The 1,153,433-nt window shown below is 34.3% G+C and overlaps 1 pseudogene; it reads right to left on the reverse strand.

Annotated features, from left to right (window-relative positions):
• Positions 1–52,453: 52,453 nt before the first annotated feature.
• On the reverse strand, positions 52,454–55,367 carry LOC142873702 (protein SERAC1 pseudogene; annotated as a pseudogene).
• Positions 55,368–1,153,433: the final 1,098,066 nt, after the last annotated feature.

Below are 1,153,433 nucleotides of genomic sequence, written 5' to 3' on the forward strand. Positions count from 1 at the left end.
TGTTAAAAACCAGGAGACTTAAAAATTGCATGTGATCACTTTCCTTTTTTGTTTGTTTGCCTGTTTGTTTTTTCCTTGGAGAATACAGAAATGTCAACATTAATCATCATTCAAAATGTTCTTTCAATCATGTAGTGGCAACTAAAAGATTATTACTCTGAATGTGCCAAATCACATTATATTAAGTCTTGAAACCAAATACTTAAACGTCTGTCAACCTTTACATTCTTCTTCAAAATATTTTTTTACTATTCTAGGCTATGTGCATTTTCATCAAATTATAAAATATTTTTGAAAATTTTACAAAATTTCTTGCTGAGATTTTGATTGGGTTTGCAGTGAAGCTAGAAAGACTTCCAATCTATAAATTTAGTTCAATAATTGATTTTTTTAAATTTTCTTTAATTGCTAGCCATATTTAATAATTTATAGTATAGATGTTTTGTCAAAATCATCCTTAAGAACTTTTTTGGCTTCTGTTTTAAATAATGTATTTTTAAAATTTTATATTCCAATTTTTTATCCCTGGTATCTAAAAATATATACTTATTTTATGTATTAACTTTGTAGTTTGCAAACATGCCAAAATAACTTTCCTACTTTATTGTATTTATTTTTAGATTTCTCTCTATTTTTTATATAGATTAACATATGGTTTGGGGATAGTTAATTTTTGAGTGGGGCATCTTTGTTTTGGTGCAAGTCTTACAATGAAAGTTTTCAGTCTTTGTCTTCAAATATGATGTTGGGGCTGGGCATGGTGACTTATGTCTGTAATCCCAGCACTTTGGGAGGCTAAGGTTGGTGGATCTGCTGAGGACAGAAGTTTGAGACCAGCCTGGGCAACATAGTGAGACCCTGTGTCTACAAAAACTAAAAATATAGTACATGCCTATAGTCCTAGCTACTCAAGAGGCTGAGGCAAGAGGATGGCTCGAGTCTAGTAGTTGGAGGTTGCAATGAGCTATAATCTTTACACTGTACTCCAGCCTGGGTGACAGAGGGAGAGTCCATCTCTAAAAAGAATATTTAAAATAAATAAATAATTAAGACGTTTGCTCTAGGTTTTTCATAAATGACTTTTATTAATTTTAATGCTATTTAATCTATTCCTAGTTGGATGATTTTTTAAAAAAAATTACAGGTAAGTTATGAATACTGCAAATACTTTTGTACCTATTGAGATGGCCTTATGAGTTAGTCTTTATTATGTTACAGTGTGAATCAAATTGATTTTCAAATATTAAAGAAATATTACATCAGTGGTCATATAATCAACTTAATCGTTACATATTATTATCATATATTATACATATGATGCTAATATTTGGTTGAGGATTTTTGCATCAATGTTCAAGAGAGATATTGGTCTGTAATTTACTTTTTCTTGTTTGTTAGTTTTTTGAAATCTCTGAACATTTATTGCAGTGGATCACCAGCAGCAACGGGATGGGGATAAGACCAAACTCACTTGCCCTTCAGGTAGACCTTGGGGTTCTGCCATCCTCTGAGGTTCTCCTTCAGCCTGCCTTCAGCTGGTTGCTCCTCTTGAGTTTCTCTGCAACTTGATCTGTTATGATTTTAAGCAGCCTTCCTGGCCCTCCGGCCCCAGGAAACAAGTCCTCATGACCAGTTTGTGGTATTTGTGGTAGTTAACATCCACCTGAGTATCTTCAGCATGTTTTTACACTGGGGTGCATCTCAGACTCCTTCCCTCCTCAGCTCCCTTCCCTACTTGGCTAGGTGGACAGTTGAATTGGGCTGCAGCTACAGTCCCTGTGTCTCCATCATATAATCTGGGCAAGAGGTAGGGATGCAGTAAGCCCTCCCTGGGGCTGCTGGCTGTTTTCCCAGTGACCAGAATCTCCTCAAGCTCCAGCTGGGTCCCCTACCATTGAGTCAGGCATCCCTTCTTGGACCTGTTGGCTGAATGCTGTAGCCACCCAGGACCTCTGAGACAGGCCAGGGAAGATTGACCAGTTGAGAAGTCGGGCAGACTAGATGCATAGTCTGTGGGTGGTGGTGGACATAGGTGCTCGGGGAAGATTATTATATAAACACTCTCAGGCACTTTCAGTGCCTCATAACAGTTATGTTATCAAAGCAAGTTGATAAGTATTACTTCTTAATTTAGAATTGATCTGGAAAGACATTGTAATATATTTTCTTTGTGGGAAGATTTATGGCTAAAAATGAAATTTAAGAAATATAAGGTTAATCAGATTGTCTATTTCTTTTTGAGTCTGTTTTGGTATATCGTTTTTCTGAAATTCTGAAATTATTTCTCAAATTTTATAAATTTATACATGTTATATTTTTATTAAATATAAAGTATTAACTTTATGGACTTAAAGTTGTTTATAAATTTCCATTATTATTCTTTAAATGTTTGGAAGATTTATAATGATGTCCCCTCCTTCATTCTTACTATTAGTAATTTTTATGTGTGTGTGTGTGTTTTCTTCATCATGTAAGTCTTACAATCTTATAAGGGGTTTACTAACTTAATTAACCTTTTCAAATAACTATCATTTGCTCTTTTTATTTTATTTTATTTTTATATTTTATTTATTTTATTATTATTTATTTTTATTTATTACTATTTACATTTATATTATTATTTATATTTATATTATTTATATTTATATTATTTTATTTATTATTATTTATTTTATTATTTATTTATATTTTATTTATTTTATTTTATTTTGTTATTTTTGTTCTCCCCCACATCTTCATTCTATTTATGACTGTTTTTGTTATTATTCCTTCCTTGTATTTACTGTGAGTTAAATTGTTGCTTTTAAATCTTTATTAATCTGGAAACATCTCTCATTGCTTCTAAACATTTCCTTTTTCTAATGTAGGACTTTTGTGGTAAGATTTTTTTTTTAAGTGAAAAATTAGCCCTGTCTCACAAATTCACATAGGTTGTATTTTCATTATTAAACTTGAAATATTTTCTAATTTTTCTGATCTTTCATTTTTTAATCCACTGATTATATAGATGTTTTTTGTTTAATTTCAAATATATGGTGATTTACCAAATTTAGTACAGCTATTATTATGCAATTTAACTAAGTTGTGATCAGAGCACAAACTATCACATTTTAATCCTTTAAAGTGTAATAAATATTGATATTTGGCCTGGCAGCTGGTATGCTTTGTTGAATATCAATTTGTATTAGAAAAAAATATGAATGCTCTATCTGCTATTTGTAGTGTTTTCTAAATGGCACTTTTGCCATTTTGGTTCATAGTTCTCACATTTTCTATATTCTTATCTATATTCATTTACCATCAGTTTTATCAATTACTAAAAGAAGTACTTTAAAAATCTTCAGCCCTTTTATTTGTTTTAAGTTTTCAATATGATCAATTTGCTTTCAGAAATTTTGAAGCACTCTTATTAAGCACAGAAATATCCAGGATTTTGTTAAAAATGGGAGAAAAAGAATGATACACACATTGTCCTATAAAATATTGCCTTATAATGAAAAGCACTTACCGGATTTGTTGAATCTATTTACTTATATCAGATGTGTGTTAAAAGACAGACTTCAGAAAAATTAAATTTGGCAGAGTTTATTTGAGCAAAGAACAATTCGTAAATAGGGCAGCCCTCAGAACCAGGAGAGTTATAGAAAGCTATATCTAACAAGGTGGGCAGGCAGTATTTATAGACAGAAAAAGGGAGTAACATGCAGAAAGAGATTGATTGGTTACAACTCTGCATTTGCCTGTATGAATATGGTCTGATCAGTTAGCAACCTGTGATCAGCTGACATAGCTTATTTGTTATGAGAATATACTCTTAGGTTGCAATTTGCTTGCATTATAAGTTAGGTTGTGGTTTGCTACATAAGGAGGAAGCTTTAAGCTAAATTTGATTTAACTTAACATGTGTAAAGTAATATTTAATAAGATAATTTAAGGCTTATGTACTTTGACATCCATAGTAAAAGAAATTCAAGTTTAGGGACTTTTATTTTAAATTGCTTAATTAGTAAGACTGTCCTGATAGTTGCAGCAAGTTTTCTTTAAAATAAATCATCAGAAAAAATATTCTAATCTTCATGGTAGCCTTAAATTGATAGAAATAATTTTGCTTTGGGAAGTAACTTGCTTGGAAAAATCAATTCCAACTCTTTACTTTCAGTGTGCATGACCTTGACCTCATTTATTTGTACTTCAGATTTCTGATCTGTAAATTTGGCTTCTTGAGAAAATTGACTGAGTTCATACATGTAAATATATTTTTAAGTAGAAACTACTTATTAAGATCCTAAATGTCACCTAGTAGAATGATCATAGCTTTGTAAATATAATTATTAGAATTTTATGAATTTTACTTAAGCCAGATAAATAGATATGGACAAATAGAGAATGTATTAGTTCCTCAACTTTCTTTTCTCAGTATCTTAGTTAGCTAATACACAGGGGAAATCCAATTTTATATCTACTCTATAAAAGAAACAACATTTATCTGGTTTCAATGACCTGATTTAAAATCCAAATGTGTATAAAAAATGTAGTGTCACTTGGACTTTGTGAAAAATTTCATCCTTGTGAGTAGAGCAAATAAATGAAACCATAGGATTTAACAGATTTTTTGAAAGAATTATTTAATTCTGGTATTTTCAAATTTTTATTTCCAGATATAATGACACCAGATATAATGACAAATAAGTCAAAATAAATAAAATTAGCTATCTTAAGGTCTTTAGAGAGTCATTCCTTCTTTGCTGATTCTCATGATCATTCTAATACCCAATAAAAAGAAGAAAAATGTAAAGTAGAAAAAAGTTCACCTCTGAAGAGATTAAAAATAAAAACTTTAAAGGAAGCTAAATCAAATTTTAAGAATCCCAATGTTTCTTCTATTTTAAAAAGCTCCATAAAGAAATTATGTAAACTACTTCAAGAAAATTGAATTTCAAAATCTTAACTTTTGGGGAAGATACATGTTGACTGAATTCTAACTTCATGTAACTTCATGACTATACCCAGAAAGATATCCTCTGTGTCAGTCTAGACTATAAATATTCTGTCCATGTCATTGTCAGATTATTGACAAAATTCTTCTGGGAAACATATGGTTGACTGAGTTATAACAATGTTAAATACCACCTGTGTCCCTAATTAGAATGCTTCAATTTAGTTAATTCTAAATACCAAAATCATGCTCATTACTCTTTACCAGAGCTAAATCAATCACATAATAATGAGTAATATTAACATGTCAAAACTGTTTAGAATTCCTGAGGTTAATTGCACATAAAAAGGATCGAATACACTCATCATGGCCCACTAAAGTACAATTAGGTACAGATTACTCTTCTTCCCAACAATGTATCACTGGTTCCAAGCCCAATGCCTAGAGACCTCTAGGCATATAGTGTTTTTGAATTAGTGCATAAATAAATGATGAATGGAGTAAATGTCTTCACCTGTCTAAAAAGCAGTGAAATCAAAGAATCAGTGAGCAAAAGCAGATGAAAAATGATAGAATATATTTAAAATGATACATACTGTGAAACAAGCAAGTGAGTTTTTCACCCTTGCACCAAGCTTTTATAATTTGTTTTAAAGAACAGATCCAGTGTAGACACTAAAAGCAATTAATAGCCCTTACTGAGCTGAGTGATACTGAGGTATGGTTCACTTTAGTTATTATACTAGCATTTGTCAACCCTTTGCATGAGAGTAGAAATAAAAAAACAGTGCTAGTACTCCATTCCCAGGTATTTTGATTATTTATTTTGGGTGTATCCCAGGCATTAGTGTTTTTTAAAGTATTTCAGATGATTTGAAAATGTAGCTAATGTAAAAAATAAGATTAGTCAGATGAAGAAATTGAATTTCTATCCAGATAGAGGAAATAGTCTATTAAAAAATACAAACATGAACCATTATAATGTAAGTATTGCAAGACCATACTTGGAGATAGAAGGAGGTAGAGAGTATATGCAGATTAAATTGATAAAGGAAAACAGAGAGAAATTTGTACTAAACTTTTAGAGGCCAAGATTTTACTGTAGACAATGAGAAGGGATTTTAAGAATTTAAAGCAAAAAATGTCAAAGTTATATTTGGTTATTAGGTTGAACCTTCTCACAGAGATGTGGCTGCATTTGGAGAGTTAGACTAGATAAATACTTCCTTTAAGATTCTCACAATATTATAAATATGATCATTATAACTGATAATCAGAATTAGAAGAAGAATAAATATTGTGAGAAAGAAAAATATAAGAGTATGTATATAGGTTTTTATTAAGTTTCATTGGTTCATTGGATTTATTTTATGTAAATAAACTAATATCGGATTTGAATGAATGGGTATATGAGAGTATAATTAAATGATACTTCTATCAATATTAGTATTAATTATAATGTATTAATATTTGGTAATAGATATTTTAATTTTTTAATTGCATTATTTACCCCAAAATTGAGACAGGAATATTTCGGTGATCAGATTATAATATCTAGCATTTATTGAGGGTTTAGCTTGCTTCAGGCACTGGGACACACTTTTACACACATAGATCATTACCCTTTTTATTAGAGATTTTGAACTCAGTATGTTGTTATGTCCATTTAAGATATATCAATTTTGAATCAAGAGAATGAAGAAATTTTGCCAAGTCTCAGAAATAATAAGTAGTCTAATGCCAGTCTCTGTTAATACAACGTGCAGCTGTTAACCATGATCTTATTTTCTTTTTAAAAATTATCTTCTCTAGTTAGATAAAGGAAGGGAGAGAACAATATAGAAAGAAGGAAGGAGGATAATCATATTAGTTTTCCAGTGTTGCATAGCAAATTAACACAGATTTGGTGCTTAAAATACCATTGATGTATTATTGATACCTCTAAATTTACATGGTTCCAAAAATTCGACACCAAGTGGCTGAAGTGGGACCTACATGGTAAAAAAATGAAGGTATCCCCAACTGGGCTCTCATCTGGAAGATCTGAGTAAGGACCAGACTCTAAGCACATTCTGTCTGTTGATGTAGTTCAATATGACATGGTTGCAGGTCCTAGGTCATTGTCAAATTGCTGGTTGTAAGCTCTCTGATTTTAGAGGCTGCCTGAATTCCTTTTCATGTGATCTTTTAGTATTCAAAGCCAGCAACATATGCCGAGTCCTTCTCATGTTTCAGATCTCTGACTTCTGCTGCTGCTGTTGCTGCATCTTGCTGACTGCCTTTTCTCCCTTCTTTCTGCCATCAGCCAGAGAAATGTCTTTGATCTATGGGCTCATGCTACTAAACAAATATTCGTTAAGGTAAATTGACTTTGGACCTTAATTACTTTTGCACAATCACAGCAGTCCCTAGGTTAATGTTTAGTTGATAGCCAAAAGATGGGAATCTTGGACGGTGGGGATTAGTTTTAGAATGATGCCTACCAGGGGAAGATAAAATTATATACATAAACACACACACACACACACACACACACATATGCACCTATACATATATGTCCCAACAAAGTTAGGATTCATCAGCTTTGGGACGGTGGTATAAACTGTTGAAGTAAAGAATCTGTAGGTGACTATTAAGACTATCAAAGGAGAGACAGGCCTATTCCAACCCTGGGAACACTAACTGCAGGTTTGGGCAATGGAGTTAGGAAAAGTGAAAAAAGATAGAATCCAAATAAAAGTAGATGAATAAGAAGTGGATGTTTGTCTCCTCTCTGGAAGCTAAGGCAAAGAGCATTTTTAAAATGTCAAATAGATTTTCTATGTCAAATTCTGAAAACAGATAAAATAATGTTTCACAAGCAAATGTTGGATCAAGCGTTAATGATCCCAGTTATAGCTGGGGCGATGGCATAATGAAGTACAGAAATTGAACATCAGGATGTCAAGAGATATGGATGTAACAAGATACAAAGTGGTGTAATTTTCGGGAAACTTGAATAAGAAGATAATGAGAGTTTTAGGACAGTGTCTAGAGGGCATTAAAAACAACACCAAAAAAGACTCTGTCTCTACTTTTAAATTTTGATATAAAAGAGATATGAATACGATGGGAGTGTTAAAGGCAGCAGGAAAAAAGATTCATAATATTGAAAATAAAGGAAGTTACTGATAGAAAAATGTATTAGAATAAATATGAGGGAAGAGGTCCAAGACCAATAGCTTCAAATGACAGCCTTATATAATATCTAGGCTTTGAAAAGTTTCTTTAAGAAGTCTAAAGAAACTTTCCCTGTGTCTCTGGGAATATCTATCTGTCCAGTCATCTAAAAAATAGAAACATTTTCATTCAATGCATTAAATATTTGAGAAAAAAATGAAAAAAATACAATGAGAGGGACTAAATATATGGGGAAAGAAAAAAATAATAAATTTTTCTGAAGTTCTTAAAGTCCAAACCCAAGGATATATATATATGTATATATATACATATATATATATTATATATATATATATTTTTTTTTTAAGAGACATGTTCTCACCCTGTCACTTAGGCTGTGTAGCTCACTGTGGCCGCAAACTCCCTGGCTCAAGTGATCCTCCTGCCTCAGCCTCTTGAGTAGCTAGGACTACAGCACCACACATGGCTAATTTTTTTTTTTTTTTTAAGTTTCTATATAGGTGGGGTCTTGCTATGTTGCCTACGCTGGTCTAGGACTCCTTTCAAATGTCACTCCCACCTTGGTTTCCCAACATGCTGGGATTACAGGCATGAGCCACTGGACCCAGATGGATTTTGCTACTTTTACATGCAGTTGTGCGCATCCATCTAAAGTCTTTGCAATTTCATCATGTGTACATTCATATAACCACCCCATATTCAAGGTACAGAACTGTTTGATCACCACAAATGTCCCCCTTGCTACTCCCGTATAGTCACAGCCATCCCCCTCCTGCTCCACTCCCTCCCATCTTGTTCCTAATCCCTGGCAGCCACTTGCCTGTTATTCATCTCTATAATTTTGTCATTTTGAGAATGTTATAGAAATGGCATGTAGTATGTAACCTTTTGAGATTGGCTTTTTTCACTCAGTATAATTTCCAATGTTTCTATATTAGGTAATACATGTTAATGATTATGATTTTATATCTGTCATGGGATAAAGTGATATTAAAATGTCCACCTTCCCAGATTCATCTACTCTCTGGTATTATTTCTGACTTATATTGGCATCTTTCTATTACTTCATTTCTGAAGAAGTTTTACCTGTAAACATGAATAAGGTAATGTTGGTTAAATATTAACTAACCACTGCATACTAGAATGTCTTCAGGTAAGTGTTCAAATGTTACATTTTGTCCAAACATATGGGCGGTTGTCTCTTATCTGACAAAGGTGTTTCAGGAGAATTTCTTCTTTTTTATTTCAATGTATTTAATGGATACAAGCGATTTTTCATTACATGAATGAATTGTATACTGGTGACATCAGTGGTTTTAGTGTACTTGTCACCTGAATAGTATACATTGAGTCTGATGGGTAGCTTTTGAGCCCTCACCCTGTTCCAAGCCTCCCCTCTTCTGAGTCTCTGAAGTCCCTTATACCACTCTGGGTGACTATGTATACCTATTTCTCAGCTCCCACTTATAAGTGAGTACATGCAGTATTTGTTTTTTTCCATTCCAGACATATTAATGCTTCACTTAGGAATATGATTTCCAGTTCCACCCAAGTTGCTGTGAAAGATATAATTTCATTTGTTTTTATGGCTGAGTAGTATTTCATGTGGTATACATATGTACCACATTTTCTTTATCTACTCATCAGCGGACAGGCACTTAGGTTGATTCCAAAAGTGTTGCAATAAACATAGGAATCCAAAAGTGTTGCAATAAACATAGGAATGCATGTGTCTTTCTTTATACAGTGGCTTCTCTTGTTTTGGAAAGTTAGCCAGTAGTAGGATTGCTGGATTAAATGGTAGGTTTACTTTTAGCTCTTTGAGGGATCTCCATACTGTTTTCCATAGAGGTTGTACTAATAAAAATGTAATGACCTCTTGTCCTTTTCATTGAGGTAAGAATCATGTTGGAATTTAACCATTTTAGTACTGAAAAATATTTTATTTCATTTGTCTGTTGATATCTAAAGCATGCATACTCATGTTATTTGCTACTTAAATTATGATCAACAGGATGTCTGAATTGGTATCACAATGGAGTTTGAAATGAATAATTTTAGCCACTCCCCTTACAAACTGAATCAGAAATTGCTTTTTAGCAGAATCCCATGTGATTTTAAAATTTGAGAAGGAACCCTGAAAAAAAAAGACAAAGGAGCCATAATAATCAATATAGCATGGTATTGGCATGAGTGCATTTTATTGTATTTCAATTATATTACAATATTTTTAATTGAAAAATCTAGATTAAGAATGGTGATGTGTTATTACAGTGATAGCTTCTCTCCTATATTCTAGCAAATGACTATTCCTTACATTTGAAATATTAGAAATGTTACGTTTCAGCTGAATTGCATATGCTTGCTGGGATGGATGGTCTCTGATGTTTCCTTTGAATAACTTTCCCAACTACTATATCATGCTTCTCTAATGTAACATTGAAAATGAGTTATATGAAAATGATGGAGAATGTTGCCTTCCTTTCCTTTATCATTTATACCAGTTCATACCACCTTCCATGTGCACTCATCCACCAAAGACAAACTGGTTGGACACGAAAACTAATGTTCCTGATGACTGTGCATTACAGGAAACAGGGAGATTGTGAAGAGAGCAAAATATTTTTATAACCCAGACAACTTAAAGAACTGCTAAAACTGTGGCAAGAGCAATGTCAACTCATTTTTGCCTGCGGCTATAAAGAAACAATTCACTTTTTAAAGAAAAATATAAAATTTTACTGTAACTTTTATGTTGGTTCATGGTAACATAACAAATAGCCAACCTGCCAGGTGACAGACAAAGATCTTTTTTTTTTTTTTCCAGAAAATCACTGAGTCATGAACTTGGTCTAATTTCTGTTCATATTTAACTAATTTTCATGTACATTTTTTGAGTTTATGTCATTTACCCAAACCTTGGAAACCAGTCCTTCAAATTTCTAAATGGTGTTGCCAACAGATTGCTACAGAAAAGCTATTTTGCCCCAGGTCGCTTCATACTGTCCCCATTTTACTACTTCAGGTTCTGACCATCTGGCAGGCTACTTCTGCATGGTGCTAGTGTGTCTGCTGTCACATCCCACATCACCGGGGGTTATCTCGAATAATTGCTCATCCTAAGCAATAATAATATCTCTTGAGGCTAAGAGTAAGTTGTTTATATATCTGTACTGCTCCTAGCATTATCTAAGCATTTAAATTGAAAAATTAAATAATCTTTCTACAGGTAGCTATTAACTATTGCTCAATATACCAGGAACCTCTAGGTATGTAGGCCAGAGACTATTAATGTGAACTGCAAGAGACTATCTCAGGTTAATTTGTTCTGGTGGACACTGTCCAAGAAAAGTGATCTCTCCCTTCTGGTGCAGAGATGAATTATGTAGAAATGCTGGGGCATCTTGCATAACAGATTTTCTCTTCAAATGCAAAGACTTGGAGCAATAATATTGTTCGTTAATGAGCACAGATTTCATGGAATTTTAAGAGCAAAAATTAGACTGCAAGGAAGAAGCCAATGTGCTTGGATTTTCTCACCCAGCTCCATTCTGTATAATAAAACAAACCATTTAATTTTATTTTATCTGACCTTCTAAAAGTTCTATAAATTCAATATTTTTTACAGAATAAAAAGTTGTGCTATTAAAACTATGACTTGATTTTTCCCTTTTTTATTTCAGCATATGATGGGGGTACAAATGTTTAGGCTACGTATATTTCCCTTGTCCCACCCGAGTCAGAGCTTCAAGTGTGTCCATCCCACAGACGGTGTGCACTGAACCCATTAGGTGTGTATATACCCATCCCCACCTTCCCCCTCCCATATGTCTGACACCTGATGAATATTATTACTATATGTACACTTAAGTGTTGATCAATTAATACCAATTTGATGATGATTACATGTAGTGCTTATTTTTCCATTCTTGGGATACTTCACTTAGTAGAATGGGTTCCAGCTCTATCCAGGATAATACAAGAGGTGATATATTGCCATTGGAGTGTTTATACTTTAAAGAATTTTCTTTAAAAAATACTCTTGGGAAATGAATGCTGATTTCCATTGTTGACAGGATTGATATGCGAGCAGATGTGTCACATTTGAGAAACTATTGGCTGTAGCTGAGTCCCAGTCCATTTTGTGCCGCTATTGCAGGCTATCTGAACTGGGTAATTTTTTTTTTTTTATTTTGGCATATTATGGGGGTACAGATTTTAAGGTTTCAATAAATGCCCATTTCCCCCCCTCCCCCCAAAAGTCTGAGTCTCCATCATGACCATCCCCCAGATGGTGCACATCTCACTCATTATGTATGTATATACCTGCCCCCCTCCCCACTCCCACCTGCCCAATACCCTATTACTGTAGTACCTATGTGTCCACTTAGGTGCTACTCAGTTAATACCAGTTTTCTGGAGAATATATCTGGTGCTTGTTTTTCCATTCTTGGGATACTTCACTTAGTAGTATGGGTTCCAGCTCTAACCAGGAAAATATAAGATGTGCTATATCACCATTGTTTCTTAGAGCTGAATAGTACTCCATGGTATACATATACCACATTTTATTAATCCATTCTTGGATTGATGGGCACTTGGGCTGTTTCCACAGCCTTGCAATTATGAATTGTGCTGCTATAAACATTCGAGTGCAGGTGTCTTTTTTGTAGAGTGTCACTGGATCATTTGGGTAGATGCCCAGCAATGGGATTGCTGGATCAAATGGTAGATTCACTTGTATCGCTTTAAGGTATCTCCATATTGCTTTCCACAGAGGTTGAACTAGTTTGCAGTCCCACCAGCAGTGTAGGAGTGTTCCTCTCTCTCCGCAACCACGCCAGCATTTATTGTTTGGAGATTTTTTGATAAAGGCCATTCTCACTGGGGTTAAGTGATATCTCATTGTGGTTTTGATTTGCATTTCCCTGATGATTAGAGATGTTGAGCATTTCTTCATATGTTTGTTGGCCATTCTTCTGTCTTCTTTAGAAAAGGAATTTTTAATGAACAGAAATTTACTGTCTCACAGTTCTGGAGGTTGAGAAGTCCAAAATCAAAGTACTGGCATCTGGTGAGGGTGTTTTTGCTGCATCATCCCATGGTGGAAGGTAAAATAGCAGAGAAAGCCCACTCCTGAAATCCCTTTTTATAATAGCATTAATCCATGCATGAGAGTGGAGTCATCAAGACCTCAACACCTTCCCTTAGGCCCCACTCCCCAATACTATTGAATTGGGGATTGAATTTCAACATGAGACTTGAAGGGGACAAATATTCAAACTATAGGAAGCATTAAGTTATGTTTCCTAAAAGCTCTGACCCCCTAGGTGGAAATCATACCATGTGACAACATAAAGAGGGATATGTGTGTCCATACATATGGGTGTATATTAGCATACACATGTATACATATATATGTGTGTATATATATGAATACATATGTGTATGTTTGTTGTGCTTTAAAATAAACCTTAGTAAATGTAGTTTTATACAATTGAACAATGGATTCTTTTCTTTCAAACTATTCTATTTGGTTTTAAACCTGATGGGGTTTAAGTTCATGCTACCCCAAAATGTGGCACCTTGGCATTTGAGAAAACAAAATACGCAAAATGGTCACTGTCACCTTCCCTATGCCTCTTCTCCCCTGAACTGGGTAGTAAAACCTAGAATTATCTGACATTCCACCAAAGCACACCATAAAATGCTCATGTCAGAGGTACCCCATCCAACACTTGGAAGAAAGGAACATTCTTATTACTGAAGACATAGAAGACATAGAAAAGAAGACATAGAAAAGAATCTGAACATATGTAGGTTTCCATGTTTCTTTGAGTCTTCATTTCTGAAGGCTCTACTATGTCATATAAAGCCTATATTAAATAACTTTTTATGCTTTTTCTCTTATCTGTCTTTGTTATAGGGGCCCGAGCCATAAACCTAGTGATAAGTAAGAAAAGAAATCTTTTCCCAGATCTAAATGCTTAAACCTAAACCTACAAACCTAAACGTCAATAGTTTGCTACTTGCTTTTCATTCAGTTGCAAAATTCATTACCTGTGAAATAAGCTTCAGGTCACAAAGAGGGGGGCTTTCTCTCGTGTTTTTCTCTCCCTAACCCCACCATACCAACCTCCCTCCCACACCCCACAATGTATTCTCCACATGCAGAGCTGACAAAACCTTGTTCAGAGCCGAATTTCCAGTTGCTGAATGTGTGTTAAGCACAAGTGATGATGACAATATGGTTAATGTAAAAGTATCTTCTTAATGAGCTAAGAGGAGTGAAAAAGTTTACTGTGTATAAAACTATTAAGATATTTTTAACGCAAGGAAGAATATCTGTAAGTTTGTCCATTTAATTTTCATAAAATATTTTCAATTAGCAATTAAACAGTGAAATATTTTTAAAATTTGCCTACTAATTTATATACCATTGGTTGAATTATGGAAGAGCATGAATAATATGTTGAAGCATTAAACTCTTTCTTTTGGAGGTCAGCCCTTACTCCTATTAATACTATATTTGATTTTACAACCCTCAACAATTTTACAATATGATTAGAAGTCAATCAACAATATGATTAGAAGTCTTGGTGATATTTCAGGCAAGAAGGTTTTCTGAGCAGCCACTTTATCATTATTATATATGTGACTACATTGTCTCATATGCCAGTTCTCTAACAAATTCAGCGTGAGTCACTTTTTGTATAGTTAAACATAGCCATTCTAATCACTAAAAAAAAAAAATTCTAAAATTATCAGGGACTTATTTGACTTATTATTTGTAATATTATTCAGACCTGATAATGTGAAACATAATAAGTAAAATAATAATAATAATAATAATAATTTGATCCATGGAGCCACAATTTTACTTATTGGATAAAATGGAATGGAGAATGGTGAGATACAGGCATATTAAAGAATATTATTGAACAGTAAAGAAGACATAGTAAAGAAATGAGGGAAATAATTCTTAAAGAAACAGAAAAGAGACCAGTCATAAACTTGGGTGAGCAAGTATCAAGAAAGAAGGTGTGGGTCACAGAGTGGAATAACTAATATTGTAGGGATAAAATTAGAAAAAGTCATTATCATGGGCACCTAAGTTTTTCACAGCCATTCTTCTACAGAGCAATGTGTAAATCCATTCACCAGTGTATGCTAATAATACCTTACCATCTGTCATCTGGTCAGCCCAAACACAATCCAGATAATCACGTTTCTTTAATGGTGCTCTTTGTGAATTTGAAGCTATCAATGTTTTCTAGACTTCCTAATCATTCAACACTATTGTTAGTCATCATCAGAATATATTTTTGGATAATCATAATATGAATACAAACATTTATATGGTGCTTACTATGTTCATATATGAAACTATTCAATCGTTCCAAAAGCTCTATGAAGCACATATATTTTCTCATTTTATTGATGAAAAAATTAATGCCAAATAACCTCAGACCACCTGTGTGCTTTAGGGGAGAAATTCAAACCCAAGCAGTCTAGCTCAAGTCCATCTTCTCGATTGTCATACTATGCTAGAATTTCCTTTTGAACAGCCTTCATAGTCATTTGAAAAAAATGTATTTCATAAGAGACCAGAAGTATAGCCTGGCATCAAAATAACATTTTGCTGTTTCTACAAAAATTCTGAAAAAAATTGCAGGGAAAAAAAATCTGCACATTTAGAGATATATTCCTATACCCAGATCCTCACAATGAAATTGGAAAGTATGGGGCAAGTAAGCAATATTTTCTGTTAATTAAGTAAAATGATTTTACATATACATTTATGTACATACAACACAAATATATATCAATATTAATGTATATATAATGCATATATACATTGATGAACAATTTCATAAATATACCAATTTTTATAAATGTAAGCATGAAAAAATTTTAAGAACAAATCAAAAATAAACATTCATTAATAGTAAAAGAAAATAATATTAAAATATTATAGCTTTGTGTAATTTTAATTCCTATTTCCTCAATGTGGAGGAATATCTTCATATTGTAAGATGCACATACTCACATACATTCATATGTGTATAAGTGGAATACTTCTTAAATGCAATAGTATTTTACAATTGCCATTGATCAGGTGGTAGTCATGATGAAACTAGCTGACACCCTACACATGGGTAAACATTATTTCTGTTAGTGTGACTAGATGCACTGAAGCATTTGCAGTTTCAATCAATAATAACTTAAGGATTATTTGATTAAGAAAATGGTGGGTCTTTTCAACTGTTTTGCAAAAAACATTCATTGTCATCTTTAGATGAAGTGAAAAAAGCAGAACTCTCAAAACTTGAGTTACAGGTATAAATATATTGGGGAAAAAAATCTCAAAAACATGATAGAGCAAGTTTTTTAAAGAAATGCTATACCAGCAACATTATTGGTGGCACAGAGGAGGATATTGAATGGAAAACAGAGACTTCAATATCCGGAGGATAAAAATCATTTTGATAAGGTGTTGGATTTTGTCAGTGAAAGTATTTTGAGAATACTTTCACATTTTCTCTTCATTAATGTTTTCCTTTTTACATGTATACAAGAATAATTATATGATAGAAATCTATGCCTAAATAAATCCAAATGAGCTTGTTTAGTAAATAAAAAAATTTAAGAAGTCTTAATAAGTAAGCGTCACGTTGTACTTAATTGGCAATTTTAATTTTGCTATTTTTTAACTCCGTTACCCTAAATAAAATAATCACATATCTAAACAATGACAGTGTTTAAGATTTGATATAAAGTATAATTTTCTAATTATCTTGCATTTTTCTCTCAGGGAATAAAAGGTAAAGGTATTTTTAAGTTCATGTTGCAAGTACAAGTGCAGTAATAAAAAAGCAGGAAGAAAAGAATTCAGAGTATATTATTCTTCACTACAATATGTTTCCAATTATTACTTAAAAGCTGTAAAGTTCAAAAAGTATAATTGATTCTGTATTTTAAACACTCAATTATATTTTAATATAAGTACAAAATTTTCTTTTACTAAAGAATATTGTTCTATTTATATTCATCAATTATCGATTCTTCAGAGACATTAGGAGACTACATGTTAAAAATTTTAATTATAGTTATGCCACCAGAAGTTTAATTACAGCTTGTCCACTCAATAACCTGGTGTTTCGTTACAACCCTTGCAAACGTTATTTAAATAATTTAATACACCTGAATCTCAGGGTCACAGCAAATATATGATTATTATTACAATGTAATTTGTGTCTTAATATAATATTAATATAATAATACCTCTAACCCTTGGTAGGGAAAAGCAAAGATATACAATGTAACCAAAAGGTCAAAAAAGGAAAAAAAAACAAACATTTATCGGGTGGTGGGCAGATGGGAGGGGGGTGGAGGGGAAGGATATATACTTACAAAATAGGTGCGATGTTCACCACCTGGGGGTAGGACACGCTTAATGTTTGGTAAGGCAGGGGGTGAGGGGAGGAATGGCAGGGGCAGTATATGTAACCTAACAATATTTGTACCCCCATAATATGATAAAATAAAAGGAAAAAAAATAATATGAGAACAGATTGAATATAATTTGTAGATACAATCCTAAGAATCTAATGATATTTGAATTACATGAAATAGTTATTTACTTGCATGCATACACATGTCTCCAGATACAGCATTTTTTATTCAATTTTGCCATTTTAACTGACATTTTGAATAGGTTTTACTGTTCATATTTAACACCAATTAATTAATGTATATTTTAAATCACTGTGTAAAACTGCATTTTGCACACAAAGTCTGATATTAGCCAATAAGTTTTATAGATACACTTAATCGTAGTTCCAACTTGAGAATATTGGTTATAAAAGATACCAATGTCACTTGGAAGTCAAGAAAAACTCAATGCTAAAAGAATGACTAACCTACTGGATAAATTTGAGAGGATGTTCAACATTTCTTTTTCTTGAAAATGTTTATTAGTATATCACTGGTATTTTGAAAAAAAAAAACATGGTTAGGTATTCTAAAGTTTTGAAAGATTTTGAAGGACAAGACTATAATATCAACCCAAGCTGAAAGTATTAATAATTAAGTTCCTTGTTTGTGTTTCTTCAACAATTTCATAACATTCCTGTCTTTCTTTTTCCTTTTTTTAATTTCTTTTTAAAGAATATGCAGATAATGGATAGGATATGGCTTTAGAAAACCACACATCCAGTGATTTATCTTTTGTTCACAACATGCTTATTTCCAGAACTGTTGAGGAAAAGAGAATAAAGCCAGTGCTTTGTTTAACACATTTGGCTTGCCAGATTGTCTTTTTCTACTGCTTTATTTTTGTATGGGTTGACTGTTCTTAAAGTTATTTAAGAAACTGTAAGAAACCAATAAGAAAAACTTTCCAGCAGCCTTTTTTTTTTCATTGTCATATTCTCTGATGGAAGATTTAGGGAGAGAGTGATTGCATGTCCCGTTCCCTTGCCTTATTTCTTTGCTTTCCTGTCTTTTGTTCTCGATTTTTTACATTTTTCTGCTAATGAATCCAGTTAACACAATGAAAGCAACATGAATTTGTTTTATTTTGGGTTCTCAGGGGTGCCATTCATTCCAATTTGACAAATAAGTAGGTCAAGATAGTAAAAAGAAATGTCTAATTTTACTGAAAATGTGTTTTAGGCAATTGTAATACAAAACACAAATTACAAAGATAATATTAATAGATGGTTAATCTATCAGTTTGAAGTGTCAGAACTGTTGGAACATAACATACAATAGTGTGTTTACATTAGGGTTCTGTTATGGTATCACTGGGGAGAAAGTATGTGTATAAACAAACATATCAGTGAATATGGATTTATGCATCCTGAAATCCTGTTTAAAGATATTAAGGCAATATTTGCATCTATATAAACCTATTAATGCCTATTAGTTAAACTTTTACCATCAAAACGTGCAAGGCCTTTAGTGAAACCTTATCTCTTAACTTCTTTTCTGAGCTTGTCCCACCTCAGAATTTATGAAGTCTTTCTTACCTTTCAAGATTTGGTTCAAGTGTCACTATTTTAGCACATTTTCCTCAAACTAGAATGGATTATCAATCTTGACATCATCTCTGTGACCCCTTTGAATTCTTCTCCCTTTTTACTCTATACTCTTTTGTCATTAAAAATAATGTGTATATATTATATATATGTATATATATACATATATATGTCTTTTTCCTGCTATATGCCCTTTAAGCTACCCAACACTTAGCCAAATGGCAGCTTTTGCCACTTTTACCCAGTTAATAAAGGTTTATTTATATAGAAAGGGGCCAAACTTCCCTTAAAATATGGAAATAATTTAAAACTGAGCACTATTGAAGATAGTTGTATATGTATATGTGTGTGTGTGTGTGTGTGTGTGTATAATTTCGCAAAGGTGCTGGAGTTAATACCATCATAAACATTTGAGGGGGGGGAGAGAGAGAGAGAGAATAAACCCATACACTTTTTTAAAAACAGTAAGAAATAAAGAATGCTAAGAGGATGATATTATTTTTCTGATTAAATAAATGTTTATAAAGGTAGTTTTAATTTCTACTAATTTTCATTTCAATTTTACTATATGGCCAGTACATATGCAAAAAGTCTTAGAAGTTAATATAAATTATTTAATTGCTTCAGCTATATTTTTTATGGAAAATATCATTTATAAAAGGTAACAAACCAAGAGGAATTGGTAATCCATTACACTCTAGGGTTCTGCTTTCTCTGTATAATGACCAATATTTGTTATTTTTTGAGTCTTTGAAAATAGCCATTCTAATTGGGGTGAGATAAAATTTCATTGTGGTTTTGATTTGCATTTTCCTGATGATCAGTGATTTTAGCACTTTTTTCATATACCTGTTGACCATTTGTTTGTCTTCCTTTGATACATACCTATTCAGGTTATGTGTACCTTTATAATCAGATTATTTGGGGTTTTTTGAGTTGAGTTGTTTGGGGTTTTGTATATTCTGAATATTAATCATTGTCATATGAAGAGTTTGCAGATACTGTCTCCAATTTCATTGGTTGTGCATTCACTCTATTCATAGTTTAATCACATTTGTCTAGTTTTGCTTTTGTTGTCTCTGCTTTTAAGGCATTCTCCATAAAATCTTTGCATGGATCAATGTGTCAAAACACCTCATGTTTTCTTCAGTAGGTTCATAGTTTGGGGTGCTACACTTAAGTCTTCAATTTATTTTGAGTTGATTTTTTATACAGTGAGAAATTGGGGGATAGCTTCATTCTGCACAGAGATACTCAGTTATCCCAGCTTCATTTATGGAAAAGACTAACCTTTCCCCAGTGAGTGTTCTCAGAGCCTTTGCCAGAAATTCAGTTTGCTGTAAACATGCACATTTATTTCTGTGTTCTGTATTCTTTTCTACTGGTCTAGATGTCTGTTTTATGCCAATACTATGCTGTATGCTGTTATGGTTTCTATAGCTTTGTAGTGTGTTTTGAATATGTGATGTCTCTACCTTTATTTTTTTGGTTCATGATTGCTTTGACTATCTGAGGTCTTCTGTGGTTCTACATGAATTTTAGGATTGATTTTTATATTTTTATGAAGCATGTCAGTGGTATTTTCATAGAGATTGCATTGAATCTGTAAATCACTTTAGGTACTATGGTAATTTTCATAATATTAAGTCATCTAATCTATGAATATGAAATATCTTTCCATTTTTTTGTATCACCTTCAATATCATCTTTATCAGTATATTGTAGTTTTTTTTCTTACAGTGACCTTACAGCTCCTTGATTAAAATTATTCCTAGATATTTTATGTTTTATATTTATTTTAATAGTACTGTTTTCTTCATTTTTTTTCTTTTTTTCCCCCAGAATATTACAGGGGTACAAATGTTTTGGTTACATGAACTGCTTTTGTCAGTTTGAGTCAAAGTTGTCAGTGTGCCCATCACTCACATAGTGTACATCGTACTTGTCAGGTGTGATTTCACCCATCTCCCCCTCCCCCCTCTGCTTTATTTCCATTAAGATTTACTTCTATCTGTGAACATGAGTGCTGATCAGTAAGTTCCAATGTAATAGTGAGAACATGTGGTGTTGGTTTTACCATTCTTGTAAGACTTCATTTAGAAAAATAGTCTCCAGTTCCATGCAGATTGTTGCAAATATTATTAATTAATTTTTTATGGTTGAGTAGAACTCCATGGTATCTATATATCACATTTTATTAATCCACTCATGAATTGATGGACACTTGGGTTGCTTCCAGATTTTTGCAATTGTGAATTGGGCTGCAATGAACATTCTAGTACAACTGTCTATTTGATAAAATGACTTTTTTTTCCTTTGGGTAAATATCCAGTAGTGGGATTTATGGATTATATGGTAGGACTACTTTTATTCTTTGAGGAAACTTCATACTATTTTCTATAGAGATTGTACTAGTTCGCAGCATCACCAATGGTGTATATATGTTCCTTTCTCTCCGCATTCACACCAGCATCTATTGGTTTGGGATATTTCGATAAAAGCAATTCTCACTGGGTTTATGTAATATCTTATTGTGTTTTTTATTTGCATTTCTCTGATGATTAATGATGTTGAGCATTTTTAATATTTTTATTGGCCATTAGTATATCTCTCATTGAAAAGCTTCTGTTCATGTCTTTTGTCCACATTTCAGTGGGATTGTTTGATTTCTTTTCTTGCTGATTTGCTTGAATTCTTTGTACCCTTTTACGATAAAAACTTTTAACAAAATAGGCATAGATGGAACATACCTTACACTTATAAAAGCCATATATGACAAACCCACAAGCAGTATCATACTGAATGGGGAAAAGAAAAGATTTCCCACTCTAAACTGGAATAATGCAATGATGCTCATTGTAACCACTTCTATTCAACATAACACTAGAAGTCCTAGCCAAAGTAATGAGGCAAGAGAAGGAAACTGAGTGTATCCAAATAGAGAAAGAGGAGGTCAAACTTGCTGTTTGCTGATGATATGATCTTATATCTAGAAAACACCAAAGATTCTGCCAAGAGACTCCTGGAATTGATCAATAAATTCAGCAAACTCTCAGGTTACAAAATCAATGTACATAAATCAGTAGTATTCCTATACACCAACAACAGTCAAGCTAATAATTAAATCATAGATTCAATATCTTTCACTATAGCTACAAAGAAATAAAATACCTAGGAATATATTTAACCAATGAGGTGAAAGATCTCTACAAAGAGAACTACAAATCATTGAGTAAGAAAATCACAGATGATGCAAACAAATGGAAAAATGTATAATGCTCATGGATTGGCAGAATTAACATTGTTAAAATGTTCATACTACCCAAAGTGATTTACAGATTCAATGCAGCCCACATCAAAATACCAATGTCATATTTCACAATCTAGAAAAAATAATTCCACACATCATTGGGAACCAGAAAAGAGCCAGAATAGCCAAAGCAACCTTAAGTCTAAAGAACAAGTCTGGAGGCATCACTTTATCAGACTTTAAAATATACTACGGAGCTATAGTAAACAAAATAGTATGGTACAGGCACAAAAATAGAGACATAGACCAATGGAACAGAACAGAGAACCCAGATATAAAACCATACACATATAGCCATCTGATCTTTGACAAAGTAGACAGCAATATACACTGGGGAAAAGAATCCCTATTCAATAAACAGTGCTTGGAAAAGGATAGCCACATGTAGAAGATTGAAACAGGATCAATATCTCTCACCATCCACAAAAATTAATTTAAGATGGATGACAGACTTCAATCTAGGATATGAAGCCACATGAATTCTAGATGAAAAGGTTGAAAAACCTCTTCTAGATATCAGTCTAAGCAATGAATTTATGATAAAGACTCCAAAGGCAATATTGGTAACAACAAAAATAAATAAATGAAACTTGATTAAATTAAAAAAGTTTCTGCACATCCAAGGAAACAATCAACAGAGCAAATAGACAACCTACAGAATGGAAGAAATTATTCACATGCTATACATCCAATAAAGTGTTTTCTTGATTTCTATTTCCACTATTTTGTTGTTGGTGTGTAGAAACACTACTAATTTTTGTATGTTGATTTGTATCCTGTAACACTACTGTATTTGTCAGTTCTAAGAAGTTTTTTGGTGTACCTTTCAGAGTAATGTGCTGCTGGATCTACTTTGCTAATATTTCATGGAATATTTTTACATCCACATACACCAGTGAAACCACAGAATGATGGAGTATAGCTGATTTTTGGACCTTGAGGAACAAGGAGCTGCATAATGATGACTTCACTCCTCAAGAAATTTATGACTTGGCAGCTCAGATTCTTAGAAGCTAGTTCAGCTCCAGCGAAACAGGTGGCTAGACTTATTTGGCCTTCATGGCAGATTGTCTCAGCTCAGCCACTGGTCTTCCTGGGATGTGGGATACTCTGTCAGCTGAGCCCTGGAATGTATAGCTGCTCAGCTCAGTCAAGGCATCACTTCCCAAGGGGCCAATGTGTTTCCTTAGTTCATGCCCAAGGGGTATGCTTCTTCTGGGTGGCCCAGGCACCATTCCCCTATTATGTAAAGTGCCACTTTATCTTAGCTACTGGGGTACATGACTACTCTGGGCATTCAAGGTATCATTTCCTGGGAGGCAGAGCACTGCTTCAACTTAAACACCAAAGAGGCATGACTACTCTGGGCAGCTAAGGTACCGTTTTCCCAGGAGACAGGGCATCACTTTTACTCGGGCACAAAGGTGTAAAACTACTCTGGGCAACTAAGGCATCATTTCCCTGTATGCCCCATGTTACCTCAGCTCCAGCTCTGGGAGACAGGGCACAGAAGTGACTGGGAGGGGTTCCTAGAGTAGCTTTGCCAAGATACCCTTTCCATGGGAAGTAGTGTGCAACTTTAGCTTGGGCTCCAATGGGCTGGCACAGGCATGAGAGGTAGATGGAGTGATTTTGTCAAAGGACCATTTTCCCGAGAGAACGGTTGTATATGAATTATTTGATCATAACTTTATCCTATGATATTATTTTTAAATTGGTTAAACAGGTAAAATAACGGAGAATATTTTATAACATATTAGTTTATAACTAGTTAGTATTAATTTACTGAATGTAGAATATGTATTATTATAAAAATATAGCTAAGCCTAAGAGTTTAAATAGCATATCTCTATAATTATAAACCTTCACTGGAGTTGAACATAATCATTCATAATTTTAAGAGTATCTTATTTCTCTTAAGTGAGTAATTTTTCCTATTTTTAAATTCAGGAATTTGAAAAAATAACATTAAAAAGAAATGCATTAATTGAAAGCCAGCCTAGTCTCAAAAATATATAACAGTAGTATAATAGTTCATTGTGTTTTGCATTTTCTAGGAACATATTGCTGAGAGGCTTTTCACTATGCAGACAAAGCTGATAACTTGTAAAATAAAACGCCGTGTGCTTATTTTTTCTTGCTTGACATTTTCTAATTTATGGTAAATGATAAGTCACAAACCATGTTAAAACATAGCATCAATATCACAGTGTTTAACAAGGCTACAAAGATATAAAGGTAACTCTATTTGGCATTGATGTTGAGCTTTCAGCATTTATTCATAAAATGTAATCTAAAAGCCCATTAATTTTATGGTTAACAAATAGCATTTTAAACATACATGCACACACACACACACACACACACACACACCCCAGTTGTTTTCCAGGGGCAGCAAATGTAGATAATAAACTGAATAAAAGAGTAGTTTATATTAAAGTGAATACAAACTATATTATCTTCAGTATTACTTTGCAGTTAGACTAATTACATCTCTTAATTCTGTTGACAGTCATTTTTATTGTAATGAAAATCCTCATAATATTATAATTAGATACCTTTAAAAATTTTAAACCTAAAGAAGGTAAAGACTGATAACGTATAACGGAATAAGACAAATATGAAACTTTCTACTTTTTTTGTCGTCCTTTACATTGCTATTTTTCTAAGTACTTGACTTCTTTTAAAGTAATATATGTTGTGTGTGTGTGTGAGTATATACATATATATATATATATATATATATGTTTGTGTATGTGTGTGTATTTGGCAAGTTGTAAACTGAGGTACCCATAAAAGTTGCAGAACATAATATACTATTGCCTAAAAATGGTAGTGTGATGGTTATTTTTATGTGTCAACCTGGCTAGGCCATTGTACTTAGATATTTGTTCAAACACAAGTCTAGATATTTCTGTGAGGGTATTTTTAAGATAAGATTAACATCTAAAACCGTAGAGATTAAATTAAGCAGATTACCGTCCATAATGTAATTGGAGTCATCCAATTATTTGAAGGACTTAAAAGACTGAGATCTCTGTAAGAAGAAGGAATTCTGCCTCCAAACTGCCTTTGATCTTGATACTGTAATATCAACTTTCTTTGGTTCCCCAGCCTACCCACCCACCTACTCTCAAATTTTGCATACATTCATCTGATTCACAAATATTCTAGTTCTGATCTTTCCAGGAACTTTGGAGAATTGTACTCCAAATTCTTTTAAGTTGATCATAGTCATGCAACACTTTATCAAATTAAATTTGAATAATATCTTTATTCAGTTAAAAATGAGTAGAAGTTTAATGGCCAATGCACAATTTACTCAGGTATTGTGGAATATATATGCAGACAGACCACAATTCATCCTTCATCTCTGGGTCCCATGAACCATTGCTGACTTAGATTAGACAGGTAGCATGAATAAGGAATAATATTTTTGTGGTAAGTCACTAAGATTTTTGGTTTGTTTATTACTTTAGACAAACATCTTAGTCCATTCTGAATGCTGCAATTGATGCTAGTTTGAAATACTTAAGTTAAAATGGCCTCATTTCAGAGGATTAAAGATCTCATAGTGACAGACATCCATTAGTAAGAATTAATTTCTAGAGATAAAGTGAATGCAGTTACCAAAGAGCCAGTAGAGTCAGTAGAGTCAGAATAGTCTGGTCAAGAACTGAGAGCTACCCCAAGCTGTTTTTTCAACTGTTAAGGGTTCCTGGATTCCAAATGGGCAGATCTGTGCAAAGAAGTCCCATTGGACACTTGGCTTGCCACAGTCCTTTGGGTGGAAGGAAGGTTCCAGAGAAAGATCAGCAAATTCAGAGCCTTTATGCCAAGATTCAAGATACCAGGGTGAAAAGAACCATCTGTACCTCTTTATTGAACTAGGGGAAAGTGGCAGAAGGAGGAATGGCAGCTACATCTATTGTCTAGAATTTATTAAGCTGGTGTACAGATATATAGAGCCTTAGAGTTTATTTTTTTGTTATGACTGACACACGCTATAATGATACCCTACATTTAATAGAACACCATAGCAGTATTCATGTACACCAGGAATAAATTTCATGTACCAGACAAACTTCTGGTGGGGGTAAAGGGGGGTTGGGAGAGACTAATCCCAGGGGCAAGTATTCAGCAGCTAAAAAAGCTCCAAAAATAATTGAAACAAGATATTTTTATGTATCTTGAAAGAAGTATTGAAAACACTATGCATTATTTATTTTTTAAATGGCATATTTTTTATTGTGTCAGCTAAAAACATTTTCTTCACACTGCTGATAAAACAACATGCACCACAACAACAACAACAACAAAAAACAATCCTTCCCAGAATCAAAGATGCAAGGAATAGAGAAAGTCTGATTATGGTGTATGGCTTTCAAATTTGTATCCAAAGATTGGACTTTGAACATAAACTAAATACAAGAAATTGGAAAAAAAAAAAGAACTATTTTTTGGCACTTAATTGACCATTGAGTCTCTGAAACCAAAAGTTATGAATGCCAATTAACTTTCAGCTTGGTTTGTATAACCTTGTCAAATCTCCAGCCACCATAATATATCTATGGATACTTAGCAATTTCCCAGGCCTATGTAAATTAGCAGACATAAAATCAATTAAGAAAATGTCAGTTTTGATATACTTGAAGAAGAACCACACAATAACACTATAAATATATACCGAAATTTATTTGTTTTTCACGTTAAAATGGAATCTGGGCAATTATCAAAGTCATTAGGTATGAGAAAAATACTAATATTTGGGGGAAATATTAGATCTCAATCTAAGCTATTAAAAATTCTTGTGAATGAACGAAAGTTTTTAGCTTATGAGTAAGTATAAAACCTTATGGGAATTAGGTGATAATTACAGTTTTGTCCCATATGCCTCAAAGTATGTCCAAGTACACTACACGTCTTCTCATTTCAATTTCTCAGAATTTTATAAAATTTAAACTATGTGCAGCTTATTTTGAAAGAAGAGTCAAGGGGAAACCCATAGATCTTGTACTCCATAACAAAAACTTAAACAAATCAAAGGAAACACACAAATAACACACACACCACCAACACACATACACACATACAACCCTGCAAATATTCTTGGTGGAAATGCAGTGATTTGCTCATATTAAAACATTGAAAGACATAAAAGTGATGGTTGCTAACACATCCTTATTTAATTATCCACTTCAATTGGCTCAATAGACAGATGGGACATGGAGAATGACAGTATATAATCATCAGTTTAATTGGGTGGTGAATCTTGTTGCAGCTGCTGTCCAGATGTGGTCTCCCTACTGGAGAAAATTAATAAAGCCACTTGTTTCTTGCAGATTTTTGATGAAATCAGTTTTTCCACTCTTGTAATAAAAATTAGCAACAAGAGAAGGAAATGTTTTTCAAAGACAGGCACAAATATGCATATTTTACTCTTAGGGAATACATCACTACTCCATTTCTGCACCAAAATGGCATCTCCAGGAAACGTAACTGCTTAACATCTCAGATAATACTAATCTATTCAAAATGTTAATGACATCATCCCTTTAGAACCTGGATAGCAATTGTTCAGCCATTCTATGTTTAGAGGGCTATGTTTTAAAAACGTGTCACAAAAGACAGAGAGATGCTTCTGGGATAAATGGTTTAACAGATCTTTAAAATTTCTTGTGCATCTGGTGGTTTAGACAGGTTGAAGTATTGCCACTTAATTGGATGACGAAATGTTATATTCTATCCCTTTTGGCACTGATAACACTAAGCTATAGTAGGACTATTAAATTTTGAAGAAAATATATACTATTTAGATCCACTACTTTTACCCATTTATTGAGTGACTAAGGAAATCTCCAGTTGTCAATGTATTCAGAGAATATGAATAGTTTCCAGCTATTCCCACAGTAGTAGAAGCATTTGACTATATGGACATAATAGTTATGGATATACATAATAGCTATGGATAACTTAGGCACTGTGTAAATAAACACAGTGCCTAAGTTAAGTTCTGATGCAGCATTGAACCTGTGGCAACCCATAAAATTGTAAATAAAGACTTGATGTTTGAGGTTAATAAATCTTTTCTTGTTGATTTTTAGCACCTAGCTTTTTATTGGTCCTTATGCAATGTGAATTCTAAGTAAACATGAAATTCAAGGTGCACATTCCAAATTTAATGTGACCCACCTAGTCATTAATTTAGGTAAATTTATTAATAGTTGCAATGCCAATTAGAAGTGTGCAAAAAAGACGGGGTCCAAGCATTTCTTGAAAGCATATGCATGCTGCATAAACAGATTCTTTACTTTGCTGCTGTGACATTTCCTGCTGAACACTTGCTGCAATGGGAATTCATTTTAACTAGGTGATTGATGAGAGGAAAAAATAAAACAATTGAAGTTTGGTAAACAAAGAGTTTCATTTAATTTATTCTTGATTGGCTGCTGCAAATTTATAATCCAGCTTGTTAGAATCTCTGAAGGGCATCAAAAATGGCAAATACATTCAGTGGACTTACCTTTAATCAGTGTTTCTTATTATACTCAGCTTACAATATAAGCTTACCAGATAAAAAAAACCCAAATATATTCATAGTGATAACTAAAGGTTTGATTTGTTGAAGGATTGTTAAATTTAAAGGTTAGGGATATCTCAGAATATTTATTTATATGCAAGAGCCCAGTTTCATTCCCAATGCCTTTCATAGCCTACAGATAATAGCCACTATATTGTTGTTAAAGAATATCAAGATCATCTCACCCACACCTTTATAAAGGAGGATCTATATTTAAATCTATCTTTAGATGTATCAATGTCAAGGATCTATATTTAGATCTATATTTAGATCCTTGACATTGATAGGGGATAAGTGAATACGTTTTATATGATAAATCCACTCCATTTCTCATCTTCGTTTCGTTCTTTTTTAAAATATCTTTTTTCTAAAGCATATCAAAAAAGTTCAAGAATTTCAACTTTTATGTTATCATATCACCTTTACATTCATGTTTATGTCAAGCAATCAAACAAAATGTTAGTCATCCTCAGGTACTTGAATTAACACCTGGAAATCTGAAGCTCTCTTATTCTACCTTAAGAAACTCCATGACTAAGGCAAATTCTGATACAGCATTGAATCTGTGACATTAAATATGTGCTAAGAAATATTACTATAAGTGTACCACAAGATTGTTATTAAAAATATATATTAAAATAGATGCATAGTTTGAAATAAATTATGCTGATTGCCATGTCATGAATTTGGACAAATACTCAGCAAATTAAATTCCAGGGAAGTAGGAAAGTTGAAACAATAATACAAGAAAAAAATTTTGAATTTCAGAACTATCAGGAATAGAAAAAACAGTGAACACCAGAAATTAATGTTTTGAAAATTTCAACAAAATTGGAGTTGGAATTAAAAATGGCAAAAAAAATCTAAAAGGAATAAATCATAAAATACCAACCTCAAGAGTAAAAAGTGCATTCCTTTTTATTTTACTGGTATTAAAAAGATTTAAAAGACCATAATATAATCATTGTAAACAAGTTTAAACCAATCGATTAAATAAAATTAAATGAAATATAAAAATCCATGAAAAAGATAAAATCAACACATATGTGTGTGTGTAGTATGTGTGTATACGTGTGTGTGTGTGTGTGTATATATATATATATATATATATATATATATATATATATAATGATAATTTCAAGCCCAAATTGTTTAAATGATTTGGGAGTGAATAGAGTCAAGTATTTGGACATAAAAAAACAGATAGCACACACAATAACAAAATACAGAAAATAATGAAACACTTTCAAATGAATTTGGTGAAAACAGAATAACTTTGCTAAAACCTAGCAAAGTAAATGAAAAACAAACCTGAAAAAATCAGGCAATTTTGAAATACAGGTCATTCTCTGTTATGGAAATGATGTGAAAATCCTAAACAAAATATTAGGACTTCAAACCTATTGACATATAAGGATATTAATATATAAGGTTATATATTATATGAAAACATCAATTATATTTCAGGTAACAAAGGTTACCATTCAAAATCAGTTAATGTTAATAAACCCACAGAAACAGAATGAAAAAGAAGTCATATATTCTCAATATAATTATATATATATATGTTTGCAACTTTTCGTGAGTAAAAAGTAGCAAGCTAGTAAAATAAAAGCCATCTCTAAACTGTTAAATTGTATCAGCAAGAAATTAAAATTAAGCATTATATTATCAGTGAAATACTGAGAATTTTCTATCCAAGACTGATAATGAGAATAAACTGCTTTCTTTTACATTTCCCTAAAATATTGTACTCAAGGGGTACCATACCATACAATGAGAAAAAAATTAATGCGAAATGATTATTAATAAATAAATAAACTATAATTAATGGTCAACGTATTGTTTAAGTGGTAAAAATTCACATAAATTTCAGGAATTAACAAAGTATATTCAGCCAAGTTCAGAGTAAAGTTCAAAGTTTTTCAAAACTAAATTATATACATTATATCAGCACAAAGATGATGACAATGAACTTTAAAACATGTTCTATATAATAGCATATACAATGCGAAAAGCCCAAGAATAAATCTTAAAAAAGATCTGCCATAACTCAAAGACCAGATTTCTCCTAAAGTAAGGGAGAAGGAAACATGCAAATAGAGAAGTTCAATAAACTCCTACATTGGCTATGATTCATGCACGTAATTGGTACATTGAGGCATTGTTATGGGTTGAACAGTGTCCGCCTAAAATTCATGCCTTTGAAGTCCCAACCACCATATCTCAAAAACGTGACTTTGGAGATAGGAACTTTGCAGACATAATCAAGTTATTAATAAAATGAGTTCATTAAGGTTGTCTCCAATCCAGTATGACTTGTGTCCATACAAGAAGGGAAAATTTGGACATAGACACACATAAAAGGAAGGATTTTTGATGAGACAGAAGATAGCCACCGACAAGCCAAAGAGAGAGGCCTAGAATAGACCTTTCCCTCACAGCCCTTAGATGGCACCGACCCTGCCAATGCCTTGATTTTGAATTACAAGTCTTCAGAATTGTGAGAAAATGCATTTTTGCTGTTTAAGCCTCACAGTATATAGCACTTTGTTATGGTGATCCCAGCAAATGAGTACAAAACCTCTATTAGATATTGCATGTTGCTTCCCAGTTCCATCGCAACCCTTCCCAGTTATTTATAGTTTTACAAGGAGCTGGGAATCTAGAAATTATATTTTTCAGACAGCATTGCCAGCTGATTTCTAGTTAGTTGTTGCGACTATGAATCCCTTTTGGAAATGTAGAAAGAAAGATAAAAGAGAAAAGGTCATGTGTTGCTCTGACTGGGATAGAAGCGTCAACAGCAGATTTTGGCATCTCTAGGAACTTGTGGAGGCCAACATCATTAGAAGCAGTGGCAACAAGAAAGGCTTGCAGGCTTCAGCTGGGGTGACAGTAGATTCCACATATCTGTGAAACATCTTTTTTCCCTCTTGCAACTTCAGTCCTTGCAACTAGGTTTGTGACCAAACAAACCCTTCTATGCTTGAAATGGCCAGAGGCGTTTCAGTTCTCCTGTCTGTACATTAACTGGTTCAGAAGAGCCTACAGAGAAATAAGCAGAACAGAGACAAATGAAATTACAGAAGCACCTTCAGAAAGGTAAACTGGAAGGTCTAAAAGGTAAAATAAGGTCTAAAACTTGTTATGACAACACATAATAAAATACATTCACAATAGTATCATATGTTTAATAAAATGTGTTTGAAGGTGAGACTGGTTATATAAGTGTAAGCCAAATCAGAAAAGGCAGCATAAATATGTTAAAGGGTTTGGATTTTTCAGTAAGTACTTTCTATTATATTTTCATATTTGTCAATCTTTTACTGTTACAAAATACCTGTGAAGGATTACTAATTGTGGGATATGTATACTATGGAGTACTATTCAGCTATAAGAAAGAACGGTGATATAGCATCTCTTGTATTTTCCTGGCTAGAGCTGGAGCCCATTCTATTAATTGAAGTATCCCAAGAATGGAAAAATAAGTACCACAGGTACTCACCAGCAAACTGGTATTAAAAGTTCAACACCTAAGTGGACATATAGGAATAACATCTATCAGGTGTTGGGCATGTGGTGGTGGGGGCAAGGGTATATACATGCATAATGCGTGTGATGCACACCAACTGGGGGATGGACATGCTTGAAGCTCTGACTTGATGGTAGGGAGGGGAGCAAGGGCAATATATGTAACCTTAACATTTGTACCCCCATAATATGCTGAAAAAAAATAAATAAATGAAAAAAAATACCTGTGAAGAAGGCTAGGCAGATATTGCTATCCCCTTATTATAGAGAAGCACATAATAGGTCAGCTGAAGTTAATCAGTCATATTGCTAATTCAATATTTTGAGATATACTATTGCTCTTTATTTTTGACAATTTTTAAAAATTAACAATATTTCTCTTTTCAGTGGTAGTAATCACTACTCTTTGTCTTACATTGACTCGGTTCTGAATATAATTTCCGTTAAAATAACTTATCATGCTTTAAACCAGTTCTTACTTTTTCTTTTTTTTTTTTGAGACAGAGTCTCACTTTGTTGCCCAGGCTAGAGTGAGTGCTGTGGCGTCAGCCTAGCTCACAGCAACCTCAAACTCCTGGGCTCAAGCGATCCTGCTGCTCCAGCCTCCCAAGTGGCTGAGACTACAGGCATGCGCCACCATTCCCGGCTAATTTTTTTTTTTTTTTTTGCATATATATTTTTAGTTGGTCAACTAATTTCTTTCTATTTTTAGTAGAGACGGGGTCTCTCTCAGGCTGGTTTCGAACTCCTGACCTCGAGCAATCCGCCGGCCTCTGCCTCCCAGAGAGCTAGGATTATAGGAGTGCGCCACCGCACCTGGCCCAGTTCTTACTCTTAATATTAGGTTTTAAGAAGATATTACAATTCATTTCTATATTCATTTGCACAAATACTCCAAAGAATAATTTCAACATTTAAACCATTTACATTTGAAAAGATATTTTAATATGATATAAAACATATGCACATTTTCCTTGTGAAGTGCAGTGCCCTGTTTTGACTATATATCATGCATGTAAATCAAATAATGTTGCAATCATGGCAAAGAAGTATAAAAAATCATAGCTGAATAAGGTAATCTTAAATCTCATTTATAATTTCTCTTCAATTTTAATTTATAAAACCTTAATTCACCTAGAGGTTATAAAATATCTTCAAATACAAAATATCTTAATATTAACAAGGTATAAATAATGGAAGGATGGGAACATATTTTATGCTAACAATTTATTTGTAGATATTAGTCTATTCAATAAATAGCTCCATTTTAACTTGATTTATGGGAGTTTTCAAGAAATACTGTGGAAACTAAAAGTCATTCTGCTTTACAACTTCAGTCTACCATGGATAAATTTACTTTAGGAAGATAGAGACAGTTTGAAAAGGACATCCTTGAAAATCAGAGACCATGAAATATATACATGAGCAACAGTAAACCTCCAAAGAACTTTAGGGCATAAAAATATGTAAGAATGAGTAGGAATTACATTTCTGTAATTATGTGAATGCTTGCCAAAGTAATCTGTCCCACATTCTATATCCTTTGTATAAATAATATCAGTGTCCGTGTTACCCTGGGATGAAGTTAAACCACTAGAAAAAGTAATGAGACTATCAGACTTATGGGAACAGTTTAAGAGGGTGTATAATTCCTTCACAAAAATGGACATTGTGAAATGACAGTAGACATAAAAATAAATATTCTAAGTTTTATTGTTATGTATACATGGATTTTCATTTCTAAATACTAAGAAGGGGAGAAAGTTTAGGGAATTCAGTGGACAATAACACTTTCTTTATTGGAAGAAAATATTGAACTTATATTCTGGATAAGTCACTGGGTAAATTTAATTGAGCCATTTAAACTCTATAAACTGAATTCCTTATTTTAAAAAAGACAGCGTATAATAGAACCTCATAAACATTTGCAATGATTAAATTAAATCCTGTTTTCACATATTTAGATTTAGATTTATGAAGTACTCAATAAATATTTGCTATTAGCTTATTTTCAAAATACCTTTATATCTATTTATGAAGAGAGTTATATACGGTGAAAATTGCTTGAAGGAGGAATCATAGTGATTCTGGTAATGATAAAATATCAATTGCTAAGCTTCATTATGTTTAGTTTATTTTGTCTCCAAAGTCAGCCTTAGAAAATTGGAAATTCTGACCTCAATCAATCTTTAATTTTTCTCTACAAATTCAAATGCATTTTCATTTATCACAATTTAGAATTGTTATTAAATATTTCACAATAAACTCAATGGAAAAACCTATATATAAAAGTGAAGAGTGATTAGGGTATACACAATTTAACTTTCATTATTTTATTTCCTAAATATTAATTGTATTTTTCCTTCTCATATTGTGTTCAATTTGACATCATAATAAACTAAGTGTAATTAGTTTGGAAGTAAATTTAATATCATGTCAGAGAATAGTAGGTTTGTGGACAAACATTAAGCTCTATAAGCTGGATTTGGAGTAGTGTGAGGCTGGGAAAGGGGATAATGGAATTTGCAATAATAAATCTAGCTAGGGCTGAATGAGAGGATAAAATTTAAGTGCAAAAACATGGTGAGAATGTGAGCCAAACAAATTTGATCTGATGGAAGAACATTTTAGCAGAAGAGAAGAGCCAGTGCAGAAGATCTTATGCAAAATTGTATCTTGACTATCTGGGAAGTCAACAAATTCATTTGGACTCAACAAGTGAGAAACTAAAAGGAAATGAAGTAAGACAGGTCAGTGGGAGATAGAAGAAAGAGTGGGGGCACACCTGTAGAGCCCCAGATCTTTTACTACTAAAGTACAGTACTATATCATGGTTAAAGCATAGATTCTGGGAAAAAGACAGCCTGGATTCAACTTGTATAGTGCCACCCTTAGTTGGGTTATCTGGGTCAAGAAACTGAATCTCTCTATCCTTTAGTACCCCATTTGTAAAATTGTGATAATACTGCAAACACCATAGGAGTTTCCTTAAATTTATTTTGCAGGGTGAAATTGGGAACCATACATTTTGAGCAGAGCAGTGATATAATATGACTGATATTAAGTTTACTATGACTGGCATGCAGAAAGCATGAAAAAGTAAAAGCAAGAAGATATTTTAGGAGAACTAATTAAGGTAAGAGACAGGGAATATATTTTTCTAGTAATGGAAGTGTTGAGAAGTGTTAGATGTAAGAAATAATTTGAAGAAATACTAACTAGAATTAATGATTGATTGGATATGGACTATGATATAAAACAAAGAGTTAAGAATAAATTCAAGGTTTTTCTTTTGATCAATAGAAAAGATGGGATCACCTGAAATGAGGACCACTGGAGGATGGAGTAATTGGGGGATAAAGAAAACCAGTAAGTTTAGAAGGTGGAAACTTCAGTTTTTTTTTTTGTTTTTTTTTATCACATAGTGATTGAAGAGTTGGACATAAATATCAAATAGGCAGTTGGATTTGTGTGACTGGGGTTTAAGGGAGGGTATGAGTCTTGCAATATAAATTTTAAAATGGCATCATGTAGTTGATATTTAATACCAGGAAAGTAGATGAGCTCACTGAAGAGGAAAATACACACACACACGCACACACACACACACACACACACACACACACACACACACATCGTATATTATATATACAGGTTAAATATCCCTTACCTGAAATATTTGGGACCAGAAATGTTTTGGATTTGGGCTTTTCTTTTTTAAATTTGCAGCACATACTTGTTCAGTACCCTAATACAAAAATCTGAACTCTGAACTATTATTATTAGCATTTCCTCTGAGGATCATGTTGGCTCTCAAAAAGTTTTAGATTTTGGAGCATTTTGGAGTTTGGATTTTTGGGTTAAGTATACTAAACCTGCATGTATGTGTGCATTTGTGTGTAAATAAGTATATACACACATACATACACACTCATATACATGCATTTATGCATATCTAGTGCTTGTATACATTATATATGCATATGTGTGTGTATATTTAATTGAATACAATTGAACTGACGTGTTTAATAACATATATATCACATACAAGAAAATCTTTGACACTAGAGTCTTTTCTGTTAAGAGTCAGGAAATATCCTCAAACCTCACAAATTTTTTCTTGGGTAACCCTGTCGTGTGGTGTAGCATTTGGCAAATGGTAGACACTTTTATAGTAGAGAAAGCCAACATTTATTTCTTAATAATGGCTTATGGCAAGAAAGGACAAATGGAGCAAGAGGTCAGTAGAGCACAACTAAGCACAAAATCTGTCCTGCTGTGAAACATTGACCTGCCATGGGTGTCACATTCCACTTCTTGAGTAGCTTCAAAGTGTCACTCTGAACCATCCTCGCCATCAACTGAAAAGACACCCTCACAAATCAACCAGATCACTAATACTGAATTTCTAAAGAGACACATGAAAGTAGGAAAATCCAGCATAAGTTTCTTGGTTTATTACAGCTAATTTGTTTAAGGGTACACTGACAGCATGTCAAGCAAAAAGATAGATTTAATTCAAGACACTTTAGAGAATTTCCACCTGGAAGATGGATGAGAAGATAGAATAAAAGCTGGAAAGATTAATTTAGACCATTGAGAAAATCTCCTAGTGCAGCAAACAGCTAATGCAAGTGCAGGTCTCAGGGACAGACTGACTGGCACATGAACAAATATGGTAGCACCAAAAACCTGGAGATTTTTAAAAAGGATAACAAAAAAGAAAACACACACACATATGCTCTCTCTCTCACACACACATATGTACACACACACTCCTCTTTCATAAATCCTTTATCTTGATGAACATATATCACTATTAAGAATCGTAAATGAATAGTGGTCTTTATAACACTATTTACAACATATGGTGGACTAGAGTAATGTAATTACAATTATTTATTTATATATTTTCTTCTGAAAATAAAAACTACATCTTCTGGATAAATTATCATGATTTTTTTTTTAAAAATTATGCAGTGCTTCACAGAAAAAATAGGGCATTCTAAATGCCAGAAGCGAAAAGTGCAATGAGAACTAGACAGAGAAGTAAATGAGATGGTGGAGCAGCCTGTGAAGTTGTTGAAGTAGTAATGGTTAGAGTATTGGGCTTTCATGTCTACAATATTCCTAAAAAAAATGGTATCATCAAAGGCGTCTAGTATCCCTGATAAGGTAATTAATTAAATATCTCATCAGATAAAATTAAATTCACTTTTACCATGTGTGAGGAAAAAAATTCTTACCAGCTTCAAATGAATAGCTCTGCAATTTTGACATGTTTGGACATGAATTTACACTTTATAATGTGGGGATATACCAAGCTGAGACAGTAACAATTACAAAATGATCCTGTTATGATAAAAACCTGGGGGTGGAGGAGTTATCCATAAATCAATTGCAAAATTGCTCTGGGGGACATATTAGTTCATGTAGAATTTATAAAGGGGAAAATAAAAAGAGACCAGATTAAGATAAACTCAATCTTGAAATCAGAAATAACAAAATTTATGGCAAGTGAAAGTTAAAAGTCAAAAGCACTAGGAGAACTTGAGCTTTTGGCTTAAACTGAAAGTAAACCAGAGAAGCATTAAACTTTAAGATGACAGAAAAATTACACACACATGGGCACTTACTTATAGCCTAAGTGTGTTTAAAGAGATTAAAAAGATAATAGGGTATCTTTTGGTTGAATGCGGTGAACATAAGAAAACAGAATCTTAATTAGTCAGTGAAGAAAGTCAAGAAGGAAATTAATATTTTAACAAACACAGAACCTCCAGAAGCCATAGTAATTGGTAGCAGTAAATGCTGAAGGGTGAAGGAAGGTGACCATAAAACCAGGGGGGCACTCTTTGAAAGCTAATTGAAAAGAAATTATACCTAAGTCTCCTCTGTCTACTCCACGTAGGCAGGAGATAGTAGCTTCCCTACTTAAAAGAAGACTGGAGGTTATACTTTAGAGAGTGTAAAACAGAAATTACTCTGGCCTTAGAAGAAAACTTGAAGGTTGGGAAGCTATTCTGTTCACAGGGGGATTAAGAAATAGCCAGGGAATTCTACTACTTGGTGTACTAACTGGTAGACATGTGTTAACATTTTAGACAGGAGCTGGGACATTATCTTCTCTACAATATATGAAAAAATGAAAACTAAATTTAAAGAAAAAAACCTAAAAATTTGTTAGCAGTGATTTACACAATGACAAGTGCCAGTAATATCATCCTTGAGTAAATAAGACAATGGGAAAATATGCTGTCATGCATGTTACTTGAACATGTTTTTAATACTCCTCTCTATGCATAAGAGATCATCAGGAAAGCAACTATCATAAAAACAGAAACTAAAGCAACTTGAAATAATCAGGTTTTATATATCCCAACTTTGAATGAAAAAGGCTTGTCTCGTTGTTAAGATCAAGGTGAAAACTATTCAGATCTCAGCGTTAGCCCTATCCAAGGTGCCCTATATCAGGTTAAAGAAATTCCTTTTCTGTGACAGCCATGGGAGTATTCCCTTTAGGACTCTCTTTAAGAAAAAATCTGCATTGAGAAGAATAAAGTTAGTTGGCAGCATCCAGCTGCTCTGGATCCACTAGAGAATTTTGTCAAAGATACAACTTTTTCAGACTACTTCCACCAGTGACTGAACATAGAGGGAGTACTTGAGCTAGGATACTTCTGCCTAATAGCGACTGCTCTAATGGTATATCTTTGCTATGGGGCTTCCATCATTCTGGCCAATACTTACAGGTTGCCCTGAAGGAATGAGGCTCTTTTTATCCAAATCTTTTCTTCTTTCCTTGCATCTTGGTCTGGTGTTCTCCTCACTCTAGCTCCCTTTCTCCTCTATCCTTCACAGCATTAAATTATAGACCTAGTGAAAAACATCACTTAAAATGAAAACAAGTATTTTTATGAAATACAAAACATGAGCAAAATTATCTCCTGAAGACCTGTACTAAAAGAAATCTTAAATACAGTTCCTCAGACAAAAAGAAAGTGATATCAGATGAAAAAATAATTTTACATAAAAGAATCAAGAGCACTGGAAATGAACATGGGTCAGAAAATGTACTTTGCTTGGTTTATTCATTTATATTTATTGAAAGTATTGAAAGTTATTTTATGGTTCACCTTATAATTAATCTTATAAATGTTTCCTAGCCACCAGAAAAGAATATGCATGCTTCAATAGTGAGTTATAATTATGATATAAAAGTCAGTAATGTCAAGTTAGTTGATAGCATTGATCAAATATCTATATCTTTAATGATTTTTGTACACTTGCCCTATACATTACTGAGAAAGCCGTATTAAAACATTTAACATTTATTTTTTTTCCAAACGATTAACATTTATTTAAATTCAAAATAATTTTTTTTTATTTTGGCATATTATGGGGGTACAGATTTTAAGGTTTCAATAAATGCCCATTTCCCCCCCTCCCCCCAAAAGTCTGAGTCTCCATCATGACCATCCCCCAGATGGTGCACATCTCACTCATTATGTATATACCCTCCCCCCTCCCCCCTCCCACCTGCCCAATACCCTATTACTGTAGTACCTATGTGTCCACTTAGGTGCTACTCAGTTAATACCAGTTTGCTGGAGAATATATCTGGTGCTTGTTTTTCCATTCTTGGGATACTTCACTTAGTAGTATGGGTTCCAGCTCTAACCAGGAAAATATAAGATGTGCTATATCACCATTGTTTCTTAGAGCTGAATAGTACTCCATGGTATACATATACCACATTTTATTAATCCATTCTTGGATTGATGGGCACTTGGGCTGTTTCCACAGCCTTGTAATTATGAATTGTGCTGCTTATTTCTACCTGTAGCTCTGTAATTTTGTTCTTCAAGTATTTGTAGCTCTGTTAATAGGCATATACACATTTAGGATGGTTAGGTCTTCTTGAATAATCTTTTTATTATTATAAAATGTCCTTTCTAATTTTATTAGTACAGTTTTAACAATTACTGAGTTCTATGTTTTAATGCAGTTTTAGGTTCACAGAAAAGGTACAGAGCTTTCCCACATACTTACTTTCTCCAACACACACACAAGCTCCCCATTATCTATACCACCCACAGAGCGGTACATTTGTTAAAATTAATGAACTTACATTTGCACATAATTACCCCTCAAAATCCATAGTTTACATTAGGGTTCACTTTGGGTGTTATACAGTGTGGGTTTGGAGTAATGTGTAATGACATATACATTATAGTATTATATAAAGTAGTTTCACTACCCTAAAAATCCTCTATCCTCTAGCTATTTATTCCTCCCTCTTCCCTACCCCTTGATAAGCATTGACAATTTTATTGTCTCCATAAGTTTGCCTTTTCCAGGACATATAGTTGGAATCCTACAGTATATAGCCTTTCCAGATTGACATTATTTACTTAGTAATATGCATTTTTTTCCTCTATGTCTTTTTGTGGCTTGAAAATTCATTTTTTATTGCTGAATAGTACATCATTATGTAGACATACCACAGTTCATTTATCCATTTACATACTAAAAAACATCTAAGGTGTTTCCAAGTTTTGAAAATTATGAACAAAGCTGTTATAAACATCTGCATACAGGTTTTTGTGTTGACATAGTTTTTCAACTCTTCTGTATAAATATCAAGCAACATGATTACTGGATCATATGATAACAGTATGTTTACTTCTCAAGAAAAGCAGCTGTACCAGTTCACAATTCCACCAGCAATGAATGAAAAATTCTGTTGCTACACATCCTAACCAGCATTTGGTGTTATCAATGTTCTGGATTTTAGCTAATCTAATGGATCATAGTGGTATCTCACCATTGTTTTTGTATTAATACATTTGACTTGAAATTTACCACATAGGTGCTAATATAGGCACTCTAGCATACTTTAGCCTAGTTTTTTCATAGTATGTCATTTTTTAACATTTAGCTTCAACCCAGCTCTTTATATTTAAATGTATTTTTGTAAACAACATATATTGTGGTGTTGCTTATTCAGATATCTTTATATTTTAATTTAAAAGCTTAATTACAAAATATAAAATAAATAATTGATATGTCTGCTATAAGTCTCCCAGCTTGGTATTTGTTTTTTATTTATCCCATTTGTTCGTTCTTTACCTTTCATTTGTTTCCCCCACATTCTTTGTTGTTAATATACCTTATAATTCACCTAATATCTATGCATTTGGTTTTTGTGTGCTAGATATTTTAATAAGTAAATAATATTATACTTTTTCATAATCATTATAGAAACCTTATAACAAAAAAATACATTTTTTCTCCAAATTTTTGTGGAGTTTTGTTTTATATTTTACTTTCTTTTTCAATATAAATCCTCTAACATTTTATTTCACTTAAAAGTATCATTAAGCTACCAATAATTTTTACTCTCAATACAAAAACTATAAATACTAAAGCAATAGATATTTTATATTTTCCTAGGTATATTCCTTTTCTGGTGCTTTTCATAACATAGTTTAAATTTGGTTTTCCATCTGTTAGTTTTTTTCCTCAACTTGAAGAACTTCTTTTACTATGTTTGCAGTGATTTTATTGGTTGAAATATGTCAGCTTTAGTCTGTACATGTTTTTGTTGAAATATGTTAAATTCAAAACAGTATTTTTACTGAATATGAAATTATAACTTAGGAATTTGATTTATTTTGTTTCTGTAATTTTGATATTCTGTTTTCTTCTCATTTCAATATTTTTTCTTGATCAGAAGTAACTAGTTATTTATTTCATTTTTCTACTATATGTAATGAATGCCCTTTTTGTGTCTTAACATTTTTTTTCTTTTCCTTTTTTGTTTTTGGTTTTAAACAATGTGTGACATGCTAGATGTGATTTTATTTCTATAACATTTGCTTGGAGTTTTGCTAAACTTCTTGGATGTATAATTAATATCTCTTATCTATTAGGAACATTCTCATTTCTTATATTTTGCTGGTGTGCATGTAAAGGGATTTGTATGTTTGTGCATGCTTAACTTAATTGCAAGTTTATTGGATTTTCTATATTTTATGATATGTAATATTTTACCTATTTATGGGGTACATGTGATATTATGTTGCATGCATAGAATGTGTATTGATCAGGTCGATGTATTTAGCGTATCCACCACCTTGAATATTTATCATTTCTATGTGTTGAGCTTCTTAGTCGTCATTTCCATCTCTCTCCCATCACTATCATCTCTCCCCATCCCCCAGCCCCAGGCACTCACTTATATACCTTCTGTCACTATACATTTGCCTATTCTGGACTTTTTAGAAATTCCTTTTAGGTAACTCTAATTATATATCTTTTGATTAAAATCTCTCCATTTCCTCCTCCTGTGCTTTCATCATACTCCCTCAGGTTTGAGCTTTGTAAAGGATAATGCAGAGCGGCCAAGCTGGTGTCAAAAAGAATGAAGTCAGTTGCATAAAGCAGAGTGCATTATTCAATAGGTGGGGGGGGGGACTTTGTGTCTGTTAGGAGAAAAACATTAAAATATCATATGAAATGTAGTAGAATGATCCCAGAGTTGCCACTGTTTAAATACATGTAAACATAGCACTTAATCCTCTTGGTTATTTCTGCCAAAATTGACTTGTCTGAAATACATGTACATTTTCAAGTTGAGTAGTTTAAATTGTGTTTCCAGAAGTTGCTGCAATAGCCTCTACAGTATTTTATGAAGTAACACACTTGGAAGTATCTGATTCCAGATGTGGAAATACCATATTGGTACAAAATCAAGCAGTTTCAGAGAATCCTTTAGTAGAAAAAGCACATAATAAGGTATCTGCAGAAAATTGTTTTTAGAATATACTATTGTACTTTAAAATATTCAGTAAATAAAATGGTGTTGCCACCCACAGAGTACATAAAATACCAAATGACTGTCTCCAATTTGGCTTTTATCTTTCTTCAGAGTGCCTAATTTTAAAATATATCTAAACTATCTTGTCACAGCCTTTTATCCCATTTGAGTCTCACCCAACATTCTGAGGTAAACTTCATGTTAGTATCACTAAACACAGGGTTCATTTCTGGTAACTAATGCTTCGCCTCTATCTTAGAAATAAAGTGAAAACTAGTGCTTTTTTTTGTAGAAATATTTGAGTAAAATATCTATAAAACTTTAAAAATCTATGCCGTTAATAGCCTCTATTCATTTAATCTGCTTATATTAGGCTATAATTAGGCTATAATTAAATATATGAGAGGCTATTTTTATATGTTCTTATATTTCACTTATTTCCCCCAGGATTCTTTTCTTTCACAGTATGGTCATTCAATCAAAAGTAAAGTCTATCATCTCAACATTGAGCCCTAATTTTATTGTGCATTTCAGCAAACAAAATGTAAACCATGGTGAACATATAACATATCCCAGTTGTTAGTGTGAAGATAATATCATAGATATGTAGCAACAACAGGAAGGTTTATTGAGTACTTACTATGTACCATAATATTCATATATCATTTACATACACTAACTCAGTCAATTCTTTAAAAAGAAAAAAAGAAGGATATTAGAAATGTACCACTGGTATTCATCTGCTAGAATAGAGAAATCAGGATTAGGAGAAAGTGAAATAACTTGCCCAAGGACACCCAGCTAGAAAGGGTAAGGCGAGGGTCTAAAACTTAGGCAGGCTGGTCTTCATACTTGTTTGCCTTTCCCTTCCCAGCCCCCAAGTCTGTTTCTCCTCAATTTGTCTTGTAAGTGTATTGAAGAGAAACTCTACTGTACTTCTATAAAACTCAGCAATTTCCTCCAGCTTATACCCAAGTGTATTATATTTTCTGTTTGTTTGGCTGCATCATTCTAGATCCTTGAATTTATATATATTCAGCACATGCTTGGGAAAGAACTCAGACTCAATAAATTATGATTGTGCAATAAGTGATAGTATGAATGAATTATCAAATTTTATTGAGCATCTGCTATGTGTTAAGCATGATATAGATACCATGAGAACAGCTTTAAATAAAAACTAGCAAATTTTTATGCTTTCATGGAGATTGTATTTATTACTGAGGACTTAGATATATTTACATAGCCCCGAAAAACTAAATCTTATTTCAAGTTATTTGAGTTTCCTAGTAACTGAGGTTTGAAGTAGACAATATTTACTCTTTTCATAATATAATGTTAGTCCATTTAATTCTCAAAACTTATACCTGAGCTTGTCAAAATGAGTCAAGATAAATATTTATTGATTTGTTTAGCTTTTAGACTTAGTTAAGATGAGTCATTACTGCTTTTAATGACCACTTTTTTTTATCACTTATTAAACAAGTTTTCTCTGCTGTCCTCATTTGCTTTCTCTGTCTGAATTCTGCCTCCACTCTCTAAATATCTAGACTTTCATGATTTCAATTTAGTCATAGACTGGGATAGCAAAAAATATTATCTTCATCTGCATAATCAAAGCTATTGATAGAAGTGCAGGAATTAGAAACCATCATTCTGGTCAGTCTAATAGTTTATTTGTCAGAATTAATTTTACCACTGAGAAGGGAAGCAAATGACTCATTGAAAAAATATATAGCTATTTTCTAAATGTACTTCTGTGATTTAATTCATCATAAAATTCTCTATAATTTAAAAAATATGCATACCCATATACTATGGTTTTAATATGGTTTGGATATCTTTTTTCTTGCCTTATTGAATGTTATGTTGAAATTTGATCCCCAGTGTTGGAGGCAGGGCCTGGTGGGAGGTGTTTGGGTCATAAGAATAGATCCTTCATGAATGGCTTTGTGCCTGATGTTAATAATGAATGAATTTCTGCTCAGTTAGTTCTTGCCAGAGCTGATTGTTAAAAAGAGCCTGGCACCTCCCTCCTTTCTCACCATGTGATCTCTGTACACACAGGCTCCCCTTTGCCTTCTGCCATGAATGGAAGGAGCCTGAGTCTTCCAGCAGAAACAAAGACTGGTACCATAGCTCTTATACAGCTTTCAGAATCATGAGCCAAATAAGCATCTTTTCTTTATAAATTATCCATCCTCAGGTACTCCTTTGTAGCAACAGAATGGATTGAAACACCATCCAACACAAATATTGTTTTACTGTCTCATCCCTGAATAGATAAGCTCATTTTCTTTTGCCACTTTTGGTATCACTCGTATGTATGTGAACATTTGTTAATGTATTTTTTTTAAAGAGCATTTTACTTTTTCTAGATTTTGTTAACTACAATAAAGTGAAACAAGCTACAAGCCAAAATATGGATAAGAATTTACTTAGAGTTTGTGCATTCTGTATGACATCCATTGTTTTCTTTATTTTTAATTCTTTCCAGATAATTCCAATTGGTATGACTTTGAAAGACTTACCTCTTCTCAGTTATGTAATTTTAGGTAATTTACTTAATATTTTACTAGCTAATCTCCTTCTACAACCTGTGATGTGGAGATAATACCACCTATTTCAAAAGATTGTAGAAAATGTCATAATATAATTTCAGACCTTGGGGTCATTTGCTTTACTCAACCAAAAGGCACAAACTATAGTTCAAGTGAAACCACAAGGGACTGATCTTGTTTGCAATATTAACTCCACTTTCAGTATCTCCAGGAACTGCTGACTGGAACTTTTTGAGACACTTGATGACTTAGCTATGATAAACTCTGGAGGATTATCATATACATATATATATATATTTTTTTTTTTTTTTGGTAATTACTCTTGAATGCTACAAAATTGGATCCCTTCAGGGCACTTTCAAGTTCATGATTCTGAAATTGTGTTTGATGTGAGAAAACCTTATAGCAACTATCATTCAATTTATAATTTTATAATAGTGAGCAAGATGAGCAAGATGGAGGAATAGGAGTTTCAATATTCATACCTGCACAGAAACATCAATTTGAGTAATCACTTATATGTAAAAATGTCTTCACAAGAGCTGAGGAATCAGGTGAAAGATTATAGCACCTGATTAGAAAATAGAAATATGAAGAGATGCATTGATTAGGGTAGGAAAAGTGGACTCACCAATGACAGCTAATATATGGTCCCAGATCTGCTGTCTTCTATATTTGATCCCTTGTTTATCATAACCTCATACATATATTCAGAACAAAACAAATCTGACTAACACTCCTCAATCTATAACATATATTCTCTAGTATAATAGTCTATACTATACTTTAGAATGCACCCAGCAGAATTTCTGTGAAATAATTTTATTTCACATCATTTAATAAAAACTTGAGCTAATGGCTTTTGGATGATATTTCTTCTTATATGATATATAACTATGCTTCTAGTATTTTTAATACATTTGGAGTTTTAGAATATTAATAGTGCTTGTCAAAATTTTTATGCTGGGTTGCTGCAAAATTTGGAATGTGTTGGTAAAGTTCAAGAAATTTCTAACTCATAGAAATGTACCTTTGGTCTCAGAAACCTATTAGAAACTCATCTTCAGAGTTTTTCTACCTTTGTAATACCGCTTTAATGTCTGTCTTTATATTGATAATTATAATTATTACATTGTTTATTTAATGTAAATTCACAATAAAAGAGGCACTGTTAGACATACTCAGTTATACATTTTCAAAAGGTCTGTATAAAACTCATGCCACTGATTCTACTTCACTTTAAGTTACTGGCTCTACTTTAAGATATAAAACTGTGGGCTACTTATTTAACTAATTTTATTGCTTATAAATTTATAGCATATTCTTTAAATTTTATAAAATAATTTGTTAGAAATAAAAATTAAGATAAAACAGTAAAATAATTTCCCTTCACTTATTAAACTATTTAATTATGCTCTTGTTTATTAGTTTCAGGTAGCGTAGTATTAAATGGTAATAGAGAAAATATTAGTTCTGTTCATAAGAAGTTTCAACTATTAATAAGAAAGACGACCTAAAATATAAGAAAAGCTAGGCATGAAAAATTATAGGATTGTATGTTTCACTATGGTATAGGGGCAAATTGCAAAATGAATACCTTGAGGCTCAGTTGCTCTGTTCAAGGTGTTCCCTAAGCAGTCATACTAAACATCATCAAACTTCATGCCAGGATAAGCATTATATTAGTTTTAGAAATGAGAAAATTGAAGTTCATAGAACTATAGTGATTTTCTCAAGGTTGAGTGGCAACTTAATGGTCAAATCAGGAATAGAAAACAATTTTATATTTCAATCTCAGTAGGTCACTCTTTTTTCTAATAAAATTGTTACTATATATAATCATTTTCATATACTTTTTCAAGGAAGACTAGAATATGACATCCATATCCAACCTCTTGATAACAATGACAATAATCCTTTGTGCCAGTTCAGATGACTCTGAAATAAAATTTCCATGTTGGCATATTGTACTTGTTTGGTAAATGGGAATATGGCACATGATAACAATGGTTTAAGCTAGTACTATCAGTTTTATGCTCCCTTCTAGGGAGCACTGCATTATAGCAAATATAGTTCTGCTAATATCAACTGAAAAAATGAGAGATTACAAAAAGTGTTATTTTAAAAGCAACAGAGACAAAGGAGCAAAGAACAGTCATTAGCATAAATTCCCAGAATGGAGAGAGTCATCCAGAAGTAAATTCCCAGTAATCAGTGTGTTTTATGGTCTTGTTTTAGGCTGAGGATCAGGGTATGGCCCAGGAAGGGAGAAGGAGAAACCCAAAAGTATTAATATTTATTTAAAATACAGGACATTGGTGATGAAATTAGAAAGTTGAATTTATGTGCTTTTCATGAGCATATATAACCTTTATCCAAATTGTCTATACTCTTGGTATTAAGAAATTATTAACAGATTCCAAAGATTGACATCATTCAAAGTATATATTTATATTTATTATTGCCCACTTTTCTATAATACTTAATTACATATTGAAATGACCACTACACTTTTGAATGATCAAGACTGAATCTAAGCAAAATTTTAACCATATTTCAGGTTTCTCTTTAGCATTCTTCTGTTTATATTAATATGTGTATGCCTATTTATTCATATGTGGATACATATGCATATACATGTCCCTCTCTCTATAAATTATACATATATTTATGAGCATATATATACACATACACATATATGTAAAAATATACATTTACTAGAAATATATCCCCAAATTATTTCCCCACCTTTTTCTTAAGTGTGTAGTGTTCCAAAGTTAGCTTATTTTGACTGTGCAAAAAGTAACAACAAAAGTAATTTTTTGAAAATCAATATATTTGTAACAGTAAGTTTTTATCTTTAAATATCTAACTTCCTAGGGATGGTTGTGTTTTTATAATCAAAAATAGTTCAAATACACAAAATCCCCATAGCAGCAGCCATACATAGTGTTAAGATCTTGGTTTCTAATTCTATTTTCCAAGGCTATTTGGAAAATGGCTGACTCTATGACTGAGACTGCAAGCATCTCATAGTCTCACAAAGTAACAGACTAACACACACACAATGTTAAGAGAACATAAAAATATAATGGGACAGAAAGTGCAGAAACAATTTTGGCAACAAAATAAAGTAGTGTTAGAATATAAGTAGAAAATAAATGTTCATGAATCTATATTGATATGGAGAAATGATTGAATAAATAAACAAATAATGAATAATAAACTACCATGCAGAAGAATTTGAAATCATTTCTGTAGATATGTTACCCTTAAGAAGACGCCACATAACTCCCTACTTCTTAAGCATGTTCTGTGCATAGTGACTTTCTCTGAAAAAGTACTGTATGAAAAGGAAGGAAAAAAGAGTAACTTGACCTCAGTACACATGATCAAGGTTAACATCAAAAGTGATCTCACATTAATAGTATGTATCCTTGGTACAATATGATGAGAATGGCAGTTTACCTCTGTGATCTTCCTCCCCATAACATATAACCTCAATCTAAACACGAGAAAAACATGAGAAAACACCAACTGAGAGGCATTCTACAAAATGACTAACTAGTGATCCTCAAAACTGTCAAGGAGAAAAAAACTTGTTTCATGAGAAACAAGGCATGTCTGAGAAACTGTCATAGCCAAAGGGATTCTAGGGAGACATGACAACTAGATGTACTGTAATGTCTTGGATGAAATCTTGCAACAGAACAAGGACATTAAGGAAAAACTGAGAGAATCATAATAAAGCATGAACTTCAGTTGATAAATGTATCAATATTCATTGTGACAAATGTACCATACTGATTTAGGGTTTTAATAATAGGGCAGACTATGCATAAAATATATGGGAACTCTCTGTTCCGTCTTCACAATAATTCTATAAATCTAAAACTGTTCTAAAATAAGATTATTAAAAGAACTAACTAAAATTTTACCAGAAAAAATGGTATGTATCAGGTACAGAATCTTCTTCTGTGTGCATATATGTAATTTTTAAATAAATATTCACCCACTTTTCCATATCCCTGGGGTGTCACCTTCCTTCTGCCCAGATTATGGACTTGCCATGTGATGGGATCGACTCAATGCCACATGAACAGTTTTGGTTTGTGTGTGATTGGGCTTCTCCTCTTTTTACTCCTGTATCCACCATAAGAATAATAGGTTCTGGGAAGTGTTTGCCCAAGGAGATTGTGGACACCTGCACAGTTCATCTGAACTCTACTCAATGCCCAGAGCCAAGTCTCTCTCCCTGAAGTCTGATGTAGTACCGACCCAGTTGTGCATAGACCATGAATAAGAAAAATAAATGCTTATTATTATAGACTACTGATTTGGAGTGGTTTGTTATGTAGTTTATGGCAACAGTAATAGATTAATTCATTGTGTCATTCAAATCATCAAATGGATGGCGATTGCTCTTTGCTGTAGTAGAAATACACACTTATTAATTCTTTTATGTATGTTCAGTGACCCAAAATAAGACAGATCAAACTTCTGAAAAAGTAGAAGTTCTGTAGATTTGAAAATTATTAACTAAGAGAATATCTATTTTAATTAGTATTCAGTATACCAGAAAAAATGTATTGTATCTTAGACACTTTTATTATAAAAGTTCACCACAGTTATGTGTTTCCTCAAGTTTCTGTGAAGCATCCTCAGTCCAATTTTATGGTTGTGACGTTTGTAAAATAATTTAGGCCAGTGAATTATGTGTGTCAAAATGGGTTGATATATTCAGTAACTTTGTTTTTGTCAAAATGAAATCATGTGTTTTGCTGATATCAAATGATAATAATTGAAAAGGAAATTTAACCAACATCAGCTGTAAATGTAGTAGCACTTGAATATGTATATAACATATATCTTGATTTTTTCTACTACATGATATTTATTCATGATATGTTTTGTTTGTATACAACAAATGTATGAATACACATAAATATATATGCATACATAAGTATATACACATATATGTATATGAATAAATAATGAGCTAGGTGGCGATATAACATATAAAGATGTCAGTCTGCCTTAATATAAACGAATAATGAGTCCCTTAGGGCTTGAGAGACTCTAGCTATAAAAATCTGTATGTGACACATTGGATATGTTTTTTTTAATATTGTATGGTATTATATATTTGCAAATATATGGGAAATAATCTTTCACCTTCCTAAGCCACCTATGAAAATGGTACTGATAAAAAATGAACAGAATTTTAGTAGAGAACAATTGTATTATGCTCAAAATAGATTAAAATATTTTTATGAATCTATATAGTTAAACACTGAACTGTCAAAAAATTATATTAATTTATGGCAACAAGTTTTGCTGACCAGATAAACTTAATGGTTTTATATATACTTAATGGTTTTATATATATATACATATATAAAGCCATTTATATATATATATACTTATATATATAAACCAAGTATATATATATATATATATATATATTTCTTTTTACCTGTTTATTTATTTATCTATTTGGAGCAAAATATTTAATTAAATATTATATTACATTAAATATGATATTACATTACAATAGTAAATAAAATTCTTTGAAATATTTTTCTCATTGTAGTTATGGTAGCCAATATTTCAGGGTTCTATGTCAAAAGGATATCTATAAAACCACAGAATGTTTCACAGAATTCCATCCATCTTTCTTTCTACTATGTTGTCCTCTTGGTAATACATCCCATATCAGGAGATCATTAGATAGATGCAGATAATTGCCAGTTTTGATTAAACATGAAAAATGTCATTTTATTTGGTAAAGTAAGAAAAATATATGTGACAGGGAACTAAGTGTTACTAATAGCCATGGTTAAGCTGAAACACATGGTGATCAGAAAATGACTCTAAAACAAGACATAGTGCACACACATCCAAAGAACAATTACTTCTATTAATTTTTTCAGTTATATCCGGATCCAGTAGGGTAAGTAATAAGAATAGTAAGTCAATTTCCCTTTTTAACAAAGATCTGAATTTCTAAGGGACAAACTTAGCAGCAATACTAATATATTAGATCAAAAGCATGCATGCAAATCCTTTGCTGAGCAGAAATAAAGAAAAGGGATAGCAAAGATAGGCTGGGGATAGAGTAATGTCATTTGATGAGGACAGGACTTTTATTTGTGAAGTCCTGTGTAAGTTTTCTTAAAATTAGTTATAATTGAATCATGACTTTTCTCATATTTCCTTTCTAACATTTTTCTAATGTTTCACTGAGAATTTAAGCCATTCCTAAAGTGTTTTTTAGCATATTCATTAAGATATCATGTGCTATAAATTTGTGGTGCTTGTTTTCTAACAACCATTATCATAGAGAATAAAAATACCTCTATACTTTCATAATGCAGGATGTATCAAGCTGCATAGTAGGAGATGTGAACTTTTTTTCTCCTTGTTTTTACATATTCGATTACTCTTGTCACTCTGAAATCTTACTCTTTTTTTTTTTTACCCAGAACTAAAACAGAATCTTTTATTTTATAGTTTATTCTCTCCATTTTAGGTCTCTCCTAATGGCACTTTTATGGTCAGTGAACAGTGGCTTGCCCTTTGGCACCTGCCAGTGCTCCTCCAGGGTGCGCCAAGATGGTAGCACATGGAAAGGGGGACTCCAGCCACTGCAGCTTTGCTCCCAGCCATGAGCAAACCATAAGTGGCACAGAAGGGATTTCAGAGGAACTCAATCTAGCCCTTCCTTCTGTGATTGCCAATTTTGTGCTGGTGCTTACAGTGCTCCACTGGAGACAGTATTGTGTTGTCTGCAACACACCCCAGACCACGTTGATGCCATAATGACTATATTTGCATGATTGCTTAGAGCTTAAAAAGAGAAAGAACACCAAGTTTCTTGCACTGACTTCACATATGAAAAACGGGAGACAAGTGTTAGTTTTCAAGGTCTTTGGCTAAAGTTTCACAGATGAATCATAAAGTACGTTGATATAAAAAAGCATCTTTTCTCTTTGGCTTACAAATATTCAAATGGTTAACATCCACAGGAATTAGCTCTCCGATGCCTGAATCGGCTGATTCCACGGTCACCACGTGGAGTTTAATCATCCTCCCAATATAGGTTGGTAGAGTTTCTACAAAATTCAGCACCTGGAAGTTTTTGCCTTTCGCAAACTCCAGAAAGTCATCCTGTAGTGTTTTAAGAGCAGGAGAATCCTTGCTGAGTTCTTTGACTTCCAAAGAAGGAAAGAGAAGATACCGAACATTAACAGAGTATTCAGCCAAATGTGATCCATGATGAGGGACACTATAAAAAATTATTCCTCTAGTATTGTTTATAACAGTACTCATTTCTGGCTTCTTAGAGGCTTCCAACAGCATCTTTTTGACAAGAAGACCTCCCATGCTATGTGATACCCAAATCAGTGGCCTATCCCCCACACTAGCAGCTCTGAGCTTCCTAAGAAATTCGTTGCTTCTGAATTCAATGGACTTTCTTTCCATGGGGCATCTTGCTCTCCAGTCACTGAGGGTGGTGTCATACTCCACAGATATAATCCGGAGAGCAGGACAGTCTCTTGCTAACCATGTCTTTGGCCAACACGTTGTATACCTGTCTTCATCCCCTACAGCCTTTTCAAGCACAACCCGCTCACTGTCCTGCTGGCGCTATGTCTTGAATGCTGCTCCCGTAAGGCCATGGATAAAAAGGACATCTGCTTTAATGGGCTGACTTGTTCGATGCTGGGGATGTAGCACATATTGAAATCTTACTCTTTAATTGGTTCTAGTCTCAGGGCTACAGAGAAACCATTTAGGTATCACATTTAAGCCACTAGCTGCACTCTATTAGAGACTACCAAATTGTGAAGTCGTAGCCCAAGGCCTATCAATAATCAAGTGCTTTTGCATTTAGTTTTTATTCTTTATGTTTTTATTCTTTATGTTTCAGTCTTTTACATGTGGCTATCCAGTTTTTCCAGCACTATTTATTGAATAAGGATTCTTTTCCCCAGTGTATATTTTTGTCTGCTTTGTCGAAGATTAGTTGGCTATATGAGGATGGTTTTATATCTGGGTTCTCTGTTCTGTTCCACTGGTCAATGTCTCTGTTCTTGTGCCAGTAAAAAGCTGTTTTAAGTACTATAGCCTTGTAGTATAGTTTGAAGTCTGGTAAACTGATACCTCCTATTTTGTTTTTATTGCCTAGGATTGATTTCGCTATATGGGGTCTTCTCTGGTTTCATACGAAGCATAAAATTATTTTTTCTATATCTGTGAAAAATGATGATGGTATTTTGATAGGGATTGCATTGACTCGGTAGGCCACTTTGGGTAGTATAGACATTTTAACAATGTTGATTCTGCCGACCCGCAAGCATGGTATATTCTTCCATCTGTTTACGTCCTCTGCTATTTCCTTCTTCAGTGTTTCATAGTTCTCCCTGTAGAGGTCTTTTACCTCTTTAGTTAAATATATTCCAAGGTACTTTATTTTCTTTGTTGCTATTTTGAAGGGAATTGAGTCAACTGCAATTTTGAAAGCCATCAGACAACAAAGATTTTTTTTTTAAGATTTTTCTCCAAAAGAGATATGAGCACTGCAGGGAAGCAAAAATTTGGAATTGTTTAGAAAATTACAATAAATTAATGAGTATTAAAATAGTTCTATTATTTGCTATTGTTTTTATTTTGGGTGTTGGTGTCTTTATTCCTTTATGTGTCTTGCATACTTTTGGCTTTTTTCCTTTTTTTTTCCACTTTGGTCTCAACTGTCATCTGTCCTAAATGAACCAATCTTGGTTACCTAGATGGGCTAAGCTTAATTATTTAATTGTAATGTTTGCATCATAATAGTAATTCTGGGTTGAATTCTGTTCCTCCCAAATTCCTATATTCAAGTCCTAACCCCTATTACTTAAGAATGTAACTGTATTTCAATACAAGTTCTCTAAAGAAGTGATTAAGTTATAAAGGGGCTATTTGTGTGGTCCCTAATCCAGTCTGACTGGTGTCCTCATGAGAAAAGAAAATTTGGACAAACCTAGACAACCAGAAGACACAGCAAGAGAGGGATCATCATCAAGCCAAGAAGATGGTCATCAGAAGAAACCAAACAGGCTGACACCTTGATCTTGGACTTCCAACCTCCAGAACTATAAGAAAATAAATTTCTGTTGTTTTACCAACCTAAAACATGGTATTTTGTTAAGGCAAGCTTAGCAAACTATTACCAATAGTAAGCATGAATCTTGATGTTTTGGTATTTTCGCTAATTCTCATATCATGTTAGAAGGCAAATCTCATGGGAAAAAATAGTTTTTCAATCACATACCACATTTACTTTCTCAGAAAAGAAGACGAAAGATTATTTCCCACAAGAGTTGCAATAATACCACTGGTCATCACTAAGTCGAGCATCATGGAAGCAAAGAACCAGGGGCATGCTTCACATTTTATCAGTGTTCTTAGATTTCTTTCAATTTAATTGAGTAATCAAAGAGTAAATGTATTTATCAGACACCAGTCTAAACTTTTTATATTGAGTTGTGACTTGGTTACAACAAACACACAAAATGTATGTCCAATATAACTAATGATATCACTAGTTTATTCCTTTTGTATGTCCTAAATTTTTATTTTAAAATGTGATTGTATTAATCAGGAAAAAGTTTATATTAAAAATTGCCTGTGTGTGTATAGTTTTATAATAATACTTTCAGAGCAAACAAAAAAACCGCCCCCCACAAATAAAGAAGAGTTTATTTCCTTGGTGAAAAATTTGTTTTTTTTGCTCTGTCTACTAATTTCTTAAAATGTCACAGGGATATAAGAAAGGACTATGAGAAGTGAATTTCTAATACAGCAAAATTAACTTTCATGGTATATATAATAAAAGCCATCAGTGTTCATTCATTTGTCCATTCATATTCAACAAATACTCACTGATGACATAGTATATGTTAAACACTGTTCCCACTGTTGTTAAACATTTGAACCAGACAGAAATGGCCCCTGCCTGCAGGGATGGGGAACCTGCAGTCTTCTGATTTCAAGATTGTTCTTTTTCAAGCACCAAACGCGGTAAAAAAAAAAAAAAAAAAAAGCTTCACCCTTCTCTGCTGCACTCTTTATAATAAAAGAATTTGTTTTGTAAAATTTGGATTCAGTCATAAGGCCACACTTAAGCACCTAGAAAGCCACATGTGGCCTTAAGGCAGCAGGTTTCTTACCCTGCCAGAGTACAAACCACTTTGAATGAGTATCAGGTATAACTTTTTGTTCTCTGACACTGGCAAATAATAGAGTTTTGAAACAGTGCCATTATTTAATAGTAATGTATAGCTAATAGTTATCTAATTTATCCATATACCTTAGGAAATCAAATATTAACACTTTAACCTTAGTTATCACAATTTTAATGGGGGAAATACCAGATTCTGGAGCAGAACATTCTTTAGTTTATTATACCAGGTTTGTTTTGTAATAGTTTCATTAATTCTAGCAGGCTACTTAAACTATTTTTAAAACCTATTTCCTTATGTGTAAACCCTCTTTACTAACATTCATATTGAAGCTTGGTTTAAAGGTAGAGATTGCAAAAAATACATGACACCTGACAGGCACATATTAATGGATTATTTTATTATTAAAAATAGTAGTGTTAGACTTAGTCAAATAATGATTATATCAGAATTACTTTAAAAGAAGTCTTGTGTTTCAGATAATTTTGCTTGTTTTTTAAGAATATATGTTTTAACCATTCTGAATTTTACTTAGCAAATATATGAACTTTTTTATTCTTAAGAGAAAACCAAATACATTCAGCAGAGTTAAACATAGTATCATGTTTGGTAATTTGTTTTTAGTCTTTGATGGTTTACTTGTCGTTCTAACAAGATTCAAATAATGATAATATTTGTTTCTGAGCCTCATTATAAATTTGTTATGAGAATGGTTTGGCATTTAGCTCACTTTTTTCCCTTCCTCACATCATGCCTCAGAAGATCTTTCTGTTTTGCTTTGTTTTTATTTTTGTTTCTGTGCGTTTAGTGTCATGTTCTTCTATCTGATTCCATTACCCTAGTGCTTGAGTTTCTTTTGAGTTTTGATGTTTAATAAAGAAAGGATTATTTTCAGCATGTAGATGATTTGCCACTTTACGTTTATGAAGCAGGTAGAGTTTTAGAGCCATTCCAGAAGTAAAAATTATTTTTTTTAGAGAGTTTTGGTATGGATTCCTGATTGATTAAAAAGAAACATCCTGATCACTTGCCATTTTACTTTTATTTTGATATTAGGAAAAATATAGAACACATTCTTCAGCAGAACCCTAGTCACGTGATTTAATCTGCAAGAAAAATGAATCTTACCTTAAAATGTTTTGATTGCTATAGCAAGGACTTCCATCACTATATTGAATAGAAGTGGTGATAGTCAGCATCCTTGCCTCATTCCAGTTCTAAGTGGGAATGCTTTCAATTTTTCCCCATCTAGTATAATGTTAGCTGTAGGTTTGTCATATATGGCTTGTATCATTTTTAAGTAAGCTCCGTCTATGCCTATTTTGTTAAGCGTTCTTATCATAAAAGGGTGTTGAATTTTGTCAAATGCTTTGTCTGCATCTATTGAGAGGATCATATGGTCTTTGTTTTTGTTTCTCTTTATGTGGTGAATTTATATTTAAATCTATTTATAGATTTGCATATGTTGAACCATCCCTGCATCTCTGGGATGAAGCCCACTTGGTTGTGATGGATTATTTTCTTGATAAGCACCTAGATTTGGTTAGCTAGAGTTATGTTGAGAATTTTTGCAACTGTATTCATAAGGGATATTGGTCTATAGTTTTCATTTTTGTTGCATCCTTTTCTGGTTTTGATATCAGAGTTATGTTGGCTTCATAAAATGTGTTGGGGAGGATTCCATTCTTCTCAATGATGTGGAATAATTTCTACAGGATAGTCACCAGTTCTTCTTTTTAGTTGTGGTAAAATTCTGGTGTGAAACCATGTGGTCTAGGACTTTTGTTTTTAGGAAGGTTTTTTATTGCTGTTTCAATTTCAGTACTTGATATTGGTCTGTTCAGGAATTCTATTTCTTCCTGGTTGAGCCTAGGAAGGCTCTGTGTTTGTAATAATTTGTCCATTTCCTCCACATTTTCCAGTTTGTGTGCATAAAGGTTTTTGTAGCATTCATAAATTATATCTTGTATCTCCGTGGCATCAGTTGTAATTTCTCTTTTATTGTTCCTGATGGAGCTTATTAGAGAAATTTTTCTTTTCTGCTTTTCATAAGTCTAGCCAAAGGCATGCCGATTTTGTTTGTTTTTTCAAAGAACCAACTTTTTTTTTTTTTTTTTTTTTTTTTTTTTTTTTTTTTTTGAGACAGAGTCTCACTTTGTTGTCCAGGCTAGAGTGAGTGCCGTGGCGTCAGCCTAGCTCACAGCAACCTCAAACTCCTGGGCTTGAGTGATCCTTCTGCCTCAGCCTCCCGAGTAGCTGGGACTACAGGCATGCGCCACCATGCCCGGCTAATTTTTTTTTTTTATATATATATATCAGTTGGCCAATTAATTTCTTTCTATTTATAGTAGAGACGGGGTCTCGCTCTTGCTCAGGCTGGTTTTGAACTCCTGACCTTGAGCAATCCGCCCGCCTCGGCCTCCCAAGAGCTAGGATTACAGGCGTGAGCCACAGCGCCCGGCCAAGAACCAACTTTTTGTTTTATTAATCTTCCATACAGTTTCCCTGTTGTCAATTTCATTTAGTTCTAATTTGATCTTATTGATTTCACTTCTTCTGCTGGGTTTGGGGTCAGTTTTTTCTTCATTCTCTAAATCTTTGAGTAGATTCATTAGGTTGTCTATTTGTGATCTTTCTGACTTTTGGATATAAGCATCTATGGACATAAGATTTCCTTTCACACTTCTTTAGCTGTGTCCCACAGATTTTGACAATCTGTGTCTCCTTTGTCATTTAGTTCAAAGATTTTTTTGATTTCCATCTTGATTTCCTCATTTATGAAGTAATTCTTCAGCAGAAGGTTGTTTAGTTTCCACGACTTTGCGTAGAAATGAGAGTTTCTGTTAGTGTTTATTTCTACTTTTAGTTTCTGTTAGTGTTTATTTCTACTGTGATCTGAAAAGATATATGGTATTATTTCTACTTTTTAAAAAAATTTTGAGACATGTTTTGTGTCCTAGGATATGGTCAATCTTAGATAATGTCCCATGAGCTGATGAGAAGAACGTATATTCAGTGGTTTTTGGGTAGAATGTCCTGTAAATGTCAGTCAGGTCCATTTGTTCTAGCATTCTGTTTAAGTCTATTATTTCTTTATTAATTTTCTGTTTGGAGGATCTGTCCTATGCTGTCAGTGGGGTGTTGAAGTACTATTCAGCTATAAGAAACAACGGTGATATGGCACCTCTTCTATTTTCCTGGATAAAGCTGGAACCCATTCCACTAAGTGTAGTATCCCCAGAATGGAAAAATAAGCACCACATGTACTCACCAGCACATTGGTATTAACTGATCAACACCTAAGTGGACATATAGGAATAACATTTATTGGGTGTCCAGAAGATGGGAGGGGGAGAGGGATGGGTATATACATACATAATGAGTATGATGCGCACCATCTAAGGGATGGACACTCTTGAAACTCTGACTCCAGGGGGAAGGTGGGGAGAGGCAACACACATAACCTAAACATTTTACTCCCGTAATATGCTGAAATAAATATATAAATAAATAAAAATTTAAAAAATGCTTTTGAGCTTGATTTTTGTTTATTTGGGAAGGGGAAACTCAAAACTAATAGAGTTTTAACCAATTCTTACCAATCTGTAAACAAATGGTGGTTTATTATCATAATCATGCAAATTAACTGTCTAAGAGGGAGCAATGGAAATATTTAACATTTCTAATTTAGGATAAATACTAATACTAAAATTGCAGCCCTCACAGTCATCATATATAAAGTTATCCTATGTGAATCTTCTTTCCTCAATCACCTCTGGAAAGTGATATCAATACCATTGGCATTTTTGAAAAGGAAAATAAGCAATTAGCATTTGATGAGTTAAATGATAACTTGCTCTATGCTATTCATTTAAATATATTTTATAAAACATTGAAAATATTCAGATTACCCTAGATGGGGCTCTAAAGCTGTCTTTAAGCAAACTAGCTGTGCCTTAATCTTCTTGTACAGCCCCTTTAATCATTTTGTGACCATTTAGGGGCATGTACACATAACAATTCTTTAGAGGTTTTACAGGAATTTAGGTGGTACTATGTGCCCTTTCATTTATAAGAATTAGGACAAAAATATTTTTAGAGTAATCTACACTTCTCTAATTTAGGACTGGGTTTCTAATTATTTGCATACTTTTTGAACATTCTTACTCTTTCTATCTTATCATCTATACAGCACTTTACTTGTCCCACTTTTGTATTTTCAAACTACCATTAGTCATGTGAGCAAGTCCAATTATTATAAAAGGTATGCACCATCCCCCAATAAAAATTTTGGACCTCCTAAAGGACAAAAATGGACTCCTTAGATTAAGAATTTCAACTTTGAAAAGCTTTCAGACTTAGAAAAATGATAACCCATTTGTCTTATTTATTTCTAATATTTTCTAAAATATAACTTTTTGAGACTAAAAATATGTTATATATTATTTTATTATTATACTTTCTGTGACTAAAATTGACCAGCTTCTAAATCTGAGGGTTAGATGGTGTTTGACATGGTTCTCTCTTTATTTAAAAAGAATTAAATTCCCTTTGTATGTAATGGATGTATACATAAATGCAAAGCAATTTAAATACTATAACTTATCTAATATTTATTGACTTATTGCAAAATGAAACAATTCCACTTCCCTGAGTGGACATTTATTACTATTTAGCCTTCAAAAAGATGTGTTCTATTATTAGGTTAATTTTAGCTTTATGCACAAAATGCAAGCCTATTTGCATTATTAGATTTCATTGATATATCTAAAGGAAGAATCTACCCTTTGAACATGAAGAGAAAGTATGGTTTTCATCTTTTTAATGCTAGTAATCCACAACATTTTCCACTTTCATAGTGATTTCATTGTATGCTTTTGCTTGATATTTTTGCTATATATTTTTTTCTTTTAATTGAGCTTTCATAATATATCTGCCATCAGAGTTCATACAAAAGCCTACCTTTGCCAGATTAAAATGGATATGATGATTTTCCACATATTAAAATGAGCCTGGAATCTGTCCATTTTTGTTCTGCCTGAATTAATCAGAGGTTTTATGATTTTAAAATTCTTCATGGTTTTTCTCTGACATGTTTAACTGAAATACTTTACCCTTGTCTTTCCACATATGCTGCTGTAAGTTAGTTCTGGTTTGTTAAGCACTTTAAAGAAGGGGAAAGGCTTAAGTACTTTAGTACAGAAATTTTACTGAATAGAAATAAAAAATATGCTTTGCTGTTATCAATCAATTTGACTTCAATCTTACCTTTATCTTTTAAATCGTTGGTGATTTATGTTGAGTGAATTTTATCAATATCTACAGTCCCATAATGCACTTTGGAAGTATGCAGAGTTGTATTGAGAACATGGGCTGAAAATTTTATGATTCTGTTTGATCAATTCAAAACTATCCTTGTTTATAAAAACTTTAAGTTTTGGCTCTGAAATTTTGCAATATAGAATTTTTGAAATAAAGAATACCTTTGGGAGCAAGATGGCGGACGAATAACACCGCCAGGCAGAGGGTCTCTGCAGAAAAGACAGATTCTAGCAGAAACTAGAGGAAAGAAGCAAGAAGACAAGCATACAGCGGACAAGGGCCGGAAGGAGGGGTACCTGAGACCCCGGGAGACTCCACGGGAGGAGGCTGCGGAGGAGAACTGGAGGCTGAGACCACCGGAGCAGCCCGGAGACCAGCGGCAAGGGTAGGTGGATTCGCTGTTTCCCCTCCCCTGCTTTCGGGACTGCTGGTGGGCTCCCCAGCGGGTGGAGAGACCTGCGGATACCAGCCCAGAGACTGCCGCCGCCTGCCAGCGGTGAGCCTGTAGCGGACATGGCACCAGGTTCCAAACTTCCTCCGGGGACCTCCGTGTGCACAGACCCGAGCCGCGCGGCAGGTGCCATATTGCCTCCTCCCTCCCTCCGCCGACCCTACCAGCGGCTGCCCAGAGAGACAATACAGCCACCAGCCAGAGGCACCTCCAGGGAATGGGATCTTCCCGTTTGGGACCCCGCCCACCCTCCCAGGTGCTGCTGGCACCGTGTTCCCAGGAAAACGGTTCCGACTCAGAGGCTGAGAGACATAGACCCAGCTTGGGCTCCCTGTGGGTGAATTAGGACCGGAAATCCTCTCCCTGGTGGGAATACAGTTTGAACTCTGGGACCCAGAGGTTGGACCTGCAGACCAGATCCCCTGCACCGAGGGCTAGCATTGCCCGGGGCACAGAAGGGTTATACCTGAACAGCCAACTGAGGTCTGTGTGCCCCAGGGGTGGATCGGCGTCCTAGAGGGCAACCCTCCTCCCAGGAGGAGGCCGTGCGCCCAACCCAGGTGGTGTTCTTGTGCAGGGAACCTCCCCGCCGGCATCACAGTCCGGGGAGGCCTGGTGGCTTGTGGTCTGGCCTGCTGGCAGAGGCCCAGGAGTAGCTGCGGAGTAGGGGAGGGTGGAAAGAAGCGAGGCCTGCTGCAGACTGCGGGTCTCAGACAGCCCCACCCCCACACCCAGACTTTCTGGCTGAGCGGGACCATTCCAGCCCCGCCCTGACAGCTTTTCCTGGAAGCAGAGAACAGAACTTTGACCCCTGCTAACGGCCTGAGGGCAGGCTTACCCAACCCAGCTCCGCCCAGAACGAGAGCTGATAACAGGACTCAAAATCAACACCATAGCCTGTTCCTCCAAGCAAACGGCACCTACTGAGAGGGACTGCATCTTGCACGGCCTTTCCACAGCACCCACTGACTCAATATACAGGGAGTGGTCCAATTTCACCCACAGGCACCACCTAACGCCTCAGAAACTAAACAAGGTGTGTGAATACCCAAACAATAACCTAAGGAAAGAAACAACAACTGATCGACATGGGAAGAAATCAGCGAAAGAACTCAGGAAATATGAAGAACCAAACGGAAAACACACCCCCAAAGAGGAGCACCAGCCCCCTAGAAACGGACACCGACCAAAATCAGGCAACCAATATGACAGAAGAGGAATTTCGTATATGGAACATAAGAACACTCACCCAGCTGCAAGAACAACTCAACAACCAACACCAAGAAACCACAAAAAGTCTCCAGGATATGAGAAAAGAAATAGACACATTGAAGAAAAGTGTAACCGAACTCCTGGAAATGAAGAATCAATTCAAGGAACTACAAAATACAGTGGAAAGTCTCAAGAACAGGGTAGATGAAGCAGAAGAAAGAATCTCAGAGCTTGAAGATAACACCCTCCAATTAAATAAATCAGTCACAGAAATAGAGCAGAGAAACAAGAGAAAAGAGCAAAGCCTACAAGAGCTGTGGGATTATGTGAAGAAACCTAATGTGAGGGTCATAGGGTTACAGGAAGGGGAAGAAGACAACACTCAAGGGTTGGACAAGCTGTTTGAAGATATAATAGAGGAAAATTTCCCAGGCCTTGCTCAAAATCTTGATATACAAGTTCAAGAAGCTCAGAGGACCCCTGGGAGATTCAACGCAAACAGGAAGACGTCACGACATGCAGTCATCAGACTGACCAAAGTATCAACTAAAGAGGCCCTTCTAAGAGCTGTAAGACAAAAGAAGCAAGCAACATACAAGGGAAAGCCAATTCGAATAACATCAGACTTCTCTAATGAGACTTTACAAGCAAGGAGGGACTGGGGCCCCATTCTCACTCTTTTGAAACAAAACAATGCCCAGCCTAGAATATTATTCCCTGCAAAACTAAGCTTCGTATATGAAGGAGAAATAAAAACATTCTCAGACAAGCAAAGGCTCAGAGAATTCACCAAGACAAGACCAGCCCTACAAGAAGTACTTAAAACAGCGTCATGCACGGAACATCAGAAAAATAACCCACGAATATAAAAACAACCAAAACCCAAAGATATTAAAGGCCAGATATTACAATGGCTCAAGACAGAAATCATAGCAACAACATCCAACCCAACAGAATGATCAGTAATCTACCTTACCTATCAGTTCTCTCAATAAATGTGAATGGCTTAAACTCTCCACTCAAGAGACATAGGCTGGCTGAATGGATAAGAAAATACAGGCCAAGTATATACTGTCTTCAGGAAACACATCTAACCTGCAAGGATGCATATAGACTAAAAATAAAAGGGTGGAGATCAATATTCCAAGCAAATAGAAGCCAAAAGAAGGCTGGTGTGGCAGTTCTAATTTCAGACGATTTAGTTTTTAAACCAACAAAAGTAGTAAAAGACAAAGAGGGTCATTATATAATGGTGAAGGGCACAGTCCAACAAGAAGAGATAACAATTTTAAATATATATGCACCCAACTTAGGGGCACCCAGATTCATAAAGCAAACCTTACTGGAGCTAAGCAAATGGATTAATAGCAACTCCATAATCGCCGGAAATTTCAACACCCCACTGACGGCACGAGACAGATCCTCCAAACAGAAAATTAATAAAGAAATAATGGACTTAAACAAAACTCTAGAACAATTGGGTCTGACAGACATCTACAGAACATTCTACCCAAAATCCACTGAATATACGTTCTTCTCATCAGCTCACGGGACATTCTCTAAGATTGACCATATCCTAGGACACAAAGAAAATCTCAAGAAATTTAAAAAAATAGAAATCATACCATGTACCTTCTCAGATCACAGTGGAATAAAACTAGAAATCAACCCTAACAGAAACTCACATTTCTACACAAAAACGTGGAAATTAAACAACCTCCTACTAAATGATTACTTCGTAAATGAAGAAATCAAGACGGAAATAAAAAACTTCTATGAAGAAAACGACAATGGAGAGACAAGTTATCAACTCCTCTGGGACACAGCTAAAGCAGTTCTGAGAGGAAAGTTTATCTCCATAAATGCCTATAACCAAAAGACAAGAAGATCACAAATAGACAATTTAATGAAACGACTCAAAGAGCTGGAAAAAGAAGAACAGACCAACCCCAAACCCAGCAGAAGAAGTGAAATCAACAAGATCAAATCAGAACTAAACGAAATTGAAAACAGGAAAGCTATTCAGGAGATTAATAAAACAAAAAGTTGGTTCTTTGAAAAAATAAACAAAATTGACACACCATTGGCTAAGCTAACGAAAAGCAGAAAAGAGAAATCTCTAATAAGCTCCATCAGGAATAAAAAAGGAGATATCACAACTGATCCCAAAGAGATACAAGATACAATTTATGAATACTACAAAAATCTTTATGCACACAAACTGGAAAATGTGGAGGAAATGGACAAATATCTAGAAACACACAGCCTCCCTAGGCTCAACCAGGAAGAAATAGATTCCCTGAACAGACCAATCTCAACAGCTGAAATAGAAACAGCAATTAAAAATCTCCCTAAAAAGAAAAGTCCCGGTCCAGATGGCTTCACACCTGCATTTTACCATACTTACAAAGAAGAACTAGTACCTATCTTGCAGAAACTATTCCACAACATCGAGAAGAACGGAAACCTCCCCGACACCTTTTATGAAGCGAATATTACTCTGATACCAAAACCAGGAAAGGATGCAACAAAAAAAGAAAACTACAGACCAATATCCCTAATGAATATAGATGCAAAAATTTTCAACAAAATCTTAGCTAACCGAATCCAGACACTTATCAAAAAAATAATCCACCACGACCAAGTGGGCTTCATCCCAGGGATGCAGGGATGGTTCAACATACGTAAATCTATAAATGCAATTCACCACATAAACAGAAGCAAAAACAAAGACCACATGATTCTTTCAATAGATGCAGAAAAAGCTTTTGACAAAATTCAACACCCTTTCATGATACAAACACTTAAGAAAATAGGCATAGAAGGGACATACCTAAAAATGATACAAGCCATATATGACAGACCCATAGCCAACATCATACTGAATGGGGAAAGATTGAAATCATTCCCACTTAGAACTGGAACCAGACAAGGCTGCCCACTATCTCCACTTCTGTTCAACATAGTGCTGGAAGTCTTGGCTACAGCAATCAGACAGGAAAATGGAATCAAAGGTATCCAAATAGGGGCAGAAGACATCAAACTTTTACTGTTTGCTGATGATATGATATTGTATCTAGAAAACCCCAAGGATTCAACCAAGAAACTCCTGGAACTGATCAATGAATTTAGTAAAGTCTCAGGATACAAAATTAATACACAGAAATCAGAGGCATTCATATACGCCAACAACAATCTAATTGAGAACCAAATCAAAGACTCAATTCCCTTCACAATAGCAACAAAGAAATTAAAGTACCTAGGAATATATTTAACCAAAGAGGTAAAAGACCTCTACAGGGAGAACTATGAAACACTGAGGAAGGAAATAGCAGAGGATGTAAACAGATGGAAATCCATACCATGCTCGTGGATCGGCAGACTCAATATCATCAAAATGTCTATACTACCCAAACTGATCTACAGATTCAATGCAATACCTATTAAAATCCCATCAGCATTCTTCACAGATATAGAAAAAATAATTTTACGCTTCGTATGGAACCAAAGAAGACCCCGAATATCAAGAGCAATTCTAGGCAACAAAAACAAAATGGGAGGCATTAATATGCCAGATATCAAACTATACTACAAAGCTGTAGTAATTAAAACAATATGGTATTGGCACAGAAACAGGAATATTGACCAGTGGAACAGATGTGAGAATCCTGATATAAAACCATCCTCATATAGCCATCTCATCTTTGACAAAGCAGACAAAAACATACGCTGGGGAAAAGAATCTCTCTTCAATAAATGGTGCTGGGAAAACTGGATAGCCACCTGTAGAAGGCTAAAACAGGACCCACACCTTTCACCTCTCACAAAAACCAACTCACGCTGGATAACAGACTTAAACCTAAGATATGAAACTATTAGAACTCTAGAGGAAAAAGTTGGAAACACTCTCGTAGACATTGGCCTGGGCAAAGAGTTTATGAAGAAGTCCCCAAAGGCAATCACAGCAGCAACAAAAATAAATAAATGGGACATGATCAAACTACAAAGCTTCTGCACAGCCAAAGAAATAGTCATGAAAGTAAACAGACAACCTACAGAATGGGAGAAAAATTTTGCATCCTATGCATCCGATAAGGGACTGATAACTAGAATATACTTAGAACTCACGAAAATTAGGAAGAAAAAATCAAATAACCCCATTAAAAGTGGGCAAAAGACTTGAACAGAAATTTTTCTAAAGACGACAGAAGAATGGCCAACAAACATATGAAGAAATGCTCAACATCTCTAATCATCAGGGAAATGCAAATCAAAACCACAATGAGATATCACTTAACCCCAGTGAGAATGGCCCTTATCAAAAAATCTCCAAACAATAAATGCTGGCGTGGTTGCGGAGAGAGAGGAACACTCCTACACTGCTGGTGGGACTGCAAACTAGTTCAACCTCTGTGGAAAGCAATATGGAGATACCTTAAAGCGATACAAGTGAATCTACCATTTGATCCAGCCATCCCATTGCTGGGCATCTACCCAAATGATCCAGTGACACTCTACAAAAAAGACACCTGCACTCGAATGTTTATAGCAGCACAATTCATAATTGCAAGGCTGTGGAAACAGCCCAAGTGCCCATCAATCCAAGAATGGATTAATAAAATGTGGTATATGTATACCATGGAGTACTATTCAGCTCTAAGAAACAATGGTGATATAGCACATCTTATATTTTCCTGGTTAGAGCTGGAACCCATACTACTAAGTGAAGTATCCCAAGAATGGAAAAACAAGCACCAGATATATTCTCCAGAAAACTGGTATTAACTGAGTAGCACCTAAGTGGACACATAGGTACTACAGTAATAGGGTATTGGGCAGGTGGGAGGGGGGAGGGGGGAGGGGGTTGGGTATATACATACATAATGAGTGAGATGTGCACCATCTGGGGGATGGTCATGATGGAGACTCAGACTTTTGGGGGGAGGGGGGGAATGGGCATTTATTGAAACCTTAAAATCTGTACCCCCATAATATGCCAAAATAAAAAAAAAATTAAATAAATAAATAAATAAATTGAGAGGACTGACGCACTCTGATTTCAATATTTACTTTAAAGTGACAATAGCTAAGAAAGAGTAGATCTTGGAAAAGTGTCACAAAGATAGATAAGGTAAACAGAATAAATTCCAGAAGTTGCTGAACAGATACATGGTCAATTGATTTTCAATAAATGTAATAAAAGTAGCCAGGAATTTCAATACAGATATAAAAGTCTTTTCAACAAATGTTGCCAAAGCAATTAAATATCTATATGGTTAAAGTAAACATTGATAATTTCCCCACATTTTCATATAAAAATTGAAAATGTATCATAGATAAAAATGTGGACACTAAAATGAAAATTACGTTTTCTCTAGTAGAAAACGTAAGCAAAAAGCAGTAACAATTATCTCATGACCTTGAGATAGGCAGGGACTTCTTATAGGATACAAAAAAAAAATTAGAAAATATAGCTTCTGAGGGAAAAAAAAGGAAAAACATTTTTGCATTTTTAAAAGTATTTTAAGAAAGAAAAAGGCAAGCCACATAATTGGTAAGGATTTTGAATTTGTGTGTCTGAAATAGGACTTTTGGCATAAAATTTTATATATACATATTTTTTTCTTCAACTCAACAAACTTACATGATGTAGAATATCTTATCATTACTACTAAAATCACAATTAGCAGTCTATTAAGTAATAAGATCAGAGTTAATGTTTTAAATATCCCCTTCTATTTTACAAAATTATTGTGAATTCTTATCCTTAAGTAGTAGCGGAAGTATGTTGACGAAATAGTAAGGAGCTTTGATTCAGAGAAAGCTTATTAACTTTTAGTACATAATAACTTTAGTACTTCCAGTATAGGCAAAATGTCAGGGTACTAAAAATCAAGAAGTATTAAAGATTACCAAAACATCTTTTTAAGAACAATAGGAAAAAAAGTCAAAGTGTAATACATATACCATAAAATATTTTTAGTTGCTCATATTTTTTCTGTAGTGTTGTTTTCACATTTTTTAATGATAAAAAAATCATGCTCTATTTTTTATATAGAAAGTTTCTGTTTCTGTCATTTACTATATTGTAATTGCATTAACTTAGAAAAGAAGATAGACACAATGACCTTAAAATGTCTTCCAGATTTATGCTTCTATATAGCTTCAGAATAAATATATCCTGATCATTATTCCTTTATAAATAACATGTGGGAGTATGCTTACTGACATTCCCACATAGTAATCAAGGTAATAACTATTTTATGAGGGTGCAGATCTTAATTAAGTTTGGTCCAATTGGGTCACCTTAGGAGAATAATTACAAGTCAAGGTGCCAGTGCTCAAGGTTGTATTACTTATAAAATGTTTCTTATTTTACATTACTATAGTTCTATCATTAGTATTATTAATATAAATATTTTTACATGTTAACTATACTTTTTTTCAATTTTATTCTCATTTTAGGTGAGTTTTTTGTACACCTCATGTAAAAATAACTAAGTATTTAACAGATTCTCAAAAGAACATAGGATCTCACCAAGAAAGCAAAAACACTTAAATTAGTTTTTAACAGTATGCAAAATTTGCATTGTATCACATAATAAATTTGTTTATTAACATGCCTTAAACATTTATTGAAACAAATTTGTATATTATTGATTCATTTTTTGATTTAAATATAACTGGAGATAAAATATATTTTTTATAATTTAATGTTTTGACCTATTCCTTCTGGTGCATGCATGTGTGTGTGTATATTAATAATAAACCAGCAAATTATTCAAACTCAATTATAAGCAAAAATACAAATTTGACTTAATACGTACTCTAAAATAGTTAAAGGCTGCCATTATCAGCAGAGATCAAATAGAAGCTGTAAGGAAAACAATAAAGATAAATACAGTGTTAAAAGGAATCAGTAGAGGCAGATCTCAAAAATTTTACCAAAAACACGTCCTAAACATGTGAATCACTTGAGTTTCATTTTTTTGTTGTTGTTGTTGTTGGTTTTTGTTTTTTTTAATTTTTAGGTGGTATAAATGTTGATCACATTTGTAATGCTTGAGTCAGGGCTATAAGTGTGCCCATCACACACACTATTCATTGTACCCTTTAGGTAGACATTCCCCCCCCTCCCCACCTTCCTCTCCTCCCTGCTTGATTTCCAATAAGTTTTACTAACTGCACAGGGGTGTGCATGTATGCTCATTGGTTAGTTCCAGTTTAATAGCAAATAAATGTGGTATTTGTCTCTCCATTCTTGTGATACTTTACTTAGGACGATGGTCCCTAATTCCATCCAGATGGTAGCAAAAGGCATTAATTCATCCTTTTTATAGCTAAGTAGTACTCCATGGTATGCACAGTTTGTTAATTCTTTCATGAATTGATGGGCACTTGGGTTGATTCCACATCTTTCCAATGATGAATTGTGTTGCAGTAAACATTTGAGTACTGGTGTATTTTTGATGAAATGACTTATTTTCCTTTGGGTAGATACCCAGAAGTGGAATTGCTGGATTGAATGGTTGTTCTCCATTTATTTTTTGAGGAATCCTCATACTGTTTCCCATAGAGGTTGCACTAATTTGTAGTCCTACCGAGAGTGTATAAGTGTTCATTTTTTCTCTGCATTCACACCAACATATCTTGCTTTTAGAATTTTTAATAAGAGCCAATCTAGCAGGGTTAAGGTGATATTTCATTGTGGTTTTAATTTTAATTTTCCTGATGATTAGTGATGTTGATCATTTTTTCATATGATTATTGGCCATTGTCTATCTTTTTTTGAAAGTTTCTGTTCTTGTCCTTTTGCCTACTTTTAAATGAGGATGTCTATTTTATTTTCTTGTTGATGTGCTTGAGTTCTTTGTAGATTTTGGATATTAGTTCTTTATTGGATATATAGCTTGCAAATATTTTCTCCTATTCTATCGTTTGTCTATTTGCTCTGTTGATTATTTCCTTAGCTGTGAATATGCTTTTAAATTTAATCAAATCCCATTTATTTATTTTTGTTGTTGCTGTGATTGTCATTGGGATCTTAGTCATAAATTCTTTGGCCAAGTCTATATCTGAGGAGTTTTTCCAACATTATCTTCTAGAATTCTTATGGTTTCATGCCCTACATTTAATTCTTTTATCCATCTTCAGTTAATTTTTGTGACTGGTGAGAAATAGTTTCCTGTTTCATTCTTCTGCATGTGGCTTTTCCCATAACCATTTATTGAAGAGAACTTCATTTGCCCAGTGTATATTGTTGTTGTTTTGTAAAAGATCAGTTTCCTATAGGTAGATCATTTTATATCTTGGTTCTCTATTTTGTTCCATTGGTCTATGTCTCTATTTTTGTACCAATACAATGCTGTTTTGATTACTATAATCTTATCTTATAATTTGAAGTCTGGTAACATGATGCCTCCAAATTTGCCCTTTTTGCTTAGGATTGCTTTGGATATTTGGGCTCTTTTTTCTGTTTCCAAATGAAGCATAGCTCTAGATTTGTGAAATATGGTGTTGGTATTTTGATGGGGATTGCATTGAATCTATAAATAACTTTGGGTAGTTTGAACATTTTAACAATGTTGATTTTACCAATCCATGAGCAAGATATGTTTTTCCATTTATTTGTGTCATCTGTGATTTCTTTTCTCAGTGTTTCATAGTTTTCCTTGTAGGGATCTTTCATATCCTTGCTTAAATATATTCCTTTGGTATTTTATTTTATATAGCTATTGTAAATGGTATTGAGTCTTTGATTTGATATTCAGCTTTACTGTTATTGGTAAATAGAAATGCTACTGATTTATGTACATTGATTTTGTAACCTGAGACTTTATTATATTTATTTATCAATATCAGGAGTTTCTTGGTTTAGACTTTGGGGTTTTCTAGATACAAGATCATGTTGCCAATGAAAAGCAATAGTTTGCCCTCCTCTTTCCCCATTTAGATACCCTTTATCAAGAAATCAGCCTAGGACCTCCAGTACTATGTTGAATAGAAGTGGTGACAGTGGACATCCTTGTTTGTTCCGGTTCTTAGGTGGAATGTTTTCAATTTTTCCCCATTCAGCATTCTTGTTGATGTGCTTCAGTACTTTGTAGATTTGGGATATTAGCCCTTTATTGGGTGTATAGCTTGCAAATATTTTCTCCTATTCTGTAGTTTGTCTATTTGCTCTGTTGATTATTTCCTTAGCTGTGCTTAGATGTTGGCTTTGGGTTTCTCATATATGTCTTTTATAATTTTGAGATATGTTCCTTCTATGCCTAGTTTTTTTTTTTTTTTAATCATGAAAGGGTGCTGAATTTTGTTGAGTGCTTTTTTTGTATCTATTGAGGTGATAATATTGTCTTTGTTTTTCTTTTGTTTATGTGGTGAATCACATTTATTAATTTACATATGTTGAACCATCCTTGCATCCCTGGAATGAAGCCTACTTGGTCATAATAGGTTATTTTTTGGATGTGCTGTTGAATTCAGTTTTGTAGTCTTTTATTGAGGATTTTGGCATCTATATTCATAAGGGATATGGTATGTGGTATGTAGTTTTCTTTTCTTTTTCTTTTCTTTTCTTTTTGAGAAGGTGTGGAAATTGCAGTGAAGAATCTGTCGATTCAAGTTCTCTTGGACTTGGTTTGTTTCATAGGCATAGAGTAGGAATGGATAAAGAATCCCCCAAACAAGCTGTATTTAAAGAACTCAGAGAGTGCTTTAAAACAAGAGTGAGAGAGAGATTTTAAGCTAAAAATAAATAGGCTACACTCCAAAAATTTTTTCCTCCACAAAAATGGTTCAGCATAGTAAAATTGTAATGTCACAACATAGACTCCAAAAGTCTATTTGTAAATAATGACAGAAAATGCTATAAAAATGAAATGAGGAAATAACAGGAAAAAAAAAAAAAAACAACTAAGCTCATTAGAACATGTTTCCAGGAAGCAGAAAAAATATGTTATCAAAAAATTAACGTTCTATTTTGAAAAGCAAAACAAAACAACACAAAACAGATAAACACAAAAGCTTATACCAGCAATTATACCTACAAAGGTGGACCATCACAAAATGGAAATACAAGAATTCAGTGAAGGGACAGTAGGTTAACAGTAGGGAATAAACTCTGAAAAGAAAGAGCATATGAAAAAAGGTAAAGAAAAATAAACTCACCAGATAAAGACAATAATGTTAAAAGTATAACAAAGAAATAATATTGTGGAAAACACTGTAAGGGACATTTAGTATACTAAAAACAAATCAAGAGTGGTAGGCATCAATCAGATTTATTTTCTAAGGTTTTTTTGTTTACAGAGATACTGAGAATGATGTCAAATTTTCTAAATGTTCTTGCTTTTAAATTTTAATTATATAATTTAAATGACTATAATTTTTTAATGTTTTACATGATTTCTATTTTTAATTTAATCACAATATAAAACTAATTTACCATAAACATTAAAACTTATCTCTGCTTTCAGGATTACATCACATTATTTTTCAATTATTACTAAAATGCATTATTTAAAAAATATACTGTCAATTATAGATCATCTATTTTGCAGTGCAGGGAACTTAACCACTTTGAACCTGTGTTTTCTCATCACTAAATAGATATAACTAAAATATTTATTCTAGAAGTTTCTTGAGTGGGAATCATAAGGTAATAAAAGTGCTTAGTATAGTTCCTGGCACATGGTACTTGTTAAACAAATGTTAACTTTTATTCAAGTAATAAATATAGTAATGATATAATGCCTTTTATTTAACTATTTACAAATCCATTAACTTTGTAATTAAATTGTGTGATTTCTTTGTATCTGAGAAAAGTTGTCTTAGCAGAGTTTAGTTTTGGGAATCATTGTAATTGTACCTAATTAATGTATAATATATATCTCATGTCAAATCAGGGTTTTTAAATATTTCACCATGAGTCTTTTGATCTGCTTTTTTTTTCCTACAGAAAATTACAAATTTGGTTCAGCACATACTCATGAAGAAGTAAGGCAGTGGATTATAAGCAAATAAAATATATCCCATTACATCTATTAAAGAAGTTAAAATATCTAAAGGAAATGTATTTAGATTTATTACACATAATGAAAAAGATATAAAATAAAATAGCTTTACTTTGTCCTTTGGTTTATTTCTATTTACAATCCTTTATCATGCTATTAGAGGCTAGGAATTAATTCAAGAAAAACACATGAATTTGATCTTCTCTTTTCTACACATGATTTTACAGATGTATGAGAGAAAGAGGAACCTGAAAATAAGTCATGTGACTTCTATATTGGTAGGTTGGCAGAGGCAAAGAAGATTAAAGAAGTTAAAAGGAAGGAGGAAAGATCAAGCCATAGAAGAAATGAGTCTCATGGAAGAATTTATTATTCGTAGGATAGTATTTGGTTTTAATATTTAGCTGTATTGTGAATCATCTCATTCAGCCCAGGGTAAATGATGTTTTCTTTGCATATTTTCCAGCATGGTTAGGAGGGCTGTGAAATGCCTGGTTCCATATTTTCCCTTGGACAATTTTATTTTAACATTTTAAAAATTGATTTTAGCATAAGCTTAGCTTTTCCAAAAAGCAAAACAGGCTCTAAAAACTGATTTATAGGATGAAAGCAGTGTTAGAAGAAAATAAAATTAATCGAAATATGTTGGATTACTGCACAATTGAGACTTCCCCATAATGAGGCAGAATGTCAATATAAACAGGTTTATTTTGGTGGAAGAATAAAAGCAAAAAAAAAAAAAATAGAACAAGCACACATGCATACAACACAAAGTGAAATGTGGGGGGAAAAAAAAGACATGTCACATTGATTCAGGCTGGTTTTTCTGCCCACTAAGATCAATGGGAAATTTAAATTAGGAAGTGAAATTTGACTAACAAGAGGATATAGTAAGGCCATATTTTGAAGGAGAAATACCAACGTAGAACTATCAAGGCTTCACACTGAGTGCAGGGTTTAACATGTTTTTAAAAATCTAAGCTAAAGGTTCAGAGAGAATTGAAAACATACACTGGATGCATGGGTTAAGATTATAGCGTTAATCAAAGTTGGGCAAAGCAATCACTAAAAGAAGATCAAATGGTTAAGAAAAAATAATTTGTATCTATGTTCTTTTACTTCATTAAAGTATATTCTAATTTCTTACAAAATAATCAGAGATACTTTTTTTCTTATTTTTAATAGATGTTCTGTTTCATTTTAACATATACAAATGTGTGCAAATTGTTTTCTTACCAAACATGTACAAATATAAAATTATTAAGCAATTTCAGAAAAAATAGAATGACATATTTTAAGAACAACTTTACTGATAGCTAGAAGTTCATGATTAAAGTAATATTTATAGAAATATAATAATTGTAATTTAAATTTAGAATCCAAGCACTTAATTTTTTTATTTCAGCGTATTATTGGGGTACAAATGTCTAGGTTATGTATATTGCCCTTGTCCTCCCGCCCCCCAGTCGGAGCTTCAAGCATGTCCATCCCCCAGAGGGTGCACATTGCACTGATTATGTATGTATATACCCATCCCCCCGCTCCCCTCTCATTGGCCTGACGTCTGATGCAAGCACTTAATTTTGAAACTGCTATTTGTTTTCTTATAGACCACCTTGCCTGCCACAATTAGTACAAAGTAAAACTTGTTTAGGTAATTCTAATTATTTTAGAAATATAATTAAAAAGTTATCTCATTTTAAGAAATGAGGAAGTAATGGTAAAAATCAAATTTATTTTAAATCCACTATTTTGCATAGATCAATCATAAGTTATGGGGTTTTATACAGGCAATTGAGATATGCATACAAAAATGCTTTAATTTTTTTTCTTTTTTAATTTTTTAAAATTTCTTTTCTTTTCTTATCTTTTTTTCCCAACAAGTTACCCAACTTTCTTTTGATGGACAGAAGAAAAGCCTGTGTGGTCAGATGCATTTTAAATAAACTGAGTATCAGTTACCAATGAAGGTACTGTTCTCACTTCAACTACATGTGTAGTGAATTCTTAGTTGTAATAACATTGAGCTATGATTTTTTGAAGTATTGTCTCATTTAATATGTATTATATAATTAATGTAGAAAAATAATTTCACAGGAAAGAAGAATGTGAAGATATTTTATTTGCTAACTAGACTATCCTTATTATTACTCAATCTACACTTCTTCTATTTGACAATCACTGTTTCTTTTTGCATACCTTAGCTTATTTGGTGAATGAGCCAGCCTTCCCATAAAGAAATAAAAGCTTTACTCACATAATGAGAATCTGTGCCTCTGGACATGTATAAGACCTCAGGTTAATGGTGATTAAGAGGATTTTTTTCCTTAGTATATAAATAATTTTAGCTGAATTTGTGTGTTGGGATTCATTAACAGATTAAATTTCATTTCCAGATTGGCCACAGTACTTTTTGTCAGTATTTTCCCCAGAACCTAGTTGGGATTTGTTACTGCTACTTTGTTGGTTTGAAAAGGTAGAAAGTTTTTTTTTTTTTTTTTTTTTGAGACAGAGTCTCGCTTTGTTGTCCAGGCTAGAGTGAGTGCCATGGCGTCAGCCTAGCTCACAGCAACCTCAAACTCCTGGGCTCGAGTGATCCTTCTGCCTCAGCCTCCCGAGTAGCTGGGACTACAGGCATGCGCCACCATGCCCGGCTAATTTTTTATATATATATCAGTTGGCCAATTAATTTCTTTCTATTTATAGTAGAGACGGGGTCTCGCTCTTGCTCAGGCTGGTTTTGAACTCCTGACCTTGAGCAATCCACCCGCCTCGGCCTCCCAAGAGCTAGGATTACAGGCGTGAGCCACCGCGCCCGGCCTGAAAAGGTAGAAAGTCTTTGTTTAGCCGTTCTTGTCAAACAGCTTTTCCTCCTTGTTTCCGTTTGACTACTAATTTCCTTCTGTTGGCTTCTTGGTTCACTCACTATAGGAAATGTTTTGGATGAGTGTATCAGAAGTTCTGAGCTATCCCCTTGTGACTTTCCATATGGAATGTCACAATGTGGAAAAAATTATTGTGGTCTTTTTACTCATTGGTAATAACCACAATAATACAAAAGACTTTAGTACACTGTGCATATTATTTAAAGTGTATTCATTAATCATTTTTAAAGTTTATAAGATATAGTTATTTTAATTAATTCTTTTAGATCAGAAAATTTGGATTAGCCATTGCAAATAATTGATCAATTGAGATCATAAATATATTTTTGAAGAAATATCTATTCTCTATACTATAGTGCTATTAATACTAATACTAAACATTAGCAACTATAATAATACCAACACTTTAATAAGCCACGACTATGTGTAAACAGTGTTTCATATTCACTAATGTTTTATAATTTTTAACACAAGTATTGTTTATGGTAATTATTTTATCTTCAATTTTATTCTATTCTATTTCATTCTTGTCTTCTAGTCTGAGACTAGAGAAGTCTCTGAAAGCTGTGTGCAATGATCTTTTCCTATGTTGATAAGAAAAATACAAGTATATTGATTTAAAAAAGCAATTCAATGCTTATAATTAACTTTGATCCTAAAAAGTATAGTGTAGTAGTTTTACATTAATAATGAAAATAATGATACCTAACATTTATGGAGTGATTACTTACTAATTGCTAAAAAAAAAAAAAAAAAAGAAAGAAAATCTCAAATATTAGTGCTGTGGCTATCTTCCTTTACAGATGATAAGATGAAACATTGGAAAGTTCATTGGCTTTCTCTATAGTTTACAGTTTCTAAGTGGCACAATATAATTTGAAAATCTGTTTATTTGAATCCAGTGACCAGAGTCTTTACTAAAGAAAGAATAACTGTTTGGTCCAGTGAGTTTTAAGCCTCCACTTTTGATAAGAGTCATTTCAGGAGATAATGAATAAAATTTTTCAAAGCCTGCTTGTCTGCAGAGATAGCTAAGGGAGATATACACCAGTGAATTCAGCAGGATTTTCATTCAGATGACAGTGTCAATGGCAGAGTACTTGATCGCTGGTCTCGGCATTGGGTTGAATGGCTTATTGGTTGGGTGCTAGTGTGAATCCAATGTAAATCCTTAGCTTCTGACAAACAGGCATTAGAACAAGTAGTCTCAAAGTCCAAAACATTGAGGTTGTCACCAAATGAAGAGCTCATAAGGGAAGATATTCAGAGTATGAGCTTGCCTTAAAGAGAAAATTAGGAGATATTAAAGAATCATAGATGTTGTTTTTATTTGTCTACTTCTTCCTAATAATTAAATCATTGCTTTAGAAGGTTAGATTTTATAGGTTTATTTGGTCAGTCTATGTAGTTAAGTAGAAACGGCTATAATAAGCTTTGCAATACCCCACGACAGACCCTACATGTCTAAGAGACTCAGTGTGTGTCTAGAACTGATGGCTAAGTGATACCTTCATTCTGTAAATGGACAAACAACTGCTTAAGAATATTAGTAATTACATCATACCATACAATTAGTAAATTAATGGTGCTTCTATCCAACCTAGAATTGTTTGTCTCAAAAACAGCAATGTTTTCATTCAGTGAATCATTCAATAGATACTAGTTGAGAGCTACTATTGTAAGAAAGAAAGATGAATGAGATATAAGATTAATGAATCCTCTGCAAAGGATTCAAATGCATGGATATCTTGGAATTAGTCTGGTTTAATTCCTGTGTAGAAATCAGTGTAGTCAAATTTTATTACCTCATTTTAAAGTGATTTAAATCCTGAAGGGTAGAAAAACAGAACTAGAATATTTTTCTCCCCCTCCTCTTTTTTCCTATTTCTTCTTGCCAATTTTAATTGCCTCTTAAAAATTTCATAAAACTTGCTTTACATTTCCTATGTTTTGAAGCCCCCCAAAAAGGGTTTTTATTGGTGATAATAGTTGCAAAACAGGAAAGTTTGGATGGTACAGTTCTATAATAAGTCTGAGAGAAAGAGTATGATGAGTCTTTGGAGGTTTTATGCTTTAATCATTATTATTTTAATTTGCTTTCAATTTTCAAATTTTTAGTTTACAAAACTTTGCTAAAGGAAGAATGTTCAATAACCATTTTTTTGACTCATATTTTTTCATAAATTTTAAATGCCTGGAGGGAAAGAAGGAAACAATGTGAGCAAATAATCATCGTGCTTAGACAGGCATTAAAAGACAGATAGAAGTAGGTTATGAAAAATGTTTTGGGTAGAGAAATGGTAATTGTCAGCCTAGTCATTGATGATTTGCTCCTACTTTATTTATTTTTGCCTGGATTGAATGAAATAAAGTTGCCATAACATTTTATGTACCATTTATATGCATTAAACACTTTTGCAAAAGTATTATCTTATTCAAATCTTACCCCAGCACTGTCTCATGTGTCAATGTTTCCATTTTTCAGTTGTGGAAACTGAAATTCAAAACAACTTAGCAACTTAACCCAAGAAGCATAGCTGTGAAAGTGTAGAGCTTGGACCATTCTAAATATCTTTCTTTCTAAATCTTGGAGGCTTTCAAACATCTCACACTCTTGTCTGTTTAATTGTTCATGTATGAAGTATATGTGTGTCATAAAAGCTACTATTTCATAGAAGGATACAAAGTGGGATGGATGAAGAAGTGTTGTTAGAAACAGATAGGAATCTGTTTTATACTTGTATTTTACAAGTAACTATGAAAAATATGTATTACAAATATTAATTTGCAAGAAAAAGTACAATGTAAGCTTTCAAGTATAGGAACAAACACAAGAAAGGCCCTATTTCTAAAAAGAACCTATTATATGCCAAACGTGCTATATGCTTATTGAAAGTGCTTTTTATTCATAATATAAATACGATGTTGTTTTAGTTTATATATAACATATGGCATAAAGAATGATGTTGTGAATGACTCAGGCCTCATGGTTCCATTTCCCACTCAAACAGATTTGTACTTTGGCCATTTCATGTTTGCAAATCTAACATCTCGAATTTCACACTTTATTTTCAAGTTAAAGAATACTGATATCTTTCTTTACTATTTCTTCCTGAACATTTTTGTGTTGGTAACTTTTTGTGTAATATATGAATCATTTTTTGACTGAAAATGCTATGTATCATTTTTCTATTGGTGCATGACAGATAACCACAAAATTGGCAGTAAACCTGTATTTATTATCACACAGTTCCTCTGGTCAAGAGTCTGGATATGCCAGAACTGGTTCCTCAGCTCAGGGTCTCAAAAGTCTACAATCAGGTTGTCAGCCAGACAACATTCACATCTGGAGGCTCAACTAAGGAAGAAACTAGCAAGATCATCCAGGTTGTTGTCAGGAGTCATTTCCTTGTGAATGTCAGACTGAGGGCTTCCTGCTTGCCCTTGACTGCAGGCCGCCATAACCTTTAGAAGCTGCTCAAAGTTACTAGAGGGCACTTTCAATACTTTGGCTTATGGGCTTCCTTGGCAAGACTGCTAACTTGATCAAGGTAGCAAGGGCGATGTTTCACCTAAGGGAGATTCCTATTCCCTGTTTTAAAAACTTCCACCTGATAAATCAGTGCAACCCCAAATTTTGATTAACTTAAATAAAACTGATCGTGGAATTTAATTACATTTGAAAACTTTCACTACTTTTGTCAGATTCTATTAGCTAGAAACAATTTACAGATCCAATCCACACTCAATGGAAGTGATTATAAAAGGTGTTAACACCAGGGCATGGTGAACATGAAGGATGCTAGGATATGTCCACTATAGCTTGTGACCATGGAATCAAACCAAAGAAAAACTCATTGAATCTCTGGCATATCTATTAACATTACACACAGAAAGCATAAATAAACTTTCAACTTTTCCTGAAAAATTCAAGAATCTTTCCTAACTCTTTACACATTTCCTGCCTTTTCTCAAAGGCTGAACTCAATTAACCTAGTTTACAATCTCATCTCTTCCTTATCTTTAGATTTTTAAAGCATTGTTCTCCTCTTCCTTATCTCTATTTTTCCCTGTCTCTTTCTATCTCTATCTCTATTCTCTATCTCTCCCTCCCAACTGAGTCAGGCCCATCAGCATCCAAATATATATTAATACTAATAAACTCTGTTCAATATAAATATAATACAAACCTCCCATGCAAGTCACATATGTTATCACATTAAAAAGGTAAAAAGAAACATGTGAAATTTATTTTCACAATATCTTTTATTTAACTCAACAGACCAAAAAATCTCATCTTGACATGTACTTAATATAAAAAATTCTTAAGAAGCTATTTACATTCTTTTCTTTTTTACCAAGTCTTCAAAATATAGCATATCTCAATTTTTAGTGCTCAATAGGTACATGTGAAATAGTGCTTATCTTATTGATCAGTGTAGCTCTTTCTTATTAAAAACGCTGTTATAGTGGTAACATCAGCAAGATGGTGGAATAGGAGGTAACCCACTCATAAACCACCACAACAGCAATAATCATGCACCCACATACAGACAAAGCAGAAACCTTAGGATTCATGTAGTGTGTTGTAAAATCCATGGTGGAGCCCAGGATCTAGGAGGGTCATTTTGAGAGTGTGGACTGGGGCCCAAGCAGCAGATCTATTAATCTTGCTTCCAGGTTTAAGCCAAGACATGACCCCATAAAGGGCTTAGTGACAGCCCTATTTAGCCTTAAGCCTGCAACTACAACTGTCTAACAAGGGGTCCAGGAAGAACTCTGCATACTAGTGCCTAAGCAGAGAGGCTCGTATGCCTGCTAACATCAGTCTCAGTTGTAAGCCTGAAAGTTGCCCTGTGGCTCAGCTCCAAGACCCCTCAACTACAAGAATGGAAAAAACAAGTATCACATGTACTCACCATCTAATTGGTATGAATTGACCAACACTTCGGTGCACATATGGCAGGAACATTCATATGGTGTCTGGCAGATGGGAAGAGGTAAGTGAAGATGGGTATATTCACACCTAATGGGTCCAGTGCACACCATCTAAGGCATGGACATGCTTGAAGCTCTGACTCCGGTGGGGCAAAGGCAATATATGTAACCTAAACATTTGTACCATTGAATATGCTGAAATTTAAAAAAATGTGGGTTCCAGCTACAGCACACTAATGGAGCACCCTGCCCCCACAGGAAACTGAGCCCCCAGCCCACAGCGGGATCCCGGTCAGGGAAGCTCCAAGCCCACAGTGCCTCAGCTAGTATGACCTCCTGCCTGCTGGCAGATGCTAGATGGAGAATGTGAAGCAGGGGAGGGAGTAGAAAAGCAAAACCCAGTCCTGACAGCCAGATTTTGAATCTCAGATGGTCCTTATCTCACAAGCAGCCTTTCTGGCTGCATGGGACCAATTCAGTCTCTCCCTCATGGCTTTCCCCAGTATCAAATACTGGTGATGATGTGGTGAAAAGGGAACTCTTATACTCTGTTCATAGGAATGCAAGTTAGTACAGCCATTATGAAAAATAGTGTGGAGGTTTTCCAAAAAACTAAAAAATAGAACTACTATATGGATCCAGCAATCCCACTACTGAGTATTTATCCAAGAAAAGGAAATCAGTGTATCAAAGGGATACCCTCACACCCATGTTTATTGCAGCACTATTCACTATAGCTATGAACTCAACCTAAATTTCCATGAACTAACCAATCAATGAAGAAAATATATTGTATATATAATCTCATTTTTATATGGTAGCTAAAATATTTGATATTTTTATATCAAATATTCATGAAAAATATTCATGGAAGTAGGGAATAGAATTGAGGGTGTAATTCCTACTGGGAATGGTAGGGAGAAGTGGAATGATGGGGAGAGGTTAGTTATCAAATATAAAATTATAGCTATTAATAGAAAGAATGAGTTCTGGTGTTCTGCAGCACTATAAAATGAATATGGTTAATTAATATTTATTGTATATTCTCAAAAAGCTAGAAAAGAGGATTTCGAATATTCACAACACAAAAAAATAATGAATGTTTGAGGTGGTGAATGTAGTAATTACCCTCACTGTATCATTACACATTGTATATATGTATTGAAATGCTCTGAATCCCATGAATTTATACAATTATTACATGTTGACTAAAAATAGAAGAAAAATAGGATGTCATTATTACAGTGATTATGGATTGTAATTATATAGTTTGATCAAACCGTCCAAAATATCTGAGTGTATTTGTGTGTTTATATACCACATATAGCGCACACATATGTAAATACTTATGTCGTACATATGTATGCATATAAACTGCATATATACTAATTTGTCACTCTATGAGTGACAATGAGAAAAGTGAAATGAGAAAAGTTGTATTCATTTACAAAAAGTTATGTAATACCTTTCCCAAAATTATATTTTTGTAAATCACATTGCCCAGATTCAAGCAGCTATCTGACTCACTAACATAACAAAGGCAGGATAATGGAACAAAAATAGCTGCTCACAGTAGTCGTCCTCTGGGTACAGAAATTAAGGAAATGCATTGTTAGTAGAAAATGTTAAAACAGTAATATAAACTGAAAATCTGATCTGATTTTTCCTGTTAGCCTTACTGGCAACCCTAAACATGTTTCATGGCAATGATAGAATACTTCTTCCTGCAAAATAACTTCTGATGTCCCAATTTCTAAGCAATTGCAAGTAATGTTGAATTTAGTTATATTTTATACATGTAAATTAATTAATATATTTAATTATCTTTTAATATTGTAATATATTTTAATATTTTAATATTAAATATTGTAATATACATGAACATTGAATTGGAGAACTTATAAGCTTTCACCTAAAAGTCCCAATTTCAGCTACAGGCCTTTGTTTTAAAAATATGTTAGTGATAGTTTGAAATTCTTCCAGTTTGTTTCAGTCAGTTTCAATTTCTCTCCTTCTGTCATGAGATACAGTAATTTAGTACCTTTAAACAGTAGTCCTCTTTTTTCAAGAAATGCATTATTATAACTAAAAAGAATATTTATTTCTTATTTTTTATGCTTAAATAATTATTTTATTGTTTATTTTAATTTCTAATTACTTTTCTGACCTGACTATAGCTATGGAGTTCAGTAAAGAAAGTGTTCATTATTTGCGTTTATTTTCTGGCCACTATGATTATTCTTTTCACCCCATGATTATCACAGGAAAAAAAAAGGGGGGGCCAAAGAGAGGAGGGGAATGTTAACAATAACTCTCTCTAGGTTTCAAATTCATGAGGTATGAGAATGGTCTTCTGCCAGATCAGTGTCCCAGTGTCCTAGTGTCCTTTATGTGACGCTACCCTGAGCCAGATAAGTAGAGATATGAGGGAAAAAATCGCTCCTTAGAAGAACAAAAGGAGCAAAGGACCTGAAAAGGAAAGGAATTTGGTTGTATCAAGGTATAAAGAGCATTTCAGTGGAGCTGGAAAGGGGCTCATGAGGGAGATTATCTCAAGAAAAAAGAAACTGGCTCATGTAGAGGTTTAAAGACCCTGGGAAGAAGATTGATTTTACTTGAATTAAAAGTGAGAAGCATTATGTTAAGTGAAATAAGTCATGGACAAAAAGATAAATATCTCATATTCTCATTTATATGTGCTTAAAAAATTTGAGCTCATAAAAGTAAGAGTAGAAATATAATTATTAGAGGCTGTGAAGGGTAGTGGAGAGAGGAGCATAGGGAGAGATTGGTTAACAAATACAAAATTACAGCTCAGTAGGAGAAATAAATGGCAGTGTCCCATAGCACTGTAAGGGTGACTATAGTTAATAATATTGTATTATATATTTTCAAACACCTAGAAGAGATACTTTTTATTGTTCCCAAAACAAAAAAAAGAAGAAATGTTTGAGGTGATGAATATCCCAATTACCCTGTTTGATCATTATACATTGTATACATGCATCAAAATATCACTCTGTATCCCATAAATATGTGCCATTATTGTCAAGTAAATATAAAAGAAATAAAAGGAGAAACAAGTGGTGATTAAAGGATAATTTTATGGAAGAAAGCTATATCTCTTTTTCACTATGCGAGAAACCTCCAGCCATCCTTTAAACCAAAACCTGCCAGTTTTTCCTGCTAGTACTGAGGTAGATGACGTGACACATTGCCAATACCACTAACCTAATCTAAGCCACCATCACTATAAATCTGACAGCTGGAGAAGCTAACTGAACTGTCTTTCCTAACCTTCAAATGTAAGCTTTTAAAAATACGATTTGTGCTGTTTATAAAGAAAACAAAACAAAACAAAATTTTAAAAATTCTTAAAACAGTTCTTCATATTTTTCCCCAAACAGAAAGAAATTAAATTAGTACCCCTGAATCAGCATTAAATAACAATACAAAGTACAAGAAAACAAAACAACTGAAAAAAGTAAAACAAAGAGAAAAAAGTAACAATGGATCACATAGGGTATGGCTAAGTATTGTTTCAGTGTGCATTATGTTTGACACACATACACGCACAAATGAAATATTATACTGGAATGTAATTTAAGTTTATTATTATTTTTTTTAGAGTTAGTTTTTTTCTTGCAAAAATAGAAAAAAAAATTATCTACCACATCATAATGATCTGGCTCTTGCTTACTTCACTAGCATTACCAAAGCCACTGCTGACATTGACCCCCACACTGACCACCTCTCTTTAGATTCTCCAATACAGTGAGCTTCTCTATTGCACAAGAATATTCATATTAGGCCATGTTCTCAGTAATGAATTTTACCCTAATTATACAATATCTTTCCTCTTTACCTGGCAATGTGTCATTCACCTGAAATCATTAGCTTAAATCCATTTTAATAGATAATCTATGGCCTCTAACAGTATATCAGGCGCTTGTGGGATTGATGTCATAACATATTTCCCTTCCATTTATAACATCCGGCAATTATACTTATATAGCTACACAGTTCATTTGCTCAACTCTTTAACACTCCACCTCATTGCTAAGCACTATGAAGGTAGGCGGCATTTTAAAAAAATTTTACTTCTGTATGGCCAGTGTCTGGCTATTTATAAAGTTGAGTGAAATAAGTAACTAATAATAAATAGCCCTAGTTGTAATGCTTAAATATTTTCCTTACCCTTTAGTGGATTATATCTTCGATCAGGTTGAAATCAAGATAATTTTGAACCCACTGACTTATGTTCCCTTTCAAGATCCTGACAAAGACTTGCCTTGTGATTTTATATTGTGTTCTCCTTTATTTTGTAGAACCATATTTTGAATATTTTGCTATAACTGAGGGATTCTCTTGAGTCCAAATGGTGGAAGACAATAATACATATTATAGAATTAGATGTCCTCTGCAGGAAAGAAATTTTTAAATATATGCCAAGAATTCTGGGTGAAATTGAAGATTATATTAGGTGATAGTAGACATAGAACATAAATGCCATGAATTATTTCCAAAATATTGTCCTGTGGCTAAACAAGAAGCTAAAGTTTTTTTTCTTAAAGATTCTTTACTTAATTTAGTTTGTTAAATAAACTAGTTGCACCTAATATTTTAATGATTAAAACACATTATTCATAATATATTCAATTAATATATAATATGTATTTAATATGCATATAATATGCCAAAAGGGAATTAAATTACACTGATTAAATATTGATATTTAAAAATTTTGTCGAATATTTCCCATGGCTAGAATAAAGAAAAGAAGGAAAGGAGATTAGGAGGGAGAAAAGAAAACATTAACAAAGCAAGAAAGAAACCATGAAAAGACTGATGATATAAAAATATACACTAGAGGTCCCCCATTATCTATAGGGTATACATTGCAAGCCTCAGAGTGGATGCCTAAAACTACAGATAGCACCAAAACCTGTCTATAATCAGCCCTCCATATGCATGGATTATGCATCCAACCAACTGCAAATCAAAAATATTTTAAAAATGCAACAATAAAAGTTATACAAATTTAAAAATTCAGTGTAACAATTATTTACATAACATTTACATTTTATTAGGTATTATAAATAATCTTGAGATGATTTAAAGCACTCAGGCGGATGCATCCAGGTTATATGCAAATAATATGCCATTTTTTATAAGAGATTTGAGCATCTGTAGATTTTGGTATTTGTGGGAAGACCTAGAACAAATTACCCATGGATATCGAGGGACTACTGTGTATACTATGCTTTTGCCTATGCATACATACTTATCATAAAGTTTGATTTATGAATTAGGCAATTTAGAAATTAACAACAAAAATTAATAAACTAGAACAATTATAAACATATACTATAATAAAAGCTATGTGAATGTGGTCTCCTCTCTTTTTCTCAAAATATATTATCTTACTGTCCTGTTTATTTAATATTTCAGTTGCTTTTGACCACAAGTAACTGAACTTGTAGAAAGTAAAACCATGAAAAGGAGACACTACTGTATATGTATGATATATGCATATATGTAGTAGACACACAGGAAATATATATAGACATAAATAAATGATATACACACCAAAGAATAATATATAATCCACAAAACATATGATGAACATTTATTATAAATATGTAAATATGCTCACGTGAATAAATGTATATATGCTTGTATTACACAAAAGGATAGGAAATGCCAACATACGATGGATATATTTATAAATTAAAATAATTTACAGCTGAAAAATAAAAACTATTAAGTAAAAATCCCTTTGATATTACTATAATGGAATAGAAATGACAGAGGAAATAGTTAAGTTTGGATTACCTACACTTTTAAGAACCCCAAACCAAACTGAATTTTAAAAGTGACTATAACATTATCATAGTCAAATAACTGAAAACAGAAGTTAACTTTAAACCTTCTAAGTATCAAACAGAAACAATATGTTATAAATAGGAAATATATTTTGAATGATCCTAGGTTTTTTTCCAGAAGTAATCAAGGCCAGAAGACAGTGGAAAAATAAATTTAAAGGGCTGAAAGAAAAATACTTCCCAAACAGAATTTTATGTATATCACATAAATATTCCACAAAAGTAAAGGGAAAATAATGAAAGTTTCAGATAAAATACAACTATAAGTATTGTTACCAACAAACCTAAAATTATAAGGATTTATAAAAGAAGCTTATAAAAATGCATAGAGATAAACTCAAATTTTTAGGAAAAGATTTTTAGGAAAACATGAAAAACATCAGATGGTAAATATTGGAATGAATATAAAAAACAATGTTTGCATGTTACCTTTTTCTATTTATGACTAGTGTCTTGTGGGGGTTGCATTGTATACAAATTTAATTCATATGATAACCAGGGAAAAAATATAGCAATTTCAAGAAACTAAAAAATTATAAGATTTCTAAATCATATGTTAGTGATACATTATTAATTCCAGATAAACTATGAAAAGTTGAAAATATGTGATTCCCACATAAACTGCTAAGCAATAATACAATAAGGTATACCTGAAAGTCTAAGAAATGAATTAAAATGCCAATTAAAAGAAAAAGAGTAGCTATATAATCTGGCTATTACATTCCCACAGATTTTTCTAAGAGAAATAAAAATATGTCACACACAAAGAATTGCACATGTACAAGTTTTATTTATACATTTATTTAGATTGCTTTATTTAAAATTCCAAAACAGGGAAGAACTTCAGTGTCCATCAACAGGTGAATGGATAGACAGAATGAGATATTCACACACAATGGAACATTATTTGTCAATAAAGACAATCTATTCATAAACACAGCAGCAGGAATGGATCTCAAAAAGATTATGTTGAGTGAAAGAAGAGAGACATATAGGAGTAGATAAGTTATGTCTTTATTAAGTTATGTCTTTATATGTAATTTTAGAAAATTCAAATTATTTTACAGTGACAAAAATCAGATCAATGGTGGGTTGGACCAATGGATCAAAGAAGAGATTGACTGAAAACAGGCATGAGGAAATATTCTTTTGGAAGTGTTCTCTACCTAATTTTGGGAGGTAATGGAAATGTTCTATATCTAATTTTAATTGGCTTCCTAGGGTAGATCATCTTTCAAAACTCAAATTATTTACTTTTAGTGAATGTAGTTTATATTAAATTACATATCAACATAGTTTAATTTACATAGTTTAGTGTTAATTGAATTCAGCCTATGCTTACCTTATTAATAGAAATTGCATTATCATTGAACACCCTTATTTCAACTTTTTTTTTCAGAAAAAAAATTCAGAAAACATAGTATTAGGATATAGCCCCTTTCAGAATATATCAAAGTATAAATGCAACTAATTCAGTTTTCAGAGAAAAAAATCAAACACTAAATTTGCATATATGAAAGTATAGGAAAGTCTGTTTTCTGTATCTCTCTCATGAAGCTACAAAAAGAAAAGCAAGTCAAAACTAAAGGTAGAAAAAATAAATATAAAGGCAGAAATTAATGAAATAGAAATGGATAATCTATAATATAAAATAGAGTTTAGCAAGGATGAACTGCAGTACAAATCTTTTTGAAAGACTTTTTTTAAACAAAGTTTTATTAGAACAAAGCCATGCTCATCCATTTATGTATTTTGTGTTTGGTTTCATGATACAATGGTAGATTTGAATAGTTGTGATAGAGATTATTTAGCTTGTGAGTCTGAACTATTTACTATCTGGCTATTTACAGAAAAAAAAATGCCAACTCCTGACATAGAAAATTTTTAAAAGCCAATTTTGGTTATTTTAAATGGTTAATAAATTAGCAACAATGTATTGACATGACTGATTACAAACAAAATTTAAAACACATATTTCCAAAAACTAGATTGATCCATAATAATACAAATATTAGAAAGATAAAAGGGTGAGAATATGACCATCTCTTCATGAGAAAAGTGACATCTGTGATGAAATGGACAAATTTCTCAAAAAAGTACAATAAAGGATAAAGTTTTCTCAATATTTTTATTTGTATTTTAAAATAAGAAATAAATAGAAACAAAAGCAAAAACAAGATATAGGACAAGAGAACTTCTGAGAGTAAGAAGACAGGAACATAAGGTATACTTCCAAAGTATTTTTATGAACCTAGTGTAAAAAGAAAACAACAACAACAGAAACTTCACAAGGACACTACCAATCACACACACACACACACACTCAAACACATGCGCAGAGAGAGAGGGAGCGAGAGAGGAAAAATCATCTGTGAATTGGTAGCAATTGCCTGTGTGGTAACTGAGATAAGGACATAACATTCTCCAGATGAGTTGTAGTTTACCATCAGACGGGTATATTGCCTGCTATTTTTCATTACATATTTGCAAAATGCTGCCTTATATTTCCCTTAAACTGACTTGAGCACCATTGTCTTGCCAATATGATTTTAACCTTTTATCAATCTTTGTTACATTATTTAATCCTTGGCAGGGTATCCCTTACCCTAGAAATTCTAGTATTCTCTCCTCTCTGAACAAATAAAATAGATCTATTAATAGTATGGTCCACACAATATTTGCTATGTGTTTATTGGTAGACTTCATTGACTACAGCCTGCTTCTGAAAACGGGGCTATAATTTTTTGAGCTTTTCATAATATCATTTATAGTAGCTCAACTTTATTGTAAATTCATGTAATTTAATGCAATGTGTTCAATAGATTTTACAAACATTCAAATTTTACATGCTTGAAAATTAACACCATGAAACAACGTGTATTATGGTAATTCACCATTTTGTTATTAAGTAGTCCTAGTTACTGGTAGTTATACTGACCTCTCTGACAGGAATGCTGAGGGAAATGTTTTATTAATGATTGAAGAGCACTTTGAAAATGTAAAGTGCCACATAAATGCTAAATTATTCTGACATAAGGAGGTAGACAATACCAGCTGTCCTGGCAATAAATGTCAGATCATGGTATTATTTCTGGAAAGTAACTATTGTCTAATCTCTGTCCTTCTGCCTTTTGAGGAAGCTGATGATACATGTTTTACTCTTGGTAAAATTCAATAAACTCTACTGCTTTTCTCTCACCTTAGAGTACTTAATAAAATCACATCAGTGTTGCATTCATAATCAAGGGGAAAAGACCACCAGCTTTAGAAAAGGGCATGTTGTGAAATTTCAAATATAGAACAAAAAAGTAAATAAGATATCATAATATAAAGAGATCAGGAAATTCAGTTCAATAAAACACATATTTAATTACAAAGAAGATAATAATATGATGAGAATTGTGGTCCAATGTGGCACATATGCATGTGTCCCAAAGCTTTTGATGTTTCACAGAAAGAAAAATACAAATGGATAAAAAGGAATAAAGTCGCAAAAGAATAAAATGTATTCCATGGCTATCACTTGATGAAAGGCTTGTTTTTTATTATTTTAGAATATTACAGGGGTACAAATACTTTTATTACATACATTGTGTTTGCCCTGGCCAAATCAGAGCTACAAGAATGTACATCTCCCAGAAAGTGCACACCATACCAATTAGGTGTGAATTTACCCATTCTCTCCTCTCCCCTTTTACCTGCCTAACACCAGATAAATGTTACTTCCATACATGCATGTAAGTGTTGATCAAGTTTAATGGTGAGTACATGTGGTGCTAGATACTTCACTTAGAAGTCTGTGGTCCAGCTCCATCCAGATTAATACAACAGGTGCTAGTTCAGCATTATTTTTTATGACTGAGTAGCACTCCATGGTATACATATACCATATTTTATTAATCCACTCATGCCTTGATGGGCAGTTGGGTTGTTTACACATCTTTGCAATAATGTTTTGAATAGTGCTGTTATAACATTTGAGTGAAGATGTCTTTATTATATAATATCATTTTTTCCTTTGTGTAAATACTGTAGTGGGATTGCTGGATCAAATGGTAGTTCTACTTTTAGTTTTTTGAGGTATCTCCACATTATTTTCCATAGAGGTTGTATTAATTTGGAGTCCCACCAGCAGTGTATGAGTATTCCATTCTCTCCACATCCATGCTCATATCTGTTGTTTTGGGACCTTTTGATAAAAGATACTCTCACTGGACTTAAGTGATATCTCATTGTGGTTTTGATTTGCATTTCCCTGATGCCTTTCCTAAATATCATGACATTTATGAAAACAATGTTAGAGAGTGCAATGTTTAGTAAATGTTTATATTTTAAAAGGATATAAATGTGCAAAAATATCCAAATTATTTAACCTCTGTGCTTCAATTTCCTCATCTATAAAGTAAGATCATATTAATAATAGCATCTATCTCACAGAATTATTATGAGGACTGAATGAGTTAACTTATGTATGATGTTTAAAACAATGTCTTGGTCCTTGTTAGTACTATTTACATATTTCTTACTGGTATCATCATTTTTTAATTTTGATTTATTCCTATAAAGATGTGCCTTGGTTCTCTGAATCTTAGTTAATTCCAAAAACCATCAGAGATCTGTTTGTGTGTCCTTTACCTGGCCTGTCACAGGCTGAGGGGGAAAAATGTTTTCTATAATAAATCAACTGAGTGTAGCAATGGCATTTTTACATTTTACTTTTGGAAAAAGTAATCCAATGAGCGATCTTGAAGACAGATTTGTAAGTGGTAAATTGGACAGGAGACACTCTGGTTAATAAGCTTTAATTAATATATGTAAAATGGAAGAGGTTTTTCAACAAAGGATGCCACTGAGAGACTATAAAGGAGTCAGATGCCAAAAACATTTCAAGTAAAGATTAATAGATTTTTAGAGGATACGTGCGTGACTCTGAATTTCCATTTCCATTAAACTGGGAAGTTAATATAGGAATGAAAGGACATGATGAAGTAGGCAAGGTAAATGATTTAGTTAAGTTTGAATTGCTCATGTAAGTTCTACATAGACAAATCCAAAATACTCGAACTACATTAAGATAATGATAGTAGTTCAAATTAGGATAGAACTCTGGATAACAAAATCTATCTATCAACCTATTTATTTTCAATTAAAAAATGTAGGGGATACAAGTATTTTTTGTTATGTGAATAAAATGGATCATGTGCACAACAAAAAATGGCTTAAAACAAGAAATATGTGGTTTTCTATCATGTTTCTGTGGATTGACTAGGATGGGCTGGGCACTTCTCAATTGGAGCCTCTCATTGTGGTAAAAAAAGCTGGGATTAGAGTCATTTGAAAGCGTGGCATGGCTGGGAATCTAAGATATTTCATTTACATTGCTGAGAGTTGACCCTGCTGTTGGCAGGGAGCTCAGCTAGAGTTACAGAACGCATTATCTCGGTATGGCCCCTCATGTATCTCCAGCTTTTCATAGCATGGTAGATGGATTCTAAACATGAGTCTTTGAAGAGACAGAAAGCAAAAGCAGTTGAGACCCAAAAGATTATAGTGCATCATTTCCTCCATATTCTATTGGTGAAATTGACACATGGTCTGCACATACTGGACAAGGAACTCTTTACTGGAAGAGTATCAAAGAATTCATGATAAACTTTAATTCATTAGTCACCCTAAAATGAAAATTATTTCAAAACACTTAGCATTGGGCTCATACTCTTTTCCCAGGTTTCAAAGAATTTGTTTATTTGATATATTTCGTATTCTCTATTTTTACCCCAGAAAAGAAGGAGGTAATGTAATTATTGTGGATGGAGAAAGAATTCTGGGCCAGGGAGCAATGTCTTGGTCTCCTGTGGGTAGATGATCTGCAACAGTGAGGAGATAAAGAGATAATGAGAATATTTCTAGAAAAAGAAGGAAGCGGAACATTTGAGATAAATACTGTATTTATTTTGATTTTTTTTCACCTCCATTGTTTGACCTCTACATTATCTGTTTGAGCAAATATAACGCTATGTAAAAGGTAAAGTATTATAAACTTATGTGCAAAACTTAACAGCTTACTGTTAAATTCTCGTTTTCCAAATTATTGACTTGTACAAGATACTATATTTCTTTAAACATTTTTTCCATAGGTTAATACAATCTTACACATCTTATAGTAAGTCCTATTCTCTCTATATATTACTTCATATATTAAATCAAAGGGCTCTAAAGAAATTCTGCTAGGCAAATGTATTTTCCCCATAGTTTTATAGTCCAGAACTAGGTGTCTTCATCTGGGTCTTCTGATTCCTACAATGAGTTACTGCCTACAGATAGCAATTTTATAGATTTTCAAAAAAATACAATTGTCACTTTTAATTTACTAACTCACCTGCAAATCTGTGGCTTGAAAACATTGTATCCAGTCAAGTTCTTCCAGTGATCAGTATGAAGACTCTCAAGTTAAAACCTTGTACTTGGCCATCAATGACACTCTCCTGGCTGACACCACTGAAAATCATTAGTAGATGCTGTGCCTTTGGCAAAGGTTCTGCATGTATTTAGATGTCGAGCAGCATGTTTACTACTTGAGGGCAGTATATTCAGGTTTCATGGAGTAGGACTAGGACAGTTAGCATTAAATCACTGAAAGGTTTCAAACTGACAGGACTGTAATCCTGGGAATAGTGTGTTGCCATCTTGGATAATGGCTAAATAAAATTTTATAATGGTTTTACTTTTTAGCAGAAAGAGAATTCATTGCAAATTGTAAGCTTTTTTTTTTTTTTTTTTTTCTCAACAGCTTCCACAGCTTATGAAAGTACTGGCAATAAGACATGGCAAAAAAACAAGAAGAACAATTGGCAGAGAAGTTTTAATTAAATTAACATACCAATCTTCCTAGGCTCAATTATTTAAACCACTGACAGCAAGCTATGGACATGAAAAAGCTGCAGCTAAGACACTAAGTAAAAGGAAATGGTATAGTAGGGATTATTTTGCCTTTTAAAATGCTTTATCAGTGAATATTTAAATAGAAAATCTGATTATTTGAAAAGGTCATAGGTGACATTATAGTAATCAATGCCTAACCATGTAAAATGACTTTGAGTTCAAGCTAATTCAGTCAGTCTTCCATGTTATTTGACAACTGCATGGAAGTATTTATGTTTATCTTTTTTTAAATCAGAACATTTATTGACTCAGTCTTTTCTGCTTTTTTTCCCCTTTATCACTGTAGGCTCCCTTATGGTAGAGGAATCTTACCATTGCAAATGATAGAATTAAGGTCCTTCATGTGTGTTAGAATCTCCCAAATTGTAGACACATATGGTTGCCCTATTGTTTTTCTTAATTCACTTTTAATGATATAAGATTAGAGAATTTAGGGTTTGAATAACTGAAATGATTAATAAAATAGTTAACATAAAGTAACTGATTCTTGATATTTCTACATGCACCTTGAAATAGCAAGTGAACATTCATGGTCCTTATTGGAGAGGGATCAAAGATAAACTCAGAGAATTAAATATTGGGGGAAAAAAGTCAATGTAAATAGAAGCCAATTCAAAGAAAGGTAAGCAGCATCACTGGGGAGCTCATCATCTACTTGTACATTTGGTAAGCCAGAAGGGAACACTTGCACATTATTCTCTGGGCTAGTTTTACACATCCTTTCATTTTACCATTCCTGCATCTTAAGATGAGCTTAAGAAAATTTCTTAGAACCTCATTTATATAGCTGCAATCTCCTCTTCTCACTTATTGCAAATGATTAAAAGGCCCACTTATGTACTCTTAAGATATTACTTGTTTACTTCAATATTGCTTGGCCCCAATGTAATATTCTTCCACCAAAAATGAAAAATATGACTCCATTCTTAATTTTGTAGTTGGAACAAGCTAAACCCCAAGTCTAAGTGTTTTGTGAAAATGTATAGTAATAGTCTCTACTTAAAGAGATAATGAGACACATTTCCTCTGTCCTTAGGGTATAGCACAGGTTACTTAATAAATGTATAAAATGTCATTAAAATAATTTCTCTTTTCCCTATCCTTGCCTTTTGTATTCCCTGAGCAAAAATAGGTATTACTAAATTACTTTTTTATTCAACCAATAATAATTCTATCTTAAAAAGAAGTCATGTTGGAGATTACTGCTGATTAGGAAATTAGAACATAAAAGTATTACAGAAATGAAAACCAACCACATTCCAGCCAGAAGGCCTACTGCCACCAGAAGATAAGACAAGGCCAGTGTTCCCTCTGTGACAAACCTACTTGCCTTTCCTACTATCAGTTTAATATTACTGCCTAAAACTGGGCTTGCTTTTTAATACAATCATTCTTCCAGGCATGCTACAAAAAGAGGGATGAAGTAGAAAAATGCATTAATCTTTTCCTATAGAGAATGGTGATAGTTTATTTCTGTTCTTCCTTCTCTGGTGGATAGACAAATTAAATTAATCTAGATAGAAATTCATGACTCAATACATAAAAGTAAAAGGATAATAAAAAGTAATGCTTCAGTAAAGAAGGCTGAACACAGTGTTAAAAGGAGAGTGAGTAACAAAACAACAGTATTTTTGTTATGAAAGAAAAGCAAAGTAAAAGAGCTTTCCTTAAGTTTTCAAATAGAGTGCCAAAGTTTAAGATAGTATTTGAGATTACCTTTTTCTCACTAAAGGTAAAAGACGTAGTACACAATGCTTAAAAGAAACAAAAGAAAATAAATAAAAATGGCAAATAAACACATCTAAAGAAGCTCAGCATCACTAGTCATTACAGTCATGTGAACTAAAACCACAATGTGATACCACTGTTTATCTATTAGGATACCTAACATAAAAGACTGGCCATTTTAAGGACTGATAAAGTGGTGTTGGAGCCAGAACTTTCCTACACTTCTGGTGGAATGTAAAGTGGTACAACTTTGGAAAATCAGTTTTCAGCTACTTCAAAAGTTAAAATCAAATCTACTATATATCCCAGCCATTGCATTGCTAGCTAGTTATCTAAGGAAAATAAAATCTTATATTCATAAAAAGTCTGCATAAATTTACATATATATATATATGTATACATACACACACAGGTACATATATATATACATAGATAAATGTTTTATTTGTGATAGTCAAAACCTGGAAATAACCCAAACATCTACCAATAGGATAATGGATAATCATACTTTATTATAGACTAGAATGGTATTTAGTATTCAGTAATAAAATTAATGAACTATTGATACCTGCTACAACGTGGTTGGACTTTAAAATAATTATGGTGAATAAATGAAGCCAAAGTAAAATACCTACAGCATAGTTCAATTTATATAAAACTCTAGATATTTAAACCAATCTATGGACAGAGAAAACAGATTTGTGATTACTTTTGAGATAATGGATATGTTTATGATCTCAGTTATGTTCAGGGGGTCACAGGTATGCACAATATGACAAAATGTATTATTGTGTATATGTCAGTTATGTGCATATGATTGTAGGTCAAGCATACTTTATTAAAAGTGTTAATAATATATGTACTTTAAGATATCAATAATTAAAAGCACAACGTGTAATTAGATAAAAGATAATGAATTCGTTCAAGTCCTTTGCCCACTTTTTGATAGGGTTGTTTGAATTTTTTTCTTGCTGATTTTTGTGAGTTCTAAGTATATTCTAGTTATTAGCCCCTTATCAGATGTGTAGGATCCAAACACTTTCTCCCATTTCGTAGGTTGTCTGTTTACTTTCATGACTATTTCTTTGGCTGTGCAGAAGCTTTGTAGTTTGATCATGTCCCATTTATTTATTTTTGTTGCTGCTGTGATTGCCTTTGGGGACTTCTTCATAAACTCTTTGCCCAGGCCGATGTCTAGGAGAGTGTTTCCAACTTTTTCCTCTAGAGTTCTAATAGTTTCATATCTTAGGTTTAAGTCTGTTATCCAGCGTGAGTTGGTTTTTGTGAGAGGTGAAAGGTGTGGGTCCTGTTTTAGCCTTCTACAGGTGGCTATCCAGTTTTCCCAGCACCATTTATTGAAGAGGGATTCTTTTCCCCAGTGTATGTTTTTGTCTGTTTTGTCAAAGATTAGATGGCTATATGACGATGGTTTTATATCAGGATTCTCAGATCTGTTCCATTGGTCAATATTCCTATTTTTGTGCCAATATAAGATTGATTCAATTACCATAGCTTTGTAGTATAGTTTGATATCTGGCATATTAATACCTCCCATTTTGTTTTTGTTGCCTAGAATTGCTTTTGATATACGGTGTGGTTTTTTTTGTTCTATATGAAGCGTAAAATTATTTTTTCTATACCTGTGAAGAATGCTGATGGGATTTTAATATGTATAGTTTGGGTAGTATAGACATTTTGATGATGTTGAGTCTGCCGATCCACGAGCATGGTATGGATTTTCATCTGTTTACATCCTATGCTATTTCTTTCCTCAGTGTTTCATAGTTCTCCCTTTAGAGGTCTTTTACCTTCTTGGTTAAGTATATTCCTAGGTACTTTATTTTCTTTGTTGCTCTTGTGAAGGGAATTGAGCCTTTGATTTGGTTCTCAATTTGATTGTTGTTGGCATATATGAATGCCCAATTCATTTATCAGTTCCAGGAGTTTCTTGGTTGAAACTTTGGGGTTTTCTAAATATAATATCATGTCATCAGCAAACAGTAAAAGTTTGATCTCTTCTGCCCCTATTTGGATACCTTTAATTCCACTTTCCTGTGTGATTGCTGTAGCCAGGACTTCCAGCATTATATTGAATAGAAGTGGAGATAATGGTCAGTCTTGCCTGGTTCCAGTTCTAAGTGGGAATGCTTTCAATTTTTCCCCATTTGGTATGATGTTGGCTATGGGTCTGTCATGTATATGGCTTGTATCATTTTTAGGTATGTCCCTTCTATGCCTATTTTATTAAGTCTTCGTATCATGAAAGGGTAACTTGAGCAGAAACTTTTCTAAAGAAGACAGAACAATGGCCAACAAACATATGAAAAATGCTCCACGTCTCAAATCATCAGGGAAATGCAAATCAAAACCACAATGAGATATCACTTAACTCCAGTGAGAATGGCCCTTATCAAAAAGTCCCTAAACAATAAATGCTGGCATAGATGTGGAGAGAGAGGAACACTGCTACACTGCTGGTGGGACTGCAAACTAGTTCAGCCTCTTTGGAAAGCAATATGGATACAAGTGGATCTACCATTTTATCCAGCAATCCCATTACTGGGCATCTACCCAAAAGATCCAATGACACTCTACAAAAAAGACACCTGCACTTGAATGTTTATAGCAGCACAATTCATAATTGCAAAGCTGTGGAAACAACCCAGTGCCCATCAATCCAAGAGTGGATTAATAAAATGTGGTATATGTATACCATGGAGTACTATTGAGCTCTAAGAAACAATGGTGATATAGCACATCTTGTATTTTTCTGGTTAGAGCTGGAACCCATACTACAAAGTGAAGTATCCCAAGAATGGAAAAACAAGCACCACATATACTCACCAGCAAACTGGTATTAACTGAGCAGCACCTAAGTGGACACATAGGAACTAAGGTAATAGGGTATTGGGCAGGTGGGAGGGGGAAGGGGAGTGGGTATATACATACATAATGAGTGAGATGTGCCCCATCTGGGAGATGGTCACGCTGAAAACTCAGACTTGTGGGGGGAGGGGGGGAAAGGGCATTATTTGAAACCTTAAAATTTGTACCCCCATAATATGCTGAAATAAAAAAAAAGATAATGAATTCATATAGAAAAGCCAGAATCAATAAAATATTTTTTGTTAATGGTTTTTAATCTACTAATATGGTACATGATATTAATGTATTTTCTAATTATGAAACAGCAGCAACGGATATCTGTGAATTGTTTTAGCTGTATGTAGCATGTTTGTTGGAAAGACAGGCACTTTTATTTTCAAAAAATTTCCTCTTTTTCTGAGTTTTGAGGGAGTGCTAATACTGCTTTTTCAAGGAAATGAAAATTGTAGACATTTATTTACCAACATATGCTACCCTAGACTCTGCCATCCAACAAAGAAGCTAGCAATGAGAAAGGTTAGTAAATAGATTTTACTTTTTTTTTATGCCAACCCTAGTGAAGGCTAAACTGCTAATCACTTGGCACAAAGTTGACAACCTGGTGTTTTTCTTGAAGGAAATAAGCTAACATTCATCAATATTTTTAAAGTGTGCCAATGATCTCAATTTTAGGAATGTGTTCTAAGAAAATGTGCAGTAAATAACTGCAAGAATATTTTTAAAACTCTAAAAATCCAGAAATAATCTACACTGTCAGTAATAGAGAAAGAATCACTGAAATTATAGTTCAGCAGTAGGATGCAATTCAAAAGCACATTTAAGTATAATTTAAGATATATTTAATGGCATTTTAAAAGATATTTTATGCTGTTTTTATAAAACAGACTCATTTTAGAGTATATTTGTATGTTGTGTGTATATCAAAATTCTAATAGTTATCTCTAGGTTTTTAGTTAAATGACACACTTTTGTTTGCTTTTCTGGATTTTTCAACATTTCTCTAATAAACTTACAAAAACAGAATTCATTAATATTAACTTAAGTTAAACATATACATTTTTAATTTCAGTAGAGCATCTACACACTACTGATTTAACAGAGTATTTGATATTATCATTACTTTCTGTTTCTTCTTATCGTCATTCTACTCACCTACTGAAAAAAAGAATTACTCATTTTTGTGGGCAATTGTCTATCCCTCATTGTTAATTCTCAGTTTGGATGGCCTTACCCATCCTTAACTTCACAAGTAGAAAATGAGAAATTTATAAGTGAATATACTCATCCCATCCACAGTTACCACAGTTCATGTCCTCATTGGTGCAAGAGAAAGTCAGACTTAGGGCACCTCTGCTAGCTCTTCCTCCCAGATGTGAGCCTGAATTAACATAGCACTTAACATTGCTGCAGCCAACTTATGACTGAGTAGAGAATCTTTCTCAGAATAAAACAAGCACAAGGAAAAGAAGAGAGTCCTACTAGGAGATGTAAAATTTTTTAGAAATAAAATAGCTTCTCTGTTAACAAGATGTTTGAGCATATACCTGAAGAAAAGAACATAGTGCCCCATGCAGATGTCCAAGAGATCATCCTAGCCAGAGGAAACAGCCAAATACTGGGGCACAGAGGTGGGAATGGGCTTAATGTAGCCAAGGAAAAGTAGAGGTTATTGTATATCTAAGAACAATGGGAAGGTAAGAAAACCAGAATCAGGAGGAGGTACAGATAATGTCCATCCCTGTAGGCCATGGGAAAAATTTTGGCTTTTATTACAAAACAGAAAGTCACTGGAAGATTTTGGGTAGTGGAGTGACTTAGTCCCACGTATGTCTTTGGATTGGTGCTCAGGATGCTCAGTGAAGAAGAGCTGTGGGGTACAGTAGGGACAGTTTCAGAACAAAGAAGCAGGAAAATTATTCAGAGAGAAGTGGTGCTGTAATTTAAGTCAATAAAGATAATAAATATTCAGAATAGGATTTAAATTGTGAAGATTCTAGAAATTTTATGGCAATTATGAGGTTTTGTTTTATTTCCCCCGATATAGCTTCTAAATATTAATTATGTTAGTATGAAAACATCATAGTATTATTTAGGAACCATTCAACATTTCATGTAATATGACCTGCTGGAGATACAAGATATTTGATAATAAAAAATTCCCTTCTACTGGACTATAATTTCACTCAAAATATGTTGATTAAATTGCTTGTATTAAATAAGAGCTAGAAAATTGCTGATATAATATGTAACTTGAAAATATGATCTCAAATGCATTTAACCTACAGAAAATTAATGAAGCAATGACAATAAGATGGAATAATTTGGTATTTACATAGTTGCAAGTTGGCAACTTCCATACATTAAATTAGGGGAATTAAAACACTAAGTGCTATTTTTAAAACAGATTCTTCTAACATAGGAAATTGAAGTGTAAAGAAATTCAAATTGAACTCTTTTTAGAAATCACATAAGGACATGGTTATTCACAGTCTTCCCCTAAAATTAACTCCTTACTTGCATTATATATTTATTGTCATGTTGTATATGTATGTGTGTGTGTGTGTATATATATATATATATATACTGTGTCTCTGGAATAAAATAAAATTTGTACAACATGCTGTAAAACTTATTTTCCTCTAGTATATTAAAACTTGGCAACACCTTAATCTTGGACTTCTCAGCCTCCAGAATTGTGAGAAACAAATTTCTGTTTTTATGAACTATCCAGTTGGATAAAGACAGCATTCTATATGCACTAAACATCATTTTCACAGTTTGATTAATAGTTTAGGCACATATTTCTTAAGTTCTTTGAATATATTTAAAATAACTGATTTAATGTCTTTGGTTAAGTACAACATTTGACTACCTAAGAGGCAGGTTTGCTCCTTTTCCTATGTGTGTGCATCATACTTTCTTTTTTCCTTGTATATTTTTTATTTTTTTAAAAATGGATATGTTAAATACTATCATGTGGCAATTCTAGAAATCAGACGCCCCCACCAGGGTTTGTTGTTGCTATTTGTTTGTTTAGTGACTTCTTGCTTAATTATGTAAAGTATGTACACTTTTTGTGATTGTATTGCTACTGAAGTTTCTGCTTGATTACTTTATCTAATGCTAAAGTAGTAGCTAATGCTTTTATAATAATTGCCTTAAAAGCATAAAATTGATAAGGCTCTCATATTTTGCCAAGGATTTCTCTGTGTGTGTTGCAGCATGCCTACAGCCATCATCCATGCATTAAGACCTACAGTTGTGCATGGCCTTCTAGATTGTAAGAGATATGTCAAAAGTATTTAAAGTCCCCCAAGAATATCTCATTTCCCTGCTTTCCATCAAATCTTTTTTCTAACGTATTCTTTGCCCCAATTGTTACCCACTGCCTCAGGCATCTATTAATATAATGTTAAGCAATTGCTGCTGATTGCCTTCCAAAAATGCCCACCAAAAAAATTTGTCTCAAAATTGGTGAACTCTGAGTCAGTTGGAATAAAGAGTCAATCCATTTTAGTGAGTCATCCAAGGAATCACAAGACAGGTCAAATATTGACAATTGAGAATGGGTCTTTGATGGAGCCCTATTCCCTTTGTAATCTCTAATGCTTGTTAGGCTGTTGGTTTTCACAACAGTTCAGGTTGTTGGTTTTCTAGTCTACATACTTCAGAGCAAAGAGAAGGGGGTAACAAGAGGGCAAGCTAAATTGCCACAATATTTGTTGCTTTTAGTGAGGTCCATTTATTTATTCTTCAATAAATGCTCCCTGGAGTGCTGCAAGCCTTTGGTTAATTTCCAGTGTTCTCAGAAAGTTGAGTGTGATCATTTGTATCGGTGTTCCATTGCCTTTATTGAGAAGAGGATTAACAGAGTTTCTTACTCAACCGTTATTTCTTTTCATCAGTTTTAAGAAGTGTTATGTTGATTGGGTAGTGCCTTGGCTGAAGTAAACTGGGTTTTATAAATATTTAAATTCTCTAATAAAAACATTTTCTTCAAATGTTATCTCTCAGAATACTTCAGTATAAAACTCAGATTTTAGCTGTATATTCACATAGCAAATTCATTTAAAACTTTAACTTTATACAATATTAGTTTAACATCAACTTTTTAAAATAAATTCACTTAATTTCTTAAAATAATAGTTCTGTTTTCATAAATACAAAAATGAAATGTCTACATTTGCCACCATATTATAAAATTCTTTCTGTTAATTTTTGTATTTCATTATATAGTATTGCATTACTTAATAATAATAGAATACAGATTTTTACCAATAAATTAAATCTTTTATCATTCTTGGTACATTCTGAAAATTAATTCTGTAACACTATCAATATCAGAGATGCTCAGTTTATTTTTTATAAGTATGATATCCTGAAAAACAACTGAAGAAACAATATCAAATTATTTGAAGAGGGCTTATTTTTTACTGGAACAACTAATTATTATGTTTCAGATTGCATGGATTGAATGCATCCAACTGAATTCTGCTTGCATTTCATTAGCATCTGACTCCCCTATTCTGTACTTATGTATTAATATGCTCAATTTCACATGGGTAGTGATGTAGAAGCCTGGATTCCAAATATATTAGTGCAGCGCCTTAACTCTCTTCTTTTCATTCTTATTTAACAAACCATTTTCACAAAAATTGCATAAGATATGTTATTTTGAAATCCACATACAAACACGTATATACAGTAACACATAAACAAATGAATAATCCTTATATTCAAGTTAAATGTATATAGCCTTTGAGTACCATGTTTCCCTGAAAATAAGACAGGGTCTTATATTTATTTTTCCTCAAGAAGACACCCTAGGGCTTATTTTCAGGGGATGTGTGATGTGTTATTCTCTCTGGGCTTAGTAGGAGACTGGTTGCTGAAGCTTTTCCCTTATCTCCTGGTGTCTGTGGGGGGTGAGAGAGTCCCACAGTACTGAGTAAAATGGCAGCCACAGCTTTCCTTCTTCCCCCTGGGGACACACAGCACTCCTAATGAGGAGTGTCCTGCTCCTCACTTCACTGAGGAGACTTTCTCCTTAAAGCCTCAGCTTGCAGCACACACAGGATGGCTAGAACCTGACAGGCGGAGCCAATTTTGTTAGTGGGGCTGCCTGCACCTTTCCAGTCACCTCTGGGATAGTAGCTGTCAAGACGGGGCAGATGAGAAGGGCTGCTTGTCTTCTTTACTGCTCTGCAACAAAATGCATGGGTTGTGCAGATGTGCTCCTTAGCCACGCCCATCACTAGGTCTTATTTTCAGGGTAGGGCTTATATTTGCTAGAGCTTATTTTATGAGTGTTTCTTATTTTGGGGGAAACACAGTAGGTTGGTTGCATATGATCATTTTGTAGGTAGCTTCAGTTTATAACTGATGCCCCAGTGTAATTATTTTTATGTCCCCCTCCCCATTCTGTAGGGTGTCCTGATTTCTCTGGTGATCAGGTTTTTTTTACATTGTTATGTATTTCTAAATTATGACACAAAGAACTTTTAATAATTTATACAACAATCAGCAGAGTATGGGTTGAAGTTTTCTCTTTACCATTCTTAATATTTGGCATTGCCAGATTTTCAAGTCATTACTGGTATGATTAGAATGTTTTAATTCACATTTTTCTAATTATTAGTGAAGTTGAAAATATTTTTATATATTTCTTAGCTATGTTTTCTGAGTTTTGGATGAATCAATGTACACATCTTTTATTCATTTCTTTCTACTGGATTGTTTTATCCCATGTACCTTTTTGATGGAGACTGTCTTAGTCCATTTGGGCTGCCATAACAAAGCACTTTAGACTGGTGGCTTATAGACAACAGAAATTCATTTCTCACAAGTCTTGAAGCTAGGAATTCCTATATCAAGTTTCTGAAATATTCATTGTTTGGTGAAGGCCCACTTCCTAGGTCACAGATGGTGCCTTCTGGCTGTTTACTTCACATGGTAGAAAGTTCTAGCTAGCTATTGGGGGACCTTTTTATAAGGGCAATAATCCCAATCATGAGGACTCCTTGTTCATGACATAATCATCTTCCAAAAGCCCCCATTTCCTAAACTATACCATTTCCTAAATTATACCTTTGGGTATAATTTCAATATATGGATTTTGGGGGATGCAAACATTCAGATCATAGCATTTCAATCACAGCCTCAAAAAATTTATATCTTTCTCAAAAGGAAAATACATTTATTCCATCCTAGTAGCCGCAAAAGTCTTAATTCATTTCAGCATCAACTGAAAAGTGTAAAGCCCAGAGTCTCATCTAAATATTATATATGCCACATAAGTGTGAAACTCAGGTACAATTCATTATGAGACAAATTTCTTTCTAGCTGTAAGTCTGTGAAATCAAACATGTTATGTACTTTCAAAATACAGTGTTGGGGCAAGCATAGGATAGATACTCAGATTCCAAAAGGGAAAAATAGGAAATGAAGGGATAATAAGTTCCAAGTAAGTACAATACCAACAATGCAAACAATATTAAAACTTAAGGCTTGAGAATAATCGTTTGTGACTCTCTATTTTGCCCTTTAGGCCCACTGCAAGAGAGAATCTGCTTTATTCCTTCTTTCTTTTAGCTTTCTCCTCTTACAAGGCATCAGTTATCTTGGATTAGGGCTCTAAACTCATGAGCTCATTTGGCCTTAATTATCTTGGTAAGGACCCTATTTCCAAATATAGTCACATTGTGGATTAGGGCTTTGACATATAAATTTTGGGGGTGGTACAATTAAGTTCATAATAATAACCATATTTAACATAAGCACACACTAAGAGGATAAAACAACAATAATAAAAGCAAGTAAGATACAACTGAAGGACTCTATCACAGTCCTCAGAAGAAGCAAATTCTTCCAATACCTTAATTTCAGACTTAAGCCTCCAAAACTGTGAGAAACAAATTTGTACTTTTTAAGCCACCCAATTTGTGTTACCTTGTTATTGCAGTGCCAAGAAACTAATTAACTTCTGTTTTTCCTTCTTTAATGTTCCTTTATACATTTTATAAACACTTTCTATTGATAAAACATATCTGATTGATCTATAATATGCACTTCCTAGAATTTTAGCTTTACAGAGGAAATCCAGAATTTATCTCTAGTAATTAATTATTTGTGCTTGCTTTTACCGGCTGTCTTAGTATACTGCTAAACACAGGACCACACAGTAGAATAAATTCATGCCTCCTAACTACATGAAATTATTACAATGCATATGTAAGATATCTTTAACACATTAACTGCCATGTGATTTGTATTTCACTCATTCTAGTTTTGAGTTCCAGGCCTCATGAAGCATATGTAACTCACACATCTCTTTACTTTGGAAGCCCTATGGTGCAGAGGCAACTCGGGCTGCCATGATGTATCATACATGTTACATGATGGTTGGCTCCCTGGGCAAAACCCTGGAGTTGGTTCCTGAAAATCTCACTTGTTGAAGTTCTTATTGTTACAGTTAATATTAACCATTTAATTGCATATAATAACAAATTTTTCATTAAAGTAAAAGGGATAGTTTTGTTTTCAAAGTTTTTATTCTATTTTCATAATAAAATATGGTGACCCCAATGAAATATGTCCAATGGAGAGTCAACAATTTGATTAGATTCAAAATTAATTCATAGGCTCATATTTTCATGTATGCACCAGTTAAAAATACTCATGTTGTATCTTATGTTCAATAACCATGTCTCAGTGGTAAATAATTTTATCCTATGGAAAATTTGATAAAATTTTAAACCAAGAATTAAATATCTTCTTATTTGTCACTCAATCTCTTCAGAAATTCTAGATATTTAAAAGATAGGCACTGAAGACAGAAAGTGACCCTCCTACAGAAAGAGATGGAAAAGTTTTCTAGGTTAATTTAGTTTTTTCTCTTCTTAATAGCCATTGTTTTCCTTTGTATTCTTCTTTATTTAATGCACTTAATCTTATAAATTATGGCTGAATTATTCACTGTTTGCATCCTTACTTTAGAATAATCTATTACAGTGTTTTATGCAAATTAATTATTAGATATATTATTTTCTCTTTGCTCTAAAAGAAGCTACACATTTCTCTTATAGCTCATTTCATATAATCTATTTAATTGTTAATGAAGGATATTTTTCATCTTCAATATTTATTATGTGATCAAATTTTTTAACTGATTCCATTATATATTTTACTTAAAAATTTAATTTATATACCAACATCATTTTTGGTATGACCACCAAAGTAATAACACTATATATAATAGTATATTTTTTATATATATACAAACATACACAGATATATGTATGCAGACACAATAGTAACAGACATTTTTCATTACTATTATGTGACCAAACTTTATTACACTTTGCTATAAATAATTGTGCTATTATTTATAACATAGAAATATGCATATACACATATGAAAGTTTATAGTCTTTTAAGTAAGCATTTTAAATAAAAATATAACACATTAGCAAAGTAATGGCTTCATCTGACTCTTTCATCTCATATATATCTTATTCCATAATTCATTAGAATTTTTATATAATATCCTCTGATACCTTATTTTCCTACCATACTTTTATATCTTTTGGAAAAAAATTAAACTTTAAAATATCATTAAAATGCACATGTTTTATTATAAACTATTTATAAAGAATTTAATATAGGACTTATTCTAAACATAAATATTTCATATTTGACCTGCATTTTCAAAACTTAGTTTCATTGTGTTCTGCATTCTGATTTTTTTAAATAGCTGTTAAAACCAGAAATTTATCAAAACTTTTTTGATATGGAGCTTAGTTAAATCACTTATAATTAAATTAGCTTTAAAAAAACTAAATACTATGGAATCAGAGCATCCTCATGTTTCAATGAATTTGGCGTTATAGCTTTAAAATTAATTTAAACTAATCACTTTGAATATAATTGACTTTGGTGTGAGATATTGGTACAATAAACCCTGTTTCTTGTATAAATCTCAAAATGTTACCCCATATTAGCTTATTTAAAACAACTACAACTTTGATGATGGTGTTAAAAGTTAATGATGAAAAAGAAAGTACAGGAGAAGCAGTTCCAAACTTATCAAAGTAGGAGTCTTGGCATATAATGAACACTATTAACAGACTAAGTTAGACTGGAATGGTTCAATTTTTCTAAGTACGAAGGTTGCCAGAAACACAGACAATATAATTGGAAGCAAAACTTGGTGGAAGACATAGAAAACATGTTTAAATATTTGGCTGATAATAAGAATATTGAGTAGATGTGTTGAACAGGGCCAAAAAATATGAAGATAGTGAAGCTATGGATTGACTAACAAAGACTCATTATCATCAGGAAACACTTAAATTACACCAATAAAAAATAAGAAGGTAGTTTTCTGCAATTCAAATTCAAGAAGTTATAGGCATAAAGAAAAAGAAAAATGAATGTTTTCTTATGTGAAGAATAATGTAATAGTGTAAATGTAAATGAATAGGTGAGTTTATTCTCCTTAGTTTATTTCAGGCACACCTAGAGTAGAAGAGTACCTGAGAAGAACCAAACTATATCAAAACGTCACATGTACCCCATAAATATAAATATATATATTATGTGCCCTTAATATTTAAATATAAAAAATTAAAGTAAATAATTTTGAGGCATATACAGAGACATGATTTTCTGAGAATTTAAAAATATTGTTATATTTATATCTTGCTTTCAGAGTATAGTCATCCTATTGGTACCTCATTGTAGTTTTTATTTGAATTCCCCTAATGGCTAATAATAGTAAACACCTTTTTTTAATTTCAGAATATTCCAGAGGTACAAATGCTTTGGTTACATATATTGCCTTTGCACCACCTGAGTCAGAACTACAAGTGTGCCCATTCCCCAGACAGTATACATCATATCATGGTTAATAGCCCAGGTGGGTAATAACCTTCACAAGTATTTCTTTATTTGTATAGTTTATTTTTTCTATCCATTTATGTGAAACAGAAATATTAAAAAGGGCTGATTTGGAGTAAATGCTCTTCTTAAGGTGGCATAAGTCTACAGCAAAAGCTTGTCTTATGGACAGTAGCTCATTGTTATAGAGAAAGCCCTGTGCATATTTCAAAGTATACACTGTTGTAGGTAGAATAATGGCCACCCAAAGATGTCAAGTCTTAATTCTTATAACCTATTATGATTTTATAAGGAAAAAGGCTCTTTGCTGAGATGACTAAGGTAAAGATCTTTTGTATTTTATTTATTTGTTTGTTTGTTTTTGCCAGTACCTTGATCTTGGAAGTTAAGGATCTTGATATGAGGAGATTATTGTAGAATTTCCAGGTGGGCCCTAAATTCAGTTGCTTGCCCTTATAAGAAAGAGGCTCATAGGAGAAGAGGAGAAAATATGGCCAGAAAAGCAGAGATTAGAGATTAGAGAGATGCACCCAGGAGTTCAGTATTGTCAGCAATCACCAGAAATTACAAGAGGCATGAAACAGATTCTTCCCTCAAATCTCTGGAGGGAACATGACCCACTGAACTTTCAGCTCAGTGAAACTGATTTTAAATTTAAAACAACATTTCTGTTGTTCTAAGCCAGTGAGTTTGTCACAATTTGTTACAGCACCCAAAATAAGCTAATACGGTTATTTTTCCCACTCTATTTTCTAAAACTACGAGGTGGTCTTGACTCTTCATTGTGAGAAACTGGTGATTTTTCTGAAGGTAAAGCCCATGGAATTTTGGAGTTCCCCTAAAACTGGAGAACCTAGTTTCCCTCTCACATGCTAGCCCATACTCATCTTTCAACAATTTGCCAGTATTACCATTGAAGAGTCTCTATAATTCTATGCTTCTAAATTTTTTTCTCTAGATAAGCAAATATTTTCTATGACTATCTAGGTTTACCTGTCTTTTTGGACTTTGAGGTAGTGATTTTCCCTGAAAACTTCACTCTATGTTGAATCTGAGAAAAGTTATTAATTTTCAATTTTTTCAGGTTTTTCTTCTTATAACTAGATTAGGGATGACTTTAACATTTTTTACTGTAGGAGCCAAACTCAAAAGTCCTGACAGGTATATTTTTATAATTATAAAAGAAATAAGTATATTTAAGGAGGTAAAAGCAAAAATGGGAATTTTCAAAATTCACTGGAAAAGATTATCTAAATTCAATCAATCTAGAGCAAAAGGAATGAAGATTTTATTTGTGAAATCATTGCCATGTTTTATAACTATATAGTATTTTTAAATTTGTAAATATTTATCAAATTTTAGTCTAGTAAGCTACCATCCTTTTTTATTTGATTAAATTGCTTGTCATTTAATTTCAAAGTTCTAATAGAGTTTGGATTTCTACTAAGATTATTTTTGTAAGTTCATAAATATTATGGAGATATCAGCTGATACTGTGTAATTAAAATGTGTTTTGGTGATATATTTAAGAGTTTTATGTGTGAATTCACTGGATGATATTCTTCTATAAATTGTGTCTGTAAAGAAAATGAGCATTTAAATATTTGCAAATCTCAAGGGAGTATTATTTCTGGAGAGAGAATATAATATGGTTTAAAATAATTATGAATATAATAGAGTAAATTTATCTTTAATGAGCTTTCTTTTATTTTGCACATTTATCTTTCATAATTATAATTAATACTGAGATGCAATTTATAAGCAAAATACTGAGCACATTTCATTTGCAAAAAATTCTTTCTTAACATTAGTCAAACTGTATTACAAATATTAATAATTTGTATTTAGCACAAGCCTTTTTATTTTAATGGTCAAGTTAGTTTCAATATTTCATATAATTTTTATTTGTATTTTACTTTCTGTCATTGCCAACATGTTCCTGTCTCTACTAAGGACATCAAGGAAGAAACTTATTTCATCTTCACCAGTAAATTATGATGATTTGTTTTATTGAAGCTATAAAATGCTTCATTCAATTAAATAGTCTTTTTCAGCAGAACAGTTTGATACCTTGATTATAGTAATAATCTCACAGGTGCATTTATATGTCAAAACTCAGCAAACGATATACTTTATATGTATACAGTATGTTGTATATTAATTGTACCACAATTTATTTTAAATTTTTTTTTAAAAATCATGGAGAATAGCATGAAGTTATTAGGAAAAAGGAAGAACAAGGAAGTTTCTAGGTTCCAGTGTTGCAAAGAAAACATGTGTAAGCTTAACGCAATACTAGAATAGTAGATACACTCATTGCAAATAATTTTCATATAATGTGTTTAGTGTTAAGAGTGACAATGCAAAGGACACACAGAGAGTACTATGGAGAGACACACTTTAGCTTGTTGGTTGGAAAAGGCTTATAGAGGACATACACCGTTAGATGAAACCAGAGGGACACACACCATATTTGTTTCCTAGGCCTGCTATAACAATTTATTACAAACTAGGTGGCTTAAAAAAATATGTATTCTCTTTTAATTCTGGAGGCTAGAAGTCTAAAATGAAAGTATCAATAGTGTAATGCATCCTCTGAAGATTCCATGGGAGAATCCTTCCTTGCTTCCTCCTAGCTTCTAGTGGTTTGCCGGCAATCTTTGGCATTCCTTGGCTTTTAGATGCATCATCACAATTTTTGCCTCCATCTTCACGTGGTCTTCTTCCTTCTGTATGAGCCTGTGTCTTTGCATTCAAATCTCCTTCTCCTTCAACTTATAAAGACACTGAATTTAGTCATTGAATTTAGGTATGCCCTTATTCAATATTATCTTATCATAATTTGAGTGCATCTATAAAGACATTATTCCCAAATCAGGTCATATTTTCAGGTTCAGAATGGCCATGTTTTTTTTTGAGGAAGAATTATTCAACCCAATACAGACATTCTTTTTTTTGCTACCTTCTCTCAAAATTCTCATTCTTCCTATATGTAAAATACATTCACAATATTTCTAAATCCCACTTAAAGTTTTAACCCATTCCAGCATCAATACAAAGTTCAAAATATCATCTAAACATAATCAACTCAAAAAAATCTCACATCATATCTTCTAAATTGTCTAAATTAAGTGTGAGTAAAGATCATGGTATGGTCCATCATGGGATAAAATTGCTTTCTGTCTGTAACATAGTCAAAATAGAAAAAAGTAATACTAGAGAACTGGTGTTCCCCTTTGGGGGTGTGCTTTTCATTTGATTCTTCATGCTTCCATTTCTTTCACTGATTCCTTCCATTCTAGATCAGCTGTTGCTTCTTACCTTTAGATTTTCATTTGGATAATGACACAGCCTGTTTAGTCTCTGAGCCAGTAGGTGGTGTTTGTGTGTGAGATTCTACCATGCCCTGTATGATAAGTTAGTAGATGCAGTGAAAGGGTGTGCAAAATGACCTACGTGTCAGTAGATGGCGCTTGCTGGGAGGTGCAAGCCGCAGTGTTATTTTTGGCCCCTGTAACCAGCTGTCTGTCATTCCTCTGGATAGGCACTCTAGTACCTCAGGTGATGGGTGGGGCCATGGGACTTCCAGGTGTGTCCTTATTCGCCACCTCAGTGGGGGTAAGTTGGGGAGCAAGGCTGGGTAGAGCTGGGTTGAGTGAATATGCCCACAAGCTTCACAAATGCTGTTAACAGGGGTCAAATCTCTGTTCTCTGCTTCTGGGCAAAGCTAACAGGGAGGGACTGAAATGGCCCTACTCAGCTGAAAAGTCTGTGTGTGGGGTGGGGCTATCTGAGACCTGCAGTCTGGAGAAGGCCTTTCTCCTTTCCACCCTCCCCTACTCACGGTCTTTGCCAGTAGGCAGGACCTCAAGCCAGTGGATCTCCCCTGGCTGTGATGTGAGCCAGGAGGTTTCCTGCCCAGGATCACAGCCTGAGCTGGGAACACGGCCCTCCCATGGGAGGAGGGTTGCCCCTCAAGCATGCTTATCTGCCCCTGAAGGCACACACCTCTGTTGGATCATTCACAAAAATCCCTTCTGTGCACCCATCAATGTGATTGAGACCTTGGAGTATGGGATCTGGTCTGCAGGCCTATCCCCTGGGCCCTGGAGAGCAATACCTGACCCTGCCAGGAGAAGAGTGCTAGTCTCAAGTTGCCCACGGGGTGCCGAAGCTGGATCAATGTCTCTCCTCCTCAGGATTTGCTCCCCTCTCCGTAGTCAACAGGCAAACAGCACCTGGGAGGGCTGGTGAGTAGGGAGCTCATAGTCTGAGTACCCCTCAGTCAGCTGTAGGGCCCCCAAAAGAAAGATTCTATTCTCTGCAGATGCCTCCAAGTGGCATCTAAATTGTCTCTCTTGGCAGCTGCAGGTAAGGATGGGGAAGGAAAGAATGAAGCAATATGGTGCCATGTCTACAGGCCAGGAAATGCCCCAAGGGAGCTGTGAGCCTGGTGTCCTGTCCACAAAAGGTTCACTGCTCTTCCTTGCATCTCAAACAGCTGTCTCTGGGCTGGTGTTAGCAGGTCTCTCCAACTGCTCAGGAGCCCACAAGCAGTGTGAGTTGCAAGGAAGAGGAAATTTAGCCACCACATCTACCCTTGTCACTGGTCTCCAAGCCTTTCGGGGGCCTTTCTCCTTCCTTCCAATTCTTCTTCCTATGGAGTCTCTTGTAGTTTCAGGCACCCTTCCTTCCAACCCTCACCTGTTCTATGTTTGTCTGCCTGTTTATTTATTTATTTTTTCACTTTCTTCTAAAATCTATCTTATAGAGACACTCTGGCTGTTTTTTCTCATCTATCATCTTGCCCCTCTACTTCTAAAATATAATGATGGGGTATGCATAGTCTAGACATTCCAATTTCAAAAAGGATAAATAGGGAAGTAAAAAAATATCAAAGCCCTCAAGCAAGTTCAAAACCCAAAAGAACAAATTTCATTCGGTATTAAGGCTGGAGAATAACCCTCTGTGGCTCAAGGTTTTGTCTCTCATCCCACTTCAGTAGCAGCTCCACCCTGTTGGCACACCATGTAGAAAGCGGCAGCCCCACCTCTCAGGAGATGGGGGCAAATCTAACCTCTCAACCCATTTCCTGTTTATAGAATTTTGGAAGTCCAACATATCTCTTTAATTTTGTCTTGTCTCTGTTCACTCAATACAAGTTGTCCGTGTTACTGCTGATCTAACATTCTCAGAAAGCTTCTTGGTGTTCCATGAATGTCAAGAGAATCCATGTCATGAAATGTGAAGGTTCTCCACAGATCCTTCCTGATCATCCCATCTTTATTCCTGGCTTCAGGTGAGATAGTTGATAAGATTCATAACTCATACCTCATTGCTCCAACAAAAGATTGTTCAGCCATACCCTTGATGTTCTTTCCAAAACATGCTTTCTTATCTTTTCTAATATGGATTAGCTATTATTCTAAATCATTGAGTTCTAGTTCCTTTTTTCTTAATGATTCCTTTCTCAATTTGTCTCTTTTCTTTCACATTTTACTATATGTAGCAAGAAGAAACCAGGCTATTCCTTCCATAACTTTCTTGAAAATCTTCTCAGGTAATTTCCAAGTTCATCTTATGCAAGTCCTACTTTCCATCCAAAGCATAACCTAATTCCAGCATGTTTTCTGCCACTTTATAACAAGGATCTCTTTTCCTCCAGTGTCCAATAACACAGTCTTTATTTTTGTCCAAAAACTCACGAGAAGCACATTTCAGATTCATATTTCTAGCAGCATTCTGTTTAAATAAAAACAGAATAACAATATATGTATTATCTAGGACAATACAAACTTTTTCTACCATCCTCTTCAGTTTCTTCTGAGTATTCACCAGCTTCACTTCTAGATGTCCATATTTCTGCCAGCAGTCTTTTCAAAGAAATCTAGTCTTAATTTTTTTGTTTGCTTGTTTTATCATGTGCTGCAAAACTCTTCCAACCTCTGGTACTCACTACTCAATTCCAAAGTCTCTTCCTTCATTTTAAGAATTTTTCAAGCACCATCTCAGTTCCTGGTACAAAACATATATCAGTCAGAATTCTATAGAGAAATGAAATGAAAATAAAACAACACAAACAAATATATAACTTAACTACATATGTGTGTAAGACAAAGAAACAGAGAAATTGGATCAGAGAATATGGGGCTTAGGGGCTTACAAATTTGAAGTTCATAGAGCAGGTAAATTTAAAATTTGTAGAATAGGCTGGCATGCTAGAAACTCAGGCATAGGTGGATAATGAATCTAGTTTTTGTTCTCAGGCTTTTCAACTACTTGGATGAGCCCAAGTAATTATCAATGGTAATTTCCTTTAGAGCTTATGCTACAAAATTTCACTGAACCGATTATATGTGCTAACATGTCTACAAAATACTTTCACAGCAACACCTAGATTAGTGTTTGGTTAAATAATTGGGTAATTGCCTAGCCAATTTCACATTTAAAACTAACTATCACAAGTAGGAAATTACAAGATGATGTGAGAGGGAAATGATATTCTAGTCAAAGAGGATAACTTGAACAGAATCACAAAGTTCTGAAAAAAATAGGGTATTTTCTGAGAGATGCAAATAATTTAAAATCATTTCATGTGTAGTGCTGAAAGCTAAGATTTGAAATGTTGGCAGCAAACACCACTTAGAATCTTTTTTGTCACTCAAAACATCATCATCATTATATTATACCTAGGGCCTTATCAAAAGATTTGAGTTGGGGAATAACACATTTATATTTTAATTTTTGTTACAATTATAGGAGTTAGGGTGAGAACAGAAGGCTACACAACTATTCAGATCAAAGCCAGATGCATCTCTTCATTTTCAACAATAATTTCCCCAAATCAAATTTGTTGGTCAAAAGAACATGTAGTAAGAAATAATAGAATGGTAAAAATAAACACATATACTAGAATGTGATTAAGCTTCAGATTTGAGTCATTTACTTCACAAATATTCTTCTAAAGATTAATGTTTAAGAATCAGATTTATTATAATAGTGATTTCTCATCCCCACTTCACTGTAGGAAGAGACAGTAAACAGCTCTAGTGACCTCACCAGAAGACAACTACTTTATTCTCCTCAAGCTGTTTATTTCTCTTTTACTAGTTTTATTTCAGAGACTGTTATTTTATTCATATTGTTATAATTACCTCCTATTTTCCCAAATTAAAGCTTGTGCTACAAAATTTCAAAATGTGCTTTATAGGAGAAAAAGATTCCACTGACAAATAAATGTGAAAAATATTGGATCATAATAAGCCAATCTACCTTCTTTTTCTCTGGTCTTTGTATACGTTAAAAAAAAATAGAATTTTCTTCACAGGGCTACTTTTAAAATCACATATACCAATGTTTTGTGAAACATTATTTTATGTATTTCTTACTTCCAATATGATTATATCTGATTTATACTAATAAAATATTTATCATAGAATAGAAAATATCATAAAATAGTTTTAGACGTCCTGTTTTCTCCTTTATTCAAAATTTTAATCATTGAAGACAATAAAACATTTATCCAAAATTAAGCTTTCAGTCTTCTTGTAGCTATTTTTACCCAATATGTAATACATATTGACTTATTAATAGAAATTTACTCTGTGCTAAATATTTGCATAAACTATGTTAACTCTCATAGCATCCTTTTGAAAGCAGTCATAAAAGTGAATGTAAAGTGATTATTCCATAACCAGGTTGGTATTGTTACTTTTAATTTTTAAAATAAGACTCATTAGTAATAATATTAAATTAATAGTTTGGTCTGGGGCTATTAAAAAGACCTTCAATGGGCAATAGCATTCCAAAACAATAGAAATAAAATCATGACTTTCTCCTTCAAAATGTAAGGGTAAAATAATTTATAGATTGAAATGTTAAAATAGCGAATGCTTATGTGAGGACACATTAGTGATATTTTCTCATTAATTTAGCCACAGATTATAAATCCTCCAAATCTTTGATTTTACTATTTAAATTCATTGTATATTTGAATTAGTTCATCATTTAAAGTCTTTATTTATGAAAGAGAGAGAGAGAGATTTTTCATCAATCATCAGGTCTCCTCCAGAATATTTAAAACATTCTGGAAAATGAGTTCTAAAGTCTCTTACGAAAGCATCTTTACATTTTACCCACCTTGCAACTTTAGCCCAATCAAGTTTCAAAGACAAGATATAAGCTGTAGCCTCATCTCAGTACTGCTTTACTTTTCTTGCTTTATTTAGGCCCTGACAAGGATTATTCTCAGTTTTAAAACTGTTTCTTAGGGTGCTATTTAAAAGATTTGATCCACTTTTCTTCTTATCATAGACTGACAAGTTTACAGATTAATTGATACAAGTTCAAGATCCCTGGACACTAAGCATTCAGATTAAGGAATTGAGTAGAATAGAGGCGATAGAGAAAATACAGGCAATGGTGAAGATAAAGCATTATCTGCCTCCAGGTGGAGGGGGGTAGGTGAGATTTCAGGTGTTTCATGTGGAAATAATTGCTTTTCTTGGCTTGTATTAAAGGATCTTTGAAAGAGGCTGTCTTAGAGTCAGAATTTAATTTTGAGGTCTCAGTATATTTGATAATTTTGTTCTATTGCTATTGTTCTCTTTAAAATTTTTCATCATTAAAATGTTAAAACTTTTCCATTATGACCATTAAAATCATAAATAAATCCTCCTTGGAAAAAATATGCTATCTTGATTAGTGTTAGGCATTGAATTTTGATCCCAAAAAGGAGATATATCAAAGTCTTAATCCCAGGTACGTCGGAATATAGCCTTATTTAGAAATATGGGCATTATTGGTATAACTAGTTGACTTAAGATAAAGACATTTGGAGTAGAGTTGTACCTTGATCCAATGACGATTGGAGAATGGCCATGTGGAGACACAGGGAAACAGGAAAGGCTATGTGACAATGCAAGCAAAGAGTAGAGTTATGCAGCTGCAAGCCACAGAATGCCAAAGATTGTCACCTAACAGAATCTAGAAAGAGGCAAGGAAATATTTCTGTATGGATGGTACAAGGAGCATGGCACTGTCAACACCTTTACTTCGGATTTTATTTTTATTTTTTTATTATTTATTTATTTATTTATGTTTTTGAGACAGAGTCTCCCTTTGTTGCCTAGACTACAGTGAGTGCTGTGGCGTCAGCCAAGCTCACAGCAACCTCAAACTCCTGGCTCAAGCAATCCTGCTGCCTCAGCCTCCCGAGTAGCTGGGACTACAGGCATGCACCACCGTGCCCAGCTAATTTTTTCTCTATATATTAGTTGACCAATTAATTTCTTTCTATTTATAGTAGAGACAGGGTCTTGCTCTTGCTCAGGCTGATGTCGAACTCCTGACCTCAAGCAATCCACCCGCCTCAGCCTCCCAGAGTGCTAGGATTACAGGCATGAGCCACCGCGCCCTGCCTACTTCAGATTTTAGAGCTGTGAGATGACAGGGCCACCCAGTTTATGGTGTTTTGTTCTGGCAATCCAAAGAAATTAATACAATTAGTAAGCTCAAAAATTAGGCTTATAATTAGAAAGCTACATAGAGTGATAGAGTAGATTATGCCTTAGCTGGCTGGGAACATTAACATTTTAAGACACAAGAGTCACCCCAGCTCTTTTCTAGTAGTGCTTGGGGAATATCATGGGGCTTTTTAATAAGATTGTGTAACTAACATCTTGGTAATTATTACCTAGATCTATAATAAAAACTTAAGGTGCTATATCCCATACCTTAAATCAAGTTTTAGGGATTGAATTGTTTCCCTCCCCCCAAAAACAAAGTTAAGTTGGAATCTTAACCCCCAATACCTGGGATTGTGACCTTATTTGGAGATAGAGTCTTTACAATATTAATCACGTTAAAATAAAGTTATTAAGGTGGACCCTGATCCAACATGATTAACATTCTTATAAAAAGTAGGACACTTGGATATAGGCAGATATGCATAGAAAGAAAATGATGTGAAGAGACACAGAAAGATGTTCATCTACAAAGCAAGCAGAGAGGCCTGAAATAAATCCAATCTTCACAGCCCTCGGAAAAAACTAGCCCTACTGACACTTTGATGTCAAACTTCTAGTCTCCACAACTGTGAGACAATAAACTCTCATTGTCTAAGCAGTTTATGGTATTTTGTTATGGAAGCCCCAGCAAACGAATATAGAAGTGATCTGTCTTTTATACGCAGAAGATAGATAATCTTCTTTTGAAGTTTCTTTGTTTTCTCTTTATGTAGGACTTAGGAAAAATTTTTTAGCTATTAAGTACAAATGCTAGTTCAATGTTAGCTCTCTAGGTCATCTGATTAGTCACTTACATACTCTGTTGTTTTTAAATCCTTTGAAAATTCCATTATAACATTCAGCATAGAATTAAAGACTAGAGCCAAAATTTATTTTTACAATATTTCTTTCAAATTATGATTATCATGATGATTAAATGAGTCACATAACTTGCTTAGAACAAATTCCCAATATCCGGTAAGTGCAATGTAAGCATTAGTTAACAGTTACTGTCTTATTAAAATCCTGATAGCGATTTATTGGTCAGAGCAGTACAACTAAAATTTGAAATTATTGAACAAAAAACCCAAAACTTTAATTTGAGTACTCCAATATTTTTTCTTAAGCATTTGACCTCAATTTAGATCATTCGGTTAAATGTTTTTCCTTTTCTACATAAAATTCTGGGGGTTTTGTTTACCAATCTCCTGCTATGAATTATCTGAGTTAACACTTTTGTTTTTGTCATTATAGGCACGGGTGGAGGCCAAAAACTTGTGATGTTCCTTGTTATGCAATTCCAGGTCCTGTGTACTAATGCCTTCTTCTAGTGGCCCCTTTAATTCAGAATTTCCTCTTGGCTTTCTGAAGTCAAATTCTCACTGCGCATTACCTCTGTTCACTCTCTTGTTGTCAGCTCATGCAGCCATGAATGATTCCCTTTGACAAGTAACATGGTCTCAATTCCTTGGCCTGTGATATCAACTATAATAGGAAGATTCTGAATATAAGATTCTGAATGTAAGTTTTTGAGTTTACACTTTTTTCATCTCATACTGCTGGCATTTCTTAAAGCTTAAATGATAGTTTTTACATCCCGGAAAAGCAAATTTAATGATTTCTGCATACGTAGTGATAGAATGTTACCACAGATGGAGATGTGGAAATATCTACAAATGCAGGCACCAGCACATCAACACAGAGAAGCAGCAGACATCATAAGAGTAAAAAAACAAAGCTCTAGAAAACAAAGCTCATAGTTCTGTTCCCAATAGTACTTGCCTGCTATTCTTTCAAATATCACAGTAGCACTTTCTGACAATGTGGTTATCACATTTTCATATTAAGTTGATATGTGTCTATCCACTTGAAAAATATCAAGCAGTCATTTTAGTAAATGCATATTATACTGTTGTTCCTTTTCCTGTCTATTTTTCACATTTCTCATTTCGATGGGATATTTCTCACCTTTTATTTAAACTTACATTTTGAATGAAATGATGCTATGAATGCAACATCAACACTGATTTCTGCTCTGCTAAAATGACAGTATCAAATTTAATATTTAATTTTTCTTATAAATTTGTCATCCCTGGAATATGACAGAGTTAAACATGGCATAAGCATTTCTACCTATCCAACACTAGACTGAATAATATTATAAGTTTAAAAAAATAGCCTAAAGAGTTCAACATATTAAGGAGAATAATCATGATCAATTAATTTCTTAATAAGAAAGTGATTAATTAGACAGAATAATTACCTACTTAGAAAAATGATAATTCTTCTCTTACAAAATACATCTTCAAGATAAAAAGCCCTCTAAAACTAACAACGAATACACTCATTGTTTTTTCAAATTGTGAAAGAACATTTACAGGACATACTTGTTGCAGTGCTGCTGTATAGGTCTCCATTATATTCATTTGTAAACTTCTCTTTCTCTGTTTCTCTTGCTTCAATTTATATATAATATCAATTCTGATTATTCTGGTATGAGGAAAGAGAAATATGGAATGTTTTATTTCTTACTTTGAAATACATTCAATTAATTTTCATATAAAGTATCAAGTATTTTTCATAATGTTATAGAGCATCAGAATTGTAAAGTTGAGAGGGACAATACAGATTATCTGCCACTTAATGCAAATATTTATATATAATCTCTTTCAAATAGTAGGAATCTACTATGAATGATAGGATACATTCTTGTTTTGAATGATTATATTATTAAAATATTTTTTTTATTAAGATGGAATACAATGTGTGAAGTCATCCCAATTTTAATAAGATTGAGTAAGGTATATTTGTGAAAGTACTGAAGAGTGACCTAATGGGTACAGTGAACACTATTTGGGTCGTGGGTACACTTAATAGATATGGCTGAAGCATTACCAAAGTGATCTATGTAACTAAAACATTTGTGCCCCCTTAATATTTTGAAATTTTAAAAAAAGATTTAAACACATAATGCCCGATATTAATGAAAAGCTCCATAAAAATCTAATGCAGTAACACTGTGAGCACCCCATCCAAATCCCTTGGATTATTTGTATTATCTCTAGGACCCTATCTATCTCTATATACATTTGTTTTTAATGTCCTGTGCCCAACTGTGCCTTTGTACGACTGTCCGTGAGCTACTGGAGCTGTTTCATCAGCACATGCTTTATCAGCTGTTTTATCCTGTAGCTTTTGGTAGGTTATGACTTCCAACCCTCGCAGGTGACCATGAGTCAAGGAGGATATTCTCTTCTTCACTGTAGAACTAACTCTCACATATCACTTGTACTTTAAAGCTCCCCTGCAGGCTTAGGCTAAGGTTGACACTTTGCATAAAATCACCACCTAACTTGGCCTTTTGCCCTTTCCTGTTCTGTTTCTTTTCTCACTTGCTAGCTTCCCCTGGAGTATATCATTCGTAAATTACTTGTGCATGTATTGTCATCTCAGGATCTCCTCTTGGGGGATGCAATTTAACTCACCTTACCATTAATAGAACAAAAATTAGAAGAATGAGGGTAGACAGAGAGCAGATGGAAAAATATTAATGGGAAAAGAAGACTAGAAATTACTTACAGAAGAAAATGCTAACAAAGTTTAACCCATTTTATGAGATCTTCCAAGCTTGGGATCCCAAATTACAGAGTTGTATACAAAAAAGCTACTTTGAGTCAGTAGTTGGGGTAATTATCTTAAGTGCTATTTCCATAAATAAATGCAGAATAACTGGACCTGCTAGATCAAATTATTTGTCTCATAAATACTGTACTACTAAAGTCGCTTGGTCTAATAAACAGAAACTTGTGGAGTATGGGCCTGCACCAATGATACAGGGCAAAACTGCATTTAGCATACCAAACATACCATGTGCACAGAATACTGAGAGTGCAATACTTCAGGACATTTGTACTTATACTCCACTCCACAAGTAACTGTAGCAATAATTACCCTTCAATTAGAAGTGTAAAATAGGGACATTTTTGGATGAGCTAAATCTCAGAAAGCTATTCTCAAAAGACTAGAGATAAAGGGAAAGTTCCACAAAATACCTTCAGTTAATATCATTCTTAGTGCTGGAAGACCAGGTGCATTTTCCTCTAACACTGGGAACAAGTCAAGAATTTACCTCTTTCCATTTCCATTCAACATTGCACTAGAGGAACATTGTACTAGAAGTCCTAGTTAGTTCAATGAAATAAAATAAAAATAATAATAAAATTTAATAAAATTAAAAGTGAATTAAAGTAGTCTGATTGTGAAAGAAAAGGAAAACTTTCTTCACTCCCATAAGACATAATCATATTTGTAGAAAAGAATATGGGATACACATACACACACAGGTGTGCACACACACAAATACTGGAGTTCATAAAAGTGTTTGGATATGTTGCAGGAAATTGGTTGTAAGGTCCTATTTTATCTTATGAACTACTCATATAGTATCAAGCCAGAAATTTAAATTTTCTTTTATAAATTACAATATTCATTCTCTTATTCATCCATGCTGAGAAAATAGTGGCAAACTCAGAAGGTAAAATCTACCCAGCCATTATTCAGGCTGAAATAATGGACACATAAAACCAGCTTCAATCTTAATACAAAACATTTCTCCCAGGGATGCTGGAACTCAACTCCCCTTTTTCTTTGAGATATTACCCCTTCCTAACATACTGAGAAATTTTGTTGTCTAAAATCATAGAATATCATAAACATTGATTTTGAAATTATATTTTGAAATTACATAAGAATGAGACATACTACTCTTGACTGAAGAACCTAATTCACTTGAAGAGAAGTTGTCTTGCTTTTCAGTCTAAGAATGGATAGATTGAAAAGCCCTTCAGGTATGGGCTATCTGGACTCAGAATCCCAAATCAATTTTAACATTGTATTTTCAAAGGAAATGGGATTTAAGTAGACTTTCCAACATAGACCTGATGTTGATCCACATTTATGATATATGTAGCCCTGCTTTTCTGTGAACCAGATGAACACACTGCTCCATTATTCACTAAAAGCTACCCTTTTCCTCAAATACTATAATCCATCTTTTCTTTGTGTAGTGAATTATCCCATAATTGCTCTGGGTTGTTCTAGTGGTCCAGGGGTGGGGCAGTATTCCAGTCTCCATCAATGTAATAAAACAATAAAGTTTTGTTGTTGTTGTTGTTGTTGTTTTGTCACTGATTTGGCCAGAGCAATTTAGTGTCCATAATTTTGAGATAAATGTGGATGAGCCAGGGACTATTCTCAGTACTGAGGATACAACAGTAAATAAGGTAGGCGTTCCACTTTCCTCATAGAACTTACTTGTAGTGAGGAACACAGACAATAAAAATAAAAATAATACATAACTAACATAGTTTGAACTATAATTGTTTATATTAAGATAAATGGGACATTGGAACGTGTGGCAAAGGAAGGGAGTAAATTTGTACAATTGTCAGGAAGAGCTCTTTGAGGAGGAGGTGTTTGAAATTAGCATTAAATGGTGACAGGGTTCCTATACTGGATTATTTTATATTTATTTTATCATCCCAGGAAGAAAGACACTAAGGACAGATGGAGATTATGGAATAAAGATAAAAATTGACAGATAAGGGTTGGAAAAGCTGAGCTAGAGCCAAATTATGTAAAATCTATTGAGATAAATTTTATTTCATTCTAGATTTAGTGGAAAATTTTGAGAAAAGAGACTTGAGAAATAGACTTTAGGCAAGAAAAGTGAAATAAAAGAGCCAGTTTGGAAGCTGTGGAAGAGGTATAGGCAAAAGGTAGAATTGGAAGTATTTTGAAATAAAGAATTCAAAACTATCACCAAGATTTTAGGCCTTAGCAACTGGGAGATAACTGTTGACATTAATTGAAAAGCCAAGAAAACAAGTTTTTTAAAAAGGTGATTTTTATTGGAAGTGTCCTCCTGTTGTAAACAACTTAAAGGATAGAGTATATTAAATAATGATTTTTGTACTTTGGACAACAGGCAACACAAGATTATAACCACTGAAAGAAGGAAATCAAATGAGGTGAACCCAATAATTTTCCCCAATGTAGTGCCTAAAGGCAGTTTCCAGGTCAGAGACCAAAATAAAACTTTATATTCTCACTAAGTTCAGAAAATAGTTTAGACTTCAAGCATATAAGGGCACTGGAAATCGAGCTGCAGAGAGCCAGAGAAGAATGTGTTGTACATTAGTGGGAGAAAACTTCCTAAGTCTTCCTAAGGAAAGGACTATGTGAAAGCAGTAGGATAAACAATTGGAATTCATACAAGGTTTTGAATAGTTGAATTTCACAACAGACTAAAAGAAACATTGTAATATATCCAGGTGGAGTCTTCAAAATTGCTTATATTAAAACAAAACAAAATTAACCCAAGAATAAAAACTGCTCTGAACGTGTCAAAATAAAGCTTGAAAACAGTCACAAAGTTTAGGAAATTAACTCCCAGGCAGAAAAAAATACAGCACAGTTTGAAGAAATAAAGGATAATTTCACACCCAAAAATCATAGAATTCAAAATATCACCCAGCCAAAATTTATTCAGCATACAAATTAGATTAATCTCAACAAAGGAGATTAATAAACAACAGAATTAAGATAATAAAAAGTGACAAAAATGATAGACAACATGGAATTAGGGCAGAGAGTGACCTCAAAACAGTGATTTTTAAAAAATGTGCTGAATGATGCCAAGTAAATGATAAACTTAATAAGGAGAAATAATTGAAAGTATGGAAATGAGCTAAATAGAAATTCTAGAGATGAACAACACAATATCTGAAGTTTAAAGAATAATTAAACAAAACTGATAGATTACATGATGAGATAAAAGTAGATTAGATATTGTAGCAAAAAGACCAACATGAATCAAGATTAGAAAAATACTAAAAATGCTGAAAAGATCTTAGGGTGCTCTGAGACAAAAAAAAAAAAAAAAAAAAAAAAAAGATAAGCACCTGAATTCAGTTTGCTAGGATTTTCTTGAGAATTTTTGCATCTATTCATAAGGGATATTGGTTAGAAAATATTTGAGATTGTGGCAATTTTTTTAATTAAATAAAATTTATAAAGTCACAGTTCAAGAAATTCAATGAAGCCCAAACAAAAGAAACATAAAGAAAACCTTGCCAAGGTACATCATAATCAAGTTACTGATATTGAGTCATAAAGATAAATTTATAAAGGCAGCCAGAGGAAAAAAATCACATTACAGAGTGGGAGCAAATATGATAACAGATCTCATAAAAAATGATGTTGGTCAGGAAAAAAAATCAAATGCCATCTTTAAATTATTGAAAGAAGAGGAAAAAAAAGTCAGAATTCAATATTTAACAAAAATATTGTTCAAACATAAAATTGAAGTAAAGACTACTTGAAACTGATAAAAGCTGAGATAATCAATCACTTAGAAGGCATGCACCAAAAAATGTTAAAGCAAATTGTTTTTAAAAAGACAGAAAAATACCACATATAAAAATTTGCATTTTCATTAAACTGTGAAAGGCATTAGAAAGGAAAAGTATTATAATTAAATATAAAAGACATTTTCTTATTTTTAATCTCTTCAAAAGATAATTGATTGTTTAAAAACAAATAGTAACGATGTGTTTTTTTTTTTTTTTTTTTTGAGACAGAGTCTCGCTTTGTTGTCCAGGCTAGAGTGAGTGCCGTGGCGTCAGCCTAGCTCACAGCAACCTCAAACTCCTGGGCTGCAGTGATCCTTCTGCCTCAGCCTCCCGAGTAGCTGGGACTACAGGCATGTGCCACTATGCCCGGCTAATTTTTTTTTTTATATATATATCAGTTGGCCAATTAATTTCTTTCTATTTATAGTAGAGACGGGGTCTCGCTCTTGCTCAGGCTGGTTTTGAACTCCTGACCTTGAGCAATCCACCCGCCTCGGCCTCCCAAGAGCTAGGATTACAGGCGTGAGCCACATAACGATGTGTTTTTGAATTCACAGTATGTGATAGTTTGCAACCTATGATTGTGATAGGGAAACCTAATAGCAACTACTAAAAATATAAACAAGAAAATGTAGCTAATAAGAAAATAGCAGGGTAATGCAGAATCACATTCACACAAAATAATCCATAAGCAAACAGAAAAAGAAATACAAAAATAAGATAGGATAATAGGCAACAGTAAGCAAGATGTCAAATTTAAACCAAACCCTAACAATACTTGCATTAAAATGATTGGTCCAAATATTCTATTAATACTTTAAAAGGAGAGTTTTCCAGACTAAATTTAAAAAGCCAGCTAGGACTATATGCTATTTATATAAACCCATTTCACATATAGGGAAGATATAGATTAAAAGGATATGGATAAAGATATGGGACATCAGCAAGGTGGTGGAATAGGAAGTCTCCTGTTGATCACCCCACATAGAAACAATGATTTGACAGCCATTCATAGACAAAGGTGCCTTTTGTGGGAGCTTTGGAATTCAGGTAGGAGCATGAGAAATCTCTCTGGAGCCCAAGACCACGGAGGGTCATTTTGAGAGCGAAGGCTTTACCCAGGGTCAGGGACTGATTATGGTCCCAAATATAAACCTGGAGACAACCCCATCCCCTCTGGACTCTGCTAATGCTCCATTAGGCCTGGGTCCTGCCATCATCACCAACTTCTAAGGAACGCTGGTGGAGTATATATCGCCGAAGGCAGACCCCTCAGTTTTTGTCTGACTGTGGGTCTTGAAGTGTCTTTGTAATGGCTTCTTCTGTTCCAGCCAAAATTTTGAAGTCTTGCTCTCCCAGAGACCTGTTCGGAGATACAGCCATCTGTGCCCCCAGAAGCAGACATGCTGAGCACAGTCCAAGTCAAACTCTTCCTTTCTTGATTCATCTGTATCCTCCCTCCTTCCTTTTCTTTATGTCTCGTAACAATTGCATAGCATGTCACAGGGATCCTCTATCTCACTCTTCCTTTTTTCCTCAGTGATCCAATCTTTCCTAAAAGGGTTAATGGTTTGTTCATTGTATTTTCTGAGATTTCCATGTCAAATGCTTTGAAGACACTCTGTCTTCTTGAAAACATCAATATTTCAGCAAAATGAATGCATTGGTTCTCAAAAGTAAAGATGGAACAGACACACGTGGAAGGTTGGTTAAAACACAGATTGCCAGATCCTCTCCACCCCTTACCTCTAGAGTTACTGATTTAGTAGGTCTGGTGTGGGGAGGGGATCAGGGTAACTTCATTGATGTGTCCAATAATATAGGGCCAGTCCAATAATACAGGGCTTTTTGTACTTGGAAGGGTCCCATACTTGAGGTTTCTATAGTCACTCTCTTGAAATTTCTAATAATTTTATTTTTGAGTTTGTGTCTTGTAAGTGAAGTCAAGGAAGAAAATGGTCTGTGTCTGGAGACTGTGCATAGTGACTGCTTCCTTCCCAGATATGTTTTCATGTTTTCATGGACAGCTAGCTGCCCATCCCCGTCTATCTGGCCTTTTGGGCCTACCCACTCCTTACCCTACTCAGACAATGATGCCATGCCCCTCCAACGGGGAGTCTCAAGGCAGTGCAGGCCATAATGGTGGATTTCCCAGCTCCAGTATGGCAGTGGCATTGTGAGTTCATAGGATTCAGCAGCCTGTTGTCCACCCCCAGTCCTGGAACCTAGCACATACCTATTCAGAGTTTGCAATTTCTTGGAGGTTACCCTTCTACTTTGGGATAGGATGGAAGACTGTGGAGAGAAATATTTGTTTGACTTCCCAGTTCCTTTCTGGGTCATGATGCATTGGTCTCATCTATCAGGAGGGAACCCAGAATTGGTGGGTCACTTGAGTGCCAAGTCATGGTGGTGCCACTAGGCACCTGTGTGCATCTGCATTTGTTCAATAAGTATCTCTATGTTCCATGGAGTGCTGCATAAAGTAACAAACAAATAAAAAAATAAATAAACAACAACAAAAATTTCCCTAAGAGAGTTTTAGAGAGAGACCCCAGAAGAAAGAAAAAGTTTTATGTTTTGGTACCATTAGAACCTCACAAAAGAAGTTTGGTAAATGGAAAGTAAGCACATGAATGATTCTTAAACTCATATGTCATTAAGTAATTAAAACAGTAATGGAATATCACTACACACCTACTAGAATGAATAAAATCCTGGCAATACACTAAATGTTGGGATGATATGTAGCAACAGAAATTCTCATTCATTGATGTTAGGAATGCAGAATGGTACGATCATTTTGACAGATAGTGTGGTGATTTCTTACAAAATTAAAGGTACTGAACACACTAACTAGCAATTACATTCTTAAGTTTTTACCCAAATGAGCTGAAAACTATGCCCACACAAAAACCTGCACCAAGATGCTTGTAGCATCTTTATTCATGATTACCAAAACTTGGAAGCAACTACCATGTCCATCAGTAGGTGTATGGATAAACAAACCATGGTACATCTATACAGTGGTATACTATTCAGCAATAAAAATAAATGAGTTCTCAAGCTATGATAAGACATGAAAAAAACCTAAAAACACATTACTAAGTAAAGAAGTCAATCTTAAAATACTTCATATTGTATAATACCAACTAACTATATACCACTCTTGAAGAGGCAAAACTATGGAGACAAAGACCACTGATTCCCAGGAGTTCAGCCTGGGAAGTGGGAAGGAAGAGAGGAAGGAATAGGTGGAACAATGCAGTGAAACTCTTCAGTATGATACTGTGATGGTCAAACTATGTTACAAAATGCACAAAATGTACAACACAAAGAATGCATCCTAATGTAAACTGTGGATTTTAGTTAATAATAATATATCATATTTATCATGAATTCATACTGATGCCTACAATTCCATTTTGAATCTACACTTGTCATTCTAGAATGTTTTTTCCATATTCGTAACTTCCTGCTTCAACTGTGAGAAAAAAAGGACAATAAAATTACTGATTTTTTAAACCTAGAATTTACAGAAAATATTTAAAAATGCTATCACATACCACTATGAAAAGGAAATCTATTAAGTTTATTTGTATAATTTTTTTTTTGTAATTTTAGGTCAAATTTTATAGGAAGAAATTTAACAAGTCATAATTGTAACATTTAATGGGTTCAGACAAATAAATAAATCCATGTAACCTACATGTCCATCATGTGAAGAAGATATTTATAATGCCAGAAAGTTCCCTTCTGTCAATTTCCCCATTTCCAGGCAACCAAACTTCCATTTTATTTTGCCTTTTTTTTTAGTTTCCCCATGAAACATTTTTGTCTTTTAAAAAATTCCTTAATGTACATGACTTCTTTTTGTCTTTTTTTATTAGACTCAATGTAGTGTCTTAAGATTCATCCATGCTGTTAACTGTAAGAACCAGTCACTGTATTTTTAAAATTGTCCCTGAGTAAAATTTACTTTCCTTCTTTGCTTTTTTTTGTATAGGTTAATCAAACTGTTTTCTAATTTTTACATTGTATGTATCTATTACCATTAGAGCTGTACCTCCTTATTAGGTTTTATGTTTATTTCTTTGGATTAACATAATATTACTTAACTTTTTACAGTCTGCTTAGTAGTGTTAATTTATTAGTTACACAAAATGTAGAAAACTTGTGCTATTATAGATATATATATATATGTAGGTATCTGTGATACATATAATACTCATGTTATACAAAACTAAATTTAATACCTTATTCAGGCTGTCCTTAATCTTATAAGATCAGTAAGATTAATGTTAATATATTAAATGAAACACAATAGATATTTTGTTGCTGATGAAATTATTAGCACTAAAATATTCTCAAAATATTTCACTGATTTGTATTTTGTTCAAAAAGTAGCTTATATTCTTTAAAAAGTTTCAGCAAAAATATATATTAAAAGTTTCTGTTTCTACAGGAAAATTTAACTTTCATCAATCACAATCACCTACTTTTTGCTTACTTTAAAGGATTTTGTGAATGGTGCTGTAGGAAGTAGATTAGTTTTATGTGGGTTTTTGAAAGCAGAGGAACTTTCAAAAATTTAAAAGCAGAGAAATGAGCAAAGATTCTAAATTAGGAGTAAGCTCTTTGTTCTGCTTCTATTTAGATAAGTTTAAAGCATTATTCTCTCCAGGAGTTATTTTTAAATATGCTCCAAAAATACATATGGGAAAAACTTAAAGTAATCTACTTCTATATTTATCTTTTTCTTTTTTTTAACCTCATTTAAGCTTTTTAAAATTACCACCCCTGAATAAGTGTTTGTGCTGATAATCTGACAATATACTTTCCACTATTTTGTACTGTAAATTTTCCTGCATTATATTGTAAAACTAGTAGTTTCCAAAAATCAGACAATCTATTCATTCACACACAATACAATTTGAAATTGTATTCTCTTGCCAAAAAAAATCTAAACCTTATAAAAGGACTTAGTCCTGATTTTGGAGCACATGTATCTATGATGTTATAAATTCAAAATAGAGGAATAGAAGTCTAAGCATACTTGTTCCATTTTTTAATAATTTTTTTTAGGATGTCAAGGAATGAAATCTGTAGAAATAGCAATATGTCTGATCACATATAATATAATTATTTTCTTTCATTTCTTTTAAGATGTAATAATTCTTCACAACTCTTTGGAAGACACTATTTCAATCAAATTTCTTTTTATGCTGATTTTGCATTATTTTATTCATCACTCTGATAATTGTGTGCTAATTTTAAAGGAAAAAATGTTTTTCCTAATACTGATATTTGTGTACTATGTTCAGAGATACATTAACTCTGAGCTTTTCTCCAATTTTTTTTCTTACTTCACCATTGTCATGTCTAACTGATAATATGGACATAATTATGTGTGGGAATTAGATTAACATTGTGTTTTCCACTCTCTTCTGTATTGCAATTATATATTCATACTCTTTGTTGCCTGAGTTTTTAATGCCTGCCACTGTGTATTATATACATTCCAGTCTTATTGATCTGTGTGTATTCACATGACTTGCTTTGGACAAGAGAATATAGGCAGAATTGCCAACAGGCCAATTTTGAGCCAAGGCTTGAGAGGCATTTTTTGTTTCCAGTCAGCCATTTGTGCCTCTATGATGTGCCATGAGAAAGGCATTTTTAGCTGGGTGAGAATTAGGCTCTGATTTTTGCTAACAACTCAGTCATCTTTGTGCTATAGTATCAAATTTGTGAGTCACTATTTAAAATAACCTGAAATGTTGGCCGTTCATCTCCAATCTGAAGAAATTAGGGGGCATAATGACAGTTAAAGATGGCACGACTTTCTTTGTAGAAATCTGAAACCACCTAGATAATTGTTAAGGTAGTATTTTATGCCCCTACCTTCAACATTCACAGTATCACGTTCTTTTCAAGAACCCATGAAATATTTTCCAAAACAGACACGACATAATTTATGTGAAGAACCATAAAACAAGTTTTACCAAATATGCAGGGATTTAAATCCTACATGATATACTCTTTGACCATAATAGAATTAAATTAAAAACCAAAGATATAACTAGAAAATTCACAAATATGTGAAAATTAAGGAACACAAAATTAATAAGAAAGAGAAAAGGGCACTCTTATTCACTTTTGGTGGGAATGTAAATTAGTACAACATCTATGGAAAACAGTATAGAGATATCTCAAAGAACTAAAAATAGAACTACCATTTTTGATCCAGCAATCCAACTACTAGGTATCTATCCAAAGGAATAGAAGTCATTGTATTGAAAAGATGCCTGTACTCCTATGTTTATTGCAACACTATTCACAGCAGCAAAAATATGAAATCAATCTAAGTGTCCATTGGTGAAGAATTAGATAAAGAAAATGTAGTATATATGCACAATGGCATACAATTCAGCCATAAAAATAATGAAATTGGTTTATGCAACAACATGGATGGAACCGGAGGCCATTATCTTAAGCAAAACAGAAAGACAAACACTGCATGTACACACTTATGGGAGATAAAGTGTGCACATGAACATAGAATGTGGAATGATGGACAACAGAGACTGGGAAGAATGAGGGGGGTGGGAGGAGAGTGGTTGAAGAGAGATTACTTAATGGGGACAATGTACATTATTTAGGTGATAAATATCCTAAAAGCCCCAACTCTACTACTATACAGTCTATGTATGTGCCCAAATTATACTTGTACCTTATAAATTTATACAAATAAAAAAAAACTACAAAGAATGAAATCCCTCCCCAACAAAAAAAGAAATAGTAGTGGGATTATAATGCACTTTGGAATAAGAGGTGATGAAAATACATCATATCAACTTTTAAGGGCTGGCAATTAAAAGCAGGGTTTCTAGGGTTAGAAATTTAGCTTTAAATAAAATATTAAAAAGAAAATTATGAAATAATAACCTAAAAGTCCACTGTAGAAGATAAAGTTAAACCCAATAGTAGAGACATAATAATATAAAAGCAAAAATAAATATTAAGCATACATTAAGGAAAGAAAATAAAGCCTTAAGTTGACATTTAAATTTTAATAAAATTAGTAAACTTTGAAAATTAGATCAAGAAAACAAAAAAAGAATTATGCATACTACACTACAGATGCTTCGGTCCTAAATGATATTATAATAAGATGGTAATATAAACAACTTGATGGGAATAAATTTTAGAACCTAGGTGGAAAAGTATAAAATATTTAGGGAAGTCAACATATTTACCAAAACAAAAATAAGCAGAAATATAAAATCCATTTATTTATGTAGATTGAAAAAATTAAGCCTACATATTAAGCCCTCAGAAGAACATGATACCAAAATCTGACAGAAAAACAATTTAAAAGCAACATCTGTTAGCATAGATGCAAAACCCCTATGTAAAATATAATAAAACATAATCTAGAAATATATAAAATAATACTATATCATGATTACATAGAGTTTATATAATAATTTGAATTTGTTTAGTATTCAAAGAATATCAGTACCTTAACAGAAAAACCAATATTTTTTTGTTAAATAAATATAGTAAGATGCTTAATAAAAGTAAACACAGAAAATAAGAGAAATCTAAAAAATTCAGGGTAGAAGGAATTTTCCAATCTAGAAAGATATCAAAATATGCTATTAACATTCCTTTTAAAAGTTAAAAATTTTGGTTTTCCAATGAGTTTGAAAATAAAAAGAAATTTACATTATTTTCACATTTTTGGTATATTTATATTAAAGGTCATCTATGCAATAAAGCAAAACTGAAAGAAATAAAATATAAATAATGTTAAAAACTTAAAACTGTCATTATTCTTAAATGATAAGATTGTGTAGAAAGAATACTCTATGGAAAGTACCAAAACAAACAAACTAAAAGAACTAAGATGTAAATTTTGTAGCTTCATTGAAAAATATATATATAAAATTATAAAATTTCCATTTTATTTTTAAATATTGGCAAAGCTGTGATTATGTCCTCTAAATTACTCAGGTAGTAGAATAGCCAACATTTCAGTTGATATTAAAGAGTGTTTCACATATCTGACACTTGAACAGAACTAAATCGTTCTGCTAGAGTGATTCTATTCTCGTAGGAATATATCTAACAAAAGCTATGCAAAAGGAATATCCTAAAAACTACAAAGCTTGCTGTATAAAATTAACGAAACCTAAGTACAAGGAGAAATATCCAAAGTTCATGGATTGGAAGACCGTAAAATATGAAGATATCAATTGTGACCAAATTGATTCAGAAATTCAAAGTCAGAGCAAGCAATCTCAATAGTTTTATTAAAAGGTGGAATTCATTTTTTAATGTTATTCTAAAATTTAAATGGAAATGCAAAGTGTCTAGAATTGTCAAGACAAGCATGAGAGGGGCAAAATAACAGGATTTATACTATGACAATCAAAAATATATTTTAAAGCAGCAGTAATTAAGAGAATTTTAAGAGTATTGTCTCAGAATTCAGATTCTAGAAACCAGATATAAATAAGACCAACTGAATTTATTTTGAATAGCATAATTATACTAAAGAGGAAACTAACCCAGGTAATGACATAACAATGCTATTATCATATATATTCAGATTAAAAGCAAAAAAGAGCTGAAAATAAATATCGAATTCAGTGCAGTACATATCTCAGTGATACAGATAAGCAATTCTGAAACAAGTTTCTGTTCCAATGTATGATTGAGCAAATGAGAAATATACTGTTAAAACTAGGGGATGTATTCCTCATTATTGGATAAAGAAAGTTAGGAATGTAAATTGTGTAAGTCAAGAAAGAACATTAAGATTTTGTTATGGAATTAGAATTATCAGTATATATCTATAATTTTATTATAGATAGGCTGGTGATACATAATAGATTGATGATACATGATAGAGAAAATATAGATAAAGCATGATATTTAGGTGACAGAGTATTGATTGATAAACGAAAGGTTATTGAAAAACAAGCAACAGATGATTTGATAGATGATAAGAGATATACAATGGTCCCCAACTGGGGACCCCAACTGGTTCTACTTAAATTTTTTGACTTTCGGCCTGGTGCTGTGGCTCACGCCTGTAATCCTAGCACTCTGGGAGGCCAAGGCCAACGGATTGCTCAAGGTCAGGAGTTGGAAACCAGCCTGAGCAAGAGCAAGACCCTGTCTCTACTATAAATAGAAAGAAATTAATTGGCCAACTAATATATATAGAAAAAATTAGCTGGGCATGGTGGTGCATGCCTGTCGTCCCAGCTACTCGGGAGGCTGAGGCAGTAGGATCGCTTGAGCCCAGGAGTCTGAGGTTGCTGTGAGCTAGGCTGATGCCAGGGCACTCATTCTAGCTTGGGCAACAAAGTGAGACTCTGTCTCAAAAAAAAAAAAAAAAATGTTTGACTTTATGATGGCTCAAAAGAGATATGAATTCACTAGAAACCATAATTCAGGTACCAATTCAATCATTCTGTTTTTCACTTTCAGTACAGTATTCAATAAATTACATGAGATATTCAACACTTTAATATGAAATAGGCTTTGTGTTAAATGAGTTTACCCAACTGTATGTTAATGTAAATGTTCTGAGCACATTTTAGGTAGGCTAGATTAAACTATGATGTTTGGAAGGTTAGGTGTATTCAATGTATTTTCAAATTATAGTTATTTTCCATTTAGGATGGATTTATCAGCATATAATCACATTGTAAGTGGAAAAGCATCTGGAAAGAGAGAGAGAGAGAGAGAGGAGAGTCCTAGGCAATAGGACTTGATAGCAATAACGACTCCTATAACTCAGATCTTAGTTTCTAAATACCACTTAGTACTTAAAAACAACAACATAGTGCTAGGAAATTACAGATGATTCCAGGACTGCAGATGGGAAGTACTAGATGAATGTAGAACATCTTGTGAAACAGAAAACAAGAAAGTATTTTAAAAAAAGAATGATGGGGAAATATCAAGAGGACAAAAGAGACAGCTGTGCAGGACTCCTATTCTCCAAATCTAACACAACTTGAGAATCAAAATAAGTATGGTGATAGATCATAATCCATTGAATAAAATAAGAACCTGTGTCTTCATACTGAAGATAAGTGGTAAACATATAGATAGACAGAAAGTGTCAGGGAAAAGTCTTTTTATATGCCAGCATTTTAGTGAAAAAAATGTAGAAGGGAAGATACAGTCAGAAAAAACCCTCCATTTTTATATCACTATTGTGATTACTATTATCATAATAATAGCTATTTTAAGCAAATGTCACTAATGGTTCCTAAAACTAGAAGAATAGAATATTAACAAAGGATTGAAGTCAATTCCCACAGACTACTTAATTTCCCCCTTAATTCAAAGGGAAAATAATATTTCTGTGGCAAACCCATTCAAAATTTCAAACACTTTCAAACTTAACTTTGGCGATATTGCAATACATGTCATCATATACCTTCTGACAAAAACACAATATCACGTATATTGTATTTGACCAAAACATATAATGCGACACTCTGAACATAAATATGCAGAAAAATATCAAAATTGATTGAAATTTATTTTAAAAACACATTTAGGATGACCCTTATAACTAAAGTATATATTATTATTCTAAAATTAATATTTTAAAATGTTCAAAATAACTCATAATTCCATAATAATTTAAATTAAGAAGTTTTGTGAAATATGTGATTAATATGAAAGTTGATTCATTTAAAAATAAACTTTGAATTTCACAATCTCATTTTGAATTTCTGGAATTTAACCAAGGAAAAATTGTTTTATAAAATTTGTGTAGTATTTAGTTTCATAACACAATGAGAAAAATTGGTTCATTAAAAAATGGAATTTATCTTCCTAAACTTGTTTACAATATCAATGAATGTATATAGTTGGTTAAATGAAACTATGTTTTTATGACTTATTATAATAAAAATATATTTCATTTATGCAAAATTTCTTTTTCTCCGTGAATTAAAATAAAACAACATTGTATCAAATAACAGATGTTTCTGGAGCTTGGAGCAAATTATATTAGAACCCTTGAATGATATTGACAAAAATGTTGCTTTGCCTATAAATCTGTTGTAAATATTTGAACATAGTAAAACAATAAAATAATTGGAAAAAACCTAGAGAATAAAACAGAAAATTTTAGTAATGTACAGAATTCATCAACCTAACAGGGCTGCTTAATTATAAGGCAGTATGAAGTTCTTTGTATGTAATAAATCATTAAATACTGAAAATTATCTTTGGGAAATAAAATAAATAATATCCTCATTTAAAATATAGATACAAAAATGTGTAGTACAATTAGCCCATCAATAAATAGTAAGTGGCATAATAGATTTGGGCTTTAAGCCAACTCTCAACCCAAGCCTTGCTATCACTGCTCTACTGTCCATCAGTTTTCTTACCATGAAATTCTTAAAGTATGCATGACTTTGTGTATGCTAGTTCACAGTCATTTGTTATCAATGCCTCTATATTATAGATTGAAAAAATATATACAGACTTAGAAATTTAAGAAATCTATTTCAATTCACATAGAAAATACATAGCAAGGCGAAATTTAACCAAACATTTTTGGGTGGAATCCTATACCCTTACCTGCAGAACTATACAAACTTCTACATTATAGATGACATTTGCATACTCATAAATATCAAATTGACGCCATTAGGAAAATCATTTAGAATGTATGGTGTAAATTTATGTGTAATTTATGATGTGGCTCACTGATGGATGATGATAATGATGAAAGACATCTGATATTTTCCTATTTTAACTAACTATTCTGGGCTTTTATTTTTATGTTATTTTATTTATTTACATTTAATTTCAGAGTAATACAGGGGTACAAACACTTTGGTTACATAAATTGACTTTGCATGGCTTGACAATTGTGCCCATCCCCCAGAGAGAGTGCTCACTGCATCTGTTAGGTGTAGATTTACCTATCCCCTCCTCCCTGCTCCCACATGCTGAGCACCCTATATGTTACTTCCCATATGTGCACATTAGTGTTGATCAATTAGTACCAATTTAATGGTGAGTACATGTGGTGTTTATTTTCTCATTCTTGTGATACTTCACTTAAAATAGCAAGAAAAAAAATCAAAAAACCACATTAAAAGGTGGGCAAAGGACATGAACAGAAATTTTCAAAAGAAGATAGACTAATGGCCAACAAACATATGAAAAAAATGCTCAACATCTGTAGTCATCAGGGAAGTGCAAATCAAAACCACAATGAGATATTACTTAATTCCAGTGAGAATGGCTTTTATGAAAATGTCCTAAAACAACAAATGTTGGCATGGATGTGAAAAGATAGGAACACTCTTACACTACTGGTGGGACTGCAAACCAGTACAGCCTCTATGGAAAGTAGTATAGCAGTACCTCAAATAACTAAAAGTAGAACTACCATTTGATCCAGCAATCAAAAGAAATAATCAAAGATATGAAAATTTGCTCAGTCTCATTGAAAAAGAAAAAAAGAGCAAATCTGAAACACAATACAATAGCACCATCTGAAGATGAACTCAATATCCATCAGAAAAACAAATATTTAAATATGGCACTATAAAACTTCCACTGGTAACGTAAATACACATGTAGATCACATAGATAAAAAATAGATATATACAAAGATATAATTATATATATAGCTATATATAGATATACATATAGATAATTGATGATAGATAAATGATAGATAAATATGACTGATTGATAGGTAGAGAGAGAGAGAGATAAATAGAGATATAGAACAGGAGATGAAAAAGCATATGAATGGTTGCTTATGGAAGTTGAGAAAATGAATGGGCTAGGGAAAAAATAAGATTAATCCTTTGCTTTATCAGTAATATGTGATAGTATTGTGAAACAAAAATAAAATAATATGAAAAATATAAACATTTTTAACAATTTTGGTTATGAATATTCCAAATAACATTAACTTTACTATATCTATAAATTGTTAATAATAAGGACAGCATTCAGTGCTATTGTCAGTGAAGAGGCAGAGAAATGAGTAGTGAAAACAGAAGATTCCTAAAGTGATTAGTAATTGCATACAGTCTTAAAATTTGGAAAAACTTCAATAAAACTAATCTATAAGAAAATAACAATGGAGTCTAGGTAAAACAGAATCTGGTAGAAATAAATTCTTAGCTTTACAAGTTAACCTTCCTTCTTTTCAATTTTCCCTAATTATTATATAAGCATATAAATTACTTATTTATTCTTAATAGTTGCAAATATGTTTTTATACTCCTTATAAAATATGTCTGGTAGCCAATTTTCTACTTATAAAACTAAAATTATTCTGAAAAATAGAAGAAAAACCTCAACTGAACATTTAATTCTAATATTTACACAGAGAAAGTAAATGTATCTTGGCTTAGAAAGGCATGCAATTATGATTCAATTATTATTCTCTTCAGTTCAATAAGAATCTCTTGAGCAAAGCATTTCAAACATTTTATGAAAGTGTATTACAGCTTTAGGGAGTTACTTTCTTGACATGAACTTTTGCTAAATATAGTTAGTTCCAGATTTTTAAAAACATTTTGATATAATACCTCTCTTTTCCTCACCATGTTATGTAGCATCAGATTCACAAAGTATGCATAACCAGTAGTTTAGTAAATATAACCAGTAATTGTTATAGTGAAATCAAATATTTTAATGCCAAGTATTTGCTTAAAAATGTTGTATTATTTTCCAAAACCATATTAATATTAATAATAAACCAAGAACCATTTTCTAACTTTACTCATTCAAAAATCTAGCATTTTCATTGAATAATTTCTTCCTTTAAAGTATTGATTTTAAGCTAAAACATTTTATGAAATATAATACATTTCATTTATTTAATTTTAATACTAAATTACTAAAGATGGAATTCACTAGTTTCAATGGTTGTACAGTTTTAAAAACATAGACAAATTATAAAATATTCTCAAAATCCAGAAAGAAAAGCCCTTCAAAATTAAATTTTTTCCAACTTCTTAACCACTTGATCACACTCCACTTACTTCAATCCCTCAGTCTAGAGTTCAATTATTATATGAAGTATAGTTTATTTTTCTTACTTTCCATCTGTGAATCTCCACCCATTTCTTGGAAAACCAAACCTCCCCTCTACAGAAATGACCTTTAATCATGTCCTTATCATTTATTATGTTGATATTTCAGAAGGTTGCTTTTTATAACTACTAATACTTACCTCTCATGCCTCAAATTGTCCAGAAATGCCAATTAGGAAAGACTGGTTATACCCAGTCTCAGCATTTTCAATTTTCCTTCAGAATTTTTGAACAAATATATTTAGAAACCAATCCAGTTTCCACTGAACATTACCAGCCAACATCTCTAATAAACAACATAAACTCTAAAAGATAGTCAGTTTGATCAATAATAAAAATATATATTTCCCAAATTTATTCATAACTCACATGACGTGATGCCAGTAATTTTAGAAAGTGAGTCATGTTATTATGAAAATATGTTTAGTTCTTTTTTATACATCTCTTATTTTAAAAAACAATTATATAATATAAATGAAACATGTTTGAGAGACCTCAAAAAGCAGGATAGGGAATGACCATTTTACTTGTTACTCCTATAAAAATCTTAATGAAATTCTTAGTCAAATGTTCTTTAGAAAAATCCTGCTATACTTCTTTTAAATTACAATTTTAAAAGTAATTAAAAAGTGTCCATTGATGACTTAATCCTAAATTCTCAACTTGTTTTAATTGGTTCAGAGCATGAAATTTACCCCTGTCCCCATTACCATACAAGAAATTCAAGTTTCTTACCTCCTTCTTAGGAGGTATTGCAAATGTTATGGATGATAAACTATGAGTCACCAAAAGGAGGTAGTCTTGGGATACTCAAGGATGTGCCCTGGTCCTTCCACCAGAAGAAACATCAGCCACTGGTCCATACCTGTCTCCTAGCCTCAACCTTATCTGGTCTTCAAACCCTATAGAACCTTGCTTTTGGAGAAAACCTGTCTTGCCTGTAGTAAATCTAAATTTTCATAGAATGTCTTTTGTGATGCTACCTAGAGGAAAGAAAAAGTGGCTAACAATGCATCTGTAACAGACCATTGTGGGAGGAAATATACAGTAAAAATGAATTCATTCTTTAAGATCTATCCCTGCTACATTATGTTCATCATCAGAGTTAACATGAATTAATCCTATATAATATTACAATAAATGTGTGAGGACTTCACTGAACAATTTCATATAATATTTGCAGTAAAGTGGGCTTAAGATTCTCATAGAAAATGCACTATCAAATGCTAAAATCACCATCAACAACATAATACAAATAAGATATTAAGACAAACATTTGTGATAAATCAATTTCTAAATATATACATATTCTACAAAAATTGTTAAAATTAAATTTAAGAAGAAGCTCTTTACTTTCCTATGAGGAAAAGAATAGAAAAGATATAAACAGTTCTTACATTAAAAACGATAGAATGTGTAAAATATATTTGACCTTTTAGGCAATGTTTCAACCCTATGTTCATGGGCAGCTCCAAATTAAATGTACATGTAGAACTTAGGCTTCAGAACCTATTCCTACTCTGGGGCTTGCCTCGATATTGCTGTTGCAGTGCACACTTACATGAGAAGAAGAAAGCACACATTGTCTGTATAAAAGCAAATATTTATAGAAGAATAATAAAAATGGGGCAGAGGTTAGACTTTCAACCCTCCCTTGTTGCATTTTGGATTATGTCAGGCTTCCTTCCAAATATCCCATTCTCTCTCAGCCTTAACATCAGCAAGTATCTTGACCATATAAACATGGGACTAATTTTCTTGAGTTGGTAAGGATGGATTTCTTGAGAATTTCCCTAAACACAGGAAATCTCATTTTGATTTCATAATTTTGGGAAGTCTACTGAAACCATAAATTTGTCTGATTTATATACAGCTAATATTAGTAATTTAAATACAGTTATATATTTAGAGTATCATATAATATTAAACCAGTCATTTAACTTCATAACTATTTCAACACAGTTTTAGTGCTGTGAACTAGTGTCCCTCCCAGAATTAATATATTGAGGTTCTAACCCTCAATGTGACTTTATTTGGAAATAGGCTCTACACCAATATAAAGTTAAATTAAATTATAAGGGTGGGGTCCTGATACAATAGGATTAATGTCCTTATAAGAAGATATTGTAGAGAGGTTGTTTTCTCTTTCTCCTTGCCATGTGAGGGCACATCAAGAAGGTGGTCCATCTGCAAGTCAAGATTGAATCCTGCCGGACCTTGACCTTAGACTTTCTAGCCTCCAAAATTATGAAAAAACAAATTTCTGTTGTTTAGCCACCCATTCCATGGTACATTTTATGGCGGCCCAAGCAGACTAAAACATTTAGTGTATAGTGTACCCAAAATTGCACTGAGAACAATTACAAGTCCAAGATTATTTTGGTAGGAGTAAACTAAGGGGAAAACTTACCAATTGATATTACTAAAATATTATCTTAAAATAATAAGAAATGATTGTGCCGTTGAATTACTTTATAGACTGACCTGTCTACCCTTCTGATTTTCACAATTACACCTGTCAGTTTAAGACATATTTTTACTATATAGTAAAATTTCTTTATACCTTTTACTTTTACTTATATCATTGGATGTTTAGAGGTATAATTTGTTGTGTTATTTGACCCAGTTTGATACACCTAGTAGAGGCTGGCCAGTTCTCTTCCTGAGCAGCTAATTTAATCCACACCCCAACCACTTGTCTTATCATGCTCTCAGACTCTGGGTCACTATCCCCACACTGTAATTGCTCCCCCAAGGCCAGGGTCTAGAAAACCAAAGACAACCCTTATTCTCCAGAGCCTGTTGAAATTCTTCAAGTTAGGCAATACCAAGCCTCTTGCCTGGCCTTTTCTATTCCTTCCTGCAGAAATGATAGTAAAGATGTCTACCCACAGTTCCCATTCCTCTCTCTACCTTATGACAAATGCTGGTGCTCCAGGCACTGCATGGTAAGGTATGTTCTCCCCAGGGAACTGTGAGTTAACAAAACTGTAAATCTTTTCCTAGTTTCTTCCTCTTGATCTCCTTCTGGCTTCACCATACCTCACCTAACAGAACATAATTAAAGGGATATTCTATCCCCTTGGAATACAAACTAGCAAACGTAATTGCCTGTTTATTATTGCCTGGCATAGAGATTCCTTCTGGTAATTCATGGAGAACTCTCATGGATCTCACAATCAAGTAGGGAGATAAGCATGTCACAAGTAAGCACAATATGATATGGTCAGTAGTGTGATAAGCATATGTACCAATTTTTAAGCAATGGAGTTAGAAGAAAGGATAATTAAATCGTACTATATTCTGAACCTTGAGCTGAGTAAATGGAAAAATGGTCAGAGTGGGCTGAAAAGTCAACTAAGAGTGGGTGGTACATGTAAAAGCAGTAAAATCATGAATGTTCATGTTGTGTTTAAAAAGTAACAAGCTGAAATGTTTGGACTGAACATAAGGTAAATAAATGTAAGGTTTCATCTGAAATAAAGACAATGCTATAAGTTTTAGTCTAATCTTCACCCTATGATTTTTTACCCTTTTCTTTTATGTAAGAATTATTGATATTCTGGCAAACATTTTCATAATTTTAACCATTTACATTTCTTCATTGTCAATTATTTGCTCATGTTTTTGTACATATTTTTCACATGTTTATAGTTTTCTATATACTAAATTAACTCGTGGTCATATATCTTACAAATAATTTTATCATTACATCATATATATATTTATTGGTTTCCTATATAGATTTTCTTTGTATAGAATTCATATAGATACAGTATTTTTAAATTGTTTTTCCCTAAACATGGAATAAAATCTAATTGCTATTTTCATTAGAATTGGAAATAGAGACACTTATATTTATAAAATTTATATTTAAAAGATAATTTAATTTAATCTAGAATATTTGAGATAGAATTTATTTTCCTATAATCTGTCAGGAAGGGATTAACTTGATGGTCTAAATTGTAAGTGAAGCCTCCTATTATAAAATAAACTATATAAAACATGACATAAAATGTATTGATTATTGAAAATTAAAAATAGTAAAAATTAAATATACATTTCTATTTGTATACGTTCTAATAATTTCCATTGATCTAGCTAATGAGATTGGCCATGTGATTTTTTTTGGTAATACATTTTTGTGGTAAATCACAGAAGCAGCCTATGAGATTTTTAGGGTAACATTTTTTAAAGTTTAAAGACAAATATTTGTAATAAGTAAAAATAGGTCAATTTCCCCAGTACATAAATTTTGTACAGAGATTTTCAAAATTAAATAAAATATACGTTCCACCCTTCCTAAGAGAAAACTTAAATGTATGGTATAAGCATGTTCATCATACCATGTTACATAATTTGTCAGCATGCAAAGCACTCCAGGATAGACTCTTAATATGATCTGGAAATTTGTGAAATAAAAGAAAAAGCAGATAAGGTGAAGACTCTCAGAGAATTTAAACTGAGATGTAAGCACAGAGTATGAGTCTTTCATGTAAGTGGACAAAGAGACGAGAGAGTCTCCTAAGGAATGAGAAAAATCTCATGTATGGGTATACTGGGGAAGACAGCATCCTAAATTCCCGGGAAATTAAGAAGAATGAAACAATACTGAAGCAGTAACAGCTAGGGTCAGAAAGGAATGATGGAAAGCTGAAATGTGGGTTTATGCACAGCCTTATAGTCTACGCTACGGTTATGTATTTTCTTCTGTGCCATAGATTTGTGGCTCCTAGGCCAATATCAATAGTAAAACAGAGGAGGATTTTAAATATGGAATGACAGTATCAGATTTGAATATGTAAAGGTCACTCTGGTTATGGTGATTCCAGAAGGAAAAAAAGGTAGAAAAAAATATGTAACAGTTTAAGTGTGGTTCAAATGTGGATAAAAAATATTGAATAAAATTGGGACATACTTATGAGCTACTAGAAAAAGGACTTAGTGATTAAATTGGTAAGAGAATGTGCAGGAGTGATTTATGGATGATTCCAAGACGAATAGTTTTAGCACTTGGGTGAATGGCTGTCCCTTCACTGAGATAGAGTCTGGATGAAGGCAAGGTTTGGAAAGTAAGAGTTGAGTACGTTAACTTTGGGGTGCATTTTACACATTCTGTAGGAGCTGTTAAATGAATAAAATATAAATGAAAGGAACACAAAAAAGTTGTCTAGACTAGAGATTTATAATAGAGAGTTATTTTGGGGTACATAGGAATGAAGCTAGGAGATGAGAGCCTAGCTGGGAGTCCTATATGGCAGTTGGCCTTTATACATGGAGATGCCCACAAAAAAAAGGAATTCAGAAAGCTACAATTCAGGATCGTATTGTGACCAAAAAAGAAAAAAAAAAAACAAAACAAAACATGAGAACAGGCACACCTCAAAAGGAATGTATGTTGGACTACATGGAATGCTGCTGCTTAATCCAAAATTTGGGTTTAAAAATGCCAATCAGATGTATTAGCTAGAAACCACTGCTTGCTGTGCCCCCTTGGGGTGTTAACCAAAAGACCTAGAATAGTTTGTAAACAAAAGGAGTTAAGGACAAAACGTTTTCCCAAGATTTTTCTATGAAAGAGTGTAGAAGTAAGTTAACATTGGTAAAACAAGGCAAAATACTGGAGGGAGTCTTCTTTTTAACTTTACATCTTGAAATAATTTTAGTCTTAAAGAAGAGTTGGAAGGATAACGTGGAGGGTTCTCATATACATATTTTGAGGGGCTTTTGAAAAACATGTTTATGACAGATATATGAACATTTTTAAAAGCTACTGAAAGTACCCAACTGACAGGATAAGTTAGGAAATTCAAATTATGGTAATATATATTATATGCTTTCTGAAAATGTTACCACATTAAGAGCACTAGTGGAGAAGATGGCCTTCAATAGGTAAAATGGGAGAGAAGGGAAAAGCACACATTTGTATGTGGGGATATTTGTGGATCTGGTGCTGTGAGTATAAAGAGGCTATCTCCTGTTTTTTAAAAACTCTGTTTTCTATAAACTTGTAAATTCTATAAACTTCTGTAAATTTCAGTCTAGCCAGTTTTTGTTTTGTGCAGAAAATTGTCTACTTAACATGTATACATGTTATACATATACATTTATGCAGTTTCTTCATTTCTCTTTATTCAACATGGTGTCACTTATTTTTCCTTCAATCTCTCTCACACCCCATTACATCTTCCTCCTTTTATAACTTTATACCTTCTTAAAATATTCTTTTCTATAGAATAATCAAGGGATAACTGCATGAAGAAAAATTAACTGAGATTATCACCAAAAAAGAAGGAAATGAGTATCACTTCTGAAAGAGAAAAAAGAAAATGGGAAAATGCCATAGAAACATGTCTCCTGAACAACCTTTTGCTCTGTATAACTGGTGGAAAAATCTTGACACCTTGAATTGAAAGAGAACATGAAGCTCTCAAAGGTCTGAAAAGAGAAAAAACACTAAAGAGTTTCTCTTTCCCCAGTGATTGTGAGAATGAGAGATCAGAAGGAGAGGGTGGGTTTACCAGATAATTGGGACAATTATTTCGCAAGGCTTTCCGCCTGCCTGGATCTATGATTTTTTAAATATTACCTCACAGCTGTGGCAGATCTGGAGATGGCAGTTTGAAGAATATGATGAGAAGTGAGCATAGCTGGACCAAGACGATCACAAAACACCAACAACAACAACAACAAAAAACAACAAAAGAGTTTAAAGTACTCGCAAGGGAGAGGTTGGACTCAGAACCCACCAAATTTAAAGGAGAGACTTAAATGAGAGAAATAGAAACATGGACAAGAAAAGCCTTATTCATGGAAAGAAATAAAAATGTCATTGAACTGGAAATCCAGTGAAGAAAAACAGTTTTGGTGGGTTCATGAACTAAAAAGGGCAAAAGGTAAATAATCTAAACTTCCTTTCTTGATTAATTTTGAATCTATTTAGTCAGGTATTAAAATACTCACTGACATTTTCATTAAATTTTATTAATTATATGCATCCACATGAGGAAAATGATATATTTACAAAATCGGGCATTCTTAGTCAAGAGCATGTTAAATATCTCAGTTCATGCAAATCTCATTTTATGCCAGTTTGCAACGTTTGGTTGTTGCTGGCAATACAAATTGCAATTGTGTGCACAATTCTCATTCCACTGAGCGTTCATTCTGATGTCTCTAGGAAATTAAATGTTTAAGTCACCAAATTGATGACTGCTTCGTTAGCTATTGAGCGGAATTCAATAACAGGGACTCCATGGCTTGTCAGCGAAAACACTTTATGCTGCTTGTGGGGATGCATCTGTCTATTTGAACCCATAATTAAACCTCATACAGGCTTATGCCGACATATTTACTTTTGACAATTTAAGAAGTCAGTACTCTACATTATTATTTATACATTATTGATCTTTTCAATTTTAATTTTCAATTTCACATCATAGATTAAGAAAGAAATAGAATTTCAGTCTAATAGAAATGTTGTGGGTTTTTCCCCCTCTTTTGGCCATCCTATCATGAAGTATTAAAAAAAGTTAAAATCCAAAAAATATTATACAATGAAATTTTCATGAAATATAATAGGTTTCCACAGATATCTATCGCTATTTACAATATCTATCAGTATTTAATATAAGAAGCCAAGATTAGCACAGATTAAAAATATCAAATTTGGATTTAAATTTGTGTGAGCTTAAATATGCACATGTTTAAATTTCAGCACAATCCCTTATTTATTAACTATGTCATCTTGAGCAATTAATCACGTAAACCTGTATTTCTTCATCTGATAATTGTATGTAATAATATTATAGGCCTCAAAAGTTGTTGCGTGTAGTTATTTGTCAGCATTAATAATAAATTATAACTGATATAGAATTTCTTATACTATATATTCTACAAAATCTTTATTCTACAAAATGTTAAGGGGGTTACAAGTGTTTTTTGTTACAAGGCTATCTTGTATAATGCTAAAGTCAGGGCTTTCGGTGTGCCCATCACCAGAGCAGTGTTCACTGTACCCATTAGGTAAGTTTTTATCCCAAGTCCTGCCCTCCTCATCCGCTGCCCTCCCTCCTTCCTGGAGCCTCATGTCATTCCTATGGCTTTGTGCCTGTGTATACCGATCTATTATTAGCACCTACATTTTAGCGAGAACATATAGTGTTTGATTTTCCATTCCTGAGGAACTTCACTTAGGATAATGGTCTCCAGTTCACTCCACATTGCTACAAATGACACATATTTGTTTTTTTTATGGCTGCGTAGTACTCCATGGTATATATACACCACATTTTCCTTATCCACTCATGAACTAAAGAGCATTTAGGTTGATTCCACATCTTTGCAATTGTGAATTGTGCTGTGATAAATATTTGAGTGCAGGTGTCTTTTTTTATTAAATTACTTCATATCCTTTAGGGTAGATACCCAGCAGTGGGATTGCTGGATCAAATGGCACCTTACCCCTACCAGAATGGCCATTATTAAAAAGTGAAAAAGCAACAGATTCTGGTGTGGATGAAGGGAGAAAGAAACACTTTTACACTGTTGGCAGGATTGCAAATTAGTACAACCTTTATGGAAAACATTGTGGGGATTCCTCAAAGAAATATATATAATTTACAAAAATCTTTTTGAATGTTGCATTATTGAGCTAAGAATTCAAAGACAGAAGATATTGAATACTTTAGTCTTTAAGCTGTATTTTCCATCTATAAGTTGTATTTTTGTGCAACAGAGTACATAACTTATATGAATAATTTTTTCTCCATAGTCAACTGAGAACTTCAAATAATGCCTGAAGAAAACCACTCTAAGAGCACAGTGATAGATTTGTCTAAGTTTTTATATTTCCCATAAGAGGAAGAAATAAAGTCAGACCCCCCAAAATATAAGAGATAACTCATTATTAAAGAGCAAAAGAGAGGCACTATGTTGGAACATAATGTGCCAGAAAAATGAATTTGAACTAATAACAAATCTAGTTGTAGGTAAAGTAAAAGATAGATGTTTCATAAAGGAAGAGTACTGTACAAAAGGCAGTTCAGAAAGCATGCCTTTGTGTCATTTTATCATTTTCTTTTTCTCTCTTAGAAGTAATACTCCATGCCTGCCTCTTGCTTTGGGGGTGATAATCCCAATTAATTTTTCTCCATGCACTTAATCCTTTGTTTATTCTGTAGAAAAGAACCAGCTCCACATTTTAAGAAGGAATAAGATTATATTAGGAGGAAGATGTTATGATCTGGGAGACTAAAGAAAAAATAAGACAGAATAAAGTGATATGAAGAAGAAACCATATAAATGTATTAAAACATGTTAATCTAGACAATTTTGCTGCAAAAACCAAAAACTTGCTAGACTGAAGTTTATAAAAATGCTAATTTATAGAAAACATTTTTAGCAAGAACAAATTTATAAAATTCTGAAATTATTCAGTAGATTACAAAGTGATATAACAACAAATAAATTTTATTGGTGAGAAGTCCTTATCCATTGTTTTGAAAAGAAATAATTTTTAAGTTAAGTAAATTTATAGACTTAGCAGTCCTTGCTATGGTTTGAATGCTGTCCCAAAGTTCATGTGTTGGAACTTAATCTCCAATGCAACAGTGTTGACAGATGAGACCTTTCAGCTCTGCACATTATCATGAATGGATTAATGTCCCTATGAGAGGGCTGTTTTCTTTACTGAACAAGTGGGTTTGTTATAAAAGCAAGTTTGACCCTCACTTTCTCTCTCTTTCTAGTCCTATCTCACCCTCTCTCCTTCTTCCATGAGATGATGAAGCAAGAGGCTCTTGACAGAGGCAGGCAACCTGATATTGAATTTCCCAGCCTCTAAAACAATGAGAAATAATTTTTTTTCTTCCTTTCTTTTTAAGTAAATTGCCCAATCTGTGGTAGTCAGTTATGAAAACACAAGAAGCCTAAGGCAGTACCTAATGATACTTTTTTTAAATTTTGAAACAATGAAGTATAAGTGACTTTCTTTTAGTTTTTTATTTATTCTAATACTTTTCTGACAAAATTACAGAGTGCCATAATTTAACATAAAATATTTTATTTTGCTTTTATTTGCTCCATCTCTGATACTCTTCCTTTCTTTACTTAAATCTGGATTTCTGATCCATATTGTTTTCTTTCTCTCTGGAGAACTTTTTACATTGATATGGTTTGGATGTTTGGCCCTTCCACATCTCACTTTAAAATTTTATCTACAGTGTTGGTGGTGGAGCCTGGAGGTGCATGTTTGGGTCATGAGGGAAGATCCTTCATGAATATGTTGGCGCCCTCCCTGAGATAATAAGTGAGTTCTTGCTTTAATAGTTTGCAGAGTGCTGGTTTTTTAAAGGATCCTGGCACCAACCCTCCCTCTCTTGCTGTCTCTCATTATGTGTGACAGGCCTGCCCCACTTTGCCTTGATAGGAAGTTCCCTGAAAACCTCACCAGAAGCAGATTCCGGTGTCATGCTCATCCAGAATCATGAGCCAAATAAATCTCTTTTCTTTATCACACAAACATTTCTTGCAAGGCAGATCTACAGGCAACAAATCTGCTTAGTTTTTGTTTGTCTGAGAAGGTCTTTCTTCTTTTTTTAAAAGATAATTTCTCTGGATATAGAATGCTGATTTGGTGATTTCTTTTAACACATAAATATATTTAGCTCCACAATTTTCTTGCTTGCAGAGTTTCTGAAAAGAAGTCCACAGTAATTCTATTCATTTTTTTCCTCTGTAAGGGAATTGTGCACCCACCCACTTCTTCCTGGCTTCTTTCAAGATTTTCTCTTTGTCTTTGGTTTTCTTGAATTTGAATATAACATATATAGGTAGAGAATTTTTACTATTTATTCTGGTTGGTGTTCTCTGAACTTATTAGATCTGTGGTTTGGTGTTTATCATTAATTATACAGATTTTTCAGCCATTATTAATTTAAATATTCCTCCTGTTTCTTTCTCTTTTCCTTCTCTTTCTGTTATTTTCCTTATATCTATCTTACACATTTTGTAACTTTCCCTCACTACTCAGTTATTGTGTCACATTTTAGTTTTTATTCTTTCTTTCTCTGTACTTTTCAGTTTGGGAAGTTTCTACTGACATATCGCACACTGAATGGCTGTGTCCAGTCTACTGGTGAGCCCATCAAAGGCATTTTTCATTTTTGTTACAATATATTAGTCTGTTTGGGCTGCTTTAACAAAATATGATAAACTGGATAGCTTATAAACAAGAAGAATTTATTTCTCACAATTCTGGAGAGTGGAAAGTCCAAGATCAAGGCACCAGAATATTTATTATCTGCTGAGGGACTATTCCCATAGATCGTAGCTCTTGCTACAATCTCACATGGTTGAAGGGACAAACAAGCTCACTTGAGCCTATTTTATAATGATATTCATGAAGTCTTCACCTTTATGAAATAATTATGAAAGCCCTACTTCTTAATACCAATACCTTGGGAGTTAGTATTTCAACATATGAATTTAGGGGGAAAAACAAACATTCAGACCACAGCAAACAGTGTTTTTGTTTTCTAGCATTTCCTTTTTATTCTTTCTCTGAGTTTCAATCTCTCTGCTTACATTACCCATCTGTTCCTGCATCTGTCCAACTTTCCTATTACAGCTATTAATAATAGTTACGTCAAATTCTCAAATCTGCCATATCGAGTCTGATTGTGATGCTTCCTTTTTCTATTCAGACTTTTTTTTTTGTCCTTTTTTATGTCTTATAATTTTTTGTTGAAAGTCAGCTATGACATATTGGGTATGAGGACATGAGGTAGATTTGGCTTTAGTGTGAGGTTTTATGGTCTGTCTCGCTAGGAGTTAGGCTGTATTTACTGTAGCTGTGGTGTCAGAGGCTAACATTCGTCTAGAGTCCTCACTTTTATTTCACTTGTTGTTTTTGGATTTCTGTAAAATTAAGAAATTCCTTTTTAAATAAAGTCTGAGGCTTTTAGGACTTTCATATGTAATCTGTTTTTCTACAGTAGCTGTTGTGATTGTGGTGACAACATGTGGGGGGAGGGAAAATGTCCTATATTTCTATGATTAGGTCTCAGTCTTTTAATGAGCCTGCATCCCTGGGTTATGATCCTCATTACTGTTTCTCAGCTTTGCTCTTTTCTCCATAGGTGAGACAGCAAGACTAGAGGGGTTAGAGTTGAGAATTTTACTTCTGTCAGGTAGATCAGGCTTCAATAAATCCCACTTAAGCCCTAGCAAAATTGTTTCCCCTGAGGGCAGGCATCGTTAGAGAGAAAATGGATATCTGGACATATTTCAAAATGGTTACTTTTCCCCTCCTCCTGCCAGAAGTATGAGAGGATTTCTCTCCAATCTTCCCTGTGAGAACCTGGTGGGGCTCCTGGAGATAAAACTAATGAAAGACTGGGGCCACATGGAGATTTTAACTCTCAAGCTAGTCTACACTGAACATCCAGCAATTTGTCAATTAAAATAAGTGTTCCACCTGGGATTGGCACCAGTGATGGGATACTGCTCACATAAGCCATGATTCTCTATATTTACCTGTCCATCTCTCCAGTTACAGGTGCTGCAGTTTGCCCTGGGGCTTCAATTCTATGTGGACTGTGAGAAGAGTTATTGATTTCCAGGTTGTTCAACTTTTTTTTTTCCTTGTTAAGGGTGTGGGTGACAACTTCCAAGCTCTTTACATGGAGGACTGGGCTCTTTACATGGAGCTCTTTACATGGAGGATTGCACAGAAGTGCAATCAATGTAATATTCAAAAATACTATTATTAATTCCTCTTTTAGATTGTCAGTTCATCTCTACATTTGTTAATTGCATTTATTTAATATGTGGCTTTTTAATTTTTCCAGTATAAAAATGCATTTTTTTTGTTTTATTCCTTCTCTGAAAGATTTGTCTCTGATAATTGGTCAATTTTGATAACTTTTCACCAATCTATTCTCAACTATTTTATTTAGGAACTAAGTACAGCATAATTCTCTTACTGATGATGGTGGTCATGAATCTATTTGGTAATTTGCTACTGGCCCCTGCTATCTGTAAACACTGTGATAGGTACTAAGTCCAACACAAAGAGGAGTCATATGTGATTTCCTCTTTCAAGGTCCTAAGAATATAGTGATCTATGATTGACAAAACATGGGATTTGCCAAGTGGGAAAATAGCACTGTATTAGTTTTCTGTGGCTACTGTAACAAGTTAGCACAAATTAGGTGAATTAAATTGACAGAAATTTATTCTTTCAGAGTCATGAAGGCCAAAAGTTGTGAATGAAGGTTTTGCCTGTGCTTCTCTTCCTCCAAAGGCTACAGAGAACAATCTGTGTTTTGCCTCTTCCAGCTTTTAGGGGCTCCACATGTTTGTTGTCTGTGGCTGTATCACCCCAATCTCTCTGGGTCATGTAGCCTCCTCCTCTTCTGCTTGTGTCTCTCTTCCTTGATGTATTTTAAATCTTTCTTTGCTTTTCTCTCATAAGAATAAATGTAATTGTTGTTAAGGCTCACCTAGATAATTCAGGATCCGTTCTTCCTCTCAAGATCCTTAACTTAACCATATATTTTGCCATAAAAGGTAATGTTCACAGGTTCTGGATATTATGGCATATATATATATATATTTGGGGCAATGATTATGGGCAATAAACACCAAAAGCTGTAGAAATGAATAAAAAGTCAGGAAACTCTTTGTTCTTGAGGTACATGCAGTAAGAGAAAGATTTTCTTTTTTTTTTTTTAATTTTTAGGTTTGGAGTATTTTTAAGACAAAAAATAATGCATAATGAGTAATTATTTCAGCGTCTCTCATAATCCTAAATATAAACACATATTATGCTATTTATACAGTGTAAGACCTTAATCAGCATACTTGTTTGTCTAAATTGATTTATAGCTGAATATAAACCAATAAACAGGAAAGATGACTGAATTTCAAAGAAGATACAGGGTTACACACAATTTCCCTGTTCATAATGCTCATAAGTGATAAAGTCAGAATTTCAAACACATTTTTATGAACCAAAGCTCATAATTTTAACAGAAAAGAATACAAAAAAATAATAATAAAACAAAGATTGTACTTACTAGAAGAATATCATTTTTTTAAAAATCTTCAGAGTAAGATGTATTTACCCTACTGGGTTTATTTTCTTTTTTATTAACTCTGAATTTAAGGACAGCACTACTTGGATTATTGTACCAGCTCTTCAGTCATCATTAGGACTGCTACTGCACTTAACTGGTGAACCAGTAAAGGCAGACTTAAAAAGCAAGTAGCTCTCTGCCATATGCCTTTGGGGCTTGCTGTCAAAGCAATGCTGATGCATCCCATAGAGGCAGAGAGAAAATGGAGCCTCTGAGCCAGAGGTAACATCAGCAGAGCAGATGAAATGAGAAGTTGTACTCACAGGCTTCAGTAGCATCATCATCTCTTCCTATTTATTGATACATTCGCACTGAGGCTAAGAAGAGAAAAGATATTTTGAGGTAGAGTTTGTCATCGATCAGTTCCAGAATGCTTGGGGGTGAAGGAAGTTTGGCTTATACATGAAGGGCAAAGAATCTACATTTCATAAAGCCTGGCATCAAATAGACTGCTTTGCCTCAAAGCATAAATGAAGATCAAAGGAGTAAAGAGATTCGGTAGCATGAATTTGATAGATCATTGTTTTTTTGAAAAATAAATCATGTGATAATAATAACTCATAATAGAAGACAACAGACTTGAAAACTAAAAGGGAACTGGGCTGTTTATCTCCAGTTATAACATAGTTTGATGAAATTATTTTGGGGTTTCAAGTAAGCTTTAGGCTTTGAAATATCAAGATATAATCTTAATAGATTCCTAATTTGCAATTTTGTTTTCTTGTTCTACTTTTTTGTGATGGCATCAGTATTTCTAAGGCATTGGATAATAGAATGAAAGAACAAAAGAACAACAAATAATTTTATTGAAGTAAAACTTGATCTAAATCTTAGACACATTCAAAATAGAGAGAGAATTCACTTCATGGCTTAAGCGTTCTCAAAAAATGAACATTCTTTTTATGGCTTTGTTTATCCCCATTTTGTAGCCTTAGTGGCTGAACTGTAATTTCTTCTTAATAAAGAAAGGTTTGGTGAATCTAAACACATTGCATTGATAGGATCTCTGACTTCAAACCTACAGATTGAAGGAAATCTTCTATCCATCCTTGGTCTTTCCTCTTTTCTAAATATCAGCCTAAGCAGAGAGAGAATTTGTTAAAGGGAATTTATTTTCTTTTGGTTATCCCTGGTCACAGCTGAGCCTCATTAGGGAAAACAAACCCCACTAAAAAAGAAACTACTGGGAGCTTAGGGAGAGGTCAATGTAAATTAGTTCAAAAAGTGAGACTTCAATAGACACCTAATAGAAAGGCAGGAAGGCACATAAATAGAGACATCAATTTGAAAGTTAAAGCCTAGGGCCTGTTTTGTTCAAAGCTAAGACTTTAAGTGAGTCTCTCTCTCTCTGTCTCTTGCTTTCCTTTCTCTTGCTATCACAGATGTTTACCTGTCTGTGAAGGAGCACTGCGCATCCTTTTTGAAGTTTATTTCCACGTAACATCTGTGAGAATTTTGGCTTTAGGTCTTACTTCAAAGCCTTTATACTTAATGATAGCACAAACAGATGATTCAGCAGTAACAGTGCAACCTGCCAGGAAGGCACTTCCATGTGACACAGTTTTTGATGTTTAATAGCAGCATACGTTTTCAAAAGGCAAACAAGGTATGTTAGCTGCATGATAGAAAAGAATCAACTCTCCTGTGCCAAAGAAATGATGGCAAAATGGTAAAATGCAAAATGCTAAATGCCATCTTATCAGCAAGTCTCAACTTGATTTTCTTTCTTTTTATTTTTTTTTAGCTTTAAAAAATAACTTTCTTAGAACTTTGAGTGCTATTTGGTGATTATTTTTATCCTGGAAGAAAACATACAGGTAATGCCTTGGACTAGCTCACAAATTGACTATCACTTATTGTGTGTTTTCTGTGTATCTAAAAGTAATGTAATAATTTTTTGTACTTTATCATAATAAACCTCACAAAAATCTAGAAATACTAAACTTACTTCATGTTATAGATGGGGGAGCTGATATTTTAATGTCATGCAACTTTATCAAGATAACATATATAACAATGGGTGAAACCAAAGTTAAAACCCAAGCAGGCTGATGCAAGAACATGGGGCCACTGTGCCACATTGCTCCAGGAATATTCCTAGAGTAATGGTATTTTTACCTGTCTTTCCTGTAGTCCCTTTTAATATTTTTAAGTATAGAACATTGAATAGAAAATATCGAGGACATATAGGTTTACACTGTGGCATTAGGAACTGAAATAAAGATGTCCAATGAGGATGCTGTTAAAATCTAAACTGGATAAATGGGTAGGTTCTTAATTTCTCAACAAAGTAAATCAATTTAATACAAAAACATGTCCAATCTAAAGTGTTTCCTGAGTGCAAAATGATGGCAAATTAACAGATATTCTCATACATAGAAAAATTACTTTCTTCAGATATTCCGTATATTAATAGATTTTTTACAGTAAACCAATATCATTTAAAATCCAAATTTAATTTATATTATAGGTCTTAGAAGATTTTTATTATTCTATTCATTTTCTTAACAAAAGTCAATTTACTAAAAAAATCATATAAGTAAATTTTTGAATACACCAAATGAGAAGCATGCAAATGATTTCCAGGAGAAATAATAAATATGGGATGCTGTGAGGATATTTTTTCTTATATGTTAACTAGTCAATAGTACTATTGTTTTAAGACAAGAGCTGATTACGCTGAACATATAAACATCAACTTTTCAAGTTGTTTGCCATTTTCAAGAGCATTTATAATATAATGTTTGTTTTGCCAATAATTGCCAGATCTTAATGGCAAACAGAAAATCTACCCTTATCTCAAAGCATATTGATCACTTACAAAGGAACAAAGTAAAGCAAATAACATAATCCCACCAAAATGTCAATTATTATATAATTAGAACCTGTTATTTATATTCTGATAGTGACAGGTACAAAAAAAGAAGACCACAATATCATAGGAATGCACTATAAATGCTCTCTACATGTTAAAGAAACATTGAAATGAACCCCTTAAGTTATAGGAGAAAAAAAGAGATTTTAATAGTAGCAATGGAAAATTGAGAATTAATCTGATGCAAGGATTTATGATCCCTAATCACACATACGATATTTTATTTTGTATATTAGCCAGTAATATTTGTATATTTGTGTACATATACACATAATATTATATACATAATATTATATATATTATATACATAATATTACTGTAATATTTGTATATTTGTATCTTTTTGTATATTAGCCAAAATAAGACACTAATGAGAAATCCAAACTATGAGGCTCCACTGAAAATACTAACTCTATAATGATAATAATAATAACTCTATAATAATGCTCTAAAGTACTAGCTCTATATAATAATAATGAGTATCAAGAACATCTGATTTATTTCTATTGCCAAGTATGTCCTTACTAATAGCTTTTCTGAATGGAATTGTTTGAAAAATTGAAATCCTCTTGTTTTGCAAATATCCCATTATAAATTCATTATTCTTAATATTTTACATAGTAACATATTTTATTGCCCATTTTATACTGATATTTGAATTAGAAATACACCAGGAGAGATCCCACAGTATTTACACTGAAGAAAAATATCTCAATACTCTTTTTTTTCATAATACTCTTTTTTTTTATAAGAGTATGTTCCAATGTTGCTTATACATATAGACACAAGATAAAATATGGAAAAAGAAAAAAATTCTACAAAAATAAGTTGAAAAAAAAAAAGTACAGCAGAGTACCCAAGACGATCTTCACCTACAAAGTTTGACATACAGCCAATGGCCATTATTTCAGCTCCAGTAAATACTTTTCATTTTCAAATTCTTTTATGTATACTATAATGGTTTGTGCAATCATACAAAGCACAATGTCGGTTAGGAAGAAGGAAATGGAATGGAGGTTTGCACAGGATCTCTCTCCAAATTAGATAAGTCATGTGCATACTGAAAATCTTTGACAGAATTGGGAATAAATTGATACATATATAAAAGTAAATGTGGCTACTATATGAAAGAACAACATTCAAATGCATTGGCTAACTTAGGCATAGATGCAGATCCATACATTTATATGGATACTATATCATATGCATGTGCATTGTCCCATTTTTACATTGATGAAACTATTTGTTGAAAAGTGTTTTCTTTATCAAGGCATAGAGTCATTTCTCTCTTGTGACAGCACTAGAAAAAGAGCAAAGGGGCAGCTAGTCAGGGAAATCCCTGCCACTGGTCAATTGGCAATGGAATCCTGCTCCCAGACTCCACAGAGAAAGACAAATTGATTGCTTAGAAGAAATGGACAGAGAAAGTCAAATAAATTGTCGAAAATGTGCTAGGGATTGTCCTCCAAACATGGGAAAAACTTGTCTGCAGATTTTTTTTTTGTTGTTATTGTTTTTAAACTTCAAAGCTACTTGTACTAAAAATTGCAAAATCTTTCCATATAATCCTGTTTATAAATGTTTCTTTCAAACATTCTACATTAGAATAATATGGTGTAGTACTTAGAAAAAATAGCTACAGGATGATGAGGAACTATAGATCTGGAAAGTCAAATTTGATATACCTTTTCAAAAATGTGAAGAAACACATTCAAACAGTGATATAAAGTAAAATGTTCCTCAGTATATTTTTAAAGTATCAATTGTAAGATTTAAGGGAGTAATTTATTTCCACATTCAGAGAAAAAGAATACTAGTAATAAACAAGAAGAAAAGGAAAAAAATGTTATGAAATGCAGACTGCTTTTTATACCAAAATATCATCTTCCCAAGTCTGTACTCCATTAAAATAGTTTCTGCTAATGTGTTATTTCATTGGATATAGAATCGTTTCCAGGAAAAAATATTTCAATATCTAAATCAAATATCTTTTCCCATCACTTCTCAAAATATATTTTAAAAGTGAAATGTTAGAGAGAACAATGTGTGTCAAAGTTGCTATGCTACTGTATCTTACCAAGTAAATAGCTGTGAAAAAAATTACTTTATAAAGTTTTATATATTTTTTCAGGAAAATTTAGTCTTATGTGCAGGAATGATTAAGATATTATGGACATAGGAAGGGCCGGAGAACAGGCAAGATGGCGGACGAATAACACCGCCAGACAGAGGGTCTCTGCAGAAAAGACCGATTCTAGCAGAAACTAGAGGAAAGAAGCAAGAAGACGAGCATACAGCGGACAAGGGCCGGAAGGAGGGGTACCTGAGACCCCGGGAGACTCCACGGGAGGAGGCTGCGGAGGAGAACTGGAGGCTGAGACCACCGGAGCAGCCCGGAGACCAGCGGCAAGGGTAGGTGGATCTGCTGTTACCCCTCCCCTGCATTCGGGACTGCTGGTGGGCTCCCCAGCGGGTGGAGAGACCTGCGGACATCAGCCCAGAGACTGCCGCCGCCTGCCAACGGTGAGCCTGTAGCAGACGTGGCACCAGGTTCCCAACTTCCTCCGGGCACCTCCGTGTGCACGGAGAGCCGCGCGGCAGGCGCCATATTGCCTCCTCCCCCCCTCCGCCGACCCTACCCGCGGCTGCCCAGAGAGACAATACAGCCACCAGCCGGAGGCACCTCCAGGGAACGGGACCTTCCCGTTTGGGACCCCGCCCGCCCTCCCAGGTGCTGCTGGCACCGTGTTCCCAGGAAAACGGTGCCGACTCAGAGGCTGAGAGACATAGACCCAGCTTGGGCTCCCTGTGGGTGAATTAGGACCGGAAACCCTCTCCCTGGTGGGAATACAGTTTGAACTCTGGGACCCAGAGGTCGGACCTGCAGACCAGATCCCCTGCACCAAGGGCTAGCATTGCCCGGGGCACAGAGGGATTATACGTGAACAGCCTACTGAGGTCTGTGTGCCTCCAGGGGCGGATCGGCATCCTAGAGGGCCACCCTCCTCCCAGGAGGAGGCCGTGCGCCCAACCCAGGTGGCATTCCTGTGCAGGGAACCTCCCCGCCGGCATCACAGTCCGGGGAGGCCTGGTGGCTTGTGGTCTGGCCTGCTGGCAGAGGCCCAGGAGTAGCTGCGGAGTTGGGGAGGGTGGAAAGAAGGGAGGCCTGCTGCAGACTGTGGGTCTCAGACAGCCCCACCCCCACACCCAGACTTTCTGGCTGAGCGGGACCATTCCAGCCCCGCCCTGACAGCAGAGAACAGAACTTTGACCCCTGCTAACGGCCTGAGGGCAGGCTTACCCAACCCAGCTCCGCCCAGAACGAGAGCTGATAACAGGACTCAAAATCAACACCATAGCCTGTTCCTCCAAGCAAACGCCACCTACTGACAGGGACGGCATCTTGCACAGCCTTTCCACGGCACCCACTGACTCAATATACAGGGAGTGGTCCAATTTCACCCACAGGCACCACCTAACGCCTCAGAAACTAAACAAGGTGTGTGAATACCCAAACAATAACCTAAGGAAAGAAACAACAACTGATCGACATGGGAAGAAATCAGCGAAAGAACTCAGGAAATATGAAGAACCAAACGGAAAACACACCCCCAAGGAGGAGCACCAGCCCCCTAGAAACGGACACCGACCAAAATCAGGCAACCGATATGACAGAAAAGGAATTTCGTATGTGGATCATAAGAACACTCACCCAGCTGCAACAACAACTCAATAACCAACACCAAGAAAACACAAAAAACCTCCAAGAAATGGAACAAAGGTTCAACAAAGAGATTGACACAGTGAAGAAAACTTTAACCGAAGTCCTGGAGATGAAGAATCAACTCAGAGAACTACAAAATACTGTGGAAAGTCTCAAGAACAGGGTAGATCAAGCAGAAGAAAGAATCTCAGAGCTTGAAGATAACACCTTCCAATTAAATAAATCAGTCACAGAAATACAGCAGAGAAACAAGAGAAAAGACCAAAGTCTACAAGAGCTGTGGGATTATGTGAAAAAACCTAACGTGAGGGTCATAGGTTTAGCCGAAGGGGAGGAAGACAACACTCAAGGGCTGGACAAGCTTTTTGAAGATATAATAGAGGAAAATTTCCCAGGCCTTGCTCAAAATCTCGATATACAAGTTCAAGAAGCCCAGAGGACCCCTGGGAGATTCAATGCAAACAGGAAGACGTCACGTCATGCAGTCATCAGACTGACCAAAGTATCAACTAAAGAGGCCCTTCTAAGAGCTGTAAGACAAAAGAAGCAAGTGACATACAAGGGAAAGCCAATTCGAATAACATCAGACTTCTCTAATGAGACTTTACAAGCAAGGAGAGACTGGGGCCCCATTCTCACTCTTTTGAAACAAAACAATGCACAGCCTAGAATATTATTCCCTGCAAAACTAAGCTTCATATATGAAGGAGAAATAAAAACATTCGCAGACAAGCAAAGGCTCAGAGAATTCACCAAGACAAGACCAGCCCTACAAGAAGTACTTAAAACAGCGTTATGCACGGAACATCATAATAATAATCCACGGATATAAAAACAACCAAAACCCAAAGATATTAAAGGCCAGATATTACAATGGCTCAAGACAGAAATCATAGCAACAACATCCAACCCAACAGAATGATCAGTAATCTACCTTACCTATCAGTTCTCTCAATAAATGTGAATGGCTTAAACTCTCCACTCAAGAGATATAGGCTGGCTGAATGGATAAGAAAATACAGGCCAAGTATATGCTGTCTTCAGGAAACACATTTAACCTGCAAGGATGCACATAGACTAAAAATAAAAGGGTGGAGATCAATATTCCAAGCAAATAGAAGCCAAAAGAAGGCTGGTGTGGCAGTTCTAATTTCAGACGATTTAGTTTTTAAACCAACAAAAGTAGTAAAAGACAAAGAGGGTCATTATATAATGGTGAAGGGCACAGTCCAACAAGAAGAGATAACAATTTTAAATATATATGCACCCAACTTAGGTGCACCCAGATTCATAAAGCAAACCTTACTGGAGCTAAGCAAATGGATTAATAGCAACTCCATAATCGCCGGAAATTTCAACACCCCACTGACGGCACGAGACAGATCCTCCAAACAGAAAATTAATAAAGAAATAATGGACTTAAACAAAACTCTAGAACAATTGGGTCTGACTGACATCTACAGAACATTCTACCCAAAATCCACTGAATATACGTTCTTCTCATCAGCTCACGGGACATTCTCTAAGATTGACCATATCCTAGGACACAAAGAAAATCTCAAGAAATTTAAAAAAATAGAAATCATACCATGTACCTTCTCAGATCACAGTGGAATAAAACTAGAAATCAACCCTAACAGAAACTCACATTTCTACACAAAAACGTGGAAATTAAACAACCTCCTACTAAATGATTACTTCGTAAATGAAGAAATCAAGACGGAAATAAAAAACTTCTATGAAGAAAACGACAATGGAGAGACAAGTTATCAACTCCTCTGGGACACAGCTAAAGCAGTTCTGAGAGGAAAGTTTATCTCCATAAATGCCTATAACCAAAAGGCAAGAAGATCACAAATAGACAATCTAATGAAACGACTCAAAGAGCTGGAAAAAGAAGAACAGACCAACCCCAAACCCAGCAGAAGAAGTGAAATCAACAAGATCAAATCAGAACTAAACGAAATTGAAAACAGGAAAGCTATTCAGGAGATTAATAAAACAAAAAGTTGGTTCTTTGAAAAAATAAACAAGATTGACACGCCGTTGGCTAAGCTAACGAAAAGCAGAAAAGAGAAATCTCTAATAAGCTCCATCAGGAATAAAAAAGGAGATATCACAACTGATCCCAAAGAGATACAAGATACAATTTATGAATACTACAAAAATCTTTATGCACACAAACTGGAAAATGTGGAGGAAATGGACAAATTTCTAGAAACACACAGCCTCCCTAGGCTCAACCAGGAAGAAATAGATTCCCTGAACAGACCAATCTCAACAGCTGAAATAGAAACAGCAATTAAAAATCTCCCTAAAAAGAAAAGTCCCGGTCCAGATGGCTTCACACCTGAATTTTACCATACTTACAAAGAAGAACTAGTACCTATCTTGCAGAAACTATTCCACAACATCGAGAAGAACGGAAACCTCCCCGACACCTTTTATGAAGCGAATATTACCCTGATACCAAAACCAGGAAAGGATGTAACAAAAAAAGAAAACTACAGACCAATATCCCTAATGAATATAGATGCAAAAATTTTCAACAAAATCTTAGCTAACCGAATACAGACACTTATCAAAAAAATAATCCACCACGACCAAGTGGGCTTCATCCCAGGGATGCAGGGATGGTTCAACATACGTAAATCTATAAATGCAATTCACCACATAAACAGAAGCAAAAACAAAGACCACATGATCCTTTCAATAGATGCAGAAAAAGCTTTTGACAAAATTCAACACCCTTTCATGATACGAACACTTAAGAAAATAGGCATAGAAGGGACATACCTAAAAATGATACAAGCCATATATGACAGACCCATAGCCAACATCATACTGAATGGGGAAAGATTGAAATCATTCCCACTTAGAACTGGAACCAGACAAGGCTGCCCACTATCTCCACTTCTGTTCAACATAGTGCTAGAAGTCTTGGCTACAGCAATCAGACAAGAAAATGGAATCAAAGGTATCCAAATAGGGGCAGAAGAGATCAAGCTTTCACTGTTTGCTGATGATATGATATTGTATCTAGAAAACCCCAAGGATTCAACCAAGAAACTCCTGGAACTGATCAATGAATTTAGTAAAGTCTCAGGATACAAAATTAATACACAGAAATCAGAGGCATTCATATACGCCAACAACAATCTAATTGAGAACCAAATCAAAGACTCAATTCCCTTCACAATAGCAACAAAGAAATTAAAGTACCTAGGAATATATTTAACCAAAGAGGTAAAAGACCTCTACAGGGAGAACTATGAAACACTGAGGAAGGAAATAGCAGAGGATGTAAACAGATGGAAATCCATACCATGCTCGTGGATCGGCAGACTCAATATCATCAAAATGTCTATACTACCCAAACTGATCTACAGATTCAATGCAATACCTATTAAAATCCCATCAGCATTCTTCACAGATATAGAAAATATAATTTTACGCTTCGTATGGAACCAAAGAAGACCCCGAATATCAAGAGCAATTCTAGGCAACAAAAACAAAATGGGAGGCATTAATATGCCAGATATCAAACTATACTACAAAGCTGTAGTAATTAAAACAATATGGTATTGGCACAAAAACAGGAATATTGACCAGTGGAACAGATGTGAGAATCCTGATATAAAACCATCCTCATATAGCCATCTCATCTTTGACAAAGCAGACAAAAACATACGCTGGGGAAAAGAATCCCTCTTCAATAAATGGTGCTGGGAAAACTGGATAGCCACCTGTAGAAGGCTAAAACAGGACCCACACCTTTCACCTCTCACAAAAACCAACTCACGCTGGATAACAGACTTAAACCTAAGATATGAAACTATTAGAACTCTAGAAGAAAAAGTTGGAAACACTCTCCTAGACATCGGCCTGGGCAAAGAGTTTATGAAGAAGTCCCCAAAGGCAATCACAGCAGCAACAAAAATAAATAAATGGGACATGATCAAACTACAAAGCTTCTGCACAGCCAAAGAAATAGTCATGAAAGTAAACAGACAGCCTACAGAATGGGAGAAAATTTTTGCATCCTATGCATCCGATAAGGGACTGATAACTAGAATATACTTAGAACTCACGAAAATTAGGAAGAAAAAATCAAATAACCCCATTAAAAAGTGGGCAAAGGACTTGAACAGAAATTTTTCTAAAGAAGACAGAAGAATGGCCAACAAACATATGAAGAAATGCTCAACATCTCTAATCATCAGGGAAATGCAAATCAAAACCACAATGAGATATCACTTAACCCCAGTGAGAATGGCCTTTATCAAAAAATCTCCAAACAATAAATGCTGGCGTGGTTGCGGAGAGAGAGGAACACTCCTACACTGCTGGTGGGACTGCAAACTAGTTCAACCTCTGTGGAAAGCAATATGGAGATACCTTAAAGCGATCCAAGTGAATCTACCATTTGATCCAGCAATCCCATTGCTGGGCATCTACCCAAATGATCCAGTGACACTCTACAAAAAAGACACCTGCACTCGAATGTTTATAGCAGCACAATTCATAATTGCAAGGCTGTGGAAACAGCCCAAGTGCCCATCAATCAAAGAATGGATTAATAAAATGTGGTATATGTACACCATGGAGTACTATTCAGCTCTAAGAAACAATGGTGATATAGCACACCTCATATTTTCCTGGTTAGAGCTGGAACCCATACTACTAAGTGAAGTATCCCAAGAATGGAAAAACAAGCACCAGATATATTCTCCAACAAACTGGTATTAACTGAGTAGCACCTAAGTAGACACATAGGTGCTACAGTAATAGGGTATTGGGCAGGTGGGAGGGGGGAGGGGGCGGGTATATACATACATAGTGAGTGAGATGTGCACCATCTGGGGGATGGTCATGATGGAGACTCAGACTTTTGGGGGGAGGGGGGAAATGGGCATTTATTGAAACCTTAAAATCTGTACCCCCATAATATGCCAAAATAAAAAAAAAAAAAAAAAAGATATTATGGACATAAACACAAAATTCAGTTGTGAAGATTTATGTGTGAAATTTGAATATTATTTTTCTGCAGTATGATTTGGACCACATTGCAGCTTTAAACACAGCAACTACTCAGTGGATCTGGTGGGAGTCTATGATCATCTTTCAGGATCCACCTGATTTCTATAAAGGAAACACTAGATAATTTAAATGAAGATGTGATAAAGACCATCATCTCTGCATCTCTTAGATGTATATGTAAGGCTGGCATGAATCTGCTCATCTCTGCCATGAACACAGGATGCAATGTTTTAATATATTTATTTTTACTAATTTGGTCATAGAAGGAGCAGTTTTAGAGGCTTTTGCTTAGCTTTCCCTGTTACGTTAGTTCTCTTTCACAACCAAGAGCCTAACTTGGAGGTTGTGTTAATTTCAAAGTATGTTAATGCTAATTAAACATTCAGCGTCCAGGGAAGTAACCACCAATGTGATCTATGTAAGCTGTTGATTACATTTCCTCAACATGTTAATATTTTAAATATCCATATTTTAATGTCTCTTAGACCCTGTACCAGCAGTACTAAAAATACATGAGTAGCCACCAATTCCTAAGGTACAATTAACAAAGTAAATGGTCATAATTCCCTTTGGGTAAAGACTGAGAAAATAACTTTTATGTATGCATTCTGTGGTGTTGGAGGATCACTCCATTTTGGAAACCAGATAATTGTGTTCAATGAGTCTGAACAATGGTTCAGGTCTGGAAACCATGCAAAAATTAGGATGTTTTTATTAAGATGTCTTCTCTCAGCTTTCCCATTACCAAAATGTTAGTTCTTTTTCTGTTTTAAGATGAAAGTGAATTATGTCTCTGGGAGTTGGGGGTCATGTACTGTTAACAAACATTATAAATTCCTATGGATGGTGTTCCCAGGGTTACTACTCCAACTTTGCTGGTCATTACAATATTTGTGTTTAATCACTACATGGTTGCTGTCAGTTAAGTGTCAACGCCTGGATTCCATTGTTTTAGTGTCTATTTATAGCTCATTGTTTTCAGCTAGACAGGTTCTGTGACCATCTTTCCTACCTGCAGCCTTAAACTGCAAAGGAGAGTCATTACTGAACTTTTTGGTGATGCTGCTGAGTTTCTCACTAGGGCATTCTTGTGGCCTTGACAAATTATGTGTCCTCTGGCTCTTCCCAAGGAACATTAGCATCTTGCTCATATTCTGGCTGTACATATTATATCCATTCTAGCATGTCCACTTCCCTGAACTTTTTAATCTCTTTATCCATCATCTGAAATGGCAATTCAAGCATTCCAATTTTGCTCAGCTTGGCCATCCTGTATACCACGACACTGAAAGCCATCTTATTAGTTAGGGTGCATAATCTCCTAGGGTTCTTTCCAGCATGAGAAATCCTTTCTCCCCAGAGAGTATTCTCAGGTAAATAAACTTTTACCTTTCCAATTTTATATTTCAGTCCCTTTGCTGAGGAATCTTCTAATCTGGTGCCACTCATACTTCCCAGGCTGCAGCCAATACTTGTCAGCCAGTTTGTAGCTTCTTTAAATTATAGTTCTCTCTTTCCTTACCAATCCCAGTACAGCCTCAGCTGGTTAATGCTGTGACTTAAACGTAGGTATAGGCCAATGACCAGGAGAAGAAGTGAGGGCATATCTTTCAGAATAATAGAGCTAATCACTTTTAATAGGGAGCCGCGGACCATTTCTGCAAGCTTAGAAGTATCTGAGGAGATAGAACAATGAAATCATTAGGGGCAATCAATCACCCTGGTATCTCAATCATGAGTTAGGATCCCAGATTTTCCCAATAGGTTCTGTCCTTGGCATAACAAACCTGTCTTCCTTGAGGGCTTACCTTCCTTTGAAGTTCATCACACATGCCAATAAATAGAGCACTCCGTGCTTGTCTTTTCTCTGCAATCCTGCTGAAGTCACGGGGGCTTCTTTGCCACTATCCCAAGGAGCCCCTTTGGTTTTTACAACTCATTTTTAATTGCTTATTATTTTACTTAGCATTCTCATTCTGTTAGAAAATTCAGCACATAAAAGTCTGTCAGAGAAGGGAATGGGATTACAGAAATCAAAGAAGGTCCTAACAGTCTCCGTGATTCTGGACCAATTTATTTCCTTATTGATCACAGTATATTCTAAATTGCAAAGTTGATCACTTCACTCCCTTCCCCAAATTTCTGTAAGATAAACTTGTATAGAGTTCTCATATACATAAAGTGCTAGGCTTTGTATTACCTGTCTCCTGACTGAATGTTAAACTCATTTCCGCTTCTCCTTTTTGTGGTATTTTAGAAATATTTGGTCATTGAAAAAATATATATAAATACAGAGAAGATCAACATCAACATTCAGGTTCATCCATGTTGCCACAAATAGAATTTCATTTGGTTTGGGGATGAATAGTATTCCATTGTATATATATATCACATTTTCTTTACCCATTCATCACAGATGGGCATTTAGATTGGTTCCATATCTTGGCTACTGTGAATGGTGCTGCAATAAACATGAGTAAGCAAATGTCTTGTCACCATATTGATTTCATTTCCTTTGAATATAAACTCAGTAATTGGATTGCTGGATCATATGGTAGCTCTATTTTTATGTATTTATTTATTTGTCTATTCAGGGTCTTTTGTGATTCTATATAAATGTTAGGATTATTTTTTTCTGTTTTTGAGAAGAGTGTCATTGGTATTTTGATAGAGATTTTGTTGATGTGTAGATTACTTTGGGTAGTATGAACATTTTAACAATATTAATTTTTCCAATTCATGAACACTGCATACCATTTATTTTTGTCTTCAATTTCTTCCATGAATGTTTTACAGATATTAGTGTAGAGATATTTCACCTCCTTCAGTAAATTTATTCCTAATTATTTTATCTATTGTAAATAGGATTATTTTCTTGAATTCTTTTTCAGATAGTTCAATTTAAGCATATAGAAATGCTACTGATATTTTTATGCTCGTTTTCTATCCTTCAACTTTACTTATTTTATTCTACTAGTCCTAACAGTTTTTTGGTAGACTCTTTAGGGCTTTCTATATATATTAATGATATGTCATCTGCTAAAAGGGACAATTGGACTTCCTCTTTTCCAATTAGGATGAGTTTTTCTCTTCTTGCCTAATTGCTCTAGCTAGGATCTCTAGTGTTATACTAAATACAAGAGATTAGAGTGAACATCTTGTCTTGTTCCAGATCTTAGAGAAATGCCGGAACCAGCCGGCGACATGCGGCACCTGGAGTTAGGGCGCAAGGCTGAGAAATGAAGAGACAACAAACAGATATGGATGGGAGGACGGAGACCTTGGTGACTGCTGTGCTGCGTTTATTTCAGTTGCTATATTTATACAGATAAGAACAAAGGAGAAGTGAAATGCAATGGATGCATGTCTTCGTTAAACCAGAAAACAAAACAGTTCTTGTTTTTTTCTAACCATGCGTCATTTTGATAGCCTTTTCTCTTGCTTGAGCAGTTTTCTAGTCTACAACTTAACTTTCTTCTGATATCAATAAAGCTACAAATACTCAGCTATGATTACCCAGACAGTTCAAGGAAAAGAGCACCCAAGTGTGATTAACAATCCTGGGAAAGGAATGTGCAGGACTTGGTGTGGGGGGGGGAGCTATAAGCTATGAGGGCTGTGTGCACAGGATTACTTCAGTGACCTTCTATAACTGCTACTGCTATCTCTAGCACCCTCCGTGAGCTGGAAGAAAGGCCAAGAATGTCAGAGCTCTGAGACAAGGCGCCAGGTGCTATGTCTCAAAGACCCCAGTTTTCCAGGCAGCAACCGCACTTTTAACCCTCCCGTGTCCGGGACAGCTCCCGAAAGAGAAAGAGCTTTCAATTTTTACATGTTGGTCTTTATTGTATTGAGGTGCATTCCTTCTATATTTAATTCATTGAGAGTATTTATCATGAAAGAATGTTGAATTTAGTCAAATGCTTTTTCTGCATCCATTGGAATGATTATATAATTTTTGTCCTTCATTTTGTTAATATGATGTATCACATTTATTGATTTACATATGTTGAACCATCCTTGAATTCCTAAGATAAATCCCATTTGATTATGGTGAATAATTTTTTTAATGTGCAGTTAAATTTGGTTTGCTAGTATTTTGTGGATGCTTTTTGCATTCATGTTCATCAGGGATTTTGGTCAGTGAATTTTTGTTGTTGTTGTTATTTGTTTATTTTTCTGTTTGTTTTATGATATCTTTGTCTGGCTTTGGTATCAAGTTGATGATGCTAGTCCCATAGAATAACTGTGTAAATGTTCCATCTTTTTCAGTATTTTGTGAGAGTTTGAGAAGAATTGGTATTCTTTAAATGTTTGATATAATTCAACCAATCATGCCCTGGGCTTTTCTTTGATGGGAGACTTTTTTATTACTGATTCAATTTCCTTACTCATTACTGGTTTGCTAAGATTTTCTACTTCTTTATATTCAGTCATGGTATATTGGATATCCCAAGGAATTTATCCATTTCTTCTTGCAACTTGTTGATGCATAATTTTTCATCATATTCTGTTACAATATCTTATATTTCTTTTGTATCAGTTATAATGTCTCCTCTTTTTTCTGATTTTATATATTTGACTCATCTGTTTTTTTCTTAGTCTACCTAAAAGTCTGTGATTTTATTTATCTTTCAAAAACCCAACTCTTATTTTTGTTAATCTTTTCTACTAGTTGTCTAGTCTCTATTTCACTTACTTCTGCTCTGATCTTCATTATTTTCTTCCTTGTGCTAACTTTGCATTTATTTTGTTCTTGTTTTTCTAGTTTGGTGAGGTGTAACGTTGGTTTGTTTATTTGAACATCTTTTTTGATGGAAGTTTTTATTGCTATATACTTCCCTCTTATAACTGCTTTTGCTGCATCTCATAGGTTTTGGTATGCTGTGTGTCCATTATTGTTCATCTTAAGAAATTTATAAATTTCACCTTCAATTTCTTTTTACATCCATTGGTTGTTCTGGAAGATATTTAATTTCCATGTATTTGTTAGTTTCTTCTGTTATTGATTGCTAACTTTATACCATGTGTTCAGAAAAAAAATGGTATGATATGACTGATATGACTTCAATCTGCTTAAATTTGTTAATACTTGTTTGGTGACCTAATATGTGATTTATCCTTTAAAAAGTTCTATGTGCAGTTGAGAAGAATGTGTATTTTGTTGCTGTTGGACGGCATATTCTGTACCTGTCTGTTAGATCTACCGTGTTTACCCCAAAATAAGACCTATCCATAAAATAAGCCCTAGCAGGATTTCTAAGAATTTGCACAATATAAGCCCTACCCAGAAAATAAGACCTAGTGATGGGTGTGGCTATGGAGTGAATCTACACAACCCATGCATTTCATAGCAGAGCGGTAAAGAAAACAAGCAGCCCTTCTCATCTGCCCCATCGTGACAGCTACTATCCCAGAGGTGACCAGAAAGGTGTAGGCAGCCCCACCAACAAGGTCGGCTCCCCTGTCAGGTCCCAGCCATCATGTGTGGGCTGCAAGCTGAGTCTTTGAGGGGAAAATAACACATCCCCTGAAAATAAGCCCTAGGGTGTCTTCTTGAGGAAAAATAAATATAAGACCCTGTCTTATTTTCGGGGAAACATGGTACTCGACATAGTGTAGTTTAAGTCTGAGGTTTCCTTATTGATTTTCTGTCTGAATGATCTGTTCATTGCTGATACTGTGGTATTGAATTTCCCTACTATTATTGTATTACACTCTATCTCTCACTTCATATGTATTAATACTTGCTTTATATATTCAGATACTCCAATGTTGGGTCCAAATATATTTACAATTGTTATGTAATCTCACTGAATTGACCTCCTTATCATTATATAATGATCTCCTTAGTCTCTTTTTGTAAACTAAAAGGCTTCTTCACAGACAAGGAAACAATCAACACAGTAAAGAGACAACCTACATAATGAGAGAAAATGTTTGGAAACCATAAAGCTGATAAGGGGATAACATCCAAAACATATAAGGAACACAAACAACTCAATAGCAAGAAAACAAATGATGCAATTAAAAAATGAGCAAAGGACCTGAATAGACATTTCTGAAAAGAAATTATATGAATGGTCAAAACACACACACACATAAAACACTCAACATCACTGATCATCAGAGAAAGCAAATTAAAATCAAAAAGTGATACTACCTCACACCTACTAGAATGGCTTTTATCAAAAAGACAAAAGATAACAAGTGTTGGTGATGATACGGAGAAAAAGAAAGTGTTGAACATTGTACGTAGACATGTAAATTAGTATAGCCATTATGGAAAACAATATAAAGATAAATATAAATATATCTATTTTCAAAAAATTGAAAATAGAACTACCATAAGATCTAGGAATCCCACAACTGGATATATGAACAAAGGAAAGAAAATCAAAGAGATATCTGCACTGTCATGTTTATTGTAGCATTAGTCACAAAAACCAAGAATAGAATCAACCTAAGTATGTATCAGTAAATAAATGGATAAAAAATGTGATTTTCATACAAAATTAAATACTATTAAATTAAATAATATTCAGTCATAAAAAGAAGGAAAATGTGTTATTTAAGAGGACATTATGCTAAGTGAAATAAGACAGGCACAGAAAAAGAAATATATTTCACTCACATGTGGAATCTAAAAATATTGATCTCATTAAAGTAGAGAATAGAATTGTTATTACCAGGAGATGGAGGTTGGAAGGGGGATTGTAGACATTGGGGGAGATGTTGGTCAAAGGAAACAAAATTTTACTTAGATAAGAGGAATAAGTTCAAGAGAATTATTGTATATCAAACAGAAACTTGTACATAAATATCCATGGTAGCATTACTCATTATAACCAAAAACTAAAATAGTTCAAGTGTCTGCCAACTGATAAAAGCATGAACATAATTTGTCTTATCCATAAAAAGCAATATTATTCAGTCATGAAAAGAAATGATGTTCTTATATATATACAACATACAACATGATTTAACCTTAAAACAATATACTGAGTGTAAGAAGTTAGATAAAAAGCATACATATTTTATGAATCCATTTATATAATATGGCCAGAATAGGCAAAGCCACTGAGACAGAAAGTAGATCAGTGGTTGTCAAGGCCTTGGGGGAGAAAGGTTAGTGAATGACAGAAAACAGATATGAGTTCTTTTTTGAGTTATAGAAATGGTCTTCTTCATTTTACCACCAAGTTCTAGTCCCAGTCTAGCAGGGAAATCAGACATGCCTGTCATGCATTTCAAGAAATGATGTAGCAGAAAAGCATATGTGGGCCTAGAACATAGTAGCTACTCAACAAATTTTAGTGAAGGAATAAATAAAATAAGCACAATATGGTGGGGACACAGACAAGGGGCAGCAAACTGTCTCTGCTAGTTTGATGACAAACTTCATGAAGGCAGTAACTTTGTGTCAGATTTTGATGGATACACAGGAATCTGTCTAAAGGAGGAGATGTGTGTAACAAATTTCATAGTCAAAGGACAAAGGGTCTCCCAGGTGGTGGGAAGTGTGGCCATGAGGCCAGGAACAGAAGTAATGGCCATTTTTTCCTTCCTTCCCTTATGTTTGTACTTGGTGTAGATTTAGGGCTTTACAGTCTGTGGAATGTTCTGGTTTGGGAAACTTGCCATTATATTGATTTTTGTGATGTAATCGGCCCCACAGTGTGAAGCATAGAGAGGCTTCAGGTGGCCAGTCTGAACATTCTGTTTTTTAACTAGACTGAAATGTGAGATAATCCCTATTTTAGGAATGTTAGTCTATATTTAGATCTTATATAAAGGTATGAGCACTGTTCCTGACCAATGTTCGCTCTGATTTGTCAGCCCTGTGCTCTACCATTTATTACACATTCTAAGAATTATAAGCTAAAGATGCTCATTTTTATTCAAGCTTTTTGTTAAGTTTAAACAATAATATCCATCCTCTTAAAAAAAAAACAAACTTCTGTTTTTACCTTTATTAAATGTTCTTCCCCTTTATTTGGATTCATATGAACATTTCAAAAAATTAGGTAATTTTAAAAAAATGCATGTATGGTCCCATCCATTTTATACATCGACTTTTAATTTTTTGTGTATTTCCTTTCAGGACTTGTCCTTTGAACATCAACTTCTGTCACTGAACCATAAAAAACCAGGTAACTTTTAAAAATTTATGAATGTATGCTTATTAGTAAACTTTACTTTTTTATTTTTAAAAATTGAACAGTTTAGATTTATAAAAAACATATTTTGAAGATAATATGGAAAGTTCCCATATGCTTCATATCAGGTAACCCCTATCATTAACATCATATATTAGTGGTATATTTGTCACAATGAATGAACCAATATTGATACAGAATTGACTATTAACTAAAGTTCATGCTTTATTCATATTAGTTTAATTTTTATTTAATATCACTTTTCTCTTTTAGTAACTCATTGGGGATACCACATTACATTTAGTGTTATGTCACCTCTTAACTGTGACAGATTCTTATACTTTCATTGATTTTGATACCCTTGACAGTTTTGAGAACTATTCAGGTATTTTATAGAATGCCTCTTAATTCAGAGTTGCCTGATATTATTAGACTGGAGTTACCAGGTTTTGGAAGGAAGATCACAGGAATTAAGCAACATTTTCATTGTATCATATCATGGGCACATACTAGAAGCATAGCTTATTGTTGTTGATGTTGATCTTTACCACCTGGTTCAGGTAGTGTTTGTCAGGTTTTTCCACTGTAAAGTTTTTATTTTAAACCTACCTTTTTCCACACTGCACTCATTGGAAGGAAATCACTGTACACAGCCCAAACTTAAGAGATGGGAATTATGCTCCACCTTCTTGTGAATGAAGTATCTATGAAAATTATTTGTAATTCTGCAATCATTTATTTATATTAATATGGCTTTGTTGATATTTATTTTTTTACTTTATATTATAATCCAATACAATTTTATTTATTTTTATGCTCAAATATTTTTTAGCTTTGGCCATTGGGGGCTCATTCAGTTATTTTCTGTCCTTTTGACATACCCCCCTTGTAGTATGTGTATGTGTGTTTTCTTTTATTATATTTGGTTTTTGTTTTCTTCCTATTTTGTGCTTTCTGAAACTACATGATCCTACAGGCTCATAGACCATATTTCTTCATCCTAGAATCAGCCATTTCTCTAAGGAGCCCTAGTTCCTGAAATCTCCAATTCTAATTCGATACTACCTGGGTTAATCTATGCCTCCTGCCTTTATCTGTAAACTGTCACAACAGTGAGAAAATTTAATTATATTTTTTACTTTCGAAAGTAATACATATAAAACTTGAAGAATATGAATGTATCAAAAAATTAAAATTAGTGAAAATATTTTCCAAAACAATACATCAAACCATTCTTTGTAATCCATATCTAAACATATACTGCTAAGTTTAAATTTTCAGTTTTATGAGATGATACTATCATAATCTATAGAAAATTTCCTATACACTGTGGCATTTCTTTTGTTTAAAAAGCTATATAAACCATGATGTGAAGGTTAAAAAGTTGCTACAAATAGTAAAAAAAAAAAGAAAAAAATGAGCATACCTCATCCATTTGCCCTCCTCAACATATCCACATTTTAGCAATGTTGTTAATTATAGCTACCTTGAAAATGAACAAATCTAACATGTAGGGCATCATGCTAGGTACAATGAATATGTTATATCTCATAATACTGATAGCCATCCTTTAATACAGTTATTATTTCTCTCATTTTACTCAGGAAATCCCTGAGTTTTGTGGAAGTAGAAGACATTGCCCATGATACAGTTAGTAAGTAACAGAGAACTTAGTCAAGCAGGGTAAGAAACTAACTCTGAAATCACTCTTGTAGTAGCTTTCCACAGAATTTACCATCAATAAATTTGGAAATCACAACTGAATTATTTGGATGATTATTTTAGCCATACATATTAGGTAGGACATGATAGTGTCCTTGAAACACAGCAACTATATGTGCAATTATTATATGTACATTTTATAGTAGTTAAGAGGCTATAGATATATCTTCATGTACCGAATATTGACAAACTTTTCTTAAGGACACAGGCTAGTTCTAAAGGAGAACCTAGGCCGGGCGCGGTGGCTCACGCTTGTAATCCTAGCACTCTGGGAGGCCGAGGCGGGCGGATTGCTCAAGGTCAGGAGTTCAAAACCAGCCTGAGCGAGACCCCGTCTCTACTATAAAAATAGAAAGAAATCAATTGGCCAACTAATATATATATATAAAAAAAAAATTAGCCGGGCATGGTGGCTCGTGCCTGTAGTCCCAGCAACTCGGGAGGCTGAGGCAGTAGGATTACTTGAGCCCAGGAGTTTGAGGTTGCTGTGAGCTAGGCTGACGCCACGGCACTCACACTAGCCTAGGCAAGAAAGCGAGACTCTGTCTTTTAAAAAAAAAAATAAATAAAAAAAAAATAAAAAAAAAAAAATAAAGGAGAACCTAAATTAAAGGAAGCATTAGTTCATCTGTCTCTATGCTAGACTGAAGTTCTATAAGGGCCCAGAGTTTATTTTATTTAGCATTCTATTCCCAAATCCTAGGAAAGTGTCTGACACACAGATACAACGTTGAAAATTGCTAAACATCGGTGGGTAGGAGGAAACTTAATATAAAGTCATTTTAAAATATAATGCTACCAGCTTTGTTCCTATTTGTGTAAATGGACAAAATCCATGGCAACAAAAAACTGCCTTCATAGAGCTCAAATTTCTGTAACTCATAATCATTCCTTCTCATTTCTCTGAGGATCTTTCAATTTATTCATTTTTAATGATATTTTAATGGAATTGGTTGATCTCAATAAAGTATAGTCTTAATAATTATGTGGAGCTCTTAATGTGATGGCTACTCCATTTGGAGGTTGTGAACATCTTCATGGGAATGAGTATTTAACAGACTTTAATGTCTATTGGAATAAATTAAATGAAATATGTGATACAAAATCATTTACAAAGCTCTTTTAAGCACTAAAATTTGTTTCCATTTTGGTTTTAGTCAGCTAAGACAGTTAATTTTCAGTTCTCACTGAAGTGCTGTATGAAAGTGTGATTGTCAATGAACTGAATTTCGTGAGCCAAATGAGCATGCAGTTCTTGCTTAAGGTAAGTAGAAATGTGGGATACAACACATACACACTTAAAATAATGAAATAATGCAGGCCATATATTAGAGGCTCTTTATGTAAATGGAAAAGTTGCAAATATAAGAGCAATTTCTAAATAAAGTGCTATTACCTGCTGAATTATGTCCCCTCACTATCCATGTGTTAAAGCCCAAACTCCCACTGTGACTGTATTTGGAGTTGGGGACTTTAAAGAAATAATTAAGAGTGACACCCTCATCGAATAGGAATAATATCATTTTGAGAAGAAGAGAAATAAGGCATATGCACACACAGAGGAAAAGTCACATGAGGACATGGTGAAAAGGACCTTGATTATGACTTCTAGTTTCCATAACAGGGAGAAGATAAATGTCTGTTTAAGCATCCTAATCTGTGGCAGCCCTAGTTTAATTATACAAGTGCCTAAACCAAAAAGGTATGAAAAAGAAATTCCCTAAGCAAAACTGGTTGGGTTATAGCATACAGAAAATGTTTATTCAGATGCTTAATAGTGTTTGCTAATTTTAGGGGTGTCTCTGTGTGTGTGTGTACATGTGTGTGTGGTGTGTTTGAAAGCATAGCTCAGGAATATACAGATACAGATGCAGATATCTATATAAATATGTAGGTAGCTAGGTCTGTCTGTCTATCACACCAAGCAACTGAAAATTAGTAATATGTATAATTTCTTTTGTATAGCTAAGAATGAATAAAAGTTACTTTATAGGTGTTACATAAATGAGCTAATGATGGTCCCTGTATATTGGACACTATGTTGTTTACTTCACAGCAGGCAAGGACTGTTAGCTCAAAAGCCTGCTAGTACCAAACTCAAATTTTTACACAACCAATCGCTTTAAGTATATGCCATATAAGCATATGTTTAGCCATTTAGAGCCTGCCTGCATACACTATAAAATTGCACCCAACATCTGCTAGCCACAAATAAGATAAACTCTGGGGCCATGGAGAGATCCCAAGATTTTGCCCTTCAGAGCTTTCTGTCCTAGAAATTACTTGTCTGGCTGCTGAGTGTCAAAACCTAGATATTTGAGCCTCTTCTCTGATTCTTCTTTTCCTCAGTAAATCCCTTGCTCTCTTCTCCTTCCAGATGGTGGCCTTATGTTTTCTCTGGAAGATCTCCTTCCTGCGGATTTCCCCCTCCATACTTGCAACTGTCCAAGTGCCTCCCAGATGATGCACATTGTGTGCTACTGCCACCTAGTGGCTATGTTTTTTCCTTGATCAGTCCACAACTCAAACTCCCTACAGTGGCTATGAGTAGTTAATTAAATAACAGACTTGTAATCAAACTTGGAAAATACGTACCAATTCTATAGATGCCAAATATTAATTAGAAGTGGAAAATTTGGTTAAATAATAATCCAGCATTTATTAGAAATAGAACTATCTTTCAGGAGGAATAAATAAGTTAATGTATATAAAACACTTAAAAAAACTTGGAACACAGCAAGTAACTAATAATATTCAGCAATTATTAGTATTCTTGGTGACATAAACTCAAAAGTTTGAATCTAATTTATTCATCTTCTTTTGCTCTGCCAACTTTTCGTAATCACTTTATAATTTATTCAGCAAACATATTTTTAGTATCTATTTTTATGCCAGTTTACTACATGGTAGCCCTTTTCCACATTTACCCCACTTAATATAAATAGAGTGTTTCACATAGAACTTCCCTAATACATAAAGGAAATTTTCTTTCCCTATCAGTAAATTTGAATTTTAAATTATTTATGATATTATTCTGTGATCACTGAAAATATCTGATATATGCAGATAGAAAGATGGACAAAATTATGTTAAACTCATTAAAATAATAATATGACTCTAAGGCCAGTAATAAGTGCCTTTGTTTTTCTTCCATCTTATTTCCTTATCTGGTCATGTTTATCACTTCCTTTTAATTTGAGGTGCTTAACACAGTGAATAAATTTGTTAGATTATTTAATTTTTAATCACAATTTATTTATTATGTCAATGTATCTACAATGTATTGTGTGAGAACTATCAAAACCAAGATGTATGAGTGTGTTCATATTTTATAGCCTCCTTGGAAATGAGAAGTAATATAAAAGACACTTGGATTGTAAATTATATCATCACCTTGTGCCCAGGAATTTGTTAAATTTCATCTCAATTGACAGTAATACATATGAAAATTAATAAACAGATACTTTGCCACGAAAACATAACCTAGATAATCTGTTTACTTGAATTGAAGCATACATCATTGACACTCTCTGACTACGACTAGATCAACATTCAATGAGTCAATATCTGCTGTCTTTGAAATTTGTGAAACATCAGTGTCTCAAGCAGATCTTAAGGCTTTCCTTAAGATTCCACATACATAATCTCAGGGACAAACTTTTCTAAAAGGGTTTGAAGAAATGTATTAAAACTGTGCAAGATCTTTACTTGGGTGTTATCTACACTAAAGTTGCAGATCCCCTTAAGACTCGCAATACACACTTATTATCACTGACAGTTTCAAGCAGATGTTGTTAATCACAGAAATGCCAGCAAAGTTGAAGAACTCTGCAAAGGTTTGATGGAAGCCAGCTCCTATTCATTAAAACCAATGGCAAACCCCAAAGCACATAGGAGCTGACAAAAGTTAGAAAGACATTTATTGTTTATATTTTCCCTGGGGTGTGCTGATTGTCAGGTGTCAGTTCCTTGTGTCATCCATTCCCCAACACAGCATGAGTTAGATATTTTATCAATACTTCCACTCTCAATGTTCAACCTACTCCAATAGATCACTAAATACAATTTTGGGACTCATAGCTTGTCGTCATCATTTGTCTATTCTTGTGGCAAAAAAAAAATATGCAAAAAGAAACTCTCAGTGTTTTGCACACAAAAACTAAGATGATGAATGCTGTGTTTACAAAATGATCAGATCCATTAAATTCGGAGACCCAAATTGCATGCTGTGAATAGTCAATGTGAGATTTGAATTTTGTTTTTGAAAAAATTAATAAAGGGATATAGGTTAAATATTATGAAGTCAAGTATATACTATAATGAAATAGCGAACATGAATGAATATGTGTAATAAATGTATTATTTGATCTTGATTTATAAAATTTGTTCTTATCTATAGATTTCTAAGTTGGTTAAGAGTTTTCATATCTCTATAAAGTTAGATTAAATAGAGCCATAATAAAATATATTATGTTTTATAATTGGGATAAATTATTTCAATAAGCAGAGGCAAGGGAAATAACGTTGACTCATCTTCCATTTTTTCATATTCAAATAAGAAAATCAGTTTATTTTTGCATGCCTTGGTATTAAAATTAGCATTATAAAATGTGCATCACATATACCTACTCTGTGGAAAATAAATTAAAAAATTAAAACGTGCATTCTAGAAGAGGTCATGAGTGAAATGGGTAACATCAGCAAGATGAACTGGAAGATCGTAACCCTTGTCACCCAACCCCCTAAAAACCATAGTGATTTAATTATGTATCAACCACCATGAACTGAACACCAGAGTACAATTAAGAAGCTGCAGCAACCTAGTGTCACACAAAAACCAAGAATACCTGCATAGAAAAACATAGAAAGCATTTTACATGCCTTCCCTAATCCTTTAGATCACCATAGCTCATTTCTAAGAGGGATCTCCATGACCACAATGTTCTCCTGTGGGTGAAAAAGAAAAGCAAGAGGACCCAATAGCTTTTGCCAGAGGATCCCCCGGGGTCCATATTTGCTAAGCATAGCTAATGGAGCTGCCCAGAGTCTACTCTACTGTATCCCTCCTGGCTGGAGCCACCACTGCTCCATCACAAGAGCTGCCACCACCAGCACCTCCATGGCCTTGGTGTCATTGCCAGCAAGCATATAAAAAGGTGCTCAACATTACTAATAACTAGGGAAATGAAAATTAAAATCACAAAGAAATATCACCTTGCACTTAAGAGAATGTGTTATCCAAAAAATGAAAGGTAATACTCTTATATATGCTTAGAATAGTTTTTAGTTATTTCACTTTATTTCATTAACATATAGTTTTTTCATTGATTTCTATTGTGGAAAAATACACACAACAAAAAATTCACCATTTTAACCATCTCCAATTGTACAGCTCTCTAGCACCAAACACACTCATATTGTTGTACAACCACCACTAACATTTGCCTATAGAACCCCTCCATTCTCCACAAATGAAACACTATATTCGTTGAACAGCAAGTTCCCATTCCTCCCTCCCTCCAGCCCTGAGCAATCACTATTCTACTCTCTATCTCTAAGAAACTGACCACTCTATGTACTCACGCAAGAGTAAGTATTCCACATTTATATTTCTGTTACTGGCCTACTTCACCTAGCACATCAAAGTTAAACAATGTTCTATCATATGTATATAGCACATTCTGTTTATCCCTTCATTCTTTGATGAACACGTGGATTGCCTCTACCCCCTGGCTACTGGGAAACATTATGTCATGAGCTTGGGTATATAAGTATCTGTTTGAACCCTATCCGCACAGATTTGGGGAACATGTACAGAAGTGGACCTACTGGACAGCATGCCAATTCCAAATATAAATTTTTGCCACAGCTCCATTTCACATTTCCACAAGCAATGTAAAAAGGTCCCAATCTATATACACCCTCACTAACATCTGTCATTTTCAGTCTTTTGGACAACAGTCATTCCAACCATTATGAAGTGATATGCCTTAGTGGTCTTGATCTGAATTTCTGATTAGTGATGCCAAGCATACCTTCATGTGTTCACTGGCCACCTATACATTCTCCTGGAGAAATGTCCATTTAAGTCTCCTATACAATCACCTGGCTTCCCATAATTTTTTTTTGAGTCGTAGGAGATTTTTATATATCTGAATATGAATCCCTTATTAGATATATGATTTGCAAATACATTGTCCTATGCTATGGATTGCCTTTCACACTGTTAATAGTATCCTCTTGATGCACAAATTATTTTAATTTAATGAAGTCTAACTTATATATATATATACATATGTATATATTTTTTTATTTTGCTGCCTATGCTTTCGGTGTGCTATCCAATGAATCATTGTGAAATCCACTGTCATGAACCTTTTCCATTTTGTTTTTGTCTAGATGTTTATAGTTTTAAGCCTTACTTTTAAGTCTTCGATCCATTTTAAATTAATTTTTGTATATGCCATAAGAGAATGGTCCAAATTCATTTCTTAAATGTAAACATCTAGTTTGGGTACCACTATTTGTTGAAATGATTGTCCTTTCCCCCATTGATCAGTCCGAGCACTCTTGTCAAGAATCAATTGACCATATATGTGAAAGTTTCTTTCTTGGCTCTCTATTTGATGTCATTGATATGTCTATCTTAATGCCAGCATCAAATTGTATTGATTATTGCAGATTTATAGTAAGTTTTGAAATCAGGAGATATGAGACCTTCAAATTTGTTCTTTTTCAAGATTGTTTTGACTATTTGTCCTTTGAAATTCCATATAAATTTTAAAATAGACTTTTCTATTTCTGCAAAAAAATAAACAAGTTGGGATTTTAGTTGGGATCACATTTAATATATGGTAGCATTTACATCTTAAAAATATTGTCTTCCAATCAAGGAGCAGGGGATGTGTTTCCATGTGTCTATATATTCTTTAATTTCTTGCAAATTTTTATACTTTTCAGTGTATAAGTCTTTTGCCTCCTTGGTCAAGCTTATTTGCAGTTATTCTCTCACCCTTGATACTACTGTAATGGAATTGTTTTCTTAATTCCTTTCCTTTTCTTTATTCTTTAGAGAGAATCTTGCTCTGTTGCCCAGGCTGGAGTCCAGTGGAGTCACCCATAGCTTCATACTTTTAGACTCAAGCAATCCCCTGCCTTAGTTTCATGAGAAGCTGGGACTAGAGGTGCATATTACCACTCGTAGCCTTAATTTCCTTTGCATTTGTTCTTTGTTACATATAGAAATGTGACTAATTTTGTGTGTTGATTTTGTCTTCTGTAAATTTGCTGAATTCATTTGTTAGGCTTTTTTGGTAGAATCTTTTGAATTTTCTACATATAATATATTCTCTATGAAAAGAGGATTACTTTTTTTTTCTAATCTGGATTCCTTCTATTTTTTTTTCCTTGCCTAATTTATCTGGTTAGGATTTCCAGTACCATCGTGATTATGGTTTGTTTATATCAGAATCAAGAAAAGAAATTATTCACACAAAATTCATGAGAAAATTTTTCCCATTCCTAAATTTTTTCCATGTCATTAAAAGTTTAAAGAAACTTAGTCAATTATCCCACAAGACAGAAGAGGTGAAGAGATCATCTTTGTCTTATTTCTGATACTAGAGAGAAAGTTTTTAGTCTCTTATCATTAACATGAACTTAGTATGTTTTTCATATATGGCCTTTAACATATTGAGATAATTTGCTTCTATTTCTTGTTATTTCAGTGTTATTATCTTATAAGGATGTTGAATTATGTCAAATAATTTTTCTGTATCAATTGGCATTATCATGTGTTTATATTTTATTCATGCTGATTATATGAGGTATTACATTGAGTGATTATTTTATACTGAACCGTCCTTGCATTCCAGGAATAAATCCCACTTAATCATGGTGTAAGTATTAATAGACAAAGCTTATAAGGGGAAATTTTAAATGTTTTAAATTATGAAAATGTTCAAACATTAACAAAAACAGAAGTTCAATAATTCTTACAAATTATCACCCAATTTTAACAAATACTTGTTTGCCAGAAGTTTTAAATTTGTCCTCTAATATTTGTTTTTAAGACCAAAGATTTTTAAATTAAGTATGAACCTCAAAAATAATAATAGAATTTTTTCTGACATAAACACAATCACATTATCATATTACAAATCTAATGACTTCTTAATGTTATACAATTTGTAATTATATATAACTCAATTTATAATTATTTACGTTATTCTCTGAAAAATAAAACGCATTTTTACTGTTGGTTTGTTATATCAGAAAAAGAAAAGAAATTATCCATGCAAAATTTCCCATTTCTAAATTTTTTCCATCTCATTAAAAGTTTGAAGAAACTTAGTCAATTATCCCACAGTACATGCAACTTTCTGAATTTTATTTATTGCTTCCTTACGGGGTAGTTTAATTCGTTTCTCTGTCGCTACATTTTTTAGTTAAATATAAAGGCTTGAATTTATTCAGCTTCAAAAATTTTGGCCAGAATAAGTTGTAGATAATTTTGGGTGTGTCTATTGCATAACATGGAGAGACATTATTTTTGTTTGTGTTGGTTCCAATGATTCTAATGAGGAATACATCCAGATAACATGGATCCTGAAGCTTTTATAATTCAAGTTTTTTCTGTAACAAAATCCCTACAAAATTACAAAAAAAAATCAGTTATAAACATCAGTATTTAATTAGAAGTAGTAAAAAAATGAAACACAAAAATTAAAGTTCACAAAACCTAACTAACAACATACATTGCTCTAGCCCCCCTGAGGGTGTTAGAAGTAGCATATGTGAGAAAGTGAAATTGAAGCTAATGCTTAATGACCTTCATGGTAACCTGTTTCTGATACTAAAATTGATTTGTAAATTCCAGTGATGACAATATGACCTCCTCATTATAATGTTTCTATTAGCATTCCACCTTAATACAACGGTACCAGCCATCATGAATTGCTTTAATCAATCATTCAATATTGATCCAAAATAATTAATTAAATTTGATAATTTCTTATCCATTTATTGAATATAATTTGTTTCTAAGAACAAATAATCCTTAAAACTATTTGGTTACTCTTAAAATGCAGTTCCTACAAAGAAGACTGTAAAACGGGTATTTATTTACTCTTACCTATTTTAAGAGCAATATGTTGATGCATTAGCAAACTCAAATAATTATATCATTTTGATTTGTTACATTTTTATTCTTTGTACAAATATATTTATAAAATATCTTTCTACATTTAAAGTGTTTTAATCAACTGTAGTCATTTATTTTTTATTTCAAACTATCTTTTTAATTTCAACTATCATTAGCCTATAGAATTCTGTTAAAGTTGACTCTTGGGTCTTCTTAAAATTACCCCATTATTTTATGGTTGCTTATTTTTTTTTGGCACTATTCCATCAGGAAATTCTTCTTGTATTTTTCCTGCCCCAAAGACAAAACCAGCTATTTCCCTAAACCAAATCTCAGGCTCTTTTAATTGAGTGAATTGTATTAAGAGCAATAATCTTGACATTGAGATATCTATCATATATCATTGTAAAAAGTGGCATTCCCTGCTTATTCACAAAAATTATGTTTCAAAATCTATCATACTTGGACAAGTAAAATGGCTGCATACAGTATTCTGATATCATTATATTATTGCTTGCAGTTTATATATATTTTTCTTTTGAATCTCATAAAACTTACATTTTTAACCAGATAACTAACTCGGTGCTTTCATTTTAAAGAGCAATGGATTAATACATTGATTTAATAATCTGATATATCTATAATATAGTTACAAACAGGAAGAAATATACCGTCTGAGTTTTCTAAATGTATATAATCACATGTGGTAATATATACAAGTTATGTGTGTATTTCTATATCTAATATTTTATGAACGATTCACTCTGTGCTCCTGGTTAAATAAATAGGTATCATTATCATGATTCAGCTGCAAGTTACTGTTCCCTTGTTCCTAATGACAAGTCTTATAACAAGAGAAAATCAAGAATATTTCTGCCACATAAAGCCTGTAGCATTTTTTTCAAAAACCTTTCCCTCCAGAGTTGCATCATTCATAGTATAAGAGTATTCAGTATCAAAGGATTTGCTCAATTATAAAGTCAGAGAAATATAAATTTTACTTTCAGTTGATGAAAATAGAAGGATTATCTTAAATAATAATCTCTGGGGTTGCATTCAGTATTCTGTTCCCTTCATTTCATCCCCATGCCTGTTACTCAAACAAGGAAGCTGACTGACGTGGAGACCTGTGGTAGCAGCCCTGGTGTACTCCTTCAGTTTCATACACAGTAATTACTTCTACTTAGAATCTGTGGCATTGGACAGTGAGTGCCTGTCATGCCTGTCATCTAGCTTGCCCTTAATTGGAAAAAATGATGGATCGATGGAAAGACAGGAGGCAGGAAGATGGACAGAAAGATGGAAGGCACCAAATAAAAACAGCAGTGCACAGATTAAAATATATGTTAAGCTTTGCAAACACTGCAAGCGGCCAGACAGCTTGAAAGATGCTTCTGTTCCATTTACAGATTTATGACTTGCTTTCTCCAATATTCATGAACACGGAGAGTATTTGCCTAAGGCATGATACAGTGGCAAAGCATTAAAACTGACAATAATTGCCTAACACAATGAACAACATAATTATAAACCTTTGGTTATTTTATCTATTGAATTCAAGATACATCCACTACTCTTAAATGTACTTGTATGTATGTAATTGTATTAATCTGAAACAAAGGTCAGTTGCCTACAAGATTTTTAAATCTTTTTGTCTCTTAGCTATTGCTGTTTTTTCCTTCATTTTGTTTATACCATGTAAATTGCAGTTTTACTTAATTCAACAGATCCTTGACTAATTGGCTGTCAGTTTCATTATAAATGCTATATTCAATAAGCTACAATTATAAATCATTCAGAATCCTCTTATTATTGAAAGCAAGGTGAACACAAACAAACAAAATAACATTATATTTTACATATAACCACGACTATGGTACTTTGCAGCAGTTTTCAGATAACAAAAACAAGTGATGCTTTTCATTTATCTCCATATATTTTTTACAGAGCAAGAAGAATAATGATCTAGTGTTCTGTTGGCCAGTCAATTTTCTTGCAGATGTATAAGCATTATATTTTACTCTAAAATTAAAAATGAGAAAAAAGTAAATAATACTTGTTGACTATGTATATCCTATTACAGGTAGACTGTATTCTATTCCACAGTCAAACTTTTTGAATGTGCTATCTACATACAAAAGTATTTTAAATCATTGTCCAAACAATCTGATCAAATATAGTCTGGCATTTCCCATTTTATGACTCTAAAACTACTCCTTGGAGGATTGCAACAAACCCTGTGTTGTTAAATCTGAGGACTACTTCTGTGTCAATTATCTAATCAAAAATAATCTCAGTACCTTAGCTTTCTGAAATCACACATTTCCTTTAGTTTCTATATCACCTGGACTTCCTTCCTCCAATCTGTAGTATGGTAGTAATAAATACTTACACTTCCTGGTATTGGTAATTTATCTCTCTCCCTTTTCTTAAACAGTCCTGTTAAAAGTCTAACAATTTTATAATCTCTCTATTAAAATAACTTTTGACTCTGTTAAGTTTATTTATACTAATTATTTTCTATTTTATTGATTTTAATTATTTTTCATTAATTACCTGGGGATAGTGATATCATTTATTGTGGTTATTTTGGCTTCATATAGACAGTTAAACTAAATGAGGAGCAACAGAAGTGTTATTTGACTTTTTGTGTTGACAATTGCAATCTCAATGTTTTTAATTCCTTCCTGTACATATGAATTCTCACGGATGATGTTTTCCTTTAGCTTGAAGAAGGTCTTTTAGAATTTTCTTTAATATAGTGCTGCTGAGAAAAAAAATTCTGTGGTTTCACTTTTCTGAATGTGTCTTTAATCTACCTGTATTATTGTATATTTTATCTGGCTAAACATTCTGAACTGGCAAGCTTTGTTAGTTGGTTTATACTATATTATGTGTTAAAATCTAGATGGTTCTCACTAACTATTCTCTTTTAATAATTTTCTTGGCTAGTTAATGGAATATATTACCAATATCATGGCCTCAGACAAGGTACTGGATGCCTCTTACAAGATCACAGAGGTGGCAAAGATTGGATGTACATCACAGAGGGAGTTATGTCCCTACCTAGTATGACCAGACACCACTGAAAAGACCAAAGATAGGGGCCAACATGTAAAGTTTTTGGATTCTAGAGGCAACCTTGTCTGCCATCTTCCCACTGGGCTGTGTTCTGCTGCCTGGTTACCATGAGGCATATTTTAGAAGTTGAGCCAGGTTCTAGAAAACATCTTCTGACACTGGCTTACTGTCAGGCCCATTCTCCAGCTTCCAGCACCTTTTTTAGGACTGGACAATTCCCTCCCTCTTCATGTGCCTTGCTGGTACATAAGTTTCTCATCCCAAGCAATAAATAGTTCCTGTTTTGTACAAAAAAAAAAAAAAAACAAGCAAAGAAAAGCTTTCATATTGGCATAAGGCCATAGCATAGTGCCAAAAATCAATTTCAAATTGGAATCACATTTGATTTTTAATATAATTTTGGAAAAATTGACTTTTGATAAACATATGTGTTTCCATCAAATAATATGGTATATTCCTACCCTTTATTCTGGTCTTCTTTTGTGCTCTTCAATAAGTAATGTACGACTCTCTTTATAAAAGTCAAGTACTTTTCCTTCAAGTTTATTGCAAAGTGGTTTATAGATTTTCTACTGTTTTGAATTCATTTTAAAAAATCCTATTACTACTTCAAACAGGAAAGACCAAATTAGATATTATGTTTGCATCTGTTTACTTTTTCTAAATTCTTTGAGAAATTTTTAAAAAATTTATCTGAATCTCTCAGATTTTTACACATAAAATCATATCATCAGGCCGGGCGCTGTGGCTCACGTCTGTAATCCTAGCTCTTGGGAGGCCGAGGCGGGCGGATTGCTCAAGGTCAGGAGTTCAAAACCAGCCTGAGCAAGAGCGAGACCCCGTCTCTACTATAAATAGAAAGAAATTAATTGGCCAACTGATATATATATATAAAAAATTAGCCTGGCATGGTGGCGCATGCCTGTAGTCCCAGCTACCCGGGAGGCTGAGGCAGAAGGATCACTCAAGCCCAGGAGTTTGAGGTTGCTGTGAGCTAGGCTGACGCCACGGCACTCACTCTAGCCTGGGCAACAAAGCGAGACTCTGTCTCAAAAAAAAAAAAAAATCATATCATCAAAAGGATGTATTTTATCTCTTCATTTTTATATGACTATTTATGCAGACTATGGCATGCTATTTTACTGATTGTAACAAAAACTTTATAATAGTGCATAATAACATGTATTCCATCCCTCTCTGTCTTATTCCTCTTGGTATTAAATGATGAAGATTTTAGAGTTACATTGTCCAAAATGGCACTTGCAATTATAATTTGATAAATTATCTTTATTATATGTGCCATATTGCATAGAAATTTTATTATAAATGATTTTTAACCCTTTGTACTTGCTTGCTTTTTTTTCTTGATTCCTTTATTCTACTCAGGATTTAATTTTTTAGATGCCCCAGAATAATAAATACTGGAGTTTCTTTTCATACAAACTTATTTATTTGGATTTTTTTATATTTCAAATTATTGATACATTCAAAGAGTAATTTTATTCTCTATAATTTTTCATGGTGTGAGCTGCTACTGATGCTAACCATGTCGAGTCACACTCGACATCGGAGTGCAAAGGATTAAATGTTACCAACCACTTTGACTGCAGTGGTGACATGTATTTATGCTTTATGCTTTATTTTATGGATATAATGAGATATATTTATAGTATTCCTGTTATTGAGCAAACCTCATAAGAACCACATTCTTGCAATAAATCTTAATTTTCTATATTATATTGTTGATACATTTCTATAGTATAGTATAGATGAGCATAATAATTATATTTGATGTACAATTGAGCTTTAACTATTCATGTTATAATATTTTTGTTCTACAAAATAACACAAGAAAATTTATATTTTGTTCTATGATCTAGAAAAGGTTGCCATTAGAATTATCTATTGTTTAAAGTTTAGTCAGAAATTATACAAATATCTTTACCTAATTCATTTTTGCTTGTGATTTTTGATGGTAGGTATTACTAATCCTTTATGTTGATGGGTTCATTCAAATTTCTTAACTTATTTTAAATCAAACTTGAAGGTTCATAGGGAAACATTTGATACTATTATATTTTCAAATTTGTTGAAATAGAGTTCCAGATAATACCTTATTATATATTTTTAAACTTATCTATGTATTATATCTAGAAAATACCAAGACTTCAACCAAGATACTACTGGAACTGTTAAATGAATTCAGTGAAGTCTCAGGATACAAAATTAATGCACACAAATCAGTGGCATTCATATACAACAATAAAAGTCAAGCTGAAAAACAAATCAAAATGCAAAACTTTTCACAATAGCATCAAAGATAATTAAATATTTAGTAATGTATTCAATGAAGGAGGTGGGAGACATATATAAGGAGAACTACAAAACACCGAGAAAAGAAATTCTAGAAGATGTAAACATATGGAAAACTTTACCATGCTCATGGATTGGTAGAATCAATACTGTAAAAATGTCCATACTACCAAAAGTGATCTAAAGAATTAATGCAATCCCTAAAAAAATACCATCATTATTCTTTACGGCTAGAAAAATAATTATGTGCTTCATCTGGAACCAGAGAAGACCTCATATAGCCAAAGCAATCTTAAGCAAAAAGAACAAATTGGGAGGAATCAATCTACCAGACTTCAAGCTTTATCACAAAGCTATGGTAACCAAAGCTGCATGGTACTAACACAAGAACAGAGATATAGACCTTTGGAATAGGGCGGAGATGCCAGATATAAAAAACATCCTCACATTGTCATTTAATCTTCAACAAAGCAGACAAAAATATATACTGGGGAAAAGAATCTCTTTTCAATAAGTGGTACTGGGAAAATAGGATAACCACAAGCAGAAGATTGAAACTGGATCCTCGCCTCTCAATTCCCACAAAAATCAACTCATGGTGGATAACAGACATAAACTGAAGGAAAGAAAGTTTAATAATTGTAGAAGACAATGTTGGAAAAACTCTTATAGATATGGGCCTAGACAAAGAATATATGAAGAAGATCCCCAAAGCAATCACACCAGCAACAAATTAAATGAAAAACTTCTGCACAGCCAAGGAAACTCTCACGAGACCAAGCAGACCACCTACAGAATGGAAGAAAATATGTGCTTTCTACACATCCGATAAAGGGCTGATAACAAGAATCTATATAGAACTTAAGAAAATTGACAAGAAAAAAATCAAACAATTCCACCAAAAAATGGACAAAGGACAAGAACTGAAACTTTTCAAAAGAAGAAAGAATAATGGCCAGCAAACATATAAAAACATGCTCAACATCTCTAATCATTAGGGCTATGCAAATTAACACCACAATAAGATATCACTTAACTCCAGTGAGAATGACCTTTATCAAAAAGTCCCAAAATAACAAATGCTGGCATGGATGTAGAGAGATTGAAACACTCATCGGCTGCTAGTGGGATTGCAAATTATTACAACCCCTGTGAAAAGTAATTTGGTGATATCTCAAAGAGATAAAAATAGAAATACAATTTGATCCAGAAATCCCACTACTAGTCATCTAACCAAAGGAAAAAAGACATTCTGTAAAAAAGACATCTGCACTAGAATGTTCATAGCAGAACAATTCACAATTGCAAATATGTGGCAACAACCCAAGTGCCCATCAATACATGAGTGGATTAATAAAATGTGGTATATGTATACCATGGAGTTCTACTCAGCCACAAAAAACAGTAGTGATCTAGTACCTCTTGTATTATGCTGGATAGAGCTGGAAACCATTCTACTAAGTGAAGTATAACAAGAATGGCAAAACAAACACCACAAGTACTCACCATCAAATTGGTATCAACTGACCAACACCTAAGTGCACATACTAGTAACATTCATCGGGTATTGGGCAGGGGAAAGGGGTAGAAGGGGATGATTATACTCACACCTAATGGGTGCGGTGCACACTGTGTGGGGCATGGACACACTTGAAGCTCTGACTCAGGTGTGGCAAAGGAAATATATGTAACCTAAACATTTGTACCTGGTAATATATGGGAAAAAAAATGAAAGAAAGCCTTTCAAAATTGGAGTCTTTCAAATCCTGCCACTGCCTTATCAATTAAGTTCATTTAATATTCTAAATATCTTGTCATTTCAATGATGTTTATAGTATCTTCATCAGGAATATAATCCTTCTCAAGAAAGCACTTTTTTTTATTTCAGCATATTATGGAGGTACATCCTTAAGAAGTAACTACTCATCTATTCAAGTGTTACCATGAGATTGCAGAAATTCAGTCACATCTTTAGGCTCCACTTGTAATCTCATTCTCTTGATATTTTTACCACACCCATACAATGACTTTCTTCGCTAAAGTCTTGAACCTCTCAAAGTCATCCATGAGGGTTGAAATTAACTTCTTCCAAACTTCTGTTCATGTTAATATTTTGAATTCATCTCATGAATTATGAATGACCTAATTATGCATTATGAATGGCAACTAAAATGGTGACTTCTCTCCAGAAAGTTGTCAATTTACTTTGCCCAGATCCATCAGAGGAATCACTATGTATGGCAACTATGATATTATAAAATATAGTACTGAAATAAGAAGATTTGAAAATCAAAATTGTTTCTTGATCCATGAGCTGCAGAATGAACATTGTGTTAGCAGGCATGAAAATATTAATTTCATTGTACATCGCCATCGGAGATACTGGGTGACTAGATTCATTGGTTTCTGCTCTCTAACTATGAAAGCCCTACATGGTAATTTCTTACAATGGAAGGCTGTTTTGTCTAAATTGAAAATCTGTTAGTTGGTGTAGCCACAAACATCAATTATCTTACATAGATTATTTGGATAACTTATTGAAGCTTCTGCATTAGCCCTTCCTGCTTCACCTTGCATTTTGATGTTATAGTGAAAGCTTATTTCCTTAAACCTCATGAACCAACCTCTGCTAGCTCAAAATTTTCTTCTGCAGCTTCATCAACTCTCTCATCTATCATAAAATTTAGGAGAGTTAGGGCCTTTCTCTGTATGAGGTTTTGGCTTAAGAGAAAGTTGTGAGTTTCATCTTCTACCAAGACCACTAAAACTTTCTCCATATCAGCAATAAGGCTGTTTCATTTTTTTATAATTTCTGTGTTCACTGGAGTAAAACTTATTTCTTTCAATAACTTTTCCTTTGCATTCACAATGTGGCTAACTGTTTGGAGCAAGAAGCTTAAACTTTGTCCTATCTCAGCTTTCGGAATGCCTTCCTCACTAAGCTTAATCATTTATATCTTTTGATTTCAAGAGACAGACATATGTCTCTTCCTTTCACTTTAACATTTATAAGCCATTGCAGAGTTATTACCTGGCCAAATTTCAATATAATTGTGTTTCAGGGAATAGGGAGGGCTGAGGAGGGGGGGAGATGGGGAGACTGGTCAGTGGAGCAGTCAAAACCCATATAACATTTATCAATTAAGTTTGCTGTTTATAATGCTGCTATTCATGGCACCCCAAAACAATTACAATTGTAACATCAAAGATCAGTGATCACAGATCATCATTATATATAATGATGGAATATTGTGAGAATTATCAAAGTATGACACAGAGACATCAAGTAAGCACATGATATTGGGAAAATTGTGCTGACAAAAGCAACTTGACAAAAGGTTGCTGCAAATCTTCAATTTGTAAAAAAATACATTATCTGTGAAGTGCAATAAAGTAAAACACAATAAATGACGATATGTTTTTGTTTAATTAAATAATGCCTCAAAATTTTCCCAAATTTTATTTAAAACATGAGTATAAACATTCAAGCAGCTCACTGAACTACAAAGAAGGTAAACTGAATGAGAAACACACTAAGACACATTATAATCAAACTTTCAAAAGACAGAGACAAATGATCTTCAAAGCAACAAGAGAAAAGTGGCACATTACATATAAGAGATGCTTAACAAGATTATTTGGAATTTGTCCTCAGAATCTTTAGAGGCCAGCAAGAAGTGGGCTATGTATTTAAAGTTGTAAAAGAAAAAATAAAAATGAAATACAAACAACTGTCAACCAAGAATTCTTTTCAGCAAAACTGTTCTTTAAAAGTGAGGGAGAAATTAAGACACTGTCAGATAAGCAAAAGTTGAGGGAGTTTGTGACCACCAAACTTGGCCTACAAGAAATGCTCAAGAAGTCCTTTAAGTTGAAGTAAAAGGACATTAGACTCTAACTTGAAGTCATATGAAGAAATAAAGAATAGTAATGGCATTACTATTCTCGAGCAGGAGAAAATATTATATTGTTTTGGTTATTCATTTCCTCTGAGCAGACAACTCTCTCTATTAACAGAAATAAAATGAAATAGGATACTCTCTCATGACCTATCCATTCATGGAAATAAATACACAATCTAACATTTTGCTTTTCATGAAAACCTTGATTCACATGGCTAAGTATATGAAAAGTCCAAAATGGGACAGAGGTATGTACATAGCATCTTATTGCATGAGAGGTTATCAGAAAAGAGGACAGGGTACAATTAAAAGCACTTGTTCTCCTGCAAAAATTAACCATCAAAATGCCTGATGTGTGACAGAACTGTGGATAGTTCTGAAAAATTAAGCTGTAGAGAATTTTCCTGCAAACACCCAGTGAGTTTTTTTGGAGGCAATAAATAGAAAGTAGGATTATATTATTAAAGCTCTTTGTCTTAATTACTAGAAAGCCAAATTTAAATCACAAAAAAATTAGAACATTTATTGTTCCTCAGAACTGGAAGTCTGAGCAAGTTTCTAAGCTCATTGAATAGATGTAGTAAAGAGGTCATCAGAGTCATTGGCTCTATCTTTCCCTTGCTGCTTCTGTACTCAGAATTGGCTTTATTCTAAGACTTGCCCTCGGGTTTACAAGGCGACTGCCAGTAGCAATCAGTGTTATAGGCTTACTCCTATTCCAAAAGATCCTTGCTAAAGATCAAAGAGGAACTTTCCCCAAAGCTCTCAACACTGTTCTTTCTTTCTTTTTATTTTTTTTTTGTTATTTTTATATCATAGGTACCTTTGCAAAGGTACATATGTTTAGGTTACATATATTGCCTTTGCCCACCTGACTCAGAACTACAAATGTGTATGGTGAGAATGGCTTTTATCAGACTTTTCAAATCTTACAATTCTGAATAAATCCCATGTCTATTTTCCAATCAATCTCTGACAATGGAAAGATAAATACTGATTGATTTAGACTAAACAGAGCCTACCTATTTTCTCCTAAGTTATAAAAACTTCATAGAAAGGAGTGGATATTTGGAAAAATGGGTTCATATCTAGTAGGAAAACGGAAGAAGAAATATGAAAGATAGCTGGCTGAGCAACTATCAAAATCCAATACTAAAAGTATTTTTGCTATCCAATAATTTATTCCACATATGCTTTTTCATTTCATAATTCAATAAATATATTTTTAAACATATTCATGTCGATATGAAATAAGTTTCAATTTCTCTCCAAAGAGAGAAAATCCAAGGTGAATTACTGAATTAAGCCTGAAGCACAAGATTTCTGGGTAGTATTCAATCCTTTCTATTGTGTCTAGCTGCAGTTCTTAGTGATTCAATGTTATTTTGCTAAATGACGAATTACCTTATTCAAATTCTAACAAATACCATGTGGATAAAAGCATAATAACAATAAAAACTTCCTTATGTAAATGTGGACAATGAAAGAATTTTCAGTTGTCAATAGTATACCTTACTTGTGAAACAGGGATAATAAAATCTTCCTGCTGTGGTAGGGAAGTGTTTTCTTGACCTGTCAATCAAACCAAGGCTTTGGTTATAGACTTGTCTGTTTTCTCTGTGACACCTTAGAGTACACATTATAGAGAATTTCTTCTCTGAATGTTGCACCATGTTAATAACATAGTTTCCATAGGTAAACGTTTGGGGGACTGATGTTTGTAGATACATTAGTATCTTTTACTGATACTTTTACCAGGCTTAGTGTTACTGTGGCAATACAGTTGTCTTAAAAATAGTTGTCTAGTCTATTTGTTTTCAATCAAGTCTATTACTGAAAATACACAATCAGAAATTGTTTGAGGCTATGAATCTGGAAGGTTCTGGTTTATCATAACAATTGCTGTGTTCTTTTTGGAGACTTTAATGCCTTTTTTCCTCTTGATCTTGGCTTACCAGATGATTGTATCAATCACCTCTGGCAAGAACATTCTTGCTTTAGATAGCTGTATCTTCTTAGTGTTTAGATTGTCCCTTTTTTTCAGTCACACAATGCTTTACAGGAGGTGTTTGGGAGAGGTTTGTGTATCAGCATAGTTTTTGTTCCAATCTTATTTTTACCCAAATCCTCAAACTTTTTTATTGGTGTCCTTCAAGCTTTTCCAGATTTTCCAGGCTCCTGGTGACCAAACTTTCAATTATCTTTATTGTAACCCATAGGTGAAAAACATATTTTTCTTTCTAAGATTTCCAGTGAATCACACACAGACCAAACTTCCCTACATATTTTAAGATGTTATATAATGCCATAGAAAAGATTCAACTTAGTTCAATGTCTTAAATTTTCTCTACTAAGATTCCTGATGATTCAGTCATTGTTAGAAGTTGATATAAATCTCAATATAAAATAGGTCATAGCTAAACAAAACAAAACAAACAAAAGACTATAGAATACTAACATGCTAGCATTCCCAAATTCTTTTTAGACAATAGGGAAAACTTAGTGTCTGGCATAAATTTTACTGACATAATTTCACATTTTTAATGTTATTTTCAGCTCTCCATTTCTGAATACAAATATTTGATTTATTAGGATGCTGACTTAAGAAATCCTGACTCAAAAAGCTTAAACATGGTGACTATATATAGACTGACATAAGGGAAGTCTAGGAGAAAGTCAGTCTTCTGGGTTTGTCAATTCAGTATCTCATTGATATTTTGAAGGCTCATGTTTTACTACCTCTCAGCTCTGCTGACCATAATATTGACATCAACCTAAAATAGTTCTATACATAGATGTAGAATTAACTGTGAAAAATTATTGGAATTACTTGCTTTCTCCTTCACATCAATGGTAGAACAAAAAACATACATGAAAATCATTGTTGAATACAGAAAAGAAATTTTCCAAAAGCAAATTTCCCCATGATTCTCCATGGTCTGAATTTTGTTATATTATTATTCCTGAAAAAAATTACTAATAATTAGAATACCTTAGCTTACCTATGATCTCCGATGAAGAGCATATGACTTGTTTCCTGTTTATCATCCATAAGCCTACAGGATATCTATACTGCCTATGGGAAGGTCATACCCAACCAAAATTGGAATTATTTTAAGTAAAAGAAAGGAATGCTGTGGTTCCAGAAAACAACTGTACATACTATAGGGATGCTAGAAAGTTAATGGATTTCTTGATAATAAAATTTATGAAGGTTCAAGGCATGAATATTGATTGAATTGCTAAAAACATAACATATTAGTACTACCTGGTGGGTGGGACCAGAAATTATATTGACTCCATATGTAGTTTTTCATGATTATAGGCTGCAGAAAAGTTCAACCAAATACAAATGTATTTTTCTAAGGGGAATTAGGTTGTGTTCATCATTTAATTATATTTTATATTATAATTAAATATAGTTATTAATGATAAAACATATATTTTAAAAAAATTTTGTTTTTATTAAAAAGTATATTTAAGTAGGTGTCTAAAGTAGGTGTCCAAAGAAATGTTGGTCTATAACACAAATAGGGACAAGATAAAATGCTATAAATATAAAAATTAATATACTGCTAATATTGCAAGAAAATGAGACTAGGGAACAAGTACCCCTGCCAAAGAAATAAAACCCAAAACAACAAAAACAACAAAAGGTGAATTATAATTAGAGATGTTAATCAAACAAGAAAGCTGAGTCTGCTTTCTGGGCAAATTTATTACTGCTTAAGGGAAATCAACTATTAATAAGGCATGGACTTCTATTTAGTTGTGGGGCTGAAAATGAGACACATATAAAGTGCAGATATTCACTGGAGGCTAAAATCTTAGCAAAACTGGAAAGTACAAAAATTCTTGTCAGCAACAGGAGGCTACAAGAAAACTGTCATTTTCTGCTATGGCCATGGATTAGTAATAATATATCCTGAGTATTTTCAATTATAAATCTCACTGAGATGTGAAGTTCAAATTAACAGTAGCTATGTAATCACAAAAATCAAATATTGATAAATAAAAGTAAAGTTTAAGATAGTTTCCCAGGTTAGTAGTGTTTCTTGTAGCCCAGCGGAAGCAAATTGAAGCCTATTTTTCAATTTGCTTGAGGAAATCTTTTTCTGTTTAAGCTCTCAAGGTTTCAACAGATTAGGCTGAGGAAAAAAAAATGTTCTCAATGTCAAAGATGAACAACTATAGAGAAAAATAATTTAAACATAAGTAAAAGTCAGAAGAAAAAAAGGAGGAACTAATATACTAACCCTACCCATTGATAAATTCAATGATTTTTGAAGAATAAGTTTCAAAATATGGAAAAGTTATATGAAATAACTTTTAAAACTAAAGATAAAATCTAGAAAAGTCTGTACCTATTTGCAAAGATCCAATATAATTATTAGGATTGAAATATTCATGTTAATGTTATAATCACAATAAATACATTAAATGTAAGATATAATTTAGCTAAGGAGACAATTACCCATTTATTATTTATTCCTAACAGATCCAGTTTATTAATGCCTGAAGTATAAGCAACAGAAAATACCTAAGGGGAGCATATTGATTTAAAAAGTGATTTATCTATATCATTATCAAAAACTAGGTATTATCAGGAATTAAAGATAATAATTAACTTATAAACTGAAGCATTGATAAAACCTTATAACTCAAAATTAGTACTTTTTCATGAATTTAGTGAAATAACCATCACAAGAAAAAATCTAAAATCCGGAATTGAGAAATTTGTTATACTTTTTTCATCTAAGGTTAAATAATAGATTGACAGGCCAATAAGGATGTGTGTGTGTGTGTGTGTGTGTGTGTGTGTGTGTGTATTGTGTTTGTGTCTTGAAGAGGCAACTGGAGTCTTGAATTTGAGACTGACCTACAATAAACAAAGTGGAGATACAAGATTGTCCATGGCATTGCATTAGAGAATATACAAGAAAATGCAGAGATGCAATAATGTTAGAATGAACTATGAAAAGCCCAAACTCAAATGCCTAGTTCAGGCAATAAAAAAACTCACTGATGATTGACTATCTGCTTTGAGAAGGCTTAGAATAATGCCTGACTATACTCCAAGCAAGGGCTAATAAAGTATACTATCCTTCATTTGTGTTTTCCAATATAAATGGATATGATAGGACCACAGGACAACAAAAGCCAAATGGTAGAACTTATTAGCCCAAAGCAAATGTAATTCTATGATCAGAGTGCCTTCAGTCATAGGGATCTGTGGTGGTTGCTAATAAATCATGGAGTACATGAAGTTGAAAGTTAGACAAGAACCTTGTGTGAAACCTGTTTTAATTAATAGTAAAATAAAATGAAAGTTGGCAAGTGAAAGCTGACATCAGCCATTGTGGTAGAAAACCACGCTAGTATGTCTATGTGAACCAACTCACTAAGTAATCTTTAATTTAAAGGGAAGCAAGCTTCCCCTGAGGATGGATCCTAAAACCTCACCACAAATATATCTAGTGAAAATTCTGTTGATTCTTCATCAAAAGAATCTGCAGCCATTTGTTAGGGCAGTTTTACATAGGCAAAATGGATAATACCTAAATTCTTGAAAGACTTTTAGATAAGTGATCTGACGTATCAACAATACCTACTAAACAAAAACAATACATTGTCAAGTGGTTAGCATGGAAGTTATGAAGGTTTGATGATAAGCAAACTCACAGTGTGCTCAATGGATTCATAATGAACTCTGTGGGCATTTCTTCAGTTATGAAACACATAAGTGGGTTATAGACATTTGATGATAAAAGGTCCCATCTTGGTTTCCAGACTTACGGGGGGTAAGAGTTAAAACCATAGGAGAACCAAATGAAACAGGAGTGAAACTGTTCACTACTGCAACAAATTTGAAATCAAAGCCCGTATTACATTTATGAAATTGTTGAAAAGATTAGTTCCATCAGCAAAAATATGAAAGATGCAGGAGTGGTGATACCTAGGGTATCTCCATTGAGTATTCTTATGTAACTTCTGCAGAGCCATGATTCATCATGGCAGATGAATGGGGATACTTGCATATCACCTTAACCAGGTGGTAGCTTGGTTTTGAATTGAAACAGTTGCTTCTACATGTAATATCTTACTTAGAAAAGTTTATCACAGCTACTGTCATCGGGGACTTAGAGATGCATTTATTGGTTTGGTAAAGATATTCTTTTCTACATTCATCAATAAGGAATAAACACACACACATGCACACACATATATACACACCACATTGACTATAAGTTTATATACATTTCCATATAAATTTCTGTATTAGATATTTCTTAGTAAATCTCAGTATATTAAAATATTAAAACAAGTTACCAATCCATTATTAAGCAAAATGTAAGAGAAATCTTGATGTTAAAGACCTCTTATTTTAAGATACCTTGCTATATTTTTATTAAAATAAAAATTTATATGTGAAACTTTAAAAGTTGATATACTTTTACAGTGGAAGAATTTAGTAATATGTGCGAGAAAGCAGGTGCATTATTTACTCCAAAATTTTTTAAAATACTGTTTAAATTTCTTTCCCAGGATTCTAATGCATTGTCCAGAGCAACATTCTGATCATACCTCAATAAAGGATTTAAATTTGGAGTTACATTTTTGTAAATAAGAGCTGAAGATCTACAAAAAGGGTAAAATAATATCATTACACAAGAACTTTGGGAATAGTTTTTGTAATGTATAATCTCACTTTCAAAGATTATATTTCTAATTACAAATTACAGCTTTCAGTTGGGTAGATAAGTAGTGATGATAGGCAGATGATAAACAGACATATAGATAGAGGGATGGGTAGATAGATAAAGAGATAGAGAAAGAGAGGAAAAAAGAAAGAAAGGGAAAAAAGAGAAAGAAAGAAAGAAAGAAAGAAAGAAAGAAAGAAAGAAAGAAAGAAAGAAAGAAAGAAAGAAAGAAAGAAAGAAAGAAAGAAAGAAAGGGAGGGAGGGAAGAAAGAAAGAAGAGGGAGGGAAGAACAGAAAGGAGAGAGAGAAGGAAAAGAAGGAAGGAAGAAAGGAAAGAGAGAAAGGAAGAAGGAAGAAGCTAGGGAGGAAAAAAGGAAGGAAAATGAGATGTATTATTGATCATCTCTTGATGAGTAGTCCTAATTATGAATATCTATAGTCTATAGTACTTCATCTCATATTCATTTAAAGGAATACCTTCTCATTAAAAGTTGTAGCATAATGAATTCTCCCAAAATGCAAAGATATATGGGCATTAAATTTAATATAAAACTTTAATATAATGGACATGTTGATAGTGCAGAACCTTTCTTTTCACAGACAATCTTAACTTCCAGTGGCTAGAACAAAATTGGCCTTAGATTAGTTGAATATCGCATATACTGTAGAAGTTTTCGTCATTTACTCCTCCCACTTCACAATTGTCTATTCAGTATTATTTAATAGTCCTGGAAGATCCTAAGACTATGAACTCTGAGTAAAATATTTGGAAACCTTGTAGTTATATGTTTGGAAGAAAATGACATACAAAAATCACTCCTGACAAAGTTGAATGAACAGAGTCATTTGTAAATTCTCTAATGATGATAAAAACATTGCATCTATTGCACACACATGTAATCACAGTGTATTTTGTGACAACCAAGGTAAACTCCCTCTTTAGCAGACAGACATGAGGCAGGAAAAGATATCTGCCAAGAACACATGCTCTGTAGTAGACTGGAAGTTCCACCCCTGAAAATATATGTTCAACAAACTCAATTTTCTCATAATTAAAAGGGAGGCTCATTGTCCTGCCTTATGGATTTGTTTGTTTATTCATTCATTCATTCATGAAAATTAAGTAAGATAATTTATGTAAAGCCTTAGCATAGTCCAGGTCATATAATATGCATTCGATAAATGTAGGCTATTGCATTAGCATTGGAACACAGCTGTTGATGATGTGGAGCTTAAGAGGTTATATTATTGATGCATTCTGTAGTAGAGATGTTGAACGATGAGCATATTCCAAAAGAAATTCTGTTATTTTCTCAAGTGTTCTGAGCTGGAAACAGGTGTCCTCAAGTGATCCCTTTTATGGCAAGGGTAGAGAAACAGTCTCCAAGGTAACTAAATCCCAAACCATATCCGAGTTTAGAAATAGAAATTGGTACTTTTAAATTCCACTAGGAAGCAAAAGGGTCATCGGTGACACTTTGCAGCTCAGTAGCAATATATTCTGTGTAGTCAACCCTCTATTCACCCAATCTTCAAGGTTAATAACCAATTAGTATTTATTTCATACTAACAACAACACTTTTCTATTTAGGTAATGTTCAAGTTCTTCAGAATTGTTCTGTTTATATTAGAAATTAGTTAATTTTAAATTAACTATCCGGCTCACTGAATTTCACTTTCATCATTTCATGAATAACCCTAAATTGACAATTATAAAATAGAACACTGTGAAATAATAATATCTGATAATATTTAGTGACTACATATACTATTCCAGGCACTACCAGAGTGTGTTTGATTCTTGAGGCATTTCTAACCAGATTTCTGTGACAGGATGAGAGAGGACTACTGTTCAATCCAAAAATAGCTGGTTTCTTCACAGGTTAGAGGGGATGGGAGGTTTCTCCTAAATGATGAGTTAAGGAGCCCTTTCTTGTCTGGAAATTGTTAAGAGAAATTTTGATCATTTGATCAGTATATATAACACACAACATTGTACAGACCTCATTCTCTTTCCAATTTTTCCTAGCAGATTACTCCAGGAGCAGACATTTAAATGCCACTTACTGTGAACAGGCATGGTGGTAAGCAGTGTGTATATATATATATATATATATACAGTTTAATCATCGCAGTAAGCCTACAAATTAGTGTTATTATTAGCTTCCTTTAACAGTGTTATTATTAGCTTCCTTTAATAGGAGAGGAGTGATGCACAGAAAAGCTTAGGTAAATTGTCAGAAGACATTAAAAATGTCTTTACCTTGTCCCTTTTATTTCATGCTGATATTTTAAGAACCAGCTTTGCTTGCCTACAGTACCAGTCAACTAAGCATTCTTTTGAGTCTTCCTCTTGGTTTATTCAAAAATACCAATGATGATGTAAAAAGAGAGTGCCAACCAGGTTCACAGCAATCACAGGAAGGATATGGAAAAAGTAATTTAAATTATCAAAGTCCTCACTAATATATAAAACACATTGGAGGTAGTTGTACATGAAAAACATGTCCAAATTTTACCAAATCATGTTTGAACTTCATAACGCACAACTTCAGGGACCTCTATCATGCTGTTGTTCCAGGTATATCCGGGAGTTATAAATGTCTCACGAAGGTTTAAATACAATTTTGTTCTACAAGCTTGTAAACACTAATTATACAGAGTTCAGCTGGAAAAGTTTCTAGGGATTCTCCCACCCACTGTAATTTTCAAAATTAAGAAAAAAAAATAGTTCATGCTACTATATAAAATAATAATAAAAATACAGCAGTAGCAACTACAATAATATAAGCAACAGCAAGAAGAGGAGTCAGAGGAAGACTTAGAAATACTTCATCTCTATTAGGCACTTTGCTAAGCACTTCACATTCATTATTTCATGATATTCTGTAATCACCTTATGGGAGGAGAACTATTCACATCCACTTTTAATGGATTGAGAACTGGAAGAAAAGTTAGGGATTTGCTCAGAATCCTACATGTACTCAACCTCAGACTTGACATTTGAACTAATGCTTATTTAATTTTATAATCCATTTACTTAGTGTTTTTTCTTTTTTTTAATTTGGTGCCATACATACTCAAGCAGTTCTCACATCAGCGTTCCTTATCACAGAGTTTTAGCACCAGCATTCATAGTGTTTTGGTGATAATCACTTTCTTTATGTGTATAAACTACTACTGCTCCAACAATGAGTTTTCATCTGAAGCTACTTTTTAAGCTTTTTTTGTAAGTGCTAGAAAACTATTGAAGACTTGTGGCTTATAGCAGAGACATCTCAGGGCTCCCTATTATTTCCTTCATTATACTACTAGAATTCTTGATTTAACTCAATATTCTGATGAGCTGATAACAAATGGAATTATTCGTACAGATTTGTTGGAGGGGGGCATGCCTGTGGAGGATAAAGGGAAGACGGAGCATGAATAGGAAGAAAGATCCTGCCGTGGCCCATTTACAAAACGGAGGATGAACACAGAACACAAAACAAAAACACAGGACACAAAGAAAAACATGGACACACATACAGACAATTGACTTGAGTCATAATACACCAGGTCCGTTTTAATTTATATTCTAAAAAATTAAAGTTAGTTCCTTATATGTAATCACCCAAGCACTTCAGCAATGGCCATAAATTCCAGAATGCATAGCCTTAGGGATGCAGATATCCCCTGGCTCAAGGTTTCCAGGTGGTTGCTATAGGTGCTAGGCATAGATCACGGACTGAGACTAGCAAGGATGGGCAAGACAAACCATAGGGGGCTTTTCTCATCCCTAGCTTTTCTCAGGATGATCCCCTAAGATCTTCAGCTCAACCCTGGCGGCTTTGCTGTCTTATGTTGCCTATCCCTTGAGGGGTCTTACCCGTCATTGACTAACCAGGCATCTTATGGGGTATATGCAGCAATCACAGGAACAATGTGTTTATTGTGTGGCCCCCAGACCCCCAATGCCGTGGGGCGGGGAAGCTCTTGCTTACTTGCAACTCAGGTCGTTTGTTATGCCTCTAGGCAACAGCTTTGTTTATCACAGGGAGCCTGTCCAGAACACACTACTTTCAAACGCTCTGGGTAGAACATGTACATTACTCACTAACTTTAATTCCTAAACTAGGAAAATATATGTCAGTCCCCTATGAGATCCTTCAGATTCATGTCTGATATCTGAGAAATGAGACAGGAAAGAAAGAAAGAGCATCAGATGGTAGTTCAGCTGTAAGAAAAACTTACCAGGGTGACAGATCAAAGGCTGTCTATTAGAGAAGGTGGAAGGATGAATGGATAGGAATGGCCTAGTGCTAGGACCTTCTCAGTGCTAAATCATTAACTGAAAACAGCCTGAGAAGAACATAACCTCAGTTTGAACACTTTGGTGGTTCCAAATATGTGGCAGCTGGAGACCATTAGCTACCTACATTTCTCTCTTGAAGCAAAATCTGAATGGCAGAACCTCAAGGCTGGTACAACCACTCAGTTGTCTGTCAATCTAGGTATGTTCATATCACTATGATTTAAATGCTGAAATATGAGTTGAAATGATCTGGGCAATGCTTATCCTTACCCTGTAACCCTTTACAACATCTTCAGCTTGTACCATGTTCACAGTAGTACACCAACTTGAATGATGCTAGTGAGAGGGAAGAAAGAAGATAGAAAGATCCAGGATCCCTGGTAACTTCAGGAAAAATAATCACACCAGCTTAGTTAGAGGAGAAAAAAAATGTCTATATTCATTTTTTAAAAATGCTATTATAGTGTTCTTTACACACAGCTAAGTTTCAACCTTAACTTATACAGTCAGTCATATTTAGACACAAACTATAGAAATTTTGCTGAGGCAGCAATGCTTAGGGTAGATTAGAAAAAGGGATTTTTAAAATAAGTTAGTCTATAAGAAAACACTGTGACAATGCAACCTCATTTTAACATTGGCTCATGCACTACTGTTTTGATAGAGAGAGAAAGAAACTTAAACAGTTTCTCAAGATTAAACCAGTAGGATTTGCTGACATGATGAGATGGAAAGAAAATTAATAGAGAGTCCAAGATCTTGAAATTGTTGATTGGGTGAATGATGATATCATTAAACAAAACAGGAAGCATGAAGATAGATCAGGACTATAGGGAGGAATATGATGAGTTTAGTTTTGTTGAATTAGATTGAATTGCTGATGGAACATTTAAACTTAGTAGCCCCATGAAAGGGGAAGATTGAGTCTGTTCAGCAAGTGAAACAGATTCTTTATGAGCATAATATCTTTCCCTCTAAAATTTTCCTAAACCATTACGGAAAGTTATGCATATGAAATAAAGTCATAACACAGTATTTAGGGTACCCATTTGTAATGGATGATGATTTTTTGTTTTGTTTTGTTTTTGTTTTCCATTTACCACATATGGAAAATATCTTTGGATAGTAAAATGACATTTTATGTATTCTGTACATTTTCTAGCTTAACTGTTATAAACCAAGTAGCAGAGTGAAAGTATAACATTCTTTCATATTGTACCTATATTCAGAAATGACTGTTTCCTTTTCACCTCTTCCTCACCTACTTACCTATTAGGAATATAGAAAAAATTATAGGTAAAACATAAATTCCAGGTATTTCCCTCTTTATTTTTACTTTTGACATGATCTATTCTAAACTTTCCTAAAAATAAAAAAATCAGGTTTATTTGCATGAAAAATTATAAAAGCTTTTTATTTACATTAAATTTGTATTTTAAGTTATAAAAATAGCATTCACTTTTTTTCTTTACACTCTGATTTTATACAGAAAGGTTGTGCAACAGCAAACCTTACCATGGTTTTTGTTTATACTTATGGATTTGAAATTTTCCCCTCATTAAGACAAGAAATTGGACGTCTGTATTTATTATTTTATCTTCATCATTTTCATTATTGTTATTTTTAAACTAATGTAGTTTTTATTGTTGTGATTTTTTACCCAGGTGCAGTAGTTATGGATTCAGCCATATTTCTGGTTAATAAATCTAGAGAATTCCTGACATCACACAATATATCTAGTAATTATTTCATTCAGACAAGGAGATTGTATTATCTCAAATTGTCTGGAATGATCACAATTTATCCAACTTGCTGCAAGAAGTTTATCTTCACCATAAAGTGATCATTTTTTCTTCCTAAATTGCATTATCTAGTAGAAAAGCTGCACAGTGCCTTCATCTACTGTCTTCCCACTCCTTTCTTTTTTTATTATCTTTTTTTAATTGTTTCAAAATATTATGAGAGTACAAATGATTTGGTTATATGTATGATTTTGTTGTGCTTGAGTCAGGGTTATAAGTGTGCCCATCACCCAGATTAGTGTTCACTGAACCTCTCCCCCACTCCACTCTGCTTGATTTCCAGTGAGTTTAACTTCCCTCTGTGTATATGTGCCCATGGGTTAGTTCAAATTTAATAATGAGTACATGTGGTCTTTGTTTTTTCATTCTTTAGATATTTCACTTAAGAAAGTCTTCTCCAGTGTCATCCAAATTGTTGCAAAAGGCATTAAATCATCCTTCTTCATGGCTGCATAGTATTCTATAGTATACGTGCACCACATTTTGATAATCCATAAAATTGATGGGCACATGGGTTGATTGCATATCTTTGCAATTGTGAATTGTGCTGCAATAAACACTCAAGCACAGGTGTTTTTTGGACAAAATGACTTATTTTCCTTTAGGTAGATACCCAGTATTGGGATTGCTGGAGCAAATGGTAAAACTACTTTTACTTTTTTGAGAAATTTATGTACTATTTTCCATAGAGGTTGTACTAATTTGCAGTTCCACCAAAAGCGTATAGTGTTCCTTTCTCTCTGCATTCACACTAGCATCTATTGTTTTGGACTTTTTAATAAAAGCCATTCTACCTGGGATAAGGTGATATCTCATTGTGGTATTCATTTCTATTTCCCTGCTGATTAATGATGTTGAACATTTTTTCATATGTTTATCGGCCATTTGAATATGTTCTTTTAAAAAGCTTCTGTTCATGTCTTTTGCCCACTTTTTAATTTTTTTTTTCCTTGATGATTTGGTTGAGTTCTTTGTAGATTCTGGTTTTAGCAGTTTATTGGATATATAGCTTGTGAATATTTTTTTCCCATTCTGTAGGTTGTCTATTTGCTCTTTGATTATTTCTTTAGCTGTGCGGAAGCTTTTTAACTTAGTCAAGTCCCATTTATTTATTTTTATCGTTACTGTGATTGTCATTGTGGTCTTACTCATAAATTCTTTGCCTAGGCTAATGTCTACAAGAGTTTCTTCCAAAATTCTTATCATTTCATGCCTTAACATTTAAGTATTTTATTAGTCTTGAATTAAATGTTGTGAGTAGTGAAAGATATGGATCCTGTTTCATTCTTCTGCATGGGGCCATTCAATTTTCCTAGTACCATTTGTTGAATAAGGCTTATTCTCCCCAGTGTATATTGTTGTCTGCTTTATCAAAGTTTAGTTGACTGGATGTGTATGGTTTTCTATCTGGATTCTCTGTTCTGTTCCATTGGTCTATATCTCTATTGTTGTGCAAATACAATGCTGTTTTGGTTACTGTCGCCTTGTAGTATAGTTTAAAGTCTGGTAATGTGATGCCTTCACCTTCATTTTATTTGCTTAATATTACTTTGGCTGTCGAGGTTTTCTTCCAGTTCCAAATGAAGCACAGAATTATCTTTTCTATCTCTGTGAAATGTGACATTGGTATTTTAATGGGGATTGGATTGAATTTGTAAATCACCTTGGGTAGTATGAACATGTTAACAATGTTGAGTCTACCAGTCAATGAGCATGATATATTTTTCCATTTATTTGTATCATCTGTGATTTATTTCCTCAGTGTTTCATAATTCTCTTTGTAGAGAATCTGAACGGTATTGAGTATTTGATTTGACTCTCAGCTTCACTGTTATTGGTGTAAAGGAATGGTACTAATTTGTGTACACTGATCTTGTAACCTGAGACCTTGATGAATTTACTTATCAATTTTAGTAGTCTCTTGATGGAGTCTTTGGGATTTTCTAGATATAAGGATTATATCTTCTGGGTATGGGAATCTTTGTAGCTTTGACTTGGATGGTGCAAAGGTAGTATATGAAATCTCAATGTTTGTACCCCTATAATATTTTGAAGTAAAAAAAAAAAAAGGATCATATTGTTAGCTAAAAGTGACTTTGAAATCCTCTTTCCTGATTTGGACACTTTATCTATTTATTTTTTCTTGCCTGATTGTTTGGCTAGGACTTCTAGTGCTATGCTGAATAGAAGTGATAACAGTTGGCACTCTTTTCTTATTCCAGATCTTAGTAGGAATGCCTTCAACTTTTCCCCATTCAGTATGATGTTGGTTGTGGATTTGTCATATACAGTTATTATAATCTCGAGATATGTTCCTTCTAAGCCTAATTTCTTGAGGGTCTTTATCATGAAAGGGTGCTGAATTTTGTAAAATGCTTTTTCTGCATCTAGTGAGATGATTATATGGTCTTTGGTGTTGCTTCTGTTTATGTGGTGAATCACATTTATTTATTTACATATGTTGAACCATCCTTGCATCCTTGGGATGAAGCCCACTTGATTATGGTGGATTATTTTTTTGACGTGCTGTTGAATTTGGTTTACTAGCATTTTATCATAGGCATCCCTGAGGAGGAAGAAGAAAACACACAATGGCTGTAAAATTTATTTGAAGAAATAATTGAGGAAAACTTCCCTGGTCTCCTAGACATTTAGACATACAGGTACAAGATGCTGGAAACAAAGACCTGGGAGATCCATTTAAACAATACAATCACCAAGATAGATAGTCATTACACTAGCCAAAGTCAACATGAAGGAAGAACTCTTATGAGCTGTGAGGTGAAAACATCAGGCACCTTAGAAAGGAAAACCAATCAATAAAGATTGTGAAATTTGCTACAAAAGTGCAAGATAATTTTAAAAAGTATTTAGGAGTGCCTCAACCAGAGTTACACCTGTCCTATACAATTAAATTATGCATAATATTTAATTATGAAAGAAAGACTATGAGAAAATAAATAAATACAAAAGAACAAGGTTAGTTTCCAAACTTATCCTGCTGAATCTTTAATAACAACATTTACATATTTCTTTAGATAATAGGTAAAGGAAGAAAACTAGCATTATGAACTGAATCTTTCTTTCATTTAATATTTACATGTAATTAATTTGTGAGGATTTTATTCACAGCTCATTAAACAAGTAAAAATAAAATAAATTTGGCCTAATAAAACAGACACATTAGGAATACTGTTTATTTTCTGTACTATAGAAGAAAGTAAATGTTTAAAGGCAAATTCAACTTTGAAAAGTTCAAAGAACCATTGGTAAATGTTATATTAGTGCTTATTCAAGAAACCATGACAGTAGTCAAGAATCTTTATTTGATACTTTAATAAAGATATTGGGATATATATATATTACATTCCTGAATAAATAGACAAATAAATACACAAATGGGGCCTATAAAGGAGAATAAAGTTATATAGAATCTTTATAGTAAATTATCTCAAAGATGCCTAAAATCTTATTTTGTTTTTGGTGGTTAAAAAATTAACTTTCCATCTTAAAGTTTATATATATATATATATATATATACACACACACACACACACAAACACACACACGCATACACTAAGAATCAAAGAGAAAAGTCATAGCGCATGCACCAAAAAGAAGAATAGAAAAATACATGTTTCTTGAAATATAATCTTGCCAAGGAAACATTGGAAACTCTGATAAATCAAGTTTGTGATATCTATATCTTAATTTTCAAAATGCTTATATTCTTGAATAAATAGATAAATACACAAATGGGGCCTATAAAGGAGTCTTAGAGAATCTTTATAGTAAATTATCTCAAAGACACCTAAAAACATTTTTTGTTTTTGTTAGTTAAAAAATTAACTTTCTATTTTAAAATTTTTGTAGATTTACAGAAAATTTGTTCAGTTTTCTTTGATCCAGACTAAGTCTTTTACATATTAAGATCTTTTGTGCGCCACCATGCCCGGCTAATTTTCTCTATATATTAGTTGGCCAATTAATTTCTTTCTATTTATAGCAGAGACAGGGTCTTGCTCTTGCTCAGGCTGGTTTTGAACTCCTGACCTCGAGCAATCCGCCCGCCTCAGCCTCCCAGAGTGCTAGGATTACAGGCGTGAGCCACCGCGCCCAGCTTTGAATTTTTTTTACTTGTCATAACAAATTACCACAAACAGTAATGAAAACACCACAAAGTTTTTAACTTACAATTTTGGAATCCAGAAGTCCAACATGGGTCTCATTGGGCTAAAATCAAAGTGTCGGCAGAGTGGTATTCATTTATGGAGACTGTAAGGAGAATTTATTTATTTATTTTGTCTCTTCATTCTCTAATTCTGACTGGGTGCTTATCGGATAGACTACATAGTTGATTTCCAAAGTTTTATCTTTTTCTTTCTGTTGTGGATTTGATAGCTTCCTTTTTTGATCCTTAATTTCTGATGTTTCATTTATTACTCTAAAGCTTCATATGGAACCAGAGAAGACACATATAGCCAAAGCAATCCTAAGCAAAAAGTACAAATTGGGAGGCATCAGTTTACTAGACTTCACAATATACTACAAGGCTATAATAACTAAAACAGCATTCACTGGCACAAGAACAGAGACATAAACCAATGGAACAGAACTGAGAACCCAGATATAAAAACATCCTCATATAAACATCTAATCTTTGACAAAGCAGACAAAACATACACTTGAGGCCGGGCGCTGTGGCTCACGCCTGTAATCCTAGCTCTTGGGAGGCCGAGGCAGGCGGATTGCTCAAGGTCAGGAGTTCAAAACCAGCCTGAGCAAGAGCGAGACCCCGTCTCTACTATAAATAGAAAGAAATTAATTGGCCAACTGATATATATATAAAAAAATTAGCCGGGCATGGTGGCACATGCCTGTAGTCCCAGCTACTCGGGAGGCTGAGGCAGAAGGATCACTCAAGCCCAGGAGATTGAGGTTGCTGTGAGCTAGGCTGACGCCACGGCACTCACTCTAGCCTGGACAACAAAGTGAGACTCTGTCTCAAAAAAACAAAAAAAAACAAAAAAACATACACTTGAGAAAATAATACCTATTAAATAAATCATGCTGGAAAAATTGGATAGCCACAAGTAGAAGACTAAAATAGGATCCACATCTTTCACATCTCACAAAAATCAACTCACACTGGATAACAGACAGAAACTTAAGACATGAAATTATAAGAATTCTAGAAGAAAATGTTGGAAAAACTCTTATATACATTGGCCTAGGCAAAGAATTTATGAAGAAGACCCCAAAGGCAATCATAGCAACAATGAAAATAAATAAATGGTATCTGATAAAATTAAAGAGCTTCTGCACAAACAAGAAAGCTATCACAAGATCAAATAGACAACCTACAGAATGGGAGAAAATATTCTCATGCTACACATCCAATAAAGGGCTGATAACTAGAATCTATACAGAACTCAGAAAAATTAGCAAGGAAAAGGTCAAACAATCCCATTAAAAAGTGGGCAAAGGACATGAACAGAAACTTTATAAAAGAAGATATACTAATGGCCAACAAACATATGAAAAATATTCAACATCTCTAATCATCAGGGAAATGCAAATCAAAACCACAATGAGGTATCACTTAAACTCCAGTGAGAATGGCTTTAATCAAAAAGTCCCAAAATAATAAATGTTGGTGTGGATGTCAAGAAATAGGAACACTCATACACTGCTGGTGGGACTGCAAACTAGTACAACCTCTAGGGAAAGTAATATGGAGATTTCCCAAAGAGCTAAAAAGGTAGAACTACCACTTGATCCAGCAATCCCATTACTAGGTATCTACCCAAAGGGAAAAAAGACATTCTATAGAAAAGACATCTGCACTAGAATGTTTATAGAAGAACAATTCACAATTGCAAATATGTGGAAACAACCCAAGTATCCAACCAAGTATCCATCAATACATGAGTGGATTAATAAAATGAAGTATATGTATTCTATGGAGTTCAACTCAGCCACAAAAAAACAATGGTGATGTAGCAGTTCTTGTATTATCCTAGATAGAGCTGGAATCCATTCTACTAAGTGAAGTATCACAGGAATGAAAAGAACAAGCACCACATGCACTTACCATCAAATTGGTATTAATTGACCATCACTTATGTGCACATAGAGAGTAACATTCATCGGGTGTTGTGCAGGTCAGGGGAGAGGATGGGATGGGTATATTCACGCCTAATGGGTACAATGTGCACCATCTGAGGGATAGACGTGCTTGAATCTCTGATTTGAGTGGGGCAAAGGCAATATACATAACCTAAACATTTATACCCCTGTAATATGCTGAAATAAATAAATATATAAATAAATACATAAAATTATGGAAATTCATTAATTTAAAATTATTTTTAAAAATTCAATTTCCAAAAATTCTTACTTTTCTCAAAATTTTTTACCACCAAAAGTGAAACTTCAGAGAAAAGTATAAGATAAATATTACCCAGAAGAGCATGTAAGAAAATATGAAAATTTTTATGTTTGATATAGGGAACGTTGACTTAAAGTAACTTGTAGCTGTTTATACACTTATACACAACCTGAACAGCATTATCTTTAGAATAAGCCCCTGATAGCACCATTTTTCTAGGTGATGGTAAAGATTACATTATTATTTGGCTTTTTCTTCTCTATAATACTTTCCCTGATGTCAGACTTTGGTCCTGCTTCCCATTTCTTGGCCTTACATTGCATTAATTTTTTATCTGTATTCCTGAGATATCAATGAACATCAGGTAATGTGGTCCTGCCAACTGAAGTCAGCATAAAAACAGAACAAAACAAATAGAAAATAACCAGTTGTTGTCACCATGTATCTCTTCTGCCCACTTTCTGTGCCCAAGTTGCTTTGAAAAAGTATTTGGAAACTGAATTGCTTTATATTAGTACAAGAACTACTCTTAGGTAATAAAAAGATCATAGAGATCACATAGTGCAAAATGTTGTTAGAGTCCATATCACAAAAATTAATAATTAAGATACATACCTACTTTAAATTATATATCATACTATAATCTCCACAATCTCATAAAGCTAGAATTGATTGAATTTAAATTAAAGATGACTAATATTTGTTTGTGTTTCTGAAGAGTGTTAAACTCAGATCTACTCAATGGTTCTTGGAGGCAATTAGATGGCAGGTGAAGGAAGGCTCCCTTTGGAGCAATTCAGTGTCACTAGTTTTCTACTCTGGCAGTCAGGGTAGGCAGCATGCTGTGCCACAGCAGGTGAGAGTTTTAATGCTCAGTCAGCTAGTGACAGTGGGTAGAACAGAAAAAAAAACAAAAAAAAAACATCCCCTTGAAGGTATATTTAATGTGAGACAAGCTATGGTTGTGAGACCTGTAATTGTTGTAAGTGAAGGATAGAAAAGTCTATTTATAGAGGGAAGTCAAAATGAGTTTGAATGGTGGGAGAAGGCACTCACACTGAAATATATTTTCACTTTTCTGGCTTTCTTTGTGTTTCTAAACTTTATGTATAATCTTACCCTCTCTATTAGACAGATCTATTCTTTTTCTTCTAAGAAATTTAGAATGCCATCTTATCATCCATCAAAATAGACTTGGAAGACACAAAAAGTTATTTCCATTACCCTTTTGCTGATAAAAAAAGAAAATTGAAGGGGAGGCTAATTAATTTCTTCCCCTCTATCACTCTAACAAGTCACTGGCAATATCGAGAAGAGATTCAAGGTCTTTTGTGATCCATTTCCACAAGTATGAGACAGAATTGTGGGATAACAACACAAACAATTTAAATAGGATGTCAAAGTTCAAATTTTTCTTGCTCTTCTACCTGGAAGAATAACAAAAATAATAACAGATACTTTATCAAAATGTGTCCCTTTTGTGTTTAATAATTTTTTGATATTATGCTGTAAAACTGCAAGGGAATTTTCATTTAGGTCTAGTTGCTTGTTGCACAAAGAGCCAATTATTGAGACCAGGAGGACTGCCAAGGAAGAAAGAAATTTTTAATAAAATAAACATCTTACTGGGAAGAAAGGAGAAGCTGCCTCCAATACATCTCCCTGACTAATGGAGATCATGGGCTTTTTAAGTAGGGGCCACATGCCTTGGGGAAGGTAGAGGGAAATCGTAAATCCCAGCATCAGCAAGTCTGCCTGGGGTCCTTCAGAATCTTAACTCCTTTGTCTTACAGAAAATCCATCATTTCAGGCCAGTGTGGTGGCTCATACCTATAATCTCAGCATTTAGGAGGCTAAGGTGGGAGGATCACTTGAGACCAGGAGTTTTAGTCATCATTTCTGGGAAACAGCTCAAAGGGACAAATAGTTAAGGAACAGGATTATAAAAAAATAGGGATTCATGGAGACAGTTATGATAGCAGGAGCTATAAATAAATGTGTGTGTGCATGTGTGTGTATCTGTGTGTGTGTACGTATGGCCTCTGCATAATCATACAATTAACTATCCTCAAATATACTACTTTTCCACACATATTTCCATTCTAATTTGTCTACTTGAATATTCACTATTATTTGTTTATAATCCTATTCTAATATTTTATTGATTTTATAATTACAGGAAAATTTTATAATATTGTGAAATATAAAAAGACTCAATATGTGAATCTACAGATATTATTACCTTTGAAATATTAAATAAATTGACTCTTTTTATAGTTTTCTATGTATTATCTTACAAAATAAAATTATTGGACTTCTGATTTTAAATAGTAGGCATAGAGCCTAGTGTTTGTTTCCTTGAGGCAGGTGCTGCAGAGTCCCATATAAGCCAGTAAGATGATTAGGCTAGAAATGTTTAACAAATTGCCAAAGATCAAGTGTTGAACAGTGTTATAATATGAAGACCTTGGGTTCTTTAGACATATGGGCGTTGCACTTTCCTGCAGATTTTCCCTTCATAATTTCCACCAGGTACTCAGAGAGAAGATGGGGAGAAGTCTTTAGCCAGAAAGAATATAATTTTTTCAAAACTTGGATCTCTACAAAGAGATGGTGAACCTCAGAATGGAATCAATGAAGATAAACTATAATCTTCTAATTTTACTTTTACTTATTCTAAAGGAAGATGGACTTTTGGCAGCAAAACTTGTAACAATGTATTATATATATGGCACATGAAAAAATTGAAAGTTTGCTAATAATGGTGCAACGGATGAAACGGAATAATTAGAAATATAATGTTATAAGTCTTTTATTCTATAAAAAGCCATATAATACTTAAGAGTATATTCAGATTATTTCAAAACATATATTGTAAACCCAAGACAATCATTTTAAAAACTGGAAAAAAAAGGGATAGATAGATTATCCAAGTTAAAGAAAGTCATTGCATGGTGGTCAGTTTTCAAGAAGATTATATATATACACACATACACACATATAATCTAAATTATAAATACAACATACATTAGAGCTTTGGAATACATAAGGCACAGACTGATCTAAGTAGAGAAATAGATAACTCCATAATTTTAATTGGAGAATTAAACACTCCCCTCTCAGAAATTGTAAGGCTAATTAGGCAGAACAACAGTACAGACATAGATGATCTGAAAAACATTCTCAATCAACATTACATAATTGACATTTATACAATATTCCACCCAACCTCAACTGAATATATATTCTTTTCCAGTGCACATGGAACATTTGTAAAGAAAGATCATATTCTAGGCCATAACACAAACCTTAATATCTTATAATAATATTAATCATATTATACATATTTTTAAAACCTAATATAGTTTAAAACTAAAACCAATAATAAAATATTTGGAAATTCTCCTAAATATTTGAAAGCTATAAAAATTCTTTCTGAATAACACTTTTATCAAAGGGAATATCTAAAGAAAACTCTAAAAATATTTTGAACTGAATAAAAATTAAAATGTACCATATCAAAATTTGTGGGTACAGGTAAAGTAGTGAGCAGAGGAAGATGCATAGCATTACATTTTTACAATAGAAATAAAGGACTAGAATCTGTAACAAAAGTTTCTGGTGTTACTAAGAAACTTAAGAAAGAATCATAATAAATATAAATCAATCTAAAATAAAGGAATAATAATAATTAGAACAGGAATCAGTGAAATTCAAAACAGAAACAGGGAAAATCAGTGAAAAAAAGCTAGATATTTGAAAATATCAATAATATTGATAAACATCTATCCATGATAACCCTGAATAAACATACAATTGGCATATTTATTTGTGAGAGACTGAATGCATTTCCCTAAGAGAGGGAACAGAGCAAAAATGTCCTTACTCATGACTCTTATTCAACATGATGAAATAAGTGCTATCCAGTGTAAAAAGAAAGAAAACACAAATACATATAGGTTAGAATAAAAGAAGCAAAACTTAATCTTAAAGAATCTAGAACTAACAAATAAGTTGAATAAAATCACAGGATTTCAGAGCAACATACAAATCTCAATTATATATCTTCATGCCAGCAGTGTACAATAGGAACTTGAAATTAAAAGAAAAAAACACTGATTTCTGTCCATAAAAAACCATGCACTCTGTCCACACAAAAGCCTGCAAATGAATATTTATAGCAGCTTTATTTATAATTACCAAAATGTGGAAGGAGGCAAGATGCTCTTCAGTATGTGAAAGGATAATAAAATATGAACATTCATACAATGCAATATTACTCAGTGCTAATAAGAAATGAGCTATCAAGCTACAAAAACATGGAAGAAAATTAAAGGCATATAACTGCCTAGAACTGAAAGAATCTAATTTGTAAAAGCTACATACTGTTTGATTCAACTATAGGACATTCTGGAAAAGGCAAAACTATGGAAACAGTAAAAATATCAGTGGTCATCATGGGTGAGGTAACAGGGAAGGATAAATAGGAAGAGCACAGATGATTTTTAGGGCAGTGAAACTATTCAAACTATACAAAAATCATAGGGACATGTTGACAGGGCTCAGAAATCAGTACCCCAAAATGAAGGGTCAGAAGCAAAAGTTTTTCTCTGATCTCCTCTTGTCCTCCTGCCTCTCAGTCCCATTCTATCCTAAAGCTAGCCTTAGAAACTATAATCCCTCTCCCCCAAGGTCATAAAAGCCAGAACCATTTTTCCCCTGAAAGCCAGCCATAAAACATGAAATTATTGTGTATAAAACTTTATATAAATAAATTATCTGAGCTATCTTGTTTGACTATAGGTCACAGACCCCCATTTCAGACAGAAGGAATATATGCTCAAAGAGGACAAGAAGAATCTAGGTAGACAAGCCTTGCTGGGTTTCCACATTCAGACTGTTAGCATTAGATTATACCTTTTTTTTTGTCCATCATATTTCTACATGGCTATCTGTACTTTGTTAAATCTAGGTATAAAAATAGACAATTTCCTCTGTATCTTTGGATCTTCATTCTGAAGCCTCCTGCGTATTTATATTAAATACATTTGTACGTCTTGTCTCCTACTAATAAATCTACTCATTATATAGGATTTGAGCTATATGGCATTCTAGAAAAGCCTGTTAACTAAAATAAAATTGTAATCTCCCCAGCTGACTGAATGGATCCCTCTTACCTAACGGGTGAGTTGCTGGCCATGAGAAGGACTATCAGACCTGCCTCATCATGCCCCCTTGCACCTCTTGGAGATTTGTAATTTGTCCTTTGCAATTCATTAACATGACTAAAGCTATACAAGACAAAGCTTAAATCAAAACTATGGTTATCAATTTACTTAACAGATCACTTGAATCTGGGTATATGTCTGGTATATGTTCGGTGGCTTGTCTCTGATTAACAGACTTCCTTATCTTAAAGCTTGCCAAGCCTTTAGGCAAAGCTTCATTTTTTTAACCAATTACAAATAAAAGAATCTTTAAACCCACCTATAACCTATAATGCCCCACTTCAAGATGTCCTGCCTTTTTGGGCCAAAGGAATGTACACTTTTCATGTATTGATTTACGACTTTATGTGTAATTTCTGTCTCCCTGAAATGTAGAAAATCAAACTGTAACCCAACTGTGGAAAGACCATTTGCTCAAGGCTTCTTAGGTGTGGCTCACTGGGCCATGGTCATATATATTTGGCTCAGAATAAACCTCTTTAAATTATTTTACAGAGTTGGGGTTCTTTTCCATTAACAAGATGGTGCCCAACCTGGTGCTTAGAGAAGACTCAGACACCTTGAATGAGTAGTGGTGCAAATTTGGCATCAGGTTTACATGGCTCCCTTGGGCCCCCTGACTTCAAGCTTCTACTTGGGTGGAACTGTAAAGTCTTCCTGAACCTTAGACCTCCCACTCTTTGTTGATGGCCCTGATTTATTCTTAGCTGTTGATTCTTTTCCTAGGAAGTTGTTGTTGGGATTCTAATCTTGATCCGCATTCTAAACAGTCTTCTCCATTGCCTCTTCTTCCCACAATTAACCTTAATTGGATTTTCTGCACATTTATGAAAGAGAAAACTAAACTGTCCTGTTCATAAATAAATAAGAAACTGAGTTACTCAGCTCTGAAGAGAAATGACATTTTATTCCTCCCAGCTAAAGGTACCATTTGTGACATGGTGTTACCAGAAACTCGGCACTTGTCAACAAGGTTGAATCAGAAAAATGAGGATAAGTGTTTTGAGAAGGCAGAAAGAGACTTCTTTATTATTTTGTTGGCAGAGGAGGAAAGTGGCATACCTCATCTCAAAATCCAAATTTCATGAACATGAGCAGAAATACAGAGAGTTTAAAGAGACTGTCCCTCAGTTCTAGGCTATTGTGGTTAACTATTCTAATCATCCCATCTTTGCCAAAGATAAAGCCTCTGAACTCTGTGGGGCGGGGTGCCACTTGGAATGGAGGTAGCGCTTTTTAAAAAGGACTTAACCTACCTCAGGGATGCAGGCCAGGCTTCAGCTCTCTAAATAGAGTGGCAAAAGTTTTAAAAACACAGAAAATCTTTTTTTTTTTTTTCCTTTAGGCCCTTCGTTCTCTTACAAAGGGGCCTAAGTGGGAGTGCCTCTTAGGCTGCCCACAGCACAAATTAGCCCTATAGGGAATCCCCTGACAAAATTAATTAAAAGAAGGTTCACCTAGGAAATGCATATAGGAGCTGATTAATCAGCATTTTGAAACTTTTTGGAGATAGTATACACTCAAAGAGACAAACTCAGACATGTAAGAGGGTGTGAATGACTCAGTGCTAAAACACTGTGGAGCCCCACCCACAATCAGCTTATTCTGATCCCCTACACCAAACCCTAGATTACACTGTGGTTGCTTCTTCTGCAAAAATGGAGAAAATGCTCTAAAAAATGAGGAAGGACAAAGACAACAGTCTGCATGGAAATCCCTAGTTGGTTTTTGGTGCCTCAATTTGCAAGTATTTGTGTAAATGGAAGGGTTCAAAGATATGCCATGTTTTCTAGGACTCTAGATGTTTATGGTCAATTTTTGTGCACATGTTTTTACTGAAGGGAAAACTACATCAAGGAAAGTTCAGAACTCAAATGGTCAATCTGTCACTATACAGTTAAAATATCAATTCTATTAAGCTTTCTTTCTCAATATTTTATCTTCTGCCTACTCTGAACCTGCAAATTTTTTTCTACTGATGTTGAGATGAACTCAATGTATTACTAATTCATGGCTACTTGGAGATCTTGAAGCCAGGTCTAGCTAAAATGGGAACATTGAAAACTCATTTTAAACTGAAACAAAAAAGTGTAAAAGAGGATTTTTAAGCTCAGACTGCCATGGTAACTGTTTTGCCCCAAACTTTGATCCATGGAAATTATCAGATTATCTATCAAGATAACTAAAGTTTAGCCATGTGAAAAAGTTTCAGTTTTGTCAGAAGAAATATGGATCCAGTCATCTTTTGTAAATCGGTGAGTTTGTACTACTATCCCCTAGCTAGAGTTGTGTACTAAAAGCTATTGGAACTTTGCATGTGCATGTGAGTTTAAATGTTTAGTTATATTTTGTGTATGTATATGTTTTTAAGTTGTGTCCACATCATTCAAGACTGGCTTATAAATAAGGAAACACTCATAAATTAATTAAACAAACCCAAATTCTTATCTACTTCACATGAGTATAGTAATCTTTGGTAAAATTGTTGGGTTATTAAAATGAAAAAAAGTGTTACTAGTAAAGTAAGAATAAAAATGTGTTCAAATTTTCAGCATATTGTTTTGCCTGTATTTTACGACATTTTTATATTCTCAAGATGTGAGGATCTGTTATAAAAGTTATAAAACCACCCATGTAGTTTGGCTATAAAAAAAAAAAGTTATAAAACTATAAATCCAGGCAAAGACAAAATGATCAATGATTAGTCTTTGTATGTTTTTGATAAGTAAGGAAAATATAATATTGTTGGTTTAATGATAACAGCTAAATCTCCTAAATTATCCACAAAAATATCCATGTTTCTAACTTTAAGGTCCTTAATTAGGTAAAAATGTAGACATTATCTAAACAAGAATGTGTTAGTAAATTAGAATAAATAAGACATCAAGTAAATAGCAGCACAAAAATAGAAATTTATAGCAAAATGTTTATGAAAATATTTTGGTTTTGGTCTTTTAGTCCTAGTTGCTGATGCATTTTCTTCCAACTGATTTCAATGTTAGTGGAAAGGAACACATAAAATATGTTTCTAACTCTTTCTATCATCTTATATTAATAGTACCATTAGGGATTCAAAGCCGTCCTAGAAATTGTAGTTGCAAGAGGTTAAATTGGAAGTTTTATTTCTCCCTTTGGTCTCACACTCTTTTGATTTGTCCTATTCTTTACAAGCTAGCCAGTTATGTGTACATTATATTGACAGCAATGTTTTTTGCCTAGGGGAAAATAATTCCCTAAGCTGTTAATTTTTGTATAGTAATCTATTTTAAGTTAAAAAATGGTTATTAAAATCCAAAGAGAATCTCAAAAGACTCTTACTCTTTGGAAGTATTACATGTACTCAAGTTTATACCTAAGTTGGAAAATGTTTTCAAACTATATAGATTGTTTTTAAAATAGCTTAATCTTGATTGTCATATTTAAAAAAAAATGTTACAAGTTTGTGTCATTGTTTGCTAAGCAGTGGTGTTGAAGGCTTTTTCATTCTACAGTCAGATGATATCCTGTTGGTGAAGCTCAGAAAACTATCCTAAAATGAAGGCTTCAGAAGCAAAAATTCTTTGACCTTCTTTGTCCTCCTGTATGTTGGTCCCATTCTTCTTTGAGGCTAGCCATAGAAAGCAGAATTCCTCTTTTCCAAGATCATAAAAGCCAGAACCCCTTTTTTCTGCAAGTCAGTCATCCATAAAGTAATATTTGACTTATTTTGTTTTATTGTAAAACTCCCATTTCAGCAAGGGCCCTGCCCAACACCCAGAAGGAGGGAATGAATGCACAGTCAGAAAGGCCAAAAAGAATCTAGATGGAAAAGCCTTACTGGGTTCTACCACTCAGCCTATCTCAGCCTATTAGCACTACATCATACTGTTTTTGTCCAATCATAATTCCACACATTGTGGAACCTAAGCATAAAAATGGACAATTTCCCCTGTATCTTTGAGTGTTCCTTCTGAAGTTTCCCATAAATTTTGCTGCTGTTAATCTGCCTCATGTCAGTAGTTTTTCAGCAAACCTTTATAGGAACAGTGGTCTTTGCTCTCTATAGTTTGGTTAATCTTTGGAGGGTCAGGGACCTTTAATCCCTACAATGTCAATAGATTAGGATTTGAGATGTTGTTATTTTGGAAGTATATAATTAGTTAACACCTTTTAATAGGATATATTCTAAAACTTCTACTATATTTATAAAACTTAGAGAAGATGTTACATTTTTTAAGTAGCAAGTCTTATTAGAATACTTACATTTGGTTTCCAGGTAGGATTTTTTGAGCTTAAAAGCAGTAATTCAAATTATGTTTTGATTTCTAGTCTGTGTTATGTATCTAATTTACAGGGTGTAACTTAAAATGATAACTGAGGATATACAGAATATAACTTAAATGATAACCGAGATCTAAATACACGGTTAAGATAAATAAACACATTAGATAAATTAGATAAATATAAATGGGATAAATATTTACAAAAACTTTCATATAATTAAGAATTTTAAAATTTTGTTATATTGAATAAAAGACATTACATTTTTTGGTCAATTCCAATTAACAGAAAAATTATGTTATAATTTCTAAAATATATTATAAAATGATTATTTTTTTTTGTTTTTTTTTGTTTTTTGTTTTGTTTTTTTTTGAGACAGAGTCTCGCTTTGTTGTCCAGGCTAGAGTGAGTGCCATGGCGTCAGCCTAGCTCACAGCAACCTCAAACTCCTGGGCTCGAGCGATCCTTCTGCCTCAGCCTCCCGAGTAGCTGGGACTACAGGCATGCGCCACCATGCCCGGCTAATTTTTTATATATATATCAGTTGGCCAATTAATTTCTTTCTATTTATAGTAGAGACGGGGTCTCGCTCTTGCTCAGGCTGGTTTTGAACTCCTGACCTTGAGCAATCCGCCCACCTCGGCCTCCCAAGAGCTAGGATTACAGGCGTGAGCCACCGCGCCCGGCTATAAAATGATTCTTATCTATAAAATAATATATGACAGATAATTCATGATTTCCTGCTTCTTAGGTTTTCACTAAAATTTAAATTTGCTAATTTGCTAATTTGCTTTTTCATTAAAACTAAATATTTATTGGCTGATAAAAAATAGAACTGTACTATTAGATACAAAGTTTGTTTATATAAAGACTATTAAGAGCAGCTAGTTGAAATCTAATGTACGCAGAGTAAACACTGAGAAAATTAATAATTCTTTTCAGAGATGGAAATTTCTCGTCACATTTATTTACATTTCATTGCACTAGTTTATGTAGTTTGAAATGAATCCTAATGTATACAAGAGTAAAACATTTCAAAAAACAAACACAAAGGCATGATATTGGAGAAACACATTTTTCTCAAATAATTTTTACTTGGGATATAAATGCATAAACACAGATTTTATCATTCCAATGATCCAGAATTCACAACATATTTTGAAATATATCAACAAATGCAAATTTAAAGGGTAATTTATAATAAAGTAATGTTAGAAAAGTCCAAGATATTACTGATCTCCTATGAATATTTTTCTTTATAAAATACAAATGTATTCACCATCAAATTGGTATTAATTGATCAACACTTAAGTGGACATATAGTAATAACATTCATCGGGTGTTGGGCAGGTGGGAGGTGAAAGGAGGGGATGGGTATGACACACCTAATGGGAGAATTGCACACCATCTGGGGGATGGACATGATTGAAGCTCTGGCTTGGGTGGGGCAAAGGCAATATATGTAACGTAAACATTTGTACCCCCATAATATGCTGAAATAAAAAAAAATTTTAAAAAGACAATTGTGAGGGGAAAAGAAAGAAAAAAGATAACTAAGTAACACTAGGTATTCAAATTTACATTAGAAAATTGTTACATTTCACGTGTTAGTAGTCTGTGATAAAAAATATATATTTTATAAAATATTTGAAGAAGTAAATTTTCACTCAATATAAAAATTATATTTCAGGTAATTTACATAATAAAGTTGAGGAACAGAGCATCCTTTTATGTGTAAACTGGTGATTAGTTTGAAAAAAGTTAGAGAACAAGATTCAATGTTTAGTATATATTTTGAGAAAGATTAAAACTTTCGAAAAAACAAAAATGCAGGCAAGTAGAGGGAAATAGTAAGGTGCATAATAAAAAAAATCATTCTCCAGAATATATAAAGTAGTTCTAAATATAAAAAAATTCTCAATTAAAAATGGGCAAGTAGTATAAATAGGTAATTTAAAAATAAAGGAATAGAAATAACCAATGTACATAGAAGGGCAGAACACACTACTTGTTATCAGGAGAATAAAATTAAAACAAATAAATGTAATTTTAGTTTTCTTTCTTCAGATTGCCAACAAAAGTAAAGTTGAAGAATATTTAATGTGCATTATTTAGTGGGAAGGCAAAAGACAAACCTGCCCTTGTAGGGAGGAAAATTGTTACACCAAGACTGTGTGGCAATTTAGAACACCTAGTAAAATATAAAATGTGCCTATTCTACCATCCAACCATTCTGTATCTAGGAATACCTGCAGGGAAACTTAATAAATGCTTAATGCTCAAACCTCTAATGCAAGTATATTCAACAAAGCAACATAAATATATCAAAACAGTGAATTAATCAACAAAATGTGAAAAGTGCATAAAAGAAAAATATCAAACAGAAAGAATTAAAAAGCTTGATATTTATAAACAGAACAAAATCTCTAAGACACTGTATTCAGTGAAAAGAAAGATAAAGAATAAAATAATTAAGGTAACATTTTTTTATTTTTTTATTTTAGCATATTATGGGGGTACAAGTGTTAAGGTTACTTATATTGCATATGTATGACTGCAAATGTATGAAATTGGTATGAAAGATACAAAGCATAATCATGATGGTGAGAAAAAAGTGAAGATAGTATAAAGTAGAGTTCAAATGTGTTTCATTATTTTTCATTTTGGAAACCAATGAAATAAATACAAATAAATATTAACAAATGTCAACAAATATCATACTAGCTCATCACATTGATGAAATCATGCCAGTTAGATCTAGAAGATAAGAAATAGTAGTTTAGATTTTATTATAATATTATAGATGGCATCAGTAAAATGATATGAGAGTAAAAGTTAAACTCTAAAAATATTGAGGGGACTGCCAATTCTTTCTTTGGATTCTTTATCAAAGAATTATTTATTAAAGAATAAGGAATTAAAGAATTCTTTATTAAAAATTATTTATTAAAGAATTCTTATTAAATTGATAAACAATTTGCTGCTCTTTGCACAATGCTTTTGGAAAACATACATGATTTTGGATGAAACGTGTTATATCTGAGTACTATGCTCAACTCAATGAATAACTCAAAATATTTCCAGTTTTGAATGAGGTTCAGACCAAATAATAATTTTTTCTTTTCTTTCTTTCTTTCTTTCTTTCTTTCTTTCTTTCTTTCTTTCTTTCTTTCTTTCTTTCTTTCTTTCTTTCTTTCTTTCTTTCTTTCTCTCTCTCTCTCTCTCTCTCTCTCTCTCTCTCTTTCTCTCTCTCTCTCTTTCTCTCTTTCTCTCTTTCTCTCTTTCTCTCTTTCTCTCTTTCTCTCTTTCTCTCTTTCTCTCTTTCTTTCTTTCTTTCTTTCTTTCTGTATTTATTTTTGAGACAGGATATTGCCAGGGTACACTGCAGTGGCATCATGGTAGCTTACCGTAACCTCAAATTCCTGGACTCAAGTGATCCTCCTGCCTCAGTCTTCAGAGTAGTGGGGACAACAGGCATGCGATGCGCTACCATGCTTGACTAGTTTTTCTGTTTTTTTGTAGAAACAGTGTTTCACTATTGCTCAGGCTGGTCTCACACTCCTGGCCTCAAGTGATCCTCCTACCTCAGCCTCTCAAAGTGCTAGGATTACAGATGTGGCCCAAATAAGAATTTTCAATAGCACAAGGCTGGCATGCAAGTTTCTCTGTCATTTGAGCCTTTATGGCACAAGAGACCCAATTATTTCTGAAATATTTTTGGCAGATAGATATGCTATGTAGAGCCTCTGGTAAGCCCAATAGGAGAAGAATTCTGACAACTATTCTCTATTTGAAAAGCATCCTTGGTTTCCACTGGGTCCTGATAAGGACTAAATATTTTATAGGGGCCACCAAGTGACAATGTATCCAACCTTTCTTTTGGATGTTATTTTATATATCAAATCATAGATTTCCACATGTAGTAGCATTCCCTTCTTAAATGTACATGGTATGTATCAGTTCAGGACCAAGCGCATGTGGAGTGCATACATATATCATCTTAAAGTGGCTCAATTCTCATGGTATATGTTTCTCCTGCCTCACCACCTCTCTCTCAACTCACAACTTTGACATAATTAAAGTAATATATCACTACTTAAAGGAGGAAAGAGTGCAGGTCTGACTTACAGATGATCCTGCATGGCACAGCTGGTAATAGGTAATCATTTCATCAAAGCCTCTCTTAAAGACAAATCTAAATGACAATAGTGAAAAGAAATCTTAATGGGAATAATGGACAATACATAGGATTCTCTATTTGGTGTAAATAGTGACATAGCCTGAGTCATAAATTAATTCATGGGCAGTGGTTAATGCATCGGCCAAATGGTTATACACTTAGAAAGGTTGAAACTGGAAGGTTGATGCAAGGAAGTCTGGTGCAGAGGTATGTGAATGAGTCTATCAGGAAGAGCACATAAGGTGAAGATGTCTTTATCATACATTAATGTTCTTCCCAGGACATTCATGGCAGAGAATGCTATCAGTCTATGTACAAGATCTATCTTCTGGATATTAGCCAACTTCAATTTCCAATCAACTCTATTAGCCCATGTACAAAATTTCTGTGATGGAAGGATGGAGTCTATGCATAGTTTTATGTCATATGCTTTCCTTCACCAAAGCAGATCTAGCTGCCAATACTATTGATTGCCCAACGTTCCAAAACCAAAGCCCAAATAGGACACCAAATAGGTTACCAATCAGCTTCTTGATGGAATATTGATTACATAGTCCTGGTATTATAGAGAAGGCAATCAGGTGTTCTAGTAAGAATTGATTAGCAGTAGATAGCTATGGTAAACCATTACATATGGGACCACCAAGATCCCATATGGGGATCTTGTGGGAATCAAATTTGTTCAATCCTTCCAACCAAGATAGTAACAGTGGATAAGAGGTCCCAGAAAGGTAGTACGAAAAGGAAGGACATGTATGTCAACAAAGGCATCATTATCAACTATGTAAATATGAGCTGAAGCAAGGTTATTTTATGGTTATTGTTTCCTTATTTGCTGTTTATATGATGAAGACTGTGGGATCCTAACATTTGCCTATAGATTCCAGGTTTGTAGAATGGAATTGATCTTGCCTGTGGCAATATCATAGTCGGTATACCTTTCTGAATTGAGTATATACTCCTGATTACAGCACCCTTCCCCTTCCACCCCCTAAAAAGTTATTTCTTCTCCACAAAAGTCTGTGGCTATATTTTGTCACAGTATTTTAGATAAATTTGTGAAAGTGTCTTTTACTGCTTCAGTAAAATGTAAAATTATTAAGAACAGAGATTTTTCTTATTTTAATTGTTTTCACCTACCACAGTCATCATAGTTCTTTGAATATAGTATTACAGATGCTCAACAAGTATTAATTGCATATAATAGAAATATTGCACATGAAATTGTAGATAAACATTTGCTAATGGAAAAATGTTGGATAGAGGGAAAACATTATCTTTTCTAAAAAGTGTTATTATATCATTACATTTTTAAAATTAGCTTCCATCACTTAAAAAAATGTGTGATCATCTGTTTACCATTTGATCATATTTTCACAGTATTCTAATATCTTTATAAGGGAGGTAAAATGAATTAAAATATAAATTCTTTTGCATTGGACAATGTATGCATATAATAGTTTCACCTTCAAAAAAGTTTTCATTTGTGGTCACCTCATTTCTAAATAAACCTACAGAAATAGAAAAAGCCCAGTGAAGGACAATGAAAAGGATGTAATCATGAGTAATACTATAGGAGGGGACTCCAAATGAGGGGGGAGATTAAAAAGACTAGACTGAATTGCTCTGTGGAGACAAAAGGGGAAAGGTGATGAAATAGAGACATATTAAGTCAAGAATAGAATAAAGAAGATACACAGAAATGCTTCTCTTTTACCCTTCCTTACAATTCAAGGACAGTGGATAAAACCAGAGTGTTTAAAAGATGAAAATGGAGGTCTTCTTCCTCGGAATAAATTATCAAGAAATAGTTTTACTGTTTCTGTCTGCTCCATTGCTAATTGGAACACTAAATCAACTCTATGCCTCAATTTCCCAATATTTATTTGTATGATAGAATGTTAAATATTAAAAGAACTTTAGAGATTATTCTAGTCTAACAGTTTTCAATTTAGGAAAAGAGGAAATCGATGATCAGTTTTGTTACATGCATTCATAATCCAAGTTATTGGGAGAACTTTTCCCAGACTTCTTATGTCAGAGGGCCTGTTAGTACTCCATGGTTAACTTCAGAGCATTCATCATATATTATATTTCACATAGCTAATTTACACGCTTATGTAATTACACATATACATTATTTGTTTGCACTGTACATTATATATACATGCAAATGTATGTGTTGTATCAGAAACTTAACATGTGCTTAGGTTTATATTTTAACTTTTTATATTTTTAACTTTTACTTTTTACTATTTATCTTTTTATTTCAAGGTACTAAGTGAATATACCATCCAGTTGTCATAAATTCATATACAAAAATGATTTATACAAATTCATGTATGAATTGATATCTATCTTGAATAGTTTTAATGTATAGTATCAGTAAAAATGTATAAATAGTATAATATTAAATATTAATTTTGGAGGAATAAGTTTAACAACTAATGGACACCATGTGATACTCCTAAAAATTTTTCATATTTATTAATTTTGACATTTTCCCACACATTCATAGTCAACATTATATTTAAATTGTTGTTATCAAGTATGCATGAGCAGCTTGGTTTCCCAAGTTAGTGGTTTGCATAGAAATATTTTATTATTTTGAAATAACAAATGAGGAGTATATTTATAGTAAAATCTAAATTGAAAGAAGTTACAAATTAGCTTACAGTGAAGTATAATGCATAGTTAGCCTCAGAGACAAGATTGAAACCCAATGTAGACAGTCCTATAAATTGATCTTCCTAAATTCTTCTTACAGTCTTTTGACTTTCAAACTTTCTAACCCCTGATTTACTCCAGGTCTATGTCATGACCTTCCCCCAACCCTCCCAGCCAAGAGCAGATCAGGTGTTTGCTACATATCTGACTCCAGGTACTTTCCATACTTCTAGAACAGTATATACCTATCCTTTCATAAGGGATATCATAATTAAATGCATAATAACTTTTTATTATGTACTTCCAGTTTACCTACTATGTAATAATTACATTAGATGAGGGATAACGTCTAATTTTGTATAGCTAAAACCATGTGGAATGTGTGTCACTAAGCAACTGCCCAAAAGATTTAATTGAATAACCAGAAAATTGAGAAATGAATGATCAATTGCTTCTGCTGTTCATAACTAATCTATTATATAGTAATTTCAGGGCAATTAAAACTTGAGTTATGGTCTCCATATCTTATAATCTACATACTGATAGAGTAGTTGCCTTATTGATTCAAACTATTCTTTCCTTCTTTATATACTTCTGATCATTGAGATGTGTCTTATAGTCACTCCTGTGAGGCATGTGCTTCTCTACCCACTGATATTGGGCTGAATCAAATGATTTTTTTGGCTAGTGAATGTTAGAGGAGGTGATATTTTGTCAATTCCATGCAGAATCCCTGAGACATCACCTATTTTTACTGTCTCTCATTGTTTACTCTCTACCATGTGAATAAATATCTCAAGGCCTGCTCCTTTAGCTGTCTCTCATTGTTTACTCTCTACCATGAGAATAAATATCTCAAATAAGGCCTGCTCCTTTAGATTTTGTTCAGGAATAAGAAAAAGTTAAAGCTGAACTGAGCAGAGCTTTAACAGTGAGGCCAATAGCTAACAAGTTGTATGTATGAAGAACAGTAAATATCAGACCCAAGAAATCATTGTTAAGAAATCGATGTTAAGAAACTTCCCCCTTGTCTTTTCCTATAGGAGTTTTATGTTTTATATTTAAGTCTATAATCCATTTTGAGTTAATTTTTGCATATAAGGTAAGATCAGAGTTCAATTTCATTCTTTTACAGGTGGATATCCAGCATTCACAGAACTGTTTATTGAAGAGACTGTCATACCCATATCAAAGATCAGTTGAACATGTATGAATGGTATGTTTTCTGTGAACTCTATTCTGTTTCATCGGGCTATGTCTATTTTTATGCCAGTGACATACCATTTTTATTACTGTAGCTTTGCAATATATTTTGAGATCAATATTTGTGTGATTCCTCTAGCATTGTTCTCTTTATTGCTTTATTTTATATCTAATAGAATCATAATAATTGTATATATTTTCAGGGTATGTTGTGATGTTTCAATACATGCATACAATTTGTAATGATAGAATAATTAGCATATCTATTATCTCAAATACTTATAATTTCTTACTGGTGAAAGCACTTAATGCTATTTTTAACTATAGTCGCCCCATGGTGCAATGGAACACTAGAACTTATTCCTTCTATCTAACTATAACTTTTTATCCATTGACCAACCATTCGCCATACTCTCCACTTCCCTACACTTCCCAGCCTCTGGTAACAACCATTCTACTCTTTATTTCTATGAGTTCAACTGTTTTAGATTACTCATATATATGAGATCATGTGGTATTTGTCTTTCACTTAACATAATGCTCTCATTAGGATGTTAAAAAATGGCCTATTTTAAGTAGTACGTAATAAAGAAGTCAATGCATCAAGAAGATGTAACATTTGTAAACATATATGCACACAACATCAGAGCATCTAAATAAATAAAGAAAATTTTAATAGATGTAAGGGAGAAATACACTGTAATACAATAACAGTAGGGAACTTCAACACTACACTTTCAGCAATAAACAGATCATCTAGACAGAAAATCAACAAAGAAATTTTGGATTTAACTGCACTCAGACCAAAGGGAACTAACAGACATTTATAGAACAATTCATGCAACGTTGGCAGAATACATATTGTTCTCAACACCACATGGAACATTCTCCAGAATAGAATACATGTTAGGCCACAAAACAAGTCTTAACGAATTGTTAACAATTGAAATCATAAGTATTTTTCCTGACCCCAATGAATAAAACTATAAATTAGCAAGAAGAACTCAGGAAACTGTAAAAATACATGGAAATTACACAGCATGCTCCTAAGCAACCTATGAGATGCAGCAAAAGCAGTTCTAAAAAGGAAAGTTATAGAAATAAATGCCTACGTCAAAAAAGTATAAAAGGTCTCAGACAACTTAACACTGCATCCCAAAAAAGTAGAAAAACAAAAACTATCCAAATCCCAACAACTTAACATTACACCCCAAAAAAGTACAAAAACAAAAACTATCCAAATCTCAAATTAGTAGAATAAAAGAAATAACAAATATAATGGCAGAAATAGAGAACAAAACACAGTACAAAAGATCAACACAACAAAAAGTTTGTTTTTGAAAAAAAGGAATTGAAATCAGGATTTCCAGAAATATCTACACTCTCATGTTCTTTGCAATATTATTCATAGCCAAAATATGAAATGACTTAAATGTCCATCAACAAACAAATATATGAAGAAAATATGTTATGTACATTTGTATATGTTATACATATACATTATATACATAATGAAATACTCAGCTTCAAAATAGGAGGAAATTCTTTGCAGTAATATTGATGAACCTGGAGGACTTTATGATAAGTAAAATATTCCAGACAAAAAGGATGAATATTATATAATACTTTTTATATGAGGAATGTAAAATACTCAAACTCATAGAAGCAGAGAATAGAATAATAGTTAGGAGGAGCTGGGGTTGGGAGAATATAAGAACGTATTAGTCAAAGGGTAAAAAATTTCAGTTATGAGTGATGAATAAGTTTTAGAGACCTAAAGTATAGCATAATGCCTAGAGTTAACAAAATTGTATTATGTGCTGAAAAATTTTGCTAGAAGTTTCTTTTAGTTTAGCTTTTAAAATATCAGACTGAGAAAGCTGCTCAATCATAGAGGAAGATATTTTCTCCAGTATACTCTTCAAATGGGGCCAAGGAAGATTTGGGGTAAAAAAGGATATTCCAGCACTCAGAGAAAAATTCTAAGAACAGTGGGCTAGTAAACTATGCAAGGAAGCCAAACTATGGCCCAACTCTCAGGGCAAGGAGTACACGTGATATTTGTCCAGTGGGATTTCAGAATTGCTATGGACCACTGACTTCCAGGTACTTCCTATTGTTCCCCTTTCTAAAGGAAACTGTTGCTGTGGTTTATTTGTTCTATTCCAATTTTATACATTCTCTATGGCTATGTGTACATGTGAATGTCATGGTGTAATACCCATTGTCTTAGCTCATAAATCTCTGAATCATAGGATACTACATATTGACCTAAAGTAGCATATACCAGGAAATACTGGATTTTGGGTTGATGCCACAATGAGCAGAAATGTTAAGAACTCTTTGGGAAGAATGGTAATGTATTTTGTATACAAAAAGCAAAGCAGCAAATATTTGTGACCAGGAATATAAATTATTATTACTTTGAATTATTATTTCTCATTATTTATGCTTGCTTCCTATAAGATTATATAAAAATATATATATAATACAAATATATACATAGGATATACTCCTATATACACGTACATACATATATATATATATATATATATATATATATATATATATATATATACATGAACCTGTTGTATTGTTACTTACTGCTTTTTGTCTTGTTACTTACTAGCTTGACTCATTGTTATCAAGAATGGTCAAGTGAATTAATGTAATGAAATGTGAGCAAAAGTAACAATATGACAGATATGAACTGAAACTTTAAAATGTATCCTGTTTTTGCATCAGTAATTTTTCTCTGTTATGACACATGTCTGTTCCAAGAAATAGCTGTTCTTTTAATCTGGGATCTAGAATGGAAAACATATGAAGTAGAAGCTCAGAGGCAGATAGAGCTCATCAGAACGGCAGCAGCCAAATCTGCCCTGTAGCCTTCAAAATATTATGAGTGAATGAAAAATAAATATCTGCTGTTGTAAGCTACTAAGTTTTGTGTGCATTTTGTTACTGTGGTAAAATGGACTGATATGCAGTATCACCAAATTCTTAGTGTATTTGATACTCTATCCTCCATGAATAAAAAGAATATTTACTGAGTAGCCCTAGTGTTTCAGCAAACATATTAAACTCTGTAGATATAAAGATTTTTTAAAAACATTCTTTTTTATTGCTCATAATAAAATAAATTTGCTGTAGGAGATAAACACGATAAAACGTGATAAATGCTATAATATGATTATGTTGTGGTTTACATTTATGTGGACTCAAAGGATTACCTAATTCCACCTGTGATATAGAATTCGGAGAAAGATTTGCCGAACAAGTAATAATGAAACTGAATTGTGAAAATTTGCAAGAGTGTACTGAAAGAACTAACTGAAGAACAAATTGAAGTATTACAAACATAGGAAATCACAGGAGAGTCAAGAATGTGGGCATATGTGGAGTTTATAAATCAGTCATAGAAGCTTGGATTTTAGTATTTAGTATACAAAAAAGACAGTGCCAAATTAAAATGGACATTTCTCATTGCACTAATAAGCTGGCACTTTGCCCAATAGGATGAATGATAGCAGGATGAAAAAATGGATTATAAATTCAGGGAGAAAGAGAAGGGGTTGTAAAAGAAACTGAACTAAGATATTGTCATTGGACAATTAAAGAGAGAATTCTCCTGCTCATTTTGGAGGAGAAAGACCAGTAGGAATTTAGTTTCACTCTGATACACAAATGCCAGTGTTAGCCAAAGAGCAAAGCTGACATTGGTGACATTGCATCCACTCTGTGTGGATAACCTGAGGCTCAGCCACACTTTTCTCAGCTCTTGCTGAGACACTGAAGTTAGAAAATTTCCCAACTGAACCAGGGTCAAGGCCCAGGGAGATAGAGTAACTTTGCAGACTCTCTAAGCCAAGTGGTTTCCAAAAGTAACACTGTAGCCATGTCTCTATCCTGTGGAAAAAAAAAAAAATAAACAGAACATAGCAGGTGATTGCCAGGGGTGAAGGTAAGTGAAAAGAGGTTAGATAAAGAGCAGGGGTAGAGGGAGAAGCTATGGATATTGACATATTTTTATCTTTATATTATTTTGTCCACATACCTGATAATTCGGTTTTCTTAATCTTTTAAGTCCCCAAGGTTCATTCTATTTGCCCCATACAAGTAATGTGAGGAAAATGAATTGGTTTTTGTTCTGGAATTATGGAGTTATCTCAGAAGAGTGTGCAGTATTAATCATAAGGAAAGAAAATATTGCATTTTAAGTTTTCTGTAAATTAGTTTGAGGAAAGTAGGTAGAGAATATATAAGAATTAAGGGTCAATGTTCCAGCAATGGTATTAATGGTGAAGTGGGCAGTTTATCATGTAAAAAGAAAGCCTTGAGCCATTCTTAAGCAGATAGGTATATTCAAAAGTAATGTGTATATATTTTAATAACCATTTCACAGAAGAGTCAAAGGGATTATAAAGTAACAGTCACAGTGAAGTAACTAATTATCATCTCAAGAACTTGAAGTAACATAACAAATAACCTAGAAAACGTTCTTAGCAACAAAAATTTTCTTAGGTCAGCCTCACATGTATAACCAGACTTTCTTAGCCACTAGGATTGTTTAAAGGAGGAGGCAAATGTGCATTTTCATATTTTTCTGCCACCGTGAGGGAAAGAAATCTATTTATATAAAGGTCAACAAATTCAGGTTTATCATTAATGGCAGTAACAACACAATATTGAAATTTTTACAAGGAGACTTTTATTACTGCTCCAACTTTCGAATGAAAAGAAACAAAATGAAAATCACACTCATTGTTTTCATGAGAGGAAAATTGTTTGACTATTCAGTTGTTTAAAGTGACTAGAAAAAGAACTAAAAGAGAAGGTCTTAAATAAGGAAAGCAGGAAAGAGAGAAGTGGAAAGACTTGAGAATTCACAAAACATAAGGTTACCTTAGCAGGAAAATAACTGACAGAAGAAACAGAACCTAACACAAAGAACCAAGGAAGTAAGCAGAGCTTTGATGAAGAGACACCTAATTCTGTTTCTGAATAGGAGGTCTGAGTTCCCCCAAAGATAAGGTGATAAAGGCAGGACCAGATCAATAAAAGATGTGAAAACTGGGGAATGGCTAGCACCTTGATTTAGTGTACAATTTAACAAAGAAAGTTTGTGAGATAAAATACAATATTATCTGCATAAAGCACTGCATGGGAGATGACTTGGCCCCATGACTATGACTGATATTGGAAACTTGAAAGTTTCTGAGGATAAAATTACAGGATCTTCATAGGTAATGACCAGAACCTCAGATAAGAACCAAGGAAATATATAATTTTATACATTTTACAGAAGGGCAGGAGTAAAACCTGCACACTTAACCTGGGTTTGCATATATAAACAAAGTGTGAAATTTTTCTTAAATCGGATTTTATCCTCATAAATTAAATGAGAGTAGAGGAAATACAGAAAAAAATGCATGGAAGAATCTGATAAAAAGATGAACAAGGCTGTTTTAACTAGTGTTTTTTTTCCCCCCATACGCATATCTCATTTTCTGCTTCACATCTAGTGCTCTAGGATAGTGAATACCTTCTGAACTGAGGCCTTTCTTTGGTTTTGCCTGTCAATTACTTTCTATTGCAGCCACTTGTTCTCGTACCTTCCAAAGTAATATTTACGATTCATGAGTCTGGAGGTTAAGGAAGCAAGTGCTTGTCTGTATGCCATAAATTAATGCTATCTGTGTAGAATTCATTACCTTGCTTTCACACACTCGAAAAGAATAATACTAATAAAAAATTGCTGTCATTGTCTGTGTCCTTTGCTGGCTGAGGCTGATGTGTAACAGCAGGTGCTTTAGAAAGAAATGCTATTGGCACTTGTAAAGGCTGGCCAGACACAGCTCTACCCTTTTTGCTTAGGGAAACAACATTGTTTCTTTTGATGTTGGACTGTCAGAAGGGATTTTTGCAGAATAGCTCAGGCAAACAAAGTGGCACAACATGAAAACGATTTCAAAACCAAGACTTGACTGTAGAATTTGAGAACATCACCAGTCAACAATTATATGAGAAAGGTCTCCCGCCCCCCCCCCCCGCCCTCACAGTCTTTGAATAAAGTTGCTAATCATAAAAATCTCTGCCCTTATTTGGTTTTACTTCCTGCATACTATATATATTTAAAAAGCCCCACAGCTCTGTATATAATGTATAAATAAATAAATCAAAGCATGTCTATCAACACTATATTGAAATATCCAGGATTGAATGACACAGTTCTGATTAATTAGGTGGTTATTTAAAAATGTTAATTCCTCTCTCCCCTGGAGGGGAAGGGTATGAACTTACATGGTGGGTGCAGTGCACACCACTTGGAGGCTGGGCACGCTTGAAACTCTGGCATAGTGGGGTTGGTCAGGGGGCGGGCAGGGGCAAGATATGTAACCCTATCAGTATTTGTACCCCCATAATATGAGGTAATAAAAATAAATAATAAAAAAAATGTTAATGCCATTTTCAAAACACTTTCCAGGAAGTATAGTAATGACTTAACATTTCTTTGGATCCTTACAAATTTCCAACTGTTTTTACTAAAGTTATTTTATTTGATCCTTAAAAGAGCCATGAGGAAAAAAACATACAATTCCAGTTTTCCCTATGAACAAACTGAGAATCAGAGAAACAAAGAGTCTGCCCAAGTCACACACCCAGGAAGGAGCAGAGTTGATGCTAGAATTATGATTTCAGTGCAGCCCTAGGACAATATTCTATAAATCAATGTGTTAAAGTATTTCGAGATATTCCAAGAAAATTATTGGCAGGATGTGGGGAAAGAAGCTGATACCTGCTGTACACACAGTTTTGCCGGGGTCTGTACTCATCCTTACATCCTCCTTTGTGACTTAGAGGACTTCCCCCAGTTGCATGTAGTCACCATTGCATCCCTAGCACATGCAGAAGTCTCTGGTGCAAGAAAGTTGTCCAATACACATTTGCTAAAAATATCTAGCTGAATAAATAAGCAATAAGCTATATTGCTTATAGCTATAAGCAATAAGATGTATTTAAAACTATTGATTCCTGAAAATCAGCAGAATTCTGTAAATCTCAGGACTACTGAGTCATTGTTCACTTCCCAGTTCTCATTCTCACCTCACCAACATCTACCATGGTAGCAGAAAATCAAAGGAAACATGTTCAGGATCAAATCACCAGTTTAGGGCAGGCTTTTCTGTGCTCTGAAAATCATTGATTCAGCAAGTTTATATTCCTGAATACTAAAAATATATTAAGAAATATATAGATTTCAAGAGAAGATGGGGCAATGGAAAGACTATGTCATAATTTTCATTTTATTATCATAAGGTCTCTTACCTCAAAAAATGTTTGAGTGTCTTCTTTTTTCACAAATAAAACAGATAAGGTTTATTATGCCAAGTGTAATTAAAGTTTCAAATCTAAATAGCATGCATGTCTGCTAACTTGTATTACAATTTTGGTTATTTAATGCAAAAAGGTGCTTAATATTTTAATAATTTTCTATAAATTCTTAATGATAACTTTCTTTTTGTACCTAAAAATCACAAATGAGTGAAGATTTTCATTTCACTGTTAGAGTTAGGCACCAAATACTATAGGAACCTTTAATAAGATTCAACAATTGGATTATTTTAAATGTCTATATTCCTGGTCTCAAAAACCCCCAATTCTCTGTTTCACTCTTTAACCTCGATTACATCTTTCTCTATTTCCTTGATGTTATGTGTGTGTGTGTGTGTGTGTGTGTGTGTGTGTGTGTGTGTAGAGATAAAGGACCATGTTTAATGAATCTGTTCAAATTAATATTTTGTTAGCATTAAACATTTGTCTTAAAATTTCTAATTCACATTACAGAGGATGTGTAACTTAATACAGTGAGGTAAGCCATCAAATACATCTTATTCAATCTACAGTAATTTATTTTTCCTGAATGCCTAGTTTTTCATTGTCTTAGAGCCACATTAGTGGATGCGGTTAAATAAAGTAGTGTATGTTTATAGCACATTGATTCAACATTCTGTCATGACTGAAATATGCAAATTTATAAAACATGACCAAAATGTCAATCCTTCAAACATCACAAATGAATCTGAAAAATATCTCTGGTTTGAAAATAATCACGTGAAAGCATAGCTCAAAAAATGATAAACTACTTTTTCCTTTGTTTGCACTGTGTTTGCTGTTTCCTCCTACTGGCATAATCTCCTTTGTCTTTTATCTTTCATGAATTTCCAATCAACCTCTAAGATCCATTTTAAATGTCATTTCTCCCGGAAAGTATTTTTCAATTGTTCTAGACAAAGCTAATCATCCCCTTAGTACTTATAGGCATGAGCTAAAAGCGTTCAGAACATGTATCAGCCACTAGCATGATACATGGTGAGGGATAAATCTGCATTCTACTTATCTTTTCATACCTCTCACCTAACATATCTCCAGACACTCAGTCAATGCTAAATGAATACTTGTTGAATAAATATGAGAAAAATATGAAAGAATTCTTTCCTTTTTAAGTATGAATTATGTATCAGGCACCATGCAAGCAGCAAGGATATACAGATCTGCCCTCAACAGTTGGCAGGTTGTTGCTAGGATTCTTATTAGTCAGAAACCCAGGTTATACCTTTCTATGACTTAAAATATGTATCTAAAGTGCTGAGAACATAGTTGAAAATATTGGTTTTTGAAGTTTTTTTAGGACAAATAACATATGTGTTACTTCCTTAAACCCATAAGTACCAGCAAGATACTGTCTTTGTATGATGATTTTTAATTTCTGTACTCCTCTATTTTCTTCATCATCTCCACAGTTCATCACCTCTGTTTCCCTCTACTACATTGTTTTATAAGAATAAACTCATATTTTGTTGTGTTTATTTAGCTAACCTTTTCTGAGAACATTTTATGGACTGGATAATTTGTTACAGGCTATATATTCTACTAATTTAATCTATCAAAATTTTATTAAAAAATTTGTCTTATTTTTTCATTCTTGGAATACTTCACTTAGTAGAATGGGTTCCAGATCTAGCCAGGAAAACACAAGAGGTGCTATATCACTATCGTTTCTTATAGCTGAGTAGTAAGTACTCCATGGTATACATATACCACATTTTATTAATCCACTCATATATTTATGGGCACTTTGGTTGTTTCCACAACTTTGAAATTGTGAATTGTGTTGCTATAAACATTTGAGTGCAGGTGTCTTTTTTATAGAGAGTCTTTTCTTCTTTTGGGTAGATGCCCAGTAATAGGATTGCTGGATCAAATGGTAGATCCACTTGTATCACATTAAGGTATCTCCATATTGCTTTCCACAGAGGTTGAACTAGTTTGCAGTCCCACCAGCAGTGCAGGAGTGTCCATATCTCTCCACATCCACACCAACATTTATTGTTTTGGGACTCTTTAATAAAGGCCATTCTCACTAGAGATAAGTGATATCTTATTGGAGTTTTGATTTGCATTTCCCTGATGATTAGATATGTTGAGCATTTTTTCGTATGCTTTTTGGCCATTATTCTTCATGTACTCACCAGCAAATTGGTTTCACTGATCAACATCTAAGTGGACATATAGGAATAACATTTATCAGGTGTTGGGCAGGTGAATGGGGAGGGGGAATGGGTATATATATACATAATGAGTGCGATGTGCACCATCTGGGGGATGGGCAAGCTTGAAGATCTGACTCAAGAGGGGAGGTGGAAGGAGAATATACGTAACCTTAACATTTGTATCACTATAATATGCTAAAATAAAAAAAAAGAAAAGGTTAAAATTGTCTTTATTCTAAAAACTTTGTCTATATTCTATAAAGAAGGAAACTGAGGCCCAGAGATGTTAAATAATTTTCCCAGAATCAAACAGCTGGTTATCGGAAGAACTGGGATCTCAACTCAAATTTGCTCTCTGATCCCTCTATTCATATATATCCACTCTATTCATATATTTAATCACTGGATTATATGGACCCATCCCCTCAGACTATTCCTTCTCTTTATCTGAATGAGCTCTTCCTCCTCGTGAATTTGGTGTATCTTAGGTTTTGTTATCATAACCATGTTCCCCATATTCCTCTGATGTTATTTCTCATACTTATGCTGAATGACTGGTGATGTTTTTGCTACCCTCTCTGAGAATTTTTTATCACCTGAGGTCCCTGCTGAAGGGTGAACATAGCCTCCGAATAAGTTCAAATGGCTCTGTCTCCTAGCCACAGAAGAGTTGATAAGGGATGAACAGCTGACCTAGTCCTTGCAATGCAGTATCTTCCAGGAATTTGTTTCTATAACACAGGTGATTCAGACATAAGAGATGGAGCTATAGGTCCCTGTTGCTTCAAAGACACAAAGAGTACCCCCAACTCCTGAGTTACAAGATCATGGGTCAGGTCATGTAGTAGGGAGAGGTGATGTATAGTTCTTGACTGCTGAGAGTTAGATCTATGAGTTCCCCATTATGTTTCAGCTAGTTTTAGGGGTCTTTGTCTTTTGAATGAAACCATGACTCAAAGAGAATTTAGTTGCAATCATCAAACACTTGAAAGTAAGATAACATAGAACAGAGTGACGTTTCCCCAGTGTTGGGATATAAACATATCACCACCACACATAATAGGGTACAAATCAACTAATTAACCTGTCTCCTGAAATTTTTGGAAGCCTAGACCTTGTGTCAGGTAAAGTTGATGCATTCAGGAAAGAAAATACAATTGTAGTTTAATCCATAAGAAAAGAAGACAAATCTACTTTTAGGTTACTAAGCTTAAAATAGAACTAAAAATGTGGACTGCAAACTGATAACAAAAAGACACCCTGGCTTGAAGTGATGATCTGCCAGAAGTCAGTCATTTTCCACTCTAAACTAGGGGTTATATTATTGATTGACCTCTATTTATAAGGTCAAATATTTTAAGCTCTTATAGTCACCTTTTAAATATGAAGTGACATATTTATGAATTCTATTGGCAAGTAAGATCATCCTGGCAAATAAAATATGTACATATAAGAGTGGATCTTAGCTAAGTGACTGTAGAAACACAATTACCTAGATTCTTCTAGTGCATCCTATTAGTGCTAAGCACCAGAAGACATGGGGCGGCAAACGAAAACATCTTATGGAAGGAAAAGTTTCTGCACCCCCACTCTTCAAGAACACTGTATACCACCAGTTCTCTCAGGCTAGAAGAGGCATGAGGGGGCCTTCTTGGTTGCTAAGTGATGAAGCTTCTTTCCATTTTGATTATCTTAGAACAGTTATTTTCAAATCACCAAGCTAGAGAGTGACTCATGGACAAACAATTAGACTTGGTGTAAGGTCCATGGGGAATACACGCCCCAAAAGGAAAATTAAGCCAAAACACAGCATGCACACACATTCACACACACACACATACACACACAGAGAGAGAGAGAGGTTTGGCAGACATAGGTACATACTTAAATTAAACCAAACAACACAAAGCATCCCAGCTCCTTAGGCAAACAGAAACTCTGAAGACAATTACAATTCAGTGGGCACTCATAACTGCACAGCCCTCTCTAGTGCTCCCCTCAGAAAAGCTCTGAAGCACTGGAGAACAGAAGAGTGCTCCTCATAAGCAACTCATAGAACAGTCAAATTTGCTAAAGAAGTACCCCCTCCCTTGCAGAATGCAGAACATTCTCTGAACTAGTGCTCATGCTAGTTGATAGCTCCAGGGATTTCTCCTTAGCCCTATCAATATCTAGTTCTATGACTTTGCGTAAATCCATGACTCATATTCCTCACTTTTAAAATAAAGATATGAACAGTATCATCCTTGTGAGTTATTTGTCAAGATTAAATGAGTTAATCCTAAGAGCACCAGCCAAACTGTAAGTACATGGAGGAAAAAAAAAAAAGAGCACATGGCTCTTAGGAACTATCTCTCACAAAAGAAGAAACAAGACTTGAAGTTATGAAATAACATGCACACCATGCACACAGTTATACTAATAATAAATGGTAAAGTTGGAAATAAAAAGCAGACAATTTGATTCCAGAAATTCTTTTCTTGAAAGCTTGTCATCACCATAGAAGTGGATTATGTCTTTGTCCAAAATATTATGTATCTGTTGCATTGGGGATGATTATTGTTTGGGGGATGAAGGGGAAGGGAAATTAGCTCCAAGCTTAAAGGAGAGTGAGAAGAAGCACCTCATATATCTCTAGGATCAGGAAAGGAAAACAATAGGTGGAGATAAAGCCACAATGCAACTGGGATGCAATATGTGCTGATAATATGTATGTTATCTTCTACTGAGAACAGAGTGAGGGCATTTGTAGTTGAAGGTGGAAGCAGATTTAAATTTTAGGCATGGGAAAAATATTTTCTAGACAAATAGTGGAATATAGTAGAAATATTTGGAAATGTCTTCACAGTCTATTCCATTTTCTTATTTAAAAATGGAGGAGGGGTGCATTAGCCAGGTATATCCATTGTAATCATAAAAATGATGAACCATGATACACAAAGTGATAAATAAAGCTATTCAAATAAAGAAATGAAGACATAGGTTATTGCTTTGTGGTCTCAAAGAGAAAAAGATTTGTGTCTTTGTCCAAATTGTATATCTATTGCATTTAAGATAATTTTTGTGTTTCTCAATTCATTTTCTCCTTAATTTTTTAATTTGAGGCTAATAACACCTATTTCAGAAATTTTTTCTATTCAAATTTTCAGTTGTGAAGTTGGCTATTTTTGTTCTTGGGGTCCATTTTATTCACTTATATTATCCAATAAAGTCCTTGTTCGTTTTATTTAATTTCTTTACCTACTCTCCACTCTCCAAAATGATCATTTTTAAAAAGGTTCAGACTCACCATGAAGTACCAAGTTAATCTTACTTCCGTTCTCATTTCCTCATACCATCTCTAGATATTAATATCAGACTGACCATATTAACTTAACATGAACAAACCCGACTTTACCATGGTTTAGCTAAAAACAAAAGAACAAGTCTTGGACTTAGTCCTGTGCTACCTACTGGCTCTACTATTTAGTGATTGTGTTTCTTAACCTCTCTGTGCCTCAGCTTCAAATCTCTGAAACAGAAACTCTAACAGTGCCTATTTCAGAGGTGTGTGAGGTTGAAATAAGATAATAACAATGACTCTGGGCATGGTAAGAATAGAAAAAATGTCAGGCATTAGCTGTCATTTATCTCCCTCCTGCATTCTCTGTTTAGGTTATGCATCCACTTATTCAAACTAAAATTTATCTTTGGCACATCCCTCTTTCTCATGCCATTATATGCAAACAAGCACCAAGTTCTGCTATTTTAATACCCCAAATTTATCATCTACTCACACTTCATTAGTTCAGATTCCACCTGGATGTAATTTCCCTACACAACTTTTGTTTAGGAGTTTTTTGTGTATTTAATATCACTCACATGGTGTATATTCCATACTTCTCTTTTCAAATAAATGCTTACTGTTCCATTAATGTATCATCAAAACATATTGCTTCGAAGCTTATATGTAACTTGCAAGATTATTTTTATTTATTTATTTATTTATTTTTTACTTTACACAGAGGGTAGTACTTGAAATACTAATAGCACAGTCTTACATGTCAGCTTAAAAATGCTGTGCAGGCTGGGCCAGGTAGCTCACATCTGTAATCCTAGCACTCTGGGAGGCGGAGGCGGGCAGATTGCTCAAGGTCAGGAGTTCGAAACCAGTCTGAGCAAGAGTGAGACCCCATTTCTACTATAAATAAAAAGAAATTAATTGGCCAACTAATATATATGGAAAAAATTATCCAGGCATGGTGGTGTATGTCTGTAGTCCCAGCTACTCGGGAGGCTGAGGCAGGAGGATCACTTGAGCCCAGGAGTTTGAAGTTGCTGTGAGCTAGGCTGACGCCATGGCACTCACTAGCCTGGGCAACAAAGTGAGACTCTGTCTCAAAAAAAAAATGTTGTGCAATTGTATTTCTATTATAACAAATTACTTTCCTGAAGGATTCACTACTTTATTCTGTTAACATCTGATGAGGACACTTGTGTATCTAGAATAAACATTGTACTTTGCAAATGGGTGGAAAATAATATTTAATTGCACTAATTTACATTTTTTATTAAATTGATTGAAATGTTTTTATATGCTTATTTTTATTATTTTCTTTTTGTGAAATGACCATTTTTCTTCTTTGTGGTTTATTGTTTTTCTTATCAAGTTATATGATTGCTTATATATATATAGCTGAATACTTTATGATATATGTGATATATACTATTATGGACTGAATGTTTTTGCCCCCTGAAAATTCATATATTCAAATCCTACCAGAGGAAAAATGATGGCATAAAGGTGACCTCCTGGCTCTCTGCTCCCAGAGAAAGAGGCAAAGAACTCAGTCTGCTATGCACCAGAGGGTCACTCCCACACAAGAACAGCATTGGAAAACTGCAGTGTGAGACACAACACAGGGAAAAAAGAAGATGAATGGGAGATAGGATCATGAAGTCTGGAGAGTACAAGATAAACAATAGAGGATAGAGTGTGAGATGGCTGCGCCCACCTGGCCAGCAAGTACAGTGGGATCTGACCCACAGGAGACCATCCTACTTCCCCACTGACCTCTACACCCATTCAGACAGGGACTTGTCTGTAGTTGGGGCAAAACCGCCACAAGAGACAGTGAGCTCTGTGGAGAGGACCATAGTGGGAAGCATCTTGAGTTCCCCAGAGCTCTGTGCTAGGACTACACTCCGTGGGGGACTGTTATTGCTCCGTGGACTGAGCTACCTCTCAAGGGAGTTAGGAGACAGGCACCTGGCCTCTGGCAGTCAGCAGGACCAGAACAACTGAGTTGAACACTGAAGGGGATCTCTAACCTGAAAACCACTGCAGACGATTAGGCCAGTTAAGAGAGGGTCAGAAAGAGCTAGACCTCCTGCTGGACAGGTGGGAGATTGCGGGAGTGCGACACGCGAGAGACAACAGGCGTCCTGATGCCTCAGCTCCCATATCTGGCATCCGCCAGCTCCGGAACAGTCACCTCCAGCGCTGGCGCTCTGCGGCTGCCATTACGGGGTCCACAACCCAGAAGCTGTGGTGCACTATGGTTTGGGGCAGCACCCTTCCTCCAGCCAGGGGACTCTTGTGAGAGGCTCCACCTTATGTGACCTACTGTCAGCTAGATGGGCCCATTTCGATGGGTGAATTTTGAGTGCTTCTCCAGTCATGGGGAATTCACAGTTGCTGGGCCACTGGGCATTCTCCGGAATCACCCCTCAGCGACTTGCCCGCCAAAAGTGTAGGTAGGCTCCTCCCCTGGAGGTAGGGAGAGGCAAGAAAAGACACTTTCCCTTTACGACTGGTGTGCATCTTCAGGGCTGTGGTGCAGATCAATAGTTGACAGCCCAGCAATTCAGCCATCAGTGAGGGGCCTGTTCTCAGCATCTACACTTGTGATGTGAAGGGCCTTCACTGAGGGTCTTGTTCTCGGTGTCTGCACCTGTGAGGGCGGGGCCTTCAGTGAGGGTCCTGTACTCAGTGTCAGTGCCTGTCAGTACCTGATGCTTCATACTAACTAGACAAACCCTGCCCTTGGAGGGGCAGAATAAGGAGAGTAGCCACTTCCTGGGTTGAGAGGCCTGGTGGTCCCAGGAAGGGTCCATTTCCCACTTGGTGGCTTATCTTCCCCTCTGGCAGGGAAGACTCTGCCCTTGGATGAGGGGAGAAAGAGATAAGAGGTTTTCTGGTTGAGACTTGAGGCAGTCTCAGCGAATACCCCTCCCCCAGGCCAACAGGACAGACTCAGCCCTTGAAGACAGGGAGAAAAGGAGAAAATATTGCTTTCCCTGTGTGACTGGCTTGAATCTGTGGGACCTTGGAACTAAGCAAAAGGGGACAGATTATTCACTTGTTACAGTGGGTTGGTTTTGATCATCTGATAAGATCATGACACAAGGGCTGGCCCTTGTCACCCAGGCTGTCGTCAGCACTGGGGTTGTTGTTTGGCAAGGAAAATCTTGACCAGAGTCCTTAGCGATTGCACCAATTGACATCCCCCATCAGGAGCTGTTTCGCCAGTGTGGTGAAAGAGCCCTGAATAACATATTAGCAGCTCTCCCCTAGCTGCAGATGAAGCAACCTCTGAAGTACATACTCTTAGGCTGTCAGATACCTGTTGCTCTTCTCACCCTACCAAAGTGGTAACAGGGCTCAAGTAACTCTTGGGAGTGGCATGACATTCCCCAAAGACTGAGGTATCTGTATAACCCATTTGGAGGTTTAGAGCTCAATACAAATGTATTAGAATACCTTGATAACTGACTCTTCCATGCAAACTATAAGCAACAGAAGAGAGAGTAGCCTCATAGCCCAACACAGTGTCTTCCATCTCAAAGTAGTGGACAGCAGCAGAGTCCCACATACAAGAGTGATCCCACTCCTGGGAGCCTAAGCAAGGGATCCAAACTCACTAATCTCCTATAGCAGGAGGTGAAGATAACAGGTCAGAGATAACTCAACAGGCTAAAACACCTCTTAGTCAATACAGGACCAGAGAGCATCTCCCCATCATTGTCAAGCAATATCCCTTGGGGGACTCAGAATTAAGTCGATAAACCAGTCCCAGCACCCCCAGTCCTTGACAAAGTAGCCTGATAAAAAAGAATCAGTGAAAGAACACAGGAAACATAAAAGATCAGAGAGAAAAGTCACCTCCAAAAGAAAATATTTGATCTCCATCAATAGATACCAACTTACACAATATGATTAAACTAACAGAGGAAGAATTCTGAATATGGATTGTAAGAAAATTCAATGGAACTGAACAGAAAATAGGATCCCAACATAAAGAAACTATAAGAACATTATAGGAAATGAATGAAAAATTCTCTAAAGAAATTGAAATACTATGGAAAAACCAAATAGAAATCTTGGCAACAAAGGAGGCATTCAATGAACTTCAAATCACCAATGTGACTGTATTTGGAGATTGAGCCTTTAAAAAGATAATTAAGGTTAAATGAGGGCATAAGTGTGGCACTTTTACACAGTAAGAAGTCCCTGACATTCTCTCTCTCTCTCTCTCTTTGTCTCTCTCTCTCTCCATTCCATGCACACAAAAGGAAGAAGTCACATGAGCACATAGTGAGAAGGTGGCCACTTGCAAATTAAGAGAACTTAGAATAAAACTCGCTTTGCCAGAACCTTGATCTGTGACTTCCCATCCTCCAGAACTGTGACAAATAAATTTCTTTTGTTAAAGCCACTCAGTCTATGGTATTTTGTTACCATCACCTGAGCAGACTAAGACATACATATGTATTTTTACAGCCCTGCCACACATCATTTAACAGTGGTTCATTTGTTTCCTGCCCTACTGTTTTTACTTTAGTAATACTCAGAGTTCTTGCTCCTCACTTCCTTTTACTAGTGTCTTCTAGATCTAAAATGTACCCCTCCTTAGAGCCTTTTAGAATCTCTTTATTATCCTACAAAATGTATTCTATTCCTCAAACCTACTCTGTACATTCTACCATTTTGTATTATAATGATATCTTTATGTTTCCCTTCCAAATTGTGAGTTTCATAATTTTCTTGAAGGGATGGTCTTTGCTTTATTCACTTTCACATTATTTACATCTAAAGCAATTACTTATATGCAAAAAACTGAATTAATTAATTAATGTATTAGTTGTTTTACTGAATATAGCACTTCTACCAAAGGTAACACAGTTGACAAGCTATAAAATATTTAAATCACTATCTGCATAATTTTGAAGACTAGTCCCACATATCATCCTGCTTCTTAATATATTTTCTCCTTAGAGAATTTTAGAAAAACAAATGAAAAAAATATATTTCTGGATATCCAGTGATATAAGTAAACTATATATGAGAGAAAGAGAAAGATGCAGAGTGTTATATAGTATTAATATAAATGACCAGGAAAGATAAAAACAAACAAACAAAAAACCCAATTGTTTATTAAAGAATTACAAACATATAAAAGGTACATTCATCATAAGAGTCCAGTTCAATGAAATATCACAAAGTAACTGACCCATGTAATTAATAAACAAGTCAAAAAAATAGAAGCCCACTTTTTCTGCTTCCCAACCCCGTCTCTCTTACTTGAAGTTAACTATTACCCCGAATTTTAACAATATGGAATGGTTAGTTTTTTGTTTTAACTTATGGTAAATGGAAAGAGTTTATGTTTCTGTTGTTTGGTTTCTATTCTATTGATCAACATTGTTTTGGAAAGTCATCTATGCTTTTCTGTCAAGTCATATAACTTATTTTTATTCAGTGCAGTATTTCATTTTATGACTCTGGTAGTTTTCATTCATCTCCTTGATTAGTAATAGACATTGGGTTGTTTCCAGTTCAAGACTATAATGATCAGTGCTTTTATGAACATTATTGTATGTGTGTGTATATATGCGGGTGTGAATGAATGTACATGTATATGCATTATCGGTAAGCAGACAGTTAGTAGGGTATGTTTTTACATATACCTGGGAAATGTGTGTATTCACCTTTAATATATAAAGCCAGTTTTTCAAAGTAATTGTTCCACTTTATACTTCTAGCAATATTTTGGATTTCAGTTGCTCCAAATCCTTACCAATATTTGTTATTGTCTTTTTCAAAATGTTAGCTTTCTCAGTGCTATTTTAGTGATAATATTTTCACTGGTATTAATCCATACCAATCAAAAGATTTCAGTTGTCTTATATGACTAAGACCACATGGAGAAAGGAGAAGTAATCCTTTTTGTTTCTTATTTTGCCTGAGGGCCCATTTGTCTCTTTTCTCTATCAAAGCAAATACAAACTTTCTAAATCTTCAAAAATCTTAATGTAAAGGAAATAAGGAAATGCTATATGTTTGACACCACTTAATACAGCTGTTTTACTTTGAATAAAAGAAAGCTGATTTTGACAGAACAAATTTCTACGTACAGTTCTGTGAGGAAGTTGTTTTTTGTGATGAATTATAGATTTAGAATTTCTGGCGTATCTGTTCTTGGAATACTTTTTGCATTATATTCACATTCCCAGTTCTCTTCACTCTCTTATCTGGAATAGCTTTAGTGTTTGTGAAAGAAGCATACACTCACACCAACATCTTAATTAGTTAACTCAAATATTAGAGGCTTACTTTTACAGACAAATGAGTCATTTCTTAACAGTAAACATTTACTATATTTATAAGAACTCCACTAGAACAAAATCTAGTAATAAATCATAATTATTAATCTAAGATATTTCTCTTTCATGTGTATTTGTATCATAAGTATGATGGAAATTTGATACTATGAAAAATTAAAATATGATAACATATAAGATATCAGTCATTGACTTCTGGATTTGCTCAAAATCACATGAATAGGTGTATTTTTGTATATCTGTACATATATACATATATTTTTAATAAGTACAATGTAATATAAAATAGTCATATCATTTTACAGTATATTATACACAGCACATAATTTTATCAGCCATTTATATTAATTTCAATGAAAATAAATGTTAAAATTCTGAAGTTATTTCATATTTCTCTAGTACAATGAGTTTTCCATTTCCAAATTTGTCAATTCACATTCAGATACCAATGCTCACTAATTTTCTGAATTTCTCCAATGATTCTTTATTTTGATTTGATATTTTGCAAATAGTAATTTTCTATTATTTTCCAGTAGTAATCCTTCCTGAATAATTGCCTTGTATGTGACATATCCAGACATCCACAATCTTAAAGTCAGCCTCTTTGAGTAACATTAGTTGTCTGATCTATCTAACCAGGACACCTAGTACTTTTTAACTTCAAAAGTATTACAGTATATATACAAAGCATTTGAAATCATCTTTTGAATATGAAGAACAGTGTAAGACTGTAAATTCATGTATTTAACAACCTGGTGAAGAACTAGATTTATCACATATACTAGAAGCACACTGTGCTTTTCTTATCAGAATCCCCTTCTCTCCATAATCACTCTCTGGAATTAGCAGGAGAGTTTAGAAAAAAGGATGTTAATGACATGGTGTGCCTTGGTTCAGTTAGCTACATTTGACAAAATTTCATCAGAAAGTGATATGTGCAGAAAAGAACAGTCTGTTTTACATGAAGACATGAAAGAGAATAAAGAAAGTCCAGTGATTCAAGGATATACACATTTGGAATAAGCAACTAAGAAAAGATACAAGTCAGAAAGCCTTTGAACAATAAATGCCACTAGAAACAGCTTTGAGATAAATATCAAATCTAGTATATGTCTTTAACCCATGTTGACTTGTCTGGTTAGAATCAAATGGTGCCTAATAAATCTTTTCATTTTGGGGGGAATAAAAAGCAACTCAAGGAAAAATGAACTTAGTGTTAGCCTGCCCCTCTTTGTTTCATATCATGGAAAATATGTGGTAATTTTTGACTTTTTTGATCATATGAGTATACAAGAATGTCATTACAGCTTTGATTTTCATTTCCATGATTGCCAGTAAGATTAATTATTCTTTTGTAAATATATGGACCATTTGTTCTTCATTTTTTTGTAAAATTTCTGTTAAGTTCATTTGTACATTTTTGTTTTATGTTTCTTAATTATTTACAATATTTTTGTTTTTATTCAGGTTACTTGTGTTTTGCCAAATTGTATGGTTACAAATGCCTTCTCTTAAGTACTATTTTTCACTCTCATTACTAATTACGGTGCATCTTTATGGATTTATAACCAAAGTTCTAAAGTTTAATGTAGTGGAATTGTTCAACCTTTCTTTCTCAAATGAATAATCAATTGTCTCACCATGATTTGTTGAAAAGCCCATTATTTTCCTAGTGATATGCCACAACCAGTATGGTGATTTAGATTTTTTCAAACTGGCTGCAGTAGGATCTCCCATTCCACATTCTCTTCTGTGATGTTATCTTGACACTCCTCCATCAAGAAGTAGTCTGTCCACTCTCCCATTGAAGCTTAGAGGGCTCTGTGAGCTGTTTCACCAACAAAATGTGGTGAAGCATCACAGTATTTAACCTCTTTAAACCTTAAGTGATTGAGTTTCTGCCTTCATTTGGGAATACTTATTCTTGGGACTCAACTTCCACATTTGGATAAGGAAACCAAAGTATCTATGTGGAGAGCCCCAAATGGAGATTAACCAAGCTCTTTGCTGAGTGTCTCACCTGATATGGCAGCCACCAGAGAATTTCACCTCCCAGCATACGAGTGAGGACATTTTGGAGTTCCCAGCCACTCCTGCACCTCTATCTACACCATGCAAACCAGAAGAATAAGACTAACTTAGAGATTTAGGAACAAATAAAGTGGATGTTGGTTTTAACCACCAAATATTGGTGCATTTTAATACAGCAATATTTACTGAAACAGACTGTAGTCAAAGTTTTGACTCCTAATTCTCTACCATTGTTCAGGTTTTTAATTCCTATTTCAAAACCATATATTAATTACTTCACTTCTTTATCTTACTGTCTTTTATATATCATTATACTTCTCTAGGAATGAATATTCTTGAACTTAGCTCCTTGCTATAAATTTAGTCAGATTATCACATTGCTCAAAACAAATACAATTTTTATAGGGACTGAACGTTAATGCTAGATCTATAGATAATTTAGAAGATTGAGATTCATGATTTTAATCTATCTCCAGTCTTCATTTTTGTTTTTAAATACAATTTTCTAATTATTTCCATAAATGCCTTACCAATTTTTTAGTTAGGTTTATTCCTATATACTTTATACTATCAATGCTAATTTAAGTACACTTTATATTTTCATTTTATGTTATTAAAGTATAGAGATGCAATTAATTTTTGTATGTTTTCTGAGTTTATACTTGTAATACTCTATTACTAACTTAATATTTTATTTCTAGTGCTTTAATTTTATATAAAATTACATAATTAAATAATTTATTTTTTTTCTTTTAATGAAATGAGAAACCACTGCTATAGTGTTGGAAAGAATTGGTAATAGTGATCATGCTTGCCTTGTTCTCCATTGTAAGACAAATGGTTTCAATATTTTATCATACAGTATGTTTGCTGTAGATCCTTTTGCAGATACCTTTGGCATATTATACTTCACTGCTATTACTGAAAAGGTCCACATTATTTCCTCTGTAAATATTCCTGTCATGCCTTTGTATTTGAAGTTCTATGATAATAACTAAGAAATTAACTCTAAACAACTGAAATCCTAGTATAAATAAAATCACATACAATTTGAATTTTGTTCAATATTTAATAAAGTATAAATAAATATATTTAAATTTCTTAAATAAAATTAAATAAGGTTTCCATTTTAAGATAGTTGATCTAAATATACACATTTTGATGATCCTTCCTCAAATCTACTGAAATTATAATAAAATCTGAGAAATTTAAATATAGACATCGGTAAAAGTTATGACAAGATACTAGAGAGTAGGGTGCTATCTGCAATCTAAAAAGTTTGGTGAGTGACTAAAGAGCATAAGTTAGCCAGTGTTATATAATGAGATAAGTCCAAGAAAAGAAGCCATATACCTGAACAAGCAAATGTATGTAGGCAGACTCTATGGCATTCATTATAGTAATTAATTATTGTACTTTTAATTATATTAATTATAGAGCTAGAGTATTTTAATTGAGATGAGCCAAATCAGTCTGCTCCTTACCTTTTCCAGTCTACAAATAGGAAGATCTTGAAGAAGGAATTTCTGTCCCCAAGTATTTGTTCCCAGGACCAAACTAGAAAGTTTGTCTTAAAAAATATATTAATAAACCTGGTGCAGACTCAACATCCCAGTATATGAAAAATTGCAAAACTTGCGTTATTTTAAACCACCACAATAATCATGGAGAGTGGGAATATATACCCTCACACATGCTCCAAAACTAATAATGGCCACACTTTTCCAAAGAGAAATACATTAAGTAGTTTGTATAGAGAAAAGTCATAACTATTTTTTTTTTAAGTTTTAATTATTTTTTTTATTTTGGCATATTATGGGGGTACAGATTTTAAGGTTTCAATAAATGCCCATTTCCCCCCCTCCCCCCAAAAGTCTGAGTCTCCATCATGACCATCCCCCAGATGGTGCACATCTCACTCACTATGTATGTATATACCCGCCCCCCTCCCCCCTCCCACCTGCCCAATACCCTATTACTGTAGCACCTATGTGTCCACTTAGGTGCTACTCAGTTAATACCAGTTTGCTGGAGAATATATCTGGTGCTTGTTTTTCCATTCTTGGGATACTTCACTTAGTAGTATGGGTTTCAGCTCTAACCAGGAAAATATAAGATGTGCTATATCACCATTGTTTCTTAGAGCTGAATAGTACTCCATGGTGTACATATACCACATTTTATTAATCCATTCTTGGATTGATGGGCACTTGGGCTGTTTCCTCAGCCTTGCAATTATGAATTGTGCTGCTATAAACATTCGAGTGCAGGTGTCTTTTTTGTAGAGTGTCACTGGATCATTTGGGTAGATGCCCAGCAATGGGATTGCTGGATCAAATGGTAGATTCACTTGTATCGCTTTAAGGTATCTCCATATTGCTTTCCACAGAGGTTGAACTAGTTTGCAGTCCCACCAGCAGTGTAGGAGTGTTCCTCTCTCTCCGCAACCACGCCAGCATTTATTGTTTGGAGATTTTTTGATAAAGGCCATTCTCACTGGGGTTAAGTGATATCTCATTGTGGTTTTGATTTGCATTTCCCTGATGATTAGAGCTGTTGAGCATTTCTTCATATGTTTGTTGGCCATTCTTCTGTCTTCTTTAGAAAAATTTCTGTTCAAGTCCTTTGCCCACTTTTTAATGGGGTTATTTGATTTTTTCTTCCTAATTTTCGTGAGTTCTAAGTATATTCTAGTTATCAGTCCCTTATCGGATGCATAGGATGCAAAAATTTTCTCCCATTCTGTAGGTTGTCTGTTTACTTTCATGACTATTTCTTTGGCTGTGCAGAAGCTTTGTAGTTTGATCATGTCCCATTTATTTATTTTTGTTGCTGCTGTGATTGCCTTTGGGGACTTCTTCATAAACTCTTTGCCCAGGCCGATGTCTAGGAGAGTGTTTCCAACTTTTTCCTCTAGAGTTCTAATAGTTTCATATCTTAGGTTTAAGTCTGTTATCCAGCGTGAGTTGGTTTTTGTGAGAGGTGAAAGGTGTGGGTCCTGTTTTAGCCTTCTACAGGTGGCTATCCAGTTTTCCCAGCACCATTTATTGACAAAGAAGAACTAGTACCTATCTTGCAGAAACTATTCCACAACATCGAGAAGAACGGAAACCTCCCCGACACCTTTTATGAAGCGAATATTACTCTGATACCAAAACCAGGAAAGGATGCAAGAAAAAAAGAAAACTACAGACCAATATCCCTAATGAATATAGATGCAAAAATTTTCAACAAAATTTTAGCTAACCGAATCCAGACACTTATCAAAAAAATAATCCACCACGATCAAGTGGGCTTCATCCCAGGGATGCAGGGATGGTTCAACATACGTAAATCTATAAATGCAATTCACCACATAAACAGAAGCAAAAACAAAGACCACATGATTCTTTCAATAGATGCAGAAAAAGCTTTTGACAAAATTCAACACCCTTTCATGATACGAACACTTAAGAAAATAGGCATAGAAGGGACATACCTAAAAATGATACAAGCCATATATGACAGACCCATAGCCAACATCATACTGAATGGGGAAAGATTGAAATCATTCCCACTTAGAACTGGAACCAGACAAGGCTGCCCACTATCTCCACTTCTGTTCAACATAGTGCTGGAAGTCTTGGCTACAGCAATCAGACAGGAAAATGGAATCAAAGGTATCCAAATAGGGGCAGAAGAGATCAAACTTTCACTGTTTGCTGATGATATGATATTGTATCTAGAAAACCCCAAGGATTCAACCAAGAAACTCCTGGAACTGATCAATGAATTTAGTAAAGTCTCAGGATACAAAATTAATACACAGAAATCAGAGGCATTCATATACGCCAACAACAATCTAATTGAGAACCAAATCAAAGACTCAATTCCCTTCACAATAGCAACAAAGAAATTAAAGTACCTAGGAATATATTTAACCAAAGAGGTAAAAGACCTCTACAGGGAGAACTATGAAACACTTAGGAAGGAAATAGCAGAGGATGTAAACAGGTGGAAATCCATACCATGCTCGTGGATCGGCAGACTCAATATCATCAAAATGTCTATACTACCCAAACTGATCTACAGATTCAATGCAATACCTATTAAAATCCCATCAGCATTCTTCACAGATATAGAAAAAATAATTTTACGCTTCGTATGGAACCAAAGAAGACCCCGAATATCAAGAGCAATTCTAGGCAACAAAAACAAAATGGGAGGCATTAATATGCCAGATATCAAACAATACTACAAAGCTGTAGTAATTAAAACAATATGGTATTGGCACAAAAACAGGAATATTGACCAGTGGAACAGATGTGAGAATCCTGATATAAAACCATCCTCATATAGCCATCTCATCTTTGACAAAGCAGACAAAAACATACGCTGGGGAAAAGAATCCCTCTTCAATAAATGGTGCTGGGAAAACTGGATAGCCACCTGTAGAAGGCTAAAACAGGACCCACACCTTTCACCTCTCACAAAAACCAACTCACGCTGGATAACAGACTTAAGCCTAAGATATGAAACTATTAGAACTCTAGAGGAAAAAATCATAACTATTTTATACAGATTTTAAAAGTCTTCCAAGCCAAGCACCTTTTTTTATTAATTTTTTTTTATTTTGGCATATTATGGGGGTACAAATTTTAAGGTTTCAATAAATGCCCTTTCCTCCCTCCCCCCACAAGTCTTAGTTTCCAGCATGACCATCCCCCAGATGGCCAAGCACCTTTTTTTAAAATTCGCAAACCAATAGTGATTCCCAACCCACACGTGTGCTAGAATCATCCAGATAACTATAAAACATAGTAATACCTAGGACCTACCACTAGGGATCCTGAATTAAATTGTCAGATGGATTCCTGGGAATCAATATGTTGAAATAGCTTTGCAGGTGATTTCAAAGTACAATCAAGTTTGAAAATCATTGCAAAATCACTCTTCAGAGAACTGGACTTTATTCTGTGAGTTTGTGTCATATTTGCTGGTGCAGTCATGCTGCCCAAAGATAAACCACAGAACCTTTTATTTGGTTTACTGATTGTGCCTTAGTTCAGGCAAATAAAACTGAAGCCACCTATATTTGCCAAATACCTCCCTTTGCTTATTACCATGCTACAATGTACTCTCTCAGTGGAAATGAAGGAAACTACCCAGCCCTCAGTAAACTGAGTTCATAACGTTTGTGAGAAATACAATGTTCCTGTGGAGTTTACAGGGCCATGGGATTTACGTAAAGAATTGAGTCAGAAGATGTCCTGCAGTGTAGCCTGTTTTGAGCACCATGGAAAATTACAAAATTTAGGCATCACCAACTCCTCTTTCTTCATTAATCAACCTCAAAATGTTTGTCGTGAAGCTGCATCACATTTTGTCCTACATTTTATTAGAGAGGAAATGGTGGATTTGAATGGTTCAGAGACTTGTAAGCAGCTGGAGTCTGATTTTCAAACCTACAATTAAGGTAAATTCTAGCTCACACATTCAACTACTGTAATAAGATCCTGACATTTTATAAACTCCATTCGTTCGTAATTCTCTGCAGCTAGCTTTCTATTTCAGGGAATAATTTGTGTGGAACAAGTGACTTCAAAATGTACATTTTTAAAGTACACAGGCTACCATCTAAATTAATTAAGTTATTAATTCCTTTTTATTAAAGGGCAAATAATATCACAAAACTCCCCAAAACAACAATGTCTAAAACGAGAAGGACCAAGATAAGTCCTAAGGAAAACTGAAATTTTAAGGAATAAAAAAGACATTTGTTATAAATTCAGTTTAATTTATTTATATCAAATGTCTGTTTTCTCTTAACTTTTAGTTTCAAAACAGTTTTGCTCACTGTTCTAGAGAAATATTTGCATTAGGCACGAAGAGGCACATAAAAGCTTTTATTTAACTGTGCTTTTAAATATAAATATATGGAGACAAATGTTCACAAAAATTAAAAAGAGATATATTGTGATAAATTATACTATGAAATTAACTCAGCAAGTAGAAAGAATGAGGAATATATATCTTAATGGCATAAAAATATTTTAGCACATTTTAAATGTAAAAAAAAAGAATTCTCAAACAAAACATACAAAGGAACCTATTTATACAAAACAAAAAATATACAGCAAGTAAAGGATAAAAAAATTGCTTGTTGGATATAATGTACACTAATAAGTACACTAAATGCCCAGATCTCACCAGTATACACCAGTATACAATATGTACATGTAACAAATCTGCACTTGTCCCCCAATATATGAAATTTAAAAATATGCACAATAATCTTCACAAAGCTAGATTCAATATTTTTGTACATGTAGGTGTTATTTAGAAAAATATTACTAAGAATATGCTTAATTTAATCACTTAAAATAAATTTCTGAAAATTTATTGATATATTTGTTATATAATTTTAATAATTAAAAATTAAAAGTCAAAGCAAATATGAAATATTACTAATGATATGCAGTGGTAGCTGTAGAAGCCATGGAATAACCATTGAACTATCATTTTTTTAATATAAATTTAATATTTCCCTGTAATATATATTACCTATTTTAAATACAATTGTTTTCATCTTTCATACATATACCCATAACAGTTGGCTCATGCTCAACTTCATCAAAAGTTTTGATTAATTTTCCACATACATGTCTGTCTCTTGCCTTGGTTGTAAACTCATTGTGAATATCTATATTCTTCTTGGGGGATGGCAAACTGTGGTGCACATTATTCAATAAATATTTACTGAATGTATGAAAGTATTCAGTGAGCAAATGTGTGTATGTATGTGTGCATGTGTGTGATCTGCATTGCTTAAATTCTGTATAACCCATCATGTAATCTTTACTTTTAAAAGTTAAATATGAGCATGCTATTAGTAAGATACATAGAAAACTTGAGGTTGTTTATATGCCTTCTCAATTTAATTAGATTGATATATATTTCCAAGGACATTAGCACACTAAAGTAAATTAATACTATTATGAATCCACATTGATACATTACTTTACAGAAACAATAAATACATGCTCATAGATGCTTAAATGTCATTCTAATAGGTTTTCTAATTGTTATTTTCAAGTCAAACAAGTTTTATTTGCCTTTACAGTGGCTGTATTTCTTTTAAACAGTAAAATGAATCAACATGAGCCTTAAAGAATCATCTTACTGTTTCCTTTATAAAATCACTCTCAGAAAATATCAGAAAGGACTCTCATGTCCTTTGGGTTTTTTTTGAATTTTCATCTTGTTTAGTATGTCTTATTAGAACTTGTCATGTAAATCCTAGCATGAAAGCACAATATATTTTGTGAAATGAGAAAGAAACTGGAATAGCCTAATTACATTTGCTCCTCATGCTCCACCTTATACTCTCGTACTCGAGCAGATAAGATCCCTTAGCTAAATAATCTTCATTATTGAGGGAACCAGGCTAGTTCCTACTTACACCTGGGTCGCATGTTTCATTTCTCTGCCAGCCAGTGGAATTGTTCAAACAAATCAATCACTTTCTCTTATCAGTGTTAGGAATCACTTTGGCTTCTTGTTACTTCAAATACTGTCTTATAGACTCCCTGGTTCTTCACTCTGTTCTCAAGTGCAACTCCCACGTGGCCCTGTGTGGTGTGCTGCCTCCTCCCTTCCCAATCTGCCAATATATGTGACTAAAAACTGTTGTGGATCTTATCTTTCCAGTGTCCAGTGTTATGCATTCAGTTACCCCTATAATTCTAGAGTGGAAAGTGCTGTCTCACCAATGAGGTTAATAGAAGATAATTGTTAATAAAACAGAATTTCCTTTATAAAGGCAAATCTTAGCTATGTAACCTTCACCATCATCCTACGCTCAGCTCCCAGCAGTAAAGTAGTGGTTAGTACTTTTAAAATGATCTAATTAATATCTGCAAATTTAAAATGCTACTTCTAGAAAAGAAGAAAAATTGCCAATGTAAAGAAGCAGATTCTTAGAAATTAGGAAATATGAAAACATTCAATAAAATGCTGAATAGTTGAAGAGCAACTGATCTGAATAAATGAAGAGATGAGGATATGAAAGACGGGATCCTGAAAATTTCAGATGACATAGAACGAAGAACAACAGGACAAAAAAGTTAGGAACTAGAGAGGGTCAAACACAAGAAGGTTACTATTTTCCATGAGTTTTCAAAAAGGAAAATAAAAATGTACAAATGAGGAATGAAGAAAAGAGAAAGTCTTTAAACTGAAAATGAAGTAGAATTGTTAATAGGAAAATGTTTGAAAAAATGTTACATCTATCATATGGAAGAGTATGAATAAATTAAAACTTTAGCCAAGTATTCGAAGATTTGATGTTATTTCCTTCATCTTTATGAAAACCAGACAAGACACAGAGTATTGTAAACAAAATTATCTTAGATTTGTAAAACCGTAAAAAGAAATCTTTATGTGTGCATATTAATTATGTACAAATCTGCATATGGTAATATAAGCATGGAGAAAACTATGGTCACCTACAAACACCAGAACACTGGGTTTGGTTAACAGAAGAATGAGGATTGAGAGAGGGTTGCACAGTTAAATGACTAACTGTGCAAGGCAGGTAATAAAGGTGAAAACCAAGCTGGGTGTAACAAAATAAAACTAAAATATATATATAACCCACATTTTCTTTATCCGTTCATTTGTCAGTGGACATTTAGGTTGCTTCTACATTTTGCCTAGTTTGAAGAATGATGAAGTGAACATGAGAGATCATATTTTCAATATATTTATTTTTATTTAACTATATACTGTTTTCCATTATGCTAAGTAAAATAAGGCAATTACAGGAAGACAAATACTACATGATTTTACTTTTATTAGATGCCTAAGGTAGTCAACCTGATAGAAACAGAAAGATGGAGTTGTGGGGGGATGGGGAAGAAAATGTGGAGTTGCTATTCAATGGCTGGAAAATTATAGTTACTCAGTACGAAAAAGTTCTAGAGATCTACTGTATGACATTGTGCCTATAGTTAACAACACAGTATATACACTTAATAATTTAAGAGGGTAGATTTCATGTTATGTGTTTTTAGATTAATTAATTAATATTAAAACATTGCAAGTCAACAGTAGAGTGCTTAACCTTCCTAAAGTCATTCATACACATGTTTTAAAGTTCTGGGATGATCACACGAAATCTTCCAGGAAGCTGACTCAACCACTTTAGCTGGTCTGAGATCCCTTGTTTATAGATTTTTAAAGGATTTCTCACAATTAGTAATTCAGCTATTTTAATAGCATTGCTATTAGGAAACATAAGCAAATCTGATTTTGATCTACAAAGTTACTGCCACCTGTTCTCAAAAAGTGTCTTCTGTTCTATGACACTATGTTCTAAGTTTCTTTTCTAGAGACTTCGTTTAAAGTTTTTAGGTTATTTAGTCTTAGATCTCACACTGATCTAAATATTATTTTTTGTTTTCTAAAACGCAAACTTCCCATCTAAGTCTAGCTCTGAAATACGATCAGTGTGTACTTTTCATTTTTTGCCTTATCCTTGTTTAATTTTAATATCCAAGTTTGTTAGATTTATAAAATAAGTAGGATTTCTTATTCCATTCACTCACCTCTTTTCTGGAAGATTTTAATTATCTGTCCTTGAATAAATATATTGACATGAAGGTATTTAAAATATTTTCTTCAGGCCGGGCTTGGTGGCTCACGCCTGTAATCCTAGCACTCTAGGAGGCCAAGGCGTGTGGATTGCTCGAGGTCAGGAGTTCAAAACCAGCTTGAGCAAGAGCGAGACCCTGTCTCTACTATAAATAGAAAGAAATTAATCGGCCAACTAATATATATATAAACAATTAGCCGGGCATGGTGGTGCATGCCTGTAGTCCTAGCTACTGGGGATGCTGAGGCAGTAGGATCGCTTGAGCCCAGGAGTTTGAGGTTGCTGTGAGCTAGGCTGACGCCATGGCACTCACTTTAGCTTGGGCAACAAATGAGACTCTGTCTCTGTCTCTGTCTTATTTTAATGTCTGTAGAAGTACGACATTCTTCATTCTTGTTATTGGCTATTTTTGCTCTTTGTTTTATTTTCTTGATTTCTCTTACTAGTGCTGTGTTTCATTCGTTAGTCTTGTCAAATAAAGTTTTTGGTTGCTTGGGTCTTTGATATTGAAGCTTTATTTTATTTTGTTTTGTTTTGTTTCCTGTTTCCATTTTTCTTTCTATAATTTCCTTCTTTCTAATTACTTTAATATATTTTCTTGTTCTTTCCCTAATCTCTTATGTTAAAAACATACATCATAAATTTTCATACTTTCTTCTTTTCTAAACATACATAAAATGTCAAATTTCTCTTATCTTTCTGTAGCATCCTGAAAGCTAGGTAGGATTATCATTATCATTCAGTTTAAATGTTTTTTAATACATATTATGATTTTTCCATGACTTGTTATTTATTAAGGAGTATATTTTTAAGTGTTTTTATTTCAAATAAACGAGTTGTTCCAGTACATTTTGCTACTGATTTCTAATTTATTTGTATTCTAGTGAGAGAATTACCAATACCTGCAAACTTTTTGAGGCTGGTTTTGGTCATACATGAAGTCAGTTTTCATAAGTAATCCATGTGTTTTTGAAAAGACTATGTATTTGCTGGATATTGAATGCAATGTTTTATATGGGTTTATTAAATGATGCTTGCTAATTGTGCTATTAACATACACCATCTTTAATAATTTTTTACCTGCCTGATTTATAAATCTAAAAATTTGTGCTGAAATATCACATATGATAGTATCAATAGATTAACAAAATTCTCACTCTATTTCTGTCCATTATTCATATTTTGAAAAGTGCTTTTAGATGTATGCTTAGGAATGACTTTACATGTTGTGATGATTTTCTTTTGACCCAATTAACTCTAATAAAGCTTTTGTCATTAAGGTATATTTTGACTACTATGAATATAAGCACACTGGCTCTGTTTTATGTTTGGTTGTTTTTTCTCTAGAACCTTTCAGAAAAATATTTACCCTTTAATAGACAAAAATTGCCTTTAATATGAAAAGTAGAGTATATTGTGATTATTGATATATTTAAATGTATCTTCCATATTAAAATATGCTTTCTATTTATTCCACTTTCTCTATTCTTTTCTATATCCTCCTCCTTTCTTGCATTCTTTTGGCCTGTTTTTTTTTGATTCACTGCCATTAATTTTTCTCTCTGTACTATTTGGGAATTATTCTATGCTGATTCTTTTAATATTACCCTACCTGAATTGTAATGCTCAGTTGCTTAAGGTCCAAAGTCAATCACTGTATTAATCTTTCATCTGAATATTATTGACCTTAGAACATTTTAACTCTGATTAGATCACTCCTAGGGTATGAAATAAAATTCTTAATATCTTGGTTTAAATCTTACTTTCTATTACAGATTAGACTTTACAATTAATCTTGAATTAAACATTTATTAATAATAGTTCCCACATATATTTCCAATATTTTGGTTGTCATTTTATCTTGTATTTCAGATTTTTTGTCTTGAAAGTTTTTTGCTTTTTATTCTGCCTAAAAGGCATTCTTTGTATTATAATTTTATTTGGTATAGGACATTTTTTGGTAACTTTTCTGTTCTTATTTATATTAAATGTCTTTATTTTGGTTTATTTTTTAAATAGAGCATCTTGGCAATTTCCCTCAACACATTTACAATATCTGTCTACCATTTTCTTCCTGTTGATAGGTCAGCAGGCATAACACACATTAATTATCATCATTATGGGTTTGCATATATTCATTTTCGTATTTGTGCTGGGTTTGGGTTATTTAGCCTGACATTGGCTGGTCAGCTGCACTCTAGTCTTCAGTTGAGTTCAGCTTTCCTCTACTTGGCTTAATTCTGAACTCTAGAAAAGACTGATAGCAGCTACCTGGGTTATGTTTTTCTCTTGTGCATAACAGTTAAAGTCAAATTTTGTGTATATCTTTAAAGCTTCTGTTTGTGTTGCAGCATCTGCTAACATTCCAGTAGCCAAGACAAGTCACATAGCTAAGTTAACATCAATAGGGCAAAGAATAAAACTCCACCACATTTGGAAGCACTGCAAAGTTGCAGGACACAATTTTAATATATGGAGCAATAATCCAATATATATATACTATATATACACATACATACATACATAGGTATATGTGTGTGTATGTGTGTGTGTGTGTGTATGTGTGTATATGACAATTTAGTTATTTCAGTTGGGAGGTGTCTTAGTTTGGGCTGCTATAAAACATTATCATAGAATGAATGGCTTAAAAATCAAAAACTTAGTTCTTATAGTTCTGATAGCTAGAAATCCAAGATAAGAGTGCCAGCATGATCAGGTTCTAATGAGGGCCTTCTTCCTAGTTTGCAGATGGTTGTCTTCCTGTTGTGTCTTCGTATGATGTAGAGTAGAGATAGAGGAAGCAAGAACTCTCATGACTCTCATAAGATCAGTAATTCTATCATGAGGCTCCACACCTCATGACAAAATTATCTTACAAATCCCCACTCCTATAAACCTTGGGGTAAGGGAATCAACGTAAGAATTTTGGTAGACAAAAACATGGAGTCCATAGAGGAGGATTGTTCAGGGTATCTGGTCCATATATTAATGGACAGGTAAGTTCATTCTTCACTATCTAGCTTTGACACCAACTCTTAAATGCTAAGATTACTCCTTCTCACAGAGATGTGCTATCTTCTATAAGGAACATTGCACACTGTACTGGCTTCATTTAAGACAGCCATGTGGCTGTTTTTCACTTGAGAGTTCTATATTTGCCCATTTTGTCTGAGAATCAGTTCAGTTTTATAATTGTCATGCTATGATATAATGGTCCTAGTATTCTCACTCACTCCCTAGGCTTTCATTCAGAGCTGACACCATTTTCTGCCTGTCAGTGCAGCCACCTCTGTGAACTGAGCACAGCACAGCAGGAGGGGTGGACTGTCTTCAAATTCATATCAGTGATGCCTGCTGGCCAGGCAGTGTGCAACCACACATAGTGCTTATTTTAATTAACCTATCATTTATAACAGTGTTAGTCTTTGTCTAGCTTTCATCTCTCCATCTCTTTATAGTTTTTTTAAAGACAAAATGTTGGAGAAATTTAATTTAAACCAAAATTTTCTTCCAACCTATAAATCTGCTCCACAAAGATACCAGGGGGGAAAAATACTTTTATTATTGAATAAACCTTAAACCAGAATGTGATGTGCATCTCAAGTACCCACTAAGAAATTACAAAGACAGAAAGAAATCTTATCATTTTACATAGCCAAGCAGGAACGATTCAGTATATACATGATTTCAAGATAAACAATAACTAGTCCTCAAATAAGCAGAGTTAAGAGCACCATTTGTCACACACAGTTTATCCTAGATTCATCTGGGTATTGGGGTGACCATCCATGTTAGTTAATTGGCATTATATAGAGAAGAAACAAACTTCTCATATCAGGAGGAAGTATTGCCACTGGAACCAGGCTCCTATCTAGGAAGTAATTCTCCTACACACAAACTGAGAATAGGAGTGCTCTCTCTCTTGATGCTTACATTTCAAAGAAAAGGCCCCCAGGGTTCTTAAGAAAGATGATCCTGGGTCATAAAGCTGGCAAAAGGCCTATGTAGTTTACAAAAGGGTTTATATACATCTAAAAGAGTAGAGAAAGTACTTACAATTGCAAGTTTTTGGCCAGCAGGAGGTGGTGTCTCAAGCCTGTGATCCTAGCACTCAGGGAGGCCAGGAGTTCAAGACCACCCTGGGCAGCATAGCAAGATGCCATCTCTACAAAAAAAAAAAAAAAAAAAAAAAAAAAAATTAGCCAGGTGTGCCTGTTGTCCCAGCCACTTAAAAGGCTGAGGCAAAAGGATCCCTTGAGCGCAGGAATTTGAGGTTAAAGTGAGTTATGCCACTCTAGCCTAGGTAACGAAGTGAGATGTTGTCAGTAGAAAAAAAAAAGAAAAGAAAGAAAAAAAAAAAAGAAACATTAAAAGTTTTTTAAAATACATAATGTAAAAAATAAAAATGGAAGACAGACTTCTCTTATTTTTAAAAGGGAGAATCAAACTTCTTATTTTTAATTTTTATTTGTCCTTTCAAAGTGATATTTGGATCCATATAAAGGATGACTCCTTTAAAATAACACACCTGTATTTATATTTGTGATATTTTCTCGTAACACTAGTTTGATCCTTAAATTTCTTGAGAGAAAATGATAGAAACCATTTGACATTGAATTTACACCTGTGGAGGGACAAAATCCTGAAGTAGTAATTCAAGCATGGCTTGTAATTAGTGTACAGTTTTTTTCTTTTAATTTTTTCTATCACTCATTTTTTTTCCTTTTTAACCTTTCCTTGTTTAGACAAAAACTAGGGCACCTCTATGTTCAATGCCTGCAAGGCAGGGCTGTTACAATAGATAGAAAAAGAAAAAGTACAAAAGAGGAAACTAAAACAATTTAGGGCAAAATACATATTTAATCAGAAGCAGTAAAGGAAAAAAATGTTTTTAATTTAAAACAACTAGGAATTTTTAAAAGCCAAAGGCTGAAGTATCTCAGAGCCTAAAGTTTATTTAAAAATAATAGTTTGGAAAGAAAATACTGTAGAGAGAACAATTCTTCTGCCTTCAAATATCAACTATTGATTAATATTTTCCTGGGGGGAGTGAGGGTGGAAATAGAGAGCAGGAGAGGGAGTGGGGATGAAGGGAGAGAGAGAAATTTTAGAAGATAATCTTTGAACATTGAATTGAAGGGTAAATTCTCTAGAATGTGAACCATTGTATTCTCTTACCTAGATGGCTGATGAGTTGGGGGTGAACTCTGCTGAATGAGCTCAGGAAATTTCACCCCAAAATACGACTCCTTGGTATAAATAGTATTTTGAATTAAAAGCCCTTCAGTGATCCAAAGTCATTGGAAGGGGCTTTCCCTTTAACTGCATAAACCAGACAGACTGATCAAAAAGAACAATGAACTTCCCTTCCCCTCCCTGTTATCTCTATATATCATAGGAAAGAAAATCAAGAATGTAGCCAGACCTGGCCCAAATCACTTATTTTTTATTTTTATTTTTTTATTTCAGCATAATATGGGGATACAAATGTTTAGGTTACGTGTATTGCCTTTCCTTCCCTTCCCACCCTGAATCAGAGCTTCAAGCGCGTTCAACCCCCACCCCTTCCTCCCCCCTCCCATCTGCCAGACCTCTGATAAACATTATTCCTATATGTCCACTCAGGTGTTGATCAGTTAATACCAATTTGCTGGTGAGTACATGTAGTGCTTGTTTTTCCATTCTTGGGATAGAAGAGGTGCTGTATCACCATTGTTTCTTAGAGCTGAATAGTACTCCATACCTGTCTCTCAGGTTAATTTGCAAGTCAATCTATTTCCCCCATCCATTCATTCTCCCAAGTATCTAATCATCCTCCCTAGCAACCATTTACTGCCCCTAAACATAATTACCTATACTCCTCATCTCCCCTCCCCTGATAAAAAGGTGTGTATACGAATACCTGGATTCCATTGAGATATTGGGCAATCATGTGATCTCCGCATGCAAGTGGTGAATGAACCTTTCTCTTATTAATCTGTCTTAATTGTGAGTGGATCTTTCAGCAAACTTTCAGGGGAAAGGGGAAGTTTCCCTCATCTCTACACTGCTTTAAGGATGACTAATGATAAAAGAGGAAAAAATATATGCAGGCAATTTCTGAAGGACTGGAGAGTTCAGAGGACATGAACATTTCCCATGTAAACCTAAAGGGGGCAGCAGCCTGATGAAAAGATTTTCTGACACTCCAGGTCTGCATGGCAACTGACCAGGTCTGGAATCGAATGTAAAACCTATCGCTCTCCGTCCCAGCCTCTTTTGTGAGGTTCCTGGGGTACAGATGTGAGGGGTCGAGACATTGCATACCTGCAAGGCCCACACCCCAGTGAAGCCGGGTCGAGACATTGCACACCTGCAAGGCCCACACCCCAGTGAAGCCGGAACTAACATCTGGCTTCTGGAAACTGTTGCTTGCTTGCTTGATTGCGCCAACTTTGCATTGTTCGGACCCCTGTATAGTGGGGCTGCCAGCCAACCAATCATGTTAAAGGTCAATGCATGATCCACCCGTGATCAGCCACTGCATAGCGTATGCACCATAGGGATAAAAGGCACGCTGCAACCCCAGTCGGGGTCCTTGCCTGCAAGAATGACCACTGCGTTGGTGCTCTGGGGCTTGGACCCTGGCTAGCCAGAAAATAAACCTCCTCTTGTGTAATTACATCCTCAATGTCTCTGCTTTTCTGTCCAGTGGGGCTGTGGAAGGTCGGTCCCTAACAAGAAAGGCAGAGAGAAGCTCAGTATGTTTCTGTCACTATTGAATAAGAGCAAGGAAGTAGGAAAGAAAGACTACACTTTCAAAATTCAAAAGATAAGTATCAATTCATCTTTGTCAGGAATAGCAGCATAGTTGTACTTCTTCAAGCATAGTCCAGGGCCCTGTAGGGTTCCCTCAGATAATTTCAGGAGGTCTATGAGATCAAGCTGCTTTTATAATTATGAAGTATCATTTGCTTCCTCTATTCTCATTTTTCTCATGAGTGTAGAGGAGATTTCATGAGGCCACATGATGTGTGAGATTAAGAACAGATTGGATGCAGATGTCTTCTATTATACTAGACTTGTGCTGTCTGGTATAGTAACCACATACTGGTACTGAGCACTTGAAATGTGACTATACTCATTGTGTAACAGAGGTAAAATGAATATACTCATTGTGCCCAGAAAATGGGCAATGGAATGTTTTACGAGTTGTCTGTCTAAAACCTCCACCCTTTTTGGGGTGTCACATTAGAAACTAGCATTTCATTGCAAGGCCAGTGATCAAAGGGGCAGAAAAGTGTTACTTGCTGTTGTTTTCATTACCTTAAAACAGGATTGTCCAGACAAAGACAAGGACCACAAGGTTGTAGTCATCAGAGATAAAGTCAAGATGGCCTAAGACCCAAGACTGAAAATCCTGATTATAGTTAAACAACAATAGCCTGAAGCTATGACATGTGACACTGGTCAAGCAGGCCTGACCCCTACTACAAGGCTTATAAAAAGCCCTGTATTTCTGCTTAAAGGGAGGATGGTAAGCTTTGAGACACTAGTCCAGTCCACTGCCCTCCTCATTTGCTGGCATATTAGTAAACTTCTCTTTCTTTTTTCCTCAAACCACTTGTTCTCATTCTTCATTCTCAGTGATTTGGCCTCAGGAAAAGGTACCAAACTTTCAGTAACAATTTAGATGAGCTGTAAGTGCAAATTACTTATTGGAGATTTTGTATAACAAAAGAATGTGACATTTCTTAATACTTATTTAGATATTAATAACATGTTGAATTAAAAATACTTTGAATATATTGGAGAAATAAAATATTTACGTTCCTCTCAATGAACCAGTATCTGTGAGATCTCTTAAGATAGAAGACATGGCCAGATGCAGTGGCTCATGCCTGTAATCCTAGCACTCTGGGAGGCCAAGGCGGGCGGATTGCTCAAGGTCAGGAGTTTGAAACCAGCCTGAGCAAGAGCAAGACCCCGTCTCTACTATAAATATAAATAAATTAATTGGCCAACTAATATATATATAAAAAATTAGCCGGGCATGGTGGCACATGCCTGTAGTCCCAGCTACTTGGGAGGCTGAGGCAGAGGGATTGCTTGAGCCCAAGAGATTGAGGTTGCTGTGAGCTAGGCTGACGCCATGGCACTCACTCTAGCCTGGGCAACAAATGAGACTCTGTCTCAAAAAAAAAAAATAAAAAAGATAGAAGACATGACTGTCCTTTCCCTCAGCTATTCCACCAGTCTGAATATGGTCATATTGTGAAAAGATATTTTATTTTTTTATAAAACTAGATTCCCGAATTCCAGTCAAATACTTTACTTGGTATTTTGCTAAGGAAATAATTATGGTTCCTTCAATCAAGAAATAACAGTTTGGGGTGGACATAATATGGGGGAGTGTTGTTTCTTGAATATAATACCATACTAAGGGTTTTATAAGGATAAGTTTGAATCAAGTTGATTATTGACTTTTGGAAAGACTTTAGATACTCTATCTTAGCTTTTGTTACCTTGGAGAATCTCTTGATTAGGGAGTTAGACTTTTATTGAAGAACAGATTCTAGAGTAGGTAAAGAATGATATGTGTTACCTATTGAATATCACAGATGAAAGAAAAAATAAGAATTATAATGTAAAAGCTCTAAGAAACTGTTAAAAACATCAGGTATGTAACTCTGAAATATACTTCACAGTTCTATTTAGTAAGAGTGAAATAGCAATATTGTGGTCTAATATGTTTTAGAAGGTAAAAACTAAATTATTCTCTGGTCCATTATGGTTTACATATGATCTTTTCTATTATCTTCAATTATTTCAAAAATTTGTCAATGTAAGTCTACATTTTCATTTTTAATAAAAATTTTCATATGTGCCACCTATTAAATCTATGGTTTCAATAATTCCTTCATCCATTGCTACATTAACATATATATTTTTCTTCTTGCTATCCTAGACTTTTTGTGCTGCTATAACAAAATACCATAGTATGAGTGGCTTATAAACATTTATTTTTTATAGTTCTAGAGTCTGGGAAGTCCAAAATCAAGACACCTAAAGATATTTGGTGTCTGGGCAAAGGCCTACTTTCTCATGGATGTTGAAGAAGGCAAAAGAGTTAGTTATACATCTATGTATATTGATAACCAGTTCAAAGTACCTGAATGTGGAATGCTTTCTTGAGAAACAAGGATAATACTAGTAATAGTAATGCAGAACAACTAATTATGTCACTAACTGCTATCCATCAAGGTAAACCTGGAATTAGCACAGTGGCACAGATGACTAAAATTTTAAGTCCAAATTTGGTAAAATATAGTGGTATAAATTTTAAAATAGTTACTTAAAAGCACCAAAATTTATGTCAAATCTTAAAGTATGTGCTGTTCTTAAAATATTTCATAGTTAAAATGTAATATGGTATAGTTTTGAAAATTGAAGTTGAATTTGGAAATGAATCATTCACAATATAAAATGTCTATTTCAAAAAGAATATAATTGGGAAAAAGAGACCTAAATGCTGAAAGATACCCTAACTGGGATCAACAATTCTTCAGATTATCCAATATCTGTGTTCATAAATTGAAATAACATCTCTGAATGTGATTTGATCTATAGTGAACATCCAAAATTCTTGGTTTTCAATTGATTTTGAAGATGATGAGTATAATTTAAACAGTTCAAAAAATTTAGCATAGTCATTGTTGTTTGAAGAAATGTGTTGTCAGGCCTATGATAGCACTGTATCATGTGTGAAAGCTTTAATGGAATGGCATGAATATTTAATGAGTCAGTGACAAGAACTTTATACATATATTTAAAAGAATATCTCTGGCTTTACAGTAGATGATAAGTGAAAAAATGAAATAATTTTCAGGCACTTTTGATTCTGCCAGTATTTGTAAGACGTTACTCATACATATGCAACAACAGCAATAGATTGACAAATTTTCAAAAGTTCTTAATAGGAAAAAATAGTTTAACAAGCTAGAATTTATGTAGTTGTCAAAAAACATTGGACAGTATTAGCCAGAACTGAAGAACATCAAGAGAAAAGCAAAATATTTGAAGTTGCATTGAAATAAGTTTCAGGCACTTAATGTCCATGGTTAGCTGATATCTCTTTTGAATTTTGAAATTATATCTTGAGTTATTTTACTTCAATAAATTATATCTAAATGTATTGAATTAGTTTTTATTCATATTCAAAAGTTTAAGAGAATCTTAATACCTAAAACAAGCAATAATTAAGTAACAATGTGATTATATCTATGAATAATGAAAAATAAAAAATCTATGCTGAAAAATCAACATCAATTAAGACACTAACAAAGCTCTTTTAAATTTTTCCCTAACATGTTCTTCCCAATATTGTTCCTTGTACCCCAGAGGTACTAAATGTGGCTTTACATTGACCTTAGACAAACAGTGGTACAAGATCATTTTCTATTTTGGGTCCCTTACAATGACTTCACAGCACTATGTGGCCAGGGAGTCAATCTTTTTTATTATTATTATTATTATTATTTTTTTTTTTTTTTTTGAGACAGAGTCTCGCTTTCTTGCCTAGGCTAGGTTGAGTGCCGTGGCGTCAGCCTAGCTCACAGCAACCTCAAACTCCTGGGCTCAAGCGATCCTCCTGCCTCAGCCTCCCGAGTAGCTGGGACTACAGGCACAAGCCACCATGCCCGGCTGATTTTTATATATATATATATTAGTTGGCCAATTAATTTCTTTCTATTTTTATGGTAGAGACGGGGTCTCGCTCAGGCTGGTTTTGAACTCCTGACCTTGAGCAATCCGCCCGCCTCGGCCTCCCAGAGTGCTAGGATTACAGGCGTGAGCCACCGCGCCCGGCCTATTATTATTTTTAATTTTTTTTATTTCATCATATTATGGGGGTACAAATGTTGTTAAGGTTAGATATATTGCCCTTGTACCCCCCCCCCCGAGTCAGAGCTTCAAGCGTGTCCATCTTCCAGGTGGTATGCATCCCCCTCATTATGTAAGTATACACCTATCCCCTCCTCCCCCCTCCCACCTGCCCGACACCCGATAAATGTTTTGGTTTTTTTTGACATTTTGGTTACATGTTATATTTTGCCTCTCCCTAGGAAGGGTTAGAGGTATGCCCTTCCCCTCCACAATGCTTGCCACATCCCTAAGATGTGGGTCTACCCGCCCCCTCCCGAATCCCTGGTGAGCACTACCACCATTTGAGCGCCATGGTTTTAATCAGTCAGTACCAATTTGATGGAGAGTACATGTGGAAATGTGATATATGTTCACAATGGAATATTACTCAATTCTAAGAAACGACAGTGAGCTAGCTCTGCATATGCTATCCTGGAAGTCAACCTTTGGCCTGGCACTGGAGGCTGTGCAATTGTTAGCGCTCGTGTTGATACACTTAATGCATTTGAAAATAAAAATCAGACATTGTTGAAATATAAAAATGTTTTATTAATTACATCTATACTGTAGCACTTTATCCTCTGGCCAGTAAGGGAATACAATTTATATTTTAAAACATATTGCTCTGACCACCCATATATGGTTTATTGATTCTGTTACTGTAATGGTTTAACTAAAACAGGCTTGCTGATTTTGCAAATATCTCTGCCTTTTATAAATAATCCATTTGAATCTATTAAATTGGGAAAATGAAAAAAAGTCTTGGATTATGTATAGTGCTTATGAATGTATCAGGAAAAAATTACATTTGGTGCACATTCTCATAAAATGCAATCAGAGATAGCTAATGGTTTAAAACAGGAAAAGGACCAATTTTATCACAAAATATTTTTTAAGAAGCAAAGCCATTCAGTTTATATTTTCCCTTACCCATTAACATTTTTGTTTGTTTATGGAGAATAATAACTGATTTCAGCAGAAGTTTAAGACTAAGCTAAATATGAAATTATTTATTTATTTATTCCTTCAATAACTATTTTTAGATAAACCATGGCATTGCAAAACATTCACTCTAAAAGGATTAGGATGAAAAGATAAATTGCTTGGAGAATTGAATGTCTAGAGTAGCTCACAACTCATTGTGCCTTGCCTGAAATTTGATTTAAAAATCTAGATTTGTATTGTTGGTGTAGTCTCGTGAAAAGAGTCCATGTTGGTCCTGATAATACCTCATCCTGGTGTTCAGGATGTCATGCAATCCTCTCTCTTTGAGAGTGGGTGGTACCTGTGACTTAGCTTCTAACTAATAGAATAAGATTAAAATGATACCATGTCAGATATGTGATTATGTTACATTAGATAAAACCATCTGTGTCTTGCTGTAAGGCTTTCACTAGAGACTCTCCCTGCTGGTTCGAAAAAGTCAAAAGTCATGATGGGACGTCCATGTAGCAGGGAACTGCAGACATTCTATAGAAACTGCAGGTAGTCTCTAAGAATAGAAGACAGCGTGTAGGAGTTGAGAACAGTCTCTAGACAACAGCAACAAAGAAGCCAGAGCTACCTCAATCCTACCATAGCAAGAAAACAAATTTTGCCAATAACCTGAGTGAGAAGGAAGCAGTTCCTTCTCCATTCAAATCTTCAGATGAGAGCCCTGGCCTGGCCATTGCCTCGATCAGAACCTTGCTAAGGCATGCCCAAACTCTTGGACCACAGAAACTGTGAAATAACAACTTATAACTGTAGTTATAAGCCCCTAAGTATGATTTGTTACATAGTACTTCATAACTAATACACATAGTTTCTTAGATTTTTTCTATGCATTCATTATTTGAACTAACTGATTTTAACAGACTTTTTAAAAAGGTCTGTAAAACACTTTATCATAAAATTTTGAGGTTAGAACTATCTTTCCTCTATACTCTATTATAGTTAGGTGTTCGGTGTTCTTTCTGATACATTTTTAGAGCCATTTTTGAGTTTACAAAGAATATTAAAAATATTAATAGTAAATATATTTTCTTGAATCCTAAGACAGCTGGCTGCATTAACAATTGCAATGAAGTTGATTTAAGTTAGATTTGAGAGATTCTTAAATTCTCAAAAGCCTCTAAAATTATATTGATTAATAATTAATAATTTCTTCAGTTTTATAATTAAGGTTGACATTTAGTAAGATTTTTCAGAAGTGGTACCTTTGAGTATATATGAATTTAAATATAAGTAACCATTTAATTTACATTATGTATTTTTCAGCAATATTTGCCTTTTTCTTCAGCAGTTTCCAAAATAAGAAATATAAATTCCCAAATTAAACCAAATGTCTTTTATTTATTTAATAATGCTTCATATCCTATTTGTATCATCTAATTTTTAAAGCTGAAATATTATTTTAAGAGTCTGTTTTGCTATTTTCCTTACTATAATCTTCAAGTTAGAAATATTTTATGATAGATACTAGTATTTATCTAATATACACAGCCAAATTTCTGAATTAATTAATTTCCATTAAACTTTTAAAAATTATTTGATACATGGATATTTGATAATTATATAAATGAACATATAAATATATAATAATACGTAATATTTCTATAACTATTTAGAATTTATAAAATACTTTAAAATGACAAGGCTTTTGGGAGATAAATATATTTATTGCAATCTTCACTCCATCCATGTGGGGATGGCAGAGTCAAAGAGGGAAGAAAAAAGATTAATAAGCATACATTAGGGATTAGGCATGTTGCAGTACAGTATACACACTGAAAAAATAGAAAAGTTGAAAGTTATCCCAGTCACATGTATAATGAATAGTTGATTATTTCTATGCCTTTGAATTCTATGCTTTCCCTATGCCTTTTTACATAATACTAACTGACTGCCTATTTATTTCCCCCTCTTTGATTTACTGGTCCATAGAACTTGTCATCATTAAAATTAGCTAAAACATATAAACTACTATAGTTGATTCTTGGACAATGCAGAGGTTCGGGGCAACAATCCCCCACACAGTCAAAAATCTGTGAATAATTTTTGATTCCCTTAAAACTTAACTACTAATAGCCTACTGTTGATCAGAAGCCTTTACTAATAACATAAACAGTTAATACTTATTTTGTATGTTATGTGTATTATTTACTGTATTCTTACAATAAAGTAAGCTAAAGAAAATCATAAGGAAGAGAAAATATATTTGCTATATATTAAGTGGAAGTGGATCATCACAAAGATCTTCATCTTCTTAAACCTCCCTCCTCCTCAGAGGAGGAAGGGTTGGTCTTGCTGTCTCAGGGATGGCAGCGGTGCAAGAGGTGGAGGAGGTAGAAGTGGAGACAGGAGAGTCAGGCACACTCAATGTAATTTTACTGGAAAAAAAATCCAGATACAAGTGGACCAATGCAGTTCAACCCGCGTTTTTTAAGGGACAATTGTATATATGTATTAGAGATGCTGAAAAAGCAAATAGCCAGAAGGCATACTCATGTTCTTCCAGAAATATACGAATTAGTCTGAAGGGACAGAATTACATCTAAATGTATTAGTAAGCCAATCAGCTTTTCTATGGGCATAGATTGACCTGTAGATTTCTGTCATGCCATTGTGCAAAATGTTTTTCACACTGTACACAATGTTCTCCTCTCTTATGAACAGCTTTGGAGAGTACTATCATTATGAAATAAACCTTTAAAACATTATTCCACACTATCATTTTCACAAGAAAATCAAACAGAATGGCATTCAGAAAGCATTCAGAAACTTTATTTTAATAAACATTTCTTTACTGATAAATAAAATTAAATTTATTTAGTTTGATACTAATAGATGTGAATTATAGGAGTGTGGATGAGAAAAGGAGTGACTTCTAGGATGTATAATTAAAAGGCTAATAGCATGACTTGGAATCAATAGTACAAAAGATAAATCTCTAGTTATCAGAGAAAAAAAAAGAAAAATCTGAGTTTATTTGGGAACTAGAAATGCAAAATTAAATTTAGTTGAAAAAAGTACTGAATGTATATCATGTGGCAACTTCACACCTTGTGTTAGTAATTATAAAGGTAAGTCAGAGCCTCTGATCTTGAGGTGTTGACAGCAAAGAGGGAGAAAATCACAAATATGAATATTTTAAATGGAATTATATTATTATTTAGATAATATAATATAAAATGTATCATAGAAAAGGCTAAAAGGCCATCTTAGAAGTCTGGGAAATGTTTTAAGAAGTACCTATCTACACAGACTTGAAAGATGCGTAAGTTTTATTCAGGTAAAGAATGTAGGAAGCAGATATTCAATAAGAGTGTTAAGAAAAAGGCACAGAAAAGGGAAAGCACTTGTATTTAGGGAACTCTGAGGAGTTCTATGTTATCAGAGGGAAGAAAATAATATGACATTCAAGAGACAAAGGGCTTTACCATGGAAAGCATATATTGGATTGGTGTAATTCTGTAAAAATATATAGAAGCACTGGTAATATTTAAATAAAGGATTGACTTAGTCAAATTTTTCTTTCATAATATTCATTCAAATTATGAATGGGAAGCATTTTTAACAAAGGTAAAATAGATAATAAGAATATTAGCTACTATTTACAAATATTATTTTACTTAACACAAAGTTCCTCCCTTTTCTGTTATTAGTAACTCCATTTTCCAAATAAAAGAATGTATATAATTAACTTGCCCAAGGTCATTAGCACAAATAGGATTCATATTCAGGTTTCTTCTGCCTTCATCCATAGCTCTTGCTCTAAACCCTCCACCAGACTTTCTCCTTAAAGCCAGAAATTAAGTGGGAAATTACCATAGTATTTGAGAGAAATGATAACAACCTTAATGTGGGCATAGGTACTATGCATGGAAACAGAGTGAAAAAACTGAGAAATACTGAGGAGTTAAAATCCTAATTGGAAAGGGGAAATTCTGGAATGATTCTGGTTACTGGCCCAAATGACTGGGAGATGCTAAAAAATGACACTAATGGAAGTAAGGAACACAGCGTGAGGAAGTGCTGAGTCACACTTCAGTCATCTTAAAGCGTACCAGACACCCAAGGAGATGTGTTCAGTGGATGGTAGATCATAACAGGCATGCTCCTTTACAAACAACAAGAATAGAAACCTTTCAGTGTCTTTATCTTGTAATTGAACATTTTCTGAACTCCCTGGCCTTTATTAAAACCTGACTCTTAGAGTGTCTAGATAGGACGTTATTATCTTTACTCCTTACTACATTTCAAATCCACTTTTCTGCTGCTTTCTTCAGAGATCCGTACTCATGTTATCCCACCACTTTCCATTTGCAGAAGACTTTGATATCTGGTTCACAGCCTTTCCCACTACCTGACCTTCCCAGGCCCCCATCATCCTAAGTAATTTCAACTTTTATTCAAAATGTAATTATTTTAAAATTGAATAAACTCAAATTTTCTGTAGAAGTTAATTTCTGAGAATCTAAAATAGATGAGGAATTGTTCTTCTTGAAGATTGGAATATAGCAGTTACAAAGATAAAAGGTTAGACTTGATCCTAAGGATAATTGAAAGCAATGAAAGGCTCTTTAAGAGGAGAAGTTACTTGTACACTTTATCAACTATGTATTTAGGAAAAATTACTCTTCCTGCAGTATAGGATCAAAGGAAGCTGCATTATGGAAAAAAAAACATAGTTATCAGCAAGTCTGGATGGGCTTATCTCTGAATGCGAAGAAATCACATTGTCGGGTGAAATTGAATAAGGGCCTAAGGACTATTGTATTTTTTTTGTTGTTGTTGTATTAATTATAGACAAAAAGTCTACTCCTTTACTCATTTTCCTTACTTGGAAAATTCTCTATTTCTTACCACAATAACAATAGATGGTTTCATCTTTTAGTTAACAGAAATAAATTGAAATGGAATATTAAATATGATGTTACTTATGTTGGTTTGTAACATAAAGAAACATTGCTAGTAATCACCTATGTAGTCAAGTAAAGTACGTTGTTTACAACCGGCACCATCAAATTCATGCCCTCAGAAGATTAACTCCCAATGAACTACATCCATGGAGGATTTTTAAAGCCAGTGAGAGGATAATGTATAAGGATTCTTGGCATGCAATGTTCAAGAATCCAGATACTTTTCTTTTTCTTTTTCCAAAGCCAACTAAGTCTAGAAGAATAAGAAAAAGTGTCAAATAGCAGTTGGACTTTGCAAATGAAAGAGCAGCTCTTAAAATATGTGTGCACTTTCCAAAGGCCTACTGGGTATTAATCAATCTCTTTTGAAACATCCACATACTTGGTAAGTGATCACAGAAGAATGTTGCTGTACAGGTGTTTATTTATCATCACATACATACTAACACAGAGAATATTCTATTAATATGTGGTGTGGAGGAATTCGAATTTTAAATCTTATGATTTGGATTTGAGAATTCTTTTTCCACTTGCCAAGTTGGAGAGTTTAGACAATTTACTTAACTAACTTAATTAGTTAGGGGGGGCTAACGTCAATAACAAAATGAACCAAAAAGTATATAATGACTCAAGCACAGAACTTTACCTATTGCTTGTGAAACTGTAGCCTTCCCTCATGCAGTCATTCAGGTAGCAAGACTGACCAAAGCTCTATCAGTTTCAAATTATAGCTTCCTTCGTTTCCTTGGAAGTTATCTGTTTTAGCTGAAAGGGAAAAATGTTACAGGAAAAGGCTTGTGAAACACTTGATGTAAACCCAAACTGGAAATGACACATATAAGTTCTACACATATGCTCTTATTCTATACATTCAATTTGATCATGTGTGCACAACTTTCTAATTCTCTTACAATGAAATGCCTTTGGAAAATATGTATGATTTGGAGGTCTATTTAATTCACTTCTATGCTAGAACACCTTCCTTAGGCTAACATGGGAAGTGGGGTTGGTGGGCAGAATAAATCTGTTCTTCTAAACCTCAGGAGATGCAGGGGCTCTGTCATATGAAATTGATCTTTATGAAGACCTTAAATGTTCAGAGTCATTGCCTTTAGTCTAGGAGAATGACATCATCTTGTTGACTATTTGGCTATATTATGTTTATAAAGCTTCTCCACATGGATAACTAAAAACTGGCCATATATGATATAATCCAAGCCAATAAAAATTTGGCTTACTACTTCATAGGTTTGATAATTTTGCTGAAACTCTATCCTCCAAATAACAACAGCTAAGGTCATTGGCTAAGTTATCCTAAATATGATGTTACTCAACACAATCATTTAAAAACACTTAACCATGAAAATGGACCATTAATAAAGGTTTATAAAAATATATTGCAAAAAATTATTTCTGAGTTTAATAAATTAACAGCAAAATCAAATTTCTCTACAAAATTCACAGAACCTCTAAAAAATAAGCATTCATTTATGAACACAAAGAAGTTCTGCAATCATTAGGTAATATATTTTAGGAAGGAAAACACTAGGGCTATTTTGCTTCCCTATATATTATCATCAGATTTATGTTTTCTGAGACAGTAGTATTAAAGTTTGAAGAGGACATTAAATTTGGTAGGCCTATTTTGACAGGATAATCCAAATTTTTATGTAGTGAGATATACCCAGTGCACATTTGAGAAATAGCTTTTGCTCATAATTTGTTCAGATAGTCATACAATAGAACACTTTCAGGTATCTAGTATCCAAAATTAAATTAGAGACCGTTGAGCAAATAGACTGATGCCTAAAAGTGATGAAAATAGAGTGAATACATCGTGTTTCATAGTAATCATTTAGGTCTTAGGTTGAACAAAAATATATTCTTACAATTTCCTTGGAAATGACATTTCATTTCAAACTGTTGATGTACTTCCCTACCTCAATTTCAACCTAGTATACAAACAATAATCATTGTATAAATCACTTTCAGTCATGAAAATGGAAACCAATGTGAATATACCAAGAGAAAAAGTTTAAATACAAAGATGCACATAAAGCTGTAGACAGGGCTGAACACATAAAGACAAGGAAAGCCTTCTGCTAGCATTAGGGATAGCATAAAAACTGCAAGACACTGCAAATGATGATCAAAGTTCTCTCTGTATTGTGTGAGCTTTTCAGGGCAATTTGCTAGGATTGTAATATACTATATAATTACTTTATTCACTTTACATATTTCAATTAAGTGTTATCTTTCCTATCATCAACATTTCCTTGTATTTTAAGTTAGTCACATTGAGGTATTGTGTAAAAAAATTCATCATTTTTAATGTATGGATCAGTGAGTTTTGGAAACTTTACACAGTCATGTAACACCACCCCAATCAAGACACAAAACTGTTCCATCACTACCAAGAAATTTCCTAGTGCTATCCTTTTAAAGTTGTGCCTACACAGACCACCACCTTAACTCCTGACAATCATTAATCTTTTCTTCATCTCTACAGCTTTGTAATTTTGAGAATGTTATATAAATCGAATGTAAACTTTTAGGAATTTTGGGTTTTTTTCTCATTCAGTCTAATACCCTGGGATTCATCCAACCAAGTTTGTGAGTATAGTAATAGTTTGTTCTTTCTATGGGGACCTGAGATTTTAAGCAGAAAAGAAGCTTGAACCATGATGTGATTCCAGTCCTAGGTAGCATCTGAATGGAATGTTATTTTATTTTTAAATTTTCATAGCTATCTTATAAATTATGAAGTATACACCTTATATTTAAAATTACCATACAAATCTTCAGTGTTTTAGTAACCAAAAGATTTAGTTCATATCCAGACTTGTACACATCCCATAATTTATGACAACTTTCTTTTAGAGTGCTTAGTTGGTTGGAAAACCAAATCAGTTCTTATAAAAACAGCAGCTGCTTTTTAAAAGCCATGCTTCATGAGGTCTAAAGCAATCCTCCTGGGACCATGCAAATGCATATGGCCAGGAGGAAGATCAGCCTGTATTTAATATTTATATTGGATGCCAGTTCACATTATCATTGATTCTTGTGAAAACTGACACAAAAAGTCTAATTCTAAAAATTCTTGTTTTTTTGATAGCTGCCATGAATTTTATTCTTAAAAATAACAATGTTCTGAAAATAGGCTATCATTAATTAAAAAGAAAATCTATACATAAACTCAAAGACTCCTGAAATAAGTCATTGCAGTTCATTGGATGTCTTCAGGGCAAGATATTTCTGTTACAAGAACAATTTAAGTGTTAGAAGTCTTTCTGCTTTGAAGCAGTGACTTGCTCACCAAGAAAACCTTTGGGTTTGCTGCTCAAAATGTGAGAGGAGCCCAGATTTACCCAGTGTGGAAAACAGCATAGAAGATGGCCCCAAATAATCCCCTTATTGTACCAAGGATGTTGGGCCTTGCTATGATTTGAATGTTCCCTGCAAAATTCATGTTATAATTTAATTGTCATTGTAATAGTATTAAGAGGTGGGACCTCTAAAGAGTAATCACGCCATGAGGGCTCTGCCCTTCTTAATGGAGTAATTCTGTTCTTTTAGGATTGGGTTTGCTATAAAAGGGCAAGTTTGATTCCTCTCTCTTGCCCAGCCTCCTTCTGCCATGTTATGAGGTCCCCACAAGATACTGCGTACTTGATCTTGAATTTCTCATCCTCTAGAACTATGAGAAAATAAATTTCTGTTCATTAAAATTTACCCAATCTGTAGTATTTTTTTTATAAGAGCACAAAAAGAACTTAGGCCACAGGGCTAAGAGCATAAGGTAAAAGGCAGAATTTATGGCATGTCATTCCAGAGAATAGGCCAAAAATGACTGAAGCTTTTGCCTGGGGACTCTTTTATTCCCTCTCCCTCTCTTGCTTTCTTGCTGTCTCTCTGTCATCAGTCACCCTGTTGGAAGCTAGCACACACATCATGATTACAGAGAGCCTACACAGAGGCCTATGCAGCAAGGAACAGAGGTCTCTAGCCCAAAGCCAGTGAAAAAGTGAAGCTTGCCCACAGCCACATGAGTGAATTTGGAGGAAGCCCTTAAGACCTTATTGACCACTTGAATACTAACTCATGACAGACCCTGAGCCAGTATCATCAGGCTAGCTGCTCTCAGATACTTGACCCACAGGAACTGTGATGTCATAAATGTAGTTTTAAGCTTCTAAATTCAGGAGTAATTAATTATGTAGCAATAGATAACTGGTGCATTATTAATATGTAGTTCATGTAGATTTTTATGCAAGTGGAATACCCCCATAGCAACACCGTAAGACGTGGAATTGACTTTGGAAAAGTCAGTGGGCAGAAGATGAAAAAACTATAAGGATTCTGAGGAAAGATATAATGAAAGCTTTAGCTTGAAGAGGAACTAGTGAGAGCTTAACACAAAGTCAGAAAATTATTATCAGAAACTACGAAAAATGAGACTCATGTTAACGAGAGGTAGAACATTCAGCCATGGCTGTTAAACATAGCTGAGAGTTACTCAGTGTTGAAGATTTACATTCTCTTTAAATGGCTAACAATGCTAAATTTAAAAATTGCTTCTAGTCAAAGATCATTTCCAGAGTTCACAAAGGAAAGCATGATCTGAAAATGAAGCTAAAGGTACAACTGTAAAATTCTTTAAAACCTCAGAAATACCAAAGATATTACCTGCAAGCACTGTTCAGTCAAATAAATGGCTAATGAGTTAAGACTGTGGCTAAAACATTTTATCAGCAACAGAAATTGAAATTGGTGTAATATTGTTAACAGCTTATATGAAAGTCCAGGAAAACCTTTTGACTGGTATTAATATGTCTTTATCCTATAAAATATTCATCTTCTGCTTAATTTTAGTAAATAACATAATATACCTCTGCACATATAGCTGTGAACACAAAATCCAACCAATTCTTACTGCATTTTCAACTAACACATTGAACTCTTACTGGGTTTGTTTTAAAAACCAGTAACTTGTCTCTTTTCATCTTTCCTCTTTTATCTGTCTTACTTTAAACCTATTCACAGTAATTTTGCCATTTTGTTCTCAAAAAAATTATCTAAATAATATCACTTCTCCACTCAAAATCCTGTAATCATCTCCATTGCACTCAGAGTAAAATCTAAATTTGTAAAAATGGCCTAAAGTCTCTACATTATATGGTCCTGCTACTTCCTGATCTACCTATTGCTATTTTATACCCAAAGGAGAATATGTTCAATGGGAAATTTCACAGGGACATTGAAGAGAAATAAGAAAATAATCAGAAAATTAAAATGAAATAATAAGAGACTTAAAATGATCAGGGAGAATATGTTGAAAGAGAAGGTAGGCAAAGGAGATTCCAAAATATCTAGTTTATATCCCTCTTATTGAGTAGTCCCATCTCTCAATCTGCAATCCATTTATAAACATATTTATTAAACTTTCTATTTGGTGTTTAGTGTCTAATTCTAAAACATAAATGGACAACCAAGGATAGCCAGACACTTGAGAAAAGTCTCTATCAGTAAAGGCAGACACCAAAATAATAATAATGAAACATGAGATAAACAGAAACAGAAAAAACCTTAGGAAAAAAATCGTACTTTAAGAGCATTAAGAGATACTATATTTAAATATTGAATATAGGATTATATGCAAAATGAAAAATAAATGAGTAAGAAAAGGTTCCTAGATATTCAAATATGTTGTTTTAGGTTAAAAGAAAATTAATGGAAGAATTAGATGATTTTTAAACATTCCCTCAAATGATAAACAGATGAAAAATTAGAGAGAAAAGATTAAAAATATTAGACTATCTGGCTGGAAGATACATATGTGAGAAAGAATCCGAGGAAGAAAAATTAATAAAAGTAAAAATAGAAGAGAAGAAATTACAAAATAAGTCCTGGAGAAAAATTTTCCAGTAATATGCAATCTCAATTCGAATGGTCAATCAATTTAGTACTCAGCACCAGCTTAAAAAATGACCTCCCTCAAATATCCTCATGAAATATCAGAAAGTAAGAAATAAGATTAAAAGAAAAACCTTTAAATTGTGAGAGAACACAAATGATGGAAATCTGGATAGTATAAAATCACTCAATAGGAGCTCTGAAGATGATTACGTAGTGAGGTAGGCCTTTGGAATTCTGAAGGAAAAAGTACATGTTAACTTTTTTAAACCAGTCTTAGGAACCTATTGGAGAACTAGCTTAAATGTCACATGTGAAACAAAATAATCTGAGAAATCATAAGACATGGGATTCAGGAACTTAGAAATCTGAACTCAGAGAGTAGGGAAAATCCTAGGACAATAGCTGTGGAGTGGGACCATGAGATTGGATGAGGAAGAGGCTAGAGAGATGGGGGAGAAATATGTCTTAGAAAAATTAGAATCTGGTAATTGATTTCTTTTGTTTTGAATGTCAAAACAATGTATTGATAAATATTTGAAATGTGGGTAAACAACCATATTTTCTTTTGCTAACAAAAGAAATGATAAATGAAATGACTTTTTAACTATGGGAAAATTTGATGAAAATTTATAGGGAAGGAAACACTACTTGACTCAGAAGTGATAAAAGAAAAACTTCAGCACATTTGAATTATAATCAGTTTAAAATTTAAAACTCTTTAACAAAGTTTGAGCCTTTAGCTATGATTCCTGGATGGGGCGTCACAAGACCCAAGAAGCTGCTTTCAGCTGGAAGGAGAAAGAGGGGAAACTTTTAAAAAGTGATCGCAGAACCAAGACAAAGAAAACAATTTTGTTTGGTTAGAGTGGAAAATCTCTAGTTGGTGGTTTCTGATTGGTACAGTTTCTAGTTTTAATTTACTATTTACATTGGGCTTTGGTTTGTTCACATAGCATTTTAAAATGCCAGAGTTGCTCCACTATAATGACTTTCCAATTAGAATTTATTTTATAATAGAAGTTAAAAATAGTGACATAGTTATAATAACATAAATATTGATAATGATTTAACCTGAAATCATATGAAATGGAGAGATAGCGGGAAAAGCTGGGAAAGTGTTGTGGTTTGAGAGCAAAATTTTTAATTGCCATAAAAGAAGTCAAAAGTTGATGACTCAAATTAAAACACTAAGTAACAGTAGGTATGAATAAATATCTGTGACTATATAGATAAATACCAGACTGTAACTAAAAACATTGAAGATATTTTCCTTTAGGAAGAAGTCAAAAATTAAAGTTGGTGGGATAAAAGAGAATTTTCAATTTATTGGCTTTTTAGTATTCTTTGACAGGTTAGCTACTCACATTTTTTAATCTGGTAAAAAACATGAAATTCATTTTAAAAAATCTTTTGAAGATGAAGCAAAAAGAATTCTAATGTACTGAATAGTATATCTTAGTATGCAAAAAAATTATTGCTACTATGTTAAAACAATTACAAAAGAAGTTTCAAAAAGTCTATTTTTATTTTGGTATCTATTAGATAAAGCATATATTCTATTTCTCTGCTATATTATTGAATGTTCAATAGTTATGAAATTGTATACTTTCTTGTGAATAATTTAGGAACTAACTTGACTTTAGTATCCCTTAATGATGAAATAAATATAAAATTTTAAGCTGCTATAATTACATTATCAAAGGGTGATAATATAACTACAGTAGTTCATTTAATTTAGAAATGCCCTTTTAACGTCAAGATTAAATATAAATGACTCAGTAAGTGAATAAGACTAATAAAAACACAAGAGGAAAATTGGTTCAGTGTTACAGATCCCAATTTGTGTTTCTTGAAAATAATTAATACTTTAAGATATTTTATGTGAAACCGGTGACTAATTGTGCATTTGTATTAGTATTTTAAGAAGACTTTTGAGGAAAGGAAAATAGAAACAGTTCCCAAATCATCCATAGTTTTGTTCTGTTTTTTTTTTGTTGTGTTTGTTTTAACATTTTTGAATAGAATAAAAGTAAACATTAAAATCTATTTTACACTTCTCAGTGAATCATTAAAAAGAAATTTACTATGACTTAAAATATATAAAACACTATGAAGAGAATCAGAGTAAGCCACATATATTTTGGCTTCTTCACATTTAATAATTTTAAAATGTGGGTATGTTCATCTTATTCAGTTTAAAGTGAGAATATGTGTAATTTCCTGGAAGGACAAACTTTAGGCCTGATAACCACCTGAGAAAAAGAAATATTCCTGTGATAACAACCATCTCCTACTAAGTGCAAAATAATTTGCTGAGATTGTTACCAGTTACTTTTGCCTCCTGGGCAGATAGACACATATCTAGAGTTTTAAAAAGTGCTAGAAGAGTCCAAAAGATGCATAAAAACTTTATGAGAAAAGCTAAGCTACTTTATCAAAGTGCCTGATGAAAGTACCACTCTAGGCAGATGGCACTGTTGGAAGCTCACTCACTCTGAGGGACAAAACTGAAGGCCTGGATGTTTGATATAGAGTGCTCTAATTGGGAGAATTCTGTTGCATTTCTTGCTTTGTATTTTCCTCTGTGTGTTGAGCTATATTCTTTGTCTCCTTTGCTGTTGTCTTTATGTAAATCACAGTCACACTCTTTCTACCATATAGATTAGTGACTGACAAAAGTAGAATTAATGCAGTGTTCTCAGGACCTATGAGTCAAAGTGAGTGGGCATTGATGCCAGGAGCAGAAGCTTGCCAGGATGGCAGACATATCACACTGGTTCCAGAATGCAAGATGTCTTAATCTGCTAAAGCTGCAACAATAAATTCTATAGACTAGGTGCCATAAACAATAAAAATGTATTTCCCAAATTCTGGAGACTGGGAAATCTACGATAAAGATGCTGGCCAATTCAGTTCCTGGTGAGGGCTCCATTCCCGGCTTGCAGACAGACTTCTTCTCACTATGTCCTCACATGGCCTTTCCTCAGTGTTTGTGCTCAGAAAAAGAGAGGAATCGCTCTCTTCTTCTTCTATGACCACCAATTCTATCAGATTAGAGCCCTCACCTCACCCTTATGCACTCAATTAACCTAAGTTACCTCTTAAAAGTCCTATCTCTAAATAAGTCACATTGGAAGTTAAAGCTTCAACATAAGAATTTTGGGCAATCCAAGGGTCCATACCATAATCCTTTGAGTTCATTACTGGAAAAAAGGGCACAATCTCAAGTGGCAGCCATACACTCCCATAGATAAGATGAAGTAGATTGCCAACCAAAGAAGAATGAAGACATTAGAACTGTGAACCAAACTCTTTGAGGAAGATACACATGGGGCAGTGGATGCTCCATGACCACTTAGAGTTCCCAACAGTTTGGTAATTGGCAGTCAGCAATTTTCCAAGAAGAATCAGAGATGTCCACATTTAAAATGTGGGATGGATTAAGAGTATAGTAGGAATTTGTTATAATGTGACTATACCAACTCAACTCCTCCTACAGGAGTGTTCAGTAATATAGGAACTATAAAAGATGGAAAACAAAGAGATAAGTAAAACTTTAGATGCAGGAGAGAGTTATAATGATAATAAAGTTAAGAAAAAAACACCATATCCTTTTTTTCTTTCCTTAAAACAATGTAGTAGAGAAGAAATCTGTTTACAAATTAATGTTTGAAAATTTGTGTTCTTAATAACCGTCCCCTTCTTTGGGCATTATTGATTCTACACTTTGTGATTTGTGCAATCTAATAATAGTTTAGTGACGTATATAGCAAAAAATTCAAATGTACAAGAAACTCCTGAACAAAACAATAAAATTATTTATCTGAGAAATTAAACGTCATTTAAAAAATGTGTACAGGGCTATCCATTTCTTCTTGAAAGACAAATGAGTATCATGAGGCTGAGCACATATACATATAGAGTTCTGAGTATAAATGTTTTAGTTAAGTGTGCAAAATGTTTTCATTTCCAGAGTACCTAGATTTTTTAAGTTAACCTGTATGTTTTAATAATTACTTATCACAGATACAATTTCATTCAGGGGAAGATAAACTTCTTCTAAGATATAAGAGAGAAGGGACTGGTGTTGTACACACATAGAGATAAAATAATTATAAAAATATGTGTAAGAAACAAATTCACAAAGGGAAACTATAGGGAATGAAAGGAGAATCAGACAGACATAAATGAATAACAAGAACCAGTATGTTGTGGTAGGTTGTGTCTAAGGTGATACCCCGTAATGCTGACATCTTGGTATTTATAGCCGTATATGATTCTCTCTTCTTGAATAACTTTCTTCTAACCAACAGAATACCTCAATATTTAGGAAAATGTCACTTAGACATTAGATTAAAAGAGACTGACGTATGCTTGCTGACATACATTCTCCCGTGTTGGCTTTCACAGAAAATGGTTGTTTGGGGAAGTCCACGTGACAAGAAGCTGAAGGTTGTGTAAGGCCTCCAGCCAGTTTGAAACTGATGGCCTCAGTCCAGGTACTCAAAGGGGAACTAAAACTATGTAAATGAACTTGGAAGTAACTCATCACCCTGCTGAGTCTTCAGATGAGACCCCAGCCCTTGGTAACACCTTTAATGCAACCTAGACACTGAAGTGGAGGATCCGGCTCAGCTGTCACTGAGTCCTGACTCACAGAAACTGTGAGATAATGTGTCTGTGTTACTCTGAGCCAGCAAGTTTGTGGTATTCTATTACATAGCAATAGATAATTAATAAAATGTCTCTCTCAACTAGTGATAGATCAAGGCAAAAATTCAGTAAGAATATAGAAAGGATAAACAATACAGTATAAAAGGTATATTTCATGAATAGTATATTTTTATATGTCAACTTGACCTGGCTACAGTTCTCAGACATTCAATCAAACACTGGTATAGTATAGGTGGACTGCTGTATTTTGTTAAAGTGATTAGAGTCCATAATCAGTTGACTTTAAATAGGGAGATTATGCTATATATTCTGTATGACCCAAATGAATCCATTGAAAAGCCTTAAGGGTAGACTTGAGGCTTTCTTGAAGAAGATATTCTACCTGTGGATAGCAGCTTTAGTTTGTGCACAAGAATTTCAGCCTGCCTTTCCAGACAGCCTGTCCTATAGTTTTGGACTTGCCTAGCAATCCCACACAATCATGTAAGTTAATTCTCTACATTAAATCTCTTAATCTATATCACCTACTAGCAGTGTTTCCCTGGAAGAAAGTTGACTGATTCAAATTTTGGTATGGGAAGTAGTTCTCAAAGAACAGAATCTTAAAGATCAGTTTTCTAAATTAATTCCACATTTTCTGAAATTGGCTTTCTGATATAGTTATATTTATAGGTATTAATACTCTATTTCTGGTAGTAAAGGCAGCACTGGTAGGCCATGGCACGGTCTAATAACAGAGACATACAAAATGTCACCATTGCTTATTCCTAATCAAATGTCTATAGAAGGCAAAGTTCTGGATGACTATATACCTGATACTTTTCAACATTTTATTCTAACTAAGGAGTATAATGGAATTGGCTGGTAACTCATAATTGCTCTGGAGAAAGTGGATAAAGAAAAGTATGGCCTCAGGGCTTCCAATTTCCAGCTTAATCTCTGCATTAATGACATGAAAGCTTCTATATGAGCTTCTAAAGAAACTTATATTATTTCCTGTAGCCACAGAAACAAGATTGAAAACCAAACCCACAGTCATCCTGCAAATGGTCAATAGAGGTACTTATTAAACTTTTGTTATCAATAATAGAAACTTTACTTTCCTTGTAGGTGAAAAAATTTACCAAATCTCTAAAAAATAATAGTGATTAAATGTTTACATATGAGTATATGTAGGACTCAATTAAACCAGTGTTCAAAGGAAACTTCATAACATCAAAGACATACATTAATAAAAAAAAATTATACATGAAAAGATACAATGTAAGAAAAATACATAAAAAATAAAAGAAATGTAGAAAGTAATATAGATGTAAACAGGAATTAATAAGTTATAAAAAAATATGGTAGAACTAAGTAAAAGCTAGTTTTTTAAGAAAATCAATGTGGTATAATTTAAAAGAAAGCTCACAATTACATAAATAACATGACACAAATGCAGAGTTACCATTGAAACAATGAACATTTAAAAAATATATAAGTAATTCATTTGTATAATTTTAATGTTACTTTGAAATAAATTTGATAAAAATAAATGCCATGGATAGTTCTATAAACGTACATATTTCACCCAAACTGATAGATAAATTGATATTCTAAATAAAACTATTTCCATAGAAGATGCATAAGAAACTGTCAGTGCTTTCATGAAAAAGAAGTAACAGCCCAGAATGGTCTCAAATCTGCATGAAAAATGTACTCAATATTCAAAGATCAGATAACCAACCCCAAGGCTCCTTAACCTTTCCAAGGCACAAAGAATAAAGAAGAAAAGTTACATATTATTTTTGTAAAATATCAATGACATTGGCATAAATGCTAATAAATCTGACATAAAAAGAAAAAAGTATAAGACCGATTATATTTTTGAATATTCTCTAAAAGCTTCAATAGAACATAAGCAAATAGAATAAAACAGCACATTTAAAGAAATGGCACATCTCACTAAGTTATGGTAGTCACATAAATCTCCTTCTCAAAACAAAACCATACTGCTCCAAGAGAAAGAAAGAAAAAATAGCTTTAGTTCAAAATTAGACTCACATACATATAGTCAACAGAATTTCATCAAAAGTATCAAAACATTTAAATGGGTAAACTGTCTCAGTAAATTGTGTTGAAATTGTGGATATTTATATTGAAAGAAAAATCAACGCTGGTATTTACCTCACAATATAAACAAACACTGGAATAAAAATGAATAATGGGTGAATGTATATGAACTAAAATAATAAAAGTTTTACAAAAAATATAGAAGAAAATATTTGCAACATTGATATAGTAAAATAATTCTTAGTCGCAATGTGAAAAAAGAAGTAAATAAAAGCAATATAAATTAGACCTTATAAAAATTAATTTTTTTCTTCAAATACATGATTTATGTGAGAGACTAGGGGAAAATACTTGTGATGCACATGACTGATAAAAGGCTCATATTAAGAATATTGAAAGAATACTTACAACTCAATAACAAGAAGATAAATAACTTATTTAGATAATTAATAAAAAGCATGAACAAATGTTTCCCAAAATAAGATATTCAAAGTCCAGTAATCACATGACAAAATAGGCAGCATTTTTAGTCACCATGGAAATGCAGGCAAAAACCCAATTGAAATGCCAAATTAAAATGGGTAAAAATTAAAATGTGGACAATACCAAGTGCTGGTAAGGATAAAGAACAACTGCAACTCTCATACATAATCTCTGCGGGAAACTTTTTGTCAGTTGCTCACAAAAAAAGCATATATTTACCATACAGATAGTCAGTTCATCCAAAGGGAATGAAAATGTATGTACACAAAGAATTGTACATGAATGTTCATGGTAGATTTATTCAATATGCCCACATACCATATATAAACCAAATGTCCATGAATATAAGAATTGATAACACAGCATAGTTTATCTGTAATAAATGAAATATTAAAAAAAGAAATATTAATCATAAAAAGGAAATAGCTTTGGATAAATACAGCACCATCTACTAAGGCAGTATTACGCTGAATGATAGTAGAGTGTATTCTCTATTTTCATCACATAAAATTCTAGAAATTTCAAACTGTACTAACAGAAAGGAATCAGTGTTTTCTGCAGGCCAGGAATGAGTACAGGCATGACTGCAAAGACTGCATGACTGCTCATAAAGAAACTTTTAGAGTTCATGGGGAATTTTCTGTCTGGATTGTCGCAGTAGATATATGGGTTTATGCATTTATTGAAAATCATCAAATAATATGGTATAAAAATATTTTATTGCATGGAAATTATACCTCTGTAAAGTGTATTAAAAGTAAAATGCAAAAGGAATCACTCTTACTTCTATTCCTTGGTTTCCAGAACTGTATATTCTGGTAATAAAGGAAAGAGCAATATCTATTTGTTATGGGCTCAAAACATATACTAGATCCTATAAGATACGACTCTAGAATTTTTTCACTTATCTCTGTGCACCACAACTAATTTTTGGTAATGCATACCGTTATATTGTTTCATCAGGAAAGTAGAATCCATAGGCAGAAGTCCAATGCTGGCCTTGTTTGGTATAAAATGCATTATTTTTTCAAAAGCAATCTTGTTGTGGATAGTAAGAGAGTATGTAAGTCATCCCACGAGTCAACAGATTGTGATGCTGCCAGCAACACTTTGGACAGGAAAACCAAATCCATTCCCTGAATACTTGTCTATTTCAGTGAAAATAAATTGTTGTTTCTCTATAATGGAAGGATTCCAATGTAATCAACCTGATACCAGATGGATAGTTGCTTCCCCCAAGAGAATAATATAAGGGACTCAGCACTGGTTTATACTGTTGGAAGGGCACCATTTAGTACTGTTGGTGGCCAAACCAGGCATAGGAGTAATACATATTCTTGAGTTTAAGCACAATTTCCATCCCTATCCTATGTCTACTTGGTATATAGGTCCCTTGAGCAAATACAGGGTGGCTGGGGAAGGAGGTTTGTTAGACATTCAGGGAAAATCATATTAAGCACCTGACACTCCTCTGAAGTGCATGTCTTTGGATGAACATTCATAGAGGGAATAGATATTGTCACCATGTGTGTTCATTTTGAGTTTCATCTACATAAATTTTCTCCAGAGATTTTTGTCATATATATTCCAGTGTTGTTCCTTTTGTGCCCTTAATTATCCATTAAAAATTTTGGCTACTGCCTATAACTTAGAGTAGGTCCAAATCCCTGGTCATATTTTGCTGCAGGCAATGTGGACAAACAATAATATTGCTTGATGATTTGCCCACTGGAAACATTTTCCATGGCTGATTTATTACAGAGACACTCTTGATTGGGACTGTAATAGTATCAGATGGAGCAACTAACAAGAGAATGCCATTGGAGGTAAGAATGATTACAAAGATAAAGCTATCTCTATTTGCCATAGAGGTAATAATGTTATTGTGTATCTGGAGAACTTAATAGTGGAGAAAGTACTGAAAACTGTAGCATGATATAAAACTAGTAAACTTGGCCAGGCACGGTGGCTTATGCCTGTAATCCTAGTACTCTGGGAGGCTTAGGTAGGGGAATCGCTTGAGGTCAGGAGTTCGAGACCAGTCTGACCAAAAGCAAGACCCAATCTCTACTAAAAATAGAAAAAATTAGCTGGGTATGGTGGTGCATGCCTATAGTCCCAGCTACTCACTCGCGAGGCTGAGCAGGAAGATCGTTTGAGCAGGAAGATCATTTGAGCATAGAAGTTTGAGGTTGCTGTGACCTAGGCTGACTCCACAGCACTCTACCCTGGGCAACAAAGTGAAACTCTGTCTCACCAAAAAAAAAAAAAAAAAAATTTGCATAGAGAACTCAACAGTATACCCAAATAAATATTGTATAATCAATTAAATATATAATAAAAGATCACACTTATAATAGCAGCTAAAATATTAAAATATGTGAGAAAAAATTTAACAAGAAAGGTACAGAAATATGTAAGATATCATTAGATACATGTAACTAACTCAGGCCAATGATTATGGACAGATGTCACAAGAGTTGCCTCCAGGACAAAGGAGAAATTCTTAATTTCTGGTGCACTTATCTTTGTAATCTCTTAACAAATTGTGATTTCTGAGAGAAAAAATGCAATTAATAGTGGGGGCTTGAAAAATCATTTGAATTAGAAAGTATTTCCCACCATTTTATTATATGTTCACAGGCCATAGTGTCTGGAACCATCCTGTCCAACAGAATTTTTTGCAATGATAGAATTGTACTATTCTGCACCATCCAGTATGATAGCCACTCATTTGTCTGGCTATTGAGCACTTGAAATGTGGCTAGTGTGACTGAAGAACTGAATTTCTTATGTGAATTAATTTAACTTAATTTATACAATTTAAAAATCTAATGTAAATGGCTATATGTGACTAGTGGATACCATATAGGATAGTGCAGGACTGGATTAATGATATAAACCAACTGGTATTGCAGTGATATTAAAAGCATATGATTATTTTCCTCTCCCTACCTCATTCTAATGCAAATGAGCCTTTGATACACTTTTTGGCAAGTCTAATTCTTTGTTTGGAAAGCAAAATATTGACTGAGAAACCATGGTAGAGAGAGAGTAGAGATTAGCATGTTTTCTAAATATGTTTGCTTGTGCTTTGATAATCTTCTATGTTGTAATATATTGCAAAAATGGATAAAATCTTTGCAGCAACTCACGTCAAGTAATGGAGTCTGTTTTGTTTTCCCACATTGACTCTGGTCTTAAGCATGTGACTTGCCTTGTCCAATGGGATGTTAGTAAACAGAGTCTAATCAAACCTTAAGAAGAGCTTGTCCAGTGGGTCTTTTCTCTTTACTCATCTTAGAAATCTTCAACTATGCAGCAGGTTCACTGTGCACTGGTTAACACTTTCTCTGAGTCTGGTGAGACAGAATACCCACACGAGTTAGGTAAAGCAGAGTTATTACTTATAGATAGGTCACAAAATTCAACAGAACTCAAGGATTCATGGTGAGCCAGTCCCCCAAGATGCAAGAAAACTGCTTGGTGTAGGTGAAATCTCATCTATTCACATGCACAACAGCTGAGGGAGCCTGGAAAACAGCCTGCCCTGGATTTCTTATCCCTGGACAATGTGACTGCTGAGCTAAAGCAAACAGAGCAAGGCTGCTCCAGCCAGCTTCTCCTTTTCTCAAATGTTTCATTCCCAGTGTATTCCATAGCTAATCTTGAAAAATATGAATGAGAAAACAGGGTGAACCGGATTGGTCCAAGGGCATCCAGAGAAATTTTTTGCATTCAACCACCATGCAAACCACTCTGTGAAAGCCTGATGGAGGATCAGAGACCATGTGGGGTAAGACTCCAGTTATTGTAGCTGTCCCAGACAAGACCATCTCAATTCATCCATTCCTAGCTGACACAGCACCTGATTGCTTACAGGTAAATTAGCCAAAGTCAGTTGAGCTGGCTGAGAATAACCATCAAGTTTATTCCAGAACAAATTTCTAAGCCATGAAACTTGTGAGCTAAGTTAATTATTGTTATTTAAGCTTCTAAGTTTTGGGGTGATCAGTTATGCAGCAAAAGTAACTAATACAAATGCTTATTAACTCTCCAACTCTTTAAAAACGAAAGATTTCATTCCTTTCTCTTGCCCCATGACTCTGGCTAGGATTTCCAGTACTATGTTGAATGAAAATGGTAAAAGTAGGCATCTTTGTCTTGCTCTAGTTCTTAGAGAAAAAGCTTTCAACTTTTCCCCATCCATTGTAATGTTGACTGTGGATTTATCATATATGGGCTTAATTAAGTGGAAGCATATTCCTCCCATACCTAGCTTGTTGATAGTTTTTAACATGAAGAGATGTTGAATTATGTCAGATGGGTTTTTGGCATCCATTGAGATGATCATATAGTTTCTGTCCTTCATTCTGTCAGTGCAATACATTTATTAATTTGCATATATTGAACAACCCTTGCATTCCAGGGATAAATCTCATTTGATAATGGTGAATGATCTTTTTAATATACTGCTACATTTGGTTTGCTAGTATTTTGAGGATTTTTGAATCTGAGTTTAGCAGGGATATTGTCCTGTAGTTTTTACTTTTTGCTATGTCCTCTCCTGGTTATGGTATCAGGATAATTCTGGTCTTGTAAAATTGAGTTTAGAAGAATTCTTTCCTTTTCAATCTTGGAGAATTTGAAAAGAATTTGTATTAGTTCTTTAAATGTTTGGTACAATTCCAAAGTGAAGTTATCAGTTCCTGGGTCATTTTTTTTTATGGGAGAATTTTTATGACAGATTGAGTCTCATTACTCTTAATTGGTCTGTTCAGGTTTTCTATTTCTTCTTTGGTAAGTTGTATGTGTCAATAAATTTATCCCTTTCTGTTGGGTTTTATAATATATTGACATATGGTTGTTTGTTATAATCTCTAGTGATCTTTTTTATTTCTGTGGTATCAGTTGTAACATCTCTTTGTATAAAAGAAAGAAATAGACAAATGGTATTATCAAGCTAAAAAGCTCTGCTCAGCAAAGAAAACAGTCAACAGAGTAGAATGACAACCTGCAAAATGGGAGAAAACACTTGCAAACTAATTATCTAACAATAGGATTAATATTCAGAAGAAAATCAACTCAATTGCAACAAAACAAATAATCTGATTAAAAGATAGGCAATTGAACTGAATAGATATATTCCAAAAGAAGACATACAAAGGACCCACAGGTATATGAAGAAATACTCAAAGTCACTAATCATTAGGGAAATACAAATCGAAACCACAAGGAGATATCAGTTTGCCTTAGTTAGAATGGCTATTATCAAAAAGATAAAAATTAACAGATTCTGGGAAAGATGACAGGGGACCTCTTATATACTGTTGGTGGGAATGTAGATTAGTTCAGCCATTATGAAAAGCAGTATCAAGGTGCCTCAAAAACTAAAAATAAAACTACTGTAGTATCCAGAAATCCCACTACTGAGTATATATCCAACGAAAGGGAAATCAGTATGTCAATGTGATATCTGTACTCCCATGTTTATTGCAGCACTATTTACAATAGCCAAGATATGGAATCAACCTAAGTGTCCATCAACAGATTAATGGATAAAGAAAATGTGGTGTATATAAACAATGAAATATGATTTAGCCATATAAAAGAACAAAATTCAGTCATTGACAACATAGGTGAGCTTGGAGGACATTATGCTCAGTTAAATAAGTTGGCCACAGGAAAAAAAATACCACATGTTTTCTCTAAAAATATTAGAAGCTGAAGAAGTTGATCTCATAGAAGTAGCAAGTAGAATAGTGGTTACTAGAAGTGAAGAAGGAAAGTGAGGAGAGAGAGATAGATAGCCAAAGATTTATCAGTGAATATAAAAGTACAACTATAAAGGGGAAATAAGTTCTAGTGTTCTACAGTACTATAGAATGATAATAATTAAAAATAATTTACTGTATATTTTCAAATAGCAGGAAGAGTGGATTTTAGATATTGCCAACACAAAGAAATAATAAATGTTTGAGGTGATGAATATGCTAATTAACCCTATTTGATGGTTACACATTGTATACATGTACTGAAATACCACACTGTACCCCATAAATATGTACAATCATTGTATATCAATTAAAATTAAGTGTAAATGCCCAAAAGGATAATTTCATATACTTATTGGTGAATGAGTAGAACATCTTATTCCCTGAAGTGAATTACCCTCACTGCTGTATGAGCTAAGCTGCATTTCCTGATATAACATCTATTCCCTCCAGATTCTAAAAAATTTTTGGGTTGAGAGTGAGCAGTTAAGAAAATGGAGCAAGTGGTGAAGGCAAATCATGGTTGCTGATTTGGTCATTGAATGCATATACTCACGTTGGCAAAAAATAAGTTAATATTTTATATATTAATTCCTTTGTACTTTATCTGGACATAAATTCACAAGGGTATTACATCTTCAAACTTTAATTATACTGAAAATTTGAAAATGAAAAGTGGTTAATATTTCAAGTGTTTTCAGTGGTATATTATTATTGGCATTATCTATTCATTGGAAAATAATAATGTTGTCAGTTAATCTCCTTACAAGCTACTGGTATGCTATTTTAGACATACTAACTGAAAGAGAGTTGAATATAGAGTAAATTCTTAGCTTAGTGTGGTGGTGTGCCTGTAGTCCCAGCTGAGTAGATGAGAGGATGGCTTGAGCCAAGAGTTGGAGGCTGTAGTGAGCTCTGATGGCACCTATGAATAGAATAAACACCGCACTCCAGCCTAAGCAACATAGCAAAACCCTATGACAAAAAAAAGTAAATTATTAGCTTTTGGAGTTAATGTAATAATGTGCTTTTCCAACACATTTCAGAGCCTTCTGGGGATTTTCTGTATTTCCCATTAGGGATCCAAAAAGCAACCCACAGGAGCAATGGCTGGTAGCAGGAGAAAAGCGTCAGGATGCTGTGGGCTGCCTTTCCCCCTGAGTGCTCATCTCATGGGATGGCCTGATTAGGACTGCATATGACTAGTAGCTAATCTGCCTAGTGTGGGGATTGAGTTAAAAGTATATCATCACATTTTTGGCCTACAGTTTAGCCATTGTCAGCAAAAAATTTAATTCTTTTGACCTTCATAACATATTTAATTACTATATTTCCTATTTGTTTCAGAATTTAGGTGGTGTGTTAATTATGTTAAGGTAAGACCAAACACACACACACACACACAAACACACAATCACCTACACTACATATTTAATACAAGACAGCAAGTATCAGCTCCTTCCGTAACTCAGGACTCATGATAACTAAGGCTCCACAGTCATGGAACTACCGCATCTGGAAATCAAAGCCTCTTCGATCACCATGCTAAGTGAAGAAACAGCTTGACAGTCAAGCACCTGAAGTGTCACGGTTCACCTTTAAAGTTACACAGGTGATTTCCACTTACATTTTATCAGCCAGAATTGTCACCTGGCCATTCCTAGCTTCAAAGTGGTGGGAGAAGTTCACAGCATCATTCCCAAGAGCTTCCTTCTTTAAAAGAACTTTTCCTTCATGCTTCCTCTAAATTTTCCTAAATCTTCAAAGTATTTATCAGCCACTGGCTGCAGAGAGGGGTGCCTGTGGACACAAGATAAAGTAGATTCTTCCTTTCTGTTTTCCACTGCTAGTGGCACCAATCAGCTCAAGCTGGAATGCTTGCTGAGACCAGCTTCCAGTGTTCAGTTCAACTGTGCTGCACAGTATCAATATCTGGATGGTGAATAATAAGCAGTCTCCAGACTTCTGAATCTGAAACTTTGCAGATGGGAACTTTCTTGGGGTGACTAGCATGGTCTTCCCTGTACCCTAGTCAGTGACCAAGGGGAAAAAGAACCCTAGGACTGACTCCATGAAGCCGGCCTTCATTTCCCTATGGGAACTTTATAATCCTGTGATAGTGGCAAGTTGGGTGGAGGTGATGGGTCCACATGATATTTTCTCTCTGCCTACTTGCTCTGCACCCCTCTGTCATCCATCTTTTGGTGCTTCCTCTTCTCTGTCCCACCAGTTTTAGGGGTGCTTTGTATTCTAGGGCTCACGAAACTCCAAAAGGAAAATGTATTTTTCTCTTTGTTAGAAATCACACCACTTGAAACACTCCCTCATCACAAAAAAAGAAAAACTGTCTCTTTTCCGGAACTCTTTTTTTATTAATATCATTGTCTCCACCTCAGATGAATTCTGAGGAATTTGGTATTTTCATTTTTGCCTTTACTATAGCTTGCATGAATTCTTGCGCTGTTTTGTTTAGTTATCTGCTGACGCTGCTAAACCTCAAGAGACTAAGATTTCCTATCGCTGATACATGTATCGAACTCCATATATCTTCCTAAGCATAACATTAGAATAGAAATATTTTTAAAAACTGGAAATGATTTCACTAGACTGTAAATCTATTTCATCTGGGTGTTTAAAATGATGATTGTGTGTCTCAGTCCATTGTCTGTTAGTGTAAGACTCAAACATTCATTCTTAGGAAGTAGCAAAAATATACAAATTCTGCTGCATATAGAGCATTCTGAATTCTGCATTTTAATGTACAGTATTTATATTTATATTTTAAAATACCATTAGTGTAAGAAATCTTAAAATGTATTTAATCAGTGTGTATATTCATAATTTTTCTGACAATAACTTGATATATATATATATATGTCTAAGACAATAGAAAAATGTGTGACAGCCTTTATTTATATAGGACTGGTACAATATTTTGAGGACCAAAATAGTATCATGTGAGTTAAAAATACTACTTAAAAAATTAAAAAGGCTAAAGTGACAATAGGTAGAGTAGGAGGGAGAAGGGAGGAGAAAGAGAGAAGAGAAAGAAAGTGAGACAGAGAAGAAACTAGAGGCAGGGAGGGAGAGGAAAAGAGTATATATTGAAATAGAAAAAAATAGCTTTATTTTATTACAGTACTCTGATCAAGGGATTGGATCCATTATCATCATTTTACCAGAGAGGTTTAGGGAAGTAATTCTGTTTGCTCCACTTGGTGTTTATTAAAGAGGAAAGAAAGTGATCACACACTACTGTCAGCAAAAATTTAATTGTAGTAAAGCAGTGAAGCTTACAAGCATTCATTTTCCTTGGCTAAATTGTCCTCAAACTTGTAAGGGAAATAATCTGAGAGTTTGGTGAAAAGTCTTTGAATGCTTATAAAATAGAGGCTATTTGATTTGTCACAGAGACAGTTCTCATCTTGAATATGATTGCATTTCTTTATGTTTTGATCAGTAAATCTTGAAACCAGCCCATGTTTCAAAGACCTGTAAAGCTGGGCTTTTGGTGGCTATAAATCAGATATGTAGAGTATGGTTCTCATACCAGCATTGTCAGTTTGATTTAAAAATATCTGAAATGTGCTAGTCTTCCTTTCCACGAAAATAGAAGATATAAAAAACTTTCATGACATTTCAACAGAAAAACAGAAAAGGACACATGCCTCCCTGTTTCTGATCCCTACTTCTGCTCCATTTTTTTCACAGACACCCCCTACACAATCCCACAACACACATCAGCTCTAACACACACATACGAAAGAATGCCTTGCTTTCTGGTTCAATCAAAACATTGACACAAATTAATAGGCAACGTAAGCCTGAAAAATGACTCCTAATTTAGGTGATTTTTTTTTTGTTGGCTAACAAACTAGGTAATCTAAGCTAATTTTCTAGGTAACTATATATGTTTTCTAAGACTACTTTAAAAATAGTACCACAAACAAGGGTCACTTAAAAAAACATAAATTTATTTTTTTACAGTTTGGGGTACTAGAAGTCCAAAACCAAGGTGTCAGGCACATCACATATCCTCTAAGACTTTGGGTAGAATTCTTCTTGCCTCTTCCTAGTTTCTCGTGGTGGTCATCAACCCTTGGTGTTCCTTAGGTAGCTTGTAGCTACATCACTCCAAACTCAACCTCTGTCCTCACATAGCATTTTTCTCTCATGTGGCTGTTCCTATCATCTCTCTTCTGTGCATGTTTTTCTTTTCCTTTTTCTTAATAAGGACACAAGTCATATTAGATTTAGGGCTCTCCTCACTCCAGTGAGAACTTATCTTAAGTAATTGCATCTGCAGGAACCCTATTTCCAAATAAGGCCATAGTCTGAGGTTCTGGGGGCTTGGACTTCAACGTATTTTGGGGGGGATACAATCCATAACAGTAACTAAAGTTATTTCTTAAAGAAAACTACTTCCATTTTAATTGTCATATTAGAAAGCCTTCTAAAATTGATTGGGAACTTTCAATCTTTTGGGGTGCATTTGTTTTAACTACTAGGAAAAATAATAGATATTTAACAAAATTTTTTTTTAAATATAAAAATGTAGTGAAGAAGGTAATCACCCATAATTATTTATTGATTATAATATTCATATGTTTGTATTTATACAAAAACATAAATACTTCCATTCTGTGTTTCCAATAATATATTTAATAGTTGTACCATATCCAATCTACTAGCTATACCCATAATGTGCATTCACTAGCTGAAAGATTTTATATTTTAACATTTTTCTATAAATGGATATTTGTTATTTCCAAATATATACCACTTTAACCACTTTGGTAGTGTCTTTGAGCTTAAAATCTTTGTACACCTTTCGCAGCATTTCCTTTTGTTTTCTTCTCTCATGGCTTTTCTTCTTCTCTGATATCTAACATTATAAATCTCTTTTAGTTTCACATTGTCATTTCTGTTTAGGATTTTCTACATGCTGTTCATCTCCTCTGCCTGGAACAGAGTTTCCTGAACTTTTCATGGAGTTGATTTTTTTTATTCCTTCGGCCTCTTAGTCTGGAGACAGGCCTTCCTCCTTGTAATATGGTGTGCTGGGTCTTGGTACCTTGTATTATATTATAATAAAATCTGTAATACAATTTTTTCTCATTTTTTTTGTTTTTAATACAGTAAAGGCAAGGTTTATGACTTTCTTATGTACCCTGCATTCCCCAGTACACATAATGTATTTGCTTATTAAATGTACCCCAAAAGTCTCTATTTTGAGAATTTCACTATCATCCTTTCAGTTGCCAAACCTGAATCCTAGAAGTCTTCTGTGTTACCCTCCTTAACCCCTTAAGTCAAATACGCACGTGCACATCTGGCTGTATGTATGTGTATATATTTATAAACATACATATGCATATTTTATTTTTGCCTGTTAATATGTCTTCAATAGCTAAACTTCTTTATAGCCCTCTAACTGTGTTAAGCCACATTATCACAATCTCTCACTTGATCTACAAAAGTGTTCTCTTAAATGATATCCATTCTCCACAGCTGTCTTATTGCAGCCCATTCTCAGTTATCTCAGGAGATCTTTTAAAACAATTATTTAAATCATGTAATTCTATTACTGTTAAAAAACTTTCAATGGCTTTTACTGTTTTCAGGATAAAGAGAAAATTCTTCACATTACCCATAGGTTTTGACTATAGCTACTGGCTTCCTGTCTAGCATAAGATCTTTCTTTCTCTCCTTGTCCTTCTCACTTAAGGTGTGTGCACCTTCTTTGAGATCCCCCCACATACTTAATTTTTCTCCTAAAAGGCAACCTTGATACTAGTTGTTTGTATAGCTTTTCAAACATCAAAGCTTCAATGTTGTCTTCTTCCTTAAGGAATTTACCTGTTGTTTCCTATATAAGAAATAATTCTACCTGCTCTAACTCCCTACCCATATATAATTTCAACTCTCCCTTAAAATATAAATTCTAAGGTCATTATTCAGTAAAACCTTCTGTGACTTTGTGGATTCTATTACAGTTCAGTTTTTTGCTCCTAAAGACATTGTACCTTTCCTTCATGGCATTTGTCATATATATGTACATATATACATATATGTATGATTAATTGACTAATGCTAGACTGCCTCATAATATTCAAATGTAAGGAATGGAAGATTATCTTTCTAGAGCAAAAAATAAAAGCTCTTAGTTCCCAGTGATGGTTTTAGACAATACCTCAAAAAAGGTACACAGTGTGGTTGTTCCTGAATTTCCAGGTGAGCTCAGAGATGTCACTGGTTGAGGTTGTTACTTCTGGCCAGTCTGGGACAAACATCAACACCTTTACCAGTGTGCTCAAGGACTTGGCATTCAGTCACCATCTTCCACCTGTCTCCATATTTAACCAACATGGGGAGCAGTGCTGAACATGGATACATTGTTATTTACATTTGGAAAATTTTCAAACTCATTTACCTTTTCTAGTCCTAGGTTAGAAATTCACCATCTCCTTCCCCAGTTAAGTGTCATCATCTCATCTCCTATAGCCAGCCTTGCTTACTTCTTTCTCATTAAGCCATTTTGGAACAGAGTACAGCAGTGGCCTATATTTGAGGAAGGGGAAAGGGAAGGGAACATCAGTAGACTTCTGGGAATCTGAAAACTTATGATTTCAGCCTTGCAAAGTAATATCTATTGTTACCCTTTAACAAGGAAACTGGAACAACAAAAATCAAGTTTGGGTTTACCTCTTAGAAAAAAAGTTGTGATGCTATTTATTATTTAAGAAAATAAAATATTTTGGGGAGGTATCTTTTATGTCATTGATGTTTGATTCATGATATATAAATGGTCATGGAAATAATGCAAAAGGCACAAAGGGCCAAACCAATAAATAAACACCGTTTCCCCACATACTTAATTTTTCTCCCCAAAGTCAACCTTGATACTAATTTTCTGTATAGATTTTCAAAGATACAAGAATTCCCATTATAGGGTGGATATTTTTAAAATACACTGACCTTTACAGAGATTGGAATGGTTTTGCCTCTCTTGACTACAGAGAGGCACCAGACATTAATCTTATCATTCATACTAGGATCACACATCTTCATTATCTTCTCATTTTTTCCAGCCAAGCATTATCATCATTACCATCTACCCTAATCCCTGTTTCTGTTGCTACCATTTTCTGAGACTTTTGAGGTTGCTGCAGCATAAACCATTTCTCAGTTTCTTAACTTTCCTCGCTTCCTGCTTAAAATTCAGGACTCTTTGTTCTGTTAATTTCCTTACCATTTGACCATCTGTTTTTCAGCTTCCAATATTTTGTTGATGTGTTACATACTCCTCTTTCCTCCCTAAATTTATGATTCTTTCTTTTAATCCTGCTTTCCTTAATCAGTTCAGAAAAGTTTTAGGAAGAATGAAATTATATGCACATATTCAACTCACAATTTTAAGCTAGACTCTTTCATTGCTTTTAATCTCTTATAGCAGGAGGACCAGTACATTTTCCTATAAATGGACAGATAGTAAATAATTTAGCCTCTTCTGACCAATGAGTGTCTGTCGCAACTACTCATTTCTGCCTTTGAGCTTTTAAAACAGCTATAGTATATGTATATAGACATATATGTATATAGACAATACATAAATGAATGAGCACAGTTGTGTCCCAACAAAACCTTATTTATAAAAACAGGTGATAGATAAGATTTGGCCGGTGAGTCATACATAGATTGTTGTTACTCGTCTTATAGTTTAAAGAACCAATCACTAATATTCTAAATAGATACTCCCCCGCCACCACCGCACACACACATCTTTTTTCCTTAATAGACTATTAAAACTGCATGAAAGCAGGGGGTCTCAGATCCGCTCCCACACACATACACACAAGCATACACACACATACAATCTTAGTGTTTGGAACCAACAGAATTCACACCTATGTGATCTGCATATAATGTTATATCTATATCACTCTTCTTTTACACAGAGGTTACTCTTTTTCCCATGTTGAAAAGGCACTTAATGTAGCAATTTGTATCTTCACTCAACAGGTAAGAAACTTTAGTCTAGGAAGGAGGTGGTGGGGATGAGCAACTTCTTTCTAAATTGAGAAACTCTTTCCGTTGCAGCAGGCTGTATTATCCTATCTCCGAGGTTGGTACATAAAGATGAGGCGGGAAGAACAGGAGTGGAAATTTCTTATTTGAGTAGACACCCGTTGCAAGGTAGCATTGCACTCTCTGGGCTTGATGGGAGTTTAAAGCTGACCCGTTCCCCTGAGAGTGCTTTTATAGTGCTATTCAGAGGGTTTCCCAGCGAGCCCTTCTGACAATTTCCAGGAATAAAAGGCAATTGATCCTGGTTCCCTCTTGGCTTCTGTCATATTGTTAGTGAACACAGAGCTTCTGACTGGTGAGGATGTATGGGCAAATGGTTTTCTGAGTCATAATATCACTTTTCAGTTTTGCTTTTGAAGGAATGTATCTTTACCTGAAACTTCATTTTAGGAATTTTTTTTCCTATTGTGTCTGTGGTGTCAGTTGAAATTGTAACTTAACCATCATTACATGTGTGTACATTTGCACACACACTCACGTAGCAAAAACAAACAAAACAATTGATTTGCAGCATAATTTTTTTTTTCTTACTCTAGTGTCGCAGTAATTTTTACACATTTTGGGGGTTTTGAATCTTCTTTTTTTTCTTTATGGATTTAAATAATTTGGCCTGGTCTGTACTCTACCTTTAACTATTTCCCGGTCACTCAAGCTGTTCCATAGCCTGAGGATTTTCAGTGGGAGAATAGGCTGTGATTCAGTTTTACATAGTAGGCTTCCCTTTCTGACTTCTGTTTCTTCCAAAGTCACGTCTGAGAGAAGAAGAATAAGAAAAACAAGAGTGACATGATTATACTTAGCTGGTGCCATTTGTAGTTTTGGATATGATCATCCACTGTCATGACAGGTATCCACATGCTATCTGCTTTACTGACTCTTTTAGTGCATTTGAGAGCCTCCCCATTCCCACAACTCATCCTACACACCTTTTGTGGAAAGGGCTATGCAGTTCTTGATCACAGTTCTCTTCTAGGGTCTCCTTATCCTAGCAGGAAGATGTCTTAGTCCAGCTACGTCTCAGCTTATTTTGCTTAGTCTGAGAGAAAACTCAGATATATTAGCCATGTTGAACTCTGTAAATGCTAGCTTCTTCAATGGACACCCTTTTCTCCTGGCCCTATTCTTGCTGGTTGCTTCAGATGGCGTCCCAAACTGAGGTTTCTCTTGACAAGAAGGAAGCACCTTTTTCTTTACCAACCAACCCCATAAAACTCCAGGAACACGTTTCATGATTTCTTAAGAACCATTTTCACTCCTGGTAGATACATTTGGTGAGCTTATAACACCCTGCAGCTCAGCAAGTGTCAGCCAGGGAGAGGAAGCAGATTTCCCAATATGTGTAAGTGATGTCCTTGACACTGGCTTCCAGGACCATAGAGTGGAATACTCACTTCAAGGAGGAAAGGATAAAAAAAAGCCATGGGTCACCCTATTTCTCTTTCCAAAGGACCAGCTTTTTCTTTCATTGATTCGTTGTGTTGTTTTCTGTTTTCCATTTAATTTAGTCCTGTTCTGACCTTAGGCATTTCTTTTATTCTACTGGTTTTGGGTTTCGTTTGCTCTTCTTTACTAGTTCCTTGAGACTTGTCATTAGATTATCAATTTGTAATCTTTCTGTTTTTTTGATGTAGGCATTTAAGGCTATGAATTTTCCCCTGAGGATCACTTTTGCTGAATCCAATAGATTTTGGTAGCTTGTGTTGTCTTTGTGATTCGGTTCCAGGAATCTTTTGATTTCCATCTTAATTTCATTATTGACACAATAATCAATCATTCAGCAGCACATTGTTTAATTTCCATGATTTTATGTGAAATTGAGTGTTTCTCTTGGAGTTGATTTTTAGTTTTATTCCACTGTGATCTGAGAAGATGCATGGTATCTTGTCTATTTTTTTTTAATTTGTTGTGACATGTCTTATGGCCTAAGATATAATCAATTCTGGAGAATCAGCGCTTTTGGGGTAAAATGATTTTAAATGCCTGTTAGGGCCATTTGTTCTAGAATCTCACTTAAGGCCAGTGTTTTTTTATTTATTTTCTGCTTGGATGATCTGTCCAGTTCTGTCAGTAGGGTGTTGAAGTCCCCAGCAATTATGATGCTGCTGCTTATCTCTTTGGTTGGATATAGTAGGTTTACTTTATGTATCTGGGCACTTCTCTGTTAGGTGCACAAATATTTAAAATTATTTTGCCTTCTTGTTAAATTACTCCTCTTACCATTGTCTAATGACTAACTTTGTCTTTCTTTACTATTGTTTATTTAAAGTCATTTTTACCTCAAGTGAGAATGGCTATACCTGCTTTATTTTGGTTTCCTTTTGCATGGAATTTTTTTTTTTCATCCCTTCACCTTGACTTTGTATGAACCTTTGTGGGATAGAGGTTTTTGCTGGAGACAGCAGATATTTGGGTTTTATTTTTTCACCCACTCAGCCAGCCTTTGTCTTTTGAGTGGGACATTCAGACTGTACACATTGATGGACAGAATTCATATGTGGGATGCTGTTCTGATCATTCTTTTAAGTAATACCTTATTGCTTTGTTTCACCTCTTGTGCTGTTGTTTTATATGAGCTCTGAGCTTTAGATTTGGGTCATTTTATACCAGTGGGTATACATTGTGCTGATCCATGTAACATGCAGTTCTGAGTATTTCATGCAAGGTAGGTCTGGTCTTGACAAATTCTCTCAGTGTTTGCTTAACTGGAAAAGTCTCTATTTGTCCTTCATGTATGAAATTATGACAAAATTCTTGGCTGGTAGCTGTTTTGCTTAAGAATATTGAGGACGGGTCTCTAATCTCTTTTGGTTTGTAAAGTATCAGTTGGTAATCTGCAGTTAGGCTTATGGGTTTTCCTTTGTAAGTTACTTGATGTTTTCACCTCACAGCTTGCAGAAGTTCTTCCTTCATGTTGACTTTGGCCACTCTGATGACTATGTGTCTTGGTGACTGCCTGTTTGCTATGAATCTCCCAGGTGTTCATTGAGCTTTTTGTACTTGAATGTCTAAATATCTAGCAAGACCAGAGGAGTTTTCTTAATTATTCCTTCAAATAGGGTTTCTAGCCCTTGGGCCTTTTCTTCTTTACTCTCAAACATTCCTATGATTATTATATTTGGCTATTTTGCATGATCCCATATTTTTTGTAGGCTGTATTCATTCCTCTTAATTCTGTTCTTTATTTGTGTTTGACTAAGCTCAACAGAGTTGTCTTCAAATTCACAGATTCTTCCTCCTAGTCCAGTCTATACTTAAAACTTTCCACTGTTTTTATGTCTCCTTAAATGAATTTTCCATTTCCAGAAGTTCTATTTGTTTTTTAAAATTATGTTGATCTCTTTAGTGAACTTTTTATTTATTTCCTGAATTGTTTTTATTGTTTCTTTGAGTTGGTTTTCCATTTTTCTTGGATTTCATTGAGCTTCCTTAAAATCTATATTTGGAATTCTTTATCTGTCATTTCAATATTTTCATTTTGGTTAGTATCCGTTGCTAAAGATCTGGTGTTCCCTTTTGGGGATGTACTTTCTCCCTGATTTTTCATGCTTCCAGAGTTCTTTCTCACTGATTCCTTCTCACCTGGAGCAGTTGTTGCTTCTTCTTTTTGGATTTTCTTTTGTTTATATGGGGTTTCTTCCCCCGCATCCATTTATAAGAGTGTGACTGAAGCACATCTTATGTAAGAACCTTTGGCTTTGCTTGGGGGTGCTTTGATGGCAATCTAAGTTCTGTAGGGATATGTCAGTTATAGATATCCTTAACATGGTGGTTTTCTCAGTTGCTAGTTGTTTGTATGTTGTAGCAGTGGTGAGCTGTTTGTGTGGGCAGATTTCCTGTCTCCCTTTGATGAAGGATGGAGGTCTTTGAAATCCTTTCTCTTTCCTCAGCTCTGTGTTCTTCTTAACATCGTGAATTGTATTGGCACACCCAGTTTAATCTCTGAGATAATAGGTGGCACTTGTGGGTAAGAATCAACCACGCCCTGTATAATTGAATCAGTAAATGCTGTAAAGTGCTGTACAAATGACCTCCTTGCCAATAGGTGGCACATACTGGAAGGAACAAGTGGCAGATTGTTTGGGAGACCTGTGACTGGCTTTAACCCTTCAGGAGAAGCACTCAAATGCCCCAGGTGATAAGTGGGGCCCTGGATGTTCCAGATGAGTCCTTATTCTCCACAAGAGCACAGTTGGATGGAAGAGTGAGGCTAGGTGGGGCTGTGTTGGGTAAGCCTGCCCTTAGGCTCCACAAAAGCTGGTAAAGTAGCTGTCTTGGAAGGCCTTCAGGGAGGGGCTGAAGTAGCCCCACCCAGCCAGAAAGTCTGCTTGAGAAGGAGGCGTATTCTGAGATTCATGATCTGGCTGTCAGTAGCAGGTTTTGCTCTTCTCCACTCTTCCCTGCTCCATGATTTCCCTTCAATGTTTGCAAGTAGGAAAGAGCTCAAATTAGCTGACCTCCTCATCATGGCACTTGGGCCGAGAGCTTCCTTGTCCAAGATCACACCCTGGGCTTAGGGCATGGTCTTTCTTTGTGGGGAGGGGTGCTCCATGAGTGCCTGTGGCTGGGACACACACATTGCTCACTTTCCAGTTCTGCCTGTATGGGCTCCCTTGCTTCCCAAGGTTAGTTCACAAATCTCCCATCCACGCCACCGAGCAATATGGTTGAGTACTTATGGTATGGGATCTGTCCTGTGGGCCTGTCCCTGGGTCTCTGAAGATCAATCCTTGACTGTGCCAGGGAGAAGTGTGTTGGTCCCAAGTTGCCTATGGGGTGATCTTGCAGGTGTTTTTGTTTTTCTGCTTCTGGGTATGCCCTGCTCTGGTGGAGCAGCCAACCTCACTGCAACAGCCCTCCCCAGAGGGCTGGGGAGCAGGAAGCTCAAAGCCCTAACACACCTTATTTTGCTATAGATCTTTAAGAAGAAAGATTTGAGCACTAATCTCTGTGGAAGCCTTGGTGGGGTGGGCAATCAACAGGCGAAGCACTTTTCCTGAGATCCCCAGCTAAATAGTCTTTCTTGGCAGGCTTAGGCAGGGTAGGGGAAAGAGAGGAAAAGAATCTGAATTGAGAAAATCTAGCACTCTGGTTGTCTCTGTCTCACTTTCCAGAAGGCAGCCCACCAGAAATATCCAGGTTCTGGGGTCACACAGATCTCCTAGGACCCACCCTGTGGCTCCTACAGCTTGGGTCAGCATTGGAAAATGTTTGTATGGGAATGAGCAAGATGAAAACTGAGGGGCTGAAATCCCCTGTGGATGACAAATGTGCACAGTGGGTAGAAAAGCAATATATTGTCTGCCTTCTCAGCTTGGCTCTACCATGATGGGAAGCAATGCTGAGGGCCCTGGAAGCCTGATCCCTTGTCCTCAAACAGCTCCCAGTTCACTGGTGGCAGCCACTTTTGGGCTTTTGAGGGTAGAAAGGCTCTCCAGCAGCTTGGGAGGCTAGTGACCACCAGGGATGAAGGATGTGAGGAATGGAGAAACAAACTGCTCCACCTACCCTTGTTGGTGAACTCCAGTCCTCTCAGGAGTACACCTCTGCCAGTATCTTGCTCCTTCTTGTTCTTCTCCATAACTTCTTACCATGGAATCTCTTGTAGGTTCTGGCACTTTTCCCTCAGAATTACATCCAATTTATGTTTGCTTATTTTCTTTTTCATCTAAAACTTTTTCCTCTTACTGAGGAAATATGGCAACTGGTATCTCTAGACCACCATCTTAATCTAATTTTTACTTATAAAATTTATTTCATATTGTATGTGCTATAATTGTTTAAAGCTACTTCAGTAAATATCAATATCAACATTAATTATTAAATTCATATTCTTGTGTTATTTTTTTAGTCATAAAATGCTTGATATCTATATATCTATATACACACACACAGATATAGGTTTAATTTTATATTTTTATAAAATTACATCCAGGGCACAAAAGAAAAACAGCTATTGAAACCTAAAAATCCAATTATATTTTGTTTACATATGAACAATAACTGGTATGGAAAGTGAATTCTTACAATTCAACCTTTCCTCCTTAAAATGCAGTTGATCTAGAGAGCTTATCTTTTAGGATTTAAGACTTTGGGAATAATTAGATCATTCAAGGATAATTCTGAGGTCACTTGATTTTAGTCTCTGTATGCATGCATTTATTATAATCTTGGATTCTGCAAGTAAAAAATTCACCTACATACCTAGATCTGGGTGTGTTTTCATAATTTTTTGCTGGGATGTAATGAATCTTTAAGAATAAAATAAATAGAAGTAGTAGAGGAAAATGATATAAAAAATTCTAACTTTACAAATAGATGTAAAATGAAAGTTTGCCTTGCATTCTTTACTAAGTATTCAAACATTGCTCTATATCATAGGATTTCTCAATCTTGGCACTACTGATGGTTTGAACTGGTTAATTCTTGTTGTGTGGAGCTATTTTTTATATTATAGAATTTTTTTCAGCATTAGCGTCAGCCCATATCTAACAGATACCAGTAGCATCAATCCTCCCCTTCAAGATGTGATAATCAAAATTGTCTCCAGACATTGCCAATATCCCCTGGAGAGCAAAATTTGCTCCCCTGTTGAGAATCCTTATTCTAGGATGTAATGATTTTATATGCTTCATTTTTTAAGATCATAAAGTGTTTTTTTAATAACTGAAACTTATACCTCTACCTCAATTTCAGATATATCCCACCACTTCCTGCTATCCTCATTCTTCTTTTTTATTATATTATTATTTTTAGTAATAGTTCTACAATTTAAAGCTTATACAAAATAGGTGTCTTTCCTGATTAGTTTAATGTAGTAGCCATGACTCCTACATCCCCTTCACCTCTCCTCCATTTTATTTCTAAAATTCTTTCTATAATGTTACTATTTTTGTTTTTAATGACATTAAGCATTTTTAGTACAGAGAATTATAAAGAATAAATTTTAAATGACTTATAATTCACCATTCACATAACTGCTATTGACATAAAGAAATGATTATACATGACTAGAAATTTAAACAGTACAGAAAAGTATACAAAAGAAAATAAAAACTTCCATTTTTATAATAACTCAGTGTCTTCTCCCAAGAGAACCTGCTCATCTTGGATGAGAATTAAACACTGCTGAAGCAAACAGATAAAAGTTGAAACATACAGAAGGAAATGCAATTGAATTTCTGTGGCTTGAAAGAGAAAACTCAAGATTGAGAGCAAATAAATTATCTTTTTCATACCCCATCAACTTCTTAAATCCTGTTATATTAGTGTTTGTTTTATTTTCTGGCTAAGACATCCATGACTATTTCTGTGAGGTCACAACAGCTCCCTTATAGCTGGTACAGGTATAGGGCAGTGGGATTTATGAACAGGTTTGTATCATGTCCTTCCCACTCTGCCTTCACAGGGAACACCATTTGAAAGGAGTAGTATGAGCTTGTGTCAGGAGCTGGTATAGTTGTAAGAGAAAATCTCAGGTGAATTCTTCCAGGTTGTTGATGCTTAAAAATCAGGGATTGTTTATATTGATGAATCAGGTGTAAAGGTACAGATTGCTTCAGTGTCCTCCAAAGCCTAATGCAAAAGGTAATTGTTTTCCAAAAAGAGAATAACTAATATATTATAGTCCTAAAATGTTTCAAATCTTTTTTGGGTTTCTATTATGATTATTTTATTTGAATGTGGCAACAGAATCCACAAAGCATCATGAGGACCCCCAAACTCTTCAAGCAATTTGGGTTTGCTTGAAGTAGAATAACATAGTAGAATTCTAGAGTAGTAGAATAACAGAGCTAACTGTACTGCACATTGGACCAGGCATAATGGGTTCTGATCTTCACTCACATCCGTGTAATTTGCTTCACTTTCATTGCTAAAGCAACAAAGCATACATGTTGACTCAAAAGAACTTATGAAGCATTATGCAGCTATTTTATTGCTGGAGTAACAATGCCAATCATTTTGTTCTTCATGGAAGAGAGAATAATTTAGTATTATTGTCTTTATACTAACACAGCACCCCATATCCCAAAATATCATGGAGATAATAGAATCTTCCCTTTTTATAGAATTGATCTTTTATTCTCTGGTACACATGTAGGTTAGCACTGTTTCTAAGGTACCTGATACTTTTCTCTCTCTCTCTCTCTCTCAAAAAAAAAAAGGTGTGATCCCTGCTGCTGCCTCTAAATCTCCGTAAATTTTTCATTCTCACTAAAACCAGAAAGCCCATATAAAGCAAACACATACTGAGTTCACCTGAGCATCCCATTTAAGAGATACCCATTAGTAAAGAGTAGTTCAAGATGCTGATGCTTTTGTCACAAATCTATGAGTAGAATATTTATTGAAAAAACATACTTCAGAGTCCTTTGAAAAGATTTTCCTTTAGAGTGAGTATATAGTATACACATACACATAATAAATTCCTTCCTTCCCCTATTCATTAGATTCTTTTCCCTGCATTTTACTAGACTATCTGATAACTCAACTTACTTTTAATAAGTTCAGTGATTAGTCCAGGTTTTATGAAACAATTAAACAAAATAACATAATATTCAGTTTTAAAGTACACATTCCAAATTTAGATGTTCTCATATATAAAACTATGCGAACATATTCAGACTACATTAAAATATTCCTCTAGATTTTTGTTATTACATATTCTCAAAATTCCTACTTTTTTAATATAATGCAGTTTTCTTTGGCATGAACATCTTCTTTCTGTGAATTTTATTCTAGACTACATTTTACTGCAAGTTAAGGATAGAATTTTATTCTAGTTGTTGGCATGGTATCAGTGAGAGACAGGTCACAAAGAGAATATTAGCTTCTTGTTTTGAGAAATTACCTTCATGATAGGCTAACCATTTAAACAAGAAAAGAACAATGTAGTAAGACTAAGGTCACTGTCTTCCTTGGGGAAATAGTTACTTTTGTGGAGAAAAAGATATTCCAGAAAGGATAACAGCATTTTTCAGAGCACAGAATCAGAAAACAATGAGGCTGTTTTGGGCATAGCTTACTTGGCTGGGGAATATTATTAATATATGAATATGAGTAGAGGGCTATAAAACTGAAAATATAGATTTAGACTAAGCCTTAGAAGCTTTGAATAACATTTGCATTTTAGTTAGTAGGCAAAGATTTTGAATAGAGCTGTGCCTGGAATAGGATTGTTATTTAGGGAAATTAATTTGACAAAAACGTGTAGGATAGATTAGAAAAGTAAGAGAATGGAGACAGTAGCACCAATTAGGTAACTAAAACAATAGTCCTGGTGAGACGTAATGAGACTTCAGCTGAAATAATTGCAGAAGGAGTGGAGAATGATGGAAGGTTAACAATGATTCCTAGAGAATGATGGAAGGTTAACAATGATTCCTGGTCTCTTGACTGTGTACAGATAGGTGAAATTATGCTGGGAGTGTTACTTTGTATTAATTTACTTAATATAGCATTTTACCATAATACTGTGTTAAACTTAACATAGGATTAAAAATTATATACACAGCTAAACTGTTCATCCACTTTAAGACATGGCAGAAATGAATGTCTGAAAACACATTGGCAAAGAAGCATATACCCTGGGTGAAAGGGGACTTAACCAAGAGCTTCTCAAACATGTGGAAACATCAGAACCAAAAACATGGAGGATTTTTAAAAACAAAAACTGAAGAGACCTGAATCCACCTGGAGAAAACTCAGATTTATCAGTTCTGAAGTGATTCTATGACATAGTCATATTTGTAAAAAATCTTCAGGAAATTCTGATGTGCAGTCTAGACTTCACTTATCTATAGCTAAAGATGGGCTAATGAGGAAGACTCCCAAAGGAGTGTGCACATACATCAGGTCTTTGTGGTGATCTGTCTTTCAAAGGATTCATTTTATATTTACATGGGGTTCTGTTCTATAATGTGTACTCCATTGCTCCTGACTCTGACTATAGCTTGAAAATCTGAACTTTGTGTTTTTGTCTACATCTTGATAAGCCACTCATGTAGTTCTGAAATGATGACATTGACTTCATGGCAAAATAACCATTTTACCCAAGATGCTTCCCTCTATTATGAGGAAATCCAGATTTAGTAAACATGTGAGGACTTCCACAAAAATGTTTTGATAGGATTGACACTTATGACTACCTCAACTGGTTAACTCAGGAAGCATCCAAATCTCTTCAGAATTTCACAAGCTAAATTGAATTTTTGCAACTTGATGATTTTTGCAAAAGTCCTTTATATTTTTCTGCATCTTTGGTGTGAAAATATATACTCTATCTTTCTCTGTCTCTGTCTCTCTCTCATTCACACACGCATGCGCGCGCGCGCACACACACACACACACAGTGCAAAGTTTAATTCATATACTGTGATAATTAGTTCACTTCACGTGGTCTGGAAATATCTTTCCAGATAATAGTTTATATTTTTGGACTTACCATTAATCTCACCAGGACAATTTATAGAGGAACTGTTTTACTGAAAGAATTGCCAAAAGGCAAAATTTACCTTTTATCTTCTTTATGATAAATTAACTTAATTCTCTACCTCATTTTTTTCTTTCAGCTTGATCTTGGAAAAACTATTATTTTATCTATTGCAAGAGTTGCAAACCAATGTCCATGGACTGACTTTGTCAAGGACACATGATTCCTTTAATTAGAAAAATATTTATTAATAATGATATTTAAACTTAAAACATTTTAGGCATAACATGAGATCTCCAGTTTAACACAATTCTTATCGCTTTATATTGCTTCTCACTTGGATGAATCTCCATAAGTGTATGTTTCTTGCCTTATCCTACTGAAATTTTAGCTTGAAATACCTGATCTAAAACTAGGTTTATATATAAACCATAAAAAATCTAATTACTTTAAATAAATTTGAAGTTACTATTTATATACAATGAAATATATCAGTTTAAGTGTACAATTTGATGAGTTTGGCAGATGAATACACCTATGCCATTACCACCACAATTAAGACACAGACATTTCTATCACCATGAAAAGTTTATTTTATAGCCAATCTCTCCTTACCAGCCCTGGGCCCAAGCCAACAATGATCTGTTGTCTGTCTCTATAGATCAGTTATGCCTATTCTATAATTTAATTTAAATGCTATTATGGAGTAGGCATTCTTCTATTGCTAGTTTGTTTAAATCACCATCACTTTTTTTGAGATTCATCCATATTGTTATGTCTGTCAATAGTTCATTCTTCTCTATTCCTGAATAATAGTGCATCATATGGACATATCATGTATTTTTAATCGAGTCACAGTTGATGGACACTTTGATTGCTTCTAACTTTTGGTTATTGTGAATAAAACTGTTATGAACATGGAATCAACTCTCTGTGACAGGTGTATTTATTTCTCCCAGATACAACAGGGAATAGTTTGTCTGTCTCCATTTTCAAATGGTCCCATTCTATATCTTATTTAATCTGAGTTCATTTCAATAAATACCTATTTAGCAACGATTAGGTACGAGGCACTCTAGTAGACTCTAAGTTTATAAAATATATAAGTTAAAATTCTAAACATAGGAAAATAAATTGAGGAGAATAATTTAACTTTTAAAAATTACTGAATGGTATGATATTTACTAAAGAACATTTAAAGAATGGTATTGGAGTGGAGGAGGAAACTTTACAAAGGAAATATTAATGTAGCTTACAAAAGAATGTAAGATATTCCAATTAGTGTTGATAACATAGAGAAAAAAAGTAATGCATTATCTTTAGGGAACTAAAATTAAATTGGTAGGCTAGTATATAAACTCTAAGGTGAAAAGAGACAGATATTAAGTTTATACATGAAACCAGACCCTTTGAATCATATTACAAGGGAGAGCTCCTAGAAAATATTCTATGTGGTGAGTAAAAAAATCAGTTTTTGTTTTTCAAAAATATTGTGCTGGTAGCAATATAGTATTCTGATCTGGGGGACGTTGAAGCCAAACTGTTGCAAGAATTGAGGCAGCATCAGAGAATTGGTTGACTGATTACATGTTTGAGAGAATAGAGTAAGTCCTACATTTCTAATTATACAATAGATTAGATGGAGTTGTTTTTAATGACAATTTAAAAATACCAAATGATTGATATACAAAGATAAAATTACTATCTTCTTACATTCTCATAAACTTTGAGATTCTTGTGCGACATATCGGCAGTTATATACAGAAAAAAATTGATAGTACTGATCTGAAACTCAGGATAAGGCTCTAGAATGAAAAGGCAGATTTCAGATGCACAAGTATATACGTGGATGCTAAACTTATCTCTGAAGACACAGGAATGCAGAAAAGAATCTGAACAAATAGCTTTCCTAAGTTCCCCCCTAGTTTATTAGCATTATATCATGCCTTGCTTTGTCCAATCATACTTCTGATCAACTGTCCACTCTTCATCAAATTCAGCATAAAAATACACAGATTTCCCTGTTTCTTTGAGACTTCATTTCTGAAGATATAAAACTTACGTTAAACAAATGTATATGCTTTCTTTTGTTAATTTGACTTTTGTTGTACAGATGTCAGCTATGTACCTTGTGAAGGGCTAGGAAAAGATACTACTTTTTCTCCTCTACAGAAGTCATTGTGGATCTATGAAGAAGAGCACTGTGGGTTGAAGGCGGGGATGGGCTGTACTGAGATGTGAGTGTTAAATAATAAAATGAAAACACTAAACACAAATAAATAAGCTTTTAAAAAATAAATAAACTTTAAATAAGCTTATTCTGGGAGGAAAGAAAAGACAGCTACTAGCTCAATAGATATAGGGCTGTGGAATATCTTCCAAATGGTAATGATTTAAATATAATTCTATTGCCAGGGATAAACTGAATAAAAATAAGAGGAAATGATGAAATAAGATAAAATGTTGTAATGCAGATCAGTTGGTGAAAGTAAACTTGGGTAGGAGGAAGGTCAACTCTTTTTCTCAGACATCTGTGTCTCAAAGTATTCTCCAAAATAGCAGCATCAGTACCTCCTTGGAAATTTTTAGAAATGAAAATTTGCCAGCCCTATCTCAGACCTACTGAATAGAAACTCTGGGGATGGAGTCTAACATTCTGTTTTTAAAAAGTATCTTCAACTTATTTTTTGCACAATAAAGTTTGAGAAGCCTTGATTAAAAAAAGAGAAAAGGCAAAATTTGTGAGACCCTAAAGACTCCCACAGAGATATAGTGGATAGGTGTAATATAATTAGTTCACAGAAATCATGCTTACTAGCCTCAATGACACTTGAGAATTTCAAGATAGGGCCAAGGCTACAGAATATGTAACATTTTGATAAAAGTGGTGAAATTCTTCAGCATCCACTTCCTTTAATGGAGGATGAATCTGTCTGCTGACTGGACATAATAAAGGATTCCTAACAGTCTCTGAGTGTTCCACCCTGACTTCAAAATAACATCATTCTTCACAGTTACACAATTTTTCTACATAAGAGTTTTCAGTGATTTTTGGTAAGGGAGCAAGGTGGGGGCTTTATCTTGGGAAAGTATACCAAAGACATTCAGGTATTTTGATATGACACTAATGTTTGTGCATTCTCTTAATAACCCTCTAAATCCTAGCATCTTAAAAAATATGACAACTCTTTCTGTAACCTTCTGTTTCATGAGATGGACTCATTTGTATAAATGATGAGATCACATGGGATTTCAAATCTATTTGTGAGCCAGACTAGATCTAAGGCATGTGGTTTCTTTTAGTAAAATTGCTTGTAGCTGTAAGAACTTATGGCAATACTTGTTAATGGTACCATGTTATCTCTCCACTCCAGAGCCATTAACATGTCTCCACTGAAATTGCATGCAATAGAGTATTATTTACTTCATCAAATACAATGCCAGACTGGACATTTTGGGGAGATATATTTATTTCCTACATGAACAAATATGAAGATAAAACTTTTGGAAGTCTTATACAGTATTTAAGGGATTATTTATTCAAAAGTGGATAATACCTTCCTACCTCTTAGCTGTGAAATTATTTGCATGATTTCTTATTTGAGACACTAGATTCACTGCTCCCCCAAAATCAAATTTTTCCTAGAGATTTAACAAAAGAGCTTCAATAATAAAGATGCTTCATTTTCTTTTGACATTGGTTCCTGTTACAATTTCAGAGACTTTTTATCCTATACTTTGGTAGGCAAGAAGAGCTATAAAGTTGACTTTCATATAAGCAAAGTTCTGAAATAGCTAAACCTTATTACTCTGCATAACCAAATAGGAGTATCCCTTAAAATACATATTTCTTCTGGTATTCTACTGCCATTTTGTTATTGTTACAGTTTTCACAGTTGGTTTTGCAAGTTGAGAATAAAAAGGAATAACTGAAATAGTTTACTTGATAAATTATGCATATTCCAGCCGTTTTATTCAATCAAGAAAATATTTAGTGACAAGATGATGGCTGGTTAGTAGAATGTCAATTCATCTAAAATAAATGAATTAAACAGCATGTACTTAGAGCCCATGTTGAATTTCTATATTTTCCAAACTGACATTTAAATGACATTTCCAGTATGAAAGGTAATGATTTTTTATAACAATCATATTATGATGATGATTGCTTCCACATTCAATGTGCTCCAATTTACACATGAGCAATATGAGAATGTCCATTGTAAGTTATAGCCTTTCCCTATCTAAGACAGTTTCAGGCTCAAATTATTCACAAGAACCTTATCAGCTGGTGAGAGAATAGGGCTCATTTTCAAAAATCTGTATTCAGATCGCCTAAGGATAGTGTTCATTAAAAAGAGAGAAAGAAGATAACAAAGTTTCTAATACATATGTAAATAGTAAGCATGTACTATAGAATATGATTAAGTAAATAATTGGTCTTGAAGGAAGAGAGATAAGAGAAAGGCAAACAGGTAGTTACTAGTATGGTAGGCTTAATACAAAAGTTAGTGCATCTAGCTACTATTCTTTCCTATGAACCTTAAAAAAATTATTTACTATTTAGCTTTATTTTCCAGATCTTATCTTGAATTTGAATTATTTGATGAAGCAAAGGTAAACACCATAGCTACAGTTTCAGAAAATTGAGAGAAATAATGGCTACTTAAAAAAAAAAACTTACTATGAATTTTAATTGTCACAAAGTATTCAGTTTTATGTGAAACACATAACATCACACAAATAGAGCAAAGATCTTAATGTTCCCTTGTGCTTTCTTAATGTGATTTTATTGATAGTTGCAGAGAAAAATAATAATTTGTTAAATCCACATGCTTTGCACACTTATGAGAGTTGATTTTGTAATTTTCACTTTAGGTAACATCCTTAGTTCTTTATATATATATATTTATTTATTTAAAATATAAAACTCTAAGTATTATAAAATAATCACACAGAGGAGAAAGAAAAAAGAATAAATTGCAACATGACAGAAGTTCAGGAAACCACAAAGACAGAAAGAAAGAGAAGAGGAAAGAAACAAAGAATTTATAAAACAACTAGAACTCAACTAACATGACAAGTACAAAGACTCACATATTAATATTAATCTTGAATGTAAGTAGATTAAATGTTCTACTTAAAAATATAGATTGGCAGAATAAAAAATTATCTAAATATATGATGCTTATAAGAAACTCACCTTACCCATAAAGACATATATAGACTGAAAGTAAAGTGCTAGAAAAAGATAGTCCATGCAAACAAAAAACAAAAGCAAGCACAAATAGATATACTTATGTCATATAAAGCAGGCTTTAAATCAAAAACAGTAAAAAAAATAGAAAAAAATGTCATTATATATTGAAAAAGAGATCAATTCAGCAAGAGGATATAATGGTGCTAAATATATATGTACCCAATATTAGAGCACTCAGATTCCCAAACAAATATTGCTAGACCTACAAAATGTGACAGACAGCAACACAATAATAGTGGGGAACTTTAACACTGCACTCATAGCAATAGAGAGATACTCAAGGCTGGAAGTCAACAAAGAAACTTTTGACTTAAATTAGATTTCAGACCAAATGAACTTAATAGATATTTTCAGAACCTTCCACCAACAACTACAGAATATACATTATTTTCATCATCATATGCAACAATCCCTAACATAGAGCACATTTTAGGACACAAAATGAATCTTGACAAATTATAAAAGATTGAAATCATATCAAATGACTTTTCAAACAACAGTGGAATAAGACTGTAAATCAATACAAAGAGAAATTTCAGAAACTATACAAACACATGAATATTAAACAACAGGCTCCCAAACAATCACTGGGTCAATAAACATATAAAGATATAAATTAAAAAAAAAAATTGAAACAGATGAAAATGAAAGCACAACATACCAAAATCTGTGGAATATAGAAAAAGCAGTGCTAAGAGGGAAATTTATAGCACTAAATGTCTATGTCAAAAAAATAGAAAGATCATAAATTAACAAGCTAACATCATACTTCAAGGAACTAGAAAAACAAGAACAAACTGAACCTGAAGCTAGCAGAGAACAAGAAATAACAAAAATCACAGCAAAAGTAAATACAATATTGGGCAAATAAATAAATAAAAGCGATCAATGAAAAAAAAATTGGTTCTTGGAAAAGATAAACAAATAGATAAATCACTAGCTAGACTCACCAAGAAAATAAAACAGACCATCCAAAGAAACAATCAGAAATGAAAAAGGACTCACAGAAGCTTTTTAATTTAATCAAGTCCCATTTATTTACATTTGTTGTTGCTTTGATTGCCCTTGGGGTCTTCTTCATAAATCCTTTGCCTAGGCTGATATCTAGAAGTGTTTTCCCAACATTTTCTTCTAGAATTTTCATGGTTTCATGGCATAGATTTAAATCTGTTATCCATCTTGAATTAATTTTTGTGAGTGGTGAGAGATATGGATCCTATTTCACTCTTCTACATGGGGCTATATAATTTTCCCAGCATTATTTATTTAATAGGGATTTTTATCCCTAGTGTATATTGCTGTCTGCTTTGTCAGATGGCAATATGTAGATGGTTTATATCTGGGTTCTCTGTTATGTCCCATCCATCTATGCCTCTATTTTTGTGCCGGTGCCATGCTGTTTTGGTAACTACAGCCCAGCAGAACAGCTTAAAGTCTTGTAAAGTGATGCTTCCAAATTTGTTCCATTTGCTTAAGGTTGCTTAGCTAAAGAGCCCAAACTTGGGCTCTTTTCTGATTTAATACAAAGCATAGAATTATTTTTTCTAGATCTGCTAAAAATGACATAGGTATTTTGATGGGGAATGCTTTGAATCTGTAAATCACTTTGGGTAGTATGGACATTTTAACAGTGTTGTTTCTATTGGACACATGAGCAGTATATATTTTTCCATTTGTTTACATCATATGTAATTTTTTTCCTCAGTGATTCATAGTTCTCTTTGTAGAGATAGTTCACCTCCTTGGTTAAATATATTCTTTGATAATTTATTTTCTTTGTTGCTATTATGAAAGGTATTGAATCTTTGATTTGATTCTCAGCTTGATTGTTGTTGATGTGTAGGAATACTACTGATTTGTGTACATTCATTTTGTAACTTAAGACTTTGCTGAATTATATATCAAATCCAGGATTCTTTTGGTGGAGTCTTTGAGGTTTTCTAGATATAAGATCATATCTTCAACAAAGAGTGATAATTTGACCTTCTTTTTCCTGATGTAGATATACTTGATTTCCTTCTCTTGCCTGATTGCTCTGGCTAGGACTTCCAGTACTATGTTGAATAGACGTGGTGACAGCATCCTTATCTTGCTCCAGTTATGAATAGAAATGCTTTCAACTTTTCCCCATTCAGTATGATGTTGGCCATGGGTTTGACATATATGGCTTTTATAATTTTGAGAGATGTTTCTTCTATCCTTATATTGCTAAGAGTTTTTATCATAAAAGGATGCTGAATTTTGTCAAATGCTTTTTCTGTGTCTATTGAGATGGCCATATGAACTTTGTTTTTTATTTTGTTTATGTGGTTAATTGTATTTACAGATTTATTTATGTTGAGCTATTCTTACAACCCTGGATGAAGCCCATTTAATTGTGGTGGATTATTTTTTTGATGTAGTGCTGAATTTGGTTTGCTAAATTTTATTGAGGATTTTGTGTCTATCTTCATAGGGAATATTGGTCTATAATTTTATCATTTTTTGTGTGTCATTTACTGGCTTTGTTATCAAGGTGATTCATAAGAAATATTGATCCATACTTTTAGTTTTTTGTCATGTCCTTTCCAGGTTTTGCTATCAAGGTGATACTGGCTTCATAGAATGAGTTGGGGAGAATTACTTCCTTCTCATTGTTATGAAATAATTTCTACAGTATGAGTACTAATTCTTTATAGGTCTGATAATATTTGGCTGTGGAACCATCTGGTCTGGGACTTTGTTTGGGGGAGTATTTTTATTGCCGCTTCCATTTCTTTGCTCATGATTAGTCTGTTGAGGAATTCTTTTTCTTTCTGATTGAGCCTTGGGAGGTTCTGTGTTTCCAGGAATTTATCCATTTCCTCAATTTTTTTGAGTTTGTGTACATGGAGACTTTTAGTATATTCACAGATGATATTTTGTATTTCTGTGATATAAGTTCTAATATCTCCTTATTTATTTATTTTTTTGTCTGTTTTCAATTTCATTTAGTGCTGCTCTAACCTTAGTTATTTCTTTTCTTAGTCTGGATTTGGGTTAGGTTTGCTCTTCCTTTTGTAGTTCCCTTAGATGATTCATGAGATAGTTGATTTGTGATTTTTCTGTCTTTTTTGATGTAGTCATTTAAGGCTATGAATTTTCCCCTTAAAATGCTTTTGATGAATACTACTGATTTTGATATCTTGTGTCTCCTTTGACATTTTAGTTCCAAGAATCTTTTGATTTCCACCTTAATTTTCTCCTTGATCCAATATTTGTTCAGCAGTAGTTTGTTTGATTTCCATGACTTTGTATCAAATTGAGGATTTCTGTTGGAGTTAATATCTAATTTTATTCCATTATGGTTTGAGCAAATGCATGGTATAATTTCTAATTTTTTTTAAAAAATTTGAGACATATTTTGTGACCTACAATCAATCTTAGAGAATGTTCCATGTGCAGATGAAAAGACTGTATAGTCAGTAGTATTGGTGTAGAAAATTCTCTAAATTGCTGTGACTCAAGCAATTTTTCTAGCATCCCATTTAAGTCCAGTGTTTATTTATTTTCTGCTAGGAAGATCTGTCCAGTTCTGTCAGTGATGTGTTGAAACCCCTGGCAATTATAATTAAATTAAAAAGCTTTTGCACAGGCAAGGAAACAATCACGAGAAAAAATAGACAACCTAGAGAATGAGAGAAAATATTCAAATGATATACGCCCAATAAATGGCTAAAAACAAGAATCTACAAATAACTAAAGCAACCCAGCAAGAAAAACAATCAAATAACCCCATCAAAAAGTGGGCAAAAACAATGAACAGAAGCTTTTTTCAAAGAAAATAGACTAAAGGCCAATAAACATATGAAAAAATGCTCAACATCTCTAATTATCAGGAAAAGGAAAATCAAAACCACAGTAGCATATCACCATACCATAGTGAGAATTTTTTTTTATCAAAAAGCTCCACAACAATGTATGATTGTGTGGATGTGGAGAGACAGGAATACTTATACACTGTTGGTAGGACTGCTAACTAATACAACTTTTATGGAAAATAGTGTGGAGATTCCTTGAAGAACTAAAAGTAGACCTATTATTTGATCCAGGAATCCCACTACTGGGTATTTACCCAAAGGAAAATAAGTCATTTTATCAAAAAGACATTTGAACTAGAATGTTTATTGTAACAGAATTCACAATCACAAAGATGTGGAATAAACCCAAGTGCCCATCAATTTATGAGTGGATAAATAAAATGTGGTATATATGTACTATAGAGTAATACTCACTGACAAAAATAATTCAGACCTTTTACAACAATCTTGATCAAAGTGGAGACTATACTTCTAAGTGAAGTATTATAAGAATGGAAAATCAATCACCATAGGTACTCACTATTAAATTGGAACTAACTGATCAGCACTCTTGTGCTCATAAAGAAGTAAAATTCAATGGAAATCATGCAGGTGGCATGGGAGAAGAGGGAATGGGTGAAATCATACTTAATGGGTATAATATACACTACCTGGGTTATGGGCACACTTATAACTTTGACTCAAGCAATACTAAAGCAATCCATTTAATCTAAATATTTGTACTCCCATAATACTCTGAAATTAAGATGTTAAAATCTTTCAAATAAAGGAGATAGACAAACAAAAGAAAAGAAAAAGGAGACACTACAACTGATATCACAGAAATACAAAACATCATCAAAGACTACTATGAATAAGTATACATTCACAAACTAGAAAAGCTAGAGGAAACATATTAATTCCAGAAGACATAAAACCTCTTAAGCTTGAACAAGGAAAAAATAAAAATCCTGAATAGACCAATGATGGGAAGTAATACTGAATCAGATTAAATAATCTCACAATGAAAGAAAAAAAAAGGGGGCAGGGGGGCAGACCAGATGGATTTACAGCCAAAGTCCTTCAGACATATAAGAACTAGTGCAAATCCTACTGAAACTGTTTCCAAAGATTGAGGTGGAAGGAATTCTCCCCAAGTTATTCTACAAAGCCAGTATAATCCTGATACCAAAGCCAGGAAAACAGGAAAAGGAGACATTTCAAGTGATACCACAGAAATACAAAAGATCAGTCAGTCAATAATACTGTGAACACTCCAATGCACACAAACTAGAAACTCTAGAGGAAATGTATATATATTTTTGGGAGCACATCACCTCACAAACTGGAATTGGGAGAAATAATAATGCTGAAGAGGACAATAATGAGTAGTGAGATTGAAGCAGTAAGATAAACCTCCCAACAGAAAAGCACCAGGACCAGATGGATTCACTGTCAAATTCTACCAGACCTACAATGAAGAACTGATACCTATCTTACTGAAATTGTTCCAAAATATCAAGATGCATATTTCATTCTACAAAGCCAGCATCACCTTGAGAGAAAAGCCAGGAAAGACAAAACAAAAAAAGTAAGCTACAGAGCAATATCCCTCATGCACATACATGCAAAAATCCTCAACAAAATGCTAGCAAATAAAATGCAATAGTACATCAAAAAATAATTCACTACAATCAAATGGGTTTCATCCCAGGTGTGCAAGGTTTATTCAACACATGCAAATCAATAAATGTGATTCAACACATAAGGAGAATTAAAGACAAAAACCATATGATCATCTCAATAAATGCCAAAAAAGTATTGGATAAAAACCAGCACCACATCAATTCTTGGCCACTTGTGTAATATCAAGTGTAAAATCCATCTCCCCTTCCTTATAAAAATTCTTAACAAACTAGGACTAGAAGGAACATATCTCAAAATGATAAAAATCATAAATGATAAACCCACAACCAACATCATCCTGAATTGGGTAAAATTGAAAGCACGTCCCATAAGAACTGAAACAAGACAAGGACGTGTACTCTCACAACTTCTAGTCAACACAGTACTGGATGTCCTAGTCAGAGCAATCAGGCAAGAAAAAGAAATAAAAGGCATCTAAGTTGGAAAAGAGGAAGTCAAACTATCCCTGTTTACCAGTGATATGATCTCACACTTAGAAAACCCTAAAGACTCCTCCAAAAGCTGCCTTAAATTGATACATGAATTCAATAAAATCTCAGGTTGCAAAATCAATGTACACAAACCAGTAGCATTTCTATACACTCATAACAACCACACCGAGAATCAAATTGAAAACTCAATCCAACCTACAATAGCTGCAAAAAAACAAACAAAAAAAACTTGGAATATACTTAACTGAGGAGGTGAAAAACCTCTATAAGGAGAAGTATAAAACATTGAAAAAGTAATCGTAGTTGATGTAAATGAATGGAAAAGCATCCTGTGGTCATAATTAGAAGAATCAATATTGACAATGGTAATAATCAAATTAGGGTAATTGGAATATTCATTGCCTGAAGCATTATCAATTCTTTTTGTTAAGAACATTCCAAATCCAATCTTTTAGTTATTTTTAAATATACGATAAATTATTGTTAATTCTAGTTACCCTCTTGTGCTACTGAATACTTGATCTTATTTTTTAGATTTTATTCTATTTTTAATTGGCATATAGTAATTGAACATATTTATGGGGTACACAGTGATATTTTGATATGTATAACGTATAGTGATTAGATATAATTGGCATATCAATCATCTCAAATATTTATCACTTCTTTGTATTAAGAACACTCGATATTCTCCTTCTAGCTATTTGAAACTACATAATATATTATTGGTAATGATAGTCATTCTACAGTGGTATAGAAAACTAGAACTTATTTCTGCTATCTAACTATAACTTTGTATCTTTTAACAAATCTTTCCCTATCTCCTTCCTTCTACATTTCCCAGCCTCTAGTATCCTCTTTTCTACTTTTTTATTTCTATGATATCAACTTTTTTTTAGCTTTCATGTATGAGTGAGAACATTCCCTGTTTAACTTTCGGTTCCTGTCTTATGATTTTTGTTTACTGGTAACAACTACCAGTTAAAATGGTATATGACCTTAAGCTATGCTTTCTCCTTTAACCTGGGAATGACAAGGTACTATGGTTGGAACAATTTTGAGGGAAAATTTGAATTACCCATATGAAAACATAAAATCATCTATTACATTCTAGAGATAGACAGGGCGAATCTTCTTTTTCTGTGCTTGGTCAGATGGTGACATATATCTTTTACTATCTGTATGCACTTTGGCAGCACCTGCTTCTCTTTCATCAACTACTTTGGGATCATTTACTTATCGGACTGACAAAGGGCAGTATACTTGAATAAACGTGTGGGTGTTTTTCTGTGTGTATGAATTTGACTGCATTGCAATTTTCTAAATTACCTACTATTTTCAATTATCTATATTCCTTTAGCCTTCCATCAGCATGGATAATCAAGTGTTGAGTTCAGTTATCAAACATGAATGTCTGGGAGGCATTAATAAAGCTTATAAAATGCCTTACTAAGTATTATTTTTCTGTTGAATTGAATTAAATGGAAAGATAAATTGTATGTGTTAAAGAAATATGGGGCAATTTGATTATGGCTCCCTGTAACTTTTTATATGAACAATAATGAAATCTGAGGTGAAACATGATTATAATATTTTCTTGCAGTAAATAGTGTATTTAAAAGCTGTTGCTTGAATTACTGGAATTCAAAAGCTGTGTTTTATTATAATGAAGATTCATTCATATAATTACATATGTACAAAAATCTTTATATTTAATGTAGAATATAGACTATTTAAATACTATCATGAATAAAAGTTTTTGAAATGAAATCTGACTCTAACTTGACTTTATCCCTTTGCATTTAATTTTAAAAACCAATATATTATGTATTAATACATTTTGGAAATTTTATTGCTTTTTTTAAAAAAATAGCTTAAATGCCACATTAGCAATTTTTAAAAATGAACTCAATTATAGATGCATAAGTTCATTTGGGAAATATATATATTATGGGTTGGAAAATGTCATCACATTCTTCATCATCACATCTTTTATGTCTTCCTGTGGTGAACACCTGTGGCTTGTTGGCAATGTATTTTCTTCTCAGGCTATTAAGCACTCTATATTTTTAGAGTGGATCAACTCAGAGTTATTTAACACAGGTGTTTCTATAATTGTGATACATTGGAAATATGCAGTGCTCAATAGCTTTCACATTCCCACTTCTACTTGAATAATAAAATCTTACATGCCTTATGCAATGTAGTTTTACTGAAACTTTGATAAAAGGTTAAGTATAGGTTTGCTTAATTTATTTTTAATAAAGTAAATATATATTATTTTAAAGCATGTGACATTCAGTAATATATAGAATAATTTTTGAGTTAATTATTTTCATAGAGCAAACTACTTATCTCAAAGATCTATAAGAAATATCACATATTACATTTGAAGACTATAACAGTTGTATTATTACATTTGTAGAATTTTTGGATCCTATTTCTCTTATTCACAATTGCATATATATAGCTATTTAATACATTTCTATACCTCATGTACACATTTAATTTTTAACTTCTAAAATATAAAAGAGATGTCTTTATATTTTATGTTACATATTATATATAATATATATTATGACATAATATATATTATATATAATTTTATATATATTATATATATACTATTACATATATATGTATGGATTTGGATTTTAAGGCAGTGCGCATATAGAGACTACTTACCCTCAGGCAACCAAAATTATCAATAATAGTAAAATCCCCATAATCTGATTTTAGATATTTCAAAACTCTGCCAGCTTTAAAGTTGTCCAAACTCTATTCAGGTCTACACTGAATTTTAGATTCTTATCTGTTATGTTTGAATGTTTGTGTTACCCAAAATTCATATGTTTAAATCCTAACTCCCAAGGTGATAGTATAAATATAAGGAGGTGTGGGACTTTTGTGAGATTATTAGATCATGAGGGCAGAGCCTCATGAATGAGATTAGAACACCTATAAAACAGGCCCAAGAAAGCTCCTTTGCCCCATCCACCACATGAGGATGTAGTGAGAAGTCAGGAGTCTTTGGACTTCAAGATACCCCTTATCATAATCCAATCATGCTAGCACCCTGATCTCAGACTTCCAACCTCTAGAACTGCGAGAAAAAAAAAATTCTGTTGTTTATAAGCCACCCAGTTTATGGTATTTTGTAATAGCAGTCCAAATAGGCTAAACCACTGCCAATGTAAAAACTTGAGTGTGCCACCATCACGGGTAAATCTGCCTCACTGAAAAGTGAGTTTGTAGGAAGATTGTTTGCTTTTAATAACCCCATTTTGTCCTTTTCACTTTTATAACCATTACTTCTTTATTCCATTTACTCTAAAGTGAAGGTGAAGAAGGTTGCTCAGACTAATCGCAAACAATAACAAGGGGGCAGAGTTAAGAAGAGCAGCTTTAGCAACTCAAGTCTATTCAGGAGTTTACTCAGGTAGAGTTGCCGAGGTTTTGGTCAGTACTTTTGGTGACTATTTCATTCGGGTGTGTATTTCCGTTGCCTAAAGATGCCACCCCCTACATAGTAAGCACCTAGTAAGTATTGTGGAATACATGCCTGGGTAAATGGTCACTGAACAGAGAGTTCTCAACACTTTTCTTCACACTTTTGGAATATTCTGTCTTTATAATGGTTTCCAGGGCACCATGGAAATTACTCCTGTTATTGTTGCTGCTGACAACTAGATCGGCACTAACAGATGAAAACATTATTCAGAGAAAAAAAATAATAACTTGCACTGTAGATATTGGAAAGTAAGTGCTACATAAATGGGTAGGTGACACAATAGCTTCTTAAACATTTGGTAGAAAATAGAAATGTAAATTGGGGGAAGTTAACCATAAAAATTACTACAGTAGCCCTTTGACCCTCTTCCACAAAAAATTCACAGCATTGATGAATAATGTTCATTATAGATGTAATAATGTAATAGCAGGTTTGGATTTTTCCTGCACTCATGGGCTTAAAATGAGTCTGAAAAGAGAACACCATTTACTTTAACATTGTTGTGGTTTTGTTTCTTTTTTGGGGGGGGGGGGAATATCTCTTTCTGCCATGACTTTGAATGATGTTTAACTGTATAAATGAGATTTAACTTAAATTATCCAGAAAAATAGTATTTATGTGAATGAGCTAAAATTAAAAAGTAAAATACAGAGTCTCTCCTCATCTTTACTGTGCATGTAGAATACAATACACCCCAAAATGAAATGAGAGGTTTTCTCCTCTTACTTAAGGCATATATTTCATTCCCTTGCTGAGAATGTCTTCCTCTGTAGCATTTTTTTTCATCTCTTTGCCTATTAAAATACACTTTGCCTATATACAAAAGCATCTATCAGCCCTTTATACTTCCAAGAGAATTGAAGGCAATAAATATATGTCCCAGTGAATGGCATTTTAAGTCTTGCCTTTAAAGAATGAAATAAGCTAATTTGCTAGCTGGATTTTTGTTGAGCAGCAACATTAGAGTCTCGAGAGGATGGTGCTTATCAAAGAGCTGTAAGGGCAATCTTTTCCACAGGAATTAGAAAACATTTCTCTGAAAAAAAATGTTTTAAGAATTATGGCACTATATAATAGTATACACTTTTTAGGAAATAGTAAGCCAGGTATATAATTTATATCTTCCTTTTGTATCAACCTCTATACCTTCCTCCTATAAGTTGTACCTGCTATACATATCAGATTATATAGTTCCCAAAATAGCACTGCAGAATTCCAGATATTTTTTTTGCTTTATCTTTATTTATACTGCATATTTCCTTGAGGATCTTAAGAAACAAATATGTATCTTCAAAATTCAATTTAAAATTTTCTTTCCCTCATCTCATATCTCCATTAACTTCTGTTCTTCATGAAACTTTCCCCTCATCAATGTTACTTTAGTCCTGTATTTATCTTTAGTACTACTCATCAATGTTATTATAATTCTTCAATTGCTTGTGTCATCTTCTTCCCAATGCATTGGAATCAACTTGAGACAAAGAGTCCTATCTTCTTTCCTTTGTTTCTCAAGGACCAAGAAATTAGGATTACTAAAAATTTTAAAGACAGGGTAAATATTTTGCAATGATTTGTCTTCAGGGGAGGGTTTCTTTATAGTTTGTCAACTTCAATAAAGTATCTTGAATTATTTTATTTCCCCCCCTCTCTTTTATAAAGAAAATCTTTAACATATTTATTAATCTCTAAATTTAGAATGAGAGTTGTATTACCTACTTGGAAATGTCTATAATGTCTACCCTTATTCTACCTTCTCTGACAATTTAATTGTGTTCTATCAAAGATGTGTCTATTAAAATTGAACCCAAAAATGGAAGCAATTATTTGGTTAATTCAATCAAATATCTCAATTTGGAAAAATTTTTTTGAATGACTTGAGTGAAAGCAGAATGTTCTGTTTTCTAAATAATCTCCATAATTTCTTTAATTTGACTTACTGCTCAACTATTTTGGTAAGGTTTTTTCTTACCTCCTGAGTTTGATTCTAGGACTTTGTAGAATTAACTGTTACCACCAGGTTAAAAATAGCCATTGATTTTTGTCTTTGAATGTTAAGAAATTCAAAAAGGCCATGAACTCAAGCCATGCATGCAAGTTTATTTAAGAATCTGTGTGCTGTCAATACCAGCATCTGGCCCTTAATCCCTGTGGTGAAAGAAGAAGCTGCCTATTCTGCAGAAAGAGGAGATTAAAGTTCAGATGTAAACTTTTCTATGTTAAAAGAGAAAGAGAAACTTACTTAATTTCATAGTTTATTATACAGAAAATAGGGAACTATATTTCTCAAGCATAATGTAGTACATAATTATGTTTCCTCACTTATTCTGTCAGTATCTTTGTTCCTTTTTCTTAAATCAAAGCCTAACAACCTAGTTCTTCCCATTCTCTAAAGCATAGCAATGATGCCAAATATTTATCTATGGATTCCTGTGTATTACATATATTTTAAGTAATTTAAGTGCATTGATTATCTTATCACAACAAACCTATAAGTAGACATTCCTTTAAAACTTGTGAAATTGTGATATAGAAAAGTACCTTGCTTGAGCTACTACATTTGGTTAGTAGCAGAGCTAATATTTAAACCCAGAAAGTCAGAATCTGGAGTTGTTGCTTCTTAAATTAAATATTATACTTCCTCCAACACTATACATGTAATTTCTATTTGATTCTGGGCCCACATTTTTACCAATATTAGTATATGTTAATATATTCACATTAATAACTTCAAATAAAATGCTTTCATCTACAGAATAAATGATAAACTTGATGATCTTGATGATGAACTTAGCAGATGGTTCATAAATGAGATTTGACTGTCAAAATTGGTTAATTGGTGTTTCCTTCTTGACTGATTTAACTGCTAAAACAATTAAAGCAGCTTTCCTTTTCCCTTCTTACAGATATTATTGAGTGATTTATTGCTACACACAGTTTTTTAGTGTGAAAATTGTTCCAATATATTTGATGAATTGGGCATAAGAAAAATGTCTCCTTTAAACTACATTTTTTTTGATCAACTGAGTATAATACAAGATTCTGATGTGACAAAGCTCACATCAGAAGATGCAAGCATATACAGAAGGCAGAATAAACAAATTTATTTTTAAGCTAAAGTATTTCCATTCTTTTCGTTCAGTTCTAGATTACATATTTATTTGAAATCAGAGAGGAAACTTTGTCATTTCAAAAATATAGTGTTGATTGTAATGTGAGGTCATTCAGAAGTAGAATATAATTTCAAATTTACACTTACTAGTGTGAAGAAATAGCTGCCCATTTCACATGGCAATTAATAATACAGGCATTATGAGAAATCAAGAATGTGAACACCATATCTGTAGCTTAGGACTACTTTCCCAATTGTCTACATGGTTAAGCTTTTTCAAACTAGAATTTCCTTGCTAAAATGTTTAAGTTTGATTTTTTTAAATAAATTTAAATATTTGTTCTAAAATAATAATTTATTCTGAAACATTCAGGGAAAAATAGAAAGAAGTAACAAAATCTATATAAAAAGATTTTTTTACTTGATTGTGATATTTATTTTCATGCCTTATAGTTTATTTAGGCATTTCTTTAACAGAATGATCCTTTTAAAATATAAATCTGATTATGTCATTTTTCTTTAAAGACTACAATGGTTTCCCATTATAGTTAAAATAAAACTAAGATCTCTATCAATAGTCCAAGAAAGAATGTCAGAAATTTTTCAAAGTGTTTTGTCTGTCCCTTGCACTGTGCCACAACTTCACTGAGGAAAACAAGAGAAAAATACATTTAAAAATGCATGGGAAAATACCATACCACAAAGAATTGCTCTGAATATTTCATTACTTACTAATATCTAGATTAGACCCTAAAAATAATTTACATTTAATAGTAAATTATTTTATAATTACTGAGAAGATAAAAATTAGGCAAATCAGGTGAAGTTGGTGCTGTATTTTCACAGTAACTGAATCAAAGAAATGGAAATTTACAAATTACCTGACAAAAATTCAAAATAATGATCACTCAGAGAGACATAAGAGAACATAAACAGACAATTCAATAAAATTGAAAAAAATTATGATATGAATGAAGAAATCAAAAAGGAAATTAAAAAGTATTTTGAGACAAACAACAATGGAAACACAATATATCAAAACCTATTGAATGCAGTAAAAGCGGTTCTAGCAGGAAAGTTTATAGTAATAAATGCCTACATTAAAAAAGAAGAATCTAAATAAATATCATAATATTATGCCTCAAGAAACTAGAAAAATAAAAACAAACTAAACCCAAAGCTAGCAGAAGAAAGGAAATAATAAAGATCAGAATGGAAATAGATCAAATACAAAAGAGAAAAACCATAGAAAAATAACAATACCAAGAGTTAATTGTTGAAATGATAAATAATATCAACAAACCCTAGCTATACTTCCTAGGAAAAAAAGAGAGAAGACTCAAATAAATAGAATCAGAAATTAAAGTTTAGACATTATGACAAGTGCTTCGGAAATAAAAATGATAATAAAGGACTACTGTGAATATTTATATGTGAACAAATTGGAAATTTGTAAATTCCTAGAAAAATACAACTTGCTGAGGTTGAATCAGGAAGAAATAGAAAGCTTGAGCTGAACAATAACGTTTAAAGAGATTGAATAAGTAATTTAAAACCTTCCAAAAATAAGAAAGGAAGGAAAAAGGACAGGACCAGATGGCTTCAGGGCTGAATTCTACTAAACATTCAAAGTGTCATTACAAATATTTCTTAAACTCTTTCAAAAAATAGAGCTGGAGCGAATCATTCAAAACACATTTTATAAGGCCAATATCACTTTGATACTTGAGCCAGACAAAGACACTGCAATAAAAATATTAATAAAACTATAAGCTCATATCCCTGATGAACAATCACACAAAATTCCTCTACATAATATTAGCAAACTGATTTCAACAACACATCAAAAAGAGTATATATCATAACACAATGGAGTGGTATCCCTGGTATGTAGACCTGGGTTTAATGTACACAAATCAATCAGTGTGATATGTCACATTAACAGAATGAAAAATAAAAACCACATAATCATCTCAATACAGAAAAAGCATTTGACAAAGGTCAGCATTGTTTCTTGATAATAACTTTTAAAAGTTTAGATATAGAAGGAAAGTTAATCAATATGAATAAGGCCATTTATGAAAAACCCACAGCTGATAATTAACAGGAAACAACTGACAGTTTTTCAACTAAGATCTAGTGGTTCAAGGTGGACATGCCTCCTGTTGCCACTGCTATTCAACATAGTACTACTGGAAGTACTAGCAAAAGCAATCAGACAAGAAAAAATAAAAGGTATCTAAACTGGAAAGGAAATATAACTATTTCTATTTGCATATTACATGATCCTATATGTAGAAAACCCCAAAGATTTCACCAAAAAAATAAAACTGTTATGAATGAATGTAGTAAACTTCAAGGATACAAAATTGACATAAAAAGTGGGTAGCATTTCCATCCACAAATAGTTGAAGAAGAAATCAAGAAAATAATCCCATTTATGATAACATAAAAAGTAAAAATGTTAATACTAAGGAATAAATTTAACAAAGGAGATAAAAGATTTGTATACTAAAAACTATAAAATATTGATGGAAAAATTGAAGAAGACCTAAATGGAAAGATATTTTATGTTTATGAATATGAAAAAATAATATTATTAATATGTTCATACTATCCAAAGCAATATACAGATTAGATTTAGTGCAATTTCTATCAAAATTACAATGGCATTCTTCACAGAAATGGAAAAATAATTCTAAAAGTCATATGGAAACCCCAAATAGCCACAGCAATACTAAAAAATAAAAACAAAATTGCAGGCATCACACTTTCTGATATAAAATTATATTATAAAACTTTAATAATCAAAACTGTATAGTGCTGGCATAAAACCAGACACATAGACCAGTGGAACAGAATAGAGAGCCCTGGAAAAAATTCAAACATATATGATCAACTAATTTTGACAAGGACATCCAGAGGACAAAATAGGGAAATGGTGCTGAGGAGACTGGATTTCCACACGCAAAAGAATGAAATCAGACCTTTATCTGACGCTATACACAAAACTCAACTCAAAATGGATCAAAGACCTGAAGTCACAAAATTTCTGGAAAAGAACATAGGAAAAATCTTGACATTGGTCTTAGCCATAATTATTTGGGATGTGCACCAAAAGCTCAGGCTACAAAAGCAAATTTGATTAAATGGGACTACGTCAAACTAAAAAATCTTCTGCATAGCAAACAAAACAATAAACAAAATGAAAAGGCAACCTACAGACTAGGAAAAAATATTTGCAAACCACATTTTTGATAAGGAGTTAATATCTAAGACTTGCAAAGAATCCTTAATACTCGATAGCAGAAAAGCTAAAACTGAAGTAAAAATGAGCAAAGATCCTGAGCAAACATTTCTCCCACAAAAACATAAAAATAGCAACAAGTAAACATAAAGGTGCTCAACATCACTAATCATTAGGGAAATATAAATCAAAACCACTATAAGAGATTAGTTCACATCTGAAAGAATGTCTATTATCAAAAAGAGAAGATGTAACAAATGTCAGCAAGGGCATAGAGAAAAGGGAGCCCTAGTACCCTGTTGGTGGGAACACAGATTGGTACAGCCATTATGGAAAACATTATGGAGGTTTGTAAGGAAATTAGAACTTTAACTACAACATGATCCAGCAATTCCTCTTCTGCGTATGTGCATAGGAGAAGAAATTATCATCTCTTAAAGATAACCCGCACTCTCAGGTTCATTGCAGCATTATTCACAACAGCCAAAATATGTAAACAACCTAAATGTCCATCAATGGACAAATGGTTAAAAAATGGCATATATATATATATATATATATATATATATATATATATATATATGTAATTCAGCCTTTAAATAAAGGAGATCCTGCCATATGCCATAACCTGAATGAACCTGGAAAAGTAAATAAGCCAGACACAGAAAGAAAAATATTGCAATGTCTCACTCATATGTGGAATCTAAAAAAGAAAAAAAAAGTTCAAATACACACACAGAGAGAGAATAAAACAGCTGTTACAATAGGCAGCAAGGGGTGTGTCGAGGAAAGGTGGAGATACTGGTCAAAGGATATATGTAGGAGTAGCAAGTTTAGAGATCTAATGTACAACATAAGGACTTAAGTTAATAAATTGTATTGTTTTAGGTTTTTAAAAAATAATTATATTTTAGTTGTCAAAAAAAGGTATGTGAGATAATAAATATGTTAATCTGCTTCACTATAGTAACCACTTTACTATCTATATGTATCTTATAACATCATGTTATAAACAAATATAAACACTATTTTTTTTTACAAAAATAGCACGTGAGAGTGATAATAGGAGAAAATGGTACAAACCTTGATCTATTATAAATTGAAGAATTAGGAAAGTGTGATATCAAAGAACATAAACAGAAAAGTTAGTAATCAGTTGATAATTTTATTATTATTTAGGCCATATTAGTTGATGGAAATAATACGTGCTCTTTCTCAGGGTATGTGCTTGATATTCTTACTACATGCCCATATCATGAAGGGATAATTTGGTTATCTGGAAAACTTTGGAAAACATGAAGTAATAGATAGACAGATAGTACAGTTTATTTGAAAAAAAGAAGGAAAGGAGAAAGGGGAAGAAGGAAAGAAGAAAGAAGGACAACATTTATTATTAAAGAGGGAGGAAAAAAAACCCACATTTTGTTTCTTCACTGACCTCAGGTGAAAATCAGCATTTATATAATAATGATATTTCAAATGTATAATAAAGTGTACTCAAAAGGCTTCTAACACATAATAGTGCTAAAAATGTGCTGTTCCTGCACTATAACATTAAGCTTTTAACATTTTACTATTAAAATGTTTTAGGTTATGGTGCAATAACAATTAAAGTTTATTAAAACTTTAAGTTTATTCTTCTTAACAGAATATTCGTGATAGTGATATTTGCCTTCACTCTCAGCTTTGGTCAGGAAACAGGATTTGGGCAACACATTCAGAAGAAATAGAAATAGAAACATAATCATACTTAACAATGTCACAGAACATAGGCCCCAATTTTGACAGCATGGAGTAGAAAAATGAATTAGCATATTTAGAAAAGTTTTACATTTTCTTACATAATCTGTATGTTGAAAAACCCCTTTTGATGTATCCAAATTTATTTTTGTCACTCACCGCCTCTTTAAAATATACTGAGGCAATTTTCTACTTACAAATAAAACTTGTTCTAGAGATACTTTAAATTGTAATCATAGACACAATTCACTAATTAGAATGTTCAATCCAAGATATTCATTACAACTCTGAATTTGGATTTAATAGCATATTTTAACCCGTTAACACAAGCCTGTTTCAGGCTGAAAACCTTCAGGATTAAAAATGGTTATGATTGGCTTTTCTATTTATTCATGTAAAGTTTTCTCATAAAAAATTCCCTTCCCTGCCTTTTTTTATATGCTGTTTTCACATTAATGACAGTTCTTATTTTAGCCATCATTCAGCTCTAGGGGCCTGACATATATTTTAGGAGAGTTTCTTTCCTGAGTTCCTCTGAAGCTAGCTGTTTCTCTTCTGTGATTTTCTTGACCATGGCAAATTAATCTCTTTTTTTATTATTATTATTTCAGAGACGGGGTCGCGCTCTGTCACCCAGACTGGCATGCAGTGGCCTAAGCTAACCTCTATTCTAAGCCATCTTTGGCCACTCTTTCCTGAGCTCTGGGTATGCACCTTCAGCTTTTTACTGCTGAGTTCCCCCATGACTCCAGGTGGCGCTATTGGACAGAAGTCAGGATGCCCTGATATTTGCACAGCTCAAATCCACTAAGAGAGAACCATACCAGGCATCCATTATTATGGCATATCCAGAAGTGTAGGTCCATCCCAATGCTGCAGAATTCCCCGAAGAGTTATATTAAGTCCTTCATTCGTTTGCAAGAGTTTCAAAGTGGGAGTCAGACCCTAGTCCATTCTGCCTTCTGAAGGAATCACACATTAAGCTCTCCAGAGATTCCTGTGAGAGTCCACACTCCGTAGGAATGTGTGAGTCCAGGGATCAGACCCTCCTGTCTGAACGAGGAGAGAGAATGAGTATCACATTATATTTTTATTCACAGGTATCTTCCTCTTAATATCTTCTCCAAAGCCCTCTCACCTTTCTCTCATCTCTTATATACTTGAGGTGAGAGGAGAGGATTCTAAAACCTCAGACCAATTTGTTGTTGTTATATATATATATATATATATTTTTTTTAATGTAGATTCTGAACATGATGATTTACCCCCGGAATTTCATATCTTCTGTTTGTAGATATGTAAACAATTGTTGCAGTCATATATGAAATCTCAAAATTGACAAGTTCTTATACTTCCAAAATCTTCGTTAGTAATAGTAAAAATGAAACTGGCTTCATAAGACATCTTGTATATTTAAATACATTCAGTTGCACTTACACGAAGCATTTGAGCAAGAAAACGCCAGGAGATTAAAGGAAGCATGAAAGAGTCAGGCACAGACAAGAAGAGACAATCTGCTTCTGACACTTAGGATACTGGAATAGGTTGTCTGCTGAAAGAGAGCAATTCTGCAGATATAAAATAGATTCCTGTAGGGTTTGTTTATTTATTCATCCACTCATAAAATATAGATAAATATCTTAAATGTACCAACCTATGTGTAGTGAGTGAGCTGGAATCCTGTACCAAGAATATCAAACAGTCAGATTTCATAAAATTATTAATAATTACCATAGCTTTCTAATGAAAAGTTCACATAATATCCTCCAAGTCTTTTTAGAAAAATTTTTGTAAATGTAAATTGTAAATGTAAATTGTAAAATGTCCAATGTGGGAACATAAGCATGGTTTTCCTTTTGGTATGCTACCTAATATTATTGTTTTACTTTCCTTTCAGTAAGTCATAGCTGAGATTTGACATGTGAATTTTTTATTCTATTAATTATTATTTCCTCAAATTTTCAAATGAGAATTCAATCCACCTAAATAGAGCATTTTGAAAATTACCTGATCTTTTTAAGATGCAATTGGTTGGTCTCAAATAGTTCAACTAGTCGTAGTCTTTAAGAAAAAAATACATTTAGCTTTCAGTGATGACAAATTATTTAATCATAATGTTAATTAAATGTACACAAATATGAAATCAGAGATAAACTCCCTATTATATCATTTATACAACTACAAAACCAGAAAGTTATAAATTAAATATAAACATTAAAATATTAATGAATTTAAGTAATAAATTAACATAATGTCATATGAAGTCATAATGTCATATGATGGTTTGCTAAAATTAATTCATCACTTAAAATACAAAAACACTGTATTTTAGTTCAGTTTTTGAGTTCAGTATACCTACTCTAGTGTATGGTATGTGATGATTCCATTCTTGAATTCATTTTAATTTTATTATTCAAACTACTCTAAAATTTGAGTTCATACATTGTGCCATGAGGTCCCATGGTCTTGGTTTAGCAAGAAAACATCGTTTACTTATTTGTTGACCCCTGTTCTTTTCTCATTAACCTGAAACCATTAAAAAGTAAGATGATTTGTTGACTCAACAAATCGTAAACATAGAAGTAAATCCACTTACTGAACTCATACTATAACGTAGCCATTATAGCTATAATTAACTATGTAGTTCTAAGGTAGTCATTGAAATGATGCAGTACATACTACTATGGTTTTTTTAACCTTGTAATTGAAGTAAATGCATATATTTAAAAATTTCTCAGGGTAACTACTAAGAAGGAAGAGAAAAAAGAAGAGGGAAAAAGGGAAGAAGGAGGAGAAGAAGTAGAGGAAACTTTCAGAACCTTCAGGAATATATGACTCTGAATGGATTTAGAACTTGTGTAACTTTGTACTATAACATTAGTTTATAAAACAGCATTTGATTTTATATTAGGTTATACAATCAATATATTCCTTTTTAGTTTTATTTCTTATTTTGAATATTTGATATATATGTAACATATGACATGCATGTAAGTTATGAAGCATGAAAAGTGCCTGAGACCCTAACACATCTTTAGCACTGCAATATTACAGTCACTTCTCTGACACTTTCCTCATTCATTATTCTAAGTCCCTGCCACCCGTCCATCCAAAGCTATCACCATTTTGAATTTTGAACTTACTATTTTTTGCTTTATGATTTATAGTTTCACATTTATATTTACACAATATATTGTCTAGTTTTAATTAGTTTTCATTGTTTAAAAATGATACTATAATGTAATATATGATATTTCATGGTTTATTTTTCATTCATTTACTTGTTGTTTACTCACTTTGGTTAGTTCACCTTTTATCTCCTTATTTAGTTCACCTTTTATCTCCTTATTTAGTTCAAAGTTAGTAAATTTATATTTATTTCTTAAAATTTCACCTCTGAAGTCCTTGAGAGTCTAAATCTGTTCATGCTTCCATCCCCCCACACATAAATTCTCACTCATGCTGAGAGAGAGAAAAAGTGAGAGGGAGAGAAAATAGTGATATTTCACTGTTTATTATTTAGTAATTTATAATTTGTAGAAAGTTAAATCCTAAATTCATAATGTTTCCTTCCAGTGAGAATGTTCATTTTCTTTTTTTAGGATCAAGAGTGTGCTTCTGATATGGGACCCTCCATGACCCATGGTCTTGCCTCCCAACTACAGTACTAATATTGACATTTGTCTATCCTCCAACCCACAGAGAAGCCTACATCCCTGTAAGCTTAGTGCTACTTTTGTTCACTCATAGTTTTCTATAGTGGGGTGCTAGTTCCCCAAATCCATGAGATATATATTTTATGCAGAATTTAGCTTTTTCACTATGAGTAAACTTACAAAATATCTCATCTGGAAATGTGCTAGAAGCAGGTAGCATAACCTACCTGGTTATGGCATTTTTATCTGGTTATTGTTATTTCATATATATATATATATATATATATATGTATATATAACACATTGGAATTTATTTTTTCAAGCAACTAAGCATTTTCACATGAACAGAGAACAATGAACATAAAATCGTGAGATTTTAATGAATTGCCTGTTGTTTCACACTTATTGACATTGTTTCACACTGACATTCATTTCAAAATTTATTACAAAACTGTATATCAATCAAATATATATGGCACTTTAAAATAATCATATAAATATCTTCTCATATTATTGAGTTTCTCTGGTTCATTTAGCCTTTTTTTATAAAAGAGGTGGTTTGGGGGTCAAAGGATAGCTTCTGATTTTAGTTTTGATATCCTTTTGTCTTATCACATAATTTGCACAGCAGGAGATAATCAACCTCTTATTGGTGGTGTCACATGAGTTTGAATTAATAATGCATAAAATATATATTAGTTTACACTAGAATATTCCAATTACCAAAAGTATGGCATACTAAACTCCCTTGTTCTGTTTCTTTTATTCAAGATATTTAGAAGTTAATTATTAACAGTAGAACTCTTTTGACAGAGGTGGATACCTAACTTAAATTTAACCAATCTAAATCCCCAGAATAAGAATATATAATTAGGATAAAGTTCATATAAATTTTAATGGAATGAAAGACATTGGTCCAGGGGAGCTCTATGGTAGCCAACTTCTATTAATTATGAAAATAGAGGGACAGAGAAGACTAGTTTAGACAGTAGAAAGATTAAAGAAGAAGAGAAAGAAAAGTGAAAGACACAAGTGTGATTTTAAGTGCTTTTATAGCATTGTTCCAATCCCTTCTTTAGTATCTCCTGTCCTTGTGTTCCATGAGATGCTACTATGTCCTTAATATATATATATATATATATATATATATATATATATATATACTCTTTTGCCTTTTATTTCTTGAATTTATTCCATTATTTGCAACTGGAGAGCTTGACTAATTTTAATCTAAGTTTTGGATAAATGCATACAAAAGAAATTTCACTACGAGCACAATTATTATTCCTATCAGATCTACTGTGTGACTCTGTGCAAGTTACTTAACCTGTTTTATGTAAAATGCAAGTAATAATATTTCTACCTTTTGTGTCAATTAATACTTATAAGATGCTTATAACAATGCCTTGATCATAATAAGCACTATGTAATTGTTGACTCTTGTTTGTATCCTGTCCATTTTTTAAGTATTTTAAATTTGTCAACTACATATCATATGAAACTAGGAGCATACAGTCCATTTGATTGGGACTGGCTTTTTTTAATAGAATTGTTTAGCTATTTTTCTTTTTAGGAAAGGGGAAAAAGAAATAATTACCTATAAATTACTGTTTATCACATAGAAGAATAACCTACTTTTTAAAAAGAAAATTTAAAGTAAATCTTTTTAATTTTTTTTTTTGCCACATTTCAGGTTGCTGTTTCTAACATGTGCCACATTATCATTTTGTAAATAAACCAAATAATTCTCAATAGTGATATTCTTGACAAGTATCAATGTTTAAATTGTCACAATTTCTCTCTGTGTTTTTATTGTCAACATGACCTACTGCTTTAATATAAAAAGCCATTTGAAATGAACACAGTTCACTATTAATGAAACGTGTAGTCAGGGTCACAGTAATTTCTTGTCGGCAGTGAAGTACTTCCTTTAGATTCTTAGCCTTCTCTTGCAGAACTGATGTGTTCAGCTTTAAATAATAAACTAAACTGTTCTCTCTTGTGTCAGAATGTAGGCCAGGTGGCCAGAAAGATAACATGACAACTTTAGGAAGGAATTTCCTACCCCTTCATACCTTATGAACTAATGCTTTCATTCCTTTTCAAACACTGGCAAGCAAAGGAAGAAGGTTTTTATAAAAGGATGGGAGGAAAAAACCAGATTTCAATTCATTATGACAAATTTATAAGTGAAAATAGCCATATATTTCCCAAACCAAGCCAAGGTTCGCCTCTTTAGTTTTTTTTTTTTTTTTTTTAATATGAAAAAGCTCAAGAATATATGTATGTATGTACATACGCACAATTCCCCTGAATAAGCAAGGTGAACAATGGAACCAGAGGTTCTATCTCTAAACTGTTAAGAGGAAAATGGGAAATGGGATGATGGTTATCACTATTGGAGTAAAATTTAAAATTACTGGGGAAAAACTAAAGAATATATAATAGACTTATGTGATGTATTAAGTTAATATTATTTTTCTCCAAAAAAAGTTCCTTGGGGTTCTGTGAATTTGGCACTAGTTGCTATTTGCAATCTTATTGGTAGATTTGTTGTCACATTTCTAATATTTCTCTAGTGGGGACGCATGAATTATACCTCTTCTGTAGAATACACTGTCTGAAAATTGAGCATGTACATGGTTGTCCTAGTTGTTCCGTTTGCACCTGGTTCTGCTTGGACTATGAATCAGCAATTAGAGGACCTCTAGAAGTTGGGAACTATCTTAGTTTTCTATTGCTGTTTTAACAAAATGTCACAAACCTAGTGCCTGAAAACAAAACAAATTTAGTATATCTTACAGTGCTGTAGGTCTGACACAAGGCTTGCTGGGCTAAAATCAAGGGAGAGGTAGGACTGTGTTCATTTCTGGAAGCTCTAGGAGAGAATCTGTGTCCTTGTCTTTTCCAGCTTCTGGAGGCTTCCCTCAAGCCTTTGCTCATGGCCCCTTTTCTCCACCTGGAAACAGGCAATTTGAATCCTTCTCACATTGCATCATTCTGACCTCCTTTTCTGCATTTCTCTTCCAATTTTAAGTGGCAACATCTCCCCCAGCCAGGATAATCTTGCATAATCTCCTTATGTTAAAGTCAGCTGTTTAGTAAACTTAATCCCACCTGCAACCATTATTCCATTTTGCCACAGAACATAGCACATTTGCAGGTTACTGAGATTAGAATGTAGATATCCTTGGGGCCAGTGGGTGCATTATTCTGTTTACTACAGGGACTTTATTTGCTGTCTGTGTTGTTTAGCTTGTATTGTTCAATGCTAATTTTCATTTAAAAAGATCATCAATTTAATAACTGTATATGTCGTCTTGAGGTAAAATAACTAAATGTCTCCACTTACAGAAATATAATAGAAATATTACTTGATATTCATGTAAGAGACTGGTTATTGTCAATATAAAGATAGAATAATTATTGAAAAAACTACTGTTTTATTTTGAAGTGGATTGAGTAACAAAATGTGGATGCAATTTACTCCATTTATTGAAAATCAAACTAATGAATGTCCTATGTAATATTCATTATTCCTGTGATGAACTCAGGTTGCTAATTTTAGAAGCAACCAAGCAAATTGTGAATACGGCCACATGATAAAACTAAACAGGGTGGTTTAAAGATGTACAGATATGGTAATGTAAAGGGAAAAGAAGACTAAACACATTGTTGAATAGGGCAAACAAATTGGTTGCTGACCTTAGATTTAAAAACATTATCTCCTTTAAAACCTTGACCAACCGTGTCTCTGACTAAACAATACTTGAATCAAGCCCAGCATGCGTGAAACATAACACTTCATTTTCTAAGTTTCCATTTCTGAGAAAAAGTTATTTTAGTTTAGTTATTTAGATATTTAGTTATTTACATATTATTTTACCAGAAGTAGCAAAAATAATAAACACTCATTGTAACCTTGCATCACTAGGACTTTAGGCCTTCTGTACTCCTGACATAAAATAAAGCTAATTGTAAGCATTTAATATGCATGAGAAACTAAAATTTTATGTACTAGATGTAGAAACTGAAGCTCTGAGAGGTTAAATAATTTACTTAGGAATATTTACAGAGTAAGAGAGAGAGCTGGTATTTCTAGCCTATACATTCTGGCTCCACAGCCTTTACTATTAAGTGGATCTCTACTGTCTTCCAACATGGGCCACATGCAGATATATTTCCTCTTAAATTTAAGATGCATAACAGTTCGCAATGTTAAATTTTGATCAGTCAATTATCCTTAAGATAAGTAAACTTATAATTTATTTCCCATGCTATTAGACAATTATCAAACCTTATATACTTTAAATTGTCATTATCCTGATCTTCCCAGGAAGAGCTATGCTATATTGCATTATTTGTTCAACCACTACATTTTCAAACTCAAAATTACAGATGTCATGCCAGCTAAATATAAAAGTATGTAAGCTTTTCACAGCTAAAAAATATTGAAAGTCTGTTGAAGTTTGTTTGACGTTACTTGATTGGACTTGGATATATTATATTGGAATATAATATATTATATTGGACTTGGAATATAATATATTCCATTATATTCACAGGGTTGCCTACAGGTAAGAGGAAAGGACTGTACAAGGCATACTAGAATTCTGTCTACCACAGAGCATTTTCCCAAATTTGATATCAACATTATAAACTGCCCTTCTTTTAGGTATCCAGACTAGGAAAGACTTTGCTCTTAAAATTTAGCAATATTATACATGTAATTTTAATATACATATATGATTCTTATGCACATTTTGAAATGTAAAATATCAGAGTCTATTTTGTCTATTTGAAACATATTGTCTCTTAGTGGTGCTAATTTCTCCACAGTTGAATTTCATCTTTCCTTTTTTGTGTCATTTAAGAGTTTGAATATGAAAAATAAATACTTGTGTTTAATTTTAAATTTATTTGTGGTGTTTTAACAATGAGCTCTTTATACACTAATTTGATATAATTTATTTAATTTATTGAATGATCAGTAAACATACTTCCTTCTGTTTAAAAATGTTTAAAAAGCAAATAAATTGACCTATATTAATAAAAGATTGATACAACAGCTTAAGTACAATACAAAACTTCCAAGAATTTAAGGAAGTATCTTACTGAATTAAGGATGTTCACACTTTACAGAAAGTAACCAGATCTACTATGGGTCCCTCACCAGCAGAAAATCTAGTTGCTGTGGGCATCTCAGAGTGAGGCACTTAGCATCAGATGAACGTGAAAATTCATAATGGGAAAATACACAATCGCCTTTTAGACTTTTGTTTTCTAGTCCTCAAAAATATCTTCTCATGGCAAGAATAAGTAAATTAACTTTTATTTGTTTATCTGTTTATTTATTTAAAGAATTGGGTGTCTTGCCCAGGCTGAAGTGCAGTGGCCGATAATAGCTCACTGCAGACTCAAAATGCTGGGTTGAAGCAAATTTCCCTCCTCAGCCTCTCAAGTAGCTGGTACTATAACTGTGCGCCACTGTACCTGGCTGGCTTTTAATCTTAGGTTGATTTTCGAGGTATCAATGAAAGTTTCTATACAGCAAGAAAAATTGTCCAGCTTTATGGCAGGAACGAAAATAAAATTAGCTGGAATGTGGAATTACCTCTCTCATTAGAACTGAGAGGCTATTCAGGGGAAAGCCTTATGTATTATGACAGTTCCTGTCATAGTTTTAAGAATTTAAGTGTGTTACATTACAAATTTCACCTGATGTCATTCTACTGTGATGACATATGGCCACAGCAGATGCTTGGCTACAACATGACCTGGAACAGAAAGTCCATTGTGAAGATGAATAACATTAGCACTCCTCTAGGTGGTAGGTAATTTGACTAAAAATGTATCTACTTATTATTCATAGAGGATAATCATGGACTTTTGGAATACACATGTTGTTTTTAACAACAAAACTTGAATGATTTATGTAGTTGACATAAGGCAATTAATTTCTATGAGACATAAGTAATTCTCACATTTAATTATCTGTTTATAACCTAGGTATCTATTCAAATATAATTTCTCAAGAAATAATGTAATAAATAGTGCTTATAATCTCAAACTACTCTATTTTCTTCATTCAACTTATAATTTATCTAACACAATGCAAGTTAATAACAATATATTTAAATATATAATAGCTGCTATCATAGCAGAGCTAATTAGTATAAAATAAAACAAACTCCTAGTAATAGTATTTAATATAGTCAAGTACGAGTAATTAAAGAAGACAGGTTAATCAGATTATTGTGAATAGAATTTTTGGTTACTTATTTGGCTTTTAAATAAAAATGATAGTAGGTTTCATTAAATATAATTTCACTCTAAGTCATCTACTTTGCGTTTTTTTTTTATTTCAGCATATTATGGGGGTACAGATTTTAAGGTTTCAATAAATGCCCATTTCCCCTCCTCCCCCCAAAAGTCTGAGTCTCCATCATGACCATCCCCCAGATGGTGCACATCTCACTCATTATGTATGTACATACCCGCCCCCCTCCCCCCTCCCACCTGCCCAATACCCTATTACTGTAGTACCTATGTGTCCACTTAGGTGCTACTCAGTTAATACCAGTTTGCTGGAGAATATATCTGGTGCTTGTTTTTCCATTCTTGGGATACTTCACTTAGTAGTATGGGTTCCAGCTCTAACCAGGAAAATATAAGATGTGCTATATCACCATTGTTTCTTAGAGCTGAATAGTATTCCGTGGTATACATATACCACATTTTATTAATCCATTCTTGGATTGATGGGCACTTGGGCTGTTTCCACAGCCTTGCAATTATGAATTGTGCTGCTATAAACATTCGAGCGTTTTTATAGGGTATATCCAGTACTGTTTATAATTTGTATACGTATCAGCTCTGATTAGGATACAGTGCTATCTCCCAAGTAAAAACAGAGACGTTCTGGTATTATTGCATCTAGCATAGGCCTGTTATATAATATGAATTCCTTTGGATTATCTACTGTTATAGGCTCTTGAGGTCATTAATTCCCTGTGCCATCTAATTTCACTTATTTTGGATTCTTTCCTACCATGTTTAATTTTTTGTGTGGGTGCTCTTTGCAGTTACTTATGTAGTTACTGCTATTGTTTTTATGTTTTCTCTCTCCAGTGGGATTCTTCTGTTTCATATATACATGATTGACTAACAAGTTATGTCAATAGTCAGTAGTTTAAAAACAAATTATTTCTTCTCATGATCTTATAGGTTGACAGTACTTAACTGTATGGCTCCTGCCATGCTTTATGTCACTAATGTCATATAGTTATGGTCAAATATTAATGGAAATTTAGACATTGTAGTCCCAAGAAACACAGATTTAAAATTTTTTCAAGATGTATTTCTTTTATTTTGTGCGCTATTTGCTTGACACACAAAGACATCTAGTCATGTCCTTTGACCAAATTATGGTAGTTGATCTTCCTTTTCATGTAGGATTTACCCATGTTTTATATGGTGCAAGGCAGTTTTTTTTTTTTCTAATGTTTAAAAATATTTTTCTCCTATTGTATTATTTGGATACATATTTTAGAAATTAATTAAATGCAAGTGTGACAGAGTCAACTATTTTTTCTTTTCTGTTCTGACCCATTAATTTGTATGTGTATTTTTATCAGATGTACCACACTATCAGGTACAGCTTATATCGAGTGATTAATCAGATGTCATTTAAATTTTTATTTCAGCATATTACAAGGGTACAAATGTTTAAGATACATATATTGCCATTGCCCCACCCAAGACAGAGGTTCAAGCATGTCTATCCCTCAAATGGTGCCCACTGCACCAATTAGGTGTACATTTACCCTTCCCTCCCATCGCCTTCCCATCTGCCCGACACCCCATGAATGTTATTACTATATGTGCACTTAAGTGTGGATCAGTTAATACCAATTTGATAGTGAATACATGTGGTGCTTGTTTTTGCATTCTTGTGATACTTCACTTAGTACAATAGACTCCAGATCTATCCAAGATAATACAAGAGGTGCTAGATCACCATTGTGTTTTGTGGCTGAGTAGAACTCCATAGTATACATATATCACATTTTATTAATCCACTCATGTATTGATGGGCACTTGAGTTGTTTCCACATCTTTGCAATTGTTAATTGTACTGCTCCTCTAAATATTCTAGTGCAGATGTCTTTTTAATAGAATGTCTTTTGTTCCTTTGTGTTGATGCCCAATACTGGGACTGCTGGATCAAATGTTACTTCTTCTTGTAGCTCTTTGAGGTATCTCCATATTACTTTCCAGAGTGGTTGTACTACTTTCAGTCCCACCAGCAGTGTGGGAGTGTTCCTATCTCTCTGCATCCATGCCAACATTTATTGTTTTAGGACTTTTTGATTAAGACATTCTCACTTGAGATAAGTGATATTTCCTTATGGTTTTGATTTGCATTTCCCTGATGATTAGGGATGTTGAACATTTTTTCGTATGTTTCTTGGCCAATAGTATATCTTCTTTAGAAAAGTTTCTGTGTATGTCCTTTGCCCACTTTTTAATAGGTTTGTTTGAATTTTTTTCTTTTTTCTTTTTCTCTTCTTTGAATTTTTTTTCTTACTGATTTTCCTGAGTTCTATATAGACTCTAGTTATCAGCCCTTTATTGGATGTGTAACATGTGAATATTTTCTCCTATTCTGTAGGTTGTCTGGTCTCGTGACAGTTTCCTTGGCTGTGCAGAAGCTTAATTTAACTTAGGAGGCGAAAGACCTCTACAGGGAGAACTACAAAATTCTGAAGAAGGAAACAGCAGAGGATATAAACAGATGGAAAACCATATCATGCTCATGGGTTGGCAGAATCAACATTGTTAAAATGTCTATACTATTCAAAGTGGTCTACAGATTCAATGCAATCTCTATTAAAATACCAACAACAATTTTGTAGATCTAGAAAAAGTAATTCTACACTTTGTATGGAAGCAGAGAAGACCCCATATAGTAAAAGCAATCTTAAGCAAAAGAACAAATTGAAAGGCATCAATTTACCAGACTTCAAGCTATACTTCAAGGCTATAGTAACTAAAACATCAATGAATTGGAATAAGAACAGAGACATAGACCAAAAGAATAGAACTGAGAACCCAGATATAAAACCATCTTCATAGAGCCATCTAATCTTTGAAAAAGCAGATACTAACATACACTGGGGAAAATAATCCATATTCAATAAATAGTGCTGGGAAAATGGGATAGGCACATGTAGAAAATTGGAACAGGATCCATACCTCTCACCTCTCAGAAAAATCAACTCAAGCTAGATAATAGACTTAAACCTAAGGCATGAAACTATAGAATTCTACAATAAGATGTAGGGAAAGGTCTTATAGACATAGGCCTAGGCAAAGAATTTATAAAGAAGACCTCAAAGGCAATCACAGTTACACCAAAAAAATAAATGGGACCTGATCAAATTAAAAAGCTTCTGCACAACCAAGGAAACTATTATGAGAGCAAACAGAAAACCTACAGAATGGGAGAAAATATTCACGTTACACATCCAATAAAGGGCTAATAACTAGAATTTATATAAAACTCAGGAAAATCAGCAAGAACAAAATCAAACAAACCTATTAAAGCGTTGTCAAATGACATGAACAAGAACTTTTCAAAAGAAGATATACTAATGACCAACAAATATATGAAAAAATGCTCAACATCTCTAATCATCAGGGAAGTGCAAATCAAAACTGCAATAAGATATCACTTATCTCCAGTGAGAATGGTCTTTATCAAAAAGCCCTAAAACAATAAATGTTGGCATGGATGCAGAGAGATAGGAACACTCCTACACTGCTGGTGGCACTGCAAACTAGTACAACCTCTCTGGAAAGTAATATGGAAATACCTCAAAGAGCTACAAGTAGAACTATCATTTAATTCAGAAATTCCATTACTGAGCATCTACTCCAAAGAACAAAAGACATTCTGTAAAAAAGACATAAGAGACATAAGAAGACTGTCATGCAAATTGCTGACCTTTCTGCTCTGTTCAACACCTTCCTCTGTAATATCCACAAATTCCAACTGTCTCAGCCACCAGACTCCAATCTCTACCTTCCCAAATCTTCAATACTGTTGTTATCTACCTAAGCACCACTTTTCTGAACTGCATTCTGAAAAGTGCCTCAAGGCCAAGTGCAAGGATGACCCTAGAGACTTCGTTTTTATTAGAGATAATAAAATAATGCTGCTTGTGTTCAACATTTGAAAGTAGTTATTTGGTATATACATTCTATCACTTATTTTTTTATTCATTTGTTAATTTATTTGCTGGGGTAGCTAGTCTGGTAATCTGGTAGTGGTTACTTTATCATGGCCAGAAGCAGAAATCACATAGTGACAATTTGAGACAGATTTCGTGATTTCTATTTGAGAGTACTGGGCTATAGACAAGTTAAATCTCTTGTCCAAGTTTATATGGTAAGTCATTGTTGGAGCAATGTTGTTACACTCTCTGGTGAGTCTAATGCTCAAGGTAGCCATTTAAAGAATATGCTCCTGCTTCAACTAAATGTGTTTATATCAGAATCTTAATGGTAAAGCACTGGTGAAAAAATTATATCCTCTAAAGCACTGTAACATAACCCAGTGCACTGGATATGAAAGTCCAGTTAGATATAGCACCTTAGTGACATAATATATTGTTTGAAGTTAATAGACCTATAATATTTTAGATATTTGTTTATAATAAATGTATGTCTTTTAGGTTAAGTATATAATTAATCTAGTCACTCCTGATTTCAGTATCATGTTCATATTCATAACGTTATAAACATAATTAAATATTAAGTTAAAGAGGGAAACTACATACTACTATCACCTTAATTGTGTCAGATTAAGCTTGTTAGATTATGAATTGCATCCCTTGCCTTTATTATATAAATTGCTAAATCTTTTAGATGAGGAAGGAATTGAAAAATAGAATAGGGCAAAGCAGGCATTCTGGGGTTGAACAATGATGCCTGTAGACACATCATATGAATACTAAAGTACATTGCCAGACAGAAAAGCTGACAAATAACAATCAGACAGAAAAATGAAATATGTCTAACGAGCACGTCAAATCTAGTTGTAGGTGGATAGAAAAATGAAGTAGACTGAGCACTTGCGTACAGCCATTTGCAATTGTAGGGATACAGACCTTGATCTTTCCATTTGCATCACTACCATACACATTGTATCTAGATATATTAAAAATATAATGAGAGAATATAAAATCCAAAAAGAAAGTCAATTCCTTTAGTTCATTTATCATAAATAAGTCTGCTCTACCAGTAAGTGGAATAGGAAAATAGGATAGGCTGCAGGCATGGAGAAAGCTGTACATGAGTGAGTAGGAGCAAATATTTTTCTTCACTTTGAGTCCTGCATCTACATCTTTTTGCCTGTGGAACACTGAACCAGTTACTTATCTGAGAGAACTCAAATTCTCTCATTTAAAAATAAGAATTTAATAGGTGGTATAAAATAACACCTATTTTTATTAACATCTAAGATTATATGATATACCTTGTGTAAAACACTTAGTACTGGACACATAGTAACCATTCACTAAATTCTCTAGCATATTTTATGAACAAATAGTTTTTAAATAAATGTCAGAATAACCATGTTAAAATATCATCTTCCAGGGGCATAGAGCATACCAAGAATTACATACATTTTTAAACCTTATATAAAACAATAATTACTTCTACAGCTTCCTTAGTTTTAATGATGATATAGGTAATTTTTCACTTTGAGGATAGCCACATACTGGCTATTGATATTACCATTTAGACCATGATACTTGAAGGTATTTGAAAAGCAACTTACTTATAATTTTGATACCAGTTATCCATCTTTTCAAGAAGAAAAATATTGAAAGGTCAAGGACAGTAATGGCACACCTCACAGGCCCTCAAAATGTCATTGCTACAGAAAACCCTACAGGTTTCTAAACCTAGTGAGATAGTGGGAGGGGAATGAAGGAGAAATTTTCATGCTTCCAAATTCAAGAGGAGGTATAGTATGTATTTCTCTAACTTGAATACAAGAATGGAAAGAAAAATAGGTACACCTCTCATGGATGACTGTGTAAAGGCCCCCTCTGGATTCAAAATTATAACTTGCTAAGGTGATAAGGCAGGTGAAATACACAGCAGTGGGAGGTGAGGAATAAACACATTTGTAAAACAAATGTTGGTATAATAGAGGAGAAGGAAGACACCTGATGTGATCAAAATGCCATTGACATGATTTCAAAAAAAGAATCTCATTTTCATAAAAATTACAAGCATAACTTGAGCATAAGTGCAGAAACTAAATTTCAAAATAGGCCAGCCTAGTTCACTACCTCATATATTATAAGCACTGCAAGTTTCAATTTGACTGACTTGGGTCTAAAGAATGAATGCACAATTCCACATAAAATATATTAATAAATATTTAGGGGTTAAAATTGAAATGACTCACTTATATAAGAAAAAGTAAACAAATATTCCTTTTGAGATAATCTTTTTCTCTTACCTAACTCTTAGATGTGTACATTTTTCAAAAGGTTTTAATTGATACACACACACACCTGCTTTAAAAATTTGATTACTTAAAAAATTTCCATGAAATACATGGAATAACAGGAGTTATTTTAATTTCTATTTTATAGAATACAAAACTAAAATCCAAAGATATTAAAGATTTGGTCACTGTTCACAAAAAAGTAATCAATAAAGCATGAGCAAAATCAACCCGTAAAAATCTGATTTGTTTTTGTTTTTCCATTACCACAGAGTAGAAATATTTTTGTGAAGAATTCACTGCCTATAATATGAAGACAGATCCTTTTCTGTCTCATTATTTTACCATCAAAACACCATGTCAGAGGAGATAAATTTCTCTAATAAAACATCTTATGTAAGTTGTTGGAATTTCCACAACTAACTACAAAGTAAGATCAATAATGTCCACTGGTGATCTTAATATGAGGAATAATCCTTTTCCATGGTCTTGGGATTTTTTATGAAAAAAAGAGCCTAAGGAAGGCAATCTCTTGTATAACGTCTTAGCTCAGGCTACTATAATAAATTACCATAGACTGGGTGGCTTAATCAATAAACATTTATTTTTCATAGTTCTGGAGGCTGGGAAGTCCAAGATGATTTTTGCCTGCATCGATGGGTTCTGATGAAGACCCTCTTTCCCGTTCACAGATGGCCACATTCTCATTGTGTCCTCAAATGGCATAGAACAGAGACAGAGGACAAGCTCTCATGTCTCTTATAAGAGCTAATCCCATTCATAGGAGTTCCACCCTCATGACCTAATTACCTCCTAAAGGCCCCAACTCCTAATGTTATCACATCAGGGGCTAGTATTTCAACATATAAATTTTGAGGGAACACAAATATTCAGTTTATAATACTGAATGATACAGAACCTCTCACTCCACACTTGACTTTCTTTTTATCCTCATAATTACAGATCTCTGTATGATGAACTACCCTGGGGATTATTACATCATAATCTTGACTTTGAAGCTCTCACATTTTAGCCTTCTCTTAGCTTTATATTTTGTAGTAATTTTAAAGCATCTTAGAAAAATTATAAAATGAAGAAAACATTGTGGATAAAATGTATTTTTCTTTAAAAACTTTTCCCCTTTGGTGTTATGTATCTCTTTACCATCTACCGCTATTCAGTGTATGTGTGGAAGGGATGATTAGTGAAAGAAACTTTACAAATAAAAAAGCCAGTTATTTTCAGGATTTATACACTTTTAATGCATTTTAAAATATAATTTCAGTGAATATTCACTGAACATAAATGAGCATAGAAGTCTAATTAGATCAATTCCATTAGCTAATTTTATGTAGGTATTTGTTTTTTAATAATGTGTTGTCTTGTTAACATTCTCATTTAACTTAGAGCAGAAAGCCGAACGTACCAAGAGAAGGACATGGGACATTTTTTCAACATGTCTGAACATATAGTCTGAGAATATTTGATATTTTCTACACTTTTAGGAGAACTTCACAAAAAAAGCAGTAAGTATACATTCAAGTTACTAAAACTGATTCAGCATCTATTTTTTTTCTACTCAAAGTTAAATTGTTTTTGGAGATTGAAAAAAGTATGTAATTCCCATACTTTATTCATGGGAATAAAAGGGAGGAGAAGAGAGGAGTAAGTTGAAAGTTTAGTTGCAAAATCTAAAAACTTGCCTGTGCAAGCTATAATGATAGCACATTCCCTTTCTCTGTGGATTTTGGCAGGCAGGTAAAATAAATGACCACTAAATAATGGTATACTTAAAAGAAATAGGTATTTCAGAAAAGAAAGGTTTAGAGAGAATGGAGGACAGTTTAGAAAACACAGAGGTAGTAGAAGACAAGTGCGGAATGGAGTTGCTTATACTTCTTTGGATTCTTAACTTCTTTAGTTCGAATGAGTTCCAAAAAGCTGAAGCACTTTTTACGGTCCGTCTATGGCACCGAGTAAATAGTTAGATAATGTTTACTTACCTAAGCACACTGAGCAGACAGAAAAAAAAAAAAAAAACACAGGCTTATAAGACCAAAGTGATCTCTTTCTCAAATTTAAAGTCTGTGGTGATGGACAGTGTTTGCTTTCTGAGAACTGCAAGTTAAAATCATCAGACTGTTAATGGAATCGAATTTCTCCAGAGACAGATCCTTCCAAAGAGAACCTCAACTCTATGTGAGAAAAAAAAAAAAATTCCACCTCCAGAATCCATTAAAATAGCTTAATCTAAATTATTATCCTTCATGCTTTGTAAAAATAGCTTTGTACAAAAATTTTAAAAAACGTAAAGCCACTCACTAAATTTAGGACATATCCTTGAGGAAAAGTTTCTTCACCTGATTAATGTCAGGATCTCACACTGGGTCCACAATGAGCTGGATAATCAATATCACATTAACTACACCCATAAATAAGTGAATGTTTATTTACAAAGCATACTTATAGCCTATGTAATTAACCCTTAATCTTCCAATGGTAAAGCTATAGTACTTATAGTATAATAGTGAACAAAAATAGTAAGGTCTCATATAATACCACAACTATAATATTGACATTTATGGCCTAGAATTCTCCAATCAATATATTGAAATATTATTTCACCTTTCTGTCTAAAAAAGGTTGGGAAGTTAATGAACTCTTTAAAAGCTTTCTAATATTTTAATATTTCTAAGTATTCCTAAAGAAGATTATAAACATAGATTATCAAGATTATTGATTGCTTAGTATTTGCCAATGTTTTAGTTAGAGCAATGATCTACTTACTCCCCTCTTAGTTAAATGAGAATATTTTAGAAGTAGAAAATATTTTTAGAATCTTTTAAAAATGCAACAATATCAAACTATCATCTAATTGAAATTTCTAAACAGTCAGTTTCATAACCAAAAATAAACAAGGTTCACATCAGCTTTGCTGACTAGATCTGCTTTAGATCCTTTGCTGACTATATAGAATAGTAAAAATAGAAGTGGAGCTAAAGAGGTGAATGTATAAAACAGTTTAGGAGTATCTTAATATCTAAATTAGTTCCAGGATAGTGTTTTGGTTTTTGTTATTTATTTATTTATTTATTTATTTTTTGGAATAGGAGATCACATTTCAGATGTGATTTGTTAAAAAAAAAAAAAAAGGTTAACAATTTTGAGCCTGCCTAACTTCATTCTAAACTCTGTTAATTAGTTGACTTCTCACATTTGATTTAGAGAAGATTTTATCAAGCCATTACAAATAAATAAAGAATCTAGAAGGAAAGATATATGTCTCCAGGTATAAGTCACCTAGTGTAGAGTCAATGTCAATATCTCCTAAATACTATGCTAAAGTCAAATGTAGTAACTCTGGGAATAGAACTAAAATGCCTAAAGACAACATTCAAATATAATCCAAGGTACTACACTACCCCAATAATTTTCAGTACAAAAATACTTTATTGTAGAGTGATATGAAAAGAAATTGGAGAAAATCATATTTAGAAACTGTCTTAGCTCAGGCTGCCATAACAAAATGCCACAGACTAGGTGGTTTGAAAAACAGAAATTTATTTCTCATAGTACCAGATGCTGAAAGTCTGAGAGCATAGTGCCAACATGAATGGTTTCTGGCGAGGGCTCTCTTTCTGGTTTGTAGGCAGCTGCCATCTCACTATATATCCATGTGACCTCTTCTTCTTGTGCACTTGGAGAAAGGTATGTGGTGTCTCTTCTTAAAATAAAATTAATCCCATCAGATCAGAGCCTTGCAGTTACAACCTCATTTAACCTTAATTACTTCCTTAGAGTCTCTGTCTCCAAATACAGCAATACAGGGGGTTAGGGCTTCAACATATTAATGTTGGAGGAAAACAAATATTCAGTCCATAACAAGAATGACGTGATTATTATGTAGAAGCTGCATATACATGTGTTGGTGAGAAGGGAGGAGTGGATGATTGTCTTGAACTTATTGAACTTGTCTTTGTAAACAGCCTGAAATATCTAAGAACTAATGATACATTGAACATAGCTAGTCAGATCTAAGAATATAATATTCCCTATGTACAACATTCTAATTTCAGATCAAATTTAACATTAAGTGCAACTCATCATAGCTATACAAATTTTAGGAAACTTCCAAATAACTTTTCATTTCAATCTGGTCTGACTCTTTCTGTCAATTGACATTAATATAGACTTTTATATGTCTTTGGCATTCTAATTTTTTACTAATGTTGTGAAAGTGATATATGGGTCACTGAATTATGCCAAAACAATTTGTAAAGTGAATGGGATTCTGATAAGGAAACATGACTGAAAGTGTAAATTATTGGAAATTGCAGCGTGGTTTTTATTTCTTACTTTGCATAAAGAATGAATAATTAAGGCAGTCATATACTTTATATTAAACAGAATGTTTCTACCTATAACTCTTAAAGACAGTTTAAGAAAACTATCTAAGTAGTATTCTAGAGTGCCCATTTTAAGATAGTGTATATGGATACTGTATACTAATCATGTAAAAATGGAAATATATTTGAAACTGGAATTTAAGATCTCATTTTTTAAGATCTTTAATTGTAAAATTTTGTAAATATGTATGTGTGATATATAATAGATATAATATACATAATATACATAATACATATATAATACACATTATATATAATATATCAATACCTATCATACCATATATGTTATATGTTATATATAATATATAAGAATGTATATATAAGATACATATATGTATTATCCATATCATATATTATATATCATATATATTAATGAGAATAGCAATAAATGTGAGTATACACTCTATAAATGGATTGAGTCAGAATATTACAGTCTAACATGCATGCTTTGAATCTCTCTTCTTCCAGCTCACTCTGTATTACTGATTTTAACTTAAAAAATGATCATATTAGCTATTTCAGAGAATTATTGTGATAAATAAATGAGATAATATATGTAAAGTTGTAAGAGCAATGCCCAGTATTTAGGAGTTCCCACATCAATGTTAAATTTCATGAACATGTCCATGATTATGTCACTAATGATCATAATGCCCACCACCACCATCATCATCGTCATCATCATCACTGCCATCATCAAGAACAAAATATAATTTCAGTCTTTTTTTTAGCTTAAAACAACAGAAATTTATTCTCGCACAGTTGTGGAGACCAGAAGTCTGAAATCAAGATGTCAGTGTTGTCTCCTTCTGGGGGTTCTGAGAGAGAATCTGGAGCCTCTCATCCAGCTTCTAGTGATGACTGATGATCCTCGTCTTTTTTTAGCTTATAAAGGCATAGCTCCAATTTCTGCCTCTGTCTGTATGTGTCCATCTTCCCTCTGTCTGTCTCTGTTGTTGTTTTTTTCTTTTTTTTAATTTCAAAAGATTATGGGAATTTTGGTTACACGTATTGCTTTTGTACAGTTTGAGACAATGTTATAAGTGTGTGTCCATCACTCAGATAGTGTGTGTTGTATTCATTTCTTTATTTGCTTTTGACCAGTGTATAGTTCCATTGGCTATATCCCAGCCTGATTAGAAAAGAGCAGAGGTAGTTACACATGGTGGCACATGCCTGTAGTATCAGCTAGTTGGGAGCCTGAGGCAGGAGGATGACATGAGCCCAGAAGTAGGAGGTTGCAGCAAGTTATGATGATGCCGCTCATGGTGCCTGGTCTCTGCCTTCTTGTCTCCAAAACAGGAAAAACAAATAAAGAACAGAGGAAAACTTAACAGCAAATAATGTTCTCATGTCATGTAGAGGTCAACTGGTATCATGCATGCTCCATTGCACCAATAAAGAATTCATAGTAATTCAAAAGAAGACCGCTATGGGAGTATGAGTCATTACTTGGTGCATAGTAGTACTGAAGAGCCAGAGCTGCTCCCACTCCCCCATTAGTTGATTAAAAATATTAAGCATAAGAATGTATACTTAGTCTTTGTTCTGTATGTATGTTAGTATTATTAACACTAATATAGTATTAATAGCATTTTAACTGTAAAAATTCAGTGAGAAATATTTCACTTAAGGGGAAAGGATATTTACCACTTAAGTAGAAGAAATATTTCAATAATAGGAAGAGGATCCCTTATAAAGAAAAAAAGGTTTCTTTACCCTGCCCTGCACTCCAAGAGTAGAAAAAAAACATACTTTCTCTAAAAATATATAGACTCTTCTTAGCAAGAAAGACTTCATTTAGAGGAAGGTTTGGCTCACTCTCATGCAAATGCCTTAGAACTACCATTTCCATCAGATACTTTAAAGAAAGTGAACACAGTCGTTTACATGGCAGTACCATAAAGCCAGCTCTACAATCAGGGTTCATGTTTATGTACAGCTACTAAAGACATTGGATTTTATTTGAAGTTCACATTGTGTCTTTTATTCTGGCTAGATGTACAGGTTTCTAAATTAATCGTATTGAATGTTTGTTTGTGTCCATGATTGACAGACTGATAAAAGCATTAAATTGTCAATCTGGAGACCTGGGATTCAATTGTATTCATTGGGTCTAACTAGCTCTGTGAACTGGAGACATTTTCTTAACTTCTCTCAACCTGAAGCTCTTTACTAGAAAAATGAGTGAGTGCATCTCAGAGTCTCACGAGGCTCAGACAGTTGGTGATTCAATATGATACCCAACATTCTAATATATAGTAACATCCTAATATCACCCATCAGTATGTGTATTTTTTGATGAATTTGGATGCTGACATTATTTAGTAGAATAAATATAAAAAGTCAAAAAAGCAAAACTACACCAAGTAGTAAAAACAATGTCAAAGATATATCTGTCTTCAAAGACGTATCTGACCACAATGAGCTTAGAAAAATTTGGAGTGATTTTATCTAATTACACAAAGATAAACGAATGGTAACACATCTGAGTTATTTTGAGTCTAAATCCTATCTATACCCAGAAAAGCAATAATATCTAGGCATAAGCATGTGACTCTGTAAGAGTCTTCACATACCCATTTAATTAAAGTAAACATTATTCTATTCTTACTCTATAAATGCTTAGTGTACTGTTGAATCTTAATAAATATTTAACAATATTAGGAACCAACAGAGTGACAAAGTCATTTTCCTTTTTACAGATACAGCTTTTTAACTGAAGTAAAGAAACTTTATCTATAAAGGCCAAATGTTCTATAACTATAGTATTCAGAACCCATAATCTTTAAGAGACCGCCATAGCAGTATCTACATTAGCATTTAAATGGAGCAGTAATTTTTGAAATCAGTACCCTTGTTGAAATAATATGCTAGATTAACACAAAACAATCTGTTAAGCTATGATGTGACACTTTTCAATAAAATACATAACCTCCTTCTAAAAATTTCCCAGAATAGATTTAATCCATTTCTATTATTTACTTTTAATTCCAACTAAATTTTGTATTTGGCACTCCAGGAAAATTCCTTCGAGGCCTTTCTTGAATAGGATTAGTAGAGTTGACATGTATATGTGCTTATATGTAAGATTCCATATGTATATAACTATAAATAAGTCTGTGGAATCTTTTTAACTAAAATTTGTATTATGAGGAAGGAAGATTAAGGACTAAAATTGATACACTTTTGACAATGAGCTTCAAGCTATCTATGAAAAGCTAAAGTGATTTATTTTCTTTATTTTTTTCAAAGCAGAACTAAATGAAATGGAGAACAAGAGAATTATACGGAAGATCAACAATACCAGCTGTTTTTTGCTGTTTTTTTGAAAAGATAAACAAAATTGATAGCCCTCTTGCTAGACTGATAAGAACCCAAAGGGAAAGGACTCTAACTCAATAAGAAATGAAAAAGGAGAGGTCACAATAGATACCACAGAAATACAAAAGATTATGTTTGACTACTATAAAAATCTATAGGCCCAAAAACTAAATAACAAGGAAGAAATGGACAAATTCCTGGATTCATACAACCTCCCTAAGTTCACCCAAAAGGTAACAGAATTCCTGAATAGGAATTTACTGCTCCAATATCTGGAGCAATTACTGCTCCAGTTTCTCCACTTGAGAAATTGGAGCAGTAATTAACAAACGCCCCGAAAGAAAAAGTCCCGGACCAGATGGCTACACTTCAGAGTTTTACCAAACATACAAAGATGAACTCATACTTATACTACAGAAATTATTCCACAACATTGAGAAGGATGGTATCCTTCCTAACTCATTCTATGAAGCCAATATCACCTTGATACCAAAGCCAGAAAAGGACGCAACAAAAAAAGAAAATTACAGACCAATATCCCTCAAAATCCTCAACAAAATTTTAGCAAACAGAATCAACAGCACATCAAAAAAATAATTCACTATGACCAGATGGGCTTTATTCCAAGGATGCAAGTCTGGTTCAACATATGCAAATCTATAAATGCAATCCACCTCATAAATAAAAACAAGAACAAAGACATATGATTCTCTCAGTAGACGCAGAAAAAGCATTTGACAAAGTCCAACACACCTTTATGATAAAAGCTATTTTTTTTACTACAATGTTATTCAAAACTTCCAACTTATTAATTATTCATTACCTATTCTAGCTAGCTGGAATTCCATAAGTTTAACTTAAGGTATAAACCTGTGTTTGGGTTGTCTTTTGTAAACCATGTGTACTGTGAAGTAGAAAAAGGTCCTTTATGAGAAGGAGAGAAGGACAGGGAAGTAGAAAGAATGTGTGTGTGTGTGTGTGTGTGTATGTGATAAAGTGTGTCACCATTTTTGATCTCCATACTTATTAATTTTCCTCATAGACTTTCTTCCTTTTCCTAATATGTAATTCTGTCCCTTCAAACTTATGAGGTTTTTGAATAACAAACTTTATAATATCAAAATTTCTAAGAACTAAATAGATTATACATGTGGGAGAATGGATAAGATTGATTGTTGAATTATTTCTTTCAGATAAAAATATAAATACTCCTTAATAGAAAGGACATAAGTATCTTAGGTAATCTATTTTTGAAGTATGGCAATTTCAAGGCCATACTATTCATATGGCCAGCAAAGACAATTTTTCTCATGCATTTACCAGAGTTTATATTTGTTCAGAATTGGTTGAGGTTATCTGTTGGTAACTAGATCAGAATATTAAACCATGCTCAGATAGATTGAATATAATGAGAGGAGTAGGTGCATGTTTTCTTTGATATCATTTACCTATCTAAATAGTATATTATTTATAAGTTTAATTTTAGTTCAGTGTTTTCGAAAACACAAAAGTGTTTCAATTCAGTGCACCATGGAGAATGTTACCATAGCATTGAGACCTGTTGTGGTTCTTTGCTCAGAACATCAAAAAAAAACCAAAAACAAACAAAAAAAAAACCATAATTTCAACTCTATAATATTTTAACTTCAAATTAGGTGCAAAATGATTTATTTTTGTATTCTTTGTTTATTTTGTTTTTGAAAGTACTTAATAATCCTGATGCCTACTCTGTACCCCAAATATGTAACACTTGCTCAATTAAAAAGAGCCTGTGCTAGAAATGCATGTAAGTGGATGGCATCAAATAATGATTTCTGGGCTGTTGATTAGTGATAAATTATTTTCGGTTAATTAGATTATACTTATTAATTTTTGTACTTAAACACAGAAGAGTATGTGTTCTATAGGGTATGATAGTTTTTAAATGTCTGAGGAACTACACATATGTACATGATCAAAATGTACCTACTTAATAACATTAAAAGTTCACCTCATTTTTATAAATATTGTGCCTAGTTCCTTGCAAGTAAATGTTATAAGGGAGGAATTGGTTCAGACCAAATTGTAGCTCTGACTTTTTATAACATGGGCATATAGTTATAGGGGAAAAAACACACATGGAGTAGAAAGAACATACTTTTTTTCTGACCCAAAGACCAAAACAACTTGATATTTAGAAATAATTTTCAATAATTTGAACTTTTGCTGATTGTCTCAAGTAAGAAAGGTATGTATAGCCAGGTCTGTTGTTTTTTAGATAATGAGAGGTGAATGTCAAACTCTAAAATTGCCTTTGTCACTATACTAGACAGAGAAAAATTGGGATGTTACATAAAATGTATCATGGTTTCCATGCATGTTACTGTCCATGGTAGGATTAATTTGCAGCTCAGATCCAATCCTGAAGTTATTACTCTAGCAATAAAAATATATATTAGAGATATCATTCTCATTTTAGTGAAGAAGGCAAACTATAGATTGAACAATATGTTGAGTTCAGGTCAGGAAAAAATACATAGCAGAATTGTAGAGTCCTAGGAAAAGAAGTTGAATAGATATAATTTTATTTTCCTAAAACCAGTTCATTTCTCCTCTAGATATAAAAGAAGACTATTTTCCCAGGTAACTCTTGCTTCTAGCTGTGACTTTGTTTTGGTCAAAGCAATAGGAAATTTTAAACCCATTCTTTGAAATGTCCTGCATTTTCTTATAAAATATATTGATCTTAGTCTTCATAGATAAATTCAGGGAATTATAATATAGCAAAGCCATACAATGGAAAAAATCTGATACCTATTTCATGGGCTATATTATGTGGGTTTCAAGAATCAGATGTACCAGTTACTTTGCATGCCATTTATTCTTCATGTTCCTAATAAGGAGATTTTATTTTAGTGGTTTTTTTTTTTTCCTTATTGTATCCTTGTACATTTGGAACATGTATATGTGTGTGTGCGTGTGTGTGCATGCATGCTCATGAGTTCAATAACTTGTATATAATTGTTCATGGGTTCTTTTTCTGAAAAGAGAACAATCTGTATCTGATGGACAAAACAGTAGATAAATTAGAGATTCTGGATGTGATTTCTGTGGAGACTGTTTGATGGAATTTTGTGTTGTCACTCTTGGGGGAAAAGTAAAGGTGCTCTTTGCATAGGAGGAAGAGTGATGAAATACAATATTTGGTAACCAGAATGGAGGAACTGCTCAGAAGAGACACCTGATTTGCATTAAACTATCATGTTATTAAGAAATGAATTTAAGCCACTGAACTTTTGGGGGTTTTATTAGCACAATTATGCTGAATTGTCCCTATTAACATACACAAAATACTGATGGCAGTATTTTAAACATGGTGTTTAGAAACAAATAGCTGCCTATTGGAAAGTATGATGGAAAGAAGTATGTAATTATTATAAACTTTGAATATTTAGAGACTTAGAATTTGCTGTACATAGTAATATGGATCCTAATTGAAGGGTATGGTCAGCCAAGAGCATGATGATTGAAAATGAATAGGCTGGATTAGACATGGATGATCAGTAACAGAGGAAGTAAAATTCAAAACAAAGAATGGAGAAAGTATAGGGTTTTTAAAAAATGTAATTTTTAGGAAGATATTAGAAATTAGTATTTAAAACCCATAGTCTTACATTTAGATTTTTATGCATATATAATTGATCTATTGACAGTAAATTTACCTTGTTCTCACCACTACTCTTAGGTTGAATTTATCTTAATTTATAGAAAAGTTCTACACATTTTATTTCATAATGTGATTTCCATTATTATCTATTTGAAATTTTTCATTAGCCTCATCATTACAGATATTATTGGCAGGTATCTAGTAGACCACACCTGACATTTGCACTTGGGATAGCAGTACAAAATTGGGCAAATCAGTTGAACATTATGCTTAGTCTAGCCTAAGAAAGATTATTGATCACTCTTCCTACACTCATTTTACTCTACGAAGTTTAAAGATTATTAAGAGAAATAATACAAATAATTGGTATAAAGTCATGCTTATGATTACCACCACACTTCCTTCTGTTATCATTATTACAAATATTAGGGGAATAACTTGATTGGGTGCTCCTTAGAATTATATATAATACAAAAATAAATCATTTTCTTAGAAGTAAATTTCTCAATTTCCTATTTTGTTTTGTTTCTTTCAGTGAAACACCACTAATGCCTAATCAAGATGTAATATGAATATTTTCTTTTCATATAATATGCTCATCAACAGGATATAAACTTTAGACACAAACACATTTTATGTTCTTTCTTCCACTTTCTTTTCCAACAGCATCACTGGTTTGGATAATGAGTAGTTCTGTTTTTTCTATAGTAATAACATAATTCTTTGACATTGCCTCAACCACTAACTCATATATTAACTAGACTACATGTTGTACTTTACTCTCCATCCTTTGGAGTAATAAACTGGTTGTAGGGTCTAAGAAAATACACAAAACAGAACAAACAAAGTCACACGCAGTATAGGAACTGAGGTCATCATCATTGGGCTAATAAAATGTCAATGGAAAGTGGGAAACTAATTCAGGTTTTTGCTCCTTCCATTTCCAAAAATAAACCATTTATTGAAGTTGTGATCTTTGCTTTGTTTCCTCATTTTGGGGTAGGAATAGAGTGGGGATAGCCATAAGACCAATTCATTGTAATTATCTTTAGAGAACAAAGAAAACAGAAAATTAAGTTAAATATTAAAGTAATTAATGGAAAAATTATTGCTTTCAACTGTGAGATCATTCTTTCTACATAGTCTGAACAATTTATAGACAAAATTGCCTAACTGGAAAATTCAGCTTTGGATAGTTTGATTCGTCATTTGATTCACAGCAACCAAATTTTCTTTGTTTAGAGGCCAGGAATCTGTGCCCACCACCATAATTTTTGAAGTAAAAATTGAGACATTCTTTTAATTCGCATCCTTTTTTCCCCTCAAGCAATGCAACATTCTCCAGAGATGTTATTCCTTATCATTTTGTTTTCTATGCCGGAAGGTCAAATGGTCAATAGGGGACAAAACTCCATGAAGTCAAAGCCTTTACCCATAGCTCAGCTAGAATATTGGTTTTAACAGTGGATTGAGTATAAGATAACCCTGCACTTCTTTAAGAAACAGAAGATTTTAGGATTTAAAATTTGTAATATAATCGCATAATTTTATTACAAGATTTGTTTTTACAGCTAGCCCATGGATTAGAAGAAAATGAATAAGTGTGTTTCTGACTGTTGGTGATTTTATGTACTATCTGGCCAAATGAACAAAAAAAAAATCATCATATTTTGAAACCTTTGAAACACAACTATTTTGTTTTTGATAATACTATTTAATAACTGTGATGCAAGTATTTATCAATGTTATTTACAAAATGTAATTTCCATGAAGACAGGAATGGAATCTTTTGTAGCTCACTTTCATATTTCTGACATGGAAATTAATGGCCTAAATTAGATACCAGCTAAATAAATAGCTTTTAAATTTTAAATGGTTGGATGGATAATAAGAAAGAGCAATGAACTCAGATTTCTGTAAGGTCAGAGTTTTATACTACTGTTTCACAAACTTGCTCTATCTAGTAGGATAAAGCACATACCTTCTTTTGGCATCAGTCTCCTTCCTTAGAAAATGAGGAATTTTACTCTTCAATTTCTATGGTAGCTAAGGAAGTTAAGTTCTAGCTCCATTCCCAAGATTTCTACCTTCTAGTTTAATTCGTAGCTGCCACCTTCCATCTACATTGTAGACGTTGCCTTTCCACTCTTGCACTGGTACCTTTTTGTAGATGTATGTGTTTTGTATCATCTTAAGATTTTATAACAGGCTCATTTTCTTCCACAGAAACCACAGAGAGGAAGTTGTACTGATGATTTTCTCTCTCCCTAGATCCTGAAGTGGGGTTTTAAAATAGCACTTGTATAGAGAAGGGAAACGTCTTTCAACTTAGGCAAACTAAGTAAATGGGACATAAGCTAAACAGGGTACTTTGGAGATACGAGCCAAAAACAAATATTATGTAGGCTTCTAGAAGATAAGATAAAGTGCATTTTTTTGCCTTAGGAAAAGAAGCACATTCTTCCAAATAATGAGGAATTCATGTTTAGGTCCATATTAATATCTTTTTCCACGAACCAAATAATATTTGTCTTATATATTGCTTGCTTAGTTTTCTTTGCATTATAAAATTATGAGTTACAACTACACGTTTTAGATCCTTTTAAATCATCAATTCACTCAAATTCTAAATTTGTATAATCATTGACTATATTAAAACACTAATAATTTATACTATTTATCACCCCAGGCCCTATTTCCAATAAAAACATCCATTTCTTTTTCAAGTAAAAATCTTCATTCTTGAGTAGGTGAAGTATAGTAAGTGAACTCATACCAGATTGTCCTTACAGACACACCACTCCTCTACAGTGGATAGGCAATCTGATTAGTTCCAACACCAAGACCTTTCTGGTAACCTAAAGTATGATGTCTCATGCAAGTTATTCCTTTAACAATCACATAGAAGGCTAAGTAGCAAAAGGAAGATTAGTGTTTTTGAACACAAGCAGTATATCATCAGCAATATTTCTGACAAATAGAAAGTCATTAGTTTGCCAAAAATTTTAATGAAATCATGATTAATAAATGCCTCTCAAAGGTCTACATCAAAGTCAAGGCATTTGGGTGATAAATGTAAACATGCAGACCCTGCTTTGCCAAAAGCTGTGTGTTTCACTTACACAGCTCCACTGATTGATCTGTCCATTATTCTAATACATAATTTATCACATCAAGGGGGGCAATTCATTATGTGGTTAGTATAACCACGGAGTTCTAAACAGAAAAATCTTTAGGAGAATTAAGAGGTTTCCTAGGTACTGATATTCTTTTTTCATTATTTGCATCGTAGTGAAATGAGATTGGAAAACCTCAGCCAAAAAAACAAACACATAACAAAATAAAAATTTCACATCTTATAAATTTAATTTACTTGAGAGCATTTTGACACATTTTTTTTCTCAGATAACTTTTCCATTGCCCTCATTGTTTTCATTTCTTATATGAAGGGTCCATCTGTTGTTACACTTAAATCAGTCAGTAATGTGTAGTGTCCCGATCCCTATTATGTGAGAATTTTATGTCTATATTGCTTGAAACATAAACAGCAGTATGCACCATTACATAAAAGCTCAGTGAATTAAATTATAGGTATGACATGCCACTCTCTATTTAAAACGTGAGCCATTGAATAGTATAGTATATTTGGTTTCAAATCATTCATACTTTGATGCAGTCATCTGTATGACTCAATTATATTGCCATATTTTGATATCATCTAGAACTCAGTAAAGAAATTTAAGAGATCTAATGAATGTCTTACTAGGAAAAATTCATGCTATTGTGAAAAATAAAAAGAAAGCATGGTGATATATGTGCCCTGAGTTTTTGATGTGTACTTGATTTTTGGAAAGCTAAGAATTTGAATATAACCTTCAGATAAACAGAGAAAGTAGTACTTCAGAAATGCCTTTACATTTTTGGAATTGAAGTGAGACCAGATGACGGAGCATACTGATTAGCTGATAGTACCAAATTTTATACTTCCACAGCTCTCAATCACTTAACTACATTTTTTTTCCTTCTCGTCAACAGAATAAAAAACAAAACAAAGAGATATTTCAAGCTTTTAAAACAAAAACGATTAATGGGAAAGGCACATAGGACTTTTTCTATACAATCACAACCTTAAAATCATATTTTCTGTCATGAGGCAGTTAATGTATTTCATTCTAATCTATTGAAATAATGGACTCATCTAAAGAATCAAATGCTTGATACTGTTTTCTCAAAGATTTTGTAAAAATTAAGTAATTTGAAATTGCATATAATTATTTGAGGATGGTAAGTAAGAAAAGTATTTAGGTAAGTAAGAAAAGGTAAGTAAGAAAAGCTATCAAACTTATATCACAAGGTATCACTTCGCAGATTTGTGTTCATAAGATTATACTTTATATATTTGAGTAACACTATAATCAAAAGATTATAATTGAGTAACACTCACAATATTAATTTTAAGCAGTCTTTTTCTACCTCTAAAATAGTTCTGCATTCTCCCAAAACTGTTCCATCAACTTTGAGTCTGTATTTAGCAAATTTAGTCACTATTTTGGCTTCAGAGACACATAGAATGAGAGTAATTTGGAGCCTTCTAAAATATACAAATCCTATCCTAATGCCTAACATTTGAAATTATTTTTGGTTAAGTGTTTGCCATTACAACCGTATGATTTTAAATTTCAAATAGATCATGTACCTATTAATATGTCCATAACAGTCTTTGAATTTTAGTAACAAAGTGTCAACTTAATATCATTAAAATTTGTGTCTTTAAAAATTTTCTAAATGAAAATATTCATCTAGTTATAATAAATAAACATTTTAAATTTGAATAAATATTACTATATAATAAAATTTTTCTGGATAGATCAAAGATTAAGCTTTATTCAAGACATTTATGCCATCAAACACTGCAGTAGAGTAGAAAAAGTGCCCTGAGATGTCAAATCCCTAGGTTAAAGTTTTGTCTTGCTCCTTAACTGAACAGACTTGAGTGGTACCCACTTTCTCTAAACTCTAGAGTCCTACAAAATGAGAAGTTTTTTCTACCATCTCATCTCTAAAATCTGTTGTATAGGGAAAAGATAGCTTACTTAGTCTTCAATTAACATTCAAGGTATGGATCTGTATCAAAAATGCATAGAATATTTGTCTTTTTAAAATTAAAATAGAATTTTAGTATTTTAACCTAAAATCAATTTTGAAAATAAACAGAACAAATTAAAGACTAGAAATAGTCCTTTCTTTATATTTACTGTGCTAACAATAACCAGAAGGCAATGAGAACAGTTGATAAGAGAACCTTATTGATTTTTTCCTCCAATTACATTAGGCAGATTCTGTTCATCCACTCTCTTAAATGGATATGAATATGAATTCCCAGAGGTATTTTTAACAAGATTTCAGGGATAGGTTTCCATATCATTGCACTAACAGGATTTGCATGTAGTTGACAGCTGCAGCACATAAATTAAACAAAATTATATTGATGTGTTAAAAACATGTCATTTGCACAAAGTTACAGCAAAGTTAATGTTTTTTAAGATGGAAAAGAACACAATAAATATTTACTCTGGGCCAAATATTAATATTTACTGGAAAAATACATGTTTGGACTTTATTTTATTTTTTGTATATGTGCTCTGCATCAGCAACAAGCAAATTAATTAAACGTGAAAATTCAGTCATTATGAAATAGGTATTCTTATATATTTCTCTAAAATAGATTACCTGGAGGAGAAGTTTAAAGTTTAAGCAGGAAACAAAACAGAATATGAGAAGACCTGAATACTAATCTTGAGTCTGTTATTAATTAATAGTATTTTTATGTGAATTATGTACTCTCTTTCTCCACTTTTGTTTCCCTTACTGTTAAAACTGAGGTTTGCAAAGCCCCTGCAAAAATAAAACATAAATATAAAATATCTATAGTGCTATTGTAATTTAAAACTGAGCAGAATAATATTGCCAAGAAGAAAAATTTACATAGAAAACAGCTTAACACAAGGAGCATCCTGTTCACAAAATGTTCATGTATTTGTTGTTGTCTCCCTTTGCTTTTCAGCAATTTATTCAAACATGATTCATGCTCTTATGTAAAATGTTATGATCAGCACATTTTATAAAGCAAAACGAAACAACTACAGAAACACCCAGCAACACTTGCCAATGAATTGCTCATGAAAGCAAATCAGAAGTCCCTATATCTGATAAACCCATGAAATAATCTACTTCACAGATTCAATGAAGCACTTTCACATTTGAGTTCAATAAGCCATCAGATTGTTAAAAGAGTTTTCTTAAGTTAACCCTAGAAAAAGCACATGGCTACAGCCAAAGAGAAAATGTATCTTCAAAAAAGGGGGAAAATGTTTTGGCATTAGCAGTCGTTTAACTATAAAACCAAAGGCTAGCCTTCGGCTCACCAAGGGCTGAGGATGAGGTGGTAAAAGTGGCAAGCTTTGCCATGAAGTAGTACATATATCAATTAATGATAGAAATAGAGTCTATGAGGTTGATAGGTCTTATACTGCAGCTAATACAGTTTCCAGAAAGCAATGCAGAGAGTCAACTCTTCTACCCAGAATGCAAAGAGCCATATAAAGGTAGAGACAAGTTGGTAATTTGATAATTTGATTTCTTTGAATTCTCAATTACATATGACATATCTTTTTTCTGCCAAAGCCATGACCTGGATAACTCTATATCTGCAAATTTTACATTTAAATAAAACTAGTTCCATCATCTGTGATGGTTGTTTTATAATCACATCAAGTGGTACAACACATACTTGAAATTTAGAAAGATATAATAAACATTAAACTTAATTGAACATAAACCTTAGGAATTCATAATCCCTTCTAGTAAAGCATTATTTATATTACCTCATGAGTGGAAAGTGTTTGGATTTGCTAAAAAAAATTAGGGACATGGCCGGGCGCGGTGGCTCACGCCTGTAATCCTAGCACTCTGGGAGGCCGAGGCGGGCGGATTGCTCGAGGTTGGGAGTTCGAAACCATCCTGAGCGAGACCCCGTCTCTACTAAAAATAGAAAGAAATTAATTGACCAACTAAAAATGTATATACAAAAAACTAGCCGGGCATGGTGGCACATGCCTGTAGTCCCAGCTACTTGGGAGGCTGAGGCAGGAGGATCGTTTGAGCCCAGGAGTTTGAGGTTGCTGTGAGCTAGGCTGACGCCATGGCACTCACTCTAGCCTGGGCAACAAAAGTGAGACTCTGTCTCAAAAAAAAAAAAAAAATTAGGGACAGTTTGTTCAGTGGCAAAGGAACAGGAAAGATAATAGTGCTAATTCCATCTATATTAAAACTTGTTTATCAATTATCTTAAAACTAAATTTAAAAAGGAATGGAAATGCCAAAAGTAAAACAGTAAATTTATTGTAATATAAAAGAAACACCCATGCTTTAAGAGTAATACCACTGAAAGATTCATTAAAAAGATCAGGAAAGTATTTCTTTACATTTTTCTCCAATGTGCCCTACACATATAAAAAAGGAATATGTATGTGGCAATCACTACCACATTGACACTTTTAGAGTTATATTTAGAATTTGTCCCAAATAATCAAAGCAAGTAAGTTTGAAAATAACTACAAAGTTCACTTATATGGTTATCTACCCATTACCTCCATATATTATATTTTATATATGAAAGCTTTCACACTTGCAAGACAAATCTTATCAACTCTAAAAAAGATCACAAGGGAAAGGGTTCAAAAGTGTAATAGTAATAGGAGCTATTGCAATATTTACGTTGAAGATGTAGAAAGAGATACTTGTCATAGCTGAAATTCGCCATGTTTCAGTATGGTATAGATCTTCCTTGACAATATTTTTTGTGTTGACTCTTGTTGCTTTAGAATTAGATAATCAGGAGCAACACTGACATTTTGTGATAAAGGAAGCAAGAAACAATGTAAGAACAATAATTTATTTGTATATAAATAGTAATCTGTAAAATTACTATTTGTAAAATATCTATACATACAGTTTTTTCATTTATATATTACCAGACATATGGGAGATAGTAAGATAGGTTTTGATTTTCATTTCATAGATTAGAAACCTCGTGTTTTTCAAGGTTATGATCTCAAGATCTTAAATCTATTAATTAGTATATAAGCATTTATTCCTGTGGTTTCTCTACTTCTCTAGTATTATCCAAACCTCATCAACACATTTAAATCACCTGGAGTGCTCTGAATATATAACACTGCCTAGGCCCTATCTCAGACTAATTACATCAGAATCTCTGGGGCTGAGACCTAGCAATGATTTATTTAAATCTCTAAAGGTGATTCTTATATTATATAAAGGACAGTGTTTAAAAAAACATTTGTTTATGCCAAGTATTCTGACTCCAAATTTAGTGTCCTTTCTATTCATACACAAATGATTTTAATAAACAACACCTGAACATAAAAAATAGGTCTAACTAGCACAAATAATCAACTTTTGGTAGCATAATGTTAACATCCCAATTTTAGAGTCAGAAAGTCTGGATATGAATCTCAGTTTGGGGATTTACTGTGTATACTGGGGTAACTAATGTCTGTGTATTTCAATTTGATCAATTTGGAAATGGGGATATTGGGTCTATCTCAAATGGCTATATAATTATTAAATCAATTAATGTATGTGTAGATCAGTACCTGACACTTAGAAAGTACTATATGACTGTCAAACAAATAAACATTTAAAAACACTGCAATCATGCTATTACAGACTATTTATGTCCTCTCAAAATGCATACATTAAAGCCCTAACCCTCAGTGTGATAACATTTGGAGGTAGGACTTTTAGGAGGTAATTAGGTTTAGATGAGGTCATGAGGGTGGGGCCCCCATGATGGGAATAGGTCCTTATATAATAAAAAGAGGACAAGAGATCAGAATCCTCTCTCTCTCTCTGTCTCTCCCTCCTCCAGGTAAGGACAAAGTGAGAAGGTAGCCATCTTTAAAACAGGAAGAGATCCCTCACTAGAACCCAATCATGCTGTCACCCTGATCCCAAACTTTCAGCCTCCAGAACTGTGAAAAACACATTTCTGCTGTGTAAGCCAACCAGGCTATGATATCATGTTATAGCAACCAGACTAATACATATATTTACCATTCAATTAATGTAGCTTTGAACATACTTGAAACTAATATAAAGTCCTAGTTGTAAATCAGCAAAATATCTGCGAAGTCTAAACATATTCAATTTGTAACAAATCACAATAGAGGGTGAGAGGACTCTTAAAATGTCTCTAATAAAATAAAATCCTTCCAATTTTAAATTTTAAAAAATCTATATGATCTGTGATTGCATTTATTTGTAAAGCACTCTGTATTTATGCTATTGCTTTCTGAAAAGCACAATAATTTTCATATGATGATGTTCTCACAATAAATTTCTTACAATAATCTTTCTACAATCTTTCTAACATCCACCCATGTGCTCAAAGCTCAGTTTTGACCTGTTAAGTTTCATTTTTCACATGACATACCATTATATAGTTATATTTTTATCAGATAATATGGTAATATGACTTTCAAACTAATTAACTACATGTATAATGAAAGAGTACTAAAATTTATCACTTTTAAATATTTTCTTATTGTCCATTTTAAAAATATTAGTTAACAAATATTTATTATGTATGTATTATTAAAAAACTACTAAAACTACTAAAAACTGCTACTAAAGCAGATGCAGATGAAACCTGGGAGAAAATGATGTCTAGCGGTGAACATAACTTATGAGAACAAATTTATACCATGTATAAAGAGATGAATATCATAATATAAGTACAAATGAAATTTTATGAAAATTAAGAAAGTTTGTAAATAAAGAGTTGATATCATTTGAGGTCAACCCTGGAAAGACTCTTCTGATGGCAGGATCAATGTAGCATTTGACTTGAAGGAAAGGCACAGTGTGGAATAAGGTTGGGAAAGAACATTGGAAGTGGGTTAAGAGCCACAGTAATTCTGATTTTATTCTTCAGAAATTGAGAATTTATTGGATGTCCTTCATATTTTCAGGATATCTCTCTGTCTTCCGCCAACTCCACCTCCCTCCCTCACCCACACACAAACATACACAAGGGATTGCTTTTTAATTCTTCTAGTAATGTTAATTCAAACATGCTCTTCTCAATCAGCTCTGTATTTCCCTTTTATTCCTCTACTTCACTCTGTCATGCTGAACACTATCCTGATGCCATGAATATACTTTAAAAAACTATCTCCACCAGACTATGTATATACAAAAGATAATATTTACTAATGTTTGGAACAATTGAATGCTATTTCAATATAATGGTAATTTTACAATTGAAATTTGACATTGTTGCTCTAAAACTTATGAATAATCCTCTAATAATTAGAATTTCTTCTCTATACTCTTTATCTCTTCTCAGAAACTCCTTTCCCTCACTCTATTTTCCAACTTCCAAGTTCTCTATAAGAACTTCACTTTTGACTTTTTAATTTCACTTTTTAACTTTATTTTTACTTTTTATACAGAAAAAAATTGATTTCTACAATCTTCCTAATATCTACCCATGTGCTTAAGGCTCACTTTTTGACCTATCAAGGTTCATTAAGGAAATATGCTAAACAAAAAGCCATCTATTTTTTAGAATCAAAGAAAAATCATCAGTTGAGATTATAGTGGTATTTTGATTTATAAGTGTGAATCTCAATCATGAAGTCATGACCTGGTATGTGTTGTTGTTTTATTTGCTTGATTGGATATGGAATTATCTACACAGAGATAACATAGTTGAAGCACAACATTTTATAGGGTAGTCAATGAAGGCTTCTCTGGGAAAATTACTTATAAAAGGGCCGGACGCGGTAGCTCACGCCTGTAATCCTAGCGCTCTGGGAGGCTGAGGCAGGCGGATTGCTCAAGGTCAGGAGTTCAAAACCAGCCTGAGCAAGAGCGAGACCCTGTCTCTACTATAAAATAGAAAGAAATTAATTGGCCAACTAATATATATAGAAAAAATTTAGCCAGGCATGGTGGCGCATGCCTGTAGTCCCAGCTACTTGGGAGGCTGAGGCAGGAGGATCTCTTGAGCCTAGGAGTTTGAGGTTGCTGTGAGCTAGGCTAATGCCACGGCACTCACTCTAGCCTGGGCAACAAAGTGAGACTCTGTCTCAAAAAAAAACAAAAAACAAAACAAACCAAAAATATTACTTATAAAAGTGACTCATCCATGGTAAGCACAAAACAAATGCCAATGATCAAATTATTTCTTGTATGTGCTTGTTGAAGCTACTAACCTGGGACCAGATTGGAAACTTTTATTTCCGTTGAGCCACCTGCCCATGCTATGTGAGTTTACTTGACTAGCTTTGTAGTTAGCATCCCTGTCAGCCTAATCACGAAGAAGCTCTACAGCGCCGTTAGCTTTTCTGCTTGTCATAGTCACAGCTTGAAAGATGAGGATTCCAAGGGCTGCTACGTTCAAACTTTGCTGAGATGCTTGTAAAATAAGTAATGTGTTCTTGGCAGATCTTGTAGCCAGTAACCCCCTCAAGCCATTCCTCTCTAAATGAGGTGGTATAGTAGAGATTGGCCAGTATCTCCCTCCACAAATTCAGGTTTGCCATGTGCTTTCTTTGGAGAAATTACTGACACGTACTGATTGGCCTTTATCCAATCAGGTCCCATCTTCAGGAAATCACTGAAAAATTTCCTAAGATTTAATTGTGTAAATGGCACCCCTTCAATTTAATAAAATGAATACCCCTGGCATTTTTATATGATTTGAGTTATTTTAATAGGGATCTGAGAGGTGAAAAATTAGAATTTTCAAGTCTGCATTTTCCCTGAAAATGAAGGAAGTAAAATATGTGATTTCTTTTAATAAAAGAACCCATTAAAATATGTAATTTAAAAATTAAAATATAGGATAAATTCTCAATTAGATATGATCAATGGGAGGCCTAACAAATTAATTGATAATATTAGGGAATTCCATCAGAAGTCTACCTAAAGATCAAATATCTGTGTATACACATGTGTGTGTATGAAAGAGCAACAAGAAAACTAGAACATAGATGACAGGACTCAATAGTCATCTAACAGGAACTCCAGAAACAAAAGAAAAAGGGAAATACAGTAGCACTGATGTTCAAAAAGAAAATTTATTGGAAGTTTTTAAAACTGCAGAAAATCACAAGTCTACTCTAATTTTTGAACAAGTAATTCTTGCCTATAGAAATCCTAATAAGACTTTCACATATCAAAAATAATGATATAGAATACAGAATACTTACAATTGAATGATAACTAACTTTCCAAAGCTACTAGACCAGAAGAACATTAGAATGAAATTTTAAAGTACAGAAGAAAAATGATGATTAATCCAGAACTTTATTACCAGCTAGCTTACCTTTTATAGAAGCAAAATAATAATACTTGAAGATATAGAAAAACTAAAACCTTAGCACACTTGACCTCTCAATAAAAGACATAAAAACAAATGTGCTTCAGCTATAAGGAAAGTAAACCCAGAGGAAAAGCACATGAAATGACTTAAAAGTAAGCATTAAAATTAATAAACATGTGGGTAAATTGAATGAACTATTTTTAAGAAACAGAAAAACAACTAAATTAAACATATACTTCTAATTATAGCATTCCTCTTTAGCTACATAAATGAAATGATAATGCTGACAGTGTACATAGGAGATAGTATAGGTTTTGGTAAGAGAAAAAGATGCTCAGATGATTAACAGACTTAACATTTGACAAAGTAGAGATATAGCATATGCTTCAATAAAAACAATAAGGACAGTGAAAAGACAATATGTTTTAGAATTATTATACTCTACAAGGTTCAACAACAAAAAGCAATACTATTATTAATAATACTAATATTTAAAAACTCATTTAATGTGTTGAATAAACTATTGCATCATTATATACCATTATTTTTCAATTATTTTTTAGAATTTTCAATAGATTTCAGTTTCATTATATTTCTGTGTTCTATATTTCCATTTGAATGTTTCTCAATGACAAAATATAATCTCTGTCAAAAGGAGCTTATTACTGAAAGAAATTCGATGAGAAAATATAACTTTTCCATATGTCAAGATGTGATGGTAAAAACAAACACAATTTGTTATTATAAGCATTTCATTCCAAATGGAAACTTTTCTGCCCTAGAAAGTATTTGTTTTACTTTTAGGTGGTTGTGCACCCTGTGGAGAATGAATGGAGAATGTAACTTTCTTGGGCCTCCAGGTTAATCACACTCTTGCCTAATCTCCATTTTATTCCTTGGAGGCATTAGTCATCCTTAAAGAATGCATTATTGTAATAAATAATACAGTGCATTGGGTTTAATGTGTTGACTTTTGCAGATATTTTTGTTGGGAATATTTTATTCAAGCATAATGTAGGCAGAGTACATTATAATTATGTTTTTATTACGAACACAACAAATGAAGGGAGGTCACGGAATTGTAATCTGTAGGTTTTACAGACATTTCATACATCTGTTATCACTTCATAAAAGCCATTACATGTACACATAACCTCCAAGGTTTTTGATCATTCAAACAAGATATGATTGATTAACTGTTAAGGAAATGGGTTTAAAATTTCTTTTGTTTTTTTGGTTTTTTTTTTTTCCTGAGGAAAGCAGAGAAAGAAAAGTACATTTTTTTCAACTATTAATATCAATATATCTGGGGGCAAAAGTATTCAAGGAAAGGCAGTCTAGAATACACCAAAAGACATTGACTTTTAATATTTGATTTCCACCCTCATACTCAATATTTCTATTCACGGTCAGGTCAAATTTTCATCTTTCCCCATGTAAAACAGTTTGTAGGAGCAGTTGGCAAAGAATTTGCATCCTCCTGCTTAATCTGTATAAAGCATCACAGTGCCTGAGACTAATGCTTAGCCCCTTACAGAGAGCATTTATTAATAGAAGAAAAGAAGTTTATGCCTCTGTGAATGTGTATGTATACGTGCGTGTATGTGTTTGTGTGCTGCAAGAAAGGAAGATGAAGGCCGGGCGCTGTGGCTCACGCCTGTAATCCTAGCTCTTGGGAGGCCGAGGCGGGCGGATTGCTCAAGGTCAGGAGTTCAAAACCAGCCTGAGCAAGAGCGAGACCCCGTCTCTACTATAAATAGAAAAGAAATTAATTGGCCAACTGATATATATATAAAAAAATTAGCCGGGCATGGTGGCGCATGCCTGTAGTCCCAGCTACTCGGGAGGCTGAGGCAGGAGGATCGCTTGAGCCCAGGAGTTTGAGGTTGCTGTGAGCTAGGCTGACGCCACGGCACTCACTCTAGCCTGGACAACAAAGTGAGACTCTGTCTCAAAAAAAAAAAAAAAAAAAAAAAAAAAAGAAAGGAAGATGAGAGAGGAGAGACAGATAAAAAAAATTAACACACATATGAACTGAAGTGGAGGAGCTAGAAAGGATGCATTCATTAGAAGTTTATACTGAAGTTCACTTTAGGTCCTGTTTGAAGAATTTCTCTAAAGTAGATAATTGTTTTCTATGTATGTGAGCTCAAGCTTCCAATCATTGGCCCTTTGAGACTTTTGCTAGAGGAAATTTTCTCTGGGTCTCAGGAAAAGTCATATAACTCCTTTATTACACTGTACTTTTTACTCATGTATTGGTTTCCTATTGCCACTATGAAAAATTAGCACACAAGTACCACCTTAAAGCACCACAAATTTATTAGTTCTGGAGGACAAAAGTCTGGAATCTATTTCACTGGATTAAAGCCAAGGTGTTGGCATGGCTGGCTTCTTCAAGAGGCTCTAGGGGAGAATCTTTCTCCTTGCCTTTTCTAACTCTTAATGGCTGCTTGTACTCTTTGGTTAATGGCCAAATATTAATTAATTAATTAATTAATTAATTTCAAAGCATTACAGGATACAAATATTTTTGGTTATGAGGATTGATTTGTAATGCTTGAGTCATGGTTACAAGTGTGCCCATCACACAGATAGTCTTCAGTGTACCCATTAGGTAAGTTTTCACCCATCCTCTGGTCCCCCCTCTTTCCCCTCCCTTGATTTCCTCTGAGTTTTACTTTTCCCTCTATGCACATATGTACTCATAGGTTAGTTCCTATTTAATAGTAAGTACATGTGGTATTTTTCCATTCCTCAGGTACTTCACTTAGGATAATGGTCTCCAGTTCCATCCAAATTGTTGTAAAAGGCATTAAGTCATCCTTCTTAATGGTTTGTAGTATAGTTTGAAATCTGGTAATGTGATGCCTCCAGGTTTTTTTCCTTTTGCTTAAGATTGCTTTGGCTATTTGGGTTATTTTCTGGTTCCAAACCAAGGGTAGAATTATTTTTTCTAGATCTGTGAAATATGATGTTGGTATTTTGATGGGGATTGCATTGAATCTGTGAATCACCCTGGGTAGTATGGACATTTTAACAATGTTGATTCTATGGTTCCATGAGCTTGAAATATTTTTCCATTTGTTTGTATCATTTGGGATTCTTTCCTCAGTGTTTTATTGTTCTTGTTGTAGAGATCTTTCACCTCTTTGGTTCAGTATAATCCTAGTTATTTTATTTTCTTTGTAGCTCTTGTGAATGACATTGAGTCTTTGATTTGACTATCTCAGCTTGACTATTATTGGTATATAGGAATGCTACTGATTTGTACACAATGTTTTTGTACCATGAGTCTTCACTGAATTTATTTATCAATTCCAGGAGTCTCTTGGTGGAATCCTTGGGGCTTTCTATATAAAAGGTGTTATCATCAGCAAACAATGATAGTCTGTCCTCCTCTTTCCTGATATGGATACCTTTTATTTCTGTTTCTTGCCTGATTGCTCTGGTTATGACTTCAAGCACTATGTTGAATAGAAGTGGTGACAATGGGCATCCTTGTCTTGTTCCAGTTCTTAGGGAGAATTCTTTCAACTTTTCCCCAATCACTACTGATGTATGGACATTTTCTCGATCTTCAAAGCACATAGCTCTAATGGCTGCTTTTATCATCATAGTGCCTTCTTTTCTCCTGTTCCTCTCTGATCTCCTACTTCTTTCTTAGAAGAATTTCTGTGATTATGTAATACTTCCCTGGGTAACCCCAAATAATCTCCCAAACTCAAGATCACTTATCTACAAAGACTCTTTTGCCATGTAAGATATGGATATGTGGAGGAGCCATATTCAGCCTACTTTAGTTTATAAAATCAATCAGAAAGTAGGCTTTCCTTTCTTGTAGACAGCAGATCCAATGCAAACCAAGTGCTTATTCAGAACTTAGAATGCAAGAAAAAAGGTACCCATATCAAGACATATGTTTTGTGCTTATGCAGTGCTATATATCTTACATAAATGTATGCATTAGAAAGGAAGAAATATATAAAATCAATAACTTCAACTCTGCATTAGAAATCTTGAGAAAGAAGAGAAATGTAAGCCTAAAACAAGAAGAAAAAAGGAAGCATTAAAAATTAGAGTACAATTTAACAAAATTGAGAAACTAAATACAACAAAAGTTAGGTATTTTTTAATCAATAAAATCGGTAGACATCTTGCCATGCTGTCTGAGAAAAAAAATGAAGGAGACATAAATTACAAATATCAAAAATGAAAAATGGGCTTTCACTACTCATACATGTATATTAAAAGGCTAAAAAGAAAATGCTGTAGATTGCTTTATGCATACAAGTTTGAAAATTAAGATGTAATGGACAAATATTTTGAATGATACTTCTACCAAAACTCACACAAGGAAAAATGGGTATTAATACCTCTTTATATACAAAAAAATTTTATCAATATTTGAAAATCTTGGTGGGCTTGGTGGCTTATTCATGTAATCCTAGCACTTTGGGAGAGCAAGAGGGAAGATGACTTGAGACCAAGAGTTTGAGGTTTCAGTGAGCTATTATGATTCCACTGTACTCTAGCCAGGGTGACAGAGTAAGATCTTGCAAAGAAAAGAAAAGAAAAGAAGAGAAGAGAAGAGAAGAGAGGAGAGGAGAGGAGAGGAGAGGAGAGGAGAGGAGAGGAGAGGAGAGGAGAGGAGAGGAGAGGAGAGGAGGAAAAGAAAGAGAGAAAGAAAAGAAAGAGAGAGAGAAAGAAAGAGAGAGAGAAGAAAGAAAGAAAGAAAGAAAGAAGGAAAGAAAGAAAGAAAGAAAGAAAGAAAGAAAGAAAGAAAGAAAGAAAGAAAGAAAGAAAGAAAGAAAGAAAGAAAGAAAGAAAGAAAGAAAGAAAATTCCAAAAAGAAAGCACCAAAGTCCGATTATTTCAGCAATGCAGTCTGTGAAATATTTAGGAATGAAATAACATTAATTTTTTGCAATCTCTTCAAAAAAATAAAAGCAGAGTTATCAATCCTTACTCATTCTATAAGGCCAGCATTATCCAGATAACAAATCTAGACAAATATATTAGAAAAAGAAAAAAAAAAACAAAACAAAACTACCAACCAATGTCTCTTGAAAGGAAAATCAAGCAATGTATACAATGAATTATATAATAATACCAAGTGTAATTTATTCCAACTATTCAAGACTATTTCAATCTTTAAAGTCTATAAATGTAATCTATCATGTCAACAGGTTAAATGAAAAAAATCATATTATTGTATCCATTGTTGCAAAGAAATCCTTTGGCAAAATCCAACATCTACTCATAATAAAACTTTTGCAAATATTCCAATTGAGGAAAATTTTAAAAGATACTTGAGCTGTACTCCTCAAAAATGCCAAGGTTATTAAAACCAGGGAAAGTTTGAGAAACTGTCACATCACCAACAAAATTTGAATAACTCTATTCAAATATTTTCTTCAAATTTTTTTTCTTTTAAAAAGAATATGATTTTTTGCCATAAATGTGAATGGTGATATTTTAAGGAATGTGGATGATATTCACTAATTTGGAAAAATAAGGAGAAAGTTTAAATGATGATGATAGAGATAGCAGTATTGAAACTTACAAATATAATTTTTGGTTAGTTGCTATATTTTTTTTTAAAAAAAGCTTTCAATTTAGCTTTTAAAATGTTTGTCCTTATGAGAAAGAACTGCAGATTTGTGCTCTCCTACTACCTGAAAATTGTCTTGCATTTTTATATTTGTATTTTAAAGTATGTTAAAACCGTGAAAAATTCAATGAATTTATGATTATTAAAATAACAAGTCTTAATTTCAAATTATTATTTTAGTATAGTAAAAGTGTGTATGTGTGTTTTAGCAGAATATATTTTTTTGCCAATGGATTCTGTGAATTACTCATAGTTTTAACATATCTTGACTCATAGAATAAGGAAGAATTCATATAAAAATATGACTGTTTCTTTGAAGGTAGAGACAAGTAGCTACTTCCACATGTTCCATGAGTAAAAATATTAATACTATAGCAATGTGGTAATTGTTACTTTATTTCTTTTACTCTTCTCCATTTAATAAAAAAAGAACTGGATGAAATTTCTCTCACATACTTAAAGTGTATGTGTGTGTATGTGTATGTGTGTGTTTGTTTGCGACATTGAAATGGCTTTTAATTTGTTTTCCTTTGAGACTATGTAAATAAGATATATTAAAAAGAATACTTAGCTGTGCTATAGTTTTGAGAGGAACATATAGGCCAGGTTATTTGAAAGTTGTAGATATCATTCCCCCACTCAAGACAAGAGACAAGTAATTGTGGTTTATCTTGTTTTCCAACATTACTTTCCAAGATTTTATAAAATGAGGATTGGTGTTCTTAAAATCCAAATTGAATCATCCCATGACTTAATGTTCTCAGCATAAAACAGCACCTGCTCTCCCTGCCTACTTTAAAATATTCTCAGTGATCATAAAATGTGCTACAAACAAATAAATTAATCTTTAAACATTTCTGAAAGTCAGAACATGTCTCCTAAATCCTTAACTGGATTATCTTTCCCTTAGTCTTTCACTCCTTTGTCTATGCTTCTAGGCCACATTAAAAAAAAAAGAGTAAAAGAAGAGTCTAACCTTTCTGTGTCCTAGTGTCCACTGCAATTCATCACCTTGATAACTGTTCCAGAATGTTTTCCAAAGTGTCAACATCTATAGAGGGGTTAAGGACAGAAAATAGGTGTATGAACTATGCTATAAATTATGAAAATTATGAAAGTATTTTTTAAGTAATGGATTTTGTATATGATAAATATTGTTCTTGGTTTTAATTCATTTTGAAAATACTGCTCTTCATGAATGATATTGAGATTACAAATGATCTATAATCTTGTTAAAGTCCTAAGGCACATACATTGATATTTATTTTCTATAATTTTTAAATTAGAAATTTTGATCGATACCAGGTATGGATATGCATATTTTTCATGTATACATTTAAATTCATTGTCAAATAAAATAGCTTATATTTTACTTATTTTATAAAATATTATGATAAAATAAAATATGACATATTTTAAATGATAAAAACAGGTTACCTAACAGATTTGTTAGATGATACATTTGCTAAGTTTTAACTGACATATAGCAATTCATATGTTTACTTTTAATAAAATTTATGAAAAAAATTACCTTGGAAGTACTTTAGCCTTTTTTTCTTCTCTTTGTAAAATGTGTCTTGGATTCTCTTGGTATTATATATATATATCGTAATACATGATATATATATCGTATATATCATATATTTTAGAGTTTGAGAAATTTGACAACTTTTTCAATTTCTTCATTTTTATTAATCTTATTTATCTTTGACTCAGGTAATAACATCCACAGTAATTTGTTACCTGGCAATTCTTTTCACACTTGAAAACTTTGTTAGAGGCAAACTGCATATTTAGAACAGCAATTGAAAGTTGAACAAAGAAAGAAAGATAAAAATTTTGGTGTGGCCAGTTCTACAAAACACTATGGATTAATTTTGACTTTGACACCATAAACTTTATATCTGGGCAGAGGAATTCATTGTGTTGCAGGTTAAGCAACATTAAATTTTAAAACACCACCATGATTTCATCCTATGAGCATTTGTGAAACTTTTATATTTTAGCCCAGTTGCATATTTAATGGCTTATACTTTACTAGGAAGCAGCAGCATTATGAAACTACTGAATAATTGAAATCTATGAGAATGACATATAGGAGTGTTATTAGGATTTTTCATTTTTTATTATCGTCAATTAGACATTGATATGCTAATAACTTTTGAGATTGTGCATTTATCTGCTAAAAAGAGCAGGCAGGAAAAATTATCTGTGTTCTAAGCCATAGACTACAGTAACAGAAATATTCACAACCAAAATTTCAAAGATCTTGTTTACTCAGCAGATTAAGAAAACTATGGTGACAAGAGGGAAAATGTTTTAGCTGTTATTCACTAAGCTTCTTAAATAACATTAATGGATGCAACATCTAAATTACTAGTCTGAGTAAATCTGCACCTCTTTCTTAATTTATGCCTTCTCAGGAAAAACAAAAGCATATGATTTCAAGGCTTAGTGTCAGGCTCTTAGGGTCATATTCTGTCTGTAATCATAGTTAGCTAAATCTATGAATCAGTATGTGGTAACTACTAATGAATCAGCTAATCATTTATATCTTCAAAGTTTATAGAAACAATTAGCCTCTATTCATCAGTGCATATCCATCAGATCACATTATGATCTGCCTATCTTGAAATATAGTCCTTTCTGGCCATCTTGTAATCAGTTCTAAGTGATTTAGATGTTGTACCTCATATTATGTTTTCTTGCTTTCTTTCCTGTTTACTTGTCTCAACCTTCATTTCATTAGGCTGGCCCATCCACTCATATATCAACTCTCTGTCAGCCCAAAAAGTCACACAAATTAGCTAATTTTTAAAGCCATTTTTTCAGAACTTCTCCTAATCTCCCATTTAACAATCACAGGGGTTTTTTTTTATTATTTTTTTCACTATTATTCCAAACTAGGCTTCATACATAAATTCCAACCTAATGAGCCAGCTCAGAAATTTGGTTTACATTGACATAGCTGGATCCCTATGTACTTAACTCTCTTACTATTTATACATTTCTTCAGAACAATAGTAATTAATATTTATCTTTTACCTTATACTGTACTAAGTGCTATAACTTCATTAGGTTTAACATGAAGAAGCCTATGATTTCCCAGGGACATCAAATAAAAAATAATTATGATTTAAAGGATTAAGTAGTTATAGAGGGTAAATCAAATACAGTCATAAAGTAGTAAGGGAAGGGTTGTCTAGATGACCTCTTAACGTGAGTACAGAAGAGTGAGTTATAGTCATGCAAGAGGAAAAGATGGGTGTATCAGTTTGCTTGTGCTGCTGTAATAAAATATCATAAACTAGGTCACTTAAGGAACACTTTTAAGTCCAAGATTAAGGTGTTGGTAGGTTTAATTGATTCTGAGGCCTCTCTCGTTGGCTTTCAGATAGCCACCTTCTTGCTATGTACTAACATGTTCTTTTGTCTGTGAGTGAATCCTATGTATTTCTCCTTCTTCTTATAAGGACATCATCGAATTGTCTTTTGCACACTTTTTCATGGGGTTGTTTGAATTTTTTCTTGCTGATTTGCTTGAGCTTTTGTAGGTTCTGTTTATTAGCCCTCTACTGGTTATGAAGCATGCAAATATTTTCTCCCATTCTGTAGATTGTCTATGTGCTCTGTTGATTATTTCTGTGGCTTTGCAGAAGCTTTTTAATTTGATCAGGTCCTATTTATTTATTTTTGTTGTTGCTGTGTTTATCATTGGGGTCCTCTTCATAAACTCTTTGCCTATAGCCATATCTGTAAGTGTTTTTCCAACATTTTCTTCTAGAATTTTTGTGGTTTCATGTCTTAAGTTTATGTCTTTTATCTATCATGAATTAATTTTTTGTGAGCAGTGAGAGGTGTGGATCCTGTTTCAGTCTTCTACATGTGGCTATCCAATTTTCCCAGCATTATTTAATGAATAGGGATTCTTTTCCCAGTGTGATTTGCTCTGCTTTGCCAAAGATCAGATGACAATATGAAGATGGTTTTATATCTGAGTTATCTGTTCTGATCCATTGGTCTATGTCTATGTTCTTATGCCAATCCCATGTTGTTTTGGTTACTATAGCCTTGTAGTATAGATTGAAGTCTGGTAAATTGATGAGACCAAATTTGTTCTTTTTGCTTAAGTTTGCTTTGGCTATCCTGTGTCTCTATGGAGTGTAGAATTATTTTTTTATAGATCTATAAAACATGACATTAGTCTTTTAGTGGGGATTGCATTGAATCTCTAAATCACTTTGGGTAGCATAAAGATTTTAACAGTGTTGAGTCTGCCAATCCATGAATATGATATATATTTCCATTTGTTTATATTATCTTCCATTTCTTTCTTCAGTGTTTTATAGTTCTCCCTGAAGAACTTTTTATCTCCTTGGTTAAATATATTTCTATGCACTTTATTTTCTTTGTTGCTATTATGAAAGGTATTAAGTCTTTGATTTGATTCTCAACATCACTGTTGTTGGCTTATAGGAATGCTACTGATTTGCGTAAATTTATTTTGTAAACTGAGACCTTGTGGAATTTGTTTATCAATTCCAGGAGTCTTTTTGCAGAATCTTTGGGGTTTTCTAGATATAAGATCATATCATCAGCAAAGAGCGTTAATTTGACCTCCTCTTTCCCAATTTGGAAACTCTTAGTTTCCTTCTCTTGCCTGATTGCTGTGGCTATGACTTCTAGCACTATGCTGAATAAAAGTGGTGACAGAGGGCAACTTTGTCTGGTTCCAGTTCTAAGGAGGAATGCTTCCAATTTTTCCCCATTCAGCATGTTGTTGCCTGTGGGTTTGTTGTATATGGCTTTTATAATTTTGAGGAATCTTCCATCTATGCCTATTTTGTTAAGGGTTCTTATCATAAAAGTATGCTGAATTTTGTTGAATGCTTTTCTATATCTATTGGGAGGATCATATGGTCATTGGTTATTCTTCTATTTATGTAGAGAAATATATTTATAGATTTGCATATGTTGAACCATCCTTGCATCTCTGTGATAAGGCCCAGCTGGTAGTGGTGGATTATTTTTTTGATGTGCAGCTGAATTCACTTTGCTAGAATTTTATTGAGAATTTTTGCATCTATATTCATAAGGAATATTGGTCTGTAGTTTTCATTTTTTGTTGTGGCCTTTCTTGGTTTTGCTATCAAGATGATATTGGCTTTATAGAATGAGTTGGGGAGATTCCTTCTTCCTTGAAGTTATGAAATAATTTTGCAGTATAGGTACCACAATTTTTTCTTGTGAATTTTGTATTGAGAATCCAATCTGAACTATCCAGTTCTAACAATTTATGTATAGCATTTTACATGTTTTTATGATAAATAATATTTTTAAATACTTTTCCAATTTTTTATTGTATATCTCATTTGCCTCTGGGTAGCACTTCCAATACACTGTTAAATGCAATTTAGTATCCTTATTTTGCTCTAGATCTTAAGTTATCATTCTTTTAATATTTCATAATTAAGTGTAATATTTGCTAGAGATTTTTGTGCATACCCTGTAATGTGTATGAAAATTCTATTAGCTGCTAATGAGAATTTATTCTTTCCTATTGTATGAGAAAATGACACAACAAAATTTTATAGCTAATCTTTCAGTTTAGTAAGTTATGCAATATAATTTCAGAATTTCTCATCTAAAATATGCTCTTCCACACTCTGCCCTATTCTAAAGACAAAAACATTTTGAAGGATGACCATACATCCCAATTTGTCTGGCAAAAGAATGGCTTGCACATGACATCCTAGGAAATATTAGTAAAAATTTTTCTTGTCAGTCAAAATTGCCCCACTTTGAGCAATATATTATATAGGTATTCTACTTAAAAGCCTCATATTGAGAGGTAAGACAAACTGACAATGCTGTGAGCTACTGAACAATGTGAATCCACCCTGAACTGTTAAGTGAGTAAGATAAACATTATTTTTTAATCTATGATACAATTTAATTATACTATAGAAGTTATCAGGCTATGGAAATACTCTTTGCTAACTAGATTAAAATTTCTATCACAGATGATTTGAAATGTTATAAAAAACCTGACTTTTTCTGTGTCTCTTAGGTGAACACATGAATTATTTTTCTTTTAATATGCTAGTGAACTATATTATTTAATTTTCTAAAGTGAAATCAATTATGTATTTTTGGAATGAATCCATTTTTTTTTCAAATTCATAATTCATACTGAAAGTATTTTATATAATATTTTTACATGTAATACCATGAATGAGATTAGCATATAATTCTCTATTTGGTAATGTCTTTATTAGACTTTGTGTCAAGGCTATGTTGTTATTACAAAATAAATTGAAGACTCTGGAAAAGTTTGAGTAAGACCGAAATCATTTATTCCTTAAAATTGGGTAAAACTCACTGTAAATAAATCTAAGCCTTTTAATTTATTATAATATTTTAATTTGATTTCATTAAAAATTATGAGATGAGTTAAATTTCTCTTTTTTCATGAGCATGTTTAGTAAATTGTTGAGAATAAATGCAAGTTTTTCAACTAATTGAAGTTTTAGATAATATATTTTTATTTTATATTTAACTTTTCACATCATTACTTCACCTCATCTTGATTTATTTGAGATCTTTTATTTTTTCCCTTAATCCTCGCTGGATGATGCTTTATTTTATTAACTTTCAACAAGATTTTTTTTTACAATTTTATCTTTTGTATTTAGTTTTCTATTTCAGAAATTTTCTGAAGAAGCAGAAATTTTCTATTTCTGCTTTTTGAAAAAATAATATCCTAACTTGTATATCCCCTTCATATGCATATAAGAACATAAACATTTTATATATTTTTTTTCTTTAAGTACCTGTCGTGGCCCATTTACAGGATGGAGGATGAACACAGAACATGAAACACAAACACAGAACACAAAGAAAAACGCAGACACACAAACAGACCTTTGACTCGAGTAATAATACACCGGGTCTGTTTTATTTTTATGCTCTAAAAGATTAAAGTTAGTTTCTTCTACGTAACCACTCAGGCTTGGCAGGGATAGCCATAAATTCCGGAAAGCGTAGCCTTAGGAAAGTAGATATCCTCTGACTCAGAATTTCAAGGTGGTTGCTTTAGGCACTAGGCATAGATAAAGGACAGAGATTAGCAAGGATGGGCAAGGTAAGTCACAGGGGGCATTTCTCATCCCCAGCTTTTCTTAGGGTGATCCCCTAAGATCTTCGGCTGAATCCTGGTGGCTGTGCCTGGCTTAGATCGTCCCTCCCTTCAGGGGTCTTACCCATCATTGACTAACTAGCCATCTTATGGGGTGTATGCAGCAATCGCAGGAACAATGTGTTAATTGTGTGACCTCAAGACCCCCAATGCCGTGAGGTGGGGTAGCTCTTGCTTACTTGCATCTCAGGTCCTTTGTTATACCTCTAGGCAACAACTTTGTTTATCACAGGGAGCCTGTCCAGAAGAGATTACTTTCAAATACTCTGGGCAGAACACGTACCTTACTAACTTTAATTCTTAAACTAGGAAAATATATGTCAGTCCCCTACAAGTACCATTTTAGCTACACAACATATTTTGATATGCACCATTTTACTTATTTTTCACTTTTAATACTTTTTAATTCTTTATTATATTTTCCTCTTTGACCCACTAATTTTAGATTTCTTCATGCCCACATATCCATATTTTTCTGGGGCTCTCTTTTTTACTGATTTCAAACTTAATATGTTGTATTTGAGGTACATCATTAATATTTAGAATTTTGTGTAAACTTCTTTGACCAGACTTTTATGCCTAACCACTTCCTTATTGTTCCAAGTGTGCCTGAAAAGAATACATATTTTTCACTGTGCTGCATTATTTTCATACATCAGTTCAATCTTGTTATTTTAGTTATTTTTATCTTCTGTATAACTTTAAAATTTTTGTTTGCTTGATATAAAAATTACTGATAGAGTCATATTTGCCAAATTCACAATCATATAAAGACATTTTTTATTTCTATTTACAGTTTTGTCAATTTCTTATACATACATGCATGCACCATAAGTGATGGATAAGTTGCCTAGTAATTTTTTTCAACTTATTAGATATGAGTTCCCCTCCTCTGACAGGTTTTTAGTAGTATAATTTTACTTTTAGATTAATCATCTTTTCTTGGTGTACTATGAATCTTCTTTATACCTTTCGTATTATATGCTTGAATTCCTATCAGTCTAAATATGATTTTTTATTTATTTATTTATTTTAGTTCTAGATAGATTCTTATTATCAGCCCTTTATCGGATGTATAGAAAACAAATATTTTCTCCCATTCTGTAGGGTACCTAGTCACTCTAATGATAGTTTCCTTGGTTGTGCAAAAGCTTTTTAATTTGATTAGTTCCCATTTATTTATTCTTGTTGCTGTTGTGATTGCTTTGGGGATCTTCTTCATAAATAGTTTGTGTAGGCCGATGTCTGAAAGAGTCTTCCATATATTTTCTTCTAGGATACTTAAGGTTTCATGCCTTAGATTTAAGTCCATTATCCATCATGGATTGATTTTTGTAAGAGATGAAAGGTGGGGATCCAGTTTCAATCTTCTGCATGTAGTTATCCAATTTTCCCAGCACCATTTATTGAAAAAAAGATTCTTTTCCCCAGTGTGTATTTTTGTCTGTTTCATTAAAGATTAGATGACAATATGTGGATGGTTTCATCTCTGGATTCCCAATCCTGTTCTAAAGGTCTATATCTCTGCTCCTGTCCCAGTAGCAAGCTGTTTTACTTAGTATGTCCATGTAATACAGCTTGAAGTCTGGTAGACTGATACCTCCCAGTTTGTTCTTTTTGCTTAAGATTGCTTTGTCTATATGAGCTCTTCTCGGGTTCCATAAAAATCATAAAATTATTTTTTCTAGTACTGTAAAGAATGATGATGGTACTTTGATAAGGATTGCATTAATTTTGCTGATTCTTTCTCATCAGGCTACTGTGTCAAGAACGGGGGTGCTGGGGCTAATTTATGGCTTTATCTCCAAGTCCCCAAGGGATGTTCCTTGACAGTGCTGAGGAGATGTGCCTTGGTCCTGTATTGCCTTGGAGGTGTTTTACCCTGTTGGGTTATCTCTGATCTGTTGTCTTCACCTCTTGCCAAAGGAGATTAGTGAGTTTGGACCCCTTGTTAAAGCTCTCAGGTGGTGAATCAATCTTGTGTGTATGACTCTGTTGCCCTCCAATAGTTTGGGATGGAAGTCACTGTGTTGAGCTATGAGACTACCCTCTCTGTTGTTGCTTGTCATTTGTTTAGAGGAGTCAATCATAAAGGTATTCCAATACCTTTCTTTTGGGTTTTAAACCCCTGAATGAGGTGTACAAGTGTCCCAATCTTTGGGAAATGTCTTATCACTCCCAAGGGTAACTTAAGTCCTATTGCCACTTTAGGTGGGGTAAGGCAACAGGTACCTGCAAACCTGAGCTTATACTTCTGTGGTTGCTTGATCTGCTGCCAATGGGGAGTTGCTAATATATTATTCAGGGCTCTTTTACCACATTTGCAAGGCAGCTCCAGGAGAGGGCTGTCAATTGGTGCTGAGGACTCTGGCCAGGATTTTCCTTCACAGGCCATAAGCTTCAAAGCTGGTGGCAGCCTGAGCACCAAGGGGAGCCCTAGTGTTATGTTCTTATCAGAGGATTAAAACCAACCCACTGGACTGAATCAATAGTCTTCCCCCTTTTACTTAGTTCCAAGGTCCCACAGATTCATTCCAGTCACACAGAGAAAGCAACATTTGCTCCCTACACCCTGCCTCCAGGGGCAGAATCTGCACTGCCAGGCTAGGGAAAGAGTGTTGTCTGAGATGTCTGCACATCCCAGCCCATGAAGCAGCTTCTGTCATTACTCCTCACCTCCAAGGGTAGAGTTTACCCCAGCAGTGTGATAGATAAGCCTTTGGGCTGGAGGAGGAATGCTGCCTAAGGCCACCAGGTGTCCCAACCCAGAAAGTAGTCTCTCTCACCACTCCACACCTCCAAGGGTGGGGCTTGTCCTGTTTGGGGGAAACACAAGCAACCAGGCTAGGGGAAGGAGTGCCACTAGAGGCTGGCTGCTGCACAACTCAGCCCAGAAAGTAGCCTCTCTCATCACTCTGCACCTCCAGTGGTGGGACCAACCTGCCAGCACAAAAAGGGAACCCACCAGGCTGGGGGAGAAATGTTCAGAAAGCAGCTTCTCTCATTACTCCCCTCCTCCACAGGTGCAGCCTGCTCTGTTAGGCAGGGGCATGGGCAGGGTCATTGTCTGAGACCATTGCCTGGGCTTGTCCTGCTTAGCTGGGGAACCACAATGTGCCACAGCCTTTCTAGGCCATGGTCCCCCAAAATGGTGGTCACCCTGTTAGGGACCGACCTTCCACAGCCCCACCGGACAGAAAAGCAGAGACATCGAGGATGTAATTACACAAGAGAAGGTTTATTTTCTGGCTAGCCAGGGTCCAAGCCCTAGAGCACCAACGCAGTGGCCACTCTTGCAGGCAAGGACCCCAACTGGGGTTGCAGCGTGCCTTTTATCCCTATGGTACATACGCTATGCAGTGGCTGATCACACGTGGATCATGCATTGACCTTTAACATGATTGGTTGGCTGGTAGCCCCACTATACAGGGGTTCGAACAATGCAAAGTTGGCGCAAACAAGCAAGCAAGCAATGGTTTCCATGGCAAGCAAGCAACAGTTTCCAGAAGCCAGATGTTAGTTCCGGCTTCACTGGGGGTGTGGGCCTTGCAGGTATGCAATGTCTCAACCCCTCACAACCCACCCACAGAGAACCATTAGTGGAGGCAACTGCTCAAGGGGACAGCAGGTGCTGGGGTTGGCATGTTGTCTCAACAAGCCTCCAGCTGAACCCACTGCTTCCTGGACCCACTGTCTCACATTAGTCCAGTAGAGTGTCCTGCAATCTCTGTCCCACCCTGCACCAGCAGAATCTTCAGCGGTTTCCAGAGGCAGGGTGCCTGTCTCCAAACTCCCTCCTGGGGACCCAGGAAGTGTCCACTCAGAACAGGCCTTACCCCTCCCAGTGAGGACCCAATACACTGCACTGGAGAGTTCAAAATGTTTCCCGCTTTTGTCTGTTCTCCACAAAGCCTGTCATCCCATGCCACAACTTTGCACTAACTTCAGGCACTTCCCTGCCTGTATGGATGTGGAGGTCGAAGGAGAAAGAGTCGTCCTCCTGTGGGTCAGATCACACTGCCCTCGCCAGCTGACGGACGTGGCTGTCCCACGTTCTATTCCCTATTGTATATCTCACATTCTCCAGACTTTGTGTTCAATTCTCCAATTCACCTTTTTTATCCCCAGTGCTGCTTGTCTCGCGCTGCTTCTCTGCAGATTCATGATGCTGTTCTTGTGGGAGAGCAATCCCACTCGTGTGTAGCTCTCTGCATTCTTCACCTCCTACTCTGGGAGCAGAGAGCCAGGAGGTCACCACTAATAGGCCATTTTTTCAAAGTCTCTATTTATGGTTTCTATATGTGTCTCTGTCTTTCTGTGTGTAGGTGCAGATAAGTATAGCTTGTGATTGACAGGCCTTAATCTGTAGATTTCTAGAATATTATTATCCATTATTTCTTCAAAGAGTCCCCCCTTTCTCTGTTATTCTGAAACTCCCATAAAAATATAGAGAATGTTCTCACTCTATTCTCCATATTCTTTACCCTCTTTCATAATTTTAATCTTTTGGTTTATTTGTGGCGACTTCTGATTAATCTCCAATTATATCTCCAAATCTATAATTTCTCTCTTCATCTCTGTCTAAAATAATTTTCATACTGATCATCACATTTTTCTTCTTTTGAAGAACAGTATTTTAACTGTTTTTCTAATAATAATAATCAGTTCTCTTTAAGGTCAATTCTGTCATCACCATATTCCTTTGTTCTTTAATCATATTTTAAATCTTATATTTCAATTTTTAAACATTATTTTTAAAATACTCATTTTATATTTTTCCTCAGTAATTCTACCTTCTACATTTTTTCTTAGTATGCTTTCTGTTGTCAGTTGTTTATTTTTCCCCACTTCCTTTGTGTTTCATTCAGAGTTGTAAAAGGAAAATAGGTATTACTATGGATGCCTTAAGCAGCGAAAGATTTGATTAATGGAATAAAGGCAAATGCTTACTTGGAAGGCCTGGGATGCCAAAAGTCACTTATGTCACCAAAGGCTTTTATAAAATCTAGAAATGTAGCAATTACTAAGATTTCTAGTCAGTGATCTTACCTACCTGAAATTCTAACAAGGATGACTGTGCATGTCCTCTGGACATTTTGGAAAGAGGAAAGATGTTGCAACCCGTGGTCTTTGCAGACTACATATCCAAATGACCCATTCTCAGGGAAGAGCTCTGCCAAAGGAAGTACCTTATCATCTAAATTCTATATTCTACTAGATTTGCTTATTAAACTCTATCATCTATGAGATTTGATTCTTATTCTCCTTTGGTGAATATCTAAGAAAAGCAAAGATAGTCATTAATATCACTGACAATATATATCCAGGTGTTGCTAGCATGAAGCACATTATTATCTTGAGTACTTTATGATTTATTTATATAGCATGAGCTTGTTTTTTTTGGAACTTTATTGGAGGGACAATTTGAGGCCAGTGTTGTAGGTAGGTTACTCTACAGAGAAATTGCTCCTGTTTCTGATAGTCACATGGGAGCAATTCTACTTTAAATAAAATATGCATCCAAGGTTGCCAGATATCCAGATTGTGTGAATTTGGTAAGCAAAACTGTTAGGAGTTTGACTTGCAGTTGTGAAACTTTAAGAAAGAAAATTTTCCTCTCTGGAAAGCCAAGGTTTAGATAGAATATTTTTCTTACAATCTCGAACTGTGTGATTGAAGATGAGGTTGCATAATTGCAGTTCTAGTAAACCATTACGGTAAGGATTAAGTTTCCTTGAATTCCAGTTTAATGGAGTGAAGATTCTCTGATGAGCTTTTGCACATTTCAATAGTCAAAAGTGGCCTGAAAGTTGCTAAGATTTATCAAATGTCTTCAGAACAAAAGTAAGTTTAGTGCTCTGTGGACCCGCCCTCCTTTCATTTAGTTGTTTTCCTCATTTAGCTTCTGAATATTCCATATTTTCTTTCCAAGTCATCAATTAATTGAAAAATATTTTACCTACCACTATTTAAATGTTTCCAGCATGATGATAGATACTTAATTTACTAAATTCCTACCAATAGAAATCGATAGGACTTTATTTTTAAGCTCCCAAAATGTATATAGTATGAGTGGTCATAAAATTATCAGGGAATTCTATGATATTAAGTTTAATCAAGATAATGGAAGTTGATGTCATATAAAATATTTCATTTACAAATATTGGGAAATTATTTTAGACAGAAATACAAATGCTTACTTTTTTACAAAAAAGTATGTATGTGCTTAGTAAGCATTAGTCAACAGGCACCAACTTCTTGATTTTCACTTTCCACTTTCTCTAAAGTGTTTGTTAACTAATGCCTGCCAAGCACATAAGCATATTTAATGATTGTTTAAAAAATGTATTACATTACATTAATGGAATCATTGGCATCTAAACCTCAAAAAGTGAGGTTGTTTTTTTTTTTTTTTTTTTTCTTAGTTCCAGTTACTGAAGCTGCAAAGTGAGGTTGTTTTGTTACTTCTACCTTTTCTCCTCAGCTAATTGCACAGGGTCTACACCCAATTGATGGGTGAGTGAAATTACTTTCCACTCAAAGTAAGACAGATTCCACTCAAAATAATTAAAATTTAAGAACAGAAACGTCTCACATAATAGAATGTACAAAAGTAGAGTTGGTTCAATCCAGGGGTTCATGACATTATCAAAAACCCATGTTATTTTAATCTTTGTACTTTGATTTAATAATCATGTCCTTATTTTTCTCAAGCTAGCTTTCCTCCTGTTCCTAAAATGACTTTGCCATTTCCAGACTTTCAAATATGACAATGTTGGAAGTAGGAAGAGATCATATGTCTCTTTTTTGAGAATGAGGAAAACTTTCCTAGAATTTTCCAGAGCACTTTCTTTCTGGTGTAAGTGCAAGATTTATGCTCCTGCATATATGATTTTGCTATTTACTGCAAAGGTAATCATATTCTCATTATAAGTTTAAACTAATTAGGATTTACACATGAGCCTTGCACCAAGGGTTACAATTGTACTGAGGTGTGAAAACATTTTTTTAAGTGCTTTGATGTTAACGAAGATGAAAAGATGCTTATGGACAGATAAAAGCAGAAAATGAACATTATTAGTAGTATCAAATTTTAGAAGTTTTGAGTGAAGATTCTCTTTAATATTCTTTTATAATATTGAAAATCATTTAAGTTTGACAATTAACTATAAAATAGATCTCTTACCTAGAGTGTTCTGTGGGCCTATCATTGTTATTTATCCACAATTTTTTATGTAATTCTTAAAACAATCATATGAAATGTCCATTAGAATTGCCTGAATTCTGTGTACCGGGAAATAACCTTCAGAAAAACTAAGAAACATTTTCAAGGGAATATGACAATAAATGGAAACCTGAGTCTGTTGGCATAAGAAACTGCTTCTTTTTCTGCAATTACAGCTTTTCAAATGTATTTAAAAATATATGACCAAATGCAGAAATGAATAACTAATAGTATACAATATGTTATTTTAAAGTATTTGAAACTAGCACTTATTCATTGCAACAGATATCAATGTTTTCTAATAACTAAAACCATCTAATTTGTATCTGTTCATTCTGTTCATGTAAAAATACCCCAGGTCCACACATGTTGTCCTTAATTAAAATGAAAATGAGATTTTTGCTCACTGTGCTTAAGTTCTGGAGGTTTTGGTCTGTCTCATGAGTATGATGCAATGGATCCTAGAATGCAAACTACAGATGCTTCCTACCTTGATATGTGATTTTTCAGCTGATCTCTTTGAAGATCAGCTTATCTATTTTACCATAATAGATAAATTATGAGTAATTAATATTTATATACTTATGTGGCCATCCTTATTATTTCCATGTAGTAAAGGTAGTAAAGATATTTTGATGAAAGATCCTATAGGAGAAAAACAGAGAAGAGTGTTGATCCTCAGAAACATAATTACAAATATGTTTCTGGAGGAAGATCCTGTCTTCTTCTTGATTTTACTAAGGATTAGGATTTTCCATTTCAAGTTATGAAACAGTTATCCATGCTCATCCAAAAAACACCTACTGCTCTTTACAATGGTAGAAATAACTGAAAGAACTTCTTGGAAATTTTTTTAGGTTGTTTTAAGCATCATCTTACCCATTGGTACTACTTTGTAGAGGAAAAGCAGCTCTTAATATTCAGCTTATAAAACTATTGATAAATCATATATTAAGGGAGTGAAAATGAAGATTTTGTCAATGGCCGCAGACTAGAACCAAATAGACACAAATAAACTATTTTCTTCGGAGCTACTTCTCTGTTTATCAACCTTTCAATTTCTTTTTTGTTTGGTTTGGTTTGGTTTCAACAGCATTGAAAAGGAAAACTCCCCTTGGCTTCTTAGGTGTGATTTATGACAAACATTAAATTTAAAATTAGATTTTTTGTTGGAATTTTCCTGAGGGTTAAGTCCCCTTAGGAAATTACTACCCTCACTTGAACCTACATGGTTTGTAGCAGATGAATTATAGCTCTAAGAAAGATATTCATTAAGGGTAAGTTGAGAAGGATTGGGGAAATCAAGGAGGTGATACTAAGAAGAAAATTCTGATTTAATTTGTTCAGCCAATTTCTGAAAAGATGAGTTCTCCTCTCCACACCAGGAAATGCATTTACTTTGTAAAAAATAAATAAAAAGGCGAACATAGTTTTTTTTTTTTTTTTTAACAACCACATGCATTCTTTATTTCCCTTAGGAGAAAGTAAGCAGGCTGCCCTAGAGAACTTAATCCAGTAGCTTTTATACTCTCCTCAGTGAAAGATTTTAGACCCTTCTTCAAGATAAAATAAGACAAGGATAAAGCAAAAGAATTAGACAAATGCAATCATTGAAATAGAAGGACCCTCAATCAAAGTTTATCAGTAGTTGTATAATTTATACCTACAAAGTGAATTTTTACAGCAGTATAATGATTAAGCTTTGTTTTCTGTTGTTGTTGAAAAATAGGTGGACGATGCTTTAAATGCTTTAAAATATTATTAATTTTAAAATAATTTAACATAATTATACTTTTTTATAACATGTAGGTAAAATTTCAGCATAGAATAAGATAATTGTATGAAAAGATGCTAATACTGACTCAGTAAATAAATGTTTTGAGATTCATTTGATTTTGTTCATGCAGTTATGTAATGTGGGTTTGAAATGATACTCTGATAAGGATGCTGTCATACTTTCACATAGGTTCTTGAATTTATTAATATTTTATTATTAGGCATAAAGATTTTGAATTGTTTAGGGATAGAGTTAGTATAACATGGAAAAGCCAGTAGCTATCTGATTGCAATCATGATTTGACTAGTTGAAATAGCTAACTACTCTGATCTGAAAATAGTACATACTGTTCAATCACTGCTTCTTCATACATTCAAAAATCTAATTAAGAAATAGAAATGCAAATATTTAATGAATTGTTATTGCAGTGATCACACTTGGTCCTTCAAAATTCTATTCTTGATACATTTAATTCTTTGTACATCACTGTACCCCTACCTCTCTTCACCTACAACTTTTTCTTGAGAGAACTTGGCCAAAGAAATTAAATCTTAGAACATATGGATGTGGAATTTGAGACAATCCTTAAGAGAGAAATCAAATTATTTCTTTTGAGTCTCCTGTTTATAAAGAGAGAGAGGGAGAGAAAGCATCATCAGGGTTAATTTCAGTTTTCTTTTCAGACATAGTGTATTTAGCCAGAGATTTCAAGACTCCTTTGCTTTGCCTAGGTGGAAGTAACACGTCAAAAGTTGGGGAAATTTGAGAATGTCACTCTCAAAAATGAAAGCCTAAATATGAAGCCTGAATAACCTTTCTTTTACACCTCAAATGGAAGGCAGAATTTAAGTTCAAATATTGCTGATTTGAGAACTCTCTAAGCTTTGCTATTACCCCATCCTTAAATTGTTTATATTTTCCATTTAGCTGTAATTATTTGCCATAAAACCCATAGTAAGAAAATACTCTGGGTGCTTGTCTTTGGGACAAGCAATAAATGGAATCGATTCCAGTCTCCAGTTTAGTCTAAGGGAGAGGTCCCCAGGTGAATGTGTCAGTGATGAAGTCTTCAGAGATGAGAGACAAACAGCCCACCCTGTATTAGATGTCAAAACGAAAGTCTATGGAGATAAATTAACTCCCCAGTTGCAAGAAAGCCTTGACGAGGATAAAGATAAAAGGTGAAGTGGCGAATTTTGGTGTGTCTATTTGATACCAGGGCATTGGAATGGACTTATTGTATACCAAGTACCCGCCCCCCCCCCATTTTGGTTTGGTTTTTAGAAAAGAAAACAGATTCTGAGCTGTTAAAATTTGACCAAATACTACAAATTAATTTTTATTTGGAAATTTCATAAAATCTAAGAATTTGTTTTAATCTTAAAGTTGAGGAGCAATTTCTACTGCATTTTTTTGTCCAATGCATGATTGGCTAGATTCCATCCTTAGCCTTTTTCTCATCTCTTTCTTCAGACCTTCTGTTGGGGAAATCTTTAACATTTAAATAAGTTCAACCACGACTTAATAGGCTGATGAATTGCAACTATATGTTGCCAGTTGTTTCCTTTCAGATGAGATTGGTTATGTTCAGGGTAGCTAGTAGCTAGATGAGATTTCCCTTTCTATCCCTTTCTATACAACTTTGCCTGGGCAACTCCAGTCTCCTGCCATTAAACACAGCTGAAGCACTTTAAACACTTACCTATCTCCACCTTTAGTCATTGTATAGCAGGTCCTCAAATAATATTGTTTCAAGTTTGCTTCCTTCATTTTTTTGTAATGTTAAGGAAAAAAATCAGTTCCCTCCTGGGACTACTGTCTATCTAAAATTTGCATGTTCTTCCCATGCCCAAGTGAGTTTTCTCTGGGTATTCCTGTTTCCTCACACATACCCAAGATGTGCCTGTCAAGTGAATTGGTGTGTCTACATGGTATAAGTTGGTAAATAATTATCTTATTTGTTTTTATTAATCTTTCTTAAATGTATGTATAGCTAACATTATTTCAATGTTAATATTAGAAGTGATTTGGGTCTTTATTCAAATGCTCAGTGATTTTTGTTTGTTTGTTTTTGTGACCAGAAATATTCCCTAAGAACTTAACTCTCAATTATATAAATTAACCTATGGTAAAATTGGTTTTGGTACAGGTCATTTTGCTTAAAGTTGCACTTTCCAAGAACCTATTGATTATGTATAGTGAGGACATTTTGTATAGTATAAATATTGTTTGGCTATACATGTGCAAACACAATAAGAGACATATGCTGACTATAAACTCTAAGGGTAAAATTATGTTTTATTGTTGTCTGAGTCTGTTTTGTGCTGGTATAACAAAATACCTGAGAGTGGGTAATTATGAAGAACAGAAGATTATTTTCTCACAGTGCTGGAGGTTGGGAAGTACAAGATCAAGGTACTGGTAAGTTTGATGGTTTGGTGATGTCTGCATGCTCCAGAAGGTAGAAACTCTGCGCCCTCACCTGGTGGAAGGCAGAAGAGTAAGAGAACGAACTCACTTCCTCAAGTCCCATACATGAGAGCAGAATCCTCAAGACTCAGTTATGTCTCAAAGGCCATAGCCCCCATCACTTATACAATGGAGTTTAAGTTTCAACATAAATCTTGGAGGGAACAAAAGCATTTAAACCAGAGCAATTATCTGTTCAGACATTAGCTCTTTGTCAAGAATATAATAGGAGTTCATTAAATGGTTAAATATTGAATGTGTAGAACAGGATGAATTGAGAAATGGTGAGGATGGTTCTATACCGTGCCTAAGCAGTGAGAGGAACAAAGTGAAGTCTAGGTTTAGGAAAATAAATCACATAAGAGTGTGAGGTGAAAGCATTTGGGGAGGCAAAACACACATGTGCACAGATGGATGACCAGGTGAAAACACACTGAGAATGTTGCTATCTACAAACTACAGTGAGATGCCTGGAATAGATTTTTCTCTCATGGACCTCAGTGGAAACCAACCTGCAGACATTTGACCTTGGACTACTGGCCTCCAGAATTATGAAAAATAAATTTCTGTTGTTTAGGACACACAGTCTGTGGTATTTTGTTATGATAGTTCTATCAAAAGAATGGCAAATTTTAGTATATGACATTAGCACATGAAGATATTAGTATGTAGAGTTTAGTGCATCTGGGGGAGAAAATAGCCTCTATAAAACAAAGACTTGGTCTTCTACCTACAGAATAAAATAGAGCAATTTAAAGCCTATAAGAGTACTCCTAAAGAAGAAAAATCTACTTGATGAGGGATTGCTATTTTCCATCAAGATTTAAATGCAATTATAATAAACCATGTTTGTTTGCACTGGTGTTAGATGTTTAAACACATCAATAAATTTTTGGAAACACAGGAAGTAAAGATGCTTTGTTTACTTTTATTTCCACATTAATTTTAGCACTGAGAGAAGATGAAAAAGTGATAGCCTTGGAGACCACTAAAATCATTTCATTCACAAAATGGGTATTTTATGAGTAAGTGTACTACAGATTGTTCCTCTGTTAGGAGGGTTGCTTAGGGCTCAGCAGATGGCCACTGGAGTTTGAAAACATCTGTTCACTTTCTCTCCTTTTGTCAGTCCAAAATCCACAAAAGATAAAGGCTTTTATGCAATAATGCTATCTGCCTACCAAGACAGCTGGTGAAAAACAGGAAGTGGAGTACCTTTGGTAAATATGATATGGTAAATCAAGATGTGAAAACACTTTGAAAAAGTAATAAATACTATAGTGTACAGGAGAGAGTAGCAAGTATTAAGTTCATGAATTGACTGATTAAAATTATTTACTAAAGTAATTCACAAGTTAAAACATATATTACTCAAGGAATGAGTTTACATTTCAAAAATATCTGCATTTATTCCAAACCCTGCAAAATTTTAACTTTCTAATGTAAGTTTTCCTTATACAAATAACTTTTCAAATAGCAGGCTAGACAGTTACACAGAATTAAATATCTTTTAGAGTCAGATTTTCACTGGGATAGATTTTCAAACCAAAAACTGTTGAAATGAAAGTGTTAAACGCTTGCCTCACGCAATGTAGTTAAATGTTAAGATTGACAACAGTGGAAATAGTATTTCTATGTCTTAAGACTTCAAAAGTTTCAAAACAAAAAGAAATACCAAAAAGTAAATGTAATATAATAAAACATTTAATAAATTATATCCTAGTGGCCATCTGGTCAGTTGGAAATGTGATTTTTAGGAAATACTTCATAGGTTCAGCTAGACCAGTGAAATCTCATGAGAGGAGAGCCCTTGAGGTGAATTCTGATGGACTGGTGGCAATAGGGAGTTAATAAATAGGCATTTATTGTGAAAGAATTGTCAAAAAGAGTCAAAATTCCATAGCATTGGTTCAAATACAATGGATAGACTAGTCCAGTGGTTTTCAATCATTTTTAATGTATTTAGTAAAAGATTTTTGTTACATTTCATTGTGTTTTACTTTCACATTTAGAGGAGAGTTGCCAAAATAGAGCAAGGAACTCCTATATATTCTTGTCATTTGACTTGCATTCACCAAGTGTTTACATTTTTCCTCTTCTGCTTTAACATTCTTTCTCTCTTCCTTGCATTTTCTATATGTATGCTTTTTGTCCTTTTCTGTCCTTTTGTGTTTTTGTGTTTTATGCTGTTTTTTGTGTCCTTTTGGCATATCTCTGTGATTCTCAAGGATACTTCTTTAATGTCTGGCACTACAGCGTGACACAGGCTAGCATTGCACTTTTTCTAGCTTAGTCTTACTATCAGCTGAATTCCCCATAGCTTCTATTTATTATTTATTTTTTATTTCAGAGTATTAAGGGAGTATTGAATACCCATGCTTTGGTTACAGAAATTGCCTTTGCACCACCTGAGTCAAAGCTACAAGTGTGCCCATCCCCCACAGCGCTTACCACTCACATCAGGTGGATTTTACCAATCCCCCTCCCTCCTCCCACCTGCCAGAAACATGATGAATGTTACTTTCATATTTGTGAATAAGTGTTGATCCATTAGTATCAATTTAGTGATGAGTACATGTGGTGCTTGTTTTTCTATTCTGGCAATTCTTCTTCTCTTAGAAGAATGGGCTCCAGCTCTATCCAAGATTATACAAGAGGTGCTGGATCACCATTTTTTATAGCTGAGTAGTACTCCATGGTATACATATACACATTTTATTAATCCACTCATGGATTGATGGCCATTTGGTTTGATTGTACATCTTTGCAATTGTGAATTGTGCTGCTATAAACATTCTATCATAGATGTCCTTTTTATAGAATGCCTTTTTTTTCCCTTTGGGTAGATACCTAATAGAGGAATTGCTGGATCAAATGGTATTTCTACTTTTAGTTCTTTGAGGTATTTCCATACTACTTTCCCTAGAGATTGTACTAGTTTGCAGTGGTGTATGAGGGTTCCTATCACTCTATCCATGCCAGCATTTGTTGTTTTGGTACTTTTTGATAAAAGTCATTCTTACTAGGGTTAATGACATCTCATTGTGGTTTTGATTTTCATTTCCCTGACCATTAGAGATGTTGGGCATTTTTTCGTATGTTTCTTGGCCATTAGTCTATCTTCTTTTGAAAATTTTCTGTTCATGTCTTTTGCCCACTTTTTAGTGGAGTTGTTTTGATTTTTTCTTGCTGATTTTCCTGAGTTCTACATAGATTCTAGTCATCAGCATTTTATCAGATGTATAGTGTGCCAATATTTATCCCATTCTGTAAGGTTGTCTGTTTACTCTCATGATAGTTTCCTTGGCTGTGCAGAAGCTTTTTAATTTGATTAGGTCTCATTTATTTATTTTTGTTTTTGCTGTGATTGCCTTTAGGATCTTCTTCATAAATTCTTTGAGTAGGCTGTTGTCTATAAGAATTTTTCTAACATTTTCTTCTAGATTCTTATGGTTTCATGCCTTAGGTTTAAGTCTGTTATTTATTGTGCATTGATTTTTGTGAGTGGTAAGAGATGTGGATCTTGTTTCAGTCTTCTACATGTGACTATGCAGTTTTCCCATTCACTTTTTGAATAGGAATTCTTTTCCCAAGTGTATGTTTTTGTCTGCTTTGTCAAAAATCAGATGGCTATATGAGGATGGTTCATATGTTTTAAATGGACAATGGTTCTTTGAAGACAAGACTGGGTACCAGGTGTATTCATAGCTTCTATGTTTTATCAGTGAAAAGAACTCAGAAGTACATATCTCTATGTGTGTCTATTAAAATGATAAGCTCATACTGACACCTCCAATTTTATCCAACACTTTAAGACATATTCTAGGCATACATACATATATTTTAACTCTTTTCAAATACAGTGAGAAACCTGGTCCTCGTTAACCTCAAAATATATACACATTTGCTCAAACTTAGTTAACAAAAAGTAGTTTTGAAATTAGTAACCTATACGACCACAAAATAAAAGCAAAGCTAGTAACAAGTTCAATATTTGTTTACCATTTCTTTTTTGTTTCTTTGCAATAAAATTTAATTAAGGTAAAATGAGTAAAGCTTAAATGTAAAATTTAATGAGTTTTGACAAGTGCTTACACTGTTACGACAGAACATTTCCAGCACCTTAGAAAGTTAACATGTGGTCATTTTCAATCAAATAACCTCACTCCCCACAGAGATTAACATTACTATGATTTTTTTTTTCATCATGGATTAGTTTTGTCTGTTCTAGAATATGTAATAAAGGGAATCATTCAGCATATAATTTTTTATCTGGTTCATTTGCCAACATAATATCTGTGAGATGCATCTATTTTTATATGTGTATTAGTTTGTTTCTTTTCATTGCTGGTTAGTATTTTTCCTATATTATTTTACCAAAAATATTTATCCATTTTCCTATTAATACACATCCACATCACTTTTGGTTTTTGACTCTTCTGTATAATGCAACTGTGGGCATTCATGTAAGACTATTTACAGACATGAAATATCAGTGATCTTGAGTATATACTTAGGGTAGAATTTCAGAGACAAATGTGTACACTTATAATAGGCTGTCAAGCTTTAATTTTCAAATAGGATGGAATATTTACATTTTCACCGTGATCTAGTTGTTTGTATCCTGGTTAATATTTAGTATTGATAGACTACTAAAATTTATTCATTCTAGTGAGTATATATAAATTTGATTTTAATTCACATTTTCCTAATGAATAATGTTGTTATTTTCCTCATGCTTATTGGACTTTTGTACATGTTTCTTTGTAAAGTGTTCAAGTTTTTGCCCATTATTGCTGGATTGTTTGTCTTTTTATTGTTGAATTGCAAGAATACACATTTTTTACATGTCTTCTGTCAGTTATAGGTTTTATGTATATATTTTACTAGTTTTCCTATTTTGATAAATTTTCATTTGATGAAGTTTAAGTTATCATATATTCCCTTTGTTATTATCCCTTTCTATAGAAATCTGTTCTCACTACGAAAGTTTTGCCTACCCCAAATCGCAAATCAAAATCACTAGTTTTTAGGTTTCCCTTTATCTTAAACTAACATTTTCATGTTATTAGGGTGAATTAGGTTTATTTTATTTCACATTTATCCAATTGTCTGACAACCATTTGTTTAAAAATTTTTCTTCTCCGTGTAATGCTTTAGCATCTTTGTCATTAAATGATTTTATAAGTATTTATTTATTTCTGGGTTCTTCTTTCTGTCCATTTGTTTATTTTTTTCAGTTCTTATACCAATAACACACTATCTTGACTATAAAGTTTTATGTTATAACTTGAAGTTTCTCAACTTCTGTATATTGGAATGTGTCTTCCTTTCATTTTCATTTTTAAAAGATTATTCTGGTTTCCACCTGGGGTGTTTTTTTTTTCCTTTTTAATGAAAAGGCTATTCTTCATATCATTGTTCCTCTACATGTAATATACACTTTTTCTGTATTGATTTCAAGATTTTCCTCTACTCTCTGGTTTTCTGTACTTTGACTATTTGACTTTATTTTTGCTTACCTTTCTTGCAGTTCATGGAGCTTCTTTGATCTACAAGTTTCTTCTTTTCACCAAATTCTATGAATTATCACCCTTTTTTATTTGCATGACTCTCCCTTTGTCTTGGCTCTCTTCTGCATTCAAAATGCGTATAAATTAGAGTATTTGATATTATCACAAAGGTTGTGGAGGTTTTGGTACTTTCTATCTCTGCCACTCTTATTCTCTTTTTCTATTTTGCACTTTTACTTCTGTCATTGATTTTTTAGATTAGACCATTTATTTGGGTCTTGTTTTCAAATTTTGGAATCACTTATTTTTCCATTTCCTATCTGAATTGCCATAATCCAATGAATTTTTCTTTCATATGTTGTACTTTTTGGTTCTGGAATTTTCATTTTTAAAACTATTTTCATTTCCTTGCCGATACTCACATCTGTTCATTCATTCATTCATACTCTTCTTTAAGTATTTGAACATATTTATAATAGATGCTTTGAAATAATTTTGTTCTTATTGTCAGCTTCCACATCTTGGTCATCTCAAATTCATCTCATGACTTGGTTTCTTCTTTCTAGTTACAAGTCACAATATCTTGTATGTTTTGCATACCCTGTATGTTTAATTCTATAATAGATGTTGCTATGTTCTTTAGAGTCAGCATGGCATTGGATTTTTTTTTCTAATTGGGTGTCACATATTGATGAAATTAGATAATATTTAAGATAAATTTGATTTTTAAGACCTTTTTCTAGGTAGTTTTAGGTTCACATAAAAATTAAGAAGAATACATAGCCTCCCCATTATTAACATCTAACACCAAAGTGATACAATTGTTACAATTGTTGAACCTATATTGACACATCCTAATCACCCAAAGTCTCTAATTTACATTAGTGTTCATGCTTGGTATTTTATGTGCTATGGATTTGGACAAATGTATAATGATACAGAATCATCATTATAATATCACAGAAAAGGATTTTCACCACCCTAAAAATCTTCCGTGCTTTACCTGTTTATCCCTCCCCTTCCTTGGCAACCATTGATAATTTTAGTGTCATCACAGTTTTACTTTTACCAGAATGTCATATAGTTGGAAACATACAGTGTATAGCCATTTCAGATTGGCTTCATTTACTAAAAGTAAAATTATTAATACATTATAATTTTAATATAATAATATATATTAAAATACGCATTTAAGTTTCTACCATGTCTCTTCATGGCTTCATAGTTCATTTCTCAAATTTAATTTTCATTTTTATTTTTATCAATGTAAATGCTAGCAATTTTGTTCTTATATTAATAGATATAGAGGAATCAAATAAATTTGATATGGTAATGTCTCACAATTCACTAAAACGCTCACTGAAGCATCTACCACAATCATATTATATTCTGTAGTCAGAAAACATTTTTTCATTTATCAAATGACATCTATAAAATGATTAAATTATTTTTAAAATTTTTAAAGTGAATGTTGGAAACAATTCAAATTTTAAAGGAATGTATTAGCCAGCCATTAATGTTCTTCATTTTCATAAATTTCACATAGTTCTGAGACATAAAAAGTGATTATACACATTAATCTTTCCTTTCAGAGGACTCTTTTCCATATAGATGCATATCAAATGTAACAAGATAAAAATATCTTCAAGTTTTGCATGAAACTTTTGCATATTAACATTGTTTCCATTATACAGAGGTCTATATGTATCTGTCATAATATACTTAATTATTTAAATAAATATAATTGTTTAGCTCATATCAAAAGGCCACTGCAAATAGAGACAAATTGTTATGTTTTCTTATACAGAGATAGATTAGTAATTTCATAAGTTGAACTATGTTTATATTTAAATAATAGACAGTATTAGAAAAATATAGCATCTTTTGGAAGAATCAATTAAGTTGTTCATACTGCCCATGATCATTTACAGATTCAATGTAATTCACATCAAAATACCAATGTTATTTTCATAGAACTATTAAAGACAATACTAAATTTCATATGGAATGAAAAAGGGCCTGAATAGCCAAAGCAATCCTAAGCAAAAATAACAAAACTGGGGTATTACTTTACCCAACTTCAAGTTATACTACAAGATAAAGAAACCAAAACAGCATGGCACTGGTATAAAGGTAGACACATGAATCAATGGAACAGAATAGAGAACCCAGAAATATATACAACCAATTTTCAACAAAGATGACAAAAACATACACCTGGGAAAGGATGCCCTATTCAATAAATGGTGCTGGGAAAATTAGGTAGCCACATGCAGAAGAATGAAATTGGATCCCTATCTCTCACCATATACAATAATTAACTCAGGATAGATTGAAGACTTAAATGCAAGACCTGAAACTATAAAAATTTAAAAAGGAAATCATAGGGAAAAATCTTCTGGACATTGACTTAGGCAATAGATTTATTACTAGATCCCCCAAAACAAAAACTGAAACAACAAAAATAAATAAATAGGACTTAATTAACTAAAAAGTTTCTGCACAGCAAAGGAAATAATCAATAGAATAAATAGACAACCTACAGAATGGGAGGAAATATTCACAAACTATATATCCAACAAAGGACTAATAGCCAGAAATCTATAAAACCTACAAAAAAAAGCCCTCCAACAATTCAGCAAGGAAAAACAAATAACCCCATCAGAAAGTGGGCAAAAGACAAGAACATATTGTTTTTCAAACAAAGATATACCACTGGCCAACAAACATATGAAAAAATTTTAACGTCACTAATCGTCAGGGAAATGCAAAGTAAAAGCACACTGAGATACCATCCTGTGAGAATGGCCATTATTAACAAGTCAAAAAACAAACACCACATGTACTCAATACTGAATTAGAACTAATTGATCAACACTTATGCACACATATGGAAGTAAACTCAAGGAAAGGTAGGTGGGACGGGGATGGGTAAATTCATACCTAGCAGGTAAAATGCACACTGACGGGGTGAAGGGCACACATAACTTTGACTCAAATTGTACACAGTCAAATTATGTAACCAAAATGTGTATGCCCCAGTAAAATTCTGAAATAAAATAATAATAATAAATTAGTCAAAAAACAGTAGCTGTTGGCTGGAATGTGGTATAAAGGAAACATTTATAAACTGTTGTGAGAATATAAATTAGTACAACCTCCACAGAAAACAGTATGGAGATTTTTCAAAGAACTAAATGTAGACCTACCATTCTTCCCAGCAATCCCACCACTTGGTATCTACCCCCAAAAAAGAAGTCATTATATCAAAAAGACACCTGTACCTAAATGTTTATTACAGCACAATTCACAATTGCAGATATGGAATCAACCTAAGTGCCCATCAACTGATGAGTGAATAAAGAAAATGTTTATGTGTGTATGTGCATACATACACACACACACCATGAAGTGCTACTCAGCCATAAAAAGGAATGAAATAATGTATTTTGTAGCAACTTAGATGGAACTGCACACCATTATTCTGTGAAGTGCTTCAGGAATGGAAAAACAGATAACATGTTCTCACTTATAAATGGGAGCTAAACTATTGGTATATATGGGTATATATTGTCATCAAGTGATGTCATGGACATTGAGAACTACAAGGGGGTAGAAGGGGATGAGGGACAAAAACAATTACCTGAGTACAATGTACACTATTGTGGTGAAAGTACACTAAAAGTCCTGACTTCAGCATTATATAGTTCATCCATGTAACAAAATAAAAATAAAAATAAAAAACTGGTACCCCTTAAATATGTTGAAATAAAAGAAATGTAGCATCTAAGAGAGAAATTAGATAAGTTTGAGAATTATATTCTAGTTACAAGCACTAGTACCTCTGTAGCATGTACTAATTTAAAGGTAGAGAACCTTCACTACAAGATAGCATGAAGATAGTTTTTGTGGTAATGGAAATATTCTATATTTGTTTATGATGATCGTTATATAACTGTATATGGTGTCAAAATTCAGAGAACTCAATATGTAAAAAAGTGAATTTTATGCATATAAATTATAATTCAATATAGAAAACACTAAAAACACACATACATTTTAAATTAATTTGTAGAAATTAATAGCAAAAAAAGAGGGAAGAGAGGAGAAGATGGCAGACGAGAAACACCGCCAGACAGTGTCTCCGCAGAAAAGACAGATTCTAGCAGAAATTAGAAAAAAGAAGCAAGAAGATGAGCATACAGCGGACGAGGGCCAGAAGGAGGGGTACCTGAGACCCCAGGAGACTCCACGGGAGGAGGCTGTGGAGGAGAACTGGAGGCTTAGACCACCAGAGCATCCCGGAGACCAGCAGCAAGGGTAGGTGGATCAATCACCTTTCCCCTCCACTGCATTTGGGACTGCTGGTGGGCTCCCCAGCGGGTGGAGAGACCTACGACACCAGCCCAGAGACAGCTGCCGCCAGCCAGCAGTGAGCCTGTAGTGGACGTGGCACCAGGCTCCCAACTCCCTCCCGGCACCTCTGTGTGCACAGACCCGAGCTGCGCGGCAGGCACCATATTTCCTCCTCCTCCCCTCCACGGACCCTACCCGTGGCTGCCCAGAGAGACAATACAGCCACCAGCCGGAGGCACCTCCAGGGAACAGGACCTTCCCTTTTGGGACCCTAGAGCTGACTCAGGGGAACTGAGACTGTGAACTCCCTCCCTGCCAGCCCTTGCAGGTGCTGCTGGCACGGTGTTCCCAGGAGAACAGTGCTGACTCAGAGGCTGAGAGACATAGACCCAGCTTGAGCTCCCTGTGGGTGAATTGGGACCAGAACTCCTCTCCCTGGTGGGGATACAGTTTGAACTCTGGGACCCAGAGGTCGAACCTGCAGACCAGTTCCCATACACCGAGCTATAGCATTGCCCAGGGCACAGAAGGGTTATACATGAACAGCCTACTGAGGTGTGTGTGCCTTGAGGGGCAGATCAGCGTCCTAGAGGGCAACCCTCCTCCCAAAAGGAGGCCATACGCCCAGCCCAGGTGGTGTTCCTGCGCAGGGAACCTCCCCGCTGTCATCACAGTCCAGGGAGGCCTGGTGGCGTGTGGTCTGGTCTGCTGGCAGAGACCCAGGAGTAGTTGCGGAGTTGGGGAGGGTGGAAAGAAGTGAGGCCCGCTCCAGACTGCGGGTCTCAGACAGCCCCACCCCCACACACAGACTTTCTGGCTGAGCAGGACCATTCCAGCCCCACCCTGACAGCTTTTCCTGGAAGCAGAGAACAGAACTTTGACCCCTGCTAACGGCTTGAGGGCAGGCTTACCCAACCCAGCTCCGCCCAGAAAAAGAGATGATAACAGGACACAAAATCAACAGCATAGCCTGTTCCTCCAAGCAAACGCCACCTACTGACAGGGATGGCATCTTGCACAGCCTTTCCACGGCACCCACTGACTCAATATACAGGGAGTGGTCCAATTTCACCCACACACACCATCTAACGCCTCAGAAACTAAACAAGGTGTGTGAATACCCAAACAAAAACCTAAAGGAAAGAAACAACAACGGATCGACATGGGAAGAAATCAGCAAAATACTACAGGAAATATGAAGAACCAAACGGAAAACACACCCCCAAAGAGGAGCACCAGCCCCCTAGAAACGGACACCAACCCAAATCAGGCAACCAATGTGACAGAAGAGGAATTTCGTATGTGGATCATAAGAACACTCACCAACCTGCAACAACAACTCAATAACCAACACAAAGAAACCACAAAAAGCCTCCAGGATATGGAACAAAGGTTCACTAAAGAGATCAACACAGTGAAGAAAACTTTAACTGAAGTCCTGGAGATGAAGAATCAACTCAGGGAATTACAAAATACTGTGGTAAGTCTCAAGAACAGGGTAGATCAAACAGAAGAAAGAATCTCAGAGATTGAAGATAACACCTTCCAATTAAATAAATCAGTCACAGAGATAGAGCAGAGAAACAAGAGAAAAGAGCAAAGCCTACAAGAGCTGTGGGACTATGTGAAAAAACCTAACATGAGGGTCATAGGGTTAGCAAAAGGGGAAGAAGACAACACTCAAGGGCTGGACAAGCTTTTTGAAGATATAATAGAGGAAAATTTCCCAGGCCTTGCTCAAAATCTCGATATACAAGTTCAAGAAGCCCAGAGGACCCTGGAGATTCAATGCAAACAGGAAGACGCCACATCATGCAGTCATCAGACTGACCAAAATATCAACTAAAGAGGCCCTTCTAAGAGCTGTAAGAAGAAAGAAGCAAGTAACCTACAAGGGAAAGCCAATACGAATAACACCAGACTTCTCTAATGAGACTTTACAAGCAAGGAGAGACTGGGGCCCCATTCTCACTCTTCTGAAACAAAACAATGCCCAGCCTAGAATATTATTCCCTGCAAAACTAAGCTTCATATGTGAAGGAGAAATTAAGACATTCTCAGACAAGCAAAGTCTCAGAGAATTCACCAAGACAAGACCAGCCCTACAAGAACTACTCACAAAACAGTATTACGCACGGAGCACCATAATAAAAACTCACGAATATAAAAACAACCAAAACCCAAAGATTAAAGGCCACATAATACAATGGCTCAAGAGAGAAATCAAAGCAACAACATCCAACCCAACAGAATGAACAGTAATCTACCTTACCTATCAGTTCTCTCAATAAATGTGAATGGCTTAAACTCTCCACTCAAGAGACATAGGCTGGCTGAATGGATATGAAAATACAGGCCAAGTATATGCTGTCTTCAGGAAACACATCTAACCTGCAAGGATGCATATAGACTAAAAGTAAAAGGGTGGAGATCAGTATTCGAGGCAAGTAGAAGCCAAAAGAAGGCTGGCGTGACAGTTCTAATTTCAGACGATTTAGTTTTTAAACCAACAAAAGTAGTGAAAGACAAACAGGGTCATTATGTAATGGTTAAGGGCACACTTCAACAAGAACAGATAACAATTTTAAATATATTTGCACCCAACTTAGGTGCACCCAGTTTCATAAAGCAAACCTTACTGTATCTAAGCAAATGGATTAATAGCAACTCCATAATCACCGGAGATTTCAACACCCCACTGATGGCACAAGACAGATCCTCCAAACAGAAAATTAATAAAGAAATAATGAATTTAAACAAAACCCTGGAACAATTGGGTCTGACTCACATCTATAGGACATTCTACCGCAAATCCACTGAATATACCTTCTTCTCTTCAGCTCACGGGACATTCTCTAAGATTAACCATATCCTAGGACACAAAGTAAATCTCAAGAAATTTAAAAAAATAGAAATCATACCATGTACCTTCTCAGATCACAGTGGAATAAAACTAGAAATCAACCCTAACAGAAACTCACATTTCTACACAAAAACGTGGAAATTAAACAACCTCCTACTAAATGATTACTTCATAAATGAAGAAATCAAGATGGAAATAAAAAAATTCTATGAAGAAAACGACAATGGAGAGACAAGTTATCAACTCCTCTGGGACACAGCAAAGCAGTTCTGAGAGGAAAGTTTATCTCCATAAATGCCTATAACCAAAAGATAAGAAGATCACAAATAGACAATCTAACGAAATGACTCAAAGAGCTGGAAAAAGAAGAACAGACCAACCCCAAACCCAGCAGAAGAAGTGAAATCAACAAGATCAAATCAGAACTAAATGAAATTGAAAACAGGGAAGCTATTCAGGAGATTAATAAAACAAAAAGTTGGTTCTTTGAAAAAATAAACAAAATTGACACACCATTGGCTAAGCTAACGAAAAGCAGAAAAGAGAAATTTCTAATAAGCTCTATCAGGAATAAAAAAGGAGATATCACAACTGATCCCAAAGAGATACAAGATACAATTTATGAATACTACAAAAATCTTTATGCACACAAACTGGAAAATGTGGAGGAAATGGACAAATTTCTAGAAACACACAGCCTCCCTAGGCTCAACCAGGAAGAAATAGATTCCCTGAACAGACCAATCTCAATAGCGGAAATAGAAACAGCAATTAAAAATCTCCCTAAAAAGAAAAGTCCTGGTCCAGATGGCTTCACACCCGAAGTTTACCACACTTACAAAGAAGAACTAGTGCCTATCATGCAGAAACTATTCCACAAAATTGAGAAGAACGGAAACCTCCCTGACACCTTTTATGAAGCAAATATTGCTCTGATACCAAAACCAAGAAAGGATGCAACAAAAAAGGGAAACTACAGACCAATATCCATAATGAATATAGATGCAAAAATTTTCAACAAAATCTTAGCTAACCGAATCCAGACGCTTTTCAAAAAAATAATCCATCACGACCAAGTGGGCTTCATCCCAGGTATGCAGGGATGGTTCAACATACGTGAATCTATAAATGCAATTCACCACATAAACAGAAGCAAAAAAAAAAGACCACATGATTCTTTCAATAGATGCACAAAAAGCTTTTGACAAAATTCAACACCCTTTCATAATACGAACACTTAAGAAAATAGGCATAGAAGGGACATACCTAAAAATGATACAAGCCATATATGACAGACCCATAGCCAACATCATACTGAATGGGGAAAATTTGAAATCACTCCCACTTAGAACTGGAACCAGACAAGGCTGCCCACTATCTCCACTTCTATTCAACATAGTGCTGGAAGTCTTGGCTACAGCAATCAGACAGGAAAATGGAATCAAAGGTATCCAAATAGGGGCAGAAGAGATCAAACTTTCACTGTTTGCTGATGATATGATATTATATCTAGAAAACCACAAAGATTCAACCAAGAAACTCCTGGAACTGATCAATGAATTTAGTAAAGTCTCAGGATACAAAATCAATACACAGAAATCAGAGGCATGCATATATGCCAACAACAATCTAATTGAGAACCAAATCAAAGACTCAATTCCCTTCACAATAGCAACAAAGAAATTAAAGTACCTAGGAATATACTTAACCAAGGACGTAAAAGACCTCTACAGGGAGAACTATGAAACACTGAGGAAGGAAATAGCAGAGGATGTAAACAGATGGAAATCCATACCATGCTCGTGGATCGGCAGACTCAACATCATCAAAATGTCTATACTACCCAAACTGCTCTACAGATTCAATGCAATACCTATTAAAATCCCATCAGCATTCTTCACAGATATAGAAAAAATAATTTTACGCTTTGTATGGAACCAAAGAAGACCCCGAATATCAAGAGCAATTCTAGGCAACAAAAACAAAATGGGAGGCATTAATATGCCAGATATCAAACTATACTACAAAGCTGTAGTAATTAAATCAATATGGTATTGGCACAAAAATGGGAATATGACCAGTGGAACAGATGTGAGAATCCTGATATAAAACCATCCTCATATAGCCATCTCATCTTTGACAAAGCAGACAAAAACATACGCTGGGGAAAAGAATCCCTCTTTAATAAATGGTGCTGGGAAAACTGGATAGCCACCTGTAGAAGGCTAAAACAGGACCCACACCTTTCACCTCTCGCAAAAATCAACTCACGCTGGATAACAAACTTAAACCTAAGGTATGAAACTATTAGAATTCTAGAGGAAAAAGTTGGAAACACTCTCCTAGACATCGGCCTAGGCAAAGAGTTTATGAAGAAGTCCCCAAAGGCAATCACAGCAGCAACAAAAATAAATAAATGGGACATGATCAAACTACAAAGCTTCTACACAGCCAAAGAAATAGTCATGAAAGTAAACAGACAACCCACAGAATGGGAGAAAATTTCTGCATCCTATGCATCCGATAAGGGAGTGATAACTAGATTATACTTAGAACTCACGAAAATCAGGAAGAAAAAATCAAATAACCCCATTAAAAAGTGGGCAAAAGACTTGAACAGAAACTTTTCTAAAGAAGACAGAAGAGTGGCCAACAAACATATGAAAAAATGCTCAACATCTCTAATCATTAGGGAAATGCAAATCAAAACCACAATGAGATATCACTTAACTCCAGTGAGAATGACCCTTATCAAAAAGTCTCCAAACAATAAATGCTGGCGTGGTTGCAGAGAGAGAGGAACACTCCTACACTGCTGGTGGGACTGCAAACTAGTTCAACCTCTGTGGAAAGCAATATGGAGATACCTTAGAGGGATACAAGTAAATCTACCATTTGATCCAGCAATCCCATTGCTGGGCATCTACCCAAAAGATCCAATGACACTCTACAAAAAAGACACCTGCACTCGAATGTTTATAGCAGCACAATTCATAATTGTAAGGCTGTGGAAACAGCCCAAGTGTCCATCAATCCAAGAATGGATTAATAAAATGTGGTATATGTATACCATGGAGTACTATTCAGCTCTAAGAAACAATGGTGACATAGCACATCTTATATTTTCCTGGTTAGAGCTGGAGCCCATACTATTAAGTGAAGTTTCCCAAGAATGGAAAAAGAAGCACCACATATACTCACCAGCAAATTGGTATTAACTGAACAGCACCTAAGTCGTCACATAGGTACTACAGTAATAGGATATTGGGCAGGTGGGAGGGGGGAGGGTGGGCGGGTATATACATACATAATGAGTGAGATGTGCACCATCTGGTGGATGGTCATGATGGAGACTCAGACTTTTGGGTGGAGGGGGGAAATGGGCATTTATTGAAACCGTAAAATCTGTACCCCCATAATATACCAAAATAAAAAAAAAATTAAGAAAAAAAATTAAAAGCAAAAAAAAAAAAGAGAGGAAGGTATTGAACCATTAGTAAACCCAGAACTAATACGTAAATGTGAATGATTTCGTAAATGGGATTATTTACAGTACAATACCTAACTTACTGAGTTAATTAAAATATGATGATTACATAGGATGAATAGTTATAAAAACAAAGAAAGGGCTTATCAGTAATAGTGAATAGGAGATTTGAACACATTTTAAAAATGAATATGAATTTACAGTTTCTGATAATCTTTGGGGGGAAAACTAATAAAAGCAATACTCACAATTCTGAGTAAATGTTTAAGAAATTATATTTTCCTCCTAACTGAAACTTTTTGTACCCTTTGATCAACATTCCAAAAAACAAACTATCCCAAACCAGGAAAGGATGCAACAAAAGAAGAAAACTACAGACCAATATCCCTTATGAATATAGATGCAAAAATTCTCAACAAAATTCTTGCTAACCGAATCCAGGTGCTTGTCAAGAAAATAATCCATTACAACCAAGTGGGCTTCATTCAAGAGATGCAGGGATGGCTCAACATCAACAAATCCATAAATGTAATCCACCACATAAACAGAAGCAAAAACAAAAACCATATTATCCTCTCAATAGATGCAGAGAAAGCATTTGACAAAATTCAACACCCTTTTATGACAAGAATGCTTAACAAAATAGGCATAGACGGGGCTTACCTTAAAACAACACAAGACATACCACAGCTGACAAACCCACAGCCAATATCATACTGAATGGGGAAAAATTGAAAGCATTCCCACTTAGAACTGGAACAAGGCATGGTTGCTCACTATCTCCACTTCTATTCAACATAGTGCTGGAAGACGTTGCTATAGCAATCAGACAAGAGAGCAGAATTAAGGGCATCCAATGGGAGCGGAAGAGATCAAACTCTCACTCTTTGCTTATGATATGATATTATACCTAGAAAACCCCAAGGATTCAACCAAGAGATTCCTTGAATTAATAAATGAATACAGTAAAGTCTTAGGATACAAAATCAATACACACAAATCAGAGGCATTCATATACGCCAACAACAGTAAAAGTGAGAACCAAATCAAAGACTCAATTCCCTTCAAAATAGCAACAAAGAAAATAAAATACCTAGGAAAATATTTAACTAAAGAGGTAAAAGACCTCTACAGAAAGAATAATGAAACACTGAAGAAGGAAAGAGCAGAGGATGTAAACAGGTGGAAGACCATCCCATGCTCATGGTTCGGCAGAATCAACATTGTTAAAATGTCTATACTATCCAAAGTGATCTACAGAGTCAATGCAATCCCTATTAAAATACCATCATCATTTTTCACAGACATAGAAAAAATAATTTTACGTTTCATATGGAACAAGAGAAGACCCTGTATAGCAAAATCAATCCTAGGCAATAAAAGCAAAATAGGAGGTATCAATTTACCAGACTTCAAAGTATACTACAAGGCTATAGTAATTCGAATAGCTTATCACTGGCACAAGAACAGGGACATTGACCAGTGGAACAGAACAGAGAACCCAGATATAAAACTATCCTCATACAGCCTTCTAATCTTTGACAAAGCAGACTAAAACATACACTGGGGAAAAGAAGTGTTCAATAAATGGTTCTAGGAAAACTGGATGTATTCATCCTTAATGGATGGTTAGGTTAGTTCCATATCTTGGCTATTGTAAAAAATGCTGCAATAAACATGAAAGAGCAGAGACCTCTTTGACATGCAGATTTTATGTCCTCTAGATATATACCCAGAAGTTGGATTTCTGGTTCATGTGATAGTTCTATTCTTGGTTTTTTGAGGAACCTCCATACTGTTTTCCATAATAGCTGTACTAATTTACATTTCCACCAAGTGTACAAGTGTTCCCTTTTCAACATTTATTATGTTTTGTTTTTATTGATGATAGCCATTTCAACAGGTGTGAGGTGATATCTCTTTAGCTTTAATTTTATTTCCTTGATGACTACTGATCTTGAATATTTTTTCACAGGCCTGTTGGTCACTTGTATGTCTTTTTAAAGAAATAATCTAATCAGGTGCAGTTTCCCATTAATTAATTTGGGTTGTTTTCTTACTACTATTGTTTGAGTTTCTTATATATTTTGGATATTAACCATTTATCAGTAGTATGATTTGCAAATATTTTCTCCCAGTCCATAAGTTATTTCTTCACTGTGTTAATTATTATCTTTGCTATGCAGAAGATTTTTACTTTGATGCAATAAACTTGTGTATTTTGTTTCTTTTGTTCATGCCTTTCATATCGAATAAATCTTTGCTCAGACCAATGGAGTCAAGATTTTCCTTTAGGTTTTTTTCTAGTAGTTTTACAACTTTAAGTGTTATATTTAAATCTTTAATTTTTCCCATATGTTGTAAGATAAGTGTCTTATCTACAATTTCATTCTTCTGCATGTGGACATCCAACATTCCAAACACTCTTTACTGTACAAATTGTCCTTTCCCAATTGTATGTTCTTGACACCTTTGTCAAAAATCAATTGACAAAAAATTGTCAAAAATAAGTATGTGGGTTTATTTCTGGGCTCCCTATTCTGTTCCATAGATTGATGTCTCTATTTTTATGCCAGTACCATTCTCTTTTGAGTATTATAGCTTGTAAATATTAATATATTTTGAAATCAAACATTGCGATGTCTTGAGATTTGTTGTTTTTGTTCAAGATTACTTTGGCCATCTAGGGTCTTTTGTGGCTTCATGTGTATCTTTAGGATTTGTTTCTATTTCTGTGAAAAATTACATTGGAATTTTGATAGGTATCGTTGTGGTTCTATAGATCACTTTGAGTAGTATATACACTTTAACATTATTTTAACATTATTAATTTTACTAATCCATGAACACATGATATCTTTCCATTTATGTCTGTCTTCCTTAATTTCTTTTCTCAATGAATTATAGTTTACAATATACAAATTTTTCACATCCTTAGTTAAATTTACTCCCAAATATTTAAATTTTTGGATGCTATATAAGTGGTATTTTTTTCTTGATTTGATTTTTGGATAGTTTGTTTTTAGTGTATAGAAATCCTACTTAATTTTGTATGTTGATTTTGTATCCTACAACTTTACTGAGTTTATCAGTTCTAATAGGTTTTCAGTGGACACTTAAGGATTTTTTTATATATGAGATCATGTTACCAGAGATAATTTCACAACTTCCTTTCCTATTTGGATGCCTTTTAACTGTTTTTTATGCCTAAATTCTCTGGCTAAAACTTCTAGTACTATGTTGAATAAAAACAATGAGAGTGGGCATCTTGTCTTGTTTCTAAGAGAAAAAACTTTTGAATTTTCACCATTGAGAATGGTGTCAGCTGTGGGCTTCTACATGTGGCCTTTATTGTTGAGGCATATTCCTTCCATACCCAATTTGTTGTCATATATGGCCTTGATGTTAAGGCATATCCCTTTTATACTTAATTTGTTGAGAGATTTCATCATAAAATATGTTGAATTTTGTCAAATGCTTTTTTTGCATCTATTGAGTTGATATGTTTTCTGAACCTCATTGTGTACACAGGGTATGTTACATTGATTGATTTGCATTTATTAATCATCCTTGCATCCCTGGGATAAATTCCACTTTATCATGGTGAACAATCCTTTTAATGTGTTATTGGTTTTGGATTCCTATTATGTATTTGAGGATTTTTGCATACATGCTGATTAGGGATATTGGCCTACCTTTCTTTTCTTTTAGTGTCTTTATCCAGGTTTTGTTTCAGGGTAGTACTGGCAGTACGCAATGAGTTTGGCAAAATTCCCTCTTCTTCAATATTTTGGAAGAGTTTGTGAAATATTGGTATTAATTCTTCATTAAACGTTTTATATAATTCACTCTTTAAGACATAATGTCCTGGGCTTTTCTTTGATAGGAGACTTTCTATTACTAATCCAATCTTTTTACTTATTATTGGTCTATTCACATATTCTATTTCGTCATGATTCAGTCTTAACAGCTTATATATTTCTAGGAATGTATCAATTTCTTCATGATTACCCAATTTTTGGCATATGGTTGTTCATAAAAGTCTTTTATGATCCTTTGTATTACTGTGGTATCAATTATAAAGTCTCTCTTTTCTTTTTTGATTTTATTCGAGGCTCCTCTCTGTTTTCTCAATCTAGATAAAGTTTTGTCAATTTTGTTTATCTTCAAAAAACTCTTAGTTTTATTAATATTTTCTATTCTTTTCTAGTATCTATTTCATTTATTTATGCTCTGATCTTTCTTAGAATTGCTTTTGCTGCATCCTGTTAGTTTTGTTATGTTGTGTTTTCATTTCCACTTTTCTCAAGAAATTTTTTAATTTCACTTTTCATTTCTTTTTTGACTTATTGGTTGTTCAGGAGTTTGTTGTTAATTTTCCACATTTGTGAGTTTTTAAACATGCTCCCTCTTATTGATTTCATGTTTCATAATATTGTGGTCAGAAAAGAACCTTGATATGATTTAAATCTTCTTAAATTTATTAAGACTTGTCCTTGACCTAACACATGATCTATTCTGGAGAATGTCCTGTGTCCGTTGAGAAGAATGTGTATTCTCCTGCTATTGGATAGAGTGTATTGTAAATACATATTAGGATCCTTTTGTTCTAAAGCATAGTGTAATTCCAGTGTTTTCTTATTGATTTTCTGCCTAGATGATGTGTCCATTGTTAAAAGTGGGGCACTGAAGTTCCCTGGTATTATTGTACCACAGTCTTTCTCTCTCTTCAGCTGTATTAATATAGTCATGCACCATAAAAACGATGTATTGGCCAATGACAGACCACATATCTGATGGTGATCTCATAAGATTATAATATCATATATTTACTGTACCTTTTCTATGTTTATATATGTTTAGATCTCATTGTGTTACAGTTTCCTACAGTATTCAGTACAGTAACATGCTGTATGGGTTTGTAGCCTAGGAGTAATAGGCTCTAGCATATAGCCTTAGTATGTAGAAGGCTATACCAACTAGGTTTGGATAAGTGTACTATGATGTTTGCACAATGACAAAATCACCTAATGACACATATCTCAGAACATATCTCCATCATTAAATGACACATGACCGTATTTGCTTTCTATATTTAGGTGTTCCAATATTGTGTGCATGTATATTTAAAATTGTTACCACCTATTGATGATTGACCTCTTTATTATTATATAATGATCTTTTTTGTCTCATTTTTATACTTTTTGATTTGTAATCTGTTTTGCATGATGTATATATAACAACTCTTGCTCTCTTTTCATTCTCATTTGTGTGGGATATCTTTTTCCATCCCTTCACTTTCAGTCTATGCATGTCCTTAAAAGTAGGCAGCATATAATGGAATCACCTTTTTTTTTTTTTTTGCATTCAGCCACTGTATGTCTTTTAATTCTTTTAATTGGATAATTTAATTCATTTGCATTCAAAGTAATTATTGATAGGTACAGACTTACTATTATCATCTCGTTAATTGTTTTCCATTTGTTTTGTAGACCATTTGTTCCTTTCTTCCTTTCTTGCTATCTTCCTTTATAACTTGATGGTTTTCAGTGGTGGGATACTGTGGTTCCTTCATTTTTATTTTTTGTGTATCTATTATATGTTTTTGCTTTGTGGTTCCCATAAGGCTTACATAAAACATCTTATGCTAATAAGCTATATTAAGGTGATAACAGCTTAACTTTGATCACATATAAAAACTCTACACTTTACCCCCAAACACATTTTATGTTTTGATGTCACAATTCACTTCCTTTTATAATCTATATCCCTTAAAAGATTATTGCAGCTATAGCTTTTTTCAAGAGTTTCATCTTTTAACCTTCAAACTGTGACTAAATCCAAAATATTTTATACAATATATATAACTTTTATTTCTAGAGTTAATGTAAAAACAATGACACAAAACTGAGAAAGAAGTAACTGGAAATATTAATTAATTTATCCTCTGAGTGAGGATGGTAAAAATTAGTAGGACACATTTTTATGGTACGTTTGTATTTGTGTTGTTTTTTACATGTCTTGCATATTGCATTCTAATTTGAAGATGGAAAAAAGAGTATTTTTTGCACTCCTGTGCTCTCTGCTCATCCATGTGTTCCACAGAAAAGGATATGCTCTTTGACTAAAACCAAGGGAAGAAAAAGATAAAACCATTAGAGGAAGATTGGCATTACTCCTGTAGCCTCTCTATGCTTATAGTGTATCTCAATTAAAATCATCTTAATAGAAGTTTAAATATCCTTTTTCTTAGAACAGGATTGTTAAAATAAGTGTAGGGTCTGGTACAAGAGAAAGCCTTCCTGCTAAATTTTAGAACCTGAAGAACAAAATGATGCTTGACTGACACCAACATTTCAAATTGTCCTGTTATTTGGCATCCTGCAAGCCATTTTGCTTTGAAGATAATATATTACAGAGAATGAGTGAGAGGTATGATTGTTGTGACAGGGCTTGTGGGAAATGGCATGACTTCTCAAATGTGGGAGTCCTCAGCAAAACAATATTGTAAAGGATCACCTATAGAACAGAATGATCTGGAAATTAATTCCCTTGAAATTATCAGTATCAAGGTATATCTAGAGACGTTTCTACTCCCTGAGATATATAAAAGCCAGTGTGAAGTTGGCTAGAGTAATCTCTCCTGATTAGAGGTCTTGTTTGAGGTATGAAATACAAAAGTGGATCCCTTTACTCTGGAAATAGAGGAAATCATTAAAGGAGTTTGATTGGAGAGAAAAAATTGGGAAAGTAGGAAGGAAAAAAACTAAGATACTTCAATCTAATAATTTCAACATATGGAATTTTTACTGAGTGTTACTATTTAATTTTATTTATATTTATGATGATTTTGTGAATGAGATGTTATGATCTCTACTAAGCAGGTGAAGATACTGAAGCTTGGATAAACTGGATTGTAAATAACATCAAATTTCAGTGCTAAATCTTGCATTGAAATTATGTAAATCTAAAGCCAAAGCCTCTCTTCTTGTTTTACTTGATTTCACTGAATGTAACAAAATGTTGTGGAATAATTCTCCCTGGGTCTATATTTCTGCATGTCTTACAAGTGGAGGAACTGGTTGCAAGATTTGGAAGGCAAAGATAATGTGTCTCTCTTTAAATGAAATAACATATTTACTTTATCTTCCAGTAAATCTATCTGTCTAAGACAGAAATACAGAGATTTTTCTAAAAGTTTGGGGTTTTTTTTGTGGTGGTGTGTGTTTGTTTATTCATTTATTTGTTTATTGTTGAGATTCAAATGGCACTGCATGTGTAAAATTCACCTGGATCCTTTCACTTCTCCTCCATGAAATTTGGGAGGGAGTGGGAACCTATTCAAACATAAAGACTATGCTGTTTGCTGGATTGTGAGTTATAAAATCCTCTGTTTCTGACCTCTGAGTCTCTAATCTGCCTGCCTCAAAAATATTGTGTCAAGCTAACTTGTTTGCTTGCAAGTAAAGTAAAAACTCAAACCCCTCATAGCTCTCAACATATATTTTTGATAGAGTTTGTGGACCTTAATTGTACAAAAATAGGAATGCACCACTGAGTGGTAAGCATCACTAAAGTCAAAATATAGAACAATGCCAGCATTCTAGTTGTGGCCCCATGAGTCAAAGCCCAAGGGGAATTGCAGGTCACCACAACTCTTATTCCCATTATTATAAGGTGGGGGATATTCCAATTTGTACCTGGTAAATTGCTAAATAGTTATATTCCATTTGGGGGGAAGAAGGAAAAGCCAAGGAAGACTACTATTGAGAGATTTTAACTGAAATGAGGGGGAGAAAAGGAAATGATTAAAAATTATTAAGAATTTGAACTTGTTTAGATAAATGATTGCTAGGAACAAGAAATCCAGTGTAAGGGCCTGATTTTATGATCATGCTTTTAGATACAGATATGTTGTATTAAAAGAGTAAAAGTCATCCGCTTTCAAGTAACCAGAAGATAATTGGAAATACACACATTACATTCATGCATAAGCAAAGAAACTAAAGGCAAAGACTGGGAGATAAAACATAACAGAGCTGTTTAATGAGTGAGAGAAGGAAACAGAACATGCTTCAAGGAAGTCAAGGTAAATGCAGGCTTGGAAACAACTATTAGTTTTGTGATTTTTGAATCCCCAGTGTTCTTGACAGTTGAGAGTAAGGAATTCGGAATTTGGGGGAGTTAGAGCAAGTTATAGCAAGAATAAGGAAGTAGGATGAATAATCATGACTATAAGATACATATTCTTAGATATTGGTCATTAGAAAGGAGGAATATTGTTGGAAGTTAAAATAGCAGCATCATGGGTAAGTGGTCATCTCTGTGTTTGTTATTTGTTTACCTGTTTAATAAAAGCAGACGCTACCAAAAAAATGAGAACTGTGGAATACAGGAATCATGACAGAATATAACTGAAAACGTAAGTTGAGAAATTGGGTTTTGGCAGTAGTACAAATGCCTTTTGCCCTGAGGCTGGAGGGTAGGAAGAGGGAGTGGGAAGATGAAGAACGAGGACAGATATCACTTCTGATAGGTTTGATTCTTCAATAAGAGTTTTAGATTCATCTGTTGGATTTAGGTAAATGAATACAAAGCTGAGAAAAGTAGAAAAATTTTTGAACAAATACTGTGGAAGTACAGCCAAAGATGAATGGAATTATTTATCATAATCTTTTAAGGCTAATAGACATTAACACAGTATCTTTCATGTAGGAAGAACTCAAAATGTTGATATAGTTTATAGTATCATGAATAAACATTTTATATAAGAACAAAAATAGACCAGATAATGAATTATTCATATCCTGGAGAAGAGTCAATTTCCATCCTTTTTCTTCTCTGACTCTATACCAATGACTTTGTAAAAATGCTTACACATAATCTCTTCACTATTGTCACTTCTGAGAAGTGACTTTTTAAGCCATTTCATTTGAGAATAGTTCCTTTTAAATATGTTTTCTATAATTTTCCTGTACTTTTATTTTTCTTATCTTTATTGCTGATTAGCTTTTTGTTAATATCTATATATGTATACATATTTAAACAAAGCTTAAAGAAATCACCATTCTGCTAAAGCATTTCTGAAAAGTCTAATATCTATGGATAAAGAATATTGATATATCATATTATGCATTCTGGTAAGTATGAGCAATATACAAATAAAAAATATATACTGACATTGTACATTTATATAACTAAAATACTGTATAAATTAAACTCTGTAAATTGTCTTTAAGTAAAGGTGTTACAAATATTTAATTGTGATGGGGTTACAATCTTTGGTACATACCATCCTCTGTATCTGGCCACACAAATGTTTTCTAGGGTTGATATCAATTTAAATGTATAGAAGCTTTTTTGTCTTTATTTGAATGTGTAAAGCTGAATCTTGCAAAGTGGTCCTCTTTTTCTTAGGAAGATATGACTTTTTTTGAATGGTAACAAGATACATTGTTGAACATAGCCATGAAGGGATCATAATTACCCTCCATTTTTTGAAAACAGAGACCCAGTGATTTAATTTTGAAAGATGATGCTAGTAAAAATCTTTAGAGTCGAAATAAAAAAGAACTCAACTAACATTACTGTTGACATTATTCACCTTAATTACTGGCATTGTTAACTAAGAACCATAAGTTAGTTCCATCAAACAAATCTGAACTTGGATTATATATTTATCTATTATAATATAAAAAGGAAAAATATGAAAATTATCTTTTTTTCTAATTTTTCTCTTTTTTTGTTACTTTTTCCATAGGACTTAATAATTTTCTATAAAATTTTACATTTCTAAGAAAAAATTCTGCTATCACATATGTTATTTTTAATTTTTTTAGAACCCAATCTTTGTTTATGAATTTCTCTTTATATTTCTTTTCCTTTCTTTTCTCTTCCCTTCCTCCTACCTTTCTTTCTTTCCTCCTACCTCGTGTGCTTCCCTTCTTTCTTTCTTCCTCCTAGATCAGATTTTGCCTCTTTAAATATATTCACATTTTTCTTCACTTCTCAGTATTGTCTGTTTGCATTTTAGCATCTTTTCATATTAAATGCTTACCTCAAATACCAGGTGCTCCTGGGAAATGTCTACTTAAGAGGGAGGCAATAAAATTCTGCTTAGAATCTGTGTTCACTATATGCTAGACTCACTGCCACATCACTGACTGAATGGGTCAAGACTAGACAATAACATTGGAGAACACTTTGGTTGTAGCTGCTTTTCAGAAAGTAATAACATCAGCATTGCTTCTAGCATATTATGTTTAGCTGTTTGTTAGCATGCTAGATATTGAAAAGGAAAAGGGTGCTGGGCATCAAAACATTTAGATCAAACCATCTTAACTTGTTACTTTTTCATGGAATTGGAAAAAGCAAGTTAATGTGGTTACTACTTAATACCAGAAAACATTTTCTATTCTTTTCAATGGTTAACCAGTGAAGGCAATAAAAGGAACTTACCTATCATATATTTTCTTTGGTAGTTGGTCAAAAGTAATGCTTAAGTAAGCTTTCTCTGACTTATAGACTTTTAGGTGGTAGTAAATAATTTAATTCTTTGTAAACTGGAACAAGGTAAAAAGAGTAGAAATAGCATGAATGAATAAGTATGTAAAGTGAGATGAGATATCACATTATAACCATGAAGTCATTTTTTCTCTCTCTTTGTAAATCTGGAAAAATGAAGCTGCTTCACTCATTTCTTTTGGTATGAGTTCACCCATATTAAACTGAAAGATTTTGAGGCCACAAGAAATGGATTTCTTCAAAAAGAGTCATTCAATTTACATCATACACTCGAAGTTCAGTTCAGCATCAATGCTTTTATTGCCGAAGAGGCTCTATCACTTTCTGGAAGTAATAGTTCCTGGAATGGTGAAACATATCCCACTTGGTATTGGTAGTAAACTAGAATTTATGGCCTATCCTTGTTGGCACGGAAAGCTCTATTTTTCCTCTCCAGCCTGACCATTGTCTTGACCAGAAAGAATGCATTTCCACTATTTAACCAAGTTATATTTGAGAAGGTTGCCAGGGTTTAGGAAGCTCTTATGTAGCCCTTCTTCAGTTTCACACACAAGGAAAAAGCGGGTAACATTTGCTATGAATAAATCAATAAGACTGATGCACTAGAAATGCAGTTTGAAAAGGGCAGCAGCCTTCTAAAAGCTTTGGAAGCTAACTTTTAACTTGAGAGAGAGGGTTGAAAGTTGAAATTCACATAGTGGTATTATAGCCATTATCTTTTTTCATGTTATAAAAGAACTATAACTCACTAGGACTTACAGCAACAGTAAGAACCTTTCCAAGAGATGAAGAAACATAGCAATTGCTCTGTAGGACTTCAAGATATTTTGTTTATTCTGAAAAAAAAAAACCTATTTATTTTATTAACTGTCTATATATCGGTCCCAAATTAGAATAAGCTTTAAAATGTGGCATGATTGTAATAGAACTATATTTAAAATGCAATTGTATACAACATAGACTTCTTTAATAAAGTCAGAAAATAAGTGGTAGATATTTCTACCCAATACCACATTATTTTCTGATGAAATAATAATCATGACGCATTTTGGTGTGGATATTTGTAAAGCCGTAATGTCTAATAGCCGTAATGTCTATTGACTTTACAGCCCTTATCTGAGGATACTGGAAATCTAACTTCAAAAATAAACTTCTTGTGAATTCAATGTTTGCCACTTTAGTAGCTATAAATAATAGTTAGCAATGGCAGAAATGAAAATAAACCTGTGACACAGTCTTAATTGTTTTATAGCAAAATATCTTTAAAGGTAACAAAACAGAGATGCTTCAGATAATAAAGCTAATCCATTAAAAAAAAATAAAATTCACATTCATAAGAAAGGCAAGATAGTGATAGTTGTTGCTAAGGCTTAACACAGATTCCAGAAAAGTTTAATCTTATGCATCAAACTTTGTAAGAATTTTATAAAATCTAAGCAAGCAGCACTTGAGTTCAGACTGCCTCATTTCTTACACAGATACAAGTTTTATTTGAGGTCCCTCTGTGTGTTAGGCAGATTGATTTTAACCATAAGATGATTCCAGGGGTTTGCAATATTCTCTTTTATTTACTGGTTTATTCCATAGAGACGAAGTAATAATGATAAAATATGTAGAGAGGATTGAATATCATCAAGATATCTCTGGGTTTTTTTTCATCTTTTAAAGTTATTTTTAAAAATTGTTGGCATGCTGTATTTAAATCACTATTTTAGATTCTGGAAAGATGGGACAAATATGAAGATTGGGAAAAGAATGATACTAGATAAAGATATGGCCTTGGTCTTCTAAAAAAATCTTACGATAGAATGGAAGAATGAGACAAATGCACTCAATAGATGAGAATGGTTAATACAGAGGATCACAAAGTATGGATTGAGGGTGGAGAAAGGTGATTGTATGTTGCCACTTTGAATGCATTTTTAGGGCACAGGTATTCCTCATACACCTTAAAAACACCACAGTTAATTGGAAATGGTAAGATTAAACAACTGGAGACCAAGTGTTGTGTTATGCCGACAGCAATTTGTTTAGAGGAAGGAAAGAGTGATTGGGGGAGATATATACTGTACTTCAATCAGGAAAAATTTCATGACATTTCTAATTAAAAATCTCTATGCTACCACCAAACTTTCTTTTCCCTGCTATGTAATTTATCTTTCCTTTCTCTCTTCCCTTAAGGAGCTGCTAATTTTTTTCTTTATTCTCTTATACAATTCAGTTTTCACTCTCAGTAACATGCTGACATAATTAGCTTAGCAAACAAAAGTTTGGAGATGAGCAGAACAACAAAAATTTTATAAAGTATGCTCTTTGGGGGCCTTATGACTCCCAAGAACAGATCCTAAGGATCTCATTATTATATTCAATCCAGCCAAATTAGTGTCTCCCCAGGGCATACATTTGCTGCTAAAATTTGAAGATCTCTTCAATATAGTTACATAGATATAAAAAATCTCTAACATTAGTTAAAACTTCCAAGTACATTTTTCATTCTAGAATGTAAAACTTATTCATATAATGATTGTTGATAATCCAAAGTCTCTTAGAAATTAAACTGTGTTAAGAGGGAAAAAATCCTCTTTTTTTTCTCTCAAGCCAAAAATTATTCTAGCTATTGAATGTAATATAGATGGCTAATGAAAATCCAGATTCAAGATAGTGATCCCACTAAGTAGTTTTGAGAGAAAATATTAGAAATTGAATAAAACAGGGACAAAAGTATTGAAGGAGTGCAGGGTGAGTGTCTGGCAACTAAAGAATTTGGGACTTGGCTAAATGTCTTTGTCCATTTAGTGCTTCTATAACAGAACTACTGAGGCTTGGAAATTTATTAAGAAAAGAGGTTTATTTGGCTCACAATTCTGGTGGCTGGAAAGTCCAAGTGTAGGGAGTTGTATCTCATGGGGGTTTCATGTGGTTTTAACTCATGGCAGAAAGTGGAAGGGGAGTTGGTATGTACACAGAGATCATGTTAAAAGAGGAAGCAAGGGAGGGAAACCAAGAAAGCCAGAGTCTTTTAAACAACCTACTTTCTTGAGAATGAATTCATTCTCACAAGAGCACAAACTCACTCACCCCCTACGGGAGAGAATCAATCTATTCATGAGGGATCCACCCCTTTGACCTAAACACCTCACTAGGCCGCGCTTCCCAGCACTGCTACATTAGGGATCAAATTTGAGCATGAATTTTAGCAGAGACAAACCATATCCAAACTATAGCACTAGATATCAGTCAGGGTCAATGAGAAGAATGAGTTTCTAGTTTTGTTAGTTGGGGTCTTCATCAAAGAAGGTTCTATTCACCATAGTACAGATTACTTAAAGGAGAATCATTCACAGAGGACAAATAAATTTGTTATTAGAAAAGTTATGTTTGATATAATGGAACAATCCACAGCCCTTGTCAAGCAAGGGTGCAGTGTGCTGGTTCTCATGTTAGAGGACCAGACATCAGGCTGTTTATTTAGACTTGGGTTTGCCTGAATTTGGTAATAAATGAAAGAAGGCCAATGAATATAGTCCCATGGAATAGACATGTAAATAGAGAAGAACAATCTTCATGGAGATCTGGGGAATAGCATTTAAATGGTAGATATAAGAGGAAGAGAATGTAAAATAAAACAAAATAAAAGACTTAGAATTCATTATCAGAATAACGGGCAAATCAAGAAAGTGTTTTTCAAGAAATGCATAGGAAAGGCTGCTTAAAAATTAGGTAATGTTCAGTGGAGAGAGTGCCAAAAAATTAAGGAAAACCAAGAATAAAGTGCTCCTTGGCCTTGAAGTTAGGAAGATTTAGTAACACAAGTTCCAAAAGAGGCTTGATAAAATGAAGCCAGATTGCAAAGATGAAGCCAGATTGAGTAGCAATGAATAACGAGAAAGTGACAACAGGAGGTAGATTACTCTTCTAATTCATTTGTCTGTGAAAGGAAGAGTGAGTTCACACAATTAGAAGATGATGGAGGTTGAAAAAAGCATTTGTGTGTGTGTGGATAAGAGATAGGCAAGATGGGGTCTTTGAAGCTTAAGAAGGGTTAACTGACATGTAAATTTAAATTTATAAATTGGATTAAGAATTATAACACAGAACTATGGCAAATTAATAAGCTATCACTGTTTTGTTAACTGATATTAAATGTATATTTCTCACTTCTTTGTGACTTTAAAATCACAGAACTTCGTGAATACCAAAATCAGTAATTTCAGTGCTAATTTGAAATTTTAAACAATGTTAATGAAGAAGAATTCCTATTTAATCATGATAGTCAAATATTTGAAAACGGAATAATCATGTATTTATTGACGTTCTCTAATAGTACTTTATAGGATGTATTATAGAATGAGTTGAAAAATTATTATTCAGCATTCATTTTTGGAAAATAAAATGGTAATATATATATCCTTAAATTTATGTAGATTTTTATGTATATATGTATATAGCATATACAAATGTACATATCTTAATCCATTTGACATGTTAATTTTTTCTGCTCTGGAGACAACTAAAACAAAATTTATGACTATATTTTATTATATCTAATTTTACTCTAATTTATTAAAAAGTATGTTTTCTTCGGTAATCACAGCATCTTCCAAATTCTCTCAAGAATGGTCTAGATACTCACTTCAAGCCTATTGATTAAGGATAGGATTTAAAACTTTGCCTGGAGAGCAGAAATGTTACCCACCCAATCAAAAATAAATAAATAAAATAACTGCCATGCCTTCATGCTCTATGGCACAATAAGAAGGATACACAGGAGTGTGCCCTTTCTGAAAGAACTACTCTCACAGGCTAACAAAAACAAACAAACAAAAAATAAGCAAAACTATATTGGCAACTCTGGTGATTTCTTCTTTCATTAGCAAAGCATTAGTTTGGTCCTTGCTTTCTTTATGTCACTGTTGTAGAAAGGCTCATTCCCCTGGCTCTACATGGGCTATTCAGACACTGGGGAGACCAATACAAGGACTCCCTTGTAAATATTTTTAAATATTGAAATATATTTTTCCTTGAAAATATTTTTAAAAATTAATAATACAGCTATGGCTGTTGCTGGTAAGTGTCAGAATTTTCTCAAAACCAAAGCCAGTTCTTTTATCCATAACTATTGGCATCAAGGTCCTAGCCCTGATGTCCTTCAGAATGCTGGGAAAGAAACTTGTACTCAGGAACCAAAGGCTAACAGAGCCACAGTGACACAGGAAACATAGTTGTAAATTTGAAATAAGGCAAACTTGGATCCAAATTTACTTACTGTGTGACTGGGCAATTTTTTTTAATCTCTTATTTAAACTACCACATCATCTTGTTTTCTGAATTATTGCACTAGCCACTTCACTGATCTCTCTGCCTCCATATTTGCCTCCTATAGCATATTCCCCAGGAAGTACAGTTACCAAGGCTATTCTTTAAAAGAATATAGATAAGCTCTTCTTAGCTCTCTTCTCAAAGGTATGCATGAAGCTACAAATTTCCCAACTCCCATCTCTGACCATGTCTGCTGTTACTCTCCCTTGTTGTCTCCATTCTAGACTCACCAACTTCCAGGATGGTCTTCAAATATCAGGCAAGCCCCACCTCAAGGCTTGTCTGCCAGTCGTTCCTCTGCCTAGAATGATTGTTGCCTGACTTCATTAAACTTTCTCTTCACAGTCATCTTCTCCTTGAACACAAACTTAATTGCAGTATATAATATCTCAACCTCCTCATTTTCATTCTCATTATCCCTCTTACCTTTATGTTTTCATGGCCCTAATTACCTTCTAACTTACTATGTAAATTAGTTGTTTTAATTTTGTTTATTGCATGCCTCTTCCTACTAGGATGTGAAGAACACAAAAAGTATGCATGTTTGTGTGTTTTATTCATTTTTGTGCCCAGGTTATCACTACAGGTTACCACTACAGGGCATGGGGTACATAATGAGCACTCAATAAATACTCAATCAATTAATGACTAAATTCAAAATGGACAAAAATTCAAAAAAAATTCTTTTCTCAGAAAGACATTTTGGAAATTGGGTAAAATATGCTGTATTTAACATAGTACTGGACACAGAGAATTGTGATGGCAGCCATTATTGTGCTGCTGTTACAGATGCTAGTAGTGTTCACAATTGAAGTTATAAGTAGTGTTGCTTGAGAAAATTAACTAGGCAAGCTGTTAACCAATTAGGTACACACACACTTGCATATACATACGCGCACACACACACACTTCAGGCACTGACTCACATGATCTTGGAAAGGAATGCCAAAGTTGATTTTTAAGGTGAAGTGACTCTTTCTGGTCTTTTGCCCGACCTTGACAAACAGTGGTTTGCCTGGTAATTAACAATCTGCGAAGTGGTAACTGTGAAAAAGACATCAGGAAGAACATCGTATTAGGATGCAGTGCTGTGAGCAGAACCTGACGCCAAAATAGTGACCGCAGCTGTGAATCAAAGAATGATCACAAGTTCAAGATGAACACCTGTCTTCCAGACACGCACATATACAACTGTCAGCATCAGTAAGACATTCTCATATAATACATTTCAGAAAAGTTAGCATCCTCCCTTTAGAAGCATTTTAGGCACTACCAGGGAACTTTTTTCCAGGATGTAGTTATAACTTCTCTTTTCTTTTATTGGTCAGTCCAAAATTCCCTAATGTGTAGTCATTGATGTATCTTGTGCTCTCAAAAATATATGTGTATTATAAGAGAAAGTAAGATTAAGTTATAGTATCAATGACATGTTCTCATAGTTGCTATTTAAATTACTACTTAAGCATCCAATCATTTAATCCAAAAAGATTGATTTTACTTCATTTTAATGTAGAAGATCCATTAATGGCATAGAAGGAAGTTTTCATTTGGTTAATTGCTTGAATGAGGATCATTCATATCTATCATCATAAGTAGACAGCTGAAGCTGTTAAGTCATGAAAGTAAATTTACTCTGTGTGGGTGAATCAGCTTGGAAGGGTTAGGGTAGGAATTGGGACATATCAACATGGGATGAAAAATAGATGCTACCTTGAATATGCTAGGACAGTAGCTCATTTTCATGTAGAAGATAACATTTACATGTTCAAATGTTTAATATTTTGTCAGTATTCAATAGTTCTTGGTTGTGTCTAAAACTGAAAGGTAAATTATCTGTAGTTTTCCCCCTTACTGAATATAATTTTTTTCTTCCATGGACATTATATTCATAATTATTCTCTTAGCAATTTTTGTGACATTTAAAGACAATTTGCTTTAACTCAACTAAGAAGGAAACTGTAGTCATTGATTATAGTTTAAGTTCAAATATTTTACACAGTTTCCTTTAAGTGTAATCTCTCTTTTTCTCTGTGTGAGCTCTGAATGGTTAATGAGAACATAAATTCACAAATAATGTTAAACTAGAGAGCCCTATGGAAATTTTGCATCTCAGTGACACTGAGACAAGTTTTTATAATAAAGCCATTTAAAACATTATGTCAAAAAGTGTTCTAAAATTAAAAAAAAAACTTAGCTTTAATGTAGAGTTTATGCACTCACATGAAACAAACATAAACATACTACACATGATTTTTAATTTGGGGATAGAGTACTTTTATAAAAAATATACAAAGAAAAGCCAAAAATATACCCTGACCTCTTAAAAATATATTTGCTGAAATTTTTGTATAAATTTGCTTCTTTCAAATGTTCCATAATATTATACAAAGTAAAAGAGCCCTCTTTAGCAGTCACTGTTTTTTCATTAAACAACTGTACTCTCAGCTGGAACATAGCTAAAAAATTGCTGCTTTAATTTTCACCTTCTTCTACAAAGTCACACTATTCAACAAGTTTCCCCAAGAGCAACTTTAATCGTTTTACTGCCCTCTTCAAAATTTTACAATGGATTCACATTGCCTGTCAAAGAAAGCCTAATGTTTTTATCCTGGAATTCAAAAACATCTGTAATGTCTTAAAATCTGTTCTAACTACAGAATAATCATGTACAGATTATTGGACAACTTTAAGCCCACTGGGACATTTAGGCAGAACTAAAGTCAAAACACCATTTTCATTAAGCACCAACTTCTAAAAGAAAATTTTCATTTTTCCTTACTCCAAGGAACATAGTGAAGTAGGTCTCGATCTGTGTCTATGGCGATATTCAGTGGCATGTTAACCAGTGTCATTGAGCATGATGGAAGCAGAAGCACATTACAGAGCAAGGTCAGAGCCAGGGAGTGGGGATAGCAGTAAGGGTTCCATTGAGGTGAGCAGGGTCTGCCCAGGACTTCATAACAGGCAGGATCCAAGACAATAATGTGATCATCGTTTACATAAAACCCCCTACCTCACTACCAGGGACAATGTTGTCCCCAGTTTGCTCAAGTTGGATAAGATTAAGAAAATTCATCAGTGGTTGATGAAGAAAGTAATAGTACCTAAAGTAAAATTCTGCTTTTGTGCTCCTGAAAACAGGCTCAAATGAGGGGTCTGGAGAGGGGATCTTGGAGGGTGTGAAGTCAAAGATCTTTTGAAAATACAAGCATAAGTCTCTCTTTTAGCAAAAAGATTATTCACATAAATACATTGTGCTTCATCACATACAGAATCAGAGCCTATGTACATTTTGGTGGATTTAATGGCAAATAGAGTCACATAGCTCATTTTTCTGATGGAAACTAAATGAAGCAATTTTAATTAAAAAAAAATAAGTTCAGCCTTAGAATTGAATCAAGTCCTTACCACAATCCTCATATCAAAGGTAGTACGTGTGGAACTAAAGGAGTATTCAAAAGGATAATGTCATTTTTGTTTTGTTTTGTTTTTGGTTTTGGTTTTTCAATTTTGTCAAACTGAAGAGAGCAGAGAGGAGTGATATGCACTTTTCTGCATGGTTAAATAATGATTTATTTACTGAATCCATAAAAGATGAAGAAACCTTGCAAAATGTAGGACAGAAAATAATTCCCTTGTTAGTAATGGTTTTAACTTTTGGGCTCAGAACCTAAATACCTATAGGCATTTGCCAAGCATGTAATAAAATTAGGCTGAGTGTAAGAAAATCTCATTGCCGAATCAGAATCACACTTTCTCTATTTCATTAAAATAAGGTATAAGCATATTACTTTATACAGCTGTGTATGATAAAGGGGATTATATTTTAAATTGGATATCTTAAAAAACAATTGAAAATAGGAATACTCAATTACATTTATTTTAATTCCATAATATTTTCATTAGCAACAGAAAAGATGATTTTATTTTCATTCACAAATGTTAGTGTTAAAGTCATTATCTTGTATTTTATGCTGTACAAAATTTAAACTTGAATCTTTTATCTGGTAGTATATTTTAATTAAGGCTGAAGATTGAAAAAATACTATTTGTATAATAGTTATTTGAGGACAGTTAATAGAGTTATGACACTGTGCAATAGTGTTTTCCTTTTCACTTTAGGTTATTTTTAAAATCCTGGCAGTCCAACATCACCTCATGTAGTTGTAAGAGTCTTTCTCAAACTTACACAAAAAATACTACCTGTAATTTTTTATTTACTTGACCAATATTTATTGAGAAAATACTGGATGTGGTGGTTCATGCCTATAATCTTAGCATTTGGGGAGGATGAGGCAGGGGGATCCCTTGAGGCCAAGACTTTGAGACCAGCCTGAGCAATATAGAGAGACTCTTGTCTCTACAAAAAATAGGAAAACTAGCCAGGACAGTAGTGTGCACCTATAGTCCCAGCTACAGGAGGCTGAGGCAGGAAGATCACTTCAGCTCAGGAGAATGAGGTTGTAGTGAGCTATGATGTTGCCACTGCACTCTAGCGCAGGAAACAGAACAAGACCCTATCTCCAAAAATAATAATAAGAATATATATATATATAAATTTATTGAGAAAGGCAATCTGATTAATGTTATTTTGTTTTTTGTTTTTTTTTTTTTTTTTTTTTTGAGACAGAGTCTCACTTTGTTGTCCAGGCTAGAGTGAGTGCCATGGTGTCAGCCTAGCTCACAGCAACCTCAAACTCCTGGGCTCAAGCGATCCTCCTGCCTCAGCCTCCCGAGTAGCTGGGACTACAGGCATGCGCCACCATGCCCGGCTAATTTTTTATATATATATCAGTTGGCCAATTAATTTCTTTTCACTTATAGTAGAGACGGGGTCTCGCTCTTGCTCAGGCTGGTTTTGAACTCCTGACCTTGAGCAATCCGCCCACCTCGGCCTCCCAAGAGCTAGGATTACAGGCGTGAGCCACAGCGCCCGGCCCAGATTAATGTTATTTTGTCATTTTATAAAGTCTTTTTGAAATTTGGATTTTAGCTCTATACTTAAAAAAAAAACATAGTTCAGATTATGAATTCATTTACCAAATCAATGTTGAGCATATATTTTGCCCCATACATTATTCTCCTCAGGTACTAAAGGTACTATATTAATATGAAAATGTTGCTGTTTTAATAGAACTGAAATTCTAATGAACAAACAAATTCAGAAATATTGAGTGATAAAGGAAGTCCTCTTTAAAAAGATAATATTTAGATTATGATGAGTGAATGAGATAAAAAAAAAAGGCTAGTTGTATAAATAGTTAAAAGAATAGAAGTCAAGCTGAGAAGACACCACAGTCATTTCTGGATACTGATGTTAGAATAGGAAAAGTCAAAATTACATAATGAGTTTCTTAATTTACAATAGCACCAGGAAAGAATGAATTGTAGCAGAAAAAATATAGAAAGTGTTTATAAAGACTGTAATTTCAAACAGAGGGGTCAGTCCACTCTCTGCTGGTGAATCATAGTGGGACTTCACCCTTAAATAACATTATTATGGTAGAACCTCAGGAAAACTCCCCAAATGCTGCTTGAGACATCTGGTACTAACATACAATAATTTTCCCTACACTGTGGAACAGATGGGACAATATATTATAGCTGGTTTTCTTAAGAAAATTGTGCTAAGGTCACATCACACATTCTAGAAGATAGTTCACAGGTCTTTACTAAAGGGAGAATGTGTATTTTTAGAAAACCAGAGCTTAAAATTCTTCTGGTTGGGAATCTGCTTCATTTGTGGTTGAATAGATACATTATATTTGTTTGGCCAAATAAGGAAAAACAAAGTTCTAATTGAATTTAAATATTGATCTATACTTTTGTTTATCTAGAGAAACAAATGCAGTCTATCTGAATACCTGGCCATCTGTTGAAAAGTCACCCAATATTTGACAATAAACACTAAATGCCTAGTGGGTTATCCCTATTTACTTGACTAAAGAGTCCTACTACCTTCGGGTAATAAAACGTGCTACCTAGAGATAGAGAGCAAGAAGTAATGTGGGTACTATCTGTGTATTGTTTAGACTTGCCTTGGAATGTTCCTAAGCTAGAAAGCTCTCTGCAATATGAAGTTTCACTGAACATTGATGTTCGTCCTACTGATGTCCACTGAGACATGATTCCAGAGAGCCTGAAAGGTTGTAAACTGCACTAATTGAGGAAAATGTAATGGCCCTAGGAGTGAGATCACTCCTAGAAGAGATAAAAGGGGTTTTTGTAAGTGGTGGGTAAAAATTTCCATGAGAAAAATATTTTTAAACTTTCTGTTGAGGGAAGATATAAACCAAAGGCAAGGGAACCAGTTAATATTTTTGGTATGACTCCTTAGTTGATCATGGGAATTAAAGTTATTTTTACAAAATTTATCACATGTAAGAATGTTTATATATTTGTAGAGTTTAGAGAATGCACATCACACACACAAAAAGAATATCATTGTTCCTGTAAGTAATGCCCAAGTGTGACATTTCTCTATTTAAAGAGTAATATTATTTATTATTTTACTAATGTGGGCAGTGAGAGGCAATGTGATGTAATTGTTAAGATGTTGGTTTCTAGTGTTAACTGTCTGAGAGTAAAATTCTGTTCATTTAGTTATTGGCTATGAGATTTTGGGCAAGGTATCTAAACACTCTATGGCTGAGTTTACTAATCTGAAAATTCAAAATATAATAGTACTTATCTCTTAGGACTATTGGAAGTATTCAAAAATTTAAATATGTAATGTGCTTAGAATGCTCCTAGAATATATGAATAGTAAGCACTCGATAAATATTAGTTATCATCATTATGCTTAGAATTAATGAGGATTCAAACTTAGTGCTGGTAGAGTTAGGTATCAACTCAATTAGAGACAAGAGAGTGGAGAAAGCAATTAGCATCCTTTAAGAAGTTTTAGTAAAAACTAGTAGAGTCATTAGAGAGCAATTAAAAGGGTTTCTGGGGTTCAAGGAAAAGAAATCCAACAATGACAGGCACTTGAGTGAGCTTTGTAGCAGCCACCATCACAAAAGGACCTGAAAGAAAGAATGAAAGGAAATCTATAGAGCAAGATCCTGGAGTAAACCAGATAAGTCAGGTCTTGCAGAGACAGCAGGGAAGAGGTCATCTCTGACACATTAAGACAGGTATTTTGAATTGTTATAAATATAGATAGATATGTTGGTGAAAATATGAAGAACTGATTTGGTGGCCACATTTATGTTTATCTAAAAATAATGACAGAAATATTTATTAAATGAAATAATAGAAAATCATAATAAAACTTGAGGGAGGAATGAAAGTTTAGAATTATATTGAACAAGAATGAAAGATGATGAAGAAAAATTAAAATTTTGACTGTGTCCTGGAGCCCAGATATGACTGTAGTTCATTAGATTCAATTAAAAACTCTCTGAAAATTGGATTATATTCTCTAACACAGTATAATTTTCCTTGTCTAGGAGTGGAATAATCAGATTAAAATGGTGATTTAGGGCTTGAATTTTTATAGAAACATAGGAAAGAAATATAAGATCTTAGTGAATTAGAGTGCTTGCTGTTGGCTATGGATCAAATCAGTTGAGATGAATAGAAAGACAACAAAACAGAAAGACTGATAAACTAAAAATATTTGGAGAAATTGTCAATCTATATCTTTGTGATGTTGAAATGTGGGTTAATGTTAATTTCAAAGTGGAAAGTTAAGATTGTGCATTAGGAGAATGCTGTCATGGGATACACATTTTATGTATTCAATACATACTAGCTATGATAAAAATCCAAAACATGGTCTTGGTCATAGCTATCAGAAGCTAATGTGTAGGAGAAAATAATTATTGATATTAAGGGGGGTAAGGTAAGCATTTCTTAGCCTTTCTTATTTTTTTTTATTGTTGTTATTTCTAGTTACAAGGATAAATTCATCATTAGGTTTTATCCACAAAATGCAAGTAATTCAGAAGCTTAAAAAGAAAAATGTGACTGTCTCTATTCATCCCACTTATCCCCCCAAATCTCTCTACAGACAACTGTTAACAATTTTATAAATGCATCCATAAGTGGAATACTACTGTTGTGTTCCCCAAAACACTTACTTTTTCTTAACAATTAGAATTTAGGATTTGCTGAGCTACTTCATATTTTTTTACTTCTGTACAGTATTTCTTAGTTTGGGCATACCATGATTTTTATTAACAGAGGATCTAACTTTATCAATCTCTATTTCAGTGAAAGGAATTAGAATTCTGTAATCCAGACATGGAGTTTTAATAGGAATACCTGGGATAACAGCCTGGGCTGTCATGGGAAGACAGAAGGTAACGTGGTTATGGAAGGAGGCACTGAGATCTCAGTCCGAAGCACTGATGTGGGAACTGCTGCATTTCCAAGAGACTGTGGAAAGATTCTACTAAATAGTTCAAGTAGCAACAGCCCAGCAGGGGACTTTCAGGTGCTAGCCAGGAAACTGCTCTAAATCTCTCATTTCCCCAGTCCTCTAGCTATAACAACTCATGGAAATAAAGGTTTGTGCCTCTCCTCTGCCTTCCAAACAATTCCACAGTGTTTTCATCTGGCAAATACTACCTGAAACCATGGTAGGCCTCTCCTTAGTCAAGCAGAGGGGACTTCAGAAGAATGCTGGATAAGGCCAAAGTGACACCAGGAAATGGAACAAACTGATAGGAAATTAGGTTGTTCGCAATTGTTGATGCTGTAGAAATAAATAGTAAGGAAGTATTTGTACATTCACTTTAACCTGAACATGTGAGAAATTCTTTATGGTTTTTGAAATCCTCTAGCCAATGACCACCAGGAACACACTAGTGAATCACTCAAGTTAGATTTGTTGGTTTTTTGAATAATATGTCAAGGATAACCACAGGACATCTCAGTAAAAGTGTGTTAAAAGAGTCCTAATACATGTGTTGGATTTGGGCCAGGTCATTTTGGGGACAATTTTAAAAAATGTGGTTTTGCTCTGAATTGGATGGTGTCAAAAGCAGGGACATACGCATTGTTATAACTAAGTAATGGAAGAAATAAATTAGAGATACAGTTTGCTACATTATTACATGAAACAAAAGAACTTTCAGAACAACATACATAGTGTGATTCCATGTATGTAGAAATAAGTAAGCTAAATCAACATATCTTTTTCTGAGTATATAGATTATAAATGCTTTTTTTACAACTCAGTAAGGATATGCAACAATTTGTTAGGTGTTGTGAGTTCTGAAGTGAGAAATGGGACAGCACAGTGTGGCATTGTGGCAATGATCGTTAACAGAGTTTTTAACTTCTCATCTATTAACATTTTGAATAGCTTAATAATACTTAAAGCTATAGTGAGAAAAAGTTTAGTCACTAAAAGTAAATATGAGTAAAGAATTAAAGGATAAAATTTTACTCATCAGTGAAACACAGGCATGAACATGGTATAATCTAATAAACTTGTATCTCTAAGTAAAATAAAGTTTGTCTTTTACTTTATTAAAACTAAGTTGTATATACAACTAGACCCACGTGGATATGAATAGGCTAAGGAAAAATAGTCATGAGCCATAGTCTTTGCAGCTAATCCATAGATTTTTTGAAGTGTCAAGTACTCCGTGTGTGTGTATGTGTGTGTGTGTGTGTGTAAATCCTGTAAAGTTGATTTATTGTCTTAAAAAAAATCCATCTACACTTATGTAGAGCTCTACATATTCAACCTACTGAAGCAATTGTAGTGCTGATTTTCATCATATAAGGAGGTTAAAATAGGTTTAGGAATATATACTTCCACATCCTCTTTTATGATCATACTGGTTTCTTTATCTCATTGTCAGAGGTTGCTTTTTAACTGAGAATTTTGAAACTTCATATACACGTTCTAGGCAATAAAAAAGGGGAAATATAGAGTTGTGGCAAAAAGAAAAAAAAAACTGCATTTTTCAGGAGGGAAAGGGAACCTAACTTGCAAGAAACCATGGGAAATGTTTTGTCTGACTTACTGCGAACTTAGGTCAACACTATGAAGAAGAGTTTTGTTTCCAAAGTACATTAGTTTCTAATTCTGCCAAAACAAAGTACCACAAACTGGGTGACATAAAACAACAAAAATTTGTTGTCTTGTTGTTCTGGAGTCTAAAATGAAGGTGTCAGCAGGGCCATGCTTCCTGTGAAACGTGTAGGGAAGAGTCCTTCTTTGCCTGGTCCTAGTTTCTGCTGGTGGCCATCAATCGTTGGTATTCCTGGGTTTATAGCTGCAGCATTTCAATCTCTGCCCCCATCTAGACATGAATTCTCCCCATGTATCTGTCTTTACAGGGCCATCTTCTTCATTTTCACATGTAAAGGCTATCTTTACATGCGCATCATCATATTGGGATAGGAGCCCATTCTACTCCACCATGACCTAATCTTAACTTGTTGCACCTATAAGAACACTATTTCCAAATAAGATCACATTCTGAAGTACCCAGGATTAGGACATAAACATGTTACTTTGTTTGTTTGTTTGTTTGTTTGTTTGTTTGTGAAGAGGAGGACATAAATCAGCCCACTGCAGAAGGGAAATATGGGAAGAAAGCATACTGGTCAGAAATCACCATCTCTGAGGTCCTACTGAGGTCCAGGGAGATGTGCAATTATGGACTATGTTTCCTTTTGTTTTATAATTGGAACTAGGCTTCAAGTTTTGAAGGAGAGAAAAGATATGGTGATAACAAGCCAGACAAAATAATTCTTCTTTAAATATGTTGTGATATTTAGCCCATAATCTAGTAATTAAATGATAAATACATTATAGTTATTGAAATTTGGACTCTGGAAACGTTTCTCACACTTTATTTATTCTGATATGCTCCATGTTAAAAACAAATATGTACTTATTAATTTACAATTTATAAATTCTCAAGGGGTAATAGATTTTTCAATTAGGAATGGTTCTGCTTTAGATTCATTGTGATAATTAGGACAACCTGACACATAAAAATAAATTGATTAATCACCAAAACTTTTCATGTGAAGCTAATAATTTAATTCAGTTTTATTTGCCCAGTTTGCAAGACAATTGCCTTTTATCTTTCTTCTGCTGATAAAGGTTTTTTTTTTTAAGGATATTTCAAAGTTTGATCTGAAAAGCTTTTTTGAAAACAGTTGTGCCTTGTCAAATATTAAGAAGAAAAGATGAGAAGTGATTCATTTAAGGCAATAACACCAGTGACAATGAGCTATGAAGGGTTTTATTTTTATAATAGAACTAATTCAAGAAGTAACTATGGAAAAGTTGAAACCCCATGAGCTTGTAAAGCACACTGCTGTAATTATCTCTGCTTTCTGCTTCTTTCACAGGAATAAAATCACTTCAAACAAAACTATTTAAAAAGGAGACAAAGAAAGCCCCCATATCTAATATCCTCAAGCCCAGGAAAAGTCAGTGATTTTAATGACTACAAAACAAAGTCTACTAAAATGAATGGCATTGAGTAGTGTGAGCATAATTTACATTTTTTGCTTTCCATTTAGAAAAATGCCTTTATGTTTTATTTTTAAAAAATGATAATCTAAAAATAAAACAAGCCTTACAATGGTAACCGGCATTGTTAGTAAATTGCAGATTTTTGTTCCTGCAGAAAAAAAAGTTCTGAGAGGAAAACTTGCTTATTTCATTAATTTAATGTAATAAAATATAGCACTTATTTCCAGCAGTTTTCTTGTAATCATTCAAAAGTTAACTTTTCAGAGAAATTGAAATAGTCTTTAAATGATACTCTGTTCCAATATACTTACCAACCATTCTTACAAAATATGTATTTGCCAATTTAATTAAAGTAATAGAAACCACTCTTTACAAATAAAGTAAATAATATGGAGTTAAAGGAGGATGGTAATTGATGATTAAATTATATACTTTTTCTTTTAGTTTTTATTGAGCTATAAGGTACATGTTGTAAAATTCACTTTTTTGATGTACAGTCTTTATGTTTTGAAATAATTTATACAGTTTTATATTTTGAAATCATTTTAAATTATATGCCATATAATTATCATCACATTCAAAATATAGAAAGGTTTCATCAGCCAAAAACATTTGGTGCTCTCATTTTGCAGTCATTCTCTCCCACAACCTCAAAGTCCAAGCCACGCTGATGAGATTCCTATCTGTACACTTTTCTAAGATGGCATATAAATGTAATTATATAAAATAAAGTTTTTTGATTCATGCTTCGTTCATTTGAAATTTATTCATGCTAATAAACATGTCAGTGGTTATTCTTTTTAATTGTTGAGAAGTACAGTGGTCTGCTCTTATCAGCAGTTTTGCTTTGAGTGTTTTCAGTTACCTATGGTCAACTCTAGTCCAAAAATATTAAGTGGAAAATTCTGGGAATAAACAACATTCATAAGTTTTAGGTCCAGCTCTGTTCTGAGTAGTGTGATGAAAACAAAATCTTGCATTGTCCTGCTCCATCCTGCCTGGAAGGTGACTTTCCCCTTTTGCCAGCATATTTATGCTGTGTACACTCCCATTTTTAGCACAGTGTTTGTATTCAAGTCACCCTTATTTTACTTCATAGTACCCCAAAGCACAAGAATAGTGATTTCAGCAATTCAAGATACGTCACAGAGAAGCTGTAGCATGCTTCCTTTAAGTAAAAAGGTGAATGTTCTGAACTTAATAAGGGAAGAAAGAAATTATACACTGAGGTTCTAAAATCTAGGGTAAGAACAAATCTTTTCCTAATTGGGAGGCTGAAACACAGGAGCCCTTTGAGCACAGGAGTTCAGCTTGGGCAACATAGTGAGATCTTTTATCTTAAAAAACGAAAAACAAACAAAAACAAATCTTCTATTTTGTGAAATTATGAAGAAGAAAAAAGAAATTTGTGCTAGTTTTTCTGTTGCACCTCAAAACTGCAAAATTTATGGCCACGTGTGTGACAAGAGCTTAGTTAAGATGGGTGGAAGACATGAACAGAAATATGCTCCTATTGTCTGCAAACTGTTGTGCCAGAAAGTGTGGAACCTACATAACTCAAAGACTTTAGCAAGGGATCTCCTGAAACACATAACACCAAGCTATTTACTGCAAGTAAAGGATGGTTAAACAGAGTCAGGAATAGGTTTGGACTGAAAAATATTAAAGTTAGTGGGGAGGCTGCATCTGCCCATGAAGAAGCTGCTGCCATATAAGTACAGTACAACAAGATATTTTGAGAGTGAGAAAGACCACATTCACATAACTTTTATTATAGCATATTGTTATAAATATTCTATTTTATTATTAGTTATTGTTGTTAATCTCTTACTGTTTCATACTTGTTAATCTCTTACTGTATCATATCCACAACAAATTAAGCTTTATTATAGGAATGTATAAATAGGCAAAAGCATAGTATTTCGTATATATAGGGTTCACTACTATCTGAGGTTTCAGGCATTCACTGGAGGTCTTAGAATATATACCCTGTAGATAAGGGGGGACTACTGTATGATGTTGTAGGATTATAGGATATTTTTTTTATTCATATAGCAGATGAAGAACATTTGGATTGTTCCAATTTTTGGTGACTAGGAATAAAATTCCTATAAACATTCACATATGGGATTTTGTGTGAACATAGCTTTTGAATCATTTGAGTAAATACCTATGAATGGGATAGCTGGGTAGTGTAAGCATATGTTTAGCTTCATAAGAAATTGCTACTCTGTTTTCCAAAATGACTGTGCCATCAGAAATATATAGAAGTCCTGGTTCAACTCCTGGTCTATGCCAGCATTTGTAATTGCCATTTTATTTTACTTTTGATATTCTACTGGGTGTGTAGGATATTCTCTTTTGAAAATAAAAACCAACAAGAGAAAATTAATCATTTAAATGGAGATATTTAGTTGAGTATAAAAAAGAATATCTAGAACTGTCTCTTATGTTCTCAAAAGTAAAGCTAATTCTGTGCAGAATAAGTTCATAGATATTCTCTTTCTTCACAGTAAAGTATCAATTCAAGATATTTTATAGTTTCATGAAATTACAAGTTTTATTGACCCAGTATATCATAATACCTGTTCAGCAGATAACTCAATAGTTATTTGAAATTAGCTATCTTCATTTCAGCAACAAGATATCTGATTAAAAATAAAATTATTATTTTTTTCTTTTTTCAAGTTGGAAAATTTATTGAGCATCTATTTTCTTAATTAAATTTCCACAGGCAATTTAGAATTAAATTCAAAGAAAGGACACACATCTCTTAAATACTGTAACATTTGGAGCAAAGAGTGTATAGTTTTACTGTGTAGTAGGGTTTAGGGTTAACAACACCAAAAAAAATTCCTAGAATTTAAGGTAAGTGAAAATATCCCAATCAACAACTATGCTTCTAGTATCAGTAATAAGCAGAGGATAACATTTCTGAAGCCCATTGTCTAATTCCAATTTTTTGTAAGCTTTTATCATCTTAATCTCATCAGTAATTAAGTCATTCCTATACTGTGATTTTATCTGTTTAGTGATATTTTATAAATGTAGTATTACTACAGGTAGCATTCAGGATACTTTCATAAGGTCATTCAAAGAATTCAGGAATCTGACACTTTGCAAAAGGCCCTCAAAAATTTGATAATTCTATATAGCTAAAGTTTAGATGTTGATTAAATATTCACAAAAATAGCAAAAATATAAATAGAGCACTATATTGGGGAAACACACTTGATAAAAACCTTCAATTTGTTGCACCAATTGTTCTGCTTGGGCTTTACTGCTATATGACAATTTCCACTTAAAAATCGTGGAAATTTTTGAGACAAATAATAATAGTAATAATAATAAAGCCTGATCAACTTTTGGGGGCGGTTCTACTTAATGGCTTATTTTGTTAATTTCCACATCATCGGCCAAAAATTGTTCATTAAATATAAAAATGTATTTAAAATTTTAAGAAGCATCAATTTAACTAATTTTAAAAATGAATTACTATTATATTTTATAGAAATATTGAAATATATTTACTACTAAAACAATTTTTCAAGTTTAAGATTTATATTCATATTCTGTCTATGCAAAGGGAATGCCCCAAAATGGCTGTTGTCACTGTGCTTTTTCTTCCTTTTTATACTGCACAGTCGTCACTAATCAAACTATATTAGCATAAGATTGAAATTATTAAAAATGCTTTACTTGAAGTTAATGAATATATTGTTCATGGAAAAACTCTTCAATGGAAAATTGTATGGCTTTCCATATTTTTGTCCTCACAGTATCTTCTTCTTAATGAAGGAGATTGTGACTGTCATTTCTATGCTCCTAAGAGGCTCAAGTTTACTGGAGATGTTGTGGCATATTTTTTATGTTTTAAGACTAAATTTAATGTGCCAGAATATAACAAGGGCACAAAGGCAAGAGATGCTGATACCTGTCAAACTCAACCAAGTTAATTAGGATAAACCGACATGTAGGAACCTAGTTATTTCAGATGAAATATCACACTTTAATTATGTGTTTAAGAGATATGATACTAACTTTAAACCTATACTTTATTATTGTAATAAATATAGGTATGTCCATATGTGGAATTTGTTTTTTGATATTTTTGGAGGGGTGTAAAATTCAAAAATCATATTTTGATGCATAAGATTACAGTTTTCTGCCACTGGTCCTAAATTAGATAGGCTACTAAAACAAAAGAGACCTGTGAACTCTCAGAAATAAACCCTTACTCTAAGATTTACCTTAGAGAGGAGCTAATCAGAAAATTGGTTGTAGTTTAAAAAGGCAGAGTAGAGATAATTAACATTCAAAAATAGAACAACAGTTCTGCCTTCAATAGGTGTTCAATTTTATTGTTAAATAATATTTTTATTTTTCCCTATTAAATCTGAACTGAAACATGTAGCTGTATATTTAGTTTTATAGAATTGAGATTGAATTCAAAGTTAACTATAAAGCCCATATCCACTGAGAGATTATCTCTCAGTGGATATCAGATATAAGTTTTTATAAACTTATATCAGATATAAGTTTTTAATAGAAAAAAATTTCAATAAGCAAAAACTTCTGAGGCTAGTTTGATTTGTGTTTTGCTGATATGGCTAATATGCAATGTAGAATGATGATGGTCTAAAAGAGAAATTGATGTTGAAATTAATATATGTTAACCCTTTTATCTCATAGAGTTTGTGGCAGATAAGGTTAATTAATGAGCTAAGGCTGCATATTTATTGTTTTGTATAAGAGTGGATATACTTTTAAGCTTTAGATCTGAACTTAAAACCTACTTTGCTATTAATTAACTGTATGACATTGAACAAGCTACTTGGACCCTGCATCTTATCCTGAAAATAAGGGTCCTGCTAATGGTGTCTCAGTTGAATTGGTTGAACTGGTTCTGGGCTTCACTGCCGTCTTGCTGGAAGATCTTTATGAAGAAAAATGCATTTGTTGTTTCTGTTACCTTTCCTTGTTACATATAGGTAAATATATGTCAGAATAGATACTTAGAGTTGCACTGCTTACTTGCCATGTTTAGGGTTGGTGAAATAGCATATAAGAACTTTCGTCTAGTTGGGTGAACACTTACCACACAACGTCAACTGGCTGATAAGGTGGAGTGGGATTGTCCCAGGTCACTCTGATGCTTACTAGCAATGAAGACAAAAATCACCTGGTGGGTCTGCAGCAGCCTGTCTCCACATGGCTGACTATGGAAACTTCAAGCCACTTTTTTACAATGAACATACTCCTGGAAGAAGGATAAAGCCTGGCAGGTGACTTGTTGAGATAGTCTTTCCCTTCAGTAAAGATGTGCGGTTGGCTCAGGAGGCTGTGTTCTCCAAATGCCCAGCATTCTGTATGCCATTCAGAGCAATTACCATGAGCTGTGTTAATTCATCCACACTCACGATCTCTTTTTGCTCCTGTTTAAAAGAAAGGGGTGTCCCTGCTTCTCTCAACACAGAGATGAGTAAACTTGCAACTGTGTGTTTTCAAGGCCTTTACTTCTCTGTCTCACATCAGTAATTTAGCTTTGCCAATTGGAACATTTACATCGGCATACAATCATAAGCTGTGTTAGTGTCTCTTATTATATTAAACAAAAAACATATTTTTCTATCTCCAATTTCCCTTGCACTCTGTGTTGCCCTTCTCTAAACTATTTCTCTGAAGGTTTGTTTGCAGACAGTTGTCTTTCCCTCCTCACTTGTATTCATTCTTCAATATCCTTAGACATCGCGCATCTGTATAACTGCAACATTCTCATTTCTACCCCAAATTTCTTTTCCACGAAACAGCCAGTGACTAAAAAGCATTAATCGCATTACTATTCTCCTCCAATTGCTTCTTTCAATATCTTTCCACTAAGCTTTCGATAAACCTCAAGATATTTTGTACTCAGAACCTACCTTCTCCATTACTGACTCCCTCATTCATAGCCTCAGATACACTGATATATATATATATATATATATATATATATATACACACACACATATATATATATATATATATATTTTTTTTTTTTTTTTCTTAAACATGCCAAACTGGTTCTAATTTAAGAATGGCGCACTGGTTTTGACTTAAGGATTTGTCAAATAACACTTAGTATCAGCCTCTTTCATCATCCAAATCTCAAATAATATTTCCTGTCAAAGGCCTTTCTTGATGACCTTAAAGAACCAGAAATGATTGGTTTCTTTTTATATTATTTGTTTAATTTTATTTATGCCATTTGCCACTTTCTGAAACTATCGTGTTTATTCATTTCATTTATTTGCCTTTTCCTACTGAATGAACTCCAAAGGGAGAGAAATAAGCTCTTATTTGTTGTTCACAATTGTCCCTCAGTGTTGAGAAGAGAGCCCGGCATCTTCTAGATGGCAATCTGTACTTTATGGGAAAATCCATTGTTGTGTATAAATGTCAGGGTGCATTACATAATTACATTAAGATCACATCTGAAGAAATGTGGCTAAAATAAATAAATTTGGGGATTTCTTTGTCTAACATAGAACATTGGGAAGTAAATTTTATCTAATCTGTTAGGAATTTATAACTGCCATGGGTTAATAAAGAGATTTCTAAAAGCTGGAACACATATTTCACATAAAACATAGAAGAATAGCATAAAATCTCCTAGGAAATCAAAGGCAAACAAACAAGCAAAAACCTAAAAACAAAGCTACTATTTCTTGCCAAGTAGCGCACCATTTGCCTTCACTTGATGACATACTGCCAATTGTGTTCACCTACTCCCAAAAGAATTCTTATATATTGAGAGATTAAATATGATTTTAGAACAGTCTTGTTCCAAGATGAATGATGGCGCAGTTACAATTCCTTGGCTACAGACCTTGGCTGTATATTAATTTTGAGTTTTCCAAAGTCATGGAGGAAATGATAAATTAAAGATAATTAAACTTTATGAAATCAATGTGAATCTTTAAAGATGCACTAAGTGCTTCACTTGAGGGCTTCTCCATCTTGCATATCCACAAATGTCCCTTTGATGAAAGAAAAGAGAAACACTTAACTCCCAAGTTCAAATTCAAATCAGTGACAACCCTAACATTTTGGGGGAAGTTAATTGAGACTGAGTAATTCAGAATGCTGAGTGCAGCGGAGGAGGCGTTACAATGCCTGAAGTTAGCCATTTGGAATTACACTGAAAACAAACAAAAACAAACCTAATGGCTGTTAAATAGCTAGTTTCACAGGGAGAAGGAAATATATTATCAAACAACAACAGCTTTTAACAGAAGATAATTTATAATCACAAAATGTCAGTTTGTTACTTCAAAAGTACTGAGTGAGATGTATGAACTATTAGTTATTAAACATATTTCCATTTTTAAGCACCCAGAGAAAATAATCTTAACTTTTGAATAAGGAATTTTCAAAAATATTTAACTGTAACAAAAGCAAATGATTTAATATTCTGCTTTCTCTTGCCATCAAGTATTGTTAACACAAAGAAGAAACAATAATGTTATAGGATGCGATGGAAATGATACAGAGAAAAATAGACGCAGGGTTAATTTAATATCGGGCCATCCGTCACATATGCTAACAAATCTGTACTGCAGATGTCAATTAATTAACAAGGAAAAATCGACAACTTAACTGTTTCCTGATAAGAATACTTTTGGTCTTTATTGTTTTAACACTGACATTTTGAGTTTACTAGGAAGAAATAGCATTTAAGGCTCTCTGCCATATGGACCATGAATGTTATGCATAAGTTGTCCACACAGAGGGGAAAGAGCTGATATCCTAGAACACTGATGTTTGGTGTTCAGGCTTTCATGACAGATGGTGTAAATACGTGTATAGAGGAGCTTACCAAAAGATGGTTTAAAAAAAATCAAATGTAAAAGTGTTTGGTTTGCCTTGTTTAGGGGAAGAAAAGGGAAGAGAGGTAAGATAAAGTGATCAGCCACTAAATTCCAATTACTTTGAAAGACATGTTAGGCTCGTTAGCTCATGGAATTTTCTCCACAATCATGTACATTACATTTTATACCCATTTTATGGTTGATAAGAAGTTAAAAATCTAGGTAATTTGTCTGGAGTTGCTCATCTCATTATTACCCGGCTCTGATTTCTGTGCTGTTCTTCCATTGCCTAACGGCAAGTACACAACGCAGCTGCCACAGGACCTGGTGGTCTCACTCTGCGATGGAAAGCAGCGAGGGACAAATAGCTTGCAGGCACATAACTAAATCATTGTCTAACTGGACCAGAAAACAAGCGATCTCAACCTCAAACCTCCTTTCCTTTAACTGGCATCATGCAAATGGGCTAGCTCTATTACATAATGCTATAGAAAATAAATTATACAAGGAATCCTGCACTGCAAATGACCTATGTATAATCTTTCATGATTCTCATTGTTAGACAAAGAACATGGTCTCCCACATGAGGCACACCTTGTTGAAATCACTTAAAAAATCATTTTTTTAAAAAAAAGTTACTGCCTGAAGAGTTTTGCAAATAGTATCTCATTTATCTTCAGGACACTGCTAAGAATGAGGCAATAAAATTTCCACCTTGTTAATGAACATGACACTCTCAGTGAGTGTTGGGGGGATAAAGAATTGAATTTCTACAATGCCCCTAGCATGTAGTATTTGCACAATAAATGATATTTCCTTCCATTCTCTCCAATTAATTCAGCTGGATAAGAGCACAACATATATAAAACTGTGGTCGTTCGGTGCACTACAAATCTCTTTGATACCAGAGTAACATTCATCCCAGGTACACAGCTACTTGAACTTCCTCTGACCTCAGAGATAAACTGAGTGGCCCAAACTGGCTGGATTCTGTATAGGAGAATCAGTCTGCATTTTCACAAACACAAAAACTTTTCTTCACCAAATGGTGCCATGAAGCTGCAATTAGCATCAGAAGCATTACATTAAACTAGATGCCAGAATAACAAACATAAATCACTGACAGATTACTTAAGACTTTTAAATGCAGGCATTTATACCTCCCATTAGCAAACCATGATGAAAATGGTTTATAAAGAGAGAGAAAAGAAAATGCATCTATGTAGAACCTATTAGTTTGAGATCCTATTGATTTTTGCTGTTACACATATGGGCACTTGATGCGTAATTTACTCCATTATTACTAAACATGTGTTGACTTACTTCAGATACCATTATTATGCAAATTATATGCCAAGATACTGAAGAAGCATTTTAATGTTTGTGTTTCTCTTTGGAGGATTTTCTAGTGTCACTGAGTTTGATGATTGGAAGTTGCTTTTAGATAGATTTATACTCAGTGGAAAACTACTGCTGGTTTGGTTACATTGTGGCAAATCAAACTAAAAAAATTTTCTATCTAACATTATAATTTAAATTCAACTTTTGAACCCATCCTTTGGAGATTTGGTTGATTTTATTTGCTAGTATACCTCCACCTAGAAGAAGAATTGTAGTTATCAATAGTGTTAACTACCTGATATATACTTTTGATTGCTGAATTATTTTCAATAGCTAAGTATCATTCAAGGGTTTCATTATTTTATAAATATGTAAAAATAAAATATATTCAAATGAACCCTTCCTATAATATTAATTTCCAATTCTGGATACACAACATAAATATATACATAGGGGATGCTTTATGTTCTTCATTCAAATTGTGCATTCTAGTTGCTTCTCCTGTATGAGTATTTACTGTTCTGACTCTTATTAACCCCCTCCTCCACACCAATTTAATAAATTCCATTGTCTCGATTCCCTTCTGCTTCCCAAGTTTCTGCTTAGTTTTTTGTACATTGATTGCACTATCAATCATTTATTTTCTTCAAATTAGTTTGTATTTTCTGGCTTTTTCTGTTTATTACACTTGCAATTTGACCCTTCTGTATGTCATGACTTTCTTCAAGCATAAGAGTTTAGATCCATAATTTACAGGTATATGTACATACCCAGTTTATTTGGCTCTCGCTATGGTTGGAAATGGTTTGCTTGTCTCCACCAAAGCTTATATTGCAATATGATCCCCAAAGTGACTGTTGGGAGTTGGGGAGGTATTTGGGTAATGAGGGCAGATCCCTCCTGAATGGCTTGGTGGTGTTTTCTAAGCAGGGAGTGAGTTTCTAAGCAGGGAGTAAGAATTAATCCAGTCTCTCTCTAGAGACTGGATTAATTCTTACAGGAATGGGTAATTTTTAAGAGAGTGGATTTTTGTAAAGTCAGGACACCCTTCATGTTTCTTCCTCTTTGCATGTGTCTGCTTCCCCTTTGACCTTCTCTGCCATATTGTGACACAGCACAGAAGCCCTGGAACTTCTCAGCCTGCAAAAACATGAGCTAAATAGACCTCATTTCTTTATAAATTGCCCAGTGTCAAGTATTCCTTTACAGCAACACAAAATGTACTAAAACATCTCTCCCTCACAAGCTTTTAAAAAATGATAATTACTATCTAGTCAACAACTTCTAGGACTCGACTTATAGAACTAAAAAAGTCGTTAGCTTTTTATGCCAGTGAAACTACTTTGTATGATATTATATGATGGGTACATGCCATTCTACATTTGCCCAAACCCACAGAAGGTGCAACACCAGGAGTGAACCCTAATGTAAACTATGGTTGACTATTATGCATCAATGCATGTTCATCAATTGTAACAAATGTCCCTCTCTGGTAAGAACTGTTGATAATAGGGGAGGCTATGCATGTGTTGGGGCAGAGGTTCCATGGGAAATTTCTTGTACCTTCCTCTCAGTTTTGGTGTGAACCTAAAACTGCTCTTGAAAAGTCTTTAAATATAAAACAACCCTGTATAGGGGATGGGCACACTTGTAGCTTTGGCTTGGGCAGCGGAAAGGCAATATGTGCAACTAAAATGTTTGTACTCCCCTGACATTCTGAAATTTAAAAATAAATTAAAAAAAAAGAAATTCCTCTAGGCTTTCTATGATATAATTTAAAATCATATAATAAATGTTCATCATAGTGGTTACACTGTTAGTCTGTAGTGAAACATATTTTAGAAATGTCAATAAATGGAATGCAAGCATAAAGATATAAAAATAATAAAAATAAAACAACAACAAATGCACTAAGGGGCTTTCCTCTCCTGAATCTATAATTTTATTAGGAAAACCATACACACACACACAAAAATATCCTACACCCATCCCTTTATTCCTTTTATAAGGAAACTAATTCTTGGAGGTGAATGCTAATGATTACTTCAATCACACAACACACACACACAACAGACAAATAAAGCTCATTTAGATTTAAAGCAATTTTAACCTATTCATGTAAAATATGCTACCGAATGATTATCATTCCAATAATAGTTTACCCTTCTAATAGCAGTTTGTTCACAAGGAAATCAATTATGCAGAACATTTAGCCAAATACAAATAGCCTAGTAAGTTCACCAGTCTTATCAGTAATGAAGTAAGTTTGAAATTAAGAGGCGTGAGGGTGGGAGGTAGGTGGAAGGCTTTGTTTTTCCTAATGGAGTCACTTAATTAAAGAAAAACTTGATTCAAGCCTGTGACCATTTATTCCAGGTGCTTTGTCTTCAATGATAGGTGAGCAGGAGGTTTTGGAACTCTGCTTGCTTATTGATTGCTTCACCTCAAGGCTTCCATCTGGGATGTGTAACTACAACCTAGTTTTTACAGGCAGCAGGAAAGCAACACACTCATTTGTAAACATGGCGGGTTACCTTTTGTTATTTCTCTTCTCTCCCGCCCTCTGGTGATATTTGTTGTGATTACAAACTTGTGAGTTATTCAATTATTTGATAATTTATTTAAACAGTCACATGGACTTGGAAAGGAATAGCTACAATAAATAGCATCAATTAAACTGCAAAAAAGAACAATGTAAATGTTTATAAGGATTTGCTTTTAAAATACATCAAGGATCGGAAAGGGGGAAGGAAATGGGAAAATGTAGGTCAAAGGATACAAGTGGCAGATACATAGTAAAAATAAGTCTACAGAATTAATGTATAACATGAGTTCTATAGTTAATACAATTGTATCAGAGATTTTTAATAAATGAGTAGATTTCAGCTGCTCTTGTCCCACACAAAAAAGTAACTATATGAGATGATAGATACGTTAATTTGCCTTGCTATAGTAACCATTTTACTATCTATAAGTATCCTATCACATAATATTGCAAACTTCAAATATATCCAATAAAATTTATCAAAAATGTAAGCAAAAATTAAAATATATATGGTAAACATTTCTGAGTATTGTTGAAATCAGTAGTATGGTGTTATTCCACAAGCACAATATGCATAATATGCATTGGATACATGATTAAATCATGGTTTTATTAATTTTTATGTAAACTGAATTTGCATAGAATAAAATATACCCATTTATAGAGTACAGTACAATGTCTTTTGAAAAAGTATATGCTGTATAACCCATAATTAATATACTGAATATATCTTATGCCCCCAATATTTTTCTTGCCTCTTTGTGGCCAATCCCTGCAACATGCCTAATTTAAAGCAATTGTGGATCTGATGTTTGTTACTATTGATTGATAAGTATGGATTTTTTTCTCTATAATTTCATATCAATGGAATCATACTGTCTATACTATTTTCTCTCGTTTATGTATCTTCAGATAATTTTTCAAGATATGCCCACGTTTTTGTATGTGTATGTAGTTTGTTGTTTTTTTATTGCTGAGTAATATAAAATTATATTTATATGTCACAATTTGAATGTTAATTCACACTTGATGGACACTTGAGCTATTTCAAATTTAGGGCTCTCAGGAGAAATAAGCTGCTATAAACAATCTATCTCTCTCTATATATTTCATTTTCCTTAGATAAATAAGTGGGAGTTAAAATTACTGTCATAGGCTAAGTGCATTTTGAACTTTATAAGAAAATGCCAAGCTGTTTCATAAAATGGGGTGGATAAAATATCATTTCTATAAACAATGTATGTCTTTTGCTCCTCAACATTCATTACACCATTTGGTTTATCAGTTAATTTGTTTCAGCCACAGTAGTATTTCTGTAGTGGAATCTTATTGTTTTAATTAACATTCTCCAGTGACTAATGAGATTAATAGCCTCTTTATGTGCATACCAACCATTCAAATATCTATCATATTCTGTGAATGTATATATGTGTATATATATTTATAGATATATCTCCTAGTCTTTGAATTATCTTTTCATTTTCTTAATTTTTATATGGTCCATTTTATAAATTTTCATATATTATAATTTAAGTATCTTAGTCCTACCTAAGAAGAACCAGGATCTACTTAAGATCCTATATAAGATCTTTGCCAATTCTAAGATCACAGTCATTTTTTCTTATGCATTTTTCTGAATATTTTTAAGATTTTGAGTTTAGGTTTATGTTTCAGTCAAAGTAAATTTTTTGTATACTTTGAGATAAAAGAGAAGTAGAGATGTTTATAATTTTTCCATATTTATGTGAAATTATCCACTCCTCACTCAAGAGACATAGTCTGGCCGAATGGATAAAAAAACCACAAGCCAAGCATCTGCTGCCTTCAGGAAACACATCTAACCTGCAAGGATGCATATAGACTAAAGGTAAAGGGGTGGAGAACAATATTTCAAGCAAACAGAAGCCAAAAGAAAGCTGGTGTGGTGGTGCTGATTACAGATAACTTAGTTTTTAAATCAACAAAAGTAATAAAAGACAAAGAAGGTCACTATATAATGGTGAAGGGTACAGTTCAACAAGAAGACATAACAATTCTAAATATATATGCACCCAACCTTGGTGCACCCAGATTCATAAATCAAACTCTACTTAATCTTAACAAATGGATAAACAACAACACGATAATAGTCAGAGACACCACTGACACCACAGAACAGATCTCCAAACAGAAAATCAACAATGAAATAATGGACTTAAACAGAACTCTAGAACAAATGGGCCTGACTGACATTTACAGGACATTCTACCCCCAAACCACTGAATGTACGTTCTTCTCATCAGCTCATGGGTCATTTTCTAAGATGGACCATATCCTAGGACACAAAGCATGTCTCAAACAATTTTAAAAAACAGAAATTGTACCATGTATCTTTTCAGATCACAATGGAATAAATGTAGAAGTCAATCCTAACAGGAGTTCTAATTTCTACACAAAATCATGGAAACTAAACAACCTTCTGCTAAATGATCACTTCATAAACAAGGAAATCAAGATGGAAATCAAAAGATTCTTTGAACTAAATGACAAAGGGGACACAAGTTACCAAAACCTGTGGGACACAGTCAAAGCAGTCCTAAGAGGAAAGTTTATTTCCATAAATGACTATATCCAAAAGTCGAAAAGATCACAAATAGACAATCTAATGAATCATCTCAAAGAGCTGGAAAAAGAAGAACAGACCAACACCAAACCCAGCAGAAGAAGTGAAATCATTAAGATCAAATCAGAACTAAATGAAATTGACAACAGGAAAACTATATGGAAGATTAATAAAACAAAAAGTTGGTTCTTTGAAAAAATAAAATTGACACACCATTGGCTAGACTAATGAAAAGCAGAAAAGAAAAATCTCTAATAAGCTCTATCAGGAACAATAAAGGAGAAATTACAACTGATGTCATGGAGATACAAGATATAATTTATGAATACTACAAAAATCTCTATGCACACAAACTGAAAATGTGAAGGAAATGGACAATTTCTTAGAAACACACAGCCTCTGTATGCTCAACCAGAAAGAAATAGAATTCCTGAACAGACCAATATCAAGTACTGAAATTGAAACAGCAATAAAAAACCTTCATAAAAAGAAAACTCCTGGACCAGATGGTTTCACACCCGAATTTTACCACACCAACAAAGAACTGGTGTCTATTCTGCAGAAATTTTTCCACAACATTGAGAAGGATGGAAGCTCCCTAACACATTTTATGAAGCGAACATAACCCTGATACCAAAACCAGAAAAGGATGCAACAAGAAAGAAAACTACAGACCAATATCCATTATGAATATAGATGCAAAAATTCTCAACAAAATCCTAGCCAATTGAATCCAGCACCATCTTTTTTAAAAACATAAAAACTCCCATATATCCCAGTAATTTACCATTCCTGAAAAAATCTTAATATATATAATAGATGTATTTCTAGACTCTCTACTTTGTTTCATTGATCTATATCTACATGTATGCTAACACTACATTGTCTCAATTACTGTAGCTTTATTGTGTATCTTAAAATAAGGTTGTATAAGTCCTTCTATTTCATTCTTTTTTTTTAAAAAAATTAGTTTAATTATTATTAGTACATAGTAGCTATATATATTTATAGAGTACATGTGATACAGGGTAGTTTCAACATTGTTTTTGTTACTTTTGGTCTTCTTCCATTTATAACAGCTTGTGACTACTTAAAATATCCTGAAAGAATTTTAGTTGAAATTATATTAAATCTCTATAATATTAATATTTTTGAGATAACAAACAGCATATCAACATTGAGTCTTCTAAAATACGCAAATTTAAGCACTGGTTCATCCCTATCATCAATGTTTTATAGTTTCACTCTACCACTCTTGTACTTATTTTGTTAAATTTATTAAGTAATCTTTTCTGATAATATTATAAGTTATGTGCTATATCTGACTTTCTATTTATTTGTTGGAAATACATAGACATACAAATGACTTTTTTATATAGACCTTGCTAAATTCACTTACTTATTTTGATGGATTTGTATATTTATTAAGATTTTTCTGTGTTCATAATCATACTATTTGCAAATAAAGACAATTTTGACTTTTTCTTTCAGCCTGTATGCAAGCATTTTCTTTTTTTTATCTTATGTGTTACCATACTACACTAATTAAAACCTCTAGTTTAATATTGAATAAACATAATGAAAAACATCCTTGCTTTTTTCTTGGTCTTATGAAGAAAGAACGCAAACTTTTTTCAATAGTTTGATGTTATGTGCAGGTTTTTCATAGGTAACCTTTATCAATTTGAGAAAATCCCCTTCTATATTTACTTTTTGCAAAAATTTACTTTGAAGGGTGTTTTTTAGTAAAAGGCTTTCTGACAGTCTAATAAAATGATAATTTTTTCCTCCTTTATTTCATTTATATGGTAAATTGAATAAATTTATTTTTGAATGTTAAGTCAACTTTACATTCCTGGAATGAACTCCAATTGTCATGGTGCATTTCTCTTCTTATATATTGCTGATTCAATTTGCTCTTATGTCGTTAAGGATTTTTACGTCTATGATTGTGCATGATGTTGATCTATATTTTTATTTTGTCATAATGAACTTGACTAATTTTTCTCTAGAAAAATGCTGGACTTAGGAAATGATCTGGCAAGCTGGCAAGTTTTTCTTCCTTTGTTGTGTATTTGCTGAAAGAGTTTACATCTGGTTGATATCATTTCTTCCTTAGGAATTTGATAAAGTCACTGTTAAGCCATGTAGATCGTGTGTGTGTCTGTGTGTATATGTGTATGTGTAAGCTTTATCATTATAAATTCAGTTTTTCAATACAGAGAGGTTTAATCTAATTTCTCTTACTAATTGAGTCAGTTTTGGTAATATGAAAGGTAAAATAATTTATCTTTGAATAAATTTATTTATTTCATCTAAATTTTTAAATTCATTGACTAATTTTATTTATATTACTCTCTCATTATGCTTTTATTATCCAAATGATAGTTATATTCTCTCTTTCACATCTGATATTTGTAGTATGTATCTACATTCTCAAACTGCTTTGCTAGAATTGTATTCTATTGAATATTGTAAGAATCCATGGTTTTATAAATTTTTCTGTTATTATCTGTTTGATTTCTTACATTTACTTCACTGATTTCTAATCATATATTTCTTTTTTTCTCTACTTATATTGAGTAATTATTTTCTTTAGATAATTAATTTAGACCTTTATTTTCAAAAATAAACATTTAGAACTATCAATTTTATACCAAGTTCAACTATAATTCCATCCCATGGCTTTAGATACACTGTGAGTTTGTTTGTTTGTTTGTTTGTTTGTTTCACTTAGTTCAAAATACTTTTCATTTATATCTTTGATTATTTTAACCTATAAATTATTATGATGTCTTAGCTTTTTTCTTTATAAAATGCTGTACATATTTAATGTGTACATCTCAATGAGTTTGGAGATAAAAATACACCTATAAAACCATCACCACTGCCAAGACTGAAAACATATCTATTGTTTAATTTCCAAATATCTTGAGATATTTAGGATTTCTTTTTTTTTTTTTTTTTTTTTTTTTTTTTTGAGACAGAGTCCCACTTTGTTGTCCAGGCTAGAGTGAGTGCCGTGGCATCAGCCTAGCTCACAGCAACCTCAAACTCCTGGGCTCGAGTGATCCTTCTGCCTCAGCCTCCCTAGTAGCTGGGACTACAGACATGCGCCACCATGCCCGGCTAATTTTTTTTTTTTTATATATATATCAGTTGGCCAATTAATTTCTTTCTATTTATAGTAGAAACGGGGTCTCGCTCTTGCTCAGGCTGGTTTTGAACTCCTGACCTTGAGCAATCCGCCCGCCTCGGCCTCCCAAGAGCTAGGATTACAGGCGTGAGCCACAGCGCCCGGCCAATATTTAGGATTTCTTTCTCATTGATTTCTAATTTAATGTTTTCATTGTCAGAAAACTACTCTGTATGATTCTAATTTTCTTAGCTTTGATATGTCCTTGACTCAGCATACAGATGATGTTGGGAATATTTTATTTTTAAATAATGTACATTTTTATTTATTTCATGTCATTTATTTCATGTTATTTATTTCATGTTTTATTTATTTCATGTTTATTTATTTCATTTATTTCATGTTTTAGGACAAGTTTGATAGTGTCATTTGGGTCTTCTACTTCCTCATTGATTTTCTGTCAAAATTTCTTGTCAATTACTGAAAAAGTAGTATTGAAATCTGCATGTAAAACTGCATTTGTCTATTTCTCTTCTCAGTTTTGTGAAATTCTGCTTCATTTATTTAATTGACTCACATTTATAAGTGCTAAGTCTTCATAATAAATTGGCCTTTTATCTTTATGAAATATCCTCTGGAACTAATAATGTTCCTTTCTTTGAAGTCTACTTTTTCTATTAACAATGTAGTCATTGTAGTTTTCTTTTAATTAGCATTTGCACATAATATATTTTTCTATCATTTTACTTTTAGGCTATCTCTGACTTTATATTTAAACCACATTTTTTCTAGATAACATTTATATAGATCTTGCTTTCTAATCCAGTATAGTTACCCTTACTTTCTAGTAGTAATATTTAGATCATTTGCATTTAACATAAATATTGATATTATAACATTTAAACCTGTCTTTTTGCTATTAGTTTTTTTTTAATATCGGTTCTTTGATCATTTTTTTGTCTCACCTTTCTTTGAATTATTTCTTAGTATTGATTTTATTATTCACTATTGGTCTGTTAGTTATAATTTGCTTCTTTATTAATTATTTTTCTATGCTTTATAATGTATTATCATTAGGGCATTACTGTCTATCTGTCTACTGTCTACTGTCTATCTTCATATAATATTTACAACTACATGTATAATATAAGGACTTTGTAATAGTGTAATACTAACCCATAGACATTTAATCTTTTTTGTTCATATCATATGTTTTGTGTGCACATTTCTCTAAATTTTATAATACCACTTTTTAATTTCTTTTTAGTTTTAAGCAGTCATCTGTTAAGAAAAAACACACAATATATTCCTATAATTTTTGTTTTAAGCAATTATTTTATGTGATATTTTTAAAATAAGAAAGAAAATTCTTTATACTTAATTATTTCTTTACTGTTTCCAATACTTTTTATTCTTCAGAATAAATCCAATTTCAAAGAAATATTATTTTGTTATCCAGAAGAACATGTTGTAAATGTTCTTTTATTGTAAGTGTGCTGATAATAAGTGAACATTTATTTATTTCACCTTAAGTTATAAGAGATATTTTTGCTAGATAATACAATTCTAGATTGATTTGTTGCCTTTGAGCACTTTAAAGATATCATTCCATTGTTACCTGGCTCTCATTGTTTCTAAAGATATATCTGTATATTTCCTCATTTTGTTTCCAGGGTTATAATACATATTTTATTTCTAGCTATTATTCTTTATCATTGATTTTATTCAAATTTATTATGATGCAACTTAGTGCCTTAAATGCCTTGGAGTTTATGGAGTTTCTTGAATCTGTGAATTTAGTGTCTCAAAATTTGGAAGAAATAAAGTTGTCATTGTTTCTTTAATGGTCATTATTTCATATATATTAAAATCATGATGTATGGTAATATATGCATGTTGTCTATATGGGATTATGATAATGATATATGTATTATGTGTACATATAAAACACATACACACACACACACTCACACTCACCCCACTACATAAAACACATATTTAGACCTTAAGTCTAAAATCCAGATGTTGGCAAGGCCACACTCCCTTTGAATACTCTAGGGGAGAATCCTTTGGTGCTTCCCCTGCTTTGGTGGCTCCTAGTATTTCTTGATTTGTTGGCCCTCTCTGCCTGAATCATAACATGGCTTTTCCTCTTTTTTTTCTACGTGTGATACACAGGCTTCTTCCCTATTTGTCACTTTTAAGACCTTTGTCATTGGATTTGAGGTCCACAAAGAATAATCTCAGTTCAAAATCCTTAAGTTAATTACACTTGCAAAGACTCTTTCTCCAAATAAACTCACATTTACAAGCTGAAATGTTTAGGCCATAGACATATCATTTGGCACAGAGGGGCTACCATTTAACTCACTACAACTCTGTTTGTTTTTTTCTAGTTTATTATTTCTCTGTGTGATTAAGCATTAATAGTTTCTATTGTATGCTTTTAATTTTACTGATCTGTCCTTCAGCAGTATCTGATTTGCTTTAAATCCTATTCATAGAATTTTTCATTTAAAAATTAAATTTTTCAGCTCTAGAATTTGCCTATGGTTCTATATATTATATTACATTTATTTCCACTTTATGTATAAGTTTTCCTTTAAATTCTTGAGCATATTTATATTAGATGCATTAATGTCTTGTCTACTAATTTTTCAATATTGTCGTAGTGCTACTGTGTAGAAATTCGTGGGCAATTATAGGACTCCTATAATGTTTTTCTATTCTCAATGGTCACAATTCTGTACTATCTGTTGTACAATGTTTCACAACTTTTGTTTTAGGAATGTTATCTCACTTGTTTTAGTTCTTTATAGCAGAACAACTTTATCCCAAGTTACTTCTTTAAGCAAACATATATGTTCTGTCCAAACATCTATATTTAGATCCAGAAATAGATGTAAGACATATAGATATAGATAAAATGGAAATATTTCCTCTCTTCATATCTCAGGGTTTACAGTAATTCCATGTTATTTTGTAATTAAATATTTTCATTTGGACAATATATTCGAAATAATGATTCCCAACCATGAGACAAAAATCACCAATGATACATGTACGAAGCCCATATGCAGTACCAATCCACTCATAGAATATAAGAGGCATAATTCTGTGTGCTAACTTTACTTTCACCTTTTCTTCACACTCAAGAAATGGTATAATTAGAAAAAAATTATGTGTGAGATTTGGTACAACTGATTAGAATACACCTGTATGATTCATCATCTAAATTGTGTACTGTCTTTTAAAGGGTTCTCTTAACTGACCATCTTTATGTAATTTACAACTATGAGTTTTGACAAATTCATAAATTAAAATTATACAGAAGAAAACACTGAGTGGTTGCACAATGTGTTATACTAAAATGTGAAAGGAGTCTTGTCATTCCTCCATCTTTCTCTATTAGTTAGGATTAGGTTTGATTACACACAAGAAACACACACACACACACAGACACACATACACAAAACAACTGTGCCTAAAATAAAATATGAGCTTATTTCAAAAAATCAATTTGTGGTTAGATATCTTGGACATTATAGAAACTTGCTATCTTTTAGATCTATCTTCCTGTTCTGGTATCCTCAAGTATACCTCCCCATTCAATATGGCTGTGAGAACTACAGCCATTACCACAGACTTTGAGGCAGAAGAGTAGAAGACTAATTTTCTATTAAATAAATTGCTGAGAAGCCCTTCACATCATTTTTCTGATATTTCATTACTGAGACATTAACACATAATCACTCTGTCCTATACAAGATACTGGAACTTGTGGTTTTTAAAAATCCAGGCAAGAGTGTCTTAGGTTAAATTCTGGGCTCCTGTGACTAAGGAAAGGGGACAATGAATATTTAAAAGTGCCCAACAGTGATTGCCACATTTATTTTTTATAAATAATGTGTTTATACTATATATATAGTATATAAACATGTACACACAAACACACACACACACACATACACATATCTGTCTATCTATCTATCTATATCTGTATCTATTCTGTTCGAGAGAACACATAATCTAATGGAAAAAATGTAAATGAGCAATGCTACTTGAATGGCATAGGTCAGAAATGTTAATGATATTATAAGTGCAATGCTCTTACAATAGGAAGAAATGTAGAGAAGCTTACTAAAGTGGATTTAGGTTCAGCTGGGTCTTGAAGGATGGATTAAAGTCCGTGAATTCCTTCACTCAGTATTATTAAACAATAGCTCAGGATCAACAGAGTGAAATCTCATCTAAATGAGACCAATAAACAGCATTTATACCACAAGAAAGCATTTAAAAATTAAAGCTTTTTCAAATATTTTATTTGTTTTGTGGTTATAACATAAGCATAGCACACTAAATTTAATTCTATAGGCAAACCTGAATATATTTTTTAATTAAAACAGTAAATGAGTAGTAGTTATATTTATGATCATGTTTTTTTAAGTGTTACCACTATTTAGGAAATTGCAAATACAGGAAAATAATTTTTATCATGATACCCAAAATTTATTTTGTTGCCTATAAAAGGTAAGTATCTGTTATGAAATGGGGTTTAAAAGAAACTGAGTACCACAAGTTTCTAGCCACAAGTTTAATTGCAATGCTCTTTGGGCCTATACTGGTATATGAACAAATGACTGCCTCTAAAGCCATGTTTGATGGAGACCTTATGGCAGTTGTTTCAATACTCTAAAGCACAAAGTATTAGAATATATTAAATCCAAAAACAAAAGGCAAATCGTTTGCATTCCACCTGCTTCTTCAAATCCTGTATTCTGTTCATTTTAGAATGTTTTGTCTTTCATCTCAGGAGCACAAACGACAATGTCACTGGCAGTTAGAGCACGTTGACATACTTGACATCCAATTTAGTTAATGCTGGGTCAGTCTAGGAGACGCAGAAACACTGCTATGTATGCAGCAGAGAAGGCTGTGTGTGACTCCTGAGGAAAACCCTCTAAGTCCCAGGATACTTGTTAAATAATTCTAATGTCACAATACCAGCAAGAGAACTCTAACAATCAGTGTCACAATAAACTACATAGGTAACAGATTGTTTTGAGATTTAATGTGTTAAAGTTTATTGTTGTCTTTAAAAAAAATTGGTATAATTTCTTTCCACAGCTCTTATGGTTAGTTTGAGATTCAGAGAGATGACAACTGACTTTACACAGTATTATTGGAATAATAATTACAGTCATCATTTTTTAACACAGTCATGTTTTTATTTATTTAAGCTTTGTCGTGCAGTTTATCCGATGTCTGTCAACTTTCAGAAGGAAGGGCTTACCTGCAAAGTGCAGTAAGTTGTTACATTAACAGAGCTATAAATACACAATGGTCCATGCTGCCAATGCAAATTAATATCAAGCAAATTGTACAGTGCAGCAAATATTAATATTCACATAAACTGATAAAAACTAGTTTCTTTGTTTTTTTCATGTTATATTTTATGTATATATATTTTAATTTGCAGGTAAAGTCATGTGTATAGAAAATTTTTTCTTATAATTATAATTGAATTAATAAGCAAATTTTTATGTTGTTTTGTGTTACAATCTATCATTCTTGAATATCGAGAATGTTATATGTGTGTCCAAAATGACTTGTTTCAAACTGCGAATTCATTCTTGGTATTTCTGGACTTAAAAGATTCCTTTAAAATTTGAGTTCCAACAATGTGCCAGACACTCTGTTAGGTGATGGAAATACAACAAAAAAATACCTCAATTACCTGATATTTGTGAGAGTCATTGAAATTTTGAGGCATATTCTATCCTTAACATTGGTTTTATACTTACAAATGGGGTGAGAGGTATATTTTACTCAAATCTGGGTGATGATAACATCCAAAACACTAAAAAACAAAACTTTTAATAATGTTTCTTTAATAAATATTTATTTTATAACAATTTTAGATTCATAGAAAATGGCAAAGATAGTACATGAAGTCCCTTTATAGCTACACATAGTTTCCTTATATCTTTAGTTAGTATGGTAAATGTTTTATAATTAATAAATTAATATTGATACATTATAATTAACACCAAAACTGTATACCGTTTATTCAATTTTTACTTAATGTCTTTTTTTGTTCCAAGATTGAATCCAGAATATTACATTATATTTAGTCATCATATTTCCTTAGGTTCTTCTTGTCTGTGATAGTTTCTCAGATGTTCCTTGGTTTTAATCATCTTGACAGTTTTGAGGAGTAATGGTAAGTTATCTTGTGGCATGCCCCCCAATTGGGATTTGCCTGATTTTTTTTTTTTTTCATGATTGGACCAAATAGGCCATTTTTGCTCATTGGCTTCCAGGTAGATTTGGCCAATTGAGTATCATAACAGAAAATCAGATGGGAATAAAGTTGTGTTTTATGTTTCCATGGTTCTCTCCATGTGATGAATTTGGGCTGGCTGTATCCCTAGAATACAGGGCACAACTGCACTGAAGGTGTCTCTAGCTACAGTTAGTTCTAAGGTTCTTAAAACTATTCCCTCTCCTTCTTATTTCTGGGACTAAAAGTAGTTGTAGCTTCACTCTTACTATCCCTAGATTATCTTACTACCACACCTCCTGGTTTCTCTAGCCCTCTCATATATCTTTGTCAGCAGTCCCTTTATTACACCTTCTTTGGATTCATCCTAATGGAGTGGTGCCATTCTTTTTTCATCAGAACCCTGAGCAATACACTGCTCAATTTAGTTTCTCCTGACATTGAGACAAAACTAACTGCTTTTAGGATGTACTTCTATGGTACTATACTATTTGATATGAGAAATTATTTGTTGATAATTATTCTTATTCTTGGGTTAGCACACTCATTTCTTTAGAATCCTTCTACCTCCACCTCCAATGTGACAGAGATTTATTTATTTATTTTTCTTTCTTTTTTCCCTTTAAAATGGACTACAATTTCAAATAATTCAATTTTATTGCATCACTTCCCCATGCTCATTATAGTTAGCTAAATCCCTGTTTACTCATACAGAATTTACTACTTTTATGGCTATAGTCACGGGAAACAGCCACAGGCTGTTAGTTTATAACATTTTGGGGGAGTCCCTGAGCTCCCATATAAGAAATACAACTTCCCTGTGTGCACTGAACTCATGCAGGTGCTTTTGTCAGATTCGGATGAACTCAGGCTTCCAGCCACCCACTCCAAGCAACTAAATATGTAAATGAAGATATCATGTGCCTTCCAGTTGAGCCCATTAACCAGGTGAACACCAGAGAGTTTTCTCTCGTGATATCTCATGGTGCAGAAGAAATAACCAGCCAAGCTCTACTCACATGCCTGATTTATAATGAGATTTCATTTTTAAAAGTTGCTCCTTAAAGCCATTAGGTTTAGGTAGTTTTCTGTGTGGAAATAGAAAACTGGAACATAATTCAGCACGTGAAAGTGAGATTCTTTCTAACACCTTAGACATTGCTTAGGGCATGGGGCAGAGGGTAGAAGCTTCCAGGGCCTCAAGGAGACTGCCGGAAGAATCTAGAAAAGCCTCAGGAAGACTTGGTAAGGGATTTAAGGACAATGAATAAAAAGTTATCGAAGCCTGGAGAAATGGAGACCTCTGCTATGCTGGTAAAAGGTTTGGCAACACTGTCACCTGTGGAAATGTAGAAAACTGAAGCAATAGATAGATGTTCATTATGCTATGTGTTCAAGCTTGGCTTAGAAGGATTTGAACAGCACATTTTGACACCGTACAAGACACATGATAAGCAATAGCATTATTTTATCTGTGAGATTTTATTATAATAAGTATTCAACAATAAAATAATACATACACATGTGAATAAGAAAAACAAAATAGGGATGTGTATTGTGATGGTAGTTCATCAATCCCAAAGTTTCATGACTTCTAGTTGATTTTGGTAATGGTAATCTCCGTGTGACTTGAAATACCCCTGTCATTTGTATTAATCTGCAATTTCTCCTTTTAAATAACTTTCTGGCGAAAACACTTCATTATGCCACTTGTGTATACAAATCAGTAATGACAATTATCAAAGATTCAGATTATGTATTATATCTAAACAATATGTTTCTCTCCTGCTTGTACACATTTCTAGAATTAGTAATCATGGATTTTCACTGTAATATAATTGTGGATTTGCGTGTAAGACTCACTGCCTTGAATATTTTTATACTCTGGCTTTAAGGTGCATTTTTAGGGCAATATCCTGAATGTGAGAAAAATAAACGCGTTTAAAATTGCATTAGCTCTTCTAATAGTGAAACAGTGCCTAAATCGATCTTAAAAATGTTCAATTTAGCTGAAATCTTCTTTGTCAAGTAATCAATGTGTTTACTGAATGATAAAAATGGTGTCAAGAAGCTAGCGAGACTCAAAGTTATTTGGAAGATATAATGCAGGCCCGGGAAGATTCACCAACTTGAACTTTACCATTATTAGTTATGTCCTACAACAGAAGAGAGGGAAGTAGAACATCTGTTTGCATTTTCAGGAAGGATAAGAGTGAGGTAAGTAATTGACTTCATGAGTAAATACTGACTAAAAATTTAGTAAAAATGGGTATGTACAACAGATGGTGTCATCTTCACTGATGGCTTTGATTCTGATTTCAGAGAGCTTATAAATATTTTAGGAGCTGAATTAAAATACAGAAATCACTAAGAAATAACTGATAGCCGATAGATGATTAAGTGGAGTTTTTTCTTGTGGCTCTTGCCTTTTATCTACAATCTTTTACACAAAGGAAAATATGTAAGGCATATATTACTGTGTCTTAACTATCAACTATTATACAGCAGGAGAAGATAACTTATGCTTTTTATTCCCATTTTGTTATAGTGATCACATTAATCATTACTTAAATGTGAAAAATAGACATAGGGTTATGGAAAGAAGGAAGCCTTGAAGAAATGTCCTTGATGCTGAACAAGGCTTATACAAATGGCAACCTATTGAGTGCAGAATAAATGAGGTAATTACCATTCAGTTTTACAGATGGAAAAGCTGAGTCGCCAGGAGGTTAAGTGACTTGCCCAAGGTCACAGAAGAAGCCATTAGCATTATTATGTAGTTTCCCTTATTCTTTTTTTATTTCTTCTAATATATTTTATCTAGTACAGCAAGAAATATTAAAAGAGAAATATTCTCTACATATACAGTAAGTTCATTCTTGGTATTGATGCAAAATCAATAAAAGCACATTTGAGCTTTTGTTTTGTTTTGTTTTTTGCCACATGAATATATTTTATTCTTTTATTTTTTGTCCTCATTATTGCAGAAATTGATTTGTTCTCTTATATCACAAAGACAGCAGAGATCAACTAGAATACAGGGGAGTTTTCTACATTAATGTGTTGAGAACTGGACATAAGGAAATGAAAACCTCTCTCTAAATAAAAGCCTCCTTATCTCCCATTCCTGACTTATATAAATATCACTTTACATTATATGAACAACATAAAAGTCTTAAAATAAAAGTGATTTTGGTATTATATTACATAAATCTACCGTAGCATGCATATTTCTAAGTAGTTAGCATTCTGAAGTTTATAAATTATATGAAATTAAAAATAAATTAATTAAAATTAAAAATAACAATGCAATGTAGCATACATAGGGTGTATAATACTTAGACACCACTTAAATTCTTATAAAACTTGAAATTGATTCTGTGTGTGTTTTCATTTTTTAATTAATAGACTTTACTTTTTTAATAGTAATAGATTTATGGAGAAAATTGAGCTAAATATAGAATTTCCACATTCCCCTTTATCTTCCAAACATCTTTATCTCCTTTTTAAAAATTGTTTTGATTATACAAAAAGCTATACATATTTAATGTATACAACTTGATTAGTTTGGAGATAAGTTACCCATGAAACCATTTAAACTTGATGTAAATGATAGTTTCACATAAAGTTATATTTATGGGTGCCATGGGAACCAGTGTAATCTGTTGTATATGAGTTCACTTCATGAATGAGGAAGAAACTACAGCTTTTAAATAGAAGCTGATTACATCTTTCCATGTCCAGAGAACACCATACATGGATGGTTTTCCCTTCTTACATAGTTTTGATCCTACCGAATGTCAAAAAGTATTTTCTTGCTATTAATATAGTCTCCATAACTAGATATAATAACTCTATAAAAAAGTTAAGTTATTCTCTGTGAATGTTGCAAAATATGTTCATAGGTATTTTGTACACACACACATATATATACAAATCCATCAATTTGTCACTCTTGTTTTTCTCAAGGGCAGACAGTTTCTTCTCTATGACATGTCAACACATACCCAGAGGGTCTAGTCATATATGTCAAAGACACACAGTATTTTTATAATAACAATGAAGTTTCTATTTTGAGAATCAGGTTTATAGCCAAGTAGGATGATAACACTTAATGACATCCAAGCTTATTAACCCTGGTCAATAGCCAGGACTATGCTGTAGGTAAGCATTATCCTAAGACAGTAATTTTTAATTAAAATTAACATGTTTAGTTCTTTTCTTTCTTAATAATGGTAGCTTCTCCCCCTCATTTCTTGAAACACATTTTCTCTTCCCTTCGCCTAGTGTTGAATCCATTGTATCCTCGTTTGCTTTCTAACTCTGTGTCTCTCAATTCTCATTTTATTGTTTTGTTTTGCTTTTTTTCCTCCTATCTACTTCTCTCCTGATTAGGGATCTTTACATATTGTGATTTATCTTATCCCTTCTCATCTTCTTTTTCAATACAATTTCCATGAGCAAAACTATCATAGATTTTCTGTTATTTCTAAAAGTATAGTTTTAACCAAATTTCTCTGCATAATAGTTCATGGGCACTTTATAGTTTCTCAAACTCAAAATGGCAGTGATAGAACTTGATACCAGTCAACCAAAATGTTTTGCTTTTCCTATGTGATTTATCTGAGTAAATGGGACCAGTCACATTCATATTAGTCAGGTTTTACCAGATTATATTATTAAAAAACCTACTTCAAATTTATTTATTCATTTGCCCAAACTAAAGACCTGAGTGTCATCATAGACATCATAGAGAGTCATCATCTCTTCATATATAGACCTATAACCAGTTGGTCAAAACCTTTGTTTATTCTTTTTCTTAATGATCCTAAATATTTTGTAATCTTTTTCTACTTTTATTACTATTACTTAATTAATCATTAAGCCTTTCAATAACTTCCTAAACTGACTGCCCTACTGCTAGCTCTAACTGGCTCTATACAATTCTATTTCCCCAGGTATCAAGGCAACATTTCTTCAAAATGAATGCATTAAAAATGTATATGTTCAGATTAGACAGAATTACTCTTTCACAATATTTTCTCTTTCTTTCTGAAGAAAAATTACCATTTCCTAGCTCTGTGAATGCAGACTTGATTTTATGACTTGCTTTAACCGATGAGGTCTCATAGGGAGTGTGGTTTAATAGCCAGTTCCTCCTTATACAGTCTCTCTTGTCTCTGGTACAGTAATTAACAATGTCCCAGCATATGTTCGCATCATTGCTCTGTCAACCCAGGACCTAGAGTAAGGAAGCAATGGCAGAGTCCAGTAGAGCTCCTGGCTACCAATGAAGTATACTTTACGAGACTAAAATTGTACCTATGTTGTTTAAAGTCACTGAGATATTAAAGTTTGTTTGTTACCACAGTATAACTTCATCTACACTGACTAGTGAAACATTTGGCCACTGGGCCTTTGAGGTATTTATTGTGTTGAAGGGATTCCATAGTTTGTGAGTTCTGGTCTTGGTAATTCAGAGCTTATGCCTTACCGTATTAGTCAGTGTTCTCCAGAGAAACAGACCAACAGTTTTTCTCGATAGATAGATAGATAGATAGATAGATAGATAGATAGATAGATAGATAGACAGACACAGATCTATCAACTACCTATTTATCTATTGGAATTTATCTTAAGGTGTTGGCTCACGAAATTGAGGAGACTGGCCGACAGAGTAGGCAAGTAGGGTAGAGATCCAGGGAAGAGTTGCCGTTTGACTCCAAAGGATGTCTGCTGGAAGAATTTTCTTTTCTTGTAGGGAGTTGTCTTTTTCTATTAAGGCCTTCAATTGATTGGATGAGGCCTATCCACATTCTGGAGAGAAATCTTCTTTACTCAATGTCTTCTCAGAAATATCTAAAAAATATTTGCTGAAATATCTGGGTACCATGGCCCAGGCAAGCTGACACATAAAATCAACTGTCACAAGTTCACCCTTTGTCAACTTAGCAGATGTGTGTGTGTGCGTGTGTGTGTGTATAAAAGATCATTGTTCTCCCCTAAAATGATACAACTATCCTGCAAATAACAGAAAATACACTAAATTTTTCCCAGAAGATGAAGCAAAGTCCTTTGACTATGCGTGTTAGTCTAACACAAACATACACATTTTTGATGCATTCATTTTGTGGAAATGCTGCCCTGATAGCTGGGGAAATAGAATTGTTTAGAACCAGTAAGAGCTGGTGAGAGGGCACTCAGTTTAAGGGTTTAGAGAGAAAGTTTACTCTTCTCCTTGACAGCTCACAATCCAATACTACGATGTAAAGCTAACAATACTTAAATATTATGATATAGAGTTAATACATCTTATGTTACACGATAAGGGGATAAGAAAGGAAAGAAAAATGATACTTGTTATACACACAAACAACCACATTCATAACAAAAAAGGAAGAAATAGTCATGACAATTACAATCCCAGTTTCTTTAACTGGTCACCTGGTCATGGCTTACATTTATCAGTCCTTTCTTCCACTACCCATCCCTTATTCTATTTGCCTTCAGCAGGTGCCCCAGCTGGTCATGATTTTATACCTGGTGGGAGACCAAAGCCTCAAGGCTAGGCCATGAGAAGTTCTGCCTCAATTGTGTTGTTGTAGTTTTCCATTGACTTTAATCACAGGGCATGGTAGCACTAAAAGATACCGTAGGGGACTTCCTGTATTCCAGGATACACTTTGTGTATCCTGGAATACAGGATACACTTTGTGTGTATCTTGATACACTTTGTGTGTATCAAGTATCATACAGCCTCTAGGAGGCTGTATATGGTATATGCTCTGAGTCAGCTTCCAATATATGGTGCTTTTTCTCCCCTAGCCAGGATTCCCTGGTCCAGGAATCAAAGGGTAGAAATGGGAGTGGTGCCACTCACTATTTTCCCTATTGAACCACCAAAAAATTTTTGCTTTCTGTCCCAGGAGCTTATTTTCTGTTGGCCTAGAGGTCTTAGTTCCAAAGAGATGAATACTTTCACCAGTAGACATGACAATGATTCCATTTAACTAGAAGTTAAGATTGCCATCCAACCACTTTGGGCTTCTCGTGTCTCTGAATCAACAGGCAAAGAAAGGAGTTACTATCCTGGCTGGGATGATTAATCTTGACTACCACAGTGGAGGTAGGGAGAAATATTTCTGGAATACAGGAAGTCCCCTACGGTATCTTTTAGTGCTACCATGCCCTGTGATTAAAGTCAATGGAAAACTACAACAACACAATTGAGGTAGAACTTCTCATGGCCTAGCCTTGAGGCTTTGGTCTCCCACCAGGTATAAAATCATGACCAGCTGGGGCACCTGCTGAAGGCAAATAGAATAAGGGATGGGTAGTGGAAGAAAGGACTGATAAATGTAAGCCATGACCAGGTGACCAGTTAAAGAAACTGGGATTGTAATTGTCATGACTATTTCTTCCTTTTTTGTTATGAATGTGGTTGTTTGTGTGTATAACAAATATCATTGCTTCAGTCCTGCAAGGTATTACAACTTAGCTGGTGCTGTAACTGAGTCTTCAATAGGACATTCTACCATTCTATTAAAACAGCTGCTTCAGGTTGGCAGTATAATTATACTGAATTCCATGTACATGGCTTTGCCAGACTTCATCTACTTTGACATAAGTTCCTTGATCAGAAGTAATGCTGTGTGAAATGCCCTGACAATGGATAAGGCATTGAATAAGTCTACAGATGGTAGTGTTGGCAGAAACATTGGTGCAGGTAAGGAAAATCTACATCCAGAGGATCTATTCTAGTAAGGACAAAAATACTGCCCCTTCCATGATGGAAGTGATCCAATGTAATCAACCTTGACAAAAGATAGTTGGCTGATCACCCCAGGGAATGATGCCATATTGGTCTCTGCTGCAGGCAGATTGGAGACTTAGCAGTTGCTGTAGCCAGGTCAGTCTTGGTGAGTAGAATTCCATGTTGTTAAGCCCATGATAACTTCCATTCCTGCCACGATAACCACTTTGTTCATGAGCCCACTGGGCAATGACAGGGGTGGCTGAGAAAAGATACTTGCTGGTATCCACAGAACAATTCATTCTATATATTAGGTTATAAGTATAAAATGTCAAATTTCCTTAAGTATAAGTTTGATAGTTTATATTTCATTTTGATATTTCCTGTTTTTGTTTTTTTTCTTTTTTCACTGTGGAGGTACATTCTTATTCTTTCAAACACATGTTTTGGCTGATTAAAATACAGCTGATTATCTTTCAGCTGTATTTTTTAAATCATTTTTGGTGAAAACATGGATAAGTCAAAAATTCATGTTATTTTTTAATAGGATTTCCATTGTGTAACCTATGCAGCACAGACAGCTTAAAATATCAATGAAGTGTTTGGAAGGGATATGACTAATGAACATACAGTACATTGATGGTTTGGAAAGTTCTGTTGTGGTGATTTTAATCTTAAAAATAAGCCACGTGGGCAACTTGAGACCAAGCTGGATAATGATGAGCAGAAAACTGTAGGGGAACCAAATCCATCTCAAACTACACGTGAATTAGCAGCAAGGTTTGACTTTACTATTCCAACAATTTTGGATGATTTGAAGCAAACGAATAAAGTAAAGAAGCTGGATAGATGGGGTTCTGCATAAATTAAATGAGCATAAGAAGAGAAATTGTCTCCAAGCTTGCCTTTCTTTGCTATCATGACATAAAGGTGAACCGTTTCTACAATGTATTGTTACACGTGATGAAAAATGAATTCTTTCTGACAATCACAAGCATTCATACTGACCAAAGGTGACCTTGGCAGAGGAAAATTTAAATGCATAAGTATTATTAGGTCATTAAATCAGAAATGTCCAATTTCAAATCAAAAGTTTAGTTTATTATATCTCAAACAAGAAGCAGTACAATTAATCCAAGTATGTGCCTAAACTATCAACACAGTTTTGTCATCTTAATGGTAGCTTGTTTATACCAGCAGCAAAGAAGCCTGGAGAGCAAGGTTGGATAAAGATGAGATGCCTAAACACAGTCCAAAACTGAATATTCATCAATAAAAGCTAATGCTGTCTGTTTGGTGGTCCATCGCTGGTATTATCCACCACAGCTTCATGAAACCCGGTCAATCTATTACAGTGGATGTCTACTGCAACCAGTTGGATGAAACAATGAGGATAATTGCTATTAAGCAGCTAAGATTGGTCAATAAAGACAGGTCAATCATCTTGCAAGACAATGTTGCTGCACAAACATTTGTCACACTAAAGAAGCTCTACTTGGAAACTCTGTGTCATACACCATATTCACCAGACCTTGCACCAACTAACTACCACTTCTTCCAGGCTTTGGACCACTTCTTGCAAGGAAAAATATACAATTCACAACAAGCCATGGACAATGCCTTTCACGATTTCATCACCACTTGCTCTCCAGGCTTCTTTGCTGCTGGTATAAACAAGCTACCATTAAGATGACAAAACTGTGTTGATAGTTTAGGCACATACTTGGATTAATTGTACTGCTTCTTGTTTGAGATATAATAAACTAAACTTTTGATTTGAAATTGGACATTTCTGATTTAATGTCTTAATAATACTTATATATTTAAATTTTCCTCTGCCAAGGTCACCTTTGGTCAGTATTCACATGGAATTAAAATATCTTCACTTTTTTTGTGTGTGTGTCATTCAAAGAAGTCTATCTGCATATCTCTTGTCCAGACTTCCTGGTCACTAATTTTCCACTCATGTTCCTTTCAAGTCCCTGACCATCCAGCCAAATATTGGCTCATGAATTGATGTATAATTTTACTTTATATTTCCTTCCAAGCAAAATGAACAATTAAGTGCACTGTTTAAAGTTCTACCTATTGGGAGAATTTTCTTTCACTGCTGTCTGGTAAGGATATCCAAGAAAAGGACTGTAGTATTGTAGCTTTTCACTTTTAGGTGTGCCTGCACATTGTATGGACTATCAGAAAACCAGGCCTGAGTCCTCTCTTCCTCTGTCAACTGATCATTAGGCAGCCCCCATGAGGCCATAGGTGCAGTCCTAGAGAGAGAAGGCAGTATAGCAGGAGTGCAGACCAAGAGAATTTGGGCCACTTCTTCATGTAACTTATGCATGCCTCCAGGGCCTCTACTCAAGCCTGATCATATATATACCACATCCATTTAATAATGGAGTACTGCTGTGCATGACTCTATAGGTCAGGGCATCATATGACACTTACCTCATGATGAGCTGCTCAGGGTACTTGGTAACTTGATGGCTCATGGTTAAGTATTCAGTGTCTATCGAGACCAGTAGAAGGCCTAAAGCTGTTTCTCAAAAGAAGAAATTTATCTATAGTGGATTGTAGGCTTTGCTCCAAAATCTAAAAGGTCTGCACTGTGATTAACTTATAGGGGTCTAGCAGAGGCTCCAAAAGAATTCCTATCTGCTATTGAAACTTCAAGCACCATTGGATCTACTGGAACATGTTGACCTACAAAACAGAGCATCTTGTATGGCAGACTGAGAGCCTTTTCTGTTTCTGGGCCATATTCAAAACCACCCATTCAGTAAATGGGCCAGAGTAGCACCCCAAACGAGCATTATTGTTGCCTCTGAAATTCAAAGAGGCCGCTATATTTTGTGCCTCTGATTGGGTTTTCAGAGGAATCAGATATAACAACTTATCCTTCAACTTAAAAGGGCTGTCTCAACAGTCCTCATAATACAGAGCTAGAAATTTTACTGAGGTCGAGGCCCCCTGAATTCTTATTAGATTTATTTTCCACCCTCTGTAATGCAAATGTCTTATCAATAAGTTTAGAGTAGTCATTACTTAGGAAGATGTAACATACATTGAAACATTATCTAATAATGTTTACATGTAAACATTATCTAATAATGTTCAGATATATCTGAACTGGGATCAATTATGCACTATGGCACGAGCTGTGAGGAATGATCTCTGGCAATCATGGTGCGTAGGGTGATTTTTCTTCTCGAATTCCAGGATTTCTTTTCTGCGTAAGTAATTTTCTCTATTCTGGACAACCTCTTTTCTAATTTAGTAGGCCAAAAAGGATTATTCAAAAATTTTAGAAGTCACTAGCCCTGAACCTCCAAGATAAGGCTGTTGCTCTCCAATCAGTTTGGACCATTTTTTGTACCTCTGTAATACTTAATTTGATTATTTCTATCAAACACATAGTACTTTAGTATGTTAATAATCATCACACTCTTTGAGTTTTTTTATTAGAATTTAATCTAATTTAAAATTGCAAGCCACCAAACCATTTGTCTTTTCATTCCTAGCCTTGGGGCAATCAATGCCTAATACCCGGTGTATGAGGTCTGTCTGGAAAGTATCCAGCCATTGTTAATATCATGAGAACAGTTGCATGGTTAAATACTTTCTGGACAGACCTTGTACATTCCAAACATTTAAAAAAATACGTTTTAGGCTGGGTGTGGTAGCCCACGCCTATAATCCTAGCACTCTGGGAGGCTGAGGCAGGAGGATTGCTTGAGGTCAGGAGTTCAAGACCAGCCTCAGCAAAACTGAGACGCTGTCTCTACTGAAAACCAGGAAAAAATTAGCTGGACATGGTGGTGCACACCTGTAGTCCCAGCTACTCAGGAGGCTGAGGCAGGACAATCACTTGAGCCCAGGAGTTTGAGTTTGCTGTGAGCTAGGCTGACACCATGGCAGTCTAGCCCTGGTGGTGATGGAGGGAGATTATGTCTCAAAATAAAGCAAAGCAAAACAAAACAAAACCAATGTTTTGCATGATTGAAAAATTTCACAAAAATCTTAATAAATAAATGAGTGTTCAAAGAAAAGAAAAATGAGAGACACAGGATGATGAAAATCAGAAAAATATTATTAGAAAAGTTGACTTTTTAGATGTGCATTGGACTGGGTTGTAAAGAGATGCTGAGGAAGTACCTTGTTTATTTTCTTTTAGAAATTCCAATCATGTACACATAGAGAATTTATAGAATGATAATACTTTCAACACAAGCAAATATTAAATATTATTTTTCTTGGAAAGTATAAAATTTGTCAATATAGATAAATCAGTGAATTTAATATATTTAGAACTTTCAATTTATATTGAGAAAGTAGGTTGTTATAATTAGCTCCTTCACTAAATCTGTAAGTCATCAGTAAAACTGACACTCAGAAAAAGGGGAAAGGTGGAAAGGAGATAGAAATGGATGAATGGTTAAACAAATATGTTCTGTGAGGTATACTTAAAATCAATCACTATTAATCTTATTCAGTTAGGTGGGCAATTGTTTAACCAGACTGCTTTTCTGAACTCATCACTTGCTTTAGCCATTTTTTCTATATCTTTATTGATTGCCAATGGAATTGTCATTTTGACTAATGAGTTTATTTAAGGGCATCGAGTAATGATGATCTTGTTCCTTTGGCTTGTAGAAAAGTGATGCCTCTCTGGATTTCAAGAATAAAATACACAGAGAGAATATATATATAAAAATAGAATAGATATGGAATAGACAATAAGAATATGAAAATGTAAATGAATATGGAAAAAACTGTCATGGCAGAAAATATGGAGTTGTTTGTTTTCATTTATAATGAATTTATTGTCTTCTGGGTTTAACAATGAAGCAAATTTAAAATTATGCAATACTCAACATCATTTCCTTACATTATATTTCCTTAGCAAATTTATGTAAGGTTCCAATTGGATTTCTAGAAAGGGAAAAGGGGTGATTAAAAAGCAAATTGTATAATTGGGTCACTCTTGACCCACTTTCTTCTGGAGGCTTCTGCCTCCCATTGTGTTTGTCATCACTATATCACAGTGATCATGTCACAAATTAAACCTGATTATTACTTCCCTGTGTACATTCCTCAGGGATATTCTCCATACACCCTAACTTGACAAAAAAGAAGAAGAAGAAGAAGAAGAAAAGAAAAAAACTTCTCAAAATCCTGAGTACTCACATATCTACATATCTTTTCTTTGTTTTCTATGCTTCAGCTTTCACGCATTGTTGGATTTTTTTGTTTTGTTTTATTTTATGTTTTTAATTCTGTTCCCTAAACATATTTCCTACATGGAATGTGCATTCTCCTATTTAGCACAGGTGTCCTTTATGTGTAGACTTAGTCTGACAACTGTATGAAAGTGAATGAACTTCAGCCGTTACATGTTAGGTCTTTTACTAGCTTATTTTTACCATTCAATTGTCAGTAGAATGAATTATTGGCTACAATAATTCACACACCCTGTCATCTAATTTTGTTTTCCTTCTATGGAAAGGCTGGTTATTGTTTTCCTGGCCCTTTTTTTAATTTTTATTTTTGTTGGAAAGAGTGTTTGGCTATGTGGCATTTTTTGACCACTGAAAGACCCAAATTTGTTAGAAAGGATAGTGAGTCTTTTTGGAGACTCAGCTTTCTTATTTTCAGCTTGCTTTTCTATGCTCTGGTCATCACCATAAATAGAACATGCTCAGGCCAGCCTTATGGCCCAAGGAGAGTGGGACACATGAGGAGGAGCATTAAATATACATATATGAACACACATGTATGCATGTATTATGTGTTAATAAACAAACATATAAATAGATGTAGATAAAAAGAGAAAGAGAAGAACATTTTAGGTGAATGATACTGTGTAAATTTAAGCTAAATAGCTGACAATAAGCATGGCCAGATTAGGAAGAAATTACGAGGTAAGAGATTGAATACAAGACAAGCAGACAATGACCATATTTAAAAATACAAGTCTGACCCACAATGGGCAGCAACCTGTTCAGGAAACCAATCAATTATTTACAATAACTTTCTACAGGTGAGACTTGGGGGAAGTCAGTCTGCTATCCCTAGTGACAGTCCAGAGAGCCAAACAATCACCCCTGTGACAATCAGCCTCAAGTGGTTGGGACTTGATCAATAACTGACAGCTTTCCTAATTTTTGTCCCCATTTCCAACTTAAGACCAACCAGACAAAGCCAAATATGCACACTTTATTAATCACATAAAATGACCACTTCTAGTTAGACCACCTACAGCTTCCCACGCTAACAGCCTCCAATCATCAGGGCACGCCTTCAGCCTTCCCTTTTGTCCACTGTAGAATTTTCCCACTCTTCTGCCTTCCTTGAGTCTCTGCCAAAATTCAAGTGTGGCTGACTCCCTTGCTATAGCAAGCTCCAAATAAATAGTCTTTACTTTTCTCATTTGGTTAGGCTTTGTTTATTTCCATAGAGGTATCAGATTTTAAAGTCAGGATTTAGTGTCTGGTCACCTAGGTGAGACCCGCTGGGTACAAAACAGGGTTCTAAGTTAACGTGACTTAGGACAGAGAGAGGACCGACAGGATATGTAGGTGCAGGACTAGGCCAGGCTTGCATCCTTAGCTGTGTCCATTTCACAGTTAAGGAAGCTATAAAATGCTTAAATATAAGGAGAAAGAGATCTTATTGTATGGATTGTGCCAAAGTCATATGAAAAATTTTATAAGGTATTGCTACTAATGACAATTTGAAAAAAACAATTTATCTGAATAATACTTCTTATTACATTAAGATTTGGAAAGTGGAATTTGGGATCATAGTAAAAAATACATGGTCTGTGAAAATGGAAGAAATAAGCAGAGTCTAGCTCTACAAAAGAGCAATATGACACTTGCTAGACACCATGCTGAATAAGAATATGTGTAATTAATTCGATATGTATAAGTAACTCTTATTAAAGAAAGTCAATTGACCAAAGGGAAACTTCAAAAGGTTTTATTTTTGCAATAACTTCCCCCCAACTATGATATGCTCAACCCCCATCTTTCCAGTGGAGATGCTCACTTCCTCAAAAATATCTCAGTTAACTTTCACAATTTTTCAGCCATTCCTCATTCAGCAGTCACTTTTATTATCAAGGATTTTATGGAAACCTCAGTCTCATACTCTGCTCCGGCCAAGGCTAGACCAACACCTCCTGAGTGTTGGCATGGAGGGGTCAAGTGGTCTTCCCTTTTGCAGAAACTTCCCTCCTCCCTCCTCCTGTGCTTGAGCAGGGGGTGGGACAGGCCAAGGACACACTCTTGATTATAAGTTCACAGTCCTCCTTATTGGATGTTGCTACTAAAATAAAAAATTAAAATTAAAAAACTTGATGCCAAAACACTTAAAATATAATTTAAAATTAAATACTAATTCTTCTGATAGAAGAATTTAAAGGTTTTAAAATATGTACATTTTAAAGCACATCACTTAGGTAAATAAATGTCTTCATTTAATTAGCTCTTACCAATAGAAAAATCAAAGGCTCACTTTTAATGTTGTACCCTTTTAAATGTATTATTTTCCAATTCACTGAAGAATGAGATGTTAATTTTAATTTATTAATATATGCAATTGAAAAATGAATCCCAAGCAAGCAGAAAAGAACTAATAGCAAAATAATTTATCTTTCATTTTGGTTAATACTAGAGTGCAAATATTTGTTAGAGAATCGAATCACCTTATTAATCAACTTGACTATAAGTTATCACCATTTATTCCTTCCTGCCACCCAAATTTAAAAATAAAACAAACAAACAAGAAACCACTGGAAGCATAGATACATTAGAACAATTTACAAAAATATACTAGATGAGGAAATAAGTTCATTTTTTTTTTTTTTGGATGGAATTATTTTATTTTTTCAAGTATAATATTCTCAAGTATCCTGCAAACATTTTCCAACCTGCGTTTCTTTTTTTTTTTTTTTTTTTTTTTTTGGTATATCATGGGGGTACAGATTTTAAGGTTTCAATAAATGCCCATTTCCCCCCCTCCCCCCAAAAGTCTGAGTCTCCATCATGACCATCCCCCAGATGGTGCACATCTCACTCACTATGTATGTATATACCCGCCCCCCTCCCCCCTCCCACCTGCCCAATACCCTATTACTGTAGCACCTATGTGTCCACTTAGGTGCTACTCAGTTAATACCAGTTTGCTGGAGAATATATCTGGTGCTTGTTTTTCCATTCTTGGGATACTTCACTTAGTAGTATGGGTTCCAGCTCTAACCAGGAAAATATAAGGTGTGCTATATCACCATTGTTTCTTAGAGCTGAATAGTACTCCATGGTGTACATATACCACATTTTATTAATCCATTCTTTGATTGATGGGCACTTGGGCTGTTTCCACAGCCTTGCAATTATGAATTGTGCTGCTATAAACATTCGAGTGCAGGTGTCTTTTTTGTAGAGTGTCACTGGATCATTTGGGTAGATGCCCAGCAATGGGATTGCTGGATCAAATGGTAGATTCAGTTGTATCGCTTTAAGGTATCTCCATATTGCTTTCCACAGAGGTTGAACTAGTTTGCAGTCCCACCAGCAGTGTAGGAGTGTTCCTCTCTCTCCGCAACCACGCCAGCATTTATTGTTTGGAGATTTTTTGATAAAGGCCATTCTCACTGGGGTTAAGTGATATCTCATTGTGGTTTTGATTTGCATTTCCCTGATGATTAGAGATGTTGAGCATTTCTTCATATGTTTGTTGGCCATTCTTCTGTCTTCTTTAGAAAAATTTCTGTTCAAGTCCTTTGCCCACTTTTTAATGGGGTTATTTGATTTTTTCTTCCTAATTTTCGTGAGTTCTAAGTATATTCTAGTTATCAGTCCCTTATCGGATGCATAGGATGCAAAAATTTTCTCCCATTCTGTAGGTTGTCTGTTTACTTTCATGACTATTTCTTTGGCTGTGCAGAAGCTTTGTAGTTTGATCATGTCCCATTTATTTATTTTTGTTGCTGCTGTGATTGCCTTTGGGGACTTCTTCATAAACTCTTTGCCCAGGCCGATGTCTAGGAGAGTGTTTCCAACTTTTTCCTCTAGAGTTCTAATAGTTTCATATCTTAGGTTTAAGTCTGTTATCCAGCGTGAGTTGGTTTTTGTGAGAGGTGAAAGGTGTGGGTCCTGTTTTAGCCTTCTACAGGTGGCTATCCAGTTTTCCCAGCACCATTTATTGAAGAGGGATTCTTTTCCCCAGCGTATGTTTTTGTCTGCTTTGTCAAAGATGAGATGGCTATATGAGGATGGTTTTATATCAGGATTCTCACATCTGTTCCACTGGTCAATATTCCTGTTTTTGTGCCAATACCATATTGTTTTAATTACTACAGCTTTGTAGTATACTTTGATATCTGGCATATTAATGCCTCCCATTTTGTTTTTGTTGCCTAGAATTGCTCTTGATATTCGGGGTCTTCTTTGGTTCCATACGAAGCGTAAAATTATGTTTTCTATATCTGTGAAGAATGCTGATGGGATTTTAATAGGTATTGCATTGAATCTGTAGATCAGTTTGGGTAGTATAGACATTTTGATGATATTGAGTCTGCCGATCCAGGAGCATGGTATGGATTTCTATCTGTTTACATCCTCTGCTATTTCCTTCCTCAGTGTTTCATAGTTCTCCCTGTAGAGGTCTTTTACCTCTTTGGTTAAATATATTCCTAGGTACTTTAATTTCTTTGTTGCTATTGTGAAGGGAATTGAGTCTTTGATTTGGTTCTCAATTAGACTGTTGTTGGCGTATATGAATGCCTCTGATTTCTGTGTATTAATTTTGTATCCTGAGACTTTACTAAATTCATTGATCAGTTCCAGGAGTTTCTTGGTTGAATCCTTGGGGTTTTCTAGATACAATATCATATCATCAGCAAACAGTGAAAGTTTGATCTCTTCTGCCCCTATTTGGATACCTTTGATTCCATTTTCCTGTCTGATTGCTGTAGCCAAGACTTCCAGCACTATGTTGAACAGAAGTGGAGATAGTGGGCAGCCTTGTCTGGTTCCAGTTCTAAGTGGGAATGATTTCAATCTTTCCCCATTCAGTATGATGTTGGCTATGGGTCTGTCATATATGGCTTGTATCATTTTTAGGTATGTCCCTTCTATGCCTATTTTCTTAAGTGTTCGTATCATGAAAGGGTGTTGAATTTTGTCAAAAGCTTTTTCTGCATCTATTGAAAGGATCATGTGGTCTTTGTTTTTGCTTCTGTTTATGTGGTGAATTGCATTTATAGATTTACGTATGTTGAACCATCCCTGCATCCCTGGGATGAAGCCCACTTGGTCGTGGTGGATTATTTTTTTGATAAGTGTCTGGATTCGGTTAGCTAAGATTTTGTTGAAAATTTTTGCATCTATATTCATTAGGGATATTGGTCTGTAGTTTTCTTTTTTTGTTGCATCCTTTCCTGGTTTTGGTATCAGAGTAATATTCGCTTCATAAAAGGTGTCGGGGAGGTTTCCGTTCTTCTCGATGTTGTGGAATAGTTTCTGCAAGATAGGTACTAGTTCTTCTTTGTAAGTATGGTAAAATTCAGGTGTGAAGCCATCTGGACCGGGACTTTTCTTTTTAGGGAGATTTTTAATTGCTGTTTCTATTTCAGCTGTTGAGATTGGTCTGTTCAGGGAATCTATTTCTTCCTGGTTGAGCCTAGGGAGGCTGTGTGTTTCTAGAAATTTGTCCATTTCCTCCACATTTTCCAGTTTGTGTGCATAAAGATTTTTGTAGTATTCATAAATTGTATCTTGTATCTCTTTGGGATCAGTTGTGATATCTCCTTTTTTATTCCTGATGGAGCTTATTAGAGATTTCTCTTTTCTGCTTTTCGTTAGCTTAGCCAACGGCGTGTCAATCTTGTTTATTTTTTCAAAGAACCAACTTTTTGTTTTATTAATCTCCTGAATAGCTTTCCTGTTTTCAATTTCGTTTAGTTCTGATTTGATCTTGTTGATTTCACTTCTTCTGCTGGGTTTGGGGTTGGTCTGTTCTTCTTTTTCCAGCTCTTTGAGTCGTTTCATTAGATTGTCTATTTGTGATCTTCTTGCCTTTTGGTTATAGGCATTTATGGAGATAAACTTTCCTCTCAGAACTGCTTTAGCTGTGTCCCAGAGGAGTTGATAACTTGTCTCTCCATTGTCGTTTTCTTCATAGAAGTTTTTTATTTCCGTCTTGATTTCTTCATTTACGAAGTAATCATTTAGTAGGAGGTTGTTTAATTTCCACGTTTTTGTGTAGAAATGTGAGTTTCTGTTAGGGTTGATTTCTAGTTTTATTCCACTGTGATCTGAGAAGGTACATGGTATGATTTCTATTTTTTTAAATTTCTTGAGATTTTCTTTGTGTCCTAGGATATGGTCAATCTTAGAGAATGTCCCGTGAGCTGATGAGAAGAACGTATATTCAGTGGATTTTGGGTAGAATGTTCTGTAGATGTCTGTCAGACCCAATTGTTCTAGAGTTTTGTTTAAGTCCATTATTTCTTTATTAATTTTCTGTTTGGAGGATCTGTCTCGTGCCGTCAGTGGGGTGTTGAAATCTCCGGCGATTATGGAGTTGGTATTAATCCATTTGCTTAGCTCCAGTAAGGTTTGCTTTATGAATCTGGGTGCACCTAAGTTGGGTGCATATATATTTAAAATTGTTATCTCTTCTTGTTGGACTGTGCCCTTCACCATTATATAATGACCCTCTTTGTCTTTTACTACTTTTGTTGGTTTAAAAACTAAATCGTCTGAAATTAGAACTGCCACACCAGCCTTCTTTTGGCTTCTATTTGCTTGGAATATTGATCTCCACCCTTTTATTTTTAGTCTATGTGCATCCTTGCAGGTTAGATGTGTTTCCTGAAGACAGCATATACTTGGCCTGTATTTTCTTATCCATTCAGCCAGCCTATGTCTCTTGAGTGGAGAGTTTAAGCCATTCACATTTATTGAGAGAACTGATAGGTAGGGTAGATTACTGATCATTCTGTTGGGTTGGATGTTGTTGCTATGATTTCTGTCTTGAGCCATTGTAATATCTGGCCTTTAATATCTTTGGGTTTTGGTTGTTTTTATATTCGTGGGTTATTATTATGATGTTCCGTGCATAACGCTGTTTTAAGTACTTCTTGTAGGGCTGGTCTTGTCTTGGTGAATTCTCTGAGCCTTTGCTTGTCTGAGAATGTTTTTATTTCTCCTTCATATATGAAGCTTAGTTTTGCAGGGAATAATATTCTAGGCTGGGCATTGTTTTGTTTCAAAAGAGTGAGAATGGGGCCCCAGTCTCTCCTTGCTTGTAAAGTCTCATTAGAGAAGTCTGATGTTATTCGAATTGGCTTTCCCTTGTATGTCACTTGCTTCTTTTGTCTCACAGCTCTTAGAAGGGCCTCTTTAGTTGATACTTTGGTCAGTCTGATGACTGCATGACGTGACGTCTTCCTGTTTGCGTTGAATCTCCCAGGGGTCCTCTGGGCTTCTTGAACTTGTATATCGAGATTTTGAGCAAGGCCTGGGAAATTTTCCTCTATTATATCTTCAAAAAGCTTGTCCAGCCCTTGAGTGTTGTCTTCCTCCCCTTCGGCTAAACCTATGACCCTCACGTTAGGTTTTTTCACATAATCCCACAGCTCTTGTAGACTTTGCTCTTTTCTCTTGTTTCTCTGCTCTATTTCTGTGACTGATTTATTTAATTGGAGGGTGTTATCTTCAAGCTCTGAGATTCTTTCTTCTGCTTCATCTACCCTGTTCTTGAGACTTTCCACTGTATTTTGTAGTTCCTTGAATTGATTCTTCATTTCCAGGAGTTCGGTTACACTTTTCTTCAATGTGTCTATTTCTTTTCTCATATCCTGGAGACTTTTTGTGGTTTCTTGGTGTTGGTTGTTGAGTTGTTGTTGCAGCTGGGTGAGTGTTCTTATGTTCCACATACGAAATTCCTCTTCTGTCATATTGGTTGCCTGATTTTGGTCGGTGTCCGTTTCTAGGGGGCTGGTGCTCTTCTTTGGGGGTGTGTTTTCCGTTTGGTTCTTCATATTTCCTGAGTTCTTTCGCTGATTTCTTCCCATGTCGCTCAGTTGTTGTTTCTTTCCTTAGGTTATTGTTTGGGTATTCACACACCTTGTTTAGTTTCTGAGGCGTTAGGTGGTGCCTGTGGGTGAATTTGGACCACTCCCTGTATATTGAGTCAGTGGGTGCCGTGGAAAGGCTGTGCAAGATGCCGTCCCTGTCAGTAGGTGGCGTTTGCTTGGAGGAACAGGCTATGGTGTTGATTTTGAGTCCTGTTATCAGCTCTCGTTCTGGGCGGAGCTGGGTTGGGTAAGCCTGCCCTCAGGCCGTTAGCAGGGGTCAAAGTTCTGTTCTCTGCTGTCAGGGCGGGGCTGGAATGGTCCAGCTCAGCCAGAAAGTCTGGGTGTGGGGGTGGGGCTGTCTGAGACCCACAGTCTGCAGCAGGCCTCGCTTCTTTCCACCCTCCCCAACTCCGCAGCTACTCCTGGGCCTCTGCCAGCAGGCCAGACCACAAGCCACCAGGCCTCCCCGGACTGTGATGCCGGCGGGGAGGTTCCCTGCACAGGAACGCCACCTGGGTTGGGTGCACGGCCTCCTCCTGGGAGGAGGGTTGCCCTCTAGGACGCCGATCCGCCCCTGGAGGCACACAGACCTCAGTAGGCTGTTCACGTATAATCCTTCTGTGCCCCGGGCAATGCTAGCCCTCGGTGCAGGGGATCTGGTCTGCAGGTCCGACCTCTGGGTCCCAGAGTTCAAACTGTATTCCCACCAGGGAGAGGATTTCCGGTACTAATTCACCCACAGGGAGCCCAAGCTGGGTCTATGTCTCTCAGCCTCTGAGTCGGCACCGTTTTCCTGGGAACACGGTGCCAGCAGCACCTGGGAGGGCGGGCGGGGTCCCAAACGGGAAGGTCCCGTTCCCTGGAGGTGCCTCCGGCTGGTGGCTGTATTGTCTCTCTGGGCAGCCGCGGGTAGGGTCGGCGGAGGGGGGGAGGAGGCAATATGGCGCCTGCCGCGCGGCTCTCCGTGCACACGGAGGTGCCCGGAGGAAGTTGGGAACCTGGTGCCACGTCTGCTACAGGCTCACCGTTGGCAGGCGGCGGCAGTCTCTGGGCTGGTGTCCGCAGGTCTCTCCACCCGCTGGGGAGCCCACCAGCAGTCCCGAATGTAGGGGATGGGAAACAGCGAATCCACCTACCCTTGCCGCTGGTCTCCGGGCTGCTCCGGTGGTCTCAGCCTCCAGTTCTCCTCCGCAGCCTCCTCCCGTGGAGTCTCCCGGGGTCTCAGGTACCCCTCCTTCTGGCCCTTGTCCGCTGTATGCTCGTCTTCTTGCTTCTTTCCTCTAGTTTCTGCTAGAATCGGTCTTTTCTGCAGAGACCCTCTGTCTGGCGGTGTTATTCGTCCGCCATCTTAATAAGTTCATTTTTAAAATCTCACTTTCATGTACACAAATATGCAAAATATGCATTTGTATAAAATCAGATGCTTTTCATTTCTGGAGTTTCTAATTTAATAACAATATACATTTTTTTTCTAAATATGATAAAATAAGTCAATAAAAAATACTTTTCTTTTTAAATTATTTGTTCAATTATTTAGATAAATGGATAAAAAGTATTTTCCATAAAGATGTTGTTAGCCAGAATCACAAGGACCAGAGCTGATAAACATGCTTTTGTATTTGTTGAGAGGTTAGAGAAAGCAGCCATTGACCGTGGAGACCAAGAGATTTGCCCTTTGCTTGTGTTCCTTATATCAAGGACAAAAACATAAGGAATAGGATCTAACAGCAGCACATAAAGAAAATACCTTCTTGTGAAGAATAAGGGTTGGGTAAAATGCAAAATTTGCATAATAAAAAAACCGTAGACTCCACTTGGATAGCTGCAAGGTAAATGAAAAAAAATTTTTTTTTTCTTTTAAGGCATAGAGGGAAGTCAGGAAAAGAAAGCTCTAAATTTTTGTTAGTGATTGAAAGTGAATAATGAAAATAAAATATCTGAGAGGAAAATGTTTTTCGTTTAAAAAATAGTTTGCATTGTGCTTTTATTATCATTCAAAAATTACCTATATTATTAGTTGAATAAGTTTTTATAAACTTACTTCAAGACATGGAATGTAAGATTTTTCTGATGAATTTCTCATAGCTTTGGGGTTTTTTTGATAAATATAATCATTTGGACTGGAATAATCATTTGCCTTAATTAAAATTCTGTCATCTAAAGTTGGCTTTAGAAAGACATCACAAATAAATGTGGCACCATTAATTATGCTTTAGCTGAGTAATTATTGGGCATTGTGGAGTATTCATGTCAGACTACTAAGAAGACTTTCTTGGAACATAAGCAAAACTAATCTGCTATAATTTAATCTATTTATACTTAATTTACAGTGCATAATATTTTTGTACTACCAGACATTTGAACTAATAGCTAGTATCCACTTCTCTTTTCTTTTAAAAATTATAATCAACTACATGGGAGAGAATATTAAGAAAAAAGGAAAGAGTCATTAGTATAGTTGATAAATTAATGAATTTCCTGCAATATAATTACTGCAACTAGTTGATGAAGACGTACTAAAAGTTCTAAAGACACATTTGTATTGCACACATTTTCTATTAAGATTTCTTCTTCTGTTTCTCTTTCTGTCTTCCCTTTCCTCTCTCTCCTCCTTCCCCACCCTCTCCTGCTCAACTTCTTAATTTCTTCTACAGTTCCAGCATTTTAATAGATTATACCAAGAAGCCAAAAATGAAAGTGTTCAATAATGACTCTTTTCTCCAAAAATATGCATACTAAAACATACTGAGATTAAAATATTCAATGCTGACTATTTTTAATTTTTATTATAGTCAAACTTCTTTCTCAAGTCTTTTTTGTACTCTGCTGTCTGCCTAAAATCTCATCCTCTCCTCTTGTTACTTTTCTGTGACCAATTCTATATTGTCTTTCAGTTCAGGCATCCTATCATCTAGAAATATTTGCCTGGCTTCTTAACCCCATCAGATAGGCAATCCTCCTTTATGATCTAATGACTTTATGGATATAACTTTAGCATTATATTACATTTAACCTTTTTTAAATAACTGCTTGTTTGTATGTCTTTTTCCAGAAGAGTATATAAACTTTTTGAGAATAAATATTTTTAAATTATTAATACTTTATTTAAAATTTTGCGTGACACCTGATACATGTTGAGCTTCAAAACATATATGATGAATGAAAAATGTGTGAATAATTAATTAAATTAGTATGTTAAGGAACCATATTAGATGTAATTTTAAAAATGCATGAAATAATTCCCTACTGTAAGTTTTCAGAATTCCTTCTGAAACTTTGAACCTTTGAAACTTCTTCAAATTTTTAATAAAAATTGATATTATATTTCACAAATATGAAGCTTGATTTATTGACAAATGAAAAGTAGAAACGAGTTTTATCTCAATGACTAGCTCTAATGATGGTGACTATCTTAGAATAAGACCATGTAGGAAAAGGTTATAAGCCAGTACCAAACATGTAGTTGCTAAATAAATACTTATTGAATACATTATTGAAAGGACAAACTTTTTCTTAAATCTAATTTTTTTCTGCATAGGTAATGAACATCTCTCAGTTCTATTTTCCATTTTGATTTTTCAGAAGACATTCTTCAATGTCTTCAGTTAGCAAATGGTATTGGGCCATCTTGGGCCCACTACAATGATGGAACAATAAAATAGAATTTTGGTTCCTTGAAGACTTTCTATTTACAGAGGTACCATAGTTTGTACTTTTCCACAGGCATAAATAAAATTCTATTTTTTATTTTGTGCTTGTGTTACAGAAAATATGTCTTATTTTAAATATTACCATGAATTAACATACTCTAGCAGTATAAAAGAGTTCTTATAATTTAAAGATGACTATTTTAAGATGTTGAAACTTTTTAACCCACATGACAGTTTGGAAAGTGTATTTGTATTCTCTTGATTAAAATAAAAATTTGCCTATTTTTCCTTATGGGATTTCTAATATATTCTGTATTCTATAAGCATTGCACATATATGATAAAATCAAATGTCTTCTTTCAGTCTATGACACCTACTTGTACTCATTTATGATATTACTTGGTGATGATATTTTTATGTTAATGTAGTCAAACTAAAGTTTTACTTCATGATATTTTTCATTTCATATCATGTTTAAGAAATCTTTTCCTAACTGATACCATGAAGACATTCTTCAATATTTTTCTGTAAGATTTTTAGAAGTCTCTCTTTCACATTTAGATCTTTACTGCACAAGGAATCAATGTTTGGGTCATTAAATGAAAATTACGGGAGGCCATTGCATTGGGCCAACATCTTGCAGGAGGCTCTGACAGACCAGACAAAACCAAAATGAAGTCACTCATACAAAAGGTCCCATAATCAAACTGAAACTTTAAGGAACCAGGTAGATCCTCACACAGAGCAGTTTTTCCTAAAAATAGGAAATGTCAATCTACCTGAGTCAGCATAATATGGAAGTCCTCTCTACCTTAACCCTTACCATAAAAGTAAACCAAAGTAACCTGACATTAACCAATCAGCTTTTTGTATTCCATTGTTCAATTTCCTTGTGCCCACCTTGTAAAACCCACAGTTCTGCCATTGCTTAGTGGGAGCTCTCATTCTATTATATTTTGTAGAAAGGACACTGCCCTGATTCATGAATCACAAATAAAAGCCAGTTCGATCTTTAACTAAATTTATTTGTAATTTTGTCGTTTGAGATAGGGAAACGTATTTAAGCATGTTTGTTTATTTGTTTGTCTGCTTATAGTGTATGAATGGCAAAAGGGAAGAGGACTTAAAAATATCATTCATGCACATTAAATAAATATTTTAGGGTTAAAAGAGAGTGAATCAATGTGTTCTAACATAAGATGGTATGACTCTAAATTAATTTAATGATAATCATAATAAAAATGGTGTGGGAGATATTGGAACTATAACTAAGGAAGAATTAGACCGACTTCATAGCGGGTCAATTTTGTTATTGCTTGATTAGAGAACAGGGATGATGTAAAGAAGATAATTGAAAAGAGTTATATAATAAAGAATTTATCTCTGATCATGTTAGACTAGATTATTAAAAAACAACCCAGATCCTAGGTGAGTAATTCATTATGGCCTTGATTCATGACAGGCATAATGTTGGCATCCAAAAAATACGTGCTGAACGAATGTGAGTTTTTCAATAAATAAAAGCCATAAAATAGGATGAATATTAAGGTATTATCAGATAGCCAGATGTTATCCTGAGAAATGAAAGTTTTGCAAGTATCACTGGGTACCACTAATCTATCATGTCCAAGAAGCCAGCTAAGGCAGGTCTTAGTTTATGGAAATATGATCTCACCCCTCAAGGGTAAGAAAGTACACAATTTGAATTTCTGTTCTGGTGGTGTTAGGTTAATCTGTGAGTTTGGCGTTGACCCTCCTTGCTCTCTAATCTACTTTCTTCTTGCTGAGTATGAGACATTCCTGTTCTTAGGCATTGTTTGTTGTCAGAAGGAGGCCAAGCAGCTGTAGGTGAGTATTGATCCTAGTGCAAACAGGAACAGAGAAAATGCTGAATATGATGTGACAGGCAGGCACTCAAGTGGAAACACCGAGGAGAATTCCAAGGATGTTGGACTGTACACAGGCAGCTCTCTGAGGTGTCGGATATTTTAAGGTTTATTAGCATTTCATATTAGAATACATAAGATATACATCAATCTATCCAAAAGTAATAATTAAAAGTAAATTGCATACTTTAGCTCCTCAGCCAAATCCAAACTAATGCAATAATAATAGTTACCATTTATTAATTAGATACTTTTGCCAATAACCTATTCAATTCTCACAGCAGCTTTATGAGATAGGTTTGATTACTTAACTCACTTATCTGAAATGGAACATGAGAGGTTAAGTGGCTTTCCTCAGATCATTTCAAAGGTAAATGTCAGAAGTAGGAGTCCAAATTTATGTCTGCCTGTCCCTAAGCTGGAGATTTCATTTCTAAGCTATTTTGCCTTCCCACCTGGAGAAGCAACTACAGAGAATACAATTTCTGAGAAGTAGAAAAAGGATTTGCTCATAGAAAACATACTCCTGCCTGCCAAGTGATGCTTAAAATCCCCTTAACAGGGTGTTAAATTCTTTGCATCCACAGTCTGAGATAAGGTTTAAAATGCAAATAAACTTTAGAGGGAGATAACATTTTGGGTGTAAATTCATGAAAAAAGAATACAATCTTTTTGTGAGCAGATTTGTTGGGGGAATAAAGATTAGGTGCCACATAGCACATAAGGGAGGGGACAAACTGGGGCTAGGGCACTGGGAGAGACCTGGGGAGATGAGGGAGATAAACCTGTCTTGCATCCCTATTATCCTGGGTAACAATCTGGTCTGGATTTTTATCCTGGAAAGTCCTTAGGATCTTTAGAAAAACAATTACAACATCAGAGGAGGTAAAAAAACCCTCACATTGTTTTAGATAAACTTTCATATTTTAGAACTGTGAGAAGGAAATAAAAACAATAATACTTAGAGGAATGTGAATATACTTAACTCCCCACTTTTGATTTCCTGAAAATTGCTACTAAGCTATAATGTTACCCTTTGCTTCCCCACTTCCTATTTTTCTTTTTAAAAGCTGTGCATTCAACTGTGCTCAGAGAGCCATATCTACCTGCCAATGCTGTCTCTGGGAAAGAGGCAAGTTAAAAGAAGGACATTTTGCTGCTCCTGTAATATCAGAAAATGTGCACAGCTGCTACAAATATGCTACAATGGTAACATCTGGAAAAAAACAGTTTCCCAATTGATTAAATCATTGCCATTTAGCAGCAAATACACATCTTTTCTTATATTTCCCTCACCCCTCTTCAATCCCCCACTCATAACTAAAACACAAAAAGCTTAAATATACTTGCATTTCTCTCCTAAATTTAAAATTCTCTTGGTGTGTGTAATGCTTAACGTTTGATTGAAAATTTACATGCTTTAAATAGTGTTTAATATTAAAACTGGAATAGTTTGATACATTCACACTGTTTTCTTTTAATATTAAATAATTAACTAACCTATGGAAAGAATGGGAATATATTTAACAACTGAATAAAGTACTGAGCAAATCACAGCATAAAAACTTCAGAGTTTGGTATATACATAAGAAATGTCTGTGGAAGTTTTAATTATCAAATGGGGAGGTATAAAAGGATGCTAGTTTGTAGTAATAAAACATGAAATGCTTAAAGATGAAATTGGCAAAGAAATCTATTTGTTTTTCTTTTTGCCAAACATGTATTCTCAACTAGAATTATTTTTTTTTTAAATCACCACCTCCACTGTGAAGAAAAACAAAATTTCTCCTTGTGGAATATCAAGCTTCTGTTAATCAACAGAAAGTGTTTTTACATGCAATTTTAACTTTGCCAATTTAATTATTTTACGTCATTATAGGATTCATCTAATAGAAAAATCCTTATTTATGATGTTAAGATAAAGTAAAAACAATAAAAAAGTTTATTTCAAAATGAAAATAAGACTAATTGGTATCTCTCTCTCTCTCTCTCTCTCTCTCTCTCTCTCTTCTCACACACATACACATACACAGGCTCCCTATCTAATAACTGACATAATATTAAGCTTAAATAAATAACTGAATGTGACCACAAATTGCCTCAGAGCATTTCATTAACCATTATGCATAATGAGTTGTTAAAGGTAAAGAATGGAATATTGCCCAAACTCACTAGATTATGGAAACATTTTTCAAGGAACAAACACTACCATATATTGAATATTTATTACATGCCATGCACTGGCTAAAACGCTTAACATATTTCATTCTATCCTCTAACAACCATGTCACCTTATGAACAACGTCTTTTTAGTATCTCAGTTGACAAAAGTGGAATCAAGTCCTCAGTGATTAGGCAATTTGCCCAAGACAACCAAAGTAGAAACAAAGTGAACCTCCTCTCCCTAATCCTCACTTCTCTCTTTCTTACTGTGTTCTACTAGCACCAACAACGTAACCTGAATCCTAATTAATATAGTAGATCAGTCCCCATACTAAATGTTCACTGATATTTGTGATCATTTTCAGGCAGAGAGAGAAATTTCATGAAGGAGCTATTTACATTAGACCCCACTTAGCACACAGAGCCTATTGCAATTTACTTGTTAGTAATGTCTCTCTTTTCAGGTATATGAACTTGTTGATCTACACAAATAATCCTAATGTAAAGTGGAAGACTACATGAATTATTTTCAAATGTATGTATAATAGTTTTTCATGCAGTATAGACTGCTATTAACAGTTATTTACATTTTGATTTTAATCTAACATGTATTTTAATTACAGTAAAGCATCTGGGGTGTAATCCAATGCTTGAAATATAATACAAGTGCCTCTGTTGCGAATCTGTATTTGGCTGAAAGAGAAAGGAAGAAAGGGAAGAATGAATGAAAGAGGGGAGGGAGAGACTAAAGGAAGAGAGGAAGAAAGGAAGTTAAATAAAAGGAAGCATTTTATTTTCTGCATTTAAAAGTGATAAAAATTTATAAGTAAATGACCAAAGTAGCAAGTATATTTTGACTTTTATTTTTAGATCATGATCACACTTTGATTTTTAAAAATATGCCTAAATAAATAACTATCCTAAGTTGCTATTATTTTATGTTTCCCAGGTGCTTGTCCACTCATTATGTGTTTATATAGAATACACCAGGCCACTGCTAGCTTTGCACTGGTCCTATCAGCAAAATGTATACTTCCATAACCTTTTATATATATTTGGAACTTATAGTATTTTTATTGAATTTAAGTTTAAAATATTTTATTGCCACTACACTATGACTTTTGTGTCATACTGTATTTTATGCAACAGTATGTCGTATTGTAAATCTAATGACTGTATATATATATATATATTTAAGTATTAAATATATCTTAACCCTCAAAGCACTTCACTTTTGCTATGAATTTTGATTATTCATCTTAATATAACTCATGAATTTATAATTTGAAGCTTATAACATGTATAACTGAAATATTTTTAAAAGCTTACCTTTATCATGGTTTTTAAGTTCCAATTTAATGCCAGTATAAGTCATTCAACAGAACTTCAAAATCAATAAAATTTCTATTGCAGCATTTATACATTTGAGAAAGAATGCAATGTGCATTACCTTATGACTTTTTACACAATTTTCAGAGCCACTTTATATTGTATTTCAGTGAAAATGGCTCCCTCATTACTGAATTTTCTGCTTTTCATGTTAAAATAAATGCATTTATTTTTTCTATTGTCTTTTTCTTATTCAGCCAATATCAATCTGACTACCTCTAAAAATTATCAACTTTCACAAACTATTATGAAACAGTGCCTAAACAATTAAAGATTGTTATATATCAGCTTATTATAAATTATTGTAATTAATATTATAATTAAAATAGATAAGTAGGAATTAAATTAGAATGACTAGTAGAAATGAAAGTAAAAACTGGATGATCTGGCATTATATTTCAAAAGGACTTGGACTTTGGTAGTGTGCATATTAAATTGTTATGGGATGATAGAAAATTGCTATTTATTCTTTATTGATCAAGGTACTGACTATAAATAATATAATTTTTTGCAGAATATTGTGGTGGTACAAACATTTTGGTTACATAAATTGCTTTTGTACCATTTGAGTCACACTTATGTGTGTCCATACCTCAGATAGTGTGCATTGTACCCATTGGGTGTGAATTTACCCATTTATTTTATGCTGTGCAATATGATAACATGCTTGTATGGCCCCCTGGCGTACCTACTCTATATAATCTCCTAGCCTTAAGTGTGAGTGAGATTTGTGACTATGATGTGATATCATTCTGGTGCTTATGTTATAGGATAGAAAAAAGTTTATTGATATAGTTAAAGTCTGTAATCAGCTGACATTGAGTTAATTTAAAGGGATATTATGCTGGGCGGGAAATGCCCTTAGAAGAGGTCATAAAGATTCAAATATTCTTATGTGAGATGCAAGATGTCTACAATTCATGCACTTAGAAAAGAGTCCTGAGCCTCAGGACCTGGCAGAAATTTTGACGTTAGCCTGTGACACCCTGAGTGGAGGATGCAGTCACTGAGCACCAACCCACAGAACTGAGATAATAAAAGCTGGTAAATAGGAGGTATTTGTCACTCAATAATAGAAAATAAACACAACACTCTTCTTATTTATGGGGCATCTACCATTATTTAAGCCTTGGTAGAACTTATTCAGAAAGGTTGGTAAGAAGACTGCCATGTGGGAAATTGTGTACAATCTTAGAAGACATCGCAGCAAGTGCCCTCTGGTGGGCACTAGATTAGAGTCTTGCTAGTCACCATAGCCACTTTATTTATTTATTTATTTTAATTTTTAGGTTACATATATCACCCTTGCCCCACCCAAGTCAGAGCTTCAAGTGTGCCCATCCCCTAGATGGTGCACATCGCGCTCATTATGTGTGTGTATACCCATCCCCTCTTATCCCCTCCCATCTGCCCGACACCAGATGAATGTTATTACCATATGTACACTTAAGTGTTGATCAGTTAATACTAATTTGATGGTGAGTACATGTGGTGCTTGTTTTTCCATTCTTGTGATACTTCTTTTAGTAGAATGGGTTCCAGCTCTATCCAGGATAATGCAAAAGGTGCTATATCACCATTGTTTTATGTGGCTGAGTATAACTCCATGGTATACATCTATCACATTTTATTAATCCACTCATATATTGATGGGCACTTGGGTTGTTTCCACATCTTTGCAATTGTGAATTGTTCTGCTATAAACATTCTAGTGCAGATGTCTTTTTTATAGAACATCTTTTGTTTTGTTGGGTAGATGCCCAGTAATAGGATTACTGGATCAAATGGTAGTTCTTCTTGTATCTCTTTGTGGTATCTCCAAATTGCTTTCCAAAGAGGTCGTACTAGTTTGCAGTCCCACCAGCAGTGTAGGAGTGTTCCTATCTCTCCGCATCCATGCCAACACTGGAGAGGCGGGGCAAGATGGCAGATGAGAGAAACCGCCAGCCAGAGTGTCTCTATCAACTTTAACTGGTGCATTTTAACAGATGGTAGAAACTAAAACAGGTCCTGATTAGATTCTTGTCTGTCTTTAGTTCCTGTGAAGATGCTGAACTTAGTATTACTCTTAGCTTCCTTCTCAAAGAACAATACTGGGAGAAAATACAGGAAAAAAAAAAAAAGAATAAAGAAACAGAGATAGTGGTAGGAAATCATTGAAGTGACAGAGGTTTGTGTTGAACTGGTGTACATAGGTTGGCAGGATAATATAGGACAATAAATCATGGGTTCCTGCTCTCTTATCTATCATCTTCACTTTGGCCATCAAACACTCACACACCACCCACCTTCCCAGTCTCTCCAACTCAAATCTATTCCACTGTTGGCTTTGGGCAAACAGTGACAGCAACAACAGTCAATATCCACCTGGGTGGTGACTTAATACTCAGGTCCATGTATCCTCTTAAGTAAAATCAGGACATCATTGAATCTCTGTGCCTTATACAGCTGAAAAAAATGAGGGAGGCTCAGTTAACTCTGGGTAAACTTGCATCCTGCTATTCTCCAAACTGTTGTCACTGATGAATTAAAATCCCAGGTGTAGTCCTTTCTAAAGTCACTTCTTTCCTGGGGGCAAAGGATGAAACTTGGAGTTGAGAATTCAGAATGAGAAATGACTGAATGTGCCTTTTCAAGGCTCAGTGCTTTTATGCTGGCCTAATCAACCCTAGCACTAAACTCAGGGGTGACCGAATGGCGATCTGGCCTTGTCTGTTATGAATTGACTTACAAGTAGCCAACAACACCAGGGGATTATTAACTCAGGGGCCTAAATAACAAAATATTTGGGAAGCACAATACCTCCAAAAGAAATATAATACTTTGGAACAGTCCCCATCAGACACATTCGAATAAACGCAACCACATAGTCAGTCATTCATGTTGGTATACTTTGGGAGTTAAAGTGGGCACTATTAACAGTTATACAAGGATGACAGATATAAACCTGGACATCCCATATAAATCAATTTATGGTAAGTCTTCTAATAAATAGACTAAAACAGATAAGGGAAGATATGAGCAATATTAAGAAAAATGCTGTATTAAAAAAAGAAGCACTTTTTAATGGGGTTATTTGATTTTTTCTTCCTAATTTTCGTGAGTTCTAACTATATTCTAGTTATCAGTCCCTTATCGGATGCATAGGATGCAAAAATTTTCTCCCATTCTGTAGGTTGTCTGTTTACTTTCATGACTATTTCTTTGGCTGTGCAGAAGCTTTGTAGTTTGATCATGTCCCATTTATTTATTTTTGTTGCTGCTGTGATTGCCTTTGGGGACTTCTTCATAAACTCTTTGCCCAGGCCGATGTCTAGGAGAGTGTTTCCAACTTTTTCCTCTAGAGTTCTAATAGTTTCATATCTTAGGTTTAAGTCTGTTATCCAGCGTGAGTTGGTTTTTGTGAGAGGTGAAAGGTGTGGGTCCTGTTTTAGCCTTCTACAGGTGGCTATCCAGTTTTCCCAGCACCATTTATTGAAGAGGGATTCTTTTCCCCAGCGTATGTTTTTGTCTGCTTTGTCAAAGATGAGATGGCTATATGAGGATGGTTTTATATCAGGATTCTCACATCTGTTCCACTGGTCAATATTCCTGTTTTTGTGCCAATACCATATTGTTTTAATTACTACAGCTTTGTAGTATACTTTGATATCTGGCATATTAATGCCTCCCATTTTGTTTTTGTTGCCTAGAATTGCTCTTGATATTCGGGGTCTTCTTTGGTTCCATACGAAGCGTAAAATTATTTTTTCTATATCTGTGAAGAATGCTGATGGGATTTTAATAGGTATTGCATTGAATCTGTAGATAACCCCATTAAAAAGTGGGCAAAGGACTTGAACAGAAATTTTTCTAAAGAAGACAGAAGAATGGCCAACAAACATATGAAGAAATGCTCAACATCTCTAATCATCAGGGAAATGCAAATCAAAACCACAATGAGATATCACTTAACCCCAGTGAGAATGGCCTTTATCAAAAAATCTCCAAACAATAAATGCTGGCGTGGTTGCGGAGAGAGAGGAACACTCCTACACTGCTGGTGGGACTGCAAACTAGTTCAACCTCTGTGGAAAGCAATATGGAGATACCTTAAAGCGATACAACTGAATCTACCATTTGATCCAGCAATCCCATTGCTGGGCATCTACCCAAATGATCCAGTGACACTCTACAAAAAAGACACCTGCACTCGAATGTTTATAGCAGCACAATTCATAATTGCAAGGCTGTGGAAACAGCCCAAGTGCCCATCAATCAAAGAATGGATTAATAAAATGTGGTATATGTACACCATGGAGTACTATTCAGCTCTAAGAAACAATGGTGATATAGCACACCTTATATTTTCCTGGTTAGAGCTGGAACCCATACTACTAAGTGAAGTATCCCAAGAATGGAAAAACAAGCACCAGATATATTCTCCAGCAAACTGGTATTAACTGAGTAGCACCTAAGTGGACACATAGGTGCTACAGTAATAGGGTATTGGGCAGGTGGGAGGGGGGAGGGGGGCGGGTATATACATACATAGTGAGTGAGATGTGCACCATCTGGGGGATGGTCATGATGGAGACTCAGACTTTTGGGGGGAGGGGGGGAAATGGGCATTTATTGAAACCTTAAAATCTGTACCCCCATAATATGCCAAAATAAAAAAAATAATTAAAAAAAAAAAAAAGAAGCAATCAACAACATTGAGAAAATTTTACTAATTTAAACAAGGAAATAGGATAGATTATCTTCAGTATGTGAAAACATTTTGTAATCAGATTTCCCCTCCCAGCTTTTACATCTTACCAGAATTAGTTGTAATATATGAGTTTTTTTTCATTTGGAAAATGAATATAATAGCTCTGACCATAGCCTCTTCACTAGGCTATGGGCTCTAACTAGAATATAATAAAATTATTTTGTTTTTATTGTATTAACATTAATAATTATCTCCTATTTATTGCAAATGTAATAATCTTAAATTTATAGCATTAATATAAAGCTTTATTTTTAAAAAATGTACTTAAGACAAAAAAGGAATGAGGTAATTTAAAGAAATTATTAAATAAATATAGTGTGAAAAGAATAGAAAAAATTTCCAAAAGTCTGTCAATGATTGAATTTTAAATAAAATGTGCAAGCAAAAATTAGAGAAATGGAAAATCTAGGTCCAGGAAAAATAACTAGCAAAAAAATAAAAAGAAAGAAAGAAAAGTAAAGAAAAATAATGGAGCACTGAAAATTTAGAGTGTGTTTAAATCTCAGGAAGCCATTTAGTGTAATGAAAGTATAAATTGCTGTGAGGTCATGGCAAGAAATAGAACAGAGCAGGAAAGAAAGAACAGATCATAGTAGGTCAATATGCTTATTGAGAATATCAAGGATTTGTATTTCATCTCAAATATGATGGAAGTTTCTTTAAGTGGGAGAGTAATGTAATTAAACATGCTTCTTTTATAAAGATTATTTGGCAACAACATGCAATAGAAAGTAGGGGGGTGTGATATGTTTGATATGCCAAGATCAATTGGATGCTGTAGCAACAGTTTAAGGAAGGTATAAGTTACTGCCTTGTGGTGCTGGCAGACCAAACGGAAAGGTGATAATAAATAAAGACAGCATATGGAGGTAAAAATAGGTCAGTCTAAGTGGTTGATGGGACCTGGGCCTCAAAGAGAGAAAAGTCTGAGATTTATCCCACGTTTATGACTTGGATGACTGCTTGAATTATTTTTTAGTTGCATTTAATGTTTATTCTTATTATAATAGGGAGTAAACAAATTTTGACAACTAATTATGTGCCAGGCTGTATGCTAAGCATGTTTTTTGAATTATTGCATCTAATCCTCAGAATCAGCAAACAAAGTTGGCTATATTAATACACTCATTTTACACACAGAAACTATGATTTAGAGTGGTTAAGTACCTCATCTGCAGTGCAGAAATTTGAATCTAGGCTGCCTATTGCATCACCTGCACTTTTAAATTCTCTACTTACTATGTGCCTAAAGATACTGTTTATAAACTGAAGCTTACAGGAAAAGAATGAGGAATTCGGGGAAGGGAGGATCGTGCGTATTTCCATTGTATAATGGTTACCACATCTGCCTAACATAACACAGATTTCAGGAATGAGGAAATAGAGCTGATTGCAAAGATTTGAGAATTTCCAGTAAACAGGTGGTAGAGGAAGCATTAGACGGCAGCAGGTCATTTCAACAATCTGTAAAGTTTAAGTACATAAAAAATTCAAAAATATAACAGAGAAAGATTGACATTTCAGCAACAGACAGAAAAGGAGCAAATAACAAAGATTGGGAGAAAATTAAAGAGCTAAATAGGAGGTAAATTAGAATGAAGTTACCAAAAAGTGTTAAGAATAAAGAATGTTTAGCATTAAAAAATGCCACGCAGGAGCCAACGAAAATGAGTATTTAAAAAATGACCTTTGGATTTGGCATTTACATGGACATTGACAACCTCAGAAAGAGTAGTTTGGAAGGAGTTAGGTGGACAAATTATTCTTTCCTAATGAGTTTTTTTAGGTAAAAAAGTGGCAGTTACTCTATTAAAAAGAACTTGTTGGTGAATGGGGGGACAGGGAAGAATGATATAATCGGTGAGGAAAATGGAGTTGAAGAATGTCTTTGTTTTTAAGGTATGGAAGGGTTAGGTATGTCTTCACAGTGAGGAAGAGCACAACTTGAAAAGGTGAGAGTGTATATACAGGGGAGAGGAGAAATATTTGATAGAGAAATATTTCTAAAGAAAAAGTAAGATGAAGATCCAACGCACACACAGGACCAGCCATTGATAGGATGAACAAGACATAACAGAGGCTTGACAGTAGACCTGAGGTAGATATTAATGGATTTTTAGTTGAGGGTAAGAAATTTGAAAATTTCTCACCCAATACTTTCCATTTCTCTGTGAAATGCAAAACGAGGGATTTTTTGAGACAGCAGAGAGATGCACAGGAATGTGAATGAAACTTTGTGAAAAATTATAAAGTCTGTAGTAACTCCTCAGGGAAAGAAGAAAAAAGCTTTCAAACAGAGTGCAAAAATGTTGGTAAAGTACTACCTTCTCCAGTGAGGGAGGCTGACTGCAGGAACAGAAGGGAGAGACGATATGATCTACCAAAGCTTTGGGATTGGCCAAAGGAGAGACCTGCAGGAGGGACTTCTTGGCAAAGGAGAAACTACATACAAAATTATCCTAAATGATGAGAACTTTACTGGATAATAAATGCAGAAACAATTTTAAAACAGAAAAATTTTCAATGTGAGGCTTGTGAGTTGTGCAAGTGGAGTAGTGATGAAGGTTTTAAAGTCAAGGGTGTAATGGATGTTGAAGCTGCATAGCTAAATGGTCATTTGAATTGGTGCCACAGAGAGATTTACTCATTTCTCTGGGTTTTCTCCCACATATACATGAGGCATACATGCAAATAAACTTCTGTTTGTTCCTCAAAAAAATAAATAAATTGATGTTAGAATTTTCTAAGAATATAACATGGTTTGATTAAAAATTCAGTTGGCAAAGATTCCAGTGGAATCCGGTTTTCTGTTAGGGTAGAGGATGATGTAGCAGGATTTCATAAGGCTAGAGGATGGATATTTTTACAGGAAGATAGAAGAATAACATTTTTGAAATGACAAGGATTTGATCCCCACTGCCTCACTCTAACTCCTTGATATTTTAGGGAGAAATATTTCTTGTTGCTTGTATTATCACTGTGATTTGGGGCCTGTCTTAGGATAAAGGTTAGGTGACAAATTACAAAGTCTATAATGCCAGTAGCAAAAGACAGATCTACATCAGTGATGGCAACCCTGGGAATCACAAGACCGTGCTTACTTGACCTGATCCCAAAGGAAAATTTTCCCATGTCAGATTTTTCAAGGGACTGGTTCTCAAAATAGGCAAAGGTATAGCAATCTTAGATACTCTATTTAAAACGTTTTTAGGATGTTATCACTGTTTATTTTTCAGCTTCTAATTTTAAGTTTGGGGATAATGCTAATCACAGCAATTTAGTATCTATATCCAGCATAGATAAATTAGAACACAAAAAGCTCTTGCAGCTATTTATTGGGTGGGAAAATCTAATAGGTGGGAAAAAAAGACAGAATGGAGTGATTGTAAATTACATATTTGTGTGCAAGAACTTAAGTTGTACAAAATATGCTATTCCATCAGCAAAATTCATAGCATTTATAGATCAGTAAAACATCTTTGAACATTCTTCAGATATCTGGCTTAGCAAAAACTTTAAAAAGTACTAAGTCATGTGTTTTTGTGCTTGGTAGTAAAGCCTATGAATACTTCAGAAGGCAAATTTAATCTTCATTTCTCTATATCATCTATGTCAGGTCCCATCCATGCTGAATTTGTAGAAAATATTACCATTTCAAATCATACATTTATTTTGAGAGGAAAGATTATGAGATCTCAAGGCTGTAAAACGCTTTTAAGGTCAGGAGCCCATCCATACAACTGGGCAAACTTTTCTATGTTTAGAGTTTTTGTCATAATTACCTACCAATTTCTGAAGGAATGCTAGTTCTACTCTGGCCTATGTGAACCATTGCTCCAGGGGACAGGTAGGCGTACTTCTCCATCACAGCCAGCCATGGGGTGAGGTTGTGATAAGATCATTTTGTAGTGATGATAAAGTTGATTGGAGATAGTATGGGCTGAATTTTATCTGCTCAAAATGTACATGATGAAGCCCTAACCCTTGTAACTCAGAATATGACTGTTTGGGGATAGCATCTTTAAAAGGGTACTTAAGTTACAATGAGATAATTACAGTGCATCTCAATCCAACGTGACTGATGTTCTTATAAGAAGAGGCAAATAGGACATAGACAAACACAGAGGGAAGATCATATGAAGACACAGGAAGAAGATGGCCATCTACAAGCAAAAAAAAGAACTCACGTGAAACCAACCTTTCAGACGTCTTGTTCTTGGATTTCTAGTCTCCACAAGTCTGAGAAAATGAATTTCTGTTGTTGAAGACAAGGCCTGAGATATGTTGTTATGGAAGCTCTATCAAACCAGTACAAGAGGTTAAAGGAGAACAATACCCAATGTGCCATTACGCTTTTTGTAGATCCAGCTTGTAAAACTATTTTTCTACCATGCTGGTGACAATCCATTTATCGTCACATGGAGAAACGACACAAACAGTTCAAATAGAGGAGTGAAGGCTGCTAAAGAATCTTTGTGTGTCCTGAAATTATGACTTTCTGTACTATTTTTGTCCTTCATATTTCAGAAAGAGGGTTTTAAAAAACAAGCTTAACATTCCCTGGGGCAAAAGGGGTGGGGAGAAGAAAGAATTTAAATTACCTGCTAATGAGTAAAACTCCTTGGTGTATAAAGCTAAACTTTAAGTTACTAATTCAAAGATTTTCTGTTTAATATATGATTTCAGAATACACTCCAATTTAGCATTGAAGGCATTAGGAAAATTCAGAAGCACAGCTCGAATGCATTCTAATTATAAAATTAAAAGATTGGATATTGAACTATTTAATATGCCACTTACATACTTTCAAACAATAATGAGTGTTTCAAAATAAGCAGCAGTTTTATAAATTCAAATGGATGGTAGTTGGGTTATGGTAAATCTGAGTAAAATGTGATTTCCTTATCTGAAAAGAAATACACAGGAAGAGAGCATACCAAATATTTGTCTACAAATGTCAACAATATAGTAAATCTCAGTAATCTTTTGAGGGATTATAGAATAGACAGGAAATGAGTCGGTAGTAAACCAAATCATTTATATTGCAAACTTTTTTAATGGATAAAACACTTTCCTATAGATAAACATTAATTTTTTGGGGCTATTACTGTACAGTGTGGTGAAGGTCTTCCAATTTTGCCACACAATTAAACTGAGAACCTTAATGACTTTACAAGGATGTGACAGGAGTTGGCCATTTACCAGAACATTATATAGGGATTGAAATTGCTCTGGGTCTTGTTCCTATTGAGGAATCTTTATATTACTAATCATTAAGTGGGAAAAATATACGCATATTTTCAGCTGAAAAATCTAAATAGGTAAAATATTTTCTCATCTTTTTCCTTGCAATTATGTCCCTGAATCCAAGCAGAGTAGGTACATAAGTAAAGGAAGAAAATAGGGCAGAAAGAAGAGATATGAGAAATTGAGGATTCCCTTTATGAACTTTAAGGATTAATCAACTGTTTGTAAAAGGAATTTTCAAAGTTTATTCTTTTGCTTAAAGACCTCTTAAATTTATATTTTGCTGAATAAATTTAGAATTCATTATGACACATCCCAAAAGAGTACCTTCAAATGGTTTGGCTGGTAGTTAATTTTGGCATTATGACATACTATAAATTTTTTTTTTATTTCTTTCAAATCATGTTCTAGCATTTATGACCAGCTTTACAATAGATTTATTATACCTAGTTAATATTATTGTTTTATTTCAAATATATACAATTTTCTTTTTATTTATCTTTCTCTTTTACAACCTCTATCTCAAGATAAAATATTATATTTTTAAAAATTGACTTGATAAATAGGACTAACAGTTTAGTGCCTCCTGCTTTCAAGAATCTCCCTGAAATGATATATGTCAATATGGCAATTGCTCCTCTTATCTTCTCACCCCCTTCCTGGGCCAAAGTTTTTAACACCTTCCAAGGTCTTGATTCACACCAAGCTAGGAAAATAAAAAGTCTTTGTTAAGATGAATAAATGTGACAAAAATTCTGTCAGGCTTAACAAAATAAAAGCAACATTAACCACATCAGTAGCAGTTGATGTGAACAGTATAAATATTTGACTGGTGTTTGTATATTGATTCAAGTCTGGCTGGACACTTTTTCTTCATTCTTACCTCACTCTTCAAGCCCCCAGTGACAGACCTCAAGGAGTTGAAGCTGTTTCCTCTTCTGCCTCTTTGAGGGAAAATCAGTTAAACCTTATTGATGGAGAGTTTGAGTCAGGGTTGAGGGGAAGAAATGGGGCCCTAAAGGGAGAGAAGAAGTGTAAAAAAATCTTAGAAGACTATTGTGAATTAAAGGAAAAAAGAAGGTGTGCAGAAAGAAGGAACTGCCTGACCTCACAGGTAGATAACTCAGTGTAGACTGATGGGGATTCATAGGTCCCCTGAGGGAAAACATTAAAAAGAAACAAGCAAATAAAAGTTTTTTTCTACATCATCCTTTGGATTCCATGTCTCTATATGATCACATAAAGTTGTGTTTTCACTTATGGAAATAAACTGTACCCTGCTACATCAGTTAGATCGTGAGGGATTACACACAGAAGTACAAAAATAAAAGGAACTTGATATCAGAAGTGGAAAATAAAAACAAAAACAATAGCCCTAAGAAATAAGAACAGAGAATGATTTCTGGAAGTGTAAACCATATTGGAACAAGTTGGTGATAATACCTAAGGGCTAAGGAACCCACAATTACATACAGAGAGGACGACATCATAAGAAAGTGTTTTTCCATCTGAATTCACAAATATTTCTAAATCAAAAGCAGAAGCAGTGAAGACAAGAAGAAAGAGACTTTCATTTGTGTCCCAGATTACTGCACAGACAAGAGGGCCATCCACCCCTCTGCCTTCCAGCTATCTGAGCAGCGTGGACCTGGGACTAGGGCATCAAAGCAGTGACTTCAGGACCAACTTAGGGCAGTTAACCACCACGTTTAGAAGATAGTCGTTAGGTGCTAAGTTCCTATAACTAGAATTGCATTTACCACAGATACATTCTTGTTAGACTGAGGACTAATACTTTAGTCATTAATTTTGCTTAAAATTAATTTTTGAATATGAAACTAACTTTAAAATATAATAATTCTCACTAAACATTTAAAGAAAATCACTTGAGATTTTCTTCAGGGAAAGAAGAAAAAAGCTTTCAAACAGAGTGCAAAAATGTTGGTAAAGTACTACCTTCTCCAGTGAGGGAGGCTGACTGCAGGAACAGAAGGGAGAGATGATATGGTCGACCAAAGCTTTGGGATTGGCCAAAGGAGAGACCTGCAGGAGGGACTTCTTGGCAAAGGAGAAACTACATACAAAATTATCCTAAATGATGAGAACTTTACTGGATAATAAATGCAGAAACAATTTTAAAACAGAAAAATTTTCAATGTGAGGCTTGTGAGTTGTGCAAGTTGTGCTTCATTTACAAAAGCATTTAAGAATGGCATAAGAAATATTCCATAATAGCATTGTAGAGGACAAAATGAACAGTTAAGGAAAATATAATCAGTATAAAAAGAAATATTTGAAAGTTAACATATACATTTTCATTTTTTATAAAGCATAGTTTGCTAGAAAAAGTCGATGTTTGGCAAAAGATAATTGCCAGAACAAAATTAAACCCAACATTAGTTGAAGATCATAATCAAAATAGCTCAGGATAAAATTAGAGAATTCAAAAGTGTGAGGAGTGGGATTATCCCATAACACATCTGAAGTAACAAAAAATTATTCACTGTGTGAAGTAGGGCAACAGACATTGGTGATAGATGCAAAGTTTTACCTGCTTAAAATAGAAGAAGGCAGAAAGCAAGAGGAAGGGAATTAACACATAAAAGAAAGAAGACTCATGGAATTAATCCTGCCTACAGTAATCTCTCTATTTATGGGTCATGTGAATAGTGCATGACTAATTTATTAACTAGTAAATGTTCATCATCATTCTAGACAGTATATGTACATTTTCATATTTAATTTTCACAGCACATTGCAAGCAAGCTTAGATCACCATTTTAAAGATGAAGATTCAGAGGTTTAGAAACGTTAATCATTGTCTTCAAGTCATTCAAGTAACAAATTGAGTTACCATCCCCCTGGGAGTCCTAAAATATTCAGAGATTTGGGTTTTTTTAACCTGAATCAGGTGTGGATTTTACAGTGTTGGATGCAAATAATTACTAGATGTCTAAATAAGCATGTCATATTGTATTGAAGTAAAATTCTTTAGTATGTGTAGTACATTTTCAAGATAGAGAATTCAAGTCTCTGAAACATAAATCTAACAACACACTAACATACATTTTCAAAATGAACTTCTTTCCTCTGTCTGTCGGTTTAACACTATTCTTATATCCACTACAGGCTTGGTATTTGCCAAAACTGAAAATGATAATGAGTCATACAAATAAGACAGCATCCATTGTCTTGCTAATGACTGTATAACTTCTATTACTGTCAGTAATAATTTTGAAGTCATACATTGTCTATGAAAAATCTTTGTTTTACAAGTTTTTATTTAGCACTTGACATGATTTTGAGTTTGCCAATGGCAATCTTACTATCCTTTACTTTTTTGACAGTTACATCTTTTTGTTGATTTTGTATTAAGAAATTAGAATGGTACAATAAATATATTTTATATATTAAAGTGTTCTTAATGGCATCAGTTTTCTTCTAATGTTATGCTAATTTCTCATTGTCTTTCTTTTACTATCCCTCTTCTATGAAACCACAAAAGGTTAGCATCGGGGTCCTATGTTTGGTTTTGTCATATTTTGCTTTAGATGGAAAAGAGAAAATTAATAGTTAGATTTATAAGGATCAACATATTCCAACTATAATGAATATATATATGTTTCATAAATATTCAATCATTTTAACTCTTCTACAAAATAGCAAAAGTCTAAGCTGGAAAACTGAACTACTTTTCTGTGGTTTCCTTGTCTATCAAAATTGATTTTAATATAAATTCCATTTCTCAGAAAAGCATTTAGAAATCAGAGAACAAAACATCTACCCAAAAACTTGGAGAAGCTCTGGAATTTTCTCAAAAGTTATAGATTAAATCCCAGTGCTTGTAACATGTGAATAGTGTACCTCTTTGTTATAAGTGTCAATGACATTACATCATTTCCCCCACTTAAAAAGCAAGAGAATACACATTTGTTCCAAGAGTATTGGAGACTTTGAAGAGAGATACAAATTAAATTAGCATTTTTAGAATATCTATATAGGATGCAGTGTTGAACATTTTATATTTTTAAATAAAATAACATTAAGTCCTGAAAGGCAGGAATGTAGAATTCTTATTTTACATGTGAAAAACTTAAGATGCAGTGAGAAACCAAGAGAACCACTTGGGGAGTGGCCAGAACTCAAGAACTCAAAAACTCATGTCCACCACAACTCTTCCAAAAGCAACTGAGGTTTTTTTTTTTTTTTTTTTTTTTTTTTTTTTTTGTCATAACTAAAGACTGCCAGAAAATTTCTTTTGGAAAATAAGAGAAAAAATAAACTACTTTGATGTGGATAGTACAACATGCCTGCTTTTTGTAGGCTGAGTGAGACTCTCCTGTATAATCAGAATGTGTCAATCAGCCCTGCTTGAGCATAAGTTTAACAGCCATAAATGCAAGAGTAATAAAGAGAGTAAAGTCAGAGAACTGTTATTGACAGTCTTAACAAGCTCTGATCAATTGATTTATGTAGAAAATCCAATTAGACCTGGATGACCAGAACTCTGTTGACATCAGAATGAAGTCCAATTGTGAGGAGAGTTTGTTGTTTCCCTTTGCCCAACTGAATTGATCAAGTATTTAACCCCCCCCTTTGGTTTATATCCTATTAAAAAGGTATTACCATTACTTGTCTGCATATATTAAAAGACAAATCCATGAAAAAGCATAACAAAAACTTTTTGGTAAAAATAATCATGTAATTGTGTTCCTGTACACATATAAATAATAATAAAGTATGTTACTTTTTCTTAATCAAATGTTTCAAAAAATTAAATTTAATTCTATGAAAAAAGCCTAAAAATAGTAAAAGAGCATCTTCTTATATGATCTTCATTTCCTATTTTGTCACCAGAGCTCCATAAAACTTCATAAATTATTTAAAAATTATGTAGCACAGTGATTAAAAAATAGTTGTCTTCACTAAGTTTAAATTGAGTTCTAATTAAGTTGCCTTTTTCTGTTTGTTTTATGATTTTGAATATACAGTTTATATGCATATTTCTGATAACTTATTTCATAAAGTTAATGTATAACAAATGAACTCATGAATCTAACTCTTTCCATTTGATTCTACTATTCCTTGACTCATTAGCATGACTGGTGGCTGAGATTGTTATTGCTCCCAAAGCATAAAGAATGTCAGCTCCATATTCCATACAGACTCAGAGAAGTTCCTCTTAAGCTTTTATACTCCAAACTCAAATGTAGTAATATTTATGTAGTAGATTTATAGTGGATTGGTCAAAAACAAACCTGACATCAATCAAATCTTAATGTTTCCCTCTAGAGCATTAAGATTGGATATTTATTAGCTTGGTATTTATTACTGAAAATACCACAATGTTATAAGACATTCGTAGGTTTGGGCAGCTGATATAAAACACAGAAATAATACGTCCATTTCTTGCCCTCAGGTTATTTCACTTTCTAGTATTCCACATTTGACACTAGAGTCTTTATTTTAGTCTGCCAGGTGTATATTTTCTTTGAATGGTTAAAAGGGAAACACAGAAGAGCTAATTGCTTCCTTGTCTGGGCACTAACTGTATTTTGTAGCATACAATCACTTTTTTCTAGATCTGTTTTTCTTAATTGAAATTTGATCATTCATTTGTCCAACAGTAACCAATGTAGTGCTTGAAACAAGACACATATTTACTATATCTTTCTTCAGTAAATTAATGAGTGCTATGTCCAAGAAATATATGCCCTGTATAGATGTATATCTGTTCATTTTATCCCCCAAAAAGGATAAAGTACATTAAGAATAAAGAACATGACATTTTAACATTTTCATCATAGCAGGCACATGGCCTGGCACTCAGTAAACTCTCAGACATTTGTTGGAGGAACAAACAACTGAATACTAAATTACTACATATAATATTTGATATGGTTTGAATGTTTGTCCCTTCCAAAACTCATGTTAAAATTTAATTGCCGTTGTAACAGCACTAAGAGGTGGGACCTTTAAGAGGTAATTGGGGGATGAGGGCTCTGCCATGTTGAATGGATTGATGCCATTGTTGGGGGGGGGAGTGAGGTCATTACAAAAAGGTGAGTTCAGCCTCTCCCTCTCTCTCTCTTTCTCACTCCCTCCCACTGTCTGTCTTTTCACCATGTCATGCTTTCCACCATGTGATAATACAGCAATAAACTCCTTTCCAGATGCCAGCACCAGCACCCATAATTTACCAAACCTGTAGTAGTTTGTTACAGCAGCACAAAATGAACTAAAATAATGTTCATTGTTTATAAATTATCAAAAATATTTCACAATATTACACTGAAAAAAATTACTTAAACCTAAGAATGTCATATGGCTCTATTGTCTTCCCTTTCTTTTCAAAATTTTCTTCTCTAGTATCTCATTGTAAAAAGAGGTTTTGAGCATAGTGAAATTTATTCTTATGGTTGCCTTAAAATGCTTTCAAAACTTAAAAAAAGTCTTAACTTTTCAATCTATTGAAGATTCCACAAAATGAGAAGTCTGAAAAACCTCTGGGCTTTCCCAAGTGGAGCCTCCTCCTCCCAAGTTTCTGCTGCCTTCCTCCCATCATGCATGCAGGCTGGCCCCTATATGGTCACTGCAGACCCAGCATCTCCATTAGTGATGAAGAACCCAGTTATGACCTAGATTTCTCATGTATACTAAATCATTCCATGGAGGATTTGGAAAAGGTGTTTATTCCTCATGGACTAATTAAGGACAGGACCAAACGGCTTGCTTAAAAAGTGGTGTAGGAGGTAACATTGCAGCACTCTGTGTGCTCTAGGGGAGTTTAAAATTCTTGCTGATCTGCTGCATTACATCAAATTACTGAACAGAAACAGTGATAGATCCATTCCTGAGACTGTAGACGTTATCAGGCTGAAAAGCTACTGTAATAACCAATCAATAGGGGATGTAAAAGTAATCAGCAGAGATGATCTCTCAACATTAACTGGAAATAATGTTTTGATTGTTCAAAACATAATAAAATAATGCAAACTTTCCTTTTCTTAAGCAAAATAATACAAAGATTCTCAAAGTTGCAAGCTTGTTGGTGAAAAGTATCCCAAGGAAGTGCTGGGTATATGGCAGACTAATAATGTTTGTGACATTAGTGACACTGGAAGAGCAAAATGCAAAGCTTAAGATGAGAGTTTTGAGTTTGAAAACATCTGAAATCCCATTGACATCTCCAATAAAATTATCAGATGATTTATTTCTGTGTATATCTGCTTAGAAGAGCTTTTAACATGTACCAGCTAAGAATTTTATCATTTCTGTTTTTAATAAATGTCAGTTCCTACATTCTTGAACTCTTTACTCACATGGTAAGCTTATAGTCTATCAGTTTCCTTTGGTAGATTGTTGTTTAATTTATGAATTAAAAAATTATCTTGAACCACACCACTATTGAGTGAAAATATAAAACGCTATCTGTAAGAAACATTTAAGAGTAGAATTTTATTTTTGAAATTTGTATTTTAGCTTTTACATATTTGGAAAGAACAGAAATGATTGAATATTCTTAATTATACCACCATGTGTTTAAAACAGTAAGAAGTAGTCAATTTTCATATTGATGGCAGCATCTAAGAGGTTTTTTTGTTAAATAAACTTATGTCCTGGAATTATTACAGTAGGATTTCAATAGTGTTGACTGTATTTTGCCAATTGTGCAGATTATTTTTGGTGAATCTTTGTCAACATTTCCCTTTAAAAGCAAATTAGTAAATTCCAAATATAGGTTTTTTTAAACTTCCACAAAGAATTGGAAGTTGTTTAGGAACAAGATTTGCACTAAAATAAAATATAAAGTAATAAAGCTATGCATATGAGCATGTGAGACCTCTTCAGAAGAAGACACTTCATGAACCTGACAAACTTTCTGACTAAATCAATTGTGCGGAAGCTTTTCCTTTGCTGTAGCAATGGGAACTTTCACTATGTATTATTAAGAATCTCTCAGGGACTAACAGAACAAAACATGGGACACAGCATCACCGTTTTCATGACAGAAGAAGCCTTGACCCCACCATGAAACAAAGTGTACTTGATTCATAACAATGGACCAAAAGTAACAATAAGACCATGGACTCTAGAGTGTAGGTTACTTAGAAATAGAAGGGGTGAGGGGAAATCTTGCTCCCAGTGGAACTTCAAGATTCAAGAGTTCTTTCCAAACTAGGGTAAGCAACTCATTTCAAATGGTGGATTGTCCTTCTATGAACTGTGAACAATAACCTCTGGGTGGCTTTCAGATTACCAGGAGAATAGTCACTGGATCTTTAGCTTAAATCCAAACACAACTGAAACTAAATTGAAATAAAAAATCAGAATATAAAAAAGCATAGGGACAGAAATGGATTGCTAAGAGTGGAAAAAAATGAAGAAAAACAATAAACACCAAATATTTCATTAAACGTTTCTCCCAATATTCCTTCAAAACAATTGTGTTGGTAACTAGTATAGTTAATGTTTTTTTTAAAACATTACTGATGGTGATGTTATATGAGACATATTACAGAGCCTTTGTATAAATTTAGCAAGTATTAAAAATTTTCAAAAGTCCTAAAATAAATTATTTTACATACTTGGACTCATAAAAAAATTACACCAATTTGATATGAATTACAAGTTGAGAGGAAGAATTTTGGCTAAGAAAACATTTGGTAAAGTGCTTGGTTGGTTTGGTTTTGTTTAATTTACCTGATATGTACACTCCAGACACAAAAATGTTATCTACATTATAACCCTATATTAGCAAGCCAGCTGTAACAAATAGAGCTGAAAGAATCCTTTTATTTGGACTCTGTTGAGATAATCCACATATAACTTTCGACTCCCCCAAACCTAACTGTGAATAGCCTACTGTTGATAGGAAGCCTCACTAATGACAAAAACAGTCACTTAACATATATTTTGCAACTTTTATCTATTGTATACTGTCTTCTTAAAATAACATAAGCAAGAAAATAAGAAAATCATAAGGAAGAGAAAATACAGTTACTCTTCATTAAGTGGAAGTGAGTCATCATAAAGGTCTTCATCCTCATTTTATTCACATTAAGTAGGCTGAAGAGGAGGAGGAAGAGAAAGGGTTGGTCTTGCTGTCTCTGGGGTGGCAGAGGTAGAAGAAAATCCACAAATAAGTGGACCCATGCAGTTCAAACACATGTTGTTCAAGCATCAACTGTAGGGTGTGTGTGTGTGTGTGTGTGTCTGTATGTGAGTTTATGTGTATGTTCAGGTCCTAAAATCTGAATACTTGTGTCCCCCCAAAATTCACATGTAGAAACTTAACCCCCAATGTGATAATATTAGGAGGTAGAGCCTTTGGCAGGTGATTAGTCCATGAGGGTAAAGCCCTCATGAATGGTGTTAGTGCCCCAATGAAAGAGACCCCAGATGACTTCCTTGCATCTTCCTCTATAGGAGGACACAACAAGATTTCATCTTTGAACCAGAAATTGGGTGCTTACCAGACAGCAAATCTGCTGATGCCTTGATCTTGGACATTCCAATTTCTAGAAATGTGAGAAATATATTTCTGTTGTTTCTTAGCTACCTGGTTTATAATATTTTTAATAGCAGCCTGAAGGGACTAAGGCAACTAGTAGATTAGCCCAACAACATATAGACTTATGAATCCACATAAAATTTATTTCACATTTTCAGTAACTGACAATAATGTAACTTTCAAAAGTTGTGTCATGGAAAGATGTTTATATAAATGAAAGAGTCCTGACTTTCACTTATAAAAGACATGTTTAAACATACTCTCCTCCATTTATAAAGTTGATCTGTCATACTTAGAGTGAAAATGTGAATCCAAACATCTGAATTCAGTGAAATCACATTAATAAAATTCATATGTTTATACAAAATGAGGCAATAAAATCAACTAGAAGACCAAAAACTTTTGGGTCACCTGCAGCAGCTTGAGCAGTCTGCCCTCTTGCCCAGCTAGGGGAATACCAAGTTATCTCCTGTCAGTGTGCTCACAACCCAGCCGGACAGCTTGTGACATGAGCTGGTATCTAAATGAAGTGGCCTTTCTCTAGAGGAGGGCCAGGCAGCTGGCAGGGTCACTGTGCCTCTGACATTAAACTCCCGAAGACCTCTTCTTTCTCAAATTCCATTCACAGACCTTTGAATGAACTATTACATTAATGCTATGGTGTATTTTGTAACAGACAGGAATAGATAATAATACACAATAAACAAAATAAACTGCCTATTTGTTAATAAATCAGAATTTTTATGCAATAGGATCAATTTAAATTCTCAGATAGAAAAGAGGAATGTAATCTGCCCTGGTCTGTTTGAAGATTCCTTTTTTTTTTTTTTTTAATACTTTCAGCAATTGTTTAACTTTTTTGTGAATCTGAGATCAAATTAATAATTTTTTAAACAAAAGCACTCAATTTTTTAATATTCCAAAAGTATGTTTTAAATACATATCCAAACATAAATACATATCCTATAATAGTATTATTACAGAGGGAAGCACCCTCTAAGTCACTCATAAAAGAATATTATTTTTGCTTTATGTGTGTTAAACATGAAACTTTGTGACTCTCTGAGTCCATTCTTTGCTGCCTATGCTTTGTGCCTTGGTGTAAAAATGTGAGGCAGATGTTAAACTCCTTTTATTTCAGGGGAATAATATAATTTTCAGATAGGGCCTTAGTTAAAACCAATCTATTCATGAGCATAACTATGGATATCACCTATGTAGCATTATGAATATAATTCCTGGTTGCCACAGTTTTGTGGTTTACATTTCTATGGGACAGTGGAGCTCAAATTTGGGGATTTTTGAACCATTTAGAAAAATTAGGAACCAGGAAATCACATAAAGTTGCTATTTTTCCAGGTCAGTATATTGTTTTAAAAAAGAGATTTATTTATCATCATATGGCATAAAAGAAATATCAAAAAAAAAGAAATGATGAATTCAGCATAACAACAATTTGTCAAATGCTATGTCATCCTCATTTCTCTAGCTTTGAGGGACATTTCATGGATTGGGACATTTCTTAAATCAGTCAGGAATTTGGGGACCATAGTGTTGGTTCCTTGTATAGCCATTTTATGAACAGTGAATATTTTGTACACTACAGACTTAAAAATATGCATGCATTACCTGGCATCATTTATGGAACGTAATTATTGTGTAGAAGTAGTTTTAATATTCTATGTCATAACTGTAACTTTTAGAAATTTAAGAAATGAATATTTAATAGTTTTCATCTTTTTTCTGTTACTTAACTATAACCCCATCCTCTCATTTTTGGGAATGTGACTTTTCATGATACCATGTTTAAGATGATTAACATAAATTTAACAGATTACTCAGACTAACTTTTTTTTAGTGATTTATTAGCTAAATAAATCCAGGGGAAATAATTGGAGTTTTGCAATTTATAGAAAGTTCTAGAGCTAAAACTCTTTGTGTGATGAAAGTGCTTCATTGGGAAGACACAATGAAAAGATATGTCCAGACTTTTTATTCACCTGATGGTCAACCACTTCTATTATTTTCTTATGAAAACTCCGTTTCCTTTTTACAAATACAAGCAACATTTATGTTACATATTTATATATTGATATTTCTTACACAAAACTAGTAATTAGAGACTTTATTGCCTTGCTTTTTTTGACTTGAAAATATCTTTTTCTTTTCACATCAATACAAAGATGTTAATTTCATTCTCTTTTTCATATTTATTGAAGAATAACAAACCTAAAGGAGTATTGCTCTTCACACAAAATGAAGTCACCAATTTGGTTTTATCATTTGACAACATATATTACACACCTTACTAGACCAATATATTATTCAGGTTAATGTCTACAGATTATTGTATTTATTTATCAATTTAGCAGGGATGTTTTAAAGACACTATGGTAGGGAGGCTTCAATTTTCTTATTGCTCAGGGGGAAAATATTCTCTTATTATACTTAATCAATATTTCCTATAAACTCCTGTTAATTGTACGCTGGAGCCAGCAACTGAGGAGCTATGTAGGTATTGCCAATAATAATGAGTAGGTACTATATTTTGTAAAAAAAATTGAAAGTAGCTAGACAAACTAATAAGGTCAAATGTTAAAATCCTAAGTGTCGTCTTATTTAGATGAATGATTTCACATTTACTCAGAACATACATCCAATTTACAAAGCCATTCCACATTTATACTAATATTTCACATTAATGGCCCAGAAAACACATATAGTAGACACATAGCTGAAAGGATAATAGCTTTGTGATTAGGAGTTTAGGATGCATCTGATAAAGCTTAGTCATATTCCAAGAAAGCCACACGTGAGCCACATGAATTTAGGAAGAAAGTGTATACCTTCTAAGCTCAATTGCCTGATTTGTGAAATGGAGAAACTGCCTCATAAAACTATTGTCATTCTTAAATGAGAAATATATGTTTAGGAAAAAAACTTGGAAAATAGTCCTCTTATAAACTTAATTTGATGGTTACAATGATGAAAATTAGGATGATGAGGACTAATAGTCCCAAGGAGAGCCACAGAAATATTAATAAAAATAAAGTTAAAACTGTGAATAAATTACATGAGTTTTAATTTTCTCTTTGACATAAGCTTTTTAAAAAAATTATTGAACTTAACTCTTAAACTTATGTTCAATTCAGATAAAAAATGACTTTCTATCATATATTTTTAATATGAGATACATTTGATTGATGATTTTGATGATATGTATAATGTATTTGTATTTACTTTGTAAAAGATAAACATTAATAATAATAATAATGGTAATGATGCTAATTTATAGGGATACCAAATTTTGGAAAAGATACAAGATTATTTAAAATAAATAAGAATTATAATTCTAAATGTAATAATTCACAAAATCATGCATATATATTTATGTGTGTATATATATTAATATATAAAATTTAGTCCTGAGCTTAAAGAAAATATGTAACAGAAGGGTCTGGATTTACTAATATGAGCTTTGTTAGACTTCTTAGGAGATTAAAACATTGTTTTAGATCTCAGTCATACTATTACTTTGCTATAGTTTTAGGATGCTATACTACTTAGGCCATAACTGCTTGTGAATCTTAAAGCAGTTTCTTAAATGTGCACCAACGAAATATGACAAAGTGCTTAAAAGCATATTGTAATTTTTATTCAAAATTTTTACCCATAGGTGTTGGTATCAATCACACATATCCAGGAAATCATTTACTCACTTCTTTTATTTTATATTTTGACAAACAAATTCATCATCAAAGTAATATTGCTGTTCTCCTTACTCTATTCCTATTTCATGTGATCCTTCTCATAATTCAGTCTCTGAATCTCACTTTAGTTCTTCCTAAATAATCCCTAGGTATATCATCCATTATAATTGCAACAGATATTAAATTTATCTTCATTCTAACTCATGATCTTGCCTTAATAAAATTCCATTGTTTGCATACATTTTCATTAGACTTGCTTGATAAGATTTGGATTGTCATTATAGTCATTTTTTAAAATGAGAAGTGGTTGATGCCCAGTAGAACTAGATTAGAATTCCTCTTGCCTTTACTAGTTGAGTGACCCCAGGCAAGCTATTTCAGCTTATTTGGTCTTGGAATCCACATCTATACAATTAGGCATTTTGTTTCACATCACTGTTGTAAAGATTAAATAAGATGGGGCATATTAAGCTCCCCACATAGCTCATGAACACAGAAGGCTCTTTGGCACATAGTAAGTTTTATAATTATTTATATCATTATTTTCTGAAATGGCATTTCCCAATTATTAGTATGGTACTAATTTTTTCATTAGAGTAGAAGCTCCTTACAGAAATTATCTAAGTAACAGAGAGAAAAGATGACTGTATAGGAACCAACCAGTTAGGAACCCTGCAAATTTATGTTGTGAGTATTTTATTATGAGTCATGCAACAAACGGCACTGAAAATTCAAATGCATACTCTCTATTAAAGTTATTGTACAATCCTTTCAAGTTGAGTTTCCTTTTTGTTAACTTTGACAGATATTTGTTGAATTCTACTTTTATCATAGATGTTACTGACAGAATTGTGAGAATGAAACATCTTATTCATAGTCTTTTCCCCTAGAATGTATTCAGGGATTAGTATTGGGTCTGTTCTGAAAAATATTTTAATCAAAAGAATTTTTTTAATTTCTACACTGGGTTCAGATCCCAGTGGAGGCAGAGATAGCTCGCTGTTCTCTATTTCTCCGCTGATTACAATTAAAAACTCTAGACTAAATACAGGAAGAAACTACCCAAGGACTCTGAAAAGTAGGTAACAGCAGACAGATTAGTATGGAAAGTCAAAGCTTGAAAACAACAAGAACCACAATGAGTTTTCTGCTCTGCTTCTCCTTATATATTCCAGCTTTGATTTGAACATAGTAAAACCCAAGAAATGCTTGCAAGCTCAGACCTTAAAATTTTGGGAAGAAAAAAAAACATCTTTCTATCCAGAAGTTTGGAGGAAAAGGGCTCTATAAGACATGAGTGTAGGTCAAGGAGAAATTTCTTGTTTTCCTCATTCTCTTTTCCAGAACTGTCCAAGAAAGCCTCGTGTCAAGGTCCTGCAGCTATAGTGGCAGGGACAATGGCAACGCAGCTGTGCTGACACCTAAATCCCCTCTAATTGGTAAGAGAAATTAGGAAAAAAGACTATTCTAGTCCAGTGTGCATTGGGGAAAATTCTTTTTTTTTTTTTTCCTACTTTTCTTTGGCTGCTTTCCCCTGACCAGTTAAGTGAATGTACAATTAGTGCAAGGAGTTAAGTCCCTGAAATAAATTAATTGTTCTGACCAAAGACACAAGAAAAAGAAGCCCCTGGGCTTTGGAGAGTGTGGGGAGGAGGTGGAAGGAACTGGAAAAGAGTGTACTCTAAATCTGTACATGAGCTGACCAAAGTCTCAAGCTGAAACCTGAGCTGAACATGAATTACACAGGTCACTAGTAACACAGAAAAACCTTTGTGAACCGAACTATAGTATGGGCCACCACTCAAGTCAGCCCCAAAACTAAAACAGCAATATGCTAGACTAAAACAAACCTTTCAAAGGAATTTAAAACATATAAAGTACACCCTCTGAAATAAGCTAAAAATCAGTTCACACAAAGATAGCCGGAAAACTCCAAATATTTGGAAATTAAACATTGTACCACTAAATAATTTATGGTTAAAAAAGCAAACCTCAAGGAATGTTGGAAAATGATTGTGAGCTAAAAGAATATGAAAATATGTTTGAAAAATTGTGGGATACAGAGTAAAATGGTACTTAGAAAAACATGTATATCAGTAAATTCCTATATTAGAAATAAAGTTCTCAAATAAATAATTGAAGATTTCACAATCAGAGACTAATAAAAGAAGAATAAACATAACCTAAATCAAACAGAAAAAAGTTAATGAAGAGCAAAATTTGAAAATTGAAAACAAAACAAAAATAGAGAAAAATCAATTAAACCAAAAAATTCTCAAATAATAAAATATATGGCCCTCAATATCATAAAATGATTAATCAAACCACAAAATATGGTTCATACAAGTGAACAAAATGATTGCAAGGGATGCAGAGAATAAAACTGGTGGTGGAGTTACTTCCTAAGGCAAGCTACTGAGAAAGAGCTCTCACAGATTGTCATCTTTAAGCTGACATTTGTAGAATCTCACCACACAGAGTTCATGGTATTGGATGCTACCACTTTTTTCTAGGTGCTGAGATTAGAGCAGTAATACAAAGAGTCAAAATGGTTGCCCTCATGAACTCCAACAAACTGTGGAGGAGAATAAATGAACAAATAATAATAAATATATACATTGTCCAATCGTTGTGAGTGCTATGGAGAAAGGGTAGTAGGTTAAAAGAGCCAGGGACTGTGAGGGATGGGTGAAGATTGCTATTTTATGCTAAGTGATAAGGGAAGATCTTTTTGACTAGGTAAACTTGGAGCAGAGATCAGAAAGAAAAGAGGAGTGAGGTATGAAAATATTTGGCTGAAAAGGATTCAAAGTCAGGGGAGCAGCAAGTGCAAATGTCCTTGGGCACAGCACAGTTGATGGTATATAACAGCAGTAAGACCTTGAGCGTGGCTGGTGGATAGTGAACCAGATAGAGAGGAAGAACACAGTCTGATCACACAGAGCCAGCCAAGTGGACCATTCTAAGCCTCTGGCTTTTACTCTACCTGTGGAGGATTTCCAACAGTGAAGTGATGCAACCTGAGCTAGATTTTAAAAGGCTCTTTCTAGCTGCTAGGTAGAGAATAGACTGCATACTCGAAGAGAAGAAATCCATACTGGAGTGAATTCAATGGGAAATGGAAGGAGCGTCAGTGGAGACAGATGATTTAAGCAGCTATTTGCTATAAAAGGAACAGAAGAAATGAGACAGTAGCTAGAGTGGCAAGTGGCATGAAGGAAATGTTTTTATTATTGTTTTCCAAAGGGAAAATATGTTAGCATACATGTATGTTTAGAAAAATAGTCCACAGAACTAGAAATACTAATGATGCAGGATATGGAGGGAAGGATTACTGTAGTTTAGAGTACTGAGTTGTCAAGAATGTAAGGTTGGCTAGGGGAGTACATGCTTAATTACAGGAGGGAAGAGAGATGTGGGGACAGATATAGGTGGATTGTTTTGATATGGTGTGGGGAACTTGTGAAAAAAATTTTTTTTCCTGATTGCTTCTGTGTTTGTTTCTTTGTGTTTGTCCTGTGGAGTGGGAAATAAATTCATTGGCTGAACTTAAACAGGGTCAAGAAGATTTTGGAGAATTGTGGTAGAAGGCCATAATGTAAAATTATTTTTTAGAAAGAAAATCTAGTAGAGAAATGCACTATATACGGGTGTTTATAAGTTTACAACTCCAAACTTACCATTTGATTTGATTTGATTTGAAAACCTGGAAAAAATGGGAGTAAAATTAGGGTAGAAACAAAACCATTAGGCTATCTATCTATCTATCTATCTATCTATCTATCTATCTATCTATCTATCTATCTACAGAAAGAGATAGAAAGAGAGGGAGATTTATTTTAAGTAATTGGCTCATGCTATAATATTATGGGGGCTGGCAAGTGTGAAATTTGCAGAGAGGCCTGCAGGCTGGAGACCCATGGAAGAGTTGATGGTTGATGTAGTCTCAATCTGAAGGCAGTCGGGAGGCAGAATTCTTTTTTCTTTAGGTGACTTCAGTCTTTTCTCTTAAGGTCTTCAACTTATTGGATGAAGTCTACCACACTATGGAGGGTAATCTGCTTTACTCAAAGTTGTACTGGTTAAAAATATTATTTTTATCTCAAAAATACTTTCACAGCAGCATCTAGACTTGCATTTGAACAAAAACTGGGTTCTATGCCTTAACCAGGTTGACATATTACATTACCTATCCATCATATAGTGTAATCAGAAAGGGAGTTAGAATCTAGGTTTTCCAGTTGTTCCCTCATACATTTTCACTACTACTTACTCTAGAAAAAATAAATCAAAGTATTTAGTATTTATCAAATTTGGGCTTTCTCTCTCATTCACTGATAATACTTCTAGCAAATTTCCATTCTGACAAAATTTTAATAAAATCATCAGAGAAAATCAATGTATGGTGGAGAGGATATAGAAATTAAAACAAACTAATAAACAAATGACACACATATAAGAATAAGGAATTGTGTTACTTTATATCATGTGATCCCGTCCTAAGTTTAGAAATTCTGGTAATATCAGTTGCATATTATAGACCAAAAAATGGAGATTAAGACAGGTATGCTGTATGTTCTAGAACACACATGTCAAGTGTGGGATTCAAATACATAACTTCTGTGCCTTCAGAGTCCAAGCTGTTTAAATTTTAAAATTTCTGCCTCCTAGTAGAACTTGAAAACAAGATGCGCGTTTGAGTTCAGGCACTATTACTGGCCAACCATACTACCAGGAATATCCCTTAAATGATACGCATCCCAATTTCCTTCTCTATAAATAATAAAAATAATATCTGTGTGCTCCATCTGATTGAGGTCCAGATAAGAAATTTTATGGAAAAGTTCTTTTAAACTTTAAAATAGTCTTCATACTTCCTACAGTCTTAAAGTTTGTGCAACCTCAAAATTTTACATTGAAACTTAATCCCCGATATCATAGTAATAAGAGATGGGGACCATGGGAGATGATAAAGCCATGAGGGCTCTACCCTCATGAATGGGATTAGCACCCTTATACAAGAGGCCTGGGAGAGCTTGTTTGTCCTTTCGCCAAGTGAGCACAAAGAGAGAAGGCACTTTCTTTGAAGCAGAGAGCAAGCCCTCACCAGGCACTGGATCAGCTGGCACCTTAATATTGGATTTCCAGCCTCCAGAACTCTGAGAAACACATCTCTATTGTTTATAAATTATCCAGTCTAAAGTATTATGTTATAGTAGCTCAAATGGACTAAGACATTACTATTGTGGGGAAGAAAATTAGCATTTCCTCTGATTACATACTGATCTGAAGAATTATTTTAAAAATGGAGCCACCTCACTCTTGCTGAATTTGGAAGCCTCCCTAATTAAAAAAAAAAAAAGGAGGATCTCTGGGCTTAGAAATTTGTACTGATCATTGTTACCTTTATCCTATTTGAAGAAAAAGTAAGAATTAATTCAATTTAAAAGTAAGAAATGTTACGAGTTGATAAGAATTCAAGCTTGTGTTCAATAAATTGCAACATAGCATTCAATTCCAAAAAAACTTACTAACAAAATACATACTAATTTTAAAATCCATCTCATCAGCTGAATGCTTTTCTTCTGCTGACACACACCTGCCACATACCTGAAGCAGAATTGGACTCATAGGATTAATAGACACATCTCACAATCCTTTCTAGGGGATGAGCCTACAGGGCTCCAGTCATTTGGGATTTATTTAACCTTAGTTGTGAAAGCCCAGCAAGAGCTGGCCCCATAAACCAGCTAAAATTATAACACAATTCTACAACTTACTTGAAGAGTTTTGAAAAAAAGCAACTTTCATTTCCCCAAATACAATAAATATCTCAAAGACTGTTCTTTATACTTGATTCCAATAATGAAATCTATAAAATGCTAAATTAATAAAGTCATTCAGCAGTAGAAATTACAAGAGTATTCCATTATTTGTGGTTAATGATACTTTCTGTGGCCAAAATGTTTTGTCTATGTGAAGAAAATTAATTATTAAATATAATACTCTTCTTATTCTAATTATCTTCCTTAAGATATAATTTAGCCACTTTGTTATAGTATTACTAGTGCTGTGAAAATGAAAAGTTGATAATATATAATGTAATCACTATACTTTTATTTATTCCTATACTTTACTACAAAAATAGCATTTTATCTTTTCTGTTAAATATTAAACTTATATTAAATATAATAGTTAATGCACATACATGTGCACACTTTTATACTGAATAAAGAAACTAAGATGTGATTTATATCAGTCAGCTGAATAAACTCTTAAAAGATAAGTGATTTGGTTTCTTTTAAATTGTGAATTAAAATAATTGAATTTATTCTTGGTCATTTTCTTATCAGTTTTCAAGGAAAATAAACTAAATGAGAATTTATATGATGCTCTACTCCTATAAAAATACCTTTCTTGATTTTATTTCTTTTATTGTCCTGTCTATCTAGCATGTTTTATACACTTTTAAGCTATACCTTGCATTCCATCAAACTATTTTGTTGTTGTTTTGCTTGTAGTGCAGATGACATGGTAGTGCTCCTTTTGTTTGCTTAAAGTTTTCATTCTATTTTGGAAAAAATGGCAAATAAATAATCCTATTTGATCTCCACTAACTCCTACATAACAAGATATATGCAGTTCTTTTAGGGCTGGGTCACATAGAATTTTATGTTACCACTTATACTCATTCACCCTAAGGCTCATCCAGAAAAGTGTATTCAATAAGAGATAATATAATAATAAAAAAAGTTAATATTTATTGTTCTCATACTATGTAGTTAATATCCCTTCACAATATTACTACTAATTAGATTTTATTACTGTACTTATTTAGCAAATAAGGAAATTGTGGTTATATAATTTAATACAATTCCTCAGTGAAACCCCTAGCAAATGGCAGAGGTTGGCTTCAATCCCACTGTGGTTTTAGTAAAGACCCACATTTCTATTCACCTCATGTTATCATGCTGTAACAATGCCCCCTATGGCTTGGCTCTTTGTAGAAAAGTCACCTTGCCCTCTTAAAAACTTGTAGTATCTCCAATGGTAACTCCCTGCCCTGAATCTTCCCTGATAGAAATAGTTTTCCTTTCCAAGGAGTTCTACTTTTCAAGGCCCACAAAACATTCAGGGACCTCTGGGATATAGAATAATTATGTAGAAGGGAATATAGAGCCTTGTGTACAATTAGTGAACATTTTTATGCCATAATTCTATATTGCTTACTAATAATATCATAATGGAATTTTAATTGCCTAATGTCATATCAAGTGTCATAGTGTACATTAAACTGCTAACCGACTAAACATAAAATCTTAAGCTTTAAGTTTTTTAATTCTTTGAATTCATATGTTCTCTTTCTTACATTTTGCCCTACTACTTTCGGGTATTTAACAATTTTAGGAAAGCCAATTTATATGCATTTTTGTTTACACCTAATATTTTCCTGTAACGAAATTTGAAGATATTATTTGACTCTCATTTTCCCTCCTCTCATTTGGTTTCATATCATGAGATGGTTGGTGAGTCCTTATTAACAGGACTTCTCTTTTCCACATTGGCCTCTCAGGTCTAGTGTTTTGTTTGACTATTTTTTGTTGTTGTGGTTTTTTCTGCTTCTTCTTTTATAATGGATGTATTTTTTCTCTGATGATAAAGATGGTTATATGACCTCTCCCAGCTCAAGCAGAGATAAGATTCACAAGCATTTACAGAGTAGGGATTTAAATGCCATGCCATTGATATATATGTGCTAATGCATGAATTTAGTTAATCTGAAACATTTAATGTATACACACACATTTTTTGAAAATAACCCTATACATCTCTTAAAAATTCTGTGTTTCTGATATAGCAGCAAGTTGCCTAGAGCATTTATTTGTAACCCCTGTAACTAGTTACATCTTTAAACTCAAGAGAAAGTATCAACATTAACTCTTGACACAATAAATGCAAGTTCAATTAAGACAAATTTATATGAAATTATTAAAATAAGTATTAGGCAATAAAACCATTTTGCATTTATCAAGGCAAAAGTAAACAAAAAAGCCTGATACTTAAAATTAGGTAAAATTGACTATTAGATTTTTATCAGAATATTGGAAACTTCAACATAGTTTTCTAGTGTATGGCTATAAAAACATTTACCTCTGCAATTATACAATGTTCTTAAAGTTTCAGTTCAGACATGTCAGTAGTTCAGGAATGTTAACAGCCCATTTGCACTTCTTTCCTCTGCTTGAAGCTATGAGCTTGAGATTGTCTCCTTCAGGGAACTAAAAATCCTTCCCAGCACTTTGCCTTTTTCCCTTCCATTGTACCACACATCTCATCTTGCTAAGAGACCAAAGCCATATTTAAACACTAATGTGACAAAAATACATTTATCAGGAAAAGAAAGTGATATACTTTATTTGAATTCAAATTGATGGAAACATTTCAAATTTTATCTGGCATAAGAAGCATAGTTTGCAAATAATAAGTTAGAGGAGAATCTCCAGAGCATTCTAGTGTATGCAAGCTGGAGGTTAGATTTAAAGAATTAGTGGAATCACCATTTGTAACTAGGAATATGATATTTTCACTCTGCACATTACTGCTGCAGGGGTCGAATCCAGAAAGCTTATCTTCCAGGAACTTTAAGATCCACCAACTTGATTGAGCCACAGGGAAATTTTACCTCCAGTTGTGAGTCAGAAGTTGTGTTGGTATAAATGAATCATGATACACCAGGATGAAACAAAATTAGCCATCTCCTCATGAAAAAGCAAGACTATACTGATGAGCACAAAACATTAGCCAGGGCTAATTTTTTTCCTGTTTTAATCACAGGATGTGGCATAATATTTTTCCAAGTCCGTAGTGTTTTACTTTTACCCAGGTCTACTCAGAATAGGAGGGCTCAGTAATGAGATGATTCTTGGGAACTAGACACACCACCTTGTGACTTACGTAGAAGTTCTCAGGAGGAAGGAGTGTTCAACATTACCAACTAAACAATATTGAGGCTTTCTGGGGCTATGAAAATAGCCAAGATGGATGAGATGTTTATCAAGTCCTGCTTGCAGCAACTCCTTGATTATCATTGGGTGTGACAAAGTCATAACATGTATACAAAATGTTGTACCCCCATAATATCCTAAATAAATAAATAAATAAAAGATGTTCTCAAATTGGAAACTCAATGGACAACTACTAAATTGTCATTATTTCCTTATCTTCAATAAATCAATATTTCTCATAATTCTTGTGGCTTGATGGAAATAAGTATGAAATTTTCTTTTCATATTTGTCATTTCAAAATCACTAGTTAAATAGATTAAAAAACTACTATAGTTTGCTGTATATTTCCTACTTATTTCTTTACTTACAGCTTATGTATAACAACCCGCTTGCATATTATAAAGTGTTTTTAAGATACTTTGCCAGGCTCACAATTCCATACTGCCTCTTTCTCCGTCAGTTTGTCCTAGGGCCTCCTACTGAAAAAGCTGGTTCTGAGTTAGAAGAGAAGGCGTGTACTTTAGACACCCCAAGTAGAAAGTGGTATATAGAAAAACAGACAAGAAAATTTAGATACATTGAAATATGAGAAATAAGTTTACCTGAACAGGATATAATAAATTTTCTTCTTCCATTCCCTCTCTGTCCTGCCCTCTAGGTAAGAAATCTGTGGCTCTCAACACCAATGAATAAAGTGTGCTTGCCCAATTCCTATAACTTTCTAGGACAAAGAGATTGTTTCGATGATGAGAGGATAGTCAGTGGTATGTCTGAAGCAAATCATGACAAGAGTTCTAAGATGTAGGAGGTCATAAATGCTGAAAGCTCTGGGGTAGAGGGGCTCTAGTTTTGTTTATTTTTTAAAATTAAGATAAGCTGTTGAAGCAATTTACATAAACTAAAGGGATTCAAAAAGAGTAATTTTGTAAGAATCAATTATCATGGTTATCTCTAAGCTGCCCAATGTTCCTTTGTTTGGCTACAATTCTTCTTATCTGGTCACCCTTGCAAGACTGTCAAGTGATGATACATCTGATGAGTGTACCTTCCTAACCCTCTCTAACACTCGGCAGATTATAACCTGAGATACATCAAAAGGGATAGCTCAATCAGAGGTATGAACCCAAATAATAAAAAGTACAGAAACTGTAAGCGTTGACTCTGAAAATGACTGCCATTTTTCTCCTTTCAAGAACAATTGTAGGTTTTTTCTTCTTCCAAGAAGGAGTTACAGATTTTAGTAGAGTTTTGATCCTGAGCTATTTTGTTGTCCAAGAGTTAATTTATGAAATAACTAATGCCTCATTGGAGTTTGTATATGCATGTTTGCATTCATATGTGTGAATAATAAACATGTATATATATGCCATGTGGAATTGGTCATATTTGATTATTTTTGACCTTCAAAATGGAAATTTTGTACAATGCAACCTGGAATTGATAAGGTCCATAAATATAGAAGGAACATATTTTTCTTCTCATTGTCACTCCTTAGAGTTTCTAGCACATGGGAAATATTTAATAAATATAGTACTTCTAATTCCAAGAAAATGGCCTAATTCAAATACAACTGTTAGTAGTAGTGTACCTGATGTTCACTAGCAGGTAATTATTTATGTTTCTATTAAAAGTACGTACATCTTGACAACTTTCAAAAAAGCTTTAGAATAAACAGTTTCTACTACTCTTCCTGACATACCTTTGCAGACCTGAGGTATTGTTGTTGGCAAAATTATGTAAATGTCAGTGGTTTTCTGACTTTGTTCTCCAGTCTGTCTTTTTCTTCCTTTAAATTACTGTAGTATTAACATGAAGCAAAAGGTTTCTATCCCCAGTAAGCAAGTAAGTTATTATTAAGATTTAGTTCCTCCAGAATGAAGGTAACTTGGTAATGTTTAAGAAAGATCTTTAATATCTTGTAGCTCTGAATTTTATCCCAATTTATGGATCACTCACTGGATGAGGTCCTCAATCAGAGATTGGCAAAATATGGCTTACAAGCCAAATGCAGCCTGCCACTTGTGTTTTCATGTACAGCACATGAGTAAAGAATGTTGTCATATTTTTCAATGGTTAAAAAATCATAATAATGATATTCAAATTTTCATCTCCATAAACAACATTTTATTAGAACACTGTCAAACTTTTATTATTTTTTTATTTTCTTTGTGGCTGATTTCACACGTCCATGGAGGATCTGAGTAGTTCCAGCAGAGATACCCTCAGTTTTGCCTCTTCACATGCAAAGCCTGAAACACTTAGTATCTTGCCCTTTGCTGAAAATGTTTGCTGATACATTTCCTAGATATTAAACTATTAGATTATTCCATAGCAGGAAGTAAAGTTTTGAAATTCTTTGTGTTTCATTATAATTTACTAATAAAATAGTATCATCTTCTTTTATGAATATTAATATATTATAGATAGGTTACATCTCCTGACTTATGGAAAAGTTCTGACTCTTTCTTTGGAAAAATTCTGGCCAGCTTGCCCCGATATTAAAAAATATTATCATATCGAGTATTCAGAATTTAAAAACAAATTATAAAATTCTACTCCAACATTTATGCCAAGTATTCATTTTAGTATTTGGAATTCCAATGACTAGGGATATTAATCTTATTACTTCAAAATTACTTCAATAAAAATTGTAAATATTTTTATGTATTTATATTTTAGTTTTCTGAATTCTTAATTTACTTTTGAACATTTCTTTTTATTATATTTTCTTTAGAAAACATTTTTCTGACTATACCTTCCCATCACTGAAATAATTTAGAGCTACCCACTTATTTACAGTTGTCTGACCCTACATATTTGCATATTCTTTTTCTTAAATTCAAGTAAAAATCAAGATAAAAGTAAAAAAATGAAATTTCTTATATCAATACCACATTTAGAAGTATAGATTTAAAAAAATACCATGTTTTAAATATAATATATTAACTTTAAAACATTCAGTGCATATTTCTACCAAAGTTTTATTTTAATAACTGCATATACTTAGACAAAAAAGGAAACAAAATATTTTTAAAAATGTTTTCTGGTATACTTTGCAAGGGGAATTTAGCAGTAAGGTCACATTAAAAATGTATAATTTATTAATAATAAGTATAGGCTACTACAAAAAGTTGAAAAATAGATGTTTTATTCAAATGAGTACATACATAGGTATGTGTATGGATATATGTGTATATACACACATATATACAAAATTTTAAATTTAAAAGTTTATGCAAGTCAGGACAAGCATGCCAAACTAAAAAAGAGGAAAGAAACATTATGGACCTAATTGTAAAAATGGTAATTTAGGATGTACTTATGTATTAAATATTTTTCATGTAAGATACCATTTACAATCAAAAGGACAATTTGGACATCATCCAACAAAGAATACTGTGAAGTAGTCTTACTCTAATGTCTTCTGTTATTTCTTTTATTCTCAGTTCACTTGTAAGGAATAAAAGATATGTGTATGTACCAAAAAATCTAATAATGATATTTATTAAGGTATTATTTTAAAAAGCAAAGCATTAGGAAAGAAAGAATATGTTCATAAATAGAGAAATTAATAAATAACTGGTAACATTCATACAATGAAAAAATATACAGTAGTTAAAGTAGCATGAATCAGAGCCAGGATTAGCAAAATAATATTTAGTAAATTATTAGATAATATATAGTTTAGGTTTTGTGATACAATAGGCAAATTAAGTATGTTATGAAAGATCTTAGATAATACAAAAAAAAAAGTTCCACCATCTTTTATTAACAAAATTTAAAATACAGTAACAATAATAATTGAGTGTAATTTTGTAATATAACTGGACTACCATGGTTTGGAAGCAGAAGGCAAGAAGCACAGGTATGAGCAGTGGAAGAACAGTGAAGCACAGATAGCTCTTTGGGAGAAGAAACAAAGCCAAGAGAAGAGAAAACAGAGAACAGCTTCACCCAGGACTCCATTTCCCACAGATTTCTCAAGTGTCCTGCAGGGCTCAGACACAGAACATAGATCCCAGCATATCTGGAGTCAGTAGGTGTGTGAGAAGAAGAGTAAGAATTAAAATGTGTATTAGAAGGTTGGGTTTGAAGTTCATGAAGACACATCCAGGTCTCTAGTCCTACAACTACTGAACTCTGCCATTGTAGCATGAAAGCAGCTGTAGATGATACATGAATTAATAATGACTATGGTTGGTTACAATACAACTTTATTATGGACATTGATATTTGGTCTTCACATAATTTTCATGTCACAAGACATCATTCTTCTTGTGATTTTTTTTTCAACCATTTAAAAATGTTTTCACAGGCTGCACATAATCTTTTGAAGGCCAGATTTGGTGTGCTGGTCATAGTTTGGCAATTCCTGAACTAAAGCTATAGATATCAACATAGATGTACACTGAAAACATTATCTGGAGTGAAAAAATCAAGTTCAGAAAAATAGATGTACTGGTCATCTTTTATCACATTATCCTGAGATAACAAAGAGTCCTAAACCTCAGTGTCATTGCATCAACAGTTTATTTCTCATTATCACTCTTTGGCAGCAGGTCAGCTGCCATAATAGTCTTCCACAATAAATAGGGTAGACTGTTTCAAACAATTAACACAATCAAATATGTCATATCTAGCTATATATATATTTAGTAAAAAATATAAAAGTATTGATTATAGTATATGATCAACTTCAATTTTAGTTTAGGAGGTAGGAGGATCTACTTTGGAAGAGCAATAAGGTAAATTGTAGTTTTAATAATCATGTAAAACAAACACTTTAAATACAGTTATTTTTAAAAAATCAGAGCATTTGTTATATTTGTCTATATCTTTCTCTATTTTTATTATTAATAAATAATAAAAGATAGAATGAATAACTTTATCATGGGGATAGAAAAATCAATCATTGTTTTTAGTTCCATGTAGTCTTCTCCTAAACCAATTACCATATTTACCAATTTTCTACAAGTTTAAAAGATAAAAGTCTGTATTATGTCAAACAAAAGAAATAATTTCATTGCCACATAATTAAGACCTACTTAATGTTGTGTAGATAAACTTAAAAATCTATCAGAATAAATTACCTTTACCAAGTTGTCTGAATAGACAGTTCTCTGATAGTTTTTATCTTACCCCTTTGTCCAAGACTGGTTTATAATTTCTAATAATGGATGTAAAAAATTAATAAGAGCTATTGTTTGTCATTAGTATGGAGGATTTCACCACTTTTAATTTGTATTCTCTTTCCCTCTGATCCTAGCCATGATGCTATTTCTCTTAACTGGCCACAAAGACAGTGAGAGTGGACTTCTCCATATCTCCTTGAAATATGTGTAAATAGAATAGCTATGTCCTATGTAATGCTGAGTATGCATTTCCTTTCTAATAGACAATTTAAAATTAATGATAAAAATGTAAAGGTTATTATCAGCTATACTAACAGCTGAATATTTAAAATATGCAGCACATTCTATCATCATTTTTCAAAGCAGTGTATTCTTCAAAGTTCCTTGAGAAAACTGACTATGTTTTTAATGATCTTAGAATGGAGTTAATCCCTCTATCACTAAGTCTGGAAATGGCAGTTTGTGGCACCTTTTCCCCCAGAATAGTATCTTGAAAAGAGGGTGCTCATGTAGATGGGGTAGGGAGTAAAAGTAGAAGTTTCCTATGCAGGGCCAGGTTGACTCTCAATTTTACACCATCCATTATACTTCCAAGTCTTAAAGATTTTATAATGATTTTTAAACTAGTGAGCAATAAGGCTTTCTTTTTTCTGCCACCAATGGGAATATCTGATCCTCTGCTCCTAATTCACAGTGCAGGGGAATCATCCCATTTCCCTTTAGGAGTACTGGCCTTTTAGGAAAAGCTCTTCCATATGCTCACAGCACAACCTGTGGGAACCTGGGTTCCAGTCTTACCTCCTCTGACATTTCACTCAGGTGTACTGTTCTATACCTGTGTCACTCAGAACCAATCACTTATTAGTGCTAATGCAGCTTGGGGTTAGTCTTTGCATTTAATGGTGTTCCCTCTTTCATAATTGTGCCCCACTTAGCACAGCAAGTGACATATTAAAGATACATAGTACACTGTAAATATTTGAGGAATGAATGGATGACTCTTTGGCTAAATTTACTACTCTCTTGCTAGACTCAGTGATGAGAAAATTGTGCAGTATGTCATTATGAAACATCTTTTTACCTCTAACTAAACCTTATTTGAAAATTGAAGCATGTGAAACAATTTGAGTATCATCTAATTTTAAGATTGCTATCAGTTTCCTAATCACTTTATAAATAAATCATCTTAAGATTTGAAGAGCTTAAATTATGTTAAAAGCATCAATCAATAAACTCAACAAATTTTAAAAAAACACTTCCTTCTGGAACAAATATTTAGAATAAAAGGGTATTTTACATTTAAAATATATCAAAGATTTTTGAAGTATTTAAAGAAGCAAGTTTGAAAGACACCATTTCGAGTTTTTCAGTTTTCAAAGTCTTAGGAAAGACCCCAGACATCCAAGGTAGTCTTCATAACATCCCAGATAATTCTCATCTCTGACACAAATGTAGCATCTACCTACAGAAAGTGTTAGTTTACTTTTCAAGCTCGTAAGGGAAAACTAAGACATAATTAACCACAAAGATTATAGACTAAAGGTGAAAATATGCCCTACAGATAAAATAATAAGTTTTAGAAGTGTGGAGAAAATACTTTTTGAAGTCCCTAAAGCCACCGAAACACCCAATTCTTAAGTAAGACTTCAGCAAGAAAGGCAAATAAGAGGCTGGTCACATTTATAAAGGAAAGGTAATATCTCAGATTCAGATCTGTTAAAATGGTAAAAAATGAAATTCGGACTGAGCTGATTTTTATATTACCCTTGTACAATATATAGAAGCAAAACTATAAATATATCATTGAAAGTAATAAATGAATTTAACAACAACCTTGGATGCCAGGTCAATATAACAAACCATTTGCATTTCTAGACAGTATCAAAAATTTATAATAAAATTAGAATTTCAATACATTTTAAATGATATTGAAAATTCAAATATCTAGAAAAAACATAGAAAAACTATACAAAATTTTCACACTAAAAACTAGAAAACAATGTTGAAAAAATAATAATCACCTAAACTAAAAAATATGCATGTTTATTATTAGATTGATTCACTTTTAAGATACCACTATCTCCAAACTGATTACAATATTCAATACAATTAGAATCAAATTTCAGAAGCATATTTATGTATGAAAATTTCTCAAACTGATTTTAAAAGTTCTCTGAAAGTAAAAAAAAAAATTATAAAAACAAAGGAAATCTTGAGAAAGAAAAAAATTAGAGAATTAATATTACCAGATTTCAAGACTTAGTGTAAAGCTGAAGGCAATAAGTATAAGACAAAATGGTTTTGATGCAAGATAAGACACAGTGGAGAAGTAATTCAATGGAAAGAATAGAATCCTAGGATACAGCCACCCATAAGTTACTGGCCTTATGACAAAGTCTTGTCTTGTTAACAAAATTGTTCTGGAATAATTGGAAATCCATATAGAAAAAAAAAAAGAAAGAAAGAAAGCACGCAGAGCAATTTTTTTCTAAAAGACAAAAAGAAGAATGGGTTTAGAAAGCAATGTTTCTAGGGCTGAAATGATAACCAAAAATTACCAACTACTCCTGGTGCTGGGAGCAAGAAATGTCATGTTTGTTTTTGCACAGTAGAAAAAAATTCATGACTCTCTCAGTAAAATGTGGTGTATGGGGGGTGTCATGTGACAAGTCTTAAGAGAAATCAACCCAAGGAAAATATTTTATACATATAAGTGAAAAATCTATCTCCTAATAAAACTAATTAATATTACTTGGTAATTTTTTGCCTTGCAGTCATAATCTTAACCAAAAATTGCCTAGTTTAATTCTCAAATAAAAAAAAAATCCATGAAATAGGTACTATTATTATAGTTACTAGTCCATCTCTTTCAAAATAGTCTGTGATTATCAGAAAATAATTTTCTACAAGGTCAATTACAAAGTATTATTAATTAGTTCTCAATCCAGTTGAGGTGCTTTAAACTCCTACTTATTCACTTTAGAGATCAGATGTGTCTTCTGAAAGACCACTGTGAAATGTGACAGCCTCTACTTCCTTAGGGATTTGGCGGAAGGATTAGACATTATACACTGGTGATTGGCCTCCTGTTTGTAAGAAACATTAATGAAATAATATAGCTTTGTTTTTTCACAAAGTGACAATAAATAACATTTCAGTTTTGAAAGGCATAATCTGATCATCGAAGTATGGCAAATATTAAATGTTAGAATGTTCATTTATAGATTTTAAAGATAAAATCTTTAAAAACAAAACAAAAATATTTCTAAAAATTAACCCTTTAAAACTTAAATTTTATTGTGAGATAAATGTAGATTCATATATAGTTGTAGAAATAACAGAGATCCTGCATATCCTTTACTGAATATCCTTTACCTCCAAAGATAACATCTTATAAGACTATATAGAACACTGTCACAGCCAGGCTATTGGCCAGGTGCAGGTGAAAGTTGAGGTTCCCTGCACATGGTCCTTGTTAACACTTTGGAGTCCTCATTACTGTTAGGCAGAGGTGGGAATTCTGGCTCCCTGATATGCCTTCACTAATAACACCTATGCAGGGAAGGGTAGGAGTGTACCATTCTTGTCCCCAAGTGACCTCCATGTAAGTTCCCCACTCATGCTCTACTGGAGTGGGTGAGGGTAGAGCCACTGGATTTCTGTGATGTTTGACTAGAATAGACACATAGTGTCAAACCTTTTCTGTTTTGCTCAATGAGCTTTTCCTGGTTCTTTGTCTAGAAAGTAAATTATTGGAGGTTTCATTGTCAATGCTCATTGCATTTCCTGTTTGTTGGCTTCTTGAGCTGCAAATCTGAGATGTATGAGGCAAAAAGAAAACTCAAATAGTTAACTATTATATTTTTCTTTGGGTTCTGAGATTCCTAACCAGTCTGTCTTCCTTTCTCCACTTTCCAAAGCCTTCTTATGTTTGATTTATATCTAATATCCAGGGGGTTTCCTTGGATATTAGAGCAGGAAGAATAGAGTAAAGCAGGAAGAATAGGGTAAAGTACATCTATTCTGTCTTCCCAGCATGGAAATTCCCAACTATTGAGTTTTTATGTTGAGTGGGAAAGTTTTCTTTTTGTATGAAAGATTTTTTGAAGCATAAAGCACTTTAATCAAAATTTAAGATTGATTTTCATACTTAATTTGGTGTAGATTTAAAATTATATTTAGTAATTTCAGCAATGTGTTCTTCTCTTAACAATTGAAACTAAAGTCTGCATTTTGCATGGTGTATTGTGTTAAGAAATATCTCTTTGGAATATAAATACCTTCTTTCCAAATGTTATAAGAAGAATTTCACTTGCAACTTTTCAGATTAGAAACAATAGAGAATCTTCTCATAACCTTAAGATTTTGTAAACTCCAGTTTTATTGTATGTTTACAAAACTTTCTAGATAAATTATTTAGCAGAAGTATATAGAAGATTAATATTTGAATCATAGAATCTATACCAAGGAGCACCAGTGTTATATACTTGACCAAGATCTTGTTAGTTTTGTAGAAATAAAAACTTTAAGAGTAGATTATTCTGAGAAACACAATCTGCCTAGAGTTTTAGTAGTAAAAAGTTAATGACCATACCATTCTAATATTCTTTAGAATTTATTCCCAACTAATTATTAGTTTCACAAAGTTGTTTGTTGCAGAAATAAAACATATAGTGTGCATTCAGGGTGAATAAATATTCCTTGGAAGCCAATTTAATAAACCAAAAAATGAAATTGGAAAATAATTTTCATTGAAGGGGAGTGCATGCATACAAAAATCAATGATGTATTTATAAATCAAATATGTGTTTCTCAATAATAAACAGCAGATAATGAATAGCAAAATACTTCCAATTACTGTTAAGTTAATTGTCAAACTTTTCATAATTAGTGTGTTATAAATACAAGACTGTGTGTCAGTTGTGTCAGATGGCTTCTTTCAAAATACAGCTTACACTAATCAGCTTTTTTTCATGATCCACTAGTCAATTTTACTTCCCTCTATGCACATGTGTGCTCATCAGTTAGAGAAATGAACAAAACCTACAAGAAACATGGGATTATGTAAAACGGCCAAATATAATAATCACAGACATCTCTAAAGGTGAAAAAGAAAATGTACAAGGGCTGGAAAACCTATTTGAGGAAATAATTAAGCAAAACTTCCCTGGTTTTGCTAGAGATTTAGACAACCAGACATAAGAAGCTCAACAAACACCTGGGAGATTCATTGTAAAGAGGCAATCACCAAGACACATAGTCAACAGATTGACAAAAATAAACATGGAGGAGGAACTCCCTTGAGCTATAAGGTACAAACATCAAGTAACTTACAAAGGAAAACCCATCAGGCTAACTGCAGACTTCTCAACCAAGACCTTACAAGCCAGAAGGGATTGGGCCCCATCTTCAGTCTTCTTACACAGAACAGCTGCCAGCCTAGAATTTTATATCCTGAAAAGCTAAATTTTATATATGAAGGAGAAATAAAGATTTTTTTCACACAAGAAATCACTGAAGAAATTTGTCAAAGCCAGACTGCTCTGCAAGAAATATTCCCAACAGCATTATACATGGATCAGCAGCATACTCACCCACCAGAATAAGGCCATCCAAAAGCTAAAGCTCAGAGCTCATATAAAGCGATAGTATAAGAGGTAAAACAAAGCAATAAGGTATACCCAACAGGATGAACAGAAGAGCATCACACATATCAATTCTATCAATCAGTGTGAATGGTTTAAAAATCTTATTTAACAGTGAACCAACACAAGTCTCTGTAGGTCACATCCCATTTAATATTTGCTGTGGTAATTCTCCAAAGACCAATAATTGTGACAAACTCAGAATTCCCACCACAAACTATGTCTTTCCTTTTCCATCCATTTCTTGTGTGCTACTACTTCAACTTTCTATTAATGCAATGCTGAGGTTCCACTGTCTTTTGTACTTTGAGAGTTTTCTATCTTATCTGTTCCTGATAGCATATGGATTCTTTAAAACCATTTCTCAGTATCTTTCCTAACTAGAATTAACACCTGTAGGGCCTTCAAAAATCTTGTTAAAAAACATAGTGCATGTGTATTAGAAATGTCTTATTACTACTTTGTCAGAAATAAGGATGAGCAAGCCTTCATTTCTGCACCAAAATCTGGGATTTATTTTGTCTTCAGCCAGAGATTAAACATGCATGTGAATGTTCACACACGTACACACATACACACACAATCACATAAACAGACACAAATCACTGGGATATACTATAAAAATGTATAGAGCCATTCATCATTCATTATTTCATCCCCTAGAAATTATACTTATTCAAAAACATATCCTTCATTTTCTCTCTAAAATTTCTTACTCTCCTCTAAGACAGATTAAATCATATATGCAATGTCTAATGAGAAAAGTTTCCCCCAGGGTTTGGGTGTATTAGAAAAAAATCAATGATCTATGTATATTCTTGAAGACAAAGAATGGAACTGCTTTCTTTTTTATCTGATGCCCAGAATCTACTTTACAAAAAATCTATCTAACCACTGGCCTTCAAAATCTTTGCAATTCATTATTTGAAGAATAAACACTATTGATACTAAAGAGGCTGGAATAGTATGGTTGCCTCTCTGTCAATGTCTAAGTAATCAGTGAGAACTTTCCTTCTTATGCCTAATGTCTTGCATGCTTACCTTCTCTAATAATCACTAAACAAATATTGAGTGCCTATTGTGTTAAAGATATGACAAGAAGAATAAAATATTAATACTGATCTCAGGCTTATCACAGTTTAATGGATGAATTAAACATATAATCCCATGATACATAGGAAGATATAAATAGTGGAAACTAAAATGCTAAATGCTGCAGGAAAAATAAGTAATATTAAAACTTACACATATTCATGGAGACAATTGGCATAATCCTGTGTTTTACTTCTCATACTTTCTCTTTGTCTCCTCTCCCTACCTTCAGTTTCCCATTGGATTAAATAAGTTTTTATTATTATATATTTTTCCTTAGCTGTTAGTTTTCCAAAAACCATTCTGCTTCTCTTCCATAGTAATATGCCTTTTAATTTTCAGGATGGTAAATAGCCACCTATCCCACAGTATAAGTCTATGTTGCTGAGCCATGTGTCAATTCATTATTAAAAAAAAGGCCAGTACCCTATGCTCCTCCTTCATTTTTCTTACCTAATCCCTTATAAATGGACAAATATAGGTGGATATTTGGAACTGAAGCCAAAACCTTAAGCCCTAGGGTGAACTAGAAATGCTGGATATGGGGTGGGGGGAAAACAGAAGGAGATTAGCTCCTGGGGAAGTAGCAGAGCAGACCCATCATGTGATGGTTAATCTTATGTGTCAACTTGATTGAGTTAAGTGATGTGAAAATAGGTAGTAAAATTTTATTTCTGGTTGTGTCTGTGAGGATGTTTCTGGAAAGAATTGCATTTGAATTGATAGAGTAAGAAAAGATAATTGCCCTCACTAATGTCACCAAACATCATCCAATCTATTGTGGGCTTACATAGAACAAAAAAGTCAGAGGAAGGGAGAACTTGCTCTTTTTACTTGGGACGAAACATCCATCTTCTGCTTGCAAACATCTGTGCTCCCTCTTCTCTGAAGACTTGGATGGGGATTTACACCCTTGATGCTCCTCGTACTTAGGCCTATGGGTTGAGACTGGGACTACTCTGCCAATTTTCCTGGGCATTCAGCTTGCAAGTGGCAGATCATGGGAGACTTCTCAAGCTCTATGATTGGCATGAGACATTTCTTCATTATAAGTTCCTTTCTATCTCTGTACCTATATATGCTACTGGTTCAGTTTCTCTGGAGAACCCTAAGACACATCACAATAGCCCTGAATTGTCTAAATGTGGACCTTTATGTGAGGGACCATCTTTATTTAAGCCATTGATATTTTGAGTTTATTTATTCCCAGTCAAATCTAATCATGCTAACGCACATATGAGAACACATAAACCTTATCTTTGCAAGACAAGCAACTCATTGCAAATTACTTCCTTCTACCCACTCTACTTATATGTTCTAAATTTTGCTTCTAGATTAATATAAAAGCATGTATTCTTTTAAATGATTATTTGTACAGAAAATAAATTTATTATTTTATTTGCTTCTCGTTTTTTGTATCTATTTTCTTTCTTCTGGATTCATCTATTAATCCTCAGTAAAGCACATTTTCAGAGTATTTCAAAGAGAGTTTATTTGTTAAAGATAAATTTAGTAAATATTTTAATGATCTTTTGATTCATCATTCAAATTATGGAGTGCAAAATAATTTGTCTGAAGATGAATTTACTAGATCAAAATTAATTTAATTCTTTTCCTTTGTAGAAGATGCGTATTATTTTCATTTACTTCTTTGTACACAGGACTTACTGTTATCTTGATCCAAGTATGGATGACAAAAATCTGAATGTTAGTCTCATTCTTATTATTACATAGGTAATTCATGACTTTAACCCCTGTTAGCTTCTAGAATTTTCCCCCTCTCTTGAAAAAAACTTACAATATTTTGAAATATGTAGATTATTTTACCCCGACTGGTATTCAGTGAAGTCTTTTAATTTGAAGATTATGTCTTCCTTTCCTTGTGGGAAATTCTCAGCTTTCCTGTCTTCAATATCACTATCTTAATCTCCATTCTCTACTTCTGAAACTCTTCACAGATAGTGTATGGACTCTGGTCTGCAGGCCTGTCCCCTGGGCCCTGGAGATCAATCCCTGACCCTGCCAGGGAGAAGAGTGCTGGTCTCAAGTCACTCACAGGGTGCCCAAGCTGGATCGATGTCTCTCTGCCTCAGGATTTGCCCTGCTCTCCTGGTGTCACTAGGCAAGCAGCACTTGGGAGGGCTGGTGGGTAGGGAGTTCACAGTCTGAGTACCCCTCAGTCTGCTGTAGGGCTCCAAAAGGAAAGATTCCATTCCTGCAGATATCTCCTGATGGTGGCTAAATTGTCTCACCAGCTGTGGATAGGGAAGGTGAAGGGGAGAATGAAGTAATATGGCACCTGCCAATCAGCTCAGGTCTGTGGGCCAGGAGGTGCCCTGTCTAAAAGAGGCTCATCTCTCACTGGTGGCAGCTGTCTCTGGGTTGGTGTTAGCAGGTCTCTCCAACCGCTCAGGAGCCCACTAGCAGCCCAAGATTCAAGGGACAGGAAATTTAACCACTCCACCTACCCTCGTGACGGATCTCCAAGCCTTTGGGGGCCTTTCTCCTTCCAGTTTTCTTCCACAACTTCTTCCTGTGGAGTCCCTTGTACTTTCAGGTACTCTTCCTTCTGATCCGCATCTGATTTATGTTTGTCTGCCCGTTTATTTTTTTTTTTTCACTTTCTTCTAAAATCTGTCTTTCTTGCAGAAACACTCTGGCTGGTGGTTTTTCTCATCCACCATCTTTCTTTTCTGAACTGATTTTTAATATCCACTTTTCCTTTGGCCTAACAATTTGTTGCCACTGATAGTCTAGCACACACCTCAATGATTTGGTAGTTATTGACTGAGAGATCATTTTTGCAGTTGAAAATACATGCCAGACTGTGGGCTGTTATTGCTTATGATTTCCACCTGGTGAACAGAAATAAGTGCTTCTGGGACTTATATTCACCTCTGTGAGAGTATGGGATAGGCAAGATGTATGATAGGATTCAATCTCAAAAGCTATTTTTTTATCTTAATTTCTCATAGCATTTTCAGCTACATAGGACACTTTTCTGGCCATGAAACCACAGAAAAATAAAATAAAACACTTCTAATATTTATTGACTCTTTGTACCCCAAGTCAAACAGTCTCCCAATCAAATATATTAATATCTCTCATATATTTTTAGCTCTATTGTTGGGTAGCTTTCAGAACTCTTTCACTGAGAAATCACAGACTCATAGATTAGATTGTGTGGAAAGTTGATTCTATTTTAAAGAAGGGATCGTTATGTTTCATGAAAACTAATTACTTTTGAAAAATGCAGCTGCTGGACAAAATACAATTTTTTTTAAATAAACATTCTATGTTTAAAAACTTAAGCCAACTAAAAAAATGTGCTAACTACATAACTAATATTTCAAAAGCAATATGAAACTCCTATGACAATAAAGATAGTAACACCCTAAAATAGCAAGCGGTAGCCAACCTTTTAGGCACCAGGGACCAGTTCCGTGGAAGACAATTTTTCCACAGATTGGGGGAAGGGCGGTGATGGCGAGTGATGAGAAGCGGCTGTAAATACAGATGAATGTTCCGCTCTCTTGCTGCTCACTGCTCACCTCCTGCTGTGCCGCCCAGTTCCTAACAGGACAAGGCCTGGTCAAACGCCTGTGGGTTGGGGACTGCAGCAAAAGATGTGCTCTTACATCTCATGTATAGGTAAATTTCAAAACACAGAAAAACTAAAGATCATCTGGTAGCATCAAAAGCTAGTCTTGGTTAGGGTAGGAAACTATAGATCCAAGTAATTGGCTTTATCATTATAAACACTAGAGTTTATTTCTCTGAAATGTTTTCATGACAAGCTATAATTAAGGCCACATTCCTTGACAATAATATTATAGTTTGTAAATAGTTCTTCCTTCATTATAACACACACACACTTAAAACTTTATATATATGTATACATACATGAGATCATCTATTTGCTTTTTTGCATGCCTTTTTTTTCTTGTAAGATGAAACTAATAATTTTTAAAAATGTTTAGGTATAAACTCATGTATAGTAAAATGCACAGATCCTTGATATATGGTTTGATGAACTTTGGCAAATATATAAAGCAGTGCGTCCAACAACCCAATTAAGAAATACCACATTTTCTTTACTCTGAAAATTTCCCTGATGCTCCTTTTTTTGTATCAGCCACACCTCAACAGAGGTAGTTACTATTCTGATTGTTACCATGATAACTAAATTTTATTTGTCATAGAACTTCCTATAGCTGAAATCCTAGAGAATGTCAACTTTTCTTGTCTAGTTTCTTTTGCTCAACATAATGAGTTAAGATTAACTATGCTTTGCAGGTAGCAGTAGTTAGTTTCTTTATATTGCTTGATGGCATACCACAATTCTTTACTCATTCACATTAATGAATATTTACTTTGTTTTTCCCCATTTTGGCTATTACATATAGAGCTGCTCTGGAATTCACAGAGAAGCCTTTGTGCATATATATTTTACCTTCTCCTGGGTAAATATGTAGGAGGAGAATTTCTGGATCATGTGTGCATGTGTCTTTATAAAAAACTGACAAACTGAATACCAGTTGGTATTCTCCTCAACATAGTGATATTAACAGTCATTTCATGTGCTTATGAGTCTCTCCTTTTGTGAAGTTTTAATTTTTCTGGTATTCTTATTATTGAGTTATAGGAATTCTTTATAGATTCTGGAAAGAAATCCTTGGTTGGATATTATCCTTGGTTGAATATGTTATATATCCAAGGATATAATCCTTGGTTGAATATATTATTATATTTTCTCCAAATCTGTAGTTTATTCGTTTTTATTTTTCAAATGTTTCCCATCTTTTTAAGGTAGTGTGTTGTTATAATGTCTGATTTATACTGTTTTTTTCTTTCTTTCTCAATTCCGAAGTCTCAAAGATTATCTTCTTTGTTCCTTTCTAAATTGTTTTATGATATTTACAGTTATATTTAGGTCTATAATCAGCTCAAATTAATTTTTCTCTGTGATGCAAAGAAGAGCTTATGTTTCCTTTCTTTAGATATGGATTTCCAATTGTTTCAGCATCATATGCTCTAAAAAATATCATTTGCCCATGGTCCCTCTATAAATACAATCTCCACATTGTCTTAAGTACTATAGCTTTACAGTAAGTTTCAAAATCAGGTTAATATAAGTTCCCAATGTTATTATTTTTTTTCAGATTATTTTAACTCCAAATTCTCTTATGTCTTTTAGTAACTTTTTGGAGATTTTTTTCATATTGGTTAATATAATCGTGCCTGACATAAATAGAGTTTTACTTCCTCCTTTCTAATCATGATGACTTTTTTTCTTGACTTATTCATCAACTAGAGTTTCTAGTATAATGTTGACTAAAACTCATAACAGTCAGCATGTTTGCCTTCTTCTGCATTTTAGAAGAAAAATATTCTATATTTCCTCACTAAATTTAATATTAGCTATATGTTTTTCATAAATGGCCTTTTATAAGATTGACTAAGACTTTTCATTGTGTGCTGAGTTTCTGTCTTAAACTAGTGTTGATTTTTGTCAAACATATTTATCTACATTCATTGAGGTTACTATATCATTTTTTCTGTTAAAATGTTTCAATTACATTGATTTTTGAAGATTAAAAATCAATCTTGCCTTTATGACATATTCTTGATCTTGCTATCTTTTATATATATATATATATATATATATATATATGTATGTATGCATGTTTCTGTATTTAAACTGCTCATTTTTCATTTTGCATAAAGGTTAATGAGGAATATTAGCCTTTGATGTTCTTTTCTTATAATATCTAGGTTGGGTTTTAGTATTATTGATATACTGACCTTATAAAATAATTTGAAAAGTGTCTTTTTTTATATATTCTGCAAGAGTTTATGTTAGATTGACTTTTTAATTAAATGTTTGGTTGAATCAACCAATAAAATAAACTTGGGAGTATTTTTGTGAAGGTTGAAGGTGTGAAGTTTTTTGATAGTACATTCAATTTCTTTAATAATTATATGGCTATTCAAATATACTAATTAATCTTGTCCTAGCTTTTTTACATTGTACTTTCAAGGAATTGATCTATTTTATTTTATCTCTAAGTTGTTGAATTTATTGTCATTAAGTTGTACATGTTATTACCCGATTATGATGCCAATATAATATCCCCAGATTCAATAATAATACCCCTTTTATAATCGCTAACATGAATCATTTATGTTATCTTTTCTATTGGTTAACACAAAGATTTTTAATTTTATTAATCTTCTTAAAGATCTACTTTTTACTTGTTTGTTTACCCTATGATTTGTATTTTTCAATTGAATTGAGTTCTGCTCTTTTTTTACATAGCCTTTATTCTATTTTGTTGGACTTAATTGCTCTTCTTTTCTAATTTCTTTTGTTCATTTTTCACTTGACAGACAACATATGTATTTATCATGAACAGCATAATGGTTTAAGGTACATACACATTGTGAAATGGTTAATTCTAACTAATTAACAGATGCATTATTTCACACAATTATCATTTTTGTCTTGAGAACACTGAACAGCCACTCCATTAGCATTTTTCAAGAATACAATATATCATCATTAACTGTAGTCACCCTGCTGTGCAATATATTTCTTGAATATATATTAAATTATGTATCTATAATTAAATTATGTATCATTACTATACATTAATTATGTATCATTTGACCATTTTCCCCTCCCCCTTTTCCCCTAGCCATCTCAGCATCTGGTAACACTAACTTCTTTGGATATAATCCTAGAACACTAATATTTGACCATCTCCTATTTTCTACTAAACGTATTTAAAAACATACTCTCAAAGGATTGCTTTAACTCCATTCTACAAATTTGTGAAAATTATGTTATGTGTTCATTTTCATGAAGTTAAAACTATTTTTATTTTTGTGGTTTCTTCTTACATTCACATTTTTTTAAAAGATGTTTTTCTTAATTTCCAAATACTTGATTATTTTGAGATATCTAATGTATTTCTATTTTAATTTCATTGTACTCAGAAATCATATTCAGTACGACTTCGAGCCTTGTAAATTTATTGAGAATGTTTTATGACCCAGTGCATGGTAAACACCTAGAACAAGGGTGTGCTACACTCCCCTAAACTCCATTGCACTTGAAAAGCACAATCCCAGCAGTGGGCAGGGTTGACATTTCTGATCAGTTGCTTCAGCCTTGCAGCAGTTCTGTTCCCCTTGGCTCCTTGAAAACTTGCTCACTCACATATAATTCTGGGATTGGCCACCCATTTCAAAGGAATTTACACAAACCTGTGGGGTTTTTCCCTCTGTGAGTCTCACCTTCTGGATTATTTGTCCTCAATTTGTCTCCCACTGAGCACTCCCAAACCTTATCCTTTGACCCATAGGCTGACGACCAAATTTCTTCTTAATTTTTAGCCACTTTGAACCACATAAGCTGTGCCTCGCTCTCAGAGCAAAAGTTTTACTAACATAAATCTCACCCAGTGTGATTCATTTTTTCAAGGGTCCAATTTCATTCTGTCTGCTTTTAATCTGTTGTTCATTGTAATAAAAAGCCTCTTCAAGTCTTTGAATCCATTGTTCATTATTATTTGTCTGTAGTTTGCAATGGTTATTTGCAATAAGATTAGTGCGATGGGCGCTACTCTGCTATTATGGAAAGCAGAGCTTCAAGAGTGAAAGTATTTTCTACCTGGCTAAAATAATAACAGCTTACAAGTTTTAAACAAGTATACAGCCTTTATTCTTATTATTTTACACATATTAACAAATTTAATCCTCAGAAAAACTCAGAAGGTAGTTTTAATCTGATCTCCTCCAATTTGTAGGAGAAAAACTAGAAACATTTTTTTTTTTTTTTACTTAAGCCACACAGCTCTTAAGTGTATAAACTTGCTTTCCAACTTAGTAAAAGTTCTTCATGGCCCACACTTGTGATCAGTTCTCTATGTTTCTTATAAATCGAACATCTCTCTACTTCTTTTTTTTTCCTCCAAATAATGTGTCACAAATTCTTTTTCACATACTAATTACTCTTTCAATAAAATGCATTCTTTTTTCTTAAATGGAGAACATGCCTATTTATCTTATAAGATCTAACTATAATGCTGTTGGCTCTTACATTACTTCCTCTGCCACTGTGCCTCTTACCTCTTTTATTTGTTGTTTGCCTATTTGTTTTTAATGTATTTATAGGAGCATCCATGCACTATATTATAACCATTTGGTAAATTTATTGAATGTATACCAAGTGGAAGGAAGGCTCTGTAGACAAAGTAATGAGCAAACTATTTTCTGCCCTTTTGGAGGTTAAATTCTACAGATAGATTTTTGATTAATAGTTACATGCAATATAAATAAAAGAAAAAATGCAAAAAGGAGAGTGTAATAAAATAGCAGACAGTGGCCAAAGAAGTAAAAAGGGGCTTGGAGATTAGAGTTAGGCCTCAAAGAAAAAAACAAGGAGATAAACAACAAGCACGTACCCATGTAGCACACACACTCCGAAACAACATTCCAGAAGGAGGAAAGAAAACAGCTTAAATTAGATAGTAGGAAAATCCTTGGCTTTTTATACAAAGGAAAGGAAGCCAAGAAGATAATGACAACAGGATAATCAATGGTGTCCCTCTAAAATTTATGTCTACCCAGAAGCTCAGAATGTGATGTTATTTGGAAATAGGATTTTTGCAGATCTAGTAAATTAAGGATTTTAAGATGAAATCAACTTTGCTTTACAGTGGGCTCTACGTCCAATGACTGCTGTTCTTACAAGAAGAGGAGAGGACACAGAGATACCCAGAGGGAAGAAGGCCATGTTATGCTGACACAAGCCAAGGAACCTGACAGAAGGTGGAAGAAGCAAGGCAGGAATCTTCCCTCCAGCCATCAGAGGGAGCATGGCCCTGGCAACACCTTGATCACAAACTTCTAGACTGGAACTAAAAGAAAATATGTAGTTTCTGTTGTTTTAAGCAACCTAGTTTGTGGTACTTTGTTAATGACAGCCCTGGGAAAGAATACAAAGAGGTTATAGCTAAGCAAAATTCAAATAATGCAGGACCAGTGGGCTTACATGTGTTTTTATTCTTGTTATTGTTAAAAATCATGAATTCATTGATTCCTCAAGGTTTGTTTGTATTTTATCTTATTTTCTTATTTTATTTTTATTTAGTCCAAAATGTATTTAAACTAACTTGAAGATAGTTTGACCTTCTCAGTTCTTACAGATTTTCCTTTAAGTTATCCCTAGAGAGTACTAAACTAGATTTTTAAAAAGTTATTTTAATTATTAACATTTTCCCCTGGTCCTCATATAATACTCATATAAAAATGTTGGCATAACTGGAGGAAAATCTTGTCATGCAGGTCATACAAATTGAATATCCCATTGATATGCACAGGTATGTAATCTCTTTATTCCTGGGCAAGTTGAAATGGAACAGCTCTTCTGATAGATGACTGAAAAAAGAACTTTCTGGTCAGGAACAATGGTTTTCATTGGAAAAGTAAGTAAATAACCAAACTTCACTCATGAAAAAAATCAATGAAGTTTACTTAGGTAACATATATCTAAAACAATGTCCCCAATTCAACTGTAAAAGTTGATTATTATTATTATTATTATGCCAGGATAGTTCTCAAAATCTAAAACTTATATATATGGCAGATACTAGTAGTAAATTTTAATGTCTGGTTAGAGATTTAGAAAGCTTGATTTATTTTTATCAAGGTGGGGTCATACTTGTAGAATGAGAAAATAATTTATTTTGTGACACTCACAGAAATAAGTCTAGATTTTAGGTTTAATTAGAAAATTTAAGCTTGAATGAATTCATTTTTCAGATGCTCACCTTCCCCTGTCTTAAATATGAGAATGAGCTATTTCCTACATGAAGCAATAAAATATATAATTCAGATACATAATCTTTTAAAATTATAATAAGATGTTTTACCAATAACTGGATATAGCAATGCAGGTAGGGTCAAATATCTACTTTTAAAAGTGAAGCTTTCTTTTGTACTCAAAAGCTTTCTCCACCCCAAGCGGGAGGTGTATGTTAATTAAAATTTTGATGTTTTATATCTCTGAATATTCTTGATCACTGCAACTAAAATATAGATATAAGACAAAGTTATAGATTACAAATTTGGAAATGACATGTTATCACCTCAATCTCAAGGGTGTCACAATTTCCTAAAAATCAACAACCAGTATGGTTCATAGAAAATAAAGAGGTTTTTGTTTTTGTTTTTGTTTTTTCATAGTGTCAAGATGCCTGGATTAGCATCCGGAAATCTGGAGTGTAGACTATCTCCTGCCTTGTTCTAAAAAGTCATTTAAAAAAATGTATATTAAATAAATGAGAGAAAGAAAAGAAGACTTTTTTTCATTGCAAAATTTTAAAATTCTGCCATAATTCAGGTCCTTGGTAACACAATATAAACCAAAGTAAGAATTACCATGAAACTAATAAAGTATAAGCTTCATCAGCCATTAATTTTATACACCCTTTGTAAGGCTTTGGATCAGCCCTTACAATGGGTTCACATATCCATCTGCTCTTGCAAAATTTTTCAAATATATGTTATTTTCCCTGCCATTGATTAAACAGTCTCTTTCTGTTTTGACATCCTATACTTCCCCTTAGTTTGATGTTGGAGTGTCTGGAGGATACTTTAGGGACTGCTTAAAGGGACAATAAATTGAGGATATATTTGGTTTGAGACCAGCGTGCACAGTCACTTATACATATTGTTAACTTTCTTGTTTCCAGAATTTCTACCAAAACTCTTTGTAGTACCACTGTACCCACTTACACAGCATCACAACACAAGGGTGCGGGTGTAGTGCAGGAGAAACAAGAATTGAGCACAGAGAGCCTGCAACTTGCCTATGGAAAATAATTAGGGGAAGATTCTGTTCTTATCAGTACCCAGTCAAAATGGAAGTTTTCTCTTGTCAAAAAATGGCTGTTAATGCAGTATGTACAATTTGTATTGTAATTTCTTTTTATTTTCATTTTGATAGAAAGTGCCCTAAAGTGGAATTTACTAACTGTGCAAGCATATGTGTAAAGCAACATGTTTTATGCATTCAAAATATTAATAAAAATTCAGTTTTCCATCAACCAACTTAAAAGAGATTTAATTATCTCTATATTATTTCTATTGAAAATGATAAAATCATTGCTATGTGCTGATAAAATCAGAGTAAATATCCAAAGATGTAAGAAGAAAATAAGTATAATAGAGGTGTATTTTGTGGTTAATAAACACAAATATTACATAATTTTTCAAGAGTTTTTAATGTTGATGTATGACAGCGTAAAATTATTAATTTGCATTCACTTTCAAAACTAGTCTTTGCCTTTGCGTGTTTATATTATGTTCTTAAAGAAAATCTTCTAAGTTATATAAGCCTTAGTTTTACCTGGAGTAGCAGCCACATCACATGGAATAATAATACCATAGAATGAAAGTATCAGGAGCGATATGAGGGATTGACTTCTAATTTTACCTTAGCTCCTAATACACAGGTTTTTGTTCTAGGATGTTCCCTCCTTTATTCACGTTTTGATCACACAACATTTTTGTGACTTCCACCTGGACATTTTAGTGTTTGGGTCACTTTTCATGTGTTAATTTTTTGTCTATTATTTAAATTTTTCATCTATTTTTCTGATCTATTATTTTGTGTGGGTTAATATTATCAATGTCTTAAAAGCAGTTAGTTCTGATCACTTATATAAAGTTATTTTGAACTGGAAGCAATTACCATGTGGATATTTTTAGATCTTTGGATTGAAGATCTTTAGATAGCAATAAAATAAAAACAACTGACAAAACCACCTGAAATTTCAGTTTAATAAGAAGAGAACATAGAGCTATGTCACTCAAGACATGTCCAAGTAGGAAAAGGTGAAAAATTATTTTGTTTAAACAAAATAAATTCAAAGTAAAAAGAAAATCTATCACAAAAAATAAAGAACTCAGGGCAGTAGAACACATGACAGTGGGATGGAAACCAAAGCAACATGTCTGTATTTGAGATTTCAAGGACTTCAAGGACTGCAAGGCATCTTTAAGAACTTCGAGTTTAACATATACTTTTACATATATGGGAACCAAGGAGTAGAAATGGTCATGCCTCTATCAGGAAAAGCACCCAACTTGTTTATGAGAGAGATGAAGCTAGGCATAAGATCCTAAAAATAAACCAAGGATATCACTGGAAAAATGAGACCGAAACATTAAACTAAATACCTTTGGAGGGACAAGTATCCTCTCCTAGATCTAGAACTGCTCCCGGAGTATGCTTTATACCTTCATCCATTTTATTTTGTTTGTCCTTTGTGTCAGAGCTCTTCTCACATGGGAATTTTGAAAGATCAGAGAACTTTAAGTTTAAAAAGCAAGATTTAATTTTGCCATTCAGTAATTATGTTATCTTTGAGTAGAGATTCACTTGCCTGAGTCTGTTTTTCCTCATGTACAAAAGTGGAAATGATAATGTTTCCATACCAATTGAGTGGAGAGGAGAGAGAAACAGAGACAGAGAGAAAATTATTCTTTCACAATTACTCCTTTATAATCAGCCAGAGGAACAAGATTGCAAGCATTATTGAAAAACAATGTAATTATTTACTGAAACAACATATTTATTAACATTTGCTTAATTATAAGATAATCATAGGTAATTGGCCTCAGTTTATCCACTAAATCGGATTAAAGGAGCCAAAGAATAGACCAATTTGAGCTCTGTCTGTCATGTGCTACATAGACAACCAGAAAAAAAAAACATAAACCATCTAATATTCCTTAGTATTAAACATTATTCTCCTTGATATTGGTCTGCATGTCTCATACAACTCTATTCTATTACCCCATAATATTGGCAAATTTTTTTTGTTTACTCCTTTGGATTATAATACCCACTCCTTACACAGAACTGAAATAGAAGCCGAAATAGTTAGAAAATGCTATTGAATACTAAAAATACTACTGAAAAAATAGTTGAAAAACCTGGATTTTCTTCAAAATGGGTCACAAAGAAATTCACCTTTTAGTAGAAATGAGTGTTGGCACTGTTCCTACCCGAGTGACATTAGCATTATCTTTGATTGTGGTAATAATTAGCTCTGTATTCTATCCTGAGGTCCTACATCTGGTGAATTATTTTCTTGAGTGAGCTAGCTTCCAGTGTCAGCAAGGACAACAGAAGGCGCTCCATGCCTTAGGGCATCTCATCTGGCCACTTCTCTTTGACCTGTGACCTCCTACACAGTAGTGTCTTGTACTTCCACCCTGCTGCCCAACTCGTTTTTCAATCCATTTGAAACCTTTACTCTGCCACTGGATATGAATAAGTGACTAACAGAGGCTCTCATATCTATAGTGCAACCAGTTCATTACATAAGTGATTGAGTCATTTATAGAGCTGCTCTTTAAACTGTCTTTGTAATTATCTCATTGCTTGAGATGGAAAAGGAAAAAATTTGGATATGTTTATGTTTGGATATGTGTAGGTAACATTTATAAAAAAATTCTCTATATCTATTCCTTTATCCTTATAAAAACTGTCCACAGAAAATAAAGAGTATTTTTGTGGCTTCTATATACTTCTACAAGTCTTTCAATATTATAATGAGATCCCAGTGAAATCAGTTGTTTGTCCTCCCTGATGTTAAAATGTATATATTTATTTCTTTATTTATGTTAATATATATTCATCTTCAACTCAGGATATAGTTCTGAAAATGCTACCTGTTTAGCAAACTGTGGTTTCCACAATTCCTCAATGGGCTTGTAAATCAATAATTAGCTCACAGACATGCCATGGTTGACGCAGTAACATCTGATCAAGGTAACCACTTACCAGAAGAGGATGCCACTAAATGGGCCTATGATAGTGTGTGTATAAAATGAGAAATATGTTTTTGACTATACCCGATTCCTTAGAATAATGGACATTAAAATGATACTTTTCAAAAGCTATTCAAGTCCTTAACAAAAGCAGACACTTTATTGGAAAAAACAAATTTCCTTCTCCATGGTCAGTACCTCTTTCATAATCAATTCATGTCTAAAGTCAGAAACAAGTTGTAGGTAAAAGAAACAAAGTTCTTCCCTTTATTGGAAGTATAGCATGTAAATATTGTCTCCCATTCTGTAGGTTGTTTATTCACTCTGTTGTTTCCTTGGCCATCCAGAAGCTTATTAATTTAATCAGGTCCCACTTATTTATTTTTGTTGTTGTTGTGATTGCCTTTGGTATCTTCTTTATAAATTCTTTGCCTAGGCCAGAGAATCTACAAAAAACTCAAGCGAATTAGAAAGAAACCATTAAACAACCCCATTAAAAAGTGGACAAAAGACATGAACAGAAACTTTTCAAGAGAAGACAGACTAATGGCCAATAAGCATATAAAAAAATGTTCAATGTCACTAATCATCAGGGAAATGCAAATCAAAACCACAATGAAATATCACCTAACTCGCGTGAGAATGGCTCTTATCAAAAAGTTCCCAAACAACAGACACTGGCACAGATGCAGAGAGAAAGAAACACTCATACACTGCTGGTGGGACTGCAAACTAGTACAACCTCTATGGAAAGTAGTACAGAGATACCCCAAAGAACTAAAAGTAGAACTAACGTTTGATACAGCAATCCTACTACTGAGTATTTACCCAGAGGAAATAAAAACATTTTATAAAAACTATGCTTGCACTCAAATGTTTATACCAGCACAATTCACAATTGCAATAATGTAGGAACAACCCAAATACCCATCAATACATGAGTCGATCAATAAAATGTGGTACATGTATACCATGGAGTATTACTCATCCATAAAATAGTGGTGAACTAATACCTTTTATAACAACCTGGATGCAACTGTAGACCATCTTTTTAAGGGAAGTATCACAAGAATGGAAGAACGAAAATCATATGTACTTACTACTAATTTTAAACTTATAGATCAACACTCTTGTGCACATATGGTAGTAAAATTCAACGGAAATCAACAGATTGGAGGGGAGAGGAATGAATGGGTAAATTCATACCTAAAGGATACCATGACACTATATAGTTGATGGACACACTTATAAATTTGACTAAAACTGTACAAATGCAATTCATGTAACCAAAATGTTTATACCCCTGTCAAATTCTGGAAAAAAAAAAAAGAAAAAAGAAACAAAAGTTATGTCTAACCAATAGATTTCCTGAACCATGAAGCATTTTTGTGCATTCCTATGATAAAATGTCAATTAGAAATAATTAGATTACTCATTCTGCTAAGAACCCAAGATAAAAGTCGTGATAAATAGTATACAATTCACTGGGAAAAATGAATAAATTGGAAAATATAAAAATGAAGCAAATAGTTTTAAAAGAGTGTCTACTTATATAATTCTTCCTGTTAAATTATTGGAAGTCCTTTGGTAGTAATACTGTGATTACTTCAATTCAAGAAATATGTTTGAACATCGACTATAACCAGGTGCTCTGCTAAGTAAAGGTGAAATATAACAATCCCCATATATTGTATCAAAAAACTTTTATTCAGAACAAGAACAAGAAGCCTCTTTGTCACATGGACGGTATGGATGTAACTTCAGATTAACCACCTGGAAGCGAAAGATTACATATAAAAATAAAAAGGAGGGCTAGCAAGACACCAAGAAAAAAAAATAGATAATAAACGTTAGAATAGAACCACAGGCTAAAATCCAATATGTATTTTTTCCTCTAGTCACCTCACTGCTACCAAATAAACGTGCTGACTAGCTGCTGTAAAACTTGTTTATTATTGACCACACAATGCTGAGAATAAATGCTTCATTCATCCTCCTGTTTCCACTCAATAAAGGAACTAGCCCAATTTCCACTTAGTAAAGGAACTCACCCAATTTCTGACGAAGGGTCACATTTCTCCCCGGGAATGATCAGATGTGTTGGGGGAAAACAAAAATGGAAAGATAAAAAAGTCTAACACAATTTACAATGACTTCTTTACTTTGTGGCTCATGAACAATGGATTGCAAACATAGAGGTGTTGCCTTTTATGTTTTATATGCATGAATTTTGGGAATTGAGACTTACAGGGGTGAAACAGTGAAAATTTGTAGGTATGATTTAATGATGAATAATTTAAATATGGTTGCATCATTTTCTTCACAATTGAAAAATTGCTTTTACCACAATTCCCACATTGCATAACACCCAGAAAGTATCTCTTATAACTACTGAAGTTCTTATTCCTCTAGCTTGCATCAAAAAGCATAGCCTGAATAGTTTTGCTTCCTAAAATACTAGAAGATAACAAATTTAAGTATGGACAATATTTGTGGAAACATAATTGGTAAAGAGTTTGGTTTATTCATTTTAGTTGCAATCACCAGTTGACTGGGTCAGGTTGCAGAATAGTCAAGTATTTAGAAAGATTCAATCTACCTTCTGTTGAGTCCCTTGGTGTCCTTGTACTATTGGTGTGGCAGTCATAAGCAATTTCTCCTTGAATGCCACTGTCTAAATTAGGTAATAATCTCTTAAGTCTAGCCCACCTGTAAATTATTTTTTATTCTTTTAGGGACTATAGACAAAAAAAAGCATAATTTTAAAAATCTGGACCAAGATTCACTAGACCAGGTTACATTATACCATAATATAATGCCTGTGATATGTCACAGTTTAAGTTTTGTATAGACATATCCTAGTACAGAAGAAACCTGAATCCAATATTCCGATTGGATGGAGAGGTATGCTCCTCACAACCACCAATCATGCACATGTGTACAACAGGTCTTTTCTAAAGAGAGAGTCATGGCAATGAGTAACCTTTGATTGGTTCGATAAGAGCTCTAGCATATGGTGCCATCTTCAGAGATGCTATAGTTATGATAATCTTATATTTGTGGCTCCAAACATGGCCTAAGTTTGGAATAAACTTTTAATAACAAGCTGCTTAACCAAGATATGTGTTGAGAACTAAAAAGAAAAGACCTAAAAGAAAAGACTATATTGGATATACAACCTATTTAATTCCTCTAGTCTAACACTAGGGTAGTCAGTGAGCATCTTCTCTGGATTAATTATTTCTTTACAGACATATACTACAATCCTACTCTACATATAAAAAGTTAGAAAAGGTCACATGACTTAAGACCTCAACTTTCTAGTGAATATTGATCAATAACAGCATCATGTCATCATTGCATTAATTTCATCTCTTCAGCCAATATCACAAACTTGTGGAGTCTGAGGTCCCTCACACCTGGTAGAGAGAAAACACAGCCTCAGTATATAACAATTATTAATAAAAGCTTTCTATGTATAATGCAATGCAGGTCACACAAAAATGATGATCTCAACAATCTCACAGATGTAAGGGGAAAAGGTATAATCCTGCCTGATAACCTTCCATAGAATCTCCCGACATTGAATACCACCAACATGTTTGAATATCCAACAGTTGATTTATTTTAATTTACTGTGGTTCTCATTAACATTATAAAGCAGCATCAAATTTTCTTCCAAAAATTAAATATTCAAGGAGACATTCTGAAGATAAATAAAATTTGCATGACAAAATGCTGAAAATCTAAACCTAACGAGCAGCAAATAATGAGACTTAAATATCCTTGCCATAGAGGAAAATTCCCTCAGTGTAGTTAAACATAGCTTGTCATGTACTCACCCTGGAATTATCAGGTTGCCCTACAACAGAGAATGAGAACCATTATACCAAAATGGGGGATTATAACAACTGTTCTGTGACCTCTGGGACAACCAGATAATCTCCTCCCATTCAAGAACACTGGGGGATAAAAGGGTGAAGTGTCCTAGAATTAAACTGAAAAGAATCTTAATATCAAGGCTGTCATCTTGGACACAAAACCCCTTGAATTCCTTGTGTTCCTCTTTAGGGAAGAGTAAGTAGACTAAAGTTATATTATTGGAGTTTGTATTAAAATAAAAACAAAGGTGAAAAACTACCAAAATATATAGCATAGTTTCTCAATCCAGATTGCTGTTGATGATAAGATACGTTTTGATATCCAAGGCAATAAAAAGAAAAATCAAGTGCACCTTTTGGTAATGAACTGTGGAAGCAAGGACGATGGATTTCTGAAAATTTGTCTTTGGTTATAGTATACAATTAACACTTGTGTGCAATATATTCTTTCTGCATACCCAAGGAAGAATGAAGAATGAAGACTAAAGAATGATGCTAAAGGACATGCCCTAATCAGTCGCCACCCTAGACAAAAGAGAGTCCTGAATATTATTAAAAGGAGACCCACTTCACCTGGCATCATAGATTCAACTTTTCTGAAGACATTTATTACTATAGTCAAATTTTGATATTCTTTAACACTAGGATTGTATTTCTCCAGAAAATTTGGGCATCTAATGTCTAGATAAGTTGTCAGTATTGACTCATATGTTACCCAGATTTGGTATTTCTATTGATTATTTTATATGCAAATAAGCAAAACAAACAAGAGTTTTTGATTTACAGGAAATCTACAGTCTTTTTGGATATAAGTGTTCAGAAATAGAATAGCTGGATTATATGGTAGTTCAATTTCTAATTTTTTGAAGAAACCCCATACCATTTTCTATAGTGGCTAAAATGTTACACTCCCCTCAACAGTGAACAGGTCTTCTAATTTTTCCACATCTTTGACAACATTAATTATCTTTTTTGTTATTTCCATCCTAAAAGGTATGAGATGATATATCATTGTGGTTTTGATTTGCATTTCTCTGATGAGTGGTGATGTTGAGTGTCTTTCCATATACCGCTTGCATGTCTTTTCTGGAGAAATATCTATTCAAGTCCTTCACCCATCTTTGAACAGTTTATTATATTTTTTGCTATTGAGTGTAAGAATTACTTATATATTTTGGATATGAACCTCTTAGCACATATATGATTTGCAAATATTTCTTCTAATTTTATAGGTTTCCTTTTTACTCTGGTCTCTATTTTCTTTACTATGCAGTACCTTTTTAGTTTCATGTAGTCAAACTTATCTATTTTTGTTTTTGTTGCTTATGCTTTTGGTGCCATATCCAAGAAACCATTGCCAAGCTCAGTGTCCTGAAACTGGTCCCCTATGTTTTCTTCTATGAGTTTTACAGTTTAGGTCTTACTTATGTTTAAATATTTAATCTATTTTGAGTTCATGTTTGTATATGGTATAAGATAAACTCCAATTTCATGCTTTCACATGTGAATATTCATTTTCTGAGCACCATTTGTTGAAGTGACTATCCTTTTCCCATAGTGGATTCTTAGCACCCTTGTCTAATATCAATTGATCATATATGTGTGGGTTTATTTCTGGGCTATTTTGTTCATTGGTCTGCATGTCTCTTTTTATGCCAGTTCTATACTATTTCAGTTGTAGCTTTGTAATATATTTTGAAATTGATAAGTGTGATGTGTCCAGCTTTGTTCTTCTTTTATAAGATTGCTTTGGTTATTTAGGGTCTTTGGGGGTTCCACAGAATCAAAATCATGATCTGGAAGAGATATCTGCATTCCCACATTCAGCATTATCCACAATAGCCACAAGGTATGAAAACAACCTAAATGCCCATTGACGGATGAATGAATAAAGAAAATGTGGTGTATGTGTGCAATAAAATATCATTCAGCCTTAAAAATGAAGGCAATCCTGTCAAATGTGACAACATGGATGAATCTGGAAGATATTATGTTAAGAGAAGTAAGCCAGTAACAGAAAGACAAATGCTACAGATTCTACTTATATGAGGTATAGGATGTAATCAAATTCACAGAAACAGAGTAGAATGGTGTTTGCTAGGGACTAGGGGATGCAGGCAATGGACAGTTGCTGTTCCACAGGCATAAAGTTTCAGTTATGTGAAATGATTAAATTCTAGAAATCTGCTGTACAACAGAGTTCCTGTAGTTAACAATAAAGTATTGTGTATTTTAAACTTTGTTAATAGATCTTTTGTTAAGTGTTCTTATCACAATAAGAAAGAGAAAAAGGAAGGAAGGAAGGAAGGGAGAGAAAGGAATGATGCACTCATTTCTTAAGCCCTTCTAAGAAACTAATGTAATATAAGAAATAATGAAAAATAATTGCTATCTGAAAGAGAAAGACTGTTCTATTTTCATTCAAGTATGTTCACATCCTAGAAATTCAAAGATTTAAATTCATCCAAAAATAATATGTAATATTTGTGAATCAGGTAGTTCAAATAAATTATCATTTAGCTATAATAGTAATTTTGTGAAGAAGTCATGTCTTATTTATAGATGAATAAACTGATGCATAGTTTATATAATGTCACACAGCTGGAAAGTGATAGATCTGGGATTTAGAAACAAACAGTCTAGTTGTCTAGTTTATGCCTTTAATCACTACACCATAGAAGTTTAGTATGGCAACTAATAAATTAATTTTAAAAAATAAAAATTTTCACATGCATTAGCAATACCTACCTTAAAATTTAATATAAATATCTTATTTGCAAACCAAAAGTTTAAATATATAGAAATAAATTTACATGAATGTGCAATACTTATGTGTGGATAAAATATGAAACTTTGCTGAAGTTCATAAAAATTATTTAAAGCAGCCTGTAATCCTAGCACTCTGGGAGGCCGAGGCGGGTGGATTGCTCGAGGTCAGGAGTTCGAAACCAGCCTGAGCAAGAGCGAGACCCCGTCTCTACTATAAATAGAAAGAAATTGATTGGCCAACTAATATATATATAGAAAAAATTAGACAGGCATGGTGACACATGTCTGTAGTCCCAGCTACTCGGGAGGCTGAGGCAGAAGGATTGCTTGAGCCCAGGAGTTTGAGGTTGCTGTGAGCTAGGCTGACGCCATGGCACTCACTCTAGCCTGGGCAACAAAGGGTGACTCTGTCTCAAAAAAAAAAAAAAAAAAAAAAAGAAAGAAAAAGAAAAGAATTATTTAAAGCAGTAGGTAATAATATTATTTCTAGATGGATAAATATTAAACATGGCAATTATACTTATAAATTCAATGCCAAAAATTTCAAAATCTGAATATTTTTAAATAAAATTCAATAGGTTCTTTTCTAAATTCATAAAATAATAATGCTAAGAGCCAAAACAAAAAACATGACAAAGAAGAATAAAGAGTAGAACTCAAGGGTATCTGCACATACAAAACTCAAGTAATCCACAGAGTGAATTCTGCCTAATAAATGGACTTTTGAAACAACCCAGCAATATATTCTCATATAAATAACAACTGATATATATATATATATATATATATATATATATATATAATAACATTTCAAATTAGGTAAGAAATGGTACTGTTGAATAAATGATATTAATTTTATTGCAAATATTTCAGAAAAAAGCAGTTCATTCTGTGTAAAAATAACTTAGGTATTCTCTATTGATTTAAATATTAATAGAAAAAATAAAATGATAGAACAAAAATATATGACTATTTCTTTTCATCTCTTATGGGATAAGATACAGTACCAATTCATTTTACAGTTTTCTATAGTTTTCCTTTCTGCATTAAATAATACAAAAGTTTGAAGAAGGGTATCAAAATAGTCAACCTTCAGAATTTTGGAGAACCACTCCAAAATAATTCTGTTCTTATTTAATTAGATGAAGGCAAGGGAAAATGTAAGAGAATAAAAAAATATTTGGCTTTCTACCTCTGTGTAAAAGAAGATGCTTTATCATATTTATCCATCTGCATGGGTGTCTCTCAGTGAATTCCAAAGGAAAAATTAATGAGTGTTAAATTATCTGTCAAAGGAAGAAGATCATACTGATTATTTCACATAAGCAAAAACTATGAGACTGAAGTTTTTAAAGTTGAAAATAATATAATTATACAGTTCTCTATTGAGGACTATTCAAAACTTATTTTGGATTTCAATCAATTACATAGTTGAAGGAAATCTTTCATTGTTCTTTCACAACAGTTTTTAACTTAAAAAAGACATTTTATTATTTGAAAAAATGTCAAGTCTGACTCACATGAATGGGCCTCTGTATCAAAATCTGTCACTTCTTAGCCTGGACTGGATCTTAATATGTTTGCTATTTAATTTTTCTAAAAGTATATTTCTCTAATTATATAGTGTGGTCATCTCAATTCTTAAATCACCATTTTTTTTAGAATTAAAGTATATTTTTTCCACTAATTCATTTTCAATTTAAATCAAATATAAAATACCCTAGGAAATTTGAAAAAAATATATTCAAAATGATATTATTTTTTTTCACATTTTCTTCTTCTGTGTATTTTCCTAAATAAGCTATTCTTTAAAGTTTCATGTTATTTTGACTCCTGTCCTTTCTAGGACAAGAGAAGCCTTAGTTAGCAGGATTTATGTTTTCCAGAATTAGACAGTAGAAGCCCACCTTCATTGCTGCCATACCCTTTCTAAGTTTTGCAGCTATGGTGCCTGATTTTGGAAATAGTTAAGGTGTCTTGGACATTTCTCAGTTGGATGATGGGGAAACATCTCTGTTTAAACTTCATATAGAAATTATTGGAGCCTGGACACAAGTTTCCTCAATCTGTGGCCAGTAACTACATTGTATACAGTTTAGCTAAATTACATAGCATTAGAAAATGTTTCGATAATCAGGCTAAACTATTTGGTGGTAGGTTTTGACAATGACAATTTATTTTATTGTATGCCTATAAATTCCAATGCCTCAATTTCCATGTTTAGTAAAATATAGATATCTCAGTTTATTTGGACTGCTATAACAAGATGAAATAAACTAGGTAGTTGATAAACAACAGAAATTTATTTCTCACAGTTGCAGATTGCCAATTTCTCACTGTAACTTCATATGTCTGAAGGAAGTAGCTAGCTCTCTGGTGTGTCTTAAAAGGGCATTAATCCTTTTACATGTGGGCGGAGACCTCATAACCCAGTCAAATCCCAAAGGCCCCACCTCCTAATAACATCATATTTGGGAAAAGGATTTAAACATATAAATTGGAGGACACAAACAGTTAATCTATAGCAGTTCTCAAAAGTTGATTTTCAAAACTCATTATCTTTTTTTTCCCAAACCCTAGAAGACAGAGACCATTATTATGTCCATTTTATACAAGAGAAATCAAGAATTCCAAGATAGTGCAGCTGGTAAGTGTTAGAACAAAGACAGTATGGTTGCACTGTAGACACCATTTTCTTAGTGTACTATGGTGCTAAGTGTCCTCCAAGGATGACAGCAAAGTACTTTATTGAAGATCCAGGCAAATTGTGCTTATATATTCTTTTTATCTCTAACTTTAATGATGTAAATTATACAAAGATGGCTAGTATTTGTTAATATAGATGTATTTCTTGTTACTTAGCCCATGTCATGAAATCAGATACTTATTAAAATATTTGATTCATCCAGCTAAATGTATTTTAAATACAAGTGCTTTCCAGAGAAACATTTCAGTTGCTCTGTTCACACGTTCTTTTCAGAATTAGACAATGTGTATTTCCTGAGATAAGAAAAGCTTTGTAATTCTCCACCTCAGTAATTTTCTCTTGGGCTGCAACTATGTCCAATCTAAGAATAGAGTAGTTAAGCCAAATTAGTCATTCTAAGTGTGACTTATTTTCCTAGAATTTGAAAATATATAGAATTAACTGGAAAGAGAGTAATTAAGAGAATTCCCAAATTCCCCATCTACTAAATTCCTTACAGATTCATATTTTTCCTTTCCAATTTTCTCTTTACTTTCTACTTTCTTTTTGCATGTATGAATGTATAGACATTCCCTCTGCTTAAGTGGTTTGGGATGTTTTTGCAGAAGAAAATAGTGTGCATATATTGTCTATTTTCTTGAAATTTTGACACATACTGTAAAAATGATTCTTGCAAGGCATATTATATCTGAAAGTAGTTAAAGGAAAATTGATGTGATGAATCAATTTTAATAAATGGCTTCACACTTTATATAGTATAATTATTTCAAATTAAAAGAATTATAAGTTGGGTACATTGGTTTTCAGTTGAGCAAAAATATTCTTTTCTTCTTCAATCAGGCAAGTAATGCACCATAATTGAATAATGTAATAACATAAATGTTTCAATTTCCAAACAGAGGAAGAGAGAATGGAAAATTTTCCTGAAATTCAAATGAGCATTTAGATTCCAAGCAAATTTTACATAATACACATCATATCCATGGTAGAAAGTTGTGCTTTATCTCTTTCCCTCTGAGGAGTAGATAGGATGCAACCAAAGCTATCATAATTTTTCCCCAAATTTTATATTTTGATTATTTGGCTCTTTCCTGTGGTAAACCAATGATGAATGAGGTTATTCTATTAAATCACATCAAGTAGAACAGGTGTTTTACTACCAATGGTGATCACTAAATATGTTTGATTCAATGTACCCAACTGAAACTATATCTAAAATGTCTCTGATGAACAGCTTCAATTAGCTTCTAAAACATAAATATGGACATTTGGGTGGCTAAGCACATTAATAAAAAACTTATTGTGTGGCACCTATGAGGCACCAATTTGTATCAAAAATATCTATTTATATCAGGAAAAAATTTTATATTTGCATTAAAACTACTTTCCCGTCTGTTGTATAGATGCCTTATTTTGTTAGATATTAATATGTCTTCTTTAAACTTTTTAATATTAAGTAAAGGAATTAGCAATTACATGTTTATAACACATGTGCACAGAGGGAAGTGAAACTCCGTGGAAATTAAGTAGCAGGAAGGACGGATGGGCAAAATCCTATCTAATAGGTACACTAAATACTATGTGGGTTATGGGAACACTAATAACCCTGACTCAAGCATAATAAAAGTGGTCTGTGTAACCAAAAATATTGGTACCCTCATAATATTTTGAAATAATTTAAAAAGTTAAAAAAATAATAAAACAAATCAAAAACACAGGCTGAGGGCAAACCATGCCAAAAAGCAAAACAAAAATTCTTGGCAAAAATTGGAAAAGTAGCTGATTGGATATGTTTCTCTGTATCATTAGAAAAACACACAAAACTTTCTTTGTGAAAATTATGTCTCTTTATTTTTGATGGCTTTTTACCACCACAAATTCCTAATATGACATTTATTACCTCTAAGATATTGTCATGTGACACAATGAGCATACATTTCTTCAACACAAAATGGATACAATAATTACTTAGAAAGAAATTGTAAAATTAAATAAGATAAGTCCTTAGCACAGGGTCTAGTACTTATCATACAATCATTCAAAGTCAGCCTATTATTATGAAGGATATATATTTTTGAGGGGGAGGGGTTAAGGAAGAAGTGACATTTTCTTATATAAGTATAGTTATTTTTCTCCAAAACTTGAGCAGTGTCTTGTAAAAAATCTAACCTCTCACACAATATTAATCAGCATAAACATAGGAAAGAAGAGAATTGAGGATAGGGGTCGGGGGCAGAGAAACATAGAGACCAAAATAAAATTCAGTAAGCTAATAATGATAAATGGCCAACAAACAATGTTGGCTTATGGTTATTGGTACATGGTTATTTCACTGGAAAGACATTTTGTTTGCCAAATAATTATGAATTTATTCTCCTCTTGGATTACAAAATGTGTTAATTTTCTGCTTAAAAGAATCAGAATATTAATATGAAATGCATGCTTTGAGGATTAACTATCAAAGTCACTACTCATTATTGAAATTAATCAATGGCTAAGGGACTATGAAGATTTCTGTAACCAGGAAACATTAGCTTTAAAGGATAAACTACTAAGAAGTTTATGATGACTATTATTTATTAAAAAGTATTTGCAGCATTATGAAAACATGTTTTAATTTATCTGATTTGAAAAACAATGTATTTTACATCAAAGTTACTTCATTACCATATACTTTAAAACCTAGTGGTTTTAAAAATTAAACCTCTGGTCAGTTTTTAAAATATATTGACCCTCTGGTTATTATACACATTTGCTGATTCCATAAATATGCAAAACAATACCCAGGCTATCCATTCTCCAATATTCATTGACTAGATGATAATGGTAGATATGAAGATCTACCATTTTATTTCTGGAACAACACCTATTTGGCCATCATTATTGCTGTGCATAAAGAAGTTACTCACTGAAATTTCATTTCTACTTAAGCAAAGGTCATGCTATGGTTTTATTTGTGGAATTATGTGAAATCTGTTAGCATTGACTATTATGAGACTCTACCTCACAGGATATACACTTACAAATTATGGATATATTTTAATTTTAAATATACTTTAAAATTATTGTTTTTGCCTCAATTGAATTTATTTATTAATTAACTTATTTATTTTGAGAAAGAGTCTCACTTTGCTGCCCAGGCTAGAGTGAGTGCTGTGTTGTCAGCCTAGCTCATAGCAACCTCAAACTCCTGGGCTCAAGCAATCCTACTGCCTCAGCCTCCCGAGTGGCTGGGACTACAGACATGCACCACCATGCCCAGCTTATTTTTTCTATATATATTAGTTGGCCAATTAATTTCTTTCTATTTATAGTAGAGACGGGGTCTTGCTCTTGGTCAGGTTGGTTTCAAACTCCTAACCTGGAGCAATCCACCTGCCTCTGCCTCCCAGAGTGCTAGGATTACAGGTGTGAGCCACCGTGCCCGGCCTACATTTATATATTATTAACAAGTTGCTCCATTATAATTATATCATTCACACAAATATTCATGAATGCTTCTTTCTAATATTCTAAATTAGGCTTAAACTATTCTTAATATTTCAAATTTAAGAGCACAAAGATTAAATATGCCTGGATGTTTTTCTTTTCTGTGTACCTTTAGATTTAAATGGCAAGCATTTAAAGTTTATGGTTTTATTTTGTTTTGTTTGAATTGTATTTTGTCTCCAAGTATTTTCAGATTAACCAACAGAGTTAGTTAGAGGGAAATAAGAGATAGAGTGGAAAACAAAAAATAAACAAACAAAAAAACTTTTCATCTGAGACACTATAAATGTTACATTCCCAAATACAAACTGTAGGAGAATCCAAACCTAGGTGAGAATGTTATTTGAAGGCTGACACATTCCTTTTTAGACCTTGAGCATGCTATGCATTTCCCCCAAATGAAGTATTACTGCAAAAGCATAACCATCGATCTTTAAATAGAACCATAAATCTAATAGATATTATTAACAATATTATATATACACAATATATATAATATATTGTGTATATATAATGTATATTGTGTATAATATACACAATATAATATATTGTGTACATGAAGGAAAAGTAGTTCAAGAGGCAGAGAGAAGTTAGACATTCTAGAAGAGAGATCCAATTAAAGAGAAGAGAGAAATAGAGACATGTAATGTAATTCTATTCTTTATTATTTCTGGTTCTCAAATTTTAAAATGGATCATAATAGCCTGTATGACTTATTGAAACACAGATTTCTGGGCCCAAAACACAATTTCTGATTTGACAGGTGTCAGGTGAGGCCCACGAGTTTGCAACTCTAACAAGCTTCTAGGCAATGAAAATATAACTGGTTCAGGGATCACAATTGAAGAAGCACAGATCCTTATAACCTACTAGCACAGGAGAGAAACTGCAATTAAACAAAGATAGAGGAAAAGGAGACAGAAAGTTTTTGTATTGAGCCATAAGGACACATGAATGTGAAAACTAAGGGGAAATCCCAGTGGAGGCGGCAGGTTGACACATACCATACTCTTATCCCTCTATTCCCTCACCAGGCAGAAATAAACATACATACACACACATCACAAGTATTTAGAAGGTAATGTGGAAAGCCACTTTCAAAAGAATGATCAGAAAGGATCCACCTGTAGAACTAATTCAGAAAAATAAAAATAGCTTAAACAGAAAAGGAACCAAAAAATAAAAATCAAAAAGCAGTTTAAGAAATACATGAGATTTGCAAAAGTTTTTCTTGTCCTGAAATATATCAGAAACAACATAAACTCTTGATTTTGCAATGCCAAAGATATACCTGCAAGAAGAGATCAGAATCTTCAAAACAGAGGAGAAAAGGTTATAAGGAAAAGATGAAAAAATGAGCTGTCAGAGCTGAGGGACTTGCTAGGTAGGGATAAGGATATGCATGCAGGTAGCAAGGTGGGTAGTAGACACGCAGGAGGCAGAACAGGCGATAGGGGGATATGGTCAAGGGCCAAGCATGGAGATCAATAAAAACAGAGAAAAGGAACCACAACAGCAAGAAGTTGAAGTTAGGAACTTTTCCCGATGGGGAGCATGTGCAAAAGCCAGGAGTTTATGACCAAAGATAAGCTTTCCTTCATTAACATGGTAAAACTCAGACCCCCTAGAGCCATGACAGTTCTGGAGCCAGCCATACAAGGACAGAAAATGGTAGGGTAATGAATATTCCACCCCAGCATAAAATATTATTAGGAATTAGCATAGAGGACAGATCCTAACCCTGGGATGAAGCTGTTCTTTATTGGAGCAGTCCGCTCTCTATTGACTTTGAGAATGTACTATACTTTCCATACTCTGTCTTTAAAGTCAGGTTCATCTCCACTTACAGGGACAGAACTCTCCCTCTCTCTCTCTGGAACTTGCTTTTGCTTTTTAATAAAAGCTGCTTGTATGGAAGTGTTTCGTGTCTGTCATCATTCGATTGCACTGTCCCTGCTTGCAGTTCTTCTAAACAAGGAGTCAAAGAATCTGGACAACTCTCCCTAACCACACCTGACAAGAATAATTGCAAAATAAAGTCAATGTAAAAAATATAGAAATAATTGAATGTTTACAAATAATTAAATAATCAGATTATAAGTAAATAATCTGAAAGGACAGTGTTAGATATATGTTAGCTAGACTTGGTGAAAATACACACAGAATAAATAGAAACTATAAGAATAAAAGATAAATGTGTAAAGAAAAACACATTGAAAAATAGACAAAACTGAAACCCAAAATAGATAAAACTGGGTTCATAATAAACATAAAAATAAAAAACTAAAGGAATTCTGTCCTTTGTAGGCCAGACATTCAAAGAAATAATATATTGTCGTGGGAAAGAGCTGGTTGAGGTTAGCCATCAAAACTGGAATCAACAACCTACCTTCAGTAGTACTATATTTATAATTTGTGATATATTAGCTAGCTTTTCTGAGGTTCAGTTTTCTGGTTACAAAATGTTAATGATAGTAAATATTTACTTAATTAGGATGCTGTGATAATTAAATGAGATTACACAGGTAAACACATATGGTATAAAATGAGCCAATATGTGCTGTATATTTTCTTAATAAACATAATAGTAATGTTGAAAAAGGAAGCAGGCACTGAGGAGCAAAATCTTGAGGTAGTGGAGCCATGAACAAGGCAAGACGTGTGTTAAAGGAAGTTATTTACAGAAGCAGAAACCAGGACAGATACATTATTTGGGGGGGGGGGGAAGAGGAGGTCTAAAATGGTGAACTTAGAGAAAAGAGCAGCTTATCTTCTAAAAGAATCAAAAACAACCTTACCATTTGCCTGATGTCTACCATGGCCCAATCAACATTCTATAGCCATTATAATTTTGCTGTGTATCATCTTTTTATATGATCTGGTTTTTTCAGAACTTTCCCTGTATCCATTGTCCAAGGTAATTAATCACATATCTGCCTTAAAACATAATCCTCTGTCCCTTCTGAGTCATTTAGATATAATTTTCTCTTGAATATTCCTACTCATATATTACTTCAATATTTTTCAAAGTCTTGTTCCTAGAAATCCTGCACCAAGGCACCTACACTATTTGAAATGAAGATTCCTGGAGTCATTCTTCTGTGTTGTTATTTAAAAGCTTTCAACAAATACATTTTTCATGTTTTTTTAACTAAAATGTAAGCTCCTAGAATGCTAGGTCCAAGTCTCAAGCCTTTTTAAAATCAGCCATAGAGACCAGTAAAATACTATTCATATTAAGCATTATATAAAAAGAATAATTGATAAATGTTTCCAAGATTGCTAGACCTCCTAAAGAGTAGAAAAATACTCTGCTCCCATAATTTTTATCTGATAAATTCGTAAACACACAACTGGTATAATGTAACTTCTCCATGTTGAATATACAGCCTAATATCTACAGTAAGTGATATATAAGTGTTTGTACATGCACTCTACCCATGTGGGGTTAATGTATAGTATGGTTAAACAAAAATAAGTAAAAATTGAGTATGTTAGAAATGTGTAGGTAGAAAGGAAGATGGCTTCTAATAATTATTCCATGGATGGTTTTTATGATGTCATGTTGCATAATAAGCAACACAGTTATTTGCTATTCTTAGAATGGTTTCAAATGTTCTTCCATCTGTCTCAGAGGCCTGATATCATACATATATTGATTTATTAATGCACATTTGTACATATCACAAAATGTCACCTCAGATATATAGGGTGCAGACTGAAGACACTGAAGAGAATCTTAGCGAATCGGAAGGGCTTTTTCTTACCAGTTTAAGTTTTGCCAGGAGAAAAATGATTCCATCGACATTATTTCCATAGTATTTATTTTGCTTTATTTATTTAAAACAAAATCCCTCAAAGCATGCTCATACTATTCGTTTGTAATACATTTTATATATTTATTTGACTGAAATTAAAATACCACATTTTATTGCATTGACAACTGAATGGCAAGTGTTAGGTATCTTCTGGGGAAAATTGTTAAATAAAAATGGTTTTGGAATTTGCTATTGAATCAATCATTATTTTCAATGCTAAAATTTTATACGAATAAAAGATAGATGAGATGGTGAAAAAGGCAAATAGTTTTTATGATATTATGGAGTCTTGCCTTGTTTTGTGCAATGTTTGACAAATAGCGACATCTGTCTAAAATCCATCAATATGATGGATGGGCAGCATAAATCACATTATCTTATGTCAACACTGTTCTCAGAACAATATTTTAACATAAATTCAGTATTATGTCATGAGTGTGACCCTTGGGAACAAAGAAAGAACAAATAACATCCAGGTGGATCTTATATACATAGTTATTTTTAACCTATTCTGACTTAGGAAACCAAAACTTTCTAAATAAAACATTCAGTTTGGGAGCTGTTAAAATGATATTGAAGTGAAATTGTGAAGCATATATGCTATTGTGAAGTGCTATATCCACAATGGCATTTCTAGTGAAATCATGTTTTTAAAGTAATGAAATTAAAACATTCACTGCACTAGTTGGACCTTTGACTAAAATTTATTTGTGTGCATTTATGAAAAGTTCATGAAATTGCAACACCTTCTTGACCTCCGTTTTAGAACTGATGACTTCTATAATTTTATAAAATATTTGAAAACATCACAAACCTCCTGATCACTACAAAGTATCACTTCATGTAATCAAATATCTTCATCTTTTAATTCTATGACAGAATCTTACCAATGTTTGTGAATACATTAAATGTGCCCTATCCGTGTTTGGTTAAAACATTATTGCATTTTTAATCAGTGGTCTCTTCTGCATGGGAAGGTAACTGAGATTTTTATTTGTTTTTTATTTGTTTAGACTTTTTTAAGGTTTTAACATTTATGATTAAACTTTAATAAAGTTATCCCTAATTATACTATTGTATCTGAACTTCTCTTCCTCAATCCTCAAGCTAATATGCATTTAAATGTTCTTGTTTGTCACTTGTGGGATGACTTTAGTACAGAGTGACAAATGACCGTAAAAGATTTAATTCTATGTGATTCTATCAGAGGAAGAAACATAGTTCCCTCATGCTCTTTCTGAACCAAGTCTGGGCAAGATCCTAATGTGATCCCTTCAGAATCTCCAATCTCCATGAAGCCACGCCTAAAAGTCACCAAATGATCTACTGAAAGATTTGCAGGGATTCAAAAGACTAACTGGATGTGCCATCTTTTTTAAATGACAATCCCTGTTAATCATTTTGCATGACAAAATGATAAAGGTCAGATTTCCAAGAAGTGAGACCAAGAAAATTATGTAATCTCCATGCATTTCAAATTTCTTACCTTCAAAATGGGAGAATAAACAGGACTTGCTTCATAAAGTGTTTATGTGGACTAGATTAAGGGGATTCACATAAAGTCTTGGCAGTAACCAGACAAGTGCTTTGAACTGTTTGGGAACTCAACATCTTTTTGAAGAAATGAACAAAGAGAAGAGTAGTGAATCTACGCTACTTTATTTATGTCAAGTCACCTTTTTATTCATTATCAGTTTTAGTTCATAATTGAAAGATCAAACTCAATTTTTTCACTACATTGAATAAATCAATTGAATTTTCCCCTTTCTCAAACGAATAACCATCTTGTCTAGTGGGGTTTCTTGCTATTGCTTCTAAGCCTCTTCCAGTTATCCTGAAGCAGAGATTAGACATGCCATGCTGCTCTAATTGTTGTTTTGTCTAAAGGACATTAGCCTCAATTCTCAGGACACAAAATGAAGTAATATGCTGATAGTTTTAACTGCAGTATGATGAATGGAACCACCACAAACATTAATTTAAGCACTGAAGCATTATTATAGTTAATGTTTTCATCTTTTTCTTTTGTTCAGTACTAAATTATCTAGTTTAAATTACTTTTGCCAAAAAGAAACCCAAAAGTCCGTTTTATTTAGCACTGTGCAGTTTTAAGGACATGCTGTATAATCATTCATGCAAAGAAAAGAACTTGGTAGTCAGTGGGTGTGATCACACCAGATCATTTAGACACTCAACTCTGTTTTACCTCATAGCACTTGTCTATTTATTTAACTTGATAATTATTCAAATTTTGTACTGAAGTGGGCTATACATATAAGTCCACTTGAAGAAAATAATAATTTGATTAAATTCAATACTCTGGCAACTAACCTGAAAATAAAATATAGCTTGGATTCAACTAAGCCCTTTTAACTTTATTTTATTAATAAATAAAATGCTTTTTCCCTGATAAATGCTTTTATTTTCTGTCATAGTATTCATCTCTAAATTACAACATAGAAAAGCTTATAAAATTAGGTAAAAATTAATTTATGTCATGTAAATCCCTATTTAAGAATAACTCTAATACTCTTTATAGCTTTGCCTAAGAATGGCAAGTGACTCAGACAAAGTACCAGGCCAATCTGGAATTCCCAAAACAAGACATATTTTAGGTCAGGTAGGACAAGCTGCTATGATGGATTGGCTATTACTCTAAGATGAATGCAGCTATAGTTTCAAGAAAGTGTAGATGTTCCCTTGATGTCCTTATTGAAATTCCCACTAAGACTACAACCACTTACTGAACCATAAAGGTGACAACAACCTTGGATATAAAAGAAAAACAATAAGATATTGGGAGATATGATAATAAAATGGGGTAATTTGCATAACCTTGGTTAACCAATTTATTCCCAAGATAAATAAGAACCAATGAACATTTGAATTTAATTTATAGAAATATAAAACCTATATGTTCCTTCAAAATAGTCTTTTTGAGCTTTACACATATATAAAAGGCTAGGTAAATGCATAAGGCAATGCAATATAGTAATAACTATGAGAAAGATCAAATGGATAGACACTTGTCACTATGTAGAAAGCTATTAAAAATGAAAAGTAGGTTATGTTTAAGTAAAGAGAATGTAAACATAATTATTTGCCTCCTCACCCCAATTCTTCATTAACCCTAACCCCTGGCAGTCTGACATGAACTAAAGAAAAGTAACAAGATAAATTACAACATTGTTTATGCAGAGATGAAATCAGAGAAAAGATAAACCTAACAAAATATTTAAAAAATAACTCATTTGTTTGTTGTGGATGGTAAGAAAAGAAGCTATATTTTGAGCTACTTGATATTGTAGATAGGTTTGTCCAGTATTTCTATCCCCTCCCTAGGCATAATTTCCAGGAGATTGATTGTCATAAATAACTACCTCTCTCAACAGCCAGGGAAACTAAAAGCATTCCAGCACTTTTTAATTCCAATTGATAATAAAGTATGACTACAATATGTTTTTCAGCCAAGTACACAAATTCAAATAATGTCCCCCAGATGAAGTTAATGCAGAATAAGAATTCAGGTCTTCCTTTACTTCTCTTTCTTGGTGGCAAAGAGAAAAATCAATTAACAGTCTGACTTCATTACCAATTTTCTAATGTTTTAAAAACCGTCACTAATTTTCTGGTGGTGTTCATCTTATTCCATGGCATGTAAGATGCAGCACTTCCAGCATAAAATCTAAGGCAGTAAAACATGATTGAATCCATTGCTGTAGCCTCCAGCACCCCTGAGAGATATTTTCATTGTCCTTAAAATCAAAGAACAAAAATCTCAGAATCATATGTTATTTCCATTATGCATTAAAGATAAGGTAAAGATAGAAAGATCTTTTAAAGAAAAAAAAAATCCATCATGTCTTTCCTTTAAACATGGAGGGTTGCTCGGATAAGAGCTGAGGAGACTATGAAGATAATTTGTCAAAATCAGGTATATATGGACAGCTCATTATTGATTTTCATGGCACATCTGGATTTAGAATAAAGATAAAACCTATTAGAGAGAAAGACATTTAAAGATATGGCATTTCTTAAAATTATGCTTAAGAGTAAAAATGGGATGTCAGGTAAAGCATTAGTCAAGTATTCCTTTCTCCATAAAAGCTGAAATTATAAATAAATCACATTAGGACAGAACAATTCATGTGATCTATATCACTAGATGATATTTTATCATCTTCTGAGTGGCAGGATCATGGTTACTCTTATCAGTTGTTCCTCTAAGACCTCACGTTAACAACTTATTAAACATTGGCAAATTAAAAGCCTAAAATTGTTGAGGAAAGAGTAATGACACTGTCATTCTTAGGGCACTGACGTAAACCGATTGCACCTGAAGAAAGGGAACAAGAAACACTCTACTCCTGAGGTTGAAGCAGGCAAAAGTGTTTGACTCTGAACTATAGCAGGTAAATGTCAAGAGCATTAAAAAAATCCACATAACCTCAGGCCAGGGTCATGTCCATGCCTAAGACTAAGGTTTACCCAAAACATTCCCCATTGCCTACTGCTAGGGCAGTCTAACAACCTAATGAGTAACAACTAAAATAAAAAAAGACAAACCCTCTCAGAGGCACTGAATAAAAGGAAACCTAAAGTTGAAAGGGTAGAGCAGAATTTAAAGAAAAAGAAAGAAAGAAAAAAGCCTTAGTAAGCTGGCCTCCACCTTAAATACAGTATTATTAAAGAACTTGGAGACTGTGGTGAACTTGACATAACCACATCAACCATAAATCTCAAACCCAGGTCAACTCTTAACTAGGTTAAACCCCCTCCTCCCCCATATTACAAGCATAGCAGAAGGCAAGCCCACTCCCAGGCATAAAATTATTGAACTTAATTGCATCTGCAAAATTCCTTCCCTTTGCCACATAAGATAATCTAATCACAGGAATGAAAGCCCATCATATTCAGAGATGCCACATTCAAAGGGAGAGTCAAAGGGAAAAGGTTACACAAAGATATGAGTCCTTTGGGTAAATACCCAGTAGTAGGATTGCTGGATCACATGGTAGGTCTACTATTTGTTCTTTGATAAATCTCTATGCTATTCTCCATAATGGTTGTACTAATTTGGAGTCAAATCAACAGTGTATAAGCATTCCTTTCTTGCCATTCAAAGAAAAAGAAGTCATTTTATTTAAAAAAAATGCTTTTGAATGTTTATTGAAGCACAATTCACAATTGCAAAGAGGTGGAATCACCCTAAGTGCTCATCGATTCATAAGAGGATAAAGAAAATGTATATATATGCCATGGAGTACTAACAGCCATGAAAAAGAGTGAAATAATGTCCTTTGCAATGACTTGAATGGAACTGGAGACCATTATCCTAAGTGAAGTATCCCAGGAATAGGAAAACAAACGTCACATGTACTCACTAATAATTGGGAGATAAACGATAGGCCCATGTTGGCACAGAAAGAAGTAAAAATGGTTGGAAATCAAAAAGAGGGGAAGGGGGGAGGAAAGGAGGAATAAAAATCTACCTAACAGGTACAGTGAACACTATTTGGGTGATGGGCACATTTACCATCTTGACTAAGATGTTATAAAACCTATCCATGTAACAACAAAAAAAAAATCTGTACCTGCTTAATATTTTAAAATCAAGAAACAAAAATAACATAAAGGTAGACATGTCAATTGGCTTATATTCCCACTGATGGCCAAACAGAGCAAGCTCAGCAGCATTTCAGGCTCCTTTTTTACATACATAAAGATTATGATCAAGAAAAATTTTGAACTAAAATAACACACTTTGGCCCTGTGTAAATCCCTGGAACTAACTCTAAATACAATTTCACTAAAGATAATTATGGTCCAGTATCTTTTCCACTGAGTTGAAAAACAATCATCAGGTGATTTCTATTATTCACAAAAGGAGTATGTTATTGAACATTGCAAAATAGATGACTAACCACCAGTCTGATTTATATTCTTACTTTAAATTTTACTTGGAGTAATTTTATCGCACATTTGGAATTTGAAGCCACAAAACCTGCATGTGGCATTTGCACACTATTACTTTGTCTATGTAACTACAAATATTTAAGTTTTTTCTAGCTGTGAAAAGTAATCCAGAAACATTATCCCATCATGATAAACTTTCAAACTTTCTTTTTAAAGTGTTTAGTGTGCTAAAGGGGAAGTACTGCATCAGTTAATGAAGGATCATAGTCAGACATAGAGTTAAGCTTTAGGAGGCTGAAAATCCAGCAAACATCCTAAGATATATGAATAAAGATATAGATTACATGAAATTTAAAATATAAAATATCTCAATTGAAAAACAAAAATATCCAATCTGTATTCAGACAATAAAGAGATATCTTCCAATTGGCATTACCATAGAAGACTTTATGGAAGAAATTTTTAAGACTGGTGAAATTTGTATAATTAAACAGAGAAGTACTACGTGCTTTAACTACTACTTTCCCAGGAAAAGATCTTATGGGAGAGACATTAGGTGAAAGTTCTAGGATTGGTAAGATATTATACTAAAAGCTTATACATTGTTGGTGGAACTGTAAATTAATACAATCTCTATGGAAAACAGTATGGAGATTCCTCAAAGAAATAAAAGTAGGCCTGCCGTTCAACCCAGCAAATCCCACTACCAAGTATCTACTCAAAGGAAAAGAAGCCATTATATCAAAAAGACACCCGCACCTGAATGCTTATCACAGCACAATTCACAATTGCAAAAATGGGGAATAAATTTAAATGCCCATCAATTTGAGTGTATAAAGAGAAATATATATATATATATATACATATATATGTATATACAGAAACACACATATAAATATGTATAAAAATATGGAGTACTACTCAGTCATAAATTGGAATGAAATAGTGTCATTTGTAGCCCTTTTATGGAAATGGTGAATGATATCCTAAGTGACATATCTCAGCAATGGAAAAACAAGCACCACATGTTGTCACTAATAAATGGAAGGAAATGACAGGTGCACATGGTCATAAAGTGATGTGAAGGACATTGGAAACTAAGGAGGGAGGGTAGGAGGGTGAAGAGAGATAAAAACTTACCTATGGGGTGCAATAAGGGTTTCCTGAGAGGTGGAATGAGCCTGAATTTTGTCAAAGAAAGTACATTTGTCATTGAATCTTTTGGGAGACTTTATTTTTACTCCCTCCACTGTCTAGTTACCTAAGAATGAAACAAAGTGTTATGATTTTACCCAGAACAAATAATTGCCCCTCCAGAAGTAAAAACTCTCAGAAAGACAATAAAGATGAGACAGATACTGAGAATCTATGAAACATGAGAAGGGTAAACAAAGAGGAGTGGGTGAGAAAAAGGAAATTATAAACTAGAGAATTGTAGTTATAACTTTAGAGTTATAATACTTGGAACTAGAAGGTTTTTATACAATGGTGAGATCTAAGATTAAGTCCAACTATAAAAATTTTCAGTACCATAGAAACCAAAATTGTTAAAATTCAGGTGCACAAGAGCTTGTAGGGTCAAAGAATTGAGAAACTTATCGTTAAAATCCCTGAGATATTGGAAGAGTGGGATGGAAATTTTACATCCAAGTGTAGTAATAATTGAATATAATGGAAGGATATGGCTAGATAGTATCCATACAGTTTTAAACATTGCCATAAAAGTGGTTGGTGTGAACTTTAAAGTAAGAGGTGCTGAAATATTGAGAGAGATAATAATGATTTTGAAGAATTAATAGAGAACATTGAATTTGTCAACTCCTTCATCTTAAGAAATGATGGATAGAGTAGGAAAAGCACCTTATTTAATTATGAACTATAAAACCAGTAAGATATAAATTAAATGGTGAAACAATTAGCAAAGCATGTTCCATACTCTCTAGTAGTTAAAGATGTAATGAAGAATTCTGTAAGCTTAGATGGGAAGGCCATGGTTTGTTTATGACAAATACTTTGAAGGAAAATTTACCTAAAAAGGTAAAGAATAATATAAAAAGAACTTCATGAAACAGTGAAAGAGGCTTTGTGAGCAAGATAAAGGAGTAATTTTGGAGGAAGTAGGCAAAGACCATTTTCAGAATACTCAGCCTACTATAGTTATAGATAGTAGCAGATTGGACATTATACCTCATTTACTTACCTTTTAAGTGTTGGTTTCATTGAACAATGTATATAAATTTTGTAATGTTTTGTCATCAAATTCTCCCTGGCTTTAGTGGATCTAAAAAAGTCTTTGAAGAGGTTCAAATAATTGCATAATGAAAGACAGAGAACATAAAACTTATTAGTCTACTTTGAATATAAATTGAGATGCCCCAAATTCTTATTTTAAAATCATAGCTGTATTCTGAAACTGATGATTTCTTAAATGGAGTTACCAGGTGGAATGCTGAAGGATTACATTGTAACACAAAAACAAAGGAGGATTATTGGAAAATAAGTTAAATTATAGTCTTTTTTCTTATTTTTAATTGATCCAATGGTAACTTTTTCAAAAGAATTAATAATAACAATATTTGTTTAGAGTATATGTAAAAGTTAAACTATATCACAATGGGCAGAAAAGCGGAATTATAAATTTTGTTATAAGGAATCTGCATTGAATACGTGATTCACTTTTAAAGCCTTTGTAACTACATTTTTAAAGACTATATAACCCATACAAAATATAGAATGATATTTGTTAATAGGAAACTTGTAGTTAAAAATTGTAAACCTACAAATTTTATTCTCCATTGAATGATAAATGCAATAGAAGAGCTCTTGTCTTCAGAGTTTATATGAATCTGAATTCTAATGTGCATTTCTCTTTTAAAATATAATTTCTGTAGTAACATTTTAAGTGATTAAATATTACTATACATAAAATGGTTGAACCTCTAGTACAAATAAATTTTATGTTTAATAATTGTTATATCATTTCTAACTTTGAATTTATAGAGGTTTATTTTTCTACATTCATAAAGTTTTACTAACATACAGCTACATCAAGGTAGAGAGAATAGTCTAAAAGCAATTCTTATTTGAAAGAATTGTTTCAACAAATTGTACCCTTTTAATCTAGAGATATATAAGAGCACATTTTGTAAGATTATCAATAAAAATCATCTGTCTGTAACATTAATTAATTGGTACAAGTTTTTACAATAAATTATACATAAATCATGAGTAAAAATCTGTAATACTAAATGCCAATGCATTCCTAGATAAAATTCATGCTACATATAATTACAGAAAAGTAAACATCAAAGATAGAGTGTCATCAATGTTTTAATTACCATAAATGTTTGTAATCACATGAATTTCTGAAATATTGTATAGAAAAAAAGATTTATAAAACATACACTTGAAGGAACACATAGAATGTCACAATTTCTTTGATATCACTTAAATTCAATAAAATTCTTTTATTCCTTTAAAGATAAATAAATGAAATTATAATGTAATATGCATCAGTATAAAATAGTAGAACATAACAAAATAATACAGCCCATAACCTTAAAATGAAATCTTTTCTATTGATTCCCCAGCATATTCATAATTGCTTTTATAAATTGACTATTAGAGAGAACTGAGATGTTATTTATGAAAAACCAATTAGTGTTAATAAGCACATTATATATAAGCATGATATATATATATATATATCACAGAATTTACTATGTAAGTTTTCCATTGTTAAATGCATATCCATTGGTTATATAGATCATGTTGTAGTATAAAATCTACTGAAGCATTGCAACAATAGAATAAAGTTAAGACCTGACCTTAGCACTAATCTTTGCAGTCACATATTCTTGACTATCGGAAAAGCACATACTTCAGAATCATAAGCAATTAATTATTTATTCTTTCACAATCCTTCATAAAATGTATAGCATTTCTAATTTTATGAAACATTTGTTATTGTTATTAACAGAGGATAATACATAGTTATATTTAGCATGTAGGTTTGAACAACATTCTTCCTTTAAGTATATATATGTGCAATGACTGATAAACTGCAAAAAAAGTGAATGAACATGATCACATTTGTTTCAGTCAAGAGAGATGAACCTTTTATGTATAAAGATTCAGTTATCTATACAAGTTTTAGCTTTTATTTTAAAAACTACTCTTCAGAAATAAGAAATTACACTTTAAGAAGAGATTATATATCATGTAGTTTCTCTTTTTTCAGACATAATTCCAGGTGTAGAAAACAGATTGGAAAAGAGCTGGTGCTTTAAGCCCTGTATATTAGTAAAAGAATCAATGAAATTGACTTTGGCATTTTAACATACTTGTGCTAAATTATTGTTGTAATCAGAAGAAATGAAAATAAATAAATGTGGTACTAAGTATAATAAATAAAATAATCAAAGGTAATTAGTCATATGAGGTAAGTAGTAATTTCATTGATTCTTTGATATTGAGATAGGAAATGTTACAATTACCAAATCAACCTTACAAGAATCAGAGATCTTACCCATTATAAATTTGCCTAATAATTTCAGAAGCAGTTCATTGTGTTAGTTTGGACTTAACTTGCTTATACTTTATATATTTAATATATTTAAATTATTTTTATATTTAAATATATATAGGGCAAAAACATATGAAACAGAATATATAATACTTATCACTTTTACCTGTTATATCTTATTTTCATTAGACTACCATATAATTTTAAAATTAATAATAGCATATCATAGTCATTAATGATGAGTCTTTTAGCATTATGCTTGAAGGATTTACATTAATTCTTAAGGGCTCTCTAAAGAGTAAATATACTTTGCTATATGTTGTACAGGTTTGTACAACCTTTGCAAAAAATTATTTTGTTACAAATGTAATATTAGTTTCTTTGGTTTTGAGACATAGATCTTGCACAAATATCTATTATTTAAACTCCATTGCACTGTCTGATATTTTGTATTCTCTAAATACATAAAATAAAATTTTTATTCCTGGCTTCTTGTGAATCTTTAGATATACATATAATTGTATTTGGACTCCTATTGCTTAGATTTCTCTCTGTTCTTCCATCACACTTCTATAATGCTCTTTTTGTGTTAAAAATAATCAGCTGATTTAAATTTGGCATTATTTTACTAATTTGGGTCACTGCTTCCATTTCTGTCAATTTGAATGCACCTTTTCTTTCCCAAGCAGACACTAGCTTATATTATGAACATTTTTTCATGTCAGTCTTTTCTCAGGGACCAACTCTATTAAATGTCCTCAAAATTGATTCTATCCTTTATGGAAATATGCTGCTATTGGCTGTAAGAGAATAGTTCACTTTTATATCTGTCTTATTTTATCCCAAATGAAATAAATATGATTTTGATTTGTAAAAGAAAATACCTAAAACAAGGAATATATTGTAAATGTTATCAGATAAAATAATTTTTTCTATTCGTTTGTTTATTCAACAGACATATAATACTTAGTAGTTTCTTGACATTTTGCTAGATATAGGAAAAAAATGAATCAGAACTGAAATGTGCTCTCTAGGGTCTTGGTCTAAGAGCTGAGATTAAATATGTTCAAAAACATACAATATATAAGGTCATATGATGTAAGTGAACAATATGTATTACCTGTAGAACTGATGCACTTACAAGGATAAATACAGGCTTTGTACCTTTTAGTGTTTTAAATGTATTGCTCAAGATCCTGTGTATATTTTCAACAGGTAGTCAAACATCTCCCCCTTAAGGAACTTCTCTTCCATAAATTGTCCAAAAAACAACAACAACACACAAAAAACAACAACAAAAAAACAAAAAAAACCCACCAAAACCAAAAATACTACTTGGGGGGCTGAGGCAGAAGAATCACTTGAGCTCAGGAGTTTGAGGGTACAGTTATCTATAATTATGCCACTGCACTCTAGCCTGGTCAACAAACAAAGACGCTATCTCTAATATAATAATAAAGATAATTAATAATAATAATAAAACCATCACAATACCTTGAAACTCTCAATTATATTGGGTTTGTAAATATAAATATTAATATTAGCTTTAATTTTTTTAACTTAATGGAAAAACATGTAAAGAAATGGATTCACTGGTTTAAAATAAATTTTAAAAGTTGTCAAAATATGTAGAAAGTGGCCTGAGCAAGGACTGGGTGAATTTGGCCTCAGTTAAAACTCTGCTAGCTACTATTCTTACATTTTCTTAATATATACAATTTCTTCATTGTAACACGATAGCATTAGGGTGAATAATTCCATATATAATTGAGGTATATTATTTATCTTTAAAACCCTAGACCTAACAATACCCTGAGAGAAGAGACGTTTTATGATCATGGAGCTCTCCTGACAGTCTCACAGTTCAAATCAGCCACCTACTCTGATTACCCAAAGTTTACAGATGATTCGCTCGTTAGTCCATGTTAAAGATGACACCTATAGAAATTATCAAACCCACATAACAGGAAAAATCTATCTATCACTTCAGTTATTTGATCCATTTCATTAGCTAGAAATGGAAGAAGTCTTATGTGTTCTAGGACATAGTTTCTTCCCTTTGTGTAGATATAGATATATATAGAGAGGGAGAGAAAGAGAAAGAGAATATATATATACGTATATATGGATTTATACATATATCTCCCAAAAGCCACCATACATAGGGAAAATGGGAAATTGTAGTTAAATTTCCTATTTAACTACAGTTTCTCATTTAGCTAAATTTCCCATTTATCTATAATTCTCATTTAGCTACAAATTCCCATTTAGCTACAATTATTATTTGGGACACCCTGTGTATACACACACACACACACACACACACACACACATAAAGGCTTATTCTACTACAGACAATTTGCTCCTCAGAATAGAAAGTAGCATAAAATTATATACTCCAGTGATCAGGAAGAGATAATATATTTCATGATATTCCCCCACAATATTAACTCCAGTCAGTTCTTTCACAATCATATTTAGTCAGCAGTCATTGAATGTTTACCATTTCCATGGCCAATGCTAGGAAAGGTACTTAAGCCAGGAGACACCTGCACACAGCAGTGAGTAATGGATAGCAATGAGAGTTTGCCTGGGGGTAGTAATGGAAGAAAAGGAGTATATATTTTTATACTAAATATATATATATAATCCTACCTAAAATGATTAATTCTCAAGCTTCTAAGAAATTTTATTTGGTGCTAAGCTCTATAAATCATGGATTCTTCCCAAGAAAAGTTTTCATCATTCAGTTAAATCACAGTTGAGAAATTTGCTTGGAATTTATCATTTAGATCACAGCTGAAAAAGTAAATAGATTTAAATCCTTTGAATCTGAGTGAAACTGCATATGCAAGAGTTCTTTTCTTGGCATCTTGCTTGCATTGAATGTGCAGAAATGATTTGCTATCATTGTGCTCACAGTCAGATATCTGCAAACACTGGTCCCTAACCAGAGGCTGCAGTAAATACACACCACATGGGTACTTACATAAAAAGTAATCACTAGGATGAAGCTGGCATCAATTTATATTTTTAATTGTAGATGTTAACTGTATATAAACAATATTGCTCTAGATTACAATTAGCATTTTTTATAGATGTGTTTTCAGTTAAATGAATTAAAAATTCTTGGGAATGTTTTCTTTTCTCCTGTGTGTTATTAAATTATTCTGTTTTGAATAACTTACATCCACATGACTATAGTGGTCTCTTAACCAAATGGCACATATTAATGTAATCACTTATGTCTCCCTCATGCCAGAGCTCATCCACTTTCATAGAATCCACGTACACAGTTACAAAAAGCGTTCTTTCTGCAAAAGGCTTGAAGTGTTCTGTAATCAACAAGAATATGTTTAAAATGAAGAAAATATTTATACTTTATTACTACTTGTTATTGCCAAGGTGTGAATAAATTATGAACATTGTTGGAAGAAGGTTTTGTGGCTTTTCTGCAGGTACTACTTTCGAAATTATCCTTGTGATTATACAATTTGTGTTGAGTAAAAAAGCATTTCAATGCACATTAACAGCTGCCTAAACAATTAATTTCTCAGTACAAAAATGATAAATTCGACTATATAACTATTATGGCACTAAAAATACAAGAAGGTGTTGTTATAATCTTCAGCAGGTAAAAGGATAAAGCCACAAATGAAGACTGATACCTTTAACTACATGAAAATCAAAAACTAGATTCTGAAAATAAAACAGCACTATAAGACATAAAAAACAAGATCCATTTGGAGTTTTCTTTAATGCATTTTTATTAATATATCATAGTTCCATATATTTTGGAGATACATGTGATGTGTGTATATATATATATATATATATATATACATACACATATCTATATATGTATGTCTGTTTGAGTATATGTATAATATATACTGGTTGCATCAGAGTAATTGGAATATCTGCCATCTCAAACATTTATCTGTTTGGTTTTTTATTTGTTGGAAACATCACAATTCTTCTCTTCTAGATATTTTGAAATATACAATAAATTATTCTCAACTATAATTTCCGTACTGTCCTATCACATACTAGAACTTATCCCTTCTAATTGCATTTTTGTACCCATTAACCAGCCTCTCATTATTCCCCCTTTCCCTTTTCCTTTTCAGCCTCTGGTAACCATAGTTCTACTCCTTTGAGCAGAATTATACCTCCATGAGATCCATATTTTAGGTCCACATATGAATGAAAATATGTGGAAAATATGAATGACATAATATTACCTATAAAAAATGAAATTAAAGGTCAAGATGGTTTATATTTTTTATTGATTTCTACAAATATAAAATTCACCAAACAAAAATGCATTAATACTTCTACATGTCATGTCACCCATGCAGACATACAGAGAATTACAAAAAATATTAGTAATGTCAGTGTGTTGATTATGTGAAAATTAATGATCAAATCCTGCTTATCAATTAGACTCATTTTTTATAATATTCTAGGTCAAATTATTAAATTCAAGAAGGGATTTTATTTCTGTTTTTGTTCTACCAATGTGATACACCTTCCCCAAAGTTATTAAAAATATTTAAATGTGTATGTGTGTATAATGTATGTTTCCAATTTTCTGGAGTGAATATTTGGTCTACAGTAACATTGAGCAAATATTAATATATATAAAATTCAATTGGTCATTCTAGAAATGATAAACTATATAGATGCCTTAAGTCAACTCTTTCAATGAGAACAACTAAAAGAGTTTTGGAAATAAATATTAAAGGCATATATGTTCAAAAGCACAAGAAAGTGTCCCAAATCTGTAAGAGTAACGAAGTGAGGAAGGTAGAGAACGCAGGGCGGCTTGTCTCCCTGGGCATCTTCTCATTCCAATGGAGTGACTGAGAGGCTGAGGGATGAGCAAAGTTTTCAGCATACTTTCGAGGCCAACAGGACACATATCGAGGTTCAGGCCCCAGCAAGAAGGTCCCTAGCAAATACTCAAACTTTGGGTAAAATTTGAAGTCAAGAACTAAATCCCAGATTCTTGTGATCTAAATCCATGATTCATTTATGATGGTAAATGAGTGCTTTGTACCACTAGCCAAGCTGTGAGCCAGAAGACAAATGAATCTTTTTCCAGAGCAAAATGCCATAAAAAACCACAAGTTATCAGAAGAAATATTCAGGTAAAATCACAGACATACACAGATACAAGTCTAGACAAAGGAAGTGACTAAAAACTAAGAAAATAGAATCAAAAATTATTTTTTAAAGAAGAACTCTCTGGGCATCCAGGTAATGGCAGTATCAGACATGGACTTTAAAGGATCATACTACAAAGTTAAAAAAAAAAAGGATAAAAGACTGGAAAATATAAAATCAAATTCATTAACAAAAAACAGAGTATTTAATGATTCTTGTTAACATTACTGATACAAGAAAGAATTTAAAAATCTAGATTACAGACCAAGAATTCAACTTCTAGATATATAAAGAAAATGAATACATGTGTTTATGAAAAGTGACCCCTTAGTGTTTTGATAGTTCCATGTATTTCCTTTGTGATATTATAATTAGTGTACTTTTTGCACATTTTTATACTTCGATAAAATATGTAAATGACATATATGTAACTTGCAGAAGGAGTTTATTTTATAATGTTTCTGTGATGTTAATTGTCAATTCTTTATTCTACAAAGACTAGTTTTTATATTGGGGAAAGAGAAACAATTTAAGAAAAGACTTTGAACCATATAGCAAATTTATGATAGATGTTTGCAATTAGACAGTATTAAATGAAGATTTATGTAATAAATGAATAAGTGAATGCAAACACTGATGTTCCATAAAACCTTTCTGAAATCTCCTAGTTCACCATTTTCATTTAAAAATGAAGAAATTGAGACCCTGAGAACTGTGTTATCTTATTTCAAGTCATAGATATTAGTGACATATCCATTAGCAAAATTTCATACTTCCCAAAGCTCCTTTAGACTTTCTTCTCTATCATCTTAATTCACAAACTCAGGATTATATATTATAATAAAATAAGAATTTTAAAGATGTCCCTTTCATTTGAAGTACAAAATTTTTTCAGATGTAATAACTTACTTATCAATTATTTATTTTACTTAGTAATTATTGCTATTTAAAAAAAGAAAAAAGCAATTTTTTTTTATATTTTAAAATCTATATATATATTTTTTTTTTGGCATATTATGGGGGTACAGATTTTAAGGTTTCAATAAATGCCCATTTCCCCCCCTCCCCCCAAAAGTCTGAGTCTCCATCATGACCATCCCCCAGATGGTGCACATCTCACTCATTATGTATGTATATACCCGCCCCCCTCCCCCTCCCACCTGCCCAATACCCTATTACTGTAGCACCTATGTGTCCACTTAGGTGCTACTCAGTTAATACGAGTTTGCTGGAGAATATATCTGGTGCTTGTTTTTCCATTCTTGGGATACTTCACTTAGTAGTATGGGTTCCAGCTCTAACCAGGAAAATATAAGATGTGCTATATCACCATTGTTTCTTAGAGCTGAATAGTAATCCATGGTATACATATACCACATTTTATTAATCCATTCTTGGATTGATGAACACTTGGGCTGTTTCCACAGCCTTGCAATTATGAATTGTGCTGCTATAAACATTCGAGTGCAGGTGTCTTTTTTGTAGAGTGTCACTGGATCATTTGGGTAGATGCCCAGCAATGGGATTGCTGGATCAAATGGTAGATTCACTTGTATCGCTTTAAGGTATCTCCATATTGCTTTCCACAGAGGTTGAACTAGTTTGCAGTCCCACCAGCAGTGTAGGAGTGTTCCTCTCTCTCCGCAACCACGCCAGCATTTATTGTTTGGAGATTTTTTGATAAAGGCCATTCTCACTGGGGTTAAGTGATATCTCATTGTGGTTTTGATTTGCATTTCACTGATGATTAGAGATGTTGAGCATTTCTTCATATGCTTGTTGGCCATTCTTCTGTCTTCTTTAGAAAAATTTCTGTTCAAGTCCTTTGCCCACTTTTTAATGGGGTTATTTGATTTTTTCTTCCTAATTTTCGTGAGTTCTAAGTATATTCTAGTTATCAGTCCCTTATTGGATGCATAGAATGCAAAAATTTTCTCCCATTCTGTAGGTTGTCTGTTTACTTTCATGACTATTTCTTTGGCTGTGCAGAAGCTTTGTAGTTTGATCATGTCCCATTTATTTATTTTTGTTGCTGCTGTGATTGCCTTTGGGGACTACTTCATAAACTATTTGCCCAGGCCGATGTCTAGGAGAGTGTTTCCAACTTTTTCCTCTAGAGTTCTAATAGTTTCATATCTTAGGTTTAAGTCTGTTATCCAGCGTGAGTTGGTTTTTGTGAGAGGTGAAAGGTGTGGGTCCTGTTTTAGCCTTCTACAGGTGGCTATCCAGTTTTCCCAGCACCATTTATTGAAGAGGGATTCTTTTCCCCAGTGTATGTTTTTGTCTGCTTTGTCAAAGATGAGATGGCTATAAGAGGATGGTTTTATATCAGGATTCTCACATCTGTTCCACTGGTCAATATTCCTGTTTTTGTGCCAATACCATATTGTTTTAATTACTACAGCTTTGTAGTATAGTTTGATATCTGGCATATTAATGCCTCCCATTTTGTTTTTGTTGCCTAGAATTGCTCTTGATATTCGGGGTCTTCTTTGGTTCCATACGAAGCGTAAAATTATTTTTCTATATCTGTGAAGAATGCTGATGGGATTTTAATAGGTATTGCATTGAATCTGTAGATCAGTTTGGGTAGTATAGACATTTTGATGATATTGAGTCTGCCGATCCACGAGCATGGTATGGATTTCCATCTGTTTACATCCTCTGCTATTTCCTTCCTCAGTGTTTCATAGTTCTCCCTGTAGAGGTCTTTTACCTCTTTGGTTAAATATATTCCTAGGTACTTTAATTTCTTTGTTGCTATTGTGAAGGGAATTGAGTCTTTGATTTGGTTCTCAAGTAGATTGTTTTTGGCGTATATGAATGCCTCTGATTTCTGTGTATTGATTTTGTATCCTGAGACTTTACTAAATTCATTGATCAGTTCCAGGAGTTTCTTGGTTGAATCCTTGGGGTTTTCTAGATACAATATCATATCATCAGGAAACAGTGAAAGTTTGATCTCTTCTGCCCCTATTTGGATACCTTTGATTCCATTTTCCTGTCTGATTGCTGTAGCCAAGACTTCCAGCACTATGTTGAACAGAAGTGGAGATAGTGGGCAGCCTTGTCTGGTTCCAGTTCTAAGTGGAAATGATTTCAATCTTTCCCCATTCAGTATGATGTTGGCTATGGGTCTGTCATATATGGCTTGTATCATTTTTAGGTATGTCCCTTCAATGCCTATTTTCTTAAGTGTTCGTATCATGAAAGGGTGTTGAATTTTGTCAAAAGCTTTTTCTGCATCTATTGAAAGAATCATGTGGTCTTTGTTTTTGCTTCTGTTTATGTGGTGAATTGCATTTATAGATTTACGTATGTTGAACCATCCCTGCATCCCTGGGATGAAGCCCACTTGGTCGTGGTGGATTATTTTTTTGATAAGTGTCTGGATTCGGTTAGCTAAGATTTTGTTGAAAATTTTTGCATCTATATTCATTAGGGATATTGGTCTGTAGTTTTCTTTTTTTGTTGCATCCTTTCCTGGTTTTGGTATCAGAGTAATATTCGCTTCATAAAAGGTGTCGGGGAGGTTTCCGTTCTCGATGTTGTGGAATAGTTTCTGCAAGATAGGTACTAGTTCTTCTTTGTAAGTATGGTAAAATTCAGGTGTGAAGCCATCTGGACCGGGACTTTTCTTTTTAGGGAGATTTTTAATTGCTGTTTCTATTTCAGCTGTTGAGATTGGTCTGTTCAGGGAATCTATTTCTTCCTGATTGAGCCTAGGGAGGCTGTGTGTTTCTAGAAATTTGTCCATTTCCTCCACATTTTCCAGTTTGTGTGCATAAAGATTTTTGTAGTATTCATAAATTCTATCTTGTATCTCTTTGGGATCAGTTGTGATATCTCCTTTTTTATTCCTGATGGAGCTTATTAGAGATTTCTCTTTTTTGCTTTTTGTTAGCTTAGCCAATGGTGTGTCAATTTTGTTTATTTTTTCAAAGAACCAACTTTTTGTTTTATTAATCTCCTGAATAGCTTTCCTGTTTTCAATTTCGTTTAGTTCTGATTTGATCTTGTGGATTTCACTTCTTCTGCTGGGTTTGGGGTTGATCTTTTCTTCTTTTTCCAGCTCTTTGAGTCGTTTCATTAGATTGTCTATTTGTGATCTTCTTGTCTTTTGGTTATAGGCGTTTATGGAGATAAACTTTCCTCTCAGAATTGCTTTAGCTGTGTCCCAGAGGAGTTGATAACTTGTCTCTCCATTGTCGTTTTCTTCATAGAAGTTTTTTATTTACGTCTTGATTTCTTCATTTACGAAGTAATCATTTAGTAGGAGGTTGTTGAATTTCCACGTTTTTGTGTAGAAATGTGAGTTTCTGTTAGGGTTCATTTCTTGTTTTATTCCACTGTGATCTGAGAAGGTACATGGTATGATTTCTATTTTTTTAAATTTCTTGAGATTTTCTTTGTGTCCTAGGATATGGTCAATCTTAGAGAATGTCCCGTGAGCTGATGAGAAGAACGTATATTCAGTGGCTTTTGGGTAGAATGTTCTGTAGATGTCTGTCAGACCCAATTGTTCTAGAGTTTTGTTTAAGTCCATTATTTCTTTATTAATTTTCTGTTTGGAGGATCTGTCTCGTGCCGTCAGTGGGGTGTTGAAATCTCCGGCGATTATGGAGTTGCTATTAATCCATTTGCTTAGCTCCAGTAAGGTTTGCTTTATGAATCTGGGTGCACCTAAGTTGGGTGCATATATATTTAAAATTGTTATCTCTACTTGTTGGACTGTGCCCTTCACCATTATATAATGACCCTCTTTGTCTTTTACTACTTTTGTTGGTTTAAAAACTAAATCATCTGAAATTAGAACTGCCACACCAGCCTTCTTTTGGCTTCTATTTGCTTGGAATATTGATCTCCACCCTTTTATTTTTAGTCTATATGCATCCTTGCAGGTTAGATGTGTTTCCTGAAGACAGCATAGACTTGGCCTGTATTTTCTTATCCATTCAGCCAGCCTATGTCTCTTGAGTGGAGAGTTTAAGCCATTCACATTTATTGAGAGAACTGATAGGTAAGGTAGATTACTGATCATTCTGTTGGGTTGGATGTTGTTGCTATGATTTCTGTCTTGAGCCATTGTAATATCTGGCCTTTAATATCTTTGGGTTTTGGTTGTTTTTATATTCGTGGGTTATTATTATGATGTTCCGTGCATAACGCTGTTTTAAGCACTTCTTGTAGGGCTGGTCTTGTCTTGGTGAATTCTCTGAGCCTTTGCTTGTCTGAGAATGTTTTTATTTCTCCTTCATATACGAAGCAGTTTTGCAGGGAATAATATTCTAGGCTGGGCATTGTTTTGTTTCAAAAGAGTGAGAATGGGGCCCCAGTCTCTCCTTGCTTGTAAAGTCTCATTAGAGAAGTCTGATGTTATTCGAATTGGCTTTCCCTTGTATGTTACTTGCTTCTTTTGTCTTACAGCTCTTAGAAGGGCCTCTTTAGTTGATACTTTGGTCAGTCTGATGACTGCATGTCGTGACGTCTTCCTGTTTGCGTTGAATCTCCCAGGGGTCCTCTGAGCTTCTTGAACTTGTATATCAAGATTTTGAGCAAGGCCTGGGAAATTTTCCTCTATTATATCTTCAAACAGCTTGTCCAACCCTTGAGTGTTGTCTTCTTCCCCTTCCTGCAACCCTATGACCCTCACATTAGGTTTCTTCACATAATCCCACAGCTCTTGTAGGCTTTGCTCTTTTCTCTTGTTTCTCTGCTTTATTTCTGTGACTGATTTATTTAATTGGAGGGTGTTATCTTCAAGCTCTGAGATTCTTTCTTCTGTTTCATCTACCCTGTTCTTGAGACGTTCCACTGTATTTTGTAGTTCCTTGAATTGATTCTTCATTTCCAGGAGTTCGGTTACACTTTTCTTCAATGTGTCTATTTCTTTTCTCATATCCTGGAGACTTTTTGCGGTTTCTTGGTGTTGGTTATTGAGTTGTTGTTGCAGCTGGGTGAGTGTTCTTATGTTCCACTTACGAAATTCCTCTTCTGTCATATTGGTTGCCTGATTTTGGTCGGTGTCCGTTTCTAGGGGGCTGGTGCTCCTCTTTGGGGGTGTGTTTTCCGTTTGGTTCTTCATATTTCCTGAGTTTTTTCGCTGATTTCTTCCCATGTCGATCAGTTGTTGTTTCTTTCCTTAGGTTATTGTTTGGGTATTCACACACCTTGTTTAGTTTCTGAGGCGTTAGGTGGTGCCTGTGGGTGAAATTGGACCACTCCCTGTATATTGAGTCAGTGGGTGCCGTGGAAAGGCCGTGCAAGATGCCGTCCCTGTCAGTAGGTGGCGTTTGCTTGGAGCAACAGGCTATGCTGTTGATTTTGAGTCCTGTTATCAGCTCTCGTTCTGGGCGGAGCTGGGTTGGGTAAGCCTGCCCTCAGGCCGTTAGCAGGGGCCAAAGTTCTGTTCTCTGCTTTCAGGGAAAGCTGTCAGGGCGGGGCTGGAATGGTCCCACTCAGCCAGAAAGTCTGGGTGTTGGGGTGGGGCTGTCTGAGACCCGCAGTCTGTAGCAGGCCTCGCTTCTTTCCACCCTCCCCAACTCCGCAGCTACTCCTGGGCCTCTGCCAGCAGGCCAGACCACAAGCCACCAGGCCTCCCCGGACTGTGATGCCGGCGGGGAGGTTCCCTGCACAGGAATGCCACCTGGGTTGGGCGCACGGCCTCCTCCTGGGAGGAGGGTTGCCCTCTAGGACGCCGATCCACCCCTGGAGGCACACAGACCTCAGTAGGCTGTTCACGTATAACCCTTCTGTGCCCCGGGCAATGCTAGCCCTCGGTGCAGGGGATCTGGTCTGCAGGTCCGACCTCTGGGTCCCAGAGTTCAAACTGTATTCCCACCAGGGAGAGGATTTCTGGTCCTAATTCACCCACAGGGAGCCCAAGCTGGGTCTATGTCTCTCAGCCTCTGAGTCGGCACCGTTTTCCTGGGAACACAGTGCCAGCAGCACCTGGGAGGGCGGGCGGGGTCCCAAACGGGAAGGTCCCGTTTCCTGGAGGTGCCTCCAGCTGGTGGCTGTATTGTCTCTCTGGGCAGCCGCGGGTAGGGTCGGCGGAGGGGAGGAGGAGGCAATATGGCGCCTGCCGCGCGGCTCGGGTCCGTGCACACGGAGGTGCCCGGAGGAAGTTGGGAACCTGGTGCCACGTCCGCTACAGGCTCACCGCTGGCAGGCGGCGGCAGTCTCTGGGCTGGTGTCCGCAGGTCTCTCCACCCGCTGGGGAGCCCACCAGCAGTCCCGAATGCAGGGTAGGGGAAACAGCAATTCCACCTACCCTTGCCGCTGGTCTCCGGGCTGCTCCAGTGGTCTCAGCCTCCAGTTCTCCTCCGCAGCCTCCTCCCGTGGAGTCTCCCGGGGTCTCAGGTACCCCTCCTTCCGGCCCTTGTCCGCTGTATGCTCGTCTTCTTGCTTCTTTCCTCTAGTTTCTGCTAGAATCTGTCTTTTCTACAGAGACCCTCTGTCTGGCGGTGTTATTCGTCCGCCATCTTGCTCCGCCCCCCGAAAAAAGCAATTTTGGCTGACAAATTGAAGACATGTTTTGTAGAGATTCAACTCAACAAAATAATAGTTGAACAGCATTTTAAATGTAATTTTTTAAGTCTCCCTAGGGCACCAAAAATATTTATTGTAAATATAAACCATAACCAAATACAAAACACATCCAAATGTCTTACAATATTCAACAGTAATATTTATCCTCTTTCTAATACCCAAAAATGCACCAATCAACTCAGCCAAAGCGTAATTCCAATTCTCTCTATTATATATTATATATTAACTATATATTATGCTCAATTCACAACAAAATAATCCTATTTATATATTTGACAGTTATTTAACAAAGTTTAGCTTTGTTTTATAGAATCCAGATATCATTAATGTGTAAGCTTTTAGCATTTTCTTCCTTTTAATTATGATAATTGTGTATTAATGAAAAATTAACCTACCTAAGTTAACATATCTTTATTATTTAGTGGCTAGATGCAGTATAGATGATTGAAAATGTGCTCTTTTACAATAGACATGAAAGTAACTACACTTGTATGTTAATGGGAAAATTAATTTTATATGGTCAATATTGTTTTAAACCTCACAATTAATTATTCTATAGTACAGAGTTTTCTAAAGAGCGTGACATGCTTTATCTTATTTGACAGATGAAATTTTAGAGTTGTTAAATTCTCAATTGAAGCTTTTAAGAAATACATTTTGTTTACTTTTGTTGCATTGCATTTTTGTTATAAATGAAATTCTTTGATGAAAAAAATCAAACCTTTGGCTGAAACTCATTGAATATATTTTCTAAATAGCCTGAGGCTAGCTTTCATACATAGAATAACAGATTAAACCATGAATTTCACAAGCATATGTTTACATTGATATGTTTGTATTTATCTAGTAGATGAAAATCCAGATGTAGAAATATCTTGGTTTTTAAATGGGTGTTTGATCTCAAGAATACATAGCATTAATTTATTATCTGAAATTTATAATGAACACTCATATTCATGGGTTTTACCTCTTGAAATTAAAAAAGAACGAAGATTTCTAAATTACGGTGGTAAACTAAAAATGTTTCTTTACCTTTTCTCTTTTCCATAATCCAATTAAAATTATAGAAAAAAATATTTTTAATCAGCTTTTTTTTCTTTTAGCAATGATGCAATAAAAGGGACAAAGTTTGACTTCCTGTCTTAAACGTTAAGGAAACATGGCAAAATATATTTAACAACTGTTTTCAAACATTTAATACAGAGATCACAGGGCTGTGATTCCTGAGAGAAGGGAAGGTATGGGGCAAACCCTAAAATTGTCTGGGTTTTATGCCAGGAGGCACATTCTGAACAGTAAGGCAAAAGATCAGCAGTGTTTGGTGATCTTACTGAGCTGAGGAGACACAGATCACAGTCCTTAGATATAGCTGGAGGTGGCAGGATAGAGTTCTGAAAACAGGAACATAGTGAAGAAAAGAGGCTCAAAATCTACATTCCCTTAAATCATTATTGAAAACTAAAATATTGGTGTATAAGGTAAAACTCCACAAAGTCATGCAATACAGTGACAAGCTAGGAGCTGATTGGTTCCCAGGGCTCACAAAAGCCTGGGAATTATTTTTGTTCCTACCAGGTCACAGAGTCCCCAGTAATCAAATGCAACATTTACTGGAAATCTCAGAAAGGTCATAGCTAAGTTATGATGGTAAATTATCCAGAGAGTAAATGATAATCCTAATGAAACTTTAAACCTCATAATGATCACATAGATCTGAAAGTAAATGAAGTTTACCAAAAAAAAAAAAGCTCAACATTCATTAACAAAAATATATAAAATTCAATAGACATTCAACAGTGATAATTTAAAAAGTAGTAGACATGTATATCTATAGGAAGGTATGAAAAATAACCAGAAGAATACAAAGAGACCCAGAAATAATAGACATGGTGGAATGAGCAACTACAATAAAACAGGTATTAAATTTATCAAGATTTTAAAGAAATATATGAAGATAGTGAGGAGGGAAATGGAAAATCTAAGAAAGATCTGAATTCAACATATAAAATAAAGATCCACTGGATAATATTAACAGCATTAGGAGATCTTAAAGAATACATTATTAGTAAATTTGAAGACAACACAATAGAAATCATTCAAAATAAATTATAAACATAGAAAAAGACATAAAAACTAAAAGCCTTATCAATCTATGAGGTGATAACATGTGGTGAATAAATTATTAAAGTCCAAGTAAGACAGGGTAGAAAAATCAAACATTTTTCAGATTTAATGAAATCCCCAAACACATACATGGAAGAAATTCAACAATGCCCAAGCAAAATATAGGAACAAAGATAAAATTTAACACAGGCTTCTGGTGAAAAAGTAAGCACCCCAGAAGACATGAAAACACTAACTTTAGTGATTAAAAAAAAAGAATTTGTCAATAACCTGAACATTTTTATTTTTATAGATATAGAATTTGTTCTAAATCCAGTGAAAATATATTCTAAAAGTAAAAGAAAAAAAGCCTTTCAAGTAAGCAAAAGCTAAGGGAATTTGTTGCCAGCAGATTTATTGTTAAAGAAAGGTCAAAAGGAAGAAAAGTGATAACAAAAGAAAACATGAATGCACACAAATGAATAGAGTGCCATAAATTGTAACTATGTAGATTAATACATTTAAAAATATATCATTTTCAATTTATAAAAAAGAAAAATGTTTAAATATACTTTAAAATAATGTATTATAGGGAACAAAATATATGTAGAACTAAAATATTAAAGAAAGAGCACAAGGATGGAAAAAAATGGAAATATATTGATTAAAGTTCTTAAATTAGACAAAGTGTCATAATATTATTTGAAGAAAGACTGTGTCAAATTAAAGATGCATATTTTAAAGTTCAGAGCAATTGTTAAAAACAAAAAACATGATTAAAACACTATCACTAATAAGCCATTAATGAAGATAAAATAGAATTTTCAAAGTACTCCATTGTTTAAAAATATTCAGATAATTCAAAATATTCAGTCTAAAATAAGGCAGGAAATAAGAAATGGCAAAAAAAATGGAAGAAAGGTGGCAAATAGAAAACAAATGACAGGAATGGTAGAGTTCAAATCAAACATATCAATTTCATTAAATTCAAATAGACTAAAATTCTCATTAAATACTATACATTGTCTCACTGGATTAAAACTAGGAACCAATTATATTCTGTTTATAAGAAAACAACATTTAGCATAAAAATAAAGATAGGTTAAAAGTAAGTAACAGAAATTATATACCACACGAACACTAAGTATAAGAAATCTAATGTGACTGTATCATATCATTCAAAGTAGACTTTACAAAAAAAAAAAATATTACCCAGTTTATAGACAGACATTTTATAATGATAAAAGAGTCAGGAGGGGGCAGGTATATACATACATAATGAGTGAGATATGCACCGTCTGGGGGATGGTCACACTTGAAGCTCAGACTTGTGGAGGGAGGGGTGCAAGGTCATTATTTGAAACCTTAAAATTTGTACCCCCATAATATGCTAAAATAAAAAAAAGAAAGAAAGAAAGAAACCAGGCACATACATTCTACACAACAGGATAAAATGTTACCATATCCTAACTCCATCAATTCCTAATCATGTGGTTTTGACAGTTATTTAGCCATTAAGCTTGTTGTGGATATTTAAAAAGAAAATGTATGGAAAATGTTTAGATCATGTTTTAACTTCTATTGTTATTATTATAAAAAATTTCATGTAAAGCGACAGATCAAATTATTAAATTATACATGTTCCCACTCCTTTGGTTATCTAGCTATAACCTAAGAAAGAAGAAAAATAAAAATCATTAATAAAAAAAAGAGTCAATGTAACAGACAACTCTTACCAATCTTAAATATCTATGCCCCCTGTAACTGAAATTCTAAATATGTCCAAGCAAAAACAGAGAAGTGAAAGAAAGGAGATATGGGCAAACCTAGAAAGATATTTGAAGATGTCTACATTCCTCTTTCATTAGTGCATACAAAATTACCCCCAAAATTAACATGAATATAAAAGATTTGAAAAACACTATCAAACAGCTTAACATAATCGATAAAGAACACTCCTTCTATAACTAAGAAGAAAAGACTATACAGTCTTTCAAGGGCATATAGGAAATTCATAAAGCTAGACAGCATGCTGGTAGCCAGAAGAAAAAAATGTCTCAAAAAATTTTTAAAGTTGGTGTAGTGTAGAGTTAATCTCTGACCAAAATGGAAAATTAAATAAATTGATAACAGAAAATATATATATAAACTTTCTCCAACCATGGCAAAAAGAAGAAATGCTTAGCAACTAAACAAAATAGCTATAAAATAATTCTTGGGCAAGATATCCTCATTTGAAATAAAAAGAAGTAGATCAAAATGTATAGAAAACAATTAAAGTAGAAATTAAATGCACCAACTAAACTAACACCCAGCTAAGGTAGATTTTAAATCATGTTTGTTAAATCTCCAGAAGGTATTAATTTTTATTTATTTAAACCTTTATAATAAGATATTTTTCAGAAAAAAATGGAAATCATTAAATTCAGTTTTGAATCTACCATCTGTTCTGTAACATTCAAATTACTTATATACATATCCAGGTAAAATTAAAAGCTCTTTACACTTATAAATATTAATGAAAAATCCCAATAGATTACTAACAAATTTAATCTAATACAGTATATTTCTAAAATGTACCATATAAAATCCATGCTAGAAATGCAAGTCTGGTCAAAGAGAAGTACACAGATTCAAATGGATCTTCTATTTCTTAAGAATAAAATACTCCTGAAGCAAAACCATGAAAGTAATTTGGATTTAATAAACCTATTAAGACTTGATAAACTGAAATGGAGGCTATATATATATGTGTAAGTTATATTATAACATATATTTCTCTGTATATTTGAAATATTATAAAATAGAAACTTGACAAATTAGTGTCATTCAAAATCTACTGCTGTCAGTGGTTCTGATTATGACAATGGCATGGATACTACTATTAGACCAAGCCTCCTACATAGACAACAGCTATAAATTGTGGATAAAATTAGAATTCAAAACAACCCCATGAAACTACTGAGAAAAGGAACAAGTGCAGAGTCTGGAAGAGGAGTTGCTCTTGAATAGAAGAAATGATACTTGATAGGTCATGGCCTTTGGGCTGAAAGTAGGCCACACTTGGCACCACGGAGAACAAAAATCCACTGGAGTTTTACTGTCTTGAAGAGCCAGAGCACAAGGTTTGGGGTAAAAAGAGCAGCTATAAATTAAGAGAGAAAAAAAAAACACACAAAAAAACAGAACATAGCCTCTGATTGTGCTATGGTTATCTATTGTTGATTGTTAAATATAACCAAAATTTATATAAACAAAAATGATCATTATTTTCATCTTGCAGATCTCTGGGTATTGACTGGGCATCACTAGGAAACTCTCACTAGGCATCTCTCATGCAGTTGTGGTTAGATGGTGGCTGGGGCTAATGTCATCTCAAAGGCTGTCACTCACATAGCTTTGATTGATGCTGTTGACTAGATCTCAGCTGAGGCTGCTGTCCAGAATACACAGTCTCAGAGCACAGTGCTTGATCCTGATAAGAAGCACTCTAAAAAAAATAAATAAATAAGTAAGTGGAAACTCTATTACTGTTTATTGCCAGCTCTCAAAAGTTGCACAGCATCACTTCCATATGAGTCATAGGCCTGCCCAGATTTAAGGGAAGGCAATATAGACGACCACATTTTGATGAGGGAATTTCTCCATCACTCTGTAATAAGTGTGTGCAGGGTGGTGCAGTGTGTCAGGCAGAAAAAAATGGTATTTCCAGAAAAATGCCCATATCCTACTCCTTGGAAGCTATGACTGTATTAAATTCCAAATCTAAGAACTTTGCATATTTAATTGAGGTTAAAGACTTTGAGATGGGAGATTATACTAAATTATCCAGGGAAAGCCAAACTAATCACACGAGCTCTTAAAAGTAAAGAATGGTTCAACATACGTAAATCTATAAATGCAATTCACCACATCAACAGAAGCAAAAACAAAGACCACATGATTCTTTCAATAGATGCAGAAAAAGCTTTTGACAAAATTCAACACCCTTTCATGATACGAACACTTAAGAAAATAGGCATAGAAGGGACATACCTAAAAATGATACAAGCCATATATGACAGACCCGTAGCCAACATCATACTGAATGGGGAAAGACTGAAATCATTCCCACTTAGAACTGGAACCAGACAAGGCTGCCCACTATCTCCACTTCTATTCAACATAGTGCTGGAAGTCTTGGCTACAGCAATCAGACAGGAAAATGGAATCAAAGGTATCCAAATAGGGGCAGAAGAGATCAAACTTTCACTGTTTGCTGATGATATGATATTGTATCTAGAAAACCCCAAGGATTCAACCAAGAAACTCCTGGAACTGATCAATGAATTTAGTAAAGTCTCAGGATACAAAATTAATACACAGAAATCAGAGGCATTCATATACGCCAACAACAATCTAATTGAGAACCAAATCAAAGACTCAATTCCCTTCACAATAGCAACAAAGAAATTAAAGTACCTAGGAATATATTTAACCAAAGAGGTAAAAGACCTCTACAGGGAGAACTATGAAACACTGAGGAAGGAAATAGCAGAGGATGTAAACAGATGGAAATCCATACCATGCTCGTGGATCGGCAGACTCAATATCATCAAAATGTCTATACTACCCAAACTGATCTACAGATTCAATGCAATACCTATTAAAATCCCATCAGCATTCTTCACAGATATAGAAAAAATAATTTTACGCTTCGTATGGAACCAAAGAAGACCCCGAATATCAAGAGCAATTCTAGGCAACAAAAACAAAATGGGAGGCATTAATATGCCAGATATCAAACTATACTACAAAGCTGTAGTAATTAAAACAATATGGTATTGGCACAAAAACAGGAATATTGACCAGTGGAACAGATGTGAGAATCCTGATATAAAACCATCCTCATATAGCCGTCTCATCTTTGACAAAGCAGACAAAAACATACGCTGGGGAAAAGAATCCCTCTTCAATAAATGGTGCTGGGAAAACTGGATAGCCACCTGTAGAAGGCTAAAACAGGACCCACACCTTTCACCTCTCACAAAAACCAACTCACGCTGGATAACAGACTTAAACCTAAGATATGAAACTATTAGAACTCTAGAGGAAAAAGTTGGAAACACTCTCCTAGACATCGGCCTGGGCAAAGAGTTTATGAAGAAGTCCCCAAAGGCAATCACAGCAGCAACAAAAATAAATAAATGGGACATGATCAAACTACAAAGCTTCTGCACAGCCAAAGAAATAGTCATGAAAGTAAACAGACAACCTACAGAATGGGAGAAAATTTTTGCATCCTATGCATCCGATAAGGGACTGATAACTAGAATATACTTAGAACTCACGAAAATTAGGAAGAAAAAATCAAATAACCCCATTAAAAAGTGGGCAAAGGACTTAAACAGAAATTTTTCTAAAGAAGACAGAAGAATGGCCAACAAACATATGAAGAAATGCTCAACATCTCTAATCATCAGGGAAATGCAAATCAAAACCACAATGAGATATCACTTAACCCCAGTGAGAATGGCCTTTATCAAAAAATCTCCAAACAATAAATGCTGGCGTGGTTGCGGAGAGAGAGGAACACTCCTACACTGCTGGTGGGACTGCAAACTAGTTCAACCTCTGTGGAAAGCAATATGGAGATACCTTAAAGCGATACAAGTGAATCTACCATTTGATCCAGCAATCCCATTGCTGGGCATCTACCCAAATGATCCAGTGACACTCTACAAAAAAGACACCTGCACTCGAATGTTTATAGCAGCACAATTCATAATTGCAAGGCTGTGGAAACAGCCCAAGTGCCCATCAATCAAAGAATGGATTAATAAAATGTGGTATATGTATACCATGGAGTACTATTCAGCTCTAAGAAACAATGGTGATATAGCACACCTTATATTTTCCTGGTTAGAGCTGGAACCCATACTACTAAGTGAAGTATCCCAAGAATGGAAAAACAAGCACCAGATATATTCTCCAGCAAACTGGTATTAACTGAGTAGCACCTAAGTGGACACATAGGTGCTACAGTAATAGGGTATTGGGCAGGTGGGAGGGGGGAGGGGGGCGGGTATATACATACATAGTGAGTGAGATGTGCACCATCTGGGGGATGGTCATGATGGAGACTCAGACTTTTGGGGGGAGGGGGGGAAATGGGCATTTATTGAAACCTTAAAATCTGTACCCCCATAATATGCCAAAATAAAAAAAAATAATTAAAAAAAAAAAAAAAAAAAAAAAAGTAAAGAACACTTCCTGGCTAATGTCAGAGACAGTCGTGACTGTAGAAGCACAGGAGAGGGTGAGAAAGATATAACAATGCTGGCTGTGACAATGAAGGAGAAAACCACAGTGAAGGAATGTTGGCAGCCTCTATAAACTAGAACACGCAAGAAAATGGAGTCTCATTCTAGAGTCATCGGAAAGGAACTCAGCCATGCTAACATCTTGATTTTAGCCAGTGATACAGTTTTTGGACTTTTGACCTACAAAACTGCATGATAATAAATTTGTATTGTTTTAAGCCACTAAATTTGTGGTAACATGTTATAGCAACAATAGAAAACTAAAACTCATAGGATATTTTATTTTGTCACAAAGGGGTAGCCTCTGCATATAAATCCTCTCTAAATACCAACTAAACTCTAAGCATGCAGTGGGAAGACATTAAGCAGCTTAGCTAACACTAAAATATTAGTAACTGAAGAGACATTCCAGCTCCTGTCCAAAAGAGAGACACATGGTTTGTAGTTTGAATCCAGCCAACATAACTTTCTACAGAAAACAAATAAATCGAAACTTTTCAGAGAAACGAAAGAAAATCCAGGGCCACTACATAATATCATATACAAAATTGGGAATGCAAGTCAAATTTAATAGGCATATAAAAAAAGAGACCTTGGCCCATAGTAGGAAAATATCGTGAATGTAGATTGATTATAAGATGATCCAGATGTAGAATTCACAAACAAGTTACAGAATATTATATACATTGCCATACATCATAATTATAAAGGTAGCCTCAAATAAAATATAAAAATAATGAAATGGAAATTCTAGAACACATTAGCTTTTATTTAAAAAGTAAAAATATGGACTTAAATACAGATTGAACCTAACAGAAAACAAGTCAATAAATTTGAAATTAGGTCAATAAAGATCATCAAATATGTAGAACAGAAAGAAAATGGAAGAAGTTAGCTGTGTCAATAACCTTTAAGATAATAGCAAAAGGCCTAATAATGTGTAATAGGAGCAAAATACCAAAACTAAGAGAAGGGGCTGAAAAAAACATTGAAAATAAATAGGCAAAATCTCCTAAATTTAGGCAAATATTTTAAAGATTCAGGAAAATCAGTAAACTCTAGACAGATAAATGCAGAGAAAAATTTATCTAGGAAAATCATAGTCATATTGATGAAAATAAAAAATAAGGAGAAAATCATGAATGTAGGCAGAGGAAAGCAGCATATTATATTCAGGGGATCCAGGAGACAAATAACCTTTGTCTTGTCCATAGAAAAGAGTGAAAAACAATATCACTGTGAATTCCATGTTTATTGAAAAAGTCCTTCAATAATGGAAGTAAAATAAAAATATTTTCATATAAAATTAAACTAAGAGAATGTGCTTCCATCAGATATGCACTACAAGAAACAATAAAAGAGACTATTTAGGCCGAAAGGAAACTATACCAGCTGGAAGTTCAAATCCTCAGAAAGAGAAATAAGCACTACAGATAAAAAAATATATGGAGAAATATAAAAATAGACCCTTGTTCATAATTTCTTTAAAGTACATATAACTGTTTAATGCCAATGGAATAACACAGCAGTAACTAATATCATAGTGGTGTGCAGTTGTGTACATAAATGTAATGCATATGACAACTCGAGCATAAAGTAAAGAAAAGGGTGTAAATGAACCTTTTAGCTGCAAGGTTCTTAAATTTTCTGTGAACTGGTTCAGTATTAACTCCATATAGGTTGTAAAGGTTAAAAACATATATTGCAATCTTTAGAGCAATCCCTAAAGAAATAATGCAGTTATAGTGCAAACACTATACATTAAAATGAAATTTTAAAAATATGTATTTAACACAAAAGAAGGTAATAGAAGATAACAGAAGAATGACAGATAAACAATACTGGGTACAATGGTAGATATCTTCTATTTGTTTGACATTCTAATATTTATGTTTATTTCTGATTTATACCTACTGGTACTTACTAATTTTTAGAAAAATTTTAACTCATAGTAATCAGGTTTTACTGTCTCATAGATTTAATAGGGATATCCATAATATTTCATGAATATTATTTACTCATTTTTAACTCCATTTATTCTTTAGAGTTATCATTCAGCATATCACAATTAAAGTTCAAGTTGTCTTTATGAAAAATGTAAATACTTATAAATTCATCTCCTATAAATTTTTGAAATCTGCATAAATTTTGTTAATGAATGCATTTTCTGTATGTATTTTATGGGGAATAATGGTAAATGATGATGGGAGATAAAAGAGGAACTTAGAAATTATAAATGAAGACCAGATCTTAGAACTCTTCTCTTTTGGTATCTGTGAGGAAGAAGGGATCTAGGACTACTGTTAGGGGAATTTGACCATCCTAACTGGAGGTAGATTAAATTAAAACGTATAGAAGAGTGAAAGGCAGTATCCAATATTTTCAAAAAGCTAAAATCCAAACACTCAAACAAATAAAAATCTGCCTATTTTTTTTCCCCTATAAGAACAGGAACAAAATGGCAAATATTGGGTTAAAAGGGAGTGGGAGAAGTGAGAAAGGTGTCTGCGTACCAGGATGGTAAATGCAAAATAATATAAGACCTATTATTTCTCATTGAAGACCTGTCCTGGAAATTCATTAATACTCCTTTTAGTGTGCTGTTTAGTGAATCTAATCTGAAGTTTATTAAGTCTTCCATTGGTTACTGTTGCTTTTTCTGACTGTTTTTTTTTTTTTTTTCCCCTATAAGGTCTCAATTACCTCCATTGTAAATTCTCTCACCACTTGGATTAAATAGTAACATAATTTGAATTAGTCAGAGTCCTGGCAGGAAGTAAATGGCACACAATAATGCCACCTAAATTGCTATGATTTAAGGACAGATTAATAAAAGAACTATTTTTTAAAATACAAGTAAAATATAAGTATAACACAAGGGAGAATGCTGTGCCCTAGGTCTGGTGCAGTTACTGCCCCTGCTCTGGAGGCAGGGAAAAAGGTCACATGCTTACTGGAAACAAAACAGAGAGGGTGCTGTGGGCAGAGAGTCTCCTTTGGGAAGTGGGCACCCTGTGCAGAGAGGGTTACCTGAGTAGAGGTCTTCCAGTATGGGTAGGGTCGCCTAAATAGAGAGGGTCATATTCATGCAAACAGCCAACCACACAAGGAGGGACAAGATCGATTAAATACCTTACCTTTACTTCTCTTTCTTTATTTTCCAGCTGGTGCTTCTATTAGTCAAACAGGGAAAGGACCCTGTGCATTTTATCCATTAAAAGCCCAATTTCAGGAGCAACCTGGGAGAAGAACAAAAAAGTTGATCCATTTTGTCAAAGGGCAGAATCCTTCATATAACCCCAACTGTTAAAGGAGAAATTACTATACCTAGAAAAACTCTCTCTGTATCTCTCTCTCATCAAACTTACACAGTGCATAATCTTTGTAATATACCAGAAACAGTGTTTCTATACAGTATGCCACTTTGTATGCGTTTTGACAACTTTCAAATAATATTAACTTGATTACTGACTAAAGGAATGAATTTATTTAGGAAAAATATCCTGTTCCATATGTAATTTTGCATGCCATAATTTAGCTCCATGTTATACAGTTATAACTACTCCATACTGTATAAAAAGTGACAGTTTTCATGATGATTTCTGGAATTTATAATACAAATTTAATTGAAACTTTATATTAAATTTAAATGATTTATGCCACACATTTCCTCACATATGTCAATGAATTTATGTGTATTTAATATGTATAGTATTATATATACGTATATGTACATATGTAGAAAAATTTCTGCTAGTCTTTTAAAATTTGTTTTCTACGTTTTCATTTCTTCCCAAATCTCTTCTTACCCATCTGATTTTTTTTTTAGATCGCTTACTCAGAAAAGACCATATGTCTTTTTTAGTTGATGTTTTCAGTTATGTTAAAATAATTTTTTGGTACATAATCCTTTCAAGTCTGTCATATGCCTTTGAAAGCTTCATTAGTTCTTTTAGGCCACTAGCAAATTACTACTTCAGTGCACCAAATGGTGCCCTTGTCACCTAAAATAGTTTATGTAGCTTCTAAAATGGTCTGACTTGCTCTCAGAAAATCGTTTACCAGTGAGAGGCTGACTGTGAGGAATAATAGCACAATTTATGGAACACTGTTATTTGCCAGTGATTCAGTTCTCTCTGCTAGGTGGAAGCTGGGGGATTCATGGTAGGATTCATGGAAGTCTCCATGTAAACAGTGGATATACATGTCTGTCAAAGAAAGTAGACTGTCTTTACCTGATTCTGCTCCATGAAAACAGGATGTGCAGGTGTATGTGTAGAACCAAGTGCAGAAATCATATGGCTGTTCCCCTCGGCTACGGGATGACCTGCATACCATTAGTCATGAGGCAACAGATGCTTTCAAAAAAATGATCAGAATGGAAGATTTGTAAACTCAACATAATTGAGGTGACTCCAAAAAGTCAACTTGGGAAGAGGGACCTGTGAGGAGGGGAAATAGCATATATAATAATTGAGAATGGTTCAACAATATAAGCAAGACAATTTTAAACAGCTGAACAAAATAGATTTGTTGCATATTTATATTTGAGAAATATTTCTAAAACACAAACTCAAAGCTGATCATTCCAAGAGATATTTGCCTTTCCATTGCACAGAACATTATTTTAAATCATCGAAACCTTTCTCCTTCCTGAGCAGCCTTCCTGGTAAGGAGAGCTTTCCTTGACCCTCCTCCCAGCAGTTTTCCCCTAGCAGCTGACAAGATGACCTTGGAGCCCTGCCTTGGCTCAAAGCCACGCTGTTGGTCTAGGGAGGGTCCCTGGTGGAAAGGATCCCAGACTATAGCATCATAGCAACTGAGCACCAGGCCTTCAGGCACCCATTTACAACCAGACACTGAAGGGCAAGGAAGTCAGAGCTCACTCCTGACAGCCAGCAGGGGAATAATGACCTCCTCTTCACAATCAGCCTTCCTGGTTTGGACAGCCTGCCTTGACTCTCTTCCCAGCTGCCTTCCCTAGCTGCCAGCAGCAAAATGACCTTGGAGCTCTGCTGAGGCTTTGCAAAATTTTCCAGGATCAGCCCAATCTAACCACTGCCCAGCCTCGCTCTTCCACCCACCTATTGTATGATGGAGAACAAGCTGGGCCCTGGGAGTGACAGGGCCCCTTCCAAAGCCTGGGGCATTCAAGTGCTCCCCCTGAGGGACTAGGGCTTATTACATACACAAGAGGACATCTCTGCAGTTGTCTCTTTCCTTCAAGCATCAACCATTAACAGGGAGAACAACTTTATAGTTCATTACAGCATTTACCAAATCAGTCCGACAGGGTGTGGCTGATTCTTGCTCACAAGCATCACCTACTATCTCAGAGATTAATCTGGGGGCTCCCAAACAATTCACACTGCTAGAGTTGGAGACAGAAAAAACCAAATGGAAGGTAATGGAAATCAGAAAAGCAGAAAGGAGAAAGCAGTTACAGAAAAACAATAAGGAGGAAATGGTTGCAGAAAAAATATAAAGAGGGAATGGCTATTTCAGTCTCGAAGAATGGGATAATTAGGCCATGGAACACTGATTACCAGTCAGAGAATGGTTATGGAACTTTTTGCATCATACATGTACTAGAAAAAAATGACTGGAATATAATCTTTAAGTCATGTCCAGACCTGGAAAGAATTCCATCACCAAAGTAGTGACATATAGTTATGAATAATTATAACTAACCATTACCTAAATTAATAGCATATAAAAGGAAAAACACAGAAGCAAACAGTGTTTACACTCACAGAGACAGACCCATTTCCCCTTAGGAAATGTACTTTCTCTTTGCACCCTTAAACTCTCCTTATAATAAGTTCTTCATGCAAACTTGCTAATGTCTGTCATCTCTCTCTGCCGAGTGGGCCAAAGCTTGTGATTATTCTAAGCCCAGAGACAAAGAACTGGGGCAACCCTTCAAAGTTCAGCCATGAACAGGACCATGACACTGGGAAGAGGTGAAGACAGCAGGATAGAAGTAACTTGAAGGGACACTGCTTTTTAGGACAGAAACAAAAGTTACAGGCAGTTCTGTTTATCCCTCTTCTACCACAGACCTCCGGGCTAATCAGAGAGCTTCTCAGCATCTGTTCAGAGACATTCCACTGGGGAGCAGGTGCAGCAGAGACCTGCCACTCCCAGGTTTCTGCAACCAATGACACCATCCTGATTGCTCTGTTGCATGGAGTCAGGTCTGCTTGAAACTCAGCATTCCAGAGGTAGCCTTTGCATCGCCCCCTCCAGTCTGGGGATAAAACAGATGCTCCCTCATGTCATGCACTGCCACTGGGGGTCAGCCATGCCTTCTCCCCAGCATGGGAGCCACACAGAGCAGGAGTCCCAGATATCTTGTGTGAAGCCTGGGGCAAGAGCCTCAGTGGGTCCTAGGTTTGGGGTAGAACCTGGCCAACCAGCAGCTCTGATCCATCTACACAGACTGGAACCCCGAGACAAACCCCTGCCTGAGTGACTAGGCGTCAGCAGTCCCCACACAGGTGGAGCAGCCACCATATGGGCGGCTCTGCTCCCAGAGCCAGCTTTGAAGCTTTCACTGTGCCTGAATCTGAGGCTCTGCCCCTGGCTGTGGCAGGAAGAGCCCTGAAGGAGCCCACAGAGGAACGAAACTGCAGGCGAGGCTGTGCTAGGGCAGCAGGATGTCAGTCTGAGAGACCCCCCTGTAGGAGTGCCTGGGGGTGCCTCCCACACTGACGTGGGGTGGCCCAGGCAGCCAGTAGGGAAATGGAAGCAGCAGATATCCTCAAAACAGTGGGGACTCAAGCATTAGAAAAGCAATCCTTGTAACCTAAATCATTGGTACCCCCTTAATATTTTAGAATGAAAAAAGAAACAAACAAACAAAAAATCATCTTTCTGCAAATAAAGAGTCAATAGTGTTTAATTGCATATAAGTGCTCCAAAGGAATCAGAGACACATTTTGCCCCAGAGAATCTTCCTGTCTGGGAGGGAAGAGGAATCTCTTGTAAATGTATTTGGGATAAAAAATGTTAAATGTTATTTTATTTTCTAGAAGTAAGATATATATATTTTAGGCCTGCATGGCTTATTCCACTCATTTTTTCCACTCTTTTGCCTACTCCTTCTAAGTAACACAGATTTTATTTTTAAAAAATCATTGGCTAGTTTGATTCCTAATAACACGGAACTCTGTGTAGTTAAATATAAATAAAACAATTTTGCAGATTTTACCACTGACTAGAAGAAATTAAATGTGTTCAATTGGAATAAGGCATGTACCTCACACGCTAGAGTTTGACACAGTTCAAGACAAATTACCCTTCCCAGTTCCTACAATTATGTTTCAGGACAGTGGGGATGGACTGAACAATTAGCAGATTATCCATATTTCAGTGTTCTCCTCCTCAGCTCTGTTGATGTCTTCCATGATATTTTATTCATTTATTTATTTCGTTTCTTTGTTTATGGAAATAAAGTAGATATTAAACTTAGAATATTAAATTTTACTTCTCTTTGGTAAGAAAGATGACATGAATGATTAAAACTCAGATTTTGAATATTATCAACAATTCCTAAAGAGGTGGCACATAATCATAATATATAAAAATGGCTAAACCCTTCACACTGAGGTGTACCTGCATTTTTCACTAAATAATGTACCTTAGTCATTTTTCCTAATATCTCTTAGAGATCTCCCTCATTTATTCTGAGAGTAGCACCATAAGGATATGCCATAATTTATTTAACTAATGCACACTTGATTGTTTTGTTGAAACAAATTGTTCTCTTTGTTTTATATTAAAGCAGTATCAGTGAGTATCCTTGTACATGTATATTCAGCAAAAGTTTTATAAATAAATTTAATATGACTGTTTTATCAAGGAGAGATATCTTTTACAGTTTGGGTGAATATTGACAAATTTCACTCAGTAAATTTTACACCTTTTTACATATCTTTTAACATTATGTAAGAATTCCTGCTTCCACACCGTTGATAATATTGGTAATCACCCAAATTCATTTAGTTTCATTAGGAAAATTGCTGAGTTCATATTTCTTTGATTCTTCCCCAAGAAATGCTAGCATGATTTACATAATATATTACCAAAGAAATACTCCTTTAAAATCTTCTGTCCTTCCTAGCTCTCTGGGAGGCCGAGGCGGGCGGATTGCTCGAGGTCAGGAGTTCGAAACCAGCCTGAGCAAGAGTGAGACCCCGTCTCTACTATAAATAGAAAGAAATTAATTGGCCAACTAATATATATATACAAAAAAAAAAAAAAATTAGCCGGGCATGGTGGCGCATGCCTGTAGTCCCAGCTACTTGGGAGGCTGAGGCAGGAGGATTGCTTGAGCCCAGGAGTTTGAGGTTGCTGTGAGCTAGACTGACGCTACGGCACTCACTCTAGCCTGGGCAATAAAGTGAGACTCTGTCTCAAAAAAAAAAAAAAAAATCTTCTGTCCTTGTCAATAAGCAATATACAGAGAAAAGGTGATAGAAGAAAAGAGGAGATAAATTCTGGAACCCAGTTGAAACATATGCAGGCAACCTATCCCACAAATATCAAAAGCCACCTGTGATCATCACAGCCAGATTAATTTATTGGGAGACAGTTTGCAGAGTGAGTCTTCTTGGTTCAGTCAATGTGAAAGTCAAAGGAGATAAGTCACACTTTTGAGAACACAGATATTGTGAGGTCAGTTTTGAGATGTCTGTCAATAACATGGTAGCATTTGGGAGGCAAAGGATAAGGGTATACTTTTTTCTATGACTGCCCTGCCCTTTTTTATTTTATTTTATTTTTTTTTTTTTTCTTTGAGACAGAGTCTTGCTCTGTCATCCTGGCTAGGGTGCTGTGGCATCAGCCTAACTCACAGCAACCTCAAACTCCTGGGCTCAAGCAAGCCTCCTCAGCCTCCCTCGTGGCTGGGACTACAGGTGCACACCACCATGCCTGGCTAATTTTTTTCTATTTTTAGTAGAGACAGGGTCTCTCCGTAGCTCAGGCTGGTCTCAAACTCCTGAGCTTAAGTAATCCTCTCTCCTTGGCCTCCCAGAGTGCTAGGATTACAGGCGTGAGCCACCGCATTCGGCCCTTTTTATTTTTTCATTCTTTTAATGCTTTTCCCTGCTTCACACATAAACATCTGTTTATTTATATATCATCTCTCTTTCTTTCACTTGTACTAATCCTAAGCTTATTGTATCTTACTTTGATATCATTACTCATACTACTCACCATTTCTATACTTTTACAAAAAATAAATTATTGAAAGATTATTTCCATGACAGTTCAACAGATTCTACCAATCTACTCCTTAAAAGAAAATAATGACAACAAATAATAGTTTTCTTTTGCTCACTACTCCCTCAAAATAGCTCTTTATGGTGAGGGTGAGTTATATATTCAATACACACTTAATTTGACAAGATCAGGGCTAAATTGCTTTTCTGAGTAGTCCTGATTACAGCATATTGTGCTAAACTGTTATGTCTAACTGTGTAATCAAATACACTATAAACTGTTTCTGCTCTGAAGTATGCCAATGCCATACAAAAAGAAAGTATATAAGAAATATGCAAGTACAAATTCAAGCACTTTTCTTAGGAAACACACAAATGATGTTACACAAGGCATTTCATCCAGAATCTGATCAAATAAACCTTTAAACACAGAGCTGGGTAGACAAAGCAGTGCATTACATTAGCACAGCATTATGAAACATCACAAAGACAAATAGAGGTCATCTCAAAACCTGGCAATTTATGCAATGTGTGTGGAGTTAGATATGTAAAGTGCAATTTGCTAACAATAGATCTAATGGAGTAGTATTACGGGCATCCACAGCATATTCTAATGTGTCAATTCTCTAGAATTAACCAGGACCTCTTTTGAATGAGAATATTAGGTATGTTTTTATTCACTGAGAAAGATTCCAAGACTTCATTATTTTGGTTTAAGTACATATTCTGAGTCCTTTTATCTCATCAACTGCTCCCATGAATTAATTTAGTTTAAGCAAATGTAGAAAAGGAGTGCAAGCCCTCCAAGTCAAATTTAATAGATGTGAGTGTTTTCGTGAATTGTTGTCAGATATGCTAAAAAGATCAACCATTTATGACCTCCAAAGATACTAAAATGAAGAGTGTATAATTACAGTATCTACTTATTATTTTTTCTGATCAAATTTTTATCCTTGTGTTTTTAAACAATACACAAAAGTGTAAATCATGATCTCTTTGGAATAAGGTCACTGAGGGATAAAAAAAAAATCATCTCAAAAGTCATGTAGAGGCCGGGCGCTGTGGCTCACGCCTGTAATCCTAGCTCTTGGGAGGCCGAGGCGGGCGGATTGCTCAAGGTCAGGAGTTCAAAACCAGCCTGAGCAAGAGCGAGACCCCGTCTCTACTATAAATAGAAAGAAATTAATTGGCCAACTGATATATATATAAAAAATTAGCCGGGCATGGTGGCGCATGCCTGTAGTCCCAGCTACTCGGGAGGCTGAGGCAGGAGGATCGCTTGAGCCCAGGAGTTTGAGGTTGCTGTGAGCTAGGCTGACGCCACGGCACTCACTCTAGCCTGGACAACAAAGTGAGACTCTGTCTCAAAAAAAAAATAAAATAAAATAAAATTAAAAAAAAAAAAAAAAAGTCATGTAGAAAATGTGTTGTTTATTTTCTGGAGACAGTTTTGCCAGTGGCATTGAAGGATACTAAATTGTTTCCCAAACATAGAGACAACAAAGCATAAAAGGTTTGAGGGCATTACTGTGTAGAAAAAAGAGAATGGGTTTAGCAGTAGGGAAGACTGATTTCTACTACATTCTTTGGCATAAATTTCTTTGTGATTCTTTAAAATGTACTACACAGTTCTAGGTGTCAGGCATAATTATCTAACTTTCAACTATGATTTATATTTCTTTTATCTCTGATAATTTAGTTTTACATATGACTGTCAATACAGATATTTTGATAACCACCTCATTTTTTTGTATCAAATAATGGCATGGATTACACTTGGGGTAAATTTTATAAAAATGTTTGGGACCACCAAGAAACAATTATTTATTAGAGATTTTACATTTAATATCCTATACTGTCCCAAGGATGGAACTGAAGAGGATCTTCTAGATATATTTAAGTATTCATGGGTTCTCATACAGGAATTATTATAAACACAAAGATATGAACATAGGCAGAACTGATAAAAATATAAGTTTAAGATATGAAAGAAAACAAACCAGTAAAGACTCATTTACAGGAAAGAAAACAAACATGCAAACAAGCAAACCAATCTTCAGATGATTATGACTAAATCTATGTATACCTTGTGAAGATGGAAGTGTTAATAGAAAGTATGTACATTTCATTAGCACCAAAAAGAGCTACTTAGGTAATATATAAGATATATATGAGGAAAGCTACAACACTCAGATTAAAGAAATCAAGATAATAATAAATGCAGAAATATCATATATTAATGAATAAGAAGACTCAATATTAAGATGTCACTTCTTGTCAAACTGATCTATAGATTTAACCCAATCCTGATCAAAATCCTAGCAAGTTATTGTGTATATATCAATAAACTAATTCTAAAGCTTATACGAAGAGGCAAAAGACCCAGAATAGCCAACATAATATTGAAGAAGAACAAAGTTGGAGGACTAACGTTGCCCAATTTCAAAACTTACAATAAAGCTACAACAATCAAGACATTATGGTATCGATGAAAGAATAGACAAATAGTTCAATGCAACAGAATAGAGAGCCCAAAGATAGACCCACTCAAATATTGTCAACTGATCTTTGGCAATAGGATAAAGGCAATTCACTGGAGAAAGGATAGGCTTTTCGTCATGGTGCTAAAACAAATGATATTCACTTGCAAAATAATGAATCAAAACACAGATGTATCACTTTTCACAAAATTTAACCTCAAATGGGTCATAGACCTAAAGTAAATGAAAAAATGTAAAACTTCTAGAAGATAAGAAAGGAAAAAAATATAGGTGACTTTGGGTTTGGTGGTAATTTTTTAGAAACAAATCAAAATCATGATTCATGAAAAACATATAACTTGGACTTTATTAAAATTATTTTCCTAAAAGTGAAACTATTAAGAGAATGAAAGCACAAATCACAGACATGGAAAAAAAAAACAACAAAATATATTTCTAATAAAATCCAAAACAGTGGCAACATCAAATGCCAGCAAGAATGTGAAGCAATAGGAAATCTGTTTCATTATTGCCTGGAATGCAAAATGGGATAGTCACTTGGGAAGGCAGTTTGACAATTTCTTACAAAGCTAAACATAGTCTTACCATAAGATTCATCAACTATGTTTCTAGGTGTTTACACAAATGATTGCTAAACATATATCCACACAAAAATCTGCATGCAGATGTAATTGCCAGCACTTTGAAGCTACAATATGTTCTTTAAGAGGTAAGTGGTTAAATACACTGTACACATCAAATGACAATAGAATACTATTCAGTCTGAAAAAAATTAACCACGAAGTCATGAAAAATATAAAGGAATCTTAAATGCTTAACCTTTAACCTTAAATTACTATGTGAAAGAAGACAGTTTAAAAAGGCTACATACTGTATGATTCAAGTTATATGCCATTCCGAAAAGGCAATAAAAATACCAGAGTCTGCCAAGGGTTTGGCAGGAGGAAGGAAGGAATGAATAAGTGGAGCACAGAAAAATTTTAGAGCAGTAAAATATATGATATTATAATGGTGAATACATGACATTATACATTTGTCAAAACTCATAAAACTGTACAACACAAAGAGTGAACCATAAAGAAAACTATAGACTTTAATTAATAATATATGTCCATATCATTTCAACAATTGTTACAGATATACCACACCAATGCAAAATTCTAATAACCTGGGAAATTTCATGTGTGGGGACAGGTGGATTATGGAAACTCTCTGTACTTTCTGCTTAATTTTTTTTGCAAACTTGAAACTGCTTTAAAGTAAAATCTATTTTAAAATATGTGCATTGTGTTAATTTTTGAAGGAAAATTAGTTCAAAGTATGACATGCCAGAATCAGCAACCATCTAAGAAGTATGTATCTAGGTTTTTCTTTCTATTTAATCTAAAAGAGGAAAATGAGAGAAACACTAGAAACATTTACCAGATTATTGGCAAGATTTAATTCAAGCTTAGAGTATTTTCTGTGTTAATATAAAGACTACTGCAAAAGGAAAGAGGGGATTTATGTTAGGACAACAAAGCAGTCTGAGTTTATCACTTTCGTGTACATCTTCTAACAGTCAAACAAACTAAATATGTCGTGGAGCATTTAGATCAACACTTTGAAAATCAATGTAGTCCCAAAGCTTATGTCCCTCTTCTGTGTTTCCCCAGGGTCTACACAAAAGTAACATTTGATCTCTTGAATAAACAGATAGTCTTTGTTTGTGACTCCAGATCAAAGTGAGTACACAGATGGGTAATCTCATGGGAAAGGAAGCGGAAAGGATTTGTTGCTTATACTAAGCTGGCTTTATATTTTCTGATTTCCTGAGTAACTATAAAAATCTACTAAAACTTTTTCCCACCTAATGGGTACAATGAACACTTTTTGGGTAATGGGCACACCTATAGCCAGCTGGGACTCAAGCATTGCAAAAGTGAGCCAGGTAACCTAAAATATTTGTATCCCCTTAATATTTTGAAATTAAATAAAAACAAACAAACCTGACATAAATAGGCCTTTAGATAAAGTTTTATGTTATCTGAAAAAAAAATCGACTAAATCACATGGTTATCAACATCACTGTGAAAAATACTTTAGATAATTCTCCTTGCATTTCAGTCTTGGAAAAAAATTTTTTAAAGTATGTTTTCATAAGTTTCTGTGTTGCTATCTTCAATGAGCATAATCCTTATTATTTCACACAACTTTGGTTATAGAGACCTTATTTTGGTTACATAATTATGCTGATTAAAGGCACTTGGTAATGTCCCTGAGAGTATGTCATTTATTTACTAATGAAATTTTATTTTAAATTAGTATTGGGTGAGAGCCAACCTATTCTATGTGTATGTACATGTGTGTATGTATATGTATGTATGTCAATAGGCATATACTGCTGAAGTTAATCACATTCTAGCTAGATTAGCACTTTCTTGCCATTACCTAGCATATTACATTAAAAAGCACTTGCAAAAACGTACACAATACAATTAGGTGGCTACAAGAAGAAACATACATAAATAAGAAACTGTGGGCTTCCCTGGGAAAAATGTTGCTATGGGAAAATGTATTTTGTGCTCCTGAAAGCACACTGACAAAATGAACTTTTGGACTACAAGTCATTCAGAGGATGAAGACAGCCTGGAGGTACAATTCTTACAGCACCATGGAAGTAAAAAGCTATTCTTAAATCCCACAGCTAGTTATTGGTTATATCTGATGTCTAGGTCACCTGCTCTCTAGTTCATTGCTCTTTTCTCTAAATTTTGTTGGCTTTATTCTTGGTTCCTCACCTACCAAATCATATTTGACAAGCACCACTTAAGGTTACCATTGCAGATCAGTAGAGTTCATTTCCCTAGCACCTCCAACCAAAGGAAAATAAGATAAAGAAAGTGGAAAAAAAATAAATCCTTGTGTTCAAAGGAAAGTGCAGAAGGCCATACCTTTCCCTGGGCCATAGGCACCATTAACGCATATGGCTCTGCAAAAAATAAGCAGCCTGAGCTGCTGATGGTACTAGTTTTTTACTAAAACTGTGTGCATGATCTAATATTGGTAGTGATGCCCCTGTGTCCTGATATTCTGTTTTATATTTATATTGGCAAGCTTTTAAAGCACTTTGGTGGAATATGTGTAGTGTGGTGGAATATGTGTAGTGGAATGTGGAATATGTGCTCTTTGCTTCTGTATAGAAAAGTAAAGAACCTTGAGTCACTAAGAAGACCTGTGTGTCTGAACTTGTCTATACGAAGCTTCACTTATTTTGTCTTTCAATTTAGTACGATCCTCCCCTTGATTTCTTCTGTAGCTTCTTTTATCCAACTAAAAGATTTGTCAATTATGTCTTCACTTTGTATCATTTTTAACTCATACAAAGTGAAGCAATTCTTTTGCAAAATGAGGAGCTTCATAATTTTAGGCTTGGATTCTTAACAGAAGCAGATGCTGTTGAAATTCTTACACAAAGCAATTTACATCTGCCCTGTACTCAAAACGGGCATATTATCAAATTATTTTATGACATTGTTACTATTTGTAAATCAGGGTTAATGACAACTTGATTAAGGATCAGATACTGCATGTAAATGACCTTGAACAGCATGTGGTATACAGTAAATGCAAAGTAAATACAACCTATTTTTGTTGCTTATTCTCAATTTGGTTTGCTCCTCTTAATTCACTTTCTACCCTTCTCTGCCCTGTTTCATGTCCTAGGAGGTTACTGTCTGTGGAACATCACCCCGGAGCTCCCTTGCCTCTGACTGTCTCTAGGAAACACTGCAAAATGTCAGAGGGCAGGAGAAGAGAGTGTGTGAGGTATTTTTTACCCGTACACCTGAGCTGCCTCCTGAAGTAGCTAATATCAGTTATCTTGAGCCACAATCCCTACAGGTGGCTCATCTATGGCTAAAATCTCACTCAGTTCACATAACTCCTTCCTAGGCCCAGTGGTAAGGCTGCTTCCAGTGTTGCTAGTCTCATCATAATCTTTTGTTGGTTCCATTTGTTCAGTCCATGAATCTACAAATAACTCTTCAGTAAACTCTCTTCAATCAAGACTTTTAACTGTATCATCTGAACCCTGCTAAGAACTTGAATTCTACAATTATATTAAAAATTGCTAACTCTACCACCACCACCACCACCACCACCACCACCAGTACTAGAACACTGCCAGTGGCACTACAAAAATTACTACTACTGTAATTACTATCATTAATACTATTACTACTACTGTTGCTTCAATTTCCATTATTGGAAGTAGAATAACACCCAGCAATGATATTAATGTTACTATGTTCGAATGAGAATGAAGTGAAAGGAGAAATGATACTTTTTTTTTCTTTTCTGAATGAAAGCATTACAACACCATATCTTTCAAAATTACGGCACCATTCTTTTAATGTCATTTATTTTCTTGTACTGCCTAAAGACCATGATAACGATTTTCATTTTCTTTCTCCTTCAATAACTGTCTAGCCACTTGTAATCCCACAAGCACAGCTCATTCCACAAAAGAGACTTTAATTTTTGTCCAAATGAGAAGAAAGAACTCAGATGGAATGTTAGTTTCATGCTCTTATTTACTTGGTAAACCAAGTAAATAAGTGAGTTAGATGATATAACTGTAGATAGGAAATCATCACAAAGACATTAACTATGCTCAATGGCAATAAATCTCTGACTGATATTACATCTGTCACACATTCTTTTTGATAAATTAGTATGGTTTTATCAGGACATGTCTTATTTTTTAAAAAATAAAGAACAATTCAACAACTGGATCAACTATTACTAATACATGTCATGAGAAGATGAGAAGATGCTATTTCTGTGTAAATGTTCACTGCCCCAGACCCTACCTATGTGTATTTGCAAAGAATCTTGTAGAAGGCTAGGTGCTGGTAAATAGTCACCACCTAGACTGATGCTATACAAATTTTTATCTCTTGAGATACTGACTGACATTTTATCACACAGTGAACACTCTATTTAAAAAAAAACTATAGATAGATAGATAGATAGTCTTCTATATATAGAGTATTCAATCACATGAATGCTTTTTATTATTTTCATGTTTTGTTTAATTTTTAATTCATTACTGTTTCAAAATAGATTCTAGCAAAGTAATATCCAATTTATACTACAAATACAATATCTTATTGTACACATCTGTCTTGAGCTAGAGAAGTTAAATTAGCTTAATAACTACATTATACATTGTCATTTCTACTAACTTTTAAGATTCCTATATTGGGATTTAGTTCTCAATGGGAGGAATAGTTATCCCTTAACTAAAAAGTGGTTCATGATCAAAACTCCAATTTTTCCTATATTTTTAATAAAAATTATTACTGCATTTACAAAAAGTGAACAAAGTTTATCTTAAAAATCCTTTCTGCCCCATAGGTCTCAGAGTTTGTCCTTCAAAACGAAAAGTCATTAATATAAAAAAATCGCAGGACGTAGTTAGTGTTTTGATTGACATGCCTGCCTCATTCTACTTGGCAAGTTTAAGTACTTTATTATGCTATACATGCTTCTTTTTATATGGTTGTAATTGTGATAGGCACATAAATGACAGTATCAAAATTATTCTTGTTTGGATTCTTGTTAGTTTGAAGCAGCTGTCAAAATCTCCCATCTCTGAAAATTACGAATTCCATTTTAAAACTCCTGTGCAATTTTTGACAAATTGTGTTTTCCCTACTTTTCATTTATGAGTCCTAGAATTATATTTGTGCAATGATCAATTTATCTGGCCCTACCTTGATCTTCTCCCATAAATTCCCTCAGGATGCCAATATAGAGCTTCTTATCAGAAGAATGAAGTGGTCCTGGGACCATGCAAACAAGCATTTACGTAGAACACCCTCTTTTAAAATTCTCTATATCCTTTTTTTCTGTCATCTCTTTCTAGCATCTTAAACTTACCTTTTTTGAGCTCAACCAGGCTTTTTAAATGTCAATCCAGATTCTCTCTGGGTTACCATTCTTTAGAAAATTCTGCAAGGAGAAGTATTTATTGACCACATGCTTCAGGCTAGGCAATGGGCTGGGTGACTGGGATAAAAGCGTGCTCAAAGCTAGACATAGTCCTCACCCTCAAGGAATTTAGAGCTTAATAAGAGAACAGCACTAGTCACATAATCTCACAAATGCATGGAAAATTATAACTGTAGTAAGCATTATAACAAAAATACACATTTTGTAAGTGCATATAGCATGGTAGCTTGGCTTAATTTGAATGTTCCAGTTAGAAAAGTGCAGAAACCAGAGGAAGTTCTGTAAGGTACAATGAAGATTTGTCTCTGTTTTTGTAAGAACATTGAAAGTCCAATGAAATATTTTAAACAGGATGAAATATGATCAGATTTACGGTTTTAAAACTTGACGCTAATTTCCATTCAGAAAAGTAATCTAAGGAGGGCAGAATGCAAGCAGGGGAACAGCGAAGTGGCTGTTTTCAGAGTCTAGGTGTTCCAGTGGTCTATTGCTTCATCACAATCTACTTTAAAATATAGAGAGATAAAACAGTAACCATTTTGTTAAGCTCATAAATTTGAACAAGGCAGAAGATTTACAGCTTTTTTCTGCTCCATGGTATGTGGAGACTGAGCCGGGAAGACTAGAATAGCTGAGGGTGACTCGCTGAGCTCAGAGCTGAAATTATGTGAAGGCTCCTTCTCCAAACCTGGTCTTGAGTGACTTGAAAATAAGCACAGCTGGTTTGGGGGCTAGAACAAGTGAACAGGACCTTTGCATGGGGATTTGGCTTCCAGTGGACTTCTTACATGGTGACTTAGGATTCCTATTGTGACTATTTCCAGCCAACGATAGGATGCTGCAGAGCCTTTTATGACTTGCCCTTAGAAGTGACATGACATCACTTCTGCCCTAATTCTACAAGGTCAAAGTATTCACAAGCTCAGTGAAATTCAAGGGGAAAGGACCGAAATTCTTATGGCTTAATGGGATACGTATGAAGAAATTTGCAGCCCTGTTTTAAAACTTCTACTATTGCAATGCGTAATACTAATTAGGATTATAGAAGTTAATAAGACCAGAATACAGTATATTTGAAGAATACTGTCAGGCTTTTACAGTGTAATGATATCCCCAATTCATTCCAGCTACAGGATTTTGTTTCTCTTTTTCTTTAAGCAATCTTCTCAAAGATTTAGAATTGAATTGACCTTTTCAAAGAATCAACTTTTGTATTTGTTAGCTTTTTCTATTATACACTTGTTTTCTATTCCAGTAATTGTCATCTTTATTATTTCCTCCTTTCTTCATATAGATGTAATTTGCCGATTGTTTTCTAACTCATTAAAATGGTTGCTTAGAACTTTTACTTCAGTCTTCATTTATTTACAATATGTATATTTCAGCTCAACCTTTATGCTTCAGACCTGTTTCAATGACATTCTTCCAATGTTGATATGTAGTACTTTGTTTTCCATTTATTTAAAATATTGCATCATTCCCATTGTTTTTCTTTGATCCAAGACTTTAAAGGTATATTGGTTAATTTCCAAATATACAAATATCTTCAGTTTATTTTTTGTATAGTTTTGACCTTAATTTTGCTATGGTCAGAGGGCATACTCTATATTTTATCAGTGCTTTGAAATGTGTTGAAACTTATTTTATGGTTCATCATAGGTAATTCTTAGCATTTCATGGACATCTAAAAAGAATATGCACTTTGCAATTGTTGAGTTTAATTGTTCTACATATGACAATTGAACGATTTTGTTTATGATGCTTTCAAATTCTCTGCACTTTTACAGAGTTTTCTGCTGGTCTATTGATTACTGAAAATCAAAAATTCCCTGCTTATTTCAGATTTGTTTATTTATCTTTTTAGTTCAGTAGATTCTGCTGTATACATGTAAAATTATGTTATTAGACACATAGGAATTCTTATATGTTTCTGGTGAATTAGCACTTTTATTATTTCAAATGTACCTCTTTCTTTAAAATCCAGGTTCTTACCTAAAGTCTACTTTGTCCAATATTTAGTATAACTCAATCTTTCTTTTTGTTAGTGTTTGCATGGCATCTTTCTTTTCATTCTTTATTGTAAACTTTTACATGTTCTTACATTTTTATGTGACTATTTTAAATAGTATATAATATAATTGCTTTCCAATCTGTTTTTTATTCTATTATTCACTGATAAATTGGTGTTTAGGCCAAACATTGGCTTTGTTTTGTTTAACACCTACACTTTGTTCTCTTTTTTTTCCTTAGAATTCATTGCATTTTTCTAATATTTAGAATTCATTTAGTGATTTTCATTTTTCTCTCTGTTAGGTTTTTAACTATTCATTCTATTAGTATACATTTATCACTTCTTAGATAATAAAGGATCCTAGAAGACTATAATTCCATTTAGCTTCTTGCATTTTGTTCAGTTACTATAGTACATTTTAAATTTTGTATGTTTATCATGCCATCAATGTTATTGCTTTGTTTTATGCAAGTGGTATATATTTATATTGATATACGTGTATCACCTCATCATTCTTCATTTCTTCTTACATCTGCAATATGAAATCTCAGATTGTGTTCCACTTACCTAAAAAGATAAATATTTGCTATGAGTATAGAATTCTAATTTGCCAGTCATTTTCTTTCAAATACTATGAGTATCATTCCCTGTTTTGGGCTTTCTGCTATTTCTCTTAATAAGTTAACTGTTTATCTTAGTTTTGTTTCTTAGATAATAATAAGATAAGATAATATGTCTTCATTACTTGGCTACTTTCATAATTTTCTTTGCCTTTGGTTCTTAGTAGAACCACTATAATGTGGCCCAGGTTTTTTGCATTGATTTTCTCATTTGGGTTTCTACTGATTTAAGATAATTCAGAAAAACTCTCAGCTACTATTTCTTTATATGTTGCTTTTTATCTATCCTCATTCTCTTCTTCTAGACTCTGATTACATACATGTTAAAAGTTTCTACCTTAATTCAAACCTCTCTTAGGTCCTTTATGTTTTCCTCATTTTGTCTTTCTTCACTTCAGTGTATATATTTTCTCCTGATGTGTCTTCTGATTGACACATTATTTTTTGCCCAGTTAGATCTTATATTTAGTAATTGCTGCTTTTTATTTCTAGATATTCCATTCAAATTGTTAATACTTTGTAAGTATTCATGAAATTCCTTACCATGTCATTTATTTACTCAAAAATAAAATTATATTTATTTTCAAGTCCTGCCATATCTGGATATAATATGGATTTGCTTCTGTTGTCAGATATTGCACATGACTTTTGGTCAATTTTTGTCTTGTGGTATTTGTTTGTTTTTTTTTACATAACATAGATAAAAGAATCCAAGATACTCAAAAAGGACTTTTTCCCCCTATAACTCATTTTAATATGGACATTAAATTTTATTTCAAATAAAGGTTGAAATAATTTGAACTTGGCCTTAGTGTCATTCAGTACTGGCTAATTCTTCACTCACCTTTAGGACTTTGTGGTCCAATCTGAAAGACTGGAAGTGATTATCAGAGATCACCATTTTTTTTAAGACTTGTAAAGAGCAGTTTTAGGTTAACAGTAAAATTGAGAAGAAGGTACAGAAATTTTCTATATACTGTCTGTCCCCACACTATATAGCTTCCCCTTTGTCAACATCCCTCATCAGAGCAGTATGTTTATTAAAATTGGTTAATCTACATTGACACGTTACAATCACTCAAAGTACATAGTTTGCATCAAGATTCCCTAGTAGTGTAGTATATTCCATAGGTTTTGGTGAATGGCAAATGTATAATGACATGTATCCACCACTGTGTTATCATATGGAATATTTTGACTGTCCTAAAAATCCTCTGTGCTCTGCCTATTCATCACTCTCTCTTTCCCCCTACCCAAACCATGGAGACAACTGATCTTCCTACTCTACTGTGTCCTTAGTTTTGCCTTTTCTAGAATGCCATGTAGTTGGAATAATACAGTATGGAGCCTTTTTAGACTTCTTCTTTCACTTAATAATATACATTTAAAGTCTATTCCATATTTTTTAACAGCTCAATAGCTCATTTCTCTTCATCTCTGAATAATATCCCACTGTCTGAATATACTACAGTGTATTTATCCACTCAAATGTTAAAGGACATCTTGGTAACTTCTAAGTTTTGGAAATTATGAACAAAACTACAATAAACACTCAGGTATGGGTATTTGTGTGAATATAAATATTCACCCCCTCTGGTTAGATACAAAGGAATTTGACTGGTGAATCATATGGTAAGATTATGTTTTGTAGGAAGCTATCAAACTATGTTTCGAATTAGCTATGTCATTTTGCATTCCCGCTAGCAGTAAGTGAAAGTTCCTATTGCACCTTCCTCATCATTATTTGGTATTATTAGTGTTCAGGATTTTGGCTAATAGATGAGTAGTGGCATCTCAATGTTGTTTTAATTTGCATTTTCTGTAAGGCACATGATATGGAGCATTTTTTCAAATTCTTATTTGTCAACTGCATATCTTCTTTAAAGAGTTGTCTGTTAAGCTCTTTGATAAGGCACATCATTGTTAATGGGCTGGGAACATCATTTTTTATTTTCCATCCCCATGAGTTTTCTGAAAACTCTATTCACCATTCTAGATTTCCAGTCTCTGATTTTAAATTATCAAATGCCTTGATGATAAAAGCCATATGGAATATTGGGGTCAATAGACTTCTATTCTCATTGAGATCCTGGTATTAAAATCTCTATTCCCTTGGTATTGCACATAGATTTAAAAAAAAAAAAATGTCTGCTTTACTAGTCTATTCTCAGCAGGAAGTTTGGTTAGAAAGATGTTTTCTACCAGTGCCAGAAGCAAATCCCTCTTCCTGCTTCAATTTCTTCATAGGTTTGCCCCTGGGTAAATATTAGAGATTTATGGATGTGCTGGCTGGCTCCTTTCACTACAACACACAGGGACTTTATCTGTTTAAGTATTTTTCCCCATTCTGTGTTATCTCCATGGGTTTGAGAATAGTGACAGTCACATAGGAAGCAGGCAAGCCACATTCACGAGGATGGAATTCAGACAAGAGGTCAGGGTCAATTTCAGAAAACATTGATGAAATTTTGTGCTCTAAAGAGGCATTGTCACACAGGTGCCCTCTTCATTTGAATCCTCCTTGATCAAGAAGAGCAATGCCATGTTCATGTTTGAAGAACTAAGATTAACACAAATTATATGGGCATTATTGAACATTGTAATAGTAGTGGGAAATCATAGTGCATATGCATAAATATAGACCATACTAAGAACTATGATACATGCAGAAAGTTCATATCTTTCAAAACACAGGAGCAGAGATATGAGTTCTCATGATCAGGGTAAAAAGACTCACACATATAATAAAAACATTTTTTAAATGAGTATATTATTTTACATTGCATTGCATTATATTTTTAAACTTTTAATTGTAATCATAAATAATTCATTAAAATTCTTTTTAAAATTATGCTTAATTTCTTTACATATGCAGGATTATATTTAGCTATGAGGTCTCCCATAAAAAAGAATTGAAATGTTGATTTTTAAGATTTACTATCTAAGGTCTTCATTTTTGACTTTGTAGAAACAATTTTAAATAAGAGAACATTATAACAACTTGATATCACGTTAATTTTGATAGAAATAGCATTGTCCCTAAGGCTCTCAATCATTAAATGACAGTAAGACCAAAGCACTGTCCAAACCATGCCCAGTGAATCTGTCTTAAGCAACATTAATCAAACAATAAAATACAGATTTCAAAAATACCTCAAAATGCATAATGTACTTGGAAAGATTCATTGACATAAACCTTACTATTTATTATTCTAAAAACAAAGCAAGAATTTACTTAAAATTAGTTTAGCAATATTTAAACCCAAATTTATTATGCTGAATAAAGCAGAATGAAATTAAACCAGTTACATTTTAGAAAAAAATCAAAATATGTGAATTTAACATTTAAAGCAGGACACCAGGGGAAACATAAAAATAAACCAGAAAAAAACAGGAAAAAGAAATTAATAAAGTTAAAAGCTGGAATATTTGAATTAGCTCTCCCATACCTCAAATTTGATAAACCAATCTAAGGGATTATGTTTTAAAACACAAATACAATTCTGGTATGAGTATTTAAGAAATAATTTTAGATTATACAACAAAAGTGAAAACAATAGGAAAAGGATATGAAATGTTATATCACAACATTTTAAAACTTAGATTTAGAGCTAACCAACGAGCACATAAGTATGTGCACATAAAGAAGTAAAACTCAGTGAAATCAAGCAGTGGGGAGGCAAGAGGAGGGGATGGAAGAAAACCTACCTAATGGGTACAATGAACACTATCTCGGTGATGGGTACACTTATAACCCTGACTCAAGAATAACAAAAATAATTCATGTAATCAAAAACATTTGTACCCTTGTAATATTTTGAAATAATAAATCAATACTTTTTAAAAATAAACACGGAGTCTTGAAATTATCTCAAGAAAGACAATTAAAAGTCTGGGCAAAAAAAAGCAAAAGGATTTGATTTAAAAATAAACAAACAAACAAATACAAACAAAGAAAACAAAACAAAAAAACCCTCCAAAACAAGTACCAGATTTAGATGAACCTATGAATTCATGAGGTAAGACATTAGCTTTGTGACTTGGCTGTTCATAGGGGCCAGGAGGTTCTCAAGAAGACTCTTAGGAAAAGGGAGAAAACTGAGAAAATACTTATAAGAAATTAGAATAAGGATCACATACATGGCAGAAAGTTTATTTAGCAAAACTATCGCCTGCAGTAACATAGAAAACAGAAAAGACATTTTACATCTGGTGGATTTGACTTAGTATATTTCCACATAAAATATCAACAGTTCCAACTATTAATAGTTTATTTTACCTGTATATGATAGGTGGAAATATAGAGAGCTGAGGCCAAGTTGGAAATGTTTGACTTTAAGCAAAATGTATTCAAAATATAAAGAAGCCAGGATTTACTGGGCTAGAAAATAAATATGCTTTTCACTGCAGTCTTTCCATCCAGCAAAAACGTCTTTCAAAGTAGAAAATAACATCAGGGTGAAGTTAAAATCCAGGGTGCTGCCAACAAAACAAAAACCTCAAGGTAAAGTTCGTATCATGGAGGTGACTGCAAATCCTTTGTTAGGACATCAGAAAGATTTAAGGCAGCTAGACCAGGGAACAGTACCTGTTTTATAAGTACAAACTAGTAAATATTTTAGACTTTGTTGGCCACATGACCTCTGCAGTAAGAATCAACTCTGTCATTTTGAAGAAAAAGCAGCTATAGACAATATATGAGTGAATGGGTGTGGCTGTGTTGCAATAAAACTTTAGTTTTGAAACACAGGTGGTGGGCCAGATTTGGCTCATTGGCCATAAATGCTCAACTGTGCTAGCAGCTTGTCTTGGGAGCTAGATAAAAAGGTATCTAAGTTTCACAAGGGCATGCCACCTAGACTTCTTCTTGTAAACCAAAAGGCTTCTAAGAATCCTAAGGATTTTGTCCCATATCACCTTTAACTCTCAGTCCATGCCATACAGGGGGCCTATCTCGAAGAAATGTGAAGGCATGCCAATTGCTCAATGGAATAAGTTCCAATATGATTTAGGAAAAATTACCCTGCATTGTTGTTAGAGAATTGTACTGGGAGAAGCCATTATGTTGTAATGAAAGTGACAAGCTTACGATTTAAGAGTACAGCCATACCTTCTTTTATTATGCTTCACAGATCATTCTGTTTTTTAAATAGAAGATTTGTGGCAACCTTGCATCAAGCAAGTCTACCAACACCATTTTACACAGCACATGTTCACTCCAATCACATCTGCAGTGACTTCCTCCACTGCAGTCTTGAACCCCTCAAAGTCATCTGTGAGGGTGGGATGTAACTTATTCCAAATTCTGCTAATGTTGATATTTTGCCTTCCTCCCATGAATGAATTTTCTTAATGGCATCTGGAATGGTGACTTTGGGGGGTCCAAGACTTGAGTGGAGGATGTTGTTGCAGATCTAGAACTAGAAGTGGGGCCTGCAGATGTGAGCAAATGGCTGCAATCTCGTGATAAAACTTGAACAGGCAAGAAGTTGTTTGTTACTGATGAGCAAAGAAAGGGTTTTTTGAGATAGAACCTAGTCCTGGTAAAGATTCTGTGAACATGATTGAAATGACAACAAAGGATTTAAAGTATTACACAAACTTAATTGATAAAGCAGCAGCAGGGCTTGAGAGGATTGACTTCGATTTTGAAAGAAGTTCTACTGTGGGTAAATTTCTAGCAAACGGCGTTTCATGACACAGAAAAATCTTCCATAAAAAGAAGAGTCAACCAATGCAGAAAACTTCATTATTATCTGATTTCAAGAAATTGCCATACTCACTTCAACCTTCGGCAACTACCACCCTGATCAGTCAGTAGCCATCAGCAGTGAGGCAAGACCCTCCACCAGCAAAATGATCATGACTCACTGAAGCCTCATATGACCATTAGCATTTATTAGCAATATTTTTAAATTAAGGCATCTATATTGTTTTTATAGATAATACTGTTACACAATTAATAGACTACATCAGGGGTCCTCAAACTTTTTAAACAGGGGGCCAGTTCACTGTCCCTCAAACTGTTGGAGAGTGCGCACTGTGGGCCCGGGACAAGTCGGCTGCTAAGCAGGACAGGCAGTGGTGGCACAAATACCCGGCGGCCTTTATAAATGTCCTAGATGGGCAGCATGTGGCCTGCAGGCCGTAGTTTGAGGACGCCTGGACTATAGTATAATATTATAAACATAACTTCTGTATCCCCTGAGAAACCAAAAAAATTGTGTGATTAACTTTATTGAGATAGTCACTTTATTGTAGTGGTCTGGAACTGAACCTACAGTGTCTCCAGGATATGCCTATATAAGCATTGGGAGATAGAATTAATGTGTTTTGCATGTAGGAAAGATGTTAATTGTTATGATCAGAGGGAAGACTACTTCAAATTGTATTTGCAAAGAGGACTTCAACAAAATATCCTATCACACATATTATTTTGCCTTATTAATTTTCATGACATATCTTTGAGAGCTTTCTGAACTTTGTGCACCTGTGATAATACTGAGTCAACTTCTGAAGCAATGAAAATAACATAAAAATAAATCATTATAGATTTAATAAACTATGGTTCTCAAAATATTGTGACAACAAAGTAAAGAATGTAAACAAATGGTGTGTTGATCAATCATAGAAAGTCAAATTTTTAATAGCCTTATTTTTCAAAAGTTGATGGATTAAGCAAAACATCTACCACATTTAACCAATGAGAAATGTTGATTTTTCCCTTTTTCCCCAATACTGAGAAATTTCTTATTTTGTAAAATGGATATGGGATCATTATGTAAACAACCTAAGTTTTCTAATAAATGTCTAAATCTCTTCAGGTTAATTAGCCTATGTACTTGCTTAATTCTGCCATTAATGGGACTTTGAAGAAAAGTGTAGAAATGCTAGCATATGACACAATTGGAGAATAGTAAAATACCTGTTTCATTAAAATATAGCAAATGCAAGAAAGTAGGAATGATAATCTGAAATGAATTAAGGGTAAATGATTGAAGCACATGAATCCCAAAATTTGGAAATATTTTCAATAGGTAATAAAATGTTATTTTTAATGCATTTTTCAAAACAATATATAAATTATTGATATATTGGCATGCTATAACTTCCAAAAGTTATTAAAATATATATTGTTCCCTTGTCAGCACTGGTAAAACTATTTTAAGAGCAGGGAGAGTAAGACTGGCAACTACTTGAGATGAAAATCTTAAAGTCACTTTTACTTTTAATTTTACCTTACAGTGGCTATTCAACATCTCATGTGGAAAAAAAATTATCTCAGAACTAATACAGCTTTTTTGTTGAATTCTACTGCAGTTCCTAGCTCCTGGTATTTGCCTTTCACTTGTGTTGCCTGGGTCCTCTAGGTACAACTTTCTTATTCATTTCAGATACTGTTTCTCACTTTCACTCTCAGCTGTTGGTATTCTAGTTTACTTTACTGGACACGGCAGATTCATTATCAAGTCTTCTCTGGGATCAGAGTGGTCACTTTATCACCTGATTATCTTCTTTTGCTCTTCTTTCAACCCAGCAATTTTTGCTGTTTGCACATCCTTGACTTTCATCCCTCCCATACTGACATACCTGGCAAAATTGTCACTGTACTTCTCTCTCAATTTGTGGCATTGCAGCCAGTCTTTCTAGCACTGGAACTCTCTGGATCAGTCACTGTGGCAACTATAATTTGGTTATATTTTCTACTGTTTGTATCTGTAGATGGACATTATCATCAGATTGGGATGAATTATGAAATATATATCGTACTCCATTATTTTGTAAAAATTTGAAGTTTTTTTTATCCTATCCAAAATATGCTGATGAAAACTGTGTGATTTTATTAAATCTAAAGTTGGAGGAAAAAATACATTCTCGAATACTACAGCAAATAACCTAGTAACGTTGAGTGTGGCTGAAAATTTTGCAGCCCTTAGAAAAGTTTTTAATAGGACACAATGAAAAATTTGATGAGAGTTAATCTGCTGCTTTTTAATATTGTAAACCAAAAAAGATATTTTTTTAAGCCATGAATTTCACAGGGCCCCCAAAATAACAATGTCGATATGCTAACAATCCAAACAGAATAATGTGGTGTCTACTAGCCTTTATTTCGATGAAGCGTTAAGACAGCAAGGTCTATATTCTTTGTGATACTCAATTTCTGAACCACCAATTTTAACACAGAAAGCTGAGAATTTCTCATACTAACCGCTGCCAATGTGTCTGCAATTTTTCCACTTTCTCATTTCTCATATGACAAAAGAAAGCACGGTTAGGTTGAAGTTGTTTTCTGCCACTATGATGGCGGTCTTAGTTTCAGCTTTGCTGGTTCATAAGACAAAAGCTTTACTCTGGTATCACTTTGCCACTTTCGCTACCTGTAAATATTTTTCTTTCGGAGACTATTGAAAGAAGAATCTACTTCTTAAAATCATTTTTGAAGACTTAGCATGTGCTGTTACGAAACAGCGACAAAACTACTCAAAAAGATGAATATTCAACCCCCCCCCCCCCAAGGATAAATCTCATCAGCCATAGAGGAAGAATCAGCGCTTACCAGATGAGGGCGGCAGAGGGACATAATACAGGTAAAAGAAAGGTCATGCTGGGTTGTCAATGATCTTTCCTTTTGGAGTTCACAAGTCCGGGCACAGGCATCAGAGACAAATGAGAGTTTCAATGAGTAGTGAAAGTGCCTACAACTACCTTGGGAAGGAAAGAGTCGGCCTTTCTTCCACCTTCGTCTTTATTGCCTTATCTTGCATTTTTGGATATGGGCAATTGATTTTCTAAGAATTAATTTTACATAAAGTTCTATGTAAACCCATCTTTAGATTACTTCTGACAAAAGTACTGTCCCTCTGTAGAAATTCTGAAGCTGCCACCTCCATTATTCAGTTTAGAAATTACAATAATATATCATTTTACAGGTGCCGTGGATTAAGGTAGCACATGGTCAAAAAATAAACTCAAAGACAGAAAGATTAGAAAAAACTCCATATAGATTATCTAATCCACAGATAAATTTTTCTTTTAATATTGAAGGCCCACAGCTGCATTGGAAATGCCTTCATACCTGGAAAAAGGGCATGTTAAAATTAAAATATATATTTAAATTCAAACTATCAAATATTTTCTTGCTGAATATTAGTGTTTTCATTTGCTCTAATTCTATTATGTTACATTGATGTAATTTTTTTTTTTTTTTTTTTTGCCTATTCTGATTTATTACCCATTTTAAGAGCCAGTCATACCTTAGCATTACTTACATTTCTTGGCATTTTATTTTCTATTGTTTCATGTTTGTTATTCCAGATTCTGTTAGAATAATTTTATTTTTAAATATTTATTTTTCCTTTCCCCACAATAACAAAACAGCAAGACATTGGGGTTTTGATCTCACTTGTATTTAAATAATATTAATAAATTCTAAATTTACTCAAATATTATTTGAGATATCTCTATGAAGTTTGTTCATTTTTTTTGTTACATATTTATCATTGAATTATTCTATTCTTATTACTTAGGATGAAATTTCTGTTACCTTTAGGATTCCTACAAGTATTTTACTAACATATATAAATTTTTGTTGGTGTTCAAATCATTAATATATATCTGACCACTTCATAAATAGTTTGAATAATTATAATAAATTGTTGATTATTTTTATTTGCTATTATCTTCAGGAAAATAATAATTTAGTCATTGTGATTTACCCTATAATAATTATGATTTACATGATACTACAAAGCCAATATAATAAAAGTCTTAAAAGTAATTATATTTAAACTGCTGGTTGCCACTTAACATTCATTTTCCCCTTTTCTTTACAAAGAAACAAAAACTAAAACTGAATTTCTTCTTTGCAGCAACATTAAAAGTAATAAACTTCCTAAATTTTCTTGCAGTGAGAGTGGTCAAGTAACTCAGTTCTAGTCCATGATGCTTATTTGGAAGACACTGGTGAGGGCTTCTGGGAAAAGTCTTTTAAAAATAGCCATATCCAGTCGGCCTGGCTCTGCAGCCCTGTGCCATTCACCTCTTCCTCTTGTCTGGATCATAGAAGCAGCATGTACAGCTGGAACAATTGTTATATGAAGGAGTTTTCTGCTGTTTATAGCTAAACACATTCCAGACTGATAAAGATGTTATCCTTACATCATTTCTTGGTTTAATAATTTATTCCTAGGATTTGTTGTATAAAAAGATATTGAGCTCAGAATATAGATTTTACAGTTATTTTCTTCTTAAGTGTATCATGGTTTTTGAATTATTAAAGTTGGTGAAAAGAGCAAGAATAAAAGAAAGAAAAATCTAGAACATTGACATCTATGATTCAGACCATGAAAGTGCAGAGAGGAGATGATTGCACTTCTTTGTTTGTGTTTTTGGTTGATTATTGTGGTGTAATTCTTTGTTCTGTTTTCTATTTTTTTTTGTTGTTGCTGTTTATAAATACATTGTTTATAATATACATAAGGCTGAGTTCCACTCTAAAATTCTAAAACTTTATTTTGGATGTTTGCTTCATTTGTTTCCTCATTTAAAAAATAATATGAACACTAATAAGTATAATTATTTATCTGAGTGTATTTGGACAAATCTTCACAATTTTTAATAAGTTTTTTATTATAATTATGTAAATTTCTTATGTTTTTATATAATTTACATTATTATATCACAGTAAATCATTTATATATAAATTTATATATAGTTTTATTAAATTGAGTTATTAGATAAAATATACATTTGCTAAGTTACTTCTTAAATATCAAGCTATAAACTTTTAAAATCTTATTTAATTCTAATTATATTGTTATTTTGTTTAGAAAATGTGATAGAGCCTCAAATGTTGTGAAATATATTAAAGTATTTTTTGCTATTAATTTTAATTTTAGAATAACTTTCTAGTTAAAACTTTTAGTTGTCAGATCTGAAATTTTTTTCATATAAAAATTTAGTCTTATTAATTATATTGTTAAAAATCCATCATGTTCTTTTTTTTATTTTTTACTTTTTTTTTTTTTGAGGCAGTCTCAAAAAAAGTGATTGCCTCACTATATTCTGCCCAGCTAGAGTACAGTGGGGTAATCATACCTCAATGCAGCCTCAAACTCCTGGGCTCGAATGATCCTCCTGTCTCAGAGTCCTCAGTAGCTGGACCCATAGGCACACATCACCACACCCAGTTAATTTTTCTATTTTTTGTAGAGACGGTGTCTTGCTCTTGCTCAGTCTGGTCTGAAACTCCTGACCTTGAGCCATCCTCCCATCTTGGCCTCTCAAAGTATTAGGATTACAGGCGTGAGCCACAAAGCCTGACCCATCATGTTCTTTTCATTCTGTCATAGAACATAGTGCTATATTAAAAATCTCTCACATAATGCTTTCTCTATTTACTTTATATTTTAATAAATTCATATTTTTCACTGTTTGGAAAAGTGACATACTTTGGCCAGTGATGTGCAAACAGAAGCTTTAAAGCTAGCTAGCATAAGAATGAACAGGCAGCCCTCATTTCTTCTTGCTTAGTTTCATCTGCCACAAGAACAGCAATAGTGCACATACAGGCTCTTGTTCTGTCAGCTCCCATCATGGAGGGAAGATCATGTGAAACACCAGCATAGCTGGTCCACAATGACATGTAGAATGAGTATAAAGAAACATGATATGATTACAGCTTTCTCTTGCTGTATAACTTACCATTTAATAACTGGTAAATTATTTAAGTTTACAGGCAACATAGACAAAGAAGATGAGAAGGTGAGAGAATAGCAGAGTCTGAAGTTCAGGGGAGAGTTGTGAGCAGGAGATACAGCTTTGTTGGTCATCAGTATAGATGGTGTCATCCAAGGGAATAAGGGTAGAGGAAAAGACAAGAAAGACTAAGCCCTGGGATCCACAACATTGAGAAATCTACAAGAAGAGGAAGCAACAAGAGACCAAAATGTAGCAACCAAAGAGATAAGTAGAAAGCCAAGTGTGGGGTAACCTGGGAGTTTAATTAAAAAAAAAAAATAAAGTGTCAAAGAGAACTCAATTATCTGCTTTGTCAAATGCTGCCTATCATGTAGAATTCACAATTCACAAATCACAGAGTTTAGCAACTTGGAGATCATTGGTGAGTTTGATCAGGCCAGTTGAGGAAGAGGGGTAGAGACAAAGGCATTCTTAGACAGGGTTTAAGAGAAAATGGAAAAAGAAGAGGTGGAGACATCAGATACAGGTAACAGTTTCAAGAGATACTCAAAAGGGAAGCAAATGAGCAGAGCAAGAATTATCTTCTAAATATTTGTTTTCTCTGTGAAGTAGGAAGCAAGGTCATTAAGTCAAAGAAGATGTAAAAGGAGGTGGTGGATATTTGAGGAGTAAAAATATAAACTATCCATCTAGGACAATGGGAGTATAAATAGACAAGAAGCATTAAGTGGCCACATGACCGTTTGGTCATAAATTTAACATGAAATGAATCAGTGTGTCTCTATAGTGTTTTTCTTCTGCCTCCCTCACTTGAGTGGCTGCAGGTGTGTGTGTGTGTGCAGAGTTGCCACTGAGTTAGGTTTAACCACGGTTGTGAATTGTCTGGATTAGGATGAATAAGTAAACATAACTGAGGGTGTATTCAAAGGAGTGATTATATTAATTTAAAATGAAGTTTTAACTGAGTGAAGGAGGAAGAGAGAGAACATCAGAGGCCTAGAATTAAGTAAAAGAAGAGATTATCAGTACATTAGAGGTATCATTTCAGTTAAAAAAAAAATATTGGGTGCAGTTCAGAGAGAGAGAGATGTATTATACAAGTCAGAGTTCTTCAGAAAAGCAGAAGCAAAACCACAGAGAGAGAGAGAGAGAGAAAGAAAAAGAGAGAGAGAGAGACAAAACTAAAGAGCAAGAGAGAGACAGAGAGAGAAAGTTATTTACTTTAAGGAATTTATATAAAGGGATTAGTTTATGTAATTGCTGGGGCTGGTAAACCTGAAATCTGTAATCCACAGAGAAGGCCACCAGAAATGTTCTCAGGCAAGAGCTTATGCTGAAGTCTTGAGATAGAATCTCTTCTTTGTTATAAAATCCTCATTTTTTCTCTTGAGATTTTTCAACTGATTTCATGAGATCTACCTATATTATCAAGATAATATTCTTTACTTATAGTAAACTGATGGTAGATATTAACCACATCTATAGAATATCTTCATGGCAACACCTAGATTAGTGTTTGATTAAGTAACTGGAGATGCTCAAGCCAGAAATATGGATATTATACAAAGAGTAACATTCATTTTGATACCCTGCCTGACCACAGGACATTTGATAGTTCAGCCCTGAATATTTGTGTGTTCACTTGTCTCCATCTTTGTTATCACTGTTCTACTGCAAAACACAACTATTTCCTTGATGTACTACAGTAATTGTCTCATGTGCCTTCAGACTTACTTAATACTAATTTATTTGAAAAACATAAAGAGGATTATTGCTACTTCCTGCCTAAAGCCCATCAGTATTATTTTTGTCTTTAGCACTCAGCCTAAAGTTATAAATTTGACCTAACATGGCATTATCTGACCCCTGCCTGCCTTTCACCTTTATCTTATTGTACCCACCTGTCTTGCCTACCAGGCTCTGACATTATTGGGTTTATTTTATTTAATCAAATGCCCTGTATGTTTTCTGATTCAATGCCTCCATGAAAGCACTTCCCTCTGCCTCCCCACTGTTACCTCTCTTCATCTCAGGGCATTTGATTCACTTTTAAATGCCATCAAAAATGTAATTTTGTTAGAGAGCATTATAGACTAAATGTGCTTCCTCAGAATTCATATGTTGTAAGCATAACCCCCAATGTGATGGTATTTGGAGGCAGAGTCTTTAGGGGGTAATATAGCAGGGTCTTTGGAGATTAAATGAGACAATGGGTATGCGACTCTCATAATGGGATGAGTGACCTTATCGGAAGAGAAAACAGAAAGTTTGATACATCTTCCACAGCATGCACTATAGAAAGTTCATGTGAGGATATAGGGGAGGGCAGCTGTTGGCAAGTTTCGAAGGAAGCTCTCACCAGGAACCAAATCAACTGACACTTTGATCTTGGACTTCCTAGCCTCTAGAATTGTGCAGAAATAAATTTCTGTTGTTTAAGTAACCCAGGCAATCTATGATATTTTGATATGACAGCCTAAGCTGACTAAGATTCCTCCCTAAGTTTGGCTCCCAGAGTAATTCACTCTGAATTTCTCCTTTTGAGTCAAGTTTCACATTTGCAATTCATTGTAAAACAGCTCTCTTTCTAGAATGTGCAAAGGCCTATAGAAGCAGAGAATGTACCAGTCTTGTACATTGTTGAAAACTGAACTCCTAGCACAAACTATTTGGCTCATAAAAAACTTCAATATATATTTATTGATTCAAAAAAAAGGCAAATGAATGAATTAATGAAGCCAATTTCACTTGTATACCTGAACCACAGAGTTCATTGACACAACAGATCAAGAGGACTAGACCTGTATATAGGATGAATAGTTCTTAGCTGTGGAAAAAAGAGAATGTCAGGGAAAGCTGGTGTTCATTTTACAGGAGTCGTGGGATTATGGGTGAAGACTTTGGGTAAAACACAATGAAATCATTAGTTCAACAAATAGAAGAGAAACTGTGCAGACTAATAAAACCAAAAGTATTGTGTTAATTTTCAAATACATTAGGAAATTTTACATATTTTCAAACAATCTAAACAAGTGATATGTGAAATGAAATCTAGATTTAAGGGTTATTAAAATGTGATTGATGAATAAAATTGTTGCGGAAGCAAAAATGATCTATCATCTGAGGAGTTTAGGAAGAAAGAAAAAGACATTCAAATCAGAAATACATTGGATATGCATATTTGGAGATGATAGGGAAAGAGTTAGAAATCAGATGGAGTTACAAAAGACAATATAAATCATGTTTGGAATGACCTACAGAAAGTGGTGCATTAATAACATTTGCAATCCTGGATGAGTTTATGTCATAAGGAGATGAATTAAATATATGGTAAATATTATAATGTGCCAATATTTTAAAAACTTACACAGCTGGCTACTTATAGAATATTATTTTAAATCATACTTTATTGAATCTTATAATTATTTGTCATCTAAAAATTAAACATGATAGAAAATATAATGCATAGAATTGATGTGAAGATTTCACATTGACTAGGAGGGTATACATATTATAATAAAATTTTCATTTTTCATTCCAAATCATAAATATCATGGTGTTAGAATATCTCAGAAAACCCACACAACCTTCTGTAAATGCATTGCTCAATAGACAAACTATTTCTTTATGTTTTCTTGAATTCTGCATCTTTATTAAATTGACTCTGTATTGGTCACAATTGTCTATGGCCAATTATAGAATAATGATCATCAGCAAAGAATTGTTCCATAGTCTCTTTACATTATCTTCAATAAATGTTATGATCCAGTCAGTATTCTGGAAGGCAAAACCAGAAATATATATTTTGGTCAGGGATAATTTCTTCTAACTGAAACTCATGTTTCCACAGGTGAGTTGGAATTCAACTCAGTAGGATTTGATTTCCCAACTTTGCACAAGTATTTTCTTATGAGAAAATGCAGCATTGACTTCAGAGGTGTTTGTGGCCATCTCTTGAGCTAATCTTCCTAGAGTTTTGTTACACCACCCAATAAAATGGATTGTAACTTTACTAAATCCTTTGATTTTTCAGACCTGAAGGAAGAAACAAAAAAAGAAAGATGCAAAATTATGCAAAAGTCATCATGCATTGCCTATCAAAAAGAATGTGAATATAAAATAGATGAAGCATTCTTTCCTATAGAGTGTATAAGCATTATCCTCCCTTTTAGACAAATATTGAAATAAATTATGGTTATAGGGTTAATAATTAAAAATGTAGCATCATCCTGGCCTTGCCAAAAGTAGGATGATGAATCTAAAATTCTAACTATTACTCAATTTTCCTTAATTTTTTGGATAATTAAATAAAAATACAATCAAGTAAAATTGAGTAGAATTTGGAATTTTAAATGTATCATCTTTCTTTTTCCAAAGCTAGGATGATATCTCTCTCTCATGCACACACTTTCCCCCTCCAAACACACAAAACCTTATCCTTGATTACTGATACATGCACACATAACTCCAGGAAATATCTACATGATTAACTTACTCTTTGTAAACGACTTATTTATATGTTTCTTGTCATAAGTCTTAGAATAACCCAGTTAAAAGCAGCCAAAATTAGAATCCCTGAGGGGGTAAAAATTTCAAACAACAGAAAACTTTATTTTATTATTATAAATTTTCCCCAATTGGCTCAAAATATTTTGTAGCTAAGTATTTCTATGATCTAGGCAACAAAAGGTTTTGCTTTCAAAAGTCAATGTTGTGTCCAAGACTTTCATCCCTGACAATTCCTTTTGCAATATAATATTAATGTACTTCATGTAGAGATGTATATCTAACCCCTGGAGTCAGCTCAATTAAATCTTAGTGTGAGTTAATTCCCATTTATTGTCATTTTTCTCTCCTACTGCTATGATTGATTTTGGCTTAGTTATATTTCGAATAGATAATTAGATTATTTTTATAATTCAATAAACACATATGAAAAATAATTGAATGAAAATTGTCCATTGACAATAACACTTTTCATAAACGTTTAGTGTATTAACTGAGACCCTAAATCTAGTACAATTCTCAATTTCTCAGTTTTTTTAGAGTTATATTTTCATTCATTTCCCAAGTCAGTTTTTGTTTTATTGATATAGCTAAAAATGATTTCTTTTATACTAGAGTTGATATGTTTCACTGATAATTATATTAAACTTATTCAGTATCCTTTGTTTTTTAAAAAATGTTAACCTTGAATTTTCCTTTAGAAATATCTATTTTTATATTCATATTTATATGTTACAAAAATATGACTACATCTTTAAGAAATTCTTATCAGGATTTAAACATTAACATTATCTTTGATATATCAGACATAATATATTAAAAACATACAGACTTAGAAAATATAATTTTCTTTACCTAGTTTCTTCTTATTATGTAGGCACAGTTTTGTATTCACTTATGTTTTATTTCAACATATACATCCCTAATTTAATGAAATCTAATAACAACTGAGATAATTATGTGTAAAATACCAGAATATAAATACATCAGACCTTGAAATATACTTTTTAAATGTTTCCATTTTTAAAAACGATAGCTGGATATCAGTTCTTTGGGTTTTGAGGGTTTTCTTATAAAGATTTTAAGAATAATCATCTAGAACAATATATCAGGTGATTTGCCAATAATTAGTCACTTGCACTTTATGACTTACTTTCCTACAAGTAATATACACAGTAGAATAAGGATGCCTGTAGTATATTTTCTACTGTTTAGTTTGAAAATGGATTTTTTCCTCATTGAGATAGCACCATACAGTGACATTTTTATATAGTTTTAAAGTACTAGTAGCCTGAAATGTTAGGCCTATATTTATATATTTTTAACCATTTCAAAAAAATGAATTAAATTGTATAGGGATGTTGTGTTAATCCATATTTGACATTTACCCAGAATCCACACAAAATGAAACAAATAACTTATGCAGTGCCCATATGTTGCTTTCAGAGACAGTACAGGCAATCTGTTGCCCTTCTCTGGTCACCACAGTTCATTGTAATCATTACCACTGTGGTGTACAAGTGCTACCGGGAAGATTAAAAGCATACATATGTTACTCACTTATAAGTACTAACAGAGCATATTGCAAACGCAGTACAACATATAATATGACAAAACTGGAACCTTCTCTTTTTTCAGTATTTGAAGATTTTAGCCCTATCAAAATGTAACTCTGATTCAAAACTATGCAATAATTCACTTTTAGATTCATTATACATTTTATAAATATACATGAATTGACAAGGGTTTGTAGGTTTTCAAATAATCTGTCTCTTTTTTTTAATTAATGGAGTAGAATATAAGTACATTAGTATCACCTAAATGAAACAAAAGATTGGACCCCTATGCCTTTTAAAAATGACTTTGTGTTTGTTTTATAAGAATATTTTTGAAAATGTTAAGCTGAAGTATCAAAGATTTCAAGACAGGATTTGTGTTTGTACTTTTTCCATTTTTGTGATTTATACACATGGAAACATGGTGATATGGAATGAAAAGAAAGCAGACAGTAAATATGTAAATAGACATAAAAACCCAGAATTAGCATTTTTCAGAAGTTCAGCCAAAAAGAGCCTAGAAACAATCAATAGAATCAATTATACTCAAAGACCTGACTCAATATTTCCTGTTTTAAATCAATGGCCAACTACCACTCTGGACAAGAAGAAGCAAGAAGTGAATTAGGAAATTGTCATAATGCAATTTTAAGATTTCCAACTGCAAAACAGGAAAAAGAAGGGAGTGCAAATGACAAAATAAAATTATATAACAGCAATATTTTTTAAAATATCAAGTAACCATGTGAGAAATTTTAGAAGGAAGGAAGAGTAAAGTAAAACATAAGTAGAAGGAAGAGGAAATAGTAATTTCCACTAGAGGCCACTATCAACTGAGTAATCTGATAGAAAAAGAAGAAAACAAAAAGAGTTTTAAAAGCTAGTTTGAACATCCAATTTTAGCCCCAACATAAAAAGCAGTTAGACATTCTCACTCTTACTCTTACAACTTGCCAGAAACAAAAAAAAACTCTTAAAAACCAATGACTTTTTGTTGAACACATGAGAGAAACACGTTTGCAGAGACAATTGCCACTGTGAAATCTGGAGAGACAGGTGAATCCAGAAAGTCACAGACAAAACCTGGAACAGAAGCTGCTGGTAGGAATACTTAAATGGTAAATTTACCAAATTTCTGGATGCTAGGTGGGGACTGGTGTATAAGTGAGAAATCCTCAAAGCTTCAGTCTCAGAGAAATCCCTACACTTTCATGGGTTTTGCCTTTGGGAAGTACACCATGTTTTTACAGTGTAGAACCAGGAAAGGGTGCCCTGTGCCTGAGGTAAGGGAGAATAAGAGCAGTCCTTGTGAAATGCACCCAGAGCCTTTTTTTTAAAAGGCCCACTCTCCAGGGGGCCTTTCTGGAGGATAGCTTGAGCCAAGGAATTCAATGCTGCAGTGAGCTATGATTGCCCCTGGGCACTCCAGCCTGGTGACAGAGAAAGACATCATCTCCAAGAAGAAAAACAAACAACAACGACAAAAACAAAAATGGGAACACTAGACCAGCAAAAGACAGAGAATTCACTGGAAATATATAAAATTTATCCTCTACCACACCTTAACATAATATAAACAAGACTGCAGTATAATAATAGTGGGAAACAGCTATAAGAATAGAAAAGCACAGAGAAGTTAAGAAGGAAAAAAAAAATACAAGGGCACTAGAGGTGGTGCCTCTGGCATCTATACCTACAAAAGACATTCAACAAAGCTCAATTTCTACCATAAATCCTCAACTAAAGGCCTATTTAACACAGTTTATAATTCCTGATGAAACATGCCTGGATACTTAAGAACCCACTTACAAGATATACAGGCAAAACAAAATAGTCTGAGGAGAAAGCAAAAGTATCAGAACTAGACTCTGATTTGACTCTCATTTTGGAACTATCAAACAGGAATTTAAAATAACTATGATTAATATGATAAGAGCTTTAATAAAAAAGTAAACAACAGATTGATAATATAAGCAAAGAGAAGAAAATGCTAGAAATCAAAACCACAATAACAGAAACAATGAATTCCTTGGAACAACTCACCAGTAGATTGGACATGACTGATGAAAGAGTCAGTGAGCTTGAAGATATGCCAATAGAAACTTCCCAAACTTAAATACAAATGAAAAAAAATATATAAAAAAAATAAAACATCAAAGAACTATGAGACAATTTCAAAAGGCCAGCACATGCACATTTGTGAACCCAGAAGGAAAAGTAAGAGAAAACACAGAAGAAAAATATTTAAAGTAATAATGACAGAAAACTTTCAAAAATTAATGAAAGACATCAAACCACAAATTAAAGAATCTCAGAGAACACCAAGCAGGGTAAATGCCAAAGACAAATGGTTACATGTATAAATACTTATTTACATGTGTATATGCATGGATTAATATACACTCATATATTGCCTTGAGAGTGTCCAGCAACAAGCATGCCCTGGAAGTTACAAGCACACCCAGTACCCCCATCTTGCTTTCTAATACCATTCTGCAATAAAAGAAACTAGGGTTCCTTGAAGAAATGATTGATTCTGGAACTGGTGCAGAAAATAAACACAATAAGCCTCCAACAGCATCCAGCTTCAAATAGTAAGAAAATGCTGCCCTCTCCCCCACAAAATACCCTTTATTAATGAGGATATGTCAAAAACACACAGGAGACAACTGAAAGAGCACCCAATAGTCAAAACTTTAATAAGTTGAGAGACAAAATAAATAAAGTAGTATTGGATTTTAGTATAAAATATAAAATAAATATCCATAATTATATACCAGTAAGGATACATGATTGAATAATGAAACCAATAGGTAGAAACAGAAATTTCCATGTTCAGAAAAAAATATAAGTTATGTAGATATTTCCCTCTTAGGGTGATGGAACATAAATCCCCACTCCTTAAGTGTGAGCTTCATGTGTCTATCTTACATAGAGTAGGGTATGGAAAGGGAAAAGAAAAACGAAACTTTACAGTTGAAAAGGCTGCCAATCACTACATAGGCTAGGTGATCAAGATTAACATCACAGTGATAAATCAGATTTATGATATCATCTGATGAGAATAACACTTTGTCTCTTTGGTCTTACTCCCAGTCTGTTGATAAGAAAAAAACTCAGATAAATCTCAGTTAAGGGGCATTCTACAAAATAGCTGACCAATACTCCTCAAAACTGTCAAGGTCATCAAAACCAAGGGAAGACTGAAAAACTGTCACAGCCAAGAGGAGCCTAAGGAGACATGACAGCTAAATGTAATGTGACATTGTGGATGGGATTCTGGAACAGAAAATCTCAGGAAATCTAAGGAAAGTGTGAACTTTTGTTAATCATAATGTATGGATATCTTTTCATTGATGATGACATGTGACATACCAACGTAAGTTATGAATAAGGGAAGCAAGTTGTGAAGCATATGGGAATCTCTCAGTATACTTTTTGCAATAATTCTCTAAATCTAAAACTTTTCCAAAATAAAAAAAAAAGTTTATGTTTAAAAATGATATGGCTTGGATGAGAGTTCTTGGCATGGGTTTAAAATGGAACTTTGAGGATTCTTAAAATCATAAGTTGCAAGCCTACTACTGCCCAAACAACTGAATCACTGGTTAAAATGGTCTCAACAAGATGTCTGCCACCAAGGTCTCCAATACCAATTTCACTGATACCTCTATCTTTTCCCAACAATCAAAAGGAAGAAATTAAGGCACCAAGGACCAAAAAGAAACTCTACTGAAAAAATATAGTGTTGAATAGACCATTCTATATTCAGAAGCTAAATTGTTTGTCACCTTCGTTTATTGCTAAGGATAAATGCTCACCCATTGACCAAAAATAACTACTTTGGTACATCTCAATGTGAGCAAATCTGTTTCAAGAAGCCCAGCTAAGATATGATTCATTATTCCAAGATACAGGTATTAAGAAACCCCAAAAATCACACAAAACAATTGCTTGGTGTGATATGGAATGGAACTTGTGAAAATCACTGCTGAGATGTCTGTCTATAAATTCAAGGACTTCTATACTGACATATTTGACAATCTTTTGCATGTTGTTTCAAAGAAATGTTTTACTTAGTAAACTGTTCAAAAGCTTGTTCTTTTATAGTGTTTTCCAGTATAAATCCATCATCAATAAATGGTATAATGGAAAAAAAAAAAGATATGGGAGAAATTTTTAAAGCAGTTGGTTTGACTCTAGTTTCCTCTCTTACATGATTAAATCCTAGTTTTGAAAGCAAAAAAAGAAAAAAAAAAAAAGGGGGCATTAAAGAGGTATCACTTTTGTATTCCTAGAAACCCCGCCTGCTTCCACCACTGTTTTAACTTTGCTCACCTGGACCTTCCTTTACTCTTGCACATTCTATTCACAGATCAATAGATCTATTCTGTACGGTTCTATTACAGGTGACCTGATTTTCAATGTGCTTTCAAACAGCCAATGTAGACAGGTTAGTATTAGATTCTCATTCTGAAAGAGCTGCAGTGTGGTGTCCCGGAATTGAATTAGAGGCAATCACCAAAGCCTTTGGGTGAATAAGAGAAGAAAAGCAAAGAAAAGGAAAAAAAAAAAAAAAAACAAATTGTCCATTTCTGAGGATACAAAGAAGACACAGGATTCAGATCTAGAGAAAAAAATAATTTTACCAATCATAGAGTTTACTCTATTTGGCAAAAGGAGCAATGCTACCCATCTTGAATATTACTGATCATAAAAAGTTTAAAAACAATGGTTCACATTTGTTTTTTATAATTAAAGACGCTCCTTGATAGCTTAAATTTAAAAAAAAAGAAACTTTAAAATACTCCAATATCATTTCTGTGTGTCCATTATTTCCATGAAATCAAGACAGTACAATTCTGAGCCAGAAGGCCTGTATTATTCTTTGAGCTCCCACCAGTAGAAAATTAGACATAAGGAAATGAGTGAGATGTTTAAGGCAGCCAGTGAGTTGGGTTGGGGAAAAAGCCAGTCACATCAACTCAATTTCCACGGCTGAACAATAATGGGTAATTTGGAGTGCCAGAGGTTTGGAAGATACGAACAGGTAACAGAAGTTCTGCTAGGTTCGCAGGTGCCTTTTTTCTGGGTACTTTTTTTTTTTTTTTTTTTTTTTTTGAGACAGAGTCTCGCTTTGTTGCCCAGGCTAGAGTGAGTGCCGTGGCGTCAGCCTAGCTCACAGCAACCTCAAACTCCTGGCTCAAGCAATCCTGCTGCCTCAGCCTCCCAAGTAGCTGGGACTACAGGCATTCGCCACCATGCCCGGCTAATTTTTTGTATATATATTAGTTGGCCAATTAATTTCTTTCTATTTATAGTAGAGACGGGGTCTCACTCTTGCTCAGGCTGGTTTCGAACTCCTGACCTCGAGCAATCCGCCCGCCTCAGCCTCCCAGAGAGCTAGGATTACAGGCGTGAGCCACCGCGCCCGGCTTCTGGGTACTTTTTGCAAGCGACTTGTGGATTTCAAACCTGGATTTCACATTTTTAATCACTAAATGAAATACCTATTTTTCATTTATATTATGACAACATGAACAATAACATAGCCACTGCATGTATTTTTTACATTTAAAAAAAGCAGCATAAAAGAAATAAAAATCAAAAGAAAAATATATATTATATATAGAGAGTATTACTATGATATACTTTTTACATATTTGGGATTAAAAAGAGATATTCATAAAAGCAAGTTTAACATCATATGTAGTCCACTTACCCAATCCTTTTTCATATGCATCTGTTCATCTTTAGTTACTGTCACTTATAAATCTATTACCATTTCCTGGTAGAAAGTGAACACCTAATTGTTTTTTCGTTAAAACTATTAAAGCAAATTTTTCAAAGTATAATTTGAAACATGCACTCAAAAATCCTATCACTGTATGAAATTCGCAAATGGCTTTATTGTACTAAAAATAAATTCAAGTTTTAAAAAGAGATGCCATTACTATTTGAATAATTTGCATTATTAAATTTTTATAAAATGCTCAGAAACTTAGATTTTGCCATAATCTTGTTTCGATATGGTCCTCATTAGCCAACAGTTATATGAGTTGTCCAATTATTTTCTTAATTATGCTTACCCCAAGGCCTATGACCAAAAGAACACTGATTTATATTCTTAATGTGTACTTATTAGAATGTTTTTATATTTTGTTTTATTTTATTTTTATTTTATTTTATTTTTTTATTTTAGCATATTATGGGGGTACAAGTGCTAAGGTCACGTATATTGCCCATGCCCCACCGCCCCCCTTGAGTCAGAGCCTCAAGGGTGACCATCCCCAGAACGTTGCACATCTCACTCATTGTGTTTGTATATGCCCATCCCCTCCTCACCCCTCCCATCTGCCGGACACCCGATAAATGTTATTCCTTTATGTCCACTGAGGTGTTGATCCATTAATACCAATTTGCTGGTGAGTACACGTGGTGCTTCTTTTTCCATTCTTGGGATACTTCACTTAATAGAATGGGTTCCAGCTCTATCCAGGAAAATACAAGAGATGCTGTATCAATCTTATATTTTTTACTCTCATGCTTTCTTCTAACCTATTTTCCTTACTATTCATTACTTTGATTATGAATATTTAAGACAATATCTAATTTTTATTCTAATCAGTTTTTTAAATTCTATAAAATTTTCACTATTGTTAGCCTATATTTCTTTTAAATAACATTCTCCATTAACATAGTGATCTCTTTATTTTGAAATTCCTAAGTCTATTTTTTGTATTATTTCCTTTCTATTTGTCATATTTGTCTTTTTAGAATTTGGTTGTCTCTCTTTTGTTTCTGTAAGTAGAGATTCAGTAAACTAATGGTAACAGAAAACGGTCCTCTGTCAAATTTTCCCCCTTTTTCTACATCAGTCAGGCTCATATTTTGTGTCTACTCCCTTAGCAACCAAGAAAGTTGCACCCAGTTTGCAAAGAAGAACTCGCCTTTGGAAGGTCACTGGAAAAGGAATAGACCTTCAGAAATGTACAAAAAATAAGTGTTTGAATAATTTAATTGGATTTGTCATTTAACTCATTTAAATAAATATTTAACTTATTAAAAATTAAGCAAATGCCAAGGCATTTTTTTGCCTAAATAGATTAATTTATTGTATAACAGTGATTCTGGAAGTTTTATATAGACACTGCAGAGAATTTCACCATTGTTCAGAATAGTGATTGTTATTCTCTCACTCCATTCATATCAGAATCTTGCTTATAGAGATTTATGTGGCCGTCTATTTTGTAAGCATATGTAGCTATAATCCTGGCCAGCTCTTTTGCTGTGAACACCACTAGAATTCAGAATTTTAGTGATCTCATCATAAATCCTTCCAACTGTTAAGCATCTAGTGAACGTAATAAAAATGAAAACTATTCATAAGAAAGGATGAATTTTACCTCCTCACATCCAATATATACATCCATTTAGAACCACAATGTGTCAACCTATTCAGAATCATTGTTTTCATAAAATTGTGGAAGCATACTCTCAGATTTAAAGAAGATCTTAAAATATATTTATTCATTAAATAATTTTATGGTAACTGTAATATCTTTTTTATGAAAGACTTCAAGTGAAATGTGTTTCTTCCCAATGTATATTTCACTGCTTACGAACAATACTAACCATTATTTTTCCACCTTTTGGACACAAATAGTTTGGTCTGAACACTTCATATTACTTCATTAAGTCAAGTCAATCCTTACAACTCTCATGAGGCATTTAGCCATACAATTCATCATTCATTCTAGGATCTAAACATACTTTAAAGCATGCAATAAATCATATATTTTTCATACATAGTATCTTTATGTAAAATAATGATTTAAACAAATACTTTTGTAAGGCAAAATTCATTAAAGTCATTACTACATATCTAATTACAATTCTTCTGAATATTTCACCAAAACTAAATGGATCAAAATTATAGATTTCCACAGTTTCATTTTAGTCTAATAGAAAGTATAAATTTAACTTATTAAAAAATTCCTTTTAATTTGATTATACAAATTCTTCTGCCTTTTAGTTTTCACCCTTTAATTTATTTAGTTTTTTTTATTGGTTTTGTAAACATACATAAGAGACAATGTACAAAAGACATTCAAAGTTGTCTTTATTTCAAGGTTTCTTTTCAAAACAATTGTAATTCTCAAAAAGCTTCAAAAATCAAAGCTTTGGGGCCTTTGGCTTCCATGACTAAAAATTCCTAGCTGATTTTGAAGAAATTATAACCAAATTTCAATAACTCATTTACAAAAATATTTAATACCATTATATGTTCCACAAGTTGACCTTGGAAATATGTTTTACATTTTTAAAGATCTAATCAGATGATGGAGAAACACAAACTGCTTTCAAAGTATTTTGTGTGTGTTCTATGTTGGAATTATTACAAATGTAGTAGCTTATTAATATGTACATGAATATAAATATTTACATTTATAAATTTTAGCTATGAAGGATTCTATATTTTTATAATATTTAGGATAGTTTTAAATGTAGAAAATAGTTATTGAAAGAAATACAGAGAGGTCTCATATGGGTCCCATGTAGTTTTCTCTATTATTAGCATCTTACATTGGAATAGGACAATCGCTACAACTAATAAGCAATTATTGATACATTATGTTTAACTAATTTAGTCCATGCTTTCTTCAGATTCCTTAAGGTTTTTCCTGGTGTCCTTTTTCTGTTCCAGGATGCCATCCAGGACACCACATAACATTTCATTGCCAAGTCTCCTCAGCTTCCTGCTTGCTCTAGCATTTTCTCAGAAGTTCCCAGTTTTTAATTGATGACCTTGACAGTTTTGAGGAGTGCTGGTCAGGTATTTTGTAGAACGCTATTCAGCTGGGATTTGCCTGAAGTTTTTCTCATGATTGCTCTGGAGTTATGTGTTTCTGGAAGGAAAGTCATTGTTAAATCTTTGGTCACTTAGTTTTTATTATATACTTTCTTCAAGAAGTTTTATGGTTTGTAGCTTTACATTTATATCTATGATATATTTTGAGTTAATTTTTGTGAATGGTGTAAGATACACACGCACACATACACACACTTTTCTCCCTGCATATGGCTGTCAAATTATTGCAGCACCATTTATTAAAAAGACTTTGCTCCTTTGTCAAAAATTCAGTTGTGCGCAATTGTGGGTGTCTATTTCTGGGTGCTCTACTCCATTACTCTAATCTATGTATTTCTTCTTTTGCCAAGACCTTGCTATCTTGATATTGAAGCTTTATAGCAAGTCTTGAAAATAGGTTATGTGAACTCTCCAATTTTGTTCTTCTTTACTATTGCCTAGGCTTTTCTAGGCTGTTTGCCTTTTATTTAAACCTTAGAATCAATTTGAGACTACTTACAAAATAGTATCATGGGATTCTGATTGAGATTGCATTAAATCTATAGAACAAATTGGTAAGAATTGACAGCTTTACAAAGTTGGGTCTTCTAATTTATGATGTCCACTTATATAGATTGTCTTTGATGTCTTTTATCAAATTATTGTTTTCCACCTATAAGCCATCTATATATTTTATTAAATTTATTCCTAAGTATTTTATTTTATCAAGTGCTATGCTAAATGATATAATTTTTAAATTTCACATTCTAGTTCTACATTGCTGGCATATAAAGAAGTAGTTGACTTTTGTATATCACCTTATATCCTACAAACTTGCTAGACTTGGTTATTAATTCCAGAAGGTTCTTTATTTTCATCTGTACTTTGGGATTTTCTACTTAGACAATCATGTCATATGTGAACAAAGTTTTATGTATTTCTTTACAATCTATATACCATGTGTTTCCTTTGTTGTCTTATTGCACTAGTAACTATGTCCAGTATGATGGCTAAATAAAAGTGTAAGAGAAGACATCTTTGCTTTACTCCTGATCATAGATTTCAGAAACTAAATGTCTAGTTTCTCAGCATCCAATATGGTGCTGGCTGTTCATTTTCTGTAGGTATTCTTTATCAATAGAGAATCAAAGTTCTCTATGTCTAGTTTTCTGAGATTTTTTTTTTATCATGGATGTGTTTTGGATTTTGTTAAATACTTTGTTATGGATATGATCATATAAATTTTAATCTTTAGCTTATTGGATTGGTAAATTACATAAATTTATTTTCAAGTATTAAATCAGCCTTGTATACTCAAACTAAATCCCATTTGGTTATGGTGCATAATTCTTTTCATATTTTTTTTATTCTATTTGCTAACATTTTGTTGAGATATTTTTGCATTCATACCCAAAAGAGATATTGATGCCAACTTTCTTGTAACTTCTTTATCTAGTTTTCCTTTTAGAATGATGATGACCTCATACAATGAGTTAGGGAATATCCCTTCTGTTTGTACATTCTGGACAATATTGTGGAGAACTGGTTCATTTCTTCCTTAAATATTTCCTAGAACTCATTCACCAGTGAAACTATCTGGGACTGGTGATTTCCTTTTGAAAAGTTATTATTTATTGATATAATATCTTTAATATATATAGTGCTATTAAGATTGTCCATTTCCCCTTGTATTCTTTCTTCCAAAGAATTGGTCTATTTTATCTACATTATATTTTGGGGTACAGAATTGTTCAAAGTATCCCTTTATTATTCTTGTAATTCATATGGAATCAGTTCTGATAGCCTCTCTTTCATATTGGCAATTTATATCTTTTTGTCTTGGTTATACGTAATTGAAATTCATCAAATTTATTTCTCTTTTCAGAAAATCAGCATTCAGTTTATTTCTGTGTTATTTTCAATTTTTAACCTCACTGATTTCTCCTATAATTTTTTTTCTTCTGCTGCATTTAGTCTTAAATTGTTCTTTTTCTCCAGTTTCCTAGAGGTAAAAGTTTAGGGTATTGACATTAAATATTTTCTAATATATAAATTAAATGCTACAAATTTTCCTCTATACTGACTGCTTTTACTGCATGTAACAGCATGTAACATAGTTTGATAAGTGGTTTTTCATTTTTATTTATACAAAATATTTTTTAATTTCTCTGCAAAGTTCCTCTTGATCATTTTGCTATTTAGAATTATATTTTTAATCATCAAATATTTGGAATTTCCCAGCTATGTTTCTGTTATTATTGATTTTTAGGTTAATTACATTATAATCTGAGAATATACTTTTTATGATTTTTATTCTTTTATATTTGTTAAGGTATGTTTTACAGGCCAGACTTTCATATTTCTTGGTGAATGTTCCAGGTGAGATTGAGAAGAATATGTATTTTGTGGTTGAAAGGAATATTCTATAAATGTCAGTCACATCAAGTTGATTGATTGTGCTGTTCATGTCAACTATATATATCCTTACTGATTTTGTGCCTGCTTGATCTATCAATTACTAAAACAGGGCTTTTGACGTTTCCAACTATAAAACTGGATTTGTCTATTTCTACTTTCAGTTCTGTCAGTTTTTGCCTTGCATCTGATGATCTCTTCTTAGATACATATATGTTGAGGATTTTTATGTCTCCTTAAAAAGTCTAATTCTTTATTATGATATAATGCCCTTTTTTATATCTGATAATTTTTCTTGTTATGAAGTCCAATTTGTCTGAAACTAATATAGCTTTTCCTTTTATATATTCTAAAAATTTCTATATTTTAATTTATATATTTAGCCAATTCATACTTAAAGTGATTGTTGGTATAACTTCATTAATATCTCTATAGGTGAGAGAAAAGAACCAATAAGATACACACACATACATACACATGCACAAACATATTTCTTATAAGGAATTTGTTCAAGTGACTATAGAGACTGACAAATACCAACATCTACAAGGTAAGTGGGTAAGCTGGAGAGCCAGTGATGTAATTTCAGTCTGAGTCTGAAGGCCTGAGAACCAGAAAAGCTGATGCTGTACCTTCCATCTGAAGGCTGGCAGGCTCAAGACCCAAGAGAAGCTAAAGTTTCAGGTGTATTTCAGAAGCAGGGAAAAATTGACATCCCAATTAAAAGACAGTAGACAGGAAAGACTTCTCTCTTACTCAAGAGAGGGTCAGCCTTTTTGTTCTGTTGAATTAGGCATTCAACTAATTGGATGGGGCCCACCCACAATAGGAAGGACAATCTGTGTTATTGCATCTATTAATTTAAATGTTAATTTCAACCAAAAACACCATCACAGAAACATTGAGAATAATATTTAACCTAGTATCTGGGCACCACATGGCCCAGTCAAGTTGACATATAAAATTAACCATCACAATAGATGGAGTTTGTAACTACTTTCTATTTGGTGAACTTGTTCTCTTCCCCATCCCCACTCATTTTCTGTTCTCTCTGGCTTTAATTGAGCATTTTGTAATTCCATTTATCTCTTAACTTAAAAAATATATACTGGCTATCATGTCATTTGCAATATTCATTTATAACTATTAAAGTTCACCTTCAATAATACCACACTGCTTCATGGATAGTGGAAATACGTTATGACATACTAGCCTAAATCCCACTTCATAACATTGCATTCATTCATCTAACTTATTAATATACTATACTCAGCTATTACATTATTACTATTATTAGTTTAAACGGTTATCTTTTGGATCAATTAAGAATAAGAAAAATTTAAAAATTATTTTACCTTCATTTATTTTTTCTTCAATGCTTTTTCTATATATATATGGGTCTGAATTTCTGATCTATATGATTTTCTTCCTCTGTGAGGAACTTCTTTTAAAATTTCTTATAGGGTAGGTATGCTGGCAATGAATTCTTTCAGTTTTTATTATCTGATGAAATCTATTTCACTTTTCAATGACATTTTTGTTGGGTATAGAATTCAAGATTGGTGGAGTTTTTTTTATGAAGACTTTAAACATTTCATTCCAATCTATTCTTGCTTGCATAGTTTCAGACAAGAAATATTATATTGTTCTTCTATATGTAAAGTGTCTGCACTCCACCCTGGCTTATTTCAAAAATTTTTCCTTTGTCTTCGATTTTCTGTAGTGAATATAATGTGCTCAGGTGTAGAATTTTTTGTATTTATCCTGATTGATGTTGTTGTGTATCATTATTTTTTGAAATTTTTCTGCCATTATTACTTCAAATAAGTCTTTTGCTTTGTTCTTTCCTAGCTTTTGAGCAGGCAGAGGATCCCAATAATGCAATAATTAGTGGCTACAATTTGAATTTTACAATAAATAAGCTATAATTTGAAATTGTCCCATAATTCTTGAATATTTCATCATTTTGGATTTTTGTTTCTTCCTTTCTTTCTTGTAAGATCATAGTTGTAGCTATAATGGTCTACCCAAGTTTCTATTTTTATTATTGCCAGGAAAAAATTTATCTTCAATACTTAACATTTTAATTAAATCTATAACAACATTCACAGTAATATCACTTATTTTATGTTTGACAGAAATAACTCATGAAATCTATGATTCCATGAATTGGATAAGGAAAACTTAACCATTATTGGAATTAGTTTTGAAGATTCTTATGTCATTGATTAAAACTGATGTCAATGAACTATTTGTGAACTTCTAACAGAGTCAACATATTAATTTTGTTTTCATTTTTCTTACATGCACAAGACAACTTTAAATAAAAACAGAGCAAGATTAACTTGGAAGGTTGGATACTTGATCTAAATTAAAAGTCATGCTAAGAAAAAATAATGTTTTTCAGTGTGATATGTAAATGTAATATTTACTGGTGAGCATATTAAATCATGATGTTTCATACAATAAATGACAAAAACACCTTATCAAAACATTCAAACTTATCTTCCTCCATTAGTTCCTCAATAGGGTTGTTCAACTTTGATTTCTCATATGTATCTTGGGTAACTGTAACCTGTGAGTTCTTTTATTTTCAAGGAACACTACTAACTAACAACCTAGTGGCTTATTTGATCTCTTAGACTACAACTCCACTGCTAGCAGGTGCACATTAAGTATTTCTCTGATTACAATCTGAGTCCAAGGGACTTGCTTTCTTCAGGTACCTGTTTTTGAGAGCACCTAGTTTTGTCAGTGCCACACACTATGTTTTTGAAAGGACCATGTTGGTTATGTTGTGTATATTAATAGACAAGGTTGAGGGAAGATCCAAGTTATTGCTGATCATTGTTCAAATTAGATCACATGTTAGAGTGAGAATTCTGTCTAATGCAAAGGTCTCACACAATACCAGATGAGTACATAGTGCAAACTGAAAGCACAAAGCCAGAAAAATAAATTCATCCTGGTTTATTTTAATGTAATGAGGAATTGGTTCAATGATAATTAGTGCAGGCAGTGAGGCAACACACATAAACTTAAATTGTTCTGAGTAAAGCAGGAGATATATTTTACCTTATCTGTGTTTATTCTTTTTTCAAGTGAAACACCCTTAGTTGCTTAGCATTTTTTACACAAAGTGGTTCGTGTCATCATCCATTTCCTCTTTTCTGGTGAAATCCAGGTTGTGAGTAAACTTCTTAAAGCAGAGCCATCAAAATGAAGTGGTATAACCTAAAACGAGTACAGTGATAAACAGCTCCCCTCCCTGCTGTCCTTGTTCTAAATAGGAATATAACTGTTAATACATCAATGTGGCCTAAGTCCAAATCAAGTTTTGGATCATTTCAATTATCTTTTGCTGTGCAGAAATTACTCCAAAATTTAGTGTCTAAATAAAACAATTTATTATTATTTGTCATGGTTCTCGTTATTGAAAGAGACAGCTGGATAGGCATTGCTCAGAATATCATATATGGCTGTAATCAGATGGCAACCAAGGCTAGGGTCAACTGGAGGCTTCTTTAGTTGCATGTCTTATTCCTGGCCTGGTTGCTCATCTCTCTCTCTCATGGTGGCAAGTTTGAACACTTCACTGCATCGTCCTCCCAGGGCAGTCTGAGTTAAATGGTGGCTTGCATCTTTCAGAGTGAGCATTCCAAGAGAATAAGCAGAATCTGCAAGATTTTTTTAAGTAGCCTCAGAAGTCATGTCCATGATGACTTTATTAGTTACAAATGAATCATAGAGCCAGCCTAAATTCAGGGTGAGTACTACATAAGTACTAGGAGTTATGGTTCATTGGGTAGCCTTCTTTGGGTGAACTTCTTTAAAAATAATTTTGCTTTAGTTGGCTTGTTAGATTATCATTTTCATTTATGCTAATATGACTCCTAACTAAAATTTATCTTTTTTCATCATTGTATTATTAAAATTTACTTTTCCCTTGGTCATTTTGTCCTCCTTTCTCTTCTCCTCCTCCTTCTTTTCTTTTTTGCTGCTTTTATCTGCCCATCACTATCCATTTTTTTTTTAATTTTAAACCTTTTCATTTGACCCATCTCCCTAGCCTGCAGGGATCTTTTTGAATTCTGTATTTACTATCTAGAGTATCTACTATTATTTACAACTCCACATCTGCACAAATTCAGTAAGAATATTACCAAAGTTTGCATCCAATTCCTAGAGATATGACAAAGAAAATCATAGAACATGTCTAAATGACTTGAACTGGAGCCCTGTTGATGGGTCTTTGGTTGTATTCATTTGTCCAATTTGCCGTGCTGTGTACATTTCTCCATTTTACACAACAGGATATCGTGTGAGGGCCTGTCAAGCAGCTGGCTGAAAATCATTTTCATTTTGTCTGCAGCACTTCTCTGAGCTTATAGTCTCATAACCATATCAAAAAAGACAATTGAACTATCTTAGTGTGACTTATTTAATGGGCTTATATTAGTTCCTCATCATCACCACTCTCCTTTATAGGTGTTCAAACACTGTTCTTTTATTAATAGACTCTGGGAAATTATTCAAAGCTAGCATCAAGATCTCTGGTTTGCAGAATAAGCCTTCCTTCTCACCTCATGACTTGTAAGTGCCTTTGACAGTCTAATTTTCCCTATACTTCCCTACTAATTTTTGGTGGTGATGATTTTGCGTTTTTACTGCCATATCTTTTAGTGTGTCATACATAATTTAATTCATACAATGTAGACTATGAAAAACAATATAGTTGCTCGTTTACAACTTCCTCTCTTAGTTTGGATTTGAATCTCCTCTTACCAATAGCAAGTGATAAATTTTCCATTTCAGTGCAAAGTCTTTTCTTTAACAAGAAAATAAATATATGGCACAAAATGAATGGAAGATTTTTATTTCTCCATGTCATTATTATCATTATAACATATTTCTCGTGGAGTGGGATGACATATTTTTGTCTCTTCTTGCTCTGAGCATTACTAAAATCACCTCTTTTCTCCTTCATTAGTTTTCTTTTTTCCGTATAAATGCCAATTCATTATTTGGGATGTGACTGATTCTTGATTATATCCTTTTCAGGTTTTATACAAAAATTCAGTCTGAAATTAACATAGAGTTCTTTGTAAAATCAACCTCTTTAGATATTTGTTTATAATTTGTACCTGGCTTTTTCCCCAACAAGCATGTAAGGTGACTATGTTTCAATACCTACCAAAATTCTTCCTCAATGAATTGTTTGTGATTATACTGTCAGAATTACTTTCTTGAAAACACCCAATATTGTTTTAATACTTTCTCATTTAGAGTCTTAGCAGCAATTTATCTTCTTTTCTAAAATTTAAAGGTCTAATTTCATGTACATCCTTTTCCTGTTTGCTGAACATTCTCTGATGACATGGCCATGTTATTCTACGGTCATAATCAACTTAATGTCACCAAGTACTTCTCCTCTCAATCCATACCTAGAGCCTTATGGAGAGTTCTCTATGACTAGGGTGACGGTAGGAAAAAATTCAATCTTGTTTTATATATATATTTCCATTATACTAGTACATGCTAGAAATGGGAAGCTGCAACATTACAGTCTGACTTAAGATTAGGCCTGAAAGACAGTGGGGATGTTAAATGCCCGATTGGACAGAACTTCAAGTAGGGTGTATCTGTCAGGGTTTGCCAGAGAAATAGACGCAATAGGCTACGGGGTGGTGGGGGGGTGGGGAGAGAAGTTCCAGTCCAAATGTGCAGGCCCAAAAACGAGAGGATCCGGTGGAGTAAGTCCCAGTCTGGATCTGAAAGCCTGAGAACCAGGAGCTCCCATGTGTCAGGCAAAATAGTAAAAGAGTACATTTTCCCTTCCTCTGCCTTTATGCTCTACTCAGGCCCTCAGTGGATTGGACAATACCTACCCACATTGGTGAGGGCAATCTTCTTTAATCAGTCTATGATTCAAATGCTAATCTGTTCTGGAAGCACCCTCACAGACACACCTAGAAATAATGTTTATCAGGTATCATCAGGGCATCCTTATCACAGTCAAGTTGACAGACAGGGTATCTATTTGTTTGTTTGTTCACCTCCTGGAAGAAGAGATGACCATAAGGAGAGGTGTACACAGTGGATGATATGGCTAGATGGCCAGGAACACAGATAGGACAAGCCTCCCAGAGAGATCTAGGAAGGAAGTATGCGCTTGCACTTTCAAAGTGTGCCTAGCGTGAGGATGTTTCCCATTTGCATGCTCCCAGAGGGCAACCACTGCAAAGGAAGCTGTTAATAATCAGCTGCCCAAGATGAACTGTTCTATAGAAGTCAGTAAGCCTGTTTCTCTCCCCTCTTCAGTGCTTATTCAAGGGACTCATGACAAAAGGGGCCATGGTGACAGTGACATAGTCAGGCGGTTGCTCAACAATATGGGTTTCCCTTCACCAAGGCTGACCATCTGCCAACAATAGAGTCCCAAACTGAGTTTCTAATTTGCCTTTTTATCCTGCGGGCACAAGCCTGGAATATGATATTAGGTTCATTTTATTGGACTTGCTCTGTTATGTAGGGACAGAGATTTATCCTCACCAGAAAAATATGCATTATCCTCACCCACTCTTTATACTTTTGTTAGTGCCACCATCCATGGACCTTTTATTTAAACATATAAAGTGGAAAATGATGTAAGAAAAATGATTTGATTTATTTAAGAAATAAAAGATACTAAGACATGACAAATGAAATCCCTATTGATTAAATTTATGTATAATATTTACATATATACATGTGTTAACTTCTCAGTGATTTGAAAAGTCATTTTTATCATATGCAAGATATATTTATATTTATTCACAGTTTTCCTGACTCTTTTTATTATTTTTTTAATTTTTTATATACCATGACTTATTTTTGTTTGTTTTAGTCAATTTATAAAGCTACAGAAAAAAGTAAAATCTCTTGGTTTCTTATATGGGAGTCATGTAAAATTTACTGAGGATATAGGGAGAACTAAACATTTTTAAGGTTAGGCCTCCTGTCCAAGAGAACATTGTATATCTTTTCATTTGGTCAGATGTATTTATTTTTAGGAACATTTCAAAATTTTCATGATAAAAGTTTTATACTTAAATTATTGCTTACTTTTAGATATTTTATGTTTCATTTTCTATTGTAAATGTTGTCTTTTGTCCATTATATCATCTATTTGTTAATGTATGTCAAAATATCTCAACTTTGCCATTATTGACATTTTAACTGAGATAACTCTTTGTTGAGCGGTGGGGAGGAAGGATCTTTCCTGTGCATTGTAGGATGTGCATCAGTAGCATTCCTGGACACTGTTCACCAGATGCCACTAATATCCTCAACTCTATCTTTCACTCTGTGACAATGAAAAACTGTCTCCAGAAATTGTCAAATGTCCTTTATAAATATGAAAGTATCCTTTTTTCATTGATTCTGTTCAGATAACTATTATACTTTCTAATTGTTCTGTCTTGTTGGAGTCTTGTTATGTGACATTAAAGAGAAATAGAATATGAAGAATGTTACTTTCCTCCTGACTTCATCCAGGATGCTTTTTATATTTTTTTCATTAAGAAAGATGCTGGTTTTTAGATATATTTAGGTTGGTGCATAAGTAATTGCAGTTTTAGCATTGTTGAAATTTGCTATTCAATATTGGAATACATTCTTAAATAAATGTGGTTATGTTATACATCATTTTAATGTGCATTTCTCACTTTATGGGGTTTTTTTGCTAATGATTTATTACTTGTGTTTATATTTATTTTAGACTATGGAAATTATGTTAGACAAAAAGTAAATTCACTTGATTTTCATATTCAAATTCAAAATGAGTCATAAAGCAGAGGAAACAACTGGCAACCCCAACAATGCATTTGGCCCAAGAACTGCTAATGAATGTACAGTGTAGTGATGGTCCAAGAAGTTTTGTAAAGGAGATGAGAGCTTTGAAGATGAGGAGTGCAGTGTCCGCCCATGGGAAGTTGACAATGACCAATCGAGAGCAATCATCTAAGCGGATCCTCTTAGAAGTCCAGGAGAAGTTGCCAAAGAACTCAAGGTCTACCATTCTATAGTCATTCAGCATTTGAAGTAAATTGGAGAGGTGAAAAAAATCAATAACTGGATGCCTCATGAGCTGACTGAAAATCAAAAAAATTGTTATTTTGAAGCGTCATCTTTATGCAACAACGACAAACCATTTCTTCATCAGATTGTGATATGCAATGAAAAGTGTATTTTATAAGATAACCAGCAATGACCAGGTCAGTGATTGGACTGAGAAGCAGCTCCAAAGCACTTTCCAAAGCCAAACTTGCTCCAAAAAAGGTCATGGTCACTGTTTGGTGGTCTTCTGCTGCTTTGATCCACTACAGCTTTCTGAATCTGGGTGAAACCATTACATCTGAGAAGTATACTTAGCCAATCAATGAGATGCCCTGAAAACCGCAATTGCCTGCAGTCAACATTGGTCAACAAAAATGGTGCAATTCTACTCCATGATAATACCTGCCCAATTGCAGGTTGCACAACAAATACTTCAAAACTTAAATGAATTGGGTGGGCTATGAAGTTTTGCCTCATCCGCCATATTCACCTGACTTCTCGCCAACCAACTACCACTTTTTCAATCATCTAGACAACTTTTTCCAGGAAAAACCCTTCCACAACTAGCAGGATGCAGAAAATGCTTTCCAAGAGTTCGTCAAATCCCAAAGCACAGATTTTTAGGCTACAAATTTATTTCTCATTGACAAAAATGTGTTGATTGTAATGGTTTCTATTTTGATTAATAAAGATGTGTTTGAGCATAGTTATAATGATTTAAAATTCATGGTCTGAAATCACAAGTACTTTCACGCCAACCTTAATATAAAGTTAGATATAAATAAATGGATGATACAGAAGTAACCAATAGTCATTGAGTGACTTGTGATTTAAGTCTTTTTCATTACAAATAAATGTAGCTTTGTCAAATTCTCTTTAAGCATTTATAGAGATGATATATATTTTTATTTTTTCTCCATTCTACCACTCTAGTAAACTTAGTTGGTTGCTATCTTAATAGTGGATCAACATTTTATTCCTGAAATAAGCCCCACTGGGTCACTTTATATCAATTTAATGTGTTGTCTGATTTTCTTGTGACTATGTTGAGACATTGTCATGGTGATTATATATGTTGATCTGTAATTTATTTTTTAAACAATCTTAATCAGAGTTAAGTGTCAATGTCATACTGCTTCATAGAAAGATTTGGAGGATTTTTTCTTTATTCTATAATTAGGAACAGTTTAGATAGTTTTGGAAATATCTGGTTTGTAAAGTCTATGAAACTATACTCAAAAATTAACATATCTGCAGCTACCTTTGTTCTGGGTAAGGGAGATAGTTCTTTCAACATTTTTTCTATATAAATTGGTTTTTTTAAAGTTTTCTGCAAACATAATTTATAAGAAATTATCTTTCTCAATTATTATATCTTTTTTGCTCAAATTGTGTAAGTAAAGGTTTTTTTATAAGAAATTAATTTCTAATTTTTATTAAATTTTATGATATCTATTTCCTTCCTTTCAATTTCTTTCATTTTAAGTTGATGTTATCTATTTTTTGTATTAAATCATTTATTTTTTTATTATTTTCTTTTAATGATTTTAAGATTGCAAGAATGAAAATATTCTACTGAGTATTGTTTTGGCTATAATCATTATTTCTGATGTGTTTTTGTTAAAATTATTTTTTAAATTGAAGCCTCTTTATATTTTCTCTTTTACTTCAGTTATATGATAAAAAATTCATATTAATTTCTAGGTAGAAAGATGTTTTTTGTTCTTTGTTTTATAATTTGTTTCTAATTTACTTGTTCTGTTTTAAAATATATGTAATGTATAATGTTAAATGTTGTTCAATTTGTAGCCTTTAGCATTATATAGTCCTCATTAATAATATCTGAATTCTACTTTTCAGGTGACAAGTGAAAACTCCTCTCCTGTTTTTGTTTGCATTTCCTAATTCTTCAATTTTTTACCTTTGTGAATCACTTTGTTTTCTAAATATTTCTGGTTTACAGTGTAGCTTTTGTTTTGTTGCCAATCTAATGCATTTCTTCAAATGCTTATCTATTTATGCTTTTTAAAACCACCTCATATGGGAACAGCTTGACTAGGCAAAAAAAAAAAAAAAAAAAAAACACCTCATATATGCTCATTAATATATCCTTAGCCTCCTTGCTTTCACTTCTTAGAGTTCCAATATTTGGTTTGACATTTTAATTAATGTTTTTATTCCCATTTACTATATAAAATATTATCAATATGCTAATATTAAATTCTTCTTTTTTTAATTGCATCTTTTATTCTATTCTGTTTTATTATGGTCCTTCAACAGTCCCTTCTTTATCCTGTCACTAAGCGTATAAGCAACATTTCTCTTATCTAAAATGCCTTCTCCATGAAATGGTGTCTTTCTAACACTGCAACCCCTGGTCTCACAGGCTTTCTAAACTTTTCCTTTCTTATCATCATTAGTCAATGCTTTGATTCATTAAGTCTCAGATTCACTTTCAGTATTTCCACTCACAGAAGATGTTTCCTCTTCTGGGAATGAACCCTCATTGATGGGATCATTATTTTCACCTCTAAGGTCGTAATGTATTATATTCTGTCTTCCCTGTTATCATTGTCTGAAATGCATGGGAGCATGATGTGGGCTCTGTACCCAACTTTGTGAGTTTCAGAAGTTTCAAGCATGTTTTTTCCCACTTATATTTAAATAAAATTTACATAATTTATAAGTAAACTTAATAAAAGTTTCTATTTCCTAGTAACATAGAATCATGGTCTATAAGTAATTTTATTTTCTCTCCATTTGATCATTATGAATTTCAGGAGGATTTATTGCTAAATTACAATTTAGGTCTATACTATTATATTATGAAATTTAAAATAGCTGTTCCATTTTAAAAGTTAATAAACAATAAGTGTTAAGTAAATTAAATATATAGCACACTGTACCAAAGCCATACATAGTACAGATCTTCCAAGTGACCACAAAGGGAAGAAGTTAAACATAGACAAAAGCAAGTAAACAATTGACCGTACTCAAATATAAGTATCCGAAATAGTATAAAAATCAAGACAAAGTTAATAACTAAGCCAATATTAAGTTTATATCACAATGTGACTATCAGACAAATATGTATTCAGAGATGAGCATTTAAAATGATTTAAAAAGAGAGATAAAGCCACAAAGGATACAAGCCCTATAAATCTTTTTTCACCAAATAAAAAAACATCAAAATTGATAAAGCAAAAGTGGAAGGAAGTTTAAGGGAAACTCAGTAAAATCTATAACAGCAAAATATAACTGATGCCTGTGAATTCAAATAATAAAGAAACACAATTTTTAAATAATATAATGTGTTATTCTAGCAAATGTATAAATCATTCTTTAAATCCTGATAACATAGATCAAATAGTTTTAGGTGACAGAAAATATTTATAAAAATTGACTGGCAGCAAATCTCAATAAATCTCTTTAAGGAAAAATTTTAGAACTACCAGTTTCAATCATTATGCTGATCTAGCAAAAAACTGCTGGCATCTTCCCCAGTACCAACCCCAGGGAAATTAAAGCCTAAAACAGAAAGTGAGGAAAAACCCTTAGGGAAAATATTTGTCTTTTGAACAGGTCTGTCTTAGTGGTAGTGGCTTTAGCTTGCAGCAAGAGGCAGACAGGCGCTATTCTAATAAATTCAAATAGATTCTGTGATATCCCTTTCATATCTACTCCCATATTACTTTGGAATTGTCAGTGCCTGATCCTATACCTGTGGCAAATCAGACCATAACGTAGATGTACTCAGGAATAAAATAAAAACTGTGTGAGTTATTTGCTGGAAAAAAAAAAAAAAAGTGTGTGGTAACTGACCAGCTGTTGGAATTTGCTTTGCAAACACTAGTCTTCTCAACACCCTGGATTGGTAAAAAAAAAAAAAAAATGCAAGGAATCCTTCTTCCCAGCAAGTCTTTTTCTCCCTGGAGGTGGAGGGTAAAACCATTGGTGTCCAAGAAGAGAATGTTGTGAAACAGCAAGATTATAATACAGATTGTAAATTTTAGGAATTTCTACAATATTTTGAGCAATCTCCCCCTACTTTTCTATAAATGTGTCCTCCTGAAACATAATGATTCATACAAAAATGCCAGGTCCAGTCCTTTGGATGTGATGGAAAAAGTTTGGAGAACTATATGCATTCTATTGACCATCTCCTCTAAACTCCTCCAATACACCAGCTTTAGCTGTGCACCTAGCATAGGTTATAATGCTTTGGTTTTTAATTCAGTGGGTTAACAGCTGGAGTAAATTATAGAATGAATTCATTTGTGGAATAAATAAGTCCACTGTAAAAGAAGATTGAGAAAATCACCCAAAGAAAGAAGAAAAGCATAACTATCTAGTAAGTATAATAGAAAAGAGTACAAACACTAAGCATCGGGTAATAATAATCCAAGAAATAGAGAAAAATATGAATAAAAAGAAAAAATATTTGAAAAAATAATAGAAATTAATTTCTCAGATGTACCAAGACTATGAGTGCCCATTGATAAGAAAGGGGAGCAATAAGAAAAACCTTACCTACAATTTATATTGACTATGAGTATATTAAAGACAAAGAAAAATTCTGAAAGCTTTTAGAGAAAAAGAACAGATTTTACACAGAATGATAATGTATTTTTACACAGTAACATTGGATACAAGAAGACAAGCAAATAGTATTTTAAAATATGGAAGAAGGCCTTTGAAACCAGAATTTTATAACCAGCCAAACTGTTATTTAAATATGAGATCATGATGAAAATGTTCTCAGTAATAAAGGAATACAATGCACAGAAGGTTTTTCATACATACAAAGAATTTCAAACAAAATACTTAAAACTTATTTAGTAAAAATACACTTAAAAATGATCACATGCCTTAGGTATTGTGTTTTGGCTTTTAAATAATTATCATTATAATAAAAGCTAAATTATATCACAGGATTAAAGTACAAATAAAATATATCTATAATAATCAACAGCTAAAATTTCAGACATCCACTGAAATGGCGTCAAGGAAAAAATAAAGCATAGGCATGGTCATGACTATGAAAGAAATAGCAGAGATGTTTTACATAATATTCATATCTTCTTAACAAGGACATACAAGGCCCAGATATTTTTTTTCAAGTATCTTCCACCAAACTTTTATCATCTGAATTATTCACAAAGTCTTCCAAAAAATGGAAGAGAAAATGAAGAAACGATACACAATTCCTTATATAAAACCAGCTTGATAATAATAACTCAAATAATAACATCAGAAACATGTCACTTCTGCCTAAGCAGTTGGTTGCCTATTATGAGATGAATCACTAAGGACAGCCATGGCATGGAGAGAGATCTCAGAAAATTAGCTGTAATCTGTATCACCAAAGGCAGGAGATAGGGAACCAGGCATTGCTGTGCTCCTGAGGGGTGGTATATCTGTAAAAAAATGCAATCCATGGAAAGAGCTAATAGCCATATGCTTGTAGTAAAATGGAGCATGGCCTACAGGCCACATTAGCTAAGAAAGGAATATGAAGAGAAATAGCACACAAATTAATGTTTGCCCCTTTTCCTTCTGGTCCAAACCCTCCATTAAAGAAGACTAATAGATCGTGGGTAGAACCAAACAGAAAAGCCAAACAGAAGAAATACAAGCTAATTCAACTTCCCAAGAGGAATTTTTGAGCCAAAGTCAGAACTGGAATTGGGAGAAAAATGTATGTAGAATTAGATGTAAAATATATATTTTCCATTGAACAGGATTAGGATTTTAATGACTAAATGTTAGACCAATTAGATCCCTTAATGACAAAATTAACCAAACTATTACCCAAACTGCTCAAAATGTTAAATGGCAAGGGAAAGAAATTCCAACATAACATATTTGAAAACTGTAATGGAAGAAAAATTGTCTTCACTTATGTATGACTTTTATGGTAGAGAAAAACTATGGACCTCCCTTAATAATTGAGGATAAGCTCTGTCCTTTATTCTTGAAAAAAAGTTCCTGGTAAATATCTTCAATTTACTTTTTATAATTAAAAGGTAATATTAATATTAAACCTAATAAATTATACCTGTATTTTTATATTAATTTAATCCCAGTGATTGGGATTGGTGGTCAAATAAAAGTAGCAAATAAATTAATGAAAACTTATAGCACACAAATATATTTTATCACTAACCAATATTTTATTTGGAATAAATTTGTAGAAGCTTTTATTTAAATGAATTTAATAGTGGAAAAAATTCAGTATCCCTTAGAATGATCTAATCTTTTATTTTATGTAAACGTGTGTTTGGGATGAATAAAAACATAAGTTTTAATTTGATTAGTGTTGTTAATTCGGTAAAAAGTTTCTAATCACTAAAGCCAGTGTTCTAACGACTAAAGAAATGGACATCTGATCCATTAATTTAATTTATCTTAATGATACTAATTGCCACATAAGCAATTCTGCTAATGGGATCAGTATCTGTCTTGTAAAGACAGGTTAGAAAATTGCATTGGCATTACACAGTGTGACATGGAATTTATCTAATTAACCTCAAATTATTGAGCATTTATTATGTACAAAGCCTAATTTAGAATATACAAAAGAAGAGGATATTCTTATAAGGGAGTTATAGAGAATTAAATTGTTAAAACAATTGTTGGAAGCAATAATGCTTTAAGATTGCAAAGCAAATAGAAATTTCTATGGAGTGGAGGGTCAGAGAAAGTTCAGAGGACAATGGAAGGCATTTAGAATGAGGATAGGACCAAGAATACCATATTATTAGGGCACACTCTGAGACAGAATAATAAAATTTTAATTTTGCACTCTGTTAATGTCTTTAATTTTTTAAGTTTAAAATTGATGACATTAATTTTAATCTTTGTTTACTTTGGGACTAATTTTAAGCTTTATCTTGAGAGAAGAGACACAAATACATACTATTTACTCCCTGGGTTCTTCCTAAAGGGAATTATCCCATGATCAGATTAAGGCTGGATTTGGAAGGAGTAATAAGATAGTAGTGATAAGGTAGTAGCATTTCAGGTAGAGGGACTGAGGGAAGCAAACAAGGCAGAGATTTATTGAGAACATAACCTTAGGGAGCATGGCCAAAGATAAAGTGAGTATGGAAATTCAGATTTACATTTTGGAAAGCCTTTCATAATAAAAAGTTTTAAGGTTTTCTGATTAAAAATTTTGTTTTGAATAAAGTAGTACCGTAACAAAAATTCTATTTTAAGAAGATTAACCTGAAATTGGGAGACAGAATGGATCTGACATGGAGAGGAATAACATTTTTTTAATTTTGCTGTGCCAACTTAATTGTTAGGTACTTTTTCATATGTTTGCTCTTCCATTCAGTAACTGTTTGTAGCCCCATTACATACCAGGCACTGGGCTAGGAACCAGTAATATAGTGAGCAACAGGCAAGTTTCTCACCCTTAGGTGCTTAGGGGCCAATGAAGAAAGACAGGTAATAAATAATTAAATAGAAAAATAATTTTGGATTGTGCTGCTATAGAAAAAATAAAATAAAACAATAATATGATAGCATAGGGGTGACTTAGAGTTAGGATTCAATGTGTAATAGCTAAAAGGGTCTCCCTGCAACTCTAGCTAGACACTGGGGAGGGAAGGTGTGGTGGAAATCTTTGAGAAAAGTATTTGAGGACAAAAAGAATTGTGTGGACTTAATGAGGAACAGGGAAGCAGGTGAGGAAGGAACAATATAATAGTTCTCACCACGCAGGCATTTTACAAACAGGAAAATAGAGTCAATTCAAATTATTGTCTGAGTTCAAACAGCTAGTACAGTTTGCTAAGTCCAAACCTAGTTATTTTTGATAATAAAACATTATATTAATAAATGGATAGTAAATAAACATGATATTCAGTTATATATAATTTACTGTACCGTAATATTTAGCAGAAGTTGATACAATAACTGGGAACACAGTACTGTGTAGGAGTTTATTCTTTTCTAATTTGCATTGCTTCACTACCTAAGAGTTGGAGAGTTTCTTAGCTATTCACATCATGATGCTGTTCTGGAAGAATCTGTATTTTCAATATTAGTTTATGCTATTAAATATACCACACCTACAAAACAGCCTGTAAGTTTGTGTGAGTGAGTGTGTGCATGAGTTGTGTGATGCATATGCGTAGTTTAAGAAATAATGGTAGAATCATCCAGGCATTCATCACTGAGTTTAAGAGAGGACATTAAAATCAAGTTTATAATTAGTTACTAACATGTTCTACCACTCGTCTGTGGGTTCATAAAAGGCAGAGGAGGCTCATTGTTCACCTTTATAATCCCTCCTTTTAAAGCTGGTGGGAGGTATCGTTTACGATTAATAAGTATCCGTGAACTCTAAGGTACAAATGGATATAGCTGTATATAAGATATTTTTTATAAACATTTCAGGTTTTCATTCAGATCTATTCTCTTTTGTTCAACTGTCTGTGTAAAAATAACTTGCTCCTGCAATACAGCAAGAGAGTATTTGTGAAATTCCCTATGAAGTTCCCTCTGCTTTAGAAATAAAGCTAAAATCTATTTATATACTATAAGTTTTAAGATTTCATAACTGTTATAGCTGCTATTCCTCTCTTTGCCATTTTAAGCTGAAAATAATGTCTTCCGGTTCTTTGTATAAAGATCAAAATAAAATATCCTGAGGTTTTTATGTGTGGTTTAAGAAGTCAATGTATGCAAAGGATCATACTGTAACGTGAGCTAATAATACACTTCTGGAAAATAACGTGATGTAAGAAATAATGAGTAGATATTTGGGGTTCAGTTCTCTGGATCTCATCTGGTTTTGTAAAATCACTAAGATATCAGTCTCTTTTTACTTTTTTCCTTTAGTTGGTCTTTATGCTTCATCATTTCATTAGTTATCATCTATCATGATTATGGTACTTTGCAAGAGGTATAATTTTTGAATATGTTCTTATGCATTTGTGCCTAACTTATTTAGCAAATAGTCTCCACATATCAGAGAAGCAGCTGGAGACCTTCTATATAACTAAGGTGAGATCATGGTTACATTTTAATGTTTGTAATCACTGATAAAAAAATAATCACCCATACAACAGGGGAGATAAGATGGCTGACAGCACTAAGCCGCCTTCGCTAAAGAATGCTGATGGCTGCATTTTTGGCAACCTGGGGCAGGTTTCATGATTAAAAAGAAAGGAAAAAAAGGCACTCTTAGATTTCCACTGGTGATTTTAAAAATATACTTTGGAATAAATTTAATGGTATATCATCATAGCATTTTAGAATACATCTTAAGAACTATCAGCATGTCTTTGTGTTTAAAATTCATCTGGGAGTTAATTCCTCATGCTTAATAGCTGAAAGCTATTCATAACTAAAAGGTTAGTAATGCAGAGAGAGAGTCCTTGTGTTATATGAATAAGTCCATCAATTCAGAAAATTATCTCAAAATCCATGGATATCTGTATATGGACTTTGGCAGCAAAGCAGTACATAAATATTCAACACATTATGTTAGATATTTATGTTTATAAATATACATTTCATATTTAATGAAATGAGTAAGACTATCAAGGGCTCTGTTAACATCTTCATTCTGCCTAATAAAAAGCAAAATACAAATGTGCTAGAATAATTAACTGACTTACATTATTTTTTAAACTAAAGCTAGAAAATGGTGCATATATTTAGATACAAATGCAGCATATTAAAGAAGCTGAACATTTGCTATATGAATCAAAGTTCCAGAGCGACAAGACAGAATTCAAGAAAACAGTCTATCGGCTAAAGCATAATAATTTTGTCAAGGAAATGATTAGAAGAGAGGTAGCAGCCATTTTGTACCTCAGACATGGCCATTGCTGATCTACCAACTCACTTCACTGGCTCAAAGCAACAGCTAGGCCCACAATTCTCGCTCCCTTCCCACTCTTTATTTTCTCTGGCTCCTGGACTAGAAGTACATGTGTTCAGCTCCACGAGGAAGAGGCAAAAAGACTGACAGGGATTACTTCCTGTCCTCCCCAGATCCCCCTAGCGCTGTTTGGATGGCTGCTCATGACTGTAGGGTCCCCGCTTATGCTCATGGGCTCCAGCTTGGTTGGGAGCCTCTTCCTGACTGAGGAGTGGAGGGCTTTGTGCTCCAGCCTTACACGTGGAGACAGCCTTGCCCGACTGCTTAGCCAGCCACCACAACTGCTTTATCCAACCTCCTGTAAGAAATCTCTCATCTATCAGTCTCCTCTTCATCCTGCTTCTCTGATTGAACCCTGTGATGACTAGCACATGTCAAGAACTCTGGAGGAAAATAAAAAGTTCTATGCATATCTAAGTATTTACCATTTTAGCTGAGTTAGTATCAAAGATATGTAATGTAAAAGTTCCCTAAGGTTAGCTCCCTAATGTTACTTCTTACACAACCATGGTGCATTTGTCAACACTAAGAAATTAGCATTCTATTAGCAGTACTAAATCACAGACTTTATTGAGATGTTACCAGTTTTTCCACTAATGCCCTTGTTCTATTCCAGAAGCCAATCCAGGACACTACATCACATTTAGTCCCCATATTTCCTAGTCTCCTGCAATCTGCAATGGTTTCTTTGTTCTTTGTGCTTTTTGATTTTTTTCTCCACCCGGCCCGATGATCTTAAGAGGCAGAGATATTCAATGAGAATAATTTTGAACAACTCCTTATTCAATCCTCAATTTGGGTTCGACTAATATTACTTTTCATGATTAGACTGGGACTGTGTTTTCAAAAAGAACAGCAGACATGAAATGCCCTTATCGTTGTATCATATCCAGGGGTAATGATATTAACATACTATCGACATCGCTTATCACGGGCTGAAGGTACTATCTGCCAGTGGTCTCACTATAAAGTTACTAGTTTTCCTTTCTCTGTTCTTTAAAAAGTTGTTTTTAAAATGTAAGAACTTTATTTTTTTTCCTCATAGTTGAGCATTTACATGTTTTGTAAGTTTTTCAAAATTAGATACAATTCTGCACTAAATACATAAAAAATGTAGGTTCAAATGAAAGTAAATTAAAAACCTGAACATAAAAAATTTCCAAATAATAGTTTATATATGACTAGTATAAAAAGAGTGAGAAAGGAAGCAAGGAAGGTTAGTAAAGAGAGGGAAAGAAAAAGAGGAAAAAAGTTTAAGAAAGGAGGTAAGGCAGGAAAGCAAGAAGGAAGGAAGGAAGGAAGGAAGGAAGGAAGGAAGGAAGGAAGGAAGGAAGGAAGGAAGGAAGGAAGGAAGGAAGGAAGGAAGGAAGGAAGGAAGGAAGGAAAGAGAATAATAAATAAAGGCCTATAGCAGTTTACAATAATATGCCAAATTAAAAACTTGCATTGCTATTTATTTAGACACCGTATAACCATTTTGCAGACATCAGTTATTTGTCTATTTTTTAACAGATCTCTAGGTGGTAAAGAAGAATATGTTATATGATAAGTTATGTTCCATCAAGAAATTTATATACTAAGAAATTAACTGTGAATGCCATCAAAACAATGCTGGAAAATGATGAATATTAGAAATGATCCAAATTTTTCTCCTCTCCAGTACATCCCCACAAACAAACATATACAGATACTACACTGTACACATAGTGCACACACATGCATACAATGGATGCTGTGATAATAGTAGATGCCCTTGAAGTGGTAAGTTCAAGAATCCTGTCACTGATACTGTGGTCCATCACCCAGACCCTATGTTTAGGAACTAAGCACACAACCACAGCTGCCAGTTGCAACTGCTGACAGCTCATCCCTGAACCTCTCTGCAGATACCATTATTTCCCAGGGTTGCCATCGTCCTTCAGGGCAGTCCACAACCAGTGACTACACATAGGTAAAAAACCCACTAGTTGCCTACGTTCCATAAGAAGACCCAGAAGAATCTCTTGTTTCCAATGTGGGCTGGGGGGTGGGGGTGGGGGTGTTGGGCAGCCGCATTGTTGAGAAGCTTAGTGGTAGATTTCCTTTGTTGGCCAGGGTTTAGAGTGGGTGATATAAACTGTTACAGGTGGTGTTTTTTGAGAGCAGTACTCCAGGAACCACCTGCCTGCACATCTTCATCTCAGTGTCTGTCTTTTAGGAAATCTGAATTATCACTTCTAACTTTTCATCTGTTTCTTAGAATAGGAATCTGTCAGAGAGTTTGTCATCCTGGGAATCATCATGATTGTTTAACTTCTTACACAACCCATGCAAGTATACCATGTAATTAACTCCATATTTTAACCATGATCTCTCTGAGATAATCCAACCTGATTCTGTCTTCTTGTTTAATTAATGTGCAGGGTGGCATAAATAAAAAGAAAGAGGTAAAAGCCATTACTTTAGGTTTCCTCATTGCATTTTGGGTATGGACAAATACTCTGGAGTAAGTGATTACAGGAAGACTTTGTTCATACAGAAAGTATTTTATTTGTGTTTTCTTCAACACTGTTTTTCAGAAATTTCCTCCTTCACTGGCACCTTCAGAACATGAAGTGAAAAGGCTTGGCTCACAATTTAAAAAAGACTCAGTTCTTTCAAGCCGCTATTGTCCCGGGGGAGGGGGGGTAAGAAAACTTGTTTTTTAACAATTTAATTATTTTAAACTTTCCCTGACCTACTACCTATATGGATTTCAAATCAATTCTTTTTAGAGAATACTCTTTACAAATGAACAAAACATTTTCAGATGACCTCTTTCAACTCATTTATGTTACAACCTAACAATGAATTGTTATTTAAAACATCACCTCTGCAGTTCTGCTTGAGGCCTACTAAACTCCAGTTTTATATTTGAATGGTCATCTGTCTACAGCCCTTTTAGGACCATTTTATTTATACTAACTTTCTAACTGAATTTTTTTGCAGTAATGTTTTTCCTATATTTCATGCCATGTGTTCTCTCTGATTCTTTTGATATTAGAGAAATAAAGACTCCGTGCAGGGGGATTGCTAGAGTTTTATAATGCAGACTCCAGCAAAACCGAACCTGGAGTTAGGAAAGGTAGGCACAGATACACACAGAGACGCTTGAGGCCAATAAATTATGACCACTACTGCAGCCAGTATCATTTAAGTACTCTTTAGTTTCTGGTGATAAAGCGCAAGCCTATCACCATGCTGACAACTGCAAACCCAGGTGGCCCTCAGCTTCTGTCTTTTCTATTTGTTACCTAGTCAGCCACGTGGAATTTAACAGCCCAGTAAAGTATCTTTCTAAGTAGATTTCAAGAAAAGAAATGAAACAAAGTGAGTTAAAGGCTTATGCCTTGTCCGTTGAAGATATTGTTTCCTCTGTAGAAGTACCACTTCCCCATTGCAGACAGAAAAAACAGGCATAAAATTACTGCATTTTTAGGGAATTTCTTTGTTTTATTATCTATTATTATAGAGTAGAAAAAAAATTTCTTTGAGCTTGAATATTAGAAAGTAAAAAATTCCATATTTAGTCTAAAATTTCAGAATGATTATATATATTTTTTGCTTTCTGATCGCTACTTCAAATTGAGAGAAAAGAATCTACATGTCTACAGGATAACAAAAATTTTCTTCAAGTATTGCTTTTTATTTAAAAAGTAGAGTTTGAAATTTAATATTTAATATCTTCTTTTTCAATTATGGCTCTTGATACTCAAATTAAGAAGTAAAAGAGAGATAAATAGGATAGAAACAGATTAAAACAAAAATTTCAATGACCAATTAACCTGTCTCATTTTACCAAATTTAAGATCATTATCTGCTGCTTCTAAAGATCAATAAAACATGTAAGCTGGGGGTACGTTTATCATTCTGAATTAGGTAGTTGTTCATGCAAATGTTCAAACAGCTACTTCAGCTTAGAGTATGAGTTACTAAAAAACAGAGAGAGCACTTTTTAAATAGGCAGAAAATATTTTTCTTTTTATAGGAATGTAAAGTTCTAAGATATGCTGGCTATCAACACAATGATGTAATGTATGACACAAGCCATAAAGCAATCTTAAGTAAATATTATATATCATTCCATTAAAGAAGCATTTGAATATCACGCTAACTTTAATTGCTCTCCATTACTTATAGAAATAAGTAATTTGTATCATTACAGTTTTACTTTAACAGTTACTTTTTCATCATTCTTTTTTATTCTCCTCATCTATAATTATCTAAAAACCATACTTAACTACATGATAGATCCATTTTTCACTGTTATCACGTTAGCATTTTTATTTTACAACTTTGTCATTGGTATCAGGCAAAAAGAAAATTGAGATTAAACATGAAATTTATAGATTTTAATGGGTTTGCATCAGACTAGATTCAAGTAAACTGATCAATTTGAATGCTTTCTGTACTAGGATAATAAAATATTAGTCCAAAAACATTTTTAATGAAACTGAATATTTTCTAGTGCTTACAGGAGAAAATAAAAAATGAAGGAGGAAAACATAGTTATATGATATTTTGCTCATCTGATAAAATTTTTAGACAAAAGTAATGTTTTTATCAGTTTTTCTTTATTTGATAATTTCTCTTAGATCATGTAATTTGTTCTGACTTAAGCATTAGCCCATTTTTTATTTTTTTTCCTTTTCTACAGAAAAATCTCCAAGAATTGGCATATAGGCTAGTTATATGTACATGATAAGTAAAGTAAATTTGTTTAGAAAAGTTATCTGTAGAAAGTAATTTTTATTATCGTCATTAAATATTCAAGTTTATATTGAAAGCTTTCATTCTAAAACTGGTTAATCAATCTACATATTGTTCTTAAACTTTTTTTTTTTTTTTGATGAATCTTTAGTGCATCCAGTGATAATTAAATTTTTCTCCAAGGGCCCATGTACTTAAAAGCAAATATACATGAAATAAACTGCACATAATTCCAGTTGGTTCATAGAATTTATGGACCCATCCACAGATGCATATTAATTAAGACCAAGCAAATCTTAGTTAAGTAAACTTAAGATGATTTTAGAATCTCAACACATATTGATTTAACTTTAGCTTCTTCTTTCCTGAGGGAAGAGCCAATCTAATCACATCATTCAGAATATTAGTTCTATAGTTTTCTTAAATGATGTCCACCTTTTAATCAAAACCACTCAGAGTACAGGAAGATGAGACTTGACTTATAACATTCTATAAAAACAAACAGTATAAGCCATCCTATGAAAAGAAGCAGGTACTGGCATTATCAGACACAGACTTTATCAAAAACAATAATTTATGCTTATGAAATTATGAGAAAAATTGAGAAAAGTTGTCAGAGGATAGTAAAATAAGTGCATAAATAACTATTCTCAGCTATATAAAAGATAGACAATGAGGCAAAAGCAACATTTTAAAATGCCTTCTAAAAAGCATTAAGACACATATTTGAGAAGTAGGATAAACTCCAAGCAGGATAAATTTCCTCAAGTTTTTTTTTAAAAAAATAAAACTTTCACCTTGTTAGATCATAGAAAAGTTGATGGAAACCAAAAGCAAAAACAAAATCTAAAAAGTATTCAAATGATAAGGAATGGGATTATTACTATAAAAAATAAATGATGTTGTGGAGAACTAAATTCACAGACAGGAGGAGGAGGAGGAGGAGAAAGGAGAAGGAGAAGGAGAAGGAGAAGGAGAAGGAGAAGGAGAAGGAGAAGGAGAAGGAGAAGGAGAAGGAGAAGGAAGGAAGGAAGGAAGGAAGGAAGGAAGGAAGGAAGGAAGGAAGGAAGGAAGGAAGGAAGATGTAAAAGTCAAACGAATGGCATCGTCAAAGTGATTTCAAAAATATGGTGGCCAATCTACAATGCTATATTTGGTAAAAATACCTTTGGGTAAAATAAAAATATTTTCAGGCAACCAAAGAGAATGACAACATGTTACCACCAAAAGAAATAATTAATAGAATTTAATTCTGTGGAAGCATGGAAATAAATAAAGGATTAAAACAAAATAAGAAAAAAAAAAGAAAAGAAATTAAAAGGTCAAATATTTGCTCATATATAAAGAACTAGTAACATCAATAACAATGTATTTGAGATTGCAAGTTCAATAAATTTTTTAACTGAACAAGAGACAGAGAAATTAAATGTAGTAAAAGAACAGATAAAATCACTAAATTACTAATTTATAATATACTTTAATAGTCAATTTTGGATGTTGTAATCTCTAAGGAAACAATTCTGATGGAAACAGTCAGTCCTCAGTATCTGTCAGTTGTGCATCCATGGATTCAACCAACAACAAATAAAAATATTTTTAAAAAATGGATGGTTGCATCTGTACTATGTGCAAACCTTTTTTTGTCCTTATTTCCTAGGCAATACATTATAACAACTGTTGAATGTATTAGGTATTATAAGTAATCTAGAGCTATTTTAAACTATATGGGAGGATGTGCATATGTTATATGCAAATATTATATACCACTTTACATAGGTACATTATATAAGTCTGCAGGTTTTGGTATCTCATAGGGGATTGATGGGCCTTGAAGCAAACCAGGGGTGTCCTAGAACCAATCCCCTACAGATATTGAGGGACAATTGTGCTAATATAACATAGAAACAAAAAGCTAAAAGCAAAAGAAATACAGGTCACTGAGATGACCAAAAGAAAAAAAAAAAGAGTAAAGAAAGCCTAAAGGACTTCTGGGATGGCACTGAGCAAACTAATATATGCATTTTGGGAGTTCAAGAAAAACAGAGAGAAAGAGAGAGTCAAGATCATATTGAAAGAAAAAAATGGTTGAAAACTCCTCAAAATTGTTAAAGGACATGCACATCCAGATTTATGAAGCCCAAAAGACCTAAAGTAGGATGAAACCAAAGAAATCTACACCAAGATACATTATAATCAAATTGTCAAGAGTCAAAGAGCTTCGTATGGAACCAAAGAAGACCCCGAATATCAAGAGCAATTCTAGGCAACAAAAACAAAATGGGAGGCATTAATATGCCAGATATCAAACTATACTACAAAGCTGTAGTAATTAAATCAATATGGTATTGGCACAAAAATAGGAATATTGACCAGTGGAACAGATGTGAGAATCCTGATATAAAACCATCCTCATATAGCCATCTAATCTTTGACAAAGCAGACAAAAACATATGCTGGGGAAAAGAATCCCTCTTCCATAAATGGTGCTGGGAAAACTGGATAGCCACCTGTAGAAGGCTAAAACAGGACCCACACCTTTCACCTCTCACAAAAACCAACTCACGCTGGATAACAGACTTAAACCTAAGGTATGAAACTATTAGAACTCTAGAGGAAAAAGTTGGAAACACTCTCCTAGACATCGGCCTGGGCAAAGAGTTTATGAAGAAGTCCCCAAAGGCAATCACAGCAGCAACAAAAATAAATAAATGGGACATGATCAAACTACAAAGCTTCTGCACAGCCAAAGAAATAGTCACGAAAGTAAACAGACAACCTACAGAATGGGAGAAAATTTTTGCATCCTATGCATCCGATAAGGGACTGATAACTAGAATATACTTAAAACTCATGAAAATCAGGAAGAAAAAATCAAATAACCCCATTAAAAAATGGGCAAAGGACTTGAACAGAAATTTTTCTAAAGAAGACAGAAGAATGGCCAACAAACATATGAAAAAATGCTCAACATCTCTAATCATCAGGGAAATGCAAATCAAAACCACAATGAGATATCACTTAACCCCAGTGAGAATGGCCTTTATCAAAAAATCTCCAAACAATAAATGCTGGCGTGGTTGCGGAGAGAGAGGAACACTCCTACACTGCTGGTGGGACTGCAAACTAGTTCAACCTCTTTGGAAAGCAGTATGGAGATACCTTAAAGCGATACAAGTGAATCTACCATTTGATCCAGCAATCCCATTGCTGAGCATCTACCCAAATGATCCAATGACACTCTACAAAAAAAACACCTGCACTCGAATGTTTATAGCAGCACAATTCATAATTGCAAGGCTGTGGAAACAGCCCAAGTGCCCATCAATCCAAGAATGGATTAATAAAATGTGGTATATGTATACCATGGAGTACTATTCAGCTCTAAGAAACAATGGTGATATAGCACATCTTATATTTTCCTGGTTAGAGCTGGAACCCATACTACTAAGTGAAGTATCCCAAGAATGGAAAAACAAGCATCAGATATATTCTCCAGCAAACTGGTATTAACTGAGTAGCACCTAAGTGGACACATAGGTACTACAGTAATAGGGTATTGGGCAGGTGGGAGGGGGGAGGGGCGGGTATATACATACATAATGAGTGAGATGTGCACCATCTGGGGTATGGTCATGATGGAGACTCAGACTTTTGGGGGGAGGGCGGGAAATGGGCATTTATTGAAACCTTTAAATCTGTACCCCCATAATGTGCCGAAAAAAAAAAAAAGAGTCAAAGAGAATTTTAAAAGCACAAGAGAATAGCAACTTGTCACATATAAAGGGGCTTCTTAAGACTATCAAGAAATCTTACAGGCAAGGAGGGAATGGAAAAGTATATGAAAAATGCTCTAAGAAAAAAAAACTACCAAATAAGAATATTATACTGGGGAAAATTATTCTTCAAAAATGAAACAAATATGTTTTCCCAGACAAACAAAAGCTGAGGAAGTTCATAGCCTCTAGACCTCCTTTACAAGAAATGCTAAAGAAAGTTTCTCACATTGAAATAAAAGAATGATAAATAGTAACAAAAAATCATATGAAAGTACAAAACTCACCAATAAAAGCAAATATAAAACATAGAATATTGTAACAATATAATGTGTAAATTACTTTTAATTTTAGTATGAGTTAAAAGAAAAAATATTACAAATACCATAACTATCAAAATTTTTAAATGGTTACACAGTTGCAAATATGTAAATGATGACATCAATAACAAAGTATAAAAGGGTGAAGTAAAAGGTTTAGTTATTTATATATGTTAAAATTTAATTTTTACCAGCTTGAGACTGTTATAACTATAGTATATTTAATGTAAGCCTCATAGTAATCACAAAGGTAATACTATAGAATATATACAGAAGCAAAAGAAAAAAGAATTAAAACATATTATTATGAAACAATCAATGCTACACAAATGAATACAATAAGAAAGGAAAAGAAGAATAATCTACAGGACATACAGAATACAATTAACAAAATGGTAATACATAGTCCTTCTCTACCAATAAGTAATTTAACTTAAGTGGATTAAACTCTCCAATTAAAATACAGAGTGATTGAATGAAATAAAAAAACAAGATATGCTTTTTGCAGATTTACTTTATGTTTAAGGACACACACAGGCTGAAAGTATATGGAAGGAAAAGATATTCCAAGCAAATGGAAAACAAAACAAAGCAGATGTGGCTATAATTACATAAGACAAAATATACTTGAAGTCAAAAACTGTCACAAGAAACAAGGATATTTTGCATTAATAAAAGGCTCAATTTATCAGAGAGATATAACAATTATAAATATATATGCACCTCATATAAAAGCACCTCAAGATATTAAGCAAATATTGACATATCTAAAGGGAGATATAGATAGCAATACACTAATAATAGATTTTAATATTCCATTTTCAATAATAGATATAACATTCAGACAGAAAATCAATAAGTAAATAGTGGATTTAAACAAAACTATAGACCAAATTGACCCAACAGACATATAGAACATTCCACTCAACAGCAGCAGAATATAAATTCTTCTCAAATGCACATAAAATATGCTTTGTGATAGACCACATCTTAGGTCACAATATAAGTCTTAACAAATTTAAGAAAATTTAAATTATACCAAGGATCTTTCTGACCACAATTTTATGAAACTAGAAGTCACTAGCAGAAGAAGAATTGGAAAATTCACAAATACATAGTAATTGGACAACACACTCCTAAACAACCAATGAATCAAATAAGAAATCAAAGGATAATCATAAAATTATCCTTTGAATATCCATTGAATATCCTTTGAATATCCATTATCCTTTGAATTATCCATTGAAACAAATGAAGATGAAAACACAATCTATATATGCACACACACATATATACATCCCTGACAATTTCTTTATCAACTCCTTAGTTGATGGACGCATAGGTTGGGTCCGTATCTGTGCCATTGTGAATTGAGCTGCAGTAAATATATGGGTGTGAGTTCAGGTGTCTTTTTTATGAGATGACTTCTTTTTGGGGGGGTAGATGCCCAGCAGTGGGATTGCTGGATCCAATGGCAGATGTCTTTTTACTTCTTTGAGAAATCTCCATACTATTTTCCATAGAGGTTGTACTAATTGACATTTCCTACCAACATTGTATAACTGTTCCCTTTTCAACACATCCATGTCACTATCTATTGTTTTTTGACTGTTTAATAATCGCCATTCTGACAGGGCTAAGGTGGTATCTCATCATGGCTTTAATTTGCATTTCAATGATGAGTAGTGATGTTGAGCCATTCATTTCTCTTCTTTTGAAAACTGTCCATTCCTTTTAATGCGCTTACTGTCTTTTTCTTGCTGATTTGTTTGAGTGTCTTATAGATGCTGGATATTAATCCTTTTTCAGATGTATAACTTGTGAATATTTTCTCCCATTCCACAGGTTGTCTATTTACTCTGTTACTTCTTTTGCTGTGCATAAGCTTTTAAGTTTAATTAAGTCCTATTTATTTATTTTTGGTTTTGTTTTATTTGTTGTGGTGGTCTTAGTCATCAATTCTTCACCTAGGCCAATGTCAAGGACAGTAATTCCTAGGTTTCCTTCCTAATATTTTTATGGTTTTATGTCCTGCATTAAAATCTCTAATTATTCTTTAGTTAATTTTTACACATGATGGGATCTAGTTCCTTCTTCTGTCTGTGGTTATCCAATGTTCCCAGTTCAACAATCATTTATTGAATAGAGTGTCCTTTCTCCAGTATATATTTTTGTGTACTTTGTCAAAGACCAGTTGGTTGTAGGTATTTGGCTTTATTTCTCTATTCTGCTCCATTGGGCTATGTCTCTACTTTTATACTGGTAGCATGCTATTTTGTTTACTGTCATCTTGTTACATAATTTGAAGTAAGGCAATGTGATGCCTCCAAATTTGTTCTTTTTGCTTAGTTTTGCTTTGGCTATTCACACTGATTTTAGGTTCCATATGAATTTTAGAATTGATTTTTCTAATTCTGTGAAAAATGGTGTTAGTATTTTGTTAGGAATTACAGTGCATCTGTAGATTACTTGGGCAGTATGTGCCTTTCAATGATATTGATTCTTCTAATCCATGAGCATGAGATGCTTTTCTATAATCAGTTGTTTTAAGTCATTAAGTTTAAGGTGCTTTGATATTCAACATTATTGGGATAATGGATAACTAACAGAAAATATTGAGGTGTTTGTAGAGCAAATATGACACAAATCCATTCTCTAGGAGGGACTTAAAAATCAACAATTATTACATACTTGTAAGTAATTTACATGTCCATGTTTAACTCAACAGCTTAGTTAATATGGTTATAAATCTATCAATATTATACTTACTGAGATATTATAATACTAACCTTATATCCGGGTAGGATTTACTGACCACTGAATTTGTGTCCAAGTAACAACTGACTATGTCTAATAAAGTTGGATGATAACTTTATTAACTGGTTGCGATGGAAGAGAGCATCACAAAAATAGTAACTGAGTAATGATGGAGAAATCATGATATTCAAAAAAGTTAATAAGCTGTTTATGACATAAGGAAAAGCAATAATATATTTAGCATGCATTGCAATAATACATTTAGTACATATTGCATTTTCTGGTGAAGAGAAAAAGAAGATGTTTTAGAAGTATGTCTCTGCTAAAATCTGACAAATTCAACTTCCTTCAACTGCTCAGTGCCCATTGTTCTTTGCCTCTGCACTACTACATTTATCTTGAAGAAAGGAGGACCAAAGAAAATAAGTACTCCCTACCTATCCATCTTGATAACTTAATGCTTCTCTATGCCTGCAGCATCGCACATTAACGTTTTGAGTAAAATCTATAGGTCAATAAATATCCTGCTTGAAACACAGAGCCAATCTCTCATGTACTGTAAGGTACCCTTTCTCTTCTAACCAAAATTTCAGACCCTAAATTTATTTTTTTTCCAGATGATTCTGTCAATGTGCTGCATGATAGAAAACAAGCCATATGTTAGCTATGCTTGCACACAACCCAATAAGCATCAATGTGAACTACTACTTGATCGATGACCACATTAATGTAAATATATCTTCATTATAAATCTATGGGCCAAAGGATCTTTGAAAAATTATCCTAATATCACATTATCCACAAAAGGAAAATAAATTACAAAGCAAAGTTTTTCGCATTCTAAAACACAGATAATGATATTTCTTGCCACTATTTCAGAAGAACACTACATAAAAATACCTATCCAGTGAGAGAGATTTGTCCAATATGATTATTTAAAATTACAAATAATTACAGGAATGTGTGTTTACATAAACAGTTGTATTAGGGAATACAATTTTTCCTAATGCAACTGAAAGAAAGTTACTTAAACACTCTGAGTTTCAATTTCTTCTCTTGTAGAACATACTAATGGCAATTGCTAAGGCCAAGAGAAAGTCCTAGATAAGAACTTGCTCTTTTTCATGCATCAGATATTATGCTCAGCACTTAAGAAACACCGTCTTGATTAATTTATATTTACTCACAATCTTATATAAATGAAGTAACAGAATTTATGGAAACACTGTATTATAATACTGTTCAATAGGCATATGATAAATGCCAGTCCATATTGTATTCTATGTTATTAGAAATGAAAAAAAAAAGATTTTGTATTTCTGCTTTTATTGGTGTCCACTTGAAGACTTTATGCTCTAAAGATCTTAAATCATCCCAATCACTCCCAGGAAAATATGTTGGATTAGACTACTTTCTATCAAGCTCATTGGCACTCCTTTGTAAAATTCCTTAGAAAACAAACACATTACATGAATCAAAAGTCTGTGCCACATGGCCAAACAGAGAAGAGTTTAATATAAGAATTCTTGGTAATTTATCTTTGTAGCCCTGTAATTGTTCTGCTCAAAAAAGAATGAAATATTACCACCAAAGTTGGTATAACTTTTGGCTGCCTTACAACTTTTAGATGGATACTTAGATCTCATGGTCCAATATATTCACCAGAAGTATTAAATCTGTCAAAACACAGTAATTGAACTTGACTGAATTGATATGCTCCTTTAATTCATGTTACTCAGTGAAACAGTAAACTTTATCACTTCGCCTCTTGTAGTCTTGTAAACCCCATATTCTTTACTCCATATTTAATATTTCTCTCTTTCCCTTTAAAAAAATAATAGCAAAGAAAGCAATTTGTGGCATTTATTTATCTTAAGACACATCAAGATTGTAAGCAAATTTCCCAGAATTAATAATATTTACAAAATGTCCTTAAGACCATTTGTCCAAAAAATGTGTTGACTTGCTGTGAAAGTTGCTCTTAAAAAACACAGCAAGACCTATCCTTTTCAACAGCCCCAAATGCTAAAATGGAGCTGAGTGGACCTCACCAGGCCCAATGGATCTGCCCTAAGAGAAATAAACAAAGTCAGAATGAATATCACCTGTAGTAAATATCTTCTACATACATTGTAAAAAAAAAAAAAAAAAAAGCAGGGTTGAGATATGCTCACACATATAAAACCTAGAGATACAAGCTCACAAGCAGAAAAATAAAGCAATTTGGATAATATATAAATATTATCAAATAATCCTGGAGTGCCCTCTAGGCATATCATAAATGTTCTAAAAGTTTTGCTTCACTGCTAGCCATAAAAATGAGTACTACCCTACAGAAAGGTATGAACTCTAACTTTGTCAAGCCTCTAATAATATCCAGTTTCTAAATATGTCTATGCCAAGTTGCAAATTCTTTAAAGGAACATTGTTGTGTTTGCATCACTTTATAGTGGTTTGCAGTGAGTCGGAGGTCTCCAACTTGTTAGTACAGGACTCAGCCAATGTGAAATTAAACAATCCAATCACATTTTTCTTTGCAAGGAGGACTATAACTCATACACAAACAAAAGGTATGTACCATGTTATGTTTATCTGGAGCTAGCCATGTATATCTTGAGCTTATTTGACATTTTCACATTCATAGGAAAATCAATAATTCTGCATCCACCTTCTTCTATGAAAATAAAGACCATCATTTTAATTATTTTTCTATGGGCTAACTAAATATAGAGAAAAGGCAAGGTTTAGTTTAAATATCACTGGGGAATGAGTAAATACAATATTGTTTGCCTCCAAAGAACCATTGTAATGATTGGAAAGAGGCATGGGAATAAGCAGGAGATTTTAATCTTTATTTCCACTGCAAGTATCGACATGGACTCTTCTGTCTATCCTCACTGACACTAAGCTCTCAAGATTGTATCGTTAAGCATTATGATCTATGGGTCTTGTAAATGCCCAGCTCTGTGGGTAAGTGCAAGCACTTTGAATTTCAACCTCATGTGTTTTCTTTATAGGTTTGTGGATATTGCCTCTGAGATCTAGTTATATTTCCCAGTATGTCAGCATTTGGTATAAATTCACTCAGTAGTCAGCAGGTTGCAATTGTTGGGAGTAGGGTCCTAAGAACCAACATAGAGAAAGATGAAGCTTTCTGTGCAGAGGTCCATGTGAGCAATAAGAAAGTCTTCTGGCTCCAGTTCAGGGTTATTGTCTTTGACCATCATGCAGCGGGTTGCGGAAGCTTCAAGTATACAGCAGTAACAAAGCAACAAAACAGTACAAAGGAAATTTGCCTTGAGATTGATTGGTTGAATATAACCAGACAATGTGATAACAGTATAAATTCTCTTTCAGCCTGCCATATGCCGTAATACAACGAAACAATATTTATCAAACTAACATGTATATATATATATGTATATATATATAAGTGTAATGGGAAAAAGTAATATCTTAAAACACTGAAAATTTTCCTTTTCAGCTAGAACAAAAGTAAAATGATCTCAATCTCTCTCTCTCTCTCCCCCTGCCCCACCAAGCATAATATCCAATAGTTTGTTTTATAAAACATTCCAAAGTAGATATTAAAGTCAGAATACTTGTTAATTCTATTGATATTTTTATATTTTTAATATTTTCTATTTATAACTTTAAAGAAAAAAGTTATCATTAACAAAAATTGTAATAATATCACCCATATGGCCTCTCATAATCCAAATTTCATCATATATTCACCTCTATATATAAACAAATATATTTTTACATACTTATAATAATGACAACTAAAAAAGCCAGTCGCTGCTTTTACTTGTCAGGCAATATGGACAATAATTATCTACGTATGCTTCAGGTCCTATGTATTGTTGATATGATTTCAAATCCATAAGAGTCATCTAATTTTTATAATTGTTACATATTCCAAAGGTTAAACTGTATCTTAAATATCTAATATAAACATATGTCTCATTATAGCTACCTTGCAAATGCAGAAGTTGCAAAAGTAAAGAGGAGGTCATTGGATTCAAACCCCTTCCCAAAGGAATTCAACTGGAAAAGTGATTTAGCCTCTCTAAGCTCAGATTTCTTTGCTTGCAAAATGAGGATAACATTATTTTTTATTTATAGCATTATTTATTTACCACATAATTAATATTTATTTCATGGAATATTCCTGGGAAATATTATCTGTATAGCACTTAAGAAGTAAATAGAATTTAAAAGAGCTGATTACAGCTACAAAATGGGGCTGTTTGGGGGCAGTGTGGGAAGAGATGATGTTTTGTTTCCTTATCCTTGTTCATGATGAATATAGCACTACTGAGATGTATAAGAGTTAATAGAAGTAGACTCAGCTAAGTAAAATTACTTTAAATAAAGTGCCCTATTTGAAAGCATAATATCATATAAGGAAAAGAATGTTAAGGCTTTCAAATAAATGCCTTTGAAACTATTAATTTGTTTTTAAGTAATCGAACGAGAAAGGTAAATACAACTTTTCAATTCATTTTGATTTTTCATTATTTTTTCATATGGAGTACTTTCCAATTACTGATACGTCAAAGAAATATAGTCATTGGTTGTCTCTGTTTTCCAACATAATGTGCTTCTCTTCCATGGCACCTACTCTATTTCTCTCTTATCCCTGAATTGTTGAAGCTGCCAAAAAATGGGTTCTTGGCATTAGCTTTTATGACGCTTAAAATGTTATAAGCTTTACTTATAATTACAAACTGTGCAATTCAGAGAATTATTGGAAAGTACAATATAAACAAAATATTAACGGTATAACAAGTAAATACATCAAAACAATTTTTCTTTATGAAGATTAGACTTATAGTAAAATTAATATATTTCTTTTATTTATATTGAAATGAATTTGAAAAACTTAAAACTTTTGGAGACTTTTTTTTCTATTTCCAAGTTTATTTTAACAATTTATTGAACTATCGCTGTTGGGACTTTTTATTACTTTTACATTATTTCACTAAGTAAAATATCTTTCATAAGAATTCTGCACATTAATCATAATTAGATTGTTTAGAACTATCTAACACATTATTTAAAACTGTTGAAAAACAGTTGTCCAAGAATTCTATTTCATTTTATGCAATAAAAATAAAAAAAGACTTAGAGAACAAATATACACTATAATAGTTAATGATACATTATCCCTAGTTTGTTGGAATATTACTTTTTATTTATTTTACATGCAGCATTAAGGTGAAATGCTAGAATGTTAATATCAAGTAACAGAACACTTTATTTTTCAATTTTCTTACTTTGAAGCAGTCTGCATAAATATAAATAGCATGATTTTAAGTAATAGAATATTGATTCAAATATTTTACATATCTATAAACTTTTGCTTCATTTAAAGCTATAAACCAAATACCTTCAAAATCACTCGTACAGAAAAGAATATTTTCTTAAAAATCAATTAATAGATTTGAATCTAATGTGTACATTTGATTTTACTTGGAATGAGTACGAGATAAAAAATAAGATTATAATTATGACAATGTACACATATGGAAAGACAGTTAATACATTATACATTAACTTAAATTAGAAAATACTTTTATCCAGAGCCAATATTGAGTACAGAAATAGGAATTATATGTGTGTAGCCTTGATTCTACTTTTTTTGCTATAATAAAAATATAGTATTAATGTTCTGCTATTAACTTTTTCTATCCAGAAACACTGAAACTCATCCTTTGCAGAAAACATATCTTTCCTTCCCTCTAAAAATTTTGACAAAATATAGTCTCTTCAAAGAAACAGATAGTGAATCAATGACTTTGTAATTACGCTCAAAATTGTATACTTTCCTCTCTAAATACATGCTGTAGCAAGAAAATTAAATGGCTAATGGTATGAGACAATTACCTACAGCAAAACCAGGAATGGAAGCTATGTCACCTCACAGAAAGTTTACTGATCTATTTAAAATTCAAGTTAGTTTCTTTCCTTCATAAAACAAAAGTATACTGTCATTTAAAAAACACACCAAAACACACACACACACACACACACACACACACACACCCCTTTTCAGGAGAATCAAAGGAAATCAATATAAGTTCTTGATGTATGTTCCAAAGCTTGATTTTTCTTTCCTTCCTTCCTTCCTTCTTGTTTTCCACCTTCCTGCCTGCCTGCAGGAAGGCCTGCCTTTCTTTTTCTTCTCTACATCTCTCCTGTACCCCTTATATTCTTCTTCTATCTGTCTGCCTCTCTCTTTTGGTTGTTTATCTATTGTTCCTTATTCCCCACACCAGCTTGTCTATACTCTGCTCTGCCTTTCTGGACTGGAAATCTGCACAGAGCATTTCCCTGGTGAGTGGCTTCCTACTAACACCTGCTAACAGGAGGCACTGGCAGGACATCAAATGACAAAAGGAATAGAGAAGATATCTTCTTCCAGTTCTCATATGTAACAGTGCCCCCAACATCAGGAGTCTGCTAGCACTGCAATGGCGGGAGGCCAAGAGGGAAAGAGAAGGAAGGAATTGGCATGAGGCCTTTTTGATGGTTCTAGCTTTGCCTGAAGTAGCAGCTATTCAGTGGATCCAGAACCCACCATGTTAATTTCCCTCACTGGACCTTGCTTGTTATCTACCTATGCCTATCTATCTAAGCATTTATCCATTCATCTATACATCTATCTATCTGCTTGTTTATCATCTATCAATCCATCACATCTGGCATCCTTTATCTATACATTATTTCATATGTCATAGAAAAACATAAATATGATGCATGCAATGTTTTATAAACATGTATGGTCATATAACAATATATTGTGGATATCTTTACATGTCAACATATACTCCCCCATGGCCAGGCATGGTGGCTCATGCCTGTAATCCTAGCACTCTGGGAGGCTGAAGCAGAAGGATTGCTCAAGGTCAGGAGTTCAAGATCAGCCTGAGCAAGAGTGAGACCCTGTCTCTACTAAAAATAGAAAGAAATTAGCTGGACAACAAAATATAGAGAAAAAATTAGCCTGGCATGGCAGTGCATGCCTGTAGTCCCAGCTACTCGAGAGGCTAAGGCAGAAGGATTGCTTGAGCCTAGGAGTTTGAGGTTCCTGTGAGCTTGCCTGATTACCTGATACCACAGCACTCTAGCCCAGGCAACAGGGCAAGACTCTGTCTCAAAAAATATATATATACATATATATATATATAATCCCTCAAAATACCTTTAACAATATACATTTGCTATAATTTATTTATCTTTTATAATTGAACATTGAGCTCTTTTCAAGATTTTATTATTATAGACGTCATCACAATACTATAGGTAATTTTTGTACACATATTTATTGCTAATGTTCTAGAACAGGAATTATTATGTCAAAGGAAGTTATTTTAAATACTTGTACTACATATTTACATATTTTCCTACAAATGGTTACTCAAACTTACTCTTCCTTTGGAAGTGAATTGGTAAGATTGTTTCCCTCATACTCTTGCCTCAAATATTTTTCTTTATATTATATTTAGGGTTTTACTGGTAAAAATTTTATTGTTTTGATCTCTATTGATGTATACCATATGTGTAATTTATATTTCTTCTTATTTAAATTACCTGTGCTAACCATTGCTCACTATTCTACTGAAATGTTGCCTTTACTTTTCCTATTTAAAATTTTAATCTTTTTTCCAAAGTGCACAATAACCTTTATTTTTCTTAAATATTGATCCTTTTATTTGTTTATATTTTTTATAGATTTTCTTTTATTATAAGAAACATTATTAAAATATAAAAGGTATTTTAAGTATAATCTTTAAACTATATTATACATTTACATTTATCTTTTTTTTCTAATGATTTTATCTCTTGTTATCAGCCTTAAAATACCTTTACTTACATGTGTCTACAAATATGTTTTTTTTAGTAACACCGTCATTAATCCATTTTTCTAAAGTCAGAAGTCAGAGCTTCATATTTGATAAATTCCTTTTTCTTATGTTATATGTTAAGTTCTGTTGACTCTATTTCTAAAATGTTTCTCCAGTCCTCTCACATTTCCCATCATCTGCCATTACTCTCCTCTACACTACTGTCTTCTGTCCCCTGAAATAGTGAACTAGCCTTCAAGCTGGAGTTTCCAGCTCCACTCTTTCTTCCTAAATCCATTGCCTACAACCTGCACTTTACAGCTATACACAGAATGGCATTCTTCTACCTAACACCCTCTAATGGTTTCCCTCTCTCAGACTTGAACCTAAACTCTCCCCATACTTGGCCTGGGCCCTTCCAACATCTCTAAGCTTATCAGATAAAAACACCTTCAGTCACTGTCTCTGGCATTCTGTTACTTCCCAGAAAACACTAAGCTCTTTGCAACATTAGGACTCTCCTCTTGTTCCTTTTCCTTGTACTATTCTTTCCCTGGCTCTTCCTATCAATCAAGTCACAACCTAAACTCCTCAACAAAACCTTTAAGTTCTGCCTGCTTCTCTCTATTCCATAAGCCCATTTATTCCCTTCATAAAACCCCATTTAGGGGTTTTATTCTTTCTTTAATATGTGTGTTATCTAACTCCCTCCCAAGAATGTAAGTAGTATTTAAGATTTTTTAGAGTAGAAATCTGAACTATGTTGTTCACTAAGGTGTTGTAATCTTATCATAATGCCTTACATAAAGTAGATGATAAATAAAAGAATATTTGCCTATGAGAATGAATCTTCATTTTTCAAATGAGGAAATTAAAGCTTACAGAATTTTTAAAAAAAACTTAATCTTAAGCCATCATTTTTTTAAACAAACTTAAAACAAGGATTTTTTTTAACAGTTTAGTGATTATTACAAAGAAAACAGACATTCCTTGTAGCTTCAGAAGACAAACTTTTTAAAATCTAGACATTGTATAAAAGGTCTGTCAATGGCATTCAGGTATAAGTTAAAATCCCTTCCCACGTACAGTCTTATAAGTCACATTAACGCTTTGAGCTTCATAGTAAGAATAAGTCATCAAGTCTTTTTCTGGAAAACAGTGAGATTGAATTTGCTCACATAAATATATACATGCATTTTGTGGGAAGTTTGACTTGATGGCTTTTGAGATTTGTTCTAATACTATGATCTGTGATTCTGTAACTTAGCATTTTAAATGTTCAGTCAATATTCTTTAAATATCCAAGTAGGAGAAATTACCAAAGGAGAAATACAGGAGATAATACAGGAGAAATACTAGGAGAAATACACAAAGATTTGTGTATCTATTCCCTAATATAATCCTATGTTTATGAGCAAATAACATGACTCCCAAACATGGTTCTTGAAATTGTAACAAATACTTTTTTAATGTTTTATTAGTGTGTCTAAAATATAGCAAGGTTGTGACAGTGACTTTGAGAGAGCAATTTTAAATCCTAATCTGTGAAGCATATTGCATCTCATGATAGGGTACTACATATTTTTGCCCATATTATAGACCATATTTGGGGAAATACTACCATCTACCTTCATATTAGATTGTACATAAAGAAAAAAAGTAAGAGAAATAGGCAATTAGTATAAAAAAATTTATATTTTAAAAAAATGAACTAAACTCTTCCCTCTTCTAGATCTTGATGTAAATGCCTTTTTGTTTGTTTGATTTTTTGTTTTTTGGTAACTAATGTCATCTCAGCTCAAAGAAGTCTTTTGCAACTCTTTTATCCAACAATAACCCTACCCTCCATGTGTCACCTTCTATCATATTATTCAGTTTTATTACGTTTGTGGAACTATGTGGATTTAACTGGCATGAGTCAACATTTTTGTCTTCATTCAATTAAGAAATCTAAGAAAAGTGTTGCCTAACAACCACAAATCAATAACAGGGAGAATAATTGCCAACCACCCCTTGTTCTGTGGTCAGCTTGATTTTGCTTCCTCTAATACCTAGCACCAGAGGCTGTGATGTACAACAGAAAGCACTCCGAGTGCATAGGCTGAGAGACTGATCCTGTAGTATGGTTCTTCTTTTTCCTAAGACAGCCAAGGAATTTACAGTAGCCCTTTATCTGAGCCACCCAGTATTAATTACTTCAATATTTACTGAGAGCCTACTGAGTATAAGACGATGTATGGTGGACAGTGAGGAAGATTGGAATAAAATACTCTCTCTGAATTTAAGTCACTGATGATAAAACAGGTATCAGATATATACTCTGTCAAACAAAATGTATAAGAAGTATGTTAATAAGCTATAATAAAATGCACTAGGAATAAGAAGATTAATTCTAAATAGGGCAAGCAGCCATATACACTAAGAATATCTTCTCCTTTGTATTATTCTTCCTCATCATACCAATGCTACTCCTAATAGCAATACCAAAGCTAGGCCTTTATATGTTTTATCTTGATTAATCTTTACACTATTGTGGCAAGGTAAGCAATGGTAAGGCCATTCATTTACTAATAAACTCTCAGGTTCTTCCAGTACTTGTGTAAGACCACATTGCCAGTAGCAAGGTCAGGATTTAAACCCAGCACTATGCCCTGGAAACACAGTTTCCAGAAAGACTGGAAAAAGCATGATCTTTTATCTATCTTCCTATAATAGTGCCCACACTTCACTTTAAAGAAAGAACATAAACTGTTTTGCGGGATCAGAAGATGGGCATTTGACCCTAAGAAAACATATTAATATGATGTCATTAAAGAATAATTTATTTTTATGATGTTATTGTATAGAGTACCTGGTAAGAATAGCAGAAAATTAAATTGAATATAAAAGTTGGGACCAAGTCATAGATCACTTTTCAAAAAAATATGAACTGTATTTTAAAAATACTGTGGAGTAGTTATTTTTCTTCATCAGGTTATAACATTATGTGATATGAAATACAGTAAAAATATTTCAATGTGTGTCATTTAAGAGTCATGTTTGATGAATGTTTGATAAATGTTTGAAACTTCAAAAATTGGGGATGGAGTAAAGGATCTATTAAAGGATCCTCAGGATGACAGGAAGCAATTCATAAACTATGACAGTAGAAAGAACACTAGATTCATTAGATTGAGGGGAAGGGAAACTTGGTTTAAACCTAATTTAGCCACTACCTAACTTGGAGATGCTTTTTCCCCAAAAAAATGCCTTCGGGTTCTCAACTAAACAACAGGGCATTAGTGATCTCTAAATTCTCTTAGCTCTAAAATTATATAACTTTGACTAATCAAAGAAATAGACACATATTTCATTTTAAATAAAACAATTTTGAGTGTAAACATACCATGTGTTTGTTGTATATGAAATGTGTTTGTTGCAAGGGACAAATGATTTATACAAGATAGAATGGAATAATACCATTAATAAAAGTGCTAAAAATGAGTGAAGAGTATTTCTGTGAAAATAATGAGCTTAGCATATTGGCAGGCAGATTAAGGGAGACTCTTTTGAAATGCTCTACAGACAGTCACACTACAAATTAGAAACACAGGCAAAGAATCCAAATTGGAAAGATGGTCTAAGGAAATAAATATAAAGCCTATACTTGAAGCCTTGCGAAGGAAGTTCATAAAATCTAGAGAAAACGCTTAGAATAGGATGAAGGAATTAGCACCACAGATAAGTGCCTTACAGGAAATGTATCAATGGAGGGAATTGTGAAAAGAGGAAACATTAGAAAAGCTGAGAGGGAATGATCAATGCAGTAATAGCAGGTTGAAGAATGTGTTTGTACCTTCACAGAAATTGTGAAAAAAGGCCCAATTGACCATTGACCAACATGGAGGTAAAAAATTTGCATGTAACTCCTGTCTCCCTAAAAACTTAACTATTCCTGTTGACTGGAAACCTTACTGGTAGATAACACAAACAGTCAACACAAATTTTGTATGTTATATACATTATATACTGTATTTTTACAATGAAGCAAGTTATAGAAAAGAGAATGTTATTAAGAAATGTATAAGGAAGTCCCTATTGTTACAACTGAGGGATCCATTCATTGCTCTGTGTGAATGCATCTGACTCTTACTCTGTAAACCTTTATCTTGCTCTTGCTCTGTAAACTTATCTTGTCCTTCCTCAATAAACGTTGTTTCATGCTTGCCTTGAAAAAATAAAAAAGGACATTCATAAGGAAAATATGTTTAGTATTCATTAAGTGTTAGTGGATAATTATAAAAGTCTTCATCCTGGTTGTCTTTATATTGAGTAAGGATGAGGAGGAGGAAGAGGAAGGGTTAGTCTTGCTGTCTCAGGGTGTGCAGAGGTAGAAGAAACTTTGCGTATAAGTGGACCCAAGCAGTTCATGCCCATGTTGTTCAAGAGTGAACTTCAGTGCCAAATATAACCTTTTTCCTAATAGTAATCCTGTGCAGTAGAAATATCATTGAAAATAGTATCCAAAAAGAAAGCATAAGGTGTTTGAGGAGGGAAGTCATTGTTGACCTTCGGTATGATTTCCCTTGGTCGTGGGGCCTAAGGCCAAAAAGAATGAGTTATAAGAGAAATAGAAAATACAGTATGAGTATTTCAAAATATTTGAAGACATAAAAAAGGAAGCAATCTGTAAGTTCTCTTTACTGTGTAAGCCAGATCAAAGGAAGACTTGTTAAAATTGCTTTGAGATACTTACAAGTTGATGTTCATGTACTGAGTATTTAAAAATATACATTAGATTGAACAAATAAAATCTAATTGGGCAAAATGTGGAAACAAATTTTTAAAATTATTGAAAATATAAAAGAAGTCAAGAATAATTAATGGAGAAAGTCAAGAGGAAGGAGGAAGGGAGAGGGTATCATGCATAAAATAGAGAAAATAAATTGGAGATTTTATAACCCTGATAAAAGAGGAAAAAGTAAAAAAAATACTCTAATAAGTTTTAGATATGCAAGGATGATGTGGCTGTATATGTACGGTGAGGATACGGAATGAGTTCTTTGGTAACCTAGTTTCTTTTTTATGTAATTGACAAAATCAAGTGTTCAGAATAAGCATGTTGGGTGGTCAGAAAGTAAAGGTGAAGTTCCTGAGAAACCTTTGACATTTTGCTCACATCATGGAAAGCTGGGCAAGGTTGGGTAGTATCAAATTCTAATGCAATGCAATAGAAGGAGTCTTCACATATCTTATCTCTCTTCAGTTAGGCTTGTAAACCTAAGGAGAGGAGAATGCAAAGAAGGTGACACGTGGTAGATGTGTCATCTATATCCGTCCTCTTTTCCCTCGTTTCTGCCAAGTATCACGTGCATTCACAGTTGGGCACTGAAGTAAATTCTGGATGAAGGCTGTAGCTGGAGCAAAGTTATCTGCATAACAGTGGAGTTGCCTAGAATAGAGACCAAGATGGGGTTTATGACTATATCGCAGGAGGATTTATTTTTAAATTATAAAAACCTTGAACTTTAAGCATTGTGATCATTAAAAGATTATGCTAGAAAGAATGAAATAGTGAGATGCTAAAGCAGAGGAAAAGTCTCTAGGACTTTTCAGGGAATTGAGGTCTGTAGGTCCTGCCAGTGTTGGGAGATAACACTGTTAATTGGCAATAACTGAGGAACAGAGACCATCCTCGGGAGTTTTGTGAAGTGCAATCAGGGAAGCAGACCACAGGCAACAAGGTACCTTGTAAAGAAAGACAAAGATTATAATACCTAAGCTTGACCGAAGACATAGAGCTACCTGACTTCAGGGATCATGCAAGTTTAGATCCCGAATCTTTCAACAATATTTAGGAGGAATTGAAACTTAGATATACTGCCCCCGTTTTTCATTTACCGTGTAAGTAAATATCACAAACACGAACTTCCCCCTACCTGAAAAAAAATGTCAGACTCATCTCGTTGAAGTCATACCTTATGCTGAAAATTGCCTAAAAAGAGTATTTTTCATGTCTCCCTTGGAGGTTGTGTTAAATTTGATCTAATACACAATAATATCATTGAGAAACATAAAGTGATTAAAATTCATTAGCTTATTAGTCCTGGAAGAGACTATATGATATAGAGGGGATAGATCCCAGGGAAAACAGGCATTAAGTAGATAGCCACCTATCTAATGCCAATTTAAAAAACAAAAAGCTGAAAGCTATAAATTGTAGATGGTTTTATATTGCACCTGACCTAGCTCAGGGAAAAAAAATCAAAAGCGGCAGATTCATGTGTCCCAGGCATGCCCCAGGAATAAAGGATTCTCTTTTTATGTTAATCCACTCTCTTTGAGTCAAAAGCTGACAGTGCACAGACAACAAAGGGTCCGCTAAGTCTGCTGTCCAAAAGTACCTCACCACAATTTGTCAGGCTTCACATTATACACGGCTTTTTACACACCACTGGCCTCTAAACATAAGAGATCCCGTTGGTTTTCCTAATTAAATAGGGTGAGATCAAAGGTTCACCAATGTCTATCTGGGTGTCTCACGGTATTCCAGAACTGAAAGCAAATAAGAAGTGTAGGAAAAATGTGTCAAAGTTCCAAAAGATTGAGCTCTTTTGCTGGTTTCTTTACCTTAAATAATAATAATAATAACAAAACCAGGGCAGCCTGTGAACTTTGCTCACATATCCTTTGTTCATATTTTCCCTCAATCACATAATTGTTTTTACATTAGAGTTGGAGGAAACTTAAGGGCAGAATATAAAGATAGCAGACATCTCGTTTGTGTGGAAAAGATGGCATTGTGCTAGGGTCCAGGAAGGCTATAATGAATATTTGTGTAGGTAGAAAAAGATCCTGGAACAAAGAATTTTCATAAGTCAATAATATATTATAGATAAAGATGCATTAAAATAAAATATGGCTGGCTTTGAATGACTAAATTCCTACTTTAGACTCATGAATTCATCCATAGATTATTCACAATGGAGTTATTGTTTACAGGAAATTCCAGTGTCAAAGAGATGACCTAATCCTGATTCCTCTGGAGTGAGTCAATATTGATTATTCTCATTAAGGGAACAATAAGTAATGAATTCAAAAAGGGTGTTCTCTTTTAGGAGCATTATGCTTTGGCTGAAATAAACTTGAAAAAAAATTGTTAAAGCTTTAAGGAAGATATACCAGGATGTACTCTCTATTTCCCTCCAAACAAACAAACACATTGAATAACTCCAAGATTTATAAAGATAAAAAATAAAAGTTTTGAAGTTTAAAAAAATTTTTATCTAATAGATATTTTATATCTGATATGATATTTTATAGCTAATATGGCTCTAAACATACATAGAAAAATTTCACATGGGTTTTCCCATGCACACATAAAACAGGCTAACTAAAAATTTAAATGACAAATAATTATCAATGAAAGGTTACCAGGAAAAAAATGTAAATGCCTGCATACTTTACTTAGCAACAAAATTGCTTTCTTCAATATGCTCTTTATTAAAATGTAATAAAAATCTCTCCTGAAAACCAGATGGTAGATGACATGATAAATTAAAGCTCTATATAAGTGTGAATAGAAAAAAATAACTTGCTGCTGACATAAATGACATTTACAATATCACATATGTTTTTTCTAATGAATATAAGATGATCTTGATATTGCAAAAGACCTTTATTCCAGAAATGAAACAGCTAAAGGAGCAAAAATGAGACAGCAACTTACACTTCTATAGAAATAGAAAATTCTATCTATGACCTCTATTCCAATTTGAAAAAGAATATTTGAGTACTATTGAAAAATTGACACAGCTAGTAAGAATGCTGATTACTTTTCAATTAGGACCTTCTCTTAGTCTTTTTTTCCTTCCAATTTGTCAGACATGCAATAAAAAATAAATTCTATGTCTAAAATATTTAATACTTGCCTAAGTACCTTGACTCCAGTCAAATGTGCTACAAATTATTGCATTAATATTTATATGATTGTGCTACAATTTAACTTACCAACATATGGAAAGGTTCCAGCAAGTGCATATGAGAAACTATGATGTTCTGGATTAACACAGACTTAATTTGAAATATTTCTCCACCATTTACCAGCTGTGTGATTTGCGGTATGTTACTGAACTACTATAATCTTCTGACTTCTTTTCCTAAAATTGGGAGTTTTATTAGTATATAGGGTAAAACAGTTGAAATTTTTAAACAGGGTGATATAAACAACACTTAATCCAGTACCTGGCACATATTAAGCCCTCACTAAAGCATCAGTCATTATTATTATAGTTCACAGGTTATGATAAATATAGACAAAAATGTAAATTAAATATTTTAATATCAAATGAAGACTATTTGCTATCTCAATCTTAAGACTCATTTCTTAAGCTGCAACGTAACCTATTTTGGCAGATCCTCCTCAACAGTTGCTATTCGTGTCTAGCTGTGAAAACATTAATGGTCCTGCTTACTGAACAGATCTCGTCTAACTCCATAAAGAAAATATATAAAAATTCCAGGAATTGTTTCTTGTTAGAAATGGCCAATAAACTGCTTATTGCTCTGCAAATATTGAACATGGGACAATAATGCTACATCTGCTAAAAATGTACAGGGAGTAGCTGATGGCCAATTAAATATATAAATAAGGAAGAAACAAACAAGAATAATTGTGAGACCTTAACAAATTTGGTCATTGAGTGTGTTCATGACAAGCTAAAAAATTGTGGGATTCTGAAAAGAAAAATAAAACAGTGAATAAATGATATTCTTAGATAAATTTTAGATCTTCCATGGCCAAAAGAGAGCCATGAAAATGAAAATATTTAAACTGAAAACACCCATATTCAGTTAGCCTTATCTCAGTGGTAGAACCTTTTCTCAGATAGTCATATGGGCAGTAAATAACTTTAGTTGTAGTATACCTCAGTGTTAAAACTGAAGTTGAATGCCAGCCCAACTCAACAAGTAAACATTGATATAAATTAGTAATAGAATATCTTTCCATGAGGCCTAAGCAATAATGAGAATTTGAACTCAATACTTTTACAAACTGATGTATAGTTACACTTTAATTTGTGCTTAATGGGTCAATGCGCGGGGCGTTAGTCTGGAAACTAATCTTACATATTGTTTTTAGTAGACAGTTCATTGTCTTTCCTAATTGAACAATATTTATGTCTTGTATTATACATTAAAGACACATGAAATAAATTTATTTATATATATTTATGCATAAGGTATCAGTTAACATTACAGCATGAAAGAGATGGTTTTCAAAGTGTTTGCCTGGCTCAAATCTTATAGAGGGAGTAGATGCAGAGATGAGGGTGAAACTAAGGACACCAGGAAGAGCACCAGAAACAGTAAGAAGTCAGAACCACCCTGAGCTGAAGGGGCAAGGAGAGGGTGCAGTGTTTATGATGGCCCAGCAGAGCCAGATCTGTGGAAGAGGACAGCAAACAGGAGCTGTGGGCATACAGGAAAGGAGCCACTCCAAAACAACAAGGCAGCAGTGAGTACAGACACCCAGACCAGTCTTTCCTCATCGCTGTCATCTCCTGCAAGTGTTTCCATTGGCTGACTCCAACTGAAAGGCAGAGGACAAGGAAACTGACAGATACAATCTGTAGGGCTCAGACTCCCAGGGCGCAGAATAAGACAGAGAAGAGCTGAGAATGAATACAAGGTCTGGGGTGGGAGAGAGGATAATCAGAAAATAAAAAGCACAGAGGAATAAAATGTGATTAGATTGCAAGCTTAACTTTCAAAGTGCTTGATAGTGATACTATAAAAGAGATGATAAAACTTTTCTTTATGGTAACTGTTTCGCTATATGCATGAAATTGTTTCGTCCGCCACATTTCAGCTTTAAGTATTTTTTAATTCATACAAATGCACGCAATAAAGTGCAATTACAGCTCAATTAAAGTTTCAGTGCAATTAAAGCACACTGAAAATAAATGGTACAAAACAAATCTTTGGTGGTGTTTTTGTTTGCATTTACTGGGATTTTGGCTCTTTAAAGTACCAATCTGTTATTAGAAATATATGGAAATATGCGGATTTGCCATGTAGTTTACCCAATAAATAAACTGTAATAAGTCATTTATCAGAATAATGCGTTTAAATTGTATATAAAAATCTGGGATTTGAAATGACAAAGAGAAGGTTAAAAACCAATTGTACATTCCATTTAAGGATATATGCACTGAAGGTTTGATGGCATTCTAATGGAAAAATCGGGAGAGCCGAAAAGCTCTCAAAATGTTCAAAGATGTCTTAGACATCAAAACCAGTAAATGAATTTTAAAATACTAATGTTGAATTAAACATCTGCTTTTGTTTCCAACCCAAACAATGAATGTTACATATCCACTTATCTTCTAGGTTATGAGAGGTTAGAATGAGACTGCCCTGATCAAACTCCCATAGCTGAAGAATAAACACATATTTCCTTGCTTCATATTATATTAAGGAAGTCAAGCTATCAGACTAAGTGAAGCTAGTAACATAAACAATTCTACGTCATTGATTCCCATTTCTAATATTTACAATTTAAATGAGGAGGGAAGACTTAAGTACATAAGTATTTTATTTACACACACACACACACACACACACAATGGTAGAAGAGTTTGATAAGAGCCACATATAAAATGATGAATATTCAGGAAATAAGAATAAAGTAGCATTTGTACTGAAACTTGACAGAAATGTAATAATGACCTCAAAAGAGGAGGAAGACACTTAAAGGATGGAAAATAGGGTAAAAATAAAATTATTTGAGAAAACATATACACATACATATACATATCTTTTAAAGGGCACTATATAAACAATATTTATCTAGAAAATACAGGTTTAAGGAAAATAATGCATAGTACATATAGATCATTTTGCAAAAGCAGTCTAAATCTAATTGTGAGTCAATGTACAATGGCAATTATCCTAACAACCACTTTGGAATTTTAATCTGGATTTCATCCCACAAGAAATAGAGAACCATTGGAGCTATTTCTGCTAAGGAATGGTCTGATGAAAGAGTTTTAGGATGAATTGGACCAGTTAGAGATCATAAGCAGAGAATAAAACATTTCCAGAGAGATATGAAAGACTAAAGTTGTAAGAATTAATGGTTATGATTTAAAAAAGAGAAGATGTCAAAAATATTTGGAAAAACTAAGATAGACTTGCTCCTGTTTTAGAACAAGACACCAGTAGAGATGAGGGTGTAAGAGATGAGTTGAAGATGACCCCAAGATCTTCAGCCATAGTGATTAGAATAATTCCAGTAGTGGAAACAAAGGTGGACAGCTGGCCACAGAGAGTGCTCTTGCCCTTAGAATAAGATTTGCCTTTTCAGGCCAAATAAATGTATGTGCTCCATGTATTGACTTAAGGTCTTACATGTGATTCCTGTCTCCATGAATGTGTAAAACCAAATTGCAACACAGCTACTGCAGGCATATTTTCTCAGGATCTCTTGAGGCCATATGCTCTGGGCTGGTCACACACATTCAACTCAGAATAAACCTCTTTAAATTATTTTCCAGAGTTTGAGTCTTTTTCCATCAACATAACTGTGCTATGCAATAGAACACCAGAACTTACTCCTCCTAACTGAACTTTTGTACCTGTTGACCAATGTCTCCCCATCCCCTGTCATCATCTCCTTCCACCCCAGCCCCTGATAGGAATCGTTCTACTCTCTCCTTTGATGAGTTCAGCTTTTTTAGATTCCACACATAAAGGAGATCCTATAGTCTTTGTCTCTCTGTGTCTGACTTATTTCACTCAACATAATGTCCTCTAGATTCATCGATGGTGTAAATGACAGAATTTCCTATATGTTGAAAGCTATAAAAAATTGTTGAACGAAATTGAAGATGGCACAAATAAAGGGAAATATATGCCATATTAATAGACTGGAAGAATTAATAATACTAAAATGTCCACACTAGACTAAGCAATCCACACATTCAATGCAATACTTATGAAAATTCTAATGTCATTGTCCACAGAAATAGAAAACAATCCCAAAATTCCTATGGAAATACAAAAGACCCTGAATAGTCAAAGCAATTTAACCAAAATGAGAAAGCTGGAGGCATCACATTACTGGATTTAAAACTTTATTACAAAGTTATAGTGATCAAAACAGCATAGTATTGGCATAAAAACAGACACATTAACCCATAGGGTAGGACACTGTTCTCAGAAGTAAACCCTCACATCTAGGATCAATTGAGTTTAGACCAAGGTACCAAGAACATACAATGGAGACAGGACAGTCTCTTTAATAAATTGTATTGCAAATACTGGACATGCACATGCAGAGAATGAAAATGGACCCTTAACTGATCATTTGTATAAGACTCAACTCAAAATGGATTAAAGATTTAAGTGTAAGGGACATTTTTAATATTCCTGCATTCCATAGTCCCAAGTTGATGCTTTAGGGCAATCTTGGGAAAGTTTTAGTTCCAGACTGAAGAATATTCCTTAGATTATAGGATATTCTATATATCCTTAGAATATTTAGGCTTATATGTTATTATAAACATGTTCAGTGTGTTATGGGTGTCAGGGTTCTGTGAGGTAGGACAGAGTGGTGGTGCTGTGGGTAATAGAGGAAAATGGTCATCTCACCTGCTTATAGTAATTTACCACCTAAATCTGAGTCAAAGACTCAAATTTTCCCTTTCTATTGTACGAAAAAGTTTTCCAAAGTTCTAAGTTCTGGGAAAAAACATTTTGATCACTTTGAACTTATTTGTAGCCGAATAATAAGTCTAATATAAACACTTTTGACATTGGCATTGATTATACGAACCACAGAAGATAAAATATATTTAAATTTTACTTTCCCCTGTGGTTTTAGAGGAAAATTATCTCTTGCGTATTGCAAGGCAACATATACAATATAGCAAGAAGGAATCAAGGCATTAATGCACTAAGAAAAGGCACTATAGTGTAGTTTCAGATGCTGAGCCAGGAACTTTATTTGTCGAGCAGTTGTTCTTATCATGCTAATATTTTTTATTATAAACTTAGCAAAAGTACTACGTATCTCTGGATCCTTATCTCTCCTCTCATAGGATTTTTTTGAGGATAAAATTTTAAAATATGAAGCCATGTGAACTGCTTTGAAGAATGTAAAACCATATCCACTCATGATCTCTCTACAGAGAAAATATTGATAACTCTTCCAGTCACTGAAAACTTATAATTCTGTTTAGAAAATTCAATCAGTGTGTCAGGAAAACAGAGCTCAGGCTTAATAGTTCAAAAGAGAGTGCTTACTATGGCAAATATAAGTTGCTAAAGCCCTGAATGAACTAAAAGGACAAAATGGAGATTACAAAGCAAATCAAAGATTATCAAGAGGTCTCTGCCTGATATACCCAACTCTATAGGAATCAAAGATCAAGGAGAGGAGACTGTGTTACAGAGCCTGGACCTGAGGCCAACAGCTGGCTGCTTGGCTAGAAAACAGGACTGACTGAGGAGAAAAGGGATTTTGATTGAAGAGTTGGAACCCTGAGGAGATCTAGTCACTACTGTGGATGCTGCCTAAAGCAGAGAAGTTGCAGAAGTAAAGCTCTGACTACTTAATTCTTCCTGCCAGTGCCTTCTACTGGGGGAGATTACACAGAAGCTTGTTGACAAGAAAGATCTGGAAAAGTACATTGCAGGGATCAGCACCACTACAAAACAGGGAAATCAGGGAGGAGTGAGGAATGGATCTGAGGGCAACTGATCAGCATAGACAGCATAGACAAAATAAGATAAAAAAACCAACTTCAATGCAAACAGAAATTACCATGTGATCTAGTTAAGAAACAAAAGCTTAAACTCAGTAAAGTTATAGTAATCTTCCCTGTTTAAGTAGATGAAGGGCCTTGAACATGACCAAGATGTATCAATACAACATCCATATACAACTGAAACTCTTCTCTTGAATTCATACAATAATTTCCTCTTCTCTGGAAGAGTTTAACAATATAAAATCCCTCTAGCAAATCACCCATACCACTACAGGGTGGAGTGATGATTCAAAATTTAAATATAATCATGGCAAATATTTGATTAAAAGCTTTAAATTCACTGGACATTATGTTGATTACAGGATTATGACCAAAATATTTGCCAGGTATTCCTCAATATCCAGAGTGTAACCCTTGCCTACTGCCATAACCTGTTTTTCACTGATGTCCACTCACATTCGAAGTGCCAGCCACACTATGTTATTTACAATTTCTAGAAAGTACCACTGTATTTTTCAACAGGTCCCATTCTTACAGGTCCCTCTTTGGAATACCCCTCACCACCTGTCCAACCTCCTAACTTACAATAATATTCCAATATTTCATTAATATATCAGATTTTCTGTGAAATCTTCTCAAACCATCTTAGTAAAACTGATCACAGTGTTTTTTGCCACTGCTGGTCCTGGCACATGTGCGATAACAATTATAATAATAGTAGTAGGATGCCCCACCAGACAATAAAATTAGATTTTTTAATTTTTCCCTACTTTGAGAAGACAAATGCAAAATAATCTTTAAATGGAAATCCTTTAGAAGATTACTGAAATAACCTTAGATTTTCTAGTGTTAGATTCCTTCAGAAGAGTAATGTAGGATCACAGGTTTAAGGATAAACTTCCTTGGAAAATGGAAAAATGGTCCAGATTCCAAGGGAAAAAGAATTCTGGACAAATTATGAAGACATAGCTACTGAATATACAATAAATTTGGAAACAACATTCATGGGACAGAGGAGCATTCTAACTGACATCTTTGAATGGAAATTCGTAGATCTGGACTGTAGATTTGGAAGACCAACCATGGTCATGGCAGAGGGTTACAATGGAATGAACTATATTCATTGCTTCAGTGCTCACTGAAGAAACACAACAGCATTGGCTAGAATGATGACCAGTGAGAAGTCACTGTGACCCTGACCCAAGGTCTTCAGTCTCTAGGTAGAGGACTTTAACAGCTGTGGTTGCAGGAATCAATGGCTAAAGTGGGTAATCCAGGATCTAATTTACCCTCTACTTGGTTATAGAGGCTGGACTACTTCCCTGGTTAGACACTAAGCCAATTTTGAGAGGAATTAAAGTAAATGCAACTGGGATTGCCTAATATGATACCAAGCCATTAAGGGCTTGAGCAAGTAAATAGAAAGCAAGAAATAGAAATGTTCATAGTTTTTGTGCTAAAGTCATACTGCTCAAATTTATACTACTTAACTATTACTTAATTTTAATTCACTGTTTACATGTCTAACCCTTTCTCTCAACTCTAATTATTTTGAGGATAAGACATATATTTTATTTACTTAGTGTTTCAAATGTTCTCTACAGTTTTTGCAATCTATTAGAGAATCTGTAAGATTTCAGTAAAGAAGAAATCATTAATTAAAAAATGAACTATTTTCCTTATCTTACTTTTTTGAGATGAAGGCATATTCAAAGATGTCAATAATGTTAATACTTAAATCATTTTTGCATACATTGATAGAAAAAGAAAAAAATCAAAACATAAATAAAGGCAATTATCTGGTCACAGTCTGCAATATTTTCCAGGTAGGTTTAGTGAGGAATTTCAAGGTTAGGAAGTGAATTATATAATCAAAAGCAGATATCTATAATTTTAGCTACTCATATCCATATGGTACAGATAAATAGTTGATAACAAATAATTAACTTCTCTGGGCTATGGAGCCAAGGTACATGGCCCATTTTCTGAGTTGTTCATTTTCTAATGTCATTTAAAGATAAGATTACTGAATGTATGTGTGAGAAATTTTATAAATGTTTTGCAACCTCCAGATAGTTTTGAACTTGTACCATCACTTTAGTTTTACATGGCTAAAGTTGAAGATACAATTTTATAATAAATAACAAGTGTCATAAAAGAAAGGACAAGGAATACTGTTAAGAAGTTTCTTTAAAATATCTTTGATTTTCCGTATCTGTAAACAAGGCTTTTCTGCAAATTGTCTGAGAACAAATTGCTGAAATAGAGGAATTGTAATAAAAAGCAAGAAGAGACAAATGGACATGGGGTGATGAAGGGGTAAGCTTGAAGAAAATATCCTACTCAAGAGCATGATGTGTTCTGAAGCCAGGGGACTGTCATTTTCAGTAAAGCAAAGGGTTCATTAATGAAGGACAGTAACAGACGAGGTAGGAAAAGCAATGCAACACAAAACTCACTTAAGTGAGAAGCTTAAGTCTTCTAGTCTACTATGATAGCTTGTTTTTAGGCTTTAAATAAAACCACTAGTGCAAATGTCAGAGAAAACTCACTTTTTCCTCTGCATTTCTCCAGGGATCCTAAGAGAACTGAAATTTTTCATTCTCATTTTCTGACTCTCATTTTCTGCTTCCACTTACTTCTTAATTTCTGCAAGTTCTATTCATCTCTAAATTGTCTCTTTTTTGGGAGACATGCCAATCACCTAAATAAGAATGGAAATGTAGGAGGTATTTATTGAAGTGTTGGAGTAAGAGGAGGAATGAACTGCATTAAAGCTTAAAAAAGGACTTAGAATTAGTAATCCTTGCTAGTTATAGACTAAGTCACTGAAACAAAATGATTCAAGAATTCAGTGGATGAAGCAAAATAGAACTTTATTTCGATTTCATATAATAGTACAGAGGTGAGTAGAACAGGGCTGGTATGGTTGTTTGTTATGCTCAAAGGGTGTCTTCTAGTGCTCACTATGTCCTAATTCATGGAAGTGGGAAGAAGAAAGCCCAGAAAAAGTAGTATCTTCTTTATCAGATGACCACTTGTAGCTGAATATATCTCTCTGGTTAAAACCTAGTGCCCCTCATTAGTATCCTGGAAACATCTAGCCACAGGGAGGTTGGGAAATGGAGCCATGAAATGACAGCCAAATGCCTAATGAGAATCAAGAGATTCTAATAGTAGGGCCATATTGATCTCTCCTACACCTGGTTATTAAACATACATAAATATATAACTAGCATCTTGATATTTTGTTAGGACTCTCCTACCCTCAATACCTCCAAGATCTTCTCAGCCTTCCTGCTTGCCTGAATAAGCTAAAATATCTTCTTTGTGTTGTGCAAAGCAATTTATTTTATTTTATCTTCCTTCTGCCTTCTGAAGAATACCTTGAAAATTTAGTACCTCAAAGCAGAAAAGACCACCCTGGTATTTCTTGTAAACAAGAGAATATGCTCAAGTGAATTATTTTGTTTCTCTCATAGGAAGCAGAAATTCAGATATAATTTCTTTTTCACCACTAACACAGATAAGGACCCCAATGTGGAAGACTGAATGAAACTATAAGACATTTGCAGATTAAGCAATACTTTATATGGAGTCCTTGAAGATTTTCATCAAGGGAAAATCCTTTCTGTTTTAGAAGGCAAATGAAGCTCGTGTTATGTGCAGGTTGAATTGTAATAGGAAAGGGAAAAGCTGGATCCATTCAGAAAGACATGTGTGTTCATAATTCTTTACAACATCACATATATCTTTAACATCTTAAAAAATTATCTCCCTCTAAATCTCTTGTTAATGAGACTAGCTTTTGCCTGTTCTAGAATTACTGCTTTTTGTGTTCTATTCCTAAGTACCTTACAAAGAGAACTGTACAAAATCATGGTATCAATTGAACAAAAGGAAGACATTCAATTAATAAATATTGTACTAGACACTTAACAAATTGCTGGAGATAGAAAGATACAGTCTCTGACCCATGGAAGTGAAGAAAGGAAAAGAGACAATTCTTATACAACACAGTAGATTTCTTTTCAGAGGTAAGTAGTGGCTTACCTTGAAAAAGAATCCTGGAGAGAATAGGCAAACTTTCCCAGAGGAGTTAAGACCAAAGAATTAATGTTTAGCAAGAAGAAAGAGGAGAGGTACAGGAAAGAAATCCCGGCAAAGTGATGAGTGCCTAGACTAGAGAGATCTAAGACATTGGGGATAGCAAGGAGATTCTGTTGATTTGAATATGGTGTCAAGAAGACAATAAGGAGATCAGAGGCTGATGGCTTTTATGGTTCCCTAAATTTCTGACTTTGCACATGACCACAGCAGAGAGCCATTGGAGGATGAGGATATGAAACAGTGATCTTTCTTTTAGAAAGATGTTTTAGAAAGATCATCTTGCTGGGTATGGATTGCAGATAACCTGAAGGTATAGTGACAAATTAAGACACCATTGTATATTTGGCTTGCAGTGGTCTCCCTAGCATCCAAATGGCACAGTAACCGAGATTGTCTAGAACACTGAGTCCCATCACTAGAAAAAAAGCACTGTTAAAATTCTGTTATCAATGCAGATATGTGTCTATATAACTTTATACAAATTGAATGTAAAATTTACATGCCTAAATTTGATAATACTTAATTTGAATATATTTATATATATAAAACTTTTTGAAAGTAAATCAATCATAGAAAACCTCAATCCTGAGAATCATGCAACAGCCAAGGGAAAAGTTTTCAGACCTGCACTGAGCCATTTGAAACCTCTACACAAAATCTCCCAAGGGCTTTCCATCGCACCCAGAGTAGAAACATGTTTACCATCTCCGACGAAGTCCTCATGATTTTATCAGAAGAGATTTTCTGATCTCATTTCTTGCTACTTTCCACTCACTGCTTGGATCATGCCACTCTGATGGCCATGACAGTACAGACTTTGCCTGGTTTGTTCACAGTTAAATCCCCACTACCTAGAACCTAGTACCTCATTAACACTCAACACATTTTGGCAAATTTATTTTGAATGCAGATGGGCAGTGCAAAGCAGTTGTGTTTTTCTGATGTCACATTTACTGGAGGAAGTTGGTCCAATTGTCAAAATACCTTGCAGATAAAAGTAGATTTTCTTCCACACTCTGAGCTTCTAATATTCATTGAACATCCTAGAGAGTGACATGGGTCTCATCCAGCCATAACATTGTGTTACAGTGCCAAGGTGAGATACCAAGAAAAATTGGCAACAAAAGTTGGTGAATCTGGAATGGTCTAAGTATTCACAGCTTAAAAAGTGACATCTTATCAGTTAATGGCCAAATTTGTGAGGAGTCCAGTTCAATGAAACAGTGAAAAAAGATATTCAGAGTATTTCTGTTCTTAAACTCATTTAAAACATGCTATTTTCTTGCTAGTCTCTCTGAGGTAAGAAGAAAAAAAAAAAATGTTAGACAAGCCACACCCTCAAGGAGGTAAAATCAAGTTGGTCAGATTCAGCTTAGCTCACAAATAGTTACCCAAATGTAAAATTCATGTTACCAGTCAAAGATGTAGCACAGACAGTAAGTGGTACACCAGTCCAATAGAATAGAATAAAAAGAAAAGCACTGTGACATTGAAAGCATTCATGTGAGCTCCTTAAATAGGTTTGGTTATATGCAAGATGGGAGGGACAGGAGGGAGGATAGGAAACTAATATTAAAGGCGTGGATGCTGTTGTGCATCAAACAGGCTCCCCCCCAAAAAAGGACTTGGCCAGCCTGGCTTACAATTTGAAAATGTTAGATTAGTAAAAAAGTGTGTTTGAAATGTAGCAGGGTCAGATTATGAAGGGCCTTAAACGTTAGGTTAGATGGTTAAATATTTTTGATTGATTCATTTATGCAGATTGAGAGCTACAGGGATTTCTGTCCTTGTCTCATCTTTTCAGCATTTGCACTAACCCACACCTATAACTCGATTTATAGTTGATATGCCCTAAGAATCTATAGTCATGTGCAAATAGTACATAAAAGTCATGATCATGGTTAAAATGAGAAACTGTATATAGCATATTGAAAAAATAGAAAAAACAAAGGCCATTAATCAAAAAATACAACTTTTGGTACAAGAAGTAGTTTGCAAAGTTTATACTTTATAAATAAAATTTAACTTCTACAAGAATGCATACTTTCTGGGTTATATGTTTTACTGAGATAGAGAAATGTATTCATTGTTTATTAACTAGAAGGATTAAAAGTTCATGATCAGAGCAAAGTGTTAAAGCTGTTTGAATTTTTTAATTTACTGGTTCTGGTGATGGTTTGCAGCAGCATTCATACTCTGATATTGTTAATTAATACCTCTACCTTCTACTTAAGAAGCTAGCGTAGTGAAATCATATCTTATGTACATGTCAGTTTCTCAAGTTTCTAAATAAAAAATATATATGTATATAATTTGCATATTATTAAATTACCCTTGAAAAAAATAGCCACAAACTGACCATAAAGTACAATATAGATGACTAATGTAATAACCTTATATGTTAATTTTTTACCTGCACTAAATTTTACAAAGCACAGGAATAAACCAGAAGTAAGTCCATGTGTATATACTTGGACATCGAAGTTTGGCTTTAATATAACTATCGTGCTCTAAGGGTGAAAAGAGAAAAAGAGAGAATTCTAAAAGTTTATTTCATGTGCACTAAGTTTACTCCACTTTTTTAAAGCATTAAATTTCTTCAACATTGAAACATATTAATGGATTTGGTTTTCTTTTCTTTTTTGTTTTGTTTTTTTGTAGAACTAAATAAGAGAAACATAGCTTACCAACCAGTGTGCCATAGTGTTCCACAGTGCATTATAAAATTCTGGGCAATTTAGATAGTTTTTTATACTCATTCAAAAATTCACATTTGTAATTATAGTTGAATACCATATGTGTTACTTTCTCTGCCAACTCTTGTATTTAAAAATTATTATTTTAGCCTTTAAGCCTTTATTTTTAGCATCCACCACCAAAGAAATCTCTATAGCATTTGTAACAATGAACATCTCTCCTGACTAACACATTTAATTATCCCAGGTAGTCTTATAACTTTAGTCAATTTTCTTCTGTAATCATCAGTGAAATTCTTTTTATGTGAACATGTAAAATATTTAGTTTTGCTTTTGATTTCGTGTACTCATTTTTTACATTTTTATTGTGCTTGTAAGATTTTATGGATAATATCCACCAACAGAAAACAGCTCTGTAGCAACTATGCCACCTTGCACATCTTTCTGACCTTTCCACTGGATCATTTCAGTTACTGAGATTATTACTTAGGTAATAATGTATTTATCATAAGTAAAATTCTTTATTTGGCATGGATGTTTTTATTGTACTATATTAATCTACTGAGGTTAGTAACTGAGCATAGTTAATAGCACTAGTTAAAATCTCTAAAGAAAAATGATGGAAAAAAAGATTATTTCTTCCACAAAGATATATCAAAATAAACCAATTTGAAGTAAAATTCCAAAGCACTCAACATGGTAAATGAATATTAAGAAGCATATAAAACATTAGAGATACTACCTTAGAATAGCCCAGGAACAGCAGTCTGATATTCAAATAACATCTTGTTTTGTTCACTGAGAAGCTATCTATTTGTGAAATCAGACTACAAATTTAATTTTACTAAGTGGTATAAAGATAACACTATGCACAGACTGCGGTGGTTAAATTCTGACAATACCAATGTCAGCAAAGACGTAGAGCAATAGGAATTTTAAAATAGTGCTAGTAGGAGTGAAAATTCGTATAACCACTTTGGAAAGCTGGCATTGTCTTCTAATGCTAAAAAATGCATACCTTAAAACCAATGATTTTACATAAATATGTAGAAATTCACATATATGTGAAAGAAAAGAAATGTATGAAATGTTTATAGAAGCAATATACATAATATACAAAAACTAGAAATACTCAAAATATATGTTTACAGCAAAATGATAAATCAATATATTCATACAATAGAACACTCTGTAACAAAAAATGATCAATGTACAGCCACATAAAACAACATGAAGGCATTCATTTCTCAAAGGTCTTGTTCAATGAAAGAAAGAAAAAAACACATTTAATAGAATATACAGTAAGATTATAACAATTTTTTAAATTTAATTAATACCTTCTATTTTTATTGGTTCACAAATGTATTATTGAACTTTCTTAGTTGAGATTCACTGATCATGTCAATGAAATTTGAATCCTATTGAATTTTGCATGCCATATAATTAAAATGGTGATATTTTCCCCAAATGTACACAGATGTTGCTATACTAATTTTAACAATTCTTCACTAGTACATAAATCACAAAATTGTTTATATTAGTAATGAGTAAGCATTTAATAAGCTTTTTATCAAAATATACAGTATATGTTGGAAATCATCTCCTCATAAACAAATCAAAAGTATACGGATTGATAATTTAGCACAAACTGAATCCACTGGAGAAATTGCCACCTAGCACAAGTTAGAGCATACCTAATACCCCCTTCAAGCTCTGCTCAATCACTGCCACTTATCCTCACTTTTAACATGTTTCATGTTGGCTTTTTTGAGGCCAATCCTATTGGTTAAAGGAAGGTATTTTGGGACCAATCCTATTGGTTAAAGGAAGGTATTTTGTTATTCCTAAGCACACTTAGGTTGCATTGATAAGATCCTTAGGAACTTTGTTTGCATTTTATTACCTTGTTTTCTCTCTTATGCTTTAGACATTAACATTATTATTTTGCATTTGATTCCTTTTAAGTGTTTTTTAACAGTATTTCTTTCTTATGTCCTTTCAGGTATAAGAGTTCTTTGAATTCTGAAGACTGCAGCACTATTGTGAGAATTTAAAACTAAAAGTGAAGTGAACTTTGTTACACATGCTTACCTTTACAAGATGCAAACCAGAGAAAATGCCTGAATACAACTCAGTACTCTAAATGGACTAAAAGTAGATTCTTTGCTTTTCTTTGTCTAGTTGTTTCAGCAAACAAAATACCTGATAGCATCAAGATTTATACCCTTTTCAGAAAGCTGATAGAATTAGTCATTGCTTTTCAGAAGTAATTATCAAGGACGGTTAAAATCCAGTCTCTTGAAGCATCTTCGATCATGCCCAAAGCCTAAATCTCATGAAAGCTCTTTAAGTCAGAATGGAAAGCTTATGAGAATTTTTCTAACCAAAAGAAAAAAAAAAAAAGTCTTAGCCTGGGGATGATAAACAAAATGATTTTTTGCAGACAGTTGGAAAAATATGCTTCATGCAATTATGATATGTAAAGATATTTCAAAAACTCAATTTACAGGCTTCTAACTTAAATTTAGAAAGTTCTTGTAATTCATTATCAGTTTAAACTAAATTAATTTAAACTACCAGACTTAAAAAGAATTATTTTCTTGTCCTTTACACACATCCAGACTCTTCTGCCCTCAGTGACCTCAGACCAAAAGATATGTTCTCTTTCTACTGAATGAAATCTAATAAAAAGGAGCCATTTTATAAAGATGAATAATGGTAAACTTCATCCTGTCATTTTCACTATCGAAACTTATGGCTACAGAAGGCTGCTCAAGGATACCCTGTTTTTAGAAAGTTTAATAAAAGTTGGCTGGCTGTGTGGGGGTAGACATCATAGAGTGGTGGAAAGAATTTTCCTCCTGATGGGTGGTTGCACATGAAAGATCTTTGGGAAAGTAAGTTTTGTTTTCTTCCTAAGTGAGAATAGCTCATTAGAATGTCTCTGAGTTACTTAGAAAAAACCATGAATTCGAATAAACATGAAACACATGCAGGTTTTTATCTGTCACACACTTTTATCATTTGTAACCTATTTAATTAGTAAGAAAATGCTTTTTAAAAACTAATGAAATTTACCTTTGCAAAAGTTAATTTCAATAAAGTTTCAGTGGTAGAAGAATATTAACTATTTTTGATAAATGAGAAACTCACTAGTATATAATATTGATTCTCTAAGGATTAATATATTTAACAATTTCAAAACCTATTGAAGAATGTTGTCTTACTGTTTTCGTGTTTGTTTTCATCTCTTCCTAGCTCTGTTATGTCCCAAATTTGGAAAATTATGTATTTAGGATGATATCATATCAAATATAATTATAATATCATTTCAAGTCATTTTAATATCAACTTTCTTCTTTAAAAAGATAATTTTAACATTTGGGGAAGAGTTTTAATGAGGATATTGTTATGTTTAAAGAATTTACCCTCCCCAAACTTCCATTCAAACTTCCTGTAGAACACACCCCTCTCCCATTCCTGGGGGTATATTAGGCACATAGCCTTTGCCAGACCCTAGGGAGATAAAGGAATGAAAAGCAAAAGGGGAATTTACTTTCCTTTGTCCTCCTGAAAAGGACTAAGCTTATCCCTCCTGGTTGTTTCCAAAAAAGACAAAAGAATGGAATGCAAGAAAGGAACTTACTTTCCTTATCCCTCTAGGGTTTTTTGAAAGTATTTACTCCTCCCAGAAAAACCATCTATAAAACCCAAGGATCTCCTGGACGCCTTTTTCTGCCTCCACCCATCTGCACCCTGATGCTCAAAATAAATAAACATTTTGTTACACATGAATCTTCATGTCTCTCTCTCTTGGCTCCAGACCTAACAGATATTTCATACAAAATTTATACTTTCTATAATGAGATCATGTGTGTTAGAATGGATAATATCACAGAGTTTTTCAATCATCAGTAAAGCAGTGCATAAACATCACGGAAAAGTAAGAATCCATTCTGGTTTAAAGGACCTTTGAAAGAGATTCACTGCAACTTTCTCACTGTCAGAAAGAACTTCACTACTTACTAGTTAAAATTCATCATGCTTAATATTAAACTTAGTTTCCCTTGTTCTGTCTTCCATATAAGAAAAATATTGATCACCATACTTGCACAAAGCCCTTTGTATATTTGAAGATTTATTAAATTATTCCTTCTTCAACTATTAGATTCCCAGTTCTTTATTGTTCTTCATATATTTCCTTGGAACATTTTTCTACTTTACATTCCTTACTTTGGAATGTCACTTCTTATCTGACAAAAATTTAGAAGTACTATGACAACAAGAAGATTTTTGGTTTAGGACTAGTATCAACTATTTTAGTAATTGAAAAATGGTACATGCTATTTTATTTTAATTAGGAAGAAGACACCTACTTAGGCCCTTTCTCTTGTAGCAGTTGTTCCTTTTTTTACTTTGCTATATTTTCTAATTACAATTGAACTTCTCAACTGTTCCTTATAGTACTCTCCCACCTAAACAGTGGCAAATCTTGCACGTGCTAGACAGTTATGAAGTATTATTCAGAAAGTGAATAAATGTTCTCAAAACTATTTTTGATAACCTTTCCTTTCTTTCTTTAGCAATACTCCTTTGCTTTCTGCTTTTTAACTATCTTACTATTTATATTTTATCATCAAGTCATTTTTAAACAAGGATGTTTTGCCTATCCCCTCCTAGGTATAGTCATTTTTAGTATTTCAATAGTTTCCAGCATTTTGTACATGGAAGCTTAAAAACTTATCACACACTTGGGCATAGTCATTTTTCATATAACTCTCCAGCAACTGGAGTTGCCTTAAAGGAAGGGCTTAAAAAAAGAATTTTCTCTCTAAATAAAGAGGTTTCAAATATTTGTAGCTAACTGAAGTAAAAAGAATACCATACTTTAAAATATTTTTCATCAGTGTTATAAAACTGCATTGAATATAATATTTAAAAGTTATTTAACCATCACAAAATTTAGAGCAATATTTAAAATTAATTCAGACAAATATGAGATCTATATATTTCAGAGAATGCTGGTTCCCTCTATTCAAGGTCCCCTTCTTCTGCAATAACAGAACACAATTTTTTTTAATGCTGTAATATATTCAGCTTAAAGTTGATATTTCCTGTTTTCTGTGACGATAGATGTGCCATGTGATTATATGAAGAGCAAGCTGGGACATACCCGTTGGCCCTTTCTTTCTACTTCTTGGAATGGAATGAAATGGAGTTTTGGCATCTACCTTGGACATGAAGAAACCTGGAACATGGAAACCAGTGCTAAGGAAGAAAGAATTGGAAGATAAATGATCCCTGTGTTCCTGATTACCATAGAGTCACTATACATGATACTATCCCAGAACTTACTAATATTGGATTTGTTTATGTGAAAGAAAATAAAATTGTTGTACACTGAAGTCATTTATTAAGAGTCAAGAGGCACAATCAAAAGATTGAGGAACAAAAATGGAGTTTTATTCTTTAGTTAAAATGATAAATTTAAATGTAGTGGACACTGTGTACACTGCTTAGATTCTGCCTCAGTGCTGAAGAGCCTATTGACCTCACTACTGGGACTGTGAGCAGCTAGCAGCTTTTAGCTGCTGACAAATCCAAGAATTGTCCTTGGCTGAAGAGAGTCATTCTAACCAAAGTCAAATCCCTTTCCTGGAAACAACCAGTATCAAATGACTGGTTCATGAGAGGGTATAAATCATAGGCCTTAATGAATACAAGACCTGGGAACAGCTATCAGTGACAAAGATCACTCTAGTGTCAGAGCTCTCCAAAGAGCCTGTAGGGGCTTCTGTCAAGCTTCATGGCACCTCAACGTACCCCTCTGCCCATTCCTCCTTCTGTCTTTTCCCACAGGCTTTGATTGTCAGAGTATCCTTTACAAATATCCTGCATTCTAATCTCCATCTCAGAGGCTGATTCGTAGAAAACCAATCTACAATGGTATTAATAGAAAGATTAAGGTTTAATGTATAAGATAGAGAAATTGGTTGAAATGATAAGGTCAATGTTAGTAGCATTAAGGTTAAGTGAATAAATTCCTCATCCTTATACATGTGTTTATTATTTGTAGTTTTGTGGTAGCAACCAGAGCCACTACAAATAGGAGTAGTCAACAATTACATGAAATAGAAACAAGTGATGTCTCACTTTTCATTTATTACCTTAGAACTTTGTAATATTTTTCATCATGTTCATATAAAACTCCTATTTAAAAATTAACAACAGAAGTCAATTAAATTCAAAGGGTTTCTGAACATGTGTTAAAATCAATGTATGCCTTTCCTCTTAAGGTCTTTCAGTGAACTGAAGGATGCTCAGACCGTGAGCTCCTTGCTCACTGGCCCTCCTTGGTACTGTTTGCATGATAGCTCTATCAAAGCAGGCCATACTCCAAAGCAGAGGGACATGAAACCTGCTTGAACACGTTATAGGCAACTCAGGACCAGCAAGGCAGCGTTAGGGATTGACCTTTGGAGAGCCGGGGACAGGCCTACAGGCCAGATCCCATATTCCCAAGTCTCATTCATGTTGCTTGGGGGCATGGAGTGGCAATTTATGAACTAATCTTGGGAGGTGAGGGAGCCAATGTGGGCAGAACTAAGAAGAGAATGCAATGTGGGTCCTAGTTCCAGCGTACTCGTGAAGCAAACCTCCCACAACAGGAAGTCCATGGTCTCAGCCCAGGCCAGGATATTAGGCAGGAAAACTCCCTATTTCACAGTGCACTCACTGGAGAGAAACCACAGAACAGCGGAGGGAGGAGAAGAGTGAAACCTGCTCCTGACAGCCAGATTGTGAATCTCAGATGGCTCTGCCTCAACAAGCAGACTTTCTGGTGAGGTGCAGCCATTTCAGCCTCTCCCTGGTAGTTTCAGAAACTGGAAGAAGACCTTTGACTCCTGCCTAAACAGTTACCTTGCCAGGTTTTGTGGAGCCTGAAAAGAAGCTCACCCAATCCACCACCCCTCAGCTTCCTTACCACATCTGCTTCTGCTATGGCAGAGAATAAGGATTCACAGGGAAATTTTAGGGCCCCCAACTCACCACCTGGGATATATGAATACTTCCCCTAAGGGACTATATCTGGACACAGGACAAAAAACAGCACTACAGCTTGTTTCTCCTGGCAAGTACCACTTATAGACAGGGAGGTAAATTTGCACACCCTTTATAGTATTTACTGACTTAATCATACAGGGAGTGGTTCATTCTCACCCTCAAGCACCACCTATCATCTCAGAGATAAAACTGTGCATGCAAATACAATTACAGTGTTCAGAAAGACCACAGGGTTGGGGAAAGAGAAAGAATTTCAAAGACCTTCATCCTCTCTCATCAAAGAGAGACAGGGAATCTGCCCACTCACATAGCTCTCCACTGCTACAGACTAAAAACGATGAACAACTGCGAAAACCAGCTCTCTGAGGATATCCATAAGCAAGGCATCCATCCAGAACTTAGATTGCCATTATAGCACTCACAAGCAAAGCCAAAGTTTCATACCCAATATATTCTACAAACATACCCATATGAATGAGGTGAGGGACAAAGAGCCATCTAAACAAAAGAAAATTCAAATAATAAGCAACAACTGCACCAGATGAGAAGAAATCAGTGAAAGAACTCTGGAAGTATTAAAAAAATCAGAGCAAAAGGATACTCCCAAAAAAGAACACTAGCTCTGTAACAATAGATATCAACCAAAATGAAAATATTGAAATGACAGATAAAAAATTTCAAATATGGATGGTAAGGAAGCACAATGAAATCCAAAAGAAAATAGAAAACCACCTTAAAGAAAGCAGAAAAACTATTCAGAAAATGAGTGAAAAATTCACTAACGAGACTGGTATATTAAAAAAAAATGGAACTTCTGAAAAGAAAAATTTAAGGAAATGCAAAACACAGTGGAATGTTTTAAGAATAGACTAGACCAGGCAGAAGAAAGAATCATAGAACTTGAAAACAACTCTTTCAAAGTAACTCAGTCAGTCAAAAATAAAGAACAGAGAAATAAGAGGAATAAACAAAGCCTACAAGAAATATGGGATTATGTAAAATGGCCAAATATAATATTCATAGACATCCTCATGATGAAGAAGAAAAGTTACAAGGTCTGGAAAATCTATTGGAAGAAATACTTGAGGAATATTCCCCCGTCCTACAAGTACAATAAGCTCAATGAACGCGTGGGAGATTCATTGCAAACAGGCAATCACCAAGACACATAGTCATCAGAGTGGCCAAAGTCAACATAAAGGAGGAACTCCTGAGAGCCATTAGGCAAAAACATCAAGCAACTTACAAAGGAAAACTCATTAGGCTAACTACAGCCTTCTCAACTGAGACCTTACAAGCCAGAGGGATCAGGGCCCCATCCTCAGTCTTCTTAAACAGAACAGCTACCAGCATAGAATTTTGTATCATGCAAAACTAAGTTGCATATATGAAGGAGAAATCAAGAGCTTTCCAGGCAGGCAAACACTGAAGGAATTGTCAAGACTAGACCTGCCTTGCAGGAAATACTCAGAACTTTACTATGTGTGGATCAGCACAATAGTCACCAACCAGAGTAAAACCACCCAACAGCTAAGCTCAGAACTCATATAAAACAATAGTATAAGAAGTAAAATAAAGCAATAATGTACTACCCAACAGGATGGACAGAACAGCATCCCACATATAAATTCTATCAATCAATGTGAATAATTTGAATTCCCCACTCAAGAGGCATAGGCTGACTGAATGGATAAAAATATACAAGCCAAGTATCTGCTGTCTCCAGGAAATATTTCTAACCCACGAGGACATGTACTGACTCAAGTTGAAGTGATGGAAAAATATATTACATGGAAATGGAAAACAACAACAACAAAAAAAGCAGGTATAGGAATTCTCATATCACATAAAATTGACTTTAAATCAAAATAGTAAAGAAAGACAAAGATAGTCATCATATACTGGTAAAGGGAAAAATTCAACAAAAGAAATAACAATTCTAAATATATATGCACCTAACAGAGAAGCACCAAGATGTAGAAAGCAAATCCTACTAGGTCTAAGCAAAGAGAAAACCAGCAACATCATAATTGCCAGGGACTTCAACACCCCACTGACAGAACTGGACATGTCATCCAAGCAGAAAATAAACACTGAAGAAACACTGGATTTAAATGGAACTATCAGACATTTACAGAACATTTTAAATAAAAACTACTGAATATACATTCTTCTCATCAGCACATAGAACATTCTCCAAGATTGATTATATTTTAGGCCACAAAACATGGCTCTACAAATTCAAAAAAATAGAAATCATACCATGGATTTTCTCAGACCATAGTGGAAAAACAGTAGAAATAAACTCCAAGGGAAACATTCAAGTCTACACAAAGTCATGGAAATTAACTTGCTGCTGAACAATTATTGTATCAATAATGAAAGTAAGATGGAAATTAAAAGATTCCTAGAGCTCAATGACAAAGGGAACACAAGCTATCAAAATCTATGGGATTTAAGAAAACCAGTTCTAAGGGGAAAATACATAGCCTTAACTGCCTACATCACAAAGACAGAAAGAACACTAATTAACAATCTAATGATATGTCCCGAGAAACTAGAAAAGAAAGAGCAAACCAAACTCAAAGCCAGCAGAAGAAAAGAAATAACTAAGGTCAGAGCAGAACTAAATGAAATCAAACACACACATATACACACAAAAATACAGAAGATCAACACAACAAAAAGTTGGTTCTTTGGAAAGAGAAACAAAAATGAGAGACCTCTTTCTAGATTAACCACCAATAGAGAGAAAGGACCCCAATTAGCTCAATCAGAAATAAAAAAGGAGATATTGCAATTACCATAGAAATACAACATATCATCTGTGAAGAGTATGAAAATCTCTATGCACATAAACTCAAAAATTTAGAGGAAATGAACAAATTTCTGGAAACACACAACCTCCCAACAAGCAATCAATAAGAAATATTAATATAACACCCAAATAAGCCAATAATGAGCAAAAAGATTGAAGGAGCAATAAAAATCTTAAAGCAAAAAAGTCCCAGACCAGATGGATTCACTGCCGAATTTTATGAGACCTACAAAGATGAGTTGATACTCATTCTGCAGAAATTAGTCCATAACATCAAAAAGGAGGGAATCCTCCCCAACTCATTCTATGAAGCCAATCCAGGAAAAGACACAACAAAAAAAGAAATCTACAGACCAATATCCATTATGAATATAGATGCAAAATCTTCAATAACACTCAACAGTACATCAAAAAAAGATAATAATCCACCATGATCAAGTGGGCTTTATCCCAGGGATGCAAGGATATTTCAACAGACACAAATCAATAAATGTGATTCACCACATAAACAGAAGCAAAAAGAAAGACCATATGTTCATCTCAACAGTTACAGAAAAAGCACTTTACAAAAATTCACTACTTTTTCATAAAAAAAACCCTCAAGAAACTAGGGATAGAAGAAACATATCTCAAAATTATAAAAATTATAAAAATATTACAAAAGCCATATATGACAAGCCCACAGGCAGCATCATACTGAATGGGAAAAAGTTAAAAGCATTTTCACTAAGAACTGTAATAAGACAAGGATAACCACTGTCACCACTTCTATTCAATATAGTGCTGAAAGTAATTAGAGTAATTAGGCAAAAAATATAAGGGGTATCAAAATCAGGAAAGAGGATGCCAAACTATCACTTTTTGCAGACAATATGACCTTATATCTAATAAACCCCAAAGATTCCACCAAGAGATTCCTGAAATTGACAAATAAATTTAGCAAGATCTCAGGATACAAAATCGATGTACACAAATCAGTAGCATTCCTATACACCAGTAATAGTCAAGCTAAGAGTCAGATCTATTTGTACAAAGAAAATAAAATACGTAGGAATATACTTAACCAAGGAGGTGAAAGTACTCTATAAAGAAAATAATAAAACACTGAGGAAAGAAATCACAGATGATAGAAACAAGTAGAAAAACACATCATGCTCATGGATCAATAAAATTGTTAAAATGTCCACACTAGCTAGAGTGATTTACAGATTCAATGCAATCCACATCAAAATACCAACATCATATTTTATTTTTTAGATCTAGAAAAAATAATTCTATACTTCATTTGGAACCAGAAAAGAAACTGAATAGGCAAAGCAATCTTAAGCAAAAGGAACAAATCTGGAGGCATCACATTACCAGACTTCAAACTATACCACAAGGCTATAGTAACCAATACAGCATGATATTGCACAAAAAATAGAGACATAGATCAAGGGAACAGAGCAGAAAACCCAGATATGAAACCATCCACATATAGCCAACTGATCTTTGACAAAGCAGACTGCAATATACACTGAGGAAAATCATCCCTACTCAATAAATGGTGCTGGGAAAATTAGATAGACACATGCAGAGGACTGAAACAGGATCCATATGTCTCACCACTCAAAAAAATTAATTCAAGGTGGATAAAGGACTTAATTGTAAGTCATGAAACCATAAGAATTCTAGAATGTTGGAAAAACTCTTCTATATATCCATCTAGGCGAAGAATTTATGAAGAATACCCCAATGGCAATCACAGCAACAATAACAATAAATAAAAAAATGGGACTTGATTAAATTATAAAGCTTCTGCACAGCCAAAGAAATAATCAACAGAGTAAATAGACACCCTACAGAATGGGAGAACATATTTACAAGCTATACAACTGATAAAGGACTGATATCAGAATCTATAAAGAATGCAAGCAAATCAGCAAGAAAGAAACAAACAAATCCATTAAAAAGTGGGCAAAAGACCTGAACAGAAACTTCTAAAAAGAAGAAAGACAAATGGCCAATACAGCTATGAAAAAATGCTCAACATCACTAAATATCAGGGAAATGCAAATTAAACTACAGTGAGACAACACTTTACCTTAGTTAGAATGCCTTTTATTAAAAACTCCAAAAACAACAGATGCTAACTTGGATGCACTGGAAAAGGAATGCTTATACATGTTGGTGGGATTGCAAATTAGTACAACCTTTATGGAAATCAGTATGGAGATTCCTCAAAGAACTAAAAGTAGCACTACCATTTGATTCAGCAATCCCACTACTTGATATTTACCCAAAAGAAAAGAAGTTGTTTTATCCAAAAGACACCTGCACCAAAATGTTTATTGCAACACGATTCACAATTGCAAATATGTGGAATCAACCCAAATGTCCATCAATTCATGAGTGGATTAACAAAATGTAGTATTTTTATACCATGGAATACTATTTAGCCATGAATTAGGATGACTTAATGCTTTTTTCAACAATTTAGCTGGAACTGGAGACCATTTTCCTCAGTAAAGTATCTAAAGAATGGAAAAAGAAACACCACATGTACTCCCTATTAAATTGGAACTAACTAAGGAGCACGCATATGCTTAGAAGGAAGTAAATTCAAAGGTTCAAGCAGGGTGGAGGGGGAGGAAGGGATGGGCAAAATTCTACCTAACGGATATAGTGAACACTATTTGAGTGAGGGGCACACTTTCTTTTAACCCTCACTCGAGCATCACAAAAGCTATCCACGTCACCAAAAACATCCTCGTAATACTTTGAAATAAAAAAAGAATTAATGCATATTAGTATTCATTGAGGAAAATTATGTTTTAAAAAAGTCTAAAGAAAAGTATTAACAGAAAAGCAAGTTGTTCCAAAGAAATTCATGTTCCCTTTCTTCTTCTGAACTTACGTAGATTTTAGCTGAGCATATTGGCAGGCATAATAAAGACTGCATTTTCCAGCCTTCTTTGCAGGTATCTATGGTTCCAGGACTAACTTTTCCACAATGATGTGTACACAGAAGTGTGTAGAGCAGCTGGGAGGGTTCTACTTTGAGATGCCTGGTATATATATGTCCACCGGCCCCTTTTTTGTTACTATTTCCCCTTTCTGCTGGTTGGAATATGAACAGCATGGTTAGAACTGGACTGGCTGTCTTGGACCAGTGGGTAATTTTGAAGTGGAAGCCATATACAGCAGTGCTATAAAAAAGGAGTCTAGATCCCTGGCACCAAAGAACCATCAACCTAGCCCTGGACTCCTATTACAGTTTTTTGATGGTTGAGCTGAATTCTAACAGGTACAAAGAATACAACACATTTTTTTGTTTGTTGTTTGTTTTTTGAGACAGATTCTCACTCTGTTGCCCAGGCTAGAGTGCCATGGCTTCAGCCTAGCTCACAGCAACCTCAAACTCCTGGGCTCAAGCGATCCTCCTGCTTCAGTCTCCCGAGTAGGGACTATAGGCATGCACCACAATGCCTGGCTAATTTTTTTCTATATATTTTTAGTTGGCCAATTAATTTCTTTCTATTTTTAGTAGAGACGGGGTCTTGCTCTTGCTCAGGCTGCTTTCGAACTCCTGACCTTGAGCAATCCTCCCACCTTGGCCTCCCAAAGTGCTAGGATTACAGACATGAGCCACCGTGCCTGGCCTACAACACATTTTTAAGCATATTAAGCATAAAGCATTTTCTTCACAGGCAATAAAAAGTTATCTCAAATATGAGAAGGTAATTTTTTTTAAGTTAGCACCAAAGGTTCATTTTTCTTAATGTTATATTAATGTATCAACATGTATCTGGTCACATTATGAGACCTTTCTATACTGAAGTAGGTGCCCTAAAGTTATTGTTTGTTACTCAAGTCAGTATGAATAGTTTATTCTTCCTTACTATTCTTGCCTCAAACTACTTCTTCAGTGACATCCTGAAGACAAAAATTATATGCAATTTACCATAGGACATCATATATATAATGAATAAAAATTAAAAGCTTTCATTTTTTAACATTTTCCATGCATTCATTAATTCACCCCACAGTTAAGTCCTCAGTGTCCCTGATGTGAAACGCACTCATTTGGGCAGCCTGTGTTACATCAAACTGCTCAGCTTCTTGACCGTAAATGCAGTCTTAAGATAACTAAACACTGGAGACAGTGGATTTGACAAGGGGTGCTCACACTTCTTAAGGACACAAATAGTATTTTTTCCATCAAAAGGAAAAGTGTTTACAAATGAAAACAGGCTTTCTGGCTATGATTAGAAAATGATGCTTACTCATGCAGACAATTGCAATTCAAGCATTGACAGAGTTTAATGTTGCGGTCCGTGTGGTGCATTTCCACTCAAATGCAAGCGCAAATCGCATTGCAATATTAAAGAGCTTGTCTTCCCTGGACGTCAAAGAGCATTTCTCTGCTAGGCATTGTGGTTATGATTTGATAAACATCTATGTCTGGTGCCACTTAATCAAGTAAAGTTTTCCTTTGCCATCAAAGGTTTTGTGAATTTCACAGAAAAGCCATAATCATGTTTTTTTAAATGCAAAATGACATTTCTGTTCTTCTTGAGCAGGTACTGATATTTCCCCTTGAGCCTTCCTGAAGCTCCTTTCCCCATAAGTATCTTACTTTGCCTTAAATGGAGTTAAAAGTCATTTATTTTTTATTAAAAATCACTGCAGTAAAATCAAGGTTTTCCTGAGTATGAAAATCATGCTAACCAAATGTGTACATGTCATATAAAAAAGTGTTTGCAGACAAGACGCCTAAAGTATTATCTAATTCTTCACTTTCCTTTCACAAGTTTAATATCTACTCTGAGAAAGCCCCATGTTCTTGGAATAATTCCCATCTTTTTGGTTATAGTTTTTTAGTCATATTAGAACTCAGAAAAACTTAAAAAAATATCAGATCATCCAGTGATCTTATAATCACCCAAAGCACAAATCAGTCACACATGACACAATATTCTAAAAAGTAAAATATTTTGTTGGCAACAATTGTTGGACTGAATTATATTGACTTTATTTAAACTATTTTGTGTTCATAGAGCATTTTTCATTCCATTTGAATTGGAGACAAAAATAAAAATGTCCAACAGAAATGCAGAATATAATCATTTTAAAGAAAGCATATATGGCTTGTATCATTTTTAGGTATGTCCCTTCTATGCCTATTTTCTTAAGTGTTCGTATCATGAAAGGGTGTTGAATTTTGTCAAAAGCTTTTTCTGCATCTATTGAAAGAATCATGTGGTCTTTGTTTTTGCTTCGGTTTATGTGGTGAATTGCATTTATAGATTTACGTATGTTGAACCATCCCTGCATCCCTGGGATGAAGCCCACTTGGTCGTGGTGGATTATTTTTTTGATAAGTGTCTGGATTCGGTTAGCTAAGATTTTGTTGAAAATTTTTGCATCTATATTCATTAGGGATATTGGTCTGTAGTTTTCTTTTTTTGTTGCATCCTTTCCTGGTTTTGGGATCAGAGTAATATTCGCTTCATAAAAGGTGTCAGGGAGGTTTCCGTTCTTCTCGATGTTGTGGAATAGTTTCTGCAAGATAGGTACTAGTTCTTCTTTATAGGTATGGTAAAATTCAGGTGTGAAGCCATCTGGACCGGGACTTTTCTTTTTAGGGAGATTTTTAATTGCTGTTTCTATTTCAGCTGTTGAGATTGGTCTGTTCAGGGAATCTATTTCTTCCTGGTTGAGCCTAGGGAGGCTGTGTGTTTCTAGAAATTTGTCCATTTCCTCCACATTTTCCAGTTTGTGTGCATAAAGATTTTTGTAGTATTCATAAATTGTATCTTGTATCTCTTTGGGATCAGTTGTGATATCTCCTTTTTTATTCCTGATGGAGCTTATTAGAGATTTCTCTTTTCTGCTTTTCGTTAGCTTAGCCAATGGCGTGTCAATCTTGTTTATTTTTTCAAAGATTCCCACTTAGAACTGGAACCAGACAAGGCTGCCCACTATCTCCACTTCTGTTCAACATAGTGCTGGAAGTCTTGGCTACAGCAATCAGACAGGAAAATGGAATCAAAGGTATCCAAATAGGGGCAGAAGAGATCAAACTTTCACTGTTTGCTGATGATATGATATTGTATCTAGAAAACCCCAAGGATTCAACCAAGAAACTCCTGGAACTGATCAATGAATTTAGTAAAGTCTCAGGATACAAAATTAATACACAGAAATCAGAGGCATTCATATACGCCAACAACAATCTAATTGAGAACCAAATCAAAGACTCAATTCCCTTCACAATAGCAACAAAGAAATTAAAGTACCTAGGAATATATTTAACCAAAGAGGTAAAAGACCTCTACAGGGAGAACTATGAAACACTGAGGAAGGAAATAGCAGAGGATGTAAACAGATGGAAATCCATACCATGCTCGTGGATCGGCAGACTCAATATCATCAAAATGTCTATACTACCCAAACTGATCTACAGATTCAATGCAATACCTATTAAAATCCCATCAGCATTCTTCACAGATATAGAAAAAATACTTTTACGCTTCGTATGGAACCAAAGAAGACCCCGAATATCAAGAGCAATTCTAGGCAACAAAAACAAAATGGGAGGCATTAATATGCCAGATATCAAACTATACTACAAAGCTGTAGTAATTAAAACAATATGGTATTGGCACAAAAACAGGAATATAGACCAGTGGAACAGATGTGAGAATCCTGATATAAAACCATCCTCATATAGCCATCTCATCTTTGACAAAGCAGACAAAAACATACGCTGGGGAAAAGAATCCCTCTTCAATAAATGGTGCTGGGAAAACTGGATAGCCACCTGTAGAAGGCTAAAACAGGACCCACACCTTTCACCTCTCACAAAAACCAACTCACGCTGGATAACAGACTTAAACCTAAGATATGAAACTATTAGAACTCTAGAGGAAAAAGTTGGAAACACTCTCCTAGACATCGGCCTGGGCAAAGAGTTTATGAAGAAGTCCCCAAAGGCAATCACAGCAGCAACAAAAATAAATAAATGGGACATGATCAAACTACAAAGCTTCTGCACAGCCAAAGAAATAGTCATGAAAGTAAACAGACAACCTACAGAATGGGAGAAAATTTTTGCATCCTATGCATCCGATAAGGGACTGATAACTAGAATATACTTAGAACTCACGAAAATTAGGAAGAAAAAATCAAATAACCCCATTAAAAAGTGGGCAAAGGACTTGAACAGAAATTTTTCTAAAGAAGACAGAAGAATGGCCAACAAACATATGAAGAAATGCTCAACATCTCTAATCATCAGGGAAATGCAAATCAAAACCACAATGAGATATCACTTAACTCCAGTGAGAATGGCCTTTATCAAAAAATCTCCAAACAATAAATGCTGGCGTGGTTGCGGAGAGAGAGGAACACTCCTACACTGCTGGTGGGACTGCAAACTAGTTCAACCTCTGTGGAAAGCAATATGGAGATACCTTAAAGCGATACAAGTGAATCTACCATTTGATCCAGCAATCCCATTGCTGGGCATCTACCCAAATGATCCAGTGACACTCTACAAAAAAGACACCTGCACTCGAATGTTTATAGCAGCACAATTCATAATTGCAAGGCTGTGGAAACAGCCCAAGTGCCCATCAATCAAAGAATGGATTAATAAAATGTGGTATATGTACACCATGGAGTACTATTCAGCTCTAAGAAACAATGGTGATATAGCACACCTTATATTTTCCTGGTTAGAGCTGGAACCCATACTACTAAGTGAAGTATCCCAAGAATGGAAAAACAAGCACCAGATATATTCTCCAGCAAACTGGTATTGACTGAGTGGCACCTAAGTGGACACATAGGTGCTACAGTAATAGGGTATTGGGCAGGTGGGAGGGGGGAGGGGGGTGGGTATATACATACATAGTGAGTGAGATGTGCACCATCTGGGGGATGGTCATGATGGAGACTCAGACTTTTGGGGGGAGGGGGGGAAATGGGCATTTATTGAAACCTTAAAATCTGTACCCCCATAATATGCCAAAATAAAAAAAAATAATTAAAAAAAAAAAAAAAAATAAAGAAAGCATATTATGCATTGTAGCTTTTGTGTGTTACTTCCTTCTCTCTTTCTTTGTCTCTTTCTAGGTCTGACCTAAACATTTAGACATTGTATTAGTAGGGGTTTTTCAAAGAAATAGAGCAAACAGGATGTGTACACACACACATGTGTATGAGAAAGAGAGACAGAGAGAAGGAGAGAGAGAGAGAGACTTAAAGAATTAGTTCACATGATTTTGAAGGCTGGCAAGCCCAATGTCTGCAGAGTAGGCCAGCAGGCTGGATATCTAGAAAAGAATTGATGCTGCAGCTTGAGTCCGAAGGGAGTGTAGAGAGGATATTCACTCTTCCTTGAAGGACTACAGTCTGTCTCTCAAGGCCTTCAACTGATTTGATGAGGCCCAGTCATATTATGGAGGGTAATCTGCTTTATTCAAAGCCTACTGATTTGAATGGCAATCTCATCTAAAGAATACATTCACAGCAACATCCAGATTGGATTTTGACCAAATCTCTGGATGCTGTTGTCTAGCCAACTTGACACATCAAATTAGCCATCGCAAATATTAAATAGATGCAGGTGCTGATAAAATATCACAGTTTGGTTCATTTCACTTATGTGTGTAGAAATTTAAATGTTGTTAATCTTTTCATTACTAAAATGCACAGAATACTTGGATCTTAAAACAACGGGGGTTAGTTTGATTAAATTAATGAAAGAATTCCTGGATCATTCAGGAATTTCAATGATTTAGCAATCTGATCCCCTAGCACTAAACATCATGCCTACTGAGAGTAGTAGCTGATCCAGCTCAGCACCTTCAAATTGATGAGCTATAAGCGTAAAGTTAAAAACAAAATCATTTGTTCATTTAGCACCTCACTTACATTTTCATAGAATCAATGTGATACTTGAATTTCAAAAATCCTGGAAAATTCAAGAAATAAGTATTTTTATTTTTATTTTATTGCAATGTTTTAACGATTGAATATACTCCAGAGATAATATTTATGTTTCAAAGATAAACAGGAATATAGAGAAAAGAAATTTCTCAAAAAGGAAAATAAGAGCAAATTTTAAAGGTACTCCAGTTTACCAATCATTCTTGGCATGTTCATCAAGTTCCATTACTTTATTTCTCAACCCACCCACATATCCATTCTTGTTTTACATGCATTTAATGACACGATCTGTTTATGATTTGCTGTAAGTTTAATCACTATGCACTTTAAAATTTCATTTTGGTGTAGATAATGTATTCACATGGCTCAGAAATAAGTAAAAGTATCCACTTACATTCCAGCTCATAGTTCTCTCTTATTTCCCCAGTTTTCCCCTGCTTTCTCCATCCCCTCAGTGTTATTACTTTCTATTACATCCTTCCAAGTACATTTTTAGTGCATTGTGATAGAGATGACTAGTGTCCCCTGAGATGACTCATGTCCCCGTCTACCTTTCATTTTTAATAAAATATGTTTTGCTTAGACCTATGACTGACTACCTTGGTAAAATCTAAAAGCTACATTCACAGCCATGTTATATTTAGGTTAAGGTAATCTAAGTGAATGGAAGTGATATGAGCCCTTAAAAGGACAAGTGTCCTCTTGCCTACCTGCCTTTATTCCATCCCACAGTAGAGTTCAGATACGTTGTTGGGAGAAAAGTCAGTCATTCCTGGTTATGAAAAGATCACATGTTGAGGACTTGCTAAGACAAAAATAGGAGCATTCACAACTGCATGGAGTGGTTTCTTTTGAAGATTTTTAAAAGGGCTTTAAAATTTATCTTCAAAAGATCGTATATTTTTCCATCCTTCTAATTTTCTTTTTTGGGATTCTGTTTATATTGGTTCTCTTTTCCTCTCTTGCCGTCATCTATAAGTTTCTCTTTATTCTTTCAATTGTGCTCTTTGTATGTCAGTGAATCTCCTTATTTCTATCCTCTATAACTTCATCATCTTTTCCATGTGTACACACTCCTTGTTCTGTGCAGGGTTTTTGTTTTTGTTTTTGGGGGGAGAAGGTAGGATTTCCCTCTACTCTTTTTCTTAGTTTGAGCAGTTTACATTTTATCTCTGCTTTTGTCTCATGATCTTCTACCTATAACTGAAATTTTCCTCCAAGGATCTCCTTCGAAGATCTAATTTCTACTCCTCGTCCTCCTGCTTCCTCTTACTATTATGTACAGAAGGATATTTGGCCCCAATTTTCATTTTCCCTATGAAATATTCTTCTGGTCATTATTAATTGATTTGGGTATAAAATATAGTTAGATATCTAGATAGAATTATTTTAATAACTTTTGTGGATTTTTATCTACAATTTCTCTTGTGGCAGTTCCTTTTTTAAAAATGTTAATTAGTAAATGAGTTGGAGTTTTTTGAGCCATCATTTGCAGAAGGTGTCTGTGGAAATGAAAAGGTGGAGTGATGCATAACCAAAGGTTTTCTCCTTCGCTATTATTTCAGAGACAGCATCTTCCAATGTAGCTCACCGGTGTGAATCCCTGTGAAATCTGTCCTTCTCTGCTTCCCATAACCAGAATAAGTGAAAGATGGCTTCTCCCACCACCCTTGTATTCTTCGTTTCCCATACCTTTGTTAAAAATTAACCATAGAGATTTTACATTTTAGAGCAGATCTCTCACTTTGAAATATCTAATATCTACCATCACTATCTTGCCATTAAATTTTTGCATTCTTTTCACTTTTAGTGTCCAAAACCCGTATTCCATTCACATAAAATATTATAAATAGTGATAGGATATGAGTAATGAGTTATCTATTTAGATGAACTTCTTTAAGGGATAGGTGAGGGATTTTAAAATGGTTATTCAGGGGAAAGATATTGAAAATACAAAAGGATAGTCTTCATTTGCCAGTAAGAGATTGTCCTGAACGAGTAAGTTCATTAATTGGGTGGTTATGGTAGAATTATTATATTTCCTACTAATTGGGTCATAATCAATGTAAACAACTGAGGTGTTCATGCATTAAAGTAACCTTATTTCTCCTACCCAGAGGTCATAGCTGCATAATAGAAAATTCTAGTAATAATAGAAAGGTATATTTTTCACAATAGTTTGAATGAACTGACTTGGGCTGTCATCACTTGGACAGCTTGGGTGCTTCTTGTTCTCCCTGGCACTAGTTGAAACCAAGTCAACAAATATTGCTCAAAATTCCCTTTCAAATAGACTTGGAAAAGTGATAAATATAGTCCTTGCTTTAAACCATGAGATGAGATGAACAATAACTAGAAATATGTGAACACATGCAGGTAAAATATCCTCCAGGATGTTTGAACGAATTCAGAACAAGATTTCTTTTACTTAAATATTTCCACATAATCAGATAACTTTATTTGGAAATATTCTTCATTTTCAGATTTCTACAGTTTTGCTAACTACATCAAAATTTATAGAAATATGGTATTTGTAATCCTTTATTAAAATCTAATCTTGAGACATTCTGGCCTACTTTTAAAATTAAAAGTTTTCATAGTTTTGTGAAATTCAGCAAAATTTTCAGTGATTGGTATCTCTACAGGAAATTTTTCTTATTTACTATTGAACCATTAAATCCTAGTTCATTCAGTTGGGTTAAAGAATTTTAATAATACAATCATTAAAGACTGCTGCTTTTATTTCAAGAAAATAAAAGTGGACTGGAACAACATAAATAGTATAAAGTAATTCACAAATATACTAACAAAGGGATCTATTCTAATCAAAATACACTCAGCATTAATGAGGCTATTTCTATCTTAGAAACCAGTACCTTCTTTTTCTTTCTTTCCCCACCATCACCACCACACAAAAGCATTCAATGGTTGGATTTCAGGTGATAATAATTTGAGGAATAGATATTTAGAATTAAGGAAGATTGCAGCATAGAATTGTGAAAAGAATTGTTAAGTGAATTTACATAAGTCTATGGCTAACTACTTGGTCTAGTACTAACTAGCAGGTTGACTTTGGAAATGTCAGGATTTTATCAAATCTTCAAGACCTCTACATTTCATTTATCATAAAATTAATTTTCTTGAAATGAAAACAATAGGATATTCTGGTTATGTTTTTAAATGGTGCATTCAGTTTAACAATGTTGAAATATTACCTTTAAATAATAAATTATTTATATCTATTATAATGATATAATCATTTTAAGTTTCTTTAAAACCAGTGTTCTCTCTATATTTGATGAGAGAAATGAATATTAATAAAATAGACTACCTTCAACTTTTGCATTTCAAACTATCAATAAAGTGAAAATTGTAAGACATTGGGATTGAGTGTGGATGTAGTAGGAGTTCCTGTCATTTGTAACAACATGAATGAACCTGGAGAACATTATATTAAGTGAAATAAGCCAGACAGAGAAAGACAAATACTCCATGTTCTCACTCATATGTGGAATCTAAAAAAGTTGGTCCCTAGAAATAGTGATAGAACAGTGTTTAACAGAGACTGAGGAGGGTAAGAGATGGGGATGGGGAAGGATTAGTCAATGGGTACAAAATTACAATTAGAAAAGAAGAATACATTCTGGTGTCCTGTTGCACTCTAGAGTGACTATAGTCAACAAAAGGATAATGTGTACCTAAAAATATCTACAAGAGAGGATTTTGAATGTATCCACCACAAAGAATTAATAAATGTTTCAGGTGATAGATATGCTAATTAGCCTGATTTGATATTACACAATGTATACTTGCATTGATACATAACACTGTACCTCACAAATATGTACAATTATTATGTGTCAATTGAAATTTAAAAATTCATAATAAAGAAAAGATTCATTTTGTAGAAAATATAAGTGTCCAGTGCAGGTTGTTCATATTCCTGAAACTTTTCTATGCGACATTTATCTAGATTTATAGCGTGTTTGACTGTATAAGCAAGCTCTCAGCTGACACTGCTCTTTGGGATACTGCCCTACGGGTACTGGAGCAGATTTGATTGAGCAACCAGACAGAGCAGAAGCAATCTTCAGTTAATAAATGATGAATGCAGGCATAAGACCAACTCCCATTGCCAGGGCCAGGAAAAAAAAAAAAATATATCTGTTGTAATTTGTGGCTGAGGCTAGGACATCAACAAGAATTGCACTTTTGCTTGGCCTATTCCTGTTCCATCTTCTCCTTCCTCTATCTCCTCATAGGTTTTGCCTGGGAGTATTGCCTAAATTAATTAGACAAGTGAATACTCACCTAAACATCTGCTTTCAGAGAATCCAGTTTAAGAGAAATACCTTTTAAAAACACAGAAAATGAGACCAGAGAAGTTTAGGTGAAAACATCACTTAGGTCCTATCTAAAAAATAACTTTTTAAAAATATTGCTTAGATTTTTTCAGCTTTATCATCATTAAAACTACCCAAGATCTTAAAACATGTTAATGTTTTTGAAATATGGAACACAAAGCCCTTTAGAATATGGTCTTAAACTGCCTTTCAATTCTTATCTATTGTAAAAATTCTAAGTACAACCTATATTTCAGCCATTGTAAGCCTTACTGTTCCCCTGCCAAAAATTATGCTAATTATATCTGAAACTGTGGGGGGCTGAGCCTAGAAGAAAGGATGGACCGATGGAAAGAACCTAAGAAAGGTGAATGAAGGGGCAGCTGAAAATGCCTGCCCAAAGCTGCTTTTTTGCTGTGTGCAAAGGTCAGCTGAAAACAGCTGACATCTATGGAAGTTGTTAAAGAAATCTGCAATCGGACTTATTCTTTGCATGTGTCCTTGGAAATAACTATGGGGAAGAACTTCGATGAGAAATTTTTTCTCCTCCATATTTTGGCCTCTCTTCTTCTCTGTAAACTCTGTGTGTTTCTAGTAATTATTCATTCCTTCACTACCAAGCTCAGGAGCAAAAAGCAACCGCTAGAAGTAGTGATCCTGATGTAGCTCGGGAATTCATAGGTCCAGTGAGCGTTTTCGTTGGCCAGACTAAAAGACTGTCCCCTGGAAAGGGACAGTCCCACCTGCTGCTTTGGGAAAGGGACCAAGTTGTAGTCTAATCCATTGGAACCCGCTCCTCCTCCTCTGTCTGCTCCACTTGAGGAGTCCACATCCCCTGCTGAGAAGGAGCAAAATGTCCCCTGCCATAAAATTCCCAAATCCTGAGCCATTCTCTCCATATAGTGATAGAAGATAGTAGAGAGGGAGGAGGAGGAGGTAGCTGCTCCTCCTGTTGAGCTGTAGAGCAGCTACCTCCTCCTCCTCCCTTTCTACTATCTTCTATCACTATATGGATGAGATATTAGCAACTTCTACTCAGGGAGAATTATTATCATTGTTTGCCCATGTACAAGCATATACTGCCATCCATAGGCTGCAAGTTGCCCCAGACAAAATACAACTTACCCAACCCTGGTGCTATCTTGGTTATCTGCTTTTTGGGGGTTCACTGAGACCCCAACAAATAGCAATCGCCTTGCCTTCTACCTACTACATTCATTACAACAACTTTTGGGACATGTGAATTGGATATGTCTCACTTTAGGAATTGCTAACTAACAAATACATCATTTTACTAATACGTTAAAGGGCAATCCAGATCTATCTTCTCCTTGTTCACTAACATCTCTGGTATTACAGAAATTCCACTGTCAACAAAGCCCTTAATCACTGTCAATTGTCACACATTGAGTCATACAAACCTGTTATTTTATCTTCAACACCCCCCCCCATCTCCAACTGCTCTTATAGGCCAATTAACACCTCATTCCTTTGGAATGGTTATTTCTACCTCACACTCTCCCCAAACCTTTTCTCCCCTTATAGATATCTTTGCCTCTTTAATTATTAAGGCATACTGTCTACACAACAATTGCTTGGATTAGGTCCACACACTATCTCCTTGTTCCTAAAAACTGCTTTGAAGCAACTTTACATAATTCTTGACTTTGGCAATCAGCCCTTGCAAGTTGTGTAGGTTCTCTTTCCTTCCATTACCCCCCCCAACAATCTAATCTCCACTCTCTCCTTCCTGTACAACTGTTTACAAAACTCTCCCCTATACCTCTTCCTGCCACCCTGACGGTGTTCATAGATGGCTCAGGATGATCATCTAAAGCAGGGATTGCATAGAAAGACAGTGATTGGAAATACTTATCCACCTCGAGTTTTCCTTCCACTCAACAAGTAGAATTAGAGGCACTTATATTAGCTTTAAAAACATTTCCATTAAAACCACTAAACATCATCACTGACTCCCATTATGTATTCTATTCTATTCTGTTCTTCATATCAAAAATGCTATCATTAAGGATATACCTACTGAAACAAGATCTCAATTGAGGCCAGATATGGCACCCAACAACCAGAGTTTATAGTCCAAGTCTAACCAAGTAAATGTCTAGCTCAATCAAGACAAGCAACAATAACAAAAAATACCAGAATTGATCATCTCCACAAGGTAACAATAATGTTCAGTATACAACTCAAACTGCCCCAACTTATGAAGAAAAATAAGAGCCACAGCAATGGAATGCATGCTCAAGAGGAAAAAAGAAATCTACTAAATCTGACACTGAGGTGGACCAGATGTTCTCTTTTGTTTTATAATGTCTATCATATCTATTCTAAATGAAATAAAGCAAATTAGTCTAACAACGGATGGAATGATAGGAAAAAGTAGGAAATCTAAGCAGAGCAATAGAATCCATAAAAAAGAATCAAAGGGAAATTTTCAAACAAATATCTGAAATGAAAACACAAAGTCACTGGATGGCAGAGGAAAGATGGAGTAAACTTGAATACAGAAATTATCCAATGTGAAAACAGAAAAGTTGGAAAAATAAACAGAACCTTATGATCTGTGAGATACTATTGGATTATTCAATATATGTGTCATTTGATTCTAAGGAGCGAACACAAACAGACTTTGAAGATGGCTCTTGTCTTCTGGCTTGCATAATTTCTCTTGAGAAGTCTTGTCTAAAGCATATTTTTCAGGTTTTTAGTGTAATGTATCTTTTTCTTTTATTTCTAAATGCTCTCAAGATTTGTTCCTTTTATTAGAAGTTTGAATATATTTAGGTATATTTTATTGACGTTGTTGTTTTGTTTTCTGATTGAGAAGATCTGAAGTTAATACCCCTGTGCTTTCATGTTGTGCATTTTTTGTGGGTAATTTTCAACCATTATCTCTTCAAATGTTTCTTTTTCTTAACATTTTTCCTCTACTTCTTCCATCATTCCAGTCACACATATATAAATATGTGTGTTTGTTTTAGGTTTTTTGATTCTTTTCTTTTATAAATTTCACTTTGGGTAATTTCCAGTGGCCTATGTTTATAGACAGTGAATCTTGCCTCCACTGTGTTAAGAAGACAAAGGAGCCCATGAAATAAATTCTTCATCTCTGATGAATGTTTGTTTGTTTTATTCTTAACCATTCCAGTTGACTCATTCTCATATTTTACCTCTTTCTGTTAATGTTTCTGTTAGGTAGGGATGAGGGTATGCAGGTGGCAGGGCAGGAGGTTAAACATGCAGGTGGCAGGACAGATAATAGGAGGATTTGTTCGAGGGCCAAGGGTCAGGTAGGACCAATACAAACAGAGAAAGAAACCACAGCAGCAAGGACTTGAGTTAGGGATTTTTCACAACCATGAGCATGTGCAGAAGCTAGGAGCTTATGACCAAAGGTAACCTTTCCCTTGTTAACATAGTAAAACTTATATCCTCCTAGCACCATGACAGTATCTGAACCACTCATACAAGGACAGAAAATGAGAGTGTTCATGGGAGGGTGCGTGATTCTGGTAATCTCCACTCATTTCCTCAAGAAGAAAAGAATATTCCACCCCCAGCTTAACATATTATTAGGATATAGCATAAAAGAAAGACCCTAACCCTGAGTTGATGCCATTCCTTTTTGGAGCAGTCCACTCTCTACTGATCTTAAGAGTGTACTATACTTTCTGTATGCTGTCTTTAAACTCATCATTGTTTCCACTCTTGAGGAAAGATCTGTTTCTCTCTCTGAAACTTACTTTTGCTTTGCAATAAAAGCTGCTTGTATATAAGTGATTTGTGTCTGTTATCATTGCATTGCGCTAGCCCTGCTTGCGATTCTTCCAAGCAGGGAGCCAAAGAACCAGGATAACTCTCCCTAACCACACCTGACAATTTCCATCCAGTTATTGTTGTTTTTCATCTATTTCACTGTGTCCTTTAACATATGATTCATGTTTTAAATTCCTTCTCCACCCCTAGGGTGGTAGCTATATTGATAGAAGGCTTTGTAATCAAACATACAACAAACCAGCAATAGAAAAGAACTTAAATTAATCTGCTCAAGAGCACATACAAATAAAATACAGCAAACATTATATTTAATTGTGAATTTTTGAAGTCTTTCACTCTAAGGTCAGGAAATAGACAAGGATGTTTACTGTTGCTACTTCTATTCAGCATTGTACTTGAGGTCCTAATCAGAACAATAATAAAGAGAACTAAAAGACACATGTATTGGAAAAAACCAAAACTGTTATCATTAACAGGAAAGATGATTGTATATGTGAACATTTAAAAAACTCTAAAGAAAATTAGAAATAATGCTTTAATTTAGTGATGCTGATAGATATAGGGTTAATGTATTAAAATAGTTGTTTTAAGCCATCACATTTGTCAGAGCAACAAAACCCACAATATACCTAAGTAAATACATCAAATTCTTAATTTCTGATAAAAAGTACAAAATATTAAAAGAATATTTTGAAAAATTAAAGGGAGGTACAGTTTTTAAAGATTTAAAGAATATGCAATATCATTTATCTCCAAACATGTCTACAGATTAAACCAATTACCAATCAAAACACCGCCAGTCTACTGAAATTGCAGAGTTATAATTCATATATAAATGAAAAGATCTAAAAATTTTCAACAAGATCTTTGAAAAACAAACCTAGAGCACTAGCACAATTGGATATTAATATATAAAACTACTGTACAAGAAAGGAAAATAAGCCAGTCAGGCAAATTAGAGAGCTAAAGACACATCAATTTCTTCATGACAAATGTTGCACAGCAAAGCAGTGGATAAGAATGGTATTTTCAAAAAGAGATGCTGAATCAAATGGGTTTCCACATGGAAAAAAAATAGATCTTGATAACTACCTTGGAGTATGTAGAAGGCTAAACTATAACAGTTTTAGTAGAAAACAGACAAATATCATCATTTCCTTGGGTAAGAAATATTTGTCAAATTAAACACAAAAACCATTAGCTTAAAAAATGATTAGACTATTTTAAAATTAAAAGCTTCTGTTAATCAAAATTACCATTATGGAATGTAAATGTAAACCACAGATAAGGAGAAGACATTTTTAACATATGTATTTGAAAAGAGACTTGCATCCATAAAAATGAATAACCTTAAAATCAATAAGAAAAAGACTACTCAATTAAAATTGTCAAAAGACGTAAGCAACAACTTACCACACAATAAAAAGATACACGAATATCCAGTAAATATAAAATTAGTCATCAGAGTAATGTTAACTAAAGCCATTGCGAGATATTAGTACACACTCACCAAAAATCCTTAAAATGTTAACTAACAATACCAAGCCTTTATTAAGATGTTGAACAACTGGAATTCTCATACATTGATAGTAAATTTGTACATTTTGTGAAAATATGTTTCCTACAGCTAAGCAAACAAATTCTGTTATCTAAACATCCCACTCCTAAATAATACCCCAAAGAAATGTACCAGATTATTCCTAGTAGCTCTATTGACAATAGCCAATAATTGACGACAACTCAAATGCCCTTCTACAGAAGAGTAGATAAACATTCTTCTATCTTGGTATCACAGTTTGAGTTCTCTGGAGGAAGATTCTGAGATGGAATTTGGCATGGAAGATGTTTATTAGGGATCAATACTTGTGGAAAGAAGTAAAAAGAAGTACTGATTGAACAGAGGGACAAGTTGAACTTTGAAACAAGAACAACAAAGCCTCAGTCTGAAACAGGCTGTGATCTCAGGCATAAACACTTCAGAGTTGTCTAGTTTGGGCTGAAATAGTCAGGACTATGTAACAGCTATCACACTTACTCAGTAACCAGATGTGGAATGTCCCAGGCAGTACAGAACAGGAGTGAGGGAATTCTCTACAGCTAAAACAGAACATGAAGGAGATGACAACTGGAGGCTGTTTGGGGGCAATGCTCAGAACTGAACAGCTCCAAGCACTCATCTCCACATCAGAAACTCCTGTAATGGAATATTGTATACTCAATGACAATGACCAAATTATTGTTATATGAAATATTTATAAATTTTACAAATATAATGTTAGGTGAAAAAAATGGATGGCATAATTCTGTTTGCATAAAGTTCAAAAACAGAAAAAAACTAAAATCTGATTTTCAAAGCCAGTACATGGTGACCTAAGGTGAGTGGTTGGTGACTGGGAGGAGAACTGGGTGATGCGGATGATCTATCTTTTGGTTAACTGCACAGAATTTGCTTTGTTAAAATTAATTCAGCAGTTTCCTTAATGATGTGTTCGAATTTCTCTAGACATATTAATACAATGTGCTAGGAGAAGGCAAGTAAAAACTGATTGATAAGCTCCTCAAAGCACAGCGACAACTCTCATAGGGCAGAAACAACAAGTAACACAAGGAGAGAGAAAGAAACTCACTAACCACAGGCAACTTTAAGTCTCCTCTCACAATTAAGAGGACAAAATATTAGTAAATGTAGATCATCTAAGAAACATAATAAAAAATGTATGTGTGCATTTTACATATATATATATGCCATGAAAAAAATGTATTTTTTCAAATGATCATGAAACATTCATTAAGACCTTCCTGTATGTTAGACCACAAAAAACCAAAACAACACCCAGTAGTTCCCAAAAATTCAAATAACAAACAGCATTTTCTTCTCACAACAACGAAATGAAACCACACTTTAATAATATGTCAGAAAGAAATAAGTCCCCTCCACTCGTGAATAAAAATGACATTTTGAATCAAAAGGGAAGCAGATTTGGGGAATTCTAGAAACTATAGTGAAAGTAAAATGTATCAAAATTTATGGGCTATAAAATGTGGGTAAAAACTTCCCAACTCCCTTACACATACACTATGGTTCAGGAAAACTTGATAAATGGAGGCTTGCCAATATTTTTTCCTAAAATATTCTTATTTTAATTGTTTTGCTATTTTAATCCCACCTTTTTTTTAGATCTATCTTAAATTAATTCCTTCATTGAACACCTTCTTTGTTCTCTATAACCAAATACAAGATTGCCTTGTTTAGTATTCTTAGAAGATATAAATGAATTGATTTAAATTCTGTTTGATTTAAAAGGTTTGAGTAGACATCAGAATGTCTTTATACATCTTTACTGATAGTTTTATTTTCTATTATGTTTTGTATTTTATTCATCAACTCTTCTTAATCTCCCATTTAACCCAGAATCTGGGCAAAATGTTATGCATATTTAGATATATTCAACACTCAATAAAGTATCTTGCTAATAGTGGTATTTAATAAATATTTCAAACTAAATCAATATTATCTAAAAGATTATTATGCATTATATTAATCTAGTCTTTATCAGGTATGCTTCCTAAATAAAGTTTTAATATATACAGTTGTAATTATAATTTTGTCATTTGTATTTTACACAAACATCTATGAGCTTGAGAATTCAATGACATACAACTATGCACATCTTTAACACATGAAAATGTCAGTTCTGAATCAGCATTTCTTAATTAGCCATTTCGGAAAGGTTTAATATTTTGGATGGAAGCTACTGAGATGTCTTTTTCCCAATGTATCTACATGAACAATAATCATTGGTAGCAAGAAGAACTGCCTAAATTTTGATAAGCACATTTTAGTTCACTTAGGAATTTCTTTCTTGCTTCTTTTATTTTTTAATGATAGACTAATAACTTTTAATATTATACCCCATTCCTTTTTTATAGTAGAAGTTCAGATCAGATCAGGCTGAATTTTCCCAAGTGCTTTAATAATTAGATGGATGTTTCTGGTGTGTACATGAAAACTACTGTTATAAAATTTAATATGTCAGCATGCCAAAAAATAAATGGTGGCAACATTCCAGAAAGGATTAAATTCATCCAATAGTTGTTAATAAGGTTTTTACTCAAGAGCAATTCTCCTTTCTCATTTCCTCTCTCTGCTAGCAACTCCAAAAACAGCTCTCCCTAATGAATTATTGAATCAGCCAAGATAAAATATATAAATGAACATACAAAAATTTTCTATTAAATGATACAATCCTAAAGACTTTTACAAACTCACTTATTATGTAAAATAAGCTTAGATAGCAAAAGAACATAAAAACAATAAGATTAATAAACACCTCACTGTGAAAAAAGACTTGTGGAGAAATATTAGTTATAAATAAACATGTCCTTATGAAGGTACAGTTTGAACATGCAGTTTGGACTGCGAGCGTAGAAGCAGGTAGGGAAAAAGTTTGTTTTTTTTTTCATGGTGCCAAGTATGAGAAGTCATTTTTACAATGAACGGAGCTGACTATCTTATTTCATGTAAACTAGTCACATGATTCACAAGTTAGATATTTATAAGAACAAATTCATATTGAGATACTAGTTTTAATAGATACTTTCCACACCCAAGTGAGAAAAGTATATTAATGTGCATTCCTCTTTAAAAATTCATACATTCTCTCTTTGTGTTTCCATTGTTAATATATACAGGCAGCAAAAAGTGCTAAATTTTCAGGTAAGAAAAGTGTCAGTAAGAGGAAAATATGACATTAAGTTCATTAAGTTAGAGAAATTAATTTTAGAGACTCTCTTTGCCTTATCTATTACCAATATGGATAAAATATATCCTTCATAAAATTTTGTATTATTCCAATGTCAGCTATCAAGCTTTTTAAATCATTTACTCAAAAATATGCTAACATGTCACTTATATATTCAATAAATCATTCTTTTTTAACCTCAAAGTGATCATTCATAAATCTCTCACTATTAAGGAGTATACACTTTAGAGTTAGATGTTCCTGTGTTTAACTAACTTTTCTGACCTTCTCTGTTATCTTGGAATATTTAGTTTACTGCTTTGACCTTCAGTTTTCTTATATATACAAAATTATCAAAATAACAGCTATCTCACAGTGTTATTCTAAATATTAAATAAGATAACACATGCAAAGAACTTTGCAGAATGTCTGGCTCATATGACTGCAAAATAAACAGAAACATTGTTAACATAACTGTCATTAACACTATCATCATTATGAAATATTGCATCTGTCCCAATATCCCCTTTAGTTATTTCTGAAATTGCCTTACATTATATTCTATAGTTCTTTCTAAACTTCTGCAAACCCCAAATGTGCTGGAGTTGTAACCTGCAACAACAATGATACAAAAGAGATACCACTAGACACGTAGAAAGGATAAACCTGCTTTCTTTTTTGTAGTGGCAAAAGATGTGATTTTTAAAGTTTCTGAAATTAGGAGTCATTTCAAAGTTTACTTGGTAGAAGAAAACAAATCTTCAATTTAAAAATCTTCAAATTATATATTAGAAGGTAGAATGGTAAAATATCAAAGTGTAAAAAGTATGCTTAGCAAATATTTGTTAAGGAATAAATGAAGCAAGTGACCTAAGTATTGCTGCAATATGCCTATCTTCATGCTGCACTGGACCAGAAAGTCTTCTGCTTTCTAGTGGTGAATTTGGGACTAATATAACTAATATACTAGTTACTCATAGACAATTCTTCCCTTGGAAGTTCTAAAAGATAGGTTCTGTTTCATGCCTGCTTGTTTTTTTCTGTTTTTCTTAAAGAGATTCAGAGCCTTTGGTGACACTAACAGCTAATGAGATTATTATAGCCTATTGTTTATTCATCAAAGCATGCATTGCTTTTGATTTTATCATACAAACTAAGGTGCTTGTGTTAGAAACGTATTATTCATAGCACAAGATTAAGACACAGAAAAAATCACTCAATTAGTGTTACAACTTTATTGAATCACTACATCTTAAAACTTTATGTATGTAGAAGCAAATCATGTTCTGGGTCTCTTCTAGTCTCTTCTCCACGATTGCCCTGACTACCTTAGTGTCTGCTCCCCTGAAAGCAGATCCCAAACAGATCCAATGATTCAGCCACAAGCACTTTATTTGGAAGATGGAGAAAACAATCTCAGAGTAATGGGGAAGTGAGATGAGAAAGGCTAGGGAGCTAGCAACCATAGTGATCAACCATAATTATGAGAAACGATGTAAACACGTCTCAGGATTTTTCCATTATAGGGGCAAGGGAAGAGGAAACTGAAGTATTTGTATACCAACTCCTGTTCTTCACAAGATTGAGATTGTGCCCCAGGAGTATAATTACCTGGCAGGTAGATGAAACCTTGGAGGAAGAGAGTGTTTCAAACAAAGCCATTGGACACCAGGATGCACTTTTTGGCAATTTGAAGTCTATAGTAGGCTGGCATGGTTATATTGGGCAGAAAACTCATTGCATTTATACATTAGCTTCATAACAGATCAAAAAAGATATATTAACTCTGAAGTTGTTACAAAAGTAGCTATGAGAGAGAAAAAGACAGAATGCAATTGACCTTTTTTTTCCCTGCTAAATGTCATCTTACCATTTTATAAGGATGACAAAAATAAAATTAAAAAAATCATTATCTTTTCGTTTTTCTCATTTGTTATAAGTGGATATACAAGCAGATGCCTACTTCCATATTGCAGAGCTCAGGAAAATTGAAAAAGAAAATGAGGGCTGATTTAGAGAGAAAGGAAGTGAGATTCTTGCTAATTTCAAGATGATTTCAACTCAGTTTTATTTTCATTTTTTTTAATTAAATTAGGCAAGTGGAGAAATTTTTATAAATAAGCAATTTTAAAAAGGCAAATTTTATTTCTCTATAAATTCATAGTTACAGAAAAAGGCTGACATTTTTTGTGAAAACACTCATAATACACTACAGTGAATGATTTTGTTTTCTATTTATACATTCACATAATATTTAATAATAGCAGGTTAGATCTAAAAATGATTTTAAGTCTTTCTTTTCTTTGTCATCTTAGAATTTTTAATAAGAATAAGTAGATCTGTTTTTTGACTCACAAAAGTAAGGATCAAATACATGTACAAATGTGTATAAAGTCTCCAACAATCTTAGAAGCCAGAACAATTATTTAGGTTAATGAGATATTCACATTCAGGAATGTTTGATGTGTAGCATTTGACACTCACCAATTGAAGTCCTAGACTCATCAAATTTTGGTAGATTAAATGATGGTTAACATGGCAGTAAATGCTTGTAGACTCCAAAATATGTCATGATATTTTAAAAACAGATCTCAGATGACCAAATGTACAATTAAGCACCTCTTTTCTATACTTATATTTTATCCTATATAAGCAAACTTCAAATCTGAATGATATACTTTTTTAAAAAATGACCACATCATTTTATGTTTTTATAAGCATCCCAATTTTTAGTCATATCCTTATGCCCATATTTACCAGGGGGCGATTGTACTAATCACTGATCTTCAGATGATGATAACCCCAAAACAAGACTATACCCTAAATCATTTTATAAATAGTCTTTTAATTTTAGAAACGTTTTGGATTTACAGAAAAGTTGCAAAGACATACAGAGTTCCCATTTGCCCTATACCCAGCTTGCCCTATTATTAACATCTTACATTATTACAGTACATTTGTAATGAACCAACATTGATACATTCTTATTAACTGAACACCGTATTTATTTGCACTCCGTTAGTTTTTCTTTAATGTCCCTTTTCTATTCCAGGATCGAATTCAGGTTACTACATTTCATTTAATTTTCATGTGTCTTTAGCCTCCTGTGGATGAGGGAGTTGCTCAGATTTACCTTGCTTTCAATGGCCATGAGAGTTTTGAGGAGTCCTGTTCAGGTAATTTGTACAATGCTTCTCAATTTGGATTGATCTCATGGTTGAAAACAAAAAGCTATGGGTTTGGGGGAAAAAGATAACAGAGGTGAAGTGTTATTCTCATTGGGTCAGATCAAGGCTACATATTTCAGCATGATTTCACCCAGATGATGTTAACCTCTTCTGATTTCATCTTGCTGAAATAGTGTTTGCAATTCTACTGTAAAGCTTGTATTTTCGTTTCCTTTTTTTTTTTTTTTTTTTTTTTTTTGCTGTGTTCTTTGGAAGCAAAGCACTAAGCTCAGCCTACACTTAAGGGACATAGAGTTAAGTTTCACTTCCTCTAAGAATAAGTACCTATGTGATTTATTTGGAATTCTGTACTTGAGATTGTCTCTTTTTCCCCATGTATTTAATAATTCAATCATTTCTTCATGTCAACAGACATTCATGTATATTTGCTTATACTTTGAGTTATAAGCCAATAGATAGTATGTTATTTACTTTATTGTAGCTTTGACTACTGGGAGCTCTTTCAGGTTTTCCCTCGAGTCCCTTTGTCATACCTTCATTGTTTCACTTTGTTTTTGTTTTTTTTTTTTAGTTTGTTCTCAATCATTTCTTCAATATTCGAATTTTTTCACAAAGTAGGATTATAAAGGGCTGATAACAAGAATCTATATAGAACTTAAGGAAATCAACAAGAAAAAATCAAACAACCCCATCAATAAATGGGCAAAGGACATAAACAGAAACTTTTCAAAAGAAGACAGACTAATGGCCAGCAAACATATAAAAAAGTACTCAACATCTCTAATCATTAGGGAAATGCAAATCAAAACTACAATGAGATATCACCTAACTTCAGTGAGAATGGCCTCTATGAAAAAGTTCCAAAATAACAAATGCTGATGTGGATGTGGAAAGATAGGAACACTCATACACTACTGGTGCGACTGCAAATTAGTATAACCCCTGTGGAAAGTAATTTGGAGATACCTCAAAGAGCTAAAAATAGAAATACCATTTGATTCAGTAATCCCACTACTAGGCACCTATCTAAAGGAACAAAAAGACATTCTGTAATAAGGGCATTTGCACCTGAATGTTTATAACAGCACAATTTAAAATATGTAGAACTTTAATGAGCCTTATTAAACAGCCCTCTAGTGTGCCTCTATCTATTTACACTCCAACATTTATATCAAAGGCTACCTACATTTGATATACTTAAGTTTTCCATTTTTTATTATGCTTATTGGTAAATAATGGCATATCTTATTGTGATGTCCTTGATTGCCAAAAAAATTAAACACAGTCTCATATATTATTAACAAATGGAATGTCCTATACAGTACATTGTCAGCACTTATTCTTCATTTCTATTCCAATGTTTGAATTTTTCCTTCTGATTTCCTGTAAATATTTGAAATATTTCCCTATCAATCTTGTGTTGCTTTTTAATTTTTTAGATGCAGTTTCTTTTTGGATCAGAAGTTTATAACCCATCAATTTGATCTATCTTTTCCTTTTGCCTTCCATTTCATATTGTATTTAAGGTAGCATTTTTATTGAAATGTCACAAACTTATTTTTCTGCATTTTCTTCTAATATTTAAACTATTTTTGGCTATTTCTTTCTTGAATTCATTAGGCATATCATTTATTTTTTGAAAAGTATGTTACAGATTTACATTGTTATTTTTCAAATAGCCAATGGTCTTGAAACAATTTATTAATTTGTTCATTCTTTTTCCAAGATTTCAGAAAGCCACTGGAACAGTAAATTCTCACACTGGACTTCTTCTGACTCTACTATTTTGTTCCACAATTTTTATAAATTTATTTTGACAATTTTCTAACTATTTTAATGTAAATTTTAGAATCAGTTCATCAGATGCATGAAAATACTACCAATTTCTTTATAACATTGCACTGAATTTATATATGAATTAAGGGAGAAATGACAAAATACGATACAGAAAATTTCTATACAGAAACATGGAATGTCTCTCTATTCTTTTGGAACTTCTGCTCATTAGAACAGTTTTACATTTCTCTTTGTGCAAGTCTTATACATTATGAATAGTTCTGTTCCAATTTATTTTATAATTTCACTGCTATTTTAGATTAAAAAATTATTCCTATTTCATTTTAAATTGGTTATTTCTCATGCATAATAGTCCTAATAATTTTTATGTTAATTGTATATCTGATCACATTGTTAAATCATCTTATGTAATTTTTCTCAGTTGCTTCTATTATATTTCCAAGGTCAATTATCATATTTTCTGAAAGTAAAAGATTTGTCTCCTCAAGTATTTATACTTTGATTTCATTTTTTTTACTAAAAACTAGTGGCCTTTTATTATTTAATAATATTAGTGAGGACAACCATCTTGTCCTATTTTTTCATTATTTGGATTGCTTCTTTCTTCACGAAGAATGAGTTTCACTGAAAGTATCTATCTGTCATTTATTCTCTAGCAAACACACACACATCAAAAATGGGTGTTGAATTTTCACAAATATATTTGGAGCATCAATTGAGATGAAAACATTGTCTTTAAAATACTAGTGAAATTATTATGTTTTTAAAGAATTTTTATATTTTTCAGAATATTGTGGGGGGTACAAACACTTTGGTTTCATGTATTGCCTTTGCACTTCCTGAGTCAGAGCCACAAGCATGCCCATCCCCCAGAAAGTGTGCACAGCACCCATTAGGTGTGAATTTACCCTTCCCCTCTTCCCCTCTCCTATCTGCCTGATACCTGATAAATGTTACTTTTATATGTGCACATAAGAGTTGATCAATTAGTACCAGTTTAATGGTGAGTACATGTGGTGCTTGTTTTTCTATTCTTGTGATACTTTACTTCATAGAATAGGCTAAAGCTCCATCCAAGAAAATATAAGAGGTATTAGTTCACCATTATTTTTTATGGCTAAGTAGTATTCCATGGTATACATATACCACATTTTATTAATCCACTCATGTATCAATGGGCACTTGGATTGTTTCCACATTTTTGCAATTGTGAATTGTGCTACTATAAACATTCGAGTGGATATGTCTTTATTATATAATTTTTTTCCGCTTTTGGTAAATACCCAATGGGATTACTGGATCAAATGGTATTTTACTTTTACTTGTTTGAGGTTATCTCCATATTACCTTCCATAGAGGTGGTACTAATTTGCAGTCACACCCCCACTGTAGGAGTGTTTCTATCTCTCCACCTCCATGCCAACATTTGTTGTTGGGGAACTTTTTGATAAAAACCATTCTCACTGAAGTTAAGTGATATCTCATTGTGGTTTTGATTTAGATTTCCCTCATGATTAGAGATGTTGAGTAATTTTTCATATATGTGTTAGCCATTAGTCTGTCTTCTTTTGAAAATTTTTTGCTCTTGTTATTTCCCCACTTTTTAATGGAGTTGTTGGATTTTCTTTTGTTGATTTTCCTGAGTTCTATAGAGATTCTAGCTATTAGCCCTTTGTTGTATGTGTATCATGCAAATATTTTCTCCCAATCTGTAAGTTGTCTGTTTGCTCTAATGATAGTTTCATTGGCTGTGCAGAAGCTTTTTAATTTGATAGGGTCCCATTTTATTTATTTTTGTTGTTACTGTGAATTCTTTTTGGGTTTACTTCATAAATACTTTGCCTATAGGAGTTTTCCCCACATTTTCTTCTAAAATTCTTATGGTTTCATGCCTTAGGTTTAAGGCTGTTATCCATTGTGGGTTCATTTTTGTGAGATGTGAAAGGTACCTATCTTGTTTCAGTCTTCTACATATGGCTATCCAGTTTTCCCAGCACCATTCATTAAATACAGATTCTTTTCCCCAGTGTACGTTTTTCTCTGCTTTGTCAAGGATCAGATGACAATATGAGGATGGTTTTATATGTGGGTTCTCAGTCCTATTCCATTGGTCTATGTCTCTGTTCTTTTGCCAGTGCCATGGTGTTTTGGTTACTATATAGCCTCGTAGTATAGCTTGACGTCCGGTAGATTGATGCCTTCCAATTTGTTCTTTTTGCTTAAGGTTGCTTTGACTATATGGGTTCTTCTTTGGTACCATAAAAAGTGTAGAATTATTTTTTCTAGGTCTATGAAAAATGATTATAGTATTTCAATAGGGATTGCATTGAATCTGTAGATCACTTTGGATAGTATAGGCATTTTTACAATGTTAGTTCTGCCGATCCATGAGCATGGTATGGTTTTTCATCTGCTTACATTCTCTGCAATTTATTTTCTCAGTGTTTCATAGTTCTCCTTATATAGATGCCTGTTAGGCCCACTTCTTCTAGAATTCTGCTTAAGTCCATTGTTTCTTTGCTTATTTTCTGTTTTGAGGATCTGTCCAGTTCTGTCAGTGGGGTGTAGAAGACCACAGCTATTATGGTGTTGCTGTTTATAATTTTGTTTAGATCAAGCAGGATTTGCTTTATGTATCTGGGTGCTCCTTTGTTGGGTGCATAAATATTTATGATTGTTAAATCTTCTTGTTGAATTTTTCCCTCCACCACTATGTAGTGTCTTTGTCTTTCTTTTCTTTGTTTAATGTTTATGTTATCTGATATAAGAATGGCTATACCCGCTTTCTTTTGGTTTCCATTTGCCTGTATATTGTTTTCCATCCCTTTGACTTGAATCTGAATGAGTCCTTGACTTAGATGCATTTCCTGGAGATAGCAGATACTTGACTTGTATTCTTTTATCCATTCAGCTGGCCTATGTTTCTTCTGTGGGCAATTCCAGCCATACCCATTTATTGAAAGAACTGATAAGTGGGGTGGATGATTTCTTTTCATCCTGTTGGGTAGATTCTTATTGTTTTGTTTTACCTCTTGAGCTATTGTGGAATATTGGTTCTGGACTTTAGCTTTTGGGTGATTTTACACTGTTGGGTCTCTATTGTGTATCTTGCAGGACTGAGTACTTCCTAGAGGGCAGGTCTAGTCTTTGCAAATTCCATCAGTGATTGCTTGTCTGGGAATAGTCTTTATTTCTCCCTCATTGCAGGATTAAGAATTCTAGGCTGGCCATTATTCTGTTTTAGAAGACTGAGGATAAGTACCTTGTCCCTTCTGTCTTGTAAGGTCTTAGTTGACAAATCTGCAATTAGTCTAATAGGTTTTCCTTTGTAGGTTACCTGCTGTTTTCACCATACTGATCAAAGAAGTACTTCTTTTGTGTTTACTTTGGACAGCCTAATAACTATGTGACATGGTGATTTCCTTTTCACATTGAATCTCCCAGAAATCCTGTGTTTCTTGTACCTGGATATCTGGATTTCTCACTAAGCCAGGGACGTTTTCCTCAATGAGTCCTTCAAATAGATTTTCTAGCCCTTGCATAGTTTCCTCTTCACCCTCGGGGATTTCTATGACTCTTATGTTTGGCCTCTTTATATAATCTTGCATTTCTTGTGTGCTTTGTTCATATCTATTACTTCTGTGTTTCTTTCTCTTCAATTGATTTGTTTATCTCATAGGTGTTATCTTCAGGCTCTAAGATTCTTTCTTCTGTGTGATGTGGCCTATTCTTACAGCTTTCCACTGTGTTTTATAATTCCTCAAATTCATTTTTTTATTTCAAGAATTTCTGTTTGGATTCTCCTTAGTACTTTGGTTTCTTTAGGGAATTTTTCATTCATTTTCTGCATTGTTTTGTGGCTTCTTTGTGTTGGATTTCTATTTTCTCTTGAATTTCATTGAGCTTTCTTACAATACATATGTGAATTTTTTCATCTGTCATTTTAACTGTTTCATTTAAGTTGATATTCATTGCTGAGGAACTATTGATTTTTTGTGGAGGTGACTTTTCACTCTGATTTTTCATATTTCCAGAGTTCTTTTTCTGATTCTTTCTCATCTGGCCTGTTGGTCAAGAGCTGGAGGTGCTAGGGCTGGTTTATGGCCCTGTCTCCAAGTCTCTAAGCATCATTCCCTGACCATGCCAGGGAGAGGAGCACTGGTCCTAAATTGCCTTTGGGGTTTTTGGCAGGTTTGATGGACCTTTTGTGTTATCTCTGACCTGTTGTCATCATCTCTTCCCAGTATAGTGAGTTTGGTCCCCCAGCTTAAGCTCTATGCTGGTGTATTATACTTGTGGGTACAAATCCACTGCTCCCTAATATCTTGAGATACAAAGTACTACTTTTAGTTATGGAGTTGTTCCCACTGTGGTTGATTGTAGTTTGTGTGGAAGAGCCAGTTACTGATGTAATCTATTGTGCCCATGGTAGGCTCTGATCCCCCAGTTGCTATATGAATGCCCCAAGCTTTGGAAGGGGACTTGTAGCTCCCCGGGTTTGTTTGGACACTGTTCCCACTGAGGTGTGGGAAGAGCAAGATAGATTATATCTGGTGTGTGATAGCTTGGATGTGTGAGCCTCTACGAATCTCAGAGGTTGCTTATCAGGCCACTAGGGGGAGCCACTGATATGGAATTCAGGCCAATCACCCCAAGCTTAGAGGACTGCTCCTGATCACTCCTGTGATTGCTGTGGCTTCTAGCCAGGTTTTTTCTCTCCCTGTCCACAAACCAGGGCACTTTCCTTTCCAACGGGTCCACTTGTGTTTTCTCTCTGCCCAAGACCAGCTTTCGAGCTTCCCTGCAGTTCGTGTGTCTGGCCCATTGTTGTGGGTCTCTGTGTGACGCTGGAGGATGGGGGAATGTCCAATTGTGCACTCCTTTGCCACTCCTAGACCCCAAGGAGAAGCAGATGGGCCTATCTGTCTCCAGAAGTCTCTGCCAGGGGGATGCTCCTACCAGAGGAATAGTGGCAGCTGAAGGAAGTCTTGGATCAAGCTGAAATCTCTATGAAAGTGTATGGTGGTAGGGGGCACCTCAAAGCATTTGGTTGCCGTGGGAACCAGTACTTTTGTGAATTGTGTCTCAGTGGGTCAATCTGCTCCAATATGGCATTTCTCGGGGGTGGGGGGGGTGGGGGGGGTGGAGCACACTCACAGACCCCTGCTATCCTTTGCTCTTTGACCCCCTCTCAATGGGCATGGGCTCTCATTTGCCACCCAACCCTGAAACCAGGACCTCTCCCCCACCCCTCCCCACCTGGCTGCCTGTGCCCTTAGCTGGTGAATGCTCTAAATGCCTGAGGGCAGAATACTCACAAACTGAAGCTTCCATGCTGACTCTGGGCAAAACTTGCCTCTGGACTTGAAAGCAGGCCACTCAGGACAGAGAACTCCAGCAGCTGCTATGTTGGGGGGAAGGGGCCTGGTCTTCCTATGCCGCTCTCTAGCTGGGGGGGGGGCGGGAATCCATGGTCCCTCCTCCTCTCTGAACCCGGCCTGTGGTACAGCAACGGCTGTCCTCTCTAAGAAGCAGCAACAGCTATGCTGTGGAGGCAGGCTGGCTGGGAGTGCACTCCCCTTATGGGGACCAAGTCCTTAGGGCAAGGTGCTTTGGCAGTTGCTATGGGGTGGGTGCGACCACTTGACTATGGAGCAGCATGAGCTAAAATTACTTCCTGGGATGCCAGGAGTGGAGGAGGTGCAAAGGAGGAGGTGTCCAGATGCATGGATGTCATCTCACTAGTGTCTCATGAAACTCCCCTGCCAGATGAGAGCCTTGTGTCCCATTGCTGGCCTGAGGCACCCAATGCAGGAGGGAGAAAATAACCCTTGTCCTTTCCATGGGCAGCAGAACTCCCTGGATTTAGTTCATGTTGATTTCTCCCTCCCTCTCAGCTGCCCAGTTCCTCCTGGTGGTGTCCCCGTGCTCCACTGTGTCAGTCCCTGTGGTCTACTTCCTAGTAGTAATCACTCTACACTTTCCCCAGTGCAACCCTCAACGCTTCTGCGGGGAAGGTCCAACAAGCTTTGACTCTAGTTGGCCATCTTGGAGACCATCTGATATTATTTTTAAGTTTTGAAATTTTATTAACCAGTTATTGCAAGGTAAAAGTGAGAAACTTACTTGGCTATAATATATTTTTATTTTAATACACAAGTAGACTTATTTCAAAAATTTTTAATTTAAATTTTATACATCCACAGAGTTGTATGAGATTAATTTATGAGTGTTGGATTTACTTTGTTGTTGTTTGCTTACTTCCGTTAGGTTAAGCTTGTTTATTTTCCCTTTTTAAAAATTTTTTATCTTACTTATTTTTATATAGAAATATTATTATCATAAAATAAATTGCACAGCTTTTTTCCTCACTTGGGTCTAAAATATTTTACGTAATCTGGAAATGATCTGTTCCCAATGTTGGGAAATTAGGCAGCTGTCAAATCATCTGGGGCTCATATGTGATTTAGGCATACACCTATGACTTCCTTTCTTCTTACATTGCTATGCATTCTTCAATTTTGAAGAGCAGATATTTAGAATTTCTATAAACATCAAATATTACCTATTGTGTCTAAAAACATTAAAATTAATATTTGAATAATAATATCTTTTTTTGTCACCTAAACTCTCATTATTAACCACACTGTGGAGGTTTTCAAACCTGAGTCTAGCCAAAGCTAGGTGGATACAGGAAAGGAGTGAAGAGGAGAGGCAAGAGAGAAAAAATTTAATTTGGTGGAAGTGGAATTTTTAACACTGCTAAAACATAACTATTTGTTAATATCTGAGAAGGTCCAAACAATTTACGGCATCTGTGAACCCTTTTATCTGAGGGCAGGAAAGAGTGATTGAATAAAGCAAATCTGAAGGCACTGTAGATTGGAACAAATAAAGTTGCCTTCTACTCACTCCCAACATCTTGCCTTATAAACCAGTCCCACTACCTTGTAGTAATATTAAAATATGCAGGATATAACTCCTACCTCATTGAAAAAAGCTTTTATACACTACCATGAAGTACATTTTATTTTCTCATTGTCTAGCCTTTCCCTATTTGAAAATAATACCATTGCTTTACCATTGTCGCGCCCGCCTCGCCAGCAAGGAAGACGCGGCAACTGGAGTCCTTTTGACGGTGCTTTATTGGGGGATCCCTTAGGCTACATTTTACGGAAGACCCAGAAAAGGGGAAGGGCAGTTTCTTATATACACTGCAAAGCAGGAAACTCATATCATTGGTTACATTCGACACACAGGCGCAAAGCTTGTTTACCAGCGGGAGAAGCAAGGGCGAGGCACCGGATATCAGCGCCATTTTTTAATGGCGCTGCCATCGCGCTCAACAGCTCCCCCTGTTTTATTTAATAAATGAGCACTGAGCAGCCGCTCAGCCCCGTCCTTCGACAGAGCGATCAAGGCTGCAGAGCCTCATAGCCAACAGCTGTCACCTTGCCTCGTGCAATGAGCAGAACTCGGAGGCGTGCAAAGGCTGACTGCCAGGCAAACAAAATGGGTAAGGCCTCTGTCTTAGGCTACATGGGTTGCTTCCCCATCATGGCTCAAATCTATGACGCTCAATGATGGGGCCCCATGCATTTCCGTCATGGAGTAACCTTACAGCCAACTCGGGGGGCTGCTGGGGCGATAACAGCGCCTTAGTTCAACATGTTTAGCCAAACCTGTGGGTTTTGCCCAAGCTCTAACGCAGCAAAAGCCTGAATCATCAAGATCTGATTACGTTGATTTTGACGCGCCATTCTGACAATACACGTGAGCCCTAATATGGCAATAAGCGCAAGGAGACCTGCCAAGGCGCCCATACCAGCCCATTCCTTAAGATGATTGGCAGCCTGTGAAATCCAGCTAGTTAAACCTTCAGCAACAGCAAGATCAACCCGTGTAGAATTAATATGAATAATGGACTGCTGTAACTCAAGTAACAGTCCCTCAAATCCATGAGACCAATTAGACATTAGGTAATGGGACAGTCGGCGAGACAAGTTTGCTGCACGGGACAAATTATGATAGGGGATGGAGGTAACGCATAAACCGGGCCACCGCTGCTCGCATCCCAGCTGCACAAGCTGCAGTAACGAGTCCACTTGTTCTTGGACTAAGTCCACTCTTTGATTAATGATCATAATTCCTCCTTTAAGCTGCGAGTTGACATTCACTTGGGTCGCCAAAGAGGTGGCCACTCCTGCAGACAGGTTGTTTACAGCCTGGGCAGTCTGAACTGTAGACGTCAGTGCAACAGTGGCGGCTGTAGCGCTAGCAACAGCGATGCCTATGGCAGTCACTATGGCCGCTGTTATACCAAAGTCACGGCGGTATCTGAACAGCGTCATCGATGAGGGCGCTTCAACTGGAACAGGGATGAACCGAGATAAGCGCGCCACGAATGCAGAGGAGTGTCGTGTAGCATTTTGGGCTCCGCCTCGGTCCCCGTCATCATCAGGCCCATCAGCAGACTCAACCACAACAGGCTCATCGTCGCTGGGATCTGGGCGGACTAGTCTGGTCAACCGGGCTGGTACCCAAGCAGGGTTCTTTTGGTCCTGTGGGAAAACACAAACAGATCCCCTGGATCTGGCCACTACCGGATCCGGGCCTTTCCACTGGTTAGACAACACATCCTTCCACTTTACCAGCTCCTTCTTAGGCTGCCCAGGTGCAACATGCCTGTCAGCGGCGGAGCGCCCTCTGGCATCTAGGTTCAAAAAATTCAAAGTAAAGAGAGCAAGGGAAAGGCGTCCTTTTGGTGCTATTGCCGGTAAGGCATCTCCCCCTTTTTGTTTTTGCAGATACATTTTGAGTGTGCCATGGGCACGTTTCACAATTTCACAATGCCTTGCGCTTGAGGGTTGTAGGGAAGACCGGTGCGGTGCTTGTAGGGAAGACCGGTGCGAGTGCAAAATTGTTGAAAAGCTTTGGAAGCATAGGCTGGGCCATTATCAGTTTTAACAATCTGGGGTTTACCCCAGGCTGCCCAAGCCTCTAGGCAGTGGGTAATTACCTGACTGGCCTTTTTCCCAGGCAGAGGAGTGGCATGAAGGACACCTGAGCAGGTATCAATAGAAACATGCACATACTGTAATTTGCCAAATGAAGGAATGTGGGTGACATTCATCTGCCAAAGTTGCAGTGGGCGCAACCCTCGGGGGTTAACCCCAGTGTGAGTAACAGAACGAAAGGGAGCGCAAGATGCGCACTGCAGAACTATGTCACGAGACTCAGCGCGAGAGATATTGAACTTGAGGCGCAGAGTTTTGGCTGGCACGTGATACAACTTGTGAAACTCAGCAGCAGCAACAAGCGGGTCTGCTACCCAGAGGGCCCGAGTGGCGCGGTCTGCCAAGTTGTTCTTTGCCACCATGGGTCCTGGTAGCAGAGAATGGGCTCTGATGTGCTGAATAGAAAATGGGTTTTTTCTGTTTAGAATAGTATTCCTAATTTCTGTAAATACAGAAAAGACTGTACTTTTGGCAAGAATGTGAAAGGAGTTCTCTAACTGTTTAACTGCGTTGACCACATAAAAGGAGTCTGAAATGATGTTGATAGGTTCAGTGATAGTACTGAGAACCAGACCGACTATGGCACACTCTACTAGCTGAGGAGAAGAATAGTCAAACTGTTTTGTATACACCTTGTCCTGAATGACATAGCTCCCAATACCTGTCTTAGAGCCATCGGTATAAACATCCAAGGCATCAACCAAAGGTAACAGTGACGTTACTCTTGGGAAAATAAGCTCGTTTCTCATTGCAAACTGCAGTAAGGCATGTCTGGGATAATGGTTGTCAATGCTCCCTGGGAAGGTGCATCTCAATATGGCCCATACATCAAGAGTGGCACATAAGGTGTTTACCTGATTGGCAGTATATGGACAAATCAGGCTATCAGGAAAGCGTCCGAAATGAGAAACAGCCAAGTTAATACTCTTTAATGTTATCTCAGCCACACAGGTAGGATAATGGCCAATCACTTTTCCTGGAGAGGCTTGAGGATGCACCCATAAAAGGGGACCATCCTGCCAAAGCACTGCCGTAGGAAGCGTAGGAGAAGGGAGTACACAGAGGGAGAAAGGATCATGGTGTTGAATGCGCACTAGTTGCGCCTTTTGAATGGCTTCTTCAACCCTATGAAGAGCCTTAAGGGCCTCAGGAGTCAAAGTTCTAGGAGACGTGATGTGTGAGTCTCCCTCTAGAATCTGAAATAATGGCTTCAGCTCTGCTGTGGTAAGACATAAAAAAGGTCGAAGCCAATTGATATCTCCTAGCAGTTTCTGAAAATCGTTTAAGGTCCTCAAGGCATCTCTTCGGATGGACAGTCTTTGGGGCACAATCTTGTCAGGGAGAATATTACTGCCAAGAAACGTGCCTACCTCTCCCTCTTGCACCTTTTCAGGGGCAATCAACAAGCCTTTTCTTTTCAAGTGAGCCTGAAGGGATGCGTAAGCTTGGCGAAGCGTGCCCTCATCACGATGACATAAGAGAATGTCATCCATGTAGTGAATAATCTTTACCTTTGAAAACTTCTGCCTAACCGGCTGGATAGCTGAGGCCACATAAAGTTGGCACATAGTGGGACTGTTAGCCATGCCCTGCGGCAAAACCTGCCATTGATATCTTGCATCAGGCTGCTCGTGGTTTGTGGAGGGCAGCGTGAATGCAAATCTGCTTTTATCTTGTGGGTGCAGGGGAATAGAGAAAAAACAGTCTTTGATGTCCAAGATAATTAGACTCCAATGTTTAGGCAAAGCTGAGAGAAGGGGCAGTCCTCTTTGAACAGGCCCCATAAGCTGCATCTGGGCATTAATTGCTCTAAGGTCAAAACAGCCCGAGTGAGTTTATTTTAATCGTCGGGCGTAAAGGCGCCGTTGGCCTGGCGCTCAACTAAAGCCAGAGTATAAGCAGCGCCATGGCCCCAATTACGGACCGCCTCTGCTAACTCTTTTAATTGCTTTTGATCTATAGGTTGCCAAAATCTTTGATTATTCTGATCTATGAAGATAGGAAAAATTGAAGCAGCATCCATGGCAGCAGCAGTTTCAGGCGCCAAAAAAGATGTAGGATTTCGTGGCGGCCCAGGGGGCGCCAGAGGTCTAGTCTCTGGACTATAAGGGGGTGGCCACTTAGCACCTCCGCCCGCTGCACCTGGAGCAGTTTCAGGAGCGATCTGTGTCACCTCCTGTGTATTGAGCCGCCGGAGCTCCCTCCTTAAGTCAGCGAAAGTAGGGCACGGAGGGTCTCCTTTCTCGGAGTCGGAAGACTCTGACGAGGACTCAGACTTGTCCGAGTGAGACTCAAAGTGCAAGTCTGGAAACTGTGGCACCGGGGCAGGGGCGTGGCCAACGCCCCTGAGCTAGTCCCCGGCCTTTGTGACTTGTTTAGCAACTTCTCCTTTTCACTCATCGCTGCAGCACCTCCCCCACTTCCTCCTTCTGAACACTGTGACTGAACTTCCGCCAACTGCTCTGCGGCACTCTGAGAACCGAGAGGATCACATTTTAAACAATCTAAAATCAATCTATGAAGCAGAAGCACACCGGGTTTTAAATCTGATGCTCCCTTAAGGTCTATCCCTAGTTTTTTCCAGGACGCTATCGTCAGCGAACCAGAGCATAAAAACCAAGGAGCAATCCGGTCCACTTCCTTCAGAAAATTCTTTAAATCGCGATCCTCAATGTGAATCCTATTGCTAGATAAAAGATTCTTCAGGGGCCACACAAAGCGTCGAAGCGGTATGTTGCCCATAGTGACTTGGGGAAAAGGGAGAGAACGGCCGTCCCGCACGTCAGTTCTGAACTCACCTCCTAATGAGGTCGTCTCCGCTGGTGCTTCAAAGTTGTTTCGGTTCCCGGGTTTTGGCACCACTTGTCGCGCCCGCCTCGCCAGCAAGGAAGACGCGGCAACTGGAGTCCTTCTGACGGTGCTTTATTGGGGGATCCCTTAGGCTACATTTTACGGAAGACCCAGAAAAGGGGAAGGGCAGTTTCTTATATACACTGCAAAGCAGGAAACTCATATCATTGGTTACATTCGACACACAGGCGCAAAGCTTGTTTACCAGCGGGAGAAGCAAGGGCGAGGCACCGGATATCAGCGCCATTTTTTAATGGCGCTGCCATCGCGCCCAACATACCATCACATCACTATTAAAATCATTTTTTCTAAAACAAAGGAAACTTTCATAAATTAATTCAAACCTTCATCTCTAATGAAACAGTTACTTTTATTGAGACTTGAAGCCTATAAATGGCTGCTTTTTTACTCTGAGCTCAATTCTATCATTAAATATCTCAGAAAATATAACCATTTTCTAGTTTTATATTCCTGGTACCTAAGCTACAACCTACTATATAATAGATACTCAATAATATTTGACATATGTATTTCACACATGTGCACACACACACATGCACAGAAGATAGTGTTCCATGTCCATGTTAACTTTTCATGTCTGATATGCTGTTGTATCCTAAGTCATTTAATTTAGGATAAAGCTTTCTGGGGTCTTTATAACCTTCCCTAGTTTAACCAGTCTGGAGGCATACAACTCCCCAGTGTGCTATGTTGATTTTATTATCCTTTCTTCTTTGAAAAATAGATGAAGTAGATCTCCTTTCTACTTATTCTCTTAGTTTTACAGCTGTAAAAGTGTTAAACGTAGCTGAAACCACCACCCCCACCAAAAAAAAAAAAAAAAAAACAGTTCGTGCAGAGGTATTGAGACGCGATTATGAATAATAGAGATGGGACTTTAAAGCATCATCAATTTTCTCTTTTAGAATCCTAGCACCTCTTTGCCAGGGAGAACATGAACCAATCAGGGCAATTCAGCAACTTAGTGAGAAACACTTGTCCTTATTTCTTATAGCTCTACTACATTTCTACTACCAAGAACAAAACCAATGTGCTACAATTTATTTTAGTTTTATGTTTTCATACTGATTCTTCAGTCTTTACACACTATTGACACCTATATGAGTCTAGAATAAGGACCAAGTGTGACTAATTCAGCATTTCAATAGATTTAATTTGTTGTATTGTACTGTTACTGGAGAATGAAAGCTGGAGGCATTCTCACTTTTTTATAAGCATATTGCCAATCATTGACTATGTTGTTAATGAAGCCAATAAAATTGTGATACAAGTGGTAATCTATAAGAGAATTTTCAGCATCAAGTATGAGCCTCAACATAGATCCAAATTCTGAGGCACAATAATTTTACAGAAAGATTTGAGAACTTTGAACAACACAATGCTTACTCCACTGCTCCTGTAGTGCAGGGAGAATAAATTCTCCATTCTCCCTGCTCCTTTAGTGCAGGGAGAATAAATTTTCCTGAATTTACAGAGTAACACTTTCTCCACTATTCAGATCAAAGCAGAGCATAAATAATATTAATAAGAATAAAAAAAATCTTGAACTGATTCTCAGTTGTCTTGAGTTTTGAAGGGAAACACAAATCCAAATAGAAGCAAGCAGGTAATGTGAGGAGGTCAGGGATGCTATAGAACAGTTCCTCAAAAAAGCTTTGTTTCCATTTGATTTTTGTATGGCCATGCCTAGGAAGGGTCAATTTCAAAATGATCGTTAATTTTTAAAAAGTGAAAATACAAGACTTTATTTTGTGGCAGAATCTGGGAGATTTCTTCTTTACCTAAAAAATTGAAACAAGAATGTTCAAAAAATATATTGTTAATGGCTATCTAATGACATTTGTAAGAAAGTAGTATTATAACACAAAATCTATTCTTAGAGCAATTTTTTTATGGAGACATCTATATCCTCCAATATCCCCTATGTGATAAACTCTACATTGTGCTAATGCTAACATTGTAAACTTGTTCATAGTCTAAATGAAGTACAGAGATATAAAGAAGCAAATCACTTCCTATAAAGTGCTTCAACTGTATTTTTAAAAATCATAGAACCTAGTTCTTTTCCTAGCATAAAAAATTCGTTTTAAACTAGCTAAAATATAGCTCGAACTAATATAACATTAATATAAAGATATTCTAATTTTATGAATCCTAGTAAGCTGGGTGTTTCTCTTTCTTTCTGTCTCCACTATACACACATTCTTAATGGACTGAATGAAGTGAGTATAAACAATGTTCTCCCAAAATAATAGGAAATGGGCTTAAAATTTGGCTTTTTGTTGGTTGTTTGGTTGGTTTTTATTTTGTTAGACTACTTAAAGGCAATGTAAGTTTAAAGGATATGCAATCTTTGCAAATGTAATGATAATTCAGCTTCTAAAAGCTCTTCATCAGACCTATAGATTCAGGGTACATAGATTTATGAATAGAGTCCAAGTTCACTGAATGCTAATCTCAGCCCTGCTGGGGATTTATGATGTGGAACTGGGCAAATTGCCTAACATCTCAGTTTTCTCATCTACTAAAAGGAAACAATAAAAACTCTTCTCTTGAAGGAATTGGGTGTGGTTCAACTAATCAAATGTATTAAAGCATTAGGTAAACACATTTCTATAAATCACATTCATGTGGCACATTCTGGTTCAGATTCAGTTATATTCAAGCAATTTTTTTTAAAGCTTGCCCTTAATAAATCAATATTTTTTTGTTCATTTAGGATTTGTCAAAAAAAAAAAAAAGTACGCTTAGTAAGGCCTTAAAACATCAGGCGCATGCCTGTCCCTAGAGATACATCCACACACATATCTATGCTTATTTGTTGAATGCCAAGCTGAGAGCAGTTATTGACTCAGGAGGATTAAACTTTAGTGCAGAATGCCAAGTAATTAGAGAAGTGACATTGGACCACCATGTAGAGTCTTGTGTAATCATGAATGACAATGTCAACTGAAAAAAGGGGAATTGAATGAAAACCAACAGTTCATAGAAGCCCTTGAAAAGCATAGCACCTGCACGAGTTAATGTACAAACACCAGCCCTGCATAGGATTCCAGCAGAATTTTGAAGCACTTTTGCCTGCTTTTCCTAGCTGTAGTTAGTATTAATAGTATGATTCTTGAGCCAAGTCAATAAACTCACAGTTAATGTTTTCCCTAGTGTGCCCGTTCAGGGTGGAAAACTACAGTAACAGCTATTCTTATCAGAGTAGGGTAAACATGCCCTATTACAAACAATGTACCATCATTTAGCAGGGACCTAAAGTGTTCACACTAATTTCATTCAAGTAACAACCATACTTTTCCAATTCATTGTTGAGGAGCTATGATATTCAACTATCTTCACTTATAATAAATGTTTAAAATAGACAAATCTTTAAATATCTAACTTTAAAAAACAAAGAAATCTTGAAACACTCTAAAATCTGGACAATTAATTTGGTTTCTTTAACTTGTCTTTGCTTCATATTTAAAAGAGAAATATCTATGTATTTATAACACATCAAATTTGATTTTATAAGTTTTTAAAGACATCTCAGTGGGTTTTGTACTTTAAAATGGTTTTATAACAGTAATATATTCTCAAGTGCAATTTGAAAATAGATTAATGATTTCAAGAATGTGTGTAATTTGAATAAATGTTCCCATTTAATAAGATCAATTTAAAAAAATCAACTAAAATTGAGATTCAAAGAAACTGAAATTTTATTATATGTATAAAATAATTTATACAATTTGTTTATTTGGAAAATGCAACATAATTTAAATTCTGAAATGATTTGTGGCATTACATTGTATTATGTAAAATAATGTTGACCAAACATGTACCGTTTTTTTAATGTACATATAAATGCTGCTATTTAATCCTCACCACAGTACTTGAGATGTAAAAATTGTTTTAATTATTTTATATAGCACATGTCATCATTGTTGGCTAACAAACCACTCCAAAACATAGTAGCTTAAACAAAAAGATTGTATTATTGTCCATGAAACTAAAAGTCTGTTGGTGGTTCTGTTTATCTGTGTTGGGTGAGGCAGATCACAGGAGGGTTGCAAACTTTATCTGTAATCAGCTAGCAAGTCAGATAGGGGCTGGCTGGTGTAGTTTGGCCTCACAAGGGTGATTCACTGGCTCTGGTCCATGTATCCCCTCCTCTTGCAGTGGGCTTGGCTAGATTCGTTCTCACATAAGGCAGGAGTCCAAGAGAATGGGCAAAAGCACTATGCCTCTAGGCTTAATCTCAGATTTGGCATCCCATCGTTTCCCCCATATTCTGTGGGCCAAAGTAAATCACAGGTTTTTGCAAATTAAGAGTAGAAAAATAAATTAATTTTTGATGGAAGAAGCTGTAAATTCACATTGTGAACACTATATATAGGGGAATGGGAAGAAATTGGGACTACTTTTATAATCGATTGATCATAATGTCTAAATTTCAATTAAGGAAATCAAGAGAAATTTAGAAATTTGAAAAATGCCAGTTGAATAAGTATTTGAAAGAACCTAAATGTTATGATTTAAAATTTAGAAATATTTCTATATCTCCATATCTAGAAGTTTACTTAATATGTCCCCCAAAAAAACTTTAAACAAAATTCAGTATCAATTACCAAACTAGAGTAACTAAAATACTACATTAAATTATTGTTAACACTGCAATGGGAGATGAGATATTTTTTTTAAAATCTCCCTTAGAGTACTTACTATTTAAGTTGCAAGGAAAGAGTGGGAACTTTATACAACACAAGGATTTCAGTAAAAACAATCCCAGCATCTAAAGTGCCCTACTGTTAGGATACAATTATAATAATTTTTACTTCATTAATCTGCAAACCTAATTGTTTTCACAAAATATCCCAGCAGTTTCAACTTACTTCTTACAAATATTTATATATTAAAGTAATAAGTTGTTTTGTCTTGCTACTTCATTACTTCCATAAAGCATACATTAATTGAAAAATATGTGAAATAAATTTAAATTAGCTCTGATCAAGTAAAACAAATTATATCTTAGAGTTAAACAAGCTATTTATAAGTCAAAATCCACAAGATATAATGTTCTCTACTACTTGAGTGGAAATTGAACATTCTGTGGAGAACTCAGGTGTGTTTCAACTAGAAATGCGGGTATGCAAACCTGGAGAGCAGTGTAAACTGTAAGATCTAGAACTTCATTTCACAGAGATATGGCGTTAGCACAAATGTTCCAGAAGCAGTAAACTGTGTTGCCACAAAATAAATTAGTTACCTATTATTATGTAACAAAAAGAATCCCAATATTTAATGGCTTAAATAGGTATTTATTTTTTTAAGTAATTTTTTAAATTTCAAAATATTGAGGTACAAATGTTTTTGTTACATGGATACATTTTATAATGCTTAAGTTGGGGCTTTTGATGTGCCTATCACCCAAATAGTGTTCATTGTACCACAGGTAGGTTTTTACCCCTCTCTTCCCCACAACACATTCATGATTTCCTATGACCTTTACATCTCTTTGTGTCCTTTTGTGCCCATTGATTAGCTCCCAATTATTAGAGCGGACATGTGGTGTTTGTCTATTACTGAGATTTCACTTAAGATAATGGTCTCCAGTTCTATCCAAGTTGCTACAAAAGACATTATTTCATTCCTTTTATGGCTTAGTAGTACTCCATAGTGTGTGTGTGTGTGTGTGTATGTGTGTGTGTGTGTGTGTGTGTTGTGTATGTGAATCACATTTTCTTAGCCCACTTATGAATTGATAGGTACTTAGATTGATTCCACATCTTTGTGATTGTGAATTGTGCTGCAATAAACATTTGAGTGCAAGTGTCTTCTTGATAAAACGACTTCCTTTTCTTTGAGTAGTTACCCAGTAGTGAAATTGCTAGATCAAATGGTAGATCCAGATTCATTTTTTTTGAGGAATTTCCATACTGTTTTCCATAGAGTTTGTACTAATTTGCAGTCCTACTAACAATGTATAAGCGTTCCTTTCTTTCTGCAACCATGTCAGCGTCTATTGTTTTTGGAATTTTTAACCTTTCTAACATGGTTAAGGTCATTGTAATTTTAAATTGCATTTCCCTGATGATTAGTGATGTTCAGCATTTCTTCCTATGTTTGTTAGCCATTTATCTATCTCCTTTTGGAAAACTTCAGTTCATTTCTTTTGCCCACTTTTTAAGGGAGCTGTTTGTTTTTTTTTCTTTCTTATGTATTTGAGTTCTTTGTAGCTTCTAGATATTAGCACTTTATCAGATGCATGGTATATGGATAATTTTCCCATTCTGTAGGTTGTCTATTTACTCTGTTGATTATTTCATTTGCTCTGCAGAAGCTTTTTAACTTAATCAAGTTCTATTTATTTACTTTTGTTGTTGTTATAATTGCCTTTTGGGGTCTTAGTCATAAATATTTCTCCTAGGCCAAAGTCTAGAAGAATTTTTCCCGCATTTTGCCCATGTGTTCATGAGGGATATTGTTCTGTGGTTTTCCCTTTTTGTTGTGTCCTTTCCTGGCTTTGATGTCAAGGTGATACTAGCTTCATAGAATAAGTTAGGGAGGATTCCCCCTTTCTTGATGCTACAGATTAATTTCTATAGGATAGGATAGTATCAGTTCTTCTTTGTAGATTTGGTAGAATTTGGCTGTGAATCCATTGGGTCCAAGGCTTTTTTTTTTGTTGGGAGGATTTTTATTACTAGTTCAATCTTATGCTCATTATTGGTCTATTCAGAGTTTTTATTTCTTCCTGATTGAGTTTTGGGAGGTTGTTTGTTTTGAGGACTTTGTCCATTTCCTGTACATTTTCTAGTTTGTATATGTCAAGATTTTCATAGCATTCATGGATGATATTTTGTATTTCTGTGGCATCAGTTGTAATACCTCCTTTTTCATTTTTGATTGAGCTTATTTGAGTCTTTTTTCTTCTGTTTATGGTTAATCTATCTAGAGATCTATCAATTTTGTTTATCTTTTCCAAATGTGCAAATGCTAAGGCAATTTGTCACTACTAGACTTGCCCTAAAAGTAATACTCAGGACTGCATTATACATGGAACAACATACACTCACCAGTGTAAAAAACACCCCAAAATTAAATGTCATAGCTCTAATAAAATAATAGCACAAAAGGGTAAACAAAACAATAGGGTATTACCTAAGATAATGAAAAGAACAGTATCCCACATCATTACTAACACTGAACATGAATACTCTGAATGCCCACTTCAAAAACATGAAGTTGATGAATAGATGAAAAAACACAACCCAAGATCTTTTTGGCTCTAGGAAACACGTCTAATCCACAAGGACTCATATAGACTTAATGTGAAGAGATGGAAAGAAATATCCCATGCAAATAGAAAACACAAAAGAAAAGGTGGTCATAAAATAGACTTTAAGTCAACAATGTTTTAAAAAAAAGAAAATGAAAATGATGGTCATTATATAATGGTAAAGAAAGAAATTCAATAAGAATATACAATGATTCTAAATATATACGCATCTATATGCATCTAAAGTAGGAACTCTCAGATTCATAGAGTAAATCCTACTAGATCTAAGCAAAGAGATGCATGGTAGCATCGTAATTACTGGAGACTTCAACAGTCCACTGACAGAGCTAGACAGATCATAGAAGCAGAAAATAAATAATAAGCACTGGACTTAAATAGGACTCTAGAACACATGGATCTAACAGACATTTATAGAACATTCTACTCCAAAACTAGCATATATACATTCTTCTCACCAGCATATGGGACATTCTCTGATAGTGATCATATCTTAGGCCATGAAACATGTTTCTGTAAATTCAAAAAAATTGAAATCATACCATGTACCTTCTCAGACCATAGTCTAATAAAGTAGAAATCAATCCAAGAGAAACAGTCAAATCTATACAAAGTCATGGAAATTAAACAACCTGCTACTGAATGATCTACTATGAATTTAATTAAATAGCAAACTTTCATATATATATATACTAAATATATTTACACATGTACATGTGTGCATATATGTACATGTGTATATACATACAGTGCATTTCACATGCGTCATATGTAACATATGTATTATATATTTTTATATTAAACTAACTTCACTGAAGTGTTTTTTCATATAGTTATATGCCTCATTTTCTGTTTGAGCAAAATTTTCTAATTTTCTTTTGATTCAGAATATAACTCCTTCTCACTCAACTTATATAACTCTTCTCACTCAACTCTCTAACTCCAGTCAATGATCAAATATCATGCTAGCTTTCTCACACATATCCCAAATCTGTTTCCTGTTTTCCATCACATCTGCCACGACTAAATGTCCAAATCCTGAGCTTGTTTTTAGCCTTTTCTCTGCTCCCTCTGATTCACTGGAAGAATCTTTTCATGATGCAACTTTGACATCATTCTTCTCACTCAAAGTTATTCATGAGCCCCTCAGTCATGCATATGAGTCCGTTAATGATCTAACTCTGCCTCTTTCTTCAGTTTCACCTTCAATCTCATAATTCTTTGACGTGTGTGCTCTCATAATTTTTCACAAAGATAAGGCATTCACTACATGATTTCATAGCACTTTATCTATTCTTGGAATCCAGAATGTCCTACCTTGTTGGTCATATTGATCTTTAGCATGCTTTCCATGTGCAAGTGTCTCTAAAAATTTCTTTGATCTGCACGCTCATAAATTACTCCTTTATTACTTTGACTTCTTTCTTCTCTTTAAACATAACTACATTTTTGAGTTACTTTGTTTACATGTGTAAAATCTAATATCTTTGAGGGAAGGAGCTTTATTTTATTCAGAGCAGGACATTTTGATACAGCTGTATTTAACGTAGGAGTTACATTGATGGAGTCATTCTGATACAGTCACACATTGAAATATTTCTGTCACAGTGCAACTTAATTGACTTTCATTACTAAGATCTTTTTCTTTTTGTTATATGGGATTTTTACTTTCTACTTAATAAAATATTGCATTCCCATAATATTTTATAAAGAAAATAATAGTTGTAAGGAAAAACAATCACATAAAGATATTATTTTAAAGTCTGTTAGAACTAAGAACTTACTCTTCTCCATGACGTACAAATCATGTCTCTCAGGTGGCTTTGTTCAAATAGCACTATTTTTGTGAGGGCTTCCTTGCTTATAATGTTATATATTTCAATGCAGGCCACAAATGCACTCCCTATCCTCTTTCCTCACCTTGATATTATCTGTAGTACTTCCTAATGCCCAATATAGAATCTGGTGTATATTTTTATGGTTTTTTGGTTTTGGTTTGCTTTACCCTTTCTCTGATAGAATGTAAACCCCATGAGGAAGGTATTTTTGTCCAATTTTCTTCACATATTAGGGTATCCACAAATATTTAATGTAATTTGTCTTAAATTTGCATATTCTCAACACATAACTGAAGATACAAAATCAAACACAAGGTACTTTATTTGATAGCTCATTCCAGGAAACAGAGGTAATGGGATGAGTAAGGTAGATAGAAAAAAGACGATGATAATCAAAGGGTGTCCAGCAAGTTTCCACTGTGGGGAACAGCAGTTTCATCAGGAGGGAAAATATAGAAAAGATGCTTCAAAATTATGGCAGGCAATGTGTTAGGCAGCATATTGACAGACCACCTGCAACCAGTCATTGGTTGGCAGTTGCCCCTAGAGGGCATTATCTCTCCTGTATTCACAACTTTCCACATGGAAGCAAAGAAGTTTTGGCTACCAGAGGAAATCCTTAGGCAAAGAAAAACATGTCCTGGCAGTTGGAAATCAAGTGAGTACATGGAAATAGCAAAAGCCACAGTATCTGGGCAAGGTTACAACAGAATCTGGTACAGAATTATAACGAAGTTTCAGAACATACTATATGTAATGGATATAAATTTTTATGCATGCCCACATATGTATATGCATACACATAGTATAGTGTGTAAACTAGAGCTTCCTGTATCTCTACATAGAAAATGAGACAGATTTACTCCATAGATAAGAAATAAGATAACAATAATTCCAAATTTCACTTAACCTATCTGCTTGAATGTTCTATTTATATTCAACTTTGTCTCCTCTTATATTTGGTTTTAGTAATAAAAAATGTATTTTAAATTGATTAGAATGCACACCAATCTGACCCCAAAGATGCTGAAGAAATTTAGATTATGCAAATATTCTCAATATTGATAAAGTTAGGCCAGATGATATAATGAGTTCTCACTTTATGAACTGATGCAAAAACTCCAGGCCAATGGGACAATTTCCACAGAAAGTATGGGAAGAAGTTAATGAAGCAAAAAATATAACTTCTATAATGAACATGGGGAAAAGAGAGCCTTTGAACATCTTAATATAAGTAAACACACAATGACTTGTGATGTTATTTAACTAATATTAGTTATTAACTAATATTTGTTTTGGATTGAGACAAACTTGATGATAAGACTTAATACAATAAATTTATAATGTTTAAATTTTCCTTAATTCCTAATACACCATAATTTGTATAAGAAATATCATGATATTAACTATTTTAAAAAATGCATTGATTATTGAGGTAGAAAGTTCATTCAAAGAAATAATAGCAGAGAATTTTCCAAACCTAGAGAAATATATGAAATGAAATACTTATCAATTATCAATGGAAAATATTGTCTTTCTGGTGGATATTAGGAACATTTTGATAAGTGTTCAGAAAAAGAAAAATGAGAATAATCACAATACAAATGCCATCATGACATAGATGTCACTGAATAAGAAGACTAACCTGGTGTGGTTATTTTGAGACAGAATGACATCTACAAATGATTAGAGAGGCAACTAATGAAAAGAGAGCATAATGCACATTATGTAGAAAAAGAATTTGGGACTGAGCATACTGGAAAGGAGTGGTGAAAGCACATATGGATGCTGAACCTAATGAATATGGGGATGAGACAGGGAAGTGTTTCTAAATCAATAAAAAGTTTTTCACTTCTCAGAAGGACATGAATGCTGAGTTAGAAATATCAGCACTGAATTAACTTAGGCATACGACATTAGGCATCATTGTACCTTTCCCTTAAGTGATCTACGAAACTGACTAAATTTCCATTTCCTAAATCAGAATTTGCAACTAAATTGTCTGTGGATAAACAAAAGGAGATATTTTGATAACACATGTATTAGTACTTTACAGTGAAGAATTGATTCTTTTAGATCTTACCAAGGAGCATGCTTTCTATAGTATATCAAGTGGTGGATCAAATCACAGCAACAAAAAAAAGTGTCCCCTGGCTTTTAGTTACTGTGATTTGAAAAAATGGAGTTTCATCATATTCTTGAATTCTGTGAAAATTCTAATACAACTACAGAAAACATAAAATAAGAAATTGTTAATATCCCACTCAATCAAAAATCAGATTTTGTGCATCTATTTTCAAATTCCTCAGACAGTGCAAATATAAATTTTGGAAGATACTGTTCAGTCTGTAATCTTCTTATCAAAGAAAATCATATTTATTTCTAAATGTCTTACATACTGTACATACAACATTGCATAAAGTGGCATAGTCTGTATCTGTGATATTAAAATTTTCAATATTTTTTGGTAATTTTTACTTTCCTCAATAGGTGCAAAAGTATTTAATGAGATGTTTGACTTTATAGAAATTGAAGGCAATAGCCTCCTTAGACATGTGCCTACACGATGGCTATTATCATTGCCAGCAATAACCAATAAATAAAATATTGGCCTGTTGTTCAATTTGGCCTATTTTCAAAATGTGGGACAAGAAGAACATCCTTCCTCAATCTGAAAATTCGTTGAGACCAAGAATCATTAAGAAGATTATGTTAAAAGAAATTTATGTTTTATTTCTCCAAAATTGTTTGGTGATATTTGAAGAGGCCATAAGGATCCTAGAAAGACTGAACTGACTGCATCTTAGTTTTGCAATGTTATATGTAGGTTATGACAAAAACTACACAGCCAAAAAATAAAAAATAATTCACTTTTTGGAAATAAGATCACTTCAGAACTCAAAAAAGATATCAGAAAAGTGCAGCCAATTTAAAAAGAACTTTCTCAATTTCTTTACTGAAAATATAACTTATTTGAAATCTACCTTCAATTCCACAAGTTCAAATTACCTCTGTGCTTTAAACCATTTTTCCTGAGAAAGAGAGATTTATCTTATATACTTCATAGTATAGACAGGGACAGCCTATGTGATGAATTTATAGATGTGAAGGCCCTGATTGAAAAATAGCTGGTATACCAGAACAAGCTTGTAGATACACAGAGGTGTGATATTTTTGGAGAGCTGAAAACTAATCATCCCTACAAGTCTAAAATCTCCGATTACTGGTAAGTAAAAGTATTGCCCCTACCTCACACCATATGTAAGAATTAATAAAAAATGTATGAAAGAACTAAATGAAAGCTAAAACCATGAAACTTTTCAAATAAAACATAGTTACATATCTTCATGACCTTAGGTTTGGCAAAGGACATCATACATGATAACAAAAACACAGAAAACATTGAAAAAATTGATGTTTGACTTCATAAAATTCAAACTTTTGTATATCACAGGGCATTATCAAGAAAATAAAAAGACAACTCACAGAATGGGAGAAAAATACCTTTAAATATATATCTTACTATGGTCTAGCATCCAAAATATTTAAAGAACCCTTATAATTCAATAACAGAAAGTCAAACAATCCAGTTAATAAATGGACAAATGACTTGAATAGACATTTTTCCAAAGAAGATTACACAAATGGTCAAGAAGCACATTGAAAGATGCTCAACATAGTAGTCATTAGGAAAATGCAAATCGAAACAATGAGATGCCACTTCACTTATTAGAATGGCTATAATAATAAATTTTAAAAAAACGGAAAATAATAAGAGATTGCAAAGATGTAGAAACATTGGAATCCTCATACATTATTAGTGGAAATGTAAAACAGTTTAATCACTGTGTAAAAAGTTTGGTGGTTCCTGAAAAAGGTAAACCTGGAATTACTATATGATCCAGTAATTCCACTTCTAGGCATACATTCAAAAGAATTGAAACTAGATATTCAAACAAAAATATATACACAAAAATTGGAAACAACTCACATGTCCATCAATAAATGGACAAGCAAAATGTGGTGCTCATATGGAATATTATTCAATGAAATATTATTCACTCATAAAGAAAGAATGAAGTATTGATATCTGTTACTACATAGATGGACTTCAAAAACATTATGCTAAGTGAAATAAGTCTAAGAATACAAAAGTTTTTTTTTTCTTTTCTTTTTATTTATTTATTTATTTTTTTTTTATTTTGGCATATTATGGGGGTACAGATTTTAAGGTTTCAATAAATGCCCATTTCCCCCCCTAATACAAAAGTTTTATATGTATTTTATGGCTCTGTTTTATATGATATATCCAGAGCAGGTAAATCTATAGAGACAGAAAGCAGATAAATTATTGAAGGGAGAATGGTGAGTGCTCTTGTCTGAATGTTTTTGTACCCCCAAAGTGGGGATTTCAAGTGTTGAAATCCTACCCCCTCTGGATGATAGTTTTATGGGGCAGTACCTCGGGAAGGTAATAAGATCATGATTGCAGAGCCCTCATGAATGGGATTAGTGCCCTTATGAAAGACTGCAGAGAGCTAGCTAGTCCTCCCACCATGTGAGGGCACAGACAGAAGTCTCCATCTATGAGGAACACGCCCTCACCAGACATCGAATAGGTGTGTGCTTTGATACCACACTTCCCAACCTCCAGAGCTGTGAGAAATAAATTGTTGTTATAGGCCACCCAGTATATAGTATCATTGTTATAGCAGCCCAAATAGACTGAGACAGCAAGGGACTGATTAATGGGTACAGAGTTTCCCGTTTGGGGTTTTGATAATGTTTTAGAACTAGAGACCATGGTTGTAAAAACACTGTAATTGCATTAAATGCCACTGAATCATATACATTTGTAAAATCATTAATTTTATATTATGTAAATTTTACTTAAAATTGTTTAAAAATTAATATTCTTAAAAAATTTGTAAGTATTTCATGCTCAAATGCATTTGTTGAGAGGATATTTAGCTTGATGTCATCATACTGCACTGACATCAGGAATCAGTGTAATGTAGACTTACAAAAGCAGAACCGCAAGTTAAAATGAATGCTATGTTTGGGAGCATTCAGTTTCACCACTACATAAAAGAAAAGAACCATGCCTTAAAGACTGTGGGTGGTTCAGAGGTGTAATATTAGAAAAGGAAACAGAAAGAGTAAAATTATCCTACTGTGTTATGCAAAAGAAAGAAACATGTCATTGTTACCTCTTAGAAAGTAAAGAGGGTATCTATTTAATTAGTCTTACTGTATTCACATTATTCCTTCTAAAAAACTTAAATTGATGTATCTTAAAATACATAATAAATGTCTTTTAAATTGTTTAAATTAATTATTACATCAAAAGACAAAAACATATTATATTGTTATATTTTTATCAGACATATTATTTGTTTGATTAGTAATAGTAATTACTACTGTTAACTAGTCCTATTTGAATAATAGCATTTGTGTAGTAGGAAATTAAATACAGAATAATATAAAATTTCAGATAAATTCCTATTTTTCATATATTTATTTATGTTAAAATAACAACATATATGAGTATACTTATGAATTATGGTATCAGATATATTTTTTGGTCTAGTATGGCTGTGTCCTGGGTTGGCCTTTTAAAATGTTGGTTAACCTAGTCAGAAAATTCTATAAAGGTGATGAAGAAAGATTTCTTGTTTTGGGGAAATTCACACTTGAGTACTTAGGGGAAGAGGCATTTGTTTATAGCTTGTTTTCAAATGGTTGAGAAAGAGATTGATGATAATGGATATCAATATAGATATAAAGTATAAATCGATCCAGTTGAACACTGTATTATGTGTAAATTATACGTCAATAAAAAATAAACTTAAAAAAAAATCACCCTTAAATCACTTTATTTGTTAGGCATTATATAAGGCCCAAATTATTTTAATTCTGTGTTCTTTGTTCTCTGTCATAAGCAAACGTATATCTAGAGGTTTTTGAAACATAAAAGATCTTACACTGTTCCTCAAAATCATTGGTTTTAAAAAAAAAGTGTGGTTTGCTCTTCTGGTAGAAAGCAGGGTCACATGCTTGGATTTAGCACCCCCACAGAGCTGGCAGAGTGTTGCTATGGTGGCAGGTGGACAACAGGCAATTCTTGAACTGGACCGAGTGAAGAGTTCATGGAGCAGGACAAATGTGACAGAGTAGGAAGCTGATCTGCTCGCCTGCTGTGTGCCATGAGGCAAGTCGCTTACCATTTCTGAGCCCCAATTTATTTTCTGTAAACCAACAAAATCAGAATCTATCAACCCATCCAGGTTTGGATAGTTATTTCTTTAATTCCATGAACAAGTAACATGAATATAATTATTTGGTTCAGTGAAGGATATACTGAAGTTAAAACACAAATAAAAGAGCAATATTTTCTTTGTGATTCATGTTGCCACATTCTGACATTCCAACAAAAGGACTGAGAGTGTGAAGGGAAAAACTACAGATGTTTAGATGTTCACATTGGCTTATTACCAAGAGGCTGAGCCTGACTGCTTTGAAGTGAAAAGCAAACAGCAAATCTCTGGAGGGCAAAGCTTCCCCTGAGATTTCTCAGATGTGTTTGGTTCTGGCAGGACCACTCAGTCTTCCAGAACATCCTTTTACAACCCAAACAATTTCCACATTTTGAAGTGAAATTCTGAATCATTTTTAGTCCTGATCATTCAAACAATTCCACACATTTTAGTGTAAAGGGCTTTTTATAAAACTGATACAGTGTCCTTAATTTTTCCTGAAAATTTTGTAGCTAGAAAGATAGCTATGGATACATAGTTACAAAATTTTCTTAGGGTAAATTTATACTTGTTTCAAAACATTTTTGCTACCTTTATTTTCATTAATATATTCATGATGAATATAAAACTTTAGAAAGATGCATTTGGACAATTAAGAATTTAGTTCTCATTTTCATTACAGCAGAGTTCAACCAACAGTCAAATCTATTCTTAGTACCTAGTCAACATTGTGAAATTGATTTCATTAATTCATAGTGTAATGCCGCATTGGAGTAGTGAAAGATAAATGGAAAACTACTACTTTGATATTCATGTTAGATAATTCTATTAATTGATGTTTATTTTTATGTTCCTATCATTTAAATCATGGCTTCATGACTAAACTAGACCCACAAGGAACAGCAAAATCTCCTACAGTTTTGGGAGAATCAAGAGGCAGAGGACAAGTAGAAAGGATTTCTCTCAAGGGCATCTAAACCTACTTGTTCCATGTCTTAAAAATTGTGTCTGATTGAATAACTAATTCCATAAGACGTTAGTAAACATTCGGAAAATAAAATGATTTTGTGATCAAATCTACATAGTAAAGTATCCCAGCTTCCCATCATGGAGATTCACAATACTCTTCCATATTTTGAGGCACTGTGAGGCCCAAAGTGAAATGAGCTGCTTCAATTTTTCTGACTTTGTCTTGGTTCTTCCTCCCAGTTCCCTTACTACCAGATCCCCTGTACTCTAAAACCCAGTTCTGGCTCAATCTATGTTGAACATCTTAGGTGATTATGGGTTGCCAGGACATACCTGAGACTGTACCATAGACCCTGGTAGTCTATTGATTCTAGCCTCTATGGTGCTTCCTTAAGAAAAATATAAAAATCATTTAATTACCAGAACAAATAATCATTGACATCCTCCAGTCTTTAAAATTTAAAATGACTCTTAGTCTATTTCTTCCTTAACCTTCCTGTGTTGAAAAAGTAGCAGGGCTGTCTTAAAATATTCCTACATCCTAACATCAAATAATTTCCAGCTGAAGGAAGGAAATATTCTTAAAATTAAAGCTTAATTAGAAAACTCATCTGGAGTTCAGAAACAGTCTAACATTAAATCAGATTGAGTCTGATTGATGCTTTCTAAAAATTGGATTTAAATTTTTTTCTCTGCCTTTTTAAATATAAAACTGAAGTACATTCATGAAAATGTGTCAAGCTGGGAAGCCTGTAGACTCAGGCAGAAGTCCAGTTCTATCAGATTTGCATTTCTCCACCTGTCTATTGGGCCTGAATTACTCACTGTGTCATTTTTGTCTATTTTGATTTTTGTATCCTGTTGTATTGTTTGTTTTGAGTGATGAGGTAAGTATCAAAAATTATGAATCCTAATGTTGTAGTGATAGAGTACAATGGGAGAAATAAAGAAGGAAAGAACATTCTCTGTGCCCATTTCTCAGGCACCTGATGTGTATTCTATCTTTTGACACTCTCAATAATCCTGTGAGTTGAGTATTATCATCTCCATGTTATAGATGAGGATTTATGATCAGAGAGATTTTCTTTAAAAAAAAAAACAGTTCAGGCACCCAGAAGATGACAGATGAGAGACACCACCAGACAGAGTGTCTCTGCAGAAAAGACAGATTCTAGCAGAAATGAGAAGAAAGAAGCAAGAAGATGAACCTACATCAGATGAGGGTCTGACGGAGGAGTACCTGAGACCATGGGAGACTCCACAGGAGTAGGTCATGGAGAAGAACTGGAAGCTGGGACCCCGGAGCAGCCTAGAGACCAGTGGGAAGTGTAGGTGGATCAGCCGTTTCCCCTCCCCTGCATCCTGGACTGCTGGTGGGCTCCCCAGCGAGTGGAGAGACCTGCGGACACCAACCCAGAGACAGCTGCTGCCAGTGAGCAGTAAGCCAGTAGCGGACGAGGCACCAGGCTCCCAACTCCCTCGGGGCACCTCCGTGTGCACAGACCCGAGCCACGCGGCAGGCGCCATATTGCCTCCTCCTCCCCTCCCCTGACCCTACCAGCGGCTGCCCAGAGAGACAGAGAGACAATATAGCTACCAGCCGGAGGCACCTACAGGGAACAGGACCTTCCCTTTTGGGGCCCTACAGCTGACTAAGGGGAACTCAGACTGTGAGCTCCCTACCCGCCAGGCCTCCCAGGTGCTGCTGGCATGGTGATCCCAGGAGAAGGGGGCAGACTCTGAGGTTGAGGGTCATAGACCCAGCATGGGCTCCCTGTGGGTGAATTAGGACTGGCACTCCTCTCTCTGGTGGGGATATAGTTTGAACTCTGAGACCCAGAGGTCAGACCTGCAGACCACATCCCGTGCACTGAGGCCTCACACTGCCTGGGGCACAGAAGGGTTATTTGTGAACAGCCTACTGAGGTGTGTGTGCCTTCAGGGGCAGATCAGTGTCCTAGAGGGCAACCCTCCCCCCAAAAGGAGGCTGTGTGCCCAGCCCAGGTGGTGTTCCTGCGCAGGGAACCTCCCTGCCAGCAGCATAGCCAGGGGAGGCCTGGTGGCATGTGGTCTGGCCTGCTGGCAGAGGCCCAGGAGTAGCCTCGGAGTAGGGGACGGTGGAAAGAAGCGAGGCCCGCTCCAAACTGCGAGTCTCAGACAGCCCCACCCCCACAGGCAGACTCGCTGACTGAGCCTGGCCATTCCAGACCCTCCCTGTCAGCTTTGCCTAGAAGCAGAGAACAGAACTTTGACCCCTGCTAACAGCATTGGTGGTGCCTGAGGTCAGGCTTACCCAACCCAGCTCCGCCCAGACTCTCTCCTAGACTAGCCCTCACTGACGGGGAGAAAAGGACACACCTGGAAGTTCCAGGGCCCCACCCACCACCTGAGGCACTACAGTTCTCTCTACAGGAACAAGAGCTGATAACAGGACATAAAAACAACAGCGTAGCCTGTTCCTCCAAGCAAGTGCCACCTACTGACAGGTAAGACATCCTGCACAGCCTTTCACGGCACCCACTGGCTCATTATACAGGGAGTGGTCGAATCTCACCCACAGACACTACCTACCGGCTCAGAAACTAAACAAGGCATGTGAATACCCAAACAAAAACCTAAAGAAAAGAAACAACAACTGATCGACAGGGGAAGAAATCAGCAAAGGAACTCAGGAAATATGAAGAACCAAACGGAAAACACACCTCCAAAGAGGAGCCCCAGCCCCCTAGAAACGGGGACCAACGAAAATCAGACAACCAAAATGACAGAAGAGGAATTTCGTATGTGGATCATGACAACACTCACCGACCTGCAACAACAACTCAATAACCAACACAAAGAAACCACAAAAAGCCTCCAGGATTTGGAAAAAAAGTTCACTAAAGAAATAGACACAATGAAGAAAAGTTTAACGGAACTCCTGGAAATAAAGAATCAATTCAGAGAACTACAAAATACAATGGAAAGTCTCAAGAACAGGGTAGATCAACCAGAAGAAAGAATCTCAGAGATTGAAGATAACACCCTCCAATTAAATAAATCAGTCACAGAAATAGAGCAGAGAAATAAGAGGAAAGAGCAAAGCCTACAAGAGATGTGAGATTATGTGAAGAAACCTAATGTGAGGGTCATAGGGTTACCAGAAGGGGAAGAAGACAACACTCACGGGTTGGACAAGCTATTTGAAGATATAGTAGAGGAAAATTTCCCAGGCCTTGCTAAAAATCTCGAAATACAAGTTCAAGAAGCTCAGAGAACCCCTGGGAGATTCAATGCAAACAGGAAGACATCACGACATGCAGTCATCAGACTGACCAAAATTATAACGAAAGAGGCCCTTCTAAGAGCTGTAAGATGAAAGAAGCAAGTGACATACAAGGGAAAGCCAATTCGAATAACACCAGACTTCTCTAATGAGACTTTACAAGCAAGGACAGACTGGGGCCTCATTCTCACTCTTTCGAAACAAAACAATGCCCAGCCTAGAATATTATTCCCTGCAAAACTAAGCTTCATATATGAAGGAGAAATAAGACATTCTCGGACAAGCAAAGGCTCAGAGAATTCACCAAGACAAAACCAGCTGTACAAGAAGTACTCAAAACAGCGTTATGCACAGAACATCATCATAATAACCCACGAATATAAAAACAACCAAAACCCAAAGATTAAAGGCCAGATATTACAATGGCTCAAGAGAGAAATCAAAGCAACAACATCCAACCCAACAGAATGAACAATAATCTACCTTACCTATCAATTCTCTCAATAAATGTGAATGGCTTAAACTCTCCACTCAAGAGACATAGGCTGGCTAAATGGATAAGAAAATACAGGCCAAGTATATGCTGTCTTCAGGAAACACATCTAACTTGCAAGGATGCATATAGACTAAAAGTAAAAGAGTGGAGATCCGTATTCCAATCAAATGGAAGCCAAAAGAAGGCTGGCGTGGCAGTTCTAATTTCAGACGATTTAGTTTTTAAACCGACAAAAGTAGTGATAGACAAAGAGGGTCACTATATAATGGTGAAGGGCACACTTCAACAAGAAGAGATAACAATTTTAAATATATATGCACCCAACTTAGGTGCACCCAGATTCATATAGCAAACCTTACTGGAGCTAAGCAAATGGATTAATAGCAACTCCATAATCACTGGATATTTCAACACCCCACTGACGGCACAAGACAGATCCACCAAGCAGAAAATTAATAAAGAAAGAATGGACTTAAACAAAACTCTGGAACAATTGGGTCTAACATTTACAGAACATTCTACCCAAAATCCACTGAATATACGTTCTTCTCATCAGCACACAGGACATTCTCTAAGATTGCCCATATCCTAGGACACAAAGTAAATCTCAAGAAATTTAAAAAAATAAAAATCATACCATGTATCTTCTCAGATCACATGGAATAAAAGTAGAAATGAACTGTAACAGAAACTCACATTTCTACACAAAAACGTGGAAATTAAACAACCTCCTACTAAATGATTACTTCATAAATGAAGAAATCAAGATGGAAATAAAAAAATTCTATACTCCTATACTGCTGGTGGGACTGAAAATTAGTTCAACCTCTGTGGAAAGCAATATGGAGATACCTTAAAGTGATACAAGTGAATCTACCATTTGATCCAGCAATCTCATTGCTGGGCATCTACCCAAAAGATCCAATGACACTCTACAAAAAAGACACCTGCACTCGAATGTTTATAGCAGCACAATTCATAATTGCAAGGCTGTGGAAACAGCCCAAGTGCCCATCAATCCAAGAATGGATTAATAAAATGTGGTATATATATACCATGGAGTACTATTCAGCTCTAAGAAACAATGGTGATATAGCACATCTTATATTTTCCTGGTTAGAGCTGGAACCCATACTACTAAGTGAAGTATCCCAAGAATGGAAAAACAAGCACCACATATATTCACCAGCAAATTGGTATTAACTGAGCAGCACCTAAGTGGACACATAGGTACTACAGTAATAGGGTATTGGGCAGGTGGGAGGGGGGAGGGGGGCATGTATATACATACATAATGAGTGAGATGTGCACCATCTGGGGGATGGTCATGCTGGAAACTCAGACTTGTGGTGGAGGGGGGGAAAGGGCATTTATTGAAACCTTAAAATCTGTACCCTCATAACATGCCGAAATAAAACAAAACAAAACAAAAAACAGATCAATGATTCTGTTATCTAACTTTCCCCACAACATTAATGGACTACATAATGGTTTGGTGAAAACATAATATTTGGATATTAAGCAGTTGATATTAAGCAAGGCATTATTGATTTAGAGATTGTTCATTTGATTAGTTTTTATATAATTTGAATCCTTCCTCTTACCCTATATATATTATATATATATATAGAGAGAGAAACATTAGACTACAAAAAATTGCATATTTATATAATCTTAATCATGATTTTCATAATCATTTACTCATTCCTTATTTAAGATTTATTAGTACTTTTCATAATGGGCCCAGATCTTGTCAGAGAAGAAAGTCTGATAATTTCCTTCTAACTGTTCTATTCATTTAAGTAGAGTATTATCTGTCACTCAAAAAAGCAGCAACCTAATCCCAGACATTCATGCTCTATGCACAGTGATGAACGATCTAGGGCTAAGCAGTGCTGTGTATGAGATGAGTTATTTGCAGATGTTCATGCCAGTAATCCAACTAACTTGATCAATACCATTCAGTATGATACAGTACAATTCCAACTGGAAACAAACAAATGGTTATTGAAATCAAAGGCTGCTAAATTATTGCCAACCACTTAATTGTGTTTAAATGCTCAACACTTAAACACTCACATAGACTTACAGCCTTATATAGCAAATGTAAGCCCTTTAGTTAGTTCTAAATTTATTGATTGAACAAGGTACTGCTAAAAGTAAATTACCACTAGTCCTGTCAATAAAGTCAAGTTCCGGACATCCTGTTGTATATATCAAAATGATATCAAAATTAATAGTAATGATAGCAATTGAATAAATGTTTTGCAGTGGTCTTCAAGGGATTGTGCCAATAAAGTTCCTATTTATTTTAATGAATTAGAATTGGTTCATTCTTTACTAATATTTAGTAATTTACTCTTACATTTATCAAAGGGAGTAATTTAAAACTAATTGTCAACAGTATTTTGAGCAGAAGAAGTAAACGAAAATGTTTCGCTCGTCTGAAAGGTTTTTATTTGCAAAAGACCAGCGAACGGAACGTATCCATTCTTCATATAGACCTTAAATATGATGTACCTTTTTTCTGAAAAGTGAAGAATACAAATAAATGGAAACTGGTTTTACAGAGGAAAAAGGAAGTTATTAGTTGTTTCAAAATCTTATACATTTGTTATTTCTGCAACATATAGTTTATGCCAGATCTGAAATCTATTAAGGTTTAGGAGATAGATCAATAAGACCTTTCAATTATTGAGAGGTTATCATGTAGTAAACGCTGCACTAAAGGCTTAACATATACTAAAAAACTTCAGCAGTTTGGAATGATGTCTATGAGGGGGGTTTTACTAACCTAATTTTATAGATTATGGAGATTCAATTATAAAGGTTGAGTAAATCGGCCACCTTCATACTGCTTAAGAATGACTGGTCTAAGGACAATCAGCTGAAACCACTGAGTGGTCATTGCATTCTACTTCCTTTCTGATTTTCCCAATCAAGAAGTGTAAAGTATCTGCATGACTGGTAGCACTTCTTTGCCTGCTGCTGTGTACTGAAGACTCAGTCTTCTGAAGAAACAGTGTGAGCACAACTGTATGAGAGGTAGGGTGCATTAGCAATACCCAGCCACCTGGAAAACCATAGCAAATATGACTTGGTAATCAGCTCTTTCCCAAAGCTGTGATGTCTCACATGTCAAAAGTAGTAAGCAGTTCCCAGAGCTCTGACAAAATTACACCCAAATGAAATTTCTTCCTCACCAGGGAAGCTCCAGAGCAATGAATTACACTGGTGCAGCATTTACAAACCATGCTCCTGAATGCATAGGGATATCTTTTTCCTCTCTAAACCACCACCAGTAAATAAATCCGTAGACTTGCCTAAGGGGAAGGATGTGAATGCAATCCTTGCAGCAAATACTATAGTCAGGAATGTAATTGTAGGAAAAAAAAATTGACCTGGTACCTCACCCAAGAAATTAGGCACTAGAAAAGCCTAAACCTTGGGATGGAAACCGTGCTGTAGGTTTATGTGTTTGCAGAAATGACTTTCCTTAGCTCCCCTTTGAGCTCCCTGCTGCTGTATTGAGTAGAGGCTTCTCCAGGGAGTACAGAAATCACTTTTAAGCCCCCTGTATGTCATTTCTCTGCATGGCTCTTGGGCACGCACCAAGGTACTGCAGGTGCCAGCTGTGCCCGAGGCTGCAGGATACTGACCGGCAATTCTTTCCTCTCACTGAAGAATAAACCTGAATTGAGTGGAGATGCAAGGAAGGAAAAAAGGAAAATGCCCACCCTCCCTTTGGGGTTTTAGCTGTAGTAACAGACTTTGAAAGTAACAACATGGGAAAATCAAACTGAATTATAGCAGAATCCATGTAGTTTTTCACCTTGCATTTAATTTAGTCAAGTGGCTTAGTTAAATGATACACATTTTTCAACTTAGTTATCTTAGTTTTAAACATAGACTCTTGTTAAATTAACTATAGTTGATCCTGTAATTGCTTTTCTTAAAATATTTTCCCATACACTGAAGTCCAGCTTCCTCAGCATGTAATTCTAGATCCTTTATTACACAAATAGCTTCTTTACTCAAATGCTTTATTTTTTACTAGTGTCTCTGCCTTGAATGTCTATCTCCCACACTGTCCTCTGCCTCTCAAACCACATAGATTTATTACTATTTATTTGCTAAAGCTTTTTGTGCATAACCCTGCCTCCTCTACTCCATTTCCTTCTTAAAATAAATGCCTCTCTTAGTCTTCTGTCCTCCCAGAGCACTGTGTTCCTAACTTTAACAAAGTATCCAACTTACTCTGTTAGATTTGGTCCCATTTGTTCTAGAATGGCCTTATTAGAGCTTTGTTAACCACTGTGTCTCAGTGTTTATTGAGGGAATCAATTAATGAATATATTTTTTTATATTTGTAGATCCATTATATTATATAACCTAATACTGAAACATATCAGAAGTCCAATAAGTATTTTGGGAATGAATAAATAAATGAATGAATCACTGATTCTACTAATCATATAATTTATAAGTCCAGGAAACATCTTTACTTTATGCCATAATTATTAGGATGCAAACTGTAAGTAAAATTGATTGTGCATTTGGTTTATAATCAGTCCTTCTCCTTAGGACTCAATGACCCTACCCAATTGAAAAAACTTCTCCAATTCCTAAGAAATGAATGGGATGCCTTTAATTTAAATGGAGCTTCCCTTTTGGGATTCTAAGGCATAAAATTGGAGATTCCTCTTCCTGATTTAAATACATTTCACAGAAATCACAAATAAATATTCAAATGTAAACACTGAAGAAGGGAAGGTATTGACTATAATTTAACTATAAAATCACTAATGGGAAAGAAGAAAGGATAAATTTCAAGGGCAAATAACTCTCCATCGTTTTGTGAGATGAGTATGTGAAAATATAGATAACGAATTCCTTCTATAAAATATTACTTCACTAAATTTGGGTTAGTGATCTGATCAAGAATGCTAGGACTTTTTTCTACCTATAGAGAAAGTTGAAGGGGATAGATAAATCACAACTGATGAAATGTTGATAACTTTTGTAACTCACAGGGTTATAATGTACAATTTTTCCTACTTCTGTGTAGTTCAAAAATTTCCACAATAGCAAATTGAAGAGAAATAAAAATGATCAAGGTTTGTGTATATATATATATATATATATATATATATATATATATATACACATACACCATAAAGTATATATATATATATATATATATAGGGGAGTCTTACTGAGAAACATAAACTCAATGGATAAATATTTTTCTTGTCTTTTCTAATAATTTCCTGTTCTTATTTACTCTTGTTCTTTATGTTTGTTTCATTTTAAAGATTCATGTTGTATCTCTAGAAATTATTAATTTTAAATTATGTCATTTGAAATAAGATTATGCACTAGTTAATTATGAATAACAAATATGCCTAACGATACCTAGAAAGAGTAGTTGTTAAATAAATTGTAAATACTATTATTAACTTCAATAATACTTTTAACTGATTGTCAGAGAAGATCTGAGTATGACATCACCATAATAAAAATAAGTTTATTCATCAAGTTCCTAAAAGCAATGGGTGTTGTGGTATAAAAGCTCATATTAATTGACCCTTATTGCATCAAAGACGTATTCTGATTACCTTAGCTTGTCACAAAGATTAACTGTGGAAGACACCAAATAATCATGATCACAATCTAATGGCACCATTTAATATGAAATAGTTAAAATTCTGTGTCATTGACATAATGTTTGCATTCACCTAAAAGTAAGATCTCTTTATCACTATTTCTCAATTATTTAGAAAATAAAGAGGAAACATTTGTTATGATTTACACAAAGTGCAGAATTTGTCAGAATATGAATTGCGGAATAATTCAAGACATTTATTAAAATTTATTCACAGCACTAAGTTAGTTAAATTAGGGAATGAATAATTTAACTCTTGTATGAATGATGCAGCTGGGTATCAATTTGCAATGTTTCTAAAGTAAAAACATAACTAAGACATAATACTGATCATTTTCATTATTCCTTAGGAAATTAAAAAAATACACTTAGACTAAGATAGGTTTAAAATATTTGTGTATCTATGTAATTGCAGAATAAATTCTTTAAATGAAAGAGACCTAGAGGAATAATAGCAAAATAAACACAATTAAACATTCAAAAAAAAAGAAGGGTTAAAAATCCTTAGGATAATTGGTCTCTAGTGAAGAGAAATTCTGGTGGGCTAGAATTGCACCACTAATTGCAATGGTCTATGGCCCGTTAGGAACTGGGCCACATAGCAGGAGGTAATTGGCTGGCCAGCAAGTGAAACTTCATCTATATTTACAGCTGCTCCCCCTTGCTCACATCACTGCCTGAGCTCTGCCTCCTGTCAGATCAGCAGTAGCATTAGATTCTGCATTATGGTGAGTTGTATAATTATTTAATTATATATTACAATGTAATAATAATAGAAATAAAGTGCACAATAAATGTAATGCACTTGAATCATCCCAAAACCATTGGCCCCACCAATCCATGGAAAAATTATCTTCCGTGAAACTGGTTCCTGGTGCCAAAAAGGTTGGGGACTGCTGGTGACAGTGAAATGATTTCTTCATACAAGACCCTGCTTCAGCATGCTGGGAATGATTCTTTTCCCACAGTGGTGTATCATTTAGTGATGGAAATACATTCTGAAAAATGTGTTGTTAGAAATTTATTTTTGTTGTGAAAACATCAGAAGGTATACTTATACAAATCTAGATGGTACAGCATACTGGTGCATCTAGGCTATATGGTATAGCAATAGCCTATTGCTTTCAGGCTATAAACCTGTACAGCATGTTACTGTACTGAATATTGTAGGCAATTTTAACACAATGGAATGTGTCCCTGTATCTAAACACATTTAAACATAGAAAATGTACAGTAAAAATACAATATAAACGATAAAAATATGGTACATATGTACATTAAAGCCCCATTATAATCTTATGGGACCAGTGCTGTATATGGGATCCGTCATTGACCAAAACTTTGTTATGGAAGCCATGTCTGCATCTACTTTTGTGTCTTGGAGGTGATTTCTTCTCCTTCATCTCTTGTGGCCTCATATGAAATGGATGTTTGAAAGTAGATTCTCTCTGGGGACTGCTTATTTTAATATCCACTTTTCTGCTTGCTCATGATTAGAAACTTAAGGATTGCTTTTCGAATTGAAAGAAAACACAGTTTCTTAGCCCAAAAATATGGTTTCTTTGATAACACAATGATCTCGAAGTATATTAGGCTTGTGATCTATTTGCTTGTGGTTGGTTCTGTGTGTCACTTACTACACTCAAATTTCTTTCTGCACTTAACAATTGTGTAAACTTCATCTTGCTCACTGGCTTCCATGTTTGTCTGTAAAGCTTAATTTTTGGAACACAGAAGCAGCTAGATTTTTCAATCCTGTGAAGCTCCTAATTTCTGGATCTTTCTATCTCTGTTTATACACCTATAAATTCTTACCCAAGTTCATCTGTTTTGTATAAGACTTTGTTAAAAACAGCCAGAAGCAAGTAACACCAAAATTATTGTTCTTCCCTCAAAGCTTCAGGCACTGTGGAACATTTTCCTTCCAGGTAACCATAGAGGACAACTTTAACACGTTTGACCAAGGCCTCACACAGTCACAATCTGTAGCATCAGACTCTCTAAACCTGTTACCTGACCAGTAATCCAAAACCACTTATTTTGAGGGTCTACTTTGTTATGTTTATTTCTGATTTCAAATACTGTGTCAGGCAGGAGTCAACAGAGGAAATAAAGGGTTCTTATTTTAGGGTTTTTACACATGAAGAATACAGGGGAATAGACTCTTCCAAAATCCTATAAAGGATAAAAGTAGCACATTCTAGCCTAAGCCTCTATGAAAACTCCTAGAGCAGAGAATTGACTCACCATGGAACTACTTACCCTGAGAGTACAGCTGGGATAATTTCTCAAGTTCTACAGCTGCCACCACTACCACAAGATACTCACATAACATCCGGGACAAATAGGAAGTAAGGATCAGGCAGCTGAAGCCATAATCCAAAGAATATGGAGACAGATTAAGAATACATGAGTAGATTAATAAAATGTGTTATATGTATATCATGGAGTACTACACAGCCATAAAAAAGTGGTGAACTGGCACCTCTTATATTAACCTGGATGGAACTGTAGACCATTCTTCTAAGCAAAGTATCACAGGAATGGAAAAACAAATACTACATGTACTCATCATAAAATTGGGACTAATTGATCAACATTTATGTGCACATAAGGAAATAGCATGCATTTAAAATCCAGCAGGTGGAAAGGGCAGGAAGGAATGGTTAAATTCACACCTAATGGGTACAGTGCACACTATTTGGGTGATGAACACACATAACTTTGACTCAACTGCTACAAAAGCAATTTATGTAACCAAAATGTTTTTACTCCTGTAATATTCTGAAATAAAAAATATAAATGAATAAATAAGTAAATATTTAAAAGTCTTATGGGAGATACCTGGATGAGGGGGAAAAAAAAAGAAACCAATGAAACTCTCACTGTTCTTGATACCCGGGAAGCTAGAAATCAATGACGGAACCTGCTTCTGGAAAATGACTACCTTCCTGTCTGATGTGCAAGGGGCTAAAGAAAGTACACTTTGCTCTAACTTACATGTTTCAAATTCATATGAAGGATTGCCTTTGTAAAATTTAATTTATATCAAGAACACTAAATCCAAGGAGTATAGAAAGTTAATTCCAAAAAAGACCACAGTGGCAAAAACAGGTAACAAAGGGTGGAGGCCAACCATATAGTGATGGCTACTGTAGGCTGAATTCTAAGATGCCCTCCAAAGGTGTTGCCCTTGGTTATTCAATCAAATGCTACTCTAGGTACTACTCACAAGGGAGTTTGCAGATGTAATGAAAGTTGTGGTCCTTAAAATAGAGAGAATATGCAGGATTATCCAACCGAGTCCATCTAATCACATGAACCTTTAAAGCAGAGAAAATTCTACACCTGGAGGCAGAATCGATGTTATAGAAGGGGAAGTCAGTGACATTCAAAGCATAAAAAGGTTTCAACCTGCTGTTGTGGCTTGGAAGTTAGAGGAATGAGGACCCCTGCCAAAGAATGTGGCAGCCTCTAAAAACTGAAAAGGATCTTGGCCAAAAATCAGCAAGGAAATGGGGACCTCAGTGTTAAGACCATCACATGGATCTGAATTCTGGGAACAAGTTGCATTAATTTGACAGTACATTCATCCTAGAACTTCCAGAGAGGAATACAACCTGCTGACACCTTGATATTGGCCTTGGGAGATTCTAAGCAGAAAACCACCTGAGCTGCTCTGTGCCTAAACTTCTGACTTACGAAATTATGAAATAATAAAGTAGTGTTGTTTTAAGCCACTAAATGCATATAATTTGTCATAGAAAGCAATAGGAAACTAATACACCAAATGTCACCAACATCCTATGCACACATACACACAGACACACACACACACACACACACACTACAAAAAATAAGGTTGATAGGAGAGAGAAGATTTTCAGAACAGATAAGTCAATTCTGCCCAGAGTTCTCAAAGAAAATTCCTTAAAAGAGATGGGATGTGGTCCATATGAGGCTTAAATAAGTATTGAAGGGTATAGAAGGGAGGAAATGTTATCAATAAAAAAATAGCCTGAGGAAGATAGAGGTAATTTGAGAGACTATGAATCAGGTCAGGGTTTTTGAGAGAATACAGTGGCAGAGCAGATGTTGAAAGATTAGGTTGAGAGTGAAAACTGAGAACAGAATGTGGAGGGGCTGGAATAAGAACCACCTAAAAAATTTCATAAAAAAATATTCACATCACAATACAAATTAGAAATGAAAAATTTGAGACCTAATAGTGTATTTCTACAAAATTAAGTACTACCAAAGTTTTCATCAAGATGTTTCTGCCTAGATGACTGGTCCATCCAGTTCGTCCTGTTGTCTCTGATGTTTCCTTCCAGCTGTGCAAAACTTCACCATAGATATCAAGGTTCTTAACTTTTTATTTCTATACATAGCATTTCTACTGATGTCTGTCTTTCTATGTCTTATATTTGCCTTGTCGAACTTATGGCCATGTATATATAATAGCATAATTGAACCAAGAGATCAAGTGAGAAAATTCAATATATCTCTGTTCTCTGTGTGCTTGCCAGAGATCAGGAGAGGAAAGCTATGTTTTCACTCATTTACATATTGACATTTTTAACATGTGGACATCATCTCTTCCCATAACAAATTGGTTGTGTATTACTCAGCTATTTCATTCATTTCTCTCTTAGGCAGCGGCCAGATTGTATTCTTGCATTCAAGTATATCTGATTAATCCTTGTTCTTTTAAAATAACCACATCCCCCCCGCCTTTCATCTACAAATAGTTTTTAATTTCCCAATACAGTATGTCAGTACAACTAGAACACTCACACATTTTCTAAGTGCATTTACTTTTGCTTGCCAATTGTAGAATGCTGGTGCTGGATAAGCATTTGTAAACTGAGAAATACAATCACAAAAATAAACACATACAAAGCCTTTTAGCAAACTGGTGGATGCCTGTGGAGCTGCCATCCTCACATGATGCATCCAGCTCATTTGTGCCTCCAACTGGAACAGAATTAAACAAAAATGCAAGGAAGTTAGGCCCAAATTTTGGTACATGCTGGCAACAAATTCTGTGTACTTCCTTCTTCCCACCCCCATATGGCAGCATTAGTTATACAGGATAGTATAGCTAAAAAAAAAAAATAATAATAATAAGTAATAATAAAAAAATCAATACTTGTATCATGCTGGCACCACCAACAGTTGACTTGCTGTAACCTCAAATACATTCAAATTGGCATAATCAATTACATGTGTATGAGGATGCACCATTAGATTTTAAAGCAGACATTTATTAATTTTAATTTATTATTTTAATTTGGCCTGGTTAACTCAAGTACCTTATATTCAGATTATTGTTAAAGATCTTTCTTTTAGTAAATTAAAACTATTTTAGGACATTTTCTAGTATCACATTAAATTTTAGTATATAATAGATCTAGTTAACAGAAAAAACAAGAAAAATATTCGCCCAGCTTCAACAATCATGGATAAAAAAATAGTTTCAGTCAATTTGTAGGGATATCATCAAATAGATTTTTCCTCAAAAAAATAGATCTAGTATTTGAGAGAAGGGGAAAAAAAAAGAATACCTGGATGGTTTCATTACAAAATATCAATTTCCCTCACCTCTTTTAAGTTCTGGGATAAGAGAATTCAAACTTGATTTCCTAATCAGTCTCTTCTGCTTGCACTTGGAAATGCCTCCTCCTGTTACCTAAAAATTCCTAGTAATGTTCTAAGCACAGAAGACCCAATAAATAAATATAAATATGTGTATACATAAAATATATATGTTATATATATATATATATATATATATATATATATATATATATATGGATACACACATTATTTTAGTTTGGCTTATGTTGTCATTGAGAATTAATTAGTTTTCTTGTTATTACAAAACGAGTTTATCTTTCCCAATCCAAGAATAATGTACTGATTTCCAAGGCAGAAAACTTAGATTATAGCATAAACATGTGATTGGTCATTATTCCTCCATTATTCTTTTTAACATTCTTTTGTGAGCATTTCTAAATATTAACCTATGCTTAAAATGTGCTTGAAAATGAAACTTTATTTTTTACCCCCTTCTATTATCTGAGAAGTTAGTGAACTAGGATTTCCAAGCCAAATTAATATATCCCTCAAAGGCTTCACAAATGAGAAATCAAAATATCAAGAAGCAAACCTATGAAGCAGAAGCCTAAAACAAATTGTCATGTACCCAAAATCTGAGGGCTTTTTAAAAACTGAGTGAATTTCTTTTAGAATCGGTATCATCAAATTCTGTACAACTTTAGAAAGTATTAACACAATTGAAATTATAGATGATAATAATCTACTTATAATCTATGCAATTAAAACTTGATGATTAAGACTATTTCTGGATTTTCTTCATTGTAATTTACTGAAAACATTTCTTCATTCTAAAAATTAAAAAACATAACACTTTCTCAAGAACTTATCTAAACCCCAATTTGTTTAATCACAACAGATATTATTCAAAGCTGAAGAGGGTCACATGTGCTCTAATTTAGAAATGTAAACATATGGGGGAATTCCTGGAAAGTTTTTGTGTTCTTTGTTCACTTATAATAACTCTATGCAAAATAGGTTATCACAGTTAATTACCTTGGCATGGCTTGGGTTGTGAATTGTAAAGAGGATAAAATAGGTAAGCTCTGGAGAACTTCAAACACTTGGAGGTACAACTGAAAAAAAATGGGGTCGATATGAATTAAAGAAGTAGGTATGTTTAGTAGTTGGAAATACTCAGGTGTATTGACTTACAGAAGAATCTACGTATGAAATCTACTTAATCACACAAGTCCCAGACCATTAATTACTGTTATATATAATTATTACAAAGATGAGATTCTCACTTTTCCTAATGCTTTGGAAATTTGCCAATAAATGTATGTTTCTCCTCTAATGAGAGGCCTTAGTATGTATTTGTTATCAAATCTCAAAGGAAACAAAAACTAAAAAATGCTTCTCATTTTAGAAGTAATTACAAATACTGTTTCTTGATATAAATGCAGTTTTCTTAAATTTATAATCAGGACTCAGTAGAAGTCGTCTTTTGGATATAAGTGACAAATTTTCCTAGGAAAAGTGGGGACGGAGGATGCATACTCTTAGCCTTTACCATCCACAGAAATTTCTTAGAGAGTGGCTCAGATGCACAGGTTAATAAAGACATTGCAGAGGAAATTTTTCAATGTGAGATTCTCAGATAGGTATCTAGACCCTGCTGCTTTCAGCCCCAGGTTTGAGAGGTAGGTTGTGAGCTCCAGTGTAAGTTCACCAGCTCAGTGGTATTTGAGCAGAATAGACCACCTGTCAGGCAAGAAATGTGACCCTGTGGGAGGTCTGTACTAGCACCAAAAGGTTATCATGAAACTCATCCTTCATTTGTCTTCTTTCTATATTTAATCAGGAGTGGGAATGTTGGAAGATGGTAGAAATGAAACACATAAGCATTTTTCTTCTTGAGCGAGCACATTTAGAGTTTGGGAGCTCTAGACTGTTCAGAGAAGTAAGTGTGAGCTGTCAGCAACTAGCTTTCAAACACAGCAGGAACCTTAATGAACAGTGGAAATAATATCTCCATATGTGACTACGAAGACTGAGAATAAAAGGAAGATAATAACAAGTGAATTATATTATTGAAACCATAGTTTTAAGCAGAACTGTTGAAATATGTCCCTCTTCGGAAAGGTGGCAGCAATTTGTTACAGTACAGGAACCACCAAGCATTGTTTTTATTGTGTTCTTAGGAATTTGTGATAAGGTGACAAGGTCTGAGCATATGAAAAAGCAAAGATGATAAATAGATTAATGTCCTGTGGAAAATGAAGTAGTAGGTGTTTAGGTATGTATGAAAAATTTTCAATAAATTTCTTGTATCTGAAGCTTGTGATCTTTTATTTGATAAATTAAAAAGTAAGACACTGAATAATTTGATTAGACTTTGTAATATATTTACCTTATTAGCAATAACTCATTGAAATTCAAAGGCTATACAGAAGTTGAGACAGAAACAAAAGCTAATAGGTGTCCAACTGGTGCTTATGGGATGGAAGCACATAAAAATTTACTAAAAAAGCATATGTCTGTAAAAACATATGTAAGGAGACTGCAACATTATTAATTTAACTGGCACTTTTCTTTTGGCCCTCTCAAAGTTTCTTAGGTTCTGACCGTCCCCTTACTGCCCAGACCTCAGGGATCATGGCACTACTCAGCAGCCTTCCTGCAATTCAATGGCTTTTTCACTTGAATATGCCTGTTTCTTGGAAGACTCTCCCACCTAGCTTATGTGTGCCTCCCAGGAAGTCAACCTTGAGGACTGGATATGTGTGCAAGTGATTTATTAAGGATAGGATCCCAGGAAACGTTGATGAAAGGAGTGGGGGAAAGTAGGACAGGGAAAAAGAAAAATCTAAACAAGGGCAGGATTGTAGAAAAAGGCTCAACTTCAATGTAACCCTAGAGCACAACTTTGCAATGTTAATTATGCCTCCAAAATTTGTCCTGAAAACCAAAGGAGTCCTATTCCCTCTCAAATCCCTCAATATGGGCTCTCCTCAGTCCCCATTCCCCAGTCCCTGGGTCATAAACTCCCAAGCACTTTCTGCTCAGTCCAACTGTGCAAAGCCGCTTCTACAGCTCAGGAGCCGGTCCTCCAAAGAGAGTGGGAGTCTCTAGTTTTCTGGGGCTACCATAACAACATACTACAGGCTGCTTGGCTTAGATGATAGAAATTTATTTTCTCACAGTGTCTGGAGGCTGAAGTCTGCAGTCACAGTGTTGAAAGGTTTGTTTCTTCTGAGGCCTTTGTTCTGGGCTTGCAGAGGGCTTTCTCCTCACTGTGACCCCTCATGATTGTCCCTCTGTCTCTCCTCCTACAAGAACACCAGTCAGATTGGATTAGGGGCCACTCTAACAGCCTCATTTTAGCTTAATTTCTTCTTTAAAACCTCTATCTCCACATATAGTCACATTGTGAGGTACGGGAGGTTAGGCCTTCCACATATAAATGGGAAGGGGGCGTGTGCCCAATTTAGCGCATAACAGAGTCACCTGCAACGGCCATTGCAAGTGACTGCATGAGTTTATAAACAGTGATGCATCCAAGGGATCCCAACAGATTTGGATGGAACCGAGTCAATGTTGGGTCCACCACCCTCCAAAGGTACTCAAAGTGCCACCCACTAACTACCTTGTTGTTCCACTGATTTCCCTGAGGACTGTAGTCTTTTCCTCCTGAATGGTATCTTTGACCAAACAGAAAAAGTATTCTACAATTTTCAATTCCAATGAGAGCCTTAACTATCGTAACTTTTCTGCCTACCATCTAAGTTTCATCGTGATCTGAAAATACTCCTCCTCTGAAGTGAGAAATGCTATCAAATATTTTTTTCTCATTATCTTCTACTTCTTTTAAGGATCAACTTCAATCATTCCCATGTACCTGTACTTAGACTTCATCAGTAACTCCAGATTAATGACTCCTCTAATTTCTCTCTCTATTCCTCCTAACAACACTTTTCCCCCAAACTTACTTACAATTCAATTCAATCAATTTTTGGATAATGTGTTTTACTTATTGGTCTTGTTTCAATCCACTCTGCCAATCAAAAAATAATCCAAATTTGAACGTGTTCAAATGTTCATTTTCTCCGTAGTGTAGATTCATGTCAGATAATCCAACTGAGCTTTCAAGCCCCTCAAACTTCTTTTTAACTTAACTCCTGATTTAGCTCATTTCTGATGCTTCATTATGATAAGAGATTTCAAAAAACACTGAGACACAGAAAACAATCAGAAAGTTTTTCAATGAGTAAAATATTATATGACAACTTTTTGATAGGACTTCTATTGTCTCAAAATTTTAGCAGAGGCTTTGATGCCTGAAAATCAGGTTTTCCTCTTATCAGGCAATCCATGTACAAAAAAGTGGTATAAGGTGTCTACACAAGACACATTAAGATATTGTGAAAATTATTACATCGAAATTAGCTGATTATCTACACTTAGCTGTACTCTCAAGCTACAAAAGTCCTAAAAAGTTGTGTGTAGGGAGAGGTTAGCTGTTATTATTGTCACTTGGGTGACTAACAATAAAATAGTTCACTCCCTTCCCAATCACTCAAAAATGAACTCTTCTGCTTAGAAAAAATGGATCCCCAAAAAACTTCAAAATGATATTTTAATGTCCAACTTTTAATTATAAACAAACAACCAAGGATCATATCTAAAACAAAATATAGGAAAAAACATAAAGTAAAAACAAACAACCCCAGTTCCCCCAAAAGGTGGGAGAATTGAAAAATAGTGCAAAGAGCAGAAAAGAATTAACGACTTAAAAATAATGAAAAAGAAAGAGATAACAAGAAAGACATTTATAAAAGTGAAACTGCCATAACTAAAAAAAGAAGAAACTCATATCAAAATTTGAAAAACAAGGTTGAGAAAATATTTCCAAAAGAAGCAAAAAAAAAAAAAAATTCTAAAAGGAAATGAAAATATAAACAAAAAATGAGACACAAAAAATGTATCCAGGAGATTTAGGATTCTATTTGTCAGGGTAGAAAGGGGGTGATCCCTTTCCTCCCCAACATAAAGATCACAGCAAACACCCTTATCACAAGGAGTATAAAAATCTAAAGATACAGGAGAAGGTATCTGGTTTTATGCTTAGGTTCCATGAGGTGTGGACAAATGTATAGAACTGTGGGCAGTTTATGGGCAGTTCTTACACAGAAGGGAAAGGGAAGTTAGAGAAATATTTGAGTTTTATGACTGGCTTTGGGGATAAAGGGTTCTGGTTTCTATGACTGGCTTTGGGGACGTGGGATTCTAGTTTCTATGGCCAGCCTCCGGGAAGAAGGACTAAGAGAAAAGAGAGCAGGAGAAGGTGAAAGAGAAACTGTTTTCAAGGCTGCTTCTGAAGCCTTCAATTTAAGGTACCCTTTTCTGAGCCCTAGCATACTAATAGAAAACCAAGAAAAGAACAAATAGATGGAAGAAAATTGTCTAATATATAACACAAAGATTTATGGTTATAATTAACAAACATAAGCCTCTAAATTGAAAGAATCCACTGATTTCAGATAAAAATTGAAGGAAAAATAACCACCATGAGACACAGCATTGTAAAATTCTAGAATATTAGGTATAAAGTGAAGATCTCAAAATATTTCAGAAATGGAAAAACAAAATTTACATAGAGAAAAGGAAAATCAAATCGCATCAGACTTCTCAGCAGTAATAGCACTAAATGACAATAGAGTAATGATTTCTGAGAAAAAACTAATTTTCAACCAAAAGTTTTTTAATCACTCAATTATCAAGTTATATGAATACTTCCATTTTTGCCAATATGGGACAAAGATCACCTGAAAATATTGCCAGTTTAAAAAAAAAAGATTCCTGTGGTGAGCATATCTGCTAATAGCTTCAGGGTTACAACAGGGTTCTGAATGAAATAAATATGTGTATAAAAGTATAAATTTGTTCACATATGTGCACTTTCTGAGAACCTGCATGCTCAAAAATAACATTAGAAATAGTCACATATAGTCCTGGAATACTTGAGAAATATAATTGCAAAATTTCCCAGAAAAGTCAGATCCTCTCACCCGGCTGCAATGGATTTCTATGAATAAAACACACTGAATAAAAACTGTCAACCCACAAATACCAATTATAACTTAGTAATTAAAAAATAATAATAATTTTCTTATGTTTATGCCTCTGTGTGTCAGGAATTTCAGCCTGAAATATCAGGAATGGCTCAGCTTTCATATACAATGACTAAGGCCTCTGATGGGAAGACTGAATAGCTGGGAATGACTTGATGGTTGAGAGGAATCATCTAGCAGCATCTCCTGGCATGTGTCTAGTGGTCGACTCCAGATGTCAGCTGAAGCCTCACCTAGGGCCATCAGTTAAGGACCTTCACATGGTCTCTCTATATTTTCTGGGCTCCCTCCCTGTGTAATGGTGTCAGGTTAGTCAGACTTCTTATGTGGTGGACCACATAAGAACTCCAAAATGTGGAGTGGTCCAGTAGGTAAGGAGAAAGCTACCCAGATGTTTCTGACATAATATGTTAGTTTGGATTATTTGAGAATTAGATACCAAGATGGAGATTAGACATACAAGAGATGAGTTGGGTGAAACACCTGTAAGGGGAAAAGTGAAGGACGTCAGAGAAGGTAGATAGGGTGGTCAGGTGTGAATGCAGATCTGACTCCTTTAAAAGAGAGATAGAAGGAAGGAAGATTGAATAGACACAGACTCCGACGGCAAGACAATTCTAAGAAGGTTTTCAAGCAAGCTGGTGGGGAGTCTTTGAGCCAAAGTTACCTGAAAAAGGAGTCTGGAGTCAGGTAGGAATGGGTCTGCCTTAGTATCCCTGCTGCCATCAGGCACTGGCTGAGAGAGCCCACCGAAGTGTGGTCTCAGTGCAGGTACAGGGTGAAACCTGGGTGCAGCAGCTGGTTCCTCTTTCAGCTGTGCTCCCCACAGCAGGAGATCTGAGAAGTGTATCTTTACGTGGCCACTCCTAACTTCATAAATCGTGCATGTTCTACTACATTACATTAGATATGTGCAAACTCATAACTAATGAATAAACTAAATAGATTTGCCCATATTTAAGGGAAGGGAACATAGACTCTATCTTTCAATGAGAGGAGTATCAAAGGTTTTGATACAGCTATTTAAAAAGATATTAATAACTGCCACGTCTCAGTAAAATAATAATAATGTTTAAAATGTATAAATCAAAAAATAATTATGATCCAATGTTTTAAAAAGAAGGAGAAAATTTGATGTAATGTGTAAACTAAATTGTCAAAATAATTTAAAAGTTTTTTTTGCCCCTGAGAAATAGAATCTGAATTTGGGAAAGGGTGAGGTACAATGTACTCATTTTTACTACAAGAATTTTAGTATCACTTAAACTTTTAATTAATTGCATTTGTTACTGTAATATAATTCACTAAATAAAGATGAACAAATAAAAGTAAAATAAAGCTTACACTCCCTTTCTTAAAACCTTTCGGTACTTTTTCTACTGCCAAGAAGATGAAGACAAAGCATTTAATTTACAAGACTGTCAATGATCCAGTGCAGATTTCCAGACTATTCATAATACACAGTAAGAGTTCTCTGTTGGTAAGTTAGGCTGTGAGAACGACCTAAATGTCAGAAGCTTCTAACACAGGTCAGCAGCTGGGGTTTGGCAGTGATTCACTGGCCACATAAGTCAATGACCACTCCTGGTGTTGAGAGAAGTCAGAGAAGTGAGAAGTACACTTTCCACAGCAGGTCCAGCCCATGGGCAGGGATGCAGACTACAATCTACTACACACAATTTCTTTAGAGTGTGGGCTATACCCATTTTAGGTTTATTTCAGGTCCAGAACACATCCAGACTCGATTTCTTTGCCACCACTGAAATCCTATGACCCAACACACAGAAACTTGTGAAGAAATTTCTTGCATCATAATAAGTTCAGTACAGGAGTTAACATAGTGGTAAATATTGTGTATCCACTTAAGGGTTCATATTTTGGTTGAGATGTTTGCTTTCAATGATAAATATTCTAAAAAACGTGATCTGTAATTCTAGCAATGGCTCCAGCAGGATTGAGGATAAGGGGAAAAGCATATGTGTGACAAAAGTGTCTTAATCTGCCCGGGTCACCATAATGACATGTAACAGATTGCTTGACTGACATAGAAGAAATATATTTTCTCACAGTTCTGGAGGCTGGAAAGTCCAGCAGCAATTTCTGGTGTGGGCTCTCTTCCTAACTTGCAGAAGGCCACTTTGTCCTCTCAACGCCTTTCCTCTGAGCCTGGGAGTAGAGAGGGAGAGAGAGAGGGAGGGAGGGAAAGGGAGAGAGAGGGAGAGAGAGAGGGAGGGAGGGAGAGGGAGAGAGAGGGAGAGAGAGAGAGAGACTGAATTATGGCCTCAAACTTATGACCTCATTTAACCTTAATTACCTCCTAAAGAACCTATATCCAAATATAGTCACATTGGGGCTTAGGGCTTAAGCATATGAATTATTGTTGAACATGATTCAGTCCATAGCAATAAAGAATAAGTTAGAAATAAGAGAATTTGTGAAAGACTCAGGTTAGCTAGCGCTCTAACATAAAGATGGGAAATTGGGAGCAGTTGAGGGGCTGTGCCTTGAGAATAGACATGAGAATGTATAGAATCCTGTAAGTAGAAAATACCTCTCGATATGATGGCACTATTGGAAAAGGCATGTGCATTGTATAAAGATAATCAAGTCTAGGGTTCTTAACATACCAGTGCCACTTACCATCAGTTAACCTCTAGTTTCCACTACGTCTTTAGAAATAAAATGGAATAAAATATGAGATTGCAGCAGTATAATATTGTTCACTCAGTATATAGGAATTCATGTTGCCACATCAAAGAGCTGAGAAATAAAACATTAATATTTAAAAATAAAATAAATTGTTAAAAGGAAAAATGCCATGAAAATATTAATGACAATAAAACTGCCTTTGGGAGCATGTTCTACATGAAGGTTTGTTGCTGTAGCCTTACTGTTCCTTGACTCTTTCATATGTATTTTCTTTAAGTTCAGAATATAAAATGGGTTTAGTCATCCTCTCACCTGAGTAATTAGCCTTTAAAGTTTACACGGCTAGTTGGAAATAGACATGTTTCATTTGAAGTAGTTAGTTCTTCAGAATTCTATCCTTAATCCTATATGATATTACTTTTATTGGACAATAATTCACTTCATAAAATTTGAGCCAAATTTCATGTTCCATTCTGAGATTTTTAACAAAAGAATGAAAAAAATAAAAAAATGTGCTATGAAAGAAACTTTTCTGTAGGTCACTTCACCCTATGCTTGTATTGTCATCTAGACAAGGGCCATAAACTCCCCACCCTGGCTGTGTCACTGTCCCCAGTGATCACTTGCCCCTGTGGTGTCCTTCACACTCAAGCTTTAGCATGGACAATATGGTCACTTCTTAGGAGTCCATAATGTCCCCAGGACAGAATACAAGGCCTGGCATTATTCCAGTTTACATAATTGTACTCTTCCTACCTAACATTTCTTTATATTTTCAATTAAATATAGCTCTTTATCAAATCCCTATGTGCCAGCATACAGTTGCAATGTTCTGGTGTGTTCTTCACCTTCATGACAGGTAATGTTTGCAAAGTCTGTGAATTTATAGCCTGAAAGATCCTATGTAAACACAAACCACAATCGATTCCATCACAGATCTGACGTTGGACATTTAGGAAGGATCTATAGACCCTCAGTGCCTCTCACATGGTGCCAGTGGTTTTCCTGGAATAATTTTTGAGCATTGTCCAAAATTTTGTTGTCAAGTGACCTTTCCTGTTTAATGGAAAAAATAAAAGTTTTTATACAAAGGGGACAGAAACTGGATAGATTTTTGGTTATAAAAACTGAATGATGAAAAAAAAAAAAAAACCTGAATGATGAAAGCACATCACAAAATACCAGAAGAGGCCATAATGCCCCATAAATTCCACCTGCTTTCTAAGTGATTAAAGACCGACTAGCTCATTGGTGAGTTTATCCCTATATGTTTCCATCTCAAAGGAAATAACTATGGATTGACATAAAGATCTCAGCAAGATTTCTGGAGTCATAGAATAATAGTATTTAATCACGTGACTAACTTTATAAAGATATCTTATACTTCATTTTAAACATCTAAACTTTAAAATATGTGGCAACACGATGTTCAACCTATTTCTTTTTGTGTTGATCTGTGGGTAAGTCACTAACTACAACAACTATCAATGAGTTTTTCATCTTTGTGGTGTTTTAATAATACTTAGTCGCTAATCAAATAAGTTGAATGCAAGCAAATATATCATTTTATTTGGTTCTTTATGTCACATCTGAGGATTTTCTTCTTCCAGTTAAAGCATAAGGCTCTTAGGCTTTATTTCTGTATTTTGTAGTTTCCAGTAGAATTTAGGGCACAAGATACACAGAACATGAATACACACAGGTGAAATATATCTGGCCCTGAGAGTTAACTGATTTGAGTTATCAGAGTCAGGTAATGGAAGTATCTCATCAAAGTACGTTTTCTGGCTCAGTGTAGAGTCAGCTTGTCTATTCTATTGTAGAATTACTCCCTAGACAGACGATTTGCCCTTAACATCCTCAGCTGTCCTTTGGCCCACCTTTCAGGATGGGATATATAATGAAGTAGAGCATGCCATTTAACCCCCAAACACTTTTACTGATTTGAGAATGAACCTTTGAGGTGCTTGGGGTGAGCACGTTAGAAGTAAATCCTATTGGTATATAAGTCCACAGCATCAGTAGACTTTTTCTGGCTGGTTAGGAAATCCACTCAAATCTAAACAGAACAAAAGCATATGTAGCTTTGAGGCAGAATCTAGTCAGCTAACTCTGTACCCACCAGCTGCATCTGGGTGCTGTGCATTTGCAGCACTTTCCTCTTCCATCCAACTACAATGTAACTACCAGCAACCTCTCTTCTCTGCATGGAACAGAGCCTGGCAAAGAGTAGGTGGTTGACACATGTTCAGAGATTTCAATTGCATTGCTTTCTGGAATCGCAAACTTTCTGATATGTTTATATATTCACACAAGGATATATAGTATGAAAATAATAGAGAGGATGTGGGATGAGTAGTCTTCAATTAGGAAGACCACAGAGAAGTTGTAATCTTAGAAAAGAACTTGGTTTTAGTGACAGCCAGGAACATACATAGAAAGCATATTGTGGAAAAAGTTCAAGACAGGGTAATTTGATTTACAAAGAGCCTATATTCCTGAGGATGTATGAGAATGAAAAAGGGAAGTAGCTTTTAATTGTCAGACCCTAGCACTTCACATATGATACCTTGTGTGGTTCTTGAAGCAAGCCCATGAAGCGGTTATTGCCTTCTCTTCTATAAAGCTAGAAAGCACATTGCAGAAAAAAACACAATTCACAAAGAGGTCTTTTGTACTTTAAAACTCTTGACCTGACAGTTTATCCTGCTAATAATGAAACACACTACAATATTAAGAGTGTAGAAAATGTATGTCAATCATATCTTAATAAAATGGAGTTTAAAAAGTGTACAGGAGAATGTTGTTGAATAGAGATGCTTGAAGTACAATTTATAAGGGAAGAAGATTGAGATGACAGCTCAGCAGGGTTAAGTACTTTCCAAGGTTTGAATGGCTCAGCTCAAGGCTCCAGACCTGCTAAGGTCACAACTATGAAAAATTTGTCAATGGAGCCCTAAGAATGTGGGTAGGTTGCTTCGTTTTACCTCCATAAACCCCTCCCCAGCTGTATGGGAATGAGGAATTTGAGGAAGTTCAAAGTGAGGAGTGGAAGTGAAGTTTGAAAAGACCAAAACTTTGAAGATTCCTCATCAGTAATAGAGAAAGGGGCAAAGAGCTTTGGCTGTAACCCTCAAAGTCAGTAGTTTTTAACCCTGGTTGTATTTGAACCCTCGAATTACCTGCAGACTTACAAGAAGTAAATATTGTTATGGGCACTTAAGTCTCAAAGATTCTGATTTTAATTTGTCTACAGTCGAGGAAAAGCTCAGATTTTGTTGTTGTTGTTTAATTTCCTTAGTGATTACCATCTGAAGCTAAATTTGAGAATAACTCACAAATCCTTTCTCCTATCATGAAAGGAGAAAGTAAGTTTATTAGATATTTCAGAGCCCACAAAAAGGGCATGAATACAATCATTGAAGTATAAAACCTGAAACTCTCATCATTTAAAATAGCTCAAAATTACATTGAAGACACAGAAAGCCAGAAGAGACAATTCTACATTGTGTTAACAAAACATCATGAGATCTGCATAGGAAAAAGGGAAAGGATTTTTTTCTATTAAAAACAATCTTCAGGTTGAGAAGGCATAGCCTTCAGTTCAACTGAAAGGCATTCTCTCCCAAGAACTGAGAGAGGGTCTGGGTTAAATATGGAAAGATCTCACCCTAGTTCTCAATTAGGTTAGCTTATGCAGATGGAGGGGGGCTTCAAACTTCTTCATTTCTGTTTGGTCAAAATAGATGAGCCCTGGTTGGATGGTTTCCAAGCCCCAAACCAGAAGTCTCTGTTAGATATTTCTTTAAAATGGTCGGTTGGCTTTAAAATGGAGCGGTGATTCAGGTGCGGTTTATCTTTGTACCAACAACAATAACTAGTTTGGCTTGATTGTAGAAAGAGAAGTCCTGTGACACTTTTACCACAACTCTCTGAGAACACAGAATAGATGACAGCTCCTTTACCTGGGCATAGCCACCTGGTTCTATTTTAACTTTGAGCACCTAAGTTAGCCATGAGAGTCCATTATGCCTGCTGGCTGGGGGCATACTTTAAAAAATGCAATGAAGCATAAAAGAACAAGCATCACAATTTTAAAGAGGAAATCAATCATAATGTCACTTTTGAGATGAACATTTTGATTTGGACCAAGAGATAAGTAGTTTTCTTAACCTGTAAAGTCTAGAAGAATTAGATAAAGATAACATCAAAGATATATAATGGAAGGAGGAAAATCTAGTCTTCTAAAATATTGAGATTTTCCTTTGTCTTCTTATGTTTTTGAGTAGGAAAATTTTAATCTTTCTATTGAGCATTATGATAACAGAAACGAAAAAGGAAGTTAAGAAAATGCTTGGCATTTACAAACAGAGAAAGGAATTTAGCAGCTGGTTTGGTAAAAGCAAATTGATTTTCAAAACATTCATTTCTTTTTACTGTACAGCAACCATAATTGAAACCTAAAATCCCTCATTACTAATAAGATATAGAAGGCACATCTCGCTGTTCTACTTCTAAATGTTTTGGTAAGGTTTGGATGCTTTTAAAATTTTTTTTCATTGCAAGGGAGAAATAATTAGATTTAGTATTATGTTAAGATATCACAGTTTACCTATTTGGTTATTGGAGGATCAATTTTGGCAAATTACCAGACCTCAAGAAATATGGAAGCTTTAGTAATGAGTATTTCCATTTGCAACTACAATATTAAATTCAGCATAGCCCTGAAAATTAATTTGCTCTGCCTGGTGAGAGAAAGCTCCACCAAGATATTTGCAGACACCTGGCATTGTTCACTGTGAGAAGCTCTACTAACCAAGCATTTGCCAGCTTTATTAATTCTTCATGACTGTTGGGTTTTCCCGATTGTTTATTTGTTTGTTACCATTAGCAGACTTCTTTATAAATTCACTCAATGCTGCCATATGTTGCCGCCTACCATCAGTCATGAGTGGACTGGAGCAGCCAGCAGAGGAATTGAATTATGGCAGAATTGAGGAAGACTGGAGCTATTTCTTTCTTAGTGAAATACAATTTGTTCTTTTCAGCTGGTGATATGAAATTAAAGAGAATTGCACAATGAAACAATCATGCTACCCATTCAAACGGACTGTTGACTTTTTATAGAAGTTAAAAAATAAAACATCTTGTAGCTCACGTGTCAACATTATATTTGTAATTTTTAATGTATTTCTTCATATTTTAATCCCAGATTGTAAATAATCTAAACACTTTAAAAATATTTCCTTTTTGAGAATGTGTTTCTAAGTAAAACTTTAGACCGCTACATTGTTTTGTTACTTATTGTTTTAATAAGAAATTAGCACAATTAAAATTTCTCCTTACAATCAGGGGAAATCTATCAAAAAATCTTCAATAATATCCATGATTACAGAAGGGATATTTTAAAATACCAAAGTGATACAGACAGTCTTTGAAAATAAATGGATTACAGGGTAAAATTAATTCAGAAAATTGAAAAATAAACCCTATGTCCACCTGAATATAGAACATGTTTCTACTGTGAAGGTACATTCATTGTATTGATTTTACTTTCTAGATATCCAGAGGGAAAAAGAGATTAGGTTTTAGTCCTTGTTCTGCCCCCAAATTGGTATATTTTACTAACCAAATTACATAAACCACATACCTTGCTTTCTTCCTTTAATTAGTGAATATCTACTCTGTGCCTAACAAGACCAGCAGAGAGAAAAGCAGGTGCTGTGAGAGAAAAGTACATTTCACAAGCATCAAGAATACAAGTGAAAATACAGAGGAGCAACCAAAGGGAAGTGGTAGGAGATAAGAACAAAAGATAATAGGCATACCAAGTTGGGTTTTTACTCTTAAATTAGGGCAGAAGCTATTGTGCTAATATCACAGGACAAATTCATGTTTAAGGTGCATCTCTGCCTGCAATGTGGAAAATAGTGGCAAAAGAAGGATCAGGAAAAAAAAAGAGGTATGGAAACAAGTTTGGCTGTATTTTAATTGAGCAGGAGAAATTATGATGCTGTGGTCCAAAGTAGTAGCAGCAGAAGCACAAGAAAGGAGACAGATTTAGGCTATATTTTGTTGATTTTTTTCCTATCATTATTCTACTCTCAATTTATGTCTTCTCTTATATTTATTATTTCCTTCTTTTTGCTAACTTTCGGTGTAGTTTGTTCTCCTTTTTCTAGTTTCATGAGGTGTAAATTTACTTTATCTGAAGTTATTCTTATTTTTAATGTAGGTATTAATTGCTGTAAACTTTCTTCTTAGTATTGTTCTTGCTACATCCCATGAGTTTTGGTAAGTTGAACTTTCATTTTTATTTGCCTGAAGGTATTTTCTAATTTGCCTTGTGACTTCTTCTTTCACCCATTGGATATTTAAGAATGTGTTGTTTAATTTTCATGTATTTGTGGATTTTTCCAGTTTTCTATGTTCTATTGATTTCTAATTTCATCACAATGTTATTGAAAAAGATATTATGTATAATTTAAATCTTCTTAAATTTGTTAAGACTTGTTTTGTAGCCAACATGGGCTCTATCGTGAGGTGTGTTCCATGTGCATTTGAGAATAACGTACATTCTGTTGGGTAGAGTGTTCTGTACATGTCTCTTAGGTCCAATTGATCTACAAGGTCTGTCAGAAAGTATCCAACCATTTCTAATATAATTTTTCATATTACATGGCTGGATATTTTCCAGACAGCCCTCATATAGTGTCTTACAAATCCTCTATGTCCTTATTGATCTGCTGTTTGCTTGTTCTATCCACTATTGAAAGTGGAGTACTAAAGTTTACTATAATTACGGTGTTGCTATCTTTTTATCCCTTCAATTCTGTCAAAGTTTGCTTTATTTACTTACAAGTTCTGAGGTTTTGCACATAAATATTTTAAATTGTTATGTTTTCTTATTAAATTGACCCCTCTATAATTATATAGACTTTGTCTCATGTGACATCATTTAACTTAAAGTCTATTTTATCTGATATAATTAAAGCCACTCATTCACTCTTTTGGTCATTATATGCATAAAATATCATTTTCTATTCTTTCATTTTCAGCCTATGTGTATCCTTAGATCTAAAATGAGTTTCTTGTAGACAGGGTATTTTTGGAAACTTTTTTTTTAAATTGATTCAGTCATTCTATGTTTTTGTTGTGGGGTTTAACCCATTTATATTTAAAGTAGTTACTGATAGAGAATGAGTTACTGTTGTTATTTTTTTAATTGTTTTATGTATGTCTTTTGGCTTGACACTCCTTTTTTCCCTTGCTGACTTCCTTTGTGTTTCTTTGATTTTTTTTTTTTTTTTGTAGTGACATCCTTGTCACATAATTTTATGTATATTCTATATTGCCTTTGTGGTTAAATTCCAATTACATAAAATATCTTAGAGTTGTAACATTCTATAACAACTTAATTTTAATTGTATACAAAAATTCTACTCCTTATAGCTCCACCTCACCTCACACACACACTTTATGTTATTGATGTCACAAATTACATCTTCGTATATTATATGCCCATTAACAAGATGCATATTTTTAATTTTTTTATCATTTAAATTCTAGCTGCCAAATTTACAATAGTCCAGGTTAATAATATATTTGACCAGATATTTATTTTTACAGGAGAACCTTATATTATCAGCTAGCTTCCTGTTGCTGTCTACTGTCCTTTTGTTTCAAATTTAAAAATTCTCTTTAGTATTACTTCTAGAGTAGGCCTAGTGGAAATTAACTACCTCAGCTTGTATTTATTTGGGAAAGCATTCATTTGTCCTTCATTTTCGAAGCATAGTTTTGCTGGATGCAATATTCTTGGTTTATAGGTCTTTTTTCTTCTGGAGTTTGCACATATTATATTGCACATATTCCTTCTGTCCTGTGACGTTTCTGATAAGAAATCTGCTGATAATTTTTTAGAGCTTCATTTAATGTGATAAATCTGTTTTTTTGTTTGTTTGTTTGCTACATTCAAGATTCTCTCTATGACTTAGACTTTAGACAATTTACTTAACCTGGAATCATGCTTTAGATTTATTATAATTGAAGTTCTTTGAGCTTCTTGAATTTATATGTTCATTTCTTTTCTCAGATTTTGTAAGTTTTGGCCATTATTTCTTCAGATAAGTTCTCTGCACCTTTCTCTTTCTCTTCTTTTGGGATTTCTATTATGCATATATTGTTCTGCTTGATAAAGTCCCATAAGTCCTTAAGATATCTTTGCTTTCTTTCAGTCTTTTTTTATTTTGCTTCTTTGATTCAGTGATTTTAAATAACTATCTGTATATTCACTGTTTTTTGTATCTTGCTGATCAGGTCTTCTGTTGATAAGATCTACTACTTTTTCTATTCAGTTATTGCATTTTCTTCTCCAGAATTTCTATTTATTTCTTGTTTGTGGTTTCCATGTCTTTGTTAATATTCTCACTTTCTTTGTGGATTGCTTTCCTGGTTTTGTTTAGTTGTCTACATGTGCTCTTTTTTTTTTTTTTTTTTTTTTTTTAGCTTATTCAGTGTTTTTATAATAGTTATTTTAAATTTTTTCTTAGACAGCTCATATGTCTGCATTTCTTTAGAGTCAGTTTCTGGAGTTTTATTTTATTACTTTCATTAGGCTCCATTTCTCTATTTCTTCATATGCCTTGTTATAACTTTCTAAGATTAAGCTCTTGAAAACCATCTCACCCAGTTTTTGTTTACTGGCTTTATGGAGAGGAAGACCTTGACCAATCAGCCTGCTGAAGTTTCTAGAGATTCTCACATATCTTCTCAGCTATTGCCCCCCTTGTGACTATGTGTAGAACCGCAGCTCAAGTATGTTGGTTACATGTTTCCAGCAGCTTCCAAACTCTAGTGCAAGTGCACTCAGCACTCTTAATCACACAGACAAAAACTTGTCCCTCCAGTAGTACCCAGACAAGCCACAATGTTGTAAGCATGGTGCATCCTTTGTTTCCATCCCAAGGGAGAGTCCCAGTATGGAAGATTTTCTCTTAGTTGCTTTATGCCGTGCTTCATAGTGGGAGGGTTACAGATAAGCTCACCAAATGCTGTGGATTTTCTGTCCTTTTTGCTGGAATCCCTCCTTGGTTTTACAATAGCTTGGGTGCTGTAGACTCTCAACTGGTTTCTTGAGTTTTCAAAGAGATATTCACATGCATATGTTGTTGTTTACTTAGTGTTTCTGTGAGCAAGGAGGGCCTTTAGCTTCCTAGTCTTCCATCTTACTTACATCCAGAAAGATATTTCTTAAATAGAACATAGAAGCATTATCTACTAACATTTACTAGATAAAAATCTTAGTTTAAGAAGGCCAAAATATTTGCATGGGTAATTTTCAAGGTAAAATATAGAGATGGCCAGTAAACACATGAAAATGTTTACTTCAGTACTCATCAAACAACTCCAAACTAAATCCCAAGATATGTACCACAACACACATATAAGAATGACAATTTTTTAAAGGACTGACAACTCAAACTACTACCAAGGTTATGGAGCAACTAGAACTACTGTAATTTTTGGTAGGAATGTCAAATAGTAAAACTACTTTGGATGACAGTTTAGCAATTTGTTAAAAACATCAAAAGAAGACATAATAATGGCCAAAAACATGAAAAAATGCTCAACATCTCTAATCATCAGGGAAATGCAAATCAAAACCACAATGAGATATCACTTATCTCCAGTAAGAATGGCCTTTATAAAAAAGTCCCAAAACAATAAATGCTGGAGTGGATGCGGAGAGATAGAAACACTTCTGCACTGCTGGTGGGACTGCAAACTAGTTCAACCTCTGTGGAAAGCAATAGGGAGATACCTTAAAGCGACACAAGTATATCTACCATTTGATCCAGCAATTTCACTACCGGGCATCTGCCCAAAAGATCAAATGACATTCTACAAAATGGGACACCTGCACTCGAATGTTTATAGCAGCACAGTTCACAATTGCAAAGGTGTGGAAACAACTCAGGTGCCCATCAATACATGAGTGGATTAATAAAATGTGGTATATGTATACCATAGAGTACTATTCAGCTTTAAGAAGCAATGATGATATAGCACCTCTTGTATTTTCCTGTATAGAGCTGGAACCCATTCTACTAAGTGAAGTATCCCAAGAATGGAAAAACAAGCACCACATGTACTCACCAGCAAATTGGTATCAATGGATCAACACCTCAGTGGACATATAGGAATAACATTTATTGGGTGCCAGGCAGGTGGGAGGGGGGAGGCGGGGATGGATACATACATACATAATGAGTGAGATGTGCACTGTCTGGGGGATGGACATGCTTGAAGCTCTGACTCAAGGCGGGGCATGGGCAATATACATAATCTTAACATTTGTACCCCCATAATATGCTGAAATAAAAACATTAAATAAAAATTAAAAAACTAAGTATATACTTACAAAACAACCTACTTATTCTTCTTTCAGGTATTTGCCTAAGAGAAATGAAAACATGCCCACAGATACACACATACCCTAACATTCAAAGCAATTTTATTCATAGAAGTCAAAAACTTTAAACAATTAAAATGTTCCCCAGTAAGTAAATGGATAAAAATAGCATAATCTGACCATAATATGAAATGCTACTCAACAATAGAGATGAGCAAACTACTAGTGCACGCAAAAAGATGGATGCATCTAAAAATATTATGCTGAGTAAAAGAAGGCAGACTCACATAGATTATACTATGTAATATTAGGTATGAAACTCTACGAAGACAGGAAAAATAAATGGAAGTAGATAACTGGCAATTCACCTTAAATTTTAGAATTTCTTGAATTGAGATTGTTTGAATTTTCCATTTAATCCCTTTTTTAGTTTTTGCTATTTTTATATTAAAGTATTTCTACTCTTCTTATAATCCTATTAGTGTATATGTTTTTTCCCTCTGTATCTGTAAGTACTGTCCATGGAAACTGATCCATTTTAATAAATTAAGTCATTGTCACATCCATGGATAAAAATATATCAAACGATGAGAAGTTTTTAACTTAAGAAATAAATTGAGTAGTAGCTTAATTAAGCATTAACTTAGATTCGAATCCCATATATGTTTGTATTGTATATATATATATATATATATTTATGCACATGTGTGATAGAGATGTAATAGTATTATCTTTAAATATTTAAGTAAATCTTTTCCACCAATATTATTTTTCTATCCATTTGAAATTATTCTCATATATCATGTTTACTTACATGATACCCACATTTGAAAAAAGTATGTAGGATTTCTATATTATAATAAAAGTTTCCATGTGCCATTTTTTTCTAATAGCAGCTTTTTTTCTAGAAAAATGTAAATGTGAATTTTTTTTCTAAGTAGCAGTAGATATGAATGTTTGAATTCTATTTAAGTTTATTTATTGAACAGAAATTAAGAGGTAATTAACCATTTTTCACACTTCTTCAACAAGCCTAGGGGTTGAAAGAAAAAGTTGACATTATGTTCTGGGTTATTTAGTTCTTTTAGTAACTACAGAAGAAATGAGAAGAATCTTATTTAATCTAAACATGTGTCACATAGTCAGTCCTACATCTAGTAGGACTAAGAATTTCTTCTAGAACATGTTTTCTTTCACACTTTTCACATTGTCTCCAGACACAGACAGAATTAAAAATGATGATGTTTCACCTGTACACATAACTTTAAACAATGTATCCAAGTTTTGCTGAGCTTTAGAAAGTATGCTGAAGGTTTATTTTGGGTTCAGGGAAAAGGATGACCTCTTTCTTATTACAAACTATTTTGTGACCTCAATCTTCCCATGAAAAAAGAGGCAGAAATTCCCTTCAGAAAGTTACAGCTTTGCAGGAATACAAAATTACATGTCAAACAAACAGGCTTCAGGAAAAATAAAAGTTAATAGCAAGTGTCTCATTTGCATCAAATCCCATCAAACAATACCATTCTAGGTTTGATGACTTAGTGAGAAAATGATTTTTTTCTTTATATCCCATATTATGTTCTTGCTAATCTCATCATAGTTAAAAAATGCCCTGCCATGGGATCCTGAATAAGTACAGTATTTGTATTAAAAGACAGAAGTAGCTATGATGCATCTCACATAGTCAAGTTTTTTTAACATCCTAATAAAAGATGGGTTCGAGCTTGGCAAAACCTTGACCTCTAATATTAGATAATATAGATACAACAGTTCATAAAGACTATGACCATTACTCTTTAGGATTCACAGGAAGAGAAACAATCAGCATTAATTGTGACTAATACAAGCATTCCCAAAAAAGATATAACAAAATGAAAGAAATAGCACACATTTATGTTTATTTGAGCATATAGAAATATTAACATACATAATTATGCATCCAAAAAATAAAGATGAGAATTAAATTTTCTGTGAGAATCCAGGGTATTCTCAAATTTAAGAAATTTTTTATTGGAATCATCATTGATTCATGCATCTGTCTCTAGCTTAAATTAGAGATCAATGTCAGCAATTAATTTAGGTAAACTACAGATAACACTTTTGCTATGCACAAATGAGAGCCAGAAAATTCCAAATATGTTTACTTAGGAAGCTCAATTACGTCCTTTTGAAATATTTTTTTGAAAATTAATCAATGACTGACCTTTATACATAGAAAAAATACATAAGATTGATATTCATATTCATAAATGATATACATTTGAGTCAAATACATATGTGTATTGTGTTTAGGTTTGTTTGCAGGGAAAGAACTTCAAAAAGAAAAACCTTATACACAGTTTTATTCTCCATTATTTTACTGTTACTTTAAGTAAAAAGATTAAAAAAATTATTGAGATCTTGATTGCATCTTCCTGATACATTACCAATAGTTGGGTGGCTGCTCTGTGGAAAATACCAACATTTGACTGCTTTGTGGAAAATGCTTGCAAGAGGTTGGAGATGCAAAGATAATTAGCAAATATTTCTGCTTCAAAAATTCTTAGTATAATGAGCCTTACTAAATTTGAAATATAAGAAAGACAGCACTAAATAATTTCAGTATCTAAGAGGAAAAGATCATAAGCCTTAATATATCTCTTTCCAAAGTCTTTTGAGAAATGATACATATTTTAATCTATTTGCTTGTTATTTTGAGTTATTATTCTTATTAAAGTAATACATGCACATAGTTTAAAATTGTATGAGCTTAAAATAAAAGCCTATGTCTCTTTCCCCATTATTCACTCTATTTACTCCCACTTGAGGAACCACTATTAACTATTTATGTATTTTCATTTTTCTGATGACTATTTTCAAATATCTAAATAATGTACCAATTGTGCTCTGTTTTGATATTCCATTATTATAGACATTTTATAAAATAAAGATATTAACAGATGTATCTTTTTCTGTTACCACTTTACACTAAAGATAGAATTTATATTCTGCTGCACAATCATAGTCAGACATGCTTTGTCCATCAGTTGTCTTTAAATATTGAAAAACCAAAATATACATTATTATGAATATATAAATATTATTTAATTAATGTCAAGAAGTGTACTATGATTGTATTTTCTCTCTTGAACAACTTTTTGTAATCTGTATTTCTGTTCTTATCATATACTTAAGTGAGTTAAATAGCTAATTTATACTACATTTTTATGAATTACTTTTTATATTTGTTTTCCCCAAAAATAACATCTCAAAATTTGTAGAGATCATAACTTTTTTTAAGTTTATTTTTGTTTTCTTAATTATTTCTATTTGCACAGGGTCTGTTTTCTGTTTATCTTGTTTTGTCTTTTATCTTTTCTTCAATTTTTTCATAGGTTTTTTTTCTGTTTTATTCTTTCACATTTAATAATAAGGCAATAAACAGTAAGGCTCTTGTTATCTCTCACTGTCTTAGTGGGTATTGATGACTGGCAGGATTTGTATAAGAATAGATAGGCAGCTATTACATGAGAAAATCACAAATAGAATGCAAAGAGCTTTATTTTACAGCAAAAATACCAACACCAGCTGAAGCATTATCTCACAGGTGCTTATATTTTGGCGACGAATATCATCTTTTCAATATGTGTGTGTTTAAATTATTATTATTTGCCTGATGAAGATGAAACCACCTATGTTAAAATAGGGTAAGACTCTAAGACAGGAATACTGATAAAATCTTATTTCTATAAAAGCATGGATATAGCTAAACTTTAGCCAGCCATTGTTCCCCAACTTCACCACTACTGTTATTGCTTACTGCTGAAGTGTCACATATCCTTGGCAGAAATGTCATCCCCAATCCTTTCAACAGGTACCATCACTACTGTAAAACATAAGACTGGTCTTTGACATATATTCCCAACTGTGCTTTTGGGGAGACCAACTGATCTGGAAAAATGATCCAACAAGTCCTAAGACCCCCTACTCAGAAACTCCTGTTTACTAAGAAGACAATTTCTGCTCCTCACCCCTGTGAGTTCATCTCCAGCCAATCAGCAGACACTAATCCCTAGCCCTTTGTTTGCCAAACAACCTTTAAAAATCTTAACCCCCAAATTCTCAAGGAGATGGATTTGAGAAATTTCTTCCATCTCCTCATCTGGCGTCTTGTGATATTAAATTCTTTCTCTGCTGCAACTCCTGCTTTTCTGGCATATTGGCCTTTATCTGAATAGCGAAAGAGGGACCTGGTTGGGTGATAACAAGAAGGTAAACTTCTAACTCTGTTCTTTTCATATGCAGTGTTTGGAGCATCAACTATGTTGTGAAGGTATACTCCATCAGCCCTCTGTTTCCTGCCTAACTTCATACCTCCACCTTCCATCATCCATCTGAATCAGGAGCCCATGTTGGTTTTGCTACACATGCTCCATATGCTCTTTCTCTGCTCCTTTTCCTCCATTACTCTTCCAAATGCCTTCTATTGTTCTGCTGTTTCACTTTAAACACTCTTTGTTCTACAGTTTCACTTTAAAAACTCCTCTATTCTCATTGTCATGTAGTCTTAAGAAGGATAGACTATAAATGTTTATTCTGCTAATGACCAGTTGAGTGATATGCTCTTAATTTTCCATCTATAGGGTGCAAAGAGGTTCAGATATTTGGTTTAAATTAGCATTCCCCTCACTATCTACCTCAGAATACTTGTTCCATTAAGTATTAATAGATATTTTATCATTAAATAATAGATGCTGCATAATATATCCACTGCTAGAGATTACATACTCTTTAGTATACAGAAATCTGATCATCCAGCAAAAGAATTTGTTTAACATTTTGTAACCCAACATTACTCACCATGGAACTCTATAATTAATGAAGAACCTATAAAATCTCAAAGAACTGGTGGTTACTATTAATTTTATACATAACGACTCTATGAAATCTTAGAAAAAGTCCATGTCACAAAAGTCCTAGAAAGGAAAATGGAAAATCTTCACAGCATATTTGATCAATTGTTTAGAAATGGAAGCAAAAACAACTGCTTAAAGAATCAATAAACAGAAGTACTAAGGAGGAAAGACTTCATGAACAGAATCTCTTTTCCACTGACATTTGTAAAACATTATAACACCTACTTACAGATGTAGTCAAAAGTTTAGATCTTACTTAACATTCTTGACCATTATACAAATCTGTACTTACCATAAGAAAACACTTTGAAAGAGATGACTTAATTTCTCCAATTCTTATGGAAATGTAAGAAAATTAAAACTTTATGAAAAAAAGTTACCTGAATAGCATAAATAATACTAGAATACTAATTTTCTTGATGTTTTCAACTTGTAGCATATTATGACTGCACAGTAGTAACAGTGTATATTCAGCTTTGAAATTTAATAGTTGTTTATTTTAAAGCTGATATCAGAATCCTTTGAATAAAGGGTAACTTTCTATGACTGAGAAACACAAAGTTAGCTGCAGGCTATTCTTATTCAGCATGGTCTCTACACAGATCCTAACTTTCATTCAAGGTCTGTTTTGTCTCATATCTTCAGGAAAGCCTTCCTTTAGCTTATACATATGAAATAAAAACTTCACTTTTCTGAGCTCTCATAATATCTTTAATATTTGCTGCACAATTTAGCACTTGGTTACAGTATATTTTATTGTTTTATTATTTATTGGTCTTATGTGCATTTTCTTAACCTCCCTATTTAAACTGTGATTTCACAAAAGCATATTTCTTTGATCTTATTTAGCATCTACTCAGTGGTAGGTCCATTACAATTAACAAGATGTTTGTTGCTTGACTAGAGTGTAAAAGTTAGAATGAAGGTAGTTATTTTTAAGACAAAATATTAACCATGTAAAATGAAAAATTCATTTTCATGTTATAGAACCTTGAGAATGTAGAAATTGATCAATTACCTTGACCTGTTTTTATTAATAACCAAATGAACATGTGATAAAAGCCCATAATATTCTATCCAGTAAGTTGCACAAACACATTTACATCTTAATTGAGCACCTACTTTTTTAATGTGCATAGAACCTTGAAACAAAGCTATGGAGTCCCTATTTTAAGACCCTTGGCTACTCTAATGAATTTTTTAAAAAAAGGATAAATTCTCTGTAATCCTTCATACATTAAATAAAGTCAGTAACTACCTAAAGAAGATATATATATATATATATATGTAATTTGCTTTTATTATGTAATTGTCAAACGTTATATACATCAAAACACATATTTTTTTCAGCCAATTGGCATATAGAGTTAACATTATTTTATTTAGTATCTTTCAATATTGAGCCCACAAATGTTTGTGTAACTGAAAATATTTCTCTTGATTAAGTGGGAGAACTAATAAAGGCAATTCAAATACAATGGGAATGCTAAAAAGTTTTACCCAAAGTATCAACAATTATTGTGAAATAGCTAATAGACTAGGCATTTAATAGGATTAAAATCTAATGTTAGATTTTATCCTTGTCCTCAAAGATAATTAAAATGAGATTAATAAAATATATAAATAAATGCATGTATTTTTTAAATTTATTAATATAATAGCTAGCCTGTAACATTTAAATAATAGAGGAATGCCAGGAAGAAAGATCTTAGGGAATGCCTTATAAGAAGGTAACAGTTAAACTGTATATATCAGCCTTTGGAAACACAAGAAGAACCTAGAGTTTCTTCAGGATTTCTTATCATTTATTCAATAAGTACTTACTACATGCTTACTATGAACCAGAGATATTTTTAGTAGTGGTAAATTTTCAACTTTGAAGACAATGTCCAGAATCATCAGACCCTACACAGCAATGAGTTTAGGTAATGTTATATTTGATTCAAAAAAGAATATGTATTTAAAACAGTAACAGTTTTTATTACAGCTTGTAAAATAACTCCAGAGGAAACTTTGTATTAAAAAAGTGTTACAATATTGTTTTTATTGATTGTAACAAATTTTAGGAAAAAAGGATTATTTTAAAAGACAACTTGTATTGGAAAAGAAATTGTTAGGTGAAAAATAATTTTTTCATAAAATACAGCCATATCAGAGATCCATAGACTGAAAACAGCAGAAACTAAGGTCTAAGATAAACCAAGGTACAGATTAAAAATGTTGCAGATCATTTAAACGTGACTTGTTTCTTTTTTCTCATTGATTAAGATAATCATCAATATGCCATACCTCATACATTTAGTGTATGGCTTAAGCAGATCAGACTTATTAAGTAATTTGTATTTTGAAGAGAAACTTGCTCAGCTAAGTAAGTATGAGGTATATACTGCCAGGAATTAATTAACTTGATTACTGTTTTCTAAAGTGTATTTCTAGGAATCTTAGTCCAAAAAAATGTTCCTACAGTCAAAATAAATTGCAACCCACAGACTCAGATGTGCAAGGAATATAATTTTCTATGTTTTTCTTTTCATAAACTGTATTTTATTCCAAACGATTGTAGAAATACAATTTCAATCACTTAAGAGCACTTGGAGATAGGGAGCATCTTGTGTAGTTTGTCATTGTCTACCAAAGTCAGTGTCTTCTGAAATGTCCTTTTCTGTTTCTGATGTTCGGTGATTGGGCTGTACAAGCCACTACCACACCCTTCACTGCGCGTTATTTGGGGCTATTGACTCTCAGTGCTAGGTCTATGCTGGTCTCAGCTGTGCAAGAAACATTCTTTTCCTGCACTTTGGACCCAGGTTCCCTTTGCTTTGATTTCTCAGCTCTCTTTGTTTCTCTCTAGGACACTTTCTCTTCTCCATCCAGTTCCAAAACAAAAACGACTTTGGGGAGTTTCCTAAGAGAAAACATATCATAGTGGCTGTTCTAAAAATTCTGAATCAAAAATCCTTTTCAATTTGACATTCTTAATATTTATTCCAACTTACAGGATACTTAAAAAAACAAACATGTATTAGCATTCATCAGAATGAAGGTTCCCTGGAACACAGCTTTAGAAATATCTATATTTTTGTAGGAGTAGAAGGGCTATTAAAACTTTTGTGCTACAATTTAGAAATAAGATAGAAAACCATATTATAGTATAAAAAAAGTTACCAGATTGTTTTCACATGCCATAATGTCTATATTAAAATTCTATTCAGTATTATTTTTAAATGTTTTTGGTTTTGAAAGAAATATTTAAAATAGATGCCCAGAGAACAGAATAGGACCTTTTACTCTAAACCCAAATTATGTAATTTTGAAATAGTTTCCTTATTTCAATAGAATATCTATAGTCTTCCCCATGAACCTGACATCATTATAAATAATGATGTGACATCCCCTATAACATCCCCTAGAGATGTTATGCCACGTAATGCCATGCTTGGGTGTTTCATTAGGTTTACATAAAGCCTTACTAGATAGTTTTCAAAATCCTAAGACCTTTCCAACATCTTTCCCTTTTGGGTCTACTCTATAGTGAGACAAGTATTTTAATGTATATGCTTTATTAAAAACATTTTTAAATTCTCTAATGGGAAATTAAGTAGATAAGCATGTATTTAATATAATTATGAAAGTATTACTAGATATTATGGAATCAACATGATCAATTTTACATCCAAATCAATGTTCCTTGGGAAAGAATACATAAATTTATGATTGCTAATATCATAATTATCTAATGAAATGACCTTATCTACAAGCATAGTTATGTACATTAAAATTCAATGTTTCACCTAAAGGTTTGAAATTTTCCTAATGTACTCAAGGCTTTTTGAAGAAATATTTCTAAGTGGTAAATGTGAATAATGAGATAAGGATGCCTTTGTCTTTAGACAGTCAATGATATCTGAGTGTATTAATATTTGATTCTTAGGATTGAGAATCTCTGAAACAAAAAATAAATAAAATAAAATAAAACTTAGTGCAAGTAATGTGAGAAACATGTAAATATTAGGATTATGTAGATCAAGACGAGTTACTGGAAAATTTGGCAAGATAATTGTTTTCATGTCATAGAAATCATAGAAACTTTTTAATCTTTTTATACACTTGACATCCAGAAAACATTGTGATTTTTGCTATCAAACTATGTTTTTAAAAATAGTTAAAATTAGTTAAAATTGTTAAATTTTTAAAAATTTTAACATGCAAATATCATTATAAATTTTTTATTAAATTGATTGATTTAAAATACAGAAAAAATTGCATATATAATCCCTATAATTTTATTTTTTCAAAGGAATAAGGCTAATAAAGAATGAAATTGTGGGGCTAACAAATGGTCGAAAACCACTCTTATAGGGGATTAAGGAGAAAAGAAGGTCAGAAATCATAGCTCTACCTCTAATTGGCTATTTGCCATTTGGCAAGGAATTTAATTATATGCCTAAAATCAATCCATTTACAATAAATGCCTGTCTTTTAAAGAAAATTTATGACTCAATTAATATAAAACTGTTATAACATGCTGTTCAAATTCCTCCTATAGTGTCAATCGCTGTGTATTTTTCTGAAGTTTCATTTTATCATTAAGCTATTGGCCCAGTCTGTGCTAAAGTCTGTTGGAGTGTTGAAGGTGCTAAATGATTGAGATTTATCTATGTTTGCCCAACTTCTGCCCTGTAATAATAGGGTGTTTTTGGATAATGGTCCTGGGTAGTATTTGGTTTGTCATTAGTGTAAGCCATTGGATGCTTTTAGAACTAGCAAAGGAAAGCAGAAACAAACATAAACTCTATTATCCTAAAATGACAAAATCAATACCAATTTGAATGATCATGCTGAAATCTTCCTTGGGCAGCTTTCCATCTCTGCATTTATGATCAAGCAGTAACACAGAAGTAATAGAGAATGTAATTCTCACACCACAAGAGCTCTCAAAATGCAAATGGAGTGCCTTAAACTCACTCAGTGCCCGTCATAAATCTGGGTAGGCAGACACAAAGAGAAATAGAAATCCCCAATATGCCGATGAATTTTAAGTCGCCAATGCCACCCAGTCAATTTTATAAGAAATCTCATTGGTGCAGTGTAGATTTGTCTCCACCAAACTCTATTTTGGGGACAAAATTCTATCAGCATGATGACACAATCCAATGTAAAAAAGTCAAAAGTAAATTTAAGGATGATAATTTTCATAACCAAAAACAATTGAGGGCTTAAAAATGATAAAATCTCATTATACATAAGATTTATTATTGATTCATCCTGTTTAATTATAATTGTTATAGTAAACTAAATATAATTGCTATAGTAAACAAAATTATTTTCATATCTTCAGCTTTATTTTTTGTGATAGAGTCCTGATTGCTATTTATGTAGAAATGTGGACTCTATTTTAATTAGATTCATATCAAGTGAGCTTTTTCATGAACCAATTTGTTTTGAATAATGAGGAACCTCTTCTATGTGTCAAGACCAAACACAGAGCCATTGCACTTTTGATATTTAACCCAATGATCACATTGTGCTAGAAATTATTTAAATGGCTCTCAATTTATATCATAGATGTAAATAATTACAAAGCTCCTAACCTCCACAGTCTGCCTTAAGCAAATTATGTCTGTGATGTAATAAGAAAATACTGGAGGAGAATGTATTATATTCAAATTGTATTGATGTGCATATATATCAATAAAATTAGAATTTTAAAACCATAGTCATATATAAATGCAAAACAAAACTCTGTCTTGTACGTGGAAATGATGTATTGTATTATTTTAACATTTTTTGTGCTTTTAATTATAAAGTGTTAGAACATGTTAGATGTTAGAACATGCTACATTTGGAAAACATGAAAATGTAAAAAATAAAAAAAAATTACTAGTGATCAGGCCACTCAGAGCTTGACATAGATTTTCAAAATATCTTTTTAATTTTAAATGTATACAATTTTCCCCTACAAAAATATATTCATGTGGTTTTATCTTGCTTCTTTTCACTTGTCAATATATTTTGAACATTTTTTAAAATCATTATTCTTTTACACTACCTTATTAATTATGTTGTGTGTGCCATTGCTTATTTAATTAGGGTTCTTTATTTATTTTGTTTTCAGAACATTATGGGAGTATAAATACATTGGTTACCTAAATTGCCTTTGCACTGCCCAAGTCAGAGCTACAAATGTGCCCATCCCCCAGACAGTGCACACCACACCTGTTAGATGTGAGTTTATCCATCCTCATCTTTCCCCTCCCACCTGCCTGACAATCAATGAATGTTACTTCCATATGTGTACATAGTGTTGATCTATTAGTACCAATTTAATGATGAGTACATGTGGTGCTTGTTTTTCCAAATCTTGTGATACTTCAATTTGTAGAATGGCCTTCAGCTCCATCCAGGAAAATACAAGAGGTAGTTCACCATTGTTTTTTATATCATTAGAGCAAACAGACAATCTACAGAATAGAAGAAAATATTTGCATTCTACACATCTGATATAGAGCTGATAACCAGAATCTATATAGAATTCAGGAAAAACAAGAAAAAATAAAGAAAACCATTAAAAAGTGGTCAAAGGACATGACAGAAACTTTTCAAAAGAAGACAAATGGCCAAGAATCATGAAAAAATGCTTAACATCTTTAATCATCAGGGAAATGCAAATCAAAACCACAATGAAATATGACTTAACTCCAGTGAGAGTGGCTTTTATCAAAAAGTCCCAAAACAACAAATGTTGGCATGGATGAGGGAGATAGGAACACTCCTACACTACTGGTAGACTGCTGATTAGTACAACCTCTATGGAAAGCAACATGGAGATACCTCAAAGAACTAAAAGTAGAATTACCATTTGATCCAGCAATCCCACTACTGGTATTTACTCACAGGACTCTTTATTTTTTTTAAAAAGATGATTTTGTTGTGATAAAAACACTTAAAATGAGATCAACCTTCTTCACAATTTTTAAAGTGCATAATACAATACTGTTGATTATAAGTACAATGTTGTACAGATCTCTAGAACTTATTTATCTTGCTAAACTGAAACTTTATATTCATTGATTAGTAACTCTTCATTTCCTACTTCTTTAAGCACCTATCAACCATTCTTCCACCTTTTGATTCTACAAATGCGACTATTTTAGCCACTTCATATAAGTACAATTTTACACTATTTGTCTTTTTGTGACTAGCACAATGTCTTCAACATTCATCCATGTTCTCATGTATTACAGAATTTCCTTCCTTTGTAAGGTTGCATAATTTTCCATTGCTTATATATACCACATTTTCTTTATCCATTCATCTGTTGATGAATATTTAGATTGTTTCTACATTTTGGCTATTATGAGTAAGTGCTTCAGTGAGCATAGGAATGTTAATATTTCTTGGAGATAATGATTTCAATTCTTTTGAATAAATATCACAAGTGTATTTGTCATATATACTTCTTTGTTAGATTGCTATATCATACTACAGTTCTATTTTTAATTTTATGAGGAAACTTTATGCTATTTTCCATAGCTACTGTACCATTTTGCATTCCCAATAATAATGTAATAAATGTTCCCATTTCCCCACATCCTCACCAATGCTTGTTGTGTTCTGTTTTCTTTTATAACAACCATACTGAAAGGTATGAGATGATATCTCATTTTAGTTTTGATTTACATTACCCTGATGATGAGTAATGTTGAGCATTTTTTAGTATACCTGTTGGCCATGTGTATGCCTTCTTTGGAGACAGCCTCATGTCCATTTTATGATTGGGGTATTATTTTGCTATTTAATTGCAGGAGTTCCATATATATATTTTGGAGACTAGCCCATTTTTAGATATATTTACAAATATTCTCTCCCACTCAATAGCTTGAATTTTTACTCTTTGCTTCCTTCACTGAGCAGAAGCTATTTTGCTTAATGCAATCCTGTTTGTCTATTTTTGCTTTTGTTTCCTGTGTTTTGGGTGTCAGCCAAGAAATCATTTCCATGACCAATGTCATGAAGCTTTTCTATCATGTTTCTTCTACTAGTTTTAAAATTGGTTTCTTACATTTGAGCCTTTAATTCATTTTGAGTTGATTTTTGTGAATGGTGTAACATTTTGTAATGTGGATATTTAGTTTTTTTCAACATCATTTATTGAAAACACCATTTTTTCCTTCTTCTATACCTTGTCACCATTGTGAAAGATAAGTTAATGGTATATATGCAGATTTATGGGATCTATATTCTGTTATATTGGTCTATTTGTCTGTCTTTATTCCAGTACCATGAATAAAGGATAAAATTATATGATTGTCTCAATTGACACAGAAAAATCATTTGACAAAATTCCATACTGGAATCACACGTTTTAAATTACTATAGCTTTGTAATATATTTTATTTCATATTTAACTTTTTTATTTTTAATTGTTATTAGTACATAAGAGTTGTATATATTTATAGGGTATATATAATGTTTTGATATAGGCATATGATGTGAATTAATCAAATCAGGGTAGTTGGGGTATCCACCACATCAGGCATTTCTCATTTTTTTTTCTGTTAGGAACATTTCAGTTACGCCCTTTCAGTTATTTTAAATTTACCCTAACTTATTGTTGACTATAGTCACTTTGTTGTGCTATCAAATATTGTTCATTTTATCTAACCGTCTAATTATACTTTTATACTCATTAACCATCCCCACTTATCCCTCTCTCTCTAATACTCTCCCCAGCCTCTGGTAACCATTATTCTACTCTCTGTCTCCATGAGACCAATTGTTTTAATATCTATCTCACACATATGAGTGAAAACATGCAAGATTTAGCTTTCTGTGCTTGGCTTATATCACATAACATGATGTTCTTTAGTGCTATTCATATTGTTGCAAATGGCAAGATTCTATTCTTTTTGTGGCTATATAATTTTTCCATTATGTATATATACCATGATTTCTTTATCTGTTCATCCATTTATGGGCACTTAGGTCGATTCCAAATTTTGGCTATTGTGAAAAATGCTTCAATAAACATGACAGTGCAGATATGTTTTCGACATACTGAATTCCTTTCTTTTGGATATATACCTAGCAGGGTGATTATTGCATCATATGGTAGTTCTAGTTTTAGTTTTTTGATGAACTTTGGTACTGTTTTCTCACTTTAATGAATTAATTAATTAGTTCCCACAGTCTTTTTGTTGAGACATTGGTGCTTTCTATACATAAGAAATCATATGCAAACAGGAACAATTTTATTTCTTTTTTTTTTTTCCATTTTCAATGTCTTTTATTTCTTTTTCTTGCCTAATTGCTTTGGCTAGGTCTTTCAGCACTATGTTAAACAGAAGTGGAAATAGTGGGCATCCTTGTTTTATTCCTGATCTTAGAGGAAAGGCTTTCAGTTGTTGTTCATCATTAGGTACAATATTAAGTATGAGCTCTGTATCTATGGCCTTTATTACTTTGAGGCACTTGTGTCCATTCCTAGTATGTTGAGAGTTTTTATCATGAAGGGATGTTCAATTTTGTCAAATGCTTTTTCTATATCAATTGAAAAAAATCATATAATATTTAGCCTTTATTCTGCTAATGTCATAAAATCAATCATTAGTTGATTTCCACGTGTTGAACCATCCTTATATCTTAGGAATAAATCCCATTTGATCATGATGTCTTTAAGTCTTTAAATGTGCTTTAAATGAGTCTTTAAATGTGGTGTTTGGATAAGTTTGCTATATTTTATTGAGGATTTTTGCATTTATATGCATTAGAGATGTTGGGTTACAATTTTCTTTTGTTGGCATGTCTTTGACTTTGATAACAGGGAAATACTAATCTATAAAATTAATTTGGAAGTGTTTCTTTCTTTTCAATGTTTTTTTTTTTTGAAGATTTTGAGAAGAATCATTATCAATTATTTAAATGCTTGGTACAATTCATCACAAAGATCTCTTGTCCTAGGCTTTTATATTTGTTAAGAGGTTTTTGATTACAGATTCAATCTCCATACAGGTTATAGGTCTGTTTAGATTTTGTATTTCTTTCTGACTCAGTCTTGGTATGTTTCTAGGAATTTGTCTTCTGGGGTGTCCAGTCTGTTGACATATAATTGTTCATAGTAGTCTCTTGTGATCCTTTTTATTTTTGTAGTTTCAGTTGTAATGTCTTTTCTCTCATTTCTGATTTTGAGTCTACTCTCTTTTTTTTTTCTTAGTCTAGCTAAGGATTTGTCTACCTCATTTATTTCTGCTCTATTATTTATTTCCTCCTCTCTGCTAGGCTTGAATTTAGTTTGTTCTTTATCTAGGTCCTTGAGATCTTGACATGGGAAAGTTTGATTGTTTATTTGAGCTCTTTATTCATTTTAAATGTAGGTATTTATCACAATAAACTTCCTCTTAGTAATACTTTTGCTGCATCCTACATGTTTCAGTATGATGTAGTTTTTTGTTGTTGTTTTTTTATTTGTCTTGAGGCATTCTCTCATTCCTTTTTCAAAGATATTTCTTTGAACCAATGGTTTTTCAAGAGTGTGTAGTTTAATTTACATATATTTGTACATTTTCCTATATTCCTTCATGTATTGTTTTCTACTTTCATTCCATTGTGTTCAGAAAAAATACTTGATATGATTTCAATCTTCTTACATTTGTTAAGATTTGCCTTATGACCTAACGTACCATAAAGATACATATGATACATAAATACATGCTATCTATACTAGAGAAGTTCCATTTGCACTTGAGACGAGAGTATATTCTTCTCATGTTGAATAAAATGTTCTGTATATGTCTATAAAGTCCATTTGGTCTACACAACTGTTTGAGTCCTTGTTTTTTTTTATTGCTCTTCTGTCTGGATGTTCTATCCATTACTGAAAGTAAAGCATTAAACTCTCCTATTATTATTTGATTACTGTCAATCTTCCCTTTAGTCTGTTAATGTTTGCTTTATATATTCAGATATTCTGATGTTGGGGCATATTATATATATATATATATAATATGTATATATTTATAACTATTATACCTTCCTGGTACATTAACCCTTTTATTATAAAATGCCCTTCTTTGTTTCTTGTGACAGGTTTTAACTTAAAGTCTATGTTACTTGATTTAATTATAGCCACTTGTTTACCATTCACATGGGTTACCTTTTCCTAGCCCTTCACTTTAAACCTGTGTGAGTTATTAAATATGAAGTTCAGCTATCTGGAAGCTCTCCCACCCAAGTCCTTTTGGGGTTTTATGGAGGCTCTGTTACATAGGCATGACTGATTAAATTATCAGCCATCAGCAATCCACTCAACCCATCTCCCTCCCTGGAGGTTGGAAGGTGAGGCTAAAATCCCCAGCCCTCTAATCATGCTTTGATTTTTCTGATTATTGACCCCCATTCAGAGGCTCTCTAGAGGCTGCACCAGCCATCTCATTATGCATAAGATACACATCATTCCAGAGTATCCAAGGGTTTTAGGTCTGTGCCAGGAAACTAGGACAAAGATACAATATGTATATCTCTTTATAAATCTCAATAGAACAGTCTATTTCCACAGATCCCTTATGTCAAAGTGATCATGTAAGTCTAAAAATACTGACACATTATTAGAATTCCATTCAGTCATGAATAATTAGTCCAGTACACCATAGAAGAGGCAACACAGGTTTGTAGACTTCCGTCCAGTCTTGTCAGTCCAGTCTTGTCAGTTTCCAAACACAAGAGTCATCTCAGCAAATAGGTAGCTTCATCCTTTCAGGCATTTGATACCACTGAGCTAAGAGACAATATTATCTATTGCTCAGTGCCTCTTTTGAAATGTTAATGTAATATTAGATGTCCCTCAATTCATAAACCAATTATTTATTTCTTTATCTTCTATTATTTCTTCTCTCCATTAATACTCAATCTTTTTCACCTTTGGAAGGGACATTAGGAATAGCCACTATGCTATTCTGGATTTTAGACAGCAATGCTAGTTTAGCAAATACCTCCCCCTCAATACATATTTGTTGACTATTTTTCCTATATTTACTAATGTGGTAGTTGTTAAATAGTGATGAACAATCAGAGTAAAAGGAGTGTGGTGGTGGTGTTCATGAAATGAATTTTGCTAGTTCTACAACATGAAACTTTTGCATAATACCTGGACGTATGTACCTTTACTTTGGAGAGGTATGGGTTATATAAATAACAATAATATCATAGTTTCTTATTTTTATTAATTTTAAACTATATATTTTCATGTGATATATAATACAAAGATATTCTTATGAATTTTTCCATTGGATGATAAAAAGACTTAAAACTAGCATTTCTCTATAACCAATTTATGCAGATTACTGGAGAATTATTTTTCTTTCTGCAGGAATCAATTTCTAGCAAAATAGTTCAAATCTGATTTATCATCTTACTAAGAATTTCTAAAATCATGACACCTTCTTGTGATCTCCATTAATAATATAATTCAAAAGTCCACCTAACTCAGCAATCCTATCTATAATAGTTCTAATATTTGTACTTTTTTCCAGTTCTGGTATTGATTCTTTAAGAACAGATGATGCATGCTGAGATAGGGCATATGGCTTCCAAAAGAACCTCATGGGAATAATGCCTTTAAAATTCTCTGCACAGCTATGTATTAAAATTTACTACTTTTGCATTTTGTACCATGCCCTGCCAATGGTAAAGGCAGATTGAGTTTTGGGTTCTTATTCTTACTCAGATTTCACAACTCACTTCTTGGCACCTGATTCATTACCAGGCTTATCGTTCATATTTATTGTCCCTCTAAGATGACACTCCCCACACTCCCCATCATGTTCTGCATGTTCCGTTTTTATACTCATGATCTCAAGTAGGCTTGTGTTAGAATAGAAGTCGAGTGCATTTTTTTTAGATTTTGTAAGTACGTGTCTTGTCAGCACCTAAATATTAACATATATAAATTTTAAATTTCAAAATGTGCCTTCCTTTAACCCATTTTTTTCAAAGTTCCTATTCTCCATAATGACACAATTTAGTCTGCAGAACTCAAAACTCCCTTAACTACTCCCTCTCCTTTGTTCCTTACTTGCTAGCAGTTTCTAGTTTCTCTTTATTTTTCTCTGAAACCTCTTTACACCCATTCTCCTTGAAAGGAGTCCACACACTCCAGTCTCTGCCCCAATACACATTAAATGGTACCCAGAAAACCTTTGGCAGCTAGACCTTCTTTAGTTGAACTCTTCTATATACTCTGCCATAACAGTCATAGAATCATAGAAAAGTCCTGTGTTAAAGTGTAAAGGGGTCTAAGAGATTTAATCTAAGTCTCCTACTGTATTTTCCTGAAGCAGAGCTCTGATTGTGTCTCCATTCACATCTGGCTCAAAATTCACAAAGACTTCCCTTAACTTAAATTAAGTTCAAATCCTTTAGCTTGCCATTCAGACTTGTGACTGTCTACAGCTAGTTCACCTCTCCAGCTTTATCGCTTTCCACTCTCATTTATGAAATGTACCCTCCAGCCTTCCCGTATCGTACCTTTCTAGTCATGTACTAACACATTTTTTCCTTTTCCAATCCTGTCTATGAGGATTTGATTCTTACCTATCATTTGGTACCAGTCCATATTTATCTCATATTTCTGCAGCCAGAGAGAATTTCAGTCTTTGGAGTAGCTATTTCTATGTACATATAATGTGGCTCATCGGCACTTTGTGTACCATATTAATACAGATACCACTGAATATGTTTCCCTACCAAAATATTAAACTCCTTGAGAAACAGGACTAGGCTCACTTTTTGTTTTTCTTGTTTAGAACACCTCCAATTGAACTTTGCTTATGGGAGCTTTCAATGATTCTTTGATGAGTGAATGAGTTAAATCTAAAGACAGCATTTTATTGACCTCCCAATCATCCTTTGGAATCATTTGGGAAACATGGGTTGAGCTCACAAATTGCCCAGCTTCAAGAAAAAAAAAGTTAACTGATATTTTTGTCATGGGTATCTATGTTTTCATAACCATGTGCCAATAGATATTTATTTTATTTTCTATGTGCTGTTCTATGCAGTTTTAGATCCATCATTTTCCTTCACTGACTGGAAGTTATGTGTCTGAAAAATCATAAAATCCTCATGAGTTCAACGACTTCCTATGGAAAATAAATAAGGTCATTGCAGCTTCAGTGAATATGATAACTGCATTGTGATAAAGTCGCCTTTACAGAATGCACACTCAAAAACAAACAAACAAAGTCTGTGTCTTTTTTCCACAGAAAAATCCTATCTCATGCTTTTCTCTCTTTGGCATAAAAATCATAAACTTTGGGAGAAAAGAAAATTCTCTAACTTATTTTTACAATTCTCTTAGTTGCCTCAGATTTCATATCTATAGCATATTGTTTACAACTCTATTATTCAATTCATTTAAATATGTATTGTTTTATGAAGAGTATGTACTTTTGTCAGTTATTCTAGAATTTTCTTTATTAACTGGTTTCGGTTCAAAATAAGGCAAGAACAATCCATTAGTATTTAAAACTTCATAGTTACTTTTCATCTTTAGCTATAATATGATACTAGAATTTACTCCCAAGACAATAAATTTCAAATTCCAGGCTCATGACAAAAAGAAGCTTACTTTATCTTTTTCCACAGGGATGGCAACTAGTGTGAAAGAGTTTAAGTGTAAAAATTAACACATCTAGAGAGTGTGTAGTAAACACGTGATGGTTAATTTTATGTGTTAACTCGACTGGGCTAAGAGTTGCTCAGATAGCTGGTAAAACATTATTTCTGGGTGTGTCTGAGAGACTATATCTGAAAGAGATTAGCGTTTGAATCAGTAGACTGAGTAAAGAAGATTTACCCTTACCAATGTGGGTAGGAGTCATCCAATCCATTGAGGGCCCAAATGGAATAAAAAAGACAGAGGAAGGGCAAATTCTCTCTCTCTGGCTCTCCTTTTGAATTGATCTATCTTCTCCTGTCCTTAGACATCAGTGCTCCTGGTTCTTGAGCCTTTGGGTATTGGGACTTATATCAAGGCCCCCTCCACCCCTGTTTCCACACACCCCTTCCCCCATTCTTAGGCCATCATCCTCCAACTAGACTGGGAGTTCACACAGTTCCATTGGCTCCCCGGCTTACAGGGCTTCAAACTCAGACAAAATTACACCACCAGCTTTCCTGGTTCTCTAGCTTGCAGATAACAGATTTCAGGACTTCTTGGTCTCCATGATAATGTGAGCCAATTCCCATAATAAATCTACTTTTAAATATCTTTATTTATATGTATTCTAGTGGTTCTATTTCCCTGGAGAACCATAACTAATACAACATGATTGTGCAATGTACTTTATATAACATTTATAAAAGTTGGGAAAATGAAGGGACCCCTTTTAGGGTCCTATGGGCCTGCCCTATGGAAATAAAGAAAAAATCTTGTGTTCCTTTAAAAGAAACTTCATATTAACATGTTAATGTATGTTTTTGAGTTGTTTTTCATAAACCTATACCCCCATCAAATGAAAATGCTGACTGCTATCATGCAGACCTTAGATAAGGGGGAACTGAGGACTGAACACTGATCGCCATTCTTTGTTCTAAATTTCTTCCTGAGGGGCCTGGAGAGAGTTAGGGGCCACACCTTAACACTACTCTCTGCTGATCCCAAATCTTTGGACAAAACCTTGCTTCCTTAACCAATTGCAAATCACAGAATCTCTGAATCCACCTATGATCTGTAACGCCTCAGTTCAAGATATTCCACCTTTTGGGGCCAAATCAATGTATAACTTCCATGTATTGACATAATTTTTCCTGTAACTTCTGCTTCCTGAAAGCATCCCTGTCTTTAAAAACTCTTGCTTGTCATCCATTGGAGAATTCTGGTCTTAAGCATTAGCTGCCACCAATAGCATGGTGCCATTCTCCTTGCTTGGCACCATGCAATAAATGCCTTTTTATCTTTCACTGCAGACCTCACTGTCAGTGTCTGGCTTTGCTGCACCAGGTGAGCAGACCCAAATTCAGTTCAGTAACAAATTTTAGATTTGTTTCAGTCTTAAAATCTACATTATAGATATTTCAAAACTTTTTGAATACATAGTACAAATCTACAGCAAAACCCCATCTTTCAAATGTTGTTCAACTATTTAGCATAACCATCATTTTAAAATATGGTCTTTTAACATAAAATATGATTTAAAAATATTTTTCATTGAATGCTTGATTTTTGCTTATGTAAAATTATCTAATTAAATAATTTAGCTCTTAATGCAAAACTAATTTTTCTTCTTCCTTTCATCCAACAAACCTTTATTAAGTTCCAATTTTATACTAGAGTCTGTGCTTGTCACTGGAGATCTAAAATTAAGTAAAACACATCCCATCCCCATATCAGTGAACTTACAAAAGAAGACACACATTTAAATAACTGAGCACAATCCTATTTTGTACCCTATAAACTTACACTAGTGTGAGTATCTTGTACAATGGGTAAAGATATTAAACTGAACCATATAAAAATGGTTTTGTAAGTCAAGAGTTGTTGAATACCAACTATTTCACTTGGAAGAAGCTCTAAATGAAGAAGAGAATGATGAGAAATAAAACAAGCCTTGAAAAATGAATCCATATTCTCAAGACCAGCTGAAATGCAAATCATGTCTGTCTTAGACTGTTTGATCTCAGATCTGTTTTATTCTTCCTCTTTTCTCTGTCACAGGGAAATGACACCTTTAAGTTGTAGTTTGGCCAATTAAGACACTATCTGGGGCTTGGAAAATAGTGTATTTCTCTATCTCTAAGGTGTCTTTGCTGGTGTCCATGTGCTCTGTAAGTGGCTAGAACTCCTAGTGGGAAAACCCACCACAATTTCTGCTTCTTCTGCATGGCCCCAAGCCCTTAGGTTCTGACATCTCCTTCCTTTGTCCTTCTAGTTTAAGATTTGCAATGTCCTTCCACTGCTGTGAATCTCTTGGTGTCCCATTGTCCTGCTTAGCTCTCCAAGTTTTTTTTAATCGCCTGTCTTAATTATCTGAGATTTATATATACAGTATATTTTCTGTCTTATGCATAAACATTGACTGATACAAACATAAGGGGTCAATGTGCTCATCTATGTTTTATTTTCCCAATTTGTTGCTTCAGTCTACATTTTCCTTGTTAGCAGGAAATTCAAAATTTTCATCCTCACTCTGTTTAATTCTTATCAATAACCCTGAGAAGTGATGAAATCCAGAAATGTATTGACTTGGAAAGGGAATAGGTTAAGTTCTCATTGTTGAAAATCATTCCTATAGGTGGGCCTAGAGTGTACAACAGGAGATGTGATGGCATCTCACTAATCCACATCCCAGCATGAACCCCACCATATGTCCCTAAAGAAGAATCATCCTTCTCCTTCAAAGCTAGCTCAGCCAAGATGACTCAGGCTTGGGTTCTCATGTTGCCCCTTCTTATGTTCATGTCTTTGGGCTGCTCTATCCCTCTGGGATCTATTGACCCTGTGATGCCTAATCAAGGAGTCTCTGGCATCAAGCCCCTCATCCTGCAGAACTATGTTTTCCTACTTTTTCTGAGTTCACAAGAAGGTGAAGCCCGTTACCTATGAGATCTTAAAACATGTATTGAACTGTGTAACTCCTTTCCCCGGGACAATTGTTCTACTTACACTTCTTCCTGAGGAAGGTTACTCTTCAGTGCCTTTAGTGTGGATCAGCCAGTGATTCCAAAGTATCTGAAAAATGAGGAGAGGTTTACTTCAATGATTCACAGACTATTTTCTATTCCACAGAGTTGAGTTAGCACAATCTCTTTGCTAAAGAAAAAGGAAAAAGGAAAACGAATGAACAAGCTAAAGGTAAAGTGTAAGCCCTCTCTGATTAGTTTTTCTTTCCTACAGGTCTTCTGCTACAGGGGAATGACCATTCCAGGAAGGGACAAAATTGTGAAACAACAAAGGTACTTCGGGAATTCTGGCTACACGTGGCCAAATAATAGTGTAGGTTAAGAGGCTAAGAGGAAAACATTGGCAAAATAGGGGTAGGACAATCAAACAACTCTTCTTTCATTAAGTCAAATGTACTTCATATAAATTTAATGGTTTTGAATGTCTTGTGCAAAATGAGATTTTTTTTTTGTTTAACAAAAGGTGACTCTGACCCTTTTTATATTCTTCAGGTGGTTCATTCCAGCACAACTCTGTTGTAAGCCTCTGTTCTAAGCTCTAATATTCATATTGATTAAGGATCTGGCCTGAGAAATGTGCACTATATTTGACATGTTATCATGAAGATTTTTGTACAGAAGAATATGGTCAATGTAATCTATTGGAATGGTAAGTGAGAGTGGATGCAAAGAGAACATTCAAGATTTATTAAAAGTGACATATGTAAATTAGTCCTGAGCTTTGGTGGATATGTAGGCATTATAGGAAACTAGATTCCAGAAACATTAGAAAGATAAATTATTGAAATGTTGTGATAAGACTAAGAGGTAGGAAAGAAGCAAATGTCAGGATTCCAGTCATTAAGAAAGAGATAAGGACACTGACATCAGAAGTAGAGATGCCTAGAGGAAAGATTTATCAGAGAAGCCAGATAGTTAATACCTGACCACTCTTCAGAGATATTTCCTTGCTTCAGAAACAGGATCTGATCCACCTACATCTTAGAAAAGATAAGGGCCATACTTTTCCAGTCTCCATGATGCTTTCAAAAGCTGGCCTATTGACCAGGTAATGACTTGTACTGATCCTAAACAAGCTTTCCATCAAGTCCTCTGCTTTTCTAGCAACTAAGAAGCTTTAACCTTAGAGAAGATGCTTCTTGACAAGTAAACCTGCTACTAAGAACAATCTCCTGGTCTCTGACCTCCTGATGGCTTCCATTACAAAGTATTTAGTCAAGATAAATTAAAATGCATATCCACAAAAAGACCTGCTCATGAATCTTCAAAGTAACTTTATTCATAACAGCCCCAAACTAGAAACAAACCATGTCTTAACAACCAGTGAATGAATAAACATATTGTGGTCTATTGATACAACTGAATACTACTGAGCAATAAAAAGGAGTGAATTCCTAATAGGTGTGATATCATGGATGGATCCAAAATCCTCACACTGAACAAAAGATGCCCAAGTAAAAATATCATGTATATATGAACATAGAGAATAGCAAACTAATGTATCATTTCAGAAAACACTGGAGGTGGAATAATAGACTGCAAAGATGAGTGAAGTTTGGGGGATGTTGGAAATGCTCCATGTCTTCTTTGTAGTGGCGCATATATGCATGGCTGTGTATATTTATCAAAACTTACAGAATTGTGGACTCAAAATGAAACTATTTAGTTATAAGTAATTTATACCTCAGTATAGTTAATTAAATATAAAAACATAAATTGCCTTTAACACTGCTTGGAAAATTTAGGGAATTCCTTGTTTGGAGACAGGATGTTAAAACAAGGGGCAGTGTCTCCTCAAGTGTGAAGATCAGCTGGCTGCTGCAGTGCTAGCTCATTGTGCTCTGCCTCCCTAGGGGATGGGATCCATAGCAGGTCCTTCCTCCTGACCAGGGCTTGGGACTCACACCTCGTATCACATCTTCTTTCCATATTCTCTGATTGTTTACTTTATTTCAGAACAGAGAAGAAATAGGTTTTCATACACTCTAAAATTGTTTTGACATGTTTATTAATTTTTAGACATATTTGTTGTTTAGCAAAGAGGTTATTTATAATATTAGAGTTTATACAGACATGAATCTACTCCAAAGATGAGTTGATCCCATCCATTCTGGGTCATAATAGAACTGTATATTCTATTACATTGAATTATATCAAGACATCCTCTCCAATGATTGTCTGAACTATGAATGAGTTATATCAAATCATATAAAAATTCACCCCACTTAATGTGTTTTAATGTTGCTTTTTTGTTTCATTTTGCCTTTTATGTAAGGGAAAACAAAAGCCATTGTAAAGTAGATTTTACAATTTCCTATTGGCTATTCCTATGTTCAATTCCCCATTGCTGTTAACCCCTTATGAGCTAAGACTGTGTCAATTATCCTCAGTATTCAGCTCCATGCCTGGCAGAGGTATAGGTGTATAATAATGGTTTGCAGGCTGAAATAAATTTTATTTGTTCTTTTATTTTATTTGCATAAGCAAGAGAGAGACAGAGAGGGGGGGAGAGAGAGAGAGAGAGAGAGAGAGATTGCAAGAAATCTTACTACCTGAAGAGACAATGCATTGGGCATGCTGAAGACAAGCTTCATCTAATAGACAATACGGACTCTGGATAGCACTGCTATTTGCTGTATGTTTAAGGGGAATCACAACTTTGGAGCTCAGTGCAGTTCCAGAGCAGCTAGGAAACCAAATTTATTGAGAGGAATACTTTACCTTAAAATGCCATGAAACCAAAATGGCAGCACACAAAGAAATCTCAAGACATAAATATAGAAAGGTCTACTTTTTGACCCATCATCTTAAAGCTACAGAGTATATTAATATTGTTTCACTCTTCCTCTGCTCTAGGTACCATTTTACTTGGAGTAGGAAGCATAACTGCATGTTTAACTATATTTTGAAACCAAACCAGGAGTAATTATGAAACTATCATACTGTTTTGACATTGTATTATTATTGCATCTAGTCACCAGTACTGGTTGCTACATGTCATGTTTGCAGTGACTTTCATAAGTCACTTTTTAATTACAAGTGTGCAAGCCAACCACAATATTAAATTGCTGGAGTAAAAGGGAAAGCAAGGATGAAACCTTATCTAATCTGTTAAATATAATGATTAAGTGGACTGTCTTCAGTAAGGTACTATAGAAAGTCAAACGATGAAATTTACCATCATGATTTTGAATTATGCATAGAAAAAATATTCAATGGTAACGTTTAACAGCAATACAAGAGTCAGGGAGACAGGAGGAAATTGTAAAATGCACTTTATAAGGGTGTCTTTCTTTTATATTAAAAAATTGATTAGAGTTATTCTTTAATAAGATTTTATATAATTTGTGCATAAGTTAGAGGAAAAATCACAGTAAGTTATACTTTTTATTTATAACTTGGGATAATGTGTCAGTGTTAGTCTTATTGTTTGAGTGGCTGATTTGGAAAATAATCAAAAACTAACACACAAACCCTTGAATTAAAACTCGATTGAGAATAAAAAATGATCCCATAACCCTAAAGGCTTTTTTTTATTTTTCTAAAATGTATCTACATTATATTATTGCTTTAATAAAAATCTATGTTATACAACTGGCCTATTTTTGTTTTGTAGAGATTTTAGCCACTTAGTAAGCAAAATAAAGTTAAAGCATGGAAAATGACTTTCTCATGGTTGGACTTGCTCTTCATATACACTCTAAGACCCTGGTTTGAGTATATAAACAATGACCAAAAGCAAACAAATGAACAACAACAATAAAAAAAATGGTATGCAGAAACAGAAACAGTAATTTTATTTTTAAAATACTTCCAAGTTTATATAGCATTTTCACAACAAATATTACCTACAATTCATTCTACTATGGGCATCATTGTCCCCATTTTGCAGATGAAACAACTGAGCAATGGTGAATTTAAATTGGGTTCTATGCTCCCTTAGCTGGTAAAAAGCAGAACAAAGACTCAAGCCCAGGTTCTGTCTCTAAGATGGCATTCTTGCTATCACTGCTATAATCCATCTGTTGTTTGGGTCCAAAGTCTCCATGATCAGTTTGGAAAATGAGACAGGAGTAACAACTGATTGTACAAATTAGCCACAATTTTAGCAACAGCCTCAGCTTCTGATGATACCACAAATATTTGAAATATCACTGAAACTTATAAATGCATCATAGTTTTAAAAGCTTATGTGTATGTCTGCCTTTGCTTTTACCAGAGTACACTTTTCAAAACAGATCTTTTAAAAATAAGTTTGTTTATGCAAAACCACCGTTTTGGGGGAAATTATTTAGGGTCTTAGATTTTTTTGCTCAACAATAACAAAACAACCTATTTAAGATGAAAAATGTGTATCATTGCTTTTCTGCCTTTAAATGTCATCACTTTCAAATTTCAACTTCATATTGACCGTACTTTGCTGCAGTCAGTCTTTTTCTGGCTTATTCTGTTAGGAAAGGTTAAAATCAGCATCTGCATTCCTAAGAACTTCTTTGCAAGTGATAATATTTCAACACGTTTATAGACGTCCTATTATAACACACAAGGCTGTTTAGGAATGACTGCTTTTATAGTAATTATATTTATGTATCTTGAAATTTGGCACCACCAAAAAAAGTAATGCTAAATTTGACTACATCTGTGGCCTTTTCTCTCACTTCATCCACTCTTGACTTTAATCCCTGCACTTGTTTCTTTCTCTCTCCTCCTAAAATCATGGACAAAATATGTGATTCTAAATTATCTCTGAGTGGGTCTTTAGCTTTTGCATTGCCCTCTCCTCATTAGCCCATCTAAATCTCTGCATCTCACGTAAATATGAATGCACCCATTTTTTTGCTAAGTTACTTTATCTTGCTGAGCTACTTGCCTTGAAAGAGAAGCAAACAGAAATAATGAAACAATTCAAATTTGGGGCCAGACAGACATGCATTCAAATCTCTGTCTGCCACCTACTAACTGTGGGAATTTTAGCAAGTTATCTATATTTTCTGAGCACCATGTCCACCTCTATAAATAGAGGAGGGGAATGAGTGATAACACCTACTTCAGAGTTGTAAGAAATAGTAAATCAACATATAAAGCACTTAGCTAGTGGAACATAGTAGATGTTTGATAAATGGTATTATAATTTTATTAAAGATGATGATCTGATCATCTCTCATTGCTCCTAATATTACTAATGTGGAGGCAATTCCCAAATCCATATCTCCCTCTATTAGTCATAAATCTTCTTATGTTATCTACATTTTACATTTTATTCTAGGTATTCACACTTTTGTCAAATCTCTTTTAATAAGATATTAGATCTTATTAAACTTATACTCTTACATTCTTATTATCCTTAAAAATATAACAATTGTACCTAGGAAATTTTAATATATGTGTGGTGATAGAATTTGAGCATATGTGTATGTAGACTTGACACACAGTAAAATAAATGTGTCCAATCTCTGCCTGACTCATATTTGTAAAGAAAATGGTTATTTCCACAGTTTCTTAGATGCTTAATAAGGAAGAATTGAACCTATGGGGGTGATGGGAAACTTCACCTTTGATTTAGAAGGTTTGCTGAAAGATCAACTGACAATAAGGTATATTATTAAGAGAAAGAGATTCATTTACTATGCACATGGGAAGAATCACAGAGTGATTACCCAATATCTCAATGGGGTCCAGAAAATTATATGCCCTCATTTTTAGAGGGGAGGAGGAGATGAGGAATATAATTCTGTTGAGTGGCAATATGTGGTTACTAGGGAGGGTGAATATCTACTTGGGGGACTGAAGGAATGAGGGAAACAGATTGTCTTGTAAATGATTCTCTTTGGAAATTAAATTAACCCGAGAGACAGGTATTATATTTAAAATGATTTTGGACAGGTCTGGTTGCATTCTTGATCTTTTTTTCCTACAATATATTGAGATAACTGGGAGGAGAAGGGGAATATATGGTTCTTTCTTTTTGATGGGTCTGGTTTTACATAAACAAAGAGAGAAAGCCCCTTCCATTGCCTGTTGATCTCTAAGGGATTTTAATTCAAAACACTCTTTATACCAATGAGTCATATTTTGGGGTGAAATTTCCTGAGCTCCTTCAGACTTTCTCTTCAATGATTCTCAAAAATATATTTTTTGGCTGGTTTACATTGGAAGTTCCTTGCTTTTATTCCTCAGATTGTACATATTCTTCTGCTTGCTAATTACAAGGGAAGAACATATTAAGATTTAGGTAGGGATAAATTATTAAAATAGGACAGAAAAAAACTATTTTTTCTTTATGTATCTTCACTGATACTATTTCTATTTACCATTCCATTCCATTGACATTGTTCATGTGTGTTTCTTTACTGGAGCATGTATGTAAAATCAGATCATTTTGTAAACAAGCGTGCCTGTGTTTAACTAACCTGTTTGCAGAAGTTATTTAAGGGTCTTGAGTTGCTTGCTCAAGAACAAAACAACCTATTCAAGTTCAGTTACGTTCAGTTATAATATAAATATTTATATGCTTCTATCATGATAAGAAACATATGTCTAGATGTTTAGAAATATTTTTACCTGCTGCTGAGTTTGATGCCTCCCCAAACTTTAGTCATAATAGATTTTATTTTTTTCCTAAATCATATTGAATCCTAACATAGTCACATATTAACATGGGCTAGTATAAACCTAGGACCTTGGGAGAGTTGGCATGGAGAGTTTGTTCTCTGGGCTTTTTTTCCCATCTTCTAGCATTATCTCAGATGATTGAGTTTATCTCTTCAACCTTCTTAGTTGTTAAGAGGTAATTAAGGGACAGGATATGTATGACTTTCGAGACCGTGGATCAATTGGAAGCTATGTGTCATCTTCCCTCCAAATTAATCTTTATACTCTCTCCCACTTAGCTGAAGTAACTTCAAAGAAACAGTTTGCTTAAAAGCATAAAACTTCTGAGAGCACCTTTTGTCTTTTCTCTGTGGTTATACAAAGTTTTCCCATATTATCTCTTGGCTTTTGCATTTTTCTATTTCATTTTAAGAAAATTCTCATTTTCTCTTTTATCTCAAATATTTTTAGTCACTGATGTGAATTAGGTGTCCCTGAAATTGAAATATACTAACACTTCCATTAATCACAGATTCAACTTTTGCAAATAAACTTCCCCAATTAGAGAACACATCAACAATTTTACCCAATTTTTTAAAAACCAAGTTTTACCAATAATAGGAAAAGCTATTTCCAAGATTTTCTACATCAAGACTCAACTGAATTTCCTCATTCTAATTCCGGGGTCAGAAGTTTACTCAAATATTGAGGTCTCACAAGAGTGAGATTATTGTTAGATAAAGTAACACACAGGAAGTATTTAACAGAGAACTAAGCCATATAAAATTAACATCCATATTAAGAAGGAAACAGAAAAAAAGAAACCAAGGAAGGAGAATAAAAATAACCAGCAATGTAGACTTGTAAGGAGAACAAGGAGTAGCATCTTAGAAAGAGAGAAAATTTTACTAAGTCATATGCCTCCCCTTTTTAAAAATAACTTTCTTGAAATATATTTCAGTGTCATATGGATTTGACTGTATTTCCTGCCAAAGTGGGAAACTGGTCTCTAAAAGAAGTAACAGAGCGAGTCACCCTGGGTGCTATGTGCTTTTAGATGAAATCTGCAACACCCTGGCAAAATAAAGACCAAGGTAGCAAATGGTCTCATTTCATGAAAGGTCTTATGAATAGAAAATAGAACGTTCATGGAGGCCTGGGTTTTATTAACAAATTTACATTAAAGATAGCATGACACAGGCTTTTAATCCATAATATAATCAACATAGATATGTTTACAAACACCACTCTTCTAAAAAACTAGGTAAGTTTCTATAACTTTCTTTCGTTATTTTAATTCTATAGTTTCTAAAATGCTGTGGTTAATTCTCTTCGTTCTATATGCAATTTAATCTTTGCTTTAAGTGAATATCCTCATTCACACATACACACTGACAATACCCAGCTTCCCCTATGTAAAATTTTTTGTGCTTTCTTGTCCCCAGATTGTCCTAGAACTGAGACTTCTCTCATGAGTCCTCTTTCTATATAATTCCCTTCTCTGGAGGATGCTTAAATATAACACATCTGCTTTCTGTTCTTTTCCTAATTGCTAGAGGAGCTAAAGCTAGAGCTACTTGGCAAATTGTAGATGGGCAGTGCATGAGTGAAAATATTTTCATCACAATTAAAAGTGGATAATGAAGCAGGAATAGAGCAATGATGGAGAAACACAGAAGAAATAGACTCTTGACCCTTATCATTACTATCATAGCAACTCCATATGTACATGTTTTTGGTATGTCTAGGCATTTTTATGAATTGTTTATACATATATATGTAGTTAATCCTCCTCCCCAGGGCCCTCTGGAGTCAATAGTACAATATTTCTCACTTTACAGATGAGAAAACTGAGGCAGAGACCATTTAAGTAGCTTGCCAAGGTCACACTGATTGGCAGATTGAAGCCGAGACATTCTAGTTTCAGAGATCATTCTGTGAACTATGGTAATTTATTGCTTCTCAGGAGAGGGGAAATATTTTGGCCCCCACAGGATAGACTTAGGTTTCGGCTGTTACTCAGGGAAGTTGCTGACTCCTTGTATTGATGTTCTTCTGACCTCTGAGATTCCTGAGAATGAGCTGCTGGATGAACTAGACAAACATATGCATGACTAATTTTATACCACTTTGTACCAATTATTATTTTGATCCAACAAAGAAAACAGGCTGATGACAAAGGGCATCAATATATTTTTACTCTGGAATTTTAAGAAAAAAAAGATAAGGCAAATTGTATGAGAACACTGTGGCCATGTTAATGAACCCCTCCCAGCATCTCAGTAAGCCAGCTTCCAACTCAGTGGTCTTGATAACAAGTTCAAGGTGATTTTCTGCCCATAAGCACTGGCACAGTTGATTTAGGCACTATTTTGTTTGTTTGTTTGACTGGTCACTGCCCATTCCATGCCAGTTAAAACTTTTACCTGTCATGTCACGGGTGATTTTTTAACATAATCCTTAGTCCTCACTTTCCAAACCTCACACCTGTAGATTGGGCAGCAGATTACAGCCAGAAGCAAAAGTGAGAGAATGGCAATACGTTTTTGATTCCTCATAATGAACAAGGCCAAATGGACTTTGTTTCCTAGGCAAAAAACCAAATGTAGATGATGAAGGCACAATATGAATGTGCTCAATTTGACTTATTCAGGAAATTCCCTGAAATGATGTCTTCGAAATTTGTCTTTCCCAAGGTACAGAATGACAAGTTCCTCTCTAGCATCCTACCTTAAATTTCATAACATGAAAAGCATATCTTGCAGATTTCAAAGTATAGAGAATCATTTCTGGGATTTCACACAGCCCTCATGGTCTGCTTCCACAGACCATGCCTTGAAGAGTCTACTATGGGGGAAAGAGGAAGGCTGGGCTTTCTTCCATTTTCTCTAGTGTCTCCACATTCACACAAACACAGGTATTTTTAATTTAAAATTTCTCTGAGCTTCTTTTCTTTATGTTCTCAGAATTATGCATCTATTTACCATTTGGCCATTGTTTTTAACTTTCTATCACCAGAAAACTCTAAATTCCTGACCACAGCATTTATAACTCAAATTATCTCCTTACCTTTCTTTCTGCATGATCTTCTCATTTCTTTCTTGTTTCCTTTGATTTTACATTCCCTTTCAATTCTCGTTTCTCATTCTGTCTAATATAACTGATTCTAATTCTTCCTCCCAGCCAACTTTCTTCATTTTTATTTCACTTTGGAGCAACATAATTTAGATGCTATGAACCTGTCTTTACTTTAATATAGTGTATCCTATAAATAAGACCAAAGAACCTTAACCAAATACATCAAATACATATACATATACTATAAATAATTGAAAATTCAAAGCAGTCAGTAAGACACAGGAGGCAACTTTATCCTTTAATAAATATAAAATACTTTCTCTACCCCTAATGTTATCATCCTTGTTCTTATTCTAAATACCTGTTTTAAGGCATGCTCTTCTTTGCCTAACACACAGAAATGAACTAAAATTAAAGGTTAATTCTGGCCATGCTATAGTTGCATTGATGATAGTAGTCATGGGCAACATTATCATGTAAAATTTAAGTTCTGTTCCCAATTTTAGGTGAGTTCTAAATTTTAGGTGAAAAATTGCCATAGCTCAAATTTCATAGTTTCTGTTTCAAAAACAAAATGAAATTTTCAAAACAACACTTAAAAAAAGACTTGGTTAGCTATATGATTATACAATATAGAGAATTTCACCTTAGCCATGTATCTAACTTTTTAAAGGTTGGTGATATTTAAGAAGATACTTTTGCCTTCATACTAGCTAGGTACCATGTTTCCCCTAAAATAAGACAGGGTCTTATATTTATTTTTCCTCAAGAAGACACCCTAGGGCTTATTTTCAGAGGATGTGTTATTTTTTTTAAGTACAGTAAAACAATCTACATTTATTCAAATATACTTAAGTCGTCTTCTTCTGGAACATCATCATAACTCTCCAAACCCTGAATTCCATCCTGAATTTCTTGCGACTCTATTTCCTTTAGAACCATTGACCCCAAACTCTCATGTCAAGCAATAGAGCTCTCATAGGGCAGATGAGAAGGGCTGCTCGTCTTCTTTACCATTCCGCCCCGAAATGCATGGATTGCATAGCCACGCCCATTATTAGGTCTTATTTTCGGGGTAGGGCTTATATTGTGCAAATGCTTAGAAATCCTGCTAGGGCTTATTTTATGGGTAGGTCTTATTTTGGGGGAAACAGTAATACCAAAATATATGTAATGCCTTATTATGGCTTATGTTTTACTGTTACTCTCATTATTACTGTTGCATTTTTCTCCCAAGAAGTTTTCATTTTTATTTCAAATGCTGACAATTATATTTGATTGCCTGAAACAATTATGTTTAGTTATATTTTTACAGTCTATAAGCTACATTTTATTAAACTTTTTGCCTATTTCATAGGCTACATACCTAAAGAAGACCCCAACTAAGTATTATTTTACTGCACAGTATAAAATAAAGCAAGAGAAAATATTTATTTCTATACATATACTCTCCAAACAAATAGTGTCCTCTCCAAACATGTAGGTTAGTTCTACATGTAGCCAAAATGTAGGCAATCTGTACATTCTCAGAAGCATTTTCAAATTGGCATTTAGAGCCCAAGGAATTACTCTATTTAGTATGTCCAGTCATCTCCTGGACATTTCCTTATCATAAAACTTTTAGCTTGGATAAGTTGAGGAAATGAGAAAGCAGGGCAGAACTTCCACAATAGAGAACAAGAAAGAAAATTGTCCAATTCCATTATTTTCATAGGATGAGGGCATTTAAAAGTTCGATTGCAATAAGTATTTTTTAAAATTTTTACAAAGAAGAAAAAGGAGGAGAACAAAGAGGAGAACAAAAGTAGTAGATATTTGCTTGGGGCATTCATCCTCTTAGTGCAATGTACTTGAAAATTTAAACTGCATAATTATTTGGTTCATAGCTACATAAAATGTATAGAAGATTGGTGTAATTTTCCCAAAAGCTAAAATATATTACATAACCTTGAAAAAGAAAAAGAAATATGTATTAGTGGTTTCATATTTTTTTCCTGGTAGTAAAAACTTTATCTTTTTAGTTTAAGATATTTGGGACAATGTTATCAAATTCCTAAAAATGCCATGTCATTTAACTTCCTCGAGGTTATTGTTACAGTAATATTACTAGCAACAACAACGCATCCAACCCAACACACTGTCAGTGGTTTCCAGCAAGTTTATTCATCTCTCATGTAAATAACCCAAAGTTGTTGTCTTTTATAGGGAGGGTCAAGTGGATATCTGTTCCACATCCAGGCTGAAGGAGAAATGGCTAAGTGCACTACTGTCTCCAGGGTAAAGAGAGATGGCAAAACCACTGATGGCTCCTGGAGTTTTTTTAAAAAGGGGCATAGGTCAGTAGTAATCACAATTTGTTGACTAAACCAAGTCACTTGGTAAAGTTGCCTGCTTTCTACTGAGTGTGTCTCATGCACCATTGTAAAGTCAAAATATCCTAAGCCATCCCATTGTAAATCAGGAACCATCTGTAATTTAATCAACCATAAGTACTTAAGCAATTAAAAGTAAGACTAGTAGTTTGCAATCAAGAATAACTATTAGCACTTTTCATTTTTTAATGAACATGTCAAAATTGAAATCTGCCACTAAGTCAGAATTTTTTAAATCACTGCCCTTAGGTACTCCATTAGAAATTTGGAATTTAAATATTTAAAAATCTTGAAGTTGTGTGGTGATTTTTTTCCTCGAGAACATTTAAATTCCTCCAGCATCAACTCATGTTTTTTGGATACCTTTTAAAGCAGCTTCATGCCTTTCTGTATGGAATTCACTTTCATATAAGAATATTTATTCTCTCCTATTGCCGGCACCATAAGGTGAAAAGTGCTTCTCAGAAGTTGTCTCAACACTAATGGGAATTTTTAATCAGGAAATGTTGTAGTGCTAATCTAATAGACTTTAAGTTAAGACCTCAGTGTCACTGAAGCCTGAAATATCCTTGCAGTTCCACATATAGAAATCTCTAAATAATGCAGCCCATCCCTAAAGAGGTATTATGCAAATGAATGCATTTAGTTAATATGTACTGTAAACAGATCACTACTTCTTTATTCCTTTCTAAATCACAGCAGAGATTAAAGCTGTAATACTCTTATTACCTAACAAAATAGCTAAATATTTAAAATAGATCTGCAAAGAGCTTCAAGCCCAAGATAACACCCCCTTGAATTTGGATTGGGCTTTTCTTCGAAAGGTCGTAGCATCTTCTTATACACTTTGTCTGAAACTCCCGGAAGAAACATCTCTCTTAGAAAAAAAGTTACACTAGCTTTCTCTGACCACTGAGAGATTATTGGATATCCCACATTCTCATATTACCAAATTCCAATCCAGTACTTGCTGACAAACGACAGAGGGGCAATCTCTCATAACATATAAATTGGAAAAATCAAACTCAAGTGCAGAATCATTAGTAGACTGTAGTTGATTGTTTATTTCTAATTTAGTGGTCTCCCAATAAGCTAAAGTCTATCTCTGTCAGAACTCCTCCCTGCCACATTGACCGATTTTAACACCAGCAAATGATTTCAGGTGAGAATGAAAACCGAACAATGATCTTTCATTTATCTTTTAAATCTTTATTGAATGCAGACAATGAAGTAGGATGCTATGGCTTTGGCTATATAATTTTAAAGGGTTGATTTTTATGATGGTATTTTTGAGCCATCATAAAAGTTGGATGGGACTGACAGCAAAGCTTTTCCTCTCAATTATGCAGAAGCCAAGTGATCAAATAGTGCTAGTTTCATTAAACATGCCCAACATCCCCTTGGGATGGTGCATTGTCTGCCAGAGAATTTTCCATTTATTTCAAGAGACATAAAAACAGAGCACGGATAAATGATGACTTTTAAATCAGCAAATTTGCTTTTGCTTTTCTGTTTTTAATTTGTTATTGAATTGAGGGGATATATTTCTCTATTGTTCAAAAATAGAGAGAATGAAAGGAACTGAGTCTAGTTTTGTAGTTGAAGCAGAAAAGTTCTGCAATCTCACACAGGGGAGAGAAGAGAGGGTACAGATAAATCTACACTGGTCACTTTCAGTGAAAGGGAGACTCAATCAAATACATTACAGCTTCCTTAGAGAGGAAAATAGGCCTCTGTGCAGCACTGAAAGGCAAGTTTTAAGAGTGAAGGAAATGATCAGCTCAGAGTAGTGTAGCAGGCTGTAAGAAAATGTTGTCAGAGGGTCTTCCATGTTCTTGCTAATGGCCATTTTGACTTGCCATTGGTACATAATAGATGATTGTCCTTGAGGTGTGAAGAGGTCTGTAATATACAGGGTGGTAAAAGGAGTTTTCCAACACCCAACATTCTCCGAGGCAGCTAGACCAGATATATGAATGTCAGGAAAAAAGCAGAATGTACTAGAAAATCTGAGATACAGCCTTTAGAATCATCAGGTTTTCAAATGCCTACTTCATTGTTCCTTGTCCCTTTTCAGTGACATTTTTCTATTTTATTCCTACCATTTTGCATGGTTCTTTTTATATTAATAAAATTCTTTCATTTTTTATTCCTGTTTCTGTGTATCAATGCTTCAATTTTCTCTAGTTCTATTCCTTTTTTGCCCTTTTAAATTTTTTTAAAAAAGATATCACTCTAACCTTTTACTTCCTACTGGCATTTCCTGTAACATTTACTTTTATGCAGAAAAACAAGATTACACCAATAGTGAAAAACATCAAGTTGATTTCAAAAGATATGTGTCTGTTTTCATCAAAAGTTATCAATTATTCCCAAAGAAATGTGATATGATGAAGATTCAGTTGACATGGTCCATGTTGTGGCTTATAAAATAATATTGTCATTTTGTATTTTACTTTCTAAAATATTTTGACTGCATTAATTGATGGATGATAATTAGGAATCAAGGCAAAGCTTTTTAAAATATAGGACCATAGAAATAAGAATATGATTACCAAAATAAAAACAACCCCCTGTCATGGGTGGAATGGTAGCCCCCCAAAACATAACTTCATGTTCTAATCCCCAAAGCTATAAATGTTATCTCACTTGGAAAAAGGGTCTTTTCAGGTGTAATTAAATTAAGGATTTTTTTAAATTAAGGATTTTGATATGAGGAGCTCATCCTGGAGTACCCAGGTAGGCCTGAAATGTAATGACAAGTATCCTTATAAGAAACATGCAGACAGAAGGGGAAAAGACATAGGCACACAGAGGAAAGGTGATGTGAAGACAGAGGCAGAGAATGGAATGGTGTGGCCATAAGCCAAGGAGGCCAAAGGATGTCAATGGCCACCAAGTGCTGGACCAGGCAAGGAAACATTCTCCCCTAGAATCTTTAGAGAGAATAGGCCCTATTGATTTTTGGACTTAAGGCCTTAAGAATTGTGAGAGAACAAATTTTGTTGCTTTCAGGCACCCAGTTTGTAGTAATTTGTTACAACAGTCATAGGACACTATTGCATCTTCCAAAAAAAACAAAACAAAACAAAAGTATATATATCTCACAATCCTCTGCATGAATTGTTAAGAGATACATACATAGAGAGACCCTTTTATAGACTGAAATAAGCACTTCATTTTATAGTTATTTATAAGCTTTTTCTCAAAGCACATTTGCAACCACATCATTTCCTTTGATGCCATATATAAATTTTCTTCAAGTTCTATTTGCAATTATCTAGCTTTGTGGCAATGAGCAAAATGGGGAAACAGGACTCGGCGTAAGTGGAAAATTTTGCACAGAAAACGAGCTTCTCTCCCCATGGGCATTAGGAATAAAATCCTATCAAGGATACCTGTGTTCATTTTGAGTTTACTTCTATTTAAAATTTTTTAGATGAGTCAGAAGGGAATTAGTATTTTGACTTTGTGGTAGTACATAATTCTGAATCACTAACTGTGTTTAAAACACTCATCCGATAAGTAAAATAAAGGATTTCAACTTTGTCCTTTGAGGTCTATCCCAAGCAAAGTATTTTTTACTGCAGCCCGCCAGAACCCAGCATTCTTGACCCTTTCTTCCTACTCTACATTTTTTCTTTTTTGGCATTTATCATCTACTATTAGTAGTATGTGTCTAATAGCATTGCTACTTTTTATTTATTTTGTTAATTGTCTGAATCTTGGCATGTTCTGTGTCCCTATGTATTCCTAACGACCTGGAACAACAACACATGGTCAGTGCTCAATGTATACTGAACAAATGAATAAATAGTGAGAACCGTTCTCTTCTGCCAAAGTCTAGAGGAAAATAAGCTCTAATTAACGTGCTTAGAGAGATGGAGAAATGAAAATAATGGCTGCTTCTGAAGATCAAGAACATGGGAGAGGGCAGAGAAGGAGAAATTAAAATTTTAGATATCCTGTGGCTGCCGTGAGAGCCAGGTTTACTACAATGATTCTATTATTATGCCTCTCCCCTTAGAATAAGTAGAACATTAAAATATTGGAGTAAATGATGACCCCCAAATGGTTAGTAAATCTGCATTCAGAATCATCTACATCCATCCTTAAGAAGATTATTAGAAAGTCAAGAGTAGGAAAGAGAAATGGGCAATTGTTTCTTTGGTATTTGTTGTTTCTGTTGCCCACAGAACTGCCACTTTTCCTCATAAAGAACTTTTATTTATTTATTTATTTTTTTGACATTCTTACTTGTGTTGAGTGATGAGTGTGATATAAGGAGGTATCTCAGTCCATTGGAGCTGCAATAATAAAATGCCATAAACTAGGTGGCTTATAAACAGCTGAAATGTATTTTTCACAGTTATGAAGGTTAGGAAGTTCCAGATCAAGGCACCAGCAGATTAGGCGTCTGATGAGGGCTTTCAGGTTTATAGAAGGCACCCTTGCTATGTCCTACATGGTGGAAAGGCCAAAGTATCTCTCTATGGCCTCTTTTATAAGGGCACTAATCCCATTCATGAGGGCTCCAGACTCATGACCTAATCACCCCTCAAAGGCCCCACCTCTAATATCATCACCTTGAACGTTAGACTTCCAGCATATGAGTTTGAAGGGTTATAAACACTCAGACAGTAGCAGAAGGATTGAGCTGATACTATTACTATTTTCTCAATCTATTTCTAAAGCCATTCTCCAGTTTGTCTTTACAATACTTTAGCAGAGAGGATATTCTTCCTATGCATATTCTTCCTATGTCACAGATAATGAAGCTGAAGTCAAGAATATTAAGGGAATTACACAAGTTTTCACAGCTAGGTAATTTGGTGGTGGATTTATGAATCTTGGATCCTGACTTTTTAACTCTTTGTTAAAAGTAATCTTTTTTCACATCAATTCTCTAGCTTGTTAATTCTGTGAAATGGATTCTATCCTTTTATTCCTCTATTCATTTATTCTTTCCTTTAGACAAATAGAGGATCAAATCAAATCATAGTACTTGAAATCAGTATTCTTGGGTTAAAATTTATGTCTGCCACTTAATAATTATGTGATATTTAGAAAATGACTCTCAGATTCTCTGTCACTCCATTTCTGCATCTGTAAAACACTGATAATAACAGAACATCAGACATTATTTCCCAAATCTTCATTGTTTTAAATTTGCTCTTATGTTTACAATTTTCTGTGCTCTTTATTATTTCTTGAGTGTCATATCTTCCTTTTCAGATTACTTTCTTTCTTTCTGAAGTCTCTACTTTAGAATATATTTTTCTATGAATTTGCTAATAACAAATTCTGTTTGTCTTTGTCTGCTCTTGTTAGTGAAATTTTCACTGCTCATATGCTATATTTTTGGAAGATATTATCTTTTAGGGGATTGAAGATAAGATCCCACTGTCTTCTTGGTTTCCAATATTTCATATGTGAAAACAGATGTCAATCTAACCACTGCAACATTATAGTGAATCTGCTTCACCCTGGCTGCTCTTCAGTTTTCTTTTTGTTTTCTATGCCTTTACTATGTCCGTATAAGGGCAGGTATTTTTTCTTTGATTATCTTTCTTGACTTTTTGGGACTTTCTGAATTAGTTTTGTGATTTCATTAATTCAAGAAATTTTGAACTATGTTTTCAAATATTTAAATTGTCACACTATCTTTCTCCTCTACCTCTAAAACTAAAATTAGATGTATTTGTAACATTCTTACTTTGTTCTTCATATATCAATATCTTTCCTATTGTTTTTCTTTATACCTGTTGTTGTAATCTTTCTAGATCTAACTTCTAGTTCACTAATTTCATACCTAATCTGTGTTAAAATTGTCCATGGGTTCTCATTTCAACTATTCAGATTTTCATTTCTAAATGTTTTATTGTTATTTTTCAACTACCTTGGATCATTTTTTATTGTTTTTCATTTGCTGCACATATGTCAATTTGCATTTGACATCATTAAATATAATTATCATTCATTTAAAAAATCTCTGTGTTTAACCCTATTATCTAAAGTTTTCTGGATGTGTTTCTTTTGTTAGTTGCTGGCTTTTGTTCATAGTACCTTATTTCATTCCATCCTTGGTTATTTTTGCTACTCTACTTTCCAAGATACTGGGGAGTTAGGTGAGGGAGATATATATAAAAGAGAGTTTTTTAGAGAGGATTTGGGTTTGCTTTTTTGGACTAAAGTGCAAAGTGAGGCAGCAAATCCTCCTGATCGGCACCTTGTGGTTCCAACTCCTTGGCAGCCTTCCACACTCATCCCTTCCTATTTGGAGTCAAGACAGCTAATTTTGTTGTAGTCCTCTGAAAGGAGCAAAGGCAGGTTTGATACAAATTCACCCTAAGAGTACAGTCCTTCTGCATCTCAGATGATTTAGAAGATTATCTCCTAATGTATATCTTGGGCATTAACCAAGGCCATAAAATCCAAAGATGAGATTCAACAGTCATGCAAATGCCTCAGCACAAAAGCAAGCAGCCTTGTTCCACTTACCTTTCTGGATTCCAACTTTTACCCCATCCCTAGCATGAGAAATATTTTACCTTCTTGAGAGATCGTTGATGCTTAAAAGAAAATTTTTGAAACATATATTATATATTTGACTATTAATATTTTCAGCAGACAAGTATATTTCACGTATCTAACCTGCCATGTTATTAAAATAGACATTAAAATGGAGTTAATACTCCAAACTCAAAGTTGCTGTGAGGATTAAATAAGACTATGCATGAAAGCTCAGAGTTTGGCACAATATAAGCATGTGGTACATAGTAATAGTTGTTACTAGTCAAGAGTTTATGACACTTGTTTTAAGTTAAATATGGGCTAGAGCTTTAGTTCTTTTCTTAAATATTTGATGTGGTGAATATCATCCTTTTTTATTATTTTTTAATTTTTATTTCAGAATATTGTGGGAGTACAAACATTTTGGTTACATAAATTGCCTTTGCATTGTCTTAGTCAGAGCTACAAGCGTGCCCATCCCCCAGACAGCATACACTGTATCCCTTAGGTGTGAATTTACCCATCCCCTTATTCCCCTACTGCCTGCTTGCCCCCCAATGAATGTTACTTCCATATGTGCACATACGTTTTGATTAATTAGTACTCAAATGTTTATAGCAGCAGAATTCATCCTCTGTTTTAAATAATAGTTACAGAATGCACTGATTTTTTTTATCCTTTTCTAAGAGTTGCAAACAAAATGGCATCACTTCAGGCAGAAAGACACCTATGCACAAGATTACATACCATTGATGCATATCTCTGTTCAAAATTTTAGCTCTCCAGCTACAGTCCATTTCTCTTTCTCTCTTTGTAAAATGCCCTGAAAAAATACCCATTTTCTCTGGGTATTAGTCAACTCAGGCTGCCATAACAATATACTATAGTCTAGATAGCTTAAACAACAGAAATTTATTTTCTCATATTTCTGAAGACTGGGAAGTCCTACATCCAAGTGTCAGCTGACTTCTTTGCTGGCGAAGGATTCTCTTCCTGGCTTGCAGCTGGCTGCCTTCTCACTGTGTCCTCATATGGTGGGGGTGGGGTGGGAGCAGTCTTCCTCTTCTGAGAAGGCCACAGTCCTATCTGATTAAGGCCCCACCCTTAAGACCTCATTTAAATTTAATTACTTCCTAAGGACCCTATTTCCAGATACAGTCACAATGGGGGTTAAGGTTCAACATATGAATTTTGGGGGGATATAGTTTAATATCTGTTCTGCTTCTTTGTGCAAATATGAAGACTCTTAGAAATGTAAGTTTAAGACACTCTTACTGCAATATGTTTCTTCACAATCTGTTAATCTGTAAGATATTGGTAAGCGTCACTGAATTTTACCAATCTAACACACTATACTATTGCAGACGTGTATCTTTAAATCGTTAAATTAAGTCTTCCACAATTAAATCTTAGCTCAGTATTCCCCAACTCTTTTCCTGAGTCACTATGTCCATGATATTTGGTCATGAGATCCTGAGTGATGTTATAAGAGAAAGAACTAAAAAATGCAAATATAAATACTTATATAAAAAGTAAGCCATCCTTGAGAGAAACAGAAAGTTAGCTATATCATACAGAGAAGTTAGTTTTTAAAAAATATTTAAATTTAAGCAATATAATTATGTAGAATATGTAGTAATAGTAGGATGCCCACATAAACATGAAAAATAGGATGGCTCTTCCAGAGAGATGCCACAATTGAAGGTGTATATGACAAAGTCATCCATTTAGAAGTAAGATATTATAATAGGCTCATCATAAACTTTGGACTTGGATATACTTGAGTGTGTACCTTGGACCTACTATAAAATTTAGCTATGAAACATTGGGATACCTTATTCATTATCTTTTGTCTGAAATAATGCAACTACTGGAAACAGTAACATCTAAGTCTAGAATTACTAAATAAAGTGAATTAAGTAAATAACATAAAAGCAGGTATAAAATCAGCACTTTAAAAATATATTGAAGTTTTATTCAGCCTTAGTTTTTTTAATCTGTAAAATGCTTATAATCTCCCTGGTTTTGTGCTTTTCTGAGTAAATAAAATTAGTTTTTTTAAGGCATTTAGTCCAAAGTATGGCACATAGGCACATAGTAATTACATAATTATATTTTTATTTTTCCAATTTCTTATTTTATTCTTCAATTGAGCTAGTAACTTAAATTAATCACTAATAAAGAGATTATAGAAAGAAAATAAGACCAAAGACAAAACTTTGGGAAGCTTTTATATCAAAATTTGAAAAATGAAGAGAAACCAACAAGATTTTAAAAAGTCACAAAGGCAGATGAGAAAATCAGTTGAGAGGAATGTTTGGGACATTGAAGGTACATAGAGTTTATAAATAAGGATGAGTCAATAATATTAAAACCAACAGAGAAAGAAGAATTTTGAGTGGTAAGAAAGGGATATTGATTTTGCAATTTGAAACTTGCTGTTTTCTTTTAAGAACAGTTTTAACAGAATGGCAGGAGAGAAATCACATTGTGGGGAATGGTTAAAAAATATGGGAAGTAGGATATGGTGATAAAAGCATAAGGAAAGACTGTGATTGTCTGCATGTTAGAGAAGCCAAGAAAGCATGTCTTCCCCACCTTAAGAAAAAGTGTTTCCCGTGTTTATGGAATGTAGTTAGTGAAAGCGATTGATTTAACAGTGAGAGAAATAAGACAGGAAAGAGGGATCAAGGGCATAGGTGAAAATGGTCATTTAAGAAAAAAGTCACACACATCCCTTCACAACAGGCAGACATAAAGGAGGAAGAACCGGTAGAATGATGACATGGTAGGGTTTTTGGAGAGTTAAGGGTGTGGTCATAGGGAGATACTTTCACAAGGAAGAGAGAGGCTGGAGAAGTGTCCCTGGATGACTTTGATTTTTCTTAGGGACTAGGAGGTGAGTTCATCTTCATGAGAGTAAAAGAGCAGTGATTTCTGCCACAGAAGCTCATGGAAAGTAGTGAACAATACCTAATCGGTATTTCAAAACATAGGACAGCGAGGCACGCTTGGCACTAAAAAATCATTGCTGAGCTGAATTTTGTGTATTTAGATCTTGAGGAGGGTGGAAATGACTAGGAAATGCCAATGTGAGAAAGCAAAAACAAACAAAAAAAAACATAAAAAGAAGAATGAATTAAACACACACACATATTTGAAGAGTTTCAGTGGCAGCTCAACTGAAGTTAGAGAACATAAATTTGAAGTAGACCTAGTCTTGGAAGATAAGTCCTATTTTAAATCCTAAGAGAAGCTGGGTAATGAAATCCATTAAGAATACACTACCCAATTGAAAGTTGAAAAGGAGATTAGGGAAGACAAATGTAATTACCCAAATTGTAATTTGGTCAAGACACTAAGGTTAATAACATTCCTCCTTTTTCAAAAGTTGCCATGAATTTTTTAATACCTTATAATGGCCAGTGTCACAATTTTTACTCCTTACAAGAGATGAACTCTATGCATTTTTAAATGTTAAGCATGTATATTAAGGATATGTATTCATCATTACATATGCACATATATTTACACCTATACAAATATTAGAAAGTGATTTTTTTTAAAAAAATTAAGTAAAGTGCTTGGATAGAAATAGCTGACTCTTTCCTTTCCAAATTTGATAAAAAGTTGTGAGTAAATAGGATCTATCATGATAGTTAAAAGTGAAGGTTAGTGTTTGGGTCACCACAATTGTTTAAGAGTTAAGAGTATATGGTCATTAAAGAGACCTCTGTTTAAGCCAGACTCTGCCAAGGTCAAGTTATGAATTCTCATTAAACTCATCTTACTTCTTTAGAGACACAAGCTGTTTTCTATTGTAGGGATTTTGAAGAATAAATAAGATAAATCATGTAGAATAATTATAATAGGCACTATATTATCAATAAATATTAAGTATACCATCTATTAATAATTTTAAGTTGAAGATTCTTTAATATTCACAACTATTGATATATAAACAAGCAATTATGGAAAGCAAGGTTCAGAAAATATCATCACTCTTGATAATGTCAGATATGGAACAGCTATCTTCCTTATACATTTATTATGCTAAACCATTTTGATACACATGTATCTTTCTTGGTGCACATTTTGACCTATTTGCATTTGTATCATAATGATCCATTTTATTAAGGGATTCTACCATTTGTTTAATTTTGAAGACAATACCAAAGTGGTATTAAGCATTAAATCGACATAAACAGTACAGTGATTCTTCAACATCCCTTCATAAATTGTCTTTTTTCTCCTGAGTAAAGTATACTTATGTTTAGCAAAGATCATAGTCTTGAAAATATGAGTAAGTTTTAAAAAACTAAACAAAATCATATCTCTGAAATCAAGAGAAAAAATATACATAACATGTTACTGGAATTAAGAGAAACAAAACTTATTTTTTTTATACATTGAGGAACATCGATTTAACCATGAAAAGTCAATAAAACAACAAATTTAACATTTTTCTTACAAATTCACATTTTAAAAGTACTTAAATGTAATTATTCCATTCTTTAGTCATACATGGCAACTAATTTTAATATTAAATAAATCACCTTAAATAAAACAAACTGGCTAGCATTTTTTTATTAATAGAAAACACACTGGATGAATAATTATAAACAATACTACCCAACAAACTAAGTGTTGTCATTACCTTTTCCTCCTAAAGTGCATTTCAAAGAAGAGTGATAGGAAGTGTTTAAGAAATAAAGAACATAATCTATGTCTTTATCAAGTCAAATCTCATAACAAAATATTTCAGTCACAATCCTTTTATTCAAATTAGTTTAAGCAAAAAATACACCTAATTAGGCTTAGTAAAAGGGAAACCCAATGATTGGAGCTATTTTAGGGATTCTTAAATCTCTCTCTCTCTCTCTTCTCTTACTCTCTCACATATGCTAAGCATCTCTTCATTTTCTGTACAGTTTATCTCTATGTGTTTATATCATTCTCTCCTATAGAAGAAAATGGCTAAAATATGTCTCAGAGTTTCATTAGCTCAACTTGGGAACTACTGAAGAAAGAGAGAAAATTTTCCCAGTGCCTTTATAGAAAACCCTTGGGATCTATTTGTCTTGGTCTTTGTGTCCATTTCTGAACTAATCACTATGACCAGGATAATGGAATTTTGATTACTGAGATATGAGTCACATGGCCACCTACACATTGGCAGGTGCTGGAAAACTATGAATGATTCGTAACCACATAAACCAGAAGAACACTGAACAGAGAAGAGACAGTCCCCAAAGCAAAAGGAGTTATGTTGTCAAAAGAATGAAAGAAAAACTATTCAGATAAAATTAGCAGCTAAATCAATTTAGTGATATGATTCCATTAAATTAATAAAGAAGTAAATAAAATAAAGTAGAATTACACAAATTATTACACAAAGTACATATATTTTCACAATATTTTATGCACTGTATTGAGGCTTTTTGTTGACTTTGTGTGGGACTTCGTTCAAATCACTGACAATCTCTGTAATTTAGTCTCCTTAATTGCAAAACTAGAAGGCTCGACTTATCTTCATGGTGCCTGCTCAATTCAAAACATTATAGCTTTTAGATAAGTCAAAAGGTATATTTCCTGTATATTTTCAATTTAAAGGGAAGTAGTAGAGGTGAATAGATAATGGGCTATGTGGTCACATAGATCTGTATCTTAGATCTGTCATTTAGTAGCTCTTTAAACTTGTACAAAAAAGTAGTTCCTTCCTCTGTACAATGGTAGTGAGGAGACAGCAATATCACCTACCTCATAAAGATTGTTGTAATGAATGCCTTAGATAACTACAGGACCTGCCAGGTAAAAACCACTTAATAAATGTTATTTTTTTTAATTACTGCTATTATTATTTGTTAGTTTTATACCTCTCAGAAAAGCTTTTGCACATTCCTCATTGGATATATGTCTACATACTCAACATCTATGTTTGAATGTACAAAAAACTTTTTTAAAAATTGTTCTTCATCCAATTCATGAGTTCAGTTGGTGATGAATCAAAAGTGAAGTGTTTTTAAAATAACCTGCAGCAGCTTCTGGAATTTATAAAAAGCTCAAATTCAATTCTATCTAGAGTATTTGCAAGAAAATGTTTTCTATCCAGCCTAATTATGGGGTCATAGAAAGCAAGCATATTGCTGATTACTTCTCTTCATTCTCCTGCCCCAGTAAATGGGGAGGTAGGGAAAGTAGAGCAGTCACTACTGATACCTCTCCATATAATGATGTCATTAAAAAAATTCTCATCAGAAAACGACACTTAACTGACATGAAAAGTTAACACTGTTTTATGTTAAGTGGCCATCACCAGCATTTTCAAGAGGTAATTAAAGGAAAGCACATTTCTTTTTAAAAAGCACTTGCTGAGCACAATAAATTTAAAATGACCTTTAAGTAATTGCAGAAAGAGAGATAGAGAATCATCTGCAATTTGTATTATATCTTCTGATGCAAAGTTTTGACTATTTTATTAGTGATTAGCATGGGATATGAATGGCATTGAATCCAAAAGAGGAGCCATGAAAAAAAAAATGAATGAATGAATAAATGAATACCAGACACACCACCTATTGTTTCAATCCTTAGTGGGTAGGATTGATAACTCCCATCAAAGCCTAATTTTTTGTTTATTTTAATATACATATTTATATGTAAAGATATTAAGTCAATACACATATACATCAACAGATACACCATATACTTATTTCAGTCAACTAAAATACATAATGACTAAATGTTCAAATTAACATTTATCCAAAACCAAGACAGAAGCCAAATATCTCCATACACAGGACAAACTGGATGAACTCTGTGATCTGAGTCAATCTCAAATCAAAATCAAGAACACAAGGAACTGGGGACAATTCAAAAGGTCTAAACCTATTAACTGGTATTGAGTGAGCACAGGAAAAAAGGAATACTTGTTTTCTATTTATGAAATTATGAATTATTATCACCACTTTGAAAGAAGATACAGTAGTATCTGGAGAATTCCCTCAGATCCAGGAATTCCACATCGTTGAATGTACCCTATGTATTCTTAGAGAAATACTTGCACATGCACACAGATAGTATATACAAGCATGTTCATCATAGCAATGCTTGCACTAGTCAGAAAACATAAGCCATACATATGCATATTATGGATGAATGTATGGCTGTTGAAAACATTAGTAAATGTCAGAAACATTGTATTGAGTAAAAAAAAGCAGATAAAAATTATATGATCATAATTACATATATTTTATAAAACAATAAGACATATAGTTCAGGAAAATATATATAGATATATGGAGTTAAAGATTAAAAATATAATAGCTGCTTCTGGAGATGAAAAGAGACTAAAAAGACTGGAAAAAGGATTGAAGATTCAACTTCTTAAGTAATTATTGAATAAACATTTGAAATAAAATAATGAGAGGATAGTAGGTAAACATGTGCATGCTATATTATCCTACTTATTGTCCATATGCTTTGAACCTTGAAATAAAACTCAAGGAGTTTTTAGTAAGTTCACCTCTCTAGTTTTAAAAATTAACGTGAATATTCAAAGATCCTCGCTTAATCATTATTTCCATTATTTGCAAATTTTGGAGTCTTCATGTTAGGTGAAGAGCGATAAATAGCAATTATAAAACAAAGAATGCTGCTGTTTCTTTCAATAAGGTTTATGGAAAAGATCTTAATTTAAAAATAAACCTGACCTTCTTATGACTCATAAGACTCAAGTGAGCCTGAGTCTGTCTCTGTGTATGTGTGATTAAGGGAATGATAGGAATTGAAGATGTAGAAATAGCAAATGAGTGACTTAAAAAGTTTTGACTAGTGAAACTACTAATCTTTAAAAAGTAAAATGCTTTTAAATAACAATGACTACATTGCATCTTTTTTACTTTTCTAAAGAACAATGAGCCTATTGAACATTTTTAAACATTTTTCTTAACACTAACTGATGTTGAGATACTGCATGAACACGTTATTTCATAACTTGAGATTTGTCTTTGTCATGAAGCTGTGCATACTGATTTGGTAACTTTCCAGCTCTCTCCATTTTATAGCTAGCAATTTGGCCAAACATAAAGGCCAGTATAGCTTGGAATTCTAGCATGTTCTTGGACAGAACTTATCTTTTTTACCCTTTATTCATGTATATTCAAGAGAGAAACTAAGGTTTGTAAGAAAGTTTTACTTTCTTCTTAAATGTGTTACATTAAGAAAATGTTCATGCTCTGTCAATATTTTGAAAATTTATTATCCAGAAGATATGAAGTGTGATTTTGAATATCCTATTTTCTATCAACTATTGAATATATACTCCACAAATATGCATGTAATTATCCTTAGCAGTGGTAGTTATTTACTTCTCAAAATAACCTCCATATACAATAATAGCCCTCAAATACTTGCCACATTAGTAAATGCTGTTTAGACTTTTTATCTAAACCTTTGCATTGTACTATTGATCTGCCACTTCTACTTTATTGACAAGTAATTTTATCCCAATGTTGAATCTTAAGATCTAGAAAATTCCAGACTTTATATTCTGAGAAATAAAAAAACAGACTATTAAATTATAAACTGAAAATATTCATGGTTACAAAAGCAGACATGTTAAACTGTATTGGGAACATATTACTGCCTAATCAATGACTCTTAAGTTCACTGAAAAGTGCTTTGGATTCTTTGTCAAATAAAAATTTTTCTCCATGTTCTAAAAGTTCGGTAAAAACTGCTGGCCATATGATCAGTTCTTTCTCAAAGTAACTGGATGGTGTGCAGTAGGATGAGCCACTGCGTAAATGGAATAGCACATCCATTAGGTAACACATATTTTAGAAAGAGTTTGGTGGAAAAAGTCAAGGGAAAATTTAAGCCCCCACCAACAATCCCTGGAGAAGAAACAGAAAAAAGACAAATATCACATAATCTGACCTCTATGGAGCCTAAGAAAGGTGACCTCATAGAAGCAGAGAGTTACCAGGGGCTTAGGGAATGGGATGATGGAGGAGAGGGATTGGGTAGACACTGGTCAAAGGATATAAAATTTCAATTAGGAGAAATAAGTCCAAGAGATCTATTGTACAACACAGTGACTATAGTTAATAACAATGTGCTATATACTTGAAAATTGCTGAGAGTAGATTTTGTGTTCTCACCACAATAAGTGAGAAGTATGTGAGGTTATTATATGCTAATTAGATTGATTTAGCCATTTCACAATCAATGCCTAATTTAAAACATATTCTACAATATATATAATTTTCTCAATTTAAAAAATAAGTAATTTTTTTTAAATCTCTGGAGATAATGGGAGGTAAGCGGGACTTCTACTAAGGAGAGGTAAGCATTTAATACAATTTTATGTGTACCTTAAAGGTTATATCTACTCAAGTAAGCCAAGGAATTTGGGAATCTCCAGGTGTACTGTGTCTCAGTTATAATATTTCTTACATTGAAGATGTCTTTTCTTAAAATTATAAATATTTTTATGTGCTTTACACATAAACATTTATAGGTATACAAAATATATACATCTTCCCCTAAGACTCACTGTTTTATGACTGAGCAACTCTTTAGAGGAACAAACCAATTTAAAAGAATAACAGCTTTCTACCTATTCTGCTACATTGTCTTCTACTAACACAAACTCTCAGGAAAGCCAAGTTCATATGTAAGTAAAAGGAGATTTGCCTGTTGTGTTGATTAGAATGTTCCAAGGAAAGTCCCATTAGGAAAACAGAATTTTCTCCAACAAAATGTCAAAGTGTTTAAGAATAAATAGTTATTTATTTGGGTTTATCCTATTCCTCAGTATGGAATCTTTGTTGAACTATAAATATCCTAGGAAGAGAAAAAGATAGAACACAATAATGAGAGAGTCCAGTAGTCATAGCCCTACACAATAAACAACTAGACTATCAGAGAAGACATTGGTTGGCCACATTAAGAATTTAACATCATGACAAAATCAAGATATAGATGCTGTGTTCTAATGGTATCTTAATGTCCTCCTGCCTGACTGCCAATTTGAAGCAGAAATATGAAAAATCAGTTAGAATGGAACTGGTAGCTACCCAAATACAGAGATGAAGATGACTAAAACAATTGCAAGAATAGGTTGACCATGGACTTTGACATGAAACTGGATTCTTCAGTTTTGGAAAGTAAAGAGGGCCCATCTTAAACATTATTTAAATTTGTATATTACTAGTTAAGGGAATCATATTTTATTTTACCAAACACCAAAATATAAGTAGAAGGCAAAGCTCCCTAAAATTAGAGCAAGGCAGAATTTAATATAATCAAAAGGATTCATTACCATGAAAGAGAAATGTTTTAGTTACAAATACAAATGAAAACCAAAGAATTTGGGCAAATTAATGAACATTCAAATGATAAATTGCCATTAGAACATTTGAGACAACTGCATGTTCCCCTGGGCATGGAAGGACAGAGGGTAGGTTAGAATTATTATTGACAAATAATTATGGGCAGGATTGGTGTTTAACACATAGCAACTCTCATGTTTCTATAAATAGTCAACAAATGGATTTTTCTATTTATAAAAGACTGAGATTTATGAAAAGGAATCAAAATTTTACATTTCCCCTATAGCAGACCATTGTTGCCTCAAGGATTATCAATACTGCTAAGCTATTCCAATGTTTTCCCATGCCCCAAATCTTTATCGAGCATATGCAGTGCACTACTTCTGTACCAGGTACAGTGAATGAGATATGCATGGTTTCTGTACTCATTGAGCTTATGGTGTTTGAGATATATTATCAACAAGAAATCTCAATATTGTTTTTTTTTATTATATTTAGTATATTGCTGTTCTAGCATTAAGCCTTCCAAGAAAGGCACATTATGCTATCAGACTAAAGGAAGGGAGTGTATAGCATAGTGGTGGGGGGTATTTAGAGATGTGGATCCAAGTATAAGAGAAATTTAACTGAAATATAATCCACAATGAAAAATAAAACCGAAAAACTCCTTGACACAGGTCTTGACAATGCTTTTTTAAATATAGCAACAAAAGAAAAAATAAATAAGTGGGACTACATCACACTAAAAGTCTTTTGCACAGCAAAGAAAATGATTAGCAAAATGAAAAGGCTATCTATAGAATGGGAGAAAATATTTACAAACCATATATTTGATAAGAACTTAGTATCCAAAATATATAAGAAATTCATACAAGTCAATAGGACAAGAAAACCAAATAATCCATTTAAAATATTATCAAAGCACCTGAATAGACAATTTTCCAAAGAATATACACCAATGGCCTAAAGGTACGTGAAAGTGTACTTAACATCACTAATCATCAGATAAATGCAAATCAAAACAATAATAACTTAATTTGTTTGGATGGTTATTATAAAAAAGACAAGAGAGAATAAAAGTTGTCAAAGTTTTGGAGAAAAATGAATCCTCGTACACTGTTGTTGGAAATGTACATTGGTATAGCCATTATGGAAAACAGCATAGAGTTTTTTGAAAAAATTAAAAATAGAACTACCATATGATTCAGCAATCCTATTTCTATATATAATTCAAAGAAAACAAAATCAGTGTTTCTAGAAGAGATATCTTTTACTTTCCTGTTCATTGCAGAAATATTCACAAAAACAAACATATGGAAACAACCTAAGAGTCAGTCAATGAATAAATGAATGAAGAAAATGTGGTATATGTATACCATGGAATACTATTCAGCAAGAAAACAAGAAGGAAATCCTGCTGTTTGCAACAACATTGATGAAACTAGAAGGCATTATGCTAATTGCAATAAGGAAGACAGAGAAAGAAAATATTATACATATCATTTATATGTGGAATCTAAAAAACAATCAAGTTCATAGAAACAGAGTAGAATGGTAGTGGCCAAGGGTTGGTGGGTTAGGAAAATGGGGAGATGCTGGTTAAATAGTACAAACTTTCCATTATGAGATGAACAACTTCTGAGAATGTAGTGTGCAGCATGGTGAGCATAGTTAATAATATATAACTATAGTCACTTGAATTGCATACTTAAAATTTGCTAAGAGAGCAGATCTTAAGTGTTCTTAACAATGAAAAAAAAGCAACTATGTAAGGTGATGGATGTGTTCATTAGCTTGATTGTGGTAATCATTTTACCACATATATGTATATCAAATCTTCACGTTGTATACTTTAAGAATATACAATTTTATATATCAATTATACTTCAATAAATCTAAAAAAGAAAAGAGTAAGGGAACAAATGGTAATAGTGCCTGTATATTCCAAACAATATATGATTTTTGAGGAAATAAGCCAAATTTAGTATGACTGGGGTTTATTATTTGAATAGAGATTGGTAGGATATAAGGGAGAAGAAAAATAAATTGGGACTTTTCACCTCACACTAGCAAATTAGGCTTTCCCTTCCCCTCCCCCAAGAGCAGTGAGAAGAAATGGAAGGGATTTCAGCAGTGGTGTAATAGGATTAGCTTTGTATTTCAGCAAATAAGTTTACTCATAAAAAAAAAAATTGGATTAGGAGGCTGGGAAAGCAGAGGTGGTGAGGATGAGAGAAGGGAAGGATTCTAGATAAAGCACTGTGGCTTATTGGAAAACGAGGGAGAGAAGGGAGTTAAGAAAGACTCCCAGGTTTTCATTTGGTCAACTGAGTGGTTGATGACAGCACACTGTAAATTAGGGAGTGCCACTGAAGAGATAGGTTCTTCCCCCAACCTTTGAAAGAGGAATATGGAAGTGGAGGTTGGGAATCATTTGTGGTGATGTTAAATTCATGTTAGGAAATTATGAGTTCCAGGTAATAGAGAAACATCCAATTTCAAAGAGTTAGGAGGAAAACTAGAAGACTGTGTAGAAATCATTAAAAAAAAAGAAAAGTGCTTTTTTTCTTTACAAAATATAATGCTCCAGTAGTAACTGATAAAAGAAAGATGCAATAGATAGTGACCAAAAGTTCAAATTTGATTTAACTACATGGATGGCATGCATGATCTTGGTGTGAGCTGCAGGGGAGGAGGTCATGAACAGCCAGATTGTGGTGGGTTGGGGAGAGAGTTGGAGGTGGGAAAGTACATATAATGATTCCCTATTTACAGGGAGGATACAATAGCAACTAGGACAGTAACTGAAGGCAGATGATGAGTCAAGGGAGGATTTTGGTTTTGTTATTTGTTTTTTTCCTTTAAGATGGAATCTGTTTTAATATTATTGGAAAGGATCCCACAAAGAAAAAAAATCTATAAAAATTGTCATTTGTCCACTGTCTGAAAAAGGATACAAAGCACACTATTTCCTAAAACAAGATAAAGTTCATACCTCCTTGGTTAAGCTATATATGTAAGCAAAGTAGAATGTCCCCATGATCCCCATTCAAGGCATAGTCTCTTAGATATCAAATATAATTTAATGAAGGCCATTAAAGGCTAATAAAGTTCAGCCATTGTCAAATGCAAGCTGAACATGTGAAAGGTCTCAACAATTACTTGAATCATCCAGTATAACTTTTGTATTAGCATTGTCATTTTGTGTCCTCTAAACTTCAGACCTTTCTTGTTTATACTTTATCACAATACCTTATCCCTCTAAAAATTATTTTCCCCCATTATATTAATTACTTGAATTTCAAATGAAGTCCAGAAAGCCTCATACTGGCAGTTAATGGCACTAAAGTTAAAAGAAAAAAGAGAAGATAAACTGTTTTGGCACTCTGTCTTTCTTTAAAACCTGGCTTTGGGCCTCATTTTAAAACATCACTGAAGGTCTCATCGTATTTCTTCCTGTATTCAATAAACCGTTAAGTGGTCATGCATTCATTATGCCATAAGCTTCACACAGATGCAAATGGATACCATTTATAATATTTTACAGTGTTTTGAAGTTCCAAGCCCATCTAGAATGATAAAGACCTGGGAAATGTTAACCCACCTCAAAGTCTTTTTTTATTGCATTTTTTAATAGATTGGTGCAATTTCTTTGCATGCTATAAAAGTCAAGAAAGTATTTCCATGATATTAAATGGTAGCACATGGAGACCGTTTCGTTTTTAAGAAGAATGTTCTCTACTTTGTGATTTGTGTTTTTTAATGCCCTTTTCCTTCCTCTTGTTCTTTCAGGGACAGTTTGATTCAGAGTAATGGAGCGTTGGAAATTAAATGAGTGTGCATGAAGTCCAATGAACTCAGTATACTGCTTATCTTGTAACTATACTTAATCTAAATAACCTTTTTTATGCTCTGCTGGAATGGCATTTTCAAAAGGCTATATAGTAGTAAATGAGAGTATATGTCAGTAAGGATTTGCTAGACAAATCAGATCTCACAGAGAAGTATATCTATCCATTACTATTTAATACACACTTCAGTTTGAAGGACAATTTTTGTGTGTGTGATCAGACCATTAACATTTACTGTCATCTGGACTATGTTTTCCAACTTTTCTCCTTCTCCTTTTAATTTCATTTATTATTTATTATTTTTTTCCAACAGGGGCTTTTGAACAGATTGCCTCCAAAAGAAAGAATGAAACAATTTATATATGCACAAGTCATTGACTCAGTTTTTTTTTTTTTTACCATATGTGCAACCTCAGAAATGAAAGATTTCTGAGAGATAATGTCAACACATATGGTAGTACATGGAAAATAATTTAATCCACATACATAAAATACATGCAGGCATATTCTCTGTTAACAACTTTTACTTGCTTTTTATTGGAATAGCTTTCCCTTATTATTACATTTGAAAGAATGACTTAATAAGCAGGATTTACAAAATAGCTTCCCTACTTAGCTACTGCCTCTCCCTTTGGTCTTTTGTGGAAAGTGGTATATACATATAAATTCTCTTATAACGCTTTCTTTCTTCCAAAATCCTAAAGCAAATCTTATGGTGCATTCAGGCACTTAGGCTTTTTCCTTAGTTCTGGTTAACAGGTCTAGTATTTTAATCCTCTCCTAGAAGAGCAGGCACTGCTCTCTCTTGTTGGACGTATTCCCCTTGTCCACTGTTTTGTCTCTGAGACACAGTTAATAGTTGAGCCTTTTCCATCAGCTGCCTAATTTTTGTGATATTTACTTCCTCCTGCCTGCCCCTCTGCATGCCCACCTGCCCCTGTTGTCCACTGTTTGCTTCCACTGCGATCAGTGGAGCTGGGTTCTTGAGTTACAGGCTCTGATCTTCCTAATAAACCACCTATCATCTGCATTCAGCTCAGTTCTCTAAATTGTTCATTAATGGATGGAGACAATCACAAATTCTGCATCCTTCTAATCTCTTCTGTTGATATTTGATGAAGGCAATCTAGCCATGACTCAAGGAATTTAAAGATAAAATTCTGAAAAGTTAGTCTTTAGATTTCAATGTTACCAGAATTGACATTTCCAGAATATTTTTTACAGTTCAAGAGCAATAGAAATTCTACTCTGGGCTCCGTTGCCATAACCCCAAAAGTAGTCACTGCCTTAACCATGATAATACACAGGGTCAGGAGCAGAGACAGGTAAGTTGAGAGACTGACTTCTCAGATGTTGTACCGTGGCCTAGAAGACACCCTCTCCTCACCCTAGTCCCAGTCTAAGATTTACCAATGACTTTGGATTATCTCATTATCTTCCAACAATTCCCAACAATACTACATTTTAATTTTTCCTTCAATGCCTTTCACATTCTTTCTACTCTCCCCATGACCACCTTAACCTATGCCTTGTAAAGTTCATACCTGTAAATAGTTTCTCCAGCTGGTTATCTTAACTTTAGAGACTTTAGAGATTACTAATTTCATCCAAATTCTTCTTTAACTTCTTTTCGAATAAATTTTACTAAAAATTGCTTTTGTCAAGTCATTTTTTTCATCTAAGTATCTTCCAATAACTATAATTCCCAGTTTTACTAAACATAATATCCTATGATTGGAACTAAAGACAATTGTAATTTTAGTTCTCAGAATGTGGTCGCCACACAGGTGGCATCAGCACACGTGGGGACTTGTTTAAAGTGAAAATTCTTGACAATCACCTGAGACGTACTAAATGAAAAAAATTCCTAGGGGGTGGAACCAGCAAATGTGTTTTAACAAGCCTTCCAGGTGATTCTGATGTTAAATAAAGGATGAGAATCATTGGTCCCATTTACTTGCTTATTAATGAATATTCACATGAAGTTTACAAAAACAAAAATTCTAATTGTATAAATTTTGCATGCTTTTCACAATTAAATAGAACTTAAATTGTATAACAAATTACACAATTTCAAAAATCAAGTCACTTGACAATTGAAACTATCTAAATTTTAAAGAGGAAATTAAAGTTGCAATTATAGACTCCTTAAAAATGTAGAACTATACATTAAAATGTGGATTTTAGGCAAAACCATACTTAAATGAATAGCTATATCTCTCATTGTTTTAGTTGTAAGACAGGAAAGAAAATGATAAATGAACTAAATATTTAACTCAAGAAGTTAGAATGAGAACAACAAAATAATTTCAGGAAGAACAAAATTTAAAAGTGGAATTAATGAATTAGAAAACAATTAAAAATACAATTATAGAAGAGTCCAATAAAATAGAGTATCCTCTGGAAAATCCAATAAAAAGAACAATATAAACACACAAAGAGACCAAAACTGCAATCAAAAGAATACTACACTAATACATTTAAAAATTAACTTTAAGTGGTTAATTTATGAGAAAATATAAATAGCCAAAAAGTAACTCAATAAGAAAATGAATATCTGAAAGCCATTAGAAAGTTTTGTAAATGAGCTTTCTCTAAAACTGTTGCTAGATTCAGAAACTTTTATCAACGATTTATAGTAAGCTTTGCAATTCATTTCACTAGTGTAACTTTTGATGCCATCATTTGAAAAGAAAGCTCAATGAGAGGAAAGTTCAGTTATTGCTAATTCATTCAATGATTAGTCCAGTACACTGAAGAAATAAAACACCATGATTAAGTTGATTTTTACTTTAAGGTTGTTGGAAATACAATTCACTTACTGTTATTAACCATCTCAGCAGGTAAGAAAGGAAACATAATTATCTCGTTAATTGTCAAAAAGTCATATGATGAAAGTAAATATCTTTTAATAACAAAAACATTCTAACATCTCAGAATTTATATCATTCTTAAATTAATAACCAAGAATATGCTTAATTTTGAAACATATTGTCATAAAAAGGAATGCCTTTTACTACTCAATATAATTTTAGAAGTTCTAGCCAAGCTAATGAAACAAAAATAAATAAATTTTATATTTTAAAACAGAGGATATTATATTATTATTTGTAGAGAATATGATTTGCTTTTTTAAGAAAAAAAACTCAACTACAAATTATTATAATTCCTAAGAACTTTGTAAACTGACAAGATACAGTATGATACCTCAAATAGTAAATAGAATTCTTATTTATGACTTAGAAAACATAGTAAACTTTAGATAGTAAATGAATATATAAACTAAATAGAAAGATAAATCATAGAAATGAGATGAAAAGTCCTGAAACTACCCTAGCAGTTGAACATAATTTAGTATATGTTAGGAACAATATTTTAAATCAAAGCTAATGTATATATTATATACTAAATGGTACTGAGGCAATTTACTAACCACTCAAAATGAGTAGTAGTTAGCATTTTTTAAAAATTGAGACAAAACATACATTTGACTAAAATAGTACTATAAAACCATTTGTTCAGTTTTTAATTTAGATAATGAATAGAAAGGATTTAGCAGAATATCTGGCCAAGAATACTTGCTATTTAGGCAACCTCTAACTACTCAATTCTGAATGCTCTCTTTACTGTAAGGGACACTTTTCCCCCAAATTTTGAGGAAAAGTCTACTTTCACTTTCTGTTTTTCACCATTGTTTATATCACCATGATCAAAATTGTCCCAATCAGAACATGTTGCATCTGAGGTCCACTAGCTTCTAAATATTTCTGTTTACTCCAACCACCAGCCCCAGTGAAAGTCTTTCCTCTGTCAGGATGAGATATTTAAACCATGATAACAGCTGGCTTTTTTGAACCCAGTCTCTACCTTTTAAACTCCATCCAAATTATAGTAAAAGTATTTCATACATTCATAGTTTTATTTCACTACTTTTTATTTCACCGTCCAATATGGCCTCAAAACAAAACTCTACAGCCTGAAATTAATGGTAAATTCAATCTACCACACATAAAATAGCATTTCTTGTCATTCACCTGAAAGACTCATCTTCTCTGTTCAAAAAAAAAAAAAAAAAAACTCTTCCTGCAGCCCCTGGATATGTCTTGCTTTTTTAAAGTCAATAGCTTTGACGCCTTTTCCATCAACACCCCATTTCCCTTCTCCCAACTAGATTTGTCATTTTCTTTTGGGCAATCCAAACACATCTCACTCCTTAAGTTCCTATCTTCAAGTTTCATCCCGTTCACAAGAACTTCCCAGATGGCTCCATATCATGGTGATGGTTTCCTTCTCTGAGATTTGTATACAGTGTAGCAAAATCTCTTTATAAATGTAGTCTTGTTTGCTCAGCATTATAAATTCCTTTCAAAATGCCCCACACAATCCTGTGCAAATACACTCAATAAATATCTGCAGTGATTATGTATTTTATTGAAAGGCCAAATCCACACTTATATCCAGGAAGGTGAAATATTTTCCAGGGGAAAAAAATGAGTAAATATATATCTAATTATGGGAGCTACTAATGAAAAAAAAAAAAGAATTATATTTCCTTTTCAAATTGTTCAACTCTGGAGGCTCACTTATAAAAACAGGGTTAGAAGAAAAAGGTAGAAAGAAAACCACTCCTTTAGAAGTAGGAAGCATAACTGAAATAACCTCTTCCTCCAACTATAGAAACGTTTTCCCAAATGTCATTAATATTGACAAATGATTTTAAATATAATCAGAAACTCATTCATGAAGAGACCTACACAAAAATGCATTTTCAGAACGCTTAAAAGTATGAGAATTTCATAGGTATTTAAAATATAAATCCTACAAACATCCATTTACATTTCTCTTTCCTGTTATTATTGTTTCTTTCTTAGAAGGTCGCTGGCTGAGTTCATTTTTCTTGATAGTGGCATTGAGTGAATTGGCATCCAAACCAACAACAGAGAATTCTAAGCCAAAGGAGAACAGCTTTCAAAAGCAAAGATAAGCCTTGATTGATACAGCTCTGTAAAGAGATAGAACATAAAGGAACAGTCCCTGGAATTCAGTCTCATCTATTTCATTAACATGAGTAAAGATTCTCCCCTCTGACAACTTTTTAATTGGATTATACATTTCTTTTATAAAAATTTAAGTAAAGGGAAAATTTATTTGAACAAGTACCATGTCTTACATATAGGTTATTACACAGTCAAATTCATTGTTGGCAGCCTGATTCTGCATGCTCACTTGCTTGATTAAATATATGGCGTTTGCACTTCTATGTCACAATATGGTAAAAAATAATTTATTTCTTTTTTTCCTTTTGCCCTCTCCTAGAACACACTCTCCTTTATAGGACTACTTATGTAGAGAAATCAAAAGACTATGTCTGCTTTTAAAACCCTGTGTTTCATTGCATTCAAGTCAAGGTTTAAATTGTTCAGAAATCAAATGGCTATTTCAGAAGCAAGTCCAGATTTTTGGGTAATGATGGAAAAGTAAAGCTGAAAGAAATAATTTCCCTTTTCCAATTGTTATAGAATGAGTAAGAACAACAGAAGCAGTAGGGGGGAAAAGAACCCATAATTCAACATTAACAACCATAAAACCTCATGCCATAAACCTCAGCAAATGATAGCCATGCAAAGAAACAGAAAATTATGTCATAGTGCAGCTGAGATGCTAACTCCAAGCCCATACCAGAGAAGCAGTACTAAGGATTAAATGGGAAGTGAAACTATCTTGAGAATTTTTATTAATATCCCCTGCTACTCCATAAACACACACACACACACACACACACACACACACACACACACACACACAAATACACACATCACCATCACCACCAATTCCACAACCATAAATTGGAGAGAAGACAGGCCAAGTGTTGCAGAAAGAAAAACATCAGAACAACACCAGCAAGCACAGTAGCATAGCAGAGGCAGCAAAAGTGGCCATGACAAGCTACTCTTCTTTCTTTTCTGCTGAAAAAACAGAAAACACAGAAAAGCATATATTTACTTAGAAATAGTAGAAACCAATTGTATTGTGTTAAATATCTAGTTCTTAATAGTTCTGCTTTAAATAGGAATTGTCAGTCTTTAGTTATTTATATACAGAATGCATGTTCTTTATATTTCCAGTGCTCTTCAATAAAATACTTCTTTTAAGAGCTAAATATCTATGAGTTTTACTTTGAATCCCTAGCAATAATTTGTTTTCAACCATTTTGTTCCTAGAAGCTAAGGATCTGACATATGTAAAAATAAATACACTTTTATTTAATGAATGAGCCTACAATAAATTTTAAGGATATCTAAAGATGATTACCTCCCACAAAATAGCACAACCTTTAGGTTTTTATCTTGTACTTTAAACAAAGTTTCAAATCTCAGTAATACTATTTGGCTTGGCCATTTTAAGGCAAAAGTTAAGGGCTAGGTCTCAAGCTAAATCTCTTAGGCATTTTTGCACCTTAATCTTGAGTCTCTGAGGCAAGTGCCTGCAGATTTTTAACAGATCACAATCCCAGATGGTGAGGACCCAAGGTACACTTTCATAAACAGAAAGGATGAATGAAGCAAGTCAGATCTCTAGACCTTGACTTATCTCTCTGTATATAAAGACCATGTAAATTAATCAGAAACAAAAGACTCACTTCATTATAATAAGAATGATCGAATAAACCAGCTTAAAACGTTCAGGATCAATTCAGGAATGAAATTGTATAATAAGGTTTTGAGTATATATAAAAAACATTAGGCTTTAAAGGATCTTAGAATTATCCTATTCATCATAGTTATTGAGACTTTATTATTGCTAAATAACCAAAATCTTACCGATTTTAGGGAAACAACCATAACCTTAAATTGTAGCATAAATCAACATTCTTACCATAACTATTTACACATATAATTTTTATGAAGTTGTCCTCTAATTTTAAAATTATAAGAAATGGATTAAGAGTGATTTTTTTAAAAAATGCATTGCAATTGCACATGACCAACTGCATGCTTGAAAAACTACTAATGGTTAATATATAAATAAAATGTATGTACTTCAGTTTGAAAATTATAAGTAACTGTGAATTGAAAGCCTTTATAAAAATCTTTGGATAAATCAAAATAGTAAAGAAGCAAACATTATATTTAGAAATATGCTATTATCCATCCAATCATTCTATATGTTTAAAGCAGATGCTTTTCTCTATTAATATATGATATAAAAATAAAACAGTCATATATATTGTAGGATATAAAGAAGACAAAGAAAATCAGTTTTATATATGTATGCATATCTATACATATATAAATATACATTTACATATATGTACATATGTGCATAAAAACAAAATGAATAAGATGGTGTTTACCGAGGTTTGTTATTTATCAGTATAGGGAAGATGTAAAATGGAAGAGTTCAATCATATAATCTCTAATATTTCTATAGTAGGAAGATATAACACAGTTTTGAAATGCGCACATTGAGGGGTGCTAAATGGAAACAAAAGCATATTTCACAGATCAAGACATTCTTCTTCTCAGGTTATATAAAGGATTCCCTTTCCTCTCTGAGTTTCTATTGCATGACCTACTACAATTTTCTCCAGTGCTTAAATTAATGCTCTGCTTAATGTTATCCTGGGCTATTCTTCAATATGCTATCTTAGGGAGACTTTGGTTATGAGTCTAATGATACGTGCATTTTCTTTGCAACAGCCTCCTAGCTGGACTTTTACCTGGTGTCTCCTGTGAATCCATATACCCACTATTATACAAACAGCAGGTGATAATTTAGAATTTAAGCTGATTTATTCCCACTTACATAATAAAGACTAAATTCCTTGTTATGACACCAAGACCCTTTACAATGCAGCACCTATTTTCTTTTTAATCTTATTCCCTTACCTGCAAAGTCACTTCACTCATCTCTCTTTCTCTTGTTCTCTCTCTTTCTTTCTCACACACACATACACAATGTGTAACCTCAGTTCTGTTCACTTTGAACTGTTCAGTGTCCTTCAGAATACTACTCTTCTTTCCCTCTTCTAAGGCTTGTTGAAATGTCCTTCCTAATCTTCTAGAGAAGGGCTACTCATCTCTCAAGTCTGAACCTAACGATACTTGCCTCATGATTTTTCTTAACTTCCCAGCCTGACATCATCCTGCCCACCACTAGATATCTAAAGAACATGTCATTCTTTCACTGAACACTGAATAAGGCAATTTCTGTACTCAAATAAATAAACATCAATTGTAAGAATAAAGAAGGACTCAAAGAAAAGACTTATTCCCTTGGTTTTTTAATTTTTTATTTGTCTTGAGAGCACTGCTGGGTTCCAGACACTCCGCCTGACACTAGAATTTCAACATTTAATAATACAGTCTCTACTTAAAACACACGAAATACATACCAATTGTTAAGAACTCTGAACAAATCAAAACAAGCCCTTATTACCTTAAAAGTTTTAATTGTTTGTTGTTCTTTCTAATCTAAACCACTAAAGAAATCAGAAAAGTCTTATTCATATTTAAACTTCCAGCATTTAGCATAGCATCAGTTACATGGTAGATATGGAAATATATTTTTAGTAAATAGCTAAGAAACCAAACAGGTGAATGCAAAACATAAAGGAAAAGAAAAAAAAAACCACTAATAAAAGGAGGAAAAGAATACATAAAATTGTAGAAATCAGCAGACTGAAAAATAAATACTGTTGTCATAAATAAAATTAAAATTGTTACTGAGTCATCTGCTTCCAGAGAAGATGGAGTAGTAAGGATCAGATTTACCATCCTATCAAACACAAACAAAAATACATGAAAAAAAAAATTTCAGGGCAGTGATCCCTGATTGATGGAACACAAATGAGGTGACACCAGCTGACACCACAAATGAGGTGACACCCATGTTACACTAGTTTACTGCCTTGAGAGAGTTTCTCAGCAATATCACCGAAAGGGGAACTCAGGTGCAGCCTGGCAGACTCTCTGAGTTAAGGGATGGAACTGAGAGTCTGAGGACACCAAAGTAGTGCAATTTCAGAGAAAGAGAACCAGAGAAGAAAGAAGTACATAAGAAAGAATTCCAGAATTCTGCAAAATATCACCCTTGATTATTCAATTGAGTACCATTCAGGATATGGGGACATTCCCTGAGGCTATGGAAAGAACCACCTTAAAGGATTAGAGGTAACCTTTCCCTGTGCTCACACAGAACTGGGAATACTCGACGCATCAGATTTGAAAACTTCAACATTCATGGAACATTGGATAGAGTGCATAGATAGTATTTCCTCAGTAGTAGGAAATAACTACCGATAGAATGAGCACTGTTTCAGTTTCATGTAACAAATCTTAGAAGCAAGATCCAAAAGGATTACATTGTTTCTAAGTGACCTTACTGCATACCAGAAAAAATATCAATAATATTTAAGGAAATTAAAAATATTCATACAAAAAGTTCAAGGCATCTTCAATAAAAACTTAACAGACATATAATAAAGCAGGAAAATATGACCCATAATGAGAGAAAGAGTCAATTAAGTGAAACTGACACATAAATACATAGATTTAGTATTAGTACAAAAGAATATTATAATATTATACCATATTTCACATTTTAAAAGTAAAGTACATATGGACAGTATAAATAAGACCAAATCAAAACTCTGAATCAAAACCTAAAAACTATAATGTGAAAATAAAAAAATACATTGGATGTGATTAATGAAAAATTATGCACATTGCGGAAGAAAAGATTACAGAACTTGAAGACGTAGATGTAGAAACTATATAAAATTAAATATAAGAAGAAAAAAAGAAGTAAATAAATTAGCAGAGTAACAGTAATCTGTGAGGAAACATAAAATGCTTAATATATGAGCAATTATATTTCCCAAGGAGAACAGAAAGAGGGAAGATAGGAAAATATTTTTTAAAATGGTCAACATTTTTACAAATATGAGGAATTACAAACCTAGAGATCCAAGAACCCCAAGAACAAGAGACACAAACATACTACATAAAAGCATATCATAAATTACTAAAAACCAGTGTTAAAGTGGAACTGTTAGAAACATGCAGGGATGGGAGGACATGCTATGTCCAGAGGAAAAAAATATAAGGACAATAGCAAATTTCTCCTCAGAGACAGCATAGGAGATAAGATAGCACAACATCTTTAAAGTACAAAAAGAAAAAAAAAAAACCTGTAAACCTAGAATTCTTTAGCCAGTAAAAATAGCATTCTGAAAAAGGCAACATAAAGACTTTTCCAGTCATAGAAAAGTTAACATCATGCTTAATGGTGAAAGACTGAATGTTTTTCTCCCAAGAATCATAGCAAGACAAAATGTCAAGACAAAAATGTCTACACTTATCAGCTTTATTCAACACTGTGCTAAAGGCTCTATTAGTGTGATAGCTAAGAAAACAAAAAGAAGGGCATCTGAATTGAAAAGGAGAAATTAAAACTGTCACAAATTGCATGGTTGTTTTTGTAGAAGATTCAATAGAATCTATATAAAAGCAACTAGAACTAAAAGTGAGTTTAGCAAAGTTTCAGAATAATATATTTACATATAAAAATAATTATATTTCTGTATCCTTACAACAAACATTTAGAAACTGAAATTTAGACCATTATAAAAAACATTTATAATAGCATCAAAGACTATGAAATACTTAAGGAAATGTAGCAAAGTATGTTAAAGATCTAAACACTGAAATCCATACAACAAAACAGACAGAAATTTAAAAGATCTAAGTAAACAGAAAGATATGCTGTGTTCATGGGTTGAAAGATTGAATATTTTTAAGATTTTAATTGTCCCTAAATTGATATATATAGTCAATACAATATCATTCTAAATACCCATAAGATTTTCTTAGGAATTGACAGGCTGATTATAAATTCCATATGGAAATGCAAAGGACCTAGGAGAGCCCAAACAGCTTTGAAAAATAAAATAGTCAAAAGAATCAAACTCTATCTGATTTCAAAAATTATTATAGAGATACAAAGTAGTATTGACATAAAAATGGACAAATAGATAATTAGAACAGAATAGAATCCAACAGTAGACCCACAAATATATAATCAGCCAAGTTTTAACAAAGATGCAAAGACAATTAAATTGAGAAAAGGAAGTCTTTTAATAAACAGTGTTAGAAAAACTGAATGCCCATAAAAGTAAACTTTGATCCATACCTCATATCAGATACAAAAATTAACCCCAAATGGATCATGAATATGAATGAAAACTGAAGCTATAAAACTTCTACAAGCAAACATTGGAAAAATCTTTTATACCAAAGGTTAGGCAAAATTTCCTTAGATACAACACCAAAAACATGATTTATAAAATAGCTAAGTTATGAATTAGACTTTATCAAAATAAAAATGTCTGATTCTCAAAAATCCTTATTAACAGGATGAAAATAAACTGTTGTAGGCCAGAAGAAAATACTTGCAAGTTATATTCTCATAAAGGAATTTTATTCTGATCATATAAGAACTCTCCAAACTTAATAAGAAAACAACCTAATGAAAACAAAGGACAAAGATTTGAAGAGACACATCATCAAAGAAGATATATGGATGGCAAATGAGCACATGAAAAGATGCCCAACATCATTAGTCAAAATTCAAATTAAAACCACAATGAAATTACCCTAGAGACCTACTAGAATGGCAGAAATTAAAATGCTAGTCTATACCAAATGCTGGCAAGGATGCAGAGAAAGGAGAACTCCCATACCCTTCTAATAGAAATGTAAAAAGATAAAACCACTTTGGAAAACTGTTTGCAGTTTTTTTGTTTTTTTAAAGTTAGATGTGCATCCACAGCATCATCTTGCCATTGCACTTATAACTTATACCCTCTACACAAAAAGAAAACATATGTCCATAAAAGACTTATATATAAATCATCATCACAGGTTTGTTTGTAATACTGGAAACAACCTAAATGTCCATCAGTGGGTGAATAAATAAACTGGTATATTCATACAATGGAACACTGCTCAGCACTGACACGTAGTGGACTATTCACACACAAAACAGCATTGATGAATTTCAAAATAATTATGCTGAGTGAAAGAAGACAGATAATGAAAGGGTAAACACTGTATGTTTCTATCTATATGAAACTTATGCGAATCAATCTGCACTGACGGCAGATCAATAGTTGCCTGGTACTTGGGGAATGGGAGAAGTGGAAGCAAGGAATTAGAAAAGAGCATACGGAAAACTTCTGGGGTGAGGGCTATGTTCATTAACTTTATTTTTATGATGATTTCATTGGTGTTTATGCATATCGAAATTTATCAAATTGTACACTATATGTGGTTTGTTGTATGTCATAATGATGTCTATGAAGCTGTTAAAAATGCTACTTATTGGCACTTCAGCTAGTGCTCAAATCTACCAAAATATTTTATTTTCTTTTTTTGCAAATGCTGCTTTGTTTCTGTGATTAAAGTTTACTCACAGTAATAATTTACTGATAGTTTACCCACCACAACATAGTTAACCTAATTATGTTTTTAGAACTCATATCAAAATGCCAATGTCTAATTGTAAAAAAAAAATCACAAAGAAATTCCAAACTTTGAGTTTGGGCAAAATAATCTATTACAATGAAGTCAAAGGCATTTGATAAGTTTTTACATTTGTTAATAACATCACCTTAATATCGAAGTATATGGTCAGTCTAGACTAGAAAAACTCTGCTGTTTTGAAATGTCTTCAGATATATTTTTCATCATCAGTTCCACTGACCCACTCCCTACTTACTCTAAGATGTATTCACTCCTTGATAGTTCTTTACTATCATGCATAGTTATATAGCCAGAACTGTGTTCCCCTAAACACTGAATAGTATGCCTCCTTGTTAACAATGTGCAGTTATTAAGTGAGTGAGTGCTAGCATCACATTGAACTGTTGTGAATTTTTTATTTTGTCCCTTTTAAATAAGTTGATATATGCCTGGTCATATGTAGCTAAGCTTCAACTCCATCATTTTTTTTTTTTTTTACATTTTAATTGTTTATTACTGTTTTGGCTACATTCTCTACAATTTCAGCAGCATCTTAAAGAAATAATGTGCCTATGTACAATGAAAAAACAAAATGGCTTGGAACATCAGAAATAAGAGCCACAGTTTAACTGTACAATATTAAGGAGAATCTGTGGTAAGTAAGTATAGCTTCCATTTTCTGCAACATGGGCAATTTACATGTAAATATCAACATTATGAATATGACAATAAAGAAAAAATTCTTACAGGAGTAAAATACAGCATCCTGAAAAATATTGGTTTCTACCATACAAGGAAGTTTAGAAAATGTTCACATTTTAACAAATCTGTACAAACCACAAGAAACTTGTTTATGGGACCATCATCCCACCTTGCTGATAAGAACTTTCTAGAAATGTACAATAACCATGAACAATTTATAAATCTAGTATCTATGTGCCTCACAGCCCTAGAACCCAAGAAATTGATTTTAAAAACTTAGTATGTCCACTTTGGACCATTTTTACATGCCTTGATTGTTAATGAATGCCTGCTTTTAATCTCTCTCTATAATGTACAGTCAACTTGTACCTTCAAGGTCATTCAATTTTTTAGCAAAGAAGCAATATCATTTAGCAGCAATTAAAGCGCCTTCAAGAAGACTTAAAAAAATACAATATCCAATTAGAAAAGCCATATTTTTAAACATTTGTACAAGAATAAGCTGCTGAAACTTAGTAAATGAAATATATGACATCTGTACAACAATTTACAATAGCGCTAGAAGGGAATTTATCATTATCCTGCATAGAACTGGTCTGCATTTGGTTATATACTGTCACTTGTTTTGATGAACAAAACAAAAGAAAAATATTTGTTAACGATTCTAACATATTGAAAACACTGGAGATATTACAATTTAGTGAATTCAACTGATTTCAAAACAAGCAGCTCATTTTGTCAAAGGTGTAAAGTATCTAGAAATAATAGCTCTCCCTTTAATATAACCAGTGAGAAAAACGGACGTGTGATTTCGAGGTACAACTTGGTAAAAGCCAGAATAGGCAAATGACAAAGCCTAACTTTGTCCAAAGATTCTAACTCTTACATTCTATTACTATAAAACACAACTGTCACTGTCATTCAGTTCTTACTTTGGCTTCAGCAGATTAACTGCCAAATGCTGAATAATGTATCCAGGCACTGTAGTTCTTGTGTTAGAAATATGTCTCATATTTTCTCCATGTGCTTTTAAATAATGAAAAACTACCCTTCATATTAGAACTCTCTAGTAACAACCAAATGCATTTAAGTATTATAAACGTTATTTACAGTGTTCCCCCAAATAAACAAAAAAAAAATTTCTTCCATCCTAACATGATATTCCTGTTTCTGTGCAACAGGCAGTCATCCTTCACTGCTCAAGGTTATAATCAGAAGTGTATATTTATTCATTGTCCATGATCCACTCTCATACAAATGACACTATGAAGAACTACAGTTCACAAACAGTTCTTAACCATGTCCTGGGTAAAAAAAGAAAACAAAAAACACTCAAATGCTCTCAAACTCAAGTGTGCATCTGGAAGTGATTCAAAGATATTATGTCAATCTTGGAGGCAAGTCAGTAAGTAATTATGCCTGAAGAAGGAGGTGTAAGGGATGCCATCAGCCCAGCCAGGTGTAGGTTCCCTGAAGAATTTGACCTTCTCATGTGTGGAAGAAGGTAAACTCCATCATTTTTAAACATAATATGACTGTCGTGAATTCATAGAGTTTTTCTGATGAGTGATTGTAATGATTTTACAATCTTTTACAATTTTACACAGTGTATGACAAATGGTAGGTTTTCAACATGGATTGTTTATAAAAGTTATTGTCACTATATTTGACCTATAATTGAAGATGTCAGAGGATATGGTGTGGTATTATAGAAACTTACTAATAGAATCAAAAAACATTTTGGGCCGGGTGCGGTGGCTCACGCTTGTAATCCTAGCACTCTGGGAGGCCGAGGCGGGCGGATTGCTCAAGGTCAGGAGTTCAAAACCAGCCTGAGCGAGACCCCGTCTCTACTATAAAAAAATAGAAAGAAACTAATTGGCCAACTAATATATATATATAAAAATTAGCCGGGCATGGTGGCTCGTGCCTGTAGTCCCAGCTACTCGGGAGGCTGAGGCAGGAGGATCACTTGAGCCCAGGAGTTTGAGGTTGCTGTGAGCTAGGCTGATGCCACGGCACTCACTCTAGCCTAGGCAAGAAAGCTAGACTCTGTCTCAAAAAAAAAAAAAAAAAAAAAAAAAACATTTTGAATGTCTAAAATAATGCTATTATCTTTTACTAGTTTACAATATTTGTTCTTTTGGTGTTTTGAATCAAGTAAGAGTAAACGTTAAAACATACTTTGGTGAAAAGCTTACCTTTAGAACAAATTTTAAAACTTTAAAATTGGAAGTAAAAATTATATAGTTTACAAACCATGAACTCAGCATTCCCCAAAGTGGATTCGGTGAAAATATAATCCTGCAAATGCCCTTTGGAAAAAAAAAAGTAGTCCTGTAGTCAAATAAACCTGGAGAATATTGCACACTATGCATTCCTCAGAGGGATTCACAATACAAGTAATATAGTAAAGAGTCTTGGAAGTCTTTCAGTTACAAAAAACCTGTGTTTCGTTTTGTTTGACCCAATGTTTTCCAAACTTACCTGAATAAAGAACTCCTTTTTCATATGATGTTTATGAATATTCCTCTTTAAAGTTGTCTTAATTCCTATCTTTTAATTCTTCGATTCTTTTCTATTGAGATACGGTGAGTGAAAATAATACTCACTCAATACTGTCGATAGTCACTGGTCTTGCCAACAGATTGTCAGGGTTTGGTGTTAAAGTCCCTATAGCTTCCATCACAGTGGCAGCTGCCTGCTACATCAGTGTCTTCCTTGCTTGGCTTCCAATATAAATATTGGTAGCCACCCAGACACCCAGAGGTGTCTAACTCTTTCTATTCTAACTTCCAAGCAACTCGGCAGAATTTAGAATAGAAAGAATAATCCAGTGTCACTTGCATCTTCACGACAAAAATGGGAATCCCATTAATTGTCATTTTCTAATCAGAGGAGAGTAACTCTCTTTTTAAAACTAATTCCCAGCCCCTCTTTTAATCAACAATAACTTGAAATTTGCAAAACTCCATTTAAGTACATCGCTAAAAATTAGTACAACAGGTCGTATCATTTATCTATTGTCATGGTGATGCTGTGTATCAAACCACCCCAAAACTCAGAGCCTTAAAACAAAAAGAATATACTGCTCCTCACAGATTTATAGATCAGCTGGGGCTATAAACTAAAAGTTGATGTCCCCAAGAATTCATAAGTTGAAATACTAATCCTCAAAATGATGGTAATAGGAGATGGAGCCTTGGGGAAAAGATTAGGTCATGAAAGTTGAGCCCTCATCAATGGGATTAGTGCCCTTATGAAGAGGAAGTGGCCCCAGAGAGTTCCCTTGCCCTTTCCACCATATGAGGATGCAGAGGCAAGGCTGTCTGTGAACCAGGAAATAGGTCCTCACCAAACGTACAACCTACTGGAGGCTTGATCTTTGACTTCTCATGTTTTGGAACTACGAGAAATAAATTTCTGTTGTTTATAAGCCATACAGTCTATGGTATTTTGTAATACCAGCCTGGTCATACTAAGAAAGCTGGAATTCTGACCTCTGCTAGGCTCACTCGCAGACCTATAAATTGGGTAGATAATTCTTCTAATTTTGGCTGATTAAGCGTTTGGTGGTTGCTGGTCGAGTGCTTTTTTATGTATCTGTCATACCTAGTCTGTAAACTAGTCCAGGATATTCTCATGGTTAAACAGAGCTCTGAGAGAGAGAAAGAAGATGTGTGTAAGGCTTCTTTAAGACTAGGCTAAAAACTGGCTCCCAGTGATTTATACTACATTTTATTTGAAAATGAAGTCACAAGGTCTACCAAGATTCAAGCAATGGGGAAACTGACTCCACCTCTTGATAAGATGAGATCAAAGTCACATTGTCAAGAATGTGGTTTCAGGGAGGGAGGGAAAATTGGGGGCTACTTTTGCAATCAACGCACCACTATCTCCCATTTTTCCATCCTCAATTTTATACTAATCCCGCATATGAATTACACTCACCTCCACACAAGGTACTCAAAAGTCTCTTCCAATTATTGTATTGTCCTCAAAGTCCAACATCTTGTAACCTACATCAGGTCTAGACAAGACTCTTCAGATGTGGCTCATTTTGATTCAGAGACTTACGAACTAAAACAAATTATTTGTACACCACCATCACTACCCAGCATACAATGGTGAGACAAGAAGGGGAAAATTATATCAAACAGCATTTTCATTAAAAAAGGTAAGGATGGGAGACACATAGACCTCCCTGGACATTAAAAATTCTAAATGTTTCCATGTGCCCTGACACTAGGGAAAGAGAATGTTCCCAGATTTGACCTCCATTCTGCTTCTTCTGATGGGCTCCCTAATTTATTATTTTTCAGTTCTAATTTCTAAGAGCTATTTCCTTTTCCATCTTTCTCCTTCCCTGTTTTGAAGTTATATCCTCTGAATATCTTTCCTAGCCAAATTTCTATTCATAGAAAAGTGTGGACCCATAAGCCTTTTGCATTTTGAACAATCTCAATACCTAAGAGGCCAGGATGATGGCACTTTTGCCTATACAACTCCTTAAAAAACTTTCATGGGCTTTCAACTAATTTGATTTGCATCCACTCTACTCAATAAATTATTTTTAATCACATTCATTTGGAGCATATCAAACATCTGTGGGAGATATCATTTGGTCCAAGTCCCCTTTGTCTATCTAAGAGAGCCAGCTAAGCACTTTCTTAATTCTTCCACAGGCCTTACCAAAGGGTCTTAAGCTATGTTGATGATTTAATCAGTTCCCAGGCCATACACATAGTCCTGACTTATAATGGTTGAACTTATGATCATTTTTAGACTTTAGGATGGTTCAAAAGTGACACACATTGAGTAGAATACATACTTTGAGTACCCATACAACCACTCTGTTTTTCATTTACAGTATAGTATCCAATACACTACATGAGATAGTCAGCATTTTGTTATATAATAAACTTTGTATTAGATGATTTGGGCTAACTGTATATTAATGTAAGTATTCTAAGAGCACTTAAGATAGAGTAGGCTAAGCTATGATGTTTGGTAGGTTAGGTGTATTCAATGCATTTTTTATTTATGATATTTTGTATTTACCATGGATTTATTGGGATGTAACCCCATTGTATGCTAAGAAGAATATCTATATTTTATTTTAATATTTTTTCCTCACTAGAGGGACTATATATGAGAAACTATTTCTTTTACAGCTCATAAATCTGGCCCTCTCATCTACCCTCTCAATTCTGTGTAGAAACTGACCAGCTTTTCCTTTAGTTCATCACATTCTTGCTGTCGTATAAGCAATAAGGAAAATCCAGTTGACACGGTCAATGCTTTGCCTAGAGATCTCCTTAGGCAAATCCAAAAGTTCATTAGATACATTTCCCATCTTCCAAGTTACTGCAGGCAACAGTTTTGTAAATTATTTTGTGATAACATTACATGCATCATCATTTTTCCAGGCTTCAATTACAATTTCCACACTATAATGCTTCAAGCCTCTGTTAACAGTTTGCAACATTTTCCAACCCCCACCTGCAACCAGTCACAACACCAATGCCACATATTTCAAGTATCTCTTGAGCTAAAAAGACAAGTTATGTGATAGCACCCTCTGTCAAATGTCAATTTCTGTCTCAGCTTACTATTGCCACAACCTAATTTTGTAATAAACCACCCCCAAACACAATGGCTTAAAGCCATAAAGACTTATTATTGTTCACAAATTTTGGATAGGATAGGTGGCTTTTGGTCTTGATTGTGCTTCAGTGAGCTATGGGTCAAATTGGAAACATGGGTGATCTTTATGGACCCTCTCAGATCTGTGGTTTTTGGCTGACTATTGGCTACTCTTCTCCATGTGTCTGTCATATCTTCCAATGTGCTAGCCCAGGTATGTTCTCATAGCAAGACCAAGCTCCAAAGGGGCTGGGGGCGGGAACAAGCATTCAAAGTTTTTTGAGTCCCAGGTGTGGAAATAATGCACAGTCACTTCTGCTTGCTAAAATTAGACCAGCCCAGATTTAAGGTGAGGAGACAGATCTCTTGATGGGAAGAGCTTCAAAGAAAGATAGTGGATAAAAAGGGAGTTGGGAGAATTGGATCTCCCAACAGACAATTCACCTGTCTACTGCACAGGTAACTATGACTTTGGTGTCTTTTTTCTGATGCCCATACTTTGTCAAAAGAGCTAACTGTTGAAATTATTCCTATTAAAAAAAAGATAATCTAGTGTTTAATTTGATCATTAAAGTCATTTACTATACATGTAACAATATAAAAAAGAGAAGAAAATAAAAATCACCCAAACTCTAAGAAAAGGAAATTGCCATAATAACTTGATGATTTTTCTACACAGTTTTATACTCATGTGATATACATCCATATACATTTGTGTAGTAAAGTTGATAGATAGATACATAGATATGCATCCTGCTTTTTCCATGTAATATCATGAATACTTAACCATCATTAAAAATTATTATTAAAACATCCAATGGATTGTTAATTGTTATGTCTATTTTAGACTTCATTATCATTCTCCTATTATTTTATGTCTACATGTTTTCTCAGGTTGATTTTTAAGGCCTGAGGGGTAATTTGAAGTCTTTCAATGTTTCAGACTATTTTATTGTTTTCCTCATAATCTTTAAAATTCATTTTGAAGTTATACTTCCTAATATAAAGAGATGTGGGGCAGATCTTTGTAATGTAACATTTTTAATAAAAAAGAATCCTTCTCTGTCATTATGAATTTTTAAAATTTGGATTCAATCTTTTCTGATATTGGGAATATTTTACAGTTTTTAAAGCATGCTTCATCACAGCATTCTCTGATCTTTATTCTAAATTATCTCTCCCTTTAACCTCTCTCTTAATATTTTGCTCATTTCCTTTATAAAACCATCACAAGTTTAACTACAGATTCTTTTAACAAACTGTCTTTCTTTAACATTTTGTAACATGTGAAAGAAACCAATGATGAGTCAACACTCTTCCCCTGATCCATTCTAGATATGGGTAATTAATAACTCCTTTTATGAATATAGATGCAAAAATTCTCAATAAAATACTAGCAAACTGAATTCAACAACACATTAAAAAAATCCACCATAACCAAGTGGGCTTCATCCCAGGGATGCAAAGATGGTTTAACATTTGTATATCAATAAATGTGATTCATCACATAAACAGAAGCAAAAACAAAGATTATACTATCATCTCAAATAGATACAGAGAAAGCAAATTCAGCACACTTTCACTATAAAAACCCTCAACAAACTGGGTATAGAAAGAACATATCTGAAAATTATAAAAGCCATATATGACAAACTCACAACCAACATCATACAGAATAGGGAAAAGCTGAAAGCATTCCCACTAAGAACTGGAACAAGACAAGTATACCTATGTCACCACTTCTATTAAACGTAGTGCTGGAAGTCCTAGCCAGAGTAATCAAGCAAAAGAAAAAAATTAAGGGTATCTAGATCAGGAAAGAAGAGGTCGAACTGTCATTTTTTGCTCATGACATATCTAGAAAACCCCAAAGACTCCACCAAGAAATTCCTGGAATCAATAAATAAATTCAGCAAAGATTCAGGTTACAAAATCAATGTACACAAATCAGTAGCATTCTTATACACCAATAACAATAAAGCTGAAACTTAAGTCAAAGATTCAATACCTTTCACAATAACTACAAAGAAAATAAAATACTTAGGAATATACTTAACCAAGAAGGTGATAAATCTCTACAAAGAGAACTATGAAACACTATGGAAAGAAATCACATATGACACTAACAAATGGAAAAACATATCTTGTTCATGAATCAGTAGAATCAAAATTTTTAAAATGTCCATACTACCCAAAGTGACTTAGAGATTCAATAAAATCCCCATGAAAATACAAACATCATATTGCACAGATCTAAAAAATATAATTCTATACTTTGTTAGGAATCAAAAATAGCACAAATAGCCAAAGCAACCTTAATCAAAAGGAACAAATCTCTAGGCATCACATTATCAGATTTCAACTACACTATAAGGCTATGGTAACCAAAACAGTATGGTATTGGCACAAAAATAGACAGATAGACCAACAGAACAGAAAAGAAAACCCATGTATGAAACTCTCCACATACAGCCAACTGATATTGGACAAAACAGACAATATATACTAGGGAAAAGAATCCCTAGTCAGTAAATGTTGCTGGGAAAATTGAATAGCCACATGTAGACGACTGAAACAGGATTCATATCTCTCAATACTCACAAAAATCAATTCAAGATGGTTAAAAGACTTAAATGTAAGGCATGAAACCATAAGAATCCTAGAAGAAAATGTGATAAAATCTCTTTTAGATATCAGCCTATCCAAAGAATTTATGAAGAAGACCTCAATGGCAATCATAGCAACAAAATAAATAAATAAATGGGATTTGATTAAATTAAAAATTTTCTGTACAGCCAAGGAAATAATGAACAGAGCAAATAGACAATCTACAGAATGGGAGAAAATATTTGCAATCTATACATCTGAGTAATAACCAGAATTTACAAATAAATCAAGCAAATCAACAAGAAAAAATCCAACAATGCCACCAAAAAGTGGGCAAAATACATGAACAGAATCTTTTCAAAAGAAGATATACAAATGACTAATAAACATATGAAAAAAATGTTCAACATCACTAATCATCAGAGACATGCAATTTAAAACCACAATGGGATACCACTTTACTCCTGCTACAGTGGCTTTTATTAAATTGTCCAAAAATAATAGATTCTGGTGTGGATGCAAAGAGAAAGGAACACTTCTACACAGTTGGTGAGAATGCAAATTAGTACAAACTCTATGGAGAACAGTATAGAGAAACCTCAGTGAACTAAAAGTCAACCTACCATTTTATCAGCACTCCCACTACTGGATATTTACCCAAAGGAAAAGAAATACATTTTATCAAAAAGACACCTGTACATGAATGTTTATTGCAATATAATTCACAACTGCAAAGACATAGAATCAATCCAAGTGCCCATCAATTCATGCATGGATTAACAAAAGGTGGTATGTGCAGAGTATGGAATATTACTCAGCTATGGAAAAGGATGATGTAATGCCTTTTGCAAAAATTTGAATGGAAATGGAGACCATTATCCTAAATGAACTATCTAAAAAATGAGAAAACAGATACCATATGTACTCACTGTTAAACTGGAACTAAATGATGAGCACACATGTGCATAGAGGGAAGAAAAATGCAACAGAAATCAAGTGGGGGAGGCAGGAGGGGATTGACAATAACCTACTTAATGGGTACAGCAAACACTATCTTGGTCACAGGCACACTTATAACCATGACTCAAGCATTATAAAAGTGATCAATGGAATAGGTGTGGATCAATATGGCGGACGAGAAACACCCCCAGACAGAGTGTCTCTGCAGAAAAGACAGATTCTAGCAGAAATTAGAAAAAAGAAGCAAGAAGACGAGCATACAGCGGACGAGGGCTGGAAGGAGGGGTACCTAAGACCCCGAGAGACTCCACGGGAGGAGGCGGCAGAGGAGAACTGGAAACTGAGACCGCCAGAGCAGCCCGGAGACCAGCGGCAAGGGTAGGTGGATTTGCCGTTTCCTCTCCCCTGCATTTGGGACTGCTGGTGGGCTCCCCAGTGGGTGTAGAGACCTGCGGACACTGGCCCAGAGACGGCCGCTGCCAGCTAGCGGTGAGCCTGTAGCGGACACGGCACCAGGCTCCCAACTCCCTCTGGGCACCTCCATGTGCACAGACCTGAGCCGCACGGCAGGCGCCATATTGCCTCCTTCTCCCCTCTGCCAACCCTACCTGTGACTGCCCAGAGAGACAATACAGCCACCAGCCAGAGGGACCTCCAGGGAACCGGACCTTCCCTTTTGGGACTCTACAGCTGACTAAGGGGAACTCAGACTGTGAGCTCCCTAACCGCCAGCCCTCCCAGGTGCTGCTGGCACGGTGTTCCCAGGAGAACGGTGCAGACTCAGAGGCTGAGAGAAATAGACCCAGCTTGGGCTCCTTGTGGGTGAATTGGGACTGCAACTTCCCTCCCAGGTGGGGATACAGTTTAAACTCTGGGACCCAGAGGTCGGACCTGCAGACCAGATCCCGTGCACCCAGGGCTAGCATTGCCCAGGGCACAGAAGGGATATACATGAACAACCTACTGAGTTGTGTGTGCCTTCAGGGGCAGATCAGCGTCCTAGAGGGCAATGCTCCTCCCAAAAGGAGACCATACGCCCAACCCAGGTGGTGTTCCTGCACAGGGAACCTCCTCACCAGCATCACAGTCCAGGGAGGCCTGGTGGCGTGTGGTCTGGCCTGCTGGCAGAGGCCCAGGAGTAGCTGCGGAGTTGGGGAGGGTGGAAAGAAGCGCAGCCCGCTCCAGACTGCGGGTCTTAGACATCCCCACCCCAACAAGCAGACTTTCTGGCTGAGCAGGACCATTCCAGCCCCTGGCTGAATGCTTTTCCTGGAAGCAGAGAACAGAACTTTGACCCCTGCTAATGACATTGGTGGTGCCTGAGGGCAGGCTTACCCAACCCAGCTCTGCCCAGAACAAGAGCTGATAACAGGACACAAAATCAACAGCATAGCCTGTACCACCAAGCAAGCGCCACCTACTGACAGGGACGGCATCCTGCACAGCCTTTTCACGGCACCCACTGACTCATTATACAGGGAGTGGTCGAATGTCACCCAAGACACCACCTAACGGCTCAGAAACTAAACAAGGTGTGTGAATACCCAAACAAAAAATTAAGGAAAGGAACAACAACTGATCAACATGGGAAGAAATCAGCTAACGAACTCAGGAAATATGAAGAACCAAACAGAAAACACACCCCCAAAGAGGAGCACCAGCCCCCTAGAAACGGACACCAACCCAAATCAGGCAACCAAAATGACAGAAGAGGAATTTCATATGTGGATCATAAGAACACTCACCGACCTGCAACAACAACTCAATAACCAACACAAAGAAACCACAAAAAGCCTCCAGGACCTAGAACAAAAGTTCACTGAAGAAACAGACACAATGAAGAAAAGTTTAACCGAACTCCTAGAAATGAAGAATCAATTCAGGGAACTACAAAAAACAGTGGAAAGTCTCAAGAACAGGGTAGATCAAACAGAAGAAAGAATCTCAGAGACTGAAGATATCATCCTCCAACTAAATAAAACCGTCACAGAGATAGAGCAGAGAAACAAAAGAAAAGAGCAAAGCCTACAAGAGATGTGGGATTATGTGAAGAAACCTAATGTGAGGGTCATGGGGTTACCAGAAGGGGAAGAAGACAACACTCAAGGGTTGGACAAGCTATTTGAAGATATAATAGAGGAAAATTTCCCAGGTCTTGCTCAAAATCTCAATATACAAGTTCAAGAAGCTCAGAGGACCCCTGGGAGATTCAACACAAACAGGAAGACGTCACGACATGCAGTCATCAGACTGACCAAAGTATCAACTAAAGAGGCCCTTCTAAGAGCTGTAAGACGAAAGAAGCAAGTGACATACAAAGGAAAGCCAATTCGAATAACACCAGACTTCTCTAATGAGATTTTACAAGCAAGGAGAGACTGGGGCCCCATTCTCACTCTTCTGAAACAAAACAATGCCCAGCCTAGAATCTTATTCCCTGCAAAACTAAGCTTCATATATGAAGGGGAAATTAAGACATTCTCAACAAGCAAAGTCTCAGAGAATTCACCAAGACAAGACCAGCCCTACAAGAAGTACTCAAAACAGTGTTACGAATGGCACACCATAATAAAAACTCATGAATATAAAAACAACCAAAACCCAAAGATTAAAGGCCAGACAATATAAAGGTTCAAGAGAGAAATCAAAGCAACAACATCCAACCCACCAGAATGAACAGTAATCTACCTTACCTATCAGTTCTCTCAATAAATATGAATGGCTTAAACTCTCCACTCAAGAGATATAGGCTGGCTGAATGGATAAGAAAATATAGTCCAATTATATGCTGTCTTCAGGAAACACATCTAACTTGCAAGGATGCATATAGACTAAAAGTAAAAGGGTGGAGATCAATATTCCAGGAAAGTGGAAGCCAAAAGAAGGCTGGCATAGCAGTTCTAATTTCAGACGATTTAGTTTTTAAACCAACAAAAGTAGTGAAAGACAAAGAGGGTCATTATATAATGGTGAAGGGCACACTTCAACAAGAAGAGACAACAATTTTAAATATATATGCACCCAAGTTAGGTGCACCCAGATTCATAAAGCAAACCTTACTGGAACTAAGCAAATGGATTTATAGGAACTCAATAATCACCGGAGATTTCAACACTCCACTGACAGCACAAGACAGATCCTCCAAATAGAAAATTAATAAAGAAATAATGGACTTAAACAAAACCCTGGAACAATTGGGTCTGACTGACATCTACAGGACATTCTATCCAAAATCCACTGAATATACGTTCTTCTCATCAGCTCACGGGACATTCTCTAAGATTGACCATATCCTAGGACACAAAGTAAATCTCAAGAAATTTAAAAAATAGAAATCATACCATATACCTTCTCAGATCACAGTAGAAAAAAAGTAGAAATCAATCCTAACAGAAACTCACATTTCTAAACAAAAACGTGGAAATTAAACAACCTCCTACTAAATGATTACTTCATAAATGAAGAAATCGAGATGGAAATTAAAAAATTCTATGAAGAAAACGACAATGGAGAGACAAGTTATCAAATCTTCTGGGACACAGCTAAAGCAGTTCTGAGAGGAAAGTTTATCTCCATAAATGCCTATAACCCAAAGACAAAAGGATCACAAATAGACAGTCTAACAAAACGACTCAAAGAGCTGGAAAAAGAAGAACAGACCAACACCAAACCCAGCAGAAGTAGCAAAATCAACAAGATCACATCAGAACTAAACGAAATTAAAAACAGGGAAGCTATTCTGGAGATTAATAAAACAAAAAGTTGGTTCTTTGACAAAATAAACAAAATTGACACACCAATGGCTAAGCTAATAAAAAGCAAAAAAGAGAAAGCTCTAATAAGCTCCATCAGGAACAAAAAAGGAGATATCACAGCTGATACCAAAGAGATACAAGATATAATTTATGAGTACTACAAAAATCTTTATGCACACAAACTGGAAAATGTGGAGGAAATGGACAAATTTCTAGAAACACACAGCCTCCCTAGGCTCAACCAGGAAGAAATAGATTCCCTGAACAGACCAATCTCAACAGCTGAAATAGAAACAGCAATTAAAAATCTCCCTGTAAAGAAAAGTCCCAGTCCAGATGGCTTCACACCTAAATTTTACCACACTTACAAAGAAGAACTAGTACCTATCTTGCAGAAACTATTCCACAACATCGAGAAGAACGGAAACCTCCCCGACACCTTTTATGAAGCGAATATTACTCTGATACCAAAACCAGGAAAGAATCCAACAAAAAAAGAAAACTACAGACCAATATCCCTAATGAATATAGATGCAAAAATTTTCAACAAAATCTTAGCTACCGAATCCAGACGCTTATCAAAAAAATAATCCATCACGACCAAGTGAGCTTCATCCCAGGGATGCAGGGATGGTTCAACAAACGTAAGTCTATCAATGCAATTCACCACATAAACAGAAGCAAAAACAAAGACCACATGATTCTTTCAATCGATCGAGAAAAAGCTTTTGACAACATTCAACACCCTTTCATGATACGAACAGTTAAGAAAATAGGCATAGAAGAGACATACCTAAAAATGATACAAGCCATATATGACAGACCCATAGCCAACATCATACAGAAAGGGGAAAGATTGAAATCATTCCCACTTAGAACTGGAACCAGACAAGGCTGCCACTTTCTCCACTTCTGTTCAACATAGTGCTGGAAGTCTTGGCTACAGCAATCAGACAGGAAAATGGAATCAAAGGTATCCAAATAGGGGCAGAAGAGATCAAACTTTCACTGTTTGCTGATGATATGATATTATATCTAGAAAACCCAAAAGATTCAACCAAGAAACTCCTGGAACTCATCAATGAATTTAGTAAAGTCTCAGGATACAAAATCAATACACAGAAATCAGAGGCATTCTTATACGCCAACAACCATCTAATTGAGAAACAAATCAAAGACTCAATTCCCTTCACAAGCAACAAAGAAATTAAAGTACCTAGGAATATACTTAACCAAGGACGTAAAAGACCTCTACAGGGAGAACTATGAAACACTGAGGAAGGAAATAGCAGAGGATGTAAACAGATGGAAATCCATACCATGCTCGTGGATCGGCAGACTCAACATCATCAAAATGTCTATACTATCCAAACTGATCTACAGATTCAATGCAATACTTATTAAAATCCCATCAGCATTCTTCACAGATATAGAAAAAATAATTTTACGCTTCGTATGGAACCAAAGAAGATCCCGAATATCAAGAGCAATTCTAGGCAACAAATACAAAATGGGAGGCATTAATATGCCAGATATCAAACTATTCTGCAAAGCTGTAGTAATTAAAACAATATGGTATTGGCACAAAAACAGGAATATTGACCAGTGGAACAGATGTGAGAATCCTGATATAAAACCATCCTCATATAGCCATCTAATCTTTGACAAAGCAGACAAAAACATACGCTGGGGAAAAGAATCCCTTTTCAATAAATGGTGCTGGGAAAACTGGATAGCCACCTGTAGAAGGCTAAAACAGGACCCATACCTTTCACCTCTCACAAAAACCAACTCACTCTGGATAACAGACTTATCTCAGGTATGAAACTATTAGAACTCTAGAGGAAAAAGTTGGAAACACTCTCCTAGACATCAGCCTGGGCAAAGAGTTTATGAAGAAGTCCGCAAAGGCAATCACAGCAGCAATAAAAATAAATAAATGGGACATGATCAAACTACAAAGCTTCTGCACAGCCAAAGAAACAGTCATGAAAGTGAACAGGCAACCTACAGAATGGGAGAAAATTTTTGCGTCCTATGCATCCGATAAGGGACTGATAACTAGAATATACTTAGAACTCATGAAAATCAGGAAGAAAAAATCAAATAACCCTATTAAAAAGTGGGCAAAGGACTTAAACAGAATCTTTTCTAAAGTAGACAGAAGAATAGCCAACAAACATATGAAAAAATGCTCAACATCTCTAATCATCAGGGAAATGCAAATCAAAACCACAATGAGATATAACTTAACTCCAGTGAGAATGGCCTTTATCAAAAAGTCTCCAAACAATAAATGCTGCGTGGTTGCGGAGAGAGAGGAACACTCCTACACTGCTGGTGGGACTGCAAACTAGTTCAACCTCTGTGGAAAGCAATATGGAGATACCTTAAAGCGATACAAGTGAATCTACCATTTGATCCAGCAATCCCATTGCTGAGCATCTACCCAAATGATCCAATGACACTCTACAAAAAAGACACCTGCACTCGAATGTTTATAGCAGCACAATTCATAATTGCAAGGCTGTGGAAACAGCCCAAGTGCCCATCAATCCAAGAATGGATTAATAAAATGTGGTATATGTATACCATCGAGTACTATTCAGCTCTAAGAAACAATGGTGACATAGCACATCTTATATTTTCCTGGTTAGAGCTGGAACCCATACTACTAAGTGAAGTTTCCCAAGAATGGAAAAACAAGCACCACATATACTCACTAGCAAATTGGTATTAACTGAGCAGCACCTAAGTGGTCACATAAGTACTACAGTAATAGGGTATTGGGCAGGTGGGAGGGGGGAGGGGGGCGGTTATATACATATATAATTAGTGAGATGTGCACCATCTGGGGGATGGTCATGCTGGAGACTCAGACTTGTGGAGGGAGTGGGGGAAACGGGCATTTATTGAAACCTTAAAATCTGTACCCCCATAATATGCCGAAATAAAAAATAAATTAAAAAAAGTGATCAATGTAACCAAAAATATTTGTACACTGTAACACATTGAAATAAAAGAATAATATTTATTTTGTGCATTATAATTTAGAATGTCAAGAGTTTAAGTGCTTTTTCTTTGTAAAAAATCTTATCAAGAGCAGTTTGAAGACTATGTTAGCCGTTTCTTCTCATCTTATAACTTACCATATGGAGTGAGCTTCTTTTCTATGCCTTAGTGACTTTTCATATTCCTTTCTATGTTTGGATCAGCTTTTAACATTTTATCGTTTGCACTTTCAGTGTTGTGAAATATCTCTATGAGTTCCTTAATGTCCTCTGGGACATATTCACCCTTTTTATTACAACCGCTTTCCTCATTTGGGTCAATAAGTTTCCCTTCACTAAGTTTTTCTGAATGCATGTCTAGTATCTCTCAAACAGTGGTAGTGTCAACATTCCCAGTCAAGCATTTTACCTATAACTCAATTTATATCAATTCAAATTTAACTTCTAGTTTTATCACTTTTCTCATTTTTTTGCTGTACTTTCATCTTTATTTTTCATCCCTGAAAGACTTTAGGGTCAGCTATAAATCTTAGATAGTTTTTAACATCACCTCCTTGAATGCAAGAGGTGTGTCTTGTCAATTCCCTAAGCTTCATTATACTTCAAAGTAGGAAGACTCAAACATTTTGTGAAAAATGAGAATTTCTACATCAGAAAAAATCATACAATGTAGAAAAACTTGACAGAAAGAAGCATCAGCAATGTAATGTATTACTCAGTTAAACCACACAGGCTTTCTTAGGTGAATTCCGGAAATTGTGCCACCTTTGTGTAAGTTTTTACAAATCAAAACTTGGCTAGATAGAAATGCAGTAGGCAACTCAGCTGTTGTTAGATTACACGGAATGATTAGTTTCCCTCTTAGTGATTCATTTTCTTCTTTGAAATGATAAGTCCCTATTATTTTATTTAGCCAGGAAGAAAGAAGTAATGAGGAAAGTAGATATTTTGGATGAGCAACCAAAATAATTTTGCTTATGTTCTAATGCATAATGAATGTTTCTGAATATTCCATGTATGTTTGAAGAGAAATTTTTTATTCATTTTTATAATATATGTAAACCTATACATAAATATATACCATATGTACACACATACACATACACACACACTTGTAAAGTGTTTTATTCAATTGTTATACACATTATTTTTATTTGCTCTGTTAGTTTCTAACATAGGTGTAAAATTTTTTGAAATGATTATTGCTAAATTTATCCTTGCTTTCTACAAATTTTCACTCTATGAATTGTGTACCTATACACATATGAAAAAGTTAAAAACTGTCATATCACCTTGGTGTACTATTATTTTACCACTGTGAAATATTTTCCTTTGCCTCATATAAATCATTCACTTTGAATTCTATTTTGTCTGATGATAACATTTCTTCAACTCCTTTCTTTTGATTGATATTTGCTAGAAATATATTATTCTACCCTTTTGCATTCAATCTTTTTTATGTATTTAATATCAAGTAGGCTTTTGTATAGCAATGGATTTTGTTTGGGGAATTTTTAAGACACTCTAAGAATATATGTATTTTAAGAGTGGAATTTAACTGAATACTTTTTGATAAATGAATGCTAGTATGTAGCTCTGTCATTTGCTTTATGTATTCTATTTTTGATGATTCTTTAAAAATCCATTTTCTTTCTCTTTCACTATTCTTCTGATTGAGCTAGTAGTTTTCTGTTGTTATGATTTTCTATTTTTCTATTATTTGGAAGTTAAATATCCTTTTTTTCTTTTTTTTATTGGTAGCCCTTAATATTTAAAATATGTATTTAAATCTCTAGACTATATAAGAATCAACATAGTATAATGGAATATCTGATATTTTTGTTAATTTTTTACATTATCAAAAATTAGTTATTCTCAATTATTTGTTTGTTTCTTCACACACCATTGTTTCTTTGTGTTGACAGCTTGTCCATTTTAGATTATTTTAATTAATTTTACTAAGAATATCATCAAGTATAACATGTTAAAAGAGTTCGTAAGTGCTAAGTTCTCTGAGGCCCTTTTTTCTTTTTTAACCAAACTGTGTCTATTATTCTCCTACTCTTGAATGCTGATAAGAAACTCTAAATTCAAAATTATGTGTTTTAAGACAGTTGAAGATTTACAGTTTGTTGATGCCAATTTTGTTTCCTTCTTGATAACTATCTTTAAAATAGACTTTATTTTTTAGAACGGTTTTACATTAACAGAAAAAATATTTCAAAGATAATACAGAGTTCCAAATATTCCAGCTCTGGTTCCCCTTATTATTAACATACTATACTAGTGTGATTAATGAACTCATACTGATATATTATTATTAACTAAAGTCCATATTTTATGCAGATTTCTTCCAGTTTTACCTAATGTCCTTTTTCTGTTCCAAGGTCTCATCTATATTAGATTAGTTGTCATGTCTCCTTAGGTTCCCCTGGCTTTCCTTGTTTTTGATGACCTTGACAGTTTTGAGGAGGAGTATTCAAGGATTTTTTAGAATGTTCCTTAAGATTTGTCTGATATTTCTGTCATGATTGGGAGGAAAGATCATAATAGTAAAGTGCCATTTTCATCACATAACAAGAATATATCCTATCACATATAACATATCCTATCACATATATCCTATCACATATAACAAGAATATATCCTATCAATATACTTTATTATTATTGATGTTGACCTTCAACACCTGGCTGAATTAGTGCTTGTCAGATTTCTCCACTGTAAATTTGTTATATTTCTACCATTTTTACAGTACCCTTTAGAAAGCTATTATTATAGCTTTCAGGGTTAAGGAGTAGAGAGTTATGCTCCATCTTCTATGTATGCAGAATGTAGAATGGAGTATCTACATTCATTAATTATTTTAAATTCTTCTGGGTATGAGAACTGTCTCTCTCCCACTTATTTATTTATTCAGTTATTTATTTATATCCATATATCATCACAGATATTTATTTTATACTTTGAATTATAATCCAAAATTTATTTATTCATTTTATTGCCCAAATTTTTCCAGGGGTGGCCATTGGAAGCTCTTTCAACTAGCTCCTATGTTACCTTAACTTTTCCCATTGTTGTAAGTCTTTATATTTTTTTTTCTTTTTTGAGCACTTTCCCACTTTCTGTTATAAGATGTTCCAGGCTTATCTTCTTATTTCCTGCCTAAGTTGTAGAACCAACTACTTCTTCAAGGAGACTTCCTTTTTTTAATTGAAGATTGGTATTAGAAACCAAGATCTCAGTGCTAGATATGCCTCTTTCTCCTAGGTTGTCATTCCTTCTAGACGCTTATTCCACAGTAAGTACTTAACACAAACTTTGTTTCATGCACAAAATTATTAAAATATTATATAAAACTACCTTCATGCCATGTGTATAAGATATATATGAAACAAAAATAATTTTGTGTTTAGACTTGGATCCCATTTTGAAGATATCTCATTATGTATAAACAAATATTCCAAAATCTCTCCCCCCAAAAGCGTATCTGAAACTTCTGTTCTCGAGCATTTTGGATAAGGGACAGCCTGTATCTGAAAACTCACTAATAGAGCAAGATAGCCAAATAGAAACCTCTAGCAATTATCCCTCCACACAAACAAGAAATTCAACTATCCACACAAGCAAACACCTGTGGAAGAACCAAAAATGTAAGGTGAATGATTATACTACCTGCTTTTAACATTGTATAAAGGAAAAAGGCACTGAAGAGGGTAGGAAAGATAATCTTGTATTGCTTACACCACCCCTTCCCCATTCTCCAGCAATGCTACACCAACACGCTGAGTAGAGAGAGAATCTGTGTGTCCAAGGGAAGGAAAATGAAGTGATTGTGAGACTTTGCATTGAAACCCAAGTCCGCCCTGGCAGAGGGGAACACAGAACAGGACAGAATTCTTCCAGTGCCCACAGAGAAGCATTTAAACCAGCCCAACCAGAAAAAAATCCTCTCCCTGAAACCCAAGTTCCAGCTAGCCCCACCACCAGCTGACAAACAGCAGCCTGGAGCCTGCAATAAATTCATAAGGCAGTTTGGCCACAAAGGCTGCAGTCTTTGGGCAATACTTGCAGCTGTGCTGGCTAGGAGCCAGTGGACCTAGTGAGACACCAGTGTTCGCAGCCAAGCTAGTGCCTGTGTCATCCCCTCCTCCCACCTACAGGTAGTGTGGCTTGGGAATACTTCTTCCACTTGAGGAAAGAAAAAAGTCTATAAGACTTTGTTTTGCAACTTGGGTACCAGCTCAGTCACAGTAAAATAAGGTACCAAGAAGACTCCTGAAGCCCCATGTTTAGTCCTTAATTCCTGAAAAACATTTATGGACTCACCATAGGCCAGAAGGAAATATGCTGCCCTGAAGGAAAGGACCCAGTGCTGGCAGGATTCACAACCTGCTGGTTAAAGAGCTCCTGGGCTTTGAATAAACAACAAAGGTAGCCAGGTGAGAGTTACCCTGGGTGACTGGGCTGAAATCAGGTATAACCTGGCATGGCTGACCACAAGGAAGTACCCATGTCATTCCTCCCCCACCTCCAGCAGCCCAACACAGAGAGTAAGGGAAGAGAGTTAGAATCTTGGCATGACAATCCAAAGATTTCTCCTGTGTCATATCCAAGTCCACCATGCAGTACCACCAGGAGTCTGCAAGAGTCATTACTGGGCTTGGAGCACTCCAGTGCTGATACAGCTGCAATGACCAAAGGTTTAGATCATAACACTCAATTTTCTTTGAATACCTGGAAACCCTTCTCAAGAAGGACAGATTCAAACAAGCCCAGGCTGCAAAGATTAAAATAAATACCAAACTCTTCAACACCCAAACATCAATGAATATATACAATCATCAAGAACACTCAGGAAAACATGACTTCACCAAATGAACTAAATAAGGTACCAGTGACCAATCCTGGAGCAATAGAACTATATGACTTTTCAGACAAAGAATTCAAAATTGCTGCTTGCAGATGTTCAATGAACAACAAGACAACACAGAGAAGAAACACAGATGTCTATCAGACATATTTAAGGAAGATGCTGCAATAATAATAAAAAAAATCAAGCAGAAATTATGAGCTAATGAATTCAGTTGACACACTGAGAAATGCATCAGAGACTTTCAACAGCAGAATTGATCAAGCAGAAGAAAGAATTAATAAGGTCGAAGACAGACTATTTGAAAATGACAGAAGAGAAAAAAGAACAAAAAAGAATGAAGCATGCCTACGATATCTGGGAAATAGACTCAAGAGAGTAAATCTAAGAGTTATTGGCCTCTAATGAGAGTAGAGAAGGAGGTTGGGTTCGAAAGTTTATTCAAAGAAATAATAACAGACAACATTCAAAATCTAGAGAAACGTGTCAATATTCAGGTACAAGAGGATAATAGAACATCAGGAAGATTTAAGCCAAACAAGACTACATCAAGACATTTAATAATCAAGTTCCCAAAGGTCATTAAAAGGAAAAGGTCTTAAGAAAACCTAGAACAAAGAGAAAAATAATATAAAAGAGCTTCAATATTTCTGGCTGCAGACTTCTCAGAGGAAACCTACAGACCTGAAGAGAGTGACATGACAAATACAATGTGCTGAAGAAAAAAAAAAAAATCTTAACCATAGGATATTATATCCTGCAAAAATATCCTTCAATATAAAGGAAAAATATAAATAAAGGAGAAATATAAATAAAGGAGAAATATAAATAAAGGAGAAATATAAAGGAGAAATATAAAGAAAGACTTTCTCAGACAAACCAAATCTGAGAGATTTCATCAATACCAGATATGTCCCACAAGAAATTATAAAAGGAATTCTTCAATCTTAAGGAAAAGAATTTTTGCTAGATTTCTCTTTGCTTGCTTATTATTTGTTTTGTAAGTAGAGTTGTCATATGCTTAAAATAATTGGTCATACATAAAATGTTTTTGCACACATCATGGTAACCTTAAATCAAAAACCTACAACAGATACACAAAAAGTAAAAAGAAAGAAAGTAAAACACAATAACAGAGAAAATCACTTTTAACAAAGGAAGACAGGAAGCAAGTAATAAAGAGGACCATAAGACAACCAGAAATCAAATAACATGACAGTAGTATGTCCTTACCTATCAATAATAACATTGAATGTGAACAGACTAAACTCTCCAATCAAAAGACATAGAATGGCTGAATCAATAATAAAATAAGAGCCACCATATTTTGTCTGCAAGAGACAAAAAGACACACATTATAAAGGCACACATAAAATGAAAATAAAGGGACGGAAAAAGATATTTCATGGAAGTGGAAACTAAAAAAGAACAAGAGGAGCTGTACTTCTATCAGATAAAATAGATTTCAAGAAAAAAAAAACTCTAAAAAAGAGTCAAAGAAGGTCATTAAATAGTGATAAAGTGGTCAATTCAGAAAGAGGATATAATGACTTTGAATATATGTGCACCCAATGCTGGAGTATCCAGATATATAAGGCAAATACTATGAGAGCTAAAAGAGATAGACCTCTATACAATAATTATTGGAGACATCAACACTCCACCGTCAGCATCAGGCAGATCATCCCAGTCAGAAAATCAACAAAGAATCATTGGAGTTAACCTGTGCTGTAGACCAAATTAACCTAATAGATATTTATAGATTATTTCATCCAATATCTACAGAATACACACTTTTCTCCTCAGCTTGTGAATTATTCTTAAGCATAGATCACATTTTAGGCCACAAAGTGAATCTTAAAAAATTCATTGTTACTATTACTACTTGAAAGAATACCTTTTAGATTGAGAAAACAAAAGTAAAAGCTTTTGCTTCACCTTCATTTAGTCTTTCTCTAATGCTCTTCCTTTCTTTATATAAATTTAGGTTTCTGGTCAATGTCATTTTTCTTCTCCCTGAAGGACTTCTTTTAAATATTTTCATGGAGTGTTTCTACTAGCAATGAATGCCTTAAGTTTTTGTTGTCTAAGAAAAGCTTTTTCACCTTATTTCACATTTGAGGGATAATTTCACTGAATATAGAATTCTAGGTTTATGGAGTTTTTCTTTAAATACTTTAAATATCCCATTCCACTCTCTTCTTGTTTGCATAGTTTCTGATGAGAAATCTACTATAATTCTTATCCTTGTTATTCTATAAGTAAATTAATTTTCATATGGTTTCTTTTAAGATTTTTAATTTATCCTGGCTTTCTACAGTTTTAATATGATCTACCTAGGTGTAGATTTTTTCAGTATTCATTCTTATTGATGTTCTTTGGCTTTTCTGTGTGTATGGTTTGGTGTCTGTTATTAATTTTTGAAAATTGTAGGCTATTGCTACTTCACAGATTTATTCTGTATTTCTTCCATTTGGTATTCCAATTATGTGTGCTATCATTGTTTTTTAAATTGTCTTACAGTTATTGAATGACTCCTATTAGTTGAACTTACTCTGGTTTTTTTTTCTTTTTCTTCCTTTTCTACATTCTGTCCTTTTTTTTTTTTTCCACTTATGTTATTGTTTACAATTCCATTTGGGAAATTGCTACTGACTTATCTTTTGATTATTTCCTTGATTATGTCCAGTCTACTGATAAGCCTTTCAAAGGCAGTCTTCACTTTTTTAAAATAATGTTTTGGAGTTTTTCCCCATAATGTTTCTTTTTTATTTTTTCTTAGAGTCTCCATCTCTCTGCTTACATTACATATGTGTCATTGCACATGGTCTAGTTTTTCCATTAGAGCCCTTAATATATGAATCATAACTATTTTAAATTCCCTGTCTGATAAATCCAATTTTGTGTTCTAATGATTATTTTATCTCTTCAGACTCTGTTGCTGTTATTGTTGTTGTTGTTTGTCTTTTAGCAAGCCTTGTAATTTTGTTATGAAATCTGGGTATAAAGTATTAGATATTAGGAACTGAGATACATTGGTCTTTACTATGAAGTTTTATGTTAATCTAACATGAGTGGGCTGTGTTGGATGTTTGTTATAGATTTAAGTGTTAGCATCCTCAAAGTCCTTTAGTCTCCTTTATTGTTTCTCCTCTCTTTTTTTTTTTTTTTATTTATTTATTTTTTTTTAATCTGAGCTCTGCAGTTTTATGTTTCTCCTCTCTTGATCTTGGACTTCATCAAGAGCTTTATCTCAAATCAGAGTTTGCATCTTGTAGCTCTTTCAGATCTGTAATTTACTGTTATACTGGATTCTTGTTTATATAGTGGTAAGGTGTAGGGAAGGGGTAGCATTCTGTAATCTTATAACTAAGCCTGTATTTTGTGAGTTTGTGTTTCCCTGGCTGTGAATTTCATAAGGGTTTTTGGGCTTTGTTTTCCCCCTTATGTGAGATGGGCAGATTAGAAGGCACTGTCAGGCTAGAAGCCTGAAAAATGTTCTTCTTACAGGTGGGATAATGGTTTAGTAAAGTAATTTCCCCTAGAGAGTAGACATTTATGGTGGAGAAAGTTCTGGATGTATTTCCCAATGGTTATTCTTTTTCCCTCCTGGCTAGAGCCATAGGCTCAATATTCTTGGATCTTAAACATGAGAACCTGGTGAGGTTCTTGGTGATAAAACTCATAAAAGTATGGGGTCGCTTTATAACTGTAGCTCCCATAAGTTTTCACTCTCAAGCTAGTCCATATCCCATTCATACATAGGGCTTCAGCAATTTGTGCAAGTTTATGATTCCAGTGCCTTCTGCTCCAGGTTACAATCACCTTGGTTCTGCCTCTTTAAACTTGTTTGTCTCCCCAGATATCAGGATGGAAGTTTGTTCTGTGACGACAGTTCTCCTATGAGTCTGAGAAAAGTAACTGATTTTTAATTTTGTTAAGCTTATTTTTTGTTGTAACTACAGGAGTTATGACTTTCTAACTGTTTGATTGTTGGAGCTGAAATAACAAGTCCCTTGATAGTGTTTTATTATAGCTTAGAGTCAGGATTTTCCTTGTATGTGGCTTTTTTGTTTAATTGGTTGATATATTTATTTGTTTGCTTTTGTTATTATTTGTTTGATTTGATTTGGTTTTGTTTGGTAGACTTCCATTTCTCTTTGGAAAAAAATTCAAACGTGAGTTCAACCAACATAATCATAAATATATTCTATTAAGTGTTTTCCTTTAGTAAGTTAGAGCCATTGAGCTAATAGGTTAGTCCCTATTCCTTTCATTTGATCTTAGAAAGAAACACATCACTGGAAGTTGACATTATGCCCCGCTAGTTAGCTCCCACCCTCTAGTAAGAACCTCAAATAAAGCGGACAAGTGAAATGCTTGCATTTCTTTTAAAGAACAAATAAACAAGGGTGTCTATTAAAGCTTTGAGCCCCGAATCATACTGGGGTGGTAGATCCATCTAACTGAGAGATGCGAACATTTCTTGGAATGTTTCAAAAAGAATATTTGAAGTAAAGCCATAATCTATATTGAGTAGCATCTATTCCTAATATGATGCTGATTAGATTATAACGTTCTTCTATTGAGTGGCACAGGGCTGGAGAAGAATGGTACAAGGAAATCAAGAGAGAGAGAGGGAAAGAGAAAGAGATCTGTCTTTCTCTCATACATTAAAAGAGAAAGATATTATAAAAAATTGACTCATGGAATTATGGAAGCTAAGAAGTCTCTAGACTTACAAGTTGGAGACCCAGGAGACCCATCAGAAAGCTGATGGTTAAGTTCTAGTTTACGTTCAAAGGCAAAAAAATTGATGACTCAGCTGAAAGACTCTCGGGCAGAAAGAGCAAATTCTTCAACTTTCTTTTTATTTAGGCCTTCAATGAATTTGATAAGATCCACCAACAATTGGGTAGGGCAATCTGCTGTGCTCAGTATGCCTATTCAAATGTTAGTCTCATCTAGAAACACCCTCATAAAAATGCCCCAAATAATGTTTAAATAAATATCTGGGCACACCATGGCCCAGTCAAATTGGCACATAAGATTGACAATCACAGCCAAGTTAAGTGGAGTTTTCTTTAATTGCAACATAAAGCAGTTTAACCAACATATAAAGTTTTTCATTTATGAAGGATGAAGCATTTAACTGTTTGACGTTTAACCCCAGGACTTTCTGATGATTTTAATTATTTGTCATTAATTATATCTTATCTTATATATGTGATTACCATAAAATTTTATCCCATATTTTATAACCAATAATTATTAGGAAAGTTTAATAGATTAAAAATAATTCTGTAAGAATTATCAAGAAAGAAATAGGAAAGAGAGTGAAACAAATTTGTCTGACAATCCTAGGAAAATACATGAATGCAAGTCAATGGGAAAACTCAGGAACAAGTTATTGCTCTTCCTTTTTCATTCCTTTGTGTGTTTGTTGGGGTAGTGAGTGGATGGTGTTGATGTTGGTGGTGATGGTAGAGGTGATGGTTGCATTTGTGTGTGTGTGTGTGTGTGTGTGTTTGTGTGTATGCATGTAAAGACAGCAGTGCATAAATCAATCATTCCAAAAGCTACTATTCACATCAACTGGTATTTTGCGCATCCAGTGCTCTGTGTTTTCTAACATTATGGTTAGGTATAAGATTTATATTATAAGAATTGGACACATTCATATGATGTTATAATCACAGTTCATTACAAGTTTCTCATCTACAGTTATTCACAGCTTAGTTTATATTTCACTTTTTCAAATTAATTGAATAGATTTAAAACCATGTCCTAATATCCCAACAGTTTCTAAAAATAAATGGAAGTATTTGAACTCTATTGCTACTTTATTAAAGACTAAGCTCTGATCTATCAAGGCCTCAGATACAGAAATGAGTGGATTCAAAGGATAGTTACCACCTTATTAAAATGGAACTATTTCAGTTAGGTATTTATAAAAATTTGTGCAGACAGCAAGCATATTTTATATTGTTTCCTTATATTATGTTGCAGCAGCTATAGCCAGGCCCTGTTTACTAGTAGATAGAATGCAAGTGCAGTTAGAGGTATGATTGCAGCAGTTTTGAAAAGTAACTCACCCCAAAATGACTTATTAGCCCATTAACACTTGAAAGTGGAATCGTTTTCAAATTAACAAGCTTCAGCAAGCACAGAATGGATGAAGGCACAAATGCATCTGTTCTAATACAAAATTTTCTTTCTTGTTGCAAAGCTGATACATGTTCATTTGAGGATATTTAGAAAATATACAACAATTAAAGACAGAAATTGAAGTCATCCATAAGCTCACTACTTAAGATTACTACTCTTAACATTTGGATGAATATACTTACTGTTTATTTATATGTGTATAAAATATATGTGTGTTTTAAATTGAATGTCTCCACTTAAAGTTACAGACATTTGATTTTCCTTCTTTATAACTGAGCTTGTCCACAAACATCCTTATTCATATTTGTAGTAGAAAATAAATTGAGCTTTCTATTTTAAGGTGATTAAAATACTTTTCATTAGCTGAATCATTTCTGCATTGGCTTACTGTCATTATTTCAAAGTTTCCTCCCTTCATTATTTTCTTTTATTTCTCTCTGTGATATGATGGCGTAGTGGAGAGGCCTCCAGGTTGCATACAGCCTTGGCCCTTAGCTGAGCTGTCTCAACTGACATCGTGTTTGGGTGTGAATGTCTGTTCCTGATGCATCTGCTCCTGACCTTCTTTTGTCATAGGTGACACCTGGTAGTTTCTTCAGCAAAGCTCCCTGCTGTTCAGTAGCTAAGTTGTCACCTTGGCCTGTGCTTCAACTTCTGTTCATTTCCTAATTTGAGCATATTCATTCCTCCTTACCTACCACCTCAATAGAACTCGGGGAACTCTCAGAAATCCCCACACACTCTCTGAAGATGTGTCCTGAAGACACTGGCCAATTTGGTCATGCACCCCTTTCTTCCCTTCCTCAACCCCTTTTTCCCTTTCTCCTGCTTTCTTAGGGTTGCTCTCCCTATAGAAATGTTAGCACACAGGTTTTTGCCTACAGATCTGTTTTCTAAGGAAACTGTGGTAGCGTACGGTGCATTCATTTTGCATGTGGGGGTGAGGTTGATCCAACCTTTTCTTTTTAAACTTTTAAGTGCATTATGTTATTTTGGATAATAGATTTACCCTTCTAAAATGTTTTGCATATGTTAATATTAAATTGATTTTTATTACATTGCACTCACATTACTTTACGCAAAATAAACATTTCATTCATTTTTCTTGTATTAATAAATTTATGTGCCTGTCAAAGGAAGTTGGAAAGTAGGGTGCATTAATTTTAAATTTTTTATTTCAAATAAAAAACATGGGGTGATAAAAAAATTTTAACTGCTAAATCTCTTTGCTGTATTTACTATAAAATATTGGTAAATAATGTATATGGCTCTGATTGAGTGTAACAATAGACCATTCAAAGATGAACATTTTCTTTAAACTAATATTCCAGTATACAACTTGGCCCTCACTCATTGCTTGGGCCATCATTTCTTTCATGTTTCTTTCTTTCTTCATGTTTCTTTCTTCAAACAGTACATATTTAAAATGTCCCCTTTGTCTTATTTTACTTTACAGCACTTATTACCAATGGACACAGTACAAATTTTATTTATTATTTTTATTTCAATTCACTGAAGTGTAAGATTTATGAGAACAGGAATTATCATCTGTTTTGTTTACTGCTATCCTCCCAATACCTAGAATAGTACATATTGAAATATAATAGGCACCTGTTTATATGTGATAAATGAATTCTGATCTAGGGAAGATTCTTGTTCCCTAAAGAATGGTCAATATTTAGATTATTATTATTACAATAATGCCTTAAGCATCAAAAATACTTCAGAAATGTCAAAGGGAGATTTATCTATAAATTTCAAAGGTAGTTTATCCATATCAACTCATTTGTACTTAATAAAAATCTTATAAGTTATGAAAAGAATCTTTTTTGTGTGCTCATTTTACAGATAAGAATCTGCAAATTTTAGAGGTTGTGTGCCTTCTCCAAGTTAACTTTCTTAGATATGAGAAGAAGCACGATCTTTCTGGCTTATTTTTTTTAACTTTAAGCCTGATGTTATTACTCTGTTAAGAATAAGTCATCTCTCATTCTAATATTACAATTAGCCAGTCCATTTTATTGTGGCTCCATAACTTGTACATTAAGAACACAGTCATCGAAAGTGTGTAAACTGATAAATTTCCTCTAATACTAAAACACAAGTTGGTACATGAATATTCTCATATCTGACTTTTCATCCACATTATCTATGGGCTGAAAATTAAGGAAAGAATAAAATGAGGCAAGTGTTGAGTGCATTTGCTAATGTAACACACACATATGCACATGCATGCACACAGAGGCTGTGCCATTATACAGCATTTTGAAGGGAATAGATCACTAGATAATAATGCACTGCCTGCAATTCTCCAGTTGACTCCCATGAAAGCCCGCGGATAACCCCAGCATTTTCATCATCCCAAAATCTACTTTTTGCCTCAACTTATCACACCCTATATTACATTTTAAAGCTTTTCAATTGTATGCAATTCAAGAACTAATCTCTTGACCCTTTTGCTAATCAAATTAGTAGCAACTAATTAGCATGATAACAAATGTGATCATCTAAGATTTCTGTTTCTTGCCTTTATTAGAAAGCAAAGACTATGTTGTTTGGAATACTTCAGTTAGTAGCAAAATAGATAATTCTGGGAGAGAGGATCAAGATGGTAGACGAGAAACACCACCAGAAAGAGTGTCTCTGCATAAAAGACAGATTCTAGCAGAAATTAGAAAAAAGAAGCAAGAAGAGGAGCATACAGCAGATGAGGGCCAGAAGGAGGGGTACCGGAGACCCTGGAAGACTCCACGGGAGGAGGCTATGGAGGAGAACTGGAAGCTGAGACCGCCGGAGCAGCCCGGAGACCACTGGGAAGGGTAGGTGGATAAATCACCTTTCCCCTCCCCTGCATTTGGGACTACTGGTGGGCTCCCCAGCGGGTGGAGAGACCTGCGGACACCAGCCCAGAGACGGCCACTGCCAGCTAGCGGTGGGCCTGTAGCGGACACGGCACCAGACTCCCGAATCCCTCGGGGCACCTCTGTGTGCACAGACCCCAGCCTTGCGGCAGGCGCCATATTGCCTCCTCCTCTCCTCCGCCAACCCTACCCTCGGCTATCCAGAGAGACAATACAGCCACCAGCCAGAGGCACCTCCAGGGAACAGGACCTTCCCTTTTGGAACCCTACAGCTGACTAAGGGGAACTCAGACTGTGAGCTTCCAACCCGCCAGCCATCCCAGGTGCTGCTGGCACGGTGTTCCCAGGAGAACGGTGCAGACTCAGAGGCTGAGAGACACAGACATAGCTTGGGCTCCCTGTGGGTGAATTGGGACCAGAACTCTTCTCCCTGGTGAGGATACAGTTTGAACTCTGGGACCCAGAGGTCGGACCTGCAGACCAGATCCCGTGCACCCAGGGCTAGCATTGCCCCGGGCACAGAAGGGATATTTGTGAGCAGCCTGCTGAGGTGTGTGTGCCTCCAGGGGCAGATCAGTATCCTAGAGGGCAACCCTCCCCCCAAAGGGAGGCCTTGCACCCAGCCCAGGTGGCGTTCCAGTAGAGGGAACCTCCCTGCCGGCATCACAGTCCGGGGAGGCCTGGTGGCGTGTGGTCTGGCCTGCTGGCAGAGGCCCAGGAGTAGCTGCGGAGTTGGGGAGGGTGGACAGAAGCAAGGCCCGCTCCAGACTGCAGGTCTCAGACAGCCCCACCCCAACAAGCAGACTTTCTGGCTGAGCGGGACCATTCCAGCCCCACCCTGGCAGCTTTTCCTGGAAGCAGAGAACAGAACTTTGATCCCTGCTAATGACATTGGTGGTGCCTGAGGGCAGGCTTACCCAACCCAGCTCCGCCCAGAAAAAGAGCTGATAACAGGACACAAAATCAACAGCATAGCCTGTTCCTCCAAGCAAGTGCCACCTACTGACAGGGACGGCATCCTGCACAGCCTTTTCACGGCACCCACTGACTCATTATACAGGGAGTGGTCGAATCTCACCCACAGACACCACCTAACGCCTCAGAAACTAAACAAGGTGTGTGAATACCCAAACAAAAACCTAAAGGAAAGAAACAGCAACTGATCGACATGGGAAGAAATCAGCTAAGGAACTCAGGAAATATGAAGAACCAAACGGAAAACACACCCCCAAAGAGGAGCACCAGCCCCCTAGAAATGGACACCAACCCAAATCAGGCAACCAAAATGACAGAAGAGGAATTTCATATGTGGATCATAAGAACACTCACCGAGCTGCAACAACAACTCAATAACCAACACAAAGAAACCACAAAAAACCTCCAGGATCTGGAAAAAGAAATAGACACAATGATGAATAGTTTAACCGAACTCCTGGAAATGAAGAATCAATTCAGGGACTACAAAATACAGTGGAAAGTCTCAAGAACAGGGTAGATCAAACAGAAGAAAGAATCTCAGAGATTGAAGATAACACCCTCCAACTAAATGAAACCATGACAGAGATACAGCAGAGAAACAAGAGAAAAGAGCAAAGCCTAAAAGAGCTGTGGGGTTATGTGAAGAAACCTAATGTGAGGGTCATAGGGTTACCAGAAGGGGAAGAAGACAACACCCAAGGGTTGGACAAGCTATTTGAAGATATAATAGAGGAAAATTTCCCAGGCCTTGCTCAAAATCTTGATATACAAGTTCAAGAAGCTCAGAGGACCCCTGGGAGATTCAATGCAAACAGGAAGATGTCACAACATGCAGTCATCAGACTGACCAAAGTATCATCTAAAGAGGCCCTTCTAAGAGCTGTAAGACAAAAGAAGCATGTGACATACAAGGGAAAGCCAATTCGAATAACACCAGACTTCTCTAATGAGATTTTGCAAGCAAGGAGAGACTGGGGCCCCATTCTCACTCTTCTGAAACAAAACAATGCCCATCCTAGAATCTTTTTCCCTGCAAAACTAAGCTTCATATATGAAGGAGAAATAAAGACATTCTCAACAAGCAAAGTCTCAGAGAATTCACCAAGACAAGACCAGCCCTACAAGAAGTACTCAAAACTGTTATCCACAGAACACCATAATAAAAACTCACGAATATAAAAACAACCAAAACCCAAAGATTAAAGGCCAGATAATACAATGGCTCCAGAGAGAAATCAAAGCAACAACATCTAACCCAACAGAATGAACAGTAATCTACCTTACCTATCAGTTCTCTCAATAAATGTGAATGGCTTAAACTCTCCACTCAAGAGACATAGGCTGGCTGAATGGATAAGAAAATACAGGCCAAGTCTATGCTGTCTTCAGGAAACACATCTAACCTGCAAGGATGCATATAGACTAAAAGTAATAGGGTGGAGATCAGTATTCCAGGCAAGTGGAAGCCAAAAGAAGCCTGGCATGGCAGTTCTAATTTCAGACGATTTAGTTTTTAAACCAACAAAAGTAGTGAAAGACAAAGAGGGTCATTATATAATGGTGAAGGGCACAGTCCAACAAGAAGAGATAACAATTTTAAATATATATGCACCCAACTTAGATGCACCCAGTTTCATAAAGCAAACCTTACTGGATCTAAGCAAATGGATTAATAGCAACTCCATAATCACTGGAGATTTCAACACCCCACTGACGGCACAAGACAGATCCTCCAAACAGAAAATTAATAAAGAAATAATGGACTTAAACAAAACCTTGGAACAACTGGGTCTGACTGACATCTACAGGACATTCTACCCACAATCCACTGAATATACGTTCTTCTCATCAGCTCACGGGACATTCTCTAAGATTGACCATATCCTAGGACACAAAGTAAATCTCAAGAAATTTAAAAAAATAGAAATCATACCAGGTACCTTCTCAGATCACAGTGGAATAAAAGTAGAAATCAACCCTAACAGAAACACACATTTCTACACAAAAACGTGGAAATTAAACAACCTCCTACTAAATGATTACTTCATAAATGAAGAAATCAAGATGGAAATAAAAAAATTCTATACTCCTACACTGCTTGTGGGACTACAAATTAGTTCAACCTCTGTGGAATGCAATATGGAGATACCTTAAAGCGATACAAGTGAATCTACCATTTGATCCAGCAATCCCATTGCTGGGCATCTACTCAAAAGATCCAATGACACTCTACAAAAAAGACACCTGCACTCGAATGTTTATAGCAGCACAATTCATAATTGCAAGGCTGTGGAAACAGCCCAAGTGCCCATCAATCCAAGAATGGATTAATAAAATGTGGTATATGTATACCATGGAGTACTATTCAGCTCTAAGAAACAATGGTGACATAGCACATCTTATATTTTCCTGGTTAGAGCTGGAACTCGTACTATTAAGTGAAGTTTCCCAAGAATAGAAAAACAAGCACCACATATACTCACCAGCAAATTGGTATTAACTGAACAGCACCTAAGTGGTTACATAGGTACTGCAGTAATAGGGTATTGGGCAGGTGGGAGGGGGGAGGGGGCGGGTATATACATATATAATGAGTGAGATGTGCACCATCTGGGGGATGGTCATGCTGGAGACTCAGACTTTTGGGGGAGGGGGGGAAATGGGCATTTATTGAAACCTTAAAATCTGTACCCCCATAATATGCTGAAATAAAAAAAATGGTTTTTTTTCTTTTTTTAAAAAAAAGATAATTCTTTCCCTTCCTAAAGCTACTTAAAAGCAAACTGGTGGTTTTAGTTATTCACCAAATATGTATATCTCATGTGTTAATCAGTAACAATACCAAATGACAAAAGGATAATGGAATCTCTCATTCAACTCAGCTATATTATATGCAATGCAAAGATGTGCTACTCACACTAAAAAAGACAATGAATACACATCGTGTGACACACAAGTCTTAAAAATAGAGATGTGTGGGTAGCAAAGTATCTGCTGTGACAAAGTTCTGATTTACTAATTATCTGCAACACATTTTGGGTCCCATAACTGCTACCCCAATCTTTTCACAATTCACCAGAGGGTAATTTTGGCAGGTTGTCAGCCGGCAAACACAGAAATGAGTTGGGAAACATTAATAAAGGTTGAAAACAACAGCTTCTCATGTTTTGGGCTCATCATTCAAACGTAACAAAAAAGAATTGTAAGATGAAGAATGAGAAAAATAGGCTAAGACAAGAAAGAAAAAAAGCAAGCATTTAACCACAGTAAAGTTACATTTGTTAACTCCTTGTCAAATATGTTTGTTATACTGTTTTCCTTGAAGCTGTCTTATAATTTTTTATGAGAAAATCCACCAATGAAATTGGTGGACTCTACTGTAGGTGAAAAATTTGTTCCTAAATACAGCAAAATCCTTTGTCCATTTTAACATCCAAAACAGTGCCACATTAGTGAGGTTCCAATAAGAGAAACAGAATTGTAATAACTATGAAGGTAATTAGAAAAACAGAACCAGAGCATCAATTTAGAAAATAGCCTTTCTATGATTAAAATAAGATGGAATTCCTGATGTTATTTATTTTTCTTCCTATCCTAATATGTATTTCTGGAGTCTTTACAGCATTTGTATGCAAAATATATGTACGTTTTGTTCAGTATATTTAGACTATATGAAACCCATACTGAATGAAACCTATACTTTGTAAGGAGTTATGAAAATTTCATATAAGTAGAGTTTACACTGTGTACAATATGTACCCATTTTAGAAAGTTGTTAACCTGAAATAAATATGGATATGACAATGCCCAACACACCTGCAGCATAAACACCATGGTTTGTTAAATGAAATTGAAGTATAAATTTAAAAAGGAAAAATAAAAACAATATAATAAAGTATACAATGATATCTCTTAAGAAATTAATGATATAACATCAAAATATTCAATATATTGTATTGAAACTTTTTATCCACCATAATAAAAAAATAATCAATTTTAACTTACTTTTTAGAGTCACAAAATTCATATAATATAAATATACAAATAATAATATAATAACCCCCTATTTAACCCTGTCATATATGGGTCAAATATAATTTTATGAAAATTACGAGCTTAAAGTTTTCTTTATGGCCCATCACTAGTCTTGGTGCTTACCCGCATTCCAATAATTAACTAGAATTTCATCTTTCCTATCTACTTTTAGCATTTTTACATACATGTGCATTTATTAAAGGTAAATTATTTCAAGTATTATTCTGAGACTATTTTTGGCATTCGACATTTTGTATTGGTGATCTTTGTATATGGACATAGATCATAGATCATTCTTTTAAACAGCTTAATAGAATTTGTCCCATAAACATAGAATGTTTTACGACTTTTTATTTATGGACCCTTAAATCCTTTAAATTTAGTTTTAAAAATGTTTTAGTGAGGATGTTTATACATATGCCTTCTTGTATAGTAATAGTATTAGATTATGTACCCAGGAGTTCAATTGCTCGGGAGTCCTCAAATTTTAAAGGCATAGGTGTTTTAGAGATTATCTAATACCATATGCTCATTTTACTGAGACACAATTAAACAAATTACAGTAGTGGCCAACCTAAGAGTAGATTCCAAGCCTTCTTAATCTTATTTCTGTGTATTTGACACTGTGTCAGTACTCTCTCCATCGCTTTTTTATTTGCTACACAGCTACTTGTGCATTTATTTTCAATACAACCCATGAAAGCACTCCCTTACTACTTAATCAAAGGATACTGTGAAGTCATGGACTAGGCTTTTTGCTTAAGGTAGCAAGAACCCTGGATAGGGGAATCAGGGGGCCTTCAGGTTTCGTTTAAGCTATGCTTTTAACTCCCTGTGATCATTGGACAACACATTTAACTTGCATTTCTTCACCTCCGCTTTGGATCTTTCTTTGGAACTCCAAATTGATCACTTTGTATCTTTATCTGGTTCTCTCTTGGGCATCTCAATTTAACACATGCAGGGCTAAACTCTTGTTCTAGTATTTCTCCTTTATTCTACCCTTTCCCTAGTCTTTTCCTTCTCCAGCTTCTCAACAGATAACATCTCAATTTTAAAAACACTCAGTAGCTCAAGACAAAAACCTGAGACAAATTCTTTACTACACACTCTAACTCTCAATATTAAACATTAACTCCAGTTATCTGTAATCTACTACCACCCCTCATCCAAGCCTAATTACCTAGTCATTGCTGTCATTTTTCTAATTATTTTCTTCTGTATCATTCTGTATATAGTACTTAGAATGAATTTAAATGGTGAATTGGATCAGGTTACCACTTGCTTAAAACCTAGTAAGGTCCCCTGACTGCTCTTAGAATAAAAGTCACATTCCTCACTAAGGTCTGTCCAGCCTCATCGTGTGACTCTTTCACCTTCATCGGCTATGCACCAACCACTCTAGTCTTTTTGTAATTCTTTACTTTTGCCAAATTCTTTCCTAACACAGGGCCTTTGCACATGTTCTTTCTTCTGCCCAAATCACTCTTCTCTCATACCTCACATGCCTGGCTTATGCTCATCCTTCAGGTATCAGACTTATTATAACTTCTTCAAAGAGGTCTCCTTCTATTCATCTGTTCTAAAGTAAGCCTTATAAACTTATTCACTCCCCATATTCTCAATAATTTTTCTTTTTTTAAAATCACTGTATTAGTTTGCTAGGACTGCTATAACAAGGTACCACAAACTGTATGCTTGAGAAACAAAATCTATTGTCTTACATTTTTGAGGACTAAAAGTCTGAGATCAAGATGTTAACAGGGTTAGTTCCTTCTGAGGGCTGTGAGGAACAATCCGTTCTATGCTTGTCCCCATTTCTGATGGCTTGAAGGTAATCTTTAGCATTCCTTAGCTTGTAGACACATCACCTTGATCTCTGCCTCCATCTTTACATGGCTTTCCTTGAGTGCACGTTTGTGTCCAAATTCCCTCTTTTTTTAAGGACACTAGTCATGTTAGATTAGGGGCCCACCCTATTTCAGTATGAGTTCATCTTAACTAATTATATCTGTGATAATCCTGCTTCCACATTAGGTCACATTCTGAAGTACAGGGAGTTAGGACTTGAACATGTGAATTTTTAAGGGACACAATTTAACCAGTACAAAGGGCTTATCAAAACTTATAATTAGATGTGTTTGTTCCTTTGTGAACTACCATTTTTTCTACCAGACTGTAAACTTATTCACAAGGTCAGTTTTTCTTTTTGTTTTTTTAAATATGTATTGCCAATGTCCTCAACAGACTTGGTACCTGATAGGTAATAAATATTTATTGCTTTTTATTCATATAATTGCATGATTTATAAAGTTTGTTACTGTTCTAAATTTTGTGACTTTGCTTTGGCTGTGCCCAATTTTATCATCAAAATTTTATCTAATTCCGTCCTAGGGCAAAGTTTTCAAAATGTAAACCATATGTCAAAATAAGACAAACATAAATCCTGTTTTGTTTCATAACTTCCTAAATAATTCAAACCAAAATATGTATGCTTTTAGAAAGGAGGTGGAAGTATTGCCATAGTTCACTTAGTAATATTTCAACCAACTTTCAATTTACTTTAGCTCAGAGGAATAAGGCCTAAGAATAATAATATATTTTATGCTGGGAAATAGAAATTGAAGAGAACTCATCTCTATGGTTCAACATATCACTGTCTTGTAATCTACTGTCAGTGGAAGAGTTGTCTTTCCTTCTTTTTATATCTGTCCTACTCCACCGCCAGAGCCCTGAATCCAACTGTAATCCTGCATTTATTCTTTTTTTTTTTCTCAGCCTTCTCTTACTAGCCCCTTTTACGAGTTCTATATCCTATACTGTCAAAAAAGCATGAGTCTCCCATTTTAAGAAGTCTTGTTTAAATCTTCCAAATCTATTATTGGATCTGGTCTCTCAACTCAACTGCTTTGATATTTTCCTTCAGTGTCTTTAAATCAATCCTTTCACCTTTGCTACATCAGTCTTCCAAAAATGCCATTTTCATTATACCACTTTCCTGATTTAAAGCTATATTGGTATCATCTCACCTATTGAATCAAATTTAAGATTCTAAGTCTGCATTAACTAGCTGTAGTTTGCTCATCCTTTTTAAATTTCTACTGTCTCAATCTTAAGCCATTTGCTTTATTCTCCCAATAAATCTTGCCAATTCCCACTCTTTTACTTTATTTATGTTGATTTTTCCAAATGAAAAAGACCTGCCTACTCCTTCCTGAAAAATCCAGTTCCACCCAGTCATTAAATTCCAGTTTAGGAGCTTCTCTCATGTAGTTTACTCTTCTGATCCATACAATCTTCTCTGTACTAAATTCTATAGCAATTTTAGTTTAAGAAGCAACATGGAAAAAGATATATTTTTAGTCATATGAGTGAACACTAAACTTTTGGTTCATCTGTGCTTTTTGGCATTCTTCAAATCTCAATAAATAGATAACCATCTTCAGGATCATCCACAATTAAACCTGAGCTACAGGAAATTAATAAGGGCATATCCTTAAATACGACTATTTCATGTATAAACTACTGTTTTTATATTTGTAATTGTTATATACATCTGTTATTTTAATACCTAAATACTTTCCTCACACAAGCCTTTATATATAAATTAGATATAACTGTAAGATTTCATAAAAAATATAAACTACTTCTGTAATAAACCCGAGGCCTATAGTGGTTAGCAAAAAGTCTTTGTACACACATGTCAGCAGAACTTACAGAAATTATAAAGCTATAAAAAGTGCATGGAAAAACTATTGAATTTTCTCTCATCCTAAGTGGAGTTTTCTTTAAAAATTTTTCTTAATTTGTACCAAACTATTTTAATTTTTAAATTATATACAACTGTATTAAAGCATTATTATGCTCTGGCTCATGCTTCTTTAACTTCAAACTTACAGTGTAATCCTGATATGGGAAAAATGGGAAGCACAAAGATAAAAGCATGTTAATAGACTCCAAAAGAATATTGGTTTAGAATGCATTTCTTTGTAAAATGTCAAGATTGATCTCACTCACTTAGAAAAACACATTAGCATATGTAAAGTGAAAATTCATTAAATGCAAGGCATGTATTCAGCAATAGTAGTTTCATGTACAGCTATGAGTCGCTTCATGATAGGGATACATTGAGAGAAATGCATCTTTAAGTGATTTCATCGCTGTGCTAACATCATAGAGTATTACTTACACAAACCTCGATGGCATAGCCTCATACACACCTAGGCTATATGGTAGATCCCATTTTTCCTAGGCTATACACCTGTACAGCATGTGACTGTACTATTTACTATAAGCAACCATACCACAATGGTATTTGTATATCTAAACACATCTAAAGGTATAGTAAAATATGACATTATGAGCTTCTGGGACTATCATTATATATGGAGTTCTTCATTGATGGAAATGTTCTTATACGTCACATGACTGCAATATTTTAAAAATTATATTGCAAAATTTCACAGTTTCTATTTATTTTTCAGAGTTTGTTTTCCATACTAGACTATAAACCATAAGAAGGTAGTGACCACATCAGTGTCACTTACTATTTTATTCCTACCATCTAGACCCACATCACCAAATAGTCACTAGCTACATGAGGGTAACATACTCTTGAATTGTGTCTAACATGAACTGAATTGTACTGTAGGTAAAACAGACAGTGAATGATGTAGGCTTACTAAAAAACAAATTTCAGTATCTCAATAACTTTAAGGTTAAAATGATAATATTTTATATATTGTGTAAAATAAAATTTATAAATACATAAATTACCTGTGTCTTTTCTACTATTTCTAGTGTAGAAACTATAAAATTTGGAATTGCGTATGTGGCTTGCACTATATTTCACATGGAAAACATTAATTTAGACTGTGCATAACATGTTATAGACTTTAAACAAACTCCTTCATCTGAATAAATGAACATGTTCTATAATATGTTAATATAGCTATTTCTTGCCACAATTATTTATTGTCAGATTATAACATTAACTATTTAAAACCATATTTTTTAAATTCTAGAAAATTTTCTGGAGGGAAATGTTCTCTTTTATGATCAACATAGTTGATTTTTATTTTTCAATATACTACTGTTCACATTATTTATACGATACAAGTAACTTTTAGTTTGTTAATAGGCTGTTAAAATTGTTAAACCATTTGGCAATACATACTATCATTTTAAAAATAAGTATTTTACCAATATTTTTTGAAATAGAGGCATGATGCCTATGTATTCCCCAGCAAAGGCAATCTTCCTCCCCTCTGTATTGCAGATGCCTTGCTCACTGTGGTATGAGTTCTATTACCAAGAACCGGCCTACGCATCCAAGGTAGTACTTACAGGCAAGACTAAAGGTCTACTGAGTTGAGTATTGAAGTTTAATAGGGAACATCCAGTTTAACTGTGATTAAATTAAGAATTACAGTTAGAGCGTGTTTTTGAGAGCATCATATTACCATCTGGTACTTCTGTACCTGAAGCATCCGTGGTCTATAAAATTGAGATATTGATCTTAATGACAAGAAATTATTGGGGTTTCTGGTAGAATACAAATGCAAAATGAGCTTTCCAGAAGCACAAGGAAATATAAAACTTTTAAGCAACACTTTGTCCCAGAGAATTTAGTAACTGGCTCATGAAATCTAGCCCAACCCTCTTATTTTACAAATCAGCTAACAGATGCCTTTAAGAGATGAAGTGAGGGGCTTGGGGTCCCAGAGTAAGATCAGTGTGTTCCTCAACCAATTCCTTTCCCAAGAGTGAATGCGATCCTTCTTTCATTCTGAAATCATTTCACAAGATACATCCCTACTGATTGACTGAACTAGAGTTTACAAACGAGCCATCAAAATTTCTCAAACTTGGCATATACAGGAAAAAATAAGTAGGATGGCTGAGAATTGCTTAAAATCAATTAGAACAGTGAAATAAATGACAGCAGCCAGAGATATTAATGAATCACTTTCTCAGCATGATAATTGCCATGGATATCATTTTATCTTTGTATACTTGTGGGTACATACGCATTCTTCTTCTGTGTTTGGGAGTGTGTTCGTCCTAATTATAAACTGAAATAATATTAAAAGTGGCCAGCCTACAATCCTTTGTCTTAAGCTATCGCTTCCTTCTTGAAACCCATTGGAATCATCATCTCTATCAATTGTTTGTTATCCATGGCTATCTGATATGATTTTTAATAATTCAGACATTTCTCCTTTGCAGTTACATCATGATGGCAAGCATTTTGAGAATAGTTATAATGTTTTATAAATCATTATAGTTCTAATAGATTCTCATCAGAGGTCTCATATACAGTAGAATGCATTTTGCATATTAGACAATTAATAGATGCATGGCAATTGTCTGCTATGCACTGTCTCCCTTCACTGGGTTTGTGAGAGGGAGGTTAATATATTCCAGATGCTGAAGGAAAAATTTGTGTTGAAGGAATTAGCAATTGGTAATACTTATAGTTAATTATGTGTCATAGGGACCCCTGTTGCGTACAGAAGTGAGGGGATATGGTCTATACAGCTTTCCATGCCAGAATGCTATAATGTTTATACAATCTCTCTGGCCTCACACATATGCACTGTTTTTCCAGATTAGAGGTCAGAGCACTTTTCAGACAATGTCATATTTACCTTTACGGTATTCTTTGACAGTTGAGAAGGGGCTAATGCTTAGCCCATTTCTCTCTATTGCCACAGGGAAAAATATAAGCAAAGAGCGTCTGAATCATTTATACAGTGCTGCACCATAAGGCAATGAAAGAGGCAGGTGCAGGTCTCAGATGGTTGTCTAAGTCCAAATTCCACGCTCTATCTGCTAGATAATCCTGCCTTCCTTCTCAATAGAATATTTCCCTAGATAGTTCCTGAAACATTTATAGCAGAAGCCTGCAGAGTGACTGTTATAGAAGTTTGTGGAAAACTTCCAGGCATCTAAAAATATAAGAAACGGCCACATTTCACTTTGGGTATTCACATTTGAGAAGTGATGTGGGTTTTTTTTTTTTTTTTCCTCCCCGCAAATATTCAAAAGTTTGATCTAAGGCAAAAGTTTTACTATTCTGCCCTAAACTGAAGGAATGAAAACATCCATGAATTTTCATCAGTTTGCTGTAGGCAGAAATTTGCCAGTTTGCAGGAAAATGGCTTAAAAATCGAAGCTGAGATGAAATACTTGAACTTCTTGTGTGAACCTATGAAAGTAATATTTTTCTTTATCAGCTGATATGAAGCTTTGCACAACCCTACATTACTTCAGTATAAAAATGACTTTTCCTGTCTAAAATGTCACAAAACTGTTTGGATTCTTCTGAGCACATTCATAAAAGGATTTTCGTACCCTTAATTTTGGCATATGCCATCATTTCCCTTTTAGTCCTTATCTATTCCCATATTTAACAGAAACTCCCTGTAATTAACTTTCTTTAACATACACTGTAAGATACACATGTGTGATGAGTGGTAATGGGATAAAATTGGAGAACTTTCTTTTTTATTTTTTCTTCTCAGAGTGTCAAAAACATGCAAAGGCCAGACACTTTCCTTCTGCTTAGCTGGAAACTGTGATCATATTGAACTTCTTAGAGCCATCTGACTGGGTTGCACCCTGAAACATACACAGTGAGTGTGTGTTTCTCTGAATTATCAGCTACACTGTGACAACGTGGTGCTCACATAGTCCATTTGGTTGTCAGTTATAATCGCCATCGGCAAAGGTGCTTATGTGTTGATGTGCTTCTCCCACAAATGGGACCAGAAGAATCCATTCGATGAGACTTTGGTCTGATTATTTCTTTATCACACCCAGCTAGAGAGTCAGTTTCACCTCTATGGCATGCATGTAATCGAACCCATTTCTCAAAGATATTTTCATTTCATATCAACAAATATTTCTGGAGGAATCAATTACCTGAAAGCTGCTATAATAGATGCTATAAAATATTTATGCTAATAATAACATTAGTTGTGTAAACATAAATTTATAAATCCATTCAATCACAGAGATCTATTTGTTTAAGAAATTAGTTCGCATTATAAGATGTATGCTTCCTGTTCAACAGACTTATGGTGAAGTACTCAATAATCTTTTAGTTAATATTCTCCTTCTGCAAATCATTTTGTGAGCTTCCTTAATTATTAGAATATGAAGCCAACTAAAAGACTAAACAAAGTAAACATATCAGAATATTGAAGCAAGTGGAGGTCTTAACTTTCCTTACTTTTTGTCTTATACATGTCTCTATTTCACTTTTTTATTTTTAATGTTTATTTAATTTAACTCCTAGGAAATGGATTTTTTTAATACATTGACTTTAATGGGGAAACAAATGTTTTTGTTACATGGATAGCTTTTATAATGCTTAAGTCAGGGCTATAAGTATGTCCGTCACCAAAATAGTGTTCATTGTACCTGTTAGGTAGGTTTTTTACCCCCACCTTTTGATTATAGATCCTGCCTCAGCAATATTCTATTGCAGAAGGGCAGGTATCTTGAGATACTTTTCTAGTAATCGTGGAGAAATTGTACATTCTCACATTCTTTTGTTGGCTAATTCTTCTTGTCTTATTTTAAGTAAGAATTGAAAGGTTGCTGGGTAGATTAGGAACACAGGTAATCATTAGTAAATGAAAAAAAAACCAATTGGTGTTTACAAGAAGGAAGAATTACTTGTGGCCTCATTACTGTTAGTAAGAGGGTTAGAGTCAGTATACAGTTTACTTAAACTCCACAAATTGGCTTGTGTCAACACAGATGTGTTACTGCAGATTCTCAGAGAAGCAGATGTTAAAACAGGATTAGATGGGCAAGAGATTTATTAGTAGAATGTGTATGCCTATTAGGGAATATTGGAGGGGATCCAGAGAATCTTAGACCTCAGACCAAGAAGCTTAATCTGACAGCTGTAAAGGAGAGAGGAAGGAAAGGTTGAGCAGAAGAAGGCAGTTCTAAAAAAGGTTGGCAAGGTCAATGGCCGATGAGAAGGACTTCAGGTAAGTGGCCTGTCCAGAGGAGTCCCCTATCTTCCAGGAATGACCTAGCCTGCTGCTGCACTCAGCATGTGCGGGGAAAGGAAATTAGAAAGGGCAGCCTTGGCACCACTGTGGTGATGAATTTCAGAGCTCAGTCGCTAAAACCATTGCTCAATTATGCTCCCTCAATTGGAACTCTGAGAGGCATAATTTGATGGTTGTTATAGTCCAATTTTTGCAACACGTAAATCTACTTCTCCTTATAGGTCATTGGAGTGACTCCTCCGTGGTTCCCACAGACCTCTCTTCCTGTCAAGAAACTCAAGAGAGGCTGGACATGGTGGCTCATGCCTGTCATCCCAGTGATTTGGGAGGCCAAGGCAGGAGGATGGCTTGAGGCCAAGAGTTCAAGACCAACCTAGGTGACATAGTGAACCTCGTGTCTACAAAAAATAGAAAAATCAGCTGAACATGGTGATGGGTGCCTATAGTTCCAGCTATTCAGGAGGCTGAGGTCGGGGGATCTCTCAAGCCCAGGAGTTTGAAGTTTGAGGCTACAGTGAGCTATGATCATGCCACTGTATTCCAGCTTGGGAATGACAGAATGAAACTATGTCTAAAAAAACTAAATAAAAGGAAAAGGTAAAGAAAAAATTCAGGAAAGGTAGTTTTGATGAGATTAATCTCAAGACCACAGTGATATTCAAACTCTTTTTCCTACAAATGCAATATGTATTCAGAATGTCCTTAGCACTCAGTGATTGCTGAGTAGGTTGTTGGTGTACCTTGTATTGCTACTCAAACCTTCTCTCCTGGGAGGTCTGTATCTGTGGTACTCATACCTTTCTCAGGCAGGGGTTGCTGCACATATCCATTCACAGATACTATGGGACAATTGGGAACTAGAAGGTGCTCACACGAGCACTGAGATTTCACACGTATTCCTCCCCACGCCTATTCACTGCATGGGAAGTAACCCCATTTCCTCCTGCTACTCAGGGTCTATTGCCTCTGCCATTGTGATGGTTTCTTTTCCACCCTATGCAGTGACTGTAACATGTAACACAGCACCACATACAGGTCTCTGATTTAAAGCATATCCACATTCTAAGGATTGTTCCTCATAATTCCAGGATGTTAAATTCAGGCTGACACTTGAGCTGGATTTTTAGAAGCTGTTCCAGAGTTCTCTGTGGCTGGCCATTTCTAGATGGTGCAGTATGTGACATAGCCAGGGGGTCCCATGGTTGTCTGGACTTTACCTCATCTCTCTCATTGTGAAGGGTGCTCACTGATCAGATGTTATGTTGGTTAGAATTCCTTGCCTTTGGATCAGGCATTCTCTGATGTCCCAGATAGTACTGAGACTGAGTGGCTGAGACTATGCAAGCAGAAAAGGCAGGCCTATGCCTAGAATAGGTATCTAGAATAGGTATCCTTGAAAACAAACTGTTAACCCTTCAATGATGGAAGGGCCCAATATAGTCAACTTAACTGGTTGATCTCCTCAAGGAAAAATGCCACATTGGAGTTTCACCAGTCAGCAGTCTCTTGCTGACAGGTTAGGCATTCAGAGGGTGCACTAGCTTGATTAGGCTTGGTAAGTAGGTATGCTTGGCGTGCTATTGAGCCCATAAGTAGATTGTCTCTGCCATCACAGTCACTCTGCACAGACCCCTCATGCCAAATTTGGAGCAGCTGATAATGAAGGCTGGGTGGATTCAACTAGCTGAGTTATATGTGTCTACTTGGTTATTCAGTGCAGTGCCATTTCCATTTTCTATTGTGCATTAACGTGTGAAACAAAAACTCTGCACAATGTGTACCCAGACCCATATGTTCAACCTCATATTTCTAACCTAAACCTCCTAATTTCTGGTATTCAGTCATTTTCCTTACAGATCCTTGATCAAATGACCAGGCCATGGACTATTTACCATAAATATTTTGGGTTACTCTGCCTTCCACACAAACTGAATGACAAGGTACATCACACACGATTTTAACCATTGGGAAGGTTTTCTCTCCACACAGTTTTTCAATTGCTGGAGTGAAATATTGTCCATTTTTGGATTTCATCTAGAGACTGACCAGATACAAATATAAAACAAATTGGCCTTTACCTCCTGTTTCAATTGGTAGAGGACCCACCATATGAAAAGAAGAATGATCCAGAGGAAGGGCACTGGCACAATTGTGGTGAGTGGCATGGAGGGCTACCTGGACTGTGGTTAGCTAGTGTTCTCTAATACTGTACCAGTTTGATAACAAACATACTATTTTTATTTTATTTTAATATGAAATGCTCCATACTAAAGGCATGTCCAGTTTGGTGATTCTGTGAGTGCAATAGAATCCAGTTCATAATGAGTAGTCTTGGATGCATTGCTACTCATTGTTCTGTGTTCAAGTATTCTATCTCTACTGGGAGCCCACAACACAACAAGAGCTGTTACTCAAAGGTGTACATTTTCCTGTTTCAGGGGCCATGGGCTTCATCCTGAATCCCAAGGGCCTGAGTAGTGAATTTCCCACTAGATTTTGCCATTAGTTCCATACTGCATCTTTTTTAACTGATACATCCAGAGTCATGAGGTCTGTCAGATTTGAAGCACAGGTCTTTGAGCTTCCATGAGTTTTATCAACCACCCTTTGGAGTACACATGCCCTTCCTCAGTTTCCAGCAGAGTGGCCACCTTTTGCATTTCCTATATGGTCAGCATGACATCAGCCATGCAATGAATCAGTGTGATTCTGTGGAATGTCCCAGCCATCCAGATCATGTCAGAGGCAGGAGAGTAAACATATAATTAATATAGATCTGAGGCAAAACTGTAAAGGAATGTCATTGTCTATCCCACATGAGTATGTAAGTCTGCTCCAGTCATGTCATAAAGCCAACTGCTAATGCTGATATACCAAAATGAAAGAAAGTTAAATGTGTGCTAGATTTTGCTGGGGGAATACTGAAAAGTGATCCATCTCTGTCCCAAGAAAAGCCTTTTTATTTCAATATTTCCACATTCAATTAACTAAATTAAGATCTTTATGATTAGTGATACGGCACCATTCCCTCTCCAATGAGTTTTTCCATCAAAATTAGTTCATAAAATGATTTCAACTATGTTTTATCCTATTTTCTCCAGAAAGCAGATCCTGAGTTAGCCTGTGGTTATCTGAACTCCTAATATTTATTCTTAATCCATAAACATACTTTTCTTCAATTTAAATCAAAAGATTATATATTTAATTAATTCTAGAAAGTTCACTAACATGATACTGTAGATGTTTTTACTTTCATATATATATGTATACACACACACATATATATGTATTTAATATTATGATTTGCTTAGAATGTTAGAACTCCATTCAGTCTCCATTTATTAACTGGCCCGCATAAGCCTCCTACTCCAATAGAGGGACTGTGATACATTTGAGGTTTCCACATATCAGTGTCAACTAATAATCTGTGTCCAGTAGTCCTTGAAATGACTAGTTATTCCCTTTTTCCTAGTGGAAAGCCTCTCATATATGGCTATAGATTCCCTTGGGGAATCTCTACCTAGAGGAATCATCACAGTATATACTAGCCATGGTTATGTAAGGCATCTATTCAGAAAATGGGTTCTGTATCTACAAATTGGTTCAGGTATGGAAACCAAGCAAGAGTTGCCACTTTTATTGGCACAATTTTCTTGCCTTCTAATTTTCTTTCTTTCTTTTTCTTTTCTTTTTTATTTTTCATTATTGTTGTTAAATAGCACTCCTGCTCCCAGGGATGCCATGTTCCATTAGCCATCTTTACAACTCCCTGTGGGTCAAGCTCCTTCGGCTATACTTTTGACATTGTCATCCTTCACAATAATTGTGGCCTCCTGGTGTCTGATGTTTAAGGTCTCTAGAACCTGATTTGAAAACTGTATCTGCTTCTCCTACCATTATCCTTGGTATTTCTTAGTGGTGCTGGCACCCATCTCACCAGCACATTGATGTGGAGAATGATGTGACCTCTGGGCCTTCCTGTGGAACATAATGGTCTACTGGCTCCTCTGGCCTCATATGCTATATCTATCCCAGTGTGCCTGCTTCCCCAGTCTCTCCGTCTCTTTATTTCTGCTTTAAAATCTGACAAGGTGACTCAGCCATTTCTACTTCACTGAGTGTTTGCCATGTCTTTTTTTTTTTTTTTTCAGGCTTCCAAGTGCCACCCCAGCAATGAGTTTTCCCTGTCTTCTAGGGGCCTGCTAGGATATGCTTTGTCCCAAGAAAGTTAATTAATTGTCCCAAGGCAAGAGTACTTTCTCGCATAGTCTTACGTTCTGACCTTTGTGATCAAGTGCCTTCAAAATCCTATCCCAGGGATATTCCCATGGCTCAAGCCAGTACACACTGGCTAATTCTTTCAATTCCATCAGTGTATATAGTTCTTTTCCTTCTTTATTAGGCCCAACATGATTATTCTGGTCCTTAGCACTAATTATCAACTCAAAGACAAAAGTAGAGAAGTGGGCAGCTTCTGAGGTGATCACCTGTTTCTTTGTGGAGGAGTAGCCTCTGCAGAGTCTGCCTGAACAGAGAAAGTGATAGGTCTCTCTAGGGGAGGGCCATCCACCTCTGAAGCCCAGAGGGTTTGTGGGCAATTTCAGAGGCACTATACTTAGGGGCATCCGACTGATATCCCAACCCATGTTTCAGGAACACAGGTTTTCCAAGCCAACACCCACCTTGCTCTTTGTATAGCAAAGCAGGGAATCGGTAGATCTTTCAAATGTCTCTGGAGTTTCACACTATTAGACCTTCAGCTCTTGCACAGCTCTGTCTGTTTCCACTAGAGGAGATAAGGGTCTCTTTTAAGAAACCTATGACTGTTAGCCACCAGTCTCTTATTATCCCTCTGCAGGGCACCAACAAAACTCGGAAGTAACCAAAAAACTCCATTGTCTTTGTAGGCACTATTAACCCAAATCTTTCAAATGCCTAACTCTTTTTACTCTACCACAGCATTTCTCTCCACATGGATATATTTTCTGGTGATTACCAGGGAAATCCTTAGCAATTAACATTACTTTGTGCAAGGGAGTATGATTTCCTCACGGACCAGACAAGATGATATTCTCTTCACCCATTGGGCAGTAAGTAAGCCAGTCCCAAATCTTCACTTATTACTTGCGTTTTTGGGTAACTCCTGATAGCACTTGTGCTATTTAGATACTCTGAGAAGGAGATGACATTGAGACAAAATTAGATATTCAAAAATGTTATCAGGGGCTGGGCACGGTGGCTAATACCTGTAATCCTAGCACTCTGGAAGGCCATGGCGGATTGCTCAAGGTCAGAAGTTTGAAACCAGCCTGAGCAAAGAGTGAGACCCTGTCTCTACTAAAAATAGAAAGAAATTAATTGGCCAACTAAAAATGTACAGAAAAAATTAGCCGGCATGGTGGTGTTTGTCTGTAGTCCCAGCTACTCAGGAGGCTGAGGCAAAAGGATTGCTTGAGCTCCGGAGTTTGAGGTTGCTGTGAGCCAGGCTGATGCCATGGCACTCTAGCCCAGCCAACAGAGTGAGACTTTGTCTCAGAAAAAAAAAAATGTATTAGGGGAACTGTTATTACGGAAACTGAAAATCATACAGGTCTTAATGCAGATATGACCCTAGTCACAGGGAAGGGAAGAAAGACAAGTTGGTTGCAGGGCTTGTAGACAACATGACAGTTCTAGGAAAGTTTGGAAAGGCTGTTGGTGAGTCCTCAAGCCAAACCTGCCAATCTGAGGAGTTCCCACCTCCCAGTATCAGGCCCGCCTTAGCATCCATCAGTCCCCATTGCACATTTTAGTGATAACTTTTTAGCGCTTACAAATGGGGGAAAAAGTATGCCTTCTTTGTCAATTAAGCTACTGAGTTGAAGTGTTTAGTTTCATCAAAACAAAAAAAGAATGTGGTGACCTTCACAGTCTATATCTTTAAAAGTTAATAGCTGTTTTCTTTATTTTGTTATGTTGATGTCATTGCTAAAACTTGTATATTCTCTTGTTCTATAGTTTTATTGTTACTAGTTCGTTGAAGCCCTCAGGAATTGCAAACAGATTATAGGAATTACTTTATGATTAAATTATTATGTCTAAATTGTTATGTTGTGAATCCTAGATGAATCATTTGCGGGTAAGGTTGACTATCAGTGGTTTCTTTTTAAGAGAATATGTCTTCAGTTAAAAATTAAGCATAATTATAACACTAACTTATTTTGGTAAAAATTAATCACTTTCCATATCATATTACATCAATGTTAGTATCATTTCAATAGAGGCACAGCAAGCTTCAGTCTTCACTTCAAATTTCCTTTGCTAGCTTTTTTTTCTTTTGTCATATTCCACTGCACATAGAGTCCTGTGCTAAGTGATTATACCTGCATTTCTACCTTTAATAGAATCTCATCAGGCTGTTTTAATTTCTAGTGAAATGCAATGTTCACACTATTTAGCACTAAATGTCTAGAGACAAGCGAGTACCTAGATGCTCAAATTTATGACTTCAGTTATAAGCAATTGAGATTATTATTTCATATATTTGTTTTCTTTTTGTATTTTTAAAATTTCAAGGGCTTTTTTCCCCCATTTTTCCTAAGTATTTCCAATACATACAATATCCTATTCGCATTATACATAAAATATGTTTCTAGTAATATGAATGTTTCTAGTGGAAGCATAGGACTTTTATAACTAAATTCAGTTTGTTCCTGAGTGAAATTCACGTGTCTGTCTTTTCAAATGATTTCAGAAAAGACAATAAACCTTGTCAATACAGTACAATTGATTTCATTTGCCTATTATTATTTTATAAGAATGGCTCATCTCCAAAGAAACGATCAAATTGACCATGAAGAAATCCACACTGACATTAATATTGGCATTAGTATAGCCAAAAATAATGTAGTCTGCTCTTTTTCAGTTGGATAGACACAGCCTGAGACAAGAGACAAAGATTTTCAGTAAATAGTATGATGAGTTAATTTACTTTGAATCCTTCATGAAGAGAAGGGATTTATCACAAATGAAATTCCCATTATGAGTCTTTTTTTTTTTAACAATTCTCAAAGCAATATTTTTTAGATTTGAAGTGAATATATCAGTTACTCTGCATTGGGCTCCTGTGTGCCTATTTGGGCTCTTATCATAGGGACCTGGGTTGAGATCATATATGAAACTGAACAACCATTTTTGGACTTTTAGCTTAAGGCCTCTAGTAGCAACCATCCTGAGAGAACCATTTCATTTTTCATCATTATAGGGCCCTACCTTAATTCATACTTAGCTTTCAAGGATGAAAGCAAGTGCCAATCAAGAAACATGCCCACATCCATTAGAAGTACAGATTTGAGGGAAGAAAGAAAAGGGCCACTCTGTATCTGTATTAGTCAGGATTCTCCAGAGAAACAGAACCAATAAAATGTGTGTGTATATATATATATATATATATATATATATATATATATATATATATACATATATATATCGAGAGAGAGATTGAGAGAGAGAGAGAGAATTTACCCTTAAATAACATGGGTTTGAATTGTGCAGGTTCACTTATATGTGGATTTTATTCAATAAATATATTGGAAAACTTTTTGGAGATTTTCAACAATAATTTGAAAAACTCCCAAACTGTGTAGCCTAGAAATAAAATAAAAAAAACTAAAAGATTGTTAGATATGTCACGAATGCATAAAATACATATATATACCAATCTATGTTATCATTTACTACCATTCAATATACACAAATATATTATAAAAATTTAAAACCCATTAAAACTTACGCACACAAACACAAACTGTGTGTGGTGCCATTCACAGTGGAGGGAAATGTAAAAAAAGTAAAGAAGGAGTGTTAAATCATAACTGCATAAAATTAACTATAGCTCATATCGTACTACTGTAATAATTTTGTAGCCACCTCCTGTTGCTAATTCAAGTGTTGCAAATATCCGTTTAAAACACCATGTGATGCTAATCATCTCTGTGTGAGCAGTTTGTCTCTCCAATAAATTGCGTATCACAGTAAAGAGTGATTTGTCTTGGTTCTCACATCTTTTTCATCATTTCATATTTAGTCCAATACCATAAACCTTTAATAATACTATGGGACCCATACAAAGTGCACTAGTGATGCTGGAAGTGCTCTTAAGAAGCAAAGTCATAACATTACAAGAAAAAGTTGAATTGCTTGATACGTACCCTAGTTTGAGGTACGCAGATGCAATTGCCTGCCATTTCAAGGTAAATGAATTCAGTCTAAGGACCATTGTGAAAAAGAAAAGGAAATTCATTGAAGCTATCACTATAGCTATGCCAACAGGCACAAGAACCTTTCACTTTTTGAGAAACATATTTTAACCTCATATGAAAAATGCAGCTTTTATGTAGGTGCAGGATTGCTGTAAGAAAGGCGTACCTACAGTCTCTTGTATGGTTCAAGAAAAATTGAAATCATTATATGATGCTTAAAGTAAAAGGAAGGTGAAGGATACAAAGAGGAAGAATTTAATGCAAGCAAAGGATGGTTTGATAATTTTAGAAAAAGGTTTGGCTTAAAAAAAACATGTCAAGATGTCAGAAAAACCAGTTTCTGCCAACCAAGGGGCAGCAGATAAGCTCTCAAATGCCATTAAGAAAATAATTGAAGGGAAAGAATATCTTCCTGAACTGGTTTTTAATGCAGAACAAAGTGCACTACTCTTGGAAAAAATGTACAAACGACATTTATTAGTAAGGAAGAGAAGTGAACACTGTGATTTAAGGCAGGAAAGGAGAGGATAACTCTATTGTTTTATGCAAATGTAGTTGGGTTTACAATCAGGATTTCCCTTGTCTATTAAACTGCTAACCCCTGAGCCTTGAATGGAAAGGATAAACACCAGCTTCCAGTCTTTTAGTTATATAAGAATGCCTGGAGAAAAAAAAATCCTCTTTCTGAGTTGTTCCACCAATAATTTGTTCCCGACCTCAAGACCTACCTTGCCAATAAAAACTATCTTTACAGTTCTTTTTATATTGGACAATGCTCCTGGATACCCAGACCCCATAAGCTCAACACTGAAGGCATTGAAGTGTTCTACTTGCCCCTAAACACAGTGTCTCTGATTCAGCCTCAAGATCAGGAGGTCATCCTTATGGCCCTTTAAGGTTCCTTGCACACAGTACTCTATAGAAAGGATTATCAAGGCTATAGTAGAAACCCCAACAGAGAGAACATCATGAAAATCTGGAAGCATGACACCATTGAAGATGACATTGTTGTTACAGAAAAATTCATCAAACAACAAATTTAAAGCCATCAAACAATAAATTCCTGCTAGAGAAAACTTTGTCTACATGTTGTGCTTAATTTCACAGGACTTATGACAGAGCCAATCATGGAAATCATGAAAGAGATTGTAGATATGGCAAAAAAAAAAAAAGTTAAGAGATGAAGACTTTTTTTTTTTTTTTTTTGAGACAGAGTCTCGCTTTGTTGCCCAGGCTAGAGTGAGTGCCGTGGCGTCAGCCTAGCTCACAGCTCACAGCAACCTCAAACTCCTGGGCTCGAGTGATCCTTCTGCCTCAGCCTCCCGGGTAGCTGGGACTACAGGCATGCGCCACCATGCCCGGCTAATTTTTTATATATATATCAGTTGGCCAATTAATTTCTTTCTATTTATAGTAGAGACGGGGTCTCGCTCTTGCTCAGGCTGGTTTTGAACTCCTGACCTTGAGCAATCCGCCCGCCTCGGCCTCCCAAGAGCTAGGATTACAGGCGTGAGCCACAGCGCCCGGCCAGAGATGAAGACTTTTAAGACATGAATATTGGAGAAATTGAAGAAATAATAGACAATAGACACTACTACAGATGATTAACAGAAGATGACTTGATGAATGCTTCCAAATCAGTGTCAGATGATGAGGTAGAAGACCTAGAAGAAGCAGTGCCAGAAAACAAGTTGACATTAAGCAGTTTGGCAGAAGGATTCTTATTATTCAAGACTGCTTATGACTTCTTTTACAACATGGACCCTTCTATGATACAGGCACCAAAACTAAAGCTAATGGTGGAAGAAGAATTGGTACAGTATAGAAATATTTTTAGAGAAATTAAAAAGCAGGAAAGTCAGGTAGAAATTATGATGTACTTCCATAAAGTATGTCTGTCTTTCCTGACTCTCCTCTACCTCTTCTAGCTCTTCCACCTCTGCCATTCCTGACATAGCAAGACCAACCTTTCCTCTTCCTCCTCCTCAGCCTACTCAGTGTGAAGACAATGAGTATGAAGATCTTTATGTTGATCCACTTCCACTTAATGTATACTAAATATATTTTCTCTTCCTTATAATTTTTAATAACATTTTCTTAGCTTCCTTTATGCAAGAATACAGTATGTAATATATAAAATGTAAAAAATATGTGCTAATCTACTGTTTATGTTATTGATAAAGTTTCCAGTCAACAGTAGGCTATTATTAGTAGTTACATTTTTGTGGAGTCAAAATTGTACACATATTTTTGACTATGCAAGGAGTCATCAGTACTCCTAACTTCCACAGTGTTCAAAAGTCAACTGTATGTCTTATTGATGATTTTATAATATATAATTTATTATAAGAAATTGGCTCATGTGATTATGGAAGCTGGGAAGTCTCGTGATCTACCACCTGCAAGCTGAAGACTGAGAAAAGACAGTGATTGATTTCTGAGAACTGGGGTGTGAAGGACAAGTAAGTTCCAGTTGAAGGCAGAAGAGGACTAATGTTCCAGCACAAGCAGTCAGACAAACAGGGTGAATTCTCCCTTCCTCTGCCATTTTTCTCTATTCTGGTGCTCAGTGGATTGGATGATGCCTATCCACATTGGGAAAGGTAATTTGCTTTACTCAGTCCACTGATTCGAATGCTAATCTCCTCTTGAAACACCCTCATAAACACACTCAGAAATAATGCTTAATCTGGGCACCCTGTATCCCAGTCAAGTTGAGAAATAAAATTAATCATCACAAACCCAATGAGCAGTCTGAGGAGTGGAAGAAAGAAAGAACAAAGTAATAACCAGAAGATTCCATTTTCCATTTAGGTATAAGGCTTCTACAGTTGAGAAAATAATTAGGAATAAAGTCCATATCCCATTGAGTGACCATCCTCTACTCAGTGCAGGGGAATCATCTCATTTGCTAAAATTGTTTGCAAAATAGAATGAATACGCATTTATCTGAGTAGAGAATTTATAGCTTTCATCAAATCCTCATCAGGTCTATTAAAACAAATACAATATCAATTAATGTTAAAGATAACTGTTGTATTTATTTGTATTTGCTTTTTTCCTACTGTCTTCATATTTATTTCACTGTTTGGAGTTTCTATAGCACTGTGGAAGTACTTGCCTCTGAACTTCTCAACCTAGAAGTCTAGTGCAACTTTCACTTTTCCACAGATCAAATCTATCTTTCACTTTCCACTTCACTTAAAAGAGAAGTCACATTATGTTTTCACTCCAATTTAAAAAGTGCTTTTCCTCAACAAGATAATTTCCTTTCTTCTTTCTCAGATGACAGGTTCCTCATATGCTCCAATATTTATTTATCCACCTAGGGTATCAATCACATCTCTCCAAATTCCTAAGAATACCAGTTACTATAATTAATGTATTTCCTCAAGTCTCATCAACGTCAATTTTACAAACTATGCTTTAATGCAAATAGTTACTTTCTTGTGAAATTTACCTTCTTCTTTCTCCTTTACCAATATATATCTCAAAATAAATACCAACAAAAATGCCAAATAGAATGAGTCCAACTCTAAGAGAACTAGAAGAAAGTATAATTAAATTTCACATTAGTATGGAAAAGATATTTCTAAACATTAAAACAAAGAAACTATCAGAAAGAAAATAATATATTTCAACACACAAAGTTTTCTAAAACTTATGACTTTTAAAATAGTAAATTAAATTTACTGGTAAAATACAAAGAAAAATATTGGCAATATATAGAGCAGATAACAACCTTAATATATAATTAGTTCTTACACATTAATATCTCATGAAGATATGCCAAAGTATTTCCCTAAAAGAAAATGCACAAAGAGCATCAGCAGTTAGTTCACATACCATAAAAAGTGCAATGTATCCCTGCATTCAACAAAGATAGTTTGAAAACCTACTATATAACAGGCACGATTTTACATGTTGTTGACAAAGCTATAACAGTATCAGAAAAAAAGAATTTGTGTTCTAATAGAGATAGACTGAAAATAAAAAGTAAAATATATAGCACATCAATATACTATAAATATTTTTTAAAACTAACAATAGTCTCTGAGTTGGAAGTAAGTTAGCAATAAATACAAGCAACCTCAGTAGAGATCAAAGAATTGTAATTAAAGTAACAATATAACTCAATTATTCCCTTAAATATTGTTCAGGATTTTTAAAATATGATCATACCAGTGAGAGTATGGGTGAGAGGAGATGGACATTTAAAACCCCTGGAGACAGCATAAATTAGTGAGGTCTTTCTGGGGAAACAATATGGCCATATGTTGAAAATGCATTTGAGGATCTAAGTCTTTATTTCAGCAACAGAACTTTTAGGAACTCTACTTGTAGATAAACACATTGGACAAATGGGAAAAAGTGAATACAAATGCTTCTTGATTTATGATGTATTTACATCCCAATAAACCACATAGTCCAAAAATCATAAATTGAGCTATTGTAAGTCTGGGGCCATCTCTATATATGGATGTTTATTACAGCGTAGATTTACAAACTAAATCAGAAGGCAGTCTAAATGATGAAGAATAGTGGGTTAATAAAATAACTTTGATATAGGCATACCAGAAACACTATGAAATTTTAGAATCATATTTTAAAATGAATCTGATGACCTTTAAAGTAGTAATAATATATTATTATTTGAAACAATGTAGCCACTGTGTTTTTAACTATATATACAAGTCTGGAAACACATAAACCAGATAGTTAACTGTGTATAAATTCTGAATAGTAGAATACTGACTTTTTTCTTGCATTATATTATTCTATAATTTCTAAGTTTTCTAAGAAGATTTGTATGCTAGACATACAAAAGATTACAAAAAATAAGTGTCATTTTAAAATAAATTCTAAAAATCATTATTGAAATATCAATGATTAAAAAAATTACTTTTAAATAAAAGATGTTATATAACCCACAAAAGTCCACAACCAGTGATAGGAAAATAGTAAGATAACCTTCTTGTTTTAAAGCCAGTGTTCTTTGTACATTTATGTAAACCTAAAAGGCTTCTGCTCAAAATATCTTATCAATGTATGGAAAGCAATGATTTACTTTAAAAATATTTCTTGATTTATCAGAAATATTAGAAGATTGGGACAAAATCATATTTAATTTTAAATATTTGCTTATCTTTCAAAAGATAATTATGTCCAATAAAATAAAAAGCAATTGATGTATTTTATAGGGTTTTGTAGAAAAATAAAGACACAAAATGAATGTGAAAGAGCTACAAACTGCAAAATCTGTGTCCATTTATTTTACTAATTATATTAAAAATATTTCATGTGGAATAGTTCTTTCTTTTGTTGCCTAGGACCTCAAATAGTTAAGAATTCCTCAAATAATTAATGCAAGATCCTAAACTCTACAGGTTGGAAGTGCTGCACACTTTCTGGTGGGAAAGTATACCTAAAAAAAAGTTGTTTTTTTTAAAGTCAAGTTATAAAATTACAAAGAATGTATCCTTGACTTTAAAAAAATGTGCTTGCACTCAATAGATAAACATATGAGAATAGATAGAATGCATATCCATTTATGTATATATGTTACATATACACATGTGAACATTATCTGCAAAAATAAATAATTTTAAAAGTCTGAAAAATGAATTGAATATAATTGAAAAGAGAACACATTATTCCTTACCCCAAAAGTGACGGATTTAGAATCAAGAGACAAGTGTTCATTTGTTTGAAACTCTAAAAGTTCAGATGATGCCAGAGCTCCACACCCCCACCCCATCTTTCTCATGACATTAGAGGAACTTGGTCATTTCCCACACTTCTAGAGAGGATGTGCTTTTCAAAATGTTCCTGAAACTGCTTCAGCAGTGTAAGAAAAATGATTGGTTTGGCTTGAGACAGATAGTGAAGATTGAAGCCAATAGGCTGGCCACACCCTCTTGCAGGATGAGTTAGGAACAGGCTGGGCTGGAATGTCTAAGGGTAATACAGAAAGTGCACTTGGACAAAGAGCAAGTGATCGCAGCAATTACACCCCAGAGATGATGGGATTTAAAGAAACAGTTCCATGACTCAAAAAACAGCCATATAATGCTACAAATTCCAAGAAAAATTAAGAAAATTTCAATATCTCCTAAAGAGGCAGACCATTTTAATGATAGAAAAACATTACACTTCGTTATCCTTTTAAAGAATCCTGCTAGCAAAAGACATCAATATTTGTTTGAAAATAGGATGAAAGCCATATTTGGCAGGAGCATGTTTGAAATCTTTCCAGAATTCATTTTCGTTCTCAATGGAACAACAGAACTTGGCCTTTGCCCAATTTTAGAAAGGCAAACACATATTCATATGTGCACATGTTTGTGTCAAAGCAAATGAAAAGTATAACTTTAACAGATGTTCTTCCTTCCTCTCTAACCCAAGTCACTTTTTCCCTGACAGACATGCATAAACACAATTAGTAGAGACCAGGATAATTATGATAGCTATGTTGATGCTTTAAAGGGCTGTTTGTGGAAGAGAGGAAAAAAAGACTGTCGGGGTCCTTTTATACTATGTACTCATATACACAATATGTCTTTATGAAAATATGTAGTTTCATAAAGATTATTATATGTAAGCAACTTACTTGCTTACACTCAGAAATACGAGGGCTGTATGGAAAGTTTCAAACCATTGTTAATATAATTTCTCATATTAAATGGCTAGATACTTTCTGGACAGCCCTCATGTCTTGGGGAGCTTTCCATCACTGGTACACATGGCCATTTTTTTAAACTATGCAGAAGATCCATTACATAATAATAGCTAATATTAATTAAATATTTATTATGTACAAGGCATTTTTAGTGTTTTACTTTTGTCATTTTAGCTAATTCTCTCAAATGAGTTAGTTACTCTTGTTATCATTTTTAATTTACAGATGGGAAAATAAAATCACAGAGAACTCTAGCTATTTTCTCATGGTCACACTGTAGGGAAACAGGAGAGCTGGATTTTGAATCCAGATGGTCAGTTTCTTCTCTACAATATTTCATAACTTCCTTTATAAAGGCCTAACATATATTTTTTAATATTTCTTCATTAGTGGACATTTAGCTTATTACAAGTTTGTTATTTTTTTTATTTCAGCATATTATAGGGGTACAAATGTTAAGGTTATGTATATTGCCCATGTCCCCCTGCTCCCTCAAGTAAGAGCTTCAAATGTGACCATCCCCCAAACGTTGCACATCTCACTCATTATGTTTGTGTATACCCATCCCCTCCACCCCCCCACCTGCCTGACACCCAATAAATATTATTTCTATATGTCCACTTAGGTGTTGATCCATTAATACCAATTTGCTGGTGAATACATGTGATGCTTGTTTTTCCATTCTTGAGATACTTCACTTAGTAGAATGGGTTCCAGCTCTATCCAGGAATATACAAAAGGTGCTATATCACCATTGTTTCTTAAAGCTGAGTAGTACTCCATGGTATACATATACCACATTTTATTAATCCACTCATGTATTGATGGGCACTTGGGTTGTTTCCACAACTTTGCAATTGTGAATTGTGCTGCTATAAACATTCTATTGCAGGTGTCTTTTTTGTAGAGTGTCATTGGATCTTTTGGGTAGATGCCTAGTAGTGGAATTGCTGGATCAAATAGTAGATCTACTTGTATCACTTTAAGGTATCTCCCTATTGCTTTCCACAGAGGTTTGAACTAGTTTGCAGTCCCACCAGCAGTGTAGGAGTGGTCCTATCTCTCCACATCCACTCCAGTATTTGTTGCTTGGGGACTTTTTGATAAAGGCCATTCTCACTGGAGTTAAGTGATATCTCATTGTGGTTTTGATTTGCATTTCCCTGATGATTAGAGATGTTGAACACTTTTTCATATGTTTGTTGGCCATTACTCTATCTTCTTTTGAGAAGTTTCTGTTCATGTCCTTTTCCCATTTTTTGATAGGGTTGTTTGATTTTTTCTTGCTGATTTTCCTGAGTTCTAAATAGATTCTATTAATCAACCTTTTATCAGATGTGTAGCTTGCAAAAATTTTCTCCCATTCTGTGGGTTGTCTGTTTGCTCTCTTGACAGTTTATTTGACTGTGCAGAAGCTTTTTAATTTGATCAGGTCCCATTTGTTTATTTTTGTTGCTGTTGTGATTGCCTTTGAGGTCTTCTTCATAAATTCTTTGCCTAGACCAATGTCTAGAAGAGTATTTCCAGCATTTTCCTCTAGACTTCTAATAGTTTCACACCTAAGGTTCAAGTCTGTTGCCCAGCATGAGTTGATTTTTGTGAGAGGTGAAAGGTGTGGGTTTTGTTTCAGTCTTCTACATGTGGCTATCCAGTTCTCCCAGTACCATTTATTGAATAAGGATTCTTTTCCCCAGTGTATGTTTTTGTCTGCTTTGTTGAAGATTAGTTGGCTATATGAGGATGGTTTTATATCTGGGTTCTTGTTCTGTTCCACTGGTCAATGTCCCTGTTTTTGCGCCAGTCACAAGCTGTTTTAATGACTATAGTCTTGTAGTATAGTTTGAAGTCTGGTAAATTGATATCTCCTGTTCTGTTCTCATTGCCTAGAATTATTTTGCTATATGGGGTCTTCTCTGGATGCAACAAAAAAAGAAAACTACAGACCAATATCCCTTATGAATATAGATGCAAAAATTCTCAACAAAATCCTAGCCAATAGAATCCAGGTGCTTGTCAAGAAAATAATCCATCACAACCAAGGGGGCTTCATCCTAGGTATGCAGGGATTGTTCAACATATACAAATCTATAAATGTAATTCATCATATAAACAGAAGCAAAAACAAAGACCATATGATCCTCTCAATAGACGCAGAAAAAGCATTTGACAAAATTCAACACCCTTTTATGATAAGAACGCTCAACAAAATAGGCATAGATGGGGCCTACCTAAAAATTATACAAGCCATATATGACAAACCCACAGCCAATATCATACTGAATGGGGGAAAATTGAAAGTATTCCCACTTAGAACTGGAACAAGACAAGATTGCCCACTATCTCCACTTCTATTCAACATAGTGCTAGAAGTCCTTGCTACAGCAATCAGATAAGAGAGCGGAATTATGGGCTTCCAAATGGGAGCAAAAGAGATCAAACTCTTTGCTGATGACATGATATTATACCTAGAAAACCCCAAAGATTAAACCAAGAGACTCCTTGAATTGAAAATGAATTTTGTAAAGTGTCAGGATACAAAATCAATACACAGAAATCAGAAGCATTCATATATGCCAACAACAGTAAAAGTGAGAACCAAATCAAAGACTCCATTCCCTTCAAAATAGCAACAAAGAAAATAAAGTACCTAGGAATATATTTAACTAAGGAGGTAAAAGACCTCTACAGTGAGAACTATGAAACACTGAAGAAGGAAATAGCAGAGGATGTAAACAGATGGAAGAATATACCATGCTCATGGGTTGGCAGAATCAACATTGTTTCTTTTTTTAAAACATAAACATTGGTACAGTAAACATCCTTATCTCAACTTCTTTATGTGTACATATGGGCACCCCCTGGTGTATACACTTAGAAGTGCAGTTCCTAGTGAGTGATTTATCATGGGTTGTCCTTCAGTACTTAGTTTAACATAAAGAAAGCCTAGCTGTAGAAGCAGAGGGACCTAAATTCGGATATGTTTTCTATTAAGAGTTGTTGGGGAAAAGGTCTCTGAAAACCTGTTAACTCATATGTACAATGAGAATACTGACAGTACCTCTCAACATTTTTTTAGAGAATAAATGACTTAATACCTGCAAAGAGCATAATCCAGTGCCTGGAACATAGTGAGTATTCAGGACATGATCACTATCATTATTGACTTCAGTGGTAAACTTCTGAATCCCAAGTCTTAGATATGTGTCCTACAATATATATCCCTGTTTCATCCTACAGTGTCCTGTAACTCATATATTATTCCTTCCCATTATATTGTAAGTTGTAAGCAATCATCTCTCTCTCTCTCTCTCTCTCTCTGAGAACAGAGACTATAGTTTTTATATGTATTTGCAGAGGCACCTGGAAGGTAGCTGATACATTCATGTTTTATGAATGAACAAATAATGGAGGTGTATAAAATAGATTCCCAAAGGCCTCATTCTAATTCTTCCATATCTTTTTGGCTATCAAAGAATCTCTTAATCATATTGATTTCTTTACATTCCTATCATCCAAATACTCAGTTTTCTTTGTCATATTATTTCATGTGAGAATGTGCTTTAGGAAAAAACTGAGTAGGGCATAACCAATTTGAAAAGGAAAAAAGCCCGCTAAAATATGCAACTGGGCCAAATTCAACCAAAAAAATTGACACTTAGGTTCTGATCAGATCAATATGATAACCATGCAGGTCCCTGCAGGCCACAAAGTAAAAATGTGGTTCTGAGTCTGTCATTTACTTATGCACATTGATCAAAATAAGTGGAAAGGAGATATTTCCATTTTATTCTGTGTTGTATAGACACAGCATGAAGTTGTTACAGTTTGTTTTATTCAGTTTGCCTGGAGGAAAACTCATTTTGCTGTTTTAATAATACATTGAGATGGTTTAATGACGGATGGGGTTTCAGAACTCTTAATCAGCTCACCACAATGACTAGAGTAAACTGAACCTGTGCAGCCTTAATAAAGATGAGAGGAAATGTCACCTAACCTATATTGACTATACTAACATCACTTCATTATTGCTTTATCATACACTTTAAAATTTTATTTCATTAATTTGTAAGTTTTTTGTCTTTCTCTTTTCCTGCCTCCCAAGTTTTTATTCTTCATTGATTTCATTATAACTTTATGTGTTCATAACTGACTCCAACCCCTATATTTGGAAATTCTGCTTTCATTTGAATAGAAATTTGAGGTTCATTCTTATTAAGGTCAAAGGAACAAGTATCTGCAGTTGAATGTGCATGCTTGCCAAAGTTCCAAAGTGAAATGAAAAGTAGGGAATGTATCCAAAATGAAAAGAAATACTCAAGTGCAGGGAATTGGAAGTAGTCTGGATTTCATCTGTCTGATCCGTGCATTTCCTCACTTTTACCACTGTTTTCATCATTCTGTACATGTATGTTGCATCATTTGTTATAAGAAAACTGCAAGAGAATCTGAAGGATGTAGCAGACAATTAGGGATTGGGTTGAATGTTGAAATTCATTTGTGATTGAGCAGTAAAGGATTCTGATTGTAGAACCTAAAAAGAGACTTTATGCAAAGCACCATAATAGAGGGAAAGATGAAATGGAAAATAAGAAGAAGCAGAGTCCTGTCTGTGCCCAGATGCAAACTTGGAAAGTATTTGGCAGCTCCGACAGCTTCTGCCAAAAGAGCAGTACTGTAAGGCAGAGGCAGATATCCAAATGGCCTGAACAGTCAGCCCCAATCCTACCACCATGTACCCAAAACACCCATTAAGGGTTGTGCACAGCAGCCTTGAGCCTGTGCCCACTGTAAATGCTCCAACTCTGCTTCTAAAGAGCAGAGTAATTATTTCTGACTCCTCTCCTACTAACCACTACACTAATGAGTTGCTCCTTTAACTGTCATGTGAGACTTTGAAAGAAATAATTGGCTTAGTATTGAAAAGAGAAGTATTAAAATTGCATTTTTAATATCATAAAGACCTCTGTGTGTCATATATCAAAGTTCCAAAACAAAAATATAATTAATTGGAAATCTAGAGATAAATATATCTGTAGTGAAGTTCTCACATTAACTCTAGCATCTTATTCCTGTAGGATTGGTAAAACTCTTAGCTATAAGAAATGTTTCTATCTTAATTCTGTCAAGATGTTCTCCTCATGTAAATATCCAGTTCTTTTACGTCCACCATACAGTCATTATCTATGACCAACCCATGCATAACATGTTGGCCATTTCCTTATGTTTGTGATATATATGGGATAAATATTTTCATAGAAATGTTAGTATTTCTGACATCCATTTTTCAATTTGCAGTCATTATGTGGAATCTGCACTTATTAAACCTATGTGACTCTAAGCAATGTTATTCCTAATTTGATACTCTCAAAGCCAAAAGGTATGGCGGCTCATTAATTTGCAACTGGCATTGTGCAAATGCTCTCAGTAACTTCTGATTACTTCCACAGGATTGCTTTCCGAGTTGCATTCCAATGACCCAGAAGTAATTGATTATACTTAGTTCTTGGATAGTGTTCTAAAATAGACTCCCAAATTAACACTAAGGTGTTATGTATATATCTCTGGGTCAATGAAGTATGGTTTACAAAAACATGTATTCATTCATTTAACCATTTTAAGATCACTTATTGAAAACACATTTATGGTGAGGCAATGTGAATGACCAAGGGCTATGAAGACATGGAGCATTCACATTACAATCTAGTGTAATGAGATGTTATAACATGTAAACCAGCATGTGTACAAATGCAATATACACTGTAAAGGAGATTCAGCAGAAGAAAAAGGGAGATGGTCAATTCTTCTTGGGGAGAAAGAACAATCATTTCTACAGCTCAAGAATTCCTTGAGGCTGCCTGAGCAAGAGCGAGATCCCATCTCTACTATAAATAGAAAGAAGTTAATTGGCCAACTAATATATATAGAAAAAATTAGCTGGGCATTGGTGGCGCATGCCTGTAGTCCCAGCTACTTGGAAGGCTGAGGCAGCAGGATTGCTTGAGCCCAGGAGTCTGAGGTTGCCGTGAGCTAGGCTGATGTCAGGGCACTCTAGTCCAGGCAAGAGAGTGAGACTCTGTCTCAAAAAAAAAAAAAAAAAACCAAACAAACAAAAAAACAAATTCCTTGAGTGCCATTGAACGAATATTGTATGCAGCTAAACTATATGTCATTAAACTAAAACTCTGAATATATAACCTCATGGACAAAGACATTTAGTTAGCTCTCCAGAACTTTACCTTCCTTTGCATCCAGAAGAAAAAGTGAATTCATAGGTTGCAAAATGTTGATCTCAGTTGAGGACATAAAGCAAAGCTTGTGTTTCCTAGTATCTATTCTAGAAACTCCCAGTCTTCTGATCTTTGTGTTTCATCTCCCTATTAGGACCCAGTTAAGTTAACTTGTCCAGCAAATAGTTAACGGCTGTGCTAATTCAGAAGGAAATCAATTAAATGGGTGCATTTCATACATTGTTACATGCTAGAATTATATTTAGAAGATTAGGTTTTATATTCCATTCTCCTTAAAAGTTAATGTCTTAAAAAAGCATACTTTAAAATTGTTTCATCAATATAAAATACAAAATTAAACATCAAATATTCTCATTGAAACACAAGTTTGTGATAACACCCCTCAACTTTAATCCTTCAAACAAATTTAGGATAAAATTGTAGCACTATAGTATAAATTGCTAATGCTTTCTATAGAAAGGTTTTTGATGATTTCCATGTTCTAGGTTTACAAATTCCATTTTGAGGTACCTTTCTTGTTTTTAAAGTAATCAACTATAGAATTAACTCAATTTTATTAATAGTTGCCCACCGTGCAAAGACTAGTAAAAGAACATTTATTGGCAGATACATAGAATTCTCTAGTCGAGATTGATGTGATTATTTGTAGCTTAAAATTTCTAAAAAATATGAAATTATTTCTCATACTCTCACCTTCATGAGGTCTATGAAAACTGAGCTATTGGTATAGTTTATATTCTCCTTCCTATAAGAAATAAAGTCAATAAATAAATATTAGATAGAGCTTGTCTCTCTTGTAGACATTATATAATTCAATTTTAAAAATAAGAGTTTTGATCTATATATGATGATACCCATTAATGGCATATTCATTAATTTAATAATAGAAGGAACATAAGAATTATTTGATCTATAAGGTCAAATAAAGTTTGCAAAATAATTAAAGTATGCACTTCAGTAGAAAACATGGAAAAGCATTTTAAAGAATATAATCATCTGTCATTCTTTCTTCCAGGACAACCACTATTTTCTTGTCCACAAAAACAAATGCATTAACAAAAACCTTAATGAACTGTTCCCTTTCAAAGATAGAAAATGTCCATGAAAATGGCTTTTATAGCAATGAAAACTATTGTGACATAAAAGATAAACAAACCTCAATTCACAGGTGTCACACTCTTGCAAATCTCTTCTCTCCATTGAATAAGTTAATAAGTGAATAAATTTAAAATTTTATAATAATAAATAGCAAAGTTAAAATGCTCATCAAAAAGAAATGTTACCACTGACAATGTACGTGCATATCATATGTTTTGTGTGTTTCCCAGCCTGAGATAATGTCATTGAGACTGTGGGGATATCAGGGCTGACACTGAGTGATCAAATTGAAAAAAAAAAAAAAAGTAAATTTTGTTAGTCACAAAGGCAATGGGAGCAGCAGGGAGGGCAGTGAGTACCAAAGAGACATGCTTTTTAATCCTACCTCCTACCGCCCCAGAGGAAATATGTTGACTCTTGGTTCAATTAGTTCACACAAGAACTCTGCTCCAAGGAGCCCTGGCCATTTCTTTACCTTCCAGGAACTATTATAATAATATTTTTAATTATTATGAAGCTTTTACCAAGATGCTCAGGGTGCTACATCAACAATTAAAACATCATCATAATAAACAATAATAATTAAAACCACATAAAGTGCACAGCACAAAACAGCCACAGAACACTGAGCACAATGGCACTGTTCAAAGAGAAGAGCCTTTCTGTAGTGGTGTCTGTAATGTGATAACACATAATTATATTCCGAAGTTCTAAACCAGAAGTAGTTCAAATAGCATCATCAATTTACAGACTACAAAATGTCTACAGTTGATCTGTGGGACATTGTTCTCATATTTGGGGGAAATACATAGTATCCACTGTTTTCTTTAAAATCACAGCTTAAAAAACAGTTGAATGCCAATTAAAATGAAGAAAGAATCTGCTGACAGAATTTCTGACTGAATAGAGAATGCTTGTAGGATTTTAATAATTCTGTCTCTTTTCTCATATTCTGATGATTGTGATGATTAGTAAGTTGTTGTTTAACCCATTTATAATTCCGTTTCAGCATCTGCGAACAAGGAACAAAATTGTTTCTGGCACCAGAGAAATTACTTTAGGATGTACAAACTAAAGATTCTTTTTATCTGTCAAATAATTCCCACAATCCTGCCAACAATTCCAATGTATAGCCCAGGATACCAACTCTCTGTTTTGAAATATATATTTTTGACATATTTTAAGGAAATAATATTCAATGACTTCTTCTTTGTAGAAATGGAATTTTTTTCTTTTTTAATCAACTAAACTTTTTAATTGAAGTGTATCCTACATATCATAAGGTAAGAAAGGTATGCAGGTATAGCATGAGTAATTTTCTCAAAGTGAGAAAACCCATATACTCACCAATCCAATGAATAAATTGAACAATTACAGTAACACAGAAACCTCATTCTTGTCTGCTCCAAATTATTACAATGTTCCCAAAATGTTAACCAGCGGCTGCCTTCTTTGGTCATCTCTTTGCACCACTTGACTTGAGCCTTATAGAAATAGATCCATACTCTGTCTAGTCTTTTATAATTCTTCTTTTGCTCAACATTGTTTGTGAAATTCACCCATGATGCTATATGCAGCGTTAGTGCCTTCATTTACATTTCTGTTTAGAATCACTTTATACGAATGTACTACAGTTATTTGGTTGCATTAGGTTTTAGACTGCTGTCATGCACATTCTTGTACAAGTCATTTGGTGCACATAGATTTTTCATTTCTATTAGGTATATGTTGATGGTAGACTTGTTAGGTCATAGAATTGGTGAATGTTCAGCTTTAGAAAATACTGACAAACAATCTTTCAACATGGCTAGCTCATTTTACATAATCACCATCTGAATGTAAGAATTCCATTTACTCAACATCCTTATCAAGAATTTTCATTTCAGCTTTTTAAATTTTTAACTTTCATTTTAAGTTAATTCATTCTGCTTCATTTTTAATATAATCTCATTTTTATTTTAATTTGAATATCTCTGATGACTAATGCTGTTGAGCAAACTTGTCTATACATATTGAACTTTTGAATACCTTCTTTTGTGAAGTGCCTCTTTAATACTTTTGCCCATTTAAAAAAAAAAAACTGAGTTGTCTTATTCTTCATAATAATTTAAAGAAGTTACTTTCATACTCCTGAAGTGAGTTCTTTCTCAGGAATATGTGTTGCCAACATATTCTTCCACTCTGAGGGCTATTTTTTCTCTTTCTTACTAGTGACTTTAAATAAATTTTAATAAAGGCCACTTTAGAGGTATTTTACTTTTATAGCTAGTGTTTTGTAGCCTATTTAAGAAATCGTCATCAACAGAGACAGTCGTCTTTCTTATTGTTTAGAAGATGTATCGTTTTACCTTTACATTTAGATCTACAGTCCATTGAGATGCAATTTCTTTTTCAATCATTTGAGGTAGGGTTCAAGGTAAACAGTTTTTACTCAATATAAATATTCATAGTTACTTGGAACCATTTATGGAAAAGAACACCTCCCCCCAATTACACTGGAAGGGAACTTTGTCTGAATTCAAGTGATTATATCTGGACTCTGTTGTTTTATTTCTCTATCCTTACTCCATCACTTCCCTGCCTCAATTACTGATGATTTATAAGTCTAGATATTTGGCATTGTATGATTCCCTTGCTGTTTTTCTTTTTTCAAGATTTCCATTTCTGTCCTTAGTCTTTTGCTTTTCCATACATAATTTAGATTCAGCTTGTCAATTTTCACCAAAAAATGATTGAATTTTGATTGGAACTCCACTGAATGTGTAAGGCAGCACATATTGGAGATCCTTACAACACTGGGTCACCCAGTACATGAACATGGTATCATTCTCCATTTATTTAGTCCTCTTTAACATCTCTCATGCCTCACAGTTTGTTTGTACAGAGCTTGAGTATGTTATATTAGATTCATCTCTAGGTATTTGATGTATTTTCAAGCTATTCTAAAAGTTACCATTCTAAAATTCTTATCTTCTAAAATTTGCTGCTATTTAGAAATAAATTTGATATTTATGTTGCTCTTATACCTTGAAACATTACTGAATTTAATAATTAATTTTTACTAAATATTCAATTATATTGTACATAAATAATGACATATTTTTTCTTCTACTACAATAGTTTTCTATTTATTTATCTGGTCTGATTGAACTGACCAAAAGCTCCAGGACAATGTTGAATAGAAGTGATAGTGGCATTCTTATCTCAGTTTCCTTAAGGAGAAGTCTTCAATATTGAACTATTAAATACGACAAACTATTAAATACGATTGAACTATTAAATACGATGTTTGCTATAAGCTTTTATTGATATCCTTTATCAAATTAAGGAAGTTTCCTTCTATTTCTATTATAGTTTGCTAAAAATTTTTATTATGAAAAGGTATTAAATTTTATCAAATACCTTTTCTGCATCTATTACAATTATTATATGATATCTCTTTCTTCTTTATTTTGGTACCATAATAAATTATACTGATTGACTATTAAATTTTAATCTACTGTTGAATACCCAGAATAAATATGCCAAATAAACTTCTTGTATTTTCTATAAGACATTCAAATACTAAAAAACTTTCATTATAGAAATAATAGAACTTTAAAAATTTTGTCTTATTTTTACCAAATTCTGACTTCTTTCTATAAGGCATGCAAAGTTGCCTACTAGAGATCACTTCACTGGTTTTCATTTACCCCAGATATGATTTTGTAATGACTTGTAGAATTCACATTTTCATTGTGCATTATAGCTCACATAACCAAGAAACTGGTATCTGAATGTCTTAGTATAGGAATAAATATTACATATTCTATATTTATTTTGTTGTAGGAAAATAGCTTACTCTTATAGCAGTGATTTTTTAAATTAATATTGATATAATATCTGGCTTTTAATTATGTACATGACGTTTGTAATAATGAATTCTGGTGTCCACTTTAAAACATTGATGGAGGATTTTAATATTTATAAGCAAAATTTTTCTGAGTTTCCTCAGATCTGATTAGCAATTTACTTTTTAGCATTTTTTTCCAAAATATATGACACTTCAAAATGGCAGTACAAACATAAGGTATGTTTTATGAAAAGTTTAAATACCACATAAAAATATATAGGCTCAATCACTTGGAAAACGTGGTTTGTCCTTCTACCTCCAAATGTCTATACCTTCCAACATTTGGAAGTAGAAAAGCTATATACAAAGTGGAAGTACTTAAGTAGTAGCAGACTTACCTTTCTTAGAAATATCTGGAAATAATTTTTTTCATCAAGTTACATAAAAGGACAATCACTAACGAAATGGAGTACATTTATAAGCAAACCACTTAGAATTTTAGAGTTGCCACATATTTTAGGCAAGAAACTAATAGACAGTATTGGGACTCCAATACCATTCCATGTTCAAATAAAAAATGTGGAAACTAAGCCAAGCTGTTAGTTTGGGAAGCAGCTGCAGCCCATTTTAGAAGCACACATGGGCATTCCTTTAATGTTGTCACTAGGATACCAAATTTAGCACAAAACAATAAAACTTGGGAAAAATCAAAGAGCTAGGGCTTGGAAACTCATCTTCACCAAGAATGTAAAATTTGTGATAGGTTTGCTGGAATACGTTCATATAACTTAATTCGGCTAAGTTGCCTCTTTTTGCCATCTGTAGGAAAATATAAGTGTTTTTCTCTGTCATCATCCATTTAAAGTCTGTTAGCTTTGAAAGTCCATCTTATCTAATTTATGAAAATGTTTAATCAAATAGAATTTTGAACTTTAATTACAGCCTTCAAACAATGTCTAGGAATCATCTCCTAGTGTTTTGAATTCTCAGCAAGTAACACTGTGCCTGCCTCTTAATAGTCAATATACGGTTAATAAATATGAAATATTTACTATGTGATCAAATAAGTCTTTGATTAAAGAATGAAACAATTCAATTTTCAAAAGATTTCAAAATCTTGATGTCAAAAAGTCCATGGATCAAATTAGTTGGCTTACATGAAAAAAAGTCCATATCTATACTCCTACCCCTCATTTGTTATAATTACCTTTTAGGCATCCTTGGAGTTTGGGATCCATGTTTGAAACCATTGTATTATTTTAGTAATAAAAGTAAAGTTCTGAGGAAACTTTACTTTTATTACTAATATAAAACATCATTAAGATGCAAAAATAAAAATATTTTTCAAAAGATAAAGCTTATCTTTAGAAGGAGATTATTTTGCTCCAGTTGTATTTACTGATTTTCCACTCAAATTTCCTCATCTGTGTGTTATCTTTTAGTCTGTTCATGCAATTTCTACTGGGACACCTTACAAAATAGCTCTTCCAAAAGTTGAAGCAAATAAACTTACTTTATTTTATATAAACACTTCCTATAATAGGTTTATATTATACTTTCTGAAATATTCTGATGAATAAAAATAAAGAAATTAGTTTTATGGCCTTATTTTATTTAACTGGTTACTTGAATCCATTAAATGTTCATTGAATAAAATTCTAAATTGAATTAAATCCCAAAATTAATTCACATATTTATTCTTTTAATGACATCTTTTTATAGATATTGACAAACCAAATATGTGCTATGTAAATTATTTTACTGTATACAATATCCCCCCTTTATCCATGGTTTCAGTTATCCTGGGTCAACTGCAGTATGAAAATATTCAGTGAAAAATCTCAAAAATAAAAAATTCTTAAGTTTTAAATTGTGTGCTATTCTGGCAGTGTTATGAAATCTCACACCATCCTGCTTCCACCTGCCTAGGACATGAATGGTGTCTTTGTCCAGGGTATACACTCTGCAGATAGTAAATACCTTTTAGTAGTCATCTCAGCTGTCAAATGACTATCGAGGTATCTCAGTGCTTGTGTTCATGTCATCCTGATTTTACTTCATAATAGCCCCAAATCACTAGAGTAGTGATGCTGGCAATTTGAATTTGCCAAAGGGAAGCCATAAATTGCATCCTTTAAGTGATAAGGTAAAAGTTCTCAACTTACTAAGAAAAATAATCCATACACTGAAGTTTACTGGGATCTATGGTAAGAGCAAATCTTCCATCTGTGAAATTGTGAATAATATATTGTTATAATTGTTCTATTTTATTACTAGTTGTTAATCTCTTACAGTGTCAAACATAAAGTAAATTTCCTCATAGATATGTATGTTTAGGAAAAAATAGTGTATGTATGGTTCAATACTATCCACAGTTTCAGGCAACCACTGAAGGTCTTGGAACATAAGACCCATAGTTAAGTGGGGACCACTGTATACTATATATAATATAATACATCTATATTTCTATGTATATAAACTGTTTATATAAGGTACCCATTCCAAAGCATCACAGCCCAAAATTTTGAACTCATAACATTTTATATGATATATTAGCATTATTCAAACATTGAAATCAAGCTGTTTTAAAAAATTTAAATAAATATTGAACATATTTATATATAAGTATGTAAAATATGTTATATCTTAATCTGTAAACAGATTAAGATTTTTGATGGAATCTGTTACAAAGATTGAAAATAGAACAAATTCTCCTTCTTAAAGAATTTAGAAATGGCTACCAAAGTGTCTTGTAGTATCTCAAAATGACACACACATATGTCCAAATATATAAATAGCATTGCATTACAGTATTTTTGTCTTATTGTAATGATTTCACTGCTAGCAAACTCTGTGTTCTAAGAAGGCAGTTGTTGTCCATTATGCAATATGCATCCTTTGAATACGTTCAATATTTATTTAAGGTAAAGACCATTAAGACCAGCTGTCCCTTATGACTTACCGATTACTCTTAATCTTATAGTAATCACTCCCTCTCTTATGCTCCTGTCTCAAAGGGGAATTCATGTTCCCCTTTGTTTACATGTCTTTATGTGACAACTAGTAAGGCTTCAATACTAGGGTTTTGAATAGTATTTAAGGATAGTGTTAAATAAATTGTTCCATTTGCAGAGACTCAGAAAATTTGACCCTCTGGTCCAAATGTCTTCTTTATCCATTTATTCTTTTATTTACTTTTTTTTTTTTTTTTTTTTTTTTTTACATACAGAGGCTTGATGTGTCACCCAGGTTGTGGAGTGCAGTGACATGATAATAGCTCACCACAGCCTCAAACTCCTGGACTCAAGCAATTCTCCTGCCTCATCCTCCTGAGTAGCTGAGACTACAATCACGTGACACCACACCCACCTAATTTTTTAAGTTTTTTTTTAAGTGACATGGTCTCACTATGTTGCTCAGGCTGGTCTCAAAATGTTGGCCTCAAGCAATTCTGCCTCAGCCTCCTAAAGTGCTAGGATTACAGGCGTGCGCCACCGTGCCCAGCCACCCATTCTTTTAAATTCTTTGTCATTGCTGAATAATGCCATCAGAATAAACATTATAAAGTAAAACTGCCATCATGCCATGCTTCTGCACTAGGAATCATTCACACACCATATTTCTCAGAGGATAAATTAACTAATTCAATCAAAAACCATTTATTGTCTGGTTGAAAGAGAACCCCAGAAAGAAAATAAAACAAACTGTTTTTGGTGTATTTTCCATGTGCCAAGATATTGTCCAAACATCAAGTCCCTCTGAATTTGGCTATGATCAACAATTTCAACAAAATCTCCAAATCTTTGACCTTCTTGAATCTTATACTTTAGCTAATTTTCTTTTCTTGTCCCCTTTATATTCATCTTGGGTTTTCCCACTTTCCAAATTTTGCACATTAAGACTGTTTTCTTCTTTAACAAGTAACCTAATTTTTAAGACATAATCAAATTTCTCCTCTTTTGTGAAAACTTTACAAACCATTCCAGGTATTAATAATTTATTTTTCTATTGTACTCAATTGTCTTTTAATTGTAGGCTGCCTTCCAATATATTTAATTTTATTGGATTGATTTTTAGTATGGAAGTCAGACTTATGTAATAAGAAAGAGCTTTAGAATTACTCATATTTCAGTTCAAATTTCCAGTAAGATACATACTAGCCATGTGATCTTAGATAAATTAATTTATAAATGGGTTTCCTAACTCCAAAGTGAAATTAATAATAAGTACTTTTTGGATGGTAATAATTCAATGAGATAGCATTTGTATTTAGTGATGATAATTTTTCTACAATCTTGCTTTTTTATATTTATGTTTTTCAACTAGTTTACAAGCCCTTGATAGCAAAAGAGTTTTATCGTAATTTATTATATATACCATTATAAAGAGTAGAATCATAGAAAGCAGTTCTCTAATAACAGATTATTGAATTATTTAATTTTCTTGTGATACACTTATGGGGAAACAATAAACCATGATACAAGAATATGAGAGAAAGATAATACCTGATCAGTGAATAATATGTCAAATGTTATATATTTGTGCATGTATGTGTATAATTTTGTATATATGTGTTTTACATATAAATGTGCACGTATGCTTATATAGAGAGGTATATGCATATACACATATATACACTCAAATGCATGTGTAGATATATATATGTACACATACATGCACCACACACATATATACTCACATACAAACATAATGAAGTCAGATAAGAAACTGATTATCTTGGGTTGAGATATCTTTAGAAAGCACAGTTCTATTGGAAATACACTTGGAGGTAATAAAGTACTTTCTCAGAGGGCAAAATATCAACATTCTAAGGCAGATTTCAAGAGTTCAATTTGAAGAGGGCTGGAAATGAATATTTTGAACTGATCGGGTTCAATTATATGAAAGGAAGATCAATAAGTCAGTAAAATATACAAGAATCTTTCAAAGATTACACTAATTGAAAAATTATTCCTGTAAAATTTGCTTTTAAAGAACATTTCTGGATTTAGAGAGAATTTTAAACTTAATCTTACATTGCATTATTGATCAACTTGATGAAAGGAGCAATTCCCATTATTCCATATTTTATTTCTTATAGTAAAATCTAAGCACACAGTTCTATGGCATTGCCCTTCATTTGTTCTTCTCAATTGGAATGCATGGCTAATCTCTCAAGGGAATGTTCTTGCTATTTATTATTGATTTTATAGCTCAAAAATGTAAGTGGGCAGTGAATGGCTGGATTGCAGATTAGGAAATAACCACTTAGAAGAAGAAGCCAGCTGGACACTTGTGATAAATTGCCATTTTCTGTCTGAATTTTATACCTAGTTATAGGTAGTTTACAGAATTAAGCTCCATATGGACAAAATGCTACTGAGGGGACTACAACATAACCTGTGCATAGTTACAGATGCTTCTCTCATTCTTTGGGGACACATTGTAGGAGAAACATGTCATAATCAGGGATTTAGGAATAATGAAAGATTTGGCTTTCATCTGTTTTTCACGGATTTACTAGAGCTGAGATAAAGAAAACAAACATACACAAATGTTAGCTGTGATAGCATTAAAGCAGACTAAACAAATGCTCCCTGAATGTGATCTCACACACACACACACACACACACACACACACACACACACACACACACACACACCCCTTTCTCATACCACTTCCACCAGCAGCACTGTAATTCCAAGTATAGAAATGGTTTCAATGCCTCTCAGCAATGTAGAAATTTTATGTTATAAAAGAAAAGGATCTTGATGATTGACCCAATTGTTTTCCTTGACAATATTGTTGTATTAGTCAGTTTGACTGCTATAACGGAATACCATAGACTGGATGTCATGAACAACAAGCATTTATTTCTCCCAGTTCTGGAGGCTGGACAGTTCAAGATCACGGTGCTGACAGATCTGTTGTCTGGTAAGGACACTCTTCCTGGTTTACAGATGGCTGTCTTCTCATTGCATCTTCACGTGACAGAGTGTGGAGTGTGGGAAGGAGGGATGGGGCCAGACAGAAAGAGAGAAAGCAAGCATGTCTCTTCTCATAAGGGCACTAATCTCATTGATTAAGACTTCACCCTCATGACCCAGTCCCCTCCCAAAGACCCTACCCTCTAATACTATATAGCATTGGGAGTTAGGGTTTCAACACTTGAGTTTTAGGGTGGACACATACATTCAGTCCATAACAACTATCTAATCTAAACAGAAGAAATACGTATTTCCCAATTGCTAATCTATGAGGATTCCTTCAATATATAAAAAATGATCTTGAGTTATAGACTAACATTCACTAAAATTAGTATAAAGAATTAATCATTCACAGGGCTCAACCAGGAAACTGAAACCAAGTATTAGAAACCAATAAAATTCAATTCAGAGAATTTGTTATACATGTTATACATATGATGGAAGAACTAAATTATCAAATAGGTGATAAGAGGCAACACTGAGATTAACAAAAATATGAAGTCACTATTACTCATAGGCTAGAAAGACAACAGGAAGGAGTGGGTAATATTGAGCCTGGAGATAGCCTGAGACTTCCAGAAGTCTGGGCCTAAGGTGGACCTTTCTAGCAAGAGCTAGACTTATCGAGAAGATACAGCTATTTCTGGAAAAGCTGCCTGAAGCAAAGAGGGAAGGGGAAAAGTAACCTGGTTTCTACCCCAGTGCCAACTACTACCTCCCATTAGCTAACCCCTGCCAGAAGCCACCTAACACAGAGGAAACTCCTCCTGCTGGATCATTATCCTTGTGATTTTCCTTGTGAAAAGGAGAATTGATCCTCCTTTTTCCCCAGGGTAAATAGGTCAAAACCAACACAAATATATATAATTTTATATTATAACTTGTCAAACTTCAAACTATCTATCAATAGAGTATCTTGATATTCCTGATGCATATAGAATTTCACTATCAAACTATAATTAATACAAAAAAAATGAAGTTAGAGAAAAACTGTTTGCACCTCAGGAAATTTTAGTCACTTCTGTTGTTAATGCTAACACAAAAAAAGTCAATCTTCATTGAAGCTTATCAGGCAAAGATAATAACTGCAGTAAATTATGTAGACAAATATAACAATTACATACTTTACATATACTCATCGATATATCTTAGTGCTTGTATGATCTTTTCCTAAAATCAACATCATTAAAAATAGAAATATAGCAGTAGATTTTTAAAGTGTATTTTGTACAATTTATTAATTTTGTGAATTAAATATTAATTTACTTGATTTAGGAAGAAATACTAGTTCTACTAACCTGTTCTTTAAGGTTTTTATTGTTATTTATGCAAGAAATAACTGGCCAGTCATGTCAAGGGCAGACCAGAGATTTAACTTTTCTAAACTCTTCACATTATGTAGCTCTAGCTATAAGTTAAAATGGTCAAAATATGATCAAATCTTTTTAAATAAACAGAAAGGAGTATTTTTTGTGAGACACTCTAATTAAAAACCACATTTAAACCCATGGGAATGAGATCAATAAAAATAAGCTTGTGGCATTTTTCTCAATTTATTTCCTTTATTCCCTGATGTCTCACCAAAGGCTTATTTCTTTTGGAAATTATTTTCTTGCAAATAGTTTTATAAACTTCAAGGAGAATATTTTTAGTAGAATATTTTTCTGGTTCAGTCATCTCCATTACATAACAAATTTTGTCATTATTATATGATGGCACAGAGAATGGAGAACAATGACAGATCATAACTATATCATAAGCTACCACAATTTAGCACCTAAATCAGTCTTAACATATTTGAAACAGACGTTCACCCCTTTTTGACTGATAGGTTAACCTTGAAGACACTGAATTCCTGCCTGATCTTGGATTACCCTAAAAGACAACAAAACACAGTAGGCGATTATGATAAACCAAATAAAAGCAAGAAATATGAACTTTTCAAAAAAAAACTATAAAACAACAAGGAATGACTCCAGGAATGCCCTTGTAAACATAACTCTAACCTAGACTTCCTGGTAAACATATTAGAAATGTAATGGAGAGCACTTATCTATGAAATACTTTTAGCTGAATACACTTAATTTTTTATAGATTTTTCATTTTTAAAAAAGCCTGGAATTTATGGGCTTAGGGAGGAATGACTATCTTTGGCAATGTTTAAGAAGAAGGACATTTTGGGAGCTGTGTTAGTGGAATCAGACTTCTTCAAAGGAAAAATCACTTGCCTATGTCTTGTGATTGCCCATGGATCTAAGTTTACAATTTGTCCCTTTATGTTATCTCATCATCCTTTCAAATTCTAAAGTTTCTTCGTTAATTAATGAACATAAGGTTGGGAGATTAGACAAGATTCAAATGAAGAAGCTGCCAACCCTAAAACTGCCTACTCATACAACCTCAATAAAGCATCAGCCAGTTCCCTGTGAATGACTCCTACTTCTGCCACACTGAAAGTCATCTCCAGGATATTTTGAGGTGTGGGGAAGACACAATCATCCTGCACTATTCCTGAGAATAGATTTAAAAAAATCTGCACTGAATCTTGAACTATTGTCATGTAGTCATTCCCTTCCTCATACAACAAAATACACAACAATTAAATTACAATTCTAGGTCATAGCAGATCCAGACCTTGGGGTTTCTCTCCATTAAAAAAGAATTACCAAGCCTGGAATGGAACCTCCTGCAAAACAGAAACTCTGAGCAAATCTTGAGTTTCTCATCTATACATCTTAAAAACATCCCTTAATTCAGAAAAGTGTATCCATTCTTATGCACAATTACATATTCATAATTATGTAGAAATGTTTTGTTTCCATTTCAGAAGGAAATGCAAATTTAAAGTAATCTGTCATCTCATCATTATTTCCAGTTTATGAAAAATAAATAGAAATTAGAGATTCAAATATCTCATAATCAGCAAGCTTGGAATAGCATGTTTTTAAAAGATTCTACACTATTTTTAAAAAATTAATAATCAAAATTTCATTAGTCAAAGTGGCTACTATGTTTTGATATATAGGATGTTCTAGAAAGAAAATGGAAATCTCAAAATCAGAGATTATTTAATACTTTTATCTGTCAAGTGGAAGAGATTCTAAATAGAAAGACTGCACAAAAGGTGCTGAATTTGGCCAATGAATCAGAACAGATGAGGCTAATGGAAGAGAAAGAAGCAGCAATGAATAAGCAGGTGACAAATACCTTGGTTTTTTTCTTGTTAGTTTTATTGTTCTTTAGTCAGATTACTTTTTTAATAGGTTTAATTTTAAATTAGCAAAAACAACACACATACACAAATGAGAAAATTAAGTTCCCTCCATAATATGGACAAGATAAAAGGGGGAAAAAGGCCTTCAATCCATAATGAAAACACAAAATAAGTGGTACACTATAATCACACATTGTCTTAATACATCTCCAGGCATCTACATTTGGCCCATACTAATTTTTAAAATATGCCATCACAAATTTTGTGTCCAGATACATGTATATTCTATGCCAAGAGACACACATACAAAAAGTAATAACTCCAGGTTGATCAATAACATTCATCCACAGATACATATTACAGTTGATGTATTTCATTTGTGTCTGCTATAATTAGAGAAACACAACACATACTCCCATTTATGTTCATACATGCAATCTATTTCTACTCACACATACTCACATTAACACTTTCAGAAGGCCTAGGTGATGGTTTAGTTATAGACTTCATGAATTTGGTGGCTGTAAGAAAGAGTAACTTGCTTAATAGATATACTGGAGTATCTCTCATAATCTAAAGTAAAGCTAGGCAACTGCACTTCAGGCAAATGGGAACCAGATTGGAAGTGAGTAGCTCAGCGTCACAACTTGCAGATTTTTCCCTCTTGACATTATTGTGTCTTAGCCACTAATTCCCAGTACCATGTTTCTCAGTCTCAATTTTCAACTGAAAGGAATAGCCCAACTTAAGGCCAGAAACTGTTCATTCATTTATACACTCATTCAGAAGTTATTGAGCCTTTACAATACACAATGATAGTATGGTGCAAGTTTGTCAATTCCCAATTCCCAAGGGAGGACTCCCACTGCATAAAGAATAGCAAAGATCATCACTATATCAAAATATCTGCCAACCCACTGCATCTTGGGTTACAGTTGTAACAACTATCTGAATCTAATGAAACACACAGGACAAGTTATCTTAAGTGAGTTTATTACTTACAGGTAGGCAGCAAGAAACAAAAGAAGCCTAGGGCCCAGTGTGAGCCAGTCCCCATGGCTCATGAAAGTAGCCTAGGGCAGAGAGAGTTTTAACTGTGAATGCCCACTTTCATGTTGAAGGACCTCTGAAGTCCTCTGTCCCAGGTTATATACCTCAAGGCAACATAACTCACTGGACAAAGCTTTGAAGGATATCCTGCTTCCAGAGGAAGGAGGAACAAAGCCCAGGCTATCTCAGACAGTTCCTCCCTAACTAAAGATGTTACATTTCTTAGATGAGACAAGAGCAAGGCCAGACTGTGTCAGGCAGTTCTTGACTATATCTCGGGATATTGTAATCCTAACACATTCTACAATTATTCAGAGAGCTACTTGCAAGAAAGTCGGGGAGAACCGGGTAGGTCTAAGGCCACCCAGAGAACTGTCCTGCAAATAGTACTAAGTATCAGATACACCAAGGTTCAACAAATCAGACATACTCCGGCCATGAAAGTGGGTGAGCAGAGCCACACAGCAGGAACATAGTATCTACTCTTGAGGGGCAGAAAAGGATCTGTTGCTTGGAAAGCAGAAATGGGAGGCTCTGCTTATAGCCAAATAGGTGTCCACTATGTTGATAAGTAAGGTAAACAAAGGTGAGTAAACAGGTAATTACCATTACTAAAAGACTTTAGCTGGTACTTAGTATGTGTTAGTAAGTTGGACAAAGGAAAATAATTTGAGGAGACAAGTGAGTCTGTGAGCTGCCTGTCAAATTATCAAGGAACCACTTCCTGGCTAGATATTTAAACTAGATGTCTTCATATTCTTTCTTTTATCTGTTAGTTGCTATTAGTAAGTGAATTCAGACTCAATGAATTCAAATTCATCTTCTTGAAAGATTTGATGACAGAAAGAAATATGTCTTTATAAGAGAATTTCCTTCTTTGGCCTAGTACAGTGAGTTTCCAAAAAGTCAATATTCCTCTTTTTTATTCCTATGTGTTGTGAAATTTAACTAATACAATACAACTCTGTGAAAGTACATACATTGTTGTCTTTGATGTCATGTAATATAAATTTCTCTGGTTATTCATATTGGTAGTTTCAAGTCAAGAAAAACTTGAATTTGAGGAAGGAATTATTTAATCTCATTCTCCTTTCATATAAAATAGTCTGTGAGATTAGAGTATTACTAATTATTTCATGTACAGACAACATAGAATTTACTAATTTTGTAAACCTTTCATACAAAGCTTTTTTGGTGAAATAGCATGCCACAGATCTTTTAACTTACTTTCACTCTATAATAGTGGAATCTTAATATAATTAAAGGGATATTGCATTTTTACTAAGGAAAATTAAACCAGTTATTAATTAGAAATGGTAAGTAATTTTGAAACGTCTTTCTACCTCCCCCTGGCCCAACAGCATTACATTAGCAGAATTAAAAATCACACAATTCTACTTTTCCAATTAAATAAATCTAAGGCACTATGAGCTATGCATAAAAAGTAACATTTTGAGGTCACTGTCAGTGCACATAAAAATCAAACAGTGACTCATTTTTTTCTCAAGAAAGACAATTTGAAAGATAGTAATCATAAGATTGTGGAGTTTGAAATACTAAAAGAGGTATGAGAAAGATAAAAAAAATAGACTTCAAGTTAATAATTTTATAAAACTTGTAACATTGATAGGGGGAAAAAGTACAGCATTTTACCTTCCCAAAGGAATGGTTTCTCTCTAAGACACGTTGCCAAGTGGAAAAAAGAAAACCACCAAAACTATAAAGGAAGTAACTTCATGAACTAATTTATTTTATACATAATGATTACATGCTTCTAGGTAGGTAGGAAAAACATATAGACAGTACTAACCTCATAGAATAACCAATAAGTTGGATGGCACAGTCAGCAGGCCACTAGAGGTCAATGTAATAAGAGTTAGGAAAAGGTTGGATCTTACTGTGGTTTTAATTGGCATTTCCCTGATGAGTAGGGACACTGAGCATTTTTTCATAAACCTGTGGTCCATTTGTATGTATTCTTTCAGGAAATATCTGTTTGGGTTCTTTGTCTATTTTTTAATTGGATTATTTATTTTCTTCCTACTGAATTGAGTTCGTTATACATTTTAAATATGAACCCCTTATCAGAAGTATGGTTTGCAAATATTTTTCGCCACTCTTTGTTGTCTCTTCACTTTGTTAATTTTTCCCTTTGCTGTCTGGAAGCTTTGTAGTTTGACAATTCCATTTGCTTATTTTCATTTTGGTGTGTGTGCTTTGGGGTTCATATTCAAAATATCATTATCCAGACCAACATCTTGGAGCTTTTCCCTGTTTTCTTCTAGTAGTTTTACAGTTTCAGGTCTTATATTTAAGTCCTTAATGCACTAGAGTTGATTTTTGTATATATTGTAAAATAAGGATAATTTCATTCTTCTGCATGTGACTATTTGGTTTTCCCAGCACCACTTATTGAAGAGAATGGCCCATTGTGTGTTCTTGGCACCTTTGTTTAAAATCAACTAATCCTAAATGCATGGGTCTATTTCTGGGTTTTCTATCCTGTTACACTTGTTGATGTGTCTGGTTTTTATAACAAATCATGCTATTTTGGTTACAATAACTTTATAATGTATTTTGAAGTCTGGAAATGTGGTGCCTTCAGCTTTGTTCTTTTTTCTCAATATTTGGCTACTAGGGGTCTTTTATGATTCTGTAGATATCACCTCACACCTATTAGAATGGCTGTTATCAAAAAGATGAAAGTAACAGCTGTTAGCAAAGATGTGAAAAAAAGGCGACCATTGTATACTGTTTTGGGGAATGTAAATTAGCACTGTTTTATGGAAAAGAGTATGAAGATTCCTCAAAAAACTAGAAAGAGAAGTATGATATGATCCAGTAATTTCACTTGTGGGTATATATAGCCAAAGGAATTGAAATCAGTCTGTTGAAGGGGTATTTGCAATGCTGTGTTCATTAAAGCATTATTCACAATAGCCAAGATACGGAATCAACCTAAGCATTCATCAACAGATAAATGGATAAAGCACACATGGTAGATATACACAATTGAATACTACTCCACCTTTTAAAAGAAGGAAATCCTGTCATTTTTGATAATGTGGATGAACCTGGACAACATCCTAAGTGAAATAAGCCAGGCACAGAAAGCCAAATACCATGTGACCTCACTCATATGTGGAATATCAAAAAGTTGAACTCATAAATGCAGAAAATAGGATGATGGCAACCAGAAGCTGGGAATATAGAGAAGGGAGGGAATGGGGAGATGTTGGTCAAAGGGTATAAAGTTTCAGGCAGACAGGGAAGATAACTTTTGAGATCTATTGCACAACAGGATGACTATAGTCAATAATAAAGTACTGTACACTTCAAAATAACTAAGAGTAAATTTCAAAAGCCTCACCACAAAAGTGATAAGTAAGTGAGGTAAGGGATATGTTAATCAACTTGATTTAATCACTCCTTATTGTATACATATATTGAAACATCATTCTGTACCTCCATAAATATGTAATTTTAATTTGTCAATTAAAAATAATATTCATTTTTAAAAAGCATTTTTTTAAAAATATAGCTAGGAGAAGGGAAATGGAGGATTCTATTGGAAAACGTGGGATGGGAACTGAACCTACTTGGGAGAAGAGGAGGGAGGCTGGGCTGCAAAGATGTTTTGAAGTTCAGACTTGAGGAATGAGTCAGGCTGGGGAAGAAGGAAAAAATGAGTAGAGGCAGTGGGGTTAGGGAAGAGGATTTTCCAGCCAAAAGACCTATCATATGCAAAAGGTCAAGAGATTAGGAAGACTGGAGAATACGATTTGTTTGAAGACATGAAAGAAATTTAGTTTAGGGATGGAAGCCTAATGACACTAAGAAACTTTAACTTTTCTCAAGAGAAATAGAAATAACATTGGCTTTTCATGCAGAGAAGTAGTAAAGTGAGGTTTCCAAAGTCGTCTTTGAAAAGATTTATTGCACAGAGGTACGATAGAATGGGATGGAATAGCTAGTAGGTTTTCTCACAAAAGTGGATGAAAATGGATGAAAGCCCAGTGGGATAGTAGCAGAGGGATGGGGAGAAATGGATATTGGAGAGTATTTTGAGGTTTATTTTGATATAAAGAGTTAATTAAAGAGTCAAAAAAGATGTTTAATCATTGCTTATGCAACCCAGTGGTGTCTGTCAAAGGGGCACTAGGAAAGTAGGGGCTATGTCTCATCATCTCCTGAGAAATATGAGGAGGAAAAAAGCAAGCAGGTTAATGAGTTTCAATTTTGAATTATTCTAAGAGCAATGAATAATTCCAAAATGTCACAATTACTCAAGATGTCATAAAAATAATACAAATAAATGAGAATAATGTTGGAGATGCCACAGTGGAAAATGAAACATACCAAAAAATGAAAATAATTATATAAATGAGTTGAAAAATAAAAGGTTGAGAAAGAAAAATATAGATAAATTAGCAGATTTCAAAGGTGAACAAAGGAGAACTGAAGTTTAGAGTGTCAATTTGACTATTAGTTAACTACATGCAAATCTTACAAGTATCTTGCAAAGAAAAACCCAAAAGTGAATTTAAAATTAGATTTAAGCAGCTTCAACATGTTAGAGGTTTTAAAACCATGTATATTATGTACTGTGAAATACATGTCAGAAACATTTATCCTTAAGAATATGTATTCTTTTGAGATACTAGGTGATCGAACAAGACAAAACAAATTGGAAAGAGTAACGCTTTGTTAAAATGAGAAGATATATCTAGTGAGACATAATTCTCTTCCTCAGGAACTAATGAAAAATGTTTTCACATATTAAAGCAGGCTACACATATTTGTCAAAAATAAATCATGTCAAGCATAGTGCTTTTCTTTGATCTTTTAGGTAGGAAAATGTAGTATATGTTATATGGAAATTAGTCTGGCTTTGAATGTTCACACTTGGCAAACAAAGATTGGCAAAAAAGAAGACTGATAGCTTTCTGGCGTATCAAGAATGTCAAAGAAGAAATTTCAAAATTAGACAAGAGTCTTTATTGAATACAAAAAAAAAATGGGAAACTTCTAAAGAAAGGATTATTTATTTCTGTCGTGATGAAAAAATAAAACCATATGAGTGAATTTAATGATGTAGACTTGCTTCTTTCAACTAATTTAAGACTTTATTTTTGTTGAAACCAAATGTAAGAATCATAAAATGATAATTAAGTTGGTTTTGTCAATTATTCGGTAAAATTTAAGTACCCACTGTGTACCAGGCAAGGCTCTCTGAGCACACAAAGATGAAAGGTATTATCTCTGTCCTCAAGGAACTTAAGACCTTAGCAAGGGATTGACAAGTAAAAGTGCAATTGCAATTCATGACTGAGGAAAGACAAGGCCCTGTGGAAGTATATAAAAAAACAGCTAACCTTACATATCAGGGAAATCTTTCCAGAAGAAGGAAAGCTTTACTGAGATTTGCAGGATGAGTAGAAGCTGACCAATAAAGAGAGGAAATATGTTTAAGATAGAAGGAACAGCCTATGCAAGGGCCCAAGAAGCAATTTTGCATGTTCCAAATTGAAGTACAGAAGAAGAAGAGGATAATGGAAAGAGATGTGATTAACCTATACAAATATTATATATTAGCAATCTTTATCAGAGCTTATTATTTTACAGACATTAATACTTTCTGTACAATAGCATCCTTTATCTAATATATCACAATGAATCAGTGGTTCATTGTACACCTTCTCAAAACAATAGCAAAAATACTTCTGAATATCTGTCCCAACTTTATGGTTGACCATTTTTGATTTCTGAACAATAAATGTATTAGTTATTTGTATTGAGTTAATATATAAAAAGATACATACTATTTCTATAACTTATTAGTCAACTGAAGCATTTCCAGGTTCAGTGCTTTATCATTCTCAATGCTTTGTTTTTGTACATTTCTTTTCCTAAAAATGAAATGTCACCTATAAAATATCTTAACAATATTCATCAAACTTCTCTAAAACAGCATATCTATTTTTTAGTATCATTCATACCTTCTAATACCCATCACATGCTGAAAGAAAAGAATGAAAAGGAAAAGGAATGAAGAAAAGATGAAAAGAAGGAAGGAGAGAAAGAGGGAAGGAAGGAATGTAACATTGACCAAAAATTTATTCTGCCTCTCGTAACAATATCCAATCATTATCACCTTAAATCAAGAAGACTAGACTTGTTTAACCAGTGTGTATTTGTTTATTTGTCTAGAAAGAAATCTGGAAGTGATTGTTTACTGTTACAGGATCAGTGGCTCAACAATATAAGAACCAGTATCACTGTGGTTTTCATGGTCTTTCCCTCACAGTAAAATGCTAGACAATGGTGAAATCCTGGAAATTCTGACCACAGCTATGGTAGGAAACAAAGTGAAGAGTACAATACCATCATCATTTTTCCTTTTCAACAAAGAGTAGAAATCTTTCCAGAGTCCTCCAAGAAGACTTCCACTCAAGTCTCATTGGCAGGAAATTTATGATATGGTAATGCTTAGCTACAAGGGGAGCTGGGAAAATAATTACAACTTTTCTAAATACTGTATTGGTGTTAGCCAAGTGAACCAAATGAATGGATATTGGGAATTAGGGTTGGACTTACTAGTAATTTTTAATATAATAATGAGAGAAACAGAAATTTGATGAATGAATGGAAATATCTGAACTTATAAGAAATGTATATTTGTAACTCAAATCATTATTCCCCTATTAGAATAATCTTTTAACATCTTTGAACTTCAGTACCTTCATTGGGAGATCAAAATAACATACACACTGGGTAATACAGCATGCATTATAAATATTAAGTTAGATATCACATGTGAAGATGTAGTGTGAGCTAAGAGGCCTATAAAATATTATTTCTTATTTTGGGGACTGTGTTATTATTGTTGGGACTATGATAGGCTAGATATATGGATATGAGTCATCAAAATGCAGAGTATGACAGATATATTTATTTTAATGCATAGTATGACACATATATACTTCTGTTGGCCTATTTCAACCATCACATCCAATCCCTAAGATGAATATCAAAATAAAAATATCTTTAAACCATGTGTTTCTATAAAAAAGCCAAAATGTTTATAAGCATTTATCCAGAAGAATACTCATTATAGCCACATTAACAGTCTTCAAGTTTTTGAAAACTTACCAAAAAGGGGATTTTGGAGGTTTAAACTTGTACATATGGCCCTAAATATTTGAGAAAATAAGTAATAGAAAAATGAATTTAACTTCAAATGTAAAGGAAAAAATTATAATAGCCAAAGTGGCTGATGAAATTTTCTAATGATAACAGCAGCAATTTCTACTATCTCACATGCTATTCTGCAATGGAAACCTGCCATGCCTGTACTCAAGAGGTGAAATCTATTTATCCAGCCTATTGAATAGGGGCAGACCTTGTGACTGCTTGGGCCAACATGATATGGCAGAATGTGCCATGTAACTTCTGAGGCAAGGTCATCATAAGCCTTGCAGCTTCCACTTGGGTCTCCTGCAGTGCTTGCTCTTGAAAAGCTCCCCTCAAAACCCACTACCATACTATGGAAAGCTCAAGTCACATGGAGATACTAAACGTAGACACTAGTTGAAAGCCACAGCTGAGCTCCCAGTGAACAACCAGTTTCAACTGTCAGCCATGGGTCTGCACAGTCTTAGACATTCAACCTAGGCAACTGCTCAGAGGTCTCCAGCCTCCCACTATCTGACAGCAAATGCATGTAAGAAACTCAAGTGAGAACCACACAGCTGACCTCAGTCAATGTAAAGAAAAGTGAGAAAAAAACAATGGAGTGGTTCATATTAGAGCAAGAGATAACCAGAATAATCAAAGGTAAATAAATGAATAAAAGACCATTTCATATGACATTAATTTTTTCATCTTAATTGAGTGCTTACTATATGTAATACACTGTTCTAAAGTACTTTATACACATTATGGAATTGGATATTCACATGATCATCTCAGGTAAGTAGAATTATTATCCCTATTTCACAGATGAATAAACTGAGACACAGAACTTAGGCAAAATGGTCACCTGGCTAGTGAATCCTTAATTTGTGCTCCATTAGGACTCCTTTAAACACACTAGTGGCAAGAACAGGTAAAGAAGTTATCTTTGGTGTACAAAGAGCTAAATATTAGATTCTTGTTTCCAGCATGAGTTATTTCTATGCATGCCATTGGATAAAAGAAGGGGCAAGGAGAAAAGAAGGGATGGAGAGAGAAAGAGTAGAAAGAAAGTAAGTCATATACTTTTATGCTACAATTACTATGTCCATAGTTATGTTAAGAGAAATTCAGAGTGGTAATTTACTCATTAGTTTGTTCAAGAAATTGTGAGTGAGGTTTTAATATGTACCAGGCACTGTTTTAGCCTCAGGAGTTAACAATAGTTGAAAGCAAGCAAGAAGGAGGGAGGGGAGGAAGGAAGGAAGGAAGGAAGGAAGGAAGGAAGGAAGGAAGGAAGGAAGGAAGGAAGGAAGGAAGGAAGGAAGGAAGGAAGGAAGGAAGGAAGGAAGGAAGGAAGGAAGGAAGGAAGGAAGGAAGGAAGACAAGCAAAAAATACAGTGCTCATGCCCTCAAAGCACTCACATTCTCATAAGTAGTGGATTTTTTATCAAGAATATACCTAAAAAGACAAGCAAACCACCTATAAAAGCTATTAAAGACAAAATTCAAGAATAAGGAGAAGAGTTGCCATAGAAAGCTATTAAGTCTTGTTTTAGCCTTGAGACATGATTTTACTTTGCAAGGAACTCATATCCACTTTTCATGGTCTGATAATCTAGGTCAGATAGATACAGTCCTGGTTAGTAGGAAAAAAGAAGTTGGTGGTGTCTTTTAATTCCAGGAAGCTTTCTGTGAGTTGAATCAGAGATATTATTTTATAGGGTGTTTCACCACCAGATTGCTCTTTCCTCCCTAGACTAGGCTGACCTCAGAACTGAATGACATATTTCTTCTTAGTATCTGCACTGCCACACAAGTCCCTAATGACACCACAGCTATAGAACAAGGAGACTCAAATAATGTCTATTTTTGGAGGAAACTCGGGCTTTATCACTTTTTTGAAGGTGACATAGGAAAGTAGGGCAGGCCTAATCACAGGTAAGATTGGATTTAAAAAAGAAAAAAAAAACCCTTTTCATAAAACACTGAGTGTTATAACAAAAATGAATCATAGAATTTGTAGGTAAGGGTAAGAAATCATTACTAACAGAGCCAAATCTTCAATAAAAGCTGCGAGAGCTTTTCACAATGAAATGAACTATCTTTATTAAAAAAAAAAAAAAAACCTTCAAACTATTTTAGTTCTTTTTAAAGTAATTCCTAAGCCCTCCCCACCTACTCAATGAATAAAATATTCTAAAATATTCTATTTTAGCTCATCTGAAGTGCATGAATTGTGTTTCATAGGCAAAACATTGTTTTCTGTGATCTAACATTAATTTTACTTGAAAAACATCCCCTAATAACTCAGAAAGTTTTTAAAAATGCCAACTTCCATTTTCACAAGGCCCTCTGATTCAAGTTACCACATCTTTACAAAAGTCAAGTTGCTGAAAGGAAATTCTACCCTGAATACTGCCAACACAGGGATGAGCTCCCCAAGGAGCTGAGACAATCCTTGTCAATGCTCTGAGGTAAGATTTCTTTTATTTAATCTATATGGTTTTTTTTATCATTTTTGGTGAATCTTATTCTTATTCAATTCCACATCCTTTGAGGTGTTTTTATTCAGAGAGCCTCACACTGACTTCATTAAGAGGAACTGTGAAGTGCAGCTCCACTTGGCCCTGAAAGCTTCTACTGCCTTAAGAAGCACGGGGCATGCTTTAGGCAGCTAATGTAACATCCATAAGCACAACGCCTCGACAGCCACTGTAGACAGAGACATATTTTTATCTCCCTTGATTTCTCCCCTTAACTTTGTTTGATGAATTTTCTCCAATTTACAAAAAAATATTTTATTACTTAGTCACATTTTTGAACTTTTTCCACACGTAGGCAGTATTTCCATGTCATATGTACTAGGTAGTCATATGTTTCCTTTTCTTTTTTGTGGATTACCTCAGTGAGTCAGTCAGGCAGTGCTTCTGGGTGAGGAGAGTTAAAGAAATAGAAAGAGAACATCCAAGTTCAGAACTTGGTCTTTATTCTCCAATAATAAAGACACAGGAATTGCTTAAAGAGAACCCCAATCCTTACCTCAATGGCAGCTCTGAACCCACAAGATGGTAGAGAGCCTACTTATGCCTAACAAAGCTTAGACAATTCCTTGCTGGGTCCTCCTGCTCTGAAGAATTCCAAATTAATAAATCAGTCCCCAATATGCATAGACCATAGTGAAGACAACTCAAACATGATCCAGTGCAATCAGGTGTCCTGCATGGCAGACTACAGTGGATGAGAATCTACTTCTGCTGGTCTGAGTGTTGTCCCAGGCTTGGCTTTCCCTGGGCACATTTTAGACAGGACTTCATTTCTATGCCTGCCTTGGACTGTTGTCACTCCTCAAGGAACATTTTCGGTATAAACTTCCTCAAGAATGGTTTAGACAATTGTAATCAGTCCTAGGACATGGTCCTTAATAAGCATTAGTTCATTTCTCTTTACTTTCTTTTACTGAATGGGCATAGTGTTTCCCACTACACTTTTACCAAGAGTCTCTTCCAATCATTTTAAAGTGATCAAAAATGTAAGTCATTCATAGAAAATGTCTATGTGTACATGCAAGACAAATATTTAGGGAGTTTCGTTTTCATTATTTCAAAAGCTCATTATTTTCATTCAATCAGGTTTTACTTCCACATGCATGCATTGGCTACATACAGTACTCCATTCCAGGCCCTGTAGGTGGCACTGGAGCTAGAAAGATGAAAACAGAGGCTCTCCATCCAAGACGGAGCTGTCCTAGTCTGGAAATAGACATCTGCAATACAATGTGGAAACCACTGTATCGGAAGTGAGAACTTACAGAAGAGAAACCTAAGTCAACACTAATAGTGCCTGGAAAGGTTTTAGGGCAAAGGAGATGTGTAAGTTGAGAGTGAAATGAGTAAGAGTTGGCCAGGCAACAGAGGAAGAAGGTGTAGCTGGCAACAAAGTGGATGAGACAGGGAAGAATCCAGGAACTCTATGAAAGTTGCTTGGCTTCCTGTGGAGCTCAGCACTGTCCTCTGAGGGAATGGACATTTGGTCAAAATGCAGCATCCAGAGGTCCAGGAGGGCCTGGCATTCTTATCTCATCAAGTACACAGCAGGAATTGAGACTGTGGGCAATGCCTCAAGTTAGTGGTAAGTAGTATTACTCAATAATCAGCCCATGGGAAGGAATGTAGTCACGACCTTCATCTGGGTAATAGTCACATTAGTACTGGGAAGAGATCCCAATCTTTACCTTGGCTGGCAAAGAGAAGTAAAAGACTATATATATGTGTATATATCAAGGGCAAAATTATCCTTCCCTTCGGGAAATGAAATCCCGGAGGAAAATGCAATCAAAAGCCTAACGTCAAGGAGCACCTGCAGAAGGTAGCACAAGGCAATGGGCCCCAGACCATGCTAGACTCACCTCAGGCACCCACACACAGGCCCACAGCTGGACACCTGATCCCTGACTCTGTGAACTGGCTGCCCTGGTCACTATGCTGTCTTGAAAAGAAAAAGATGCCATATTTGAGGCAAAAACCCCCCAAAGTCTTCAGATACAGATTCAGATTCAGATCCCAATTTGGCTAGCTCCTCTGGGTCCCCTTGAGCAATTTCTGCCCTCTTCTTCCAGCCTCAGTTTTCTCATCTGTAAAATGAGCCGCAGAGTTCGTATGACAGGGGTGTGTGGGTAGCAAACATAAATGGAAAAGAATTTTGCAAACTGAAAACACTGTGTAGTAATATGAGGGAAAGTATTATGTAAATCTGAGCACATTTGACATATAGGCAGTATAGTTTGTGTCATCTTAAACAACAAAAACAGTATATCTTTAAGATACTAATTTTGAGAATTTTGAGAAAGCAGAAATTGTGTATGGAGATGTAGAATGTTTAAAAAACATTTATAGCTTACTTGTTTTTTGAGTATAGAGTTCTTTTCAGAGCAATAGAACAAGTTCAGTTCCTATTGTGTTATTTCATTATAAAGTTAACTCTTCTATTTTCTAACTTTAGTTATTTGTACTGATTCTGTTTTCAGCAATTGTAGTGTTTTTGTTCGCTAACTTAGCTTTTTAATATAACTGGCATCTCTAAGATCGGATCGATAAATTTATAACAATTCCTTCCTGCTGTTTTATAATATCATAAATGATAAAATAAACCTGAAGATGTAATGATTTTTAAGAGTTAGATTTAGATGTTCAAATTTTCATACTATTGGTTTGTTGCTTTTGAATGGGAAAGAGCAAAATGATGTTTAAAATCATTCTCACTTTCTGTCTTATTTCCTCAGCACAGGCCAGCTGATCTGACCATGTCATAGGCCTGTTTGAATGCCTTCCTGCTGTCATCCAATTCCACATACCTCTGCTTAGCTTTGCTCCCAGACTCTCTTCCTAGGGAAGCAAGACAATCACTGCCAGTCCCAGTCCCACATACTTTATTGCTGTGCCTCTCCTAAGAGCTTCAGCAGAAATCCCAGGAAGAAATCTGACTGGCCCATCTTTCATCACTGCAAATCCCAGAACCCATCTCTATGGCCATAGGAAGAGAGAACTTTATTCGGAATCATATGCCCCCATCCATTCTGGCCAGAGGGAAGACACCACCCTAAGTCTACAAAATACTATGGAAAAGAGGAAGGGTGGATCTGGTACTCCATAAGGTGTACTGACATGATAAAAATCATGTATAATAATATCACAATCATATATACAATCACTTCTTTTGTAAATTCCATCATGCTTCTAACCCAAGGAATAAGTATCTCTTATTTACTCTCACCAGTATCTATCAAGTTCTAATAATTTTTCATTCTTTCCACTGAACTCATTTATTGAAACAAGGGGGCAATATTTTAGTTGAATATATAAAAATTAGAAATCCAATTATCATGATAATAGTTACAATTTAAAAGAACATTAGAATAAAGCATTTTTTGTAAATGATGATTGTATGGTGTAAAAATGAGTGAGTCTAGTCTGAAAGCTAACAAAATTGGAGTTACAATGCACAGCAAGCATTGGTCATAAATATTTCTAAAAGAGAACTACAATGCTGGAGAAGGAAAAACAGAAAAAAGAGTAGGAAGGAGAAGAGGAGGAAAAGAGAGGAGAGAAGGATTTCGGAAAGGAAGGGAGAAGGAGAAAGAGAAAAATAGAGCTATGTTAGTAAAAGACAAGGAACTTTTGGATGACTAAAATTTTTTGTCTGTCTTTATGCCACATACCAAACCTCAAACCTCATGGTACAATATTCATGTGTTTTAAATATCTAACACACTTAGGTTGTTTTAATCTGTTTCCTGAGGATTGAAAGTAAGAAAAATAAACCCTTCCCTATGTACAAAGATTAATTACATAGTTTAGCATGGTTTTCTAAAGCAACACGTTTTCATTGACATGCAAATTGAAGTCTTTCTTTTGCATGAATCACCCTGAAAGTACTCATTAGAACTTAAAATTTCTTGTTTGTAAATCATATGAATCTTATAAAATATGCTTCTGCCTTAGAGAACCGTTTCCTAAGGGCCACCATATGACCAGAGTGAGGAGCAGATGTTCTCAGACAGATGAATACAACCTTTTAAAGCTCAGAGCAGCCCGTGAAGGCAGGGGTAGTGAAGCCCTATTGGATTTCTATAAGTGAACACTAGGAAAGCAAAGTGTTTTCCACTAAGTGGTCCACTAGGCTTTTAGTTAGGTAAACATCTGTACTCATAGGTCATAGTCTCTGAAAGTAAATGAGTTAAAATCCCTGATTCAGTTAGGAAGGTACAAAAGTGATCCGCTTATATATTAGAAGAAACAATTAGAAGCTGGGACTTGGATTCGATTGAAACTCAATCTTTATTGATCTGTGTGTACACTATATGCACCAGTGTCTGTAAGGATCTCTTCAAATAGAGCTGGCTGTGCTTACCTCTGGGAAGCCACGTGGCAAGTCCATGGTAGTGTTATCACACTGCAAGAGTCTTTGGCTGCTGAATATGTTTAAGATACTTTCTGAAAACACCTGTACGACTGCTCCCCAGCCTTGCCAAACAAAGACTTCCTGAGCTGGTCCTGCTCTCCATTGTCTTGATTTGGAGGTAACCCCTTGATATTTTTTGGTTGCAGCTGCCAAAATTTTGCATTTCCATGTCCAACAGTGACAATCTGAACCACATTTCAAAATCTGGGCCATGAGAGAATTTTTCAGATTTCATCAGATTCTGTACCTCTCTTACCTGGTCCATACAGTAAAATCTTCATTTCTGAATCAAATTGAAAGATAATCAGAATATAAATGTCAGGAGTGTATTCTCCACCTTCTACTTATTTTCCCTTTGACCCTAATGAGTCCTCTACATTTCCTGAAATCTTCCTTTTTTTTATTGTTTTAGTGTCACTCATTACACTAAAATAACTCTGATCTTGAACCCTTTCTCACATTCTTTTCAGTCATACTAATATCACATGGCATCAACTTTGCCACCAATGAGAGAGCTTCTCAATCCAATGCATCCTTTGCAATCCTTTGAATAGCAAAGGCCAGGGATAGAACTGCAAAGTCATTTGTCATGAAGCCCGCCTGCCCCTCTGCAGCTTTTTACAGCAGCTTTGCGACACTTCAAGAGCTGAGGTGTAGCTTAGGTGACTTCAGTCCTTCCCTTTCTCACTCGTTGCCCTTCCATTTCAGGTGTTCCATGAGTGTTTCCTATGAACTCTAGCTTGGTATTACTTTTTCTCAGAAGAGCATGCTTTGGTTGAAAGGGATTTTAGCCATCAAAAACCTGGTTTGAAAATAAAGTAGGAAATTAGGGTAGACCTCCTAAGGTCTTTAAAAATCATATCATCTTTCCTGTTGTTTGAGGTTCTCCGAGGTTCAGAAACCAGAGCAGGAGGTGGGGGGAAATCTGAAGAGGCACAACTTAAGCCTAGCACAACTTCTATTTTCCTACTTGCTCTTCATACCTTTGTAAGCTTGCCCTCAACTCACCAGCCACAGAACAAGAGTACTGGGTTTCAAATGACATTATCATCACACTATGAAACAATGCACTTATATTGTCAAAGAGGTACTGCTTTCAGATTCATAATTACATAATTATGTAATTTGAAATTGTTTTCTATCTCTCAAGGTTACTGAGAAATGTGGAAATACTAAGTTTTCTTGTTAGGAAGTATATTCGCTGGCATAATAAAATTTAAAAATGCTATTATTTTAATATCATTTACCCTTTGGAGAAAAGACTGGGTTTTTCTTTAGGAAAGAATCCTGATCAGGCACTGGGTGTGGCATGTAAGAACCTGAGAGCAGGCGTGTCTGTAGGAGAAACTACAATAAAGGTGAAGGTTGAACAACCCAGTTTGAGTAGCTGGGAAAGGTCACCGGAAATTTCATAGAAATGAAAGGATCAAAGGCTATCTTAAGGTTCTGGGGTTCAATCTGAAGTTATATCTGTTATAAATACCATTGATATCTTTCCACAACTCCTCCATTCTACTTTATTTGAGGGGTGTATAGTTGGGGCAGGAGTCTATTTCATGTCTGCACCATGCCATTGAAATGACTGCATATAAGAAAAGAAGGAAATGAGAGAAAATGAGGGTCTGGAAAAATGGGCACTGCATTCTCCTCAACTTGCAGAACCCTTGAGGATTTATTTGGCTTCTATTCACGTTAACAGATGTCCAAGCAAGTCTCAAAGGGTCAGGAAATCCCAGTTGACATCTAGGTTACTCTGAGTGATCTCATTTCCTAGCTGGGAATTTTGATCCATCTGTCAGAGTTTTAGGAATGCAAAACACTAAGGTGCCTTGTGAGAGAGTATTTCCCCAACCTGGCTGGCAAAGACATGCTCTGTAACTTCTTGCTTCCACTGCCAGCTTTAATGACAATTTTACCAGGGACTAGATAAGCAATGGCCTGAAAGAAACTCACTATGGCTTTATGAACCTATAAAAATCAATTCCAACAGATACAATATGTGCATAAGCTAACAGGTCTTTTTTTAGGCAATTGGGAATGGAATAAGAAACAATCAATTATTAAGTGGGTCATTTTTTTGTCACCATCATCTGTTTCAGATTCAGTCTAGAAATGTATCCTAGAACATTTTATTATAAATTAAAGGTTGAAGAAAAACTAAGGAAATTTATATTTTTGTCAAAAATACAAAGAGTTCAGTTACTATTCTTTGAATTAATTAACAAATTAGCCACTGGAAAAATTATGTTAGCAACCACAGCATAGTTAGTGCAGACAGAGAAAAGCTACCCCTTAGCCATCATGTAAAATAGGAAAGAGTGTTTTCCACTAGAAATAGAGCTGCAAAGCATTGAATCACTGTTAAAGTACCCAACGTATAGAAGACAGAGAAAAAATACCCACCCCACTGACACACTTATTCCATTCTTTCTCACACAGAGGAGTTATGCTGCTTCTTAGACAAGGGCTATAAAATACTGAGCAGTCCCCAGGGAAGGACGTAGTCTAGGAACAAGCTTTTATTAATTGCAGGGTTTATTAAGCATGAATCAATTTTCTTTGCCTCCTCATATAACTTAGACTTACTATTCATTTATGGGAATTTCTTGGTCCAAAATAATTTTGACAAACTTTTATCTTTTTGGCCAGATGGAGGCTGGAATGGACAGTAGTTTTTAATATATTTTTCCATGAATTAATATTTTATGCTTTTTTTTATATCTTTTTCTTTATGGTGAGTTTTGCCTGTTTTTATTTTCTTTACTCCCTTGTTGATTTTTAAATTTCAAGATATGAAAAAGGAAAAAGAAAATAAGCCCAGGTTGTTTCTCTACTTATGAGCATTATGTTCTATTCATATTCGTACCCTCAGTGCCTAGTAGAATATGTGGTGTATAGTTGATGTTCAATAAACCGTTTCTGAGTGAACACCTAAATTATGCAACTGGGCCCATCTGTCACCTATGTTCTGGTTTTCTCCCTGATTCATTCCAACCCTTCTCCATCCAGCTCTGTGTCTAGGCAGGGAGGCAGGCCAGCATAAAATGCACCCGCAGGCTCCATTGCTCTTACTCTTGACTTTGGCTATTGGGAGGCACCACAGGAGACCAAAAGGTGGGGAAAGAGTCAGGTCTGGATTTTTCTTCTGTATGCGCCCTTGCTGAGAGGTCAACTCCAAAGAGCATAGCCCCTGCCAGATGACCCTCTCCATGTAACTTTTTTGTCTGTGTTCCAGGGACCACTCCTTCCTTCTTTGAGAACTTTCAAGCCTTGGGAGACATGTGGCTCCACACAGTTGCTAGCCTCGGAGGATTTCAGTAGACCTTACTGGTATCCCTATATCCTGCCTATGACTTTGGAAATGGTCCCTTTGTTGAACTCTCCTCAATTACCCAACTGATTGTGTTTTCTCTTTCCTGCTGGGCTCCTGGTTGATAAAGCTTTCTGATAAATAAAATACTATCAAAGTTTAAATGATGATTAAATGAAAAATTCAACTTCTGAGCATTTTTTTTTAAATGACAGCTGTGTCCGTTGATCATCTACATACCTCAGGCTTTTTTTTTTTTTAATTGAAGGCAGAATCCGTTTTCATTTCTTTCCTGAATAAATGTTTAACTGGTTTTATTGAGCTAGTTATGATGTGGGAGATTTGTTCTGATGAAGGTGCTTAGAGGTGTTTTGTACCAGTAGCTACAAAAATAGCTATGAAAATATCTTTCTGTTTAAAATATGTGTAAAATTATACTTCTGTGAAATTTTGGGTCAAAGTAAGAAGAATAAGAAAATAAGAAACTATATGAAATATGTTGTTAAGCAAAGTTATTTAGATCATTTTACTTTACAGTAAAATTGTTCTAAATGTTCATCTATATTACAAATAAGGAAATTAAAGCACAAATCTCTAAATTTCCTTAAATCACTGTTAACTATATTTTGTTATACATGATTGAATCAATGTGATAATGTTTGTATTTTAAGCATCTATAACATTAAAAAAGTAATAAATTAAGAGAATAAAATTATCTTCTAAGTATCTAATGTCCTGAATTTTCTCTTAAGTAAGTCACTGAATGAAATTTATTTTACATGTTGTATCTTCAACATATGGTAAGAAACTGAATTAGAATCTATATTGATTCAATATTAGAGAAAGATTAGTCATTTTTAATCTTTTCCAAGATCTTTAAAGTTTTAAAAATAGAATCAGTATTTTTCCATTCATCTTCATACTAGTTTTCCCAATCAAATATTAAGATAAAGAATGAGTTGCAGGTAAAAGGATATAAGAAAGAAAGACTAAGGGCAAGAGAATCTCCAAGCTATTGCTTCTTTTCTTTCCTCCTTGGGTTTCAACATGGTTATTCTCAAAGCCAAATGGAAGCTTCTAAAATGTAGGATTATAGCTGGATTGGATTAAACTCAAAAATGCCCTGCAGCATTACACGGTTTTTTCTTATGTGGATGAAATAACAGATTCCTTTTCTGGCATTAGCATTCTTTCCCACTTGCCAATGTGTTTTGGCAGGATTGGAGGTGGAGGTGGTAGCACGTTGATAGTCTTATTTTAACCAATTAAAAAAATGGCTCACCCACTCATTTTTTCTTACTGAGCTTCCCTCTTTTTCACTTTTCTTTGCACACTGGTGCACTGGTGAACTTCTTGCTCTCTATCATTTGGCCTGGATCAAAATATTTATTAAGGGTGACTTGAGAGTGCCACTCTGGAGCCATAACCAGAACCTTGGTATCTCCTACTGGCGCATGCTGTCATTGAACGGCTACTGCCTGACTTGATGGCATTTTCTGCCACCACACACTCATCACCTCACGAATGTTCTTCCCAAGTTCTAGCTCTCCTTGAAGTATCTTGTATGCAGTTGCCAAACTGAGTTTCCTAAGAGTCAATTTTATAATTTCAAAAAACCAAAGTGGTTCTTCATTGTCCATTGCTTCCAGTATTCTTCATATAAACTTCCCCAAAACTTCTTGATTCAGTTGCTTTCCTCATGCTCAAATTCCGTGCTACTTTGTAGTACCTCTGCTCCAATCATACCAGACCCCAGAATACCACCTGTCTCTTGCTCCCAACCAAAGCTATAACCATCCCTACTTATACTACTAATCTACTGTCTTTTCTGCTGATTTGTAGCTGGTGTTTTTGTTTGTTTTATTTTTCTTTTAAGAATATTTCAGGCAGTGGATATCGAGGAGGATGGGAGGATGACAAAATTAGCGGACAATTTGTTATCATGCGCTGGGTTCTTAAAGCCATTACCTTTTGACTTCAACAGTTTTGGCACCGAGCCTCAAAAGACACACAAAGCCAGAGATCTTTTGAGATTGGAAAGAACATTGCAAAGCTGCCAAATCTTTTGATTATTAATTTTTTCACTTGGTAAATATTTTTTTTATATTTTATTACATTTTGGGCAAAGAATATTGTCCACAAACTATTAGTTCTTTGGTATTTTGTAGGGCTCCCTTTGTGTAATGGGTTGGGGTCAATCATGTAAATATTCCATGTGTATCTAACAACTATGAGTTTTCTCTCTTTTTTGGATATACACATCCATATGCTCACACACACATGCATGCAGGCACATGTAAATGTAATGAAGATAGTTACTTATGTTGTTCAAATTCCCCCATTATCATCTCAATAATTTTGCCTACTTGATCCATAAGTTTCTATTAGAATTTATTAAAATGTTCAGCAAATGCAGAATTTTCCAGTTCTCTTTTATATGTGTCCTATTTTTTATTTAAGTATTTTGAGGTTGTGTTTAAATTTGGGTTATTCTATGGGTTTAATATCATTTTTGTCAGTGAATCTCACCTCACCTAATGAGAAACTTGGTGTAGTGCTATGATAGGAGTACATCACAAACCACAGATGTATTGGATTGGAAATATCTTAGGAATGTATTGGTGTGGTTGATACTCAGAAAGTTATTGGAGATGAGTATGTATTATTTGATTGTGAATATGTATCACTTGATGGTAAAGACAATGTCTAATTCATTTCTATGTCTGCATTGCTCAACTTACTCTCTGGAACACAGAGTTGTCAATAAATGATTGCTGGGGTCAGCAGAATGTTTTCTCAAGGCATGATGACAGTAAAGCAATGTCAGGATAGTTGCTTTAAATCTGCCCAATTTATTGTCAAAATGCTGATTCCCAAATCAATTTATGAAAGGAAAGTTTATGATTGAATTGTGGGAAAATCAGCAAAAGAAGGCAAAAGGAGAAATAAAATATAATGATATAAATAATAACAATTTGAATGCATTCCGTGTTATGGCACCATTATAATACTTTATATTGTTTATCTCAATTAACATTCTTAACAATCTTATGATAGATATTCATATTTCCACTTAAGAAAAAAACCAAAGACTAGAATACATAAATATTTGTTCAACCCCAAATAGCTAATAAGAGGCTAAGATAAAGATAAAAATGTTTATGTCCTACAGCCAAAGACCACCAGGAATACCCCTCTAGTTAAAGAATTATTACTTGTTGCATTGGTAATCATAGTGTGTCTCAATAAGTCATCTTTGGATGACTTGGGGGAAGCCTTGGGAAGTTGTAGTTCATTCATGATTGTTTGCTGTCAGAGGTGGGGAACATCTGTGATTGGATATCTCAGTAAACCTCATTGATAAGGCAGGGTCATTAAAAGAAAGATAAACCTGTAATTGATAAAGAAGTAATAGCCACAATTGGACAAGAAGGAGATGTCTGATATTTTGTGGGTGACATAGTGACCTTGTTTTTGTCAGTGCTTGGACAAAACTATGAAATGGCCTTGCTTTATCTCCTTTCATCATGATCTCGGCGTGAAAGTGAGGTTAGTATTCTGTGAGATGGTTTGTGTCTAGTCAGGCAATAACAATACCTATCTGTGACAGCCAGGCCAGCTTCTAAAGGTCAGGGACTGCTCTTTTTTTCTTTCCCAATCAGAACTCATAAAACCCTGTTTCTTCTAATTATACCATACAACAAAAATGGAAAGAAACCTGAAGAGTGATTTTTGCATTCCCATTTTCCACCACTCTACCAACTACATAACAGTGGCACATTAAGCCTGGCGCATTGAGCCAGGTGCAGTGGCATGCACCTGTAGTCCCAGCTACTCAGGAGGCTGAGGTGGGAAGATCACTTGAGCCCAGAAGTTCTGGGCTATAGTATGCTATACCAATTGAGTGTCCACACTAAGTTCAGCATCAATATGGTGACTTCCCAAAGTAAGAGACCACCAAGGAGGTGTGAACCACCCCACTAGGAAAGGGAGAATGTCAAAATTCCCATGCTAATCAGTAGGAAGATCACAACTCTGGATAGCCACTGTTCTCTGGCCTGGGCAACATAGCAAGACCCCATCTCTTTATTACACATTGAGTAATATCAGAGAATTAAATGTTTCACTTCTATTTCCAAGAGGGAAAATAAGACTCTGAATCAAATTTAAGAATTATATTAGGAACATAGAACTTTTAACCAAAATGAGATATTTATAAGTTACATTTTAATTGAAAAACACTGCCTTTTACCACAGAACAAAAGGAACTTTGTAAAACAATGTAGGAGTAGCATCTGACAAAAGCTGTCTACTTAGGTGCTGCACTTTTCTGCCTTCTTTTCTTTTAAGATTCTAGAACACATGTTAAAAGAATAAAAGTTGACTCAGAAGGCTATAAAATTAAATAGTTCAAAGGATAAGGGTGAAAAGCAATGATCCTTCCTTCTTCTTATGGAAAAAAGTCTTTGTGCCTCATTAATGCACAGACAGCTGTCACTTATCCCTGATGGAAGGCAGAGGAGACAATCTTTGAAACAATACATCTAGTTAAATATAGAGAGATAAATCTTGAGGGTATAGTTTAGTGAGAAATAGATACTACACAAATTGTCGCATGAATTATCCACCAAGTAATTTGGTGAAATGTGATGAAATTTTAAAGAATGTATTCCTTCCTAAAACAGTGAATCCATTAAGAGTATTTATAGATGATTCTGTTGGATGTTTGGAGAAAATGAATGTAATCATATTTATAGAATGAGTCTGTGTTCTCTGATTCTGCCACTTATTAGCTATGTGAACTGATCAAATAACTTTCTAGGCCTCAATTTCTTTTTAGATAATAAAAATACCTGCCTAGCCATCCCCACAGGGCTTCCTGGGGATCAAATAAGAAAATACATGTGGAAGTACTTTGTAAACTACAAGGAACCACATATGTAAATTATCATTATCTAAAATACAATATACTCAATATCCACAAAAAGTAATTTCTATTAATTAATTCATAGACAAGGGCTTTTTTTTGTACTTTTACTTATTTCTTTCAGTATTATCTTGTACTTTAAACTCAGTATGTTTAATATCAGATTGCCCTTAATGAGTATGGGTTCACATACTGAGTATATGAACCTAAGACATTATTGTGAAAATCTAGCCACCACATAATTTCCTTTCCAGCACAAATGAGCATAATAAAGATTGGCATCTTAAACTTAGAAAGTAATGATACTGACAGGGCCGGGCGCTGTGGCTCACGCCTGTAATCCTAGCTCTTGGGAGGCCGAGGCGGGCGGATTGCTCAAGGTCAGGAGTTCAAAACCAGCCTGAGCAAGAGCGAGACCCCGTCTCTACTATAAACTGATATATATATATAAAAAAAAAAAAATTAGCCGGGCATAGTGGCGCATGCCTGTAGTCCCAGCTACTCGGGAGGCTGAGGCAGAAGGATCACTCAAGCCCAGGAGTTTGAGGTTGCTGTGAGCTAGGCTGACGCCACGGCACTCACTCTAGCCTGGACAACAAAGTGAGACTCTGTCTCAAAAAAAAAAAAAAAAAAAAAAAAAGAAAGTAATGATACTGACAAAAATACAGTTTATTTCATACTTTCAACAGTTACATATTTTGTATAATTAAATTAGGTTTCTAAGGGCCTAGTTTATATCATCAGAGAAAAATTAGAGGACAAAATCATGGTACAACTAACTTCTAAGGTAATTGTTACTTTTACAAAATTTCCCCTTAGACCCTGAGGATCAGTAGCAAGTCAATTTCATTGTATTTAAATGCTTAGAAAGAAATGTAATTGCATAATAAGAACTTGACTTTTCACATTTAATCATTTCTCATAATAATTATAACATTATTATATTTACTTTAAGTTTTAGAATTTCTGACGACAAAAGAAAGGAAAATAATTAGACTCTGAGATGTCTGGTGATAAACATACACACGCCTGGGAACCGTGAGATGCTCTGTCCATGGTGCAACTCTAGTTTCAGCGCACTGCCTCTGTACAAATCAGAACATGTGGGTTATCTCCGCTATGGCCGAAACTCTAACAATAACGTATTAGCACCAGCTTGGCATGGATTTCCATCTGTTCCTTTCGCCATACATCAAGTCAGAGCCAAGTTTAGATTGGAGCAGGTAGTTAGAAAACAATTTCTCACAGAAAGATGTATACACATTTGTTTGCGGCATGTTCTTTGTATCTGCTTAAGAAACTTGATATTAGATCCCTGGCTTTAAATTTATAGCACCTGGCCCTGCTGATAACTTCCCTTGCCATTAAACTTTTGTCTTTTCAATACCAGATTTCCCATGAGTTATTATATTTCCTGATAGGGACCCTTTAAGACAATGTCTCCATTTCTGAAATTAACACTTTGATTTTTATTACCTACTCTCTTGAGTTATCTAAATAATTGAAGTCAAGATTACTTAATTAATCTGAGTATAGTATTAGCTGTCATTATACCACTCTACTATTTGAGCTGAGAAAATATAGCCGTTGAGTCAACCTACAGGTGTAACCTTGTTCTTTTCTCTCTGATTTATATAACAGCTGCACCTTTTAGTTCAACTCCACACAGTTCAAAGGCGAGTCTTCTATAAAGCCTGCTCTTGCTGGAGGCCATTACCTAATTGGCTACCCTCTCATCTAGATCCATCAATTCTCAGACAGGTTCTTCACAGGTGAAGCAAAGTGGAGGCATGTCACTATTAACAGTGAGACTCGGGCAAATATTATTGAGGTTATGATCAAAAGATAAAGAAATATGCACGCTGTTTTCTCTGATGTTATTCTCTGGCAGGCTAGAGAATACAGAAACAGTACAAGTGATCTCAAATGATCTCTAATGTTGGATTTTTGCAGCTGCTGTTACTGCTATTAGTGTAGTAGCAGTGACAGTTGTGGTACCATTGGCATCTTACTCAAAGTCATACGCTGGTAAATGGAAGATTATGGTGTTTATTCAGCAAAGTTTAATTGAATACCTTCTATGGGCCAGAATCTGTGCTGAGATTACTACCTGCAACATAACACAAAGGCTATATCATTGAGTCTTCCAAACCACAACCACTCCAAAACAGTATAACTAATTAATAGATATGGAGTATGAAACACAGTTCATTGCACTCCTAAAGCCCAGATATAGATACAGAGATAACTAATGACATTAAGTTTATATCTGGAGGCTGGTAAGGGATATTGCTCCATAATATCCTTATCATGAATCATATCTTTTTCCTGATTGTGTGAATTTAGAAGTGCATGAAACTATCACTAACTTAATTTGATAACTGTGATCCTAAATATCATTTATAAATATCATAAATAAAGTGATGAATGATGCAATTTGCTGAATATTAGAGTTAGTAATTATTGGCTGCTAAAGAAATTGTAGGATTTTAAAGTAAATATACTGTACTTCTGGTATCAAGGCACAAATGTATCAAAATATGAACAACAATTCAAAGCAGGATATAAGCCGAGAATAAGGTTACAGAGTATGAAAACTATAAGGGTTGAAAGAAGAAGAGATGTGTGTAGACACAAGTGTTCAAAAAGTCTTCAGAGAATAAAAAAATGCACATTTGATTTTTAAATAAAAAGCAGAGTTAAAATAGAGGAGGGAATTTGTATCTATAATCCTTGCTTTTGGTTTCTTAGTTTATAAATACCAAGCCAACATTAGAAAGATCAATTTATTCTAGACATTTGGAATAAATTATACTAAGTAAAATGGGGTGCTCTATATTAAATCTATGAAGTCCAGAAACAATCATCTGACTCTTACCACGTAGTGTACAATTAATCAGTTATGTCTTTTTTATTAAAGATTAGATTTGAAAAGATATAGAGAAAATATTTGCCAAAATCTGACAGATGAGGAGACAACTTTGAAAAAGAGAGAAGATTGTGCATGCAAAGGCCCTAAACATGGACTTGTACAAAGGCCCTCCAGGAGGGATTGTTTTTGCAGAGACCCTGAACTCATATAGATATTGGAGTGTTGGCAGAACAGTCATGAGCCAATGCAGGTGAAATGGGAACAGCAGAGGTGAGGGTGATGATATTGGCAGGGCCCCATAGGATTAAATAATTGTAGGCTTAATGCAACTGGAGGTGCTCTGAATAAATTAAACTGGAAAAATCAGAGATATTCTATGAAAAGATTACTTTGGCAGGAGGGGAGCAGTCAAAGGAAGATTCAAATTAGATGATACCACAGTCATCTAAGCAAAAGAGGAAAAGGGCTGGGACTAAGGTGAAGGTACAGATGGTATTAGAGGTAAAACCAATAGGATTGGCAGGTGTGTTGAATATAGGGGATGAGAAAGAGATAGGAACACAGGATTGAACAAAAGAGAATAGTGATGCCATTTGCTCAGGTGAGATATATTTAGGAAGGATTAGCTCTTGGAGGAGAAATCCACCTTTGGGCATCACTATAGTCTAAATGTATGTGTCCACATCCAAATTCATACATTGAAATTCATACATTAACCCTCAAGGTGACGGTATTAATAGGTAGGACCTTCAGGAGGTAATTAGGTCATAAGAATGAAGTCCTCTTGGATGTGTCCCTATAAAAATGCCTGAGGGAGCTAGTCAGATCCCTTTTGCTCTTCTGCCAGGTGAGGACACATAGAAGACACCATCAATAAGAAATGGGCTCTCGTCAGACACTGAATCTGCTGGCATCTTGATCTTGGAATCCCCAGCTTCCAGAACTATGTACAATAAAATTCTGTTGTTTCTAAGTACCCAATCTAAGATATTTTGTTAAATCAGCCCAAATAGACTAAGACAGCCATGTAAATCTTGACACACCCAAGAGACACAGATGTAAAGATGTTAGTAAAACCTCCTAATCTCAGAAGAGAAATTTGGTCCAGAAACTTATAATTGGTTTTCTTTTTTCTTTTCTTTTCTTTTTTCTTTTTTTTCTTCTTTTTTTTTTTTTTGATATACTGATAGTAGTGACATTTTGAAAACTAGATGGAGTCAACTAGGTGTACAGTTTAGGTAAGAAATAAAAGAAGATCTAGAACAAAGCACTGAAAAAATGCTAAATTTTAGATGTATTGTAAAAAAGAATTAGCCAACAATCATGACTAAATGAAGTGGCCAGGTACATAAGAGGAAAACTAGGAGAATATGATGTCTTAAAACTAAGAAAGAAGTGTTTCAAGGTGAAGAAGTGGTTAACCAAGTCAAACGTTGCTAAAAAGTTCAAACATGATAAGGACAAGGAATCGGATCATAAGATTTGACAACTCAGAGCTTCATGATTATCTTGAGATTAAGTTTCACTGGAATTATGGGATTAGAAGTCAAATTTAAACAGGTTGCTAAGTGAATGGAAATAAATAAATAAATGGATATGTGTAGACAACTTTTGTGTTTTGAGAAATTCATCTGTATTAAGGAGCAGGAAATTGGTGTGGCAGCCTATAGGGTATAATATTTATTTAATTTTTTAAGATAATACATTCTAGAGATTGTTTTCTGATAGAAATTATTTGGCAGAGATGGTAAGGCTAATTTAAAAAGAGTAGATAATGTGAATACTTGAAGTCCTTGAGAAGGGGCTGTGAAATGCACATGGGAATGACTTTTGATGGAAGAAGGGAAGAGCCTTCCTTATAAGTAGCATTAACTAAAAATAATTAATTAGCAGGGTTTATCCTTTGGAAAAGGGAGAGCTTTATTTTCTAGTAACAGCAATAAAGAAAATGAAATGCCTAGGAATATATTTAACTAAAGAGGTGAAAGAACGCTACAAGGACAACTACAGAACACTGAGGAAGGAAATAGCAGAGAACATAAACAGGTGGAAAACCATACCATACTTAATGGGGTGGCAGAATCCAAGTTGTTAAAATGTCTATACTACCCAAAGTGATCTACAGATTCAATGCAATCCCTATTAAAATACCATCATCACTTTTTTCAGAGCTAGAAAAAATAATTCTATGCTTATTATGGAACCAGAGAAGATCCTGTATAGCAAAAGCAATCTTAAGCAAAAAATAAAAAGAAAAAAATAAAAAAGAAAGAAAGAAAGAAAGAGAAAGAAAAAAAGAAAGAAAGAAAAAAAGAAAGAAAGGAAAAAAGAAAGAAAGAAAGAAAGAAAGAAAGAAAGAAAAAAAGAAAGAAAGAAAGAAAACAAATTGGGAGGTATCAATTCACTAGACTTCAGCTATACTACAAGGCTATAGTAACTAAAACAGCATAATAGTGAAACAAGAACAGAAACATAGACTAATAGAACAGAACTGGGAACTCAGATATAAAACCATCCTCATATAGCCATCTAATCTTTGACAAAGCAAACAAAAACATACACTAGAGAAAAGAATCCTTATTCAATAAATGGTACTGGGAAAATTTGATAGCCACATGTAGAAGACTGAAACAGGATCCACACCTCTCACCTCTCACAAAAAATAAACTCACAATGAATAACAGACTTAAACCTAAGGCATGAAACTACAAGTATTCCAGAAGAAAATGTCGGAAAAACTCTTAATATAGACTTTGGCCTGGGAAATAATTTATGAAGAAGACCCCAAAGGCAATCAGAGCAACAACAAAAATAAATAAACGGGACCTGATCAAATTAAAAAGCTTCTGCACAGCCAAAGGTATCATGAGAGTAAACAGACAACCTACAGAATGGGAGAAAATATTCCTATGGTACACATCCGATAAATAGCTGATAACTAGAATCTATATAGAACTCAGGAATATCAGCAAGAAAAAATCAAACAACGCCATTAAAAATGTGGGCAAAGGACATGAACAGAAACTTTTCAAAAAAAGATAGATTAATGGCTAACAAATGTATAAAAAATGCTCAACAACTCTAATCATCAGGGAAATGAAAATCAAAACCACAATGAGATATCACTTAAACCCAGTGAGAATGGCTTTTATCAAAAAAATCCCAAAACAATAAATGTTGGCATGGATGTAGAAATATAGGAACACTCATACAGTGCTGGTCGGACTGCAAACTAGTACAACCTTTGTGGAAAGTAAACTGGAGATACCTCAAAGAGCTAAAAGTAGAACTACCATTTGATTCACTAATCTCATTCTGGGCATCTACCCAAAGGAACAAAAGATATTCTATAAGAAAGACATCTGCACTAGAATGTTTATGGCAGCACAATTCACAATTGCAAAGATGTAGAAACACCCCAAGTGCCCATCAATACATGAGGGGATTAATAAAATATGGTATGTGTATACCATAGAATATTACTCACTACAAAACACAATGGTGATATAGTACCTCTTATATTATCCTGGATAGAGATGGAGCCCATTCTACTAAGTTAAGTATCACAAGAATGAAAAATCAAGCACCACATATACTCACCATCAAATTGGTATTAATTGATCAACACTAATGTACACATATAGTAGTAACATTCATCAGGTGTCAGGGAGGTTGGAGGGGGGATGGATATATTCACACCTAATGGGTGCAGTGTGCACCATCTGGGGATGGCCATGCTTGAAGCTCTGACTCAGGTGGGGCAAAGGCAATATATGTAACCTAAACATTTGTACTCTCATAATATGCTGAAATGAAAAAAAAAATGAAGGAAAAAGAAAAATAAAGGGGTAAAGGATGACTCAAGGCTTTCTACCTTAACAATGAAAGAAATAGAGATACTACAAAGTGCAGATAGAAAAGTTTTGGCCAGTCAGGCATGGTGACTCACACCTGTAATCCTAGCACTCTGGGAGGTTAAGGCAGGAGGATCACTTGAGGTCAGGAGCTCGAGAAATGTTGTGGCCATGGAGATCATGCATTTTGTATTGCAATTGTTGAGTCTAAGGTATCCATTAGACATCCAAGTGTAGAAATATTACTTTTACTTTTTTTTAAATTGATGTATTCTCTGCTAGTATCAGGAACAGATGATACTAATATCATGAAGACATAGGGCTTAAGGAAGTTACACTCTAATGTAGAAGTCAACACACTTCCTTTGTAAACTTTTGTTACCTTGTGGTAAATATTTTAAGAGGCTTTACCATTTCCTTCAGAACTACTTTGCCTTCTGCCATAATAGCACAAAATCAACCATAGACAATACATAAACAAATGAGTGTGACTATGTTTCAATAAAACGTTATTTGCAAAAAGTGTCAGTAAGTCAGATTTGACCTGTAGGCTATAGTTTGATGACCCCTGCTTTAATGGAGATTTAAAGAAAACATTTTGAACTTCAAATGAGATTATGTAATTTAGTTTTTCTCAAACTGGAGATGTATAAGGGAACTTCAAAAAATTATTGAAAAAACGGAATTAAATAATAAAATAAAAACTATAAACTTCATTTCCCAACATAAATTCCATCAAGTTCAAGACATTTTCATAAGCAATGATATCAGCCATTTAGTCCATCCCTAAAGAAATAAGGGTTCTGGGAATTTAACTGTGTCAATGCAGTCTTTTTTATATAAGTAGTTAATAAACTGAAAAAAATGAGTGCCACTTAAAGATTTTTTAAGATTAGGAAACAGAAACATATCAGAAAAAGCCAAATTGGAACTTTAAGGTAGATGTTTAATGATTTTGACTTCTCAACAATACTCTCATAAAAATTCCCCTTAGTTGAGGAGAGGAATGGGCAGCTGCATTGTTGTGGTAGAAAAGGACTCTCTGGTGAATTTTTTTCCAGCTTTTTTCTGTGAAAGTTTTGGCTAACTTTCTCAAAATACAGTTATAATAAGCATATGTTATTGTTCTTTGGCCTTCCATAAAGTCAACAAGCAAAATGCCTTAGCATCTCCCAAATTGTTGCCATGACCTTTGTTCTTGACTGGTCTACTTTTGCTTTGATTAGACCACTTCCACCTCTTGCCAGCCATTGCTTTGATTGTGCTTTATTGTCAGGATCATACTGGTAAAGCCATGTTTCATCTCCTGTTACAATTCTTCAGATGCTTCAGGGTCTTGATCCCACTTGTATAACATTTCCACTGAGAGCTCTGCTCTTGTCTGCTGGTGATCTGGGTACAAAGGTTTTTTACTCATCTAGTGGAAAGTTTGTTCAACTTTTGTGTATGCTGAATCAGTAAAGATTGTTATAGAGTTGGTAATTATTTTTGCTGTTAATTATTGGTCCTTTTCAACTAAAGCATGAACAAGATGAATTTTTTCCTTCCAGATTGATATTGATCATCTGCTGGTATAGGCTTCATAATGAATGTTGTCTCATCCCTTCTTAAAACAAATTATTCATTTATAAACTGCTAATTTCTTTGAGGCATCATAACCATAAACTTTTTGTAAAGCACCAATGATTTCACCATTCTTCCACCCAAGCGTCACCATAAATTTAATGTTTGTTCTTGCTTAAATTGTAACAGATTCATGTTATTCTTATAGGGGATATTTTTCAAATGAATGAGGCATTCCCAGTGCCTAAAACTAGATCTTATTCACACATGTCATAACAAGTTGGGGCAAGTTTATTTTGGTGCAAAAAAATTTTTCAAATTCATATTATGCATTTTCCTTGGATTCTTTCAAGACCCCTTCAATATCCCTAATTGTATATAAAACTATTTTAGATGGTATTAAATAATCTTAAATAGCAAAGTGATATATTTATTTACCAATATTATTTATTTGTAATTCTCTATCAGTTCATTGATTACATCATTAAAGGCTCAGTTTGGTACAGATATGACTAACTTTAGCTTGATACTTGATAATCTCCCTTTATAATATAAATATAGAAAGCCTTTGGTCTCAAAGATATCTTCAAGCTAGAATGTAGACAGACTAATAATATTGTTAATATTTTATCAAACCTGTTCTCCAAGTTTCTGGCATCAATAATTATTTCCATGTCAATAATGATGTGATATATCCACTTTAAAGAAATTTAAGTAGAAATTGTGAACGATTCTATACAAATATATAGCAAACCATAGTATAGGCAGTGTTCAAATATGGTAAATACCTTAAAGCTGGTCAGTGAAGCATGGCTCTGATTCAACCTTTTCAAATGACAAGAGGGAAAAGTGGCAGATTGGTTGGTTGGCTTGTCCGTTGTTCCCACAGCTTGCAAATGACATAACTAAAATTAGAACCCTTGAATCTCACCCAAGTGCTTTATCCACATCACCAAAATGGCCTGGTTTCCTTGTGCTGGAATGAAATTGTACAATTATTAATTAGGTGCTTGCCTAGAAAAACCACTGTGTTAACCTCAAACTGCCATTTCCTTATTAGGTCATAAACAGAAGAGACAATAGAAAGAGTAATGATTTCTTTTTCTTTCAGATGCATAGTGCTATCCCATGAACAAATGAGGCTGCAGTTTTCAGGTCTCTCACTTTTCAAGGCCCTAACAATGTACTCATTTGGCCATATGTTTTGTAAAATTTATAAAAATAAAATATTTGTATATATGTCTTTTTATATAAGGATTCCAAAACTGTATAAGCTTCAGGCTCTACAAAACTTAGATCTACCTCCATGTGTGTCCAATCATGTAATAAATGTCATTCCAGTTTCAAAGAAAAAAATGATTTTTATTAGCCAAACCACAAATCTACTCTTCATTCCTTCTTTATCAATTGTTTTTTGGAAAATTTAAATATGTCAGGATCTTGAATAGATATCATGATCTCTTTAAAAAGAGAGAATTCAACTCAGTGCAACTGTTGTTCACTATTGGTCTGAAATTTCTTCTCTCAGATATCTAGGAAGCTATCTGTTTTGTTCCTTGGCTCCATGCCTCTCTCTGCTCAAGTGTCATTCCATGAAGAGTCCTCCCTAAAGACTGTAAGTAGAGTAGCATCTCCCAATCCTGTTTCCTTACCCAGTGTTATTTTTTTATTATATGTATGACAACTGACATATTTCATATTGGTTGTTTATTTTGTGTGTTGTCTATCTCCCTTCTTCTCCCCTCCACTTGCCAATGGAAACACCATGAGTGAGGAGTCTTCATCTGTTGTATTTTATTGCTGTAACATCAATGTCTAGAATAGAGTAAAAAATTTTAACACTGTAAAATAGTGATAGAAAATTGTGCAGTAGATGCATATTTATGGAACATCTACTCTGTGTTAGGACTGTACTAAACACTGGGATTCAATAGTGATATTCTCCTCATGAATGCTAATAACTGATTGCGGGAACACTGAGTACTTCAAGCTGAGTTACCGGTGCTAATGGAGTATATAGCAAGAGTATACAGCAAGTATACAATGGAGTATATGGCAGGAGTATTGGCCTAGCCTATGGGGGTAAGGAAGACCTCTTTGTGACAGTAATATGTATTTTACATGACTCCAGAGGCCTATGACCTATGTGTGGTTATTACATGCAAGGGAAAGAGACAATGCCAATTAACTTCTTTTCAACTCGTTTTAAGTAGAAACTTTCTTAGTATTAGAGAAATGCCACCATACCAAATGAAATGTGCTACCTTGATATATACTGAATTTTCCATATGACAAGAAATATTCAGACAAGCTGTCATATCAGTTAATACAACAGACAAAGGGTGAGATTAGTTGAACTTGAATTTATCTACCAACTCAAGGAGGCTATAATTAATTACTTTATTCTTTCATTACATAAATATTTATTAAGCACCTACTAAATGTCAGACACTAAAAAGCTAAAACTCAGAGCGTTGTCTCTGTGAATAAAGAGTATCCTAATTAGACACATCTCTTCTTCTTTTGCTATATTTCTGCTCATAGACAACTGCCAGCTAATCTTCACACACATCGATGCTCAAAATATTCTGCAATTCCCCTGCCCTAAAAGCAATCCAAACCCCTTACCTGGCATTAAAGGCCTGCTATTCTTGGCTCCAAACTTATTTCCCAGTACAAGTCAACTCTGCCCTGTGCTGTGATTCTCTGTTTATTTCTCAGAAGCACATGGGATGGAATATGGCTTTACACATTTTTTATAAACCTTCCTCAGCCTCTGCTTTTCCAAGACCCTTTCATTGTACAGAAAAAAAAAAAAAAAAGCCTCAGTGTGGGAGCATCAGTCCTTCCTAGTGCCAGAACTAAATACGAACAATCCCTTATATGATGTGATGTTGTAAGTGGCTTGAGAATAAAATTCCTCCCTACATGAAATGAGCGTCTATTGCAGGCTCCTAAACTGCAAGCTTCCCGGGCTCTTTGCCATGAAGACCAAGCGACAGGGTTTCCACCTCAAATTTTTGTTTGAATTCCACTTTCTTGTTAATACTAGAGCTCTGGTCTGAGCTCCAGCTTTCTTGGCTGGGGCTCTGATTCACTGCCCAACTCTTGTCAGCTTCTATCCAAGGCAGGCTGGGCTCCTGGGCCTCCATTCCCTTACCTACAGCTGCTGAGTTTGGACTCAAATGAGCCTGTGTGGTGGTGATCTACAGATGAGAGCTCAAATGGGCAGAGTTGGTACCTGGAATGAAGAAGTATCAGCCGTGCCAAAGAGACCACTAAGAGCGAACAGAGAAGGGGTGGTAAATGAGGCCAAAACTGCCAACAAAATGGAGGCATCCAATAGCTAATTAGGTACCAGGAAATGAGCTGGTTGGTAAAGTCATGTGGGGAAACACAGTGAGAGAGAAGGTGACCCTTGCCATAATGGGGGCTGTTGTGCTCACTTTGTCTTTTGGTGGGTGCCAGCTTCATGGCTCATTGGCAATTGAGCAGAGGATGAGAGGTAAACAGCTGATCTTGTTCCAAGGTGAATTGATCGTCATGAAACAAAAAGATGACATCCATCATCAGTGAACAACACAACTGCCTGGAAAACCCAGTTACCTTTCTCCTTAGATATCAAAACCAGGTCTAAATATGCCCATGTTCCCCATGCCACACACCTTGGACATTTGAGTTTGATTGATGTTTCCACCCAGGGTTAAATCCTGTTGCTGGGCCAGTTTATGCAGCCTGGATCCCAGCAACATGCTATTCCTTACATACTGGCTGCTGACAACCTGTTTTCCCTGGGACCAGACCTGCACCAGTAGGACATCACAATCCACCCTCTCCAGCTGCAAAGTCCTCCTCTTTCTGTTTCTCTTCTGCCTTCAAGATCTATCTTAAGTTTTGTCTTCTCCATGTAGCCTGTGTCACTGGGACCATCTTCAAGTGATCTCTCCAGCTACTAAAAATTATAATTCTATTTTGAAACATCCACTGGGCATCTTTTGTTTACTTATTTAACATGTATGTAGTACTTTCTACATGCCAGGCTCTAAGTGTGTTGTAAATATTAACTCGTTTAATCTTCCTAATAGCCCTAGGAAATAAGCATTATTATAATACCCATTTGTCAGATAATGAAACTGAGTCACAGACAGTTTACATAACTTGCTCGAAGATCCTCAGCTAGTAAGAGCCAGTGCTGGAATTTGAACTGAGGCAGAAATTGCCTCCAGAATTTGTGCCTTGAACTAGGTGTCATTGTAGGCTACTTCTCAGATTATGCTGAATTTAGTTTATAGATTATACTACACTGTACTACTTGTAAATATACAAGTAAACAATATATCTGTAGCTTATTAAAGGTAAATATTGTGTATTTATCTTTTCAGTGCCAGGGCTTCATATACATTGTACATTTTTCTATCTTCACATGAATAAACTTTTATACACATGCTTTATATATTTAAGGCATCAAGACATGTTTATTAGTTATGATGATATTGAAAATAATATGGATGGAATTAAAGACAGTTCAGATATTATCAATGGATTAATTAGCTCTTATCACTGCATGTGATCAAAGTGAGATGTCCTTGAATAATTTAGCTAACCTATTTATTTTTCTTTGAAACATCCAAGTGATTTGCACAAGCCACCTTCTTTCTGTACGGGCCTCTTATAAATCAGTTTACTAACACTTTGGGATGACATGTCCATGAAAAGTGCTATGGAGAATGAAATTTGACATCTTTCTCACTTGACAGATAACAAACTTATAAATAAGCCATAATTCCTTCCAAAGGACAAAACCTTACATCTGGTCAACCCATGAATTATGGGATATATATATTTTTACCTCCATTGAGAGTTGCCACTCTAGTGATTTCCAGAAGCTTGTCCATTCCTCTTGATGGCATGGTCACTCTATAAGAAATAGTGAAAAGGGCAAAAATGTAAAATAACTTGACACCGAAGGATAAAATCTCTCTAAGCAAAGTGCCAAATAATAGATTAGGAGCTTTCCTTCCTGAAAACTACAAAATAAAATTATAAGCAATAGGCCATTTTCAGGTCATCAAATATCCATAATCACTGTGATTTCTAAATTCAATACAATGTAGCTGTGATTATTGATATGTTTCTGCCTATAAACATTGTACATGTTTCATTTAAACATACATTTTATATTTTTGAAAACCCACTAGAAATGATGCAGCCAAATTTCAAAATTATTTTTTTAACTTCTAATATGTAGTTTCCATTTCCTTCAACAAGGCTATTATAAGATTTTTTTTCTATTACCAATGCTGAAATATTTAAACATCTGAAAGAAATACGCAAATGTTTCTATGTAAAAAGAAACAGTGTTCTTTGGAAAACATGAATTATATAAACTATAATTAGAGCTTCAAAATTGAAAGTGTTTAAACTAAGATTACAAATTGCTGTGTTAAAAAGATACTGAGACACTCACAGGGGAAAAAATTAAATGCCGACTAACTAAATTAATTCTCCCACATCCTAAGCTGTTCTGTCTCCCTTATGCCTTCTTCCTCTGCCACCACTGATGATCATGAAGACTTTAGAACCAATTTCTACAATGAATTCGGGTTTGATGTGCCTGCTTCTTTTACCATTTTAGTTAGAAGTTTCTACTCGAAAATGTAAATTTCTACTAATAATCTTCAACCAAACATGGTCTATTACAAAAAGTGAACTGATATAGGGAAAAATACAGCTTAAATTTTGTTTCCAACTAGAAATAAACTGTTATTTATTGTAAATAAAATGAGTTCTGTGCATTTTTAGGAACACACATAGACACCTAGAAATTAATTACATTTCATTAACCTAGATTCATATCACTGATAAATACAGTGAAGGGTAGAAGTGGAATGGGATTTGAACTTCCTGAAAGTATAACTCTCCAAATCTAAAAATGTTCCCTAAAATAGATGACTACCAAATTATTATTTATTTGGGGCTGACTGGTCTATTTTTCCATACAATACTATTATATTTCAATTATATTTTAAGGTAATAATTCAAGTTAATAAAAATATACAGAAATAATTGAAAAAATCCATATATACATTAATTAGCCATATGACTATACAGTTAACTATTTTGGTTTGAGGCTGCAGAACTAGTGACCCCTACATTGATTTATAAAGAGCTAGCGTACTTTATAGTTGAGAGAGCACAGGGGTTCATTTATTTCTGTTACACTGCCAAAATTCATACTTCAAAGAAAAAAAATCACGGCTAAACTGTAGGAACAAAGCTATGTGGCCAGTTTCTTTCCCAAATTGGAATTGATGCATCCTTCAAATTCTGATTCCCTAAAATCAGATGCCATTGAAAATACTTTGAGTACATTGTAAACAGTTGTGACAACTTTACATCACAGGTGGCTTTAAGCCTATAACCTCTGTTCATATTATGTCCAAGAAAATAGAATATCTTAAATACATGACTGGAGTAATAGTACCTGAATACAAAAGCCCTTTTTAAACGGTGGGACACACCCTTTGGCTGGTTGAATGGATCAAGGTGATGGCGAAGGCAGATGAAGGAAACAAACTAAGCGTGGAAGAGAACAGGATGATTGAAACAACTGCGCCACCCACTCTTGACTTAGGGTGACCAGAGAGTACTCATGAGGGTGTTTAAATAGTTTGAAAAGTTTAGTCTGGGCCATTAAGTAAAAAGAACATATATCTCCAGGCTTTTGGATCCTTAGTCACTGAATGAAGGTGGGTAATATGCCATGGAAATTGACTGAGGGATCTACTCGAGATTAGCCTTCTCCGAGAATAACACATCAAGGCACCACAAAGCAAAAAGTGGGAGAAGACCCCATGAGTGTTGAACTGAATGAGAATAAAGAAGCACTGGGGTAAAATAAGTCATTCTTGCTTTAATAAACTGTTATGAAATTTAAAAGGATGGCTCCCAATCATACATACAATGTTTAAAAATATTATTATCTTATAATCAGGGGTAGTTCTTTATCCATGACAATTCTAAAATTCATAAAGAAGAGAATTCATATCTTTCTTTACACTCTCCTCAGTATCTAGCATATGAAGTTTAGCCTCAGTAGATACCTAATTGGAAATGTTCACTTCCTTATATTACTGTCAGTGGGGAATAGAGTGGGGTTCTTTTATTTCTAAGTCATGTTTCCATGTTTCCTATTAGCATTATACTGGGTGTTGTAAAATACCAGGAAAAGGGTAGGGGGAAGGAAGTAGATTGCCACCTTTAAATTAATTAAATTTAATTAAATAAAGAGCTGACTCATTAAACCAAAAAGTTCCTCCAAACATTACCTATGTTGAAGTAAGGCGCATATACCATGGCACACTAGATACCCTGCTGGTTTGTAGGACTAACAATTTTTTTAAAGAGTACTCTTCCTCCGTCAGTGTTGTAGCACAGGTTTACAAAATACCAATCAAAGTTAAGTAGCACCAGTCATGAATCAATCTTTCTGGCTTAACAAATGGCCAAAATGTTTACTGTCACTGTGGATATATTTTCACTATTTGAAAGTATTTGCAATGGAATCTGGCACACCAAGCACTGCAGAAAATATAACATGGCTATCAAGGGCAATTTTATGTAAATTGTCATTAAATCAGATTTATTAAAAGTGCACATACTGAAAAGATTATAATGATTATAGAAAAATCTTAATCTGTTTGTGTTAAATTTTTAGGTAGCACTTAGCAATCCAGTGATCTGTACTATTTTAATAAAAATATTTCTAAGTCTACATTTAAAAATATTAGAACTTTCCATATATTGAAAATAATGGAGATTATTTCCATATGAAATATAATTTGAGACAAATGGGAAAGTATATGGAAATATGCTTCTTCCTTCATTGCATCATCACTTGGTCTTTGATATTCATTTTTGTCACTTAAATCTCTACAGGCTAAAAGACAATCTGAGCTTTTTTCTCACTTTCCCTTGAAGAATTTTTTGTGAACATCCACAGAATCACTACAACTTAGTGTACATGATTTGGTTAGCTGATTCAAATAGGTTTCCCTCTAACCTATTGAACTAACTTTTAAGATACTAGTCTTTTATTTTTTCTTTTTAATATGTATGTTCTTGAGGCAATGACTTTTTAAATTTATTTTCTAGGCCTTCTCCCAAGTCTTAATCATATCATATTAAAGAAAAGGGATGAGACTGTTTTATTCATGGGAGGTTTTCTCGATAGAGACTTAGTCATTTATGATCCCATTATTTATCAACCTGGCTAAACTGAATAGTGCCAAAGCCTAAAGAAAAGGTACCTAGATTTATATATTTGATAGTTTACAAAGCATCTTCACAAATGTTATTTTATTGGATCATCACAAAAACCTTTGAGGTGGGTAGGGCAGATATGGTCACCATTTTATAAATGAGTAGAATAAAATCATGGCTGATGCAATGGCAAATATGAAATTGGAAACCAATCCTCAAATCCTTCTCTCTAGCCTTCTTTTCCCTAATACACATAGCTCCTATTATATGTGGGGAACTGTGCAAATATCTCTCATGTCTTACTTGGATATGTTTATACATTCCAGTACCAAGATATGAGGATTCTTGGTGTTACTCAAATAAATTGGTAAATAAAGATTTTATGTCTTCTGAAGTTGGTGATATATAAGGAATGAAAACTCATTCATCTTTCCCCAATATAATTAATGTTTCAAACAGCAAAACTAATGAGAAAATTTATTTTCAAACTATAAATATGTAGTATAAGGTCTTGTTCTCTAAGTTCCAGTTTAGCATTTACTTTTGATACAATAAATCAATGTTATAAAAGCGTCACATTACTGAGAAAATATATTCACCGAGTAATTTCAGTGAAAAAAATATTTCCATGTAACTTTAGTTTTTGATTCTTTAAACATTTAAACACTATACACAAATACATTACATATGTTACTCATCCCTGACACCTTATAATGAAAGTTGGGTGTTAATATTAAGGGGAAAAATGATAAATAAGTGTAAATATTGTCAAAAAAGTGCAGACTGAGCACAAATGGGAAATCACCGGTGAAGCATTGCACAGCTTGTTCATACAAGGAGCAGTCAGGAATCATGCATAATGCAGCAGGGCATCAGTGAACAACAGCCCCATGAAGATCACTTCAGCCAGAATTGGACAAGATTCAGAAAAATCCACCTGGTGAACAAAAAACCAACAGTTTCCAGTTATCGTGGAAGTCCAGACAGGTCTTAGTTGAAGCCAAGTGTTCATATTTAAATCCGAGAGCAAGGAAGAAATAGCCACAAAAAGAGAATAAAAGGGGGAAAAAAATAGTTCCATTTGGCTCTCCTTCCACTAACTCAATGAGAGTTTATCAGGCCAAAGGGATGGAGAAGTGCACAATTATCCAGTAAATTAGTTTTGATCAAGAGAGTCAATCTGGATAATTGAGGCCTTGTGATTCACTTCCACTTGAATCATCCTGAGCACATTCAATATAATATGTAATTATGCAACTCTCTGCTTCAACTCCTAGTCATGGATTCATTGCTAAATGTGCATTGGGGTTGTGAGACTATATTAATATAAGATGATTATAGACATCCTCAAAGCTAACTTCTTTTGTGATCTTTTTTTTTTTCTTTCCCAGCTTACGGTTTCACACCGTGTCTTGTCTGCCTCTATATTAATGGAAAAACTCAAATGTTAATCAAAGACTTAAAATTGCATTAAACTAGTCTTCTCCCTACCAAAATATATCCAGATTGATTTTACATTGCTTTGATGTATCTAATTAGTTATATTTCAAATATAGAAATAAAAAATATTTTAGTTCAATAGACATCACAGACCCCTCAAAAAGTGAGTTCAAAAATGATTTATTGACCTTGTACATATCTACTCTTTATCACATTTACCTGACATTTTCTTAAAAATTTCCTCCAAAATAGCTTAGCATTTTTCCTCAGGAAAAGAAGCAGCAGAGCAAAGGGGAAATAAAAGTCTAGCCTATTCATTTGGGATGAGTCAGAAGTCAACACTCCACAATAAAGATGACTTCATGCTATTTCTCAGTGGAAAGAAGCATTCAGAAGATATCCCAATGAGACTCTGTCTCTGTAGGTTTCACAACAACATTGAAAATTTTATTATTTCTTCAGGCTTTCTCCTGTATACAGTATTAAATACCTCAAAACTTGGACTTGAACCATTTAATTATGAAGGTCAGAAAATATTAGTTTTCATTATTATTATTATTGGAATAGATTCTCTGAGGCTGTGATAAAGTTTTTTGAGAACTTTAATTAACTTTATTGTACCAATGGCTTGTATTTAATTCATTTTCGTGTTATAGTTCAACAAACATTGAGCACATAACATGTATTAGGCCCAGTAATATATGTGTTGGAGATGTAAAAATGAATACGATCTGGTCCCTAACTTCAAGGACTCAAAACGCAATGAAACACACACACACACACACACACACACACACACACACACACATCTTTTCAATACAGTGAAAGCAGTTTGTACAAGATTCCATCAGCGAACACAAAAGGGGAAATGTCCCAGTTTGAGGTAGGGATAGTGAGAGACCACAGAGTTCAGGAAGTCTCCCTAGAATAGACAAAGCCTGAGATTTGTTTCAAAGCATGAGTCAATATTCTCCAGCAAACATAAGAGCAAGTATGGCACCTGCTTGAACCTGAGAGTGAAAGCCCCTCAAATTGTGTGCCCCTCCCTTACCTATCCTACTTTAGAGGCTCACAAAGAAGACACTTGACATAAACGTCTTGGGTCATTGGCTTAAAATAGATTGCATAGAATATTATTCATAATAATTCCCAAATGCACATTCCTGAATGACTTGTTTTATGTGTGATATGGTAGTTATGCTCACTGGAAAATATCATGGTCTAAATAAATATGCATGCCAGGGGCCCTGTTTCCAATCAAAACGATAAGGACCCAATTATTCACCTGACTGTTGAGAGAGAGAGAGAGAGAGAGAAAGATGCACATGGTATTTTCTATTCTCATGCATAGAATTTCTAAAATCTCAAAACTGGTAATTCCTAGGGATACTGTCTAACTTACCATCCAAACAAGAACAATTTTGAGAATAAAAGGCAGCACTATTGATCATTTTGCCACAACAAAAGACATGAACCAAGACTATTCAAGGCAGACCAAGATGCAGGGCTACCCTAATTACTCCCATAGTTCTCATCAACTAGAGAATTATTTGAAATTCAGCAGCAGCTTTTAAAACAAAGGAAGCTTTCTCCCTGAAATCACCACTATTGGAAGCTCAAAACCAAGCTGCAAAGTTCTTTTGCCTTGGCCTCAAACAGCATGGATTCTCAGTAATGTTGGTCTATGCACTATTTTCCCAGACAAGGGGTCGTGACCACAAACTTGGATATATTTTGATTGTCCCTCCTCAACCAGTCATGGGAATCGATAAATGGTAGTCTGGGGGAATTAACCTCACACGAACAGATATGTCTGAGTAGGTCACATAAGACCACGCTGTGGAGGGCTGCTTTTGCTCAGCCTGTTGGAGAATATTGACTCTGAGCTACTCACTTCCTTCAGCACAAAGTTTTCTTTCATTTGTCACTCTGACCCATCTCAGTTGGGTCATTTTCTTTAAAGGTGTTCTAGTCAAAAGGAAACTCTTGTTGCTTATAAAAGAAAGAAAACAAAGGGGAGGGGGAAAAATAAACCCAAAACTAAAAATGGATTATTTGAAGTATCTCTTCCTTCAGTATCTTGAGATATTTAAAGGGCAAAGTGGGGTCAAAGATGAGTACAAAGTAAAGAAAAGAAGCAATTTAAATTGTACTTTTAGCCTACTTCTTGCTACTCCTCTCTTTTTTTACCCATTGACTACCTCTTTGATATCAGTCTTCACTCTTCAGTCATTCACTTCCTCCTGATAACAAGGCAACTCCAGCTGATACAGAGAGGTCTAATATTGACTATGAGACATTTTCTTTCTTTCTTTTCAGGAAAATGTGCAAGTAATGTACCCAAAGGTCATTATAAGTCATTAGGATTTCTCTACCACCTCCCAAAGCCCCACTGAGTTGGTCTTAACCTGTGGTTGAATTATTGCCTGTAGGACACTATGTTTCACTTTAATTATTCAGAATTAATTCAGAACCTCAGATTTTTCACATACTGGGAAAATAAGAATGAGTTAGGCATATTTTATGCCATCAAAGGAGTTTCTTAAATCACTTCAGGGTATAAGATATCAAGATAAGGGTTCCTATTTTCTGGACTTTTGCCACCACAAAGCAGGAAAATTCCATCACACAATGTGTCAGCTAGATATGAAATTGGGAGTTTAATAATTCTCAACATTGCCCTAGGGACACAATTCACCAAAGGCCAGACTATTGAAGCATAATCCCCATTTGCTGTGCCAAATATCATCAGACACCATGATATCTCTCTGAAAATCATCTATGCCTACAGGTTCTTATGCCAGTCATCTCACAGCTACAATATTTATGTTATTTATAATAATAGTGCATCATTAATTGACTGTTTAGAAGGCTCCTAGTAAAAAGTATTTTCTCCTTCTAAAAATCTGTTATAGAAAGTGACCCTGGAGCTAAAGTTTACAAATTTGATTGTGCTTAAATATTTTTTATTATTTTGTTTTAGTTTATTTTATGTTGTGCTTATTTTTTAGATGAGTGATATGTTCACATGGTCCAAAAATCAAAAGAAAGTAAAAATATATACAATAAGAAGATTCCTCCCACCTTATCTCCTTATCTAATTCCCATCCCTTCCAATATCCACAGCAACCACTGTAATTTGTTTTGTATCTACCTTTCATTGTCTTATGCTTATACAAACTATGTGAAGACATATTCTTAATTCTTCACTCTATTTTAACTTAAAAGTTAGCAGAAATTATACCTTTTCTTGCTTTCAGGCTTCATTCAGTAGTTCTATAATTTTTCTTTTTTCAAATCTATTAATTCCTGATTTTTATCTTTCTCTATTCATTCTTTTTGATTTTCCCCAGATTATTTTACTATCCTCTTTTTTTTTCCTTTCTGAGGTGAAGGCTAGACTATAAACTAATCACCAAATCTGGCTGCCTCTTCTTTCTGCATACCGAACTCAACTCTATACTTCCCGGTGTCCCTTGCAGTTAGGGGTGCCCACAGGAGTAACCAAGTCAGTGGAATATGAAGGCGAGTAATGAGTTCTTTCCCTGTGCCAGGCTTTTAAGAAGAGTTTGCACCTCCTCTGTGGTCCTTTCCTATTTGCTGGCTGCTGGCAGGTGATAATAAAGCCCGAGGATATGATAGAAGCCCAAGATCAAAAGAGCCTGGATGCCTGAATTACTGTGCTTAGAAGAGCCCTCAGTGACCTGTAACATCTACCAGGATCTATTGCATGAGCAAGATATAAACTTTGTTATTTGATTCATTTTACATTTTGTACACATGTTAGTGTAGATAATATGTTTAGCCCTTCTGATATATAGAAAGTATAACATTTTTGTCAGATTGGTTGTCATTATAATTAATTTAAAATTTATGCATATTCATAGGGCTGTATTTCTTTTAGATATTAACGATATCTATTTGCTCTCTATGAACAATGATAAAAGTAGCATTTCTATTCACACAATATTTTTCAATAATATTATCTATTAATATTTCATATTTTCCTTTGGATAGGACATATGCTTTATTTTTCTTTTACCAGAATTTAGTCAATGGAAGAAGCCCATTTTTTCACGTATTATAATAATATCTCTAAAACTGAGATATGTCTTACAATCAAGGATATGTTACAACTAGAACTGGAGGCATGGGTTGTTTTGTACTCAGTGGTAGATCTTTCCTTCTCTGTTATAACCACTGAGACTTACATTCTATACCATCATCCCTCTAATCCTTGTAATTGTTTTAGTCTTTGCTCTACAATAAGACATATTCAGTCTTTGGCTGAAGTTCCCCTAGTTTATTCTCACGACCTACCAGGCAGTTCTGCAGCTATTCCCTCCTCTGTCTCCACAGAGACAAACTGCTCACTCCGTTGCCTTTTCAGAGACAAACTGAATCTGAAAGGGCCTGTGTCTCTAGCTTATCTCACCCTAGTTTTAGAAACATTATTAAAGCAAAGGTGAAATCTTTTGCTATTTCAGGAATTATCTACTTGCTTCTGTTTTCTGAAATCTGCTTTCCCTGGCTCTTCTCATGCTTGTGTTTCTTCTCTTTAATTCCTCCTTCATGGCTTCCACCAGATTTCAGAAGGTCCTGGTAGCTCTTACATATATTTTGGAGTATATGTATTAGATCTGTCTCCCAGTTCAATTGAAAAGGAAATTTGTAGGACTTTTGTTTCTTGGTTTTCCATTCTCTTCATTGCTATTTCTATGATTTGCAAGAGGCTAAGAGTCAAAACACTGACTTCTGCAGCCATGTTCAGGCGTAAAGTCTACTTTATTTATTTCAAGAAAGTTTCCATCTACCGATGTAATAATACAGATGTAAAAGAAAGCAGAGCTTTATGATTTAGAAGTAAACTGAATTCACTTGTTATAACAAATATATTTTTGGAACAGCAATTTATATCTATTTAATCTTCACGTGTTAAAAGACAACTCTATGGGATATGAGTATGTGAAACTTAATGCAACATTTGGAAATAAGAATAGTTGGTTATTTTCCTTGGAATTATTTAGTGCTTAAGTAAGAAAATCCAAGATATTGTTATTTAAAAATTATTTTTTTAATTGTATGTATTTTTTCAAATGCTAAATAAATCTATAAATTGAAATGTCATCTTAGTTGTGGAAAAAGAGGATGCATACCTGTTTTTACTGATTTCTTTCTTTAATCCATCAGTTAATACCTGAAACAATACATTTGTAGCTAATTGCAAGGATATTATCTATACATTTGCTTCTTTAAATTGCTAATACTCAACTCAAGATATTCTGGGAAAGAATCTACCAACTTCTCTATTAAATATGGATCAATATCATTCAAGGTTAAAAGCATAGCAGTCAATGCAGAAATAAAATACTTAGAAGCTCCTCAAAGCATTAATCTTTCCATCATTTAATTTTTTCCTTGGAAATGATCCATGAACAGTAAAATTAAAACAAATTTGAGAGAACCTGAGTGCAAAACTTAGTTTTATACAATTCTATGCTCAAAGAATTATGTTGCCTAATAGAATGTATTAATAGAAATATTGGCTCATTCTTCAAATCCATGATCTAAACTATTAAAATGTTCCTTGGTGTTATGTTTTTGTAATTTACTGCTATTACTTAAATATGTGATATTTATATTAGTAAAATAATGAAGATTCTGAGAAAATTCCCAATATTCTCAAAAACATATTAAAATAAATATAATGGTGTGTGGGTGTTTCTTCTCATAAACTAGTTTTTGTTGCTTTTGGCAGAAAAATGCAGCTACTTGACCAAGTACTAGTTCTCATTCCAAGAGAGCACACATCTTCAGGAGGAGTGCATAAAAATTAGCAAGGAAAGAAGGCCCACCTACACAGCCAGGAGAATTTGTAAAATCAATTCATGGATGATAAATGTCACATTCAAACTGACTGAATATTCTGCACTACTTCCAGCCCAGCGATGATAAATGAATGGCTTGAGTGATACCAATCCCCCTTTTCATGGCCATGCCAGACATTGCTAACTGATGGCAGCAATCCTTCTTCTGTGTTTGAATGCAGCCTCAGAACCTTTGCAACATGGCATGGCAAGTTGCCACTTCCAAGTGATCAGAGTGGGGCTCACTTGGAACCTGTTTCCCAATCCCATCTAGTGTAGCACCATCTGTGTTTTTCTGAAACTAGGTCATACCCCTCTATCTTTTGCAAGACATATTTTAGAGCCTCATAAGACTTATCTAGGTGTAAAATTTTAAAATAGATAATAAGCTCTTGAATACATCACTCTTTGAACTCCAGATTCTGAGTTGATTTCAGTTCATCCCACCACTGCCAGGTGTAGGACAGACTGTAGGACACAGGTGTCTTAGAGTTCTACCAAGAGTTTAGATAAGGTCTAGGGACCTTGCAAGGCAGTAGATGGGAGGAGAAGAATCTCCATTTAAATCACATCTATCAGTTTCAATTTCAAGGTGTCTTTGGATTATTATAGCCTGGAGCTATCCCCGCAGGAGTGGCTCTGTGACTGGAAGAGCTCTTCTTGGGAAACTTGACATCCAGGACCACTGTGGAGCCATGAAGAGTAAAAAATGTGCACTGCTGATGAAGTAGAAAAAAATCTTTGCTTAGCATATTTGGATTCAAACCCTTCTGCAGCTACATGTATATTTCAATAACTTACTTAACTTTTCTCACTTTGGGTCTTCTCATCTATACATGGTGATAAAATCTTTCTTGAAACCTTTGTATGGGTATTAATTGAAATGATACATGTCAAAATGACGAATAGAAACCCTCAACACATCTTACTTTTCTCTCATCTTTTCCATATGAAACACTGGTTTAAAAGTGAAGAGGAATCACAAATTTACACTGCATTTCCATCCAGGAATTTCCAATCTGGTCTTCTTTTTTTTTTTTTTTTTCTTTTTAATTTTTTCTCCCACCCCACCTCCCAGCCTTCTTCAAAATGTCTGAACTTGTGATCTAATGACATAAGATATAATCTTGGTATAATAGTGGAAAATAATAATAGACAGCACCCGTTGAACACTTACTACTTGCCATGAAAAAAATGTATTTAATCTTTACAGCAACCTTAAACGTTGAATGAAATTATTATCTTCATGTTACAAACAAGAAAAATAAGAGGACGGAAAGGAGAAATACATTTTCCACCATCACAGGACTTGTAAGTGGCAAAGCCATGATTTGAATCCAGAAAGTCTGTCTCCTCAACCTTAATCACCATAATTCTTAATTATTACATATAGCCAGCTTTGTTCCTTATTTCTCAAACTAAAAATCTTTCATTTCATTGTTTCTATAAATGCCCTGAGTTTCTCTGTAGAAATAATTAAGGAAGTGAAAAATTTGTAGTCTTCGTAAAGGAATGGGGTCCCCCAGTGACTACGACTACTAGTTATTGGAGGTCACTATACTATTACTTCCATTACTATTACTGTTACTGTCATCTATACATTAAATATACTTCTATTACTGCTACTCTATTGCTATTTATATGCTATTATTTCTCTTACTATTGCTACTAATCTCATTTACATATTGGAATACAACCAAGGCTCTGGAATAGAATGTATCACTAGAAACCAGGGGCTTTTCTACCCCCAGAACCAAGACAGGTGTTGTGGAGAGCAAGAAGTTTGAGTGCACCTCAGAATTGTTCATTTGATGGTTCTGATCAAAAAGACAGGCAATAACCAATGCTGGCAAGGACATGGAGAAAGGGGAACACTTGTACGCTGTTGGTGGGAATGTCAACTACTGCAACCACTATGGAGAATGGTATGGAGGTTCCCCAAAAACTGAAAATAAAAATCCCATATGACCAAACAATCCCACTGCTGGGTAAGTATCCAGAAGAAAGAAATTCAACATATTGAAAAGATATCCGCACTCCCATGTTTATTGGCACTAGTCACAACACCCAAAATTTGGAATCAACTTAAGTGTCTGTCAATGGATGAATGGATAAAGAAATTGTGATACATTTAGACAATGGAATATTATGTAGCCACAAAAGTAATGAAATCCTGACATTTCAACAACATAGATGGAACTGGTGAACGTTAAGTGAAATAAGCCAAGCACAGAAAGACAAATCTTACATGTCCTCATTCATATATGGGAGCTAAATATTAAAAATAATTGATCTCATGGAGACAAAGAGTAGAATGATGGTTACCAGAGGCTGGGCAAGCTAGTGGGGAGGGTGGGATAAAGTGGGGATGGTTAAGGAGTTCAAAAATATAGTTATATAGTTAGACAGAATGCACAATATTTGATAACATAACAGAGTGACTATAATCAAAACATCACATGTAGCCCATAAGAATACAACTATTATATACCCAAAGTAATTAAAAATAAAATAAATTTAAAAATGAATTATTCATTTGACTTTATCTCTAGTGACTAATAATATACATCTGGAAATAGGAAAAGAGGAAAATACTTGATCATAAAAATCTACTTTTCTATATTTGGATCAAAAATTGAGAAGCCTCACACTTGTAAAAATGAGCTCTTTGTCATAGTTTATTGGCTTATAGGTCACTATTTCTACATTCTCTACAATTATAGGTAGTCAAAGTCAAAGGAACTGTTTCCCCTGCCTCAGAGTTGAGTCATTGGAAATAAAACACCATAATAATCACATGAGCCTTTTTTCTATCCTTTTCTCTCTGCAATCTTAAATAGTCTAATCCCCACAACGCCAAAAGAGTTGAATACTCCCTGTGTTTTATTCTTAGTGAACATAAAAGTAAAAAGTAAAAGCCCTGTGATTCTTTTAAGACTCCTTCCATGAAACTGGTAAAGGATTTTCCTGGAATCCTATACCACAATTCTCTACTCCCAATACCTTACATTGTGGTGGGATTCCTTTATAATCTTATTTTTTTCATTTTCTGAAATATAGAGCTTGGCATTTGTTTGTTTATGAATTTTGTTTTAAAGCTAGAGTTATAGTTAATCCTTATAGTAAAGCATTATAAAAAAGAAAAAGACGTGTTTTTCTGTTGCTATACAAATAATACGACACAGCTGAGTTCACCTTGATCAGGTTCTACTGTATTTAATATTCATAATGTGAATGTGAGCCTTGCAATAGCTACATATTGCCATTCCTATTTTATGCAGTATTTATACCCTGCCCTACCTCTCTAACATGAAAGATCATATGGTCTCCTGTACAGGAAGCTATTGTTCACTCGTTTTTAGTTTGTTCAAAAGGCAAAAAATGTTGAACATCACAGTGCATTCAAACATTGAGACACCTGTTATAGTCTGATGTTTTGACATGACCAATCTGTGGAAATATTTTCATTGCACAAGGAATAAATCAGCCTTGTCATAAATTTATTGTTCTAGTAGTTTGAGCCCCTTAATATCAGACATCTATTCACTTCCTACAACAGTTAATTCCTCTTAATAATTCTACTCAGGCTTTCACGGCTGCTTTTGATATTGCTACTGCTTCTGTTCCAGCACTATGTAATCAATTGCTGGATGGACCAAAAATTAAATCATTTATTTAATGGATTTCTGGTTGAGTTCATTTAGGTCACTAGATTTCCACTCCTGCTGGCAACCAACATGATTTTATATCCCTGTATTGTCATAACAATACATGTTTCTACTTGGCTGCTGTCCTATGGCACGTCATACCAGGAGGCAGTTTAGCTGTGTTTTCCAGGACTATGCAGAACTGCTTGATATTATGGTATGGTCAAAGACACCCAGAGAAATGCTGGTGAAGCACACAATGTTTTATCCCCAGAGAGAGCTATTATAAGAAACTACCCTTAACCTACAGGCATATATGTTAACTGCTTCAATATAAGCCTTACAGCGTACATGCATGTATAAAACAAGGTACCATGTTTTCCCGAAAATAAGACCTACCCATAAAATAAGCCCTAGCAGGATTTCTAAGCATTTGCACAATATAAGCCCTACCCCCAAAATAAGACCTAGTGATGGGCGTGGCTACACAGCGCATCTGCACAACCCATGCATTCAATCCCGGGGAGGTAAAGAAGAGGAGCAGCCCTTCTCATCTACCCCATCATGACAGCTACTATCCCAGAGGTGACTGGACAGGTGCGGGCAGTCCCACCAACAGGGTCGGCTCACCCTTCAGGTCCTGGCCATCCTGTGTGTGCTGCAAGCTGAGGCTTTGAGGGGAAAATGACACATCCCCTGAAAATAAGCTCTAAGGTGTCTTCTTGAGGAAAAATAAATATAAGGCCCTGTCTTATTTTCGGGGAAAGACAGTACTATGAAGACTTATAGCCTCAATTTGAGTACTGTATAACCCTTAATGTTGTGCAGTAGATGTCTGCTGATATATTCTATGTACAGGACTAGCCAGAATAAAAATATGTCAGATAGCATTACTAGTCACATGCATAAGCAAATTCAAACTGAAGGATCATAACTACTTCTTATTTGGTCATTAAATTTTATGTTTTCGAAGGAAATGTCATGCTCATGAGATGGCAGATTCACTCCCTTGTTTTTCAGACTGTTCTTTGTAAGTAACTTGACCTTAACCTCTGGAGCTGATCTCTGACCTAACTGCTAAGATACCTCACAAGGGTTCCACTGTCATCTTGTGAAAACCTTCTTTCATAAAGCCTACAAGACATAAAATAGGCACATATGTGTGCCCAGGTTGAACCTTGCTGGCTAATAGGCAATCCACAGCCTGGAACCCTGGCTCACTGGTCCTCACTAAATGTGTCCATCAGCACTTGACTTGACCTGTGACCTCTGCCTCTGACCACATGGTGACCAAGAGGTTCTACCTCATACTGTTTAGGAATTAATACCCTTCTATCTTCCTGGATATAGTTGGGAAGGACAAGAAGGACTCAAATAGCCACTATTTGTCAGAAATGAAATGTTTGTTCATTCAGCACATCAGTGGCTCTCAACTAGGGACATTTTTGCCCCGTTCCAACACCCCCCAAATATTTGTAGACATTTTGAATTGTCATAACTAGGATAGGATAGACACTGGCATCTAGTGGGACATAAATTAGCAATACCGCTAAACATGCTGCAACATGCAAGACAGCACACAACATAGAATTATCCAGACCCAAATGTCAATAGTGTCAAGGTTGAGAAACCCTGCAATAATGCTTACTCAATGAATGAAATACTTAGTGTCTGGCATTATAAGGTGAGAGATTGACCTCATGCAAAAATGTGAAGCAATCTCCTATTTATTTATTTATTTATTTATTTATTTATTTATTTATTTATTCGCAGCTTCGGGGTTATCATGGTAACCTCATGTCACAGATAGCCAGTAGCCACTTTTCTGAATCGCTTCTTCCAGAATCACCCAAAGAATTGCATACTTTGCTCTATGGCCCATTTTCTCAGGACTCATTTTCCTTGTTCTGAAGATCTAATCTTGTCAGTGCTTCTGTATTACTATTAAACCTTATTTATATAATTGTGAGATTTTAATGGAAAAAAACTAAAGACAAAGTAGTATAAGTAATATTAAGAGTTTAACAGCCAGTTTAATTCTCTCTCTCTCTATTTCTCTCTGTCTCTCTGTCTCTCTCTCTCTCTCTCACATACACACACACACACACACACACACACATATACACACACAGACGCTCTCAAGGGATTATTTTGTAGAAAGATGTGTACATGTCCATACTTATCTTAATCCCTTGAGACTGTAAAATTCTGGATTTAGGGTAGGAAGAAGACATTTCTGTTTGATAATTGTTTAGATAAAATATATTCCCCAAATTACAATTTCTTAGCTCTACTTAGGTTTCTTAGCCTACTAAACAATCTTGATAAATTATCAATGACCAAGAGAGTCATTATATATTTACTTTCAAGCAAAAGTATATTTAATTAGCTGATCCTAAACAGAGCCAGCTTGGACCATGAAAGATAAAGATCACTCTTTTAATACATGTCCTGCAGGGCCTCCCTTGGTGATTTATTCCATACTTGGCCTCAAATGCCATCTAAATTTCATGAACTTCCAAATGTATACCTTCTGGCCAGACCATTTCCCTGATCTCTAGAGCAATCTACATATTTTCAATTCAACCTCACCATGTAGATATTTTAAAATCACTTCAAACTCAACAAATCACAACCTAAATCCACAATTTCTCTCTCCACTCTATTCCTGTCCATCCATAAGGAAAAAAAAAGAAAAAGATCTTGCCCACAGTTTTTTCCATCTCAGTAAATTGTATTCCTTTATTCAGTTGTGTAAATTGAAAACCCAGAAATAGTACTTGATAACTCCCTCCTCCTCTCCCCATATACCAAATCTAATACCAGTCCTACAAATGCTCTCCTTCTCAATCGTTTTTCACATTCCACCACTTTTAATTATCTCTCCTGATAACACCCAAAGCTAAGCACCATCATTTCTCATCTGTGCTGGCCTCTCCCTTCCACTCTAGCCTCCCGATACTCAATCCACCTTCCCGTCCAGCTTTATCAGGTGCTATGCCTACTTTGCATTTTGTGGCCCAGCAGCTCAGGGTGGCTTGTTTTCTTCTGGAGCCAACCATGCTCTTGCCAAATTTGTGACATTATACTTGATGCTGCCTCTGCTTGAACGGTCTCTACCCATTCCTTTGACTAGTAATTCATATTCATGATTCAGACTCCAACTAAAATGCTCTTTACTTACCAGGTGTCCTCAAACTACAGCCCGCAGGCCACATGAGGGTGCTTTTGTCTGTTTTTTTTTTTTTTTTTTTACTTCAAAATAAGATATGTGCAGTGTGCATAGGAATTTGTTCATAGATTTTTTTTAAACTATAGTCCGGCCCTCCAACGGTCTGAGAGACAGTGAACTGGCCCCCTGTTTAAAAAGTTTGAGGATCCTTGACTTAGACAAACCTTCCCTGACTCTTGCTCACCACCCACACCTAATATCCACACATTAGTTTAGGCAATTCACATTTGCTCTTAGAATGACTTTTGCTTTTTCACATGATTTTATTACAAAAGATAAATTACTATTTGAGTGAAGTGTGGTTTCTCCCACTAGACACCAAATTCAACATTCTTTCCTTCATTCATTCCAGTTGCATAGAACATAGTCAATATCTATTTGTTGAAAAAAAAGAGAATGCATGCAATTTAGGTATAACACACTCATACACAAAGTGTTTTGTTAACAAATGCAAATGCAAGCTGAAAAAAATTGTTTATTCTGTCCATATATTATTTTATCTCTAAAGGTTTCATTGTAGCTCTCATGTTATGCAGTCAAATGACATCATTTATTTACAGAATATTATCATTCAGAGGTTCACAAATCAAAATGCACAAGCTGTAAGATGTTCATAAGCAAGTTTAAAATTGTTTTAAAAGTTTTTGTATAATATCATTTTTCTGTGATGAGAATTCAAATCTTTTAACAGATTGCCACTTTGATACAAGACAGGTTAAAAAATGTGTTATTAATGTTTAACATTGACTGTTAAAATACCAGTGTTACTGAAGCTACTAAATGTGGCTAACAATGTTTAGGATTGAAATTTTCTCTTTAAAATGTGTTCCTGGCATTATTTGAACTATATAAACACTTGGGTTATAAAAAAGGACACTACAGATCGGTGAAATAAAAATGGTCTTTTCAATAAAGGGTATCAAATAAACTAGATATACATAGATAGAGATATAAATGTATAAAGAGATATGTATATAGTGGATCATGGAAAATAAACTTTGCACTATATTCAAAAATCCATTTCAATGCATTATAAATACAAATCTAAAACATAACAAAATTCTAAATGATAACATAAAAAAACTTCATGAGTTTGAGTTAGTCAAGAAATTTTAAAATGGAAAGTTGGATAAACCAGAATTCATTGAAAGGAAGAACTATCAAAAGAGAACATTAAAAGACAAAAAACCCCCAAAAAACTGCAGAGTGGGAAGAAATAAGTTTATAATATATTTTTTCACCAAAGAGCTTTATATACAGAATATGTAAAAACTTCTAAATTTTATTAGCTAAATGAACAAAAGACTCAAGGAAGCACTTCAAGAAAAAAAATACTCAGATTGTCAATGAATATATGAAAAGACACCTAACTTCATTAGTCATCATGGAAATGCTCATTAAAATCACTCCCACCTAAATGGGTAAAATTTAAAATATTGACAATACTGAATATCGGTGAAGAACTCTCAACTCTCAACAACAATTTATACTCCAACATTGCTGATAAAAGTGCAAACTGGCATGATGACTTTGAAAACTTTTTTGACAATGTCTCCTAAAGCCATATATATTAATACAAATATTCTATGACTCAACATTTCTACTCCTGGTGTATACCCAGAAATGAGGAACTACATACCTTAAGTTTTAAGATATGAACATGCATATTTATAAGAGTGTTATTCATAGTATCCAAAAACTAAAAGAAAATTTCCATCAACAGTAAAATAAATAGATGATGGTATCCCTATAAGATCTCTAAATTAAGCTACAATCTATAATATACTTATTAAAGGGAAACATATACATCAATTTAAAAGAAATAACTACTACATTCAATAATGTGGGTTAATCTAATGAAGAAAATGTTGAGCAAAAAAAAGATACAAAAAAGTATGTAGTGTATGCTTCCATTTACATAAAATTCAAACATCAGGAAAACTTGTCTATAATATTGAATTCAGGATAGAATTTACATGTGGACAAAAGGAGTAACATGACTGGAAGGGGCAAGAAAGATGAGATCACAGTGCTTGTGATATCCTACTTATTAATCTGGATGATAGTTTCACTGGTATAATCACTTTGTGAAATTTTACCAAGATTTACATTTAATATTTGTGAACTTTTCTCCATATATGTTATATTCACATAAATAAATTTATTTTAAAAAGGGAACATTCTTAAGTGAAAATATCTATATTAATCAAATAAATGTATGGTGTAGTCTTATAAGAGGTTGGCTATCCTTTTCATTTGAATCATAAGAAATGGCAGTGAATTAGGAAACCCTTTATCTTCCTCTAGGCACTTAGATCGAAAACTAGAGAACCTATAAAAAACAAACAGAAAACAAACCAAAAAAAGGAAATCTTAAAAAAGTTGGCTTTATTTGCTTAAACATATAACTCTCCTCATTGTATATATAACTCTTCTCACTAGATAATCAGATAGGTATAAAAATATATTATTTAATTATATTTTTCCAATTTAAGAGAGAGCCATTATCTCTAATAAAACTGAGAACCAATGATCTAATTAAGACATATACTCATACACAGTAGACTTATAAAGCTATATAAAGTTATATAAATTGCTTATTCTAGTGATATGGGTACATGAGTATTATGGGTATTTACACCATTGCAACTAGACATAAATCAAGACGGTTCCTGAGTTATAGGTTTTCTCAATTTGGGATGCATGGAGAACTTTCCTCTCCTTTCTCATCTCATCCCTGGTGCTATATCTGTCACCAAAAGAAGGTGGTATACACATAATCACTGACTACCATTATGGCTGAGAAGTGACCATCTATTCTCAGCTGCTAGAATTTCATTCACTGATTCACTCAAAAAATACTTATTAAACACCTACTATATGTCAGGCAGTGAATTAGGTGCATGATCCTTGGTCTTCCAGCAGCTTGCACTATAGCAATCCAAAGAAAGGAAGAGAGAGAAAGAGGAGAGCATCTCAGAGCTGTGATGTTGAAACTGTTAGTTTTCTCATTTCCCATATGGTTGAGAAAATGAATTTAGGCACAGAAAATATAGACGATTTGCCCAAAGCCACTCAACTGGCAAGTGGTATGATCAGAATTCAAAGCCTTCCTACATAGTACAGGCATTTAAGCATTGCACTATACTCCCTGTATGGCAAGAAGACCATGATAGGAATGAAGTTGGTGTGTTTTAAGAAATTCTGTAGATCTGTATAGATGGAAGAGAGTCAAAACCTAAGATTAGATAAATAAATTGAGACCAGACTTTATATGGCTTTATAGACTGTGTAACAAATTTGGACTTTTTTCTAAATGCATTGGGAAATCATTGAGGTATTTTAAATAATGTGTTATAGTTTTATAATTTGTATTTTAAGAATAGCTCTTCATGCTGCTATGAGGAGAAAGGATTTAAAGGGGAAAGGGAAGGGATGGGGCCAGTTTGGGGCAATTGTCATAATCCAGGAGACAGATGAGGGTAGCCCCGACAAGGGGGGAAAAGATGAAAAGTGGAAAGAAGCAGAGGATTTGATTGCAAGGTTTATTTTGAAAGTAGAACTAACAGTATATGCTGATGAGTTGTAAGAGTGGGATGAAAGTAGAATCCACAAGATTCCTAAGATTCTAGTTTGAGCAGTTTCCATTTACAGCATAGACTGGTAAAAGACACATTGGCTGGCAAATCAAGACTTCTCTTTTGCAATTCTTGTTGAATTTGATATGTCTGTGTCAACTTAACATCATGAGATCCATAAATTTTAAAAGGAGAACTTGATATGATAGATTGCAACCTGCAATCTAGGAAGCAAAGCCTCCAGCTGAGACTGAAAGCAGGTGATTCACAGGAGGAAAGGTGTGGCAGGAGTTTTATGCTAAACAGGTTAGCTAGACATACACATTTAACAGGTTATAGAAGGATCTATGAATATTCATGAAAGGGGTCCGTGCATATGTAGGGTAAGCAAGCATGTATGTTATCTACATCCCATGTTCACTTTGAAATGGAGACTTAACATTAAAAGGCAACAAAAAAGGCTCCTCTATACATCAAAAGGTGAAACAAAGGATATAAAGGTGCTTTGTGTGCAGCCTCTGTGAACCAGCCAGAAGCACTCCACAGTTATTGGTCATTTATCAGGAAGGAATGCTTTGTAAATTGGTCAGCTGTCATGTAAAAATCCCCCAAAATGGGGGCAGTGAGAAGTCTGACCACACATCAAGTGGTTGGTTGAAGTCAGTGGAAGTGTCTTTCATTCTTTGTTTTTTTAGAGCTAGTTTCTGTTTAACTCTTAGGAAAAAAATCTAGTGACAGTTAGTGAGGAAGGGAGTGTACTGAGGTGTGACCAACCTTCCATTTTGTCATGGCTGGGAAACTTAGTTTTCTTTCAGGTTTTATGGTATCTCCTTGGCCAAACAGGGTCTATTCAGTCAGATTTGGGGGAGGGGAGGGGAGGGGGAGGGAAGGGGCTAAGATTTTATTTTATTTCCACAGCTGTTAGATATCTAAAAAGAGATGTCAAGTAAACAATTGCTTATACAAGTACAGAGTTCAGGGGAAAATTCTAGGCTGGAGATGCAATGTGAAAAGTTAGTTTATTAAGGGAATGGAAGCCAAGCAGATTGCTGCTGTCATTTAAAGAGCAAGTAGAGAAAGAAGGAAAGGCCCAGATAGGTCATAGGAAGATTTAATGTGCATGGAGAAGGGGGGACCAAAAAGGAGATTGAGAAATGTACCAAAGATAGGAGGTAAGCCAGGAGAGTGCCAGGAAGAGAGCATGTTTACAGAAGGAGGAAGTGACCAATCGTGTCAACGTTACACCAGTTTAAGTAAGATAAGGAGAGAGAAATATATGTTGGATTTGGCAACATTTCGTGGAATGTTATGGTCCAAAACAGACTGAAGAGTGCTGGAAAATGAATTAGAGCCAAGGAAGCAGAACCAAGAGGTATAGACAACACTTCCAGTTGAGAATAATTTACAGAGGCATTGGTGCAGACTGTTCCACAGGCTCTAGGAACTATAAACTGTTTTTCTTAGAAATGAATGCAGAAAGTTGTTTCACACAAGGAAAATGGAAAGTATTAGCCAAACAGCAAACAATAGCAATCTGGCTTTCTATGTAGTAAAAATTGAAGAAAGAGAATTATTTAAAATAAATTACCAAAAATCAAGAAAATATTTGTTGTTCCATCATCATTTTGACAGGTAGGGTATTTAGTGTGGTATAATACAGGACTCATATCAATCCATCCTGATCATGGTATATGTAGGTATTCAATCAACCTACCAAGGTTTATTTCCTACTCTGTTCTGGGTATTGGGCTAGACGTTAGGATTTAAAGACACAGAGGTGAGCATAAAACAAACTCTGTTCATAAGGAGCTAACAGTTTAGAGTGAGAAAGAAAAGAAAAATCATCCATTATGGAAAGTTTAATTTCATATCAGAATCATAATATCAAATCATATGCAGAAAAATGACAGGCTAAAAAAATACACTGAGGTATGCCTTTAATTTGATATTTGGGCCCTTCCCGTGAGACTTTCAGCACTTGTCAATCACCTGAAGTGGGACTATTTCTATGGCTATTTTGAACAATGAGGTAAATTATGCTAACAGTATGCCCACTGTATTCTAAATAATTATAGTCGTTTGGACAGAAGTATTGCTCTATACATAATTATGGCATTTTAGAACATGCATTTTCTTGATATCTAAAAATATATGCACACAAATCTGTATCTTTGTACACCCTAATTTACTTAAGCTTCTAGAACAAAGAAAGATTAAAGTACATTAATAGATAGAAAATTTTTAATTCTGTTAAGTAAAATAGAAACATTTTATTGCATAGAATAAGTATTTTAAAGTATTATACAAATACCTATCATTTACATAAACTACAACAGCTTATATACTACCTTTATAATTTGTCAAATATGTATATATTTACGTTCAATAGGAGCCCTAATGAACAATGTTTCTTTTTAGAAAAGAACAACTGTTCTAAGACATCAGCAGCCAGACCTAAATTCTTCATCAATGGCAAACATGGTTTGTTTCTATTACTTATTTAAAATTACCCAACCTCTTCAAGGACCAAGAAACAGCGTTGGCTGCTCATATGGGAGAATACCAAGGTAAGAGGTTGTTCATTTCTATGAAGTGAAGTTTAATAAAGCAGCTTCTGAAAGCATGAGACAAAAATTGGAAACAACCCAAACGTCCATCAACAGGAAAACAGACAAACAAATTGTGTTATGTCCACACACGGGAATATTTTAAAAAGCAAAGTACTGATACCAACCCTATTTTTAAAGACACATGGATGAATTCCAAGAATGTTGTGTTAAGCACATATCGTACGATTCCATTGGTACAAAGTTCTAATTCAGTTACAACTAATCTGTGGTGATGGAAATAAGAGAGTGGCTGCACCTGGCGGTAGAGACAGGCTTTCTAGAAAGAGTCATGAAGAAACGGTTCCAGGATAATGAAACCTTGTCTTTTATACAAGTGTATGCCATTGGCAAACTCCATCAAACTGGAACACTTAAGATCTATACATTTAATTTCATGCAAATGTATAGATTTTTTTTAAGTAATAAAAAGTAACTTTTTAACTAACCTGGAAAAGAATGTTTGAGAAGAGATTGATAAAAGGCAAAGTAGCCCATACTTACAAAAAAAATTCCTTTTTAGGATTTATAAATAATTATACCTTCTGAAATTCTCTTGTTGAATTTATTATTATTACCCTTTTTAAATTTAAAAAGAGCAAGAATTACTGAAGAGCCTATAAATATCACATCAAGTTTGAGTCTTTCTATTGATGGAGGTATTTAATATTCTTTTTCAGGGAGATCAACTGACACTTTGATGTTTCGTTTATAGATGCAAAATTCTCCCACATTAAAAAAAAATCCTGCATCAACAATTTTGGAAATAATGAAGGACCTTGTTTCTCATTTTGACTTCTTTCATTCTTTTCATGGAACACTTAACTCAATTAAAGTTGTTGACATGCCACAGTCCAATTTTTAATGTCAAAATGTAGCACTTGACCTCTTTTACTCCACAGTGTTCTTTTATTAATCACGTTTATATGGTGCATGTTGGCTCAAGCCTCAGAAGGACAGGCCCCTTGTGATTGACTATTAATTGATTGATTTTACCAGAAACATCTCCTTAATACTGCAGGACATGGAATGTTGAAGCAAATACTGGGATTTAATGTTTTGAAACTCATTTAATGCTATGCTCATTTAAAAATAAATAATAGTGGGCAGCTTTTATTAAATTGCCACTCATTGGATATGAAATTAACACATGAAAGAGATGAAAGTTACTGGATACCTCTGTCTGACAACTGTCCTGTCTGAATTGAGAGCTCCAGGACAACATTGTTTCCCAGGAAAGTGAGTCCTTTGGTCCCAGGAAATTGGTCCTTCGGGTCACTATAGCAGAGCCCCAGAGAGGCAGAAGACCATCAGTAAGTAGTACCATGATAAAATTCCCAGTTCAATTTCATTTTAAACATCTTCAAAGAATTTGCACGTGTTTTATTTTTTTAAAAAGGTACGCATTCAGTATGGTATATCCAAGAGAGTTATTACAATTTTTCCATCTACAAAGACATTAGCACACCATGAATGCAGATTGACCTTTTGCCCCATACCAATTTGCTCATCTTCTCACCAGGACAGCAAGTCAATTGCACAAGTCCCCTGATGGGAAGAGCAGACTTTAGCGTGTCTGATATATGCTGTTTAAGTTATAGGTTGTAGAGCTCCGAGAAAAAGCTGGAAAATGGAGTTTGAGCTATAGAAAAGATAAAAAAGAAGGATCACTGTCATAGCCCAATTGACTTTGTAAATAATGCTGGGCTCCCTACAGGGGGGAATCTATTGTAAACACTGAATTTACATTTTAAAAATCTGTGGAATTTTCTTGTGGAGCCTTTAACTTGAAATATAAATCCTACCCAATTATAACATGTGAAAAACTGGTTGTTAGCTAAACAGTGGATCTCATTACACAGGACATGATACTTTATCTTTGTATTACTATCATTGTTTTCACCAACTTTGTCTGATTCAAATAAATGCATTTTTATTTTTTTAGGTGAAAACCTAATCTCCATGATATAGGCACTCATTATTTCTATATAATATTGCCAACGTGTGTGAAAATTTAAAAAACATCCATGGTAGGCAACCAAAGAAAGTAAAATTGTAAACTAACATCTTTTTTTCCCCAGATAATATGTTTCTATTACCTTACTTCAACTGGATTAAAAACAAAAACAACTCAATCTCTCCTTTATTTCAGACCTAGTTTACATGATTATTGTCATATAGGCAAAATGTATATATGAGAGATTATTTTTGTACAAAGAAGAGCATTCTAACAAATTTTACAGCAAAATCTCACTTTCACTTTTTAAGGGGAAGATCAAGATCAATGTCATGATGTCAAAAATAAGTGATTTTTTTAAAATATATGAAGGACTCTCTAAAAATATTGTGAGAACTAAAAAGAAACTTATGGGTGTATCAAACATCTTCCAGGAATAAATTTAAATATGAGGAGAAAATAAATTTATTTTGTGAAGGAGAAGAAAAATCTTAGTAGATGCCACCCACGGAGGGAATCTATTCTATTCCAAGGATGACATATAAAAAACATATAGAGAAAGACTTTTTAGTCCCTACCTTTGAGAAACTCTGAAGCTAGTAGGAAAGATAAAATATACAGATTTAAATTAAAAAAAAAAAAACACTTGGAAAAGAAAGTTATTCAGAGTGAGAGAAATAGTATGGTAAAAAAGCATAACATTGTCTTTATTAGAAAAATATAAACTGAAGAAAAGCCTGCTGTGGATGGATTTTCTTGTAGAAGGCATCATAGAAGTGATAATCATGATTTGTATTTTCAAGAAAATAGAATTTCAATTAGGACACCAAAGAGGTAAAATACTAAGGCAAAGGAGAGTAAAAATTGCTAGAAGAAGAAATGAGCATGGATTTACAATCATAATAATAATAATACAGGTAAAAGTCCTTGGTATATGTTAAAAGCTTATACGAAAGTGAAAGTTTATGATTATTGACGTATGATTGATTATAGCAAAGGAGATCAATGTTGAGTTGAGAAGAGCATCTTAATTGAGCAGCAATAGATGGATTTGAAGAGGTAGGATAGGACCACTCACATGAGGAAATATGGATAAATTTGATCTTAAATCTTCATAAAGTATTAGGAAGCTTGTGTAGATCCTTAAATAGGGAGAAAAATCACAAGAGAAGTGCTTTATTTAGATTCATCTATCAGCTGAGCTCAAGATGGATTATAGTGAGAATGCCTTGGAGGCAGGGAGATCAGCTGTGATGCTGGGTCAGCAGTCTTTGAAATTATAAGAATTTGGAATATCCTGTGTCAGTTCAACTTTTATTAAGCACCAAGTGTTTTCTGGACACTGCACTGGGCTCCAGAAGTGGAAGGATTGCAGGGACTCTGCTACTGAGGATTTTACAAAATATTGAAGCTCATTTTCCTGCAAGCTGGCAGTGAGAGTGTTGTGAATCTGTAGCTATAGAGGTAGAAGAGGCACACAGCCCAGCCTAAGTGGGAAAAGGAAGGTCGCTTGAGCATTAGACTTGTGCAACAATGGCAGTGATGGAAAAATAAAGAAAGATTCTAGAAATATTTGAGAAAGAAAATGGAAAGCTTTTATTGGGTTGTGAGTTGAATGGATAGGAAAAGTGGAGAACACATAATCGAGGATGATAGCTGACATTCTGTCTTTGTCAGCCAGCTCAATGGGTGGTGTGCCAGTAATTGCCATTGTGAATTCAAGAGGATGATTCAAGAGAAAGAAGGATAGTGGATTCAGTTTTGAACATGGTTAATCTGAGGCACCTATGAAACACAGCTGGCTAGGTAGAAAGCGCTGTATAAATCTGCACATCAGTGGAGCAGTCAAGATAAGATACATGAGTTTGGGAATTGTTAGCAGTTAGGCAATTATATAAAATGATGAGTAAGGTGAGATATCAAAAGAAAAGAAAGTAACCTGAGAAAGGCAGAAGATAAAATTCTGGGAACAGCAGGTAAGGGATTGGAGGAAGAAGAGGGAGTTGAGGAAGGAGATAGAGAAGAAACTGGCAGTTATAGAATGAAAACTGGTAAGAAGTGATAAGATAGAAGCCAAAGAAGTGGGGAACCTCCAGGAGACTAGCAAAGAGAAGCCTTGCTGCACAAGATTAACAGAGAACAGTGACTAACATGATTCAGAAATGGTATGGAAAAATAGAGTTCTAATTCCTCATAAGAGCTTGAGGCCAGGAACTGGGACAAATATGCTAACATTGATAGCAAAAGCATTTGAGGTAGATAAGCCAGAGAGACACCTGCGGGTGTGAGTTTTTTGCCAATCTTCATTCGCTGGCCTGTCAATCGATGTGAGTCTACAAAATACTGTATAGTTTGTGACTCAATTGCATTAAAACTTAACTCCATCGCTGTGTTCAAGGACTGTTAGGCTCAATCAAGAAACTCTTAACAGCTGGTAGACTTCACAAATCAGAAGGAACAAGACAATTTCCACAAAGGACTGTGATTCTTATAGTTGTTTCCTTTCCTCACTTTATAATGGTATCATTAGTTAGACTTCCAGACACTACATAAAGTGAAACCATTCACTCAAGCTGACATTTATACAGGCTAATCAAATGCCTGTGAGGTATAGCAAATAACTAACCATAGCACCTGAAAGAGGTTGAAAAAAATCATAAAATACACTTAAAATGTATCCTAAAAATCCAGCAAGTGAGGTTTCTCTCAGCATTGAAACAAATTTGGAAAGAAGCTATTATGCAGGCAATTCAATACCTACCGAAGTGGTTGTGCTGAAAACCCTCCACCCCTTCACCACCCATGTGTCAGACAACCTCAAGCAAAAGCAAGCTTAAATTGGTGAGAGTTTGAACACGTTCTCCTCCTCCTGTGCTGCCTTGTGAAAACCATTCAGCTATACTTTCTAACAGTTTGCAAAGCTGTGCAGATGAGGGTATCTTTGACACAGTCATATTAAAGGGGACACGCAAGGCAGGAGCATACAACACTGTCCACGAGCTACTGAAAGGCAGCATCACCTTTCATTTCAGCATGTTTCAAATGTGCAGGAAGGACACACCACTGGTGCATGATTGATTTGGGAACCTCCTGGGTGGTCTTACCTGTCTCGTAAGTTACTCTGAGCATATCCCTGGGGTATCGACCTTCATTCTTAAATCGCAGCTAGATCTAGAGATCCGTAAAACTGTTTGGTTTTATGTATCTGTTGCGATTCACAGGAAGTGAAGCAACACTGAATAATATAAAAAGGAATATCCTCAAATTCAGTGTGAAATTTCCTGTGTGGCACAATGTTCTTAAAACAGGAGAATAAAACAACTTCCTTTGGATCTCCTCTATTTCTTTCACGTCTGGCAGTCAGTAAAACCAAACACAAGAAGTGTTAAGCAAACTACACAAACTACTTTAGTCTGCAGAGTTCATGGGTACATGATGTTCAGTCACTTAAAAATAATGCTTTGCACCTCAATCATATCTTTGGGTCAAGTGTCTTAGAGTATTTACAAACACGAATTGCCCCTACAAAACTCTGTGAATCTGCCCATGTTTGGGACTGGCAATCTTCAGAGAGATTTAGCAGTAGCATGCCCCACTGCATTGTAAGTCACTTGTGGAGTAAGAAATAAATATCAAGATTTTTTGCTGCCTGTGTTCTGCTCAGAGCATGGTTTGACATTTCTGCCTTCATTTTGAATCACTGGTTCTTCAAATATTAGGAGAAGATGTGACCTCAAGGACAGGAAATTTGTGAAAGAAAAATCCTAAGTCTGAAGGCAAAAAATACAACTATTTAAGGGTGCCCAAACCCTCCCTATTCAAAATACTGCTTTCAGGTTAATGTGTTTTCAAATCTAAAATGTAGATTTTTCCTTATTTATGCAAGAAACCCAATTTTTAGTTCTCTCTCTCTCTCAGTCTCTCTCTCTCTCTTGCTCTCTCACTATTTATCTCATTGTCTCCCTATTATTCTCTTGTTCTCACTCTCTTACATTTAAAATTTTAAAATATATATATTAATGACCCCTGTGGATATTTCTATTCCAGAAATACATAAAGAAACTTCCAGAAAATAAAATGGCACCTTGGTGCCAAAATAAACACCATGAGCTCCATGTACCAAACCATGTCCCCGGTTTATTCCCAGAATTCTTTAGTTTTTACTGTTCCCATAGGTGGGAAATCTAGGAACAGCTTATTGGGTCCTCTGTTTAAGGGTCTCTCACAGATTGCAATCAAGACTCAATTGGGAAAGACCTGCTCCTTCAGTAGTTGTTGTGAGGATTCAGTACCTCTCAAGCTGTTGAGTGGGATTCAGTTCATTCGTTGATAGAGGCTATCCTCAGTTCCTTGTCATAAGGACCTCTGTGTGTTAGGGTTCTCAACAACAAACAACAAAACAGAACAAATAGGAGATATACACATACACACACTCACATATAAGAGAGAAACTTGTTTTAAGGGATTGGTTCATAGCAAGTTCAAAATTTGCAGAACAAGCAGGCAGGCTGGAGATCTAGGGAAGAGTTCATACTGCAGCTCAAGTCTGAAGGCAATGTGGAGGCAGAATTTCTTCTTCAGGAATCTCACTCTTTTTTCTTAAGGCTTTCAACTAACTGGATAAGGCCCACCTATGTTATAGATGGTGGTCTGCTTTACTCAAAGTCTGCTGATTTAAATGTTAATTATATCTAATAAATAGTAACAACTAGACTGGTGTTCAACCAAAAACTAGGTACCATGGCTGCAATAGGCTGAATGTTTTGTCCTTTAAAAATTCATTTGTTAAAATTCTATACCCCAATGTGCTGGTATTAGGAGGGAAAGTGTGTGGGAGGTTCTTAGATCATATAGGCACAGCCCCCTCATGAATGGGATTAGTGTACTTATAAAAGAGACCCCAGAGAAATCCTTTGCACCTTCTGCCATCTGAGGTTAGAGTGAATGTATGAACCAGACAATGTATGAACCAGGAAGTGGGCCCTCACCAGACATCAAATCTGCCAGAAGTTTGATCTTGGACTTCCTAGCCTCCAGAGCTAAGAAATAAATTTCCATTGCTTATAAGCCACTGAGTCTATGGTAGTGTGTTATGGCAACACAAATGGACTAATACAATGATCTAACCAAGTTGACACATAAAATTAACCATCACACTTTCCAAAATAACAACTTGTTTCTTCAAAGCCTAGAAGCCAAGAAGTCAATAAAGAATCTCTTGTTAAATTGGAAGTCATGGTCTTCATAACCTAATCACAGAAATTTGTCATATTCTATTGGTTAGAAACAAGGCACTAGGTCCAACCCACACCAAAAGGGAGGAGATTATACAAAGGCATGAGTACTAGAAAACAGGTATGATTATAGACCACCTTACAAGTCTGCCTATCACATCGACCCAATTTTAAAATTTTTATTTATAAACTTTCTGTTAATAAATTTTATCTTACAAAAAAATTAATGTTTGTTTAAAATTTGAAAGTATAGAAAGCTACAATAATTCCACAATTTATAGAAAATACTTTTAATATTTTTTATTTATTGTTTTTTCAGGGAGTTGAGATTATACTGTAAATATATCATTAATCATAGACTTTATCATCATTGAGCAGTGGGTTTTTTTTTTTTTTTTTTTTTTTTATTTTTTTTTTTTTTATTTTTTTTTCTCTCTATTCTATGGTATTTTGTTAGAGCAGTGGGTTTTGATCTTCAAATATAATCTGTTACAGGAAAGCTCTTTGCATATTATTAAACAGAGGTAGGTTAATAGTGAAATATTAGAAAGACATAAAAATTGAGAGGCAATGTGGCCCAGTGGTTTTCAGACTTTTTAAATTGTGACAAATATACAAAACATTATGTTTGTCACTTTAACTCTTCGAAAGTGTACAATTCAGTGGCATTAGATACATTTATAATGTGGTGCAACCATCACTATTATATACCCACAGCTTTCATAACTCCCAACAAAAACTTTGTACTCATTAAAAAATAAATCCTCCCCTCTCTCCCCCAGGCCCTATTCTCTATGTCTATATGAATTCTATTACCTCATATAAGTAGAATAATACAATATTTCCATGTCTGACTGATTTTGCTAAGCATAATATTGTCAAGTCCATCCTTTTGTATGATTGACATTTGTAACATTTATCAAAATTTCATTGCTTTTTTTTGGCTCAATAATATTCTATTGTGTAAATGTACCACAGTTTGTTTATCCATTCATCTGCTGAAAAGCACTTGACTGTTTCCAGCTTTGTCTGTTATGAATAATGCTTCTATAAAATGGGTATACAAATATCTGTTCAAATCTCTGCTTCCAATTCTTTTGGATGTATACCAATGTGTGGAATTCCTGGATCATATGGTAGTTCTACATTTAATCTTCGAGAAACTGCCAAACTGTTTTCCATAGCATTCCCAGAGTTTTGAATTTCATGAAATAAACACATAAGCACAACACACACACATACACAATTAGAATCAGCATAAGATTGTTCTTAATGTTGCCAACCAAAGAAGTAAACAACTTAAAAATATGTGGATATAAATAAAGCTCTGCTCTTCTATTACCATATAAAACAAAGAGTTATCACCAAAAAGGCAGGATAAAACAATCTCAGAATAAACTATCCTACTTCAAACTTTTACTTTATTGTCTTCTTATGCATTTTTAAAATTTTTATTATTTTCTTTTTTTATTTTGCTTTAGATCACTAAAAATTTTATTAGGAATAGGCAATAGGCTATGGAGTGACATCTCTAAACCATTGATCTAATTGAACACAATTCATGTTTTAGATTAGGAAGCAAAGACCAGGAGAGATTATCAGATTTATCAGAAATCGCAAGGCTCACTAGAGGAATGGAACTTGTCCCAAACTCTTAGTTGTGTATGTTTCCCCCACCCCATTTCAACTAAACAGCCAGAGGCATATAAGGAAAATAACCAACAATGACTTAACTGACTAGCACTTAAGTACACATATAGTAATAACATTCATCAGGTGCCAGGCAGGTAAGAGAGTATAGGAGGGATGGGTATATACACACCTAAAAGGTGTGGTGTGCACCGTCTGGGGGATGGACATGCTTGAAACTCTGACTTGGGTGGGGCAAAGGCAATATATGTAACCTAAACATTTGTACCCCCATAATATGCTGAAATTTAAAAAAATAAAATAAGTTAAAAAATAAAAAAACCAATAACATTTGGATACCCAGGGGCTCCTAAAAGTGATTAAATTAATTGAGATTTAGAATCTAGAAATTTCTCCTATTTAATCCTCTAAAGCCTGGCATTCCTTCAATATGTTGGCAAAATACTAAATTTCTGCTCAGTCTCTCTCTCTTACATTTTTTGCATCATTAGTAACTTCCATCAACACCCTTAGCACACGCGGCAGTCCCTGGCCTCGGAAGTGTGGCAATGACACTCTCTGTGTCCCTCTCTCTATCACACAGCCCACTTCTGATGAAACCATAGGTAGTTCTAGCCTTTTAAAATCACCAGCTCTTTCACACCTCTTGATTTATTCTAATGATTCTTGGACCAGAAGTTTCTCTTCCAAGCATCAAAGATGTGCAAAGTGTAAAATAATTTATTCCCATATTTTTTTGAATCTGTATTGTTTTCCCAGTAAAAAATTAGTTATTTGAGTATTTCTCAGCTCCTTACATTTTAGTTGTTAAATTTTTTTCCTCCTAAGTCATAAATAACATAAATGTTAATAACTGTGAAATTATAGTTAAAATCTGCAAATGCCCACCCCAAGGAACTCCTCAAAATCTCTTAATTTGGAAGCCTTCCAAATTAAGTACTCTAGGAGTATACACCAGACCTCCTGAGTAAGAACCTGAGGGAATGGCCAGAGAACTTGAATATGTTAAAAAATTGCCAAGGGATTTTGACGCACAAGAAAACTTGGAAATCAAAAGTCTAACAAAAGTGATCCAAAAAATGTAAATACAAAAATCTGAATAAAATGACAGATGCAATTTATTATTAAATTGCTTCTCTTGGCTGGAAATAGAATAAAATATCCCCCTGCAATTCTCAGTGTGTACATAAATGGATTAAATTGGTTAATGAGTTTATCTGATATGCCACCTTTGCAGAGTTTCCCATTGAGTGATTGATGGCTGAGCAGAACAGAAATCCTGAGGGGAAAATAGTGACTTACACAGGCTGCAGAAAGTGAGACCTTTGATTAACTGTTTAAAGTCATTTATAAAAGAAAAAAAAAAAAAACTTGTATATCATGCAGGGCATGTTACTAGAATACACATATATGTAAAAGCACAAGCAATAGAGAGGTGATGCTCCAGAGAAAGGGTAAAATATTGGCCACTGAGGATGGTGGAAAGCCAGCACAATAGCTCATGACTTTGGGGAGACAACTTTTCATGGGTCTTTCATGTTTCTGTCTGTATATCCTCTGAGCAGAGGGACTGACAGCTTTTGTTCTGGACTATCTTTTCAAGGATGTTTGGATAGCAAACAGCCTCAAAAGGTGGAAAAAAGGGTCTCTATCTGGGGCAGAGGGAAGGTTTGTTTTCTGACCAGGGTAATGAGGATATCTTTCTCTAGGGCAAAAGTTAGGCAGCTTTGCTTCCTGCCCTTCGTAATACTGGAGCTTTCCTACTCAGGGCTCCTCAGCTCTGACACTTGCCAACTGTGTTCAAAGCATCCGCCTGGTCCCCTACGCACCACCCTTGTGGGACTGCTGGGCAAGGGAGGCTGATACAAACACGAAGCTCACAATATGGGCTGTGCTGTGCTGTGAGTAACAAAGCCCTTTGTCTCCAGCCCAGGAGTCTGTGTCTTCTGCCAGCATCTGTGAGAATGTCGCAGGCTCAGTTTTTAACTTGAAATTTATGTACGATCTCCAGCCCTTCACAGTTCTTGACACGTTCTTGGATTTCTAAGCTCTGCTTTGCATTTATAACTGATAGCATTTCTCTGTGCCTCTCATGCCATTTCCGGTTTGTGCCACTGCCTTCCAATAAAGAATTCTTACTCTACCTCCTTTAACACCAGCACTTTTCTGTACAATGTTAGAGAAGAAACTTCAAATGAAATGACTTTACCACTGAGCCAGCTTTTGACTGATCACAGGCATGTCCTGTGGCAATAACTCTGCAGCAGGAACTGGAAGAAATAACCTAGCACTTTCCTTTACTGCATAAAAGTGACATGGATGGTAATTCTGTCCTATCATATGGTATCTGTGGTCCTCTGCTGAAGGTAGAGAATGTACAGAAATCCCCTGTCCTTACATAGTGGTCATTTAAATGTAAGAGCTTTGACCACCTCTTTGGCAGCAGAGGCAGGTGGCTTTTTAAATTGTAAAGGATATTATGTAGCTAAAAGCTGGACTGAAGTATTTCAAGCTCAAAATAGGTCCGCGTGTGAGCTACAGTGTCATGGCAGCTTCGATTCAGAGATCAAGTCCACGAACAATGTTTCCCCTTTAATCTCCACATCATCACTATAAAAAGCAAAAGAGCAAATATCATTATTTCCATGTTATAGAAACTGATTGGCAAAGTCGTAAAGTAATATGCCTGCTGTTATATTAATCATTTGACTAAGCTAAAATTTCCTCCAATTGACTTCTCTTTCCAATAATTTGAAAGCTACTAATTTTAATGCTGAAGGAAAAAAACAAGAATATATATGTATAGTATAGCTTTCAGACCTTTAGCCTAGAGACTAGACTTGGAAAATCTGACAGGTGGGAGTTCTACTTGCCAAAGAAAAATAAAGATTATTTTCTCTTCACAATTCTACAGGGAAATTTTTTTCAGAGCTGGAAGTGGAAAATCCATAAAGAATAGATTGATCAAAAGTTAATTTTGATCCCTGGAGGTCTCATTTAATTAACAGAACAATTCACCATTCAATCAACAAGTATTTGCAAAGGACCTACAATGAACCTAGCACTGTTAGATGCTGAATATTCGATCCTAAATAAGACTCTCAGTAAAGCCAGGCATGGGGGCTCAAGCCTGTAATCCCAACACTTTAAGTGGTGAAGGTGGGAGGATCACTGGAGGCCAGGAGTTTGAGGTTGCACTGAGCTATGATTGTGCCACTGCACTCTAACCTAGACAATAGAGCGAGACCCTGCCCCTTAGAAAAAAACAAAACAAAACAAAACAAAAAATAATACACAGTTATTACAATCTGGAGCACCTGATAGTGAGGTAGTAAAGGTTTACTGCAGAAGAAGTTAGCCAGATACATGACGGATATACAGAGCATCTTCCAATAGGAGGAAATAGCTGTTTTCAAGTTATAAGTCTGAGAATCCAAAGAGGTGACAGTGTTGGTTTTGACAATGATGATGAAATTTGACTTCAACAAATTTTTAGCTTGACAGTGAAGTCTTGGGTGTGTGTCATGCATATATAAAAGTCGATTTCTGATGCTGTTGCAATATCAGCAATGAGAGGATTTACAAACATGGTTTTTCAAAATAAGGTAGAATATCTCATGCTGATAATTAGCAAATGCCAAATATTCTAAGCACATTTTATACTACATACATTTAATAAGTATAGTGTGGATAAAAAATGTAATTTTGACGATTCTTAGCATGTTTTAAATATATGTAAAATATATATAAAAATTGGGCCCCATTTGTTGCCTGGGCCCTCTTGTTGCAACCTCTCTTAGCCGAGGGAGGAAGGGCAAAAATAGGCCTAAGCTCATGCCTTCCAACCCTTTTCCAAGGCAGATCCTCATGACTCAATCACTTCCCCAAAAGTCTCTTCTCTTAATACAGTAGCCACCCCTCTCCTGTAGTTTTGCTTTCCACAGTTTCAGTTACTCTCAGTCAACTGTGATCTGAAAATAGGTGAATGCTGTACAGTGAGATGTTTTGAGAGAGAGAGAAGAAAGACTATAGTCACATAACTTTTATTACAGTATATTATTGTAATTGTTCCATTTTATTATGAGTGGTTGTTAATCTTTACCATCCATAATGTATAAATTAAGTTTTATCATAGGAATGTATGTATAGGTAAAAACATAGTATATACAGGGTTCAGTACTATCCATTGTTTCAGGTATCCTCTGGGCATCTTGGAATGCATCCCCTGCAGATGAAGGGGAACTACTGCACCACCACAATGAGGATAAAATCTCTACATGAATTTTGTAGGGAATACATTCAAACCATAGCACCTGCCCAAGACTCTTATTCTGTGGGTCAATAATTACTATTCAGAGATATAGAAAGCCTTGATCTCAGGGAGAATTCCTAACTATATCCCATCTCTGGGAATTATTATGAGAAAGGTGAGATTCGAAAGTTTATTTGCATCTTCCTTTTCTTTACCTGTATTCTTCCTTGGGCCCTGGCCACCCCAGCCACCAAACATTCCAAGACTTTTTCTCCAGATCCTATGATCACACACTGTGCTAAGGCACCTACCCTTCAGTCAGTGCTCTATCTTCTTAACATACCCATCTTCAGCCTCATTCACATCATATTTGTTATTGCTATGAAGCACAAATCATGGCTCATTTTTTTGTCCTGACCTAAGGCAAGAGAGGCAAAACTAAAAGTCTGATTCAACTCACTCATTGGTTAAAGCCTGCCCCAGGGAGATACGGACTCCCAGGTACTTCCTCCTCAGGGCTTGCTACATATTCAATTGTGTCTCCCCAAAATGCATATGTTGAAGCCCTAATCCCCAATGTAAAAGTATGTGGAGTTGGGGCACTTAGGAGGAAATTAGGTCAGATGAGGTCATGAGAGTGGAGACCCTATGATGGGATTAATACCTTTATAAGAAAAGAGCAGAGAGGGATCCCCACCCTCCCTAACATGTGCAACACAAAGAGAAAGCCATCTACAAGCATGAAAGAAGGCTCTTCCCAGAAACTGACCATGTTAGCACCTTGAGCTGGGACCCCCAGCCTCCAAAATTGCAAGAAAATAAATCTATGTTGTTTCAGCCATCCAGTATATGGTATTTTTTTTAATAGAAGCCTGAGCTAAGACAGTGCTGCATGTAGCTCTGTGGTTCCAGTATGCAAAGGCAGTCATCCAAGTGGAGTTGCAGGTATAAGTCATGAGAAGAAAGACACAGAAGCCAAGCAATGTGCAAGAAGAAACAGTAAAAGGGAAACCAGGGAATCTGGGCAGAACACCAGCAGAATCTTCCTACAAGAGGAGTAGCAACAGGAACTGGGTAGGGCGCAAACGATGCTGAGTGATTACTCAGAACAATGCATTTGTAGTTTGCCCTTTGATGCAGCATGGAGGGAAAGTAGCTATCACCCCCAGTTTAAAGAAACATAGGGGCGGGTGGGCCCCACTAGGGCAGTGGTAATACATGTCTGAAGTGTAATGCAATATAATGATTTCATGGTTAATGCACAAGTTGCACCAGATTTCCCGGCATAAGCGTTAACCTAAATGTTAAGGTTTTCAAAACTCAGTCATGTCAATTCTTACTGCAGTAGGGCTGGCTTTTTCAGAGGCTGGGGACATTCCTCATGCTTAATAAGGGATAGAAATAGATGGACTGAATCTCATTTGGAGTCTAATTCTATTATGGAGGAGATAAAAATGGCCCTGCGCTCAGTGTAGTTTGTTTTCCCCTCTAAAATCAATTTATACCCTTCTGCATCCTGTTCTGGCCTCAAACGTGGACCTATTCATCATCAGGACCCTCTGCCCTTCTGCTTCTAGCTGATTTTAGCCATTTGGAGGCACAGATAGGCAACATCAGGCCAGGGGAAGAGCAAGTCAGTACTTAGCCCCCCAGTTCTCTGACTGCCAGGTGTCTATGAGTTGGGGCTGCCCCATAAGGAAAAGCACTGTTCATCTAAAGCAGCTCTCTCCATATAGCCACCCACTTGGGCTTAGAATTAGTCATGATAAGAACCCTCAAGATATTTCAATCTCTGTTGATTTTTTTCAACTCTGTCTATACCTTTGCAAATTATCTCAAAATATCAGGTGCAAATGTGTGTGCCAACTGATTAATAAACACCTTCTGATCGAACTTGCCAAGAGTCAAAAGAAAAAATTTTCATGGACTGGACTTACTTGTAGCATACCACTAACATGCAGCATAATAATCCTAGAGCAGCCAAAGCAGTAGCAAAATCAATTTTCCATGTTTATGAGATTAGCATTAGATATAATGTCTCTAATAACTATAATTACACGCTATTCCAAAATACAGTTCCACTAGGAAGACATTTCTGGGCCACATTGGATGATGATAGCCATCCCCAAAAGAATTGTGATCTCTAAATTTTCCATAACTATTATTTTCATTCACAAAATACACTGGTTCAAAATACACTGGTTTAGGCCGCCAAAACTTATGATACTTATGCACCTTTATCTCTTTAATATTAGTCAAATTCATTATATGGTAAAGCACTTACTGGCCTTAAGTCAGGCTTCAAAGTCAAAAATATTTCTGAAAGATAGAATTAAGAACATTTATATGTATTTTTTATTACTGTTGGGCTTCCCAGAGCCTATGGTGCATTGTATTAATATCACTGTGCATTGTAAATTTCCTTCAGGAATTACGCTGCTACGCAGATATATTTAACTACAGAACTTTTTGATTGTTTTCATAAAATACCTAATAACATCCCTCTTGAAAATGAGAATTTGGCAGAAGTCTGTGAAATAGCACACGAGTGAGTAATGACTCTCAGTGTACACATCTCAGCCAGCTCCTGGGCTGTCAGCAATTTAAGGCCAGAGACTGCATCTTTGCCATAACTTTACACACTGTAGTTCTTTCTAGCTAAGGAAAGTCCCCTTGTGATTATCTATTACAGCCTCCACTTATTTACATACATTTAATCTTAGCACTTGTCACTATGCACAATAGTATTTGTATGTATTTATCTATGGTATTCCATGTCTCCCTGCTAGGCATATGTACGCACCATGCAGACAGAGATCTTGTCTATTTTGTAGACTGTTGTATCCCCACTAAAGGACTGCCTGTCATTCAGTAAATATTTGAAAGAATGAACGACTCACATGGAAGATGTGGTCACTATTTTGTGAGTTTGGTACAACTCAACACATGTACGTAGAGTGACTCAATCAAACCACCAGACAGTCTATTACTCCCAGAATGAAAATGCTCTTTTTAATGTTTGGAAATATGCAGGTTGCACTACCATATTAATGAAGTTTTGCTTTGTGGCTTTGACTATATTTACAAACATAAATATTTTAATTATGTATTATATGTACTATACCACATATAATCTAGAGAAAGCAGAGTAGAGAAAATATCAATAAACTGAATCCATCACTGTTACCATTTCCTCTGTAACCTGGATCATTATATATTGTTCATGTATGCCTCACATATATTGATGAAAAGACTGATTAAAGATGCTATATCAAAGGGGACAAGGCTTAGGAACAGAGAAGAAATATGTGTTAACATTGGTGTTTCTTTTTAATAAGTCTCTATTGGGTAATTCTTTGCAAAGATATTCATAGTAACAATTGGTATGTTGGATGATGTAGTAGAATTGAGGGATGTTAGGTATGTTACATAGTGTGCATATTGCAGTATTTCACAGCAAACAGTGGTCCTGGAGGCAAGTAGGTACTGATTCAACTGAGCAATGTAGTAAGTCTCACATGTTAGACATCAACCTTCTGACAAGCCATACCTGCCATGAACTGTGGGTTAAACCATGGCCATGCTACTAATTAACTAATTATTCTAATCAGGGCTTTGATTCAGTGTGCTGAAAACAGAGAAGCTTGGTCAGTGGTTCTCCCACATGAATTGAATGTAGATTAGTACTAATCTGATGCTTATCTTTAAAGATAAGATTACATATCACACATAATGACACCATAAAATATATTCTACTCTAAGAGACTTAAATATATGAATGAAGTTTCTGAGAGAGATTTTTTTAAATTCTATTAAATCATCTTGTCTTTCCTCTTTTTTTTTCTCAGTTTCTTAATCCTTGAAAATGAGAATACCCTGATATTTAATGTTTAATTCTATGAAAACAAATGAAGAAAATTATACTTGTATTAGTCAGGATTCTCCAGAGAAACAGGACCAATAGGGTATGAGGATGTTTGTTATGAGAATTCAACCTTCCAATTATGGAAACTGAGAAATTCCACAATCTGCTACCTACACACTAGAGAACCAGGGAGCCAGTGCTGTAATTTGGTCTGTGCCAAAAGGCCTGAGAACCAGGGGAGCCAATGATATAAGTCCTAATGTCCCAAGGCCCAAGAACCAGAACTCCAATGTCTGCGGACAAGAGAAGATGGACGCCCCAGCACAAGAAGAGAGAGAGAATTCACCCTTTCTCCACCTTTCTGTTCAATTTGGGTGTCCAACAGATTGGATGATGCCCACCAACATGGGTGAGAGTGAATCTTCTTTACTCACTCTGCTGGTACAAATGCTGATCTAGCTCATGATCAGCCTCACAGACACACCTAGTGATGATCTTTTGCCAGTTATCTGGACATCCCTTAGCCCAGTTAAGTGGACACATAAAACTAACCATCACACTTGTAAATCCTACAACATTGTTTCTATATTAGTAATTCAGTGAAAATTATCAATATTACTATGTCAAGCATTTCACATAGGCAATGAAACTCTAAGAGGTCAAATGTTTCCATTGATCATGTTAGTATTTTTTAAATAATTTCACTGGTTGGATGGTAACTCTAAAATCTTCTCACTGAAGCACACAGCAGCAGACTCTGAGGAGTGGCGAGTTGTGATAGCAATGCTGTAGCCCAACCAAGAGGGCAATCTAGTGACTCCGAGCATCATCTTCCCCTTAAGGAGGCAACTGCTAAGAAGTTTGGGCTTAGCTTTCTTTTCTGGTCTCACCAAGCCAACCAGGGACAGTCCTTGAGCACCTTTATGTCTTATGCTTTGAAATCAAAGGGAATCCACAACTGGCCAGGATTCTGGAAGGTCTCTGCTGTAATCAATGCTACTACAGAAGGTTAAGACCAGGAAGGTGATGCTGGGAAAGAGAACTCATTCTGTTGGCCACAAAATAAATCAATCAGGAGTGGAGAAGGAGAATGTGTAAAAGATAAATGCAATAGTTTCTTTCCTCATGACTTCCACTCTTTGCCTTTTGCCACATTGTATAAACAAGCGGGCTTTATGTGTTTATGCTGCATAGGCCTACCTGGTCATGATTTAGCCACTCTGCACTTTTTCCTTTCTAACTTAGCTGACCAGAGATATGTCCACTTAGTGCCAAGACTATGCATGCCCCAAAAGCCATGTCTCTCCTGCAACACTGAAACAAACCTCTGACATAATTATACATTTCTTTTATTAAAAATCAGGTTCACCAATAAATTTTCACTATTGAAAAAATGGGACTTATTAAAATTAAGATGTTATTAATTTTCAAAGACAATATCACCAAATTATAATTATGCATATTATAAAATGAGTTATACACTCTCCTAGACATCGGCCTGGGCAAAGAGTTTATGAAGAAGTCCCCAAAGGCAATCACAGCAGCAACAAAAATAAATAAATGGGACATGATCAAACTACAAAGCTTCTGCACAGCCAAAGAAATAGTCATGAAAGTAAACAGACAACCTACAGAATGGGAGAAAATTTTTGCATCCTATGCATCCGATAAGGGACTGATAACTAGAATATACTTAGAACTCACGAAAATCAGGAAGAAAAAATCAAATAACCCCATTAAAAAGTGGGCAAAGGACTTGAACAGAAATTTTTCTAAAGAAGACAGAAGAATGGCCAACAAACATATGAAAAAATGCTCAACATCTCTAATCATCAGGGAAATGCAAATCAAAACCACAATGAGATATCACTTAACCCCAGTGAGAATGGCCTTTATCAAAAAATCTCCAAACAATAAATGCTGGCGTGGTTGCGGAGAGAGAGGAACACTCCTACACTGCTGGTGGGACTACAAACTAGTTCAACCTCTGTGGAAAGCAATATGGAGATACCTTAAAGCGATACAAGTGAATCTACCATTTGATCCAGCAATCCCATTGCTGGGCATCTACCCAAATGATCCAATGACACTCTACAAAAAAGACACCTGCACTCGAATGTTTATAGCAGCACAATTCATAATTGCAAGGCTGTGGTAACAGCCCAAGTGCCCATCAATCCAAGAATGGATTAATACAATGTGGTATATGTATACCATGGAGTACTATTCAGCTCTAAGAAACAATGGTGATATAGCACATCTTATATTTTCCTGGTTAGAGCTGGAACCCATACTACTAAGTGAAGTATCCCAAGAATGGAAAAACAAGCACCAGATATATTCTCCAGCAAACTGGTATTAACTGAGTGGCACCTAAGTGGACACATAGGTACTACAGTAATAGGGTATTGGGCAGGTGGGAGGGGGGAGGGTGCGGGTATATACATACATAATGAGTGAGATGTGCACCATCCGGGGGATGGTCATGATGGAGACTCAGACTTTTGGGGGGAGGGAGGGAAATGGGCATTTATTGAAACCTTAAAATCTGTACCCCCATAATATGCCAAAATAAAAAAAATAAATAAAATACAATAAAATAAAATGAGTTATAGGTAAATAAGCCCTTGGAAAAGTGTTTGTCATATAAAGGACAGGATTTTCATATCCTGATCAATGGCTCAGTAGGCCCTTTGAATTTACCTAGGCTGACATAGACTTTATGAATTCTGTTTGAATGAGAAATCCTGTTTGTCAGATGCTATCATGTGTTCCCATCCATTTAAATGCCAATCTAATGAGACTGTCGTCCACATGTACAGTTACCGTTTAAATTACTTGCACTGGGTTATATATTCTTAATAAATTTTGACATTTAAAAATGAATGTCTTGATGATTTAAGGATATTTCAAAACAAATTAAAAGTTTTGTAGCCTGCTCCCTTTTCATATCACTGAGACAAATGTGAATTATTTTACAAGGAGAGAAAAAAAAAGTGGGTCAAGTAGCAATAGGCATCCTGGTACTTAGATAAAGATCCAGATGCCCTGGTTTTTGACAGATTGTACTTGTTGTCTAGGATTTGGTTATTCTTGACTGCAAATATTTTCTCTACAGGCACTTATAGGCAATGGATTTGAAAGCACATTGTCCCAAGTGGAAATTCTCTTTCAAGAGCAATATTTCAAAGATGCATGTACAACTTTGTAAATGGCCATATTAACACTTTAGCTTATAAGACATACAGTGATTCACAAACCACTGACTTCATCTCACCATTTTCCTAAAATTATATATGATCCTTACCCTAATAGAAACAAATAAAGCTTTCTTTAATTACCATTTTAAAAAATCAAAGCCTTCTGGAATCAACAGGTTTTGGGAAATTATGACTAATTTTGTTAAGAATTGATTCAAAAACACTTTAGCCCTCTGTTAATATAAATACTAAATACAGATATGATGTTGATGATCTATGCCTACAATTTCACAATCCCTGCACCAGGTTACTATTATTTGTCAATATGATGTATGCACGCCCTGAAAATTTACAGAAACTCTGAACCAATATAAGTACGTGCACATCCTTTAGATCCATAGTAACAGCTCGTGTTGATTTCACTTTCTTTTGAAACAAGGGGATTAAAATTGTTCTTCCCAGTAAAGGAGCCCTCGAATTTTAGCTAAGTTGTGGTTTCACTGGAAACTTCCAAAGAACTGCAGGAAACCCAGGGGTATTGATACAATGGTTGATCCTGCTCAGCATGAAGTGAAGAAAGAGGGACAGAGAAGGCAAGGCAGACACAGTGCTCTGTAACATCTGAAACTTCACTGTTCAACTTATCTCCACCACCTTCTGACATACAGGTCCTTATTATTACCACTCTTTCTGTTATACTTACACTTTAATGCTACAGTAAATTCATGTTCTATTATTTGTCCTTTCTGCCTGCCAACAGTTTCTAATGGCTCCATAGACATTCTTTGGCTCTAAGGATAGACTTTAAGACTGAAGAACTTACTGCATATAATCAGAAGGATCCTTGATACTTGGAAATGTTGGATATAAAGTTAAGAGGACACTCAACCTTCCTTAAGTAATAAGAACTAATTTTAACTTACAGCTTCTAATGGGTCTGTGTGCTAAAATTCTCTTTGAAATCTCACAACAATTTAGAAGATAGAAAATATTCATGCATTTATACATCCATTTATTCATGCAAATGTGTGAAGTCAAGTACCCCTGACTACCAGTATCATGCTACGTGCAATGTATACTAGAATAACCCAAAGATCCTGTATCACTGCCTTTATGGAGCTCACAGAACAAAACAGTTCCACACATAAAGCAGCAGAGTTGTAACTTTAACCTTACATCCTCTCAACTGCTAAGATGTATGGCCTAAACCATGTATCCCATTAGGGGACATACAAAGCTGTTCACGTCCCTTTCTAGCTAAATAATTGATCAGGTGTTGAGCTTCAAGCCACAGATCCTCATTCAAAGCCCTCCACTGGGCAGTTTGGGCAGTTATGAATTTTGCTCCTCACTGTAACCTTGGGGAAAGCACTTGTTCTTGCAGAGACCCAATTTCCCAATTCTAAAATGACCGAGCATGATTAGGTGATCTTTGAGTCCCTTCCAGCTGTAGAATTTTAAATTTCTGGATGGAAATTGGTTCTACATAACAGATGGGCCCAGCAAGATTTTTAGCTTAAGCAACCTATGAAATATGGCCTGTCCATTCACAGCTAAGGACATGGGCAAACCAGGGTAGTTTACCAGAGTAATGAGGTCACTGAAAAAAAGGAACTCATTCTATGACACAATTTTCTTTTATAATACAATTCTTCCCTTAATACTAGGCATGCATTTTGATGACCATTGCCTGCTACATTCTCAGGTGGTCAGAATCTTCTGCTATTTTAAAGATAGGGAATGGGAGAGAGGGAATTAGTAGAGACAGAGAGAGAGAGGTAGAGGGTATGATGAGAACAGAGATGGACCAAGGAACTCATTTGTTGAACTACAAAATAAATAGAGAAATGCAGGAGTACAAAGAATGAGGAGAGACAGAGAGTTAGGAACCAAAGAAAGTGTCACCAAAATAAAAACAGTCCTCCTTAATCCTTGATACTTATGTAGGATTTCCGAGCCAAAGTGTATTTGGAAGATTAACATGTTATGGAAAGTATGTAAAGTCTGAATTTAGATAGCCCTAGGTTTAGGACCAAGACATTTGACCTTGAAATGGTGTTTTAATTTAACTGAGTCTCCATTTTCTCACCTAGAAAATGGGAATAATAATACCAATTTGGAGTTTAAATACACAACATAAATAAAGATGATATTCCCAGGCATTCAAAAGTTCGGATCCCAGCTTCCTTTCATTTAGGAAACTGCAAATCAAAGAGATTAAGTCATCTTCTCAAGATCCCACAGCTAGCGATAGTCAGTCACCTGGGGGGAAGGGAGAGAATGTCTTTCTACCTTCCTGATACCCTACTTTTACCTTTATTTTTCCACTCAAATTGAGATTCTTCCCTCATTGTAGAAGACCCAGAATGTTAAAGGTACTAATCTAAATTTTGTATTGATACAAATTTCCTAAACAATGGGTTTATTCAGAATTGTATACACTGCTATTGCTATCTCACCTACTTGCACTTCTGTCCCTTGCATTGGTTTGGTGTTCTTCGAGAAGTTTAAGACAAGACATGTAGGACCAAATAACATAAAAATCAGCTTAGTATCCATTAGTATTGCCTTTTGTTCCCAGAAGCTTTCTACAACATTACTGATGGTCAAGTGTTTTAACCTAACACTTTTGTGAACTTGTTTGCATCCATGACTTACATAATAAGTTCTATTATTCAAAGGCATATTTCTATAACACATTGCTTAGAAACCTCCACCAAACACAACCCTACCATGGGATAAACTTGCAGGATATATTCATAAGATTAGCCCTGATGAAAAGAGATTTTTCTGGATTTGGATTTATTATTATAGCTCCCCACTACCACAATCCAATAAACACACATAAGAGACACCAAAAATAAATGCCATTAATTCTCAGCCTTCAAACTGGCAAACATATTTACATTCACCTTTTCTTCCTTAAATTAGTATTGTATCATGACATAATGTGGATCCTCCTACCATGATCTACACATCGCCACCCTTTGCTAGCTCAGGTCCCTGGTCTGGTTATTTACAGCTTCTCTCTCCAGTACGGTCAACTTGTTTCTCTCCACTGTCTGACAGACTTTAGACCTGTACATGCTTCTCCTATCTTAGAAAATTTTTCCATGTCCCCTCATCCAGCTATCAAAATTATAGCAGGTTCTTTTAATCTTTGAGATTGGAAAGCAAAGATGATCCCCACTCAGGGATCATCTCATCACTTCTGCACAACAACCCTCTTAAAGCAATGGACTTGCATACAGAATGGATGTGTTTTTTTTTTTTTTTCCTTTTTTTATTTTAATAGAGTTAGGGGATACAGGTTGAATTTTGTATAGTGGTGAAGTATGGGATTTTGGTGTACCCATCATGGTGGGTACGCACGGATTTTTTTAAATCTGCTTTAGGGCCAAACAAATCTGAATACAAACCCATTACAAATACTTTATGTTTCTTGCTCATTTGTAGAACACAACCATAGGGAATTAGTGATTCAACGTCTAGAATTAGACAATACAAATCAGAAGACATTAGAAATAAGATGTACAGAGATGTGTTGGTACGTAACTACATTAAATTTGCTTCTGTAAAAAATTTAAATGACCATATTAAATAGCCCAATTACCATCCTTAATTGTATAGAATTCCAAGCTCTATGTTATCCTTCATGTGTGTAAACTATGAAAGTATGATTACTGTCACTATAATTATGTTTTTATCCTCAGTAATCTCAGCATCCTTTCCATCACTGATATAAAATTCTAAATTTCAATTTTGTAAATATCATCAAAAATTAAAAATCATTTTAAACTTCTGTATAAGATTGTGAAAACTAAGCATCTTAATTATGCTAACATTTACTTTCTGTTTTAGATGGTACATCACAGTACCCCTTAAAAAGAGAGTCAATAGTATTTGTTCTGGCTGGCCCAGTGATTATACAACTGTTGCCTAGGAATGGAGGCTGGGAAATTTAAACAGATTTTCTCCTTTATTCATGATATAGTCCATGTCTGTTTAAATATTTGTCTGGTGTCTTTCTGTGTCTAATTGATGTGAGTAGATTGTCTGTGGGAGAGTCAAGTAGTACATTCTGGAGACTCTTTTGCAAATAATTTTGCCTACAACTAACCATATTATGATATGACATGATGATGGAAAAGCTGAAAGGGCTACATTAGTTATGCCCCAATTAGGTTATTCTGTCATATAGATCTAACATTATTACAAGTCTAGAGGTTCAGAATAAATCATATAAAAATCTAAATAAATTCCCTTAGCATAATGAACATTCAGGTTATATTTCTATTGTTTGTGTTTTATCACAAGACTGGACTAATATGGGTTGGTAAAGTTGTGAATTTCTGTACAGTAGATAAAGGGTTAGGAAGTTAGGAAATGTCCCTCAAAGTTTGCATTGAAATAAAGTTGAGTCATTCCTTTTCTTCAACCTGGACATACAAAACCCAGGGTGCAAATGAAGAAGTAAAAGAAGAGAAAAGATGAGAAAAATAAAGTTTGATGACATATGTAGAATGTGTAAGTCTTTCTTCCATCTGGTACATCTTTGAAGGTCCAGGGTTACATGGAATAATCTTACATGTGGGAAAGACCAAGTCTTGTAGCTATTTCTTTGTGCAGCAAGTATCAATTGAGGGCTACTATGTGCCAGGCACTGTGCTAGGACTGAGAATTCAGTGCTGTGGGGATAACAGATGAGGAGAAGTTACAGCCCAGCAGAGAAGGTGCTCAATAAACCAATCAATTAATAAATTACCAATGAATTAGATTCGCATTAAGTGCTTCAAAAGGTAAGTAAAAAGTTTTACATGACCATAGACTTATTACATTTGGAGAGTCAGAAAATATTTTCTCAGCAGATAATAATTAAGATGAGGCCTGGAAAATAATTAAAATTTTGCTTGACAAAGTGAATATATTTGTGTATTTGAGATTATTTTATTGCTCTATATTATTTTAACCAGGAGAGAGGGAGCTTTAGAATATATCTAAAAGTTGTTTGGAAGGACCAAGTGAATAGAAAGAGATTAAAGAGATGAGAAAGAGAAGGGCTCATGCATGGCATAAATTTCCTATGAAGTTTGTGGAGAAGCAGATGGACTGACCTTAGACAGGAGAAGAGATGACTCCTCTAGAGTTTGTGCCAATTAATCTGAAATTTTGGCTTCATTATAGTATTTTGATTAATATGGTAATCACTTTATATGACTTAAAATTATTTTAAAACATCATCTTTTATGTTTCATACATGACAGTCACACATACATGAATCCATCTATGGATACATATCCTGTCGTGTGTGTATATGTACATAGATATAAATATAGATATAGATAGATAACTTACTACACTCTTCTTGAGATTATTCTTTCGCATCAAACATATTGCAGAAGTTTGTAAAATTATTAATTCTTTATGAGTAGTGAGTATTCCACTCAGTTGCTTCTGCTAATATTCACAAGCTTTAGCCCTGTCTGTGTTCATATACAATCTGTGTTGGCTGCTATTTCTCCGATTTCCATATGTCAAGATTATCTAATTATTTTTTAGGTGTGTCCTCACAGCATGTTTCGGTTTTCTTTACTGATGTTCAGATGGCCAGCTTTCAGCCATACGGCATATGCAGCTAAGCCAACCAAGATAAATTCAAAGCTTTCTCTGCAATATCATTCCAAAAAGGCACCTTTCTATTGCATAGCCCAAGAACTAGTTTATTCACAAAGACCAGGTACTACAGTTCACACTGGAGCCCCTTCGTGTGAATTTATTTAACTCTTCACATTCTGTTTAGAAAATTATAAATTTGACTAAGAACTGTCTTGAATGGTTCACTATTTTTGCCATGCATGCTACTGGCACCTCTAACATAATTCAATTTGGTTTTCCTCTTTTTTATAGCTCTTTTGTCTTCCCCAAAATGCTAGCACAATCTGCAGCATAAAAGAAACAATAAATAGATACATTCTGTTTGACTATTTGTTTTGGCTATTCCTGCATTGGTGGAACAATTAAAATCCCAAACGTTATTGCTGTTGTCTTAATATTAAATGAGATTTATAGGTGAAGATAATATTAAACAAAACCTCTCAAGGAAATCATGGTAACTTTTGCTGTGGGACCAACTTTCTGAGTTTCACAATCATACTGAGGTTGACCGGCACTAAGAAGGTCTTTAGGCTGTCCACATACAATTTAAAGTCACGTTTAATGCCACCATGGACCTGTCCTCCTTAAACATAGACTAAATTTATAGATTTGTTTTCATCTTTTATCAGGGCATTGTTTTATATCATACTGCTGAAATGGCAGAACGGTTATGGTTTTCTCTTCTGTGTAGTTAATGGAAAATTTTTACTGCTTTTAAATTCCTTATATAACTACATTTTCTTCAGGCTTAAGTCCATTTGACTGTCCCCACTCTGAAGAAAATGACCTGTAATCTCTTGTGAGTCTTTGTGTGGGAGCATTTCTAAATGACTGACTCTGGATCTTTTCAATGACAGCAACAGCATATTAAGTCATCAGAGCTTTGCTAAGGTGTTAAGCATAGAACAGAGTTTTTCTGGTTTTGTGCTGCCTCCTTATCTAAGAAAAGGAATATATCTACAATAAATCTGAACTTACTGCACAACTTATTTCACTTGATTTTAATTTAAAAAAATGGATCAGTAGAATGCCATCAAGTCTAACAGCCTCTCACAAATTCAGGAAGTCCCATCAGAAACTCAGTGATATTCTTATGACAACCAATAGTACTTCCAGTAATATTCAGAGGCGAAGTGTTTTCTTGAAGCAGATTAATACCACATCATCATCATTGACAAACATGTATTCAGAACCCATAACATTAGATGATAAATCAAACTTTGGAAATTATCTTTGTTCCCACAGTAATTATAGCCTATTTGTAGAATAAAGTCCTTAACACCTTATTCCTCATTAGTCATCCTTCTAAAGAAAACATCTTCCTGATTAGAAAAAGGCTTAATGTGGAACCTGCACAGCTAATAGCATCCTCTACTAGAATCTTTGATAACAGAGCAATGGATGTCGATATGTAGCACCACATTTTGAGTCCTTGCCTTCCTTGTAAAAAATGATAGTGATTCTCTCCATTGTACGTGTTGAAGACAAGCTCTCACAGGCACAATGCCAACTTCTACCTTGCCTTCTTAAAAAAATCTAAGCAGGAAAACTTTCTTATGTTATTCTTCCTTAACCCATCTCTCAAAAAGAAATAGTAAAGGAGCTTAATTAAAAAAACAACAGCAACAATTTTCAGAAAAATCAGTTCATCTTATTTTCAAGGAGATTCTATTGTAGCTCATGAACATCAGTAGCAAAAAGGCTGTTTTTTAATAAAGTGAGCTCTGGCATATCAAAATTTAAATTCATTTTTGTCTTTTCTTTCAATTTATGAAGACAAGATAAGGTCAATTTCTAAACCAAGAGAGATAAAAATGATTGTTAGGATCAACAACAGGCATAAAGATTTATACTGTTAGAAGCTCCTGAAGCTTGCATTATGTCAACAGTAGAAAATTCAATGAAAAAAGAAGAGCACTCATCCTCTGCTAACAAAGAAAATCATTCTATTATAGTAAATATAACTAGAACAATATGTGCTGCCCTGATAACAACAAAAATGTACAATATTTACTAAGAACTATTGGGCTTTTGTTATTTTCAAGTAACGGTTCCATGACAATGCCAGTACTTCATAGAAAAATTAATTTAAAGACTACGTAGGTGAGAACAATAGTATTACAAAATATTTGCTCAAGCAACTACTTGATAAAATCCTTTTGCTTAAAGAAAGATAATATAAAAAATTGCCCTGTGTGGCATTTTGATTTTCTCAATTGGGAATGGCCACACCATTTAAAAAAAAACATTTTGTAGCCAGTGTTTTTATAGTGGTAGAATCGTCTATATTCGTACATATATGTTCCTGTTGGTGTTTAGTCTCTGGTATGAATAGGATCATTAAAATGGCAGTCCTTGACACTGTTTCATTAACCTTGTAGAGTGCTGTGCCATGCCATGCTCAGATGGACTGTTTAAAAACTGCTGCTTGATGATGTTGACGATGATGATAATGATGATGATGATGACAATGACCACTGGTAGGTTAGTTGGGGACCTTCTGCTGTCCCCTAAATATGATTTCCTCCAGTTGGTCAATTATTTTCCTTGCCCTACTAATGATAAAGGGCAATTAAAGTGCGTACTAAATATTGTAATACCTTCTTAAAATATTAGTTATTGCAAAGCTTGTAAAGGTAAATTATTTCTAAGCTTAGAGAAGCTCATGTGGGCCAGTATTTATAATAAATTTTTTGAAAAGACATTTATATTTAAGAAAACATTTTTTAAAAAACAGAGATAGTATTTGTGCTGTAACAATTTTGTAAAAATATATAAAACATATAAAGCAAAAATCAAACTTTATTCCTCTTTAAGACCTCTTCTCAATTACTCTTCTCCTTTCCAAATGCTTTTGTCATAAACAAAATAACTAATAGTATAAGCATACCAGAAAACATTTTCCTTTACATTTAAATCATGTGTGGATGGTTGTATGATCTCCAATTTGTAGTCACATACTTGGTTCCATTTGGGAGAGATAAAGATATTCTTGAGCTATCATGTCCTTGTTTTAAAATGCTATTTGTTATCTCTGAGGGTAAAATAGGACACTAAAGAGACAGCCACTCACATTTTCCTTCTAACCCTTCAACCTAGAAGACACTATGCAACTCATAGCACTGTCTTGTTGCTTAGAACAGAAATTAGGAATTAGGGAATGAGCCTTCCCGGTTATCAAATACCTTCTCTTGTCAGTTTGTAATGTATTCATCAAAAAAAGTCCTGCTGCTGGATCATTCAGTCAAGGTGCTCTGACTCTCAGCAAGATGGAATGGCTGCCTATGGGGACCAATTGAGCCCTTCATAAGATAACCAGACTACAGCAGAAGGGCCACCTGCTGCCTCACAGCCTCAGGGAGGCTCTATCCACTGCTCATTCTGAAATAATTTAGAGGCCAGACTGGAGCAAGGGCACATTAGCACTTAGCCCTTCAACAAATGGAACTAATTAAAATAAGACAATTAAAGTATTGGGAAAGATGCTTTTCTTCCTTTAAACCTTACATTTTATTAGTGTAGGGTGTCTCTAAACCATGTGTCTATTAAACTGTCCTTTTTTTCTGTCTCTTTATTAGAGTTTCCACTTTTTTTTTTTTTTACAGATATGAACCTGAGAGAGGAGTGTTTTATTCTTTGCATATACATCTCAGGTCTTTTATATTTCATTGTTCTTATTTAAAAGAAAATGGTGGTTGAATTTTTCCAGGCCATCATCAGATTGAGCATGGAATAGATGACAATAAAAGTTCACATCACAAAAAAAGTCCCAACTTGAGCTTCTACACAAGGAAGCAGACCAATTTGACCTTAATAAATCACTAAATTTTTACCCTCAAATGGAGGGATCGGTGGTTTGACATTTGAGTTAAGGGTTCATCAGAGATCAGAAAAAGAAGAGGGAACATATTACTGAGTACCACATAATTATGTGATGCATTATTTTAATTAAAATTAGAAACAAAAATGTTTGATTTTATTTCCAACATCTTGGAAAATAGAAAAGAATTCATGCTCACACAGAGAAGTAAAATGATTTCTCCATTGAAAAGAGTTCAGATTTTATAATGCATTTTTACCACAGAAAAAAATCAGCCGATAATGAAGACTAGTCAATTAATATTGAAGATGAGGATCTAAAGTGAGAGTGAACACAAAGCCAAACAAAAGGTTGAAAAATAATTCCTTATTTTAAAAATTTTACAAGAAGCTGATATATTCAGGATTATGACCACCAAAATCTAGGGAATACTATTTTCTGCATAGATGATGCAATCTAGTTGGAATAAACTAATTTTAGGAACAATGCAAAAAATAGAAATGTAAATATTCAAAGAGAAGCCATAAAATAATTTCTAAATAAAATTATCCAAAAATATTGATATGTGATTAACTTTATTAAAGACAAGTCTATAAGACTGTTATTAATAAATTTTGAAATATTGGAATAAAATTAGAAAGCTAAAAAGACCAATTTTTCTATCTCATACCTGAAGCACCAGAAAACATAGGCTAAGCCTTCACTATAGCAATTTAATTCTCACTACCTTCACTTCATGTTCATGAATTGCCTAATATGTACCAGGCACTGTGCTAAGGACCAAGGCAACTCATGATATGAATGCAACCCTTATTCTTCAGGATTGACAATTTTAAGGAGACATAGTCCTACAAATAAATGATTACAGAAATCCAAATGTCATAATAGAGGCATGCACAAAATATAGTCCCTTGGTCTTTCTGGAGAAATTAAAAACATCTAGGCATTCAAAATTCCAAACATTCAAGGTTAAGTTGGAATTTTCCTAGTGAACAAAAGCTAAAATGTAGAGGAAGGGGAGAAATAAACTTTCTATGAAGTCAACACAGTATACGCAAAGGTATAATATCAAGAGAAAAAGAAAAGCAAAGCATTAAAAACACCACAAATTATGAGAACTATGCATAAGTTTTAAATGGCAGAATACAGGACTCATATCTTAGTTGCAGTCAAGAAGAACAGGCAGATCATGAAGACTTTGCATATTATTTCAAGGAGTTGAACTTTATGTTATATGTAGTCAGGAACCAGGTCAAGATTTCAGAAAGTGTGGTGGTATCAGATTTGTGTATCAGAGATTAACTCCTTGATATGAATGATATTATGAACGGCTGAATGAAAGTACCAAGTTCTGAGTATGTTGTAAGAAACTTTCTTGCAATTCCTGATTGTGTGTATAAAGCATGGTTTAGAAAAAAATTCTCCTTGAATTTGCTTTGGATGGAAAAGAAACAATGACCTTACCCTAGTATCATAGACTGTTCAAGATGGATAGAATCTTGTACACTATTTATCTTACAGCAATTATTATTACTAATGTTTTCATTCATTAGTTTCTAAGATTTTACTGGGCATCTACAATGTACTGGACATACTCTCTGCCTTAATGAAAAATGCAGCCTACCCTATCCAGACAGTATGGAAAAAATTATGAAATTAAATTTGTACTTATAAATATTGACACATTCATTATAATAATATACAGTGTATGAGTCTATGAAAATGTTATGTGGAAGGCTTATTTAGATGGTGGACTTGGCAAAGGCCTATTTGACAAAGTGATTATTAATAAAACCTGAAGAATAATTAGGAGATGATTAAATAAAATGTGAAGAAGGGCAATGGTAGGGTAAGGCAGTGAGGCAGAAAAGAATGTGGCACATTCTAGGAATGAAAGAAGCCAGACAAGTTTGGGGATGGGTAAACAGGAAAGGCAAGGAGACACCAGGGAGTTTGGTGACAGCTATCAGGAAAGTATAGCAGAGTGAAGTACTGTAGCCAAGGAAAATTCGTATGTCTATGATCAAAATCAAACCCAGGACTCATGATTTCTAGTCAGTGTTCTTTCCTTTAGAGCCTAGAAATAAAAAGAAGTGAAATATGTACATATATATGTTATTTTCCTATAATTCAGTATCTCTTCATGTCATCTTCATTGGAAAAAAAAGTCTTCTTGCTTCTGGTATGCTGATTACATTTTTGGTACTTTATCAAAAAAAAATGGATTATACAAACTCATGGTGAGCTGTAACAATTTCATCTATTCTGACTAGCCACATCATTTCCCAGATCTTCCTAGCAAGAATTCAAATAAAAAAGCATTACAGACTATGATCTAAATATCAGAGGCTCACCAGGATTATGAACAGGAAAATAAAATAAAAAAAAAACAAAACAGGATATGAGTGACTAATAAGTTATTCATGAATTCAAACTATCTAGAATAATTAAAATACCTACTTTCAGCAAATAAGCTATTAACTGCAATTTTGCTATTTTTTAATGATCTAATTCACACTGTTTCAGGAAGTTTCTCTTAATCTATGTATATGATTATGTAGATCAATGTTTACATTTTTGCATTCTTATAGGCATGCAGTGAAAATGAAGTGCATAAATAAATTGCTCCCTGGTTACCAGAAATGTTTATATGTGTGAAAAGTATATAGATTGTAATAACATAGATAAGGGTTTTAGGGGTTGAAGAAACCAAGCAATCCCTACTCTCAATGTTTTTCTCCATTATTTGTGGGCGTGGTAGAACTAATATCTCCAATATCCATTCCCTTATAATGAATTTCCCAAGCTGCTTCTCAAATATGTGCAGTGTTGTGAAAAGTGGTAAGTTTCCATTATGTGGAGAGAAATGTGTGATTTTTTTGTTCAGACAGCTTTTTATTCAAGTAACTCAGAGAAGGAATTTATTTTTTACCACTTCAAGCTTGTCATTTATTTAGCCCTCAGTGGGGAATAGTGTCTTTGCTTTGGTCGAACTGAGCAATTTGTAGAGGAAAGGATAAGGTCCCTGTAGTAAGTTTCTGAGGCCAATTTTTTATAGATCTCTGGCATAGACAATGATTGATTACCTCCAAAGATAAATATACTTAGTTCGTAATCCTTATATCTAAGTTAACTTAATTTTTATATCTCTTTACCCTTTTTTCCTTCTGAAATGATAATGTTAATTCTGTTCTTGATGAATAGAAATTCTATTAGCAAGCCATGTAGACTATTAAATACCGATAGCGTGTACAAAATGGTGTATGTCTTTGAGGTTTAAATTTGGCTTATTTAATGGAAAAGGAAAAGTAAATTAGACTTCGGTGCTTTGATTGTATCTTACATCTGTGGCCATGAATTTTGCACACTCTATATGCCTAAGAACAAAATAGAATGGAAATATTCCAATAGTGAACTTTCGAGATAACATTTTGCCTTTAACAAATATTTGAGGCCTAAATATTTGCCTGAATTTATTCTGCTTTCCTTTGAAAATGTGAAAAAGGGAGAAGATCCTAGGAAGAAAAAAATTAAAAAGTATATCTTGGTGCCACCATAGGCATATACATAAAAATGGATAGATGGTAACTATATTATATGGAAAGAGAGATTATGCAGCAAGATAAACAAAGTCCTAGGTATGAAAAACCTCTGTCTAATGCATGGGTTCAAAAAACTGCTTCTATTATTCATCATTCATTTATCTTAAGACTGTTATTTACACATTCAGGGTACCAGTTTACCTGTCTTGTAGGATATGTGGATTAATGAACTGTCATACATACACTACCAGCATCAATGAAAATTCTTTCTCTTCTCATTTTCTTTTTCCAGGGCATGAATAAAGAAGCAGAAATAGGGGGGATATAATAAAACACAAGAAAAATATTAACATTCAGTCTTAGAATCAGAAAGGAGAAAAAGAAAATCAAAACAAGAGGTAGAGATTGGAAAGGGAGAGGAAGCTAAGGAGTTGCAACCTGTTGTAAATAGTAGAATATTACACAATTTTCTTAGAGAAAAAAACTCTCTGATATCAGTGCCAAGAATTGCCTAACCAGCTGCATTGAAGGTAGTTAAACATAGATGTAACCACAACACAGTAAGGACTAGAGATATTTCAGTCAGAACTGTTTCTATTTACATGTACCCTTCATTAAATAAACTATTTTTTTCTAGTTTTCAGTAATAGATATTTACTTTATTAACTAATGGTCCTTATTGAAGTTGACAACAACCAGAATCCTCAGAGCCTTTAATCATTTTATTTTTCAGAAATTCAAATGATATCCTAAACTCAGGGGATAGATTAAGCTCAATGGTGTATATCCATTTGAGGAGAAAGAAAAACATATTTCTTGGATCTATAAAGCTTGAAACTCTTAAATCAATATTAAAGAATCTTTTAAACCTAGTCTGTATGTAAGCAATCAATCCACAAACTCCTCAAAAGAAAAAATAAGCTACTATGTGGCTCTGTAATGAAAAATCACTCTAAACAATTTTAATTTCTTGAAATAGAGGAATGCATCCCATTTTTCACAACTGAGAATCAGTCATTTGATATTTTCCTGTAAGGGTCAATTTAATGGGCAAAGATGATCTCCTTTAATCCAAATTCAGGGAATAATTGATGTAGTAAGCTTGATTTCAATCAGAGCACCCCACAAGCAAGATTTAAATATCTATTTGCCTCAAATCAGTAGTCACTCAGATAGTAATTAGCCAGCTGCAATCTGCTTCCAATACTCTTTGCTAGGGCTCAACTTTTCCACCTCTTTTTGCATTTTAAATTTTTAAGAAACCTTGTTTTTAGAGTGAGCTACTAGCATTGGCCTTGTTTTTTTAAAGGATCCTATTATTAATGAACCAGTGACAATTAAAATACTAGCAGTTAATACCAACAAGAACAAAAACACAAATTCAGGCTTTAACTTAGAAAAGAGTACTCATTTACAAGATAATCATGCAGATGGTCCAAAATATGTATACATTACATAACCAAAGAAATTATTCTAGAGAATTCTCAGAGATTGAAAGTATATCTATATCTTGTTTAATGACGTAATTTGATAAATATCTGCTAATGTATTATATATCTCAGGTACATCTGCATTCTAAGCACAAACTTTTGAAAATGAAAAAGACTGAAGACTCCAAGCAATTAGCTTCAAAAGTTGAATAACAGATAGACAGTGAGGAAAATATTTAAACCATACAAGGCTTTCCCAGGGCTTCCTGAATCCCATCCTGGAGACGGCCGTTGACTGTGTTTTCTCATAAGACTTTTTCAGAGAAAAAGCACCTCAATATATAAGAGTTCTTATCATAACAGACAAAATTCGTGAAGCGAAATACAATATAATGCCTTATTATTAATATCTCACTAAACCTTAATTGGATATAGTTTACAAGAATGCGATCTTTCACACGTCTCTGTTCAAAAGTATAAATTCCATCTGGTGTCTATGGTTTTGAGATGTACATAGGTATTTCAGAAAAGCATTCTCTGCTCCCCATTTAATCCAAAATTTATTTCCAAATAAGAGAAATAAGATTCTTACCTGAAATTTTAACTAAAAAATCAAGACAAAATGGAATTGAAATACATATGTGTAAAATCACAATAAATTACAGAAGTTCTCCCTAAAATGAGCACGAGTTGGCCGGGCGCGGTGGCTCACGCCTGTAATCCTAGCACTCTGGGAGGCCGAGGCGGGCGGATTGCTCGAGGTCAGGAGTTCAAAACCAGCCTGAGCAAGACCCCGTCTCTACTAAAAATAGAAAGAAATTAATTGGACAATTAAAAATATATATACAAAAAAATTAGCCGGGCATGGTGGCACATGCCTGTAGTCCCAGCTACTTGGGAGGCTGAGACAGGAGGATCACCTGAGCCCAGGAGTTTGAGGTTGCTGTGAGCTAGGCTGACGCCATGGCACTCACTCTAGCCTAGGCAACAAAGTGAGACTCTGTCTCAAAAAAAAAAAAAAAATGAGCACGAGTTGAGTAAAGAGACAATCAAAAGGTACATTGTCAGGAACCCAAACACTTATGAGACAAGGTTAAAACAAACAAACAAACAAATAAATGAACCAACAGCACCGACAGTGCCCACCAATATTCTTCAATGAACATGGACTTGGATGTTCTATGCTAACTTAACAGATGCCTTCAACCCTCTTAGAACCAATTCCCTTTCCCATTCCAATCTCAATATTCACCAGGAACTTCATGATTATAATGTGGCTTCTTAAGACACATGTCTACAAAAAAAGAACATATTGGCCATGGGATGTGTGTCCAGAATCTTCGCCAGTTTATCATAAATGATATCAATTAATATTTTGGTTTTATATAGTAGCATCTACAAATTTAGTTAACATGAGTCCAGCATAAGAAAAAGAGTCACTCTCATCATTCCCCCAAACCAGGGCTCTGAACCTACAAGGCTAAGAGTTACAAATAAGAAATATAATCAATTTATAAAGGCAGAAGCACTCTGAGGTCTCCCCTAGACAACCAGCTGACCTGTTCTGATCCTGACACATTTCCTTAAAATTCTGACTTGAACAGGATAAAGATGAGAAAATTTGTAGGAAGAGAGATTAAGGTACAAGTAGTCTGAGACTAGGAGTAATGTCAACATTGTTAGGAGTGGGGTGGGAGGAACAGAAGTAGGAAGTTCCTAAGGCAAGGCTGGATGTAGAGGGGAAGAAAACAGATTTTTACTGACCTTATTCCTGTGCAATTGCTCTGAACTTGATCTCCAAGCTGTCCCATAAGAATAATAATGTCTAAATCACAGATGTTTTGTGGAATTTCTTTTTTCTTTTTTGAAATTATATGAATAGTGGATGTTAATCACAGAGCCTGATATAGGTGTTTAATACATAATTTATTTTCCCTTTATCATACTTTTATTCATGTGTATTCATATTAGAGCACCCTGCCCAGATCAGATAATTTGAAAACAGGAAACTCATCATATCTTTTCTGCCAAAGTGCTTGTTTTCCTTATGACATTGCTCTCCCACCATGAATAAAGGAAAGCAACATGGATACAGAAATTTTATTCCCAGCTATTGGTACCTCCTATTATTATCAATGAGTATTTCATAGAATCCAAGGATCTTTGAAATCTCTTTTTCCAGACTATCACTTAGCTTGATCATTAGGATTATTCTAGTGATGGAATAATGGGTTCACTATTTTACAAGTTGTAAAATAGTTAGCTAGGAGAGAGCACTGTGTAAACCAGAGAGTAAATGGCTACTTTGGAAAGCATTTCGGACAAGACATGTCAACTCAGAGATTCTACTGTTAAAGCAAACTCCAGGAACAGTTTTCCCACATTTCCCAAGAATATACAAGGTCTATCCAGAAAGTATCCAGCCATTGTTACTAATAACCAGAATGGTTTGCACGGCATCTATGTAACCTGGCAGCCAAGCATAGTGGACTGGGATGCACATGTGTGAACAATGATGACTTCACTGTACTAGTCAGTGGGGTGCTAGACAATATTGAGCCAGCATGTTTACTATGTGGCCTTCACATGCAAACTGACTGAGTGGGTAGATCAATGAATCTGCATCAAATTTTGTGTTAATCTTGGACATTCTTCTGCGGAAACTAGTGGATGATTCAGAAGGCGTTCAGGGATGATGCAATGAGTGCAGAGCCAATAAAAGTGTGGCACAAATGCTTCAAAGATGGTCGAGAATCTGTTGAAAGTGATCCACATTCTGGAAGGCCTGCAACAAGCTGAACATGTATGGGCTGCAATCAATAAAAATCAGTGACTGACAGTGAGAGAACTAGAAGCTGATGTAGGGATTTCAAAAACTACTGTGTCCAAGATTTCGACACAGGATCTTGGCATGAAATGTGTCATGGCAAAATGTGTTCTGTGGCTTCTGCTGCCAGAGCAGAAGGAACATTGTGCTGCATTTGCTAATGACTTGTTTTGAACTGCTACCAATGAAGCAGATTTCCTCAAGAAGGTCATAACCAGAGATAAATGCTAGATCTACAACTATGATCCATAAATGAAGGCCCAGTCATGCCAATGGAAGTCACCTGGTTCTCCGTGCCCGAGGAAGGGAATGGCAAAGTCTCAGCAGGTTAACTCAAGACCGTGTTAACTGTGTTTTTTGATTGGGATGGTGTTGTCCATCATGCATATGCTCCTTCAGGCCAAACAATGAATACAGAGAACTACCTCAATGTTCTTCATTGGTTGAGAGATGCAATGAGAGAAAAATGGCCACAGCTATGGGCAACCTGTGATTGGCAGCTTCATCACAACAATGCAGCTGCCCATGCATCACATCTCATGCAGAGTTTTTTGATGAAACATAAAATCACTCAGGTGACTCAGCACCCCTACAGCCCAGGTTTGGCGCCCTGTGACCTCTGGCTTTTCCCAAAACTAAACTCACTTTTGAAAGGAAAGACATTTCAGACCATCAACGAGATTCACAAAATATGATGAGGCAGCTAATGGCTATTCCAACAAAAGATTTTGCAGAATGTTTTGAACAGTGGAAGGGATGCTGGAAGAACTGTATGAGGTCCCAAAGTGCCTACTTCGAAGGGGACTGAGGCATCATTGTCCTATATACAATGTTTCTTGAATCTTCTTCAATAAATGTCTACATTTTTGATATTACACGGCTGGATACTTTCCAGACAGACCTCTTAAATATTGTTGGAGACACTAAGAGGCTTTGCCTTTGTATTAATTTTTGGTTTCATCTGCCTTTTTCTGGGGGGAGGGGGGAGAAAATGTATACTTTAATTTTTATCACTTAATTTTGGACACATGTTTTGCAATTTTAGCTGTATTTATGATAGATCATGTTGTTGATATTACATCTTGTTTCTATTATACCGTATCAATTTCACATGTAAGGCAAGTGGCATAATAGGTTACAATTTATCAAGAAAAAGAGTAAGAGAAAATGTCAAATAAGAGCAGTAAGTATATTATTACTCCATTGTATGAAGCACAAGTAACTTGAGAAAATCCAGCTTCAAAATTATAATTTAATTTAAGTCACAGTCTAGTAACTCTAGACAGAGGAAATTTCAAAAACAGGTTGTGGCAATAGAAAATAAAAATTCAAAAGAGAACTGGCTCCTGAAATTCCTATAAAGAACTATGAGTCAAGCCTTAGGGAATTTCTATACCAAGGTCCTGGTTATGAAATCATGCCATGTCTCCACATAGCAAGGCAAACTCTCTCTTATGTGGCTTCATTGGGGAATAAACTGCTTTATTTCATAATAATGATTAGCATTAGTGAACTAACTGCCTAATGTGTGCCTGACACTTTTGTAAGGTCTTACTACACAACAGCCCAATGAAACAGATATTATTATTATTCCCACTTTACCATTGTGATACAAAAGTACAGAATATTAACTGCCAGGCCTAAGTATACTCAGGTTGGAAATGCCAAAGCTAAAACTTAAATCAAAGCAATTTGACTCTAGAACTGAATTCTTAACCAAGTTATTATATTGGGTTTTTTAAAATATAAGCATTCCTGCTATCACACCATATATATGCTTATGGTGGGAAAAAACAAATGCTTTCTATAAAATCACATGGTAAAAATAACATTGGCTTTTGGGATAAATAGGGCTAGAGAAGAAAACTCAAAGCGTATTGTACCTAGAAAACTAACAAAAATAATATTAGTCCTAAGAAAACTGCAAATACCTTTAAAATACGCTTAGCATTGGCATCTAGTATCACAGTTAGCTCTTTACAACTCAAACCTTGGGGCTTATACATCTTCCTGAAATAAACTTCCGGGAGGGCATTTGCTTTTAATAGAAACATGTTCATCAAAATAAAAAATCCTATCTAGACTGTAACCTGTTTTTGTTTTTTTGTTTTTTTTTTTTTTCATTCCATTATTTTAATACAGGAGGAAATGTCAGCACATCCCTGTCATGTGCACTTGCATCTCACTGTACTTAACATAGTGGAGTGCAGGCATGGCTTGCACTAAAAGAGATACATTTCTGGAGTTCCTGTTCTTTTCATAAGGACTTTACTTACTGCTAATGCTTTTCTTTAATTGTGAGAAAACTCACCCCAATCACTTAAAAAAATTAACACCCAGAGAAAGATCACGTATGAACCAATACCTCTTTCACATTATGCTAACGTCACTTCCTGTCTTAGTCCATTTCAACTACTATAACAAAATACTTGAGACTGGGTAATTTTAAAATAATAGAAATTTATTTCTCACAGTTGAGGAGGCTAGGAAGTCCACGTCCCACAGAGCAGCAGATTCAGCGTCTGGTGCAGGCTGCTCTGTGCTTCCAAGACGGTACCTTCCTGCCGCATCTTCACATGGTGGAAGGGCAAAGGGGACGAACATTGTGTCCTCACATGGTAGAAGAGATGGAATGGTCAGCCAGGTTTCTGAAGCCTCTTTCATAAGGGTCTTAACCCTCATGACTTAATAACTTCCCAAAGGCCCCACTTCTTTTGTTTTTTATTACAAAACATTAAGGGGTAAAAATGTTTTTGTTACATGGCTCAAGTCAAGACTATAAATGTGCCCATCACCCAAATAGTGTTCACTGTACCCATTAGGTGGGGTTTTGTCCCTCCCCTTCTCCCTCCTCCCCCCCTGCTTGATTTCCAATAATTTTTTTTCTTCTTTCTGTGCACTTGTGTGCTCATTGACTAGTTCAAATTTGTTAGGGAGTATATATGGTTTTTCTTTTTCCATTCTTGAGATACTTTGTTTAGGATGATGGTCTCCAATTCCTTATAGATTACTGCAAAAGGCATTATTTCATTCTTTTTAAGGCTGAGTAGTACTCCATAGTACACACATACCACATTTTGTTAATCCACTCAGGAACTGATGAGGCCCCGCTTCTTAATTTTAATGAACTTTGGAGGAAGACATGCATTCAAACCATAGTACTCTTTTATTTACATAATAAGTAATCAGTGCCCCTAAACCCCAAAGATCACAGGACAGACATAATTGTAGCTAGTTGTGATTAACTCTATTATTCTACATAAAAATGGTGAGAGTACTAGAGTTTAGTCACATTTGCTCACAGTAAAAACTATCCTGAATATACTTCCCTTCATTTGTTTCAATAACTATTTTTTGAGCGTCTATTAATACCATGTGTGAAGCATTGTACAGAAGGCTGGGGATACAGTTGGACAGAAGATAGACATAACTCCTATCATCATAAAGACCAGAATTTTCCAAAGAAGTGTGAAGTTTGGATTGTTGTACTAACTAATGGATAAACTAACTTCATCTTCTGGGTTTTGTTCCCAGTGGATGACAACCCTCCCACTGCACACATCTACGTATATCTAAAATCACAGAAAACAGATGACTTGATCCAAATATACATTCCTCAACCCAGTGACCTTTTAATATTATTGTGAAACACCTCATCCATCTGACATATTATGCAAACATGGTGCTTTGAGTGATTTAATTGTCCTAGAAACAGAAGCATATCCTGTCCTTGGATATCCTGTTTTAAACAGAAAGAATCCTCTTAAAACTCTAATACTCTGCTTTCTTAAATAAAATGCAGTACCCAAAAGGCAACCCCGCTAAGATCAAATTGAGGAGTCTAAGTCTACCAATACCATCCCCACCCTTCTTACTATACCAACCTCTACAAGCTGATTTCAGAAACTGATAATGCTCATTATAATATTGCATGCCACAATTTTCACTTAGGATGGTGTATTTACCACCTGAGCCAATTCATATTCTCTGAGATATTGACTCCAAAATGGCATTAGAGATGATCAAGAGAATCAGTGGGTTGATCACCCATCAAGAACAAAGAAGAAGAGAGCAGAAGTAGGTGGGAAGAGCTATCATGTTGCATTGTAGATCTGGCATCTTCAGTGAAAGAAGAGACAGAAGGGAGAATTGACTAGAAATAGGCTTATACCACAGCACAGTACTGAGAAAGTCTCAGTCAGGCCAAAGGGGAGTCCCTGCCTATCAGAAGAGTGCATATGAAAGGAATGGCCCTGCTCTTAGAATCACTGCCATGCTCAGCTGGTAGCAGCTTGCAGGAAGCGTGGCTTCAGTGCACAGGCTCTCACTCAACTATATTCCTTTGCAGTAGTGACCCTCCATGGCCTCCATATAATTCATTTTGCAAAAATTGGTTATTCCTTCCTAAAGATTTATGAGAGTAAATGATGGAGGAGAGTGAGGCACCTATCACTTGGAAATGTCTAACCACATTTTTGGAGGGTATTAGTATTTTAAGGTTTCAGTTACTTTATTGACAGAGGCACTTTATGTTTCCAAAGGCAAGGCAAGTCACCCTGTGAGGCAACCAGGTGATGTCACTACTAACTTCTACCTGCGCTTATTGGAAGTTGTCACTGTTCTCATAATCTCAACTACCACATATATATCCATTCATCAATCAGAATAAAGGCATTTATTTTAACCAATTACATTATTATGTTATTGGCATAAAGAAAGTGAAGATAGAACTGCCGAGGTCAACTTTAAAGAACACTGGCATTAAGAGATGAAGAAGGAAGGGTGACATCAACAAGATGGCAGAATAGGAGATTCCTACCATCATCCTCCCACAGAAGCACCAATTTTGATAACTACCTACAGATGAGCGTACCTTTGTGGGAGTCCAAGAGTCCAGCAGAGAAGTTTCAGTACACAATTAGAGCACAAAAAAGTCAAAGGATAGATTCTTTGAAGAGAGTAAAATAATGGTTTCATGTTACCCACATCAGCTCCTGAAAGGCAGCACAGCTCAGTGCAGAAAGATGCTCCCATGGTCCACAGTTTCTCTTATTGTGGAAAGTACGAGGACAGTGACTGAGCTCCTGGATCTCTGAGCCATAGGGATGCTAACTAAAAGGACCATTTCTTTCTCACACCACCTAGAAAACTGAGGTGATAGACACATTTGAGTGGTTGAGATACCTGGGAGCAGGGAAAAGAAAGCATAGAGACTACTAACTGCTCTGTGGACTATATCAGGAAGCTCACCAAAAAAACAAATGGGATGCCTCAACTGTGGATCCCTCAATTGACGCATGGGAACCCCCGGTGCTCTGTGTCCCTCACCTCCCTAATCCTAAAGAAATGAAGATCTATGAATTTCCTGAAAAGAACTCAAAAGGGACAGAGGTGGTGGCTTTTGCCTGTAATCCTGGCAGTCTGGGAGGCCAAGGTGGAAGGATTGCTTGAGGCTAGGAGTTCAAGACCATCCTGAGTAACAGTGAGACCCTATCTCTACAAAATATAGAAAAATTAGCCAGGTCTGGTGGTACATGCCTGTAGTCCCAGCTACTTGGGTGGCTGAGGTAGGGGGATGACTTGAGGCCAGGAGTTTGTGGTTGCAGTGAGCTGTGGTAATATCACTGCACTCCAGCCAGGGCAACAGGGCAAGATCCTGTCTTAAAAAGAAAATTCATAAGAATTGTTTTAAGGAAACTCAGAGATCTACATGTATATAGACAACTCAACAAATTTTTTTAAAAAAATACGTGAATAAAACTTGAAATTAAATAAAGAGATATCACAAAAAACAAACCAAACATAAATTCTAGAGCTGAAAAATGCAATGAATGAAATGAAAAATGCAGCAAAGAGCATGAACAGCAGGTTTGATCAAACAGAAAAAAGAATCTGTGAAATAAATAAAAGGTCATTTTATTTCTCAAAAGAAGACATATAAATGGCCAATAGGTATATGAAAAAAGTGCTCAACATCACTAATAATCAAGGAAATGTAAATCAAAACCACAATAAGATATCATCTCACCCCAGATAGAATGACTATTTTCAAACAGACAATAACAAAGGCTATTTAGGATATAGAGAAAAAGGAACATTCATACAGTGTTGAGGGTGCATGCCTGTAATACTACAGTCATTATGGAAACAGCATAGAGGTTCTTTAAAAAACTAAAAGTAGAACTACCATATGATGCAGCAATCCTACTACTGAGATATATCTGAAAGAAAAGAAATCAGTATATCAAAGAGATATTTGTACTTCCATGCTTATAGTTGCACTATTCACAATAGCCAAGAAATAGAATCATCTTCTAGTGGTAACTAGAAGCTGCTAAGGGAAGGGAGGAGAAAGAATGAAGACAAGTTGATAAGAGGTACAAAAATACAGTTAGATAGAAGAAATAAGTTATAGTATTTGATCATGTAGTACAGAAACTGTAACAATAATTTATTGTATATTTCAAAATATCTAGAAGAGAAAAATTACAATGTCCCCAAAACAAAGAAGGACAAATGTTTGAGGTGATGGATATCCCAAATATCACAAATTTGATCATTACACATTGTATATAGATATTAAAATATCACCTGTACCCCAAAAATATGTGCAACTATTATATATCAATAAAAATATTTAATTTTTTTAAAAACAAGAATAAAAACAGGAAATTAAAAAAATTATTCAATCAGATAAGAAAAAAAGAATGAAAAGGAATCAAGAAAGTCTACAAAATTTATGGAACATCATCAAGATAGCCAACATTCACATATTAGAAGTAAAAGAAAGGGAGAACAGAGAGAGAAATGGATAGTAAGCTTACTTTGAAAAAAAAATAATGACTGAAAATGAAAACTTCCTTAATCTGGAGAAGATATGGACATCCAGGTACATGAGTTCCAATGTCTTTGAAGAGGTTCAATCCAAAAAAAGACTTCACTGAGCCACATTATAATCAAAAGTCAAAAGTAAAAAACAAAGAAAATTTTGAAAGCAGCAAGAGAAAAGTGATTCATCACATACAAAGGAACATCCATAAGGCTATCAACAGATTTCTCAGAAGAAACCTTACAGATGAGGAGATAGTGGTATTATATATTCAAAATGCCAAAAGAAAAACCTACCAACTACATTAACTGACAGAGATGTCCTTCAGAAATGATGACGTGTAAAAGACTTTCTAAGACAAACAAAAGCTGACCCATAGACCTGCCTTACAAGAAATTCTAAAGGGAGTTTTTCAAGCTGAAGTGAAAGAACATTAATTAGTAACATCAAAAGATATAAAGTTATAAAACTCACAGGTTAGTATAGAGTGAAAAGTATACTTTAATACTATGATGGTGATGTGTAAATCACATATAACCCTAGTATAAACGTTAAAAGACAAAAATATTCCAGTATCTGATCTGTATGACAAATCTGTAGTAATCAAAAGAGTATGGTACTGACATATAAAAACAAATATAAACCAATGGAACATAATAGCAAGACCAGAAATAAACTCACTTATATACAGTCAACTAAGTTTTGACAAAGGTACCAAGGATACACAATGGGGAAAGGATAATTGCTTCAAAAAATAGCATTAGGAAAACTGTATATCTTCATGCAGGAAAATGAAATTGGACTTCATCTTACATTATACACAGAACCTAATTCAAAATTGATTATACAATTAACGTATGAAACACAAGAACTGAAACTATAAAACTCCTAGAAGGAAACATAGGGGAGCAGTTCCAAGCCATTGGTCTTGGAAGTATTTTTTTGATTTGACACCAAAAACACAGGCAACAAAACAAAAGTAAAACTACATAAAACTAAAATGCTTCCCCACAGCAAAGGAAACAATTTAAAAAATGAAAAAGCAACCTATAGAAAGGAAGAAAACATTTGCAAATCATATATCAAATAAGGGGTTAAGATCCAAACTATATAAAGAACTAATACAATGCAGTACCAAAAATAAATAAATAACCAGATTTTAAAATGGGCAAGGACTTGAGTAGACATTTTTCCCAAGAAGACATACAAATGACCAACAGGTAAATAGAAAGATGTTTACCATCACTGATTATCAGAAAATCAAAATTACAATGAAATACCACCTTACACTTGTTATGATGTCCATATCAAAAAGACAAAAGATAAGAAATGTTGGGAGGATATAGAGAAAACAGAACCTTTTTACACTCTTTGCGAGTATGTAAGTTGGTGCATCCATTATGGAAAACAATTAGAGGGGTTTCTTAAAAATTAAAAATTAGAACTGCCATATGATCTTGCAATACCATTTCTGGGTATATATCCAAGGGAAATAAAACCACTATCTCAAAGATATATTTGAATTTCCATGTTCATTTCAATATTATTTACAACAGCCAAGAATATATGGAAACAACTTAAGTGTCCATACACAGATGAACAGATTTTAAAAATGCAATATACACACACTTGATGGAATATTATTCAGCCTCCACCATTTGCAACAATGTGGAATAATATAGAGGACATTAAGCTAAGTAAAGTAAGCCAGACACAGAAAAATAATACTGCCTGATCTCAATTATCCAGAATATTCTTTGAAAAGTCAAACATAGAAGCAAAGAATAGTAGGGTGATTACTAGGTGCTGGGAGAGGAGGATATGGGAGATGTTGGTCATAGAATACAAACTTTTCATTATTAAATGAATAAGTTCTGGAGACCTAATGTGCAACACATTGACTAGAGTTAATAATGTACTATGTATTTGAAATTTGCTAAGAAAGTAGATCTTAATTATTCTCACCAGAAAAAAAGGTATCTATGTGAGATGATAAATATTCAAATTAGCTTGACAGTATTAATCATTTCACAACATATATGTAAATAAAAACATCACATTGTACACCTTAAATATGTATAATTTCTGTCAGTTATACCTCAATAAAGCTGTAATAAAGAAGATAGGCAGCAGCGATCTACCTATGTTCCTTAACTGTGCTGAGTGAGTCCCAGCACTCTCTCTCTGTATCCACATCTTCCCAAATCACCTACCTTTCTTTGTAAACTCCCACAGGACATCATTGCATATGCTCTTAGATTTCATCCCTAACTCTCCATGGTCATATTTGCTGCCATCACATTATTTCAAATAATTATTTCATAAATAAACCAGTTTCTCAAGCTAGACAGTTTTGAATGAATTTCTCTCTCACCTATCATCAACCTTTATAATTATTTAGTCACCAGTATCCTTTAAGGAATCTGTAACACAATGTCTGGCATGGAAATAAATACTCAATATATCTTAGTTGATTCTAAATAAAAGAGATATGGGTTACAGTTAGATAAATATATTAATAATCCAGTATTTGTAACAAAGCATTTTTGTAATTCATTTAATTAGAGGACTTACAAATTACATAGTTAGTACCAAATTACTGGATAACTTTTCCTGACTTTATAGATTAGAACTTAAATGGAGACTAACTATAAATTAAGCTTTGTGCCATAAAGCAGCATTGACACTCTTATGCAAAGTCCTGTAAACCTCCCTCTATCCACTATCACTATACAATTCCCTCTAACTCTTTGGAAACATTTATCACTTCTGAGTGTATTATATTTCCAAAATAGTTGTCAAGGAAAGCAAAGTGGAGAGTTATAGCACTGCCATGAATAACCAAATTATTGAAGTATGTTGGACATCTAAGGTCTGAGTATCCCTTGAGAACCAAATAATATAGATTTGGCCCTCTATCACACCCTGTGGAAAGGCTGCCCCAAATTTTCTTCATATTTTCTGAAAATATATCTTCTCATGGTTATCTCTGATTCCAAGATCTTGTTTCTGCTGAATTGTGTTATCCTAAATGTAAAACCAAGTCCCTTCCTTGATTTATACAAGCATACAGACACACAATCAAAGCATCAACAAACATATTGTAGTAGGTGACTTCTAAGTTTACCTCCACTGTCTCCTGCCTCTCAGCATTCATGCCTTTCAGCATTCATGCCCTGTGTAATCCCCTCCTGCAGAGTGTAAGCTGAACCTAGTGACTGGCATTGAACTGATTAAGTACTGAAAAGGTGATGGGTTGTCACTTCTATAATTAGGTAACAAAATTGTGGCTTCCACCTCTTTGGAAGAATCTTGCTTTCTGGACTCCAAAATTTAATGTAGCAAGCTGCCATATTGGAGAAACCTGTGTAAAGGAGCTGAGGGTGACCTCCACACAACAGCAATTAAGTAACTGATGGCCTCAGTCCAACATTTTGGAAGCAAATCCTTCCCCAGTCAAGCATTCAGTTGAAATTTCAGCCCTGACAAATACCTTGATTGTAGCCTTGTGACAGACCCTGAAGTAGAGGACCCAGCCAAGCCATGCTCAGATTTCTAAACCACAGAAACTGTGAGATAATCTATATATAATATTTTAAACTGCTAACTTTTCTGGTAATTTGTTATGCAGCAATAGATAAGTAATACACATGCAAACAGAAAATTAGATACGCATATGTACTTTATGTTTAGCATACTTTACTGGAACTTGGAAAAGCTAAGTAGGAGTTTACATCATGGGCATGTAAAAACAAATTTCAAATTCAATGCAAAATATTGTACTCAATCTGTCAACAGCCTACTATGAGGGCTTTGTTTTGATTTGGTTTTGTTTTTGGCGATTTTTTTTTTTTTGCCTTTTTGCTTTTATTTATCTAACCAATACCTCTTGCCTCACTCTCTTCCATTTCTCTTTCCTAACTTTGCGCTTTCAGATATCATTTCAACTCTTTCCAACTCCTATTCCCAGTTTATCTCCAGGATCTTTTGTCTTTAATATACATATTAATCAAGAACTCTTCTACAAAAGGACATTCCAAAAACAGAATCCATCTTCCCAGTTACTCATCTATTTATTCAGGAATCATTTAATAATCCAAGGCAGTATTCTCAGCACTAGGTTTACAGTGGTAGATTGAAAACACCTGGTCTGTGTTTTCATGTAGCTTATAATCATATTGGTGGGAACAAACATTAAACAGACAAATAAATATATAAATGAATAATTATAAAACAGGTAAGTGCTTAGAAGATAAGAACCACATACTGTGCTGAAAATAAAGGGGAGAGACTTTCTGTGACACTTTTTCATTAATCCCAGGAAAGCTCTCCTTTCAGACAATATTTAGTTTGAGATTTGAAGAATAAGAAGTGAGGGGGAACACCTTGGATAGAGGCTCTCCAGGGTAAAGACCGAATAGAGGCTCTGAGGGAGGACAGAGCATGCATGAGGTATTCTAAGAACTAAAGTGCAGACAATTGGCTGGAGCAATAATGAGAGAAAGAAAGAGGCTCAAAATGAAGCTGGGGAAGAAAGCAGAAGCCAACATAGCCAGGATCCTGCAACTCAAGGTAAGGAGATTACAAATGATTCTATTTACAATAGGAAGCCAAGAAGGGCTTGAGTGAGAGAAAGACAAGATTTGATTTACCTTTTTAAAGAACCACTATAGCTGTTGTGTACACAATAATTTGAAAGAAATATAAAACGGAATCATCTGGATCACTTAACAAATGACTGAAATAGACAATAAAGAGAAGCTGGTATAATAGATAAAAGAGCAGAAGTGGAATTTGGAAAAGATAGAGAGGTTCAAAGATACTGGTAGCATCAACAGGTTTGGTGACAGATAAGAAAGAATCAAATGTTAACTCTCGGATTTCTAAAGAATCCAGAAAGCAGTTGTGATCATATATAGCATGTCCTTTTGCTTTTGTACCTAGGGACTGGAACTCTATGAAAGAAGAAGCAAAGTTTTCAGTGGTACCCTATATTTCTAGTTGGATTTTTTTCAATGTATTTCATTAAATTACTTCGTTTCAAATTAATTGAATATTATCGTGATATATCATTGCTGTTCATTGTTCCTATTTTACATAAATAAATGGTAAAAAAATTGGCTTTAATTATTTAAATTATATCTTGTTACTCCCTCATGTGCAGTGAAGCAATATGACATAATTTGTTAAGAAAAGAAAATCACAGAAAGGGTCAAGTACCACAGATGTTCCAGAGAGATCTTTTGCCCAGCATATCACATAGCTGTTTTTTGGCACTTTTTAATGTGTTAGATATCTGGCTAACATGACTGCTGAATACTCAGAAATTTCAAGGCAGGTAATTTTGATGTTCCCCAATTATATTAAGAGAGAGGTAAAAAGGTTAAATGACATACTTCCAAGCAGAAGGAAGAATCGGCCTCAAAGCTAAGGGAAGTCCTTGGAGTATTTTAATCTTAATTATATATTCATTATTTTCAGAAGATATTAAATATCATTAATTGATGCCTGTGAAGTGGTTGAAATTGAGGGAGGGACTTTGAGAGAGTAAATGAACACTATGGGTGAGACATCTCTATTTCATGGTAACTGTACACCAGGCCTCCTAATGTGCAGCCTTGTTTCTTATTAACTAACTGTAAGATCTTATAGGTGAAAGCAGAAAAGAGTTGTAGCAGCTTGAAAAAACAGATGATGGTCTATTTGTTAAACAAGAGGAAAACAAAAAATCATTTTACTGACAGAGCAGTATTAACTTCACAGATGCTTCAAAAGAGGAGCTATGAAGAAAGTTAGTTGCCACAATGAGAAAACTAAAGAACAAAAGAACATGTAAAAGAGTATGTAGGAAATATGACATCAGGATTCATCCATGCTAAAGTACCCATGCTAAAGTACCCATGAAAAGCCCACCTTTTCCTTATGCATCCTGAGTGCATTACTAACCTAACTTCAGTGTACATTAGAATTGCCTTAGGGTGCTTATTAAATATGCTTAATTCACTGTACTATGCCCTGAGATTCTATTCTGTTAGGTCAGGTCTGGGGCAGAATTCAAGAATCTGAGTTTAACAGATATCCCGGTATGGGCAGAAGTGCAAGGTTCCACCATAATTCTGGACACACAACCCAAGAACTGCAGCTGGCTGCCTACGTGAATGCTCTCCTTCCTTCCGCCAGTGACATCTTCCCGAGCAGACAGGTTCCAAGCATCTCGAATCACTTGCAATGGTCATCCATGTTACCTCCCTTGTGAAACATCTCCTGAGTTCCCCAAGCTAAATGAGTGCCTTAGTGCTTCCAAGGCTGTGTTTAATTATTTTATTATAGCATTTATCAAATTACATTATAATTACCTTCTTATGTGAGTCATTTTCCTATCAAAATACAAGCAATTTAAATATAGCTGGTTCATTTTTATATCTTTGGTATCTGCACATTCTTGGTAAAAAGGCATTGAATAATTTTGGGGGTGGACATAGAAGAATGAAAGTATGAAAGTACAATCAATTAAAGTACAATCTTGCTGTTTACTCACATAATTTATTTGCATGCACTCTTGGGGAGAGAGAGCAAGCCTATACTATCTCTTCTTCTTTTTTTTCCTTTCTTTTTTTTTTTTATTTCAGAATATTATTGGGACACAAACATTTTGGTTACATGAATTGCTTTTGCACAGTCTGAGTCAAAGTTATAATTGTGTCCATTACCCATATAGTATGCATTGAACCCGTTAGGTGTGAATTTACCCATCCCCTCTATCCCACCTTCTTGATTTCCACTGAATTTTGCAGCCATATGTACACATGAGTGTTGATCTATTAGTTCTAAGTTAGTAGTGAGTACATATGATTTCTGTTCTTCCACTTTTGTGATACTTCACTTAAAAGGATGGTCTCCAGTTCCATACAGGTTGTTATAAAAGATATAGGTTCACCATTTGTTATGGCTGAATAGTGCTCCATGGTATACATACACAACATTTTATTGATCCCCTCCTGTATTGATGGGAACTTGGGTTGATTCCATACCTTTGCTGTTGTGAATTGTGCTACTGTAAACATTTTAGTGCAAGTCTTTTTTATAAAATGATTTTTCCCCCCTTTGGATAAATACCCAGTAGTGGGGTTGCTGGTTCAAAGTGTAGGTCTGCTTTTAGTTCTTTGAGGTATCTCCATTCTCTTTTCCATAGATATTGTACAACTTTTCAGTCCCAGCAACACTATATAAGTATTCCTTTCTCTCCGAATCCACACCAGCATCTGTTGTTTGGGGACTTCTTGATAAAACTCATTCTCACTGTAGTTAGGTGATATCTCATTGTGGTTTTGTTCTGCATTTCCCTCATGATTAGAGATGTTGAACATTTTTTCACATGCTTATTGGGTATTAGTCTATCCTCTTTTGAAAAACTTCTGTTCATGTCTTTCACCCAATATTTAATGGGGTTGTTTGATGTTTTCTTGCTGATTTGCTTAAGTTCTTTGTAGATTCCGGTTCTTAGCCCTTTATCAAATACATAACATGTAAATATTTTCTCCAATTCTGTGGATTCTCTATTCACTCAATTGATTTTTTCCTTAGCTGTGCAAAGTTTTTTAAATTTAATCAGGTTCCATTTACTTATTTTTATTATTGCTATGATTGCCTTTGGGGTCTTCATCATAAATTCTTTGCCTAAGATGATACCTTGAGTTTTTCCAAGCTTTTCTTCTAGAATTCTTATACTTTCCTGCCTTGGGTGTAAATCTGTTATCCATAATGAATTAATTTGTGAATGGTGAGAGGTGCAGATCCTGTTTTAGTCCTCTGCATGTGGCTATCCAATTTTCCCAACACCATTTATTGAGTAAGGATTTTTTCTCCCAGTGAATGTTTTTGTCAACTTTGTCAAAGATCAGATGGCAATATGATGATGGTTTTATATCTGGGTTCTCTGTTCTGATCCATTGGTCTATGTCTCTAATTTTGTGCCAGTCACATAATGTTTTGGTTACTATAGCCTGGTAGTATAGCTTGAAGTCTAGTAAAGTGATGCCTCTTGATTTGTTCTTTTTGCTTAAGTTTGCTTGAGCTATTTGGGGTCTTTTCTAGTTCCACATAAAGCATAGAATTTTTTTTTCTAGATCTGCAAAAAATGATGTTGCTTCTGGCTTGTAAGGTCTCAGTTGAGAAGTCTGCAGTTAGTCTGATGGGTTTGCCTTTGTAAGTTACCTATTGCTTTCACCTTACATTTCACAGGAATGCCTCTTTCATATTTACTTTGGCCAATCTAATGATTATGTGCCGTGTTGATTGCCTCTTTGCAATGAATCCCCCAGGGGCCTTTTGAGCTTCTTGAACCTAGATATCTAGATTTCTGGTAAGGCTAGAGAAATTTTCTTCAATTATTCCCTCAAATAAGTTTTCCAGCCCTTGTGTATTTTCTTCTTCACCCTCAGGGATGTCTATGGTTCTTATGTTGGGCCTCTTTATATACTCTCATATTTCTTGTATACTTTGTTCATTCTTCTTGTTTCTAAGTTTTTTCTCTTTGACTGACTGGTTTAAGTCAAAGGTGGTGTCTTCAAGCTCTGAGATTCTTTCTTCTGTCTGATCTAGCCTATTCTCAAGGTTTTCCAACTGTGATTTTTATTTCCTGGAGTGAATTTTTCATTTCTAGAAGTTTTGTTCAATTTTTTTAATGATTTGATTTTCTTAGTAAATTCTTCATTCATTTCCTGCATTGTTTTTATAGTTTCTTTATGTTGGGTTTCTATTTTCTCTTGTATTTCATTGAGCTTCCTTACAATCCATATTCAAGATTCTTCATCTGTCATTTCTATCTTTTCATTTGTTTGGTAACCATTGGAAGGGAATTATTGTTTTACTTTAGGAGTGTCCTTTCACTCTGATTTTTCATGTTCTGGAGTTCTTTCACTGATTCCTTCTCATCTGGCCTCTTATCAAGACCTGGGGTTACTAGGCCTGGCTTATGGGCATGTGTCCAGGTTCCTAAGGACCAATCCCTCATCATGCCAGATAAGAAGCACTGTCTTGAGTTTCTTATTTGATGTTCTAGCAGGTTTAGTGTACCTCTTGGGTTACCTCTGATCTGCTGTTTTCACCTCTTCACAAAAATATGTAGTGAGTTAGGTCCCCCAGCTTACTCTTGGTGACAGAAGGTCATATTTGTGAGTTTGAATCAGCTACACCATGTTTGCTTTATGTTGGAAGATGCTATCATGGGCTATATCATTGTTCTCCCTGTCACTGGTTGATATTTGTGTGATAGAGCCAGCTGCTGAGATTTTTTTGTGTTTGTAGTAGACTCTGGTCCCCAGGTGGAGTACTTGAGTGCCCCAAGATTTAGAAGGGACCCTATTGCTCCCAGAGGATTTCTTGATCACCACCACCACTGAGGTATGGGAGGAACAAGGCAGTTCGTGGGGGACCAGACGTTGTTTTTCTGGCCACTATGGGGAGCCACGGGTAGGAGGGTCAAGATAAGCTCTCCAAACCTGGAGAGCTATTCACAGGGGAGGGACCTAAAGGCTCATATGCTAAGGTCCTGGGCTAGGTTCTTTCCACCCTTATGGTATAGTGTAGTTTTCCTGTGGGGGAGGTAAGCACTCCCTCACATGGCCATTCTTTGGTTCTCCACACACTCTACAAATTTGGGTCAGTAAAGGCTGTAAAGGGCATGTAAATTGACCTCCCTGCCAGTAGGAAGTGGTTGCCAGAAGGAAAAAGCTGCAATGTTGTTTCGGGGTCCTGTGACCAACTCCAGTTCCTCTGGAGAAGCTCTCAAATGCCCCAGGTGGTAGGTCAGTCCCTGGAACTTCCAGATGAGCCCTAAATCTCTGCCACAGCAGTGGGTTGCGGGAGTGTGGCTGGGTGGGGCTGGGTTGGGTGAGCTTGCACCTAGGCTTCTCAGAAGCTGGCACAGTAGCTGCTTTGGCAGCGGTCAATGTCTACTCCCAGCTTTTGGGCAGAGCTGTGATGGGAGAAGCTGAAGTGGCCCCATCCAACCAGAAAGTCTGTCTGTGGAGGCAGGTTTGTCTGAGGTCTGTAGTGGGCCTTGCTTCTCTTCCCCCTCCTCTGTTTCATGGTTTTCCCCCTGGTATCTCCAGCAGGCAGGTGGTCAAGCCAGCTCAGCTCCCCCACGACTGTGCTGTGGGCTGAGCTGTTCCCTGCCCGTGATCCTGGCCTGAGCTGAGGGTGTAGCCCTCCCATGGGAGAAGAGGTGCCCCACAGGCACATCACAGCTGGGACCCACACTGCATTCTCCCCCCTGATCTGCCCATGTGGTCTCCCTCACCTCCCTAGTTCAACAAGGTCAATCCCTGACCATGCCAGGAAGAATCGTGCTTGACTCAAGTGGCCAATGGGGTGCCCAAGCAGGATCAATGTCCCTCTGCCTTGGGGCATGCTCCACTCTGATAGAGGCACTGGGCAAGCAGCAGTAGGGAGGGCCAAGGAGTAGGGAGCTCATAGTCTGAGCACCCCTTGGTCTGCTGCAGGACCCCAAGAGGAAAGGCCTGAGCCCCACATTCTACAGAAGCCTTTGTTTTATGGCTCAATCGTCTCTAGGCAACTTCAGGTAGAGGAGGGGAAGGGCAGGAAAAGAGTCTGGATAGAGGAAAGCTAGCACTCTGGTCATCTCTGACCTTCTCTCTGGGAGGCAGCCTGCCTAGAATTCCCAGGCTCTGGAGTCATGCAGATCACCCTGGACCCGTTGCAGCCCTGTGTCTCCTGCAGTCTAGGCCAGAGTTGGGAAATGTCTGTGTGGGAACAAGCAGGATGAAACCTGAGGAGTTGAAGCCCCCAGTGTAAGATAAAGGTGTCCGGGGTTAGAGAAGCAGTATGGCATCTGCCATCGCAGTCCAGGTCTGTGGGGGCAGGAAGTGCCCTAGGGGGGCTGGGAGCCTGGTGCCCCATCCACAAGTAGTTTCCAGCTCACTAGCGAAAGCAGCCTCTGGGCTCATGTGGGCTGGAAGTCTCTCCAGCAGCTCAGGATCTCAATGACTGTCAGAGATGTTGGGGAGGGGAAAGCAAACCACTGCACCTTCTCTTCTGGCTGGACTCCAAGCCTCTTGGGTGTTGATCTTTGCCAATACCCTGCTCCTTGTTCGGTACTGCAACTTCTCCCCATGGAGTCTCCTTAAGGCTCTGGCAACTTTCCTTCAGATCCACATCTGATCTATGTCTGTCTGTTCATTAATTCTCTTTCATCTAAAACTTCTCCTTCTTACTGAGACACTCCGGCAGCTGGTGTCTCTGGTCAGCTCTGGTATCTCTTCTTATAAGGCTAGTAATCCCATCATGAGAGCACCCCCCCAAGACCTCACCTAACCCTATTTAACTCCCCAAAGCCCTGTCTTTAAATATGATTACATTGGAGTTTAGGACTTCAACACATGGATTTTAGGGGAACAAATTCAGTTTATAAAAAAGGATAATAAACCAGGTGTCTGAAGCTTGCCCTGTAGCTTGAGCTTCTTGCCTTATTATTAAGCTCCTTGGAGTCCAAGATTCTGCACCTATAAAATGAAAATTTATTTTCCCTATCACCATTATTGTTAAGGAAAGATGCTGAAAAGGCTCTGAAAATGGTAAAGTATTATACACAGTAGGGTCAATACAAGGTCCTCTTTAATTTGGAGACTGCTGCAGTCTGTAAAGAACTTCTAAACTGCTAGCAGCATCACACAGAAACAGCAGGACTGGCAATCGGTAAAGCTTGCATTTTCTCTCTTTGAGTGCTTAGAAATTTTTGCCATGGTGTAATTTTTATTAATTTATTTGAATAATTTGATAAACATAATTTAATCTGTATAATAATTGTCATTAGCTTTGTTTGTAGGCAAACTCTTTAATGAGAATACTGAGGGAAATTTTGTGCATTGCATTAGCTTTTATTTGTATTTTTTGGCGGTTATAACACATGGTTGGCTCCTGATAGTGAGGCTCATACTGATCTAAAACCTGATCCATCACCCCAGTGGTATGCCAGGGCCAATCATACCACTTTGTTTTGTTTTTTTCTAGAAGGAAATTTATACTGTAATGTCATCCCCAGGCTTGTGCAGCATAGGGTATAAGAAAGAAGATATATTCCTGGAGAGTAGCAGGAAGGAGGAGGAGGAGAAAGAATTGGTTTGGAGATGCACAAGTTCCTGATCTCTCTACATTAGCCTATTACCCAGGTAAGCAACTTGTCAACTTGGAAACTGTTGAGAAATAAAAAGAGGAGGGAGATATCAAGTCATTAAAGTGCAATGAGGTAAGCTATGGCAGTGACCACCTATGGATGTCTTGGTTGAGTGAAGGGGACAACAAAGAAAATGAGGCAAACTTCAAGTACTGACAAGAGTAGACATTGCAAGAAAATTGCAGTTATGTATAACTAACGAGGTGTGGCTAGCCTTTTCCTTGCAATGTCAGGGACTTTTTGTCTTGCTTTCTTATGGCTTTTCTTGTATATTGCTTGCCTTCTTGCAAGATGGTCCTCCCTTCCTTGGACCACTCTCTGTTATATGTTGAGCATAAAGACAGGGAAAGCATGCTTTGGGGGAATTTTCACAAAGGTGTCTTCAATTTTATCATCTCAGAACACAATATGTCCAGTCTTCCTAGCTCTGAAATTGTTCATTCACAATATAATATTTTGATCTCAGAGTGAAACAGAGAAAGCAAGTACAAGGAACATTTCTGCACCTGCAGCATAAAGGCAATTATGACCACTGCCCCACAGGCCTAGCAACCTAAAAGTACCACAGACACACAGAGATAGAAATAACTGTTCCCTAAAGACATTTTCCTTGCCACTTAATTTGTTATTTTTATTTTTATCCAAAATTATTCCATGATCTATATTTTTGCCTGATCTCACACAAACAAAATAGCAGTGACAGGAATGGGGAAGAAATGGAACAAAGGCTTTTTCAAAGCAAGATCACAGTTATTAGGTCATTAAATATGAAATGTCCAATTTTACATCAACACTGTAGTTTATTATGTCTCAAACAAGAAGCGGTACAATTAATCAAACTATGCCCCTAAACTATCAACACAGTTTTCCCATCTTAACAGTAGCTTGCTTATGCCAACAACAAAGAAGCCTGGAGAGTGAGTGGCAATGGAATCAGGAAAGGCATTTTCCTTGGCTTTTTGAAAATTGGATATTTTTCCTTGCAAGAAGTGGTCCAAAGCCTGGAAGAAGTGGTAGTCAGTCAGTTCAAGGTCTGGTGAACGTGGCGTATAACAAAGTGTTTCCAAGTCCAGCTTCTGTAGTTTGAGAGGCACTGTTTTTTAGCAACTTGTGGTCTTGCAAGAAGATTGGCTTGTCTCTATTGGCCAATCTCAGCTGCTTAATGGCAAGAATCCTCATCATTTCATCCAATTGGTTGCAGCAGACATCTGCTGCAATTGAGTGACCAGGTTTCATGAAGCTGTGGTGGATAATACCAGTGCTGGACCACCAAACAGACATCATAACCTTTTTTTGATGAATATTCTATTTCAGACTCTGTTTCAGCACTTTGTCTTTATCCAACCATTGTGCTGAATACTTGCAATTGTTAAAAAGAATCTATTTTTTATCATACGTAACAATGCAGTATAGAAATTATTTGCTTTTATGTCGTGACAGCAAAGAAAGGCAAGCTTCAAGATGACTTCTCTTCTGATGCTCATTTAATTCATGCAGTACTCATCTATCCAGCTTCTTCACCTCGCCTATTTGTTTCAAATGGTCCAATATTGTTGGAAGAGTAATGTCAAATCTTGCTGCTAACACACACATAGGTTGAGATGGATATGCTCCCACTACAGCTTTCTGCTTATTATCCAACTTGGTCTCAGGTCACCCACATAGCTCATTTCCAAGATTAAAATCACCATAATGAAACTTCTCAAACCATCAACATATTGTGTGTTCATTAGCCACATCCTTCCCAAACACTTCATTGATATTTCAAGCTGTCTACACTGCCCTGGTTCCACAAGGAAACTCATATTTAAAATTAACATGAATTTTTGACTTATCCATGGTTCCACAAAAATTGCTCTAAAAAAATTTTTGAAAGATAATCACAAGCCAAGACATGTATTTGAAAGAATGAGGATGTACCTTCACAGTAAAAAAACAAAACAAGAAGTGTCAATGTGAAATGTCAGATATATCAACTGTCAAAGTTAGTACTTAAAGAAATCGGACATTCCATAACATTGTAAGTCAAAAGGCATAATTACACGTTCAGGACTTTTCACTATTTCCAAAATTTTCACATCTACATGAAGTGCTGGAAAAGCAAGGTGTCCTAATTTGGTAAAATTGCTTCCAAATTTAACCTCTTCTTGTTTCTTATTCTGCATCTGACTTTTTTAAAGAATAACTTAAAAAACTAGAAAGCAGATGGAATTATTACCATTATTAGAACTACTGCTTCTTTAAAATAATTTCAAGTTGTGAGATTATGTCTAAGCCTATCTCCTTTCTTTTCTTCTTTCTTTAGAATGAATTTTCATATCTTCATTTTTCCGCGAATTTATTGTCCAGAATGGTTAAGAACCACAGTTAACTGAAGTTGATGCTGGGGTGCTCCAAAATTCCCTCTTGAGTCATTCTTCTTATTCTCATTTTGGCCTCTTCTTGTATCTAAAACACTTGGAGGTAAATACTCTTCTTCTCTTCAGTTGTTATCCTGTTGAATTCTGTAGTCTTTGCAATATCGAAATGTAGAAAACTGTATACCTAGGTTTCTAAAGTTTAGAGCAGGTACTTAGTAAAAATACAGGCACAGAACCAAAGATAAGCAGAGTTTCAACTTCCATACAAGTGTTTGACTAGTGAGAAGTTTCTCATACCTCCTGGTTGCATCAATCTGACTCACAAAGGTGGTGCTGGGAGCACCCCAACACATCTCCATGAGGCTTAGCTTCCCAACTGCCATTTACCTGGGTGGTGTGTTAGACTGCTATAAGCTGGTAATATCCTGACCATTGCCTGCCTGTCAACTAAAGTGGGAAAGTCATATTTTTACTATATTATTTGTTTTTTAATGTTTTCTATATTCTGTGAATCACACATTCAACAAAATATATAAAGCATCATGTGCCACACATATGTTTACATTATTTAAAAGTAAATAATGATCTAGACTTTTCAGAAATTCATTATCTAGTAGAGAAGAAAGGCATAAACAGATCTATCTAGTTTAAAGAAAAATGTCATGGAAGCACCTTTAGAAATTTGGCACAGTGCCTTTTAATAAATATGGATAGGAATTGCTTTAGTTGGGAAAAAATAAAAGTGAAATCAATAGTTACTACCTGTTACTTAAATAGAAATTGTCTTCTTGTTTCTGGAATCATATGACAATTAAATTGAACCTTTACTATTGAACATGACATCGTTTCTTTAAAATCTAGCTTAAGGCTATTTGGGACTATCACTTGCTTTCTGTAACACAATGGATGCTCTTGAATCTTTAAATAGTCTCCTGATACTTCTCTAAGTAGACCAAGTATATCCATTCTATGATCTATTGAATATGTGTTTCTGAAATAGTAATGATATGCCAGATTCTGTGTGGAAAAGCTTTGCAAATGAAAGTGTGAGCAAGAGTTACTAGGAGAAAGAGGGTTTGTGATGGGAAGGGGATGCCACCCAGAATGAAGGGCAAGTACAGAATCCCTGCAGTAAGATATGTCACCCTACTCACCTGAAAAACTGTACCTCATTCCAGGAGCAGAGATTGTCAAGAATTAAGAGTTGAGTCATCAAGGGAAGTAAGGGCCAGATGACAAAGCACGTCACATCCCATCTAAAGAGAAGAAACACAGGCAGCAGATAGGAGGGCCAGAGAATACAGGGAATAATCTCCTGTAAAGAGCCAAGAGGAAGAAATGAACTAAACAAGAACTTGTGGGGATGAAGAAAAATGAAAGGACTTGAGAAATATTAAGGACATAGAAAAAATATAATGTGGGGTATGATCTACTCTGGTATTAGGAAGCAAGTAGAGAAAATTAAGGGAAAAGCCTGAGTTTCAAAAGCCTAGGCAAAATAATGGATGATAATGGCACCATTCTCTCATATACAGGCTGGAAGAGAAGCTGGTTGGGGGAGGGACAAGGGAAGATTGAGATTTCAATATGGACCATTCTGGGTTTTGAAGTATCTATGTGACATCATATGGGCATAATCTCTAGAAAACATGGAACTCAAGCTCAACAGTGTGCAAAAATGAATCAAAGAAATCACCCAGGTAGAGTTTTACTGTAGAAAAGAATGTGTAGCAGAATTCCTCAAATACTATCTGAGCTTTATATTATTCAATTATTAAAAATTACATTTTCTAGAAATGTATAAATCATGATCCATATATAATCCCTCTACAGTTTTAATTTCTCATTCATTCATTCATTTAAGTTTATTAATCCACTCCTAGATGCTAGATGCTAGGCATAGAACACTGAACAAGATATAATCCTGTTAAGGTTGTGTCCTTGAACTCAAGAGGCACAGAATGCCATAGGAAATGCCTATTGATAAAGGAACTGAGAAGGCATTCCCTCATTCTCACATGAGCTGCAATAGAGTTTGGTGTCTACAGAAACACCTCTAGAACCAGATTAGTTGGGTTCAAACTGGAGCTTCACCACCTGCTGGATAAGTTGGAAAGTTTCTTAAACTTCCTGTGCTTTTTCACCCACTTGTCTTAAAAGCAATAGTGACAATAGTTACTCTTTCATATAGTTCTTATGAAGTTAAAACAGAGCACTTGGAATGCTTCTTAGCACAAAGTAAATGCAATAAAAGTGTCAGTCATTATTGATGCTACCCAAGTACATTCAAGGAACATATGCCCAAGAACTTAGAGCCTTGTTTGTTTGTTAGTTGTTGATTTTCATCTCTCTCTTACTTACATGGTAAAGATTGAGAAGGACTATGTTTACATTAACAAAAATCAAACATAAGCAGAAATCAGACAAGATTATTGACATCTGTGTACTTACATCTGACATCTTACATGGCTAACACCAAGGCCCCTTGGTATACAACTGTGGATTCATGAAGAATTAATAATAATAGTAGTAAACACTCAAAAATATCCATTAAGTAAATGCAAGAATGAATGACAGGCTCAAGGAATCGGGTATAAAGATCAGAATTGGCCCAGCATCTCCAAGTCATCTAGAAAAAAAAGATTAAGGGTAAAATTGTGGAAATGGAAACTAGAAGTTCCAAAAGCAAAACATTAAAAGAAATGAGTTCGGGGGGAAAAAGATAAATAGAGAAGAGGATTGTGAAGTCTATACACTGGAGAAAGTGTTTATGGCCCAAGAAGAAAACTTAATCCCAATCCGTATCCCAACTGTGACTCAGGAGGCAGGGATAAAAGGTCAGAAGAAAACATTATCTCACTAGAAAAAATGTACATGAAGGAGAAATGTACCATGTAGCCTTTGCTGACTTTGTGTAATTGCCTGCCAGCAGGTGCCAAGCTAGTAGACTGCAAATCCTAATTGAAACTGAAAAAAATAATTATAAATTTTGAGCCATTTAAAGTTAATTTTACTAATATTATACCATGAAACATGAAGCATTATGAAGACTCCTGATAAGGGAACAAAAGAGAAGAATAAATGCAGCATAATCATTTGATTCACCCTGGAGTCAGGTTCAGCCGTCACTCCAAGCCTGGAGCCTTTCAACACACCAGAGTTTTCAATAAAAATCAATGTGGCTGCACAACATGAATTTCTAACCTTGAGGACCACTAGCGAAAATGTGGACACACCTGCTATATAAAGAGAGATGCTTTAAACCATGCTGATCCAAAGACAGACGAACTACATCATTTCAAAGCACTCTAGATTTATTAACTTTTTTCAACACACACTGGAGTTGAACACTTTCAGCTGGTTTGGACCGTGCTCATCTTCTATATTTGGTTTATTCTTCCTTCTTTTGTGTAAATAGTGGTGAAGTGTGATTCATTATATTCCTAAAGGACTCCTTCAATCACTGCACAGGTCCCAAATGCAAGTATGACATTGGATCTGGAAAATGAGTTCACTATGCTCTAGAGTGAGCTAATACTACCTATATCATTCAAAATGACTGGTTCACAGTCATGGATGTGGTGGCTCCAATTAACCTGTTCCATAAATACTTTTTAGTGAAGTCAGGCCAAAGAGATTAATGTATTTCAATTTGGAAATATTATTTGAAATTGACTGGACCTGGGACAGATTAGAAATACTGCAATTGACCACACACACAAAGTCATGAACCAATTATTAAACTGGCAATGTATTATAATAACTGAGAAACTATTCCTATCTTCCAATCTACCATCTATTGAAAGCCACAGCAGAAACTTAATAGGCTGCCCATACATTGAAAAAGGGGGGAAAGGCAACGATATCTGGATATACATCTTTTGTAAAAGATTTATGTTCATTACGGTTCCATAGTGATTCCGAGGTAGAATTGACTTGAAAACCATATTTAGGGGTGCAAAGGTTGGGGAGATAAACATATTCAGATTCTTTTTAATTATTATGTTTTGCAAATGCAAGGAGTAGGTACATTAGGTATTTGTTTCATAAAGGATGCTGATTATTAAAATGTGAAAATAGAAATTCAGTTTACTGCTGTTCTTTCTATACATCCACAAAATAGTTAGATATGATTGGAAGATCTTGTATCTGTAGGAATCAATGATTATGAGACATAAAAATTATTTGAAAGAGACCATCTTAATGAAGCACCTACAGTAAATGAAATTGACAGTTTCAGCAGATTTGTAACAGAGTCCAAAATCAAATAAAATCATATTTCATAGAGTTCAATGGTAAGTTGGAAAATAGATTAGGACCAATTTTTCATGATTGCATTAAAGAAGAATAACTGGAACTCAACTAAAATGTCTGTTCATCCCCTATCAGATTCTTTTCCATAAGCTTTCTGTGTGTTGTCCTCACAGGGAATTCCCTCTGTGATTTTCACTTGGCAGCAAGTCGTAAATAGAATTAGCCTCATTTGATTTTTTTTTTACTTCAAATACTTAATTATTTCCTTCATGGTTTTAAAGCAATTGAAGTATTGAGCTCCATCTGACTGGGAATTGTTGGGAAGGTCATGGAATGTCTGGGTTTGTCAGCCAACTCATGTTATTTCCAACTAACTCACTTTGGTGCTTACTAACTCAGAACTGAAGAAAACTATAAAAAGTCCTGAACCTGTAAACTACGGAGAGTACTAAAAGTGTAAAAGTGCTTCATTCACATCAATCCCAACAGGTTATAAATTTCAAGTTAGAAAGTTAAAGACCCTTAAAATTAAGAAATGCCTAAAGAAATTAAATCAACTTGCACTGCACATTCCCCAAATGTATGCCCTCTCTAATATGATGTAGCTACTAATACAAGAATCTAAAAATACTTCAATATATAAAATCAAATTATTTCTCCTACATAAAGCAATGAAAAATATAACAGTGGAAAGTCAAAGAATAAAACCACTAATATAAGCCACAACTAAATGTGACAATCTGTTTATAATATCAATCATTTCTAGTATTAAAGCTTGTCAACAGCTGTCATTCTTAACATATTTTTTCTTCTGATATACTTGTTAGATTCATGGTATGGGGTACTTCCAGGTAAAGTCACTTCATATCTACTACACTGTTGCCATTGTCTCAAAGAAGAAATTCATAACTCTGGGTTCAAAAAATTCATCTAAAATATTTCAAATGACAAATTAAAGTGCTAAATGCAAAAATAGAAATGTAAACAATGCCAATATGACATATTAAATTACTTTTGTTATAGATTGAATTGTGTTGCCCCAAAAAGATATGTTGAAGTTCCCTAGTACCTCAGAATAGGACCTTATTTTGAAATCAGGTCTTTAGAGAGGTAATCCAGCTAAAATGAGGTCATTAGAGTGGATCAAAATCTAGTGTGACTGGCTGCTTTATATAAAGAAGAAATTTAGACACAGAGGCAAACACACGGGAAGACAATGTGAATGAACACAAGGAGAATGCCATGTGAAGACAGTGGATTTGAGTGATACATCAACAAGCCAAGTAATGCCAGAGATTGCCATCAAACTACAGTAGCTAGAAAGAGGCAAGAAAGGATTCCCTTACAGGTTTCAGAGGGAGTATGGACCTGCTGACACTTTGATTTTAGACTCCTGGCCTCCAGAACTATCACACAATAAATTTCTGTTGTTCTAAGTTACTCAGTTTGTGGTTCTTTGTTATAGTGGCCTGGGAAACTCATGTTTTCCATTATAAAGTTAGGTCAGAGCCCAGAAATAAATCCACACATTTATGGTCAATTAATTTTTGACAATGATGCCAAGAACATAATGGGGAAAGGACTGTCTCTTCAATAAATGGTGCTAAGAAAACTTGATATTCACATGTAGAATATTGAAATTGGACCCTATTTCACACCACATAAAAATATCAACTCAAATGCATTAAAGACTTAAAGCTATGACCTGAGCCTATAAAACTACTAGAAGAGAACAGGGGAAAAGCTCCAGGACGTTGGTCTGGGCAATGGTTATTTGGATATAGTACCAAAAGTACAGGCAACAAAAGAAAACAATAGACAAATGGGGTTATATCAAACTAAAAAGCTTCTACACAGAAAAGGAAGCAATCACCAGAGTAAAGATATATCAACCCACGAATTGGGAAAATATATTTGCAAACTATACATCTTAGTCAATTTTCTGTTCCTATAACATAATGTCACAGACTGGGTAATTTATATAAAAAAGAAGTTTATTTAGCTCACAATTCTAGAGGCTGGGAACTTCAAGAGCATGGCAACAGTATCTGGTGAGGGCCTTCTCGCTGCCTCCTAACATGGTAGAGGGCATCACACGAAAAGAATGCAAGAGCAAGAGAGTCAGAGTAGCTCATTTTTGTAATGAAGCCACTCCCTCAGTAAAAAACCCACTCCCGTGATAGCAACATTAATACATACATAAAGGTAGATCCTTCAAGAACCCATTGATCCATTCATGAAGGCAGAGAGATTAACTTTTCAACACATGAACTTTTGAATGATACATTAAAACCATGATACTATATATCTGATAAGGGATTAATATGCAAAACATGTAAGAAATTCAAACAACTTAATTGCAAGAAAATAAATAACCAGACTTAAAAATGGACAAAGAACCTGGACAGACATTTCTCAATGGCCAATAGATATATGAAAAAATGTTCAACATCACTAATCAGGGAAATGCAAATTAAAACCAGACTGAAATATTACCTCACACCTGTTACAATGGCAATTATCAAAAAGACAAAGGATAATGAGTGCTAATAAGGCTATGGAGAAAAAAGAACTCTTGCAAACTGTTGGTGGGAATGTATATTATGGAAAACAGTATAGAGGCTCCTCAAAAAGTAAAAAATACAACTACCATATGATCTAACCATCTCACTACTGAGTATGCATCCAAAGGAAAGAAAATCAGTATACTGAAGAGATATCTAAATATCCATGGTCATTGCATTATTCACAATACCCAGGATATGACAACAACCAAGTGTCCATCAATGGATGAATGGATAAAGAAAATGTGGTATGTGTACACAACAGAATAGTGTTCAGCCTTAAAAAAGAAGAGAATCCTGTCATTCTCAGCAGTATAAATAAACCTGGAGAACATTATATTATGATAATTGAAATGAGCACAGAAAAACAAATCCTGCATGATCTCACTTGTATGTGGAATCAAAAAAAGTTTAACTTATAGAGGTGGAGTAAAATAATGATTAATAGGGGCAGGGCAGGAAATAGAGGAGAAATATTGGTCAAAGTGTAAAAAATTTCAGTTATATAAGAGAAATAAATTTAAGAAAATTAATAAATAAATAAAGCTAGTGTCCTTGGTGTCACTAGTTTCTTATAAAATAGTTTGATTTTTTTCAGGGAATTATATATTATTTCCCTATAGCAAAATGGTGAGGTGGAGGCAGGGGAAAAAAAGAGTTAAAATTCCAAACACCTGATAATCATATAATATTCACTTAGTAAAATATACATTAGCTTTTTATTTAAACACAATAGGACAGTTAAGATCCATGAGTCTTAAAACAAAGCTATCATGTATAAAAGTTGAGACAGATCAAAATTATAGAATCTTATTGTCAAGATATGGTAAATATTTTAAACCTTAAACCTATCACAAGTTCAAGTTTCCAGAGATTAAAACCTAGGTCACCCACAGGCAGAGAGACTATTTTTCTCTTTTATAATCCTATAATAGATGTATTTTAAAAACTAGGAGAGTCTAGTGAATAGGCACATATACAAAATTTTCTGCCGAGGCTAACAAAGCTACCTGTATGAACTTTATCACTTCTAACAGTCTGCTGCCAGTAATTTCATAGAAGAGGAGAATTTCCCATTCTTCTCTTTAAAAATAAATTTTACATGTTAGCATAACCCTTCTCCCACTTCTTTACAATTTTCATGTTTGTAATAATTATAAAGATATTCAAGTGGTCTGCTTGCATGCCAAATAATAAAAACAAAGCTGGTATGGGAACTATCATACAAGGATTTAATTCAAGCTATCACAAGTCGAGGTCACGCTTGATCTCAGCTCCCAGAGGTGCTAACAGGCAACTTTCAATGGATTCAAATTATGGGCCAGATCATTAAACGAGCTGACTGACTCACTCATTCTTGCTATTAATAAAGAACTCATCTTGGAGATTTTCCGCACGGCTGTATGGATAACCTGAATTTATGTGGACCTCAGCAGTTCAAAGCCTGAATTCATTTTCTTGAAACAAGCAGAATCTGAAGTTTATTAGCATGGAAAAGAGTTCTCTTTTCATTAGATTATTCTGAAGTGCTGTCCATTACATAATATGCCATGCATGTGGAACCTTTAGAATAAAAATTGTGATTGCCACTCAATGAGGGAGTATTTCTAAGATGTGACAGATTTTATAACTATGAAGAAGGAAATATCTGCCTGTCTGGGTATCTTAGCCTTTCAAACATGCTCTTTAAATTAAAATTATAGCACATAGAAAACTTCATTACCTGTTTCAGTGGTAGATAATTGTTTCTCCTCTTTGAATATGTGCCCTTTTCAAGATGAGTACTCTGGACTATACAGAGCTGAACAAGTGGTAAATGGGCTTTCTTTGCTTTTCCATTGGATGTCCCTAGGCAATTACCTACACACTGTCATAAATTAGGGTACAAGAAACATTGACCTACATTTTAATTAAGTTTTAAGTAATTTTTACTTATGTTTTTAATAATACAAAGAGGGCTAAGTGATTTAGAGTTTTTTCCTGCCAATTTTTATTTAAAAAACACTGAAGTGATCAATGGATATGAAATAGAATTAATTTTACTGAAATGAAACTACTACTAAATTTTAAAGAAATGATAAAAGATTGATTCATGATCCTTACAATTGTTTAAAAATTGAAAATGACTCGAGGGTTCATTGTCTTTTTTTATATTCTCATTTGAATATTTTTAATCCATTTATCAGACAATTACTCTTGTGAGTATTAAGCGTGTCTCACTCAATGGAGATGCAAAGATAAGCAGCCTCCATTCCCAAATAATTCACCATTTAGTAGTGCAAACAATTGAATAGAGAAATAATTTAATATCTTTTGCCAAAGGTTGAAAAGGTCACACAAAAATGTACATAGGAGGTACCAAAGGGTGGGCCCCAGCAGCTCAGTGATAGGAGAGTAAGAGAAAAGCTTTCACAGAACAGGACACAGCTGGCTGGCATCATGAATGATGAACAGGTTCCAACAAGCAGGCAAAGGAGGAAGGAGCACTTCACTAAAAATGAAACATCATGGCATACACAATGGAACTTCAAAGAGCTTGGCGTGTTTGGAGGTTGTATATACTATATGGGGGAAAGAGAAAGACTAGCAAGAGGGAAAGAGGAAATAGATGAAAACATGAAAGAATGAATGCAAAAGACAGTGGACCTCCTTTCATCATCAATATGATGCTATTCAAGGATTTTATCAGAGCTCTCTAACATGATTTTTAGAATTATTAATAAAATATAACTACAGAAGTTTATATATAGTTAAAGGACTGAGCATTTCTGCATGTCTCCTTCTTGCCTAAAATAACCAAAAAAAATTATATTAGCAAAATAAATCCCTAAGACTAAATAAGAATGGCAAAATAAGTGGCAATGGTGGACCAGAAATGTAAGAACATAAGGAAGGAAAAACATCAAAGAGATTATCCTTCAAAGATAGACGTATTAGTTTGCTAGGGCTGCCATAACAAAATATCATAGCCTGGGTAGCTTATGGAAATTAAATTTATTTTCCCACAGTTCTAAAAGCTGTAAGTCCAAGATCAAGGTGTCAGCAGGTTTAGTTTTTCCTGAGGCCTTTCTCCTTGGCTTATATAGATGGTTGCCTTCTGATTGTGTCCTTACACTCAGTCTATCTTAGTGAGTTTGGGCTTCTCTGGAGAAATACCATAAACTAGGTGGCTTATAGACAACAAATATTTATTTTTTACAGTTCTGGAGACTGGAATTCCCAGATCAGTGTGCCAGCATGGTCAGATTCTGGCGAGGCCCCGGTCCCAGGTTGCCAACTGCCAACATCTTGTATCCTTACATGGCAGAGAGCAGAGAGAGGAAGTGAGCTCTCTCATGACTTGCACTAATCCCATTTATGAGGGCTCTACTCTTTACAACATTATCTAATCCTAATTGCAACCCAAAGGCCCTACCTCCTAATACCTTCACATTGTTGGTAGGGGTTCAACACATGAGTTTGGGGGGCATGGAGACAATCAGTCCATAACATTGCCTTTTCTGTGTGCACATCCTTGGTGTGCCTTCCTCTTTTTATAAGGACACCAGTCCTACTGCATTAGGGACCCAACCTTATGATCTCATTTAAACCTAATTACTTCTTTAAAGGCCTTATCTTCAAATATCGTCACAGTCTTAGGTACTGGGGCTTAGAACTTCAACATATAAATGTGAGGGACACAACTCTGTCCATAACATTAAGATAGTGCAGGGGCCTCTGAGGCCAGAGTCAATGGTTATAATAAATAGGGTTAGAGTTTGTCTAGAGGCATAACATCCCTTTCCCCTCTGTAATCAGTGTGTACAGTGAGCTATTAACTAGCTGCAAACAAGCTAATGAAGGAATGCAGGTGCTAAAATCAAAGAAGCTATAATACTACAGGGCTATAACCTCCTAGAGGATCAGGGAAGTCCCATTTCCAGAAAGCAAGCTTATAATGATCAGGCAAGTAGCAGAATACACATAGCTGAAGACTGAGTTAATGCAGAAGGTATTAAGCCAGTAAATTCTTCCAAAAGTCTTTGCAAACAGACGAAGAGATGGAATGTGTGAAAGGACCATTAGGTGTCATGGAAGTTATATTCAGAAGGTTCAATATATGTCTAAAAGGAGTTTTAGAAAAAACTGAGGAAAAAACTACAGGAAGAAAATTTCCAGAGCCATAATTTCTTTTTAAATCCCACAAATGAAGACAAATGGAAGAATTAAATTTAAAGGGCCCTATTCCATTCTGAAGACGATGTAAATAAACAAATCCACAACCAGACACATTGTGGTGACATTTGAAAATCCTAAGAATGAACACACAATTCTTAAAATCTTCTAGAGAAGCATGAAAGGAATAATCAGATTAGATTTAAGGATGGCAGATAAAATACAAGATGCCCAGTTAATACATAAATTTCAGATACATAATGATAATATTTTAGTATTTTAAATTTCCCAAATTGCATGTTGTATGGAAAATACTTATATGTAAAAAGTAGCATATTTTTTGTTTCTTTGAAATTCAAATTTAACTGAGTGTCCCATATAAATATTTGCCAAATCTGGCAATCTTAATTAGATTCCCCATCATCAAGATAACACTGAATTGATATTGTCAATGCTCTACATATAGAATCCAAATAATTATCATTCAGAAAAGTTAATCTTACAAAAATCTTTAAGAAAATTACTAAAGGGTATATATGTAACACCTGCTTTTCTGTTGGCCTGGTGTGCTCACTCCAGATATCTATGCTTTTTCCATTCTGTCATTACTTTCATAACAGATCACCTCCTCAGTGGATCTTCCCAACCACCTTAAATAAAAGTACAACACTCACTGGCACTCCCTATTTTTTTCCCAAATTTAAATCTTTCTATGTCACTTGTTATCTATCAGCAAGCATATTGTGTAGTATATTATCTAAGCTCCATGAAGGCTGGCACATATTTATTTAATAGTAAGCATTGGATAAATATGTCTTCAATTAAATTGTAGACATATATCAATAGAATTTAATGAACCACTAAATCAGGATATAAGAACTAAAGGGGTGGGAGTGGTAAGAAAAAGGAGGAGTAAAAACTAACTGCTAGGTAACTAGATATTTTGAGGAGAACTGGATATTGAAAAAGTTGTAATAAGTTCAATCTGCAGGTAAAATGCAAAATTTGTATCTGGGTGTTAAATAGGAGCCAGACAAAAATGTAGATGAGAGAAGATTGCCCAATGAGTGTTTGTAGAATGGAAAGAAGACTAAGGATAGAAACTCTGGAACCAATAGTCTTTATCAGTTAAGGTGGAAATAATCAAGACTATGAAGAGTGATCAGAGTCAGAAGGACAGTTAACTGCAGTGGTGTTGTAGACATGAGGGTGAAGTTCCTAGAAAGAAGGAGTATTCACTGTCAAAGGCTGCCACAGCATCAAGGAAGATGAAGAGTCACACATAGTTGTATTTAAATATTAGGTCATTAGTCATTTTGATATGATTGGGAGACTGGTTGTGAAAACAGCCCTGATCCTCTGCCCCTTCCCTTTCCAGTATGATTTGTGCCTCCTCCTATAAAACAGAGTATCTGTTTTCTCGTCTTTTGAATTTGGCTGAACTTGTGATTAGTGCTGGAAGCAGCAGCATGACCCTTCCAACCTTAAGGTCCACTTCTACTCATTCTCTTAGAATCCTACCAGACCCACAACTGACTGAAAATACATCCATAAGCCCAACTGAGACTAGAAGAATAATCCAAGATGCTCAATAGATTTGTAAATAATAAATGCTTATTATTTGAAGTCACTGAATTCAGCAGTGGTTTGTTACACTGCAATAACTAACTGATATAAACAGTTACAGTAGGGCTAGTCACTGAAAAAGAATGCACTGGGCCATGGAATTTAGGTTTAAGGAAGTAAAGACAGCAACTATACAAGACTCTTAGAAAATTTCTCTGCAGAGGATAGAAGAAAACTAAAGTCAAAGTAAGGGTGTGGTATTTAATTGATGAATCTTGATCAGTGTTTATTCAGACTATGAGAAAGGAACTGATGGAGAATGAAATGTTTTGGATAAAAGAGAAGGCTAGAGACAAAATGATGAAGAAATGCCTTGGAGGAGATGGGAAGAAATGGAATCTAGAACACAAGTTAATCAATTAACCTTGGAAGGCAAAGGATACTTCTTCTAGGGATAAAGAAATGAGGATAAGGGCTGCAAATGGAAGGATTTTGTGTGCAAACAAGGTGTGAATGAATGAGAAAAATTGAGGGAGGTCATAGTTCATAGTCTTTATTTTTTCTGTGAAAAAGGAGCCATGGGGCAAGATCATCTTCTACAAGATAGAGCAGTGGTGGCCTGGGGGCTTCCAGCTGGGCTGTCTACCTGGGCACTATGGACATTTGGGGTCAGATATTTCTTTATTGTGAGGGGCTGTCCTAAACAATGTAGAATGTTTAGCAGCACCTCTGGCCTCTACATATTGTGCCACTAGTAGCCCTTCCAGTTATGACAAGTAAAAATGTCTCCAGATATTGTCAAATGTCTCTTGGGGGGTAAAATCACCCCAGTTGAGACCAACTGGCTTAAGAGGATGAGAGAATGAGCTAATCAAGGAAAAACTCACAAATGTCTGGGGAGTCACAATCAGTTCCTACTTGATAAACTTTCAATAGATTAAGACTATATTCTGCAACATTTTCAAAAATAGATTAAGACTATGTTCTGCAACATTTTCAAAAATGCCTATTTTTGATGCATCTGATGTCACTTGAAAAATCTCAAGCTTTAGTACTATTTCCATGGTCAACAAAGATGTTCTTGCCAAATTTTCTTTTCTGTGCTCAAGAGCTGGACCATGAGTTTTTCAAAGAGAGGAGCCTGCAACAAACACTTGGAATAAAATTAAATCTTCTCCAAATATAAAATGCAATTTTCCCTGTTAAACCGTCTCCCTTCATTTTACCTGTCAGTTCCCAAACTCTTTTTCTTTGTGTGCAAATAATGAATCAAGCTTTTGTATCCCAAGCTTCTTATTAAGACTCCTTTTTAACTCAACCCCAAGACAGTCCCTCCAGAACAGTACAATCTGGTATGATTTGTAAGAGGTATAACTGGCTTCTGGAACCTTTTCCAACAGCTTGCATGCAAGATGACAGGTCTGAATATTAAACAAGGGAAGGGGAGGTGATACCCACACACATCGCTGTAAATTGTGCCTTCATTCATAAAACCACTTTACTTAACTGTAATTACTCTGCTACCCATTCATGCAAGTGAGGCGTCCAGAAAACTTGATTGGTGAATAAATGCAAATTAAATGACAGGGACAGAGGCAGGCATGTGAAAACTGAGAGGAGGCATTCAATATGCAAATTCCCAAGTCTGTATATACATCCATTTACAGCTCCTGCCTTGGAATCAATTGTAGAACAGTAAAAGCTACTCACTTTTCTCCTCCATTCTGATTTTGAAAGCCTGGTAGCAGAAGGATGGGAGTTGGTTCCCAGCAGAATTACAGAGCTCGATAGTTTAACTGTCAAACTCTCTTAAAGAAGGTGAGCTATCTGCATTATCTGTGCTGGGGAAAGTCTTTTCTTCCTTGATAGAGTCTATTGCCGAACTGGCATTTAACAAATATGTTAATTAAAGCTCTAGACTACATGCTATAATGTTTGCCATGCATTTTGTGACAAGTTCTATTGTGTTTTTATGTTAATATTATTCTTTGGTAGATAACACTGTTCCTCATTCAGTCAAATCAAAATGTTGAATCTAAGTATAGTATCTAAGTAAGAGAAAACCAGGGCTTTTTCCTGCTTTACTTTGTTTGATTCTGATGGAGGCAACCACAATAAAAGTAAAAGTATTCATTTTATCTAAAGCAAGCATGACCTCTCATTGACTATCTTTCACTGAAAGAAAGCAGGAAAAAACAAAGAAGAAAAAAAGAAAAGGAAAGAAGAGGGGGAAATATGCACTTGTTTCATTATTCGGGGGGGAAACAATGTTACATTGGTTACATTTACAGCTTGCAAGAACACCCTGAATTGAGATTCTAGTCAAGGGGCAATTTCCATTTATTATGTATATGCATGCATTTCTCATCTAACATAACACAGAATCATACAATATGAGATTAAGATAAATTGAGGTCTTTCTCTTTCCTTCTTAATTTATTTTCTTATTCCATATACAAAGAACCTGCTTGAATATGAGGGATTTGACCTAAATTCCATTTTATCAAGAAGGTTGCCAGAAGTTTACAATGTGAAAACAAGGGGGTGGGAATGGGGGAGAATGTGCATTTGATTTCTCAAAGTTCAAATCTAGGAAATATTAGCATAAGTACTTTGATGATCATGACAGTAAGTCTAGAGAATTAATCTCTAAAGCAATCAGAATTCAGATCTTCTACAGCTTTATAGATCAGAATGACCTATTTTAATTAATTATTCCAGATACAAAGAGACAGCTGCTATACATAGAAGATTGGAGCTGTTATATGCTTTCAGGACTAGGTTACCTTGAGTAAATTGCTCTCAAAACCTGACTTCATATGTGATTTTTTGAGTGATCTTTAAATTGGGAAAAAAGCTATGTGGCCCTGCTGTCAGATGGCATAGCAACATGAGTAAGAGTCACACTGCTGAGGTTTGAAATCTAGCTCCATTGTTTATTAGCTGTTTGATACTGGGCAAGTGATTTAACCTCTTTGTGCCTCTGTTTTTTTCATCTATAAAATGTGGAAAAACATAACGCATTCATTCATACATAACCCATACAAACCTATTATTAATTGTATCACTATTATTATTATTATATGTCTATGATTATTTATATTATGATATTGATATACAATATAGAGTATAAGGGTTTATGTTTTATGATTAAAACAAAACAATATCATAGTGCAGAAACTCAATATTGTAGCTCCTAAAGAAGCAATTATAATCTATCCAGTTTCATATTGCTTATCTACTTCATGTTAATTGTTTTATTGGTATACTGATGTATATAAAGGCAAAATGAAATAATCAAAACATTAAAGTAACAATTGTTAATACTTACTGATTACTTACCATGAGACTTATATTGTTTAAAATGCTCTTTTAGATGTTATCTTATTTAATGCCCACAATGAATCTATGGGTTGGGTGTTATTATATTTCCATTTTGCAGATAAGGAAACTGAGGCATAAAAAACTTGCCTAAAGCTAGACAATCATTAGGTGGGAGAGTGGGGATTCCAGCTCACAATGTCAGTCACCCACTGTCAGGCCCTTAATCAGTACCTAGAGGCCAGGTTTTCCAGTTTAAGAAATGTTACCTATTATTGTTATGGTTATTTGTTAGCCATATATTTTTAATCAATTAGTTTGGCATGTAGTAGAGATGGAAATAATTGTTGAGAATTGAATGACTAAGTGAATTAATGAGTGAATGATAATATGTAGGAATTGAATCAAATAAGCAAGTACCTTTATCTTCTTTGAATCTGAGGAGGGCTGGATAAAGAATTACTTTCAACAGATACTCTAACCATTAGTTTTTTTATTATTATATTTCAGCATATTCCAGGGGTACAAGTGTTTAGGTTACATATATTGCCTTTGCCCCACCTGAGTCAGAGCTTCAAGCTTGTGTCCATTCCCCAGACGGTGCACACTGCACCCATCATGTGTGAATATACCCATCCCTTCCTCCCCCTGCCCACCTGCCCGACACCCAGTAAATGTTAACCATTAGTTTTTATTTGCCCCAAAGCTGAATCTTTAATATAGTTAACAATGGTGTACTCTTCTTTTATGAGAACAACATTTTGCATATTCGTTGACTTTCTATTGTTGTGGACTAAAAGCCACCATTGGGAAAATATTTTTTCCCAAACTTACAGCACCAGAAACAGTTAAAAAGACTACTAAGTCAATGGACTAATGTTTCTACGTGGGAATTGACATTTAATAACTCCTCTGGGTCATTTTTTTAAAACTTATTAGAAACTAAAATCATTATCAAGTTATAAAACACAGTAAAAAAAAATCCCAAAACTATGAATGTCTAAGAATGTAGTTTTATCCAGCAGTTTCAGCTATCATTAGCCAAACTGTCTTCATACTTTCAGATGCTAAACCATGTCTAATGGTATCTTCACTAATAGCAGAAAGACATTTGAGTAAATTCATTTTTTAAAGGATCATTGAGTGCTTTAGCTAGTTAAGCCAGAAGCCCACAGTAATCAGAAAGAGGCATTGCTCGCCTTCTCCTATGGTTTCTTCATTAGCAGTGGTAATAATGACAATAGTTAGTTCATAACTAGTACATTGTTAAGACGATCCCTGGGGTGTCCTTCTAAACTCTATTTAATTTTGGCTTCCGGTTCGGTCAGTTTATTTTGCAAGCCAATTTCCTCCCTGCCATACCCAGCTCTCCAGAGTTTGCCTAACTTATAGAAATCAAGCTGTTTGGGTTTTTTTTTTTTTTTTCTGCTTCATGCATCACTGCTAACAACAGCCAAATGGCTGAACACAGAATTCAGTCTTCAATGCTTAGGCTATGTGAACATCTGAAAATATACAACTTTATTTTTAAAGTCAAAATTCATTCTGTTCTATACCATATCATTGTATTTGCATTTTAATATGTGCAGTAGACTTTGTTGCTTTGTTACTAAATAATTAGTCCCATGTATTTGTGAAACATTTGGTCAGCTCTAAACATGATTGTTTTTATAGGTATGTCATAATCTGTCTCACACATGTTCTTTACACACACACACACACACATCATCACACATAGCACCTAGATTATAGCTTCATACACACAAGGCATCTAATAAATGCTCATTAATTAATAGCAGCTAAAAAACATGGTATGTGGATCAAACTATTTAGCAAACATGTTCAAGTTTGCCATTCCCACACAGTGACATCTTCTTGCCCTATCCACACAGTTCTTGAGCAGTGCAAATTAGTTCATGTTTCCATTGATTTCATTTCCAGACTAGACACAACAGATTACAAATATGCAATTTCTCCAGTAATTCCTTCCTCATGACAATTTTTCATATCTCCCTGAATCTAGGCACCTTCTATGTATATCTTTCTAAGTAGGATTGCTATGAAAAATGAAATGGAAAGAAGAGGTAAATCTTTTGAATAATTACAGAATAAAATAGAGTATTGTTTTTATGCTTGAATGGTCCAAATTAGTTGTATACACTGATTTATTGTATTGATAACCAATATGAACTCTATTATATTTCTGCCCAGGGAACAGATACTGGAAAATAAAACAATCTAATCACTGCCCTGCTGCAATTTATGTCAAAATTTTGGAACAAGTCTTCTGCTTAAAACTTTTGAATGATTATGGAAATTATTCTATAAAGTTGGAGGGCAATCAAAATCTCTAACCAGAGAATCCAGAGATTTGTCAATATGTGCTATTAAAATGGATAGAAGTTAATGTTATTTTGGCATTTGTTTTTATAAAGAAAATTTTGTAATGCTACTCTCCCTTCTTAGAACATAAAATGATTTCGAACTTTACAAAGGAGACTATGGAAGCCACAGACTCCTCTGTATTTTTTAGCAATTTAATTTCCTCCTGTTCTGATTCTATTACAGTAACATAAATTATAACAAAAATTTAATAAAGTGGACAGTTAAGTGGATTTAATCTATTCTTTTCAGATAAATAAGATTAACCAGATAAGATGCAGATTTGAAAAATATTTTAACTGATAAGGTAAATCAGAAATCAAAAACATCCCTAAAACTACACAGTCAGATAATCAAGGGAAATAATTTTAAGATGAGAATAAAGGGTAACAAGCAATATAGTAGTGATTTCTTTCCTCAAAAAATAATTAACCTTTGGAAAGACTTTCTATCAATGCTGCCTTTGTCAGTTAACAGAGTCAGACACATTCCTGAAAAGCAAATAATAGGAAGGAAATCTTGGTTGTAGTCAGTCTCCAGGGAGGTTTCTTTCTGATTTTTGAAATCTGCAATCCCTCTTTTTGGTTATTATTTCTTATTTATCTTTCTACAGATTGATGCAACACAGTAACATAATCAAAGTAAATATCTAGCACCTAGAGAATTTACAGCAATACTAATGTGTAGTAACAGTAAGAGTTTTCCATTATACTATTGGCTGAGAGCAGCTTCTAAGTATGATGAGCTGGGAATTAAAAAAAAAAAAAAATTAATGGTTCTTGAAACGCTTTTTCAAGTCCTTCCTGGACCTAGTCTAATAGAGATTAAAACTGATTTTCCTCTGGTCGTTAAATCAGCAGATTAGCACATTTCTGGAAAACAATAAATGCCCAATAGATAGTTGATGAATAGGATATTAGAATAGAATTTAATAGAATTAAACAGAACTAAAATTCACTTCTCTGGGACAAATCTGCCATGAGTTAATTATTCCAAACAACATTTTTTTCTTAAATGAATTTTTTCATTTATTTAAGAATTTTTCATTTATCAATTTTTTCATTTATCAATTTTTCTTTAATTGATGGGCTACTCATTTTGTTCACTGTGGTTAAGATTAGCTTGGGTTTCAAATTAAAATATCATCACTCTTCAGAAATAACCCTGAATCAATTTTGAGCAATGTAATGTTATTGTCTATAAATAATTCAATATTACCATCCATGTTTGAGTATCACTTTTATGGAAAGGAAAGTGATGAGCCCACTATTACTAAAATGTATTTGGCCTCAGACTCCCAAATACACTGCTCCAGATATTAAGAGTGCAGTTGGGAAGACCTGGGGACTGTGGAAGTGATAGTTTTAACAGAAGGGGTTTTTTGTTTTTTTTTTTTTTGGTTATATATAATTTGTTAAAATCAAGGCAACGCCAAAAGCTCTCGGTAACCAATGTACATGCCTTCTAAGAGACCACAGCTTAGGGGACAGGCATGTTTAAAGTAATGACTGAGTATAGTTAGCCTGTAAAATGAGTCAGCTTCATTATCATAAGGCAAAGGTAAAAATACAGTTAAGTGATTCAATTTCAAATGAGTTATCAAATGCTTCATGGGAAAAGAACATAGGTGGAGATTTCTTTAGTGTCTAAACATTTAAAATTCCATGAAGGATATTTATTCAACTTGAATAAAAACTAATGAAAACAGTTATAAAATACAAGTCATTGAGTATCCCATTTTAGTTTTTAAAGAGTTCAATACACTTATTAATTTATTTAATATCAAATTGCATGTATATGTACATACGTACTTGCTCTTTTATTGGTTGATCACACACAAAGTAAAAGAATCTCATTTCTTCATGGTAAATTCTCTATTTTCTCATTTCACAGTTATCTCATAATGACTGACATAAATTGAATGAGTAGGAAAGTTCCTATGTCACTCCATGTAGGTCATTCTATATCATCTACATGTTTTTCAAACAATTCTCACAACTAATCCTTTTTTATTAGAATTTGAATTTCCTAAAATGTAGCATTTATAGTGAACCGATTTTAGAAATATGAAAAAAATTAGCGATTAACTATCTTGGATTTATTGCCTTCCAAGGAATGCAATTTTTAAAATATAAACTTTCCTTTATTAGGACACCTCAAAATTAAACAGGAAGTATCCTATCCCTGTTTTCATTCCTGACTTAATAGACAAGGAAAAGACCTATGCCTAAAAGTAAAAAATTCCCCCAAAGCAGGCATTTTTATTGACTTAGACTCTTGCCATTATATAATATCATTTTTTTATACAGCACTATTAAATATGTCAATACTAACTGCAAAACCTGGGAAGCACATGCCCAGGTTGAAATCTGAGGGACTGGACAATTGTGACTGTAACTTCTCCCACTCTTGCTATTATCTGAAGTCAATCTACAATATACAATCTCTCCAAAGACATAAAAATATTGAAAGCCTCCTTTCTATATTGTTTTAAACACAAACACACATAAGAATGGCCTGCCTGAAGCACCCGATCTCCTCCCCACTTCACACATCAAACCCCAAAGTCACAGAAGGATATGGTTGTCTTGCCAGATTAAAGCAACAGGATGCCTTTGACACTGCAGGGAGTTCTTTCTCCATCTGCTTTTAGTCAATATCTCCCTAGAGATTCTTTTAAAAAGATAGACAATAGGTTGTACACACACGCGTATGTGTGTATATATACACGCACACATATAAATCAAGATATGTGTGTACATATATCATGCAGAAGAGCAGAACACATGGTATTATTTTCGAGTTATACTTGAAAATGGTCTTGTCAGGCAGATGAGATAGACATTTCAGCAAGAAGACAATGCAGACTTGGGATTTGTTTGAGTCTTTCCCTGACAGTGGGCAGACAGAAGGGTTAAAGAGCATGCAATTTGTTTTACCACTCCAGCTCTGTAGGAAAGCAGTGGATGCTGAGACCCCTATATTTTCCCTTTTGATGGACATCAAGGGTCCTACTTCTTCCCGAAGCGCACTAGGCTGACACTCTCAGTGTTTTATGCACGGTATTCCATAGCAATTCTGCCTAGGGTATGAATCTGTTAGGTAACAATGGCTCTCAGATTCACAACAAAAGCATTGGCTTCAAAGACTCCTTGGCAGCAGTTTCCTCCAGAAGAAAATCATTTGCAATTTTTTTTTTTTTTGTATACAGATACTTCAATAACAGGCAGCTGAAGTTTTGAAGGAATTTCAATTTATGCAAAATGAAAAAAGGCATGTTTCAAGACATCCTGGCAGAGTGGGGGCTTTCCTGTTATCTTTTGCTTCTGCCTGTCCCCTAGAGGCAAGTCCCTCCTATCAAGAGCCAGATTAAGGGGAATTTTGGAAGGAAAAGACAGACAGGAATAAACTGGAACTAAAGCCCTTAATATCCATGAAGTGATTAAAATTCAGCCATGCCCAACAAGACCACACTGCTGTTATCAAATAGACATTGACAACTTCTTTGAACTCAATTCAGTGGTATAAGGGGAAACGTAAAAACTTTCAAGTTTGGGGTGTCTCCAGGAAATATACTCAGACTTCTCAACACACACTGGCAGCATTCACACATTACCCATCGCTGACAGCCATCTCCCACTTCGCTGTCCTCTGCCAAATCGAGTCTAGGGCAGCATCCAGGAAAGCAGCATGCTGCCCAGGTGTACGGGATGACTGGTTAGTTTATCGATTTGTGATAGCTCAAAACTTGGCAGATCAAAATACACACCGTACCACGGATTACACACATTTTAATCCACTGCTGTTACTGATCAAAACCAGTTTCACCAACTAAACTGTTTTTTGAATCTAGTTTTCAAAGAAATTAATAGAGAAAATTTTCTTTCATTTTACCTTTTGCCATTACACTGAAGAAATACCTGGCCTAAATATTTTTCTCTTTTTGGGGGGTTAGGGAAAGGGTGCAGAACCTCGGGAGAAGAACATGCAAGCAAAATAAAAACAGCCCCTCACCCTCATGTTTACTTTAAAAGAAAAATAGTAAAGAAAAGAAAAGCCACCAGCATCTTATTCTATTTGGTTTTCTCTTTGCTAAATGGCTAAATGAACAGCCAGCACCACCCAGGCTCAAAACAGAACTAATAATTGTAACCAAATAGGAGAATATTTATATTTTAAAAGATTTATGCGTAAGCTCCCCGTCTGTTTTAGCCGAGATTCTTTCCACATCCTCCTATGAAGACCAACTTCATCAAACCATCAAAAAACCTCAGTGGCTTCTTCAGCTGTTACTACATCAGTATGATGCTTGACAGGGCATCCTAGGGCCACGGAGAAACAAAGAAGAGGGGCAGTACACAGAGTGACGTGCCCTTGGAGCACGGAGAGACCTGGACTGCAGTGCGCTGTCACTAGGACGAAATCCAAAAGGTGCAAGCATGTGTCATTTTTATTGCAATTTGGTATTAATGAAAATATCTAAAAGCCTGTCTATGAGAAAGTGGATTTGCTATCTCAAATGGCATGGACTTGGCATCATGAATAGTCTTTGGCACATTCCTGGTTGGCAGAGTCTGTCACACATAAAACTAGCAAGTAGAGAAATGCTTGGTGGTCCTTAGATTATATTCATAATCGCCAGTGCACTGGAGGGTGGTCCTTCTGACCCTTGCATTTCCAGCATTCATGATTTCCAAGTGTCGGTATAATACTTCTAAATCTAGTTGTAAAATATTCTCCTTGTGTGCAAGGTACTTAAAAAGTAGACAAAAGTTATTCAAAAGATTGAACTAAAATGTTCTCATTTTTCATTATCTATCAGGTATGAAATGGGATGACTCTTTTAGTGTTTATATTATTTATATTATATCTGTTTTAAAACAAATAGATGTAATTCCCATAGGTCAATAGTCCAATTGCCACCACTCTCTCAAATACCCTGTGGGAGGATTGGTTAAGAATGCTTGTTTAATATAATTCTAGAACTGAATGAAGAAAGATAATGAGCTGATAAATACTGTGTGCACTTTATGTATAATTAATAACTGAGTCTGCAGGGTCTTTCAGATATGGTAATATATCATATTTTCTGATTATAAAGTATTCTACTTAATAAAAAGAATTATCTCCATAGCTCACATTTCTGTCTTCTGTTATCCCTATTTTTCAAAAATGAGCTCCAGAATCAAAACTAAAAGGATTCTTCTTAACTAACAACTACTTAAGACTATTGGCAAAATGTGTGCTGAAATGGTCAACAAACTTCTTTTATCTTCCAATCAGAACAGTTACAAAATGGGTTAAATTTTTCAATGTGTTCACTATTTCTATCATCTCCATTTCAAAATACATACACTCTTTGTTTCCTCTCTGGCCTCTACTTTGCTATTTCTAGCATGTTGAAGGCTGAGAAATCAGAAAAACTAGCTTATTCATAAAGAGGGGCAAAGAGGCTCTAAATGGAATCCTGAGGGTCTAGCTAGAAGCACAGCTACCAGTCCCCCTGCCCACAGATTTTTCTAGGATGTACGTCATAAGCAACTACTACAACTCAGAGGTCTTTTCTACTTTCCAGCTTTTGTTGAAAATTCAAATGGTTAAAATTGCCAGATAAGGGATGGCACAATGAGTAAGTAGTTGTGTTTGTGTTTCTTTTTTAATGGGTGTATTTCTTCATTTTAAATGAGCACTTGGCATAAGTGCTTCTTAAGCGAAGCAGCATTCTTAAAAAAAAAAGGAAAAGGTCAGCACTAACCCAACATGATTAAAAAGAAATACTCCATAATGAGAGGTTATATCACTACTTTACAAAGCATTAGAAAACTGCATTTGGGATATTAAAAAAGTCTGGATATCATCCAGTTGAAAAGGTGTGGAAAAGTACAGAGAAGTACTTCTAAAAATAATATAGGATCTTGGCAATATGAACTCTGAAGAGAGATTAAGTGAACAGATAATGTTTAGCTCTTCGAAACTCACTTATGTAGGTGGAAAAAACAACTTAATAGAATATAAAGAATGTACCTGAAAGGGAAACACAGAAAAGAGAAAACAACTGGAGATGCTATTTTGTCAGTAACAAAACCAAAAATAATAAACTTAACATGTTTAACAATAAATGTCAGAGGAAGCAATATTCTTAGGGAGGAAATGCAAGGAAATAATGCAACAGTATACTTAATAAGATCACTCTTTCTCCCTCTCCCCAGCAATGATCTAAATGAGTTTACCTTGCCCTCTATCAAGATTAATTAAATACCCATTCATTGGTTCAGAGGTTGATCCTAGGAACCAAGATATCTGGTATGCATTTAATTCATAATTAAAAATTTCTCTGTCTTCTAAATTAAAATAATCTAACTGTTTTGAGAATGAAAGAAGCAACCGATTAAAGAGAAGAAAAAGAAAAGGAAAATAGACTTGTGAGCCTAATTATGAACTGAGTATATTTGCCAAATGCGCATCACGCATCTTTTTGAAGACAGAATCAATTAAACATTATTTCAAAAATTCTGGCTCCGTACGGGTCTATGACTACAAAAAGGCCTGAATTATAGGACCAGAGAAAGTTTAGTTATTTATATCCAGGAATTATATGAAGACTAAGAGAAACATTTGCAATGCTTTCAGTAATGACTCAAAAAAGAAAAAATATATATAAATTGTAATTCAATCTGAGCATTTCCCAGTAGACATGCTACCTATAAATATCCAGATAGGGACAGCCAGGTAGAATCTTTCCAAATATTAGGGTTACTAGAGATCACTTGAGCTAAGCAAAGTAAATAAGTCACAGCTCCTGATGGAAACTGTCCAAGTACCTTTTTCTGACCCCTAGAATTATCAATACAAGGCTTCAGTTTACTCAATACTAGTGAGAGAAATCATAATGCGTATCTAGATCATTTATAACGTTATGTTTAATAATTTGTTAGATACCTAAAAACATAAAACATATTCCCCATTCTCAAAAAGGCTCTGGTGTAATAGATAGGAGAGGGAAAACAATGACAAGAATTCAGGAGAAAATAACAATGCTACTTAAATAATTCAATAAATAAGAAAATTGCCATTATAAATTAATAAATATTCAGTTAAAAGCTTCTATGTGTCCTTCAGAACTCAATTCGAATGTTATTTCTTCCCAAAAGCCCTTCCTCAATTCTCCTCTTCCTTGACTTAACAGAAATTAAGTCAGGGACTTTTAATATATGTTTTTATTGCTCTTACTGCTTATTCTAACAAAGTACTTGTATTTATCATGCTTTGTTTTATTTTTTTTCTACATTGTTCCTTGAAATCAGGGATTGTGTCATTTTCATAGATAAATTGCTGACAAGAAAAAATACAACTTTTTGGCTGGCAAATTGATGTCCAATAACTATTTCTTGAATTAATAAGAGACATACAGTATCTACTTAATAAATGTTCCTTAATTTTGTTGAATGGCCAAATGCAATTGTCAATTGCAATAAGAAGTATTACAATTTCAGAAAAATAAAACAATTTATAAGGCATGTCAGGGAAGTAATGACTTGAAATTTTAACCATATCACTTTAACCCTTTTTATTGTTTATTTCGAATGGCATACTATTCAACAGATTTTACTCCAATGACATTTGAATCTCTCCAAACTCAAATCCGTACAGACAGAAAGTCTGAAATTTTTCACCATTTCAGTATTCCAAAGATAATACTTTGACTTCTGAATTCAAATATCATATATTTATAGGTTCCAACTTTATTATGAGAAAGCTGATCATTGCATATAGAAGTTCTCTGACTTAAAACCTCATGTGGATAGTATATAAAAGACACATGAGAATTTTTTTCAAGGAATCATTAATGAGGGCAATAATTTCTCATCGATTTTCTAATGCAGAGGTCCCAAAATGACCTATTATAAAGTACTACCTAGAGCAACATCAACCACTTAAATTCAGCAGTTGAAATGCTTGAATGATGCAGAGATCAGACACAATAAATACTATTTATTTATTCACTTGCTTATACAATCAATCAACACATACATTTTGAGCACTTCCTATGCACCCAGAATTGTGTTAAATATTGCAAACACAAAGTAAAAAAAAAGAAAAGAAAAGAAAACGGGGTAGCCCAGCCCACGTGAGTTCACCATCTCGCCAGTGGAGAGAGATGGATACTAACCACACAATGACAAACATGATTGTAAAATTGCAGCATGGTGTAAACGATACCAAGGAGATGTACTAAGAGACTGGGCCTGAGCTGAACTGAGAAACCCATGACATAGCCTAAATCTGAAGAAGAGTAGCATGCTGGGGCAGAGGGAGATGGAAGGCACAAATGGAATTCCAGGCAGAGGGAGCAGCATACGAGGGCTGTCCGGAAAGTATCCAGCCATTGTTAATCTAACCAGAACATAGTCCGTGGCTGGGTACTTCCGGACAGCCCTTGTATACAAACCAAGGCGCTAGGAAGGAACTGAGAGACCACCTGAGGGACTGAAAGGGCTGTTGAGGAGGGAGTGCAGAAAACAGACATTCCCGCAGATGGCGCCAGTGAGATCCGGGGCGTCAGCCCAAGCCAAGCCTTACACATGGTAATTAAGAGGTTTTTTTGGTTTGTTTTTTGGTGTTTGTGTGTTTGTTTATTCTAAGAGCAATGGGGGAAGCTTTTGAACTTTTCTAAGTAAAGTAGTAAGAAGATATTCATCCTGAGCTGATCACTCCTACTGCAGAGTGGAGGGTAGATTAGAGTGAGGGTGGAGTGGCTGTGGAAAGACCTTTTAGGAGGAATTTAGAATGACCCAGCAGGAGACTGTGGCAGCTCTAAGAACAGCTCTGCAGCACGGAGAGGAGAAAGGCATTTAGGCAGGAAGGTCTACAGTACTCAATAATGGATTGGATTCACTTATGGTGAGTGAGTGAAAGCAAAGATTTATGTATAAATTCTGGGTTTACCTTACTCCCTGTGCTTTAGAAATAGAAGTTTTTGTTTTGTTTTGTTTTCTTCCTTGAAGAAAGAATCCTGATAGCTTTCAACCCCCCAAAACTTCCAGTCTCCAACACGGGCTGTGTGATCCGTTTCTCTCACACCACCCCCAGGACATCCGGTGAGCAGAGAGGTTTCTATCACACACATGCATACCCCACCCCCACCCCACCCCAACCTCACCCCCACCTCAACCCCACCCCATCCCCACCCCCAGTGATGGACAGCCACATCTTAAGGACTCTATTTGGTATGAACCAAAATGCATTATATTTAGTCAGTGTAATCAAAATATAATATCAGAATAATCAAGGATTCTTGGGAGATGAACACTAGATCTCTGTGACAAAGAAAAACTGGTAGCTTCCTTTTCCCTCCTTACTTGCTGTAGATGCTGCTTGGTCAATACTTGAGGCCGGAGCCATATCAGCATCTCACAACCACACAACGATGAGACAAAGGAGACAAAGCCAACACACTAAAGAAGGAAAGAAATCCTGCATCCTTGGTGTCATTATTGATCCATCCCTGAAGCCATAGACTTGAAAGCCATTTGTTATGTGTAATAATTAGATATATTTTTTGTTTGCTTACAGCATTTGTTAACTTCACCAGACAAGGTATATTTCTGAGGCTACCGTGCAAGAAACATGTGGTACAAACCATTTAAATGAAAAGAAGAAAACCCACGTTGGAAGTAGCTTGTGATATATGACACATCCAGAATTCTTGATAAAAATGTTGTATGTGCTTGGTTAAAATATTGTATTTTATCAGGGTACTTTTATGAAAATATGAGTACACAGTAAGAATTCCACATATAATAAATTCTTTTGAAAGTTTCTAGAATGTTTTGGCTAGTATTCTAGGGCAAAAATCTTCAGGAAATGGGAGTTTCATGAAACCTCTCTTGACTCGCTTAAGAAGACATTAGTAGCCTTCCTTTGTTAAAAGACTCTTACTTTACACGTACATCTATTGTTCATCTATTCTTCCATTAAACTGTTAAGTTCTTTCAAAGGATGAGAATTTTGTTTTGTTTTATCTCCAATGCTATTGGAAATCCTATCAGAAACTATTGATTACATTTAAAAACGATAAAAGAAAGAAAATATTACCACATTAGGATCCAGGGGATCTGGATTCTGAATTTAGTTGGTCATGAAGTAAATTTGTACTCTTGGGCAAACCATTTAGTTTCTGTGGAGCCAAATTTCTTCATGTGAAATGGAGGGCACTGGTTAGATGCAGAATTATATATCTCAAGAACTCACTGTATATAAACTCAAAATTTCTCTCCTCTGAGAAGAGATGGGAAGCACAAAGCTGCATGTGTTTAACTTCACCCTCATTCCTACCACCTGATCACTTACTACCTCTACCCTATTTATTAAAATGTAGGACAAAATAAAAAATTTTCATATTCAAAATAAAAAACTTTAAATATGATCATCGTTAATCCACCTTCCAGGTTTTAATAATGAATAAAAATAAGAACAAGAAGTGTGAATACTTTCTATTAAATTCATTGCAAGATTATAAAAAAAAGCAGGATAAACTAATAACAATTATGGCACATGAAAACTTTGTGATTATTAGATCAACGTGATTATTAGACTACCACTGTCTTCTGCTTTTATACTCTAGGTGAGCAAAAATATAAATTACTTCTTAAACTTCAAGAGAAGCAATATAGATCTGTCTAAGTTGGGAAATGTTTGATCCACATATAAAGTTAAAATAACATATTTTCTAAACCCCACCCAAAATGGACTTAAACATTAAAATTCTGGTCCAGTTTAGATATTCAAGTAAACCTAGTCTACAAAACCAAACATCATACATTGGAGGTGGAATGGTAAAGGTAGAATATAATTTTATTTTGTTTAATAGTTTGCAGATACGTGCAATTGTCATTTGTGTTTCCAACTCTCAAACTATGGTCCAAATATTACTGTTAATTATTCTGCTCCAATAGAGTAACACCTGAGTGTCGGGGCCCTGGTGATTTCCATATAGAACACTGCCCCTGAAACCCCAAATCCCAAGCAATTGTAATTACTCTGGTAAATCCTCACTTCAGCAAAATTACTTAGTAATCACTGTTCCATTTACTGGAAAACATTTACCACAGTAACCTAAACCTTTCAGACAGTGCCAGAAAGCCTCAGAGGCCTAAAGTATTAAGCATTCCAGCTATAGCATACACAAAAGCAAATGTTAAACAAATGAGAAGATAAATGTTACAAATAACTTTTTAAAAATGTATTCATTCATAAGACATATGCTACATTATGCTGCCAAAGATGAATATTTATTTGAAAGACGATTTTTTTTGGATGTTTTTTTTGGTCTGTTGAAGTGGCATCAGCAAGCAAGCAAGCAGAACAACTCCGAAACCATTAGCTGGTTACCTGGACTTTGCACCTTCCCTTGAACAAATCGCACAACCCTTTACGGTGGTTTTAAGGCTTAGTTGCCCATTCATTAGGTTGACAAACTTGTCAACAGCCGCCAGGACTTTGTCAGTTATGTCAGAAACACTTACAAGAGAGACAGTATATGTCAGGGCTCAACTGAGTCCTGTCAACCACTACCAAAATGACAAAAAAAAAAAAAAAAAAAAAAACCCTTCTGGGGACAAAGGGCTGTAGAGAAATATGAGACCTCCCACTCAGATTCTTTTGACTCATCAACTCAGTTACACTTGTGCAGCTTAGAGCAATTCTGTCTCTGTTGCTTGAATGCCTTAGTCGTTCTGGATGCATTTTATGATGCATTTTAAGAATCCCAAATGCTTCTGAATGTTTTGGCAGTAAAGATGAAAGTTGATCAACCATAGTTTTTGATGTAGAAGCCAAATACTTAAACCCATATCTTGACCTGAGACAGTTAAAAACAAATGCATGGTTATGGGAATCAGGAAACCAAAACAAAGGCCAAATCCAAACGAATAAAGCTGAGATAATAGTCAGACAATAATGATTTAATTATTTCTAGCCCTATGAGGAAGCATGAAATTCAGGTAGCTAAAATAATTGAGGGGTGCATCAAGTATTTTCCCTCATGAAAAAATTTATAACTTAAGGATTGTCAAAAGCCATAAACATAAGTGGCAATAAGATAACCTAAAATATTTCTTCTTTGACTCCTTTGAGTGGCTCCTGGAAATGTTTCAGATATAGTTGACATAGTACTGTAGTTAAAAATGTTTTTACAGAATTCAACAATTTTAAAATTAGAATACGTACATCCCATGAAAGAAATGGAAGAACAAAGTGACTCAGAGTAACAGGTTGAGGATAGAAATACATGCAGCAAACAAAGTAAGATCTTCTGGGTTCCCCCTGCTGGATTGCCAATGGTAAAAGTCTGAAAGCTGCACTTCCCAGAATCCTTTGCCAGCCGCATTCCAGGTAAGTTCTGCCTATGGGAGGGGCTTGCATGAGGCAGGAGAGAAGAAGGAAAGCAGAAACACTGGTGGTGAGGGCAGATTTATAACCTTTGGGTAAAGCCACTCGATCCCTTTTGCTTCTCCAGCCCAATGCTTCACTTTGGCGACTAATTCCCTTTATTAAGCCCAATGGAATTGTTTCTGTTTCCCTGACTAATAATGACTGACAAGATTCCAAAAGTTGTTTCCTTCATGTTTACCATTCAGTTAAGAAGGGGAGAAATAAAGGCCTGTTTTTCTCCTACACTTGGGGTGGATGGTTATAAAAATTTCTCATACTCATTGTATCAAATGATTATAGTGAAATTCCCCAAGCACTCTATTAAATGTCTTGAGGAGTTAACTTTAGGAGGCTGACCATATCCAAATACAGTTTATTTATGTCATTGAAATAGCCTATTCTACACAAAATGTATGTATGGCATTACTATTAGTATTGTCTCACATAATAAATTTAAATATACAAACAATTGCCTTTGGTGACCTAAAAGAAAGCCAAATGGGCACAGGACACTCAGATGTTAGGTTTAAAGACAAGCTAAAAATCAATTTGCAGCAATGCAATATATTTGAAGACATCTGGGAAATAACGTGACCTCAGGAACTTGCTAGAATGCTTCTATTGAAGATGACTAGATCAGTTTATCCCTAAAGCTAAAAGACAGAGCTGAAAATAAATGGAAGCTCAGAATGTCAGCAGAAAAGCAAACTTCACAAGAAATTCATGTTGGAAAATAATTAGTTTTACTGGTCATACTTGTCTACGTAGGAGAGCTCACATTGTTTGTTTGCTTTGGGTTTATTTTTAAGGCCTTTGTTTCAAAAGGAAATTAAAGTTATTTGCAAAGATGCACATAATGCAGCAAAATAAGAATAATTAACAATTATGAAGAGGAAAATAAAGACTGAGAAAATAAGATGAAAGTAGGACAAAATATGTATAGTAATATATTTATCAAATAGACACATCAAATTTGACGTAAAATTTGCAAGCAGTCAATCTAGAAGATACAATTCTGATTCATTATGAGTTTTAGATTCTCCATAAAATAAAAAAATGTAATAGCAAGTCCAACAATTCCTATTTCTGAAACAGGTGATATTAATATATTAATAATCATATTACTCATTGAACACTTGTCCCTACTAAGCACTGTCCTAAACACTTTAAATAAATTAGTATATTTGATCTTAACAAAAATATTAAACAAGTGGTATCATTGTAATCTCCATTTTGCAGATGAGGAAATTGAATTAAAGTAAGATCAAATTCCAGGCCTAAGGTTTCCAGCTAAGAAATGCAGTAGTTGAGATGGGAATCCAGGAAGTCTGGCTCCAGAGTCCACCTCTTAACCACAATATTTATAAAATCCCCAAAATAATGATCAAAATATTCCTATAGTTAACTTGGAGATGTATTCTAGAGAGTCGTTTTCTTGTGTCACAAGGCCTATGGCATCAGGCCAAAGCATAAATCTAGAAAATCAGTTTTAGAAAGTAAAATAATGTAGCCTAGGCAACCAGCCCTTCATTCTTTTGCCTTAAACAAGAGTTAGGCTGATACCTAGCAGCTGTAAACTCCAACACCTGCAGGAATCAGACAGGTAGCCCCAATCAGGGATATAAGGAAAGAGGTACCAATAATGACAGAGACCGAAGAAGGAACTATTTCTCATTTCTGGGCATATGTTGTCATGCAGAGACATGAGCCTAGTTTTGCCAGGTTTTTAATTTTTCCTAGTAAAATCTAGATTCGATGCAAATTTTATATTCCCTGTTAAAATGCGTGTGTGCATGTGCACATACATATACATGCTAGGCAGAAAGAACATGACCACAAAGTGGGCTCCAGTATGTCACACTGACTTTAGCACAGCTCAAGCAGTGGGTTCTCAAATTTTGTCCCCATCAACATCTGAGGGGAGCATCGATCACAAAAAAATTGTCCTCATCTTGAGAACCAGGCCCTCCTCCGGGCGGACATAAGCCTCCCTCCTCTCCTCCATCCTCTTTCTTCCTCTAATTCCCCACCTTCTGTTTGCTGAGAATCCCTGATTCACAGAGATAAATTCACTGCTTTTATCTCAAACAATACTCCATAAGCATTTGTTTTGTTTTTCTCTATCAAGTTTTGGGAAAATATCAAGAAGGTGGGAGTTTGGAATTATATTCCCTAGTTAATAGTGTCTAGAGTGTAGCTACTTTAGGCTGCCAGGTAAGTGCAGAGCCGGCGTGAGCAAAATCAACCTCTCTGCGTATTCTTGTGTCAAATCCGGGCTGCCAAACCAACCTCTCTTTGCTCAGAGGCAAACCAAGGTGTTATCAACTGATAGGCAAACTCAAGGATGATTTTCAGAATGTAATTCTGAATCCATTCAAACAGTGATGAGGGAGAGAGAATATGAGTTTCTGTGACTTTATATCATAAGTCTGAAAAAATTGTAGTCTTAAAGTTTCTCTAGTCATCTGACTTTTCTCAACCACTATTTTTCCTAAGTCAACCATATGACAGTTGGGCTCAGGGAACACTATAAAAATGTTTAAGACAATGGCAGGCGTGGAGGGATGGGTATAATTTTTACTATATTCAGAATATCCTAACAAAATACTGAAAGAACCAGATGAGAGCTAATAGCTATAATATAAACCTAGTTAAAACATGGCTCTGTTCTATTCTTAGTGTTATCAGGCAACACCACCATTTCCAATCCTAAGTAAGTGTGCTAGTGTTTCTTCATTTAAAGTTCCTGAGAACATGTAAAAGACATGCATGATTATCAGTACAACAGCTCTCATGTCACATTGCTTTACACTGAGTGCCTAACACAGCATGGATGAATAAGAACAATCTGGCTAACATCGGAGGGCAGTGTGATATGGCATAGACGAGTGAAAAATTAGAGTATTCACTAGAGATCCTAATCTAGCAACAGATTATAAAAATTAAAGTTTTTTTTTTCTAGAATCAGGTTATGGGGGTGCAGGGGATGACCATCTCCCATTCCCTGATCCTGGGCAGCAGAGTCCCGTACAGCAAAACTGCACTTGCTATTTTAACATGCCATGGTCCCTGCAAGAAACAAAGGCCCCAACACATGTTAGAGTAGAAAGCATGGAGTGGAAAGGGCAATTGTCCTAAAGCCCTCTTTGGTGTCATTATGCTCTCCTCATAAGGAAAGAAAAACTGTTCATCACAGCATTATTTATAATTCTGAAAACCTAGAAAAAAATGATATGTAAATAATAAGGCAAAGATGAAATACATTATCTTACAGTGACTATTACGCAACCTTTTAAATAGTATGCTTCCAAAAGGTTTGCAGTGATGGGAAGGAGATGCTTATGCTACAATAGTAGGCGAAAAGGACAGAAGATAAAAGAGAAAGATCTCACATACACCAACCCAAATATGGAAAAATGCTAATAACAAATGGTTCTAGGTGGTGGAGTGAAAGGTGTGTTCTTTATCATTTTTGTTCTGTGTATTCCAAATGCTCTGCAGGAAGCATGCAATTTTTTTTGTAGTTGGAACCTCAAAATTCAAACTTCTTAAGGAGCGATTCACCCTAAAAATATGGGTAATGAATGGACTGAGGTTATTTCTGCCAAGAAATTCTGTCTCCCACAGTTTAAAAGGAAAAGTGTAGCCTTATAGGGCAACAATAGTCAAAGTCCTTAGCCTTTGTCTACGTCTGTTTCAGTTACACACAAAGCACCATCTATAAAGGCTCAGTCTAGTAACACTGAAACTCCCAGAACTGCAAACACCATAAAGAGGTAGCCTTTATTTCTCAATGGCCAGGTTTTCTCCATTTACCATCATATAAAGATAACATCTACTCAACTTAAGACAATTTTGTGATGAAAAACTGATGAAGTTAAAGTCAATAGCATTTCTGCAGAAATATTAAAAATGTAACTCCCATATTTTTGTACTCTTTGTCAAATCAAGATTATACTTGAAGTGTAAAAGTGATACAAAAGAACTCACAAGAGAATTATATTCCTTTTGAATCAATGTTATAGGAATATATTGGACCATTTTTAACTTTTCTTTTCCTATAGTATTAAAAGAGAGAAAAATCTACTACTGCAAAAAAAAAATTTAAGTTGGCAATTCACAATTATGAGTTATTGATTTTGTGCAAGCACTATCTATATAGAATGCTACTGTGAGGATACAATATATTTAAATATTGAGACTGAGCTTGACTAAGCCTACACTTCTCTGATTAACATATTAATTTCTAGTTCCTGCAACTATGAAATGTTGTTCACTAAAACCATGATGATATAAAAGTCATGTATGAGGAAAATGAAAGACCAATTTAAGGTTAAGACTAGCTTTATCATTAAATCTATCCAATGACAAGTTATAGAGTAACAGCTACCAGTTTTGTGTGCTTAGCCCAGCTTAGCCCATTAGATTTGCCACTGTTAGCCCCAATTCACAGAAGAGGTAAGTGTGGCTCATGAAGTTTTAGCAACTTGTTCAAGACCACACAGGTACCAAGTGTTGCAAATCATTAACTATCCATTCTGTACTGATAATCAAGAACTTTGGAAAATGAAGAATTAGACATTCTTTTAATCTTTTTTTTTTCCTGTTATGGCTTCACAACTCTCTTTATTACTTATCTCTATTTGCCTTTGTGTATTGACTTCATTCTCTCTGATCAAGGTCTGTTTCCCTGTACATAACCCTCACATCTCCAAGTGTCTGCTGTATTTTGTCTCAAAAAGATTATAGGAAGACTTCTGATTAGTCCTGAACAATAAGATCCCACTCCTCAGACCAATCACCTGGGGCCAGTGGGATGGGTCTTGTGAGAACATGGGTGCTCCCTTTCTTCCAAATGGAAACTCACACTGATTGAGTGGAGAAAGATATAGTTCTACATAGGAGGGGAGGTCTTCTGGGTAGCAAACGATTTGTACACATTAAAGCGTAATACACAATTATATGTAGGTAAGATGGAGTAAAGTTTGAGATTTAAACCGTGTCTGTGTGTATGTGGGTGTGCGTGTTTAATTTATTTATCCCTACCACTCTTTGCTACTTAACAGCAGAAGTTTTCTATCATTATGTGGATAGGAATAATATAGAAAGAACAAAAAGGCACATTTTTGGGTTTTGAGATCTAAAGTAGATTTTGGCAAACAGATAGCAGAGATAACAGTCTTGACACCATGGCTTTTAATTGCTAGAGCTGTATTAGTGCATAAGAAAAATTGTTCTTATGAATTCCAATGGCTTGGCTTTAGATATCAAGAACCAAAGGCCAGAGGAATCAGAAAGTAACAGTAATGCATCAAAACAAAGTATGGGAGAATTATGGCAATGTCCTCTTACAGAAAAACAGACCAACTGTGGGTGGATATGAAAGGAGAAATATCACGGTATATTTCTCCGGGTTTTAGATGCTGAGAAGTTCTCAGTAAATATTTGGGCCTGGGTAAGTCCTTGGAAGGAGCGTACCGTATGAGATAATAGAAACCATGCTATAATACTTCAGAGGTAGTAATCCCTGAACAGAAGGGGCGTTACTTATCTTTTCCAGGTTTAGCCAAGAAGATAGCAAACTTTTTAGGGAAGCTGAAAATCCAGTAGGAACCCCCAGTGGCTCATGCATGTGTCCAGGTGAATGTTCCAGAAAGTAGCAGCCACAGAGAGTCCTTTCCACTCTCATGGGTACAGGGAAAGAGCCGGTTTTTTGCAGTAGAAGTAGAAAGCTAGTAAACTACAAGAGACCTCCTAGTCTCGGAGAAGAAAATAATGTAGCTGACAGCTGGAGGCCAAGGTGGAAGTACTGACCTTCACAGCAGATGCAGCTGGATACAAGGGTTACACCCAAAAGCATGGAAGAGGAGTTACACCGCAGCAGAGGCCAATAGAGATCAAAGGCTATCATAGACCAGCGGTGACCTCAGACCCCACCCTCAACACCACAGATTTAGGGAAGTCTCCAAAATGCAGTTGCTACCAAGGAAAAAGGAATGAGTGAAAGGATAGTAGTGGGGGTAAATTCTAAACTGAGAGAGTAATTACCTTTAAATGACAGAGTTTAAAATTGGATGTGACTATGTTACCTTAAAGCAGCTAGAATAAGAATTCTATTTCAAGCAGAAATCAAAGCCTATGAGTTGAGTAGGATTTTAAGGAAATAAGTACATTACATTTTTGCACAACCTAGATTGTGACTGTGTAAAATTAATAGCCATTATAAATATATAATTTATGCATATATATGCACTCATATTTTATATGCATATATATCCATTTCCGTGCATATATAAAATCAAATGTGCAATATTTTATTTAGAGGTATAAATTAATATAATTTTAATTATGAAAATACTTCAATTGATTGCATTGTTTCTTTCTTAAACTGAGCATTTCCCATCTATGGAATTTTTTGAACTATGTGATAATTAGCTGAATAATCTTTACTTCCCCTGAACAAAGGCTGGGATTCGGCATATTACTGAGATAATGAGATAACAAACATATGACTATGTGCAATGTATAGCACAATCAAATGAAAAGAGAAAAGTATTTTGGCAAGTTAGATACCAGGTATTTGGTCTGACTGAATTTTTCTTTGCCTTTGCCAGTAGTTTCAGTACCATACAAACAACTCTTTAATAGATTCTCTCCTTACTATGGTACATACATTTTACTTATTTCTACTTGATTTTTTGACTGACCCCTTTAGCTGGTTGATATCCTCCTTCCTATGCTGCCAGCACTCTTGAAGGAGCTCTCTCACACATGACTGGTGATGAATGGTTGTACACCATATGACAATATGCAGATTAGATACTGCTTCCTCTGCAATAAACCCAAAGTCATAGTTGATACAGATTTCATGTGTCTTTCTATTGACTGTTTAACAATGAAACAATTCATTTACATATAATATATACTTATAAAATTTCATTCTTATATACTTGGAAATATAGGGCACTTTTATTTTTCTGTATATGGTTTATGAAAACACAACTACCGTGTTTCCCCAAAAATAAGACATACCCATAAAATAAGCCCTAGCAGGATTTCTAAGCATTTGTGCAATATGAGCCCTACCCGGAAAGTAAGACCTAGTGATGGGCGTGGCTACGCAGTGTATCTGCACAACCCATGCATTTCATTGAGGAGCGGTAAAGAAGACAAGCAGCCCTTTTCATCTGCCCCATCGTGACAGCTACTATCCCAGAGGTGACCAGAAAAGTGCAGGCAGCCCCACCAACAAGGTAGGCTCCCCCTGTCAGGTCCCGGCCATCCTGTGCGTGCTGCAAGCAGAGGCTTTGAGGGGAAGGTCTCCTCAGTGAAGTGAGGAGCGGGACGCTCTACTTTAGGTATTGTGTGTCCCCAGGGGGAAGAAGGAAAGCTGTGGCTGTCATTTTACTCAGCACTGTGGGCCTCTCTCACCCCCCACAAACACCAGGGGATAGAGGAAAAGCTTCAGCAAGCAGTCTCCTACTGAGCCCAGAGACATCATTTCTGCTCTACTGTGCAGATTGGACCCGGTGCTCACTGGATCTCTGATAAATAAGCCAGCCCTGCTCATTTAATAAGAGCTCTATTGCTCGACATGAGAGATGGGGGCCAATGGTTCTAAAGGAAATAGAGTCACAAGAAATTCAGGATGGAATTCAGGGTTTGGAGAGTTATGATGATGTTCCAGAAGAAGACGACTTAACTACATTTGAATAAATGTCGATTGTTGTACCGTACTTAAAAAAAATAATACATCCCCTGAAAATAAGCCCTAGAGTGTCTTCTTGAGGAAAAATAAATATAAGACATTGTCTTATTTTCAGGGAAACATGGTATTAACATTCTTATAGATCACAAACAAAAGTAAAAAATAATCAGTAATATAATTAGACAAACCAACTCTCGATCACTTTAAAAACTTTTTTTAATGTCAAATAGAATGTCACAGGAATATATCTTGCTATCTTTGTAATATAAAACATATGTGATCTTGATTCGACTGTAATTTGAAACACAAGGAGACACTTTATGATAGATTATAAAATAATTGCCCTATAGACACTAATCATATTTATAATATGAATTATTACAGTAAATATTACAAGTCTGTTCACATAAGAAAAGTAAAATTCATTGGAGAGCTTATTTTCTTTAAATCGTGATTAATACAGCAAAAGGTTAGAACATAAGAAAAGAAAGAAGAGAAAAGAAAGAAAACAGACTCATTTGTTTTAATGGTAGCATTTCTGCAGTTTATATCTTTTTCTATGTTGCAGATATCACACACCATCAGTAAGAAAAGAAGGGAAGATATTAGGAAAGAAAAATGATAGAGTCATATAATATTAAAGTTCAAAATCTTTCCTTTATAACCTGTAATGTTCTTCTTTAATTATCTCTAAAGATAGACTCACAAAGAAAGGGCCCCCCAAAAGTAAAGACATCCCTATAGCTTTGTCCTTCTGCTTGGTGATGAAACATGTTTCATAGAAATGTCCCATCCAGCCATTTACTTACGCACTGCATTTACTTACACAGTATCCCATCAACAGGTAACCAGATATAAAGCTATTTCAAAACACACCATACTGCTTTCTCAGTTAAAAGTTACTCTTAGAATTTGGTTGGGGTTTTTCCGTTACTGTGCAAATAGAACCAGACTTTAAATGGGATATTTTATTTTCAGAAGTTAATTTCTTATAAAAAGTCTCAGTATATTACTTTATTTCTCTTTAAAGCTGAAACTTCCCAACAATGAAATTGAGGCACTAGGAAGTTTTCAGTGATAGGCAGTGGAAGAAAAAATTGTGTCGTGAAAAGACAAAGTAGACTATGTGATGCCCTACTTGTGAGTCCCGTGTGGTTCCTCCTTACTTAAAATTTCTGTGACTATAATTTTAGCATATAAAAACAGTAACTGTTTGAGGACAATGTGATTAATTTATTTTTATTTTTTACACACTTTCTTTATGCCAGGCAATGTTTTAAATACTTTATAAATATGAACCTCTTTCATCCTCACAATAATATGAGATAGGTACTGTATTAATATTCCATTAAAAAGGTCAGGAAACTGAGGCACAGAGTGGCTAAAGATTTTGCCCAAGAGCACACAGCTAATAAGTGGCATAGCCAGTGTTCGCGCCGTGTAGTCTGAATCCAGATTTTATGACCATACTGCGTAATCATGGAAATGTGGATACCTTAATTCTGACAGAGTAGTCCATCTTCTTTAATCAAATCCTACATTCCTGCAAATTCCCCCCAGAATTTTTCTAAGGGCCACAGTTAGCTACAGAAATTAGTGAAAAGAGTAATAAATATATATTTTTCTTATGTTTCCAGACACCATGAAATCTATTTTTCTGCAAGTAATTATCAAAAAAAAGTACAGGAAGATAAATTTCTACCCCCAAAATGCGACATCCTTGACCCTTAATATAACAATTCAATACCCACAAGAAAATATTTTTCTCACTAGACAATAACTTGGTAACCATGTCTGCATACATTTCCAACTTGTGTCTCAGAGTGAAGTATCTCAGGATGAGATGAGATTTTGTATATTTGCGCAGCAGAATGCATTTGATATAGAGATTTTAGAAGGATTTATGGCGTGCTTCCGTCTGAGGGAGTGTGGCTTACATTCATCACACCGACCTACTTATTGACAACAATATTCATAGAAGGAACTGTAACTCAGAAAGTCATGGAACTCCCTATGTGTTAATGGGACTGAAAATTTTCTATTCCTTGGGAGGCTGAAACCGCTTCCTGTTTCTGTTGTGAGGAATCGTCTTGTGTTTTTCTGTTCTCCATGTCGCAAGCCAGCTGCAGTAAACTGCAGACTACAGAGAGATGACTCGTTTGCTTTAGTGAAAAGAGCACAGTAGCACCGTATTTGGAGTCAGAGACTAAGGAACTGGAGCTTAATTTTGCCACATATTGGCTGTGAGGTCTTGAGCCAATCATTCACCTTCTGACCCACAGAATCCTCATCTGTATGAAGGCAGTAATACTAACATCTCCCTCGCAGGACTGTTGGATAACTAAATAGACCTTTGTATGGAGTAGGGCAATTTAAAGCTAATTGTGGGAATCTAGTATTAGTTTTGGTCATAACTAGAAAAAAAGCACCTAATAGCCAAAAACCATAAGCATTTGAAACTTAGTACCTAATTGGCTAACATAGGAAGCAATAATGATTTATATACAAGTTAGTCTTATGTTTATGATATACAACCAGTTAGAAGTGGCTTTCTACTGTCTCTATTTTCTTCAAAGAAATTTAAACAAAGATCTTTGGATAATCCAAAATATTTACACTGGTTCATAGAATGCTATTTAAAAAAAAAGGATTTTCTTATCTTATTTTGAAACTACTCTGTCCAAGAAATATTGTAGTGGAAATGTCATAATTACCAACCCACTATCTTTATCTAAGAGATTTAAGGGAGCAACTAAATTAAATATTTTCTGAAAATTCATACTATATTTGGCATATTTGAGAATCACATTCATAAGGCCAAATTGTGTTCTTCCACAGTGCAAGCCAAGAATTTAGCTTTTATGAACTTTCCATAAATCTGAGGGAAGAGAAATAAATTGTTATATTTTTAAGCAATTTAGACATGTTACTTATGTGAGCAGGTCAAGAAATTCTGTTTGAATGAACTGAGCTGAAAACAGACTCTTACAGAATGAAAACCCTTTGATGTGCCTCTTGGAAAGTTCTTTTATAGCACTTCCACATGAAAAAGCTCAGTGTCAAAAGTGTTTTCAAGACAAGATGTGGTTTGGGCCACATCTAAAATGAAGGAGGATGCACATTCTTTCTGATAATTCTCTGGCTCCACTTTCTGGGGATTTTGCCCACTTTATAGGAAACCCTTTCTCACCCCTAACAAGGGTACTGTACCACTCACTCAACCACCTGTTCCCTGCCCTGTCAGTGAGGATTTCTCTTAATATATTACTCCATCAGGATCTTTATTTTTAAATAGTGGAAGTAGTGTGACTCCCACTATAAGACAGTTTAATATGGGGAGACTCTGGTGCCTAGGAGATAATGTCAAACTAACATATACGCAGTTACCCTCCTTCTCTTAAGACTTCACTCTGGTCTTAAGATCCCAAGATTGTTTCAAGGAGGAGCTAATCCCAATGTATGGGGTATCCTAGAACCATCCATGTAGAAAACAGAACACACACCACTGCTTTTTTTACCAAATTAAAGCCCTTAGCAATACTGTTAGCTCAAAAGCAGGTAAGATCAGACTGACATTTAAATATCCTTTTGTTCCCCCAAATAAATGATTGCCTGAGGGAAATATTCAGTTCCTTATCAAAATGCATATTTATGGAATCCAAATAATAAAGAAGTTACATTTTAATTTAATTTAAAGATAGTTTGGTTTGGTAATGTAGCCAGAAAATGATTAGTAATGCATAACTAGATTTTAATTGGTATTTTTGTAGGCAACCCCCATTGGCATTCCATATGTAAAAACACCTTACTTTTAGGATTGAATGAGATACTAGAAAAATTGACATATTTTTAAAGGGGAAAAACTGTTGATTTTTTTTCCTCCCTCATCTTCTATATTGCAATTATTTTCTTGGGAATTAAATTTCTTCCCAAATGTCATTGAAAAATTCTATTAAGAGGTCTTATTACAAGAAAAGCCTTCTCTCCTAGAGAAAAAAAAATCTGAAATGATTTTACCACACAAGAATCTAAAATCTTTCATGTTCTGTTGAATTTTACCCAGTAGCTATTTTACCTCTATTCCTCTTGTCTCCATTTGCTTTGTTTTGTTGTTGTTTAAAACTGTTTAATTTGACTTGATCATTAATATATGATTGGATAAATGTAGCTAAGAAATGTATAGCTTTGTGTCTTTTTATCTTGTGTTCATAAATACACATTTTACAAATAAAGAAAAGTATAATATAGTCTGCAAATTCTTTTCTTTTCAAGGAGGATGCATTTCTGAGGAAATATGGCAATGTGTAGATGGTTATCATACAAAAAGGAGCATCAATTGCAAATGCCATGTTAAACAAATGAAATACAGTAAATTAAATGAAACTACTTTCTGTAACACTTTATGCCTCTATCTGTTAATTTTGAAGAAGGCACCATAGTGAGGCTCGTTTCAGTACAAAGTCATATTACGTAGATGTACTACATTTATTTATTTTTCTTTATGAAAAAAATATATAAAACTTTATAGCCTGCCCTAGTTTTGCATTAGGAATAGTATGAAAAGCTTTTCTATGCCTAACTTCCTCAGTCCCCTTGGTCTCTCATTGACATTTTCTCTCCCTTCTATTATCTTGTGTTTCAAACCTGTCGCTGAACCTTATAAACAAGGGCCAGGGAATGAGGTGTCCTTTCTTTTGCCCTTCATGGTACTCTGGATGCATCTCCTCCAACATCCTCTAAGACTTTATCCTCTCAGTTATGCCCTCTCTTCTGTATCTGCCCCATCTTCAGTGGCTCTTCTCCACAGCCTTTGTATATAAACAAAATGATAAGTCGCTTTTCTAGCTTAAGAAAAAGTGAATCTTCTCTAATCTCTCTCCTCTGGTTACTGACCTCTGCGACTCCACTCCTTCCCTCCACTGATTTCCTCCGAGTCTCGCCTCCGTTAAGGCAGCGACTCACTACCTCCACTCCCTCCCCTTCCACTGACCTCACTCCTCATCCTCTGCCCTCGATTTTCTACCACCACCACCCTGCCAACAGTGCACAGAGCACGCTTCTAAAGGCCAAATTCAAGGCTCCTTTTATCCTTAAATAACTTGACTTCTCACAGTTCGAGGCATCGCCTACCAAGCCATCCCTTTCTTTTCAAAACTCTCTTTTCCATTTTCTCCTGGTTCCTCTTCTAAATTTCTAACCACCTCCTGTAAGTCTCCTGCCAGACCCCTCTCCAATCCCACCTGCACAAATGTTGTTTCTTGGGTATCTGTCCTTGGCCCTCTTTTTCTTTCCAGAAATTCTCTTCCTAGCTCTGCCTATCCCATTTCTATCATATTCTCTGATCCTTCTCCTTACACTCCTTCCTTGAAAAATATATTGCTCCTCATCATTCCTTCCATTGACCTCTTTGTTCTTGCATCTATAAAATAACAACTATCTAAAAATAAAGTTATTAAGTAATTAAATGAGATGATGCATGTAAACTACCTGGCCTGTTGTGTGGCACAACATCGGTAATTAATGGCTATTGTTTTCACAATCCCTTTATATACACTTCCCTCTAGCTAATGCCATCGACAATGAACCAATGTTCTGGGAACTCCCCAAATCTCTCTGGTAGTTTCTACAACCCGCTATTCACTGCAGAGCTCAAAATTATGCTCTCTGCATCTGTTCAGCAAACCTTTATTAAGAGCATTCTGTGTGTGGTACACTCTTTTAAGTATGGACTATACAAAGTAGGACACGGTAAAAATTTTAAAAAGAAAGAAAGAAAAACTTGTTGAGACTGAATTGCTTGAAGTCAGCTGAGGAAGCCAGACAAGTAAACAAAGTTATGAAGTAAAATGTGGTAAATGTGGCAAAGGAAAGCATACGTAGGTGTAAAATCAAAGCACAACCATTCTTCACCTGAGGATAAAAACCAGGGAATCACCCATTTACTGTTCCCTATCATGAGTTTTTCAAAAGAAAAAAAAAAAAAGGATCAGTGAAGGGACAGAAAAGAAGTCAAGTCCTGAGAAGCAGCTTCTTAAATAACTCTTGAAATCCATCCACTTCTCTCTATTGCCACTTTCACTGCTTTCTATCAGTAACCCTCTTCTATGCTACTTTCCCTTTGTGTCATCTTTCTAACATACAAACCTAACCCATTTTGTCCCTTACTTAAAGTCTGTCCATGGATCCCTACCATCCACATAAAAAAATAAATCTGTAGAAGGCAGAGATGGCTGAGTTTTATGTTTCCAGTTTCATTGGACTTACACATACTCTATACTCCAGACAAAAGGAATTGCAGACCTGGGAACACCAACAATTTATCACTTCTTGGTGCCTTTCATATACTTTTTCTTCTGCCTGCTGAATCTCTCTTCCTCTCAGGGCCGCATGGCCTTGATGCCCTCCAAATAATTACTGGGAGGGATTAAGTGTTTAGGGAATCACAGGAGGACCGAGAGCAGCAAGCCATGATAGAATCCATGTAGACAACATCATGTCCAAAACCAAAGTCAGGGTCAAGGTGGTGAGGATGTTGTATCCCAGCAATAATAAGGTTAAAAGGCAGAGAGGGATTCTAGGGTAACTGGCAAGAATATTCACGGTTATTTATAGCCCTGTCTTTTCTAAGTTAGCTGGTCTCTGGCAAGTGGATGGATTTGGTGATCTTATAAAAATAGTAGCAAAGCATTCAGTGATGCGAACTTAACTTCTGTCTGGGGAAGTATTGCTAATCTTTTGTAAAACTTCTTACTTTCTGACATGTATTTTGTGAATACCTTCTTAAATTCTCCCCATACTCCTAGGTGGAGTTAAGTACTTCATTCTCTGCAGAGCCCTAAGTTCTTTTAGTTCTTATCAAATTGTATGATCATTCATTATTTTCATGTTTGTCTTCTTGATTTGTCTGTGAATCTCAAATAACAGAGATCTCATTTTGTTCATCATAGGCATTCCATAAATCTTTATTGAAAGAATAAGTGAATTGGTAAATAAATGTTGTCCATCTTCCCTCCCTGTGAAAAGGGTTAATGTTGAGCAGATTGTTGAGATAGGTCTTTTCCCATGAAAATCCCTTTTGCAGTTGAAAGAACTGAGATAATAAGTGCAAGCCTACTTTGGAACTGAATGTCTGACAAAAGCCTACCTCGGTGATTTATAATATCAACTCTATCAAGAGTACCAGCACATCTTCCTTTTCAGGATGCCTGTAAAGATAACAGGACTTCTGAAATGGGTCATTCTCTTAGTTAAAAATGATAAAGCTTTCTGTTTCATCACTGTAAATAAAAATATAAAGAAAATACAGATTCAAGTTGAAGGTGAAATGTCTAAAGTTAACTAACTTGCATGAGTTCTTTCTTGTTGTTGTATATGGTTTCGTTTCCCCTTCTCAGACATTTGTTAGCCTCCAAAGAACAGTCAGCTCTTGGTTGCAAAACTGCAATCACTTCTCAGCGTTTCACACATGCTTTGGATATTCATTTACTGATCTTGATGATATTGTGTGAAACAACTGTGCTAAATTAGACTCAACTGTTCCACAGAACTTCGGTAGGGGATTATAACGCATCTGCATAATACAATGTTGGGACGGAATTAGGCCATCCTGTGGTACCTTTTTATAAAATTATAAGCAACAGGAACAAACTGCTAGGGAAATGTCCTCTCAATTCCCTCAACTACACATTTAACAGATTCCCACTCTATGGCTTTATGTTCATTAACATTCATGCCGTTGTCTGCAACCTCATTTGTTTCAGTGTTTGCTTTGGATTTGCCTTGCTGAAATATTTGCCTTTATTCTTTTTCTTATCACGTTTTCTGGAACTTTAACTGTTCCTTGTGGTTTTTAGCAGAATATTCTAGGAGGGTAATTACCAAAACTTATTTGTAAACACAATTTATAGATCTTTTTGTAAAAAGAAATACATATATAAGGCCACTTTTTACTGATCAAGAAAATATTGTGAAAGAGACACCTATTAAATACAATGCCTCTCCCCAATCTCCCAGTTTTATTTCAGAAGTAGAGAGACAGTTGTCAATACCTGCATTTCCTGTTATGAATTGCTTGTTTCCTAAAGAAAATCTTCTCTTTCTGGGTCTAACTGTAATCTCAGTAATTAGTCAGTAGGACATGTGCTTTATATGTTTTTTTTTCCTATTAAAGATTATAGGTTTTCACAGAAATATCCACACTCTCTTATTTGGTTCCTCCTGTGATTAAATTGCACAAATTACAGGGAGTTCATGCATATTGGTTTAGGGAATGCAAAGCAAGAGTATGACTTTCTTTGCTTGTGCAAATTTGGCTGACCCATGTATGTATGTAATAGATGCCCTTGGTTTTATCATTTTAATATTCTAAATAGATAAACAGATGCCATATAGTATCATAGACCTTCTAAAACAGTTTTATTTCATTTTGATGTTTTATCTTTTTTGTGTTTGTATCCATACAGATTGATGTATGCATAGTAGATGCACAGTTATTCTGGTTAAAAGGGCCAAGACAGGAAGGAAGGAAGGAAGAAAGGAAGGAAGGAAGGAAGGAAGGAAGGAAGGAAGGAAGGAAGGAAGGAAGGAAGGAAGGAAGGAAGGAAGGAAGGAAGAGGAAGGAAAGGAGGGAGGAAGGGAGGGAAATACTATACTCAGATGAGGTGAGGGGAGGGAGAAGGGGAGGAATCTTTGGCTTTCCTTCCAACTTATTTTTTACTATTTCTGGAAGTTACCTGGGAATGCCCCACAAATGCTTCTGAATATATAATGCCACAGATTTCTTCCAGATTCTCCCACATAAAGATGAAGATGTGTCAGGAAGCTTCACCATGACCATCCCTGCTAGGACACTATGGCTGGTGGTTCTTCCTTACAATAGTTAAGAATTTGCACTGTGTCAAAACAACACCTGTTGAAGCCTGTGTGATAACAAGGGAATGACCTAGTCCCCCACATCAAGGTTTCTCAACAGAGGCACTAATGATATTTGGGATCAGATAATTTTTTTGCTGGGACTGATAAAGGGGCAGGCACTGTCCTGTGCATTGTCAGATGGTTAGCAGCATTGCTGGCCTATATTGATTAGGTACTAGAGCAACCACTTCACCCTGTCATGAAAGATAAAAATGTACCTGGATGTTGTGAAATGTCATCTGGAGGGGCAGGGAGGAAATCACCTCCAGTAGAAAACCACTGCCCTATGTATAACACTTATCTTAATACAATAGCTATGATATCTCATAGATTTTCCAGGCGATGGGGGACCATTCTTTAAATTTCTCCCCAAGAGTCAAACACAGATCTCTTTGGATTTGCTGAGGGATCAACATCAAGGCACACTCTGTAGCCCAATTCTGCACCTCGTCACTCCCCAAATCCTCCCATATGTAGTTCTTCATCACTGTTCCTTCTTCCAGCCATCTGTCTCCCACACAGTGACCTCTGACCAACCCATCCACACATAATTTGAATTTAATTGTGAAAGTATCAATAAATAGGCAAAGTATAGGAGTTAGATATATATTACTTCCTCAATAATGGCACTAAGGCCATTCCCTGTTGTTGGTGATGCTGCCTGACTAGGTCCACAGTATGACTGGCTTATAAAGGATCATGATGAAATTCTCAAGACACATAATAGTACCATGTACTGAGGTTAAAAGTTTAGGCTTTTAATGTAGGCATTCTGAGTTAGAATCCTAGATCTACAATTTACCAGCTGTCTGTACCTTTGGGCAAATAACTGTTCTCTGCCTCCATTGTGCTAAAGTAAAATGGGCATGATAATAGTACCTGTCTCATGGAACTGTTACAAAGTTTAAATAAGAGACTACCTGGGAAACTGGAAAAAAAATGAATATGTGTTAGCTATTTTTCTTATACCTACAATAATAACAAATCTTACAATAGTACTCCTTAAATACATGCACAATGCAATATACACACACACACAAGACAACCAAAAGCATATTTTATTGTAGTCATTCCATTTGTACTTAAATAGAATGCCATATTACATAATGTTTGATCTTGTGTTACAATACTAGCATTCTTATTTTGCTTTTATATCTATTTAAATGCTTGAGCAGCATGCTACGCTGGCATTTTCAAATTTGTTTTAAAGAAGAAAAAATTAGGGTTTTTTGGTTATGATTAACATTGACTTTAGGCTATATTATCAATGGTCACTTCAGTGGCCTTAATTTTCCTGCTCCATAGCATCTCACTTTCTAACACATTATTCTTCTTATTTATTTAAAGTCTGGGAGGGGGGGAATGTATATATGCAAAGTAGATAAATAAATAATATGAGAGAAAATAAATCAATGATTTTTATTGATTTATACATTTTTAATGGTGGGGAAACCAGAGGAGGAAAGAAGATGGGAAGGATTTTATGATGACTAGGTTTTCATTCTATGGTGTGTATGAAACAGGAAATTCCAAGGAAGGAACTATTTTTAGAGGAAAGATGGTAAGTCCAACTTAAACATGTATAGATGAAAAAGAGGAGTTGAGAAGAAGCCTGGTGCTATCTTGACCTCAGTTCACAGTAAAGAATGAGAGCATTCTCCATACATTGATTGGAGAAAGCTTTGAAGAAAGTCTGCAAAGGAATCCAAGCTCAACTAAAATATATGGTTAGCTCCATTGCAATACAAAGTAAGTTTCCATTAACAGTCTGGATTTCCTAAGAAAAGTTACATAGTTTCTTTACTACACCATTTAAGTCATAAAGACTGAAGGCATTATTGTTCATGTAGAACTAGGATAGGTTACCATCATCCTTTTAGCTGTTTTAATTTCTAATTTCTAAATTTTACTGTCATTGATCTAGAAAAATCAATAAAACAAATGTCATTTATAGTCTTCAAAGGCAGAAGAGATATTAGTTGCTTTATTCAATTGATATAGAAACCAAATCTCAGCTAATTTAAACAATGTGTCTAAGGACTGGATCCTGTAAGTGGTAAAACAGTAACTAAAATCCAGGGTTTTAAAATTTACCCATATTATCTCCTATCCATTCATTATGGGTAGACACTTAATAAATATTTGTGTAAAAAATGACAAAATTAATTTCCTTGCCCATCACATTAGAGCAGACACAATCTCAAGGGGCCGCTTTCTAGTGCCAGAAAAGTGTTAAAATATTACTTTTATCAAAAGTTTTGTAATAGGTTGTTTGACAAACTGCCCAAGGGCTCCTAATCTATCAAACTCACAAAATGCCACTTAGGCAAGAATAGTGGATAGTATAACAAGTTGTCCAACATAAACTTTAAAGAGAAGAAAAGTAGAGGAGGCACAGCTCTGTCTCTCATCCTCATCTGCAATACCTGTTTGAAGTTTCTGTTATAGGCTATTCCTGGGAGATAGGAAGGGAGACAAAAGTGGCATTATTCTTGTTTCACAAAAACAAAAATCAGAAAAAGTTAAGGGGATTTACCTAAAATCATATAGATAGTCCATTAAAGAACAAACAGAACTACACTGCTTTTGGCTATTCTTTCCAACAGGTTATGCTACCACCTATTATATAAATGTGAACAATTAAATTGGAGAGTGGCTCAAAAGCAAATGAAATCTCTTTTAATTTTCTGCTTTCACTATAAAAAAGAACCATGTTAGATCTTCACTATACTGTGACTCACTGTGGTGCAGAATTTAATATATAAGTTCATCCTTAGAAGTAACTTCAGGAACTTTACCACCAAAATTCTTAAAGCTGCTCATAATATGAATTTGATTCACCATTGAGATTAATCCAAAGAAAACTTCCACAGAGAAAAATAGCATCTCTTGAAAGAGCCCAATAATGAATATTTTATTTCTTCTGCTATTTTTTCTAAATCTTATACATAACATTTGCTATTGCCCATCGAATGATATATCTAGTCACATCTGTAAAATTGGATAAAAATATTAATAATATTCTAACTCATAGGTTTGTTAAAGGATTGAATCAGTTAATAGTTTAAAACACTTAAAGCATAAGTATTTGTTTTAAAAATAAAACATATAGTTCATTCTTCCATGCTGTGCTGTCAGTGTATCTAGCTACAAAATTTGCATTTTTTCTGACTTAAGCTGTCATTTAAAGACAGAAAGATAAAAGACAATATTGAGATAAAAAAGTATTTTCAACAAAGGTCACTTAAGTATCTGATCATATGGAAAAAAAAAACTTTCTTGTGCTGAAAGGAATTTTTTTTTTACACAAGAGGGGAAGAAAAGATTTTCCTTATAAATTTCCAGAAATGTAAAGTGATATGATGAGTAATTAATTGGAAATTCCTAATTAAGTATATATAGAGCAGTGGGTGCTTCCTTCGTTACTATCCAGTAACATTTCCAAGAAGTGACAACGTCTTGCATGTGGGTCTAAAATGCAAATTAATTATAATTCTGATGGCCTTGAATCTGAGCAGAAAGTGACACAAAAGTATGATGTTTTCTTGAATGTCCCTGAGAGTTTAAAGCTGTATAAGTATTGAATGTGTATAAATAGTACAAGGAGGTTGCTGCATCCCATTTTCCTAACTTAGAAATTGACAGGACAAACCCTAGAAGTAGCTGTTGGCACTAGCAGATATTCAAGATATGCGGTAAGCTTAAGGAGGCATGACTCAAAGCTAAGAAAAATTACTAGACCTACTGAATGCATTCGAATAAAGAAATAAAAAGCAATCCTTTTTATTTGAAACTTTTGAGATCTCAGTCTGCAGTAAAATATTTATTTAAACCATGGTACTAAGCTTCATTTGAGTGTTAAATGACTGAACTATGCGACATAAAGATTGTCCTAAATATAAAGGACTGTTACCCTCACAATTAAACTACTTTGTGAATAGGAAAAAGAGTAGTATAAAGAAAGGACCATAACAATTTAAGACTGGGTTACCTAGACTAAAAAAGTGAGAAGTGTTCCCGTTTATAGTTTTCATTTCTAACCCATAGTTACATTCATCAAATTAGGAATCCGAAAAAGCAACATGAAAATTACAAATTGGACAAATTGAACCCTTCCTAGATCAGTTTGCATCAAGGTGATATTACGCCTGTGAACTTCACAGTTTTAGTATTAAGAGGTCCCAATTAATAAGATACCCCTGAAGATGCAGTGGACACCCATGGCTGATGTTGATTTAAGGGACAAAATATTGCAGGACAGCTACTAAAATGTTGCAGGTAATAAAGTGTGTTTTGGTTTTACACTAATTTGGATTCAAACACTGACTCTCATTTAATTGCTTGTAACTTTGGGAACCTCTCTGAAGATGTTTAGCCACAGAGTCCTCACCTAAAAAATGGATATAGCAGTATCAACCACATAACTTTGTGGAGTATAAATTAGATAATTTATGTGTAGTTATAAGATAAACTTTCAACAAATGGAAGCTATTTTTATTGACCTAATGAAAAAATCCAATTTTCATTAGCCATATTAGTCTCATCACAATGTGTATGAAATGAGGAAAGCATTTCACAGACGCTGTTGAAATTAAATAAAAGTATTTCTCCTCTTTAATTAAAGAGAGATAATATAAAGATTAGGGACTCCTACCTCCACATATCTATGCTTAATACCTGTGAATACTTCTGTTAGGAATTTTCTCTGTTTTCTACTGAATATGTCATTACACAGCAATGACTTCACTGTAGTTTAAAAGTCCTTTTGAGATGATTTTTTCTTACCATTTTTACACAAGGCATTTTCCCTCTTATTTCAGTACAGTTAGCTTTAAGTTTAGCAAACAGTGATTTGCCATTGGCCTTTCATCACTTGAACTATCTAGTTAAAAATAAGAAGAGTAGGACAGTAAGGGTAAATCTAGGTCTTTCATTCAGCTCAAATCATATTCTAAGATTATAAATTGAAAGTACCCCCATAGGTAAATTAATATATACACCCAATAATGTAATGTCTCAAAGTTCATCTGGAACAATGAAGCAGCCCTTGGTTTGTTATTTTGCTCTGTTTTGGGGGTGAGTAGTGACACAGCAGACTTTTCTATTGGAAATTGAATTAGGGATCTAATTTCTATATCTAATATTGGCTTAATTAGAGCACTGTCCATAACAGTCTGACATATAGAGTCCACAGAAATGGCTTCCAAAGCACAACAACACAATTTCTCCAAGGCAAATATCAAAGCTGGAATAAACTCTAAAGTACACAAAATTAGCAGAAACAATTTATCTGACCTAACTTTCCTTATTCTTATAGTCAAAACCTCCATGAATTTGGCTTACCAAATTTCCATATATTCCATTTTATGTACAAATGAACAGAAAGCTAAATAAGGTGCAATGAATTAAAAGCTTTGCCTTTTGTACCTCTGTATTTCTTTTCTAATTAAGAAAGATGTTAATTGAAATTAAAATGACACAGAAGCCTGTGCAGCAGTCTCCCAGGGATTGTAATTGGTTTGTGGAACTGCTGCCCCAGGGTCATTCACTGGAGTGATTCCTACCTGGGCTGGGAATGAATGAAAATCCTCACTGAAAGAGCAATCTCCAGTTTATGAAATAAGAGTACCAATGGATAAGCAAATACATCCATGTCCAAATTAGATTTCCTTTAAACATTTACAGAGAAAGTGTTTGAGGTCAAATGCTTTTATTAATCAGTTTACTTCGGTAGTTCTTCCCCCATGCAAATTCCCTTAATTTATCCTTGGTCACATACAGAACAAAGCAGAGTACTCAAGACACTTTGGCATCTGGTCTCAAACTACCTTCCCACTCTTCACTTCTTCCTCCCCTTCCACCAGCTGTACATCCCAACCAGACTTTATTCCCCATCTGAGCATGCCCTCTCCTTTCCTACCAAAGAGGACTGCTTACATTGTTACACTCACTGGATAATTCCCCTTCTCTGGAATAGCAAATGTTTAACAAATCCAACCAAACATCATACAAGACAGCCCACATACCACATGCTCTGATAACATTTTTTATTATTTCTCTTGCTTAAAAATAGAATCACTCCCTTTGGGCTCCCCTCCAACTGGCTGAAGCATCAGTAGACCCCCCACTGAGTTCTTCCTTCTCTACCTAGTAGGTGCTAAAATCTTTCAAGAGAAAGATTATGTCTCGTTAATCTTTGTTGCCCTGATGCAACCCCAGTGCTTACCCATGTTAGGCACCTACTCAGTATTCATCAAATAAATTTTGGATTCAAAACTAAATGTATAACTTAGCAAGTTCAAATATGTATTTAAAATCTTTATTTAGGATACTTTGGTGACAATCTGTATAATACCTTCTCTTTGCATTAATTTAGAAAAAGATTAAATAAGAACAATTGAAGAGAAAAAGACAAAAAATAGGAGTAGGCCGGGCGCGGTGGCTCACGCCTGTAATCCTAGCTCTTGGGAGGCCGAGGCGGGCGGATTGCTCAAGGTCAGGAGTTCAAAACCAGCCTGAGCAAGAGCAAGACCCCGTCTCTACTATAAATAGAAAGAAATTAATTGGCCAACTGATATATATATTAAAAAAAAAATTAGCCGGGCATGGTGGCGCATGCCTGTAGTCCCAGCTACTCGGGAGGCTGAGGCAGAAGGATCGCTCGAGCCCAGGAGTTTGAGGTTGCTGTGAGCTAGGCTGACGCCACGGCACTCACTCTAGCCTGGACAACAAAGCGAGACTCTGTCTCAAAAAAAAAAAAAAAAAAAAAATAGGAGTAATTATAACATCTAAAAAATTTGAGGATAGATAAAAAAATTTAAAGTTAATTTATATATTTCCTCCTTATAAAACAAATCACTGGGTCTATCTTACAGGAATACATAATGAGTATAAGAAATAATATAAAAAATACTATCATATTTAATATACATTTGTCTTGGTTTAATATCAAAAGATCTGATAAAGTGATTATTTCATCTTAGTCTAATGCAAAGCAGTAAATATCAGTTTACTCCAAGAAAGGCAGAATGTTAGGAATTAGTGATAAAAATATATGCTATAGCCCTTATCCTCAAGGATTTCACAAGTAAGACTCATTGAAACAAACTTAATATAGAAAATAGAATATGCAGATGCCAAGAGGGTATACAAACAAAGTTATAAGGGTTTAATGTTTGGATAAAAAGATGCTTGCTTTGAAGAATTAATGGAATCTAAAATAGACTTTTGAGAATAGAGAAAATTCTGCATGGAATTTCCTATCCCCAGGAGCAAATATATTGAGGCAACAGTGTCCAGAATTATGTCAGTTTGCCAGAAATACAAGGTGCAAGTGGCCAATAATAACAATAATAATATCTAACATCTTTTGAGTGGTCCCCATGTGCCAGGTATTGTTATAAACACTTTATACATCTTAAATTCATTTAATTTTTACAACAGCCTGTGAGTTCAGGTCTATATTTCCATCAAATAGTTCAAGAAATGAGGCACAATGGGTAGAAATGAGAATGACAACTTTTAAAATAAATTGAAATCATGTAAACTGAGTGAGTAACAATGGAAGGAAGGCCTAACATAACTAGTTCCATATTGCCTCTGACTCCCTGTGATAATATCCTTTAGGTTAAAAGCTTCTGCTGAACACTACACATAGGCCAGCTAAATATAAGAAGAACTTTGGTAGTTCAACTCTAGAAGAAAGATTGATAACCATTCTTTTCCCAAAACTAATTCCAGGGGAGATAAGGAAAGCATAAATACAAGTAATGATGCTATGTTACAGATGTATAGGAACATTGTGACCTTGCCTGCATCTTCTAAAGTTAACTGACCAAGGACAAAGAAGTTTTACAGCCCCCTCAGACTCTTGCTGATGTCCAGATGTCCACAGTCCTTGGTTGCATCTTGCAATCCCCCTTCTCTTAACAAAAAGGAGCCTAAAGTTCATACTAACTTAAGATGGTTCTTTAGGACATTAGTCTGCCATCTTCTTGGTTTGCTGGTCCTTCAAACAAGAGTCACCTTCCCTGCTCTACCATCTTATCTCTTTACTTATTGACTGTCCTGTGGCAACTGGTAGGAGCTTGGACAGGTGGGAACTGAAATGCATTAGCTAGAGAAAGATGAAGATGGTGATAGGTACAACTGAGAAGACACCATCAGAAAAGGCGTGGAGGTCAGAAGCAGCATGGCATGTGTACATGTGCCAAGGGTAGAGACAAGGAAGAACCATGAGAAGCTCATTTTTGTGGGAAAGTGTCATGTAAATAGGCTGGAGAGCTTGGCAAACACATCATGCAGGGCTTACACTTCAAGCTGAAGTGCTTTCTTCCATAGGAAGACTTGATGGGTTTAGAACAGTGGAATACTAAGCATATCTTCGTTTTATATAAATCATCCTTCCACCTATACAAAGGACAGGTTTGAAAAGAATTTAATATCCCAGTAGGTAAAGAAACCTGGATCTAAGGTAAGGAAACATGGATCTAAAATAGTGATTACAGGTAAGGAGAGAAGGGAAGATGTGGCACAGGTATCCAAAAGTAGGTACCATAACTCCCATCCCATAATTCTAATGCCCAGTGCGACTTTGAGACTCCTCCCATCAAGAGGTAAGGTCAATGTTTCCTCACTCTATAATTACAACAGAAGAAATACTGCCTGATTTCTGAGGTTATATTATAAAATGTGCCTCAGCTTCTACCTGGTTTTCTTAGGATAGTGGCCCTTAAAACCCAGCTTCCATATTGTGAGGAAGCCCAAACTATGCCCACATGGGAAAACACATGGGAAGGCCATATATAAATGCCCAGCTGAGATCCCAGCCCTGACACACCATCTACTGCCAGACCTTTGAGTGAAGATGCCTTCTGACTATTCCAAACCCCTGCCTTTGAGTCTTCCCAGCTGAGACCAGACACCATGAGGCAGAGATTAGCTATTCTGCTATTGTTGTTTAAGCCACTGAGCTTTGTGGTAGTTTGTTACTGCAACAGGAGGGAATTAATAACTTTTAGAAGATAAAACCAAAAAAATATGATGGTTTCTAAGAACAGCAATATGACTGATTGAGAGACCTGGTGGTTAATAGAAGACTGGGAGCAGGAAAGCAAAAGATTTAAATTGAATGTATTCCTATCTTTGTCAAGTCAAATTCTTAATATAATGGCCCAAAGGGAAAATTGAATAATTTTGTCTACCTTTAATACATAAAAGATGAGTACAGTGTCATGTGCCTATATTATATCGGCTACTTGAAAGGCTGTGGTAGGAGTATTGAGCCTCGGAGTTCAAGTCTAACCTGAGCAACACAGTGAGACACTGTCTCTAAAGTAAAATAAAATACAAGAGATAATATTTTAAAATACTCATATATTTATTTATAAATTCCATTGTACTCACATGTTTACAAGCAGCATTTTGGAAATTATCATTTCAGGCAGCTAACACAATTTCTTTTCTAGAAAGCCACAAATATTTGAAAATACTTAGAATTTAATTTGGGGTATGTTGAAGGAAGATTATCTCTTGCTTTGTTTTTCTCATTTTTCATAACTCCTATTTATTGTGTAGAAATATATGTCACATTTCTAAGTAATCTGTCCAAGCTTGCTGTAGCCAGACATCTATGATATATGACTCAGTAGCAATATGTCTGGATACCTGGTAGTTTTTGAAAATCTATTCCTTAGGATGGAAAGCTTAAACAAATGAGCCAAACAGGGATAAAGCTACCACAGAAAGAAACACTTTATAAAACAGTGATATCACAAATCTTGATTTACTCTTAATATATGTTTGGGCTTTTAGTGGGTGGTGGTGGAAGTGTGGTTCAGTTCTATTAGATGATTTTCCTTCTTGCATCAAAAGTCAACATCTAATTGTTTTCCCTTAAGAAAATAAGCAAATTGAAGGAATATTTTCTTCTTGGTGCCAAACTATCTTCATGTGATACTGAATACACAACAAGCATCTTACTGAATAAGCCCTCAGAATTTTTCCTATAGAATTAAACTAATTCAAGCCAAATGGCATCTTATTATATGGATCCATGACATACCATTTGCATTAAACTGTTCAATTTTTACATGTCTTCTCCTCTGTTCCTTTTAATCCCCAAGTATGACCCATGTGGTTGATTGCCAAAGCTACACTTAGTAATCAGTAATTGCCAATAATTATTGAGTAACATTTATGTAAGGGAGGAAAGATTTCTTTTCTTACCCATTACTAGGTTCATGGCTAAGACATCTATAAGAAGAGACGGGTGAACAAGAGAAAAGCATACAAATGTATTTAATGAGTTTTATGTGACACTGGAGACTTCAAAAAGACCCGAGAAACCTCTGAGTGGAGGGCCAAGATGGAGAAGCAGCCCACACATACAGCTCTCTAGGAGAGAATCAAAAACTATAAGTACATGCCCATCTATGGATGGACCCTCTTGGAGAGAGCATTGTAAATCGTCAGAGAACTGACAGGAGACACTCAGAGTGAAAGAGACATGGACAGGGAATTCCACTAGCCAAGATTGGAAGGTAGCTTGGGGAGACCCCTACAGATGGGGCAGGGGTAAAGGAGAGAGCCCCAGGGCCCCATGTTCCCAGCACAGACACTGCAGCTCAAGCTGTGATGGCACCACCACCACAGGCCTCCATGCTGATCAGGGAACTGCTTGGAAACTGTATAAGAAAGCTGCAGCAGACAGCAGGCTCAGCAGGGACCTGCTGGGCTCAGTTCCCAGGTTGCCACAGCTGATGCCACTCTGAGCTCTCAAGTCCAGAGCAACTGGTCTACACAGGGATCAGTCCGCTGCAACTGCCCTGTTATTGCCCCTTGCCAGGACGAGGAGGGAAAACGGAGAGCAGACATTCTTGCATGCCTGAGACTGGGACCCAAGCACCACCTCCCTTCACCCCCACCTCCACGTTGCCACCAGGGACCTCAAAGAGAGCTGAGGGATCCCACAGTAGCAGCCTCAGAGGGACCTGTGTGAAGAAAGAACTCCAGCCGTCCAGCAGCCCAGCCCCCACAGTCCTGCACAACAACCAGTGGAACAAGCCCCCCAGCTCTGTGCAACAACACATCGAGGCCCATGCCCCCAGGGACCTGGGCACCAGGGGGAGGTCCACATTCTGACAGACCTACATGCTGCGTGGTGGGCAATGCCCCCATGGTCCCACACACTGACCAAAGGAACAAGCCACCTGGGACTACGTGCCATGTGGAGGTCCACGCACCCATGGATCCATGCTGCATGTGGCGGGCCATGCCCACAGCCCTGTGCACCAACAGGTGGGCCACATTCCCATAGACACACATGCCCTGCAGCAGTCCACCCCCTCCAGGCTGGGCACCAACTGGCAGGCCACACCCCAGTGGCCCTGAGCCTTGCCCAGCAAAACAAGGCCTCCAGCCCTGCACATTCACTAGTGAACCATGCCCCCACCAACATGAATAGTCAGAATGTCCCACTTAAAATACATAGACTGGCTGAATGGATTAAAAAACACAAACCCAGTATTTGCTCTCTCCAAGAAACATATCTAAACCACAAGGACAAATACACACTCAAGGTAAAGGGATGGAAAAAAAAATATTCCACATGAATGGAAACCAATAGTGAGCAGGTATAGACATTCTCACATCAGATAAAATAAACTTTAAATCTACAATGGTAAAAAAAAGACATAGATGGTCATTATATAATGGTAAAGGGAGCAATTCAACAAGAAGGCATAACAATCTTAGATATATACACACCTAACACAGGAGTTCCCAGTTTCATAAACCAAACCAAATTCTTCTATATCTCACAAAGAAATAAACAATAGCATCACAATTGCTGGGGACTTCAACACCCCACTGACAGAACTGGACAGATCATTAAATCAGATAATGAATTAAAAAAACACTGAACTTAAACAAGACTCTAGAACAAATGGACCTAACAGACATTTGCAGAACATTCTACCAAAAACTACCAAATATACACTTTTATCCTCATCACATGGGACATTTTCCAAGATTGATCATATCTCAGGCCACAAAAAAGTCTCTACAAATTTTTAAAAAAATTGAAATCATATCATGTATCTTCTCAGACCATAGTGGAATAAAATTAAAAATCAATTACAAGAGAAACAGCCAAATCTACACAAAGTCAGGGAAAGTAAACAATCTGCTACTGAATGATCCGTGAGTCAATGATAAAATTAAGATAGAAATCAAAAGATTCCTCAAACTGAAAGACAAAGGGGACAAAAGCTTTCAAAATTGATGGGATACGGTAAAAGCAGTCCTAAGGAGAAAGTTCATAGCCTTAAAGGCCTACATCCAAAAGATAGAAGATCACAAAATAACAACATAATATCACATCTCAAGGAACTAGAAAAAGAAGAACAAACCAAACTCAAAGACAGCAGAAGAAAAGAAATAACAAAGTTCATAGAAGAACTAAATAAAATGAAAACAAACAAACAAAAAAATCACAAGTTCAATGAAACAAAAAGTTGGTTCTTTGAAAACATAAACAAAATTGATAGACCACTAGCCAGATTAACCAGAAATAGAAAGACCTAAATAAACTCAATCAAAAATGAAAAAGTAGACATTACAACTGATACCAAAGAAATACAAAATATTATTCATGAACCATGAATACTACGAAAGCCTCTATGCAAAAAAACTGGAAAACCTAGAGAAAGTGGATAAATTCCTGGAAACACACAACCTCCCAATCCTGAATCAGAAAGAAATATAAATCATGAACAGACCAATAATGAGTAGCAAGGTAGAAGCAGTAATTAAAATCTCCCAATAAAGAAAGCCCAGACTAGATGGATTCATAGCCAAATTCTGCCAGACCTACAACGAAGAAAAGGTGCCTATTCTATAGAAACTACAGAAACTATTCCCTGAGCAGGAGGGAATCCTCCCCAACTCATTCCACAAAGCCACTATCACCCTGATACCAAAGCCAGGAAAGGACAAGAACAAGAAAAGAAAACTATAGACCAATATTCCTTATAAACATAGATACAAAAATCCTCCCCAAAATAACATCCCTTGGTCATGGATTGATAGAATCAACATTGTTAAAATGTCCATACTGCTCAAAGTGTTTTAAAAATTCAATGCAATCCCCATCAAAATATCAATGTCATATTTCACAGATCTAGAAAAAATAATTTTAAGCTTCCTTTGGAACCAAAAATAGTGCCTGAATAGCCAAAGCATTCTTAAACAAACAAACAAACAAACAACAACAACAAAAAACAATCTGTAGGAATCACATTACCTAACTTCAAATTATACTACCAGCCTATAGTAACCAAAACTATAGCCTTTTATAGTACTGTTATGAAAGTGGAGACAGACCAATGGAACAGAATGGAGAACCCAGAAATGAAATGATCTACCTACAACAAACTGATCTTTGGTAAATCAGACAACATACACTGGGGAAAGGAAGCTGTATTCAATTAATAGTGTTGGGAAAACTAGCTCGTCACATGCAAAAGAATAAAATAGAAGAATAAAATGTCTTTCACCATATAAAAATATTAATTCAAGATGGATAAAATACTTAAAGGCAAGGAATGAAACCATGAAAATTCTAGAAGAAAATGTAGGAAAAACTCTCCTAGACATTGGCTTAGGAAAAAATTTATGACTAAGACCCCAAAGCCAAATAAGTAACAACAAAAATAAATAAATGGAACTTAATTAAATTAAAAAGCTTCAGCACAGAGAAAGAAATAATCAACAGAGTGAACAGACAGCCTACAGAATGGGAAAAAATATTCACAAACTATGGATCCAACAAATGACTAATTTCCAGAATCTACAAAAAGCTCAAACAAATCAGCAAGAAAAAAACAAACAACTCCATCAAAAAGTTGGCAAAAGACATGAACATAAGGTTTTTGAAGGAACATAGACAAATGGCCAACAAACATGAAAAAATGCTCAACATCACTAATCATCAGGGAAATGCAAATTAAAAGTACAATGAGATTCCACCTCATATCTATCAGGATGGGCATTATTAAAAAATCAAAAAACAATATATGCTGATGTGGATACAGAAATAAAGGAATGCTTATACACTGTTGGTGAGAGTGCAAATTAATACAACCTCTGTGGAAAACAGTATGGAGATTCCTCAAAGAAACAAATGTAGAACCACCATTTGATCCAGCAATCCCATTGCTAGAATAAAAGCCATTTTATTAAAAAAAAACAAAAAAAAAAAACAAAAAAACACTCTGAACTAGAATGTTTATTGCAGCATAAGCCACAATTACAAAGATGTGGAATCAATCTAAGTGCCTATCAATTCATGAGTGGATAAGGAAATGTGGTATATGTATATACCACAGAATACTACTTAGCCATAAATAGGAATGAAATAATGTTGTTTACAGCAACTTGGGTGGAACTGGAGACCATTATCCTAAGTGAACTATCTCAGGAATGGAAAACCAAACACCATATATTCTCCCTATTGGGAGCTAAGCAATGGGTACACATGGGCACAAAGTGATATAAAGGACATGAGAAACCAAGAAAGAAGGAGGGTAGATGGGGGTGAGGGATAAAAATTTACCCATTGAGTACAATGAACACTATTCTGGTGACTAGTGACAGGCACACCAAAAGCCCTGATTTAAGCATTATATAAGGTATCCATGTAACAAAAACACTTGTACCTCCCTAATATTTTGAAATAAAAATAAAAATGATCCCCACCCCCTACAAAAAAACCCAGGAAAATCCATGTATTTTTATGCTCTGGGTTTGATGAAGAGAGGACAGCTGTGCAGTAGTATGACTGGACAAAGGGGTCATGGTCTAATAGTAATAAACCACAGGGAACTTAGCAAGGCTTGTTTGTACAGATTCTTCTCTGTGTCCCTGTAACTTCAGAGGTAAAGATTCCTTTCCTCTGATTAAAGGAAAGACACCTCCTGAATGCGAGTATTATGGCCTGCTTCAGAGGAGAAGGGTGGGAGAAGGTCAGAGAGTGACCTACTTGCTTCTGCTATTTTCTCAAATGCTAAGGTGCCATATTTTGGGATGGTGTGTCCTGAATCCTATCACTTAGCAAACATGGAGAATAACATTTGCTTACTTCAGTGAATCTCCTGAGAATGTAATACTGAACAAAAGAAGGAATTACAGAAAACAGAACTGCTCTGTCTGATATCTTAGACAATCATTGTCATAGTCTCTCTGTCTCATTATCCCAGGCTTCCCCCTTGCCTAAAACTATCTCTAAACCAATTCACTAATGTGATTTGGGATTAAATTGATGAGTTATTGTCAAGAGAGATGTACTCATTAAAATGATTATATTTGTCAACCCATGTAAGGTCATGGAATACCATATATAAAATAAACACTGTTTTAATCATATAAATTTTTATGTAGGAAGCTCAATATATACACAGTGTGTGCACATGTCTGTATATTTCAGAAGCTTTCTAATTTTTTTTAAATATACGCTAAAGGAAAAGGATATTGTAGTTTCTATCTGCATGCTCACCCAAAACCTTCAGCAGCATATTTTTTTTTTTAGTAACTGATGTCCAATATTGTATAATGTAACAGGAAACACTTGTTTGTTGCTAAGCTAAATGGACAATTTAGGCTATACATATTCATAAGGCTTTGGAATTGTTCCAGTAAATGCTGCAACGTGTAAAAAGAAGAATGGGCTCGCATTAAGTATATGTTGGTAATTAGAAATGCAATCCTTCGGCTCCCTTGGGTATGCAAACTCTTAACGAATCATCTTCTAAGCCATGATGATTACACAAGCTTTAATGCACTGATTTTACATAATTAAATTTAAAGTAAACTTAATGAAATACTCAAAAATTTTAGAAAATAGGTGTTATTACTGCAAACATGGTAGTGAAAAAAGAATTTTCACACGTTTCTTCCATCTTTCTTTTTATAGCCAGACTTGATGTGTACTTAAAACAAGTGTGTGTGTGTATATACATATATATACTTAGCTCCACCAAAAATGACCTCTCTTTTAAGTGAAAGAAAGCAGAAATGTAAAAGAAAGAAACTAATATCAATGACAAATAAAATATATCAGCTTCTCCAAACAGTTGAAATCATAGCTTACCCCATACTTTGGAGTGTTTTACACATAAATGGATTTAAACTGGTATTTCTTCATTCCTTTTACAGAAGAAAAGAGATGGAGCTATAGTTTAACCTGTTAAAAATAGCTAGAATTTCAAGTGGTTTAACCTGACCTGCCAATTCAGTCAAATTAATGTTAAGTAAAATGTTTTTGGAGAATTTTGTATGAAAGGCCTGAGTTAAGGAACTGCATTTCATTGCATTCTTTCATTCAATAATGTGCTAAGCCAAGAGTTACAAAAACCAACTTTGACTATGTGCATTATTATAGAATAGTGCCATTGGAGGGAATTCGAATGAGTAGATTTTTATTGCTGCCCTTGAAGAGAATTTCTCAACAAGCTTCAACACAGGCCATTGTCAGTTGCAGTGCTCCAGAGTTTCCATTGCCCATGTCATAACCATGTGTCACTGGTCAAAAATGGACTGAAACGAAGAGATGGTGGCAAGCTCTGTCCAAAGTTTTCAAAATGTACACATAGCAGCAAACTAAATACCCTTAAGTATGACCTAGACTTAGTAACTCATTTACAAAGGATAAACAATGGAAAATGAAGAACAGCATATTTGATTCCTAGTGCTGTCAAAACAAAGTATCACAAACTGGGTGACTTAAAACAACAGAAATTTATTGTTTTGCAGATCTGGAGTCTGGAAGTTTAAAATCAAGGTAACAGGAAGGCCATGCTTCCCCTGAAACATGTAGGGGAGATCCTCCCTTGCTGCTTCCTAGCTCCTGGGATGACTGTCAATCCTTGGTTTGCAGTTCCATCACTCCAAACTCTTCATCTTTCATCGCATGGAATCCTCCTTGTGCGTCTCCATGTCTTCACAGACATTTCACATGGTGATTTCCCCTTCCTATAAGGACACCAGTCATATTGGATTAGGAACCACCCTAATGACTAAATTCTAACTTGATTAAATCTGCAAAGACTACTTCTAAATAAGGTTCCATTTATACATACTGGAGGCCAGGACTTCAACATATCTTTTGGAAGACACAATTATACCCATAAAAAGAAGTAGCTTTATAGTGAAAAAAGCTGGCAAATGCAACTTTAACCAAATGATCAATGTTAATAACCCTAATGGTGGGTCATGTTGGTGTCATGCATCCCCTGATAATATATGATGAGAAGGCACTTCACATTTGTGGCATTCATCCCCAAAACTCATAAACCCAGGCTAACTATGAGAAACACCTCTTAAATCAAACTGAGGGACATTCTACAAAACACCTGGCCAGTAGTCTTCCGAACTGTCAAGATCATGAAAAACAAGGAAAGACTGAGGAACCATCATAGATCAGAGATGACTACAGAGAAATGAAAACTAAATGCAATGTGATATCTTGGAGTGGATCCTGAAACAGAAAATAGACATTAGTAGAGCAACTGGTGAAATCCAAATAAAGCTGGTAGCTTAATTAATATTAATGCTATTAATGTTGCTTTCTCAGTTTTGATAAATGTACCTGGAAGATATTAACATTATAGGAAACTGAGTGAAAGGTATATGAATCTTCTGTACTATCTTTGCAATTTGAATATAAATCTAAAATTAGTCCAACATTTTTCAAATATATTTTTTTAAATTAAGTAAATAATAATGATATTTATGTTTTCATTATATGAGAAGCTATTGTGTTATTAACTTATAAAGATGATCTGTTATATAATTAGAGAATAAGGGATATTTATCCCTCTCTTTATTCAACAGAGATCTTCCCTTTCATAAAGAGGCAAGCTTGAGATAATGGCAAGTCTATAACGTACAAATGTTAGTAATTACATATATTTTCAAAGGAGACATTTGAAAATACAAAGGTAAACAGTGGACAAAGCTCAGGTTTGGAAGCCAGCAAAGTCATCTCTGGGATTCTTACTTTATGTAATAGGCTATGTGACTTTTCAAGGGTTATTTTACTTGGTATAATTCTGTAATATGTGAGACTAGAGTATAATGTACATATATGAAATGGACCCCATGAAGATTAAAGATTAAAGAAATGTATATTATTGCCAACTACATTATAGATGCTAGCTATTTGGGGCCATTATTAGTAGAGAGAAAAAGGAAGGAAAAAAATGTGTTGCAAAAATTGCCACACTTTCCTCTAACAAGTGACAATAATTGAACCATTAATGACCTTTAGAAACAATTATTTATTCATCTAGCATCATCCCTGATAATATTTCCCTATTTTATCCACAGAATATCATGAGAATTATTATATATTACATTTTAAAGTACACATACACCATCCACTGTCCAAAAGAAGAGAAAAATTGAGTTTCTGCTTTTGCACAATAGTAGTTTCTAGTGACTGATGTTAGACGGATTGTTGATGTTCCCTTCCATAAGGAGGCAACCTTGAGATAATAGCAAGTCCATAATGTGAAATGTTGAGATGACATATATATTCGAAGGAGGCATTGCATAGCTACTGTAAATAAAACAATGGGCAAAGCTGAGGTCTTGAACAGCTTTCAAAACATGAGAAAGTCAAAGGCAAGTCAATTACACACTTAAATTAGTGTGTGAAGGAACTCTCAGTGAATTTGACAAAAGTGTGATAGAGGGGTTAGACTGCTGAAATAAAGATCAGGTAGCCATTTCTTCCAGTTTTAGCTCCGGGATTTCCATATGACGGACGAGTTTCCTGCACAACCGGTCTTCACTGTACCCAGATGCCTTTGCCAGCTGTGAGCTCCTTGCAGGTTTTGTCTAGTGCTTAAATCTTGGGGCCTAGCATTGCCACATAGCAGGTAACATGTTCAGATTGGTCAATCGAAACTGAAGCTTTGTGAGGTGTGTAAAGCACGAAGCACTGATTCCTGATTGGAGAATTATATTCTATTTTACCAATATTTCCTTTTGTGGCTTATTTTTCCTCTAGTATAATCTCTTTGCTCTCTATTCCTTTTATTCTCTCAAGCATTACAGATAATCTTGTCCCATCGGAAGAATATATATCTCCCTCCACTAAATAAAACAGTTATCCATTTACGTATGTTTTTTCTCTGCTTATTGCACATCCATTATAACAAAGTGAATATAACCAAAGTAAGTCTTTCTATCCCCAAGATTACTCCAACAATTTATGATTAACTTCACTAATTTCAACTTGTCTTCAAGTTGGATGCATAATAAAATATTTGTAGTGAAAATGTACAAGCATGTTTAATTGGGGAATTACCTTCGTATTCCATATGAGCCCATGCTTTCTTCACTGAGGCTCTTCCAGCCTTTCAAAGGAAATGAAGGGGGGGGAATTAAAGTGAGGGCAAGCTTTTAAAGAATCTAGGAGGTCATAGATGCGCTGACCTTCCTGGAATGACATATTCTTAGTTTGAAAAGGGATATGAGCTGTTGGTAATTTGCAAATGAATGCATCTGCAAATGAATGAATGCATCAAACACAATGAAAACATTGTGTGTTCAAGATTATACCATATTGCTCATTGCAGCAACTTCCACAGAATTTGTTTCTCCACCATCTGCATCAGTTCTATTCCTCTGTTGGACACGAGGCCCTGAAAAATGCCAGCCACTAAGAATATCTTGTGAAAGGGGCTGTGTGAACAGTTATTATGCTTGTGTTACTTCCTTAATGCCCTTTTTTAATGAAAAAGAAGAAACTCACATCAGAAGCAGCACTTAAAATTCAGTTTGGAGAGTCTTCTGGCCTTTACTGAGTAGCTTTCCCCCCTCTAATCTCTCTCTTCTTTTCTTCTTTTATGTAATAGTGTGTTTGGGCTAAGAAAGAGAAAGCTAAATTCTCACACCCATGTCTGGGGAGAAAAAGATTACTTTTAAGGAAATAACTTCTTTCTCTAGATTTTTCAACAGATATTTTGTAAGCATGATCTAGTAATGCCATTTTAATCTGGACATACATTATTGAAAATATAACTTTTTTATTCTACCAAATTATTCCCCTTTTTGTGATTTTCTTGCTTATGAGCAATTTAATTCCACTTTTATTTGGCTAAATAATTGTATTTCATTTATACACATCTAATTTGACAATTGTATGTCACAACTAGGAAATCAACTAAAATATCTAAGACTGAATTTCAATTTAACTATTTTTCACATTTGGGCCCACGGATGAACAAGATCAGTAATATGGGGAGAATGCACTATTATGTCTCTTATTTTCAGAAAGTTTCACATTTGTTTACTACAGAACAGTAGATTTTACCTGAACAGACTTCTGGGCTTCAAGTCCTGAATTTATATCCTGAGCCCCACAGGTAAATTTTTGATGGCATCTGTGTGTTTCTGTAATAAGATCCATAACATCTGCAACACATACTTTCCCCTTTGAAATGAGTGCTCAAAAGAAAAAAACAATACGTTAAAAATTGAAGACAGTTCACAAGCATGTGTTGCCATTGCTTTGATAAAATTCTTCCAAGAGTCTGGGAAATGGGCTTGACCAGTTTATCACACTATCCAAATAAGTCTAGGGAAAGACTGAATTCTAATAAATCTTTAAACATTTCAAAGTATTTGATGATTTCTAATCAATGTTCTAAATACTCCCCAGTGTTATTCATTCATTCATTCCTGAATGCTATTGGGAGAATGGTTACACAGTGTTCAAACAAACACAAAACTGTTTACAGTTATCACACTATCCAAATAGTGTGATCAGAGAGCACTTGTAGGTGTATTATTTTATAAATTTTATAATTTATTAAAATGTCATCACCATCAATTTATCCAAGATGTCAACAAATTCACTAAAAATGAATTTTTAAAAGAGATAGAGAAAGAGATTTATGCTAGCAAGCAGTTCACAATCTGAGGAGACAGAGATGCATCCTTTGGTACAAAGCAAAGGTGCACTCAGTCATAACAAAAGAGAGTTTGTCCTTTATAGAATAAGTTCCCACCCAGGCTCCCACTGTGGTTCACTATGCAAATGAGGAATACAGGCTTGTTTAGTTCTGATTCATTGATATTAAGATCTATCACACATCACAGTCTATTGGTTGGTTAGGTCCAGGTGGCCAAACGGACTTTCCGGCAGCCTGATTCAGACAGCGTAAACAAGAACAGACAGCTATGAAAGTTCCAAAGTTAAATGAGCATGTGGTTCTTCCAGGAATGCAGAGTAGATCTGTGACCTCTAGTTAGGAAATGGCCTCTTGGCTCCAAGTCAAATTTAAGTCCAGTTAGCCACTTAGGACCCATCTTGAAGGACTGGCTCTTTCAGGGTTCACAAAAAGAAGCTGTGTTTCTGTGTTGTAGTATAATGCAAACAATGTAAAAAAATTCATCCAGCAGAGATCAAGCCCGCTTTCTGGAAAACATGTGTTTCCTTTCCTGTTGACAGGTATATTTTCAATGATTTAGTAGATTATTTGCAATCTGTAGGCTCCAGTTTGGGTACAGGACATTTCTATAAAATTATCCCAATTTTCTGAAAGTTAAATGGCTTACTCAAACAAAAACAACAAAAACAAAAAATGCAGGTGAACACTAATCTTTTCTGCATTAATCTCAGTTAAGTTTTTTTTTTTCCTTCAAATTCAGTTCAAAACAGATCCATTAGTAAATTTCACCAACTCTGTAAGTGTGTATAATTCTAACTACATGGAGGCAAAACATTCCAACAAACATGTGATTTATCTTTGCTAAATTACCAGTGTGGCATGGCGTTACTTTGTCTAAATTAAGCAATTATGACATAATGACTAAAGAATGCTACAATGAAAAAGTCATCCATTTCTGCTATTTTGTTAATATAGGAGCACATTTAAATGCACCCAATATACAATGTTCTAAATCTGTCAAGAAAAACAATTGACAAAATTATGAATTAATTTAAAAAGAATGCTATACACACTGCAAGAATTAGGAGCTTACAGAGGCAAAGACATGATTGGACAGTCTGCTACTTTATCTACATGGAAAGAAATCACACCTTGAATATTGTTTTTCTGATTAGTAACTTATGTAAAGTTAACTAGGGTATTTTGTACCATATTAATAAAGCCTCACTTAAAATGACAAAATTTTTACTATTTATTGGTATGAGGAATTCTATAAACTTGACATGAGAAATAGGGTTCATGTTTAAAACAATACTATTTTTAAACTAGAAAATATGATGATTTGGAAACAGACTAATGAGATAAGGGGGGGAATGTTCAATGTAAATGTAATATTAGTTTCCTACCTATTCTGTCCATGAATCTAATAAAAATGATATGAAAAGTTTAAATTCTGAACACTTAGAAACAATTTTTGAGTTAAAGGCTGGTGTTTAAGGTAAAATGCATATCTCCTCCTTTGATGCTTAAACATTCTTTTACTGACTGCTGTGAAATGAAATGAAATGTTTAGAAGCAAACTCTTTCTTAGTTCATAAATATCAAAAAGTTAAATTTCAAAAATTGAAATATATTGCCCTTATATTTCGAATAGATGTTCTGTTGACTCATGTGAGAATGTGATCACCAAGTTGCCATTTGATCAACTTTATATGAGGACATCTGATAATCCTGTGGAGCTTCTACTGGATTGCACACGGGAGACACAAAGATAGACCCACTATGTACTGAGAAGAATGCAGTGTCTCTTTCCTGCGTGGGATTTTAAAGCGATATGTATACTGGGGCCGTCAAGCACCCAAGGAATGCATCTGTACCCATTGACTATCAGTCAGAGACAGCCTGGTACTGGAAATACAAATGTATCCACTTGGTTTTTAGCTCTTAAATAAAAAGTTGCATTGTCATTTGCACTCTTTAAATATTAGTTCATGTTACTTTAGGATTTATCTTTTTATTGGCTCAATACTGAAGGGTGGCAGAATATTCCACCTCAAAATTTGCAACTTTGGCATAAGGATTAGTTTGAGCTAAAGGCACTTAAAAAAAAAAAAAAACAGCAAGTGTAAGAAGGCACTTTGACCATCCCCTTTTTTTTGCCTGAAAGTAGGAGATTAAAACCCCTTATGCAAGATGTCCTCCCTATAGAAGGAGGAAAGTAATATTCTTATCATCGAGGGTGGGAAATTGAGAGCCAGAGAATTTTGTGCAAACAGATCTTCTTAAAATCACTCTTATCATCCTGTAGTCTCCCCACATAGTTTACTTTTCCACATTGCCTCTCTTCTTTCAACCTGGTCTAAAAGCATTCAGATTTTGCCACTTCTTTGGAACTTCATTTCCTTATGAGGGCTCTTATGTCACATAAAACTTACATCAAATAAATGTGTATGCTTTTCTCCTGTTAAACTGTCTTATGTAAATTGAAGTCTCAGGCCTAGGAAAAAAATCCTAAGAGGGTAGAGGTAAAATTTTATTTCCCACACTTTGAAAATGTTATCATATCCTAATTTTTTACAACCTGTTTTGAATTTTTCTTAGCTCTCATATCATACTTTTATATCTCATTATTGTTTCTTATTTACTATAAAGTTTTCTGTTTTAAAGTAAACACTTCAACATGTCTAGTCCTTACTCCAAATGTTATTTAATTTTCTTCTTAATTTTATTTTTATTTTATTTACTCTAAGTATGGCAAGCAGAAAACAGAAGGACGTGGGATTCAGCTGGAAAGGAAATCTCTGACGGTGCTTCTCAATCTATCAATGGTAGAAGACCAGGCTTTTCTCTCAATCTGTGCAGACTCACACTTTTGTAATGTATAAGAAAAATAAATTTCTAGAAACAAAATGAAAAACCAGAGCATGCAAAATGCAAACCTAAATTTTACCATTAGATTTAACGAATACAATATCACTCCTTCAAACTGTTTTAAAAGTTTCTGGATGCTTACTCTAAGTTTCTCTATGTCTTTCGTCACAGTCTGAGGTTAACAGTTTGCAAACCAGCACCAGTCCCTGAATCTGGTATGTAATTACAGCACATGAGCTTGTTGTTGTCTCTTTCACTCCCATCTGGTCTTTCCTCTGGAAAGTCTCCCTTTCCTGCGGACTAGGTCTAACTTTCTTAATATATGCTCTCCTGGTCCTTTGTACTTCTCCATACCACCACATAATTAATAATGAATATTTGACTAGTCCTTTAATTTGTGTCTGCTTTGCCCAGAGGAAACAAGCTGATGTTGTTTATGCAGAAGTGAACAGAGGTAAATTTACTTTGAAACTAATAAAAGATCAAGTTCAGGTCTCATTTGCTTGCAGAGCCCCTCACGAGTGGTGGAAGTTGCAGAGTTGAAGCATGTTCTAGGTGAGGAGAGGACCGGGTTGCTGCAGGAAGCATGGCTATATAAACATGTTTAGCATATTGCCTAAAGGGATAATAGAAGAAAGGGACCTAAGCCTTGAAGAACATGATGTGATGTCTTTTTCTTTATAAATAATCACTCACTTAGGCACCCAATTTTATTTGAAATTTTACATTCTTTTTCCTAAAATGAATCCTCAAATTATGTCAGTTTTAAGCCCCACAAACTCTGGATCTGCCCTGTGTTGATATTTCTGACAATTACCACTGCCCCTTGCCTGGAGTAGGCAGTTCGTAAATCTCCACTGACTGAATGAGAAATGAATAAACTATCGACTGGTTTAAACTCCTCAGCAAGATTCCTGTGAGAGGGTACCACAAGGGTCCTTAATTAGTCTGCTAGAAATCCTTTACACTAGCCTGCTTTCAGTAAAGGTACAGTAGTCCTCCCCTTATTTGCAAAGGATACATTCCAAGATCCCCAGTAGATGCCTGAAACCTTGGGTAACACATGCTACAGCATGGATATTTGTCTGTCAAAATCTTATGTTGAAATGTGATCCCCAATATTGGAGGGGGGTCTAATGGGAAGTATTTGGATCATGGGAGCAGATCCCTGATGAATGGCTTGGTCTGTCCTGGCTATAATGAGTGAATTCTTGCTCTATTAGTTCCCAGGAAAGCTGGTTGTTAAAAAGAGCCTGAAACCTCTTTCTTGCTCTCCTTGCTATTTGTCTCACCATGTGATGCCAGGTCCCCTTTCCCTTCTGCCATGAGTGGAAGTAGCCTAAGGTCATCACAAGAAGCAGATGTTGTCCCCATGCTTCCTGTACACCCTGTACTGCAGAACTGTGAGCCATATAAATCTCTTTTATTTGTAAATTACCCAATTTCAGATATTCCTTTATAGCAACACTAAACAGACTAAGACAGTACTGAACTCCATATATACACTATGTTTTTCCATATACATACATATATACCTGTGATAAAGTTTAATTTATACATTAGACACAGTGATTAACAACAATAACTAATAATAAACTAGAATGATAATAAACTAGAATGATCATAACAATAGGCTGTAAAAGTTATGTGAGTTATGTGATCTCTCTCTCTCTTCCTTTCTCCCTCTCTCTCGATATCTTATTGTAACATACCATGGGTAACTGAAACTAAAGATAAAGGGAGACTATTGTATTACCAGTACAATTCACATTTAATCTTCACAGGTTCAAGAGGATTTTTAAAGTAGAGTTTTTCAAACTGTAAACTTTAACCTCTTAGTAGTTTGTAAAAATCAATTTAGTTGGTGATTGAATCAGAATGTTTTGTGTTTTCTGGGGTTTTTTTTACAATGGAGTGGAATGGAAGGAATGGAATGAAATGAAATGAAATGAAAAAGATCAAGAGTGCATCACAAGGAGTTAGGGTAAGTGTTATTTTATAAAAGGTTGTGTCAGTGGTGCGTGTACACATATGTGTGTACTAAATGACTGTGTAAATGTTTTTTTTTACATTTAAAAAACTAGAGTGTAGGATTGCCCTGTAGCCTCCTCTGATTAAAAGGGCTAAATACAGGTCATCTAGGACTAAGAATATTCCTAAGAGTTGTTTTATGATGATTCATTTGCTTTGTTTTGTATTTTATA

This window comes from Microcebus murinus, chromosome 11, assembly GCF_040939455.1.
Source record: "Microcebus murinus isolate Inina chromosome 11, M.murinus_Inina_mat1.0, whole genome shotgun sequence".
Classification (NCBI taxonomy): Eukaryota; Metazoa; Chordata; class Mammalia; order Primates; family Cheirogaleidae; genus Microcebus; species Microcebus murinus.